Source organism: Myotis yumanensis, unplaced genomic scaffold, assembly GCF_028538775.1.
Source record: "Myotis yumanensis isolate MYYU_CA2020_CCGP unplaced genomic scaffold, mMyoYum1.0.hap1 SCAF_8, whole genome shotgun sequence".
Lineage (NCBI taxonomy): Eukaryota > Metazoa > Chordata > Mammalia > Chiroptera > Vespertilionidae > Myotis > Myotis yumanensis.
The window spans coordinates 75,892,764-77,046,196 of NW_027223759.1; the positions used below are offsets into that span (position 1 = coordinate 75,892,764).

Sequence of the window (1,153,433 nt, forward strand, 5' to 3'; positions counted from 1 at the left end):
ACTCTTTTTTTACAAAAATAATATAACAGGTTTACACAGATCTATTAAGTCTTTAAAGTTTCACAGCAAGGCCTATGCTTCATTATAAGCATTTTTTACTTTGGATTAAAGTGGGAACTTTAGGCCTAAAAATAGATTTAAAATTATTGAACAAAGGCCCTATAGCAACACAGACATAATAAGTATTGATCATCAGACAACTAGAAGTATTCTGTGGTTGTCCTTATGCTAGTCCTACTCCATATCCCCATCAATTATTTTCATTTTAACTAAAATACAAAAGTAAAATAGTTCACTGAAATAATCTTCTATTCATTACAATAGCATATACACCAAATTATACCAACTGCATGATAATCTCTATGTACCAAGACTGTATTTTTGTTATACTTCATTAAATATGGTATCCAACTATCAACCACACAAAAGGAATGCATACTGAACTACAAGGGAAGGAGAGAACAATAATTTTCAGGCTATCTTTTTACATGGCACCCAAAACAAAACAAGTAAGAGAAGCCTTACAAGATACTAGTAGGTATCAAACTAATTTGCAGTGACATTTAATATAGTCTTATCAGAAGGAATACGTTTAGGTCATATACGGAAAAACACATATCTATGTGAAACTCTAGGATTTCTCCTAGAATATTAAAAATGCTCATCGAGAGTTAATTAGCATAATAAAAATGGTGACCAGGTGATCGAATAAACAGAATGCCATTTAATATATTAAAAACACAGATTCTGGGAATAGATTCTACCTCCCAAACACCCAGAAATCTGAGTTAACAGATTCTCTACTTTGCATACTTGATACTAATAAAAATAAGAAGTGTTTGCACAGACTATAAATGCAAGGCAACAGCCTAAGGGACAGTCACAGAAAGAATAAATGAACACAATCTTGAACACAACAGAGTGAGTACAGAGAGCTCCTGCATTTTTGGTCCCCAACCCCACCCCAAGGGCCATCTCTTTGGGGAAGAAATCTTTCAATAGTTCAAGCCCATGACCTCAGACCCCACAAGCTACTACTCTTCCCAAGCTTGGCACCAGAAAGTCTTTCAGATGCCAGTACGACGCTTGATCATTCAACTGGACAGGCCCTCTTCATGCCTCCCAGGTTCCGACCAGCACAACCTCCTTCCCACAGAAGGGGTCAGCACTGCCTTTGAAGTCACAATGGGGTGGCCCAGGAAGAACTAGAAGAAGGAGGTATCTGATGAAAAAGCACCTGCCAGTCGGAAATCCTCTTTGGTGAGAACACTGTACATGCGCTGAGGCAGAGCTCGGGAGTAGGGGGCGGGGCGGGGCACGGTGGTGCGCAGAATGAGTTCCCGGCCAGCAGGGGGTGGGAAGTCTGACACCGAGTTCTGCCTTCTCTCCTCTGCAGGGCCCATTCTCTTCAGTTCCTCCTCAGGTGGAGCCATGGCTGCAGCCTTGAATAGAATCAAATGCTAAATTCAAGATCAAGTTGGTGCTAAACTTACATCACTATGAAGGACAGATGAATAAACATGATAAATACAGAAAAATGTTCTACATTATTCAGTAATGTTGTCAATTATGTTATGACTACTCAAGAACACAACACAGAAAATACAAGAAGTTTGAAACACTACATGAGCAGTCAGAGATTACAAATAAATTGGTGAGAGAGACAGAAGGGATAATGACTACCGGGCAACCTGCTTCGAAAAGTGGGGGCCATATTCAAACATCTGATGAAGAGGGAAAATGTGCTGGTTTCTGTGTTTCTTCTAGCAAAGGCCCAAGAGAGTCTGATGTCCTCAGTCAAGTAATGGAGTTGGTTCTCACAGAGGCTAGAAAGGTGTTTTTTATGCTGGGTTCTAATTCTTTTTAAGGTTCACTGGTCGAATTAAAACTGGGGATAGTGGTATTGTTTGCTGGGCAGCTAATGTGAGGTAGTAGTGAGGTCTATGTAATGTAGCAATGGCAACAAAAGAGAAGTTCTCAATATCAAAGGCATCTATTTTCTCATTAAAATTGCATAAAATACATATTCAATTAGTCTTCATTTTAACTCTGATCACTATAGTTGTTTCATTTCTCTGATCACTGTATTTCTTTCAGAATACCCCTGATTTGGAAAAAAAAAATTTTGGCAATGGAAATATGAAACTATGTTATACAAGAATCATCAAGAAAGGTATGTCAAATCCAAACTGTTAAAGTGGTCATTAGTCTTAATGATCTTACGAAGTTAGAGGGAGGGGAAGGAACAAGAAACTATGAGGGACAAGGCTGTTTGTTACCTCATCAGAAGATTCAGTCAGCTTGAGAAAGGGTGAGAAAAGAAACAGTGATGAAAGGGAAACAAAAACAAGCAAGATGGTTTTAAAAAGAGACAAGGAATTTCAAGATTATTTCAGACAGCATGCACTATATTAAGGAACATGATTCTATCAAAAGAATTATCAAGACAAACATACAACACACCTAGTTATCAAACTGAGCAGACATACCCACTACTCATGCATCTGATGGCTCAACAGGTGACGTACAGAATGTCATTTAATGGGAAAATGATTTAACAAAAATCTACCACTTTCAAAAAAGTAAGTTTTTATTGATTTTTTTTTTAAGAGAGAGAGGAAAGGAGAGGGATAGAGAGATGGAAACATCAATGAGTGAAATATCATCTATCGGCTGCCTCCTGCACACCCCCTACTGGGTGAGGATCAAGCCCATAACCTGAGCCTGTGCCCTGACCAGGAATCGAACCAGTGACCTCTTCATTCATGGGTCGATGCTCAACCACTGAGCCATACTGGCCAGGAAAAGAATCTATGAGTTTTACTGAAAAATTAAGATGCTAAAAAAATGTGTTCATGTCTTGAAAAATAGATAATCCAATAGATTTAAGGAAAGGTCTCAGAGTTATTCAATTTAGCAAGAATGAAGCAAAATCAAATCAGTGGTTTATTTGCTGAATCCATTTACGTATATACCACTGAAACATATAATCATGAAGTTAAATAAAATATATGTTTTTTTTTTTCCTCTAGCCGGTTTGGCTCAGTGGATAGAGTGTTGGCCTGTGGACTCAAGGGTCCCGAGTTTGATTCCGATCAAGGGCATGTACCTCGGTTGCAGGCTCCTCCCCAGCTCAGGCCCTGGTTAGGGCTTGTGCAGGAGGCAACCAATCGATGTGCTTCTCTCACATTGATATTTCTCTCTGTCTTTCCCTCTCTCTTCCACTTTCCCTGAAAAAAAAAAAAAATCCATGGAAAAATATCCTCAGGTGAGGATTAACAAAAACAACAACAACAACAAAAATGTATGATTTTTTTTGGTTAATTCTCACCAATGGATATTTTTTCCATTGATTTTTAGAGAGAGTGGAAGTGGGGGGAGGGGGGGAGGAGAGAGAGAAAAGCATCGATGTGAGGGAGACACACTGATTGGTTGCCTCCTGCACCTGCCTGGACAGGGGCCAGGGAGTGAACCTGAAACCCAGGTACATGCCCTCAATCAGGAATCGAATCCACGACCCCTTGGTGCTCAGGCAAACACTCTAACTGCTGGACTAGACTGGCCAGGGCTAAAATGTATGAATATATAAAATTACTGTGTGCCTATATTAGTAAACTGATATACAATGTCAGTTATGAAAAAAAAAGTTACATGAATAAACTTGAATGGTTTTCATTAGCCAGGCATTTAAGGACTGAGTTTAGAAATGTACCAACCAAGTGCTTGTTTTATGGATTAGTCTGCCAATTCCCTGAAACATTCACCACAAGGTATGGAAGTTTGAAATCTTTTACAATTCCATAATGTGGGATGAATGAACAATTTCAGATTGGCTATATCATGAGGCCCTGAAAAGATGATACACTCTTATATTTATTGATGTAAAAACATAATTATATTGTGTAGACAACAAGAATAATAAATTATATAATACTAGAGGCCCAGTGCATGAATTCGTGCACAGGTGGGGTCTGGCTGGCTGGGAAGAGGGGATGTGGGAGGTTGGTCAGCTGGCCCCGCCCCCTGGTTGAACTCCTAGTCGAAGGGAAAATTTGCATATTAGCCTTTATTATATAGGATTAGAGGCCCGGTGCACGAATTCATGTCTGGGTGGGATCCCTCAGCCTGGCTGATGATTGAGGCCTATGGGGGGGCCGGCTAGCTGGAGGGGCAGCGGGAGGTTGGTTGTGGGAGCGCACTGACCACCAGGGGCAGCTTCTGTGTTGAGCGTCTGCCTCCTTGTGGTCAGTGCACCTCACAGCGACTGGTCGAATAGCTGTTCTGTCCTAACGGTCATTTAGGCTTTTATATAGATAGATAATCCTATTTTTGTAAAATATACATATATTTGCATACACTACTTGTTAAATGCTGGCAGTGATCATCAGTGGGGAGTGAGATTAATGTGATTAATGATTCCTTTAGAATTTTCTGTGTTGCCCAAATTTTTACAATGAGCCTTTACTTATAGTCTGGGAGGTGGGGGGGGGGGGGGGGGGGTGTTGGAGGCTATTTCCATTTTAGGGAGAATAATTTTGCATAACTATTCAAAACAAGTAACACTCTCAGCATTAAATATATGAATACTTTAGGTTTTAAATCCTCTTAACACACGAATTTTAGAAACTGAGGAGAGTTTTTGCAATATGAGGAAAGTTCATATTGGTGATAACAAGAAATGAGCTCATGAGCATCTGGTGAGTAAGCAGGCGAAGAAGACATAGGGTGTGAAAACAAACTCAGTTCTTGGTTTCATGCCACAGACAAAAACAAAATAAATCAAAGTAATTCTCTATTGCTTTCTAGAACTCTCATTTATAAGGAACTGAAATACTTAGTTTTTAACTGGAAATCCTTAAATTTAAAGAGCTACCTTCATAGATAATCTCAGGTTTTAATTCTTGCTAAAAATTCAGATCAATATATTTGGCCCTGATTTTGATATATTAAATAGAATACTCCAGATAAACTCAAAGGAGATTATGAAGTTTTTACTCCTGTGTAAACCCATTAAAAGTCTTTTTCTTATTTGATTCTGAGAATCACACCTTCACATCTGGGTTATTCAGTGTCCTCAGTGTCAGGTAAGGGCACCGGGACTTAGTACACTGGGTAATATTCTAACAGAACTTTAGGGTTAACGAGCCCGGACATGAGGTCACCGTTGGGATGCCAGCACCTCTACCCATGAACAGAACTGTACAGAGAGCATCAGTACAAAGGCTAACTAGCAGCATCTCTATGAAAATCGCAATCTCAGTGCTTTAGGATGTCAGAAGGTATGATCTGATTCTAAACCTGTACTTTCACAGCAGAAGTCATGATAAAGACGCCATTTCAAATCAGGCTTCTTCCTGTGAAGCCCATTTCCATCCCCAAACTCTGAAACCCTGCGCCTCCTTCCTAGGAACCCTCTTCAGCTAGATCTCTTCACCGTTATAAAAACAGTTAGACTTACTAACTTCATAGTTAAGCTGTGAAACCATTTGCTGCACATGGAGTCTGACCAGTAAAATCGAACCCCGTTCTAATTTGAAAGTAGGCGACATTTTTTCCTACAGCACAGGACTGGCCATTGGCCACTGAGTCCCTATCAGATTCTGTAACAACGGATTTCAGACCCTTCTGAAATTTAGGTCCTAAAATATAGTTATCATTTTCCTTAAACATATAAGAAAGCAACATCTGAATGCAATACCCAGGCTCACACTGGGCCGGCAGCTGTGGAAGCAGCCATGTGTCGGAATCAAAACAGCACCCCACTGAGCAGAGGGCTGGCGAAGCCATGGCATGTCAGTGAGGAGCCTCACATACCCGCTGTGCGTTCACAAACAGCTTGTGAATGATCCTGCCGGCGTGTCCTCTTCCCGCGCCCACCACCAGCACTTCGGGCTGCTCTAAAAGGCAGCTCACAAACCTGGGGAGAAAGAATAGAGCTGCTCACTTCCCATCCGTCCTCCAGATTAATTTTGTGGGCAAACCCTCACGCTGATAAAGCTCAACTACCATGGCTGGAGTGGAACTTTGTAACAGGATATATTGATATTTGAATTAAAATCGACTCAAATGACAATTCTTACTACCTTTGAAGTGTTTTCATAAAATCTGTGAACAGCCCATCTCTGTCAAAGTGTAAGAAGAAATATTCAGTAAAAGTTGATAACAAAAACCAAGTTTCATTTATAGAACAAAGCAATGATTCATGTTTCTTGTTTTTATTCTTTTAAAAATATTAATATTTTTAATCCTCACTCAAGGATATGTTTGTTTTTTAATTGATTTGAGAGAGTGAGAGGAAGGGGAAGAGGGAAAGAAACATGGAGCAGTTGCCTCCTGTCCATGCCCCAACAGAGGATTGAACCCACAACCTAGGTATGTGCCCTGACCAGTAATCGAACCACAACCTTTTGGTGCATAGGGTGATGCTCCAATTAACCAAGCCACCCGGCCAGGGCTACTTTTGCTCTTGTGAGGTGTGTAAGTGCATGTGTGCATGCATGTACAAAATGCATGTTTTGCTGGGCAGTGTCATGACTATAAACAGTGCCATTTTGTGCTGGAAATACTGTAGTATACTGCCAAGTCCATCTCAGATCTCTAGAGTAGAGCTAAGAGAGTCGAAGGCAGAACCGCCAGGCATGCACTGCCTGCTCACTGACTGGTACTGCTATTTTAGAAACAACTCACTTGATTAGAGCTCATTCTTCTCATTTAAAAGAAAGGCATTTTCCATTATGCTAAATTAATATTTGACAAAGGAGGCAAGAGCATACAATGGAGTCAGGACAGTCTCTTCAATAAATGATGTTGGGAAAACTGGACAGATACATGCAAAAAAATGAAACTAGATCACCAACTTACACAAGAATAAACTCAAAATGGATAAAAGACTTAAATGTAAGTCGAAGAAACCCTAAGCAGCAAAACCTCAGACATCTCTCGTAGTAATATGTTTATGGCTGTATCTCCTGAGCAAAGGAAACTAAGGAAGAAATAAACAAATGAGACTACATCTAATAAAAAGCTTCTGCACAGCAAAAGAAACCATCAACAAAATGAAAAGGGAGCCCATTGTATCGGAGAACATATTTGGCAAAGATACATCTGACAAAGGGTTAATATCCGAAATATATAAGGAACTCATATGACTTAACAAAATGAAGACAAACAATCCAATCAAAAAATGGGCAAAGGACCTAAACAGACACCTCTTCAAAGTGGACATACAGATGGTCAAGAGGCATATGAAAAAATGCTCAAACTCACTGATCATCAGAGAGATGCAAATTAAAGTAACAATGAGGTATCACCTCACACCTGTCAGAATGGCTACTATCAACAAATTAACAAATGACAAGCTGGTGAGGATGTGGAGAAAAGGAAACCCTACCACACTGCTGGTGGGATTGCAGACTGGTGCAGTCATTATGGAAAACAGTATGGAGTTTCCTCAAAAAATTAAATATGGAACTACCATTTGACCTAGTGATCCCACTTCTAGGAATATATCCTAAGAGACCCAAAACACCAATCAGAAAAAACATGCACCATGTTCATAGCAGTGCAATCATACAATAGCTAAGACTGAAAACAGTACAAGTGACCATCAGTAGATGAGTGGATAAAAGAACTGTGGTACATTTACACTGTGGAATACTATGCAGCAGTAAAAAAAAGAAAAAAAAGAAAAAAAAAGAAAAGGATCTTTTACCCTTTAAGACAGCATGGAGGGACCTGGAGAGTATCATGTTAAGTGAAATAAGCAGTCAGAGGAAGACGAGTGTCACATAATCTCACGCATATGTGGAATCTAATTAACAAAATAAACTGATGAACAGAGTGGATCCAGAAAAGGAAAAAAAAGGCATTTTCAAGAACAAAGAAAGCTGGGGGAAAATTTCACTCAACAAAAGATATAAAATTCAAACAAAATCTTGAGAGAAGCTAAAGCAAATGCCTTGTCATAGACTATTAATTTTCTAGCATCAATAATGCCATTCCTTGTGAAAAGGCTACTGACGATTTTAACATTATAACAAATTCAAGCTACTGAAGTAGCTAATTTGGAAACACTTTATCACACATTAAAGCAACATATCCTTTCAATGGGCACAAACAGACAGGGGCTCACACTGAAGGCTCCCTTGATAATGATGCTGCCAGGAGAAGACCGGCCCAGTCATTTGTCTCATCCTGGAGAGGCTACCAGTCACTCTCCAAACATATCTGCAAGGTGGACAGTAAATGCACCTTTGCTCTCACAGGTATTTTTAAAAGATTAAATGAATATTGAGCAGAATTATAGTTGCAGAACCCCTCAGACTGTGGTTAAGGAACAGTGAGAGCTGAAAGCAAAGCTCTGGGCACTGCTAGTGACAGCATCAATAATGGCTTCTCCTCAGGTGCAGGCACCACGCCTCCGGGAGCAAACAAGGACTTTGCTGGGAAGAGAGACCTGGTAGACTTGGTTCTGCAAGTGGGAGCAATGGAAACACCTAGAAAGTACTCAGAAATACGGTAGAGGTCAAATCCTATGATAATTATTTCTCTGAATCTGGCTAATGCTGGCAAATAATAGGAGAGTATCACAAAGAATCTCAATATTTCATTAAAATATTCTAAAGCAGTGGTGTATTTTCCTACTGCAGACAAAAATGAGCGTGTCAAATAGCAATTACCTTTCGAGATCTTCCTTTTCCTCCTCTTGTTCACATTTCTCAGTTCCAAACTTGGCTTTCAGTGAGCGGGCTCTAGCAATTAAGGCTTCCACATTAGTAATTTGATGGATGATTTCCTAACAGTAGAAAAGAGAAAGTCATAACACTGGAAAACAGCAAAGAAAGGCAAAGCCTTTTAAAATGTTTCTTGAAAGTAATTACTGCCCAGTGGGAAGAGACAGTACTTGTCGAGATGCTGACAGTCACCCAACTTACTTCTAGTTTCTTGTCTTCCGGATTGGGAAAGTGCAGGACTTTGCTGGAATGGGATATTATCTGCTTGATAATCTTCTTAACAGAAGAAATGTTTTCCAGACTTTCTATGAGAAAGATCAAAACCATCATTAAATAAGTTAAACAAATTACACTTTCATTTTAGAAATGAACTAATTACTACTCAAGTAAGACATTTACCTTCTTCCTTTACCTTGAGTACGGCTGCATGAATTACACAAGGTAGCAGGTGCCGAGCGAGGTCTGCAGGTTTCTGCATTGCCAGATAGTGCAGCACCTGGAGGAGGCACAGACTCAGATAAATGATCAATGCAGCTGCCTACGAATAAAGCAGCCATTTACGAAACAAAAAAATCCTCTGGACCAGTGATTTTCAACTTTTTTCATCTCATGGCACACATAAACTCATTACTAGAATTCTGCAGCACACCAAAAAATATATTTTTTGACAATCTGACAAAAAAAAATAGGTATAATTTTGATTCATTCAGACCAGACGGCTATTGTGTTAGCTGCTACCATTTTTTTATTTGACAATCTAAGAGAAAAGAGATCAGTGTCCCTGACCAAATGGTCAGGTATTGCACGCTTTAAAAATTATTGCGGCACACCGGCTGCTTTGGATCACTGAACTCACTTCTATAACAAAAGTAGAGAAGAGCTCTTTTCTCTTAGTATCTACCCCTACATTTCAGGTAAATAGCTACTACTTCCAAAGATAAGAATAATGTTACTGAAGACAACTGCATATTTCTGTCTTCAATAAGGGTTAATATTCTCATATCCCCCATCCCCACTTCCATATGTAATGCATACAAATTAATAAAAACTACCCGTAAATCATACTACCTAGGGATAGAATTTTTAATGGTGGAACATTTTCATTCCAGAATTTTTCAAAATATCAAGTACACATAACATTAAATGAACTAATATTAAGTGTCTAAAATACTGTTTGTGACCTGTTTTTCTCACTTATTATTTCTAAACATTTCTAGTGACCCTCCATTGATTTTTTGGGGTTGGTTTTTTTATTGTCTTTTTTTTCTAAAGTGGAAATTGTTTTACTTTTCTGATTTAAAAAATACAGCATTTTTATCATGCAGATTGACTCTTCTTTCTATGGGGGTAGAGGGCCCAGGTGACATTACCTCACTGGTGCTTGGCCAGAATTCCATACTGGTTGATTAAGATTATGTCTTTGGGAGAGGTTAAAACTGCAACAGATAAGGTATTAACCAGGTTTGATGTCACTGGCTTTTATGTAGCACAAGTGATGCCATTTTCTTCCTTTTTTAAAATTTTCTTGGATTGCAGTTTTAAACATTAGTTCTGTTTTAGTGTTTTGATTTTGAATCCTCACCGGAGGATATGTTTTTATTGGGGTTTTTTTTGGAGAGAGGGGAAAGGAGACAGAGAGAGAGAGAGAGAGAGAGAGAGAGAAAGGGAGGGAGAGGAAGAAAAGGAGGAGAGGGAGGGAGAGAAGGAGGGAGAGGAGAGGCAGAGGGAGAGACATTGATTGGTACGTGCTGGACCAGAAATCAAATCCACAACCTTTTGGTGTGCGGGATGATGTTCCAACCAACTGAGCCACCTAACCAGGGCTAGTGTTTTGATTTTTCTTCAAGGACTCTGATAAAATGAGTATTATTCCTACTTTTCCTATTTTCCATTTCTACTACTTTCTCTCCAACCCACTTTAGTCCTTTTGCCACTTTTTCTTGACGCCTTTTATTATATTTCAATATGAATCTATTCTCTCTTGGGCCCCTTGTCATTTAGTCTTTATTTTTGATATGGTATCTTTTTCTTCTATTTCTATATTGAGTTAAACCAGCTGTGGTTTCACTACTTTGCAGAGTTTTGGGGTCCATTTTTTCTCTTGGTTTTAGTATTTCTGATTAAAAGTGATTTTTCATATCCCCCATGCTTGTTTAAAGATATCTGATTCAGTATGTATGGTGTGTTGTTAACAATTTTCTGCTTCATGGTCAATTTTCTGGGAAATGTTTTCATTAGCTAACTGACCCACCTGCATTTTGTTTTTTTATAGTTTTGTATGGATGTGGTCTGCTCTTTAGTATACCTACTCATACCACAATTTGAAAGTGCCCCTTTTCTGCAGTTTCTTTAAAGGCCAGCAGAAGATGAGGGAGGTTGATGTTATTTTTTTGGTTTTTTTCTTTTATTATTTTATTGATTTGGGAGAGGAAGGATGAGGGAGAGAGGGATAGAAACCTCAATGATGAAAGAGAATCACGCCCCTTACAGGGCATTGAGCCCACAACCCAGGCATGCGCCCTAACCGGGAATCAAACTGTGACCTCCTAGTTCACAGATCGACACTCTACCAAGCCACACTGGCCAGGCAGTTGATAAGCCTTGTTTGTCTTTCACTTCTGCATGATCCTTAGTTTCCCTCTCATTTCCTTCTTTCCCATCATTTCTTTATCTCTAAGGGGTATCAACCCTTCTCTATATATCTGGTTTCCCAAGACAGTATCTCTGAGTGTTCACTTCTCATCCAGCTTACTTTAAGCCTCTCCTTGTAGCCATGCTGTGAACTATCAAGCTCTACCTGTACCAAGTACTTTGGCGCCCAGTGTTAAGCTCTCTCTTTCTGGGGTGACTCTGTGCTCCGTCTGTATCCCTCAGCTCTTCTTAAAAGTCCCTGTCCACACTCTCCTGCAGCAAAAGGAACTCCATTGGAATTTGGCTTGTTTCTCTACTTATAGTTTTAATTTGAAGGTCACTGTAATCTCTGTCTCCTAGTAATGCTTAAGACATGGATTTATTTATTACTTATTAAGTGCATGGGATTATTTGGGAGGCCAGTGGATGGTGGGTAGGAGGGTATGTGGGGCAATTTGATATCAGGCAGCTACCACTGTTCATTAGAATTCCAAATATTTTTTAGTAATTGAAGAGCAGTTCACTAAATGATCATACCATAATTTATCGAACCAAGCTTATTTTTGGTAACTTTGGTTATATGCACTTTTCACTAAAAAACTTTGCTGAACATCATTCTTGTACATTGACCTTTACATATTTCTCATTATTTCCTTAATAAATTTCTTGGTAGTAGAATAGCTAGGTCAAAGGAGATGACCATTTTTTTAAGGTTTTTGATATATGCTGTGAGATGAGACAGTCCAATGGTAAGCATTCTACATAAAATATGGATATCTTATTTTTGGGCCTAACTGCAACTAATTCTAAAATCTTAAGTGTAAATAGTAGATACATAAAAGGCTCATTAAATTTCAATGCTTTGCTTCTCATGTCTATGATAGTGAGTTTTTAAAATGCTAGAACAATAACTACCACTTTAGTGTTAGATACCCAAACCTCAGTTACCTTTTCTGCTTCCCGAGTATCATCAAAGAGTCTCCTTTGCCTTCTGGCAGGAACTGGCTTAGCTGTTTCCCAGGCTTCCACCCACATGTTGCTTGGAATCTTCATTCGGGCACTCAGTTCTCCTTTCAGAACCGTGTTTCCCTTTTCATCAATCACTTCCTCTTCAATGTAATCCCGGGGTGAGTACCACCTCACAAAGTCTTCCAGACAGCAACCTGGATTAGCTGCCTAAATCAAGGCCAAAAATTCAGCAGAACCAAATATAAGTCAACAGTTACTGATAAACCTGTTTGCAAGATCATACTTTCTCTTTCACAAAAAGCCTACCTAATCTTTATAAAATCTAATATGTGACATGAGTTTGGGTGTCACCTCGAAAACAGATCAAATGTTAAAATACCAAAAGCATTTTACTTTTGCTGTCTCTATTTTATAGAAAAAGAAAATACTTCCATTTGATGAATTTGGAAATAAAAATTTTATGTAAAGTGAAAATAATTCTCTTAAACAGATAAGTTACATAGTTTAAAATTATAGCATAACTACTCAAAACTTAGAAGAGTATCAAATAAGTGCAGGTCATGTAAATTAAATAATACACAACATGAAAGAATAACAACCTAATAATGGGAAAATTCTGCTCTTTTTTCCTCTCAATAAATCAATACCGCAGTAAATATCAGCTAACCTCAAAAGTGTTCTATTCAGCCATTAAATTCTTGTGCTTTATGTACAACATTACTCTCACATAAACTGCTTTTGTGCTGTTAAGGAATTGAAATTCAAACTATTATTGTTCAGGTTTCTCAAATCTAACTAATTAAATTTTTACTCAGTGGATAATTCTATAGAATTTACAAGGTTGTATTTCAAAATCCTTTAAGTAATTCCACATTCAAGCCTGGAATGAAAGTAGAGGCTTCCCAGTGTTAGTGGTAAGGCACAGAGTTCTCTTTTGCAAGTGTACAGTAATATATTAGCAGAGTACTAAGGATAGGTATATGTATTATCCCCTAATACTCAAAGGATACATGTACACACATTAAACACGTACCTTTTGGTTATATTGTCTACCACAACATAATCTTCCTGTATGAGTACTATATTTAATTGCCTGAAATAGTAAGTCATGTAAACATCAACAAAGAAGTGCTAAGCGGAAGGTCATTTTCTTTCTTTTTGAATTAAATTAACCTCAGACCAAAATGCAAACAGACTTGAAGAGAATGGCTAGTCTTAAATGTGAAGAGCAAAACTGTTAATTCTTGCTTCTTGAGCTCACTGGCTACCAGCTTAACCATCCCTACCACTTTAGGAAATCCCTCTGAGGGGATAAGGAATCAGAGGAGGGTCCTTAACCCAGTCAACAACATAAACTTCTGAGGCAGGGGTGGGGAACCTTTTTTCTGCCAAGGGCCATTTGGATATTTATAACATCATTTGAGGGCCACATAAAATTATCAACTTAAAAATTAGCCTGCTATATTTGGTCAAACATTTAATTAACTCACCCCTAATGCCTTGGCAGGGCCAGACCAAATGATTTCTCAGGTCTTATACGGCCTGCAGACTGGGCGTTCCCCACCCCTGTTAAGGGCTATGGCATCATGGCAACAACTACTGCAGTGAACTGCAAAAGGTCAAGATTACTGCATGAATCAGGATTCATGCCTGAAGATCTGGATATTAACCAGGCAATACCACACCCACTGAGAACATCTTAGGAACCCAGAAATAGGCCTTGAGTGAAGAGTGAAAACTTAAAAAAGAAAATAATGTTGAACTCCTGTACCACAGAATGTGTTAAAAAAAAAAAAAAAAGACAGTTTACACCACATTCTTCTCTCTGGTTGTTCTTCCAATACCAGGCTAAACAAACCGCTACCAGGAGAAGGTCAAGGCACACTTCAGCTCTGGCTTGTCTTTGTTCTACTGTTCTAGGTATGCATCCAAGGGCATGCTCGCGAACAGGCCCTGTGCTTCTGAGGTTGTAAGGTGTAGGTACCTCAGGTCCCTCTCAGCATTCATCCAAAGCTCTGGGGACGCTCCCAAGGGCCCCTAAAGCAAGTCACCCCTACGCAAAAAGGGAGAGGCAACCATATCTATTTTAGAGTGACTACATATTTCCTTAAATATGTGACCTGATTCCTGCGTAGGGACAGATGTGTAAAAAAGGCTATTTGAAATAGTCTATTTTCTGATTAAAACAATGTTATGAGAGGTTTGTAGGTGCCCAGGTTAATCCAAAAGAGTCTAAGAACTCTAGTTTTGCTGACGCAGTGTTGAAGGCATTATATAGAACCTTACCATCAGGAGCCGATATGTTTCTATGGGGAAAAGCTTTTACAGTTCCAATTTGGATTTCATTCTGTACTTGCCTCTGCAAGAATACTGTGGTAGGACAAGGACAGATGAATATGAAGGCAGGCAGAGGTCAGGTAACGGGCCAGAGTGGCTCAGTGGTTGAGCGTCGCCCCATACACCAAGGTGTTGTAGGTTCAATTCCTGGTCGGGGCACATACCTAGGTTGCAGATTCCACCCCTGGCCGGGGTGCTTACGGGAGGTGATTGATCGATGTTTCTGTCTCACATCAATGTTTCTCTCTCTCTCTAAAAATAATCAAGAAGGACATAAACTTGGGTGAGGATTAAAAGAAACAACAACAAAAGAGCCACTGGGCAGGCTAGTACTGCCTACTATGCACACACTCCCTAAGCCAATTCTCTTATTTAGTTTTTTGATTTAACACATGCTCTGAGAGCCAAATGATTTTTCACTCTCTCAGGAATTGAACCTGCAACCTTTTGGGGTTATGGGACAACGCTACAACCAACTGAGCCACACCGGCCAGGATCCAACTGACTTCTATTTATTCACTGTGCCAACTGTTTGTTTTAAAACAACACATCTCTCTTATTTCACAGCACAAAATAACTCACACATTTTATGTATTATTTGTCTCTAAGGAAAACAGGCAGCTCTTAAGAGGTTTTCTAAAGATTGTTTCTTTTAGAAAATATGGGGGAATAAGCAGGGACTAAGAGGCTTCCTTTTACTATCACAAACCTGCTAGCTGGGAAGATGAAAGTGGCATATGTTTTCATGGGTGTTTATGTTGGAGAAACTCACACTCAGGCTGGCCTGCAGCACAGAGCAGAACTAAGGAGGGGTGTGGAATGGGGACGTGGGGTCCATCACGGTGCAATGGAGTAAGGAGGAAAGTCTGTGCCTGGGAGACAGTTCTGGGGATCAGCAGTAGAAAGGAAGCCCTGTGGCCCAATGGGCTACCCACTTGGTTTTCAAAAATATATACATATACTTGTCTCTTCTTTTAAAAATAAGTAATAATAATAATAAAGACTTTCCTTCATCCTGGGTTTTCTAGCTAGCAAGCTAAATGTCATCATTCTCTGAATTCTCTATGGTCTAGATACAGGCCTAAAATGAATAGGGAGCAAATGCCTACTCATCCTAAATGGGGACTCATCTGAGAAACCTGCCAAGACCCACTCAGTAGAGTTAGTCCCCTCTTAGACCTGCCTTCATAAAAGAACTCATCACACACTTATTTACACAACCTCAACAGACTGTAACTGAGAATAAACACTGTATTTCTTACTTATCTAATCACAATGCAAGTCACAAAGTTGAATATCAAAGGCCTGTTGAACTAAGGAACCTATGTTAAATCCTAAGGGTTTCCTAAAAACCTTGCATGATATTGGCTGAACACACACAAAGGAGGAAGGCATCCATCCCAGTGCAGATAAAAAATCACTCAAGTCTCAACTTTCAACTATTATTCAAAGATTGTTCTTTGCTTTTTTTAAACTCAAGAAGCAACTCTGAATACAACCTTTAGGGGATAGAAGCGGGATGTTATTAACTACTAATGAAATAAAAGCTTTTAATAAAAAGGACATTCAGGTCTTCATACCACTTTATTGAGTGACTTTCACAGCTTTACCCCAGAATAACTCAAAATAGAATCCTGAGCCCTGACAGTGTGACCCACCTTAAAAGACTCCATATCTGACAGCAGACAGGCGCTCTGCATGCGTGCCCGGAGGTGAGCCCCTTCCGCGGAGGTGCCCAATTTAGCTAGAACCTCCGACTGCTCCTCTAGCAGGTCTTCTGTCATAGGTGCTGGCTCCTGTGAAGCACAAAAGGACAAAGCTCAGCAATAGCCTTTGTGTAGACAAAGCAGGGCTATAAAAATAGAACAAAGACAACACTTATTTCAGCTCTAGTAGTCCCAAGGTATGTATGGAAAAAATTTCAGAGAAGTTCACAAGTTTTCTGGAACCTACATATAAATGTACCAAATTAACAAGAATAAATATGACTTTCAGGGTCTCTTCAACCACAACAAATAAGATTATCACGTTCCCCTTGGTGAGGACTGATGGCTAAAAGACAGAGAAATTTGGGTGCACTGAACATTTTTCTGCCTGTTAATGATACAGAAATAACATCCCAATGAGATTTTTTATGTAGGATATCACTAGTTGCTATAAGGTTTTTATTGTAACTAATAAGAGAAGAAAATTGATATGTATAAAAATTAAAGGCTAATGAATTGAACCTCAACTAAAAGCCCCCAAATAAGTTTTATGTTGTAGGAGTTGCTTTGAGTTTAGGTTCAAAAGATATTCTAATTACTAATTCCCATAAGAAGTTCTGGATTTTTTGTTTTGGGAATCAGAGACATTATATATTTTAGTGGTAAGCCCCCCGCCGCCTCAAAAAAAGCTAAGGCAAATCTAAAGGAGGGTACACTGTAGAATCATTAAAAGAGTGACAGAGGAGAAACCAAGATGGCGACATAGGTTAACGCCGGAGTTTGCTGCTTCGAACAACCACTTCAAAAATACAACTAAAAGACAGAACGGACATCACCCAGAACCACAGAAAGGCTGGCTGAGTGGAAATCCTACAACTAGAAGGAAAAAGAAATCCATACCGAGACTCAGAGGAGGCGCAGTGCGGAAGTGAAATACTAAGGCTCGGAGTGCATGTGGAGCGGGCCGGCGGCGGAGGGCACGGTTGTTGTTTTCAATCGGGAGGGAGTTTCAGACTCTGAGCTCCAGATCCGGGCGAGTCTCTAGGGACCCAGACTCAAACGGGAGAAGCGGGATTGTCTGGCTTTGGTCGGAACTCGAATGCAGCTTTCTCTCCCGGGACTCTGAGAGGCAGAGCCCCTGGGAACGGATCTGAGAGCAGCCATAACTGCTCGCTCCACCCGCCCTGTAGATCCCCGGGGACCCACCCCACCCAAGCCCTGCACAGAGGTATTTGCCGGATAGCCTTAGGCAAAAGCTAGACTAGCACCGCCCTAGAGATCCAGCACAGAAGCTCTCCCACTGCAGACACAACTGACTCTCATAGCCAGTTAGCCTGGAGGTCAATTCACCCCCAGTATTACCGACAACAATTAAGGCTTAACTACAACAAGACTGCGCACAAAGACCACAAGAGGGTGCACCAAGAAAGCATAAAAAATGCAGAGACAAAGAAACATGACAGAAATGGAGGATATGGAGCTAAAAAATGCACTTTTAAGGTCTTTCAATAATTTCCTAGAAATTGCCGATAAACTTGATGAGATCCTCAAGAAATCTAATGAGACCCTCGATGTTGTGATAAAGAACCAACTAGAAATTAAGCATACACTGACTGAAATAAAAAATATTATACAGACACCCAACAGCAGACGAGAGGAGCGCAAGAATCAAGTCAAAGATTTGAAATGCGAGGAAGCAAAAAACACCCAACCGGAAAAGCAAAATGAAAAAAGAATCCGAAAATAAGAAGATAGTGTAAGGAGCCACTGGGACAGTTTCTAGCGTACCAACATCAGAATTATAGGGGTGCCAGAAGATGAAAGACAGCAAGATATTGAAAACCTATTTGAAGAAATAATGACAGAAAACTTCCCCCACCTGGTGAAAGAAATGGACTTACAGGTCCAAGAAGCGCAGAGAACCCCAAACAAAAGGAATCCAAAGAGGACCACACCAAGACACATCATAATTAAAATGCCAAGAGCAAAAGACAAAGAGAGAATCTTAAAAGCAGCAAGAGAAAGAAACTCAGTTACCTACAAGGGAATACCCATACGACTGTATGAATCTAAGAATCAAGTGAATAAATAATCTGATGTACAGAATGAACTGGTGATTATAATAGAATCAGGGACATAGAAAGGGAATGGACTGACTATTCTTGGGGGGGAAAAGGGTGTGGGAGATGCGGGAAGAGACTGGACAAAAATCGTGCACCTATGGATGAGGACAGTGGGTGGGGAGTGAGGACAGAGGGTGGGGCGGGAACTGGGAGGAGGGGAGTTATGGGGGGGGAAAAAAGGGAACAAATGTAATAATCTGAACAATAAAGATTTCATTACAAAAAAGAGTGACAGTAAACATTGCGAAACTTTCAAAGGGCTTTAGGAAAGTTCTCTGAGAACTGATTTCATTAGATTTTATTGCAATATTAAGAACTCAACAATCCAGAGATTAACCAAACAAAGCTCTCCGGTTTTGCAGTTAAAGTCAGAAAAAAACTGAACTTTTCTATTCTTAGATAATAGAGTAAGATGTAGAAGTGTTTAGAGTATTTGTCAATGGATTTCTTCTAGATTTCAGGAGCTGACTATAAACCAGGGTTTCCAGCCTTAGTACTACTGGCGTTTTAGGCTGGGTAACTCTCTGTCATGGGCCTGTCCTATGCATTGCAGGGTGTTCAGCAGCATCTCTGGCCTCGACCTACTAGACACAAGTGGTACCACTCCACCTCTTGACGACAACAAAAATGTTTCCAGACATTGCCAAATTTCCCTGGGGACAAAATCACTCCCCAGTTGAGAACCACTGCCTTGAGGACAAATAATTTTCACAACTATCTGTCATAAATACAGAAGCATGGTAAAGCTATGGCATTCAAAACACAGCAACAGACAAAAGAAAATAACTTTTTTTATATTATCCTAATTTTTTAAACAAACCTAAAACTTTCAAACACTGCAGACGAGAATATAATATTGTTGGCTTCTCAGACAATATGGCAACCAATACATGGCAAGCACTTATGATCATGTCCTCTGATCCAGTAATTCCAGAGTTCTAGTAATATCACTACAGCACTATTTATAAAGTGTAAAAAGTGGAAAGAATGTGGATATACAGTTAAGAGGGAAATGGTTTGATATAGGAAAAATGGGAAGGAACTGCTTTAACAGTGATTACCTCTGGATTATAAAATTATGAGTTTTTGTTTTCCTTCCTCTACAATGAACATGCATCACTTTTAGTCTCACACTGATACTGAAGGTTGAGTAGTAATTGGAAAAGCAATATGACAGTGGGGTTAAGAGTCTGCGCTTGTGTATGAATCCCAGCTCTATGACCTTGGACAATCACTCAAGCATTCAATGTCGCACTGCTGTGAAGACTAAATCCTGGTACATGCTTAATAAATGCTACCACTCGAGATAAAATACTTAGGGTGATAAAAGCTTCATACTCTACTTTCTCTATGGTATCAAAATGCCTCAAATTAAAAAATTATATGAATCTCAAGAGAAGAGGCTGCCTTCCTTCTATAAAAGGGAGCTGGTTTTCAATGTCCTATAGCCCTGAAATCACAGGATGGGTGGGAAGGAAGGAGATGTTGAAAGGATACTGACTACCCTTCCAATGTGGAAATTCCAGGCCAACTATAAGTGAAGGACATGATCAAGAGAAATATAGGCAGCAAGTAGCATGAGGACCATACATTTTTATATATACAACTTCTGAATATGCCCAAAGCTTTCTCATATGCATGATCTCATAGGATCATTGAGAGGTGGTCAGAGCATTTTACAAGTGATGAAATTGAGGTACAGAGATAAAATGCCTTGCCCAAGATCATCAAGTAGCAAAACTATCAAGTACAAACTCAACAGGGCATCTAGGACACCTGTCTGATGCTGACTTTGAGAACTACTAGTTTGTTCCAAACCACTAGCTAAGTTCTCTTGCTCTAACAGATTTCCACAGGTATCTGTCCTAGCTAGCCCTGGCTCTGGAGTATTGGGCAACATCTTTAAGCTTCTCCTGGCCATAAATTTTAGGTTGACTTAGTTAGTCTACATGAAAGGACTATGGGTGTGAGTTTAAATTCTTATGAAGCAAGGTCCTATATAAAGTTTGTGTGTGTGTGTTTGTGTGTGTGTGTGTGTGTGTGTGTGTGTGAGGGAAGTGGGCAACTGATTAATGGTACATTTTAAACTAACTTCTAAAGTTTGAAATTATATTGGCTTTAACTGGGATCATTTTGAATTCCAAGCATTTTATATAATCACATATATAATGGTTGAAAATAAGATTAACTTTAAAGGAAGAAAGTAAAATTGATTTAAAAAATTGCCCTGATTTCCTAAAGGTAAGATCTAAAAATTAATTTCAAAATACATAGGATACATGTTGAGAGAAAAATAAGTCTAAATTGTTTCATATTTAGAATATAAATTCAAATGTGGAAACTGAAGCATCTGAAATAAATGAGAGAACCATAGCCTTTTGAAGAAAAACAAAACTTGAGTTTTCAGAACAACTATCTTTATTAATCCAATCAAATCAAGACAATCTGCAACTAGATCATTAGAAATAGCGAGTACTGTTAATTAAAACTTGGAAAGAGAAAGAATATAAAAGATTAACTTTGTCGCACATTTACCTGCCAAATGCTTTTATTCATTTTAAAATTTATTTTTATTGATTTCAGAGAGGAAGAGAGAGAGAGAGAGAAATAGAAACATCAATGATGAAAGAGAATCACTGATCAGCTGCCTCCTGCACACCCCACATTGGGGACTGAGCCAGCAATCCGGGCATGTGCCCTGACGGGTAATCGAACCGTGACCTCCTGGTTCATTCATAGGTTGACGCTCAATTACTGAGCCACGTCTGCTGGGCTGCCAAATGCTTTTAAATATGATATGCGATTTAATCCGGAACAACCCAGAGTAATATAAACCATTAGTGGCTTTTAAAGTATTAATATTAGTTTACTAAACAGTAGTTAAGGTATTAAAACTGGAGATACATTAGAACAAGCTAGAAATACTTTTTTCTTCTTGTTAATCATTTATCAGATGACAATTTAACTTTTTTAACAGCTCTTTTGAACTATAATCAACATATAATAATTTATTTACCTTTTAACTTATTTTTCATCCTAACCCGAGGATATGTTTTTATTAATTTGAGAGAGAGACACACACGAAGGAGAGGGAGAGAGAGAAACATCCATTAGTTGCCTCCTGCATGCACCCCAACCAGGATCGAACCCAAAACTTAGTTAGGTATGTGCCCTGACCAGTAATTGAACCCATGACCTTTTTTAAAAAAAAAATATTTTATTGATTTCAGAAAGGAAGGGAGAGGGAAAGAGAGACAGAAACATCAATGATGAGAATCACTGATCGTCTGCCTCCTGCATACCCCCTACTGGGAATTGAGCCCGCAACCTGGGCATGTGCCCCGACTGGGAATCAAACCGGGGACCTTTCAATCAGCAGGCCGACGCTCTATCCATTGAACCAAACCAGCTAAGGGGAACCCATGACCTTTTGTTGTACAGTACCACACTCCTATCACTGAGACACAGTGACTAGGGCTCAGCATACAATAATTTAGAGTGCATTTGCTAAATATACCCATGAAACAATCAAGATAATAAATATATCCATCATCCCCCAAAATTTTCTTATTTTTGGAACATCCATAAAAAAAAGAATAAATGATCTGTGATATATCCATAAAACAGAATATTACTAGCAATAACAATAAATGATTATTGATACATAAAACAATATGTGTGAATCATAAAATAATTATGCTAAAAAAATTACACCAAAAACAAACCAAAAAAAGCATATTGAAATTACATAAAATTCTAGAAATTGCAAATTAACTTTTTTTTTAAAGAGAGAAAAAGGGGCTCAGAGAGAAAACATAGCTTCTAGTAGAAATACTGTTAATAAGTGGTGATGCCAGGATGTAAATCTAGTTCTATCAGATCCCCAAACCCAGGTCTATACACAAGACCTCAATACCTACTGCATACTTCATAACAAAAGAAGAAAAACAGCCGAAAACGGTTTGGCTCGGTGGATAGAGAGTCGGCCTGCGGACTGAAGGGTCCCAGGTTCGGTTCTGGTCAAGGGTATGTACAGTACCACACTCCTATCACTGAGACACACTGACTAGGGCTCAGCATACAGGCAACTGGGGGTTGCGGGCACATCCCCAGTGGGGGATGTGCAGGAGGCAGCTGATCGATGTTTCTAACTCTCTATCTCTCTCCCTTCTTCTCTGTAAAAAAATCAGTAAAAATATATTTAAAAAAAAAGAAGAAAAACATACATCTGGTTATTTGAATATTCTGCCCTAATACTAAAATTTACTAATAAAACACCTAAATTATCATTTATTTATTTATTTTTTTTAAAAAAATATATTTTATTGGTTTTTTACAGAGAGGAAGGGAGAGGGATAGAGAGTTAGAAACATCGATGGGAGAGAAACATCGACCAGCTGCCTCCTGCACATCCCCTACTGGGGATGTGCCTGCAACCAAGGTACATGCCCTTGACCGGAATCGAACCTGGGACCCTTCAGTCGGCAGGCCGACGCTCTATCCACTGAGCCAAACCGGTTTTGGCAATTATCATTTATTTTTAAAAGGATATTGAAACAAAAAAGCATAAAGCCTGTCAAATAAAATCAACTAATCTCTTAAATGATAGATATCTGGCAAAGAAACAATATAAGCATGGATAATAAAGTTAACAGAATTCATGTTTAAAATTACCAAACATCCCAACATCCCACTGGACTATTACAATTCATCAACCCATTTTAGAATATGAAAACGAGTGACAAAAACTTTTAAGTAAATCATTGCATCTTGAGAAAGCAATACTAGCCACTACACTAATAAAAGAGAAACATGGTAATTAGCGTACGACTGCTACCCTTCCCATTGGCTAATCAGCATATCCTTATGCAAATTAACTGTCAGCCAAGATGGTGGCCGGCAGCCATGCACTGAAGCGAACAGGGAGGCTTGCTTGCTCCAGTGACAGCAGATTCCAACGTTCCCTGCCTGACTTGCCGGCCTCTCAGCTGCAACTCTAAGCAACTATGTTGCAAATATAGAAGCTAAACAAAACCCCAGAAACCTGTGTTAGTCAGCCAGGCTTCAGTCAGCCGGACCGCAACATTGTATCAAATACAGAAGAAAAAACAAAGGCCAGAAACTGGCTTTCAGAGCTAAAGCTGGCCCAGAATAAAAAAAAAAAAAAAAGAAAAAAAGGAGCGGTTGGGAGCTTCAGTCAACCCACCAGCCTGAAAACAGCCCTCAGCCCCTCAGCCAGACTGACCAGGCACCCTAGTGGGGACCCCCACCCATGGACCGGGCCTCTATCCTATATAGTAAAAGGGTAATATGCCTCCCGGCACCGGGATCAGCGTGACAGTGCGGCTCTGTGTGTGACAGGGGGCGGGGACACAACCTCCCTATCTGCCCTGCTCTGTTCATGATGGGGAAGGTGCCCCAACCCCCTGATCAGCCCTGCTCTGTGCCTGATAGGGGGGCGCTCCCCAATCCCCAGATCGCCCTGCGGCTCTGTGTGTGACAGGGTGCGGCGCCCCAACCCTCCCCTCCACGGGCCCTGCTTTGTGTGTGACAGGGTAGAGCCATAACCTCTCCATCAGTCCTGCCCTGAGTTTGACAGTGGTGGCGCCCAACTCCCTGATCGGCCCTGCTCTGTGGGTGATAGAGGGTGGCGCCTCAACCCCCCTCCACGGACCTTGCTCTGTGTTTAACAGGGTAGAGCCATAACCTCCCCACTGGCCCTGCCCTGAGTGTGACAAGGTGCAGCACCCTAACCCCCTGATCCGCCCTGCTCTGTGTGTGACAGGGGGCGGTGCCCCAACTCCCCTATCGGCCCTACTCTGTGCATGACAGGGGGGAGCTCCCCAACCCCCTGATGGACCCTGCTGTGTGTGTGACAGGGTACGAAGCCCCAACCCCCCTGATGGACCCTGCTCTGTGAGTGACAGGGGGCAGTGCCCCAACCCCCTGATCGGCCCTGTTCTATGCGTAACAGGGGGTGGCGCCGCAACCTCCCCATCGACCCTGCCTTGAGTGTGACAGGGGGCAGTGCCCCAACCCCCCAATCGGCCCTACCCTGAGCGTGACTGAGGGTGGCATCACAACCTCCCAAACTGCCCTGCTCTGTGCATGACGGGGCAGCACCCCAACTCCCCAATCGGCCCTGCTCTGAGCCTGACCAGGGGCTGCACCTAGGGATTGGGCCTGCCCTCTGCCACCCAGGAGCAGACCTAAGCCAGCAGGTCGTTATCTCCCGAGGAGTCCCAGACTGCAAGAGGGCACAGGCCCGGCTGGGGGACCCCCCTCCCTCCCCGAGTGCACAAATTTTTGTGCACCGGGCCTCTAGTCCTATATAATAAAAGGCTAATATGCAAATTGTCCCCTTGACTGGGATTTTGACCAGGGGGCGATGTCCCGCCCCCGGTAGGCCCTCCCATCCCAATCAGGGGCGGGGCTGGCCCACCAACTGCCCGCAGCCCCTTACCCCAGCTGGCCAACCACCTGTAGCCCCTACCCCCGGCCAGCCCAGCCCAATTAGCCCAATCGGGGTCAGCCAGCTGAGCCCCACCTGTGCATGAATTTGTGCACTGGGCCTCTAGTATCTTCTATAACAAAAAGTCCTCAGAAGAATAATAGCTAAAAATTGAGTGCTTACTTTGGACTAGATTCTCTGTTATTAATTTATCACACTTAAAATTCACAATTATCTTATGATGACCTTAATATGCAGGAAAAGCATTTGATAAAATACAATACCTATTCATGATATAAAGCTCTCATAAACTAGAAACAGAAGACAACTTCCTTATTAAGTAAGATAAATGATATCTATATCAGATGCCCTCGATAATTATCATATGCTTTTCTTCTGAGAAGGATATCCACTATTCAACACTGTACTAGAGGTCTAAGCCAGTGCAATAAGGCAAGAAAAAAAATTTAGAAGTATAAAGTTTTGAAAATCAAAACTCAAATTGTCTGTATAAACAGATAACATGATTATGTTCACAGATAAACCCAAATAATTAAAAAACTATGAGAGTAATAAGTGAATACAGTAAGATTGCTGGATCCAAGTTCAATACACAAAAACCCAATTCTTTCTACATATCAGGGAAAAATTTATAAAAATTAAGTTTAAGAATACCATTTATAGCATTTAAGAAATTACAAAGATTTAAAAATATTTAATGAAAGATATGCAAAACCTCTATGTTGAAAACTATAAAACACTGATAAGTAAAGAAAAAAGGAAAAAAAGAAAAGAAAATGAAAGTGAGAACAAGCCCAGAGTAAGAAGGAAGGAAATAATAAAGATGAGAGCAGAAATAAATGACATAGAGACTACAAAAACAGTACAAAAGATCAATGAAACCAAGAACTGGTTCTTTGAAAAGATAAATAAGATTTTTTTCTTTTCTTAAAAAAATATTTTTATTGATTTCAGAGAGGAAGAGAGAGGGAGAGAGAGATGGAAACATCAATGATGAGAAAGAATCATTGATTGGCTGCCTCCTGCATGCCCCACACTGGGGATCTAGCCCAATAACTCAGGCATGTGCCCTGGCTGGGAATCAAACTGTGACCTCCTGGTTCAAAGGTTGAAGCTCAATCACTGAGCCATGCTGGCTGGGCAAAATAAACAAGACTAATGAACCTTTAGCCAGATTCATCAAGAAACAAAGAGTGAGCCCAAATAAATAAAATCAGAAATGAAAGAAGTGCAGTAACAATTCACAATTCAAACTAAGATACCTAGGAATAAACCTAACCAAGGAGGTAAAAAACCCTTACTCAGAAAACTTACAGGACATTGAAAAAAGAGATAGAGGAAGAGATAAACAAATGGAAGCATATACTATGTTCATAGATTGGAAGAATTTACATCATTAAAATGTCCATACTCCTTAAAACAATCTAAAGATTCAATGTAATCCCTATTAAAATACCAACAGCATATTTCACATATCTAGAACAAATATTCCAAACATTTATATGGAACCAAAAAAGACCCAAATAGCCACAGCAATCTAGAGAAAGAATGACAAAGTTGGAGGTATCCCAATACTGGATATCTACTACTAAGCCACTGTAATAAAAACATCCTGGTACTGGCACAAGATCAGGCTATACACCAATGTAACAGAAAAGAGACCCCAGAAATCGACCCATGCCATTATGGTCAATTAATATTTGACAAAGGAGGCAAGAACATACAATAAAGACCATCTCTTCAATACTGGTTTTAGGAAAATTGGGCAGATACATGCAAAGAAATGAAACTGGACCACTAACTTACACCATACACAATAATAAACTCAAAATGGATAAAAGATTTAAACATAAGGTGGGAAACCATATATATCCTAAAAAAAAAAAAAGAAAGAAAGAAAACCACAGGCAGTAAAATCTCAGGCATCTCACATAGTAGCATTTTCACCAATCATCACCACAGGAAAAAGAAACAAAGGAAAAATGGACCAATGTGACTGCATCAAACTAAAAAGCTTATGCGCAGCAAAAGCAACCTCAACAAAATGAGAAGAGAACCTACTGTATGGGAGAACATATTTGCCAATGATACATCTGATAAGGGATTAATTTCCAAAATATACAAAGAACTCATACAACTCAACAAAAGGAAGATGAACAATCCAATTAAAAAATGGGCAAAAGAACTGAATAGATACTTCTCCAAAGAGGACATACAGATAGATGGCCAACAGAAATATGAAAAATGTTCAATGTCACTAATCATCAGAGAGAGGTAAATTAAAACTACAATGAGGTATCACTTCATACCTGCCAGAATGGCTACCATCAATAAGTCAACAAACAAGTGCTGGTGAGGATGTGGAGAAAATGAACCCTCGTGCACTACTGGTGGGAATGCAGCCTGGTGCAGTCACTATGGAAAACAGTATGGAGTTTTCTCAAAAAATTAAAAATGAAACTGCCTTTTGATTCAGCAATCCCACCTCTGGGAATATATCGTAAGAAACTCGAAAGACTATTCACACATTGTATGCGGGAAACGTATTTATAAAATGTATAAAGTAAGAAACAAGTAAATGTTTAGGCTTAAAATTAAAAATTTCACTGTACACAAAATATGAAAATTCACAGAAAAAAAGCCAATATTAAAATATATACATATATATTTGCCTAATATATATATATATATATATATATATATATATATATATATATTTTTTTTTTTACCCTTGGTGAGCAAATGTATTGAAAACAAGTATAAAACATATAAATAGGTTTCCTGCATACAATGTGTTCAGAAATAATGTATGCACCCCTATGTTCATTGCAGTGTCATTTACAATAGCTAAGATCTGGAAACGGCCCAAGTGCCCATCAGTAGATGAGTGGATAAAAAAGCTGTGGTAATTTACTCAATGGAATATGATGCGGCTGTAAAAAAGAAGGATCGCTTACCCTTTGAGACAGCATGGATGGACCTGGAGATTATGATGCTAAGCAAAATAAGCCAGGCAGAGCAAGCAAATATCACATGATCTCATGTGTATGTGGAATTTAATGAACAAAATAAACTGGTGAACAAAATAGGTCCAGAGGCATGGAAGCATGGAACAAACTGACAGATCTCAGAGTGGTGAAGGGTGAAGGGTGGGGGCGATGGGAAGAGATTAACTAAAGAACATACATACATATATGCATAGTTTATGGACACAGACAATAGTGTGGAGTGAGGTTAGGGAGGACAAAGGGGTGGGGATATGGGGGACTGCTGTAATATTGTCAACAATAAATAAAAAAAGAAAGAAAAGGAAAGACATTTCATGTTCATGGAACTCAATATTGTTAAGATTTCAGTTCTCTCTAAATTGATTTATAAATTCAATGAAATATGATTCAAAATTCCAGCAGGATTATTTGCATGTGGAAACTGACAAGCTGATTCTCAAATTTACAAAACAAACAACAACAACAAAAGAAATAGAAAAAATGCGAAGGACAGCTAAGATAATTTTGAAGAACAAAGAAGATTTATACTACAAAATAGAAACACTTATTGTAAAGCCACAGTGATAAAAAATAGTGCATTATTGGCATAAGGATAGACAAAGAGACTAACGGAACATAATAATCAATTCAGAAACAGACCAACACACATACAGTCACATGATTTACAACAAAGACATCACTGCCACTCTGTGGGAAAAGATAGGTCTTTTGAATAATAATGTAGAAACAGAAAAAAAGAGAATCTTAACCTTTTCCTTATACCAGTCAGTTTGAGGTGGATCACAAATATAAGCAAGATAGGTAAAATAATAAAGCTTCCAGAAAAATAAATGAGACTATCTCCAGGACATTGAAGTAGTTAAAGATTTCTTAAATGGGAGACAAAAGCACTATCCACATAAGAAACATACTGTTAGATCAGACTTTATTAAAATTAAGAATAACCATTTAACTAAAGGCATCATTTAAAAAGCAAATAAGCAAGTCAGAGATTAAGAAAAATTACTTGTAATACATAAATATGACTAAGGACTCATATCCAGAATATATGAAGAATTCCTACCAAGCAATAAGAAAAAAGGCAACTAATTTTTTTAAAATTGGCAAAAGCTGTCCTGGCCGGGTGGCTCAGTTGGTTAGAGCATCATCCTGTACACCAAAAGGTTGGAGGATTTGATCCCCAGTTGGGGTGCATAAAGGAGGCAACTGATAGATGTCTCTCTCTCACATCGATGTTTCTTACTCCCTTCCTTCCTTTCTCTCTAAAATTAATAAAAACATATCCTCAGGTGAAGATTTAAAAAAAAAGGCAAGACCTTAAATAGGCACTTTGCCAAGAAGATACCCAAATGGGCAATAAATATATGAAAATGCATTCAGGATCATTATTCATTAGGAAAATGTAAAAACATGAGATACTACTACATACCCAACAGAAAGGCAACCATTTAAATGACTAAAATTATCCAGTGTGCAGAGAAGAGTTAACACCGCAGGCCTTAGACTGCTATCCTCAGGAAGCCTGTTTGCAAAGCTGGCCTCTGGCTGGCATCTGGAAACTTGGATTTTGGTAGTGTCCCCACCATACTCAGAACTGATTAAAATGGCTCACTGTGCCTAAAGTATTTGTGCAAACAATATGGTTTATGCTACATACCTGCTTTCCTTCTGGGAGTCTGGAATTTTGGTACGTGCTAGGCAGAGATTGCCTACACATAGAGCTTGGGTGCCAGGCACCAATAAAAGCCCTGAGCACTGAGCCTCTAACAAGTTTCCCTGGTAGACAACATTTTACATGTTGTCACAATTCGCTGTTGGAGGAATTAAGTGCATCCTGTGTGACTACACTGAGAGAGGACTCTTGGAAGCTTGTGCTTGATTTCCTCTGAACTTTGTCCCATGTGCCATTTCCTTTTGCAATTTTGCTTTATATCCTTTTGCTGCAATAAATCATAGCCATGAGCATGTCTACATGATGAGTCCTGGAGTCGCGGCAGATCATCAACCTGGGAGTGGTGTTGGGGACCCCTGACACACCAAATGTCGGGGATTATGTGGAATAAACTAAAAGTATTATACATTGTTGAAGAGAGTATAAGTTAGTTCAAACACTTTGGGAGACTGTTTAGTAATATCTACTAAAGCTAAAACATATTTCTACCATATAATTCAACAATTTTACTCTTAGAAATATCTCCTAAAGAAAGTAAGTGCCTATGTTCGCCATATGAGAATATTCATCCTATATAATAAAAGGCTAATATGCAAATTATCCCCTCGACCTGGGAGTTAGACTGAGAGTTTGACCAAGGAGTGGGCCGGCCAGCCAACAGTCTGCAGCCCCTCCCCCTGGCCAGCCCTCTCGATCGGCTGATCGAGGCGGGCCAGCCTGACCCCACCCATGCACGAATTCATGCACCGGGCCTCTAGTTTATTTATAATAGCTCAAATGGTAAATAACTCTAATTCCAGCAATAAGTGAATGGATAAGCAAATTATGGCATATTCATAAAATACTACAAAGTAATAAACACACATACAAACCAATACATGCCACAACATGGATGAATCTCATAGATGGTAGTTAAATTAAAAAAGCTCAACACAGAAGTACACAATGTATGATTCCATTTACATATGAAAGAATGATATAAGCAAAGTATAATTCTATTTATGAGGTTCAAAAACTAATAAAACTAACCTATATTGATAAAAATTAGAGAAAGAGTTACCTGAAGAGTAATACTGGGCTATGCTATCCGATACATCTTGCTATAAAAATTTACATAAAATAAAGTAAAAAATTCAGTTCCTCATGTGCATTAGCCAAATTTCAAGCACTCAATAGCCATATATGGACAATGGCTACTACGGACAGCAGAGATAGAAAATGTACACTTTCATCTTCATCGAAAGTTTTATTGATCAGCACTTTTCTAGCATGATCGGAATTTTCTGTATTTTGATCTAGGAGGTAGTAACATGGGTTTTTAAATATGAAACAACTCACCAGCTATATACTTAAGATTTATATACTTTACATATTAGTTTATAATTCAATAAGTAAATAAATAAATATACATTTTTAAATGACTAAGAGAAAACATACAGTATTAATATCTAAACTATGAGGGACTCATAAATCAGTAAGAACAAGATAGCAACTTAAAAATGGTAGGCAAGCTGAAACCAGTTTGGCTCAGTGGATAGAGCGTCGACCTGTGGACTCAGGGGTCCCAGGTTCGATTCCGGTCAAGGGCATATACCTGGGTTGCGGGCACATCCCCAGTGGGAGATGTGCAGGAGGCAGCTGATCGATGTTTCTCTCTCATCGATGTTTCTGACTCTCTATCTCTCTCCCTTCCTCTCTGTAAAAAATTAATAAAATATATTTTTTAAAAAATGGTAGGCAACTAAACATATTTTTTAAAATGTTTTTTTTTTGTTTGTTTATTTTTATATATTTTTTATTGATTTTTTACAGAGAGGAAGGGAGAGAGATAGAGAGAAACATCGATGAGAGAGAAACATCGATCAGCCGCCTCCTGCACATCTCCTACTGGGGATGTGCCCGCAACCCAGGTACATGCCCTTGACCGGAATCGAACCTGGGACCCCTGAGTCCACAGGCCGATGCTCTATCCACTGAGCCAAACCGGTTTCGGCCAAGTAAACATATTAAAAGATGTCCAATAAACATATTAAAAGATGCTTAGATTCATCAAAAACCAGGGAAATACAATCTAAAACACTGAGATACTACTTTTGCCTATTGTATGGGCAAAATTTTGGGTGTATCAGTTATTTAAGTAAAATATGAATGTAAGTAATTCAAGGACAAGAACCTTACTGTCTAGTTTGCTACGAAATTCCTTAAGTCTAGAACAGTGGTTGGCATACAGTAGGTACTCAATACATAATTATGAGTGGAATAAAGTGAGAAAGGAAAGTTGGAGAGGAAATTATACTCCCTTACTCCTATATTTACTATTGATGGGAGTGTAAAATAGAGGAAGCCTTTTTGAAGAGGAATTTTATAACATATAATTGCTGTTTATCTAGCAATTCAATTTCTCAATTTCTTCCCCAGGGAAACACTCATATGTAAACACAAAAAACTGTAAGAATTTATAATGTAACACTGTAATAGCAAAAACTTGCAAATAACATATATTGTGCATTAAGAGAAAAATGGCTAAATAAACTGTGGTTCTCCCATGCCATATAATATTATATAGCAACTTAAAAAAAAAATAAACACCAAAGAAACAAAATAGATTTACATGTAATGACATAGACCTTCATATTAGGTTAAACAAAAAGTTATACACTAATGCACACATTTAAAAACAAAAATATCCACAAAATTATGTCCACTGTGCACACACATATGTATATCAATGCATAGACTAAGAGGAGAAATTTATAACCCAAACTAGTAATAGTGGTTACTTCTAGGAATAAAAGTTGAATTATGGGTGGTGGCTTTTACATTTTCTAAATTGAGTTTCCCACAATAAAACATATTCAGATATTACTCATGTAAAAACAACCCAACAGCCTAGCCAATGTGGCTTAGTTGGTTGAGTGTTGTCCCCTGCACTAAAAGGTCGCTGGTTCAATTCTGGTCAGGGCACATACCCAGGCAAGGATTTGATCCCTGGTCGGGGTATATGTGGGAGGCAATCAATCAATCTTTCTCTTTCATATCAATGTTTCTCTCTCTCTCCCTAAAACAGAAATCAATGAAAAGATAGTTTAAAACCACCACCACCCAACAAAAACTATTATTCTTCCTTAGATGTTGAGTTGTTGCTGTTCTACTTACTAATGGTATAAAATGACCTCAAATTAAAGGATTCCTACTTTTCTTTCCCCTCCGTATTTTTGGATTTTTTTTTAAACACCCGAGTACTCACTACTCAGTTTAAGAAATAATATATCACCTTCTACATAATGAGCTACTATCTACTTAAATTTCAAAACATTTCTCAATTTGAGAAATGGTAGACCTAAAAGCTCCAATAGTTTATTATTTAGATTTCACATCTTAGGTCTCTGAACATAGAGACTGTTTAAAGAATTGCCCCTATCCAAAGCAATTGTCTACTAGAATGAAGTTTTATAAACAACATATTTTTTAAAAATTAGAACTTAACGTGCCAGTGCATGCCCTACCTGGGTTACTGGAATGTAGAGAGGCTCTCCATTATGCAGCAGTGTAAGTTTCCCATGCTGATTGAGTCGTCCTTCTGGCTTTAAATTTGCCATCTCCTTAAGTCCTCCTTTTTTGCCACTCTCTTGTCCATTTCCCTTAAATTCTTCAGTATCACTTAGGCATTCAAAAAATTCTTCTTCGCTATCACTCCAAGAATCCCAAGATTTTCCCACCTCTCCCTTTTCCTTGTCCATATCTTTTAGATTGTCTGGCCCCAGCTGGTCTCCAGGTCTTCCAGCATCCCCTGGATATGGATTAGTCACATTATCTGAAATACTTGTCTTTCTCTTCTCATCACGTGCCTTCTTTCTTTCAATACAACAATTTAACATCTTAAGAAAACAGAAATATATATATTTGAATTCATTACAGTAAAATAAAAATCAATCCACTGCTTGAATATTTAATTTTCATTCTCCACCCTTCCCCTACACCTTGTTGTGAATGACAGTGATTTTAAGTAACGTACAGCAGCACAAAAAGAATGGCCCATAATCCATACTTAAATTTAGCATCAGAAATAAGCTCCAACTGACTCAAGATCACATTAAATACTGTCACTGAAAAATCTTTACCTGTAGTTTCTGATGTAACAAACAGCATCTTAGATCTGGGGGGCCACTTGCTAATCTATCAAATAAAGCAGTGGGAAAAGAAAGATTAGTTTTAGTAAAATTGCTTCAGATATGCATAGTTTTTATACTACCACAAATTTTAGCCATATTGATAAGAAATTAAAACTAGAAACAGAGACAGGGCAAATAAGATTAAAAGATCAGAATTTATTTTATCCTCCTAGTACACAAATCACCAATAGCAAGTATAACAGATATTTCAAAGCTTAAGAGTAAAGTAGTGATAGCACTCAAGCTAATAGAAACTTAAAATAAAAAGTCTCTAAATCCGCCCCAGGTAGTAGCTGGCATATAGTATTTCACACCATACAAAATAGATTAGACTATCTTTTTTAGTTCTCTATTACTATAGTGAATTCTTAATATAAAAACCATCAGTCTCCACTTCTCTTTTGCCTGGAGTGCCTCTAATTCTAAACTACTAAGTTCCAAGTAATCAGCTAACCAGAAACTGGCAAATGACACAAGAGTAAACATTTTTGGATTAGTCACCATTTTATATAACTCATATCATAAGTCTCCTCCCTTAGGAAGGGTAGATGCGCAGTAATCAACATTTATGCTAACTAAACTCTCCTATGTGACTAAGTGAAATGTCAACATAAACTATACACACACAAAAATTCACAGGTAATGTTTAATATCTGAACTTATGAGCTCTAGAGATGTTTTCCCTCCAACTATAAAAAACATATGTTTACTACATGTAATTTAGAAAATGCACAAATGTAGAAAAAACAAAATAAAAATATGATTTCACACCTGGGAAAACGACTGTTGACATTTGGCTGTATTTCCTTCCATTTAGTTTGCTGTACAATCCTATATAATAAAAGCCTAGGTGGCGTCATGCCCTTGAGCCACACTCTTGCATGACGTCATCACAAGATAGCTGCCACAAGATGGCCGGCAGGGGATGGCAGTTGGGGGTGATCGGGCAGGCAGGGGAGGGCAGTTGGGTGTGACCAGGCTGGCAGGGGAGGGCAGTTGGAGGTGACCAGGCTGGCAGGGGAGGACAGTTGGAGGTGACCAGGCCTGCAGGGGAGGGCAGTTAGGGCGATCAGGCTGGCAGGGGAGGGCAGTTGGGGGCTACCAGACCGGCAAGGGAAGGCAGTTGGGGGCAACCAGGCCTGCAGGGGAGGGCAGTTGGGGGCGAGACCAAGCCGGCAGGGGAGGGCAGTTGGGGGCGAGACCAGGCCGGCAGGGGAGGGCAGTTGGGGGTGATCGGGCCGGCTGGGGAGGGCAGTGGGGGCGACTGGGCTGGCAGGGAAGCAGTTAGGCATCAATCAGGTTGGCAGGCAGAAGTGGTTAGGGACAATCAGGTTGGCAGGCAGGCAAGCGGTTAGGAGCCAGCAGCCCCGGATTGTGAGAGGGATGTCCCAGATTGGAGAGGGTGCAGGCCAGGCTGAGGGATATCCCCCACCCCTATGCAAGAATTTCGTGCACCGGGCCTCTAATAGTACATATACATCAACATAATTGAAAATGCTCAGTATATGCAATACTATATTCTATTTTACTACAAATATTAGGATCATTTTCAATGTTATTAGATATTCTTGGGGAAAAACTTATAATGGATCTATAACTTTCCATTGTAGAGATATATAATAATTTATTTGGCCATTCTTTTATATTTGGCACTTAGGTTGTTTCAACCTTTTTCTCCCCTATTATAAATTTAATGCAGTCAACACCACTGAACATAAATCACATCCAAAGTTTCTTACCATTTTCTTAGGGCAGAATTCCTAGATGAGAATTTATTCAAAAGTCAAATGCTGCCAACAAACAAAAAATCCTGTCTATACAACTAGATATTGAAATTATTACCCTGGAATCAGAAAGTCGTTTTCCCATCTGAAACGCATTTCAAGGACAAATTCCTGCCAGAGGTGTGCCACTCCTTTCAATCCTCCGTGGTAGAAATTGATCATACAAAGACACAAAGCCAATTTGTATGTTAAACTGTCAGATGGTGCAGATTTGAACTGATTGTAGAGATTCTAAATTTAACAGAATAGAAACAAAGCAAAACTTGTTAACATATTTATATGCATATTCAAAAACTGAGTGGGTGAAGATTTTAATACTAAAATTAATCTATCCTAGCAAAACTAGTTTTTATCAATGTTTAATACATTATTGCCTAAATTGTTCTTAGGGAGTTCCATGTTTTCAAGATTTCTACAAGGATCAAAAAAGTGAGGCTCTAGTTTGGTGATGTAAAAGTTGTAAGTTTCAATTTCGTCTGTGGAATCTTCAAGATGTATTCCAATTTTTATGTTACTTTAAAAAACCCTTTACTTAAAAATAGTATACACTTGTTGTCAAAACCAAAAACAAAAGTGTCATTTAAACTCTCATTTCTCAATTTATCAAAGACCTGGATAAGGAAAACATAAAAAATTTACTTAATTTACATATTTTACATTATTAATGAGTTTTTCACTCACTTGCTAGTTTGAAATACAGGAACAAATCTGTTGCCAAACAAATTTTATTATTTACAAAAAGTCTAAAATGAGGGAAATCCCACAATAATGCACAGTATTTTATGTTATTTTTTCCCATTGTTACCAGAAAAGTTCTTGCTATTGAAAATACGTCAATGTCCTATAACAGATCATTTTCTGAGTGGAGGCCATGATCGCCCCTTATGATTTCCTAAGGTGATTTTTAAAATAAAAAGATCCTTATTCTACTAATCTAGAAATATAGCAAAGCCTTAGAAATTTGATGCATTTTAATCACTGGACTTACATATTCTTCACTCTCTGACAAAGGATTGTTGTCCATTGAAGAAGTTCCATCTAATGGTTTCTCAGAAGCAGCATCAGGGAATAAGAACTTAGGGAGAAAGGAAATAACCACAATGTCAAACACATTTCCTAATTTGTTGATTTTTGCAACTCATATAGGCACTAGTTGACTTTTTAATGATTTTGCTATTAAAACAGTGAAAATGCTCTTATTGACTGGCCAGTTGGTTCTTCATTATCTCAAACTATTTCTGTTTTTCTTTGAAGATACAGAGGTTTAGTGACTAGCCAATTTTAGGAATCAGAGGCTTTTCTTAATAGTAACCACTTGGTTCTGTAAACTAAACAGAATGCAAAGCCAAAATTTCTTCACTATGATTGCAGGTTCATCTGGTCATTAAAGTTTTAAGAAAGTGTTAATACTATAAAAAAGACAAAGCTATAAAAGAAAAAAATTAAATACCCATATATTCATGAGACTCAGTTGTTATATTATCTACAGGTTTTCATATATGAAATAATAAAAGTATAATATTTAAGACACGTAACTTCATTTTATGAGATTCTCCTAGAACAGTAATTCCCAAAGTGGGCGCTACCACCCCCCGGTGGGCGCTGCAGCGATACAGGGGGGCGGTGATGGCCACAGGTGCATTTGGGGGCGATGAGTAACTGCTATTAAAATGTAAAAAAAAATTAATTTCCAGGGGCTGAGTAATATTTTTTTTGGAAAGGGGGCAGTAAACCAAATAAGTTTGGGAACCACTGTCCTAGAAAGTAAGAAGCAGTCTAAACCTGTAATGACCAGTGTATCTTTTCCACATGGTCTTTGTTTATGTGTCTGTGTGTAGGATTGGTTAAAAAAGAAAAATTCAGTGCATATAACAATTGAGCTATATAACTGGAGTAACATCTCTAAGGATACATTCTTAAGAAGGGGACTTCTCTACAGAAATTTACTTTCAGCCACCCCCCCCCCCCTTTTTTTAAATCACTGTTTCTCCCAAGGACTCTGTGGTACTGTTGACTTGTAATTCCTTTTACTATGCATACTTTGCCACATATTACAGAACATATTCAACAGATTTTTAGAAACAGAGGAACTACGGTGTGCCAACCCCACTAACTCGGCACATTTACCAACAATATCCTATTCTCATATCACTGTGTGAGCTAAGTAACACTGCCCATGTCTTAGAGACATAGAAAATCTGGCCAAGAGTATTGTTCAGATTAATGACAGTGATAAGATTAACATGAAGTTTAAAAGACCAGTCTTCTTTTCATTGTACTACTCTTGAAAGTTTTCCCCAAAACTGTCTTAATGCACAAATTGCCAAAAATATGATTCTAACTACAATTACAGTGAAGAATATGGACCAAAGGCCTATTTTATGCCAGGCAAAGTAACAGAAGGTCCTTTAATGCTCACAACAATCTCACAAGGTTTTATCAGCCTCATTTACAGATGAGGAAACTGAAGTCAAATGGGTGTTCAAATCACAAAGTCAGGCTCCCAGGCTGGGCCTGTTCCATCACACTATACCTAGGAGACACCCAGACTCTCTTACTATTCACTACAATATAAGCTTTCTCTGTGAAAGAAATTAGATGGAGTTCAAGTGTCCCTCTGTGTGAAGCCTTCCCTGACTGCCACTGCCCAGAGACGAGGCACCCCTGCTGTGCTCTCACAGCCCCTCTGCCAGACTTCTCAAACGGAACACGTATTGTAAGTATTGTTTACTTTCCTTTTTTCCAGACACCAGTGAAAACTCTCTGAATGTGGGGATTTTGTTTTACTCATTTTATATTCCCAATCTAGTGCCCGCCACACAGAAAGGACTGAAGATATAATGAATAAATGCATATGCATGTAGACATATAAAGACATTAGTGCTTACCAAGAGAATAGTGTTGAGGACATCATTATTCAGTGGTGACTCTTCTACACCTCTGTGTTTTTTTATTTTCTTCTTTGCAGTATGTACCATGTTTGAAACTGATAATTTATGAATTGGAACCGGTGCTGGCTCTGTCAACTTTGACAAAGCGTGAGTTATATCAGCAATTTCTAGAAGAATAGAAATGAATACAAATTATATCATCAACCTTAGCAGATCAAAGTGGTGAGTAAACTGAAGACTGTATAAAATATTTTAGTCACTCCTTTTACTAGTGTTACATGGTCTCAGAATTATAAAATTTTAATACATGTTTACCTTCATATGCATGTATGATTGACAAAGGTGTAACACAAGTTACTTCTCCACAAGGGACTTCAAAAATAAGCCTCTAAAACCCTGCTTTTCAAAATAGCTTACATTCTTGGTGGAAAGAGCTTATTAAATGCACTTAGTGCTTTAAGCTCAGGGTAAATAGTATAACCTAGAGAGAAATGGTTAGCTATCTAGTCCAGCAACACTTGCTTTTCCAACTTAATTCAAGTAAGAAAATAGATAAATGATTGCTAGAAACATACCTAAGAAAAGGAGTTTCACATTTGAAAATAACTTAATAAAAAAGGTAGGTTACCTCTCCCTTCTTCCTCAAATGTGGATCGTCCAAGAATCTCATCAGTTGATTCCTTCCGACGGCAAACTTTAAAAAATTCAGTGACAAAATCACCTACAGAGAAAAAAAAGTTATTGATTTTTGACACTTAACAAAGAAATCAGTCCTATAAATTAAAGTACATGTCTTTTCACAAAGCTATTAACTAAGATATGGAAAAAAATTTCAAAAAACATTCAGTATTTACAACTCAAGACAAAAATTAATCCAATTTCAAAGGAAACTGGCTCTTCCTTTTTCTCCATATCCCAGGACAGTAAATTTTTTTCCTTAGAATTCCTTCTAGAATAAAAGGAAAGAAACCGTACCTAATAATATTCGCTGAGCCAAACCAGTTAGGGCAGTACCTAATAATATTAAGCCCTTGCTCTGTGCCTGAATAAGACAAAGAGTCTCTATTCTCATTAAGCTGTACTAGTAACAAGAATATTATCCTATGTATACAGTGGTCTTTGTTCCCTAACTGCCACCCTATTGGAATTCGGAATCCATTAAAAAAATAAAAATTTAAAACATTTACAAGACTTAAATAGTCCTAGCTGGTTTGGCTCAGAGTGTCGGCCTGCAGACTAAAGGGTCCCGGGTTAGATTCCAGTCAAGGGCACATGCGCCTGGATTGCCGGCTCGATCCCCAGTAGGGGGCGTGAAGGAGGCAGCTGATCGATGATTCTCATCATTGATGTTTCTGTCTCTCTCCCTTCCTCTCTGAAATCAATAAAAATATATTTAAAAAAGAGACTTAAATGTAAGGCATGAAACCATAAAAGTCTTAGAAGAAAACACAGGTAGTAAAATTTCAGACATCTTACATAGCAGAATTTTTGCCAATACATCTCCTAGGGAAAAAGAAAACTAAGGAGAAAATAAACTAATGGGACTATCAAAATAAAAAGCTTCTGCACAGCAAAAGAAACCAACTTCAAAATGAAAAGGGAACCTACTATATGGGAGAACATATTTGCCAGTGATACATGTGGTAAGGGGCTAATATTCAAAATATATAAAGAACTCATATAACTCAACAAAAGCAAGATGAACAGTCCAATTAAAAAATGGGCAGAAGACCTGAATAGACATTTCTCCAAAGAGGGCATACAAATGGCCAAGAGACATATGAAAAAATGCTCAAAGTCACTAATCATCAGAGAAATGCAAATTAAAACCACAATGAGATGTCACCTCACACCTGTCAGAATGGCTCTCATCAAAAAAATCAATAAACAAGTGCTGGTGAGGTTGTGGAGAAAAGGGAACCCTAGTGCACTGCTGGTGGAAACGCAGACTCTTGCAGTCACTGTGGAAAAGAATATGGAGTTTCCTCAAAAAATTAAAAATGGAACTTCTGTTTGACCTAGTGATCCTACTTTTGGGAATATATCTTAAAAACCCTGAAACATCTATCAGAAAGAATATATGCACCCCTATGTTCATAGCAGCATTATTTACAATAGCTAAGATTTGGAAACAGCCCATCAGTAGATGAATGGATAAAAAAAGCTGTGGGACATTTACACAATGGAATACTATGCACCTATAAAAAAGAGGGATCTCTTACACTTTGGGACAGTATATTATGCTAAGTGAAATGAGCCAATCTGAGAAAGACAAATATCCCATGATCTCACTTATTTGTGGAATCTAATGAACAGAGTGAATTGACCAACAAAATAAGACCAGAAACATGGAGGCATGGAACAGACTGACATACCTTGATGTGTGGAGAGGGGGACAAGAAGAGATAAGCCAAAGAACTTATATACTTATATGCACAGTCAATGGACATGAACAATAGCGTGTGAAGACCTGGGGGGGTGGGTAGGGGCTAAAATCGTAAAAATCAATGGTCTTTCCATCATGTATCACAGGTTGGGAGGCATAGCAAAAGGCAAAAAGGGCTCCAATAACTAGAATGGAAGATGCAGACTATGCCACAGGAGGAAAACCAGGAAGTGACATAAATACATTTTAAGACTAAAACTCAGATCATGAGAAAATATGAGATAATTCTGAGATGTGACTGGTTAAAACTAAAATACTCTGTTAGTGCTATTCAAGAGTAACTAGAAGAATTCACTACTGTTAGCAAAGATTTTTAATAATTGATTGAGAGACAAAGAGAGAGAGAGAGAGAGAGAGAGAGAGAGAGAGAGAGAGAGAGAGAGAGAGAGAGAAGTTGCCCCCTGCTCCACCATACACGCCCCGACCAGGGATGGAACCCGAAATCTGGCTATGTGCCTTGACAAGGAATTAAACCCACTACCTTTTGGTATATGAGACAATTTAGCAGATCTACAAAGCACTTCAACAAATGTAAAACAAAAAAACATTTTTTGGACAGATAAAATGAAGTATAAAGAATGAGTTCAGTGTTCCTAATCTGGAAGACAGGCAGACTGGTGGTATTTCAGGAAAGGAAGATAATACATCTTACCTAGCAAACACTGAGGATTATCAGCTTTTCGAACTCTAACAGACCAATGGGGAGCCTGAAGAGGATCCAAATCACTAAAATGTAAAACAATAAACATAAGATCCCAATTATGATCATCTGTAATACTCATGAATTTATCAAAATGCAGTCTAATAAAAGCATTACACAGAAGGATAAGCTATACGTTTTGCTTCCCTTAAACTTACTATTATTATTCTGAGGCCATTTGGATGAGTTAAAAAAAATCATAAGAAACCAAAGTGCTTGGAGAAAAAGAACAAAAGGAAATAACAAAAAAATTTTTAAAAAGTGGTCAATGCACACTGATAATCTAATGAAATTACATTAGGAAATATAAAAAAGGAACGAGAAATAATTAAGTATGCATTTTAAAAATATATATTATCATTCAAACAGCAAATCATTATGTTGCACACCTGAAATTAATACAATGTTATGTCAATTATAACTCAATTATTAAAAAAAGGATACACCCAAAAATACTAACTGGCTGTTTTATAAGTAATGCGATTCTAGGTAGTGTTTACTTTTTTCTTTATACCCATCTTAATTATCTGATTAAGAAAGCTCATGTTATTTTCACCAGCAGCAAATACAACACATTTGTTTTAATTATGAAAAGAAAAAGTGTCTTATTTCTCCTGTTCTGCATCAGGAATGAGAGGGTACTAAAACTGCGTTCCTCTTTCTCCACATTCTTCCTAGATAGATAATGCTTGCTGTAATTTTCAAGTCACTTCCATTGGTAAGGAGTATATGACATGGATGTTATTTATGCCATTTAAAGATCAAATATTATTTTCACACTTTCTGATGATGACCATCCTTTCAAATCACTTCATGAAATGCTTCTAATCAGCTAAGAAAAGTTTAATAGAATTATGTACTAAATCCAAACTGATTAGATATATCTTTGCTAAAACCAAATAAGACTGAGATTGTTCATTATCTCTGAACTGAGGATCATATCCCCAAAGTCAGCAGCTTAAAAACACATCTTTAATACATATTAATCAGTCTTAAGAGTGATATTTAAAAAATAGAAAAATCAACCTTATCAGAAACTGATATAAAGAAAAAAGGAAAATTGCTAACCATTGGCAGTTAATTTATTCTACCGAAATGTTTGAATCTCAATGCATAACTCTTAACATACTTACGAATAAACATCATTATCCACAATGATACCTTCAGTCAGGTGAGGCCATGTAGTTGCTAAGTGGAGTTCACTAAAAATAAACAAAACATAAATATATCCGAAAACTTTAATGTGTGTGTGTGTATACATAGATATATGTATATTATGTATATGTGCGTGTGTGTGTGTGTGTGTGTGTATATATATATATATATACACACACATATATATATATATATATATCTTCTAACTCTAGAAATGTATCCTAAGTAATAACCAGAGATATACATACAAGTATGTTAAAAGTGGTATTATTTATAACACAATAAAAATGGAAACAACTAGTTTAGTGAATGGTAGCAAACATATATGAAGTAAATGTCTTTGCAGACATTAAAAAATCGTACTATACATAACAGCCAAATGTCTATCAGTTGATGGGTAAATAAAATGTGGTATATCCACACAATGGCATATTATATAGCCACGAAAAACAATGAAGTAGTGATTCATGTTATAATATGGATTAAAGGCCTGGTGCACGAAAATTCGTGCACTTGAGGGGGGTCCCTCAGCCCGGCCTGCGCCCTCTCACAGTCCGGGAGCCCTCAGGGGATGTCCTACAGATGGCCTCCCTCTGCGCGAGGCAACCAGGCCGGCCCATCAGGGGACAGCGCTGCTCCCATCACCCCACCACTGGCCTCCCTCTGTGGGAGGCGACCGAGTGGCCGGTGCGGCCCTGCCCCCTCCCCCATCGTCCCTCCACCGCCATTGGTCACTGCCACTTCCCTCCCCCATCACCATCCCCTCCCTCTGTCTGCTGGCATGCAAATTGGCCAGCCTGGCGGCGCCTGCTCGCCGGCCCTGCCCCTCGCCCACTGGTTGTTCCGCCATTCAGTCTATTTGCATATTACACTTTTATTACATAGGATTAACCTAAAAAACATTATGCTCCCTGGCCCTGGTGTGGTTCAGTGGTAGAGTGTTGGCCCTCACACTGAAAGGTTGAGGGTTAGATTTCCGGTCAAAAGCATGTTCCTGGGTTGCAGGTTTGTTCCCCACCCCAGTTAGTGCATGGGTTGCAGACTCTTTCTCTCCCCACTACCTTCCACTATCTCTAAGAAAAGAAAAAAAAAAAAAACAATGGAAAAATATTCTCAGGTGAGAATTAACCAAAATGAACAAACAAAAAAACACACATTATGCTAAGTGAAGGAAACCAGACATGAAGGAGAACATATTGTATACTGAAATTTATATAAAATGTCCTGAATGGGAAAATTCATAGAAACAGAGAGTAGCACTTTCCTATAGCTGGAGAGCCTGGGAAGATTAGGAGGGATGGCAGCTAAGAGGTGAGGTGTTTCTTTTTGGGGTGATAAAAGTTTTTGGGATTAGATAGTGATGAAGGTTGTACAACTCTGTAAATACTAAAAACCAGCCCTAGCTGGTTTGGCTCAGCGGATAGAGCGTCAGCCTGCGGACTGAAGGGTCCCAGGTTCGATTCCGGTCAAGGACATGTACCTGGGTTGCAGGCACATCCCCAGTAGGGGGCGTGCAAGAGGCAGCTGAATCGATGTTTCTCATCGATGTTTCTAACTTGCTATCCCCCTCCCTCTCCCTTCCTCTTTGTAAAAAAATCAATAAATGTATTTTTAAAAACCCCAAAACCACTAAATTGTACTTATTTATTTGTTTGTTGGTTTATTTATTGTTAATCCTCACCTGAAGACATTTTTTTCCATTGATTTTCAGAGAAAGTGGAGGGGAGGGAAGAGGGAAGGACAGAGGGGAGAAGGAGGGGAAGCGAGAAGGTGAGAGGAAGAGAGAATGACATCATCGATTGGCTGCCTCCCACACATTCCCTGACCGGGGCTGGGGATCAAACCTGCCACTTCGGTACGTGCTCTTGACTGGAAGCGAACCCTAGACCCGTTGGTAAGCAGGCCAATACTCTAACCACTGAATCATGCTGGCCAGAGTTGAATTGTACACTTTTAACTGGTGAATTTCATGGTACATGAATTACATGCCAATTTTTTGGGGAAAAAATTATATATGAGGGTTGGCAAAGTTCTTCTGCAAAGGATCAAAGAGTAAATATTTTAGCTGCTGTGAGCCATGTGGTCTATGTTATATTTTTGGTTGTTTTTTCTTTTAAAACCTTTTAAAATGTAAAAACCATTCTTGGCTCTTTGGCTATAGAAAAGCAGGCAACTGGCCAGATTTGATCCACAGGTCATATAGTTTGGGGATCTCTTATAAATGAATATTAAGTTTCAAAAAATGTTCATGTAAAATTATAAAATAAAAAAAGCAAGCCACAAAAAATATAGAAGATGACAAACATTTATAAAATATCTCTATATATAAATGCCTAAGTGACCGTTATGACCTGATGACTGGAAGACCAGCCAGTAGCTATGATGCACACTGACCATCAGGGGGCAGACGCTCAACGCAGGAGCTGCCCCCTGGTGGTCAGTGTGCTCCCACAGCCAACCTCCCATGGCTGGCCAACCTCCTGCGGTGTCTTCCCCTCCACGCCCCCCCCTCCACCCCCTGGCCGGCCCTGATTGGGACTGGGCAAGATGGCCCCTATAGGCCCAATTGTCGGCCAGGCTGAGGGACCCCCCACCCGTGCATGAATTCATGCACCAGGCCTCTAGCATAAATACATTGTGCAAAAGATAAGTTAACATAGCAGGCCTAATAGGACTACTTGCAAGGCTGGCCCTTGGCTTGATATCTTGGAACTTGAATTTCAGAAGGGTTCCTACCATTTCCTGATAAAAGTGGCTCACTGTGCCTAAACTACTTGTGCAAACAATATGATTTAAGTTGAATACCCGCTTTCTTTCTTTTTTTAAAATATATTTTATTGATTTTTTACAGAGAGCAAGGGAGAGGGATAGAGAGTTAGAAACATCGATGAGAGAGAAACATTGATCAGCTGCCTCCCGCACACCTCCTACTAGGGATGTGCCCACAACAGAGGTACATGCCCTTGACCAGAATCAAACCTGGGATCCTTCAGTCCACAGGCCGATGCTCTATCCATTGAGCAAAACCGGTTAGGGCCGTACTTTCTTTTTTATATATTTTAGGTAGAGGGTGTCTACGTGACCAGCCCCAGATAAAAACCCCAAGCATTGCCCTGGCTGGGTGGCTCAGTTGGTTAGAGCATAGTCCCATACACCAAAAGGCTGCAGTTTTGATTCCTGGTCAGGGCACATACCTAGATTGCAGGTAGTATTCCTAGTTGGGGCACATGTGGAAGGCAACTGATCCATGTTTCTTTCTCTCTCTCTCTCTCTCTCTCTCTCTCTCTCTCTCTCTCTCTCCCCTCCCCCCCAAAAAATCAATAAAAAATATAAAAACATAACAAAACAACAACCATAACCCTGGGTCAGGATAAAAGAACAACAAACAAACCCTAAGCATTGAGCCTCTAATGAGCTTCCCTGGTAGATAGCCTTTCACACATCACAATGCATTGCTGGGAGAATTAAGTGTATCCTGCCCAACTACACTGGGAGAGGAAGCTTGTGCCTAGTTTGCTCTGGATCTCACCCTATGTGCCTTTTTCCTTTGATTTTTTCATTGTATCCTTTTGCTGTAATAAATCATAGCCACAACCTCAACTGTTGAGTTCCATGAGTCCTCCTAACAAATCACTGACCTGAGGGTGGTCTTGCAGACCCTTGTTGCACGTGCATTTATACACATCAAATTCACACATAGATGCCAAAACCGGTTTGGCTCAGTGGATAGAGCGTCGGCCTGCGGACTGAAAGGTCCCAGGTTCGATTCCGGTCAAGGGCATGTACCTGGGTTGTGGGCACATCCCCAGTAGGAGATGTGCAGGAGGCAGCTGGTTGATGTTTCTCTCTCATTGATGTTTCTAACTCTCTATCTCTTTCCCTCTCTGTAAAAAATCAATAAAATATATATAAAAAAAATTCACACATAGAAAAAGTGGCTGGAAGAACACATATCAAGCTGTAATTAGTGATCTCCTACGAGTGGTGGGATTATGAATTTAGTGATTTTTTTTTTTTTACTATCTAGATTCTAAATTCACTTCTTATGTTTGGGGACTACAGAAACCAAAAAGAGCCAATTACATTAATTCGCTGATCTTTGGTGGTGCTTGACTAATTGGCAACTCCAGTCGGAAACTCGGAATCCACAAGTACAGTTTAGAATCCACTGTGAAAGCAGGGCCAGCTCTCCACAATAATGCAGTGTAACCTCAGTTATGAACTGAGCAACTAGACACCCTTGGTTCAAGCCTATTTTCCAACTCCCATCCTATAATGGTTCCAATTAAACATTTGAGTTACCAAATATCTTTCCAATAAAGATGATTAGAGTTTAAAACTCTAAGCTCCTGAGTGATTTTAGGTATTAACCTCAGATTCAGTTCCTAAGCTTTTATCACTACGTCCTCTCCTCTCCCTCTAACTATAGAACAGTTTCTTTGACAAGAAGAAAAGACACTAAAAAAAGCCTCTTCATTTCCTCTTCCACTGCCACAGATTCCTTTTTAAAAGCACAGCGCCCACAACATTTCTAATCACCATTTGACTTAACTGGTCTTCCATATGTATCACCTTACCCGCAATTTATTTGTGCATTCTTCTTTAATCATTTGTTTCTCTACTGACTCCTCATCACATATAAAATTAGAAAGAAATATTTAATAACTAATTATTTCAAATTTCTACTACCAGGTCAATTTTATTCTTTCCACCTAAATTTTCATTAAGCAAAATTCAAATGAATGAGTCAGTTGGAGGGTGATAAATCTATCTGTAAGTCACCATATACAATTTCTCTTGTTTGCTCTATTCTAGCCATGCTGGCCATCTTGCATTTCCTCCAATAAACAAACTAAACTCTTTCCTACATCAAGACCCCTTGCACAGGCTCTTCCTTCCACCTGGAATGGTCGTTCTCTAACTCTTTGCCTGTATAAGTCCTCCCCTAACTGAGACTAAAGTTAAATATACTTCCTTTGAGAACACTTTCCTGATGGTGCCCCAATCTAAACTAGCTCCTACTTTTACTGTCATTACAGCCTGTACTCTTCCTTCAATTATCCCTCAACTTGTATGTTTATGTAGGTGATTATTTCAAGTCTATTTCCTTCAACTAGACTGTAAATACCAAGAAGGCAGATACTTTTATTAACTTCTGTATCTTCCTCATTTAGCACTGTGCCCAGCTCATGTAATAAAAAAATGTTAATTACAAAAGATACTCACTTTTTCTTCTCCTGAGTAATTTTTAAAGTATTATTATTTCTAACTCTATGTAAGATTATTAAGAATGTACATATACATGCGTATATATTTTTTCATTAACCAAATAGTTTAACTTAACAAATAAGATAGTTCTAAATCACCATTGTTTATATTTTCCAAATATTTTATTACTGGTGATTAAACTTTCCAAGCCCCACATTTTCTTGTGAAACAACTTTTTCTTAAACTTCAGTAGCTCTTTTAGAAAAGCAGGTGGGTAACCTTTTAGTCTTAAACTTAAGTCTTAATTTGTACATTTTGAAAAAGTAGTCAGGAAAAATGTAAATGTTAATTCTGGATGAAAGATACATGAAAGTTTGTTACATATAACAGTCACAATCTGTTTTCAATATTTCAAATGTTTCCCAAAAAGTAGACCAAGAATCACTTCTATAAGAAAAATCAATAAATGGTATTATACACATTTTATACATTATTTTAAAGCTTCTTATTACTTAAGTTACAGAGAGAGAAAAAAAGAAGAACAGATTGTTAGTCATAGGTCTGAATCCAGTACTATATTCATTGCAGGAGGCTACATTATTAAAAAGCACAGTAAAATCAGTATTAATATAATTTTTAAAGTGAAGTCCCATAAATCAAATAGATTGAAATACTCACCTTATAGGATCTTCACAGGCACCAAATGGTAGCTTGCCAAACTCCAAACCTCCAACTTCCCCTCCTACAAGGGCATCTATATCTAAACAAAATAAACGTTTCTCCATTATTGAGCAAAAAATAGAGAGAAGAATTAGTTAGGTTAGCCCTTTGGAAGATTATAGATTTAAAAATGCCTACTTCGCCCTAACCGGTTTGGCTCAGTGGATAGAGTGTCAGCCTGCAGACTGAAGGGTCCCAGGCTCGATTCCGGTCAAGGCCATGTACCTTGGTTGCAGGCACATCCCCAATAGGGGGTGTGCAGGAGGCAGCTGATCGATGTTCCTCTCTCATCGATGTTTCTAACTCTCTATCCCTCCCCCTTCCTCTCTGTAAAAAATCAATAAAATATACTTTAAAAAAATAAATAAAAGTGCCTACTTCAAGAGCTCATACAGCAAATCAGGTAATAAAGACTTGCAAGCAGTCAGGTATTAAAGACTTGCCCCAAGAAAACTATAGTAAAGGGACACAACTCCTATTTATCCAGTGTTTAATTCAAATCATGCATTCCAATTTTAACCTCCTTAAATAATTCTTAAATATTATTCAAAAGAACATTATTTTGCATTTCCTAAGAATGTGATTAATATCATCTAAAAGAAAGATTATCCAAGTATTAAAAAATTTAAGCACTACCCTACATTCATTAGTTTTGCTGTCAATAGTTTCTGAATAACAAATTAGTCATCATTAATAAAATCATATTTCAGTTGATAGTGCATGGGAATATTTAAAGTTCACCAAAGAATTTCCTTTCCATTAAGAATGGTTATCTGAGATCAGAGAATTTAGAAGGTAAAACACTCCCCTAAGTTCCATTACTCTTGAAGAATAAACTTCTAAAACACATCAAAAGGATTTATTTCTATCTGAAATAATACAGATGGTTATTTTTTAATTATTCATACTACCCTGGGAATTCCTAAAATTAAAGTCTACTATTGAGTTATGAACATGCGCAGATTTGCTAAAATCATGTTTGACGAACTATACCCTAACTAAATTATTAAAATTAGTCATTATATAAGGTTCACTTACTTGATTCAGTAAACTTTCTCAAGTCAATTCAATCCATTTTTCCAACTAAAGAATGCTTACAATAATAAAGATCACAATGACTAGCTTTATTACAAGATGCCAATTTTTGAGAGCTTCAAAATTTATAATAAGCACATTTTGTAAATTAAAATTACTAGACTATCACTGCACAAAAGTTTTAATTAAATTAAAAGTTGAGAAGTAGCCCTAGCTGGTTTGGCTCAGTGGATAGAGCATCGGCCTGTGGACTCAAGGGTCCCAGGTTCGATTCCAGTCAAGGGCATGTACCTTGGTTGCGGGCACATTCCCAGTGGGGAGTGTGCAGGAAGCAGCTGATTGATGTTTCTCTCTCATCCATGTTTCTAACTCTCTATCCCTTTCCCTTCCTCTCTGTAAAAAATCAATAAAATATATTTAAAAAAAAAAAAAAAAAAAAGTTGAGAAGTAATATTATGAAATGAAAAGACCATGAGATTTAGAGTTTGACCAATGTTTGAATGAGAAATTTATCATTTGGTGACTATGTGACCTCAGTCCGGTTACTTATGTTCTCTGAGAAAGACAGTAATATCTGTAAATGAAAATTATATGAAATAATATATAAAATGCCAAGCACAGGGTCTGGTTGATATTGCATTTTCAATCCCTTTATTCTCTGTATAGGAGAAAACAGTAAAAATGTATATGGCCTTCAATCCACTGAAGAGGAAGGTTAACATTTTTATATTCATTTTAAAAAATCGGCAATAGAACGTTAACAAAGGCCTTATTGGCAATAAGAATTACACTGCTAAAATTTTGGCTCTTGGGCTTCTTCTTAGATCAGCAACAGACCAAGGTACCATCATGGGAAATCTTTAAAATTGACTAATATTAGAGCAGCCTTTAAAAAAGAAAAGAAAAGGAGGGTAGGAATTTAAACTTATAACTAGAAGCTAACTATAAATTGTCTAGTGCAGTGACGGTGAACCTTTTGAGCTTGGTGTGTCAGCATTTTGAAAAACCCTAACTTAACTCTGGTGCCGAGTCACATATAGAAATTTTTTGATATTTGCAACCATAGTAAAACAAAGACTTAAATTTTTGATATTTATTTTATATATTTAAATGCCATTTAACAAAGAAAAATCAATCAAAAAAATGAGTTCATGTGTCACCTCTGACACGTGTCATAGGATCGCCATCACTGGTCTAGTGGGTACTGTTGTCAGAGAACTAAAATTACCAAAACAAACATTTGAGTCTTTCTTCTAATATATATGTCAGTTCAGCTTTTATTTCCTCTTGCTGTAGGTTAGCTGCAGCTCTTTTATTGTACAGTAGAGGCCCAATGCACGAAATTTGTGCGAGAATAGGCCTTCCTTCCCCTGGCTGCTGGCACAGGCTTCCCTCTGGCACCTGGGACCCGGGCTTCCCTCCGGCCTCTGGCAGGTACCCGGGACCAGGACTTCCCTCCCAGCCCTGGCTTTGTCCGGAAGGATGTCCAGTCTAATTAGCATTATTACGCTTTTATTATTATAGATTAGTTTCAAATTATTCAATGGTACATAAACTAAGATAGTAGTAGTATATATAACTACCAAAGCTAAGAGTGTATTACATTTACTTTTAATATCATCCCAAGATTACCAATTTATTATTTTCAATCCTACAAATAACCAACTACTTAGAATAAAAATAAACAGTAAAGAATATTCTTTAATTCTCATTTATTTCTCTTTGAGGGAGGGAGATTGAAAAATGTTTTCAAGCTAGTAAAATCCTTATAATAATTTATGTTTGTATTTAATTTCTTTTTAGATATACGTGAATATAATTACACTTTCAAGTAAGAGAAACACCCAGGAAACAAAACATCACTTAATTAGGCTCTATGTCTCCCAGGTTGAGCTTTTCTAGAACTTTTATGACATCTTATTTATATTTGTGTCTCTAGCACAGTCTGGCCTATTATAAGCCTACTAGAGGCCCGATGCACAAAATTCATTTTTCCCCCAGCTGCTGGCACTGACTTCCCTTTGGCACCCGGGACTTGGGATTTCCTCTGGCCGCTGGCAGACATCTGGGACCCGGGCTTTGCTCTGGCCCCGGCTTCGTCTGGAATGACGTCCAGTCTAATTAGCATATTAGGCTTTTATTATCATAGATCATTAATGATTGTTGAATGAAGCAGTATTTCAATGGCTAAGCAAGTAAATTGATTTTAATTGCATTTTTATCAAACGCAAGTTAAAATACAATATTCCACAGGTCTTCCCATCATAAGTATATGTGTATACAAACATTTTTTATTCTGCTTTCCTTATTTAACACTCTTCTTCAAACTCTATAAAGTTCTCTGCAGTCCATCCTCAGCTTATGATAGCTTCTCTTATTATAACATTCTAAAAACAGACATTTTAATCATTCACTGCATATAGCACATGATGTTCCACAGCAGGGGGATGCTTTATAAGCAGTATTAGCTTTCAAAGACAAGTTGTCAAGCATAGAGTAATACTGTCTCTAGAACAATCTAAAGAGGTTTTTTTTTAAGAGAAAAAAATGAAGGAAATGAAATCAGCAATACTGCATTTAGAATGGACTACAGATATTTCAAATTTAAAACACCTAAAACACACTCTTAAATAATTTTAATTTCTGAATATATTTTCTTTTCTATTTATATTCAGTAAGTGAAATATAGTTTTAAATTATCTCACCTGGAGGTTGCTGAGGCCAAAAATACTGCTGCCAATCCTGAAGTACATAGGTCAATCGAATAGCAATACTAACTGCAGGCAATGGTGTTAAAGGGCATCCCTAGGAAATAAATGCAAAGACAGAATGGTATAGCTTAAAAAACACACAAAGTATTTTAAAAAACAATGCCAGAGAACAAACTGATATTAGAATAAAACTGTTTAAATTACTACCTGGAAACAAGATACTAAATCCTATTAAGCAAATTACTCTTTCAAAATATCTTATGCAATTTCAATTATACAAGTACTAGAGGCCCGATGCACGACATTCGTGCAAGAGGGCTCTGCCCTCGCAACCCCAGCTGCCTTAGCCCTCACATCCCTGGCTTCATCCAGAAGGTTGTCCAGATGGTTGTTCTGCTAGTCAGCCGTTCGGTTGATTTGCATATTACACTTTTATTATTATAACTAGAGGCCTGGTGCATGAATTCGTGCATGGGTGGGGTCCCTCAGCCTGGCTGGCGATCAAGGCCTATTGGGGGGCAGGCCAGCCAGGGGGAGGGACCACGGGAGGTTGGCTGGCCCAGGGAGAGGGGCTGTGGGAGGTTGGCCAGCCAGCGGGGGGAGGCAAGGGGCCACGGGAGTTTGGCCAGTCACGGGGAGGGGCTGCTGGAGGTTGGCTGTGGGAGCGCACTGACCACCAGAGGGCAGCTCCTGTGTTGACCATCTGCCCCCTGGTGGTCAGTGCACATCATAGCGATTGGTCAACTGGTCATTCTGGTCACTTGGTCGTAACAGTCACTTAGGCTTTTATATATATAGATGTCTTCTTAAAAAAATTAATTGTCTAAAGTTTTACATGTGTCTCCTTTTTCCCCATTTGATGCCCCTCCCCAACCATTCCCACCCCAGGCAAGCCCCCACTATAGATAATTTCTTTTTTTTCTATTTAATTTTTTAAATTAAATCTTTATTATTCAGATTATTACATTGGTTCCTCTTTTTTCCCCCCCCATAACTCCCCTCCACCCAGTTCCCACCCCACCCTCTGCCCTCACTCCCCACGCACTGTCCTCATCCATAGGTGCACGATTATTGTCCAATCTCTTCCCGCATCCCCCACACCCTTTTCCCCACCAAGAATAGTCAGTCCATTCCCTTTCTATGTCCCTGATTCTATTATAATCACCAGTTCATACCGTTCATCAGATTATTTATTCGCTTGATTCTTAGATTCACTTGTTGATAGATGCATATTTGTTGTTCATAATTTTTATCTTTACCGTTTTCTTCTTCCTCTTCTTAAAGAATACCTTTCAGCATTTCATATAATGCTGGTTTGGTGGTGATGAACTCCTTTAGCTTTTTCTTATCAGTGAAGCTCTTTATCTAACCTTCAATTCTGAATGATAGCTTTGCTGGATAAAGTACTCTTGGTTGTAGGTTCTTGCTATTCGCTATTCATCACTTTGAATATTTCTTGCCACTCTCTTCTGGCCTGCATAGTTTCTGTTGGAAAATCAGCTGACAGTCGTATGGGTACTCCCTTGTAGGTAACTGTCTTTCTCTTGCTGCTTTTAAGATTCTCTCTTTGTCTTTTGCTCTTGGCATTTTAATTATGATGTGTCTTGGTGTGGTCCTCTTTGGATTCCTTTTGTTTGGGGTTCTCTGCGCTTCCTGGACTTGTAAGTCTATTTCTTTCACCAGGTAGGGGAAATTTTCTGCCATTATTTCTTCAAATAGGTTTTCGATATCTTGTCCTCTCTCTTCTTCTGGCACCCCTATAATTCTGATGTTGGTACGCTTGAAGTTGTCCCAGAGGCTCCTTACACTATCTTCATATTTTTGGATTCTTTTTTCTTTTTGCTTTTCCGGTTGGGTATTTTTTATTTCTTCATATTTCAAATCTTTGACTTGATTCTTGGGATCCTCTTGTCTGCTGTTGGGTCTCTGTGTATTATTCTTTATTTCAGTCAGTGTATGCTTAATTTCTAGTTGGTCTTTTTTCATATCCTCCAGGGTCTCACTAAATTTATCGGCGGTTTCCATAAAATTCTTGAAAAATCTTATAAACGTGGTTTTGAACTCTATATCCAGTCATTTGCTTTGCTCCATTTCTGCCATTTGTGACCTGTTTCTTTGTCTCCGCATTTTTTATGCTTCCCTGTGTTGGTAAGTGGCTTTCTGTGCTAGGTGTCCTATAGGGCCCAGTGGCTCAGTCTCCCCAATTACCTGAGGTGGACTCTCTTGGTGCACCCCTTTGTGGGCTTTGTGCACAGTCTTGTTGTAGTTAAGCCTTGATTGTTGTAGTTATCACTGGGAGGAATTGACCTCCAGGCCAATTGGCTGTGAGAATCAGCAGTGTCTGCAGTGGGAGAACTGCTGTGCTGAAGACACCCTTCTGGGGCAAGACTTGCTTCAGTGGGGCTTTGGTGCTCACTGAGTCTGCCCCCTGAGTGTGTTCCTTATGGATCTGAGGAGTTGTAATCTGGATGGTCCCACTCTGACCACTGGGTACACTGGCTCTTGGATCTCTAGGGAGGTGCTAATTTAGCCTCTGCCTGAGGGTACCCAGCAGGAGCTACAAAGAGATCTGCAGATTCCCCTTCCTTTTTGGGGGGGGTTTGGAGGTGCCCAGATGAGGCCCAGCTGTGAAGCAATGCAAGCTGCTGTGGGGCCTTGGGTCTTCTCTTGGAAGTTCTGGGTCTGTCTGGCCCAGCTGCAGTTTGTTAGGTACTTTTCAGATTTCAAAGGGCCAGGGCATTCAAATGCAAAGTCTTCTGCCACAGCCTGGGTAGGGCGGGGTCTCGGAAGCAACAGGGCAGAGCAAGCAGCTATGGCTGCTCCTCAGCCCTGCCCTAAGGGGCAGTGCATCTCAGTGTCCCAATAATTGCTGCAAGCACCTCTGGGGGAAAGCCGCCCTCGAGTTCAGACAGTCCAGTTTCTCCCCGTATGAGTCCTGGTTCCCCAGAGACCTCCCGGAACCGTTCAGAGCAGTCGGGAGCTTGAATCCCTCCGATTCAAAAAGACAGCTGCGTCCTCAGGTGCTGCCCCTTTCCGAGTGCGCACACGCCTGCTCAAGCCTCCGTACCTTTGCACTTTACTTCTGCAGCTCCTCTGGGTCTCAGTGTGGTTTTCTCTTTCCTTCTAGTTGTAGAATTTCCACTCAGCCAGCCTTCCTGTAGTTCTGGATGATGTCTGTTTTGTCTTTTCGTTGTATTTTTGAAGTTGTTGTCGGAGGCAGCAATTTCCGGTGTTCACCTATGCCGCCATCTTGGTTTCTCCCCGATAATTTCTTACTATTCTCTTCAGCCATATTAAATGTGAAAAACCTATAATTCATTTTTTAAATAAGGTAAAACTATTACCAAGTGTAAGACTAGTTTTGGGGAGATGACAGATGTCTTTTCTTTCTTTTAAATGAAAATAAACTCAAATTAAAGCCAGTCTTGAATACTGAACCAAAGTTTTAGACTAAAACAAATGGTCACTCATGCAAACTAATTTACAGTAATGAATCAGTTAACAGAAGATTTAGATATCTTTTCCTTCATTAAAAATCATAAAAATTAATGTCATCCAAACATCCTGTGACTTCAGCTTCCCTTAATACTACTCATCCTGCATAAATGTGCAATAGGGCTTAAAAGTGCATTGGAATCACTTCAGGAGCCTGTGAAAATGTAGATTCAATAGTATTCTGCATATCTAACCAGTTTCCAGATGTTGTAGATACTGCTGGTTAGGAGGAAGAAGAGACACTTAGCTCAACAGCAGCATCTATAAATGTCACTAGTAGCTTTAACTGAACACAAACTTAATCTAAAGTCACAATATAAGGTGGTTGCCAAAAAGATAATTTGGTTTTGGGTTGCTGTATCCTATACAAGCAAGATAAGATTCTGGCTGGTCACTAATCATCTTTTTAGCCAGGTCCAGATAGCAAATGAGAGCTCACATGTAATAAGGTACAAATGGTCTAGAAACTATAACAAGGTTACTTTGTAACGTAATCTCTGCTCCAGTCAGATAGCAATGTAGATAAATATAGAAAGAGAAAACCAAAAAGAAATAGCTAAGATCAAACATACATATATATCTTTGTGGCCGCTAAAAAAGGAATGGAAAAATGATAAATGGAGCTCAAGGCACATGCCTGCTGAGTTGACAGCCTAGGATTGCAAACTGCACTATATGGGATCAAAAGTGTTCCACACAGAAGAAGGCGGGCACTGCAAGACCCTCTGTTTAAGACAGACACTGGGGCAGAGCACTCCTGCTTGGTACAGTGGCCTTGTTGGAAGCTATGGGACTTGGAAGAATTATTGTGTAAGGGTAAAACACTCACTCTTATGATCTGAGCAAATAATGCAGTAACTCTAATACCCCAAATATCATCACAGAATAAGAGGCTCCAAACACCATTTTAAAATGTGTTTCTGAAATATTCTGGAGGTAGGGAGCAACCACAAAACCACTAGAAAAAGTGGGAGAGAAAGTTTAAAATGTTAAATATTTAAAATGAGCCTGCAAAAAATTTTTATCCAAAACATGATGAAATGTAGTTCTAAAAGAGACAAATATCAAAATCAACAATCCAAATATAAAACCATGAAATATAAAGGGCACCTGGGGGGAAAATGAAGAATGTCTAAACAGAAAAAGAAAAAACTAGTGTGTGAAAGTTTTCAAAGATTTAGAGGAGCCCTGGCCTGGTAGTTCAGTTGGATGGAGTGTCATCCCATACACCAATAGGCAGGCTCAATTTCCAGTTGGGGTGCACATACTAGTATAGTGATGGCAAACCTATGGTTGATTTTTCTTTGTTAAATGGCATTTAAATATATAAAATAAATAGCAAAAATATAAGTCTTTGTTTAACTATGGTTGCAAATATCAAAAAATTTCTATATGTGACATGGCACCAGAGTTAAGTTAGGGTTTTTCAAAATGCTGACATGCCAAACTCAAAAGGTTCGCCATCACTGTACTAGTAGGAGATAACTAATTGATGTTTCTTTCTCTCCCTCTCCCTCTTTCTCTCTCAAAATCAATAAAAACATATCCTCAGGTGAGGACTTAAAATTATTTATATATACATATATATAAAATATATACATCTAACCTAATAAAAGAGAAACATGGTAATTAGCGTACGACCGCTACCCTTCCCATTGGCTAATTAGCGAGGTATGCAAATTAATCACCAGCCAAGATGGCGGTTAATTTGCATATGTAGGCACAATGCAGGGAGGCGAAAGGAAAAGCACGGAAAAAGCCCCCAGCCACTGACAGTGATCGGAAACCCAGGGGGGAGCTAAGAGCCGGGGGGCAGGGCAAAGGCCCTCCAGCCATGATCGGAGAATCGGGCGCCTTTGCCGCACAGGCCAGTGATAGTGGGAAGTAGGGGTGGAGCCAGTGATGGGAGCTGGGCAGGGGCGGAGCCCGCAACCACGGGACGGCTGCAGCTGCGGGTCACTGCTGCATTAGGCCTGGGCAGGGGCGGTGCCAGCGATCATGGGGAGCAGGGGCAGAGTCGCCGATGGTGGGAGCTTGGGGTCCCCTGCCCAGGCCTAATGCCTTGGCCACAGGCGTTAGGCCTGGGAAGGGGTGGAGCAGGAGATCCCTTGGAGAGCTGTGGGTCCCCTGCCCAGGCCTAATGCCTGGGTGAGAGGCATTAGGGCGGAGCCGGCAATCGCAGGGAGCAGGGGCCGAGTTGACAATGGTGGGGAGCTGGGGGTCCCTTGCCCAGGCCTAATGCCTTGGCCAGAGGTGTTAGGCCTGAGCATGGGCAGAGCCAGCAATTGTGAACAGGGACGGCATGGGCGATCGTAGGGAGCTGGGAGTCCCCTGCCCACCCTGATCCGGGACACCCTTCAGGGCAAACCAGCTGCCTCCAACCCGTGCACCAGGCTTCTATCCTATATAATAAAAGGGTAATGTGCACATGCAATTTTTTTCAAATATATTTTATTGATTTTTTTACAGAGAGGAAGGGAGAGGGATAGAGAGTTAGAAACATTGATGAGAGAGAAACTTCGATCAGCTGCCTCCTGCACACCCCCTATTGGGGATGTGTACGCAACCAGAGTACATGCCCTTGACCGGAATCGAACCTGCAACCCTTCAGTCCGCAGGCCGACGCTCTATCCACTGAGCCAAACCCGTTAGGGCGGTAATGTGCAAATTGACCCTAACAGCAGAAGGACTGGGAATGACTGGTCACTATGACACACACTGACCACCAGGGGGCAGATGCTCAATGCAGGAGCTGCCCCCTGGTAGTCAGTGCACTCCCACAGGGGGAGCTCTGCTCAGCCACAAGCCAGGCTGATGGCATCACAGCAGCGATGGTGGGAGCCTCTCCTGTCTCCTCAGCAGCTCTATGGATGTTCAACTGCAGCTTTGGCCCGCTGGCAAGTGGACATCCCCCAAGGGATGTATTACTGCCAGCTTAGGCACAATCCCCTGGGGAGCAGGCCTAAGCCAGCAGGTGGACATCCCCCGAGGGGTCCCAGACTGCGAGAGGGCACAGGCTGGGCTGAGGGACCCCCGAGCGCACAAATTTTTGTGCACCGGGCCTCTAGTATATATATAATATGTATATATATATTTCATTAGAGGATTGTGGCAGAAGAGGATTTAAACTTAAATTTTATGTGACACCAGAGGGAAGAACTGCTCCCACCCAAAAGGAAGTCTTTTCTAATAATTAAATATATGTAAAAATAAAATCAAGTGCCGGTGAAAAATAAGAGCACTGGGACACTTCAAGTAGATGTTAAAGAGTAATTTTTATAAAGATAGTATAGGAGAGTTACATACTGGGTAGCTTTAACTATACACAATCATAAAACAACTAGAGGCCTGGTGCACAAAAATTTGTGCACTCAGGGGGGTTCCTCAGCCCGGCCTATGCCCTCTTGCAGTGTGGGACCCCTCGGAGGATGTCCACCTGCTGGCTTAGGCCTGCTTCCTGGGGGACCGAGCCCAAGCTGGCAGTCAGACATCCCTCTGGTAGCCTGGCAGCCCTCAGGGGATGTCCACTTGCCAGCGGGGAGCAGGCCTAAGCTGAAGTTGGACATCCTTAGCGCTACTGAGGAGGCGAGAGAGGCTCCCACCACCACCACTGTACTGGCAGCCGTCAGCCTGGCTTGTGGCTGAGCAGAGCTCCCCCTGTGGGAGCGCACTGACCACCAGGGGGCAGCTCCTGCATTGAGCGTCTGACCCCTGGTGGTCAGTGTGTGTCATAGTGACCAGTCATTCCCAGTCGTTCTGCTGTTAGGGTCAATTTGCCTATTACCCTTTTATTATATAGAACAGAGGCCTGGTGCACAGGTGGGGGCCAACTGGGTTGCCCTGAAGGGTGTCCTGGATCAGGTTGGGGGTCCCCCTGGGGTGCCTGGCCAGCCTGGGTGAGGGGCTGATGGCTGTTTTCAGACTGCCCAAACCCCCTTCAGGGTGGGGGTCCCATTGGGGTGCCTGGCCAGCCTGGGTGAGGGGCTGAGGGCCGTTTTCAGGCTTCCCACACCCACTTCAGGGTGGGGTTCCCCACTGGGGTGCCTGGTCAGCCTGGGTGAGTGGCTGATGGCTGTTTTCAGACTGACCAAGCCCCCTGGTGACTGAAGCTCCCAGCCTTTCCTTTTTTTGTTTTTATTCACTCCAGCTCCGTGGCCATGACGACTGGAAGCAGGTATCTGGGGTTTATTTACCTTCTATAATTGAAACTTTGTTGCCTTGAGAGGAGGCAGCAGCCACCGGGAAGCTTGGCTTCTTCCATCACAGGGGCAAGCAAGCCTCCTGCTCGCTCCAGCTCCGTGGCCACAGCCTGCTAAAAGCAGGTATCTGGGGTTTATTTACCTTCTATAATTGAAACTTTGTTGCTTTTGAGTGGAGCTCAGAGCCGGCGGCAGGCTGGCTTCCTCCATCACTGGAGCAAGCAAGCCTCCTGCTCACTCCAGCTCCGTGGCTGCCAGCCGCCATCTTGGTTGAGTTATTTGCATATAGTCACTCTGATTGGCTGGTGGGTGTGGCTTAAGGCATAGCAAAAGTACATTCAATTTGCATGTTTGCCTATTATTAGGTAAGATTATCACTCAAGAAGTTTAACATTAATGCCAATTTCTAATATCTAGTCATTATTAAAATTGTCCCAATTGTGTCACTTATGGCTATTTTGTGTTTTGATTTTTTTTTTATAGACATAGCATACAATGTAGTTTCCTATATGCCAGCATTTCTTTCTTTTAAAAATTTTTTTTATTGATTTCAGAGAGGAAGGGAGAGGGAGAGATAGAAGCATCAATGATGAGAGAGAATCAATGATTGGCTGCTTCCTGCATGTCCCCCACTGGGGATCAAGCCAGCAACCTGGGCATGTGCCCTTGACCTGAATCCAACCTGGGACCCTTCATTCCACAGGCTGATGCTCTATCCACTGAGGCAAACCAGCTAGGGCTGGCTATTTTATTTTGATCAAGGATCATGTATTCCATTTAGCTATTATATCACTTTAGTCTCCTCTAAACTAAGCAGCTCCCTATTTTTATTTTGCCTATTCTGATAAGTGACATTTTTTAAGAGTCTAGGCCAGTTTCTTTCTAAAATATGGCTCATTTTGGAAATATGCAGGTATTTCCTTATGTTTTGATTGATGTTAAACATTTTTGGTAGGAATGCCTCCTGCATGCCCGCCCCCACTGGAGATCAAGCCCGCGTACTGGGCATGTGCACTAACTGGGAATTGAATCGTGACCTCCTGGTTCATAGGTCGACACTTAACCATTGAGCCACACCAGCCGGGCTGATTTTATTTTTAAGATAAATCTGTCTTATATTCTATTCGATTCTCAGTCAGGGCACATGCCCAGGTTTCAGGCTCTATCCCCTGTAGGGGGCTTATAGGAGGCAGCCGAGTGATGTTTAGCTCTTATATCAATGTTTCTCTCTATATATAAAAATTAAAAAAAAAAACATACAGTAATTTATAATTTATATAGTTAATTACATATTTCTTCTAAGTAATCCCATTATCAATATTATAGAGAAATATTTCTACATACTCAATCAAATTACCAAATTGCTACTTTCATCTGGATTCCAGAAAAGACTCACAATATCAATGCCAACTTACAATCTTTGATTTGAAGATATCCAGCAGACCCGATAAATGAGTGTACTGATTTGGCACTTTTCGAAGATGAACCATTTCAAAATCAGTTCGGACACCAGGACCCTGACATTCTCCCACATACATTCTTCGCCATTTGTGATGAATTTGTGCAAAGAGGGGCACCTGGCTGTAGGACATAATTAAAATAGGAATTTTTTAATGGTTGAAAGTTTTTTAAAAAGTAGAATGAAAATTTTATTCAATAAAAATGATCATATCATATTAGCCTTTCCAAAGTCATGATACATAAACTTGATTCACAGGTACTAAATAATACAAATTAAACCAACATTCATGATGATATGCTTTTTACTTTATCATTTGAAGATACAGTTAATCCTTATCACTCACAGATTTTTTTTTTCCTATGTGCAAATTAGCCCACTTGCCAAAATTTATTTGTAACCCCAAAATCAATACTTGCAGCATTTTCATAGTCATTTGCAGACATGTGGAGAGCATTAAAAATTCTGAGTCACTTGATGTGGGTGTTCCCAGTTGAGGTTGAACAAGGCAATGCTGTCAAGTTTTAAAAATAAATTTTGTAACAAAATTTAAATAAACTAAACATTTGGAAGCAAAGCACAAAAACAGTACTCTTCATTTTGAACATTCATTGAGTATTTCAGTGTTTCCTTTCACAAATGCTTTCCCTAAAAGTTTTGTTGAGTTAGTCTTATATACGATATTCCAAAAGTATAATGTACAAGTAGTAATCCCAAGTTTAATAAAAAAACTTAACACTTGGTAATCATTTTCCTTCATAAAATATAATTAAAAATAGTTTTTAACTTATTGTCTATTTTTCAAAATGTCCCCTACCAGCCAGTGTTTCCCAAAGCAATAGACACAGAACTCAGAAGAAGATTGCACTTAGATTCACTGAGAACAGCATCGCTGTTTGCTGCAGGGGCGAGCACCACGAACTCTCGCAGTCCATACCTTAAAAAAAAGAAGAAAAAAAAGGAATCATTGCTATTAAAGAGGGGGAAACTTCAGAATACAAAAATATATTATTTGAAAAACATTAAAAAATAAATCCCTTAAGAAAATTTTAACAAGACAGGTTTGAAGTACAGGTGTTTCTTTCTTTTTTTTTTTAATGGCAACTGAACCTACAATCAGAATTTCCTTCATTTAGTAAAATACTTCTATCATTCTACTACAAACTAGAAGCAATGTGCTGAAATCACAAGAGAAGGAACATTAAATAACAGTTTTGCTTTAAAAGTTTAATTTTAAAGATGAATCATGAAAGCTAGCACTGAAATTTTGCTTTGATTAACTGATAACATTAAGTCCACTATTATAGAAAGAGTAAGTTTGAAAGATTCCTAAGTGGCAGTAAAATAATTACCAGCCATGATACACTTGTGCTATTTCAAAGAGACAAATGGTTAACTTAGGTATCATAATTAAAGGAATTATTGATTCTCTTACTCAATAACACATTAGGTAGATGACAATGTATCAGAAAATAGTTTATTCTTGCTATGGTACTTTATAATAATGAAAATTTATTTATCTGTCTTTACAAAGGCCTTTAAAAACCACAAATTTGCAGCCAAACTTTACAAACATGGAAGTTCTAGTTGGTGATCTTGCTTATTGAAAATTCCTGTCCTAGGCTCTCCTCAATGTGTATTTAATAATTTTTAAAATAAAGATTATGAAAGACATTACTCATTGCCTGATTTATTTTAACTCTAGATATGCAAAAAGTTGTGAATGCTTATCCTATATAATAAAAGACTAATATGCAAATTGTCCCCTCGGGAGGTTGTTCTACCACTCGCTATGATGTTTGCTGATCACCAGGAGGCAGCATGGAACATAGCAGGAGTCAGCGACATGGCATTGGCAGCGGGCAGCAGTGGAGGCGCTGCCAGCCCCAATGGACCCCAATGAGAGCAGGAGCATGGCGGATGGTGGAGCAGGTGAGTGGGCGGCACCAGGTCAGAGCGGGTGTGAGCGGGGGGCCTCATTGCTCTGCCAGTTGCACCTCAAAAGGCGACCAACGGTGGCAGCAGGAGGTGGGGCCATTGTCCAGCTCCCAGGCACTGAGGGAGCTGGGCGGGGGTGGGGGGGTGGGGGGGGAAGCCCAGCCCCAATCAATCACCCTTGTAGGCGGGATTGAAGAGCAGGTGAGGGGGCAGCGCAAAGCCAAGGCAGGGTGCCAGGCGGGGCTGCAAGGCTGGGGGCGCAAGCTGGGACCCAATCTCCGCAGGCCATCCCGAGGGACCCCACCCGTGCACAAATTCGTGCACCAGGCCTCTAGTTTTTATGAACATTCTCCTCAAGACATCCTCCAAATGGCAGTAAATAAAATGTTCTTTAAAAGTCCAACCCATAATCTGTTTATTGTTCAGTACAAAAATTCATTTTGTCGTCTTACCTCACCTCCACCCTCCTACCTCTGAAATCAAAATTATTTATGTAGAAGCAGCATCAAGTACTGAAAGGAGCCCAGAGCTATGAATTTTAAGCTCTAAAGGTCTTTAAAAAGTTTTCTTTTTTTAATGTCCTTGGAGGACAGAAAACAAGAGAACATTTCCCTATGCCACCTCCAGACTAGAATGAAATCACTGTCAACAGTTTGCTGGTTCTTCTTCCAGAAATATTTTATCTGTCCTTGTACCAACCCTATCTTCAAATAAGATTATTATATATACATATATGTGTGTGTGTGTGTGTGTGTGTGTATTTTATTATATAAGATATACATATATCTTATATAATAAAAGGTTAATATGCAAATTGTCCCCTAGACTGGGAGTTCGACCGGGAGTTCAACCAGGGGGCAAAGCCGACTGGCCAACCGCCTGCGGCCCCTCCCCACAGCTGGCCCAGCTGATCAGACCCCACTCATGCACTAATCCATGCACCAGACCTCTAGTGTGTGTGTGTGTGTGTGTGTGTGTGTGTATACTAATAAAAGGGTAATATGCTAATTAGACCAGACATCTTCCAGACAAAGCCACGGTGGCAGGGGCTGAAGCAGAGGTGGTTAGGGGTGATCAGGCCAGCAGGGGGGAGCAGTTAGGGGGCAATCAGGCCAGCAGGGGGAGCAGTTAGGGTGTAATCAGGCTGGCAGGGGAGAGCAGTTAGGGGTGATCAGGCAGGCAGGCAAGCGAGCAGTTAGGAGCCAGGGGCCTAAACCGGCAGTCAGACATCCCCCAAGGGGTCCTGACTGTGAGAGGGTGCAGACTGTGCTGAGGGAACCCCCCTCCCAACGCACGAATTTCTTGCACTAGGCCTTTAGTGTGTGTGTGTGTGTGTGTGTGTGTGTGTGTGTATTAGAGGCCCAATGCACAAAATTCATTCAAGGGGCTTGGCCCTCGCAGCCCTGGCTTCGTCCGGAAGGTTGTTCAGCTGTCTGGTCTAATTAGCATATTATGCTTTTATTATATTCTTTACCTTATCCCCTACACATCAATACTTTGCTTCTAGTTTTATGCTGTTGCAACAATATTGTGATTGTCTATTTCTTTTTTAAAAAATATATTTTTACTGATTTTTTTTTTTACAGAGAGGAAGGGAGAGGGATAGAGAGTTAGAAACATGGATGAGAGAGAAACATCGATCAGCTGCCTCCTGCACACTCCCTACTGGGGATGTGCCTGCAACCAAGGTACATGCCCTTGACCAGAACAGAACCTGGGACCCTTCAGTCCACAGGCCAATGCTCGATCCACTGAGCCAAACCGGTTAGGGCTGTGATTATCTATTTCTACAAGTATATCTGTGAGATAAAGTCCTAAAAGTTGCTGGGAAAAAGAATATCTGTTTCTTTAACACTGATAGCTATTGTCAAACTATCTCTTCCCTCTCTACACAAACACAGCCTGTGCCAGTGTATGGTGCCATTAACAACAAACAAACCAAACTGAACTGCTTTTTGTTTATCTACAATGAAATTCTATCCTCTGGTTTTGTGTCCTCTACGTAAAATGCCACAGATGCGCACGTGCTCACACACACACACACACACACACACACACACACACACTCTATTGCCATCAGTGACTATCCAAACCCTGCTGGATCTTTTTTTGAAGATTTGCCTCAAATACCATCCCATCACCCCTGTTAAATATGTTCTCGTCTCTGAATTCTAATGTACTTTTCCTATTATTATTTTTGAAGGATCAATGTAAGTTATCTGGTGAGTTTATTTCAGTTATACTCTTTAAAAAACTGTATAAACAACTTTATTAAGTGGCATTTTAGAGAGGGATTGAGACTTAGCCTGCAAGTCAAGAAAAACTAAGTAAATTTTTAAAATGTGGTAATTATTAGCTCCAAGCCTCAGTTATACTTTTCAAATGTGGGGTTTTCATTTGGTTCTTTATTACAGTTCCCATTTATTGAGATTTCCTATTTGATTCATTGTTAGTATATTTTTAATTCTTTGAATACAGTTCCTTTAATTCTTTGAATATATTTATAGTAACTGCTTTGAAACTATTGCTAAATCTAACATCTGGGTCCACTAGAGTCCATTCCTACTTTTATTTTCCCCATTTGCATACGGGCTACACTTTCCTATGTGACCCTGCATATCTAGTCATCTGTGGTTGAAAATTACATTTAGATAATATATTATAGCAAAACCAGGCCCCATTTAACTTTTCTGAGGGTTGCTTCTTTTTTGTATTTAGTAACTTGCCTGGGCTTAAACTGTGCAATCTGTCTCCCCCAAGATATTCAGTTATTAATGTCTCTATTCAGTCATTTTGTTCTTGTTTTTTTAACCAGGCAACCCCTTGTTTTAGTGATAAGCCAATAATCTGGGCACAGATGTGTTAAAACATCTAAACCAGTAAGGCTTTCATTTTCTGATGACTGATCTGTGTGGGGGGTGGATAATTTATTCAAAGTCACAGCTAGTTTTAAAGTTTGGGCTCTGGTGTCTCCTGTGTACATGTGTAGTTTCCTATCACACAGGAATGCATACAGAGTGAGCCCAGCTCTTCCATGATTCCCATACAGGACATCCTTGTTAAATCTCTGACGAACCCACCACTTGCCTATGGTCTGCAACCTCGGCCTAGCAAAGGTATAGGTTTTTGCCCTCCACCCAGATTCAAGTCTGCCTATCTGACAAAAGAACTAGTGGTTTTCATGGCCAGCCTAGGCTGGAAAACTACAGTTCTCACCAACAGAGATTTGGGCAAAGAGGGACAGCAACAGAACAGCCACAAGTAGAAGGGCCAGAGGCCCCTCTATTCTTACTAGAAGCTCAAGCAGTTTTTTAAGAGAAAAAACAAACTTCTAAATCTGTTTTCTGCCTTTAAGCAATTTCCAGTGCCCTAAAATAGTTATTTATAAAACTTCTTCCAGTTTCATACATCCTTTTTTTTAAAGAAAGTAACTGCCAACACTTCATGTCACCATTATCAGAAGTTCTCTGAACATTAGCTTTTTAAAGAATAAGAGCCCTAACTGGTTTGGCTCAGTGGATAGAGCGTCGGTCTGCGGACTGAAGGGTCCCAGGTTCGATTCTGGTCAAGGGCATGTACCTTGATTGTGGGCACATCCCCAGTAGGGGGTGTGCAGGAGGCAGCTGGTCGATGTTTCTCTCTCATCAATGTTTCTAACTCGCTATCCCTCTCCTCTCCTCTCTATAAAAAAATCAATAAAATATTTAAAAAAAAAAAAAAAAAGAACAGCCCTGGCCGGTTGGGCTCATTGGATAGAGCGTCGGCCTGCGGACTCAAGGGTCCCAGGTTCGATTCTGGTCAAGGGCATGTATCTTGGTTGTGGGCACATACCCAGTAGGAGGTGTGCAGGAGGCAGCTGATTGATGTTTCTCTCTCGTCAATGTTTCTAACTCTCTATCCCTCTCCCTGCCTCTCTGTGAAAAATCAATAAACTATTTTTAAAAAAGTAAAAAAAGAACATTTTATAGGTCCTTACCGCTATTTTAAAATTCCATCTCAAAATTACCAGGTCCTTTCATATGTCTCTCTCTCTCTCTCCCTCTCTGACCAACAAAAAATACATTAAAATCACAAAAAAATTTTTTAAAAAGCCATCATAATTATTCAATTACAAACACAGTTCATAAGACTGTTTGTGGACTGTTCCTTTTATTGCTGCTGCTGTTCCCTTATAGTGACCACAGAGTGACTGAAGCTGAAGGTCTGACAAAGGCAAAACCATAGAGAAAAAACGTGTCCTCAGTTAGACCTAGCTGTACTTTCAGTGTATTTTTCCCATCTCAGTAGAGCCTCCCCAGGCATACAGCATTTATGCTCTCACTTTCTGTGTTATTTTCATAGTGCTGCTATAACAAAATATCACAAATTTGGTTGCTTAAAACAACCCAAGTTTATTATCATACAGTTCTATAGCTTAGAAGTCTGACACGAGTCTCACCAGACTAAAATCAAGTTTTTAGCAAGGCTGTGTTCCTTTTGGAGGCTCAAAGGAGAACTATGCCTTGCCATTCCCGGCTTCTGGAGGCTACCTCATTCCTCGGCGTGTGGTCTCTTCCACCTTCAAACCCAGCAACAGCAGGCCCACTTCTTCTCCCATCACCTCACTCTGACACTGACTTTCTTCTGCCTGTTCTTCCACTTTTAGGAACTCTTGTTATTACACTGGGCCCACTCAGATAATCCACGATATATCTTAAGTTCTGTTGACTAGCCCCTAATTCCATCGGCTCCACTGATTCCTTCTTGCCATGTACCCTATATTCACAAGTTTTAGGATGTGGATATCTTTTGGAGGTAGAGAGGTTCATAATCCTATTTTCTTATTAAAACCTCTGCTCAGTGAAGATCTCATGAATTTACATTTGGGTATAAATGTCTGCTATGGCTAACATTTGTGTCATTCACAGTGCTTTAAGTAATAACAATTAACTAAGGGAATAAATCACTAATGATGGTTTCAGGAATCAGCCGTTAGAAGATTTTTAAAGGACACATTATATAAGGAGGTAGACAGAAGCATCCAACAAATCACATCATTAAGATCAATTATCTTGCTGAACCATAAAAACTAATCACATCCACATACCTTTTAATGACCAGTTTTATAAAATACCCTTAAAATAGTTAGACAGGTTTAGGAGCTAATCTGACAGGTGCTTGATATAGAAGCTGAAACTACAAGATATCAAAATTAGATGTAGATCAATAAACTAGAATAAAATTAAACATTTGACACAAATGTCAAATTTCTATTTTTGTTTTTCCCCCAATAAATCTTTATTAATTTCAGAGAGGAAGGGAGAGGAAGAGAGAGATAGAAACATCAATGATGAGAGAGAATCATTGATTGGCTGACTCCTGCATGTCCCACACTAGAGATCGAGCTCGAAACCTGGGCATGTGCCCTGACCAGGAATCAAACTGTGACCCTCCTGGTTCATACTCAACACTCAACCACTGAGCAACACCAGCTAGGCTCAAATTCTATTTTCTAAAGTTTGATCTGAAAATATAAGTTAACCACATATAAATTTTCTCATTCTGACAGTGTCAACCTATACTGATTGTATATAAATGATATATTTTGCAAAATAGTTTTCAAATCTTCAACATCACTGTTTTAGTATTAAGTTTAGTTTAATTTTTTTGAAGGAAATATTTATAGGTAAAAACTTCTTGATATACTTATTCTTCAGTTGCTAAAAAAAGCATGTTGAGTAATTTATAATCTTTCAAATTGCAAGGATTTTAGTATTTAACAATTATAATTTAAAAATTCTATATAGCCCTAGCCAGTTTGGCTCACTGGATAGAGCGTCGGCCTGGGAACTAAAAGGTCCCAGGTTCGATTCCGGTCAAGGGCATGTACCTTGGTTGTAGGCACATCCCCAGTAGGGGGTTTGCAGGAGGTAGCTGGTCGATGCTTCTCTCTCATCAATGTTTCTAACTCTCTATCCCTCTCCCTTCCTCTCTGTAAAAAATCAATAAAATATATTTTTAAAAAATAAAAATTGCTGAAACTGGTTTGGCTCAGTGGATAGAGCGTCGGCCTGCGGACTGAAAGGTCCCAGGTTCGATTCCGGTCAAGGGCATGTACCTTGGTTGCGGGCACATCCCCAGTAGGAGATGTGCAGGAGGCAGCTGATCGATGTTTCTCTCTCATCGATGTTTCTAACTCTCTATCTCTCTCCCTTCCTCTCTGTAAAAAATCAATAATAAAATATATATTAAAAAAATAAAAATAAAAATTATATATAAAATAGAAGCATTAGAATATCATAAAATCTTCCTAAGATTCTCAGTTCACATTAGGCCCAAATTACACAGATCCCTTCTCATCTTTTGCCATTCTCAACCCTCTTTCCAGACTTAATCTGTCTGAAAAGGTGGCACCTCCTGTGAGCCTGCATCAAGCCCGAGCTGCCTGTCTGAAGGCATCTGTCAACAGTGTTGGCATTTGTTCCCTTTGCTGTCCCCTTACTAATAATTCCAAAGCTCACTGAGACAGGGATCATATTTTATCCATGGTATTTCAATATCTGGCTTATAGTAAATGTCTAAAAATAATGTTTGCCTAATAAAAGAAAACATATACTTTTAATATGCCTAATTCTCAAACAATTCTCAAAAGTTTGGTTGTTGGCCTTCCAATCTTTAAAAGATCAAATTTTAAAAAGGGAAGCAATATGGCAGACTGACATGACAAAGACCCCCTCCTTGAAACACACCAAACTGCCTGATTAAATATGACAATGCTTTAAAAATACGTAGCTAAAAGTGAAGGAATAAAGAGGAGATTACTGGGGGACAGACACAAAGAGGAAACTGAAAGCCAGAAGCAAGCACTCAGGTGACTCTGAGAAAACCCAGGGTTTTGGGATATGGGTCCTCAGGGCTGGGAACTGGGGATTTGAATGTTACATGACAAGCTTTTTAGATGCTAAAAGCCTATTAGTATGACTCACAGAGATATCTACAAAACTGATGCTTTGATAGACTGAATTTTTAAAATATGCAATACCTAACTATTTAGTTGGGGCACTGACTTCTTTTCCCTCAGATTGTCAAATAAAAAATAAAAAATGATAATAGCCAACACAACAATAGCTGTCTGGTGTGAATGAATCAAAATTATACCTATTTTTTGTTAGATCAGCAAAAATTCTGTTTTGGTGTGCTGCGGAGTTTTAATAATTAGTTTATGTGTGCCATGAGATAAAAAGATTGAAAACTGCTGGACTCAAGAGACTGAGAATGATAGAAGAAAAGTCTATTTACGTCTGAGAATATCATATATTTTAGCCTATCAGCAATAATGTGAACTATATAACTTGGAGATTGATAAAGTATACTATCCCAGGGAGGTGGTCTGTGGCATGTATTCAGACTACGGTATGTCCAAGAATTCCCCAATAATAAATATAAGTAAGGCGAGGCCTGGAAACTATGCTTCCAGAAGCATAATATCACTTGGATATTATCATCCACAACTATGCCCGTGCTTAGGAGGAAATAGTAAACTGTATGTTTTCAATGATGTTACTCATCTCTCTACAAAGTAACCTAAACATGCCAGCTTCCTTCTGCTTTATAGTTTACTGAAGAATTGTCTGTGCAAGGACTTTCCATCAATCCAAATCAGTACAGAGGTTGTTACATTTTGAGTGGTCCCTCAGGGATATGGGTGTAGATGAGACAAGGAACTAGAACTGAGAGTTTTCTTAAAGCCTGGATCCTAGAAGGGACCAACACCTCAATAAAATGAGAACTCCAAAGCCAAATGGTTTCAGTGATAAATTCTACCAAACATTTAAAGATAACGTCAATTTGAAACACTCGCTTCCAGAAACTAGATAGAATACTTCCCAACTCACATTATAAAGCCAGCAATACTGATACCAAAACCAAACATAAGGAAACCACAGACCAATATTCATTGTGAACACAGGCAGTCCTCAATAAAAATACAGCATATTAAATCCAGCAAAAAATAAACACACACACACACACACACACACACACACACACACACATTGTACAAAAGGTGGGGTTTATAGTGGGAATACAAGGGTACTATATTAAAAATCTAAAGAAGAGCCCTGGCCAGGTGGCTTGGTTGGTTGGAGCATCGTCCCATACACCAAAAGGTTTTGGGTTCGATCCCCAGTAGGGCTCAAATGGGAAGCAACCAACCGATCTCGATCTCTCTCTCTCTCTCTCTCTCTCTCTCTCTCTCGCTCTCTCTCCCTCCCTCCTTCCCTCCCTCCCTCCCTCCAAAATCAATAAACATATCCTCAGCTGAGTATAAAAAAAATCTAAAGAAGGAACAAATGATCATATCAAATTAAGCAGAAAAAACATTTGATAAAATTCAACATCCATTCATAAGAATTCTCAGCAAATTAGGAATAGAAGGAAATTCTCTCAACCTGATAAAGAGCATCTATGAAAAAAACCTCTATGAAAAGCTTACAGCTAACATCGTACTTAATGGTAAAAAACAAAATTTTCCCTTTGAAATCAGAACATGGCAAAGACATCCATCCTCACCACTCGCATTCAGTATTTTACTGAAAGTCCTAGCCAGCTTAAAAAGGCAAGGGGAAAAAAAAAAAGACATAGAGACTATTAAAAAATAAATAAAACTAATCCTATACAAAGACAGCATGATTGTTTAGATGGAAAACCCTAAAGACATTACAATATTCATAGAATAGCAATCTAGTAATGTCATTGGATATAAGGTCCGTGCACAAAAATCAGTCCTATTTCTACATACTAGCAAAAACTAGATGAATTTTTAAAATAACAGCATTATAATAGCTCTTTAAAAAGAATAAAACAATAATTAGGTATAAACCTAACAAAACATATCCAGGATCTGTATGCTGAAAACTATAAGACATTGATGAAAGAAATCAAATAAAATCTAAAAATTTGGAAAGACCAACCATAAACAAGTTCATAAAATGGAAGACTCAGCATAGTAATTATTCAATTTTTCCCAAACTTATTTAGAAATTTAAAACAATTCCAATCAAAATTCCACCAGGACTTTTTGTACATATAGCCAAACAAATTCTAAAATGTAAATGGAAAAGTGAGGGAGCCAAAACGACACTGAAAAGGAAGAATAAAGTTGGAGGAGGCACAGTAGCTAATTAAATACTTACTATAAAACTACAGAAACCAAGAGAATCCAGACATAAACCCACGGTTTGATTCTGGTCAGGGCACATGCCTGGGTTGCAGGCTCCATCCCCAGGAGGGGGCTTGCAGGAGGCAGCTGATCAATGATTCTCTATCATTATTGATGCTTCTATCTCTTTCTCCCTCTCCCTTCCTCTGTGAAATCAATAAAAACATTTTTTTAAAAAAGCTTAACAGCAATTACATAATGGCATTGAGATTCTGATAAACACACTATATGCCATTATATTATTAAATCCTCACAAACACCCTTAAGATGCATTTATTTATTATGCTGACTTTACCAACGTAGAAATTAACATAGAGAAATTAAGTAACTTGCCTAAAATTGCCAACATAATAAGTACTTAAACTAGAAATTAAACGTAAGTTTGTATAATTAGTGTTTGGCCAAACAGTAGGTGTTCAGTTAATGTCTAATGACAGTCCTGCTCTATAACAGGGGTGGGGACCGTCTGGCCCGAGGGCCGTGTAAGGCCCACAAAATCATTTGGTCTGGCCCTTCCAAGGCAACTGCAAGCGGGACTCGAAATTCAATAAATCTAGGTGCTTTTTCATATCAACATAAATTTATATTAAGCAAATGATGTTATAAATATCCAATGGCCTTGGTGGTGAGAAGGTTCCCCACCCCTGCTCTATAATATCATGCTGCCTTCCAATATATTTTGCCATGTTAATATATATATTCACATTTAAATTATCCATTTAAAGATCAGGGAATTCTGATTAAATTAAATGGGTAATTTATTAAATTCCTTTTATAGTTGTTTAAATTGTTTAAGTTCAAAGTTTTTAAAATATCATACTAAAATAACAGTATTTATGAAACAATATCCAGTTTATTTGCACTTGCAAATAATTCTTTTATTTTTTTTTAATGTGCTACATAGTCTGCTTGCTATAGTAATCACAATGGAATGAACAAAAAAGAAACAAACACAGATGTTATCATTTTCCCCTTTCTTAGAAATTCTTTAATAAAAAAATTACATACACCAACAGAATAATTTAAAACCAGTATATAAATTCCCTTTACCAGGTCTTCTTTCTTGACTATGGCTCATACTTGGACCACTTTGGTGATGGTGTGTTTTAATGCCACTCCCTCCAAAATAAAGTTCAGACATACTTTGAATTACTAAAAAAAGATAAAGCCCTTTTAAATGTAATGTGCCTTTTTTATTAATGTATCACATTTATAATTTAGAGCTTTGATGTTATCATGTAACTGAGATCAACATTTTTTTTTCAATTCCATTTCCAACAATATGTGTTAACTTTTCTGATATTTAAGTGTTCTATACAAATCATCAGAATTAGGTTAGATACTACCCTAGATATGATACATACTGTGCAGAAAAGAGTTAACAGCAGGCCAGTGACTGCTATCCTTAGGATAATCTACTTGCAAGGCCGACCTTTGCTGGCACCTGGGAACTTGGATTTAGGGAGGTTTCTCACTTCTGCTCTGATAAGAGTTACTGTGCCTAATATGTTTGTACAAACAATGTAGTTTACACTGAACACCTGCTTCCTTCTGGGAGTCTGAAATTTTGTTATTTATCAGTCAGAAGTTGCCACCCCCAATTAAAAACCTGAGAGCAGAGCCTCTAACAAGCTTCCTTGGTAGGCAACATTTCATATGCTGTCACAACTTGGTGCTAAGGAAATTAAGTATGTACTGTGTGACTCCACTAGGAAAGGACTCTTAAGTACTTGTTCTGCCTACAAACTTCGTCTCAAGCACCTTTTCCTTTTGCTGATTTTGCTTTGCATGCTGTCACTGTAATAAGTCATAGCAGTAAGGGCAGCTATATGCTGAGTCCTGAGGGTCCTCCTACCAAACCACTAAACCTGGGCAGTCTTGGGGCCTCCCCAACACACTTCCTAAAAGTTCATCCGAGTAAAATGTATACCTACCATCTTACCAGGCAATGTGCTCTTGGAGGAAAGTCATTATTCATACACAGCAAATCTTGCATAGATTGGGGAAGAACATCTACAAAAACATTAGATAATGAAAAAGTTAACTGTTCATTCTAAGACAGAATTTTGTAATATGATTAAAGAAACATTATAAAACACGTCTTGCCAGTCCATGTAGTTTTGCAATTGCTTAAAGATTTAAATCTAGGGCTAGCACTTAGATTTGGGGGAAGAGGAATGTCTTTCTCTCTCTTAGCAAAATGTCCTTAACTGACCAGAAAAACTTTTTAAAAATATATATATTTTATTGATTTTTAATATATATTTTATTGATTTTTTACAGAGAGGAAGAGAGAGGAATAAAGATTAGAAATATCAATGAGAGAGAAACATCGATCAGCTGCCTCCTGCACACCTCCTACTGGGGATGTGCCTGCAACCAAGGTACATGCCCTTGATTGGAATCAAACCTGGGACCTTTCAGTCTGCAGGCCGACACTCTGCTCACTGAGCCAAACCGGTTAGGGCCTGACCAGAAAAAATTTAACACACATCCTGCATATTTATTTTCTAAATGAATAAAGGGTATTTGACTGACAGCTCCAAAATTTATGTATTTTTAATACCTCGCTCACTCACAGTTATATACTAGTATATCTCAGGACAAAGATTTTGGTGGTGATCTGACCTATAAATAACTATAAGCACATTTACTGAATATCTGGCATGGGCCAGGTAGTAGTTGCCTAATTCTCCATAACACCTTCTCTGATCTTTCCCAATTAAAAGCAATCTTTTCTCCCCTAAACTCTAGGAGAACTTCATCTGTGCTTTGGGATGGCACTTTCTACCTGCTACTACTGTTACTTAACTATAAACCTTATCTCCCCTACTGAAACATAAATTTAAGTTTGGGTTCAAATGGACTTAGCGGAGTAACTAGCACATGGCAAGCATTCAATAAATATTTGCTGATTTAATTAATTTTTAAATGATGCTGTGATTCTTCCTCTGAAAAGATCACTTCTACTTCAGATGCACTGGTGAAACAACTTTGCATATGTAAACATATCCAGAGGATACTACATAATCAAGAGAACTAAATTCGTATTCAAAATGACAATCAATCCTACAAGTCAAGAGTTTAAAATACGTATTAAAAAAAGCCTACCTTCTAAAACTTCATCCTTTCCTTCTTTATCAGTAGATTCTTGTACAAGATAATGATAAGTAACTGAGAATTTGAAGTCAGCAAAGAAAATTTCATCTGATTTCTCTTCCCATGTGCCAGAAGTAAATATACCCTGTATTTAACAATAAGAGGGGGGAAACATTAAAGTATTCAATAGCTACCATTATGTTTATTAACCACAGGAATTTTTTTCCCTTTTCCTGCCAACTAATCTAAGTTTCATCCGGTATCTTCCACACATTAAAAAGAAAAAGAAAAAATATGTAAGTGAATAAAACAAAGAGAAACTTATTTTATAAATGATTTATCAATGTTCCTTTTAAAAAATTCCCTAGAATATAAACTATTAAGGAACTTACAAAATTATTATTTTCAAGTACTTTTTGTGAGGTGAGTCTCTATATAAAACTAGAGGGCCAATGCACGAAATCCGTGCAAGGGGCTCGCCCCTCGTGGGCCTGGCTGCCTCGTGGCCCTGCCCCCATCATTCTGGAAAGTCGTTCCACCATCCGGTCTAATTAGCATATTAGCTCTTTATTATATAGGATCATAAATATTCTGGGGGGGGGGGGGGGGGGTGTAGTAAGAGATCAACCAAAAGACTTGTACGCATGCATATAAGCATAACACAGACACTAAGGGAGTGAGAGTATATGCTGGGGAGGCTGGGGAGAGGTCAATGGGGGAAAAAGAAGACATATGTAATATTATATGTAATACTTTAAACAATAAAGAATTTTAAAAAATCATAAAAATACAATAAATCCCATGCTTCTTCACATGCAAGAAAAAAACCCCACCTTTCTACCAATAGCAGAATCCCTGAGTTACTTTTAACAAAAAACGATGAAATTTTATAAATTAGAAAGTACATGGCAATAAAATATACTTTTATAAAATCTCAAATCAAATAACATCACTACAGCACACGGCATTATGGAACATAGAAATTGCTTCATAAAAAAGCAGTTTGTAAAATCAATTAAGTGATGTGACATCAGTAATAAATTAGCTTAACAAGTTTTACAAGCTTCTTTATTAAGCTTTGGAATTCAAATATTTTCATTTAAATAGCAATTTGTTTTTGAATTTTGCTTATACTTTACTTTTTAAAATTTTCAATTACAGTTTACATTCAATATAATTGTTTTATTTTTTAAAAAATCTTTATTGTTGAGAATATTACAGATGTCCCCCTTACCTTCTCATTGCCCATCTCCACCTGGTTCCCACCCCATCCCAACTCGGTTCCCACCTCATCCCTAGCCTTCACCACCCTACTGTCTGTGTCCATAGGTAAGATCTTTGGTTAATCTCTTCCCGCCCCCAACCCCTTCCCTCTGAGATTCATCAGTCTGTTCCATGCTTCCATGCCTCTGATTCTATTTTATCAGTTGATTATGTTCATTAGATTGTTTATTTTGATTTTTAGATTCAATTGTTGATAGATATGTATTTGTTGCCATTTTATTGTTCATATTTTTATCCCTTTCCCTTCCCCTTCTCCAAGAATACCCTTCAACATTTTATGTAATACTGGTTTGGTGGTGATGAACTCCTTTAGCTTTTTCTTGTCTGTGAAGCTCTTTATCTGACCCTCAGTTCTAAATGAGAGCTTTGCTGGGTAATCTTGATTATAGGTCCCCGATATTCATCACTTTGAATATTTCTTACCACTCCCTTCTGGCCTGCAAACTTTCTGTTGAGAAATCAGCTGAGTCATATGGGCAACCCCTTGTAGGTAACTGCTTTTCTCTTGCTGCTTTTAATATTCTCTCTTTGTTTTTAACCCTTGGCATTTTAATTATGCTGTGTCTTGGTGTGGGCTTCTTTGGATTCCTCTTGTTTGGGACTCTGTGCTTTCATAGGAATGTCTCCTGCACAGCATCTCTCCCACTGTAGCTACGTCTATTTCTTTCACCAGGTAGGGGAAGCATTCTGCCATTTCTTCAAATAGGTTTTCAATATCTTGCTCTCTCTCATCTCCTCCTTCTCTCATAATGTGAATGTTGGTACACTTGAAGTTGTCCCAGAGTCTCCTTACACTATCTTCATATTTTTGGAATCTTTTATCTTTTTGCTCTTCTAATTGGGTGTTTTTTGCTTCCTCATATTCCAAACCCTTGATTTGATTCTCAGAATCCTCTACTCTACTGTTGATTCCCTGTAAATTATTATTTATTTCAGTTAGTGTATGCTTAATTTCTGACTGGTCCTTTTTCATGTCTTTAACTTTCTCACTAAGATCCTTGAAAGTCTCAAGAAGATCCTTGAGTAGCCTTATAACCATGGTTTTGAACTCTCTATCCAAAAGTTTGCTTGCTTCCATTTCTTTCATTTCTGATATGTTCTTTGTCTCCCCATTTTGGCTTATATTTGTTTCTGTGTATTACATAGAGCTGCTATGTCTCCTGGAATTGGTAGAGTGACCTTGTGTAGTAGGTGTCCTATAGGGCCCAGTGTCTCAGTCTCCCCAGTCACCTGAGCTGGCACTCTAGGTGTGTCCCTGTGTGGACTGTGTACACAGTCTTGCTGTTGACCCTTGATTGTTGTTGGTGTCACTGGGAGGAGTTGACCTCTAGGCCAATTGGCTGTGAGCACCAACTGTAGCTACAGTGGGAGAGATGCTGTGCAGGAGACATTCCTATGGAGCAGGACTTGCTTCAGTGGGGCTTCAGTCCTCACTGAGTCTTCCCCTTGGGTGTGTCACTTATGGATGTGTAGAGTTGTAATCTGCTATGGTCTGAAGCTGTCCATCAGGTGCACTGGATCTAGGGCCTCCAGGGAGGTGCAAAGTCAGCCACTGCATGGGGCCACCTTGCAGGAGTTATTTGGATTGGGCTTGGAGGTGCCCAGGCAAGGCCCAGCTATGAAGCAAGGCAGGCTCATGCTAGTGCAGGGCCTTGGGCCTTTTACTGTTAGGTTTGGAGCATGCTGACCCAACTGCAGCTTGTTAAGAGATTTTAGGAAAGTTTGAAGCCTCAGCAAGGACAGCCATTCATATGCAAAAGCCATTGCAAATGGGTGAGTGAGGCTGCAAATAGGATGAGGCGGGATCTCAGGGAATCACCAAGGCAGAGCAAACAAGTATGGCTGCCAGTCAGTCCTGCCACAGAGGAGGTGCCAGCACATGAACAATGACCCCTGTGAGCACCTGCATCTGGGAGAAAGCTGCCCCGATTTCCTGCCCTGATGCCAGACATCCAGTTCCTCCTCGTATGTGTCTGGGTCCCCAGAGCCTCATCCTGGCACTGGAGCTCAGAGGAAGTGGGACCTTTTAAGTTCAGTTTGTGCATCAGTCCTTTAAAAAGAATAGCTGGGTCTCCAGCAGCCTCCTTGTCACTCAGCCCTAATCCCCACTAGTTTTTATAGTCCGTAGTTAATGGCAACTTCTCTTCCCAGTTCTGGAACCCTGGGTTGAGAGGCTGGGACCCCTTGCTCCTCACAGGCGGCCCCTGCAGAGACAGAGACAATCTCCCTCCCGATCCAAAAGCGGCACACATGGGTGCCAGTCCAGCCCATTCCGTGCCTCCATCCCTCCTACCAGTATCAGTGTGCTTTCTTCTTTACTTCTCTAGTTGTAGGACTTCAATTCAGCCAGATTTCAGATGGTTCTGAATGATGGTGTTCTGTATTTTAGTTGTAATTTTTTTTTAAAATTAAATCTTTATTGTTCAGATTATTACATTTGTTCCTCTTTTTCCCCCCCATAACTCCCCTCCTTCCAGCTCCCACACCACCCTCCGCCCTCACTCCCCACCCACTGCCCTCATCCATAGGTGCACGATTTTTGTCCAGTCTCTTCCCGCATCTCCCACACCCCTTTCCCCCCCAAGAATAGTTAGTCTGTTCCCTTTCTATGTCCCTGATTCTATTATAACCACCAGTTCATTCTGTACATCAGGTTATTTATTCACTTGATTCTTAGATTCCATGTTGATAGATGCATATTTGTTGTTCATAATTTGTATCTTTACCTTTTTCTTCTTCTTCCTCTTCTTAAAGGATACCTTTCAACTTTTCATATAATACTGGTTTAGTGGTGATGAACTCCTTTAGCTTTTATTTATCTGTGAAGCTCTTTATCTGACCTTCAATTCTGAATGATAGCTTTGCTGGATAAAGTAATCTTGGTTGTAGGTTCTTGCTATTCATCACTTTGAATATTTCTTGCCACTCCCTTCTGGCCTGCATAGTTTCTGTTGAGAAATCAGCTGACAGTCATATGGGTATTCCTTTGTAGGTAACTGAGTTTCTTTCTCTTGCTGCTTTTAAGATTCTCTCTTTGTCTTTTGCTCTTGGCATTTTAATTATGATGTGTCTTGGTGTGGTCCTCTTTGGATTCCTTTTGTTTGGGGTTCTCTGCGCTTCCTGGACCTGTAAGTCTATTTCTTTCACCAGGTGGGGGAAGTTTTCTGTCATTATTTCTTCAAATAGGTTTTTAATATCTTGCTCTCTCTCATCTTCTGGTACCCCTATAATTCTGATGTTGGTACGTTTGAAGCTGTCCCAGAGGCTCCTTAAACTATCTTCGTATTTTTGGGTTCTTTTTTCATTTTGCTTTTCCAGTTGGGTGTTTCTCACTTCTTCGCATTTCGAATCTTTGACTTGATTCTTGCGCTCCTCTGGTCTGCTGTTGGGTGTCTGTATAATATTCTTTATTTCAGTCAGTGTATGCTTACTTTCTAGATGGTCCTTTATCACACCATCGAGGGTCTCATTAGATTTCCTGTACATCTCATCAAGTTTATCAACAGACTCTAGAAGCCTCTTGAGAGACCTCAAAAGTGTGGTTCTGAACTCAATATCCTCCCTTGATAGTTTTGTCCTGTTTCTTTGTCTCCGCATTTTTTACGCTTTCTTGGTACACCCCCTAGTGGTCTTTGTGCGCAGTCTTGTTGTAATTAAGCCTTGATTGTTGTAGTTAATACTAGAGGGATTTGACCTCCAGGCCGACTGGCTGTGTTAATCAGCTGTGTCTGCAGTGGAAGAACTTGTGTCCTCTAGGGAGGTGCTAATCTAGCCTTTGCCTGAGGCTATCCAGCAAATGCCTCTGTGCAGGGCTTGGGTGGGGCGGGTCCCACAGGATCACCAGGGCGGACGAGGGAGCAGTTATGGCTGCTCTCGTCCATCCCCAGGGGCTCTGCCTCTCTGTCCCAGCAACAGCTGCAAACCTCGGAGGGACCGTAGCCAGACAGTCCTGCTTCTCCCGTTTGAGTCTGGGTCCCTAGAGACTCGCCCGGATCTGGAGCTCAGAGTCTGAGGCTCCCTCCGGATTGAAACAGACAACCGCGCCCTCAGCCACCAGCCCGCACCTCGCGCGCACTCTGCACCTTAGTATTTTACTTCAGCACTGCGCCTCCTCTGATTCTCGGTTCCTCCTAGTTGTAGAACTTCCACTCAGCCAGCCTTCCTGTGGTTCTGGATGATGTCCGTTCCGTCTTTTAGTTGTATTTTTGAAGTGGCTGTTCGAGGCAGCAAACTCCGGCGTTAACCTATGCCGCCATCTTGGTCTAGTTGTAATTTTGATGTGGCTGTGAGAGGTGGCGAGTACAGTTGCTTTCTTAAGCTGCCATCTTGGTTCTTCTACCCAATATTATTTTGTATTCATTTTGGATGTATAGAATAGTGGTTAGGCAATCATATTCTTTACAATATGGTCCCCCAATATTTAAAGTACCCACCTGGCACCATACATATTTATTACAATATTATTGACTATATTCCCTATGCAGCACTTTACATCCTCATGACTATTTTGTAACTACCAATTTGTTTTTCTTAATCCCTTTATCTTTTTCACCTAGTCCCCTGAACTCCTTCCCCTCTGGCAACCATCAGTCTGATCTCTGTGTCTATGAATCTGTTTATTTAATTTGTTCATTTATTTTGTAAACAGCAATTTTTTTGGGAAAACATTTTATTTAAAAATCTTAAAAAGCAACCTTACTTATGCAACATAACCAGAAAAAAGAATATTTCTCATGGAGCCTCTAATCTCCCATAGCTATTCTTTCCACTGGAGAGGTAGATAGTCATGGCAGCATAGCATCATTAGGATGCAGGGAACACCATCCTAGAACAGATAGTCCCAAACTAGATAGAAAATATGTAAACAATAATGCTGAGTTACTGAGCTTTTAAAAAGTGTTTTCATAACTATACTTAATGTAAAACACCCAAATGTTCTGTATGTTCCTAGCAAAGCATTTACAGTTCCGAACTGAGTTAAATCATATTTTAAATGCCCTAAAGGTATCTTATTAAATACATCAAATAGCAATCTTTTATTAGAATCATCATCATGTATGACATGTACATGTTGGGTTTCCTTAAATTTAGGTTAAGCTGTGTGAAATTAAGACATATATGGTCCATACCAAAAACTTCAAATTGAAATGAGTAACAATAATAATATACAGAAGAGCTTGTTTTGCTAGAAGAAATGCCTACTATAACAAAGTTAAGGCTAAAACAAAGAAAAAGAAGTCCAGAAAATGAGAGGTGAATGCCTTTTTCAAGCCTGAAGGAAAGCTGAAATATTCTTTTTATGTGTATATATAAGTCATAACCCCTGGATTCTGGGTACTGCAGTCAACCTTACCAACAGCTATCTCAAGGAAAAGTTGGTTGTAATCAACAAGAAATCCAGATTTTATCTCCAAAACAGACTTAAGATAATTTAGGTCAACTAAAAGCAACATTCTAACCTCCCTCCTTCAATTCATTCTTATATAATCAAAGAGAACCATGCAAATTAACCGCCCCTCCGCTATGCTCAAGCCATGCCCACAAGCCACACCCAACACCCAATCAGAGTGAGTATGCAAATTAACATGACAAAGATGGCGTTAATTTGCATACACAGGTGTCAAGTGCCCCAGGAGGCGATGGTGACCTCGAGTTCCTGGGACCATTGCTGGCCTGGGAAGCGAGGCCTGCCACGCCAAGCCACACCTGCGGGCTCCTGGGACCTTCGCCGCCCCGGGAGGCAAGGCCGTAGCCATGCCCGCAGGTTCCCAGGACCTTGCCAGCAGAGAGCAGAGCGGGAGAGGAGCGGGCGGAGAGCGGGAGGTTTGAAGGACTTGGCAGAGCAGGAGGCCCTAGAGCAGAGCGAGAGAGGGCAGCTTGGAGAGCACGGCTCCCTCTGTCACCCCAGCTTGCTCATCACAGCTGTGGAAACTGACAGCAGAAAGGAGGAAGTCCCACCCCCACAGAATCAGCCAGAATCAGCCTTTGGTCAGACAGCTCTCAGTGGCCTGACAGCCAGGACTCTCAATCACCTGCATCTCAGACCGAGAGAGTAGAGAGGTGGGACTATGTTTAAAGAACAACTGTTGATACAATGTAGCTCTGCAGCCAAAAGATGCCAGTGTTATCGACAGAAAATGTCTGTAGAGCAGCGTGTGTCTGATCTTGAAAGAAGGCGGCGCCTGCGACAAAATGTATCTGAACACCAGCTACTTGAAAAACATCTCTCTGATGCAGAAAAACACCAGCGCTATCGACAAAAAATGTCTAAAGACCAACGTGCCTTCGACCGGCTAGAGGAGGGAATCCTGGGTCCCGGTTGTGGGGCAAGGCAGAGGTGGTTAGGGGTGATCAGGCCAGCAGGGGAGCAGTTAGGAGCAATCAGGCAGGCAGGTAGAGGTAGTTAGGGGCGATCAGGCAGGCAGGCAAGTGGTTAGGAGCCAGCGGTCCTGCATTGCGAGTGGCAGTCGGACATCCCCCGAGGGGTCCTGAATTAGAGAGGGTGCAGGCAAGGCTGAGGGAGACACCCCCCACCCCCGTGCATGAATTTCATGCACCAGGCCTCTAGTAAGCATATAAGAAAAGGTGTTTGCTACCGATATTCACCACAGAAATACAAATTAAAACCAGAATGAGGAATACAAATTAGTTCCACAAACTACATACCCATTTAGGATGACTAAAATTTATGAGACTGAAAATCAATTGTTGATGAGAATGTGGAGCCACCTGAACTCTCATATATTTGCTGGTGAGGGGTTAAAATGGTACAAAAAGTTTCAGCAGTTTACTATAGTTAAGTACAAAGCATACACTATCCTATGACCCTATAAATCCACTCCTAAATATTTACTCAAGAAAAGTAAGAACATATGTCTACCAAAAGGCCTCATACAAGAATGTTCTGCTTTATTCATAACTAGAGGCCCGGTGCACGAATTCAAGCATGGGTGGAGTCCCTCAGCTTGTCGGGCCATCTTGCCCAGTCCCAATCAGGGCCAATTGGGGCCAGCCAGGGGGAGGAACCACAGGAGGTTGGCCAGCCACAGGAGATTGGCTGTGGGAGCACACTGACCATCAGGGGGGCAGCTCCTGCATTGAGTGTCTGCCCGTTGGTGGTCAGTGCGCATCATAGCAACCAGTCGTTCGGTTGCTTAGACTTTTATATATATAGACTGGAGGCCCAAAGCACAAAATTTGTGCAAGGGATCTCAGCCCTTGCAGTCCCAGCTGCCTCAGCTGGCCCTCGCAGCCCCGGCCAGGCCTCACAACCCCTTGCAGCCTCGGCCAGCCCTCGGAGCCTCGGCTTCGTCCAGAAGGTCCTCCAGGCGGTCGTTCTGCTGTTGGGTCTAATTAGCATATTAGCTCTTTATTATATAGGACTAGAGGCCCGGTGCACAAAAATTTGTGCACTTGGGGGGTAAGAGGGGGTCCCTCAGCCCGCCCTGTGCCCTCTCGCAGTCTGGGACCCCTTGGGAGATAACGACCTGCTGGCTTAGGCCTGCTCCTGGGTGGCAGAGGGCACGCCCAATACCTAGGTACAGCTCCTGGTCGGGCTCAGAGCAGGACCGATTGGGGAGTTGGGGCACCGCCCCCTGTCATGCACAGAGCAGGGCGGATTAGGAGGTTGCAATGCCACCCTCAGTCATGCTCAGGGTAGGGCCGATTGAGGGGTTGGGGCACCGCCCCGTCACACTCAAGGCAGGGTCGATGGGAAGGTTGCAGCGCCACCCCGCCACGCACAGAGCAGGGCCAATCAGGGGGTTGGGGCGCTGCCCCGTCACGCACAGAGCAGGGCCCATCAGGGGGGTTGGGGCTCCGTACCCTGTCACACACAGAGCAGGGCCAACCAGGGGGTTGGGTGCTGCCCCCTGTCATGCACAGACCAGGGCCAATCAGGGGGTTGGGCACAGCCCCCTGTCATGCACAGAGCAGGACCCATCAGGGGGTTGGGGAGCTCCCCCCTATCACGCACAGAGCAGGGCCAATCAGGGGGTTGAGGAGCTCCCCCCTGTCACTCACAGAGTGGGGCCAATAGGGGAGTTGGGGCACTGCCCTGTCACACACAGAGCCGGGCGGATCAGGGGGTTGGGGCGCCGCCCTCTATCACCCACAGAGCAGGGCCGATCAGGGGGTTGGGGCGTTGCCACTGTCACACTCAGGGCAGGGCCGATGGGGAGGTTATGGGTCTACCCCATCACACACAGAGCAGGGTCCGTGGGGGGCGGGGGGGGGGGGGCGGTTGGGGCACTGCACCCTGTCACACACAGAGCAGGGCCGAGCAGGGGGTTAGGACACCGCACCCTGTCACACACAGAGTCGCAGGGCGATCAGGGGTTTTGGGCGCTGCCCCGTCACGCTGATCCGGTGCCAGGAGGCCTCGAGGCTCCACTGATCCCGGTGCTGGGAGGCATATTACCCTTTTACTATATAGGATAGAGGCCTGGGGGCCGGCTGGTTTGCCCTGGAGTGTGTCCTGGATCAGGGTGGGGGTCCCCACTGGGGTGCCTGGCCAGCCTGGATGAGGTGATGATGGCTGTTTGCAGATGGTCACACACCCTTCAGGGTGGGGGTCCCCACTGGGGTGCCTGGCCAGTCTGGGTGAGGGGCTGAGGGCTGCTTTCAAGCTGGTGGCTGACTGAAGCTCCCAACTGCTCCTTTTTTCTTTTTTCTGTTTTTATTCTGGGCCAACTTTAGCTCTGGCTCTAGCTCTGAGGCTTCCACTGCTGAAAGCAGGTATCTGGTTTGTTTGGGTTCTATAATTGAAACAATGTATAACTCCAGCTCTGAGATCCCGGGCCGGCTGAAAGCTGGTTTCTGGGGTTTTGTTTAGCTTCTATATTTGTTACAAAGTTTCAAACTGCCAGCTCAGAGGCCGGCAAGGCAGGCGGGGAACATTGGAGTCCTCTGTCACTGAAGCAAGCAAGCCCCCTGTTAGCTTCCAGCTGCCTGGCTGCCGGCCGCCATCTTGGCTGGCAGTTAATTTGCATATCACCCTGATTAGCCAATGGGAAGGGTAGCGGTCCTACGCTAATTACCATGTTTCTCTTTTATTAGATTAGATAGCCCATATATCTGCCAATAAGTGAAACAATTTGTGGTATATTCATACAATAAAAATAGTTACATGCAATAACCTAGAACAATGTTAAAACCATTGTTTTAAAACAAAGACATATATGCTTTATGATAGCATATATATGAATTTCTAGAACAGGCAAAAGTAATCTATAGTAAAAAACAAAAAAACAAAAAAAACAACAGTAAGATGCCTGGGGGTCATGGGTGAGGAACATGGGAATTAACTCGAAAGGGTCACTAGGACCTTTCTGGGGTGACAGACATATCCAATATCTTGAGTGAGGAATGTTATGTAAACATCTGTAAAAATTAAAGTTTTGTACATTACAATGTATGTAAATTTTACCCCCCAAATATCAATTATTTAAAAAAAAAAATTAGTGGGGATGGGGAGGTGATAATGGTACTACTGAAACAAGAAATGGCAGATTATTCTTTATTGAAACTGGGTGATGGGCACATGAGGGTTCAATAAATTATCGTATTTATTTATGTTTGAAATTTTTCAAAACTGTTTTGAAAAAATAATTTTTCTTAATTCTGCCTCAATGAAGGAGGAGAATTGGTCATCAGTCTCTTTCACATAAAGTAAAATCTCATAAAAGCATTCCCTAAACTTTCTTTTCTATGCTAAATAACACCGTTCCTTTATACTTTCTTTAATCTTATTATACAGCTCACCTTGAAATCTCTTCATGTTTTCCATATCTCATTTTATTTACTATAATCTATAGAAAGGAAAGAGTTGGAGAGTTACACTCCTTTAGTCCCTACCACATGTATGTCAGTATGCTACCTACTTTGAATTCATTACTCAACTTATATCCCCAAACTGAATTTTGTATCTAAAATTTCAGTCTTGTTTACTTATTACTTCTCTCATGTGAATTTATGTTCAGTGTCAACATGAATCTTGCTCACCATTTCTTTAGATCTGACACACAGCATATATGTGTAAATCATATAATGGAGGGATATCAGCTCACAAATATCAGGTTTAGCTCTCTTTTTGGTGGTACAAATAATTTTTCATTCCAGTTATACCTAGCTTGTTTTGCCTTTAATCTTATTGACATCTGTATCAATTGTTGTATGTATTTGTTTCACATGGGATAGAATGATCTGTGATTGAGAACTTCACATTTTCTTTATTTCAAAATGTAATCATAAAAATATTTTAATATAGTAAATCAATTTACTCTATACATTTCAGCATAGCTTTAAATGAGGTGATTTCTATATTAGTGTTACTTTTCCTGTTCCTATTCATATAGCTAAAGAAAAATATCCTAATGCTTTCATTGTCTCAAATTCTGTTAACATCACCATTAAGGTGAAAAATAACATAGCAAATATTGAGAACTGAGATTTCCTTATAGAGCAGTGATTCTCAACCTTCCTAATGCTGCAACTCTTTAATACAGTTCCTCATGTTGTGGTGACCCCCAATTTCATTGTTACAAATTGAACATAATTAAAGCATAGTGATTAATCACAAAAACAGTATGTAATTATATATGTGTTTTCCAATGGTCTTAGGCAACCCCTGTGAAAGGGTCATTTGACCCCCAAAGGGGTTGCAACCCACAGGTTGAGAACCGCTGTTATAGAGGGATAAATCAGTTAATGATAGATTTATTTTTTAAAATATATTTTATTGATTTTTTTACAGAGAGGAAGGGAGAGGGATAGAGTTAGAAACATCAATGAGAGAGAAAAATCAATCAGCTGCCTCTTGCACACCCCCCACTAGGGATGGGCCCACAACCAAGGTACATGCCCTTGACTGGAATCGAACCTGGGACCTTTCAGTCCGCAGGCCGATGCTCTATCCACTGAGCCAAACCGGTTAGGGCTAACGATAGATTTATAATAAAAACAATCAATTTTACTTCAAAATAATTAGTCTAACAAAGCATCTATATAAGCCTAAACCAAACTGTTAGTTCCCTTTATCAAAATACAGAAAAATTTAGCTTTATTCTCAGAGTACATTTTTCAGTAAACATTTGGGCATAGTTTATGAGTAAACCCGCCAGTATCTTAAGATTAGAATTAGAATTCCACCTCCATTTTGAATATTTAGTCTTATCTTCAAAACATCTATGAAGTTAAAAAAAACAAAAAAACAAAAGGAGGTGGGGAAAACAAGTGTTACTAGTGGTATTTGTAAAATACAAAAATTGAGTAAAAACTGGCTGCTAATTACAGTCGGTTGTTAAGACCAAGAATTTTTCCTCATTAATTAAGCAAAATATCCTACCCAAGAAGTTGGTAGCTGCAGTGTATCTCTAACCAACTAAAACTTAAAAAAAAAAAAAATTCTAACATTCTAGGGGAGAAGGCGAGAGAGAAAGAAGTAAACATTAGGAGAAACAAAATCACTCATGAAGAATGACATTGTATTTATAAAATTTTATTTAAAAGACAGTTCACAAAAGCCTTACATATATTATTTGCCACATGTCCAAATTCTTCCAGATACCATTTTATGTTTACAGATTATACATAACTTAAAAATTTTTTAATTCAAATGTACCAAATGCAGCAAAGTTTAGAAATTTCAAAATAAATACTTATTTAGAGACACCAGCAAATAGATCTGACCTTTTCAAGTGGCTTTCCCAGAGAGTTTCCAATCAGTTTCCAGTCATTCAAGATTTCTTCAACTCTGGAAATAAACCTAGGAAGGAGCAAAAAAAACCCTTTCTACATATGTAACTGCATATTTTTTACTATTGTTATACAATTCTTAGAAAAGCATTTTTTATATTTCAACATTTTTATCAGAGAAGTCTCCTAAGTTTAATATGGTTAGTCTAATTTATCAATGTGGAATAAAAGTGAAAATAATTTTCTTTAATTTAAGAATTCTTATATTTTGAGTATACTGCTTATCCAACAAAGGCATTCTGCTTGCTAAAAATATATAAATTAAGAATAAAAAATGTAAATTAAGAATATTTTATATAAATGTTTATATAAAATAAATTTGAGACAGAAGTAAAAACTGAGACTAACATAATACTATTAAAGATAATTACGAAATCATAATATTTTGCCTATTTTCAAAATAACTAATTTAATGACTTCTCCTTTAAAGATTTAGGAATTCTGATATTCCTTCTCCCCTCCCCAAAAAGAAAACATTATTTGGGCACATTGTTCATTAAAATAAAATAAAATTTAAGGAACAGCTGGCAAGAAAATCCAAGTACATTTATCAGCTTTAAGGAATTTATAAATCCTTATAAAAACTGACAGATTTTATAATTATTCACATCTTTAAATCTAATGATCAAAAGACCTATTTCAAAAAAGACCAAATTTGACCAGCAATATGCTCAACATTAGCAAATGAAAATTGTCAAATCTCAGCAGTAATGTTAAATACATATTAAAAGACACTTTCTCAAGACCTGTTATTACTCTAGGAAGCTGACTTCTTATATAAGTATGATGCAATATAACAACAACATTGCTCTACTAAAACGCCTACATAGTATTGCTAGAGTATTAGAGTTAATTCTAGTAAAATACAAGGCATCAGGTTTTTTCTTCAGTGACTTACATAGTAATTTTTACATTTCTGTTGTAAGACAGTAATGATAAGTCACTTTTTATGATTCAACTGAACCTTCTAATTAATTCTTCTTTAAAATTCAAGGCATTAATCCTGACTGGGCACAAATATTGTCTTTTCTAAATAATTGATTGAGTCTCCTTAGACTCAGGTATTTCCAGTTTATAAAGCATACTTTTCTGTCTAATTCGTAAAAAATATAAACTAGCTAACAGTAATAAAAATAATTCCATAAGGAAAAAAATTTAAAGGCATTAATATATACTAATTCACTTTGGGGAAGGAGGATTCAGTCAAAAGGCAATTATCAGCTTTGAATATGAGTGTGACAGAAATTAGCTAATATGTTTTAAAAAAGAATAAAAATTTAATAATAAAAAGGTATCCATATGAGCGAAAATTTGCGTGTTAACTGGAACCTATCTTAATGTGCAACTGCAGCAGAGTTGTAATTTAATGGTATAGCCATTCAATGAAATAATATGTACCCATTAGTAATCATGTTTTAAAGTCCATTTGAGGAAGTAAATGTTCATATGTTAATGGAAACCATATAAATATTAAAATGGTTTGATACAAGTTTACAAAACACATAGATTAGAAGGAATTTTCTCAAAATAGTAATAGTCGCTATCTAATGGTGGTAGGATTGCAGGTGCTTTTTCTTTCTTTTTAATTCTACTATCGGACTCTATCCTAAAAGTATTGGTATTTGACTAGAATAATTCAATAACTTTACCCTGAAAGCTCTCCAGATCTCAGGTAAAGTGTCATTTCCTCTGGCTCCTCATTCTATATTAGGTCTAATGGCTAGATGCTCTTAAAAGACCAGGTTTATTCCCCTTCTCAGCTCTTATTTCAATTGTAATTAAGACTCATTTCTATTATTATTTTAATCATATCTGTCTCTTTCACTAAACTATACATTCAGTAAGAGCAGGAATCATCTGTTCTTATTCACCACCACATCCCTAATGTCCTCAATTGTACCTGAAACATGGGCACTCAATAAATATTTCTTCAACAGAAAAATGATAAAAAGAATACGGGTTTCTAGTCAGCCCTCTCAATAAATTGTATGGCTCATACCATACCGACAAGAATTTTTCACTCAAACATTATACTCAAAGTTGAAGAGACTCCAAAGTCTTAACATCTTCCCATGAATCATAAAACACTATTTCACTCTAGAAATAGAAGTCAATAACCAAAAGTCAATAACCAAATTTCCTACTTTGTATTTATCATAACTGTATTAACAATCATTTCCATACTAGGGGCCCAGTGCACAAATTCGTGCACCTTGAAAGGAACTGTGGGCCACAAGGCTGCGGTGGGCATAGGGCAGGTCTCGGCCCAACCTCCGCACCCCCGCCCGGCCCCTCCCGCCACAGTCCCTAGTCCCCTTTCTGCCACCGCAGCTAGCTCATATCCACTGATGCTGCGGAGCCATTGGGGCCGATGCCAGCAGCGGGTGCAAGCGGGACCTGCGCTGTCAGGGAGTGCAAGTGGCAGCAGCTGCTGCTCCAATCACCCCTCAGGAGCAGGAGGTAGAGAAGCCCTCAGGGGCATTCAGGGCTTGGAGCCGCAGCTCACACTCACTGAAGGCACTGAGCAATTGGGACAGGCGCTGGGCACTGACAGCAGGTGCAAGTGGCGGCTCCAGCACCGGCTGCTAGTGAGAGCAGGGCTGGCACCAGCAGTGGGTGCTGGCAGCAGCTCCAGCATTGGCAGTGGGTGTGAGAGGTGGCTGCTGGCTCTGATCACCCCTCAGGAGCAGGGGGAGGTGGAAAAGCCCTGAGGGGTAATCTGGGCTGGCAGTCACTACTTGCACCTGCTGACAGCGTCATGCGATGAGGGCCAGCGCCTTGTGCGAGCAGCGGCTCCAGCACCGGCAGCAGGTGCGAGCGTTGGGCAGGACCTCGGCATGCGGAGCAAAGAATTTTCAGAAACCACCAGAGGCTTGCCCCAATGACAGTGACAAGCGCCCTGCCTTGGTCTGGCACCCCAGCTCACCTGCTCCATCATCTCACCAAGGCCAACACCTGCCATGTTCCGCACACCCCCTGGTGGTCAGTGCACATCATAGCGACCGGTTGTTCTGCTGTTTGATCTATTTGCATATTAGGGTTTTATATATATAGACTAGAGGCCCGATGCACAAAAATTTGTGCACTCGGGGAAGAAGGGGGCATCCCTCAGCCCAGCTTGTGACCTCTCGCAGTCTGGGACCCCTCAGGAGATAACGACCTTCTGGCTTAGGCCTGCTCCTGGGTGGCAGAGGGCACGCCCAATACCTAGGTGCAGCCCCTGGTCGGGCTCAGAGCAGGGCAGATTGGGGACTTGGGGCGCCGCTCCCTGTCATGCACAGAGCAGGGCGGATTGGGAGGTTGCGATGCCACCCTCAGTCATGCTCAGGGTAGGGCCGATTGGGGGGTTGGGGCACCGCCCCCTGTCACACTCAAGGCAGGGTCAATGGGAAGGTTGCGGCACCACCCCCTGTCATGCACAGAGCAGGGCCAATCAGGGGGTTGGGGCGCTGTCCCCTGTCACTCACAGAGCAGGGCCGATCAGGGGGGTTGGGGAGCTCCCACATGTCACGCACAGAGTAGGGCCTACCAAGGGGTTGAGGAGCTCCCCGTCACTCACAGAGTAGGGCCGATAGGGGAGTTAGGGCACCGCTCCCTGTCACACACAGAGCAAGGCCGACAAGGGGGTTGGGAGCGCTGCCACTGTCACACTCAGGACAGGGCCAATGGGGAGGTTATGGCTCTACCCCATCACACACAGAGCAGGGCCCGTTGGGGGTGGGGTGGGGTGGGGGCGCTGCCCTCTATCACCCAGAGAGCAGGACGGATCAGGGGGTTGGGGCACCGCCACTCTCACACTCAGGGCAGGGCGGATCAGGGGGTTGGGATGCCGCCCCCTTGTCACACACAGAGCAGGGCCGATCAGGGAATTGGGGCGCCGCACCCTGTCACACACAGACCCGCAGGGCGATCAGGGGATTGGGGAGCTCCCTCCTATCAGGCACAGAGCAGGGCTGATCAGGGGGTTGGGGCGCCATCCCCTGTCACACACAGAGCCGCAGGGCAATCAGGGGGTTTGGGCACTGCCCCCTGTCATGCTGATCCCGGTGCCAGGAGGCCTCGCGGCTCTGCTGATCCCGGTGCTGGGAGGCATATTACCCTTTTACTATATAGAATAGAGGCCTGGTGCATGGGTGGGGGCTGGCTGGTTTGCCCTGAAGGGTGTCCTGGATCAGGGTGGGGTCCCCACGGGGGTGCCTGGCCAGGCTGGCTGAGGGGCTGAGGGCCGTTTTCCGGCTGGCGGGTGACTGAAACTCCCAACCGCTCCTTTTTTTCTTTTTGAATTCTGGGCCAGCTTTAGCTCTGAGGCCTCATTGCTGAAAACATTGATACAATGTTGCGGTCAGACTGGCTGAAGCCGGGCTGACTGAAAGCCGGTTTCTGGGGTTTTGTTTAGCTTCTGTATTTGCAACATAGTTGCTTAGAGTTGCAGCTGAGAGGCCTGCAAGTCAGACGGGGAACGTTGGAGTCCGCAGTCACTGGAGCAAGCAAGCCTCCCTGTTCGCTTCAGTGCATGGCTGCCAGCTGCCATCTTGGCTGGCAGTTAATTTGCATAAGGATATGCTGATTAGCCAATGGGAAGGGTAGCAGTCATACGCCAATTACCATGTTTCTCTCTTATTAGTGTAGACTAGAGGCCCGGTGCACAAAAATTTGTGCACTGGGGGAGGAGGGGGGTCCCCCAACCCGGCCTGTGCCCTCTCGCAGTCTGGGACCCCTCGGGAGATAACGACCTGCTGGCTTAGCCCTGCTCCGGGTGGCAGAGGGCACGCCCAATCTCTAAGTGCAGCCCCTGGTCAGGCTCAGAGCAGGGCCGATTAGGGAGTTGGGGCGCCGCCCCATCATGCACAGAGCAGGGCGGATCGGGAGGTTGTGATGCCACCCTCAGTCACGCTCAGGGTAGGGCCAATTGGGGGGTTGGGGCACCGCCCCCTGTCACACTCAAGGCAGGGTCAATGGGGAGGTTGCGGTGCCACCCCCTGTCACACACAGAGCAGGGCCAATCAGGGGGTTGGGGCGCTGTCCCCTGTCACTCACAGAGCAGGGCCGATCAGGGGGGTTGGGGCTCCGTACCCTGTCATACACAGAGCAGGGCCCATCAGGGGGTTGGGGAGCTCCCCCCTGTCACTCACAGAGCAGGGCCAATCAGGGGGTTGAGGAGCTCCCCCCTGTCACTCACAGAGTAGGGCCGATAGGAGAGTAGGGGCACCACCCCGTCACACACAGAGCAGGGCGGATCAGGGGGTTGGGGCACTGCACCCTGTCACACTCAGGGCAGGGCCAGTGGGGAGGTTATGGCTCTACCCTGTCACACACAGAGCAAGGCCCGTGGAGGGGGGTTGGGGCGCCACCCTCTATCACCCACAGAGCAGGGCCGACCAGGAGGTTAGGGCGCCACCACTGTCACACTTGGGGCAGGGCCAATGGAGAGGTTATGGCTCTACCCTGTCACACACAGAGCAGGGCCGATCAGGGGGTTGGTGCGCTGCACCCTGTCAAACACAGAGCCACAGGGCAATCAGGGGATTAGGTAACTCCCCCCTATCAGGCCCAGAGCAGGTCTGATCAGGGGGTTGGGTTGCCTTCCCATCATGAACAGAGCAGGGCGGAAAGGGAGGTTGTGGCCCAGCCCTGTCACTCACAGAGCCGCAGGACGATCAGGGGGTTTGGGCGCTGCCCCCCGTCACGCTGATCCTGGTGCCGGGAGCCTCACTGCTCTGCTGATCCCAGTGCTGGGAGGCATATTACCCTTTTACTATATAGAATAGAGGCTTGGTGCATGGGTGGGGGCTGGCTGGTTTGCCCTGAAGGGTGTCCTGGATCAGGGTGGGGGTCCCCACTGGGGTGCCTGGCCAGTCTGGGTGAGGGGCTGACGGCTGTTTTCCTGAAGCAAGTGACTAAAGCTCCCAACTGCTCCTTGTTTTCTTTTTTTTTTTTTTTTATTCTGGGCCAGCTTTAGCTCTGAGGCCTCGCTGCTGAAAACATCGATACAATGTTGTGGTCTGGCTGGATGAATCCCGGCTGAATGAAAGCCGGTTTCTGGGGTTTTGTTTAGCTTCTTATTTGCAACATAGTATAGTTGCTTAGAGTTGCAGCTGAGAGGCAGGCAGCGACAGGCGGGAAATGATGGAATTTGCAGTCACTGGAGCAAGCAAGCCTCCCTGCTCGCTTTAGTGCATGGCTGCCAGCCACCATCTTGGCTGACAGTTAATTTGCATATACTCACTGATTAGCCACTGAAAAGGGTAGCGGTTGTACGCTAATTACCATGTTTCTCTTTTATTAGTGTAGATAAGGAACTAGAGGATTTTAATATTCTATTTCAGGATGTTTTAAATATTTAGGTGGGGCAAAGTGATCCTTTTCCATTCAATACTCTGCTGTTTCCTCATTCACACCCAACTGTCATCTTCCAAGGTTCAGGTTACATTTTTCTAACTGCCTTCAAGACAAGAAGTTATTACAAGTAGGTCCTTGGGTTACGTCGGAGATCCTTTCCTATGGCGCGACATAATGCGATTTTCGCCGTTAGGTCGAAACCCACCTACATAAGCACCTAAGTCACTCACATGGAGCACATACACAGCAGTAATGAAGCGAAGCAATAAAACAAATTTAAAAGAAAGATAACAATTCCTGCCCTTTACTTGTGGTAAATAAATAATAAAAAAAACATAAAGCTCATATGTACATATGTCAAAATGACGGAACTTTTTTTTTTTTTAATTAATGGGAGATGGTGACGCAACCATGAAGCGACGTACGTGGAGTCCAACATAACCCGAGGACTGCCTGTATTTCACATTCAACAGGTCTAAAACTGCACTCTTCATGCTCTGCCACTTTATCTCCATTCTTTCAGGAAAGAAGCTGCAGTTGAGTTTGCTTTTTTCTACTCTCAAATTTCCTCGAGTTCTATCTAAATCTTCTTTTGAAATGCCTTACAATCCTTTCCTCTATCCTTTCTCTCCAATCTCCAAATCACCAACCTAACTATGGATAAAGGTAAGTCATTGCCTTAATTTTACTTCATCTTCTGAAACAACTCTCACATCATCTCTGCCACTATAAAATCAAGTGTCTCTCACTCTTGTTCTCCAATGGCTCATGTTCAGTGTGCTCTGCAGACCCACCGGCAACAGCAACATCCCCTGGGAGGGAACTTGTTAGAAATGCAAGTACTGGGGCCCACCTCAGACAGACATAATCAGAGACAAGCATTCTGAGCCACACCAAAGTCACTGGTCTCTAATTAGCTTTGGCGGGTGTCCATAACCTGGTCCTGTCTTCTTTAGGAATCTTAGTTCTAAGGTGACCTGCACTCCAGTCAAGCATTTCTTCACGAAGTTCCAAAGGTTCATTTTCACCGTCTCTACTCGTGTCAGTACCTTCTCATGTCTAACCAAACGCTTCCTACTTCCCATGCCCGGCTCATTTTCTCTCTTTCCTATGAAAATATCTCCAACAAGGCTAATCCGTAACAATACCATCCTTACTTAAACTGCTGTGTTTACAGTTAGTGCCAGTGGCTTCCAATGTAACTATTTGCTGATTGGTTTGGTGAAATACGGGTCTAGGGTTTTGTTTTTCTTCTCTTCCATTAGCATAAATTCTGGACACACAGTATCTGCTCACTACAGCCTTGCCAGCGTGGTTATGTCTCCCTGACTTCGCTTTGCTGGAAGATCCCACAGGTCAAGCTGTTATTCCCGCTGAGACCTTTTATGTCTTCCTACGTCACCTAACGGCCGGAAAGACGACAAAATGCTGCAGCAAGTTCGCTCACACTCGAAACCCGGGAAGCTGAAGGGTTTCTGGGACGCCGAACACTAATCTTCATCTAAGCGTGCAACCCTCCGCAAACTTGGCTTCCCACTCACTTCAGTGGCACAACAGTTTCCGCTGTTCAGTGGAGTTGGGCAGGCACAGGGAGCCGGGGCACACTACCCACGGGGTCAATGCGTCCCGAGGTCGGATGCAGACCCCGGAAAGGCTACTGGAAAGGACAGGGTGGGAGGGCAGGGGCCAGCAGACGACCAGATGCAGACCCTGGAAAGGCTATTGGAAAGGACGGAGTGGAAGTGCAGGGGCAGTGACCGGTGGACGGCCAGATGCAGACACTGGAAAGGCTATTGGAAAGGACGGGGTGGGAGTGCAGTGGCAGTGACCGGTGGACGGCCAGATGCAGACCCTGGAAAGGCTATTGGAAAGGACGGGGTGGGAGTGCAGGGGCAGTGACCGGTGGACGGCCAGATGCAGACCCTGGAAAGGCTATTGGAAAGGACGGGGTGGGAGTGCAGGGGCAGTGACCGGCGGACGGCCAGATGCAGACCCCGGAAAGGCTATTGGAAAGGACAGGGTGGGGGTGCAGGGGCAGGGGCCAGCAGACGACCAGATGCAGACCCTGGAAAGGCTACTGGAAAGGACGGGGTGGAAGTGCAGGGGCAGTGACCGGCGGACGGCCAGATGCAGACCCCGGAAAGGCTATTGGAAAGGACAGGGTGGGAGGGCAGGGGCCAGCAGACGACCAGATGCAGACCCTGGAAAGGCTATTGGAAAGGACGGGGTGGGAGGGCACGGACAGTGGCCAGCGGACACCACCTGTCAGTGCGCCCGCGGCCTCCGCCCCAGAGGGTTCACTCACGTGACGCGGAAGGGAAAAGGCAGCTGCGAAGTGTATTGCTTATGTCCACGAGTTAAACATACACGGAAATAGTGCGGGAGTGGCAGCCACGGAAACTGTGCGTGTGGGCAACGACCAAGGTCCGAGGAAAGTGGTGTGAGGGCAAACACAACTTTGTCTGAGAGCGGAGTCTCGGGGTTCCGCGGCCGGGGGCGGGCCCCGGCTTGCAGACGCCAGACGCGGAAGAGGCGTTGGGCTGCCCCGAGACGGAGGAGGCGGGGACCGGGGACCCCGGGGTCTCGCTTTTCACAGAGCAGTGACGTCACGTGCGGTCAGGGCTGAGGGGGCGGCGGAGGGGACGCCAGCCGAGGCCCAAGGTGTTGCGAACCAATGACACGACTCACTCACCTTTCCCACTCGGAGGCAGTGGTGAAGTCCGTGAGCTCAAACACCTCGGACTCGGGCTGCGGGGAGGGGGGGGGGAGAAAAAGAAAAAAAGAGATTGAGCGTACAGGCGCTGAGGCAGAGGAGCGCGCTTGCAGGCAGGAACGGGCAGGGAGCGACCCCTCACCTCACTGTCGGCCGCCATCTTGAGGACCGCCGGCGCCGGCGCTGGGGCTGCTGGGAAGAGGATGGGAAGGCAAGGGGAGGAGGAAAAGAAAGGCCGGGAGCTCGCGGGGGCGGGGCCTACAGCCCGCGGGGCGGGGCCTTGTTGCAGCCCCGTCCCCGGAGGCACCGCCCCCTGTAAGTCCTGCTTGTAATAGTCTTCTCAGGCTGAAATAAATACATTAAAAATCGCTTTGAACTTGAAATTTTCCTATAACGAATTCAGGAAGGGACCAGAAGAAAAGAGGCAAACAAGACCCTAGATTCCCAGGATAAGATTGTATTAAAAACCTAAAGCGCTTTGAGTTTTCATTCATTCTCCCTTTGTTGGTTGCAGGGCACTGAGAGGTGCTCTGATACTCACTCGTTCCCACCTACGCCCCTCAGAGAATTTACACATTTTAGTTAAGCCAGGAAATAAAAATCATCGTGCTAGTTATCTGGTTTATGGAGAGAGCAAAGTGCTGTTCAGTGAAAACGTCACTTTTTAAGCCATTGAGGAACAGAAGGTGTTTTGTCTATCGGTTAATAATTATATCTCATACATACTGAAGTATTTACAGATACGATGATACCATGTCTAGAATTTGCTTGAAAATAAAGGGAGGGGGAAATAGGTAGGGCTAGGAATAAAACAAAATTACCTGTGAATAGGTAATTGCTTAAGTCGGTGATGGGTACATAGATGTTTATACTCTCATTAGGTCTGAATTTTTTCATAATTAAAAGTTTTAAAAAATTAAATCTCATTTAATGAGTTTGCAACCCACAAGAAGGAATTTGGGGGTAGAGAACTAAGAAATTCATCGCAGCAATAGAAAATTCAATCTTAGGGCATACAAGAAAACTAAGGTCAGGAGAATTTTGACAACAGGTAGTTATTGCCACTGCCAAACCTTCAACCCTGTCTCTTGATGTTCCTTCTAGTTTCTGTCCACCACACTGGTGGGGGGTTGTGTGCAGCAATCATTCCCAAGAGGTCTCAATTTGCACCTTCATTCATTTTCAGGGATTTATTCAACACCTACTACATACAGTACAAACAATCACTATGCTAGGTTCTGGGGATATGAAGATGTATTGTAGAAATGTGGAAAGTGGAAATTTGCTGCATGAACAGAAAGAAGAGGTGTTACATGTGTCAGCATCACTATTAGTAATGTGTAGGTCAATGGTAACTTTGACAAGAAGAATTTTGGAGGAGAGCTGAAGGATAAGATGGGGGCAGCCCGGTTGTGGTGGGGAAGGCTTCTAAGCAGAAGAAATAGCATGTCCAGAGACTGGACGGTAGACAACTCTGATCTGCATAACAGAACAAAGAAGAACACCTTGGACGCAGTGTTTGCGGTGAAGTTGGAGACGGGTATGGGCCAGACCATATAGAGCCTTTTGGGCTAGGCTTGAAGCACAATGGAAGTCCCTAAAATGTTTTAAGCAAGAGAGTGATGTGATCCAACTTACATTTTCTATTAGCCTGGATGCTACATGAACAGATTGGAGGGTGGCGCAAAACAAGTAGGAACAGCAGCTAGTCACGAAAGCATCCAGTGAGAGATGCTTTGGAGACTTTGACTAGGGTGGTCAGTAGACTAGGTGAACTTATTTGATATGTATTTTGGATATATGATAGGCAGGACTTGATGATGAATTAAATGCAGTGACAAGAGAAAGGAAGGAATTGAAGATAATTTTCTGGTTTCTGGCGTAAGCAACTGTGGGAGGCTAACGCCATGTCCTGAGATGAGAAAGATGGGAAGGAACAAGGACACTAGTGTTTTAGTTGGCAAGTCTAATAGGCTTGTAAAACATTCCAAGGGAGTTGTCAAGGAGAAAATTGAGTATAATAATAGGACTCAGAGGCAAGACGTGGGGTGAAAATATAAATTTGGGAGTATTTTAAATCACCAGAATAGATGAGGTAATTTAAGAAGAAACTATAGAAAGAGAAAATAAGAAGCCTCACATCAAGGCCTGAAGAAATTTCATATTTAGGGATGGATAGGGAAAAAAATGTCTAGTGAAAGAGAGAGGAAATCATGGCTAGAGAATTAGGAAAATAAGGAAAGAGAGATGGCACATTTCAAGATGGTAAATATTGACTGCTGCTGTAAAATTAAACAAGAGAGGAATATTGAGTCAAGAGTGATTGGTTGTTGTTGTTTCTTGGGGTTTTTTGTTTGTCTTTAAGGCAAGTACAGAGGATAGTACAGTTGACTCTTGACCAGCATGGGTTTGAATTGCCCAAGATAACTTATACTCAGATTTCTTTCAACTGAGTCAGTCCTCTGTATCTGAGGATTTTGCACAGCATTCAGCTCACCTCAGAAAGAAAAGAGTATTTTTGTATTCCCAAACACAGATTCCCACCTGTAGATCCAAAATACTGTTTTCCATCCACAGTTGGTTAAATCTGGGGATATGAAAAGCCAACTGTAGAGTCAAAAGTTATTCTGTCCCTAGCCGGTTTGACTCAGTGGATAGAGCATCAGCCTGCAGACTGAAGGGTCCCAGGTTCGATTCACGTCAAGGGCACATGCCTGGGTTGTGGGCTCGATCCCCAGTAGGGGGCGTGCAGGAGGCAGCCGATCAATGATTCTCTCTCATCATTGATGTTTCTACTCCCTCTCCTTTCCTCTCTGAAATCAATAAAAATATATATTTTCAAAAAGTTATCCTGAATTTCTGACTGTGAAGGAGAGTACCTAATCCCATGTTCTCCAAAGGTTAATTTTAAGTGTGTTTGTACGCTGATGATAATAATCTAAGAGAGAGAGATTGATGATGAAGGGGAGATGGAGCTCTTGATAAGGTGAGATGGGAGGAAGTCCACAGAGCTGCTGGTCACAAACTCGAGACTTGCAATCTGAAGTCTTACTTCATGAGGGACCACCCACAGAGATCTCCTTGTGAATAGCCTTCCTGGAGTTGTGCAGCAAGGTGGTGCCAGGAACTCAGAGCACATGTAGCAGGAGGGTGGGAGGGATAAAGAATATGTGAGGAGGTTGGCTTTTTTTGAGAAGGAAAGAAAAAGATGGATACAAACATAAACATCAGGAGATTTGTACATATAAAAGGAAAAGAGTAACTTGTTCATTTAACTTGTTAAGATTCTCACCGAGTGAAATAAGTCTGTAGGTTTGAAGGTTAGCTAAATCCAGGTTTAGCCATTTACCAACTGTATGACTTTGAGCAAGTTACTTAATTCCTGTAAACCTCAGTTTCTTCATTAGTAAAATGGGGCTTGTAATATCTCTTCATAGAATTATAGCAAAGATTAAGTTCCATGTAGTACATATGTAAAATGGTTAGCATATGTCCTAGGACAGGGTTGGGCAACCTTTTTGTGAGTGTGTGCCAAAACCAGCAAAATCTCTGACTCAAAATTCTTCTGCTTGCCAACCCTAATTTTTTGAGAACATGTTACGCCTACTTGATATCTTTTAAGGTGTACATATGTGAAGAATCTTGAAGAAGTACTAAAATTCATTCGAGCGACAAAAACACAGTATATGATGATGAAAAATTCATTTATTTTTAATGTATACATGTACACTGATAGTCCGACAGAAAACTTTATGACGCCGTTTGATATTATCAGTGGGACTTTTGCTGCTGCATCACTGATGACAGAGATTTTACATCAGGTTTATATTTCGTGACCTTCAGAGATATGCACGAGCTACTGCTTTCATCCGTCAGGCTACTCCTATTACGAGACTTAACAAAATTCATCACTGAGAACAAAGATTCACAGCGTATGTGGATGAAACCAAAACACTGGTCAGATCTAGGAAGGCAGGGAGAGTTAAGGCAGAGGCATAGAAATTGCTCTTCCGGTCTCTCATCAATCCATGTCTATGGTCTTTAAGATAACTTGTTATGTAAAATTATTTATTTATCTAAGATGCACCTACATTGAATTTATCTGAAAAATAAAAAAGTTGATATCAAGAAAAAAATTGTAAATGGAAGATTATAAGAGAGGGTTTCACATGCCATGTTTGGCATGCATGCCAGGGGTTGCCCACCACTGTCCTACGCTATAGTAGGTGATTGATTATGGTCATAGCATTTATAATGAATGTACTACGAAAACCATAAAATGTTACTCACATGTAAAGCATTACATTCCTTGCTTAGCCTTGAAGAAGTTTCAGTACATTATCAACATCAGAAACTAAAACATCACAAAGACTTGGCTACATGAATTTTAGAAACTGTACAAAACAGCCTTATCAGGTTGCTAGGTAAAGTTTTTTCCAAGATATTTTTGGCTCCTTGTCTTCTCCCTGGAGAAACTTTTAAAATAAGTTATTTGTTAAAGTGAAGCATGAAGCCAGGATGCTAATGATGTAAAATACCCAGGGGAGACACACCTTTATTAGTTCATGAAGCAGAAAAGATTTTGTTTCTTCGTATCAGGAGCTGTTTTGCTACATGTCCAAAGGCAAGGGCCTTTCCATGCAACTGTGTTTTCTCTCCGGCATAATTTTCAGTTACTTCAAGGTGTTGCCAATAATGCGGATGGGGAGAACTTTGAGGCATAGGCAATTGAAGAGATTAGAAACTTGGAAAAGCCACCCTTGGTTTAGTCCTCAACGGAATGTGGGGGCATAACAGATTAATTAGATTTTCCTGACAGAGTAAACATTGTGAGAAGAGCAACAACAATGGGACTACACCATCCTCATCAACCTTGATGGCCTCTGAGCAGGGAGCATCTGGAATTTTCTATGATGCTGCCATGAGAACTGCAACAGAAGGTACAGCTGGAAGAGGAAGACATGCTATGGGAACAAGAAACTCTTTAGAGAGAAATTCTCTAAGTCAAAATGATCAGACAGCATTTATTCATTCATTCAGTAATATTTATTCAGTGTCTACTGTCATGACGGTGTGGTCAATCCTGTGGAGGAATTCAAAGGATAATCTTGGCCCTCAAAGTGCTCATAGTCTGAGATAAGATGTAAAGAACTATAAAGGGGTTTAGAACGAGATGCATCCTGATTATCCAACTTCTCAAAACTCTTTGTGAAATCAGTGGTAGGAAAGTATTCAAGTGACCTTTCAGAACACACACACTTATCTTCTAAATAAGTAGTCCATTATTTCTTGAACTAGAAAGAGGTATAGTCGACAAGTAAAGGAATCTCCAGAAATTTTCAAGAGAAGTAATGTAGCTTTCATACACTCTTCATTCAGTCAGTCACTTTTTTCATTCAATAAACTTTTGTTAAAACCATCTGCTACATGCCTGGCACTGTTCTAGAAACTGGGAAATAAAAACATAAAACAAAGTGCAGTCCAACCAGCATGGCTCAGTGGTTGAGCGTAGACCTATAACCAGGAGGTCACGGTTTGATTCTGGTGAGGGCATATGCCCCGGTTGCATTGTGGGGAGTGCAGTTGGCAGCCAATCAATGATTTTCTCTCATCATTGATGTTTTTCTCTCTCCCTCTTCCTTCCTCTCTGAAATCAATAAAAAAAATATATTTTAAAAACAACAACACAACAAAGTGCTTGCCCTCAAGAAGTTTCAAGTATCAGGTAATTGAAAAGTCCTTCTAGATAATAACGTCAAGAGTAGCTAGTTCCAATTTTTAAGTTTGTAACTTGTTGTCTGGTAGATTCAGAAAGGACAATACTTGCTGGCAGGCTGATTCAGTTTGCCCAAGTTTATGTGTTTCAATATTTTTAATATTTTAATGGTTCTCGAGCTCTGAGTCTAGGAAACAAAAGAATTAATTGAAGAGTCATCAAATTTGTGTACATGTCTACAGAATAAGCATGTTCTTCTAGTCTATTTGTGTGTATGTACAATTGATCACAATATTTTACACGAGCATATTCTTATTTAATGGCCAATCTTTCCTTGTTAGGGAGAGTGAACTATTTCAGCCACAGATGATTAATAAATACAAAATCTTAAACCTAATCCTGACCTTATTTTGTATTGTACTGTTCTAAGTCCCACCAACTACTTTTACATAAATAATAGTTACAAATGCTTGATGATCTGCTTCTCAGATCTCTTTTAATGTTTATGTCCTTCTAACTTCTAATTAGACTAGATGGACAGATTTCTCTCTCAACTGCTTCTACTATATTGCTGTAGTTCATCTTCTATCTTCCAGTCATCTCTGTTCTTCCTTTTGCCCATTTATGTACAGCAATATACTGCCTGGAGGAAGATACTTAAAACACTATTACCAGAGGTAGAGCCCGTGGATCATATTTTAAATGTTCAAGTACTATATAAGTAATAGAAATTTATTCTCCTCACAAAAGGTTCAGATCATATGCATAAAATAAATGGCCTCCTTGACTGTCTTTTCAATTCCCGTACCCCTAAGGTAAAATCGCTAATACCAGTTAAGTGTGAATCCTTTCAGACCCTTTCCTATGCTTTTACATACTATGTATATATATAAAATATATTGTTTGTACTCAGTTTTTAAAATTTCATATATTTTTATTGATTTCAGAGAGGGAGAGGGAGAGATAGAAACATCAATGATGAGAGAGAATCATTGATTGGCTGCCTCCTGCACACCCCACACTGGGGATCAAGCCCACAACCCAGGCATGTGCCTTGACCAGGAATTGAACCTTGACTTCATGGTTCATAGGTTGATGCTCAACCACTGAGCCACACTGGTGGGCTAGATGTACTACTTTTTATTTAATTGTCTCCTATGGGTTGACATCTAGATACTTTACTATTTAAAGCTATTAATAACATTCTTAGATGGGTGATAAGTATATAGAGGTTCATTACATTATACTGTTTACTTCTCATGTTTGAAATTCTCCATGATAAAAGTTTTCTTAAAAAAACCACTAGGGTAAAAATTTATTATACCAGCATTTTTGTGAGAATTACTGTAAGGCGAATACTGGAAAATTGAAATACTGGGTTGAATAGTATATGTATTTTAAAATATACTGTAATAAATAGCACCAGACTGCAATGTTCACAAAGGGGATGACTATTTACACATCCACTAATCTATAATAATCTATAATAATAAAAGAATAATATGCTAATCAGGCTGGACATCCTTCCAGAGGACCTTCTGGACAAAGCCGGGCTGTGAGGGAAGCCCAGATCCCCGGTGCTAGAGGGAAGCCGGTGCCAGCAGCCAAGAGAAGGAAGGCCTACTCTTGCATGAATTTTGTGCATCGGGCCTCTAGTACTATATAAAGGTAGCCATTTCCCCATACATTTAATATTATCAAGCTTTTACATTTTTGCCAGTATGCTGAACAATGATTTAATTTACATTTCCCTGATCCTTGGTGAAGTTAGATAATTTTACGTGTATTTGTCGGCCACTCATATTTCTCTCCTATACAGAGTGTTCTCAAATGTTTCCCTTGTTTTTCTGTGAGATTGCAAGATTCTGTGTTTTTATGAAATCTCTCCAGATGAAGCTGACGTCAGCCATACTTGTTTGCCAAGGCTCAAAGGGTTGTCACTTTGGGCTCTATTCATAGCACTGGCAATGTTCCTGCTCGCATTCTCTTTGGGGTAGCAGACCACCTATTTAATGAAACGGGTAGCCCCTGCCCCCTTCAGAGTCACAGAAATCCTGGCCTCTCTCTAGGCTACTAAGCCTCTTGGACCGCAGTGATCTTTGTCTCTCCTCTCAGTCCACTAAAAATCCCAATTTATCTTCTTTCCTTTCCTTCATCCCCCTCTCCCTCCATTACCTTCTAAATGGAAAAGATTGGGAGCAAAGTGTTCCTGGGAAGATTGTGTGCCTTAAAAGCAACCGGTCCTTTCGTGATCTTTCTGGAAAAGCCTCCACCTTTTCCCACAACTGGGCTGCAAGGGACAAATAGGTTGAGCTTAGCATGCAGGGGAGGCAGCTCCCATTCCAACCACTGCTGTCTCAGCAGAAAAGCTCTTTTTAGGACATTAAAATCCTTTCATCCTGCCCTGCTCAAGATGCCCGGGCTGCCCAGGCATTCCAAAATTATTCTCAGTGCATTCTGACAGCTAATGTTGGATTTAAAACTTTAATGGTTGTTCCTTCAAGTTCCTCTATGGCATCTCATTTGCTACTCTTGTTTTCTTTAATTATTTCTCCCCCTCTCTACCCAGCCAGTGTGTAACAAAAACATAGCTCCACTGAGAACCTGAGCTTTTCCTATAGTAAGCAAGATGCCACTGCGTAAAATTCTCCACTGCTTTGAGCTTTCCGGGGCATGTATTCAGTTCCAGAAACATTCACTGAGAACCCTCTATGTGTAAGATACATAAACAGCATCAGGGGAGCAAAGACAATTAAAATGCATCCCTTGTCCTCCAGAAATTGGAACCTAGAGGAGAGATAAAATAACTCTACAATGAGCCTGATGCTGTGAAATGTCATAATAGAAATGTTATGGGAATAGAGTGGGTATGAGGGGAGTATATTCCGCCAGAGAGTGCAGTGAAGCCTGGGCACTGAAGCCCTCAGGACCCGCTGAATAAGGGCAAGCTTTTGAGCGTGGTGACCACCAGAGGGAGGACTTGATCACTGTGTTATTTCTCATTTCTTAGTTTTTCTTGTGTATACAAAATTGTTTTTCTTACTTACTGTTTTGGAATTCATATTTAACTAAGAACATAGTGAGAGGGAGATGGAAACGTTAGACTTTGGGTTCTGGAGCATCTTTAATCATAATCTGTAAAAATGCTATCCCAAATCAGTTTCTTTGGGCCAAACGAGTAATAGAAACCACAGGCAAGCAGTCATATTTCAAGGCCTTTTATTTCACTATGCCTTGGTTTCCAAAAAGCGTTCTCATAAGAATGTCCTTCAAACAAGAGCATTCTTACAGCCATTTATCTCATTGGTTTTAGCCTTTAAAGTTTTCACTTATTGATAGGTACTTATGGCAAACCAAGTACCAATTGCCACTGTTGCATCCTATAGCCTTTTCTCTAAAGAGCCATTGATGTGTCCTTAAAAAAAAATCAACCCTGCTACTCCCTTGAGTAAAATGCTCTGGTTGTTTCATATTGCACTTGGGATAAAATCTAACTTCCCACCATGCCTATGAGCACCTTCAAGATCTGGCCCCTGCATGCTTCTCCATCCTTAATTCTAACATCTTCCCCAAGCTCTTTCTTCTGTAACTGGAACATGTTATGTTGATATAGACCTGAAGATATATATATATATATATATATATATATATATATATATATATATACCAGCTGTCCCTACTGCCCAGAGCGCTCTGCCTCCAACTGGCTACTTCTTTTCATTCAAGTAACAGATCAAATGTTACTTATGAGGAACATCTCATGAGAGCATACAACCTAATCCAGTTCCCTCTTACCCACAACTGTCGGTCTCTATCACTTTAATTTTCTCCATAGCCTTTATAACCATTTGATATTATTTTGATTATTTAGTTCGCGTTTCTCAACCTGTGGGTCGCAACCCCTTTGGGGGGTCGAACGACCCTTTCACAGGGGTCGCCTAAGACCATTGGAAAACACATATTGAATATATAATTACATATTGTTTTTGTGATTAATCACTATGCTTTAATTATATTCAATATAACAATTAAAATACATCCTGCATATCAGATATTTACATTATGATTCATAACAGTAGCAAAATTACAGTTATGAAGTAGCAACGAAAATAATTTTATGGTTGGAGGTCAACACAACATGAGGAACTGTATTAAAGGGTCGAGGCATTAGGAAGGTTGAGAACCACTGATTTAGTTATTATCTATCTATCTCGTTTATCTGATATTTTTTCCAGTGCTTAGAATAATGCTTTGCACAAATACAACACACTTACAAGAAACCCAGAGATCAAAGAAGAAATCATCAGAGAAATTTGAAAATATTTTTAAGTAAATTACAATAAGAATATTGCTCCAGCTGGAGTGGCTCAGTTGGCTGGAGCATCATTCTGTGCAGCCAAGGGTTGTCAGTTCTGTTCCCGGCCAGGGAACATGCCTGGGTTGCAGGATTGATCCCCAGTCGGGGCATGTGTGGAGAGTGGTCAATCGATGTTTCTCTCTCTTTCTCTTCCTTCTTCTCTCTAATCAGGTCGTCAGGTGAGGACTAAAAAGTACACACAATATATCAAAATTTGTGGCATACAGCAAAAGAGGAACCCAGCCTAGAGGGAAATATATAGCCTTATATCAGAAAAGAAAAAAAGGGCCAAAGCTATTGACCTTTAAAGGTGACCTAATGTCATCCATATCTATAGATGACCCTTGATTTTTTTATCTCCCACCCAAAGAGTACTCCTGAAGTACAGACTTTTATATCCAGCTGCCCTTTTAGAAGACTGACAAGCATCTCAAATGTATGTCCAAAACATAACTCTTGCTTTTTTTGCCCCCAAATGTTCCTTTCCTATTATCTGCATCTCAATAAATGATACCTTCATCTTTATATTTGCTGAAGTCCCAAATTTAAATCTCCCTTGATCCTTTCCTATCCCTCACCTTCTAATCCCAATTTTCTCAGCATATTCTCTTTTATCTAAAATATGTCTCAAATTGTGCAATTTAGAATTGGAACCGACACAGCCACTTACAAAGCAAACTGTTCCCTGACTCATAAAACAGATCAATTGTAGCAGACCATGATGTGCAAATCAAACGGTCTAAGCTTAATTTGCAGCCATATGTTCCAAAACAAGTGTACAGTTGTAGTATTACACAGATTCAGATTCTAAGGATAAAGCCATTGACTGTTCTAGCAAGCCACCTGACGTACAAATTCCCTGCCTAAACCACCCTATGCCTACTGCATCTCCTTTGGAATTTATGATTGTTATGACTTTTGATAATTAACTCCTTTATCACTATGAAACACTCATCTTTATCTGTGGAAAACTCTTTGGCTTAACGTCTGTTTTATCCGAGAGTAATGTAGTCACTCTGACCTTTTAAAATTGATTGTTGTGTGGTATATCTTTGCCATCTGTTAACTTTCAACCTATCTGTGTCTTTATATTTATTTATTGAATTTGTTGGGGTGACATTAATTTACAAAACCATACAGGTTTCAAGCGTACAACTTAATAACACATCATCTGCACGCCGCATTGGATGACCGTTGGCTCAAGCAAAGTCTCCTTCCGTCCTAATTTTCTCCACCTTTGCCCACCTCCACTCAACCCACCGCCCTTTCCTTCTGGCTATCACCACGCTGTTGTCTGTGTGGTATGTATACCTGGTATATGCTTTTTGGTTAATCCCTTCACCTTCTTTCATCCAGTCCAGCCTCTCCCCTCTTCTCTGACAGCTGTCAGTCTGTTCCATGTATCCATTCCTCTTTTTCTATTGTCTGTCAGTTTATTTTGTTCATTAAATTACACATATAAGTGAGATTATAATAAGGTATTAGCCTTTCTTTGACTGGCTGATTTCACTTAGCATAATAATTTCCAGTTCCATCCAGGCTATTGCAAAAGCCTTTTTTATTCCATTGTGTAAATATACCACAGCTTTTTTATTCACTCATCTACTAATGGGTACTTGGACTGCTTCCAGATCTTAGCTATTGTAAATAATGCTGCAATGAACACAGGGGTACATATATTCTTTCAAATGAGCATTTCTGGATTCATAAGATATAATCCCAGAATTGGTATCATTGGGTCAAAAGGCAATTCCATTGTTATTTTTTTTTTTTTGAGGAAACTCCATATTGTTTTCTATAGTAGCTGCACCAGTTACATTCTCACCAATAGTGCATGAGGGTTCCCTTTTCTCCACATCCTCACCATCACTTGTTGTTTGTTGATTTATTGATGATAAGCATTCTGGCAGGTGTGAGGTGATATCCCATTGTGGTTTGAATTTGCATCTCTCTGATGACTAGTGACGTTGGGCCTTTTTTTGTGTCTCTTGGCCATCTGTATTTCCTCTTTGGAGAACTGTCTATTCAGGTCCTTTGCCCATTTCTTAATTGGATTGTTTGTCTTCCTGCTGTTGCATTTTATAAGCTCTTTTTAATCCCTTATCAGATGTATTATTGGCAAATATGTTCTACAGTGGGTTTCCTTTTCATTTTGTTGATGGTTTATTTTGTTGTGTAAAAGCTTTTAGTTTGATGTAGTCCCATTTATTTCTCTTTTCCTTTCTTTCCTTTGCCCTAGGAGATTTGTTGGCAAAAATATTGCCACAAAAGATGTCTGAGATTTTACTGCCTCTGTTTTCTTCTTGGATTTTTATAGTTTTGTGACTTACTTTTAAGTCTTTTATCCATTTTGAGTTTATTCTTGTAATTTAAAGCATGTCTCTTATATACAGTAGATATTTTGTCTTCTTTTAAAAAATATTTTTATTGATTTCAGAGAGAAAGGGAGGAGAGAGAGAGAAATATCAATGATGAGAGAGAATCATTGATGGGCTGCCTCCTGCATGCACCCTATTGGGGATCAAGCCCACAACCCAGGCATGTGCCCTTGACCGGAATCGAATCTGGGACCCTTCAATCTGCAGGCCAACGCTCTATCCACTGAGCCAAACCAGCCAGGGCTGTCTTCTTTTTAAATCCATTCTAACAACATGTACCTTTTAGTTAATGTAATTACTTATATGATTGAATATATGTCTACCATCTTGTATTGCCCCATTATTTTGTTTCTTTTTACCTTTTTATCTTTTGGATTAAAAAATTAAAATGATCTCTTGGCTTTTTAGTTATATACCTGCATTATTAGAGGTTTACTAATTAGAGGTTTTTCAGTAGTAACTCCAGGAATGAAAATATTCATCCTTAACTTTTTACAGTTTACTTATGGTTAATATACTGTATCACTCACTTTTCATTAAATATTAGAGCCTTCCAATTTACATGGTCATTTCTCTTGCCAGTTTCTTTATTTATTTTACTGAGGTGTAATTGACACATAACCCCTTTTAAAAATCTTTATTCATATATTTACTGTTTGTGGTGCTCTTCACTCCTTCCTACATGTCCATCTTTCTCTCTGGCATCATTTTGCTTCACACTGAAGAACGTCCTTTGGCACATTTTGTAGTGCCAGTCTGATGGTGACAAATCCTTTCTGTTTCTATTTATGTAAATAAGTCTTCCATTTAATGTCCTTTAATTTAAAAACTTTATTTTTTGAGCAGGTTTAGGTTTAAGGAAAAATGGATTGAAAAATGCAGAGTTCCCACAGTTGTCCTGTCCCACCCAAAACACACACACACACACACACACACACACACAGAGTTTCCCCTGTTATTTACACTTGTATTGGTGCAGGGCATTTATTACAACTGGTGAACCAATATTAACACGTTATTAACTAAAGTCCGTAATTTACATCAGGATCCACTGTTTGTGTTGTGTAGTCCATGAGTTTTGACAAATGTATGTCTCATACAAACTGTTTTTACTGCCCTAAAATTTCACTGTGCTCCATTATAGTATGAAATATTTTCAGATCGACTTTTCCACATCATAATATTATGCATTTAAGGTTCCTCCAAGTGTTTTTGTGGCCTGATGTGGATTGTCAATGTTTTGGAGTTTAGCTCGGTCTCAGCTCATTTGTCTCTTCCATAATATGTAAGAAAATGAATGAAAGGGTTTTGTTTTGTTTTACTCTTTCATAAATCAAACGTTCACATAAAAACCAGGTGAAATAGAACTAGAGCATTGCCAGCATTCATATGCCCCCAACCAATTATAGTTCCTCCTCAGCACAAGGTAAGTACTGCCCTGACTTTTATGCAGATATTCTTGCTAAACTTTATAGTTTTACTATAACATAGTTTTTTTTTACCTATAATAAAATTCCATCCCTAAAGAATATAGTTTAGTGTTGCCTGCCTTACACAGAATCATATTATATCTTTTGTGTGTATCTTATTTTATTCAACATTGTGCTTGTGAGAGTCCTCCATGCCACTATGTAGAGTAGTAATTCATTTGTTTTATTGCTATATGATGTTCCATCACATGAAAAACACAATTCATTTATCCATTCAACTACTGATGGACATTTAGATTGTTTTCAGGTTTGGGGGCGTGGATAATGCTGCTGTAAGTATTCTTGTACTTGTGTCCTGGTATATATTTGTGAAGATAGTAGGAGTGGATTTTCTAGGTCATGGAATATGAGTATTATCAACATTACTGGATAATGTTAGTGCTTCAAAGTGGTTTATCAAATTATACTTGAAATAAGATTTTTGAAGAAAAGAATTGCAATCTGAGATATGCAGGTTCAGATAGAAAACCAAACTGAGCTCGGGGGGGGGGGGGGGAAGGGGGGGAAGGGGGGGGGAGAGAACGAAAGGAAGGGTTTACAAAGGCAAAAACCACAAAATGCAATTCTTTAATGCAAATGAAGGATTATTGGTTAGGTTAACAGGGATTGCAAATGAGGAAGCAAAAACTGCAAGGGTGAGGTCAAGTCCATATGTGTCCATACAGGATGTTAATGGCTGGACCTTTAGCTGAGTTTAGCAACAGGTTTAGTAGCTTAACAGCAGCTCTGAGAACTAAGGCACAAAATGTGCACAGGCTGCCCAGGCCCCACTTCCTTCATAGCCTCCTTAGTATTTTAAATAACTCTCTTAGCAATGCTTGTTCTGTTTTATTTATTTATCTTTATTATCAACACCAACACTTGGAATTTTCAGACTTAAAAGAAAAACAAGTGTCCCACCCTGGCCGGGTGGCTCAATTGGTTGGGGTGTCATCGTGGGTACCAAAAAGTTGCAGGTCTGATTCCTGGTCAAGGAACACACCTAGGTTTTGGGTTCCATCCCCATTCGGGGCATTTAGGGAATGCAACTGATCAATGTTTCTCTTTCACATCAATATTTTTCTCTCTCTCCTCCTTCCTCTCTCTCAAAAATCAATTTAAAAACAACAGCAACAAAAACAGTGTCCGTGTATTTATGGGTGTGTTTATGGGCTCTCACTGTTGTTCCATTCTAATACAGTTGTCCGCCCTTATCTGTAGTTTCACTTTCCGTAGTTTCTGACTATAGTTAACTGCAGTTTGAAAAATATTACATAGAAAATTCCAGAAATAATTGATTCATAAGTTTTAAAATGCACACCGTTGTGTGTAACATGAAATATATCCTCTCCTTGCCCATTAGTCACTAACCCCTCGATTATCAGATCTACTGTCTCAGTATCACAGAGCTTGTGTTCAAGTAACCCTTACTTTACTTAATACTGTCACCACAGCACAAAAGTAGTGATGCTGGCAATTTGCGTATGTCAAAGAGAAGCTGTGAAAGGTTTCCTTTAAGTTAAAAGATAAAAGTTCTTGACTTATGGGGAAAAAGTTGTATGCTGAGGTTGCTAAGATCTATGGTAAGAATGAACCTTTTAGCCATGAAATTGTGAAGAAGGAAAAAGAAATTCATGTTAGTTTTGCTTTCATACCTCAACTGAAAAAGTTACTACTACAGTGTGTGGTAAGTGCTTAGCTGTGATGGAAAAGGCATTATACTTATGGGTGACAGATATGAACAGAAAATGTGTTCTGACTGATGGCAACATGTTGCAGCAGAAAGCATTGAGCCTTTACAAAGACTTCAGCAAGGGATCCCCTGACACTAGTGACACCAAACCATTAACTTTAAGTGATGATTACACAGATTCAGGAATAGGTTTGAACTGAAAAATATAAAAATTACTGAAAAGAGAGAGACCACATTTACATAACTTCTATTACAGTATATTCTTATAATTTTTATTATATTATTAGTATTATCAATCTCTCACTGTGCCTAATTTATAAATAAATTTTATCACAAGTATGTATGTACAGTATAAGAAGAAACAGCATATATAGGGTTCAGTACTCCCACAGTTTCAGACACCCTTTGGGCGTATTGAAATATATCTATTGTGAGCAGTAAAATCTTCTCACCTTATTTTTAAGAGTATCTTCATTATTTTGGGACCTTTAAATTTTTATAAAAACTTAAAAGTTAACTTGTTATTGTCTCCAAAATAACTATGATTTTGATTGTGACACTTTAAAAGAACTTACATCTTTACAATATTAAGACTTCTAATCCATGAACATGATATGTCTTTCTATTCATATCTTTAGTAAGTCTGTAAATAAATATTTTAGTTTTCTCCATAAAAGTCTTGGACATATTTCATTAGATTTATTCCTAGATATGTTATATTTGTTGATAAAATTTTAAATGGTACCTTCTCAGAAATTTTATTTTCTAACTTTTTCTTGGCCAGCATATAGAAATATTGTTTATCTTGATTTTCTATGCAATTATTTTATTAATTCTTATAATTGTTTTGCATTTTCACATACACATTTGTATTAACCATAAATAATATCAATTTTGTTTCTTCCTTACCAATCTTTGAATTTCTGTGTTTTATTTTTTGCTTCTTTTCTTTTTCTTTAGCCTTAATGTACTTACAAAAATCTCTAGCACAATTTTGAAAACAAGTGGTGGTAGCAGGCATTCTTAGACAATATGGGTTCTTGTTTTCACCTATACTTTGGCCTGGTAATTATTATTATTATTATTATTATTATTAATCCTCATCCAAGGATATACATTTTTTTCACCATTGATTTTGTTGTAGTTGTTAATCCTCACCAAGGATGTTTTTTCTATTGATTTTTAGAGAGAGTGGAAGGGAGGGAGGGAAGTGGAGAGAGAGAGAGAGAGACAAACATCAATGTGTCTCAGTTGCCTCCCACATGGGCCCTGGGATTGAACCTGCAACCCAGGTATGTGCCCTTGACTGGGAATTGAACCCATATCCCTTAGATGCTCAGGAAGATGCTCTAACTACTGAGCACACCAGCCAGGGTATGGCCTGGTACTTTTTTATTATCTTGTTATTTTTTCTTTACTGTTAAGAAAATCCTAAGATATTTTATCCAGCATTTTTATTTGTTATCTGTAAAGGTATTAGTCTAAATAACAGGGCCTACCATGTTCCTGAAAAACCTAAAATCTTGACTCAACTCCTTCCATTTATCTTTGCTGTCACTGATTTAAGTCACCTCTATTTTTTTATTGATCCATTATAATAATCTTCTACCTTTTCTGTCTGTCTCTCTTCTTCAATCAATTTTCTGTTTTTAAATATGTTTTTATTAATTTCAGAGAGAGGAAGGGAGAGGGAGAGAGAGATAGAAACATTGAGGAGTTTGAGCCCGCAACTCAGGCACATGCCCTGACTGGGAATCAAACCAGCAACCTCCTGGTGCATGGGTCAATGCTCAATTAACTGAGCCACTGGCTGGGTTCCATTCATTTTCTTTTATTTTTTAATCTTTATTGTCGAAAGTATTACAAATGTCCCCCTCCTTCCCCCATTACTCCTTCTAGCCCGCACCCACCCCCCAACCCAGGCCTTCACCACATTACTGTCTGTGTCCAGGGATTATGCATATATGCATACAAGTTCTTTGGTTAATCTCTCCACTCACCCACTCCCGCTTTCCCTCTGAGATTCGACAGTCTGTTCCATGCTTCTGTGTCTCTGGATCCATCTCAATTAATTTTCAATCCTGCTGTCAGGAGGTTCTTTCTAAAATAGAGATTTAATCAAGTGTCTTCCTGAATGTTTTCAATATTTTGTGCTTTTCTCTTTTCTCTGGAGATGCTGTTGTTTAGTCTTCCTGCAGTTTCCTTCTGTCTGTGGTTTGCCTGTTGTTTGTCCTTCAAGTTTCAGCTCAGATAATTGTCTTTTCTGAAGACTTCCTATGTCCTTCTGTTATGGGCTGAACTGTGTTCCTCCAAGATTCTTATGTTGAAGCCCTAATCCCTAGTCCCGCAGACTGTGACTGATTGGGAGGTAGCACTTTTAAAGAGGAGATTAAGTTAAAACGGGGCCTTTAGCGTGGCCCTAATCCAATATGACTGGAATCCTTATTAGAAAAGGAGATTGGGACATGTGGAGAGACACTGGGTCTGCAAATACACAGAGAGGAGACCATGGGCGGACTCAGTGAGAAACAGCTGTCTGCCAGCCCAGGAGAGAGGCCTCAGGAAATACCACGTGTGGACTGTATCTTGGACTTCCTGCCTCAGAACCGTGACAAAATAAGTTCTTATCTGTGGTTTAAGCCACTCAGTCTGTGGTATTTTGTAATGGGAGCCCTAGAAAACTAATATACACCACTCCTTCCAACCCAGAAAGTTAGACACTCCTCTTCCATGCTTCCCTGGGCCTTTTATGCAGCTCCATGGTGGCCTTATCACCTAATATTGTTTGTTTTTGCATGCTCGGCTCACCACGGTTTCTGAAAACCAGAGTTTTCTTGAAAAAAACACACACATGATTTGAATGAATGATCAGTCCTCAAAATGAGAGATAGAGAAGGATTGCCCTTTAGGAAACCAATTGAAATATTAACGGATTGCAGACCAGCCAGAACCCAAGGGTGACCCTACAGGGATCCTCAACATCAGAAATCACAGTACGTAAATAGCTTTCTCTTGGCACAAATGTTAAAAGAGTACTATTCCTGCTGGGAGGAGAAACAAGGTGGGATACAGGAAGTAAAACAGAATGGCAGTGCTTGGATTAATGTCAGACTGCTTCACACTGAATTGGGTGACAAGATAGTTACATAAACCTAGCAATCTCTGAGTGGTTTTTACCCTGAAGTCTTCACTCACTAGAGAAGTATGTGAGTCGTGTGTTAGCATAGTCAAAGCAGCGAATAGTTCAACATTGTGGTCAGGCTCATTAGGTTCAATCCCTTAGCTCCACCAATTACTAGCTTAAAATGTCTAAGCCTCAATCTCCTCCGCTGTAACGTGGGAATGACGGTGCTTATAGTGTTTACTCTATAGAGTTGTTTTGAGGGTTAAATGACATCATTCATGTGAAGGACTAACCTTGCAAGCATTTAATGAATAATTGCTGTCGCCAGCCAGCGTGGCTTGGTGGTTGGGTGTTGAACTGTGAACCAGGAGGTCGTGGTTTGATTCCTGGTCCGGGCATGTGCTTGGGTTGCAGGCTCGATCCCTGGTGGGGGACGTGTTGGAGGCAGCCGGTGGATGATTCTCTCTCATCATCGATGTTTCTAGCTCTCTCTCCCTTCCTCTCTGAAATCAATAAAAATATATTAAATAAATAAGTAAATATTAGCTGTTGTTAGGATAAAATGTTAGCACTCTATTCAGTTGAGTATCTATAACGTTAAGTGTCTCTTTAGAGGAGAACCCCCAGCGGCCTCCAGTAAGTGGCAGGAAAAATGTTAGCCGCACACAAACGCCAGGTGGCCTTATGTTTAAACTGCCCTGAGTATACTTCCGCCTGAGTATGTTTTTACAGAATTTAAAGGCACGTACAGCTGGTTTTATCACTATTATGACTCACAAAAAAATGCAGCCCATTGACAGGAGCTTGTTCTTCGAAATAACACGAGTAGACAAGAATTATGTTCTATTTCCATTCTCTGTACTTTCTCAAGCATGACTCCAAGAATTCAATCAGTTTGGGGGTCATCTATTGGGTTCTCAGGCTTTATGATTTAGATTTGGAAAGGAGCGCCTCTGGCACGTTACAGCAATTACAATGGCTTTCCTGAGTAAAAATCTCTGTAGGTTGGTGCCAATCATGGAAGTGCAGAGAGATCCAACTCTGTGAAGCACTTAAACAGCAACTTTGAGGAGTGTGCAATACTTGTTTTCCGTCCTGGGTGAGATTGTCCTGCTTTCAATTCTCCAAGCTAAATGCACAGTGGATGGTTACCTGGGTGACAGCTCGTAAACTAAGCGGTTGCTTTGCAGCTAGCTGAAGGATTTGTGCACTCAGAACCAACTTTAAATATATTGTAAAGGTGCTTTGAGCTGTACAACACCGGAAAATAAGCAAAGAAAACAATCTAAATCTATGCTGCTTTCAAATGGATCCCTTGTTAAAGTGTGGTTGACAGCTGTCCCAGAAATCAGTGCCATGGTGAATTAGGATGATGTTGACTGATGCTTGGCTTGATGTTTCTTCAGCTGTGTACCAACTCCCTCGGCAAAACACACCATAGGTAAGCCAAATCTCCATTTTTCATCATGTTTTAGATAATACCATATGTTGTAACTTTTTTTTTCTCTTCAAAGGATGTCTCAGAGGAGGAATATTAGATAAGTGGATAGAGAAAACTCAAATAATTATATCCTTAGAGTTGTTGTAATAAACTTTTTCAATGAGACAATTCCTTGAAATCTTTCATACAAATGCCTCTAGACCAGTGGTTCTCAACCTTGGCTGCACATTAGAATCACCTGGGAATCTTTTTAAAATCCTGATTTCTGGGCCTCATCCTCCGGAAATTCTGTTTCTTTGTTAATGGGGTGGGGCCACAACATTAGTAACAAAGGAACAGAATTTCCGGAGGATGAGGCCCAGAAATCAGGATTTTAAAAAGATTCCCAGGTGATTCTAATGTGCAGCCAAGGTTGAGAACCACTGCTCTAGACCATAGGCTAAACTGATAAGAACAAGAAAAGTATATAAAATTGCTTCCATTGAATTATACCCAAGCACGATCTTTTCTTTTAATCACCAAAATGTGTTAAATTTACATGGTATAAACCTTCTTGTAACCACTCAGTATTGTATATATGTGTTTTTGGCCCAATTTTCTCAAAATGAAAGAGGATTCCCATTGCTTTCAGTCTTAATTTCTTAAGATTCCAAATCAAATATACAGTGTAATAAAAAGATGTTGTTTTACAATTAGATTAACCATAAAAGAGACTGGGCTTCAATAGATGCTAAACCAGAAATCCCTGTGCAATGAAATATTGCTTAAAAATCATTGTTCCAAACAACCCTAAAGGGGAAAATTGAGAAAAGTTTTCTTATGGAAAAACTTAAAATGGAAATGTACAGACAGAAGATCACAGTGGAAATGGAGCTCACTAGTAAAAGCCATGTGGGTCCATCCATGTTAATGGAAAGAGCAAACTAGTAGTATATACAGGGATACTGCTGTATGTCATTCTTCTTCCAGTCGCTACTGAGTGTGTGAGGCCATGGATGACCAAATAATGACCACATTGCCCACTATTGTAGTGATTGGATTTAACAACTTTTGGGTTGTGGTTTGGTTGAGATTTTAATTTTTTATTTAGATGGTAGATATTACTTGTAAAATACTCTAATTTAAAAGTTACATTAAAAATTAAAGCCCGTAAAGTCCTGCATAGGGAATATGGTCAATAATATTGTAATAACTATGTATGGTGTCAGATGGGTACTAGACTTATCAGGGTGATCACTCTGTAAGTTATATAAATGTCTAATCACTATTGTTGTACACCTGAAACTAATATTGTATGTCAAGTGCAATTGAGAGGTAAAAAAATTTTTTCAAAAATAATTAAGCCACAACTTCATAACATACATTGCCTTTTCATTGCTAGGGGTAAAAACCTTGGAAAAATACCTTTGGGGTCCTATTTCCAACTTATAAATAAACTGGTAATACAAATGCGTATTTCTTGCCCAGTTGTTACTTGTATATCTGATTTTCAGCTTTATTGAAGAACAGGTTTTACTTATCCTTTGTTTGTGAAAGCATTTCTTATACCGAAAAAGATATTGCAAATACTGTTGCATTTTCAAAAATAAGTATACAAATCCAAGTTGCAAAGCAATTTGAGGAGACAGATATGTCTCCTAGTGTTTAAAACTGATTTTGAACGTATCATCTCTCTTTTTAGCTTTTGGTAAAGTACACGGTGCATTTAATGCTAATGACTAGGATAATGATGATGAAGGAACAGCAATCAACCAAGTGTCTACTTCCCTGACGAGAGCTTAGAGAAAGCAGTCAGGCATGGCCATTCTGCAGCACACCCCGCCCACCTCCCGCGCGGCCCTCCCCCCCCCCCCCCCCCCCCCGCAGTATTTGGTGAAATTAAATACACTCGGCCCATTCACCTTGGAGAAACAAGGCCTGAACGAGGATATTTATCACAGTGTAGTTTGTGGAGTGGGAAGCTGGAGACCCCTTAGATGCCCATCTCCAAGGGAAGGGATAATAAAATAGTATGGTGTTGGACATGATACAGCCATCAGAAGCAGACAACCAGAGGTACACATGAGTACAGGCTAACGCTTAAGAACAGTGGTAAGTAATAAATAAGCAACCAGATTTGGCCGGTGTTGCTGAGTAGTTAGAAATACACTGAAGAGTCTCGGGATTGATTCCCCATCAAGGGAATCTCCCCATTTTTTGTTTTAATTTAAAAAAAAGAAAAGAAAACAAATAGACTTTTAAAGTAGACTCTATTTTTTAGAACAGTTTTAGGTACACAACAAAATTGTGTGGAAAACACAGAAAATCCCCATATATTGCCTGTGCCCTCCAAACACAGCCTCCCCACCATCGACATCCAGCGCCAGAGTCGCACATTTGGTACAATTAATGAACATACATTGACACGTCATTATTATCCAAAGTTCAGAATTTACATTAGGGTTCACTCTTGATGTTGCACATTCTAAGGTTCTGGACAAATGTAGAATATGTACCCACCATTACTGTATCACACAGAGTAGTTTCACTGCCCTGGAATCCTCTGTGCTCCAGCTATTCAATACCCCTCCCCCACCCGTGGCAACCACTGACCTTTTTACTGTCTCTGGGATGCACCTTCCACCCTCCACCTCAATCTCTGATCCCTCCCCCTGCCTTTCCCGCTTAAGCATTTGGGTGATTTCTGTCATTAGACAACTTCTGGGAGCACTTGGTGATTCGAATCCAATCCATAATCTTCCTTGCAATTCTTGTCACTTTCTAATTGACATTTATCATTACTGCTTATTCCTTTTGATTTAAGTTTCCTAGGCTAAATACTAGTACTAGTGTTCCCCCCGAATATCTAATAGAGAACAAATTGAAATAGAGAATCAAGTCCTCAAGTCTTTTACTACTTTTGCTCAAAATGATGTTACATAATAATAACAACAATTCTATATAATAAAAGGCTAACATGCAAAGTGACCGAACAGTGAAATGACCAGTCGCCATAACGTGCACTGACGACCAGGGGGCAGATGCTCAATACAAGAGCTGCCCCCCTGGTGGTCAGTGAGCTCCCACAGGGAGAGTGCCGCTCAGTCAGAAGCCAGGCTCATGGCTGGTGAGCGCAGCGGTGGTGGCAGGAGCCTCTCCTGCCTCCATGGCAGTGCTAAGGATGTCCGACTGACGGCTTAGGCCCACTCCCCACAAGAGCGGGCCTCTGCCATCAGTTGGACATCCCCCAAGGGCTCCCAGACTGTGAGAGGGCTCAGGTCAGGCTGAGGAACCCCCTCCCCACGAGAGCTCGAATTTCATGCACCGGGCCTCTAGTACTATAATAATAATAACAGCAATATCCAACATTGATTACATGTTTACTATTGTAAATTCACTATTTTAAAGGTTTTATACATATTTTGCCTAATTCCAAACAACGCCATTAGAACATTAGTATTAGTATCTGCATTTTACAGATGAGGCACTGGTGAGGCAGGATAGTGAGAAGTTAGGAAAATCCTGGGCAAGAGAATGGGGAAACTGAGACAAGAAAATTAAACAAGGCCAAACAATTTGAAATTTTTACAGCCACCTGGTGAATCGAAAGACCTATCTCCCCTAACCAAGGACATTCCCTAGCCAGAGAATACATAGCTTAAATCATGCTGGTCAGGGAGATAGAGAACAGAGACCCTAATAATGCCATTTGTGCCAGCTAACCCAAGGACAGATGAAGTCTGAGGAACACATAACAACAAAAAACATACACAAAACCATTAGAGCCAAACAGACCCAAGATAAAGTAAAACAATAAAGCAGGCCAAATAATGAATCAGCATATTCGAAATTGCACCTGGAAAGCTGATGAATATTCTGCTGAAAAATCCCCTAAAATTCTCACCTCCAGAGAGATAAAACCCCCAAAACAAAGGATATCAGCCAGGTCTTGCTCTAGAGCATGCCCATGCCCCTTCCTGGGCATGAACTTTAATTTCTTCCTAAACTCTAAAGGTTGTTCCACGAGAGGAGGAACAACCAGAGGAGCAATGGACAGTGGCAGCTCGACCAGGGCTCACCCCCTGATCCTGTCTCCAAGACCCCTTTTTTCTCTGACTTCCCACTTCTGTCACTGTGACCTTCACTTCCCTGTGAGCTCACAGCAGCCCCATCTGGGCTCAATCATTTCCTATCACATTTCTAGGGAGCCAAAGCAGAGCCCCTCCCAGGCTCTCTCCTGTTGCTTCTTCTACCCTCATTTCTTCTTTGTTTCACTGTCCCCCGCATTAATAAACATGCTCTCAAACCCACCTGGACACGTGTTGTGAAGTCTTTCCTACAGGAAGCTGAGAACCCACACACTACTTATGTGCTGACTCTGTTGCTGACCTCATTCCAAAAAAGCAAATGCCTGTCTCTTCCTGCATCACATCCCCACAGCTGCCCAACCCCATCCTCTTGGCCCCATCTTTCATTATCTATGGCCAATGTGTCACAGGCCCTCTAAATTTTATTTTCAATTTTTTGTTTCTACCTTTCTATTCTCTATGATAATAATCTTCCTAAAGTACAAGTGTTCCTAAAAGGCAATACTCAGAACTCCCCCTGGCCTTCCCAACCTAGTCAGAAGTAAAGTGTGAATTCCCACCCACTCCACTCTCTCCTCGTTGACCCTGGGTATTGGCCTTTGTTCATGTCCTTCCTCCCCTCAAAACTGCCCTTTCTTCTTCACTCTGAGTCTCCAAATATTATTGATACCTTTCTTATCATGGAGTGCTCCAGCCCATGTGGCTATCGCATTTCTCTAGTATCTATAAGATTCAATATCTATTGTTTGCTTTGATAATTATGTACTTTCTTTTTTGTATTTTGTCTTAACTATTTTATACTATATTCTATGTGACAGGTCTATGAAAGATGCTGAAGGACAATAGCATCCTCTTAAATGAATGGATGAATTTATCAAATAGTACTAGCTCTGGGGTGAAAGTACATGTAGTCTAGCCCATGAATTCTGAAGGCATTTGTGTATTTAGAAGATTAAAGACCAATTCTAGATCTTTTCTTTTTTTTTTCCTTTAGCTTTTCCCCCACAAAGTTGTACTATGAAATGGGCCTTTTGCTTTTCTGCTTTCAACCAAATGCCAGCTCACCGCAAATAAATTGCCCACTCAATGAAATAACATGGTGACGATGGTGCCAGAAGCTGGAATTGGAATATAGAGTTTGACAAAGGAGTTTGTGCTTTTCCAACAGCAAGAGATTCTGGATAGGTGGTTTGGTGATTTCAAAAAATGCTATTTAAGAAATATTTCAATGATTTGGAATACTGAGCTGGGATACTTAAAATTAGGACTTCCCTGAAAAATCTAGAATGGTGGTGCCACCACACTCATCAATGACTCACCCTGAGTTGCATTATGGAGGTTACAACAGCAGAAGGCACAGAATGTCCCGGCAATTAAGGAGTTTACAGTATTGTTGGGAAGATTGGACTTTCAAAAAGAAAATAATTACAGGGATTTTAAAAACAACGCTAAAGAAAATGAAATCCTACAAGAACTCTCACCAATAGAACAAGCCAATACTTTGCATATAGTATCTCAGATCCTCACCAACCACTTGAAAAGTGGAATATCATTTCCATTTTCAAGTTGAGGGAATAAAGTTCAGAGAAGCTGAGTGACATGCTCACGGTTACACAGTTGATAATCTGTGGGTGAGGGATTTGAGTTTGGGTCTGTCACGCTCTACAACTTGTGCTCTTTCCATTCTCATGTTGAGCATCCTTTCTTATCCTGTACCACAACAGATCTTGAAAAGTGATAGTAAAATTATTATTGTTCCCAATTTAAAATACAACGTGGCGCAAAAGTAAGTTTGCAGTTGTTCATGTGGAAAATAATACAATAATTAATAAATAAAATGCAAAAATAAACTGTCTCACGTACTCACAACTGTAAACCTACTTTTACTCCTCCCTGTATGTGTGCAAAGAACCAAGACTGGTGGGATTATGGGGTTTTCTCCTTTTAAAAAATTGTCTTTAAGAAATGTTATAGCATTTTACACATAAAAGAAATAAATGAGACCTAAAGATAGACTTTGTTACATTTGAATTACCCACTGCTTTGTTATCTTTCCTGTAATTAAATTGTTTATTTTCTCTTAAAGGCAATTATATGGAATGAGCAAGATGAATAAAAATAAACTGATTCATGATTTGCTGGAAGTAGTTTCAAGAGGTGATGTGGAACTCATCTGTGACCATATTACTAAAGTCCATTCCATTCTTGGAAACCTTGACTTTCAGCATCCAAAGACTGGGAATACACCTCTCATTACTGCAGCAGAAGAAAATCTAGCAGAGGTAACATGTGGTGTGCGGGGCCCATGGATACTCGTCTAACTAAGGATTCCAAGATGGGATGTTTGGGAATAGCATTACCACCCAACTCCATGAAAGAATGTCTGAAGGCAGAAAGCAGGGGGTGGGGGATGGAGGGGCGGGGGAGGAAGAGTGAGGGGCAACTGGAAGGAGAACTGGGAGAACCTAAATAATCTAGACAGTCGCCATCTTTATTTATTCCCCTACTCGGTCAACAGAATACTAGACTTCATGTTGGATACCAAGTTGAATCAAATGCAGATGTCACCTTTGAGGAGCTTATGGTCTAGTGCAGTGGTCGGCAAACTCATTAGTCAACAGAGCCAAATATCAACAGTACAACAATTGAAATTTCTTTTGAGAGCCAAATTTTTTAAACTTAAACTATATAGGTAGGTACATTGTTATTAACTTAATTAGGGTACTCCTACGGCTTAGGAAGAGCCACACTCAAGGGGCCAAAGAGCCACATGTGGCTCGTGAGCCGCAGTTTGCCAACCACGGGTCTAGTGGGACCACATAACGGGGTCTGAGTTTTTTCCTCCTTTTCACTCCCCACCCTCAACTTCATTAGACCTAGAAAAGTGTGCCCTATTCTAACAAGTGCATATAATCATGAAAGTAGGGAGTAAGGAGTAAATAAATAACAGTAAAATGGACAAGGACGCAAGATTGTCCTCTTTGTTTTAGTTATATATCCATCTATAGTGCCTCACACATCTAGGTGCTTAATAAATATCTATTAAATGGATAAACTAATGATTAAATAATCCATTTGGATATTATTGATCATTTATACCATTGTGTGTGGGAACTTATAAGATTCTTTTTAAGAATGCAGGTGAGGGTGAGAGTATGTGCTGGGGGGTGGGGGAGGCCGGAGAGAGGTCAATGGGGGGAAAAGGAGACTTATGTAATACTTTAAACAATAAAGAATTTAAATTAAAAAATAAAGAATGCAGGTGAGCCCTGGCAGGGTGGCTTAGTTGGTTAAAGTGTTATCCCATACACCAAAAGGTTGAGGGTTCAATCCCAGCTAGGGCACATACCTAGGTTTTATATTCGATCCCTGATTGAGAGGCAACCAGTTGATGTTCTCTCTCTCTCTCTCTCTCTCTCTGTCTCTCTCTCTTTTTCTCTCTCCCTCTCCCAAAATTAATAAAAACATATCCTCAAATAAGGATTAAAAGAATGCTGGTGAAAGTGAGAACAATATGAGCACTTGGAATTGGAGATGGTCAGCAAGAAGGGAATAGAATATAAGGGGAATAGAAAAGGGCTTAGAATGGAAAAACTACAGTGAAAAAGACAAATTTCACTCAGCTGCATAGGTCAGTACCTCTGCAAGTTCTTGGGAATCTAAATGCAAGTGGTCCTTAACCCTGCTGGCCACTTCAATTAGCCTCTCTCTTGACTAATTCTTAGCTTTTCCCCCCTCTTTTGATTTGTTTCTATTAACACCTTTTAAACAAATTCTAAAATGTTATGTATGCTTTTTAAAAAGAAGCATGTGTGCACAACTTAAAGAAAAATGAGACTAGTGTCCATATACCCATCAGCCAAGCCAAAAATCAGAACATAACCATGCATCAAAAGCCCTCTGTCGCCGAAACCGGTTTGGCTCAGAGGATAGAGCGTCGGCCTGCGGACTGAAAGGTCCCGGGTTCAATTCCGGTCAAGGGCATGTACGTTGGTTGTGGGCACACCCCCAGTAGGAGATGTGCAGGAGGCAGCTGGTCGATGTTTCTCTCTCATCGATGTTTCTAACTCTCTATCCCTCTCTCTTCCATTCTGTAAAAAAAAAAATCAATAAAATATATTTAAAAAAAAAAAAAAAAAAAAGCCCTCTATCTGTTCCTCCTTAATTGTATCCCCCATACTTTATAATCATTATCTTGAATTTTGGGTTAATCATTTCCTTAGTTTTGCTACTTTTCCACATATTCCTAAATAATTCATTGTTTATTTTTCCTGTTTTTGAACTTCATAAGAACAAATTTGCACTGCATGTGAGTCTCTGTAACTTACTTCTGTTCATTATTATGTTTTTGAGATTCACCCACTTCAACACATGTAGCTGTGGTTTCTCATTTTTACTGCTATTTAATATTCCATTTATGCCACAACTTGTCTATCTTACTTTGATGGACAGGTGGGCAGTTTCCATATTTCTATTATTGCAAACAGGGATGCTGTTTTCCATTAGCATATAATATACTGAGATATCTCCCTTCTGATGACACATACATTAACAAGCACCTTCACTGAACCCACATCCTCCTCCGACCACTTTCACTCCTCTTTTGGGCCTCTTCAAGTTAGCCTGATGCAATTTATTGGATTCTTGTCAGAAGAAACAACACAGGGTGAGAAACAATAGCATTTGCCAGAGTATAATCAGTTTTACGTCAGTTCCCCAATTCCCACAGGATGATAGGAAGGGGACCAGGAGACCTCTGCTCAAACAGTGGATTGGATTGCAGGAGAGGAACCCTAAATTTATGGAAGCCATATCTTTTATGATGGGCATTCAGCAAACCTATTCTTTGCTCCAGAGGGAGATACTATCTCTAGCCAAGGCTATTCACTATACAAACACTACACGAATAAGCTTGAAAAGAGAGTCTGGGGAAAAGGCAGTAAGTGCTTCTGTTCATTAGACTTGTAGGAATGTAAGAGATTCAGGGAAACTTCTCTCCTAAAGATATCTACCCTCCATTTCTACATTGTCTTGGTTTCTGGTGAATTTTCCATGAGTTCACCACTCTGCTGGTCACTCTGACTAATCTTTCCAACAGAGGCTAGGCCCAAATCCAGCAGTTTGTCTCAGACAACATCTACATAAAGCTACTATATAGGACTCCAAGCAGCAGAATGAGGCCATTACTGTAGGCTAGCCTCAACCATGTTATGCAGGGTCCTGGACTCCTCCAGCTGAACAAATCCCATAAACCATCAGGATCTGCCATAGAAAACCAGGTGGCTTTCTTCTTAAGTTTCTCTATTGATTGTCCCATTCAGTCTAAGGCATCAGTCCAGATATAGTAGCATGTATTAGCCATGACTTGACCTTGGCCCGCAAGCGGGAAGTCTAGGGCAATTCTATCATCTGTAACAACCCCTGGCCAGTGACTTGACTGATGATCTGAAAGTCTTTCAGGGATGAGGTAGTGTTATTGGTAACTTCTATTTAGGGACAAATTGTCCTACTTTGTCTAATTGTATGACTTCTATCTTAGGAATACTTATCCACAGGGGGCTCAAATGACAAGTCAACTATCCCTGGAAGCTCCCCAAATAACCAATAGTAGCTTCATTTTGGGGAGAGCTCCGAAGTCATCTGAGGCTACATCATCTACGGATAGTCTTTCCTTAAAGATCTGAGGCTCTCTTATGACCACCCCTAAAGCATAAGTCATCATGTTTTCAGAAGGGATACGAGTTAATGTCAGGTTTTCACACAATAAGTATCTTTCCTTGGCGGGGGGGAGGAGGTGTTTACCATTGTTCCCCGCATCCCCCACCCCCACAAGTGGGAACTACATTAGTAAGGGGGCACAGGTTGATAGTGCCTCCATGTGGCCTCTCAGCTGGCCGGTAAGCCTGAAGATTCCCAATTCAGTCTGAATGATTGAGCCTGGTCCTTGATTTAGAAGGATTATCAGTACTGTCTGTCCGTGCCAGTAGCCTAGTAGCGTTCATTTGCCCCACAGAATGAGTGACTGGTGGCTACAGGAATGGGAGTGAAGTGTTGATAAGTGTTTTACATGGAAGGTGCAAGATCTGGGGCTGTTGGCCACTGTTGTTATTATACTTCTTGGTGAGGCTAAGGTAATTGGCAATTAAAATTGGGCTATCTGGCTGACCCAGCAGTCAGTTAAATATAAGGTGCTTATTACAGTTTTGGAGAGCCGGGATATTTTCTTTCACGAGGGTGTTTTGATAAGAGCCACTAGCAAGCTGATATCCACTTTTCAAAAGTGATGTACCTTTTGGACATGTCAGGGAGGCTCCCCAAGGACACCTGTGGGTGAAAACTTCCTCCCTTTGCCAAAGGCTCCCCAATTGACAAAACTATCAGTTACAGAGAGACTCAAAAGGATCAGGGAATCCAAAGATATTTGTACTTCTCTACATAGTAACTCATCATGGTTAAAAGAATCCTCCCTGACACTTAATGGGATTGGGAAGGTATACACTTGTAATATATTAATTCCTATTACAGATTCAGAGATAGAAGCTGCAGCCATAGTACATTGAATTGACCAAAGGGCACCACCCACAAAGCCACGTTAGATTTCCTTCCCCACTGCAAAACATGCCCAAACCCCACTAGCTGAATTCATACACTCACTTGCCCCAAGGATCTGGGCAGCAAGCAATGTGGCTTCAAGGGAGCCATAAAGGTTTGTGTCTCTCCCCTCCCCAAAGTTCACCAACATACTCCCATGGGTGGCCATGATCTTCAGTCCCTTTGAAGATAGGGTTCCGTGGTCCCACATCTAATGCTCTTTTTCCTTAAAGCAGATGAGGTTGAGGTACAGGAGGCTGTGGAGGGGTTAGGAACGTGGAGAAAGAGTGGTTACAGGCCAATAGGCAAGGTACATTTACTTTTGGTTTCCAGAAACATGGAGGCTTCTTGTTGTTCAACTAAATGAACTCCTGATGTTTTCAGCCCACCTGAAGCCCTATGGCAGGTGGGAAAGTAATTATTACTGGCGCCATCTATTTCAGCTCCAGGCAAGGGCTCATTGGTGACGGCCCCAGTGCTCTCTGACTGGAGCTTCAACGTTTGAAGTCTTTGGTTGACTCAGGCTTAACTTTCACAGCAGACCTTTTTTAAAAAAATTTAAGGATTCTACATTAATATAAATAATTTGCTGACTCATTTTCATGATAATATCTCTTAAAATTTTACCTGATTTTGACATAAGGTCTAGGGGAATGTTCCGGGGCAGTGGGACTAATCATAAGAATTTGTCTAGATTTCTTTGTGTCCATTTCTTTCTCCAGTGAGTCGCCTTCATCAGTATTGTAACCCAATCCAGGCCAGTGAGCTCCTGAACACTAGTTAATGCCTCAGCTATAGTTTATCATGGGAATTTTTCTGTCTCAGGGAAATCCTCAAGAGAGCCATTGCTCCCTTAAAGTAGCTAAACCCACTGGAAAAAAAAATCCGAGGCTTTACTTTCATCATTAAATGGATCTAAGGTTGTCAGCAGGCAGAGCCAAGCTGCAAGATAGCTATTACCATTCCTCCGTAACAAGCATCACGCATCTTACCACCTGTAGTCCAAGTGAACCAGCCAAAGTTCAAGTTAGCCTGTGTTTTTTTTGTTTGTTTGTTTGTTTGTTTTTACCATTTTAATTATGAGTTTTCCTACTTCCATCCTCAGTGAAGATATGCATCTCTGTAACTGTTGTTTGAAAGGGAGTAGAATTTTCCGTCTGCCCAGAACAAATCTTGGCTTTATCTGCTACAATGGCATGAACCTGAGGCTGACTGGCAAATTGGTGAGGAAGATACAGAAGAATTATCAAAAACCTGGAAATAGCTGTTTTGAACTTATTTCCTGATACACAGCCTGTAACTACCTTCCTTTTTAGTTCCTTAAACAGTCATGTATTATCAATAAAGTGGAGGATCCTTTATTGTCCAATTTACCATACAAATTAATTAACATATTTGTTACCATTCCCCATGAACTTCCCTCATTCTTCCTCTGTCATGCCTTTCTCTCTCATCATCTCACTTTTGCAAAAGTTATCAACTGTGAAGCACCTGAGATTTTCTCCTTATAGGCAAGCTATCATTTTGCCTGCCACAGTTTCAGAGTCTGGCAGAAGACACCAGACTCCTGAGTCAGAGAAAAGTCACAGTTTATTATTCATAATAGTAATAGCTGGCATTTGCTTCAGTTCCCTGAGCCCCAATTTCCACAGGGCAGCATAGAGAGGTGATACCTACACATACAGTGGATTGGATTATAAGAGAGGAACCCTGAACTTAGGAAACCTGAGTCTTTTATAATAGCCAATCAGTAAGTCTTCCCAGTGTTCCAGAGGGAGACACTATGTCTGTTTCCCAAGGTTGCTCACCATACAACTATCTTTAAAAACATAGTCTAAAAACAAAGGCGGTCAGTGCCTCTGCCATTTCTCTTATTCCTCGCCATCATATCTCTATGATCTCATTGGTCTCCCAACGTCCACTCTTCCCCACATCAATCCATTTCAGCAGCCAGAGTGATTTTGAAAAATACTTATCTGATCATGTTATTTCTCTGCTCAAAATTTTTACTGGCTCCTCATTTCCCTGAAGATTATAACATTAATTGCCAAAAAGTTGTTGGTAAGGCCTTTCAATTTAGCTGCTGATGATTTCATCACATCTCCTACTCCTGCTTCCCACTTCCTGAGCTCCAGCCATACATTCCTCCTTCCAGAGCTTTGAATGTTCTTTGTCTTCTTGTCCACTGTATTAGTTTGGGCTCCCATAACAAACATACCATGGTCTTGGGGGCTCAAACAACAGAAATGTATTTCCTCATAGTTCTGGAGGCTGGGAAGCCAAGATCAAGGTTCTGGCTGACTCAGTTTCTGATGAGAACTCTCTTCTTGGCTTGGTATCGGGAGAGAGAGGGAGAGGGAGAAGAAGAGGGAGAAGGAGAGGGAGAGGGAGAGGGAGAGGGAGAGGGAGAGGGAGAGGGAGAGGGAGAGGGAGAGGGAGAGGGAGAGACAAGTAAAGAGATAGAGATGATGTCTCTTCTTACAAGGACACTAATCCTATCAGATCAGGGTCCCATTCTTATAACCTTTTTACCTTTAATTACTTCTTAGAGGCCCTCTCTCCAAATACAATCACATTGCAGGTTAGGGCTTCAACATACGGATTTTTAGGAGACAATTCTGTCCATAGCATTCACAATACTTTGTTCATACTATATCCTTTGCTTGGAACAATCTTTCCCAGCAGTCTTTGCCTAGTTAACTGAGTCTGATTCCACAATTCTCAACTTAGACATCACTTTCTCCAGAAGGTCTTCCCAGCCCCTCTAAGACAGCTGATTAGGTTTCTTCTAGGTGCCCCCTCAGCTTTCTGTACTTATTCTATCGTTGCATATATCACACTGTGTTGCAATTGCCTTTTTATCCGTCTCTTTTCCTCACTAGATTGTAAATGCCTTAAAGTCTGGTCATCTGTCTTGTTCATTGTTGCAGTGTCAGCACCAAGAACAGTTCTTGACACATGCACTAGTCACTCAGACCATATTTGTTGAATAAATTAAGCCTCCATCATTTTAAACAGAGTTCATTCTTTCCCTAGAAATACTCGTAACATTCAATAACTTATAAGCCTGAGTTTTGGGGTTTGATATTCTAAACTACAGATGATACTAATAGGACTTGAATGTGTTATGTGGATTTAACATGAAATACAGACCTCCAGTTTGAAAAAACTATAGTATCCTCAAACCATCCACATCATGGAGATTTTTTAAAAAGGCAAATAGCAATCACCAGCTTCAAATCAATTCTTCATTCTTATGCCCCTTTTAATCTCCTTTCCTATATCATGAATAGAAGCCATATCTAAGTAAATTTCCACTCAGCCCTGAAAACACCATTGGCACTGAAAAATGCGAAATAAGAATGTTGTGGTATTGCAGGTTGTTGAGTTTCTTCTGGAAAAGGGAGCAGATATCACCCTTTGCAATTACGACAATCAAACCGCGGTCCATGTGGCTAATTGTGATGTCCAAAGACAGCTCTTGGCCACCAATGGAATCCAGGCTTCCCAAATGCAACTTCTACGAAGTTCATGGCAAGGTGATCTTGAACAACTTCAGCAACTGTTGGTCAGTCAAATCAGTGTTAAATTCTACCTTTGGGTATGTAGGCCGGTGGGTACAGACTACATATGACTCCTTTTAAAGAAAAATAACTTCTTTTCAAACTCAGTCCCAGGAAATTTCAGGCAGGAAATATGAGAAAGAAAGAGAATCAAACAGGACACTGGGGTGAAAAACAAGATAATAAAAGAACAAAGCAGCAGCCTTTTTCCCTTCCTGCAGCTGGAAGCTACAAGTCAGCAGCGCCCCCGGGAAATGATGCGCTCCCAGGGTGCCCCTGGAGAGCCACTGTCAACTTGCTCAGAAGCGTTCCCTTGACATCAGTGCCATTTGTACAGCTGCTGTTCAGATCCCTCTGGACTAGTTGCAGTTATTAACTTTACCTTGAAAAGGGAACCAGAGAGCCTATGCTTTGCATAATACTTAGCTGTGACTAAAGGAGTTAAGAGGATGCATTTTAAGTGCTTTCTTCTTAGGGTGTTGATCTTGTTTAGATTTCTACCCGTTGATATTCTTTCCCAATGAAACTTCAAAACCATATGCATAATGAAGGACACTAATTATTGGTGGCCACTGCTTACTCTTGGCATTTCCCCTCAGAGATACTGTCAGATCACATGACCTTCTCGCTGAAAGAAAATCAATGGCTGCTAGGAAACAGTTTCTTCCATTCCCTCATGGTAGAGACACAAATAGATAAAGGAAAAGTGAACAATATTACAGTCACCTAGAGTTCAAGAAAATATACAACAAAATCCAAAGGGCTCTACATTTTTTGTTGTATTAAATGACCATCTAAAATTGCCATATGTCATGAATTCTGGCTTAGAATTTTTTTTGAAAGACAATAAATTTTATTTTATTGGTATTTGCAACATACCAATAGTTGTAATCCAATGTCTGTTTCCTTGACCACATTTTTCACCCCTAAAGATTGGCAATCGAGTTTTAAGAAACTAATGTCTATAACTGGACTCAGAGCCTAATCCACAGACGCTGAATTAATGTGTATTATAAGACTACAAAATTAATGTGCTGTGGTAAGCTTCAAAATGTTCATATTGGTTCCAACTAATAATAAACATTGATATAAGAGGTGGTTTCTTTTCAGAGACCGAAAAAAAAGTTAACTAATTAATTCCCAGAACACCACTCTGAGGTAATATCATTATCTCTAGTTTGTCCCTAGAGAAACTGAGGTAGAGACACTAACTATATTCATATGGCATAAAGTGAAATGTAGGTGAAAATTAGTGAGTTACTTTGGTCTATGAAATAAACAATTTTGATAATTTGGCCTTGCAGTAGCTTTTCAGTTTTGAGTTATCCAAATTAAAATTTTAATTAATTTAAAACATTAAAACAACAAATAACTCCTATATATCCACCATTTTATTATATAAGTGCAGTTAAATGAGTGGCCTTACTATTGTAACTCAGTCATCATTCCACAAACATTTACTGAGCATGTGTGTGACGCTCTCCAATCACCAAAACAACCCCGCAGGGAACACACTGTTATTCCTGCGTTATAGCTGAGGACTGTGAAGGTTTGTGAGGAGGGTTGCCAGGTTTTGCAAATAAAAATACAGGACACTCAGTTAAATTTGGATTTTAGATAAATATCACCTTTTTTTTGGTATAATTACATCCCAGATGAAAATTATTCATTGTGTAACTGGTGACATCCCTTATTTAATCACCGTTTAACAGAGTGTCCTTGATATAATCCTATCAAGGAGGTTAAATAACCAACTTAAAAAGCTAAAGTTCACCCCCCAGGTCTGTCTGCCTCTCAGGCCTGTGTTTTCTCAATTCATCAGCTCCCTCCCAATACACATATTGAGAAAGAAGGTATTGAAGTCAAAATAAGAATTTGGCCAAGCAATGAAAATGCAAAGATTAGTATAAATAGACATTCAGAAAAACATTCCATAAATAAAGCTTCACATTTTTAAAGGCATCGGAAGAGTTCCTGGATGTAAATTTCCCAAACCAGCATGGCCTGACCCCTCTGATGCTGGCTGTGAGAGACGTGGACCTGTTTGAGAGTCTTGAGATGTCAAGAGCCTACAGACCCGCAGAGGTTCTGGCTGAGCTCCTCAGGCACCGCGCGTGAGTATGAGTGGTCAGTCAGCGCCAGTGCAAGGGCATATATGCCATTCTTACTTACAGGAGTCATTTCGATGTTTAAATTATGTATACTAAATGCACATGCATGTTCACAAAAGGGACTTCATAGTTGCAAAGTGATGCACAGATGCTAGATGTCACTATCTATTATTCTTATTACATCGGTCCTTTATTTTGTTTATTAAATATTCTCTCTTTTTTTGTCTACCTTCAGGATACCCAACTAACAGGTCATTAGGATATCCTGAGGAGGTACATTTTGATGCTTTTATAAGGAAGCTTTTAAAGCATAGGACACATTTTTTTTTGAATACCCACAGCTAGTTAGAATAATTAATTTAACTAACCAAAATAGCAAAACAAAAGTTTTTTGGCACCAATTGGGATTAAAGAGTTGGAAAGGAAAAATACAACAACATGCAATTTGGACAGCTGGTTGTATTATACTTTGCTATTTGTTAAACCCTGGTTTAAAATACTTACTCTTTTGGTAGTTACTGGGAATGTCAGATAATTCTGTAGTATGTAGCTCCCTACCTTTAAGATGTTACTAATTATTTTGGAAAGCATTGTCCATTGTCTAAAGCAATTTATAGTAGTGATTTCCAGTTACCTAGAAATTACTACATGCCAACATGTTCTTTTAGGAGGGGGCAAAGAAAAAAGTCAGAGGTTAACAAACAGTCTCTCATGTTAGAATTGGTTTCCTAATGCTGTTTGTTACCTAGACATCTTGTCATCAAATAAGAACAGATGGCCCAAGCTTTTTCATGTGGATTTTGTTATGGAAAAAATAAAGGAAAAAGGGCCTTCAAAAAGAAAAGTATACTTTAGAATGTGAGCTATTTTAAAAGAATTAGTTAGTATTAGAGGTTGAAGATGGAAGTTTGGCACTACCTCAGAATTTAGTGTTGAGAAATATCTGAGGAGATTGTTAACAATGGAAGTTACTAGATACCACCCCAGAGAGGGTGTTCAATAGTCCTGAAGTGGGTCCAGAATACAGAAGATCAAAGGAGTAACACTATCAAGACAGATGAACAAACTGAGGTCCCTAGAAGTTAAGTGACTTGCTTAAGGCCATTTATTGAGGTAGTGACAGTGTCCTGACCCTTGATCTCATGCTATTTCTTTTGAATCATGACCTTGGTGGAGAAAAGGCCATAACAGAATATTGTTGTGGATCATAAGACATTACCCAGTGCCATAACAATAGATTCAAATTCAAAGGTGTTAGACCAGAGACCATGATCAACTCTCTCCTTGTCCCAGAACATGACTAATGAAGTTTTATCATTGTTTCCCTCACTATGACCTGTTGATAAGATTCTCATCATTTATCCTCTGGATCTCTCTGCACTGATGTTAGGACTCAGTACAGCATAGAGAGGATATTAGTGCTGTTGCAAGAAGCCCTAAGATCAGCCAATTGGGCTTAAAAACCACAGAGCAAAGCAAAGAAAAATGAAAAGACCATACAGAGAGAGATTTTATGACAAGATCATTCCACTCAACCAAGAGCATATCAGCTTAATTTTAAAGAGAGATTATGTCATTCTACTATTTTGAATGATAAAAGGATTAGGTGTTAGCATTAGAAAAAAGATATCAAGAAGGTAACTAGTTAGCTAAAACATTGGAAAGAAAAAGAATCAAGTCAACTATTTGGAATGATAAAACAATGGTTTATCAATATGTTTTTATCTTTACTGAATTTATGTATCACTAACGAATTATAAAAGTTTATGTTCAAAAATTTTCTGCAAATATCATAATCCTATATAATAAATGGCCAGCAACCATAACGGCGTAACGACCAGAACAACCTCGACCAGTCACTGTGAGGTGCATTGACCACCTCTTGGTCCCTCACACCAGCCCACAGGCTCCAATAGCTGGATGGCCAACAGGGAGCCATGGGGAACTGGGGTGGGTGGTGGCGGTGCAGCAGGACTAGGGACTGGTGAGCGGACGTGGAACAGCCGACCTCTTGGTCCCTCCCCCCAGCTCACAGGCTCTGATAGATCGCCAGATGGTGAACAGGGAACAGGGGTGGGTGTTGGTAGCGGGGCAGGACTGGGACTGGTGAATGGGTGGAAAATGGCCCTGATCACAGGCTAGGCCTAGGGACCCTACCTGGGCACGATTTCGTGCACTGGGCCTCTAGTGTTTTATAAAACATTGTCACTATCTCATACATTTAGAAGTAATTATTGTTATCCCCAAACTATGTGAGATTGCTTTCATTTATTTGATGTCAATATTTTTCCTTCCATATTCATTTTCTTTTTTGAACAGATTTAACTAATAAGCTTTGATGCTGATTCTATTTCTCCTAGAGATCCTAAGCTCTGTGATTTTAGTGGAAAATCAGCAATACATTATGTGTCACAAATAAAGAGTTTTAAGAAACAGCAGTTATTGGACATTCTAATGAATTCTTTGCCAAAACCAGGTAAATATTCCTATTTCACTTTCAAATTTCCCCAAATATAAGGGCCCTACTAGACATCTTTCTTTTTCTACATGTATTTGATGGATCCATCTTAAGAAATCTATCTGACAAATATTAATTGAGCAGTGACTGAAAGCCCATGGCTGGGTTCTCTGAGGGATGCAAAGAAGTCTAAGATATGGTGCAAACTTTTGAAAGTGCTCAGTATGGTCAGGGACATACCACATAAGTCAGAGGAGAATGAACTTATTGGGAACAGGAAGGGGAAGGGACTTATGGTAGTTCTTAAATGCTGGATGAGATATGGTAGGAAGGAAAAAAGAGAAGGTTAGATATAGATGGGGAAAGATAGTCTGAGTAAAGACATGGTGACAGCCACAGCAAAAGGCATAATGGAAAAAAATGCTGCTGAGTGACACATGATTTTGTGCAACCTGCTTGACTTTATTGTTTAATGGACTTTTTGTTTGATGCGTCCGGTCAGGAAACAGGGGTATACTTAAGAGGGTCTCATGAAAGAGGTGAGACTCAGTCCAGTCCTTATAAAATTATGGGATTTGATTTTGTGGAGCAGAGGCACCAGGCTGTAAGGGAGCATGGTCATCTCAGGGCCAAACAGGAGTCCAAATTGAAAGTTCATGTCAGGGAAAATGAACACATTACGTCAGATGCATAAAGAAGGTGTGTCCATTGAGGACCCCTTAAATGTAAAGCTAAGGCTATCCCTTTTTTCCCCAATAAAATAGAATCCCTAAAGAATTTTGAACCAGAGAATGATGGAAGCCATGTTTTTGGAAAATTAACCTGTTCTTATTGTGTAGGATGGATTCAAAGAAAGAGAATCATGGCAGGGAACTCTATTAAGAAAGTATATGGTGGAAAGAACCAGGAAAAGAGTCCTTGGGCAAGGTGTTGTAGTGGTCTGGGAGGTGCTGGATGTGGTGCGTTTATTGTGAAAGAAGAATTCACAGAACTTGGTGATGTAAAGTTGATAGTAGTGAAGACACAAAGACAAAAGTTGAGTGAGAGTTGAGTCAAACATGATTTCAAAGGTTCGGCCCTGGGATGTGGGGAGATGGGAATACAATCAACAAGCTAGAAGAACACTGGCTTTGTGAGGATACTGAAGGTAATGTGTTCTAAAAAAAATCGTACTGATGGAATCTGGGCACTTTCAAGTAGCAATTTTCTGTAGGATAGGGCTTCTGGGAAAGCATGGGTTGATATATTAGTCCTGGAGTTCTCTACACAACAGAGATCGTAAGGACCTGAGAGTGGACAAGATCATTGAACGATTGATGATGGGGAGAAAATTGCGGGGCGGCTGAGCCGAGGAGGTGCACCCACCGCTAGAGAGTGGCGTGCATGTAGGAGAATTGGGAGAGAGTTGTAAGAGGAATAAATGGAAACAACATCAAATTAGAAAAGAGCTTACTAAGCAGATATGGTAGGAAGTGGGAACTTTCAATAGCAGGATAGAGGCAGAAGATAGATTGCAAAGAGTAAAGAAGGAGAATATGATGAAGAAATAGAGGGTCTGAGTATAGATCACTTGTTCAATCTTGTTTCAGTTACAAGATAAATGGAAGAGCCATTGGAAGAGGAAGACATTGTCATCCAAGAGCCCATGCTTATTTGGAGAAGGCAGGCTGGCAGGAGGGGGATGAATATGAGAACAGTGCCCCTCAGGAGCTAACGGGGAGTTCACTGATGGTTGTTCAAAACTTGCCAATTTAACGTGGCTTCAGGGCTAGACAGGACGTGTGCTCACAGTAGCTAAATGTTTTTCTCTTTGGAAACTATAAAGCAAATGTAATTTCCAGCCCATTGTTAGTGGTTTCACTTGGCAATTTTACCTAATTTTAAAAAAAAACAACAACAAACAAAACCTCATTTATTCTGTGGATTCATGTTGTCCTCACATCTCTTCCTGTGAAAATTACCCCCTGAAACTTCATCAGGATCCCAGATCACTATCTTAGAAAAATCTTTGACAAAATGGAACTGCTGTTAGAACCAAGAACTAAATCTTCCTGTAAAATTGAGATGAGTCTTATCAAAACACATTATGTTTCTTTTGGCAGACGAACATGCTGAATCATTGCTTGACATTTGTCATGATACAAACTCTTCTCCAACCAATATGACAGTTACCCAAAACCAAAATATACTCTTGCAAAGCGTCAGCAGCAGTGAGGTAAGATGCTCTCTTTAAAGAAACAGCCAGTGAAGAATGGATACTTCATCTACTTCATTTGTGTTGCTTGAATATTTTATAACAATTACAATTATATTTTAATGTAATCATAGAGAAATTTACAACACAATTAATAAGACAGTGTTCTTGGAGTTTAACCTCAGAGCAGTAATTAGCTAGTCAACTCTTAGTCTCCTGCATTGAGTGTGTATGTGTGTGTATCTAATACCACAAAATATTGTGGCACCCACACTAAATAATAAAGTGTGGCTTGTCTTTATGCATGTTAATGTGGAAAAGGAGAAGATCATGAATCTGATAGTGTCAAATGCCTCCTCTTGTCTCTAGCTGTTACCTGCTGCCTGTGATGAATGACTCCACCAAAAGTTCCTATTACTATAGTGACAGTACAAGTAACACACACTGTGATCCATAGGAAACTGTGGAATGGTACCCAAGATTTACAACAAATTACCAACAGTGGCTGTCTATAGGGAGAGAATTAGAGACGTACTTTACATGGTATTCTTATTTGTACCTTTTGAGTTTTTATAAAAATTGACATAGCCCAAAGAGTTAAAAATATTACTACTCAGTATTTTATTGATCAGAAAAAATACGTCTACAAAATTGTTTATTTTTAAAAGTTAATAAGGTATGGCCTATATTATTTAAAAATAATAATGAAAAAAAATAATAATGACTTTTGGAGATGGTGGAGTAAACACATCTCAGTCCCTTTCTCCTTTCAAAAAATCATCCCCAAACAACAAAGAAAATGAAAAACAGAAAAAAAATTTTTAACCTTTTATTTTGAAATAATTATAGATTCACAAGAACTATACATAGTGGTCTTTCGTGTCCTTCACCAACTTCCTCCAGTGAGAACTATAGTTATAACTTTAGTACATTGTCAAAACTAGGAAAATGACACTGACACAATGCATTTAACTAGACTACAGACCTTGGATTTCACTAGTCTTTGCATGCATGCCTTTCTCTTTTTTTCTGTTTGTCTATGTCTGTGTGCAGTGTTCTATGACATTTTATCTTGTGAATCACCACAATCAAAATATAGAACTGTTTTGTCACCACAAATAATTCCCTCTACTACCATCTTTATAAACACACACACACACACACACACACACACACACCCCTCTTCTGTAACTCCTGGCAACCAATGATCTGTTCTCCATATCTATAGTTTGTTTTCATTTCAGAAATGTCATATAAATGGAATTATCATATATGTAAACTTTTGAAATTGGATTTTTTATTCAGCTTAATGAATATATGCTGATAGATCCAAGCTGTGCGTGTCAATAGTTTCTTTGGATGACTAAGTAATATTCTGTGATACAGATGTCCCCCAGTTTATTTAGCCATCCGCCCATTGAAAGACACTTGGGTTGTTTCCAGTTTGGAGCTATTACAAATAAAACTACTATGAACATTCGTGTACAGATTTCTGTACACACATATGTTTTCATTTCTCTAGGATACATGCTCAGGAGTCCAATTATTAGATCATATATATGTAATGTATGTTTAACTTTAAAAAAAAAAGTCAAACAATTTTCCAGAGTGACTCTCTTATTTTATCTTCCCTCCAGCAATAAATGAGAGATCCAGTTTCTTTACACCTTTGTCAACATTTGGTACTGTCAGTATTTTTTATTTTAACCATCTGATGACTGTAGGTGGTGTCACATTGTAGTTTTAATTTGTATTCCCTAATAACCAATGCTGAACATTTTTTTCATGTGTTTCTTTGCCATCAGCATGAATCATCTAAGTCTTTTGTCCATTTTCTAATTGGATTGTTCATTTTCTTATTTTTGGGTTTAAATAATTCTTTATATATTCTGGATATATGATTCACAAATATTTTTCTGCTAGTTGAAAAACTTGGCTTACTTTTTCCACCCTTTTTTTTTAAATCCTTACTTGAGCATCTCTTTTTAGTGATTTTTAGAGAGCGAGGAAGGGAAAGAGGGAGAGAGAGAGAAACACTGATATGAAAGAGGAACATCAATCAGTTGCGCCCCTGCGCAGGGATGGAACCTGAAGTGTAGGTCTGTGCCTGACTGGGAATTGAACTCGCAGCCTTTTGGTGTATGACCCAATTCTGCAACCAACTGAGCCACCGGCCAGGGCACTTTTCCACCCTTTAAAAAACATTTTTTTTATTTTTTCAATTGGAGTTGACATACAATATTGCATTCATTTCAGGTGTACAACCCAGTGATTAGACATCATATAACTTATGAAGTGATCACCCTGATACATCTCACATCCATCTGACACCATACACAGTTATTGCACTATTACTGACTATTCCCTATGTTGTACTTTACCGCCCTGTGACTTTTTATAACTGGCAATTTATACATCTTAATCTCCTCCTCTTTTTACCCATCCCCCACAACCATCAAAACGTTCTGTTTCAGGTCTACTTGTTTATTTTGTTTTTTAGATTCCAATGTAAGTGAAATCAGATGGATGGTATTTGTCTTTCTCAGTTTGACTTATTTTACTCATCACAGTACACTCTAGGTCAGTGATGGCGAACCTATGACATGCATGTCAGAGGTGACACGCGAACTCATTTTTTTGGTTGATTTTTCTTTGTTAAATGGCATTTAAATATATAAAATAAATATAAAAAATATAAGTCTTTGTTTTACTATGGTTGAAAATATCAAAAAATTTCTATATGTGACACGGCACCAGAGTTAAGTTAGGGTTTTCCAAAATGCTGACACGCCGAGCTCAAAAGGTTCGCCATCACTGCTCTAGGTCCATCCAGGTTGTTGCAGATGGCAAGATTTCATTTCTTTTTATGGCTGAATCATGTTTCATTGTACATATGCATCACTTCTTTAGCTATTAATCTATTGATTGACACTTAGGTTGCTTCTATATCTATAATAATGCTGCAGTAAACATAGAGATTCATATGTCTTTTTCATTTAGTGTTTTGGGTTTCTTTGAATAAATACCCAGACTTGGAATTGCTGGGTTCTTTATTATAGCCTTTGTTTTAAAGTCTATTTTGTCTGGTGTAAGTATTGCTACCCTAGCTACTTCTTTTTCATAAAGTATCTTTTCCCACCCCTGTCCTTTCAGTCTGTGTGTGTCTTTTGACCTGAAGTGAGTCTCCGTAGACAGCATATGTAAGGGTCTTGTTTTGTACTTCATTCAGCCATCGTATGTCTTTTGATTGGAGCATTTAATCCATTTGCATTTAAAGTAATTGCTGATAGATAAGTATTTATTCCATTTCACTATGCATATTTTTATTGTCAGCTATGATAACAATAAGTCAGTAGATAATGTCTCATTTTGCTTTCTCGAGAGATAGCAGAATAAATGTTTTCTAGAAATATGGAAGAAAATACCAAAAGAAAAGGTTAAAGCCCGGGAAGGGTGGGTAAGCAAACTGATGACCTTTTTGTTATAAGTCTCTTACCATTATTTGACTTTTTAATAATGTCAACTTAAAAAAAAAACATGTCAAGCTTGATACAAATTAAAATAAGCAAAGAAAAACCCACTATGGTATATCCATACTGCAGAAAACTATGCCTTGGTCAAATTTACGTGCAGCGTATGATACCATTTGCATCAAAAAGAAACCCCCACAACAATACCGTGTGTTGTGTATGGGGATGTTGTTATGTAAGTAAAGGCACAGGAATTTGTATGGGGGGACTTAGCAAACAGACCGCTAACTGAGGCGGGCGGGAAGGGCAGGGAGGGTAAAGCATGGAGTAGGGTGATGGTTAAAGGCTTGTAAAAGCACAGTTTTCTTAGGCTAGAATGTAAAACTTGATGAAAATTAAAAGGATGAGATTAATTTGTTTGCACTGATTAAAAATTAAAATACAGAAATGGTTAAATAAGGATTCCTCTGGGACATGGGATGGGATGAGGTAGAATGGAAACTTTTATTTTAATACTACATGAATATTTTAACTTTGTTCATTTATAACTTTTCTAAACACGTTAGAATGTTTCTTTTTGAAGTTCCTTCAGTACAGTGGTTCTCAAGAGGGAGTGATTTGTCCCCCGGGGGGCATTGGGCAATGTTTGGAGACATTTTTGATGTCACACCTGGGGTGGAGGCGCTGCTGGCATCTAGTGGGTAGAGGCCAGGGACGTTGCTAACTATCTACAATGCACAGGGCAGGTCCCACAGCAAGGAGCTAACCAGCCACAAACGTCAACAGCACTGAGGCTGAGAAAACCTGCTATGTGGTGGATTTTGTGTCAGAACTGAAGGTTGCATTGGGTTTGGTTACTAATATAACATAGTAATTGAAATAAAATGTTAGGGTCACCCAAGGAGGAACGCATGTGGCCAAAGTGGTAAGGGATTGTGAATTTATTAGGTCATCTGTCTTATAAGTACCGCGCGCTAACCGATTGCGCAACTGGAGCCCCTATTAGGTCATCTGGATACCCAGATGGGCTGAGCCCCAAAATGGCACCAGCCCCCAAAGGTGGGGAGTCAGAGGTTTTAAGGACTGGAGGCGGGCTTTTTCTGGGCGGAGAATTCTCTGTGCAGGTCCTGATCCTGGGAAAGTCTGGAGGGGAGAGCTCATGGTCTTAGCAAGTGGAATATGGTCTAAGCAAGTGGAATGCCCATTGTGAAGTGGCCTAACGGTCAGTTCCTAGGAGAGGGGTACCGGTTCAATTATTTGATCAGACCTAACATAAAATACCTAGAGACCAATCTTGAAAGTGTCATGGATTCGAAATTGATAAACAAAACAGGTTTACTTTTAATTTTTAAAAAAATATTTTTATTGATTTCAGAGAGGAAAGGAGAGGGGGAGAGAGAGAGAAACATCAATGATGAGAGAGAATCTTTGATTAGCTGCCTCCTGCACACCCCCTACTGGGGATCCAGCCCGCAACCTGGGCATGTGCCCTGACCAGGAATTGAACCATGACCTCTTGGTTCCTAGGTTGACACTCAACCACTGAGCCACGCTGGCTGGGCTACTTTTAATATTTTATGGTATATGTAAGCAATTTTCTCTTTGAAAAGGCCAAAAAATCCCTTCATGGTATTACCCTTTTTTGTGTGCAACTTTAAAATGTTTATTGAACTTTCCTTCTATATTTTTCTTATTATGATTAAAGTAACTCTGAACTCATTTCTGAAAAACAGACTCTTTCACTGTTGAACTTGCCTTTTCTTCCCTAGCGCTTTCCCTGGGGTTTCAATTGCAAAACCGAAGGTCATCCTTCGCTTCTTTTCTTTGCGTGAAAGCTCTCTTTTCTTTCTGGCTGTCTGCAGAGGTTTTTATAGTTGACAAGTAGAAGCAGCTGCCTTGCTTGCAGGATCACTCCTAGAGGCTCTTTATAGACTCTCCCAATCTTTTTTCATCTAAGAAGAATCTTCTTTCCAAATTTAATTATGTATGATTTCTATGCCTCTTTCTCTTCTGTGTGTTTAGCATTCTGCTGTTTGTAGATGAGAATGCTGTCCTATTTCTAGCCTGTCGTCACCTCCTGCATTGTTGTCAATGGTTTATGAAATCCATGTGTGTCTGGGATGTGCTAGTCTAACATTTTCTCTCCTTCCCTCACAACTGAATGCCATTATTTCCATTCTCTTCCTTGTGGCACCGGAGCACATCTTAAAGTCTTTCAGATTTAGCATTCTGAAAGGAATTAAAAATTCTGAGCTCTTTCTGTAGGAATCTTCACTTCCATGAAAACCTTCAAAGTAAATATCATTCTCTACATCCTTTTGTTTGCGATGCTTATGGTTCCTCAGTTTATTTTATTTTTTTTTGTTTTTGTTTTTTTTTTAAATATATTTTTATTGATCCTTCACAGAGAGAAAGCGGGAGAGACAGAGAGTCAGAAACATCGATGAGAGAGAAACATCAACCAGCTGCCTCCTGCGCACCCCGCACTGGGGATGTGCCCGCAACCAAGGCACATGCCCTTGACCGGAATCGAACCTGGGACCCCTCAGTCCGCAGGCTGACGCTCCATCCACTGAGCCAAACCGGTCTTGGCTCCTCAGTTTATTTTAAAAAGACTTTTTGTGTGTGTGTCAGGCACTTGTAGGTAACACATTTTTCATTCTTTCCTGTGTAAAACTTATAAATTAGGTTTGAGGATCCTTTTAAAAAAAATTTTGCTCATTGTTATTTTTTATCTTCTTTCTGGTTTTTGTTGAGATTATTTGTTTTGAACTTTTCATGGTAGCAAGAAAGCAGAGTTGTTAAGAGGTCTGGAACCAGACTTTTGAGTCTGAGTGTGATTCCTGGCAATACCACTGGCTAGCTATGTGACCTGGTAAGTAATTTCACTTCTCTGGTCTCATTTAAAAAGAAGAAAAGAGTTCCTGCCTTTACAGCTGTTGTGAGGATTAAATTAGTTCATATGTGTAGGTGCCTAGGACAGTGTCTGGCACTACATGCGTAAATGCTAGTCATTGTTAAGGATTTCGTAAGTAGGTGTTCCCACACTCTGCATCTTCCAGCTTTTCCTAAAGGACCAACTACTGATGAACTGAGCAGTTGAGGCTGATCACAGCCCATTAATCAGTACAGAAACCTGACGTGAGAACCAGTTGTATCTTTAACACTTCCACATGAGGACTGCTATTTTCCAAAGTTTAGCACAAAAATTTCATTGAATCATTGTAATTATGTGAAATGGTAGAAAAATATTTGGAGGTCTCATAGAATGTTGTAGCCTAAGGATCTGAACAAAGACTATCTATACTAAAACAATTCAGTGGTCAATAAGCATCTGAAACTATCTCCAACTTTTCTACTAATCAAAGTATGCAATTTGAATAATACTAAGATAACCCATTCTACATATTGCATCACTACAAATGAAAAGTGATGATAACTGATAAGGGAGAAGATGGAATGGAACACACTCCTGCACAGCTGGTGAAGTGTAAACTTTACTTTTAAAACTGTGTGTGTAAAAAAAAATCTTAAAAATTTTCATACTTGCCCTGGCTGGTTTGGCTCAGTGGATAGAGCGTTGGACTGCAGACTGAAGGGTCCCAGGTTCGATTCCAGTCAAGGGCATGTACTTTGGTTGCGGGCACATTCCCAGTGGGGGGTGTGCAGGAGGCAGCTGATCAATGTTTCTAACTCTCTATCCCTCTCCCTTTCTCTCTGTAAAAAATCAATAAAATATATTTTAAAAAAATTTCATACTCTTTGGATCAATAATTCCATATCCAGGAATCTACTTTAAATAAATAATGCAAAATTAGGGTATTAATTGCACAGATGTTCCCAGCACTGTATGTAATAAGAAGAATTGAAAATTGCCTAATAAGCATATAACGCTAATGTTATAAAATTCATGGGCTGTTATGACCCCCTGGTAGGTATTTTTTTTGAGGGAAAGAAATTTTAAATTCCATTAAAATGACATTTGCTTAGTAAATTGCTGAGTAATCCATGCTTATCTTAAGATACAAAATTATAGGATGCAACTATATATTTAAATTCTTAGGAAAAAGACAAAGGAAATATAATTAAATTAATGTTTTAAAATGTCAATAACAGTTGATAACAATGTTTGCTTTTTATTTGTAGGATTATAGGTGATTTTTCTTCTGCTTTTTAAAAAAGACTATTGTGGATTTCCATTTATTCTAAAAAGAGGATCTCCCTCCCGCCTTTGTAATTGGATGGGAGGAAGAAGAAATTTGCCAGATAGTGGTAGGATTTTTGAAATGCAGAGAAGGGTGAGCAGTGAAATTGACAATAGTCTAGGACCAGGGTGAGCCAGTCCAGGTCTCCCACCTGCTAAGAAAATACTTTTAAAAGCATGACTTGCTGCATCAAAGTAAGGTATGGCAACTAAATTATTATGGTTGAAGACCTAAAATATTGTTAGTGGCAGTATAAAGAAGGTTTTACTTTTATCATTTTCCATGATAATTTAAATGAACAAAGTGAGAAAATAAAAAGGCTCCCTTGGCAAGTAATGAATGACAGAGCTTTGCGATAACTCTGCCTCAGCCTGTCCGACAGGCACCTGCACGCAGGGCAAAGCCTTTTCATCCAACAGTCTCCTTACATAGCTGGTCACCCGGCTCAGAGAAGCCAGGCAGCTAATGATCGTATCCAGCTTGTGATGGGATATTGTAACTACTACTTGCATCTGTCACTGTTCTAGGCATTAAAAAGGGCAAAATCACCAGCAAGTACTTCTATGAGGGAACCTACCCATTATCGGTGAATTCCAACAAGAGAGCGTTTCTTCTTTAGAGAGTTTGGAGAACTTTTTATAAGTCAAGTTGGTTCTCAAACATGTTTTTCAGCATAATGATTATTTCCTAGAGGGTAAAAAGGAGACGTGCCATGATTGGATCAGAAAGCTGGCCGAGTGAAACTTTAATCGGCTTTTCTGCCTCCTTTCAGTCTAGGGTCCTTCCGGCAGCTTCCATTCCATACGGGGCAGGGATTTCCACCCTCCGCGTTTGTAAATGATGCCCCAAGGAGGCAGATGGAAAAGACCATTTCCTTTGGGGTTGCTCACTGTGACTTCAGCCAAAGGATTTTTTCCCGTTACCCACCCAGATGGAATTTGTAGCAGCTTAGAAGCCTGGTGCCGACATGATAAAGTATAAAATATTGAATTTCTATGTGTCTATGTGATTTCGGCTTTGATCGTCATTTTTGATTATGTAATTAATCATATCCATGTCTGTCTGAGCTTGGTGCTCTTGGGGGCAGACACTTTCCCATTATTTTAGTCCTAAATACTTTATTTGAAAGGAATCCGCAGTGCCGAGGCCAGTTTGGCTCAGTGGATAGAGCGTCGGCCTGCGGACTGAGGGGTCCCGGGTTCGATTCCGGTCGGGGGCATGTACCTGGGTTGCAGGCACGTCCCCAGTAGGGGATGTGCAGGAGGCAGCTGATCGATGTTTCTAACTCTCTATCTCTCTCCCTTCCTCTCTGTGGAAAATCAATAAAATATATTTTTTAAAAAAAAGGAATCCGCAGTGTGAAACTTTAGCCTAGAAAAGTCAACATTCACTCTGCCCCCCCCCCCCCCAAAAGTAGCACACTGAATAACTGAGTTCCTATTTTATGATATTGCAGGAGTTTGACCAAGATGATGGCTGCAGTCATTCCATATTGGTTAAAGAAGGAGGAGATCCGAGTGGTGATGGACGAGATTGGCAACCCAGGACAGAAGGTATCTTGGCTCCTGTCCTTGAAGTGTTTACAAAGATAACATGGACTATTTAGCTTTCTCCCTAATTTCAGAAGTGCTCAGTGCAGAACTTTGGAAACATAGAAAAGCATAGAGGGAATGAAAAACCACTCATAAGTCTATCCTTTGCCCATATTCGAATTAGTGAGTCTTGTCAACTTGCTCTGCCAAAACGAGCATCCCTCTGCACTCTCTGTGTCCCTTTTCTTTATTCTACCCCGCTCATCTCAGCCAGCCATTCTCTGGCTTTTTCTTTTTTTTTTAATATGATCTCTCCAGCCCCTTCTCCCCCTGCCCCCGCAACCTTGGCGCCGGGGTTCAGGGTCTGAGGGAGGGGCTGATGCACAAATGAAAATGTTATACAAGAAATATGACTTTAGAAGGCATTGGGAGCCAGGTGGAGACCTCTTTCTTGAAGAGGCACTCCGACTTCTCAACTTCTCGCCTGGTCTGCTTTTTATTTACTTGAATACACATTTGCCCTTTAGCAATGCATACAGGCAGATCAAAGGTGAAGTTAGGTAAACAGTATAAGGATTATCAGGTTAGGAAATTGCCTTGAGCCATTGAGCCCACAGCAGGGCAGTATTATGCTGATTTTCAGCCCTGCTGAATATCAAAGTCCATTGGCCTTCCAATGTTTTCTTTTTGCATTAATATGCTAACTGCTGTTGGCTTTAGCCTCTGGCACCCCCGCCCCCACCCCCACCCCATTTCTTTCCTCATACAATCTTCCATCAGCAACAGGGATCTGTTCCCTTTCAGATCTAAGCATTTGTCCATCAGCTGCTGACCCAGAGCTCCTGCCTTGAGGGGAAGTTGCGGGGCTGAACAAGGCACTAAAGCTCTAAGTCCCAGTCTTTTATTCTATGAGGCCATAAGTCTGGAATTTTCCAAAACAATGATCCATTCCACATATGGTATCCTGTCATATCTACAAGCACCCTTGCATTGAACAGACCACAGGTATTTGCAAATTTTCTTCGCGTCAGAAATTAGTCACCATAGCATCACATTTGTCTATCACATTCTACCTATAAACTTTTTAAATTAAATGTTTATTCAAAGGGCTGCCATTTCTCTCCACAGTTTTCTGACTTCCATTTCTAACACTCCAGGGAAGCTGCCCCATGGTTGTCTTTTTCCTCTTGTCCCTGGTAACCTCCCCGGGGTGAGGTGGTGCTAGCCAGGCCGAAGTCTCCTCCTGCCCCTTGTGCGATGCTGTCCTCTGCTGGCAGCCTTCTCGAGCTCACTCAGAATCTCTTTTCCCCAGGCTGAGGGTGGAGAATAATTTAGTAACATTTGAAATGATTACACCATGAGCCCTGAAAGACCAAATTAAAATAAACAAATCCTGGCCCCTTCCAAGCAGTCCTTGAAGTTGGCCTTTGACTCCCAAAGAGTCAAAGCCAAGTTCTCAGATGCCCGGTTGTGTCCCAGGCACTTTCCAGGAGGTTAAATAATACATTTACTCGGACTTGCCACTTGAGATGCTAGTAATTCTTTTTAAATCGATTTGTAGTATTTTAGGTTTTCATATAGGAGCCATGATCCTTATGCAGCATCTCCAGGAAGCTCTTGTGGCTTTAAGCTTTAGTTACTTGGGTTACAAATTTAACAGAAACATGTATGTTTTTAACTTTCCTTCTCATAGTTGATACAGTCTTCAGTTGAGCTAGTTAGTTACTCTGTTGAGTCACAAAGTCTAAAATAAAAATGTTTGGAGCATTACTTCCATCTTAAATATCAATACATCGTTTTAAATCCTATTTACATGTTGTTTCTAACATATGCCAAGTGGTTAATGTTGAAAGCGTTTGCATACTTTATGAAGACCTTATACATATACCATAGGACTATTTATTCTGTTGTAGTCCTATGTAATCATTTATTCTATATTTGTTTGCTCATTGTAGTCTATTTAAGAGAGAGCATCACTAAAATATATCTATATATAATCTCCATAAATAATCTGTCACTCCCATAGATTTTAACAAATAAGTATTCCTGCACTATGCATTTGCTTTATTATAAACTTTTACAGATGGTAATGTGTAAAATACAATTTATAGACTCCAAAAAAGATCCCTCATCTTTTTCCCTAGTATAAAAATCTTGCATTCCTCAATCAGCTATTTTTCCAGAGCATAACAGATACAAATCTTGTAGGCTGGAAATAAAGTGTGTACAATTGCTCTTTTCATGAGTGAATAAGAACCCATTTCCTGAAAATTACTGGACTTAAACTTTTAAAAAAGAATTTTTATTGATTTTTAGAGAGAGAGAAAGGGAGAGAGAAATACTGATGTGAGAGTGACACATCAATCTGCATGCCATCTACCAAGTGTACAAGCAACCTTTTGATGCATGGGATGATGCCCAACCACACCAGACACGGCTTAATTTTTACTTTTTACTTTTTTTTTTACTACAGTGTATATCCATCAAGATTTTTAGTTGCAGATAATACAATCTACTATAGTTGGGTTAAAAAGGAAGTTTTAAAAGATATTAGAAAATTCATAGACCATTGAAAAGCCAAAGTAGAACAGACTATAGGTTGTACCATCAGAAAGAATTCTCACAACTACATCACAAACCCGGCTGCTACTGACCCCCAACCAGGCTGCCTCTGCCCCAGCTGGGAGCTGCCTCCGCATCAACCTAGGATTCTCTCTGCTGCACCCACATCAGCAAAGAGGATGCCTGCACCTCATCCTTTTTCATGTCACTCAAGTGAACCTGTCTCTCTAGTGACAAAGGAGGCTGGAAAGTGCAGTTTTTGAAAATTCTTTGTGGAGACTTATGATTTAGGAAATTATCAAAACAGGGAGTGGTTATAAAAATATTTTGAACCTAGCCCTGGTCGGCATGTTCAGTGGTTAGAGCACCAGCCTGTGCACTGGAGAGTCTGGGTTCGATTCCCAGTCAAGGGCGCATATCTGGGTTGCAGGTGCAACCCCTGTCCCCAGTCCGGGTGCAGGTGAGAGGCAACCAATCAATGTCTCTCTCACATCGCTGCTTCTTTCTCTCTTTCCCTTTCTCCCCTGCTGTCCACTCTATCTGAAAAAAAAAAAATCAATGGGAAAAATATCCTCACTCCTTGAGTGAGGATTTTAAAAATATTTTGAACCTTTGGTAGCCATCAATTTAAACAGAACAAGCAGAAAACAAAAGAAAGTGAGACTTTTCAAGAGAAAATAATTTTTCTTTATTGAATGACTTAGGCTAAGCCAATTTTAAGTTTTCATTTTAATAATGGCTTTAACATTACAAATAACAATCATTTCCAGGCTTTCTGAATGTCATTTTTACCATTTTTGTGAGGAAATTGTTTCTGACTATGTTTAAATGTTGCCTTTTAGTTTTTCTACTGTAACATTTTCTGGTGGGGTTAATTTACACCGTATGTGGAAAGATGCACTCAGACAAGAGCAAGTGTTTTGTTTTTACATATGACAATGCATCATCTTTCCTGGCCCACTGGGCAGGTTCAGGGTCTCCCAAACCACTCACAGCATTCAAGAGACAAAACAGAGAACACATTTGTATGTTCCCAGCTGGTTTCAGAGTCAGCACATTTTATAATTTCTTTTCCCACTTAGGGCCAACAGTTTAGGATAGGATATATATATATATACACACACACACACATATCTATGTATATATGCTAGATGCCCAGTGCACAAAATTCATGTACTCAAGGGGGCAGGTCCCTCAGCCTGGCCTGCACCCTCTCACAGTTCGGGAGCCCTCAGGGGATGTCCAACTGACAGCTTAGGCCTGCACCTCCCGGGGAGCGGGCCTAAGCTGGCAGTTAACATCCTTAGCACTGTCAGGGAGGTGGGAGAGGCTCCCGCCACCACCGCTGCACTTGCCAGCCATGAACCCGGCTTACTGACTACCAGGGGCAGCTCTTGCGTTGAGCGTCTGCCCCCTTGTGGTCAGTGCACTTTATAACGACTGGTTAACCAGTTGACTGTCTGCCCCCTAGTGGTCAGTGCATGTCATAGCAACTGGTTGAGCGGCCTTAGCATGTCATTAGCATATTATGCTTTGATTGGTTGGACGGACGACTGGACGACCAGACACTTAGCATATTCAGCTTTTATTATATAGGATAATTGATTGGATAAATTTTTAATTATTGATTATAGATTTTGATTGAGTGTTGCTGGGGCTGACCAGCAGACCCTGAGTGATGGATGAATGATTACTCTGACACACGATTGCTGTGAAAGAGAGGCTGAGGGACTGCCTAGCTATAGGAACCAAACAGCCTGTTAGCCTGCCTCTTCAGGCTTTTACTGTACCAGCAGTTTGAGGTAAAGTTTATCCTTTAGATACAATCAGTAGGGTAAGCATTCTTGGGAGGACACATGTGTCTGCAGTGGCCTTTAAGCAAGGACACCTAAAGGTTAAGCATAAAGAGTCTAGTAAACACCCGAGGGTCCACATGTGCACAGGTCAAGGAACAATTAGGAGTGGCCACCTTCAGCCAAACTCCCCTAAGTCAGAATTCCGATAAACAGGGAGGGCCGCCTGCAGCCCAATCCTTTTTGCGGAATTTTCCTCCTTACAAACTTTCCAGCCAAGTCTCCCATGCTCCCTCACAGAGTATAGATTGATTATAGATTTTTAATTATTGATTAGAGAGATATTTTAAATTATTGATTATAGGAAGAGAGAGAGAGAGAGAGAGAGAGAGAGAGAGAGAGAGAGATTAGTTGTCCCGCTTATTTATGCATTCATTGGTTGATTCTTGTATGTGCCCACACTGGGTATGGCCCCAAAACCTTGGCGCATTGGGATGATGCTCTAACCAACTGAGCTACCGGCCAAGGCTGGGCCCATTGCTTTTAACAGTTTCTTAAAAAGCAAGTATTTCTTATACTTGATTATTGTATTTTTGTTCTTTGGTGCGAAAAAGAAATCAACCAAATTAACAGACTTTGAAAACATTAAATTTGCTTAAAAACATCTGGTTTTCTTAGTCCTCAGTCATTGTAAAGACACAGTCATTTTTAAGAGCATTCTTGTGAATACACTGCACAGTCTTCTAACTTCCATACAAAGCACGAACTGCACCTTGCTTTGTGCAGAACATCCTTTCCACTGACAGTTATTAGGAATGTTTGCTGCGTGTTTTTCTGTCTCTAATGTGTCAGCTCGGTGTTTGCCCTCCAGGATGATTACAGAATGTTATGAAAGACATCCATCTTCCTCTCAGGTTCAAGAGTGGCCCTGGACACGTCCCACAGCCTCATGGGTGTCAGTTGCTCCATTTCTAAAATGAAGGGCTCAGATTAGGTGACCTCTAAGTTCCTTCCAGCTCTACACAGTCATTCCAAGCCTCTCATTTTGTGCTTCCAGAGTGTGGTGATAGGATCTTTGAAAAGTTTTTTTAAAAATCAACCATTGCAAAAAAACTTCATTTTTAGTGACATGTCCTTTGCTATCATATAATATTAGAAAACTTGCAATCAAGTTGTCTTATTTGAGAAACATCAAGAAAACCAAAGAGAGGTACATTTTCATGGTACTTCATAATATTGAATAACAAAGCTAGTAAATACTATTATCATTGTAAACAAAACTTTTCCTTTTAGAAATGTTTACTGGTTTTTAATGCTAGCCTCATAAATAACACAGGCACAAAAATTGAACAATAAAAATGCTTTTGTTGTGGTGGTTCTTGTGTGTATGACAAAATATCCAAAATCCTTTAAAAATAATAAAAACATGATTGTCTAGCTACTGTGCTGTACACCTGAAACTAATGTAAAATAATAATGAATATAAACTGTTAAAATAAAATTTAAAGTTCTCTTTAAAAAAAAAAAAACACCTTAATTGAGATAATGCTGATAACCATAGCTATTAAGTAACTTTCCCAAGGTCACCAAAGAAGTGGAGGAGGGATGTAGACCCAGATTCGTGCCCTGCTGTTGTCTTCCCTGCTAATACACACTTCTTCCCTAGCAATCGACCAGTGGAGCTGATTAAAATGGTGGCTCTTCCAGGCATATGCAGACTGAATCAATGCTCTGACAGATCCATGGATAGGACAAGCACTGCGTCCTCCCTCTGTTCCCGCATCACAATGCTTGTCTTGCTATACCCTTTGCTTCCTTATTTATCGTCTCTGTGAGGGCCACAGCTGCACCTTGTTTATGTCTATATCTTTAGCACAAAGCCTTGGGCTTGGCACACACACTTAACACAATTTTGTTGAATAGAAAAAGAATGAATAGACAGACAAGCCTTAAAGTACAGGCTATTTTGGCATGGCTCACAGTGGTGTTTTAGGTGTGTTTAACGTGGTATGTTGTAAGCAAGCATGGAGTCTACAAATTGGAACTTTCTATTTTAAGGGTTATATTGAATCATTCCATGGAATCAGACAGGAGCTGACCAAATTTACAAATACGAGCAAGCTCCTGAGGTAATATATAAATTACCTCACTTAATTCTCACAGCAGTCCTCTGAAGTAGGTGTCATTGGTTACACTTTACAGAAGGTAGCCTTGTTTTTCCTATCCTACGGACAACACTGCTTGCCATAAAACTTTACTTTACATCTGGAAAGTTTTGCCATACGATTTTTTTGCTAAGAAAGCATTTATTTAAGACCTATCATATGTTGGACAGAAAAGATACTAAGACAGCTACCTCCTGGTTAATTCCATTCTGTAATCATTAAGAACAGATTCGCCAAATAACTGAAAATAAAATACTTCTCTCACTTACCACTGGACTTCATTTCTTTCTTCTTTCTACTATTGTCACATGTTTCTATAGGTGTCAAGATTATTGTTACTTTTCCAAGAGACGTCCATCATGCCCAAGAGATGAGCCAAGCAGATTTCAAAGAAAGCAAGTAAGGAATATTCTTTGAAGTGTTAGGACAAAATTTAAGTATGAAATGATATTTGCATGACAACCTACATTTTTAGGAAGACCACTAAAAAGAATAAAATAATTGCCTGAAAGCAGGAATCATAATAAATATTACTGTGGCAGGGCCCAGGTAAATGTGTGTGGGCCCTATGGTTTCTGTTGCAATGATTCATCTCTGCAGTTGTAACTTGACCACAGCCATAGCCGATTCGAAAACAGCCGGATGTAGCTGTGATCTCATGAAACGAGGAAAACAGACAGGAGGCCATGGTTTGCTTTCCCTGCGCCAGAGCTGCTTGAACTGTGGTCTGTGGTCCTTCTGTTACCAGTCCACGACGAAGTCAGTATAAACTCAAAAATTTAAACACTTAAAAAGTTGTATAGCAATTTCACAGTCATGTTATGTGCATGGATCTGATAATGAAAAAAAATGGGGCTTTTTTTTTTCAAATTTTCGTTTCTTTTTATAGTAATTCACTTTTTTGCTGTTGTTAATTATCACCCGAGGATATTTTTTCCATTGATTTTTAGAGAGAGTGGAAGGGAGGGAGGGAAGAAGGGAGAAAAAGAGAGAGATTGATGTGAGAGACACATTTATTGGTTGGTGGGAATTGAACCTGTAACCCAGGTCTGTGCCCTTGACCAGGAATCAAACCTGAGACCCTTTGGTGCACAGGCCAATGCTCTAACCACTGAGAACACTGGCCAGGGCTGTAGAAATTCACTTTTATTACATTTTACAAAAGTGTCAGTCCACAATAGGCTGGAAAGTTTAAGCACCGATCCTTCACCAAAGACAGATTGAGAAGCACTGGCTGGTTAATGCCTTTGGAGAAGTAAAAGGGTGCCTTTGGCCACTCTGATTTCTCTGCTCAAAATAGGGACTGGGAAAACTCAAGTGTGGGTGCAGAGGGCAGACGGGTAGGGAGCAAGTTGAAGGGTGGAGAGATCTTGTCCTTTCAGGAATGCAGCCATCCTACTCAGCAGCACCATCTGGAAATGGTTCTCCAAAGTTTCTAGTGATGTCAGACTGGACTGAGAACCGGAGATCCGGAAGACATGGGGAAGGAGTTTTAAATCAAGCCATTTCCTCCCCCTTTTAGTCAGATAACCTCAGAGCATCAAGAATGGGCACAAGCACCTTCTGTTCCTCTTCCAAATGAAATTGAGATGATGGACTTCGGAACAAAGATGCCAATCACACAGCCTTTACTCCTGGAGACAGAAGAAAGCCCCAAGGAGCTCTGCGATGAGAACCTGGTCTTGTTACCAAGACTTTGCTTAGAATCCCACATCTCCAAGTCTGTAGCCAGAGATGTGCCTCGCCCTCTGAGAGGCCAGCAGAGAAAATCTGAAGGTGAGTCCACAGATTTAAATGCACAGCGATTCCTTTATTCTTCATTTGACAAATGTTTATTTATCTTTTTCCTGAGGGTTGGACGATCTTTCCTGTGAACTCATGTTTGCTTGATGTTTATCTGTGGGAACCTTGGGGTCCATGCTAGGATGCTTTTCTGCAGTAGCTGACTTTCCAACTCTCTCCAGCTCCAGACTCATTGCCCTAAGGGGAAACAGGCCAGTGTTTCCCCTTAGTGCAGTGGTCGGCAAACCGTGGCTCGTGAGCCACGTGCGGCTCTTTGGCCCCTTGAGTGTGGCTCTTCCACAAAATACCATGTGCAGACATGCACGTACAGTGCAAAGTTGACTTAAAACTTTAAGTTTATTAAGTTAATTTTAGGGAACGTTGTGGAGTGAAAGAAGATGTAGTGTCGAGGACTGAGAAAGGTATGTTGAGATGGTTTGGACATATAGAGAGGATGAACGAAAGGAGATAAACGAAACAAGTATACGAGTGTGGATGGGAGAGTTGGAAGGGGTCAACCTCAGCGAACCTACCTCAATCAGATTGAGGACGTTTTTAGCAAAGGCCAGCTTAGGAGTACCCTAATTAAGTTAATAACAATGTACCCACCTATATAGTTTAAGTTTAAAAAATTTGGCTCTCAAAAGAAATTTCAATTGTTGTACTGTTGATATTTGACTCTGTTGACTAATGAGTTTGCCGACCACTGCCTTAGGGCAATGCTGCTTTTGCTATTTGCTTTCCACTGTCTTGAGACAATCAGCCAACCACCTGGGACAAACATGTCACCCAAAAAGCTACATTTATCGGCTTATTATAATGAAGGAGATGGCACAGCATGCGAACTGTGAGGCATTGCACCAAGCAAAGGGGAGATAAAATTATAAGATTTAGGGGGCTGGGTAGAGCTTAAGTGAATTTTAACTTAAGCAGTATTTTATTACAATTAAAAGTTTTTATTGTGGTAAAATGTATATAACTTAAAAGTTACTATTTTAACTATTTTAAGTGTACAGTTTAGTGGCATTAAGTGCATTCACATTGTTGTGCAACCATCCCCAGAATTTTTCCATCTGGCAAAACTGACACTCTCTACCGATGGAACTCTGTAACTCCTGCTCTCCCCTGCTCCGTAACCCCTGTAGCCGTTCTGCTTTCGGTCTCTATGAATTTGAATATGCTAGGTACTTCATGTAAGTGGAATCATACAATTCTTGTCCTTTCGTGTCTGGCTTATCTCAGTTACCATAATGTTGAAGCAGTGTTCGGACAGGCTGTACGCAAGGGTGTTCACATCAGGTCTGGACTGTAAGTAGACCCAGAGTCTTCTTCCTTAAAACCAGCAAAGTTAATTCCGGCTCTCGGCAGCCTCGCTTCAGCCTCCGATCCTGCCTCTCGTCCTCAGCAGCATGATAAGCAGCACTAAACGCCTTCCAGTCCCAGGACAAATAGGGAAATATTTGCACGTTCTGTTTCTTTTCCTGCTGGGACATTATGCCATCCTTCAGGTGACACCTAGGATACCACTTCCTCTGGAAAGTCTTCCAGAACTTCCTGAAGACTGGAGGCGTCACCATTCCTTTCTACTCCCATAGGCCTGATCGGCTGCACAACACTCTTCATGTTCAATTCTCACCATTTGTTTATATGACTGTCTTCACCAGATCACAAAGCCGAAAACCACCACACCTTCAAGCACCTGGCACCAGGCCTGGCGAATAATTATGTTAAAATGTGTATTGAGTTAATAACAACAAGAACCATTTATTGAGTGTCGACTATTGCAAGGCACAGACACGCACTGATGTAGGTAATACGGAATCCTTGTTTTAGAAATGAGGAAACGGAGCCCCAGACGCCTGAGAGTGGGCCCAGGTCACACAGCTAGGGAATTACAGAGGCTCGGCTCCAACCTGGACCCCCTGTCTCTGAAGCCGATGTGCTTAAGCGTCTTTCCGTCTGTGTTCAGGCTCATCCCTTCCACCTGAGTCCCTCTTCAGTTATGAGTAAAGGAAAGGATAGGCATAGTTAGTCTTGTAGTGGAGAGGGTTTAGGGAAAAGGAGGGGCAGTGAGGTGGGGCAGGTACAGACTGGTGGGAGTGTGGATGGAGAGACTGAATTGGCCATCATGGACACAGCTCTTCTCCCGGCCACACCACAGGGAACCTTGAGGGTGTAACAGAAGTAACTGCACACACCAGACGAGCACACTTGGTTAGGTCAGTATCTTAGTGGAAGCTGCTTATCTGAAAATGTCAGCTGCGGTTCCCCAGGCCGGTCCTCGCCTCCAGCCTTTTTAAAATTTGTTTAAATGCAATTTTAAAAATTAGACAATCAATATATGTTAAGAAAAATGCAGATGAGCAAATACAAACTAAAAAGCACAAATGGTATTCCAAGACCATTTCTCCTAGAACTTCCATACTTCAAGATAACATGTTTATCATGATCTTGCTTAATTGTTCCATTTACACCGTAGCTATGAGAATTTAACACTTTTACATTACTGTCCTCATACATGGGGCAAGCCCCAATCTTCTCAACCTTTGTACTGAAAAGAAATCAACACTGGGTGTGTCCATTGTTGTGACTGGGGAAATATCGTTTACAGCTGAGCTCATTCGTGCGCTGTGATTATGTTTTCCTCCTGCTGAGACATGGAGTTTACTTATTACAGTGCTGCTGAAGGCCCGGTTTCCGTATCCGCTTCCTTTCTGTGTACCCATGCTAATCCCTCCCGGTGCTGGCTGATGGACTGTAAAACGCACCTCAGCTCAGGCACCTGCATGGCGGGTCATCGGCTGGTTGGTGTTTCTGAAGACATTGCCCTGGAACCCTCTGCCCTCCTCTTTCATTCTGTGTTGCTCGATCTTTGGCCCCACGGACCAGCTCTCTGCCTGGGGTTTCCTCAGCACGGTCCTTGGCCTCCCGCTGCCGTGGACGCCTGGGTCCTGGATACTCAGCGCCCCCCTCCTGGTTTGCTCCCTCCTTTCAGGGGGCACATTTCCAGTAGCTCCCTGAGGACAGTGCAGTAAGAACAGTTTTCATTGCCCCTGTTCCTCTGAGCTCTTTACTGCCTTGCAGTCTGTTTTATTCTCTGTATTTTCACGTTAGAGGCCTTCCTCGCATAGCCGTTGCCAGGCGGGGCGGGTGGGGTGGGGGCTCCAGTGTCAGCGCGCACAGGGCTCCTCCCGGTGAGTGTCCCTGGAGAGGGATTGTCCAGGCTCCTGCCCAGAGTTGTGAGGCGGCTTCACCTGCAGCGGGCGGCTGTCATCCCATCCTCTCATCCTCCCCCTAGCACCCATGTCTGCTCTCAGCTGCTCCTCGCTCCTTGGCGTCTTTGTGCCAAGCTCTCCAGAGGGTCACGCTCCCGCCACCAGCCAGGGCCCGAGCAGCTCCTGATGGTGGGCAGGGCAGGGAGTCTGGAACCTCCTCCTCCTCCGACGCAGACTTACATGCAATCCCTTGTTTCAGCCTCCGCTCTCCTCACCTTCGGAGGTGCCGTGTCTTCAGGGCCTGCTCCTTGTTCTTATTTCTCTCCCAGGTCTCCCCTCTGCAGGCAGTGAGCAGGATAGAGAAAGCTGGCAACTCATCGATTATTATTCACCCATACGGGTTTCACTGTCGGAAATTTTGTTGATGTTGCTCATCTGCTGTTTTGTCCTCAGGGTTTTTGTTGTTCTTATTCATGCCTTTTAAAATCAATTTCTTTACTGTCGTTTTAGTGAGGTTGTGAGGAGTGTGGAGAGAAGTTTGTATGTTCAACCTTTTACCTGGAATTCTATATACATTTTTAAAAATAGATTTTTATAGATTTTTTTTTACAGAGAGGAAGGGAAAAGGGTAGAGTTAGAAACATTGATGAGAGAAACATCAATCAGCTGCCTCCCGCATGCCCCCTACTGGGGATCAAGCCCGCAACCAAGGTACATGCCCTTGACTGAAATTGAACACGGGACCCTTCAGTCTGCTGGCCATTGCTCTATCCACTGTGCCAAACCGGTCAGGGCTGGAACTCTATATACATTTTAAAAGGTTTTCAAATTACCTACCGGAAAGGTCTTATGTCTGCATTCTCACCTGAGTGTATGAGTGCCCTTCTACCTCATGTCATTCCTTACCAACACTGGATACTATTTATTTATCCAAATATTTACAATAATACCTGAAAGGTTTCTTAACTCAGGAAGCTATGCATATGAACCCACTATAAATTGTATTCAGTTGTATTTCTGGTATTAAGTTGTAGAATCTTTTCAGTAGAAAAATCTCAACCTCTAGAATATGACCTCTATGAGGGCAAGGAATTTGTCTTTGTTGTTCACAACTATGTTGCCATCTTCTGGGACAGTGTTGGCCACTCAGTAGGCACTCGGTATTTGTTGAATTAGTGCATTAAGAATTGGGGGAGGTGCCTTGGCCAGCTGTGGCTGAGGGGGGTGCCCGGGCCCCTCCAATGGGATCCTCATCTTAGGTGACCATTTTCCACCTGAGAATGGCTTCTTGACCTGCCTTACATCTTAAAGAGGTCTGTTTCTAAGTGAAATTTCAAGTGGTAACTGTGGCTAAAAGGACCCACAGACCTTCAAAGCATTAAAAAAAAGGGGGGGGTGAGGGTGGGCTGGGAGGGAGATTTCACATAAAGTCTCCAGCTTTCTTGACAATGGAGATCTCGCAGAGATGGATTCCCCATCTGGCATGGACAGCACCAACTAGGACTTGGCAATGGGTGGCCTGTTAGCTGGGGCATGTGACTTCAGCTGACCACTGTCCCTACCTGTCCCACTTCACTCAGGTGTGTGAGCTGCTGTGACTCTGGACACACTGGCACTTTCGGCTTCAGCGTCAAGCTGTTGTAGTGGGTGGGGTTTGGGGGACCAAGCCTAGAAGACAACAACTAGGCTTCACACTACCTAGTCAACCCATCTCCCCCTGCCACACAGCTCCCCTTCAGAACTTCTGATGGATGCCAAGTATGAGCTGAAACAAGAGTTGGGAGACGATTATACATGAATGTTTTGACATTTCTGCACAGTCCAGGCTTTCTGAGCAAAAGGCACTAGGAAACTAGGTTGCAAGATGATTGAGTGATAAACAGGTCTTAACCATTAGAGAGAGTGTGCTGCTCCAGAGAGATTCAGACTTGTTTCCTCAGGAGCTGTTGGCTCACCTTCTAGGGCAATAAAGCCCAGAGACTACACTCCCCCTTTCTCCTGGAGGCAGTTGCTTACATTTCTCGGGAGGGAAAGATGAGTCGAAGTGCCAAACACTCTGTACAAACTCTGAGTCTTGATTTCTGTGCTCATTCTGGTGGTGCAATGTGCAGGTACACACCTGCTCTCAGTGCGTGGCCCTGTTGGAACTGGTGCTGTGATGCCCTGTGAGTAACAAATGCTCTGTCCTCTGGTCCAGAGATCTCGTGTTTCCTGCCAGGATGTAAATATAAACATATATCCACATACATTTATACAAATGTTATATATAAGACATATATATAACATACATGTGTGGGAAATAATATTATATATAAAACAACAACTCCCTCTAGTGGAAGTAGCCTAAGGTTTTGTGTAATCAAACCATACCCCCTTCCACATGGATTACAGCTGGAGTAACTCTCAATTTTGACTTTTTCAAACCTCAGCACCAAGATGACTCCATACCCAAACTCTGGTGTGAGGCTGACTGTGTTCACTCTACTACTAAGAATATCTAACTTCTATTAAATGTTCTTGTTGTAGAGTTTTCTGCCTCTGATATGAAGTACAGCAGTCGAAGAATTGAGGTAAGATTAGTTGCAGTGTTACTGACGTAAGGATTAACACCAAAGAACGTTTGTTGTTGGAGAAAAACTCTATCAAAGAACTCAAAACCAAATTTCTCAGCAGTTATTTCTCGGAAAAATGACAATTCATGCATAGTTTATAGAGTAGCAAATAATTTCTGGGTAAATTGTACCTTGCCTTGTATATTCTTTTTCTAGGGTGTTTCCCGTTCTCTAGGTAATGACATGAGGAGCTCTCTTAGACATATTTAAATTTGTCTTCTTAAAACATATCTAGAAATTAGGTTATTCTTATTTCTAGTGGCAGAAAGATTTGCTTAGTTATCTAATATATCAAATAAGCATTTGGAAAGATCCTTGCAATTCTCTCAACTGTCTAACTCTTCTGTATCCAGGAGCCATTGAGAAAATGCCTAGGTACTTACTGCTCATTGTTGTAAAATGGGTTTATTGACCAAAAAATATGGCTGCTCTTAGGGAGATGTTTAAGCACTGGGAGAATCTGTCTTTATTTCCTGTTATTTTTTTTAGAGATGGTAGAAAATCGTCAATAAAACTAGGGGATTATACTGCATCTCGCCCAGTTCTAAAGCTTAATTAAATGTCTGGTGTCAGGGTCCTTTTCTTTTCCTTTCCTCTTAAACACAGGTGGCAACAGAATGACAATGAAACATACAGCTCTCAATTGCCACTAAAGATCCAGCCCACAAATATTCTGATGCAATTAGGTATTAAATCTGTATACACAAGAGAAGGACTCAATGAATAGAAGCACGGAGTTTAAGAGTTTATAGCTTAATGACCTGAACACTGAACAGTATATATTGGGTTACACTGACCTCTAGAGGTTGATAATAACAAAGACGAGCTTATTTTGAAACTACTTGTAGGGCAAAGGAGAATTAAAAACCATCAGGGTCGCTAACTTTCAAGTAGATAGTGTAGCCCATTTAAAGCCACCCTCAACAAAACAGTTCAGCAAAACAATGAGGAGTAGTTGTGTTCTGGATACAAATTCTGAGTTAGTCTGTAATTCATTGTTAAAGTAAGTGTTAACAGCAATTTTAAGTTATTCTAAGTGGAATTTTTTTTTTAAAAAATCTTAGACCAATTCTTTGGAAAATAAAGAGAAAGAAGGAGAGAAATAAAATGTCTCATCTTATATTTTAATGCTTACATCATAGGGCCCTTCTTTTAAATATAGAACCATGAATCTTTATGATAATCTTGGTTTTTTAAAGTATTGTTTTACCTTGGTTCTAAAACAACAACAACACTGAAATGAGCTTTTAGTGTTTGTTTGTTTGTTTTTAACTTGGAGGAAAATAGCTAATTCTTATGTTTAATTTTTTTTTTGCATTTAGCTTTTAAAATTATTATCTCAATGATAGCTTTATACTTCCTAAATACAAGGCCTCCCTAAAGAGAATCTTAGCATCTCTGAGGATTACTTTAAACCAGTTAATATGACATACATATATGTTTCTGTACTCATTAGCTTCTTCTCTCTTTCCTTTTAGTTCCCTCTGCCACCATTGTCATTCTTGCCCATGAGACCTGGTCTTCTTACCATCCCCCCAAATCACAAGTATCAAAAAGAGAGGAAGAAAAATCTTGATTCTTTCGAACCTAAGCTCTCCGAGCCTGTTAGTCGATCTGATGAGTTAAGACCACCAGACAAGCAACTGGAAGCCTCATTCAAGGTGTTTGTGGATCAGACTCTCGGGTCCTCCAATAGCTCTATTTGGTCCAGAAACATGTGCTCTTTTTGGAAGGCTAACCATCACAGACAACACCTGAAGATGGAGGAGAATAGGAAGTTGAAGGAAACAGAAGGATGTGACAAAATTCCAATCTCTCACTTTGAAAAAAGGCAGTCTTTGGTATCCTTTGAGAATTTGAAGGAAGGCAACTTTCCTGCAGACAGGGAAGTGGATATGGACTGGCTTGGCAGGGAAATGAGAAAAGCAGAAGAGAACTCTCAATGTCTTTCATCGGGGAAGACAGAAGGTTCCGTATCCAGAAACTGTGAACAAAATTCAGACGATGGACGTACCATGCCAATCAAGTCCCAAGAAGCCCAGCATTCAGAAACAACTCTAAGCAAGGATAAAGAGACTGGAAATGATAAAGACGATTCAAAAAGCGCTTCAGTGCATAAAGGTGAACTAATTGAACCAAACCATATTTTAGAGGAATTTACTGTACTTAAAAGTTTGTACAATGTAATTCCTGACAGCCCCATTGAAAGGCTGCTGGAAGATCATAACAACATGGAGAAACATACAAAAATATCAATAGCAGAGGCAAGCAAATCAGGAATGAATGGGATAGTGCCTCTTATCCACATCACTTTCCCTAGAGATGAGACTCCCAAGGAACCAGCCGTAGCCAAGCCAAGCCTCCAAAAAAGAAAGGGCACCCTTCATAACAACAGCTTCAACATACGCACACACCAAGAAAATGACAGGCGTACGATGAAAACCCATAGAAATAAGTTCGATCCAAAAACCAAGACCAGTAACAGGACACCTCAGAATGTCATGATTTCCATTGATGGTCCCATGAAGCCTACCATGCATAAAACCAGCATAAAGACTCAAGTTTTCCCTTCTTTGGGGCTTGTTGAGCCCAGACCTCGGCAATCACCCAAGTTTCAAAGGAGAATGCCTCAGATAGAAAAAAAGCAATCAACTTACTGGGCTCTGAAACCTAAAAAGCAAACATTTCCTTGCATCTGTAAAAATCCAGGAATAAAAAAGTCTTTGGCTCCTATCCCTGTTCAACCAATAGAGCCGAGACTAAATTACCTAGATCTTAAGTATAGTGATATGTTCAAAGAAATCAACTCAACTGCTAATGGACCTGGAATCTATGAAATGTTTGGGACCCCAGTTTATTGTCACATGAGAGAGGCTGAACGGCATGAAAACAAATATTACCGAGAGATATGCTCAGCTCCATCAGGCAGATGTATCAACGGTAAATGTAGATCTTCACACGGTGAGAGGAGCGGCAATAGCAGAACAAGGTTTTCTCAGAAAAGACAACATGTTAAACCCCCAAAGGCTTTGCTTGGAATTAAACACAGGCACAAAAGTTTAATTTCCAAAGAAAAGGGTTGCAAGGCTGTAGGTAGCAAACTACAAGACACTGAAGATGGTGGTGGTATTTCAGAACCAGAGTGGCAGATGAAGTCTTTGGGAAATGACTTTCTGTCTTCCAAAGACGAAATTCAGCCCATGAACTTTACTCAGACTCATGAACAGTCCACTGAACAGAACAAATTCCTTCCTGTCTCAGATTTGTCCATTGTTGAAGAAGTCTCTATGGAAGAGTCTACCGATGAAGGAGACATTTCTAACAATCAAATTCTTCCCACAAGCCTCAGGGATCTGCATGAACTTGAAGAGCTACATCACCAGACCCCCTTTTTCCTTTCAGAATACAGCAGGGCAGTGCCCAGTGAGAAGAGTTTCAACAAACATGTACCACAAGAAAAGCAGAACATAGCATCTCTTGGTAAAATAATTGCCAACCAAATCTTAACGAATGATGTAGAGTTTGACAGTTTGATAGATGCATCTAAAACACTTACGAATCTCTCTTTCCAAGACACACAAGGAAGTGCATCTTCTCAAACATATCAACATTGGGCACATTCTTTGGATCATGATAGTTTAGCTAATAAGTCAATTACACACCAAACATTTGAAAAAACTTTAAATGATGCAAATTCAATTTCCCAAGAAATCCTTGACTCTATAAAGAGCCAAGAATTGACAGATGAACTATTAGGTTGTCTAGCTGAAAAACTACTAGCTCTTGATGAGAAAGATAACAACGCTTGTCAGATAGTGGCAGATGAAACAGATCCTGAAAACATAAATCTCATCTTCAGTAGGAGAGGAAATACCATGCAAGAGTTGGGTGGAGAGATAACCAATGTCAAAATACAGGTTGGTATAATTAGAATCAATGATTTAATTGGGGTAGGAAAGGACCCTAGGGATAATCTGGTTTAAATCCCTTATTTTCAAACGAGGAATCAGAAAGTGTAAACAATTAAATAGTTTTGTCCAGGTCTCGTTGGTTGCAAGTTTGGAATCCAGGTCCTCTAACTCTCGGGCTAAAATGTTTTTATTGTGCTGCTTTACTTCTGGAATTTTGATAGCCCACACTACAATGGAAAAATTTTGGGTATGTTAATACTATAACAAAATTACTTATTTAAATAGATCAATGTTTTTATACAATGATTAAGTTTTTAATCAACAAATATCAGCAGTGAGATAATTATGGGTAAAGCATTGCTCTCAGTGGTGTGTGAGTAGAAAGAAATTAATATGGTGTGCTGAAGGCCTGGGGCGGGAGCAGGTGTGGGCTAAAAGGGGCCAATGGAGGGGAAAAAAAGAGGGACATCTGTAATACTTTCAACAATAAAGATAAATTTTTTAAATTAATAAAAAACATTAAAAAAAAGAAAGAAATTAACATGGGTCCTGAAGTGGCTCACCATCTAGTTCACACTATATCAGGATCAGGAATAAATAGTTTAAATAGATGATCAGAATACTAGGTAAATAATTATACCATAACTAGTTATTGAGAACTTACCATGTATGAGTGAGGGCATCATATTGCCTCCTGTATATGCTTCGTAACAGCTCTATGAGATAAATACTAAAGGTACTAGCAAGTCCCCATGTTGCAGATGAGGAAACTGAAGTTTATTACCCAGTCAGTCAGGGGTGGGGCCAGGCATTCTGATTCCAGCCTCCCACGTTTAATCACTTAGTCACTGTGGAAATATTCCTTGTCCTGAAAGGCCAGCTCTGCCCTCATGGTGATCTTGGTGTCTGCTGGGAGGTAGATCGTGATTCAGAGAGGCCTTCAAGCTGGGGTAGGAAATGGGGGGTATGTGGTGTTGGTGTGACTGAGACGGGTCTACCCCTCTGCCATTTCAAACGGAAAAAAAGCTAACAAGCTAATAACTATAATCATTCAGAGCCCCACCTGGCAGTCCTGGAGTAAAACACTGACTTTCTGTGACCTTTTCTTTTTCACAAAGCCCTTAGCCTTCAATTTGGATAGAGAAATGTGAAAGGGTGGGAAGGAGGAACCCAAATGACCTTTCGGGGGCATGCATGCTCGTTTGGGAGGAAGGTGACCCTTCTCCATGCCGCGGCATCACCACCATCATTTATTTCTAAGGCCTGGTAAAGAGAGCAAAACAAAGCATGTAGTCAGGATCAACCAACTGGAAAACATGATCTGAATTCTACAAAGAGATACTTGTTTCTTCCCTTCCAGGGCAGGGCCTCTCACAGTTTACTGTGAATGCAAATCTCTTGGGGATCATGTTAAAATGCAGACACTGATTCAGTGTGTCTGGGGCCTGAGATTCTGCCCGTCTAACAAGCACTCAGGTGATGTTGATACAGCTGTCTGCAGATTCTCCCTTGAGTATCAAGGGTCAGGGCCATGCATCTTCAGTTGTTGCACCCGATCTTGACTACTAGATTTGCTTGTTATGGTTGTGGGTGTGTGCACGAGAGAGTATCTTATCTGTATGTATGTTTGTGTGTAATTGTAAATATATGTATGCAAGTATATGCTTGTGTCAACATGTGTGTGTTTGAGTGTGTATGTTTGTGGAAATAAATGAAGAACAAAGGCTATTTATTCAGGGCTCACTATAGCAAAGGAGTCGGCCACCATCACTTGCAGTTGGCAACAAGTCAGAAGTAGGCAGAGGAGTGGGAAAGTTTCATAGTGGAAAAAGGGAAGGCTTCAGGTATGACCTGATCGGAGGCTGTTGGCATGGGTTAAGTAGAAGGGGAATCCTATGTAATTAGTTAGGGGTGCATATTTGCCTTTTCCTAGCTAGCTGATCCTAAGTTAGAAGGGAGGAAGCCACCTCTTCTCTCCTCTTAGAGTTTAATGGTGACTTTTCTTTTTATCTCATTCTTCCAGAGACATAGTAATGGGTTCGGAATATATGACGAGGATAAATTTCTCAATGACAAGAAAATATTTTCTGAAAATAGTTTAAAGTATGAAGAAGCCATCCTGTGGACCAAGGGTGAGATCCTTGGGAAGGGAGCCTACGGCACAGTAAGTTAAATGGGAAACAAGATGAAACTCCAAACCCCCACTCCTCCTTGACCCCTCCCTCTTCTTTAATACTCTGAGTGAGCCCTCCCCTCCCCACCCCACATCATACTCTTTTATTTAGAACTATTTCAGTTGGGAGTAACAGGAAACCCAAACTGGCTTAGGGAAAAGGCAGTTCACTGCTTTATGTAACTAAAGGATCTCAAGTAGGTCTGGCTCCGGGCACAGGTGTTTCAGGGGTGAAACAATGTCCTCAGGATCTGGCCTCTCTAATCGCCTTCCAGCTCTCATTCTCAGGTTCCTTGTGCTTGTACAATGCCCATCACATTTCTAGCCTCTCCTTCTCCTAAGTTCAAGTCCAGTGGGAAAGAAATCTCTTTGTTCAGCAGCTCAGAGTATGTTACCAGAAGAGGGGAGAATCATTGCTGAGTGGAAGAAACAAAAGATGTTCCTTACATTTTGTGAATTGGAAAAAAAGATCACTTGAAGTCCTAGCAGTATTGATAGTATTTACATAGATTGGTAAAGAGAAGACTGTCCCCCAGATAATGCATGTTACGCATCTAGCTGGAGACATTTGAGGAATCAGTGAAAAGGTAGGAAGACATGGCAGGGGTGACTGCTGAATTTTCTCAGGACCTGCCTTCCTCTGTCTCCTTTGAGCTTTAGTGCTGGGGCTGACCAGCAAACCCTGAGTGATGGATGAATGATTACTCGGATACACATTTCTGTGAAAGAGAGGGCTAAGGGACTGCCTGGCTAGAGAAATCAAACTGCCCCGTTCACCCGTCTCCTTAGGCTTTTATTGTTAACAACAGCTTGAACTAAAATTAACTTTTAGATACTATCAGCAGGGTAAGCATCCTTGAGAAGACACAGGCATCTGCAGTGTCCTTTAAGCAAGGACGTCTAAAGACTAAGCATAAGGATTCCAGTAAACACCCGGGAGCTTGCACGTACACTTGTTTGGAAAGGTCAAGGCAGGGGAGGTTGCCTTTAGCCAACTCCCCCTGGAGGTTCCAACCTTTCAAAGTTTGCTCCTTACAGACTTTCCAACCAGGTCCCATGCTTCCCCACACTTGAGCACTGAAATAGCCCTATTTTAGTTATTACACAAGGAGCTTTCCCAAACCACCATCTCAGTTAGTCATTGGAGGTATCTGTGAGGTAAGAACTGTACCTCAGCTTTGTAGATGAGAAAAAATTGAAGTCACAGCTGTTATACAACTTACCCAAGTTACACAGCTGGGGATGGGTGAAGCCAGGATCTAATCAATACAGGCCACTTGTGATATCCACTCACCATGCTGCTCATCCCCATCTTAGCTCCACTGAAACACTGGTTATATTTAATCATAGGTATTGGTTTGCTTCTAGGTATATTGTGGTCTAACTAGCCAAGGAGAGCTAATAGCTGTAAAACAGGTGGCTTTGGATACCTCTGATAAATTATCTACTGAAAGAGAATACCGGAAACTGCAGGAAGAAGTGGATTTGCTCAAAGCGCTGAAACATGTCAACATTGTGGCCTACTTGGGGACATGCTTGGAAAAAAACACCGTGAGCATTTTCATGGAGTTTGTTCCTGGTGGTTCAATCTCTAGTATTATCAACCGTTTTGGGCCATTGCCTGAGATGGTGTTCTGTAAATACACAGAACAAATTCTGCAAGGTGTTGCTTATCTCCACGAGAACTGCGTGGTGCATCGAGATATCAAAGGAAATAATGTTATGCTCATGCCTACTGGAATAATAAAACTGATCGACTTTGGCTGTGCCAAACGTTTGGCCTGGGCTGGCGTGAATGGCACTCACAGTGACATGCTTAAGTCCATGCATGGGACTCCCTACTGGATGGCCCCAGAGGTCATCAATGAGTCTGGCTATGGGAGGAAGTCAGACATCTGGAGTGTGGGCTGCACTGTGTTTGAGATGGCCACAGGCAAGCCTCCGCTGGCATCCATGGACCGGGTGGCAGCCATGTTCTACATTGGCGCACACCAGGGGCTGATGCCACCCTTACCTGAACACTTCTCAGAAAACGCAGCGGACTTTGTGCGCGTGTGCCTAACCAGGTAAGGAACTGAAGGCAGGAGGAGGAAGATAAATGCCCAGAGATTTCAAACAGCTCACATTTCCCCTGCAATATATGGCCCAGTCGAACCTCCACTCAAATTATGAAATCAAGGAGCAATTTTGTACCAAAAGGAATCATCATTAGTCATTTTGGATGGCTGTGTGCTTTATTGTATCAGAGGAAGAGCCTCCTAGAAGGGGAGAGGTTTTTATTTCTAAATGATTATATCACTTTTCCCCCAAAGTATTTCATTTCCACCTGGGCTATTCTTAGTGGTTATTTGCTCCAAAACTTATCCAAAGATGCCAGTTTAACCAAAAGAATGCCTTGGAATAGGTCATTGCAGATAACTATTGGCTGGTTCATTCATTCATTGACTGGTTCATTGGCAAAGGCTTTTTGATTTCTTGAGGGGAAGAAACAAAAGCACAGTTATACTAATTGAGCAACTGACTCCCTTTACTTTATGCTCTTCCAAGAGTGCCCCAAATAGGATCATTTCAATTAATCACCAGCATATATTTAAATGTCTCCTTAACAGCCTTCGTTCTGGATTCCTGTGCCTTGAAATTTTAAAGATAAATGTAATGCTGGTTAAAAGTGCATTAAGCTTTTTTTAAAATTATAATTTTATTTGTGTATAAATTATACCCAAACTGAACAAAACCACAATGTGAAAAATAGGACCCACTTTTAATCATAATAGCTACTGTTTTTTGAACAATTACTTATGTGCCAGACATTGTTTAACAGCTGTATATACATCATGTATTTCTCCCAATGAGTTAGGCATTACTGTTATTTCCATGTTACTGATGAGGAAAAAGTCTGAATCACTTGCCTAAGATCACACAGCTGAAAACTGCAGACTGGGCTCAATCCATCTGTTTGACTGGCAGAGGTTGTACTTTCTTCTTCAAGTTGGCATTTTGAGTCAAGTCTATCTGGTTGGCATGCACATTTTTGGATGTTGTTTCTAATGTGGTTTTCCTCTCCTAGGGACCAGCACGAGCGCCCCTCTGCTGTTCAGCTCCTGAAGCACTCCTTCTTGAAGAGAAGTTACTGACTACGCACCAACACTTTCTTTCCAGTTCCATTACAGAGCCGGTTATTGCTTCATTGTGGGGATGATATTAAAGGACCTTGGTTTTCCTACTGGAAAGTCAACCTAACCCAGTTTAACTAGATCCTACAGTGTCGCTACCTGAAAAGTTTGTTACACAGTCTCTCGAAGGTTCGGGCACGATTACTTATGTATATGAGAAAATTTTTTTAGAACAATAACAACCCCCCCCCACCCCACCCCACCCCGCTCCACGTATCCAGTGTTTACAGTTTTGACTATCCAGTAACTATAATCTCTATTGCTTATACAATATTTCTTTTTATTTTTGTCCTGTCCATTTTAATGTCATTAGTTTAAAATAAATTGTGAAAACAAACAAAAAATTATATTTAATTGCTCAGTGGGTAGACACTTAATTTTTACAAAAGAGACTTGAGGAAGGTGAGAGGTTAAAAGTAGAGAGACACTAGGCTGTGTTTATTTTGGGCTACAATCTTAACCTTGCAGGTGATGGGAGCATCATGGTTAACAGGAAGAGCTAAAGGCCTTAGTATTTCACTATCAGAGGGCCCCAAACTCCTCTGAAGTCTCCAACTACAAGAAGCGGGTTATACTAAGTGGCCTCATAAACCTCAGACTGCTTTTCCTATAACTTATAGTATGATTTGAGGTCTTCACTTATTTGTAGGGTGAATTAGGTCATTGCCACATGTAGAACTAGCTAAACCTAGCCCACTGGTGGGATAAAGCTAGACTGGATAGGGGGAGAGGATCAGCATATATAACTTTCAGGGCACCCTGGTCACTTCACTCCAAGAACATCCCCACTTAGGCCACTCTCCACCTTCACATCCCAAACACTGATAAACCTCACCAAAATGAACAGGGACAAGTTGTCAAAATTATTACAAGCCCTTGTTTTAAGTTGGTGGACTAAGCATATTTGATAAGGTTTCTATAGCTGGATGTTTTTTTTAAACTGGCTATCATTTCAACATGTCACAACTACAAACTTGAGGTACATTCTAACACCAGTTGTCAGACTGTTAAAGTTAAGCTGCTGCTTCAGGTTTTGAGAAATACATGTGAAATGAAGTCCAGCTGAGGTAAAACAGGTTTTACTTTGGTCAACATGCTTACATGGGTTTCTGTGAGTATACTTTCCTTCTTTCTCTCCAATTTGTACAGTTCTTTCTCATAGTTGAGAGGAATTTAAGGGATATGTTGTCTCTTATTTTACTTACAAGCATACCTCATTTTATCGAGATTTGCTCTATTGTATTTCACAGATGTGTTTGGTGTTTTCTTCTCTTTCTTTTCTTTTTCTTTCTTTTTTTTTTTTTTTTTACAAATTGAAGGCAAGACCCACCACCAGCAAAAGGTTTGCAACTCACTTTATTGCAGTGCTTTGGAACTGAATCTGTAATCTGAGTTATTCCTGTATTTGTGTATCTACATAACATGAAACATCATTTTATTTAAGTAGGGCTTACATTTAAAATTTTTAGTTGGGATCTTTAGTATGATTTAAAATCTGAGTGGTCTTACCTTATTTTGGAGCAATTATTTACGTTCAAGCCTATTAAACCTTATGGGGAAAGGGCAGGGAGTCAGATGTTTGTACTACGTATACAAATCACAGTAATGGACACGTGTCTTTGGTATTAACAAACCTATCCCTCTTTTATGGATATAGAATTCTGAAGTATTGGAATATTAAACAGACCCTTCAAAACTTTAAAGTTTCGCCCTAGCTGGTCTGGCTTAGTGGATAAAGCATCAGCCTGTGGACTGAAGGGTCCCGGGTTCGATTCTGGCTAAGGGCATATGTCCGGGTTGCAGGCTCAATCCCCAGTAAGGGGGGTGCAGGAAGCAGCCAATCAATGATTCTCTCTCATCATTGTTTCTATCTCTCTCTCCTCCCTTCTTCTCTACAATCAATAAAATTATATATATTATATATAACTTTAAAGTTTCAATAGGCCAGCCTTGGTCCTAAGAAGAGCTGTTGGTTAGTTAAGACATGAGATTGGAATTAGTTCTCATCATTGCCCAAGTGTTTGACACTTAGAGCTTCCTCAGTAGGGTCTGGAAGGAGACTGGGAGTGCAGATAGGTGGAGTTGGGAGGGCTAGCATTCACTGAGCTCTTGTTAGCAAAACACACATCATTTACTTCTGGCTGCTGTTTGGGTTGGTAGTTAGTAATTCCATTTTATTAATGAACAGGGCTCAGAGCAACATGATCTTCTCAAGGTCATCCAACTGGCAGGTGGGTGTTGGGACTGCCACCCAGACTTGTCTGACTTTAGAGCGCTTTCCCTGCTGCCTCCCAGATGCATGGCTTAAAAATAAGTCACATCGTTAAATTTTACTCAAACAAAACTTCACTGGGATGCTGATAAATCCACCAGTCCTGTTAGTGGTTTTGATTACATTAAGGTGTGAAAAGCTTTTCACTTGGCAGTATTGCCTTCCCCTCTGACCACCTCCCCTTTTTACCAAGCACAATGCCCATTTTCACATTCAGAGGTGCATTTCATTACAGGGTGAATCTTCCTGTATGCTCTGGGCCCCAAGCTCAACCAAAGGAAATATAACTCCCCAAGTAAACTTCTAAAAGCAGTTCCAGTTCTATGGCCTTTGTGGCCATTTCTCAGTGGCTGAATTAGGAGTTGCCATAGTGGGAAAGAGTGATCTCAAGAGTATGGGACTGGGAACATGCTGTATTCCACTCAACTGCTCTATCGATCCTCCTGCATGACCACTACACCAGCCCTGGGACTTCCAGTGTAATGAGTTGTTCTGAGATGAAAAACCCACTCAATCAGCTCAATGAGCAGCCATAAGCCTCCATCACCTACTGGTGTGTCTTTATTCATCATACTTGCTGCACTTGTGTTAATTCAAAGCAGCTACATAATGTAGAAACTTGCATTTAAAAAGGCTTTCCAGCTGGTATGTGAACTTGAAAGCACCCAGTTTTGGTAGTCTACATCTTCACTGGTTCTCAACAAAGTTAACAAGTCTTTGCGAATGGCATCAGTGTGAGGTGGGAACAGCAAACACTCAGAGCAAAAGCTCTATTATACTGTCCTATTGCCATGGCTGCCAAACCTGTGAAAAACCACGGCTGAAGTCATCCCTAAAGCAGTTGCTACTACAGGTTATATCTTCAAAGACTAAAAATACTGAGTTCAGGTATATGTCTGGACATTTATAAGGTTTAAATAAGCCTCTTAATTTCATGGCAAAATGATAAAAACCCTAACTAGTGAGGTCCTCCATTGCTTTGAGAGGTGATGTTGCAGGGAGGGAATAGGCCGATCCATATAGTAGTTAAAACAAAACTGCACAATTTTAAAAAATGGTACTGAAAACAGAAGATGACCAATGAGGGAAGAAACAATGGAGTAGGATGAATCACTAAATGGAATTACTACGTCTGGTTAACTGGAATTACTGACTTTATAACATTTCCAAATAAAACTCATGTAATTTATTATAAGCCAATGATAACACCTTATTGGTGTTATCAACACAAGATGAAGACAAATCTTTTAATGTGATTTCAAAACATTTCAATTTGGGCTTCAAATGCATTTTGGAGGAAGTAGCTTTTCTACCCTAGTTCTGTATTATTAAAGCCATGCAAGGCTTCCATTTTTTTCAGGTGGAAGGTGCAGGAAATCAGTGGAGATGGGAGGGGGTTGGAGAAGAGCAGCAATATTAAAGTAGTTTAATTAGATTTTTATGGTTAATCCCCCTTCCATATAATTGCAACTACTTACTCTTTGGTTTTTGTGGAGGTGATGTAAGAGGTTAAACAAAAAATCCCAAAGTATGAATTAGAGTGAACAACCCGAGTTCTGTAAACGGGAGGCATGCAGTGCTTAAGCACATGTTGAAGTTTATGCACCTAGATTGGCCTTCACCATTCTCCCTAATATCCAAAACATATACCTCTATTAGGATGCTCTTCCATATCATCTGTTCTTTTTAGCCCTTCCCATCACCCACACCTTAAACCTCATACCCTATGATAGGTACTATCACCAGCATGTTGTAGGGAAGAAAGTGGTGGAGCCGAGATTGGAATGCGGACAATCTGATCCCTGAGACCATACTCCTTGATGGTATCTGAAGTTACTCAGAGTAAGTTATAGTAGGAGACCTGATTTCCCACATTTCCCAGGGACTGAAAGTTATTTCTGATTCACATTAACAAGACATATTAGAGCCTTGGATTTATGTTGTGAATACACAAATTTTATTAATTCCTTGTAATAGATACTGAGCTGAAATTCAACGACTAATTGAATTCATGCCGTATACACATATTCCTGTTTTGGATTTTCTATCAGCAAACATCTCAATCAATAGTTATTGGGGGATTCAGAAAATGAAACCCCATTATTGACAACAAAATGAGTACATGTGAAGTTTTTCAAACCTAGTGAAACTGCTTGAGAATAATAACGTACTCATTAACAATAGGCAAATCAAATTAAACCAACAACTGAACAGGTTTAAGTGAGGCTTCCCTCAAAAACTTTGAAGAGAAATTAGTTTTCAGAATTTACTTTTGAGCCTGATGGATCAGAGTGAACAAGTCACCTTTATAAGAAAAATATTGTTCCTAGCCACACAACCTTCAATGACCCTTGTGTACCAACCTAAGAACCGTTAGGCAGAACAGATACTGTTAAATTACATAGTCCACAAAAAGAGCCACAGGCACAAAAGCTAGCTCTGCGCAACTCTACATTGTGGAAAAATGAATGCATGGCATCAGACTGAAAACACTTTGAGCATCCCAGACCCACTCACTGGCTGTAAAGATGTTTCAGAGGCAAACTTCTTTTACAAAATAAGCAACATGTCAGCTTACACTGATCGAATTTCAGATATTAACATAGCTGAATTTTAAATTCTCAAATGAACACATTTGTATAGTAACTTGGCACCCTGGGCAGCCAGGGACAGAATGTGCTGCTTTTCTAATGTAAAAATGCCTGTCTAAATGAGCCCATTATAAATAAACGAATTCGTGCACGGGTGGGGTTCCTTGGCCTGGCTGGCAACTGGGGCCGATCAGGGCTGTCTAGTCCAGTCCGGGGAAGGGACCACGAGAGGTTGGCTGGCCGCAGGATGTTGACGGTGGAAGCACACTGACCCCTGGGGGCAGCTCCTGCATTGAGCGTCTGCCCCCTGGTGGTCAGTGTGCATCACCGGCCGATCGGTCGACCAGTCGTAATGATCACTTAGGCTTTTATATATATGACTAGAGGCCCAATGCATGAAAATTCATGCAAGAGTAGGCCTTCCTTCCCCCGGCTGCCGGCACCGGCTTCCCTCCAGCTGCCAGCAGGCACCCAGGACCTGGGTTTCCCTCCTCCAGCCACTGGCAGGCACCTGGGACCCAGGCAGCTTCCCTCTGGCCGATGGCAGGCACCTGGGACCTGGGCTTCACTCTGGCCCCTGCTTTGTCCATAATGATGTCCGGAAGGATGTCCGGTCTAATTAGCATATTACCCTTTTATTATTATAGATGGGCACATGAGACAGCAAGATGCATACAATTACCTAGCAATTTAGGCATGGTACTAGGTGAGAAACAATTACTTTCTATTTAGATAAAATTTGGGAAGAGTGAGATTTCTTGACAATACAACCTTCTTCCTTTACAGATAATATAATATACCATGTTAAAAAAGTCCTTACTTATTTCCAAAGCCCTAAAATATCTCACCAACCAAGGGTACTTAAAGAATACATAACAGTCTTTCACTGTTTATTTCTAAGGTTGGTTAAAGGGATAAAAATCAGCAATTTTAACTGATCAAATATAACAAAAATGTGCTTTAAGTGCTTTTAAGGCAAGGCATTCAATAACAAAAAACCACTTTAAATTGGTTATCTAAAATAGACCTCAACTAGTCATTTCTTTAGTTCTAAGGGGATAGACAGGCCAAAATTAAGGTATCCAACTGACAAGAGGAAAATTCTGATGTCCTATCCCAAATTAAATTACATCAGGCTGGAGGGGGGTAGAGACAGGAAATAAATCAGTTAACAGAGCCTAGGAATGAAACCAACAAGACTGTTCATATTCCTGAACGTATGCTGAAACTGGGAATTAACTTCCAGGTTCCTACGATCTAGAGAACAGCCATCATCAGTGATGCCTCATCCAGTTTACACATGAATATTCCAAACTGTTGCCCACAACCAATACAAAAGCATCAAATACCTTTCCTTTACAGCCTATCCTAGAATGGTCCCTGTTTCACCTTTTCCAGCCCCTTTTATCTAGAGCCAATGTGAATTCTTTCATAACCTCTTACACTTTTCTTCCCCAAACTCATTGTATGAAAGAGCCCCACCCACCCCAGGATGGTGGCTTAGATTGTATGCCCCAGGACCCGACCCTTACTCTGGCTAGCCCTTTTTTTCAGAAAACCTTTCAGCTTTGAAGATTTCTAAGAATACAAAGTAATGTAAACACCCCTCATGAAATTCTGTATGAAATCAGGTATCACGGTAGAAATTTTCTTGGACTCTTATGAACTCTAATCAGAATGAATAGCAGGCTCATAGGAAGAGCCAGATGCATCTATAAATACACTCAAAGATAAAAATTAGGGATGATTTATATGACTTTTCAGTATCTAAAAACCTGCAATAAGAAAGGAACCTCAGATTTAAACAAGAAAAAATAACTAGGATTTTTGCAAGGTCTTACCAATAAAGACTACTGCCAGTTTTGTAAAGTAGGCCTCCAGGAAAATTTCTGTGAAAAGATATTCCTTTGTTTTGGTTCTAAAATACTGTGTTTTAAAGTAGCTAAGGCAAATATTAGGGGGCACAGCTCAATGTTGGGAAGTTGGTTGAAAGAGGTAGAAGTGAAGCCTTTGTATGCAGTGTGCTTCTGCATAAAGGTAACAACCTATGACCTGGGGAGAACACAACTAAAAAATGAATCACTCTTTTATACGCTGTTAAAAGATAATGCTTTTTAATATTTCAAATAGTTTTAAAAATCTCATCAAAAATGTTTCACCTTAACAGTACTTTGCACATGTGGAATTTCATACCTAAATTTGGTGATACTATTTTGGTTCATTTATGGCTACTTACAAGAAGACTCAGAAATAATGTCCATTCTCTAGAGTCTTTTTCTTTGGTTGAGCCTACTGGGACCAGGCTGATGAGACAGCTAAAGCAAATTCATGGTAATATGAATTATGTGAATTTTCACTGAATGGAATTGAAACTTAAAAGGATTTCCATATTTATCCCCTTCGTGGTTTTGGAAGCTAATGTCCCGTTCAGAAGTTAAAGATTTTGAACAGCTCACACAATCCTGTAAAAATTACAACTGGCTGCCCTTTAATAAATAAAGTCATTGTAAAGATTTACATTTACAGAGTGAAAAGAGAATACACAGCATTTTAAATTCAATTTGGGAAGTACTAATAAGTACTGACCCATAACAATATACACTAGCTAACTTTTTAACTGTCCATCATTAGCACCAATAAAGATTCAACAAAATTACTTTTATTCCCACATCTCAAAACAATTCTGCAAATTCTTTGTGAAGTTTAAGTATAGTCACAGACCTTAAATATTCACATTGTTTTCTATGTCATACTGAAAATATGTTCACTAATTTTCTGGATATTCTTTACAAAATCTTATTAAAATTCCTGGTATTATCATCCCTAAGTATACAGTAGCATAACCACACTATGTAGTTTCACATGATAGCTCCTTAGAGGTTTCACATCTAAATTACCAAGAACAAAACCCTTCCCTCCCTCATTCTGTACTCAGCTTAATTCTATATACTAGTCCTTGGATTATGTACCACTGTCAAAGTATAACTGCATCAAAATTATGTTAGTGGATAACAATAATATGCCATACAAAACAACAAAGTTACACATAATGACAAAGATTACTAAAGTTATGCAAGACGAACAAATGTTAGGACATGCTAGCTAGGGAAAGTCCCTAGAAAGTAGCTCCTACTATACTAAATTCAAATAACATTAACAAAATAACAAACAATTATCTTTTAAAAAATTATAAAGCTATTGGCAAATTAGGTAATTGCTAAATAAAAGTAGAGCACAAGATTAAACTCTAATATTTACAACTGCAACATACTTGAATAAAATTACAATTGTGCACATATCAGTGGCTTTTTAAAACAAAAATAAATCATATACATAGAGGAAAAATGAAGACAGCTTTCAGTTCAACAGAAGCTGAATTCAACCCATCTCAAAGATACTCAACAGCTCAAAGATTTACCACAGAATAAATAGAAAACTCACTGATAAACCAGGCCATATTACTGCTGTTTAAAACAAATTTTCAACAAATTAATGTCTATTGTTTATTCAAAGTCAGATGACTGTGCCAATATGACCTCAACAGGACTATACTGAGACGTGCAAACAAATGTAAAACCTCCACTAGCTGTCTACCTTTTTTCCCTCAGAGGTTCCTGATTAAGCTATAAATACAGGTACAATGCACAGTGATCTTTTCTTTTTATTGTTAGAATATAAAAGAACTGAGAGAGTAATAGTTTTAATTTTATTTTTAAAGGAAGACTGAATTTACCTGAAAAAGAAATGTGGCATCACACACAAACAAGCTTGAGGGGAGGAGTATGTTTGAGAATACACTGTCATTCCGAATGCTGAAGGAAACGTGATCCCTATTTACTGTTTAACTATGTAGTGTTGACGTTTTTTCTTTAAGGAAAAAACTTATTTTTTCACTATGTACTTTTTGTGAATTTAGTTTTCAAATCACAGTAATCTACATAACCATTATTAATAACTCTGTGTTATAGTACTGCAACAAACCAACAAACATTTAACTGCACTTCACATCAAGAGTATGTAAACTTAATTTTTTCCTCTTCAAGCCTTTAGAAAACTAGGGGCTATTTCAGCAGCCAATCTGGTCAGAACCTCTGAAGGCAGGTCAGTGCCTCACAGTGTAAGTGACCATCTGTGGCACTGCATATCCATCTGGTATTGAAGCGTCCCCCTTCAGAGGCTTCCAGTAAGGCCTAGAGTTTAAGGTTAACATGAAAAGTGCCACCTTTGTTTTAGATTAGTGATGGACTCTGACAAGATAAAATAAAGTTATTCTGTATATTGTTATACTTACAAGCAGCTCCAATCCTGAGTATTTATGGTAATATCTAAACATACAAAAATGTATGTACATTTTTCTCCACTTTCCTGTAAACTGTTTTCAGTATACTGTTTTATCCCTTTAACATTGAAACATGCAAATCATACATACAAGTATAAATACACAAAAGAAAACAATTTACACTCATTCAAAAGTCAAGCAACAACAAAAATAATATAGCTACAGTATTCAAATTATAAATAACAAATGCTTGAGGCATCTTATATTCCTAGAAGCAGCCAGCCATTCATCCTAATGTTCTCAGCTGCAATTGTAGAAATACTGAGCTTTGCACCTTCCATGCTTTTACAGTATTTATAACACTATCATATGTGGAGATAAAGACTTGTTTACTATAATCTCTTCTTTTCAGAATGAAGAATAAAGCAGCACTTACAAATATTGAAACAGTGGCAGCAACAGCAGGTGTTACCACTGCTAGATCAGGAGGATTCCATTCTAACAATTTTTAAATTAAAAAAGGAAAGGAAAAATTGACCTAAACAATTACATGTTCATTCCTTGGGCACTTAACAGCGAGTCCAGCATGTCGTATGTGTCTTTGTAGTCCATATGCTGGCTGTTTGTACTGTACTCGTGATGGACATCAGGACCGTTGGTCTCCACTGGCTTCTTGTCCAGTTTCACGAGGGTGCTGAGATGTCCGTAGCCCACCTGGTATGTGACAGGGGGAGGAGGGGGTAAGGGATGGTTAAAAACAGAGTTGTGAGAGGATATATACTGCTTAACAGAGGAGGAAGAACTAGATGAACTACCTGAACTTTTGGAACTTTTGCTCATTTTGGCGTGATGGTTGTGAGATGCATCATTGACATGCAGCTTCTTCCTTGAAGAGCTGGAACTAGAGGAAATGCCATCACTGCTCAGGCCAACAGGACTCCTCAGAACAGTGGGTGGTATTCCATCAGCACTGTGTTTACTGCCACCACTGCTGCTGCCACTGTGTGAGTGGGAATGCTTGTGACTGCTGGGGTGGTGGCGATTGGAGGGATGTTCCTTGTGCTTATCTTTATGGTCTCTGCTAATATGTGGGCTGGAATGCTTGCTCTTCCCACTGCCTTCATCAGAAGAGCTGTGCCTTTCTGAAGAAACTTTTATCTTCATTTTCAGTTCTTCTTTACTGGCACTTTTATCAGTGGGTGGTAATGGGATCCGTAATTTCAGCGATCCACTTTTTTCCTTCTTATCTGCCATATATTTTTCAGGTTTTTCTGCATTTGTGATGGGAATTTTCATTTTAATGGGAGAAGTTACAGAGCTGCTGCTGGTTGCCTGCGACTGCACGTGTTTGTGTTGCTGTTCTGCCTGGGCAGCTATATAATGATCCCTGACATCCAGATCAAGGGTTTCTAGCTTACGTTTTTCTCTGTATTTATCTAAAGACATCTTCTGAGGAATAACTCCTGGAGTAGCAGATATTGGTCCATGGTGCTTACTGCTCCCTGCTTTATGAGTATATTCTTGCTTAATAGAAGAATGATCAGAAATTTTGTCAGGTCTGTGATGCAATCCTGAATGCAGGGAGAGAGAAGGTCCCTGCTGGAAGTTGATGTTGTACTGGCTACCAGACAGAGATGTCTCCTGTTTCTGTGAATATATCTGCTCGGTCCTTGCTGATTCTTGATGTTGAGGCCATTCTTGGTGTGACGACAAACTGTATGAGGTACCTGGCATGCCTGTTGCTAGCACTGACAAATTATCAGACGTATGGCTGTCTTGAACAGAAATATTTCCTGAATTCAGAGGTACTGGTGCAGGGAATGCTGATGTAGATGGTTTCTGAAAACTTGGGTTTGCAGGCACACCAGCAACACTATCTACTAAAATGGAATTTTGGACCAAAGATGAACCAAGAAGCGGTGTTTCCGATACTTGTCTATCTACTTTTGGTTTCTTAGCCGCCTGATCAGCCTATTTAAATAAAACACAAAAGAAGCAATGACAACAAAGGAATTTAATACACAATTCTTTGCTTACAAAAATTCTCTATTTATAAGCATAAAACAAGACTATAAAATGTTGAAAGCACTAATTTTGGAATTTGATACACAACCTAGCCACCATTTGAGAAAGTAACTTAACTTGTCTAGGCTTTAACTTCCCCATTTGTAAAATGAGAAGAATATTTCCATCATTGTGGGGTTTATAAAAAATTTATAAAATACTCGGCAAAGTCCATTGGACATAGTAGTTGAATACAATATATGTGTATATAGCTTCTGATACATTATAATTATTCAGGAATACTGGAAATAAGAATATTTAACCCCCAACATTCAAACTGGTTAGCTTTGTAATTGTTAGATAAATGACAAACTGATAATCTTTTAAACCCTGCTAATTCTCTTACCCTCCAGTTTCGAATCTTCTTCAACCTACTAGGCGTTTTCTCCAGTATCTGTAGAAATTCATGTGTTAACTCTAAAAATAAAATTTAAATTTATAACTTAGAAGGTGCCTTTATGATTTAAATTTCTCTCAAGTGAGCAATATTAAAAAAGTTCTCAAGAGTTCATCTACTTCACTATCACCCTCCTATTCAACCTTCAGCATTTACAGCAGACATAGCTCTAAACTAGTATTTTTAAAGAAAATCACTCTCCCACCCCAATTTTATATGCTTGCTCACAATCTCTGGAAAGTTTAGTAGCATTAAAAAAATATTCTCCCAAAATATAAGCCTCCACTAAGCAAAAACAATAATAATATTTGATGCAGGCAAGATCCATCAATAGGTTTAAAATTAGTGGGCAAAAGTTTGAGGAAAAAAAAGGATATTTGTATAATCCCAACATATCTTCTTCAAGATATTAATTGCAAAGAGAAAAACAGTAACTTTACAATGGAGAAACAAAGTAAATACCATCTTAACCAAGTGATGATGGTTATCATTACTAGCAATAAGAGGTATCAACATGATGTACCCCCAATAAGATCTATACTAATAAAAGGGTAATATGCTAATTAGACTGGACATCTTCCGGATGACCATCCAGATGTCCTTCCTGACAAAGCCCGGCCCAGGCGAAGCCGCCTGCCCACGGTCCCAGGCGCTGGTGCCTGCAGTTGTTGCCCAGGAGAGGGAGAAAAGCCATCCACCCCGTGGTCCCGGGAGCCGGTGCCTGCGGCCTGGGACAGGGAGAAAAGCTGCCTGCCCCATGGCTGCGGCTGGCCTGGGCAAAGCCGGCCCAGGTCCCAGGTGCCTGTGGCCGGCCAGAGGGAGGGAAGCCTGGGTCCTGGATGTCTGTGGCTGGCCAGAGGAGGAAATCCTGGGTCCCGAGTGTGGGGCCGAGGCAGAGGCAATTAGGGGCGGTCAGGCCAGCAGGGGAGCAGTTAGGGACTATCAGGCAGGCAGAGGTGGTTAGGGGAGATCAGGCAGGCAGGCAGAGGGGATAGGGGCAATCAGGCAGGTGAGCGGTTAGGAGCCAGTGGTCCTAGATTGTGAGAGGCAGTCGGACATCCCCCGAGGGGTCCCGGATTGGAGAGGGTGCAGGCTGGGAGGAGGGACCCCGACCCTGGTGCACAAAATTTGTGCACCGGGCCTCTAGGGTATTGATAAAATGCATTTCTGTGTTTCTAGATGTCCTCAGTTGCAACAGACATAAATCCTATTTTCCATTAGCTTCAAATTTTGTGAAGGAAGTTGGGGAAAGCCCACAAAAAGAGTAAGATAAAACCCGACATACTAGTTTAGGCACATCTATTAAATAAGAATGTTATCTATTTCCTTTCTGAAATTTATAATACATAGCTAAAATGTCTTAATCTCCAAGAATCTCCTACCTCTGGCCAACTTCTCTTATGTCTTAACCAGAGAAATTTATCAGGAGACCCTCAAATCCAGATTCAATTTAGAGAACTTGTACCCCCAATTTTTCCTTGTCAACTCACATTTAATGATGTAAGACAACTATGGCACATTTCATCAGTGGAACTACAGAGCAAGAACTGTTACCCAGAAAATACCATTAGTTCATTGCTTCACATCTTCTGCAATACCTAACTTTGAGTCTGTACATTTTAAACTCAACAAAACTAACCTTTGAGTTTGAGAAAGCCTCAAAGGGCTTGAGATATTCAGTGGTGGTTAATATATGTACACTTTATTTTTTTTAGGCTAATGAATCCTTATTTTCATCCTGTGTTCATTTGATCATGTAATTATTCTTTAAAATCTATTACCAAATTGTTAAAAAGAATCATAGTTATGTTTTTAAAGTCTATTTTTTGAAATACAAACTAAAATATTAATACATGAAATAATGATATCTGGGATTAGCATTAAAATAATTATAGGGGAGCCCTGGCTGGTGTGGCTCAGTTGGTTGGAGCATTGTCCTGTACACCGAAAGATCGTTGATTCAATTCTCAGTCAGGGCACATACCTAGGTTTCGGGTTCAATCTCCGGTAGAGGTGTATACGAAAGGCAACCAATCGATATTTCTCTCTCCCTCTCCCTTTCCCTCTCTCTAAAATCAATAAAGGCATGTCCTTGGATGAGGATTAAAAATTAAAAACTGCAGGGGAGGAAGGAAGCGGAATTGGGCAGAATTGGTAACTATTCAGTTTGGCATGAGCATATGGAATTCACTGGTTTTCAAACCCATACAGAATTAGATAGAATTTTTCCATAATAAAAATAAATATTTTTAATTTAAAAATGATTATTTTCTCTACTTACCATCCAATAATTCTAAAGTAACTGTAGGATCCACATATTCCCACCAATGTTTTCCATCAGTTGACACAGGAATCTCCCAATTGGACCATTTGCAAGCCAAATGAATGCATACACATGCTATCACTGTTGGTTTGTACTGAAGACAGAAGGTGGTAAGATGTAGACTGTTGTGGCGCATGTTTGAAAATGAAGAGTCATAGAAATTCAAATATGTAAAACAAAGAAAAACATTTACCAGTAAGATTAGAACAAAAACAGAATTATAAAGGTTTTCTTCTGTAAGCCTAGAGTACAAAACCTTATTTTATTATGTTAAAAGCTAACACTATACTTACAAAATTCTAGTACTAAAAAAACCCTATACATTATGAACATTCCCCATACTCTTAAGCCTGAGTATTATATTAATGTTTTATTAATACTAATATATTAATATTTCTGAATTTTGCTTTTACATCTAAATTCAAAGTGTTTTTATTTCTTTATATGGAGGTGAAGACATATACCTAATACACTTCTATTTCCAATAACCACTATATACCAGTATAACACCTTAAACTTTTTTTGGTGGCATTTTTGTTTCTTTTGTAATACCATGGCAAAAAAGTAATGAAACAGCAGAGGGCTCCTGGTAAAAGTGACACATTTCAACACTGCATTATAATCAGAGATTCTACCATTTGGCTTAAACATAATTCTCAAGTAAGTTAAAGAGAACTTAACACTTATCTATGTAAATCTCTGTCTTCTTTTCAATAGAGCCACAGAGAAAACTTACCTTTTGCGTAACAGCTTCAAAGCCCAATGTTGCTATGAACTACAAAAATACTTTTTTTCTCCTTCCACTACACTGGGCATGTAACATGTTACAAGTAGGCTTTTCTAACCAAAGTTTTAAATTTAAGTGGTTTTTTATGCTTTTGTTGTTCAGAATTCCTCGGAATAGAGGTTAAAGCCCAACAACACATATCTGAGGAAATACATGGATATTTGCTAATCCAAAATTTTAAATAAAACTTAACAGTGTCACAAAAAAATTAAGGGCCACACAAAGCTGGTTTGGTCCCCTCCTCCCCAAAAACCCATTAAAAAAAACAAATTTAAATAATTAATATAATCAATACAGAACAGAATTTTATATTAAATATTAAAAGGCTTTTAAAAACTATTCTTCCACTTCAGTTTCAGAATTAATCAAAATGTTTATTGATCCATCACAACCCACACCATATTTTATTTATATAAACTGAAAAGGAAGTAAGGTTTTTTAAAAGTAAAAGTTGTACTTATGCACATCAAGGCACTGATAGGAGTCAACTACTTCTAATTTACTACTAATGAGTATTATATAACCAAGTTATAGAAATTTTATTTATTAAAAAACTTTAATGATTAAAGTTAAGATTGGATCAATGTGAAATTTTAAAAATTGTCATTTAACTATAATTATAAACTAGAAATAGCTTTATACTTACCAAGTTGCTCGAATTTCTACGTTAAGTTTAGCTCTGTGTAATCTTTAGCTGCTATTCAGGCTACCAATTTTAGACTTATGCACTCACAAATCGAGAATATGTCATCAGAAAGCACCACTACACTTCACATTGTGCATTTAACCCCTCTGTGCCCAAAGTCCCTTGTACAATACACCGCAAAGCAGACAGGAAGGTACCACCACAGTAGATGGTCCAGTCTCCTGTTGCAACAAGGGTAAGAGACACATTGAGGGGGCCCTGCATTAAAGGAAGCTATAGTGTGCTACAACAGTGCAACAAAGAGGGTCAGGATAACAACCTGTTGGTAGCCATGAAATAGGATGTCTGTGCCAAATCCTTGCTTGCTGTAAGGAAAAAAAAGAAAAAACGAAGACAATACTATCAGCTTTAACATGCTACCATTAAAAAGTTCTCAACATAACAAAAACTTCAAAGATGTGTACACAAAAAGTAAATTTTACTTACTACTTACAAATATCACAAGAGCGCCATCATTTTCTATACTACTGAAAATCTTCAACAACATTCACTCAAATGTTTCTTGCTATCCCCCAAAGATCTGAGAAACAAGCCGATTTGCTTTTAGCTAGCCAGTTACAAGGGCTAAACTTGTTACTAAGTTAAGCATCTAGTCAGCTAAAAGTTGCAATAAAGCATTCTCCTGGATTTAAAAAAAAAAGAAGAGGAAGAAGAAGAAAAGATTTTGAAGTCTAATACAAAATACAAAGAGTTGCCTGCCAGACTTAATCCTCAGTCATATTTAAATTGGCTTAGCACTTCCATCAAAATAAAAGAAAACAAACCCCCACCCTCCAAAGTCAGAGAGCACAACTGCTCAGTTTTTCATCATGCTACTAAGCATCAACAGAGAATAAACAACCTAAAACATTATAAGGACAGATATAGGAAACTCCACTATATTATTTTTTTTTAAATTATAGAATCCAATTAATAGAACTTTAGATTATGATATGAGTACTGTAGAGGGAATCATGATGCTTCAACACTGTCACCCCCTCAAAGAATGGAAATTAAGACACTGAAATGGAAAACTGGCCCTCCCCTTCTGCTTCTTATTCTTCCCAACAGGGATGCCTCTGCTATATATAGTTCACCCTTTTCTTCCAATTACATTCATAAAACTGACATAATCTTTCCCCTTTGTTTTAACTAGGATTAGTTCCCTTCAACTCACCCCTCTCTAAAAGGCCTAAAATCCTTGCCCCCTCCTAGTTTTATCTGCAACACCTGTAATCCCTGCTGCCCCATGTGAATCTTAAAAAGGGACCTGGGTTTAGCAGAGCTGTGCTAAGAGTGTCAAAGCATCAGATGTCCTGGAGACAGTGTGACTTAAGTATTGCTTTCCTTCCTTATGGGAAAGGAAGGATAAATCAGAAAAGTGAAAGTTCCTGTAAAATGACATTAGCCAATTCTGCAGCAAAGGAGCATAATACCAATTGTCTCTTGTGGGAAAGGAGAGAGGTAAAGGACTTGAAAGAAGCCAAACCATTTACTCCCTTCACAAAAGACGCAAAATATGTAGACAAGAAATTTTAAATTGCCGTAGCAGTTTTCACCTTAGAATATGTCTAAATTCAATAACCTCACTGTGCAACAAAGGAAGAATGTAGGGGAAATGTTCTCTTGTTAGCTTGAAATTGTAGTAGAACAAAGAAAAAAAGAGACCAGACATGAAAGAAAATTTATTAAATGGAGTGAGATACAAACCCTGTTACTCAAAATGTTAGTGAGACAAGAGGAATTTAAATATATATAAAATCTGTACTAAAATTTAAGAGTCAGTCACATTTTAAACATTAACAAAAAAAATCATACTTTAATATTTTGCTTTGGATGATATATAAAATTTTGTAAATGTTTTAAAATTTACTATTCAATTTTGCAAATCAATGTTTTTATGTCTTTAGCTTTTTTAGATATAGGAGAAAGTACAAAAAATTAATAAACTTCGAAAAACGATTTTTAAAAAGCTGACTAAAACTTCACAATACTAAGCTGAAAATCCAGTTTCAATTCCTACTAAAGTATTATTTTAACCTATATTAATACCTTCCTTCAATATCATTCTTCATCCGACTCAATTTAAAACAAATTATATGGCTTTCCATTAGTCTGACAAAACAGTTTACCCTTTCAAGTTTTTAGGAAAATAGAACTACTAACTCAGATTTTTTTCCTTAATTCAACATCTACACTAGTTATCTATTCAAATCTATACTATACTGTAATACTGGGGATGAGAATGTGCTATAAAATATATTCATATAATCATAAAGAACAGGAACTATAATTAAGTATGTTCAAGTTTACAAATGATAATACATGCTAATGGCATTTTTAGAGGTCCAGTTCTTGTGGTGTCAGATAACAGAGCCTTTGTTTAAAAAAAAAAATGTAGTCATAAAATATAAAATCCTACCTAGGTATAAAATGAATTCAATTTAGAATGAATAAAATGTGAGGATATTTAGGTAAACACTAAAAAACAAAACAAGGCCTTCAAAAGTCTTACCCATTTTGTTTAGAATAATCCTAAAGAAATCTGGTGGTAAAAGAATGAAACTGCAAAATTTAATTTTCAAAAAGGAAGTAATAGAAAAAGGCACACTAAAGATTCTAAGGGGTTGCTATTAGTAACATTTCTAATGGGAAGCAGAAGTAGTAGCAACAGTATAACAACATGCAACAGTGGAAAACTTGCTAGGCATATAACAGATACACAAGATTTATTAACAAGAGCAGAAAAATGTGTTCCACATGCTTTATAAGCAGTAAAGCAAAAAGTACAAAAGCTTCCTTATTCCTGTTTATAAAAGGTGTAATAGCCACATTACACACTACATATCATGCTATATAATTATTTCCTTATTATACACAAAAAGGAAACCATTTTTAGTAATACTAAAGAACTGTGAAAACTGTATTAAACCAATTTTATTCAAATGAACATGGGCAAAACATTTGCAAACATGACAAATCTAAGGAACACAATTTTTTATAGAAAAAAATCTGAGGTTGATCTCCAAATTCTTATACTGTAGTCTTTTCAAGAAGTCAATGAAAGTTTCTGACATAAATTAAAAATTAATACTACTCACGGTACACATATGTTAATGGCCTTCATCTTAAATATTAACTGAAATATAGGACAGGCATAGCCCAATGGGGAGGTAGAGAGCCCGAATATTTAAAGCCCTCCAAATTTTTAATGAAATAAAACTCTCACCGAAGTGTATATAAATAGAAGTAGATGAGTAGGAAGATACATAACACTACAAAGTAATGCTTCAAAATGACATTTCCCTTATTTTTAATAAAATTCAAGAAAAGGCTGTAAGAACAAAATAGCATTCAAATCAATTATAGACAACAAAAATCATAAATATTGTATTTAATTAAAAAGTTTCAAAGATCACTTACCTCTTACTAACTGGGTACATTTCACCACATCTGTGTGTGGGTGCTCAATGGTGATCTCAAAACCTGAAATGAAAAGCACTTTTTTCCCCAATCACTTACCACTACAATACTTGCCTGAGAAATGCCATTCACCACACAACCATAAATGTGTAATATATTTTTCACTATTAAAAAAACCCAAAGATAATGTTTCTTATCACTGACATGATCACTATATACCTCTGATAAGAAATCATTTCTTCTCAAAAACAATGTTCCAATTATGAAAATTTATTATCAGTTATTTGTAGATCAGGGAGGAATATTTATTCAAAATTCTGAATTACAATTAGTTTGAGATTATCCTCATGTTAAAAATAAACTGAAATCATGACAAATACAATTAAGTTTGCCCCACATGTTAAGCAGGGAATTGAACTATGTAGTATATTTCTCTCCCCTTCCTCTTTTTATTGAATTTACTGGGGTTCTTAAGTGTTTTCCAACTCTTTCAGGTGTGAAAAGAAATTTTTCGTAAATATAACCTTTGGGCTACAGTGTAAGAAATGACCTTTTATTTTTATTTATTTATTTTTAAAATATATTTTATTGTTTTTTTACAGAGAGGAAGGGAGAGGGACAGAGAGTCAGAAACATCAATGAGAGAGAAACATCGACCAGCTGCCTCCTGCACACCCCCCACTGGGGATGTGCCTGCAACCACAGTAGATGTCCTCGACCGGAATCGAACCTGGGACCCTTCAGTCCACAGGCCGACGCTCTATCCGAGCCAAACCGGTTAGGGCAAGAAATGACCTTTTAAATAATACAGTGCTCTTATTTTCTTAGTATGCCTTAGATCAAAGGTTTCAGCAAGTTAGCTTATAACTATGTTTCATTAATAACAAAATTGTTAAGGTTAAGTACACCTGTAGGCCTCAATATTCATTAAATCACTGTTTCTAAAACCAAAGATAAAATGTTGAAAAGCTTTCAATGCCCAATCAACCTTTAAGTAGGGCAGGGCTCAACCCTTAAGTAGGGTTAGGACACATTTAATGCCTTCAGAAGCAGTAAGTGAATAATATCCTAATAAATAGGTAATCTGGATTTATAAAGTTACTGTATGGTCTATTTATTCCCATAATAAAACTGTAATAAAACCTGCAAAATCATACTTTAATGAAAGCCAAAGAGGTATCTTATACATTCTTATGTTTTCCTTAAGAATGCTATTATTCATTCTTCATGCTTAAGACTCTATCATAATGCAAACACACTGATTTTTAAAAAAAATATCTTTATTTTAAAATATAATTTTCTTTTTTCAACTTTCATTATATTTAAATTTTCACATTTATTTAACTTTATATACTAAAACAATAACATTCACATTACTGAATTTGAAGGGAATGAGAATATTCTCACTTTTATTTTTGTATCTTTTTATACTATAAAAACTTTAAACAAGTGATATACATTTCAAACAAGCTACTTTTGTAATAATAATCAGTTATTATGAGAAGCTGTGATTACAATTTGAATTCAACATTTGGGAATGGAGTGATAAATACAATAAAAATAACTACCATAATAGATAATGATTATGACACAGACACTATGTGGCAATTTTTTAATATATCATCTTCACAATGTTAAGGTAGGCATTATTATTCCACCTCATATAGAGAATCGAGGCATAAAAGGTAAAGAGGGGAATTTTGCCCAAGTCAGAGGCCTACAGATTTAAACCCAGCTCTCCGTAAAGACAATGTTCTTCTAGGAGTAATACATGACTTTGCAGAAGTTAAAACTGTCTTAAGCCCTAATTTCCTCATGGTAAAGTGAAACATCAGAATAAATGATCTTTAGAGGCCAATTAAGTTGCACTAACTTTGCAGACAATATAATTTTTAGAAAAGAATGTTCAACATTCAACTATTATGTCACATTAAAAATGATATACATTCATTAAACACTGACTATAAATAAGCTCTAGGAGAACAAAAACTGCCATGTATATTTGTACACATTACAATCATGTGCAACAGTTTGAGAGGAATATTTCATTCTCCAATGCAAAGCCAGAACGAAACATAGGATCCCAATTATCTGAAAACATTAAAATCTCACCAAAGGTTGTTTATGTGAAATGAAATGAAATTTTTAAAAATGGTTTTCTTATAACCAGGCAATAATATTCTGTCCCTAAACTTTATTTTAAAATGAAACTTTCATCAAAGATAAAATCACTCGACATTTTTTCCTTTATTTAGAATATATATAGCAGGCCCTTGAATAATGTCATTTCATTCAACATCATTTGTTATACCATAGGAACTTAACTCTTGTTTGTATCAATTAGCCCATAGTAAACTGGTTTTATTATATGTTATTTCACTTAGTTAAAATACCAATTAATGACATTAAGTAAAGACTTATTGTACTGCATTGAAGAACACACATAAAAATATATGACCTAAGTACATACCTAGGGTTTGTAGCATTATGGTTTCAAGTAAAACCAGTTCTTGAGTTTGTTGAAGGTAAGCCTGCGAGGTAAAAACAGTAATATTAAAATGCTTAAGATAAACATAACTACTAGACTATGGAACCGTTAAATCTCATGAGAATTATAGATTTATTACAACAGAACTAGAGTAGTTTATAAATATGAAGGAAAGAAATTGAAGGAAATGGAGAAAGCTTATATTCTGTGGCAAGTCTAAATTGAATTACTTCTGTAAATAAAGCAAAACCCCAAAAAACCTAACGATAATATGAAAGGAAGGAGGGCTAATTGGAACAAAAGAGATCTCTAGTCTATAATATAAAACTTTACCTAGGTATTATTAGTGCTTCAAGACATATTAGATAGGAAGCACCAATCCACATAAGAACACCAAATTCAAACCCACTTTAAAGAAAAGACTTATCAACTTAATCTAGGATACCTTCATGTGATAATTTCTTGACAGTAACAGGTTACTTTTAGAATTAACTTCCTCTCTTCAAAAAAGGCAAAATAAAAATTTTAAAAAGCTGTATAATCTCTAGATTAAAAGGAAAAATTTTAGATATAAAATACCAAAATAATATATCATACACCCAACCTCAATAAATTATTCACCCCCCAGCTGGTTTTGCTCAGTGTTAGAGTGTTAGCTCCTGGACTGAAGGGTTGTGGGTTTGATTCTGGTCAAAGGCACATACCTCGGGGTGCATGTGGGAGGCAATCAATTGATGTGTCTCTCTCATATCAATGTTTCTCTCTGTCTCCCCACCTCCTTTCCACTCTCTAAAAAAAAAAAAAAAAAAAAAAAAAAATCAATGGAAAAAAATATCCTCGGGTGAGGATTAACAAAATAAACAAACAAAAAATTCCTCTACTGCAATTACTCTGAAAATAAAGGGCATGAAAAATTTTCTGCCATCTCATTTTTAGATCATGATAAAACTACCAGAAATATTGTTAGTAAGAAAACAATGTATCACATATACTACTAAACCCAGAGAGTGAAAGTACCTTTAATTTTGGTTATGTCCCATTTGAAAAGTTCACTGAGCTGATTTTTAAAACATACATTTCAGTTATTTGAACAATATCCTAAGTAACCACAAGAAATAATTCTGAATTTGTAAAATTAGTAGACACTACTAATTTTAAATAGTTCTTATTTTTGAATAATCATACATTCTCTAGTTTTGAATGGCTATATTAATATTCTACTTCCTTAACAACATCTAGATTAATAAAATCAGATATAGTTAATTGGAACTTAAACTTGATCCAAATCAAACTGAATTAATATAATCTGGCAGTCACTTAGTACTTAAAAGTTCCTGATAAAGAACTCACCTATAATAAGAGTGCTAGAAAAATGATTTTAAAGGCCCAGAATTCTTTCTTGTTATAAGATATCAGAGCATTTTAAAATGGTGCTTTCAAACAAGGTCTATTAAAATACTGATGAGAACAAGTTGTTTGGAAACTAGCATTACTCTTTAGGAAAATTAAAATATTTTTATAAAGTGCTTGCTGCTCATGAAAGCATGGTGAAATGTATTTTTATGTATCGAAGAGATAAGTAGTAGTATATATGAATTAAATAAAGAAACAATTCTGTAAAAAAGATTAACTACTGGTCTGGAGGTAAATCCAGAGGTTTTCCTATTCCTTCATTTGCTGACAATTTTGAGTTATTTATCTCTGATCTTGAACATACCCAAACAATGGAGGTGAAATGATTTACCCTCTACACATATCACAGGTATGCTGTGAGGATAAACAACAAAATGTGAAATACTTAAAAAGTACCTTACATAATTCAGAATGACATTATAATTCATGAACATACATGAAATATGTCTCCGCCTGATTGCTTCCTGCCATTACATTCCTAAGTGGTAATAGGAATAAGCAGCATTTGGAAGGCAACACTAATTAGGATATATTTTTATCATGTCTAAATAATGAAAAGGTTTCAAATTTACAAAGAAAAACCAAAAAATCAACCAACCAACCAAACAACAACAAAAACACCCGAAAAAAAAAAAAAAAACACCCCAATTTTTACATACATCACACTTAGTATCCAGCAGTGGCTCTAGGGGATGAAGACAAGCATGTGCTACTTTGATAACATGTTCAAGTTTTCGAGCCTGTTCTTCCACTTTTGCAGCCAAAAATAATGCAGTAGGTGATATTATCTGCAGCAAAGAAAGAAAGTTGGTGATTTAAAAACAGATTTTGGAAAAAACCTTACTTTCTAAAGGGGAGAGGTGTGCAAGAAAGGAATGCAACACTGAAATTATGAATTGCTAGTTGGGCTATGAAAAGATTGATAAGAGTTTTAATAAAGTTATTCAATAAATAGAACTAGTTACCCTAATTGATAAAATCTGTTTTACTTGTTTTGCAAGTAGAATATTAAAGGGAAAAAGACTTATACTTTATTAAACTAAGAGAAAGTTTAAGTAATATTAACGCTCATTGTGAAGGTAAAGGGAAAAACACCTCAAGACAAGGAATGAAGCCATAGCTTTAAAAAATGATGAAAAACTAGGTAAAGTATACCTAAATTTTCCTTCTTTTAGGACAGCCACCACTTTCTAGGGTTTTCTTAAATTAATCAATGACTCACTGTGTGGCTAAGGGCTACACACTTTTGCTTAAGAGACAGGAAAAGAATCTACAAGGCAAACTGAAGATTCTGCACATGAAACTGCTACCTAATATCTCTAGCACTTTACTTACACCATTAAAAGTTTCATGGAAATAAACATGTAAGACAAACTAATAGAGTAGAAACATTACCAATTGAAGATCTAGAAATTAGCAATTTTTAAAGCATTACCGAGTTATGTTCTTTGGATTAAGTATAAGAACATAGCACTAACAAAGACACTAAGACAGAGAACACTAATTTTGAACAAATATTTATCCCTGAACTTACTAATAAACCAAATAACTGCTGACTCAGATAATGGGCATACTTTAAATTCAAATAATGTTCTAAGATTACAGACGAGAAATATTTCATGGTGATGGAAGGAGACAAGACTTTGGGTGGTGTGCACACAATGGAGTATACAGATGTTATAATATTGTACACCTGAAGTTTATAAAGTTATTAACAATGTTACCCCCATAAATTTAATTGAAAAAGGAAATATCTCATGGAAAGATAATGTCTAAATGTCAAGATTCAGATACATTATTTTTCAAGAGATAAACATCCGAGTCTCACTCTATCTTGGGGTTCAATCACTATAAAGAATGTCAAAAGAGGGAGGGAGTGAGAGGGGCATAAATCAATGCTATGTGATTTGGGTAGGTAACAAAAGGAGAAAATTTCTGATACAGGGAAGGTGGAGCCTTTATTTCACTGACATGAAATTTAACTGCCAGATTTTGTATCTGAAAGGAACCTTCTCTATTCCAAATGCATTTACAGATGTATGAGTAAAAATGACCAGAAGTCCTCTTCCTGAAATATAAATCTTTAAAACAGACCTAAAATTAAGTAAGTTTGGCTTTAAATAACCAGAAATAATGTTACCTTAAAATGACTGAATAATTTTAACTTGAACTTTCAAATTAATGTCATCTTTTAAAATAAAATTATAACAAAATATATTTTTAATTGAGAATGCTAAAAAAAGCAATGTATTCTTAATTTTCATAAATTTATAATACACTGTTAGTATTCTTACAACAGATTTAATTAAAAAATATCAAAATCAGCTAATACCCTTGAAATGCCAGTTAAATAGCAGTCACCCAGGGCGGGGGAGCAGGGATGGTGGTGGTGGTATTTCTGAGATGTAAAAAGTATAAGATAAGCGAGATTGGACAATTATTCCTATCTGGTACTTTCCCCCATACTTAAAATTTCCTACCACTGTTACCTATTTTGATTAACTCCTTTTCTATTTAAAGGCTTAACTCAAAAGATCAACTCCTTCCAAAGTAAAATTTCTGAGTCAGAGTGAAGTACCCTTCTTTATTCAATGAAAAATTATGCATACCTCTATCATTGTACTTATACTGTATTCTAACTTCTGGTTTATTAATCTTTCTGTCCTCCAGTCTAGAAACAGCTTGAACACAGAGACTGAATTATTCATTCATGTTCCCATTATCTAGCATTGTGCAGCTGCTGTTCAATATATTTGAATGAATGACATGTGGATAATCTATATATAAACATAAAGGCACCAATATTAAATTCAAAGTATTCCAAATGCCACAGTAAAAATCTAAGAACCAATACCAGGTAAGAAATGCAAGAAAACACCCAATAAAATGAAGACACTCAGTTTCAAATAACCTCTCATTTATTATCTTATTCACATTTAAAAGGGGAATGGCTAAGCCAGCTTTCAGATGCTACAACTATTTATCAAGGAGTGAAGCAATAGAGGAACAAGGCAAAAGTCAAATTAGACTAAACTTAATATTTAAACTCCTTCTTAACTACCAGATGATCCAGAATTTCTCTTACTTGCCTAAAAGGCATTTTTAAAAGTCTCTAATGAGTTTTTCTTGGTAAAATCTTTTAGGATTCCCAGTCACAGGTCCATCCTCTTCAGACTTTTTGAAAGCCTCAATATGAAGAGGTACTTTCAGACTGCACAGTTGTCTCCTTAGAAGAGTCTCAATGTAAATGAAATATTGTACTAGTGAATGATTCTCAAAGTCTGTAAGTAATTTTAAAAATTAAGTATTCAGTGAGCTAAGGAATGATCATCAGGGTAGATTCCTATGTATTTACCCACACTCCTCACAGAAGTCTTTCTGTCCCCTCTAAATAGGGCTCAATTCTCATTCTCCTCCAGTGCAACTAATACCCAACACTCTTCCAAAGTTTCTGGTGAAATCCACTAACTCCATTCACATTTCCTTCTCTACAGCCTGCAAACATTTTACTCCATCAGGGCTGTAAAAACAAAACAAAACACCTTTTTAGATAAATACTTTGTAAATATCCAAGTGAGACTTTAATTTTAAGGGTGACTAAGAAAGGTAATCAAACTAGGCACTACTGCTTTTTATATGGAAAGCTGATTCTGTTGTGTGGCTTATTAAAAGGATAAGAATGTCAAGTGTTTTAAATATTGGCAGTACTAGTTGGTCTGTGGCTTTTGAGGGAACAAACATTCATTAACACATATAAACTTGGCTCAAAGTCAAAGAATTCACACCAATACTGGAGTACATACTTGGCTGGTTCAAGTGACCAATTACTAACTGAGATTCAGTTCACTGGGGACAGGGACCATGCATTATCTGCCTTGTGTTCTGGTCCCTAGTTTGATAAACTTTCTCCAATTACTATAACTAAAGGGAAGAAAAATTTATTTTTAAATAGTCCAGAGTACGTTACTCTAGCAAATGTACAACTAGTTCAAGGAGGTATTATATTCTCAAAGCAATATACCATACAAATCATGGAGGGGAGGAAGATGTGATGAAGCCAGCTGCAGCACAGTAGTCAGACTGCCTCAGTAGAATCTGACTAGCCTAGGCAAATTACTTATTCTCTTTGTGGTTCAGTTTCTGCATCTGTAAAATGGGAGAAACAGTATCTGCTGTAAACTTGTGGTGAGGATTAAATGGATCAAGATATGTACAGCACTTAGAATAGTGCCCTACAGTAATATGACTCAAATGTTATTACTTGTTGAAAATTTAAACAATTGTGATTGTTACTGTTGAGCTTAGATTTTAAATGCGATTTAACACGCTATAAAATTTTTCTTCTTTCTTGCTCACCTCTTCCTTCCACAGTTAAACTCAATTCTTTAAAGGTTCTTAGTTCCGAACTAAGCAGATTAAAACACTGAATTATGATACTTAACATTAATGGTTATACCCACATTCCTTTATTCCTTTCTCCCTGCCATTGTTTTCACCCCCTTCTCTTTTTCTATTCCTTTATGTTTTCATTCCTACCTCTTGGTCTCACTCCTCCTGCCCATTCCTGGCCGCTGTCTCCCCTTTTTGCTCATGATGATGCCCTCACTGCTGACATTCTTCACTCTCCATTGCTGGCTTCAACCTTGATAGTTGGAGGCAAGGTTTTCGAATTAACAAAAAGCCTGGGCAATTTCTAAGTCACGGAAGATGGCTGTATCAGCCAGTTTCAAGTGAATCATCTGGTCTTTGTTTTAGTAATTAACTTTATGCACACACTTTGTGTGTACATCTGTATTTAAGAACCACCCACAGCCGTGTTAATACTCAACTTTAAATGTCCTAATTCCAAAAGAGCACTAAAAGCAAAGATAACCCTTCTAAGTCTGTTTTCTATTTGATAATACAGTACTAGTATCATCAGGCTCCTAAACTATTCCATTCGCCCTCCCCAGCTTTTTAACTGCCTCAACACCAATCCCTCCCCTAAGACTAGGATAATTATTTCTGTGCTTTGAAAGAATTTCATTAATAAATATCTAGCTAGTTCTAGGTATCACAGCTTAAAATTTGGAAATCACTTGCCTAAGGCTATAGGTGAGGACAAGTAGTAATGGTTTAACTTTAGCAAAGACTCATAGAAAGAAACTCCTAGAATAGAAAAAGGAAAGGTAGAAACTTAGATATAAGTAAAAACAAGGGAAGTAAGACCCCCACCAAAGAAGAAAATGTTAAAGTTCAAAATGTACATTTGCTAATAAGAAAGATTACCAAACTCAAGCAAATTAAACCAAAATTCCAGCACAATATTAAGAAGTGGTTTAAATCTTTAATTTTGCTGCACTGAAAAGACTGACATTTCAATATTACAGAAAATGTAATTAACTCAGCCTGGTATTTTAGTTATTTTTTTTCTACTCAATAATTATGTGTGAATGTAATACTGTCAACAGAAGATAATCTAGCTTGAGAATTTAAAAAATCTTCAGGCTGGATGTTATTTGGGACATCTAATTACATTTAAAAGAGAGCTGGCTTAATAAAGACTAAAAAATACTAGTATTCAATATTGCTGAAAAGCAGTCTTCAAGAGAATAAGGCTTGATTTCCATAATTACATTTAAATATATTAAATATGCCTAATACTATCTGGCATTTTAACATTTATTTATTGTTACAAAAGAAAAACAACACACAAACAAAAAGCAACTTATACTTTAAAGTACACTTAGCATTTCATAGTTAAGTCTCTATTCTGAGCTACCATCTTACAAACTCATGTAGTACTTACTGTGAAACAAGAACATTAACACTGCATAGGTACTCAAATATTCTACATTAATCTTAAAAAGTCCACTTCTGCTCTGGCCAGTGTGGCTCAGTTGGGAATTGTCCCGTGCACTGAAAGGTTGCCAGTTTGATCCCGGGTAAGGGGCATGTAGAAGACAGCCGATTAATGTTTTGCTCTCACATTGACGTTTCTCTCTCTCTCCCCTTATCTCTCTCTAAAAATAAAAAAAAAAATAAAAAATTAAAAAGGTCCACTTTCCTTCAGATGGTTAAAAAAATAAGAACTAATATTATAGAAGAGTTACTATTGTGAAGATAGCGATATTCCTCAAATTGACCTATAGATTCACAGAATGCCTGTCAAAATCCCAGCTTCTGTTTTACAGAAACTAACAAGCTGATCTAAAATTCTTAAGGAGATGCAAGGGACCCAGATAGCCAAAACAATCTTGAAAGAGAATTAACAAATTTGGAAGACTCATACTTCCTGAATTCAAAATTTACTACAAAATTATAGTAATAAAAACTATGTGGTACTGCACCAGAGCACCACTCAACCACCTCCACAAATGACACACCCAAAGAGCAGGCAGCAAGAGCCCCACTATAGCAAATCCTGCTCTGTGGGGTCAGCCCCTGCACAACAGCTCCTTCCCTGTAGTGACAGCCAGTCCTCACATCAATCAGCTCAAGGGTCAATCCCTCCCACTGAGGTGCCAATAGCAATCAAGTCTCAACTACACACAACCCATACAATGGACACTCCTGGAGCACCTGGCTCAGGTGACCAGAGAGATGATGTGACTGGGCCCTACAAGACACTTACTACATCAGGCCACTCTACTAAGACTGAGAGATGTAGTGGCCCTACCTAATACTGAGAAACAAAAACGGAGACAGACACAATGAGGGGAGACAAAGAAACATGTCCCAAATGAAAGAACAGGACAAAACTCTAGAAAAAGAACTAAACGAAATGGAGATAAGCAATCTATTGGATGCACAGTTCAAAACACTGGCTGAATGACTAAGAAAACAAGACCCCCTACATATGCTGCCCACAAGAAACCTACTTCAGATCAAAAGATACACAGATTACCCTGGCTGGAGCATCATCCTGCATACTGAAAGGGCATCATTTCGATTCCTGGTCAGGGCACATACCTAGATGTTTCTCCCTCACATAGATGTTAGATGTTTCTGTCCCCCTTGCCTCCCCCCCCAAAACACACACCACACAAACTGAAAGTAAAGAATGGGAAAAGAGAGTTCATGCAAATAGAAATGGGAAAAAAAAAAAAGCAGCTGGGTAGCAATATTTACATTGGACAAAATACTTTAAAACAAAGGCTAATCACAAGAGATTATTCTACTTCTGGTATTTATCCGAAGAAACCCAAAACATTAATTCGAAAAGACAGAGATCCCTATGTTCATTATAGCGTTATTTATAACTAGAGGCCCGGTGCATGAAATTCATGCACTGACAGCAAGCTTCAAAACTTCGTATGTCAAATTTGCTGAAGGTTGTCGAATTTCGTGCCAAAAAAAGAGCATTTGGGAGAAGTTTTAATTCATTATTTTGAAGAAAAAGTCATTGTATACTTCAGGAAGCTTATGGTGAACATGCTCCATCTCAAGATACATGTGAACACTGGTTTAAACACTTTAAAAGTGATGATTTCGATGTGAAAGGTCAACCGAAAAAGTTTGAGGACCAACAATTACAAGCATTATTGGATGAAGATGCGTGTCAAACTCAAAAACAACTTGCAGAAAGATTAAACATTGCTCAGTAAACAATTTCCAATCGTTTATAAGCAATGGGAAAGATTTTAAAGGAAGGAAAATGGGTGCCACATCAACTGAACGAAAGACAAATGGAAAACCGAAAAGTCATCAGTAAAATGTTTCAATGGCACAAAAGTGTTTTTTTGCATCAAATTGTGATTGGCGATGAAAAGTGGGTTTATTCTGAGGATCCCAAATGCACAAAATCATGGGTTGATCCAGGTCAAACACCAACATTGACTGCAAGGCCAAACTGCTTTGGAAAGAAGACAATGCTCTGCATTTGGTGGGATTAGGAAGGTGTGGTGTATTATGAGCTTCTAAAACCAGGTGAAACTGTTAATACTGATCACTAACGACAACAAATAATCAATTGAACGACGCTTTGATCATATAACGACCAGAATTTTCCAGAAGACACGACAAAGTAATTTTGCTTTATGATGACGCACCATCACACACTTCAAAACCAGTTAAAGACACGTTAAAAGATCTTGCCTGGGAAGTATTAACCCACCCGCTGTATTCACCAGAACTTGCTCCTTCAGATTACCACTTGTTCCAATCGATGGCACATGCACTTTCTGAGCAGCACTTCAAAATGTAGGAAGAAGTAGAAAATTGGGTCTCTGAATGGTCTGCCTCAAAATAAGAAAAGTTCTATTGGGATGGTATCCACAAATTACCTGAAAGATGGGGGAAATGTGTAGCTATTTTACTTCATTACTTTGAATAAAGTACTTCAGATGTTTCTCTTGAAATTATAGTGTTTTCTTTGATTACAAAATCCGCAATTATTAATTGGTACACCTAGTATATATGTATGGTGTCAGATGAATACCAGGCTTATTGGGGTGATCACTGTGTATGTTAATGTCTCATTACTACTTTGTATACCTAAACTAATATAATATTAAATGTCAACTATAATTGAAAAATTAAAAAACAACAACACATACAAACTATGTGGTATTGGCATAAGGAAAGACATATAGATCATGGAACAGAATAGAGAGACCAAAATAAACATATTTATGGTAGACTGATTTTTCAACAAGAATATCAAGATAATTCAATGGGGGAAGAATAGTCTTTTCAACAAATGGTGATAGGACTACTGTATATCCACATGCAAAAAAGTGAAGATGGCAGTTCCCTTCTTTACACCATAAACAAAAACTAACTCAAAAAGGATCAAAGACCTAAATGTGACGGCTAAAACTATAAAACTTATTAGAAGAAAACAGGAATATATCTTCATGCCCCGGAATAAGACAATGCTTTCTTAGGTATAACAGCAAAGTACAAGTGATAGATGAAAAATATAAACTGAATGCATGTGATACAAATATCAAGAAAGTGCAAAAGATAGTCCATAGCAGGGAGAAGTTATTTGAAAATCATATCCATAATAATAAAAGCATAATATACTAATTAGTCCAGAAGTCCTTCTGGATGACCTTCTGGACGAAGCCACAGTGGCAGGGGCTGAAGCGGAGGTGGCTGCTGCGGTGGTGGAGGCCGAGCCCCTTGCACGAATTTTGCGCATAGGGCCTCTAGTATCTGATAATAGACTGTTACTCAGGATATATAAATAACTCTCACAACTTAATAAAAAGACAACACAAATTAAAAAATGGTGAAAGGATGTAAGCAGACATTTCTCAAGAGAAGATATACAAAAAGATGTTCAATACCATTAGGCATTATGGAAACGCAAATTAAAACCACAATGAAATACATTACACTCACTAGGATAGCCAAAATAAGATGGCTCTGATTAAAAAAGAAAAAGGACAATACTAAGTGTTGACAAAGAGGTAGAGAAATAGGAACCCTTACACATTGCTTGTAGGAAGATAAAATCGCGTGGCTACTTTGGAAAACAGTTTGGCTGTTTTTCTAAATGTTGTTAAAAAAACTCTCCATGATTACTGAGGTCTAGAGTTACCATACAACCCAGCAATTTCACTCCCAGGTATATACCAAAGAGAAATGAAAACATGTGTCTACACAAAAACTTGTACACGAATGTTCACAATAGCATTATTCATAACAGACCCCAAATAGAAACAATCCCAATGTCCATCAATGAGGTATATCCCCATGATGTATGGAATTTTTGTTATTCAGCTGTTAAAAGGAATAAAGTACTGATACATGCTACACTATGGATAGATCTTGGAAACATTATGCTATGACCATATTGCATAATTCCAGCTATATGCAATGTTCAGAATATGCAAAGCTATAGAGATAGAGAAAGGTATATCCCAGGGTTGAGAGGGAGAAACTGTGAACTGCGTTTCTCTTTAGGGATGAAAATATAAACAACACTATACAGGGTTTCTCTTTAGGGATGAAAATGTAAACAACACTATAATGACTGTACAACTCTGTGAATTATACATTCTATGTGGGTGAATTATATCTTAATAGATGTTTTAAAAAAGATGCTAATGTTATAGATATCTTTTAAATATTTAGTGTACACACACTAACAAATTGCAAGGAAACCAAAAGCCTAATCACAACATAATACTGATAAACATGTATAACTTTATTGCACATTTGTTAATTTAAATTAGGTTTCATTTTCATAAAGTATATATCCATTTCTCTTTTTAAAATGTTTTTATTTATTTTAGAGAGGAAGGGAGAGAGAGAAAGAGAGAAAGAAACATCAATGCATTGATGCATGCCTCCGGCACACCCTCTGCTGGAGATTGAGCCTAAAACCCAGGCATGTGTCCTGACTGGGAATACTAGAAACCTCTTAGTCCCATGGTTGATGCTCAACCATTGAGCCACAGGAGCTGGGCTATATCCATTTCTTAAACACCAATTCATTCACTTTGACTTATGCAATTATTTCAGAAAATCATTAATTTTCTTGTTTGGTTAACAAAAATAGTTTGAACTATGTTCAAGTCTACATAAATGAACCATATTAATTTAAATAGATACTCCTACTAGGCATTCAAAACAACAATCACTGAACTATAGTAATAAAAACTACAGGATCTACCTAAGGATATGGGGAGCGTATAAAAATCTGGAATCCTCTCTGAATCAATGCACCATTTTAAAAAATATATATATTTTATTGATTTTTTAAAATATATTTTTTATTGATTTTTTCAGCAAGGAAGGGAGAGGGATAGAGAGTTAGAAACATCGATGAGAGAGGAACATTGATCAGCTGCCTCCTGCACACCCCCCACTGGGGATATGCCCGCAACCAAGGTACATGCCCTTGACGGGAATCGAACCCGGGACCCTTCAGTCCGCAGGCCGACGCTCTATCCACTGAGCCAAACCCGTCAGGGCAATTTTATTGATTTTTTTACAGAGAGGAAGGGAGAGGGATAGAGAGTCAGAAACATCGATGAGAGAGAAACATCCATCAGCTGCCTCCTGCACACTCCTTACTGGGGATGTGCCCCCAACCAAGGTGCATGCCCTTGACTGGAATTCAACCCAGGTACATGCCCTTAACTGGAATTGAACCTGGGACCCTTCAGTCCATAGGCCAACACTCTATCCACTGAGCAACCGGTCAGGGCCAAAGCACCATTTAAAGACTGCTCCCAAATCCTCAGAACTTTCTCCTGCTCTCTCAGCTGTTTTTTAAACCATCACCTGAGGATATGTTTTTATTGATTTTAAAGAGAGGGAGGGGGAGGAGGGAGGGAGGGAGAGGGAGGGAGGGAGAGAGAGAGAGAGAGAGAGAGAGAGAGAGAGAAAAGAGAGAAACAAACATTGATTGGTTGCCTGCACCCCGACTGGGGATCAAACCCTAAAGCTTTTGGTGTGCAAGATGATGTTTCAACCAACCAAGTCATCCCATTAGGGCTCAGCTATTTTTTCCCAAGCGTGGAACTATGTCAGTTTTCATGATCTTAAGATTCTTGACCAGAAAAGAATTACCATTTTTACTTTTTCAACTTATAAATGAGTCCTCAATTTAAAATTAGTTTGAATGTGCACTCTTTCTCATAGAACAAATTCCACTGTCAATTCTACTATAATTTATTTGTTGATAGATACAAACATCTATACAGTACTTTCCATTAGTAGTTACCTGGTGTTACTTTTAAGAGTTTATAGTCCAAACCAGCACTGTCAAATATAAATGTAATGTAATTATGATTTTCAAGTAACCACATTAACATAGTAAGTAGGAAATTAACTCCTAGCTAATGTTTATATAGACATATATATTAGCATAGGTTTAAACCTATAGTTGGCATTCTGAATATAAAATTCATTAAAATTACATTAAAACAGATCTAAATGTATTAAATGCTTCACATTGCATATATTTCCTTAAATGCGATCACATAGGTACTTAATATGTCAGCTTTATAACTAGAACCATAACTTATTTAAGTATAAAATATTAAGTTTAATACCTCCAAATATTATAGGGTAGTAAGGTATAGTGATGGAATTTGTTTACTTAAAAAAATTACCCAATTTTATATACTAAAAACATCTTCAGAATTCCTGTTCTAACTGCCTTCAAAGTCAATTTATAAATGACAAAAAGTCAATCTTTATACAGAGAACTTTATGTGTCTTGGTCAATGCAAACATTCAAAATACTGTCTTAGTTCTGGGACAAATGAGCTAATGCCACCATAGAAGCATTTGAACTATTAGTACTAACAGACACATGTATGTATGTGTGTGCATGTGTATATGGAAAAGCTTTGAATATTTTAGAATCATCTAATTTTTGAAAAAGAAAAACCTGCTTCAAGGAGACTTTATAAAGACTCATGTAATACATGGTCAATATGCTCCATAAGTCAATATCCCTGTAATTAGGCACATGGAGCACCATGTTTGAGAATAACCATAAAGCTTTTTGGAAAACTTTTTATAGGTATTCTTTTCAGATTCAATTTGAAAAAAAAAAAATCAAGAAAAAATATCACATGCTTTTTTCATGTTATAAATAAACTCTCCCAGATAGATTCTTCTCCTTGTTCAACAGAATAAACTTCAAGTATATTAATTATTCCTAGAAGGACTAACCCTAATGAAGTACATTTAAATGATAGTCTATTGTAGTGATTAGAAATTAGTGAATCAACTCCTGAAGTGACTAAAGATAACCTTTTAATATCTTACCTGAGGAGTTAATATCCAAAATATAAAAAACTCCTAAAACTTAACAAAAAACACTCAATTAAAAAAATGGACAAATGTCTACTTGAATAGACACTTTCCCCCAAAAGACATAGTGGCCAAATAAGCACATTAAAAGATGCTTAACATCAATAGCCGTAAGAGAAATGATAATCAAAAGTACAATGAGATTCCACTTCATAGCCATTAGGATGGTTATCAGAAAATATAGACTTCAACATAAGCACTGGTAATGAACAATATATAGTTACATGCAGAACCAAGATTAAATGAGGATTAAAAGAGTTTTGTAATGGCTGTTTAAGATAATGCAGACATGTAAATTAAAACCAGGGATGAAAAACAAGAGCAAAGCAAAATCATTTAAGTGTTCTCAGTAAATATGGTGGTGGTGGTAGTACTGTTATTCTGAGACTTAACTAAGATTTTTGGAGTGAAAGAAAGGTCATACCTTTTGCAGAGGTAATATAAAAGAGGTTAACAAAAAGTAATGTTGTTTTGAATCAGAATGAATTCCTGAGGTATCTTATATATTAAAATAAAAATATATAAAAAGCCCAGTTAATGTATATTTCACGTTAATGCGTAAACAAAATTTAATGTATTGATGTGCACAGTGACTATATATTTAACGTACTATGTATTTTCTCTTTTCATTAAAGATGCCTAGAAACAAGACCCTAGTGTCCAAGTTGGAATCTTGAAATACCACTTGCTACTAAAAGAAAGCAAGTTTTTTTTTTAAAGAAATGGCCATTCCAGCTGTGGAGCAGAAAATGTACAAATGAGCCTGGAATACCTTGCAATAACAGATAATGAGGAAGCTATCCAAGATTATTGGAGTATAGAGTTACCATATGGTCCAGCAATTCTACTCTTGGGTATATAATCGAGAGAAAGCAAGACATGTTCACACAGAAAGTTTTACATAAATGTTCATAGCAGCAATATAATAAGCCAAAAGGTGGAAACAACCCAATGTTGATTAACTGATGAATGTATATAAAATGTGGTATAATGGTAGTTCAAGAAAAATAAAGTACTGATACATGCTATACCACAGGCAAACCTTGAAAATGCACACTAAGTGAAAGAGGCCAGTCACAAAGGACCACATTACTGTACGATTCCATTTATAAGAAATGTCCAGAATAGGTTGGAGGGACTTGGGACAGAGGGCCAAAGGGTATGGAGTTTCTTCTTTGGGTAATGAAAATTTCTAAAACTGATATACAACTCTGTGAGTAAACTAAAATAACATTCAGTTGTATACTTTTAATAGGTGAAATATGTGGTATGTGAATTACACCTCAACAAGGTAGTAAATATAGGGCAAGAAACAAATATTTACCTTGCCTTTTCAATATGAATCACAGCATTTCATTATAAAAATATTCTAATTAATGAAGAAGGATAGAATTAGAGTATCAAAATGAATGAAAAGAATGTAGGCATCAAATGTCAATAGCTGCTTAACACCACAAAAAGAGAGACAACCAGACATTAGGTGCCTCCTATTGAAAGAACACAAAACCACCTGTACTTTTGCCAAAGGGATCTAATACGAATCTGATCAAATTTCAGGATCCAAATGGCAATTTGCAGGAAATACAAGAACAAAGAAACATGATAAACCACACCATGAGTATACAATGAACAAATTCCAGACAGTTGGAAATTCTTCAGATCTAATGCCCTAGGTCCTTCAACAGATTAAAACTTAGGTGAAAGAAAGGGACAGAAGGGAAACCTGTATATTGAGACTTAAAAGACCGATCAAACCTTAGTCTTGCCTAAACTATGGTGTTTAGGAATGCAAAGTTGGGTGATAGAGTATAAATGAACTGGAAAAAGTGATTACTGTAACATAAGAATACTGGTACTTTGTGGAGGGGAGGGTTTGATAGCAAAATGGGGCACATGGAGGCACTTCTGGGGGTAGTTAGCAAAGTTTCTTGACTTGAGTGGGGATAAAAAGGTTATCTGCCTTATAATTCACTAAGCTATACATCTGGTGGTTTTATGTTTATTGTATTTTATAATTATAAACACTTCACCTCATATATGCATGGTTTTCCCTCAGCACTAAAGGACACCAAACAGATGGAATACAATGGAATGTGAATAGGACCTAAATGATAAAACCAGAGATAAAAATTTAGAAGTGAAAGAGTGGAGTTATCTGGGGAATACTTTATGAAACAGTTGTAATTTAGCTGAGTCATAAAAACCTGACAGACCATAAACACATGAAATGGAGAAAGCACCACATAGGGGGGAAAAACAAAGAGGGGGGGGGGGAATATGGCTGAAAGAGGAATTAGGGGCCTAATTCAAAAAAGGACTTTATTGGATTTTGTCCAATGAGGTAAAATCAAAATCGAAGAGTATTTTCATTATATGTCTACTCATCCTCAGAAATTACTGGCATCAATTATTAGTGTGCCCTATTTCTTAAACATATATTAGGGTAGGACAAAAGTGAGAAAAATACAGCATGGGATTAGGCAACAGATCTGAGTTCGAATGCCAACTACATAATGGCTGCTAGATTTGGACAAGTCACTCAGTAACTGCATCTGTTTTCTCAGAAGAAGAATACTTTAGCTGAAATAAAGTGCCTGTTACACAGTGGTTCTTAAATTTTCATCCATGCAATTTATGTTAAAAAAGAATTTAGAAATCATCTATTCTAATCATCTCAAATGTATAATCAAGGAAACATGTGTTTGGTTAGTATCTACTGTTTTAAACAGCAAAGATACAGAGTATTTCCATTATTGTAGAAAGTTCTACTGGACAGCATACAGTATTTCACAGTTGTAGTAATGAATATTATATATATATATATATATATATATATATATATATATATATATATATGCCTCAGTAACCGTTAGGACCGAATGACTGGTTGCTATGATGTGCACTGACCACCAGGGGGCAGATGCTCAATGCAGGAGCTGCCCCCTGGTGGTCAGTGCGCTCCCACAGGGGGAGAGCCACTCAGCCAATAGCTGGGCTTATGGCTGTCAAGCACAGCTGTGTTGCTACCAGATGGTGGCAGGCACAGCGGGGCGGGATGAGCAGCTGTGGAGCTGTGCTCAGCCCCAACTGGGGCTTCTCCCCAGCCACCTGCCACTTCAGCAATGCTATATCCCTCGGGCGGGGGTGGGGGGTATGGTCGGACTGCCGGTTTTGGCCCCATCCCTGTAGGCAGGCAGGGATCGGGCTGAAACCCGGCAGTCCAACATCCCCCAAGGGGTCCTAGATTGTGAGAGGGCTCAGGTCAGGCTGAGGGACCCCACCTGTGCACGAACCCCTGCACAGGGCCTCTAGTTTTAATATAAGACTATTCTTGGACTAATTTGCTTTTATTAAATTAAAAGGCAGAGTAGAAGTGAGCTATAATAGAAACAACCACTCAGATTTCACAAAACCAGAGCATTAACAATGGATTATGAGACACACAGGGGAAAAAAGCAAAATTTAAACGGGTCTTCAAGTTGAGTAGCCATCAGTATCACCTGGGAAGCTTGTTAAAGAATCCCAAGTCCCACCACAAATATTCTGATTACACAGTTTATTTTATGTTATTATTATTCTTTAATCCTCACTAGAGGTCAGAGAGAGAGAGAAAGAGAGAGAGAGGGAGAGAGAGAGAGAGAGAGAGGCATCGATCAGCTGCCCTTCATACATGCCCCAACTGGGGATCGAACCTGCAACTCACAAATGTGCCCTGACCAGGAATCAAACCGGCAACCTTTCAGTGCACAGGACAATGCACAAACCAAGTGAGCCACTCCAGCCAGGCCAGTAAAGCATATTTTTAATGAACATCCTGATAATTCTGATGCAGGTAGTTGGTGAATCACAAAAGCTTTATACATATTACTTTCAGTGAGAAATTTCAGTGCTATGATGAGCTTTCTAGAAATAGATTCTTGAGGGAGACATAGTGATAACTGCATGAACTATGGAGTCTAGATCTGGCTGTGATTTTTGCTTTTGTCACTCTGTTGGTATGTGTTTCGATAAAGTGTTTAGCTTTTATGATTATGTTCCTTATCTGAATTAAGAAAGCGTATACTGCTTGGCCAGTGTGACGTAGTGGTTGAACTTCAACCCACGAGCCAAGAGGTCACTGGTTCAATTCCTGGTCAGGGCATAGGTTGCGGGCTTGATCCCCAGTAGAAGGTGTACAGGAGGCAGCTGATAGATAACCATCGATGTTTCCATCTCCCTCTCCCATCCCCCCCCCCCCTCAAAAAATCAATAAAAACACATGTAAAAAAAAAAAGAGTACATCAACTTCAAACAAACATGTAGGAACCACATTCCAACATAAACCTAAGAAGAAAAAAAACAAAAACAATAAAAACCCAAGAACTGTTTCCATATCAGTAAATAAATATGGGGAACATTTATCTCCAAAAAAGCATAAAGGTAATAAAATAAAGCAAAAGGTTGGTAGATTTAACAAAATCAAAACATAATTAAAATTAGAATAACAATATTAGAAGACAAATTAGAAAAAATAAATTTTGTAAGTAATTGTCAAATTCGTAACAAACTCAAAAAGAGGCTAAGAACAGTATTTCACAAAAAGGCAACATTTATTAACAAACTAAATATAAACTTTAAATTTTATCAAAGTTTCCCTAACACCCTCAATTAAAAAAAATTACAAATGTGTTCTTTGTTCTTAAGGTCCGTGAGGAATTACAGATGAATAGGCAATTTCTTACTGAACAAATGAAATTTACCAAACACTTAAAATTAATTTAGTGAAAATAACATAGTTTCAGTCTCCTTCACTCAACTTAACTGTTTAGGACTGGTTAATGTGGGGTTTTTGCAACCTCACTACTACTGACATTTTGGATCAGGTAACTTTTGCCAATAGTACCCCTTTCACACCTATTATGGTAACGAAAATACGTCTCTAGACATTGTCAAATGTCCCTTGGTCGGCTAAACCACTGCCAGTTTGATCCACTGGGTCAATCTATACTACCCCTTCTGGTACAACTTAAAAATTACTTCCCCAGAAGTAGCCACACCTAACCCCAACTAGGATGAATCCAATTTTATATGAGGCTGTGTTCTGGTTCTAAGAACTGGGGTATGGGAGGGACCTTTTTCTGTGCTGAAAAATAAATATATGTACATATATGCCTGCACAAACAAAATGTATTTCTGAAAGGGCACACAAATACTGTTAACAGCCAATGCTGAAGGGCAGGGGGCCTAGACACTGGGATTGAAAGGTTTATAATATCTCTTTTTGTACCGATTTCATTTACCACATGCCTGCATTAGTTTTCAATAATGAAAGAAAACATTGTGTGTCTGTGGGGAGGATATATATATAGAGGAAAATGTGTAAGGATTCATTAATAAAGCTGCAGGCAACAAGATTAGACCCATTCACCCTAGCCAGTTTGGGACTGAGCGTCGGTCTCTCTGTTCCACTCTCTAAAAAAATCAATGGAAAAATATTCTCGGATGAGGATTTAAAAAAAAAAAGATTAGATCCATTCTATTGACAAATAGTTGCTGAATATCTGTTCTATGAGAGGTACTGGTAATACAACAGTAAGCAAAGCTAAAGAGAAAGAAAACAAACAAAAAAACCCTGCCCTTTACATTGCTTTCTTTATAGTTTTAGAGAGCGTGTGTTAGGGAGGCGTTTTTATATTTAACTTTATCTACGTTCTTATCTTTGAGAAAAATTAGGGCTTTCACAATAAAAATTTAAATAAGACTCTTTAGCTAATCAATTTCCCCCAAATGTTTTCTTTCACAAAAGGTAATGGTATAAACTGGTTAACATTAACTTAAAAAAATCATAAATTTCTACTGAAAGGACTGTTATTAAAAATTATGGGAGAATGTTATCAAAGAACAAAGATAGTGAGCATTTTTCTAGATAGATAAGAGAACCTCCAATTTTCAAATGCTATCTACTAGGCAAGAGCCAAATCAATTGAGAAAAATTATGTATATTGTAAGCAAAAAGTGGTAATCAAATTTTAGCACAAGCAAATACAAATTTGCTTATGTGTAGAAGCTGACCAACCAACCAAACTTAAATGTATAAAATCAAACTCAGACATGAGATAAATGATGCATTCATTCTTATAAGTCATTCCTTAAAATCACAAGTCTTGAATACTGTCCTTAGCCAACCATGTACTCTTGGGACCTTAAAGAGAGTTACAGTTCACCTAAATCACCTAAATTTGGCATATTATGTATAGTTTTGATTGCTGCAGCTCAAAAAAGGCAAAGGAACTAAGGAAAGTAGAGGGTGAGTGCTATGACAACAGACCGTCGCCAACAAAATACTCAGAAGAGTGTGCTTTTTACTACAACCTCATCTTAAGAGAACTCATTAGACTTGGAACGTAAGAAACAAATGCATCATAAACTTGTCTAACCAAATTAATGAGCAGGGTTTCTAAGAGAAGCTAGGTCAACATCTACTCTTAAGATTGACCTACGGGAAGATGCTCTACTATAGTATACACCTTGGAGGCACTGTTGGTGCCAGGGCTTTCATACTTTACTAGATTTATCTTGAGCTTGATCCAGCAAAGACATTCTTTAATTACTAACCCCAATTACATAAACCTCACTGTGTCCAGTGAGCAAAGGGTAGATTTATCTACCTAGGTTACACATAAAATTAATTTACTGCTGATAGTGATCCAACTCTACAAGGTAAAATGACAATAGAATTCAATGATAAATCAGTTTCTGGATCACAAACATGTTGAAACTAATTTTATGCTTCAATAAAATAGCACTTGAATTTTATAGGATTTTTACTTTTTAAATTTGTCAATGTGGGAAAATGACTCCACAAAAACAGTAAAAATATAATTAATGCATAATATTGATTATAAAATTAAATAAGCTTATCCCCAGCATCTTATAATGTAAGCCTGTTAGGGCTTAATTTACTGACTGGTGTTCAGTTTACTTTGTGAGGACTCATGCTTTTTTTAAGTTTACTCTACTATACCATTCCATTATAACCCTAAAAATTTTTTTCTCCCAATGATACAGGGGAGTATGAATTTAAAAGTGACTCACATTCAATTTGAGACCACCCCCTTCACCCTAAAAGAATAGGGGAAAAAAGATAAAAGAGTGAGGCTGTGCAATTGATGTAAGTGTACGTACACAGATATTAAAACCACTTTTGATTTAATAGTAAAGGTAAAAAGACAACAATTACATATGAACGGTGCAAAATTACTTTTCAAAATAGAAATTAACACCAGATTTCAATTATCCTGTTAATAACAAGTCAATGCAAAATGCTGAAGTTCACCTCCATACACATATAAAGACATTAAATAGGGTAATAGAAGTTAATATTCTAGCTTTTCTTATTGAACAATGGCATTTAAATCAAATAGTGAAAGTTAGAATGCAAGTGACCTGGAGTTCACCAGTCAACTTCAAGTTAAAGCTGTGAATTTTAGCTGTAAGCAAGATGGTTGTTTTAAAGCACACCAACCATGTTACAGGGACAAATTATGAAAGAGGGAGGATTCAAAATGATATGTGTAGACTTGTGGAGAGATAATTTACTGGTTGTAGAAAAGTAAGCCTGATTCAGCAAATGGGACATCTGTAGCCACATAAAGAATTTCCAAACTATTTTGCCTTGTGATTTCTACAAGCATTTTCCAGGGCTACTTAAGGAAAGCCACATTTATATTAGTATGCATTAGTTCACTACTGCCATTGCAGACAATTTAAATATAAATTTAATTCTCTCAATGTAAATGTTACTACCAAAAAGACTTCCTCTCTCTTTCATAACACCATCATTGACCTAAGTTCTGTGCACAAGAAATACTAGGAAAATGGAAACAGATCAAGAATCACACAAATTTAAAAGAGAAAAAGTAGAAGAAACAAAGGATGCAAGAGACCAAAATGGATACAAATACATACTGTTCAAGACAAACCTATATGCCAATCTAATAAACCAAATCAGACATGATCAAAGAGATGAAAATAAGAATCAATCTAAATTATGAAGCTTTTCTTTCCAATTTTCCAATCCAAAACAAAATTTTAAGGACCTTTTCAAAGGCTTTTCTTAGCAAAAAGATCCTAATGACAATCCACAAATAGTATATAGTCTTCCATGGTCCATTTTTCTATACACACCTTTCAGAATAGCATTCTAAAAATAGCTGTGATAAAAAAAAAAGACCAAAAAATACAGTGAGAATTAAGGTAGAGTTACATATTTCTAAACAATATGCAATTTTTTAAAACATATGCAACACAATATGCATGCTACTCTGAAAAGAACAGACACCAAATTCACATCTTTCAAAACTTAAAATAAAAATTTCAACTAAATGCCATTACTAAATGTGCCAACATTTACAGGTAATGTTCAAAATCAGTGCCTTAGTATTGTAGGGTAAGTTTTACTCCAAAATTACACACACACACACCCACACACACCCCTGACATGGTATGTTTGCAGCAAGACTGGATGTTTGAATCACCAAAAATTTAAGTAGACAACTAATGCTAATGCGTGATAAACAGGAATTATTGTGTTAGCAAGTGAACTATTCCTGCAAACATTTAATTCTTTCAAAAGGTCATTTCAAACTAATGTTACAATGAAGCCCTATTCACAACATTTGAAACAATGAGTCCAAATACAATTAAGATGTACAACAGAATGACTAGACGTGCCCAAATTACACTGCACATTGCTATCTGAGACTACTGAAATTTTAGGCATAAAATTTAAATGAACACCGAGTTAATAATCCTTTGAGTATCAAAGAAATGTTTCTTTTTATCTTTCAGCTCAAACGACCTGGTAGAGCCCGACACAGTCTTGGAGGCTTGTCATCACAAATGAAGCAAAATGTTCATCAGGAGATTTACCTTTACTGTTCACTTTGGACACTAAACCCAAAAGTAAAGTCAAAAACCTTATTTCCCCCTCCCCCCACCCCCGGCGTATCGGCTTAGTTAAAATTTGGTTGCAGTACGAACAGACAATAAAACAGTACTTACATTTTTATTGAACTTGGTGAAAGAATGGTACATATAAAACCTGTGCATATAAACAATCGCAGTGTTTATCGTAAGCTGTGAGCTGAAACGCAACATTGAGGAAACGTCCGAGGAAAACAATTCTGATGGGAAATTCCCCGTCTGCGGTCCTTCTCCAATCCCTCCCGTTCACCCAAACCCCAACTAGAAGCAGGAAGAAAATCAACAGACGAGCCCAGAAGGGACTGATCACCAGCAGCTACGACTAAGCTCGACGTCAAACAGTCGAAACGCGCGCGCGCTCGCACAAAACCACGCCGGGAGCCGAGGGACCCCGGTGCGCCCCGAGGACCCGCGACCCGCCGCGGAGGAGCGAGGACAGGACGCGGGGAGAGGCTGCGAGCCTCGCCCTCCGGCATCGCGAACCCGCCCGCCCAACCCCTTCCTTCCTTCTCGGACCGGAGCCCGAGCAGCCGCCTCTCTCCGGCCTTAACCCCTGCGATGCCCCCCTCGCCGGGCGGCACTCCCACCCGCCGCCGCCACGCGCGGCCCCCGGCCCGCATGCCCGGCTCCTCTCTTCCTCCCTCCGCTCGCGGCCACCCGGGCCCGAGCCGGCCTTCCCTGAGGGCGCGGCCGAGGCGCACGGGAGGAGCGGCGCCATGTTCGCGGGGCACCAGGCCCGGAGACCCGGCGAGGAGTGGGGACCGGGCGTGAGCAGTGGAGGGCCAGGCACAGGAAAGGATACACATTGAGACGCTGTCCCATCTCCTGGATAAGGTTAGCCGCCTGCTGGCGGTACGACAGCTCTATGTCCGCCTCCACTCCGCAGCGGCGGCTCGGCGTGTTCTCCAGCTGTTCCCGAGTAAAGAACCAGCGAGAAGAAGCTCCACGGCCCGACGCCATGACACTTCCTCCTCCGCCCGCTCCCTCGGCCGCCCCCTCCCCTCCCGGCTCGCGGATTCCACGCCAAGGCCGCGCGGCCCCGCCCCACTCCGCTCGCCCGAGGCCGCGCACCGCCTCTTTCCACCCCGCGTCGCCGCCGTGCGCGTGCGCAGGGGCCGCCCGGCCGGCTCGCGCTAGTAGTTTGCTTTCTTTTTTCGGCCCCCGCCGCGCTAGGCGTACGGACCCACAATGCTCCGCGCCGCTTGTCATTTGGAGACACCGGAAGGTGGGGGTCGGCGGAAGGGAAAGGTCGGCGCGGTGCATGCCGGGCCTGGGGTTGGTGGGGTAAAGGGGCGGGAGGAGGGGACGGAAGGGGTGGCCCTGGGGTCGGGTGGCGAGAGGCAGGCAGGCTCGCGGCTGGGCGGGTCTGTTGTGGGGCCTGGCCGTGGGCTCCGAAATCCGAGCGGGTTCATGGGCCGGGAGCGAGGCGGCGCTTTAAAAGCGAGAGAGAACGTCCTCTGTCGCCGCGACCCACCACAACCTGCACTTTTCTCTAACGTTGGTCCGCGTAGACTCGGAGGCTCCCGACTACCGTGTGCAGGACCGAGGCCGCCCACCCGGCGGTCCTGGGAAGGGCCTGCACGGGGAAGAGCGCACAAGGAAAAACCCTCCACGTGTGCGTCGTGCTCGGGCGCTTTTCCCCAACGTTATCTGGTTTGAATCCCGCAGCTACCAGTACGCGGTCGGCTGTTCCGTTTTGTTCTCCAAGTACTTGCCGAACGTCATGCTGTTGGTAACTAGAGGAGCTGGCTTTCTGGACTAGGTTCCGAGTCCCTGTCAAGAGTGTGCTTTTCCAGCCCGCTGTGATTTAAGAGAGGTCAGGAGAAGCAGAGAGTGCGGGAGAGGCTGCGTAAAAATGCTGTTTCTAGTAGGTAATAGAGTAACGTTGCTCAGATCTGCTAGCTCCATCGCTGAGTCCCCGTAAGAAACACCGCAGAGCTCCATTCGGCGTGAGCAGGTCTGTGGCTCTGAGCCAACGCCTATTGCATGTCTGCTGATATTGTGCATGAACATTTTAAATTAAAAATGTTAACACTGCACAGTATAGGCAGGGCTGCTTCTAAAAGGCAACTGATCCTATTTCTGAGTTCCTGATTCAGGCTCCAGGCTTTGGCCATCATTTGGGGGCTCCGATGCTCCATCCTGACCCTGTCTGTCCCCATTACACTATCCAGCTATCGATTAGGTTGCAGTAGGCAGTTCTGAATCGCTGTCTAAACAACTGTCTTTCTTACCTACCTCGCTGGCCTCCCGCAGAATTTATAAAGTTCCAACTCCAACACATTCCTGAGAAAAACTGAACAAACAAGCCATAGAAGGGAACCTCCTCAACTTGCTGGAGAGCATTTCTAGGAACCCAACTGATAGCGTTATCCTCAGTGGTGAGAATGGAAGCGTTCCTGGTTCAGTGGAGGATATCTCCACTCCCTATTCCTTTCAACATTGTATCGGGAGCCCTAGATAATGCAATAAGAAAAAGAAAGGAAGTCACGGGTAAACAGATCAGGAAGGAAAAAGTAAAATTGACTTTATTCACAGATGACAATTGTTTATGTAGACATTCTCAGTTAAAAAAGCTGGAACTAGTGATTATAGCAAGATTATAAAGTATAAGTTTAAGAAAAAATACAAGCTTAATACACTTTATCAACATTGTGCAACTGAAATTTGAAACAATACTGTGTTTACAAAAAGTAATATTTAGGTATGAATCTAAAATATGTACAGGATCTACATGTAGAAAACTGCAGAATTCTAAGGAAATAAAAGAAGATATAAATGGGAGGCTATTCTGAGTTCATGGATTAGAAAACAATCTTTAGATATCAATTCTTTCCAACTTGATCTATAGAGTCAATGCAATCCCAATCAAAATTTTAGCAAGTTATTTTATAGATAACAAATTGATTCTAAAGTTTATACGGGAAGACAAAAGACCCCAAATAGCCAAAATAATACCAAAGAAAAAGTTGGGACTGCTACCCAATGTCAAAGATACAGTCATAAAGACAGCTTATATTGGCAAAAGAAAACACACTTGGATCAGTGGACCAGAGTAGAGATCCCACACAAATATAGTCAACGATCTTTGAAAAAGGCAATTTAATGCAGAAAGGACAGTCTTTTCAACAAATGGTGCTAGAACAACTAGACATACGCAAAAAAGAAAAGAATCTAGACATAGACTTTACACCTTTCCCCCAAGTTAACTCTATATGAAACTTCTAGAAGAAAACATTAGAGAACATCTAGGTGACTTTGTTTGTCAGTGAGTTTTTAGATAAAACACCAAACCATTATCCATGAAAAAGTTAAGTTGGACTTCATTAAAATTAAAGACCTCTGCTCTGCGAAAGATACTATTAAGAGGGTGAAAATACAAGGAGAAAATCTTTGCAAATTATATGTCTGATAAAGCACTTGTATCCAAAATATCCAAAGAACTTATGAAACTCAACAATAAGAAAGTAAAGAAACCATTTAAAAATGTGCAAAAGAGGTGAGCAGATACAAAGAAGATTTACAGGTGGGAAATAAGCATATGAAAACATTCAATATCACATCATAAGGGTATTCTCCGTAGTTGTTTATAATTGCAAAAGACTGGAAACATGATTGTTTACTAGTATGACTTGAGGATTTGATGATTATGATACATACTAGAGTCCCGGTGCACAAAATTCATGTACTCGTGGCAGGAGGGTCCCTCAGCCTGGCCTTCACCCTCTTTCAGTCCAGGACCCCTCACTCCTTACTGCCTGCTGCTTGCTGCTCCTTACTGCTTGGCTGGCTGCTCCTTAGTGCAGCCACGGAGGAGGGAGAGGCTCCTGCCACCGCCATTGCACTCGCCAACCGTGAGCCTAGCTTCTGGCTGAGCAATGCTCCCCCTGTGGAAGTGCACTGACCACCAGGGGGCAGCTCCTGCGTTGAGCATCTGCCTCCTGGAAGTCAGCACGCATCATAGCGACCAGTCCTTCTGGTAGTTCTGCTGTAATGGTCGCTTAGGCTTTTATTATATAGACTAGAGGCCCGTTGCAGGAATATTCCTGCAAGAATAGGGCTTCCTGTGGCTGGACCAAAGCAGAGAAGGGAGCGAAACTCGCTGAGGCGGGCTTTGCTCCCACTTCAAGCCCCTGCTGGTCTTGCCCTCCCGTTCCAAGCTGCTGCCCCTTATGCTCCCAGCCACAGTGGTTGGGCTTGCCCTCCCGCACCCATCCCCTGTGGCTGGGCTTGTCCTCCCGATCCCAGTCGCTAGGGCTGGGCTTGCCCTTCCAATCCCAGTGGCTTGGACTGGGCTTGCCCTCACGCTCCCAGCCGCTGCCCCTTATGCTCCCAGCCACAGTGGTTGGGCTTGCCCTCCCACCTCCTGCCTCCCACTTCCGCAGCCTTGGCTCCATTTCTGTCCTTGCGGCCTCTACTTAGCTCCCTTCTGTACTGCTTGGCCTCCATGTTGTCGTCAGTCTTTGCTCACAGCTAGTGTATGCAAATTAACTGCCATCTTTTAGCTTCTATAATTGAAACATTGTATCTTTTGGAGCAGTTGCTTCAGGAGCTCAGAGCCCAGCAGCGGCAGGCAGGGAACCTTGGTTTCCTCCGTCACTGGAGCAAGCAAGCCTCCTGTTCACTTAAAGCTGCCTGGCTGCCGGCCACCATCTTGGCTGGCAGATAATTTGCATATCGCCCTGATTAACCAATGGGAAGGGTAGCGGAGGTATGGCTAATTACCATGTTTCTCTATTATTAGATAGGAGGATAGGCAATGAAATGCTATTTAGCTATTTTCTTTGCTGAAAGAAAAAAACTCCAAACCAAGAAAACTCTACCTGGCAAAGTCCCTCAGAAGTGAAGGAGAGAGAGAGAGAAGTTTGCAAACATGCAAAAGCTAAGAGTTCACCATTACACTGGCCTCACAAGAAATGTTAAAGGGACTTTTTAAAGCTGAGAGGAAAGGGCACTGATAAGTAACAAAAAATATGAAAGTATAAATCTCACAGGCAAAGATAATCTACACTAATAAAAGAGAAACATGGTAATTAGCGTACGACCGCTACCCTTCCCATTGGCTAATCAGTGAGTATATACAAAGTAACTGTCAGCCAAGATGGCGGCCGGCAGCCAGGCAGCTGATGTGAACAGGGAGGCTTTCTTCCTTCAGTGACAGAGGACTCCAACGTTGGAAACATAGTAACATTTATAGAAGATAAACAAAAGCCCAGAAACCTCCTGCCAGTCAGCCGGGGATCTCAGAGCTGGAGTCGCAACATTGTTTCAAATACAGAAAACAAAGGCCAGAAACCTGCTTTCAGCCGAGCCTCAGAGAGAAAGCCGGCTCTCAGCTCCAGTGACAGCCATAGAAGGTAAATAAATGCCAGAATAAAAAGAAAAAAAGAAAAAAAGGAGAGGTTTGGAGCTCCAGTCGCCCGCCAGCCTGAAAACGGCCCTCAGCCCCTCACCCAGACTGGCCAGGCACCCCAGTGGGGACCCCCACCCTGAAGCAACAAGATGGCGGCTAATTTGCATACTGAAGGCAGGCGGCAGCAGGCAAGGCTGTCTGCGGTCTGGGACCCGGATCTGTGACCCTGCCGGGCGGGATCAGCGGAGCCGCGAGGCCTCCTGGCACCGGGATCAGCGTGACAGGGGGCAGCGCCCAAACGCCCTGATTGCCCTGCGGCTCTGTGTGTGACAGGGGGCAGCGTCCCAACCCCCTGATCAGCCCTGCGGCTCTGTGTGTGACAGGGGGCAGCGCCCCAACCCCCCCTCACGGGCCCTGCTCTGTGTGAGACGAGGTAGAGCCATACCTCCCCATCGGCCCTGCCCTGAGTGTGACAATGGCGGCGCCCCAACCTCCTGATCGGCCCCTGCTCTGTGTGTGACAGGGTGTGGCGCCCCAACTCCCCCCCCCCCCCACGGACCCTGCTGTGTGTGTGACAGGGGGTGGTGCCCCAACTCCCCTATTGGCCCTACTCTGTGCGTGACAGGGGGGAGCTCCTCAACCCCCTGATAGGCCCTGCTCTGTGCGTGACAGGGGGAAGCTCCCCAAACCCCTGATGGTCCCTGCTCTGTGTGTGACAGGGGGCAGCGCCCCAACCCCCTGATCGGCCCTGCTCTGTGCGTGGCAGGGGGTGGCGCTGCAACCTCCCCATCGACCCTGCCTTGAGTGTGACGGGGCAGTGCCCCAACCCCCCAATCGGCCCTACCCTGAACGTGGCTAGGGGTGGCATCGCAACCTCCCCATCCGCCCTGCTCTGTGCATGACAGGGGGTGGCGCCCCAACTCCCCAATCGGCCCTGCTCTGAGCCTGACCAGGGGCTGCACTTAGGGATTGGGCCCGCCCTCTGCCACCCAGGAGCAGGCCTAAGCCAGCAGGTCATTATCTCCCGAGGGGTCCCAGACTGCGAGAGGGCACAGGCCGGGCTGAGGGACCCCCTCTGCACCCCCCCCCCCCGAGTGCACAAATTTTTGTGCACCGGGCCTCTAGTCTACACTAATAAAAGAGAAACATGCAAATTGGTGTCATTCCGCTACCCTTCCCATTGGCTAATCAGCATATCCTTATGCAAATTAACTGTCAGCCAAGATGGCAGCCGGCAGCCATGCACTGAAGCGAACAGGGAGGCTTGCTTGCTCCAGTGATGGCGAACTCCAACGTTCCCCACCTGACTTGCCGGCCTCTCAGCTGCAACTCTAAGCAACTATGTTGCAAATATAGAAGCTAAACAAAACCCAGAAACTGGCTTTCAGTCAGCCGGGCTTCAGCCAGCCGGCCCGCAACATTGTATCAAATACAGAAAGTAAAGGCCAGAAACCTGCTTTCAGCAGCTGAGGCCTCAGAGCTAAAGCTGGCCCAGAATAGAAAAAAAAAGAAAAGAAAAAAAGGAGCAGTTGGGAGCTTCAGTCACCCGCCAGCCTGAAAACGGCCCTCAGCCCCTCACCTAGACTGGCCAGGCACCCCAGTGGGGACCCCCACCCTGATCCAGGACACCCTTCAGGGCAAACCAGCCGGCTCCCACCCATCCACCAGGCCTCTATTCTATATAGTAAAAGGGTAATGTCTCCCGGCACTGGGATCAGCGTGACAGGGGGTAGCGCCCAAACCCCCTGATCGCCCTGCGGCTCTGTGTGTGACAGGGGGCGGGGCCACAACCTCCCTATCTGCCTTGCTCTGTTCGTGACAGGGGAAGGTGCCCCAACCCCCTGATCAGCCCTGCTCTGTGCCTGATAGGGGGGAGCTCCCCACCCCTGATCGCCCTGCGGCTCTGTGTTTGACAGGGTGCGGCGCACCAACCGCCTGATCGGCCCTGCTCTGTGTGTGACAGGGTGTGGTGCCCCAACCCCCCCCCCCCCCCCCCCCCCCCCCGCCACGGGTCCTGCTCTGTGTGTGACAGGGTAGAGCCATAACCTCTCCATCGGCCCTGCCCTGAGTGTGACAGTGGCGGTACCCCAACCCCCTGATCGGCCCTGCTCTGTGGGTGATAGAGGGTGGCGCCCCAACCCCCCTCCACGGGCCTTGCTCTGTGTGTGACAGGGTAGAGCCATAAGCTCCCCATTGGCCCTGCCCTGAGTGTGACAGGGTGCAGCCCCCCAACCCCCTGATCTGCCCTGCTCTGTGTGTGACAGGGGGTGGTGCCCCAACTCCCCTATCGGCCCTACTCTGTGAGTGACAGGGGGGAGCTCCTCAACCCACTGATTGGCCCTGCTCTGTGAGTGACAGGGGGCAGCGCCCCAACCCCCTGATCGACCCTGCTCTGTGAGTGACAGGGAGCAGCGCCCCAACCCCCTGATCGACCCTGCTCTGTGTGTGACGGGGCAGCGCCCCAACCCCCTGATTGGCCCTGCTCTGTGAGTGACAGGGGGCAGCGCCCCAACCCCCTGATTGGCCCTGCTCTGTGCATGACGGTGTGGCGCCGCAACCTCCCTATCGACCCTGCCTTGAGTTTGAGAGGGTGCAGCGCCCCAACCCCCTGATCTGCCCTGCTCTGTGTGTGACAGGGGGTGGTGCCCCAACTCCCCTATTGGCCCTACTCTGTGAGTGACAGGGCGGAGCTCCTCAACCCACTGATTGGCCCTGCTCTGTGAGTGACAGGGGGCAGCGCCCCAACCCCCTGATCAACCCTGCTCTGTGTGTGACAGGGGGCAGCGCCCCAACCCCCTGATTGGCCCTGCTCTGTGAGTGACAGGGGGCAGCGCCCCAACCCCCTGATTGGCCCTGCTCTGTGCATGACGGGGTGGCGCCGCAACCTCCCTATCGACCCTGCCTTGAGTGTGACAGGGGGCGGTGCCCCAACCCCCCCAATCGGCCCTACCCTGAGTGTGACTGAGGGTGGCATTGCAACTTCCCGATCCACCCTGCTCTGTGCATGACAGGGGGTGGCGCCCCAACTCCCCAGTCGGCCCTGCTCTGAGCCTGACCAGGGGCTGCACCTAGGGGTTGGGCGTGCCCTCTGCCACCCGGGAGCAGACCTAAGCCAGCAGGTCGTTATCTCCCGAGGGGTCCCAGACTGCGAGAGGGCACAGGCTGGGCTGGGGGAACCCTCTCCCCCCGAGTGCACAAATTTTTGTGTACCGGGCCTCTAGTTATTGTAGTATAAATCAGAATAATCTAATATCGTAAAGGTTAATCACATAAAATTAATATGAAGGTTAAAAGACAAAAGTAGTAACATAGCTACAGCAATTTGTTACTGAGTACACAAGATAAAAAGATGTAAATTGTGATCTCAAAAATATAAAATATAGGGGTGGGTGGGAGGAGTAAAAATGTAGAACTTAAGGATGTGTTCAAACTTAAGTTATCAACTTAAAATAGACCATTACACAAACAAAACAGAAACAGACACATAGATACAGAAAACAAATTGATGCCTGCCAGATGGGAGGTCAGTTGAGGGGCTGGGTGAAAAAAAGAGATGGGATTAAGTACAGATTGTAATTACAAAATAGTCATGTGGGTGTACAGTACAGCATAGGGACTATCTATACTAATAAATGCCTAGGTGGTCCTCATGCCCTCACACAATGCCCTCAAGTCATCACAAGATGGCCGCCACAAGATGGCTGGCAGGGGAGGGCAGTTGGGGGCCATCAGGCTGGCAGGGGAGGGAAGTTGGGGGCAAGATCAGGCCAACAGGGAAGGGCAGTTGGGGGCAATCGGGCCATCAGAGGAGCAGTTAGGGGGCAATCAGGCTGGCAGGCAGGTGAGTGGTTAGGAGCCAGCAGTCCCAGATTGTGAGAGGGATGTCTGACTGCTGGTTTAGGCCCAAATCTGCAGGGATCGGGCCTAAACAAGCAGTTGGACATCCCCCGAGGGGTCCCAGATTGGAGAGGGTGCAGGCTGGGCTGAAGGACACCCCCTCCCCCCATGCACGAATTTTGTGCACCAGGCCTCTAGTGGTCAATAGTATTGTAATGTCTAGAGGCCTGGTGCACAGATTCATGCACTGGTGGGTCCCTCAGCTTGGCCTGCGGGGATTGGGCTGAAACTGGCAGTCCTACATCCCCTGATGGATGTAGTGTGTGAAGTGGCAGACGGCTGAGGAGGAGCCCAAGCCTGGGCTGTGCGCCACGTGGCTCCCACTCATCCCAGCCCTGCTGCGCCTGCCGCTCTGCTGTGGTCTTCACACACCTGTCCTAGGGCCATACCGGCGCGCCCGTGACTGAGAAGCGGCCGCAGGCTCGTGCTCAGTCAGTCCCGATGCTGGTCCTGATCCCAGTCCTGGTCTGCATTGGGGTGGGGCATGCAGGTGGAGTGTCTGTTGGAGAGGCTCATGCCGCCACAGCTGTGCTTGCCAGCCATGAGCTCGGGCTCTGGTGCCCATTGGTCAGCTGAGCGATGTTCCCGCTGTGGGAGTGCAATGACCACCAGGGGGTAGCTCCTGCGTTGAGCGTCTATCCCAGTGATGGCAAACCTCTGACACGCGTGTCAGAGATGACATGCGAACTCATTTTTTTGGTTGATATTTCTTTGTTAAATGGCATTTAAATATATAAAATAAATATCAAAAATATAAGTCTTTGTTTTACTATGGTTGCAAATATAAAAAAATTTCTATATGTGACATGGCACCAGAGTTAAGTTACGGTTTTTCAAAATGCTGGCACGCCGAGCTCAAAAGATTTGCCATCACTGGTCTATCCCCTGGTGGTCAGTGTGTGTCATAGCTACCTGTTGAATGGTTGGAGGGACACTTAGCATATTAGGCTTTTATATATATAGATTTTGTATGGTGCCAGGTGGGTACTAGAATTATCAGGGGGATCACTTCATAAGTTACATAAATATTTAACCACTATGCTGTATATCTGAAACGAATATAAAAAATATTGAGTGTCAACTGTAACTGAGAAATAATAAATAAATAGAAGCTTACAAAAAATAAAAATGAAGGCAGCTTATATGTGGAATGAGCACCAAGATATTTAGTAGGAGGGGAAAAAGCAAGATGTTACTGTTTAGGTAAAATGAACAAAGGAATATGTACATGTAAGTATTTGTATAACTGTAGACTATCTTTGCAAGAACACACACACACACACACACACACACACACACACACACAGATAATTGGTTCCTCGGGGAGACAGTTTGAATTTGATCTTGAACTCTCCTAATGTGTTTATGTATTGACTTTTCAAAAATAAACTACATTTTTTTATTAGGTTGTGAGCAGTGTTCTATATTCAGAAATGGAAACGTCAACCCACTTTTGTTCTATTTTGATTGAGGCAAAAGCCTCAGAATTGTCTCTTTTTTTTTTTATTAATGAATCCATATTGATCATTGTTATTAACTAAAGCCCCTCTTTATTCAGATATCCTTAGTTTTTGTATGTTTTTTAAAAAAATTCTTTATTAGTTAAGGTAAGAATTGTCTCTTTAAGTCAAATATAAAGTGGGTATTTATTTAAATTAAGTTAATCTTAAGTAATTGTTTTGAATATTGGCTCAAGTTTTCTGGTTGGATAATATAAATTGAGTTGAGTCAAAGCTGGTTTCCTTTTTAGGAGAGATTGAAGAGATGGGGAAGGGTTGTGTGAAAGGAGGAGGAATGCTTGGATGGCTAGGCATGCTTGTCCTATGGAATCTGATGGTGCTGGGATTTTTTGTCAGGGGTTTATTTTGAAGAAGTACTTACACTAGATAACAAAGGAGAGAAAGGGCTGAAAAAGTTATTTTCCTTGAGAGACTTCCAAGATCCTGGGTATAAACAGTGTTGTTTCAGGGCCAGAAGGTTCTTTTAAAAATTCAACTCTAGTTATGTCACCTCTTCCTTAAAAACCTCATTGCTTTCTGATGGATAAATTCCTCGATTGACTTTGACCCCACATGATCTTGCCACTTTATACCAAGAACATCTTGCTTTATTATCTCTAGACTTAATGGTCTTATTTCTTGCTATGTTCTCCCCTGCCATAAGGGTTTCATTTATGCTTTTCTCTCTGTCCAATACTCTTCCCTTTCTTCTTTTAGCTCTTGTCTCCTCTTCCTAATTCCATCTTAAGCAACACTTCTTCTGAAAAGTCTCTTCCCAACTCTGACTAGGCCAGATCCCTATTATAAGCTCTCTACACACTCTGTGTTCCTTCATAGCTCTTGTCTTGGTAGCAATTTTATGTTGATTTGTTACTTGCTTGATAAGTGTTTCCTTAACTAGATTATAAGCACCATGAGAGCAGGAACCATGTTAATTTTTACTTATATTATCCCAGCACCTAACTTGGTTTTTGGTACATAACAGGCCCTCAAAAAGTACTGTTGAATGCATGGGAACGAGTGAATGAAGGCTTGTTCCTGCTCTCAAGGAAGTCCCAGTTTAGTGTGAAGGTAGCAATTGCAATTTAAAATGAGAGGTGTGCTTTATTAGATATATCAGTACAATTTTTAAAAGGGGGAGGTATTGATCAAGGAAATCCCCCAAACTAGAAACCACTACTTTAGTTCATGAAAAATTATGAGAGAGGGAGTAATATGATCAGATATGTACTTTGGAAATTTTCCTCTGGCAACAGGGTGGCAGCTGGATTTTATCAGACTAAGCCCAGAGTCAGGGGTATAAATAAGAGATTATTTTAATAGTCCTGGTGAGAGATGAGGAGTGGAATTTATACTACTGGTTGTTCCGTGGTATTTTGTTTAATCTCCACATATTTGTGAATTTTCCAGTTTTCTTTTTATAATTGATTTCTATTTTCATACTCTTTTGTTTGGAAAAGATGCTTGATCTGATTTAAATTTCATTAAATTTATTAAGACTTGTTTTGTGGCCTAACATATGATCTTTCCTGGAGAATGTTTCATGTGCACTTGCGAAGAATGCATATTTTGCTTTTGGATGGAATGTTCTGGTCTAACGTGCTGTTTAAAGCTGATGTTTCCTTATTGATTTTATGCAGGAAAGAGCTTGTGGCAGAGTTTGTGAACACGGGGGAAAGAGGTAGGAGAAGCTGGAAAGTTGGCCAGATAAGTAGGCCATGATCAAGAGTTTAGATTTTTATAATTTTCATAGGAAGCCATTGGACTTTTTAAAATAAGTCTGTTATATGGTCTGATTTATGTTTTTCTTTTAAAGGAAAAACCACACTAGCAGTTGTGTAGAGAATTACTTAAGGGGTCAAGAATGATAGTAAGGAGACTAGGCAAGAAATGACGGTGACTTGGGCAAGAATAATAGAATGAGGTTGTGAGATGTCATAGGTAGAACCAACAGCACTTGATGATAGACTGAATATAAGGAAGAGGGAGGACAGGAAAGAAAGAAATCAAGGTTGACTCCTAGGTATCTGTACATGTGTGTACTATAGTTTGTTCAGTCTCCTACATTTGGACAATATATAATTTTCAATATTTTACAATAACAAATAATGCTGCAATAAAATTAGATTCATTCCCCACATCATATATAAGGATAACTCCAACATTGATTGGGTCAAAGATTTAACCATAAGACAATGAAACTATGCAGGCACTAGAAGAAAGATGGGTAAATTCCTCTTTAATCTGGGTGTAGAGAAGGGCTTTCTAACTATTACTGTTGTATCACTCAAGTCTTAGGTCAAAGTTTTCTTTAAAGAGGCTTTCTCTGATCCCACAACTTAATGTCTTATTCCCCATCCTTCTCATAGTCCCGTTATACATTTCCCCATTTTAACCGCTTCATCGTATTTATCAGAAAAATTTCCTTCCTTCATTCCTTTTCCCCTCCAATCCATTCCTTCTTCCTCCTTCTTCTCTCCCTCCTTATATTTCTTACCCTCCAGACTGTAGGCTTCATTAGAGAAGAAATTTTATTCTTTATCCCTTTTATTCTATATCCCCAGTGCTACAGCTCACACATCACGTAAACACTCTGTGAATATGAATATCCTCATTATTTATCAACATATCAATGATATTAATATTTACTAAAATGATCAGGTTACTTTTCATGATAAAACAGTAATTAAACATTATGTTCAAAAGTGCTCAAATATAGAATATGTGAGGAGGAATGGACCTTTTCCCTAAATAATGGGGAAGGAAAAATAACATCCTTCATATTGCTCTTTTGTTCAACCTTGTTTTCCATTTCAGGCAGATTGGTGTAATAAGCAGAGCGGTGGGTGGGTAAAGTAGTAGAAAGCAACAGGAGGAGCAACAAAGAGATGGAGTAATGTACTAAGTAAAGTAAAAATAATGGGATAGATGTAGTTTAGCAAAAATTATATTAGCATAAATTACATGCCAATACTCAATTTTTCTGGGCCAATGGGAGGGAATATGAGCATTAATCAGTCAAAGCAAGAGGGTAGTTTTGAAAAATTACATTTGATTTTGGAATTCAGCCAGAGGTACACAAAACACATGTTCATCACCCCTCCAAGTTCATTTTCAGCAGCCCAGGTAGGACCATAAATGAAGTGAGTAGAGTAAGGCTACCCTGGTGTTGCTCTGCTCTCGGTCTCCACGGCTAGCTTTACACGCTCTACTCAGTATTTTAAAATAAAATAGCTTCTGGTGAAAGTAAATTATAGCCTGGAACTTTTCTCCAGAATAAATTGTCATTTAGTCTGAAACTCTATTCCCACAGTTTTTCCTTCCTATCTGTTTACCACCTCCAACTCTCCATAAGCCTTTTCCATACTTCTAGACTCACTCCAAGTTCCAACTTCGGTGAAGATTCTCCCAAAAGTTTGAGTCCAGATGAATTTTACTGAAACTTCTGTGACACTCACGTTGCATTGCTTAGTAATTATTTCATGAACATGTGACTTGCCTCCGTATTTGAACTATAAGCTCCTATAGGTTATGAAATATTTACAGCATTTAGTTTGTGGCATCTAAAGCATTCCCAGACCAGTTACGGGCCAATGGAAGGTGTTTAAATTGAATAAAAATGGGTTATTTGGGCCCTCAGCACATACACTTGCTCAAAGTGGAGAACCTACTTGAGTCCTCTAGGGTGAATCTAGTTTTGCTTTTCCATATAAAGCATTAATGACATCTTTGCATTTTATTTCTGCTATTAATTTTTAAAGTGCTGGGAAAATCATTTTTGGTTTGCATGTGAAATAATGTACTGCTTTTCAGAGTGAAAAACACATGTGAGTCATTTTTGTTATGTATAATTTAGGATACTCAGGGGCATTCTATTTCTGGATAAAATAGTTCAAAATAGGATTTTAGTATGCATGTGTGATACATATTTAAAAACAAGAATAAAATATCTTCTCGAAAGATTGCCTTTGTAGTGAATTCAGTCATTCAAATTGTTTTCTCTCAAGACCCAAAAATGCTAGGGCATTGCCAGCTTTGAGTTTGTCCTGAAAAAAAAGAAAAAAAGAAAAGGTTTTATTTTAAAGCATTATTTAATGGTTGTTCTTAAGTCCTTTATTGAATGTCTTTATCAGGTTTTTAAAAAATCAATTCCCCAACGTGAGAGAAAAATATTAGCAGGTTAAACAATGAATCTCTTACCCAAATCCTCTTGCCCCATGTTTGAAACTTGGTTGTAGGAGGAAAGGAGGAAATTATAAGGGGGAGAGAGAACCCTCTTAGGAAAATGCTCTTTGGGAACTTCAACAGGACTCTCAATGGGTTTTAAGGACGATTTGGAGGCAAAACAGAGAAAGGTACAGTTTAGGACTGTGGAACAGCAGAGCTGGAAGTCATGTAGCCACCCCCAGCTTCCAGGCATGTGTTGTCCTTTTGCACGGTCCCAAATAAAAGGGAACTCTTCCAGAGCAGGAAAAGTGATATAGATGAAGAGTCTCAGAATAAATGTACAAATGTGTACATTTATCAATTTCACATTAGAAAAGGACTGCCACATTTTTTTTCACCTTCTCCCAGCTATAAACTAAATCAACTTCTATAAACAAAAGAATGCCTATAATTTTAAAGGTAACTTTGTGATACACTAACTAAAAATTGTCCAGTTTGCAAAGTTCAGGCATGTAGCTGAGGGTGGAAGGAAACATGTATGGAGTTGTATAACATCCATACCATATATACATCTAGATATCATGATCAATTTTTGAGCTTTGGAGCTCAAAATTCAAATTATAAAATGGATGCTATCTTCCCAGAGATAGTCATCCTTTTTTTTCTGTAATGGAATATATTTTTATTTTATACTTTGCAACAGCTTTCTTGAGATACTAGAGGCCCGGTGCATGAAATTTGTGCACTCAGGGGGGACGTCCCCAGCCTGGCCTGTGCACTCTCACAGTGCAGGAGCCCTGCAATCCATCACCCCAAAGAGGTAGGCTCTGCCCACCCATCCGGGGCTCCTTGATGAATTGCTCCAAAGAGGTAGGCCGGAGCCGGGGGTCCTGCCTCTCCGGTGGGTGTGGGGCTGTGTGAACCCTGGCAGATGTTGCACTGAGCAGCCGCTGAGGCGCAGGGCCGCGGGAACCCTGCCTCTGCTGTGCGCGCAGCCATCTTGTGAGGGTGTGAGGGTATCACTTGAGAGGGTGTGATGACTACTTAGCCTTTTATTAGTAAGGATAGTTAACCTGCCATATATAATTATATATACATTAAAGTGTATAATTTAATGATTTTTAGTGTGTTCACAAGGTTGTGCAGCCATTAGTTTCTTACCTGTTAGTCTAGAGATATTCTATACACATATAAGCAAATGCTTATATTTAGGTATATAGAGATTCTTTTTCACAAATGGATAGTATACTATACACAAATGGAAATATACTATATATATTGTTTAGCACCTTGCTTTTTAAATTTAATATATCTTATAAATTGATTTTTAGTGTTTTTTTTAATGGCTGTATAGATTCCAATTTTATTTATGTAACTATTCTCCTATAGATTGTTGTTAATCTTTTATTACAGGCAATGTTGCAATAATTAACTTTGTACAAAATGTCATTTTTATTTGTGACAGTATAAAATTTTTATACAAGATATTTTAAAACTTGAAAGTGATAAGCACATAAAATTAAATAATAAAAGACAAAATAATTATCCCATTAAACTCTTAATCAGGATGCTTGGGGTAATCTGGTTTCAGTTTAATTTTTATTAATTTTATAGATAGTTTTTCATTTTCAACCTCTGTTGTAAAAAGAAAAAGTAAAAAAAAAATCTTATTATGGCTTCCTACTTAATAAGAACATATTTAACAATTCAAGACTATAAGTGCCTTAAGGTGAGTCAGTGCCAAGGGAATCTCAGGTTTCCCAGTTAATAACTTGCAACCAGTAAGCAGAGTGGATTCTTCTTGGCATTTGTTAATGTGCTTCACTAAATCCTTAACAATTAGAGCAGAGAATTAGAGACCAAGAGAACTTATGGATTCTAGTTTAGAAGAAAGCCAAGTATTATACAAAAGGATTATGACCACGACTTGTGAGATTTGTTAAGAGTTTATATAGCCACATGTTTTTATTTTTGGCCATCCCTGACCCTGTGTAGTGATTGGTGGTGAAGACCTCCGAAGAACTTGTTTTGTTGGGGGGCGTGGGGGAGGGGATGTCAAGGATGGCAAGGGAGAGAGAATCCGGGACAATGAATCTCATTTTAACTCTACTTGGTTCAGGAGCCTCAGGGGTAGAACAGGCAGTGGCAGCACTATGGCACATTTACCCACCTAAAAGTCAAATGCCAAAAGAAAACACCCAATTACTTGAGGGTTCTCCTCCTTGGGTCCTTGTTAATTAAGACTTTAGTCTCAATATTCAAATTACTAGAATCATTACAATTTTTGAGATGGGTAGATTGTAAGAGAAATATTAAATTAAAAATTTAGACATTTTTCTTCTAACGTGCAAACATAAATATATTATTATGATATGCTTCTTTGCAGTTTTCTTTCTTTATAAATTTAGTTGTAGTAGGTTGACTTTCAGCTTTTAAACTTTTTTTGGTCCTTTAATAATTCATCTACTAGTATTTCTGGTGATCTAGTAACAATTGTAAGAATATTAAGTGTAAATATTCCCTGTTCTTTGATATCACATATCAGAGTGCTCTGAAACCAAACATAATTAGAGGAGGAAAACAGGAAGAAGTCCATGAAATAAAAGGCATATACCTTTGTTTCTACATCAAATTCTTCCATGGATTCTATCAATTTTCCAGGTTCTAGCTCACCTAGTGGAAAGGGGTAATCAGTTCCCAAAATGACTTTATCCTGAAAAAAGAAAAAAATGTTTTTATTTATAATTTTTTAGAACATCAACATCAAAGAATCTCCTGTAAACTTAATTATATATAATTATTACAAGCACTCCTATGGTAAAATATCAAATTTCTTCCTGATTAATAGAAACAAACTAATCTAAAATTTTAAAAAGTCAAAGGATTAAAAACTTATTCTAGCCTGACTGGTGTGTTTCAGTGGTTGTGTGAACCAGGAGGTCAGAGTTCGATTCTGTCAGGGCACATGCTGGGGTTTCGAGCTTGATCCCCAGTAGGGGGTGTGCAGGAGGCAGCCTATCAGTGATTCTCTCTCATCATTGATGTTTGTATCTTTCTTCCTCTCCCTTCCTCTCTGAAATCAATAAAACATATTTATAAAAACAAACAACAGCAGATCCCCCAACCTATTCTGACATTTTCTCCAGCAGGTGTCACTATTAGGTCTCCTAAAGTTGCAAATCAACTTCCATCTCCCCTCTCGCCGCGCCCCCCGACCTCTTTCTCCTCCAATAACTGCAAGAATACTCAAATATAAGAATCAGGCATTTATTTAATAAAACATGTTGATGTCTTCCAATGAATGAAGGATTCTGTATTTCTTATAACGATACATTGCAATTGATCCCACAATTTTTGAAAACATACTACAGTTGAAAAAGAAAAACTATAAAATCAATTGGATGGAAAAAAAACAAACCCCCAAACAATTCCTGTCTCTATACTGTATCATTGTCTGTTTCTTGAATGATGTACTTCAAATTTTCATTTGACATTTTGTACATCAAAGCACACAGGCTTATCTACAAATATATAAAGCCCTAGTATGTCAGGCAATGTTCTGGAATCTAGATTACCCTGGTCAATAAAAGAGAAATGGTCTATGTCCTCAGAGAACCCACATTGTAGTAAGAAGGACATAAGTCAACAATGACAGTTTATTAAAATAAAATACAGAAATTTAACTTCAAGAAACATATCCCACTCGTATGCATGTCATGGAAATGTACACAAGAAAATTAATTGCAACATTATTTGTAGCAGAATACTAGCCAACCAAATTATAGCATATTCAGGACCAAATGCTGAAATGGAATAACCGCCAAGTTATATTGTAAAGAGGAATGTACTTGAAGTTATATTGTAAAGAGAGAAAAAATGTCTAGGACAATGTATCTGCTTTATACTCATATTTCTGTTTTTAACAAGGACCTATACATACACAAATACATGTTTGTATGTCTAGAGTCTATTTCAGGAATGGTACCCAAGAAATAAATAACAGTTGCTTCTAGGAAAAAAGATTGAATTTGGGGTGCAGGAGATCTTCCTTCTTTTTTAAGATGTAATTTATGTACCATAAAATTCATCTTTTAAAGGTGTGCAATTCAGTAGGCATTAGTATATTCATGAATTTTTGTAATCATTCCCACTACCTGATGCAAGAACATTTTTACTAACCCCGAAGTAAACCCCATTCCCATTAGCAGGCACTCCCCATTACCTCCTTCCTCCAGCCTCAAGAAAACACTAATTTGCCCCCTGTGTCTATGAATTGCCTATTCTGGAAATTTCATAAACATGAAATGCAATATGTTGCCTTCTTTCATTTAGTATAATGATTTCAAGGTTCATTCATAATGTAGCCCAAATCAGTTCTTTTTAGGCTGAATAACACTCATCATATAGATATACCAAATTTTGTAGAGCCACTTATCAGATGATGGACTTTTGGGTTGTTTCTATCTACTTTTTGTCTAGTATGATAATGCTGCTCTGAACATTTGTGTACACGTTTTTGAGTGAACATATGCTCATTTCTCCTAGGAATATCTCTAGCAGTGGAATTGCTGTGTCACCTGGTAAATCCATGTTTGGTGTTTTCAGGAACTACTCTACATAGTGGCAGCAGCGTTCTACATTTCCACCAGCAAAGTATCAGGGTTCTAATTTCTCCAAATCCTTACCAACACTTGCTGTTGTCCATCTTTTTTTATTATAGCCACCACAGTGGGTGTAAAGTGATATCTCATTGTAGTTTTGATTTGCATTTCTGTAATGACTAAGTAGTGACGTTGAACATCTTCTGTTCATATGCTCATTGGTCATTAATATGTCTTTGGAAAAATATCTACTCAGATCCTTTGTGTTTTTGTTGTTGATGTTATTTAGTTATAATAGTTTATATTTTTTGAATATAAACTCATATACTTATTGGGTATATGATTTACAAATATATTCTTCATTCTGTGGGTTGTCCTTTCATTCTCAGTTGTGCTTTTTGAGGCACAAAAATTTGAATTTTGATGAAGTCTAACTTACCTATTTTTTTCTTTGCTTGTGGTTTTGGTGTATATTTAATAAATTATTGCCTAATTCAAGGTCACAAAGATTTACAACTATGTTTTCTAAGAATATGTAGTTTTAGTTCTTCCACTTAGGTCTTTGATCAATATTGAGTTAATTTTTGTGTATGGTATAAAGAAGGGGTCCAATATTATTTTATTTTTTTTTAAAATTGGGAGTTTGAATCCTCTTTGTTCTTTTTTTTTTTTTTTAAAGATTGTTTTGGCTCTTCTGGGTCCCTTGCATTTCTATATGGATTTTAGGATCAGCTTGTCAATGCCTGCAAAGAAAAAAAGACAGCACGTCTGTCTTTTTGATAGGTATTACATTGAATCTGTAGATCCATGTCAGAATGTTGCCATTTAACAATATTGCTTTCCAATCAATGGGATGTCTTTTCATTTATTTAGGTCTTCTTTAATTTTCTTCAATAATGGTTCATAGTTTAGTGTCCAAGTCTTATACTTTAATTGAATTTATTCCTCAGTATTTTATTCTTTTTTAATGCTGTTGTAAATGAAATGTTTTTCTCAATTTCATTTATGGATTATTCATTGCTAGTAAATATAAATACAGTTTATTTCATATATTTATTTTGTATCCTACAACCTTGCTGAATCCATTTATTAGCCTTGATAGTTTATTTGTGGATTCCTTAGAATTTTCTATATGTCATCCCCAAATAATTTTGTTTCTTCCTTTCTAATCTGTATGCCTTTTATGTAATTTTCTTGCCTAATTGCCATGGCTAAAGTCTTCAGTACAATTCTATATAATAAAAGAGAAACATGCAAATTAACTGTCCTGCCCCTACACTCAAGCCACACCCACCAGCCATGCCCACCAGCCAATCAGGAGCAAATATGCAAATTAACCCAACCAAGATGGCGGTGGTTATGGAGCTGGAGGCTTGGGTTGCCCCTGGTGATGGAGGAAGCCAAGCTTCCCACCTGCCCTGGCTGGTCCTGGGCTATGCTCAAGGCTACAAAGTTTCAATTATAGAAGATAAATAAATCCCAGAAAAAGAAAAAAAGGAGAGGCTGGGAGCTTGGGTCATCGGGTGTGTGGCCAGCCTGAAAACGCCCCTCATTGAGGCTGGCCACACCCCCATGGGGTGAGGGTCCCCGTTGGGGGGCTTGGCCAGCCTGCAAACAGCCATCAGCCCCTCACCTAGGCTGGCCAGACACCCCAGTGGGGACCCCCACCCTGAAGGGGGTGTGGCCAGCCTGAAAATGGCCCTCAGCCCCTTATCCAGGCTGGCCAGGCACCCCAGCAGGACCCACACCCTGATCCAGGACACCCTTTAGGGCAAACCAGCTGGCCCCCACCCGTGCACCAGGTCTCTATCCTATATAATAAAAGGGTAATATGCAAATTGACCACAACAGCAGAATGACTGGGAATGACTGGTCACTATGACACACACTGACCACCAGGGGGCAGATGCTTAATGCAGGAGCTGCCCCCTGGTGGTCAGTGCGCTCCCACAGGGGGAGCTCTGCTCAGCCACAAGCCAGGCTGACGGCTGCCAGTACAGCGGTGGTGGTGGGAGCCTCTCCTGCCTCCTCAGCAATGCTAAGGATGTCCGACTGCAGCTTAGGCCTGCTCCCCGCTGGCAAGTGGACATCCCTTGAGGGCTGCCAGGCTGCCAGAGGGATGTCTGACTGCCAGCTTAGGCCTGATCCCCCGGAGAGTGGGCCTAAGCCAGCAGGTGGACATCCCCTGAGGGTTCCCAGACTGAGAGAGCACAGGCCGGGCTGAGGGACCTCCCCCCACCCCCCCAGTGCACAAATTTTTGTGCACCGGGCCTCTAGTGCTGAATATAAGTGGTGAGGGAAGAGCATTTCAGTCTTTTGCCATTAAGTATAATACCATTATTTTGAGTACTTTCTTACTCTGAGGCACTGGAAATCCCTCTAGCTCATTTTGTACTTTATCTGTAGTTAAATCAACCTTTTCTGCAAGCAGCCTAGCTTCCTTACAGGGGAAAACAGTATTTCGAAACCAAGCTCTGGGTACCAAATGTGATAATTTTGTTGATATGGAACTCTGATGTGTGTACACAGACACACCCATATTTCTATATCTACTTATTTATATTTGTAACTACCTTTTCCAACAGGGAGACACCTGACTTTTACTAAATTAATTTACTCATTTTGCTTAAGCTTAGAATGCACAGAAAGTATTTGCAGAATTGCTAAAACATACTGCTGCAAAAAGAAAACTTACTAGCTAGAATTCAATATTTTAAAGATATTTATTACAGAGTAAACTGCAAACTTCTTAAGTATTTAGTTGGATAAGTTTTGACGAATGTATACCCCTATCAAGATACGGAACATTTCCATCACCCCAGACAGTTCTCTAATGTCCCTTCACTTAAAATTGTTTCCACTTTTTGGCTATTTTGAGTAAAGCTGCTATGAACTTTCTTGTAAAGCCCTTTTGTGGACATATGTGTTCATTTCTCTTGAGTAAATATCTAGGAGTACAACTTTTGGGTCTTAGGGTAGGAGTATGTCCTACCAGCAGTCTATGAAAGTTCTAGTTGCTCCACCACATTCCTAACAGAGTTTTCTATCTTTTTGTTTTTAGCCACTCTAGTGATGGGTGGTGGTTCCTCATTGTGGTTTAAATTGCTTTTCTCTGATGAACTAATGATGTAGGGCATCTTTGCTTATTTATTTTTTACTATTTTAAAGAACATATTTTAGATTCTTCTCTTTTCCCCCCAAGTTTTAGTGAGATATAATTGACATATAATATTGTATTAGTTTTAGGTGTGACATAATGAATTGATATGTGCAGTAGTCCCCCCTTAATCACAGGGAATATGTTCCAAGACCCCCATTAGGTGCCTAAAACTATAGATAGTACCAAACCCTATATATATAGAAGATAAATAAATCCCAGAAAAAGAAAACTTAATGTTAAGTTTTGGCTCCAACACACATATATATGCTGTGTTTTTTCATAAATATATATATTCTAAAGTTCAATTTATAAATCAGGCACAGTAAGAGATGAACAACAATAACTGATAACAAAATAGAATAATTATAAGAATATGCTGTAATGACAATTATGTGAATGTGGTCTCTCTCTCTCTCTCTTATAGTGCTGTACATATACCATGGATACTCTGGACAAAGGGATGTTTCACTTCCCAGAAGGGATGGAGCAGGATGGCACGAGATTTCATCTCGTTTCTCTCAATTGTGTGTAAGTTTAAACTTATGAATTGCTTATTTTGTTTAATATTTTAGGACTGCAGTTGACCATGGGCATCTGACACAGGGGAATGTTAATCTGATGATAAGTGGGACTACTGTGTATGTATTGAGAAATGATTACCACAGTAAGTTTAGTTGACATGCATCACCTTACATAGTAATAGACTTTTTTCATGTGATGAGAACTTTTGAGATTTACTCTCAACAACTTTCAAATATGCAACATAATATTGTTAACTACAGTAACCATGCTGTACATTACATCCTCAGAACTTATTTACCTCATAATTGGAAGTTTGTATCTTTTGGCTACATTCACTCATATCTCCCTGCTTCTGTAAACATGTTTATTGCTAGTTGTACGTCTTTTGGAATGTGGCTATTTAAATTTTTTGTTCATTTTTAAATTGGGTTGTCTTTTTATTATTGAGTTATAGTACTTTATTTTGGATATAAGTCCTTTATCATAAAAATATGGTTTATATCATTATGTGGCTTACCTATTCATTTAATTCATTTTTCTTATGATGAACTGAAGTATTTAACTTGATGAATTGTAATTTGATCATTTTAAAAATGTTTATTAATTTCTGTGTCCTGTCTAAAATATTTTTGCTGGATTTCAAGTTGAGAAGATATTCTCTTACATTTTTTTCTTGAAATTTTATAGTGTCAGCTTTTATGTTGACGTGTATGGTCTGGTCCTTCTCAAATTAACTATTTTGGTACATTAAAATGAATAACTTTAATGAATTGAAAACATTAAATCTATTAGTCTACAGAAAAAGAAAATGTGTATTTGACGTAATTTACAATGGTTTTAAATCAACTTCTTACTTTGAAAACTGGTTAAAGCTTGTCCTGTCTTCTCATAACTGATGATTTTAAAGAATTTTTAATTTTATTACATGTGATAAGATCTTAGCTAAGTAGGTAAATCCTGTTTTTGAGATGTACCCTGCAGGACCTGATCTCTTGCTCCTCCTGTTTGGGGCTTCCTGTGGCTGGATGAAGCATGGCTCTTTCCCTTGCTCAGGCTGAGAGATCAGAGCTGGTTTGGAAGTGGATGATGTTAGGAAAGCCCAGGCCCCATAGTTCTCTAGTATTCCATCTTGTACATGAGGATCTGAGCAGGCACCAGGCTTGCCCATTCCTTTTCAGTGCAATGCACATCCGTGTTCTCAAAAGTCACTGATTCCTGAGGCCTCGCTGTTAAGAACACTGCTGCCATCACCTGACCTCTTTTACTCTCTTCTTGTGGAAAGGGAAAAGTCTCAGGAACGTGGGCTCTCAGTAGCCTCGACAGTGTGCCAACAAACAGGAATTATGGGCACCATTCACTGGTCCTTGCGAACCAAACCCGCATGCATTAAAGACAACCTCAAATTAAGTTTTGTGTGTGGTGTGAAGTAGAGTCAAGGTTCATTTTTTAACCTCGTATGGATATCAACTTGTTCCAGCACCATTTATGAAAAGGCCTTCCAATCCTTATTTAAATGCTTTTGTACCTTTGTCATAAATTAACTGACCAGACAAGAGTGAGTCTATTTCTGCACTCTCTAGTCTACTCCATCAACCCCCTTGCTGTCCTTTGCTGATGCCATGTTGTGTTGTCCACCATAGCTTTATAGTAGCTCTTGAAACTCTCCAACTTCATTTTTCTTTTTCAAAATTATTTTGCCTCTCTGATTCTTTGCATATGCCTATAAATTTTAGCCTCAGCTTGGATTATGTTGAACCTATAATTTGGAGAGAACTGACATCTTAACAATATGGAGTTTAAAAAAAAACTATAAATATAGATACGTCTGGAAGTCATGGGTCACTAAGCTTTGGATTTTTCCTCTATATTACTTCTTGCATCTATCATTTGTACTCCCCTTCCCTAGTTTCTCCCTTAACTCAGGCTCTTACCATCTCTTAGCTCAGTCAAGTGTGAGCTCTCTATTTCTGAAGCACCCTATATACACTTTTATTCATAGCACTTCTTACATTTCTATGAGCTATTCTCTTATAATAAGAATAGCAACAATATCTAGCATTTATTGATTGCTTACTATGTGCAGGATGTTGTTCTAAGCCATTTGCATTCATTAACTCATTTAATCCTCACAACCTTCCTATGAGATAGGTTTTATTATTATTACTCCTATTCAACAGATGAAGAAACAAAGATGACAACTAACTTGCCTAGAGTTGCAAAGGTAATATGTGAGAAAGAAAGTTGTCCCAAACCTGAGCTGAGCAGAACTTTGTGGTCCGATGTGACTAGCTGCTCTTCCTGGAAAATAGTTAGCCTTCTTATTATAATTTTCCTTCTCCGCCTCCTCTCCCTCTTTCCCCCCAAGTCTAACAGAACGATTGAACCAATTTCCTCCCTATAAAATGTCTCTGCCAAGATAGAATCTTGAATTGTACTGTTCAGAAAGCCCCTTCTTTTGAAACAACTTGGAAATAAAACTCTGACATTCATTGAAGGAATGAATACTTGCTTGTAGGAAAGAGGGAAGTCTCATTATTACTAAGCCTTAAATATTAAATATATTTTAAACTCTAAATTCGAACTGTTGTGAGGATGTGACACTTTGATTTCTACAAAAATTTCCCCCCATGTTTATGAAAATATTTACATGAAATAATATGGTAAAGTAACAATAAAATTTAGAGAAAGGCCGCAATAGACTTAACAACTATTTCTAGATTCCTATATTCACTACTGTATAAAACTGGGTAACTACACCTGCTGATGGAAGCCCCAAAGACCCAAAGTTATGTGTACTGACATCTGTGCCACCAGCTGATCTTCTTCTTAACTGTCTGCTGGTATTCACTGGAGTTTCATTTGTCCATATTGCTACTCCTTTTGCTAAAGCTGTTTACAATTCCAAAACACTACATAGTTTTTATTTTTTAAAATATATTTTATTGATTTTTTACAGAGAGGAAGGGAGAGGGATAGAGAGTTAGGAACATCGACGGGACAGAAACATTGATCAGCTGCCTCCTGAACAACCCCTACTGGGGATGTGCCCGCAACCAAGGTACATGCCCTTGACCGGAATCGAACCTGGGACCCTTGAGTCCGTAGGCCGACGCTCTATCCACTGAGCCAAACTGGTTAGGGCAACACTACATAGTTTTTAAAAGTCCCATGCTTATATTATATTTGTCAACTACATTGGCATGAAATTAAAATCTAGAAATTAATTTTTCTTTCTTGTCTAGAATTCTTCCACTCCTAGTATTATGGCCTAGGAGAAATACATTTTAAGAGGGTGTGTGTGTGTGTGTCTGTTCTGTTTTAATGTGGAGAAAGCAAATGGCTTTAAAGCAGAAATGAAAACTACTCCTCAACAATTTATCCTTCCTGCTTAAGATGTGTCTCTGCTCCCCTTCCTAACTAGATTTTGGATGCCTGTGGCAGAACTCCAAACTTAGGATTTGGCAGCATTTAATTATTATTTATAGCTATTGTTCACGACTCCTCTCCATAGGAGGTTAATTATCCTTTTGTAAAAATCTGGTGTGTGAATTTTCCATACCCGTATCTGTCTGTACACCTTTTGTTGATAGCTCCTGGTAAACTTTTGACCATTTTTTAATTTGTTAGTAATTTCATGAAGGAGAGGGAAGTAGGCATAAGAGAACTGAAAGTGAAGTTCTTGATAATTGGTTTTCTTGTTCTGAGAGACAAGAGAGAGTAGCAGGGAAAAGGTGGGAGAAGAGATCCCTCACATGACGTATGCCTGCAGGACGAAGGTTGCATGCTTCATAACATATCAGTCTCTACTCGATTGATGCTTAACAAAGAGTTCTTGAGTTAAAAGTACTTTTTGTGTTGCTTTTTCTACTACTTATTATCTTGTAACTGCAAATTGATTAGGTTTTAAGTGGATTACATGCAGAATCCCAACTAACATACCTGATCCTGACCTCCCAAAAGCTGCAACTTTCTTCTGTCTTCTTGTCTGTGATTTAGGAGTCTATTCCCTTGGATCAATCATGAACCAGTTTTTAAGGATATCGGTGCTAATGGAATACTTGACAACATCTACATTTTGTTGGACCTTTCTGAAAACTATTAACTCCAAAGGAATAGTTCTAGTGGTGGGCATTCTGGGTACCATTATACCTTCTGGGATCCTGACACTATACCTTCTAGATCTAGACGGACACTGGTTTTCTTTATCAGGCAGTAAAGCAGGGAATGATCTTGATTGATTTCTCAGTACCAACAAGACTGCCTAGCATATATTTCCCTTCCCAAAGCCGGCAGCACACATAGCCTATGAGGCCAAAGACTTACTGAGTTGATAATACTAGTGATTAATATTCCTGCCAGGGAAGGGAAATAAATTGCTCACCTGCTGGGATGCATTAGCTCTCTCACATTTTCAGGGAATGCTGTGAACACTGAATGATGTGGCTTACTAAATAAATTCAAATAGTGGAGGAAAATTCATTTGTCTTCTGGAAAAGGAACAATTAACTATCTCCTCATTAGCATATTTATTAGTAGCATTGCAGTAAATACAACATAACTCTGTTATAACATAGCTTACTACAAACATTCTAGTGAACCAAGGATTCAGTTTGTTCCCTGAGACATAATTTCCTAGAGAAAGAGCCAGATTTAACTCAATCAATGCAAAGTAAGATTAGCCTTATATCCACATCATTACACAACTCAATTAAACAAACATTAGCATCTACTATCTGTAAAGCACTGGGTAATATAAATCACTGACATCTGTATTGTCCTTTGGCATGGTATTACTTAGCTCCTCACATCAACTCTACCTGGTTATTATCTCTGTTTTACAATTGAGGAAACAGACTAAGTGACTCACTATTGAAGGTTACCCAGATAACAAGTAGTAGAGCCAGGACTTGACTTTCTCATTTATCACAACTTTTTGAAAAGGTAGTAACTTACACTCTTGTCTCCGGAAACTTAGATACAGAAAGGATTCCACTCTATTGAGGACAGAAGTGCACAGGAAAACATCCTTTCACCAGAATATAGGTTGGAGGGGTTGTTACAGACAGACATGTTGAAATACATTTAAATTTAAATCAGATGGAAATATTCCAAACACATATGATATGCTACACTGCCTAAAACCTCATAAAGTCTTTCTTTGGTGATGAAAGATCTTCTCATTGCTTCCAGATCATCCTAACCTTTAGCGCCGCTGTACAGAGCAGTCTGGAATGGTAAAGAAGGCATGGGAAAGGGGTGAAGAAGCTTTCGCCTTCAGGTCTGACTGGTTTCCAGCTTAGGTTCAATATTTTATTTTTATTTTTTATAGTTGATAGTATTACAGATGTCTCCCATTTGCCCCCCCCTGCGCCCCCTTCCACCCAGCCCCCACACCCCCGCCAGGTATTCACAACCCTATTGCCAGTGTCCATGGGCCATGCATGTTCTATATAATAAAAAGGTAATATGCAAATCAACCAAATGGCAGAACTACTGGTTGCTATGATGCGCACTGACCACCAGGGGGCAGACGCTCAATGCAGGAGCTTCCCCCTGGTGGTCAGTGCGCTTCCACAGGGGAAGAGCTGTTCAGCCAGAAGCTGGGCTGATGGCTGGCAAGCGCAGCAGCGGTGGCTGGAGCCTCTCCTGCCTCCTTGGCAGTCGGACTGACATCCCCTGAGGGCTCCCAGACTGCTAAAGGGTGCAGACTGGGCTGAGGGACGCCCCCCCCACCAAGTGCACGAATGTCATGCACCAGGCCTCTAGTAAGTATATAAGTTCTTTGGTTTATCTCTTCTCATCCCCCTAGGTTCAACTTTTAATCCACAGATCAAATACCCAAGATAAGATCACATTTAAGCCTTTTGTAAAAATTTGAGGCCTAAAATGCCTAAAATAACATTGCTCCTTCTAAAAGTGAACCATTTCTTTTACTGTGAAATAAAAACACTTTCTATTTATAGAACAAGAATTTATGGTTTCTTTTTAAAAATAAAGAAAAGAAATATGAATAGATATATTAGTTGGAGGAGATGAACATCTAACTTGCAGGGAGGCCTCTTCACTTTAAAAAAAATTGAGGTGCAATTCATATCACATCACTGGTCATTAGGGAAATGCCAATCAAAACTACAATTAGATATCAATTCACACTAAGATAACTATAATTTAAAAAATGCAAAATTTTTAACCATTTTTAAAGTATACACTTTGTTGGCATTTAGTACATTGACCAGGTTGTGCAACCATCACCTCTATCTAGTTCTAAAACATTTTACAACCCCAAAGAAGACGTCATGCACATGAAGCAGTCACTCCCCATTCCCTCTCCCCCTGCCCACTCCCTCCACCCTAACCCCCAGCCCCTGGCAACCACTATTCTGCTTTCTGTTTCTGTGGATCAACCTATACTGGATACTTCATGCAGATAACCTGATACCACATGTGACTGATGTGTCTGCCTTCTTTCACTTAGCATATTTTCAAGGTCCATTCACTTGGAGCTTGTATCAGTGTTTCATTTCTTTTTATGGCTGAGTATGATATCCCTTTGTATGGATATACCACATTTTGCCTATTAATTCATTTGTTGATGAACACAGGTTGTTTCTACCTTTTGGCTATTGCAAATAATGCTATTATAAACATTTGTGTACAAGCATTTGTCTGAATGTTTGTTTTCAAATTCTTTGGGTATATACCTATGAGTGGCATTATTGGAACATATGCTAATTCCATGGTTAACTTTTTTTTAAAAAACATATTTATTTATTTATTTTAAAATATATTTTTATTGATTTCAGAGAGGAAGGGAGAGGGAGAGATAGAAACATCAATGATAAAAGAGAATCATTGATTGGCTGCCTTCTGCATACCCCACACTGGGGATTGAGCCCACAACCTGGTCATGTGCCCTTGACCAGAATCAAACCCGGGACCCTTCAGTCCGCAAGCCGACCCAACGCTCTATCCACTGATCCAAACCAGCTAGGGCTATGGTTAACTTGTTGTAGACCCACCAAACTGGTTTCCATAGTGGCTGCACCATTTTACATTTCAACTGGCAATGTACAAGAATTCAATTTACTCACATCCTTCAAAGTCCATGGCTAAGTGAAGTTACTCTATAGAGAAGACCACACTTGATAGGCCCCCTCCATATGCAGAGACTTCTGGTCACCTTTTCAGTGACTGCTCTTAAATATAAGCAGACTGCCAAGGATTACAGACATTTAAGGAAAACATTTAATATGAGACTTTTTTAAAAAGAGAAAAAAACCTATTGGATGAAGATTTGCAGGGAGAAGTAAATTTCCCAAAATTATTAGTATATTCAGAGAAATAAAAAATATTGCCTCCACCCAGCATGAAGAAGATGTTAACTAAAGTTTAGAGAGCAAGAACAATAATAACAGCTTTTGAAAATTAAATAAACAATCAAAGTTAATTAAATATAAGGTCTTATCAATAAAGTTCAGGAAATCTCCCAGAACATAAAACAAAAACTCAAAGAAGGGGGGCTGCAAGACAAAAAAAAAAAAAAAAAGTTCCACTTTAGAATAATAGAAACTCCAGAAAAAGAAAACAGAGGAAAGGAAGTCATGAAAGAAATAAAGAAAATTTACAGACTATAAGGGCTCACCAAGTAGCTAGAATAATGGCTGAAAATGTTAAAAATGTTACACATCAAGTAACATTATTGTGAAACTTCAGGACAAAAAGAAAATCTTAGTCTTTGAGATTGGGGGGAGGAGGGAGAGGAGCAGGTTTTATATGAAAATTCAAAGATTAGAATGGCATTATATTACTCAACAGCAACTGTACAAGTCAGAATACAATAGAAAATGTCTTTAAAATTAATAGGGAAAACAGTTTCCAAGCTAGAATTATATACCTAGCCAAACAACTCATTATAAAGGAAGAATAAAGACATTTATAGTTAACTAGGGTTTCAAAAATTTCATCTCTCATATGCCCTTTCTCAGAAAGTTATTGGAGGATGTTCTCCACCAAGCAATTGGAAAATCATAGAATTCAGGAAACAGGGAATTCAGTGTGTGTGTGTGTGTGTGTGTGTGTGTGTGTGTATGTGTGTGTGTTGGGAGGGTGGCTGGTGAGCAAAGGGAGATTTCAAGATGACAACTGCAGCAACCCAATCCAGATTAGAGCAAATTAGAAGATTCCTGAAGGTATTTCTTCAAGAAGATAGAATTAATAAACTATGGTACACAATGTGTTTATATGTACCAAAAGGAGAGTTACAAAACTGGTAGAGTTTGGGGTTAAGTCAAGCATGTCAAACTCAAAGGCTAACATGGGCCAAATAAACAAGGTTTAAGTCTATGTGGGCTGCAAAAAAAAAACAAAAGCTTCAATTTTCATAGAAATGTAGGTTTATTTCAATAGAGACATGCTGAATACAAAGGGTTGAAATAAGTGAGTAATTATTAACATAAAATAATAGAACATTTTAATAAAAATTAACATTTTTTCTTGAACATTAACTCACCAGACACTGAATAACTGCACAAATTAATAAGGGTAACGCAAATAAACCTATTTTTCTTGTTCTCTGAAAGTGAAATATTTCCTGTTGCGCACATCAAACAAGTCAGTCCAATACTAATGTTGTGGCAATCAGCTGCTAAAATATTCGCTGCTAATATTAGTATAGAGAAATGGTGTGCCTGCATGTAAGGCGCATAAGGGAAATGAATGCAACACGATTATAGTAATCAGTCATTAGCGAACGTTGTAGTTCGTTATTAATAATTATGTATAACAGGATATTGTAAAAATTAAGCTATGACATTTTTATTAAAACATTTCTTTCTTACATACCATTATATTGGCTGGGCCGCAAAAATATTCATTGTGGGCCAAATGCAACCCATGGGCCATGAGTTTGACATGCTTGCTCTAGAGTACTGACTTCCCATTATAATCATTGAGATTTTCTTTCTTACTCAACTTTTTTTCTCCATTTTCCTGATAGAATTACAATTTTTAGTTAAATCAGTACTCAGTACTTATACTATTATGACTGTAAGTATTGTTCACTGCTGAGTAAGCAATGTACAATGGTTATCTGCTGTGATATGGATGTTTGTTTTCTTGGAGTTATTTCCTTTTCTTTCATTTACTTAATTTTCTGTGCACGTCCTATTTGTTTGTCCCTAATGCATCAACAGATCTGTTGCATGCCTGGCAATCATTGTTTCAACTTCTCAAACACATCAAATATCCCATCAGTTCCTTTCCCCTGGCCTGGAGGCCTCCCTCCACAGCATTAGTCCTCTCAATCTAATCTGGACAGTGGCTCTCTAGCCCAGCGGCCATGCTAGGACTTTCCTCAGCCATTTTGGTTTGGGGATTATTTTTGAGAGATTTGCTGATGTGAGTATAACTAGAATGAGGAAGCATTCATCTTTTAAAGAGAATCCTAAATTATTAATATACTAGAGGCCCAAAGCACAAAATTCATGCAAAAGTAGGCCTTCCTTCCCCTAGCAGCTTCCCTATGGCACCCAGGACCCGGGCTTCCCTTGCAGCCCCAGCTTCGTCAAGAAGGTCATCCAGAAGGATGTCCGGAAGGACATCTGGTCTAATTAGCATATTATCCTTTTATCATTATAGATACTGCTTACATGTCCTGGTTCACCAGACTGTGAGGCCATATAAAACGAGGTCATATTTGTTTTGGATGCCCAAATTATAATGGCTCCAATCTTCACAGTTTGAATGTAAGCTCTCTAACTTTGCAAAGTGCCCTCTGAGTTTTTCTGTGGGTCCCTAAGAGGCTTTTGCATGTTCTTCCACTTCTGCTCTGACCCCTGGCCAATACGTATCACCCTGAATGCTGTTTTGAAATATCCCTCATGCTGAGAGTATGCATTACTGTGGATGGTATCCCTCATAAGGTCAGTGCTGTATTTCCCCTGGTTTTGCCATTTCCAAGAAAACCAGGAGGTACTAGGCTTGATGGGAGGAAGTAGAAATGACCCTTTCCCAAATTCCACCCCATATCCCATTCCCCCTCGTCCGTTGCTCAAAGGCCAGAGCTCACAGTCTCTCAGCATCTCCTCTTTGCAGTTTCCTGTGTGCATACCTGCCCCTAACCCCTCTGTCCGAACCAAAAATAATTCACAGTCACAACCAGCTGCTAAGCATCCATTTTGCCAGGAACAACACAAAAGCTTGAAGGCTCTGAAACACATCTCAGCACATAATTTATTACCAAACCGGAATGTGTAACGTTTATGTTCTAGTCAGTTTCTCCAGCAGAGAGGCAGTCAGCCCCACAGCGAGATGAAGTCTCCATGCTGGAGAGAGAACACTACTTGCACCTTTCAGATGGGCCTCTTTTTCTGCTAAACAAGATTTAAATGCTTGCCTTTGTGACTCCTCTACAGCCAAGTACCATGTTGCAAATCTCTAAGTATGTCCATGTTCTTTTAGAAAACCCCAAATATTTGATTTCCTTGGGAAAATCTGGAAACCTCCTACAGATATCTGTCAGTAATATAGCAGCATTGAAAAACTATTTCAGACTTTTCCCTAATCAGACTGGTCTTTGCTCTAAAATTGTCATAATTTGCCAAGTTAGCATTTTCAAAGAATGCTTAAGGGTAGAGATGCTGCCAAAAGAGAGAGCAGCTACCAGGTTATAAGGGAGGAAAGATGTTTTTCTTGTGAGATTTAAAGTACTACTGTGCTGGTCTTTTTCCAAATGAGAGAATCCTTTTCAAAATGTAGGCCATGCTGGTTCAGGAAGAAATTTCAGGTGGTCCATTTCCCCCTCTTTAATGTTCCAGTTTTCTTTACTGAGTGAGTGAGGACAGTTAGGCTCACAATTTACCCTATCAGTAAGAGAGAGAGCCATGATCTTAACCCAGGACAATTTGACTTCAGAACTGTTGGTTCTTTTCTGTGTACTACATCACAATGTGTCATTTTGAATGGGTACAGAGATGACCCTAAAAAAGAGGAGCTGACCTGGGGAATTCCTGGCCATCTGGATTATCTGGGATTTCCCTGGCATACACAATGGTTCCCTGGAGATGCATACTCACTGGTGAAGGATGATTTGCATAGCACCCCCTGTGCAAACAAGCCGAATCCCAAATTTCACTGTCCCTGTTCTTTCTTCAGTTGCCTTTTCTTCCATCCCCCCCTTTTTTGAGAGATAGCAAGTAATTGGTTGCTGATCCTGCACTCTGCTCTCTAGACGCCATCCAGATGGTAGACCCAGCTTACCTTTCCCACGACATCTGTTAACAGCTTGAGGGCCAGGGGATCGTGAACCAGGGAGTCTGTGTAAAAGGAACCAAGGTACTTCCTTGGGTTGATGGGATTATCCTGGGCACACAGATCTGGGCGCACACTGAATCCATGGGAGATTCTTCCTACTGTAAAGGGGAAGGCTCCACCTGCAAGTAAAACCCATTACTGAGGGCTTGCTTCGATTGAAAGGGATTCCTTTCTATTGATTTTAGAGAGAGAGGGAGGGAGGGAGAAGAAAGATAGAGAGAGAAACATAGATGTGAGAGTGAAACATCAACTGGTTGCCTCCCAATGGGGATTGAACCTGCAACTTGGGCCTGTGTCCTGACTCGGAATCAAACCCATGACCTTTTGGTGTATGGGACAACACTCCAACCAACTGGCCAGAGCTGAAAAGGATTCCTTTTAATCCTCATGTTGTATGCAAAGAAAAGTTACTATAGCCCAGCTGGTTAACAAAGGACCTACTGGGTTCCAAATGCTGAGAGATGACCCAGAAGAACCCACAGGAACTCATCTAGAAATGCAGATTTGAGGAATTTATCCTAACGAGAGAAGACAAGTGTGTAAAGATATGTAGTCAAAGTTTTCAAATGTGGTGTGGTCATATGAGCAAAATAATGAGGCAACCTATCAGTTAGGTAATATCTAAATAATAATTATAATATCTAAAAATGTATTGCTATGCTTGCAACAATCAAAAAATGACAAAGCTCTGTACTTATTGACCTGGAAGATGTCTCTATATGCTGGTGAGAAGAAAAAAAAATTAGAGAGCAGCACGAGGAGTTTGATTGTGTGTGTCTGTGTGTCCAAGAGTCACAAACTCAATCACTTACCGAGACCAAGCAGGAAGTGTAAATGAATAAAATAGGTCTATTTTAAACAATAGTGAATGGTAGGGATTATTGGAAACTGGACAGCTTGTAGTCTGACAGAGATTTAAATCAAAACAAATCAAAACAAAATAAAGCAAAAACTGTGCCAATCAAACTAAACTTGTCTGCAAAAATGGAATTTGGTCCCTTGAACCATCATATACTTTATGACTAGAATGATTACTGGAAGGATGTTAGGGACTGAATTGTGTCCTTCCAAAATTCATATGTTGAAACCCTAACCCCCAATGTGATTGTATTAGGAGATAGGGCCTTTAAGGAGATAATTAATGCTAAATGAGGTTATAAAGTAGGACCCTAATCTGATAGGACTGGTGTCCTCATAAGAAGAGGAAGAGACAGCAGAATGATCTCCCTCCCTCCTTACCTCCCTCTCTTCTTTTCCCTCCCTCCCTCCCTCCTTTTCCCTCCCTCTCTGTGCATGCACAGAGTAAAAGCCATGTGAGAACACAGTGAGAAGGTGGCCTTCTACAGCCCAGGAAGAGGGGTCTCACTGGAAACCAACCCTGCCAGCACCTTGGTCTTGGAACTCTAGAACCGTGAACACATTAATTTCTGTTGCTTACGCCACCTAGTCGGTGGTATTTTGTTATGGCAGCTGAGCTGACCAAAACAATGGGGTCTTACCTCCATGTGCAAAACACACTTTCAGTTTAGGAAACTTCTCGAACACTCCACCCATGATCATGGAGCAAATGGCTGTGGTGGTCTCTGCTGGCATTCCTGAAAGAGGAAACAGTCACAAGGTACAGGGCTTGTCCCCTCTAGCACGAAGTTCAGTGATGCTCATGGTGTAAATGGCGGCTTGCTGTAATTGTCAGTCCCTGCGCCCTAGCATGGCTTGCTTATATACAGGCGATTGCCTTGGTGAGCAGAACCATCTGATGCTTCCTATTTGCCACTTGCAGGTAGAGTCACCTAATGGCTAGAATAGCCAAGGAGCCAGAGGACCTGTTTTTTGTCCTGATTCCCCCAGCTTCAGTTTTGGATGCCGTGGGGCAAGACAGTACAGTGAGTCTGGGCTGAACCCGAAATCCTCCCATTTTTGCTTTCCAGCCTTTGACGAGGTATTTAAAGTCCCCGAGCCTGCGCTTCACCTGTGAGACAGGGACAGTATTGCCCATCTTGCAAGGCTGCTGTGGAGCCTTCAAAATGATGATGTCAGGAAGGTTCTTGGCCAGAACTTCACATTAGAGGTGCTCAAGAAAATTAATTGCCTCCCTGTCCTCAATTTCCTCATCCGTAAATGGGTGGGGGTGATAATTGTTAATTCTTGCCACTTAAGTGCTCAATAAATATTGACTCATATTATTGTTCCTCCCAAATTTTTGCTGCTTCTTAGAGCTGAGCTTGAAAATAACTGGATTAAGCCCTGGCCAGGTAGCTCAGTTAGTCTGAGCATCATCTTGGTTGTGGGTTTGATCCCTGGTCAGGGCACATATAAGCATCAACCAATGAATGCATAAATAAATGGAACAACAATTGGTGGTCCTCCCTCTCCCCCCCCCCCCCCCCATAAAAAAGAAAAGAACTGGATTAAAGTGAATTATTTCAAGCTCCTAGAAGTGGCTGTTTCATGCCTGGTGTCTTTACTTCCTTGGATTCAGTCTGGGTTTCATTTCAGATGACTGCTTTTCAGACTGTGATTAAGGAATCTCTGGAGGCTCCACAGATGAGCCTGGCACCATCTGGGGAAGCCTGCTTCTCTGGCTGCCCAATGGGGCTTTAGTGGATGCTCATTCTGCCCCATTGCTCTGTGGACAGACACACCCCTGGCTCCCTGGCCCCTTGGGAACTCTGGAAGCATGATAGACTAACGTCCATCTGAAGTGGGCAGAGCTTCCTGAAGGCAGGAGATGAACAGCATCACTTCCTTTGGGTCCTATGATCCTGCTTTCCATTCATCACTTGGACCATAACTCCACAATCCGGTCTCCATACAGGAGCCAAAGCAGAATATTTGCAGTGTAAATTGGGGTATGGCCCACCCCTCCTGGGAATCCTCCAATCACTAATGACCACCTTTGCATCAGAATAGAATTCTGAAATTACTCATAGCCTGTTTGTGTATGATCTGTGTGCCTGTTTATTGTCTTTTCCCTCCAACCAGAGCATAAAATCCAGGAAGGCAGAGGTTTTGTCCACGTCTGTATCCTTGGTGCCTAGCATAGGGCCTGGCATGCTGCAGGAGATCAATGCATATGCACTGCATAAATGAATGATGAAGTGGCCCTTTGTTCTCCCCTCTGTTTTTCGTGTGGGAAGTTGCCATGTATATAAGCTTGTGGGACTTGTCAAAGTGCTGTGTGAATTGGAATGAGATTTTCTTTGAAGCCTGAAAGCACTGGAGCTTCTTAAGTGATCTGTTTCTACTAATTCCTGCTCAAAATTTGGTTGGGAGTAGATAGGAAGCTGCCTTAGTAAATACACGGGTCTCCAAAAGCAATGCCAGGGGCATAAAATATCAGAGTAGAAGGAGAATCCAAGCCAGCTCTCTCACTTGACAGACGAGGAGCTGGGGTGTCAGGAGGTGAAATGACTTGCCACGGGTTACACAGAAATCTAGACGAGCTGGAACTGAAATTCAGTTTTACTTTCAATATACTGCTCCATTTAGTGCTTTATGGTGGTTACTTCACTATTACTTGTATCAACGAGGCCGAGGAGAGAATGGGTAATGGCCTCCCAAAGCATACCCAGCCCTGCTATGCGGGGACCACTCCTTGGGTGTGTAGATGAGCTGCACTCTCCCCACGTGGCCCCAGGATTCTAACCTGTCTTCATTTCTTTTTCTTATCAGGATGCCAATGAGAGAGTGGACAGTCTAAATGGCGGCCTCTCCCCTATCCCTGTCCCTCATCTGAAACCATGAATGAATTGAGGAGGAAAAGAGCAGAAGAGAGGTAAGGTAACAGGGAAACTGAAAGTCTGGGTCACCCATAATTGAGGGCCTCCGATCCGTGGGCGGTGTAAGGTGACCTTCCCCTCCTAATTCCAGGGTTCTCATTTGAAAGAGATGATGCTACTATTGGCTTCTAAAAAACCGGTTAGACAGGCAACGTTACTTATCTCTGGAGCCTTTTGGGGAGTCTGTCATGAGGTGGTTTCAGAGTCAGACTGATCTGTGTAAATTCCATGTTCACTTATTAACTGTGTGACTTGGACAAGCTTCCTAGCTCCTCTGAGATTCAGTTCCTCCATCCATGAAATGGTTATTATAATGTCAGCCTCATAGGGTTTTGTGTGAATATGATTAAAATTAAATGAGATAATATATTTAGCAATAATCTGAGTAAGAGCTCAATAATGCACAATCCTGTTAATAAATTACACTTTCTCTCTTTGACATAATAGTGTTTCACAGATAATTGGGGAAAAAATACAAAAATTAGATCCTCTTTTCTAGACCCCAAGCTGACACAAACCTACGAGCCAAGGGAGCCAGTATTTGGCCATCCGTCCGTCCATCTGCATGTCCCAGGGGTGCACGAATAGGGAACAGTTCAGCTTCTCAGCTGCCTTCAGAGAAGGAATGAGAGAGGGTTATTGGGCGAGCCAGCAGATACAGGGCACTATTTTAGGGAAATTGCTTTTCCCTAGGTCTATATTGATCTGAATACACAAACCAAAATATTTTTGAAGTTGTTTCCTGATCTTTATAAAAGAGTCATTGATAAACTGTGCTCCTGCTTGGAAAGTAAAAAGGACACCTAGATTTAATGAGGGTGTGTATGTGTGGATTTACCGTTGAGGTTGATGAATTAATATATTGTTTGACAAAACAAGTCACAGGAAACATCCATCACTCAAATGTTTTGGCTGAGAGCAAAATGCTTAAGGACTGCTCTTGTACCTCAAATGCCAGGGAAATTTCCCCTGCTGGTTCCTCCTTGGTCTACTCTTTTGGAAAGACTGCTCACGTTCTATCTTTGGAGTCAGGACTGAAGTGTTCCCTCCTTTTCTCCACTTGGAAACTGAGGATGTGGAGAGTGAGGAAGTGATGGGCGGAGAGTCAGGGGTTCAGGACTGGGCTGGGGCAGGCTGGCCTGACCCAAGCCTCTGGTCACTCAGAGCCTGATAGAGGGTGGGAATTTCTGGGGTCTGCAGGCTTTCACAAAGCCCCAGGAGCTCAGCAGAGTCCCTAAACAGCCTGCTGTGAATGAAATCACTTTAAAGAAAGGAAGAGATCTCAGTGCCTCCATCAGGCCTGTGCTGTGATGAAGGTCATGAGCAAACTTGTTCCAGGGCCTTCTGGGAAATGAAAATACCATCTGGGTGGAATGACCTTCATTCAGCAAAATGTTTCCTTTTAAAAAGTCCCCCCAGCAGGCATTGAGTATTAGTGCTTAGCAAGGTTCAAAACATATTTTTCTTAGCACATTTCCAAATATATTGGGGTGCCAGAGTGACTCATCCTACCCTTACATATTAATATGTGGACTCACTAGTTTGATACAATGGGACTTCTGTACAGAAACATTTTTAAAAAATGGAGAAGCAATTCTGGGACAACATGGGATTCTGGATGTGGCAGGCAAGGGGTAGATTGGAGAAAGGACTTCTAATTCAACAGGTTCTGGGGAGAAGAGATAGAAACCTCTTGATATTAACCTGATAATGGATGCAGGCTGGAAAGAGAATACCAGCTTCTTGGGTAGTTTGGGCTTGACAAAGACACATGGCCATGATATCTCAGTGGGATTTGACTCCTCATTAGTACAAAAGTTGATTCTATGGCCTACGATGGTTCATTTCTATTCAATTCAAATTAACAAATATTTTTGGTCACCTTTTGTATGTGAAGTATTGTAGAGAACACAATCAGCAGTCACTTATACTCTCAAAATTGTAACTCACATTACCGGAGAATTTACCATGTGCCAAAGCTATCATAAGAATTTTACAATTATTAACTAGTTTTATTACTTATCAAATGAGCACTTGTGTTACTCCCATCTTACAGAGAATAGAGCTACGGCAGACAGAGGCTAAGTAGCTTTCTCAGGTCTTGTGGCTGGTAAGTGAAAGAGGCAGGTAGCTTGCCCTTACTATTCTGTCTGCCTCATACTCATCACAAAATCATTTTAGTGCCTGAAAACGGTGCCGAAAGTGTATTGTTGGGTTTACTCCCTAAGAAGGAAGGTCTAGGAACTAAGGTGAACAGTTAGACACTCTGGAGCTCCAGGCTGACCTTGACATAACACAGCCAACTTGGCTCATGGAAACTCCTCTTATTTGTTTCAGCTCGTTACCCACGCAAGTTACAGAGTAGTGAGACTGGCAAGTTCTGCCAACCAAACAAATGTGCTGTCAATCCCAGGACATGGTAAGTCAGCTGGGCCAGGGGGCTCTCCTGAACCCCCTCAGGGACTGCAAGCCCCCAAACAGCCTCGTTAGAATGATGGATGGGTCAAGCTAGTCACACAAATGGAAATACTATACCCAACAGGCTGCTGCTGCTTTCTGAGCCCAATTCTAATCCTATATAATAAAAGTGTAAAATGAAAATTGACCTGGCTGCGGAACGACTGGTCGCTATGACATGCACTGACCACTATGGGGCAGACACTCAATGCAGGAGCTGCCCCGTGGTGGTCAGTGTGCTCCCACAGGGGGAGCACTGCTCAGCCAGAAGCTGGGCTCATGGCTGGAGAGTGCAGAGGCGGTGGTAGGAGCCTTTCCTGCCTCCACTGCAGGTGGTGGTAAGGAGCAAGGGGTCCCAGACTGTGAGAGCCCTGGACTGTGAGAGGGATTCTGACTGACAGCTTAGGCCCGATTTCCAGGGGAATTGGGCCTGAGTTGGCTGGTAGATATCCCCTGAGGGATCCCAGACTGTGAGATGGTGCAGGCCAGGCTGAGGGGACCCTCCTTCCCCCCCCAGTGTATGAATCTTGTGCACCGGGCCTCTAGTGAATAATAAAATGACTTGCAGCTGAAGGTTTGCTCACACTGTGCTGAAACAACTTGGATACACAGATAAATAAATCCTCTTTCAAAGCTCATTAAAGTTTCTAGAAAACATTTACTGCTTCAGCTCAGCCACTGCAGCCAATACTCTTCAGGGAGCTCAATATTTAGAGGAACATTAAAGCCTTCAGGTCACCAGGAGGCTATTTAACAGGCATCTCCCAACTGGCCCGTAGGTACAAAAATGGGAATTTTCCCCCATGTAGTCAGAGCTCACTAGATAATAAAAGAATAAATGATCAGTGAATATAGTGCCTGGTGAGTTCACCAATATCTATTTAATTCATTATGAAAGATTTTATATTTACAATGAAAATAATAGAAAACAATACTATCCTAATTCTAAAAGGGAAGTAAACATTCTGAAATGCAGCTGAATATAGAATCATGAATCTTGAATCCTGGTGTAAGGAAAGCAGGTTCAGTTGCAGAAACAGGAGGCAGAGGAAGATTTTCAAAATATATGGCTTACAGAGTATCTTAATTGAGGAATGATTAAATAAATCAAAACATATACATATATTGGAATATTATGCAGTTATTTAAAAATCATGCATTAAGAGACTTTTCATTTAGGGTGGAAATTCTCAATTAGGATATGAAGTCATGCATCTAATAGAATATAGATATATGTAAAAAAACAAGTGAAATGTACTATAGCAGTAGTTACTTATCTTTGGGTGGTGGAATTATGGATTACTTTGGACTATGGAATATGTTTTCCTTTTTACACTTTCCTTTATTTCCCACAATTTCTTCAAAATTATGTTATACTAGAGGCCTGGTGCATGAAATTTGTGTGGGCAGGGGGGCTGGGGGCTCAGCCCAGCCTGCACCCTCTCCAATCCGGGACCCCTTGAGGGATGTCCGACTGCCGGTTTAGGTATGAACCCACAGGCAGTCGGACATCCCTCTCACAATCCTGGATCACTGGCTCCTAATCACTCACCTGCCTGCCTGCCTGGTTGGCCCTAACTGCCCCCCCCCCCCCCCCAAGCCTGATCGCCCCTCACTGCCTCTGCATGCCGGCCTGATCATCCCTAATTACCCCCCACTGCCGGCCAGGTTGTCCCCAACTGCCCCCTCCCTGCCAGCCTGGTTGCTCCTAACTGCCCCCCCCCCCTACCAGCCTGGTCACTCCTTACTGCCCCCCCCTGCCGGCCTGGTTGCTCCTAACTGCCCCCCCCCTCACCAGCCTGGTCACTCCTTACTGCCCCCCCTGCCTGCCTGGTTGCTCCTAACTGTCCCCCCCCCCCCCCACCAGCCTGGTCACTCCTTACTGCCCTCCCCCCCCTGCTGGCCTGGTTGCCCCTAACTGCCCCCCCTGCCATCCTGGTCACCCCCAACTGTGCTGCCCCGTCAGGCTAGTTGCCCCCAACTACCCCCTCCCCACCAGCCTGGTTGCCCCTAACTTCCCCCCTCCCCGCCGGCCTGGTCACCTCTTACTGCCCCTCCTGCTGGCCTGGTCATCCCCAACTGCCCCCCCCCCCCTCGCCAGCCTGGTTGCCCCTCATGGCCCCCCTGCCAGCCTGGCTGCCCCACACAGCCTGCTTATTCAGTCGTTTGGTCGTCCCTCACTAACCCCCCTGCTGGCCTGGTTGTAGGCAGCCATCTTGTGAAGCTGTGAGGGTTAATTTGCATATTACCTCTTTATTATATAGGATAATTTGAAAAATAATGATTTTTTTTCCCCAAAGCGAAAAAAAATATTGTTTGGTATGTCATTAACACAGTTCTTTGCACAGTAGCTATGATAAGGGTAACATTTTGGCTTCCAAATGAAAGATTAAAAGGAGAGCATGGGTGATAGAAAGAACAGAGATTTCACTCAGCTAACTCAGGGTGCATTTCCACTTGCCCCTCTCCCAGTGGAATGGCCACTCATTGTGGGAGCTCTTCCCACGTTTCCTCCTATGTCCTAGCATGTCAGCGGCATCTTTCTCTCCCCCTCCCAGTGAAGTGGCGCATTTATCTTCTTCCCGCCAGCACCCAGCACGGTGCCGAGCCCCAGCACCCAGCCAGTGCCCAGCCTCAGCGCCCAGCACAGTGCCCAGCCCCAGTGCCCAGGATGGTGCCCGGTCCCCCCGCACACTCACTGCGTAGACAGGGAAGAGTTCCTGCGCATTCAGGTCCCATGTGTTGATGTGGGAGCCGATCTGGATCCCCGGGAAGCCCAGCTCCTTCACACAGCGCTCCATCTCCTTGACTGCCAGCTCCGGGGCCTGCATGGGCAATGTCCCCAGGCCCACGAACCTCCTGGGGTGCCTCGCTACAGTGGCAGCTAAGTCGTTGTTTAAAAACTGGCACAGGTCTAATGTGTCTTGAGGTTTGGCCTGGTGAAGACAGATGAGGGAACACCACATCATTCAGAACCTCCTTCTTTAGCTCTTTGCTCCAAACAACACCTCCCCAGGCGAAATCACCTGTCATTCTCACTGGCTTTCCCTGCAGAAAGCTGAGGCACAGGCTGGGACAGGCACTTGCTACAGAAAACCCAGAAGCCAGGCATTGCAAATGCAAAGACAACTGCTAGTGTTAATGGTTAATTACAAATTGTGAGGCTATAATCTGAAGAGACAGACACAGTTACTGGGCCTGGCATCCCCACCCCTGCAGACAGGAGCCCGCAGGCTGCACATCTAGGCACCTCCTCTGCCCCCACACAGGAGGCTGGGCCCGGTGTGCCTGACGTCACCAGGGTTTCTCCTGGTCATGCCTCGTTGTGTGACATCAGGATGTTCTACACCTCTCCTGTCCCTGCTTCTCCCCCTCCCTGTCCCTCCATAGGCAGTGACACTCACAGTTACCCTAGCAAAATGCTGATGCAGATGAAGTTTGCTTTCTGTTTCCCTAACTCTTCCTTCTTCATTCTTTTCTTTCCTTTCAACATCATCTCACCCCACTGCCAGGAATTTGGTGTTTTCCTGCAATCCCAGTTGTGTAGTCAGAATGATACCCAGTCTGATAAATGTAGACATATTGAAGTCATAAATTTAAACCTATTTAAATCATGAATCTAATCACAGAAACAGATCAAGACTGAACCACTAGCACTGGAATTATGAGCCCCGGTGGGGAAGTATGTGTGAGCAGGTGGTATTGCCATTGCTGCTTAAACCACAACAGGAGTGAATATTTGCACGTGTGAGCAGGCGCTGGTGCACCCCCAGCTGTGTACAAAGGTGTCCTTCCACAAGCTCGCAATTATGCCTGAAACTTCAGCACTCGATACTTAATCACTTGGGGAAAAGCGGCCAACTCCAGGAATCCCATTTTGAATTGTACATTTCCCTGGGAGAGGCAACATATTAGGCCATTATTATTGTTCCCACCTCAAAATCATCGTCACCTCAGAATACACTCTCTTGTTGAATATTGAGTAAGGCACTGAGGGGATGAGTCATCAGACAGGTAAGTTCTGATGGAAATTTAGGTTGGGTCTAGAACTGTGCGTCCAGTGAAAATACAATGCGAGTCACATAGTGATGTGCAACTGTTGGCGATTGTACTGGACCCTGCAGTGGTCGGCAAACCGCGGCTCGGCAAACCGCGGCTCACGAGCCACATTCGGCTCTTTGGCCCCTTGAGTGCGGATCTTCCACAAAATACCGACTTCTGTGCATGGGCCACAAAGTTTCAATTGCACTGTATATGCGCGCCCGCATGTGGTATTTTGTGGAAGAGCCACACTCAAGGGGCCGAAGAGCCGCATGTGGCTCGCGAGCCGCGGTTTGCCAACCATGGGTCTAGAGCAAGGACAAGACTAAGTAGACAGGCCCAGAAGGGCACACTGCAGTGTGAGAAGCTGAGGGACACCACTGATCTCTATAGGGGAGAAACGGGAGTTGGGGCAATGTCAAGTGTGAGTCATCTACCAACTTGCCAGACATAACCCTTTGCCCACCAAGAAGATGGTTTGAAGTTTCAGACTCACCCAGTAGCTAAACATGACTGGAACTGTGGAAAGGGCTTGCACGGTCACTCCTAGACACAGACACAAAGAAAGGCAAAGCTGATGAGAATAGCCCAGACTCTCCTGTATTTCCTAGGCCCATGTAGGCCAGCAATTCTCCACTCCACCTCGTCCTCGCTCTCCCTTCCCTGGCTGCTCCTCCCTGTCCACTTTCTCTCAGGATTTCTGTTCCAGACCTCCCTCATCCCTCAGTGTTGGGTTCTCAGAGAAGGGGTAAATGCTGGACAAAAATGAAATCATTTAAAAACTAATTGATTCTCTTTGTCAAGGGTTATTTCTACCCTCCTTTTTGTGAAGGTCTATGTAAGCAAGACATTTCCCCAGCAATTTTTTTCAGGGCTTTTTATCTTAGCTCATGATGGACCGTGTATTTCCCAGTCACTTTCTCCCCCTCTTTAATTAGCTGCTAAGTGGTTCTGAGTCCCACTGTCTGCAATGCTCAGAATGGGTCCTGGGATTTGGCTCCAGAATCCAGCATCCAGGAGGCCTGGGATCTCTATCTTCAAGCTCTTGGAGCTCGGGTGTCAGGAAAGAGGCTGCCAAATGGAGGGTGCTCTCTTTTCCTCATGTCCACATCTGACCCACCAGCAAGACCTGTTAGCTCTACTTCAATTCCTTTCATACACCCAGGCATCTCCTGCCACTACTAACCAGCCTATCAGCATCTCCTACACGGACCACTGCAGAAGCCTCCGCACTGGTCTCCTGCCACCTTTCTTGTCCTCCTATGGTTTGTTCCCCACTCAGAAATCAGAGTAAGGTGTTAAAACTTAGATCAAGTCATTCCCTTGCTCAAAACTTTCAGGACTTTCCATCATACTAGGGTAAAATCCAGACTTGAGCGTGGTCTACAAGGTCCATACAGTCTCTCTTGGGGCTACATAATGTTCCTTGGTTTCCTGCCTGATCTTTGGAACTGTTTTCTGCCTCTGGACCTTTGCCTTCCTCCTACCTGAATGCTTTTCTTTTGGCTCATCACAAGATGGGCTCTTTTTTACCCTAAGGTCTCAGTTCACATGTCACTTCCTCAGAGTGGTTTCCTTGCTACTCCAGCCATGATCTATCCCATTGTTCTATTCCTTTCCTTTTCTAATACTTATTACAGTCTGTCATTTCTGTGTTTATTCTGTGCCTTCTACTTGAATACAAACACCACTTGAGTCTGTCTCTCCATGCCATAGCACCAGCATCCCAAGTGGTCCTGAACATACCCAATAAATGAAAGACTGCAGGTTTGATAAGAGAGTACTGTTAATCATTGTCACAAGATATTATTTACATTCATTGATTAGTATCAAACAGATGAGGACCTTTCAATTGTAAAATTTTTTACATTTTACATAAATACTTTCACTTTTATTACTCGATTTCATTTCTCTATTTTATAGATTAGATCTAAGGTCACATTTGAAAGTGGTGCCATGAGGCTCCTGTCCAGCCTTTCTCCTTCCCTATATCCCAGTGAGCATTACTTGTCACAATATTTCATATTGACATAGTAATTGTATTATTTGTATATTGGTTGATTTTGATACATATTCTTTGGCCTCTCAGAACTAAAGGGGGAAAACAAGTCTAATACAGTTAGAACTTACATTTTTTTAAAGGAGAGGGTTAGCAGTATGACATAGCACAACCTTTATACAACTTATTTGCTGATTAAAATTGGGGTGAGGGAGGAATATTTTAAAAACAAATTCCTAGGCCCTCCTTTGGAAATTCTGATTTAGTGGATGGGGCCTGAAAAAAATTTAACCAGCACCCCAGGTGACCCTTACCCTGAGGGAGGTTTGGGAAAAGCTTTTGTGGTGGAATGAAAAGAGTCCTAAGCACAATCTTGGCTCTGCTTGTTACTAGCTGTGTGATCTTGAGCAAATCCATGAACTTACTGGCCCCTGCCCCTTAGGTAACAATAGATAGATCAATGCCTGCCACTTAGAGATGTTGAGCTTCCACCCAAACCAGCACCAGGCCTGGATCCCTCCCCAATTCTGACCTTCCTGGGTCTGTTCCAGAACCAGCTTCAGTAGGAACCCAACCTAGTTGAGGACTTAGGAAATGCTTACATGTGTATCATCTCACTGTTATTATGTTGGCCTTTCTTTGTCCTGTGTTGGATCTTGTGATGAAGTGACCCAGGGGCTACCAGTTACATTTCGCTCCCTGTGAAGATGGCATGGATTGCTGGAATATTCTGTGTTGGGCCTTTGTCATTTATCTTCTTACCTCCACAGAGGTGGTAGGATGTAGTTGTTAAGCCCTTGGGGGTAGACTGCCCGGGTTCAAATCCTGGTTCTGACTCCTACAAACTGTGTGATCTTGGGCAAGTTGTTTAACCTCTGTTCCTTAGTTTCTTCATCTGTAAAATTGGCATAATAATAAATGATACCCCCCTAGGGTTGTATACGGATTAAATGAGTTGATACATGTTGAAACACACAGCAAACCCAAAGGAGACACCCTTTATCTAAGCCAATACCAGTCATCCAAGTCTCATTTACTCTAGTTTTCTCCTTGAAGGGGTGATGATCCTTGCTCAGGGTTACATTTAGAGCAAAGCCTTGCTCTTTGCTGTAGATCTGAGAAACATGCTCTTTCCCTAGCTCCCCTCCCACCACATACTTTTAGACCAGGGGCATCTACACTGTGTCCTGTGGAATGGTCTGCAGAGGTCTTCAGGCTTTCTGCAAAGTTCATTTAGAATGCCATTTAAATATACCTTTAATTATTTATAAAAACTATAAAGCAATTCCTGACCCAAAGTATCCTGGACCAAATTCTAACATTCCATAGACCACCTCCTCATTTGGGGCTGACAGGTTAACTCATTTTGTGTAGACTTTGGAGCAAAATGCCTCCTGCCATCTCTGTGTATATATTTTAACTTCTTATACATTTATCTTTGATTAAGGAGGTGGTAGTTCTGAGCTGCTCCTTCATTTGTGGGTATGAAGTGTTTGTTTTCTGGTCTACATCTAGACCACCAGTGTCGAAGCTTCGGCCTGGCAGTGTTGTAGGGCAGTTCCCCCTGGCATGGCCCATGCGTGCCCACAGGCTCGGCCCATCTTCTGGAGCGTGTGTACTTGGGTGGCACAGTAACAAGTGAAAGCACAGTGTGGCCATCATACCATATTTTAAATGGTCTCTTGAATTCTTTTAAATTGTGGGACTTGTTCGCTTTATAAACATAAGATAAGGAATGTAAAGCAGTTCTCAGAAATTGTTAGTGATTCAGCTTTGAAACAAGAATGTCCCAATTCTCCTCTTTCAAGTTTTGGAATTAACTTCATTATAGACGATTCTGCGATTACACCATTAACTTGCTTTTTAACTGCTCTCATTTCCACCCCTTATGTGTCAGTGGGGACTTTCTGTGTACTGTGTACCAAGACAAAGTGTGGGAAGAAATTGGATCCTGAATCTGACTAAGCAGGAAACTGGCATCCTTACTCTGTGAATTCTAATTTTTATTCTTTTATTTATTATTTTTTAAAATATATTTTACTGATTTTTTACAGAGAGGAAGGGAGAGGGATAGAGAGTTAGAAACATCGATGAGAGAGAAACATCGATCAGCTGCCTCCCACACACCTCCTACTGGGGATGTGCCCACAACCAAGGTACATGCCCTTAACGGGAATCAAACCTGGGACCCTTCAGTCCGCAGATCGATGCTCTATCCACTGAGCCAAACCAGCTAGGGCTAATTTTTATTCTTTTAATCAACTCTAATAATAAATACATGTTATACATTTGAACTTAAAACGCTTTAAAATAATAAAATGCCACATTTATGTTTTTTATGATATAACATTCTACTTTGAACAGGTATACTTAATTAAAAAAATTTTTTAATCCACACAAAAACAATTCTAGTGGGAGGCCCATCCCTCCCCAAGCGAAGTTGGAGCAGTCTGGCTCTGAGGAGAAAAGGCGATCGGAAGTTACCATCACATAAATCCTGTAAAGTGGTCAACAAACTTCAGGGAGAGACATGGCTTTTTATCAGATGTGATCACTGGTAACATTTCTCAGAGTAAGTACCTGTTTGGTCCATTTCTCTAATACGGACTTCTGGATCCCAGCAGTTCTCTTGGACCACCCTGAAAACCTTCCCGTCTTTCAGCATCTTTGCTTCTCCCTAGGGCAGAAGAGGCACATCAGCAACATTAACCTAAGTTTACTTAGAGGAACCCTTTCTTCTATGCTTTGGAACATGGTTCTCCCCTAATAGTAGAAATCTTTTCATTCAGCAGAGCTCAGCTTTTCACCCTCCTGCCCTCATATTGGCCTGGAGTTAAGGGAGTGTACTCGTAGGCATCAGCAGTTGGGCACAGAGAGAAACAAGGCCATGGTCATGGCCTTTTGGGGCTTCATGACTGAGGATGGCTGGTCGGTCACCTTGTCTCCCTGAACCACTGGCTACAAACCCCGAGAGGAAGGCTCAGTGTCTGGAAAACTCCAGATAAAACACAACATTTTAGAATTGAAAAGGACCTCGGAGATAGACTGTGTAGTCCAGCTGTCTGGTTTTATAGAGCAACCACAGATGGATAGTCAGAAGAAGTGATTTGTCTGGCAGAGCAGGGCCCACTGATGTCAACATCTGCAGGAGGAGATGGGCAATGAAGTGAATCGGTCTCGCAGCATGTGAGACCTTGGGGCCAAGGTGTTGACCTCCACTGGGCATCGTGCCACCTGTGTACACTGTCTCTTATTCCTCAGGGCAGGGGGCCAAGGTAGATGGCTGTACAGAAGCACAGCAATGGCTTCTAGATTCAGCCTCCAGTTTGTAATCCCTAAAGAAAAGGGAAAAGTTCTGATCCAGGTCCCTGAAATCAGACTGCTCAGGTTCAAGTCCCCATTTTACTACTTACTGTGTGTAACCTCTCTGGGCCTCAGTTTGCTTATCTTTAAGATAGGGATAATAGCCCTAACCGGTTTGGCTCAGTGGATAGAGCGTCGGCCTGGGGACTGAAGGGTCCCAGGTTCGATTCTGGTCAAGGGCATGTACCTTGGTTGCAGGCACATCCCCAGTGGGGAGTGTGCAGGAGACAGCTGAATTGATGTTTCTCTCTCATCAATGTTTCTAACTCTCTATCCCTCTCCCTTCCTCTCTGTAAAAAATCAATAAAATATATTTAAAAAAAAAAGATAGGGATAATAATATGACTTAACTTAAAAAATAATATAACTTATATCCTAAAGGGATCTTGTGAGCATAAAATGGGAGAATCCATATAAAGTCCATGGGTATCTGACACATGTTAAGTGTTGGTTATTCTAAGTATTAGTTATTAATGACATGTGGCTAACTAGGGACTAGGCTGTCTCCTGCTGTTCCCTGCTGTGAGGGCATACCATCTCTGGCAGTGCTTTAGGGCTCAACATTGCCCTTGGGCCCCGCCAAGTGGGCATGTGGTGATCAAAGGCCTTGAACTCTGCTTGAAGGAGTCCCTGCCCTCCCCCTCTCCCCCTTGTTTTGATTGAGAGTTGCACACAGGCCTTGCCACAGCTTCCTTCTCCATCCTTCTATCCCATGGACAAAACCTTCCCCCATTTCTGCTTGGAGAAAGCCAACCACTTTTCCCCTGCAGATGTGGCAGCCCCTTCACATCTGGCTTGCATGAGGAAGCCCTAAGATCCATGTTTTCATTTCTCATGGACTGGGGGGAAGAAGTCAGTGAGAAGTGACTTGTGTAACCGTGACAGGTGTCTGTGTCCAAGCAGAACCCAGTCTCTGACATCAGGGTTGACTTGCTTCAGTCCCCCCGCCAGCATCTGAACACCTTTCCTGGGTTGGGGAATCTCCTATCAGAGTCTTGGTGGAGGCAGAGCCCAGCCTTCCTCTAATAAAGTTCAAAAGCCCAAATGCTTGCTCTCCTTGCCCTGAGCTTGGCCAATCAATGCTTGGTTTTTAATCAAGAGCAAGTGATGCAAAAAGACAGTGGCCACATGCTGTGTCTGTCGACAGGGGTACTGGTGGAGGAGAATTTATTGAAATGATACTTTATGTAATGAGAAGTTAACCTTCAAAATAAAAACAGAAATTACAGCATTGGACTAGAACAGTGGTTGGCAAACTGCGGCTCGGCAAACCGCAACTCGCAAGCCACATGCGGCTCTTTGGCCCCTTGAGTGCGGCTCTTCCACAAAATACCGGCTCTTCCACAAAATACCAACTTCTGCGCATGGGCCACGAAGTTTCAATCGCACTGTACATGCGTGCCCGCACGTGGTATTTTGTGGAAGAGCCACACTCAAGGGGCCAAAGAGCCGCATGTGGCTCGCGAGCCGTGGTTTGCTGACCACGGGACTAGAATAATGGCTTTCAATCCATTTTGGCTGTGACCTCACATGCAGAAATATATTTTCCATTGTGACCCAGTAGACCCATATAAATCTATTTAAACAGATACAAACTGGGACAAAAGTTCCATGAAACAACATTGACTCTTACTATGAACAGTGCATCCCGCTGTTTTCTTTTGTAATCTATTTTGTTTCTAAAGCTGTCCTACCTAATCCTCTGACTTGTTATTATGATTCACTATTAGGTTGCAACCCTTATTTTCAAACACTGGAGTCGATGATGACTGGTCTGTGATTGTTTATCTTTATGGAAACCGCCCCTTGCCTTGGGCTTCCCACTTTCCCTTGCTATGTATTGTCTCTTTTATTCACTGAGCTCAAAAGGATCGCTATTGAATAAACACCTTTATCCGTTCGGGTTTCTTCTTGGCTTCCCAGTGAGGGGAAAATCATTTTCAAAAAAGGAACCCAATGATCGAAATTACATGGAATTACACACAATAGTGTGTATTTAATGCTCGGTGTGATGGAAATGGTGTGTGTGTGTGTGTGTATGTGTGTGTGTGCAGCCCCAAGGGCCTGGAAAACACTCAGTGGGGATCTGTAGATGCTGCTGACCCACGGTTTAGAAAGAAGCCCTATGTCCATCATTTGATATGCTCCCAGGTTCTTGCCATCAGGACTCAGTACTACCCCACCCCGTGCAGCTTCTGAGAGGAGGCCATACAAATTGTCTTGCTACCTACACTTTCCTAAATATTCAACCAAAAGACAAGTGGTATTTTTTCAATTCTGAACAGTGCTCTACCATGGCACACAAGCACCCCATTATTCATCTCCAAAGCATTGAAATTCATTAAGAAAAGAGACATAAGACCCTGGGGGGTAAGGGAGGCCAGGGGATTGTCAAGGGAGGGAAAAAAAAGGAGACATATATAATACTCTTTGTAATACTTTAAGCAATAAAACAATAAAAAAAATTTAAAAAAAGAAATTCATTAAGAAAAGAAGCTAGATGTTCTCCTTGCTATTAGTCTAATTTGAATATTTGTATGCATTCACATGTTGTTTTCCAGTGACTGTAATCCCTGACCACTGTAATTATAAAAAATACAGATTTGGTTTGGTTTTGTTTTACTTTGTTTGTTTTGAGGGAGAAGGAAGGAGAGTGTCACTGTTTTGTTCTGTTACACTACCATTGTATCCAAGTTTGCTGGAAATATGTAGGAAATGTGTAGGACTGGATGTGACTGGAAATATTTTCCTTCTTGGGTTTGGTTTTTGTTTTGTTTTGTTTTTTGAGATCTGCTGTTAAGTTTATGCAATATCTTGACATGAAAACAAAATGAAACGAAGGCCATTCAAATCCATTATCGAAGTTACAGACTGCAGCCTGGGATATGGAGTAAAATAAAAATCACAGCGTCCTGTCCCTGCGTTTGGGGCTTCCTTGCAGCCTTGTAATCAGCTCTGCTCAGCTTGTTTTCCTCCTCGGGGAGACCCGAGGCCCCGAGGCCAGCTTAGGTCACTGCTCCCAGGCTCGGAACTGGCACTGCTCAGCACACAAGTGCAGCTCAGTGTCCACATCAGCACTTAGTGGATTCCCTGTGATGAAGGTGAGAGTGAGCTGCCCCACAGATTCTGATGTTGAAAACTCTGTAATGGTTCCCTACTGCCTTCAGGATCAAGTTCAAAGGCCTAAACCCAATCTCCAAGGCTCCATCTGATGAGGCTTCTGCCCACCTCTTCAGCTTCTTCCCACCACTTTGCTCCTAAAACCTTTGCTTGCCTCAATCCATTCTCTGCCGCTAAAGGTTTTGTTTTTTTTTTAAATATATTTTATTGATTTTTTACAGAGAGGAAGGGAGAGAGATAGAGAGTTAGAAACATCTATGAGAGAGAAACATCGATCAGCTGCCTCCTGCACATCTTCCACTGGGGATGTGCCCGCAACCCAGGTACATGCCCTTGACCGGAATCGAACCTGGGACCTTTCAGTTCGCAGGCCGACACTCTATCCACTGAGCCAAACCGGTTTCGGCTGAAGGTCTTTTTAAGCCATAAACACCCTCCAAAGACTTTGCACTGTGTTGAAAATAAAATCCAGACTCTTATAGCATGTGTTACATGCCCCTCTATGATCTGCCTACCTCACTAGCCTCATTTCCTACCGCCTCCCCGTGTCATCACGTCTCAGCCACAATGCCCTCCTTTCTGTTTCTTGAGCATAGCTCTTCCTCATGCGATAGTCTTTGTAACCGCTGGTCCCTGAGCCAGGGATGCTATTCCAGGTTTTCCTTCCTTTCCTCCAAGTCTTCACTAGCTGCCCATGCAGCCAGCCCTAATTAGCCTCCCTATTATAGCACTGTTTGTCATTCCATTCTCCAAAGTGATCAGGTTTGTCTCCACGCAGAAGTTTATCACTACGAGGGCAGGGAACAGGTCTGTCTTGTTCACCAGTATATTTCCCAAGCCTAGCCTGGTGATGTTAATAAAAACCAGTGAGTGAATGAAGATGGGCAGTGGTTTTCAAACTTGAGTAAGCGTCTGAATCACTTGGAGGCTTGTCAAAACAGACTGCTGGCCAGTTCATCGGAGTTCCTGATTTGGTAGGTCTGAGTTGAGGCCCATAAATTTGAATTTCTTCCATCTTCTCAAGTGAAGCTGCTCTTGCTGGTCTGGGGATCGCATTTTGAGAAATGCTGGTCCCAGTCATAGCAAGTGCTTGAGTTGTGGGCTTAGATAAGTTTAATATTTCCATGCCTTTGTTCCCTGTCTTCTCTTCCTGGAAATCTGTTTCCTTTATTCCTGCTTCAAGCCTCAGGCTGGGCGTCACTTCCTCCAGGAGGTGTTCTCCAGGATTAGTGCCCAAATCTATGTCCTCCGGCACTTGGTGAAAAGCAGGCCGCCCAACCTTATCACACTGCATGTGTTCCCCCTGCACAGGGTAACCGCGTCTTCCCAGACCTCGAGTCTCCCAGGTCCGCTTAAGGCACGTGTGTGTTCCAGCTGGACGCTCAGGCAGGTTCCCTCCCAGCTCCGCGCAGGCACGTGCTGCCTCTGGAAATGAAGTCAGGGATGACCTCTCTGCAGCCTGGACTCTGAGCTCCTTCTCAGTCCTCCTTGCACCTTCTCCTCTTACCAAACAGAGGCTTCTCCCAAGTCTCCAATGTTTAACTTCTCTAGCTTGTGCTCAAACCTAAACTGTTCCATTTATTTGGTCGGCCTTCATCTATTATAATGACCTGTGGAGAGGGCCAGGTTAGTGCCCAAATCTATGTCCTCCAGCATCTATTCCTTAAGGCAGAGCAATAAATGCTAAAATTGGTTTGAGGGCAAAAAAAGGAGAGGTTTCTTAATGGCTTTTCAAATTCCAATTTACCATCCGGAATACTGCTCTTTGAAGTGACCCGCATTTTTTCTAATAATTTAAAGATGAGGCCCCTGGCCCCTGGTGGTCAGTGCTGCTCCCTTGCCTACTGCAAAGTCCACAGGAGGGCAGAAGGGTTGAGAGCTCCCGGAGGTCTCAGGCTCAGGGTGTCCCTGGGTCCGAGGCGGGCTCACTTTGGGAGAAACTCACCTTGCTGTGGTGTTGGAGCTGCACCCAGCCTCCGTAGCCAAATCTCTGCAGGGGGAGAGGCACAGTTAGGCGGAAAGAGCAAAGCAGACAGGACTGCAATAAAGGGCATTTCTGAGGCAAAGAATCCTGAGCTCCATCCTTTCAAGTACCACCTTCCCATCTTCCCCTCGTATCCATGCACCACTTATTCAACATTTATACTTAAATCAATTTATTTTCTTTCCTTAAATGCATTTATTCAGGAATAAAATTCTATATCATAAAAGTGCTAGTTTTACCTTTTATCCTCATGCAGGTTGCAATTTTAAAATGAGGATTTATGTTAAAAAAATATTTGTTTCTGTACCAATTAAACGATTTCACCCACCGGGAGAACATATAAGAACCACTCTTTAGGAAATGCCATATTGGAACACTGCTCTTCAAACTGTGTGTTATGACCCATGAAATCAATTTAGTGAACAGTGAGTGACCCAGATGTTCTAAAAATACCAAACAGTGTATGTAGCAGATGGTGTTGGTGTTCCACTCATATTCCCTCCCCTTAACACTTCTGTTCACACCAGCCCTTTTGCCACTGAAGCCAACGTTGGTCAGGTCCTTCTAGTACTAGTAAACTAGTGTCCACCTCCACTCAGCAGTCCTCACCCAATGACTGAGGATGCTCCTCTATGAATACACTGAATACACTAAATCAAAGGTCTGGCTGGGGTGAGGTATACATTCTACACTTTCTTTGGATGCCTTGCTTTCCCTGTCTCTCTTCCTCATTCTACTGGTGTTTTCTAAGGTCACCTCCAAAGTAAACTTGCATTTGAATCTTTATCTCAGGGTCTGGTTCTTGGAAAACCCAAGCCAAGATAATAGAGGAATGGAATGGAATGGAATGGAGTGCAGTGGAATGGAGTGGAGAGGAGTGGAATGGAGTGGAATGGAGTGGAATGGAGTGGAATGGAGTGGAATGGAGTGGAGAGGAGTGGAATGTAGTGGAGAGGAGTGGAATGGAGTGGAGTGGAGTGGAATAGAATGGAATGGAGTGGAGTGGAGTTGAGTGGAATGGAGTGGAGTGGAGTGGAATGGACTGGAGTGGAATAGATTGATCAGAATGCCTCCCATGTGTAATTTTTCATTTCATGAAACTCTTGTTTCCATTGTATATGTGGTTGTTTGTGCCGAGTCACAGTATAAAATGTATTTCTCCTTGACAGTTATGACTAAAAAAATTTGTAAGTCTCTGCCTAAGAACATAAGTTTATGTGACTCATGTAACTATAGGTTTTTAAATCTCATTTGTTCATTCATTCATTCACTCTTCATTCATTCATTTCACAAACCCTTGTGGAATCCCACCCATGACTGGCCTTACTAGGGCAGAGAAAATAAAAGTGAAGGACAGTTCCAGCCTGTGTGCAGCACAGTCTTGAGAGGGTGGGGCTGGGTTGGGCAAGTACTTGAAAAGCCATAATCACATGTGAGATGTGCTGTGATTGAGTGATGCACAAATTCTCTGGGAGCCTGGAGGAGGGTTCTGACCCACAACTTGGGTCAGGTGGTGCCAGGGAATGGAGATCTAAAAGGTCGTTTTGGGTCAGGTTGGAGAGGAACTTCCAGAGGTCAACATTTCCATGCTCCAAAGCAGTGGCTCTCAAATTGCGATGTAAGAGGGGAGGGTATGGCAGCCAGAGACAGTGATGTGAAGCCTCCTCAACAGCTCCAGGCACCAGTGATGGGTATATGAGAAGCTGACGGTGAGTACAACTTCTCACGTGTTTTGGTTGGAGGAGACCAGCTAACAGTGGTTGGTTCTTATGTCATGATAGCGAGTTTGTCTTGAGGAAGTCAGGGCTTGGCAGATCCCTCGTCCTAGCTCTGCTCTTCCCTCCAGACTGAGAGGGGAAGTCTGGGCCTGCAGCACAGGAGTGTTTGTGCGGCTGTGACTTCGGTCGGCTCCAAAAGACTTAAGATTTGGGTCAATTTTATACCACCTGTATTCTACCTGCGACTAAGTTTTGTTCTTGAGTTACAGCTCCAAATAATCATTTTAGCCCTGGCTGGCATTGCTTAGTGGTTAGTGCATCAGCCTTGGGACTGAAGGGTCTCGGGGGTTCGATTCCCAGTCAAGGGCATGTACCTGGTTTGCAGGTTCAATCCCTGGCCCCGGTAGGGGTGCATGCTCAAGGCAACCAATGGAGGAACTTCCAGTGGTCAACATTTGCTGTGTCTTTCTCACATCACTGTTTCTCTTCCATCCTCCCTCTGTTCCTGCCTCCCTTAAAAAGAACTCTTTCTCTTTAAAAATGAAACAATGGAAAAATACTTTCAGGTGAAGATTAAAAAACAAACAAACAAAAATAACCCCACAAAAACAAATAATCAACTTAGCTCTGGATCTACCTGCTCTCCCCAAGGGATGTCAGAGGACCTGGCTCAGTGGGTTGGGCACACAAGGGAAATTGTGGACCAGGGGCCCACGTTCCTCCTCCCTGTACCCAGTTTCTCTATTGCCTGTGTCCCCCCACACTCCTCCCTTCATGCATTCAATACCCTTGTGCTCCCCCCCACCCCCGCCCGCCCCTGGATAAAGCTGTCCAAAGATAAAGCATGCTGGAGGAGGGGCTGGAATATTACTTCCTTCAGTTACACTTCAGAATGAACTCTCAAACTGGAAATTTGCCATTGAAATCTTACTTTAATGGAGAAAAAAAGTTTTTATTTTTCTTCTTTCCCTCCCTCCCTCTTTGTCTTTCATTCCTTCCTCACTCTCTTTCTTACTTTTTCTTAATTCCCTTTGGAACTTTAACCCATGCATAAATTAGCAGGTTACAAAGTATCCCATCTGGGGAAGGGCAGAGAGGCAGAGGGAGGCAGAACAGAGGGCTCTTGTCACACACAACAAACCACTTAGAAGATACTTGACTTTGTTGGAGTAATTTAACATCTCGAAGTCACCGCTTCCTTATGTGTAATTGAGTTTAACAAAACCTCAGCTGTGACATAGGGTTTTGTGGGGATTAGTGAGATAATTCATAGAAAACTATTGACACCAGACCTGGTTTATAGAAAGGCTCTCCTGGGTGCTAACAGTGATGATGGCGGTGGTGGTTATGGTGGTGACAACAGTGGTGATGGTGGTGGTGGAGGTTTTGGTGGGGATAATAGTGGCGGTCGTGGCAATGGTGGAGGTTGTGAGCGGGTAGTGGTGATGGTTGTGGTAATGAGTCTGGTGGCAGTGGTGGTACCAGTGATGGTAATGGTAGTGGTGGCAGGCAGTGATGGCAGTGGGTGGCACAGTGGTGACAGTCTATTCTATCCTTAGGTGGTAAAATAAGGCACACTAGGATCAGACACGAAGAAGCACTATGAAGGAAGGAGCCCTTTGTCACTCAGTGTTCTTCCCTCCCCTTTCTTGCAAAGCACAAAATTTGAATACTTTGTGCTTCTTCTAAGCCCCTTGCAAATACCTAACTTATTTGGGCCAACTTAATTCTGCTCCAAGCCTGGGATCCATTTAGTCCCCCAGCTCTCATCCTAGGTTGAAACAAGCCTGGGGTTGGAAATTGATGACCCTGGCGGTAACTTTGGTCCAAGCACTTGTCAGAAGGCATTTACAGTCTGAAGCTATTTGGCTGACAAGGACCAATGTCCCATAGGAATTTATGGGCATGACAAATACATAACAAATTTAAAAATTCAAGGGCATTCATTTCTCTATATAAAAGATGTGCTTCTGAATTGGGAACATATGGATCAGGTTGAGGAACTGAATGACATTTTTAATGTCTTGGGCATCTCACACATTCATAAGGTAAATGATGCACCTTGTGGGTGATGAAACCAAATATGTATTTCTTCACAGAGGTTGTTCAGAAGTTGAACTATGTCTGGGATTTTGTCTCCTAAAATCTTAGGGTGATCAAGTGTAATTAAGTTATTGCTAATGAAAGAAGATGTACATATATGTTTTTTACTAAAGGCCAGAATTTTTCGACTCCATTTAAAATTAGAAGAATCTTTGCAAGCCCTACTATTGGACACATCATTGTGGTCAGTAGAGTCTTGCTGAAGGAAAAAGCCAAAACCTTATTATCATCATTGTCTTTATGAATAATCTCATGTGGATAACCTGAAACCACTTCCACCGTGGTTTCTTAGCCACCGTGCTCCTATTTGTGACAGAGAGTGTGGGTACTGATTCATTAGAAACAATTTGATCAAGGGCCCTCTGATTCTGCTCTCTTTTTGCCTCACAGAACTTATTGTAACTCTGACTTACTAGCAAGTGAAATGAAAAGCTTTCTCAAATCCTAGTCTTTTGTAATGATTAGTTAATCATCAAGCCAGGATGTTGATTCTCCTTTTCTGTTTCTTTGTTGCATAAGGAGAGCAAGGTTTTTGAGGTGTGTCTATTAATATTTAATTTTTGAAAAGGTCAGGTTTGAAAAGAGATGTTAGTTCTTCCAAACAGGCTTCTTCCTCTAACATAAAACTAGTACTGGTTTATTCTTTTCATTCTTTTATTGGAAAGTTTAAAAAAATGGTGAGAAGCCGAAACCGGTTTGGCTCAGTGGATAGAGCGTCGGCCTGCGGACTGAAAGGTCCCAGGTTCGATTCCGGTCAAGGGCACGTACGTTGGTTGCGGGCACATCCCCAGTAGGAGATGTGCAGGAGGCAGCTGGTCGATGTTTCTCTCTCATCGATGTTTCTAACTCTCTATCTCTCTCTCCCTTCCTCTCTGTAAAAAATCAATAAAATATGTTTTAAAAAATGGTGAGAAAAGATCAGAGATGGATGCTTCAAAATATTTTGCCCCCTAAGAAACAATTGGAAGGCAAAGGAAAATCTGCTGGAACTGTTGAACTATATGAACACCAAAGAAGATCTGCTCTTAACTACTGTCACTTCAATGCTCACTCTGACCACATAGACTGAAAATGCGGAGAGAGGGAGATGGGTCCCAGCACCATTTCACGTATTTTTATTTATCCTATTCCTCCCAATTGAAAATACAGAACCGTTTTCTGCTTATTGTTTTGTCACTGGCTTGCCTGCACTCAAATGCAAAACTCTACCATATAACAGATCTGGTTGCTTGACCTGCAGGTTGGAAGCCAGGTTCCAATACCCCATGATGAACCCTACGTGGGTTTGGGGTGTGTTTGGGAGTGGGCTGGTGTCGAGGGAGGCACTTGGGGTGGGGGCGGCAAAAGGAAGCAGGGACATCCCTTATAGCAGTGCCATTCTCCTGGGTCAGCTCTCTCAGCTGGGTGTGGTGGTATTAGTGGGGTGGGGCCGCCATGATCCCACATAGCTCTGGGATTCTAGGCTCATTTCTGAGTCTCCAGGACTTTATCAATCCAGCAGTGTTAATAATATAAATCCTACAAATTTTGCAGTTAGCAAGATTTTATGTGGATCAAATTACATATTGCTCCCTGGAAGTATAAGAGTATTATGATTATTACTACTACTACTACTATCATCATCATCATCATGTGTATCTGTTATCTGCTTGCAGCTTGTGAGACTGCTAGATGGAAGCCTGGTTTATCAGGACAAAATGCTCCTTCCTCTTTGAGGCAACAGCTAGAAGATAGGAAGGGGAGGTGGGCTAAAGAGCCAGGAGAACAGGTGTTTGCTGAGTCTCCAGGCACCCATTTATGGCTATAGCCTCCCCATGCTCTGCCTCCCTCAGCTTCCTAAGCAGTTTTCACAATACCTTTAGGGCCCTGCATTAGGTGGCACTTAGAAATGACCAGCTCTTGGTGACCAGTTCTCTGCTCACACTAGAGGCAGGCTTCTGGGTGGGAGACAAGTCCTGGGAGGCGGGTTGTGGCACAGGATACAGTTTCCCCCCCAACCCCCCAACCCCTCCCCCCCCCCCCCCCCCCCCCCTTAGCAGAGGAGGAACCTTTTTAGACTGCGCTAGGTCATCCTCACAAACTTGTGAAGTTGTGTTTATGCTTTAATAAAATATGGCGAGGAAAACAGCATTCAGAACAGCAAGTTCCCAGGTAGGCACTCAGGTAGGCACTCAGTCTCCGTTTGGAGGGGAGAGTTTGATGAGGTTAGCTTTTACCATTGGCTGTAACAGGAGAGCCTTTCAAAGATGATTCAACATCATTTGTATTTTTCAATCCACAATGCCTACCACCCATCTTACCTAAAATACCAATGAACAAAGAAACACTTAAGGTTAACTTTCGTCCAGGAGTCAACTATGAGAAGAAAATTGTGTCCGCTACTTGCACAATGCACCACTCTTTAATCAGAGGTTAGGTTAATCCATTTTTCCTCACTTGGGATAAAAAAGTGAAACATTATCAGTGGTGTGAAAGTTCCAGAGAAGGCTTAAGATTGGGTAAAGTCTGATAATTAGCCTGAACAAAACTCAAGCCAATTTTAGATTTCTTTCATGTCTCCCACCTTCCTAGTGGTTTTATTCAGTTACAGTTATTCATTCAAAAGTTCTTAATGCCAAGAGGAAATACCCAACTTTGGAGAAGCACAGAGCAGAGTCTTTAGAGACACTCATTGTGCGAAGGCCTCATGTCATTTCCTCTGGGGTTTTTGATGTTCCTTCTCTCTTGTTCATAACAAGGATTTACAGCTTAAAGAACATCAAAAAGGAAAGGTTTCAGGCAGCACCCTAAAATAGACTATAAAAAAATCCATAAGTTATCTCTTGGTGCTTTTAAACCTTATTTTAAACATTTTGGAAGGGAGATATGCTGTAGAAATCCCGGAAGCCTGTCACATTCCATTTTTTAATAGTCTCTTACTTGAAACTGTAACTTTCAATTCTGTAGTTGGCATGCATCTTCCCTTCCCAGCAGCTGAATATGTTATTCAAATGGAAGTGAAACTGCCTGACTTAAATTGTCCAGAAATTTTAAAGAATGCTTCATTTAAGGGGAGAAAGGAATTTTGAGAAAGACATGTCTTTGATCAATGTTCTTTCAAAATTAATATAAAAGTTATTTTTTAAAACTAAGAAATCAGAGCTACCAAATAATTTTAAAGCATTCCTAAAGCAGAGAAACTTAACATCTAATTCCTCAAAGAAAAGCTAGGTTTATAATAGAGGCATTGAGAAACCCTGGAGAAGTTCCAAAAATAATTCAGCAAATTAGTCACCATTACCTTTTTTAGATCTGGCCATTCTTTTGGTAGAATATGATTATGGATGTCAATTTTCATCTCCACAGGATCAGAGGAGAAGCGTGTAAGGAAAGAAGTTTTGATATCAAGAGATGAGTACCATGGAGTTAATTGATTTACTTTGCCCCTTTACAGCTATCTTTAGGCCCTGGCCAGCAGGCCTGCTCAGCCAGGTCTGGGTTCACTGGAGCTGCCTTATTAAAGTTCAAAGTTCTGTTTGTCCACTTAGCTTTTGGTCAATAATTCTTTGGTAGCTAGGCTGTGTAGCACAAAATTATTTTTAAAAAGGACTGTGCTAAATCTATGAATATAGCAGGTCCCAAATGGACTAATCTTTGTTTTTAAATATTTCAACTTTATCAACATATACACAGTAAAAAATTAAGTAGCACCTGGTTAAAAGAAAAAGAAAAGAAGAAATAGTTTTCGTTGGGACTTTCTTTGAGAACTACTGGTCAAAGACCTACTGAAATTTTTAGTTAAGGTACCAGGTTGGTAATGCTCAAGTACTCCCTCCCCATCAATACCCAGAAAAATAAAATGCAAATACTTTATGGAGAAAATAATTCCAACTGATTCCCTCAGCATGCCACAGATTAAGGTCAACAAAATATTGACTCATAATAAAAAATTCTACACACATGAGGAATAAAGCCATCATGAGTGATTGTCCACAGAAATAATAATAGATTTAAACCTCCAAGCACATATATATTGGAGATATTAAACATAGAATATGAATTTATTATATATATATTTAAAATAAAAGTTTAAAAATCAACCAAGAGACTATCAACTGATTGGCCACAACAGTACCAAAATAAAACTTTCATAAAAGAAACCATAGTAATTGAAATTAAAAACTCAGTGGATGGATTAAACAACAGAGTAGACATAGTTGAAAAGAGAATTAACAAACTGGAAGAGAGACTTGCACAGAGAGATGAAGAGATTGCCCATATATAAAAGTGCCACAAAGTACAAAGGATAGAATAAGAAATTCTGAAAGGAGTCCAATCAAAGTACTAAATGAGAGGAGAGAGATATTCCAAAAGATAAGCGTTGAGATTTTTTAAGATCAGACGAGCCAACTCCATTTCTAGAAACCTTGCAATGAAACTGCAGAACACCAATAGTAAAGATTAGATCTTAGAAACTGAGAGAAAGAGAATGCCTTCAAAACTCAGTAATGAGACTGACAGCCAACTTCTCACAGGAACAATGGGAGCCATAGAACATTAGAAAAATACATTCAAAAGGCTGAGAGACATTGTCATGCTCAACTATGCCCGCCCCACCCATACTCAGAAAAAGAAAATGCATATTCTTTCTGGAGGAAATCATTCCAATTGAGCCCTCTCTGTATGCTACAGATTAACCCAGAATTGTATACCTTGTAAAATTTCATTTTAACAGTGAGGGTGAAGTAAAGATATTTTCAAATAAAACTGAGATTGCTACCAACACACCCTCACTTAAGGAATTTCTAATAATATACAGGCATACCTCAGAGGTATTGTGAGTTTGGCTCCAGATCACTGCAATAAATGATCACAATAAAGTGAGTTGCATAAACTTTTTGGTTTCCCAGTGTATATAAAAGTTATTCTTACAATATACTGTAGCCTATTAAGTGTGCAATAACATTATGCCAAAAAAAAATGTACCTACAAAATTAGATCCAGAAACTTAGAAGTATGGAACAGACTGTCGAATTGCAGAGGGAAGGTGGGTGGGAAAAGTTCACCCAAAGAACTTGTATGCATATATGTGTAACCCATGGACACAGACAATAGGGTGGCGAAGGCCTGAGGTGGAGGCAGGGGGCTGACTAGAAGTGGTGAATGGGGGGGGGGGGGGGGGACGGGGAGAGACATATGTAATATTTTCAACAATAAATATTTTTTTAAAAAGGAAAACTATTTTATTGCTTAAAACAATAATGATGTTAAACATCATCTGAGTATGCAGTGAATCATAATCTTTTTGCTGGAGGAGGGTGCTAACCTTCAATATGTATAAAGCACAGTATCTGCAAAGCACAGTGAAGTGAGGCTCGGTAAAATAAGGTCTGCCTGTGCCGGAAAGGAGGACAATCACTCCGGACACAAGGTCTGAACTGTGAGATGGAGCGGGGAGCAAAGAAACTGGTCATCATATAAGTAAATCTAAATAATGAATATTTCAAACAGTAAGACTAATGCCTGGTTTAAGGATTTAAGGCACTAGCCAACGGTTGTCCAGCCATACTATTGGCTCTTCTCTCCAAGGAATGCTCCCCTGACCGTGAATCTCATAATTTTAGCATCTTTTGCAATCTGGTTAAGCAAAGAATTTCCTAAATCATCAAGTCCTCTTCTTCTTTTTCTTACCAGTTTTTGAGCTATCTTTTTCCTCTTGCATTTTACTGTGAGCAGCAAGAAGGAATCAGGATGAACCTTCAACATTTAGCTTGGAAATCTCTTCAGCTAAATATCAGACGTCATCACTTTTACATTCTGATTCCCACACAACAATAGGACACACCGCTGAGCTAAGTTTTCTGCCACGACATAACCAGGATCTCTTTTTTCCCCCACTTTCATTCACGTTCCTCATTTCCTTCTGTGCCTTTATCAACAGCACCTTAAAAAATGTTTTCTTGATTTTAGAGAGAATGAGGGGCGGGGGAGAGAGAGAGAGAGAGAGAGAAAGAATGAGAATAGAGAGAAACATCATTGATGGGCTGCCTCCTGCACGCTCCCTACTAGGGGTAAAGCCTGAAACCTCAACAGTGCCTTTAACATGCATATTTCTACCTACAGTCTGATCAAGACAACCTAGCATTTTTCTCCCTTGCACCTCAAAGTTCTTCCAATCTCTGCCACTGCCCAATTCCAAAGCCACTTTCACAGGTACAGCAGCATGCCACTTTCAGGTACCAAAATCTGTGTTAGTTTCCAAGTGCTGCCGTCACAAACTACCACAAACTTAGTGGTTTAAACCAATACACATTTATCCTCTTATGGTTCTGGAAGTCAGAAGTCTACAGTGGTTCAGTCGTGCTGCATTCCTGAGACTGGTTCTAGAAAAGCATCTTTCCTTGCCTTTTCTTGCTTAAGGACCTCATCCTCTGTCTTCAAAGCCAGCAGCGCAGCATATTACAGACCTTCTCTCTGCTTCTGTTATCATACCACCTTCCTGAACTCTAGCTGTCCTGTCGCTCTCTTCTAAGGACTCTGTAATGAAAATGGGCCCACCCAGACACTCAGGATAATTCCCCATCTCAAGATTCTTAACATAATCCCATTCAAAGTCCTTATTCCCCTGTGAGGTAGCATTCTCACACGTTCTGGAGATTAGGACATGGACACCTTTGAGTGGGGGTGTCAGTCCACCTGCCACAATCAGACCTGGTGAAATTTCCAAAGCAACTACAAAAGAATGCATGGGTAGCCCTAGCTGGTTTGGCTCAGTGGATAGAGCGTCATTCTGCAGACTGAAGGGTCCTGGGTTTGATTCCAGTCAAGGGCACATGCCTGGGTTGCGGGCTCTATCCCCAGTAGGGGGCGTGCAGGAGGCAGCCGATCAATGATTCTCTCTCATCATTGATGTTTCTACCTCTCTCTCTCTGAAATCATTAAAAATATATTATTAAAAAAAAGAATACACAGGGAATATATAGTTTCCAAGGCAGCTAAGTGGAAAATGAAATAAGAGAAAAAGTCAGTTTAAAGAAGGCAGTAAAGTAAAAACAAAACCAAACATAAAAATGTAGGCAAATAGCAAGCACGAAACAAAACATCAGAAATAAAAAAAACTAAACCCGGCTATGTGTTCTTTATAAGAAACCTATTTCAACTATAAGGACAGAGAACGTTTGAAGGTAAAAAGGTAAGAGAAAAAGAAAAGAAGCCTATTCTACTCAAAAGCTGCGGCAGGCGTGGCTGTCATAAGTACGTCAGGGGAGTCCAAGTAAAAGAGACTGCAAAGCACAGGCCCTGTTAGGGAAAGAGGATCCCTGTAGAATAGTACATGGCTCAACCAAGCACACATCCCCACCAATTCTAAATGTGGCACACCGGGTTGCCTCAAAATATATAATGCACACATGTATTGCAAATATATATTCAACATATTTCTCCCAATTACTGGCAGGTCAGTCAAATAACAATCACCTGCAGGAGCTGCAGAGGGGGCCCCAATGCTGGGGAGCCCCGCAAGGACCTCAAACACATTCCAAAAGAGAACATTTAAGCTCCAGCTGCCCACAGAGCTCTAAACCTTTTACCACGGGGTCATTCAAGGGACCACTGTCCTATCGCCCTAACGTTCTTCCCTCTCCCTGCCTGGGCCCTCCCGGGAAGCAGACCCAGCTCAGGGAGAAGGAGACATGCCAGGTGGGAGAGAAGGTAGGTTTATGTGCCCACCGCCAGGGAGAGAAGCCTTACCTTTCAGTGAGGATTGAAGAGATTGTTAATGTATTGTGCGAGGCATTTGTACTCCTGTGACTGAGACTCAGTTTGCAATTTAAAGTGGACTTACAGATTTTTGTTTATTTATTTTTAAAAAATATGTTTTTATTGATTTCAGAGAGGAAGGGAGAGGGAGAGAGAGAGAGAGAGAAATATCAGTGATGAGAGAGAATTATTGATCAGCTGTCTCCTGCACGTCCCCCTACTGGGGATCGAGTCTGTAACCGGGACATTGCCGTGACAGGGAATCGAACCGTCACCTCCTGGTTCATGGGTCGATGTTTAGCCACTGAGCCACGCCGGTCAGGCACACATTTTTATTATATGAAAGTGGGTAGAAATGTCATGGGGCTGCATAGGTTTTCTCCCAGAGGGAGGAGAAAGACTACCTTCATTAAGCAGTACTGAAGGGAGATGTGAAATCTTTCACCTATAACAGTGGTCGGCAAACTGCGGCCCCTTGAGTGTGGCTCTTCCACAAAATACCATGTGCGGGCGCGCACGTACAGTGAGATTGAAACTTCGTGGTCACACTCAAGGGGCCAAAGAGCCGCATTTGGCTCTCGAGCCGCAGTTTGTCGACCACTGACCTATAACAACATCCAGTGAGTCCTGTGTGTTCAGTGTGCCTATAGCAGATGAAGAGCATAATGCTTTTATTTTGCTTCTAAAGACAGGCAACCTATTTTGGCTAAAAGGGCCTGAGTTTACAGGGTCCTCGTGAACAAACAGATAACAACATTCTTTCAGTTCCCACTGCAACACTAAAGGAAGTGACAACAAAAAGGAAAATTGTATAAGATCTCATCTCCACATTTTAAAAAATGAATTGTAAATCAGATGAGCTTTGTCCTGGCATTTCTTTTTTAATTTAATATTTATTGCTGACAGTTTTACAGATGTCCCCCCTATATTAGTATTGCTTTGTGGAAAAAGGCAAGATATCCTTAGCTTATTCAGTAGTTGGATTGTATAAGAATAAAAAATGGGTTAAATTAAGTCTGAGTAGCTTCCTCCTCCTGGCCCTGATCTGATGGCTATGAGTCAGCGCAGATACCAGGGTTAAACACTGTCTCTACGGCTTATTAGCTGGATGGCCTGGGAAAGTTACATGGTCTCTCTGTAAAATAGGGACAATAATAGAAATGATCTCATAGAGTTATTGAAGTATTTAACTTGAATAATATAAAACTATCAGCTATGAATTGTACCATGACACATAATCTAATTATTTCTTCGTCTGCCAGATACAAAGACTGGCAGGAAGTCTGGTATTAGTCAATTTGAGGGACCTTGCTCCCTCCTCCTGGATTATGTAAGAAGCCTGGTTTTATGTGACCCAGGACGGTGGGGTTGGGGCATGCCCTCTGTGTCACCAAGATTGTGTTTCTCCTTGACCAGGCCTGTGTGATGCCCTTGAAGATGGGCAGTTCCACTGGTTGAAAGGACCAATCCTAGAGGCTCTCATTTTAAAATAATGGAATCCTGTTCCCTCCATCTGCTCCTCTTCCAGTGGATGACAAGTCAAACTTTCCCCCATCTGTCTCTCTCTCTCTCTCTCTCACACACACACACACAATAAATCATCAAGTCTTATTCTAATCCCATTGCTTCTCTCAACCTGTTCCTCTCCAGTCTCACTTTTAGGCCTTCATCATCTCTCCTCAGACTGTTTAATCTGCCCACTAATGGTCTCTGACTCTAGTCTTGTCCCACTGTAATCAATCCCCAGGACCCTCAGCCAGTGTAGTCTTTCTAAACCACAAAATGATCACATCTCTGTCCAGCTTAACCTTTTCATGGTTTCTCATTGCCAAGTCCAAGCATGCATGAGAAACAAGGCCCCATTTGTACTTGTCCACCTCTTTTGTCTCTGTGCTTTCCACTGAGCCCTGTGCCCCAGTCCAGGGATACTTTGTATCTCCCCAAATGTAATGTATTTCCCTTTTATTTGTATTTATGGATTCTTTGACCTCTAATACCTGGAAGGACCTTTTTCTGCCAAGTGTACACCTATCCATTACTGAGCATTTAGCTTAAACATCAGCCTCTTCTGACTATACCCACCTCAAAATGGTAAAAGGGGACTACCCCCTCCTGGAAGAGTCAGTTGGGGGCATGAGTGAGTAGGGATGACCTTGACAAAGCTGTGACTGATTTCAAGTTCATCTTCAAAGGTAACAGAGTTCCTTTCTGCTACTTTTCCCCAGCCTCCAGCTTTTGCATCCGAAGACGTCTTTATCTCTCTTCCTCCTTTTCAATGCTTGCCATTTAGAGAGGAGCAGGTTTCAGCCTTTTGCACTTGAGCCTGAAGTTATGTAAACTGGGGCACCTGTTGAATCAATTAAATTTTTCAGAAAATAGCATGGGGCCAGGGTCTGTGTTTGTCTTGTCTGTTATCCTCAGTGAAAAGCAACTGGGTAGGTGCTCATGATGGTTAATTTTATGTGTTAACTTGGCTGGGCAACAGTATCCTGGTATTTGGTTAAACACTATTCTAGATGTTATTAGGAAGGGTGTTGTGTGTGTGTGGGTAGGGGTGGGGGGCGGGTAACATTTGAGACAATAGATTTTGAGAAAAGCAGATTACCCTCCATCATGTTGGAGGGCTGGCTTCTTCTTCTTCTTTAATCTTTATTGTTGAAAGTATTACATATGTCCCTTTTCTCTCCCAGTAGTCCTCTCCCAGCCTGTCCCCGCCCCCCAGCCTGGGCCTTCATCCTCCCTTCCCCCATTGTCTGTGTCCATTGGTTATTTTATGCTCATATGCATACACATTCTTTGGTTGATTCCCCCCCCCATCCCCCATTCCCCCCACCCCCACCACAGTTTTCTAATCCACTCATCTGCTGATGGGCACTTAGGCTGTTTCCAGATCTTAGCTATGGTAAGTTGTGCTGCTACGAACATAAGGGTGCATATATTCTTTCTGACTGGTGTGTCTGATTTCTTAGGATATATTCCTAGAAGTGGGATCACTGGGTCTCATGGGAGTTCCATTTTTAATTTTTTTGAGGAAACTCCCTAATGTTTTCCACAGTGGCTGCACCAGTTTGCATTCCCACCAGCAGTGTACCAGGGTTCCCTTTTCTCCATAACTTCATCAACGCTTGTCGTTTGTTGATTTGTTGATGATAGCCATTCTGACAGGTGTGAGATGGTACCTCATTGTTGTTTTGATTTGCAACTCTCAGATGATTAGTGACTTTGAGCATGTTTTCATATGCCTCTTGGCCTTCTGTATGTCCACTTTGGAGAAGTGTCTATATAGATCCTGTGCCCAATTTTTAATTGAATTGTTTTTCTTCCTTTTATTACGTTGTATGAGTTTCCTAAAAATTTTGGAGATTAACCCTTTATTGGATGTATCATTGGCAAATATGTTCTCCCTTGCAGTGGGCTCTCTTGTTATTTTGCTGATGGTTTCTTTTTCTGTGCAGAAACTTTATTTTAATGTAGTCCCATTTGTTTATTTTCTCCTTAGTTTCCATTGCCCTAGGAGATGTATTGGTAAACATATTGCTACGAGAGATAACTGAGATTTTGCTGCCTATGGTTTCTTCTAAGATTTTCATGATTTCGTGTCTTACATTTAAGTCCTTTGTTCGTTTTGAGTTTATCTTTGTGTGTGGTGTGAGTTGGTGATCTAGTTTCATTTTTTTGCATGTATCTGTCCAATTTTCCCAGCACCATTTATTGAAGAGACTGACTTGACTCCATTGTGTGCTCTTGCTGGAGGGCTGGCTTCTTCTAATCATTTGAGGCCATAATATAAAAATCATTGGCTCCCAGGCAGTGAAAGAAAAATACCACATGATCTCACTCATTTATGGATAATAAAGACCATTATAACCTGATGAACAAAAAGATAGATACAGAGGCAGAGAAGCATCGAACAGACTGTCAAATTACAGCGGGAAGGCTGGGGAGGATGCGGGGTGGGGGTGGGGGCAAGAGATTAACTGAAGGACATTATGCATGCATATAAGCATAACCAATGGACGCAAGACAGGGGGAGGGTGGGGGGGGGGCGGAGAGGTGAGGGCATGTGCCCGGGGGCGGGGGGGGGGGGGGGGGGGCGGGGAGGAGGGGGGGTAGGGGAGGCCAGGGAAGCTCAATGGGGGAAAAAAGGAGACAGATGTACTACTATTTGTAACACTTTAAGCAATAAAATAAAATTTAAAATCATTGGCTCCCTGAATAAAGGGGAATTCTGCTAGCCTTCAGACTGACTGCAGCATCAACTCTTCCCTGGACCTCTAACCTGCTGGCCTACCTTGCAGACTTTGAACTTGCCCACTTCCACAATCACATGAACTAATTCCTTAAAATTACATATATATGGAGAGAGATTTTTACATATGTGCATATATACACACATTTCATTGGTTCTGTTTCTCAGGAAATCTTGACTAGTACAATGCATTATAAGTGCTTCATGAATACTTGGTGACCTAATTAATAAGTAAATAAACATGAATAAGTGGATAAAATGTCTTTAGGAGCATTTCCATCCAAGCCTCATGTGGAACTGCTGTATGAACGATTTCAGTCCTTATTCAGTATCATGCAGCAACAAGGGCTACTCCCAGTGTTTCCATAAATCCTGTGGCTCTTTTTATACTTGGAAAATTAGGTGTTCAAGGGTAAAAAGAGAAGCCAGCGCTTGGATTTTAAAAGCCTCAGCCTTTTTGGTTGATGGAAAGACTTTGAGCCATAGATCTAGGAGGATTTAGGGCTGAGACCAAATTTCCCCGCTGGTGATGAAATAAAGACCTCCGAGGCCAGGTAGAAGGGAGTCAGAGAAGGAGGGTGAGTGTGTGTTGATACTGTGGTTCCTGAGGAGGGCATCCCTATGCCTGCCATCCACAGGCAAGCCTGGGCGTAAGGCGGAGGAAGACACCCCAGGTAGCTCTCAAGATCTTGATCTGGTAGTAGAGGGGACCTATGCCTTGATTCCTAAGCAGTGCCTGAGATGGTGGCAAAGAAATGTGGTTAAAGTTATACCAGGACAGGGAAGCTTTAGATATAAAGGCAGAGTGCTCAAGGCTGAGCAAGGCAAAAGACCACAGAGTGATCCCCAAAGAAGGACAGAAGCAGCTGAAAGCAAGCCAGTCATGAAGGAGTCTTGTGGTGAGGGATGAGGGGTGAGGAAGCAGGCATCCGCATGTGCTGGTTATGGAAAGAAGATATTTCCGCATATGCCAATATAGACAGGGACCCAAACCAGATACTATTTCTGTCTTGTAATGCCTCGGGATTTTAGAGCATGGACTATAGCAAAGACTTACAAACTTTGTTACCTTGAGCAAATTACTTAATTCTCTACGTATTAATTTGTAAAATAGGACAATAGAACCTACCTTGGGCTGTTGTAAGGATCAAATGAGTTAAGACATGGAAGGCATATAGAACAATGCCTACCTTAGAATAAGTGGTAGGGGATCATCATTATTTTTCATAATATTATTGTCATATAGGCCCACCAGCATTTAGATAAAATGTCAAGGAAAATGGATGGGTAAGAGAAATCTTGAAATAACTGAGATTAAGCTTCTGCCATCTGAAAGCATAAAGATTTCGTATTAATAATTGAGAGGTATTATAAAAAAGTAGAGTAACTTACATTTCTTTTCATACATTCATACAAGGACACACCTGAAATTTTGCAAACTCAACTAGGCACCCCAGGTGTTATTATATGGGTAGGGAGTTTTGGGGGGAGGTTTGGATTGATAATTCCATCCTGTATATTATTGATGGATATGAAACCCCTGAGGAGGCATGGAGACCAGAGTATAGACCAGTGATGGCGAACCTTTTGAGCTCGGCGTGTCAGCATTTTGAAAAACCCCAACTTAACTCTGGTGCCATGTCACATATAGAAATTTTTTGATATTTGCAACCATAGTAAAACAAAGACTTGTATTTTTGATATTTATTTTATATATTTAAATGCCATTTAACAAAGAAAAATCAACCAAAAAAATGAGTTTGCGGGTCACCTCTGACACGCGTGTCATAGGTTCGCCATCACTGGTCTAGATGGAGAGCTAGCTCACTAGGGGGAAAGGGGCTTTGAGTAATGGGGACCAGGGACCAGGTGGGAAGTTGCTCAGAGGACAGGGAGTGATGGAAATCAGAGTAAAGGTAGAAGGTTAGTTTTGTAGAAGAGTATCCTCTGTCATTTTAAGAGTGAAGGGAAGGATGAAAGGATAGGATGAGGCCAAGAGTGTTGAATCAAAGGCAATCAACCATCAGGAACTACTAGTATCTATGGTTTTTTTAAGGTAGGAAGTTAGATCATCCACTGAGACAGGGTTAGAGATGTTAAACAAAAGGAACAGCTATAAAATCGCATTTGAGTGGTTTGCTAGGTGAGCAGCATAGGGGCTACAGTGAGCAGACTTTAAGAATGTTTCATGGATAACCACCTGAAACACGCAAAATAATTTTTTAGTCCAGAAAAAAATGCAGCCAAAATGCACACTGTATTTCTATTAGAGGAGTGGGATTCTGAATGAGTTTTTATCTCTGCATTTAAAAAATATTTTATAATGAAGTTGTAATACTCTGATATTTGGAAAGGTTTAAAATATATATATATATATATATATATATATATATATATATTTAAAAATGTGATGTTTCACATTGTCAGTGTTCTCAAAAGTCACCATAACTAATGTCATCTTGACCATGAAACACAGTGGTTTGTCTTCTCTGAGCAGTTTAAGTTAATCTAATGTTTGTTTCATCTCACTCTGAGAGACACAGTATAGCTTACCCATTTGCTTCAATGATTGAGACAATAATTTCACAGCAACATACATTCTATTCCAGTAAAAACATATTTTTTAATCAATTGCAGGAATCGAGAATTAAGATTCAATCCAAGATTTCCTTTGATTACATTAGCATTTGCCAGATCAGAGTAATTTAATAAGATTCTACACTGGTAGAAAGAACTATGCCTACTGGAACTCAGGAAAAAGGATCGGCTCACTCTAAATTAGATTTATGAGTGTCAGCCTAAAAGCTAGTACACTTGAATTTTAGTCCTTTTTTTTCACTCTAACTTGACTGAGAGAACAGCTCTCCTTTTTGAGTAAGCCTCTTCACTCACTATTGCCATAATTAATACTTAATTCAGAAATGAGGTGGTAGGCATTTACATAATGGGGATTATGTGCTATTCACTCATAATGGCAATGTGAGGGTTGTCAATCACTGCACATTCTCGCGGTGCTGTGGGAGGAGGAGCAGAAATGAATGAATGTGAAATCCATCACCCGAAGTGTGTTTAAAAAAGAATGAATTCCACTCTAGACTTATTTAGAGCTCAGGTGATAGAAAATAATAACTTATCCTGTGGGGTTGCAGATGATTTGAGCAAAACCAGAGGTTCTCAATCTTAAACCCCAAATAGTAATTACTTGGCGAAATTTAAAAATACTGACCTGCCACCCTCCCTGCCCCTGCCCCTGTTCAGGGAAGCCTACTAGTAATTAAATTTGAATTCATAAATAATGAATAATATTTTAGTAGAAATATATCCCAAATATTTCATGGGACATACTTATACTTAAAAAATAATGATTCCTCTGAAATTCAAAGTGAACCGTGAGTCCTGCAGTTTTCCTTGCTAAATCTGACAGCTTTCTCTGCCCCCATTCAGATTCAGAATTGACAGGTCTGGATTTTTGAAAGCCCTCCGGTGATTTTAATGTACACCCAACTTCCGTAACACTGGGCTAAACCTTAAAAGGCCTCCTCTACAAACAGGTTGGCAGAAGGCAAATTAAGAACAGGAGGGAGAAGGATGGGAAATGATTGTTAAGACAGTTTGGTAGAACCATCACAACTCCTTTAAAGTCTTCTAGTTTGCTGTCCTACCTTCTATGTATTTTTCTATACTTGTTATAACTGACTGAGAGCAATCATGGTGCCTGCTGCATCCACAGCCCCTTCTGAACCATACCCTGATGCGAGTGGGCAGTCTGGGTGGCTCTGCAGGCCATGCTCTGCATCAGTGACCCTCCCCCTCCCCCTCCCAAACCGTGGCCTCTGGGCCAGGGATGAATCTGAGGGAGACCGTGGCCTGCGAGGTGGTGTGGTACAGAGTTCTGCCCAACGGGGTGATGATGATTAAATTAGACCAGACACAGTCTCTTGGTGCATTTTATTTCTGGGTACAGAGCATCAGATGTTTGGTAATGGAAGCAGAATCCATTGAAATAGGTCAGTGGCTCTCAAACATAGTGAGCCGAATATTAATTAAATATGATCAATACTATTACTTAAATATTATTCAGAACATTAATTAAATATTATTAAAACACAGGATTTTGGGCTCCACCCCAGAGTTTCTGGTTCAGTAGGTCTGGGCTGCAACCCATGAGTTTGCATTTCTAACATATTTCCAGGGCTGCTGCTTTAGATTCAGGGGCCACACTTTGAGGATTCTGGGTTAGCTTATGCTACAGTAACAAACAAGCTCCAGATCTCAGTGGATGAAGGAAACAGAGGTTTATTTCTTGTCCGGGCCGGCTGTTCAGCCAACGTGGCTGTGCGCCACGTTGCACAGTGTCAGTTTCCTCAGTCTGAGAGGCAGACGCAGTAGCCACTCTGAAACGGCAGGAAGAAGGGTGAAGCACACCCTGACTCTTAGAGTTTCCCTGCAAGTGGCATGTGTCACGTCCACTCAGTTTTTCTGGCTAAAGAAAATCATACATCCACGCGTAACTTCTAGTGGAGCATGTAACATAATCTCATCATTTGCTTAGAAGGAGAGAAAAAATATTTGCTCGAATGACAATACAGATACGGAAGCTAAAAACAACACACAGAAACAGAACAGCATGCAGGTGGCATGAGAGCACTGGAGTCATGAGTGAGGAAAACCCTGGCTGGTTGGTTGGTAGAGGCAAGAGTAATTAGAGACAGAGCTGTACATGAACAATCGCATGATGCTGATGATGGTTGCTGATGACGGATGCTGATGGTGGTTGCTGATGATGGTTGCTGGTAATTGTCAAAGCTACTTTTGGTTCTGAACCATGTCCTGGTCACCACGGATGTGTTAATATGACTGCGCCATGTCCCTATGAGATTACCAAGATCCTTACTCCACATACACCTACAAGCTCATGAAGCCTTCACCCAGGACATCACATTGCCAAGTCACCACCAACAAAGCATATCCCAGCAATTAAATGTAATTTCAAAGTAACCTGAGTCTCCCACGTGTATTTCTCAAACACCATGAAGGGGACCATAGACCAAAATAAAATATCTTCAAATTTCTTTAAATATTTTTTTCCATATAAAGCCCCCAATTCTTCCCTAGCCCCCACCTTTGGATTTCTAGGGTTTCTCCTCCTCTTCCTTTTATTCCAGTTGTGCATCACAAAATCCCAAAGGTCTGATTTAGCAAAACAGGGGTGGGGACCAGCCTCAGCAGGCTCAGTCTGAATCTGCGATGGTGGTGGGAGAGGAGAAGGTCTGGGTGTAACAACCTGGCCCACCGCATCCTCACATTACATTAAGTGCCTGAGAAACATTCAGTTCCTTGTGATCAACAGAGTTCAAACAACTTGGACATGGATTTTCATACCAGGACGGAATGATTTCTAAGGTACAAAGTGTATGTGCAGGACTTAAATATTCTGACATGTCCCTATGAGATTCCCAAGATCCTTATTCCACATACACCTACATTAACAACAAAAAGGAAAATGGTATTTTTTTTATCATTGCTCAACTGCTCATCTTTCAAATTTGAGCTTAGATAGATCCAAACATCCCAAATGCGCTGAGATTCTGTGTGTAGTCTAGTTGCTTATCCCACCCACTGTTTGCTTGAATTTACCATGAACCATGTGATTCTTTCTCTTTACTATTTTCTCCTGGTCACTAAGTGATGGATTGGCCTGAGCCCTGAATTTTGTCCGTTTCCCAGGATCACTTTTGTGAACACATCTAGGGGCAGGCAGTGTTTCTCTTGACCTTGAGAAAGAGGCTCCCTTCCCTGTGCCCCATGCGTTAATAGGCTTTGATACTGCCTGCCTCTGGGTGAGCAGTCCCAAAGACCAAGGGACCATGCCTACATGCAGCCCTCCCTCTCACCATTTAGACCACAGCCCGGGAATTCCCAATGGCCCTGGGCTTGCTTCTAGGGTTGTGTGAGCCTCATCCTGGGTCATCCTCCCAAGGACAGAATGTGCCATGGAATGCATATTCCCAGGCCCAAAGAGTGGCCAAGGGGTGGCTGTTTGGGGTGTAAAGGAGCTTGGTCATGTGGTTGGGAGTTTGAGGTCCATTGTGGATGGAAGGGAATTAGAAGTGAGGAGAGAAAGGGCAATGTTTGTGGGCCAGAGGCCAGAGCTGTCTGCAGTATCATGTTTGGGCACAGACAGAACTTCTATGAGTCCGAGAATTTTAACTTCAAACTTCTTGGCCTTTCACATAGTTCTGAAGGTGTATTTGTCAAGGTAGGTAGATAGAAAATATTTTATCTGACAACTTGGCTTACAACTTATAGTCATAAATATAGCAGATAGGCCTTCATTTATGTCCTTGCCCCAGACCCTGACCTGGCCTGGCAGGCAGGTGGAGAACTCAAGAGGCTGGGACCCAGATCTTGGCCTGAAATAAAAGGAAGAACCTGTCAATTTGATTCTATGGTGCAAACACTGATGAGACGATTTGACTACCTAATTTTACAAATTAAAAAAAACAATGGATTGCCCTGACCAGTGTGGCTCAGTTGGTTGAGCATTGTCCTGTGCACCAAAAGGTTGCTTATTTGATTTCCAATCAAGGCACATCCTTGGGTTGCTGGCTCCATCCCTGGTGGAGGCATGCAGGGGGCAGTCAATGGATGTTGCGCTCTCACATCAATGTTTCCCTCTCTCCCTCTCCCTCTCTCTCTAAAAATCAACAAACTATTAAATAGTAAACAAACAAACAAATAAACAAACAAATAAATAAGGATTGTCCTGAAATCAAGTTCTCTGAAGCATCACAGATAAGACTGGCCAAAAAAATAAAAATAAAGAAACAAAACTAAAAAACCAAAACTTCATACTCCACTTAGCCAGCGTGGCTTTCACTTTTGTCTGTCAACAACTTGTTTGTGATGTACTGTATTGTGATATTAAGAGCACCAATGCTAGATGTTGACAACATGGTTTCTAGGCTCCAGGAGGTCAATTTTTCTGCTTACAAGCTGAGTGACCTCAAGCAAGTTTCATCCTCTCTGAGCTCCAGCTTCTTCATCTGTAAATAGAATAAGGATCCATACCTTACATGGGTGTTGAGATGGTTTAATAAGAAAGGCCTGGAAGGGCTGGGCACATAACATGTGTTCAATAAGGGGTGGCTGCTGCCACTACTGCTCTTTTCACTTTTATTGCTACTGTTATCATTAATTGTGCTACCTTAGGCCCATAAGCAACTTCAACTCATTTTAAAATTAATTATAAAAATAGGGTAGCACATTCACATTGTTAAAAAACAAGACATATAGAGATGTACATTGAACAATCTTTCTCCTACCTCTCTTACCATTCACCTCATTCCAAACAGCTCTGTATTCTATAGGTTTTAGTGTATTTTCATAGTATTTCTTTATTCAAATATAAGCAAATATGAAATATATTCTTTTTCCATTTTCATACATAAAAGGTAGCATGCCATATATACTCTTGTGGACGGTGCTTTTGCTTACTTAATATATCTTGGAGATCTTTTCATGTCAGTATGTAGAAAGTCTCCTCATGCTTTTTCACAGTTGCGTAGTATTCCACCATGGTGCTTATTTCATTATGCCCCTAGAGATAAACAATTGGATTGTTTCCAATGTTTTGCTCCAATGAACAATGCTGCTGTGAATGAAATTGAACGTGTGTGATTTCATGCAAGTAGGTCAATCTGTAGGATTGTGGAGTAAATGCATTGTGATTTTGATAGGTAATGCCATGGTGTCCTTCATGGAGGTTGTACCATTTTACACTCCCTCCAGAATGTGAGGTTTAAGTCATATGAACTTTTCACTCATATACATCAGTTAAATAGGACCAATAATGATGCCCAATTACTAGTATATTTGTTTCTGGCTGCTGCTATAATACTTATCACAAACTTAGTTGCTTTAAACAGCAAAAATTTATTATCTGGTAACTATGGACATCAAGCATCCAGGATGGGTCTTGGTGGGCTAAAATGGAGGCACTGGCAGTGTCTCATTCCTTCAGGAGGCATGGGAGAGAATCTGCTCCTTTGCCTCTTCCAGCATCTCCAGGTTCCCACATTCCTTGGCCTGTGCCCTGCATCACTTCAATCTCTGCTTCCAGTGCACATTTTCTCTTCTGATTCTCTTGTCTCCCCCTTATATGGACTTGAGATCACATTGAGTTCACCCAGATTATTCAGGATGATTTCCTCATCTAATATTCTTAATTACAGCAATGAAGTCCCTTTTGCCATGTAAGGTAACATTCACAGGTTTGGGGATTAGGATGTAGACTTCTTCAGGGGTCATTATTCTTCCTACACAAACACCTACTGCACAGGGTGTCAGGAGAGTCAAGGTAGAGAAGTCACCTGTGAAAAGCTGTCTCCTTGTCTGTCTCCTCCACTAGAATATAAGAAAAGATGTGCTGTGTTTGGTTCAGCAATTTAGTATCTATTAGGTCAGAGTAAACCTTCTATATAATTGTTTTATATTTTACACTAGAGGCCCAATGCATGAAATCCGTGCTTGGCCCCTGCTACTGCAGCAGCCACGGGCCTCTGTTGCCTCTGCCTCTTCTGCCTCAGCCCCTGGCCTGCTGGTCTAATTAGCATATTATGCTTTTATTATTATAGCTATCTTATACTTACATTTAAGTTTTAACATATGAAAGAATGAGTGAGATTCTTTGAAAAAAAAAAGTAAAGCATTATGCAAAAAAGCTTTTTTTTTCCATTAAAAAAGGGGATCTGGAAAGCTTGTCTTATTAGACAAAGATTAGTGTTAAAGATAACTGTGAACTCTAGAGCTGTTATTTTGTAAAATTTTGTGAATCAGTAATATGATCTGTTCTTATTCAAAACATATGTTGTATCTCTAAGTGAAGAAAATGCATCTGCCCATCTTAAATTTTTTTTTTCAGTTTCAAATTAACATGCAAATAGTCTGTCCCTCTTTTCCAGGCTCCTGTCACTGAGTCACATGTCCATGGACCAAGGAACAGACAGGAATAAAGCTGAGAATACACAAGCAGGGAAGGACTCAGTTTCTGTGAATTGAATGGAAGAAACTATTACAGGAGAAACTGGAAGTGATGGCACCTCTAGGAAAAACGCCATGTGTGTCCACCTCTTACCTACCTGTCTAGGTTTTCACCATGGTGTTTTCTTCTCATCACTTCACTCATACATCGTTCCTTCATTATAAAGACAAAGGCTGACCAAGCCTGACTTCCAAATACCTTGACTTTGTGGGGAATAGGTAACTATTGTGTAGTGATGAAATACATGGGCTCTGGGGACTGCAACCTGGGTTTGGAGCCCAAGTCCAGTACAAAATGATCTTGAGTAAAGTATGTAACCTCCCTAAACCCACCATTTTTTAAATCCAGTGGATAAATGACAATGGATAATGATAGTACTTCTCTCATAGAATTGACATAAAGAACAAATGACATAATATTTGTGATTTGCTTAGCTTAATGCCTTGGTAAGTGCCAGCTACTGTTCTTATTATTATCAGTCACTCTTATTATCTGTCATACGGTCAAAAGAGGTTTGATATCATCAATGAACTACAGTACCCCTGACATCTCAATGGCAACCATTCCATTTGGACCAAACCATCCTTTCCTTGACCAAACCACTTTCTCACTATCCATTGCAATCTCTCTTGGTTCTCACCATTTTTTTTCTTTCTTCTCAGTTTAGATTCCAAGTACATATTATGTACCTCCCCTTTAAAACCCCTTTGACTCCCTTGATCCTCTCTCTCTCTTGTATCTGACTGGCAGAACCTCAGCCTTGGTTATATCCAACTACTTGCCTCCAGCAGCCAACAATAACTGAAGGAAGATCACACAGCAGTGCACATCAAAACTATTTAAATAATTGTTTCAAAATATTGTTTGCCTTTTTCATTGTGCTGACATTTGCGTTGGAAGTGTCAAAGCAAAGATGGGTGAAACTCCTGATGCCTTAGCAGTATTCAAGGCAATGGCACAGAGTCTGTTACACGTTTGTAGTTAAAAAAAGAAAAAACAACAACCAGTGCCCTGGCCAGAGTGGCTCAGTTGTTGGGCATTGTCCAGTGCACCAAAGGGATGCTGGTTCAATTCCTGGTCAGGGCACATGCTCGGACTGTGGCTCAATTCCCAGTAGGGGGTGTGCAGGAGGCAGCCAATCAATGTTTCTCACATCGATGTTTCTCTCTCTCTCTCCCTTACTCTCTGTCTAAAAATCAATTAAAAATCTTTAAAAAACAAAACAAAACAAAAAATACCAGTTTAACTTAAGAATATCCTTGATGAAGCAGTAGAAATTATTAATTTTATTAATCTTAACGCTTGATTATTTGTCTTTTAATGTTCTATGTTTCAAAATGGGATGTCTGCATAAAGAACTTCTGCATACTGAAGAATGCATATCTTTTTTTCTTTTTAATTTTTCTGTATTTGCCATAACCTTTTAAAGCAGAATATGACTAGAGCACTGCACTTCTATTCACGAAACTTGCTCTGAGTTACTTTCAAACGGCTTTACGACATGCCTAGGTAGCTTATATTTCTGCTACGCTAAACAGTCCTTTTCTTTGGAGACTGCAAACCTGGGTTTGGAGCCCAATTCCAGTAACTATCCAGTAACTATGGATAGTTACTACCATTGTGTTGGTCAGCTTAGCATACTAACTTCTAGAGCAGTGATGGCGAACCTATGACACGCGTGTCAGAGGTCACACGTAAACTCATTTTTTTGGTTGATTTTTCTTTGTTAAATGGCATTTAAATATATAAAATAAATATCAAAAATATAAGTCTTTGTTTTACTATGGTTGCAAATATCAAAAAATTTCTATATGTGACACGGCACCAGAGTTAAGTTAGGGTTTTTCAAAATGCTGACACGCCGAGCTCAAAAGGTTAGCCATCACTGTTCTAGAGGCTGGACATGCAGTTGATAACTACAGAGGATGTTAGTCTTAAAAAGTAGATCTTAGGGGATGGAGTTGTTTTAACCACACATCTAAGAATACTTTAGCAACAAAAGATTTGGTCAACTGGGAATCTGCTTGAGAGAAAACACTTCAGACCACAAAGCTAACAAACATTAGGCTACACGTATCTTACAACAAACATAACCCCATTCTGTTAAAACAGGCCAACATGGAACTAGGAAAGAAAAAGGAGCCTGAAGTATCACAGTCTCATACCCCCGGTCTTCCCTGTAAGTAGTTGCCATGCCAAACATATCTTAAAAATGTTAACAAAAATATAGAAAAAAGTCCTTGAAGATATATTATCCAAGAGAATGAAGGTAAAGTATTGAACACGTGTGCAGGTGTTCTCCAGGTGAGCTTAGTCTACTTCTTCCATGCGGGAGCTGTTGTCGTCTCCTTCCAGGGGCAGCACTGCTCTCATCAGCAGTGGGGTCATCTTCATCGATACCAAGATCAAGTTTGATCATCCTGTAGAACCTGTTAGCGTGTGTCTGGGGGTCTTCCAGACTGAAGCCAGAGGACAGGAGCGCAGTCTCATAGAGCAGGATGACCAGATCCTTCACAGACTTGTCATTCTTGTCTGCCTCTGCCTTTTGCCTTAAGGTCTCGATGATGGAATGGTCTGGTTTTATCTCAGGTGTTTCTTTGCTGCCATGTAACCCATTATTGCGTTGTCTCTCAGGGCTTGAGCCTTCATGATTCTCTCCACGTTTGCTGTCCAGCCATATGTGCTTGTGACAATGCAGCATGGGGATGTCACCAATTGGTTTGATACTTCCACCTTTTCTACTTTTTTCTCTAAGATTTCCTTCATGATTTTGCACAGGTTTTCAAACTTGGTTTTATTCTCTTCCTGTTTCTTTTTCTCCTCTTCATCTTCTGGAAGTCCCAAGCCCTCTTTGGTGACTAACACCAAAGTCTTCCCCTTAAACTCCTTCAGCTGCTGCACACAGTACTCATCAATAGGCTCAATCATATAGATCACTTCTAGGCCGTGCTTCAGAAAATACTCTATGAAGGCCGAGTTAGCGACCTGGTCCTTGGTCTCACCTGTGATGTAATAGATATGCTTCTGGTTCTCCTTCATTCTGGTGCAGTAGTCCTTGAGGGAGGCCATCTCATCACCAGAAGCAGATGTGTAGTATCTTAACAGCTCTGAGAGCTTCTTCCAATTTTGAGAATCTTCATGAATTCTAAGCTTAATATTTTTAGAGAACTGCTCACAAAATTTTTTATAGTTCAGCTTATCTTCTGCCAGTTCAGTGAAGAGTTCTAAGCATTTTTTGACCAAATTCTTTCTTAACTTTCAAAATTTTCCTTTGTTGCAACAATTCCCTGGAAATATTTAGAGGGAGGTCCTCAGAGTCCACTACACCTCTAATTCAGGTATTCAGGGATCAGCTCCTCACAGTTATCCATGATGAAAACTCTGCAAACATACAACTTAATGTTGTTCTTTTTCTTTCTGTTTTCAAACAGGTCGAAGGGAGCACGTCTTGGGACAAAAAGAAGGGCTCTGAATTCCAACTGTCCTTCAACTGAAAAATGCTTCACTGAAAAGTGATCCTCCCAATCATTAGTCAAGCTCTTGTAGAATTCCCCATATTCTTCATTAGTAATGTCATCAAGATTTCTCGTCCAAATTGACTTTGTTTTGTTCAGTTCTTCTCGATCGATGTACTTCTCTTTGATCTTCTTTTTCTTCTTGTCACCATCCTTCTTTTCTTCTTCCTCTTCATCAACATCTTCAATTTCAGGCTTGTATTTGGACTCCTTTTCTTCTTTTTCTTCCTCTTCCTCTTTCTCTTCATTTTCTTCAGCCTCATCATCACTGACTTCTTTATCATGTTCCTTTTCCACAAAAAAAGTAATGAGATAGCCAATAAATTGAGAGTGTTTCTGCACAATCTTTTTGATCCATCTCTCCTCCAAGTATTCCATCTGGTCGTCTTTCAGGTGCAGAATAACCTTTGTTCCACGACCTATGGGTTCCCCTATGTCAGTCCTAACTGTGAAGGATCCTCCTGCAGATGACTCCCAGGCATACTGTTCATCATCGTTGTGTGTGGTGATCACAGTCATTTTCTCAGCAACCAAATAGGCTGAATAGATCCCGACACCAAACTGGCCAATCAGAGAGATATCTACACCAGCCTGCAAAGCTTCCATGAATGCTTTGGTCCCAGACTCGGTGTTAGTACCCAGGTTATTGATCAAATCGGCCTTGGTCATTCCAATTCTAGTATCCACAATAGTGAGGGTTCGGTCTTGCTTGTTTGGAATGAGATTAATGTGCAGCTCTTTCCCAGAGTCTAGTTTCCTGAGATCTGTCAAACTTTCATGTCTGATCTTGTCCAGAGCATCTGATGAGTTTAAAATAAGCTCCCCAGAAAGATATCTTTATTTGAGTAGAAAGTATTGATGATCAGTGACATCAACTGGGCAATTCTGCCTACAAGGCAAACATCTCCACTTCCTCCTCCTCCACCGATCCACAAAGGCTCTGTAGCAATGCAGCATGAGGGTGCAGAATCAACTCGATGCATATCTTTTTAAAAACTGATTTTAGAGAAAGAGGAATGGGGTAGGAGAGAGAGAAACATTGATTTGTTGTTACACTTATTTATGCATTTATTGGTTGATTCTTGTATGTGCCCTGGTGGGGATCGAACCCGTAGCCTTGGTGTGTCGGGACCATGCTCAAGCCATTGTGATCAGTCACTCTAGAAATGCAGTCAGAGCATAGGAAGGCGCTCTTTCCTTTTCATCTTTCCTTATGGCATTTTATCTTTCTTTAGATTTATGGACACGAGATTACAAGTCCAAGATGTGTATGCAACAAGCATTCCTTCTTTGTTGAAAAGGAAAAAAGAACACAAAAGAACACTTATATATTCATCACATTTCACATGACATCAGACTTACTGGGAAGTTTTCAAAAAATGGGAATGCCTGATCCTCACTCCAGGACTACTGAATCAGAATTTCGGAGTCAGAGCCTGGACATCTGAATTTTTAATAAACTGAAAATAATTTTGATGATATCTCTTTTTATTTTTTTTAAATATATTTTATTGATTTCCGAGAGGAAGGGAGAAGGAGAGAGAGAGATAGAAATATCAATGATGAGAGAGAATCATTGATCGGCTGCCTCCTGCATGCCCCACACTGGGAATCGAGCCCATAACCCAGGCATGTGCTCTGACCAGAAATCAAACCTGTGACCTTTTAGTGTACAGTACAATGTTCCAACCAATTGAGCCACCTGGCTAGGTTGAGATATTGTACTTTTAAGGGTTCAAAGTTTATTTCTGCTTCCAGAGTGTCTCACTGAAGCCTTGAGAGAATAAAAAAGAATGATGGCAGCTACAGGGCAAGATCATAGAGGAGGTCTCTGCGCAGAGCAAGGTTAGAAGGTTCCTTTCTCTCTGCCAGATTAGCTAATCATGGGTTGCACCCCACTCTCAGAAATCTAGACTTCCGCAGAAAGAAGATGGATTAGGAAGTGACTGCATGTTGCCATGGCAGGGGGGATGGGGAGGTGGCTCTTCTATTTCCTGGCAACCGTTGGATAAGGAGTTGCACTAGACTTTGAATTACAGGCAAGAAAGCTACCACTCGGGGATCATTTGAAAGAGAACGTTAATCAAGCTTACCTTGGTGCCTTGAGGGAATCCAGATTTATTAACAGAAAATCAATACAATGTCAGGTGCCCCTAACGTATACTTCAATGGACTATTTCCTCAGTCTGACCAGTCCTGAGCGCAGTGAAGTGTCCTCAGAAAGAGCCTTCACTTTAGTTTTCTGAAAGCAGCATGCCCCATACCAAGGAAGGATTAACCTTGTTTGCCAGTGCCAGGGGCCAAACTAGAAGGTGATGGAATCTGGGATACTTTGGGAACAGACTTGCCAATAATCTTCCTTTTCTCTTTGACCACCACGTCTTCTAGATATTTCCAAGCTACTTATCTATGTCTACTTCATCCCTTTTCATCGCTGTCTGGTGTTTTGTAAGATGATGTTCTATTCTTTATTTCACCATTTTCTCGTACATGGGCACTTAGGCTGTTTCCAGAGTTTTGTTTTAACACTGCTGTCTTCAACGGGTTACTGTGCTCACGTGCAGGTAGTTTCTCTGTGATGGAAACCTGAAAGAGGGTTACTGGGTTGAAGATATGAGCATTGAACATTCTTACACTAACTGCCAAATTGCCTCCCAAAAGACTATCATTTCACATTCTTACCAACAGCTCCCTGCGAGCATCCTGCCCCCTTCCTTCTGACGGCTTTGTGCATGCTGTTCCCTCTCATTGGGATGCGTGTCCCTTCCTCATCTTACAGAGCTCTGTCCAAGCTTTCCTTCTGGAGAGCCTCCCCTCACTGTCATCAGTTCCATGGCTCCATTCCACTAAGATGATGAGTGTCTGTCTATTCTTACCACTGCCTTGACCCAGATTCTGGTTTCTGACATTCCAGTCTCCACATTCTCATGACCTCCCCAGAAGCCCAATAGGATCATGTCTCCTCTGCACATCCCCAACATGAAAAGCTCAATAGGATCATGTCCCCTCCCCCTTGCACATCACCAACATGAAAAACCCAATAGGATCATGTCCCCTCCCCCTTGCACATCACCAACAAGAAAAGCTCAGTAGGATCACATCCCCTCCTTGTGCATCACCAAGAAGAGCTGGTTTTGTCAGCGTGGCATGGCAGCCCACCTTGATTGTGCCTGTGGAGCACATGCTGGTCATCAGCTCAGGCTCCTCTCCACGCTCCCTATTGTGCTTGGCAGTTCCCATACAGAGGGTAGAACTAGAAAGATTTAGTTCTGAATCCCAGAATTTCAACTCTGTGACCCCAGGCAAGTTACTTATCATTTCTAAGATGCACTTTTCCCATATGTAAAATGGGTATAATAATATCTAGCTTTAAAATTCACCCAAAATACTGGAGATTATATCAGGTGAAGTATGGAAAAATGACATTTTGCACAGTTTTTAACTGTTGGCATCTTTAGTAAGAATATGCATTACTTTTGCCAATATAAATATTCAAAGGATGAAAAAATAGTCTGTTAGAGTTGGCATAGTGTGGTGGTTATGAGCACAGACTCTGGAGCTAGACTGCCTGGTTTAAATCCAATTACTGTGTGACTGTGGAAAAGTTACTTAACCTTTCTGTGCCTACTCTACTGATTTGTACAATAAGGACAATCCTATTACTTACCCTGAAAGGTTGTTGCAACCATTAAATGAGTAACGTAAGAGAAGTATTTGGAATAGCGCCAGCACGTAAGAAGTGCTGCATAGGAGCTTGTTGGTGTTAATAGTGGATGGTGAAGCAGTAAGTGGATCATAACTATCTGCTATTCTTTGCCCTCCCCACATCTTTGCTAGGGTTGCTGGGAGGATTGAACGAGGTGACACCTGAGCGACACCTGGCTCATGGTGAATCCCCCTTCCTCTGCTTTCCTTGCCTTTCAGTCTCAGTTAGAGGACTTTTCCTTTGGAGAGACCTTCCTGACCCCAGGCTGCCTGACCCCCCTGCCTGGTCCTGCATAAGAACACTTTTCACATGTGATGTCATTGTGGTGTACTTCTCTGCTCTGTCTGCACCCGACTAAGAACTTTAAAGGTAGGGATTGTCTTAATTTACCCTTCCATTTTCATCACTTGACACAGTACCCGGCAAAGAGTAGGAGCTCAATATACGTTTGCTGTATTTTGCATGAAGCAATATGATCACCGTCAAGCAGTTTATAATGTCTAGGGTGGAAACATACAAATATCTGAAAGGGTAATCCATTAGCACACAAAGAGACCTGCTTTGGCCAATATGATAACACAAGAGGTAGCATGGGGTGGGGACGCAGGCACTGGGAAAGGGTCTGGAGACTTGGCTGGAGTGTCCACGCCACTCCTGAGTGTCCTGTGTGACTCTGGGACAGTGGCCTAACCTCTCTGAGCTGAGGCCCCCTTAGCCGTAAAAGATGGGGAAAATAACACCAGGCTACATGAAAATGCTTGGCAAGAACATTGGTGATTAAGTGTCAGACTTGGGGTAGCTCAGCAAGTCTGGAGAAACTCAGAGCAGGAAGAGTTGGTGTTGACCTGTGTGGCTCCCCAAGGCTGCGGGAAAGAGGCAGTGATGAAGCTGAGCTTTGAGGGGACGGGCAGAAATTTAGCAAAGGAGGCGGAAGCTGGACTATTTCAGGCAGGATAATATCTTGAGGAAAAAAAAGCTGAAAGGAAATGAAGAGACAGACGGAAAAGAATCAGATTTCTTTACTTTATTGCTCACAGTGAGGAATGACAAGAAAAGGCTCCTTGGCTGGTGAATGCTGGCATTTTATTTCATCAGCTCTGAAGGAAGGTGGGGAAACACGGGAGGCTACAGAAGCTAAGCTGCGGGGTGGAGGGGCCTGGAGAAAATTGTGACTCCAAATTAATTAATTCAGTGAAATTAATCTTTTAAAAATAGCACACTATTGAGTTTAAGCAAATAGACCCAAACAGAAGGTGTGAGGATCGTTAAACTAATAACCAAATGTTCTTACTGCTTTGAAGTTTAATTTAGTTGTTTAAGTGAATTTTAATGTTCTAAATGCACAACTCTGTAAAAGAGTTTTCAAAAATAAAACTGACACTTAGTTGTTTCAGCTTCGAATGTGACATAAAAACAATATTTTTATCATAGCTTTTTAATTAACTGTATTTTCTAATTTTTTTTCAGTGTGGAATTACTGTAGGAATTTTTAAAGTTCTAAAATAAAAAAAGCAAGTTAGAATAATCTCTGATTTAAAAAAAATTTTCACAGCAAACTTGTGCGTAGCTAAAAAGGTTTTCATTATTGTTGTTAACCTCTGAATTTTTTGAGCTCATAATGTTCCTTCTTTGGCTCGTTTGCCTTCTGCATAACAATCGCCTAGGAGATTAGCATAGAAAGGAGTCGTGATAGCAACCGCTGGTCCTCTAGCATCTACTTAGGTCTGTGTTTGCACCTTGTCTGCCTGTTGTGATGCTGTAGAAGCTAGGAACCATCTCTTCCGTTGGCGAACCTTTGGCCAGTGCCAACCACTGAGTTACAGACCCGGCTACTAATGGATGTTGCCCCCTAGTGGAAAATCAGAGGTCTGTACACATTGGGAGGGCCAGCTGGCACTGCAGTTTCAGACCGCTCTGTCTGTATGCAAGAGAGATGAACTCCCCGTTTCAGGCTGTCCTGTCAAACCTGGTGGTGGTAGAATAATGGTCCCCCTAAAGATATCCATGTCCTAATCCCCAGAACCTGTGACCATGTTACTTACATGGCAAAGGGACTTTGCAGATGCCATTGTGTTAAGGATATTGAGGGATCCTGGATCCTGGATCATTTGGGTGGGCCCACTGTCATCGCAAGGATCCTTATGAAGACAGAGGCAGGAGAGTCAGACAAGAGAAGGTGATGTGAGAACGGAAGTAGAGAAAGGGTTGAAGATGCTAAGCTGCTGGCTTTGAAGACAAAGAGGCCGTGAATGCAGCGGCTTCGAGAAGCTGGAAAAGGCCAGGGAACAGTCTCTAGAATGTCCAGCTGGATCTCAGACCAGGTGATGCTTTGACTTTTGGCCCAGGGAGAACCATAATAATCTGAGTTGTTTTAAGCCACCAGGTTATGGTGATTTGCTGTAGCAGGACAGGAAACTGAGATGCTGCTCTTGAGAAAAGCAAAGGTACCTGTGGGCATGCTGCCCGAGAGACAAGAAACCCTGACCCAGGTGCTATTGCTTTTGTGCTAATCATCCAGGAATAATGCGACACAGAATCTTGAAGGTCATTTTACACCATGAAAATGCATTTAAAGAAGGAAATGTTACTGTCTCTGGGCCAACAGAGGTGGTGGTGGGAGGAGGGTCACTCGAGGTGGAGTCCTTGTAAAAAAGCAAATGATGACATTGTTAACTCACTGATGCGAAAGTACACTGACTCTCCTGAGGAGAGGGAACTGTTTTTTGAAAGAAACACCTTTTCCCCTCTAGACAATAGATATGTCACACATGCACTGTAGAAAACCTGAAAAATATAGAGAAGCAGAGAATGAAAATCATCCATAACTCAGCCACTCGGAAAACCAGTATTTTAACATCTTTTATTCTAGTAAGTTTTTACAACTCTTACGATTATAGGGTATAGGGAATCTTTTTAAATTTAACATTATATCATAAACATTACCTACATCATTATAAATCCTCTGAAAATGTGCTTTTAATGATGATACTATACTCAACCAGTTTTCAAATTCTAAAATTAAGTTGCTGTTTCCATATTATTAAGCATTTAAGCTGTTTTGGGTTTCAGTAAAATGAATAACAGTATAGTGAACATTTTTATGTAAAAAATTGTTTTTGTCTGGATTTTGGATTATTTCCTTAAGGTAGATATCCAAAGATGAAATAACTGGTTTAGAGGTTGTGAATAATTTCAAGGTGTATGAAACTTATTGAAAATTATTTTCTATTAGGTTTGTATTAATTTCCTCTTATTAATAGCTTATATTAGGTGGGAAATCTGCATATAGTAATCTAGCTTAGTAGCCTTCAAATCTATTTTATTGACTCACCCTAAAAAATACAGTTTGTATCATAATCCAACACACACACACACACACACACACACACACACACACATTGAAAAAGCTCCCTCTTTCAACATACAATGCACGACTATGATGTTACGTATTTTATTCTCTTCTATTATTTTAAATTCAGGTTTTTTTTTCTGACCTGTCACACAATAGGTCCATTTATTTTCAGGATAGCCTTTGGGAAATACCTCAGATATATTGCTGTGGAAAAGCATGGCTATAGAACAATATTTTACAGGACTATGGGCTTGGTAACAATTCAAGATATTAAATTCAGTTTTGATTTACAAGGTGATTTTGGGGCCTAGGAATTGGTCAGGACCCAGTTTTGAAACACTGTTTTAGACCATGGGAGTGGACCCAGCTTCGTGTAATTCGTATGTGCATCTGCATATAGGAACTATCTCTTCTGAAAATATCCCAAGCCTCAAGTTTGCTGCCTCTTCAAGAAACATGATTGTATGATGAAATGATTTGAGCACTAGATAAAAACAACATCTGCATGGAACAGCTGACCCACCTTTTAAAAACCTGAATTTAGCCCTGCCTCAACGCCTAAATGTCATCCCCATTAGTTCTGCATTTTGGATGTTTGTTAATTCACAAAATTCTCACACGTATACACCTTGTGATTTCGATGCATTTAATAATGGAAGATGAAGTGGCAACAACAGATCCTTAAAATTTTGAATTCTGTGATATTTTGACGCAAGTTGCACCTTTGGTGTTATCAGCACCTTTGTATATCTGTGAGCTCTTCCAGTGAGGCTTTATAAAAAGATTTCAGTTTCCCAGATCACATCTGGGAAAGGCAAATGAACAAGTAGTGAGCTTTTAAAAATAGAGAAAGGGACATAAAAGGAAGAAACCATCTCTATATTTAGATAGATGTCAGATTAATTTTTTGGATTCCGGTCTAAGAAATTTTTCCTCATGTGTTGAATGCTACCACCATTGTGATGAAATATATATTTTAAAAAAATCTATCATCAAATATATCAAAAGCTTTTGTAGGCCAATCAGCTCTAAATTTTATGAGATATTTAAAGGTCAAACATTTCATCAAACATATTGCATTGTTGATTGCTGTCTCCTTTTTCAGCTGGCAAAGAAACAAAGAAGAAACACAATAATGATGACATAGTTGAATGTTGAAGATTGTGAAAAAGTGCTCAAAAATTATATGACCTTTAACTTATGATTTATTTTTTCATTCAAGGAACTCTAAGCACTTCACAGTCTTACTCATCAATTTTCACAGTTCTTTAGAGTAAGAAACAGACAAAATAATCTTATCTGCACTGTGTAGACAGAGATTTAGGGGGAGAGAAGGGTCTCTAGGGCCGAAGGACCTGTCCAGATTCAGAAGTCTGAACAAAAAGTTTACAGTTTTTATTCCAAATCACATCACATGTGACCCTCCTTCCCATCATAAGTGGTTTGAGACCAAAATTTGATTGTTAAACACTTACGTGGCAACACTTATATGCCAGGAACTGTTCCAAGGACTTTCCAGATACGAACTCAGTATTCATAACAAGCCTAAAAAGTGGGTATAATTATTACTCCCATTTTATTGATGGGGAAACTGATATATAAATGACTTCTTCCCAAGGGCACAGCTAGTCTGTGGTGGAACCAAAGTATAAGATGATGTTGGCCTCCATGGTCGTAACTGTAACACTCTGCTGCCTCCCCTGTGCTAGAAGGTGAGTCCTCAGCCTTTTCATTTGAAAGCCAACCTTTCCAAGGATCTTATGATGTCTGCTATTTTAGAGCATAATTTTTGATGTGATGACTTTGGTCAGAGAAGGACTTCAAAAGCCTATGTGTATGTGTGTGTCTGTGTGTGTATGCATCACACACATCGATAAAGCAGGAGAGAAGTTTGCTCACTATAACTCAGATGCCCCCCAAAAGTAACCTTATATCCTTAAATTCACAAACTGAGCCCATCCACTTGAGACCATCCCCCTTCTTTCCCATGCTGAGGAAGATACTTAAAATTGTTTATTAAATTTAACTTAGTCTCTTCCAGTTTAAAACTGTCATTTGTGGGTAAATAGTGGATTCAAATTCACATTCTATCTCAGGACTGTCCCTCCCTGTCCCTCAGGCACCTGGGCTCAGATGTAGGGCCTTTGGGTTTCCCCTGGCTTCCGTCAGATGGCCCTCAGCCTACAGGGTCTCTGGCAAGCTCTATGCATGATGCTGAGGAGAAATGGGTCCTGGATGGAATTGTGGATGTCACTGCTAAAGTTGAGGGTCCCTGCTTCAGCCTTTATATATATTTTAAAAATATCTTTATTGATTTCAGAGAGGAAGGGAGAGGGATAGAGAGATGGAAACATCAATGATGAGAGAGACTCATTGATCAAGCTGCCTCCTGCACACCCCATACTAGGTATCAAGCCTGCAACTCAGTCATGTGCCCTGACTGGGAATTAAACCGTGACCTCCTGATTCCTAGGCCAATGCTCAACCACTGAGCAACACCAGCCAGACCTTGCTACAGCCTTTATAAACAGGTCCTGTGCTCTGTGGCCTCCCTCTTGGATGCCCAGTCTTTTTCTGGTCTACCAGTGTTCTTAGCACTCCCTTATCCCCCACTGGTCCTTGTGGGTCTTCCTGGAGCCAGGGATTTGGCATGTAGGCTGGGGTCCACTTGAATGAAGCTGCCCCACCACACCTTCCAGGCATTGAATGCAGGGCCAGTGCCCAGCAGTCTCCTCTGACACAAAACCCAGTGTCTTCAAGTTTCTCAAAACATAAAGCGGGCTCCTTACACCCCTTCTGGAAGTTTCCACCCACAAGATAAGCCAGGAAATTTGCATCAGACCTTTAGCCCTCTCTCCCTTTCCCCTTTCAAATGTTTTGCTCTTATCCAAGTTCTTCCCTTCTCTTTGCTTATTTAAAGGGAAAGTTTCAGAATTTAGGAAATACCTTTGTCGCTCAACAAAACCCAGCTTTCAAGATTACTATCTTCACCATGGACTTTAAATCAATTTGAAACTTAAAGCTGAGCTATGATGTCGATCCCAGTGGTGTCGCCTTCTCTCTGAAGCAAAGAACCATTGAGGAGCTGTTGAAGCAATAGGTGGGGAGTAAAGCAACATGAATACTAAGATGATAAACAGCATTCCTGAATGCAGGTACCAGTACGAGGGAATAATAGAACACAACTTAAAAATCTAAATTATAGACGACTTATTGGAGTACACGGATATTATGGTAAGTACAACTGAATGGGCTCCGTTTTTTTTTTTTTAAAGAATTACACCTAAAACCACTGCCATGGCCCTGTTTTTGTCTTTTCTACCACAGTCTGTCCTTGATCTCTTCTAACAAAGATATTTTCTGTTCCTTCTCTATTTTAAATCCTTTAGTCTTCTATCACCTTTAGAATTAAGTTCAGTTTCTCCTGTGATCTGGGCTCAACCTCAAGTTACAGTTTCCTCTGATTCCACCCCCCTTGCCCCAGTGCATCCCGTGCCCCAGCTGCCAAACCGAATTCCCTGAGGCCCTCTCAGCATTCTGCAGTCACAACAGCCCTTGCACATGCTGCCCACCTCCTTGAATGCCTGTGATCCTCATCCTTCACCCTGACCACTGGGCTTGTCCTTCAAGACTCAGATCAAGTGGCATCACCCCGGGGAGGTTGTCCTTATACCCCCGACATGCTTTCTGAGTTTGATGTGTCTCCTCTGAGCTACCCGAGGCTTTGCTATCCTACTGTTTATCAAGTTGTTTTAATTGTCTGTTTATATCTCTTTATCACCACACACACACACACACACACACACACACACACACATGCGCGCACCGGATCATGAACTCTGAAAGGCCATAACTTGTGTTTGCATCTCTGTATTCTCAGAATCTAACACAAGTGTCTGGAACGTATTAGATGCTAAAATTTGTTTCATTACTGAGAAAAGAAAGGAAGGGAGGAAGAGGGCATTTAGGTTATATCAAGGCTCAGGAGGAGCAAGCATCATGCCTGAAGCTATTTTACTTGTTGGGACGAACAGATTGGCTAGAACAGCAAATGCTGCCTCCTAAGGGCCTGGGATTTTGTCCCCTCACTTGACTGGCTCACAGTGCCTGGCACAGTGGTTGGCACTTCGCAAGGGCTCAGTACCAATTTACTGATTGACTTGTCCAGCTTCCCACTTTGCCTCCGAGGACACAGGCAAGGAGAGTCCTCCTATTAGCCTGTGGCAGGAGGTCCCCAGCTTAGAGCCCATGTAATTTTCTCTTTTCCTGGGGTGGCTGTGCTCCTGAGCAGTCACCCCATCAAAATGGCCTCTTGAGGCGAAATGGTAATCCAATACCCCCCTCCCCAATCCCTTCAATCTTTTCAGTAATTGGTATTTGATACCACCCCCCAAGGGTCCCCATGGGTCAAGGTTTACCATCCCACTCCACTCCTCTGCCTTCCAGGAACTTTCTTACAAGTCTGGTAGAGGAAAAGGAACCATGTCCCCATTACATCTTACAGAAGCCATAACTTGGATCAAGACTTCTGCTCTTGGTTGTCTCAACTGTTTTGTTTTGTTTTTTCCAGGATAGCGTATAACAGAAACCATTATATATTTACATTGATTTTTTAAATTATTGTATATAACTGTACTTAATTTCCTTGGATGTAACTAACATTTCAGGCTTCTCTGGCATGTAGGTAGGAAATGAAGTTACATTTGCTTTTGATGCCCAAACTGAAAGTGTTTGGGCCTCAGCCAGCTTTGCTGTGAGGTCTCACCAGCCTCTTACCGAGTAGCTCCTATTTACTTCTAAAGGTTTCTGAAGAGTGCTCAGAAACGTGTCCATAGTCCCCATGCAGCATCACCGTGTTCTTTCTCTTCCAGCCGCACATCTGCCGCTCATGTTCTGACTCCCCTACGCCGGTATCCATGCGCTGGAAACTTCTTAAAGGCACCTTCCTGTGTATTGCCATTGTGATGGTGCCCGGCTGCAAATTAAGCTCAGAGATAGTTTGGGGAGACTTCAGTAGACTCCACAATCTTGATGTAATAAAAGAAGTCTCATTAAAAAAAATGTTTGATCCAAAAATAAAAAAGTCTCAGACCAAACTCTGCCACTCCTGCAGCCCTTCATTACATTAGCAAGCAACAGGGCAAAAATGGTCCAGAAAAACCTCTTCTGGAAGCGAGTCCAGCTCCCTGCCCTTTCAGCTTCTCACCTCTTCTGCACCAAATGTCTGCTTGAGGCAGTCAATGCTACAGGCCAGAGGCTGCCTTAGATTGGGGGTGGGGCTGGCGCTGGCAACCAGAAGGCCTCTGAAACAATGGCCGGATGTGGGGCCCTGGGAACACCCCTTCCTCGGTGCAGGACTATTATTTCCTGATTATAAAAGGTGGGGAATATCTCCATTTTATCCAGCCCACGCATCTTACATATTATTATTTTTACAAATGAGAATGCATTTTTAACTAGAATCATGTTAATCAGCAAGTGGGTAATTTCATTATTGAAGAGCCATTTCTGGCATTCGCTATTCTAATTAGCAAGGCATGGATGGAAATACTGATAGCAGAAGCACTTGACCAGGCTCTCTTGATGTAAGGCCAACTGATCAACCCTATACAGTTCAGGGCGGCTTCCCGGGAGCATGCAAAGGGGGGGAGGCGGGGGGACAGCAGGCCCTGTGCAGGAGTGGCCTCCCTCCCACCTGTCACACCTGGGCATTCAGTACTCGGTTGTAGAGATTATCTTGAAACTAGAATCTTTACTTTAATCAGAAATTTTTATTCACCACCGCTCTCCTGGTGTATCTTCTAACAATGCCTAAGTAGAAAAGAGTAAGATCGCTTACCTCAGGCTTTCCCGTTTCCTCTGGGGAGGACTCTGTGAGGTGTCAGGGAGATGCTCTGATGAAGCCATTCAGAAGAGCAGAGCTCGACCTTCCTCCTGGGGCCTGTGCTTTCTCTGGAGCCCTGATCTGGGCCAGAGCAGGAGTCCTAATCCTGGGAGACCTCTCATACCACAGGCCCGGGACTTCTTTTCTATGCCAGGCCCCCACATGCCTCCCTCCCCACTGGCGGTGGCTGTTGAGGTCATTTTTTAGTTTGAACCCTCCCTAAGTCCTACACTGTGACTTTGAGACTTTGCGCTCAATATCATATCTATTTCAGTATCAACTGCAAATGTGGAGGGAATGACCTGGGACTCTTTCCCTGGAGCACCCCTGAAGATAGAAAAGGAGAAGTGTGTTGCCAGATGACCTTCTGAGGACCCCAAAAGGAATACAGAGAGAGGAAGCCCACATGGACAGGGCTGGCCTCAGAGGAGGGCAATAATGTTTGCTGTGACCCTACTACGAGGCGGGGTGTTGCAGACATTTTATTGCGTCCAGGCCTGACTGGTGGGTATCATCCCCATTCTGCAAGTGTGGAAACCGAGTCTGATGGATTAAGCAACTTGCTCAAGGTGGGATTTGAGCCCAGGTGAGCTGCCTCTTTTACCAGATCATCTTGCTGAGCTCTCGCAGGGGTGAGTGACGCTGAGGTCATTGTGCTAAGATGCCTGGCCTCCATAGGGGTGAAAACGCTGACTCTGGGGCCCAGTGGCCCCAATTTCACCTTGTCCTGACGGGAGCAGCTGGAAGGATGGGGCGGAGAGTGGGGAAGGCATGGGGGGCAGGACAGCAGTCAGCAGATTTTGCCCCGCACCCTCTGCTCCTTTTGCTAATCAGTTTGTGAAGCAGAGCCTCCCTGGGGAGCCCCTTTAGGCCTCGCATTTTCAAAGAAATTCAGGCAAAAGGCAGGCAGGCATTAGTTCTGAGCCTCCTATCAGACCAGGAATAGAAAGGTGACAGTTCCCCTCTGAATGAGATGTGCTGGGAGCTCAAAAGACAAAATGGATTCCCAAGGTTTTTTTCTTTCTCCCTTTGTCTGAGACAATTTCTCTTTCCACTGTGAAACCGCTGCTGAGTAACCTTTCCTGAACCTCACAGTTTGGTAAAGGAAATACGTTTCCTGCTGCCCAGAAACAGCCTCTCATTATCCAGCGATGGGTAGGGCGGAAGCCCAAGGCGGGAGGCATAGTATCACAAGGCGGTGACACCAGCGAAGTGCCCACTTGTGTGTTTATACACCCGGTGCCAGAGGTGCACATTGGAAAACCAGGCTCTTTGTCTGCTCAGCAGATGACAGAGCCTAGTGCTGCACAGCCCAGGACGAGGCACTGACCCTCCTTATGCAAAACAAAGCATCGGTGGGCAGACAGCCTGCATCATGATATTTTCATGGATGGATCTTCACCAGGTGAGCCTTCCAAAGTGCCCCCCATGTTCCTTCTCATATTTCTTTATAAAATAAAAAAGCAAAAGCAACATACTTTGTAGGCATTGTGTGACTTTAAATTGGCAATTTAAAAATAAATCACATGGTTAGAAGGGATTATTTATGGTTGATGAGATTATGGGTTATTTAAAATTTTGGTGTTTATTATCTGGTTTTCAGTCTTTAAATTGAACATGAAACACTTTCCTATTAAAAAAAAAGAAAACCAGAAATGAATTCTTTTACAAACCAAAGAATAAGGAAGCAGTCAGTTCTCCCTCTCAAATCTCCAGTGTGGAAGGGCAGTAGCAGGGAGAGCTGGGCTCAAACTGTGCCTTGGCCCACTGTTCACTCTCGTGCTTTTAAACACCACTTCTCTGACTCCCAGTTTTTTTCTCTCTCTCTCTCCCTGAACTTGAGATTTGGGTTTACAGCTGCCCATTGGACAGCTCCGCTGGGATGTCCAACAGAATCACAACTGAACTAACTATCCCTCTCTAACCCACTGCTCTTGCAAACCTCCTTCTCCAATGATGGCAGTTCCATATTTCAAAGTTGTGCTTGACTTGTCAGTTTCTCTCACATCCTACAAACAATGTGTCTGTAAATCTGGCCGGCATGCATGTCATATCCTGCCACCTCATGAAATCAAATCTCTCCTCTTCACCTCCACCGTTGGTCCTCAGAGCCAATCTCTCACTCTAATGCCTAGATTACTGGGACAGCCTCTATTTATTTATCTTTAAAATATTATTAAATTTCTTTGGTTGACATTGATTAATACAATTATATAGGTCTCAAGTGTACAATTCTAAGATACAGCATTTGTATATTGCATTGTGTGTTTACCACCCAAATCAATGGGCAACTAATGCATCACTCAAAAACATCTTCTGGAGGAATAAACGAATGAGCAGGACTTCCTTCACATCCTTATTTATAAAATGGGAGGACTGGACTTAGTTGATGCTGTATCTTAAAGTACATTTTGTCCATTTAACAGAAAAATGAATGCACGCACTTGGTAAACAATTCAAATAAACTGAATAAAGTGTGTAGTGACAATAGGTTTCTCTTCTACCCCAAACTCAGAGTCCTTGGTTTCCCTGTTCAGACGCAGGCACCATACCAGTTTCTTATGCAAGTTTCCAGACATTCTGTGAATACAGGTATTGTGTCCTCCTTTGTCCACAAATTGCTCGCTGCCTTTTCCCTAAAACAATGTAGCATGAAGATTGTTCCATACCAGCATACATAAAATTACCTCATACTTTCCTATAGCTGCGTGATCCTTCATCCCTTGACTTAGATCAGGGGTCCTCAAACTTTTTAAACAGGGGGCCAGTTCACTGTCCCTCAGACCGTTGGAGGGCCGGACTATAGTTTAAAAAAAACGATGAACAAATTCCTATGCACACTGCACATATCTTATTTTGAAGTGAAAAAAGAAAATAGGAACAAATACAATATTTGTATTTGCATGTGGCCTGCAGGCCGTAGTTTGAGGACCCCTGACTTAGATGTTCAGTCTGTTCGGTTGGCTCCCTAGTGATACTCAGTTGTGCTAGTCTTTGCTGTTACAAACTTTGAGTACACATCTTTGTATATGCGCACAGCTAAAGGGTGAATTCTTAGAAGTATAATGCAGGGTCAAGGGATACATACACATTTTACTCTCATATTGCCAATTACCCTTCCAAAGAGGTTGTACCTACTCTCACCGACAGTGTAGGGGTCTCTGCTTCTTCTTCCTTACTAAGACTTTATTATTAAACTTAAAATAAATTTATCAAGGTGATAGATGAAAAATGATACTGTCCTGTTTCGTGTGAGGTTGACCATCTTTTATATGGCCACCAGAGGCCCAGTGCACAAATTCGTGCACCTTGAAAGGAACTGTGGGCAGCGAGGCTGTGGTGGGCACAGGGGCGGGTCTCAGTCCATCCTCTGTGGCCCCGCCCGGTCCCTCCTGCTGCGGCCCCCAGCCCCCTGCCTGCTGGCAGCCCTGCTCCCAGGAGCAATTGGGGCTGGTGCCAGCAGTGGGTACAAGAGTCGACTGCTGGCTCCAATCACCCTTCAGGAGTTGGGGGGGTGTGGATAAGCCCTGAGGGGTGATCAGGGCCGGGGCTGGGCACTGGCAGCAGGGGTGAGCGGCAGGTGGGCAACTAATTTTCAGTAACCACCAGAGGCTTGCCCCGATAACAGCGACTGGCACCCTGCCTTGGTCTGGCGCCCCCACTCACCTGCCCCACCATCCCGCCGTGGCCGACACCCACCATGTTCCATGCACACCTCATGGTGGTCAGCGCACATCATAGTGACCGGTTCTTCAATTGTTCAGTTGTTCGGTCTATTTGCATATTAGCGTTTTCTATATATAGATGCGCCATTTGTATTTCTATTTCAATGAATTTCCTGTTCATGGCTTTGCTATAAATTTATGATTTTTTCTATTGGTTCATTGACCTGTTTTAAAAATTGATTTAGGATATATATGTATGAAGTTAGCCTTCTGACATTTATTATGCGGGCATTTTTCCAGTCAGTAGTCTCTCTGCTTTACTTTGCTTATGATATTTGTTGCCATGCCGAAAATTTTTAGTTTCATCAAGTCAAATACATCAGTGACTTCTTTTATGGCTTTTGGGCTTTGCATATTGCTTAGAAATGCATTCTTCATTCCTATAGTATAAAATGTTCTCATATCCTCTCATACTTTAGTCTAATACTTTTATAGCTTTTATCTTAATGTTAATACCTAGATACACCTGGAATTTATTAAGTGTAGGGATCAAATGAGCAATTCAGTTATTTTTTCTTCCATGCTGGCAATCCAGTTGTCCCAATACCATTTATTAAAGGATTTGTTGGTTCCTACTGGTTTAAAGTGCCATCTTTATCCAATAAGAAATTTTCACAAGCATTTGTGTTTATTTCTGGCCTCTTTTCCATTGAATCGATGTGCCTATCTGTTCATGGCTCACTACCCACATAATTCCATTACTTATTGTGGTTTTGACAGTGCATTTTAATACCTGCTAGGATTTGTTTCCTCTCATTTCTCTTCCTTTTCAGAAAATTTCTGGTGATACTAGTATGTTTATTTTTTCCAGATGAACATTATTTGGATTGTTTCATTTTTGGGGGTATTGAGCTATATGAGTACTTTTTAAATTCTGGATATTAACCCCTTATTGAATGTATGTAGCTATTCTGACAGGTGTGAGGTGATGTCTCATGGTTTTAATTTGCAATTCTCTGATGATTAATAATGTTGAGCATCTTTTCACATGTCTTCCATATGAGCTTTAGAATCAACTTGTTACATTCCCCAAAAAGCCCCTTTGACATTTTTATTGGGATAGCATTCTGTTTATAGATTAATTTGTGGGACACTGACATATTTACAGTGCCTAATATCCTTTAAAATTAGTTCACACTGGTGTTTTTATTATAGAAACTAGAGGCCCGGTGCACAAATTTGTGTATGGCCTGGCTGGTGATTGGGGCCAGTCATGGCTGATCGGGGCTGGTTGGTCAGGGGGAGGGACCGTGGGAGGTTAGCTGTGGGAGCATTGACCACGAGGGGACAGCTCCTGCATTGAGCATCTGCCCCCTGATGGTCAGTGAGCATCATAGCTACCGGCCAGTCATCTGGTCATCTGGTTGTCTGGTCGTAATGGTCACTTAGGCTTTTATATATATAGACTAGAGGCCCGGTGCACGAAATTCGTGCATGGGGGGAGGAGGTGGAGTGGGGGAGGTCCCTCAGCCCGACCTACACCCTCTCCAATTTGGGAGCCCTCAGGGGATGTGCTACTGACAGCTTGGGCCCACTCCCCGTGGTTCTCTGCTCTCTGCGGGGCCTGCCTGCTACACACCACTGGGATGGGCAAGCAGGCTCTGCTGGGTGCTGCCTGCGGACTGCTTGCCTGCTCGCAGTTCACCACCACCACTGCCCAGCAGGCCCTGCTAGGTACTGCCTGCGGGCCCCACTTGCCTGCTCATGGGTCTCCGCCTCGACCACCCAGCAGGCCTTGCTGGGTGCTGTCTGTGGCCCCAATTGCCTGCTTCCCGGTCTCCGCTGTGACTGCCCAGTAGGCCCTGCTGGGTGCTGTCCTCAGGTCATGCCACCACTGCCCAGTAGGCCCTGCAGGGTGCTGCCTGCAGGCCCCACTTGCCTGCTGGGCTCACATTGCCAGGGTGATGCCGCCAACGTCCTGCCCAGCCTCTATGGGCACCGCCATCTTTGTTGTGGAGTGACAGTTAATTTGCATATTACTCTTTTATTAGATAGGTTAGATAATGCAAGCTTATTGTAAAAAAGTTCTAACAATTCTGTAATGTATGAAGTAGAGCATGAAATCCTGTTTATCCTCCCCTAATCCTTCCCCTAGAGGCAACCACAGTTAATAATTAGGTGTTCATCCTAGAAGGTGTTTTTTAATAAGAACATTTGTAATCATGTATGCACATATACATTTTAACATGTGTATTTGTTATAGAGCCATATCTAACTTCATATCACATATACTATTTCTAGCCCATTTTGCATCAATTATATATCATGGGTATAGCAATCAGGTACATGTTAATACCTGTATATCTGTCTTATCCTTTCAAAGGTCACACAGCAGCCCACTGAATGGGAGGACAAGGATACCATAATTAATTTACCTTCTCCCCCATTGATAAATACTTGCATTGTTTTGAATTTTTCTTAATTACAAATACTGCTGCAGTGGACTGCTCTGAGCATTACCTTTGTGCTTTTGAGAAGATATTTCAACCAGATAAATTGCTAGAAATAGAATCATTGGGTCAACGTCTATAGGCCCTTTCATAACACTTCAATGGAAAAGTGTATAACATAGAAAAGACCTCTCCCTCAAAGGGAACATACCCTTTCCTAGCACTGCCCTGGGTTCGGAATCCTTTTACAATGCATGCAGGTCCAGTAGCTGGTGAGGTGAGTGCAACTAACAGATCTGGGAGCACACAGAGTCCTTGTCCCACCAAAGGGGCTGGCTCTGAAGGCTGACCAAGGCTCTCAGCACAGCTTGGGCAGGGATGCTGGGGGAGAGCCTCAGTGATGCATGGCGGTGGTGAGAGGTGTTCCTGGGTGACTGACCTGTAACTTAGAATACAATTTTTCCATAAAAAGTTATAGTTAGTAGTAGTGGGAGGTGACATTGAAGGACTAATACAGCATTAGCTCATGAATGCAGGGCTTTTGAAAAATACCAGTAAGTGAGCTTTGCTGTGTTGCTGGCTGGAGAATTGAACCACTGCAAACAATTGTTCCAATAAGACAAGGCTTTCTGAGTCTAGACAACTTTCTTAAAAATGAGGTTTGTAACCATTTAGGAATTGGAGGCTGTGCATGGAAGATGCATTTACCAGCCTCTGCTCCTTCTCTTTGATGATCCCAAGTTTCCCAGAGGCTCCTGTTGGTGCCAAAACAGGTCTGTCATTCCTACAACTTCCCATGTAGTTTAGTTACATCCTTTTAGTTGTCTTTAGTCAACTCTTTCTTTCTTTCCAAACCCTCATCACTTTTCTTAATCCCTTCACACAGCCCCAGCTCTCTCATCTCCTAGATGACCCAGATCATATCAATTCATCTCCTACCAGTATATGACCCCAAAATTAGGCCATTGAGCAAACTCTGCTCTAATTTCCTATTTTCCACTTTACCCTTAATATATTCATCTGTCCAATATCAAAAGCTGAATGCCCAGTTAAGGCCACCCTATGCTCCAGATCCCTGCCCTGGGCCACTGCAGTGCACAACCATAGAAATCCTCCTTCTCTACCTCCTCTTTCACCCCAGTCTCCATATTAACAACAACTATCTCCTTCTTTAACTACCACTTACTCTCTCTCTCCTCTCAGTCAATCTTCAAAGAGTTATTTACAGTTGTCTCCACTTCCTTGCCTTCCTTTCCCTCTCCATTGTACTGCAACCCATTTATTCTTTCCATATATATTTATTAAATACCTATTAAAGGCCAGGCACTATGTTAGATTCTCAGACTACAATAGCAAGTAAAAAAAAAATGTAAGGCCCCTCACACTTCAAGAGCTTATGGACTATTTAGAAAGACAAACAGATTATAACAAATGACATTTTAAAAGTACATAAGTGGAAACAACATATAAGAGTCTCATGTACAGCAAGAAAGCTGATCTGCTATCCCTATTTGTTTTGTAAAAGCCACCATCTGGAACTATCACTATATTCCCTAGGACCGATTAAGGGTAGGAATTTCTCACCCTGGAGGAGGTCAATGGGAGAGACTTTTGAAGGTAGCCAAACCTTTGGCATCCCACAGATCTATTTGTAGACCAGTCTATTGGGGTGCATGGTTAGGCCAGGAGTAGGGAGGGGGGACATAACAACCCCTCCAGCCCTCTGAGTCCAGTACAGAAATGAGTGGCTTGATTTCTCAGGTCTCCTAATGAGAATGTGCTGGTTTGGGGGGAGAATCTACTTGTTGAGCCCAACCCCAGAAAAAAGGCTGGCATGGGTGTTGCATTTTGTCAAATGCATTTTTTTTACAAGTATGGGAGATGTAATAGACTTAATATTGGAATTAGCCTGTGGGCGGAGCTGGAAGGAGGACTGGAGGCTGCAGCTGAAGAGTCAGAGGAAAAGCCACTAAAGGCCTGTCGCTGGGTTCAGATTGCCAATATCTCATAGGGATTTCTGCATCTGTGCTCACGTGAATATGCAACTTTAGTTTTCTTTTCTTTCTTTTTACAGTCTTTTTAAAAAATATACTTTTATTGATTTCAGTATCAGGAAGGGAGAGAGAGCTAGAAACAACAATGATGAGAGGGAATCATTGATTGGCTGCCTCCTGCATGCCCCCTTCTAGGGATCGAGCCCACAACCCAAGCATGTGCCCTTGACTGGAATTGAACCTGGGACCCTTCAGTCCACAGGCCGACCCTCTATCCATTGAACAAAACCGGCTAGGGCTAGTTTTCTTTTCTTATGATGTCTCTCTGCCTTTGTTATTAGGATAATACCAACCTCCTATAATGAATTGGAGAGTGTTCCTTCATGGTCAGTTTTTTGGAAGTGTTAATTTTTCTCTTAAGTATAGGATGGAATTATCCAAGTGATCTTTGAAAAGCCAATTTCAGATTCTCTCTCTCTCTCTTTAGCTTAAAATCCTGCTGTTGTTTCCTGTGCCATTTAGATTTAAGATCTAAACATCTCACCTGACTTACAAATCCCTACCTGTCTCCTCTGTCTACTGTGCCAGACTCATCTCTCGCCTGTCTATCATCCTCTCCCACTTTTGTGTGTCCCTCAGACACATTGAGCTTTCTCTCATCATGCTCAATTCATTCCCACTTTTGGGCATTTTCATTGTCTGCTCCCTCAGCCTGAAATGTGCTTTCCCCAGGTCACTTCATCACTGGGGCCATCTTGTTTGTGAATTGCAGCCTGAATCTCACCTCCTCAGAGAGGTCTTTCTAAAGACAAGGCCAGACTGAAGGATCTATTTCTTTAGGCTCTAAAATACCAGCCTATTTGAATTCCCTGCATGACACTTAACCACACCTGCAGTTCTTCTTGTTTATTTGCTAACTATCTCTTCTCATTCTATATAATAAAAGCCCAGTGACCATAATGGCAGAACGACCAAAACGATTGCTCGACCAGTCACTATGAGGTGCACTGATCATCTCTCGGTCCCTCCCCCGGCCCGCAGGCTCCGATCGCCAATGTGAACGGGGACCCGGGGTGGGTGGTGGGGGATGCAGGTAGCACCAGGCCAAGGCCCTAGCCCTGCTAGTCACCCCACACACAGAGGGTGACCTGCGGTGGGGGTGGGGCTGGATAGCGGGTGGGAACGGTTGACCTCTCAGTCCCTCCCGTCAGGCTCCCATCAGGGAGAATGGGGAACTGGGGTGGGTGGCAGTGGGGGGCATGGCTGGCTGCCCACAGCTGGGGAAGATGGCCCTGATCACAGGCTAGGCCTGGGGACTGTACCCACAAATGATTTCATGCACCGGGCCTCTAGTTTGAATATAAGCTCCTTAAGAACAGGGACCTCATGTTTTTTTCTTGCCAGTGTCTCCCTACTACCAGTAACAGTGCTGACACATAGTAGGCAATCAATTGGTTGAACAAATGAACATCAATAACAATAATAGCTGCCCTTTGGGAGCAGGTACTGCTTTAAGTATTTACAAATTAAATATCATTTAATTTAATTCTCTATATGAATCCTAAAGGCAATTATTATTTCCTCCTATTAACTGAGAAGGAAATGAAACTTAGAGACACTAATATGTTTGCAGCCACACAGCTGTTAGAGCCAGGGTACAGCCCTGGTTTGTCATACATCAGAGCCTGAGCTAATCTATGCCTGGATATACATCCTCTTTGGTTACAGGCAGGAAAAGCTGATCTACCAGATTAGAGGTAGTGACCTCAGGCTGACAGATGTGTGTGAAAGCCCAGGTGAGATCCCTTCTTCTGAGCAGTGACCTGGGTGGACCCTTGGATCTGCTGCAGAGGCCCCCGCACCCTGCACCGCCTCGCTGAGTAACATGTTTGGCTCAGGCTGAGCTTTCACATCCTCTTTTTGAAAATGGATTTCTCCCTTAAACACAGTTGGCTCCATCTTTTACATAATGCAAATTCTTACTCCTGTCTTTGTGAAACCAATCAGTGTCCTCGTGATCCCCACGTGTCTGTGAGCTAAAGCGCTGGCAGTTTTAGCAGTCCAGCCACAGAGCTGACAGTGAGGACGAATCACGCGAGAGCTTCCTCTGTTCCAAGCACTGCAACAAGAACATCTCAGGGGCGATCTGATGTCATCCCATGACAGCCCCAGCAGGCAGCTCTGGTTACTGGCCCATTTTATGGATTAGAACTCTGAGGCTCAATGGGGTTAAATTACCCAACCCAAATCACATACCTAGTCTATGGCAGGGCTGGCACAGGATATAAACTAGGTCTGTTTGGCTCCTGCTGCCTATGCATGCCTACCTTATTGAGTGCTGTGTCTGGCCGAGAATCATGCATTTAGTGATGTTTGCTATCACTTTCGTACAACAGGGATAAGATAATAATACTCATGATGCCTAGAAATGACTGATTTCCCTCTGGAGGTGAGCCTCCCGCTCCCTCAGGCAACGACTGACAAGTATGGGTGTAAAAGGCTAGTCCTTTGTCTCAGGCTGAATAACTCTGTGGTGCCATTGGTGCCATGGAGCTCCCTTCAGGACCAGGCTGGGGTTCGAGATCCGCTGAACTGTTCTGGTCTGCTTCCCTCCTTCATCCTCTCCCGATAGCATTGCACAAAGAGCCCCACCTCAGATCTCCTGAAGTACCTAGGACAAGCCCCGTGACTCCAGAACTACTTTCTGTGTTTTGCAGGAGAACATGAGGCTGGCGGAGTTGTCCCCACTAAAGGTACTCCACGCGGCTCTTCGGGTGTGACACGATTCTGGGCTCCCTGCCCATGGAGGGATGTTTTTCCTCGGCTTCTATCTTTGAAACAACTGCTTCCCAAGGATAAGAGGCGTGATTTCCCCTTCGCATCCTCTACTCCTTCTGGCCTCACTCTTTTCTTCATTCTTTCCCTGATTTAGGTCTCATCATCATGGACCGAGGCTATCAAATACATGCAGTCAAGCTGGGGGCCAGATGTGGGCTGCCCAGCACTATTTCCTCCTGTCCCTTCCACTAACAGCACACCCTGCAAACCACGCCCCCCCACTTCACAGTGTGGGGGCACATGCCCCAGGCTGGACCAGTGCACCATCCTCTGCTGGTTTAGAGATGGATTCAGAAGTGAGCACATGATCAAGCAAGGCCAATCAGAAGCCGGCTTTGAGACTTTTTTTTTTTTAAACCAAGGGGAAAGACAGTCTCCTGCCCCAAAAATACTGGAAGGAGTCCCATCAGGACTGTCCATGGCCACTTTCCCTGCTACATGGAGAAAACCCTTCCAAGGTCAGGGAGAATAAGGAGCAACAGCACCCAGAGGTGGAGAGAGAGAAAACATGATATTGACGACTGCTACAGCCCTGGGTCTGTCACACCTGATGCCTTCTCTCCTTCCCGTGTACACAGCCAGGGCTATTGATTCCTGTCTGTTGCACCTGAAAGGTTCTGATGGACACTGAGCACAGCTCCATGTCACTCCCAGGGGAAGGAATCCCAGGGGGCGGCCATATTCTGCAAGGGCTAGCAGCAGCCCAGTCATCAGAAGGTGAGATTAGGTTGGACCAGAATCAGGCTCCCTGACTCCAGTTCCTGTTCTCTTTATTCCAACCTCGGAAGTTTTCCAGGGAGATAATTTCCAGGCCTCACACCTGACCAGGATATGGATCAGCTGGGAGGGAGCCCGGATCTGGAGGGTCTACTCTAGTCAGAAGTCCCTTGGGCAGAGCCGTCTCATTGGGGCTTCCTTGCTCATATTTTGTTTGTATATGGAACAATTTGAGCCTCTTTCAATGGTGTTGACATCATGAGATGAGAACTCAAGGTCGAACTCAGAAGGGACTTGAAAGTCAGAGTCAAGGTGATGAGCAACAGCTCTTGGTGATGAATAAGAACCAATTTTCAAGTTTATAAACAGCTACAAAGCCACTCGGTCTCAGGAGGTAGCACCACAAGAGGATGACTATTTTGGAGTTAAAGTAACATTAGGACTTTTTTTTTTTTCACCAGATCTTAATGTGCATTTCTGCCCAATGAGTATTTGTAATTGTTAGTATCCACATGAGAAAAGGGAGAGAATATATCACAGAGAAGAGAGAACAAACATTTCAACCCTTACATTTGGGTTCATTGGAGAACTGGGTTCTAAAAGTCTACACAGTGCTGAGGAGGACGTTGAGTATTTTTTTAAAAATATATTTTATTGATTTTTTACAGAGAGGAAGGGAGAGGGATAGAGAGTTGGAAACATCCATGAGAGAGAAACACCGATCAGCTGCCTCCTGCACACCGCCCACTGGGGATGTGCCCGCAATTCACTCCTCCTCTCATTTAAGCAACAAATATTTATTGAACATCTCCCTTATACCAGACACTGTTCTAGGCACTTGGGATACATCAATGAACAGAACAGGCAAAAGCCCTTTTGTGTGGATTGCACATTCTAAATCTAATTGATGAAGGGTGGCACTATGGACAGGTCGCTTGGGTACACCATGACCTGTGGCAGACATGCTGATGGCTATAGAATTGGGGTACTGCACCAGGGCTCATTCATGAGAACTGAGTTACTTTTTCAGCTTGATCTTGGCAGCCATTCCTCCTTCCTACCTACCCAGCCACATCTCTTTCCAGTGGATTGTCACCTGGCCAGGCAGAAAGGGCTGGAATGTGTGGAGCCCAATTCTGAGGTTCTAGTTGTGGCTCAGCCACCCCCAGCTGTGTGACCCTGGGAAAGTTGCTTTCACTCTGAGTCTCAGTTTCCTCAGCTGCAAAATGGAGATGATAATAAATTACTCTGTATTGCTGTTGTGAATATTAAAGAATGGAAAGTGCCTGGCCCAGAGTAGCTCTGATTCTATTAGCTATTCTCACTGCTAGTTGTGGGCTGGATGAGTCCTGGTATAACTAGTTACTTGGGATTTAAGTAGGCATGGAACATAACAGTAAGGAGGAATGTCAGAACTGAGAGACCAAGCCCATTTGTGGATGGTAATGAGACAGCAGGCATTGAGTGATGCGCAAAACTGGAAAAGAGCAAGGTATTCACTCATTCATTCATGCCCTCCTGTGTATATATGCACTGGGCTGGGACCCAGAAAGGCGGAGAAGGGGGATGGGTGCAGTCAGGCAAAAGAGACAGACATGTAATAATTACAAACAGTGCCATTTGTGCTCTGGCAGAGGCAAGTACTCTTGGCTTCTGGAAAAGGAGGGAAGCTCACCTGCTAGTCTGGGCATGGGGACGGTGTCAGAGAAGGTTGGCCAGACCATGTCATCACTGAACTAAAGGCATTAGCCAGGCTTTCCAGGCAGGGGGAAAGTAAGGGTGAAGCAGAGGTGTGAGAGTGCCTGGAGATTCAGGGGAGCCAGGATGTGAGCGTGGCTGGAGCTTAGGGACCAAGGGGGGAGATGGTATAAAGGTGCAGAGGCCCTCAGAGGCCAGAGCATGGAGGACTTTGGATGTGAGGCTAATAAGCTTATAACATAAACCTGAATTAATGAGGAGATATTGATGGATTTTTAGCTGGAGAAGGACATGACTCTTGTTTTAGAACTGGTGACTGTGTGTTGGAAGCAGACTGAGATGTGAGGAGGCTCTTGCTAAGTGCTGGTGAGTATGAGGACGGCCCGACTTTTGGAAAATGGCAAGGGCTGGACCGGTGGTTCTCCCTTTGCCTGCATGTAGGAATTCACTTGGACAAATTAAAAATAATTGATGTGCAGGCCCCATTCCAGAATAATTAATTCAGAATGTCTTAGAAGGGCTTTACTAATATGTGGTCAAGATGGAAGACCACTGGGTTAGAGAGAGAGGAAAGAGGAAATACCTCTCGCCCACCAGAGTCCGAGAGGACACAGGGGAGAAGGGACCCGAGTGTTACCCAGACAGGGCTGGAAAGTCAAGGGGCTCCACTGGTCCCAGTCAGGAGTCTTCATCGCAAGCTTCGGTTTGGGCATTGCATTAGTGTGCTAGGGTCACCATAAGAAAGTACCACAGACTTGGTGGCTTAAACAAAAGGCATTTATATTCTCTCAATTCTGGAGGCTGGAAGTCCAGGATCGAGGTTTCAGCAGGGTTAGTTTCCTCTGAGACTTTTCTCCTCTGAGACTTTTGTAGATGCCACCCTTTCCCTGCATCTTTACATGGTCTTTCCTTTGTGTGTCTGTATCCTGCTCTCCTGCTCTCATAAGAACACGTCACAATGGATTAGGGCCCACTCCTGCTGTAAACAATAGCAGACAGAGGAGCACCATGGTTAGAGCTGGACCAGAGGAAGACATATTGGCCAGGAGACCACTGCAATAACACAGGTGAGAGAAGGCAAGAGGGTCCACAATTAAACAATAGGAGCATGGTTGAAAAGGTGGAATGATATAAGGAGTGCTAAAAGGGTAGAATCAACACAGGTTAGTCACCTGCTGCTTTTGAGGTTGAGGAAGAGTAAAATTAAGAGGGGTAATTTTAGGATCGGGCTCAAGATAACTGTGAATAGTGCTGCAATTTGCCAGTGAAAGGAGCTTGAAGATGCACAGGTTGTCTGGGGGAAGATAATGAGGTTCTGCTTTTGGTCACATTGAGTTTTCCTGGCTTACTCAGGGGGAGATGTCCAGGGGCAGTTGGCTTCATGGGCCTGGGGTTCTGGGGAGGGCAGAGGGGGTAGGAGGAGAATCAGGGGAGAGTGGATGCCATAAACTTTTGTTTATATGAGCAGAAGAAAATGAAAGTTTTTGAGCTTATTTAATTCCCTTATTTAATTCAGCTGCCTTTGTTCTTTATTCTCCTCGGTGCCCTCTTCCGCACCTCCGCTCTGCCATCCAGCGGGTGAGATGAGTGTCCTGCAGATGCAGTTCCCCTGGCAAACTGGAGGGTTCAGCCCAAATGCCTTAGCTAAGAAAGACCCATCCCTCACAACAGATATGTTTATTCTGGATAGAATTTTTGTAAATATGTGAATTGTAAATTAAAACACAGGCACTGAAAACCATGCAAATCAAATGTATGGCTTAATAAGTTATTACAAAGCAAGTGCTACCCAAGTCCAGGCCTAGAACTTCCCAGCCACCCCAGAAGCCCCTTCAATAGGCCCCATCCAATTCTAATCCCACCCGCCTTCTTCCCCAAAGGTAACCGTTATTTGGAGAGAACTGTGGATGTGTACATTTAGACAAAGCTTTAACTAATTTTATCACAGAACCTTCATAGCCACCATGACCCTTTCCCGGGATGCCCTCCCACCCTTGCAAATCACTGTCAGTCCTCATACGTGTAGCATTCCCAGTGGCCCTTTCTTCGTGTTGTGCCCATTGTGTCTGTTGAGCATTGAGGAGTCCAAAGAGTAACATGCCTGCTCCCCCTCTGCACTGCATTACCAGTTACTTATAGTTTGTTTATTTTATTTTCTTTTTGTTAATTTTGTGTCCACCCCCCCCCCCCCCTTTCTGACCGTAGTGTGGTTTCTTTCAAAGCAGAAACAAAACCAACTGCTTCTGCACTCCAGACCCTTCCACCCAGAGGGTGGTGCCTACACCAGCAGCACGGGTGTCACCTGGGAGCTTGCTAGAAATACAGAAAACTGGGCCTCATCCCAGGCCTACTGAACTGAAACTTGCATTTTACCAAGATCCCCAGGTGGTTCTGAGCACATTCCGGTTGGGAAGCACGGTCCTCAAGCCGTCCTGTCCTGTGCTTGGTGCACATTGGAAAGGGGTGGGGGTCTTCCCAAAGCACTCCTGGCCATGGTGGCTGCAGCTGTAAAAAGCAGGCCTCACTGCCGTGGTGGTGGTCTCCGCAGTGACCCTGCTGTTACCATCGCGCGTGTGGATACACTGCTGCCAGGTCCGAAACACTGTGGGGGTGCCGGCCCTTATCTGCCAGTGGGAGACGCCCAGTGCCCTCCCGAAGGAAAGGACTGCTTGTGCCACTCAGAAACAGGGGTCAGGAGGGCGCAGAGGAGGAGCCGGGCTGGTGGACTGCAGCAGCCAGATAAAGAAAGGCCTTCAGGATTGCACAGCGAGGGCTGCCTGGGCCAGGGCGCAGGTCTTTCTTACTGGGCCTGCTACCACCTGTGCAGCCTGATGCACTCCATCAGGGGGTTGGTTTGGGCATCAGGATTTGTAAAAGCATCTGGTAGGGTGACCAACTGTCCCAACTTTCCTGCCACCTAGGAAGTTTCCCAGGACTTGGAATGTTCCGTGCTCGAGCCAGGAGCATCGCCACGAACCAGTACAACATGGTCACTCAGTCCCGGTGACTGTAATGTGCAAACTGAGCACATGGCAAAGGCAGGCAATGCGGGACTATCCCAGCCTGTTAGAGTGCCAGTCCCTTAAAGGCAGAGCCGGCACTGAGCGATTCTTTTTGCATGTCTTAATATTATGATATCTTGCACTCACAGCCTCTAATGATGCTTATCACTAGTGTGGTGCTTCTCTGAATGGTCCATAGTCATGCCCTCGTTTATCACTTTTTTTTTATGGGAAAGGGAGTTTGTAATTTAACATTCACCCCTTCAGGCATACACACATACACACACTCCCACTCTCCAAGGACAGCTCTTCCAGCCCTTCCTATAAATGCTGTCGGAGCTGACCTTGGCAGCCTGTTTGGACACTCCTTCCAGGGATAGTTCCTCACCCCACCCTCCGCCAGGAGTCACACTGCAAGGGTCACACTAGCTTTGCGTGTCACTTACGTTTCCTCAAGACTTGCACAAGATGACAACATGCTTCTATTTGGTTTCCAAAGCCCACACAGGTAACAAAGTAAGACGCGTATACTTGAGGGTGAAATCTGAGGCAGGGAAATCAGGAGTGGCAGCCACATTCCTGGTCACCTTTAGTTCTTTAGAGTGGACATGCAGTATAGAGGTTCAGATCAAGGCCCTGGGAGCGCCCGTCCTGTGCTTATTAGATTGTCACTGACCCCGAGCTTCAGCTTCCTTGTCTTTAGGATGGGGGTACTGCGAATGCCTGCTCTCTGGGGGTCGGAGGTGGTGAGGACTAAGAGGCTCCTACCTGAAGTGTCCTTAGAACTCGGGACCCTTAGCAGGCAGGTCACTGTGACCTTTATTCCAGCAGAGCCTCCCACTCTGTTTTCTTTGGCATTTTGGCCTTTCTTCCCATTCCTGTGTATATTCCACCACTCAACTTCTTGTCATCTTTCAACAGTCAAATAGGCTCTGACCCAAGTGTGACTTTCTAAACTGTCCTGGTGGGAGCCCAGTGATTTAAAAGTTTCAGATTTCACAAAATTCACAAAACTTAAATCCTTAAATATACTAAAAATAAATCTCAGTACAAGTCAGTGGAATAGGCCTAAAATTACAAATATTCATTTAATCTTTGTCACATCCTATGTTTCTTACCATTGTTCATGAACGTTGCAATCCCAGTGACCCTGTTAAAGTTTTGTAGGACCTCATGTCCTGTCCACGGTTTCCCTTTCTGCAGTGGGCAGTAGAAGTCAAGGTTAGAATGTCTGTGTCTCAGACTCAAGCCTTCCCAACGCCCCTCACCTTTAATTTACTCTTTCTTTTTTTAAGTAGACTTTGGTTTTTAGGACAGTTTTAGATTTTCAGAGAAATGAAAGATGGTACAGAGAGTTCCCATATACACAGCACTCAGTCTCCCTATAATTGACAACTTACATTTGTGTGGTACATTGCTATAATTAGTGAGCTATAATTAATACATTATCAAAATCCATGCTTTATTCACATGTCCTTAATTTTTTTTTTTAAATATATTTTATTGATTTTTTACAGAGAGGAAGGGAGAGAGATAGTTAGAAACATCGATGAGAGAGAAACATCGATCAGCTGCCTCCTGCACATCTCCCCCTGGGGATGTGCCCGCAACCCAGGTACATGCCCTTGACCGGAATCGAACCTGGGACCCTTCAGTCCGCAGGCCGACGCTCTATCCACTGAGCCAAACCGGTTTCGGCGACATGTCCTTAATTTTTATCTAATATCCTTTCTGTTCCAGGATCCCAACCTTGATACATTACATTTAGTGGCCCATGTTTCCGGAGACTCCTCTTGGCTGTGACAGTTAAGGTTCCCTTTTGTAACAATTATTTATAATATTCATTATTGTGATCATGAAATAGAATCATGGATTGTATCTACACACATAGTTTAAACCTCAGTATAAAGACCTAATTATAACGAAGGAGTAAAAGTAAAACAAAAATATTTAATATGTATTTGCTTTTATAAATGCTCAGTCCGAACTGGACCGAAAGTCTTAAAGAAGTATAGTTGACCCTTGAACAACATAGATTTGAACAATGAGGGTCCACTTACATGCAGAACTTTTCAGTAAATATGGTAAATGTATTTCCCTTATGATTTTCTTTTTTTTTTTTTTTTAAATATATTTTATTGATTTTTTTACAGAGAGGAAGGGAGAGAGATAGATAGTTAGAAACATCGATGGGAGAGAAACATCGACCAGCTGCCTCCTGCACATCTCCCACAGGGGGATGTGCCCGCAACCCAGGTACATGCCCTTGACCGGAATCGAACCCGGGACCTTTCAGTCCGCAGGCCAACGCTCTATCCACTGAGCCAAACCGGTCCTGGCCCTTATGATTTTCTTAATAACATTTTCTTTTCCCTAGTTTACTTTATTGCAAGAATACATATAAACTATAATACATATGACATATAAAGTGTGTGTTAAACAACTACATATGTAATCAGTAAAGCTTCCGGTCAACAGTAGGTTATTAGTAGCTAAGTTTTGAGAAAGTCAAAAATTGTATGTGGTTTTTCTATTGCACAAGGGGTCAGTGCCCCTAACTATATCTGATTATAGTGGTTCAAGGGTCAACTACAATCAGGTATTTGCATCTACAGTACTTAGAATTTAAAAGCAGTAGGACAAGACTGGAATATTATTGACACGTCTTAATTTTTGACATTTTGAAATAAGAGCTTGTGAAAAATAATATAAACAAAAGCCACTTTAAAATGGAGTTGGAGCTGCCACCTCAGAGGAACTTCTTTGTACTTCTTAATCCTTTAACCTTTGGAAATTAAAACTGGGCAAATAACCTTTGGACTGAGCCTCAAGCAGCTCTGTATTCCAAATTATTGTTTGCTGTGACTCCCGGGCTGGAAATTAAAGATATTCTTTAGAATTAGCATCACCTTGTTAGCTTATCTATAGCCATAGAAATTCCTTCCTTCTATTCCTGTAATCATTCCCCTTCCCTTTCTCATCAACATACCTTGTCCTTACCTCCTCATCAGAGCAGTAGCCGGGTTTCTGCCTGAATCAGTGCTTTCAGAATAGCTATTCCTTTGGGTCTCAAACAAATGCTTGTTGCCTCTCCCTTTGGCCTTTTATTTTTAGGTACAAGCTCAATAAAAATCTTCACATACACACACAGAATGACAGGCCTGTGTCAGTTATACAGTTGACAGGTGCAGACGTGTTGGCTGCTGACTCAGCTGCCATGAGTGGAACTGCTTCAGTGTCCTGATTCCCCAAAATGGTGAACAACTTAAAATATTTCCTAGACTCATACCGTAAAGTCGTGCATGGCTTAACAGAGGGGTACATTCTGAGAAATGCGTCATTAGGTGATTTCATCGTTGTGTGAACATCATAGAGTGCACTTAAACCTACATGGTATAGCCTACGACAGCCCTAGACTATCTGGGATTTTGCTCTTGTGGATGAAAGTGGGGCTCCACAGAAAGTAACCTCACAGAGTGATCTGATCATAAATTCCTAAATGGGCAGGCCCTGGTGAGTGGTCACACCCCAGGCCTATAACTTCTGAAGTAAAAGGTTTATCTTTGCCTTAAGCAAGCCCTGTCCATTGTTCTTGTGCATCTAGGTTAACGTACCTTTGAAATAAGCATAACCACCTTCGAGAGAGCACATAATCTTGTTGACTACCCTGAATCTAATCCCCAGTTGCTTTCTCCCATCTTCACAAAATCTTCCTTATATTCCCTCCTTAATTTCTAGTGCATAAAAGAAACTGCAAATTTGCCATTCTCAGGATCATTTGAGATCAGTGTATGTCATTAGTTTGGCTCAAATAAAAATTTATAACAATTCTTTACAGGGTTGGATGTTCCTACATTGACATTCTGTAGTGGAGGAAACATAATTTTCCCTATAACCTTATGTGTTCTTGGCTGAGACATCCCTGTAATAAGGACAGATTAACAGGAGAAAAACAAACAAACAAACGTTTAATAACATGTCTACCTCCTGTACACCTGGGAGAGCTCTGGGAACACCGAGTAACTTACCAAAATGAGTGAAGTCACAATCTGCCGGAGACCAATTCCAGCATGTTCAGCAGGGCTGCATCTGGGAATGGCTGAGGGCATTTCCCCAAACCTGAATAGGATGCATTAAATTGATTTCTTGGCTGCCAGACAGCTAAAAGGCATCTTAATCTACATGTTATTGCCTCCTACTGGCCAAACACCTGAACAGCCATACGCTAATTCCCCCATTCTGACAATGGACTCTGTACTAAACCCTGACCCTTTGATGTGTATATCTCTGCCTTGCCTCAGGACAAATTATGTTAATAAAAAGCATGGGGTCCTGGGGATGAGGCCTTAGACTTAAAACCTTAGAACTTAGCTCCTTTAGCTAAATTCCTCTGACCCCCATATGCCTTTCAAAATTATATTTCGTCTCCGGACTCTTTATTAGTTTCTGGACTCTTATTTAACATCTACGCACAGCCTTCTCCAGATTCCTGAACCTTCTTGATGCTGGTACAAGAACCCTGGCAACAATCTCCAGCTGAGACAAAAGAAGATGTTGGGGGAGTCAGCTATGGAGAGTACCAGGAACAGCACAGGAAATAAGGGTAAGATTGTTAAATAAGGGTAAGGTTGCAGATTTCGTCATGGCCTTTTGCATTGAGTTTCTAGAGGTAGAGTGATTCCTCTCTTGCGGGTACAGGATGATTGACCTTGGAGATTTACTTACACATGCAAACATCTTTTACACAGGGCAACTTCCACTTGGTTTATAGAGCTTCTCTGACGTCTGCTGTTTCTTAAAGTCAACCAGCTGAAATAAACCTTATGCCAAGTAGGCATATTTTGGGGTGACAAATTCTGTTCCCCTACATCTCCTAGGCTAAAAACCTGTAGAGCATGTCACTGCACTGAATGCTGTAGGCAATTGTAATACAATGATAAATATTTGTGTGATGCATTACAAGGGCTAAGATGGCTATGATGTCACTAGGTGATATCAAATTTTCAGCTGCACTATAATATTATGGGAACACTGGTATATAGGAAGTTCTTCATTGTTATGAGGCATAGGATTGTAGTTGCATTTACAGAAAATCCAGTAAAGAAATAAAATGGAGTCACTATCAGTCAAGTGTAAGAACTTGGAAATATTTTGGGAGACTCGAGAAGAGAGGAACTCTCCCAAATCTACAGGTATTACAGGCAAAGTCTGATGGCAAATCCTTGCCTTGGCTTTTCTGGTTTTGAGAGACCTTTCAAAGTTCAACCTCATGATTCTTTATGAAAAGACAACAACAAAAACAAAACAAAACAAAAACAGCTAAGCAGAGTTAAAAGAGCTATATAGTTAATTACTATTCTTGTGGCTCCTATGTAAACAACAGGCCAAGTTTATTGAAACAAGACTTGTTTTGTAAGCAAAGTATTCTTAATTTGGCTATCTTTGGTAAAAATGAGAGCGATTTTAGAGGAAGATTGTGTGTCAGTAATACCCCTTTGTGGATATTAGATTTCAGTACTGTTCATTGTCTTTTGAGGTTTTGTTCCTACCTGTGAGCTGGATTGGATCCTGAATTCTTCCAGTTTCCTCTAGCATCTGGCTCTGATTCTGCGAATGAATGCTTCCAACTTCTCTCCCATCCTTTGACTTGAAATCATTGAGAATTAAAACCGCCCTTTCCCAAAGCCATGCAAGCTACAGTGCAACACCTGATAAAAACTTCAGAGAAGTTGCCACAACAGCTCATATATGGACAATCTTTGTGCCAGTTGCAGAAAAATCACCAGTGACATTCAAACTGCAGACCAGGAAAACTATCAGACTGTCCCTGTCTGCCTTCACTCCATCTGAAGATGCTTTGAGCCAGACACCTAGAAGTCTACTGGCTGCCTTCAACACTCAGAGACTGGGATTAAGTGTGCTTCAATTGTTAACCGTTGTTTTTCTTTTGTTTCCATAGAGATGCCTCTTATTAAATACCCGAATGTTTGTATCACAGACCATAGACCTAACTGCGGGAGCCATCTGCATCACCTCCTGAAATAAGAGACAACTGTTTACTGAAGTGACCTATACTCAAGACTGAGACTGCTTTCTGAAACTAGTGTGTAATAATAATGTCTTTATGGGTCCTTCTTAATGCTTTAACCTCAATATTGGCACACATATTGAGCTGACTACACACTCATTTATGAAAAGCATGTCTCTAGCCTATATCCCCCCTCCGAGGGACATAATGGACCCAAAGAAGGCATTGCCACCTTGGCATCAATGCACATTAAAACATTTTGTTTGATTCATGATGCTTTCTGAGAGACAAATCCTGGTCAAAAAGGAGGAAATAAGGAGTAGAGTGAAGAAATAAAATGGAGCCACTATAGTTAAGCTGCTAAATTACTAAAATTAAGTAGGTTGAGGCATGAGGAAATGATTCTATTTTTGTTTTAACTAGTCTGGGATTTTAAACTTTTACATTTTCAGTCGTAGATACACATCTGGCGCCCATCTTCTAAGACCATCATTCAGACTGCCTAGATTTCAGTGATAACTTTTCTGAACCAATCTTAAGGCTAAGAATGCAGGACAGATTATTCTCAAGAATGTAGTTTTTACTATAAGAACCCTAACCTTTCTTCTTCAGAAGACTTCAGCTATGTTTCCAGTTTGAAAACCCTGAGACTCTTGTGAATTTTTATCATTCATTCCCAGCAAAGCCTCCGGACTCTTTTTTTGTATTTGTTCCACAACAGTGTGCATTTAAATGGTGCAAAACTATTTTGTGCTTATATGTAAAACAGAATTAAAGTTCTAATGTAATTAGAAGCACATTTTAAATGATCCAAGTGTCCAGTCTGATATATGAGAGCCATGTGGGGCACAAGCCATCAGTGTGCTGCGAATTCCTGTGCGTGGGTGGACCTGCATCCCTGTCCACCCTCAACTAAACGCCAGTGCCCCGCCCCCTTCCTCCTATCATTGTGGTAACCAAGTAAAACAACTGCAAATTTCAAAAATGCCCTCTGGGGGGCAGTACCGGTGTGGGCTGCGGTGCTAGAAGAGCTTAACAGGAGACTTGGCTTGGTCTCTTCCTTTGTAAAAAACGAAGATAGTTAGTTGAGTGAGGGAGACAATGCAGGTAAAACACTTGGCAAGATGCGTGGCACGCATTATGTCCTCCAAGAATGTAAACTAATACTACCTGCCAGTGAATCAGCAGAGATTGTTTGGGGAACATTGTGTCCTTGGCGTCCAGGTAGATGTGGGTGAGTGCAGATGGGATCAGGCAGGCAGCACAATCACTGCTTCACACGTGAAACAGGCCATGAATAATTAAACACTCACCGTTCACAAAAAGGAGCTCCCAGGGAGAGCTGGAGTCAGAGAAATCTTTCTGGAGGAGACAAGGATTGAACCAGGGCATCTGGAACTTGAGAAAATATATTTATCCCAGGAATAATAAATAACTCCTAGATTCTTACTTCTCAAAAGTGTGGCCTTCAGACCACAGTGTCAGCAGCACCTGGAGGTTTGTTAGAACTCTCAGCCTCCAACCCAGATCTGCTGAGTTAGAATCTGCATTTTAAGGAGAATCCTGGGTGTTCATCTGCACACTCACACCTGGATGTGCTGGACTAGGGAACCAATTGAAAACCAGAGGCAAGAACAAAGATACTTACTCCTTTGAGAGAACACAGACAGACCTTGGGTGTGTGTGTGTGTGTGTGTGTGTGTGTGTGTGACAGAGAGACAGATGTAAATGAAGATTTTCATCCAGATTTCAGATCTTCTTAATCAGAATCTCAAAGCAACGTGGAGCCAGCATTTAAACAAACAAACAAACAAACAAAGGCTTCCCAGATGACTTTAGAAAGGGGAGTGAGCTTAAAAAATACTGATGCCCAGGTCCCAGGTCAGACCAATTCTATCACCGAAGCTATGGGATCTCCAGCAGTGGGAGAGCCTGAGCATTTTGGTTCTTAAACTCCCCAGGTGATTCAAATGTTTGAGAGCCTTGAAAGAGGGAAAAAGTCTGTGTGGGAGAGAGCAAGGAGGTGGTGTGTGTGTCTGCAAACACCTGAAGGTTTGTCTACCTTCAAGGCAGAACAAAGGTTGGGAGGTAGGTAGAATTTTTTTTCTTTTTTTTATCCAAGTAATCATAGCATTTTAAAAAACGTTCCTTCTTTTTTACTTTCCTCCCTCCCACCTTCTTTTCCTAGAAGAAGGGGCCTATGAAATGACCTAGTCCAACTCTTTCAGTTTGTAGCCACGAAATTAGTGATCAAATAGGTAAAGTGAGTTGGCCAACATCTACTCAAATCTTGTCATTCCTACCCAGAAATCTCACATGAAATGAAATCCTCTTCCCTTTTCTAGCGACGTTCCCACCGGTGACACCGCAAAGGCATTTAAATCCTATTGCGATTTCAATCACAGGCAAAAGAAAGCTATTCTAAAAAAAAAAAAAAAAAAAACCCCACCAAAAACAAAACAAAAAAACAACAGAGTGCCTACCCCCCAAAGTAGGCAGGCTTTAGAAGGAATTGGCATTTTATAGGTCATTGACTTTAAAGACGAAATCTAAAACAAATTTCTATTTAAAAATGAAATCTAATTTGGATGCTGATACTATTGAATTCAGGATAAATCTGACAAACGGCCTGTCGGCCTCTGAACCTCTGGGGCTGATGGAGAGCGGGCCCCGGCCTGGCGTGGACCCGGCCGCCCTTCGCCGCGGGGACCAGCCGCACAGCGCACAGGTCTGAGCTCCGCGCGGTCAGTGGTGGAGACGGCCGCCGCGCGGGACAGGCTTCGAATCCCGAAGGGCCGGCGAGACTCAGAGGGAACACAGCCAGCGGGGGGTTGAGGGGCGAGGGGCGTTGGCTGGGACAAAGGCCCAAGGAGAGTCGCCGTGGGGAGCCTGGGGACCCAAACATTTCCTAGAGCCGAGTGATCCAAGGCTGCTCGGGCCCCTATGTTGGTGCTGAAAGGAGGGACTGGGAGGGCAATCAAAGCCTCCAGGGAAGCCCGGCCGACGGCTCGGGAGCAGGTGAACCTGGTTTTCCCGGGATGGGCGGCGAGGACCGCAGCCCAGGCGGAGACTCAGCCTCGCCCCTGCGCGCGTGCGGTTCCAGCGGGGAGAGATGCCAAATTAGGGCGCTGCCCGCCCTCCGGCCCGAGCGCGGCCGCCGGCTTCCCGGACGGCAGGGGAAACCGGGCCGGGGGTTCCCCTCTGGGCACGCGGCGCGAGCGGGGTAGGGCTCCCGTCACTCCCTCGCTAGGCCCGGCCGGTGCGCCCCCGTAGTTCCCGGGCGCGACTGGCTCGCCGAATCCTTCCGTCCACACGGTCTCGGCGCGCAGGTTCGGCTCCGGGGCCTCGGGGCGGGTCCCCGCCGCAGCACCTGCCCCAGGGGGCGGAGCGCGGCAGCCACTCCGCGGCCCCGGCCACGGGCGCGCGGCTCCCGGCACCCCCCGCCCCTGCAGCCGGCGCACCTCCACTCGCGGCGCCGCCTCCCTCCCTCCCCGCGCTGTCCGTCCGTCCGTCCCCCCGCCGGCTCACAGCCTCCGAGCCCCGCACTTCTGGCTAGAATCCCCGCCGCTCTCCTCGTCGCCGCTGGGATCCGCAGCCCCGCGCCATGGAGCCGGCAGCGGGCAGCGAGCGCCGCAGCCCCCCGGGCCCCGTCGCCCCGCCACGGACCCGGGGCCACGCGCCCTTGGCCGCTGCCCCCGGCCCGCTGAGCCCCCCAGCGCGGGAGCCGCCGCAGCCCGAGGAGGGGCAGCAGCTGCGGATCAGCCAGAGCGGCCAGTTCAACGACGGGCTGGAGGACCGAGGTGAGCGCGCCGCTCGGTCCCCGGCCCCCGGCCCGGCCCCTGCCCCCGGCAGCAGCCCGCTCCCTGCTCCCTGCTCCCCGCTCCCGGGTTGGGTTGGGCGCGGAGCAGGGACCTCCCAGCGAAGGAGCGGGGAGCAGAGAACAGCAGCCCCACCTCCCCGGGCGGTGCCGCCTCGGAACCCGAGGACCCGCTGTCTCCAGGGGAAACCCGCAGGAGCCCGCGCCCTCCTCTCGGCCAGCCTCAGCCCCTGACCTGCCCCTCGGCGCCCGCCGGAAAAGTTTGCGGGAGGCGGTTTTTTGCTTTTGGAGCTGAGCGCCCCTGGGGACGGCAGCCCCCTCTCCGCTGGGAGGCACCTGCGCCCGGTGCGTCCTCCGCCCCAGCCCCTCCGACTTCGCGGGCTCCGGGATGACTTCCCTCTGCGGGGTGAGCCCGGAGAGTCCCTTAGCGGCCGTCGGGCCGCCCGCCCCGGCCAAGGGAAATCGGGAGGCCCCGACCTTCATTTACCGGGGACCCCGTTTACCGTGGGGAGTCCGGTGGTGAGGGCAGAGGCTGTGACACCTGGGTTTGGGCTACCAACCTCAACTGGATGAATGAATGCACCGAAACCTGGTGGTTCCCAGAGCGCCGTGCCCACCTCCTTCAGAATCGCTCCCAAGGCACCGGCCCCGGACCCCCCAAAGGCCCCTTTCCCGGGAGGCCAAACCCCACCTCCCCACGGACAGCCGAAGCCCCTTCGAGTTGCCCTCATAAAACGGGGGAGACTCCCCTGTGCATTCCCGCGTCTCTCTCCTCCATCCCTCTTTCTCTCCCTCCCTCGTTTCTTTCCGCTCGAAGCCCTGTTCTTGGCTACGTCTGTATTTTTTCTGCTTGTCACTGAATCCAAGTCCAAATCGACCCGCTCAAATAGATCCAGTGGTTCTGTGAAAACCGGCCAGTGGCCGAAACGGGATTCCTGCCGCCAGGCCCTTCCTGGGGAGCCGGGCTCCTCGCCACTTCCACCCGTTTTCTTGGACGCCTGATTTTTGTTGGCTGTTGTGGGTTTTTATATTTTAGTCTTAGCAGGTTTCTGTCCTATTCTTAGTATCTCCTGTACATTTTTATTCCGGTTTAGTGTGCAGATGCACGATCTCTTCCCTGTTAGAAATGTTAAACCATAAGCCGGGGAAATAGAATGACATGGAAACGGTAGTTCCCTGAGCACAGGCTGCACAGGCCGGGAGCGCAGCGAGAACGGGAGCCGCCTGGGTTGCACGGAGCTCGGCACCCGTGTGTGGCAGTTTCTGGTGGGATTCTCACAGGACTGGTTGTTATTTTAGAGTTGATGATGGGTGACATCACAGACACCGAGCACCCAACAGGACCTGTCAGTTGTGTTATAGGTGGTGTTGATTACCTTTCCCTCTGCAACGAACTTGGTAGTATTTACAAATTTGGTAGTGAAGAAAGACAAGTCTGAGCTGGGTTTATTTTTGTAGCATTGCAGGTCATCTGCACGAGCTTGCTGGCCTAGTTCTCCCCACCCCATAAAATGATGGGAGGGCAGAAAGTGCTAGGGTGAGTTGATACTTAGCATCATTCTGTAGTTCACGCTCAAATGTAAAAAGCCCATCTGAATTTGTTCTTAAGGTTATTTTCCACTGGTCTACTGAATTTCATTTTTCATTATGTTATAGCGTGAAAGCATTCACTGTTCATAAACTGTTACCTTGTGAGAGCTTTGCATACCACACACAGCCTCTCTGTTAAGATGAACCCTGTCCTAACAGTGCTTCGTGGCATTGAAAGCTGATAGTGTGACATTCTTTTGTTTAACCTATTCCTGACAGCAAAGAGTTAAGGATGAATGAGTCATCTTTATTAAATAAATCAGAAGGTTACCTGAGCAGGTTTATAATATTTTGTGTTTGTGTTGTTTTTTCCTTACGGGGCCCCATCTTTCCAATATTGATTTTTGCATCCCTTGGGAAAGGTTGTTGCTGCCTTCTTCCTGATGGTGAGAGGATTTGGGGAGAAAGGAGCCTTAGCAATTGCCTGCTGTGCATCTCTCCATCATGCCTGGCTTGTGTGCCTCCAGGCCCAAGTAAGGCATGTGAGGGTTGGGTACCCTGGATGTGTACCCATGTTTGGCTTTCTCTCTTGTCCTAGCTTTCTTCTGAGCTATCAGGACCCTGTTGCAGACTGCTTCTAACTCAGATCAAAGGCTTGCTTTATAATCTAGTGTTTTAGGAATTTGGAGGCATTTTTCCCTAGTGATGTGGGCTGGTTCCAGAAACCTAGCTAGCTCACAGTGTCAGTAACTGCAGTGCCATTTGGCTGAGTCTTGTAGTTCAGGGAGCAAGAGCTCTGTGGTCTGAGACTTTTAGGGACTAAATACACAAAATATAGGCCACATTTGTCTTAGGTGTTTTCACTCTCTCCCTTTTAATATCCACTCTTCTCTCCACAAGTGTTTTCCCATGGTTCTGCTCCAAGCCTTAGGGCCCAGCCTTGCTTCAGCGTTTCCCACTACCTTCCCAGCCAATGAATTTCCCCTTTAGATAATCCAAGCATGACCAACTCTTTAGGAGAAAGCAATTGGAACTAATTCATACTAGCATGGAAGTACTGATAGCTTCAACGTCCCCACATACATTTGTATTCCCCTCCCCTGCTTAAATAATAATACATTCCTTCATTAATACAACCTTATGCTTACTATTGCCTGGCCCAGATTGCAAATATGTGAAATTGGAGCGAGATTAGAAATCTGAATGTGGAGGCCAACCACCTGAGGCCTGCCTTGGCTTCTCTAGGCTGTGCTGCCTTTTTTCCTACTTTGGAAGCACAGCTTCCTGGAAACAGAAATTCTCATGACACCTCCGTGGCTTTCAAGTGTACATGCAGCCAATATGGGAGCAGACACAGAGGCACCTGTGTGCAGGCCATTTATGAGCTGGGTCTTTGTAGGTAATTAAACTCCATGTCCCTTTGAGGAGTAGAAAGTTTTCCATTCTTGGTATTGGCTATGTTTTTAGAGAGGAAAACTAGTAGGAAATAACCAAGGTTGGATAGAAATGGGGAAGTTCCTCCCTTCAGGGACAGTCTTCCCAGTGCATTTACCGCATTTATTTATTTATTTATTTATTTATTTAACTTATTTATTTATTAAAATATATTTTATTGATTATTTACAGAGAGGAAGGGAGAGGGATAGAGAAAAACATCGGTGAGAGTAAGAGCTGCCTCCTACACACCCCCTTTTGGGGATGTGCCTGCAACCAAGGTTCATGCCCTTGACCAGAATTGAACCTGGGACCCTTCAGTCTGCAGGCCAACGCTCTATCCACTGAGCCAAACCGGTTAGGGCTTACTGCAGTTTTTTAATTTAAAAAATCTCATGGGGGAGTTACACACAGGATCAGATCAGGGGAAGAACCACCGTCCTACTGTTAAGAGGACGTGCCTCCCCTTAGCAGGGCAGTCTAGCCTATGTGGGCTGTGATCCCAAACCCCTTCACGGCCGTGCTGGCCCCCTGAGGGGTGCGGCATGTAGATTGGTCTACATGGTCAATCATATTGTTGGGAACTGCTGACTTTGGAAAGAAAAATGCCATGTGGGAGGATAGAAAACGCCGATCATTGTGTTTCTCTTAGAACATTAAATCTACTTGCTTTTACCCCCAGTAGATAAACCTCTTGAGATGGTTGCTGTCAAAATACCCAGCAAATTAACTGCTTATTTGAGTCATTTCTTAAATATTACAGCTTCCCTTCTGAAAATCAATTTTCCAAGATGAAAGGAAGATATTTATATCATTTGGGAGAAGGGAAATAAATTATTGGGAGTGTGTGGGGCGTGCTCTTTCTAGGTTGTAGCTTTAACTGGACAAAGGGTGATTATATTTGAACATGAGAATAGGGTGTTTTTGGCAGCTGGAGAGGATGCAGACAAAGGGACAGAAAGAGGTAGACAAAGAGATTTTACTTTGAAATCCCTTGTTCCTAGGGTAGAATTTCATAAGAGGTTTTTCTGTTTTCCATCCAAGTTCATTCATTTGTTAAGGAAGGTTTGGGGAGGTACTTACTATGAGATGATGGAGATTGTGTTTAAACCTACCTTTAGCAATCTTATTTATCTTTTGATCTGATGTAAGTCCACAGGTTTCAATTATTTCAAAATCTCTGAGCTATAAACCGGGCTCACTGAGCAACCTCTCGATATTTCCTCTTGTTTTGTTCAGAACTTGTTCAGGGTGCTTGAGTCTTGGAAGTAAATGGAACTGAGATGTTTTAACAGGTTCTTCGCTATAATTTTTAACAGGACATAGTTTTTTGTGTTATTTTTTTGACAACTAGTGGCTTAGTGTGGTACCCACTCACTAAGTCTAGTAAGATGATGCCTTTTACAGGATGCATACGTGTGACATGTCGCACACTGTACACTAGTTTACAAACAGTGCCTAAGCTTTGACTATTAATTTCTTAATCTTTTGGAGCTTGGTGACGAGGCTGCCCTGCCTGTGAGAGCTATGTGAGCAGCTGTCTAGTCAGAGATGGTGTCATAAGCTCCTTTTATGTTGAATGCTTGACTGAGAATTTGGTTTTCTTTGCAACCAAGATGTGCCATATATGATCTGTTTTCAAAGGAGAAGAAAAAAATGTAAATTGGGATCATACTGAAGGTGTTTCAGTCTCCCACCCAAGGCAGTTGATGCTTGGGCATCTCCTGGGAGCCACGACTTTCTGTTGTCAAGGACTGTCAATGTTGATAGCCTAGGAGACAAAAAGCAAACCTTTCTTACACATGACCTATCTGTAAAGCTACCTCCAGCTATAGAAGATTTACTGCACTTTAATGTTCTAAGAATTTTTCGACATATGGTTGGTACAAAGGGATAGATACTATAAAGCAGAAAGAGGAGAGAAGAAAAATGGCATAGAATTTAGGTCTGGCGGCTCTGGGTGGTGGCAGTTAAAGAGAAATGGTCCTTCTCCTGTGAATCGTCATTGAGGGAGCAACGTGAGCATTTGTATCCCATGACTTACTGCTTTGGGCAAAACCCAGCACCAGTTGGGGCTGTGCAGGTGGATCAATGCAAATCAATGCCCACAGCTGAGGAGCCTGAATGGCTAACTAAGTGTGGGCTATTGGTGTTGTTTTCCTACCGAAAGGGAGCTGTTAGAGGGAGCAGCACCTGTGTAGCCAAGCTAGTTAACCCAAAGACTGGGGGATGGCTGGTGCATCAGCAGGTTAGAGCATGGTGGGGTCTGCAGGGCCCCGGTAAAGAAGACAGCTGCTGTTACTCCGCAGCAACGCAGGCTGGGCATTGCCAGAGCCTCTGGCCTTCTCAAGGGGTGCCGGAAAGCCCGACTTCCAGGCGAACTCTCCTAATTGTAGAACCACATCGAGGCCCCAGGGCCATCAGTTTGGAGCTTGGTGAGGAGGCTGCCCTGCCTGTGAGAGCTATGTGAGCAGCTGTCTAGCCAGAGATGGTGTCATAGCTCCTTTTATGTTGAATGCTTGACTGAGAATTTGGTTTTCTTTGCAACCAAAACAAGGTAGTGTATAAGAAAGTGTAGCCCTGGCTGTGGGTTTCTTAATAAGGAAACACCTAACTTCCGTTTCTCCTTCTTTCTGTCAGGCTTACTAGAAAGCAGCACCCGACTGAAACCTCACGAAGCCCAGAACTACAGGAAGAAGGCCTTGTGGGTCTCCTGGTTCTCCATTGTCGTGACATTGGCCCTGGCCGTGGCTGCCTTCAGTGAGTAGCGGGAGCCTTGCCCATCAGTGATGTGCCCGGGCTGCCTGTTTCATTCTCTGACTCCTGTGGGTGTGCTTTTGCTTTTAGTTGACTATTATTGATGAGGAAATTTTGAGGGGATGATTGGATAGTCAGGGTGCTTATAAATTAGAAAAATGGCCTCTCTTCTCTGAGGAGGGAAGACGTGGTGAAGAAGAAGAAATGGAGGCTTGCTCTCTTCTGTTGTAGGTTTGTAGAAATCGATTCCAGCTGCCAGCCGGACAGGGAACTAGTATTCTCCGGGTGGCTGCCTGCAGCTTGGGCTGATGTGACAAGTGTGTATCCTTGAGATTCATATTTTGAACTAATGCAATCCGATGAGTGCAAATTGCAGTACATCCTCTCCTTTCTCCCCAGTTATATCTGTGTAAGGTTTGGGATAAAATCATGGGCACATATTTTTATGAGAGAAAAACGAGAGGGTCCTCTTTCAAGCTTTCAGTGGCCACAGAAACAAAAACATTGGTTACAGTCAAGAAAAACGAAGACAACTGCACACTTTCCACCTCTGGATAGTCCTTTCTGGCAGGTTAGGAAGCCTCTGACATGCTTCTCAGCTGACGTTTGCAGCCTGTGGAAATGTGCACGTGCTACTTATTCTTATTGATCGGGCAATGATTCACAAGCGTAAGCTATGACATTCAGCTTCAGCTCAACCCTGGTAGAAACCAGTGTTTTTTTAATGCTGGGGGCGGGGGAGGGGAGGAGGAATGTATTTTGTGATTAGTTCATTGCCTTATTAGAAAGACCTATATTCTGAGTGATAAGTATACAAAGTGAATCATGTGACAACCCTCAGAGTAGGAGAGAAAAGGACCGTGTCCTCTGGAAGATAGGGCTCTGTGTTGTTTAAAATTCTATTTTGCACACTTAGACCTGCTGCTGGAAGTTGGTGTTGGCTCCCTAGAGGGCATATTAGAATTTGACCAAATGCTCCCGGCAAAACTAGACATATATTACTTGAAGCAATTTATATTAGAAACATTGTAGGTGCCATATCTTGGCTCTCAATAAAAGCCAAAATTTTAGAAGCAGCGGGTAATGCATTTCAGGGTATAAACATTTAGCTGTGAGCCAGAAATCTAATCAAGAGGAATTATAATTCCTGAAAATAGCTGCTTCTTCCTCTCCTCCCTTTTTCCTGCTGAAACAAGAATAACAAGCCCGATTAAGTCCCTAGAGGATAATTTGGTTGTGGTGGCTGTTGGCAGGCTCCATCAGACACCGTAATTTACATATGTAAGGAAAGAGGGATGGAATGAAGGGAGGTGGTTTGCAAACAGAATAACAGTCATTCAGATACCTAATAGAGCTGTTACCATTTTATGGTGTGGGTGTTTGAATGGGGACCTGAATGTGAAGAAATATTGAGTAAGCCCTTCCTTTGGGAGAATAATACTACATTTGATGTACTTAATCTCATAATAGGGAAAAATTGTGAGGAAATTTTGGTTTCACATGTTATGCCTGGTCAGTTGGGTTATCTTGAAAATTTTGTTCTATTTCCTTTAATTAGGAAAAGACTATTGCATAATACATATGGAATTAGAATGTTGCTTTGTAAAAGGATTTTTTTCTTTTTAAAATGATTTTACCTCTTTGTTGTAGCAAGTATTGTTGACAAGAACATGCAGCCTAAGAAAAAGTCTTATAAAAGTTATTTGAGCCAATCTGAAAACAATTGCCAGGAAGCAAAATCTCAAGGGATTGAGAAAATGCCTTGAAGAATGGCAGTTTTATAGCTTATTTTATACTATAGGCCTGGTGCACAAATTTGTTATTCTGTTTGCACAAATTTGTGCACCAGTGGGGTCCCTCGGCCTGGCCTGCGTGATGGGGCCGAAACCAGCTCTCTGACATCCCCCGAGGGGTCCTGGATTGCGAAAGGGTGCAGGCCAGGCCAAGGGACCCCACTGGTGGACAATTGGGGTGGGGAGAGACGCAGGAGGTTGACCAGCCAGGGAGGGACTGTAGGAAGGCTCCAGGGCATGTCCAGCCGGACTCGCTCAGTCCTGATTGGCCGGACCCCAGCAGCAAGCTAAACTACCAGTTGGACCAGAGCATCTGCCCTCTGGTGGTCAGTGCACATCATAGCAAGTGGTTGAGCGGCCTTAGCATATCATTAGCATATTACACTTTGATTGGTTGAACGGCTGACCGGACAACCAGACACTTAGCATATTAGGCTTTTATTATATAGGATATTAGAATCAAAGGAGGCAGGTAATGGTGATGGGGGGAGGTAGATGAAATTCATTGGTGGTAGATTAGGGAGGTGGGGGGATGCAAAGTGGGGAAATATCTGAGATGAATAAAGAGTAACCCAAGAGGCACACACATTGGTGGGTACAGAGTAGTTAACATAACATAGAGGTGGTATGTGGGCAACAAGATAACAATGAGGGGTTCTATCCTCTCTGCTCTGGTGTTGTGGGTGCCCCTGGTGGGTCTGGAAAAAAGGGATTACTCTGACATTTCAAAGATATGTTATCTTATCTTAGATGCAAAAAAGACAATAGGCTCACTTAAGGTAAAGACTGACCTTTGTCAAGGAAGCTACAGGCCTCGGATGTTATTACTGCAGTGACTAGCTTTTATTCAGGAATTTTTATGTTTGGACCATCCTGTGTGGTTACTCTGAGTTTGTAAGCCCTGCATGCAGGCCTTCCCTGCGCTTATTAGGTTGAGTATGTGCCCCCTTTTTTTGTCCATTGTATTCAAGTCAAATACTCTAACTTCCTGCCTCTAAAATGTTGGCATTGGCAAATAATGTTGTGATCTTAGTTGTTTTCTGTCGTACATTTGTTATCATCATCATTAGTTAGGTCTTAATAGTAATAATAGGAGGAGAGCAAAGGGCGGCCAGACATTGGAAGCACAGTCACCTTGGCAGCCTCACCAGGCAGCTTAGAGTAAGGCAGCTCCCTTACTCCATCTATATGGCGTAGCTATATTTTGTGTGTGTTTCATATTTAAAACCTTCAGGGTGGTCTCTGGTTGTGTTGTTAGGGTTGTTGGTTTTATCCTTTAGTTTCCTAAATGTATGAATAATATCAAATATTTAAAATCCTTCCTAAAGCTTCTTTTACATGTTGACACACTTTTGTGCAATCCTTTTCATAGTTTCAAATGAAAAGAAAATCAATAGGGATTAAGCAATGTAAGTTGACTTTTGAAGTTATTTTTTAAAAAAATATATATTTTATTGATTTTTTTACAGAGAGGAAGGGAGAGGGATAGAGAGTTAAAAACATTGATGGGAGAGAAACATCGATCAGCTGCCTCCTGCACACTCCCCACTGGGGATGTGCCCGCAACCAAGGTACATGCCCTTGACCAGAATTGAACCTGGGACCCTTGAGTCCGCAGGCTGATGCTCTATCCACTGAGCCAAACTGGTTAGGGCTGAAGTTATTTTTAAATTACAATCTAAACGAAAGTTTTATGTTTCAGAAATAGCAAGTGTATTCTTTAAAAAGTGTCAGAAGGAGCCCCAGTCTTATTCTTCAAGGCGGTGGTTGACGGAGAGATGGGATGTAATGAAATGGTCAGGCTGACTCAGTTAATATTTTCAAAGGGAATTGCTACAGAATCCCGACATGCGCATGTTTGAGAGGGCAGAGAAATCTCTGGAGAGTGTGCCCATGCGAGCCTGTGTTGGCAGGGCTGGTAATCATGGTGAAGAGATCATGTTTATCACCACGACTTCTTGCCACTGCAGTGTGGTTTACCATCTCCCTGGGGGCTGGAAAAGCATGCAGTACTCAAGATTGTTAAATGAGTTGACTGAGATATATTTTAAAAACCTTTTCTTTTTTTTGTAGGTGGAAGGAAAATAATTTAGAAAAAATTTCTCAGGAATAAACTTGAAAGTTTTGTTTAGGTACTGTTACCAGAACACAGTGTGTGAGTCCATTTGCCTGTGTACATTGGTCAAAAGATGATGCCTGAGCAAGTTTACAGTGGAGGAAGGACTTCATTAGGATCGGGAGCATGTATTGAAGTAGTTGAGCACAGTAATCTGGAGTTAGGTGAGCTTGTGCTCTAAAAGACCCAGCTCCCAGATGGCCGGTAACTAACAGGTTATGTAGGGCAATATCACAGGGCACCGTGGGTTGGGGGTCAGGGCACATGTTAGGAGCCAATTGGTGGAAGGTGAGATAAGGGTAGTACACAATTTCTTCAGGTCTTGAGGACAGCTCTGGGATCAGCTTCTGTGCCCCTCTGTGTGGTTTGGTGGAGAGGTAGCTGAGGGGGTCCTTTCACCTTAGGGCTCAGGAGCTGGCAGAGGCTCAGACCTTGGAACCATAAAATTAACTTTGGTCAGTTTTGTCTCAGGGGTTAGTGATTTTCAAGAGGAAAGACTAAGGTCTGTGAAATGTGCAGAGGGAAACAATGATTTCTAAAACTAAGGCTAAATCATATCAAAATTATAAGTACCTGTGGTTTTAACACTAGGCCTCAGTCTGATTTATTTTATAAACCATTGAAATATTTCTGAGACAATTGGATCATCCTTATGGCCATTCTCTTGCCAGGGGTGGGGTCTTGGAGCTGTAACTGCTGGGATCAGTCAGAATTCCTGTCTTTATCGTCGCACCGGCCATTTCTCTGCAATCATAGAGACTGATTTGTAGCTGAGCATCTTCTGAAGAAATGCTGTTGTCTCTTGCATGTTTGGGAATGAGGGTTATGGATGTATATAAGTTTGGGGATGCCTCATTTTTTCAGTCAGCTAGAAAGATTTCATATTTTAACATAGTGTCTACATTGCAAATAAAGAGTGTTTCCCTTCATTTTGTATAAGTTTCCAGGTAACCAGGTGTGCTGTTCCTTCAAATTAGTAGCTTCTAAAAGACCTAATGATAAAACTAACTTTGGTCAGTATTACTGAGTTCTCTGTGCTAAATCAGTTATACATGTTGACATTCATGTGTCTGGTGTAGTTTGAAAAATTAGGTGAACTATCAAAGTTTGTGATTTGGAAGTATTTTGAAAGGAATATGTTCTTTGAAAGGAATGTGAACTATTTTTTATATCACTTGGTAATATCACGATTTTGGACCTGCTGGAGGCTAAGACCAGCAGGTCATAATAAATGTGAGAAGTTTGTCAGAAGGCTGATGTGTTTCTATATTCAGCAGGGCTGAAAATCTGCGTATTATTATCTGTTACTGGCTGAACAGCCAAAGGCAATTCCCCTAACCTGATAATCTTTTACTGTTTACCAAACTTTACCTTTGATATGTGTGTTTGCTTTGCTAAAAGGCAAAATGTGTAAATAAAAAGCCATGGGTTCAGACATTCAGAGAGCCCACTTCACTAGAGGGTGAGGCCTCCGCCTGGCTCCCCATGCCTTCCCAATTTATATTTCTTGTCTAGTGTATCCATTTATGCGTCAGTCCCTTCTCCAGATTCCTGAACTCTTGCTGCGAAAAGACTGCGGCATGGACCTGTCCAAAGCTGATGGTAATACATATTGAATATTTCAGAGAGATCCCTATTTTGGTTTTAAAATTGCTTCTGTTTGTAATTGGTAGGCAGCACGGAAAATGACAATTCTGTTATGAACAAACCTTTTAAAAATCTGTTTTAATAATGAAGCTAGAAAGGGAACACAAGTTCTGTTTCAAAAACTCAGAATTTTGACATCATTAATGTCTTTGTTAGGATGATTTAGGAAAATGCATTCCGGCTCATTTTGAGCTTTGAATGAGTATGTGGCAGAGGAAAATTTTTCCTTTACCCTTCAAGGTTCTTCTGGCTGGTCTAATAATCAAACTGACATAAGACAGATTAGCAGGAGAAAAACAAATAAATAAATATTTAATAACATGTATACCTCCTGTATGCATAGGAGAGACACAGCAAGCCCAAGTAACTTGGAAGCCATCATTTTTAATACCACCTTCAGCTAAAGACTAAAGATGTGGGGATGGGGGAGTCGGTTATAGGAGGTTACCAGGAAAAGCACAGTAAACAGGGTGAGACTAGCTTGGCTCTGTTAGGAGATCACATCTTCCTGAGTCTCAAGCTTACAATGCTGCTGCTGTTTCCAGCGGGAGTGGAGGCGGGGTCCCTGCAGCTGCCTTCGTGTCTGCCTCCCTTCCCCTGCATTCTGCACACAGCATTTAATTAAAAGTGTGGCCAGGCTGCATCAGCACGGGGGTGTCCTTGTCAGGCAGCCAGAGCGGTGACTCGTGAGCTGGGCAGTGGGCCCCAGCTGGACTCATCTCATGAGGCCTGGCAGGTCCTGGCTCCTCCCCGTGTGCCCCTGGGGTCTGCTAAGGCCCTGTGGGAAATTCCTGAGGCCTTCTCTTATTGCTGTATCTCTTTCCAATTGTATTGGTTAGCCAGTGGGACAAGAAGGGGTTTTCTGCGCTGCTGGTGTTCCAGGCCTGTAATGGCTGGGCCCTGTGGGAACTGCCTCTGGAAGGTGGATTTCTGGCGCAGCTGCTCTTTTCCAGGAGATTATTTTCTGGTGCCCTGTCCTGAGGGCTGAAAGATAGGGGTATTGAGATTTGAAAGTAACAGATGAAGCCAGAGGGAGGGGGAGAGTCCTTTCCCCCCCTTAAAGCAGCGTTTCTCAACCTGTGGGTCGCGACCTCTTTGGGGGTCGAACGACCCTTTCACAGGGGTTGCCTAAGACCATCGGAAAACACATATAATTACATATTGTTTTTGTGATTAATCACTATGCTTTAATTATGTTCAATTTGTAACAATGAAATTGGGGGTCACCACAACATGAGGAATTGTATTAAAGGGTCGCGGCATTAGGAAGGTTGAGAACCACTGCCTTAAAGGAACCTGTTTCTCACTTTTCATTGTCTTCCTTGACTACGGGCCAGTCCTTTCTTCCAGCTTGTGACTTGCTCATCCAGTTGCTAGTGAGTGCCTGTTGGTAAAGGCCAGGCTGCTGTGCCGGGCATCGCAGAGGGCATCAGGAAGTGGAACAGTCCATTTGCACCCTTGGAGAGCTCAGGTCTAGTGGGAAGGTGAACTCTAGAGATGTCAGAGCAAATGACAGGGCAGGGGGTAGGTAGATAACCTGATGGACCCTTCCCCCAATTGGACACATAGGGGTGCGTAAGAAAGGACATCATTGAATGGTTACAGACAGGACAGTACACGGTCACCAGTAGCCTCTGTCATCTCTACCCCCAAAGAATGAGCTGAAAATCAGAGCTATTAGATGAATGCAGAAGCTAGAACTGCCCAGGGTGGGAGCATGGGGGTGGGGTGGTGGTGGTGGCTGGTGTCAGGTGTCAGTAGGAGGGGCCTGGGTTATGATGTCCACACAGGGAAGGACTGTGGCTGCAGAAGTGTGCTCCGGCTGCACATAACAAAGCACCACAGACTGGAGCCTTAGATGACAGAAGTTAATTTCCAGGTTGGAGTCCAGATCAAGGTGTCAGCAGGACTGGTTTCATTCTGAGGCCTCTCTCCTTGGCTTGTAGATGGCCATCTGCTCCGCATCTTCACATGGTCTTCCTTCTGTGTGTCTGTATCCTAATCTCTTCCTATAAGGACACTAGTCCAATTGGATTAGGGCCCACCAACATGACCTCTTTTAAATTACCTCTTTAAAAACTCCATCTCCTCATGCAGTCACATTATGAGATACTGGGGTTAGGCCTTCAACATATGCATTTTGTAGGGAACACAGTTCAGCCCATAGCAATGGCCTTGGCCAGTGCCAGGCAGGTGCAGGAGGCTAAGGTCTCAGAATGAGGTAAATTCACTAGAGGACTTTACCTTTCATGGGTGGGTGGACCAGAACGAACCCATCCACTGGACCAGGGGGAAGATGGGGAAGCTTGTTTGCCTCAGCATAGCTGTGTGGAGTGAGGGTAGGGGAACCTTCCACTAGAATTCACAACCATGAGACTGACTCTATATAAATTTGTGTTTGGAATTTTCATAGGTTGATTTCCTTGGAAGTAGACCCTGAGACTGAAATTTACTGCAAGAGGTTTATTGGGGGAAACTCTCGGGAATAATCCATGAAAGGAAGCAAGGGAAGCAGGACTGGGCAGAAGGATAGTTGAACTTCAGTGCTGTTGACTAGGAGGCTTGTCCTGTAGGAGTTGGAGGCTGGGGTAGCCCTTTAGAATTGTCCAATTGAATGATGCAAGGGGGCTAAAGCCGTCATTCGTGTGGGCTGCCCCAGGGAGAGGAAGCTTCCCTCAGCAGAGAGCAGTTCTGGAAGAGGGGTGAACTGTGAGCCATCAGCACCCTCACTCCTGGCAACTGGGGGAGTGAATGCCCAGGTCCAGGCGGAGGATGTAGGAGACACCACGGCATCCACTTTACGAGTTTACACTGGCCATGTGACCTAGGAATCCTCAAGCTGAGATTTTTTTTTTCCTTTTTTTAATTTTTATTTTTTGCTAAAAGTATTACAAAGGGTATTACATAAGTGTCCTTCCCCCCCGCCCCGCCCTTGACAAACCCCTGCCTTCCCTTACCCCCCAGTGTCTTATGTCCATTAGTTATGCTTATATGGATGCATACAAGTCCTTCGGTTGATCTCTTACTCCCCTCCCTCCTGTCCCCCAACCCTCCCTGGCCTTCCCACTGCAGTTTGACAATCAGTTTGAGGCAGCTTTGCCTCTGTATCTATTATTGTTCAAAAGTTTGTAATGGTCTTTATTATCCATGAATGAGTGAGATCATGTGGTATTTTTTCCTTCATTGACTGGCTTGTTTCACTTAGCATAATGCTCTCCAGTTCCATCCATGCTGTTGCAAATGGTAAGAGTTCCTTCTTTTTTACAGCAGCATAGTATTCCATCGTGTAGATGTACCACAGTTTTCTAATCCATTCATCTACTGATGGGCACTTAGGCTGTTTCCAGATCTTAGCTATGGTGAATTGTGCTGCTATGAACATAGGGGTGTATATATCCTTTCTGATTGGTGTTTCTGGTTTCTTGGGATATATTCCTAGAAGTGGGATCACAGGGTCAAATGGGAGTTCCATATCCAATTTTTTGAGGAAACTCCGTACTGTTCTCCACAGTGGCTGCACCAGTCTGCATTCCCACCAGCAGTGCAGGAAGGTTCCCTTTTCTCCACATCCTCTCCAGCACTTGTCGTTTGTTGATTTGTTGATGATGGCCATTCTGACAGGTGTGAGATGTTACCTCATTGTTGTTTTGATTTGCATCTCTCGGATGATTTGTCACTTTGAGCATGTTTTCATATGTCTCTTGGCTTTCTGAATGTCCTCTTTTGAAAGGTTTCTATTTAGATCCTTTGCCCACTTTTTGATTAGATTGTTTATCTTCCTTTTGTTGAGTTGTATGAGTTCCCTATAAATTTTGGGGATTAGGCCCTTATCAGATATGACATTGGCAAATATGTTTTCCCATGAAGTGGGTTTTCTTGTTGTTTTGTTGATGGTTTCTTTTGCTGTGCAGAAGCTTTTTATTTTGATGTAGTCCCATTTGTTCATTTTCTCTTTAGTTTCAACTGCCCTAGGAGCTGTATCAGTGAAGAAATTGCTTTGGCATATGTCTGAGATTTTGTTGCCTTTGTATTCTTCTAGAATTTTTATGGTTTCCTGTCGCACATTTAAGTCCTTTATCCATTTTGAGTTTATTCTTGTGTATGGTGTAAGTTGGTGGTCTAGTTTCATTTTCTTGCATATATCTGTCCAATTTTCCCAACACCATTTATTGAAGAGACTATCTTGGCTCCATTGTATGTTCATGCCTCCTTTGTCAAAAATTAATTGAGCATATTGGTTCGGGCTAATTTCTGGACTCTCTATTCTATTCCACTGATCTATATGTCTGTTCTTGTGCCAGTACCAGGCAGTTTTGAGAACAGTGGCTTTGTAATACAGCTTGATATCTGGTATTGAGATCCCACCTACCTTGTTCTTTCTCAGGATCGCTGCAGCTATTCGGGGTCTTTTTTTATTCCAGATGAATTTTTGGAGAGTTCATTCTAGATCTTTGAAGAAGGCCATTGGCATTTTAATGGGAAGTGCGTTGAATTTATAGATTGCTTTGGGTAGTATGGACATTTTAATGATGTTGATTCTACCAATCCAAGAACATGGTATGTTCTTCCATCTCTTTATGTCTTCCTCTATCTCTTTTTTCAACGTCCTGTAGTTTTCTGAGTAGAGGTCTTTTACCTCTTTAGTTAAGTTTATTCCTAGGTATCTTAATTTTTTTGGTGCGATGGTAAATGGGATTGTTTTTATAATCTCTCTTTCTGAAAGTTCACTATTGGTGTATAGAAATGCCTCGGATTTCTTGGGGTTAATTTTGTATCCTGCTACATTGCCAAATTCATGTATTAAGTCTAGTAGTTTTTTGATGGAGTCTCTAGGGTTTTGTATGTATAATATCATGTCGTCTGCAAATAAGGACAGTTTTACTCCCTCTTTTCCAATTTGGATGCCTTTTATTTCTTCTTCTTGTCTAATTGCAATGGCTAATACTTCCAGGACTATGTTGAACAGGAGTGGTGAGAGTGGGCATCCCTGTCTTGTTCCTGTTCTTAGGGGAAATGGTGTTAGTTTTTGTCCATTGAGTATGATGTTGGCTGTGGGCCTGTCATATATGCCTTTTATTATGTTGAGGTATGATCCTTCTATTCCCACCTTGTCAAGCTGAGATGTTAATGTGCATGTGGTTTGAGGTTGGAAATACCCCTGGAGCAACTGAAAGAAACACATGCACAACCTCGCTGTGGTCCAGCAGGTGTCCCATGGGTGAAGCTCCCCCAGGGATGAGCTCACAGTCCAACGTGAGAGAGCTGCTGAGAAAAGGGTCCGCCAGAGCTGAGAGTCATCCAGTCAGAACTCAAATTCAATGTAAGAGAATCATCTAACAAAATCTGTAAAATAAATATGTTTAATATGAGTAATCAGAAAGAAATCAAACACATGAAAGGAAAAGACACTGAAAAGAGCAACTGTCAAATAACCAGATAAATATATTTTTGCTATTTTTATTGGAGCTCTAAATATAGATGCAGTTTTTTAAAAGTTAAGAACTACAACAACCGCCCCATTCTCTCTCTCCCAACAACTTTAGCTCTTTTACTTGATCCTGGTATTTACTTGTATATGTAGAAACAACGGACTTTCTAATGCTATTTATTGGTATATATATCTTTACGTTTAGGCATTATTTCTTGACTTTCCATCATGAAAGGAGATAATTTACTCTTTGAGTCTCCTCCCGATCCCACAAACATGCTGACTTTCTGAATTTCCATCTTTGCCTAATAGTTATGCTTGGCATTAGTATGACTATATAAATCTTGCTTGTTGAGCCATATGGTGAAGAATGATTACTTCTTCCCTGCACGATTTTTCATTTTCTCTGGTTTTAATACCCGTTTTGTTTCTTCCTGTTAACTTTTCTCAGACTCTGTTTCTTACAAAACTCAAATTCAGCATTTCTATTTCAACCTCCACTTCTCTGTTGCATTTCAGATGCATGGTAATTCCATTAGCTTCTTCTTGAAGAAATCTCTCTTGGAGCCACTTGATGTCCTCTAATTTGTTCTGGCTGCCCTTTCTACAATCCTGGGATCGCTCCTCCCCACCTTTCTGGGCATTCCCTTCATTCCCTCTGAGCCCCCGATTTCTGGATTTCTGGATAGCAGGCTTTTCTCTTCTCTGGTTTATAGCCTTTGGGTGGTGGTGGGGCGGGGGGAGGGGGGAGGGAGGGAGGTGGGAAGGGGACACACATTTTTTTCTAGCTCCCTAGGAAAGTCCACATTGTAGGTGAAGCTTTCCAGCCTGCCATGTCCTTAATATAGTCTTGATGATTAATGGTGAGATAGAAAATTCTCAGTAGGAGATAATGTTCCTTAAGAGTTTTGAGGGTTTTGCTCCATTTTATTCTCATTTCTAGTATTGCTGTTAGAGCCCTAAACTATTCTAAATCCAAATCCTTTGTACGAGACTTGCTGTGATGGGGTCTTTTTCATCTATATGTGTATGTCCCTGCTTTCTATACTTCTCTTTTTTCCCCTCTACTTCCTGGGGAATTTCCTTTATATATACAGGGGTGGGCAAAAGTAGGTTTACAGTTGTTCATGTGGAAAAAGACATGCCAGTTATGATTATTACAATAGCTTTATTAGCTCAAAAGAATAGCACAATGGCACAGCGCACTTAGGTGCAACCTCTTAAGTGCCCAAATTGCCGGCCTTCATTATTTACACATTCGTGTAGTCTTTGAAAATCAGTAAACAAACCTGAATTTCAGTGACCTGCTTGGGTAGCCCCACTGCCTCCTGAGGTAGTTGAGTTCAAACCTACTTTTGCCAGCCATGTATTTACTTAAATCTCAATTTCCCTTATCTTTCTACCTTTCTGTTGAGCTTCTCATTTCTATTGTCAAGTTTCTTTTTAGTTGTCTGAATGTTCCTTTGAAAAATCATCCAACTCTTGTTTTATTGATCGTTTAAAATGACCTTTTCTTTGCTCTGGCCCTGATGTGGCTCATTTGGTTGGAGCATCATCCTGTACAGAAGGTGGCAGGTTCAGTTCCCTGCCAGGGCACACACCCAAGTTGTGGGTTCGATCTCTAGTTGGGTGCATACAGGAGGCAACTGATGTTTTGCTCTCACATCGATGTCTCTCTCTCTCCCCCTTCTCTCCTTCCCTTCCTCCCTTTCTCTTTCTGAGATCAATCAATTTTTAATTTTTTTATTTTTATTTTATTTATTTATTTATTTATTTACAGATAGAGAGTAAGGGAGAGGGAGAGGGAGTGAGGGAAAGAGGGAGAGAAAAACATCAATTTATTGTTTTACTTGTTTATGCATTCATTGGTTGCTTCTTGTATGTGCCCTGACCTGGGATTGAACCTGCAACCTTGGCGTATTGGAATGATACTCTAACCAACTAAGCCACCCAGCTAGGCCTAAAATGATAAATTCTTATATTTCTGAGGAAATATTAGCAACAGCTAAAAAATCTTTTTTTTTTTCTTGTGTTGTTTTCTTCCCGGTGCTTTTTCCCTTTTCTGTGGGCCTTGGGTTCATTGTTGATGTTAGGGAGGAATCCAGTGAGTGGTGGTTTTTGATAGGCCGCTCGTATTAAGAGTGGGTATAAAAAGTTGGCTGGAGCTCTTAGCATGTGGGTGGCCTCTGCTTTAGGTTAGACCGTTTTGTTGGGTAGATTCCAGTTTCATACTCCAGATCCTTCCTCTTGAGCTGCCCAGGCTGCCCAGGGAAGGACCTTCTGACCTTCTGCCTGGAGGATGAACACGTGGCTGCTTGAACTTTGGGAACTGAGTTGGGGAGAGGACTGGAATCTCAGCGTTCTGTTTGAAACTCTTACCTTGGTTTGCCATTTTGTTTGAGTTTCCCAGCTTCAGCTGAGTCTGGAGCTCCTCAAACAAGAGACGGTGGCACCTCCTCCAGAGAGTAAGCCTCTAGTCATCTGATAGGAGAGGTGGCCTTTTCGCTCTCACACGGCTGCTTTCTGGAGTCTGTTAAATCAATTGCTACTTGCCCATATGTTGTCTAGCTTCTAAAAATAGTTTTTGTTGCCTCTTCCATTTCCTTTTCCTAATGGGTTTAAAAAAATGATCCCTCTATTTTAAGTTTAGTGATTTTTTTAGAGGAAGCAAAAGTAAACGTGAGGAACTATTCTGCCATATTTTTCTGAAACTATCCAACAGAACAATGTTACACAAAGTGTTGGTCCTCTTTCATATTGTGTATGAGACACATGGAAGATAGAAAAAGCTCCAATGGAAGTTAATAAGAATTCCAAAAGCAGAGAAGGGAGAAAGTGGAGGAGAGTCAGTGGTTTTAGGTGTCTGGGACTGTTTTAGAATTGAGAAAAAAAAAGAATTAGGAAACTTACCTTATTTAGTAGAGAGCAGGAGGAGTGAAAAAAAAAATGGCACACACACACACAGCATAGAAAATGAAAAATAAAACTTACAACAAAATCCAAGCATGTTACTACTGATATTTCTTGACTCATAAGTGGGAGTTACATCACAAAAAAACACATCGTAATTTGAAAATATCGTAAGTGGAAAATGCATTTAATACACCTAACCTACTGAACATCAGAGCTTAGCCTTGCCTACCTTAAATGTGCACAGAACACTTACACTATCCCATAGTTTGGTAGTTATCTTGAGTTTCATCTCAAAGTAATTGCCTTCTTTTTCTTCTCATTAGAAGCAAGAGACGCAGATGGGTGTTTTGTGGGCATGATGGGATGGGAAAACACAAAACATCCCAAAATGCCGGCAGTATTGTAGAGTAGCAGTTGTTTACCCTTGTGATCGCATTGCTGAGTGGTAGCTGCAACTACCTTTCACTGCCCAGCATCATGAAAGAGTCACACTGCATATCAATAGTCCAGGAAAAGATCAAAATTCAAAGTACAGTTTCCACTGAATGTGTATCACTTTCAAACCATCATAAAGTAAAAAAGTCATTGTGTCTAACTGTTGTAAGTTTGGGACTGTCTGTAACTTAAAAAGTATAAATGGATTAAATTCATCAGGTAAAAAATTAGAGTGGATTTTAAAAATCTAGCTGTGTGCTGTAAATAGGAGATCAATTTAAAACATAAGGTTACAGAATGGCTTAGATGTAGGGATAGAAAGAGATAATATCTGGCAGTATGAACAAAAGAAAGTTAGTGTAGCTATCTTAATAAGAGAAAAGAGAATTAGAGAAAAAAAAAAAGCATTATTAGGCATAAAGGGTGGTTACTATATAAACAAAATGTTCAGTTCATCCAGAAGACAAAACAATTTGTGAATGTGTATGCACCAACCAAAGTTCCAAAGCATCCAACCAAAATTGATGAGATTATAGGTAGAAATTGACAAATCATAGTCATAATAGTAGACTTCAATGAGCTTCTTTTACTAGTTGATAAATTAAAAAAGAAAAAATTAGTGAAGACATTGAAGATTTGACTTATGGAATTAGTGTTTTGCAAATATGTTTGACTGTTATTTGTAATAAAACATGTGGCCTAATATAGCTGAGCTTATGTGTGTAAATATATATATATACATATATATATATGTTTGATATATATCATGTCATCATAGCTAAGCCACTTTTCATTATATGATGCAACATGATTGTTTTTGTCCTACTAAGAAATTTAAAAACTGCTGCCATTGAACTGTATCATTCTGTTCATTGTGAGTAACATGATGTCAAGAGTTTTTAAAATAAGAAAAAAATGTGTAGTAGGATAATTTCTATTTTCTTTAATTTTAAAAAGTTCTGGTCACAGCCTATCAAATTGATGTTATGCCCCACTAGTTTGTAACTTTCAATTTAAAAAACACTACCCAGTAGGTCAACATAGAACCATACAGCCAACAAGTATGTTTTAGCATCATGGAACAATTACAAAAGGTAACCACTTCTATGGTCACGAAGCAAGACTCATCAAATTACTAAGAATCTATACTTTACAGATAATGTTCTCTGTTCACAATGCATTTGAAAATGATTTGAAGTCAAATACAGCTAAAATACCCTTACATGTCCCAATGTATGTTTGGAAATTAAACAATACATTTGAGTATCTCAAGGGGGACAGTTACTAGTATATTAAATATTAAAACATATTTAGAACTTAAAACGATAAACTGAAAATTGATGAGCAAAACTGTCTAAAACAAGAGGCTAAGAAACAGAAAAACAGTAAACCCAAGATAGGTGGAAGAAAGAAAACAATACATTTAAAAGTACAAATTCCTGAAAGAGAAAAAGACAGTAGAATTCAATAAAACTAAAAGCTATTAAGACTAATCAAATAGGCTTACCTCTGCTAAGACTGATCAAAAAAGAAAAGGAATGAATTAGAAGTAATTAGAAATTGAATGAGGGGCATAATTAGTAATAAATAAAATTTTAGGAAATAAGACTATTATTAACAGTTAATGTATATACATGTGAAAGCTTAGGTTGAAATGCATAATTACCTAGAATAATAATCTGCCATGATTAATTTAAGAATAAAAATGACCCAGTGTGCCTGATTTAAATTTAAAAATGTTAATCTAGGCCAGTGGTTCTGACCCAGGTTTGATTCGCAGCCCCCCCTCCCCCCCCCTTTATTTACCGGGAACATCTGGCAGCGCTGGGACACATTTTTGGTTGTCACAACTAGGGATATGGGTGCTTACTAGCATCTGCTTGGCAGAGGCCAGGGATGCTGCTACACATCCTGTAGCGCATAGAACAGTCCCACACAACAAAGAATAGTGCTGAGGGTGAGGACTCTGATCTCGGCCAGCATGGTTTTATAGGTGCTTTTGTGCATAATCAAGGATTCAATAATCTCAATCATATGTTCTGTGTCCTACACACAAAGGGGAGCTGTTCTTTGCAACTAGTACTACTTTGATGCACATACCAATGACAATAGAGAAGAATTTATAGATCAGTATCACTCATGAATATAGATGCAAAAATCCTAAGATATTAAAAAACTGCATCTGTTTATGCAACAAGCAAAACAGTAAATAACCATGTTGTGTTTATTTTAGGAATGCAAGGAAGGTACAATTAGAATATTTATTATGTAATTCATCATGCTCATAGGTTAAGAGAAAAAAAACCATAGCATCTCAATAGATATACAAAAGCATTTGAGAAAATTCAAGGCAAGATAAAAACTTTTAGAAAACTAAGAAGGGAATTGTTCTAACCTGACAAAGGGTATCTAATCTAAAATGTCAATAATTGAGAAACATCGATCAGACCATCAAACCTCAGAGGGAAGGTAGGGGAGGGTGGGGGTAAGGGGGAGAGATCAACCAAAGGACTTGCATGCAAGCATATAGGCCTAACCAATGGACACAGACACCAGGGGGGTGAGGGCATGAGTGGGGGGTATGGGGAGGGGTAATGTGGGGATAAGGACACATATGTAATAACTTAATCAATAAAGAAATTTTTAAAAAAGAAAAGAAAATCCCAAAGATTCTCATATTATGAGGCAAATAAAGAAGTGAATATATTGAAGCAAAAAATAAAATGTCAATAATTATAAGTGGTAAATATTAGAAACAGTCCCTTATAATCTGAAATGAAGATGAGAATGCCTGCTGTTATCACTTGTCCTCAATGGTATTCTTGATGTCCTTGTCAGTACAGTAAGGCAAGAAAAAGAAATAAAACTATAGGGTGTCCCCAGAAAATGTATACACAGTTTAACAGCTGATAACTCACTTTATTTTCACTCCTTTTCAGGTTTAACTGACACTGATTTTGTAACCATGCAAAGTGTGTGTTCATTTTTTTGGACACCCTGTATATGGATCAGAGAGGGAAAAGTAACAATCACTACTTATAAATATTACTAGAGGCCCGGTGCATGAAAATTCATGCACTGGAGGGGGGGCCCCTCAGCCCGGCCTGCCCCTTCTCACAGTCTGGGAGCCCTCAGGGGCAGGAGGCGACACCCCATCACACCTCTGCTGCTGCCAATGTTGGCAGCGCAAGCCTCGGGCGGCCCTGGGCGGCCCTGGACTGGGGGACTCTGGAGGCAGGTGTGGAGCAGCCTGGCCCTCCTGGGGGCAGGCCCAGCCTTGCTGCATGCCTGCCGCCCCGGCGGGGCTGAGGGGACTGGATGCCGCCATCTTGTGCCTGTGGGCACCGCCATCTTTGAGGGCATGGCAGTCAATTAGCATATTCCCTCTTTATTGGCTGTGGGCACCACCATCTTTGAGGGCATGACAGTTAATTAGCTTATTCCCTCCTTAATGGCTGTGGGCGCTGCCACCTTTGAGGGCGGGGCAGTCAATTAGCATATTCCCTCCTTATTGGCTGTGGGCGCAGCTATCTTTGCGATGGCATTAGGATCAATTAGCATATTCACTCTTTACTAGATAGGATAGTCTCCTCTATGTAGAAATGACAAGGGATTCTGCAGACCCTGTTAGAAGAAATAAGAAATTTTAACAAGGTTGCTGTTTGGATGGGTAGAAGTTAAAAAGATCAGTTGTGTTCTTATACAAAGGCAATATAGAAGTATACATTTTAATTCTCATAACAATACCATTACTTTTAAAAAGATTCTTTATTGTTTAAAGTATTACATATGTCTCCCTTTTCCCCCATTGACCTTTCTCCAGCCACTCCCACCCCCAGCACATGCCCTCACCCCCCTACTGTCTGTGTCCATTGGTAATGCTCATATGCATGCATACACGTCCTTTGGTTGATTTCTTACCACCCCCACCCACCCTCCCCTACCTTCCCTCTGAGGTTTGATGGGTTGTTTGGTGTTTCTCTGTCTCTGTTTTTGTTCCTCAGTTTATGTTGTTCATTATATTCCAAAAATGAGTGAGATGATGTGATATTTATCTTTCTCTGACTGGCTTATTTCACTTAGCATAATGCTCTCCAGGTCTATCCATGCTGTTGCCAATGGTAGGAATTCCTTCTTTTTTACAGCAGCGTAGTATTCCATCGTGTAGATGTACCACAGTTTTCTAATCCACTCATCTGCTGATGGCCACTTAGGCTGTTCCCAAATCTTAGCTATTGTAAATTGGGCTACTATGAACATAGGGGTGCATATATCCTTTCTGACTGGTGTTTCTAGTTTCTTGGGATATATTCCTAGAAGTGGGATCACAGGGTCAAATGGGAGTTCCATTTTCAGTTTTTTGAGGAAACTCCATACTGTTCTCCACAGTGGCTGCACCAGTCTGCATTCCCACCAGCAGTGCAAGAGGGTTCCTTTTTCTCTACATCCTCTCCAGCACTTGTCATTTGTTGATTTGTTGATGATGGCCATTCTGACAGGTGTGAGATGGTACCTCATTGTTGTTTTGATTTGCATCTCTCGGATGATTAGTGACTTTGAGCATGTTTTCATATGTCTCTTGGCCTTCCTTATGTCCTCTTTAGAAAAGTATCTATTTAGGTCCATTGCCCATTTTTTTTACTGTGTTGTTTGTCTTCCTTTTGTTCAGTTGTATGAGTTTGCTGTAGATGTTGGAGATTAAACCCTTGTCAGTGATAACATTGGCAAATATGTTCTCCCATGCAGTGGGCTTTCTTGTTGTTTTATTGATGGTTTCTTTTGCTGTGCAGAAGCTTTTTATTTTGATGTAGTCCCATTTGTTTATTTTCTCCTTAGTTTCCATTGCCCTAGGAGCTGTATCAGTGAAGATATTGCTTCGGCATATGTCTGAGATTTTGCTGCTGGTGGATTTCTCTAATATCTTTATGGTTTCCCCGTCTTATGTTTAAGTTCTTTACCCATTTTGAGTTTATTTTTGTGTATGGTGTAAGTTGGTGGTCTAGTTTCATTTTTTTGCATGTATCTGTCCAATTTTCCCAACACCATTTATTGAAGAGCTTGTCTTGACTCCACTGTATGTTCTTGCCTCCTTTGTCAAATATTAATTGAGCATAGTGGTTTGGGTCAATTTCTGGGTTCTCTATTCTATTCCATTGATCTATATGTCTTTTCTTGTGCCGGTACCAGGCAGTTTTGAGAACAGTGGCTTTGTAATACAGCTTGATATCTGGTATTGAGATCCCACTTACTTTGTTCTTCTTGCTCAGGATTGCTACAGCTATTCGGGGTCTTTTTTTATCCCAGATGAATTTTTTGAAAGTTCTAGGTCTGTGAAATATGCTGTTGGTATTTTAATGGGGAGTGCATTGAATCTATAGATTGCTTTGGGTAGTATGGACATTTTAATGATGTTGATTGTACTAATCCATGAACATGGTATGTTCTTTCATCCGTTTATGTCTTCCTCTATCTCTTTTTTCAGTGTCCTGTAGTTTTCCAAGTACAGGTCTTTTACCTCATTAGTTAAGTTTATTCCTAGGTATTTTACTTTTTTTTGATGCGATGGTAAATGGGATTTTTAAAAAATCTCTTTCTGTGAGTTCACTATTCATGTATAAAAATGCTATAGATTTCTTGGCATTAATTTTGTATCCTGCTACATTGCCGGATTCATTTATTAAGTCTAATAATTTTTCACATAAACAAGTTGAGAGATAAAAATCATATAGTCGCCCTAAGTGGTTTGGCTCAGTGGATGGAGCATCGGCCTGTGGACTGAGGGGTCCCAGGTTCAATTCCGGTCAAGGACATGTACCTGGGTTGCGTGCACATCCCCAGTAGGGGGTGTGCAGGAGGCAGCTGGTCGATGTTTCTCTCTCATCGATGTTTCTGACTCTCTATCCCTCTCCCTTCCTCTCTGTGGAAGATCAATAAAATATATTTTTTAAAAAATCATATAGTCATATCAATTGATGCAGAAAAGGCATTTGACAAAATCTAACACCCTTTCTTGATAAAAACCCTCAGCAAAATGGGAATAGAAGGATCACACCTTAACATAATAAAAGCCTTATGTGACAAACCTACAGCCAACATCATATTCAATGGGCAAAACTAAAACGATTTCACCTAAGAACAGGAACGAGACAGGGATGCCCACTTTCACCACTCCTGTTCGACATAGTTCTGGAAGTGCTAGCCATAACAATTAGACAAGAAGAAGAACTAAAAGGTATCCAAATTGGAAAAGAAGACGTAAAACTGTCATTATTCGCAGATGACATGATACTGTACATAGAAAACCCTAAAGATTCCATCAAAAATTACCATTTCTTATAGTAACAAATCAAAAGGAATAAATCAGAACAGTTCCTTAATGGTGAAAGTTTAAAAAAAAATCTGAATAAAGAGAGAAATCCTGTCTTCCTGATTGGGAAGGCAATATAAAAAGATGTCAATTCTCCTTAGTTAACCTGAATACATGTAATTTTACTAAGAATTCCAGGAGTTTATTTTTTGTTTTTCTTTTCAACAAAGTTGGTAGGACTCTAAAATTTATGTAAAGAGGAATAGAGGGTTCAGAATGGTCAAGATTATTTTGAAGAACAGGGTGCACTCACTTGTCAAAACTAGAGCAATTGAAATTGTGATATTTTGGGGAACAAATAGACCAAGGAAGTTGAATAGGGAGTTCAGAAATAGCACCACACTTATATGGAAAATTGATATGTGAGAGAGGCAACATCACCAATTGGGGAGGAAATAGTGATACTGGATAAAGTGGCTGTCTGCAAGCAAAACGTGAAAATAAATCTCTACCTCCCATCACACACATCAATTAAGTGAATTAAGAAACGAAACCTGAAAAGCAAGAATTTAAAACGTTTAGATGGAAATATGAGACTATCTACAGGGTTGGGCAAAACTAGGTTCACAGTTGTTTGTATGGAAAATAATACAATAATTAATAAATAATAATATAAGAATAAACGCTGTTTCATGTACTCACAACTGTAAACCTACTTTTACCCCACCCTGAATATGACCTGGCAATAAACAGAGTTTATAATTTATGACATAGAAAGCACAAACATCAATAAATTTAACTATAACAATAAAAACAATAAACTTAACGTAAATAAAATGAACATTAATACATTTAGCTACAAGCAGACTAAAAACTTTGGGTATAATAAAAAACACATATAAAACAAAAGATGAGTCTTTGGAAAAAGATATTTATAAAGCATGAAGCTTTTATGTGTTTGAGATAATATAGACAATTCATAGCACTTTTGTTTGTAACAGCAAAAAACTGTGAGGGAGACAGATGTACATTAATAGATTTGATAAACAAACTGCATTGTCTTAATACTGCAGATCTATATTTAGCAATTTTCAGTTTTATGAGACCTAATGTACCCTTTTTATAATCAATATTTTATAATATCCATTTTACTATCTTAAAATTTTATCTACACACAGTATTTGCAAAAATAGTATCATATTCTAGATGCAAAATAATGGAGAAATAGAAGGAAGATAATTTTGAAGAAAATGGTATATTTCTGAATATATAAATGCTTGGTGTGATGATATTAATAGATAAAACTAAGTAGTTAGTTGCTTACACCTACATATAATGAATAAGTTGGGATCTAAGAGAGGTAAGAAAAGTCATACTATATTGACATTTTCCTTTTATGAGATTTTGAAACAAGGATTAAATAGGTATTGATATGCATATGTAGAATTATGAATGTGACAGCTATAATAGATTGACACAAGTGTTTTGTATTGTGTTTTGAATGCCTTCAGTGGAGTAGCTATTTTTTTAAATTGGTTTATAATTCTTCAAAAGGTCTGAATAAAATCAAGCATACTTTTCTTTTGATTTAAATGGTGGGGGTGGGGGCAGGAAGCAGTGTACATTTAAAATTATGAAACACAGGTACATGTAGGCCCTGGCTGGGTAGCTCAGTTGTTTAGGATGTTGTCCCTATGTCAAGGTTGAGGGTTCTATCTCTGGTCAGGGCACACACAAGAAGCAACCAGTGAATGCATAAGTAAATGGAACAACAAATTGATGTTTCTCTCTCTCCCCTCCCTTCTCCTCTCTTCCCCTCTCTCTCTCAAATCATTAAACAAAATTAAAAAGCCAGCCTGGCTGGTGTGGCTCAGTGGTTGAGCGTTGACCTAAGAACCAAGAAGTCACAGTTTGATTTCAGTAGGGGCCATGCAGGAGGCAGCTGATTGATTATTCTCTCTCATCGTTGATATTTCTAGCTCTCTCTCCTTCTCCCTTCCTCTCTCTGAAATAAAGAAAGGCATACTTAAAATAGTATAGCATCTGCATTGTTCAGGTCCTGTAGACATTACATACTCTACTGTTTTCCTTATAGCCATCATTTACTCTTAATTCTACACATAAATGTATTTGTAATGCTCACTGACAAATCTTATATTGATGCTTCATTTTAACTCTTTCTTCACTAACTCCTCAGGGAGAGTTCATGGGAACAAAAAATTCTTGAGCTCTCATATGTCTAAAGTTTTCTCCCCTAGCCCCGCTCCCCCGCCCCCAACCCTGTGGCCTTTATACTGAAGGTCATTTTGGCTGCATATAATATCTTTAGTTTACACTTCCCCCAAGCATCTTAAATATATTAGGTCTTATGGCATAAAGCATTGCTGTTGGTATTTGATGACAGTCTGCATTTCTTACCTTAAAGTGACTTGATTTTCTTCTTGGATGCTGAAATAATTAATTTTTTTTTAATGTTCAAGGGTTTTGGTGATGGTTATTCTGGTTAGCTTTTCCCAGGTACAAGGTGTAGTTTCATATCTTTCTATTTCAGAAAATTTTTCTTGAAGTATAGTTTTTAGTGTGCATTCTGTTCAGTTTCTTTGGTTTTATACTTTCTGGTATATGTGTGTTGGATGTTGCTTACCTGTCATCTTTACCTGTTCATTTTCCTCAAGTGCTTTTTATCTTTTATTTCTTCTAGAGTTTAAAGATTTTCCTCCTTTTTTTAGTTGTCTAAATGTCTTTCTATGTATTTTTTGTTGTTGTTCTTGTGTTTCTTCTAGCTTTCTCTTCATCGTTGAAATGAACATTTTCTTTTGGTTTTAAGTGTTTTCTGAATTCTATTTTTCTTTTTGGAATGTTAGAGTTTGCATCAGTTTTGTGAGCATGTTTTTCTGGTGTGTGCTCATCAGGTGGAGAAGGCGTATTTCTGATTTTTAAAATGTGATTGTGTAATATGTCAGGGCAGTCGTCTTCTGCCACTCATGTTTAGGTGAAATGAGTCTTACTGAAGGGCTTTTTGAGCACAATGGCTCTAGAAATCGCCCCCCCCCCCCCATTAGAATAACACAGCCTTCTTTGCTTCTTTGGGTTTGCCTCCTATTCTTTGGTTTTGCTCCTATTCCCCTTTTCCACTGTGACTGAGATTCCTTTTGTCCCAGTTGTCTCTGGCCTATTCAGTTTGGATTCTGCGTCTGGTGTCCATGTGGAGCTATGTCCTGGGAAGGAGCTTTGATTTGTGAGTTTAGGGTACACAGACAGCTTCAACATATCAGTTTTTCTGTTTTGTGGACTTGCCTTCCAACTGGAGCTTGCGCAGCTCTCACAGCGTTGGCTGCCTTTCTCAGCTTGACCTGCTGTCCATCCGAGTCACTCTCTGTTGATTTGGGCGCTTTTTCCCTCTGGTTTGAGCTGATCGCTGCTGATCGTATGCAGGTCTTGAAGCTGCCAGGGTTCACACTTGATGTTTTGAGGCGATGCCTCTCACCTAGTTTGTTACCAGTGTTGGAGTGTTTGGTTTTCTGCCCTGGTTTTCTCTGATGTTTTTATGGGGGGATTCAGGGAGACTTAAAAACTATTCACTACCATTTTTATCTTCCCAGAAACCTTGGAGTTGATATTCCTTACTGTTTTATGATACCTTTGTTTAGCCAGGGAGATTTCTGGGATTCCTGTTAATTGCATTTAGAAACTATAGTATTTTTAGGTGGTAAGTAGACTTTGCTCATTGAAGTACATTTTCAAAATGGAACTTCTTGCTGTTTTTTTTTTGGAAAAAGAGTAACATGTCTGTCGCCATTTGTGAGAGTTTGGAACTAATTTTAGGTTATTCTTTGGTGCAGAAGAAGAGAGATGCAATCGGAACTGAATAGATACTTGTCGCAGAGTAATCGATGTGCCAGGCTCCTGACAGCAGGGGGTTAGGCTCCACATGACCCATAAAGAGAGCATTCTTGGGGAATGCTTTTTACGTTACAGAAGATGGCTATTTTTTCTAAGCGGGGACAGATGTGATTTGTTTCTGGTAAAATAAGGCTCAGCTTTGGTTGTAAGTAAATCTCATTGCCTTAAAGTCATCAAGTTGCCATGCTAGCGACACTGGTCCTGTGGCTCCCCAATGCTGCCAGTGCCACGGGGCAGCAGGAAGGGTCTTCCTTCAGGTGCCACCCGCTCGAAACTGCCAGCACTGAGATTCTTCACTCTCTTTGGGTCAGTTCTAACGGCCCTCCAGCCTTTGTTTGAATACATCCACTGTCGCAATTCTAGTAAGTCAGCGAGACCCAGTTCATGTTATCCAATTCTAATTTTAGAATTTTATTTTTTACAGTTTGCTGAAATTTGCCTTTATTTTTCCTCAAAACCCTATGGCTTCTTAGTTGTTATTTTCTTAGCTAACATTTATCATGCCCATAAATGCTTTACATATATGATTAGATTTGTCACAGCAGTGCTCTGAGCTAGCAGCATCATTATACTTTGTAGATACGGATTTCAAGGCTCAGAGGCGTCATGAACTTTCCTGAGGTTCCATAGCTAATAAGAGAGAGACACTGTATTCACACCCTGGTCACCTTGGCTGTAGAGCCCATGTCCTCAGTCATGAGATGAATGTCCATTTTCCACAGGGCAGATGTTCAGTGTGAGCTCATCCTGTCATCTTCTCATCTCTCCTATAGACCGAGCATCTTACATTCTTCAGTGTTTCCTGTGCGAGATGGTCTTTGGAACCCACTGTAATGACCAGCCTTGTCTGGACTTATAGGGATCCTCTTTAAAGTGGTGTCCACAGGCACAGTGTGTTATTTCACCTACAGGGAGTGGTTATCAGCAGTTACCGCTACAGATGCAGAATTCACATTAATACACAGCAATGTAAAGTTTGAATTCACTTTTAGAAGCTTCATCATGCCATAGGCTCTGGTTCAGCTTTTTGGTTACCTAAAATTGCTGGAGTTTGAAACAGTTTTGACATTTATTTTATTTTTTATCTCACTCTTCAGCTCAGGCTCATGCCAGTACCTGTTGATGCTCAAGGTGCTTGGATGAAAGAGTAAGAGTTCCAGAGCTTGGAGGACAGGAAGAGTGGCAGGATCTCTAACAGAAATAAGGGATTAGAGGGGAAAAGATGGTTCTGGTGGCAGTGATGAGGGTGATGCTCAGCGGGATGGGAGGTGGCTTCAGTTTTCTGACGCTGAGTTGCGGCTCTGGCAGTACCAGGAGAAGGAAGCAGCTGGCCGGTTGGAGATGGGGGCCTGGAGAATGAGGTAGGTGTAGACAGAGAGATGGACTTTGGGGGTGTTATGCTTTAGGGAAGTGGTTGCGGAAGACAGACTGGGATCACGATGACAGAGGAGGTGCTATGGACAGAATTGCGTCCCCCCAAAGTCATATGTTGAAACCCTAACCCAGATGCTGTGTATTTGGAGGTAGGGCCTGTGGGAGGTAATTAGGGTTAGATGAAGCCATGAGCCCTTGGGATGGGATTAGTTTCTTTATAAAAAGAGGAAGAGAGCCCGGCCAGCATGGCTCAGTGGTTGAGCATCAACCTATGAACCAAGAGGTCACCGTTCTGTTCCTGGTCAGGGCACATTCTCAGATTGCGGACTCTATCCCCAGTGTGGGGCATGCAGGAGGCAGCTGATCAATGATTCTCTCTCATCATTGATGTTCTGTCTCTCTATCCCTCTCCTTTCCTCTCTGAAATCAATAAAAATATATTTTAAAAAAAGAGGAAGAGAACTATTCTTATTCTTTCTCTCCCCTGCCCCCAACATGCACTGAGAAAAGACCATATGAGGACACAGCAAGCTGGTGGCCTGCAACTCGGTGACAGGGCCTTCACCAGAGCCTGGCCATGCGGACACCTTGAACTTAGACTTTCAGTCTCCAGAACTGTGAGAAGTAAACTCTTGCTGTTTAAGCCACTTGGTCTGTGGTATTTTGTCATAACAGCCTGAGCTAACTAAGACATGAGGGCAGAGGGCAAAGGGCATAGGGCAGAGGACAGAGGACAGAATTTGAAGAATGTCTCTTTTTGGGGTGGGCAGACAACAAGGAACTAGCAGAAGACTCTGAGGTCAGGAGAGCTGGAGTGGGATGCATTAGTTTCCTGTGGCTGCTGAGGCAAATTACCACACACTGGGTGGCTTAAAAGAACAGAAGTTTATTCTCTTGTGGTTCTGGAGGCCAGAAGTCCAAAATCAGTATCACTGGACCAAAATAAATGATCAGCAGGCTCCCTCAGAGACTAGGGAAACTCTGTTCTTTGCCTCTGCTGGTGTTTGGTGGCTGCTGGCACTCCTTGGTGTGTGGCCACATCACTCCAGTCTTCAAGGCCAGCATTTTCAAATCTCTCTCTGCTCTGTCTTCTTATCACCTTCTCCTCTGTATGTGTCAAATATCTGCTGCCTATCTCTTATAAGGACCCTTAGGGCCTACCTGGATAATCCAGGACAATCTCCTGACCTAAGGTTCTTAATTTAATCACCTCTACAAAGACCCTCCCCTCCTTTTTTCCCCATATAAGATAATGTTCACAGGTTGTCGTAATTAGGATGTGGGTATTTGGGGGGCAGGGGACTGTTTAAGCCTACCACAGGGAATAGGAATTGTATAAGGATACAGAAGTCAAATAAAGCCCTTCAGGAAGTAAGGTGTGCTGCCAGACAGAGGTCAAGGTTGAGGAGCTTGACCATAGGATGTACAGAAGGTCACTAGAAACCTCACAGAGAACATTGTCAGAGTGGAAGCCTGGAGGCAGGCTGCCAGGAGCTGGGAGTGGGCATTGGAGGAGAGGGACTGTCAGCACAATGTTGTCTGTTGGAGAAACTTGGGGGCACCTCAGGGTTACATAAAAAGTGTGTGTACTCGTGTGTACGTGTGTGTGCATGCTTTGTTAGAGTTTTGAGATCCAGTGAATAACAACCATTTTTTCTTCTTAAGTTCAGAGCCAGTTGGGAGGCAGGCAGAGAGAAGTAGAGCAAATCAACTGTGTTGTAATAAACCCAGATGCGAGAATGGGGCTTTCAGTGCAGCCACAAAGGCTTCTTTACACTTGTTGCTTCACTAGGCAGACTTAGGGAATTGGTTGCTGCCTCTAGGGAGGCAGGGACTGCCTTGCTCCACTCCTGGAATGAAGGAGCCCATCAGGGGCTTCTCCCCAGGAGGCCAGCAGCAGGGGGATGAGGAGGGGCTTTGCTCTGCCTGTTATTGAAGCTCCCCAAGCATCTGAGTTGCTCCCCTGCTCTCCCCAAAGCCTCACACGGGCTCTGGGCCCTCGACTGCCCATTGTATGGACCACTGTCCTAACCTCTCCCCTTTGGTTGGCAGCCCCCATCAGCCAGCACCTGCTTTCTTCTGTTTATGTCACCAGCTCCTGGGACACTGCCTGCCTGAAGCAGGCAGTCAAGGTTTCTTGAATAAGTTAGTGAGTGCGCTGTCTCTCAGAGTCGTTATTTAGGGCTCCATCTTTATGTTAGTAGTGTATTTGGGTTCCATCAGTGTTTGCATTTTGCCAGTATTAGTCTTTACACTGGTGGGAACAGCCACGGTTTTGATTGTACAAGGTCTAATGAGTTAGCCTGGAGAATCGCAGTGTAAAGAGAACCAAGGCCGTAACGTTTTCAATTGTGCTGAGCTGAGGCCAGAGGAGGGTTGGGTTTCTAATGGTTTGCTCAAGGCTTGGAAGAGTTTATCAGCGTTTCCTGGGATGAATTAAATCCATCCTTCAACTTACTGGATTAGTGACTTTTTAAAAATTAATTGCTGTTGTAGCTACTAGGTGTACCGGTTAATAATGCAGATTTTTTTCAATAGATGGAGTTACACATGTGTTGATATATATGCGATTTGATATGTATGCTATTTTGTTGTATTGACAGCAAGCTTCAAAACTTCACATGTCAAATTTGTTGAAGGTGTTAACATCATAGATATTTTTGTGCTTAAAAATGCCTAATTTCGTGCCCCCAAAAAAACATTTGCAGAAAGTTTTAATTCATTACTTTATTTTGAAGAAAAGTGCTGCTGAATACTTTGGGAAGCTTATGGTGAACTGCTCCATCTCAAGATACTTGTGAACGCTGGTTTGAATGCTTTAAAAGTGATGATTTCGATGTGAAAGACAAAGAACGTCCTGGTCAACCGAAAAAGTTTGAAGACCAACAATTACAAGCATTATTGGATGAAGATGTGTGTCAAACTCAAAAACAACTTGCAGAAAGATTAAACATTGCTCAGCAAACAATTTCTGATGGTTTATAAGCAATGGGAAAGATTTTAAAGGAAGGAAAATGGGTGCCACATCTACTGAACGAAAGACAAATGGAAAACCGAAAAGTCATCAGTAAAATGTTGCTTCGACAGCATGAAAAAGTCTTTTTTTTGCATTGAATTGTGACTGGCAATGAAAAGTGGATTTATTTTGAGAATCCCAAATGCAAAAAATCATGGGTAGATCCAGGTCAACCATCAACATCGACTGCAAGGCCAAGGCCAGATCACTTCAGAAAGAAGACGATGCTCTGCATTTGGTGGGATCAGGAAGGTGTGGTGTATTTTGAGCTTCTAAAACCAGGTGAAACTGTTAATACTGATCGCTACCGACAACAAATAATCAATTTGAACCATGCTTTGATCTCGAAACGACCAGAATGGGCCAGAAGACATGGCAAAGGTAATTTTGCTTCATGATGATGCACCATCATACACTTCAAAACCAGTTAAAGACACGTTAAAAGATCTTGCCTGGAAAGTATTAACCCACCTGCCATATTCACCAGACCTTGCTCCTTCAGATGACCACTTGTTCCGATCAATGCCACATGCACTTTCTGAGCAGCACTTCAAAACATACGAAGAAGCGGAAAATTGGGTCTCTGAATGGTTTGCCTCAAAACAAGAAAAGTTCTATTGGGACAGTATCCACAAATTACCTGAAAGATGGGGAAATGTGTAGCTAGTGATGGACATTACTTTGAATAAAGCACTTTTGATGTTTCTTTTGAGATTATCATGTTTTCTTTGATTATAAAATCCGCCACTATTAACCGGCACACCTAGTAAAGTTTGATAAACCAGTGGCTATTCAGTTTATGTAAAAGCAGATGGGCGGAGTGAACCTTTGAGCTATATATGCAGTTCTGTGGAGAAACCACATTTTGAGGGGGGGTCTATACTTGCTGGGGCCTTTGAGTAAAGTCTACATGTAACTTTATGATACATTTGGCTGTTGAAATTTAAGAAGAAAAGCTCAAGCTATTAGTTTTCCTAACTGCATTTGACCCATTTAACACATACTTATAGGTATGAGAGGAAGATGCATGCAAATAGTTGCCCATCTCTCTTCGCCCAGCCCTGGAGCAGGTCTCCCGGAGAGCACCTGCGCCCTGTGCTCCCCTGGGAGCCCGCCACCTGGGAGTGTGCAGGCTGGAGGGGGTGTGGCAGTGCTGGCCATTGCGGTGTGAGCTGAGGGCACTGGGTGTCTAGGGCAGCACTGTCTGATGGAAACAAACCAGAATTCAAAATTCAAGCCCCAAAGGTGAGCCTCATAGGCAATTACACATTTTCCAGGAGCTACATTAAAGTAAAAAGCAACAGGTACAATTAAGTTTAGTGATATTTTCATTTACTTACAAAATATTATACTTGCACTTGGCAATAAAATATATAAGAATTATGAATGAGATATGTACATTCTTTTTCATGCTACACCTTTGAAGTCGGTGTGTTTTACACGCACAGCACACTTCCGTTGGACTAGCCTCTTGTCATTCTTGGTACATGTCCCAGCAGCTGCCCTGATGGACCATGTACGGTTTCTCCTGGGGGAAGACACTCCGTTACCCAATTTTTTTTTTTAGATATTTGAGTAGGACTTATACTCTGAAAACGGAGGGAAGTCTGTTTTTCCATATCTGCTCAACATCCATTGTTTCCTTGGAAATAGGTAAAGGGGCGCCTATGATGCTTCCAGCGGAGAAACAGTGGTAGCTGAGGGATGTGGGTGATGTGAGAGCTAAAGCCATTCCTCCGCACCCTCTGAGTGATGTGGGACCGAATCCTTCTTACCTGTTTGAGAATATTTTGAGGGTTATTATATTCACATACAGAAACACTGGGAGAATCTCACATTGTATAAGAAGGAAATGTATAGAGATTGGAGATTTTCATATTCCTCCTTTGTCATTGGTGGATTGCTGACTTTCCCTGTGTGTATTCCGTGTGCCCTCGTTTTGTTTTCCGGCTGTCAGTGTCTGAACCCCTTTCCTGTGTCTGGAGACACTCACTCTTTCTGTCTTGGTGGCGGGGGCAGGTTCTGGGAGGCTGGCAGAAACTTGTTCTCCCAGGATGCTTGTCGTCAGGGTGAGGCACATACCGAAGTCAAACCAATTAGACGTTCCCACTTGGGGCTTTGGGTCGGCAGCAGTGCCCTGCGAGGTCCCTCCAGCTTTGGAGATGGCAGCAGCATCCCAGCCAGGAGTCGGGTAGCTTGGTGCTGAGCGGCCATGGCGGCACTGTAACCAGAGTGACCCGGCCATGCTCTCAGCTGTGTCCTCGGCACCCAGCCGCCCTCGGTTCCACCAGCTTCCAGTTGTCCGCACTCCCGCTTCCTTCCAGCAAGTTCCCTTCTCTGCTTGTTAATCAGGATTGGTTGGGTGGTGTTGGCAACCAAGAATGAGGCTGCTGGAGTTTGGGAAGTGACTTGATACTTCATTGTGTCATCCCATGGTAGTTTGCAGGTGGTTTGGTAATCCGTTATGAGGTTGATAAACGAAGTTCTGCTTTTTACCAGTGATGCATTTTCTGATGGAAATAACACAGGGCACGTAATTGTTGATGGTGGCCTGTGTGGTTTATAAAGAGTTGACCTCCGCTTGTGATAGCTTCACTGTACTGTCAGCTGGATCACGCCCTTTACCGCTGAATGTCCTTTAAGAACGAGTATTGCCACCTCTGCTGTTCGCACTGCATCCCTGTCCGCGGCGTCTGCCTGGCATTGGCGACATTGTATTGAGAGAATGAATCCATGCTGGCTGTGTTTTGCTAAATTTTTACATATTTTAAGATTATTTTTATTTATCAAAATGATACAGGCTCGTGATGTAAGTCAGATAGTGCCAAAGCTGATTTAAAAACAAACACCTGCTCTGCTTGGGCCCCCTTCCCTTTTTCTGTCTCTCATGGCTGCTTATTAGAGGCAGCCATTTCCCAGCGGTTCTTTACTTTTCTGTAAACCCTGTGTTTCTAAAAGTCATCACTTTGGGGCATTTCTGTATCTCCCCTGTTGGGAGATAATTCTTTCTGGGTCTCTTACATTCCTGCACACCTTGCAAGCAGAGGTATCACTCTCTTTGCTTCAGATTATCTTTTTGAAAATATTTGTACAGTGACCAGCCTGGGAAGATAGAGATAGCGTTTTCTCCAGAGGAAAGAGCAGGCCTTCTTACTGTTCATGATGGAAGATTCAGTTTCTTTGGGTTCCTCTCCTATAATGCAACCCACTGTGTGTGTAGGTGTCACCTCGATTCTGTGCATGGCCAGGGGGCTGAGGGCTGGGGGAGTGGGGGCCAGGTTGATACCCTGGCTACTGCTACTGTGAGTAACGAATTGTCCTTTGTCTCTGACCCAAAAGTCTCGTCTTCTGCCAGCATTCATGAAATCGGCAGCTAATTTGTTAGTTTGTAAGTCAGGTAAAATCTCAGACCCTTCACACTTTATTTCCACCTCCCCAGTTTTACCAGTATTATAGTTTTTGGTTTAATCCATATCAGGTATATTTATAATTTTGATGACTATTAATTTGTCCTTTATTTTTATTAGATTATTATATGTATATGCATAACTAGTATACATATATTTGTAAAAATTGTACAGTGATGAGCTGGGCAGCATGCTATGAGTATATCTTTTTCTGTACAACTTTTGTTGTTCCTAAAGTCAATCATTGCTTTTTAAAAACTTATAGTTAATGAGTTTTCTTTTCATGTCTGGTCAAGTTTTCCCTCACTTACTTTCTAACAACTCTGTTATATGTAAAAAAAAAATCTCAGTGCTGGGCCAGTAGCGCAGTTGGTTAGACATCGTCCATTGGTTAGAGAGAGCATCGTCCAGATATGCCAAGGTTGTGGGTTTGATCCCCAGTCAGGGCATATACAAGAAGCAAACAGTGAATAAGTAGAATAGCAAATCAATGTTCCTCTCTCTCTACCTTCCCCCCTCTCTCTAAAATCAATAAAAAACCAAAAACCATCTTATGGATAAGCGTTCAGATGATCTATCAGTTCTTCCTTTTTACTGGAGATTTCTGTCTTGGAGCAACTGCGGTCCTGCTGCGATAGGTACTGATTGCTTTTGGGCTGTACAGCTGCTTTCACTGTGCCTGGTGGCAGGCGTCCCAGGCCCCACTCACAAACTCTTCTCCATTCCCCCGTTTGCTTTGCAGGCTGGGTTAGGTGCCTTTTCTCTTGCAGTCTGAGGGGCTGTGTAAAACTTCAGGTGAATGATACGTGAGTGGGTCAGCCATTTATCTGTTGGGGCTGGGTTCAGGGGAAGTTTTTGCCTTCCTGAGGAAAAGGCCAGGAGGACCCAGGTGATGCGCCGTTCCCGCTGTCAGCCATTTCTGTGTTCAGGACAGACAGGTGTACAGGAGGGTGGAGCCTTTGGGTCCAGCCATAGCTAAAGCTACTCTTGCGCTAGCCCAGTGGTTCTCAACCTTCCTAATGCCGCGACCCTTTAATACAGGTCCTCATGTTGTGGTGACCCCCAATTTCACTGTTACAAATTGAACATAATTAAAGCACAGTGATTAATCACAAAAACAATATGTAATTATATATGTGTTTTCCAATGGTCTTAGGCGACCCCTGTGAAAGAGTCGTTCGACCTCAAAGGGGTCGCAACCCACAGGTTGAGAACCGCTGCTCTAGGCCTTTTAGTTTTGTGACAGGAGTCAGTACATTTCCTTTTGCGTAAGCCAATTTGGGTTGGATTTTTCCATTTCTTTTAATGAAAAAGTCCAAATGATTGTAAAACCTATTTGCCATCCCTGGATACGTAATGGAGAGTATGATCATGTTGAAGAATCCATAAGTGGTCATTTCAGAAAATGGGTTTAATGATGATGTGACTGATTTGTAGACAGAACCCTTTCCCTGTTTTGATTGTATTTCCCTGCCATGTTCCTTTTATAGTAGTTTTGCAGTGATTGCATGAAGCATTCATGGAGGTGGGTGGAGGATGGAGGCTGTGGTCGGGGGGTGGGAGGGTGACTCGAGGTCCGCAGTTTGCCGACCACGGGGTTAACCTGAACCCTTCAGAAACCACTGGAACCTGAGGGCATAGCGTTCAAAAGTGTTTTCTCCTGTGTTTTCCAATGGTGAGGCTCTCAGTGCTGACGCACCTCATTTAGGGACTTGCTGAAGCAATCACTCCCGTGCCCTCATTGTCCTGTCGCTGGTCATAATTGTTTTCGCAGCAAAATCTGATAAATGATCTCCCCCTCCCTCTCTGTGTCTACCAAACACTTGGTGTTGGGCCAGGGGCCGTGCTGGGGGCGTGGGACCGAGTAAGACCTGCGGCGGCTCAGCGTGCCCAGAAATGAGCAGGACTTGTGCTTACTCAGGAGAGCAGCAGGGCCTTCAATAAGCAGACACTTAGGCTCTGGTGTCAAGAGGTTTAGCCTGTGTGGTAGCCCTTGTTTACTGAATCAGAAAAGTCGTTCTGGTCCATCGCTTAACCAAGGAGTGTGGTTTTCAATGAAGGAGTTGAGTGCAGTGAAAAGAGTGACGGAGTGGAAGTCGGGAAACTTGAGGTCCCAGCTCTGGGACTCGGGAAGGCGAGGCAGTTCCTGGAGCCTTGGCTTCCATGTTCTTTTGCAAGTTCTGAGGGGGAAGAGCTCTCGAGGCTCCTCGAGTTCTAACAGATGGTGGTTCTGAGGACTTGGGCCCCCGCCCTCATTCGTTTTCTTTCCATAGGCCTCTCATGAAGCGATGGGCACCCTTTGCCTCCGTTTACTGCGGATGGTGCTGAGGCACAAACTGGTCAGCTGACTGAGACAGGACTTTGACCGCCCAAAGTGGGCAGAGCAGGACCTGGAGCATGTCCTTGGCCTCCACAGACAGGAAGAGAAGCTTTCAGCTTTGTGAAGTGATAAAGGAAAGTGAGTAAAAATGGGTTCTGCAAGAGAATTAAGCTCTAAGGCCCTAAATAGAGTGTTGTGTGCAATGGATTAATTTCTGTGTCGTGCATATAGAACAGCAGCAGCCATGCACCGTGAATGAGGGAGCTGAGAGCACTCGCCCCGGTCATTTTCTGTGGTCTGTGGTTCAGCGGAGGATCCTGACTGAGAAAGGATGCAGGCTAAGGGGCATCCTCAGGGCAATCGCCTGCAGATTGTGTATTTGTTTGCTCAGACATCTCTTAAATGAGTATTTGATGAAGTAAGTCGCTTCACCATCTGCGATATGTGTCCACTCCCCCAACCACCGTCACTTTATAAAAGTTCCCTTTATATCTGGGTTCCCAATTTACACATGTGGAAATATGCCTGCTGTGAGGGTGCTTTGGAAATAGGAAAACTAAACTGGCGCTAGATGGACATCAGACTCTTTAGTTCCCAGAAAGAAAGGTGCTTATTGGCGACTGGTCATCTGTCCATTCCACAAACCTGGATTGAGGTCTCTGCATGGCGGCCACCAGGGTCGTCACTGTGGGGAAGGCAGGCAGGGGTGACCGGTAACCCAGAGTGTGTGTGTGTACCGTGGGCGATGCTCTGCTAACGTAGGCATGATGCCTGTGCCCAGTTGTTGAAGCCGAATAGTAGGACTTCCAGATGGGCTCTTCTATTCCTGTTTGGGGGGGGGGGGGGAGTTGGGGGGTTGGGTTGGGGCAGGAGAGAGAGGGAAGGAGAGGGAGGGGTAGAGAAAGAGAGAGAGAGGAAGAGGGAGAGGGAGGGAGAAAGGGGGGAGAGGAAGAGGGAGAGGGAGGGAGAAAGGGGGGAGAGGAAGAGGGAGAGGGAGGGAGAAAGGGGGGAGAGGAAGAGGGAGAGGGAGGAGAATGTGTTCTGGGGCAGGAAGGCAGAGTTCCTCAAAAGCCTCATATCTTTGGGGAATTGCAGGTGGTTCGGTCAGTTTGGCAGGAGCACAGGGATGGGCTTTGTGTGGGAGGCGCCACCAGAAGCTAAGCTGGAGGAGGTTGGAGGGCAGGGGATGCGGGGCCAGCCTGCCTGGCATGGAGCTGAGGCTCTATCTAGTACGGAGCAGGGTCACCGGAGGAGGTCGGATGGGAGTGTGGCGTGACCTGAGCACATCAGAGACTGCCCACTGACCCGTGGAAGGTGGAGTAGGGAGCCCTGTGGCTGCTGTGCTGGGCAGTTGGACAGGAAGGAGGGGCTTCAGTGGAGTGTCCATGAGTTGGATGGAGAGAAGATGATGATTTAGGAAGTAATGGTAGCTGTCAAGGTACCCTAGAACCACCCAGGAATCCCAGGCAGTTATAAAGCTGGGTGAAGGCATACATTGCTGCTGATTTTCCCTCCCAGGTTACCAGATGCGCCCTGTTTAAAGGCCTTTTCCAGGCAGTCCACAGTGGTTGTCGTGGTAGTAATGATGGAGCTGATCTTGAGTGTGTGCCAGGTGATCTTCTAAGCCAGTGGTTCTCAACCTTCTGGCCCTTTAAATACTGTTCCTCATGTTGTGACCCAACCATAAAATTACTTTCGTTGCTACTTCATAACTGTAATGTTGCTACTGTTATGAATCATAATGTAAATATCTGATATGCAGGATGGTCTTAGGCGACCCCTGTGAAAGGGTCGTTCGACCGCCAAAGGGGTTGCGGCCCACAGGTTGAGAACCTCTGTGTCTAAGCCCTTTGCGTGTTTGTGTCATATAACAACTCTATGAAGAACCGGAAGCATGGAGAGGTTGGTCACGTGTCCTGGTCCTCTAGCCCACATGTAGTGGAGCTGGGTTTGATCCAGGCCCCCAGCACAGGACGGTGGCCTATGCTTCCTCTACACCAGTGGTTCCCAACGTGGGGCACACGCCCCACAGAGGGGCAGTTTGATTTTTAAGGGGGGCAATTTGAGAATGAGTTATTAACAGTGAGTTTCTTTCATTTTTTATGGTTCCAGGGGCCTCATCTGCAGTATATAAATATATATTGTGACATATTTATGCATTTCAGTTCTCTATTATATGTTTTGAAACTTTGTTTGCTATTTTTTCATATCACTTCATATTTTTATTATTTTTTTAACAATTTCTTACTGATTTCTTCCTCAGTACTTCAACAGTCCTTTCGTTCTTTTATTTTTCTCATTCAGGGATGTCATGTTCTTTGGAAACTTGTTTAGACCAAGTTAATGGCCTTTTAAGCTTCCTCCACGTGAATAGTTCACTTTTTGAATAATAAGAATTATATGTCATGGGGGAGGGGGTGGGGCATCAGGATTTAGAGATGCTTAGGTGGGGCCTGGCCAAGAAAAGGCCGGGGACCACTGCTCTACACACACTGACGAGAAGCCTTACCTGCCCCAAACCTTCTCCGCCTCTGAGCAGGACCTGGGAGGCCGACCCCACACTTGAAATGACTGCAGATGGGTAACTGCCCATCATTCCAATTGTCAGAAGACTGATGGGAAGCTGGCACTGTAACTCGGTCCATAACGAGCCACCCGGAATGCAACACTGAGGGAGACTTACGTCCTGGTGACTTAGTTGATGAAAAAGTGAAAGTTTTGTGGGAAGTGAACATTTGGCTAAATTTGGCCAGTGGCTTTTAATGCTAGTGTTTATAGGTTTCTTTGTGTGTTAAGTCCCTTCTTTGACTAGTCTTTTTGTTGAATCCTTTTAGCTGTCCCTTGAGGATAAACATCCATTTAAAATGAAAATTCCATGAAAAGAAAACAATAATGAATTATTTAGAAGAGGATTACAAATTCTTTTAAGGTCACATTTCACATTTTTGCTTCAAAATGTTATGTGGGAAACTTATTTTTTATGCAACCATTTATGTGGTTAAGAGACTTCTAAGCAGTCAGGGTTTTGCCCCAGCCCCTCCTTTTCAAGCCGTCAGGCCACCAGGCACAGAACCATGTAATCAGGTTATTTTCTGCGCCCGTTTTGTGGCTGGGTTGTTTCCTTTGCATTCTTGTAGGAATCGGTGTTTAAGGAGCAGTTTAAAATAGCTTTATCCTGGGAGGCATAGGACGGATGGTTGGGAAGTGAAGTGGTTAGAGCAGAGTGATGGGAGTAGCTGGGCAGCGGGGAAGCCAGGGTGAGCCCCTCATCGCAGTGTCCTGCAGTTGTGGGGTGATGAGGACCAGTGTCCAGGTGTTAGGAAGTGTCCGTTTCTAGGCAGGCACCACCACTAACTCTGTGACCTTGTTCAAGACACCAGATCCCTCTAAGCCTCTTTGGTCATTTATAGAATGGGGAGTGATGACCTTTGCCATTGGTCCTTTCCAATCTTGGGGCATGAATCCGACAAAAGGCCTTAGAAAGCCCCTGGTGAGTCCCTGAGTCAGTCTGCAGTCCTTCACCTTCCAACCCCGAGCACTTTGTCTCTCACTGTCCCTTGGGTGAAATTGATTTCTAAATTCAATACAGGACCAGACAAGTGTGAAAATGAGTGACGTGGGCTGGGATGATGGCACTCACCTGTCACCTGCTTCAAATGCCAATCTTGTCCCAAGGGGAGGAAACCTCTTCTGATGTTATGATGAATGACTTAAAGCAGTGGTCGGCAAACTCATTAGTCAACAGAGCCAAATATCAACAGTACAACGATTGAAATTTCTTTTGAGAGCCAAATTTTTTAAACTTAAACTATATAATAGGTACATTGTTATTAACTTAATTAGGGTACTCCTAAGCTGGCCTTTGCTAAAAACGTCCTCAATCTGATTGAGGTACATTCGCTGAGGTCGACCCCTTCCAACTCTCCCATCCACACTCGTCTTGTATACTTGTTTCAGATAGACGAGTGTGGATGGGAGAGTTGGAAGGGGTCGACCTCAGTGAATGTACCTCAAAACAATGTACCCCCCACGCCGCGTCTCCTGTCGCCCGACCGACACCCCCCACTTCTTCTAACGCCACTTCTTCAAAATAGACTCGCCCAGGCCGAAAACCGACTTCTGTGCATGGGCCACGAAGTTTCAATCGCACATGTGCGCCTGCATGTGGTATTTTGTGGAAGAGCCACAGTCAAGGGGCCAAAGAGCTGCATGTGGCTCGAGAGCTGCGGTTTGCCGACCACTGACAAAGTAAAAGGATTTGTTAGAACAAACACATGAGGCTAGACAGATATGTACAGTCAGTCACACTAACTGTAAGGGTGGTGGCCTGTGGGTGCATACCAGGAAGGCCTGCTGGTGTTAAAAACACCCCTCAGTAATCAGCCACTGGCCCAAGCCCCCTGCCTCCACCCTTCTGCCCCCGAAATCGTGGGGACATACCCACCATCCAGCAGCTGAAAGAGCTAATGCATGGGGTGGACCCCCACAGCCACCCCAGCCTAGGAGCAGACACTGTCTCTTACGGCTGATGAGCCAGAGCTCTGTGTGCCATTAAATATGTTGTCACCTCTGTGTACAAACCCATTTTTTTTTCTTGTACGTAGATAGATCTTGGAAAGGATTTTCACTTAGTGAAAGACTGACATTTTAGCAGTTGAAGTAGCAGTTGTTCTCAAATACAGTAGCCTCATTAAAATACGGTTCATTTACTTGAGTCAGAGTAGAACAAAGCAGCTCAATAAAAATTCATTTTAAAGCAATTAAAAACCAATAACTTGTAAGGATTAATTTATTCAGCTGACATTTATTAATCACCTGCTTTATACTTGGAAAAATAACTTACCCCAAACAGCTACCATTGGATTGCCTAATGGTAGGGCTCATGATTGCTTTGGGAACGTGCACCCTGTGACCCTGCTGTGATCCCCATTTCACAGGTTCTGGGATGGGGAGGACCTGCTTGGAGGACAAACAAGGCTTGTGAGTAGCAGAGGCTGGGTTTGAACGAGGTCTGAATGTGCCCGAGCTGCTGCTCCAAACTCAATGCCCTTCACTCTCTCTCCCGCTGGGTGACATGAAGACAACGCTGAGTGAGATAGAGATGCCACTGTCCTTTCCCACAGGAGCTCCTACGGGAAGGACCTACATGCAAACATGCATCTTCCCCACGATGCACGTTACTTGCAGAAAGGCAGAAACCTGTTCCTGACCCATTTGCAGCCGATAAAGCGCGAAAAGGCAGCCAGAGAGAAAACCAAGTTTGTGTGCTGACATGCGTGGGCGTGAGAGTGAGGCAGGGTGTACCTTTTGCTACTGTTTTGTCCTTGAGCCCTGACGCCTGCCTGCCCACACTCTAGAACAGTGAGATTCCCCCCTACACATGTCCTTGGATGTGAACCCTCAGAGCCTCAGAGTCTCTCCGCAGCCTCTCTCCCGAGGTGGTTGCCAGTAGACCGGGGGCTGATGCATTATAGAGGATTTTAAGTGGCCCAGTGCAGTTCTGGAAATGTGCTCTCTGGAACTGTTTCAGCAGAACCAATCAGTGAGGATCAATTTGCTTTCTTGAGACCAGAAATAAACCCTGACAGAGGGTCAGGTGGAGGCAGCAGTGGCGTCACTGTTTTCTGCGTCTGGCTGCAGGAGAATTTCCTAGAAGGTGGAGGTGCTTTCTGTGGCCAGAGCTCTCTCCTTGCTGTGGAGCTGGACATGGAGAATAACAGAATGACCCCATTTGTCCATTTCCATGTACCTCGGATGTAGGAAGAGCTGCTGCCCATTTTATTATGGGTGGGCGACATATGGATGTATTTAGTTAAAAAGACAAAAATTACTTAGGTATTTATTATAGAACTAGAGGCCCAGTGCACAAAAGTTTGTGCACTGGGGCGGGGGGAGGGAGGGTCCCTCAGCCCGGCCTGTGCCCTCTCACAGTCTGGGACCCCTCGGGAGATAACGACCTGCTGGCTTAGGCCTGCTCTTGGGTGGCAGAAGGCAGGCCCAGTCCCTAGGTGCAGCCCCTGGTCAGGCTCAGAGCAGAGCCGACTGGGGAGTTGGGGCGCTGTCCCTTGTCATGCACAGAGCAGGGCAGATTGGGAGGTTGCGATGCTACCCCTAGTCATACTCAGGGTAGGGCCGATTGGGGGGTTGGGGCACTGCCCCCTGTCACACTCAAAGCAGGGTCGATAGGGAGGTTGCGGCACTACCCCTGTCACGCACAGAGCAGGGCCGATCAGGGGGTTGGGGCGCTGTTCCCTGTCACTCACAGAGCAGGGTCGATCAGGGGGTTGGGGAGCTCCCCCCTGTCATGCACAGAGCAGGGCCGATCAGGGGGTTGAGGAGCTCCCCCCTGTCACAAAGTAGGGCCGATAGGGGAGTTGGGGCACCGCCCTCTGTCACACACAGAGCAGGGCCGATCAAGGGGTTGGGGCGCCACCACTGTCACACTCAGGGCAGGGCCGATGGGGAGGTTATGGCTCTACCCTGTCACACACAGAGCTGCAGAGCGATCAGGGGGTTTGGTCGCTGCCCCCTGTCATGCTGATCCTGGTGCTGGGAGGCATATTACCCTTTTATTATATAGGATAGAGGCCTAGTGCATGGGTGGCGGCCGGCTGGTTTGCCCTGAAGGGTGTCCTGGATCAGGGTGGGGGTCCCCACTGGGATGCCTGGCCAGCCTGGGTGAGGGGCTGATGGCTGTTTGCAGCTGGTCACACCCCCTTCAGGGTGGGCATCCCCACTGGGGTGCCTGGCCAGTCTGGGTGAGGGGCTGAGGGCCGTTTTCAGGCTGGCAGGTGACTGAAGCTCCCAACCTGTCCTTTTTTTCTTTTTTTTTAAAATTCTGGGCCAGCTTTAGCTCTGAGGCTTGGCTCCAGCTCTAAGGCCTCGGCTGCTGAAAGCAGGTATCTGGTTTGTTTGGGTTCTATAATTATAACGCTGTTTCGGTCCTGCTCACTCCAGCTCTGAGATCCCAGCTGGCTGAAAGTAGGAATCTGTGTTTGTTCTATAATTGAAGCAATGTTGTGGTCCTGCTGGCTAAAGCCCGGCTGGCTGAAAGCAGGTTTCTGGGGTTTTGTTTAGCTTCTATATTTGTAACATTGTTTCTTAAACTGCAGGCTCAGAGGCTGGCAAGGCAGGCGGGGAACATTGGCTTCCTCCGTCACTGAAGCAAGCAAGCCTCCTGTTCGCTTCAAGCTGCCTGACTGCTGGCCGCCATCTTGGCTGGCAGTTAATTTGCATATCGCCCTGATTAGCCAATGGGAAGGATAGCGGAGGTACAGCTAATTACCGTGTTTCTCTTTTATTAGATAGGATAATATTACAGGTCATTTTGAGAAAAATCAGAAAATAATCTTCCACTTTTCCATATCCCAGTCATTTTTTAAAGTATATATTTATTCTTATTGATTTCAGAGAGGAATGGAGAGGGAGAGAGAGAGAGAAACAATCAATGATAAGAGAGAATCATTGATCGGTTGCCTCCTGCACGACCCACACTGGGGATCGAGTTCACAACCTGGGCATGTGTCCTGACCGGGAATTGAACCGTGACCTCCTGGTTTGTAGGTTGACAACCACTGAGCCACACCAGCTGTCATTTTAATGTTTTTGTCCATTCTTCCAGCTTTCCTAATCCATTTTAAGAAACATACTAGAGGCCCAGTGCACAGATTTGTGCACCAGTGGGGTCCCTTGGTGTGGCCTGTGGGGATCAGCCCAAACCAGCAGTCCAACACTGCCTGCCGCTCCTGCTCATCCTGGCCCCACTGCACCTGCTGGTAGCTGCTGCAGAGGCAGGAGAGGCTCGCACCACCACAGCTGTGCTCACCAGCTGTGAGCCTGTCGTCAGCCGAGCAGCACTCCTGCTGTGGGAGTGCACTGATCACCAGGGGCAGCTCCTGCGTTGAGCATCTGTCCCCTTGTGGTCAGTGCACATCATAGCAACCAGTTGACTGGTCTTTGGGTCTTTCGGTCGCTTAGGGTTTTATATATATAGATAGGTGTGGTCCTATTATAAGTACAGTTTTGTATTCTGGTTTTGGGTGACTTTCAGAGATTGAAACTGTATCCCCTACCTTACCCACCTGGTGTAGTTTTTTTCTTTTGCTTATAAAAACAATACATGGAAGCTGGTGGTTTCTTTGTTTCAGAAGGCTCCTGGCACTTTTATTTTATTTCCCCTGTGCCTTTTCCTGCATAGATTTTGCAGTAAGTGTTTCGTCTGTAGTGTTTCTCTTACGAGTGGGGTTTTGTTCTGAGGGAGGCACATGGCAGCATCAGCTGCTGACACTTGGGAGATGCCTTTAAAAATAGCCCCAGTGGCCGTCCAGCGGGGCCTCCACCTTGACCCGAGGGCCCTGGATGTCTTCAGAGCCGTCCTCTGCGCCGGCAAAGCCACCGGGTCTGTAGAGGAAGACAGAGGGCGGGCACCAGAAGCTGGCCTGCTTTGCTCCTGGAGCATCCCAGTTACACTAATGGGATGAGGACTTCTGTGGTGTTGTACATCCTTCTTCTTGGCGGCTGTGTCTGGTTAAAATGCCGCCTTCTTCAGAGAACCGTAGAAGAAAAAGAAGAAAAACTGCTGACAGAAACAGATGTGGCAGACCCTCCGGGAGCTCCCCCCCTTTATGGTGTTTTATCAGTTGTTTCTACAAGATAACAGTGACGGTGAGGGGACAGCGCTCATTTAGCACTGCCTCATACAGCACTAAATCATTACAGTCTGTTCATCTCAAGTATTTTTACACAGGGCAAAAGTAGATTTACAGTTGTAATTCAAGTAATAATTAATAATAATACAATAATAAACTATTTTGTGTACTCACAACTGTAAACCCACTTTTGCTCAGCCTGTATTTTAAAATATGTGTGATAGTGTATGATTCCATGTACTGAAATATGCAGAATAGGCAAATGTAAAGAGTCAGAAGGTAGATTAATGGATGCCTAGGGCTGGGGTTCTTGGGGGAAAGGGAGAGGTGACTTCTTAGAGGTAAGAAGCTTCCCTTAGGGGTGATGAAAATGTTCTAAAATCAATGTGATACTGGTTGTACAACTCTGAATACATTAACAACTGCTGAATTGTACACTTTTAATCAGAGATTATATGATGTGTAAATTGTCTCGATATACCTGTCAGAAAAAGATATATGTATGTCCACTGCAGTACTAAATAGTGCAGTTAACATAGAACCCATCTGAGGGGGCATGTTCCTTAAGGAGATCAACAACAACAACAAACCCAAATCCCAATTCTTTTTTTTTTTTTTTTTAAGAGAGAGAGGAAGGGAGAGGGAGAGGGAAAAAAAATCGATGAGTTGCCTCCCATACGCACCCTGACTATGGATCAAACCTGCAACCTGGGTATGTGCCTTGACCCGGAGTGGAACTGGAGAGATCTTCTGGTGCATGGGACAATGCTCACCCGACTAAGCCAACTGGCCAGGGAGCCAGTTCTTTACATATAAGAAAAGTGGAGATTTGGGCATTGGGATGTGAGAGATTAATTTTTTTTTTTTGAGCAAGGAGGGAGGGCTACTCAGTGGAATTGGCTGGCTTGTGAGGGCCAGTTGTTAACACTTGGAGTGCGGGAAACGTGTAAACTCGGGCCGATTGTAACTGCGTATTACCAAATATTTGTTTGTTTGCCGTGCACAAAGATACCTACCTGCGTATGCGAACCGTTTCATACCCATTGGGGTAATAGGTATCATAAAAATCCCTGATTTTGCGCGGGAAACCTAAATAATTGCCCGCGCCATCTTATATTTTGGCGGGAAATTCACCCCACACCGGAGTGTTAAAATTTCAGGATTTTTGTAAACAGGTTGTAATTCAGTTAATACATGATCCTCGGTTAGTGACATCAAGTTGGTGGCTTGAAATTGGTGATAGTGGGTATATTTACACCATGGAAATTGGAAAGTGCTGCAAGTCAGGGCTTTTTCCTCCGGAAGGCTAGTTAAACATTTAACATCTCTCCCCTGGCCCCACTCCATTGTACCTTGCATCCCAGAAGGCCCGCTTTCCTCCTGGGATTGAAGTAGCAGCGGGGTTTAGGAGACTGGTCTTGATGGGGTGGGGGTTCAGGAGGGTCACGTGGGACTCCGCTAGGGTCTCACCCACATTCCTTCTGTCAGAGGCACCTGACAGATATTAGCAGGATTTGGGGGCCAGCCTGAGGACTCTTCTCTTTCCTGGGAGCTGTGCACTGTGGAATGTCTGCTCGTAAGCAGTGACTGCTTTTGCGTGGCCTTTTGCTTTTGTGAAAGACCAAACCGGAGACCAGATTTGTTAATGAGCCCTGTCCCCTCCCCGGCAGCTGCCTATTGTGAGTGCCACATGAAATCAGCCAACTGCAACTCGTGAAGCTGAGAAATGGAATCCGCTCTCCTTCTCATTTATCTTCTTTAATTAATTCAACCTGATTTAGGCTTAGATATCTAAAAGCCATTTTTTTCCAGACAGGAGATATCTGAATTATTCATGTCCTTCCCATTATAAACTGTGCATGTCGGTCCCTTGAGAAATCAGTGCTACATATCTCACTGCTGTTCACATGTTAGTTTGTCAACATCTCTCAGGGAGGTCAGCGATTAGACAGCAGCCACACTGGTAACGATGGAATAAGAGGGCCAGGGTGAACCTCAGCTGATACCAGCGGCTAAATTTAAACCCGGATGCAATGCTCTTCATGCCTACGTGGTTCAGATTTCTTTCATTGGTGTGTGATTTCTTATTAATAAGAAAAGTAGCGGATGATGTGTTTCATTACATTTTACTAATACTCGGTCTGACATTTTTCTTTGTGAAATGATCCAAATGAAATTTCGACATGAAACTTTCCTGAGAATGAGCCTTTCCTCCAATGGAAAGGAATTCCTGCTCAGGTGGCTCAGTTGCTTGGAGCATCGTCCCGATGCACCAGGATTGTGGGTTCAATCCCTGGTCAGGGCATGTACAGGAATTGACCAATAGGTGAATGGATGGGTGGAACAACAAATTAATGTCTCTTTCTCTCTCCCTTCCTCTCTCTCTCTCTAAATAAATAAATAACAAAAATCAATAAGTAAAAAAAAAAGTATCCCTGTATTTCTTTTTGATAACGCATATTATAAAATACAATTAGTACGTAGAAAGTAAAAGTTGATGCTTACTCCTGTCCTCAGGTCTGAGGAAGAGGTACTTTTGTATTAACTGGGAAGATACATGTGATACAATGTATTAAGTGAAAAAGGCAGGTAGAGAGCGGTATGTGCAGAGTATAATGTGATTTAGGTACAGAAAGTATACATCCAATTACAGTAATAAGAATTTATACCCTTGACAGAAGTGGGTGTTTGTGTGTGCATATAAAGTAGCATAAGAGAAATAGCAGCCTTTTCTTCCTAATGGATATGAAGTACCTCATTGTGTATCTGTACCATAATATAGTTAGCCGGCCCCCTATTTGTGGATAGGGTATCACAGTTTTAGAATTCTAAACAGTTATATAAAGAGACTATACAATAAAGTTCTGTATAGTAATTTGTATTAGTGTCCTCTTGCTGCTATAACAAATGACCACACACTTACTGGCTTAAAAACCACACAACGTTATTATCTTACAGTTCTGCAGGTCAGAAGTCCAAAATCAACCTCAGTGGGCTAAAATCAAGTTGTTGGCAGGGCCTTCTGGTGGCTCTGGGGTTAAGCTGGTTCTTGCCTTTTCCTCTTTCTAGAGGCTGCCCACATTCTTGGCTTGTGGCTGCCACCCATCAACATCACTGCTACCTCTGCTTCCATTACCCCTTTCTCTGACTCTCCTACCTCCCTGTTTCCCTTAAAAGAACTCTTGTGATTACATTGGGCCCCATCTCAAGACCTTTAATGTAATCACATTGGCAAAATCTCTTTTTGCCATTAAGATTAAGATACTCATAGATTCTGGAGATTAGGACATGGTCATCTTTGGGGGACATTATTCTGTCTACCACACAATTAAAGACAAACTGCTAGCTTATAGTAAGCTTGCTTATTTTGTTAAACCTTATTCCATGTCTGAGCACTGGGCCCAAGGAATACAAAAATGAATGGTACAGTTGTTTTTTTATTTTTATTTTTATTTTCAGGGAGTTATAACTTCGAAAGGAGATGGGGACTCATGAAAGAATGTTGGGTGTTGGAGGGTCTGTGTCATTCACGGCGGCCGAGCCATGCGTACAAGGAAGAGGCAGCTAGAAGTGAAGGTGGAGGGTAATTGGAGGCAGACCGACACGTGCTGAGTGAGCTTGTGAAATGGGGCTTCATCCTGTGGACCAGGGCTCCCTGTCCTAGGTTAGTGCAAGGGCATCAGGGCTACCGTGTTGCATCTAGTGTTGCAAGTGAAATTTTAGACATTATGCACTTCCTGTGGAGAAGGTTCATGACATTCATCATACTTTCCATGGGGTTTGTGACTAGAAGTTCAGTGCCACAGCTGTGGTTGATAAGACCTTGAAGAACTTAAAATTGGGGGGTGACATGATTAAATGTGCACGTGGGGAAACTGGCCCCAGGTGGGATTTGGGGACACAATTGGAGGCAGAGACTTCCTTAGGCCCGTGGTCGGCAAACTGCGGCTAGCGAGCCACATGCGGCTCTTTGGCCCCTTGAGTGTGGCTCTTCCACAAAATACCACATGCCAGTGGGCACGTGCAGTGAGACTGAAACTTTGTGGCCCATGCGCAGAAGTCGGTATTTTGTGGAAGAGCCACACTTAAGGGGCCAAAGAGCTGCGTGTGGCTCGCGAGCTGCGGTTTGCCGAGCCACAGTTTGCCAACCACTGCCTTAGGCAACCCCCACAGTAATGGGACCAAGGGAAGATGAGTTTGGGGCGACAAGAGCAGAACTAGTGGCTTGCAGCAGATGAGGCTGGTAGAGCTGACAGGCCTTGAATGACTTTGATTGGGGAGGGTAATTTACCAGTGTTCAGGATTGGTGAAGGCCCTATTAGAGGAATTCAGGAATATAGGATGATGATCAGATTTAGGGATCATTATGGGGTGGTCAGGAGATGAAAAATTCAGTTTTGTGTGTGTGTGTGGTACATCCAAATGGAGGTCAGTAGTATACAATGTAGGCATAGAGATTTCTAGAATACAGAGGTATAGATATTCATGAAACTATATTTCCATATTTTTATTTCTTTCTACCTGACACCGTCCACTCTGTTCGTCTGCTGTAGAGCTAAACCTTATAGTGAACAGGATCTAGGTTAGGAATTTTGTTTGAGACAAGTAGAATAATAACTTTTTTATACTTTTATAATTTACAGGCTACTTTTACACACCAAATCCTATTTTATTCTTACAGCAATCTTGTGAAGGGTGTTGGCAGGTGAACTGTAACTGACATATGAGGATAATGATAATAAATAATATTTATAGAGAACATGTATTTAGCATTTATCATGTCAAGTTAGGTTCTGAGCACTTCACATTTGTTAGTTTAATTCATCTTAATTCATCAATAGCCCTGTAAGATAGTTTTTTAAATTATCCCATTGTACAGATGAGGCAGCCAAGGTCCAGAGAGGTTGAGTAACTTGCCCTAAGTCACATAGCTCGTGGGCAGTAGGGCTGTGCTTTGAAGTCAAACAGTTGGTGTGGCTCTTAAAGCCTGAATGACGCCCATCAGTGGTGGGGCTCAGCCCATATTCATGCTCATCAACCCCAGTTTCTATGTTCCTTTCACTGCCACGCTGTCTCTCCAAGGAGGTGGAAGTTGAGTGGGCTGCATGGGCGAGGGTCACAGCAGCATTTCTGTTTTATAGGCAGCGGCAGGATGAAAAGCGCTCCAGGAAGGAGTGGGGGTTGAGGACTGTCAGCAAGGAGCAGGGAGCAGTGGCATCCTGGGGTCTGCAGGATGAGGGCAGGGAGTCTCATGTCAGCCATGGGAGAGGAGTTGGTTCTGAGCTTTAATCAATCAACCAGAGAGGCCATTGTTCCAGATAGCCAGGCTGGAGGCAGAGATGCAGGACACAGGAGAGGGAGTGTGGCTCCTTGGGCCTCTGTGGCTGGATCCATAATAATGTGGGAAGAAGGAGTAGTAACGATTGACCCTAGAGACTTGCAAGGACCGGGTGTTGGGGAAGTTGGGTCTCCTCGCGGATAAAGCTGTTGGCTGCCCTCAGAGTGGGTGTCTGTGCTCTGCTGAATAGTCTTTGCTAATGAGGAGGATGCTGAAACACAGGCAGGACTCAGTCTTTGGGAACCTGACACTCTGGGTCTGGGGCCAATCTTTGCATTATTCGCTATTAGCCTCTGTTGAGAGCAAGCAAACTGCTGGTGAGGGGCTGGGGATGCAATCCCATTCTTGGGACTGCAGACACGGCTTGACAGGAGGTAGAAATCATTGCCAGAAGGTGGTCTTTGCAAACATCGTGGCTTGCAGAGGGCAGGCCTTTCACGGGGCAGGGCCTGAGTTCCTACATTCAAGTGCGGGCGCATCATCTATTCTCAACCTGTGGGTCGCGACCCCTTTGGCGGTCGAAAGACCCTTTCACAGGGGTCGCCTAAGACCATCCTGCATATCAGATATTTACATTACGATTCATAACAGTAGCAACATTACAGTTATGAAGTAACAACGAAAATAATTTTATGGTTGGGTCACAACATGAGGAACTGTATTTAAAGGGCCAGAAGGTTGAGAACCACTGTATTAGGGAGTAGGGATTGAAAGAAATGAGCAGAACATCACAGGCGGATGTTTTGTTTATGGGAGCACTTATGTGGTGTTAGTTTCAAAGTCCTTTAAAATCGGGCACTTTAATGTCAAATAATTGGCTCTTTATGGAAGGTTTCCAGTTACAAATGGGGAGCAGGTGATCTCAGCTGAACTCAGTTAAAAGGCCTTTGGTTTTCTGAAATAGAAGCTCCTCGCTCCCTTGACACATCCCTCTCCTTTCTCCCAGCTCTTGCTCAGTTACAAGCCTCTCTTCCCTCCTGTGTGACTTGCTGCTGCTGCCCAGCCCTTGGATTCTCACAGCTCACCAGCCAATTCAGTGAACTTTTTGGCCACCAGTCCTGTTTTGTTGTTCTTTATAAGCGAGCCTGAATGTCGGTTTTCAGAGGCCCCTCCCACCGAGAGGTGGTTGTGGTGGGGAAGAGCAGTGTAAGGGCAAGAGCAGGCAAGTGGGGGTGGGGAGGCCCACATTTTGCCCAGCTGTGCCAGCCCCCACTCTGGCTCTGCCCTTGGAGGAAGCACAGAAGGTTGGACACTTCTAGCCATGGGGGTTGCCTGACTATAGTTTCAGACACTTCAAGGTCTCTCACATAACCTAAGAAGCATTGAACAGACTGTCAAACTACAGCAGGAAGGCAGGTGAGGGTTGTGGGGGGAGGCAGTAAGAGATCAACCAAAGGACTGGTATGCATGGATATAAGGACAACCAACAGACACAGACACTGGGGAGGGGGGGGAGTGAGAGCATGTGCTGGGGGGTTGGGGAGGCCGGGGGGAGGTCAATGGGGGAAAAAGGAGACATATGTAGTACTATTTGTAATACTTTACACAATAAAAAAAAAGAGGTATTGTGAAATTCTCAACATCTCGAAGTAAAAGTTTAAACTCTTATTTTTAAAAAGTGCCCTTTATCCTACTAGGAAGTTGAGTTGTGAAATTAAACACTGGCAATATGTTCTGAACGGGCCCCAGAGGTGTGAATTGCTCTCATGAGAGAAGGGCCGTGTCTACTAAGAGTCCTGAGTTCCAGTCACTGTGGCTGCATGAAAGCGTAGGGGCTTAAAAATAACCATCTTTATTATCTTCAGTATCGTCATCATCAGGGATGGGGGAATGGCTCAGCTGGGTGGTTCTGGCCCAGGGTCCTCGGTTGCATCAGAGAATGGCTGTGGTTTGGATCATCTCAAAGTTGTCTTTGCTTGCACACCTGTGGCCTGGCTAGGGAACCCTTGGACAGCCAGGGCTGGAACCGATGGGACACCTTGGACATCGCTCTCTGCCCCTGTGTAGTCTGTCCACGTCATCTCCAGCTCGGTGGCTTCAGGATTGTCGGACGTCTTCCCTGTTGGCGCAGGCTCTGAAGAAATGTGTCCGGTGAGGGGACCATATAGAAGCTGATTTGTGTCATATGACCTCGCTTCAGAAGTTGTGCCGGGTCCCTTTCACATTCTCTTGATCGAAAGAAATGACAAAGATCCACCCAGGTTCAAAGGAAGGGGACATAAACGCACCTTCAATGGTGAGGGTCATTGTCACATGATGAGATACAGATGTGGGACAGGAAAGACATCCAGGTGGCCATCTTTGGAAAGTACAATCTGCCAACCCTGGGATGGGAATTTCGTTGGAAGCTGACTTGTTAAGGCCGATAAGGTTTGGAACCAGCGTGTTCGAGAATCTTTATTAGGAATCTGGTTTCTTACTCCCTTATGGAGGCGATCAGTGGTGGAAGCAAAAAGAAAAAGACAGGAGGCGGTGAGGGCTCTTGCCCGTTGCTTTCTCTTTCCCATGTGACTGGATGGTTGACCCAGACCTCAAGAGGCTCCGTAGGCCATTGACCAAAGTACGAGGGACTTTTCCAAGGGAAAGAAGCGGCTCAGGGGTACAGAGCAGGCATCAGAAGGATTAGTGTTGGCTTTGGGGAGGGCATTTTGGACCTAGTGATGCCAGTGTATCCTGGAGGTGATCAAAAGGCCTTTCATTCCCCCCATCTTGTTCTTCAGAAGTGAGGGAGGATGCTGCTGTGGTTAGGAAGTGGTCAGGGGCGCCTGGGCGTCCTGTTTGATTCACTCTTTGGTGGTGGCCTCTTTCATGTAGCACATGCTGGAAGCTGTGACCCAGTGTGGCTCTTGGTATGAGAGCTCCTTTAAGAAATGTGACTTAGTAACTGAAGTGGTAGATTTTGGCCTTCCAGGTATAAGGCAGATGCAAGGAAAATGGTGCAAACACATAACCCTCATTGTAGGTTATTTTAGGGAATCAGTCATATGTTTGAAATAAATTAACAATATACTTACCATATGTAAGCCCACATTGTGGCATGAAGAGGAGAAAGGGTAACAGAAGGCCTATTTGTTGCAACCTCGGTGTTTAAACCTAGTGAAAGAGGAACCAGAAGTGATAGAAAAGACCAAAAAAAAAAAAAAAAAAAAAGCAAGGACTGGCTAACTGGGCCTAAGGCACTTGAAAGTGGGGTCTTAGTATTGGGAAGAATGTTAATGCCAATGAGCAAGAGATGGGGCTCCCCAGCCCCACCCCCACCCCCACATTCAGCTCTTTTTCTCCCAGCCCTTGACACAACCAGTTACTCAGTGAGAGGAAGCTGTGGCCAGTAATGAACACAGATGGGAACTGGGCCTGTGTTAGGAGAGGGTTGTGTGTGCCAGTGGCTTATGAGTGTGACAGGCTGTTCTTTTGGGTTCAGGTTTCTCTTTCCAGTTGCTACTTTGGGGTCATTTCCTTCTTTGGTTGTAGAATTTTGGTCTCAGATATAGACAGGCCAGCAGGTCTTGCTGCCTTTGGCAAGGCGGGGCCCATGGTCCAGATCTCCCAGCAGCTGGTCCGGAGCTTTGTCCATTGGAATGGTCCATATCAATCCTGTTCTGTGTTCAAAGTATTTGTCAGAAGAAAACATTCACAATGTCACTGGGAGCCTGGGGGTGCTGCAGGTGGATTCGACCATTGGATGGGCTTTGCTCCCATCTCAGGAGAGGTAATGATGGACTGTACGCTGTGTGACTCATTAAACAAACAACCCTGATCCTCGCTGAACAAGAACTCCTCAAGAACTCACTTTGAGAAATTTCACAGAATGTTATCTTTGCTTAAAATGTATTTTGAACTTTTCTTCTGCAGATACATTTAGAAGCTGTTACATGTTTGAATTAGTTGAAATATAGGCTTGGTTGCTCTAAGAGACTCCAAACGGTCGTGGCTTAAACATACAGCCTCGGGCATAGTCAGTCCTGGCTGCTGTTGCAGCTCCATGGTAGCAGACATGCTGGTTCCTTCCTTTTTTTGTTGTTTTGCTTTGTTAATTCTCACCCAAGAATATTTTTTCCACGGATTTTTAGAGTGGAAAGGAGGGAAGGAGGAGGGGTAGAGAGAGAAAAACATCAATACAAAAGAGACACATCGATTGGTTGCCTCCTGCAGGTGCCCCAACCGGAGCCAGGAATTGAACCTGCAACACAGGTACATGCCCTTGACCAGGAATTGAACTTTCAATCCTTTGATGTGTGGGTCGATACTCTAACCACTTAGCACACTGGCCAGGGTCGGTTCCTTCCTTTTCGTTCTGCTTTCTCTTGACTTTTGATCTCCTCCACATTGTTAGGAGAGGTTTCCATGTTCCACATTCACCACATCACCCAATCACTGTGAAGGGAAACGAGAAACGAGGGGGCTGAAAGCTTCCCCTTTCTCTGTAGGGGACACACCTGCAAGATGCAGTCGCACTCAGGTCTCACTGCCCAGACTTGCCCACATGGCCGTCCCCGCTGCAGGGAAGGCTGGAAATAAAGTCTGTCTCCTGGATGCCCTGCGTCTAACTGAAGACTGGGCTCTATCACCCAGGAGGAGGAGGGCATCAGTGTCGGAGGGTAAGCAGCAGCCTCTGCCATAGCATTGGTTTTGGTTATGCTCAGAGGGAGCTCTCCTTGGGTATGGGTTTGACTTGGGGTCTCATTAGACTCCTTGAGCCACGGTGACCATGGTGAGTAAGCAGGTTCAGGCACTCGGCCATACTCCTGCTGGGATAGAGGAGGGCCATCGTGAGAGACGAGTGGATGGGTCTGGCATGGCTCAGACACTGGCTCTGAAAGGCACAGCATCACGGAGGGGCTTCCGTGAGGTATCAGGAGTGGACGCTTTGGCAGAAAAGAATAAAGTTTCCCAAGAGGAACACTCAGATATGCAAGTCCTGGTAGCAGTTTACCTTCACCAGACACTGTGCTAGACATCATTTGTCACGTGGGTTATCTCATTTAAACCACAGCAAACCCTTATGTGGTGTGCAGATGCTATTAAAATCTGCCTTTCATAGATGAGGAACTGGAAATTGCCCAGATCATGAAATGAGGAAGTGGTGCCCCATGGCTGTGGAGTGACAGTCTCCCCTCTGGATGCTGAACCCCCCATTGTGTCTCCCGCCTGCTCCTGAACAGGGCGAGCCAGGCTTATCCCACCCCCAGGCGGGCAGGAGCACTGAGCTCTCCCTGCACAAGTTCCACTGACATGGCTGCGCTGAGGGTGGGGACCAGGGAAGGGCTTTCAAGGCAGAGAAAGAGGCGTACATGCAGGCAGAAACAAGATAGATTTTGAGGAAGTTCTAGTTTACTAAGTTTAGAGTCAATGGCCGGGTGAGGGCGAGCCGAGAGAAGGTAGGCTGGAGAGACTGGCAGCATCCTGTGATGCAGGATTTGGGTGGTTTAGGGATACGGTTTTTCTAATAAACGTCTTACTATTTTCTGTTACTCTTTCTGGTAAACGTGAGGATGAGCTGATCAGATCCCAGAGGGAGCTATTTACTAATTTGTGTCAGTCAACACACATCATCCAGAAGGAGGCTCTTGTTAGGAGGGCATATGCCAGTGATGGCGAACCTATGACACGCGTGTCAGAGGTGACCCGCAAACTCATTTTTTTGGTTGATTTTTCTTTGTTAAATGGCATTTAAATATATAAAATAAATATCAAAAATATAAGTCTTTGTTTTACTATGGTTGCAAATATCAAAAAATTTCTATATGTGACATGGCACCAGAGTTAAGTTAGGGTTTTTCAAAAGGCTGACATGCCGAGCTCAAAAGGTTCGCAATCACTGCATATGCGCTCAGCTACTTTAAATGCAATTTTAAGTCCCAAAATAATGATAGTAGCAAGTGTTTGGTGAGTGCTTTCTGTGGCTCAGGCAGAACTTACACATATCATTTCATTTAATGCTCTCGATAGTGCGTTGAGGCGGGTGGTGGTATCTCCGAGTTGTAGATGCAGAAACTGGGGCACAAAGAGGTTATGCGACTGGCCAGGCCACAGGGCCAGTGACCGGGGACTCAGGTTTTGAACTCAGCTCTGTAACCACTTTGCTGTGCTCTTTCCCATTGTGTGAGTTAAAGAGAAGGGAGGGAGTGGGTATGGTGTGTATTCACCTTGTAGTACACTGCTCAGAATCGTCATCAGCTCTTTAGGGGGCCGTTCCTGCACACCCTGGTCCTCAAAGCGGCAGTAGGTGTGGCCAGGCTCAACGGAGTGCAGGGTTCTCAAAGTGCAGGCTCCGACCAGCAGTATCAGCATCACTTGCTGTATTAGTTTCCAAGTGGCTTAGAACAACAGAAATGCATTCTCTTACATTTCTGGAGGCCAGGAGTCTGAGCTGAATATTATGGGGCTAAACTCAGGGTATCAGCAGGGTTGGTTCCTCCTGGAAGCTCCTGTGGAGAATTTGTTCTTGCCTCTTGCAGCTTTTGGGGGGCTGCCAGAATTCCTTGGCTTGTGGGCACACTGCTCCATTCTCTGCTCCTCACTGTGCCATTGCCATATCCTCTTCTGCCATCGACTCTTCCTCTGCTTCCCTCTCATAAGGACCCTCGAGGTTAAATGTATGGCCACCGGGTAATCCAGAATAATTTTCCCATCTCCAGATCCTTGACTGAAACCATATGCAAAGTTTCTCTTGCCACATAAGGTAACATTTATAGGCTCCAGGGATTAGGATTAGGGCCTGGATATCTTTTTCGGGAGTGGGAGGGCGGGAACATTATTCAGCCCACCACATCAGGGAACTTGTTGGAAATGTAAATCTTAGTCCCCCCACCCCAGACTTATAGAATCAGAAACTCAAGGGGCAGGCCAAGAATCTGTGTTAACAAGTCCTCTGGATGATTTTGATGGAGCTCACACAGCTCAGCTTGGAATTGGAAACTGCCCATTGAGTCAGGGCTGGGGAGAGGGTAGTCAAAGCTGTGGGCATCTTGTGTTGCTCTGTGTTAATTTTTCCACAAGGATATAATGTGGTAACACGAACCAATGTGCGCTAGCACCGATGTCAGCCTGTCTGCTGCTCACGAGGAGAGCTGGTCTGAGAAATCCAGACCTGGACTTTACAGAGGACGTGGGCATGAGTTCTCCATGAAAATGCCACGGTCCAGGTAGGAGCAGAGGAGAATCGGGGAATGAAAATGGGGAAGATGACATTGTTTGGGTCCTTCAACGGGACTGTGCCTGCAGGGTTACTGAGAGCCAGCAGGTTGGCCAGGCTGGGTACTCGCCTGTCAGTGGCCTTGAGGGGATGTGGAGGCAGAAAGGCTTCCTTGGTAGCTTTTGGGGCATTTGACAAGGAGCAGGTGTGGTGGAAAGGGCAGGAATTAGATGTGGAGAGTCCTGGTTTTGCCTCCTACTAGCTCAGCAGCCTGAGCCTAATGTCTCAGCATCTCCCGCTCCTCACCTGTGGGACGGAGGCCATTCCTGCCTTGCAGGGTGGAAACAGAATGTAGGACGATGCAGGGGGATGTGTGCAGAACGTCCCACACCTGTGCCCAACTTTGGGAAGGTCAGTGCAGTCCTCCTGATGATGCTTCAAACTGAGGCTGGAGCAGGGACATACAGGCAGCCAGGGACCCTTGGTGCGCATTTCCGAATACTGAGCCATAGCTTCTCAGATGTCACTCTCCAGATCCACCTCTTTGTGTGAGAGAGGAATGATCGCAATGCAGTGCTTGTCCAAATAGCCAACACCAGGCCTCCCACAAGGGTTTACTGTCTTTGAATTTTTAGGAAGTAGCAAGAAGTAAACGGGAAATATTGAGCTGCTGGGACCTTTGCTGAATTCTGTCCTGCATGTTTGCCTCACTAGCCGGACCAAGAACCTTGGGGGCCTCCCAGCAGCCTTTGTACTATTGGGACTAACAAATTTTTAACTAACAGAAACCATCCCAAGCTATCTTAAGGCAAAATCATAGCTTAAGCATAAGGCTTATTCCTGCAGGAAGGGGGCCTGGAGCTCAGGGCCAGGACTCGAGACCCTTCCAAGTCCTGGAGAGCCACGAGTTCCCCAGCCACTCTCTCCAGCCTCTGTGCCTCTCTCTGGGTCAGTTTAATTTTTCTTTCTCTGCAGCTGGGTTTCCTTCATTCCCAGGCTGCCTGCAAGAGAGGCTTCTTCACACAAAGAGATGGAACAGCCCTGCAGACTGGGATTTTCAGGCCAGAGAATCTGATTGGCCGGCGATGGCTCCTGAGTTGAGCCATGCTGTCACCACCAGGCACCATCGACAGTAGGCTTGGTGCACACTGGTTCCCAGAGAAAGGGAGCTTGCTGGGCAGACAGCCCCAAGTCTGCCAGGCATGGCACAGGGAAACTGTAATTTGGTTATAAGGTATACAGTGTTATGAAAGGTGCTATAAAGTGTTTGGAAGCTCCTCACTCCCGCCTCCCTCACTCTTTTGAAATTCATGATTGATACGTCTTGGGAGTACCGGTGGGTTTCAGGTTAGTGATGCCAAGAGATTAAAACAAGTCATGCCCTTTCTCCCTTCTTTTATTTTTTTCCTAGGAGACAGATATAAGGGGAAGAATTATAAGAACTCATGTTTCAAATTCTAAAATGGCTCACTATTAGCATTTTAAGAGCTGTTTTTTTTTCTGTGTGCATACAGAAATTAAAATTCTATGAAAAATTATCTCATGAACCGAACATTATAGATAAAATTAGAGTTGGTTTTGATCAACATTCCCATTCTGACCTTGCCTTCACTATTTAAAGATGTCCACTTTTATGAGTTCGGCACATATCCTTCTTGTCCTTTTTAAAAAAATAAGTAAATTTATTGGGATAACATTGGTTAATAACATCATGTTTCAGGTATACAATTCTATATCATCTGTATACTCTATTGTGTGCTGATCACCCCAAGTCCAGTCTTCTTACATCATCATATATTTGATTCCCTCTTCATCCTCCCCTTACCTTACCTTCCCCTCTAGTAACCACCATACTGTTGTCTGTGTCTATAAGTTTGTTCTGTTTGTTGCTTTCTGTTTTATATCCCACATATGAGTGAAGTCATATAGCTCTGTCCTTTTCTGTCTGACTTATTTCACTTAGCAGGATACTCTCAAGATCCATTGATGTTGTTGCAAATGGCAATACTTCATCCTTTTTTTTTGCTGAATAGTATCCCATTGCATGAATGCACCACAGCTTCTTTATCTTACCATCTGTTGACTTTTCCTTATGTCTTTATGTAGGAAGAGACAACATTCTACCCAGTTCGAACATTCATTTTTAAAAAGGAGAAACTATATGATTGCACATTAGTTCTAAGAGTGGGTATTGAATGAATGAAAAGTAATAAGTCCATGAATACTTTCTTGAAATACTGTATAAAATGTTATTTCCAACTCTGGGGTCCATTAAAAAAACTTTTTAAATCAAACAATTCTCCAGAAATTATGCAGAGCTAGAGCCTTCTGGCTCCTAATCTTGGATTGGCAAACTGTTTTTTTAAGAATGTGTAGGAGTGTGCGCTATGTACACATTTGCTCAATCTCTGAATCAGTGGTTCTCAACCTTCCTAATGTCGCGACCCTTTAATACAGTTCCTCATGTTGTGGTACCCCCCAATTTCATTGTTACAAATTGAACATAATTAAAGCATAGTGATTAATCACAAAAACAATATGTAATATATGTGTTTTCCGATGGTCTTAGGCGACCCCTGTGAAAGGGTCGTTCGACCCCCAAAGGGGTCGAGACCCACAGGTTGAAAACCGCTGAATTGGTCTTTATTCTATAGAATTTGAATGGATTGTATTGTGAAGGGCTCCCTGAGGTCATCATAAGCCTCTGGAAACTTAACAAGCGCTGCTGTGTCCCACCTGAGGAAGTAAGGAGCCATAAAGTTTAAGTCTTTGGGTCTGTTTGCCTGAGCTTCACCCAGACCTGCTATAAGGAGTGATGCTGTGCTGTGCGTGAAGCCATGGTTTGGGAACATGAATACGGTTGCATATTTCATTCGCCAGCTGAATGAAATAAATTCTGCAAATAAGTACATGGTGAAAATGGTGCATTCGTATGTGAAAGTACTTCTCCCAGGGTCTCCTCTCATTTCCAAATTATCAGGAGAAAACTGCTCTTTTTGGAAGTGACTGGGGCGTTGATTTGTAGATCTTCAGCAGTACCACTGGGCATGCATGGGACCACCCTGCTCAGCTGTTTAAAGCACAGAGCTATAGAGGGTCTGATTTGGATTTGTCTGCCACACTGGTTTCTCTTGCTTCTCTCTGACATGGACTGATTTTCAAACGCTGGCTGTGGGTTACCAGGTCAACACATTTGGAAGGTCGGGCAAATCAGTACCACCACAGAGAGAGATGTCTTAAAGCATGCACGGCTGATTTGGGGATGACGAAAGTAGTTGTTTCTGTTTAAAGGCACAATTCCTTTCAAAATGATCTTTGAGATTTTGATTTACCCTTTTTTCTTATCCCTGCATCCAGTCTCTTAGAAGTCATCCAAAATGTGTCCCTATTTCTCCAGTTCCTTGCAATCTCTGCTGCTCCAGGCCACCATCATCTGTGCCATCCCATGGCCTCCTACAGTCCTGCTGCATCTTGTCCCCTCCGAGCTGGCTAAACCCCCCACCCCAATGGCGAGATCATCTTTTTGAGTTATAAACTAAATCTTTCCACTCTCTTACTTTAAAATCTTCCAATGCTTCTCCATTGTATGTAAACGAAAAGCTAAACTCTTCACCATGACCTCCATGTCCTGAGTGGCCTGACCTTTGTCCCCCCTCGGACCTCATAGGAACTCTTCACTCCCTCGTCTCCCCCCCCCCCCCCCCCCCACACACACACTATAGCCGCCTGGTCCTCCCACGCACCCAGGTTCCTCAATTACCCCCTCTGCAGAGGTCTCCCCTTATCACCACCCCATATGACTTGATCAAATCACCTTGTTTTGTTTTCTTCTTAAACATCAATGTGAAGGACTTCTCTTGTCTTTGTTGACTTTTTCACTACTTGTTTTCCTTTGCTTGAATGTAAACCCCCTGAGAACAATGGCAGGGACTCATTCTTTTTCCCTAGGTCACCCTCAAAACTTAGAACAAATAGAAGGCACTTGACACTGTTTGTGGAGTGAGTAAGCTAACATGCCAGCAGGAGATGGTGCTTCCTGCCGGAGGAGTGGCCGGGTTCCGTCCCCCCTACCTGCTGTGGAGTGTTGGGTGGCGGCACTCCCAGAGCTGCTTCAGTCACTGAGCCTTAGTCTGAGCGGTCATCCATCATAGGGCCTGTGCTCCGTATGGGGGTAACTTCAGGGACTTCGATTGTCTTCCTGGACTCTCAGACTTCTCAGCCTGTTTTCCTCATTCTTTTGGGGAGTATTTTGAGTTTCTTTGCAAACCAGAGCTTCACAAAAACATAAGTGATGTGTTATGTTATCTCCTGCCTTCAAATATGAATTTCACTCCCCCCCTGCCCCCCACTAGCATGACAATTGTTTCAATACTCAGCACAAGGCCAGGATATTTGTTCTGAAAACTCATTCAACATATATACATTTTAGTTTTATACATTGACTACCTTCCTGAATAGTGCTTGTGGGAGAAGATATTGTTTAAATTACCAGTGAGCTACACAAAAGCATTGCACGGTGCGTTTGCTCTCCAAATCAAAGAGAATCCTGAATTGAAAACTAGTTTTTTGTGACCTCAGAGTGTTAAGTTGGAATCATGGGCATTGCTGAATGTTTTTTAAGCTGCTTTATTTCTGCAGGTTCTGTTGGCCTGTGAGGGTGGTTCTTTGTATCCTCCTTATAGGCTTTCACCCGCACATCACAGACGCCTCCTGTAGTACACAGGGGTCTGCAGGGGGGTAGCTGTGACCAACCTGCCAGTGAATAAGAGTAACAGTAAAATATTGGATTCCCATTTCTACCTGTTACAGCTACTTGTTTCTAAAATAAACTTCTACTTAGAAATAAACCTTTGAATCTTGATTCATATAATCTACAGTTTCATCGCTTCAACATTATTTTAATTTTGTTCTTATTTCATGTGATATTTGAATATAAAACTGAGTTTTTAAAATGTAAGAGTAATTCAGATTGTTAAAAATATGTGATAGAAAAGGGAATAAAGTTAAAAATAAGTTTCTACATTTACTTTTTAAATGTTGATGATTTGAAATATATAATTCTAGGTATTTTATGCACATAATAAATTTTATACATAATAAATCATATGTGACATAGAGTAGTTTTGTTTTTTTACACAACAATATGGTCAAACCATGCATATTACCGTATGCTTTCCTTTTTTCTCTCAATTATATATTATGGACATCTTTGCATGCCAGAACATGCAGACCTACTGTATTCTTTATCATGGCTGCATAACGTCCTATAGAAGTATTTTATGTTACTTCACCCATTTCAATACTGGTTGACATGCAGACATATTTTAATATAATTTCAGTGTACCTGCAAGTTTAGTTTTTTTAGGGATGTTTAAATTGATTTTTAGAAAAAGAGAGGAAGCGGGGAGAGAGAGAGAGAAACATTGATGTGAGAGTGAAACATCGACTGCCTGCCTCTTGCATGACCCCTACCTGAGATCAAGCCTGCAACCCCAGCGTGGGAATCGAACCTGTGACCTTTCGGGGCATGGTCCGCAGAGCCACACCGGTCAGGGTACTTACAAGTCTTTAATCATTATAAATATCCATGTTTCTGTTTCAGTTATTACTTAAGATTGACATCTGTCCTCCAATAATGTAGCTAAACATGAGCCAATTGTTTTGCTTCTACATTTCACAGTTTCACTACTATAGAGAATGCTTTACTGGGTTACACTGCACTATTGTTTGTAAACATTTAAGTACCATGAGGGCATTTTGTCCCTGGTATTGGTCCTGAGCACTGGGGCATGAGAAGGCTGGATGGGGGTGTGAGTGTTTGTGTCCGAATAAGCATGAGGTCCCTCAACTTTTGCTTATTAGTTGAGACTGAACATTTCAAGTATTTATTTCCTTTTCTCTGAATTGTATGTCTATGTTTTGCACATTCATTTCTTTATGCTTTGATATTTTCATGAGTTTGAGAATTTTTTTGTATTATAGATATCATACTTGGTTATATTTCATGTAAATATTTTTTCAACCTTTTTGCCTATTATTTTGTTGCACAATTCTTTTTTTTAGTTTGATAGATTCGAATGCATTAAAGTTTTCTTTTGATAAATCATAGGTCAGAGAATTGTCTCCAGAGTTCTGACCTTTAGTTCTTTTGTGTATTTCATTTTGTCCCACTACAAATAAATGGATATACGATGATTTCTTAGCAGTTGAAATGATTCTTCAGCACCGTGGAACTTTTTTGCCACGAACCATCAACTGTAGTAAAATACCCTGAGGAGGTGTTTACTTCTGGTTGAAGTGAATCATTTATGTCCTGTATTAGCAAAGGCTAAAAGGACATAAGAAATATTACAAATGTAATACTGCTGGCAGGAAGCACGGTTTTAGCACCATGAATCATGCTACCTGTTTCAGAAAGAACTATTGTAACGGGAAGCAACAACGCTTTCACAGATTGACTAGTTATAAATTTGTGTGGTTGTGTTTTCATTTGCCATCTTTGAGCATGCAACTCAAAGAGAAATGTAAATACAATAATTTTTGTTGCCAGCTGGACAGTTCTTTTTTATATCCTTAATATATGTCTTCTCTGCTCATCAGCTAGGTTTTCTAAACACTCAAAACTGGTGGTAGGTGCTGTTTTTGATCTGTTGGCTATTTTCTTGATATCTGTGGGGTATAGAGAATATAAATTTCTCTACCAGAGAACTCCTCTACAACCACCACAATTAACATTGAACTAAACTGCCTATTGTACAATGTGGACAAATTGAGGGTCAAAATGGAATTCTCACTGCACGTGAGTGCTCAGGAATTGTTGAGGAGAATCCTCCTAGGTGATTTAGAGGTTGCTAGGGCATTCGGAGACCTTTAGACGCTCCTTTTGAGAGGTGAGGGATGTGGGGGAAATGAAAGGTTTTCCTGTGTAAACTTCATAAAAAGGCCACAAATATTCCTTTTATGATTTTCTTTTGGGCACAAATGCTGCTTTATCAGCTCTCTTTTTAATGTTTAATAAATGTGGTTCAGAGGTTTCTGGATGATAGCAACATGAACTTAGTTTGAGCTGGAAGGGAATGTAAAGGATTTGGGGGCCTTCCTTTGTGAATGAGACATTGAGGCCTGGAGAGGTTGAATGACTTGTCAAGAACACACAACTGATTAATGTCAGGTCTGGTTTCCAGACTCACCGAGCCTCTTCCTATTCCTTGTGGAGCTGGAACCTTGTACGACTGTGCTTTTGGTCATTGTTGACAGAACAATCTGAGAAAGTGAAAGAAAGGACCCAAGTTGGGAGAGGACTTGAGCTGATTTGCCCCCAGCAGCCCTACGAGCCTAGGATATCAGTTGTGAGATGAATTGTGTATGAATATGAATCATACTGGGACCTCCTGGAACAGTTTTTTATGTGGCTCCATCATGAATCCAACCACAGTGGGTTCTAATTCCTCAATTCCTATTGGCCCAAGCTTTTCATTGACTTGAAGGCAGAATAAGGGTTGAAGCTGAAAACAAGTGTCAACAACAACAAAAGCTGTGCCATATGTTTTCACATTAAGACTCTGTTATGCATATTAATTTTCAGATACTAGAAGTGAATAAATATCTTAAACAAGGGGGTCATATTAGAAGCAAAGCTTATCTTGTTAAAACTGCACTTTCGAAATTAACAGAGTAAAATTGGCTTTCATTTTTGGTGTAGACAGTACTTTTAACACATGTGTAACCACCACGGTAAGTAGGATACAGAATAGTTTCATAAATAGTTCCCCAAAGTGTTCCTTTGTACTTATCCCCCACATATAAACCCTGGCGACCACCGATCTGTTTTTTTGGTCACTATTTTATCTTTTTGAGGGTGTCATACAATAGAAGTGTACCATATGTAACCTTTTGCGACTGGGTTCTTTCAGCTTAATGCCTTTATCCAAATTATTGTGTGTGTCAATAATTTGTTTCTATTCATTGTTGAGTGGTATACCATAGTAGGGATGTACTATGGTTTGCTTATGATCCACCTGTCAAAGAACTGGAACCAACTGGGTTGGTTCCAGTTCTTGCGATTATGAATAAAGCTGCTATAAACATTGGATACAGGGTTTGTGTTAACCTAAGTTTTCTTTTCTCTAGGGCAGATGTTGGCAAACTTTTCCTGTAAAGGACCAGATAGTACATACTTTGCAGGCCAACAGTCTGTTGCAACTCGACTCTGTTATAGCAGAAAGCAGCCAGAAATAATATATAAACAAATGAGCCTGGCTGTATTTTGCCAGAGGACTGTAGTTTGCTCAAGGGTAAATACTTAGGGACAAGATTGCTGGGTCATGTGGCAAAAGTGTGTTTAACTTTAGTGATTAAATGTTCTTTGAAGCACTGCTTTGTTTGCATCCCATACATTTTGATATGCTGTATTTTAATTTTTTCCCAGTTAAGTATTTTGTAATTTCTTTTGAGGCATCCTCTTTAAGCCATATATTACTTAAAATTGTACTGCTTAAATCTAAATGTTTAAAGATTTTTCTTGTCATTTTCCCATGATTTTTAATTTAATCCCCAGTGGTCAGAGGATATACTTTGTATTATTTCAATTATTTTATATTGTTAAGATTTTATTTATGATTCATGATATAGTCTATTTTGGTGAATGTTCTATGTGCATTATGTATTCATTCTACTGTTGTGGATTTGAGTATTCTATTAATGTCATTTAGTTCCTGTTGGATGCTAGTGTTCATTTCTACTTTCTTGCTGATTTTCTTACTAATTTCATTTGTTATTAAGAGACTGGTATTGAAGTCTCCAACTATACTTGTGGATTTATCTATTTTTCCTTTCAGTTCTTTTTTCATGTGTTTTGAATGTCTGCTGTTAGGTGCATGTGCTTTTAGGATATTCTGTTTTCTTAATGAATTGACCCCATTCACCATTACATAGTGTCCCTCTTTCTCCTTAGTAGTTGTCTTTGCTTTGAAATCTACCGGTCTAATATTAATGTATTTACTCCAGTTTGCCTTTCATTTATGTTTATGTGATATATCTCTTTGACCTCTTACGTTTAACCCACCTATTGGTATAATCATATTTGAAGTGAGCTTTTTGTAGATAACACATAATTGGGTTATTTTAAAAATTCAACTCTGAAGATCTCTGTTCTTAATTGGTGTGTTCCAGTGGTTCTCAACCTTCTGGCCCTTTAAATACAGTTCCTCATGTTGTGACCCAACCATAAAATTATTTTCGTTGCTACTTCATAACTGTAATATTGCTACTGTTATGAATCATAATGTAAATATCTGCTCTGCAGGATGGTCTTAGGTGACCCCTGTGAAAGGGTCGTTTGACCGCCAAAGGGGTCTCGACCCACAGGTTGAGAACCGCTGGTTTAGACCATTTACATTTAATATAATTATTGATATACTTTACTCTGAGCATACCAGTATATTGTTTTATTTGTTCCCTCTGCTTTTTGTTCCTGTGTGTCTTCTTTCCTGCCCTTTTTGAGTTGTATGAACATTTCTAGTAGTCCATTTCAATTTAACTATTGTGTTTTCAACTGTGTGTGTGTGTGTGTGTGTGTATGTAAATTAGTTGTTCTTTTGTTAGATATATGTATTGCACATGTTTTCTTCTTTAGTCTGCTGCTTGCCTTTCTTTTCTGTATAATCCTCTCCCTAGAATATATTTATTGATTTTAGAGAGAGGAAGGAAATAAGAGAGAGAGAGACATCTATTGGTTGCCTCCCATACATGCCCAAAGAGGGTTCAAACCCACAACCTAGGTATGTGCCCTGACTGGGAATCAAACTGCAGCCTTTTTTGGTGCATGGGATGACACTCCAACCAAATGAGCCACCCGGCCGGGGTTGATGTTTGCCTTTTTATTTTCTTGACCATATCTTTAAGCACAAGTTTTTAAGTTTAATTTCTCAATTTTTAAAATGATACTGCTTTCTATGTTCTATTTTAAGAAGTCTTTGCCTACCCTTAGTTTGTAAAGATATTTTCTCATATATTCATCTAGAACAAGGATGGGAAACCTTTTTTCTACCAAAGGCCATTTGGATACTTACAACATCATTTGCAAGCCATACAAAATTAGCAACTTAAAAAATAGCCTGGTATACTTGGTCAAGCATTCAATTAACCCACCCCTAAAGGCTTGGCAGGGCCAGACCAAATTATTTCACAGGCTTCATATGACCTGAGGGCCGATGTTCCCCATCCAATCTAGAAGTTTTATGGTAGCTTTTATGTTTATGCCTAAAACCTTTGCAAGTTAATTTTTGTGTATAATGTGTGGTAGCAGTTAAAGTCCATATTTTCTTTCAATTGAATATTCAGTATTCCAGCAAAATTTGTTAAGATGATTTTCTTTTTGCCCTTGAAATACCTTGGCACCTTTGTTGAGAATCAGATGGTTGTATATGTGTGGCCTATCTCTGCACTTTATGTTCTATGCCATTGTTTACTTGAATGTCCTTATATCAATTTTGATTAATAGTGAGCATTTGCACTCAGGGACAATTTCCTTTTGTTTCTCTAGTTAAGTTTTCGCTCAGCATGGAAAATTCTGTTTAGAATTCTTTGGTTTAATAAAGTGAAGCTGATTTCTCCCTGACACCCTTCCAGTCTTAAATGAGGCCGTTTAAAAAAACAACAAAAAAAAACCCTGCAATTTGAAAACAGTGGGTATTGTATTCATCTAAGCTTTCTGTGGCCTGAAGCTGCGTGTTAGGTGAAAATACGTTGGGATGGAGCTTGGCTGAACCTCGTTGCAGCCTTTTTTGAATGGCCTGAGCTGTGCTTTCTCTTCTGAGATTTGGTTAAATGTCTCAAACCAGGATTTACCTGCTCAGAGCTAGGGATGGGTCTGTCCCCATGGGTGGGGGTGCACTCAGACTTGAAGCATTTCCCCACTTCACATGGACCTGCCCAAATAACAGCTCTGGCAGTTCTCCTGGCCTCCACTGAGGCCCGAAGATACTTCAGTGCTGGTTAGAACTCTTCCCTGCCAATGCCATTGTGCTTGGCTTTTCTAGGGTATTATCTATTTCCTCATCTTGCTTCTCTCTAATCCAGGGGTGGGGAACATCTGGCTCGAGGGCCACATAAGGCCTGGAAATAATTTGGTCTGGCCCTGCCAAGGCACTAGGGGTGAATTAATTAAATGTTTGAGTTGATGATTTTTAAGTTGATAATGTTGTATGGCCGGTGAATGATGTTATAAATATCCAGAACCTTTCTTGTAGAAGAAAGGTTCCCCATCCCTGGTCTACATTGATGGGTGTTGGTGAGAATTTTCAGTATGTTGCCCTACTGAAAAGAAACAGCATACTTCTTTTCTGTTTTAAAATTTACCCATTTTCTTTCTTTTTTTCTTCCCCTTTAATTTCCTTCATTGGTTAGGTGGTGTGGCATATCCTTCTTTTTTCTACCTTTGGGACTGTTTATAATTTTACCTTTTGATTTTGCATTCCTTGTCCCATCTTACTGCCTTGAGTTTTAGTACTGGTTACAGAGGTGATACTTTGAAAATCAGAGTTGTATTTACTAGTCAGTAGAAGTAGCAGTGAAGAAAACCAGTCTTGGATAAACGACAGCCTGGGAAACCTAGTTCCTTTAAGGAAAAATTGAAATGCTAGCACTCGGTTTGTGAGTGAAGTAAGAAGATGATTTCATATTCGAAAGAAGTAACTTGCTGAATTTAATGATCTTACCGACCTGACAGCAGAGGAACGAGCCAAAGAGACATTAACGTCTTCCTTCCCTGGGAGACATATTCCAAAAGAAATAATTTCCATTTGGGTTCCAATAGTGGCTTGGAAAGCATCTGATATCCTGAGCCTTGGGAAGAGGGGGTGCCATCTTTTGCACTGCTGCTTGTTTCTGTGGCATTTCCTAGATCTTTACTCCTGATTTAGCAGACGGTTTGCTATAACTAGACAAAAGAGTCCTCCACGGACAAGATCACACACAAGCGCAGCACATTTAGACGGCAGCTTGTGTCGCTGACATTTTGCTGTGAGCCTTAGAAGCTTCTCTTACTGCAGAACCACCATTGGGGGTTTAGTAGCTCGCAGCGTCTGCCCTGGGAGCAAAGGGCCAACAGAAAATGGAGTTGGAACCAGAAAGCGCAAATAAAAGAAACCATTGCAGTGTCTGAACACTGTGATAGTGGGCTGGTTTTCAGATGATCAGAGTCTCTGACCAGTCATGATAAGGAGGCATCTGGGGCCCAGGCCTGAGATTTTGCTGTCAGTTACCTCCTCCCCTGTCTTTTTTTCAGTTCTTTCCTCTTTTCATCTAAGCCTTCTCTTTGACTTACGAACTCTGAACTGTCTTCCTGTCCTCAGAAAAGTCTACTTCCATTTTACTGTTTTTATTTTTTGATTAAGGTATTACATATGTGTCCTTATCACCCCATTGCCCCCCCCCAGCCCCCCACTCATGCCCTCACCCCCCTGGTGTCTGTGTCCATTGGTTAGGCCCCCGTGTCCACGTGGTTTAGTGCCCGCTTGGTTGCAGCAGCTCCAACATTGCTTCCTTCCTGTCCTTGGTGTTTTTCCAGTTGTGTGGGAAGACTGAGGGGCCAGGCTGCCAGATGCCTTCTCCTTGTTGTGAGCTTACTCTCCCTCCAGGCTGCTTTCTAAGTCACCTTGCCCCTCTCCTGGCTCCCAGGACACATCATTGTGCTTTTCCCTCTGCCCTCTGTTCGATTGCCTCCTGACTCCCTACATGTTGGTGATTCAGGGGAGCTGGCCCTTGTGCTCTGCACTCTTCTCTCCCTGGGTGGCCCTGTTTGATACCACCCACCTCCCTAGATGGTGCCTGAATCCCTGTTTTCTCTCCTGAACTTATTTCCAGCAACAGTTAATAAAATTAACTGGTTGCAAACATCTCATCATCACCACGTGCAACATGGAACTCCCATTCAAGTCAGCGCACCCCGTGTTGAGGGTTTTGTTTGGCACCTGTCCTGGTTCTTCAGGCTTGGGAACGCTGTGTGAGCCTTTGGTCCCCCCTCCTTTCCCTGCTGTCCTACCTGCCCTCCCCCTTGTTCATATCTGCATATCATCAGTTGTTAATTCAGTTAATTTTTCCCTCTGCAGCTTCACCCACATTGGTCTGGAAATGCCTTCTCTCCTCTTTCCTTGCCCTTAATCAGGTCCTCTCACCTGCACATCGCTAGAGCCTCCCACGTGGTCTTTCTCCATCTCCCTTCCTTTAATCCTTTACATTCTTCTGTCCAGATTGCCCATCTTGACTCACAGATGTCTCCAATCACCTTCCTCTTTTGTTTTGTTTTTAAAAAAATGTTTACCAGAGGATATTTTTTTTGTTGATTCTAAAGAGAGAGGAAGTGAGAGGGAGGGAGGGAGGGAGGGAGAAACATCTATCGATTGCCTCAAGCACACACCCCAACTGGGGGTTGAACCTGCAACCTGGGTATGTGCCCTGACCAGAATCGAATCCAGGACCCTTTGTCATTGGGGGGGGGGAGCATGCCTCATCTCCCCTGGTTGCTCGTGGGAGTGGGGTTCTTGGGATACCGCTGGAATAAGCATTTCTGGAGGCCCCCACCAGAGGAAGAGGTATAGTATAAAGCCCTATTTCTGAGCAATTACACCCCTGAGTTTCCAAAGTCCCATTTCCTTTAGTCCAGTCATAGAAGTGTAGCTGCAGCTTCAGTAGAGCTAAAACCAGAGCCAGTGTTCATAGTGTCCTTCCCATGTTGGAGCTGGGTCCAGTCCAGCACCAGGCTCGTTGAGCTTGTGTTCCCCTCAGCATCTATCAGTCCATTGCATGTGGGATCTGCACGGGTGAATACAAGAGAGCCAAGAGAGTGCGCACTGAACAACAAGTGCCCCAAGAGAGCAAACTCCTTTGTGTAGGGGATTATGTGTTCCCAAATGTTCACATTCTTGCAGTGGCCACGCCCATTCTGGCTGTCTGTCTCCAGGTGTGATTGACAGGCAAGAACCTTTGCTATATCATCCTAGCTTTACTGAGCATGAGTCTGCCGTTCCTTAGTTGGTTCCCTCCCCCAGTGTTTTGGAGGGAACATGTCTATATAATGTCTGGCCTTCCCTTTGCTCCTTTCCTGTATTAATAACTAGTTAATTAAAACGGCACCACCTTCAGTGCACAGGACAACGCTCTAACCACGGAGCCACACTGGCCAGGATGGCCCCCTTTGTTTTCTTGCCTCTCCTGTTCACTCAGGAACCTTCAGTGGTGCATACTTTTTGCTTCAGCATTTCCACTTCTACTAGGATTCATCTTGCAAGTTAACATAGACGTGTATATGCAAAGACAGACACACAGCAGTGTTTGCTGTCAGTGTGTGTATCACATTGTCACCCCAAAGTGGGTAATAACCTCTGTGTTTATCAATAGAACATTGCTTAAATAAATTAAGGTGGAGCCCTATAATGAATAGAATGTGCTATGGCTATCATAATAATAAAAGGCCAAGAGGTGTCACGATGGAAACGACCAAACAACCGGTCACCATGAGCTGCATGGAGCACCTCCCGGACCCTCCGCCGTGGCCCACAGGCTCTTATCTCAGCAAGGCTGGCAGCCGGTGGGCAGGTGGGGCAGCGGGTGGGTGGGCACGGTGAGGCAGGCCTGGCTGAAAGCACAGTGGACGGCTGGGCGGGGCCGCGTGATTGTGCACACTGGGCCTCTAGTTAATAATAATGAGGCACATATCTATTTACTAATGGAACAAACTCAAAAGTACATTGGTAAGTTGAAGAAAAGACAAAGGAGCCAATAGTATATGTAGTATAGTTAATGTATTTCTGTTTGTGATTTTAAAAAATCAGGATACATTTATATATACTATTAGAGACCCGGTGCACGAAATTCGTGTGGGGGGGCGGGGGGGGGGGGGGCGTCTCTCAGCCCAGCCTGCAACGATGCAAGCGTTCCATGCCCAGCCTGGCCAGAGGCCCTCTGTGGCCAGGCGCGGAACACTTACCTCGTCACCGGGGCAACGACACAAGAGTTCCTCCCCCACCCCCCAGCTGCTCCGTGCTCGCTGCCCAGAGGCTTTCCACAGCCAGGGTGGGCCACCCTTCGCTTCGGCAACAAAGCAGGCATTCCGCCAGGCCGCTCATGCTGCCCGCTCACAGCGGCTGGGCCCCTCCCCTGCCCCCGGGACTGGGGGACTCTGGCAGGGCTGAGAGGACTGGGTGCTGCCATCTTTGTGACAGAGTGATGGTTAATTTGCATATTACCCTTTTATTAGATAGGATTGAATAATTATAAAATATTTGTGGAAGATTACTTAACACTGTTTTTGTACAGTTTGTTTATTTATTTGGTTAATCCTCACTTGAGTGTATTTTTTCATTGATTTTCAGAGAGAGTGGAAGAGAGGGAGAAAGGGGGAGAGAGGAAGAGAAACATTAATGTGAGAGAGATACAGCCATTGATTGCTTTCCCCATGTGCCCTGACCAGGGCTGGGGATTGAACCTGCAACCTGGGAATGGAACTCATGACCCTTCAGTGCATGGGCCAACACTCTAACCACTGACCCATGCTGGTCAGGGCTGTATAGTTTATTTTTTAACCATGTGTATGTATCACATGTTTCCTAAAGAAAAATTTATAATTAAATTAACACAACCTTGCAAGCACTTCTTAAGTAAGTCGGGGTTTCTGAACCAGCTTTCTATTAAAGTGCCCTTAGATTTGATGCCAGTGGGTGTTTCCAGCCTCATTTTTATTCCTTTCCTGTGCACTGTCTTTGTTAGCTGGCCTGAGCCCAGTGAAGAAAGGTGATTCTTGGTCTGGCTTGGTGCAAACTCAGCCCCAACCGAATGGGCCCTGGACTTAGTGCTGGACCAAGGCCTGGAAGCCGCTGCTGCACCCGCCCTCACTGCAGTTACTGGATTGCAGGCGTTTGGGGAGTTGCACTGGGAGAGCAGGGGTGGGATGGGGTGGCCGGGTGGCCAGGGGGAATGGAAGCAGACTTGCATAAGCAGGAGAGTTAGCAGCCTTATGATAGCCTCTGAGGTTTCAGAGATTTTTTTTTTAATCCTTACCTGAGGATATTTTTCCATTGATTTTTAGAGAGAGTGGAAGAGAGAGGGAAAGACAGAGAGAGTATCAATGTGAAAGAAACACATTGATTGGTTGCCTCTTACATGAGCCCCGACCAGGGCTCTTGGGAGCCTGCAACTGAATGTGAGATGGATGTGCCTTTGACCAGAACTGAACCCGGGATCCTTTGGTCTGCAGACTGATGCTCTATTCACTGAGCCAAATCAGCTAGGGCAGTTTGGGGGATTTTAACAACCGGCACAACCACTCTGCCCTCTCCCCTCTGAATATCAACCCAATGTCCTTTATGTCCTTAGCAGCCGCTGCTTGCTGACCTGAGTGTTTGCCGAGGCCCATGTGGTCTTTTCACCTGGAACACCCTTTCCTAATCTTTGCTTTTCAAGATCCTGCCCACTCTTCCAGGCTGAGATCTTTCTCTCTCTCCTCACTCCTGGCTGCAGCCACCACCCTCTGCTCTCTGAAGCCCTGAGCTTCCACATTTCTCTCTCTACCTAAGACTACTGCGTCTTTATCTCGTTTTATCTCCCCTGCTAAAGACTTTAATGACTTACTGATAAGACCAGAGTCATTAGTCCTTTTATCCCCTGTGCTGTGGGAGGATATTTCCAGGACTTCCGTAATGATGAATGTTTGGTGTTTCTAAGTACCGTAGTCCCCCTTATCCACTGAGCATTGAGTACAAGTCCCTGTCATCGGGAAATAAGGTCATAGTATTTCCATTTCCACAGATCAGCCCAGGAGGCTTAGCAAGGAATCAGACTGAAATTCTCTCAATTAGCGATGTAGATGGATGCTCATAAATGTTTTCACTTAGTTGTTTTTAACTTATTTTCCATGTTTTTCAGTCAATCTCTTTGTCCTCCCTTCCCTTCTCCAAGAAAAACGGAACACTGCCCAGACAGTGTGGCTCCGTGGCTGAGCGTCGACCCATGAACTGGGAGGTCACAGTTCCATTCCCCAGTCTGGGCACATAGCCAGTTTTCAGGCTTGATCCCCAATAGGGGCTGTGTAGGAGGCAGCCGATCAATGATTTTCTCTCATCATTGATGTTTCTATCTCTCCCTTCCTCTCTGAAATCAATAAAATATTTTTTAAAGAAAAGAATAATGAATCATTGACCACTTGAAGGCAGTTGTTATACTTCAGGTTCTGCTGGTTGGGATTCCGTAACATTTGGTCTTACTCCTTTCAATATGTTTCTCATATCTCCGTTACCTTCTCTAAACTTAGTAGCTAGAGTTAGAGGTTTAGGAACATTTGCCTCACTCCACCTTTTATTGCAGGGGTCAGCACCCATGGCCTACAGGCCAACCACTGCCTGTTTCAGTAAATAAAACTTTATTGGGACACAGCCACACCCATTCATGTCCTAATTATCTCAAGCTGCTGTCACAGGCAAGAGTAGGGTTGAGCAGCTGTGACAAAGACCCTGTGGCCCTCACATCCTAAAATGCCATCTAGCACTTTTTAGAAACGTTTGCAGGTCCCTGCTGTATTGTGTTAAATTGTCACCCCTCTCCCTCCTCCCAGCCCTCTCCACACTCCCTAAGAATGGTTCTTCTGTCGTGTTCATGTCATATGTCCAGCCATCCAGCCAATCCCGCCAGCTGGAGGAGTGCACGGTGTCCTCGGTGCTTCCCTCACCTGGCTCTGGGTGCAGAGGACAGTGTCACAGCCCTTCGCAGTGTCAGTGGTGGTGGGGGTGAGGGGATGTTGAACAGCTGTTGCTGTTGATGAAGGACCAGGCAAGGTGAGGGGTATTGCATGCTTGACCTCCCATAATGTACATGTGCGGATGGTATTATCCTTATATTAACGAGGACAAGGAGGCACAGGGCAGTTTAGCAACCTGTCCCAGGTCTCATAACTGACAAGTGCCAAAGCCCGGAACTGAACCAAGTCTGTGTGACTCTGGAAAGCAGCCTCGGACCTCCTGGGCTCTGCTGCTGCCTCCTGGAGACCAGACCCAGCCTGAGGCTCCGCAGGCTGTGTTCCTGCTTCCTGTACTTACCTTCCAGGTGCCTCTGAGCTTCTACTGCCCAAGCTTGGATCTCCTTCTTTCACTAGAGTTAGAAATCCCTTCACAGCCTTTTCTTATCTTACCTTCTACTTTTATATCTTAAATGTATGTATTTTTTAGAGATGAATTTATCAGTATTTTGTTCATTCCACTTCTATAAAAAACATAGTTAAGTACATTAAAACATATGAAATATGATTTCTTCTTTTAAAAAAACCACAAAACCCTCAATGTGGTAATAACATTTTACCTTGAAAAATTTTTAATATAAATTGTTTAGGACTTTTTATATGTTCCATTGGTCCAAAGTTTGAGAGTAACACATTTAAGTTCCGGCAAAAACAAACCAACAAAAAGCCACTTATTAAAACTGCTCAACAAGACCTAAAGTGACACTAGGAAATGCAAGCATTCTTTAAGACTCTTCTTTCTCACCCCTCTCTTCTGCAGGGACCTGATCTAGGGTGAGAGTTTGAAGAACCAGCTTTATGCAGAAGACTGCAGATCTGTACTTGCTTTTCCCTGTGAACTAAATCCTGGCCCTGCTCTTTCTCCAAAGCTTCAGTGCCGTCATTCTAATGTCTAATTGGACTTCTCTCAGATCTCAAACTCATTTTCTCCCCTAGCGTCAGTTCTTGCCAGTCATTAAGATCATGCTTCTCTTTATTCTCTTTTCTCACCTGCCATCCACCCATGTCTCCATCAACCTATGTGTCTGCCCCCGTGTGTCCCATTCCTGCCACTTCCACCCCAGGGAAGCTGGCCCAATACCTTTCACTCACACTATACCTGCTAGAAAGAGGTATAATGGCCTCTCTCTAGCACAGCAGTTCTCAACCTGTGGGTCGTGAACAATGAAAATACATCCTGCATATCAGATATTTACATTACGATTCATAACAGTAGCAAAATTACAGTTATGAAGTAGCAACGAAAATAATTTTATGGTTGGGGGTCACCACAACATGAAGAACTATATTAAAGGGTCGTGGCATTAGGAAGGTTGAGAACCACTGCAGCAGTTTGTGGCGCTCCATTCCGGGAGTGACAGACAGCCTGTGGGCCGGACTGTGCCGCAGAAGCCTTCTCGACACATGGGCGACGGCATGGCAGTCCATGCCTTCTTCAATTTACTTACGCAGTTATGGGGATATAATTTCCAGAAGTGCTGCATCACTTATATCACGTATGCTTAGAAGCTCAGTGGTGCCTCATTGACTAACACATTAAAAACAAATGTCCAGCGAAACAGAGAGAGCCTGCCTTTGTATGACCTTCAGTTTTTCTTGCTGGCTGATTGCATTTTCTCCAACTTCCGGGCAGGAAGGCCATTCAGTAGTCCTTTATTTCCACCTCCATGCCACTTCTTCTTCCCAGAACCCCTTTCCCATCGTGCAAAGCCTGTTCCTCTGTGGCTTCTTGGATTTCCAAGCTAATGCGGATTTTCTCCCCTTCAAGCCTCCACATTACTTTGTGGCGACCTTTCTTTTGGAACTTGGCGCCTCACCTGTGCCATGGTGACTGATGGCCTTGTCTTACGGCCAGGTCACTGCAGGGCCCTGCGCCCAAGCAGGAACTCTTCTGTGCTCAATGAATGATACAGGTGCCTATACAGGGTTGAATTAGTTGTTGAATTAGTCTAATGGAAGTATAGAGAGAAGTCATATGGTTGGCCATGGAATGTGACAGGCTTCTCATTCTAGTGTTCTAACGTACTGCTGGTCAATGATGTTGAGCTCTTTAAAACATGCCTGTGGTAACATTTATTTTAAGTTAAAATATTGTGTCTTCAGCCAAAGTCCCAACACATAGCAATTCAGTGTGATCACACAAAGGACCGAGGAGTGGCTGCCATGGCTCACTCCCTGTCGTGGCCACTCATTCAGTTCTTGGTGCTGAGCTCCTGGCCTTTCCGGGCTTCAGTTTTCTCATCTGTAAAGAGGAAGTGGATAAAGATCATTTGCAGGTGTAGCAGCAGTACCCGGGGTGGGGGGGTTGACCCCAGGGAAGATTGGCAATGTCTGGAGACATGTGGTGTCACACTCCCTCGGGAAGCTGCTAAGCTCCCTTATTGCACAGGGCAACTCCCACGACAGAGTTACCTCGTCCAAAATGTCACTGGTGCTGAGGCTGAGACACTCAAGCCTCAAGATTTTATTTTAATTAGTTCCATAGGTATTGTAAACCTGATATTTTAATTATAGTTTGATTTACTAGGAGACTTGTGGTTTTTCCAAGAGGCGTTCTGAGATGCAAATTTGTTTTGATTTCCTTAGCGGTTAAGCAAATAATTAACATTATTATGAATGCCTAAAATGTGTGCAATTTAAAATCATATCCACCTTCACCACACTGGTTCAGTAGTTTGCAGGTTTTTATCTTATTATCAGACCATTTGAAAGACATTATAAGGTGTATGTTCAAAAGAAATGGAAGCCACGTACGTGTAAGCGGGTTGAACATGGGCTTTAAATAACTGGGGGACTTAAAACGAAACCTTCTTTTCCCTCTTGGTCCCCTAAGTACCACATTTACAGGTGTTGTCGGGGCAGTCCCTGAAGGCTCTTGATGGCGGTGCCTGGGCTGTAAGAAGGGGAAATGCTTGCCATTCCTTGGGACCAGTGGATGTAGTTTGGGGAGTCTGTCTTGCTAAAGCACCAGAGCCAACCAAAGATATAAAGCTGTTGTGTAGACAGCAGGCTGGTTCAGTATACAAAGGTGGGGTGCTGCAGGTACAACACTGGGTCCATTAGGAGGCTAACGACCCAGTCTGTGCCCCCTGCCCGCTGCAGGCATGGAGTGGGTGCTACCTTTCCCATGGATGTGTGTGGAGCAAGTTGGGAAAACAAGGCCATTTATTCTTGCTTCTTTCCTGCCTCCATCTTTCTCTCCACAAGGGAGCTTTGGATTGCTACCAGGGATAAGAAGAGGAAGCATAATTTAATTTATGAAGAATCACAGTTTTGGAATGACTCGAAACCATGCTCTAAAAACTTACTATGAAGCTGGTATAATTGCAGTAATTAGCAAACATATAAAATAACTGAAGTATATTAGAGATGTGAAAGTATTTACTTATTACTGTACTAGAGGCCCGGTGCACGAAATTCGTGCACGTGTGTGAGTGTGTGTGTGTGTGTGTCTGTGTGTCCCTCAGCCAAGCCTGCACCCTCTCCAATCTGGGACCTTTCTAGGGATGTCCGATTGCCCAGTGGGATCGGGCCTGAATGGGCAGTCGGACATCCCTCTCACAATCCAGGACTGCTGGCTCCCAACTGCTCACCTGCCTGTCTGATTGCCCCTAACCCAGGGGTGGGCAAACTTTTTGACTCGAGGGCCACAATGGGTTCTTAAACTGGACCGGAGGGCCAGAACAAAAGCATGGATGGAGTGTTTGTGTGAACTAATATAAATTCAAAGTAAACATCATTACATAAAAGGGTACGGTCTTTTTTTTTTTTAGTTTTATTCATTTCAAACTGGCCGGATCCGGCCCGCAGGCCGTAGTTTGCCCACACCTGCCCTAACCTCTTCTGCCTGCCAGCCTGATCACCCCCTAACCACTCCCCTGCCAGTCTGATTGATGCCTAACTGCTCCCCTGCCAGCCCGATTGCCCCTAACTTGCCCTCCCCTGCTGGCCTGATCCCTCCCAACTGCCCTCCTCTGCAGGCCTGGTTGCCCCCAACTGCCCTCCCCTGCAGGCCTGGTCCCTCCCAACTGCCCTCCCCTGCTGGCCATCTTGTGTCCACATGGGGGCAGCCATCTTGTGTGTTGGAGTGATGGTCAATTTGCATGTTACTCTTTTATTCGATAGGATTAGATGATTTGACAATTTCACTGATCCGTACAGCAGTGCTATTAACTGATGATGAGAGAGAACTCAGACCCTGTGATTCTGATGGAAATCTTACAGCATGGGATGACATGAAGCCGCAGGTGACAGAAAACCTGATTAGGACTTGGCTGAATGGGAGCTTTATTATTCTCAGGTGGAGCCAGAGGAAGGCTGTCTCTACCCTGTCAGGGCCCGGCCCTCCAGCTTTTGCTTCTCCATCCTTGGCAGTGTGAGAGTTTCACTGTCAGGCTCCTAGGCTAGTGGTTTCACCGCCAGGACACATCCAGGATGCCTGGCACCAAGCAGAGGGGGAGAGATCAGAGCTTGCTCGGCTCACATCTTATTGGCTGGCTCTGGTTCCTGTGGCCACCTCTAGTCGCAAGGGAGGCTAGGAATCAGGCAACCTTAACTGGCATATTGCTGTCCTATCAGAACTGGACATCTCAAGGCAAGGGATGGGGGAGAATAGATCCTGGGGGGCACTAAGAGTGCTGGCCGCTTGGCGCTTTTGCCCATCATCAGACAGGCCTGTGCAGAAATTGCAAACTCTTTCCTTTGTTGGCTTAAGAGAAATAGATCAAGAATGATACATTTTTCTGCTGCGTGTCCCTTTCCCTGGCTACATTGAAAGTGATTGTCCTATATTAGGATTCCTTTTGTTGCCAGGCATAGGGTAAAACTGTCTTTTGCTGTGTGCAGTATCATGGTACGGGCAGCCGCCAACGTACAATGGTTCCACTTACAATTTTTTGACTTTATGATGGTGCAAAAGCATTCAGTAGAAACTGTACTTCAAATTTTGAATTTTGATCTTTCCCCAGGCTCGCAGTAGGCTGTACAATACGCTCTTTGATGCTGGGAGCTTGTCAGGCACATGATCATGAGGGGAAATGACTGATACTCTGCAGTGTGTTCGCTGTTAGATGATGTTGCCCAGCTGCAGGCTAATGTGAGTGTTCTGAGCACGTTTAAGGTAGGCTAGGCTAAGCTGTGATGTTCGGTAGGTTAGGTGTATTAAAGACATTCTTGACTTATATTTTCAATTTACCGTAGGTTTATTGGGACATGGCCCCATTGTAAGTCAAGGAGCAGCTGTGGATTTGATTCCCCTGCCAGGACTGAAATGCTCTCTTCCCACTTTGGGGCATCGCTCTACCTACTAGGCCTCTGAATGTTGCTGCTGAGAGAGAGGCTGCAGAACAGGGCACTTTGCAATTTAGAGAGAAAGGCATGAGCCCCTTTCTGCTATCATGTTAAGTGCATGGTGAGATGGTCTGTGAGAGAAAGCTGACCCAGATGTCCAGGTTACCTGTATTTCTGGAATTTTCTACTCATGGGTAGGGGGCAGTTCTGTGGAAGCTGGGAAGTGGCCTCACAGGCATTGGCTTAAGTGCTGTATGCTCTGTGCTGTGTGCTCCTTGCTGTCTGTGAGGTGTGTGCTTCCAGGCCTGCCCTCACTTTTACAAACTCTGTGTTCTTTATTGTTTGATCGAGTACCAAAGGTGTACAAGCCACACAGCAAGAAGTTGACCAGCCATGTTTATTTTTTAAAAATATATTTTATTGATTTTTTACAGAGAGGAAGGGAGAGAAATAGAGAGTTAGAAACATCTATCAGCTGCCTCCTGCACACCCCCCACCGAGGACGGGCCCCGGGACGTGCCCGCAACCAAGGTACATGCCCTTGACTGGAATCGAACCCGGGACCCCTCAGTCTGCAGGCCGACGCTCTATCCACTGAGCCAAACTGGTCAGGGCTGACCAGCTGTGTTTATTACTGACCCTTCTCAACTGCCTGGGAAAGTCAGAACCTCAGGGCCCGCCTTGTCCACCTCTAGCTCACCCATCCAAGGCCTGGTAACCCTCCCCCAGGCCCACAGTCTCTTCTCATTGGAGGTCCCTTTCCTTCTTGCAGAGGCTCGGGCTGCCTGTCATCCATTCCTTGTAGGCTCTTATTTACACTTGGTTGCCAATTTTCTTTTTCAAACCAAATTTTCTTAAGTGTTTGACACTTAGCTGAGTGAGGCTGTCAAAATGTTTTACTTCTGTCATTAGCATAGTCTCTTTCAGCTCCGTCCTGTGTGTGTTTGTGGTGGTTTTTTGTTTAATTTGCTGAGCCACAGATTAACAGCCAGGATCCTCCTCTTCCCCTCACACATCTCCATACAGAACACAGATACAAAGAATTGGTTTCAAAAGGCATCCTCGGTGTTTCACAGGGCTGAGGAGCACAGGCTGCCTGCCTCACAGACTGGAGGTGGTGTGTCTTCTGGCAGAGGGTTTCCATGGCGACGATGTGAAAGCTAACTAAACCTGGGCAGGGGGGAGGGGGCCTGGCTGTCAGACCCTTGTTCGGTCCCTCAGAAGCGTCTATTTCTTCCTTCGCCCTTGGGATCGGCATTTGACTCTCCAAGAGCACAGTGGAGGTGCCCGAGTGGAGAGATGGCTTTGTTGGCTGTGCCCTTATCGAGGACATGTGCTCCTGCCCGTCTTTCACATCCCAGTGTCAGGCGTTTCCCTCTTTCTGCACCTCTTGTCCTCTGCATATTGCTACATTGGAGATGCGGGACTTAATAAAGGAAATTCATACATGAGACATCATTGATTTGAAAATGCTCAAAATAAAAGGAGTATTAATTAGTGGGTTTTTAATTTAAAAATGTTTGGGGGGGCAGGAAATGAGCTACTACTTTGAAATAGGCTGGTGTGTGGCATAGACATTAGGAATGAAGGTACTTTCCATTTCTCGGGTACCTATTGTGTCCTAGAAACTGTCATGTGTTGTTTCATTTGACAGTAATTCCCAAAGGTGTATAATTATTGCTGTCATTTTATCAGTGAGAAAATTGAGGATCAGGGAGGTTCGGTAACTTGCCTAAGATCACACAGCTACTAAGCAACAGAAGTTAACCCTGGATGTCAGTCAAGTACCTTGAAGAGTTCTGTAGTATGTATGTAGTACATATGTTGCATGAATGAATTCAGTTGCTACTGACAAAGACCTGTGAACACTGATAGTGATGTCTAATGCAGCATATTCACTAATTAGAAAAGTAGATCATAGGTGTTTAGATGTAGCTGTATTCATTATTTTATATGTCCATCTGGAATGCTCAGTCAACACCAATTAGTTTGTCCATCAAATACTTTCTTCACAAACAGCCTGCATTTACTTTGAGCCAGCCTTTTTCAAATAATAAATTCTAAGTTGGTATTCTTTTGATAAATGAAGCTGTACTCCTGTGTGAAACCCATGCAAATAACTTTACTTCATATACTAATGGAATTTAATTGGTGAACTTGATAGAGTAATGCTGAAGTTTATTTAGAAAAGTAAGTATGCAAAAATAACCTAAAATTTAGATAGAGATTGATAAAGAAGGAATGGCATAATCAGAATTACAATGAAGTTTGAAATTGAAGCCATTAAAATAAAACAGAAGGCCCAAACAGAAAGACCAAAAACAGTCCCCAACTGTATCTATGAAAACTGGGCATATGTATGGCAGATCTGATAACCTACAAAAGTTGTTATAACATTAATATGTGCTTGTACACCAGAAACACAAGACATGAAAGTTCAAAGTAAAAGCCATTACCTTTTCTTCCTGTAATCTCATTCCCAAGAAGAAACTATATATAAAAGCCTAAGCTACCATTATGACTGAATGACCAGTCAACCAGTTGCTATGACGTGCACTGACCACCAGGGGGCAGACACTCAATGCAGAAGCTGCCCCCTGGTGGTCAGTGCACTCCCACAGCCAACCTCCCATGGCCGGCCAAACTCCTGCAGTCCCCCAGGCTGGCTGGCCAACCTCCCATGGTCCCTCCCCCACGCCGGGCAAATTCCCATGGTTGTGCCAGCAGCCCCTGATTGGCCCAGCCCCCATCTGGGCAAGATGGCCCCAATCAGCCCTGATCACTGGCCAGGCCTAGGGACCCCACCCGTGCACAAATTCAATATTAATAACTAGAGGCACGGGCTTAATTAATATACATGTTTTGAGGAATATTACAAATATGCCTATGGATATGCACATATTTTGGGAGAGTAAGAATGCTGGCTCTGATGTAAGACAGCCTGGTTTCAAATCCTGGATGTGTGACCTCGGTGTTTTACTCAACCTTTGTGTGGTTCAGTCATTCTCATCATTACAGTGACAATAATAACAGTAGTTACAGGGTTGTTGTGAAGATCAAATGAGATGATACATGTACAACAGTGAGATAAGGCCTGGCACACATCATGAACATTTAATAAAAGTTAGCTTTTAGAAACGTAAGGTCATACTAATCATGTTTTGCAGTAACTGACCATTTAACAGTATATTGTAGGCATCCACTGTGACCGTATATTCATCCACATATATGTTACATGACTTTTGATGGCTTTATATTGTTTCATTGTATCAGTTTATCAAAATTCCTAGTGATATTGTATTGGGGGTTCCCCAGGACCATCCTAAGACTTTCTGGTTTGCTAGAAGGATTCACAAAACTCAAAATCTATTATATTTGTAGTTTATTATAGCGAAAGGATTCAAATTAAAATCAGCAAAGAGAAAAGGCACAGGGTTCATGGGGTGAAGGCAAAAGAAACCAGGAAGCTTCCAAATGGCCTCTCATTGGAATAACACCGATGTGCTTAATTCTCCCAGCAATGATGTGTGACAACACATGCGAAGTGTTGTCAAGCAGGAAAGCTCACCAAGCTTTGGTGACACATGCATTTTTAAATATATATTTTTATTTATTTTTAGAGAGGAAGAGAGAGGGAGGGAGGGATAAACTTTGATCACATGCCTCCTGCACTCCCCCTACTGGGGATGGAGCCCACAACTGGGGCATGTGCCATGACCAGAAATCGAACCTGCAACCTTTAGGAACACGGGAAGACACCCAATCAGATGAGCCACACTGGTCAGGCCTGGTGGCCATGTTTCATTGGGAGTCGTTATGTAGGCAGTCAATGCCTGTGTGACTGGCCTCAGCTAATTACTAATTACTCTCCAGTCTTTCAGAGCAAAAACAGGTGGTACATGTCATATTGGTAACATATATGTACTGTCTGATGAAACCTCTACTGCATGGCTCAAGGCCTCAGGCATCCAGAAATACTGTTATCAGAAAGGATACTCCACGGGCTCAGAACTCAGTTTTTCTTGGGAGTGTGCAGGGTTTGATCAGTCCAGGGCTGCTGAGTTAACCCTATACCACACAGTTAGACGTTTAGGAATATTCTAGTAATTGACCAGTATTGTGCATAAACATTACTTCAAGAATTAGCTATATACACATTGTCTTATGAAATTCAGTGAGAGTTTTTATAGTATAAATTCATAAAATTTAAATTGTTGAATGAAAGAGCCTATGGAATTAAACTTTTGACAATTTTTACAATAGTATCCCCAGTGGTCGGCAAACCGCAGCTCGTGAGCCACATGCGGCTCTTTGGCCCCTTGAGTGTGGCTCTTCCACAAAATACCAACTTCTGCACATGGGCCACGAAGTTTCAATTCCACTGTAGTGTGCGCCCACATGTGGTATTTTGTGGAAGAGCCACACTCGCGAGCCACGGTTTGCCGACCACGGCCCAAGAAGGTTGCTCTTATACTCCCATCAAGAAAATAAGTGTTGCCTGGCTATTGTGGCTCAGTGGTTGAGTGTCGACCCATGAAACAGGAAGTCATGGTTTGATTTCCTGTCAGGGCACATGCTTGGGTTGCCGGCTCAATCCCCAGTGGCAGGTGTGCAGGAGGCAGCCAATCAATGATTCTCTCTCATCATTGATGTTTCTTTCCTCTTTTCCCTTCCTCTCTGAAATCAGTAAAATCGTTTAAAAAAGAAAGAAAGAAAACCAATGTTGACATTTCCCCCATCCTCTCCAATGTTATATATTATATAACTCTGTAATCTTTTCTAATTGGATAGTGACAGCATATTAATTTCATTTGCAATTCATTGTAATTAGAGAGACAGTACATTTTTATGTATACTGGCCATTTCTATTTCTTTTGTAAGTTGAACAAAGTAGCATTTCAAATATAAAGAATAGTGTTGAGATGGTTACATTTTTTTGAAAAATAGTTTTATATTTCCTGCCAAATACACTAACATATATTTCAGATGAGATACTTTTTCTGTAAAGGGCCTGGTAGCACTTTAGGTTTTGTGGGCCAGACTGTCTTTTCAGCATATCCCTCTGTTTTTCTCCCAAACAGCTCATGGGTCATAAAAAATAAGTAGCAAGATATGGTTTGCTAATCCCTTCTTTATTTAAATAATTTAATTAAGAATAAGTCATCTAGTTCTTCTATGGCTTTTATCTAATCTTAGTATGAGAATGCTTTTGTATTAAGTAAAACTCAAATACAGAGTTTTCTACTTGCAGTACAGTGTTCTATTATATTGCAGTTTAGGCTTATAACAAATAAAGGAAGTTAGCATACGGGAAAATATATAATAAAAAGAAAAGCCTGAAAATTAAATTAATTTTTATGAGGAATTAACTATCTATTCCCAAACATTAATAAATGCAATGCAGTCCAGCAGGCGTGGCTCAGTGGTTGAGCATCCATGACCAGGATGTCATGGTTCGATATCCAGTCAGGGTACTTGCCCGGGTTGCGAGTTTGATTCCCAATAGAGAAATGTGTAGGAGGCAGCTGATGAATGATTCTCTCTCATCATTGATGTTTCTATCTATCTCTCCTTCTCTCTTCCTCTCTGAAATCAATACAAATATATAAAGAAACAAACAATAGATAAATAAATACAATGCAAAAAGAAAGTGAAGAACTAGATATTTGTAAAATACATCTCTAAGAGATGAAATAAAAAAGTTGAACAACCTTAAAAACATACATTTTCAAATGTGTAAGAAGAAATGTCCAATTTTATGAAAAAAACAGGCAAAGGACACAACCAGACTGTTTCAATAAAAGAAATATTGTTAGTAGTAAATATAACATATCTATGTCACTGGAAAGAAAAACAGTGCATATATAAACATTAAACTATCATTTCTGGCTGAATTGGTAGCAATTGAATGGAATGATAGCATTCCATGTTGGCAAGAGTGATGTCAAATGGGCACTGTAATAGCTGCTGTAGAGCATGCAAATGAAATATTTTTCAGAGGGTGGTTTGCAAGCATGTCTCAAGAGCCTTAATCATCTGCTCAGAACCTTAAATCTGAAAATAACTGCAGAAATGCTGAAAGATTTAGACAGCATAGTCTCTGATTTAATCAGCTTCGGCTGTTGTAACAAAATAATGTTGACTAGGTGGCTTATCTACAGCATACATTATTTCTCATAGTTCTGGAGACTGGAAATCTGAGATCAGGGAGCCCTGTGGGGTTCTGGTGAGGATCCCTTTTCTGGTTGTACACAGCCGACTTCTCATTGTATCTTCATGTGGTGGAAAACAGAGACTGAGCAAGCTCTTGTGTCTCTTATAAGGGCACTAATTCCATTCATGGGTGCTTCACCCTCATGACCTAATTACCTCCCAAAGGCCCCTCCTCCTAATGTCTCATTGAGAGTTAGGATTTCAATATATACCCAATGGGGAACACAAACATTCAGTCCTGTTAAAAGTGTCTATGACAGCATTATTGATTACACCAAAACATTTAGAAACAACCTAACAGAAACAATAGAAGGATATTTGATTTACCTATAAGATATGGAATACTAAACACACATTGAAATTCATGTTCTTGCGCTAGCTGGTTTGGCTTAGTGGGTTGGAGTGTTGTCCTGTGCACTGGAAGGTTGTGAGTTCGATTCCTGGTCAGGGCACATACCTGGGTTGTGGGGTTGATTCTCAGTTGGGGTGTGAATGGGAGGCAGCTGATGTATTCTCTCATATCAGTTTCTCTCTCTCTCTCTTTCTCTCTTTCTCTTTCAATTCCTCCCTTCCTTCCTCCATCTCTCTCTCTCTCTCTCTCAAAAAAATTCATCTTCCCAAAGAATGTTTTATTACTAGATGTGGTAGGCAGAATAATGGTTCCCTCATGATGTCCATGCCCTCACCCCTGGAACTTGTGAATATGTTAATTTACATGATAAAAGGTACTTTGCAGAATTAGATGTGATTAAGTTAAGGATACTAAGATGGAAGATTATCCTGGATTTTCTGGGTGGGTCTAATGGAATCACAAAACTCCCTTTCTTCTAAAAGAGAGTCAGGAGAGTCAAGGTCAGAGAAGGTGACTTAATGACAGGAGCAGAGGTCAGAGTGCTGTGGGGCCAGGAGCCAAAGAATGCAGGCAGACTTTCGAAGCTGGGGAAGTCAAGGAAACATATTCTGGGATCATCAAATGAAATGCATCCCTGCCAACAGGGACTTGATTTTTGCTCAGTGGGATTGATTCTGGCCTTTGGACCTCTAGAACTAGAAAACAATAAATTTGTGTTATTTTAAGCCACTAAATTTGTGGTAATTTATTATAACAACAATAGTAAACCAATACCCCAGGAAGAAACTCAGATACTGTAAATAGGTTGGGGTGACAGGCTATTGTCACTGTGAGGTGATTGGTGGGGTGAGGCACTCCCCCTGCAGCAGATGCTCTGTTATGCTGTAGACCCTGTCTGTTAAAAGTATCACTTTGCTAAATTAGAAAAACTTAGGCTTAATTTTATCCTGTGCCATAGTCCCCTTCGTATCACTATTTAAGAATGACATGTAAAATAGTGTGTTTTTCAATAGACAGTAATTTTAGCCATTCAGTACCTACTTAGGGTTTGAGCTAAACTTAGCATCATCAGCAAGGCCACATCTCCTGGAAAGGAAAAGTCAGAATCACTCTCCAGGTATCTCTGCTTCCAACCTCCCGATATCCCCAGCTGCTCATTTCCCTGTAGGGCTCCATGACCGGCTCCTCAGGCCTGCATGTGACTTGGGATCACAAATCCACCCTCTTCCCAACTGAAGGAAGATGTGTGTGTGCAGCATAGTTCCATTAGGAGATGGCTCAATATAGTTCTAGGCAGAAAAAAAATTGGTGAGTGATTCTAGGTGGTGGGGTTAGGGGCTATTTCTGGTTTCCTTGACTGTACTCTTGTGTAGTCTACTTTTGGCAATGAATGTGTAATGATTTTTCCAAATATAAGTGCGTTTAGAAAAAAAGAAAGTAGAGAAACTTCTATGTCCACTTGATGCTTTTTCCTATGTAACTCTACATACTACCTGCTCATAGTTTTCAGGAATATCTCTCAGTGTTAGCAGAACACAAGTGTATATTCCTGTCTTTGTGTGCTGGCAGCAAATTATGCAGGAGGTGGAAAGTGGTGCCTGGGGGTTCTCGTTTCTGAGCATTCATGGAAATGATACATAGACCAGGGATTGTCTGCTCTCTTCAGTCAGTGGTTTCCTTACTCTAATTAATGTCTTGCTGTTGAGGAAGAAACTCAAGCTGTGAAGTGAAATGTTTCTGTGTGTTCACTAGCAAGAGCTAGTCGTTATATTACCCTCAGTTGGATGATTTTTTTCCTTTTTGTTATGAAAGTGAGGCATGGAATGATGGAAAGAGCACTCCATTTAGAGTCAGTCCAGAATTCTCTCTATGGGCCTGTTGTAACACTTGCTTTAGCTCTATGGGCCCATATGCCTATCTATACCTCTTTTAATAAAACCGGAGAGTTTGGATGTTGTGAACTTTCTGGTCCTCTCCACATCTAATATTATAGACTTCTTAGTTGAAGCTAGTCCTTGGATGCTTATTTACATACTAGAGGCTGGGTGCATGAAAATTTGTGTACTTGGGGGCATCCCTCAGCCCGGCCTGTGCCCTCTTGCAGTCTGGGACCCCTCGGGGGATGTCAGATTCCCCTGGGGAATCAGGCCTAAGCTGGCAGTCTGACATCTCTCTGGCAGCTCAGGAGCCCTTGGGGGATGTCCACCTCCCAGCTTAGGCCCACTCCCGGGGGCAGGGAGTGGGCCTAAGCCATCAGTCAGACATCCTTTGCGCTGCCAAGGAGGCAGGAGAGGCTCCCGCAACCGCTGCTGAACTTGCAACCATCAGCCCGGCTTGTGGCTGAGTGGAGCTCCCTCTGTGGGAGCTCACTGACCACCAGGGGGTGGCTCCTGCATTGAGTGTCTTCCCCCTGATAGTCAGTGCACATCATAGTGACCAGTCATTCTGGGTCATTCCATTAGGGTCAATTTGCTTATCACCCTTTTATTATATAGGATACTCCTGGGTTGAGTGGCTATCATCAGAATTTGAGGAGAGCATTGTTATGTAGGAAAAAGGCAAACACAAAGCCAGTGTATATGAGAAGGTGAAGTTTCTGTCCCTTTATTGTTTCTTCTATTTCTTTTCCCCACCATCAGAAATCTTCAGAAGCGATAGGAAACAGGATGGGAGGGACGAGTTGGTGCGGTCCGCTGAAAACCCTTAGGGGGTTGTTGGTGCTTGGGTCAGAGGCCAGAGAACATTTATTGTGCATTGGTGTGTTTCAGATCCCACCTCTCTTCTTCCTTTCTGGTTTCTTCTTGTGGTGAGAAAAGGAGATTTGTCTAATATTAAAATCCTCCAAGGGCCTGCCCCATGCTTCTAGGCAACCAGTGCCCCATTCGGCAATCAGGCCATCGTTTCTGAGGACTTAGGAAAATGACTAGATTTAACATAATAGGAATCAACATACCCTGTCATTTAAATGGACTTGCCTATGCTGCATTTGTAATTTTCTTCTCATAATACTTTCTGCTGGGAATTCACTTTTAAGTCGGCAGGATAAATAGAAAGTGGTATCATTGTCCAGCACAGAATAACAGGCCACACACTCGCAGTGTCTTTTGCACTCTGCAGCCGAATGCTTCAGTGCCACTCAGTCGGTGACGCAGGGACATAGCCTTTGCTGTCACTTAGCAAACAGATCTTGGCATGTTTCTTGACAGCAATTAGCATCTGACCCCTAAGGAAGAGAAGCCATTGATTCCCTGCTGTGGGAGAGACAGGCGATGTAGGGATGGAAAGCAAACATATTTGCTATACCATGCAGGCTACGATGCTTTTTAAAAATAAATTTTTGTGTGTATGTGTGTGTGTGTGTGTATTTTTTTAAAATTTATTTTTTTTGAGAGAGAGGGACAGGGAGAGGGAGAGAGAGAAATGTCGATCACTTGCCTCCCATATGCAGCCACTTAGGGACCAAACCCATAACCTGGGCATGTACCCTGACCAGGAATCAAACTGGAAACCTTTTGGTGCACAGGACGATGCTCAACCAACTGAGCCACACCAGCCAGGGCCAGGCTATGGTTTTCATTGAGGTATAATTTACACATAAAATTTAACAGGTGTAAAATTTATAAAGTTATGCAACCACGATCCAGTTGTAAAACATCACCCCCCAATAGTTTTCTGAAGCCCATTTGCATTTGTTGCCAGCCCCAAGGAACCATAGATCTGCTTTCTGTTTCTATAGATTTGCCTTTCCCGCAAGTCTCATCCAAATGGACGTGCAATGTATAGTCTTTTGTGTTTCTCTTCTTTCATTTAGCATAATGTTTTTGAGTTTCATTTATATTGTAGTAGATACTGAGAGTTTATTTTTAAAAAATTGAAATATGATTGACATAAACTATTGTGTAGGTTGAAGGTGTACAACATGCTGATTTGACACATTTGTATATTGCAATGTGGTTACCATTATAGCATTAGCTAACACCTTTATCACAGCACAGTGTTTTCTTTTTGTGTGGTGAGAACCATGATGCTGTGTCTTTTACGCCTTTGAAGTCTATAATACAGGCTTGTTGACTATAGTCACTATGCGGTGCATGAGATCGCTAGGACTGATTTATCTGCTGGTTCCAAGTTTGTAGCCTTAAAAGCATCTCCTCAGTCCCCCTTCTCCCAAGCCTCTGGTAACTACCATTCTACTCTCTGTTTTATGAGTTCAGCTTTTTTTTAATATTTCTCATATTAGTGATATTGTCTTTCTTTGTCTGACTTATCTCATTTAGCATAAGGTCCATCCATATTGTTGCAAATGGCAGGATTTCCTTGTCATGGCTGAGTAATATTCTGATACACACACACACACACACACACACACACACACACACACACACCAGAGGCCCGATGCACGAAAAGTCGTGCAAGCGTAGGCCGTCCTTTCCCCGGCTGCTAGCACCGGCTTCCCTCCGGCACCTGGGACCTGGGCTGCTTTGCTCCGGCCACCGGCGCCAGGCACCCGGGACCTGGGCTTCGCTCAGGCCCTGGCTTCATATGGAAGGATGTCCAGAAGGACATTCAGTCTAATTAGCATATTACCCCTTTATTAGTGTAAATATGTACCACATCTTTACCTATTAATCTGTAGGTTGTTTCCAGACCTTGTCTATTGTGAATAATGCTGTAATAAACACTGAAGTGCAGATATCTTTTTGATATCCTGTTTTTATTTCTTTAGATATATACACAGAAGTGGGGTTGCTGGATCATATGGTAGTTCTATTTTTAATTTTCCAGGAATCTCCATAATGTTTTACAAAGTGGCTGGACCAATTTACATTTCCACCAACAGTGCACTAGCTAGTGTTCCCTTTTCTCCACACCCTCACCAGCACTTGTTATTTGTCTTCTTGGTGACAGCCATTTTAACACATGTGAGTTATCTCATTGTGGTTTTGAATTGCATTTCCCCGCTGATCAGTAATGTTTGTAGTTTCTAGTGTTCTGCACTTCTTTTGTTAATTTTTATTTCCATCTTATTATTTTTAAACCATTGTGAATAGGATTGCTTTCTTAATATCATTTTCAGATTGTTCATGGCTAGTATATAATATATAGAAATACATTAGATACCCAATTCATACCCAGAACTATGCTTGGTGCCCAGGATATGACAACAAGACAGTGGTCAAAAAGTGGCAATACTTCGGGGATGGGGCTTTTTTAATTAATTAATTTATTTATTTTCAATCTTTATTGTTCAGATTATTACAGTTGTTCCTCTTTTTCCACCCATAGCTCCCCTCCACCCGGTTCCCACCCCACCCCCTGCCCTTAACATCCCCCTACTGTTATCGTCCATAGGTGTACGATTTTTGTCCAGTCTCTTCCTGCACCCCCCCCACATTCTCTCCCCCCCCAAGAACTGTCAGTCCATTTCCTTTCTATGCCCCTGATTCTATTCTATTCACCAGTTTATTCTGTTTGTCAGATTTTTTATTCACTTGATTTTTAGATTCACTTGTTGATAGATATGTATTTGTTGTCACTTTGTTGTTCATAATTTTTATCTTTACCTTTTTCTTCCTCTTCCTCTTCTTAAAGAATACCCTTCAGCATTTCATGTAATATTGGTTTGGTGGTGATGAACTCCTTTAGCTTTTTCTTGTCTGTGAAGCTCTTTATCTGACCTTCAATTCTAAATGATAGCTTTGCTGGGTAGAGTAATCTTGGTTGTAGGGTCTTGCTATTCATCACTTTGAATATTTCTTGCCACTCCCTTCTGGCCTGCATAGTTTCTGTTGAGAAATCAGCTGACAGTCGTATGGGTACTCCCTTGTAGGTAACTAACTGTTTTTCTCTTGCTGCTTTTAATATTCTCTCTTTGTCTTTTGCCCTTGGCATTTTAATTATTATAATGTGTCTTGGTGTGGTCCTCTTTGGATTCCTTTTGTTTGGGGTTCTGTAAGTCTATTTATTTCACCATGTAGGGGAAGTTTTCTGTCATTATTTCTTCAAATAGGTTTTCAATATCTTGCTCTCTCTCTTTTTTCTGGCACCCCTATAATTCGGATGTTGGTACACTTGAAGTTGTCCTAGAGGCTCCTTGCACTATCTTCATATTTTTGTATTCGTTTTTCCTTTTGCTTTTCTGGTTGGGTGTTTTTTGCTTGTCTGTATTTCAAATCTTTGACTTGACTTTTGGGATCCTCTAGTCTGCTGTTGGATCTCTGTATATTATTCTTTGTTTCAGGCAGTGTACGCTTAATTTCTGATTGGTCCTTTTTCATATCCTTGAGGGTCTCACTATATTTCTCAGAGGTTTCTAGAAGATTCTTGAGTAGCCTTATAACTGTGGTTTTGAACTTTATATCAAGTAGTTTGCTTTCCTCCATTTCTTTCATTTGTGACCTGTTTCTTTGTCTCCACATTTTGGCTGCTTCCCTGTGTTGATAGAGTGGTTTTCTGTGCTAGGTGTCCTATAGAGCCCAGTGGCTCAGCCTCCCTAATTATCTGAGGTGGACACTCTTGGTGCACCCCTTTGTGGGCTGTGTGCACAGTCCTGTTGTAGTTAAGCCTTGATTGCTGTTGGTGTCACTGGGAGGAATTGATCTCCAGGTCAATTGGCTGTGAGGACCAATTGACTACAATGGGAGAACTTCTGTGCTGGAGACACCCTTATGGGCAGGACTTGCTTCAGTAGGGCTTTGGCGCTCACTGAGTCTGCCCTCTGAGTGTGTCTCTTATGGATGTGAAGAGTTGTAATCTGGATGGTCTCACTCTGACCACTGGGTAGACTGGCTCTTGGATCTCCAAGGAGGTGCAAAATCCGCCACTGCCTGAGGCCACCCAGCAGGAGCTACAGAGAGATCTACAGATTCCTCCTCTTTGTTTGGGGTTTGGAGATGCCTAGATGAGGCGCAGCTGTGAAGTAATGCAGGCTGCTGACGAGCCTTATGCCTTCTTCTGGAAGCTCTGTGGTTCTCTGACCCAGCTACAGTTTGACAGGTTTTTAGGCAGAGAAAGGCCAGGCCATTAATATGAAAAAGCCTCTGCGCAAAGCTTGGGTGGGGTTGTAAATTGGGTTGGGCGTGGTCTCAGTGAATCACTGGGCAGTGCAAACAGCACTGATCGCCCGATGGCCCTCCCCTTGGATAGGTCCCTGGGTTTCTGTGTCCTGTGGCCCCGTGTAGGAACAATGAATGCTGCATGCACCTCTAGGAGAAAGCTGCCTCCATGCTCCGGCCCGATGCCAGACAGTACAGTTTCTCTCTGTATGAGTCTGGGTCCCCAAATTCTCGCCTGGAGCTGGAGTTCAGAGGAGTTGGGAGCTTGTATCTCCCTCCCAGTTGAAAAAGACAACAGTGTACCCAGCTGCCAGCCCCTTTCCTGTGCCTCCGTACCTCCACACTTCCACACCTCTGCACCTCCTACCGGACTCAGTGCTTTTCTCTTTCCTTCTAGTTGTAGAATCTCCACTCAGCCAGCCTTCCCGTGGTTCTGGATGATATTTGTTTTGTCTTTTAGTTGTATTTTTAATGTGGTTGTGTGTGGCAGCAAGTTCAGGTGTTCACCTATGCCGCCATCTTGGCCTCATGTGGGGATGGGGCTTTTTAAAGAACCCCAAACCCATCTGCCCCTCTGGTGGCTTCAAGGCTGCTGGCTTTCAAGGCTCTTGTGGAACTGGAGAGAGGAAGATGGGAGTTGGTTGAGTTAAAATGTCTTGAGCCCACTGTGCTTACTGAGGTTCGACATTTTCATAAATAGATGTTCTTGTAATTGTTACAAGTCTTTGGTTCATTTCCAGAGTTCTGAAAAAGTTGGCTATTGACAATATTTTTGTTCCTTTTTAACATAGGTTCCCGCTACACTATTCTGAAAGTCCCTCCCAGACAGTTTTTAAGTATATCTCAGCATTTCCTCTCTGCTGGCCCCTTTCAGGTTTTCACTGTGCGTGTTGGCAGTTTCCAGAAGCCAAGGCTGTGGGGAATGCATATTAAGTCCTTGGTTAACTCATTTCCAGGATCTCTCTGTTAAATTTCTGGCTAGTCATACAGTGGGCAGCATAACCCCAACCAGGACTGCAGCCTCAGTCTAGGAGAGGTGGGCTTTTCCCGTTACCCACTGGAGGTGGGTTTTTCACCCTCTGGTCCAAATCAAGGCAGCCCCATCTGAGTGATGCTACCCGTGCTCACAGCCAACTCTGCTGTTGTATAACTCTCTCGTTCATTGAGCTGGATTGGGAGCTCGTGGTAGCTCTAGGCCAGAATGTCACAGATTTCCACTGTACTTACCCAAAGTTGAGCAGTGTTTTGTGAACATATGCATCTCAATTTATTCTATGCCTTTGGTATGTAGGGACTCGAATGATTGTTTTTGACAGTCTTATCTCATTATAGAGTTGTATTTTAGAGAAAAGATTTATTGATCTCTTCCCTCCATCATTGCCTGAAGTTATGCCTATGATTTTAAATGTCTGGAATATGTAGCACATTTAAAGACAGCATAGTGGAGTATATGTGAGAATTTAGTGGAGGAAAAACAAGGTTTATAATGAACATGGGTCTGGCATTTCTAGTTATATACATTGCGATTGTTTAACACAGTGAACTCAGAATGAGTTTACTGCCCCAGGTGAATGGGGCCCTGCATAATGCTTATTCTACTGTCAGAGTATGCCTCTTGTTTAGAGAAATAGAAAAATCTTTTTTGTGCTTACATTTTGTGATAAATTGTAAAGATATGACATTATTGATGGAAGTTATATAAGGAAGACTTAAATACTATTAAAAATTAGGCTTGCTTAATTTGTTTCACATATTAATAGTTGAATGTCCAAGCCTGCTACACTATAAGCTGTGATAGAATTTACAGAAGAAAATACACATCATAATCCAACTTAACAATGCTCTTTAATAATATAATAATACTAATATTTTAGTAATTTGTAGTTGATCATTAAAGACTGTTCAGGCTAAAATGCTGAGGATACTGTGAGGTCTAAAAATCTGTGCAGTTTTGCACCAATTAATTACCTAGCATAAGTAATATCATTTATAAATTGCTAAGACCAGTTGTTATTTTTCAGTGCAATTTTCAGTTTTGAAAGAGATCTCAAAGGTCATTTCTCAAGAAGCACGATTATTTTTGAAGTTAAAATGTAGACTATATTCTAGCAAGCTGAATCCGTCAATATGGGAATGGATTATACCCAGTAACCTGGGATTTATCCAGGAATGCAAGGTTAGTTTAACATCTGAAAATCAATTAACATAAACAATAACATATATGACACAAATGCCCACTCATCTGAATAGACACAGAAGAAGCATTTCACAACACTGTCCTTTCTGGATCAAAACACACAATAAACTGGAAGTAGAAGGGAACTTCCTCAATCTGATAAAGAATGGCTATGAAAAACTACCTAATAGCATATGTAATGGTGAAAGACTACATGCTTTTCCCCTAAGATCGGATATTCACTCTTACTATTTCTATTCAACACTATGTTGGAGGTTCTGGTCAGGACAATTAGGCAAGAAAAGTAAATAAAATGTATCCGTATGTGAAAAAAGGAAGTAAAACTCGATATTTGCAGGTGACATACTGGTATAGAAAATACTAAGAATCTACTAAAAAGTGATTAGAACTAATAAATGAGTTCAGCAGGGTTGCAGAATGCAAACAGGATAAATATACAAAATAAACTATATTTGTGTGCAATAGCAATGAAAAGTTTGAATGTGAAGCTAAGAAAAACAATTCCACTTATAATAGCATCAAAAAGAATAAAGTCCTTAGGAATAAATTTAACAAAAGAAGTGCAAAATGAATTTTAAAACTACAAATTATTGTTAAAAGAAAATAAAGACCCAAATAAGTGGAAATCCATCCTGTTCATGGATCAGAACACTTAATATTGTTAAGATGGCATTACTTCCCAAATTGATTTATAGATTCAATGAAATTCCTTTTGAAATGCCAGCTTCCTATTTGGCAGAAATTTGCAAGCTTATCCTGCACTTTATATGGAAATGCAAAGAACCCAGAATTGACAAAACAGTCTTGAAAAGAAGAAAGTTGGTGGACTAACCCTTCTCAATTTCAAAACTTAGTGATCAAGACAGTGCCACTGTGGCATAAGGATAGATACACAGGTCAATGGACTGGAGTCGAGTGCCCAGAAATAGACCCTTACATTTGTAGTCAGTTGATTTTTGCAAAGGTGCCAAGACAACTCAGTGGACAAAGATGGTTTTGGAATAACTGGATATCCACCTAAGAAATGGTGGATTGATATTGGACCCCCTTCCTCATACTATATGCAAAAATTACATCAAAATGGACCATAGACTTAAATGTAAGAGTTAGAACTATAAAACTCTTAGGAGAAAAAGATAATCTTTGTGACCTTGGGTTAGGGAAAGCCTTCATAAGTATGACTACAAAAGCACATTTTCTCATTGGCTCGCTTTTTTTCTTATTGATTCAGGGAGGTCTTAAACACATTTTAGGTTTTATCTTTCTATTTAAATTTAATATTTGAATTTAATTAATATTTAAATCACAGATGCAGAATGTGAATAGTGTGAATTCCCCTGAGAGCACCCCTCCTGAATCCTATTCCTCTTTCCTCTGCCTCAGCTATTCCCTGTTTGGGGGGTGATGTTTCAGGCCCTTTATATCCCTTTATACACACATACGTACGTAGAGAAAACATCTTATGTTATTGTGAGGGTTTCGTTTTTCAGTAATTGCTAAGGACACATTTCAAAATCCGAACTTACTTTTTCATGAATAATGTTGTCTAGCTCATCATTCTTTGTTACGTCGCATAAATCTAGCTATTATGTTTACCTGCTGCATAATATTCTGTATGTGGCTGTAAAGAATTTATTTAACCATTCCCTATGGATGAACAGCCCCCGCCCCCATTCCTAGTTTGTCCTGTGTATGAACAGTGCTGTGGTTACTATCCTGGAGCATACCTCCTTGGGCACACTGATATTTTTCATGAAGACTTAAAGCAGGGAGAGTTAGGGGCAGATGTGTGTATCAGAAGCCACTCTGGCAGCAGAGGGAAGGAAAGGGGGTTAGATTGGAACCAGTTAGTAGGCTATTGCAATAGTCCAGGTGAAAGAGAAAATGAATCTGAACTGATCATGTGGTTTTGGAGAGAGAGGGGACTTGTGAGAGGGGTTGCAGAGTAGTTTTGATTCTCCACAGACTAATTTCTAGTGCAAAAGTTGAAACAAAGATTCTTTCTTGCCCTAACCGGTTTGGCTCAGTGGATAGAGCGTCGGCCTGCGGACCCAAGGGTCCCGGGTTCGATTCCGGTCAAGGGCATGTACCTTGGTTGTGGGCACATCCCCAATAGGGAGTGTGCAGGAGGCAGCTAATCAATGTTTCTCTCTCATCGATCTTTCTAACTCTCTATCCCTCTCCCTTCCTCTCTGTAAAAAAATCAATAAAATATATTTTTAAAAAAAGATTCTTTCTTTTCATGGATTGAGCCCATACGTAGATTTGCCAGGTATGAGTACAATAGTGCCAGCTCTAGCAAAGTCCCGGGCATTGCTTGTCCCCAGGAGAGGAGAGAGTTAGCCCAGGGAGGGTTATGGGTTACAGTTATCACCCTGTCAGTCAGGACTCAGCCTGTGCTGGGGTCATGGGTATGTGTGTGCTTGGGTGTATGCGTGTGTGCATATGTGTGGTCCCAGTGACCCAGAATCCTGAGGACTGTTACATGGCTTTCTTTTGTCAGGAAAGAGACAGCGATTCTACTAGTGGTTTTCAGAAGGTACTACAGTAGTCACCTTACTTTGCCCTGGATAGGGGGCCAGCAGACATCTTTTATGGGGCCTTTTTACTAGAACATCTCCCATTTTTATGGGATATATTTCTTGATCACCTTAAATTACTTTGCTGAAATATCTCCTGATCTTCAGTTCAAATGTGGCCTTTGGGGCCAAATCCAGACTATTGCAATAAATGAAATTCCATCATCTTTTAAAATAACACGTCAGGCTGTTGAACTTGAACTGATTTAGGGGAGAGTCTGGTAACCAAGGGGAAAAGACTTTATTAAAAGGTATAATCTGCCAAGGCCCCTTGACCGAGATTTTCTGGGTCTTCTCTTCCAGTAGAAGGGTTGAAATGACTCCATGTGGCACATGAGACTGGAAAAGTAAGAGCCAAGAGTGACTCTGAGTTTGTAATTCAGGTGGCCAGAAGGATAAGGTTATTATGGTCCAAATGACCATATATGGAGGCAAGATAATTCTGTGTTGGGATACAGCTTTAAGTTTACATTATTCATAATTCATGGGGTTCTGCAGAGAAACAGAACCAGCTATAAAGTTGTAAAATATAATAAAATATGTCAATAACATGTAATGGCTACATAATTATTTAATATGTAATTGCTGGAGGAAGGGGCAAAAGCACCCAGGGCCCTTGAAAATCATAGTGCAGCCCTGATTAGGACTTGCCTGGTCTACTTAGAATAGAGTGGACTCAGTCCTAAGATCTTTAAGTTCATAGAGCAAATTTAGTCCCTTATATGGATGCGGGACCTGGGGACTATAGGCTGTGCTTGACTGAAAGCCACACGCTGATGAGCTGTTAAGGTCATATTTAGGTCATCCAAACCACTAGCTGATACTTCTTGCCACATGCCATGCTCCCTGCCTGAAGAACCTTTCAAAGTAGTAACTTAGGTTAGTATAGTTTCTAAGTATATCTTATTTATTTTAATTATTCAATAGATGCTTATTGATACTCCATTCTCCTGTCATTTGTAGGGAGGTCACCTGTGAGAGGTTGTAAGGTGTTGATTTCATTCTCTGATCATTCTGGATAAAAATTTATTCTGCCATTAATAAGGAAAGTCTTAAAGGGAGTCAGGGGCTAGTGGGTGAGCCCTTAAAACTCTTAAAGGGGCTAAGAACTGCGTTACAGATCTTTGTGTTTTAAAATGAAAATGTATCTTGAGACATTTGGTATTAAGAAGGTTCTCAGGTATTAATGTATTCCCTTCCTTTCTGAACACTAGCCACATTTTTAGTCCTCTGCACACATGTCTTATGCCATTGTCTACTCATTGCCCTGTTGGATCAGAGACAAGTGAAGAATTGCACCGCTGAACAATCAAGTCAGATAACGCCACATTCCCTTCATTACTTGCGAGGAACCTTTCCAATTCCTGATGCTATTTTGCTCTCTAGACCTCCTTTCACCTAGCCCCGTGGTCGGCAAACTGCGGCTGTTGAGCCACATGAGGCTCTTTGGCCCCTTGAGTGTGGCTCTTCCTAAGCCGTAGGAGTACCCTAATTAAGTTAATAACAATGTACCTATCTATATAGTTTAAGTTTAAAAATTTGGCTCTCAAAAGAAATTTCAGTCATTGTACTGTTGATATTTGGCTCTGTTGACTAATGAGTTTCTGAGCCAGTATTGTAGTTGCACGCAATTGATTCAACAAATATCAACTGATTGTCTTTTATGTGGGGGGCGTTTTTCTAGGGTCAGGGAATACAGACATGAGCTAAGCAGGCAAACCCTGCTCTCAAGGAGCTTGACTTCCAATGGGAGCAACACTAGACTTGTTTAGACCCTGTTTTCTATGTTGAGGTTCTTAAAAGCTCTGGATGTGTGTCAACACCCCCACACATAGTAGAAGCCTCTTTACCAATGTGATTAGGACTAGGTGTTTTGATTACTTAAAACAATAGGGTAAATCTGGGGATGTAGATGTCTTTATTGTTATATTTTAACGTGTAGCCTCTTTCTTTGAAGATGTATTCAGTGCCTGGGATGCTGAATTGAACTTGTTATAAACCATGTCGAGAATGAGCTGCCTGTGATTTCCAGTTGCCTGGGATTACAGCAGAGCGTGCACATACATGTTTGTCAGCTCATCTGAGCCCAGGATCCTACATTTTTTTTGTGTGTGTGTGTGATTTTTCCCCCCCTCCCAGTCTTTCACAATGATCTTGACCACACCTGGTGTGAAGTCAATTAATTTTCAACGGAAGCTTCAGTGAGTCTTCCCAAAGGATTTAATCTAATTCCTAGAAACTATTGCTTTTTGCTCTCATGAATATCAATATATATACTATTAGGCAGGAAAGCCTAGCAGTTAGAAGCTCGGGCTGTGGAGCCAGACTGCCCAGGTTCTTATCTGAGCTCTGCAACTTTAGCTTAAAGCTAGGCCATGGTCTCAGTTTGTTTCATTAGCAAAAGAAGCCTGATGATCACACAGGCCTCGAAGGATTGCTGTGAGGATGATATCAGTGAGTACAAATAAAGTCCTTAGAGCAATGTCTGATACATAGCGTGTGCTAGCTGGTAATGTCACTGTAAATATTTAGTATAGTGGCCGGGTGCATGACATTCATGCACTGGTGGGGGCGGTCCCCCAGCCAGGCCTGTGCCCTCTCGCAGTCCAGGACCCATTGGGGGATGTCCGCCTGCTGGCTTAGCAATGCTGCAGATGCGGGAGAGGCTCCCGCCACCACTGCTGCACTTGCCAGCTGTGGCTGAATGGTGCTTCCCCTGTGGGAGCACACTGACCACCAGGGGGCAGCTCCTGCGTTGAGCATCTGCCCCCTGGTGGTCAGTGCACATCATAGTGACCGATCGTTCTGCCATTTGGTCCATTTGCATGTAGGGTTTTATTATATAGGGTTATGTAATTGTACTTACTATCAGATACAGCTGGTGTAAGCAGGTTTGGAGCAGACAACACCATTTCTTAGCTGAATACTGGTAAAGTAGAACTGAGACCTAGAGAGAGTGGCATAATCTCGGTCAGTCAGGGAGCTCTGCAGAGGGACCAGGGTCTGCTACCCCAGCAAGTGGATAAGTGGATAAGAGGTTACGGTCTGTGTGTAACTGTTCCCTCACTTGAACATGCTGTAGTTCAGAACATACATCAGGATGCCTGGCTATAGATTCCCATCTTATTTTTGGTTCAGTGAAACCCATTCACTTGCTACTTCTCCTTGTCATTCTCTCCTGAAAAAGAGAGACACAGACAGACAGACAGACACTGGCCATCTTGAGTTCACACTGCACGTTGTTATTTAGAGTTTATTCTACAGGGTGCAGAGAACTGGCCACCATGCTTTCTTTTGAATTTGGCAATTTGTGTGTTTGATGGAATCATATTTACTTGCTGATCAGCTAAACCAGCAGATGGAAATGAGCCTAAATCAATGAATACAGCGAGCAGGATTTCTGCTAGTGGGTTCGCCTCCCCCATTTAGAGTGCTGGCGCACCCTGGCTCTCGGGAACGGAGAGTAGCTTTTTGTGCCACATATGTCTTTGTTTTTATCCCGCTGTGTGTGTGAGAGGGCATGGTGACAGGCAGCATATAAATAGCTTGCTTCCACTTTTATTTTTAGTGGTGATGACTTTTTTTTTGAAATGGGATTTCTCATTTAATAAGTTATGGAATGTAATTACCACCTCGCAGAAATGAGATGCAACCCACTCATTTGAAACTCAGTTAAGTTCAGGCCTTGGTAATGAAATAGATAACCTTTAGGCTGCTCCCCCTCCCCCTCTCCCTCTTTTCCTCCCTTCATCTCTTCTGTGTTGGAATGATGAAGGTTTTAAGTGCTTCTGAAGGGACACGTTCTCTAGGTGGCACACGTTTCGTGCTGGTAGGAGGCGCGGGGAAGTCCTGCCATCTCAGCTCTCCCATTGTTCAGAGCCTGTAGCTATAACTGGAATTTTCCCTGCATCTTCATTAAGTGGTTGCACACGGCCTTTAAACTCTCCACCTGGAAAACCTGCAGCCTTCGTTAAACGGCCCTCCTGCTCTCTCACATGTCGGTTTGTATGCTTCCCCAGGCAGTAGTGTTCCAGAAAGGCTGCATGTGGCCACGTGGCCTTCATCGGGGTTAATCACTGCGGGGCGGCCAGCGTCTTCCTGGGCTACACTTCTGCGTGAACAAAACAATCCCAGAGTCAGAGTCATCTTCAAATTTTTATGAATCAAGCTTCGAGTCACTGGAAACTATTAACCCTGCCGTAGCCCACGTCCTGAGCTGCCTGAATGTGATTGATGGGGTGGAAGAGCAGTGGCTAATAGTCAGTTTGGGACTTGGCTTACCTGCACCTGCCCTCATTCCCTGCCTCCGCCCTACGGCATGGCTATGTTCTCACCACCATAGTAAGTCTGTGCACTCAGGGCTTTTCATCAGAGTGTTTCTTAGGCGATCTCCTCTCAGTCCAACCACAGACAGCAGGGGGTGGCGGGTGTGTGGCCTTTTGAGAGCATGGTGGTGATGGGCCTGTTCAGTTCCTGGGAGATGCTAATGGCGGAGGGAGAGGAACTGTCTGCTCAGGCTGCGGTTTTCAGTGGTCAGTCTCAGGGGGTGGGTGCTGCTGTGCTAGCTTTCCTTGCCGCTGTCAGGCTCAGTGCTGCAGGAGGAGGTTCCTCATGTAATATTAAGTGGATGCATTTAGATTCACAGCGGAACTTTCAGGGGAATTTGTATGTTTCCTGCGAAGCTGAAAGTGCCTGTTCTCTGCTCCATGTGTGCCAATTCTGCTCCCGCCTGTAGAGGCCAGCTCAAGGGATCCACCTCTTATGGTGGGTCCTGTCTGTGCACATGGGTTTCTCCCTTCCCTGAGCTCATAGGGGCTGACGCTGAACCACACAACCCACATATCGGTCCTTGATTGTCCTGTCCTCCTAAAAGCTTCCTATCCTCTATCCCAATGAGACAGAAGCTCCTGGAGCTTGAGCTTTGGCAGAAAGCCAAGTAGAGCACTATGAGAAGAGGGGATTATTATAGCAGTGCCTTTCTCTCATTCCGGAGATATCTCTACCTATGCCTGTGCCTGTGCCTGTGCCTGTGCCTGTGCCTATGCCTATGCCTATGCCTGAATGACTGTCTTATATGTGCACATTTATGGGCTGTGAGGGCTGCAGAAAAACATAAAATTATTGTTCCTCTAAAAGCTAAATGGGAGGGCGCAGCTTATGTAAGAGGTGGCATTTGACCACGGTGGGAGTCTTGAATGTCAAGCTGTGGAATTCGAGCTTTATTGGGTGGACATGAGGGAGCTGTGGACGTTGGTAACTGGGAGTGTGTATTGCCAATCTGGCTTTAGGCAGACTTGTCTGGGAGCTGTGGGCAGGACCTGGGAGAAACCTGACCAGAGGTGTGTGATTAGCAGTCACAGCAGCTCAGACACCAGCAGCAGTGGTCTCACCGAGGTGGCCTCTGGGAGTGGGAGGAGAGTTGGGTGGGAGATTTCAGGGAGGGGCAGCAGGCAAGAACATAGAGTTAGAGACAGACTTGCTGGTTTGGCCACTGATTCTGTGACCTTGTGCAAGTTGCTTAACATTTTTGTAGCTTTCCTAGGTCCTTGTTTGAAAATGGGGACCTCAACCTTAAGCTTCATAGGATTGAACTGGGTGTGGCTCATCCATAAGTCTTAGAAAAAAGTAAGGATCAGGCATGGGACTGGAGAATAGAAGGAAGCCTGAAAGACGATGGGAATTTCAAATCTAAGTGAATGATGAATAAGAGCAAGTATATTTATCTTTAAAGCTCAAATCATGTAAGTGTTGTCATCAGTACTGTGGCCATGCGTGCTCTATCTCCCTCAGGCTTCTTGAGGGTAGGGGTGCATCTTATTCATATTTGCATCACCAGTGCACTGCACACAATAGGCACTCAGTGGGTCCTGTTCAGTGGCCAGGCCCTCTGTATCTGTCTGTACATCAGAGCTCAACCAGGCCCTTGCTTCTGGATGTCTTGACCTTGTGCATGAGCTATTAAAATTGCCTCATAATTACACTCTCTGCCTTCTATCTTTGTTTTGTCCAATCTATCCTAGGGGTTGCTGAATGCAGAGTAAACTTTCATTTTATTTTATTTTATTTTTTTATAAAAGAACATTCATTGGTAAATCAGAGGTAGAAGAAGTGATTCCTAGAAGAAATGGGCTTAGGAAACAAGTTATAGAGGGAAAGGAAGAGGAAGGGCCCTTGGAGCTTGGAGCCAATGGTAACTTGCCTGGGACATGGAGAGGGAAGGGGAAGGGAAAGGCACGGGTATGCTCCCAGGAGAGAGGAAGCCCAGAGTAAACTACTAAAGCACATCTCACATCCCCTCTAATATGAAGTGGCCCCCATTCCCGACTAACTTACGCCTGTGCTCCTTAGTCCGCTAAGACCCTTCATGAGCCCCACACTTCAGTCCAACTGGTGCTCTAGCCTCAACCGGGAATGGCCGCCTCCTCTCCCAGTTTTTGCATAACCCACTTGCCACTCCTCCGTACCATCTCAGATGTCTCCTATTCCCTGCAGCCCTTCTTGATTCTGCCTTTATCCAACGACAAATCCTACGGCTCTTTGTATTCTTACCACAGGCAAACCTTACACGGTCATGCATTTGCCTTACGCTGGTGTGTTTTAGGGACCAGGGTCCAGGTGTTTATGCTGTAGGTTCTCTAGGACCCCCTCTAGCAGATGTCCTTGGCCCACAGTGGGCATTTAGTGAATGTTTGAGGGGAAGCCTCTCTGGAGAGGAGCTGGGGTGTGGTTGCCTTGGTGGCAGGCGTGTGCTGGTTGCACCTCCCTGTGCCCTGGGGTGGTTGTCTTTCCTCTCAGACGTGATGCCGCACCGGTTTCATCTGATTTAGGAGCTGTAGGTCAGACCCCAAGGAGATGATTGTCTCTGTGTTTGGCTAGTTTAGCAGTGGGGACAGCCGCCTACATGGCAGAGTCCCGTGTTTCCATCCCCTGCTTTCTGGTTCTCTGACTCATTTCTTTCTCTTGAAGTTGCCAGGGAATGTTTTTTTTTTTTTTTAAATTCCATTAACAACTTCACAGCTTCCCAGGCTGGCAGCCTGACTGATGGTTTTCTCAGAGCCCTACGTGTAGTAGGATTTTTGGAAGGACAACAACAGCCTTCATATTCACGGGATGAATTTTCTTGCATCAGGAGTGTTAGTTCTAGGACCCCAAGTGGACTTGGCTGTATTGCAGGCTGGGTATGAATCTATCTGACATCGAAGGGACTCACGTTCAGTTTTTCTCTGGGCTTCTGGAACGTTTTACCTCCCTTCAGATGTGGTGGTTTACAGAGAGACTGTAACTGACAGGGTTATTTTTCTTGAAACACAACAGGGACCACTATGGAGCAGCTTTCCTCCTACAAGTAAATTAGATATAAACACTCTGCAGTAATTGGATTTGAAGAGCATCCCTTCTTGTTACATGTTTGAGTACCTCTCCATCAGTGCTCAGGAGAGGGTCTCTGAGCATTCCAGGATTTTGGCATCATATGGCTAAACAGAGTCTTTGTTGCCTGAGAAAGGAATTCCATCAGCCAGGAGCCCTGGGGGAGCATTTGGGCCTCTTTGGTTAAGGAACTGCCTTCTTAGTTGGAGTCCTAGTGTTTCAGCATTAGAAGTGAGGAGACAGGTACCTGATGCCCTTGCAGTGCCATGTATCTGTGTGTTCGGGACTCTCTTGTGTCTGCCTGGTGTTTGGCGTGGATACATACACCTGGGCGTGTGGAAAGGCTGGTGCAGGGGTCCTCAAACTATGGCCCGCGGGCCACATGCAAATACAAATATTGTATTTGTTCCCATTTTGTTTTTTTACTTCAAAATAAGATATGTGCAGTGTGCATAGGAATTTGTTCATAGTTTCTTTTTTTAAACTATAGTCCGGCCCTCCAACGGTCTGAGGGACAGTGAACTGGCCCCCTGTTTAAAAAGTTTGAGGACCCCTGGGCTGGTGGATACATACACCTGGGCATGTGGAAAGGCTGGTGGATACATACACCTGGGCGTGTGGAAAGGCTGGTGGATACATACACCTGGGCGTGTGGAAAGGCTGGTGGATACATACACCTGGGCATGTGGAAAGGCTGGTGGATACATACACCTGGACATGTGGAAAGGGTGGCATTGAGAGCTGTGAGTTAGGGGTGCAGGTTTTTTTGTAGATGGTACTCTCAACCCAGCTTCCCACATGGGGGTGATACTTTGGTTCAAGGTCAAGTGTGGGATTTTTTTTTTTTTTTTTTAGGACTTTAGAGGCCATACTTTTTTAGGACTCTGGGACTAGATATTAAATCAAAGATTGACTCTTATTTTAAACCCCTGTTATTCCATTTCCTCATTTTGCCCAGGTCTCTTGGGCAAGGAAATGCCATTCTGTCTACTGGTTATAGGTGTGGAAAGGAGAAAAGGACCCTTCTAGATTTTTCTGCTGGATTAAATTAGCAAATATAAATGATGCTTGATTTAAGTTACTGCCACCTTGTGACGGCTCCAGGAGCTCCCCTGCTGCCAGGCACCAGTCACAGTGTGGCCCTGCGGGACAGGCCTGCACTGTCTGCAGCTGGCATGGGTTGAATTGTGTCCCTCCAAATTTATATATTGAAGTCCTAGTTCCGGTAACTCTGAATGTGACCTTATTTGGAAGTAATATAATGCAGATGTAATTAAGATAAGGCCATACTAGAATAGGGTAGTTCCCTAATCCAATATGACAGGTGTCCTTATTATAATAAGGGAAAATTTGGACTTACCTCCCCCCCTCCCCCAGCCAGAATGTTATGTGAAGATGAAGGCAGAGAAGTGGGGTAAAGCTAAAGAAAGGCAAGGATTACCAGCGAACCACCAGAAACTGGGAGACAGGCATGGAACCCTCTTCCCTCTCAGAGCCCTCAGAAGGAACCAACCCTGCTATCACCTTAATCTTAGACTTCCAGCCTCCAGAACTTTGAGACAATACATTTCTGTTGTTCAAGCGCCTTCATGGTGCTTGGTCAAGGTAGCCCTACTCTACTAACAGAGACGGGCCCGAGATCAAGGGACCCCGGTGAAAAGGAGGTTGGCCTTTCTCCACCAAGTACCATCCAGAGACTTTCAGCGGCATTTGTATACTTTGACTCAACTGTACAGCTTGTTAAAATTGACCACCCAATTTTGAACACTGTTTGGAGATCCTTAGAGCCTGGCCTGCTCTTCATTGCAGACTTCACCAAGCTCTTACTTCAAAAAGTCTAAAGCCTGTACACAAAAATCCTCCCTGGGAGGAACACTTATCATAAGGCTTTTATCCTCAGATTTTGTGCTTATTTACGTTAAATGAAAAAGCAACTATTCCTTTCTTTCCATTACATTTTTATTAATGGAATATTCCGATTTTTACATTATGATGGTAAGAAATAGTAATGATAATAATAGCTAACATTTATTGAGCATTGAATATGCTGGGCACCATTCTATACACTTTATTTTGTTAACTCATTTGATTCTCACATCTACCCCCAAAGAGAATATGGAGGAACAGAGAAATTAATTAACTTGCCCAAAGCCACATAGCTAGGAAGTGGAGATGATATTTTGAGGGTTTTAGGGATGATTCAGTTTATAACCATTACCTAGAAATTGATTAGATCAAGAGAGTGAGGTTGCTGTCTCTTTCTACCCCTGTTTCTAGGGGTGTAGAAATTGAAATCGAATGTAGAATGCCTCTCCATGTGATGTGGTAATAATAGAATGAAAATGTATGAAGGCGGAACATTTAGTTTGGGGGCCTGTCTCTTAAGTTCCCAGTTAAAGAACATCAAGTGTCCATAACGTGTCTTGGGCATGAAGCATCTGTGTGAGAGTGGGCTGGTCACTGTGGGCAGTTGAGGCCTAGAGCTGGGCCCTGAACTCTGTTGCTTAGCATCTCTGTGATTCTTGGTGGAACTCAGCTTCCTTAGCTGTAAATGGAAATATACTTCCCTACGTAGCATGCCAAGCTCATGGCCCCAGAACATTGCTGATACTTTCAGGTTGTAGCTAATTTGAACACAGTTTCATGTATGAATTCAATACAGGTTACTACCTATATGTCCTTCTCTCCTTAGCAAGGGTCTTGGGTCTTCACCTGGTGTCTTTGGACTATTTTCTACAGGCAATTTTAGAGCGGTCTTCTAAAATGAAATGATCAACAAGTTCATGGTTCTCAGTGCTTTGTCTTCCAAATAGATTTAGAGGATTCTATCTTGTCTGAAACTCAGTTTCTAGAGAGGTGTTTTCCACTTGTGATTTTCACATGGTGGCAGTGGAGGGGTCGTGAAGACCTCCTGGCAGCCCTACCGAGCACTCTCTGGGAGTTCCTTCTGTGATCTCAGAGAATGTTCCTTTGAACACCTGGCTGGGCAGTGAGTCTGTGGTTATTGTTTGAGGCTGATGCCCTTCTCCGATCCGTCCCTTCCTTGGCAGCATGATGTGCTTCTGCTTTTCATCTCAAGGGTTTGCATTGTTCCTCAGCTCTGCATCCAAAATTGTGATTTCATCCTAGAAAAGCAAGGAGAGTCCAGTAATGTGTTTGCTTTATCATTTGCCCTTTATGTTTTAATGCTCACTTGAGGATATTTTCTCATTGATTTTTAGGGAGAGTGGAAGAGAGAGGGAAAGACAGAGAAATATTGATGTGAGAGAAGCACATCGATTGGTTGCCTCCTGCACGTGCCTTGACCAGGACCCGGGCCGGAGAGGAGCCTGCAACCGAGGTCTGTGCCCTTGACCGAAATCAAACTCAGGACCCTTAGGTCCGTAGGCCGACACTCTATCCACTGAGCCAAGCCAGCTAGGGCTACCCTTTATTTCTCACAAGAAAGGCATTTCCTGTGCAGCAGTCTTGTCAGCCATTTATTCAGCTCCTACTGTGTGCCAGGGGCTGTTCTAGGCCCTAGGGATAGAGCTGTGAACAGAAATCCCTGTCCTTATGAAGTTCAAAAGAAATAGAATATACATTAGATTGTGAGTAGCACCATGGAGGAACATGAAGCTGGAATGGGAATGGAGAAGGACAGAAACAGCAGTTACATGCTAAATAATGTGGTCAGAAAAAGCCTCGCGGAGAAAGTCACAAAGATGCAGAGGATGTGAGGGACGGCATGCAGATAATCTGGGAAGAGCATTGCATGCAGAGGGAATAGCAAGGCAGTGGCCCTGAGGTGGGGTAGGCTTCTCAGAACATCTGGTTGGACAGTGTGGCTAGGGTGAAGGAGGGGAGGAGGTAAGTCACATGAGGTGTCCGAGAGTCTGAACATTGGGCTAATAAAAGCCTGCTAAAGGTTTAGGAGCATAGACTACAAGTAAGTAGTTCCCATCGATGCAGGGAGGCCCTTTTCCCAGAATTCCCTTGGCTTCAGCTCCTTATTGGCTCTTGAAATCCATCTCGAGTGCAGACCAAGTGGCTTCCTGCTTCTCAGGGCCTGGGGCCTTCTGCGTGGGGATTTGAGTGAGAGACCTCAATAGCCATGGACTTGGTCTGACTGATTTTCCCTTCAGTCTGTGGGAGTCTCTTATCAGATATTTGTGCTCTAAAAGTTTTATCACCATATATGACAAATAAGAGAATTTGGAAGGTAATGATGGAGAGAGCTACTTATTAGAAATATGCCCATATGTGTTTGCTGTATGCTCTGAATGCTTTACAGGTGTCAGATCCCTCAGTACACAGCAACTCCATAGACTAGAGATTACTTCCATTTTACAGGTTAGGGAACCAGGGCACCAAGGCACCAAGAAATATGGGTATCGGCCCAGTTTGAGATTAACTTCTTGTTGTCCCAAAGACTGACATCCTTTGCACAATGAATGAATGAAAATATATATTTTTTTGGGGGGGGGGAGCTGGTGAGCCCCCGAAGAAGGATTTTATTTTGTTTTTTTTTGCAAAAGGAAAACTTCATGGCACTGTGTAGTATGTCCCATCAACCTTCTAGCTGGACTTGGCATTGGGTTTTGATTCTTAAACAGTTTCACAACCCTCCTAATTAAAATCCAGTGCATGGTGTTATGTCTCTTAACCTGATAGCCATGACTCATGGGGTTGAGATGCACTAATTAATTTTCAACCCTAACTCTATTCACTTCTCTTTCCCTCACTATAAATGTCATTGAGGCCCAGACAGCAGCATTTAATGTACCGTGAAAACGTGTCTCCTCAATTTAAGAAAATCCCGCTATCACCAGGTAATTGGCCGTCTGCTTCAGTTATTAAAGCTTTCGAGGAAGCTGGGGGTTGTTATTTCTTTTGAGTATCTGGCTTAATAATTGATCTTTGATACCTCAGGTACTTTTTTGTTTTTTGCTGTCATTTTATTTTAAAGACTGGATTTCTCAATTTGGTACCAAATGAAATCTTTCATGTCGTGCGTAAGAGAAGAAATCATTACCATTAACCAAGGGCCAAGAATTAGTTTTTTAGCAAGAAATACTTGCTGAAGAAATTAGCAAGAAATATTCATGCAGTGAGAAGTAAGTTGTTTACTATGTGACTGATATTTTACGTAATATTCCTTTTCATTTTCACAGCTTTGTAAGATAGTATCTCACTTTTCAGATGAGAAACCTGAGGGTTAGAAACATTAAACAATCGTCTCTTCCTTATGGCAGATGTAGGGTCATGATGGTGCAGATCCAGGTGTATCTGTCTCAGTGCTGTGCGGCCAGCTTGCCTACACTGCCCCAGAGCGTTTGCTCTCCCATTACTCCCTCGTAAGGGGCAGTCAGCGGGGAAAGGGTTGGGTGTGACTCAGGCGAGGACAGCAGGAACTTTCAGAACTGGAAATAATCCTGAACTTTGTAAGTCCGTGGTTGTCCATCTTTTTTTTTTTTACACCCCTCCCCCCCAAAGTACTTAGCAGAAAAAAAATGTCAAATTTGCTTTAAAAATATTATGGAGGCCGAAACCGGTTTGGCTCAGTGGATAGAGCGTCAGCCTGTGGACTGAAAGGTCCCGGGTTCGATTCCAGTCAAGGGCATGTACCTTGGTTGCGGGCACATCCCCAGTGGGAGATGTGCAGGAGGCAGCTGATCGATGTTTCTCTCTCATCGATGTTTCTAACTCTCTATCTCTCTCCCTTCCTCTCTGTAAAAAATCAATAAAATATATTAAAAAAAAATATTATGGAGGAATCATCTTGAAAAATGACCACCAATTATAGCTTCAGAGTCCTTTTATGGTGGTATGGTTTAAAATTCATTTTATTTTGCAATGTGAGAAAAACAGAGTTTGAAAAATAATTCTACGTCCCTCTGTATCTGTTGTGAGCAACTAGAAAATTTACCAGTAAACCTGGTATTGAAAACTCTTAGGGGAATACTGAGGCCCTTCTGTAGGAGAATAGCACCCTCTTCACTGGACTTGAGTGGCGCGGGAAGCCACAGGGAAGCGAGTCACAGGTAGTGGGGCTGCTGCAGAAAAGTGGGGAGGAGTGTGGTGGGTAGACCGTCCCTCCCACCCAGGTGGCGGGATGCCAGTCCAGGTTCAGACTCCTCCCAAGTGCTGCTCCTTTTGCTGTTCAGTAGGAGTGATTGAACCTCCTCTTTCCTCTGGCCATTGTCTCTCTGCTTAAATGCTGGGTAAGGAAGAGGGCATTCTCTCTCTTCCTCCCTTCCTGAGAACATGGCCCAACTCCACTTGGCTGAGCTGTAGAAAAATCTCAGCTTTGTATGCACGCGTGTGTGTCTGCAGGCACACACGCACACACCGGCCCAGTTATTTATACATCCACTTAGATTGTGAGGATTTACATGATCAGCATGGTCACGTCTAGGCGGTGTCAGATCACTGGGATGAGACGAGAGGATGGTAATCGCAGCTGCATGCCAGAATTATTTGGGATGTGTACAGTCTTTTTCCAATTAACTGTACCATGGGGAACTGTTATCTGATGACTTCTGCAATTCCTTATCAAATTAATCTTCTCCAAATGGCTGCACGCAACATTAGACATGTAAATCCAACCACGATGGTCAATGCTTCGCCATTCACGTGTGCAGCAGGATGGGAATATAAATGGCAGACGTGCGCGTCACCCGTTGCAATTCTGGCTCCAGTGCAGTGTTCTGCCCCTCCCTCCGGGGGACGTCTGGGGTCTCCTGTTTGGCTTTGGTGAGCGTAATCAGTTTGAAACGGGCAAATCCAGAACATGAACTGTGTGAGCAGAATCTATGTGTGGACTTTTCTAGATAAATCCTGTGATTAAGACTTTTAATGGAAGCCGGCCAGAATGCTGCATATCTCATTGGAAAACTTTCTTTTCCTGTTATGTTTAAATTATGAAATTAATATAACTGTATTATCAAGAGTAGGAAAATTGGAGGGTTAAAAGAGTTATTCAGCCAGGATTTCCCCTTATTTAGGATAGAAGGAAGCATCCTGTGGGCAGGGAGGATCACAGTGGCGGGTGGGGAAGGGTGGGGTGCCTCCCAGTGGCTGTGGGTGTGGCCCAGTGCCTGCAGGCCTGGGCTGGAGGTGGCAGGGGGGAGGGGAGAGTGGTCAGACCTCCCTGCTCCTGGGTTCGGGCTCTGGAGCTCTGGCATTGCAGCTGGATGGTCACTTCTCTCTGGGCAGCTGCACCCCTGCTGGCTCTGGGCAGAGTCTCTCCAGCCCAAGGAGTGGCTTCTCACTGTTATGCTTTCGTGTGACTCACCGTCCAGTTTTGCTCCCATAGCCCTGCAAGGTAGCGTCTCTTCACTTGTTTCACCCTGTCTAGGTGGCTTCTGTTCCCTGCTGGGACCTTGGTGGGTAGAGGGGACTCCTGAGGAAAGGAAAGGACCTTCCAGAGCAGAGATGGTGTGACTCCCATAGAGAAAGAACACAGATTTTCGCTCCTGATGGGAGTTGGTTTAGAGTTCACGCCGTGTGTGTGTGTGTGTGTGTGTGTGTGTGTGTGTGTGTGTGTGTGTATGACACATATGTCTACCTAAAATTCTTTTAAAAAAGGCAGCCACCTTCATTAAGTTCAGGAATATCTCATGGTGCCTGTTTGGTGTCAGCCGCTTTGGCACTGGGGTGAGGTGGAGGAGGGTTTTACGAAGAGGAAGAAGATAGTAGTGGCCCCCGGGGAGCGTCCAGGCTGGAGAAGTCAGGACAAGCAAACAAGTGTGGCCGGGATGGGACAGGGCACAGGTAACGGTATTTAAGAGACTTAGAAAGAGTCGGTTGTGCAGCATGAGCAGGGAGTATCTTTGTTTAGTGATACTTCAGTTTAGAAGATTTTAGAAGGTTGTTCCTACCTCCCATCTTGAGCATTTATAGCAGGGGAGGGAAGGAAGCCATGTGCATCAGAAGAGTGGACGTGGCCTGTTTGCAAGTACAAAGTGTGCCCTTTCAGTTGGGGACCTGAAATATTTGCAGACACATTAGTTTTTTGAGAAAGGTGTGTCCCCTGCTGGCCCTGAACCTCCGCTTTGTAAATGGAGAGGCTATGGAGAGGCTAAGCCATCTTCTGCCTCTCTGGCTGGCTCCTGCTGGTTTGTGTGGGAGTCCTTTCTCTCTGAAAAAGAAAACCTTGGCCTCAGAGAGGCATTCAGCTGGTTGGTAAGAGGTCCTGCTGGGCCATTTGTTCCAGGTTAAAATTCTTACTGCCTCTTAATGGGTGGCCTTTTATATTAGGAGAGCTCGCTTTGCAAGCTAAAATTAGGCTCACCTGGGACCAAGCCTGTCTAAATGGGGATGCAGCTTTTGCAAAACATGACTACAAAAAGCCCTATTGGCATTTTTAGTTTTCTAATTTAGGGCTGAGTGAGAAATATAACAGTGACCTCCTCTTTGATGACTGAAACCACTTTGTAGAATTTCACAGGCAGGTCATAGAATCTCCTACCTAATATTTCCTGATTTTCTCCTGAAGAGCTCCAAGGGTTTTCAGAATCTTCATATCCCCTCTGTTCTTCTTTTGTGCCCCCCTCCCCCAATCCTCCCAAGCTGACTGTCAAGTGCCCTTTCCTCAGGGTCTTGTCCACCCGTGGATACTGTTGTGGCCCAGCCCCCCTGAGGACCCCTACCTCAGTCACTAAGGCACTGAACCTCCTGTCATCAGGAAGGTCCGGTGTTGGGGTCCAACTCCAACAGGTCCAGGGGTCCCCAAAGGTGTGGACAGAGTCGGCGAAGAAGGAATGACATGGAGACAGCCTTCAGTTGATCAGCAGCCTAGCCAGGATTTCTAGCCAGGATCTCTAGCCAAGTTCTGATCGGGATCTCCAGCGAAATTCTGGTTAGGATCTCCAGCCAAGTTCTGTCCAGGTTCTCCAGCCAGGTTCTGTGTCCATGTTCTCTCGCTAGGTTCTCCAGCCAAGTTCTGTAGCAAGGTTCTGTCCAGGATCTTTTGCCATGTTCTCTCGCTAGGTTCTCCAGCCAAGTTCCGTAGCAAGGTTCTGTTCAGGATCTTTTGCCATGTTCTCTCGCTAGGTTCTCTCTCTAGGTTCTGTCTCCTGTTGTCTTGTTACATCTGTATTTATACCAGATGATTTTAATCCTGTCAATTTCTATTCCAAAGGTAAGGGTGTTGTTTCTTATCTCCATTCCAGGGAGTAAAGATTATGTAGCTTAAGCGTGATTGTTCTTAGTTAAAGTGATTAACTACCCACCTGGAACTTAGTTAAGGGGTTTTATTCCCTCCCTAATTTCAGGGGAAAATTCCTACCTGGGGAAACAACCTTTCTCGGAGAGGTGACCTTGGTTAAAACACATAGCACCAAGAAGGGGAGCAAACATATTAAGAACAGTATGCCATATACGCAGATCCCTTGAAACATATGCTGTGCAGATGTTTCTTCCCTGCAGTGACTGTGTCAAGCAGCAAGGATGGACCGGCTCCCAGCAGTCCAGCAGTCCAGAACAGAGGCGGGTCTGCCCTGGCACAGTCTGTAATGTCTGGGTTCTTGACTTCGTGCAGGAAAGATTTTTCAATAGGAGACCAGGTGATTTTGAGAGTATGTTTACTAAAGCTGGGGGCGGTGAAATGAGGGAAGGGCTTAAGATAGAAGAGCCAAGATCATAGCAACAGGAGTGAGCTTGGGCCAAGTTACCTTTGGAAGAGTTGAACCGAGGTGAGGCTGCCTTGGCCCTTTAGAAAGAAATCACAGAGTGGAAGAAGTGAGCCAGCAGAGCTGTGTGGACTCAAGAAACAAGTTACAGAGGCAAAAGGAGGGCCCTTGGAGACAGGTTCAGGGGGTTAGCCTGGGACCAGCTGCCACTGCCCACTGCTCCCCTGGTTGTAAGTCTCCTGGAAACCTCTAGCTTAGAAGAAAGAAAGCAAAGATACAAGCCTGCGGACAAAAGCAGGGAGGTGAGGGTATACTCTGGAGAGCGTATCACCAGGTCTTTTGTCTTAAGGGCTTTTATATGTTTTTTAAAGGAAGACTTTTTTTTTCCTTTTTTACAAATATTCCCTTTTTCCTCCCATTGACCTCTCCACCCCACGCCTCCCTCCCTGGCCTTCACCACACTATTGTCTGTGTCCATGGGTTATATATATATGCATATAAATTCTTTGGTTAATCTCTCCCTATCCACCCCAACCATCCCTTTGAGATTCGACAGTCTGTTCCATGCTTCTGTGTCTCTGGATCTACTTGTTCATCGGTTTATTTTGTTCATTAGAGTCCACATATGAGTGAGATCATGTGATATTAGCTTATTTTGCTTAGCAGAATACTCTCCCTCTACGCTATCTCAAAGGGAAAGAGATTTTTCTTTTTACAGCTGCATAGTATTCCATGGTATAAATGCACCATAGCTTCATTTTTAGGGGACACCGTAGGGGAGGTCTCCAGAGGCTCTCAATAGAATATTCATCAGCTTTCCACTGTGTCCTTTATGCTGATTCATCAAAATGAGCTTATAGAGTGGTCAGGATCATTCTCAGGCCAGTTTCACCTTCCAAGAATGTCACTGAGGAGGGGCAGGGACAGAGGTGGGTCTGTCCCAGCACAGTCTAGAATGTAACCATTTGCTCCCAAGTGTCCCTGGTTAGGATAAGATCTTTCCATTTATTAGCTAGCTGTAAATTACTCAGTTTAATTATCTGTTTCAGTTTCTCTATTCCACTTGCCAAGGAATCTTCCTAGCTTCTTCCTAGCCTTCCTCACTTCCAGCCCTCATCTTTCTGCTTCCATGGTTCCTTTTTAAAAAAAAAATTAAAGTCTTTATTGTTTATAGTATTACATATGTCTCCCCCCCCCCCATTGACCTCTTTCCAGCTGTTCCCACCCTCCAGCACATGCCCTCACCCCCTGCTCTCTGTGCCCATAGGTTATGCTGATATGCATGCATACAAGTCCTTTGATTGATCTCTTAGGCCCACCCCTGCCTCCCCACTCCCCCCCCACCCCGCCTTCCCTCTGAGGTTGGATGATCTGTTCCATGCTTCTCTGTCTCGATCTATTTTTGTTCATCAGTTTATGCTGTCCATTCTATTCCACAAATGAGTGTGATCATGTGATATTTATCTTTCTCAGACTGTCTTATTTCGCTTAGCATAATGCTCTCCAGGTCCATCCATGCTATTGGGAATGGTAAGAGTTCCTTCTTTTTTTACAGCAGCATAGTATTCCATTGTGTAGATATACCACCCTTTTGTTTTTTGTGTTTTTGTTCTTTTACTTAATCTTCCATATTTGCCCACCTCTTTTTTTCTTTTTTCTTTTTTAAATGATATTTATTTCAAGTTCTGAGTAGCATTATACTACATACCATTTTTTAGGTTATTGCTAGACACATTTTTTTTTACAATTTTTGACAAACACTTCAGTATATGTACTACAAAATCTGTATGAGTTCCATTCACTGGATGAACCCTACTTAGAAAAGCCATGTTCCGATGTCTTGTAGAAATCCATTTCATGGGGCTTGTTATCCATACACTTCTGCACATGCATTTCAACGTTATTAAATTTATACTTTAAATTGACACTGCTAAAACTGCTTTTTTAAAAAACTTCTTTTATTGTTGACAGTATTACAGACGTCTCTCATTTTCTCCCATTTTGCCCCCCCTCCATCCAACCTGCCCCACCCAGGCCTTCCCTATGAGTTATGCATATATGCAAATATGTTGTTCTTTTGTTAATCTCTCCATGTTCCCTCCCACTCCACCCCCCACTGAGATCTGTTATTCTGTTCCATGCGTCCATACCTCTGGACCTATTTTGTCCGTCAGTTTATTTTGTTCATTAGATTCCACATGTAAGTGAGACCATGTGATATGTGTCTTTCCCTGACTGGCTTATTTCACTCCTTGCCCAACTCGTAAGCACAGGCATTCCCCGCAATCCTTTCTCATCCTCCTTTCCACAGAGAACCCTCCCTCCATATCCCAGGGCTCCCCTCTTTAAAACAAGTCCCAGGTCCCGCCATAAGCCTGGTGCTCTCCTGGGGGTCAGTACTGCTTGGAGACCTCTCCCCCCAAAACACGTCTTGTTTTGACATAGGGTGTCCTCTCCCGCTCTCCTGTGGAAATCCTGCCTGACTTGGAACAGAAGTAGGCTCGTCTGTGTTCTCTCCCAGACAAGCTGGACAGGATGGTGTGGAGTTGGAAAATCCTCAGAACACCGCCTGTGTGTGTCTCCCCTACCCAAACAAAAGCTGAGTGGTAGGGACTGTGTATTCAGTTCTGTGCCTACAGCCCTGCATATGGGGCAGGTCCCCGGGAAAAGTGTGGGGAGTGGAAATAAAGTCAGGCATCAGCATGTTATGCCTACTTAATATCTCTTAAGGTGTATGTATGTGAAGAACCTTGAAGAAATAATAAAATTCATTCGAGCAACAAAAACACAGTATATGATGATGAAAAATACTTTTTTTTTAATATATACATGTTATGTAAAATTATTTATTTATCTAAGATGCACCTACACTGAATTTATCTGAAAAATAAAAAAGTCGATATTAAGAAAAAAATTGTAAATGGAAGATTATAAGAGAGGGTTTCGAGTGCCAGCAAAAGTTACTGGTGTGCCATGTTTGGCACGCATGCCAGGGGTTGCCCACCCCTGGTTTAGATAGCTTTGTTTCCAGACTGCTTATCCAGGATGCATTTTGTAGATAAAAAAAATCACGGCCAGGCATCTTTGTAGTTACCTCAGCTATCTTTATGATTACTTTCTTCCTCCTGACTCTTTCCCCTCAAACTGTGCTGAAGGAAAATCCACAGGCCAAGGAGATCACAACTCTCCCTGTCTCTCCCCTTCATCTGGCTTCCCATCTGCATGCTTAGGACCCTTACATGTCCCCCCTCCCCTCATTCCCCCTGCCCTTCTCCCCAGAGGCCCGCATGTCTGGGCTGGCCTTGTTGGAAAATCTCCTCCTCCTCCTCCTCCTCCTCCTCCTCCTCCTCCTCCTCCTCCTCCTCCTCCTCCTCTTCCTCCTCCTCCTCCTCTGTCATGTGGTCTTCTAATCACTGCTAGGCCCTGGGGCACCTTAGAGCACATTTAGTCAAAGGCCCTCTTTCAGGGTGCAGCCCCACACCGGGTGCTCTGCCTGTCTAGCTCACTGGCCTGGGTTTCAGCCTCACCGGAAGCCGGTGGGTGGTGGGCAGCCTGCACAGCTGTGCAGGGCTTTGCATCAAGCTGAGCCCAAATGCAGCCTGTTCCTTCTCACAGCTGGAAAACCTGCAAGCACAATGGCTTCTGTTAATGAGTTTACTCTCCTGTTTGGGCTCCAGGTCATTGTTTCACCCAAGTGGGTGTTTTCTTGGTGCAAATGTGAAGAAGACCACAATACCTTGACAGATACGGAGTGATTTGGAGAAGGTGCCATTTGAACACTCCTTCCTAGATCTTCAGTGTAGGCTGTGCTCTGGCTGTCTTACCCTCTTAGTGCCTGTCCCCCCTCCTCCCCCTATACACACACAATATGTAGATCTTACTTACTCTTATTAAACTCACCTACTCTGTCTCTGCCTCCTACGTGACCAGGCTCTGCTGCTTCTTTACAGCCTGGCAATACAGGTTTTATTTCTCACTCCTAATTGCTGCCTTGATTTACCAGTGTTTTCATATGATTTACAGAATTTCACTCTCAGACCTTAGGAACATAATTAAAAACAGACTGCCGGGCAGTAGCGGAGGCTCTGGCACACAGGCCACATGACAGATGATGGCTACCCGGTGAGCTCTGCACTCTGTGCTCTGGGTCCCTCTCCAAGTTCACCTGAGGGTCCTTAACTCCCTGGGCTCTATGGCAGAGGCAGAGCTGCAACTGGCATCCGAAGCATAATGACCAAATTCCAGCCAAAAGGCATTGGAGGTTTTGCAGAATGAAAGGATACAAGCCTTTAAACAGTGAGACAAAGACACTAAAACTCTGAAATTTCTGGCAACCAGAATCCTCTGGTTAATTGAATAACGTTTTTAATTTTAATGTTTGGATTTAATTTATCTTCATATGATTGTTACACTAGAACAGCACAGAATTCTCCGACTCTACGTACATCCTGTGAGGAGCTGTGAATTGGCCTTTAGCTCTTTAGATCAGGGTTTCCCGGTCTCCGCACTGCGCATACTTCAAGCTGGATAATATTTTGTCGTCAGTGCTGTCCTGTGCATTGCAGGATGTTGAGCAGCATCCTTGGCATTACTCGAAAGATGCCAGTAGTATCTCGCCCCTCCCCCAGCGGTGAGAAGTTTACACATTTCTGATACGCCTTGAATGTCACTTTGTTGACTGAGCCCCTTCTAGCCATCAGTTTTTTATTTGGCATGTATTTCACCGAATATGGAAAGATTCTCATTTGGGTTCTTCCAGTTGCTGGATCACACACAATGAGCCTCTGTTCTGGGGAGAAATGACTGGTTTTTTGCCTTCATGTGCCTTTGTGGCTCTGTTTGGGTGGTATAATAGGGATACCGTGCTGGGAAGCCTGAAATCTGTTTCCTCTGGCCATGCAAATAAGCCCATTAGGTTCTCTCATCTGCACACGCACAGCTTGCTCAGGAGCTAGGCAGGGCACGAGAGGCCCCTTGGTGGTCAGCCCAATGGCTTTGTCTGTGGGGCCTGGATGTCTGGGGCATATTGAATCCTTGCAGATTCAGCACTGTGTTGTACTTCTGAGTAACTGAATATTTATAAGGGGATGTATACAAATAGCATCTAAATGTCATATGAAATCTCCTCCAGGGCATTCATCATTTTTATTCATTTTCTAATTTGAGAAATATTGGCTCTTTGCAGGGCTGTACAGACTTCCTTGCACAGGTCATGAAGAATGATTTATGTCAGATCATTAAGCACTTAAGAGCCTATAACAAGTGTACAGTCTCTGAGCTCTGAGCCTGGGCTGGTAGGACAGCATTTGCACTAGAAAGGCAGGCGACTTGGGGGCAGGAGAGGAGGATTCTGGCCATGGCCTTTAGATGTTGCTTCCCTCCCTGGACCCCAGTGATTTTTCTGTTAAATAAAGATGCTGGACTAGATCGATCATCTCTAAGGACTCTTCCAGCTTTAAGTGAAAATATATGGTTTTAATTAAAGTGAAAATGAGCTTGGTATTTTCAAATATAATTAAATTGAGTTGGAGAGATATCTTCCAAGGGGAGGGATAGTGGTAGGATGTGAAACATTATATTTATTCCACCAGTGAGACTTCGTGGGCTGGGACTCAAACCTGTCTTTGAATCTCCCTTATTTGTGGTCTCTGCTCTGAAGCACACTTCTTTGGGAGATACGTGTCCATGTGTCTGGAGGCTGAGGGTTGGGGTGTTCATCTGTCTTCCTCTCAGTAAGTCTGGATGCCTGGGTGCTAGGTCAAGCTGGCTCTGCTATGTGGTTTTGGGCAAGACACTTCCTGTCTCAGGGCTCAGTTCTGAATTTAATGTGAAGAATTGAGCTTTGGTCTTGTTCAGAAAAGGCTAACATAGCAGGGGTGCCTCTGCATGTGGGAACCGGCTAGTAAACTGTTTTCTACGCTGATGTTACATTTTCTCTGAATGATAAGACTGTCTCACTGAGCCTAGCTGCCCTGCAAACAGTGTTTATCCTGAACATCTGCTTGCCTTCTGGGAGTCTGGAATTTCAGTACATGCTAGACACAGGGTATAGTAGCCCCCCTTTATCCACAGGGGATATGTCCCAAGACTCCCCCCCCCCCCCCCCCCCCCCCCCCCCGCCAATAGATGCCTGCGTTGTAGAAAAAAATTTTTCCTCTATCCTTCTAGGTTCTCTTGACTAGTCTAATAATTAAATCATCATGAGACAAATTAACAAGCAAAAATAACCAAATTTAATTACATGTATGTGTACGGAACCACCAACCCCTCTTTCCCCACACACGAGAGGTTCAGAGGCAGAAAGGTAAAATGAGGTATATATGACATCTTGAAGTAAGGAATGAGGTGAGAGCCTTCAAGTTTGGGGGTTGGGGCAGGTAACTCACAGAATAAGAAGAGCAGATATTCAGCAATTAGATGTTTGCCATGCCATATGTCAAAAATGATCTCTGGCAGTAACTCTTATTATGGCAAGGACCCTAAGTAATTTAAATTCTTTTAGGCACTTAAGAGGGGGTGGGCAGAAGTTTCTCCTGACCCTGCAGGGTCTCCATTGTCTTCAGTTGAAAATAACCCACACGCCAAAGTAGCACATCCCGGCGAAGCCTGTTCTGAACCCCTTCTGTCCCACCTTTGAAACTTCTGAGAAGTTTCACATTCAGGAAGTTGGGTTGATAGATTGTGGCACCTCCTTGAGCCAACCAGCCTCTGGGTTCTGAGAACAGGTCAGTTTGGTCACACAGGGGTATCTAATGTGGGCTCCGGAAGATAAACCTATGGTATAAGCAATCAGATATTTAATAAGAGGCATTTGTATGGAAAGAAAATAAAAGCAATGGTCATTGATTGAAGCCAGCTATGGTCCCATGGTCTAAGTTCTGAAAGCAGCCGATGGAGATTTCTAGATGTCTCGCTTGAAGTGTCTTCAGATGGAGCGAGGACAGGCATGACAATCTGATTGGTTTTCCTGGCTCGCAGTTTGAATATCTGGTGATGTTTCCACATAGCAGGCGTGAAGATTGTGCATACCTGAGCTCCTGTGGTGATTTCCCTGAAGTTTAGATCAAGTTGTCCAGCTTCAGTATTGCAAGACTCAGGAAATAGGGCAGTTTTAGTTCTTACTGATTCCAAGTCAGGAGGGTGGGAGAAAAATCGGAAACATTAGATTGGAGAATCATAGCCAGACATTGTAAGAAACTAGAATTCAGTTCAGTTTACAGATAGGGGCAAAACTCAAAACATAATGAACATACTAGAACTTTAGCCTAGTTGGCTATTAGATGTGTGCTTTTTAAAAAAAAACAAACATATTTTATTGATTTTTTACAGAGAGGAAGGGAGAGGGATAGAGAGTTAGAAACATCGATGAGAGAGAAGCATCAATCAGCTGCCTCCTGCACACCCCCTACTGGGGATGTGCCTGCAACCAAGATACATGCCCTTGTCTGCCCCGACCTGCAGGGCATGCTTCGTGGGTACACAGCACCAAATCCTGCAAAGGAATGAGAGGATAGGAGACGCGAAGAAATGGAGGCAAGACAAAGTTCTGATCAAGCCTCAATTTTATTTTTACAGCGGGTAGTATTTATGTTGTTCTAGAGGAGAGGGGTGGGCAAAGGGGGTCCATGGGCGGTAACCTATCATTAAGGATGTAACAGGCTTTGGAATGTCGCAGCTATGCACTTATCAGCGGAGATGTAGCAGCTTTGTGCTTAGGGTGAGGTTATGTTATCTTTTAACTCCAGGCCAAACCGGAAGTTGGCTTGGAGGAGCCATAAACCTATTATGCTGTAAACTGGAGATGTATATGTGATTTATAATGGCTCCCAACACTTGACCAGAATCGAACCCGGGACTCTTTTTTTTTTTTTTTTAATATTTTAATAATTTTTATTTCTTAAAGTATTACAAAGAGTATTACATATGTCTCCTTTTTTCCCCCCCTTGACATTCCCCCGGCCCCTACCCCCCGCCCCCCCCGCCCCGTGTCTTGTGCGAACCCGGGACTCTTTAGTCCCCAGGCTGACGCTCTATCCAGTGAGCCAAACAGGCTAGGGCAGATGTGTGCTTTTGATTGTAAGAAAATAAATACAAGGGAGAAAGGATCAATGCAAAGTGAGACAGTAACTAGTGTGAACCAAAGATTTTTACCATGAATTTAACACCAACAGGAGTCCCCAATTTGGGATTTGGTAAGGGAGAGACTTTATTCAGTGAAAACAGCTCAATTGTGAAACAGCTCTGCTGAAACAGCTGCAATGTTTGAGGCAGCTCAGATGTAACAGTTCTGGCTGGAATTATAGCTCCAGCTCCAGCTCCAGCCTCAGCCCGGCTGGGGAAGTACAGTATCTGGTAAAAACTGAAAGTATGCTCTGCTGAAGCTGATATGAAGCTGGCTTATATAGAGAAGTGTGCCCACTCCTGGTCCCTGAGTGGTCCTTTCCTATGCAAATGAGGATTCCAAAACCTCAGGGTTTGATTGGTCCAAATAACACTATTCTGATTGGTTAGAATGGAGCCACTCTGATTGGTCAGTAAAAATGCAAATGAGACTATAGCTGCACAGCTCTCATTGAATAGAGAAAGTCTCAGTTGTGTTGATTAAGTTTCAGTCCTAGGAGCTCTCTTAATACGAGTCTACTCAGATGGCAGGAGCACAGTGCAGGAGGCTTGGCAGCCCAGTGTGTGGCTTTTCCGTGAAATGCAGACTGCTTAGGGACCTCTGTAAATAATGACTGCTAGACTCTGGTTAGGAATTTGAGCCCAGTTAATCAAGAGGAGTCCTTTTTTGGCAGCTATGTTCTTCTTGGGGTCAATTCTAGGCAATACCATTTCAGTCATTATCCTACTGGCTGTGTTTTTTTTTCCCATATTGGTGTGTCTTACTATGTTGTTGAGTTGGATATAATTGGATTTTTAAGACAGGCTATTTATAATTTTAGAGGATCTTGTTGTTTGAAGAAGTCCTTGTACGAATTGGTTCCTAATTTATCCTTGAAGTGACGCCAACATGAGTGGGGAGTATTGTGAGTCTTGGCATCCAGTGTTCTGATGGAAAGATGTGTACATGTTGTAGCAATGTAGGGTTTTATTTACCAGCAATAGAAATCCCTCATGTTAATTTAAGCAAAATAAATGAGAACATGCTACAAAATGCCATTGGCTGGATCCATGGCCCCGAGTGATATGGTCAGAATTTTGTTTCTCTCCCCCATCCCTGTCGCTTCCTTCTTTCTCCTCTCTCCTTTCTCAGTGTCAACTTTATTCTCAGGCCAGCTGTCCAGTATGTGGTGGCCTTGAATTGTCCCTGAATGCAGAGTCAGCTCAGTATCAACTACCCCTGCTGTGAAGGGACAGAACCTCCCAAAATAAAAGATTCTTTTGCCAGAAGAAGGAAGAAAGCAGAATGAGTAAAAACAACATTCTAGTATATGTGTGTATGTGGGTCCCAGGAAAAGGTTCCAGGGTATCCACAAAATTGAGTGTTGTGGATTCTATTGATTGTTGGTAGCTGATGGATGTCTTGAGGACCATCTTCGAGTATGAAAACAGAATATGGACTATTTTCCTGATGGGTAGTAATTGTATTAGAGGCTTGATCTGGGCCAGAAATGTATTGCAACTAGAATACTAGTCCTATCCACAAAGGATATTATATAGTGTGAAGACCTCCTCCTTATAAATGTGGATGGGGTTGTCTCATTTATATGTGTTCTCAAGTGTTTTTAATTTAATCTTTGCAGTTAAATTTTGACAGAACTCAAATTCTGTCTGTCAGGTACAGGTAGGTGAGAAGGAAGTTGCTCTGATTAAGATGAGGTCGGAGTGTGATGGGCGGCCCTGTGTGATCCCCGAAGGCTTAACAGCATGTAAAGAATTCATTTTGAAAAACCTGAGGTAGACAGGTCAGCCACGGCAGAGTTGGAAATGTTTAATTCACTGTATTCACTGTCCTGATACCCAGTTATGAGTTATTTATCAACTGAGTGGAAATAAAACGGATCCTATCCGTTAAGAATTATTGTCATAAGTTCAAGAAAAACCTTGACTTCTTTTCTTTTGTTCTGGGGCATCAACACTGATTCGTCTTTCATTCATAGCTCAATATCACTGAGAGATTGTTCCAATTAATGTAAAATGGTCGCAAACACTGCTTTCCATCTATAAAATCCGATCAGGGCTCAGCTGAGGCTATTTGTATCTGGAAACCAGCTGCACGGTGGGTCCTTGGCTTAGTCACATTGTGGAATGCCTGTAATTTCACGTTGGAGGGTTGTACCTGCATATTTGTTCTTGTGACTGGTCCCCAAGCTTCTCTTGTGAAGTTGTGTTGATTGTATGATGGATCTGCTGGTCTGTTTTTTTTTTGTGTTTTTTTTTTGCTATTGCATTCTCCTCACTATAGAATGCTCACAGGTTGTGTGTATAGCTAATGCATTTGTTAACTTAGAAACCAGACTTAAGATCTCTTTCCTTTATTCTTGTTTCTACCTTTTATAGGCTATAACGACTCATGCTCAAGGTTAATGAAAGCTGACAATACGTTATTGAAACATAATAGACGTGGGGCACCCCAAAATATGTCAGTTAACATAAGCGTTCAAATAAAATGAGTCGCATTTGTTGAGTAAATTACCTTGTTCTATTGTAAACCATATTAGGATCTAGTTTTATTATTTTAAGAGGCAAGAAGTTTATTAGCATTCTTGCCTCTTAAAATAATAAAACTAGATAATAATAAAACTTTTACCTTTAAAAGTTAGGAGACCTGACTTTTTTAGCCACTGCCCACTATGTTCTCTGACCTTTGTGTCTACCCAGAATGTCCAGGACAATAGCAACACTGAGAATATTTGCATTTGTTCCTCTTTTTGATTCTCCATTAGCATCATCCCCAACTAGGAAGGAAACATTTCGTTGCAGATGGAGAAAGGTGCTATCTTGGGGACTTTAATTTTGGGAAATTTCTGAGTCTTTATCTTAATGTTATTTTTGTCTTTACTGAAAAATAGTGGATCTATTTCATTTTCTTCTGGAGAGTAACCCCAGGTAGTCTAAATTGCCAGCAACTTAAATTTTCATTTACATTAGCTCTTTTTGTTGAAATCCAGTTTAAGTCTCTGATGGCAAGCAATTATATAGTAACTGATTCACAGGGGCCATATCAAAAGTGGTTAGGCTCTTCTTGCTTTGGTGATGGCATGAACCTCCGTCTCCACCTTGGAAATACATGCAGGCACACACACAGTGAGACAGCCAAAGCTTACAAAAGGACACACAGTGAAATGGAGTATCCTTTCAACCTCATTACCCATTTCCCTGAAATTTTATCTGCACATGCATGCATTTATTTATGTGTACATACACATATGTTTTAATAATCACTCTCTGAATTACCTTGCTCTATCCACTCACTGCATTTTGCAGCATTACAAATCTTTTTCAAGAGCTTAATGATATCTCATAGTATAAATATATGATAATTATTAAATCACTCCCTTATAAAAGGATGCCTAAGTGATTAATGATTTGCTGTTATACATCTGTAATAAACACTCTTCTATGTATTATTTTTGCACCTGTGACAGTACAAGGAAAGAATACATTTCTCAAAGTAGAACTGCTGGATTCACTGAATGTCTAATTTGCATTTTGTGAAACATTTTCAAAGTTTCCTTTCAAAGAAATTTCCTCACTGACATTGAATGAGAGGATTTATATTCCCACACCCTCACCAACACTCAGCATTTAAAAAATGCTTTTACTTTTGGCATTCTAATAGGTGAAATAGAACTGATGTTTTCTTTTAGTCAGTTTTGCTGTCTTATGTTTATTGGCTGTTGTAGATTTTTTTCTGAAATTGCTTGTTTCTGTCCTTTCCTCATTTGTCTTTTTGACTTTTTAAAAACACTGATTTGAAAGTAATCTTTTTAAAAATTAAGGTATAATAGACATACAGAAGAGTGCACAGGTCAAAATTTTGCTGTTTGATGAATTGCCATGAAATGAACACACCTGTGTAACCACCACTCACTCTCACTCACCTTTTTACCCAAGAAGGCCTTCTCCTGCCCCCTCCTGGTGACTACTCCCTGCCCCAGGGGTAACCATCACCTGTATTTTACCCCATATATTGCTTTGTCTGTTTTTGAATGTTATACAAACAGAACCATAAATAGATTATCTGTCCAATGAATGCTTTTGTGTTTCCCTTCCTTTCCCCTTATCATTTATTTGTTGTGATTCATACATGTAGTTGCAAGTAGCTATAATTCATTTATTGTCACTGTTGTATAGTATTCCATTGGTGAATATACTGCCTATTTATACTGCCTATTTATCCATTCTACTGTTGAACATTGTGTCATTTCCGATTTTGATTGCTGTGAACGTATTTTCATATGTGTATTGGTCATTTGTGTATCGCCTTTCATGAGGAGCGTGCTAGGTCTTGATCATATGCCTCCTGAGTTGGTTTTCTCTGCCTTACTGATTTGTAAGACTTCTTTGTGTACTCTGGATATAGTCTGCTGCTGACTATAACTATTGTAGTGATGCAGTTCAGGCTCCCTTTGGTGTGATGTAGTTTAAAAAAGCTTGCTGTTTTAATGGGGTGTTGTGATGTAGTTTAATTTAATGATATTTCCTTTTATTATGAATGCACTTATGTCTTATTTAAGAAATCTTTTCCTTCCGCCAAGATGAAGAAAATATTCTCATACATGATATCATGATATTTCAGTTATCTCCGGTGTTATCTTGTACTTAGCACATCTATATATACAATTGTTTTTGTGTAAGGTGTGAGGTAGGGTCAATGGCTCAGGACCTTTTATTAAAACGACCTTGCTCCCCTCCCCCCACCTCCACATGTACTTCAGGAGTATCTTTCTTATAAACCAAGTGACAATATATGCATGGATCTTCTTTTGTTCTGTGGTATTTTTTGTTGTTGAACCTTGTGCCAACATTATTGTTTTAATTACTGTAGCTTTGAAATAAATATTGATATCTGGGAGTGACTATTTTCCAGGTGTGTTGTTGTTCAGTTTTGTCTTGGATTGACTCTTCACTTTCCACTTAAACTTTAGAATCATCTTATCAATTCTCTCACAAAAAATTGAATTTTTAAAAAATATTTTTTTAATTATAGCTGACATACAATATTATATTAGTTTTAAGGTACAATATCGTGATTACACATATAACTTATGAAGTGATCCCCTCGATAAATCTAGAACCCATCTGACACCCTACATAGCTATTACAATATTCTTGACTATATCCCCTATGCTGTACTTTACATCCCTGTGACTATTTTGTACCTACCAATTTGTACTTCTCAATCCCTTCCCATCCCCCCAACTATTCTCCCATCTGGCAGCCATCAAAATGTTCTCTGTATCTATGAGTTTGTTTCTGTTTTGTTTATTTATTTTGTTTTTTGGATTCCACATATAAGTGGAATCATCTGGCATTTGTTTTCTCTGTCTGACTTATTTCAGCACAGTACCTTTTAGGTCCATCCATGTTGGCAGATGGCAAGATTTCATTCTTTTTTATGACTGAGTCATATTCCATTTATATACGTAGCACTTCTTTATCCATTTACCTATTGATGGGCCCTTAATAGTCAAGATAGGAAGCAACCTATCGGATGTACCTGTCTTTTCAATTTAGTGTTTTGGTTTTCTTTGGATAAATACACAGAAATGGAGTTGCTGGGTGCTTCTTTGTCTCTCTTTATAGCCTTTGATTTAATGTCTGTTTGTCTGGTATAACTATTGCTACCCAGATTTTTTTGTTGTTTCCATTTTCATTAAATACCTTTTTTCATCCCTTTACTTCCAGTCTGTATGTGTCTTTTGATCTGAAGTGAGTCTCCTACATAGACAGCATGTATAAGAGTCTTGTTTTCTTATCTATTCAGTCACCCTGTGTCTTTTGATTGGAGCATTTAATCTATTTGCTTTTAAAGTAATTGTTTGTAGATATGTTATTGCCAGTTTATTCAAATTTTTATCCTTTTTTTTCCTCTCAAAGAAGTAACTTTAACATTTCTTATAATACTGGTTTGGTGGTGATGAAATCCTTTAGCTTTTCTTGTCTGGAAAGCTCCTTATCTTTTCTTCAATTCTAAATACTAGTTTTGCTGGATAAATATTGATTGGATTTTGATTGCCAATATTCAGTCTTCTAATTCATTAACATGGTATGTCCCTCCATATGTTTAATCATCTTTAATGTTTTCCAATAGTATTTTATTATTTTTCTAGGGAGAGATTTTACACATTTTTCATTAGTTTATTCTTAATCTTTTTAAAAATACCTTTTTTATTGTTTTTATTGATTTTTTAATTGTTTTTATTGATTTTTTATAGAGAGGAAGAGAGAGGAATAGAGAGTTAGAAACATCGATGAGAGAAACATCAATCAGCAGCCTCCTGCATACCCCCCACTGGGAATGTGCCCGCAACCAAGGTACATGCCCTTGACCGGAATTGAACCTGGGACTCTTGAGTCCGCAGGCCAACACTCGCTCTATCCACTGAGCCAAACCAGTCAGGGCTATTCTTATTCTTAGTATTTTATTTTTTATGCTGTTGAAAATAGTGTCTTTTTAAAACTGTGTTTTCTTACTGTTTGTAGCTAACATAGAAATAACTGATATTTGTGTATTGACTTAGTATCTGGTGGCCTAATGTATCCTGAATTCACTTACTGATTCTTTCTGGTTCCCTGGCTCTGCCTGCCAGTTAGTTAGCCAGGACTGCACTGTTCTCATGACTGGGGCTTTGTGGAGAGCAGGGGCCTGAGGAAGCAGCATGCAGCTTGAATTCGAGCAGCTTTTCTCACAGGGCTTTACATCCATCCTGGCAGTCCACCTTGGGAGCGTCTCCCACCTGTGAGCCAGAGAAGACTGCACGTCTAACCCTGCAGCCTCTGTTCCTCTCGCTGGAAATGCCATTGGGCTTCCAGCTGCCTGGTCCTTACACCAGTGGCTGTCTTACACCAGCAGCTACTCCTTTGGGTTCACCTCCCTTGCTCCCTGGTGTGTGGAATGTGGGGAAAGGGCTCGGGAGTGGATGCTGCAGCTCATCCCCCAACTTGATATTGTGTACAGGGAGTCATTATTTGGGCTTTTGATGATGGTACCACCGTATTCAGAATAAGATGTGATTGGGGAATGTTGTCAGCTCTCAGCACCTTCCTTCAGTGTAATGTAAACTTTAATGTATGTGGTAGATATTCTTTACAACTTGGGGTTTGAAGCTGGCTTTTTCCTAGTTTCTTTGACCATTCTGCTCTTTTTCTGGTTTTCTGTGTTCCTCGTTACTTTGGTGGTTTTTATAGAGGAGAGAGGTAGAGAGGGGAGGGAGCAAAAGGCCTTTATTCTGCTATGTTTAACTTTTATTCCCTCAGTGATCCTGTTAATGGTCTTTTAATGACTTTGATCAGCTCAAATGAGTAAATATTTATTCAGCACCACTATTTTAAGCCAAGTCTTTGAAGTCTTTTTCAGGGTACTCCTCTTCCCCACAATATGTTCTGTTTTTCAAAAAAAGTTCCTGGCAGCTCTTTAAACCCAAGAGGTCTAATGTGTGGTGTGGTGTCCGCAGGGTCAAAGGACCATCTTAGTGACTGACAAGGACGATCCATGCTGTTGCCAGCTCTCGTTGCCCATAGTGCTAGCTTTTGATTCTTGCATGAATTAATCATTATACAATGGTAAATAAGAACCAGACATTATTACTAGGGTTTATTGATTCCTGAAGTACTTATTGCTCAACAAGCATTTATTGAGTGCCACCTGTGTGCTGGAGCTTTCATAGGCCCTGGAGATAGAGAACTGAATATAATATACCCCTGACTTCAAGTTTTCATATGCTGCCTGGAGGAGACACAGGGTGTTTGTGTGATAAAGTGAGGGCAATAGGAGCAGAAGGCTTTGGGTACCAGAGGAGAGACACTGAGCCAAGTTAGAAATAATGGACTGGGAATGAGCATTCAGGCTTCGAATTCCCAGCAACCAGAACAGCAATTAGAACAGAAGGCTGGAGAAGACAAACGGTGAAGGTCCTGTTTTATAAATTTTTCCACTGACTCTGTTTTCTACTCAATGAACACTTTATTTACTAGACAAAAGTAGCAGTGTTCTGAAATTAAGGGATAGTTAGGGCTTTGGGACGCATATTTCATCAAATCGTTAGGCAAGTAATTGCTGCATCCCCAGCTCATTGTGTGCCATGTAGATGCTTCATAAATGTTTGTTTATTGAATGAGAGAATGATTGGTGAGCTCAGGCCCCCCCTTTTGGTCTGGGCAGGGTGGGTTGCAGGAAAGGGTTGAGTGCCTGAGGCTGTCCCACTAACTTGGGTGAAAACTTGGCTGGGCCTCCACCCACAGGCAATAGACTACTTTCTTGAGAGTGGTGCTGGCATCGTGGGGAACCACAGCACAGGCAGGAATAAAATTACACTTAAGGGAGAATATGCGATTGACGGAGCAAGAACGATGCTCCTACCATTAGCTCTGGCGAGTGCGGTCTTTGGGATAAATGTAGCACCAAGTGAGGGTGGATTGTTTACTCCATTGAAGGTAGTTCATAAACATTCATAAAAGTTGGGTAAGCATGGCTTTGAGCAGCTCTTCCTTCTCTCTCGTCTGTAGAAGAAGCAGTCTGAACCAGACTTCCACAGCAGTCTATAGAAGAAGCAGTGTGAAAGTGTGCTGTGCGCTTGAAGAAACTCCCGCATGCAAACCTGGGCTCTTTGCTTTTTGTCTGTGAGCGGGTGCCTTCTGTTTGTGTGACCGCAGAGAACCTGTCTGCACTGGGTCTCTCCTTGTCAAGTGGCAGTTGTCCACCTCACGTTCCGTAACACGGATTCCCGCTCTGGGGGTCGGTGAGTTCCATGAAGCAGAGCCATTGTGGGATGTGGTGGGAACAGTGAGAGGGCCCTGGTCCCAGGTGGACACTCTCCTTGGGTTGTTCTTATTCTGATTTTTCCCCTCGTGTACAATTCTCTGCTGCTCATGGCTTTCTGGGTTCAGGGCTGTTCTTTTTCTTCCCATAGTGCTTGGTCGTTGTCAGTCAGATGCTTCAAGTTCTCCTTAAAAGAATGGTGGTTATTGAGGCTGCTTTCGTCATTATGCCCACAGAGTGCCAGCGCCACTCCATCTGCTCGGGGAACGGCTGCTCGGAGCACAGCTGGGCCTCTTGGTGTTGAACCTTGGTCCTGTCTGCTTCTCCCTGAGCTCCCTGTTCACTGCGAGTTAGAGCTAAGGTACTATTTCAGTCAATCAATCTGAATGCTTTCATGTGTTCAGGCTCTGATCTAGGCATTTGGGGGCCATCAGGGAACAAAGCAGCTCAAATGAGTAAATATTTATTCAGCAAAGCTTCCAGCCCTTATAGACCTTATATTCAATAGATGGAGGGAGCAGATGGTACACAATAGTCATAGGTAAGTGAATCAAATAGTGTGGTAGAAGATGGCATGTGCTCTGGATAAAGAAAAGGGAGAGCAAAGTGGCAAGGAGCTAAGAGTGGGAGCTGGGACAGGTTGCAATATGAAATAAGGTAGACAGCACAGGCTCTGAGGTGACCTGTGACCAGAGCCCCGAAGGAGATGAGGGAGTGGCCAGGCGCATCCTTGGTGAGAATGCATCAAGCAGAGGAGTGAGTTAGACCCGGGCCTGGCAGGGGCACGCAGCCTGGGGGAGGTCCGTGAGGAGCCGCTGGGGCTGGAGTGGAGTGAGCGGGCAGGGGAGGAGGTCAGCCCCGGCACCTTATCCATTATAGTAACTTTGCCTTCACCCCGGGTGCAGCAGGTAGAAGCGCTTTGGCTGCATGTCAAGAATTCTGAGGCAGAGGTACAGGTAGGGGGACAGGAGGACATATGGGGGTCCAGGCAAGACATTTTGGTAGTAGCTTCCTGGTACAAACCTGAATGCAAGTGCATCTTTTATTGCAAAATGGCCCAGGTCACTATCAAGTGACACTTCCCCTCCTGCCCACCCCCCCCCCTCCCCGACCCGAAGACCCTCACGGGCAATATCTTACAACCTCTTCAAGCCCACTCTTGCTGTGGATTGCACAGATTATTCTGGGGGAGGGACTGTGGCCACTATTTGTATGTGACCACCTACCTCCTGGTCATGTGAAGGAAAGAGAGACTTGTGATCATCCCTGAGGTCTTGGCAGGGGTGTGCCTGCCTGTAGACTCGCAGAGTTCAGGTTTGGTGGGCAGTGCCCATAGCCTGCCTGGAGCTAATGAATGGTTCTTGAGTTCTAGAGAAGACAAAGAGCTCTCAAAGAATGGCCTACGCTTTGGGCACTATATATATTTTTAAATATATTTTTATTGATTTCAGAGAGGAAGGGAGAGGGAGAGAGAAATAGAAACATTAATGATGAGAGAGAATCATTGATTGACTGCCTCCTGCACACCTCCTACTGGGGATTGAGCCCACAACCTAGGTATGTGCCCTAACCCTGAATGGAACCGTGACCTCCTGGCTCATAGGTCACTGCTCAACCACTGAGCCACAGCAGGCAGGCAGTAATTTGCTGAGAGCCAGACCTTATAGTAGAAAATATTGGAGGCCACTGTTCATGCAGCACAGTGAGTATTTGCCAGGCATTTGCTGGGAATTGCTTTCCCTTAAGCCAGTGGTTCTCAACCTTCTGGCCCTGTAAATACAATTCCTCATGTTGTGACCCAACCATAAAATTATTTTCGTTGCTACTTTATAACTGTAATGTTGCTACTGTTATGAATCGTAATGTAAATATCTGATACGAAGGATGGTCTTAGGCGACCCCTGTGAAAGGGTCGTTCAACTGCCAAAGGGGTCATGACCCACAGGTTGAGAACCGCTGCCTTAAGCTGCTCGTGAGCGACATCTAAAGTCTCATACTCAGCCTACTGGGGCCGATACCCAGGGGGGCCAGGTAGGTGGGAGAGGCCAGCTGGGTCTAATGCTGAGGGACAGGCAGGTGCCCAAGATCGCATGCCCCATCTGAACACAGTGCTGGCACCTCAGGGAGAAAGGGCCAGCCCGCCTTGGCAGATCTGTTTTTTCCTGGGAAGCCAAAAATCTAGGTATGTTTTTCTTTTCTTTTTTTTTTTCCTTTTTAAATTTGTGAGGGCTCCTGATTTTAAAATGTTGGTAGCCAATTCTGATATTTGAATAAGACTGTGTAGATTAAACAAAACCTTCCAGATCTTTGCAGATTTTTGTTTGTGCAGATGAACTACAGAGTGAAGTCATGGTGCTGCAGCCCGGGAGTTGTGTTGATTTGTTTCTCAAACTGCTTGGTCCTCGTTTCCTTCAGTGATGACTGAGTTCAACATCCCGTCACAGGTTTCTGGAGTGTGTTATAATCCCATTAGAGTGGGAGGGCATTAGGAAGCTATTGGAGGTTTCCTGCTGAAGTGAGTTTGGACATAAATCAATGAACTTGTCCCCTCTTAGCTGCACCTCTTCTGCCTGGGTAGTAGCATGATGATGAAGGTGGCGATGGGAAGATGCGTTCTCAAGTTGGATTAGCAGGGGTGGGCAAACTTTTTGACTCGAGGGCCACAATGGGTTCTTAAACTGGACCGGAGGGCCGGAACAAAAGCATGGATGGAGTGTTTGTGTGAACTAATATAAATTCAAAGTAAACATCATTACATAAAAGGGTACGGTCTTTTTTTTTTTTTTTTTTTTTTTTAGTTTTATTCATTTCAAACGGGCCGGATCCGGCCCGCGGGCCGTAGTTTGCCCATGGCTGGATTAGGGCCATGGCTGTGGGTGTGGTTGCCGGGCTTCTGTGTGACTGGGATGGTCTAATTAAAGTGGGATTGATTTATTAGCAGAGCTTCACTGGTCAGATAATTTAGCAAGTTGGAGGTGTTAAGGGGCCTGTGGTGTTGATAAAGAGTGCTAAGGCTCAAGATAATTATTGCCTGACTTGGGAGAGGATGGCAGCTGGGCCCTCATTGTTGCTACTATAAACTAGCCTGCGATGGGAATGGCGCTCTTTGTTTAATGTTCCTTGTTGAGGGGCTCTGGGCATTGACCCTCAGTTGCCTTGCTGGCACTCTCTCCTCCCTGTGCATTTCCGAGGCACTTGTCTGGACCTCCACAGCCCTCTGTACAGCCCGCTGATTATTCAGCTGCGTGATTTGCATTTGGCTTTGCCCTAACAATGGGTTGCCTGGGTCCCTCCACTTTCCAGCTGTCTTTTTGTTTGAATTTGAGTTTCCAGCTGACATGCTTTCTGGCCTGAATGCAGCCTAGTTAAAGAAGGCCTGGTCTTTAGCCAGACCCGTGTAAATATTTATTCAAGACTTCTGTTGCATGTGTGCTTCTGGAAATGTAGCCGTGATTACCCGCTTGACACATCAATGGAAGTAGAGTGCAGGACAAGCAAAATCTTGGGAGGCAGGTTGTCCCTTAGACAGGGAGTGAATTTTTGCTTGTGTTCCACATCCTGGCTTTCCTGACCCTCCATCATGCTCTGGTGAACTGTTTGGGGAATTAGCAACCCACTCATGTAGGTGACTCGGCCTGGAGAGATGGATTTCAGATCTTGGGTGTCGTAAAGACATGTAAGGAAGTTAGCCAGAGGCATTCAAGAGCTCACAGTGCACTGATCCAGGTGTGCATCACAAACCTGATTTCTGCTATTTTTTTTTTTAGATCTTTGCTTATATTGTTATGAGTTGGGTAATTTCCCACCAAATAAAATGGATATTTTTCTGATTGAATGGCTATCTATGATGGTTATAGAAAATGTGGAAAATATAAAAAGGTTGAAAGAAAAGAAATCCACTCACATATTTCTACCCACCAAAGATTAACCACTGTTGCCTTAACCGGTTTGACTCAGTGGATAGAGCATCGGCCTGCGGACTGAAGGGTCCCAGGTTCGATTCCGGTCCCAGTGGGGGGTGTGCAGGAGGCAGCTGGTTGATGTTTCTCTCTCTTCGATATTTCTGGCTCTGTCCCTCTCCCTTCCTCTCTGTAAAAAAATCAATAAAATATATATATATATATTTTAAAAAAAGATATGCCGAAACCGGTTTAGCTCAGTGGATAGAGCATCAGCCTGCGGACTGAAAGGTCCCGGGTTCGATTCCGGTCAAGGGCATGTACCTGGGTTGCGGGCACATCCCCAGTGGGAGATGTGCAGAAGCCGGCTGATCGATGTTTCTCTCTCATCGATGTTTCTAACTCTCTATTTCTCTCCCTTCCTCTCTGTAAAAAATCAATAAAATATCTTAAAAAAAAAAAAAAAAGATTAACCACTGTTATATGTTGAGGGATTTTTTTTTTCTAAGTTGTTTTCAATGCATTTTTTTAAACGTAGTTGTACTGTGGCACTATTTATATCACATATAATCTTGTATCTTGCTCTTTTTTAAAAAATATATTTTATTGATCGTTTACAGAGAGGAAGGGAGAGGGATAGAGAGTTAGAAACATCGATGAGAGAGAAACATTGATCAGCTGCCTCCTGTACACCACCCACTGGGGATGTACCCACAACCAAGGTACATGCCCTTGACAGGAATCGAACCTGGCACCCTTCAGTCCGCAGGCCGACGCTCTATCCACTGAGCCAAACCAGTTAGGGTGCTCTTTTTTTTTTTTTTAATATGTTTTTATTGATTTTAGAGAGAGAGGGAGAGGAAGAAGGGAGAATGAGAGAAACATCAATGTGAGAGAGTAACATCGATTAAACAGTTACTTCTTGTATGCACCCTGACCAGGGATTGAGCCCACAACCTGGGCATGTGCCCTGACCGGGAATAGATCCAGCAACACTTTTTGGTGCATGGGACGATGCTCAACCACCTGAGCCACACCGGCCAGGACTGTATCTTGCTCTTTTGTACCTAATTTTTTGCTCAAACTATAAGGAAATCTACTATCTCATACTAGAGGCCCTGTGCACGGATTCGTGCACTGGTGGGGGGCATGGCCTTCGGGGATTGGCCTGCTTTGGGAGCACTGCTCATCCCCGTCAGCTGAGTGGCTGTGGACCCACCCTCTGAGCGGCTGCTCCCTGGTCTAGCATCTTCCATGGAGCTGAGCACTCACCTCTCTAGGGGACCTGGTTAGGGCCAGGCCCAGGGACAATAGCACTGAGAGGCAACAGAGTAGGCCTCAGTCCTGCAGCAGCCACCAACCGAACCCCTTCCAGCCTCCGGGGTCAGCTCTTGGAGCCCAGCAGCAGTGCTGTGTGGCCTGCAGGCATTTGGAGGGGGTGACAGGGAGTGAGGAAGAGGAGGAGCCTGGGGCCAGGAGGCAACGATTGCAGCCCAGGTTCCTGCCTGTCAGCCTGGGGTTTGCAGCAGAAGAAGCTGCTCATCCCAATCAGCCAAGCGGTGCTCCCACTGTGGGAGTGCACTGACCACCAGGGGGCAGCTCTTGTGTTGAGCGTCTTCACCCTGGTGGTCAGTACGTGTCATAGCGACTGGTCTACAGGTCATTCTGGTTGTTCTGCTGTTTGGTCGCTAGGTTTTTATTATATAGGATAACTTTCTTCTCCTCCCTCTTGCTGAATAGCTTCGAACATGCCAGGCACTTTGCCTCAGGGCCTTTGCATGGACTCTTCCCATTGGAAGGTTCTTCCTCTAAGTGACTGCATGGCTCATTCCCTCACCTCCTTTAAGTCTTCATTCGAATGTCACCTTCTCTGTAAAGCCTGTCTTGACCTCTCCATTGTGTCTGCACCTACATTAGCCAGAACCATCATTTCCCAGTACTGATGGCACCAAACATAACACCTGTTTATCGTCAATAGCATTATTCTAACTAATACGCTAATATAAGCATTAAACAACACTACTTTTTGCAAACATTTTAAAAATAGCTACATGTAGCCTATTTTTCCTTTTTATTGAATGTATTGGGGTGACACTGATTAACAAAATTATACAGGTTTCAGGTGCACAGTTTTTTGAACAAGCCATACTTTAACCATTACCCTTCTGCTGGACATTTAGATTGTGTTTGTGATTATAAATTACATAAACCTACTATGAACCTTTTGTGCTTAAAGAATTTTTCCATTTCTTAGACATTAAAAGAGATTCTTGGACATGGGATTACTGTGTCAAGGTTTATTGTATTAAGACATTTAGCTACAAGTGATACAAACTCAACTCAAACTGGCTTAAGCAAATTAAGACAAATTATTGGCTGATGTATTTGAAAAAATGCAGGGGATGAACTTCAGGTCGGGCTGATTCCGGAGGCTCAGCCCATGTCATCAGTGGTCTGGTTTGTGTCTCATATCTTTAATATCTGCTTTCCTCTGTGTTGGCTTTATTCTCAGGCAGCCTCTTCCCATTGAGGGCAAAATTGCTACCTGAAGCTCTGTTTTTATCCTACCAACTCTAGCTACACTTTCCTCTTAGAAAGACATCCGTTCCCAATATTTTCAGCAAAAACTCAGGACTGATTCTCATGGGCTCAGGTTGAATTGTGCCACCTTTGAATCACTCACTTTGGCCATAGGACAAAGATACACTAGAGCAGCGGTTCTCAACCTGTGGGTCACCAACCTCTGGGTCGCGACCCCTTTGGGGGTAGAACGACCCTTTCACAGGGATCGCCTAAGACCATCAGAAAACACATATATAATTACATATTGTTTTTGTGATTAATCACTATGCTTTAATTATGTTCAATTTGTAACAATGAAAATACATCCTGCATATCAGATATTTACATTACAATTCATAACAGTAGCAAAATTACAGTTATGAAGTAGCAACTAAAATAATTTTATGGTTGGGGGTCACCACAACATGAGGAACTGTATTAAAGGGTCGAGGCATTAGGAAGGTTGAGAACCACTGCACTAGAGCGTGGAGAATGATGTCATTCACCAAAGCACACAGTCTGAGGTGGGGGAGGTGGTATTTCCCAGACACTCAGGGCGCTCTGACCCAAATAGGGAGCAGGCATTGGGCAGGTCCCAAGCTACAGATCTTTATTTTACTTATGAGCAGTTTATGCACTTTGTGTCTTAGTGAGAGAGAGAGAGAGAGAGAGAGAGCGAGCTCAGAAGCAAGAGGAGCCCAAACACATCCTAAGCACACACTTTCGGGTGGATAGGACCAGCCTGATCAGACGGCAGTCAACCTCTACTCTCACCACTGGGTGGTAAGAGGCAGGAGACCCGGCCTGGGCTCCCTGGGAATGAGGCTCCAATGGCCTGTAATCGCAAGGCCTCAGAGGCTGGTGATGGCCACCGGCTCCCTAAGTGCATGTTTAAGTTATGAGCAACGAGGGCAAGTTCTAAATGTGAGGAGCAATATACAGATCTTGTAACATAGAAACCCACGCCTGAAACCTTTATGTTCATGTTGACCAATGCTGCCCCAATAAATTTAATAATAATAGTAAAAGATATGAAAATAAAAAAATGTGAGGAGCAGAAACGTTCTTGCAAATTTCCCCAGGGGATTCTGCCAGCAGCGCTGCCGCCCAGCTGACTGCGGAGGCTGCTGACAGTCGGCGCTCATTGCAGAGCAGCTGCGGTGTTTGTTAAGCAGGCCCTGCACTGAGTGCTGACAGCACCACGACTTCATTATCCTCGGCCCTCTGGCCCCTGCCTCCACCCGGAGCAGTTTTCATAGGAGAGCTCCACTCACGGCCGCCCAGTTGCCTGTCTCTCTGCAGACCTTGCCAGCTTGCATCATAATTGTCTGTTGGCCACTGTTAAATGCCAGCCTGCCCTACAGGCACTGCTGGACTTCTGTCGGACCCCGGAGCCATGGTGGCTTTCAGCTGCCCTTGGCCAAGTACCTGTGGGGCTCCAGTGGCACCTACCTGGTCATCTCTGCCTTGGTGTGTCCTTCTGGCCTGGCTGGGCCTGCTGTTCTCTAAGTGGAACCCATGCTCAGCGGGAGGGAAGTGGGAAGCGTCCTGATGAACACCTCACGGTTTGCTCTCTTTCTGTGGGAGAGGGGCTGTCTGAACCAGCCCTTTCTTTTGAGTCCATCCTTACCCCAGAATGAGGATGTGTCACATCCAGCTGCAGGCCGGGGAAAACAACCCATGACTTTCCACGCTTCAGAAAGTCCTGGAAGGCACCGACCTCTTCCATTCAGTCCTGTGGTAGTGACCATTGGCTGCTGTTTCATTGTGGGGACTGGGGAGGTGCTCACAGAGGGAGGCTGCCTAAGCCAGGGCCATGGGCGTGCCCTTGTGCACCCAGGGGTCTCCATGCCATTTTCTCCCTTTCCACCTCACCCGGGACACTTGGTGAAGCCAATCTACACTAATAAAAGACAAACATGCAAATTGACCATACCTTCGCTACACCTTAAGCCACGCCCACCAGCCAATCAGAGTGGCTATATGCAAGTTACCCCAATCAAGATGGTGGTTAATTTGCATATACCAGCTGGGAGCGAAGACTGAAGACAACGTGGAAGCGAAGCGCTACAGAAGGGAGCAAAGTAGAGGTGGCGGAGACAGGAATGGAGCCAAGGCTGCGGATGCAGGAGGCGGGAGGGGAAACCCAGCCGTAGTGGCTGGGAGTGGGAGGGGAAACCCAGCTGGAGCGGCTGGGAGTGGGAGGGGAAACCCGCCGCAGTGGCTGGGAGCGGGAGTGAAGCCTGCCTCAGTGGGTTTCGCTCCCTTCTCTGCTTCGCTCCAGCCGCAGGAAGCCCTATTCTTGCAGGAATCTTCCTGAAACAGGCCTCTAGTTTATAAATAAATGATTCATGATCATCCTTCCTTTCTCTGCGGGACTGGGGTTAACCTGGAGCCCTCTGGCTCTCATGTGCTTTGGTGCACGGGGTAGAGCGGTGTGAGCATTCCATTGGGCAGGCGGAACTCTCACACAGACATGACTCTCCATACTCCTCTGAGTGGTTGAAAACGTGCTCATTGCCGCTGGCTGCGTCAGGGAAAGAGACTCCACCATTCAACGACCAGCTCCTTTGTTGGAGTCCAGAGTCTCTGAAACCCGGGTCCTCGTTTTCTCTGTATAACTGAGTGGGTGTGCACCTCCGAAGTCTCCAGTCCACTGTGGACATGTGTGGTGTCACCAGATAACTCAGTTCAACTTTTAGAGTGATGGTGCACTGCCTGGAGTGCAGGTGCTGGAGTGCTCTTCTGGCTGTGCCCTCCATGCGGTGGGGCCCAGGTGAGCAGCGCAGGCGGAGACAGAGCAGGAGCTCCACGGGCGGCTCTTCCTCATCCATTGTGTACATCCAGCATCTGTGGAAGATGCTAGATGTTCAAAAGGTTCCCACTGCTGATAAATGAGTAACAGAAAAAAAAGCACAGAACGTAGATGTTCTAAAACAGGTTGTAAAGGAAAAACCAGATACTCATTTTGACTTGTTTCTGTAAGAGTCAGTTTAATGAACAGTTACTGAGCTCCTGCTGCCGGGAGGGGGTGGGGCGCTCAGTGTCCCGCCGGGCATCTGGGTGCTCAGGGCGACCCCCTGAGGGATCTGCTGCCTGTTGTGCACATGCCCATGTGGCCTGTAGATTGAGCTCTTCTGGAAGGTCTGGTGCCCCTGGCACTGCCCCTCTGTTGCCTGTGGGAGTTACTGTTGGTCACTGCATGCACCTGCCTCTGCCCTTCTCTCTGTGCCAGCGTGTGCACCAGCAGGGACAACTGGAGCAGCCCCTGTCAGAACAAAGAAGGTTAGGAATGTAATGGGTGGCACTCCACAGCCCGAGGACTGGGAGGTGGCCAAGTCTCAGAAAGGGCTTGGGAACTGTACCCGTGCTTCTCTCTCTGCTCCTCAGTCCTGATGGCAAACCACGGCCAACCCCAGTTCCAGTGATTGCAAGTTTCAATTCCAACAACATCACTTAACCAACTACTAGACTCTCTCTGTCTCAATTCCTGACTCACAGACAATGAAATAAGCTTGCTTCACATTGGGTCAGGTGACCCCTTGTGCTCAGGGCAGGGGTATGAAGGAGAGCAGGGCTGTCCAGGACTCATTTTTGGCCTATGGGTGGACCAGAGAGCGGGTCCCGAGAAGGGACACAAGGTGAGCTGAGTGGGAGCCTTGACCTCTGTGTCCTGCGCCTGCACCTCTCTTATTCCCCGGTGAGCACTTACAACGCCTGGGCCGGGACAGTCCACGACACAGCTCTGCTGACCCATCGGGTAGGGTTTCATTTTTGTAGGAGGATGGACTTACGCTTGTTAAATATCGAGAACTGCCTTTATTAAATTAAATTGAGACCAGTCTTTGAAGCTGAACATTGGTTGGGCAGAGAACAGATCACAGAATTTGGCAAAAGTGCTACCTAATTGATTTACTGCCCCCCCCCCCCAAAAAAAGGTTGACTTTTGAATGCAGATAAATGCTTTAATTATAATTGTTACATCTACATTTGTAGACACCTGTCACTTAAGATCATTTGTTATTGTTTTCCCAAGCAGTTTTGTTGAGGTCTACACTAGATTTAAACTCTGATGGGCAAGGGCACGTGCATGGAGAAACCACCAGTTACTTTATTGGGGGAACAGTTTGGGTTATTGAACATTTACTTCGAAAGTTTAGTATAGTCCCCAGCTCTATCCCAGTTGCCAAATTCTCCAAGTCTCAGTGGCCGTTTGACTGACAACCGCTTAAGCGTTTTCACTCTGAAACTGGCCCCTGGGCGCTCAGAGCACACTGGGAGGGACGCCATTGCAGGCGGAGTCTGGAGTCTCTTCTCACTCTTTGCACTTTTTAGTTCTCGGAGTTTACAGCCACCGTTAACTTTTAACTTTATTCTCTTGGAACTTTTCCATTGATGTTTAAAAGGGCAGATCAAATGTGTTAATATACTCATGAACGAGAGAACATATCCATGAGGTCTTGAAATATTCTGAATAATATTTTCTTTCTTTTTAGCTGTCTCCGTTATGAGGTACAGCGCCTCTGCTTTTGGGTTTGCAGTAAGTAACCTGAAATGTACTTTTATGGAGTTGTGCATGTTTTTCCTGAGCCCACGGGTCTCACCTGGGCTCTCAAGGAGAGGGTGATTAGCAGATGAGAGCTTCGCATGACAAGCACACCGTCTATGGAGATCGCTTCTAGGCGGATTAGCATTCAGCAGAAGTGAACTGCAAGGAAGCTGCATAATCCTGCAGAACAGAGAGGCGACCGCATTTCCCACAGCTGGTTGCGAGGGTGTTTTAGGGTGTTAGCCCTTTCCCCCCAATGCTGTCAGGTGGACAATGGCACACGCAGGAGCAAAGGCTTTGCTGTGCAGGCAGAGGTGTGGGCATCAGGGGCTGCTGCTGCTAGGATCAGTCCGCCTGCAGCCGGACCCGGGGAGCCTGACCCCCGCCTGCTTCCTCATGGGAGCTGCTGAGAGAAAACGGTCTCAGGTGTTTCACGGGCTGGGCATGCCGAGCACTGGGTGGAGCTGCCCCACGTCCCCTCCGGGTGCTTGTAACTTTCCAGGTGAGAGGTGTCCTGTGGCACAGTGACTCCAGGAGAGCGCTAGTAAACACCCCTCCTGTGCAGCTGCGGGTTCCCTGTGCCTCAGGGTAGGTGTTCCTGCCCACAAACCCACTTCTTCCTTTTGTTGTGAAAACTTAAGGTTTTTGGGGTTGCAGACCTTTTCAGAATCTTTAGAAGGAGTGCACTGTCTGTCCAGAAATACACACACACCACATACATGCACACCAACACACGACACACATACACACGCACAACACATTCTCACACAAAACACACACAACACACACACGTGCACACACATATTCTCACTGTCGTTCTTACAGTGCTCTCTTCCTCTTCCTTCACCTCCCTCTCTCCTCCCTCACATACTCACTCATTCATTCAAACAAAAGCACTGAATTGTATAGACAATTTCAAAGTGTTTGCAGACAGCACAGGGCCCTTGGGTGACCACCCTCCCCCTGGCCCCCATGTAGAATAATCCCATTGAAAGCCAGAAGCAGATCCCTCACCCCGAATATTGTACTTGGGTTACACAGTGAAATGCTGAGATGATCTTGCTTGCTGTGGGGAAACCAATTTCAGGGGTCAGACCCGTGTGATCCCCCATATCTGCAGAGTGCTGGCAGCCAGGCCCCGGGGGCAGACCCACCGCGCCATGGAGCGTGTTTCCCAGGCCCGGGGAGCAGTGCGGAATCTGAGGAGGAGGAGCTGGCGTGTGGGGTGCCCAGGCCCACTGTTGGCTCTGAGGTCACTTGCTCAGGTGTTCTGAGTCACAGAATCGTTGCTTTGTGTCTTCAGCCCTGTCCTGTTAACTCAGGAAAAGCACTAATGCCATGTCTCCTTCTCCTAGTTTGACGCCGTCCTCGATGTCCTGTCGTCGGCCATCGTCCTGTGGCGCTACAGCAACGCGGCCGCCGTGCACTCTGCCCACAGGGAGTACCTGTAAGTGCACTTCGCCTTCCTCCGGGCTGCTGCGCCCGTGCAGTGAGGCTGCAGCACAGCTTACCCTGCAGCTTTGGTCCCGGTGACAAGAATAAGGTCCCGATTTGCCTTTGAGAATGGCTGGCTGGTGTGATGTCAGCCATTTGATGGGCCCCTCTGCAGTGGTCAGCGCGATGGATTTTCCTTTATAATACTCCCTGCTTTTGAGTTTGGAGTGAACATTTGTGTGCTCACTTGTCTGTCTATCCATCCATCGATTTGTCCATCTGACTATCTTTCCATCCGCTTTCTCTTGTGTTATTGGATTCTTTGCTCCCTTGAATTGTCATGCTTTTGTCTTTTCTGAGTACAATGAGTTCCCCAGGGTGATTTCCAGAAGTCGTCTTTAGGGCATTATAACTTATTCTACTTGTCTGCCTAACGTCTTATCAGAGGATATTGCTTGCCTCAGTCTCTGTGTCCTGCGGGGGAAAGTGTTGACTTTGAGGAATTTGTGTTTGTGGCCATAAAACATGTGTCTTTCCCAGCTTTCATTTCTTTATCCCATTTGGAATCTTCAGGACGACAACAGCACAGGTTCCAGAGTGAGCTTTCTTGGCTTTGAATCTCAGCTCCCCCACGTGTTACCTCTGTGACTGTGGGAGACTACTAACTGCCCTGTGCCTTGTTTCCTCGTCCAGAAAAGCAGCAAAACAATACCTTCTTCATTAGGGTTATTGCGACAACTATATGAATGAGAGATAAACATCATAGTATCGCACACGCACACACACATGCACACGCATGCACGCACACACATGCATGCACATACGCACACACACACACACACACTCACATGCTTTGGAACAGTGCTTGGCATGTAGTTGAGTAAACCTTAGCTGCCACGATTATTAATTATTAAGGGTTCTCCCCTGAGCCTGAGCCCCACTGGTCATTAGGGCAAGGGTTTTACCCCACCTAGGCAGGTTTTGAGCAGCTAAGTACACAGGAATGAGGGCCCCTGGCTGTGGTTTGTGATAGTTCCCAGACGAAAGGTACTCTTGGTAGGAGTGCTCTGTCAGACTCATACATGCAAAGGTCGGGGTCCGAATGGTGGGTGCCGGGAGACTCGGAAAGTAATCATCTCACATCCCACGTGCCAAACGGGAAGCTTTGGAGAGATGACACCATGACTGATTCGCTAATGAGGATGAATTTTAGTTTAGTTCATTGTTGGCTTTAGGTGGAGCACAAAACGTCTTTTAAGTGTTAAATACTTATTTTAATGTGTTTCAGCTTTTTCAACAAATATAATTTAAAATGGTCAAATTTGTGACATCACAGATGACATTGCTTAGGGTAAGGTTAATTTTGAAAAAAGTGAGTCCATCTGTGGTTGAAAAAATTTAAGGAAACAATGGTAGTAAACTGATTTTGTAAAATTTCAAATGTTGGTGCCTTAAGGACCACAGTTGAACTAATGCTGCTCTAGCCCGAGGAGCAGCTGTGTCCTCCCAGCTGTTGCTGGCTGTCACTGAGGGAGACCGTGGGAGCACGCTGGAGAGCTGGAGAGTGCAGAAGCCTGGAGATATGCTCAGATGGCAAGAGCGAGTCCCTGTCCTGTCAGAACACATTTCTTTGTTCTGTGGTTGCACCGTCCAAGACAGTAGCTGTGCTTATTTGTGTCTCGTACTGAGGGGTGTTGAGAGTATAAACTATGTACCACATTCCAAAGATGTAGAAAGAAAAAAGAATGTCAACATTTTATTAATAATATTTAAAATATGGATTATATTTTGATATAATTTCTCATCTAACTTGCTTACTTTTAATCTGATTTTATTTATGCTAAAACCAGTTTCTTACCTAGTAGTCATAAAGCTGCACATTGTTGTGGCTTTTCTATGGTGTTGGGATCTTGGTGACTGTTCGCCAGGTGGCCTGGAGTTTTTCCAAGATTAAGATTGATAACAAGAAATGTCTTTGGTTTCACTGTTTTTAATGATCCCAAAGCTGGTACTATTTTTTTTAAGAGGAAGGAGACATCAGGAAATACTGTTTTATTTTTTAAAATATGTTTTTATTGATTGCAGAAAGGGGAAGGCAGAGGGAGAGATAGAAACATCAATGATGAGAGAGAATCACTGATTGGGTGCCTCCTGCACCCACCTCCCATGGGGGACTGAGCCCAAACCCGGGCATATGCCCTGACCAGGAATCCAATCTTGACCTCTCAGTTCACAGGTCGATGTTAAACCAGTGAGCCGCATAGCCAGGCCAAAGCAGATATGTGTACCTATATTAATACTCCAAAGGCAAAACGCACGGAGGAGTTGTTTTGATAATTTCCAGATAGTGGTTCATGTGAGGATGCCAGGGAATTCATTCAGAGATTCTTAATCGAGGGATTGAAACGACACTCACAACCCTTTATTGTTGGCTTAGTTGAAAGTTTTAATCTCTGGCTCATTCCATGTAAATTAAAAATTCATGAAATCACTGCCAGCTGAGAAACTGATGTATCCATAGAAATGAGCATGAATGAATCATGAGAGGCAGAGCTAGGAAAGCTATTGGATTTCAGCTACTTGCTGGAGAATAATATTTGAGAGAATGGGGAAATACCCAACTGGTCCTTAGTTAATTCTTCTAATCTTTCCTACGTTGACTCTAAGGTTCAGAGTGAATATCAGGCTTGGCATTGCCGTGCCCTAGCCTTGCCACATGCACACTGTGTGGGGCGGGGTGTTCGGTGCTCAGAGGAGAGAGTGTGCCTTCAGCACCACTGAGTGGAGCCCACCCAACAGCTTTGTTCCGTGTTATACTCTGTTACTGTGGGAAAACACAACGTTAAATTTAGCATCTTAAGCGAAGGGTACAGTTCAGTAGTGTTAATATATTCACACTGTTGTGAACAGGTCTCCAGAATCTTTTCATCTTGTAAAACTAAAACCCTGCACTCATTACACAACTCCCTGTTACCCTTTTCCCATCCTTTGGCAACCACCATTCCACTCTGTTTCTAGGGCTTTGACTCCTCTATGCACCTCATATAGAGGAATCGTGCAGTATCTGTCTGTTAGTGACTGGCCTGGTTCACTTAGCGTAATGTCCTCAAGGTTCACCCACATTGTAGCATGTGTCAGAATTCCTTTCCTTTTTCAGGCTCTATAATATTCCACTGTAGTTATGTATGTATATACCACATTTTGTCTATCCATTCATCTGTTGATAGACATTTCGGTTGTCTCCACTTCCGCTACTGTGAGTAATATTGCTACGAACAAGGGTGTACCAGTATTTCTTCATGACCCCGCTTTCAATCCTTTCGGATATAAGCCCAGAAGTGGGATTGCTGGGTCAAGTGATAGTACTACTTTTCATTTTTTGAGGAACCTCTGTACTATTTTCTATAGAAGTTACTCAATTTTTTAATCCTACCAATGTTATTTATTTTAAAAAGCTCCCAATTTGATTGGTCACCTTCTTGTGGGGAATATGTGTGTGGAGAGGGCAGACCAGGTTTACCCAGGATCAGGGTTTTCAACAGGTGAGTGAACTAGAGAGGGGAGAGGGAAGCAAGTGTATTTGTAAGGGAGGGACCCAAGAACGTGCCAGACTATTCAAGCTGAGTACGGAGGCTGGGAGGACAACGCAAGGTTAGTGAATAGTCACCATGGATTAGAAGTCTTGTTGATCTTGAATGATTTGAGAGGGGGATGCTGAAAACCAGGACTTCACAGGTGGCTCATTTGCTTGCGTGGCCTTAGGGTGGGAGTGGGTGGCTGAGGTGGGGTGAGGACAGAAGGTCAGGGACATGTGTGAGGCCAGGCGTTGGCTGGATGCTCCACGTGGGACTGAGGGGATGTTTGCAGAATTTAGGGAGGAGACAAAGGGCATGAGGTAGGTGCTGACATCCTCAGTGAATGAAGGACAGGATCAGGGGGTTGGGGGCAACAATAGGAGGAGGAGTGGGTGGTTTAGTCTGTGGGCACCTGGGAGTGTTGAGGGAGAAAGCCAGAGAAACTGGTTTGGAATTCACCGGGGGGAAGACGGGAAGAGTCGAAAAAGAGTATGAGGGTGGGGAGACTGGGAGGAGCATGAAAGTGTTTGGGCACCACACAGGGGGACACAGGTGTGGGGGCATGGTTATAAGGCGGGAGTGGTGGCAGTTGGCCCGGTGACGGGATTGCTGGAGGACACTCAGAAGAATGAAGCACTATGTGTGCACTTGTATTGTGATCTCCAAGGTTCATTCAGTGAGGAAAGCATGGGGCAAAATGGTGTTTAGGGTCTTATTTGTTTTAGTAAAAGAGATTTCCAGCACTTGTGTAGACAGAAAAGCATCTCTGTAGGGACACAAAGGAGACTGGCAGCAGGATCGCCTCTGGGAGGAGGTCTAGGGACGGACAACGGAGGCAGGCACTGCCTTTATAGCTTCCAGACCAGAGCTGACCAGTAGAGCTCTCTGGGGCGATGGGTCTGTCCTCTGTACTGTCCAGTGGGGTAGCCATTAGCCACAGGTGGCCTCTGAGTACTTGACATGGGGCTAGAGTGTCTAAAGAACTGGATTTTTAACTTTATTTAATTTTAATTAATTTAAATAAAAAGATCACATGTGGCTGGTGGCTACCATATTGGACAATGACTCTTTAGAGAGCTTGATCATTTTTAATCTATTTAAAAAACAGATAAAGTTATTAATAAATCAAAGCCCAGGGAATTTGGAAATGTGAGAAAGATATTGAAAGAGTAAAGCAGTGACCGGAGCTGGAGGGTGTGGGAGAAGTCAGTGTAGGAGGAACTTGGCAAGGCTCACTGACGCAGGGAATTGCACACCAGTCTTAGGCATCCTCAGCCCTGGGTACCGTGTCAGGCCACAGGAAATACAGCCTCCTGCTGCCGTCAGCTGCGGAGGGCCATCTGGGTGCTTGCCACAGAAGGTACAGATTGACGCCCATCGGGGCCTCTGACATTTTACATATGATTGCAGCACAGGTGGGAGGCCCCAGGCGGGCTCCCCAGTCCCAGCTGTCTCTCTCGCAGGCCATCAGCTCACTGACACAGGGAGGTGGAGGCAGGGCGGCTGCTTACCTTTGCACGCTTCTAATTCTGCAGCACTGAGCGAAGACAGCCTGGGAGGCTGTTCTTGTTCCAAATGGACCTCCACATGGCGTGATGCTCAGCAGCACGGCTGAGAGCTCTGGAGGGGAGATTCTTAGAGAGGCATGAATCCTCTGTGTGTCTTCTCTTGTGAAGTAAACGGGTACACTTTGTTCTCACCCAGGCCCGTATTTGCTCCGTTTTCTTTTCCAATTTGCTGAGCCAAATGTTTGGCCTGAAAACGACCCATCGACAGGGCGGCTTGATAGTCTTTTGATCACTGGTTTCAGCAGCAACCCTGCTGTTTTTGGAAACAGCTCCAGAACTGGACAAAGGGAAGGAACTGATGCCGTGAAGAAATGATGGATTGGGGATTTGCTTTTGGTACTGATCTAAGGAGACTGCAAAGGCAATGAGTTATACCAAGAGCATGTTAAAATAGTACCATGTCTCCCCTCTACTCCTGGGATATTGGATGTAGCCCTAAATTGGGGGCTCTGGGAAAGAGAATTGCATTTCCTCCACATTTGTTAGTGCTGTCAGCTTGACAAAGCTTGGGAGTGTATTTTAGCTCAAGAGCAGCCCCTGAATGAGAATAAATAACTACAGAGCGGCCTCGGTGACTGAGGAGAGCCGGTGTGGGAGGCAGAGCCTCCACCGCAGGATGGGAGCTCACGGGCCTTGGAGAGTTTGCGTTGAGTCTTGCCTGAAGGCAGAGGGAGTTGCCCTCCTCTGTTGTGAAAAGGACATATGAAACCTTCAAGACCCTGACAGGCAGGAAGTAATAGAGGAAGGAGTGTTGACTTCCTTGGTCCCCAAAAAGATACGTTGGAGTTCTAACCCATAGTGTTTTCTCCATCACAAGACCTCGTCTGGGTGGCCATGTGGTGTCCTCCCTTTCCTCCTGTAGGTAGACCCATAAGGAATCCTGGGCGTTGGAGCAGCAGGGTTAGGTGAATGCGTTTCGTGACACCAGGCCTAAGGAGCCCGACAGATCAGTCTGTGCAGCAGACGCTGTTCGGGTCTAGAAGGAACCATCTTTGGGATGAGGGCAATGGCTGAGATCCCTTCTCCCAGGCGCAGCACATTTTGAAGGGACCCATCTTACTTGCCTTCATAACCACCTTTTTTTGTGTTTCCCTAGTTGACTAACCCCTTTTCTGTTTTATGAGCTGCTCCTCTAGTGATGTTCATACTATCGCCATCAGCAGATGGAGGAAGCTTCCTGTGTTTGTTTGTTTAAATTCTATATTGTCTAGTTTCTGTAGGTTCTGAACATACAGCTGTGGATTTCACAGTTTGGCAGGAACCATGGCCCGGGGCCGAGGGGTTTTGAGTTTGTGCTCTGGTCTCTGATAGGTTTTGATGTAACTCTTAGGACATCAAGAGTCAGAACTGGGGTTTATGCTGGTGATTTGCACCCAGCCCTGCTGGACCCCAAACCTGGCATTGCCTTCATTTCCAGGCAGTGCCATGTAGTCCTGCTGAGGTGGGGGAGCCCCGGGGATTCATGTGAGACAATGACAGTTGTGACTGTGGACTCAGAGTGAGGAGGAATTAGGAGGGAACAGCTGAGAACAGCCCCAGCCCTTAGCCAACCCCCAGAGGCCATCTCAGCCTCACAGCCAGATGGAGGGGCCTGGTGAATGGATCTCCTCTCATTTTCCCCGTAGCTCAGAAAGCAGGCATTTTTCCAACCTGAGAGGCAGAAAAACCGTGTTTTAGGTCTGTTTCTGCTACACATAATGTAACTACCCTCCACTTTCATTTCCTCATCTGTGAGGTTTAAATTAAACCTACTGTTTTACTTGCCTTGGAGGCAATTCAAGAAAGGATTAAAAGAGAACATGTTTTGAAGAGTTGAAAAGTATGTGTGTGTGTATATGCATATGTACGTACATATGTACATACTACATATATATATATACATACATATGTTCGTAATTATATATAGAAGTAAATATATATTTACAGGTGTAAAAATGATACATACTGCAAAATACAATTAAATTAATTGTATTTAAATTCTTGTTTTTTTAATTTTTAAATTAGATTTCTTATTGAGTGAGATGAGAGAGAGAGAGAGAGAGAGAGAGAGAGAGAGATTGGTTACCTCCCATACACATCCCTACTGGGGATTGAACCTGCAACCTAGGACTGTGCTCTGACTGGGAATCGAAATTGCCATTATCCCATATGGGATGATGTTCCAACTAACCAAGCCACCTGGCTAGGGCAGTTTTTTAAAAAAAATATATTTTATTGAATTTTTACAGAGAGGAAGGGAGAGGAATAGAGAGTTAGAAACATCGATGAGAGAGAAACATTGATCAGCTGCCTCCTGCACGCTCCCCACTGGGCATGTGCCTGCAACCAAGGTACATGCCCTTGACTGGAATCGAACCTGGGACCCTTGAGTCCACAGGCGGACGCTTTATCCACTGAGCCAAACCAGTCAGGGCTAGGGCAGTTTTTTAAATTTTTTTATTTTATTGTAGTAAGAACACATAACATGAGACCCACCTTAACAGATTTTTACGTGTACGGCAGTGCTGTTTCTGTGGGCACAATGTCGTACAGCAGATCTTTCGAGCCTGTCCATCTTGTATGACTGAAAATTCATGCCCATTGTGGAGCAGCTTCCTATTTCCCCTCCCCCTTTAACTTAAATGCTTAAATACCAGCCACTAGAATGGAAAATCTCTGAGAGGACTTGGTATATGTGCACAAAAGTTGCTCCAAGCTTTAAATGGCAGGGTTACCCACCCCTGCCCCAGCCCCATAGCTTTCCTAGGGCAACTGTGAGAATAGGCAAAGTTACTGTGTTACTCTCTGTGCTATTGTGTTTGTTGCTGCAGAGGGATCTTTTATCAGTGGTTCTCAACCTGTGGGTCGAGACTCTTTGGGGGTCGAACGACCCTTTCACAGGGGTCGCCTAAGACCATCAGAAAACACATATATAATTACATATTGTTTTTGTGATTAATCACTATGCTTTAATTATGTTCAATTTGTAACAATGAAAATACATCCTGCATATCAGATATTTACATGACGATTCATAATAGTAGCAAAATTACAGTTATGAAGTAGCAACGAAAATAATTTTATGGTTGGGGGTCACCACAACATGAGGAACTGTATTAAAGGGTCGCGGCATTAGGAAAGTTGAGAACCACTGGTTTAGTTGAATGATATGCATACACCCACCAAAAATTGCTTCTTGGCCTTTTTAGCCAAGAAATCTCTTGCTTGTTTTGTGCATGTGTTTTCAGTGAGAAAACCTGTGTGCCAATGTTGTCAGTGGTGTGGAAGTCCCCTAAACCAACCATACACTGACCTTCCCTGCTTTTCATTCAGAGTTCAAATTCTCTCCTCTGCCAAGGTGAACCTGAGGCAGAGATCACGGGAAAACAGGTTATCTAAGGTGCAATTCTCTGAGGACACGATGCCATATGTTGGAGTCTGACATTGAGAACTCTCCCAAAATAGTAGCCGTGTGAAGGGTCTGTTGACAAGTCCCGCCCGAGAGAACAGATGGGACTTTGGAAGATGTCATATTTAAGCCTCTATATCTCAATATTCCCGTCACCTCTGTTTTGAGCAGGCTCCTCTGCTGGCTCCTTCCCATGAAGACCCACCTGGCAAATATCTGCTCTTCCTCGGGGCCCGCTTGGCTGTTGGAGTTGACAGCTCAGGGAAGGTGGCCATGGAGAGACTTCTTCCCTGCCTTTTCCAAACATAGTAAGGATTTATGGGTCTGTAAATCTTGAGGGACTTCCATGAACCCGAGTTTCCTTCTTATTGTGAATTCTCTAGAACCCGCATTTCTGGATGGTGAGTGATGATCTAGGCATCTGGTTTCCAGTCGGGTACATGTTCTGCCAACTTCATGTGCATTTTGTTTCATGTGTGAGAAGGTAAATTTTGTTCTGGAAAAGTCCAGTTTTACCGACCAGACTTCTATCAGGAGATGCAGTTTCTAACGCAACCTGACGGATATTTGTTGACTCAACAGTGAGTTACTGAGCATCCACTGTGTGCCAGGTACACTTCCTGGCACTGGAAAACAAGGGAGAAACCGGCTCCAGGCTCGTGCATCTGAAGGGAAGTTGACAATAATGTCATTGCAGAGAGAAGTAAGAGCCGTGAAGGAAAGCAGCCAGGGCAGCGTGACGGGGAGGGGGTCCTCCGCAGCTGGGGGTCCGGGTCCCAGCACTGATACTCCGATGGGAGGAAGGAGCCTGGTGAAAGCATTCCTGGGCAGAGGGATTGGTGCAAAGGCCCACATCAGCTTCATGTGTCTGAAGGTCAGAAAAATAGGTGCCCACGGCTGGACCCAGTTAGTGAGGGGCAAAGGGGAGCTGAAGCTGAGAGGCTGTGGGACTCTTGGGAGGAATTTTGATTATAAGAGCAGTAGGAAGCCGTAGGCAAGTTATTAAGAGGGGTGTGTGTGGGGTGGGGGGAGTGATCTGATTATATAATTAAGGTCAGAGAGCTCAGGTGGTTCATCATGAGGGAATTTTGCTATTCTTGTAAATGTATGAGGACCTATGTGTCTTTAAAAATGAAAACTGTTTTATTGATCTCATTGATTATAATTGTGGTGCATATTTGTAGGACAAATAACGTTTAGAGTAATAGAAATTTTAAAGTGAAAGTGTTCTCTCATTAGTGCTTGCTGTCATCCTTTCCTCCCCTCCCGTAAAGATAATCATCTGAATAGTCTGGTGTATGTGCTTCCAGAATATTTTCTGTGTAAATAAAACATAATACACACCCACATGCTTTCTGTACACACATGACTAGGTGCCAATGAAAATAGGATCTTCCTGTACATATTGTTCTGGATCCTGCTTCTTTCTCCTAACACAGCACCAAGGTCATTTTAAATCTCCCGTCGGTATCTAATCCGTTCACTTCAAGGGCCCCGTGGAGTCCTGTTATTGGCTCTGTGAGAATTCACGTCACAGTCTCCTGTTAGGAAGCCTGCGTTGCTCCAGCTCTGCTCTTTCAGGCTGTGTTGCCATTCACTGCGTGTGCACGAGTCTCTGTGCACCGACCGCTGTGTGCTCCTCAGGCCCGTGTGGGAAATACTGGGTGCTTTTTTCTTTAATAAGAGACAAGTGAACTGTGATTTTAAAGACCATTCGCACATCCTAGTCCTGTTTGTAGTCTGAATGAGGGTGAAAGCTGGTTTGTGGGCCAGAGGGTGCCTGCACTGAGACCTGCTGCCCCGAGCCTGGTGGGGCTGTTGTGCCCCACTCATCTGTCATCTGGGTCGTTCATGAGGTGGCCATTGTGATGGGAAAGGCTGCCGGCCACAAAGGTGGGGGGGGGGGGGATGAGGAACACAGGCAGGGATGGTAAGCTCACCTAGTTTATATGCACAGCGAGCCGGCAGTATTCCCCCGGCGCCCTTCACCGCGGGCACAGCTGCAGGTCGGCATGAGGTTGCTTTCCTGAATATCATGAGTAACTAAAGCTGGGGACAGGCTTACAGACAATAGACTACACAAAGCTGGGTCTGCCCTTCCGTCATTAACTGCGATTCTGCGTTCCCAGGGACCCCGTAGTTGGCAGCGGTGGCAAGCCCATTCAGGCTCCAATACACGTTTCCTTATTATCGCACCTATAAGTTGCAAGTATCACACCCTATTAAGAGCCCAGGAGCTGAGGGAGGAAATGGGCTGATGAAAGGTCTTTGGGAGAAAGAGATGACTTTCAGCGTGTGTGTTATACCCAGTGCCCGGGACAGTCCAGGAGGGCGGGCCTGAGTGGGAGGAATCGCACGGTGCGAGGTGCTGGCTGTCTGTTGTTTGGGCACGAGGCCCATCCACCCACCCCTCTATGGTTGGCACCATCCGCTGCCTCCTTCTGCCCATTCATCCCCTGGGCAGTGGAAGCCTGCAGGAGAAACTCTGTGAGGACAGGTTTAGGATATTAGCCAAGATGCATATTTTAGTGGCCTTCTCAAAGCGGGATGTTAAATGGCAATGCCGAACAAACATAAAACCCCCTCGCTCTCTTCTCTCCATCAAAACTGGACTGTGATATGAGCTGGTCCATGTGGCTGGAAGGGAGGCCAGAAAGAATCAGGGCCTAGCTGCAGAAACGGAGGCGTGTCTGTAACCCAGTTTCTCTGTGGACGCTAGACTGTCTGAGACTTGATTGGCCCGTTTCAGAGGAAGGGTGCGTGTGTACTGGGAGAAAACGCATTTGCACATTAGCCGCTTTCCAGAAAGCGTTACTTTGATTTATTCTTCTTCCAATTCCAGAGGGGCACTGAGGTTATTAGATTTAGAGCCAAAGAAGGCATATGTTACTGAGCTAAAGAAAAGGCCTTACACTAGTAATCTGGGTTATTTTCTTACGGAATAAAAACGATTCGGGTAGATTTATTAACAAAGACATTTTCTTTTTTTAATTTCACTGGGGCCCATTCCTGTTGGGAAGTCCGTCTTTTTTCTCCCAAGGGCCTCGTAGAGCACATGCAAGGCGTCTGCGGTGATGGGTGGGCCGTTTCCTGGGCATCTGAAGGAATAGCATTTGCAGAACGAACTTAAAGGGGGAGGGCAGGTGCTGCCCTCCTCCAGCGCCCTGCATGTCCCTTACTTTCTTGTGAGGCCAGCCTTCCTTTTGGTTTGGGATTCATATGGGGACAAGCGGGTTCCTAACCTGCATGATGGTGAGTTCCTGGGAGGCCTGGCCTGGCCACTAGGCTGGCAGTGGCCTTGGAGCCCAGCGCCATCCCTCCCAGCGCAGGTCTTCCCTCCTGCACGTCTCCTGTAACCCTCACTGCTGGCCTCAGCCCTGCTTGGATATTGTAACTTATCTTTATGATTTTTGAAAATCAATTGCAAAAAAAACCAATTTTTTTTTTACTTTTTATAGTTGCAAAATCTCAAAGTATAAAATTAAAAATCACCCCTTATCCCACCACCAGAGGAAGTGGCTGACGTTCTCTCCATCTCCTTTACACATATGCACGGGCTTACGGGGTTTTCACAAAACTGTATATGATTGGTTGTACATCCTACTTTCTCCCCCACTTAACTTCCCACAGTGAGCATTTCTTCATCATTAAAAAAACTCTTGATTTTTTAAATCTGCTTTTTGATGAATTGATTTATTGCTTGTTTTCACTGCTGTGTGTAAAGTGGCATTAGCGGATGTAGGATGGAGCGAACCTGCATAGAGAGTTTACTAATGACATAAAGGCTCCCCTCGGGCAGGCAATCTGTCTGGTATAGTCGTAGAGTGGATTTAAATTCAGCTCCTCCCAGGGATAACTATTTTCTTTAAAATATTTACAGATTTTGGGTGGTTTTATAAAGTTGTGTTGTCCTGCTAAATGCACCCCAAGTGTCCCTTCCCTTTTCTTCCATTAAGCGGGAAAACCGCCTTCCTGCCACCCTGCTGGCCATGGGAAAGGCAGTGCCCAGTGTGGAGTGAGAGTTACCGAGTTTCTGACCTATTGCAGGCTGAGCAAACCTCACTTGGAAATCCCGCCAGCAGGCTGAGTCCTCCAGCTCATTCTGTGTCCCCTGCAGAGCCCCTTCCTCCAGCCTAAAGGAGAAGTTTGTTGTGTCTAAATGCCTGCAGCAGTACTGCCGCAGGCTCTCCTTCCTGTTGCCTCCTCACCCCACTTATCTTAGACTCACTCCACTTAAAGGCGCATCCCCCTTAGCTTTTCGGGTCTCCACACACCCCTGCCCCTGTCTGGGAGATGGTTAGGGGAGCTGCCCCATGAAGTCTGGCCAGGTGCCAGGGGCAGGCTCTGCAGCAGTTTGCAAGTGGTGCCCATCCTGCTCTTAGGTGGTGGCAGTGCTGCCGAGCCTGCACCCCGTGTCCCCTGAGGACTTGTTAAAGCACAGGCTCCTGGGCCCATCCCAGAAACCACTGGAATCACGTGACTCACTGAGACTGGACTTAAGGACCCGCCCCCTTCTTCACATTTTCCTGATTAATGGAGCCTTTATTCCTTTGAACCGGAGAAAAGCCACTTATCCACACTGATTCTACTCCTGGAAGAAGCCACAACATGACTAGAGTAATTCATCTCAAGATGAATTAAATATGAGCTCCTTTGCCTAAGGCAGAGGAAGGTGGCAGGATGGAGATGAAGCAGTAGGTGCCTGAGAAGTTGGGGGGTTTAGGGTGAGGCAAAGAAGTGCCCTAATAATTTTCTCTGTAATGGGTTTTGAAAGGCACCAGTGATAGCTTTATTTCTAAGTGAGATGTTGCTCGTTCACATTTCCAATCATCTCTTGAGCCTTAAAAAAAAAATGGACACCACACACCTCAGCTCCTTTTTGTTGAATGAAGTTTTTGGCATGTGACCTTTTAACAAGCCCATGAATAATTCTCTTCATTGACTGGCTGGTGATGTTTTTATTCTGAGATGTCCTAGCCGTTCAGTGATGGCACACACACTCCAACCCCCACCTACACCCACAGACAGGCTATTAAATTAGTGAGGGGTGCAAATTGCATGTCTCTTACACAAAGCATGTTATTGGTTAATAAAATTACCGAGTACACACATGCCAGTCTTTATCCACAGACCCTGATTCTCTAATTTGGCGGAACCACCGCTGGCATTAGTGGTGCAGGTGGATGTCTGGTTGTAATTACCCAGGGCCTCATTACATACGCTCTGTCAGGAGCCCTGTCATTCTTTTCCGTCCATCAGGAAGCCCACAGCCTGGTCATTAGGAAGGGAATGGGCATTGCAAGGGCTGCTCATGGCATTTTTTTCCTACATCTATGGGATTCAACCTTTCTTTTCCCTTTGTTTAAAAAAAACAGTTGCAGTTTACTTTAATTCACAGTCATTGGGCAGACAAATTAGAGCAAACTGGGATACTTGCAACAGTAGGGCAAACTGTAGTAGGTCTCAGAGAAGCCAGTAGAATAAGTATGGTGGGAATAATAAACAAGTTTCCTCTTCATTATTCCCATAGTTATTCGCCCCATGTGGCTAGCAACCTGTTCCTACGAGGTTGCTTCTGTTGTTGGTGAAATAAAGGCCATGGCTGGTAAAGTCTCTGTTAGATATGAGGCCTCCAACATGGCACAAATGGATTATTTGCAAATGTGCCTCGTAATTTCTGGTCGTGGGACTTTGGGGCCAAATGACACGGTCCATGCAGCCACAAAGCCCTAGCGTGCTGCCACTTTAGACACTGCTCATTTATGAGACTGACCTGCTCAGGTGAATCCATGCCCTCCCGTAGGAACTGGCTTCCCTGAGTAAAGGCACGCAAATTCCAGCGCTCTTCATCTCCCTGATCAAATGAGCCGACATTTTGTTCTGGGGAATGTGTCTTCAGGGGAATGTGTCTGTTTTTTTGTAGCCCAGCTCTGGCCTCTGTAGGAAGCAAACCTAGCTGCTGGCCTCAGTAATGTGCTTGGACAAGCAGAGGGCATGGAAGTGCGGGGTCTGGTGCTCAGACCTCAGGGTGCTCTGAATCATCAGTGGAGCTCCTGCAGGCCCCAGAGTCTGTGCCCACACCCTCTAGATGTTTCCCACAGAACCCGAGTAGGGCTATGGGATGTCAGGTATACCAGATGCCTCAGATCATGCTTTGGAGAAACAGAGACACAGCATGAGGTGAGAAGCTGGGTGGTGAGTGGCCCAAGCATGGGCTTCTGGTGATACAAGTGGGCTGGGTCCATAGCCCAGCTTGGCAGCCTTAAGCACACTTCTTTTTTTTTTAATTAAATGCACTGGGGTGACATTGGTCAATATGAACATACTAGAGGCCTGGTGCACGAAAATTCCTGCACTGGGGGGGATTCCCTCAGCCTGGCCTGCCCCCTCTCACAGTCCGGGACCCCCTAGGGGATGTCCTACTGACGGCTGGCCTCCCTCTGTGGGAGGCGACCAGGCTGATCAGGGGAAGGTGCCACCCCCATCACCCCACGGCTGCTGCCACTGCTGGCTATGGCGGCTGCAAGGCCTGAGCTCCAGGCCTCGCAGCCACCAGGACTCAAAGGCTACCTGAGCCCAAGGCTGCCTGAGCCCCAGGCCTCATAGCCACTGTGGCTTTGTCCAGATGGATGTCTGGAAGACATCCGCCCTAGTTAGCATATTACCCTTCTATTAGTGTAGATAGGTTTCAGGTGTGGATTTCTGTTACAAGATCTGTATACTGCACCATGTTTGAACACACCTCTTAAACCCTATGAACCATGGTTTCCTCAACTGCTCAAGGCAGTGGAAAAATCTGTCTCCTGGGACAGTTGTGGGACAAAGCGGGGTGTTCAGCAGGCACAGCTGGTACTCACTGGTCAAAAGGAGCAGCTCTGTCAACTGATGTGTCTACAATGTTGTGATTGTTGGTGTGCTCTTCTCATGTGAGGTTTCTGTTCCCCCTTGTGCAGCGTTTTGGTGGCCTTTCTGTGAATCCATCACTGCTCTTTCGGAGCTGTTTCCCATCCATCAGGCCAACACGTGTCACTCAGTTTGGCCCTCTTGCTCTGTGGGTTGTCCCCGTTGATGAACACGGGAACCTGATGTCTATTCTCTGGGCACCACCAAGAGGAAGGCACATGCTGAAATGACTTGGAGCATTGGTGTGGTGGACACTTTGGGCCGGATCTTGCTTTGTTGTGGGGGATGGTCCCACGCCTTGGAGGATGTTTACCAGCCTCCCTGGTCTCTACCCACTAGATGCCAGCAGCACTTCCCAAAGTTGTGACAATAGAAACAATCTCCAGACATTGGCCAGTGCCCCCTTGTCCACTGAGCGGAGGGCAGAATCACCCCAAACGAGAACCACTGATGCAGAGTCACATCTGCACCTTAGAACAGAAGTTCCTAAGCCTCTTGCTTCCTAAGACACCTGGAGAGCTTTGTGAAAACAAAAGAAACCAAAACTCACTGGCACCGCTTACCTGCGCGGCTGCAGACTGTAGGGGCAGAAGCGTCAAGGGGCAGCCCATCCTCCGAGTTCTTCAAGCCTCACAGGTGGTTCTGATGAGCAGCCAGTTTGGGGACCAAGAGGTGTACCATGAGGTCACTTTGCCAGGGGCTCTGGGTGGACTTGCATGACAGGCTCATTCTACAGAGGAGCTTTCTCTCTGCCCTCACGGGGCACAGGGTTAGTAACGGGAAGGTGAGGTTGCAGGTGCGGAGGGATTTTGGACCTTTAATGGGTGAGTTATCGGCCCCCTCTCACAGGACCATGGGAGTGTGGTCCCAGACAGAGAGAGGAGTTTTGCGTGTTGGGGTCAGTTCATTGTCCAAAGAGCTCACTTTAAAAAAAAAACACCTTTGTGCCAGCTACCATGCTAATGAGCTCTGTTTGTGAATTAGCACACAGCAGGTGTGCCATTACATAGATGATGAATCCGCCTCAGAGAGAGGTGAGGTAGCTGTCCGAGGTCCCACACTGCTGTAGTGCTGGAGCCCACGCATTGAGCACGGTTCCCTACCGCCTCTCTTCACAGCAAGAGTGAGACTCAGTCAGAGCTTTCACTGTGGTTGCCAGTAATCAGGGCATCATCCTAGACTTCACAGAAACTGGTATGATCATTCCTAATTAGAGGAGTCTGCATCCTTAAATAACCAACAGACAGATCCCACGCCTTGGAGGGATCTCCTTGGAGGGTTTGATTCTCTATTTGGGGAATGTGTGGATGGATCAAATACACAGGGACAGGTTGTCTTATTAAAATGCCCTCCCCGCTTCTCTAAGGTGGTAGTACATACAGTTAGATAAATTATAGCAAGGTTGTCTTCCTCTGTCATCCCCCTCACCTTTATATTGGCATGGAAGTTTGGTTTCCAGGCGAGTATGTCAAGAGACGGATCAGTGATGTGAACTGTCTTTGCCTCTACCTTGTGCCCCTAAATGCCGGGAGCTGGTCCATCCTTGCTGTTTCAAGGGACCTGGCATATATGGCATACTGTTCTTAATGTGTTTGCTCACCTTCTTGGCGCTATGTGTTTTAACCAAGGTCACCTCTCCGAGAAAGGTTGTTTCCCCAGGTGGGGATTTTTCCCTGAGGTGAGGGAGGGGATACAACCCCTTAATTAAGTGCCAGGCGGGTAGTTAAGCTACATAATCTTTACTCCCTGGAATGGAGATGAGAAACGCCCTAACCTTTGTAATAGAAATTGACAGGATTAAAATCGGCTGGTATAAATACGGATGTAACAAGACAATAAACATCAGATCCTAACCAGAACCTAGCCAGAGAACATGGCAAAAGATCCTGGACAGAACCTGGCTACAGAACTTCACTGGAGAACCTAGACAGAACATGGCAAAAGAACCTGGATAGAACCTGGCTAAAGAACCTGGCTGGAGAACCTGGAGAACCTGGCTAGAGAACCTAGAGAGAGAACCAAGAGACAGGACTTGGCTGGAGATCCTAGACAGAACCTAGAAACAGAACCTATCGAGAGAACCTGGCTGAAGAACCTAGAGAGAGAACCTAGAAACAGAGCCTAGCCAGAGAACATGGCAAAAGATCCTGGACAGAACCTGGCTACAGAACTTGGCTACAGAACTTGGCTAGAGAACCTAGAGAGAACATGGCAGGAGAACCTGGATAGAACCTGGCTGGAGAATCTGGAGAACCCTGGCTGGAGAACCTAGCAAGAGAACATGGCTACAGAACTTGGCTGGAGATCCTGGCTAGAGAACCCAACTCTGCTGATGAACTGAACACTGCCTTCATGTCATTCCTTTTTGCCGACTCCGTCCACACCTTTGGCGACCCCTGGACCTGCTGGGGTTGGACCAGCCAGGGTTCTCCATATTCTCCAGCCAGGTTCTATCCAGGTTCTCCTGCCATGTTCTCTCTAGGTTCTCTAGCCAAGTTCTGTAGCCAGGATCTTTTGCCATGTTCTCTGGCTAGGTTCTGTTTCTAGGTTCTCTGTGTAGGTTCTCTCTCTAGGTTCTTCAGCCAGGTTCTCTCGATAGGTTCTGTTTCTAGGTTCTGTCTAGGATCTCCAGCCAAGTCCTGTCTCTTGGTTCTCTCTCTAGGTTCTCTAGCCAGGTTCTCCAGGTTCTCCAGCCAGGTTCAGTCGCCAGGTTCTATCCAGGTTCTTTTTGCCATGTTCTGTCTAGGTTCTCCAGTGAAGTTCTGTAGCCAGGTTCTGTCCAGGATCTTTTGCCATGTTCTCTGGCTAGGTTCTGGTTAGGATCTGATGTTTATTGTCTTGTTACATCCGTATTTATACCAGCCGATTTTAATCCTGTCAATTTCTATTACAAAGGTTAGGGCGTTTCTCAACTCCATTCCAGGGAGTAAAGATTATGTAGCTTAACTACCCGCCTGGCACTTAATTAAGGGGTTGTATCCCCTCCCTCACCTCAGGGAAAAATCCCCACCTGGGGAAACAACCTTTCTCGGAGAGGTGACCTTGGTTAAAACACATAGCGCCAAGAAGGTGAGCAAACGTATTAAGAACAGTATGCCATATATGCCAGGTCCCTTGAAACAGCAAGGATGGACTGGCTCCCGGCACCTAAACACGTGTCCCGCGTGCCATGTGGTACATAGTTGTCCACACCCGCCTCCCTCCCCACCGTGGCCTCTCCCCCTGCAGACATGTCCGTGATTTAAAGGATGTTCTCATTGCTCTCCTTTTTGCCTTCTGATTGAGCTTCTCAGGTGCCATCCACTGGGCAGCAGCTGCAATCGGAGCCAGCCTGGGGCATGTGGTGTGACTCCAAAGGCATCTGGGACACCTTGCCCCTACAGTTGTTCAGGTGACCCCAGGGGTTAAGAAATGTCCCACCTGTGCTGATGCAGAGATGCCCTTGTAGCTATTCAGACTCCAGCAAGTTACATGTAGGTTTCCTAACTTCTCCCTTCCGACAATGGGCTGGATGTAACGATGCGCCAAGCGCTGGCGTTTCTCTCTTATGATGTGGGATTGACAACTGTGGGAATACAGCAAAGGTCTGTTTATAAGCAGATCTGTACTTTGCAGGGAAGCCTTCGCATTTTGCAAGTCTAGTAAGAACTATCACTGTAATTTAAAGTTCTAGAATTTTTAGGAACTAGTTCTTGCAGGTGAAGGCTTTTAGGGTTAATCATTAATGTGCATTTCCCAAGTTATAGTACCATGTGGCTACACTGTATTAATACTCTGCAAATAATTTAAAACCATTATTCTGTTTAGAAAGCTAGTTACCTAACTCAGTGGATGAATAACATTTTTCTTCTAAAATACTCTCTTTCTGTAGTCTCTGTTTTTTATCTCTTCCTCTGGGAAATGTCACTCTTTAAAATAGTAGTGTGTGTAGGTCACAGAGAAGTTACAGAAATAAGTAAAATTCAGCCAAAAACATGGTGAATCTTTCTTGCCCTCTGAAAGCTTTATAGTAATAATTGAAAGGAAGCCCATGATTTGTACATTGCTCAGTGAGAAATCCTATGTCATTCCTAACATGCAGTAGGTAAACAATGCCTACTATTCAGTCCTTACATTTTGGTTATGTAAATAAATCTGTGCTGTCAACCTGTTGATTTGAAATAAAAATGTTTAATGAGCCAGAAACCCCACTGCTACATTTAGACTAGAATTTTAGCATATCAGGACCTTGGTGATTAAGTCAAATTTGCTAATTTTAAGCATGAGGAAACTGAGGCCTAGAGAGGTCATACGAGTTCCCTATTCTTTCCAAGTTAATGACAAGGATAGATCTAGAATCCAGGACTCCTGGTTCCACCCCAACTCCAGCAAAATTTTTGTGTTAAAATTCACACAACACCCAGATAAAGAAACTTCTAGCTCATCTCTGTTTTGAGGCTCAGATTTGGATTTGAGCCCCAACTCATCTACTGCTTGGCTTTATAACCCCGAGCAGGTCACGGACTTTTCTGAGGCCTTCCCTAGCTCCCTCCCTTTCCCAGAATTCCCATCTCTCAGCCCTCCCACCTTGCCAGGTGGCAGCACTGATGAGAAGTCCCTGAGCAGTCCAGGAAAGGTCTCTGCAAGCCACAAACCCTTACCCACAGGCCACGAGGTGTTTGCCCCAAAGAATCCACACCCTAGGACTTGGCCCTGAGACTCTGCCTCAGGTGGGGCATGACTAAAGGATGGCCTCTACCAAAAGTTCCAGTTATGGAAGAGGATGCAACAAGATTAAATTAGAGGTGTTATCTTTAGAACTTTACATATACTCAGTATCCCGTTAGTGACGTGCAGCATTTTATCCATCATCTTATTTATGCTCATGATAATTTTGAAAGGGAAGTTGTAGGGAGGGGCTCTAGGTCAAGCCTTGGGCTGACCTGTGGCAGGGCCACAAACAAGTCCCAGCCTGGAGGGAAGAGCTCTCCTAGCAAAAGCCTGACCTTGTAGCCCTCCCTAATTCCTTCCTAAGTAGCTAATGGGCTGTGGGAGGTGCAACAAGTGTTGCCAAAACAAGAACATTTGTATACATGTTAATCTACCCTTGTTTTAATCAGACTATAAAATCAAGCATCGGCTTGCATGCTGGGTCTTTTGTGTCCTCATCCAGGCACGGGAGAGCCACCAAGCCCCAGCTGTATTCTCTTGTCTGTCTTTTCTTCAAACCTTCACCACCCCTCTATAGGTTCACCCTTGGCTGTGCTGGTGCAGCACAGGAAGTAGTATTTTCATCCTTCCCATTTTATGTATAAGTGAACTGAGTCTTGGAAAAGGAGACAAGAACAGTTGAGTGTGGGTGGAAGCTGACCATATTGCTCTAGCAACAGTGCTGCACCCACCAAAGGGCACACCCCACACACTGTGCCCCCTCCCCGGGTGGGACCTATAGTAGATGCTCAGTTAAAACCTGATTAATTTGTGCCCTCCAGTGTGAGACTTAATAGAGACCAACGTTTGATACCTTACGGGGATGCGATAGAAGGAAATGTCAAGAGTGATATAGCTGGAGAAGGCATTTTTAGAAAGTTTCATTCTGTTATAAAAGTATAACATGCAGAAAAGCAGAGGAAAGAAGTTCATCTTCTCACCATTGCTAGTTTTGTGGATTTCCTGCCAAAAATGTCTCCCTGGGTTTGGATTTGTTTTTACATGTTTTTAATCTGTGTACACCATTTTATATCCTGCTTCTTCACTTAATACTTTCTTTCTGACACTTTTATGTCATTGACAAAAGCAATTTTAAATGGCACCCAGTAGTCTACTGAATTGATGCATCGCAGTTACTTAAACACTCCTTTTGTGGTACATTTAACTTCCCCACTTTTAAGTATAATTAATGCTGCCGTGAACATTCTTCTGCAAAAAGCTTTTTCTTTGGGGATAGATTCCCAGAAGTGGATCAAAGAGAATGAACAATTTAAGCCAATTACTTTAAATACTGTAATCAAGCAGGTTAGAGACACTGGAGGATAGGTTACCAAGGAAATGATGGAGGGTTTCTGTAGCGATGAGAAGAAAGGAAAGAGTCAATTAAGCAAGTCATGCCGACAAGTGTGTCCTGAAGGTGCAGGGCTTTTTGTTTCCCACGGAGGCAGGCAGTGGGTTGGTGCCTGATGCCTCCAACACGGGTGGGAGTTCCAGAGATCACAGGAGGATCTGTTCTTGTATATCTTTTTGATTCAATAAGAATATTTATTCCAGGAGTGGCCTCCTGTATCTTTGACACTGGGGTTGCCTGATTTTCTGGTTGGACTAAAACTGGGCGATTCCTCTTTTCCATAATAACGCTGCCATCAGACAGGTATTTCACAACGGTCCTCAAACAGGCAGCCCCCCGTTCCAGTTCTAGGTGCTGCTTTTGTGAGACAACCTTTGGCTGCCACTGCCATAGGTGTTTCTTGTCTAAGAACCTTGTATCTGTCAGCTTTGCTGCTATAACAATCATCCCCAAAATCTCTAAGACTTATAGCACAAACATTAATTTCTCAGTCGTTTTCCTCTTAAGCTGAGGTTTGCAGACCTCTGTGTTGCATGAGTTCTTATTCCAGGTCTTGGGCTAAAGGAATAGCTCCTCTCTGAGGATTGTGGCTCCTGATATCAGGCCTGATACAGGACTGATATGAGGCCAAGCCAACCAGGCAGAGCTCTGCTCAGGTGTCTGTCATCTCCACTCACTTCTGTTGGCAGGAGTACATCACACCTCCAAGCCTGATGGTGGGCAGAATGTATCCTCCTCTACACCGAGGTGCTGAAAAGTACCCGGCCAGGATAAGAATGTGTGGTTGAGATCAAATTGTTGTGCACAGTGATGCATCTACCACAGGTCCCCTGGGAGTTAACCTCCTGTTTTCTTCTGACATCCCTTGTCCTCTGCACACAGGACCTGGCCCAGGACTGCTTAGACCCCGTGTGAGACAGGCTCCAGACACAAAGGGTTTGCTATCCTCATTGGTGGCTGGCGATCCTGGGACTCTTCATCACAGTGGCAGGTGGAGTTTTCTGAAGATGACACAGCAATACCGTCCTCCCGTGTGCTCTCTTCCAATCTCATCCTGTCACTTCGCCATCAACAGGTGGCATCTTTTTCCATCTCCTTTCATCTTAGTCCTATGAATCACTTATAACCAACAGAACGCTCTGGGAGGGCACTGGGGCTCCCAAGGCCTAAAGCTTGACCCTGTCCTGGAAAGCTTGCTCTGGGGGAAGCCAGCCAGCCATGGAGGAAGCTCAGCTACCCCAAGGGACATTGGCCAACCACTCTGCCCCGGTCCCAGTGAACTTGGCCTGCAAGCCATCCCTGCTGTGGGATGAGTCATCTCTCTGGGTTCAGTCCTTGTTATCACTCATCTTGGATTCAAAGTCCCAGGGAAGAATATCCCATCAGCCCAAGTGTGGGTCGGTGCCTTGTTTCAAGGCAGGGTTCAGTGACTGCCTTTCCTCTCTTTGAGGAGAGTGAGGCCTGAAAGGTGAATCGAGGCTCATCTATAATATTAAAAATGTAATATGCTAATTAGACCAGATGTCCTTCCAGACGACCTTCCGGACGAAGCCGGGGCTGTGAGGGAAGCCCGGAAAGCCCAGGTCCCGGGTGCCAGAGGGAAGGCAGTGCCGGCAGCCAGGGGAAGGAAGGCCTACCCTTGCATGACTTTTGTGCATCAGGCCTCTAGTTACCAATGAAAGGTGGAGTGGTTGCAGGTCAGGCCCAGATGTTCATGACAGGTATTGCCCGAGTCAGCTGTTGAAATACAAATCTAGTCATCTTACTGCACCATTGTCAGAGCTGTTAGGGGCTCTGCATGGTTCTCCTAAGAAAGTTTTACACCTTAGCACATGGGGCGCTTCAGGGTTGGCCCTTGCCCACCTTTCTCCCCAGCTTACTGGAACCTTCACTCCAGCCTTACGAAGGCACTTGTGGTTTCTTACAATGACCCTGTCCGCTGCCAAGGCTTTAAGTACACTCTGTGTGCCAGTGACTCCCAATTATGTCCCCACTTGAACTTCTCTCTGAAGCTAACCTCCTGTCTCTAACCACGTTCTCAACAACTCCTGTCTAGCAGACATTGCTCACTTAGCGTGTCTAAACCTGAACTCCTACCTGCCCCACCCCCACTCCCCAAGCCCTGCTCCTCCTCTTCTCCTGCAGTCCTCCCATCTCAGGAAGTGGCACCTCCATCCTTCACTTCTCTCAGGTCGGAAAACTTGCATCATTTTTACTCTTGTTTGTTTCATATTGTACATGAGAAAAACTCGTCAGCTGTACTTTCAGAATATATCCCCGAACAAACAAAAAATTGAAACTAGAATGTAACAGTGCTACTGTCCTGATCCAAGAAACATTTGGGACTTTCTCACCTGTGTGTTGCCACAGCCTCCCAAGCAGCAGCCATCTTGTTAAGACCCGTCACATCACGCCATTCCCAGTCAGATCCCCAGGGCTTCCCATCTTTGGAAATGCCTAGCCCCTTACTGTGGCTGCAACACGTTACATGATCCTCACCTCTGACTTCACCTTCACTGTTCCCCCTTCCTCATCCTCTTTGGCCCACTGGCTGCCCTGGTGTTCTCTGATCAAGTCAAGCAAACATCTGCCTCAGAGCCTTGCTCCTCCCTCTGCCTAGAAGGTTTCAACCCCATATACCTGCATGATTTGTTCCCTGGGACGGTGGCTGGCATACGGTAGGTTTGCAGTGAAAATGTGCTGAAAGGATGAGTTCTGATAGGCCTTTGGGCACGGCTTCCCTTTCCCTTCACTCCTCCTTACCCAGCTTATTTATTTTGGTTCTTTCAAAATCAACTCAAATCTCAACTTCTCTAGAAGATTCCAGTTTCAATTTCTTTTTTTAAAATACATTTTTTTAATTGATTTCAGAGAGGAAGGGAGGGAGGGAGGGAGGGAGAGAGAGAGAGAAAGAGAGAGAGAGAGAGAGAAACAGAAACATCAATGAGAAAGAATCATTGATTGGCTGCCTCCTGCACACCCTCTACTGGGGATTGAGCCCACAACCTGGGCATGTGCCCTGACTGGGAATCGAACCGTAACCTCCTGGTCCATATGTTGATGCTCAACCATTGAACCACACCAGCCAGGCTATAGTGTGATTTCAATGCCCCTTTCTCTAATTGAAGAAAAGGATTGTTTTGTATGTGTCATTGTATCTATGACATAGCAGATTTATTGGTATCTGGTAGGCCCTCAGGAAAGCTCCCTCAGTGTCCACATCGATGTCGTGTTTCTTTAACAGGTAGTACATGCACATTGTTTTAAAAAATACAAAAAGCATGACAAAGCATGGAGGGAAAAGTGAGTCCCTGTTCCCCAGGTGTTTTCTGCAGAGGCTGATATCACTCTTAGGGGGTATCTGCCTGAATATATTCTACGCATAGACAAGCGGTTATACATCCAGTAGATATTTAAGAAAAAAAATCAAAATTGATGCACAGATAATGGACCTGGCATTGAAAATACTTTAAATAACCAGTTTGCTAAAATAGTAAGATTTCTGAGTGTTCTTATTCTCCCGAGAAACAGATGTCTACCCTGAAACTCTTTCTAAAATCTTTGCAAGACCCACTAGTCCACTTCTTACTTCACTAGGTTGAAAGTAGTATGTGAAAGCAAACCTGCCTGGTGTCTCCCAGGAATGGAGAAAGCATCCCTCTGCCCCCGCGCCCCCCACGCTTCTGCCCTACGCTAGCGTCCTTTCTTTCCAGGACCGTTGCCAAAACAGCCAGAGTGATCCTGTCATTTCTCTGCTCAGTCCTTCGTTGCTTTCCCATTCTGTTCAGAATGTACACTCAAGTATGTAGTGTGACCTTAAGGCCCCACGTGGCCACTGTGTGCCAGCCACGCTGACCTCATCCCTGATCACTGACTATACAGGGTTCCCTCCTGCGGGGCAGCCTTGGCACCCTGTTCCTTTGTCACGTGCTGTTCTCCAGGTAGCGCTCAGCCCTCCCTCCCATCTCTTAGGTCTTTGGACAAATGTCCCCACATTAGCAGTGTGATTACTGTACATAAAATTACACTCTCATTATTCTCCTCCTTTATTCTGCTTTATGTTTCTGTGCATAATGGGATTATTTGTTCACATGCTTGCTGTCCGTGTCTCCTGTGAGCTCCACGGAACAGGCAGCTGCTCCATTTCTGGTTCACTGCTGAGTCCCTGCACCACACGGAAGGTGGCAGTGGTATTTTTTGACTGACAGGAGAGCTCAGGGTGTGAGTCTCGGCATGCATTACCCTTGCTGAGTATCCTGGAAGTGGGTAGGGTTTGGGACTCTTGAGATGGGGTGTCCCTGTGTGTTTGTCTCCTGCCATCTTTCTACATCCCAGAAACAACACCGTGAAACCTTGTAGGCATGGGGTGATTTTTTCTAATGTACATTAAAATACATAACTATTAAGTACAACACGCTGGTCCATGTTCCATCTAAGATCCATTGTGCCTATTATGGGTGTTGCACCCACCATCTTGAGGGGACTTCCAGGACACAAGAGGCCCTTTTCCCTGAGGCCCTTGCATTGCTGGTCACTTCAAAACCAAATACTCCACAAACAGCACCTCCACTTTGAATTTCCACTGATGCGAGCCCCACAGTGCTGTCTTTACACGTTTCCTTGGCCTGGGGTGCCCTTCACAGCCTTCTAGCGTCTCTGCTTGATGATTCCTGTCCATTCTTCCAGACCCTGCTTCAGCATCACACTGCAGAGCCCTTCTTCTTCCAACCTGTCCTAGGTGGGTCTTCATCACCCTGATCCCTTTCTTCATTTTGTTCCTGTTCATTGATTTCACATTTATAAGTAAGGACTGTTCTATAATGAGTTTCAGGTTTCCCACCCTACACTTGTGCTCTGGGAGACTGGGAGTAGATTTTGTTTGCCTTAGTCTCAGGACTTGGCAATATCAATGACTGAAGTTCAAATCCCTTTCTAAAATAGTTACCCTGGTAGAGCAGTAGCTGTGGCTGGGATTGATTGGCATGAGATGAGAACAAGAGTGAGACTTGCATGTAAACCTAGAGAGTTGGAGGTTAACTGGCGGGAGGGAAATGATGCATTGATTGATGAAAGATACCAAAGGCATGATGCCTTCTGCAAGGTTTCTTAGAGCAAACCCTGCTGGCTCATATTAATTTACCTGGCTGTGATGAGTACCTTCAGGGCTTCTCTCTCCCTCTACCTCTCCCCTCCTCTTCCCTCCCCTCCCCTCTCCTTCCCTCCCCTTCCCTCCCCCCCCCCCTCCTTTTCTTTCCCCTTACTGCTCCCCTCTCTTCTTCTCTCCTCTCCTTTCCTCTTCCTTTCTCTCTCCTCCCTCCCTTCCTCCTCACACACTTTGGTAAGTCTACTTTCAGCCCAACCTTTAAAGTGGCACTGTCTGATATGATAGTCACTAAATTTTAATTACAAGTAAGTAATATTTTATTTCTTCAGTTGCACTAGGCATGCTTGAAGTGCTCAATAGCCACACATGGCTGGTAGCTACCATATTGGCCAATGTATAATAGAACACTTTCATTATCACAGAAGTTCTATGGGACTGTACTGCTCCAGAATCAAATTCTTTAATAAATCCCCTATGTTGACTTTTGTCCCTTAAGTTGAAGGCAGAAAAAAAAAGTCCTATCTAAATGAGATGTCTCTTGGGTGAGTTTAGTCACTTTGTGTGTCATTACAGATATAAACAAAGGGCCATTTGTTGAGTAAGGAGAGGATTTTAGTGTTGAGGAGATGGACAATCTCCCCATGGAGGGTGTGTGGCCCAGAGAGCTTTGGCCTGAGTGACCATCCCTGGTCCAAGCCAGCCTTTCTCATCACAGCCTGTTCACAGTGCAGCAGGTGGATGGGGTTGGAGATAGAGGATATTGATGGGAACGTGGGTGGAGAAGGGAGATGGGGCCTAGAGCCTAGGAAAGTCAAGAGAGGAGGTAAGATGAATAAGGATAGAAAGATGAGGGGAGGGAATCCTGCAATAGGAGAGGAGGTGTATGTTGGTAATAATGGAGTGAGGAAGGCCAAGAGCCTTGAAAAGGAGGGGGAACTTTTTGGCATGGCCATTATAGAGAAAGAGAAATGGCTCATAAGCATTCTTTGCTTTCTTTCTCCTTCCCTTTACCCCCCCTCCCCCCCACAAACCGATTTTGTTTGTTGCTTTATTTAAAACTAGAGGCCCGGTGCACGACATTTGTGCACTGGGGGCAGGGGGGTCCCTCAGCCCAGCCTGTGCCCTCTCACAGTCCAGGTCCCCTCAGGGGATGTCCGACTGCCGGTTTAGGCCTCCTCCCCACAGTCGGACATCCCTCGGGTCCTTAGCAGAGGCCCCATTGCCACGGCGCTCACCAGCTGTGAGCCCAGCTTCTGGCTGAGCAGGGCTCCCCCTGTGGGAGCGCACTGACCACCAGGGGGCAGCTCCTGCATTGAGCGTCTGCCCCCTGGTGGTCAGTGTGTGTCATAGCAACTGGTCGTTCTGCAGTTTGGTTGATTTGCATATTAGCCTTTTATTATATAGGATGGCAGAGTACATGGAGTGAAGCAGAACCTAACTAGGATAAAACAGCCTTAGAAATTGTGCGTCTGTGTATACTTACCACTTGGCTTTTATTTTCGTTATGTTACACTTGATAGTGTCTGGGTTACAAGTGCTTTGTAGACTAGGGTAAAAGATGATAAATAAAACATTTACACTTTAGGCTTTAGAATATGTTGGTTAATTGCCAGGCTACTATGTTTTAGATCTTGTGTGATTTAGGGGATGATTAGAAGCAGCTTCTCTTTGGGAAATTAGTCAGATTTGGTGTGAGACTCAGGCTTTACTGATGTGAACCACAGACCTTTAAACCCACAATTGACAACCTTACATCATTTTGGACGTGAGAGTATCTGTCAGTAGAGTTTGCCCTTATAATTTCAGAGGCAAAAATTAGTGCTTACTTGCAGGGTTATCCAGAGGTGTGTCATGCTGCACACAATTAGCAATTTGCAGTCTTTGCAGAAGGTGCCAATGGCTTTAACCACTTCTGTGGACTTTACCAGTCGTTCAGCCATTAAATGTGTCAGTGGCAACATTATACAGATTCAGACTTGAGTGTCCATCAGGATCACCTGAAAGGCTTAGTAAAACACAGTAAAACACAGGTCACTGGGTCGCTGCCAGAGTTTCTGACTCAGGGAGTTGGAGTGGATTCCAGAATTTGCTCTTCTAACGACTTACCAGGTGATGTTGATGCTGCTGACCTGTGCCCTACACTTTGGCGGCCACTGGTCCTGTGGGAATTTAAATTCAGCTTCAGTCTGGGTTGACTGGGGGATTCTGTTGACTTACGGTAGTTTATTTACCTCTTTCTGACTTAAGTTTTCCTCCGCTGGGGTTTGGGCAGGAGGGAGAAGGAGGCTGCGTTCATTCCGCTGACAGGCTCCTCCAGGTGAAGGCCAGGTGTGCTGATGGAGTGTCACCTCGCTGCTCCCCCAACCCCCTGAGCCAGGAAGCAGCAGTGTTTGCTCCTGACCCAAGTCTCTGCTGCAGCCTGGAGACTGAGCAGTCCAGGTCGTTGGGGGTGTGAGGATGTGACGTGCACGCCCAGAGCCTCCTGTTGGCCGGTGATTAACTGGGCATGGCCACTGGGAGGGAGTCAGGAGACCCGGCTTCTCCGTCTGTGGACGTCATACTCCTTGGGTGACCTTGGACAGCTTGCTAGTCCTTGACTCCCCCACTTGACTGCTTGTGTGGAAACATACCTCCCCCTCCCAGCCTATGAAACAGCAGAAAAACAAAAACCCCACCTGGGGAGGGGCCTCTGGAGCATTAACGAGTGACGTGCAGAACTTGGGTGCCTGGGGAGAAAGCTGCTGTGTAAACACAATATATTATTAATAAAACGTCAAAAAATAGCATCACGCCCTCTGCTAATAATAGCTGCTTCAGGCTGCAGAGCTGCCCGCACTCCGGCTCCCAGCCGTGGGGAGGGAGGGTGGCTGTGGGTTTTGAATTTGCACCACATTTAAAAGAAGATGAAAATAGGTTTTAAAAACATTTCTTGGCATATTCATGGGTATATTCATGAGGAAAATATGATGGCCGTTTTGTATAATTCAACTTTAATAAACCAAATCATCATTTTCTTTTGATATTCATTACACTTCAGAGTTGTTTGACAATGTGGGCTGTTCCAGAGGCATATCGGCTGACTTAGGAGTGTCCCCTCCCAGCCCCCGTCAGCGTTGGTAAGCGGTAAGTGGGGGGAGCTGTACAAATCACTAGTGATGACTTCATCAGTGAATGGTTCCCTCAGCTCTACGGATGCACATAGCACTGCTACGTGCTGCTGTAGACACCCATCTAAAGACAGGGTTCTTGCCCTTAAGGGATTTGTAATGTAGTTTTGATTAAAAATATATAAGCAAGATATTACATAAGGAGACCGTTGTACTCTTAATACTTGTCTCTTTCAGTCATGTAAACAACATCCCAAGCCACTTTGCGTGTTATGGAGCTGCCTGAGTGACCCAGAGGGACAGATTCCTGTGGCATCGCTGGGCCCTGTCGGCAGGAAGCTCAGACCTTTGTTCCTCTCCCCCCACTTCCCCACCCCAGGGGTGTGCGATGGATGCTTCTTAGGGGTGTTGTGACAGACTGTAGAAGGTCTAGCACCCCAATGGTGGCTGCCCTCCCTCGTCCTGGGGAGAAAGCTGCTCCGCACAGAGACACTGCAGGTCTCCAGGGGCCATTAGGGCCCGTCCTTCCTCACCAGCAGGCATGGCTGAGCCCTCCATGCCTTCTGCCCAGAGATTTGTGGCTTTTTCACCCACATGGAAGGCTCCCTAAGGACAGGGCCTCACCTGGCTCCCAGCAGGGACCCTCGGCCCTGATGCACAGGGGACTTGCCTGGGGAGCTTTTAAACAAATCTCACCCCCTCCCTCCCCGAGATTCTAATAAAATTGAATGGGGAGGGGGTGGGGGCGGGGAGGCTGGGGGGCGGGGGCAGGCGCAGGTGTGGTCTCTGGGCAACTGTCAGGAAAAGCCCTTGGTGAGTGCAGGGTGCCCTCGGGGTTGAGAAGCACTGAGTTGGTGGTTGGATTTGTCGGAGAGGGTGGATCAAAGTCTCTGCTAGTCACTAGGGAGTTTTTTGAATGGAGTGAAAAATCCCACATCACAAACCTTATCTTGGAAGCTTATGCTGACTATAGGCGCCTTTCCTATAATGGGACCTCTCAGGGTCCCATTTGTTTGCAGGTAGAAATGGTCACGTCGAGTGTTGGGCACAGCTGGGACTCAGGGGCCAGTGCCTGGAGGGCAGTGATCCACCAACCCCTGGGGATCCCTTGTCTTGCCCCAGTATCTCATCACTAAAGGGCCTCCGGCAGGCGCACCTCATTTCTGTACTGCTCCCCTCTCGGCTGCGGCCCCCTTCGCCGCTCATTCTGAGGATATATGGCACCCATGGCAGATCTCCATTTGGTTTATAGGGCCAGTCTGTCCAAGACCCCCACTCAGCCCATTCATTACCTTTTCTACATCTCAGTGCTCTTTTGTGGTTCGCCCCAGCCAGCAATGACGCCTTCTTTCTATCTGTGTTGTTGGAAGAATAAAACCTACAGCTGGAGTGTGGATGAGAAGCCTGCCAAGTAGACTCCGAGCAGCGTGCTGACCTGCTTGTTTCTGATGTCTAGGCTTAGGGAACATCTTTCTTAGAGCTCTATTTGTTAGAATTCCAAATAGGTGCCACTTCAGTGTTATGCGGGAAACTTCGGGCCATTTCTCAGTCCAGAGAAGGAAATCCAAGATGGATAATGAGAGATGGTTTTATTTACTGGTGAAGGAAGAAGGCTGAGGAGGCTGCCAGATGGGAGACATCAGGGTGGGACAGGAATGAGCTAACCTTGGTCATTCTCGCATTTTTTATCTCTCCTCTGTCTCTTCATTTTCATTTGGCATTTTGACCCTTGTTACTATCATTTCCTCATACTTACTTCCATATTCTATCTTTCTTTCTCCTGTGAGTTGTTGTGTCTGGGAGCCAGAGACAGCTCCTAGGTCCCGAGCCCCATAGACTTCCCTGCTGCTCCCACACCCCAGCCTTGGCCTCATCCCTAACTTCCTCCTGTCTCACCTGTGCTGGGTGTCTTAGCGGACCTCATCCTAACTTATTTCCCCTCATTTCTTCCCCAAGAATTGCTCCATCTCACCATAAATACTCTGTAATTCAAAGGTGTCTTATCACCAGAGAGAGACATCTAGGGTGGGCTTTTGTTTTCCTATGTTTAATCCAGTATTTGTGAGTTATCCGATTTCATCTTCAGGTAGAAAATATTCCCATTTGGCAGGTGAGAAAATAGAGGTTAAAAGAAGTTAAGTAGCTTGATCAAGATCAAGCAAATGTTAAATGGTAGAGCTTGGGATGTCTCATGCTAGAGCCTCCACTCTTTGCTATTGAACTCTGCACCCTCTGGCTGGAGGAGGCATGAACTGGGTTGCCAGGAGGGTGTGGGGGGTGGGTGGTTTGGATCTCATGGCCTTGGAGATTCTTCCATGGCAGCATTCATGGGAAGCTGTGAGATGATGTAGGATGTCGGAGTCTCTTCCCCATGGGGTTGATTTTGGTGATAAAATTCTGAATCATTTTCTTAGAAATGATTCACTATCAATTCTGAGACAGTGGGTGGTTATAGTGGGAATGTGGCCAATAACCGCTGGGTCCCAGTGCCTCGGGTTGTGTCATTGTCCCTGTCATTGTGTAAATCGGCAGGTGGAGTCCTTCCAGTTACGTGTCTCAATGTTTTGTTTCCTTGCAGAGCCTGTGTCATCCTGGGGGTGATATTCCTTCTGTCATCCATATGTATAGTGAGCAAAGCCATCCATGACCTCTCCATTAAGCTGCTCCCAGAAGTGGTAAGGTCCTTCTTCTTTCTTCACACCCCCTCCTGTGCCCCCCTCTTCACAGGTTTACTGGGAAAGTTGGGCAGGTGGAGAGAGTATGCACCACATGTGGGGAGTCCTGAAGAGCTCTTTGCAGAATGTGAATTACTTGGGGCAGAGAAGCACTGGGCAAGATGAGAAGACTTAAAATAGTTGAGCCTGTACTGGGTTCTGTGTCCCTCGCCTTAGATTTTTGACTATTTTTAAGATGAGATGTCTTTTATGTAAAGAGAAATGGGCTGACTTTAGTAGCAGAGTGAGCCAGTCTGTGTTGTTGACATCTATTATTCTCCGTCCATTTAACGACTGTTGTAATAAGAATTATCTTTTCCTTTGCAACTTGATACATGAGTCTGTTTAGGTTTTCTGGCACAACTGGCATCGGAATGCAGAAACTGGAGACACAATTTCATACTGAAGTGTGTCTGACTGCTTTGTTCTTGGGGTGAGATGTGTCACCTGCACTCTGATTCTTTTTCCCCCCCTCTTCTTATAAATGCTGAGAAAATAAATATTTTTACAAAATAAAAGAAATACTTTTACAGTCTTTATATAAGGCAGCTGATTTATGAACCAGGAAATGGAGATGCTGCCATTGCCATGGTTGCCTATTCAGGGTAGGGCAAGAGCAGGTTTACACTTGTTGGTATGGACAATAATCCAATAATTAATAAATAATAATAACACAAGAATACACTCTGTGTTTCATGTCCTGACAACTGTAAACCTACTTTTGCCTCACCCTGGACAAGGTACATAGTGATTTAAATGCAAAAAGAGAGGTCTCCTCTCAGGTGATTTGATTTGCGCTCAGCTACATGCACCCTGCTAATATAAGGCCTAAATTATTAGCCCTTTAAGTTTACTTTGAGCAAAATATATGTTAATCCCTTTTAAGGCAATGTGTTACATGCGTGTGTGCGCATGTGTTTTTGGGGAAGGTGAAAGCGAAGCAGAACATTGTACTGCATTTGACGGAGCTATTAAAGCAACTGCGTGAGGTTGCCCCGCCCCCACGCTGAGGCAGAGCCATGCATTTAGAAACTCATCAGGATCTTACCTCTTACTTATCATCACAGATGGAAACGCTTGTTCTCTGATTTCTCAGTGACAGGAAGAAAAGACGATACCAGGGTAGGAATGTGTTTAGTGTTTTTCAGCAGAGCTAGCTCAGCAAGTATTACTGTTTATAATCGTCTGTGCTCTTCATCTCACTGTTGTTGTCTTGCCCTGATCTTCCTGGTGGCCTAGGATCCTGGACTTTTTCATCCTTTCCCTCCAACAGACTTGCGGTCCTGTGTTCCGTTCTGTCAGAAAGTGTAGACGTGAAAGTATTAGTGTGATTAATTAAGACGTTCTAGACCCTGTATAATATTTGCATTTTACAGGGTCTAGAAATCTGACTCCACTCTAAGTAATGCCTATTGGTGGGGAGTTTCAGCCCCTGGCTAGTTGACACACTCACTTCTTTAGGTGTAAACACGTGTTTCCAGCAGGACAGCTTGGTATGGAATGGAGAGCTGTGCTCGCAGACCAACCCTTGCAGGGCCCTGCTTGCTTTTTCTCTTGATAGATGAACCATTTTTACCTGGGAACAGTCTCATATCTTATGGTGCAAATACTCCAACTTGGATTCCACATTGAGGTCTAAATTCCCAGGCGGGGGTCAGAGAGGGTGAATAACTCTACGATTTTGCCCAAGCCTGGAACTGTCCCTGGGGAACTCAGCCCACTGCATTGTTATCAGTCTTAGCGTGGGACTTAAAAATTACACCCATTCATTGTTACCCCTTAACAACTCTGAAATGAGGGGTTTGTTTAATAGTTGGTGTGTTTTTTTTTAGTATATATTTTTATTGATTTCAGAGAGGAAGGGAGAGAGAAAGAGAGATAGAAACATCAATGATGAGAATCATTGAGCAGTTGCCTCCTGCACACCCCCTACTGGGAATCAAGCCCGTAATCCGGGCATGTGCCTTTGACTGGAATCGAACCCGGGACCCTTCAGTCCACAGGCCAACGCTCTATCCACTGAGCCAAACCAGCTAGGGCTGTTGTGTTGTTTTTTTGAAAGCCATCGGAGTTATAGAAAGGTACCAAAGGCGCCTTCAAGCTGCGTGAGCTCCCTTCTCCAGAGGGGAGGCCTTCTAATCAGTGGGGCCAGGTAAATGCTGCAGGATTATAGCTGATGATAGTTCAATATTGGTCTTTGGGTTCCCTGTGTCTGTTCTAGAAATTTTGTGGAAGCCAGCAGGCTATAGCCAGACCCCCAACCCCCATCCCCTGCCGACATTCAAAATGAATGTTTTTACACAGTGCCTCATCCTAAATGAGGAGTCACAAACTCAGATGCCCCCCAGAGCCAGTCTCAAAAACTGGAGAATTGCCTAGGTCCGTGGCACCTAGAGAGCGTGCCCCCGGATGAAGGATCTGCCCTCTGGTGGAGGTGCCCTGTGAGGTTGTGGACCTGGGGTGGTCAGATCTTCCGAGTTTTTAAGAGAAAGTGGAAACCTTGTGTTTAATGTGAAATAAATTGGCAACTGATTTAAAAACTTGAAGTTCTGGCTGGGAGTGGGTGGACAATTTCACATGGGCCCAATAAAGCATGGCTTTTGGCTGCTTATGGTCTGGTGGTTGAAACCAGGGAGACTGGTGGTTAGGGCCTACATATGACTTTAGGTCAGAGTTACAGCTTTGCCCTTCACCCTTCCCTTCCCTTCCTTTCCCTTCCCTTCCCTTCCCTTCCCTTCCCTTCCCTTCCCTTCCCTTCCCTTCCCTTCCCTTTCCTTCCCTTCCCTTCCCTTCCCTTCCTTCCTTTCCCTTCCTTTCCCTTCCTTTCCCTTCCTTTTCCTTCCCTTCCCTACAGAATTGCTTTCTTTACATGTGATTTCTGTCAGGTTGTTACTGTGGGTTTGTCAGAAGCAGCATTTTTCCTACCTTAGGCCTGTTCCCCTGGCAGCTTGCTTTCTTTTCTTTAAAAAAAATACTATATTTTTATTGGTTTTAGAGCAAGAGGAAGGGAGAAGGAGAGAGACTTAGAAACATCGATAAGAGAGAAATGTTGATCAGCTGCCTCCTGCACGCCCTCTACTAGGGATTGAGCCCACAGTCCAGGCATCTGCTGGGCCAGTGTGGCTCAGTGGTTGAATGTCGACCTCTGAACCAGGAGGTCATGCATGGTTCGATTCCCAGTCAGGGCACATGCCCGGGTTGCGGGCTCAATCCCCAGAGTGGGGTGTGCAGGAGGCAGCTGAACAATGATTCTCTCTCATCATTGATGTTTCTATCTCCCTCTCCCTTCCTCTCTGAAATCAATAAAAATATATTAAAAAAATATAATAAAATAATTGTCCTAAGATGACAATTCTAGTGGCTGCTGCCCTAAACTTTCCGATTTTTTGTATTTCTGAATTTCTGATCAGAGTTACTCCCATTTATGGCCTGAGGTCATTTCAGGTTGGGCCCCTTTTGAGGTGGGAGGTATTGAGCAGAAGGAAATGTGGGGAATGGTGGGTGGGCAGGAAAGCAGTTCTGGGGCCGGGTGAGCAGTTTCACAGCATGTCAGCCCAGGTCTCCGGGGCACCTGGTCCACGAGGGTGCGTTTCTGAGGTTCCCTCAGTACCTGGAGCGTTGTACCTGTGGGATGAGGACATGGAGCTGATGTCAGGGACACATCTCAACTCCGTGACTTCCTAACTGGACAAACCTGGGCAGGTTGCTCCACCTTTTTCTGCCTCACTTTCTTTGTCTGTAAAATGGAAATAACAGCACCTTTTTTTGTAGGATTGTTAAGCAAACAAAATAAGAAGATGTAAGTAACGTGCTTATTAGCACATAACTACTGGGTAAGTGTTGGCTGATATTACTGGACTAGAGAAGTTGGCGGGCTTTTTGGTGCCTTTAGTTTTGGAAGCTTAGATGGGACTGAGCAGTCCAGGAAATGACCTCAGTGACACTGTACTCAGCTCAGAGTCAGTCGATAATGCTGTAAGCTCCTCCTTGAGCAATAACCTCTAAATCCCGGATGCGCCATCAGCAACAGAGAGATTCGTCTTCCAGTATGACACGCTTTCAAGCATAACTCTAAGTTTAATTTGGGACCTGTGTTGACAAGTACTTTAAACACACACACACACACAAAACACACACAGTCAAGGTCCTCCACATCCCCCCAGCCAGCCTCTCCCAGCACCGTGCAACGAAAGGTGGAAACCTGGTCAGACTGTCAGTGGTGTTCCACCCTTGTTACTGCAAACAGAATAATCCCAGTACTTAAGCAAGATTGGCCTCTTTATTCATCTTCAAGACAAGGACCTACCAGCTTCCAAGCAGAAGAGAGCTGAGCACTGAGGGAAGTCGATTATTATTGGCTGAGAGAGTTCAAGGCAGAGAGAGCCCAGAAATAGGTCTGTACATATCTGGCCAACCGGTTTTCAACTAAGGTGGCAGGGCAGTTCAGTGGAGGAGAGTGAAATCTCTACAAGGAATGGTGCCAGAGCAGCTGGACCTGGATAACCATATGGACAAGGTGGACATCAACCCTTATATCCGAATTAACTCAAAATGGGCCATAAAGCTCAATGGAAAACCTAAAACTCTAAAATTTCTAAAAGAAAAGAAAGGAGAAAGTCTTTGTAACCTTGGGTTAAGCAAAGGTTTGTTGAATCCAGTACCAAATGTATGAAGCATAAGATCAAAACATCAAGAATTGAACTTCATCAAAATGAAAAAGCTTTGTTCTTCCCAGACGCCATTAGGAAAATGACAGGACAGCATAGACAACACCCATGGATTAGACAAAGGACTTGTATCCATAATGTATAAAGAACAGCTTAATAAGAAGACAAACAACCTAATAAGAAGATTGGCAAAAGATTAGTACAGACAGTTCACAAGACAAGAGATAAATGAATGGCCAGTAAGCACCCGAGAAAATGCTCAACATTATTCATCATCTGGGCATTACAAATTAAAACAACTATAAGCTACCACTACCTACCCACTGGAGTGCCCGAATTAAGAAAAGCAAATGTGTGGAGCATCAGCAGCTCTCATGTACTGATGGAGAGAGTGAAATGGTTCATCCACATTGGAGAAGAGTTCAGAGGTTCATTAAAAAGTTAAGCATCCGTTTATCAGATGATTTAGCCATTCCACCCTCAGGGATTTACCCAAGAGAAACTAAAATATATGTCTGCACAGACTCTTCTACAAATAGTTATTGCACTCTTATTTCTAATGTCAAAAACTGGAAACAACCCCAATATATATCAGCAAGTGATGGATACACAAATTATGGTATATCCACATAATGGGATACTACTCAGCATTAACCCATACAACAACATGGAATAACCTCAAAATAATAAAGGCGGGCACCCGGAGCAAGACAAAAGGAACATGTACATAGCATTTCACTTATGTAACATTTCAGCTGCAAACTAATCTATAGTAACAGAAGGCGGGTGGTGGTTGCCTGAGGATGGTGGGGTGACGAGGGGTGCTTATTAAAGAGCCACAAGGAAACTTTAGGTCAGAGATGATGGAAATATTCTCTTGCTTTTAGTGATGGTTTCTTGGACATAAAACCATGTCAACATTGATCAACCTGTACATTTTCAATATATGCAGTTCAAGTACATCCAGAGGCTGAGCTTAGCCCCTAATGACCTCATATTGCTAGGCCAAGAGGAATCCTGCTCAGATCTGTGTAAAATAAATATTTCAAGTTGCTGTGAAGTGAGGCCTTGTGTTCCTGATTGTAACCCATACATCCGGTACCTGGGATGTTGACAGCACCGCTGAAAGTCGCACTGTAAATAGGTGGCCATATGAAGACAAGGTGTGTGATGAGAGGGAAGGGTAAGCAGCAGGCTAAGCATGGCAGCTGTGGCCGCAGGTCCCAGTGAGGGGCGCTGTGCTGGAGTGTGCTGGCCTCAGGCATTGCCAGGAGCACTCACAGGGTACACTCGCTGCCGTGGCTCAGGCTCCCAGAGGGTTCACGGTTCTACACCTGAATGCGTGGTCGCCCGTCCGTTCGGTCTCTGGCATACAGTGGGTTTGCTTGCCAGTTCAGGTGTTACCTAGGAAATGCTGGCTGGTTCTCTTCTCCTCGCTGTGTTAGCCTTGAACTTTCCTCAGAAGGCGACGTGGCTGTGCGCCGTCCTCCACGCTGTGGTCTTCAGTCTCTCAGGCCCCTGTGTGTGTTTCTACCTCAAGAAGGCCCTTTGGCTTGTCTTGTTAGACCACAGTTTTCCTGAAGCATGTAGGGTGTTCGACTCGCTGCCATTTCACAGAGGAAAGAAATCCTCAGATAAAGAAATGGAACAATTTCCTCCAGAAACAGACACACAGACATACACACATATACAAAGACACACAGAGGCACACAGACAGATACACACAGACACACACACACACACACACACACACACAAACACATACAGACAGACACACGCATACATAGATACCCACCAACACACATGTAGACACATATAGACACACACACGTATAGACACACAGACACTCAGACATACACACAGAAACATATACAGACACACACAGACATACAGAGACCCAAGCACACACATATACATAGACACACACACGTATAGACACACAGACACTCAGACATACACACAGAAACATATACAGACACACACAGACATACAGAGACCCAAGCACACACATATACAGACACACACAGACATACATGAACAGAGCCAGGTGTTCTGACAGGGCTCTTCTCTCCTGTGGATTGCCTCCTGGAGTACCACAGAGTATGAGTCCTGAAAGTCAGCTTTCAAGAAAAGCTAATACAACACGCTCAGTTTCCTGATTGAGGAAATATGGCCGAGACTCAGTCTAACAGAAGATTCTGAATAAACTTCAAGTCTAGAATTTTCCAACTACTGAATGGGAGTGACCCTTCCCACTCCCCTCCCCCATCCATTTTCCCAGTGGCCTTGAAGACTCCCACATGACAAATACTATGAAAACCCGCTTTAGGAGGCTGCTGGGTTATGGCAACAAAAACGGAGAAGAGAAAGGAAGAGAGGGAGGGAGGGAAGGAGGGAGAGAAAGAAATGTGCCCACTCCTCTTCATCCCCCAGTCTAATTGAGGGGCATTTGTGTATTTAAGGACACTGGTGTTTATTAAACATGCGTGTTGCTAAGGCAAGATTGAGTACTTTGCTATTCAGATGCTTCTGTGCTTGACCTTGGGAAATGTATTTAATCTCTTGGCACTTGTCTTTCCATTTGGAATGTGAGAATTCCGCACTTCTAATTTGGTATCTCTCTTTCTCTGGGGCTTTAAGAGCACTGTCCTAGCTTTGGAAGGTGTTGAACATTTTAAAGTAAATCTTTTTTCATTCACTTCCCTAAGTGCAATATGGACAATGCAGTCCTCATAGCATTTCCCTGTTTTTCTGTTCATTGTTCAGCTAATGAAGGGAATGGTACTGAATGCCTTTTATTTCCCGGGCTTGGACTAAGGCACCCCTGTGTGTATGGTGCTCACAGTCCCTCCCCGCAGGAAGCCTCGGGGGTTCCGTTCCCCCAGTGCCGGCTCCTCTCTGCCTCACCTACACTCCGCCTGCCGTCCCAGCAGCAGAGCTGTCACTATGGAACAGTCAGGATATGAGTATTTGGTGACAAAGCCACACGTGTTACTGAATTGTTAGGGGAAATTTGGAACTTTTGGGGAAGTAGTTTTGGGGCACTGGGTAAGAATTCTTGGTCCTTGAATAATCCTGGTATAGTGGGCTCTCTGGTCACCCCAGCCCCATGGACTCGGTAAAGAGGCAGAACTGAAAACCAGGCTGCTGGTACCTGCGAAGGCAGCCGTTTGGGAGGGACCCTGGGCCTTCCTCTTCATGCTTGGTTGGGGGGGGGGGGTGGCTGTTGCAACGAGAGGGAGCATGAGAGGCGGCTGTCAGAGGAGCTGCTGAGTGGAAGCTCTCACTGTGCGGGCGGTGGTCTTCTACGCTCCCCCCGACCCTCACCTGCAGGCTGGTGAGAGCAGCGTGGGGAGTTAGTGCTGCCCTTGGGTTCTGCCACGGTCCTGTTTTACCTGACCCAGCAGCACTCCATCTGGAGTTCCCCAGACATCACTCAGCCCCGATATAGGTGTCCATCCTCCATGCTCCCGAGACCCCCCACGCTCTGACCACAGTACAGTGTCGTTTTCTTCCTACTTGCCTCCCTGAATAGACTGACCTCTTTAAGGACTAAGATTCACTGTCTTCCCAGCCCTAAATAGAACCTGGCATGTAGTAGGAACTTAATACATGTATGTTGATAAATGTATATTGAATGAATCAATTCATGCATGCATGAGGCCCTTGGCTATGCCAGGCAGCCGGCCAGAACCCTACTTAGAAAGGGGATAAAACCAAGAGGAGCTTATTTTTCAAGGAACCTTAAGCAGTCTCTTCTGTGGACACTTTCACACCCCTGTGGGAGAATCAAGCTATCAGAGAGGCTGTGGGAGAATCAAGCTATCAGAGAGGCTGTGGGAGAATCAAGCTAGCAGAGAGGCCCGTCCCAGACCACCACCCCCCCCCCCCCCCCCATAGTCATAGCCTTGCGTTCTGTTCTGAGCGCAGTGCTAGTGATGCATGGGAGCAGGTGATATCCAGGTGAGGCAGCTTGACCATCACCCCTGGTTTTTATATGAGACATATTTATATCCATAAAAAATATAATGATGTGTGTTCTTACATGAATGGGTATTGTACATATCACACCACAACTTTTTAACTCAACGTGTTTTTTTTAAATGTTTTGATTGATTCCAGAGAGGAAGGGAGAAGGAGAGAGAGATAGAAACATCAATGAGGAGAGAGAATCATTGATTGGCTGCCTCCTGCACACCCCCCACTGAGGATCAAGCCTCTAGTCCAGGCATATGCCCTGACCAGAATCGAACCCAGGACCTTTCAGTCTGTAGGCCAACGCTCTACCCACTGAGCCAAATTGGATAGGGCACAACATGTTTTTAAGATCTAGAATATGTATGATGTTAACTCCTAACATATACATTCAGGTATTGTAGGCACTCCCCTGTGGGCATTTGAGTAGTTTCTAGTTGTTGATTGTTACAAAGCTGTTGGAATGAACATAGTTGTACTATCATGTTAATGTGTAGTGTGTGCAGGTGGGGCTTCTCTAGGTAAACATGTAGGAGAGGAATTTTGGGATAGTAGATCCTGCCAAATTGCCCTTTAGTGTGGCTGTGCCAATTTACATTTTCAGAATGTCACCATGCTTCATGATATCTTCAAATCTTTTCCTGTATAATAAAAGCCTAATATGCTAAGTGTTTGACCGTTTGACCAGTTGCTATGATGTGCACTGACCACCAGGGGGCAGACACTCCAACTGGCAGGTTAGCTTGCTGCTGGGGTCTGGTCCATTGGGACTGGGCAAGATGGGCCAGACATGCCCTGGAGCCTTCCCTTGGTCCCTCCCCAGGCCCGATCGTGCACCTGTGGGTTCCCTTGGCCTGGCCTGCCCCCCTCTCGAATCCATGCACCGAGCTTCTAGTTTATTATAGTTTTCCAGTCTCTTGGCTGAAAAATGATACTTACTGTTAGTTTGTTTTCCCTTGATTATTGGTGAAGTTGATTATACTTCTTTATGTTTATTGTCTGTGTTTTTTTTATAAACTGCTTCTTCATACATTCTTCACCCATTTTTCTGTTGTCTTCTTCTTACTGGTTTTTAAGAGTTATTTATAGGTTCTGAGCACCAGTCTTGTTGTATACAAGTTGCAAATAATTTCTCTTGATATCTTGTTTTTCTTTTTAATATTGCGTATTTTTGTTATTAGACACCCCTCACCCCCACCTCCACCTTCCATTTTGCTGTAACCAAATTTATCAATCCCTTCTTTTGTGGGTTTGTGGTGGTTTTGTTTTATTGGAGAAGTTGGGGGTTCAGGATGCGATAAAGATGTATGCCAATATCTTCTTATTTTTTAAATACATATAAAAATAGACTTTAAAATTGGATCTTTAATTTGTCTAGAATTTTTATGTGTGTATGGTATGAGGTAGGGATCCAGTTTTGCTGATTACTTTTCTAATACGAATATAGGACTTTCCTGACTCCATGTCAAAAACCACCTCCATCAGATGCCAAATCCCCATGGGTGCGTGGCCATCTCTGGACCTGAGCCAGTCACGTTCCATGCTGTGGGCCTGTGGGTTCTCTTCCAGTGTTATACTTTAACATTTCTGTAATTGCAGTAAGTCTTAATGCTTGGTCCCTCTTTTCTGGGATCTTCAAAATGGTTTTGACTAATGTTGCATTTGTAGTACTCAATATGAATTTCCAGCTTAGTTTGCAAATTTAATGAAACATTCTGTTGTAGTATTGAGTGAGGTTGCATTAGATGTATTAATTTTGAGTGAATTGGCTCCTTTTAGCTATTGAATCCTCCCTTTCATTTCATCTCTCTCCATTCATGTTTTCTTTTATGTCCTGTAGTGAAATTTTGTAAACATCTTTGTAAGGATCTTACACATTTTTATTAGGGTTATTCCCTAATAGTTTGTGCAGTTTGTTGCTATTTTAAGGGTTAATGTTTGTTTCATTTTCTAAATTATTATTGCATAAAAAATCTAATGGTATTTGAATACTATTGGTTTTGCTAACCTGTAACCTTGCTGACTTTTCTAAAATTATTTTTGGTTATCAGATTGTGTTGGGTATATTATTTAATGACGGTATGGCTCTTCTTACAATTCTAATATTTTTTTCCTTGTCTTACTTATTATCCAAGATCTTTAATACAATATTTAATAGTTTGGTGCTGATTTTGGAGTCAAGAAATGACTATTCAATTCCTTTTTTACTTAGAATTTTTTTAAAAAATCACAGATAGCTGTTGAATCTTGAGTATTTTTTCTGTATATACTGAGATGTTTCTTTTTCTTTAAGATGTTCATATTTTGAGTCAATATTCTAATATTGAGGCATCCTTACATTCTTGGGATAAACGTTATTTGTCCAGAAAGTACTATTTTTTTAATCCATTGTATGTTTCCACTTACAATTTCATTTAGGGCAGTGGTCGCCAACCGGTGGTCTGCAGACTACTGGTGGCCCATGAGGTCCGAAAGGTTGGTGCCCGCTGACTTAGGGTTTTTGCATCTGTGCTCGTAAGTGACATTGGTCTGAAGCCCCGTCCTTGTGTACCACATGCAGGGTGGGGCAAAAATAGGTTTACAGTTGTGAGTACAAAAAAGAGAGTTTATTCTTGTATTATTATTTTTTAATTATTGTATTATTTTTCATATGAATAACTGTAAACCTACTTTTGCTCCACCCTGTATGAGTTATGTGGCTTTTTAAAAAAGTGTTTTAAAAATTGATTTTTTTAGAGAGAGAGGAAGGAAGAGGGAAACAGAGAAAGAAACATTGATGTGAGAACAAAACATCAACCAGCTGCCTCTCGCTCACTCCCCACCAGAGATTGAGCCCGCAGTCTGGGCGCGTGCCCCAACCAGGAATCGTATCAGTAACCCTTTGGTGTACGGATGGTGCCCAAGCAGCTGAGCCACACCGGCCAGAGCTCTTTTTCTTCTTGTTCAAGACGTATATTTCTTGACTGGGGTAAAATGCATATAATATAAAAGTCACCATTTTCTCATTTGGAATATGGATGATCTGACTCATCTATGATGTAGCTTTTTTTTCTCTTTCTGTGCTCTGGTTATAATGCAGGAATTATTTGCCCCTTTAGGTCTTAGTAGAACTTACCTGCAAAATTGAGCCAGTGAACTGTGCAGCCAAGACTTCCTGGGTAAATTAGCTGAGAGACTTGGACAAGTTACTGCACATTGGCTGCAGTTTTCTCATCTGTAAAGTTAACATTAGTGCCTGTGTCATGGAGTTGTAAGGGTCCGCTCAGTCAGTGCATGGAACAAGCATTTAAAAGGTGCCCAGCCCTTGGTGCTACAATAGGTGTTTGTTGCTTCTATTATTGTTGGTATTATTGTTGAGTTTTTCCCCCTGCCACCTTAAATATTGTTATAGTTTATGTTTTTAGAACAATTTTCAAACTTTGTTTTTCTAGGAAATTGCTTATTTGATCTAGGCCAGTGGTCGGCACACTGCGGCTCGGCAAACCGCAGCTCGCAAGACACATGCGGCTCTTTGGCCCCTTCAGTGTGGCTCTTCCACAAAATACCGACTTCTGCACATGGGCCACGAAGTTTCAATCGCACTGTACATGCGCACCTGCACGTGATATTTTGTGGAAAAGCCACACTGAAAGGGACAAAGAGCAGCATGTGGCTCGCGAGCCACGGTTTGCCGACCACGGATCTGGGTTTTTAAGTCTATTGCAATAAAGTTGCTCCTGATAGTTTGCCATGACTTTTTATCATCTCTAATCCATCTGTACTTATGGGCTCTGTTGTGTTGCTCATGTCCATCTGTGGCCTTGCTTTTTGTTTCTTAAGCTAGATTGCAGGAAGTTTCTTGCATTTCTTTTTTTAAAACCTGCATTTTACTTTGCAGATCAGGTCTGTCAATTTGCTTTCTAGTTTTTTGGTGTGTGTTTTTTCAGGTCATCCTTGCACAGGGGCCATGGTAATCTTCTCTGTATCCTTCCGATTTTAGTATACGTGTTGTGAAGCGATCTCTGCTTTCTGGTTTAGTAAGTTCTTATCTTTAGTGGCGCCTTCATTTTGTTCACATGCAGTTTTTTGGGTGGGTAAGTGAGTTTATGTTTGCTTACTTTTCCTTTTCAGTTTTTGCTGTTGGTGTTTCTTTTTTTTTTCTGTTTTGTTTTGTTTCCTATGAGAGACAAAATGGTCACTTACTTTAAGAAGTTGGCCAAGTTAGTCTGCACAGAAGTGTGTTCTGTGTGGTGATGTTCCACATTGTACCTTTGAGGTGTTAGGTGGCTTTCAGGTTCTGGACTAACCTACCCTCGGCCAGGTAAGGACCTCTGATGGAGCCCAGTTATTTATAAGTGTGAGAAAGGTCCCTTAGTGACCGAACCACCAGTGAGTGCTCCTAGGGTAACTATAATAGAACAAGCCAGTGTTGCCCCGTACATTTATCGATCTGTGTACTTTTCAGTTATTCATTTAAACACAGACGGTGATGCTGGAAAGAAATGTTGTGGAAATGATGAATATGTATAATCAGTTGACTTTCTGAGAAATCCTCCATAAGCTGAGTGGGCTTAACCCAGTCATTTGAGGGGTGTGAATCGCTGAGGCTTCCCCGAGGAAGAGGGATTCTGCCTGTGGACAGCGGCCTCAGCGCCTGTCTGAGTCCCAGCCTGTCCTCCCTAACAGTGCTCCCCTGGGTCTCTGACTGCTGAGCCAGCCCCACAGTCACATAGCCAGTTCCTTGCCTACATGTCTGACACTCATCTCCTGCTGGTTTGCTTTCTGACTAATACACTCAGCAATCACTGCCCTGAAACATTTTCTTTACTTTGAGTTTCAGTTTTTACCCAAGTTGTACGTGCATATAATTCAAGCAGCCAATTACTCTGCAAGACTCATTATAAAAAAATAACCCCCTCCCCAGGGGCAACTGTTTATAGCTCCTTCCAGCTTCCATCTCTAAGTAACATGCATGTGTTGTTACTTCTTGCTTTCTCGGTTATTGGCATGATGTCTTGACTTCCTATTCTGTTTAGCCCTTTAATCATTTCCTTGCCTAATTACCTCCCAATACATTTACATGGTTATTTTGATTAGATCAGTATTCAACATTGTTATTATTAAGATTGTAAATGTTATTCATAGCTGAGCCCAGGAGTCCTGTTTGCTTTATTTTTTCCTTTCTTGCATTACATTGTGTATTTTCTCATGCTAATAAAGGAATATATAATATAAATTATACACACACACACACACACACACACGTGCACACATGCACACTCCGGGTCCGCTCTACAGCTGTCATTTTAGGATCCCAGGCCTGGTAATCCTGGGGATTCAGTTCCCTTTCTCTTAAGTTGTATCTCATTGGACCTCATGTTGCTGCCTTTCCTGGACTACTCCGTCCTCCAGTAGCTTCCTCAGAACAGATATAGGGAAGACAAACATTTTGAGACCTTGAATGTCTGGAAATATTGTTATTCTATCTTCAAACTTTACTTGGTAACTTGCCTGGGTGGAAATGAGTTTACTCTTAGAGTTTTGAAGGCATTAATTCATTGTCTTCTAATTTCTAATATTGCTTTTGAGAACTTTAATGGTATTCATGTCCTTTAATCCTAGAAGATTTTCTTAAGTTATTTTATTATTTGTTTTGCTATTGTTTTTTCTGTTCTTATATTTTTAGGCTTTGTATTATTAAATGTTGCACTGGTCTTCTAATTTATTTCTCCTATATTTTATTTTTAATTTTTCAACAATTACTAAATAGAGATATTTTTAAAATTTTTAAATATTTTATGACTTTTTATTGATTGTTAGAGAAAGAAAGAGGGAGAGAGCTCGAGAGAAAGAGAGAGAGAAATATTAATGTGAGAATGATACACGGACTGACTGCTTTCTGCACGTCCCACACCAAGAAATCATGCCAATGTGTCCTGACTGGGAATCAAACCAGTAACCCCTCGGTGCCCAGGATGATGCCCAACCAGCTGAGTCATACTGGCCAGAGCACCTATATTTTAATTTTTGTTCTTCTGAGAGATTCCCTCAACCTTATCTTCTGATGCTTTTAAAATTGTTAACTTCTGTTAGTATGTTTTTAAATTCTAAGAACTATTTTTCCTGCTACGTTCTTTTTATAGCATCCTTTTCTCATATGACAGTATAGTATCTCCTATTTCTAATGATGTTAATGATCGTTTTTAAAAGTTTTCATCTCTCTGCCTACTATTGTTGGCAAGTGACATTTTTCTACCTGTTTAGGTCTCTGTCTTTCATATTAGATGGCTTCCAAGTCTGGTGATCATTGGCTGCCTGCGTATATTTAAGAATATGTTTATGATTGTGGGTGGGCGAGACTTTTCAAATGTGATCTTAATTCTAGGGCAGGGACTTTTTTAACCTGGTGTTTGAGTTCAGGGATGGAATTTAGGGAAACTTTAATTGGAAAGAAATTGTCTTTATTTTTATTTCACCTCAATCTGACTGTTAACATTTTCTTCCATTATAAGATTAGGCAATCAGTCACAGTTGTAATATTAGAGTGTGTGTGACTTTTTCACCAATAAAATACAAATCAGATATTTTTTTATTTAAGGTTGATTTGGCAGATATCTCAACATATCTTTTGTGCTCATCACAACTTAAAACTGTACTTATTAGATCTGCTATTGGATCTTGCTATTTAATACATTAACTTAGAAGCACTTCTGTGGCTAAAGCAGTTTATCTGTCTTATTAAATGAATGCAAGTATAATTGGTTTTCTTTATACGTCTGTACATTTTACTTTATGCACTTAAATCATGTTCTCTGTTCTCCTGGGCTAGTCACTTTCGAGGGTAGAAGGCAAACTCCCTTAACCCACCCCCTCTTTCCAGGCAGTCACCCTGCTTCAGCTCAGCCTGGGGAGACTCTGTGTTTTGCTCTCTGCAGTAAGCACTTCCCTGCCTGCAGGGAATAGGCCCCCACACCGCCCAGTGGAGGAGGGATCTGGGCTCCTGAGGACATTGTCAGTGGACCCTCCTGCTGTTAGTCTCACCTCTGTTCCAGGGTACCGAGTAGCATGGATCCTGAGCCCTTGGGGTTTGGGCATCTTGCTCTCATCCTCCCCTTTGCCCTAGGATGCCATTTCCCCTGCCCTTTTAAGGAGCTACCACACCTCTGTCTGCTTTTCCAGCTCACACAAATCCGCGGCGGCTGTCCTTCTCCTGTTTTCTTTGTCCTTGTGGGTTCGTGCCTTTATAAAAACTCCTGTGCTGCCATTAGTGGCCTCACTGGGCTGAATATGTGTGTTCATCTCATGCTCTTCCATCGCAATTCCTTCTGATCTTTAAGGCATTTTCTAATAGAGGAAACAGTGTCTTGCATTGTGAATTGCTCTTTTGATTTTGCCAAAATTGAAATTCAGAACCATCAGGCAACATAGAGGGAGACTGTCCCGCATTTTTTCTGTATTTAGGGCAGTAGATGATAGGCCTGGCAGATGGGAGCCTGAGTACCTTCTACACCACGAGCGGTGGGACCTGATCCTAGAGGTTACTTAGCTCGCTGTTTGGGGCCAATGCCTTTTGTCCTGAGGGGGTGACTGAGGGCTTGCGATGCTTGGTCCTGGTTTGCAGGACCCTGAGGTGTCACTGCCTGTAAATGCCCAGCGGTCCACCAGGGAGGAAGGTGTGCGAGGCCGGCCACAATGGCTCAGCCCCGATCCCTGGCAGTGTCCAGGCATCAGAGTGCTTGTCCCCCAGCGGGCCCTGCTTTCCTGAACTGCATTAGCAAACGGCCGATGCCTTGGTTAACAGAAACGAGGCTGCGTCTTAGAGCCCGAGCCAAGCCCGTCACAGCGCCCTCCCTGTCCCCGGGCAGGCAGAGTGCCTCCACCGACACTGCCCTCTCCTCGCCTGCGGCACCCCGTGGCTCTGCCAACCTCAGCTTCACGGGATCCACGGAGCTGGGCATCTGCGCCCTTTGCAGGTGGGCCAGCCTGACCGGAAATTACCAGGGGCCAAGGGCTCTCGGTCTGTAGGCCACACCAGTGACCGGATGCCACAGCCGCAAACCCTCAGCTCTTGACCCTCCCGTATCAGAATGCTTTGCTATGTTAATTTTAAAATTGTGAAGTCATTCAATGTGCATCCACGGCAATTTGTCAATATAATTTAATAACCAGGGGAGATTGAGAGCTTGCGCTTGGCGTAATTTTCTCCACATCTGCCGGCTTTTCTCATCTGCCTGGGGCGTGCGGCTGGGGGACAAAAAGATCTGAGGATTAGAGTGACTTTTCATTTCACCTGGGGCCATAAATCGATAGGCATTGAGTATTCAGCCAGCACCAGCGTTTCCCTGGGTAATTCTATAGCAGGGCCGTGTCAGACGGTTTGAAATTTGTCCTCATTAGGACGCCTTTTTTGCAGGCGTAAGCAAGCGCACGTCCCCACTCCCCACGTACTGTCACACAGCAGGTGAAAGGGGACGTGTTGGTCTTTGGGGGACTAGGGGAGTTGGATTTTCACACAGGGCCTGTGTCTGGTGTGGTGACCACAGCTCAGTGTGACCTGGAATTGCATCTCCTGGTGTCACTATGATAAGGGATAAACTTAAAGGGGGACGTGACAAGTGGTGCAAAAATAATTCATCCCTATGAAAGGTGATCCTGTGAGCAGCTCCATGAATAAAACCCTTTGAGGCGGGGCTGTATGGAACGATGGGAGGCTGTATGGAACGATGGAGGGCTGTATGGAACGATGCGGGGGGCTGTATGCAACGATGGGGGAGCTGTATGGAATGATGGGGGAGCTGTATGGAACGATGGGGGGCTGTATGGAACGATGGGGGGCTGTATGGAACGATAGTGGGCTGTATGGAATGATAGTGGGCTGTATGGAATGATGGGGGGCTGTATGGGACAATGGGGGGCTGTATGGAACGATGGGGGGCTGTATGGAATGATAGTGGGCTGTATGGAACGATGGGGGAGCTGTATGGAACGATGGGGGGCTGTATGGAACGATGGGGGGCTGTATGGAACGATGGGGGAGCTGTGTGGAACAATGGGGGGCTGTATGGAACGATGGGGGGCTGTATGGAACGATGGGGGGCTGTATGGAATGATGGGGGCTGTATAGAATGATGGGGAGCTGAACGGAATATTGGGGGGCTATATGGAACGATGGGGGGCTGTATGGAATGATGGGGGGCTGTATAGAATGATGGGGAGCTGAACGGAATATTGGGGGGCTGTATGGAACGATGGGCTGTATGGAACAATGGGGGAGCTGTATGGAACGATGGGGGGCTGTATGGAACGATGGGGGTCTGTATGGAACGATGGGGGGCTGTATGGAACAATGGGGGGCTGTATGGAACGATGGGGGAGCTGTATGGAACGATGGGGGAGCTGTATGGAACGATGGGGGGCTGTATGGAACGGTGCGGGGGGCTGTATGCAACGATGGGGGAGCTGTATGGAACGATGGGGGAGCTGTATGGAACGATGGGGGGCTGTATGGAACGATGGGGGGCTGTATGGAACGATGGGGGGCTGTATGGAACGATGGGGGGCTGTATGGAACGATGGGGGAGCTGTATGGAACGATGGGGGGCTGTATGGAACGGTGCGGGGGGCTGTATGCAACGATGGGGGAGCTGTATGGAACGATGGGGGAGCTGTATGGAACGATGGGGGGCTGTATGGAACGATGGGGGGCTGTATGGAACGATGGGGGGCTGTATGGAACGATGGGGGAGCTGTATGGAACGATGGGGGGCTGTATGGAACGATGGGGGAGCTGTGTGGAACGATGGGGGGCTGTATGGAACGATGGCGGGCTGTATGGAACGATGGGGGGCTGTATGGAACGATAGTGGGCTGTATGGAACGATGGGGGAGCTGTATGGAACAATGGGGGGCTGTATGGAACGATGGGGGGCTGTATGGAACGATGCGGGGGGCTGTATGCAACGATGGGGGAGCTGTATGGAATGATGGGGGAGCTGTATGGAACGATGGGGGGCTGTATGGAACGATGGGGGGCTGTATGGAATGATGGGGGGCTGTATGGAATGATGAGGGGGGCTGTATGGGACAATGGGGGGGCTTTATGGTATGATGCGGGGGCTGTATGGAATGATGAGGTGGCTGTATGGAATGATGGGGGCTGTATGGAATGATGGGGGGCTGTATGAAATGATGGGGGGCTGTATGGAATGATGAGGGGGGCTGTATGGGACAATGGGGGGCTGTATGGGACAATGGGGGGCTGTATGGAATGATGGGGGGCTGTATGGAATGATGAGGTGGCTGTATGGGACAATGGAGGGCTGTATGGGACAATGGAGGGCTGTATGGGACAATGGGTGGCTGTATGGAATGATGGGGGGCTGTATGGGACAATGGGGGGGCTTTATGGTATGATGCGGGGGCTGTTGAACGATGGGAGGGGGCGTGGCAGGGTGGAGAGCTCTGTCAGTGTTAGAAACTGCCGCTGGCTGCTCCGCTTAGTGAGGATGTGAATCACTCAGAAGGTGAATTTGATTTACAGCTGTTAACCCCACCCCCACGGCTCTTCTGGCGAATGAGTTATATATCGGCGGGCGTGATGGTGGATGTATACGTCTGTCTGGCTGCTATGACAAAATATTATAGATTGGGGGGCGTAGCCAACAGACATTTATTTATTTCTCCTTGCTCTCTCTTTGTGGGATATAAAAGCTGTTCAGGTCAGTAGATCTCGATAGTAAGTATGATGGCAGTATTAGGATATAATAAGAAACAACGCATAAACATAATCGGGTGTCCCACTGAGGTCACTGAGCATCCTTATAACCAGGGTTGTGAGCTCTGTATCTGTTCGATTGTTTGCCTCCATTTTGTTGAGTTCTTTTTCTAGAGTGTTCTCCTGTTCTTCCATTTGGGACATGTTTATTTCCTCATTTTGGCTGACTCCTTGTTTGTTTCTGTATGAGGTAGAGCTGCTACGTCCTTCGGTCTTGGCAGGGTGGCCTGTGTCATAGGTGACCTGTGGGGCCCAGTGGCACAGCCTCCCTGGTCACCTGAGCCGAGGGTGTCAGGGGTGTCCCTTGTGTGGGTTGTAGTTGAGCCTTGATGGCTGTTGGCACATCAGTGGGTGGAGCTGACCCTCAGGCTGACTGGCTGTGAGGATTGGCTGACCCCCCAGCATAGGATTCACCCCAGCAGGGTTCGGTGCCTGCCGAAACCCCCTTTGGGGTGTGCCCCTGGTGTGCTAATTGGGTGGTGCTCTATTGTGTTGGTTCTGGGGCCTCTTGGGAAGGGTTCCAGTGCAGGCCAAGGCCAGCTGCTGCCTGGGCTGCCTGGGCTGCCTGGTAGGAGCTGCAAAGCAATCAGTGGCTGGTAGCTGCCTGGGCTGGGCCTGGGGGCTGCTCGGCAGGAGTTATGGGGCACCCTGAGGCCTGCTGCACCTGCCGCCTGCCCATGGGCAGTATGTGAAGTGGGGTCTCAGGGAGTCCCCAGGGTGGGGTGAGTAGTGCTCACCAGGTTAGGGCAGATTCAAATTTGGCACCAGTGCTGAGCTTGGGCCACCCAGCAAAAGGTACAGGCACCTTGAGGCCAGCTTGGGGCCTGCGGACCTTGGAGAGTTTTTAAGGTCAACTGTCTGCTGCTGTAAGAGCCTGGGAGGAGTGTGAGTTGGGAGGGGCTGGGTCTCAGGTAGTCACCCCTGTTCACCAGGTTAACGTAGATTCCAGTTGACTGTGTGTGGGGAGGGTTCAATATGGGGCAATGTGGCTGTCCCTCCAGCCCTTGCCCCGAAGCCACATAATTCAGTTTCTCCCTGTATGTCTCTGGCATTCACACCCCCACCTGCACCCCCCAGTCCTTTACTGAAGCCCAGCATGGATACCTATGAGCAAGTGAGTCTGTGTGCGGGCCCTTTAAGAGGACACTTGAGTTTCCAGCAGCCTTCTGTCTCACCTGGATGGATGAATCTCTGCTGATTTCACAGCCAGATGTTATGGGGGCTCCTCTTCCCAGCACTGGTGCTCTGGGCTGGGGAGCCAGGTGTGGGACTGGGATGGCTCGCTCTGTAGCTGAGATATCCCTCCTGATTCTCAACCACAACACGTGGGTGTGGGGCCAGCTCACTTCTTGTTTCTGCCCCTCCTACCAGTCTCCATGTGGCTTCTTTATATCCTCAGTTATAGGACTTCTGTTCAGCCAGTCTTCAGATGGTTCTCCACATTGACTATTCTATAATTCAGTTGTAATTTTTATGTGGTCATGGGAGGAGGAGAGCACAGTGGTTACCTACTTTGTGTCTTGATCAGTATTAGAACATTTATTTCCCATAGTTCTGGAGGCTGAGCATTCTGAGGCCGAGGTGTTAGTGGGTTTGGTGTCGGGGAGAGCCTTCTTCCTGGCTTGCGGTTGACCACCTTCTTGCTGTGCCTCCCAATGCCCAGAGAGATCCTCTCTCTCGTGTCTGCTCTGATCAGGGCACTAACCCTATTCACAAGGGCCCCATCCTCATGACTTAATCACCCCTAAAGATCCCCATTTCTAAATGTCATCACACTGGGGATTGGAGCTTCAGCATACGATTGTGGGGGCCCACAAGCATGCAGTCCATAGCACGGGGAGTGGTGGAGGTTGGTTTTAGCCAGCAGGTTGACAGGGTGGGAAAGTTGCATTGGGATATCCTGACAGCCAAGGTTTTGATCAGTGATTGGACTGAATGTTTTAGAGGCTGCTGGTAGATGCTGATGGGAGAGGTTGTTGTAGCAGCTTCTCTGCCTGAGGTCATTTCACCCTGATATTTTGACATGAAGGTACAGCTCTCATGATGCAGATGGTCTCCTATGAGGGGAGGTGATTAGGCCCCTCCAGCTTCCTTCCTGTTTTTGGCATCTCCCCTGAGATCCTAAATAAAAAAGCCTGGTGTCCCGGAGGCACTGATTAGAGAAAGCCTCTCACAGGGAGGCTGCGGCACTGAGCACTGAGACTCGAGGACAGTGCAGAGCACCCTACTGAGACCTGCAGCAACACAGGTGCGTCTCAGAAGCGTTATGTTGATAAAAGACAACCAGGCAAAGCTGTCTGATACTGTATGAATCCATTGACATAAAATTTGAGAAAAGACTAAATTAATCCCCTTAATTGAAGTCAGAAAGTGGTTGCAGGGGGTGGAAAAGGGACATGAAGGAACTTTCTATGGCAGTGGTTCTCAACCTGTGGGTCGCAACCCCTTTGGAGGTCGAACGACCCTTTCACAGGGGTCGCCTTAAGACAGTGATGGCGAACCTATGACATGTGTGTCAGAGGTGACACTCGAACTCATTTTTTTGGTTGATTTTTCTTTGTTAAATGGCATTTAAATGTATAAAATAAATATCGAAAATTTAAGTCTTTGTTTTGCTATGGTTGCAAATATCAAAAAATTTCTATATGTGACACGGCACCAGAGTTAAGTTAGGGTTTTTCAAAATGCTGACATGCCGAGCTCAAAAGGTTTGCAATCACTGGCCTAAGACCATCCTGCATATCAGATATTTACATTACGATTCACAACAGTAGCAACATTACAGTTATGAAGTAGCAACAAAAATAATTTTATGGTTGGGTCATAACATGAGGAACTGTATTTAAAGGGCCAGAAGGTTGAGAACCACTGTTCTATGGTAACGGAAATGCTCTCCCTTTTGTTTTAGGAGTGGTTAAATGGGTGTTACCATTAGAATTCATCTAATGGAATGTCTAAAAAACCTGTACATTTTATCGTATGTTAATTATACCTCCATTAAAAAGCATGCAATGATTTAAAAAAAATCATCCTAATCCCTAGGTTCCTTTTGGTTGCTAGTGTTAGTCCATCGTGATGGATTCAGCCCTGTGATTGCTGAATTCCAGGTCCCATGTCTGTGTTTAACTACTATTTTCTTTTTAGCCATTTGTCAGATTATAATCTCCATCTGCTCCTGGCCTGCATTGTCTAGAACACTTTCTGGCCACTTACTGCTTTATCCTAGTTCAGAGGGAATAACTTGTTTCTAACTCAGCACTGTCCAATAAGCCTTTCTGTGAAGATGGGAATATTCTAAATCTGCACTCCCCAGTAGGACAACTGATAGCCATATTTGGCTATTGAGCACTTGAAATGTGGACAGTCAAATCAGGAACCGAGTTTTCAATGCTGTTAATTTTAAATTTAAAGAGCCATGCGTGTGTTTGAATGTGAAAAGTGCTATCTTTTAAGAAAAAATAAAGATCAGGGATTGGGAAGGATTGCAGTCAGGGACCACTTCACTGAGGTGAAACTTGGCAGGGATATGACAGAGGTGAGGAGGTGGGAGGGAACAGCATGCACAGAGGTCCTGAGTAGGAGTGTGCTCATCACGTAGAGGAACAGGGGAAGCCCAGTGGCTGGAGAGAAGGGGGGGGGGGGTCAGCTTCGTCCAGTTGGGTGGTTGCTGAGAGGAGCTGGCAAAGATCATCACTTATCGGTGTAGGTCAGGCCATAGGAATGTGACCGCCAGGTCTCCAGTCTTTGTGGGGGGCAGCGCAGGCTGCCTCCTCCTGACTGAGGCCCAGCTCTGGCGGGCCGAGGTCTCCTGAGCCGGCGGACAATGACCACCTGTCAGCTCACGGACGCTTCCCCAGTTAGGCTTTATAACTCTCCCCTAATTGCCTTTGGAGCCTAAAATGAGCCATGTGGCATTCACCAGGCTCCAGCCTAGAGAGTTAGAGGAGTTGAGTGTCAGGCTGCCAAGGTGGAGGCGAGTGATGGCTGGGAGCCCTGAGCTCTGCTGCCTCTGGGGGAGCCACCTGCCCTCAGTTTCCCCACTGGCATCATCGATTAGATCGTCTGTAAGCATTGCTCCAGTTATAGTGCGCTGTAATTTTAAGACCACCTCATGTTTCTATGGAAGGTGTGCTCTCCCTTGCTGGTCATGGGCCAGGTGTGGGGCTGGTGGTGGTGCCGGCGAGCCTGGGCGAGGGTGGGGGCGTGTGGATCTCTTGGTAAGGCGGGATTAGCCTTGGCACAGAGCAAAGAGTTTAGGGTGGAAAACTGTTTCTAGCGCAGGGGTCTGTCAGGCTCTTGAAATTCCTATGTAAGAAATTCCTTGTTCCATTGGGTTAAGGTGCTGCTTTTCATGTTTTGGGACAAATGAAGTTGGGAAAGTGCAGGTTAAGGCATTACTAGGTCTTAGAAAAGACTCGTACTGGATGGTCTGGAAGGTGAGGCCAGGCTGAGGTGGCTTCTCCTAAGATGTCCTGAAGTGTGGGGTGGGGGCCATGGGCGGGAGGACGGCATGGGGAGGCCTTCACGTCCTACAGCCTGGCCGGTGGGAGCCGAGGGAGATGCTCAGACCCACCTCTGTCCGGTATCTTGGAGCGTGACTGTGGCTGGAAGGTCTGTCAACCCGGGACCCTCTGGCTTTTGCAGAATTGCAGCCTTGCCCTCACCAATGTCCTACTTCCTCCAAAGTGCCAGGGGCACCTGGTGCTCCAGAGCACCCTCTCGCTGGGGTTTCTCCCCATCCGAGGAACATTCCCACACCCCGTTTGATCATTAGAAACCCATCCTCTCCTCTTGGTTGTAACCTTAGGCCACTGACGTTCACTGTGGGTGAGATGACGAATGGACAGACATTTCTGTATCTTCCGTAAAGCTGCTTGTGAAAGTCTGGTGGTGGCGATTGCCATCCCTCTGCGGGGTGGCAGTGCCTGTCACGGACATTCCTATTGCCGTGGGAGACACTGAGGGGTGAGAGGGTCTCTGTCGCTGCGCCACCGGAGAGGGCAGGAAGGAAGCAGGTGAAAGGACGCGTCACTGGCCCGGGAGGACACGGCCAGCGGAGGCGTGGTGTGCGCCTGTCAGGTCTTAGAGCGTGAGCTGTCAGGAAACGCTCAGCAGAGGAGGAAACACTTGAGATAAGTCTATAAAAAGGAGTGTTTACGCACCCAGTGGAAATAAATCAGCAGAAAATGTATGCGACTTGAAGTCAGCCCAGCAGTGTCTAAGTTCCACCACTGACCACTCTCAGCCTCCGACTTTATCTTTATAATGATTGCGCTTTCATCTGTTCTTTGCCTCGTATCATGGTAATGGACATTATATGTAGAATTATAATGTGCATAAGCTGAACTATGTAAATGTTTGTAATTGTCACCTATGGAGTCCCTGAGATAAGTTGCTTTTAAAAAATTAGTTTTATTGAGTCCGTACTACATACCAATGTAGCAGGGACTGGGACTCAGTCTGTTGGCACATCATCCCACACACCAAAAGGTTGCAGGTTCGATTCTCAGTCAGGGTGCGTACAGGAGGCAACCTATCAATGTTTCTCTCTCATCTCTCTCTCTCTCTCTCTTCCTCCCTTTCTGCTTCTTCTTGCCTCTTTCTCCTCAACTCCTCCCCTTTCTCTCTCCCCAACTCCCTCCCTCCATTCCTCTTTTTCTAAGATCAATAAAAACATGTCTTTAGGGTGAGGGTAAAAAATTAGTTATTATTGAGATTTAATAATGTACATACAGTAAAATGCCCCATATAATTTGATGGGTTTGATAGATGTATATAGTCACAGAACTACCACCACAATGATGATATAGGCTATTTCAGTCCCTCCAAAAGGCTTCATCCCACACTTCTGCAGTCCTTAGTTACCTCCCCTCCCAGCCACTGCTCGCCTTCCCGTTGGCATAGTTTTCCTTTTCTGGACTCTAATATAAATAAAATCATAACGTATTTAGTCTCTTGTGCCTGCTTTCTTTTACTTAGCATAATACTCTTGAAGTACAGCCATATTTTTGCTGAATGCATTAGTAGTTCATTCTTTTTCATTGCCAAGTAGTATTCCATTGTATGGCTATATCCTATAGTTCGTTTATCCATTTACCAGTTGTAAATGGTTAAACTATTAGGTCGTTTCCAGTTTTCTGACACCATGAAAACCACGGTTAAGAACATTGATGTACAGGTTTTTGTGTGGACATAGGCTTTTTTTTTATTTTGGGGAAATATCAGTGAGTTGAGTTGCTGGGTCCTATGATAAGTTAATATTTAACTTGACAAGGAATGGCCAGTCAGTTTTACAAAGTGGCTGTTCCATTTTACATCCCTACCAGCAGTACATGAGAGTTCCCACTGCTCACATCCTCACTATGATTGCTATTATTTCTTTCTAATTTTACTGATTCTAATTGGTATGTAGTAGTATCTCATGGTGGTTTTGATTTACATTTCTCTGTTGGGAAAGGATGCTGGCTATCTTTTCATGTGCTTATTTGTTAACCATGTATCTTTTTTTGGTAAATTACTTGTTCAAATCTTTTGTGGCTCAGTGGTTGGAGTGTCGGCCTGTGGAGCGAAGGGTCTCAGGTTCGATTCTGGTTAAGGGCACCTACCTGGGTTGCACATTGATCCCCAGTGCTGTCAGGATGCGTGAGGGAGGCAACGAATCCATGTGTCTCTCTCACATTGATATTTCTCTCTCTCTCTTTCTCTCTTCCTTCCTCTGCTTTCTCTAAAAAACCAATGGAAAAAACATCCTCGGGTGAAGATTAACAAAACTAACAACAACAAAAAATTGAGTCATTTGTTTGTTTGCTTATTGAGTTACAGAAATTCTTAATATTACCTGGGTATAAGACTTTTAAAAATATATATATTTTGATTTCAGAGAGGAAGGGAGAGGGAGAGAGAGATAGAAACAGAGAATCACTGATTGGCTGCCTCCTGCATGCCCCCTACTGGGAATCCAGCCTGCAAACCCTGGCATGTGCTCTTGACCAGAATCGAACCTGGGACCCTTCAGTCTGCAAGCCAGTGCTCTATCCACTGAGCCAAACCAGCCAGGGCTGGGTATAAGACTTTTAACAGATGTGTTTGCAAATGTTTTTCCCCAGTCTGTGGTTGTCCTTTATTTTCATAATAGTATCTTTCCAGGAGAAAAGGTTTTTGGTTTTTTTTCTTTAATATTTGTATTGATTTTTAGAGAGAGAGGAAGTGAGAGGGATAGAGAGAGAGAAAAACATCCATGTGAGAGTGAAACATCGATCAGCTGCCTCCTGTGCACCTCCCCACCAGGGACTGAGCCCACAACCTGGGCACATGCCCCTACTGGGAACTGAACCAGCAACCTTCTGTACATGGGATGACACCCAATCACCTGAGCCATACCAGCCAGGGATTTTTTTTAAAAGATAAAGCATTTTTATTTCTCTTTTTTTTTTATTGATTTGAGAGAGAGAGAAACATCGGCTTATTATTCCACTTATTGATGCACTCATTGTTTAATTCTTACATGTGCCCTGTGAATCAAACCCACAACCTTGGCATATTGGGATGATGCTCTAACCAACTGAGGTACCCTCTCAGGCCTCAAGAGCAAGCCTTTTTAATAATACTCGTGGTTGGTTAGGTGAAAAATGATATCTTGGTATAGTTTTGGTCTTTGTTTCTTTTATTAAGAAGTTTCAACATCCTTGATAGGTTTAAAACTCATTTTAATTTTCTGATTGTCCTTTGCCCATTTTCTATTTTTGGTCTCTATTTTTAGTCTTTTTCCTACAGATTTCTAGGAGCTCTTTAGCTATTAGGGAGATTAACCCTTGGTGATAATATTTTTCTTTTTGGATTGTACGTAACCTGTCTCCTGAATACGTTTCATTTTTCGTCTCAAATATATCACGAGATGGCTTTGAGATGGTTACAAAAGGCCTTCACTTCCGTAAGGTCATGGAGAAGCTCACGGCATAAACACCATCTACGGAGCATTTACCTTCAATGCACATTTACCCTTAGCTTTGGGGTCCCTGGCCCGTTTTTTTGCACCTTTTTGCCCTGATCTTCTATCCATTTAGTAAGATTCAAATCTGAGCAATCACAGGGCCAGTGCTGGTAACAGTGGAAAGGAGACCTAACAAGGCAGTGGTTGTCCCTCTGTTTTCACAGAGTCCGTGTGACATGAGAGATGTTTACAAGGCCACGGATGAGGTCTCCTGGTAGGTTTACAGCTGGGCACACATCCAGGGCCTGACACCAGCTGAGTGACCCGGGGCACCTGCGTCTCTCCCGTCCAAGGCTGGCTAGACGGGGCTGTGAGAGGAAGTGAGGCGGTGTGGCTTCACCTGAAAGAGGCCAGCGGTGGCTCCCCCCCGCCCCCTCGGGTTGCAGTTTCTCATCCTTAGCCATGCATGTTCTGGTTCCCTGACTCTCAGAGAGGATCCTCTTTATCACATTCAGGGACTCTGTCAGCTTGAGCTGCCACGCCAAATGCCAGAGGCTGAGAGGCTTAAACAACAGAAATGTGTTTCTCACGTCTCAGTCTCAGTGACGTAGCCACTTTCTCACTATGGCCTCGCCTAGACTTTCCTCAATGGGAGTGGAAGTGGCTGAGAGAGAGGTCACTTCCTCTTCTCTTCTCAGGAGGCCGCTAATCCCATCACGAGGGCCTCACCCTCCTGCCTCCATCTAACCCTGATACCTCCCAAAGGTTTCATCTCATTGGGGGGGCTAGAGCCTCAGCATCGGCATTTTGGGGGGTACTAACCAACAGTCCATGGCAGCTGTCTTGAGCAGGCTGATGCCTGCATCTCTGTGACACTCTGCTCGTGCTGACAGTCGATGGGTGGTGGTGTGGAGAGAGGAGAGGCAGGTGGCTCTGGTGGGGCGGGCACAGAGGACTTGAGGACTTGAACGCTGGTTCTGAGGGAGGACTTCGGCAGCTCTGAGCCAGCCCAGGTCCTCTGGGGTCCCTCTGGGCTCATGTGTTTCAGAGGGAGATCAGGGCGGCAATAGTGAGCCAACAAGCCTGGGTGAGGCCTCGAGATGGCACAGCCTGTTCTCTCAGACCTCGGGAAGGTGACCCTGGGCACAGAGTGTGGGTAACAGAAACAATCCACAGACGGGGCACACCTGGGTTCACATGTTGGCTTATACACAGCATTTCCTCCGCGTTAGGCCCTGCTTAGCACTTTGTAACGTCCTTATGCAGTGGTGTGTCAGGCTCAGGCAGAGAAGCAGCACCTCTCAGGGGAACCACACCAAATGTGGCTGCAGGGGTGGGACCTTACAGGGAGGGGGGCTGCAGAAGGGCCCCTGCTGGCTGCCGCCCAGGAATCTGGGCCTGAAGGCGGCAGGGCTGCCTGGAAGCAAGGAAACGTGGGTAATGAGGGGAGCAGAGCAATGGCAGCCTGGTTCCCTGAAGATGGACTAGAGCCCCATCTGACCGCATGGTCTCAACTTTGATGCCATGGGTGGCTCAGGGCACAGAGACACTGGAGGGGCCCAGCAGGGGCAGGGCGTGCTGGGCTGGCCGCCACCCTCCCTCGAGTCTAAGCGGAGCCAGTGGGTCAGCAGCACATGCGTGGCTGCAGCAGCACCTGGCGCCCTGCACCTGCCCCCAGGGACTAGGGGCCAGCACTTCACTCTGCCTTCCACACAGATGTCTCTGGGGCCAAGTGGGACTCAGAGCCACGGAGGATGGGAATTCTGGGAAACGTAGTTCCTGCTGATTGCTGGGGACACAGTGCATAGCCACCAGGGGTGGGAGGTCTGCTCTTTGCTCCATCTGATAGTGGAGGGGAGAGGAGAGGCTCAGGGCGTGCCCAGTCACACAGATGTTCAGGGGGCTCGGGCTCCAGCGCCTTTAGCTGCGCCCGGTGCTTCTGCTCTGTGACACCAGTAACCCGCCCCCTGCTCCTCCAGGAACCGAACTCAGAGCCCTGGGCCGTGAGAGCTTCTTGAAGATGAAGCTTCTGGGGAAGGACGGGTCCCGCACACCTTCTCTCTTGATCAGCCACTCCGATCCCAGCCGCAGCCTCTGCCCTTTCTGTACGTTCCCGGGCCTGCTTTGTCCTCCCTACTGAGTTCCCTGTGATCCTCCTGTAGGAATTTCACCTACTTAGTCCGGGGCTGACCGTCAGCACCTAGTGGGCTGTTTGGTGGAAGAAGTTAGTGCCTGGCTCATGTGTTGGGCCGTTGATGACAATTGGCTACCTGTTGCACATCAGCTCTTGCCAGGGCTGTGGGTATCACACTGCCATTTATGGGAAAAAGAATTGGGACTTGAGAGCTTGGGTTTGTTTCCGTAGCGAGTGATGGGTTGTAGACTTGAACAGGGGCCCGCTGGCTCACCACTGCCCTTGGTCACCGACCCACGGACAGCACAGCTTCCTGCGTTAGCAGACCCAGGAGAGGACGGCCGGGGCCACGGGGGCTCTCTGAGCTGCTTCGGAGAGGGGATCAACCCAGTGCTCTGGGTCCAGATAGGGTGAACATAGACTGTACCCACCTCTGGACATTGAGGGATGAGGGCTTTGCAAACTGAGTGAGTGAACAGTGAGAAGAGTCAGGACTCAGCCTGCAAATTTGGGGGCTCAGAGTGCTTAGTTGAATGCCTCGGTCTCCCAACTTACGCTTCCTGAATCACATGGCCACCCGGGTCTGTGGATTTGAGACTCCTCACAATGCCCACACGGCTTCCTGTGGCTGTGCCGTGGTCTCCCCGAGTCTGCGCAGTGCCTGCACAAAGAGAATTTGATTTGGGGTCCTCTCACATGGCCCCCGCTCTGTCACCTCATGCACAGCAGGGACTTGGGACCTGCCAGGAGGCCAGGCTTGGCACAGTCCTTACTGATAATTTGAGGAGGCGCAACTTCAGAAAGGTGACTAAAAAACTTCACAATTTGAATAATTTTAGATTTATAGAAGTTACTAGACATTACAGAGTTCCTGTACACCCTCCATCCAGCCTCCCCTAAGGTTTAACCTCTCACATAGACAGCCAGGGTACCTTTACCCAACCAGGAGACTGCCACACTGTGAACAAGACCCTGACTGTCTGGTGCCGCAGCTTTTCCAATTAATGAGCTGTTCCCTCCCAGGATCCAGCCCAGGACACCAGGTGGCCTTGGTCCTCACGTCACATTGGTCTCCAATCTGACAGTTCCTCAGTGGTTCCTTGTCTTTCATGTCCTGGACATGTGTCAGAAGTAGTACTGTACTCAGATATTTTGTAGACTGTCCCTGGACATGGGTTTGTTTAATTTTTTTTTCACAATTAAGCTGAGGTTCTGGACTTTTTAGGTAGAACACAAAGAGATGTTCTGTCCACATCATATCAGGAGGCACGTGGTGTCAGCATAATTTATGAATGGTCATTTTAATCTTGATCACTTGCTGGGCTCTCCCCTGTAAAGTTACTGTCTTTCCCTTTCCATACCTTATTGGTTAGATACCAGTCACGAGTCCAGCCCACATTCAGGGGTGGGGGAAGTTAACTTGTGCCTCCCAGAGGAAGGAGTTGCAAACGACTGTGGATGTATGTTGAAGCCAACCACCCCTGCCCTGGCCAGTGTGGCTCACTTAGTTGAACATTGTCCTGTGCACCGAAGGGTTGCTGGTTTGATTCCTGGTTGGGGCACATACCCAGGTTTTGGGCTTGATCTCCTGTCGGGATGTGTGCAAGAGGCAGCCCATCCATATTTCGTTCTCATCTCTCTCTCTTGATCTCCTGTCGGGATGTGTGCAAGAGGCAGCCCATCCATATTTCGTTCTCATCTCTCTCTCTTGATCTCCTGTCGGGATGTGTGCAAGAGGCAGCCCATCCATATTTCGTTCTCATCTCTCTCTCTCTCTCTCTCTCTCTCCTCTCTCTCTCTCTCTCTCCCTCCCCCCCCTCCCCCCTTCCTCCTTCCCTCTCTCTCTCTCTCTCTCAAGTCAATAAAAACATATTTTTTAAAAACCCATTAACCACCATTGACCAGGATTGGGGGGATGCTTTGGCGTCATGCAGATATCCTGTTTCCAGTGAGGTGATTTTTTCTAATGACTTTGTTCAGTTTTGAACTTAGGGAAGCAGGCTGTCATCCCTCTTCCCAACTTTCTGTCACCAGGTTAGTGAATTTGAATAATAAAATGCTTAAGAAATCCAATTTCCTTGCATATATGTGATGCTCTATTAGATTTCTGCTGGCAGTTGCATTTTAATATCAGAGAATCTGGAGGCTGTGTCTCCTGGGAGGGAGCACAGAGCCTGAAGCCAGAGCCTCAGGCCTGAGGTCATGATATGGGGTGCTCTCTTTTGCATGTGACTCACTCGCTTGCTTGCGAAGGTAAGGTAACAGCTTATAGGAAGTGCTAAGATTGCGTCAGTAGCAGACTGTATTTTTAGATGCCCCTTTTTCGCACCTTGAAGGCTGTAGTTGAACTTCTAATCATCTGTGAATTTAAGGGAGGAATATGGTTATAAGTTGCTGCACTGATACTTGGCCCTGTGGCTAATTTCATTGGCTCTGTGCTGAAGTGTTCTTAGGCCACTGGTATACTTTCATGCTCCAAAATTCTTAACTACTGCTTTTTAAATTCTCTATGAAAAACTCTACACAGAAGGCACTGTTTTTAATATTCTAACCAACTCTGTTACTGATCAGTGATTGCCAGTCATTTCGGCAGAGTAGTGCAAAGGGGAATCTCCTATAGGCAAAGAAGCACCTGATGGTTTCTCAGGAAATATAAGTCTGGGGCATCTGGTTTTGATCGTCTTTTCCAGTTCCCAGGGACACTGGTAACGAAGGTATGAAAACAAGCAACGTAGCCGCCTCCTGGTGGCAGCACACACAACTGACTATTTGTCCTGGGAACTAAGCTGATCCCTGCGGTTCTCAACCTGTGGGTCGCGACCCCTTTGGCGGTCAAACAACCCTTTCACAGGGGTCATCTAAGACCATCCTGCATATCAGATATTTACATTACGATTCATAACAGTAGCAACATTACAGTTATGAAGTAGCAACGAAAATAATTTTATGGTTGGGTCACAACATGAGGAACTGTATTTAAAGGGCCAGAAGCTTGAGAACCACTGCTAAGGCAAGTGGTTTGCAGATGGTTTGTTCTAGCGGGTGAACTGCTGAAATCTGGACCTTTCTCTTCTAGGATGACTTCCTGTTCAGCGTCTCCATTTTGAGTGGGATCCTCTGCAGCACGCTGGCCGTGCTGAAGTTTATGCTGGGGAAGGTGCTGACCAGCAGAGCGCTCATAACCGACGGTGAGTGGGGCCAGTGCCTGACCTCCCAGGCCCTCCGAGGGCGCAGGGCAGGTCCGCCTTTAGTTGCTTGTCTTGCAGAAAAGGTCACCAGTTGGGAATAGGGTCTCACTAGCCTCGCCTCCTCAGGCGGTTTAATGATTCTCAGGGCTCCCTATTGGGGCAGATGGCTTGTGCCCTGGGACTGTAATAAATTCTTCAGGAATCACCTCAGCCCTGACCCCCCAACAGGGTGGATGGGGGCTCCCTAGCGTCTTATCACGAAGCACAAAGGGCTTCCAGAGTCTCGGGCTTTATGTGCATTGCTCCAAACTAGAAGTGAAGGTCTCTTCTGCAATCTAGACAGGTTTTCTTTGTGGCTTCTCATACTTATTCCCCCTCCAGCCGTGAGATGCTCACCTAGCTGGGAGTTCAAGGTGCAGGAACCAGAGCTCTGCTGGGGAAGTGATCCACTGAGAACCCAGACCAGGTGGAGGGGCCACGGGGCACTTCCTGCATGGCCTTTGGGATGACAGAGAAGGGTGTGTGAAACCAGGAAAAATGCATTTCAGTTTGTGAACTGGTGCTGGTGTATAAACAAGAAACTTTACAAACTAACCACCTGGCCATGTTCTTTTTCTCCATTCTTGAGCGTGTGTAGTTGCCAGGGGGTCATGAATACAGAAGCCTCTGTACCCTGAGGTGAGAGGTCAAAGGGTAAAAGCTTGTGGGGTTGGTGTGTGTGTCTGCACAAAATAGAGAAGAAATCACTGAATTTCTTTTTTTAAGAAAAGAACCACTCACACACACACCTACCCCCAACTCCGAGGTGCTCTCCTCTGTGGAATACGGGAGAGCAGGCGGGTGTGCGTGGGTGGCTGTTGGTTCTGCTGTGCAGGGGTGAATGGCAGTGCAGAGGGCCCTTCTCGCCCAAATGACAAAGCCTGGTACACTGTGTGGACTTCGACTCCTTGTCCCGTGCTGATGCCCTACTGTGTATGGAGGTGGGTCTTTGCACAGTAGGGCTGGTGGGTAGGAAGTCAAAGTGGTATTTCCAGCTTTGCAATGACAGCTGCCCTGGGAGCATCTGTGTGTGTGTGGGGGGGGGGAGGGTTTCATTTGAACAGACCTGGGGAAATTGGGGCTTACATGATCCGAGGTGCTGACTGCAAGGCCAGGAGACCCTGGATACCAGTCAGGTGACCACAGCCACTGGCAGCATCAGAATTGCCTATGGTGTTGGTTAGATGCAGATTCCCGGGCCTGAGGTGGGTCCTGTCCATGTGATGAGCACAGGTTTGTGCTGCCTTCACACCAGCCTGGGAGCCAGGACACATGCCACACCAGGAAGGTGGACCTGGCAGGGTCCCCCCTGCCATTTTGACCAGCAGGGCCTGCCGTCTGCATCTGCCCCTGCAAGATGCCACCTTCCTCCCTGTGCTACGGAGGCCACGTGCCCATAGCAAACCCAAACTTTTTAAGTAGTAAGAGCTGTTTAAAATAGTGAAAAGACCGGCGTCGGGGAGCGAGGCCTCTGCGTCCCTGCTCTGCTCTCAGGCAGCCTGCAGGCCCCTCTGTGTGGGCCAGGCGGCCAGCCCGGCTCCTGGAGCTCCCCATGGGCCCCCGAGGGTGCCCCCCGAAGGGCAGGCCCAGGGAAGCCAGGACTCAGCTGGCAGCAGGTTCTGGGTTTGCTGCTGTTAGAGCTGATACCGCAGTAGCACCGACCGGCGGGCTCTGCAGAGTTCTTTTGAGCCTGGTGCTGCGCTGGTGCCATGTTAGCTGGGAAGCCGCTCCTGATGCAGAACCAGAGTTTCCTCTCTAGGGTCTGTCCTGTTGCTAGGAAGGGTCCTGCCTGGTCCCCAAAGGGGGGCTGCACTTAGTTAAATCAAGCCCCTCTGGTGTGAAGAGCTGCGGCTCAGTCCCTGAGAAGCATGCAGCCTTCTGAGAAGACCTCTGCGGAGGTCTCTGCTGCCCACCCCACAGCCGGGCCTGTGGGCAGCTTGCATCCGGCTGACCCTAGGAAAGGTGGTCGTTCCTCTCCGGGCAGCCCAGCTTGGGGGAGAAGTGCTCATCCCTGTGATTGTGTGGTCTGGAGTTTCAGAATCGGGGCAGGAACATGCCTCCGTTGGCCATGGAGTCCTCCTCTCCCCGAGGCTGACCAGCGCAGGGGGGCTTGGGCCGAGAGCTCAGGGCTGCGTGCTGTGAATGGGCGTTCGGTGTGGGGGTCTGGCCACCTTCAAGGTTCCTTCCCGTTGCTGCGGGGGACTCTCCATCCGGGCCTTTTAGAGCAGAGGCCTGGCTGCACCTTGGTTTCTCCAGCATGTGTGTGTGCCTCCTTCTCATGTGTGTTTGCCTGGATTGTGGGTGATGGAATGGGGAGGGCAGGCCAGGGATGAGCACTGAGAAATAGCTCCTCTCCCAGTCGCCTTGGGCCCTAACATCACGAAGCCCTTGTGGCTTGCAGGATCTCAGCATCTTTTCTGTCCAGACACACAAGTGCTCTCCAGGAGCCTGAGGGTGGACCCAGCAGTCAGACCCTCCCATCCATGACCGTGGGCTTGACCTCTCGGACGGGTGCTCTGCATCACGTGTGATAGCAATCCTAGACAGTGTCTGTTTAGGCTTCACTCCCCTTTGAACTCACCACATTTCATAGGATGCACAGAGAAGACCCCAATGACAAGTATGATTTTTCTAACGAAATAACTTCTGACCAGAATTTTCAGACATAGGCAGTATTTCCATCATATTCTTGAACAGAGAGGTGTCATTACAAAGTAGATGTTTATGTGAAAATTGTTCCCTAAACTGGAAGGCAGGGAAGAGCGCTCCCCAGGCAGAGGGCATGGGGGCGGGGCCTGGGACACCTGGGGGCTGCGTGAGGAGGGGGCACAGGGTGATGGCTGGGACAGTGGGGAAGGGCGGGTCCTGCCGGACTGTAGGTCAAGTGTAGGATCCTGTGTGTTTTGCTAAATATTTAAACAGATGAGGAGACATGCTTTTTGTTTTCTAAACAGTCCTCTGGCCGTCAGATGGGGAACAGAGCAGGGGAGTGAGTGCCAAGCAGGAGAGGTCTGGGGAGCTGAGGGTGGTGGCCTGGGGGCTTGGGCAGCTGTGAGGGCAGGAGGCTGAGGGTGTAGGGGGTCAACAACGCATGTCAGATGGACAGGGCTCAGGAATGAATGGGCCATGGGGGTTGATGACAAAGTGAGAGAAAGACAGATACAGAGAGAGAGAGAACTCTGGTGAAGGGCAAAGCCTGTTACCCACGAGGGGCTGGGGCGGTGGGTGGTGTGTGCTGCGGGTCCTTGCTTGGTGGGAGTGTCAGCAAAATATGCAGTGGTAATTGCAGCCTCCTGCTAATTGTATTTTACTCATTTGTTGAGTAGCAGAGCTAGGGAACCATCTATAATCGTCTCCTCTTTGGGAGGTGGAAGAGGGTGGGGTCTGGGAGCCGTGCCTCTCATTAATGTTGGGGTTTCTGAGAGGCTGGCTCTGCGGGCCTCCACCTGTGCCCACTGCCCTGGGAATGTCCTCTGTGGTGTGGCCTTCTCTCCCCACAAAGTGCTTCGGTGCAGGCGGGAGGGCGGGCCTCGCGGTGAGTGGCTAGTCCCCACGCTGGAGCTGTATGTGAGCTGGGTCAGGCTGGCTGCACCGGATCCTGTATGCTGGGCTGTGTCCTCACCACAGCAGGTGTTCAGAGAAAGCGGACACCAGGGTGTGGTAAACTGCAGACTTCCCACCCTGTGCATCTTGTCCATTAGACCGTGTTCCTTTAGTTGTTTAGGCAACATGCGATTGCTACAATCGGCAGGACGCTGGAGGCAGCTTTGTGTTGTCGAAGGTAAAGTGACTGGGCAGTAAGTTAATGGGAAAGTCTGGCAGGAGGAGGAGGGGTTCGGAGGTGGGGCAGGAGCCCGGCTCCGGTGCTGTGGCTGGAAACCCGAGTTGAGGGCCCTGGGCTGATCCCCTCGCTCCTTCTCATCTCTGAATACCAAGCGTCTGCCATGGTGTTCAGCACATGAAACCTTGTCATCAGAATTCCTGCAAGAAGCTGATGTACTTAATTATACGGATTCTTACCTATCATTAAGGCCGGACTGGTGGAGCCCTTACTCAGCTTCTTAAAGGGATAACAGCCGTTATTCTTGACAATAGCCGGGTTTTAACTGAGGAAGCAGAAAAGTGGTGGGCCTGGTGGGTGGGGACACTGCCCAGAGAGTGACCAGCAGTGGAAAGGTGGGTGGTTTGGGGGTGGGGCTGCGAGCTCAGGTATTTTGTGTGGAGTGACGGCAGCTGGAGTTTTTGAGGCTGCTGCAGGCAGACATGGGACCCTCCCGGTCCCGTGCGCCTGCTCCAGCGTGCCCTGCAGCCCTGTGTGAGGTGAGGTTGAACTGAGCCAGACTGTCATAGCCCAGGTGAGCAGAGCTGAGGAGGCAGGGCTCCTCCTGGAAGGTGGCGGTGAGCCGGGTGAACAGTGAATCCACCAGCTGTGAACTGTGGGCAGCACCCGGGGGTGGGAGCACGAGTGGGGTGGGGCCCTGCATCAGAATCAGGGGTCTGGCCTGTCCGTGGCTGGCAGACCTGTGCCTTGGTGGAGCTGAGTGGACATCTAGTGGCCGTCTGGAGAACCTCACGCTCTCTCTGCTTTCTGAGCTCCACTGGGCTTCTCCAAGGGCACCACAGGCCAACCTGTGCCTGTGGCCCAGAGAGGGAGAGGGGCTGAAGGTTCCAGTCTGCCTGGGAAGCGGCCATCTCCTCCTTTCTCCCCTTCTCTCTAGCTAACCCAAAGCAAAACCTCCGCTCCCCTCTGCAGAGGTCAGCTGCAGCCCAGGTCACCTGTGACCGAGCATGGGCTCTGCTGATGCCTCTGGTGGCCTGTGGAGAGAAGATATGGGCCACAGAAACTTTTTTTTTTTTAAAAAAAGAACAGGATGATTCAAAGGACAACCAGAGGCTGTCCACTCCCGTGGTCACTCTGGCTGCTGTGAGGGGAATGGATTGTGGGTTAAGGGAGATGTGGGCAGGAGGGGAGGCAGGGAAGGTGGTGAGGAGGCAGGGGTGCAGGCGAGGGCCGAGGGGGGCTTGGGCAAGGTTTGGGCGGTGGGGCTGGTGAGAGGTAGAGAGAATGAGTTTTAGGGGTAACAGTTGGCAAGGATTACTTGATGGATTAGATTTGGGGAGTGACAGAAGTCAAGGGTGGGCTCCTAGATGTTTGGTCTTGGCAGCTAGGTGAATGGTGGCATCATATACAGGGAAGATGAGGTGTTTTGAGCGGAAATTGAGGTTTTGGCTTTGAAGATGTTCAGTTTGAAATGCTTATATGAGTCTGCAGCTGAGGGGATGGGTCAGGCCCAAGAGAGAAAGTTGGGAGACATGGACGTGTGAGATTGGAGGTGACAACCTCGGGGGGAATGTAGACAGTGGGGCCCCGGGGACTGGCAGGGTGCTCAGACGAGAAGAGGACCTGGCGAAGGAGACTGAGAAGGAAGCGCTGGAGGGGAAAGAGGAAAGCCAGCAGTGGGGGCCGGAGGAAAGTGTTCCGGGGGATGAGGCCAACCAGTTCACCAAGCACATGGCAGCTCAGTTGTCACTGAGCTCAGGGAGGGCGTCGGGGGATGAAGAGAGAATAGGAGGTGCCGTTGGGCAGACAACTCTGCAAGTTCTGTAAAGGGGCTTGTGGTGCAGGTGGCGTGGGGTCAGGGAGGAGTTTGAGGTGGGTGATGGGAAGCTAAGATTTATCCCAGTAGGAATGTTTCAAAAGAGGGAGAAGAATTTCAAGAACCAAGTCCCTTGGTGAGCATGTAACTGGATCTGGGGCAGCTGTCATGGTGGGTGTGACTTGGTGTTGGGAAGATGAGGTATTGTTGTCCGGACATTTGTGCTCTAAGAAGTGCAGGGCCGAGTCACCAGCTGAGCGTTGAAATGAGAAGATGACAGATTTGAGGGAAGAGAAGAGGGTTGCAACAGCCAATGAGATGTCATTGCAGGGCCCAGCCAGGTTCATCTTGTTCCCATTGTCGAAGTCTCCACCTTGGACCTGAGAAGGCGTCTTACCCAGGCTTTGCTCAAGGCTTCTCTACGCCCTCATCTTCCTTTCCCCTGCTCTTCATTTAGCCTCTCCCCCAGCTGTACAGTCCCCAGTGAGTGCGACCTGAGTTAACAATTTTGAGTCGGCAAAAGCAACACAGGTGGAGTTGCCCCAGGAATGAGACAGGGCCTGTAGTTGGAGAGGTTGCTGACCCTGCACAGACCAGCTGCCAGGGGCTCACCAGGCAGCATGGACCCAGAGCTTCTCCAGGCCATTACACTGAGGCAGCCTGTGGCTCACACCACAGTACTGCCCGCCTGGCCTCAGGAGCCCCTCTAAGCTATTCCCTTCCCATGGGGCCTTTGAAACTCACAGGTAACATGGAAGTGTGATTGACACCTAAGTTGTGGGGACCCACTGAGGTGTGATATATGTGAAAAGAGATGATCAACATCTGTCAGCTCCAGTTCTGTTTGGATTGCCGTTTCTGCAACCATGCACCTAATTCTTGACTTTGCATTTTTCTTCCCAGAGAGTGAAAATCCTCAGGTGACTGAGACTCTGGAAGGAAAGGGCGTGGGCTAGCCCTGCTCCTCTCGATCTGTATTACCTCAGTCCATTTATTTAACCTCACTCTGCTTAACTTTAGTTCACTCATCAGTAAAGTAGGATAATAATCAGACTGATAAGATCCCCATTGGAGGGGGGCGGGTAAAGACACATGTGTAATACCTTAATCAATAAAAAAAAAAAAAAGATCCCCACTGGGTATTGGGCCCAGGAGACATTCACATTCAACAGATTTGAGTCACCAGATACTTGAATGTCTCCTGTGTGCCAGGCACTGCACTGACCTCATGGGGTCTGGATATTCTCGTGTGTGGAAGGCAGACCGACAGTAACCACATCCAGACTCTGGGCATGAGTGCCTGGCAGGGATGGAGACTGACAGTGGGGAGTGATGGCTCTGTCTAGCAAGGTCTCTGGTGACATTTGAACAGACTCGACAGGCCACCCAGGGGTCTCAGCTGGCAGCTGTCACCTGCGAGAGTGCTTCTGGGCAACATTCCCTGCAGCGCCGGCTTGGCTGTGGAGCTGGCTGGTGTTTGCGGAGTTTCTTGGTGGCTAAGGAAGTTTGCTCGGCAGGGACCTCAGCCTCGCTCTGCTTCTTTCCCAGGGTTTAACTCCCTCGTGGGAGGCGTGATGGGCTTCTCTATTCTTCTGAGCGCGGAGGTGTTCAAGCATAACTCAGCGGTCTGGTACCTGGATGGCAGCACAGGTGTGCTCATCGGCCTTATCATATTTGCCTACGGGGTCAAGTAAGTGCCTGTTTTCCTATTTGCTTGCCTGGCATCCAAGAGTGTTCCGTTTTCCATCCCTGATGGTCATACCTTGTACCTGGGACCCGCCCTGAGCCTACGTGGGGTCAGGTGACTAGAAAAGCTCACATCGGAATCAGAGAGTCTTGTGGCTGGCACTGAAGTGGGGCAAGGACTTTGACAAGAGGTATAGGCTTTAAGTCACAAACGGGCACCAGTGCTGGGCTGAGGACTCCTCATGACCTCTGGCTGTGAAAACCAGTAGGCATCTGAGTGAGATGGGGCTACTGGAGTCTCAAGCATTCATCTTGAGGGGCCTGTACATGGATTTACTCACGGACTCATTTCTCTGGGCTTCAGTGCAAGGTCAGCCGCTTGAAAAGTGCCAGGGACATCCAGGGAAAAACTGAATGGACTAGCTTCAGGGTGAGGGCTGGAGGGAAAGGGGTCAGGGCAGTTCTCTCCAGGGATGGAAGTGCTGGCAGACAAGGTTGCTTTGCTGAGCCCTACTGCACTGGGATTTGGCACAGTTGGGATTTGGCACCCAACTGTGCCAAATCCCAGCTCTCCATCACCTTGGCTAACACCATTTGCCCCACCCTAGTATTTCTCGGAGACCCCACCCCACTCAACTCGAATTTCTGAGTGCTTCCAATGGATCTTCCACACAAGTGGCCTGCCGTGGCTCACACTATGGACTTACCTAAAATCCCTCAAAGTTCCACAAACCCCACACAAGCAGCAGCTAGCCTTGGCATGCCTGGCACAAGAGGGAATATATCTCAACTTGCACTGTAATTCCCATCAGGGGGCCCCAAGCCTGACAAAACTGTCCAGTGTTGACTTGGAACTAACTTCAACTAAATGGCCATGAGCCCAGCACACGTGGTGCCCGTGTCAGCACACACTGTGGTGCCACCAAAGGGTCCCAAGACTGACGCTAGTGGCAACCAGCCTTGATTCACAGCACAGCCTCTTCCAAGTGCCTCTAAGCCCAGCACAAGTGGCAACAAACCACAAAGACTTTGTAGCTCTGACCAGATGGCCTCAAGCCTGCACTGGAGCCCCTCCTAAGAAGCTCCAGAACCAACACACCAGGGGCCAGCTTTAGACTATATCAGGGCACCACCAACTAGCTCCACAAATGGCTCATCTGCAGGGTGGAAGCAGCTGGGAACAGGACTCCCACTATGTGATTAGCCTCCACACAAGGGACTCTCATGTAGCACCTGGCTCAGGTGATCAGGGAGACTGTGCCACTGGGCCCCACAAGACACTATATAAGGCCATTCTACCAAGACTGGGAGATAGAAGATCTACTTAACACATAGAAGCAAACACAGGCAACCAAAGTGAGAAGACAAAGAAACACACCCCAAATAAAAGAACAGGAGGAAACTCTAGAAAAAGAACTAAACAAAATGGAAACTCTAGATGCAGAGTTTAAAACACAGGACTGAATTATTGATCTGGAAGACAAGGTAGTGGGAAACACCCGATTGGAACTGCAATAAGAAAGAATATTTTAAAATGAGGATAGTTTAAAGGATAATGTAAAGAATAACAACATTTGCATTATGGGGGTACCAGCAGGAGAAGAGGGAGAACAAGGGATTAAAAACCTACTTGAAAGAAATAATGACTGAAAACTTCCTAATCTGGCAGAGCAAATAGACAGACAAGTCCAGGAAGCACAGAGTCCCAAACAAGACGAACCCAAAGAGGCCCTCACCAAGACATATCATAATTAAAATGCCAAAGGTTAAAGACAAAGAAAGAATCTTAAAAACAGCAAGAGAAAGTAATTCCATTACCTTTAAGGGAGCTCCCATAAGACTGTCAGCTGATTTCTCAACAGAAACTTTGCAGCCAGAAGGGATTGGCACAAAATATTAAAAGTCATGAAAAGCAAGGACCTACCACAAAGGTTACTCTATATCATTATAATTAAAGCAGACAAGAAAAAGCTAAAGGAGTTCATCACCACTAAACAAGTGTTATAAGAGATGTTAAAGGGACAGAATGGCTATCGTCAGTAATCAAACAAGTGTTAGCAAGGATGTGAAGACAAAGAGAAGCCTTGTGCACTGTCGGTGGGATTATAAATTGGTACAGCTGCTGTGGATAATGGTATGGAGGTTCCTCAAAAAATTAAAAATAGAACTACCATGTGACCCATAAATCCCACTTCTGGGTATTCATCCAAAGAAATTGAAAACATTAATTAGAAAAGACATATGCAGCATTATTTACAATAGCCAAGATACTGAAGCAACCTAGGTGCCCATGGATAGATGAGTGGATAAAGAAGGTGTGGTACATATATACGAAGGAATATTACTCTGCCATAAAAAGAATGAAATCTTGCTATTTGCCACAACATGGATGGACCTAGAACAGTGATGGCGAACCTATGACACGAGTGTCAGAGGTGACACTCGAACTCATTTTTTTGGTTGATTTTTCTTTGTTAAATGGCATTTAAATATATAAAATAAATATCAAAAATATAAATCTTTGTTTTACTATGGTTGCAAATATCAAAAAATTTCTGTATGTGACACGGCACCAGAGTTAAGTTAGGGTTTTTCAAAATGCTGACACGCCGAGCTCAAAAGGTTCGCCATCACTGACCTAGAGGGTATTATGCTAAGTGAGATAAGTCAGACAAAGACAAATACCATAGGATTTCACTTATATTTGGAATCTAAAAACAAAATATAGGAAAAAACAAAACAGAAATAAACTTTCAACTTTACACTTTAAACAATCAGGTAAATTATAAAATAATAGTGTACATGTCTACTTTTATAAATTAAATATTCTCTTAATTAGGGAAAATCTATTAGTGGTTGGGGGTAGTTGGGGAGGGAAAAGGGAATAGCGCTGGTGGGTTTCTTTTTGGGGTGAGGAAAATGTTCTAGAATTAGGTGGTGGTGTTGATTGGACAATGTAAGCAAATACTAAACACCACCATATCATATACTTTCAAAAGCTGAATTTTATGGTATGTGAGTTAGTTTTTTTTTTAATTGCCTCTCCCATCTGCTTCCCCAAGCGCTCAGACCCCAGGACTATGGGGGTGTGCTGGGTGACCTGTGTGTGTCCTCTGCAGACTCCTCATCGACATGGTGCCCAGGGTGAGGCAGACGCGCCACTACGAGATGTTTGAGTGAAGGGCCCGAGCGCCTGTCTGTATCTGCATGAAGGCATCAGGACGACGAGAGGGTCCCACACGGCGGACGGTGCCAGTATTTAGCTGAACATCCACTTTCTTATTTGGAGAGTTTGTGTTCACGGGAACAGGCGTGCCCAGCAGGTTGGTCTGCACTGCTCCCCTCGCCCACCTCCCCTGTCACCCCATCAGGACGCCGTGCACAGGAGGGGACACTGGTTTTCCCATGCCCATTGGGAACTGGCTGTTTCTGTTTTCTGGAGTAAAAAGGTTCCTGTGGGTCGGATAAGGTCTCTGCTTGGCAGGAAGTTCTGAAACAGAGCCACTGACCACACCCGCCTCCTCTGGGCATGGAGCAGCTCGGGCCCTCGGAGCTCATCTCTCCGGCAGAACTGAAGGGAAGACCGTGTGTACCCTTCTGTCCCTCACCCTTCACATGCCCAGAACCGTCAGTGTCGCACTTCCTAATTCCTATCACTGTATTTCATTAGTTTCATACTGTTTTACTAATCCTGAATCTAAACAGATTGGTTCAAAAGGAGATCGTTCTATTTTTAAAGTATTTAGTGATGTACGTGTGAGCTTTGCATGGACGAACTAAGCACATGACCCTTTCTTGTACATTCAGAACCTGCACACACATGTAAAAACAGGACCCGTTTTTGACAGATGTGAAACCACCGTTTATTTGTAATAAATAATTACACAATCTACCCACATGTGCAGGAGTCTGTGTTGTGTCAGGTGGCCGTGGTACTCTGGTCTGTGAGAGGCGGCTGTCAGAACGAGCTGTCTGCAGCTTAGGTAACATTAGGTATCAGTTCTGTGAGATGGTCCCCACACCCATCGGTACTGCTGCACTTGCTGCTTGCCCAGGCGACTGTCTGGCCAGTAGAGACCGTGCCCTGTTTTGTGTGGCCCGGGAGGTGACCTTTGAGAGTGTCTCTGTCACAGGCAGGCTTGCTGTGAGGCTGAAGGATGACATGGAAGGGTCGCTTGTTCCGGGTGGAGTGTGAGTGGAGACCCTGAGGATTGTGGGTTGCGTCAGTGGGGAGGCCACCCATCGCTCAGGGGAGGAATGGCCACACACTGATGTGGTGGTGCCCGAGGCCTTGGAGTTGACCTTGCCTGGGACTGAGGGATGGTTGTCCCAGAACCTAACTCCCCCTCCCACTGCTCTGCTTCAGGCTGATGAAGGGGAGGTGGTTTGGTCTGGGGGCCCCTGACCTTGGTGCAGCTTGGCACTGTTGGCCAGCTTCCTCCACAGCGAGTTGCAGAGGACTCTGCAAGACATGAACACGGACCTGGTAAAGGGTCGCCTGCTCAAGCAGGTTTGGGGATGGGAGATTCAGTGGTGTCTTTCCTGCAGGTTTCCTGTGCATTTAATACAGCATGGAAGCTCCGAGGGAAGCTAGGATGTAGCCCCCCCCTAATTGTACACACTCGCCTTCTAGGACAGCGGTTCTCAACCTGTGGGTCACGACCCCTTTGGCGGTCGAACGACCCTTTCACAGGGGTCGCCTAAGACCATCCTGCATATCAAATATTTACATTACGATTCGTAACAGTAGCAAAATTGCAGTTATGAAATAGCAACGAAAATAATTTTATGGTTGGGTCACAACATGAGGAACTGTATTTCAAGGGCCAGAAGGTTGAGAACCACTGTTCTAGGAACTTTCTGGGACTGGTGTACAGCAATCATGCCGTACCTGGGACTCCGTATCCAGGAACTGTGTGCCGTCCCTGCTCTGGGCAGAGCGTGAGAGGCTGTGCTGAGGCTGGGCCTCGCCTTCCCCCAGCACCACCTGCAGCAGCCCCTGGTGTGCCCACAGACCTGATCTTGTTTCCAGAGCAGGTGCCTAACCCAGTGCTCGTGAGGGAAATGCATCAGGTCTAACAGGCCCTCACCTTTTTAGGACTGTTTCTCTAGCACATCCTTAATGATGTTCAAGCATCTGATGTAGTACAGTTATCTCAAAAAAAAAAAAAAAGGCCCCGTCTAGGGAGTGCTCTGAGATGAGTATGGGTGGATGTGAGGCAGGGAAAGAACACACCAGTGAAACCGTCCTCCACTCCTTAACCGTCACGGTCTCTCAGCCTTTCCGGGGGTGTCTGCAAACGGTGAGACGCGGGCAGTGGACGCCAGCGCTGGGGTGCAGCTGGCGTCCTGCAGGTGACCCTGCACCCACCCAGCCCCCCAAAGATCACTCCTACCTGTCACACAAGAAAAGTTTATTGAAAAATAAAGTTCTCCCTAGTTTTGTCTACAACAGTGGAAAACAAAGCAGTGCTCTATGCAGGTACAGTACGTTGGGACGTGTGGACGGCGACACCTCGTTGGCAGAACCCTGCACTAAACCCCAGAGTGAACCAGGCGCTGTTTGAAGACACAGATGTGAACGGTCATTAGCTTAGAGACATCAAGTTGTGACAGCAACTACAATAGAAGGGACATCACCATCTCCTTTGGCATCGACTGTTCCACTGTTGTCCTATTAACACCTGGGCAGGACAGTGCGCAAAATGCTTCCCAACTTTGCTCCGTCTCCCCTTGGGCAGAAGTGGCAGACTACCTAGTTCCCATGCCGCTGTCCCAGCCAGGCATTCAGGCCTCCAGCCTGGCTGACGTTCTGTGCGCGCCCCAAGCCCCCAGACACACCTGACATCCTATGAGCACTCGCTGGCCGTGGTCCCTCTGCCAGGCCTCACCAGCTGCAGGCGACTGGGGGAGTTCATCTCAAGGCTCCACAAATCAGGGACAGAGGAATGATGCTTGGGAGAAGATGAATCCCAGTCTTACACCCGCAGAAGTCTAGGGCTGCCGATTCAGCTGAAAACAGGAACTCGGACACAGGGCTCCAGCAAACTCCTCCACACTCCACAGTGCATCTGTCCAGAAGAGGACCAAGACAGGCGAGGAGATGCAGCTCCAATTGGGGAGCAAGAGGCTAGAACCCCAATAAAAAAGTGAACTGACATTTAGGTGACGAGGAAAAAAAATCAGTGAACCACCAGCAGCTCTGGGAGTGGTTCTGAAGATACTCTCCCTGCCCCACCCCTGGCTCCCCTGGGATGGTGGGACAGTCTTGGGGTTCCCCGGGCTAGCCGATGGCCCCGGGGCCAGTGCAAACACCTGACAGCGAACCCGCCCAGGAAATCGGCCCCTGTGGACTGGACTGTGGAGGAGCCGCCCTGGCCGGCAGGGGATAGCAGGGTCAATCAGTCGCTCCTCTCCCCTTGAAAACAGAAAAGCCTCTCTTACTGCGTTTCAGAGGAACGGTTAACTTTAAGGGGTACAGTCAATGGGAAAATTCACCTTAATTTCTAGCTCAAAAAGTTCCCCAAGGAAAAACTCTGGAACGGTCCAGGAGACATCACTGGGGTGAGGCCCAGCATGGAGCCAAAGGTCACCCTTGCCACCTCCCGTGTGCAAATTCCGCAGCCTCGTTTCATCTGGGGCTGAAGCCAGGCATGTTTTCCAGTCAGTCAGTGCATTCAGGGATCCAGCAAAGTTCCAGCCACAGGGTGGGCGCGGGACTTGGACACGCTAACCCGTAAATCCCACAACAGTCCGTCAACCTCGGACAATAGTGTCCTGTAGGTATGACTTTTGAACCAACTGATAAGGGGTGAGTGCAGCTCTTCTCAAATTTTGTAAAATGCTAATAACATTTAACACTTACTAGGGCCTACTATGTGCCAGACACTGCTAAACACCGAATCCTCACAAAACCCCTAAGTGCTAAGAGAGCTACGTAATTTTTTTCCCCGCATCTGAGACTACAGCTAGTTTGGCCGTTTGCTATAAAAACTTGGCTTTCCACTTCTGGTTGAAGCCAACAGGGATGAGAGGGACTGGCCCTCAGCTTTAGGACATCCCATCTTCCTTCCTCAGGAAGCCGAATCTCTGTGCCCATCAGCTCTTCACACGGAAGCGCTTGTGGGCCCATGGGGATGGGTGGAAGAGGAATGAAGCAACGTGGAAACCTAAGTGTTTTTAAATAAATAAAACAGTCCAGGCTTTGGATAGCAACATGTGTTAACAGAGCCTGTCGTTAGCAAAATAGACTTTTAAAAAACCAAGGAGTTTGGGGGCAGGGGAGGGGGTGGTCATGTCCTGATCACACACACAATCCAGGTAAGCCACCATGGAGAGTGGGTGGCCTGCCTTGGTCTGGTCCACAAACACCACCCGCCTGTGAACAGCACAGTTTCAGTCGACCTTTCACATTCACGTGTGTGCTACCGCTGAGGCAGGGGCTCTCCTCCCAGACGAAACCCCGTGCTAAGGAAACAAAAGGGGGTGCATATTCTTCCCCCTTCGTGATGTCCAGCAGATCCAGTGTCCTGGGGCCAGTGCTACTCAGGAGCTCAGTGGGCCCTGCTTCTTTGCAGTGCAACCCCTCAGCCAGGGCTGACACCTGCCCTGCCACACCGCACCGCATGCCTGCTGGCAGGGAGCCCCGGCCTACGGGCAGGCGGCAGTCCCCGGCCCGGACGTGACCAAGTGGCCTGGGACGGTGTGGGCTGGTCTGGAGGGAGCCAGCACTTCTCGGGGTTCTCACCGCTTCAGGGGGGTGAATGTGCATATACGTGCCGGCCTAGGGCGCTGGAAGGGCGTTTCCGGTGCCCAGCTGAGCGTCCACCGTGACACAAGGACAGGTCCTATCTCCAAGCTGGAGGAGTCTGCACCAGATTCCAAAACCAACCCCAAAGAAAAGTGAAAAGGCACCTCAGAGAAACAATAAATATCAAACAGATTTGCAACATTCCCAAACATACAGCAAACACAAAAAAGGCAAACTATACTCAGTGACAAAAACCCAACGTGAGCAAAGACGCAAAAAACCTCTCCCTTTGTTCAAGTGCAAGTCCAATTACATACGCGGAGTAAACGAGGTGTCCACTGACGTTAAAAGCAGTGTTCCCCCTTTAGGAGCTTTTACTCCTGAAAGTCTTTACATGTCAAAGGAAGGCTTTCTCTCTTTTAATAAATTAGATAAATGTTTCCCCTCAAGTTTATTTTTTTAGGAATTTAAGATCACAGTGGGGGGAAAACGCCAGATTTCACTTAGGAAGAAATGTACAAAAACTGACAGGCCAGGTAAGGTGTGCTCATAGCCAGGGAGGCGGGTCCGGGCGTAGGCCCCAGTGTGGAAGTGTCTCCAACCACAGGTTGGTTTAGGGCTCTACTAGGAAAAACCGCCCACGCTCTGAGGTGCCCTCCACCCGAGGCAGGCAAGAATCAAGTCCCTACTGGTGTGGACCACTGCTGGCCTGACTTGGGCCAAGTTGGGGGAGTGGGGGGTGGCGGCCAGTACCTGTCCAGCGTCACTGCCTCTATTGATACAGCTTCAATAACTGGGGTGCAAGTCAGTGTGCCCCAGGAGCAGCAGACCCCTCTCTCTCCCCGTGGAACTGCCTCACCTCAGCCAACACTGGGCTGGCCGAAGCTGAGGCACCTAATGGGGAAGGTGCCCTGCTGGGCACCTGAGCTGAGGCTCCCAACACAGGAGTGGGAGGGTGGGGAGGCCCTGAGCTTGGGCAGCCAGCAAGCATTCCTAGAAGCTTCTGGAACACAAGGCAGGCACCGAATCTTTCCACAGAACGTAGCTTCCTAGTTTCCACACTCTCTGAGTCCCTGTGCTGGTTTAATAAACAGCTCTCCGCAAAATGGGTTGCTGAGCTTGGCAAACAGGTCTCGGTCCGCAGGCGCCCCCTGCTGGTCGGATGCCTGCACTGACATCCTCACCATTGGGAGCTCCCAGAAGGGCCCAGGAGAGGGCAGCACGGGCCCAGGAATTGTAGGCCTGGGAGCTCAATCCAATTCCCACAATTTAGGGTGCGACCAAGAGGACCATTCACAGTGAAAAGCAATTCCTAACAGCAAGGAAGGCAGTTGTTGTCCCTCCTACCGCAGGCAACTGCCCTTACAAAGCTTAAAAGAACACACACCCACACTCACTCACATCCTATTACAAGTTTCCTTTCTTGTGTCCTTGCTGCTGGGCCCCGGCCTTCCCATCAGCACTCTCCCTTGCACATGTGTTCAGGGGTCACCTGAGGGGTGGGGGAGGCCCTGGCTGCCCTCCTACCCCTCCGTTCTCTAGGATTGGAGCTAGGATTCAGATACACTGAGAGTCGAAGTGAAAAAGGCCAGCTGTGCATTTGGTGCTATTTATGCACGAGGGAAGAACCGAGAAGCAGGCAGAATCTAACTCCCCACACCTAAAGGCGCCGCACTCCCTCTGTCCTCCTGAAACAGAGTCCTTACTTTAGTCTCACTTCTCAAAGGCCCACCCGCCATTCATCTTGCCAGCTCTTTGCCAGCCAGAGGCGGGGGCGGCTGCCCGAGGGCATGCAGGGTGCTGGGAGGCCAGGGCCACCACCGAGGGCTGGGTGGACTCCAACTACTCATAACAGAGAGACTCTAAGAGGGAGGAGAGGGCTCACTCTTACCGCGTGGGGATGCCAGGGCTTCCTAGGAAACGTACACCCAAAACACTGGAACTGCCTGGTGGGGGCGGGAAACCCAACAAAGCAGAGCGCAGGGCCTGGGGGGCGGGGGGGCGGGTTCCAGTGAGTCTGACCAGGCCAAGCTACCAACGGGCTCATCCCTCAGAATACTGGTGCCTGGGCTGAGAGCCACCCCACCCCCACCCCCACCCCCACAGGTGATCGGCCAGGACAGCAACTCATTTTCACACTACCCTGCCCCTGCTCCCCTGGCCAACAAACATCAAGTTCGCCCAGAGCCCCATTCCCTGGGCTATGGAGGTTCCAGGCATTCAAAGGAATGTAATGCAAGCCCAAGGTTTGGATCCCAGCTGCAGTGGTGACACCAGGCCACAGGGGCCAGTTCACTCGTCCACTCCCAGCTCAAAGACAACGCTTGTAAGGGGTAAACATCATGACTAAGTCCAAGGGTAGTAGCTCTTTCGGTCCTGGTCCTGCCTTTCGGGATTTACCACCAACCACCAGATGTCAATTTCCCAATCATGTACTTCGTTCCCTGGCTGGGTTGTCCCCCCACATCTGGGTGCCTGTTCTGTAGCTGCCACCAAGCACACACACAAGATTTTCTTCTCTTCTGCCACCATCTGCTTTGAGGAGCTAGGTCCCCACAGTGCACCCCGCCTCTCCCTCCTGCACCGCCTGAAGGGGACAGGAAACTATTAGAGTGAAGGTGGACGGTAAACAGTGGAAAATCAAAGAAACAAGACCTGTGATCAGTTCCTCTTTGCCCTCCCCTGGCCCCCTCCCCCTCCCAATAAATAAGTTAATGGATTTAGGAATGTTCCCATACAAAGTTCTTGCCAACCAGCTCAGTTCCCCCTCTGGTTTTGTTTTGTTTTAAATGAATCTTGAGATTCACGCTTTACCCTGGAGCAAGTGCACTGAGGGATTCTCCCTGCAGTTGCTCCTCAAAAAATAAAGTTGTGCCAGGAAGAGCAGCCAGGCTCCCGGCCTGACGCCTGCCCGCCTATGGTTTTGGTGAAAATGCCGCTGTGATGCGCTGACCACAGCAGGAGTGATACCACATCGAAACCTTCCACCAAAAAGTTCAGGCTCTGGCGAGAGTCCCTGAATGACACCTGCCCCCCTGGCTCTGCCAGGACGGGGCTGGAGCCGCTGTCTTCCCAGCACAGTGTGTGCAGGGCCAGCTGGTGGCCGCTAGAGACAGTCTTTGCAGAGAGCCACCTGGCCCTTGATGAAGTCCCGGCAGGGGCAGATCCTCCGGTGCCTGGGGTGGGCGCCTGCACAGCTGAACAGCAGGAGGTCACCTTGAAACACACAGTGCTTGTTCTTGGGGTCAAAGGAGGGCACCAGGATGTCCTTGGCCAGCTCTGAGCTTTGGCAGATCACCTCGTACCTGGAGAGGAAGAGAAAAGCACAAGGTTAGAGGTGCACGGACTGTCCTCGTCACTGGCTCCTCAGCCTACCTCCTGAAGTGGGGAGCATGGTTGCTTCTCCTGCTGTAAATAGACAGCAGCCAGTACCCTCTGACCCAGCAAGCCTCCACCCTCTGACCCAGCAAGTCCCCACCCTCTGACCCAGCAAGCCTCCACCCTCATAGCCAGCAAGTCCCCACCTTCTGACCCAGCAAGCCTCCACCCTCTGACCCAGCAAGTCTCCACCCTCATAGCCAGCAAGCCTCCACCCTCTGACCCAGCAAGACTCCACCCTCTGACCCAGCAAGACTCCACTCCAGGGATGGGGCTAGAGAGAGGTGTGTGCCTGGATGTGTGTGGGGACACGCACTCAAGGCTGCTTGTGAAGACTGTATGTAAGCGTGAAAGTAAATAACCCAAACACCACATGGGGAATGGGGAAATCAACTTGGCACATGTGCTTTAGGAGTTCTAGGCAGCCCCTGAAACAGGATGAGGTGCAAATGCAAGTGGCAGCGCGGAGCTGTCCTGCAGGAGGCAGGTCGCAGAACAGGAGGCACAGTGTGACCCAGCTCCACCTGTGTGTTTGTGCGTGCGCGCATGTGAGTGGGTGAGGGTATGGGTGTGTAAGAACGTGTGTGAGTGTGTGTGATGTGTATGTGCAGGTGAGTGGTTGAGAGCATGAGTGTGTAAGAACGTGTGTGGTATATGTGTGTGTGCATGTAGTGGGTGGGAGTATAAGTGTGGAAGAACTGTGTGTGAGTGTGTGTGGTGTGTGTATATGCGTGCATGTGAGTGGTTGAGAGCATGGGTAAGAACGTGTGTGTGGTGTGCGTGTGCAAGTGAGTGGGTGAGAGTATGAGTGTGTATAAGAAGGTGTGTGTGTGATGTATGTGTGGTGTATGTGTGTGTGTAAGAGAATGTGAGTGTGTGTAATGTGTATATGTGAGACTGTGTGTGTGTCTAAAAGCCGAGAAGGCTATACATTAAAACCTTAACAATGGTTACTTCTAAGGAGTAAGACTGGGGCAAAATCATGTAAAATTTAAATACAGGGTGTCCCAAAAAACTGCATATACATTTTAAGAGCTGATAACTCAATTTTGAAAATGAAATGATTTTAATAAACACTACCTTTATAATTATTCAAAGTTTGTGTACCTTTTTGGACACCCTAATTTTTACAGCTATGTTGAATGTTTTTATTGATGGCTCACAAAGATTCCAGCTGCATGGCCTTGGTCTCTGCGGCAGGAATCATCTCCCTGGTACCCTGCTAATCAGAGGGAGGTGCTGCTCTGGGGCGTGGCTCAGTGGACCTCTGCAGCCATGGCAACAGCAGTGCCCTCCGCTTCCTCCCAGGTAAGTGCTAGGCCTCAGGACTGCAGGGAGGAGTCTAAATCCTGACCTCAGCCACTGCTCCTGCTCCTCTGCCATCTCCTACAGCTGGCTTGTCTGTGGGCTGCAGACCCAGTGGCTCTGCCTCTCTGGCTGGGACACTGCCTGGGCCCAACACTGCCGGCCTCTGTCCCAGAGAGGGGCCATGTCTTCTCCTCCTGCCCCTTGGGCACCAGGTGTCCAGCCTGGTGCCTGCCTACCACGTGGGGACAGTTCAGAGAAGAAGGTCCAGGCGGCCAGGCAGACCTGTGACCCTGGAGCCATGACTGAGCCTCTGTGAACGGGGGGTAGATAATTCTTAACCACGGGAGGTGCGGGAATGACAGCAGCACCTCAGAGCACTGGGCAACGTCTAGCGCTGGGGGAGGTCTCAGGAAGTGGGAGCTGCTGTCACAAACATCATCGCCATCATGGTCCTCTGCGTGGCAGACACTGGGTGGGCTAGGCCGCCGGCCTCCCTGCCCACAGTGTGAACAGACACACAGGACAACTGTCTCAATTTTCCGACATTCACAGAAGTCTCAATTCCTGCGGACAGGGGAGGGTCCAGCTGGGGACCCCGAGGTTTCCTGCTGTCCCTGCAAAGCTTCCAGGTCTCCCTCCCCCAGGCCCCATTCCTCCAGCCCCCTCTTGTCTTCCTCCAGCTAACTAACACCCTCCCTGGCCCCGCCCTTGCCAACACTAATCAGGAGATTTCCAGGGCATCTGGGGGATGCTGGTGGCTCTTGGGGCTGCCAGCCTGGCGCTCGGTGCTGGGGAGGGCAGCGCTCCCTCCTGTCTCACCCCTGCAGTCGCCAGTGGGCTCTGTGACTTCCCTAAATACCCCATCACCTCTGGTCTTGGCACACCAGCCAGGAGGTGGAGGCATGCAGAGGGTTAAGGTTGTGGAGCAGGAAGGCGAAGGCAGGAAGTGGGGCTTTATGGCTTGCCTAAAGGAAAAGCGAACAGATTCAGGGTTTCCAAGCCTACGCAGGCTATCCCAGCTTCCCAGCTGCCAACCCACCGTGAGGGGTCTCCGAGCTCACATGTGCACTCAAGTTTCCACATGGAACGCGGCCTTGGCAAACAGTATGCTCCAGCTCTTTGTTTAGGAGGATGATAGCACCTGCCGTATTTTGAGTCATCTGCCTGGTACCCTGCTAAGCAGGAGCATGGAAATGTCTGCAACTCACCTCAGACCCCATGGCAGGGGCTGTGACTGTCAGTGGCCACAAAGAACCCTCAAGCTCCTGCCCTGGTCACCTGGACTCAGACCGCAGGCTCAGTCTCCTGGTGTGAGTGAGCGCATCTCACCGGGGTGGTCGTGGGAGCAGCCTGCCTGCCCAGGGATTGTGTCGGAGACCACAGTCTTCCCACGGTCCAGGGTGTGGCATAGCTCTGGCCACCTCTGGATGCCACCCACCTGCTGGCCCCAGGGAGTGCTCCCTCCTTCAGCGGCAGGGCCCTGCCCCACAACAACCCTGGCCGCACAGGAAGGCCATGCCATCATTCCTGCTTAACTGGTGAGCGAATTCACCAGAGAGGTAAGGTGACTTTCCTAATCCTTGGAGTGTACCCAGAGCCCAGATGACCTCCACAGCCCGCAATCCCCTCTCTACTGGGGACCCCTTCCTTTCCAGGGCATGCACGCCACTGTTCCAGCCTCTGTATTCCTGTGATGTCTGTCACCCCTGGACACACACACCCATTCACACACATTCTTGCTCACACACCCTCACGCCTGCGCGGGGACCCTGGTGTGGTCTAGTTTCCCTCCTGCAGGGTGCTGCCTCTCCAGCTTCTCTTACAGGGCAGAGTTAGGGCTCCTGAGGCCCAATGCCTCGGTTTACATTTTATGGCTCTGGAAGAATCAGAGGGCAAAGGGCCGCCTCCCCATGGGCCCCCGACTTCCTGAGAGGACAGAACCGCTCATCCCCCTGACACACAGGTACACACAGGGTGAGGGGCCGTAGCTGGCCTAGCCCTCCCATCGTCCCTGTCCTGGAGTTCCTCCCTCCCCCACCCGCCACCCTGCTACTTCCAAGTGCCCCAAGATCCCCTTGACCATTCTGACTCAGGGCCACTGCCTCTTCTCAGGCACCAAAGCTTAGTTAAAATCCTCCAAAAACTCAATAATCTAATATTTTACAAGATACAACTTGAAAAGGCAGCCAAATCACAAACAAGGTCTCATGTGAACGCACGTTCCTACTTATGGAGCGAGGCCCTCCCCACAGGGCCACCCCGGCCTGGACTTGGTTCATCCCAGGGTGTCTACCCATTTTGGTCAGAACTGCGCATGCTCTGTGCACAGGAGCTGGTCCTTGCCCCTGCAGCACGCACACCGTGCCCTGCCTGCACCGGAGCTCAAGACCAGCTGCCGATTCCCGATTCAAGGTGACGGCATGGGATGCTCCAAAGGGCTCAATTCATGTCACAATCCAGGCCCGCAAGGTGGAGCAGGAAAGGCAGTGCTGGCGTGTGGAGCCCCTCACTGCTAACTGGCCATGGACATGGGTGGGCCAGGGCGCCTTGTGCTGAGGAGGCACTAACAGCTGGCAGACAGCTGGGGTTTTACAACACTGTCAGCATTTACAAAGCAGGCACAACGCATTCAGTAGGGCCCTTACGTTCAGAGAATTAACTGCAGGCAGCTTTATTGCAATGTTAGCATTCCCTGCAGGCTCCCAAGAAGAAACCCACATGGCTACAATGGGAGTCGTTAGGCACTCCCATGGCACGGGGCCTGGCTCTCTTGGCTCCTCCTGGTGACCTGGGGCCTGCTCCCCCTCCCCCCACAGAGCTCTGGAAGAGGGGCCATTTGCTTCGTGTCATCTCACCATCACCCAGGATGTCCCCATTTTACAGATGAGAAAATCGAGGAGACAGAGGGGACTAGTCCATTGGCTCCCCTTCCTGTCTCCTCACCGGACCTAGGCCTGTGCCCGGGGGAAAGGCATGCTGTGTGGGGCCTCGATCACGGGACCCGGGCGGCAGCATCCCTGTTTTGTGGGGACAGGTTGGGGGCATTTAGACAATTCTGGGTGGATAGCCCCTAGTCTGCCCCCAGCAAGTCCAGGCTCTGATGCATAGACACTGGGGGTTCTCAGAAAGCCACTTTGCTGCCGGAGCTGTTCCTAAGACAAGCCGGGGGGAAGCCCCTGCTGGGCCCCAGAATCCGGGATGTGTGCTGTGGAAATGGAAGCTCCTAGGACCATTACCGGCTTCCCATAAATCCCAGAGCACCGCTCCCTCTCCCAGACTTCACCACAGCAGCACTGCACTGACTGGCCCGGCCTGGCCTTTAGGTTGATGGGGAGCCTGGTCTGGGCAGGAAGAGAGCGTCCGTCTCCCACATCCCTCCTTGGCAGGGCTTCCCTGCAGCTGAGACGCCAGAGCCACGTGCTCTTCTAGAATGGGTTTATACTTGAGAGTAATGACCAGGCCAGCTCAGACAACTGTGCACGGGTGACCATGGTGGCCGACCTTGTTCTCCGACAGGCACGAAGCCAGAGCGGGGCCAGGCACGCCTCGCTCCAGAGGCTACTGTGTTCCTTAAACACCCTTTGAGACAGGGACAGACCACTGCTCTGCGGAGGGGGCCATGAGTCAGAGGTCAAAGAAACCTCCCATGGAAATTTGGGAACTGCAACTGCCAAACTCAAAATGCCAATGCAGAGGGAAGTGAGTGGCGTCAGTAAAAACAATGCAAGCACGAGGGCAAAAGCTCATGCAATCCAGACGGCCCCTCCTGGGCGTAGGCTGGCCCAGGTTCCGGTGCCCACCACACCCACCTCCTGCCGAGGGACCTGGCAGGGTCAGGCCTGCTCATACCAGAGGAGCTGGACAAACATGCAAACAGGGACGGGCTGCAAGAGGGGAAGGTGGCGTGGACTTTGCTGTAGGCAGCTCTTGCCAGCTCCTTGCCCATGTCTCTCCTTCCTTCCTCACTCTAGGGCACAAGGCTCACCCGCCACCTGCACGTCTCAGACTGCTGTGGTTCTGTGCCCACCTCCGCTCCTATGGTTCTCGGCTATGACAGTAGCAAAGTGAACACCTCCCACAATCTTCAAGCTCAGACATGACATTACTTATGCAAATAAAATGCCCTCATTCGAATTCTAAATATATCGGCATGCCAGGTGACCTCATCCACCTAACAATAAAAATGCCGCTAACTTTCTCTGGGGGGATTGTGCTGCAACCTGCTCACCTCCCCACATCTTTCCCCACAGCCCACGAACCTGGAAATGGAACCTCATCCTGCTTGGGTCGCCCCGCCCCGCCCCACTCCAGCACTCACTTCAGCAGGTCCTTGTCCTTGTTCAGGTGCTGGAAGAAAGATGGCTCACAGATGAGCTGGTTCTCCTGGCACACCTGCTTGCAGGACTGCCCGGGCTCAGCAAGCTTCACCTGCAGGGCACTGAGGGGCGGCCACATCACCTGCCCGTGGCAGAAGTCCTGGAATGACAACAAAGCCATTAGCCAAGGGATCAGAGCTGAAACTTGCAATCCCCAGCCTGCCAAGCAGCCCACAGGGGAGGCGGCTGCTGCCAGGGAACAGGGAAGGGGAGCCTTGGTTGGGCTCAGGGCTTGTTGGCTGAAAACAGTTACAATGCCGTCCTAATTCAACAGCTAGGGAAACTGTCTGAGGACGTGTGGTAGGACGTGAGGTAACCTGCACCCCATCAGGGAGGCACCCTGGCACCGGTGTGGGAGCTCAGAATGGGGTAGGGCCTGTCGTTTCCGGGATCTAGAGGGAGTGGAGGAAACTAGCAGGTCTAGGGAGGACCCGGGTGGGCTGGGCTAATGCAAACTACTTTGTTTATATACCTTCAGGAGACATCTGATAACTTCGACAGCCTTTAAGTATTAAGACAAGTAGATTTTAAATCCAACATACACCAAAGCCTACTGTGTAAGTGCATGGGATAGGCGAACAACCAGAGAAGCCTGGGTCAGACCAGCCATCTACATCACTAGAAGCCCCGTGAGAATTTAACCCTGGATTAGGGTGGGGAACTGGAAGTCCTCCAAGGCTGGAGGCTCCAATACTGGCTGTAGAGCTTCTTTTTAAAATGTTTTTATTGATTTCAGTGAGGAAGGGAGAGGGAGAGGGAGAGAAACATCCATGATGAGAGAGAATCATGGATCAGCTGCCTCCTGCACGTCCCCTGCTGGGGATCGAGTCTGCAACCCGGGCATGTGCCCTGACCAGGAATCGAACCGTGACCTCCTGCTGCGTAGGTCGATGCTCAACCACTGAGCCATGCTGGCCAGGCATAGAGCTTTTCTTAAAAACAAACAAAACAAAACAAAAAACACACCACAGAATGTCTTTCCTTATATGACACCTACAGGCAGTTAGAAACTTTGCTCCTTATTCATTTTTAGCCTCTTGTGGTATGGGAAGCAGTCCCAGGAACAAAATAAATGAGGAGAAAGACTCTGCCGTGTTAGATTAGGAGGTGATGTGGCCAAGGAAGGCACTTCAAGTTAGGAGGCTGGATCTGACGCTGTCCCTGGGGTGCTCTGGGCACGCTAGCCAGTCTGGTCTGGGCTCCATCACTCATCTGTGGAAAGTGATGCTGACTTAGCGATGGAGCTGAGCGGAAGGCTGGCAAACAGCAGGTGGACCACAAGTGCTCACCCCTCCTCCTGTCCCTCGTAGAGGAGATGCCTGTGCATCTGAGAAGCGGGGGCTACATGGCACCATGAAGTCTGCACAAAGCAAGTGCCCTCAAAGCTCTGCTGCAGGGTGGCTCTGTCCCATCTGCTCACTTCTCAGTAGACCACTGCAGCCGACCGCCTCTACGTCCCTTCAACGGAGAGCTCAGCGCAAGTACACATGCACACGGGCCCCAGGCATGCTTACTCAGGTTCACTGGGGGGCTGGCATCCTCTCAGAAGTCTGTTTGGAAGCCAAGAGTAAAAATAGCAGCAGGACTTTCTTAAGCCTTAAAACTGAAGCGAGGAAGGCCTGAAGGTGTTCCCAGTAAGCATGGGACCAGGTAAGGCAGAAGGAGTGTGGGGATCTGGGCTACAGTTACAGTCCCAGCTGGGGGACTTCACTGACATCCCTTGAGCTCTCTGCCTGCTATCCCATCTAAAATGGAGAATACCACTTGTCCTTCAGTCCTGATGTAATTCCTGTGAGCTAAAGTGAGGCGGCTTTTAAGAGGCACCTAGAAATGTTAAGGGTAATATTCTAAGGTCGACCATTATTTGCTGCCACAGTCCAGAGGTAAGAGGTCGAGTTGCCTGGAGTATGTATAACAATTTCTCCACGAGAGCCATCTCTTTGCCCAGGCCCCTTCACAAGCTTCTTCTCACCCTTGGATCAAGGCCCCGGGTGCTCATGGGAGGCTGGAGGTCTTGTTTCAGTCAACCAACCTCAGCCTAGGCTACCATGGCAATGCCAACCGGTCTCTACGCCGTAAGCATTCGTCCACTCACTCACGCATTCATTCATTCATTCATTCACTCACTCATTCATTCACTCATTCATTCAACAAAATACTGGCTAGGAAGCAGGAAAGCATAAGGGTTCAGAACTCAAACTGCCTGGGCTTGAATCTAGCTCCTCCACTTACTAGCAGAATGATCTTGGCTAGTTACATAATCTTGCCTCAGTTTTTGCTCAGAAAGGTATCTGATGCAGAAAATACCAATTTTCTAGAGCTGTAGAAGGGATTACATTAATTATAATGCGTAAAGTGCTCAGAAAGGTACCTGAGATAAACAGCACCATCTGCAGTTGGCTCTTACTGTCACTGTGTGCAAGGCACTCTCCTAGGCCCTTGGGGGTGACTCAGTGGAAAACTAAAAAGGAACCCAAACCCCTGTCTTCATACAGCTTATCGTCAATGGGGGAGACAGAAAAACAGAGAAATGAATTATAAATAATATGTTAAAAGATAATAAGTGCTCTCAAAAGAATGAAGTGAGGAAAAGGGATGGAGATGTGGGGGATGAGAGGGTCCAGATAAGGCATTATGGAGAAGGTGACATTTTAATTAATCAATTAGTTTATTTAGAGGAAGGAGGAGTGGGAGGGAGGGAGAGGTAGAGGGAGAGAAAGAGATTTGTTGTTCCACATATTGATGCATTCATTGGTTGATTCTTGCATGAGCTCTGAAGGGAGACCAAACCTACAACCTTGGTGTATCAGGACCACATTCAAACCAGTTGAGCTACCCAGCCAGGGCCAAGAAGGTGACACTTAAGAAAAGACAGGAGGAAGTAAAAGAGGGAGCCACACAAGTATCTGTGAAAAACATTCCGGACAGACGGAAACCAAGACCAGAGGCTCTGATGATGGAGTGTCAAGCAGGTTCCAAAAGGAGCAGAGAATTCTGTAGGGTTGAGCAGAGTGTGTGTTGGAGGCCAGAAGTAGGAGACAGGGTCTGGGGGGAGGGGGTTCCAGGGATCAGCACACACAGAGCTTTGGGGTCCAGGTAAAGCTTTGTCTCATCCTCAGAGTGAGATGGAGCCACTGTGGAGTTCTGGGAGGGGAATGGGGCAGGACAGAAAGAAGCTGGGGAAAACCCTCACGGGGGAGTGAGGAAGTGGGAGCCCACATCACATCATAGGCAGGTAAACTATCAAAGGGAAACAGTTTGTGGCGGGGGGTGTGTAGTTGCAGAAGTCAACAACAGCAAGGACTGGCGAAAACCAGGTCAATCCAAGATGGAGGAAAAATTGATCAGAGACCGACCCCAAAGCTCATTATACCTTCATTATAATGAAAACTGACAGGGGGCCAAAGCCAGGACACTTCAGAAAGGACCATATTTGTGTAGGAACAAGGTCCCCCTGCCCCAATCAGAGGTGGAGGCAGAATTTGGCACCAAGTTCAGAAACAACCCAGCCCTGGAAACACACAAATACATGCCATGCACTGACTGGCCGGCCCGGCGCAACTCACTCTCGAGTTCGCTGTGGCCACTAGGATGTGTCCTTGCTCTTCTTTCGCAGGCGCCTTCCCTCCCAGATGCCCACACAGGAATGCACAACCAGGGGAGCAGTGGGTGCAGTCAGCTCCGGGCTCACCCTCATCCTGTCTCCAGGGACCCTGACCTGGCCTCTTTCTCTCAACCTAAATAAAACCTGCTTTCCTTCTCACTCGGACTGGCTCTTGGATTCTCTTCCGGGAAATCAAGAACCTACAGGTGGTGGAGTCCTTAGGGGCCCCACTTCAGATCTCCACCCGCCCCCCTTCCCCCCACCCCACGTGACAGCAGAGTGGCAGGATCTGCTGTGCTGAGATCAGAGAGCAGGAGCACAGCAAAGGCAGAGGCAAGCAGCTATGGGGCTATGGGACCATGTAGCAGGGAGACTATGGCTTCAGACCAGACTGGCTTCTTTGTTCAGCAAACCTCCATCACTCATGTCTCACATGCTTTCTCATCATCCACTCAAAACTTTCTCATCATCCACTCAAAACTTTACAAATGACTGTTCAAATCTTCCCGAGGTGCAAGAAACAGGAACATGAATGAAGCACGGGCTCTGGCTCAAAGGCTCCGTGCACAGTAAGAGAGGCCAACATGAACAAAATTAAAGAACAGTACAAAACAGACGTCCAAACAGGAATGCACCAGTCACTCAGAGGAGAAAAAGAATTAACTCTGGGGGGAAAGGGAAGGGTGATGGTGGTAGCGATCAGAGAAGGCTTCCAGATAATAGGGGATTTTAGATGGGTTTTGTAGGCTGAATAGGAGTTAGTGGCTTATCACTAACAGGGTGCTTTGCAGATAACTGATGCTCAATAAAGGGCTGTTGAACTGAATTTAATGGTTTGGCATCTTGGAGCTTCGGCAGAAGTAGAAAAGAACAATATTGTAACCAAGAGAGGCTTTATACACACAGAATGAAACATAAATAGTAATTTCCAATCTGGTTAATGAGCCCACTCAGAACACAGAACAATTATTTCAACCAGTCACCAAATTTCCCTAAATTTGCTTGACTATTCTGAAAATTTCCTGCAGTAATTGTAATGAGAAGAGTTTATTAACACAAATTTATAGAAAAAGCAATGTTCTGAACAAATGAACACCAACTTATTGCAAAAAAGTTAAGGGTGCTGCTGCTTTTGTAACAAAGGCTAAGTGACAGCAATGGTGACAACGTTATTCAAAAAAATACCAAGAGAGCTAGAGAAGAGGGGGTGGGCTCCTCCCCAGAGAGAAGCCCTCAGTGGAGGGGCAGTCCCTCCCTTGGGTGTAGAGGATGGGATCCTTTCCACAAGCTACCCAGTCCAACCAAACCCTTAACAGGGTTACTCATCCATGACACATCAGGTGCAAACGGATTGTCTGGAAACAAAAAGATAGGTTCAGATATAGATCTGGAGGCAGGATTAAGAGTAAGAGCAGGAATTTGTGAAAAAAAGCGGGGCGTGGGGGGTAGGGACAAGTTCTAGATCATGAAATTGGGGTTCAGGCCAAGTTTGGCCAGTTATTTGAAGGGTAAGGGACACATTTACTATTTATGTCACAGCTGGAAATCCAGGAACAGAAGACGTGCTCAATAAATACTGACTGACCAGATTTAACATATCTCGGTTGCCTGTTGGCACCCCCCATTCTCAGCCTGTGCTGTCCTCAAAAGGAGTGAAGTCCATCCATGGGTGCCCCTGGGGCTGATTCTCAGTGGTGGGAGAGTGTGTTCCCCGCCGGGGCAACAGAGAAGGTGGCTGGGAACTAAGCTGTGGTGACTGATCTCCAAGAACAATCTCCACGCATGTAAATCAATGCCAACAAGCTCTCTCTGGAAAGAGTCAGACTTAAACCTCTCACATTCCATCTCCTTCGATGGCTAGGAGTCGGCCCAGGAGAAAGGAAAATGTACGTCCACATGCACGTGAATGTTCACAGCAGCTAGATGGTGGGAACAGCCCAAATGTCTACCAACCGGTGAATAAACAATTGCGGTACATCCATACAATGGAATACTAGTCTGCGATGAAGAAGGAATGAGGCACAGATCCATGCTAACGTGCATGAACCTAACATTATGCTGAGGAAAAGAAGCTGGAAGTCTCCAGCAAAGGCACGTCTACAGAGACAGAACAGATCAGCATTTCCTGGGGCTCGGGTCAGGGAGCAAGGACCAACGGCAAACAGGCACAAATGAGCTTTTCGGGGTGATGAAGCTATCGAACTAGACTGTCAAGGTGACGGCACAACTATCAATTTATTAAAAAAACAACAACAACACTGAATTGCATCCTTACAAGGAGTGAATTTTAAGGTTTGACAACTATACCTCAATGAGGCTGTTTGAAAAACACATCTTGGTTAGTTTCTGGGCTCCTTTAGTGGTGAGTAGCTAAGGCCTTCAGAGTATTTATTCTGTGTCAGGCACTGTATTAGCCCTAAACATGTATTTATTAATCTACCGATTCCTCCACCAGCCCTAAGGGGTAGGGAGTATGATCCCCACTGCACAGAAGAGAAAAAGCAGTGAGGTTAGGAAACTTCGCTGCTCAATCATTACCTGCCCAATCTCGCTGGGATCAGCAATGGCTGGGCAAACAGCAAACATTCCCCACACTAGTGATAACCTCTTCGCTTTTCAATTCCTTTCCTTCTTGCCCTGCAGCCTGTCACCTCCACTGTTCCTGCCACTATCCAGATTCACCACCAGCTGTGTCCTTACTCCCCAGGGGGTTCAAGATGGGCTCCAATGAGCCCATTTCCCGGACCTAAAGCTGATTCCACAGTGGCTCCTGGAGTTAACTCCTTTTTTTCTTCCCTATCTCCAAAACGCTTTTCACGTGAATTACACAGCGCTTTGCAAAATAATAGGAGCACAATCACCCTCCATATTTACAGGGTCTATACCGCAAGTAGGAAATAGTGTCGAAGAGCATAGGTATGGTTTTCAGAAACCAATCTGAACATTACTTTACAAGAACCTGTTTACTCTCTGGCTCGAGGCAGATACCTAAGTCTCTCCCAGGAAATGCACACTGAGAGCCGTCACAGCCTGGACCCGCTCAGGTGAGGGAAGACAGTGCTCTTGGTCTCAGATCACCAGGGATTGTGGCCTGTCCACCAACCCCTGCTGCTGGAGACGGCCTCAGTTAGAGAGACGACTTAAAAGAGCTTGCAATCCAAATCAGCATTTTAGTACAGCGCAGGGGAGGCAAGGACATTGAAGGGGAAAGCAGGCGGTTTCCCCGGAGCCAGGATTCTTTCCGTTGGGGGCTCCAGCGGGCTTGGCGGGCTTGGAGGCAGGTTCCCTGCTGCCAGCAGCTCCACCGCACGCTGCAGCCCGGGGCTCTTGCAATTGCTGCCAATCGGCTCCCTCTGCTCCAGCTGCCGGGGGAGCTGACAGGCACTTTGAAAGGGCTCTGGGATGAAAGCTTCCTTGTTCCCTGCAGATCACAGGAGGACTTGCAGGCAGAAATCAGCCTAATTAGAGCTGCGGCCCCTAGGGAAGCGTGAGGGGCTACCACCTCTTCAGAGCTTGAGGTTTCTTGTTCAAACCAGACACACCGCTCTGAGCCCCACTGCTCTTTGAATATGGCCCTCTAGCTGCAAACACAAGAAACCCCAAAGCTCCGGCTGGGGCCAGAGGCGGTCGTTCCAGGCAGAGGACCCATCTGCCAGCCAGTGGGGTTCTGGCTTTACCTTCCCTGTGGAGCTGGGAACTGACGGCATCAATGAAACCCTCAGAGGCCGGGGGTAAACTCAGAACAGCCCCTTTACTGCCTTTTGCAGCACCGGGAGATGCTTAATAAGAAACACCTGGAAGATGCTTAGAGTGATTTTCCCAAACCTCAGTCTGAAAGCATCACGGCCCTCACCTGGCTGTAAAGCCTTTACTTCCGGTTGTCCCACGATCAAATCTGAAATCTTCGGCTGAGCCTCAGCGTCGTTGTATGATCTGCCTCCTCCTCCAGCCTCATCCTTCATCCGCCTCTCCCTTCAGCCACAACTAAAGTTCCAATAATTCACCTCCATTTCTCTTCGTTTTTTCCTCCATCCTCCCCGTAGCCCCAGTCTGCCTCCAGGACTCATCTCTTGCAAATACCTCGGGAGAGAATCTGAGCCAAGCACCCCAAAGCATCCTGGTCACATCACTATCACAAGGCGTAACCTACACCAGAGGCGTGGCCTGTGGCTCTGACTGGCTTCTCTGTGACAACTGAAGCTACCTGAGGACAGGGGCTAGTTCTTGGACATCTTTGCTTCCCCAACTCCCAGCACATGGCCGGGAGTCCACAGCACAGGGCTGGGGGTTCACAGCACACAGCTGACATCTTTGCAGAGCGGATGAATGAACAGCAGCAGGCAAGAAAGAGCTCTGGGTGTCTGTGAATCACAGAGCTCTGCAGAGAAGTCCCACCCAGGAGGTGGAGTGAAAGGGCAGTTTCACCAGCATGTCTAAGTGACCTGTTTTCTAATCATAGGTCCAAGATGAGCTTCCTGGTACACATGAAAAACAAACAAAACAAACCAAACTCAGCCTCTCACCCACTCATTCATTCCTTCAATGGGGAGTTATCGTGCACCTACTGTGTGCCAGGCAGAGGCCCAGGAACGTGGCATTGAGAGGTGAGCAAGCTGGCATGGCCCCTGCATCAGGCAGCATTTAGCAAGGTTTGGGGAGTGTGGCCTTTGTGTCCGAAAGGAAGCCGAGTAATAGATTTTCAGAGAACAGGTCACATAAGGACTTTTAAGGGCTAGCTGGGATTCAAGAGTCTTAGGAAAGAAAGAAATAAAAGCCTTCGAATAAACTTGATAAAGAGTCTTTTCAGTTGTGGTGGTGAGTAGCCCTTTTCCCTGAGAGGAAGTGGAGACAGGAGAGGAGGTGGGGTCCAGGAGCGGGGATCCTGGTAGAACCTCAGGAAGCCTCCCCTGCTGTTGGTAAGAGCCGTCTTAAAACTCACTGCCGGGGCAGGTCACAGAGTCCTGCCCCCCTTTAGGAAGGACTCGAGCTCCCTGGGTTGAGAACATGGGCAGCACAGCTCTGGGCCACCTGCTGTGGCCTGGCCCCACAATGCCGTGGGTGCAGCCTGAGCTCCCACCGGCCCAGCATCCGCCTTGATTCCAGGGTTGTGAGCCCTGTGAATGTGAGTGTCCAGAGGATGGGGCTGCTCCTGCCACCTCCCAGGATTACGTGAGAATTAAATGAGATGGTGAGCGTGGCATACATGGCAGAGAGTCTGTAGGTAAATGGCTGTGAGGGTTAGGATGATTATACTGTCATTCTTAATTTAGGTGTCATACAAAAACTGAAAGATAATAATTCAAATGCTTAACTCTCGTGGTGAAGTCTGATGGGTAATACTGTATAACGTATTATAATAATAAAACACACTTATGTAAGAATATAATACAATATTACACATGCTATAATGTATGAGCAATCAGCATATTAGTTTGCATTTATTGAGCACTGTGCCAGCCCTGATCTAAGCACTTCCCATGTACTAGCTCACATTTAATGCCCACATCAGCCCTAGCCATTCTATTACTATTCTTATTTCAAAGGGGAGGAAACTAAGGCAGAAGCTGAGTAACACACCTAAGTCACAGGACCAGAAAGTCGTGGTGCTGGGATTGGGGCCCAGGTGGCTGGCTGCAGAGCGTACCATCCCGTGGGTCCCCCCAAAAATCAGAAGCCCAGACTGCCGCCCTGCAGCCTCCGCCCTCAGCTCTCTCTGTCCGGCAGCAGCACAGGCCTGTCCACAGCTCACCACTCCGTCAACCCAAATCGTTCCTCTGAAGCCTACATTGGGCACGTGATTTTGCCTCTTACATTTTCAATGTACCGTTTCCATTTGAGGCTGCACAATCCTCACCCCTTATTGTGTAAAGGCTTCTTGATCACCCCAAGGCCTCTGCTTTGCCCTTGAAGAGGAGCCCCTATTTCTGGACTCTGGTCAAGGAGTTCATACTCCACTACCCACAGGGGCTCTCAGTCTGTCTATTTCTAGCTCCGTGTTGCTTTTGAAGTCTAAGGAATTAAATTGTTATAAATGATAGCAGTGACAAGCTTGGCCTTTACTTCCATGAGCATGGGCCACAGCTTCCACACTCTGATGGGGTCATGGGACTTACGAACCCTCCCTGACCCTCCCTGGTGTGCAAATAAAGTTCTGCTTTTATCTGCTTTATATAACTTAGGTTTCATGTCTAGTTTCACTTGAAAAGGGGTCATGCTTTAAAAGATGTTTGAAAACCATCTTGATGTTTGAGAAGTCCTAACATATTTGGAATGACAGGACATTTATTAAAGGAATGCTTAGAAACCACAGGCTCCCATCCTGGCCTTACTTAGGGCAAGGAATGACCATAGGCAAGACCAGGGAGCTGTCTCATTGTCCCCTCCCCACCAGGTCTCTGTGACGCCTCTCAGAGCGTGGGCAGGTGCAGGTGTGATGGTCAAGCGGGTTTTCATCTTGACCATCCAGTTTCTTCCCTCAGTTCTCATTTGGCCTCCACTGTCATAAAGAACATTCTTCCCTCAATGACAGACTGACTCCTGGGTGATCACAAGAGGGCCTGCTTCAGAATTCCAAAAAACCATTATCCAGCCTCTGGAGTCTTTCAAATCAGGAAAAGGACCCCAGAAACATGGTGCGCCCTTAATAGGAAGCAGGACACGGAGACATATGGACTTCCGGAGAGCCTCACCTGCTTCTCAATGAAGGCGTTGATTCTCTGCAGCACCCCCTCACACGTGAACTCATACGGCATGTACGGCTCGATCTGCGGACACAGAACACGGTATCACAAAAGAGGGAGACACAGGAACAGGCAACACCCAGTCCTCCTCGGACTCACACTCAGTGCCGATGCCTGTGTCAGCCTTGTGAGGGGCTACGGCTATGAACTTGGAAGTCAAGAGTCCTGGGTTCACACACTCACTGCTCTTTACTAACTGTGGGACCCTGAGCCACTTACCGTACATCTCTGAGCCTCAGGGTTTCATGTGTGAAACAGTGATGAGAAAAACCTATCTCTTCGAAGCTGTGGTGAAGATTATATAGGGGGAGAGGGGAGTAAAGCATGAGTTCAGTGCTCAGCACTGAGTAGGCATTCAGCAAATGGTGGGGAGATTCCCTTCAAGAAGGTAAGCCCTTGGGGCAGCATCCATGGCTGCTCTCAGTGCCGAGCAGTGTGGCACCTGTGTGGACTCAACATGCACTCAAACATCTGCTGAATGAATGCATGCCCACTGCTCTGAGAAAGGCCTGCGATGAGTGGTTTAAGGCCCCACCACAGTGACAAAAGCATTGTTCTACTTTTGTAGGTGAGACTGACATGTGGTGAAAAACCAGGGTGTATATAGTGCCACAAAGAGTTCATGTAGAGGGTCCTGGGAGGCTGGAAGGCCGAAGCCGACTTATACTTATGCTGGGCTTTTAAGGTCAGCTATGACTCCAGCAGGCCAAGATGTGGAAGATATCCTCAGCATAGTGAGTGATGTGAGATTAGACACTGAAGAAAACAGCAGGCGGGTAGAGCTCAGGATCATGGAGTCTGGAGACAAGGCAGGGAAGAGGTTTACTGGATTTCCACAAAAGCCTTGCGATCTCGAGGCTAAGGAGCCAGGCTTTGAAGGTAGCCAGAGACACAGAGGGGCTTTGTTGGGGTGGGGGAGGCAGTCTGATCAATCATGTGATACCTGTGGGAAGGGACAAAATGTGAGTTTGGTCACTGCTGCACAGTGCCTGTGCCGACACTGTGAAGCCTGGGCTTCGGGGGCAGCCAGCTAGCATCAGCAACCGCAAAGGAAATTCCACTTGGCAGAAAACCATCAGCAATCCAGTGTGTGACAGCTTCAGAGAGCCCCACAGCACTGTCAACAATGGAATAGAGGGCACCTTCACCATTGCCCTCTTAAGTCTAAGTCTATACTTGCCTATCTTGAGTCTACTGGGTAGAGGAATTGGACAAAACATCTACGAGTTGAGGCCGGCTGAAAATGGGACAACTGACCAAGAAGACAGTCTTCTGTGAGCACACAAGCAGTTGGTCTCAAGGCATCTTCTTCCTTTTGTGTGTGTGCTGATTTACACACTACTTCTGAAATCTTCAATCATGATTGTTAATTTCATGACATATCTTCAAACACACAACTAGATGGTGCATCACACAAGACAAGTTGTATCTCACCATCCCTGCCCACATCCATCCAGACAGAATTAAAAGAGGCTCAGCGTTAAGTATTATAACATCAGGGCATGATTATTCTAGAAGAACAGACGTCATTCTGTGCCAAGATAATTCATTTCCAAAGAGTTCAAAACACTTTGAAAAACTGACTTCCCTTGTGTCTTCTCATCTCAAGCTTTTGCGCTTGCTATGTCCTTTCAAACCCAGATGTACGTAGCCCTTCATACCAAATGCAAACCTTTCTTTTCTTACTTACTCAACCAATGGATGATTCCAGGAACATTCTATAAACGGAAGTTAATTAATTCAAAGGGCTCAATGCAATACAGAAAAATGGCTCTTCCAGTGTCCTCCTAGCAACCAAACTCAGATAACCAAAGGGAGGCTGACTCATTCATTGCTTTGTGGTCCAATTCACTGTTTTAAAAGATTCATAGCCAAATAATTTTACTATAAAGGAAAAGCAAAAAAAAAATAATGGTATCTGTAAGCCATCTCTGCCACCCTGAGTTGCACTAGCCACCCTGCTGTGGACGGGAGCAGGGCCTCTGCGTGGGAAGCTTTCCAGAAACCTGGTTTTGGGGCTGAAAAACACTAGCAAGCCTCTCACGTAGAAGCTGCTAGGCAGGTTGGAGGGGTGTGTGTGTGTGTGTGTGTGTGTGTGTGTGTGTGTGTGTGTGAGAGAGAGAGAGAGAGAGAGAGAGAGAGTGAGAGTGAGAGTGTGTTTTCTGCATGACAGTCCTTTGGAAAACAAGTCCAGGCCTCTTTGAGGAGTGGAATGAAAGGAAATGCTGGTATCACATGCAGTCACGGACAAACCCAAGCAGGGCCATCGTGGAGAAGCGGGAGAAGTTCTTGGTCATCCTGTTTGGTGGAAATAGGGATGTTACTCATATGGCCACAGGAAGGATGCCTGCTGGCCACACTGTTTGGTTCCTGCTGGCTTTGGGAACTTCCCATTATCTCCCCTCCTTCTCCTCCATTTTCTCTCTGGGTTTCAACCTGGATAATTTCTATTAAGAAGTCTTCAAGTTCATTGATATTTTCCTCTGCTGTGTACTGTCCAATGATAAGCCCACTGAAAGAGTTCTTCATTTCTGAACCTGTGTTTTCAGTACCAGCATTTTCTCATTTGGCTTTTAAAAAGTTTCCAGCTCTCTCCTGAAATTCCCCCTCTCTTCACTTACGCTGTCCACCTTTTTCACCAAGTCTTTTAATGTACTGATCTTAGCATTTTAAAGGGGCTATATGATAATTCCAACTCTTGGGCTATCTCTAGGTCTGATTTTATTCATGTCTCCTCTCTTAATGATGGGTCATGTTTTCTTGCTTTTTTTTTTTATTGTTGTGTAATTTTAAATCTTGTAGTTATAGATGAGAAGGCTTGGCACCAGATTTCTGATCCATTTCTAACAAGTGGAAGGGTTTCAAAGGTAATAGTTTTGGTATTAATCTCATTCCTTACTTCATCTCTCTTTCCTACCTTATCTTTCCCTTTATTGTACTTCATTAAATGATTTTTGTTTTAAATCTTAACAAACTAGTCTAAAAAACCTAGGGGTCAATCCAGGTTTTACTACTTACTAATTGTGTGATCTTGAGTAAATTACTTTATTTCCTTAAATCTTAATCTTCTCAAATGAAGAATTGAATGGGATGAAGCTCATAAAGGTATACAGAAAGACTCTACATGTGTAAAAAGAGGTTCTCTCTGTATCAGCTACTATTACAATTACTTGTTTTCCATTAAGTGGCCTACATAGGTTGGAATAAGATGAAAAAGGTTGTACAGGGTTCTATAATGTGGAGCACTTAAGTTTCATGGAGTGAACAGGGCCAGCATCATGTAGGAGTGAGCAGATGGAATTCAGTGCCCACTACAGAGTGCCTTATGTAGCAGACATTCATTCCCCTTCGACTTTTGTTTGACAAAAGGAGGACTCCATGATCCACGATTTTCTGCCTCTATATTAGCTTTTAAATTACTCCTCTTAAAGGAGATGGGCACTTAACTAAGTATGTGGGTTGTATGAAGTCCCCAAAAATATATGATGAAGTCCTACCTCCCAGTACCTGTGAATGTGATCTTTTTTTGGAAACAGGATCTTTGTAGATGTAATCGAGTTAAGATGATGTCATCCTGGATTTAATGGGCCTTAATCCGTATGACTGATGTCCTTTTAAGAAGTAGAGAAGACACACACACACACACACACACACACACACACACACACACACACACGGAGACTGCCATGTGATGACTAAGATAGAGGTTCAAGTGCAGCAGCTGAAGTCAAGGAACACCTGAGCCACCAGAAGGTGGAAGACACAAGGAAGGGTCCTCTACTAGGGGCGTTGAAGGGACCATGGACATGCCAACATCTAGCCTCTAAAATCGTGAGGAAATACATTTCTGTGGTTTAAGCCACTGAGTTTGTGGTTCTTTGTATGGCAATCCCAGGAAATGAATTTACTGAGTTGCCGGGAGACTCAAGAAAGAAGGAAGCCCTTCCATCCCCATGGGCATGCATTTCTGCTGAGGCTTTCGATGTGCTGCACTTTCCAGAAATCTCTCTCCACTTGCACTCCTCAATTGTTTGCATGCTGTTATGGGCACAGAACATAATCTGCAAACATCTATTCCTCCCTCTCTCCATCCATCAGGTGTGCTGGGTTTTGAGAATATAAAAGTGAGACAGATATAGTCACTGCTTTCATGTTTCTTAGAGTCTAGTGGAAATCCAGACTATCAATGACAAAGATAAGGACAGTAAATTATTATATATGTAATACTAATATTGACTTAATAAAACTAACCAACCGCATACCAGGTGGTAGACTCTGCACTTAAGCTCTTTATATTCACTAAATCTTCACAACTGTTCTCTAAAGTACATAATATTAGCCTACAACAAAGATGAGGAAACTGAGACTCAAAGGCTAAATAACTGCTTGAGGGGGTGCTGCTGTATGTGGTAGAGCTGGAACCTGAACCCCAGCTGTCTGATTACAGTCTTTCTCAGCCACGCCCATAAAGCTTCTCTTAAAAAACTACAATGGGAAAAAGTGCTCTGAAAGGATGAGTGCAGGGGAAGGGTTTACCAGACAGAGTCCACGACATTCCTGGGGGTGGGAGAGAGAGTAACTTAACCCTTTCCTACATGGTGGAAGCTTCCTACAGGCAGGCAGCCAGCCTCAACCATGTTCATGGAAGTGGGCATCCCCTAGAGTGGCTCAGAGGGCGCTGAGTGTGCAGCAGGGACTTCATAAATGTCTGCTGAATTGATCAAGAGAGTCCAGAGATGTTAGTTACTTATATGAAATTCTAGAAAATGTTTAGGTAGAAAAGCCAAATGAATAGATGCTATATCAAAACATGTCCCAGTATTTCCTTAAATATTCCTTATCCTCACTGTTTTTGTAGAAGAGCAAGGCTATCTTTTCGGGTGTTTGTGAGAGCTACATAATTAGGTCACTAAGCAAGTCCTATAATTCGAGCCCCTATTTCTGTGTCTGGGATCCAGGAGTCCTGTCACAGGGTTTGCAGAACCACACGCATGTGGACACCAGCTCTGTTTCCACTTCACAGAACACCCATGAGATCCCCAGGCTACGTCCTACAGCTTGGCTATTTTCTGATTCCAGAGTTAAGCTGACACGGAAATGTTCTCATTGGTCAAAGGGCCTGTGATACTTCCCACACTTTTCAGTTCACATTACAAATGTGGGGGAGGAGGGGGGGGATGAAATAAAAGAAACAACCTTCTGACTTAGAATTGCTTTCACTGCGTCTTCCACTTCCTTCTGATTGTCGAGGTCAACAGTCCAGACGTGGGGCCGGCCGATGAAAACCTCAGCATATGGATGCTGAGATGTCAGCTAAAAAAGAAAAGACAAAACCTCAGTCTCACACACTTTAAAAAAAACCTTCTGTGCTAGATGAGGTGTTAGGCTTTTTATGGTACCAAATTGCACTTGTACAAGCAACAAGATACTTGTTCTGCCCTTGCTTGGCCATCAGAACCTCCTAAGTACACTATTAGTAGGTCACAATAAACCATTGAGCTAGTGGGATATTTCTTGGGCCCACCCAAAACTTCTGGATGCGTAGGCAAGGCATTAACAGGTACAGATAAGGAAACTGAGTCAGCATCATCCTAACAGGTTCATGTGGGATGTTTTTTTTTTTAAATATATTTTATTGATTTTTTACAGAGAGGAAGGGAGAGGGGTAGAGAGAGTTAGAAACATCGATGAGAGAGAAACATTGATCAATGTGGGATGTTTTAAATGACAGATGCCCAGGGCTATCCTGGACCCTTTGAGATGGGGCCCAGCACTTTGGAGGGGCTCCTGGAGGCCCTGGGATGGGTGGCATGTTGGCCATGGCCTTGCCAGAGGCGGTGAGGTCTGGGAGGCAAACCCGGCAATGGTTCCACATCTCGAATCCCACTCGGAAAGAAGAGCTGGCATGTCATAACCAGGAGGCATGGAGGATGTCACAGTGACTTCACCCCCAATATCGCACCAAGAAATAATGAAGGTTTACTACCCTCCATTATATTGCAGCCCTGAAATCACCCTGATCAAACCTGTCTGAGTTAAAAGACTCTGGTTAGAATAGACAGACAACAAGGCCTTAAAGTCACAGGAGATGAGTGATGGTGACAGACAGAACTAATGCTGCCAGAAAATCAGGGGATTTGGGATGGTTTCAGGAGTAATCATTAGCACAACAATGAAGGACTCTATTTTTATAAAGACAATATGCATTCAAAAAAGCAAGGTAAGGCCAGTGTTTGCTCCAAAGAGGGCTTTGTTTTGAGAAAAAAGGGTGGCCAGAGAAACCCGGTTTGAGCGCTGGTGATTCTCAGATCTTAAAGGGCCCATTCTTCGAGACAGCTAAACTCACCCCTCTAATTAGTTTTCAGCTTTATTCTTGTTTCCCTTTAAGGTTATGGTGTGAAGGGGGCATTCGTGGCATTTGTGGGAGCGTTTTCAGTTCTCACGAAGCCTGGGGGTGCCATCCTTAATGGGTAGGTGAGACCAGGATGCCAGGCACCTGGTGATGTGCACGACAGCTGTGTGCAAGGCAGAGCATCCAACCCTGCACAGCTCTCACCTGCCTGGTGGGCTTTCCTGAGGGTTCACAGCCCTGACTCTTTGGCACAGCTGTAATATACACCGAATTTGCTTGGCACACAACCGCCATGTAAATCAGGGATGCTTGTACTCTGTTTTATTTGGAACGCCACCAATAAGCCGTGTTGTTTCAGAAAAAAACGGCAGCACAAAGTCAACTTCACTCGGAGGATCTGAACCTCCAGTATGCCATTCCCAAATCAGTCTGCATTTGCAGCCACCCCATTAATGTCAACTGTATATATAGGGACTTTTCATTTAGCTCCTCTTTCACGTCAGTTATAAGCAAAGAGCTGATGAGATTTGGCTGCGTGTTTTACTTCTCTTAGATACAAACTTATTCCTGGAGAGAGGAGTGAATGTCATGTGTCTTCTGTGTAGTTCTTGGGCACACATTAGTATTTCTTGACTACAGGCACACTGAGATACGTATTACCTTATTGTAAATTATTTTGCTTTCATTTCTTTCTTCTATTAGAGTTAGAGAATCCTTTTTAGAAATTGTATACACAGGCAAGGCATATTATTTACATATTTCACTTCAGGAGGAGAAAAGTGGACGTTCTATTCATTGTGTAATAAAAGGAGGCACTGGGCCTGTTGGGGGCAAGGCCCCTTACGTGGAGGCCACGCTGGCTCTCTTCTTTGGTTCTGACCCCCATATGCTCAGAGGATGGGATTGAACCGGCGCCTCTCATGGCTTGTGTCACCGTTCTTTGTATCTTACCACACAGATGGTGTGCGTGAACTACTCAGGGTGGCCAAGTCAGAGTCTCAAACCCAGACCCTCCCTGGTGCCCTAGGTGCAGGTACACCAGACTTCGCTCGCCTCCTCTGCGGAGTCGCGCCTCTCACTAGCTTGCTCAGTTCTCCTCCCCGCAACACAAACCCTCTTCTTCTGCTCAGACTCCTGGTGAGGAATAGAACCCACAGAATGCCACAGGCTGGGAGCTACGGAAATAGCATTTGCTTCCCTCAGCACATACTGTAGGTTTAGTACATATGGATGAAGCCAGGCACCGTGCTCATTGCTTGACATGCATCAGTTCTCAGGTTTCCCGTATATCCAGGAGGATTGTGAGGCCTAAAGGCGGTTACAACTGCAGCTACAAAGTGGCTGAGCAAATCCAAATCTAGACCCTTCAACAACTTATTGGCTTTACACAGAAAGGCAAGTGATGATATTAAAAGACGCTATTGGGTTCTTAATACAAAGACCAAACAAAACCCAACGTAAACACCAGTCTTTCCATCGCTCTCTTACAACTTGCCAACCTAAAAAAAATCCCCGACTGAGCTTCTATCTGTATTAGATCTTTCCTGACAACGAGCAAAATGTCACAGCATATTCATGTTGGCCCAGAACGAGCTACATAACTGATCCTTACACTGGAACAGGGCGAGGTCAGGCTGCCACGTGTGCCACCAGCTGGCCACTCACACAGCAGCGCCTCTCCCGGCCCTTTGCAGGCCCCTGCTTATTTACAAGGCTGTTCTAAGTGCTTGGAAAATACAAAATGCAGAGCCATTATAATCTTATGCATTTATGTTTATTGAGGGTTACTTAATTTTAGGAGTAAGGCATTTTGTGATTCATTATTCCCCCTCTGAATGTTATGTTCCTTCTTGTTAATTTATTGAGAACCATCTGATCTGAGTTACTTCCTTGTATATCAATCAGTAAATTTACTGGAGTACAGTTTGTAAAAGTAATGAAAATGTTATTAAATGTGAGACATTACTTCAGAGCGGCTATTAAATCTCCAAGGAGGACATAAGTTCCCTTTATGGGGAAAAAAAAACCCCAAAATCCACAAAAAATAAAGACCCCTCCCCCCGAAGCTAGAGAATTTCTAATGGTTTACAAAATGTCATAAAAATGATCGAGAATCTACTAATATGTTTCCTAATATAAAGATAAAAATCCAATTTATACTACATTTAAAGTATACTGAAAACCGACCACATTATTTCCGGCATTATGGAACTTTTTCTCCTTAGCACACATGTGGTTTTAAAAATTGGTCCAATGCAAAAAATAAAAACAAACTTCTTTTGTTCTCTAAAACAGAAGAATCTAGACATTTTCTTCGAATGAAGGCAAAGAAGAGACATGCAATTTATGTGAATCAATTGTTGCTTAACTTGAAACTAGCATTGGCACAAAAGATAGCTATGTAATTATACACACTTCGGTTAAAAATTTTCTGCAGGGGTAGGGGGAAGTAATTTCTAGGGATTTTTGCTCCTTTGAAATCTGTAGAATTATTGATACCTGTTTCCCAATTAAAAGTCTTTGCTTAGGGAAATTCTGGGCTTTTGTGAGCTAAAGGGACAGAGTGGGGTGGCCCGATGGGCCATGAGGTCAAGTTCATTGGCTCCTCTCAAGACTGTGCGATAGTGCTGGCTCCAGTCTGCTCTCTGGGCTGAGAGTCTCCAGCAGAGGAGGAGCTGGACAGAATATGGAAACTGCCCTTCTGCATAATGTAAAGTGACCTTGGGTTTCCTTTCAACGTGTTAGCATTCATGCCCCTGAGGCTTGAACCCCACTCTTCTTCTTCCCCTTTAAAGCACGGCTCCTCCCCACCCTCCTCAGTTAACCCAGCACACCCTCCACCTGGCACAGCTCCAAGGTAGCTTCCTGCCTTCACTGACTTAACTACACTAGTATTTTTATACATTTCCATTGATTATGCAGCGACTGGTACCATGGACCCTGTAGGGCACCATGCACACCTGCCAACTGACCTTCTGCATCCCGGGCTTTCCTGGGAGCCAGGACCAATGGAGTCACCTGTGTGAGGTGACCTGAGAGCCAGGACCAATGGAGTCACTGGTGTGAGGTCACCTGCTAAGTGACCGCTGAAAGATCCCACAGAGCCATTGTAACCAGTCTCATCTCTAAAGGGCCAGGAGGAACTAAATGACTTGGGGAAGCTCCAAGGCCTGTCTCCTTTTAAGTACTGAAGAATGAAACCCTCCGTGATCTCAACAAAAAGCAAATTACTAAATGGTGACACCTGATAGAAAATAATGAACATACTTTTCTCAATAACTTCATACTGCTAATCTGGTCTCTGGAATCCTATGTAATAAAAGCCTAATATGCTAAGTGTCTGGTCGACCGGTCAGCCATTCAACCAATCAAAGCATAATATGCTAATGATATGCTAAGGCTATGTAATTAAGTATTACATAATTCACTGGGAAATAGTTAGATTGAATCACTTGCTATGACATGCACTGACCACCAGGGGGAGATGCTCCAACCAGTAGGTTAGCTTGCTGCTGGGGTCCAGTGATTGGGACTGAGTGAGATGGGCTGGACACGCCCTGGAGCCCTCCCGCGGTCCCTCCCCAGCTGGCCAACCTCCCGAGTCTCTCCCCAGCCCCAATCTTGCACTGGTGGGGTCCCTTGGCCTGGACTGAGCCCTCTCACAATCCTGGGCCCCTCGGGGGATGTTGGAGAGCCAGTTTTGGCCCAATCCCACAGGGGGAGCACTGCTTAGCCAGAAGCCGGGCTCACAGCTGGCAAGTGCAGCAGCGGTGGCAGGAGCCTCTCCCACCTCCACAGCAGCACTAAGGATGTCCGAGGGGGGAGCGGGCCTAAGCCATCAGTTGGACATCCCCTGAGGGCTCCTGGACTGCGAGAGGGCGCAGGCTGGGCTGAGGAAGGCCCCCCCGCCCCCGAAGTGCATGAATTTTGTGCAATGGGCCTCTAGTATTACATAATTCACTGGGAATAGTTAGACTGAATCTAATTGTCCTACATTTGTTTTTGTTTGTATGTTTTTTTTTCAGGAAAATGTACTCACTTTTAACAAAGTGGCATCAAAATCTTTAGAATTATCACTAATGAAAAGGTGCCAGTTGTCAACACAGTCTAAGATCAATCATTTCTCAAAGGCTTGTCTATAAAAACTGTAGTAAGGAAAGAGATGGGTTTCCTTGCTTTTGATGCATTAAAAAGAAACCATGATGAGGGAAAAGAAAATCACCATTAGAGCACCACAGTAATAGTTGCTACAGGCAAGATCCACTGATACATGGTAAAAATAAACGGGCAAGCCCTGGCTGGGTGGCTCAGTTGGTTGGAGCATCGTCAAAAGGTTGGGGGTTTGGTTCCCTGTCAGAACACATACTGGATTCAATCCCTGGTCAGGATACATATGGGAGGCAACCTCTCAATGTTTCTCACATCAATGTTTCTCTCTCTCTCTCTCTCTCTCTCTCTCTCTCTCTCTCTCTTTCTCTCTCTCTCTCTCTCTCCCTTCCTCTAAAATCAATAAAAAACATATCCTCAGGTGAGGATCATAAAAAATTCAGATAAATTTAAATAAATAGGAGAACCAGGATATTTGTGCAGTTTCAGAGTATTTTCCCAATTTAAAGATAAACAGCAACTTTATAGTTACTATTACTTTATATAGTTACTACCTTAACCAAGTGATCAAGGTTAACGTCACTTGGGATAAGATGCACCCCTGATCTGATACATTAGAAAGGGCACAATCACTTCTGTGGTATTACTGCAAATATGTGTAACCCTCACACTAATCATGAGAATACATCAGCCAAATCCAAATTGAGGGACAGTGTACAAAAACCCAACTTGCACTCCTCCAAAATGTCAAGGTCATGGATGGCAATGAAAGACTGAAGCACTGTCGCAGATTGGAGGAGCTAAGGAGAAACGACAGTTACAATGCAAAGTGAGGTCCTGGATTGGATCCTGGAACATAGAAGGGATATTACTGGAAAATCTGGTGAAATCTATATAAAGTTTGTGGTTTAGATAATATTATGGTCCCAAGGTTAATTTCTTAGTTTGGATAATTGTACGATGGTTTTGTAATGTGTTACCATTAGAGGAAACTGAATGAAGGATATAACCCAAACTCTGCAATTTTTGAAGCTTTTCATTAAAACTAAAATTATTTCAAAATAAGAAAAAAGTAAATTCCAATAATTCCACTTGTAGATATACACCCCAAAGAAGTACAAGCAAGGACTCCAGCAAATACTTGTATACCAGAGTTCAGAGCAGTTTTGTCCACAATAGACAATAAGTAAAAAACCCAAGAATGGGAAACTAAAGTGTGGTATATCCATACAATGGAATATTATTCAGTGTTAAAAGGAAATGATTCCATCCTGGCCGGTTTGGCTCAGTGGTCAAAATGTTGGCCCATGAACTGGAAGACTGTGGGTTCAATTCTGGTCAAGGGCAAGTACCTCGGTTGTAGGCTTGAACCACGGCCCCAAACAGAGCGAGTGCAGGTGGCAACCAGTCATTGTTTCCCTCCCCCTCCTTTCCACTCTCTAAAAATCCGTGGAAAAAATATCCTCAGGTGAGGATTAACAGTAACAATAACAACAACAACGTGGTTCTGATACATGCTTCAACATGAATAAACCTGGAAAACATGATGCTAAGTGACATGTACCAGTCACAAAAGAACAAATACTGTACAGTTCTACTTACATTCGGTATCTAGAATGTGTAAGTTTATAGAGGCAGAGGGAATAGAGTTTACCTAAGGCTGTGCAGAGGGGAGAATAGGAAGCTACTCCTTAACTGGCACAGAGGTTCTGTTAGGGACGGTAAGTTCTGGAAACAATGAGTGGTGATAGTTGGACCACACTGTGAATGTACTTGATGCCAGGGAATTGTACACTTAAAAATCTTAAAATGGTCAGTTTTACATTATGAATATTTTATCACAAAAATATTTTTAAAACTTACAAATAATTATACACCTGAGCAGAAATAGAACTTCTGAGATTTCCTTCATCTAAATTAAAACACAGGGATCACTTCTTAGCTCTTATTTTCTACCCCAAATGCCAAAGGTTTAAAGAAGTCAGTCACATGCCAAAGCAGAGAGGCTCCTAAATCCAGATGTTCTCACTGCTGGGAGCATCTTTTCCACCCTTTCCAAAGACTGCGTTCCCACGGCACCTGGCACACAGGTGTGTGTGAGTGTTGCTGAGGAATGACCTCCCAAAAAGAAACCACTCCCCAGAACGAAGAACTCAAATGTATTATACTAGCAGGAGGAAAAAGCGCGCGCGCGCACACACACACACACACACACACACACACACACACACAGGGAGGCCTTGCCCCAGGTTATCTGGGCCACAGGTTCATCTTTTTGAGGAACATCTACAGATCTTGTTGCTCTTCCTCCATCTCCTTTGGCCATTTCAGCAATGATTTTGAGGGTCAGAGGAAAGAATTCTCAAAATAATGAACTCTGTGAATTGGTAAGATGGCTGATCAGTAAAGAATAATCGTGGAAAATGCATTTTAAGTAGTATTGGGGGTCAGGAGAATCGACCCAGAAATGTTCAGAAGTGGCAGCATTGCACACTGAATGCTTTAGCAGTGCTGTGATATGCTGCTATGTCAGGGGAGTGCTGCCCAGTAGGTTATCCTAGGAGAAGGCCCTAAAGGACAAGGGCACAGAAGTGATGCCAATACTCAGGCTTCCTCCTCGCCAGCAGCCCACATGGCCGCTTACGAACTACATCAGAATAACAGAAAGTCAGTCCCATGGTTTCTTGCATGCACCTGTTTAAAACCAGTTGCATAAACACCCAGCTTAGTCACTCACATACTCTACAAGACTTCTGTTTATTGCCCCAAATAAAATCTGACTGCCTCCAATGGTGATTCATCACCCACTGTGGATTTTCAGGAGGATCTCTGAAGGCACTTCCAATAAAGCAAGGGTGGGGAACCTTTTCTCTGCCAAGGGCCATTTGGATTTTTATAACATCATTCCCAGGCTATACAAAATTATCGACTTAAAAATTAGCCTGCTATATTTGGTCAAACATTTAATTAACTCACCCCTGATGCCTTGGCAGGGCCAGACCAAATGATTTTGCAGGCCTTATCTGGCCCGAGGATCAGTCGTTCCCCACCCCTGTGAATAAAGCTTCTGCGAACAGCTGGGGCAATGGCAGGACTGCTTCTCAGGGTGGTGCCTGCTGACGGTGGGCTGACACACCAGATACATCACTTTGGTTACCCAGATGCATCCTGTTTCTCAAGGTTGATGGTTTTTCAAAGACCTGCAGCCCACTTTTTAGTCGTCACAGCTCACCATGGAGAGTAGGTCCATCAAAATACCTGCTAACCAGCCGACTTCCTTATTTCATAACAAACCATTCAGAAAATCAGAGTTCAGCTCATTCAGCTGGAGATGTCTGAATTAAGATAGAGTTGGGGCAGAATGAAAAAAATCCCACTTTGTGGAGGGGAAGAAATGGATTCAAATCCTGGCTGTACCACCCCTAGCTATGGGATGCCATCATGTGCTTCATCTCTGAGCTCCTCACTCCCTCCTTCCACCCAACTATGTTCAGTGAAGTTGGTAGCACCTACCATCCAAGGCTGTGAGTTTACATGGGCTCTTAGCTCTGAACACATAGCTATTACCATGTTATTGACAGTGGAAGGATTTTAAGAGATGCTTACCTCTCTCAAGGTTGGCTTGCCAATGAAAAAGTCTGTGTTTTTGCTGCTTTTGGGTGGGTTGAACTTGGGATTCAGAAAAGCGCATCCATTTGCGATGGCCTCCAGGGGAGCTGGGCCCTCATAGGGGAACCCGAGGCCCACAAACAACTGTAAGACAGAAAAGCACACCGCACGTAAACACAGCAATCAGAACTGGCATCCCTGCCCCACGGGGGTTATTCTGTGCTCCAGTCCTGTGTGGGAGGCCCAGAAAGACTGGAAGCCTCCTAGGTCTTGGGAGACGGGGCGAAGGGAGGTCAGTTGACAGCAGGACCAGGCACCTTCCGGGCTCCTGAGCTGTGTGGGTCCTCATATTTTCCTTTGCTAAAAAAGTAAGGAAGCCTTGGGACAGGCAGTAGAGGGGGTAGGAAAGTGGAGGCATTAAAAGAATAAAAACAAACAAACAAAAACAAGACCCAACAATCATCGTTCTGTAACTCACCAGGAGGCATGATTGGAAAAACACTTGCTTGACTAAACAGAAGGTTTCTTCACTGAGCCAAAGGAACAACAGGCCCTTTCAGGGCCGCTGGGCAGGGGGACAGCAAGGTCACTTGGTAGTTTGATTACAGTTCAAATGGAGCTGCTTTAAAATGATGGCAAGTCAGTAAACACAGGTTTTCATAATGGGGTTTTCACGTCGGGACACCAACATCTTGGTTTTTATTTTCTCATGTGGAGAGGGTGCCAAGCTGCGAACTGGGCAAGGCTGCTTCCATAGCCAGCAAGCACACTGCGTGCTTCCCCGCAGCAGACCATAGATGGCAGCAGAAACACACCTTCTGGGTCCACGCAGCAGCCTCAGCTGAGAGCAGGGTGACAAAGGGAACTTGCAGGTCTGGGGCACTGACTACCAGGTGCAGAAATGAAACACCTCACAGAAACGCCTCCTGTGCTTCATTGCCATGGGCTATGTCCCAGGGCCGCAGAGCTGCAGTGACTGCCAGGCGGGTCCACGTCTGGGCCCGGCGACCTGTGTGCTCTCCCTACCACATCAGGAGCCAGTTCTGTAGTCACTGTCTCCAGAGCACAGCAAGGGACAAAGGACAATGGGGCCCCAGGGCATCGTCTCCTTCTGCCATCACACTGAGGGCACCTATGCCGCCAGGACTGAGAGGGAAGGGAGGATGCTGCAGAACCGACAGGGCAGGAGGCTGGCTTCTCCTTTCCCAGCCATCCTTCCATGGCAGCTGCTTTAACTGAACGGTTATTTAGAACGGTTCTGCCTAGAGAGCCCTGAGCTCAGGCTGCCGGGCTCCCTGGGCAACGCCGGAAGACACAGGATGTATGTGGTGGGCCCGCGACTCCAGGGCTGAACACTGAGCATGGCCTGCACTCCCCATACTGGAGAGTCAGGTAGCCCCACAGGGATTTTTCCGTGGCAAAAAACTAAAATCTCTGCTTCTCAGGAAAGATCCCCCATCCTGTAACTATTATGTTCTTTGGCACTGAACAGTGCACACTTAACCGTTTCGTTGTTTGGAGGAATAACCTCTCATTTCCTGCAAACCTTGAGAGGACTGGCTACACCAGGGGTGGGCAAACTTTTTGACTCGAGGGCCACAATGGGTTCTTAAACTGGACCGGAGGGCCGGAACAAAAGCATGGATGGAGTGTTTGTGTGAACTAATATAAATTCAAAGTAAACATCATTACATAAAAGGGTACGGTCTTTTTTTTTTTTTTAGTTTTATTCATTTCAAACGGGCCGAATCCGGCCCGCGGGCCGTAGTTTGCCCACAGCTGGGCTACACTGTCAGAAACATCCATGAAGGCAGAGGGGGTGGGGGTTGTTAAAGAGAAAGGAGGTTTTGAGAAGCCAGTAGAGCTCCCCTGCTGGCTGGGTCATATCTCTCAGGCAGAACCACTGGAGACGTGGGGGTGGGGAGGGAACATGGACGCAGGAGCCTGCGAGCTGCAGGATATCAGGTGCACCCCCACGCCACTGGAGGCCCCTTTTCTGGATCTTATTCTTATTCTGTCACTAGTGGGAGTGAGATTTATCAGAGAGGATTTCTGTGTATAGGGTGTGGCCGGAGCATGTGCCTCGGGGAGAGGCATGCCTAACAGCAGCAGGAGAAATGGAAGAAAATGGGGAAGTTGTACTGTAGGCCTAAGACACCTCAACTCCTTTAAATGTGAAGAACCCAGGGTTACCATCCTTGAGGCTTTGATTTCTGTGGCCTGCCTTCCCCGTCTGATTTGGGGGAGGAGGGACCAGCTGTCCAGGGGGAAGACGACCTCTACCCAGCAGAGAGCTTCCAGATGCCTTGGAGAAGAAAGGTGCTGGAAGATGAAGTTTCCATGCAGGTGGGTTTACTCTGAGCCCTGGAACTCGGCGTTTCCTGACCCTGAGAATCGGTCCTGCCACAGAGGGCCGGCACCTTCATCAACTCCAAACTGCAAACAACTTAGGAGGAAATGTGGGAAGCACAACACTTGTCTATTTAAATAGAAAATCTTGGAAAAATTTAATTAGCTCCTTCAGACCAACCAATCTGAACCCATTAATTAAAAGGATTTGAGGCTCTTGCTTAATGGGCTTGAGTGTGACCCAGGTTTAATTATATCTGAATGACAATTTGCACCATCCCTTCCGCCCTGCTGGCACTGGAATACCTCAGTGCACACGAAGCAAACACTCTGGGCTAACTCTCCAAAGCCGCACCATTTTAGGATGAAGCTTAAGCAAATACCACACAGTTTCTTGGCAATGTTTTCTCATGGCACTAGTTAGAAACGCAGGAAACGCATTATTTGGAAATGCAAAACAAGTTTTTGTTCTGTCAATAAGCAACATTTTCCTTGCTTCCTGTGCACTCATTTCCTGTGACGCTGTGATGGACAGATGTATTAGGGTCAAATAGCATACTTCAGGTCTGAATGACGACAGGGTGGGGCATGGAGTTCATCATCACGAGGGTGTTCCGTAAACTCCTGAGGGTGTACGGCAGTGGTTCTCAACCTTCTGGCCCTTTAAATACAGTTCCTCATGTTGTGACCCAACCATAAAATTATTTTCATTGCTACTTCATAACTGTAATGTTGCTACTGTTATATCTGATATGCAGGATGGTCTTAGGCGACCCTTGTGAAAGGGTCATTTGATTGACCTACAGGTTGAGAACCCCTGGTGTACGGCTTTGTCACACATACACTGGTACCTTAACCACACTGAATTACCTTCACCTGGATGCCCCCTTCTTTCCCTGGCATTCTGCCTGCTTTCAGATTTCCTCAGCACGGGGGCAAGAGACACACTACAAGAATGCACTCAAGTGCAGAGGCTTCACTGTTCAGGAGGAAACTGGGTATTTTATGTGCCCTTCATCTGGCCGACAGAAGCCCGGAATCTAACGAGGATATTCCAGATGACAGAACAGCTCCAGGGCTGCAACTCTGGCTCCATCAGTGAGCATTTCCAAACAGAGGGACTACATGCTCTAAAGTTAAATTTCCCAACTAATATTAAGCAAGAGGGAACAGATGATGCGCCATATGTCTTATTCATGGCACAAGACTAGGGCACTCCTGTGCATCCACAGAGTTTCAGGGAAGCCACTCAGATGCTCGCTCTGTGTGAAAGGAGACACGGAACTGTTCCCACCTCCTCAGGGGAGTCCTCCACAAGAATCCCTCAATCGTGGACCACGGTCGTTTCCCAGAAAGACCCCATGGGCTTGGTCAGCTTCCAGTCACTTTTGACGAGGAATATCCAAGGTAATACAAAATGAGAAACATACAATCAACATACACTTTTCGGACTAGTTTTAATTAGGCAAGTTGGTAGGTGGCTGAGGAGGAATGTGTATAGGGTGAATTAATGGTTCAGATTGGTTGGTCTGAGCAGTGAATGATCCTCAGCTTATCCATTAAATTAATTACTGGCACAAAGCGATCAGGACAACGCGGTGGTTAGCAGCACAGGCTCTGGGACCCAGGAGACAGGGTTCACGTCTTAACTCCATCATATCCCAGTTCTGTAACTGTGGGAAATGGTTACATGCCTCTTCCCATGGATTCTAAAGGCCCATCTTTATCATCTATTCTCTCTAGCTAGGGGTCCTTGGTCAAGGTAACACCAGCTCTCTAAACCTGTCTGCATGTGTTAAGTGGGGAAAATAGTGCTATATTTCATGGGGCTGCTGTGAAGATTAAATGAGATATTTCAAGGGGAAGATATATTCTAAAGCCTGGCACTTAGTAGGTGCTTACTAAACAGTAGTCCAAGTTCAAATCCAGGTTCAACTTCATGCAGCGGCATATCCACCACCTTTTACTGCTTAGCTGGAGTTAAGGTGTGTAGAAGTTTTGGTTGTGGGCTTTTATAAAATATTTAGCACCTGCATGTGTATTAATGAGTTTTCACTGTTTCATAAAGTACCTGGACTAAAAAAAGGGGAGGGACATCCATAGGAAGAGAGAGGACATGGTTTACAGTGACTGCCCATGGAAAGGCCAGTCCCGTGAGCCACATGCTATCGCTAAGCCTTGTGTATTCTTCATATAATGATGGGGAATCAAGATATTTTTGGTATCCCTTTTATATCTTTAAAACGAATTCATACAATGGCTAGGTATCGAGACAATTTCAAGTAGCCTGTGGGGTCCCTTTTCTGTCTTCCCTTTGGCACCCAATGCCAAGGAGAGACAATAGCAGCCAAATTGTCACCCATATGGGTTTGGCTACACTCTCTCATGGCTACCCCAAGCCCCTGACCGACACTACTGGAAAATTCTCTTGCAAAGAGGTAGAGGAGCCAGGAGACAAGACCAGCGTGTTTTAGGGCCTAAAGATGCTGCTAAACCCAAGACTACTTTCTGGAGACGAGCTTACTGAGTCGACTCCCAAAGTCTGCCGAGTTACCTAAGTGGCCTTTTAGAAACAAAGCGAAACACAAGCATCAGAACTCAAACTCCCTGCGCTCCAGTCATCTAGAAGGTCCAGCACAGAATCAAATGGAATCGGTTTGCATTGTAGATGGAGATGGTGGAGTAAGAGGCTATCTGGATTAATTTAAAACTGAGATGCTAACCATCTCCACCTTGCCAGCATGACAGGTTTCCCCTCAAAAGGCAGCTCAGGTATCACTCCTCGGAGGAACAGCCCCTAACCAGCCCGCCTCACCCGAATCCCACACCAGACGGACCCCTCAGCTCCCCACAGCGAGGCGCTCAACAGCCTTGCCGCCAGCACATTAGAATGGGTTCCAGTGATACCCAGATCAGAGGACTCTTGAGACAAAGAGATGACTCCCAGAAGAGCTTAGCACAGGTAACGGTTAGAGAAAATGGCTGTTATTGTAGTAAAACCCTGCCGTCGTGGGCACCGGGATGAAATGAATATGCTAAGTGCGTGAAAAGTGACTGAGATGGACTCTGTCCTCCACAGCAGCCTCACCCCATGTTTCATCGGCTTCACCAGTCACAGGGCAACACTTTACAAAACTGAATGGATGCCCCTGCTCACAGCACCACAGGAAGGTTTATTGTGGTACCACTATTTTATATTATTTCTACTCCTACCTGTGTACTTTTCCACCTTTTATAGTTTCCTGTGTGTCTCCTCCCCAACACCTGAATATCTGTTGTGGGCAAAACGGCCTTAGTCATCTCTATCAAAAGTGCCTAAAGTAATTCCTGGAACATATCCAGTTCTTAGTATTCATTTGGCAGAGAAATGAGCAAAGGAATACATACTAACAGGTTAGCTTTTTCCAGCAATCAAGTGTGTCTGCGAGGAGATGCTGGATGTCTCATGTGTATTTGGATGTGGGGATATGCTTTTGTTCTGGAAGTCAGAGAGGTCACTGAATCATATCTCTACACACTCTTCATTCTACACACATATGTGGGAGGGGAGAGAGAGAGGAATATATGTGTGCAACTTTTTTCCATTGAGTTGGAACAAGAATAACTTAGGTGCTGGTCACTAGGATGAAAACTGCTTGCTTGAGGGCAAGTGTGTCCGCATCTGAAATAGAACTGGAGGGCGGACTTCTCCGTTAGTAAGTAAGCTCATGGGCGCTCTCCCAGGGCCATGAGGGGCAGGTCAGGGCATCAGAAGGAAAGTGCCCCTGCTGGGGAGATCCTAGAGACCCAGGTGAGTGATTCATGAGAAAAGCAAGAACTCACTCCTAGAGGGCATGACCACAAGACCCCAGATGGCAAACAGATTTCATCTTGACTTCTTCCTTCATTCTTAATGACCTGAAGGCCTTCTACAAGCCAGGCTCAATTCTAGGCATGAGAACTACCTGCAAACAGAACGAGCAAAGCCCTCTGCCACATGAGCCACAGGAGTTGGGTTCCCCAGCAGTGGCTGTCTCAACCCTGGGTTTCTGAGAAAGGCACATTAACCCTTTGAATGCCAACCAATATCCTAGGAACTATGCTAAAATTGCCAAGGCTTTTTTGCTGATTTTACAGCAGTTTAGGGAAAAAAAATTATGAATCGCAAATAAATGAAATTACAAATTCAATATCTTCCACAAAATCGTCATCTTCACAGCAAGAATTGACATATTTAGCAATATCATCATCACTAATAAAAGCAGACGTAGAGCTGGACACTGCAAGAGGAGCGCGATAGCGCTCCCAGCACTTTTGGTGAAAGGCAGGAGGAGCATGATCGCGCTCCCCGGCACTCTAAGGGTTAAGATGGGTTCCAATGGTACCAGCTCAGAGGACTGCAAGCTTAAGGGAAGAGCCATGGTTGATTGGTGGCCAGGGGGAGTGTCAGACAGGAGGATGGGATGGGAGAGGGACAGTATCTTCCAATCCTGCCCAAGCTTCTAGGTGAGCCCTGCAGGTAAGCTGTCAGCTGACATGGTGAGGACACGGAAACTGTGACCCACCGGAAACTGTGACCCACCGGGGTTAGAGGGGAATGAGCAGAGGTTTGGAGAGAGAGGAGGTGCAGCAACAGCATGAGTAGCAGCGGCTTCTGCCTGGTTTCCCACAGCCAGAATTTGTTCTCAAACTTTTGCTGTAGATAGAGAGGTACTTGAGCTTGGATGGACCTGGAGAATATTATGCTAAGTGAAATAAGCCAGGAAGAAAATGATAGATACCATATGATAGCACTTACATGTGGAATCTAATGAACAAAATAAACTGACAAACAAAATAGAAACAGAGAAACGTACACGTGGAACAAACTGACAGAAATCATAGGGGAGAAGATGGGGTGGATAGGATGAAAGAAGGCGAAGGGATTAGCGAAAGAACATATATGCATAACCCACACAGTGGTTCTCAACCTTCCTAACGCCGTGGCCCTTTAATACAGTTCCTCATGTTGTGGTGACCCCCAACCATAAAATTATTTTTGTTGCTACTTTATAACTGTAATTTTGCTACTGTTATGAATCCTAATGTAAATATCTGATATGCAGGATGTATTTTCATTGTTCGCGACCCACAGATTGAGAACCGCTGCCATAGACACAGACAACCATGTGCTTAGGGTCAGAGGGAAGGAAGGGTGGGTTCTGGGTGGAGGTGGGCAAAGGGTGGGGAGACATCTGTAATAATGTCAATAAAAATAAAATATAATTAAAAAAATAAAAAAATAAAAGAAAGGGAGATACGTGTTCTGGCTCCCTCTAAATGCTCCTCCATCCAGTGTAGGACAAGAAACACCCATTCTGCAAGGAGCTTTCATGGGGACACCAGGGGGAGTGGGCATGAAGAGGTTAAAATTAGGAAGGAAAGGAAGAAATCACATGAAAAGAGATGGGGACTTAAACCAAAGTGAAAATGTGTGGATTTTCTGGCTTAACCTGCACTCCTGGAGTCCGCAGGATCCATGACTTGTCTGCTCCTCTGATAAACAATGACTCCCTCCAAATGTGTATGCCTATTAGAAGTCCAGGACTTCCCAGCTCTCTCAGCCTGATGTCGGTGCCACTGAATTCCTCCTGTCTTTTCGGGCGCCCTGCAGCTGGCGCCTGCTAATGACACCTGGCCCTAATGGCAGGCCGGGACCAAATTCTGCTGAGCAGACAGTTTCTGAGCCTGGTGCAGATTCGAAGATGGCTCATAAAGAAAAAGAATGAGTCAGAAGCTGGTTAAGCATCAATCATTTCCGTCTGTCTCTAAACCTTGAGGAGCGCCAGGCTCGCTCCTCTCTCCTGCAAAGGAGCCTAAAAGCCACTCATCCCGCATGCATTTGCTCCTCTGCATCTCCAGTCTCGCTTCCATGCAGGTTGTAATAAATTGCCTTTAAATTGCTCAGAGACACACAGAAAGGAGTAAGAGGCAGAGAGGATTATATATGCAAAGCCTGACTGATCTTCAGTGTCATTATTTCAGAGCTCAAGGTTCATTCATTTCAGTGCCTGCTGCTGTGTTCTGGAGTAAGGGGTTGGGGCGGGGGTCTTGGCAGTACACTGCCTCATTTCCATCATATTTGCCCACTGTTTTGCCATAATTCTACTCGAAATACTTTAGTATATTCTAGATAGCTGAACAGGCAGTACAAAATGGGACCAGTGACATCCTCTGAAGGAACAATTTTTCAAGGTTAAATATACACCCCTCACACTCAACATTGAAGCCGCAGCCCTTGGTTGGCAAGCAATCGCTGGTGGGGTGGCCTGAGACTTCCAGGCCTCAGCCCTTCCCTTCCCTGGATAGAGGGGGCCTCGGCCCCAGCCTATTTCTCATTTCCGAACAGGTAAATGGAGGGTAGGTAATAAGAGCTCCTTTGAAATTTGCAGGGCAGAGGAAGACTTTCACGAGGCTGGGCTAAGAGAAGTGTATGAGACAGCAACGTCACACTGCTGAAAACCAGTGCTGCCAAAGGTAATTTGAAAGGAGCCTGAGCTTTTCCCACAATCTATGTGGGGAAAAGTAAAATGAGGCAAATGGCAAAACAGCATTGCCACCAAAGGACCCACATATTCTAATGATTCTAAGACACCGCCCGGGACAGCAGGTGAAGGGGAAGCACACAGTACGAGCTGGGGACACAGTGCCTTCCCGGCTGCCAGGCTTCGGACTAAGGTGACCTTATAAGGAAAGAAAGTCCCCATTAAGACAACCACACCTTCGGCCAAGGACATAAATGACTTATCAAGCTAGTTTAGTCATGCATGGCATTGCACAATGGCTTGGAGGTAGAAATGGTCAGACACATTTACATATGCAGAAACAGAGGCAGTGCTTTGTCTGGAGAGCATCCATTAAATGTTTGAGTGCTTATTCCTGAGGATGGTGTGTCAAAGGCCAGCAGAGCTTTAACTTACAATAAAAAGTCACCCTTTACAGCCACCTTCCAGATGACCTCAGGGACTGTGGGCAAGCCCAGCTCTCTGGTCTGCTTCCTCCTATTGAGAATAAAGTTAACAATAGTACCTGCCCTGCCTACCTCTGGGGGCAGTTGTGAGGATTACACAGGACAGCACATGTGAAAATATTTTCCAGAATCAAAGTATCCCACAGTGAGTATAAAACCCTATTAGGCCACAGAGGTTCATCCACTCAGCCTCCCTCCCCTACCTTGAGGATGAAAACACATTCCATCAGGGTCAGAGCCAAAAATTCACTATGAGAATGAGCTGCTCATCCTTTAGGAAACACTGAGCAAGGGTCTGCTTGTTTCCCTCACCCTGCACCCCTTGCACAGTGCCTGGCCCACAGAACTGCCCAGTCAGTATCTGTAAACATGAGAGCTTACCTAATACACTACCAACCCTTCGAAACCAAACTCTGGTCTATTCGTAAGTCCCTTGATTTCATTTGGTACCTCATGGCAGAGTTACAGACACTGGGAGAGACCTCCCACATTGTTAAAACAACATATTCATCATCCATCCAGGGCTCCCCAGCTCCCTGCACCATGTGTTCTGAACCCTGTCTCTGTCCCTGACAACCAGCCAGCCCCTTTGCCCCTTATCAGAGTTCATCTACTACTACTTCCCAACACTAGTTAGACTAGCCGGGTTGGATTCCACTCTCAACCCACTCTCGCCTGAATGTGTTATCTCCACCTGGCTCTCACTGCTGTCTGTTCCCAGGCCAGGAGCACCCACACCCCTCTGTTTCTCATCTCTTACATCTCTCAGGATGCCTTCCCCACTCCTTGAGCCTGAAGAGGTATTTCCCTTGTCTGAACTCCTTCAGTGTGCAGCCCAAGTGAGGACATGAGAGCAAAAGCTGGCTGGGGACCAATTCCGTGAACAGTGGTGATGGGGAGGTGGGGCAGTTAAGCACCCAGGCTTGTTGGGAAAGCCACTACCCCATCTGAAAGTCTGGCCCCCGACCCTGGCCCCTCACGGGATACCTGGTCCAGAGCAGGTCCTCAGTGAGCAAGTTTTACATTGTGGCAACCTCCTTCCATAATTCACTGACTTTTCACTGCCCAGAAATAACCTAAAGAACTACTGTAGCTTTGAAAAGAAAGCATGAGAGAGATTCCGATCCCATTTTCAACACCAGCAGAAACAAACCTGAAAACATTGCTGATGTATTTTTACCAAACCACCAAAAACTCACCTTGGTTTCTCGGAGAAGAAACTGCAGGTCCCGCCCACTGAGGATACCGTGGTTTTTCACATAACTGGGAATATTCTTCGTGCTGGAGCCATAAACGGTAGCATGCACTTCCATGTATGTGTGAATAATGTCCAGGTAGATCTTCTTATTCTGTAGAGGGGACACAAGAGAAAGGCGTTCCTCATGTCTTTCCATCCTTATAGCACCTGCCTCAAAGCTGGGGCCACAGGCATGGGAGTTCCTAACACAAATGCTGCAGAAACATTGCAGTCCAACTCCTAAAATTTCTTTCAAAAGTAATCTGACTGGATTTTGAGGGTAAAAATGGTCATATGACAAACTGTACAATTTTGCAAGAAGAAAGTATTATATAGCGACCTATTATTGAATACCAATGTTAGCTCAAGGCCAAATGTTTGGGGGTATCATCCTTGCTTGGTAAATTACCAAAGAGACCCAACACTTTGCTTCTGGCTGGTCTGCCTATGGGCGAGGAGATTGGGGAAGGCAAGGTTAGACTTGAATATTTATTTATCCGGAGACACTAAGCTGTCCCCGAGGAGCACAAACAATCCCCAGCTCCTGCCAATATTTCTAGTGATGCTTAACTCATCTTGTCGGAACAGGATCCCACCTAATTTGCATCATGAGGAGAGAGTTTCCCAGAATCTACGGTGATTGACTTGGCCGCTGGAGAGAGAAGACTATCCAGGTAGGCAAAAGTGAAAAACAGACTAAATGTAAACCCTGATGAGCCCTAAACATCTGAGAGTAGTTTTACTTTTATTAGCAGCAAAACAAAACCTCTTTCCTGGACTGAATTTTGAGGCGCATTGTCAGAATCAAAACCACCTGCAAAGCAGAAGCAAGCACACTTCCCTCGTCCGTACGTTTCTGTGGAACTAAGTTGCATAAGCTGGGCTTGTGGGCTGCTTTTCTTTTTTTGTAATGCTTTCCAGCTGTATGAGAGTGGGACACGGTTTCCGTGTCTGAGCCTGTCCTCAGACACTCCAGGAAAATGCAGTCATTGCCAGTTTTGTGACTTAGGATGGCAGGGAACATAGGTGTGTGAATCGGAGCGCAGCACGCAGAGCGCAGAGGACGGGCGAACACTTCTCCGCCAGCCCCGGAGGTTGGGTTCTCATTCCAAGGACATGGGGAGCGCCTGTGACATCAGGAGCGGGGTGCAGGGTCTGCCCTCTGCCATTCACTGTCCTGGTGACAATTATTACAAAGGACTCACAACTTTGGGGGTACATGTTTCAAATCACTATTAAAGTCTTCATGACCGAAAAGCATAGGTCATATTCTCCAGGCGGACTGTTCCGAGTCAGCCAAGCCCATCTCTGCACCCTAACGTGTGAATACAATGAACACTTTGACTAAAAGCTTAATTTCATGTGCGTTTGGTGTGGCTGGGAGATGGTAAATCCATTACTTCAGAGATGTATGCCCTTGAATTAGTGCAGAAGTGACGGCAAACAGTTTATAAATAGTGACTTCCCATTCAGAGCTTGAGCCAAATTTGGGGTCACCACTCTGGTGTAATGTAAGTTCATTTGAGGGGTTCTCTGACATAGTTCTTGGGCTAGTTGTAGCCTCACAAACCTTCTCTGGGACTCCATCTCCATCCTCACCCCTGCCACTGCTGACTGGCTCAGGCTGCAACTGGCCCGGGGCGGGGGGGGGGGGGGGGGGGGGGGCGGGCATTCCTCGCTGGCCAGCAGCCGGGACAGTGTGTCCAGCTCAGGAAGAGGAGCTGAGCCAACGGCCCTCTCTCGGGAGCTGAATCCTGTTCACAGAGAGATTACCGCCAGATGGCCCTGGGCTTTCGAGCAAGAAGGCCATTTAGTGTTGGAGTCAGGGCAACTATAGACCAGAGGTTAAGTTCAGATACAGTTATAGGCCAGCTGCCAGTTTTGCGGGGAAGAGCTGAGAGAACGGAGGAAAGAGGGAGAAAGAGAGTGACTGAGCCATAGATATCACCCAGCAACAGTGATAAAGAGAGGCGGGGGGGGGGGGGGGGGGGGGGGCGGGGGGGGCGGGAGGGGGCTGGGCAGAGGAGGAGGGGGAAGGGGGAGGAAGAAGAGGAAGAGGAAAACAGAAAGGAGGAAGATGGGAGATGAAGAGAGAGAGGAGAGAGGAAAGAAAGCAGAGACAGGAGAGAGAAAACCCAGAGCTGGGTCCCGTCCCATCCACAGTGGCTCCCTGCCTTCAATTTCCCAGGTCTTTCTGGACCTTTACAGTGACAGCAGCTGCCCAAACCTCCCCACCTCACTCTACCGGGTCCATTCCTATCATCCAGAAGGAGGCCTGCCAGGCCATTTTACTGGGCAGGGATCAGGGTAGGGGTAGGGGTAGGGGCAGGGGCAGGGGCAGGCATCTTTCCTTCAAGCAAAAGGAGACATTTCCAAGTCAAAACCAGCTGCTAACTAGCGAAGGTGAAGCAAAGGCCCCGAACCAGGTCGGCAGTGAGTGACAAGGAGCACGTGAGTGGTCCCCTGGCTCCTGTCCTGGGTTCGAGAAACACTTGCTGCAGACAGACTCAAGACTAGGATTCTAAGATAAGAGAGAACAATAAAACACACCTGGGAAGGGAGGGAAGGGAATGCTAGGACACCAGGTAAACCAGAAACCCCAGGGCTCCTCTAAGTGCAACAAGGGGACATGTTCAGGCAAATACAAGAAGCAATGCAGGAGCTAATAAAGTTTACAAGCTTATTAACACTAAGGCATGTAATTTCATGATCAAGGAAGTCATATAGGTTATCAGAAGGAAAAAGATGTTTCAAACATAACTCTAATCTTTGAAATTGATTGGCCACTGTCAGAGTTCTGTAGAAACTGGCAAGCGTGAACCATGTTATGGAGTCCAAGTAAAGGTGATGTGGGAGCCATCCACACTGAGCAACCCCCTCCACGCCCTCCCTCCCCCCCGCAATGTTCACGTTCACTGGAGGCTAAAGGAACCTAAAAAGGAATCTCCAGTTCAGAATGGCTGCCTGAACTTCAGGTCCCCGAACCCAGCTGCCTCCGGAACCTGAGTGAGCTGCAGACACTTCGAACCCCACAGGTGGAAAAGGGACTCTATCACAGCCCCTGTCCCAGGGCGGCATCACTGCCCCACCACGCTCCCGGTCTCAGCCTGACAGCACTCTCCCAGGCAGCTACCCGCACGGCACGAGAATCACCTGTCATTCCACACAGCAAATCAGCCACCAAGCACTGCTGATGCTGCCGCCATAATATCAAGGTTGTCTCCTTCTCTTTAGTTCTTGATCCTCGCTCACCTGGACTGTGTCAAGATTTATACAACCAGCATCTTAACACATCTCTGTGTGGCTCAAGGTGGCACAACTCGTCCATGGTTCCCACAAGTAAGCAACAGCACTGGGAATGACTGCAAAAGTATTTGTATGGCTAAATGCCAAGCAATACTCTTCAATGTAGTGTATATGGACAATATTTTTACATATAGACATTACAAAACCAGGAATGGGGATGACAGATCCCAACATTGGATAGTAATTACTGAGGAGGAAGGGAGGGAGAGTTTGGAGAGGTAGATGGAGCTTTAATGGTGTTTGTAATACATCACACTCCTCTGTTAAAGAAAAATACTGCAAAAATATGAACATCTGCAAATCTGGGTGGTGGGTATTTTTGCCATAGTTAATACATTTCACAATAAGAGAGAACAATAAAAAAATATATGCAATCAAAAAAGAACAGAAAGTAGTATGTATCACGTCAAAGCCTGCACCTTTGCCACCACATGGCAGGCTCAGCTCCTGCCACGGAGACGTTTGAGGGTCCCCTCGAGTCTCTCTTTAAGGGACACTGCTACCTTTTGTGTTTAAGAAACGGGTGCTCAGGTTTCTTAGTAAGCATGGCCCTGCCTGCCCTTCCCATGGGAAGGCCAAAAGTGGAAGGCACGGGTCCAGGGGGAGGGCAGCACACCCTCCCCTCCCTTATGGAAGCAGGTGTCCTGTTGATCTAATACTAGAAAGCCTTCCCGCCCTGACGTAAAAGACCAAGGTCAAGGAAGATTACCTACAAATTTGCTGAGACACGGGGGCCTGGCACTGCATATGACAGCTCAGCACGCCACCCCCGTCTCAGGCCGTGAGAAATGGCTCCAGAAGGTCCCAGCTCAGCAGCTAGCCGCCCCATCATGCTCTCAGTCTCCAGTTCAATTTAAATCCCCATCAAAAACAACCGACTGAACAGATTAAAATTTGAGTCCACCTAGCTGCGAGGGAAAGAGAGCGGGGTTTGCAGGGAATCTCAGCTGCTGGGATACAGCTGTGGGCAGGGCTGTCTGCGGAGCTGGTAGTGAGATTTTTCAGAGCCTGAACAGAGAGCTTCTGGAAAAACGACTCCATCCAACACAACAAGCATGCGATTCTGCAGCAGCAGGAAGGGAAAGGGCAGAAGCGGAGGACCTTCGCTCTTGCTGGGGAGTTAGGGGTGCAGGAATGATTTCTGGCACATGGCAGTATTCTGAGCTTTTGGTTGCAGTGGATACTATGCAGTTTTCTCCCCAGCAACCACCCCACTGCAGACACACACATCCTGGACCCACATTTCCCCTCCTCCACATGGCACCTTGCGACCTGTTATTTAAAAATGGTACTAAGTCTGCAGCCCTGCCCAGAGTTGGCTGGTCCGTGGAGAGCACCTGGTGCGTGCAAGCCGGTGGGCAGCCTCTCCAGGAAGAGCTGGATGGGTGTGGAAGAGCAATCCTTCCACAGGGACAAAGCAGTGAGCTCCAAACCCGGCTGCTGAATGAACCCGCTGGGTCCTGCTGCGTGAGGCAGGCTACAGTCAAAGAAAACGAATGTCCTTACACCAGCGGTTCTCAACCTGTGGGTCGTGACCCCTTTGGTGGTCGAACAACCCTTTCACAGGGGTCGCCTAAGACTATCCTGCATATCAGATATTTACATTACGATTCGTAACAGTAGCAAAATTACAGTTATGAAGTAGCAACGAAAATAATTTTATGGTTGGGTCACAAAATGAGGAACTGTACTTAAAGGTCCAGAAGGTTGAGAACCACCGCCTTACACAGACAAGGCCAAAGGTGAGGGAGCTCGAGGCCTGGCAGGCCTTGGTCCACAGTTCCGGTTACTCCTCAATCCCACTGCGCTCCTGCTCTCCCCTCAGAGGCCGCTCACCCCACTCAGGCCCCTGCTAGTAAAACTGGGTTTTGTCATTTTGGCAGGAAGAGTCCTGACACTTGTGATCGAATTCTTTAGTCTACTCTAATCCTTTATTCTGACCATCGTAAACTTTAAATCATTTTTAAAGTAGTAGCTTCCACATTTCCCCCCACACATACAGAAGCTGGTCCACTCCCTGGTTTTACAAACATATAAGGATGAATCATGTTTGAAGAAACACAACGCCATCGAGTATGCCTTGCCCCAACCTAGCCATGGAAGCTCTTTACGATCTACTGCTGTGATGTACTAGTAACTACTTGAAAGACGGGGTTTGGCCTGTCCACTCCAGTGAGTGAAGATCTTGTAAATCTTTCTCTACAACCAGCCTCCTTCATTCACTCTGGGCGTCTGTCCTGGCCTGTTCTGCTTGAACAGCTGTCATCTCTCTGAGCAGAGCTCCTTGTCTGAATGGTAACACAATGTCTGAACTGTCTCATTCCCTGACTGCCTGCTCTTCTTTCTCCTTCTCACATGGTGTCACACAAGCTGGGCTGCCCTCCACTGCAGGCTAGGAAGAAGCTACTCCATGGGATGGGGAAATGGGGTCCCATTCCTAAAGAGCACCCCGGAAGTACAGGGGCTCTAGATCTTTTTGAGGTGAACCAGCGCCAATGAGAAGCAAGAAACAGAAAGGAGCAGGGAAATAAGAGTGCCCTCTTTTCTCTCTGCTACAGCCCAGGTGTGCTAAGGGAGGGTCCTCTCGCAACCTGCCAGGGGGTCCAGAGGGCCCAGTGCCCACGCTGTGTCCGTGGGGCTCCTGTGAGCAGGCCCAGCAATGGTTACACGCTCTTTCACATTATCTTGCACTTCTCCTGGTCCCTTCCCTTTTCCTTCAGCCTTACTGCCTGGCCTTGCATCTCCTGCCCTAATAACTAGTCATGTTTGACTCTTTGCCTCGGGGCCTGCTTCCTAAAGGCCCTGGGCTAAGACACTGATTCTGGGTTCTCACCCCTTCACCCCACCCTCCTCAGTGCCACTAGTTCCCCAAACTGAAGATTCAGTTCCCTCCTAGGAAGTTTTCAAAGGCTCCTCATGGCACTGAAAGACCATGGACGCAGCTGTGCACATCCTGCATGACCTGGGCTTCTAGAAGCTCTCCAGCGTTATCTCCTACTACAGGTGACCCCTGAACAATGCAGAGGTTAGGGGTGCCTACCCCCTGCGCAGGAAAAATCTGCGTATAACTTTTGACTCCCCAGAAAGTTAGCTGCCCCTAGGTATCTGTGGGGGATTGGTTCCAGGACCCACGCAGACACCAAAATCCAAGGATGTGCAAGTTCCCTATAAAATGGTGCGGGACAATGTATAGTCAACCCTCTGCATCCATGACTCCCAACTATGGATCAAAAATAGTACAGGTGCCCTGGCTAGTATGGCTCAGTTGGTTGGAGAGTTGTCCCATGCACCGAAAGACTGCCGGTTTGATTCCCGGTCAGGGCACAGGCTTAGGTTGCAGGTTTGATCTCGAGTGGGGGTGTGTACGGGAAGCAATGGATCGATGTTTCTCCACACATTGATGTTTCTCTTTCTCCCCCTCTCTCTAAAATCAGTAAAATATATCCTTGGGTGAGGATTAAAAAAAGAAGTACAGGTCTTTATTGAATAAAGTTCACGTGTAAGTGGACACCCGCAGTTCAAACCTGTGTTGTTAAGGGTCAACTCTATTCCCTCTTCTCCTCTACCTCCACTTATTCCCCACTCCCAAACCTCTCCTGCACTGGCCAGCCACTGTCTCCGCCATGTATGCCCTTCTTTCTTCCTTCCTTTATAAGTTGGCATTCCCTGGCTTGGCCAGGTGAAGTTAGCTGCTAATGTCCTCTGTGCTGTGTGCATGCCTCAAGCTACAAAATCAAAATAGCCAACTAGTCTTTAAGCTATAGTCAATCAAATAATCTCCTTATGAGACAGCAGAGCAGGGGTCCTCAAACTACGGCCCGCGGGCCACATGCAAATACAAATATTGTATTTGTTCCCGTTTTGTTTTTTTACTTCAAAATAAGATATGTGCAGTGTGCATAGGAATTTGTTCATAGTTTTTTTTAAACTATAGTCCGGCCCTCCAATGGTCTGAGGGACAGTGAACTGGCCCCCTGTTTAAAAAGTTTGAGGAACCCTGCAGCAGAGGGACCTGGGCCTGGGAATGGAAAAACACCAAGTGGCCAGGAAGCCAGTGAAGACCAGGTGGCCAGAAAGAAAGCCAGATAAGCTGGCTGCAAGAAGTCACCACCCTTCCACTCCCTACTCAAAACACTGAGGTGGCTGATTTTATCTCCCTGCTAACTGCCTGCTTCCTTGCAGATGTTGAAAACTACTGACCCCCACACGTAGTTATCAAGGTTTGATGGCTATCGGACCCTCCTGAGCTGGTGGTAGTGAGCACACCGCCATCTTGCCCACACAGAGGTGAGAAGTAGTTACCAGGAACACAGCTGGAAAAGGAAGTCACCTGACTCTGAAATGGAAAATTCCTTAAGCCCGCCTTTTAAAAACAGCCTGCCTTTAGATGCAAGCCCACTTTGTCCCCAGCTTGTAAAACAGCCACGCAAAGTAGGCCCTGGAGCCAGTTCAGAGGCCCTTCCTTTCCTCGGTGCTGCCTCCCTTGTACTCGAACACAAGCTTAATAAAATCTGTCTGGATATTTCTTTGGGGTTTCCTCTTGATTTCTATCTTGGGGAACCCAAGAACCTCAATGCTGGTAATACTTTCTTTGCTTCTGCACTTATCTATAAGTCTATTCCTGGTTCCTAACCATTTCCAGTTTAGTGCCATCTGACCGGAATTGATATTTGCTCAAGTAAACTCCTAATTAATATTATAATATTATATTATATTCATCGTCGATTCAACTTCCTTTTAACATCATCACCAAGTCAAAGGTTCTCTCTTAGGAGTGGAGAGGTTTCAGGAAGGGAGGGCGGGAGGGAAAAGGGAGTAAAAAGGGAACCATCCTCATCTGTCTGCTCCTGGAGGCTGCATACATTTCAGAAAGGATGGGAAAGTCTTCTATTCCGAGATGAGAAATGCAGTTCTAAATGCAAATCTGTGAACTTCAGCAGTGACGCAAGAACCATTTACATTATGGAATAATTTCAAGTCTTTGCAGTCCTTGGCTCTTTTATTTCCAAGCAACCTCCCAAGGTAAAGGTGTGTGTGTGGGGGGGGGAGTCTTTGTTGTGTCCCACTAAGGCTCCTAGGGATTTAGAAGACTCCAAGAAGCTAACATCCTCGAAACCTGTCCACTTCTAACCCCTCCTCCCCAAACCCTTCTCTCTCTAGGGCTCAATAACTGCAGTGGGAATAATATGAGAACCTCACTCTTTTGTCTCCAATGGGTCCATGGGCAATAAAAATAAGGGAATCTGCTTCCTTTTGCTGGACTGAGCTCCACACTTAATAATGACAACTCGTCTGTGGCAGTGGGTGGACAGGCTGCGTAAGTGTGGTATGAATGAGTGGTTCTAGAACCTACCCACCTTTGAGCTTTAGGAGGAGAACAAAAAATGGATGGGAAGCAAGTGAAAGGGAATAATATGAACAAGCATGTTGCTTATTATTCTTTATTATCTGGTTAGGTGAGAATCATGGCCTCTGGCCTAAAGAAAGAAACTGGGAGACCTCTGAGGCTAAGTGGGTAATGCAAAATGAGCAATCAGCCCTATTTTGTAACTTGATGGAATTATAAATCAGGAATAATATAACTTCTTAGTTATATTAGACACCTTTTATACATGCTGGGCTAGAATTGGGAAAAATATATATATGTAAAAGATACTTACCTATATACTTCCTTCAAAATATACGGTGGCAACATTGTCCCCAAATCATAAAACGGGACAAGTTAGAAATGAGTCCCCGACCAACTTACACAAGTGCCCACGCTCCCTCCAGATCTCCCCTGTGAACTGGCTGGTGAGTGAGTGCATCTCCGTCTCCCCAGCACTTCCAGGTTCTGCTTTTCTCTGCCTTAGCGGCAGAGCTTTCTGCTATTTAACGCATGCCTCTGAAAGGACCCTGGGGACCCGTCAGCCGGTCTGTGAAGACAAGATGCCATTTGACATGACCTCTTTTCTGCTTTGAGAAGGGCAGAAGGTCTTCAACTTGTAAAGCTGGCTTCTCTCCCCCACCCTGCTCACCCCCAATGCAAATGCAGCCAGTTATGGAGAAAGATGCCGCTTCCTCTGCTCTGGCCACGGGCCTGCAGCGACAAAGCCCGTCAGCTCTGCTATCGAGCTCAGAAGACAGACTGAGGATTGACAAGAGGCCACTGCAGCCCAAATGTGCCACCAGCCCCTTCGGGGGCTTTGACACCAGGCCCATCTGGGTAGTAATCACAGAAAACAGACTATTCAGTGACAAACAGAAAGGTGTCACAATGGAACCTACAAGCTGCCTTGGCAAAACTGAAGTTGCATTTTTTATACAGTCCCTGGGGTCAGCGAATTGTGGATTGAATGGACGTGACCTGTGAGTCTATCTCATCCATACCTGAAAAAGTGGAGGTGATATCCCGATGGGCTTTGGCCAGTGCCTGGCAATCAGATGCTATCTAAAGGCAAAGGTCACTCCTCAGGGCCATCCCTTGGGTCTCCAGGGGAGGACTGGGAGCGCTGAAGCTGGGCCCGCCTCAGCAGAGCATCATGGTCATACGGTGGAGGGCAGAACGGGCATGAACGTGGGCATCTCCCGCCAATTAACGTGAGGCCCCAGAGGAAGCAACCAAACAACAGGTACCCAGTACCCTCCAAAGTGAGCAGCCAGCCCCTCCCACCCCTCCAGAAGGGAGGAGGAAGGCCATCCTCGGGGAGCTGCTGGCTGGCTCCCCTTATCCACCTAACCAGGTAAGAAGGGCCTCCAGGATCACTTGGGGAGCTTCACCTGCCTCCCTGCTAATTGTTGGGGCATGCAGATTGGCTCCAGACTCAAGACTTGAAATACCTATGGCTGGAGACTGGGGTGGGAAAATGCCCTGTGGAAGGAGCCGAAAGCAGGGCCTGTTCCCAGGTAGGCGGAGCTCCCAGAGTTCCTCAAAGGAATGGGTCCTTGTTTCCTTGGTGCAGGTGTGGGCTGCACAAGGCCCAACTGGGTCCTGCTGGGAGGACCACCAGAGTGTGGCTGAGGAGACCAGCCTGCAGAGGGAGCCAGGCCGCCAGCCTGAGGTGACACTGCCTGTGATAAGGGAACAAACCACTGCAGGTGAGTGGTCCATGGAGGAGGGGGACCTAAAGACCCACAGCAGTCCCGCCAGAGGACAGGCTCAGTGTCAGCCATCCACCCGGGAAGCACTAGTTCTAGATGATGCCAATTCTATTCCTACAAGAGCCTTCCCACCTCTTGGCCCACCTTCTTCCCTGTGTCTGTGGAAGGACTATAAACAGCTGGTCCGAGGGATGGGAGACATCAGCGAGGGGGAGATGACGATCTGCAGGCTGGGGGCCCACCTCCACTCCAGTCTCCGCAGGCAAGCAGCACTTAGAAGTGGATGGTGGAGCTGACCTTGAAATTATGTTGTTTCCACTATTAAACGGAATTGTAGTTCCATGAAACTGGAGTGGACACTTTAACTATTGCAGTTGGATTGCTTTTGGAGCAAAACGTCACAGAAGGGTTTTCTATTATTTGTGAGTTACAGGACCTGCCCGAACTTGTATCAAGTGGCGGGAAAGAATAACTGCAGTTCAAGGGAGAAAAAGTTGTTTCTTGCTTGATTTCAATGGAGTCTCACTCTTTCAATTTCATGGTCACATATACAAGGTGACTTTAGGTGGAACATGGATACATTTTTTTAAATTTAATAGCTATAAATCTATTTGTGGTTTAGAAAAACACATCCATGTGCATAGCTAAAGTAATTATGTTAAAGACAAGTGCGTTAAAATTATTAAGACATTAAGAATAGTCCAGGTGGGATACTAACAAAACGCTCTGACTTTCCTTTGGAAACTGCTACCTAAGAGCAGGAGAGGACAGCCTCGTTCTACAGGCGAGGAAGGGCTGCCTTTTGCCGTTCCACCGAGCACACTGGTGGCAAGACCATGGCCAGGGGGCTCGAGATCACTCCTTTTACCATTCAGCAGGAAACAGAAAGGCAAGCAGCACAAGCACATGCTTCTGAGCAGCAAAAATGCAGATAGCTGGAGGGGAGAGCGTGGTCCAAACCAAAGAAAAGAAGGTGGTAAACATTTCCACTTCAATGTTGTCTCACTTTGCAGAAGCCCAGGGATGGAAAGCAACCTCATGTACAAGGCCTTTACCCTGCAGCTGTCACCTGCAAAATCCTCATCCTCACACACCAGGCCTTTACCCCGCAGCTGTCACCTGCAAAATCCTCATCCTCACACACCAGGCCTTTACCCCACAGCTGTCACCTGCAAACACCTCATCCTCTCACACCAGGCCTTCACCCTGCAGCTGTCACCTGCAAACCCCTCATCCTCACACACCAGGCCTTTACCCTGCAGCTGTCAACTACAAACTCCTCGTCCTCTCACACCAGGCCTTCACCCTGCAGCTGTCACCTGCAAACCCCTCGTCCTCTCACACCAGGCCTTCACCCTGCAGCTGTCACCTGCAAACCCCTCGTCCTCTCACACCAGGCCTTCACCCTGCAGCAGCTGTCACCTGCAAACTCCTCATCCTCTCACACCAGGCCTTCACCTGGCAGCAGCTGTCACCTGCAAACTCCTCATCCTCTCACACCAGGCCTTCACCCGGCAGCAGCTCTCACCTGCAAACTTCTCATCTTCTCACACCAGGCCTTCACCCTGCAGCTGTCACCTGCAAACTCCTCATCTTCTCACACCAGGCCTTCACCCTGCAGCTGTCACCTGCAAACTCCTCATCCTCTCACACCAGGCGTGCATCCTGCACTGTCACCTGCAAACTCCTCATCCTCTCACACCAGGCCTTCACCCGGCAGCAGCTCTCACCTGCAAACTTCTCATCTTCTCACACCAGGCCTTCACCCGGCAGCAGCTCTCACCTGCAAACTTCTCATCTTCTCACACCAGGCCTTCACCCTGCAGCTGACACCTGCAAACTCCTCATCCTCTCACACCAGGCGTGCATCCTGCACTGTCACCTGCAAACTCCTCATCCTCACACACCAGACCTTCACCCTGAAGCTGTCACCTGCAAACTCCTGGGCGGACACCATGCAGGAAGCTCCTCTCCCCTGTGAATTTCTCAGGTTGTCTGAAGAAGTCTTTTTCTTCCTTAGGTGAGGCAGAGCAAGGATATTCAGAGAGAAGCGTTTGGGAGGCAGAAGGCTTGGGTACAAACCTTAGCCCTCTTGGAACTGCCTAGATAAGGCTGGGCAACCCACTTCATCTTTTGCAATGTCAGGTTCCTCAGCTGTAAAATGAGGGGCTTGTTGGTTTGAAGGTCTTTGAGCCCCAAAGTCCATGATTTTGATGTATGACTCAATGCAGCTTTCTCTCTGCTTTCCCAAGCGGGAGACAAATTAGTCTACAAAGAAAAGCAGGCACAGGCTGCTGCTGACTACTCCGGCCCCTTTCCCACCAGCTCACCTGTCCCTGGTTGTTAACTTCAAGCTGCCCCCTCTTCAGAGAGCTGCCTCCGTGAGGGCAATGACTGACTATTAGGGTGTTAGAACCAGAAGACCCTGGTCTCCAGATGGGGCCAACTCTGGAACTATGCACCCTTCAGTTCCCCAAAGAGGCGAGCTGAGGCCGGTCTCCCACCAAAAGCCGAGAGTACCTGGAGCATTTGACCCCCAAATGGGATTGTTAACACCCCCTCCTTTAGGTCAAAGATGACTTTCAGTGATAACCATAAAATGAAATGAATAATTATGGTCAGAAAAGAAATGCAGAGTTTTCTGAACATTGCATTTATCATGACAATAACAAAAAAATTACCATGTGAAAACAAAAAATAGATTAACACCTTTTAATGACTTTAAAGTATTTTTCTATAAAGAAAATCTTCTATGCTGGTCTCTCTCAGTAATAAATAACAACATCACATTGTCTGATTTTGATTGTTAACTTCTCTACATCTGCCACTGAATCCATCAGAAGCAATGCACTTCATGTATTCATGTTAACAGTGTCCATTTATCTTTAGCATCACTTACAGAGGAAGACTTTTTACTAATTTCCAGAAGTTTCTTTCCTATGAAGCAAGATATACTAGAAGACACAAAGTGACCTGCAGACTGCACATCCTCCTGAGTTATCACCGCATGCCAGGATGAAAAGCAATTGCTTTCCTGCCACTTCTAACTCTTCCACATGTAATTACCTTACAGCCAGGGGGGGCAAAGATAGTACCTGTCTCTAAAATCACACCTGGCAGCCCTGAAGGGCATATCTGACATGTGAAAATCTATGTGAAAATCTGGGAGGTGGGGTAAAGGAGAAAGCCCAATTTTGCTGGGACACAGGCAGGGAAAACTGAACAGGAGCCAAAGCTCACATTCACAGGTAGGTGCTAGCCTGCTTCCTTCATTCCAGAGAGGCAGCCAGGGCCCAACCTTCCTGCTGGCCCCTCCCCCTGCTGACCCCGCCCTCCTGCTGGCCCTTCCCTCCTGCTGGCCCTTCCCTCCTGCCGGCCCCTCCCTCCTGCTGGAATAGGAAGGGAAGCCTGAGTTCCAGGAACCCACACCAGCACAGTAGTCAACAGGGCACTGAACAGGCAAGTGCTTCTTCCTGAACCCTGTAAAAGGAGGGGAGTGGGGGGAGAGAAGGTGCGACTGGTTCCATTAATTTGATTCTGAATTATACAAAACACAAGACCAGGTCAAACTGTGCTGTGGAGAAACACGCCAACAAGCAGTCTGGGACTGAAAACAGTTTCATTTAGTGCCTCACTTCCTACCAGAGAATTAACGACATAAACCTACCATAGCATTTGAAGGTGTTCTTCTCTTTAGAACCCTAATTAGTAATAAAAAGCATCACTCTGGGGACACCAGGACAGCCACAGAGATTCAGGTAGGCCACAATTGTGCCCCCAGTGGCATCCCAAGTCCTGACGACAGGGCCTGCACAGGAAGATGACAGAACCCAAGTAAGATGTCACTTTGTGCTGGAGCTCTTAGTGCTGGATGCTCATGCACAGGGTCAACAGCACTGCCTCAGAAAGATGGCCCCTGTGCTTGGTGGCTCCAACCAGCAGCTGGCATTCAGCGCAAACACCATCTCCCAGAATGGACGGCAGAGGTGGTCACCTGTCACCAGCCTGCTTCTTCATTCACAGTAAAAGAGGGGAGGGCTGGTCTCTGCCTGTGAAAGCATTTCCGCGGGCAGGCCAGGCCCATGCTGATCTGAAGTCATAAGGCCTTTTCTGGGGACCCATCCACATTTATGTACAGTTCGGGGTGAAGAATGAGGCAATCTGGGTTTTTATTCTATCTGAAACTAACTGCTGGGACCTCAGGCAGTTCCAAAGATCCTGTGTTCTTACCTCTAAAATAAGGGACTATTAAACCTGTCCTATTATCACAGGCACGACCACAGAAACAATGAGACTCTGTAAGTGAAGGGAAGGGGTCCTATTCCCACACTGTCTGACACACAGATTCACACCCTGTACCTCCACTGTACCTCCGGGTGCCACTCGGAACGTGGTTATGGCAGAAGCAGGGTATCCCACTGACCTGGGGTGCAGTGTCTCACATGGTGGACCCCTCACTCACCAAGGGGCCTCTGTCCTCAACACTGGGCCTGTGATGAGAGGATCCCACCCCGGGGCGGGGGGGGGGGGGGGGGGGGAAGCTGGCCGCTGGCCCCGGTTGCCTCCGCCTTCCATGTGGCTGCTTCGCATTTCTAGTTTTCAGCCCTAGAGCATAAGGGCTGCACTTGTTAAACTTCCTCTCCAAGGAAGCCAGCCTAGTGCCATATGCATTAATACCCACAACTTCATGATGATGGATGTGTCAGTTTGTCATAATGTGCATAATCTCTCCCCTAAGAATAGCAAATATCGACACATCTTTGTTGGAGAGGCTGGGCCCTAACGTGATAAACCAGGCCATTTAAAACATAAGGCTCTCTCTCAGGCTCCTTTCTTCCCTGTTCCAATCAAACCAAGAACAACCTTGGAAATTCCAGGTGTAATCTCCCTGTGCTGTCTGAGGAAGCCACAGCGCACAGACTGAGCCTGACTCCTGCACAGCAGTGCAAGCTCTCTTTAGAGGACTCTAACTGCTGGTTTTAAGTGCAGGATTGATTTTAGGACGGAAGCTAAAAATACCCCCTTCCCCTCTCCTTGAAATAAATCGTAGGCCTCTGGAAATTTCTTCACTTCGTTCCTGACTTTTTGAAAACATAAAGATAGCAAAATAAAAGTGATCAGCCTAATTAGCACATATTTGAATCTAAAATGCTGCAAATGAGTATATTTGGAAAGGGGAAGCAGCTAGAGTATCTAATTTAGAAGCAGGAGTTTACACTGGGAGAGTGAAGCTGAGGTCGCACACGTGTCCATCATTTTGGAAATTAATCTCTGTCACACTTTCAGTGGTTCTCAACCTTCCTAATGCCGCGACCCTTTATCATAGTTCATGTTGTGGTGACCCCCAACCATAAAATTATTTTCGTTGCTACTTCATAATTGTAATTTTGCTACTGTTATGAATCATAATGTAAATATCTGATATGCAGGATGTATTTTCATTGTTCGCGACCCACAGGTTGAGAACCGCTATCCTCCTATCTCCCACTCAATCAACACCTCTCTCCCGCACCCTGCCCGTTTCTCGGGCGCTGTGCAAGTTCTGATGCTCTGCCCCAAACCAACGCTCATTATACCCTCCCCAGGGAGGTCCCGGGAAAGGGTGAAGGACCTGGAGTCAGGTCATTTGGGTTTGGGCTGGGCTCTGCCACTTGCTGGCTGTGCCCTTGGGCCAGTGGTTCACCCACTGCAACTGGATTCCTTAGGTAATAACCACCTCCTCTTCCAGAGAGGCCCAGAAGACCCCCTGAGAGGATGCAGGTAAGTGACTTAACTAGAGAGCTGTGCACACTTAGGAGTCTGCTCGGGACTTCTTATGCTCTGGACCAGTCAAGCCTTTCTTCTCTATCCCATGCCCCGTCAGCTAACTGCGGTCTCCATTTTTGTTCAGGAGACTCTCCTGCTAAGGAATGCCGCCTGCCCTGTACCACAGAAGGCAGGCCCCTCTGAAGCACTCTGCTTAGCACCTCTCTTCACTTTCCTCAGGTAGACCACTGATAGCTTACACCCCCCCACCCCAAGGCAATGGACCCTAATCCCCTCCTCTGTACTGTCTCCACCTTCTTAACCCTTTGAGTGCCAACCAATATCCTAGGAACTATGCTAACATTGCCAAGGCATTTTTGCTGATTTTACAGCAGTTTAGGAAAAAAATTATGAATCGCAAGTAAATGAAGTTACATATTCAAAAACTTAAGGAAGCCTTTACTACATTGACATATTTAGCAATATCATCACTAATAAAAGCAGACTTAGAACTGGACGCCATTTCGAAGCTTTGATAGCGCTCCCGGCACTTTTGGCGAAAGACAGGAGGAGCTCGATTGTGCTCCCCGGCACTCTAGGGGTTAAACCCTGTCTGAAGGTGTGCTGTATCTCCTTCCCCTCCTTGATGCCAAGCTTTGGTATGGGGGCAAGGACCTAGTCACATACAATTCAGATCATGAGTCCACGCCATCAAGAGATGCTCCATAAACAAACACCTGCTAAATGAAACAGGTATCCTAGAGGCAAAGGTCTCTGGGCTCTGAAATAAAGAGAAAGAGCAGCAAAGATGTGAGAGTTGGTATAACTGATACTGAAGAAGGGATTTTTCTCCAGGAAAAGAAACCGTGCGGAGGGGTGGGAAGAGGCCCACATCACTGGAGACCTGGGCCCGAATCATTTAAAATAGGAATTCTGACTACGTTAGCAAAAATCAGTGACCATGATCTCACTTAGCTTTTTCTGAAGGGGGACTGAGAATATACATCATTTGACTTAAATTTGTCCTGAGTGACAGACAGAGGACTCCGTGCAGAGATATTCATGGAAAGAGGCAGATTACAGCCACTCAAGAAGCCCATATCTGAGATGGTTACAGTGCCCTGTCATGTAATTCAAAATAAAATCTCATTTCTGAAAGCAAGAGAAACATACATGTTGAAAAGAATGAAAATAATTTCTTTCTGTATTTTCTGATTTTGAAAAGTAGTTGAAATATATCTTTTGTTTCTGGTGTTTGGTTTGTTGGAGAGCACCATGGTTTTGCTGGATCCTCACATACTGCAACTATTGAAGTGGACCGCAAAGGGGGTACACAGGAAGATCCCCTGGGGTATAAGGAAAAAAATGGAAATTTTGCTTATAAAACATTTTCAATGTTTTTATAATGTACATAACATTCTGACATTACTGTACATTTTATCGATAAATTAATATCCACAGATTGGCAGGGCTAGCTCAACATTTTTTCACTGATATGGTTGCAACAATCAACCACAAACTGAAGACCAAGTGGCATTCCATCCCTGAACAGAAGAAGTTGCAGACAGCCCTAATAGGTTTGGCTCAGTGGATAGAGCATTGGCCTGCGGACTGAAGGGTCCCAGGTTTGATTCTGGTCAAGGGCATGTACCTTGGTAGCGGGCACATCCCCAGTAGGGGGTGTGCAGGAGGCAGCTGATCGATGTTTCTTTCTCATCGATGATTCTAACTCTCTATCCCTCTCCCATTCTCTCTGTAAAAAATCAATTTTATATATATATATATATATATATATATATATATATATATATATATATAAAGAAGTTGCAGACAACCACCTTTCCACAACAAAATGAAGTCTGCGCGTCACACTCTGCTGGCCTCTGTGTTTCCTAGAAGGGCTGGGGAAAGAGACATTGCAGTAGGAGAATGACAGTACCCTGTCAACTCCAGCAGCATAGAAAAGGGAGAATGAGCCTCCTCATTAAAAAGGTTCAAAAGAGGAGGCATGTGGTCTTCTGCGTCCTTGACAGGATTTCTGAGCTTGGGGCATAGCTCCTCCTCAAGAGCATCAGTCACCCGACATATGCCCTCTTGGACAAAAACACAAGTATTCCAAATGCACTGCAGGAGCGGCTTGCCATATTCCACATCAGTTCTGACTTCAAATCCATTCAGGTCACCTTCACACACCATTATCTCAGCTCTGCACCAAGCCGTTAGAGACCATATGTGCATGACTGCGGGCCGCAGGGTCTCCAAGAAAAACCTAATCACCGGGAAACCCATCTAGCCGGTGGGTCTCACAGCTCAGGTGGTAAAGCAGATGGAGGTAGAGCAGAGGCTGAGGCTTAACTCTATTTGAGAAAAAAAAAATTTATTTTAAGTGAGAAAGCTTTCCTTTTAAAAAGGAGCAAGTCTGGAAGAGGCAGAGGGTACTAGCTCAGTGCAGATGTTACCCAGGCCCGTTTTCCTTAGATGGCTTTTCACATGTTCCTAAACCTAGCATTTCTGAAACTTAAATCGGCTACATTTATAAGTCCAATAAAAATAACTGCAATGGACTGAAAAACATCAAATACATTAAAATTAAGTGACTTCATAAAGACATTTAATTAGAATATCACTGTTTGCAAGCACTAACGAACTCATGGATCGAGGCGATGATTCCTAAGGGCTGAGAACATCAAGGAAAGTGAGATAACCACACTTGTGCCTCCTGATGTTAATACCCAGCCACACCTATGACGTAGCCTTGCAAAAAACCAAACGTGAGTTTGATGAGGCTGTAATTTTGTGTCTACCAATTTCAGGAAACAGAGCAGGGAGAGAATGACGGTAAGCCACACCACGGTGTGTGATTAGTCAGAGTCAGTCTATGGAATTATAACTGGCTTTCTTCAAAAATAAACTTCCATTAAGAGACTTAAGGAACATACACGATCACAATGTGTGGATCTTATTTGCATCCTGATGGATTAAAATGAAGAAAAAAAGAAATAATCTAAGAAATCTGAACACTGACTGTATTCATTTAGTAAGTTATTATTATTAGATGATAATTGTACTGTGGTTACATTCTTTGAGTTTTTATATTTTAGAAGTACCCACTGAAATATTTAGGGGTGAAATCATATGACGTCTTGGGTTTGCTCTAAAATAACCTGGGGGGGGGGGGGGGCGGATAAGATGAACCATGACTGGCCCTGAGTTGATAATTGGTGAAGCTGGGTGATGGGTAGGTATATGAGGGCTCATTAAACTGTTCTTTCATTAGAAATTTTTCATGATAAAATTTAAGGGAAAAAAATGTCACTATTGTTTATTCTCAGAAAAAACTTTTTAATGCTCAGAAGTGGGAAGAAGAACTCATTTGTTGTCCTGACTTTTTGGGGAAGAAGTGCCAAGTCTGAGCTTTAGACAGCTCTCACCTTAACATTTTTGTCCCTGCTTCACTTTTGTGCATCCTTCTAAAATCCAAGGCTCTGATCCCCATGAAGTCAAGCTGATGTTTTCAAGTGTCTCCTAATTTCTCATCACTAGGATTGCTGTGATCACAGTGGAATGCTGCAAAGTGTCCTGACTACTCAACAATCACCTAAACAGTCATCTTCCCTTGGGTATACCATTCAGTCTTCCACTCATAGACATAGTTTTCCTCTGGCTTTGGAGCTCTTGGATACATGTTTGAATACTCAGCCCTCTGTGGTTAAAGAGGGCTGTTTTCACCCCATATTCCTGCCCCTTCTTGTTCCCCTTCACCAAACAACCCTGTGTTCCTCAGGACTGGGTCACTGGAATGCGTGACCTCCTGCCTCTCCCTCCAGTACGAGGTGGCATGAGGCAAGAGCTCGCTGGGCGCTTTGCTCTCGGCTGAACTTTGAGCAGAGATGGCACAGCCACGTTAGTGGGTGCAGTGCTCCTGTCCTGTGTGCCCGCCTCTCAGCTCGGTACAATGACTCTATGCAGCATTTCAGTCAATTCTCAACTACCGCCTTAGAGGAAGGGGCTGCCGTTTCCATCTCACACAAGGACGGACAAACGGAGGCTCAAGAGATCAAGAAACTTGCCTAAGCTCACCTGATAAGCTACATGGCAGAATCAGAGTCGGAACTCAGCTCTTCAGCACTGCTCCATGACAGATAGCTTGTGTGCCAGCTTCGTAAAGAGAATGCAACACACACACACACACACACACACACACACACACACACACGGTGTCCCAGAAACGTATACATACTTTGGATAATTATTCATTCCAATGGGTTGAATCAGAAAAGAAAGAAACATCAATTGAGCTATCAGCTATTAAGTGTATATACATTTTGGAGTGACACCCTGTATATATTTATCTAATTGCCATATTCTTACAGTGATAACATTTTTTTGTTGCTCTTTATTTTTATCTTCACCCCAATTTTTGCTTATTCTGAGATGTCCCACACAAGCTTATTCCTGGGTATATAACACTATCCTCCCTACCCTTTCATGTAATACAAAGATTATCTTAGTACATATCCCCTCTGTGGTGGAGATAGCTGGTGGCTACCCCCTCTTCTTGTTTATGAACAGAACCCCACTTTTATTTGGGGCAGAAATAGTCCCAGATCACACCTCCCAGTCTCCTTGGTAACTGGGGTAGGTGAGTACAAATTACAAGAGAGTCCTTTAAAGACAGCTGCCTCAGCAGAGGAGCATGCCCTTTCTATCCTTCCTCCTCTTACATCCTCTGTGGATTAAGGGCCTAATGGCAGGAGCTCCAGCAGCCATCCTGGATCAAGAGGTGACTTTGAGGATGGGCACCATTACTAAGGTGACTGAGTAGAAAGACAGAAACAGCCGGGGTTCCAGATGATAGGCTACTACAGCAGCCCTGAATTGTCTGTTTTTCTTGAGTGAGAGAGAACTCTTAATTTATTGAGAAACTCATTTTTCAGAGTGTATGTGTGTAATTGAATATCCACATTTGAATGCAATTTCTGAATTAATACACCCACCCACTGCAACATTCTGACTTGGTGAACTTTAACATCAGCATTTTATCTATAAAGGCACTCATTTGAATGGCATTTCTCCTAACACCTCTCAAGTCATTCCCCTCGTCTGCATTTCCCATCAGTGGCTTGTTCAAACACCTTAGACTTTGCCTCTGACAGCTGCTCATACCCTGACACTTAACTGAGTTTCTGTAGTCCAGCCACAGTTATTTTATTTTGCATCCAATTTTTGCTCTGACCCCCTTTTGAGGATTTCTGCCAACATACCAAAATTTGCCTAGTGCTTACTGTGAGGTGATTCTGGTGATAACAAGGTGCTATTTACACCTCCTCTTACCTTCCAAGAGATTTTGCTGCTGCTTAGCATAGCTTCTGCTTAGCTGTTCCTTATTTTCTCTATTAGGACCAATGTGACCTCATTTTCCATGCCCTGAGTAAAAAATGCTAGATTTATCTTCCTTTTAACAAGCATTTAACAAAGTCAAATTTTCTGTATTTCTTCCTCCTCCTGCAAATGCTAAATATTCTTTCTCCTTCAGTGGGTTTAATACCTTTCTACAGTGTCATACTGTCACTGACTTTTCATTTTCATGTTGTCATGCCCTACATGTGTTGAATGTATTTATAAACACCCAACATTAAATGTGTCTTTTTAAAAAATGAGACATGTATGTCTAGAACAGCCTTGGGCAAACTACGGCCCGCGGGCCGGATCCGGCCTGTTTGAAATGAATAAAACTAAAAAAAAAAAAGACCGTACCCTTTTATGTAATGATGTTTACTTTGAATTTATATTAGTTCACACAAACACTCCATCCATGCTTTTGTTCCGGCCCTCCGGTCCAGTTTAAGAACCCATTGTGGCCCTTGAGTCAAAAAGTTTGCCCACCTCTGGTCTAGAACCTGATCTTTGGCTTCCCTTGCTACCTCAGACTCTGTGACATTAGAAATAATGCTGCTCTCCACCATTTGTGAGACATGCACCTATGTGTAATGAAACACAGCCCTCCACCAGCAGCTTAGCACCTCCCAAACTGGGAGCCAAAGTGACAGGCTTTCAGTGGCACTAGAAAGATTAAGTGATTAATGACATCCCCGTCCCCCTTTCACTAAGGGTACCGGTTAATAATACGGATTTTTTTAAATAGATGGAGTTACACATAGGTTGATATATATGCGATTTGATATGTGTACTATTTTCTTGTATTGACAGCAAGCTTCAAAACTTCATATGTCAAATTTGCTGAAGGTGTGAACATCATAGATATTTTTACGCTTAACAATGTCAAATTTCATGCCAAAAAAAAGAGCATTTGCAGGAAGTTTTAATTCATTACTTTATTTTGAAGAAAAGTGCTGCTGAAAATTATACTTTGGAAAGCTTATGGTGAACATGCTCCATCTCAAGATACTGTGAACGCTGGTTTAAACACTTTAAAAGTGATATTTTTGATGTGAAAGAGAAAGAACATCCAGGTCAACTGAAAAAGTTTGAAGACCAACAATTATAAGCATTATTGGATGAAGATGCATGTCAAACTCAAAAACAACTTGCAGAAAGATTAAACTTTGCTCGGCAAACAATTTCCAATCGTTTACAAGCACTGGGAAAGATTTTAAAGGAAGGAAAATGGGTGCCACATCAACTAAACGACAGACAAATGGAAAACCGAAAAGTCATCAGTAAAATGTTGTCTCAACAGCACGAAAAAAAGTCTTTTTTGCATCGAATTATGACTGGCGATGAAAAGTGGATTTATTTTGAGAATTCCAAACACACAAAATCACGGGTTGATCCAGGTCAACCATCAACATTGACTGCAAGGCCAAATCACTTTGGAAAGAAAACAATGCTCTGGGTTTGGTGGGATCAGGAAGGTGTGGTGTATTATGAGCTTCTAAAACCAGGTGAAACCATTAATACTGATCACTAACTACAACAAATAATGGAACCACGCTTTGAATGTAAGACGTCCAGAATGGGCCAGAAGAAGACACGGCAAAGTAATTTTGCTTCATGATAACGCACCATCACACACTTTAAAACCGGTTAAAAGATAGTGCCTGGGAAGGATTAACCCACCCGCCGTATTCACCAGACCTTGGTCCTTCAGATTATCAATTGTTCAGATCTAGGCACATGCACTTTCTGAGCAGCACTTCAAAACATACAAAGAAGTGGAAAATTGGGTCTCTGAATGGTTTGCCTCTATACAAGAAAGAAAAGTTCTATTGGGACGATATCCACAAATTACCTGAAAGATGGGGGAAATGTGTAGCTAGCGATGGACATTACTTTGAATAAAGCACTTTTGATGTATTTCTTGAAATTATCGTGTTTTGTTTGATTACAAAATCCACCATTATTAACCGGTATACCTGGTATTCTTCATTCTCTTTGAATTTAAAATATATTACGGTATATACATGCTCTCTTGACAAAAATGCTGACCTGAAATCTTTAAAGCTTATTTGGTATCTGCTTGGTTTTTTTTCTGGCCAGTTTCTGGGATTCAGCTTCTCCGGCCCACACTGCTGTTTAATGCCTGACATGATTGGAGAAAGGTGAGAAATGAGAGAGACTAGGAGGAAGTACAGCCAGTTCTGCTAAAATGCATGCTGCTCCAGTGCCAATAAGCTCACACAGGAAGGATAAGTAGGGATTGATGTCAACAGAGCATGTAAGGCGCCTTGGTACACATGCGATTTTCTCCCAGCACGTTCATATTCTGTAGAATCATTAACAGCAGCTTAATACAACACACTCAGCTGCGCGTTATAAGCCACAGAGGGCCGTGCTGCTCATCACGCTGCTCCCTGCTGGCTCCTGTGGCCGTGGCTGTCTGGGAAGGGCTCCTGCATCTGCTTCCATCCCTGACCCTGTGTCCTCCAAGCAAAAGTAGCCTCAACTCATCCTCAATCCCATCACCTCCCAATTACACTAATTTGATTTTTTAAAAGGTAAAGTTGTAAATTTACTTTAGTATTTACTTTTTAGGCTTTAAATGTGTCTTTTTAAACTCTGCTACCATTTTTATTAAGATAGTTATTTTTTTTATGACAGGATCAAAATTTTTCAGATTCGCAGGGGTCTGGTCCAATCCTACTGTTCTCCTAAGTCCTGCCATTTTTAGTCTGCAATTTTGTAGTTTATTTTGCAGTTTATTTCTCAGGACCATAGATTACCATGATATAGCAGAAGTACTTGTACATTGAACTTCAAAAAGGTAATGGGGGCACCTAAATAAATTTGAGGCATTTAGAATAAATATGTACTTGTAAAAATCAAATAGTTATGAACCACCCTGGCCAGTATTGTTCTGTGGTTAGAGTGTCAGCCCATGGACCGAACGGTCCTAGGTTCGATTCCTGGTCAAGGGCATGTGCCTGGGTTGTGGGTTTGATCCCCACCCTCCATCAGGGCTGTGCTGGAAGCGACCAGTCGATGTGTCTTTCTCACATAGATGTTTCTCTCTTTCCCCCTCCCTCCCTCTCTTCCAAACTCTCTGAAAAAGCAATGGAAAAAATATCCTCAAGGATTAACAACAACAACAAAATAGTTATGAACCATCTGCATTTTTATTTTTTTTAATATATATGTATTTTTTATTTCAGAGAGGAAAGGAGAGGAAGAGAGAGATTGAAACATCAATGATGAGAGAGAATCATTGATCAGCTGCAGATCGAGCCTGCAACCCAGGCATGTGCCCTTGGCCGGAATCGAACCTGGAACCCTTCAGTCTGTAGGCCAACGCTCTATCTGCAGAGCCAATCTCAGATAGAGCCCATCTGCATTTTTAAAAGGTGAGATTTGATTTTACAAATGTTTTATGGTTTGGAAGAACTAGGAGCTTGGTTCTTACACACCAGAGGACTGGTCAGGGTTAAGTAGGTGAAGAGAGAACCCCTGGAACACTGACCCAGTTACATTCGACACACTCACTGTACAGGCAGGCCACACACGCTCACAGGGACAGAGGGGCCAGGAGCAGTGGCCGCCAAAGGGACAGCTACAAAGGCAGGAAACTTGGTAGAACTGACATCTGGGTCAGGGGTTCACAATTTTTTTTCTTAAAGGGCCAGATAACAAATATTTTAAGCTTTGTGAATCATGAAGTCTTGGTTCCAGCTACTGGACTTGCCATTATGGGAAAGCAGCCGTATTAGTAGCAAACAAATGGGCTTCCAATAAAGCTTTAGGAGGCACTGGATGTAAATTTCATGTAATTTCACATGTCACAAATTCTTCCTTCTTTAGATGTGTTCTCATCCATTTAAAAACACAAAAACCATGCTTAGCTCAGGGGTCATAGGAAAACAGGTGGTGAGCCTGTAGGCTGGAGTTTGCTGACCCCTCACTTAGAGCTTTGAGACGTGTTAAGGATTCCATTAACCCCTGTATTACAGGTAACAATTACATACCAACTGGCCAAAGTGGACAGCAGCAATTCGGAGAATAGCCAGCAGGAGCAAGACCCTTTCAAAAGCAAATCTCTTCATGAAGTACAGGTCGGTAGCTAGGTCAGTAACAAGGTCCTTGACTAACGTTTCCACTTGGTGAGTGATTTAAATTGAGGCACTTCATTTTATAAGAAAAACAGAAAGTTCACTAAATTATGTACTATTATCTAAATAAACAAGTAGAAAATTGATGCTGTATTAATATTAATGGACTAGAGGCCCAGTGCACAAAAATTTGTGCACTGTTGGGGGGGGGGGGTGTCCCTCAGCCCAGTCTGCCCACTCTCACATACTGGGAGCCCTCAGGGGATGTCCTACTGGTGAATTAGGCCTGCTCCCTGCTCCCCTTGGGGAGCAGGCCTAAGCCACAGTCTGGCGTCCCTTTGTGGAAGGCGACCAGGCTGATCAGGGGAAGGCACCAGCCCCATCACCCCACTGCTGCAACCACTGCCAGTCACCGCAGCCACCAAGGTTTTTTCATCAACACAGACTCCAGTCCCTTCACCATGAAAAAATGACAACTTTCTTTAGGCATTTTCAAGATGTGTCTTTCATAGGATATGACATTTCTTTCTTTCTTTTTTTTTATCCTCACCTGAGGATATGTTTCCATTGATTTTTAGAGAATGTGGAAGAGAAAGGGAAAAACACAGAGAAACATCAAAGTGAGAGGAACACTTTGATTGGTTGTCTCCTGCATGAGCCCTGATCTGGGCCCCGGCCAGGGAGGAGCCTGCAACCTAGGTACATGCCCTTGGTCAGAATTGAACCCAGACCCAGCAGTGGGCAGGCTGAGGCATTATCCACTGAGCCAAACTGGCTAGGGCAGGATATGACATTTCTTAGCCCTCCAGCAGCGGACCTTCCTTTTTTTCTCCAAGAGTGTGGTGAAAAACCCTAGATCACCTTATTGGATTCTTATTACCCAAGTTACTAAGAATATTACCAGTGGCATACAGGGAGCTTAGCCAATGAGCAGTCAGAAAAGGTGTTTCTTCTGTAGTTCACACCAATTGCCGGCTTGGCCCCTGCCCAGGCCTAAGGCCTCTGGCCGAGGGGACAAGGGACCCCCAGCTCCCCCGCAATTGCCGGCTCCACCCCTGCTCCCTGCCATCACCGGCTCCCTTCATGCTCCCCGCCATCACTGGCTCTGCCCCTGCTCCCTGTGATTGCCGGCTCTGCCCCTGCCCCTGCCTGTGGCCGAGGCGTTAGGCCTGGGCAGGAGACCCCCAACTCTCCCCGATCGCTGGCTCCTCCCCTGCTCCCCTCCATCGCCGGCTCCGCCCCTGCCCAGGCCTAATGCCTCTGACCGAGGCGTTAGGCCTGGGCAGGGGACCCCTCAGCTCCGATTGCAGGCTCTGATTGCTGCTGGGTGCCTATGTATGCAAATTAACTGCCATCTTTGTTGGGTTAATTTGCATACTCATCCAATTGGCTGGTGGGTATAGCAAAGGGACAGTCAATTTGCATGTTTGTCTATTATTAGGTAAGACTAGAGGCCCGGTACACAAAAATTTGTGCACTCGGGGGGCGGGGGGAGGGGGGTCGCCCAGCCCGGCCTGAGCCCTCGCGCAGTCTGGGACCCCTCGGGAGATAACGACCTGCTGGCTTAGGCCTGCTCCTGGGTGGCAGAGGGCAGGCCCAATCCCTAAGTGCAGCCCCTGGTCAGGCTCAGAGCAGGGCCGATTGGGGAGCCAGGGCACCGCCCCATCATGCACAGAGCAGGGCAGATCGGGAGGTTGCGATGCCACCCTCAGTCACGCTCAGGGTAGGGCCGATTGGGGGGTTGGGGCACCGCCCCCTGTCACACTCAAGGCAGGGTCGATGGCGAGGTTGCGGCGCCACCCCCTGTCACGCACAGAGCAGGGCCAATCAGGGGGTTGGGGCGCTGCCCCCTGTCATGCACAGAGCAGGGCGGATCAGGGGGTTGGGGCGCTGCACCCTGTCACACTCAGGGCAGGGCCAATGGGGAGGTTATGGCTCTACCCTGTCACACACAGAGCAAGGCCCATGGAGGGGGGTTGGGGTGCCACCCTCTATCACCCACAGAGCAGGGCCGATCAGGGGGTTGGGGCGCTACCACTGTCACACTCGGGGCAGGGCCGATGGAGAGGTTATGGCTCTATCCTGTCACACACAGAGCAGGGCTCGTGGGGGCGGGGGGGGGGGGGAGGGTTGGGGCGCCGCATCCTGTCACACACAGAGCAGGGCCGATCAGGGGGTTGGTGTGCTGCACCCTGTCAAACATAGAGCCACAGGGCAATCAGGGGATTGGGGAGCTCCCCCCTATCAGGCACAGAGCAGGGCTGATCAGGGGGTTGGGGCGCCTTCCCCTGTCATGAACAAAGCAGGGTGGATAGGGAGGTTGTGGCCCCGCCCCCTGTCACACACAGAGCCACAGGGCGATCAGGGGGTTTGGGCGCTGCCCCCTGTCACGCTGATCCCAGTGCCGGGAGGCATATTACCCTTTTACTATATAGGATAGAGGCCTGGTGCACGGGTGGGGGCCGGCTGGTTTGCCCTGAAGGGTGTCCTGGATCAGGGTGGGGGTCCCCACTGGGGTGCCTGGCCAGTCTGGGTGAGGGGCTGAGGGCTGTTTTCCGGAAGCCAGTGACTGAAGCTTCCAACCGCTCCTTGTTTTCTTTTTTTTTTTTTTTTATTCTGGGCCAGCTTTAGCTCTGAGGCCTCGCTGCTGAAAACATCGATACAAAGTTTCGGTCTGCTGGCTTTCAGCCAGGCTGGTTTCTGGTGTTTTATCTTCTTATTTGCAACATAGTACATAGTTGCTTAGAGTTGCAATTGAGAGGCTGGCAAGTGAGGTGGGGAACGTTGGAGTCCGCAGCAAGCAAGCCTCATGCTCGCTTCAGTGCCTGGCTGCCGGCCGCCATCTTGGCTGACAGTTAATTTGCATATACTCACTGATTAGCCAATGAAAAGGGTAGTGGTCGTACACTAATTACCATGTTTCTCTTTTATTAGTGTAGATTATCACAGCTACTCTCACCCACAGCAGTCATCATTGCTCATTGATTCTTATTCAGCACAAGAGGAAGAAGCAGTTGATCACCCAACAGAATCCTTAAAAGCAGACAAAAATACAGACCAGCAATTCTCGCCTAAATTGTAAGGCAATCGCTAACATTTCTTTAAAGTGTCGTGCAAAGTTAAAAATACCTGCAGAGCAATGTAAATGCTGCCTCAGTGTTTTTGTGAATTTCACCATCATTTTACTGTTTGTTGTCTCAACCATCTGTATAGTTTTTAATAGCAATTTTTTCAGAGGTCTCACCTTGATCAAATCCTTCCAAAGCTATTATCTAAGTTTGTATAGAAATGGTTGCACTTGGTTTTGATATTTATAGTTAATCAGTTTATATAATAGTTAATGAAACGATGTAATTACAAAACAGGTAGGTGGCATCAACAGGTTTGGTAGCAGACACGCCTGACACTTGATGTGCACACAGCTCACACTGTGGTGCCATAGCGCATGGCCACTGTGGGGGCAGACTGGCAGCCCCACTGCTTGGCAGGCTGTTGGCCTTGGCACACTGGACAAAGAAAATGGCAGCTGTAGGTTAATCAGACCTCTGAGAAGTGGAGGTTGGTCAAGAGATCTTTCGGTCTACTCACAACTCTCCAGTGCAGTGGTTCTCAATCCTTGAATACCTTAGAGTCATTTGGGGCAACAGAGGTCGGAAGACTATCTAAGTTTGGTTCTCCACCATCTGAACACCTGTGACCCTCAGGTGCATCCAAATCTTACTGCATCCCAACCTCTGGGGCTATGTGGTACCTGCTTTTATCAAGTTCCAGGGTGATCCCCATGCACACTGACTTTGAAACCCACCCTTTAAGGAAGCTTATCAGAGCCGAAATCTTCCCATCAGAAACAGTGGTGGCCAACCTTGGCGGCGCATTGTGACCATCTGGGCGCTGTTATCAGGCTGATGAGGCACTGATCTAACTGCTCTGGGGGGAGGTCTGGGCACTGGGATTTCTAATAACACTCCAGGTGATTCCAAAGAGCAGCAGCACTAAGGGCTAACAGTACAGATGGGCCAGCTCATAAAGACTCTCTTAAATTCCCCCAAACACACATAACCCGGTTTAATATGCAAATAATGGTTTGCATTAGAAAATATACATTTTGGGGGTGGGGCAGTTAGAAAAGAGGTTATAGGGGGGATAAATGGTAATCAAAGGAGATTTGACTTGGGGTGGTGAACACAAAATACAATATATAGATGACGTATTATAGAATTGTACACCTGAAATCTATATACTTTTATTAACCAATGTCACCCCAATAAATTCAATAAAAAATACATTTCTAATGTGCTTTTACCATGAAAGACCTATGTTCATAATGAAGCAGGGCCTAGGGAATGCAGGCAGCTAAAAATCAACTTCTAAAGAACCGCAAATTGAAATGACTGTGAGAACAAAGGCCAAGCTGACAAAAGCTGACTTCGAGGTTTGAAGCAGCAAGGACTAAGATGTGCATTTGGGAGCCCAGCAGGTTTCTGGAAAATACATTTATATAGAAAGTAGGAAAAAACCATTCTTTCCAGGCATATCTGTGGGTACCTGGAACCACAAGTCATCATAATCAGGCCAAGGACATGAACTTAACCTTCCTTCCATGATTCAAGAAGAATCCAGGTCTCATTTCCACAGAAAAATGACACAGGCTTTTCTATTTGTGTCATCGAATTGCTCGGGTGGGTGGAGTTTCTCTGTTGCTAGTGGGAGTGGGGTTCTTGGGTGCCACTGGAATAAGACTTTCTGGAGGCCCCCACGGGAGGCGGAGATGGGGTAGAAAGCTTTATTTGCGTGGAATTACGTCCCTCAGGTTAAGTCCTATTTCCCTTACACCAGTCCGGGAAGAAGCTCAGTTGGGGATGCAGCAGAGCTAAACACAAAGCCGGTGTCCAGAGTTTCCGTTCCCTGGTGGAGCCGACTCTGGCACAGCATCAGACTAGTGCCAGTCCATCAGTCCACTGTGTGTGGGGTCCACATGGGCAAGTGCAGAGCGTGAGAGCCCCGAATGCCAGGAGCCAGGCACCAGGAGGGAGCAGCAAGAAAGCAAGAGAGGCAAGAGCAAGAGAGGAACTCCTTTGTTCAGGAGCCTATTGTATATCAGATTCCACGCCCTTGCAGTGGCCACACCCATCCTGGCCAATGACCTGCCCCCAGGTGTGACTGGCAAGCAGGCATCCTCCCTGCATCACCCAGACTTTACTGAGCATGCCCACAATATTTGGCCTTCCCTTTGTTTAAATACAAGGATACCATAAGGACTTCACTGGAATTTGGGGAGGGGACAGGCATATAGATATATTTTTTTAAAAAGCACCTGTCCCAAAAAGGGGAAGCAACTTTCATCATCTTCAGTTTTCTTACCTTGCTTCATTTTTTATTTTTTAAATATATTTTTCTTGATTTTTAGAGAGAGAGGAAGGGGGAGGGATAGAGAAGTAAAAATATGGAGAGAGAAACATCATTAGTTGGCTGCACTCCCCCTGCTGGGTATCAAGCCTGCAACACCAGCATGTGCCCTGACTGGCGATCAAACCAGTGACCTCTTGGTTCATGGGCTGATATTCAACCACTGAGCCACACCAGCCAGGTTCTTACCTTGTTTTATTATTGCTCATAGAACATATCACTATACTATATATTTATTTAGTGGTTTATTGCCTTCTTTTTCCTGAATGGAATATGAGCTCCATAAAGGCAAGCTTACAACCTTTTCACTCTTGCAGTACTAGGCCTTGGAATAGTGCATGGTATATAGTACACACATATTTTTGAATCCATAAAACAAGGTTCTTGCCCTCTGGAAAGTTAGAAATTGAATATAAGCCATTTGGCTAGGGTGGAGCAAAACAAAACAGCTAAATATGAGAACATCTAACCACATGCATGGCCGTGAAAGCAATACTGAATGGAAACATAATCATGAAGACAATGGCTTCCATTCGGCATGACAGCACACCTACATGTCTCTCCTGAGGCCTCTCAGCACACCTGTCAGAGCGGGCGAGCAACTGAAGCTCAGAGGAGACAGCAGGTGGAGAGGGTCTGCTTCTAACCTATGCTCTCCCCTTTCTTAACCACACTACCTGAAGCCCAGCAAGGCAGGAGGTGAGGTACGCCTGCAGTTTAATGGCATAAAGCTGATAGAGATGACATAAGATAATAATAACTATATTTTATTGAGCAGCTACTATGTGCCAGAACTGCACTACATGCATATTCCTAGTTTACTCCTCCCCACAATCCTGTAAAGTGAGTATTAGTATCCTTGTCTAACAGATGAAGTTTGAAAAAGTTGGTGAGTTAAGGACAGGAATGAGAGAACCCAAATCAAAAATGATCCCTTGATCCCTTTCTTAGTCTAAAAATGTCTACATCTGAATGGCAGCCTGCTGGATTTAGCAAAGGACCTGCCAGCTAACCCTTCCTGAGAACTCGGTATAAGCTAGGCTCTGAATTAAGCTTCTTTTTTTTAAAGAGAGGAAGGGAGGAGAGAGATAGAAACAACGATAGAGAGAATCATTGATTGGCTGCCTCCTGCATGACCTACACTGAGAATTGAGCCTGCAACCCGGGCATGTGCCCGGACCGGGAATCGAACCGTGACCTCCTGGTTCATAGGTAGATCTCCAACCACTGAGCCATGCCAGTTGGGGTAAGAACTTCTTGACCTTCACTTTCTCATCTCTATACCCTATGGCCTAAGTACTGTTAGTCACTCTTCTTTTAAAGAGAAAGCTGGGTTTAGGGTGGTTAACATGTGCCCAGGCCCACAGGGCAAGTATGGAGTTGAGACTAAATCCTGAGCCCATGGCCTAATCCTTTCACCAGGAACGTAGCTCCGAGCTGCCAAGCACTCCACTTTCTCTTTCACTGGAAGATGTGGAGTTCTTTTAGAGGGCACGGAATCAGGAGCATGTTCCTCTGCCCCCTCACCTAATGTACACATTTCATTCTCCAACATAATGCTTGTTCCTCCTGTGGCCAGGCTGGCTGGGTGCCGCCCTCAGGGAGTCCCCAGTGCCACACGCAGCACCTGCTGGTAAGAGTCCCAACCCTGGCAGAGGCAGGTCCACCCACCACTTTCCCTGGGTGTCCTGCTGTTTCTCTGCATGAGAGTAATTATGGGAACTGCTATCCAGCTGGCAAAGGGGAGCCCTCAAAAGTTACAGATGTTTCCTCGGAGGGACAAGAATGCACTTACACTGAGACTTTTGTTCCTGCTCCCGAGTCGTGACTCATTGGCTTTTGGGTCGCTGCCAAACAGTGTTTCCTTCTGATTTTATTCCTAAAAAAACAAACCTGGAAGGAAACACTTGACCCTGGAGACGAGTAACACTAGCCAGTCACCACAAGAAAATACAGTATCCAGAAGAAATGCATGCATTTCTGTAAGGCCCTAAGCAAAAAAACAAACAGTGAAAAAACCCAGCAGTTTCTAAACTGGATCATCACACCATTGTTAATACAATACAGCAAAAGCCTAAAAACACGGAGAAGAAATTGAGAGAAGCGTAAGGAGAACAGGACCAAGAAGAGCAGCGTGAGAAGATAGAGCAAAGGAGAGGAGGGAGAAGAGGAGGGAAGGCCAGAAGTGAGGAAGAAGCGAGGCAGGAGGCTCACAGTCTGGTGGACACAAGCTACAGTGAGGACTTGGAGGGGGGAGGAATCAAAATTATCCAGTGTGGTCACCCCTGAGAGCGAGTGCCTCACAGCAGCCACAGCATAACCCTGCTCCTGTTTACGGAGAGGTTCCTACATGCCAGGCTCTGTACCAAGTATTTCCATTTATAACTAGAAGCCCGGTGCACGGATTCTTGCACCGGTGGGGTCCCTCGGCCTGGCCTGTGCCCTCTGGCAATCCGGAACCCCTTGGGGGATGTAGGACTGCTGGTTTCAGCCCCGATCCCGGCAGGCCAGGCCGAGGGACCCAACGGGTGCACAAATCTGTGCACCGGGCCTCTAGTATGCATATAAGATCTTTGGTTACTCTCTTCCCGCCCTCCCCCTAGCCCCCTTCCTTCTGAAATTCATCAGTCTATTCCATGTTTCCATGCCTGTGCACTGAGTGTCTGCCCCCTGGTGATCAGTGCACATCATAGCTACCAGTTGAACGGTCAAATGGTTGCTTACGCTTTTATATATAGAGAGAATTATCTCAGGGAATCCAGATAACCCTGGGACTTGTGTACTGTTACTCTCCCCATTTTGCAGTAGGGAACATTGAGGCTCACATCAGTTAAGTGTCGGGTAAAAGAGCACCCAGTGAGCAGGTGGCAGACCCTGGAAATGAATCCTGGTCTGTCTCTACAGCCCACGCTCTTGACTGCTATTCCTGCCTTGAGAGCTCCAGAAACCTCTACGGCAGAGTGTCCTATTCAATCTGACTGTAGTGAAGATAAATAAGAGAGAGACAGGAGCAGAGACTAGTTATGAAATACTAGTGACCCAGTGCATGATTTGTGCACATAGAAAGGAAATTAATTAGAAGGTGGCTGGCGGGGTGGGACTGGGCAAGACGGGCCGGACATGCTCTGGAGCCAACCTCCCACAGTCCCTCCCAAACCAGCTGCACGTGGGGTGGCACCATGGCTCGAAGGGTGTCTGTGGAGTGAGTGGGGTCCCTCTGGCAGGTGGGGTCCTGCAGTCTGGTGGAATCATGTGGCCCCATGAGGAACAGGGCTCCCTCCTCTCTGGTTCTGCGGTGCATCACCTGAGAACCGCCACTGCCAAGTCACCGCAGCTCGGCAGCTCGTGTTGAGCATCTGCCCCCTGGTAGTCAGTGCTCATCATAGCTACCAGTCGGGCAGTTGCTTAGCCTTTTATATATATATATATACTAGAGGCCTGGTGCATGACATTCGTGCACTGAGGAAGAGGGGTCCCTCAGCTGGCCTGCGCCCTCTTGAGGGATCCTTAGTGCTGCCATGAGTCCAGCTTCTAGTTGAGCGGTGCTCCCCCTATGAGAGCACACTGACCACCAGGGACAGCTCCTGCATTGAGCATCTGCCCCCTGGTGGTCAGTGCATGTCATAGTGATAGGCTGTTCTGCCGTTCAGTTGATTTGCATATTAGCCTTTTATTATAGAGGATACTAGAGGCCCGGTGCACAAAATTCATGCATGGGGGCAGGGCGGGGGTCCCTCAGCCTGGCCTGCACCCTCTCGCAATCCGGGATTCCTCGGGGGATGTCCGACTGCCGGTTTCGGCCCAATACCACTGTGGGATCGGGCAGAAACCGGCAGTTGGACACCCCTCTCGCAATCCGGGACCACTGGCTCCTAACCGCTCGCCTGCCTGCCTGATCGCCCTTAACCGCCTCTGCCTTGGCCCCCGTTGCGGCAGCTTCATCCGGAAGGACGTCCGGAAGGTCGTTCGGCTGTCCGGTCTAATTATTATATTACGCTTTTATTATTATAGATAGATGAGAACAAGTTCTGCTGCCCAGACACCAGGCCCTGAGCTCACAAGCCAGCCTCAGTCACAGGGTCCCCCTCAGCCACAGGGTCCCCCTTTCCTTCTCCAGCTGCAGGACCTGGTGCTGCAGGGGCCACTAGAGCAGGACAGGAAGTCCTTCCCCTGTGATGCCCTCTGTCACACCCATTGACAATGCTTTAGTGCCAGCTGCAAAGAACAAATATTTTGGAAAGGGTGCATCTGGAGTGGAGCAGCAGTGAGACCTTAATGGGCATGCTGGCTCAGTTTCAGGCCAAGGCCAGGGAGCCCATGTGTCCGGAGGCTTCTTGTGGGGTGGGAGTGGAGAGCTGGAAGAAGGCTGTGGTTTGCACTGGGTGTCGTAGACGCCACATGAACTGTGTTGGGGACTGTGTTAGAGTTAACCTCGTGGTACCTGCTTGGACATAGCTGGTGGCCAGGCCAGTACAAGCAGTGGCCAGTTCTCTATAAAAGAGAAGTTAACAGTTCTGCTCCAGAAAACAGGACTGGGGAAACAGGTGGGGCAAGGAGGACCAAATCGTGAAAAAAAGTTACCAGTTTGGATGGTGGGAGCCTTCTAAATGACCAGTCATGTCCGCTGGGAAGACAGGGCCCCGGGACAAGGCTTTTTACTTTGTGTCTACAATACCAACTATGCCGAACTCTACCATCCAGGTGCTGCCCACATCCTTTCCCTTCCACCTCACTGCACGAATCCCACTGTTCTCCAGGACACGGGGAATGCTGATTGATAAGCCAATCACACTGTCGCTGGATGAGGATGAGGGACAGTTTCTTTTGGTCCCTAGGCTCAACCACAAGCCCCTCCTGACCGTGCTGTGCTGTGCTTTGGGGTCACTGAGGAGGGACTATCTGGTGCAAATGGTGGGGGGTTTGTCCTTGAAAGCAGTTACACCTCTGCTTCTCCTTTGAGTTGTTACTCACATGACCACTGGGTTAAAATTGTCCAAATGCCCATTCATTCCAAGCAAACCATCGCTGATTTAATAAATATCAAAAGACACTGTCTGATTCAGAAAAAATTCTCTACACCAACTGTAGCAAAGATTCAGTTTTTTTTCTAATGGAAAGAGGAAAAGGAGGGGAGAGGAGGAAGGAGAAGAGAAGAAGAGAACAGGAGAGTAGAGAGGGAAACAAAGAAGGAAAAACAAAAAGGGAAGGAAGGGAGGGAGGAAAAGGTAGGTCTTTGCACTGGATGCAGCTTCTCTCTGGCAGTGGGTTACTCCAACTTCCTCCTGGTAAAATGCTAGCAATGGCGCTGTTTAATGGGCTGCTGGGAAGTCCTGGTGGGCTGACATCACTACAAGTACACGGGACCATCTGGAGGCCTGGGCAAACCTCAGCAGACTCTGAGGACCTGGAATGACCCCTAATTGGTATGGATCAACAGGGCTGTTCATGGCTTTACTCTACTCCCTGCAATGGTACCCTCCATTGTGCTGAGGACAAGCAGCACCCTATGGGGTAGCCCCCACTAGCTCCACGGGGGTCATCAAACTCCCAGCATCCTGGACAGAGGATGGCAATATGAGGTCAAAGCTTCCCGAGCCCCACCCTCCCACCACCACTACTATTGGCCCTCTCCTCCCTCCTCGGTTAATTAAGGAAGTGCAGTGAAGTGCCCCCAGCCCACACATGGACCACTACTGGTACCTTACAAGTCTCAACCTCAAACTCTTGACTTTTTCTTCAAAAGCCACCTGGGCTCATACGAGTGCACTTCCACCCTGTTTTCAATTTCATTTTAAAGTGTCTCCCACTTCTCACTGGTCCAGGTCAGTATCTGTCTCTCCAGGCTCCCGGGAGGCAGACATGGCTTCGAAAGTCCAGATATGTAAGCAGGTTCCCACTTACTGGCTCCCGATGATGACCGTTATAAAGAGAATGAAAATGAACAGCTTCATCTTCGGATCTGAGAAAAGGCAAATCCATATAGACTAGTTTCACCCATGCAGTTTCACTAGTTCTTCGTAGGAGATCATGAGTCTCCACACAGAATCCTACATCATGGATAGAGCTAGCCTCTTGGGATTCAAGGGGATGAACAGAAGACAGAGGAAGGTGCTGTCACAGAGAGTCATTCCCGGGGAGGCAGTCCAGTGTAGTGGCCACAGTGTATGCTACCCGCCCCCCCCACGGTATATGCTTTCAATTCAAATCTTGACTCAGCCATCAGCTGTGGGATCTTACCCTTTGCCTCAGTCACATCACTTGACAATGGAGTTAACAGTATTGACTCAGTAGCATTTCAAGGACTAGGCCGGGCACGTAGGAAGTAATCAAATATTAGTACTCATTATCATCACCACCTCCCCAAGGACCTCAATCTAATCAAAAATAGAATCATGGAAGGGAAAAGTACAGGCGAGCCAGCTGCCAACATCCCAATTGAGTAAGGAAGCAGGGATGAGCCAGCACTCCCTGGAGCTCTACTGTCCCTGGGGGTGGGACCAACATTCTTGGGGCTGGGGGTGGGGTGGGGTGGGGTGGGGGTGGTGGCCCTAGGTATTCTGAATACGGATGGACTCAGTACTTAGGGCTGCACAGCCAGATCACATGAGCATCTGCGACTTACATGGTTTTTACTTAGGTATGAATTTATATATAGATGTTAAAATATGATTTTAGAAGTACAGATTATTACATTTTTAACACACTTTCTAAATTGGTTTATCAATGTTTCTCAATATCATAAAGCCTGTTCTTATAATAAAACGAGGGGTTCTGCTTCCCACAAATACTCTACATTGAAAAATACGCTCCTAATCTGTATCTTTGATATAAAACTCCATCAGCAAGCTGTGCCCTTGCAGGGCCTGGTTCAAGGTCTCAGTGCCATGGCTCTGCACTGAGGTGGAAGGTTCCACAGGGTAAATCCCTTCGTTTCAGTTTCTACTAAAAATTACACCTCAAGGATTCCAGCTGGCATGGGAAGCCACCTGGCGCCAACTCCACTCCACCTCAGGTACCTGCTCTCCACGGTAGTGTAGATAGCACCAGAAAACAGTCAAAATTCCTCCAACCCTCCCAACACGCTCAGTTGACTTATTTGAAGGCTATTCCCAGATTTATGCTTTGCTCCTCCACCTTTATTGTAAAACAATACTTCTATTTTGCTTTTCTTTCAAAGAAAAAGCCAGAAAGCCCCACTTCTATTTCCTCCTACTGCGTGATTTGGCTTTCTTTGTTGAGTTTCTAAGTAAGGGTTGATGTAAGAACCATAGAGAACTCATTTTCTCCTGCCGCACTAATGGGGAACAGACCTCCTTCCAGCAGGAAGCTGCCACAGCCTCAGGGATCAGCAATCCTGAACCAAAGAGACATCCAAATGGCCCTTCCTCCAAGAAGCCTTCCTCTACCCTTGGCAATATGGCCTCCGAGTCTCCTGGGACTGCACATCTTGGGCTGGGCTGAGATGCACTGGGCGGTGTGTGCCAGGGTTTCCCCGGTCCTCAGTACCCGGCCTGAGCAGATCTGGGTGGCCTCCCAGCCCCACCACCGCTGCCGGGCATGATTGATAGACCCCTTCAGCTTGTGAGTGTGCTTTTGGAACAACGTGAACTATGCCTAGAATCTCCATCCAGAACAGCTTCCCTATAAGCTATGCTTTAACAATGTTCTATTTGGGAGAAAAGTGTCAATCAATACAGTATCTCAGTTGTTCTTATACATCCGTGCCTAGTCACAGTCAGAAAGCCATGCCTTTCAGACCATTACAAATTCCGAGGCTGTACGTCTCCCTCTCTTCAAGAATGAACGTTTTCTTCTTCACTTGACGGAAACAGTCTTTCCAGGCTTTTATACCTCCTTTCATCGGGCTCCTCCCCGTGCTGTTCACCCTCTGGGGACGGAGACCCTTAGGTCACTCACGCCCTGGAAGGCTGCCTCCTTCTCTAAGGCACAGGCTTCCCCAGGCCTGGGCTTGCTCAGAGGCTTTTGTCTACAGACAGCCCTCATTCTTTTCTGCTCCAGACTCCCTTTTCCCATCCCCAAACACCATTGTTCCCTTATCCATTGCCAAACTGTTAGAGTTGGAGTAACAGTAAAAAGCCTTAAGGCAAATTACAACCACAACAGCTGTGTTTACTAAGAGCCACAAATGAACTCATCCCAGGCTATTGGAGTGGCAGGCAGTGACTCAGAACCTTCTGGAAGTACCCCGCCCTCAGGATGTTCTCAGGCTGCCTCAGCCTTGGGCTCTCTGGGCCAGCCCTGGCTTTTGGAGGAGACCCCCGGCAGAGCACAAGGGATCTCTTTTCAGGCACAATACTTTAACATGTTTTCTTCTCGCAGCTGCAGTAATTTGCACTCAGCTGTTTATGCCTCTGGGAGGACTGCCAGTCACTACAGAGTAGACAACCCAGAGCAGACAACCAACCTCAAGCTCCTCAAGGCCTCTGCAACCACCAGCGAAAAGGTCTGCAATTCCACCACTCATTAGTCAAACCTTGAGACCATTAGTGACCTCTCTAAAGTGTCAATGCCCCAGCTGACTGCATGACATCAAGAAGGCTATGGCTCAGCCCAGCAGTGGGCTCAGTTGGTTGGAGCACAGGCTGAACACTAAAAGACTGCCTGGTCAGGGAGCATATAGGCAACTAATGGATGTTTCCCTCTGACATCAATGTTTCTCTCTCTTTCCTCTCTCTCTCCCTTCCTCTCTAAAAAGGAAAAAAAAAATCAATAAAGTGAAATAAAATGAAAATAAGTCTACCACTCATCCCTACCTTAGGGTGGATCAATTTTTTCCCTAGGTGGAAGGGCTTTGTAACCTCTCAAGTTCCTACACATTCTTATTTAAATGTTGGATTAAAAGGTAAGCATTCCTGAGAGAGACTTCACTGGAACCTCTATCAGCTGACTGCACCCTCCCAGGCATTAATATAGGTGACTTGGTATTTTCCTTGGAAATAAGAGGGCGGGTCCTTGGGGGGTGGCCATGGAGCTGGTGAGTTGCACTGGGAAGCAAAGGCCTGGGGCACAGGGGACAGCTAAGGGCGTCCGTGTCGACTACTGCATGGGCAGTTGCTGGCTACATGGAAGCCATGCACTATGGCTGGAGAGGTGCACGTGGAAAGGTGCCGGTTAAAGTTTTTCTAATCTAGGAAAATTGGTGACTCCCTAGTACAATGTTTCCCAAACTTCCTGCTTAAAAAATCACCTGAAGCCTGTGATTTTTTTAACATACAACTCCCAGACCCTTCCCTGGAGAGGCTGTTTCATGAGGTTGAGGAGGCTCCCTGGCAGCTGAAAGTTTAACAAGCTCCCGGTTGGAATTTATGATCGGGCACATTTGTTTACCACTGACCTATATTCTAAGAACCAACGTAAGCTTTCCTGCCTTCCCCTGGAACATGGGCTGGAAATCATTGCAGCAAAACACCCCATAAATTAATGCTGCTCCGAGGGCCGGGCCAGGTTCCTGCTCGGACCCACAACAGTGTGTGTAAGGAGAGGTCCTGCTCCCAGGTGGGAGGAAGGATGAAGACTTTATTCATTATATAAGAGCAATAAGCCAACAGGCCCACAGTCCCAGACAGTCAACTGCCACACATTCTTCCCATCCACCCTAACTGCCAACCCAAAGAAGAAAACCTAGTTCCAACCACAAGCAAACTTGGCAGAAGCTCTGGCAGCCCGAATCAGGGCTGGGCTGTCATCGGAAAGTGCTCCTGGGAGAGGTGCTAACCAAAGAGAACACTCAGAGTCTCACAGTCAGACTGCAAGCGCTGGGGCTCCCGCTGGACTGCAGGCTGAAAAGGGGGGCTTGGTCTTCCTTTCCGAGCACCCTGATGCCTCAAAACCTGACAGATTTCCAAACAGGTCATGCAAAGGATGGTTTGGCCCAGATGAAACATGGAATTCATGAGAAGATTAGACAAAAATGGCAGCTTTTTCCTGGGCTCCCAAGTGCAAGGTCGCAAACTCAGATACCTCTGGGTCAGGAGGGGGGGACAGACGGACAGATGGGACCTGGAGAGGGTTAGAGAAGGCCCCCAAAGGACTGCCATCTTTGGGACCCTAACCCCACTGTGGGGCAGCCTCGACTCTGACAGCCAATCTTTGGCATGTGAGTTCCATTTGCCACGCCATCTACATTATCAAGAGCAGCCAGGAATTTCAACTTTCCAGCGAACCTTCCCAAACGGCACATTTTCCAATTTAACAAATATTGTGCCACCTCATCAAAATGTTTGTGAGTTAGATTTGGTCTGTGGAGTCCGAGGCTGTATCTGCTGCTTTAGGCATAAGGCCAGGCCCTGTGACAGAACAGTCAACATGTTTGCTTGCAACTCCGGCCCATGGATAAGCTTTTCCTTTGGAGTGTTCCTCCTGCCCCTCTCCCTCCTGGCTCTTTCCATCGCATTCCGCAAGTGCAGGCTCTCTGGGCTGCCAGGACAATTCAGGCAGTCCAACGTCCCCCTGGCACCAGCGACTCCTCTCCCAAAGCCCTGCCAATGTCCCTTCAGCCAACAGCAATGGGAGGTTAATGGCTTCCCAGGAGGCTCACCTGACCTTTGGATGGTTGAGTTACGTTTCCTGCTATCCCTTGAAAGCTCAGCGAGTTCCCTAGCAGCCTATTTTCTGTCATTTTGAGGGTCACCCAGGACAAATCGGATTCCTCTTTTGTTTGCCACCCCTTCGGAAACCTCATCCACTCACCTGCAGCCTCAAAAAAGCTTTTCTTCCCTGGCCAGACATGCCAGCTTCTTCAATCAGGCTCCATAAAGCATGGCTCTGAGTTACCCCACATTCTACTTCTAATCAAGAGGTTCTAATTTGCCTGGATAATGTAAATAACAACAAACTAACATAGCCATCAACGAATACCAGGCAATGTTCTAATAGTTTTATATTTATTAACTCACATGATCTTCATAAAAACCTTAAAAGTAGGTTTTCTTTATTACCACCCATTTTACAGATGAGAGGACAGAGGCACAGGGAACCCAAGGTAATTGCCTGTGATCAATCACACAGCTAGTCATGGTAGAGCCAGGATGGACCCGGCCAGTCTGACTCCACAGTCTCCCACAGTGCAGAGAAAGGAAGGGCTCCCACAAGCTCAGAGCACCAGGGAATGAGCACGCCGGGTAGGTGCTCTCAGATGGATGGGAACTACCAGCCCTCATTCTCCATGTTATGCCTCAACTGAAAGTCTATTATCAATTTTTGGCAGTTCCCCGAACTGCTGGCTCACATGAGCTTACTGTGAACAAACCCCTTAAATCTCTTTTACACACATGGATGCTAAGCCACAGCAACCCTCTCCTCTCCTCGAGCAGCTGGTTTTATGGACTCTGCCTGGCCCGGTCTAGTTACCATCCCTCTGTCCTATTTCCGATGGCCCATAAAGCTGTCCTACAGGCTGTCTTCTCTGTGCCCTTGCTCTTGAAAGAATCAGAGAAGGCCAAGAAGGCGTTTAGATTATAGAATCACGGAACCCTGGAGAGTGAAACAAAAGAACATTCAGTCCTCTGCCTTGTTTTACAGATGAGGAAAGCGAGACCAAGGGCAAATCAATTCCAAAGATAAGCTACCAGGGAGGGTGTGGCTGGAATTAGAATCTGGGTGACGGTCTCCCACCCACAGCTCCGCCAACTACTGCACCAGACCATCTCGATCAGTGTTTCCAACTGAAACGGAGACACAGCAAGTCCTCCCTTAATGTCCACATCGGTTCTTGGAAAGTGGGACTTTAAGGAAAATAATATATAGCAAAACCTACTTTACCATAGGCTAATTATATAAATAAGAGTTAAGTTTCTACTGCATATTTCTGGTCACAAAAAATCACCAAACTTCTAAATGAATACTCAAACCACTTCTAATATCTGTATATATAAAAAGCCAGTGACCATAATGCCATAACAACTAGTCGCTATGACGCCCACTGTGGCCAGCAAACCGGCCCAATAAGGTACTTAAGTCTCTTTTTTTCCCCATTGACCCAAGAGCTCTCTATGTGGTTTGCTGAGGCTGATTCCTGGCCAGCATTGCAGCTTTACTTATTCCTCTGCCCAAACCTGCTCTTTTCCCATTCTCTCCAGTTACTGTTCTCAAAAGTATCCTTTAATAAGTACTGCCCACTACTGGGCTCTCCCACCCCAATCAAGGCCGGGGCCAGCCAGACAAATGCCCCCCTTAACCCCTCCGCCCCACCAGGATAGGCCCACAGCCCCTGTCCCTAGCTGCCCCCGCCCCTGATCGCCCCCCCTCCCAATAGGGGGTGGGGCTGGCCGCCCAAACTCCTGCAGCCCTTCCCCGCAGCAGACCCTGCCCCATATGGGTCCCCACCAACCCTGATTGGCCTGCAGCCCCTCCCCACAGCCACCCCCACCTCCAAAGGGCCCCCACCACCCTGATTGGCCCACAGCCTCTCCCCCTGGCCAGCCCTGCCCTTGATTGGCCCACCTCCTCAAAGGGGGTGGTGCCAGCATGCCAACCTCCTGCAGCCCCCTCCCCCCACCTGGCCCCACCCCAGATCAGCCTCCCTACCCCGATCAGGGGCAGGGTCAGCCGGCCAACTACCCATGGCCCTTGCCCCAGGCCACTGGCCCCCTATCAGCACCCCCCCACCCCATTAGGGGGTGGGGCTGGCCGGCACACTGCACACAGCCCCTCCCCATGACTGGCCACACCCCCAATCGGCCCCCCAACCCCAATGAGGGGTGGGGCCCACCAGCAGCTCCTCTGCCCAGTGGCACAGCCTTGATTGCCCAATCAGGGCAGGCCAGCCAGCCAACCTCCCACCATCTCCTCCTCCCGACAGGCCTAGCCCCAATCCGCCCTGATTGGGGCTGGGCCAGCCAGACCCCACCCGTGCATGAATTCGTGCACTGGGCTTCTAGTTAAACAATGAAATAAATGTGAGTTAAACATACATTTAAGAAGGATAAATAAAACAAGATCATTCTTTTCTAATCCACAGTTCAGGGTCATGGGTGGCCAGAGCCTCTCTGGGCAGCTCAAGGTGTAAGGTGGAAACCCCCCTCCTACTCCCCCGCTCCTCCCACCCCACAGGACACCCTTCCATCACAGGGCACTCACACACCCACCACACTCATTCCAGTGGGACAACGTGGACACACCAGTTCACCTGACGTGCACATCTTTGGGTGTGGGAGGAAACTGAAGAACCCAAAGAAAACCTAAGCAGACATGGGAGAACATTCAAACCCCACACAGATAGTGGCTCTAACTGAGAATAATTTTTCTTTTATCAAGATCATAGCAAAAGGATGTTGAATGAAACAGCGTTATTCAAAGACCTGCCGAACGACAAGGAGAACGTGTTCTTTCTTCTATGGACAAGTAAACATCAATAGGTTTAAGATGACTGAAGAAAACTTGCTGAAACAGGGAATAGTCCACTAGGCTGATGAGACAGAAAAAAACGGCTGCCCAAAGGTTCTCTTAAGCTCAGTGTTCATTCCTGTACATATTTGCTCATCAAACACTGACGTGCTTGTGCCACCGCCACACAAGGTTAGATTATAGTCGGCATGCAACCAACACTATTTTTGGAAAATCCTTAAGTCCTCTGGACTGTAGCCCTTGGAATCTTCAAAGCCAATGATTCATTTCTGATGTTTCTCTTTGCATTTGGTTTCTCTTCTCTGTCTCCCCACCCAAAAAATTTACACTTGAATCTGGGGAAAAGCTCTGCAATGTGACTGCCCTTGAGCACGTGCCAGGAACTGAGCCAGACAAAGCCATGCACAGGTGACCAGGGCTGGTGTGGCTGCCCTGGAGGGGTTCACCTCTCCACAGGCACCTCTGACTCCTCCCTGGGCAAAAGCAATGTGCTTCTGCCGCTGGCAAGCGTGATCTCAGGATCATGACAAGGTCTTTTCTTTCTTTTATTCTTTGTTAATCCTCACCCAAAGGTATTTTTCCATTGCTGTTTTAGAGAGAGTGGAAGGGAGAGGGAGAGACAGAAAGAGAGAAACATCAATGTGAGAGAGACACATTGATTGGTTGCCTCCCACACGTGCCCCGACCAGGGCCAGGGATTGAGCCTGCAACCGAAGTATGTGCCCTTGACCGGAATGGAACCCGGGACCCTTCAGTCTGAGGGCTGACATTCTATCCACTAAGCCAAACTGGCTAGGACAACAAGGTCTGATTGACTTTTCCTCCAAGGGGAATAAACTGGGGGAGATATAGGGATCAGATGAGCTTCTGAATGTTCTTCTGGTTGGAACCGGAACCATCAGCTGTAATCACATTAGCTTTCCCAGCAAATTCAACAAAACGGACTCCAATTTCATTTTTTCAGAATGTACGCCAATTTCACTTATGGAGGGTTTAAACTTATCTGGTTGATCTCTCCATTATCTGGGAAGAAAAGTCTGGCCAAGCAGATTAAAGAATAAGCACGACAACTAGGTTCTTTTCAAGGATTTCGGTACATTCTTTAATTACAAAGGTGTTTGGTGGGTTATTAAAACAATATAAAACTAAGATCAGTTAATTCCTATGAGGAAATAAAATGGCACTTCTCCAAACTACTCCCCTTCCCAATTTTGCATTAATTTAAACTAAGCCCAAGTCGACCAAATTAGTGAGTGAGATAATTACATAGTTTTTAGAATGGAATTCTTTTTCAGACTCAGAGGTTACCTAGTCTGGAGACTTTCAAGATTTATTTTTGGTTGTTTAAAGCAGTTGAACTCTTTTTCTAGTGACCACAGACTAGACATCCGAATCTATACCATAGATAACTCGGAGCTACTGTGGCTGGTGGGACCCATACTGGGTAGCCCCCCTGACTTCCCACAGCAGCTGGGCCCTGGCCAGGACTCCAGGGAACATAGGTAAATAATGATCTCATGCAGGGGCTAGCAAACTTTCTGTAAAGGGAAAGATGTCAAATATTTTAGATTTTGTGGGAACACATAAGGTCTGCCACATACTCTTTTGTTTTAGATTCTGGTGGTTGTTTTTTTTATGACTTTCAAAATGGAAAAGCCATTTTTAGCATGTAGGTCACAGGCCAAATTTGGCCCCTAAAATCATGTCTTGCCACCTTTAATGTACGTTAACAGCACTGTTGAGGTTTAACTGGCACATAATAAACTGCCCATATTTAAAACATACCATTTTGTAAATGTGCATATATGGACATGCCCTAAAGCCATCACCACAATTAGACAGTGGACACACCCACCTCGCTCTCACCCTGCCCCAGGCAACCACCTACCTGCTTTCTGTCATTATGCATTGGTTTGAATTTTCGAGAGTTTTATATACCCAGAATCATACTCCTTTTTTATGTTTTGCTCTTACACTCAGCATAATTATTTTGAGATCTGCTGTGTTATTGTGCAATAATTCATTCCTTTTTACCAATCCTTCATGCATACAAGTGAGGACACAGACCCCAGAGGTGCCCGCCCAGAAATCACACAGCGGGCAGCAGAGCTGGCCCAGAGCCCGGCTGCCTCTTGCGCAGGGTTTTCTTTGCAGGCCTCTCACTGCTAATGTCGCCATGGGCTCTCAGAACCTCTAGCAGCGGTTCTCAACCTGTGGGTCGCGACCATCGAAAAACACATATAGCATATCAGATATTTACATTACGATTCATAACAGTAGCAAAATTACAGTTATGAAGTAGCAACGAAAATAATTTCATGGTTGGGGGTCACCACAACATGAGGAACTGTATTAAAAGGTCGCAGCATTAGGAAGGTTGAGAACCACTCTGCAGAATCTGCACAGGAATGGCTCCAATCCTTTTCCTTCGAACCCTCTCTTCTATGTCCCAGGGACCAGCGAGCACAGGGCAATGCCCAAAGCAAAACACATTCCAAGTCATATCCCAGGATTGCCAGGTAAATTGCGTTTAATGAAATCAAAAGGAGACTGGCACCTATTATGTTGGGTAAAGCAAAATCAATGATTTCTTCCCTCAAAGAGCTTACAGTCTAGCAAGTAAGCAGAGACTGACAGAAAAAGGTAAATATGTGATCACAAAAGGATTAAAATTACATGAAAGGAAGAGGATGCTGTGATAGGGATGAGGAGGGGTGGTAATTGGTTGAGGGCATGTGTGTGAAACAGGGTGGCCCTAGGAAACTAGGGTTGGGGCAGAGAAGGGCAGCCTTAATTTATCCAAGAAAAGGTGACTCCAAAGCATGCATAACTGATTTATTGTTCCAGTTTACTAGGAAAATCCAAAAAGCTGCCAGAAGCACCCAGGAGGAAGCTGCACTTGGTTTCAAAATGGAAATGATACAATGTGAAGGTCAAGTCCACAGAGGCATGCAAACTATTTTCTTTGAACAGGTGCAAAGGAGAGAAGCCACTTGCCCTTTTTTAAGAGCCCACATCTCCCAAAACCAGTACCACAATCCATTCATTTCAAAATCGAGCTGAGAAATGGGAACACTCAATGTGTCCTTATTTTTTTTTTTTTTGTTAATTCTCACTTGAGGATATTTTTTCCGAGAGAGTGGAAGGGAGGGAGGGGAAGAGAGACAGAGGGGAGAGAGAAACATTGATGTGAGAGGGACACATCGAATGGTTGCCTCCCACATGCCCCCCCAACCAGGGGCAGGGATGAACCTGCAACCCAGGTATGTGCCCTTGACTGGGAATCAAACCCATGACCCTGAGGTATACGGGACAAACTAGCCACTGAGCACACCAGGCAGGGACCAACATGTACTTTTTAACACAAGTTGGGCTGAAAGTCAGTTGAGTGATGCTCTATTAACATGGCAAATTTTGATAGAAAGGTGTACAAATTCATGGGAAGACTACAGATAACCTGTAGAGAGACTATCAATAACCATTTATAGTCTAGCCTGATTTTATTTTACTTGAGAGGATTAAATGTGGAATAACATATGTAGGAAGAAAATCTTATTTACCAGCCTGTGTTTCAGCATCTCAGCACCACTGATATTTTGTGCCACATATTCCCTGTTGTGGGCAGTCCTGTGCCCTGTTAGATGTTTAGCAGCATCCCAGACCTTAGCCCACTAGATGCCAGTAGTACCTCCCCCAACAGTCAGACCTGCCACATGTCCCTTGGGGTGAAACTGCCCCTAGTGGAGAACCTCAGTACTACAGGAAGACAGAATTCTAGCCATTATAGCAAAGAGAGTTACTATCTGGAATTAAATCTGCTTCCATGGAAAAGGGCCGATTTCATCATCTCTTCTGCACAGTTAGCATTTTAGAACTGAAGGCGGGTCACAGTGCTTTACCTTTTCTGAACACGGGCCAGAAAACCCACAGCAGGGAGTCCAGACCCTGGCCATCACATGTGCTGCCTTCAGTGGGCTGACTGCTAACTTCCTCAATGAGCAAGACATGAAAATGTGAGACCAAAGTTCCTGACCATTCAGAAAGCAATTACCTTTTATGTTTAGAAAGAGGCAGATTTTGAACTCTTGGGAGTCTGTTCCCTCCTACACAAACACATCCTCAAAGGTAATTATGATATCCGCATACCGCCCATAGAAAAGATCTGCACGTCATGTCGGTAGGTCACACTGCAATCGGTTCCTTTCCTGTCTTACCTTCCCCAGATGTGCTCTGGAAACCATCCAGGAGCACCAAGGGCCCTCTGGGGCCCAACAGCCCAGCGCTTTTGGAAAACGTGGCTCAGTCTGTGGCCAAGAATGTTGTTTTGTTGAAGATCTCCCTGAGCAAACCGCCCGCAGTCAGTCCTGGCAGGCATTTTCCTTACCCGGTTAATGGAAGGCTGACCAATGTGTGTACTGACTACAGCCGAATGGATGCGAAGGCCTGCACTCCCCAGCAAAGGGAGCGCCTGTCTTTTTGTATCATCTCACAAAAGGCAGAGGCGAAGACTTGGCAATGCTTTGCTCCGGAAAGAAACCCAGCTTCTGTGGGAACTGGCTTTCGGAAGCAAGTACAGGATGTGAAAGAGGCTGTAACGTGTCACTCCAACACACAGGGAGTGAAGGGCTGTGCTGGGCAGTGAAGGACTGTGTGGAGGAGCTGGGACAGCCTTTACCAGACACTCAAACTCAGAGCCACCAAATCCCTGCACATCTTGTTTACCTCTAAGCAGATTAGAAGCACTGGGCACTGGGCTTGATTACTCCCTGGATCAAAGCAAAGTGAAATTAACCAACAAGTCTTTTCAAACAGTGAGAGAGAGAGAGGCGGACATTGACTGACTCACCTTCCAGAAGTTGTCCACTTTGCCGTACACGAGGGACTGGTTCTGCCTCTTGATCTCGTTGATGTGGTGGACGTCGCTGGAGTTCAGGTGCTGCTCCACCACGAAGCCCAGGAAGCTGTTGTCTGGGGTGTGAGCTGATGCGGAAAGGAAAGAGCAGGGTGGTTAGGATTTAATCAGCAAGGAGCAACGACTGTTACAAATTTAATACAAGCCATCTCGCACACAACTAAATGTTTTCCTCTTACCCGGTTCTTTCTCCCCTGGGAGGGGTGAGGGACTGCTGCCCCCACACATCCCCAGCAGAACATTCACTGAGAGCAATTCTCTTCAAGATGGATTAACCTGCGCCAAATCCTGCTTTTTTTTTTTTTTAGTGGAAAATGCATTTGTCTAAAAAGCATTCAGCTGTGTGCTCTCCTCTTTCCTGTTTCCTCAGAACAAGGCTACTGTCTCCTCTGGGCTTTAGCACTAGTAACCAGAACTCTGTAGGGAACAGGGCTGAATCAGTGGTTCTCAATAGGGTTGGGGGTGCTGACGGGGAGCCCTACACACCCTATTCAGACTCCAGCTGTGTTCACCATCCAGGTGGCTAAGAGGAGGTTTGGGGACAAAACCAAACATCATCATCCCAACCCTCTAAGAATTACTAGTGAAAGACGTCATTAAGGGGCTGTATGAACTGATGAACGGAATGGAGAAAGAATAAACGGTGGAGCCCACTAGGATGTGAACCACCCTGAACAGCCAACCACCCAGAGACAGTGTCTAGTCTACAACAGGACAGACTATGGAAGAGAAGAGGCGTTTTCCTCTGGATCTCTCATAATTCGAGTTCTAAAACTTCACCAGTTTAACACCTGACAAGGAAAAATGCAGCCCCTACCCCTTGTCAGACACTTGTCTCTTATGCCTACAATTTTAAAAGAATTTCCCCAGAAGACAACAATCAGAAAACAATTCTCTCTGGATAAAAAGACCCTCCTCTCCTGGACATCCATTCTGTCCAGAGAAACCTGCTTTTCAAGGAGATGGCCCCCCATCGGCCCCAGGCTGTTAAATGAAGCCACCGCCCCGACCCAGGCTGACTTGCACAGAGCAGCTATAAATAACTTAAGCGGATCGATCCTCGACATTCAGTAAAATCCACCCGGCACATATTCATTCAACACGACCTCTTTCACTGGTGGGTGGTCCACAAACGGAAGGAAGCGGGTTCCTTTGTCTGGCTCGTTTTCTCAGGACTCAGGAGCCCTTTTCCAGGCAGGGAGCCAGCTCGGCAGCCCTGAGGTGGGCAGGGTGGGCACAGGGAAGGCCTGGGGATCTGAGGCTCAGGGCCCTCTCTCCAAAGCCTGGAGTGAAGATGAAGGAGGGAGGGAGCTTGGCCCTCTCTCTAACACTCAGAGTGAAAATGAAGGAAGGAGCCCTGGCGGGAAGCCTGAACTGTGGGGATGCAGGGGCTGCATACACACTGCGTTATCACCATCCAGTCTCCCAGGCTTTTGCCTAATGGGGGTGACAGAACGAGGAGATAATGGGGTTGTGACTGGGGAGTTGCGGTGGTCTTGCCAATCTGTTATTTCATTTCTGTGTTTTTGAACAAGTGCCCAGAGGCGATGACATTGGCTGCAGTTGGCTGGAAAGTAAATTACTGAATAAATTCTACTGCCAACAAGAGGCCATCATTGCTGGTGTCTTTTTTGAGGAGCTGGAGGGGAGGGCACTGAAGGCACCCAGGGCAGGAAGCGAGCCCAGTGCACTCAAATGGCAGCTTCAAATATTTCTCTGTAAACCTTTGGTTAATTGTAAAAAATCTGAAATAGGATCTTGACACCTTTGAGGCTGTGATTTTTATCTTCAGGAAATTTATGTGGTGACCAAAGCTTCATGCTTTGATATCTGTCTCTGTAGTTCAGTGATCTAGTCCCTGTGCGGGCACTTTCTGAAAAAAATGAAACAATCTAGCATCGAAAACAATAGGTTTTATTTCATGTTAAAATACACGCAGGTGTAGTCAAAAATAAAATGATCATCAAATCCAAAAAAGAAAAAAACAACTCATACGTTTTTATATTTTTGTGTCAAAGATCTCTCTAGGGCAGCAGTTGCCAACCTTTTGTACTTCACAGACCACCAGTGGTCCGCAGACCACCAGCTGGCAACCGCTGCTCTAGGGCATAGTCTGAATAGTGACAGGGATGGCAGGCCTTTGTTGCACTGTGACCATAATTTGGTGCTACATCAACTTTGACACTGTATAAAGAATGAATTACAAAGACTACTCCTCTGAGTTTTCATTCGAACACTTTATTTCACCTCCTTTCTCTTGTCTGGAATGTGAACTTGAGGATCAACAACCAGCAAGTGCACCACCACATGTCATGAGAATGGTCCGACCCTCCGTGTTTCTTCCCAGGTACCATGGACCCTGCCACAGGACCCTGGGAGTCTGCGACAGGGCTGCTCAAATGCACCCGCCCAACAGGCGATTTGGAAATAACAGCAGGGCAGGCCTAGGTTACTTCCAAGGAGCTGGCCGGCAGCTAGGTACTGCATGGTGATGAATCAAAAGCCCAAGCACAGGCTGATGCTACCTGAAATGACCTTTTCGTGGAGATCCGCACTTTGCCTTTTTGCTCTGCCTTAAGATGGGAACACAGACTTTAGCTGTGTTGGGCGGGTTTCTAAGGGAAGGTATTTACATATTTCAAGGGAAATCAAAGAAATCCCATCACAAATGGGACACAGGAAATCCTGTACTTTTGGAAATCACTCAGTCCCAGGAGATAAACAAATGTGCTTTTTAAAAAATATGTGTTTTTATTGATTTTAAAGAGGAAAGGGGAGGGATATAGAGAGAGAAACATGAATGACGAGAGAGAATCATTGATTGGCTGCCTCCTGAACACCCCCTCCTGGGGATCAAGCCTGTAACCCGGGCAAGTGCCCTGACCAGGAATCGAACCAGTGACCTCTTGGTTATGGGTCCATATTCAAGCACTGAGCTACACTGTCTGGGCAACAAATGGTTTTTAAAAAAAGGCTGATATTGGAGTTCTAACTACGTGCTGAGTTCATGAAAACCCGATAACATGTTTGTACATATGGGAGGACAGAGAGAATTACTTAAACTACCCATGTCTACACACCACAATGTGGGATTCAGAGCCAGACCAGCTGGCTCCAGAGCCCAAGCTCCATAAAGCACTTCTAATATATAGCCTCGTAGTCCAAAAAATGTATTTTCTGGGCTCTGTGAATTATAGTGGTAAACATGCTATGGAGAAAAATAATATTATAAGGTAGACGGAAATACACATGAAAGACTCAGGGAAAAATATATCAAAAATGTATCCGTTTCTTCAGCAATTTATGCCATCTGTAGGTAGGACCCAGCTGGGATTTTACATCTATAAATTAGAGGGGACTTGCTAAACATTAACAACCGTCTTAAAATAATTTAGGACATTTTTTTTTTATTAAGAAAAGCATTGTTTTAAGCACTTTGGGAATGCCTATTTACAAACGATTATAAACCAGTTTGATGAGTTTCCTGAGCAAATTATGGTGATGACTTCTCTTAAAAACTGTTAGTTTAGCTTCAATAATTCATTCAGTGGCAAACATTTTAAAGCACTATTTCTACAACCAGGTTATATGCTAGATATTGAGGGATTCCAACCAAAAGATGATTTTCTGCCCTCACAGAACTTACTACTACTGAATAAGTGAGGTATACACTATATGTACACCATGCAGTAACAATGTCCTCTTCTTCAAATGTAACTCAAAAATTTTATTAAGTCAAATGGATCTTTCTTTCAGTGGCATAAATCTCCAAGGTCTGTTTTTCCACCAAGACCTCCAAATCTCTAAGAAGTGTAAATATTCGCTTTAACAGGTGTCAGCTGTCAGCTGGTCTTTACTTACAGCTGGGGCCACAGTGTTGGAAACCCCTGCCTCCAGGTCATCAAGAGGAGAGACCCCAGAGTCAGCCTGGGCCCCTCCCTCAGCCAATCAGCAAGCCCTGAGGATTAGCTTCTCAAGACTCTCAACTCCTCCCCTCCTCTCTCCACCATTCTTAGTTCTGGCCTCATCAATTCTTACTAAGGTTTCTGCAATAGATACGTTTTCTTTTACCCGAAATAGAAAGGTGTTTTTTTCTTGATTATAATAGAAATATACCCTCAGTGTAAAACTTTTTTTTCAGAGAACAGAGAAAGATAATAAGGAAAATAAAGATGTCATCCATCATCTTACCACCTAGACATAACCACTGTTAATGGGCTTTTCCCCTAGACTAAGGGATCTTTTTTTATCCTCAAATCAAAATTGGATCCTATTATACCTCCTCTTTTGGGAAGTTTCTTCACTTACACAATGTGCCACAGGTGCCTTTCTGGGTTAATAACCACAGCTCATCGCTGCTCGCTAAAGCAATACTTCAGTGGGTGATTTATCTCATCAGCCACGATGCCACGTGTTGAGGTGCCAGCATTACTCTGTAGAACTAACCAGCCTTCCTTCCAGGCCATTCGAATCTTTATCATTCAGACAGAATCCTGACCCTTCGGCTGTCCCCACTCTCCCTGCCTCTGAGAACAGGGCACATAATCCAGAGGGCTCCACCTGACCTGAGCTTAGTTGAGAGATGGGTTTATGACCCAAGTCCCACCAGTCACAGTTGCTCTAGGACCAGTCAGAGCTACATTTGAAGTCACTGTCCTTGTGCTCCATTCATAGAGACGGCAGGGTGGAAGTCGAGAGCTATAGATGCCATCTGTGTGCCTATGTGAGGACAGCTGCCTGAGAATAATGCCAACCCAGAGAAATGCAAAGCCAAGACATGGAGAGGATAAAGACATCTTCCAAACCCCAAATTAAGCTGTCTAAAGCCGCTTTCGACAATTCCCAGTGGGAAGAGCCAACAAATCCTTGTGATCAAGTCTAGATGACATAAATCCTGCTTGATACACCCTACCATAGACGTTTAAGATGATTCCAATTCTTGACGATCTACATGTCTCCCCACCTGAACATAAGCTCAATGAAGGGAGCTTCATTCATGCCTGCCAGCTCACTGGTATAGCCAATCCATATCACACAGATCACTGAACTCCTGTAAACTCTCGTGGATGTATAAGTAGTCTCCGAATCTCCCACCTTGACCCTTTCTCTCTGCTCCCTCACTCTAATCCATCCTCTGTGGTGCCTGACCAGGTGGTCTTTGAAAGGAACCCGGGAAGATAGCAGGTTCCTGCTGAGAGACGCCGCCCCCTTCAGGATGAAGCAGGGCGCACACCTATCATTCAGCTTCATTGCAGGTCACCCTTCCACCAAAACTGCTCTTCCCCAAGACCTTCTGGGGGTTCCCAAAGCCATGCTTTCCCATCTTACCTCATGCTGACATCTGTCTGGCACATCTATCACTTCCTCCTCCCTTTAAGTCCAGGCACTATCACCTTCCAGTTGAGGGATTCCCCCTTCCTCTCAGATCATGAAGAGTTAGAGCCCCACCACACACCACCATCTGCCCTGACAGACTGCAGGCTCTCTGAGGACTGAGCCATGTTTAAGTGTCTGTGAATTCCCAGAGTCCAGTAGAAATACAGCAAATATGTTTTGAATGCATGATTAAGTCTATGAGGAATCCTTAATTAGCTGATGAGATTGATTTGTAGGTAGATCTATATTACAAGGCAGCAGTGGCTATGCCTAAACTACTTCTACCATCATGCCCTTTACACAAAAGCCCCAAAACCAAAGCCTGTTTTTCAAGGCAGCTCATCACTCTATCCCAGAACCTAGCTCAGGTCTGGTATATTGTAAGTGATCAATAAATATTTATTGAACTGATAAATCAACAAAAAGTTGATGTTGGGAAGAAGGGAAACAAATCAGTAATACAACCTTTTAAAATTCTAACATCACAGTTTTTTTTTTTTAATACATTTTTATTGAGTTCAGAGAGGAAGGGAGAGGGAGAGAGAGATAGAAACATCAATGGTGAGAGAGAATCACTGATTGGCAGCCTCTGCCATGCCCCCCCACTGAGGATGGAGTCTGCAACCTGGGCATGTGCCCTGACTGGAATAGAACCATGATCTCCTGGTTCATAGATCGATGCTTAACCACTGAACCACACAGGCTAGGCACATCACAGGTTTTTAAATATCTTCACTCATTTAACATCAGAACATTTATTGAGCACGTACTATGAACCAGGCAACAACTTAGAAGCTGATGATATAACAGTGAACTGACAAGCATAAATGAAGCTCCCTTCATTGAGCTTATATTCAGGTGGGGAGACAGGTAGTAAGTAAATAATGTTATAGATAAAAAAGAAATAAAAACAATTGGTTTGGTGATCAATACTGAACTCTAGCTAATGGTATCATGCTAAAACATCTAAGGATTAAGTGTTCTTTTATGCATAATAAAGGTGAACTGATGGATATTCATGGATTGATATGTCATAGAATAAAGCAAACTGCTAATTGTAGAGTCTAGGTGGTGGGTTTCTACTGTACATTTCTCTCACCTTTTTCGTATATTTAAAAAATTTTGTTAAAACAAAGGAAGACTATTGCCTGCCATCATATTCACATTGTTGATTCTAATTTCTACGATAAAGAAACTGGCATAATATAAAAAACTTTATTGAAAAAAAAAGATACATCACACAAGAAGTAATCTGGTCTTAAAAACTGTACACAGACAGTGAGTGATGTTTGCTTTGAATTTTACCAAAACTGACTTTTTTGAAATGGTAGTGGTACCAGGCTCTTTGAGAGACAGAAGGCTGGGGCATGGGCTGGGGAAACTATTATAAACAGCTGAGTTAAAAAGACAAGTGCCTGAACCGTTGGCAGAAGCACACCAGAGTAAAATTTTCAAGTGTCAAAAAACAATTTATGAGCAATGGACTCCTGAGAGAACATTGCACGTGAAGAGACTTTGGCTGTAGAAGAAACTGCAAGCTGATCCTATTATTCACTGGTCTGCACAGCAGTGGGAGCCCTCCCGGCCCAACTTAAAGGCCAAAAGGGCAGTTTAAATCACAAACAGCCCCTTTGCTTGTCACAGCCTAAAAAGAAAACCGTACATGGAAGCAACTGACCCTTAGCTGAAGCTAACAGATCTGCCCCTGCCGTGAAAGGGAAGGCTCGTTTCTAAAACACTTGCTTTTTGCCCAGCCAGCATGGCTCAGTGGTTGAGTGTTGACCTATGAACCATGAGGTGGAGATTCAATTCCTGGTCAGGGCACAAACCTGGGTTGCGGGCTCGATCTCTGATGTAGGGCATGCAGGAGGCAGCCAATCAATAATTCTCTCTCATCCTTGATGCTTCTTTCTCTCTCTGTCCCTCCCCCTTCCTCTCTGCAATCAATAAACTATATTTAAAAAATAAATAAAACTCTTGCTTTGTCAGGCAAAAAATAAATAAAACTATTTGTCGACAAGCCACTACTTCGATCTGATCCTGCATATACACGTGGCTAGAAGTTCAAGTCCTTGGAGAAAGAAGAGTTAGAATGTCAATGACAATCAATATGATCTGAACAACTCTTTAAACCTAACCACGTGCATCAGTTCTGTGGGGAGACAGAGAGAGCAACACGAACCTAGGTGCCTCAGGAAGGTTCTGGAATATGAAATCTGTGCAACACTTCTTACCCTTCCCTACCTTCTTGCATGGACTAAAAGCAGAATAGACCTTAGCATTCAATTTAATTTAATTCAATCAATAAATATTTTCTGAATGCCTGCCATATGCCAGGCATTCTTCAACATGTTGGAATTTTAGAATGAAGAAAACAGACAAAACCCTTACTAACACATGCCTCAGATTATAGGGGGAAAATAATAAACAAAAGTAAGCGCAACGTAAATGGTGGCTGGTGATATAGTTATGGAGGAAAATAAAGCATTTACAGTGAGGGAATGAGTCAGAGTTAATCTCACTGAAGTGTCATTTGAATTAAAGACCTGTAGAAGGAGATAGGGAAGTCTAAGGAACAACTAAGAATGTTCTGGAACATGGAACAATCAATGCAAAGGTCCTAGAGTAGGAGTGTGCCCGGGCCATCCAAGAAACAGCAAGGAGGCTAGAAAGCGGTGAGCAAAACAACACACAGTAAGAGATGAGGCCAGGCAGGTCGTGGGCTAGACCACACCAGGCCTTGAGGCCACTGAGCCACTGGGGTGTCATGATCCGACTTACATTTTAATTCACTTCATTTTGTAGTTGGGTGTAATTGTTCTTTACTCATTAATTCAACAGATATTTATTACCAATGAGGGTACCACTTCAGGCACTGAATCATGCTCAAAGGCTCACAGAGTGGGCTCTGGGCTGGAACACAGGTGCTATGAGAGCCTCAGAGAGGACAGCCCGGCTCAAGAGGGAAAGCTTTCCTGGGGATGTGTGCCTCCCGAAGGATGAGCAGGCGAAGGGGAGTGAAGGAGAGGGGCTTCCAGACAAGGGAGAAGCATATCAAACAGTCTGACTGGCAGAGAGAACTTGGCACCTAAGAGCCAAGAGAAGGCAAGACAACACCTGAGGTGGGCAGGAGCTGGATGGTGCCGGAATCCTGACAAGGAGCTTGGATCTAGGACCTGGTGTCCTCTTTAAAGACTCTGTGGTGTATTCACTGGAGCAAAGAGAAGATGAGGCCAGACAAGTAGGTCTCAATCTTTCTACCGTGAGCATCGGGGAAGAATGACCTGGGCTGGGAAGTGCTGTGTTCAAATCCAGCTCTGCACTTATAGTTCTGGGCAGATTACTTTAAACTTCTGGGGCTTAACTTGAATAACAGGGACTAAATGAGATTATGTATGTCAAGTATAGGCACAAAGCTGGTGGCCAGTAATGAATGACTTGGCCCCTCTCTCTCACCAATCCTAATCCCAATTTGATGAACTGGCACAATTAGTTCTTCATCTGCAGCCTTTTAACAAAAGGGCCATGAACCCTTTCCCAATACTTCACCTAGAATCTCAAAGGTGAGAGAGACCAGGAGTGCTAAAGGGGCATAAGTTGGAGAACTGGAAGGCTTTATTTTGCAGTCACCATGAAGGTCAAGAGTGAGGCATTCGCTCCCCTGCACTGCTTTCCTTTCCACGAATTTTGCCCAGGGAATGGGTTTTTGTCAGTTGTCTTAGTTTCTTCCCTCCTCCTCTGTATAACCTTCTGCTCTATCCTACACATCTCCCTTACTATGAAATGGGTTGACCAAGCATCTGGTTTGCGTGGGACAGAGGATGTTCCCATGATGCAGCCATTCGCTTTGAAAACTGGGATGAGTTGGTCACCCTTACTGTGAACCAACACTTTCACCGCCCTTCCCTCCCCCCGCAGAAGTGAGTGACAGAACAAACAGGATGTGCTTTGCCTCCATGTTGAGGTCCTCTCTGCCCCATTCAACGAAGCTGTGATGTCTAAAGTGGAGGTATGATAAAGCCTGAATTTTGATTATATGCCTCCGGCCCCATAAGGAAGAAACCTGGAGAGCAGACACCTCAGCATCCCACATAACCCAGCACACCGTGCCTGATCAGTACATACACTGAACAAGTGGTAAAAGCAACAGCCCCAAAATATTCCAGTCCAAGTCTTCAATTCACTCCCACAATGAACAGCAAATGAATTAGGCTTGGTCACTTCTTAAGCCCTTGTTAAGGAACAACCTTGGGGAGGTAGGGAAAGAAGGGTGTTATAAAAAGATGGACTGGAGATGAAGTGGAAAGACTAAATTAACACCTCCCAGGTCTCCAATCTCTTCACTCAACTTCATTACATCTCCGTCTTTCCTGCCTCGAATTACCACACAAACCAAAAAAAGCTGAATAGTCCCCAGCCTCGACTGTAACTACAGATTGTGAGCACCCAAAAGGCAAATTCTTTAGAGTCTTCATATTGTGAGTGACAGCTGAAATGTTGCAGGTACTCAAAAAATTAGTCCACTAAATAAATAAAAACCTACAGAGACAGACACTACTAGAAAATAAGAAAATGTTCTGTGATAGTGAGATGAATAGTGAGCCTGTTAAGAAGACAGACTACTAAACATTATTCAAAGTTTTCCACTGTAGGATGTAAATATAGGCCTGAAATGAAACTTGCCTGAAACTAGGAATAAGGAATTTAATCATCTCTGCTATTGCTACTTCTAGCCAGTCTCCAGAGGAAGAAGGAAAAACTTCATTAGGTGACTGTTTCACCACTGATAATGCTTTACACAAGCCAGATGTGGCTGTGAGAGAGGGTGTCTGCAGGTAGATCATTAGAACTACCTGAATAGCGGACAACTCAAGCTAAAAGTCATCACTGTGGGGTTTTATTTCTCTCCTCTAAACTGTATAGACAAATGCCTTCTCCATGGGCAGATTGCTTTCTTTCTGAAGTATAACATATCTTGCTTGGGACTGAGAAAACATAAAAGAGATTGCCTTTGGGAGTTAAGAGAAAGCAGCACACACAGCAGACTAAAGGCCACCGGCTAAAGTGATGCCTACATGTTTGGTCAAGACAAGTCCCTGGAAAGCTCAGAAAAAGCAACAATTAATTCTCAAAAGCATCTCCAAATAAATACAAATTAGGAGCTAGCGACTTGAACTATAAAACAGACCTAGAAATGATGGTTTTAAAAAATTATGTAAGTGGAAGACAAGGAGATACAAAATTTTAGTGTGTTAAGCCAACGTAAAAGGTAATGCTTGCATTGGTGTACGGGACACGTTTTTGGTGGGGAGGGGCTTTCTCTGTTTCTGTAATAGGGTTATATGTCTTTTTAAATTTCATTGGAAGACGGAGAAAGACATTTAAATAGACCCTTAAAAAATTCTGCTCTCAGGGTGATTCGAAGGAGGCAGGAGTGGTGAGGAATCTGGGCGGCACCTTCCAGACCAGCAGGCCTCTGGGAGGCTGGGCCAGGACCTGGGGAGGGGTACGTGGGGGAAAAAGGAAAAAGGGGCAGGGGCCCGACAGACACGGGTCTTGAATGCTTTGCTATGAACTGTGGCCCTGACTCAGTGGGGAAAGAAAAGGAGTAGCTTGGTGGCAGGCAGGAGGTCATCGTGCCTCGCTCAGGGGCCAGCTAGAGTGTGGACAAGAAGCCAGGGGCCACTGGACCTCTCAGCTTCTTGGGAAAAGACACTCAGCAGATCCGTGTTGTCTGACCAGTGGCTGGGCCCTGCGGAGCTGCCGGGGAGAGATCAGAAACGGGCTGTGCTGGCCCACCTCCAACAGGATACACGGAGAGGACGGTGCCAGGGAAGGTCTGAGGTTTACTGGGAGGGCAAAACAGTAAAGAAACACTGGGCTTTCAACTTGTAGAAACTCCACCAACTTAGTGAGGCGATGAGTTAGAGTAGAAATAGAAACAGCTCTGAATATTTGAGAGCCAATGCAGCCGGGTCAGGAGCACCTCATTTCACTGCTCCTACAAATGCTTCATCCCTGTGCGATTTTCTCTCCACCCTCCTGCTGGCCTCCGACCAGGCTCCCCCATTCCCGCTCTGCACGCCACCTGTGCCAGAACACACTCTGTCTCACAGACAGACAGACAGGCAGCTGCACCTGAACAGCTGATCCTATAAGCACAACACTCTACCTCCGCATCGTCTAACTTTTTACAATGGACAACAGTCTAAGTGTACCCGCAATACAGGAGCATATTTGTACATCGATTATGAAGTGATTACTATCAGCCCATAAGCTAAGCACCAGGAAACCTGCACTTCAGACCACTAGCACAGCCACATTTTCTCCAAAGGGTGAGGTAATTAGAGATTTTGTGGGAAAGACAGGGCTGGACTGGACCCCACCCCTTTGTCATGGGGGAGGGAAGAGCCCCTCTCACAAAGATGCACCCACGTTCTCTGAGGGCAGTTCTGGGAAGCAGGGTGCAGGCTCACTGTTTGCTGCTGCAAATTCTTCAACGGACACATCGCAATATGATAAAACATCTCAAGCTGCTTCCTTTCCCTCGTTCCTCCATTGAAGACAGCCTCATCCGTGGGGAATTTTCCCACCAATTGTTACTTGATGGATTTAGCAGCCAGTGAGGATCCTGCCTCGCTCCATTATCTCATTAGCGGCTACACAATGCTGAGTTTCTAATTCCTGGGCCCTTTTGCATTTATTAGCTGTGATTTCTCCATGATTAACAACTTTCTCTCATCAACTATCTGACTGTCTTCAAATACAATTTGTCTTAGAAAATCAGGATCAAAGTGGAATTCTTTCCCAGTATTGTTCAGGGTAATGAAGATGTATCCTAGCGACTTGCAAAGGTGACCGATTGATTTTGTGGGTTTTCCTCATTTGAAATATCATGGACTCCTGGATTATTTGTCATTGGTCTGATTTCAATCCACTGCAGTGATTATTCATTTTGATATTCTGACTACCCTATCTCCGGCTCCTGCGTCCTCTGACCCCACCCCCGGTTGGCCTCAGCTCCCAGGATGTCCCATCCTGCACTTTTCCTGCCCTAGTCCAGGAACCAACTACGTATCTAAGCAGGGGTTCCTTTTAGTGGGAAAGTGTTTAGGGAATCCTAGTCTGAGTGCTAGTGAGTCATTTTTACTTTTGATCCTTTCAAAGTACAGAGCTGGGAAACATGGTCTTTTTAAAGAGAAAAATTTCATACTACTACTGATATTTCTTATTCAAGTTGGATATTATACACTCTTTACTTAAATTCTTTAAATAATTCCCCTTTCTTATATTCTGAAAATTTTGGCTCCTACAGTATACCCGGAATATTTTTAAATAACAATATGTATGTTTCCCACTATAAATGTACAGTCCAAAGACTGTTTTGAAGTCACTTGAAATGAGTATTTTCTCTGCATGAGAGATTGACAGCACCTTATATATCACTAGGTTTATTTTTTCAAACTGTTTCAGTTATTAGTGAATACTTCCCTCTTTGGTTTTTCTTTTTAGGTTATATAAAACAGTAATGGTTCTAAAGTGGAAAGAAGGTACATTAAGAGACATCTACTTTCCACCCCTGACTCTACACACCCCCCTCCAGTGATAGTCATTTGTATTAGCTTATTTATTACTCCTTTATTTCTTTTGAAAATACAAGCAAATTTATATACACGACTGTATTTACACATCTTTCCTCCATACCCTTCTTATATACAAGGGAGAGCTCTACAAACAGCCCTACACTTGGGTTTTTATCACTTAACTAGAGGCCCGATGCACGAAATTCATGCAAGGGCCTTGGCCGCGGCCAGGGGCTCTGCTGCAGCCCCCGCCCACCACTGCTGCCCCCATGGCTGGGGACCTCTACCACCTCTGCCACAGCCCCTGCCCACCGCGGCTTTGTCCAGAAGGAAGGACTTCCGGAAGGATGTCTGGTCTAATTAGCATATTATGCTTTTATTATTATAGATTATTATAAATAGATCCTAGACCAGCTGTGGGCAAACTACGGCCCATGGGCCGGATCCGGCCCGTTTGAAATGAATAAAACTAAAAAAAAAAAAAGACCGTACCCTTTTATGTAATGATGTTTACTTTGAATTTATATTAGTTCACACAAACACTCTATCCATGCTTTTGTTCCGGCCCTCCGGTTCAGTTTAAGAACCCATTGTGGCAATCGAGTCAAAAAGTTTGCCCACCCCTGTCCTAGACTCTATCCACAGACCCTGTTATTCACTCAGTCTCCTATTGGGAACATTCAGGTTATTTCTAGTCTGTATTGCAAATAGTGCCCAATAAACAGCCTTTGCACAGGCCTCTTTCTATTTCCCTTGCCTACCTTTGGAATAGGTTCCTAGATAGGATCTCTTCAGTGCAAGGAAAGATGCACTGGCAGTTCTGCAAGGTGGTGACACCTACCCCCCAGCATGAGGGTGAGAGCAGGCTGCTGTCCCTGGGCCTCGCCACTGGAATGGCTGGGCTAGCAAACTTGAACGCTGGCCAATCTGATATGTGGGACATGGTATCTTGGTGCAGTTTGAAAACACATTTCTCTATTGTGAGTGAAGTTAACATATTTTCATATATTTGAGGTAATACATTTCATTTTCCTCTGAAACAGTAATAGCTTTTGACCATTTTCATACTGGACTGTAGAACTTTTTACTCATTATTTTTAGAAGTTCTTTATATATTAGGGATACTAACCCTCTGCTAAAGAATTTGCTTATGGTGTTATTATTTTTGACATACACATTCTTTTTTTTTTTTAAGGGCTGTCTAATGTACCAGTTTTCCCCTTGATTCCTGCTGAATGAGAGTCAATTAGGACACACATACTTCCCAGGGAACAGGAATTAATCTGTCTTCATCTCTAGTTACACTGTAAGCAGTGAATTTCTTTCAATTCAACCCACACTGTGGAAATCCTACATTTATGTACAACAAAATGTGTCTTTCAGGACTCTGAATTCCAACATTCTATAAGAGAACTTTATAATACTTTCTGAAAAAGCTTATTCCCACCCCGTGGGATTAGAAAAACTCCATCCGGTGGAGGGCATACATATCAATTCCGGCCACTTTAGACATAGCTAACATTTTTCCATTTGGCATAACACAGGTTACTTCTTAGGTTATTTTGTATGACCTCATCCCAGCCCCTCAAAGTTACACATGCTTTATACCATGCTGACCGGTCATCCATCACCCAACAAGCCCTATATTTTTTTGTCCCCTAAACTGTGTCCCAGGGACAGGACGCATTGCTCCAGGAACAGTCACATTTACCATGCACAGAACACGCTCTCACAGCTCTCTCTGAGCTGATTTTAAAAGGAACTCTTCTCAATTCTCTCTTCTCATTCCTTATACCCAGGGATTAGTCCCATGTGTCTGCTGCTACATTTAGGTGACCTGAGAAAAGAGTCATCTTCATCTGGCGGCAGAGAAAGGGGTGAGGCAACCATGTGGGAAGAGGCAGGGCAGGGGCAACAGATTCACATCTCAGATACGCATTCTAGGTGGAAACCTCTGGATTAAAATGTTCTGATCATATTGGAAAATGGGAATTCTCCACTCTGAGCATGCAAATGAACTATCTTACTTAGGTGACCTTTTGTTTACGGAACTGACTGTCATCACCGGGATCTACTGACTCAGACAATAAACCTGCTCTTTGCTGAATACTATCAAGTCTGGCTTCACAGTATTCTGCTAATTTTAAATGAAATGAGGTAAACTGATAGTAGTAAGGAAGTGGGAGAAAAACCAATACAGAACCTGACCCACAGCGAGGGCCAGTTAGTGCATCATCTCTCAGTGTGTCCAGTACATCTCCTCCTAAAATAACCACTGCTCTTGGCGACAATAACACCACGTGAACAAAAGAAGTGAGATTTCCTTCTGGGTCCGTGTTTAAGAAGTTGGTAAGTATGAAACAGTTTTAAAAAGTTCCATTTAGGTCCTGACCGGGTGGCTTAGTTGGTTAGAGGGTGATCCAAATATACCAAGGTTTCAGGTATGATCCCTGGTAGGAGCACATACAAGAATCAACCACTGAATACATCAATAAGTGAACAACAACCAATGTTTCTCTCTCCCTCCCTCCCTTCCTCTGTCTGTCACTCAAGAGTCAAAAATAAAATAAAATAAAAGTTCCATTTTAAAAAGGCTAACAGTTTTCTTGGCAAAATTTGATGCGTAAGTAATTAAGGTTTGCTTATTTGGAAAATGTGTGGCCACAGAAGACCCTATTCCTTGTCTCTAATCAAGTGGACCCTACACAGCACCTGTGGGGCAGGGAATAGGTGTAGTGTCTGCCAACCCAAAGTGGACCCAAAGCCCTTTCCCTACGGTTTCTCATGATACGTCCTGTGGAAACATTTTTCTCCAGAACACTTCTAAGTGCTCACATAGCCTTTTGATAGTAATTAAGAAAAAATTCCATTATTTCCAAGGCACATATTTTTACAACTCAGGGCTCTGGGAATCATAAGCTCAAATACATGCCATCTACTCTCTTTCCCCATTTGTCTGTGGCAGCATTCTAAAAGGCAGGAATACTCACGGAACATGGTGTAAAACTGCTGCGGGTTCAGATTCCACTTTCCCCAGGGGGTCTTGTGGCCTTTGGACTGGGCATAGCTGGCATGGTTAAACTCCGGCTCGGTGCCGAAAGAGTCCAGGACGCGCAGCATGCACCTGCAAGAAAAAGTGCTGTGGGTAAAACTGCAACCTTGACCCAAAGTTCCGGAAGTAAAAGCTCCAACCCCTCTTTTCAGGCACTGCCAGAAAGGGACAGATACTTTAAAAAAAACACAAACATATATATATATACACACACATATATACACACACACACATATATATGTATATATATATATATATATATATATATATATATATATATTGGTTTCAGAGAGGAAGGGAGCGGGAGAGAGAGAGAGATAAAAATATCAACGATGAGAGAGAATCATTGATCGGCTGCCTCCTACACGCCCCCATTGGGGATCGAGCCCACAACCCGGGCATGTGCCCTTGACCGGAATCGAACCCAGGACCCTTCAGTCCACAGGCCGAGACAAATCAGCCAGGGCAGATACTTTAAACAGGAAATGCCACTGGACAGGCGTTGAGAGGTTTTAGAATAGCTGTGTAACCAAGCATCTCCTTATGTGACTTGGACCATCACGCAGCAGACACAATGCACTTCAGAGGATGACTCAAATACCAATGAAATAAAGTTCTCCAACGCACCCTGGCTGGTGGCTCAGTTGGTGGGAGCATCATCCCATACACCAAAACAGTGTGGGTTCCATCCCTGGTCGGGGTACATACAGGAGGCAACTGATTCATGTTTCTCTCTCACATTGATGGGTTTTTTTCTCTCTCTCTCAAATCAATACACATATCCTCCTTGGGTGAGGATAAAAAAAAAAGAAGAGAGAGAGATGAGTAAATGTTCCCCAGAGCTGAACTGCAGAGTGCATGCTCACTGTTGTGTCCCAGCAGGCCGAGCAGCCAGTGGTGCCTAAGGACAATTGTTGAAGAAATAAAGAACTGCCACTTTTAGAGGTCACTATGTATACTCTGTGTCCCCCCAAATTTATGTGTTGAAATCCTAACCCGCAAAGGTGATGTATTAGCAGATGAGGCTGTTGGGAGATGGTTAGGTCATGAGGGTGGAGCCCTCGTGAATAGGATTAGTGGCCTTATAAAGGAAACTGCATTGCTTGCTCCCTAGCCCCTTCCATCCTGTGAGAATTCAAGAAGTCTGAGACCTGTAAGACAGCCCTCATTTGGCCATGCTCGCACCCTTGTCTTGGGCTCCCAGTTTCCAGAATGTGAGCAGTGAAGAATGCTTGCTGTGTATGAGCCCCCAGCCTGTGCTATTATCTTACAGCAGCTGGAACAGACGAAGATGGAGGTCTTATTCTGCTCAAAGCACATGGCACGCCTTACCTCTTTCAACATTTTCACCAATTAATTAGAGTATGCGATTTTAGGTAAAGCTTAGAATCTTGCTCAAAAGGCAATGGTGATTTTCTTGTGTCTGATAGTAAGAGAATACGACTGCTTCCTCCCAGAGCCTGAAGTGAAACTGAAGATGTTTCATTTGGCTGTTCCACCAGAGCCTTCCAACAGGGCTGGCCGAATCCCATCTACAGCCTATTTCAGCAGAGCCTTCGAGCTACCAATGACCTTTACATCTTTAGTTGAACAATAAAAAGAATATTTTGTGACATGTGAAAATTGTATAAAATTCAATTTTTAGCATTCAAAAATAAAGTTTTATTTTAATATAGCTACACCCAGTTGTTTGTATATTATTTGTGGCTGCTTTCACACAATAATAGTGGAGTGAGGAGAGATAGAGACCGTCCGTCCAGAAAAGCCTAAAATATTTACTATCTGGGCCCTTACAAGAAAAGCCTGCTGACCTCTGCTTTAGGGTGCACATGGAATGACCAATCAGAAGAAAGGAATCAATACTGAAACAGAATGTATTGATTTTGGTTACATTTATTTCATTACTAATTCTCAAAACATAGGTGTAAATTTAGCTCATAAATGACCTATAAAAATAGCAATATTTTCTGTTGTTATGTATCAATACTGCTTCTGAATAGCTCTTACTGGACCAACAAACATGAAAGTAAATAAAGATTAAAGCCCATATTTTAGAATCAGAGGATGGCAATGATTTTTAAGTATTTGATTCAGTTTCTTTCTTCTCTTTTCCCACTTTCAAGAAGTTCATTCTTCCAAGTTTTAAAAGAAATCCTCACTTGAGGATATGTTTATTGATTTTAGAGAGAGGGAGGGAGGGAGAGGGAGAGGGAGAGGGAGAGGAACATCCATGTGTGAGAGAAGTATTGATAGGTTGCCTCCTGTATGTGCCCCGACCAAGGATCCAACCTGCAACCTAGGTATGTACCCTGACAGGGAATTGAACCCGTGACCTTTTGATGCATGAGATGACACTTCAACAAACAGCGACCCAGCCAAGGCCCAACTTTTCATTTTTACCTCAAGGTATGATTCAGGAAAAAAAAAAGTGCAAATTCAGATTGGTTGTTCCAGGAAGAACAACAGTAAATTGCCATTTTGGTAAGATGATGTTCTCATCAGAGATCAGCATCACCAGACTAGACAAGGAAGAAAAGAGAAGGAAAAGAAAAGGCAGGTGGAAGAGGGCGGGCCGTGACCAGGTGGGAAATACAGGCTGACCACAGAAAGCACCTCCTTAGCTGGATTCCTGTGTGACTCAAGGAACAGGCCATCATCACAGTGACCATTGCCACAATAGGAACAAGAACGTGTTACCAGCCTGGCAGCCAAGAGGCAGACAGAAAAGGATGTCCACACTCCAGGAAAAAAGGTAGGGATGCAAGGAACTGATCCACGCCTGTTTTTCCTGCTCTTTGAGCAGCTCTCTTCTTTATAAAACATTCCCAAGTCTTAACTTACACTCTTCCTTTTAAAGTAAAGATGCAAAAGGCACTCATCGGAGCCAGTATGTTTTCTTCTGAGGAAGAGGGCAGTGCTGGGACAGAGGGATGATGTGGCAGCTCTGGGGAGGTCCCTGCGAGAGAGGGAGGGACACACACCACTAGGCGGGGCGGTGGAAGGTTCGCTGCCCAGGCACAGAGCTGGGATGCAAGGACCACAGCGCTCTGTGCCTGCACCCCAGGGACAAACAGGCACTCTGTCCAAAGGGTCCTTTGCCTTGAAGCTTTGGCTGCTTCCGCTTATTTGTAATTGACTCAAATGGTCTACATTCCTCTCTGGCTTTGGCTTGTCATTCTATTTTTAACTTGGAGTTTTACTGGTGTTATTTTCATTTGGATAATTAAAATAAACTCTAATGAGTAGAGATGCCTGGCAGTCGGCTGATTCCTGGAAGCCTGGAGGTCAGAAAGTGCCTAGTGCTTGCTTCAGCAGCACATATACTGAAATTGGAGCAATACAGAGAAGATTAGCATAGCCCCTGAGCAAGGATGACACGCAAATTCATGAGGCATTCCATATAAAAAAGAGAGAAAGAAAGTGCCTAGATGTTCGCTTCTGATACTGGGCTTCTTTCCCATGGAAAGCTATAGGATGGATGATCCTGTGTCTTGGGTACTTGTGATTCTACATCCTCATATTGAAGCTTTGATTTAGGAAATGCCTATTGTTTTTAGCTTATCTGGGTTTGTTTTATAACCAGAGGCCGGAGACTGATCTCTGTCTGTGACCGAGGAGGCTAACATTATAGCTTTCCTTGTCAGTCACGTTCTGCATCTGTGTTGGAATTGTGTGAGTTAATATTGACACCCTTCCTCTAATGCCTTTTATGTGTATGTAGCATCAGAAACAGACTAATGGCTTCAAAAGATATTAGCCTCGCTGCCGAGCAGCTGGCCTCCTCGAGCAGGGTTCCCTGCAGCCATGCCAAATGCTCCTGGATACTCTCTCTGCTCTAAGCCACGCTATTATGGGATGGATGCCCATAACCTTCATGCCAGGATCTACTTTCTAATGTGGAGCTCGATGCAAAATGTGCTATAAATTAGACTATGTGCATCTTGCTGTCGGGTGTGTTCTCAGGGCTGTGAAGGAAGACTGTTTTAGATTTGATTTGCATGAGTTTTGCGGTACCCAGCAGTTACTAGTTGCATATAGGAAATATTTAACTGAGTTTCCTGGGTCCTTACATAAATTTGACAGAATTTTCAAAGATCAATATTCCCCAAGATCAATACAAATCAAGGGTTTGCCCCTAAATGAAAAATCAGAAGATAACTGTACACTGAATAGAAGTCATATCATCTGCCATTGACCAAGATGAATACAGATGGCTCTGACAAGTTCTCATCTTCAAAAGGGGAAGGAATGGGCGGGAAACTCTTTAGAGGACCTGCTGGGCCTTCTGGTGAAACCTGAGCGCCATCACACCACAGACAGCAGGGCTGGTGACTAAGTGACATCCTGCCAACAGCACTAACGTGTGATTTACTAAAGGATGGACAGACATTACCCTCTGCCATAAACCCCCTGCCATGCGTCCTGTCATCCAACAAGAACCAAATACCAATCAGCGGTGACCTTCTTAATAATGGAATCATCCTTTTTAATTGAACTGAATTCTACCACTGAGAATGGTATTATTCCCATCCAAACAGCCCTTCTTAATGGTGAGGAGATGTGAGGCCAGGGATCCCCGTGATGCCCACTCCAGTTGCACGTTTATCAGGTGCCTCCATTTGCAAAATGCCAGAGCACAACAGCACTGCCTTCTTTCTTTTATTTTTAATGTTGTTTAAAAAGAAAAAAAAAAGTGTGTTTACTTACACGGCTCATTAACCAAGAAAAGAGATGGTTATTTCCATGTAACAGAGAACAAATGTGATGGCCTGGGATTCATGAAGATTTCAAGAAAACGAAAACCCCAAACCAGGAAGAACCTGATACAAAGGCAGAGAGCGACCCAGGCCCAAACCAAATTTTTATTTTGCTATTTTATGAGTCTACAATCAAAGGCAATGAGAGCACAGGGTCTCTCTCAATCAGTCCCTCTCCTCTGCCCATGAGCATGCCTCTGCCCAGTGAGAAAATCATCGCTACCATGAGGAAATTCCACGGCAACAGTGTCTTCCCCTCCGTGTTCCTGAGAAGAATCTGAATATTTTAAATTTTCATTTCTTTCAATTCTAAAGGACTTCCAGTCTGACATAACCTTGGAGATGAAAGTTAATGATATTAAACTATAAACTAACCTGAATTAAAGAAGTGATTGATGTATTGGTTAAGTTAAAAGAACACATGAAAACATCTCTTTACCAAATATCAACAGAAAAGGAACACATGGTGGGGGGCAGCGGTTCCAAGTCGTTCTAACTGAAAGACTTTCAGAGTGTTCTCTTAGGAAGCTGGTTTAAACAAGTCAACACTTACTATCACTGATAAAGTTTGTACTAGCTTCAGGATTTTTACCCAAATTGACGCAACACTGACATTATAGAATGGATATAATGTTTATTTAAATGTATTCACCTTTTAAAATTTATTGGAAACTTTTATAGATCATAAGTAAAAGCCAGTATCAACTGCAATAAATGGAAGACAACAAAAAAGCATGTTATTGTTCTTTAATAAGTACTAAACTCAAAGTGAAAGAGAGAAACACTGACGCAAGAAACAAACGTCAATCAGTGGCCTCATGCAGGCACCCCAACCAGAGATCAAACCCACAACCTGGGGATGTGCCCTGACCTGGCATCGAACCTGCAACTTTTCGGTGTACAGGACAATGCTCCAACCAACTGAGTCACACTGGCAAGGGCACAGGTTCTCACACTTTGTTAAAAATGCATGCAAGTGTTAAGAGTAGTGTTGGAGCCCTGCCGGTGTGGCTCAGTGGTTGAGCGTAGTCGCCATGCACCAAAAGGTCACCAGTTCAATTCCTGGTCAGGACACATGCCAAGGTTGCAGGCTCGATCCCCAGTAGGGGGCATGCAGGAGGCAGCCAATGGATATTTCTCTCTCACTGATGTTTCTATCTCTTTCTCCCTCCCCCTCTCCCTTCCTCACTAACAATCAATAAAATCATTTTTTTTTTAAAAAGTAGTGTTGGAGAAATAGTAGCACCAAACTAAGTCTTTTTCAGAAAGATTGAAAGAAAATGAAAAATTAATAAACTTCATTATTTAATTCAATGTCGTCTAGTGTTATGCTGTGTATCATGTAAAAGTGTTTCAAATACTAACTTGTGGCCCCAGCCCCACACCAGGGAACTAACTCTGAGTTCGTCCACTAAACCAGCGGTCGCCAACCGGTGGTCTGTGAGGTCCGAAAGGTTGGTGACCGCTGGTTTAAGGAAACCTTTGGAGCAGCGGTCGCAAACCAGTGGTCCGTGGACCACTGGTGGTCCGTGAGGTCCGAAAGGTCAGTGACCGCTGGTTTAAGGAAACCTTTGGAGCAGCGGTCGCAAACCAGTGGTCCGTGGACCACCGGTGGTCCGTGAGGTCCGAAAGGTTGGCAACTGCTGCACTAAATGATAAAGACTGCCCAGGGCAGCACACACACTTGGGGCATCTCAAGCACAAGGCAGATCTTAAAAAGTGCAAGACCCTGGCATTCAGGTATTGCCAGGCTTTCTCTTCCAAGAATGACAAGAATACTGATGGGGGAAAAGCAGAGAGAATGAGTCATTATCTCAAACCTAAGAAACACAAGTAATGACACTGTCCTAATTTTATCGAAATTGCTATGTGATTAAACAGATGAGATTGTTGTGGGCATACTGGGAGAGGAATGCTAAGTATTAGGGATGGTAAAAAGGAGGTTGGATACTTGTTTTCTATTCTTAACATAAATCAATGAAAATAATGAATAGCCCTTGAAAGTAAGAAGTCACTGTGGAGAACCTGAATTTCAATTAGGAAAGGGAAACATTCTCCACACGGTTCAAAAGATATTTGATGCGCTTCTTTCTACTTACAACCATTCAACCCTTGTTTAAAAATAAATAAAAAGCTCTGCAAACCTAAGAACAGCATGCGGCACTTACTGGTAATGAACCCAGGATGGTCCGAGAGTTTTCTTGAATTGAGCAAGTCCCACAATATCAATATAAATGAGCTCAACGATTCTGTCTCCTACGGTGGGGCAGCCAGATCGGTTTCCTACAACCTTCTTCATTATTCTAGAGAAAGGGCAGAAGAGAGAAAAAAAGGAAAACAATTTACTTCAAGGTATGATACTTAACTTTAATAGGCAAATGAACATCCCACAATCCTTACCAGGAGAATGGCATGGCTCATCCCCATCCACTGCTCATCTGAATTCTGCCCACCCCCCAGGGCCCATCCAGAGCCCCGACCTGGACTCTTGCAAAAGCAAATGGTGCACAGACACAATCTTCGAAGCCCAGGAAGATACAGGTCAGAGTGTGTCTCCCCCATCCAGCAGCTGAGAGACCTTAGAGCAGTTACTTAACCTCAGAATCTTTCCTTATTCTCAAACAAGCAAACAGAACCACCACGAAACCAGATTGTATAGCGACCTCTCAGGGTTCTTTTGTAGTTAAGTGAGGTACTGAATGGAAAGTACCCAATGTACGCTACATACTCAGTGACTGTTAGTTTCTTACTATTCCAACCCTTACTGATCTATTTCTGAGAATAATGTCTTTCTATACTGTCTTGTACTGCTTCCAAATTTTTTCTCTTATGTGAAAATGTTCCTCCTGACTAGACTGGCACTACGGTTTACAATTCTGCATTACCCTTTGCCCACCCACCCATCCATACAAACCCACACTTGTACTTGGCGAGCCAACGTGCTTGTCACCTCTCACTTAGAAATGGGTCATCATCGAAACCTTTGATCCCTGCTACACCCCACAATGATCCTTCACCAAATTATGGCTGGACATCCTACTTCCAAGGACGGGAGCCTAAACAGGACTCTGCCCTCTAGCTCCAAACTGCCACTGCCTCCAGCACCCTGTTCCCCAGCTCGGTGCCTGATACACAATTTCTTCCCAAGAATTCGAGTATTTCTTTTGTGAAGGGCCAGCTAGTAAACACTTTCATCTTTGAAGGCCACATTTTCTCCGTGGCAACCACTCCACTCTGCCACTGTAGGATGGAAGCGATCGGACCCTACAGAAACAGTAGGTGTAGCTCCCGTGAAACTTCACCCAAAGCAGGCAGGACTAGACTTGGCCTGCTGAGCTGCTGCTTCCTGCACCTGATCCTGTATTCAGTGGTTCCCAAACTTGTCTGCACATTGGAATAACCTGAAGGTGTCAAGAGACACTTATGCCTGCGTCCTATCCCCAAAGGTTGTGACTTAATTAATCTGAGATATGCTCGGGGCCTTGGGAGTCTAAAAAGGTTCTCAGGAGGTTCCAATGTCCAGGAATGTTTGGGAACTACTGCTCTATGCTATTTCCACAATTACCTTCTTAAATAAAATACATCTGTCCCTGTCACCAGTGCTTAAAGATCTTCGTTTCTCTTGACCACGAAACAAAGTCTTTACCTGATAGACCCCCAATATGCCTTCCCTGACTTCCCTCGAAGGCACCATCCCTGGGGCTCCAACAGTATTCCATTTGTTTACCCACCCACCTACTTATTCATCAGCTTACTCATCCTTTCACTCATTTGCTCAGTAAATAGGAGTACCCACTATGTGGTAGGCACTTTTCTATGTGCTAAATACCAGTGAAGAACAATATTCATAGTTTCTTCACTTCCTGTGCTTACATTCTAGCATCCACACCTCAATTAGTACTAATCACATTGTAATTAGTGTAATTATTATGTAACGCATTAATTATAATTAGCAAATGACTGGCATCTCCATGAACACATGCTGGCCATCTCTGCCAACCCCTTACCAAGATCCAATCCACAGAATGCACTAGAGGAACAAGTGCTAACTGCATGAAGGCATCCACCTCGCAGGTTGGTGCCCAGTGTGCTCTACTGTAAGCAGGAGGGAGGCACCAGAAGCCATCGTGCGGAAGGGGCAGAAGGTGATTAAGGGTTCAGAAGACTTTGGGTTTATCTGCAAGGCAGTACAGCCGCAGAAAGCACAGGCTCCAAGGCCAGACACAGAGCTCCAGTCCTGGCTTTCCCACACATTCTCCATGGGACCTCAAACAACCCATCTGTAGTTGGAATCTCAGTGTCCTCACCTTTCAAATGCATAAAGCAATAGCACCTACTTCCAGGTTTGTGCTAAGGACTAAATAAGATGAAAACATAAAATGCTTAGCACCTGATGCTGTTAATAGTCATCATGGTTGTCATAATTGTTGAAACTATTGTAATTGAAGCCCTTACCCACAGTTTCAGAATATGGAAATCATTTAACAAATGACAGTGATATTATCTTACTGATACTGCTTCCATCTCAACACTGCCACTGGGCAGGTGTGGGCCTTGGACCTAACTGTAAACAGTAAAGTAGGAGCCAGGTGAGATACATTCACTGAACATAGATGTTCATCCAACGTGTTTCTTCTGCTAACATTTGACATATCGCGTCATAATGACTTGGCTGCCGGGTGGGAAAACCTCAGTGGGCAGTTATCTGAAAGGACTGAAGGGGCTCTAAGCATTCCTGCTTCGCCAGCTGTGTCCGTCTAAAGGAGATTAAGAGCAGGTCAGAACTGCAAGCGAGTTTCCCTGAAATGGAAAACCCAGGTAGAGTTAACAGACTAAGAGCTGAACGTTGGCTAATTGAAAAAGGATTGGATCAGGGCTTTCAGGAAACTCATTCTACCCAAATTAAATTATAAACAGGAACCTGCCCTGTTTCAAGATTTTGAAAGCTTGATGTTGAGCAGGGAACGGTATGAATTTCAGCAAGAGACAGGGAGTTAGGCAGGCCAATAATGTCTTGTGCTGCAGATGTTGGAAGCACCTGCAATAGCAAAGAATAAGCCCTGGGTTTGAATTTTCTGGCATTCATTTGTGAAGCCTCTGGAGCCTGCAGCTACAATGAAAACATATTATCCTTTCACAGTGTATGTATTTAGCTCCTGAAAATAATCTTCTTATCTCCTGCTTAGTGAATTATCACTTTCATTTTCCTCCACAAGAAATTACACAGTAATAGAGGGCTTTAAGAGTTTACAATTTCTTTTTTTGTATTCTGACTTTAAAATTGAAAAGTAATCTCCTTACTCCTTGAGCTCAGCCAGCGAAGCTGAAATCCTAATGTCATGGCCCAGTAAGTACAGCGATGTAATTAAATCACTCCACTGCACTAATTCACCAAGAGGGCCGCCGCTGAACGCTGTCTCCGCAATCTTGAACCCAGACTCCTTCGTCAGGAGGCCCAGGTGGACCAGGACCTGGGAAAACAAACAAGAGGCAAACGCTGATTCCACCAAACCAAGCACAACTCCACAGTAACACACGGAAAAGCGAGCAATCAATGTTAACACCACGGTTACGTTCAATGAAATCTCAACGTGGGGTAAGCAGTTTTTCAAAAAAAGTAAAAAGAAAGGAGGAAAATGATTTTTCATTGTTGTTTTAGAGAAACAACGATCCTTGGCGCAACTATGAGAATGAGGTACAGACAAATAATCCCTCTTTTAAAAAGAAGGATGTATTTGAAAAGTCAAAAGTAAAGGAGGGTAAGGACAATAAAATATCTTTTAACAGTATCGAGCTTTTTCTCACAGCTAGAATATTTTATGCTTTTAACATGGAAAATGCCAAATACATACTAAGGCAGACCTGACAATAAAGTTAATTCCCATGTGCTCATCATGTAACTTCAATCATCATTAACTCATGATAAACCTTATTTAATGTATAGCCTAATTTTCTCCTAACCCCCCTAGCTTATCTTGAAGCAAAGTTCAGACCTCATTTTTTCCTCTATAAATGTTTTGATCTATAAAAAAACCAAACCTTCACTTAAAAAAACATAACATCACTAACACCCCAGAACAGCTATTAATTCTTTAATATTATCCAGTTCCCAGTTGGTTCTTACACCTCCTCAGTGTCCCTTACGTTTTCAAGTGTAGCTGTTCTAGTCAGAAGTCAAATAAACGGTAATTGCCTCATGTATTTCTTAGCCGTCTTTAACAGGTTAAGCGCCCAACCTGTTTTGTCTTCCGGACAGAAAGTATAGTGTTTGTCACCAGTGACCAATTGTGTGCTTAATGTGTTAACCTGAAGTAGTGACCCATCAGCCTTTGGGGAAAGAGGAGGGTTTGAGGGGCTTGTCATTTATTTGTCAAAAAGACTGGGTTGTATTTCCAGTAGTCTCTCTCACACTCTGGATTTTGCTGACTGTATTCGTGGAAAATTAGTAACTAGATCTACAGACAGGATTAAATCCATATTTAGTTTTTCTAGCAACACTACTTCATAGGTGGTGCGTCTACTTCCTTCCAGGGGTGGGAACGTCTGTTTTGTGATGTTAGCAGCTACTGATGATCATTCATCCATGAGGGGTGGCAGAATGGTGATACTGGCTCATTCCTTCTGCACTTATTAGTGGGAATGCTTCTGTAAGAGAAACTATCTCATATCAACCAACTGCGTGGGTACCCTAAAATACAGCTTACATAAAAAAAAAAAAGCTTGGTAAATATTTCAGTCTTTCCCTTTATTTAGCAGTTTTAAAAAAATTGTTCTTTAGTGTTCTCTAATAATGACCAAAGAGAACTTACACACACACACACACACACACACACACAGGCACGCATCATTGTAAAAGTATGGCTATAAGTTTATTTGCTGTGTTTTAATAATTATAGTTGTTATTCTAACTGATTATCACATTGTCTCATCTTGGCCAACAGGAAGCTATTCAGTTGGCTTCTAAGTTCTTTTACACAGTCCTGGTCTTTGACAGTTTACTTTCTGATAAGACAGGGTGTTTCAACCTTATCATGTACAACTCCCGCTGCAGACCTTAATCAGCCAGTTTTCTAAGAAGCTCTGACACCATTCAGTGGGAATGGTATTTAAAGTTCAAAGGCCAGTGGTAAGCACACTCTCAATCGTCACTTCCCGTAGGCCTTTTCAGTGGGCACAGCTAGAAAATTTATTTTTTCTTGAGGATAAAACTAATCATGAGTTCATACTGGTTTTTCCAATTCAAACTCAGGATTACAGTATCTTTACATAAGATTATCCATTTGACATCTGTTATTTCCTCTCCCCTACACTGCAAACCCCACTTCTCCATCAGGTGGGGGGTCCCTGCTGGGGGGTGTGGCCAGTCTGGGCGAGGGGCTGAGGGCCATTTGAGGGCAGTTTGCAGGCATCCAAGCCCCCGGCTTTGTCTGGAAGGATGTCTGGAAGGTCTCCGTAAGGTCTCCCAGTCTAACTAGCATATTACTCTTTTATTAGTATAGATGATTCCTGTATAAAATCTATAAAGTGAGATACATCCAGAGAAGTCTGGTTTCTATACCTGTTGTCTCTATGCTATTCTTTCCCTCCCCTTATTTGACATTACTTTTTTTATTGTGGTAAATTACATATAACATAAGATATACCATTTTAACCATTTAAAAAATATGAGCAAGAAGTGTGTATGTATATATTACATAAGCGTTATATATGTGTGTATATATGAATGTATCTATATGTACACATGGAGGATAGATGTACATATATAGGTAAACTCTCTTTTCCCTTTTAAAATAATGTTTACTATTCTCCACCTAACATTTCTTCGCCTAACAATACATCCTGGAGGTTACGGTATAGGATTAAATAAAATTACACTTTACTTCCTTTTATAGCCCACCTGGACCTCTGACCACATGCTCCTCCATGTCTCATGAACTCCAGGCCCCAAGCAGAACTGACCCATCAAAGTGCAACTTGGGATCTGGAGGCATTATCTGCATTTCTTTTCGAGGATGTCAAATGAGTCAAATTAGGAATAACACCAAGCTCATTCGAATTTATTTTCAGATATAAGAACATGTTGTTTACTCTGCTCAGTTTTTCATCATCAGAACAGTTCACTTAAAGCCACCGCTGCTTAGTCTCTAACAGGGTATAGGATTTCCCACGCTCAGGAGTATTCTAGATGTTTGCCAAGCATCTCCTCATAAACTTGAACAAAGTCGCTCAAGTTTAATTTATTTTCTCTCTCCCTCAAGCATGTAAGCAGAAGCACCAAACAGAATACCAATGGAACTCACCATTGCCCAAACCCCAGAACCAACAAACTCCAAAAATATGAAATTGTCATAATGATGTAATAGGAAGTTCTAAAAGGTTGTTTGTGTTCAGTAAAGAAAATAGGGTTAAGTTTCCTGACACCACTGAGAGAGACAGTCAGATTGTTCAAACAAAAGTCCTTCAGGCAGATATTCTGCTTGGATTCACCCAAGAAATGTGTGCTGGTCCCTGCTAAGTGGGGTGATGTGACTGGGGAAAGGGAAACCCAGAAATGATTGTATGAGCAACTGAGCAGATTCACCCGGAGGGAACAGCAGGAAGGCCTGGCATTTATTTCTTAGTCTTGGTTCCAAGCAAATCAAATTTTAAAAGAAAACAGGCATCTAACGAATGGAATTAATTACAAACTCACTTTCTTCCTCTTTCTCTTTTCAAGATTCTGCTTTTCTGCTAGGGACTTGATCGCTTGGATCCACGCATCAGCCATGCGCCGGATGCGCAGCCTCATCCACCGGAACTCTTCATGCTTCTTCATCATGCTGTAGAGAATATTAAAATCCGTACGAATTTCTGCCTAGAAACAGAAATTTAATAGAAAGGATTAGAAAATGAAGTCAGAACGCATAATGGTTTGCATGAGGTGACATCTGAAAACTTGAAAGAGGTACTCAATTAAATACAGGGCTCAAAGGGGGGTCTTGGCAGTGCAGCTTTTCTTTAAGGTCCCGGGACTGCAAACTAAAGCAAAGGCCTCCGACTGCTCAGCTGCCACAAGGGACATCATTTTAAAAATGAGAAACTGGGAAAGAAAGCACAGTCACCGAAAAGCCCTGAGCTATGTTAAAATGCATTTTTTTATAATGAGTACGTTTGATGCACCTTGAAATTTTTTGCACCTGAATTTATTGGCCATTTCAATCTACTGCAGGCAGCAAGGTCCTGGGAAAATGGAAGTCAGTTCTTAGCAGGCTACCTGGTGTTGTGAAGGCTGCCAGAGACCTCCTCTGTCCACACAATGAAGAAGGGAAGGAAGCACATGCGTCTTTTCCAGTTTTTTCCCAGACCAAACAAACAAAAGTTCATTACTTTCTAAAGAATTTAAGAGCCAGGAAAAACATTTTCCGATCACAACTGAATAAAATTTAAAATTCAGGCCAGAGTCATGTAAAAGCCAGGAAGAACATATTTGTCACACAGCTGCATAGAACCAGTGATTAAAATAACAGAAAAAATAAGAACACTAGTATTGGTTTCATGTAACATCTAAAACATGCTGAATCCAACTTTCAGCAGTCACTGTAGTTCATTTTAAACACTCATCTATCGGACCATGGCCCTCCCTGACTCAACAATTTCCCCTGATTCCGGTGATGAAGCGATGGGCCTTGGGCCAAATCCCCCTCGCGGCCTGTGTTTGTACATGAACTTCTACTGGAATGCAGCCACGCCCTTTCGTGTACATCTTGTCTATGGCTGCCCTCTGAGCTACAAAGTCAGAACTGAGTAGCTGTGACAGAAACCTCAGGGCCTACAAAGATGAGAAGATTAACATCTGGCCTTTTACAGAAAAGTTTGCAGATCCCTATCTGAACACTGAAGACTTAAGCTTGTGATGTGGCATATAAAACCTTTCACAGTTCCCCGAGCTACCTCTCCAATCTCACCTTCAAATATCCAAGCCTTGTCCCACTGAACCATGCACGTTCTACTCCCTAAAAATGCTGAACTCTTATACATGCCCTTCTCCTCTCACATCAGACACATTTATCTCCTTGACCCAGTAGAAACTCATTCATCATTTTATTTTTATTTATTTTTTCTTTAAATCTTTATTGTTGAAAGTATTACATATGTCTTTTATCTCCCATTGACCCATTGAGCTCCAGTGTCATCTCTGCAGTATCTCATGGCTGCAGGCTGAGACCACAACTTCCTCATTAATTTCACGGGTCTGTGTTCTAGCATTTACACAAGCGTGGTCACTTTTACAACCATCACCCTCATAGGTCACAGGGTGCCTCCACAAGGTGTCATTCACAGCACTAGCCTGTCACTTAGGAACCCTAGCAGAATTGCTCAAGGAATAGATGCGAACGAGTTGACTGATGGGTGTAGAGAGGTGGTTCTCAACCTTCCTAATGCAGCAACCCTTTAATACAGTTCCTCATGTTGTGGTGACCCCCAATTTCATTGTTACAAATTGAACATAATTAAAGCACAGTGATTAATCACAAAAACAATATGTAATTATATATGTGTTTTCCGATGGTCTTAGGCGACCCCTGTGAAAGGGTTGTTCGATCCCCAAAGGGGTCGCAACCCACAGGTTGAGAACTGCTGGTGTAGAGGTTCTTCAGTTTACCACTATTTCAGATCACAGCTGGAATTTCTAGAAGACGCCACATGTATCAACTGGCATTAGACACAAATCGCAAGCCCAGTAAAAGGTTTCCAAAATCACTTACTAATGAATTATGATCAGCTTCCTCGTAGGGATTTTTCGCTCTCCAAGGTAAATGAGGACACCAATTTTCAACCTGAAAAATATAAATCAGAGGCAGTAAGGACGCTGGCTCATCTGGAAATGAATTAATGTATATAAAACACACTGAACACAGTTCCTGACACACCATGAGCACTGTCTTTAAGCAGGTTATTATTATTAGTCAGAGTCCATGCGTTTAGCCAGCAATCCAGAGACAGGTGCCCTCTCCGACGAAACCCTAATCAGCAAAGGCCCCAAGGAGTATATGATTACACGTTACATCTGTCCTTCACAGTACTTTACAGGGACTGATTCCTTAATCATTTAATCCCCCATTTCTACACCAGGAGAGGCAGGTCCCACGGCAGAAAGTTAAAAGACTTGAACATTCCCTCCGGGGAATGAAAATGAGAGGTGCCTCTCTGACAATTTAGCAGAAGGACAGGAATGGTTTGTTATCTGCTGCGGCATGTCTGGAAGGGAAATCGCATGACATTTGAGCCACAGGACTCAGTCATTTATCTCAGAATTAGGAATGCAGCTGATGGTTTAAGGCTAATTGATCGTGGCTTTCCCTCGTTTTCTGGCTCTTCACTTCGCACCATCATAAGGAATAAGATGGTAAAAACTATTGGAGAAAGAGATGAAAGGAAAAAGAAAAAAGAACCCTCAACGATTTTGTGAGAGCCATTCTGGAAGATGGATTGTTCTGTCAATGCACAAGAGTTCAGAGAGTTGGGGAGGGGGAGGAAGAAAGAGAAAGGAAGAACGCCAGGTTTTATAGGAATCACTTCAACAAAGGTTACCAAAGAATATTGGGTGAATTCACAATTTCTAGTAAAGAAAAAAGAAAAAATGCATTGGGTAATATTGATGTCTGACCTTGTGTCAAAACTGACCATACAGCTCTGGCGGGCTTCTCAATGGTTAGCGCACCTGCCCAAGCACTAAAGGGTCTCAGGTTTAATTCCTGGTCAAGGGCACATCCCTGGCCCTTGTTGGGTACAGAGACAATCAATCGATGTGTCTTTCTCCTCTCTCTCTCTCCCCCACCCCGACCCTCCTTCCTTTTCATTCCATCTAAAAAAGCAATGGAAAAATATCCTCAAGGTGAGAATTAACAACAACAACAACAACAACAAAAAGCCTGGCCATATAATTCTAAGATAGCATATCACCCATATACTAATACATAATGAGGTTATTAAAGATAAATAATAAGCGGCCATTGAAAATAATGTTTTTCTCTGGCCAGGAGGACCTACAGAAACAAAGCAAAAGCAGGAGGGTGGGGATGTCCTGGGAAGGTCACTGAGAACGCAGGCGCGTGTGTGAGACCACAGCCTCCTGGGCACCAGTAATGCGGCGTCAAAGGAGATGGTGTCTTCCAGCTGTGGGTGATTCTCCAGGAAACAGTAGTTTCACTGACCTAGAAACTGTGCTTAACGCAAGGCAGCTTTTACTAAGACCAAAATAACTGGGTGGTTTGCAGGCAACCGGCTGCCTGCAAATGATCTGCAAGCGATAATCAGAGGGCAGCGAAGCTTGGGGGAGGGTGGAATCCCTGGATAGGAAAAGTGCAATATTCTCTTTTCTTCTTGCAGAGTAAAATTAAGCTTTACTGCATTTATGAATGACTCCAGAGGCTCCGAACGATTCCCCAGGAGGAAAGCTAAAATGGTTTTCCTCATAAAAAAGGAAAACACTAACTTGCTTTGGATGCCCATGTCTAATTACTGAGCCCTTACAGCAACATCACCATGAACAGCAATATCAGGAGCTCCACAAATGAGAAAAATGAGGGAAAACCAGCAGAAAAGAAGCGAGCAAGAGGATGAAGCCCGTTAGTCCGGAAGCACCGCACACCTCTGACCTTGCATTGCTAGGCTAGACAAGATTACTTAGTTCAAGTTAAATTTTTGTAAATGGACTCAAAGAAACATTGCTATAAAGCATGTTTATAACATGAAGGTGTCAAATGGATTGCAGAGCAATCCTTCAACCCCACACTGAAGGACGAGGATGCGCAGGCAAGGGCACACATCACGGCCAACCTCACCCTGAGTGACTAATGTACACAGCAACACGTCGGTATAAAAAGATGAAACACAACTGTGCATAAAGAATATCAACCACAAGGAGAGACATTCGTGAGATCAGATACCGGTAAGGGGAAGTACATTCCCTCCTCACTCTTCCGCCCTAAGAAGGAGCTTCCAAAACTTGCTCTGATGAAAATACAGTCCAAGGTGATCTTCTAAAATATGACTTCCCTACAGAATACTTGAGGCTCTAATTCCTCTTGGAAGCTGGTCATTTATCTCAGTTCTGGTTGCTCTAAATGACTGGATAATGCTCTGAACCGCTTCAAGGACAGCCTGGAAGCATGGGAGGTGGAGTCAGTTTATTTCGGCTTTTAGCAAGAAATCTCACTGTCACGTGTTCATGGTCCTGGAGGAAAGCCCGATATGAACACCTTGACCCAGAATGAGGAAGGTGAGTTTTGAGGTGGTTGTTTTAGCACAGTGATAGGATAACTGGTTAAGAAGATAATTAAATCAAACATTAACCAATGTCTCCATGGGGTGCAGGAAGGGGTGGGACCCTATCTTTCTGCAAGCTCAGAGGATGGCAAGGACTGGGAGGAAGCCAGCACTGACATTAACTCCACGCATGAACCAGCCCTCCCATGAGCAACCCTCTCCTAAAGAAGAGTCACTCATAACACTCAGGGCATGTCTGGCTCAAGGCTAATAACTCAGCCTCCCAATCCCTGGCTCCTGTCTGATGTACCCAGACAGCTTTCACACGTGTTACCCCAGCATAGCATCCTACCAGGAAAGCTGGACCCCAGAATGAGCTCACTGCCTTCCTGATCTGGACGTTCTTCTATTTCAAATCACTCTTATCCTCTCCTCTCTTCCTGTGTCTCAGAACCCCACTATTGTCCTAGGCCAGCCTGTGGCCTGCCTCCTTCCACCGCTGCTTTGGCCACACTGTCCCCACTGTGACTCCCGGTGCTCCCCGGGGACAGGATTGTGTATTTGCCTCGGGGCAGGCACACAGGGCTGTGGTGCCGGACCCTACCACTGGCCACCCCACCCCTGCCCGATTCCCAGGCCTGGCAGTCTTGCCCCCTCTGCCAGGGTCAGGACCGTATATCCTTAAAATAGTCCACAAATCACCACAGTAAGTCCAAGACTTGAAAACCATCCGAGTTGGCAACACACACAAGAATCAATTGAGAGGAGCACCACTCTAATAACCTTGGATTTGAAGACAAAGCTCCTTCCATGGAAACTGACCTTTTTAGTGCACTGGCCTCAGGCAACAAAATGAAGAGGCAGCAAAAACAGAAAAAGACCAGCCAGGCTAGACCTTAAGAACAGGAAGAGGGCCCCGTAAATTGCTTTCTCGAGAGAGGAGGTAAAAAATTTAACCAATTTGATTTTGACACCCCTCCTCCCAATGATTTAAACTTCTTTGATCTGAGAAGGTTTTGCAGCTTAATCATCAGCAATGTGAACTGAAATCCCTCAACAGAGCTCAGGTAGGTCACATGGTCAAGGTCTGTACGATGGACAATTCATTACACTACAGGGAAAAAAAGGCTGGTAGATCTGCACACAGCTCAAATTGGAATTTAAAGGGGGAAAGGTGCAGTGAAATGACAGCAAGAAGTTGAGGAAATCTGACGTATATGCAAGTACTTAGGTAACTGGCATAACTCTTTATAGTAAAGTTCAATTCTTCTGAAAGAATAATGATCAGGCTCTATTATGACTTCTTGTCTCGTGATTAATGTTAAGTGTTTTTGCTTTAATGGATCAGTGACATAGTTTCATGCTGTATTTTTCAGAGTCAAATGCAATCAAAACTAAATGAGAAAAATGCATGAGAAGAAGTCTGAGATTATCTCTGGATGATGATGTTAAGGGTGCTTTTCACTTCCTTCTTTGTGCTAATCTGCATATTATGATTTTTACAATAAGAATTTATTAACAGAATAATTTCTAAAGGAGTTCTATTTTATAAGCATCCAATCATTTACTGAGGTTCACAGTATGTCAGGGTCTCTGGAATCCTATCTACACTAATAAAAGACAAAGATGCTAATTGACCGTACCTTCACTATGCCCAAGCCACTCCCACCAGTCAATCAGAGAGACTATATGCAAATTAACCCAACCAAGATGGCGGCCGGCAGCCACAGAGCTGGAGCAAGCAGGAGGCTTGGTTTCCCGGGCGATGGAGGAAGCCAAGCTTCCCGCCTGCCATGAGCCGGCTGTGGCCTCTGCTCATGGCAACAAAGTTTCAATTATAGAAGACAAATAAATCCCAGATACCTGCTTCCAGCCAGCCTCCATTGGGAGCTTGGGTGGCTGGGGGCCGTGGCCAGCCTGCAAACAGCCATCAGCCCCTCACCTAGGATGGCCACACCCTCATGGGGTGAGAGTCCCCGCTGGGGGGCTTGGCCAGCCTGCAAACAGCAATCAGCCCCTCACCCAAGATGGCCACACCCTCATTGGGTGAGGGTCCCCGCTGGGGGGCTTGGCCAGCCTGCAAACAGCCATCAGCCCCTCACCCAGGCTGGCTACACCCTCATGGGATGAGGGTCCCTGCTGGGGGGCTTAGCCATCCTGAAAACGGTCCTCAGCCCCTCACAAAGACTGGCCAGGCACCCCAGCAGGGCCCCCCACCCTGAAGGGGCTTTGGCCAGCCTGAAAATGGCCCTCAGCCCCTCACCCAGGCTGGCCAGGCACCCCAGTTGGGACCCCCACCCTGAAGGGGCTGTGGCCAGCCTGCAAACAGCCATCAGCCACTCACCCAGGCTGGACACACCCTCATGGGGTGAGAGTCCCGCTGGGGTGCTTGGCCAGCCTGAAAACAGCCCTCAGTCCCTCACCCAGGCTGGCCAGGCACCCCAGGGGGACCCCCACCCTGAAGGGGCTGTGGCCAGCCTGAAAACGGCCTTCAGCCCCTCACCCAGGCTGGCCAGGCACCCCAGGGGGACCCCCACCCTGAAGGGGCTGTGGCCGGCCTGCAAACAGCCATCAGCCCCTCACCCAGACTGGCCAGGCACTCCTATATAGTAAAAGGGTAATATGCAAATTGACCCTAACAGCAAAACGACTGGGAATGACTGGTCACTATGACACACACTGACCACCAGGGGGCAGATGCTCAATGCAGGAGCTGCACCCTGGTGGTCAGTGTGCTCCCACAGGGGGAGCTCTGCTCAGCCACAAGCCAGGCTGATGGCTGCCAGTACAGCGGTGGTGGTGGGAGCCTCTCCTGCCTCCTCAGGAGCGCTAAGGATATCTGACTGCAGCTTAGGACTGCTCCCTGCTGGCAAGTGGACATCCCCTGAGGGCTCCCGGGCTGCCAGAGGAATGTCTGGGGGGAGCGGGCCTAAGTCAGCAGGTGGTCATCCCCCGAAGGGTCTCAGACTGCGAGAGGCACAGGCCAAGCTGAGGGACGCCCCCTAGTGCACAAATTTTTGTGCACAGGGCCTCTAGTCCTATATAATAAAAGGCTAATATGCAAATCGATCGAATGGTGAACAACCAGTCGCTATGACATGCACTGACCACCAGGGGGCAGATGGTCAACGCAGGAGCTGCCCCCTGGTGGTCAGTGCGCTCCCACAGGGGGAGTGCCACTCAGTCAGAAGCCTGGCTCACAGCTGCTGAGCACAGCGGAGGTGGCTCCCAGATTGTGAGAGTTCACAGGCTGGGCTTAGGGAACACCCCCCCCCCGCCCGCCCCCGCCAAATGCACAAATTTCGTGCACCAGGCCTCTAGTAAACAAATAAGCTTGCATCCATTCCATCGTTCAATCCCCGAGGCACCCAGCACAGGTTAGGGCCACTTTAAAGGCCACACTTGTCAAAGAAGAACAGAGTAGGAAAGAGGACTGAAAATGGAATCAGGCAAATGGATTATATGCCCAACTTTACAAACAATTAGGAATACAACCTTCAACCATCTGGCTTTCAAGTCTTCTCATCTACAAAATGACGAAATTGTCTGAGGTGTCCTCTTAATAATTCTAATATGCTACAAGATCTGAAAAAGGTAATTTTACATCGTCCTGTCATGCCAGTTGGTTATATATCAAAAGTACAGCTGACTATGAAGCTGATACAACTATTATACATCTATATGCATATATACACACTGATAAACCCTGGCTCACCTCCCTTTCTAAAGTTTAAAAAGCAACACAAATGGTACAAGGTAACTAGACATGTAAATGGTCCAGCTCCCTAGGCCGGTCCTATGCACCAGACAACTGAGCTCATTAATATTTTTGGCCAAACTGCTTGTTAGAAATGGATGTGTATGGGGCCAGGTGGGGAGACAAAGATAAGAATAAAGGCACACTATATGAAGTCAAGCACTAGGCTAAGCACTATACACATATTATATCATTTGGTTTTTCATTGATCCTCTAGGAAAGGCCACTAATCATGCCCAATGAAGCCAATGGCACCGGAGGACCCATGGCTGATCCGGGAGCCATCTGCCATCCCAGAGCCCGTGCGCTCCATCCCCACACAAAACCCATAGAAATCAGACATTAGGTTCCTCTAATCCCATAAGCACAGTCCAGTCTTCACTATTAGAGTGTCACTGCCTAAACCTTCTACAAAAAGTCCTTCAAACCAGGTTTTCTGTGCTCCTGCTGCACGGCAGGGCTGTAAGCTGCAGTATTGCTCCCTGCTATGAAACTCGCTTGTCTGTGCAGCAAGTGGCTGCTACAGCCTGAACTGGATCACATCCTACACTAACTCAAACCCTCAGCGGTTCTCCTGGCACCTAAAATTTATACTGAGACCCTAGGGAATCTGACCTCCACCCTCACACTGCCTGCCTCGCTCAACCTGCCCTCCACACAAACCCTCCCTGCACATCAGAACGTTTCTCCCTTGAAGGGTTGCCAGACTGGGGTGGGCACGTATGTGTGAAAAGCACACCCAGTTAAATTAGAGCTTCATGTAAACAATGACTTTTTTAGTTTATGTCACACACTTATTGTTTAGAAAAAACAGCGTTTACCTGAAAGTGAAGTATCCTCTATATTATCTAGTAACCTATACCTCAGGTGCCTGCATTTTCTATTCCTTCCAGAGAGTTCTATGCATCACTTCTTGATTTCCACACTATGCTCCAACTTTTCCTCAGGAAGCCCTCCCTGACCTACCTACCTGGTTATGCTACATCCGCATTCTCCTTTTCCCGGGGGCACTGCCACGTGGAAATCACTTCATGCACTGGTTTACCAGTGTTTGCTGCCCCATCCGCATGCAAGCTCCCTGAGGACAGGAGCTTCCCATGGCCTGTGCACTGCTCATCCTCAGCCCTGAGAACAGGGCCGGGGCATGGAGGTACTCAGCCATGATGCGCTGAGTACTGAATGAATAAATCAAAACATGACTTCAGCACTAAAGATATTCATGGTGATGATTCTCTTTTCCGTTTATGTAGCACCTGTCCATTTTCATCACTTTGTTAAAACCTTTCAACCATACAGAGCAGGCAAGGCAGGCCTGACCTTGACCTCAGTGAGGAGAAACCAACTGAAAACTGAAGGAACGTTCTGGATCACAGAGGCAGGAGGTGGATCAGATGGCAATCAGGTCACCTGTCTTCTATAACACTGTCCTGCTGCCCCGACCACAGCAGGCAGGAATAATACGAACAGAAAGTATGGACCCTACCACGTGCAAAAGAGAACCAAGGGCTGGAGAGATCCATGCAAGTTCTGCTCAGGTTGTCAGGGAAGGGGCAGACGTAAACAGAAGCTGCAGTATGTTTTCAACCTGCCATAACACCAGGAGGGCTCTAATGAGAGCATGTCAGTTGTAAAAATTCATCCCAACCCGCTATAGGAGAGCTGTCAATTTCCTTTACACAGGAGAAGCAGCGAATGAATTCCTCTGGAGTCAACCACACAGACAATGCATAAAAATGCTTCTCATACCAATCCCCCCCCTCCCTACCCCGGCATACGTCCTGCTGCACACTTCGTAGGGGCAAACTGGCCCCCAGGACCTGTCCAAACTAAGGACACTTCAACAGCCAAAATCACCCAATTTATAGAAGTAGTTACATTGTAGAAACCAGGGATATAGCTCCTCTTTTGTGTTGATGTGCAATTTTGCCTAAATCATAGATCCAGGCAAATAATTCTGAGTGACAATGGGAATAAAAGATGGGCAAGAAAGCTGTGCCTTCTAATATAATTGGTTCATTCTGTTCTAATAGCCTTATGTGAGCCCTTGTACTCCCTTATAAATATAATATTAAAGAACATTATATTAAAATTGTTCATAAGTGCTCAAAATGCCCCTGCTTAATATCTCAAAATGAATGTTTTAGTAGATTTTAATGTAATAAATTTTACAATATGTTTTTCCAAAATTAGAAAGGTGACAACTGGGAGATGTTACTACTCAGATCATGCAAACAAAAAGCTATCATCTATTTATAAATTGTTTTAAAAAGAATCATTCATTCAATAAACACGTTTGCCAGGCACCATTATATCTGTGAACAAACAGACAAATCTCTCTAGAGATTACTTTCCAAGCACTTGTTCTTGATGTTGAACGTTGATGGTCACCCCAGGACCTTTGCATTTACTGTTACCACTGTCTGCTGAATAAACAACCCTGGCCGACATCTGCACCTCTAACTCTCTCTACCTCCTGGTGTTCATACAACATCCTCTCCTCTTCTCAGTGGAGCATTTCCTGACCCCTCCATCTAAAACAGACACCATCACTATTGTGAGCATTTCTTCCCTCCCTCTCCTGCTTTATATTTCTCCATGCACTTAACTAGAATATAAAAGATATATAGTTTACTTTTTAATTTGTCTGGCTCCTCCTACAAAACATAACCTTAATGAGGAATGTTTATCTTTCTGTTGGTTGTTATAGCCCCTGTACCCAGAAAACCCAAGAGCTATGAAGGCCCTTGGCACGCAGATACTGGCTCAGTGTTGCTTCCCACTAAGAAGAAGTGAGGTCCTTCGAGAAATGGTGGATTCCAGATCTAGGGCATAAATTGTGTAAGATGAACCTGGAAAAGCTTATGATACCAGGTAGCAAAAAACAAACAAACGAAAAACTATTACAAACTACGAGAGTCATGGCAAGAGGACTCAGAAGACAATACAAAGCAGCTCCCTCTGGCTAAGGAAGGGGCAATTTGAGAACCAGTAAGAAAATAACTGAAATATATTGAACATATCAAATATGTTTCAATCAATGACTTCATAATGATGATAAAGTGTACAAGTGAATGAATAAATTATAGTCCATAGTGAAGATGCTAGGAAAACAAGAGAGAAAGAAAAATGATTTTCTACACGAACTATCCCTCAGAGTAACCAAATACCAGATGAGGAGTAATTTCTCTTCATAGAAGTATTCCTGAAAGATTAAGAAGGATCCCAGGCACTGATCATGAAGGACAGATAACATCACAAAAAGAGAGATAACCAGACATCAATGTGCCTCCTGACAGAAGGACAGAGTATCATCCAGGGAGTGAAGCACTCTTACAAAAAAATATTAAGCCTGACTCAGATCAAGCCTCAGATCTAATCATCAATTTACAGGAAATACAAAAGGCTGGGAACCAGGCTATACAACAACATGGGGATGGAATAAAATGCAGATTATAACAAATTCTCTAAGGCACACAAAGAAGTATCTTCAACAAAAGTCACAAGGAGGGAAGTAAAGAGATGAGGGGAACCTAAAATTAAAGAGAGATTTTAGAGATACCAACTATTGTAATATATGGTTCTTACTTGAAAGTCAATATAAATAAATAAACTTTGATTTACAAGATAGCCTAGAAAATGTGAATACTAACCTGATATTTTATGAAATTAAGGCATTATGTTATTTTTTTATATGAAATGGTATTGGCGGTCATAATGGGAACAGTTAAATATTTTAAAAGAGTCTATTTTAAAGTTACTTATTGAAACATTCAAACATGAGATGACATTTGGAATTTGCTTCAACATAATGGAGGGTGGAGATTATTAATGGAATGAGATTGGCCATGAAACAACAATTATTGAATCTGAGTCATGGGCACAAGGGGGTTCGTTACACCCTTCTCTTTCATATCTATTTGTAATTTTCCATATTAAAGTTACCATATTAAGTTTAAAACATAAAAATTTTACAATTATTTTATTGGCATACAAAAGAAATTACAAGAGACAATATTTAAAAGTTTGTTAAAGAAAAGCAAATTGGAGATGAAAGCACTGAAGCCTCTATCTGCCACATGTATTCCAAGGAGCAGAGATGATGGTTGGGGCTTTGGCAAGTCCTGTCATTTCTAATTTTTGTAAGGTGGAGGCCAGCCCAAGGAGTGGCAAATATAAATGTTGTAGTACCTGAAACTTACCAACAGGGGTATCACTAAAAAGATAAACTTAGGAGAGGAGAAAGGTTGCCGGGAGAGAATTGAGAGATCAGTTAGGCTTACTGGTCTATAAACTCAGGACTTTTTTTTTAAACCTTTTTCTAAGGATGTCTTAGAATTCAGGTAATAAGAGCAACAAAAACACAGAGATGAAAAAGATACAAATAAAGGCTGAACTAAAAAAGGGAAAAGATCATAAATCTCTCCCCCCCTACCTCCTTTACTGCCAAGAAATATTATCTCACAGAAAGGGAATTTCCTATTGCAAATGCTAAACATTTAAAAGGTGTGTGTTGGTATCCTCAGGCAACAGTCTAGTGATATTTTTCAAGTGCTCCTGACTTGTCCCAAAATGTCAGGTATGTGTTTTTTTCATTCAAGTTTTCTCCTGCAACCTAAATAGTCAGTTCTTTGTTGCTGCTCACTTTGACAAATTAGTCTGTGCAACACCATTTCCAAGTTATCTTTAGCAGCCAACACAGCCCATAAATCCAAATCATTGTGCTGGTTATTAGGATTTCATTTCATGCTCACATTCACAAACATTTAAGCTTTCAACCTTTGCTGTTGGGCATTAATCTTGGCATTAATCAAGAGATTAAGTATGCTGAATTTAAACTCAAGGTTAATAGCATGCTCAGCCAATATTAGTTTTACATATTGCCAAGGGAGAACAGAAAGAGGCAAAGACCTTTATGCCTGTTGTCCATGCCATAGAAGAAATAGACTGATGAGTAAGGCATGAAATTGCTTCTTTGTTTCTTTATGAGGGAGTCACACACACATGCATGCATACTCACTCATTCAGTCCAAATTGGCATTTGAAGCAACAGCCTGTACACATCCTAAGATCCAGCAATCAATCATTGGGCAATTTGATTATTTCAGAGCAACTGTAATTGCAATGGCAACAAAAATGCTTTAAAAAAAAACACCCCAAAAACCCAGCACAAACAAATTAAGAAGTCTGGAAAGGTATGACGATTGCTAGTTGCTAGAATATGTATAAATAGAAAAAAAATGTCTGGGTGTCTAATATATCAGAATCACCTATCAATATAATATCAACAGGGGGAAAGACATCCATTCTAAATTTCATAAAAGCTGAAAGCAGTAAAAGGCTTGGCGTAGGGCTAAGTTAATATACTTGAAACAATGACAGAGTAATTACTTTATAGGGCCTTGTCTCTATAATGGAAGTTGTTACATGGTTCACAAAAAAATATACAGAAAATGAACTGCCCGATGATCTGGAAATGCAAGGTGGCCTAATTCATTCAGTCCCACCACCTGGAATGACTGAGCACATGGTTTTCATGAGTTATCCTCAGGAGAATCGGTGCTGTTTCTTTCATGGTGGGTAAGGTATCAAAATTGTGAGTATTTGAAAATTAGCAATGAAGACTGATTCATGGGAACTAGGTAAATGAGAGCTATATTTCAAACACAGATGCATTTGAGCATAGAACTGAGTGCAAAGCCAATGGCAGCAAGTCACCTAGCTGAGTTCAGTTTTACTCTGACATGAAGGGGCAACAATAATGAAAGTGCAGAAGTACTGGGCAACATATCCTCCCAGAGCCTCTGCGACTGTCTTTCTATTACTCAGAATCGGGGAGAGGTTTAAATGACATTGTGTATTTGAGGTGTCTGGCGTATAGTGGGGCTGAATAATGTTTTATTCTTTTGCGACCCAACAAGGGTAAGGACTAAACTTTTATTACCACATCCAGTCCCTAATAAAGTATTACATAGCAAGCATCTGTGGGGGCTATGTAAGGGGAAATGGCTTTACTTCCTGGAATTTACCAGAAATGATTTGTAGACTACAAATTGGCGAGGGTAAAGGTAGTTTATAATCCTGTAATTCAGTGAAAGTTGGCACACTGAGACACCCAAGGGAAAGACAAATGAAGGAACAGTGTCATCTCCTAAGACTGGTCTGAATCCAAATGCTTCAATTCAACTGGTGACTGACTATATGGGAGGCATTTTATTTCATGTCCTTTTTTATGTGTCAAAGTTCTGAAGTTAAACATAGAAGGAAACAAGAACTGGCTTTTCAATAAGTATTAAGAAAAGAATAAAAGTCAATGGTACACCTGTTGATCAAGTACACATCAAATAAAGATGTCTCTCTTAATCATTTTTTCCAAATACAAGAGAAACCTAGCATATGATACAGGTTAAATGAAGAAGGAAAGTTTCAAGAAATCAAGAGGAAAAAAATGACAAAAAACATGCCGAAACCGGTTTGGCTCAGTGGATAGAGCGTCGGCCTGCGGACTGAAGGGTCCCAGGTTCGATTCCGGTCAAGGGCATGTACCTGGGTTGCGGGCACATCCCCAGTAGGAGATGTGCAGGAGGCGGCTGGTCGATGTTTCTCTCTCATCGATGTTTCTAACTCTCTATCTCTCTCCCTTCCTCTCTGTAAAAAATCAATAAAATATATTTAAAAAAAAACAACAACAAAAAAAACAGCACCACAAATCCTTAGATGTTGTCCAGAATTTTAAAAATACTAGAATGAAATTAATTGGCTTCAGAAAACATCTCTAATAATTTCATATTAACAAAGGTAGGGGTGCATACCTATTCCCTTCATCCAGCTCACTACCTAAATCAAACACAAGTGTCCTATCTAGAAAAAAAGAAGCCGTGGGAACAGCTAAATTTTTACATTACCAGAAGTCAAGGAATCTAAAATTAAATTAGATTCTGGTGAATGAGAACCAGAAATTGATTCTAATCCAGAAATGAACTTAAGGTTCCACATAAAATGTCACAAGCATGTGATGCCCCACAATTGTCCTAAAAAATTAACAACATTAAAAACCATAGAAATATTATAATGGGGAATGAATGTGATATACTACTTATATTTGTCTGACAAGCCATAGAATAGAACTAAAATGAGAATGTACTAACCAAGTAAGATTATAAAAATATTTACATAAAGCTATCCATGTTAATCTGAATAAATGTTAAACCCAGCTTGTTACTCTGATTTTTCTCTCAAAGCTAGAGCTTGAATCAAGTATTTTTTAGTATACTTTACAATTCTGTATTTTCTGTTCCTGTTTGAACTTAGGAAGCAGCCTAGTCTCAAGGCCCAGTTGATACCAACCACTCAGTGAACAGGAATTCCACTTCCAAAAATGCCCAGATGGTCAACTCAAGAATGCTGACCATAAACATCCATATTAAGGCCTATGGGAAAATGTCCTGCACAGCCTATACATCCTGCATGTCCAAAGCCCCTCCCACTAATTTCTTTGTTCTGCTTTCCCTCTCCAACCTGGTAAAAACCCTAGCTTGCACTGAGATGTTAAGATGAGTTTTGGAATGAGGGTCCCTCATCTTCTCAGGTTGCCGGCACTTGAATAAACCTCTTTCCTTCTCACCAGCACTTATCTCACGAGTTTGGCTTTTGTTGAAACAGGCAGCCAAACCTGGGTTTGGTTATAGTATCAGTTAGGTTTATTGTCATCTATCTGGCAGGCCCATATACACTCAGGAATCCCCAAGGTCGGATCCTTTCAAAATAAACAAACAAAATAAAAACTATTATTTTACAAAGGAAGAAGCTGAGACACAAAGAGGGTAAGTAACTTTTCCAAAAGCATAGAGTTGAGAAAGAATCAGAAACACAAGTCAGGTACGAGGTGCTCCGTAAGTCAGTACTTCCTATAGGAGTAGCCATATTGGTGAAATTCTCCTCTTAACTCTTACAGGGTACCTATTGAGATGCTATGATAAAATGAAAGTTTTAAAAGAACAGAGTTTCAAAGTTATTTTCAGGTTAAAACACTGAAAAAGAAGTCCCTAGTTGTCTTCCCAGAAGAATTATTTCCACCCTCCTGATTAAATTACCTGCACCCACTCTTCCTCTTCCATTATTCTCTTAAGATTATGAATGCATAGCAATGTGCCAAGAAAATGAGTTCTCAGTAATTGTTGACAATCAATGAATATCATAGCTATTCAATAAGTGCTCACTGAACTGAATTCAACTGAACAAAAAGAAAAGTTCAATCATCTGCATAAGAAGAGATTGGAATAGAACCATTTCTCATCTCTGAAAGGAAATACCCAGGCTCCACTATTAAGTATATATGATCTATTAGGTCTCTCTACAGCTCTGTCTGCTCCACATCCTCGCAATTTACCTTCCCTGGAATCTCACTATTCTCTCCTCTTGGCTACATCTTCCCTTTAGGTGAGTGAGAATAGGGTGGCGGTTTCAAAGGAAGGGAACAAGGTCACAAATAATCACAGTCCTTTTCCATCTGGTCCATTCTCTCACACCATCCGAGAAGGCAAAAGGCTGGAGTGGGAATGTAAAATCCTCTACCTTTACCTCAACAACCCACCGCAGCATTCCAAACTCTCAAGAAAGCATGAAATTAGCTCAGCTTGTCAATCAGGGAGCACAGTTGGACTCTAGCTAAATTCTATCAAATGGAAGGGGAAGAAAACTTTGGAAAATTAAACTGAACGAGGAACCTTTTTCTCAGGGCAGGCAAGGCGCTTCTAATGACTTCTCACTAGAGGGAAGTTCACCAGGGACCCTGGCCTTCCTCCTCAGGAGAAGATGGGCCTCAGGCCACCTAAGCTAGAAACATTCCAACAAGAGCTACAGAATCAATTTGCCAGCAGCCTGCTAATGAGGAGCATCACACACCCAATTCCCTGTGCTTTTAATTTCCAAAAGGTATTTTAACTGTCATTTGATCTGAGGATTCCCAGGATCCCTGTAGGGTGGCCATGCGGCAACCTGTCAAAAAACAAAGTCTGCCTGGATCTTACAGAGGCAAGAGAAGTGAAGGTGTAGGAAAGGGATAAACCCACAGAAGCCAGGGCCACATGCCCTGAAGCCCTATTGTTTGGCCTCCATCCCCCAAAGCTGTCCCTGTCACTTTATGACACAGAAAAGAGGCACCTGGTCCCACAAGAAAAACTATGAGAAAGCATTTCATTTGGCCTCATAATAGAGGCATTCTCCTCCTTGCATGGCAGCTCCAGGGAGCAGTTATTTACTAGTGGTCAAAGGGCAACTACATACAAAACTGGGGGAGAGAATAAAGAAGAAATGGCAGCCGAGAGCCTGCCAAGTGCACATCCTCTGAAATTAGCCAGCACCATTTTCATAAAGGTGGAGGGGAAGCCAGCAGGTTTTAATTTCCTACTCAGTTCTTACGTGTACCTTGCCTGGGATAAAGTCTTAACTCTATTCCGCTACTTTATTTTCCTAAAGATGACATAAGATCATTAAAACATGTGGTCTATAAAATGATCTGCAACTCTTTAAGAAACTGCTATTCAAAGTGAATGGGACAAGTAAAAATGAAATTCAGATAAGAAGGAGAAAATTAACTCATTCTGTAAGTAAATAGCTAATTTTGCCAACAAGCACAGGAAAAGATGCTCAGCATCACTACTTATTAAGGAAATGCAAACCAAACCACAATGAGATAGCACCGCACCCTCATTAGGATGGTTACTATAAAAAAATAAACAAAAAAAACCCCATAACCCAGAAAAAAACAAGTGTTGGTGAGGATGTGAAGAAACTGGAAACCTCGTGCACTGTTGGTGAAAATATAAAATGGTGCAACCACTTCGGAAAAGTTTGGAGGTTCCTCAAAAAACAATAAGGAGATTCACCCTATGAGCCAGTCATTCCACTTCTAGATATATACTCAAAAGAACTGAAAGCAGGGTCTCACAGTTATGTGCACACCCATGTTTACAGCAGCATTACTCACGATAGCTAAAACGTGGAAGCAACCCAGTGTCCATCAACCAATCAGTGGATAAGCAATATGCGGTATATAATACAACAAAATATTGGTTAGCCTTAAAAAGGAAGGAAATTCTGACATAGCTACAACATAGACAAACCTTGAGAACATTATGCTAAGTGAAATAAGCTGATTATCAAAAGACAAATAGTGTATAATTTCACTTATACGAGTACTTGGAGTAGTCAAAACCATAGTAAATGATGGGGCTGGAAAGGAATAGAAAACTACTGCTTAATGGGCACAGTTTCATGTTTGCAAGATGGAGGGTTCTGGAGGTGGATGGATGGTGGTGATGGCTGCTGGGCAATATGAATGTATTCAATGTACACTTAATGGTTTAGGATATTACATGCATTTTACTGCATTTCTTTTAATGAGGAAAAAAATTAGTTATCTAAAGCTGCTTTTCCCTCAAAGAAAAAAAAGTAATCCTCCTAGGGCCGTGGTCGGCAAACTGAGGCTTGCGAGCCACATGCGGCTCTTTGGCCCCTTGAGTGTGGCTCTTCCTAAGCCTTAGGAGTACCCTAATTAAGTTAATAACAATGTACCTACCTATATGTGGGGAGCCGATATAGGGTTAAGCCTCGGACTGACCTGTTGGCAAGTCACAAACAGGTCTTCCGAGTTAAACAACCCAATCCGAGAGGTGGCCTCTGATTTACACGCGCTATCATTTAAAAAATAAAAAAGGGGGAATTTGCCGGAAGCCAGTCCATCCATGCTGCTTGATACAGTCGCTGCAGGGAAGAAACATCTGCACAGCATATGTTTCAAGGGACCTGGCGTATATGGTATACTGTTCTTAATATGTTTGCTCCCCTACTTAGCGCTATGTGTTTTAACCAAGGACACCTCTCCGGGAAAGGTTGTTTCCCCAGGTGGGAATTTTTCCCTGGAGTTAGGGATTAACAGGACTAAGGAAGGGAATCAGTAAAACCCCTTATCTAAGTGCCAGGCGGGTAGTTAATCACTTTAACTATGAACAACCTTGGAATGGAGATAACAAACGCCCTGACCTTTGAAATAGAATGGATAGGATTAAAATCAAATGGTATAAATACAGATGTAACAGGACAATAAAGGGAGAACCTCGCTATGCTGATCAACTGAACACTGCCTCTGTGTCGTTCCTTCTTCGCCCACTCCGTCCACACCTTTGGGGAACCCCTGGACCTGCTGGGGCTGGACCCCAACACCTATATAGTTTAAGTTTAAAAAATTTGGCTCTCAAAAGAAATTTCAATCGTTGAACTGTTGATATTTGGCTCTGTTGACTAATGAGTTTGCCGACCACTGTCCTAGGGGGCAGAGGAAAGTAATGAAGAAAGAAATCACAGGTCTATCATGTAAAAACATTAGCTGTTTTCAAGCTCTTCGAATTCCGGGCGTGGCTGCACAATCTGTTAACCACATCCATCCACCCCTCCTAAGCCACTCACCTCACTGAGGTAAATAAAAAAGGAGCAGGTGGACCCATCCACTCCGTAGTCTGCGTAGCAGGGATCCGAGCGCCACATATCTTTCATCCACTGAAACAACAAGAGCCAGGTAAGAACACCTCTGAATGGCCCGTTCCTGGTGACCCGCCCACCTGCTGATAGAGGAGAGGGCATAGGTATGGCTCGAGCTGTGGCCTAAGCTCAGTCGCTTAGCTGAGGTCAGGATGACAGACGCTGAGTGGGTGTGGGAGTCCCAAAAGGAGACCATGTGAACATTTCTGGGGTTTGGTCTCCCCCTCCTAACTGTACTCTGGAACCGAAACTTTTCTCTGGGAACCACTGAGCAGGGGAGTGGTCTCCCCAAGGACAGGCCATATAAACAAGGTTTTTAAAAATGTTAAGATCATGGTCAAGTATCTCTGGGTATTCAATTGCAAATGCAAATATGACGTTTAAATGACAACCTGGAGACCTCAGAAGTGCGGCCCCAGGGATGGGAGAGAGATCACCCGCTGGAACCTGGGGACATGAGGAAAGGCTGCTTCAAAGACACAGAAGGGGACCAAGCTGGTCCAGGCTCTTTCAGTCTGACCAGTTAGAGCCACTGTTGACTACTCCCATGGAGTTGGCACAGCAGGGAAGAGTTGCCATGGCCACAGCCCCAAACAAACAGGACTGCAGCAGCCCTTACATGACTCCCTTAAAGGGCTCGCTCTCCCTTTAAGGAAGGGCATGCAAAATGAGGATGATGGAAATAAATACACATCACTTGACCTTACCTTGATTTTCCCCTCACAGTGGGGGTAGCCATCCATAGGAGGCAATACACATTTTTCTTGAGCTCCATTAATGATATCTGTAAAGGATGAAAAAGAACAAAGGATACCATGAAGTTTATGAAAAACAAGCCTAACATCCATGCTGTGACCCATGTAACCTCCAGTTGGCAACAGGTCTGACCTGACCTGAGGAGGCCCACCTACAGCTGACCAGAAACCTATGATGTGTGTGGCCCAACTTGGAAGGGTGAGCTACACCAGTGGTCGGCAAACTGCGGCTCGGCAAACTGCGGCTCGTGAGTCACATGCGGCTCTTTGGTCCCTTGAGTGCGGCTCTTCCACAAAATACCAACTTCTGTGCATGGGCCACGAAGTTTCAATCGCACTGAATGTAGTATTTTGTGGTATTTTGTGGAAGAGCCACACTCAAGGGGCCAAAGAGCCGCATGTGGCTCACGAGCCGCAGTTTGCCGACCACGGAGCTACACCAACCAGAGGGGCTGCTTGGAATCTGCAAGTGGGAAACTGAGGAACCAAAGAAATAGGGAGCAGGAAACACAGCCATGGGCCCCACCAGGTGATGCAGACAAACTGAGGTAATGAGCAGCTTCATGAAAATGGGTGCTCGAGCAGAGGCAGCCAGCAGGAGAGAGGTGAGCAGAACCCATGTGGGGGGAGCAGAGAGCCCTGAGACACGTCTGTGATGTAGAGCCTCTTATGGACCCAGTCCTTAAATTGCCTCTAAGATCTCCTTACTGCTTCAAATATTTCCTCACCACAAGCTCCCTTTCTACTAGCTAGCCCAAGTGCATTCCTATTCCTTGTAACTACAGAGTAAGAATAAAAAGAATGCCTTTAAGAAGCTTTCCGTTTAGTGGTGAACAACAGATGAATAATTAAACAGCTGAGCAGCATGATAGACACCATGCTCAGGTAGGGCAAGGGCAGGACGCCCACCCCGCCCTCTAAGGGTCAAAGAAGGCTTCCTGGGTCCAGCAGCTTGGCTGAGGTGTGAAGATGAAGTAGTAGCAAGTCAGGTAGGGACAAGGTAGAGATGGTGATCAGGCACCAAGGTGGTTCCAAACACAGGGGCCACCCTGATGGAATGACAATGTGAGGTACGGGGAGGTCAGACAGGACAAGCGGGCAGGGCCCAAATCGGAAGGCCTCAGCACCAAGATCGGGACCCTGGTCCCTGTGCCAAGGGTGTGACAGAAAGGCTTTGAGGAGGAAATGGTGGGGTCAGACTTTTGTGTAGGAATGACCACTTTAGCAGGACAGCCCTAAACCTACACGCTTCTCTTTTTGGACCTACTATATTTTCCAGAACTGCAGGGAAAATGTCACCATTCCTTATGCTGACAGTATTCCATCTACAAAAAGTACTCATGATAAATTAGATCCCAAGCCACAATACCATTTGACAATGGTGCACAAGTGGTGTTGGTGGCTGCTGGGGCTGAAAGGGGGGTTTTGGTGGTAATCTCTCCCTTGAAAACCAGTTCTTTTGATAGTCTGAAGGAGAGATTTTTTTTAGCTCTTGATTCAGTGTTTTCAATGAGCATTCCACTTGCTAAGAAGGATGACTAGAACATAACACCAAAATCCTCCTTATCATAGATTGGAGGCAGTGCCATTTAACAGTCAATATGGAAGGTACTTAGCTTGTCGAAGCCCCTGTCTCCCCCATCTATAAAATCGGAATAACCATACTCTGCTTCACCCAGCTCCCATTTACTAAGTTAACACTCAAAAAGTCCGGCACTGCTGACAACTGGTACACAGACCAGAGCCCACACTTAGAAGCTGGCATTTGCTACACAATCGGACACAACTTTCATTCACCACATGCAGGAAAACGTATTTCCAGTGCACAGTCACTCTGGAAGCACTCTCTCTCTCACTTACACATAAGGGAACCGCTGGCTCCAGAATCCATTTATATAATAGCTGGTCTCACCAAAGGATAGGACGCTTCTCCATACCTACTGCACCTATCACTAGCTTTAATTCGATTTTTCTGTGACACATTTACGAAGCAAAGCAGCAGCAGAGGTCCCAAGGAATGAAGCCGGGTCTAGAACAGCTGGGAGCGGGCAATCAGACATTTAAGGAGACACTTAGGTAAGATGCCCCCTTTATCTACATGCTCTCCCAGTCCCGATATTCAGAGCCAGAAGTCCACAAAACTAGAAGCTGCTGAGTTGGAGGTGTGACGTGTGGGGTGAAGAGAAATTACCGGGGGGGGGGGGGGGGGGGGAGTAGAAGGGACGAACAGGTCCATGAAGGTAAGCAAGCAAAGCATATCTGCCGACAGTGTGTGCCCTCCTCATCAGGAGTCATGTCAAGGGTAAGCAAACATTGCCCGTGAAGGACCAGATGGTAAGTATATGAGGCTCCGCAGGCCACACGGTCTGTCACAGCCACCCACTCTGGCTTGTACCAGGAAGGCAGCCACCGATGATGGGAAAGAACTAGCCTGGCTGTGAACCAACAAAGCTGGACTCACAAAAGCAGGCACAGACCCCCGTGTCTGCTCTGCCGAGAGTTCCACAATGAGGAGCCTCATTTCTGCTAAGTCCTGTTGAAAGGGCCTTTTCTAGGAAACCTGTTGGCATCCTCTGCCAGGAATGCCCTTCCTCTCACGCTGTGTGCCCTCCACCCTGCTGCACCCAGCCAGAGCCTTCCTGCTGTAAGCCTTGCTCCACACCACCTGGGAAGAAGCAGTCCTACCCTCCTTCCCATGCCCAGTAAGGGCTTGGTACTGCCCTCCTAACATCTCCCCTGGCTGTAACAAGGGGAAATGTTCTCTTCATTTGCCCATCGCCCCTCCTTGAGGACTGTATGGGAAGGTAATGCCCTTCTGCTCCTCCCCCAGGCACTGGGTAAGTACTGCTTGGCGGAATAAACAACCCCTGCTCCACCGGCACCCTGGGCCTGACCCTGCTCAGGGAGAACTGGGTGGAGACCTATGCAAGAACAGGGCTCTTACTGCTCCTCCACTGGCAGCGTGTCAACGTATCCAACAGGGTCTCCTGTGCAAGTCCACTCTCTTATGATGAATTTTCTATTTAGTTCCACAGTGATGGGTGTGAATAGACAATGACTTCCACAAGCTCGGTTTACAGGTTTGAGGCTCTGCTGTAGGAGAGATCTGTGAACGGGAGAAGCAGGCAGTGTCCGCCTTCCCGGCGAGGGCAGAGCTGCTAGGAGTCCCACAACTGGTGGCCTGACAGGATGCTCCCCAACTCCCAGCACCTCTCAGAGAACAGCTCCCCATGTTGTTTTCATCACAACAATAAAGACTCAACAAATTATGTTCTTATTAGTTTGTGTCCACAGAGCACTGTCCCACCTGTGGAAGAGCCTCTGATGCATACTAGTAAATTTGGTTAAAAACCAAAAATTCAGGTTCATGTCATTGCTTTTCAGGAGCGATTTAGCTTCCTGTACACAGGCTTCTTGAACAGGAGGAGATGGGATTCTGCAAGACAAGTTACTAGGATCTTCTCCCTGCTATTCACCCAGAGCTCTATAGCATCCTAGTTTTTCTTTTTTAACAGTGAAAGGGCATGGGGGGGGGGGGGCGGCACAGGGAGGGGGTAAACCATGAGGCTCAGTTCTGACTACTTTCTGGGTTCAGTTTCACCCCTCACTCACCCACAATGGCAACTTGCACCAAGAACTTCACTTGGGTACTGATTCTACAGTATTGTCAACCAGGCATTACCTGAACGACAGATGACCTAGATAGGAAAATCCTGTTGTTTAATCTATCACCAATACCACACACTGTAGGAGGGCACAAACCCTGGGTTTAATCCAAGAGGACACATTTCCTGTTCCCCACAATGCCTGCTTCTGGAAGGACACGTGCACGGCAGGAGCAGGCACAGCAGTCGTGTGTGCAACAGATCCACAGCAGCGCTCCTGTCCAGTGTGGAGCCAGACTCTCCAACAGCCCTAAGGTCTGCACATACACTGAGACACATACAGAGAGAGACAACAGCATGGCAAACACATACCAGGAAGCCACGGAGACAAAGAGAGATGGAATCAGACACACAGTTTTCTTACTTGTGCTTTTCTCTGCCTCTAAGGAAGGAAGGAAAGTGGGGACAGAGGAGGGCAGGAAGGGCAGAGGTGATGGGGTCTCAGAGGGGCAGTGAGAACAGAAAGGGTGATACAGGAAAGGAAGTGGCCCAGCCCATCTGGCTCAGTAGTTGAGCATCAACCTATGAACCAGGAGGTCACAGTTCGATTCCTGGTCAGGGCACATCTTGGATTGCAGGCTCCATCCCCAGTGGGAGGTGTGCAGGAGGCAGCCAATCAATGATCCTCTATCATCATTGATGCTTCTGTCTCTCTCTCCCTCTCCTTCCTCTCTGAAATCAATAAACAACAAAAACAGAAAGGAAGGTGAACGATGAAAACCTCCCTCAATAAATCACCTGCCTTTCTGAAGTGCTGTTACATACACTGTCACACTGTACACTAACCACATCCTCCTGAAAAAAGAAGATAGTTAACTATCTTATAGTTGGAAAAGAGAAACTTTAAAATCCTCAGCATCTACTTTCAAACTCAGCCTGCAGTCACTGGGAACATCCCTCCAAAGCCTGCTGCTTGCCATGTGCTAAAATGTCAGCGCTGTACCCTTGAAAGACAAGGTCTGTACCCACAAAGTGCTCACCACACGGTGCTGGAGGTGGGAACACATACAACAGAGCGAGGCCCACGTCAGCAGACCCCTCCCCATGCACGGCGTTCGGGACGGCAGGACAGCCATCCTCAGTGCAATTGCCCAGTACCCAAAACAGCACCTGGCACACTGGGGACTTCATCTATATATATAAAGAGCCAGGAGCCATCGCAACTGAACAGATGACCGAATGGACGACCGAACAGGCTGAGTGGGGTGACAAGGCCGGCAGGGGGGTTAGTGAGGGTTGACCAAATGACTGAACAGCAGGCTGTGTGGGGCAACCAGGCTGGCAGGGGGGGCAATGAGGGATGATCAAACGACTGAGCAATAGGCTGAGTGGGGTGACCAGGCCGTCAAGGGGGTGAGGGACGACCAAATGACTGAATAGCAGGCTGCGTGGGGCGACCAGACTGGCAGGGGAGTTAGTGAGGGACGACCAAATGACTGAACAGCAGGCTGTGTGGGGCGACCAGGCCGGCAGGGGGGCAGTGAGGGGTGACCAGGCCAGCAGAGGGGTGCAGTTAGGGGCAACCAGGCCTGTGGGGGCAGGCAGTTGGGGGCAACCAGATTGGCGGGGGGGGGGGGGTCAGTTAGGGGCAACCAGGCCAGCAGGCAGAGGCGGTTAGGGGTGATCAGGCTGGCAAGGGGGCCAGTAGGGGCGATCAGGCAGGCAGGCAGGTGAGCAATTAGGAGCCAGTGGTCCCGGATTGTGAGAGGTATGTCCGACTGCCGGTTTAGGCCCAATCCTGAGGCCTAAAGGGGTCCTGGATTGGAGAGGGTGCAGGCTGGGCTGAGAGGATGTCTTCCCCCCCCATTGCACGAATTTCATGCACTGGGCCTCTAGTATGTTTATAAAAAGAGACTCCAACAAAACGTGGCTGGCAGTCAGGTGTCCCCTGCAATCCCTATCCTACCAAGAGGGAGATGAAGCAGTGCTTGTAAGCGAGCCCCACACAGAAGACAGCTATTTCAGAGTGAAAGCTGACCCTGCCAAGACAGCCTCCCTTGCCAAGGCTCACCTTTCTGTACATTAATTACAGCAAAGGTAACAAGTGTATGAAATGGCACTTCTTTATAAGACTTGTAGAACACTGTACCAATGACTTTTTATTTAGAACTGAACAGGCATCTGATAGGTTAAGGGTGTCTGATTCCCTCATCACCACTATTTTAAAGAGGTGGTGGGAGGGAAGTAGTTAAAAAAATCTCAGAAATCTCAAAAAACAGGACCGCCTGTCTACTCCAGTAAGTTTTAGGAAACTGAGTTCAGTCTCCTCACCCAACTCCTTTGCCAACAGTGAAGATAACCATCTTCCTCAATGAGGGTTCAATTAAACCCAAAGGCAACCCACATATTTCCTCTCAGAAGATAAAGGGTCCAGCAATTCTGTTTTGTGTGTAGGACAAGGTGGCGTTTCCCTGGGAACACCTGAAAGGAACATGCAGGCCCGGTTACCAGATGGCCCCTGGGAGCGCCCACGGGAGCCCACCCCAGTCCCAGGTTCCCACACCAGCTGGGAACTGACTCAGTCTCTGCGCTCGGCCTGGACCCTGAGCTCCCCTAGCACCTGCATCAGCTGGGCTGGTGTCGGGAGTTAATCACAATAAATCGGACAGAAATCAGCCCTGGTGAAATATAGGCTCCCGTTAAAAATGAGCTTACCAGCCATCCTCAGCTTGGCCGCTACTCACTAAGGGCCACTTTAAATTGGCGGTATGAAAAAGATGATTTAATTTCTATAACTGAGTCAAGCACACATGTCCCAGTGTCAGGGCCCACCAATGGAGCTAGGGAGCCACGTCGGTCTGGCAATGGGTGAGACCCACTCACAGACCCAGGGATGCATACTGGGCACCTTGAAAAGAGTTGTTTGTATTTCATAGTTTTTGTTTTGTTTTAACCTAAGAAGCTGGAGATGCAATCATTGTACCAAAATTGTTTAGAGCTGCCAGGGACTTCTGAAGCCATATTAGTAAACCATTCATTTTTCCTGATTCATAAAATCAAGGCTTAGAGACACGAAGTGCCTCGCTCACTCACTGATCAGGCAAAATTCCTTAAGTGCCTTCCGTGTACAAAGCATTCTACAAGTTAACACCAGGCTTCTGTCTTCTGAGTCAAGATTATTTCCACTACACGGTCTCTAGGTATTAAAAGGCACACCGCTACCGTCACCACCTCCATGTACTGCACTGGAGGTCTGGCTTACCAACAATGAAGAATGAAATGACAAATTCTCATTCCTCACTAAACAAGCACCTCCAAAGGCTTCTGCACTTGTTATAAACTTGGAGCTGCAGTACTGCCCACGGACAAATACGGCCATAAAGGAAGTCAGCAAGAAAGGCACAGTCAATGTACGTGGTTTCACAATTATGCACAACTTTTCAAGAATGAAACTGATGTATAAAAAGAATGAAGTTGTAAGGATTGCCACAAACACAATGCCTAGGATAATCAATGTCATAAAATTTCAAATCACAGTAATAGTCAAATAACCTTAGATTATTTATGCTTTCCTTACCCTCTGTCATTTACTTATTTTTATTTTTTTTTGCAGAGGGTATGACAAAGGAAAGCATACATAATCTAATATTAATAAGCCAGCATTAGTAAGGTTTTTCTTTTGTCGGTAGACTAGAATTAAAAAGAGGACCTACGATTAAGATTCTCAGTAGAAGGGCAGAGTCCATAAGAATGTTGTATACACACAGACACCTCTCCATTCTGATAAACCCCCAGGCACTACTATTAATAAAAGCATGTAAGAGTTTCAGGAATGTTCAAGCAGGAAGGTTGGTCATCTCACACCTAGACACACACAAGTGCAGCAGGTAGAAAATGGGTGGGGTTAAATATCTGCTGCAGACATAAAAAACACACACAAGAAAACCTTACCGTCATTAGTCATCAGGGAAACGCAAATCAAAATAATAATGAGATACAACTTCACCCAGTGAAAGGGCTACGATAAAAATTCAGGTACTAACAAGCACTGGCAATGATGTGAAGAAATCAGAACCCTTAAATACTGTTGGTAGGAATATAAAATGGTGCAGCTATTTTGGAAAACAGTTTAGCACTTCCCTAAAAAGTTAAACAATTACCATCTGAACCAGCAATTCCAATCCTAGGTATACACTCAAGAAAATGCAAAACTATGTCAGCACAAAAGTTCACAGTAGCATTATTCCTAAGGGCCAAAAGTTGAACAACGGAAACAATCCAAAATTTCATCACTGGTGAATAGACAAAACGTGATCTATCCGCACAATGAAATATTATCCAGCCATAAAAAGGAATGAAGTACTGATTCATGCTACAACATGGATGAACCATTAAGAAATTAATTTAAGTGAAAAAGGCAGTAACAAAAGACCACATATTACACGAAATGTCCAGAACAGGCAAATCTATAAAGACAGAAGTAGATTAGTGGTTGTTTAGGACTAGGGAAAAGGGAGGCTGGAAGGAAGGTAATGATAGTTAATAGGTACGGAACTTCTTTTTGAGGAGATAAAAATGTCCTAAAATCGATTGTGGTAATGGTTGCACAACTGTGTGAATATACTTAAAGCTACTGAATTATACACTTTGGATAAATAAATTGTATGGTATGCAAATTATATATCTCAATAAAGCCATAACCAAAAAAATAAAAACCCCCACAGAAAACCTTGTCACTGGTTCATTCAACAAATACTGCACCTAAATGAGCATCTGCAAACAGTGTGTAGATAAAACAGGTGAAGGGATTAAGAGGTATAAACTACTAGTTTTAAAACAAATAAGTCATGGGATGTAATATAGAGCATAGGGAATATAGTCAATAATCTTATATAGTAAAAGCCTAGGTGGCATCACGTGCGACATCGCCACAAGATAGCCATCACAAGATGGCCGGCAGGTGAGGGCAGTTGGGAGCGATCGGGCCGGCAGGGGAGGGCAGTTGTGGGCAAACAGGCCAGCAGGGGAGGGCAGTTGTGGGCGACCAGGCTGGCAGGGGAGGGCAGCTGGGGGCGACCAGGCCTGAAGGGGAGGGCAGTTAGGGGTGACCAGGACTGCAGAGGAGGGCAGTTAGATGAGGCCAGGACTGCAGGGGAGGGCAGTTGGAGGCGATCAGGTCAGCAGGGGAGCAATTAGGCATCAATCAGGCCAGCAGGGGAAGACAGATGGGGACGATCAGGCTGGCAGGCAGAAGTGGTTAGGGGCAATCAGGCAGGCAGGCAGGCAGGCAGGCGAGCGGTTAGGAGCCAGCAGTCCTGGATTGTGAGAGGGATGTCTGACTGCCAATTTAGGCCCGATCCCTGTGGGACATTCCCCAAGGGGTCCCAGATTGGAGAGGGTACAAGCTGGGCTGAGGGACACCCTCCCCCCCACCCTATCCCCCGTGCACGAATTTCATGCACCAGGCCTCTAGTATTATAATAACTTTTGTGGTGACAGATAGTAACTAGACTTATCGTGGGGAACATTTCATGATGTACATCATCACTATGATGTACACCTAAAACTAATATGGTCTCCAGTTATGATAAATAGACATACCAGTCATTAAGCAGGAAGAATGCTAATTTTATACATCAACAAGGGAAAAAGTTTACCATTGCCATATTTCCAGAAAATATATATATACATATATATTTCTGTACATAATATTTTGTAAAATATGTTTTTACTGACTTTAGAGAGAGTGGAAGGGAGAGAGAAAGAGAGAGAGAAACACTGATGAGAGAGAAATATCCATCGGCTGCCTTCTGCATGCCCCCTACTGGGGATCGAGCCCACAATCCGGGCATGTGCACTGACAGGGAATCGAACCCGAGTCTTCTTGGTGCATGGGATGACATTCAACCAACTGTGCCACACCTACCAGGGATGTATATAATGTTTTTAAAAATAATATACAGTATTGACACATTCTGACGCATCCTCAGTGGTCAATTTAGATTTAAGAAAATATTCTGAGAAGTAGGTGGCAGACATTAAAAATTCATGATTATACCTGCAAAACTATATCATATTCTCACGTTAGGAGCCTGAGGAAATTTTTACACATGTTCTCCTCTCCATAAGCAAGGTAGGGCACAGCCTTTCCCAACTCCCCTCTCCTCCATGCAGAAAGGGACAGAAGCACTATGTAGCTGTCTTACTATAACAATGAGGAGTCCTGAAACCTGGAGCACACACATCTTCACTCCCTCAAACAACAAGGGGTTCAATTTTTCTTCTAAAACTCAGTTGAGTTAAGCACAGCTCACATATTTCTGTCCATTCTTATCAAACTGTCAGAGGTGCTTGTGCTGTGGTTGAATCTTAAGGAAATTAGAGAAATATATACAGAGTGAGTGAGTGAGTGTGAGTGTGTGTGAGTGTGTGTGTGTATGTGTTCCTTTCTTGAAACAGAAGAAGAAAAGAAAGAAATATGGAATCAATAACTGTACAAGGCAGGCTCTATCCCCAAGCTATTTTCATTGTGCAAACTGCCAAGAATAGCTGTTATCACACAATGCTGTTTTGAATCACCTGTCACAAGCCTTTATGCAGCTGCAGGTAAAGGACAGGGATTCTAACAGGCCACCCAGACATCTCCAGGTGGTGAGCAAGTGCTTTGATCACTCTCTTAATAGCGATCAAGATAAATTTTTGTTTTCACTCTCATATGAACTGTGTTTTTCATTTTGTTGTATTGGCTTGCTTACAGCCTCCCCCCTCCCTTTTCTAGCATGGAAAAATAAACTGTAAGTTAATTTATAATTAAGATGACACCCTGATAATACGTTTTTGGTACTAGAAAAAGAAGTAGAGTGAGAACAAAAAATAAAGCTGGTGGCATAGAATATAAAGAACACCCAAAGTACACCAAGCCCAAGTACAGCAAGCATACGTTTGAAGAAAGGCTGAGAGCTACGTAATTTTTAGGTCTCATTTGATTTACCCAGAGTTGCATCAAATCTGCAAGCCCACTGGCATAAAACATACATGCTATGCCTGCTAGGTATATCCTTGGCTAGGAATGTCTCTCAAAACCCAGGTTGCCTTGTAACTTAACTCCTTTTATCTCTTCTAGCCCTTCCTGTGAAAAGAAAACATGCCTGGAATTAAGACATTTGGACCCTGGTATCAGCTTGTGAGGTTGAGTGAGTAATGTGCATATTCCTAAATGATAAGTTTACCCTGGGATGCTACTCATCTACTCAACAGAAAAGGCTAGCAAATGTATGAATGCAAGTTCCTGATAGTATGAAACACAACAGTTTTCAAAAGCCTGGGCATTTGTTTATGGAAGGGGCCTGTTCCTAGACCAGGCTTTGGTTTTAGAGTCAGATCCTGAGGGCTCTGATCCTGGGGGTGGAGTTACTACCTGAAGGTCTTCACCAGATACCATTCCACCGTGTTAGTATCCAGAACACACTGCCTCTCACTCCTCCCCAGCCACGCGGTCCAGGGCAGACGGAGAACTGTCGCTAAAAACTCACTCTCCTTGTCAACCAAGAAATGGTTATTGTGTCAAAAGCAAGGAAGAGCTGGTATACATACCAAAAGGCAGGAGAAAGTCGAAGCTGTGGTAAGAAATAACCCAGATTGTTGACCAGGGCAGACTGCTGAAGTGCACTACTTGTGTGAGAGCTATGTGATTAATTTAACATGGGGTTTTTTATCAATCAAAGCTGAGAAATTATACAATGGCAATGGCAGAGAAGCTCATACTGGAATGGTCTTCCCACAGATAATACTGACAATAAGACAATGGCTTCTGGGAGGAGGGAGGTTTAAGTAGAAGGTAAGCAAAATGCTACAAACTTAGAATTAAGTTTGGGCAATTAGGATGGCTAGAAATGGAAGAAGGATATCTCCAGAAAGTGGGAGCCAGAGAAGGGAAACCCCTAAATCTTCATATAAACTGCCTTAAAATCCTTGAATGACCCCATAACTAAGCATTTTTAGGGGAGACTCCAAGGACTCTAAAGGTGTTCAGAGATTCAGCTATTGCTCACTGTGGGGGAGTTAGAGTTTGCATCCTGACAAGTCAAAGGGATTTGGTTAACATTTTGACTTTACACTAAAATCCCAGAAAGGTCTTGCATCAGTCCCCAGGTCTTAAGATTTCCTAAGACTAGTGTGGAAACTTAAACAATCACATCCAACAAACGATAAAATCACGTCTTCATAAGTTGAAGATGTTTAAGCCAGTAATTTAACTGTCTACTAGAACCAAAATCAACACTCTTCAGAGGAAGATAACAGAATACACACATTATACAAATATAGTATTATAATGTCCAATATAAAATAAAGAATTACTAGACATGTGGAAAAACAGAAAAAATGTGAACCAAAATCAAGAAAATGAATAAACACAAATACATCCCAAAATGATGTAAATGTTGAAATTGACAAATATTTTAAAGAGTTATTATAAATATGATTAAAGAAAAGGAAAGGACAATTTAACAAAACAAAAGAAATTCCATAACTAAAAGTTTGTCAACTAAAATGAAAAATCCACAGAATAGAGTTGACAACAGTTTGGAGATGGCAGAAGAAAGAATCAGAGAACTTGAAAAAATGAAAATTATTCAATCCGCAAAACAGAGACAATAAAAATAAATATTGAGGAGGAAAAATGAGCAGAGCCTCAGTGACCTGTGGGACAACATCGGGTGAACTGTAGATGAAGTGGTCCCCAGAGATAAAAAAAAAAAAAAAAAGAACACGGAGAAGAAAAGTACTTGAAATAATAGCCAAAACTTTCCAAATTTGAAGAACATTAACTTCAGATCCAGTTTCTCAGTGAACCAGAAGCCAGATAAATACAAAGACAATTACATTTATCATAGTCTAACTGCTAAAAGCCAAAGATAAAGAGCTAATGTTGAAAGCAGCCAGAGAAACATCAGATACATCCCATAAGAGGGTACAAAAATAGAAATACCACCAAATTTCTCATCAGAAAAAGATGAAAGCTAGAAAACAAACAAACAAACAAAAAGTCTCTTTTAAGTGTTAAAGGAAAACTGTGGTCAATCCAGAATTCTCTACCAGATTCTGTACCTTAAATAATTTCTGCCCCCAAAAGCCATTTTCAGATAAGGAATGAAGAGAGAATTCGCCACCATCAGACTTACATGGCAAGAAAAAAATAAAGTTCATTGCGATGAAAGAAAAATGACATCAGATGAAAACTTGGAACTATAGAAAAGAATGGAAAGCATCGGAAATATTAATATACAGGTAAATATAAAAGACTATTGTTTTTTCCTTCCTTTAATTTCTTTATCAATTGACTGTCTAATGCAAAAACCATAGTAAGTTATAGTGAGGTTTAAAATATTTGTAGATGCAAGATATTTAATAACAATAGTACAAAGGATGAGTGCTTAATGAAATTAAACATGGAGTTTATAATATTATCTCTAGTAATAACTCTTAACTGTGATTTTCCCTTCTTGGCTGCATCAGACACAATAATAACAGCTTTATAGAAAGTACTAGTGGCCCAGTGCATGAAATTCGTGCATGGGGTGAAGGTCCCTCAGCCCAGCCTGCACCCTCTCCAATTGGGGACACCCCCTTAGAGAATGTCCAATCACTGGTTTAAACAGGCAGTCTGACATCCCCCTCGCAATCTGGGACCACTGGCTCCAAATTGCTCACCTGCCTGCCTGCCTGATCACCCCTAAGTGCCTCTGCCTGCCTGCCTAATCGCCCCTAGCTACCTCTGCCTGCCTGCCTGATTGTCCCTAACTGCTCTCCCCTGCCAGCCTGATCTCACCCCAACTGCTCTCCTCTGCCAGCCTGATCTCGCCCTCAACTGACCTCCCCTACTGGCCTGATCTTGCCCCCAACTGCCCTCCCCTGCTGGCCTGACCACCCCTAACTGCCTCTGCCTCAGCCCCCACCACCATGGCTTCGTCCGGAAGGAAGTCGGACATCCGGAAGATAGCCTGTTGACTTGGTCTAATTAGCATATTACCCTTTTATTAGTATAGATTAAACTAGCTCCCACAACTGTGCAAGGTTAAAACCCTATAACAAATCCTTTAATACACACAAGTGCATGTGTGCATGTGCACTCACGTGCAAACACACACACAAATTCCTTCCTAGTGGTTCTACTTCTCTGACTGAATACTGACAGAGACAAATTAAAGCCAAAACTGGTTGTTTGAAAAGATGAATACAATTTATAACCCCCCTAGCAAGAGTGATCAAGAAAAAGAAAATATAAATGAGCAATATTAGGAACTGATATAGGATGTCACTAAAAATCCTATAGATGCTGAAAGAATAACAGAAGATTATGAACAATTTATGGCAACATGGTCTATAATTTGGAAGAAATGATTGGCTGATGTATTTCTGGCAGCATTATTCATAACAGTCCCAAACTGGAAATGACTCATATGTCCATTATCAGAAAAAGAAATAAATCTATTATGCTAATTTCATAAAACAGAATACTCTTCTGTGATTAAAAAATAAAACAAAACAAAAATGATATGTGTAACACCATGGATGAAGCTCAAAAATGTTATGCTGAGAAAAAGAAGCCAGACACACAAAAATGTTTATCCTGTATGATTTCATTTTTATGAAACTCAAGAATAGGCAAAATTAATCTATGGTGATAGAAATCAGAACAATGATTGCCCATGGGGGATGGAGGCTCTGTAAGGAGGCAGGAGGGAATAGTCTGGGGTGATGGATATGCTCTGTACCTTGCCTGCGGTGCGGCTTTTATGGATATACACATTCATCAAAACTCATCAAACGCTACATTTCAAATCTGTGCCTTGCATTATATGTAATTTCACTCTTACATAAAAATTAAGCTAAGTTGCTTTAAAAATGCTTTCTCTATGCTTTAGGAATACAGATGAGGGAACATTATTTCCCTTGCTAATCTCCATTTGTTATTCCTTTGCCAACCACCTTGATGGAAATACTTATTCTCCAATAAGCTCCTAGACATCGTAATGCACCTCCAATAATAGTCCCTTCAATTGCTCCAGTGTCACACGTTTCACTGTGGGCTGACCACGCAAAGGGCTCTCTCAGTTTAGATTGGCTACAAAAGCACAGCGAGAATGGATGTTTAATCTATATTCCTGAAATTACAAATCTCGAAGTCAAGTACAATTTGCTGGTTACGTGTTTTTCTTGGTCGCTGACTCTATCTAGGCATCCTTTATCTGGAGTAGATTAATTCACTGTGTTTTTACAGTGCTCCGCTGAAAGCTGAAGAGGGGCATAAGTGACAGCCTGTGCTCTAAAATGTAACTGCACGGGGGCAGAAAGAGTGGGCAGTCCCAGGACATAATTCACCTGCACACAACACAGGAGAGGCTGTGATCCACTCCTCCCAGTCTGTGGGCTTTGATGGAAATCACTTAACTTCAATTAACAATATGTAACCCTGTTTCTCAGCCTACATATAGGATGTGGCTTTCTGCCTCTCATACTAAGCTGCGAAATCAGTAATGAAAGGAGAAAATGGTCTAAGCGAGGGGAACAGGAGGAGTACTTAGAAATATTTCATTTCTTAGCATCAGGCAGAGTCATAAACCAGAGCTTTGGTCAGAGAATGGCTGCTTCTTGTGCAAGTTACAGTGAACAACCATCACTGTAAGGAATGAATCTCACTTTACTTCCATTCTGTTTACTGGAACACAGAAACTAATCTAATAGCACCCTCTGCCACAGCACTGCGGAACAAAGAGTAATGACTCATGATTTCCATAATGACAGGACAAACTGCAGGATATGAGCTTGGAGTAAGAGTTCCCTGTAAGTTCAGCACCAGGCAAAGGGAAGACCAGGGAGGAGCTTGTGGGGAAGGCTGAAATGCAGAAGGTCCTCATGCAGACACACTCCATTTAAAAGAACAAGATCAAAGAACTCCAAAACCTTAAATATAAATCTCCTTTTCACTTCTCAACTTAATGAAGGTCATGTAAATAGATTTCAACATTGTAGCCAGCCTTCAGGTCCAGCTCACACTCTCCCTTACTTGTGAAACTTTGCAACAGTCTTCAGCTCAAATTGGCACCTTCAGGCTGCCTGTGAGCTTCTGCAACTGTCTTGTGTTCACTTGGTTCACTAATTGGGGTGTGTTTGTGTGAGCAAACCTGAGCATAACAAAAAATATTGCAAAATCAATAAGACTAAGTTCTGCAAGGTCAGTGACCATATATCAGCCTTCTTTTGTATTTCCCCAAAACAAAAGAAAACAAAAGCTTGCAGAAATTGACACAGATTTTGTGAATTAAAGATGGTGATAATGGTGCTGGTACCTGGAAAGATCAGATATGAACCCCAGGGGAGAAAAACAAATGACAAGCACATATGTTTCTGGGAAAGATAGAAAAATGCTGTTAGAAAGACCAAGGTAAGTATATTATTCTCTAATGAGGGCTTCTCTCTGTCAGAGGAAAGGGGGAGAATTATTTTTTAAATGTCACTCTCTTCTATTCTTCTTTTGCCTTCCTCATTCAAAGGGAAAGTAGAGTCAAAATATTTTCATGCTTTTTGTTGCTTTGAAATCATCTCGGCTTTTACATATTACATGCAACCAACCCCAATTCCAATCTGTAACTCCTATCCACTAAACACAACAGCCCCCACCACCATCACCACCCCTCCACCCCCACCCACCCCTACCGAAACCAACCCTCCCCACACAGGACCACCACCTACCACCTACTGCCAACCACACAAACAACCCCTTTCCTGATTCCCAGCCTAGACTCAGTTCTTTGGTAAACTTCTGATCACATCTAATCAAAACAGACTCCAAGGGCTCAACCATACTTATCTGTGGTCCTGAATTTATGTCATATTGAAAATAGCTTCTAACACCTAGAAACTCAGATCTATATCTGGACATTAAATTTTGATAAACAAGGATTTGTAACAATTTTATTTTAATGAAGTCCAATTCTCCTTATAAATAGCTCCTTCAATTATCTGATCACTCTGAGGGCTGGAAAAAAAATGACTTTCTACAAATAGAAATAATATTCTAACTCCTAAGTTCTCAACTATATTGTTTATACAAAGAATTCAATATTAACATAAAAAGATACATTCATTCATACTCTAAGAGAATTGCTAACATGATCTTAAATAATTAGGCTAAACAGAAAACAAAACAAGACTTAAGGACTTAGTAGTTTTTCTGTTAATAACCTATGCTATTTTCTCTAAAATTTGTTGTTTGTTAATCCTCAACCAAGGATACTTTTTCTATTGATTTTTTAAAGAGAGAATGGAAGGGAGGGAGAGAGACAGTGAGATAAACATCGATGCTAAAGAGACACGTCATCTGGTTGCCTTCCACACATGCTGATAGGACCAGGATCAAGCCTGCAACCATGGTATGTGCCCTTGATCAGAATCGAACCTGCAGTCCTTCAGTCTGAGGGCTGACACTCTAACCACAGAAAAACTTGCTAGGGCTCTCTAAATTTTATTAGAAAAAATTTGAAACATACACAATGGTATGAAGAATGATATAACAAATCCCTAATCCCATCACTCAGTTTCAACAGTTAATATACACTGTTAAATATAAGTGGCAAGAATGGACAAAGATTGGCCTTTTTCTTTTTCTTAAGGGGAAAACATTCATACTTTTATTTACCTCTAGATTTGTCCTGATTTGTTGAGGAGTTTTTCATGAGTCAATGTTGACTTCTCTCAAATGATTTTCTCTATTAAAATAGTATGTAATTTCTTACTTCTGTTCTAGTAATGTTAGTGTAGTTAGATATTAATAAAGGAAAAAAATAAAGGTAATCAGACATTAAAAAGCCAAAAATAACTGGGGAGTTGAATAGGACACTGACAAGATTGCACAGGGTGAGATGCTTCCAATATGAGGCATGTAGGAACCAAGTTGGCAACCATAGAGACCTGCCAGTCTAGCCTGGGAAAGGATAGAATTGGGTAAGGGGGAAAGAACTCTGGAAGATCTAGAAAATAGATTTTTTGGGGGGGGCGGCGGGGGGAAGGGGAAGGCAGCCCCAGTCCACAAAACATTGGTAAAGTGATTGGTTAGTGATTGGTTAGTTTGAAAAAAAAAAACACATTTGGTCCTTCCCAAATCCGAGATAATATAATCCCAGCTTAACAAAGAGTGTGTCTGTCTGTCTCTCTCTCTCTCTCTCTCTTACCTGTTCTCCTTGCACATTTAGTAGCAACCATACAAGTCTAGGGCCCTTGGCACACTGCCGTGGCTCCAAAGGACTAAGCTTTAATATGGCACAGAATCTCTGGACACTGGTCATTGTTCAGAGCTTGGAGAAGACAAGGCTGGACTTTTTCCACAGTGGGACATGATGGAAATGAGACATTGGGAACCTGGGGGCAGCCTTCTATTTCCACACAAAATAAATCTTACCATGCCACAATCTCTTTTATGTGGGTCCCTGGAATGCTTTCCTTGTGGCCCCGTGAAATAACACTATTTCCACCAGTGAGAGAAATATAGTATACTAGAGGCCCGGTGCACCAGTGGGGTCCCTTGGCTTGGCCTGCAGGATCAGGCTGAAACTGGCTCTCCGACATCCCCTCAGGGGTCCCAGATTGAGGGTGCAGGCCAGGCCAAGGGACCCCACCGGACATGATCGGGGCTGGGGAGGGATGTGGGAGGTTGACCAGCCAGGCAGGGACCCTGGGAAGGCTCCACGGTGTGTCTGGCCCATCTCACTCAGTCCCGATCTGCCAGACCCCAGCAGCAAGCTAACCTACCAGTTGGAGCTTCTGCCCACGCGATAGCAACTGGTTGACCAAGTGACTATCTGCCTCCTGGTGGTCAGTGCATGTCATAGAGAGTGGTTGAGCAGTCTGGTCTTAGCATATCATTAGCATATTATGCTTTGATTGGTTAAACGGCCAACTGGATGACTGGACACTTAGCATATTAGGCTTGTATTATATAGGATTATATTAATAATTTCTAAGTGTTAAACCAACCCTGCATACCTGGGATAATTTCAATTATTCGTGATATATAATCCTTTTTACATATGTTGCTGGATTCAGGTTCCAATGTCTTAAAAATGTTTATGTCTGTGTTCATAGGAGTCCATAGTCTGTAGTTTGATTTATCTGTGATGTCTTTGTCTAGCTTTGGTGTACAGGTAACACTGGGCTCACAGAATAGGCTGGAAAGTATTCCTTCCTCCAATATTTTATGAGAAGTCTGTGAAGGACTGGTATTATTTCCTCTTTAAATATTTGATAACAGAATGCAGTAATGAAGCCATGTGAGCCCAGCCTTTTCTCTTTAGGAAGAATCCTAATTAGTAATTCAAATTCTTGTTATTGAGCTATTCAGAAGCTTTTAAGTCACTATAGATGTAATATTTTGATTTATAAGATATTTGGTCTTTATCCATGTTTCCTGGCTGACAGCTCCCAAAACCATTGGAATTTCCCAAATGTTGAGAGTGATAAAAGGTTTTTTGTTATGTTAATGAGGTGGCTTTTTGGCCTCATCCAACGGTAGGGGCTGGTTGCCAGGAGAATCAGTCATGAGATTAAATGGTTGGAACTTTCAGTCCCAGCTCCCCCCACTCCCATCTCTGGGGAGGAAAGAGGGGTTAAAGTTTGAGTTCAACTGCCAGTGACTTAGTCAATCATGACTATGAAATGAAGCTTCCATAAAAACCCAGGAAGACAGCTCATTGGTCCTCTTTTTCAGAGACCTTCCACTTTGGGGAACCAGAAAGCTTCCATGTGCCACCTCCCTGGGCTCCTAGTTCCAGGAGGGCAGGAACTCCTTTGTTTGGGACCTCACCCTATGCATCTCTTCATCTGGCTCTTGATTTGTATCCTTTATATGCTTTGTAATAAATTAGTAATCTAGTGAGTAAACAGGATTTCCTGAGTTCTGTGAGCCATACTAGAAAAGTAATCAACCCAAAGAAAGGGTCCTTAGGACCTCCAATTTGTAGCCAGAATCACAGGTAACAGTGTGGGCTTGCAACTGGTGTCTGAAGTGTGTGTGTGGTGGAGGGTGGGCAGTTTTAGAGGACTAAATCCTTAACCTGTGAAATGTGATACTATCCCTGGGTAGCTGTGTCAGAACTGAGCTGCATTCTCAGACACCCTGCTGAGTTTTCTTGTATATAATTGAGTTTCTTGATAACTGCAATCTTGAATTCTGTCATTTAAGTCATACTCTTCCAAGGCTTTGAGTTTGGTTTCTGGAGACTTTGTATTTCCTTTCTGTACTCCCAAGTTGTCTTAGGTAGTTGATGGATTGTTTCTCTGTCTGGGCATTTGAGATAGTGATCTTTTTTCATGTGTAGATACTGGTTTGCTCCTGATAATTCAGAAGATTGATAGGTAGGGTACTTTGTTTTTCCAGTAGATGGTACCATAGCATAAGTATGTTTCCTCTTACCTGCACTATCTGTACCTCTGGGATTACTGTGGAGTTGAATGACTTTGACTAATTAAGGCAAATTTGCTGGTAGGTGGCCTTTCTGTGACCAGCTCTCCTTGGTAATGATGCACCACTCCTGTGGTAGGAGGATGTGGTGGGGGTAGAGGACTGGTTGGTTGTAAGAATTCCCAGAGCTATCTCCTTTTCCCACAGTGAATTTGGCTCTTCCTGGGTGCGTGGGGGAGAGGAGGCAGGTTTGCCATCCTGTGGATCCATTGCTCCCCTGCCAGTAATGGCTGTGGACTCTGCTATTCTGTTTAAAGTTTCCCAGACACCTCTACCTCATTCTGCTGCAATGGGGCGGGGAAAAGAGATGCCTATTCTAGGAGAGAAATTGCTTCTGCCCATCTATGCTCCAGGCTGTAGTGTGAGGGCTGTAGCCTAACTTCTTCCAGGCTTCCATGTTCCATAGAGCCATGGTGGGCAATAAACTGAATCTGCAGCCACCACTGTCCCAGTCCCTCATTCCCACCACCTCCTCTACTCATTCTAATACACCCACCTTCATATGCCCCAATGCATGGATCTATCAGACTGTGTGTGTTGAGCAGGAGATCCTTTGTTGAGTCATAGTTGTTCAACTTTTGTAAATTTAAGAGAGAAACAATGGAGCTTTCCCACTCTGCCATGATGTTGATATCACTCTCAAGAACTAACTTTTGGTTTAATTGATTTTCTATATTGTTTTGAATTCTATTTCATTGATTTTCACTCTTATATTTTTTAAGAAAATATTTTTATTGATTTCAGAAAGGCAGAGAGATAGAAACATCAGTGATGAGAAAGAATCATTGATCAACTGCTTCCTACACACCCCACACTGGGGATCAAGCCCACAATCTGAGCTTGTGCCCTGACCCGGAATCGAACCATGACCTCCTGGTTCATAGGTTGATGCTCAACCACTGAGTCATGCCAGCTGGGCAATTTTCACTGTCATCTTTATTTTTTCCATTACTTCTGCTTGCTTTGGGTTTACTCTGCTCTTCTTTTTCTAGTTTCTTAGTGTATAAGCTTAAGTTATTGGAACCTTTCATCTTTTTAAATATAAGTTCTTAAACTTGTCAATCATTAATATATTATACAAAAAGCAATTTTATATTTACAGAATTTGGAAGAAGTTAAGCAAAGAACAATGTATTTCTATCTAGTTACACCCTTTTACATTTACCCATTTACCTTCTCTGGTGTTTGTTTCTTTGTGTAAATTCAAGTTACCATCTAGTATCATTTCCTCTTAGCCCAAGGATATCCTTTAATTTTCATATAGAGTAGATGTGGTATAGAGTAGATGTGCTTAGCAACAAATTCTCTGAGTTTTTCATTTGACTGGGAATGTCTTCATTTTGCCTTCATTACTGAACAATAGTTTTGCTGGAAAAAGAATTAAGTGCTAGTTTGTTTTTAACTAGCACTTTGTATAACATTGTCTTATAGTCTTCATTGTTTCTGATGTGATGAGTTGTTTTTCTCTTATTGCTTTCAAGATTTTCTCTTTGTCTTTCAACAATTTGACTATGATGTGTCTACATGTGAATCTGTGTTTATACTACTTGGAGTTCATTTGAGCATCTTGATCAGATTAATGTTACTTACAAATTTTCAGCTATTATAACTTCAAATGTTTTTTTTCTGCCCCTTTCTCTATTCTTCTAGAGCTCCTATTACACATATATTAGTAATAGAGGCCCGGTGCATGAAATTTGTGCACAGTGTAGGGTCCCTAGGCCTGGCCAGAGATCAGGGCCAATCTGTGGGGTGACCAGCAGGGTGACGGGTGGAGGGGGACCCCGCTGGCACTCACCTTGGCTGACCTGGAGCCTGCGGTCTGGGGGAAGCTCCTGTTTTGAGCATCTGCCCCCTGGTGGTCAGTGCGATCATAGCAACTGGTTGTTCCACCAGTGGTTCTGCTGTTTGGTCAATTTGCATATTAGGCTTTTATTATAAAGGACTAGAGGCCTGGTACATGAAATTTGTGCATGGGAGGGTGTCCCCTCAGGCCAGCCTGCAACCTCTCCAATCCAGGACCCCTTGGGGGATGTTCGACTGCCGGTTTAGGCCCGATCCCTTGGGGATCGGCAGTTGGACATTCCTCTCACGATCCCAGACCACTGGCTCCTAACTGCTCACCTGCCTGCCTGCCTGATCGCCCCTAACTGCCCCACCTGCTGGCCTTATCACCCCCAACTGCCCCCCCTGCCTGCTTGATTGCCCCTAACTGCCCCTTGTCAGCCAGATCGCCCCTAACTGCCCCCCGTCAGACTGGTTTCCCCTTACTGCCCCCCCCCGCCAGCCTGGTAGCCCCCAACTACCCCCTGCCAGCCTGGTCGCTCCCAACTACCCCCTTGTGGGCCTGGTTGCCCCACGCAGCCTGCTGCTCAGTTGTTTGGTCGTCCCTCACTAAACCCCCTGCTGGTCTGGTCGCCCCATGCAGACTGATGCTCAATCATTTGGTCGCCCCTCACTGACCCCCCTGCGGGCCTGGTCGCCCCACAAAGCCTGCTGCTCAGTTGTTTGGTTGCCCCTCACTGACCCCCCCTGCTGGCCTGGTCACCCCATGCAGCCTGCTGCTCAGTCATTTGGTCACCACTCACTAACTCCTCTGCCGGCCTGGTTGCCCCACACAGCCTGCTGCTCAGTTGTTTGGTTGCCCCTCACTGACCCCCCTGCCGGCTTGGTCGCCCCATGCAGCCTGCTGCTCATTCGTTTGGTCGCCCCTCAATAACCCCCCTGCCAGCCTGGTCACCCCACGCAGCCTATTCAGTCGTCCGTTCGGTTGTGATGGTCACGTAGGCATACACACACACACACACACACACACACACACACATATACTTGAATTCATACAGGTTTCTCATCATTCCTTTTATAGTCTGTTCTTCAGTTTGGATAATTTCCATTTATCTACTTTCAAGTCCACTAATTATTTCTTTCAACATCTCAAATATTGCATGAGCCTCTTATATGAATTTTTCATTTCAGCTATTTTACTTTTGAACTCGAGAATTTCCATTTGGTTATTTTATATACTTTCCCTCTTTGTTGTGATTTTCTACTTATAGAGTCATTGTTGTCATACTTTCCTTCAATTTTTAAACATGGTGTCCATTAGTTCTTATTAACTGCTTTGAAGGTTCTATCTGCTAAGGTCAAGATATGAAACTACTCAAAGATAGTTTTTGTTAACTGTTTTTCTCCTCTTATTATGATTATTTTGTTTCTTTGCATGTCTCGGAAATTTTTTGCGGAAACTAGGCATTTTAGATATATATTGTAGCAGCTCTGGGTTCTGACGTTCCCCCTGAGAGTTGTTGTTGGTATTATTTTGTTTGTTTAGTAAATTGCTTAGACTGAATCTATGGAATCTGTTTCCTCCATAATCACCATAATGTTTGGCTGTTGAATCTGCTCATGGTTGTTTTTTATTGCATTTGTTTTTTAATTATTATTATTTTTTTAAGCCTAGAGTCCTAAGGATCACTCCTGGGTCTTCACAGCTCAGTAATCAGCCAATAATTGGTTGCAAGTTGTGTATAAACACCTCAAGTCAGCAAGCTTCCCACCCTCTAGCAATGGATCTGTGTGTCTGTTGGTAGAACATTCAATATTCAGAAGTATTTAAAACTAGCCTTTATTTTCTGCTCTACCTTCTTGTGCACTCACATAGGTTCATGGTCAGATAAGGATGAGTGGACACTGTAGAATCTCCTAAGCAGAGTCCTGGAGAGCTCATCAAAGCTCCTTGTGGCTTTCACTTTCCAGATCTCCACACTAGTATCTGTTTAATCTTTTGTTTCATTGCTTGCCCCAAACCAGAAGGTACCCTCAGTCTAGCTGAGCCAGTGGTATTCACATTCATTTGCCAAGATCACTACTGTTACTGACTGGACAGGGGGCTTTTCTGTGCTCCCCTCCAAAACACGTCAAGCCGCTCTCTATCAAGGGAAGCTGCTGGCTTTCTCAGCTTGCCCTGCCCTGTGAGAAGTCCTCCATTGACAGGGCTGGGGTAGAGAATAGTAGCAGCTCCAGGCAGAAGAGTGATCAATACCACTGTTTTTAATAGTTTCAGAGTTTTTCATGAGTAACCGCTTCTCAACTTGATATATGCCTTTCATTAATTCCCAAAGCCCTGAAATGACTATACTCAAGTTTATCCAGTTTTGTCATTGCCTTTTTTTTTTTTTTTTGTAGAGGATCTGCCAAGCTACTCGCTCTGCCATACTGAAAGTCCTGCCTCCAACATAAACTGTGTTTACAAAAATACTACAAATAAGTTAGTCATAATCACTAGTTTGGAAAATCACAGTTTTCATCTATCTTCCCTTTTCTGGATTCTAGAGCTTTTACCATTTGAAAAAAAATTTTGTTTTCTTTTCCTAATCAAATAGCAAGTTTATTTTAGAAAAGTAAAATAAATAACAGGCGAATGAGAGGTTACATGATATAGTTGGATTACAATGTCTGCAGAATAAGGTCAGTTGTATAAAATGATTCTCCCTTTTTTACTGTCTCTCATGTACTCTATAAGGAATAAGGAAAGTGGTTTTTCTTTCAAGTATTAAACTTAATTCCATGGGGATTAAATGGGGGGGGGGGGGGAAGAGAATGGTAAAAAGAAAGAGGAAGGAAAATAACCTTAAGTTCTAGTGATATGCTGGGGGGGGGGGGGGGGGGGCAAACATTTAACCTTCCATCAATAAAAACTTGAAGCCAAGAATATTAAGAACAGGAAATTCAGGGGCAGGGTGGAGAATGAGCTAGCAAATCCCTCAATACCAAGCCAAGTAATTTAATATTCGGTGTTTATTAGTGCCCACAAATTCTTGACATTGACTTCCAGGTACAGATAGTTATATATGATCACAGTGAATAGTTAAGTTGTATATTCTTTTTTAAGTACCTGGTATCCGTCCCCAATTCCCTAAAACACAGCCCTATCGAAAACATGACTCAAATACAGTTGGTTCTGCCTATCCTGCTGCACAAAATTTAATGAATTCAGTCTGTTCCCACTCTCTTCTCCCTCTGTCCCACCTCCTTGCCTAAATGGCCAAGATCATGGTATTTCTTTTTCCAGAGTCAATATTCAAATAAGAACAAACGTGTGCTTAAGGCTGCCAAATATTACTAGATGAACCTCTCCTTGTTTCTAAATGATTTCACCTCACTTTCTAACTCCCAAATAAAGCTGAAGTCATTTTTGGGTCCCACTTCAAATACGAAGCCCATAACTTCTTACGATTTGGAAGGAATGTTGTGAAACCATCTAACCTGTTTCCAGATCCTTAAGCAGAACTCAGATGAAGAGAGGGGAGCACTTGTTGTATAAAGGTAAAGAGAGCTCCTGAAATACAAACTGCAATGTGGTGTAACTCAAGCTTCCGGAAACTACTGCCAGGTTCCAGGGCTGCCCAGGAGAAACTCCAAACAACCCTTTCCTGTTTGCTGGAAGCCAGTGACATTACCGACAAGCCACTATCAGGCCACTGCTGTTGTGTTGCTCTGGCAATCTTTGGAGAGAATCTGTATGATGTGTCAAAATGGAATAAATATTCTTATTAAGTGATAATGAAATTACCTATCAAAATTAAGACAGGGAAGAAAGAGAGAATAAAAGAGGAGGCCAATCGGGGTAAAAATATTTTCAACATCATGAAGATTTATTTCCCATTATATCCTCTTTCAAAACTCTAATATTTGGGAATTACTGAAAGAGGACCCCCAAGATGATCATGCTTTCCCTACCTGCCTGACAAAAGCCCACAGACCTGCCAATTCCCAGCAGCCTCAGCAGAAACCTCGCACAACCCAGCTCTACTATCTTCGACTTATAAGTAGCTTAACCATAACTTCTAGAATTTTCTGGCCACTCCAAGTCCCCAATTCCCCTTTTCTGGCATTTTTAAATCCCAAATGTCAATAAATGCATGGGACACCCAAACTTACATGTCTGGACCTTTTCTAAAACCCTCAGCATGCAGCACTACAACCCCCTTACGCAGAACGTGACTGCAATAGAATGTACCTGGAATAAAAAGCCTTTGTTGCACTATATATTTCTAAGTTTTTCTCGGAAATATGAATATCATACCCTAATGCTTAATCCTAGTGGTTTCTGAGGGGGGAGGGGGGGAACAACACCTGGCATCCCAATAAAATCCCATGGTGAGAGCCTATGTTATCAATTGGAAACAGATGAAAATAAAAACAAAAACATTAAAATGAAGACAGTGACTCTCCTGCCAGCATGGAGATCTTCCTACCACTTCGAGGGTCCATGGAGCCAGACAATAGCTGCTGCCCTTAGAAATATCTGCACATAGTGTAGACCAGCTACTATGAAAGAAGGTAGAACTCAATTTCATCTCTCTCCTCTATTTGCCCCTCACTCACAGGCAAAACGGTTGGGGCCACCAGGAAAGAGAACAGGATCTCTTCAGTGAATGGGAAAGGCTGTGTGAAGCAGCCTGAGTACTAGTCTCTGCAGATCTGCCATCCCTCCATTTGGACACTGAAAACACAGAAAAAGAGCAGGCAGGCAGGAACCTGGGAGGGGAGCCCTTCCCCCTCCCCACTGTGTCTCTCCTCCACATGGTGGTCTGGGGCTGTGCTTAAAGCATGAGGTAGTGAGGCCAAAGCAGGTCCCACCTCCTTCCAGCAAAGCCTCAGTCACAGCCCTGAGAGCCACTGCATAGCCCCTGTCAGCTAACTGCAGCTTCCAGGGGCTCAACCACTACCCAAAAGGCAGTTTTCCAGCTTGCTTTTCTTCAATTTAAGAGAAGGAGGAATAGAAAGAGGATAGGAAAGAGGAAGAGAAGGGTAGATATATGGAGCAAAGGGAAAGAAAAAGAAGGGAGAAAAGCACCTAACCATATTGACACCTGCAGGCTTATCTTATTCTCTTCCCACCCCCTACTCCCCCTCCCTCGCCCCCCACCACACTTATACTAAAATCACAGCACTAGTAACCAGCCCAATGCTTGGAACCAAGTGACCACTGATAATGGATTCCTTTGCAATTTAATGAATCAGTCATCCATTTTCAATTTTCATATTTTCCACTCAATGACTAGTACACTTATAAATGCATGTTATAAAAACATACAGGAGGGGCCAGGGTGCAGAGTGGGCTCCAAAATGAATTATAATTAAATGAGAATAGGTTACCTCTCATGTGTGAAGGTCTATTAAGGACCCATGCTCCCCTGGAGGCATGCTTGCTCGCTATTTTTGCCAGTCACAGCAATGAGTTTGCCCTAAGCCAGGTGTATATATGGGGAGGAATAAGTGGGGGTCATGACCTCCTCCATCTAAAAGGTATTTGGAGATTCCCACCTTGAAACATGACCTTCCCAGTACCTACCTGTTCTTATCAACTTTGGTATCTGCCTCAGCTACAGTGGCTTTTCAAAGAGCTGTCAGAGTAGAAAATCATATAATGTGTCGTTCCCCCCAGCTGCCCCCGCCCACACACACCTCCCATGTGTCCTGAAGAGACACAACTGATGGTTATAAAAGTTGCCTATGAAACAGAAACGTTCAAATGGAAATTCAGTCCCAGCTGTGGCCCAAGGCAAAAACAAATAGGAAGATAGATCCTAATTGGGTGTGTGTGTGTGGTGGTGGTGGTGGTGGTGGGGGGGGGGGGGTGGGGGGGGAGGGCGCAACTCAATGATGTCTGGGACCATGGACTTGGCTGGGGTGGCGTGGGGGTGCTGGGAAGGAATAAATAAAAATTCCATTAAAATCATAGAAGTTTGGAGTTGGAAGACCTTAGAGAAAACCCAAATGCTCTCATTTCAAAAATAAAAAACCAGAACGTGGCTTTATCCCCACGTAAAAACTACGAATCATTAGCAGAGCTGGCAACAAAAGCAAGGCCTCCTGTTCCCCGAAGCAACAGTATGGACTGGGAAGAGTATGGAGTAGGGTGGCCTACTTAAGGCAGGGAACCTGGAGGGAACATTCCTCAAGGTCTCCTGCGAAAGAGAACTAGGGGGGCTATTCTGCTACTGCTTTCTGTTCTATCTTTCCTGAGGCACACCCCATTCCGAAGACACAGACCCAACCTGAAATCACTTCACTACATGAGGCAATGTTTACCTTCCACCGTAAAGGAACGTCTCCATTTTACTCCTTCATTCTGAGTGTGCCCAACCTTTTCACAAATTAAACACATTAAACTCCAAGCAAAATTTAAAAATGGTATGACCATCTATGCCAGTGATCAGCAAACTGCAGCTCGCAAGCCACATGCGGCTCTTTGGCCCCTTGAGTGTGGCTCTTCCACAAAATACCGACTTCTGTGCACGGGCCACGAAGTTTCAATCGCACTGTACGTGTCCGCCCACACGTGGTATTTTGTGGAAGAGCCACATTCAAGGGGCCAAAGAGCCGAATGTGGCTCACGAGCCGCAGTTTGCCGACCAATGATCTATGCCAACCACTCCACCTGACACAGCCTACCAGGTGAACCAACTTGAGATGGCAATCTTCGAGATAAACAGTCATGGGAGTTTTCAGAATGGGCCAAACTCTATAACATGATGAAAGGAGAGACGAAGCACCACGCTTAATGCAATCACCAAATACAGAGCATCAAGCAGGGCCCAAGTTTTATACGCTTTTAGAAAAAATTGGCACTGAATGGGAGAAGATATTTGCAAGCAACAGTGCTGGCAGAGATTAATATCCAAAATATATAAAGAACTCACACAACTCAACACCAAACAAATAATCCAGTTAAAAACTGGGCAGAAGACTTGAATAAACACTTCTCCCAAGAAGATATACAAGTAACCAACAGATATATGAAAAGATGCTCAACTTCACTAGCTATTAAGGAAATGAGATACCACCTCACACCTGTTAAAATGGCTATTATCAACAAGTTAAGTAATAACAAGTGTTGGAGAGGTTGTGGAGAAAAAGGATCCCTCATTCACTGCTGGAGGCAATATAACTGGTACAGCCACTATGGGAAATAGTGTGGAGGTTCCTCCCATGACTCAGCAATCCCTCTTTTAAGTATCTACCTGAAAAATTTGAAAATATTTATTCTCAAAGATATATGTACCTTTAAGTTCAATGCAACATTATTCACCATGGCCAAGATATGGAAACAACCAAAGTATCCTTCAATACAGGACTGAATAAAGAAGATGTGGTACATATATACAATGGAATACTACTCAGCCCTAAGGAAAGATGAAATACTGCCCTTTGTTGACAACATGAATGGATCTTGAGAATATCATGCTAAGCAAAATAAGTCAGTCAGAAAAAGCTAAGAACCATATGATTTCACTCATATGTGGGATATAAAACTGAAACTCATTGACACAGACAGCAGTGTGGTGGTTACCAGAGGAAGGGGGTGGAAGGTAGTGAAGGGTAACGTGGGCCTAATATGTGGAGACAGAAGATGATTTGACTTAGGGTGGTGGGCATGCAATATACAGATCATGTATCATAGAAATCTACACTTGAAACCTACATAATCTCATTAACCAATATCACTCCAATAAATTTAATTTTTAAAAAGTAAAAAATAAAATTGACCAAACAAGTAATCACAGCAGCTGCTATCACAATTAGCATGAATATGTTCTCAGGGCACCCAGCACACGACCCTAGCTTGGCCTATAGAGCTCTCACCCTCATACCCTGTTCAACACACTCCAGCCAAACTGGCCTCACTCTGACCTGCAGACATGCTAGGAAATGTCCTGCTTCCCAGACTCTCTCCCGCTGTACCTTCTGTCTTCAATTCTGACTCAAACAGCACCCCTCAGAGGCCTTCCCCAGCCAGCCTAAACGCATCCTCAACCCATCCCAGGTAATGTTCTCTCTTTTTTTTTTCCCTCTCTTTATTGATTAAGGCATTACATATGTGTCCTTATCCCTCCATTGCCCCCCCCACCCCCACTCTTGCCCTCGCCCCCTGGTGTCTGTGTCCATTGGTTAGGTTTATATGCATGCATACCAGTCCTTTGGGTAATGTTCTCTTAATCCTGCTTTGTGTTTTTGTAGCACACTTATCTCCACTTGATATTATTATCAGAAACCTGTCTACTGCCTGTCTCCGTAACTACAACCTACGCTCCCTGTGGTGAGGTCCTTGTCCATTTCATTTTGCATTACATCCCCAGCACCTAGAAGAGGCTCAATGAACACTTACTGGTTATGTAATTAATTTTCGGCTCCATGTACCCACTTGGCTCCACTGTGGGACATGATCTCTTCCGTTCTATGTCTTTTTACCACAACTGTCAAGTGCTGAAGAAATTGGTTTTGCTTTGCAGTTCAGTCCTTCTGTGTTTTCCTTGCTGACAGGAGACCCCGCATAGAGAAAAGCCACAGTATCAGCATGTCCCTGTCACAGTGATCAATCATGCCTGAGCAGACTGCGGGTGCCCATTTTCAGGGGCCACCCCCTTAACACAGACCCCCCACGGAGGCCGCATGTCCAACAGGATGATCACGAGAGCTTTTCCAAAAACAACTTAGTAGCCAAACATCAGCACAAGCCGACTGTGTGATGTGACCAGAGACAAGAAATCCCTCATTTGCTCGTGGGGAGAACACAGGCAGAAAGAGCGCAATGAAGAAAGGAGGACAACCACCAGTCCCCGATTTGTTGCACTGTAAATGGAACTGGTCTCTGTCACCTGCTTTAATATCGCCCCCAGAGATTGCTGAGGGCCTCACGATCAGAGAGATAAAAAGGAGCCCCACCCAGAAATGGAGAACAGGTAACAGCTAAGAACACACTCCACTGTCACCTGGCTGAGAAAACGCTGGTGGGAGCGGCTCTCTTCGGTATCATTTCACCTTTGCAAGTGGTGCTTTTGTGAAAGAGACAACGACCACAGAACACGTGTGGAGAACTATCAGACACCAGCATCTGCTCGGCCCTGCACAGCCTGGAAAGCTTTGGACATCCCTAGGAGCAGCCCTGTGTCCGGGGAGGGCACCCAAGACCACTCCCAAGTTCGGTGATTCACTAGGAGGTCCCCTAGTTAAGATTTACTATAGTACAAGGACATAAAGCAAAGTGAGCAAAGGGACAGGTTCAAGGGGCAGAGTCCAGAGGAGACTAGGTCAAGCTCAACTTAACTGACTTAGCTCTCCCAGTGGAGCCACACAGGACGCGCTCAATTTCTCCAGCAATGACTTCTGACAACATCTGTGAAACACTGTCTATCAGGGAAGCTCTTTAGAGACTCAGTGTCCAGGGTTCATATTGGAGGCTGGTCACATACGTACCTCTGCCTGCCATGGACTCAGATTCCAGGTTTCCAGAAGGAACACAGATGTGCAACATAAACTGTATCATTTGCACAGTTTAGGCAGAGTGAGCCACTCCTACCAGGGAATGGTCAGAACCCTCCCAATAGTCAAGTTCCCAGATGCCATCCATGAGCCAACCTTGCAAGCAGCCTTTCTGAGATAGCAGTCTTGGGCCTGCTATGCTAACCCTTGCTGCACAGTCTTCCACAGCACCCACTGTCACATCTCTATACACATAACACAGGGTGCTACTGCCCGGACGCCCTGTTTCATGGGGAATGCATGGGAGGGGGCAGGAATCAGCAGCTGGCATCTTTGTGTCCAGGCCACTACCAAGGGACATGTTATTGGCAGGGACTCGGGAAGAATCCCAGGATACCGACACAGAGAAAGAGAGAATGGTCTCGGAGAGCACAGAGCTAGACAGAGGTTCCCCTTCCAAAGTCAGAGAGGGAGAGGCAGGTCCACAAGGGAGTGGCCCCACCGAGCAAAGGAGTGCAGGGGGACAGCCACGCCAGGTACTCAGCCCTTGAGATATGGAGTGTGGATCCTGAAAGGAGATGGAGGTGACAGCTACAAGGTGGACATGGAGAACCCAACAGGAGGAAAACCAGGGCCCTACACACAGACGAGATGAGAACATCCACAAAAGATGGGTGGTTTCAACAGACATACATTCTTTCAGCTTCCACGTGCTGACCACTGGCATCCATGTAATGGTTGTTATTTTTTAGACATAAATTTGTTTTGCACTGCTGGGAAAATAGTGACAGAGAGGCCTGAGCAGGGTAACCCCATTTTGCACATCCAGGAGTAGGAAGTGGGGGAGGCATGGAAAGGGAGGTGGAGTGACATTCAGCGCAGACTGTGGCTACAAAAGCAATACTCCTGGAAGCCAATTATCTGGGGGAATTCACTGAAGGGTAGGCTGACGCAGGCATCACAGTCACATACATCATCTGAAGAAAGATCACTGCCACTGTCATCTTACTAGTATTTATTGGTTTTTGCAGAAAGAATGACAATCACACTTATTAGGTTTTACTCGTAAGAACAAGGAACCATCAATTTTCATGAGACTCTGAAAATAGTAGTTACATGATGGTATCAAGAAACCAACAAACACCTAGTCGAGGGCATGGTAAATTTTTATAAATGGCCAGATCGTAGATATTCTAGACTTCAGTGATCTCTGTCACAACTACACAACTCTGCCATTGCTACATGAAAGCAGCCATAGGCGATGTGGAAAGGAATAAGTGTGGCTGTGCTCCAGTAAGGCTCTATTTACCCCAGCTGTGGGCTAGATGTTGGCCCAGGGGCCATCATTTGCAGACCACTGGTCTGATTCATATACAGAACTTGTAAGAGGCAGAAAAAGGTCTTGGATGGCTACCTTAGGTGTTTAGCTGAACTTCTGTTGGCCCACCTGATAGGAAATGCATATCATGTGCCAGATAACCCATGCCAGGTGCCTCTGGCTCACAGGAGGCTACAGGTGCTGTGTCAGGGGCAGAGAATCACACAAAACCAGTAATTATAATGAAGGCCTTAATTTCCCAACAACAGCAATAGGAGTCAAACTTCAGTGAGTAACCAAAAGAAGAAAAACAAAAAAGACATAAACAGGATCCTATATAACAAAAGGCTAATATGCAAATTGACTGAATGGCAGAATGACTGGTCGCTATGATGTGCACTGACCACCAGGGGGCAGACGTTCAACGCAGGAGCTGCCCCCTGGTGGTCAATGTGCCCCCACAGGGGGAGCGCTGCTCAGCCAGAAGCCGGGCTCACAGCTAGTGAGCACAGTGATGGTGGTGGGAGCCTCTCCCGCTTCAGCAGCAGCGCTAAGAACTAAGCTGGTAGGTGAATAATCCTCCATGGGGTGCAGGCCTAAGCTGGCAGGCGGACATCCCCTGAGGGCTCCTGGACTATGAGAGGGTGCAGGCCGGGCTGAGGGATCCTCCCACAGTGCACGAATATCATGCACCAGGCCTCTAGTATTCATATAATATACTAGAGGCCTGGTGCATGAATATTCATGCACTGAAGGGAGGTCTGTCAGCCCAGCCTGCCCCCCTCAGAGTCCAGGAGCCCTCAGGGGCAGGAGGCGACCCAGCAATCAGGGGAAGGCGACGCTCCATCACACCTCGGCTGCTGCCTCTGCTGGCAGCGCAAGCCTCGGCCAGCCCTGGTTACCTGAGCCTCGGAAGGCCCTGGGCGGCTGGGGGGCTGAGGGGACTGGGGAACTCCGGAGGCAGGCGTGTGGAGTGGCTGGGCCCGATTGTGGGCGGGCCCAGCCTTGCCGCGCCTGCTGCCCCTGCAGGGCTGAGGGTACTGGGCACTGCCATCTTGTGGCTGTGGGTGCCACCATCTTCGAGGGCGTGGCATTCAATTAGCATATTCCCTCCTTATTGGCTGTGGGCGCTGCCATCTTTGCGATGGCATGAGAGTCAATTAGCATATTCCCTTGTTATTAGATAGGATAAGTCCATGAAACACATGGAAAATATCCAATCTCTCTAGTAATCAAAGAAACACATGTAAAGTATAATTTTCTATTTATCATACTGGTAAAGTATTTTTTAAAGAAAAACAATGTAAAATAGGAAAACTCATACATTATTCATGAGAATATAACTCGTAATGCCTACCAAGCCTTTAGATAGTTATTCTAGAGACCGCTACATAAACAGCAACGGGTTACTCTCTGGAGAGACTGAACTAAAAATGTTCAGCTCCTAGAACAGGAGAGAAGGTAGAGAAGTGGAAATGAGGTGCATACCCCAAATTGTAAAAGGTCCCAAATCACCAGTTTTACAGCAGAATTTGAGCAGTGACACTTTTGGTCCCCTGAGCAGGACACTGAAAGGTTCATCTCTAAAGAAACTATCCAGAGAAAGAAAAGACCGATACAGATATCTAGGGTCCTCTAACATCATCTCTGGTTCCCTGTTAGGTGGCTCGGCCACCCATGGCCAACCACAGTGTTCCAGATAGCTTACCCTCAAACACCTAAGGTTACAAGACATTTGAGAAAACACTCTAACATAAAATAAATCAAAATGAACTCATAAACAGAAGGGAAAGGAAAGAGAAAGAACAAAACTCACAGGAAATAGAGACAATGCAGAAAACAGAATGTGATTAATAATTTCTTAAAAATTTAATATATATCTACCAGATAAGCAAAGAAATATATTGACCCATAAAACCAGAACAAGAACAGTATGTTGTGTGTGTTGTGTGTGTGTGTGTGTGTGTGTGTGTGTGTGGTTAAAAAGGGACCTCAAGAGAACAAGAAGTCTTGGAAATGAAGGCTGAAATAGAAGAATTAATTCATTCGGTAGAAAAGTTAGATAAAAAGTGGTGGAAATCTTCCAGAAAATAGAGCACAAAGACAAACAGGAAGATAATAGGAAAGAAAAGTTAGGTGTGTGGAGAGGGGAAATCAATTACTTAAGTGAAAATCCCAAATAATGTTCTAGAAGAAAAAGTAGGGTAGAGTGGAGAGCTCTGGGGGAAGAAGGACTTTCAAATAAAAAGTTCAGAAAAACTTCCCAGACAAGACATAAATATCCCCAATAAACCTCATTAACACTTGCCAATTCTGCCTGTATACCACCACCTTCAGCAAACCCTAAAAAGGAATTATAGTGAACACAAGTATAGAACAAAAAGATGTTAGGTCAAGGTGTAGCATATGGGTTGGAAAGAAGGGTCAGAATCAGAATGAAATATGGTGTGCACCAGGCATGAGAAATGTCAAAACACAGAAAACAAACCCCACTGGCTTCCAGAGGGCCCACAGGTGGCATCCAGGTGTGAGATACCACTGGCCCCCTCAAAAATAACACCGAAAACCACCCGACAAAGGAATAAGGTCAAACCTAGAATTTTACATTCAGCTAATTTATCCTTCAAGTGTGGTGAGAAGCTGCAAAAATTTTCTCCCCAGGTGCCTTCTCTCTCAGGAAAGTATAGAACATAAGCTCTCCCTGGATGAGGTAATGGACCAACACAGAGGAAGGAAGGAAGACTCCAGGAAATAGCAGTCCCAGCCTGGGAGAGAGGGAAGGCTCTTCCCAGGGTGCTGGAAACAGGCCGCTCAGGAAAACTGACCAGCAGGCTCAGAGAGCAACCTGGTCAGCTGCAGCTGGAGGCTCTGGAAAGCATGCTGCTCCATGGAAAGGTACAGGTAGACCATCTGATTCCATTTGATCTGCTGGCCATGTTAGAAGGGATCTTGATGGAAAGGTTAGAGCTCAGTTTTAGTGAGAGCAAGGATTTTTGTGTTTTGTTCACTTATGTGTTCCTAGAAACCTGCAAGTAATCAGTAAATATTTATTGTACTAATTAAGGCGAGGCAAATAGAAACGGTAAACAATTCACCCTAGAAAATAACAAAACAAAAAGATGTGTCTGAAGGTAGTTTCATACCATCTTACTAGATGGCTCAGCAGTGTCTTCACAGAGTAAGTGCTGACCACTGATTTAACTTAAAAAACATCAGGATGTTAGAATTCTAGGGGCTGGGAGAGGAAGTGTATGTGGGAGGAACTCCTGGTAATGGAGGTATGGAGTGCCAGAAAACTAACAGAAAATCAGGAGATAATACTGAAAATTGCAAAATAAGGAAAAGAAGCATAAAATATTGAGAATCATGAAGATATATATTAGAAGAAACAACTAAAAAGAGATAAAAATATTTGCATTTGAGGTACATAAGTCAGGGGGAAGGAGAAATAGAGAAGCACAGGGCAGGGGACTGATTTTTAAAAATATATATTTTATTGATTTTTTACAGAGAGGAAGGGAGCGGGATAGAGAGTTAGAAACATCGATGAGAGAGAAACATCGATCAGCTGCCTCCTGTGCACTCCCTACTGGGTATGTGCCCGCAACCAAGGTACATGCCCTTGACCGGAATCAAACCTGGGACCCTTGAGTCCGAAGGCCGACACTCTATCCACTGAGCCAAACCAGTTAGGGCTAGGGGACTGATTTTTTAATAAGCCTGTGTTATCTGACTTCTGAAATTATGTCATATCCTAATTTGATAAAAAAATTAAAAAAAAAAACACTAAGAAATGCTTATACTTTAGGCCTCACCATTCTATAGCTAAGAAACTCTCCCAAAAGAATAATCAGAGACGCAAAGATTGATGTTCACTGCAATGACCTATATAATAGAAAAAAAGAGAGGAAAATATTGAAAATAGGGATCTAGTTAATGAAACAAGAAGAATATCATGTAGTTATTTTAAAAATAAAGCTTTTGAACAATAATAAGGACATGAGAGAATGTTCCCTTAAAAATCAGGGTTTAAAAACTACATAGAGGACAACTGCAATTTCTATGCACAGCAAGCATAGAAAATATAATCCTATGCTAACAGTCATGTGTTCTAGATAACAGGATTACAGGTCATATTTCATTCCTTATTTATTCTTTTCTGCATTTTCCAAATTTCCTACAATGAATTTGCATCCCTTTGTTAAGCAATTTTACAGTGTTTTTAACTTTTAAAGCAGAAAAAGAAAACTGGAAAACAATTCTTGGTATTTCTCTAGAGAAGACCACCTCATTTGAAATATTTAACAGTTAAGAAGAAAATCAAAGGGAAGTCAATGCACACTGGGAAAAAGACCAAAAAAATAAAAATTCACAAAATACAGTATGCTTGGCACCTGAAACATTTATAATCACATATGAATTACCAAAAGTCTGTCTCTTAGAGTATCTTCCCATTTTTGAGTCTTAAACTAGTTTCATCTTTAAAAACACCCCATGTGCGACCCTTTGGTGTGATGTTCAATGAAACTCTTTTGTCACAGCTGTAGGCAGCTTCTGTGAATGCAGCCTTTAAATTTGAGCCAACCAGGATCTGAATCCTAGACTTTCACCAACTTGAACAGGTTATACAGTACTTTCTACCCGGACACTCCTTGTCTATTAATTGGAATAATTACTTTACAGGTTTACTCTGAAGAAAGAATTGGTAAAGGACTTTAAAATGATTAATTACCGCCTTGGACACAGGACTCCATAAAAAAAATAGTGGCTATTTTCTAGTTCTATTTTATAAACAACCCACAATTCTAATCTGTTTAGCCATATATTCACCAATAGGAGCTGAGTACTCATCCTTCAGTGACTCACTCTTCCACACTCCAGGTCCTGCCACACGTGCTGGGTTGGAGAATGGCTGAAAGGAGGTGCTGACTTCAAAGCTATACAGTGGTGACTAGATTACCATGTCAGATTTTCATGACTTCATCCTTTATGCAGAAAGCGCCATTTCAAAGGGAATTTGATCAAACTTGCAAAGGATTTGAGCTCATTTTTACAAATAACAAATGAAGGTTCAAGAGACCTAAGAGCTGTGCAGCAGTGAAATAACAGAGCTATCATGCTGGAAAGTAAAGGAATCAGAGAGTTATCTGTGAGATGGTCAGGGTGTTACAGCCATACAAAGCACACCTCGGTGATTATTCTCATCATCATTTCTGACAGAGCTTTAAGTACTTTTAATAGTGCTTTCAGTAACCCTGCTTCCCGTTTCTACCAAAACCTGTAGGATGGCAAGGTATAAGTACGATGCAGATTTGCAGGATAAGGAAGCTTGTCACTATTATTAAGGGACAAATGTTTCCTTCATGCTTAAATGTGGCAGGGGAGACAAGATTTTGAAAAGTAAGAATAAGCTTCCTGTTCATTTGTGCCAAAATGATTATTTTGAGAAGATTATTAAACAGATGTCTTACGAGTTCATAGAACACCAACAAAACCAACATTATTCACAACTCCCTCCCTCTCCCTTTTGAAAGGGGTGCTGAAACAGTGGTAAAATCTGGATCTTGGACCCAGGTCTACCATGATGGCTTCCTTATCCACCCACCATCTTTCAGGAAGCATTAAGCTAAAAGCAGAGCCCAATTTAGGTCAAACCTCACAAATGCCACACAAGACCTATGACAGTTTCACTGTGGGTTTCTGAAAACTCAAGGCCTCACACCAACATCCCCAAACCTGAGAACGGTTTCTGTAAAAACAATCTACATTCCTCTGCAATGGTTTTAAATCTGAAGAGAGACGGGCAAATACAGACTAGGAGTTGATCTCCATTAGCTCTGCACCCACTTCATGACCATATGCCCAATCTCTACTCCAAATGTGTGCTCCTTCCATTAAAGCCTTGATTATATTTAGTTGATTTTTTGGCAATTGAACTTGCTCCCACGTTTGTGCCTCTAATACAATTTTTGAAGCTTGTTGGTTTTTGGTTAAAAGGTCGGTGGGACAATATCATGCACAGAGGCTTTTAAAACCATCTGCTGAAACCTCATTTTGATCATTACGGTAATGACCAATATTTCCCAGCACTTCCTGTGGTCCAGGCTTTCACATGCACTGTCTCCTACAACCCTCCCCATGTCGGTGAGCTAGTTTCTATAGTACAGACGCGGGGACTGAGACCTGAACTCTCTAAATGACGTGGTCAAAGTCACACTGCTGGTGGGACTCAGATTCCAACCCGGAGCCTGAGCATGGAGTCTGTACTCTTGGCTACTGTACACATGCACAGCTGACCATGGTTTTAATGCTGCTCTCAAACACCCGGTATGAGTATAGCAGAAGTGTGTAGTAAACGGTCTCTTGGGGAACTTTAATAAGCCACCCTCTGCAGTAAGATTAAAAGGGAACAAAAGTGTGAATACACCTAGGAAGACTGTCCCATGACTCCTCTGCACGGAACCTGCCCCAGGTCGGCTCAGGGCTCCTTGTTCACTCGTTTGGGTCTCCAGTGTCACTTCTTCAGAGAGGTTTTCCCTGACAACTGGCCCATCCTGAAACATTGTCCCCTTCCCTGCTCTCTCCTCAGGCTGCTTCACTGTCCTCCACAGCGTTTGTCACCACCGGGCAAGTACGTCTGCCTGTCTGCTGACCATTTGCCTTCACTGCTAGAGAGAAGAGACTTGGTTCTGCTACTCCCTCTACCTGCAGTGCCTAGAAAGTGCCCAGCATAAAGCAGTATCTGGCAGGAGTGAATCCAATCAATCAGTCTCTGGGTGACAGTTAACACCTGCTTTGTATTTTCATCTTTTTGCTTAGCTTTAACTTCTAAATTTCTAAGCAGTAAAATTTTATCTTTTTTATAATATAGGAAAGTTCTGTTTATAAAGTCTTTCCTTTTGAAAAGTCTACCCTACTACTACATAAATTCAAAGGCAGCGTTATGGCCCCTTTTGGTCACTGACAGTCTGAAGACATGAAAACCATGGCAGAATTAATCCATGGCACCCTTGGATGACAGATTAGCATGCTCAGGCCACAGACACACACTCATCACAGGCTCTTCTGGCCAATTCAGCTGCCACTAATGGCCCTCTGTCCTCGGGGAGCCACAGTCCTCCAACATGGCCCAGCCACAGGCCAGCAGCCACCTTCTCAATCCTCTGAGCACTCCTGCCAGTACAGGGAAGGCAGATTCTCCTCGTCACCATGTTACTTTGTAAGGAATGTAAGGAGAGAACAGAGCTCATCACGGTCCCCCGAAGGACACCCACCCACCTCCCCTGAAACCACTGGAACTCCAGCCAAGCGCTCCATTGCATTGCAGGTGTCAGATACCAGCGGATTCAGCTTTTACTAATCTTCTCTTTGCCCCACTCCAATGCGCCCCGAAATAAATTCTTAAATATTTACTTTGTTCTTCTGCTAATCTTCCTATAGCTTGAACTTCTCATATTAACCATACTTAATGAAAGCAATTATTGAGAAAGTTCTATTAGCATAAAGTTTAGACAGGTTAATGACTGCCTTCCCTTGAGAGCTACACTCCACCCACAGGAATTCCCCTCCCTACTAGGAGTGAGAAGGTAGGGTGAGGGGTCAGGCACGGTTCCCAGATTGCTGCAGCTGGCTGTGACAAGGCGTACACCTCCACTGTGTGACAGTGAAATTCCTTCTCACCAACTCCTACCCGTCATTCCTATCCCCCTCCCCAGAGGGCTGTAGAGTTTAAAGGTCAGTCCCAAGGTCAAAAGGTCAGCAAAAACAACAGGTCCTTCTGAACTAGGATAAAGGAGCTCTAGGTGGTCAGGAAGGCGTGGTGAGCACTGCCATTACTCTCTCCCGTCTCCTCCCCTGCAAGGTGAGCCCTGTTCACAGCAGGAGCCCAGCTCCTTACCAGGCTGCACCTCCACTGCTTGGCACAGGCCTGGCACCCCCCAGACAGTGTTGGTTGTAGTGTTTGCCATGTTACTGGTATATTTCTAACAAGGATTAACTAGAAGGCAGGATCTATAGGTCAGTGTGTAGAAGAGGCCTGCTAGGCACTCAATACACAATATCACATGGCATCCTCACTGGCACAAGAAGAAAATGTTGGCATCACTATCTTCCTTGTACAGAGAATGGAGCTGAGGCCTGTGATGGCAAGAAAATACCAGCAGTGGGAAAATCAGGGCACCAGGAGTTCTGCTCAAAATGGTCTAATCCCCAAGGCCAGGAACAGCCTATGAGTGTCAGGTGGCTTCCAGAAATCCCCCCTCTCAGGCAGTTTTCTCTACAATACAGCACTGGGACTGGGTAGTATACACACACATCAAGCACTGGTCATCCGTGACAGGCCGAGCCCACAGGTCAGATCCAGAGCTGGGTCCTCAGGAACCACATGTCCAAGGGCCCAAATGTCCTGAGCTCTTATTTTGTGCCTGGTCTTGAGTGGTTTCCACATATTAACTCATAGTCCTCGCAACAATACCACAGCACGGTAGCTTGTTCCCATTGGTAGAAGAGGACACTGGGTTTATCTCAGGACACATGGCTATGAGGTGGCAGAGCTGGGATCTAGACCCCGGCGGACAGGATCCAGAGTCTGTGTCTGAACAAACCACAATCCTATGGCTGCTGGTTGACAGGGGAAACATTAGCATAAGCCCCGCAATGGGTATTCTACAGTGGCTCTTCCACTATAACTGTTTCAAGAGCCCAGCTCCGGGAAGACAGCGTAAAAAGTCACACTGTATATGTTGACTTGAAAAGCTCACCAACAGAAAACAATAAGGCAGATTTAAATCCAGCTAATAGTGTAGCTGGCCAACTCTGACAAGCAAATCAAAATGCAGTTTATACCCTCTGTCCACCCGGACACAGTCCCTGTGCCGGCTCTGTCACCGCATCGGGCCCTCGGCTTGTCATCCATGGACTTGAGGTTGTGATCACGCACAGAGACTTGCTGAGGTCCGACGGCCAAGAGGAAGGGGGCTGCAATGAGGGTCAGGGCTGCTGCCCCAATGGAGGGGGTGGTGGGCCCCTTCCTATCACATGTCCAATGAGATTCCTATTCTCTTCATGTTTAAACCCACCTTTGCCACATACACTTTATCTCTTCTTTTTCTGAGATAGAATGAAAAGGGGAAAACAACCAAAACTAGCACCTGATTTTCATGTAGGTCACCTAATTTTAGAGGCTGTGGCTATGCAAAGTCAAAAGTGGAGCTTAAAATAAAATCCCTCGAAAGCCCATGCACCTAAAAGCCGTTTCTACAACACAGAGACAGACAATTCCCCGGCTCCCAGCCAAGCAGCTTTAATTATAAGGCTGACCTGAAATTTTAACTCGCAGGCTCTAGAATGAGCCTATTGAAATAGGTGTCAATGGAACCAGGTACAGGAGGACACGGAAAGACAGGGCTGTCTGTGGGAAACATATGCTCCGCTGTCGCTATGGAGCGTCTATTGAATCAATACCATATGCAAGCTGATAACACAACTGTATATGCTGCCTCATTAAGCCAAATTAGAGCAAGTGGAATCTGTCGCCTTCTGATGACAACAAACAAGTCTAACTTCAGTGTGTGCCTAGCTCCGATCCACAGAACAACCTGTGTAGAGGCATTTTCATAAATGACAGCAGATCCTTCCTAAATTCCCCGGCCAGCTCCCAAAGGACTCTGTTCTTTCCGCTGTTTCCCTTCAAACTGCGGAGGAGGAGGAGCAATCCCCACAGGGAAATGAAAAAAGGCATGTGCTCCTTGAAGGGTCAGTAAATTAGTCCAAAGGCACTAAGAATGGTGAGTCCCGGCCTCTTTTCTGCAAGAACTATTCATTCAGAGCAACCTCTAATGTAGTGAAGCTGATTAGAATGTTTTAAAATCTTACTTACGTTTTTATAACTAGCCACTAAGAAGTTACAGAAGAAATGATCTTACTGTGGAATATCAATTTGTAGAAAGCATGGTAAAGCCAAAGCATTCTCTTTGTGAACAATAGAGCAGTCAGCAGCCACAGCAGACCAAGGGCAGACCTGCCAATCGAGAGCTGTGTGTGTGGCCCTCACTGTGGAGGTGAGAGTTCCAGGAGAGAGGCTGGCCTGGCCTGTGGGCAGAAGGAGCAGTGCACGCCACTCCACAATCACGTACTGAGAACCAGTTTACCAGGCTCCCAGCTGGGTGTTGGGCTTAAAAGGAAAATGTAGCATATCTGACCCAAGCCTTTGAATAGCTTACAGCTTGGCTATGGAGACAGGCAAATTCCAAAAATGTACATAGCAGTTGTGGGAACACAAAGCAAGGCCATCAGAAACCTCTGGGGTGGGAGGGGTGTCAGGAAGGCTTCTTAGGGGAAATGGTGTTGCAGATGAGTCTTGACTTTGATGGCAAGCATTAGCCATAAAATTGGAAGGGCTTTTCCAGGCTGTGCACAAAACCACGTAAATGTATAAGGGCATAAATAAACAGCCTGCTGTGGGCTCGGCTAGCCCCCAGCAGCATTTAACGGGGTTGGGGGGTGGAGGGGGGGGTGGTTGAGGGGGTAGGGGACAGAAAGGTTAGCATTGCAGAGGCTCTGCCCTCGCTGTCCTCATAGAAAGAAAAGGTAGAGTCAGGTTGGCGATGCTGGAAATCCAAACCATGACAAGGGTCTCTAATGGTCATAACTATTTCATCTGCTGGCCTGGAATCTCTTTTAGGAACTCTCCTAGGCTCAGAGATAACCTATACGAACCATACTTGGGTCACTGGCACAGTGACTGGATCATGGATAGGCATATATCCTCAGCCAACCCAATCAGAACCCGCCCAAGAATGCTGCCAGAAACTATGGCCTCCTGGGCCATTTCCACCACCACCATGAGATGGCCTACAATGAAGCCCAGAGAGGGCAGGACAGTGTCCTCGTTTGGATGCAGCGGTGCTGCACTCAGAATCCTTTTCTGAGCCTTCCAATGACATGAGCCCCAAATTCTCTTTCTGTTGAAGCCAGTATGCACTAGGTTTTTTACCTCTTGCAACCAAGAATACTGACAAATGCATGGATTTCTTGCTAAGCCTCTAGTATTGATAATAAACGGCTCTGAATATTGACAGAAAGTGTCAAGTTGGGAATTTCTTCAAGTTTAAAGTGCTCAAATGAAATCATATAGAAATATTTTCTAATTTATGAAGCACAAATACTAGTTATTTTTTTCACTATTAGTGATAATATTCTAATAACTAGTGAAGGCAATTTTTATTTTTAGATCAGTATTTCAAATGTGTAGTTTTTTTTATATATATTTTATTGATTTTTTACAGAGAGGAAGGGAGAGGGATAGAAAGTTAGAAACATCGATGAGCGAGAAATATTGATCAGGTGCCTCCTGCACGCCCCCTATTGGGGATGTGCCTGCAGCCAAGGTACATGCCCTTGACCGGAATTGAACCTGGGATCCTTGAGTCCACAGGCCAACGCTCTACCCACTGAGCCAAACCGGCTAGGGCATCAAACATGTAGCTTTTAAACTGTAATAAACAAATGCTCATGTAGTACTAACTCTGTTCCAGGCTCCTTTCTCAATTATTCATGTGTCTCATTAATCCTGATAACAACAACCCCATAAAATGGGAACTAGTATCTCCCCAAGTGTACAGATGAGGAAATAGCCTTAGAAAGGTTCAAAAACATGCCCAAGGTAATACAGGCAGGAAGTGGTGAAGCTGGGATTTTAACCAGGGCAGCTTGGCTACACAAATAAGGCCTTTCCTTGACTTTCATGTCCTGAGCACTGGGAGCCAATGGTTCCATTTGCCTTTAAACTGTTACTCCTAACCACAGGGCTTACAGCAAAGCATTTATACTCCCTAAATCCACATTAACACAGGGCTGCTGTCTTCACACAGTCCTGTCTCTTTGCTGTCTTGTTCCCTCAATACAGTCATCCTTGAAACAGTGTCCTTGGGAATCCTTAGGACACCTCCTCCCTTGCCTTTCTCCATGGCCTACCAGTGTCCACCAGTGTCCCCGTCAGGTCAGCTCCACCCTGACATGGTCTCGAACCCACCCCTCTTCCCTTGGCCTCACGTCCAATTTCAGGGCTTCTCCTACCTGAGCCAACTAAACCCTCTCTCATCTGGCTTCTAGCATGACCCCTCTCAAAGGCATTCCACCTCCACAAGGCCATTGAGTTTTCTCTGAAAATACAGATCTTATCATCCTGCTTTAAACCCTTATCAGCTGTCACTGCCTATAGGACAAAATAGAAACTCCTCAGTAGTTTCACAGTGAAACTCCTCACAAACCCCCAACCTGTCTTTCCAGTCTCATCTCCTTTGGCACTGCTCCGGATATGCTGCGCAGGGCATACCATGCAGTCACGCAGACCTCTAGGAACCTGTCTTATTTTCCTTAACTTACTTAATTTACTTTCTCATATCTGGATAATTCTACAATTTGCTTAAAATAACAATGTAATTTCTTCTATAACAGTCGTATAATTTAAATCCACTCTCTCAGACTACTTTACCATCATTATTCTGAATTAGTGGCTCTTACTTAAAAATAATTACCTTCTACATAAGCAGGCATAAAATACAGATTGCCAACATTTACTAATTTGGGTCTAGGAAAAGAGTTTCTTAAGGTCAGGATCCCAAAATAGTCTGGGAGTTTATAAAATCTCTCACTTAGGGGTCTGGAAGATCAGTTGCAGAGCTAAAAGTGGAAGGCGCTGAGGACTTGCAAACAGCCTTGCAAAGGAAGAGGGGAGGAAACCTTAGGTCTCAGAGGCCTATCGGGAAACCTCAAAGTCTCAGGCCTCTTTCTGCGCTGATCTTCAGTGGTAATCCCAGATTCCAACAATACTTTATAGATCAGGGTTTCTCAGCTGCAGCACAACTGATGCTGGGGCTAGAGCTCCATAATTGTCTGCTGTGGAGCTGGCTGGCCTGTGCACGGCACGTAGGATGTTTAGCAGCATCTCTGGCCTCTGTTTACCAGATGTCAATAGTATCTCCTCAGCTGTGGCAACCAAAAATGTCTCCAGTCATTGCCAAGTACTGCCTGAGGGGCAAAGTCATCTTTCAGTGCAATAAGTACACAAGCTCAAAGGGCAGCATCACTTCTCCTGAACTGCACTTCCCCCTTCTTTCTCCTCCTGCCCTTATCCTCCATCTTCATAAAAACCAAAATGCCCTTGACCACCGAGGTGAAAACCATGCCAACAAGGACATACATTTTTTGGTGAAGGTAGCAAACGAATTGTTTCTGAGTAGCCAGGTATTTATTGCTGCCCTTGTAAAGAATGAAACAGAAAGTGACAGGTAGATAGGAAGAAGACATTTGTTTCTTGGTGCAATCAGTAAGAAAGGACCCTGAAATCTTGCCTCTCTTCTGTCTCTCACCAGCATCTGGGGTGCCATTGGCTGGCCAATACCTGATCCTGGGCGAGCCACCTGCTGAGCCACTGGGTGGGGGCAGGGGAGGGCTGGACACTGCAGGTGCTACTTCAACACAACTGGAAATGTGGGTACACAAACAAGGAAGTCACACAGGTGCAACTTAATTTCAAGGCCCATTAGCAGCACAAAGGGAGGGAGGTACTTTCAAATGCAAGCCCTGGAAAGCAGCGGGGATGTTTTCATTTTCAATCTCCACATGGTAAGAATAATAATTATGGTTCTTTTTATTGAGAAGAGCATTCAAGTTCAAATACACTGCACTTCAAACTCAAACACTACAATATATTATATGTTGCAAGTGATGTTTGTGAAATGCAGACATTCAATTTGGACTAAGTCTCAGAAAATGGCCATTTGAATTGTGCCTGCACCTTCGATTTTGTGATTGTGTTTCCCAACTGACCATGCACTTGTGAGCAGTCATAACACAAAGGGGAGCTAGCATTATGTTGGCCTTTTAGAGAACCTTCAACGCTGGCCTGTAATTCAGCTGATGTTGAAGGACAACTACTGGGTTTTGAGAGTAAATAAATGCACCCATGCACACACCACACACCCATGCTCCCCGCCCCCTGCCCCACACAGTACAGAGCTCTGCAATGTGTGCCCATCCCCCAAACCATTCCAGTCTAGATTGCAACTATCAAGTCCTCTGAAGGTCCACCATGCAGAATCACCTATGGGAAGGAAGCTCAGTCATGCTGGACAAAACCAGAGTCCTGCTGTTAGGTGGTGTCTGCTGAGGTCTGAGAAAGGGAAATGAGATACCAAGTCCCACTTCCAAGCAAATCCCCTTGAGTATAAATAGAGAAGAGAAACTATTTAAAAAAATCAAAATAAAAAGCCTCTTGCAGCAGTGAAACCAAATGCTCTCCCCCTACAGCAGTGACGGCGAACCTATGACACGCGTGTCAGAGGTGACACGCGAACTCATTTTTTTGGTTGATTTTTCTTTGTTAAATGGCATTTAAATATATAAAATAAATATCAAAAATATAAGTCTTTGTTTTACTATGGTTGCAAATATCAAAAAATTTCTATATGTGACACGGCACCAGAGTTAAGTTAGGGTTTTTCAAAATGCTGACACGCTGAGCTCAAAAGGTTCGCCATCACTGCCCTACAGCATAAGCCAAACCATGTGGGCAGGATTTACTGAACATCTTCAATAGCACAGCTTTGGACAAGACACTATGGGTAAAACAAGGATAAACATGGGCGCTGTCAGTCCCTAGACAGCAGGCATTTTCATTATCACACACCCGTACTTTTTACCTCTCCCATGTTAGAATGTGGCAAAGGACCTCAGACCCAATCCTGTCTGCTCTGCTTCATAATCTAAGATCACCATTCTGAAGAAAAGGAGAATTAGTCTTTCTGGAAAACCAAGGTGTTACTCTGAAAGCAGATAATTTTGACAAAGGCACAAGCAAGTCCTTTCAGGGAGAAAACCTGGAGAAATGGTGATTAGTTGAAGGGTGGAGATTTTTAAAAATCTGTTTTTTCATTTCTTTGATCCACCTTCCTCTTCAATAAGATAAACAGAGTTCAAAATGCAGTTCAATATGATTCTTGATTTTAATAAAGTCCACTTCCACCTAATTTCTCTAAAGGGAATGATTCACTTTCACATAATAAAATAGCCCAAGAGTGATAAATTTGGAAAGAAAAGCCATTTTGGATAAAAGCCACATGGAACACAACTAAACAGAAAAAGGAAAGGGGACACATGCACATACACACTAATGTCCCCTACAAAGAAAATAAATGTAAGAAGCCCTTCTTCAATTGCTATGGTACCCAATTTAGAGGCAGTTTATAGCCAACCAGAAGCTATATCAGCAAGCAATCAGACACAACAGTAAGCAATCAGAACCATCATGAGCAGCGCGACAGCAGAGTAAGCAGTAAAGGCACACCAGAGAGAGCGCTTCTGAGCAATTACCACATGTCTTAATGCAGAAAGGGAGAATGAATAACTTCACACCCTAGGACTGGAACCCTATAAAGATGAACTCTCACAGCTTAAGAGCTATTATTCCTGCTATGACAAGAGGGGTATGAGGACCACCTGTGTGACCGGGGCCCAGACAGAAGGCACACAAGCAATGGGGGATTGATAATGAACTAGGACTACAAACTTAAGTTCTTGTTCTTCTTTTTCACACCCTAATCCATAGCCATGACAAATAAACAAAATGCTGATTATTTGAAACGATATTTATTTCTGAAGGAAATAAAGGAGAGTTCCTTTAATCTTTATTTGACATCTATGTCCACTGTGGCCAATGCAGAGCCTAGGGAAGGGATGCATATGCACACACACACACACAGAGGGGCAAGCTTCTTCTTTTTTAAAATAATACATAGGTCAATCAAGGAATAGACACCCAGAACAAAAAAAAAATTTCCTTGTTAAACAGGCTGTACTGTCAGCTGTTAGGAACCTCAACGAAAACGATAGCACACTTCCCCAGACTCATCCATTTGCAATGATTTACAAAGAGAAGCAAGAGATATAGCACACACTCTGTCTTCTCTCTGTGGTGCTAGGCGGCTTTATACTGAGTTCAGAGGATTCCAGTACCAAAGGTCCCCTCTCCCAAATATTTAACTCACTGAAGCCCATGAAACCACTTACTTCTCAGAGATGCTGAGAAGATTATACTTAATACTAGAGGCCTGGTGCATAAAATTCATGCACTGGCGGGGCGGGGCGGGGGGGGGGGGGTCCCCTCAGCCCAGCCTGCATCCTCTAGCAGTCCAGGACCCCTTGGGGTATGTCCGATTGCCGGACCAGGGGGATAGGGCCTAAGTCAGAAGTCGGACATCCCTCTCACAACCTGGGATCCCTCGCTCCTTACTGCATGCCTGCTTGCTCCTTACCACTTGGCTCGCTGCTCGTTAGTGCTGCTGCGGAGGTGGGAGAGGCTCCCACCACCGCTGCTGCGCTTGCCAACTTTGAGCCAGACTTTAGGCTGAGTGGCTGCTCCCCCTGTGGGAGCGCACTGACCACCAGGGGGCAGCTCCTGTATTCATTGAGTGTCTGCCCCTGGTGATCAGTGCGCATCATAGCAACCAGTCGTTCAGGTTGTTCTCCATTACGGTCGCGTAGGCTTTTATTATATAGATTGTGGCTCCAAGAGTCAGGAACAATAACTGGTATTAATGGGTGGTTGCTTCATGTTAGTTTCCTCTCCTTCCTTCCAAGTTTCTTCTGAGTCACAGCCCATTTCTAGTCTGTTTCTCCTCCATGAGGCCCTAACACCTCAATTTCACCTGCCTACAAAGCTTATCTTCCTGTGAGAAGCCTTCCACACTGACCCCCATTTACAGTGACCACAGTCTGTGTTATTTTATGCCTGTGTATTATTTTCCTAATTGCCCAGTAAAAACCCAAAGGTATCTCTCACACACACACACACACACACACACAAGGGAGCTAGAATGAAGTTAATTATTGAAGGCATAACTTGTCTCCCATTTTCCCCAAAGGAAAAAGAAAACTCTTTGGTTCTTTAAATGTTAGTGAAAACAGGGGACTGATGGTATTGCTAAAGGAGCCCCCCTCAGAGCCAGTGGCTTAGGGAATACGCTCAAGAGATATCTGATAACTGAGTAAACTAGCTCAATACTCAGGGCAGGGAAGAAGTAGCCACCAACTCCCTCCTATGTCACTGCTGGAGGTCTACCCACCATTCTCTACTCGGGGGCTGGGGGTCAGAAGGAGAAGTCTCTCTGAGAACATAGCTCACAAACAAAACAGCCAGAGGCAGTAAGATGCCTGATCAGGGGAGAGAATGACAGAAGACATGTATACAGGGTTCCTGCAGGACAGAGGCAGTGGGAGGCAGCAGTCAGTGGCAGCGCGCCCCACCCTGCCCACCTCCAGAACTGTGGGAAGGTAGAGCAATCAGATGGGAGCTTTCCTATAGCCTTTCCTACTGGGGAGGGGATGGAGGAGTGCAGCCTGGAGAGGCATGGGTGCTGTTTATTAATAAGCAGCTCAACACAGTGGGAGGTTTCCTTGTCTAATTACAGAAGCTGTTGGAAACTGCAGGGAAGATAGGATTTATGGCCTAGATGACACTGCCTCTGTGTTGTAATTAAAAGTTATTTTTAATACCTCTGTTTGGTTGGATACTTGGGATTATTAGAAATATAGTCTGCAATTTAAAACCTGTGAAAGGGCAAAGAACATAACAAACAGGTAATACAATAAGCTTGCACAATGTGAAACGATTAAATGTTTTGACACTGGAGGTGGGAAAGAAAAGGAATCTCTCCCAATTAATTCTGGGAATTTCTATAAGAAAGGGGAAGTGAGAAACAAGCCAGCGAGTATGCTAAACTGATTTTCAAAAGTAGCCCAGCTACTTATTTTATCCACTAACTAGGGTTTGGATACCACCCACCAGGAGTAGTCAGTGGGTATTCACACCATTCACCCAAAGCACCTGATGTTAACCTTTCAGCACCTTTCTTCGTCCCTAGTCCCTAGGAAAGGACGGTGTTACCCTAACAAGAGCAAGTCCTGGCTCAACCACAGAGCCCCAGAGGCCAACCCCAGGGCAGCGATAGTGGTCCAACATGAGCTATGGACAATACATGCTGGGTTTGATTTGGGTTTTGTGGTTAACCCACTTCTCGTCTTTCATGCAAGATTCCAGTTTCAAGAAGGGGCCAGACACAATGAACCCCAGTGGGAACCGCATGGTGGCATCCATGAGTGGCTACAGAATCAGCCCAAGATCAGGTAGGTGCCATTATTTCCTACATCCATTTCCAGATTTATTTCTCCATATGCACACCGGAGGCATTTTCTACAACAGTGGCTCTTCTTTAACAACAGGGAGGAGGGACTCTATCATATGTAATAGACTTTTGAAATTGTCTGATGAAAATGGGGAGGAGGAAGGCCCTCTAACTAGCACGCGCTTCCCAGATAACCTCTACATTTCATTTATCCATGCTATGAATCTTCTCATTAAAAGTGAATTCTAGGAGCTCATTATGTGAAATATATCATAGGAACCACCAGACATCACACATCATGATGAGACTATAAAAGCATTTTAACATCTGTTATTCAAAAATAAATTTAAACTCAGCTTCACAGGGGCCATACCAAGTTTATGGGATTTATCTTATATGGAAAAGAACCACTGTGCTTCTTTATTCTTTTCCCAGTTCAAATCAAGATCTGACCCACGCCGGGCTATAGAATCGCCCTTCTTACCTGCCACATTAATTTTCTCAAGTGCTACCAAGCTGGGAACAGCTGTGGTGGAGTTGGTTGAATTTGTTCCTGTGCCGTTGATGACAAGGGTGTCCACCTTCGACTCTAACTTGCCAATGCGCTGCAAAATATTATCCAACAACACGGCGAGAGTTTTCTTCAGATCTGTAAAATAAAACGCACAGTTTAAAAATTCTTTGGTCACTGAATAGGTGTTCCATGCACATGCTCTCTCTTCCTCTCTCTGACATTAAGAAGGAAAAGTGGCCTGGTAAGTGTTGCTCAGTGGATAGAGTGTTGGCCCTTGGAATGAAGGGTCCCAGGTTCAATTCTGGTCAAGGGCATGTACCTCGGTTGAGGCTAGATCCCTGGGCCTGGTCAGGGCACGTGCGAAAGGCAACCAATTGACGTATCTCTCTCATATCTATGTATGTGTGTGTCTCTCTCTCTCCCTCTCTAAAAATCAATGGAAAAATATCCTCAAGAGAGAATTAACAAAAAAGAAAAAGAAAAGAAGTAGCAGAGTCAAAAACTACTTCCCAAGGCCTGTCCCAACAAACCATATCGGGCCGTCTTCAAGTGTCCAGAAAGCACAAAACAACGTGGTCTGTTCTGGGACCCAAGTTGGGCAATAAATGACATAAATTATTTCTAGCCACTGGGCTGATGGAGAAAACTCCTGTTAGCATCCTACCCAAGCACTCTGTGAAATTCCTCCTCCTTACAGCATGATTCACCGGAGCACAGAATGACAATCCCCAAGGTCAGCCAGGTCCTGAAGTAGTTTCTGGATCAAGTTTGGTGTTATTTCAGTGTCCTGTACTGCAGTATGTCCCAAGTTTTTTGCAGTCTCTATTTCGGTTGGTTACATATGGTAACAATAAAAGCCACAGTTCCCAGATTTCTAGGCGTGCAGATTTAGAAAAAGACTTCAAGACCAGAGGCATTCACTCGTTCAAGAACTATCACACAACTCCTGGGTGCCAGGCGCTGCCTTAGATGCTAGGGATAGTCCCTCATGGCACTTCCATGCAAGTGCTGACTCCCTTTCCTACATATCTGACTGTGGGTAGGAGTGATACACTTCCCTCCAGACATGTCATCCTCACATACGTCAACATTCGATGAACTGGTATATGAGGTTTTCCACACACACGGAGATGAACTTAGCCCTTCTCCTCTGGAAACTCATAATCAAAGAAAGATATGCTGACTTTTACATGTGGAAAAGGCAGAAGGACAACAGGATGCTCATCCATGTGGACAGAATCCAGACTCATTTATGAACTAGGAGTGGGCCAGTGGAACAGGAACAGTGTGGGTGCAGATGTGGTGAAGTCCTGAACGCAGACAAATGGGAAGCTGCTACCTGCCTCTATGCTGGGAACAGAGCAAACTCACTCTGAGCAGGTGCTCTGATCTGGCCTGGGAAGAAACACACACCTGGTTAACTCACCAACCCCAGGCACAGCCTGCCAGCACTGGCCCAGAAGCACTCAGGTGGCCCCCCTCTGCCAGGCCAGGAGAGAAACTCATCAAAACAGAGGCACAGGTATGCAATTAGTATGGAAGTCTGTGTGCTCAGTGGTTCACAGACGACATCACTGGAGCTGACAAAAAACTACAAATAGAAACTGAGCCCCCATCTTGATTCAGTAAGTCTGACTGATGTGCTTGGGACGATCTCACCCTCCCCACCTCTCCCAACACCGAACATCAGACTTCTTCACAATGGTAAGATCACAGCAGTCTGTTCACTCATTAATTCTAACAAATATCTGACTAGGCTTAATTTTTGCTCTTTAATATATATATTATTATCTGCCGGCAATAACCTGTCCATGGCTTTAGAGCAATAGGGCCAAAGATCGGATTATAACAAAGAAGGGCAGAAGAGAACTAACATTTTCTGAAAACCTACCATGTGCCATGCACATGTACATATATATATGTACATGTATGTTAGGGGTGACCAGGCAGGCAGGCAGGTGAGTGTTTAGGAGGCAGCAGTCCAGGATTGTGGAGAGGGATGTCCGACTGCTGGTTTAGGCCTGCCCACACCCCCTCTGCCAGCTTGATCGCCCCTCACTGCCTCTGCATGCTGGCCTGATCGCCCCTAACTGTCCCCCTGCCGGCCAGGTTGCCTCCAACTGCCCCCTCCCTGCCGACCTGGTCGCCCCCAACTGCCCCCTTCTGCCAGCCTGGTCACCCCTAACTGCCCCCGCTGCTGGCCTGGTCGCCCTCAACTGCCCTCCCTGACCACAGGCCTAGTCGCCCCTCACTGCCCTCCCTGCCGGCCTAATCGCCCCCAGGGATTGGGCCTAAACCGGCAGTCAGACCCAAGGGGTCCCGGATTGGAGAGGATGTAAGCTGGGCTGAGGGGATCCCCCACCCCCATGCACGAAATTCATGCACTGGGCTTCTAGTGTGTGTGTGTGTGTGTATATATATATATATATATATATATATATGAAATCCCATGATATGTCCATATTCTCCATGAGATAGGTATGACTTCATTTTTACAGATGGGAAAACTGAGGTTCACAGATATGAAGTAATGTGTTCGTGGTTACAGAGATAACTCAGATCTGCCTAATTCCCCGATGCCTCAATGGGACCAGTTGGGAGTCAAGAGCCAAGGTGAAAAAAAAAAAAACAACCAAGTGCGAAATTCAGTGTCTTTCATCTTTAGCATAGTGCAGGGGTGGGGAATGTCTGGCCCACAGACCGTATGAGGCCCATGAAATCATTTGGTCTGGCCCCGCCAAGCATTAGAGGTGAGTTAAGCAAATGTTTGACCAAATACAGTAGGCTAATTTTTAAACTAATAATTGTATATGGCCCACGGATGATGTTATAAATACCCAAATGGCCCTGGGCAGAAAAAAGGTTCCCCACCCCTGGCAGTGTGGTTAAGCGCCCACACTTTGGAGTCAAAGTTCCTAGGTTTGACTCCTCGCTCTCCACTTCTGTTTCCTTACCTGTAAAAGAATGATAATAATAACCCTGCCTCTTAAAGTAGTTATGAAGTCTAAAGAGTTCAACATTTATAAAATATTTTAAAACTTCCTGGCACATAACAGGCACTAAATAAGTGCCTGCTAAATATGTAAATAAAAAATAAAACCCTCCTCTGGAATATGCTTCCTGAAGAAACCTCCCCGTGGGTGATGTGAAGCTTTACCATTTTCCAGAGTCTCAGATGGCTCTCCTCCGGGGCTGCAGTCCCAGTCAGCATGACTCAGTCTGTCCCAGGCACGTCATGAGCTGGCACGGCTAGTGGCAGTCAGCCACCAGCTCTGCTCTTACACGGCAGGCACGGGTTCTCTAAGGTTCTGAGGGCTGCCAGAGACCAGCCACAGAGATGAGGCTGCCGTGCCACGAAGAGATGGCTGAGCCCGGGACAGAGACCGCTCCTCAGACAAAAGGCATCCAGCTCCCCCATCGCCAGCCTCTTTACCTGTCCTGCCAGCCAGGGAGTCCCTGCGTAAAATGGCATTTCACTATCACCTGCTAGCTCGTTTGGGGTCACTCAGGTTTTCTTAGCTTCAGCTTTACTGACACTTTGGGCCAGATCATTCTTCGTTGTGTGGGGCTGTCCTGTGATTTGTGGGGTGTTTGGCGGCATCCCTAGGCTCTAGCCATTAAATAATGGTAGCAATACCTCCACTATGACAACCAAAAATGTCTCCAGACATTGCCCAAGTCCCTTCGGGGTGGCGGGGGGGGGGGGTAAAATTTCCCTCATTTGAGAACCACTGAATTAGGCAACTCCTCTCCAGCCTTTTTTCACCACTGCCCCTCCTTCTGTGGAGATACCAAGAGAGAAGTCTGACAGAGGTGTATGGGGTCGTGAATGGAAATAGGAGAAGCCACCCACTGAACCCACATCGTGCTGATTGCTGTTCAGTGGGCACCAGAGACATCGCTGCAGATACCATGGGAAGTGCCAGGAGGGAGGCCGTCCCTCCTCCTATAGGAGCCTACGACTCAAGGGCTGGTAACCTTTTATATTGTCAAAAGGCAACAATACTACAGACAGAATCCCTAACCCACAGTTATCGGTGGAGCACACCTGAGGTAGGATACGAAGTTGTCACTTGAGCACTAAGAAGATATTCTTCCTCAATTCTTAAAATACAGTCAGTCCACCAACAAGTGCAACCTATTTCCTACTGACTTCCCCTAGCAGCCATGGACTCTGACATGGTATACATGAGGGAATTTGTGATGATGAGAAATGTAACCCCAATACTACTAACCACTGGGATCCCTCTACCACCATCGCCACTTAACGAGCTCCTCTGTCAGCTGCACCCCTCAGGAACTAACTCTTGATCCTGCCCAGACAGTACGGTGAATGTACTGTGGTTCCCACTCCCGTTTTATATACGAATAAACCACAACTCAGGGAGGATAAGTAATTTGCTCCAGGTGACTGCAGACCCAAGGCTCATATTCACAGCATGGATCCAGGTCCAGGCTCCTATCTACCATGCGACATCATCCCTAAAAAGCCACCACGCACCTGTCGGCCGAAAGCATCTCTGACCTGCTGCTCCAGAACACACTCGCCAGGGATTAACCTCTGGGCTTCAGCCACGATAGATCACATCCCAACTGCCCACAACAATTGCTGATGCCACTGATTTTTAAGCAAATCCAGCATTAAACATAATTTAAAACCTGCCCTTCCACACCTTATGCCTTAAAATGAAATACAACACTATCAACAACTTTGGACTCTAGACATGTCACCCGGGTAGGCATTTTTTTCTCTCTCAATATTTTCTCTCTCATTTCAAGCAGCTATTCGAGTCACTATTTCAAGGCAGTCCCACACGAGACAAAAGACACTACCAATAGAATATACCAGGGCCAAGCGATGCCAACCCCATCTCTGCATCCTCACCAACTGGCACCCAGCCTGGCGCATTACAGTGCTCAGTAAGTGTGTGCATGAATGAATGAACCAACAAGTAAACAAACAACAATTTTCCCAGAAATGAAGCTACACAAATTATACCTTTCTAGGTGGTGAAATGATTTCTCACCTTTGTATTTTACAGCTAAACCTACAAAAACTGTTAAGAGTTTTATTGCAATTTTAAACTGATGCCAGAGGGGTTTTTGTTTGCATTTTAGTCTTCATGATAACCCACTTATCCAATAAGACTATACACCCAAGAATAATTTCTATAGAGTTTAACAAAGACATGAGAATGAAAATATTCCTCCTAATTCCTGTATGGTACTTTTTATATTTATCATTATGTTTTACAGTTACTATAACAATAAAATGTGTCCTCAGCAGGATTACAATTTTCAATTGCTGACAAGCTTTTAAAATTTTGTTTGTGTTTCAAAGCCTTAGCAAAAAATTTAATCCCAACATTACTAACAAAATACTGTCTTTCTAAAAATTACTGTACATGACAAAGATGAGATCAAAGTAATTGAAAACATTGAAAATGCCCCCCTCGGTAAAGTGAGCTTTGTTTTCTATCCTGCTCCAAAGGGTGGGATGTACACTACCTCAGAACAGGTGCTCTGGTGGCTTCTTCCCTTCCAAGAAGCCAAGACATTGGGGCGCGGGAGGGGGCGCAGGGGGGCAAGAGGGCTGGAAGATGCTGCCACGTCCTTGAGCAGGACAGCCAAGGGGATACCCCTGCCGGCTACACTCTGCTCCACAGCCGAAGCCCAAGGAGACAGGACCTCAGTGGAAAGAGGGGCCTTGCGAGTGGAAAAGGTTTATAGGTATATTAGCTGAAGCTGTGAAAACAGGTGGTGGGCCCTGACTTCCAAGATCATTAAGTCAATCAATATTTGAGGGATGATCAAGAAAGCGTGTGCTTGGGGCCTCCATGCTGTCCCACCCTACACCCTGGAGCAAGTTTCTAAGGCAGTGGTCCTCCAGCCTGCTGGCCCTCAGGCTCTCCTGTGGAGCCAAGCCCCATGCCTAGGGCATTCGGAGAGAATCTGCAGAACCCACATGTCCAGGATCCTGGCACAGCCTTGGTTGAGAATCAAGGTGTGGCTGCCATGATTCCCTGGCACAGAACCCACTGCATAATGAGCAAGGACTCTTGCCTGAACGGCCAAAAATCATTTGCATCAGTGCTTGCTCCCAGTGAAAATCCCTCTGCAACCCGGCCACCCCAGAGAGGCAGTGTGAACAACAGAGCTGCTTCACTTTGGGCTCCAGAGAACCCAGCAAACACAGGGCGTTAATGAGAAAGGAAGGTGCTAATGATAAAAGAATTAACCCCAACCTCTCATTCCCTTCCACTGCCAGGCACATCAGGTTTCATCAGTTATATATTTTTAAATTAGTTTTAAAGTGACCTTTCCTGAGAAAGAGAATGCAGTTGCAGTAATGACCAAAATACACTCCATTCATTATGTACAAGGACATTCAAAGCAGAGTTATTTCTAAAAGAGAACAGTGTCATTTATTATAGATAAGGGCTGGAAACTTCCCAACCAAACACCCAGCCAAAAGATTAAATTACATGATGTCCCTTTCTTCAGACAATGGAATACATCGCAAGATTGGAAACTCCAGGAAGGCAGAGAGCAATCTGTATTGTCACCTGATTATCACCACTAGCTTGTGTGTTTTTTTAAAATATATTTTATTAATTTTTTACAGAGAGGAAGGGAGAGGGATAGAGAATTAGAAACATCGATGAGAGAGAAACATAGATCAGCTGCCTCCTGCACACCTCCTACTGGGGATGTGCCAGCCAAGGAACATGCCCTTGACCAGAATTGAACCCAGGACCCTTCAGTCCGCAGGCCAACATTCTATTCACTGAGCCAAACCAGTTAGGGCCACCACTAGTTATTAATACCAGGAGCTCAATACCTATTTATGGAGTGGATGGATGAGAAAGGAAAAGTGTATGGCCATTAAAAATACCTAATGGCATGAAGAAATACAAAAAAGATGAATTTAAACATTTTTTAAATATTTTTTTAAAAAACATGCACACATATGTGCATATCTCTGCATTTTAAAAAAAGGACTGGAAGGAAATCAAAATTTATCTGGGTTTGGAGGTAAGGAGTATTTTTTATTATTATTTTACTAGAGGCCTGGTAAACGAAATTTGTGCACTTGGATGGGGAGGGAGGGGATCCCTCAGCCCAGACTGCACCTTCTCGCAGTCCGGGAGCCCTCAGGGGATGTCCGACTGATGGCTTAGGCCCGGAGCAGGCCTAAGCCATCAGTCGGACATCCTTAGCACTGCCATGGAGGCGGGAGAGGCTCTCATCACCGCTGCTGCGCTAGCCAGCCATGAGCCTGGCTTCTGGCTAAGCGGCACTCCCCCTGTGGGAGCACACTGACCACCAGGGGACAGCTTCTGCATCAAGCATCTGCCCCCTGGTGGTCAGTGTGTGTCACAGCAACCGGTCGTTCTGCTGTTCCGTCAATTTGCATATTAGCCTTTTATTATATAGGATACTGTCTTATTATGGGCAAGTCCTCTAATTCAATTTTTTTTTTTTTAGGTAGTTAAAGGGAGGGGCAGAATTTCCCCTTGAGCCTGAAGCTAAAATTGCCCTTAGCTCAAAAATCTGCATACCACTGAGACACATCTTGGTGAGGCTCATTCTGAACCCCCACACTGTTCTATTATGTGTATAAGTATTGGGAACCATCTTATCTCTTTAGTGAAAGGAACCTTTTGTTATGTTACAATGACTAACTTTATCTCATGAGTTGTGTTTTGGCTTCAAGCCTGTACCCAGTATTCATGCAGCAACTTTAGCTCTTCTGGCATATCTTTTATTTTATTTTCTCTAAATCTTTCTAGATTTTTATGTATTAGATAGGAATAGCCCTTGGACACAGACAATAGTCTGGCGAAGGCCTAGAAGGGGCAGGTGCAGGGTGGAGGAGCTCAATGGGGAAAAAAAAAAACTAAAACAAAGGGACATCTGTAATACTTTCAACAATAAAGATACATCCTATCTAATAATAGAAAAACATGGTAATTGACTACCTTCGCTACGCCTCCCATGGGCTAATCAGCGCAATATGCAAATTAACTGCCAACAAAGATGGCGGCTAATTTGCATACTGCAGGCAGGGCGGGACAGCGCCATCCCGCCTGCCCTGCCGCCATCTGGGCCTGCTATCTGCGACCCGGGGCGGCGGGTGTCCGTGTGCAACCCGATCTGGGGAGGCCGGGTGGTGCAGCAGCGATCGGCCAGCCCGCCCGGCCTCCATCTGGGCATCCCGTGTGCGACCCGACCCAGGGCGGTGGGGCGGGGCAGCAGCAATCCGCTGGCCCGCCCGGGCGTCCTGTGTGCGACCCGACCTGGGGTGGCGCCCCAACCCCCGGATCGGCCCTGCCATGTGCGCGACCCGGGGCGGCGCCCCAACCCCCAGATAGGCCCTGCCGTGTGTGTGAACCGGGGAGGCGAGGCAGGCACCGAGGGATCAGGCCTGCCATCTGCCACCCGGGGAGCAGGCCTAAGCCAGCAGGTGGTTATCTCCCGAGTGGTCCCAGACTGTGAGAGGGCACAAGTGGGGCTGAGGAACACCCCCCACCCCCCTCCCCGGCCAGTGCACAAATTTTTCTGTACCGGGCCTCTAGTTTAAAATAAAGAAAAATATCTTAATTGAAAAGAGTTTTATGTGAAATAATATAAGTATTTGCTCTACACTGTATTTTATATTCTCAACTCCTCTCTAAGAGATATTAATTGACCCTATGTTCAATGACTGCAGGACTGACTTCTGCCACATCGACCCAGCACTGACTGCCATGGGGGCTGCGATTAGACCCTGCTTTTCTCTCCCGGTCTGCTCCAGGCCGAGGGTTCCGTCTCCGTGAAACCCGGGTCAGTCTTTGCATCAGGCAAGTGGAATCACTGAGGCCTATTTGAGAGTCACCAAGACTGGGAGCGTGATCTCAGAACAGTTAAAAACATGTTTGTGAAGGGATGTTAGGGGTTCTCATCTTTTAAAAAGCCCACACGTGTCTGTGCTGCACCAACAGGGTTGCTTTAACACAGAAGCCTCCATCCGCAAGCCCACCGCCTCCAGGAGCAGGCGGGAGGTTGAAAGTGGCCGTGGGTAGATGAGGCCGGTGCCAGGCGACTTGGCAGGTGTCAGCGGCTCAGCTGTCTGAGCCCCAAACACGGGGAAACAGGCTCTGATGTCACCACCACGTGGAGGATTTGACAGCAGTGGCAGCGGCTTCAGAGCTTGCTGCTATTTTGTTTTATTTATATCTCCTTTTCCCTTTAAACCTCTCCAGGTTGGGTGTGTTCGAGAGAGGAGCAGCCTTTGCAGCCTCCTCGGCGGAGAGCAAGCCTTCGATCTGGGTTCACACGCAGCCAGACAGAGTGCTGTTTAGAAACACGTGTGGGTTTTGCATTATTTGCGCTATTGCCGATAAAGAGGGTTTTAGATTCTGGCACGTAAATATGTTTCCTGCTTATCCACAAGGGCAGGAGGCCGAGCGCAGCCACAGCACAGCCAGTTCTTCACTCCTTCGCAGGCCTCTGACCAAGGGCAGAGATGCAGGCGCTTCACACAGGGAGGGGGATGGGGAGCAGGGTGGGGCAGCCCTGCTTGTCCCAGACCTTCTGTCTCAGTCCCCATCTTCCAGCTCAGGGTCTGTAGCGTCTTCTTTTTGAGGCGATTCAGGCGTCTGGGGGACATGATGTTTATCACACGCTGTTTTCCGTGTGGGTGGTCAGCATGGGGGTGTTCTTGAATCAGGCTTCCTTCGGCATTGTGGTGGGTGGCGGTGGGGGGGGGGGGAAGACAGCATGAAGGTGCAAACACAACCCGTGGGGACTCCTCGCTGAGCGCCTTCTGTATACCTTCTGTATACCTGGTGAGCGTCTCCCCTCAGAAGGGGTGCTCCCTGTGTCTGCGACCAGCAGGTGGCGGCGGGGGAGTGCGGATCAGGCTAGTTGGCTGCTGCAGTGCCCTCATAGCCGCAGTGTCAGAGGGTGGGGCAGAGTACCTGGGACCCTGGATTCCCTCTGGGGTTTGCAGAACCGCCCCCTGCCTTTGTTCTTCCATTCTCCGCTGAAGGGGCTGTTGGCAGACAGCAGGACAGATGGATTCACAATCAGACCTACCGCCCGACTTCCAGGGAGGTTTCCTGACCCCTCTGCGTCCCCCGCTCACCTGAAACCCCTAAAATAGTCGGGCTGCCCAGTGCTCAGAGGCTCCTGTGGGCTCGTGGAGGTGGGCCCTTGGCCATTGGTTTTTATTTTTTTACTGCATTTATTCCGTGTGCAGTGATCACACTTCATCTGGAGCAGGGCGGGCTCAAGTGACCTTGTGGAGCCTCAAGGGAGGGGAAGCAGCCGCAGTGCCCGAGGCCACGTTCCAGTAGGCAGGCAGCGCTGGCCCCTTGGTGCCTGGCCTGTCCTCTTGAGATTGAACCTAGAGGACTACTAAGGAAGCCAGTCCCCAGTTCTGCCCCGCCTCCACCACCGATTGACTGGAGTCTGAGGGCCAGGAGGAGGGACCAAGAGGTCTGCCTTTCAGCCGCTGCCAAGTCACCACTGCCACTGATGGACCAGCTCCCACTCCCTCAGCTCCCCAGTCTGGTGTGGTCGAGCCATTGGTCGTTGTGGATGTTACGACCCTGGCTCTTTATTATATAGATGCTCCTTTTCTGGGTTTGGGGGTATAGAGTACTTTCTTTTTTATTTTTTATGGTATCGAGTGCTTTATGGAATCTATAAATATCCAGAATGGAGTTCTTGGCCGTTCTCCCAATTTTCCTAGCTAGCCAGCTGCCGAGTAGGACGAGCACTGTAGCCCTCTACAGAGGAGGACAGGACTCGGGCTCTAGGAGGTCAAGCCCACCGCTGCCCCAGTTCCCCCTCCTGACTCCAGGGCATCTTCCCTGGAAGCAAAGGGCAGCCTTAGCACAGCCCACTCCCAGCTCACCACCCATATCAGAAACTGCCCCTTAACACGCCCCATCACCCGGTTTATCTCACGACCCACAGAGGAAACCGTCTCTTTTGAACAAGGCAGTAACCATCACATCTTCTGTTTCTAAAATGCCAGTCACTCTGTGGAGCTAACACACCTTTAGAAAGGGGCCCAGCGAGGAGCCCAACAGCCTCTCTCTGGAGGCCAGAGTAGCAGTTCTCAACCCGGAGAAGCAGTTCTCAAAGCCGCCGGAGTTTCTGGTGGGTAAGCCTGTTGTTGGGTCGGAGGGGGTGGCAAGCCTGCCTTCCTGTGGGGCCGAGTGTTCCTCCCATGTCTGGCTGGGCCTCACCCCCAAAGGGCCGCCACATAAGGAGGTTCCTGAAGCCCAGGCTCAAGTGAATCAACAATGTCAGGTTTACCGGGCAGTTCTGTTTGGCTGGTAACAGATGCAGGCACGTGCAGGCTGGGGTTAGTGATAACTCACAGTAACAAACACTCTCTACTAATCTAAGTGCTCTAATTAGCTTGGTCACATGCAATCCTTATAGCAACCCTATGAGGTAAGTATTATATCCTCTATCTTACTAAAGAGGAAGCAAGCTCTCAAAACATCAATGCCCGAGGTCACCCATCTAGTAAGGAGCCCATGCATGAGCCGCATATACATACTCTCTAGTCCTGGCTGCCAGGCTGATGTGGTTCAGTGGACTGGAGTGTCATCCCGTGCACTGTGCACTGAAGGATGGTAGGTTTGATTCCTGGTTGGGGCACATACCGGAGTTTTGTTTTGATCACTGGTGCGGGGGGAGGGAGATGGGCAGCGCATGTAAAGGAGAAAGCTAATCGATGTTTTTCACATCAATGTTTCTCTCTCTCTACCTCTTCCTTTCTCGAAAATTAATAAAATATTTAAAATAAATAATATAAATAATCACTCTCTAACTGCTTTCCAGCATAAACAACAGTTCCCATGACAGGATCCTGCAAAATAGCCACTTGGAGCCTCCCAGGCATGGAATCCACCGGGAATCTTTTCTCGTTTCCTGTCTCACTGAAAACATTGCTCTGACTTTCAAAGCAGCCCCAGCTGTAACAGTGTGGTACACAGAGTCCTGGGTCGGGGTGGGTGAGGCTATTCACTCCTGGCTCCTACTGTGCACCAAGCACTTGCTCAGCTCTGGGGAACAAAATGAGACAAAATCCCTGTGTTGTGGGCTTATATTCTAAGCGAGGGAGAGAGATGACAAAATGCAATACATGGGATGCTACGTAGTTAAGTGATGAGAGGAGTGAGGATGGAGCTTCAGTGAAGGGATGGCACAGGACTGGGCCCCACTTCTGAGTAAGAACAGGGAGAGCAGGAGCAGGCCTTCTGGAGAGAGGCTTGTTGGGGGAGGAGGAGCAGCGCAGAGACTCGCACAGGAAAATGCTGAGCCAGACTCACAGCCGATCTTGGAAGACAGCTGCGCTGCCCAGGCAGACATGAGAAGGGGGGCCAGCTCGTTAGGTGACACAGTCCTGACGGAAAAAGACCACCAAAACAGAGCAAGGCAGGAGGAGCTGGGCCACCGGCCAGTGAGGAGACCGGCTTTGGGGCCTCACACATGCTTTCCCTTCTGAAGTCAGGGCGTGACGTGAAGTGGCATGGAGGAAGGAGCCTAGGTGGCAAAGAGACTCTAGCTCAGAGGTTCTCAACCTGTGGGTCGCGACCCCTTTGGGGGTCGAACAACCCTTTCACAGGGGTCGCCTAAATACATCCTGCATATCAGATATTTACATTATGATTCATAAAAGTAGCAAAATTGCAGTTATGAAGTAGCAACGAAATAATTTTATGGTCGGTGGTCACCACAACATGAGGAACTGTATTAAAGGGTCGCAGCATTAGGAAGGTTGAGAACCACTGCTCTAGCTCCTCCCAGAGACCCCCATTCTGACTACACTCCTGTCCAACACTCCCAGGTCCTCTGGGACTGGCTGGTGTGTTTGTGACCTAATCCTGGCCCAGGGCGGGGATGCTAGACAGGGGATGCTGGGCAGGGGGGTGTTGGGCTGGGGGTACTGAGGGGGAGATGCTGGGCTGAGCTGGGATGCTGGCTGGGGATGCTGGGCAAGGGGTTGCTGGGCTGGGGGTGTTGAGGGGGGATGCTGGGCTGGGTGAGGATACTAGGCAGGGGGTGCTGGGGGAGGGATGCTCAGGGGGGTGTGGGGGGGCGGATGCTGGGCTGACTGATCTCTACCACAGCAGCATTGCTGGGAAAGCCCCAAGCCTCAGAGAGGCTCTTTTTTGGGTTCTAAGCTTCTTAAAGCACAAAGCCCTTCCTGTAACCACACCAGCCATGTCACCACGGAGCAACCTCGGCCTGCACAGACACAGGGAGCAGCTGGCTTTTTCCTGCAGCTCCAGGCCAGAGTAGCATTGCCCTCGGGGCACAGGCTCTGCCTTGGTGATGCTGTTTCCACATGAGCCAGCCCTCCAAAAACAGCCCTGCACCAGCCTTGCAGAAGAGGCATAAGGAAAACAGTGAAAACCCTGTAGAGGCTTCTCTATCTGATGAACTGCAACTGAAGGTCTTCTTTCTGGTAGGAGATGTGGAATGGAACATGGAGAAGTGCTGGTCTGACTCTCACAAGGTGGCCGAGGTCTTCACCTCAGGGGAGGGGCTACCTTTTCAGAGGAACCTCAGGCAGCCATGCCCACGTTCTCTGGGAGGGGGGCAGAAGGGGAGGGACTTGCAGGGGGAGCTTCCCTTTGGCTTTTGAGCAAAACCAACCGAAAATGGTGCTAATGTCTTGAAAATGGGCACCTCCAGACCAACCAAGGCCACCTGAGGCAGCTACTGCACCATGCTCCTGACCAGCAACCTAAGCCCTACCATGTTCCTCACGCCACCTCAAGGAAACAGAAGAACTTCCTTCCTCCTTATACCCCTGCACCCCCCTAGAGGTAACAGTAGAAAATAAGCCCAAGCTCCGCCACAAGAACTCCCACCCCCTCACCTCCCTCCCTTCCCAGCAGACTGAGATCCACAGCCCACATGGCCCCCTGCTTGCTGCCCTCGCCAACAGCAGCTTCCACAGGCTCCTCCTCACTTGCTCCAGCTGCAGCAGCCCCTGTTCTGCTTGAAGTGCACACGCAGGCCTCTGCCAGGTCCACACACTGCCTTCTGCTGGCTGCTCTGTCTCAACCTCCCTCTTCCCATCCTGCCCAGCAGCTCCTTGGTGTCACCTCCTGGGAGAGATTTTCTTTGACCTTCTCATCCAAAGTAGCTCTTAAGTACTCTTTTAAAAAATCACATCTAGGCTGCTGTGGAGTAGCCTCCACTCTCACAGCTTCACTAATAAACTCACTTTTCACTTTAAACTAAAAAAAAAAAAAAGAAGAAAAAAAAAGGGCACATCTCCTGGGTCATTTTTCTTCTTGGGATTTCTGATTATCTGACATGGTCTTGTTTATTATTTCTGCCTCCAATATGAATGCAGCCTCCACAAGAAGAGGGACCTGACCAGCTCTTTCCAGCTGTAGCAACAAAACTCTGGGGGCATTAGCACGCACCAGCCAATGGCACAGACATCCCCCAAAGTGCCAGGCTTGATGGATAAGAGCCAATCAAGGGGGCAGTCTAGGCCCAAGAAATGCAGGGAACAGGAGGTAAGGCGTGGCAGGCAGGTGAGGAAGCACAGGCGTGTAGAACTGGAGATTAAGGGGAGCAAGAAGATGGGATATTGGGGGTGGGGTGGGAGGCACATCCACCTCAGCCTGTGCTGGTGACAAGTCCAGAGCACAGCGAGGCAAACAGATGAGAAAGAGCAGGGTTAATAAGTGGGTGAATCACCCCAGGTTTCCATTCCGGTTACTGAGAGACACAAGTGGACCAGGCCTGTCCTGTTAGATAAGAGGTGACCACTGGGGATCAGAATGTGGGTCAGGCCATCGGAGAAAGAGATCAGTTCACCTCAGAAACAAGAACGGCATTGACTAGGGCGAGTGACACCACTCATGACGCAGATCCACCAAAGTCACGGACAGGCATAGCCCTGCCGGCTGGCCTGGGGGACAGATGCTGTGAGGCTGGCCTGCAGAGGGCTCTGGCTCCAGCTCCTCTCAGGAGTGACAGAGCCGCCCCTGGAAATGCCAGCCACACCCCGAGAATGAATGCTCCCACTATTCCACACGCTGCTGGGACATCTTCCAGTCACCATTTTTGAATCACTAAATCCCAAGAGTTCAAAAGTCTCTTTTCCAATCACCAAAAAAGGATGGGGACAGGGAGGTACTATTTGAAAAGTTCTGAGGGTTGAGGCCAAGTCAAATTTGACAGACAGCAAGCACGCAGCATCTCCTTCACGCCTCACACGGACCTGGCAGACAGGGAGCGACATCCCACTCCACAGTGGTTCCTGCCACCAGGGCCCCAGCCAACAGCTGCTATTTGGCAAAGCCAACTGGCTGGCTCCACAGCCCACACCCCCAACCACTCAGCTCTGGACGTGCTGCTCAGAGGGCCTTCCAGGGGACCAAAAAGCGCAGCACTGGTGCCTCGTGAAGATGTCTTAATGAACTCAAACACAAAAACGAGGAGCCTGCGGGACACCAACAATATCCTGTAGGCAGAAAGACTGACCCCGGGACTGTCCAGAGCAGGGGCTGAGATTTTTGCCCCAGGAGCAGACAGTAAACATGGTAGGCTGTGTCATCTCAGTGGCAGCTATTCAGCTCTGACATTGTAGCTCAAAAGCAGATTCAGACAGCACATCAAAAAGGGGCACGCTGCGTTCCAAGACGCTGCCCATGCCTTAGACCAGAGATTCTCAACCAGTGTGCCGCAAGAATTCTTAAAACATGCAGTACCCGACTACTTGGTTGGGGATACTGACCTCTTTCCCCTCAGATTGTCAAATAAGAAAATGACACCAGCCAACACAATAACCACCCTGTATGAATGAATCAACATTATACCTTTCTTTTTTTCTGTCAAATGGGCAAAAGTATACTTTTTAGTGTGCCACAGAATTTTAGTAATTAGTTTTTGTGTGCCATGAGATGAAAAAGGTTGAAAATGCTGCCTTAGACCATGGGAGTCCTGAGGAATTATTTAGTCAAGGACAAACCAAACCAGATGAGTGTTTTAGAATGAACTATGGTCACTACTGAAGGATGGAGTCATCATGTTTTACCTGCTCTGTGAAATAAAAACTGGTTTTATCATGGTTCTCAGTTATTACAAACAAATGGGAGAGGTTGTGTTTCTATAAAATCTTAATTGCACAACAGGCAGAGGTCTGTATTTGACCCAAACTCTGCTGCTCTGGGATCTCAAGTCAGGGATTCTAATAAATCAATAATAATCTGATATCAGCTACTACTGTTTTTCAAACATCTGCCCCAGAGTAAAAACCCACTTATAGCATACTAAGAGTCTCTGATTATACCGATGTGGGAATAGGAAAAGGAAGGGTATTTTTCTTTTTCTATTAAGTGGATTCATTCAAACCTGAGACAGATCCCAGCCATGGCATCAGCTCTTCACTCCTCCAGAGCAGATAGCTAGGCAGTGCTCTGTACCTGGACTGCATTTGTGGGAGAAAAAGAGACTGCAAACCAATGACTCACACTTCCTCTTCCCCATTCCACCAGCTAAACCACCGGACCATCTTCTAGTCTCTGCATCTCCATGTGACATGTGACATCAATCAACCGCTGACATGACCATGACTGGTGCTGACAAACTGCAGAGGAAGCGCCATCACCAGGATGGCTCTCCAGTTTCCCAGCACTTGATGTGCAATATACCACCTTGTTCAATCCAGCTGTGGGTGCCCAGAACTGGAACCCAGGGACAAGGCTAGGCTGGCAGGTTTTAAAGAACAAGAACCAGTTATTCACTCGAGAACTCCGAGAAAAGATGCTGGCAGACAGTGCTTGCTGTTCCCACCCTAAGTGCAGCGGTTCTCCAAGGTGGGTAGGGGGACTTTGAGCCCTTATATCTGGAGACCTTTTCTTACCGTCACAACTGGGGAGGTGCTACTAGTGTCCAGTGGGTAGAGACACCAGGGATGCTGCTAAACATCCCATAATGCACAAACAGCCCGTCACAACAAAGAATTATACAGCCCAAATGTCACTGATGCCGAGGGAAGAAACCTTGACTTAGGATCCCACCACGTAATGATCCCAATTCTTCAAGCACACAAGCACAGTCCAATTAAATTCTAGAAACTCAGCTCCAAAGACCATTTTGATTGACATATCAAGCTGATTAGATGACAGAAAACAGTAGTGTGAGTTAAGACTTGCTGATGGCACCTGTGTGGTTGTTTCTTTGTGGGTTTTGTGGAAGAAAAAAGAATTACTTTGCTAAGGGTCATCTGTAAAGGGAAGAAGAACACAAAAATTTCTAAAATTTCTTTGAGCTCCAAAGTCCTATGATTAAAAGGTGGTTGAAATTCTAACAGACTACTCTGGGAGGTTGGTAACTTTCTTTAAAACAAACAAACAAAAACATAACATCTCTGGGAGGCTGAAAATCTGAGACCAGATCACTGTCCTTTAGACCAGTGGTTGCCAACCTTTTGGATCTCACAGATCACCAGGGGTCCGCGGGCCACCGATTGGCAACCACTGCGTTAGAGTATAGTAGAAGCCTACCCTGTGAAATATTTAGCAGTACACAAGAACCAAAAACAGTCAAAACTGGAGAAACTGAAAGTCTATATTTACCATTCATGTGCTTCCTCCTTCCCATGGAAAACATTTGATAGACTGAGATAAACAGAAGGAGGAAATTACTACTGACTACTCGCCTTTTCTCCCAACATGAAATACACTGAACCAGAAACCTGAAAACAGCATGTGTTTTACTTGTTACACACTGGTTACATACTGGTAGTACCAATAGTGACAATCTGCTTTATTTATTTCTTCTGGTGGTTTGCTTAATATACGTAGGAAATACAGGATGGGGCAAAAGTAGGTTTATAGTTGTGAGTACGAGAAAACCAGAGTTTATATTTGTATTATTATTTATTACCTAGAAGCCCGGTGCACAAAATTTGTGCACGGGTGGAGTGTCCCTCAGCCCGGCTTGTGCCCTCTCGTAATCCAGGACCCCTTGGGTAGTGTCCTAGGCCTGGCCAGTGATCAGGGCCCATCGGGGCTTTCCTTCCTCCAGCTGCCGGCAGCTGACCCTGGCCCTGCCCCCACCACTACCACAGCTCACCATTGGTGCAGTGCTGTCCCCCCCCTCCCCCCCAGCCACCAATTGCCTCCCTCTGCGGGTGAGAGGGGTGGGATGTGATCGCTTGGCTGGCCTGGGCCTCCCTATGCAGGGCGATGGTGGGCGATGGTGGGGACCCCTGACCAATCGCACTGTACCTGCCTTGGCTGGCCCGGCGCCAGTGCGTGTCATAGCATGGTCATCTGGATGGTTGTTCTCCTGTTCAGACAGTTGGTCAATTTGCATATTATGCTTTTATTATTATAGATTATTATAGATTACTAGAGGCCCGGTACACAAAATTTGTGCACGGGGGAGGGGGTCCCTCAGCCCAGCCTATACCCTCTCCAATCCAGGATCCCTATCATCATCCAGAACCACTGGCTCCTAACCACTCACCTGCCTGCCTGCCTGATGTCCCTAACTGCTCCCCTGCTGGCCTGATGGCCCTAATTGCTCTCCGCTGCCAGCCTGATCCCTCTAACTGCCTATCTGCTCTCTCCCCTGGCCTGATCGCCCTAACTGCCTATCTGCTCTCCCCTCCTGGCCTGATCGCCCTAACTGCCTATCTGCTCTCCTTTCCTCTCCATGCCGTTTGTGATGGAATCCCAGCCAATTTGCATATCCCTCTGTTATTAGTATAGATTGTATTGTTTTCCATATGAGGAACTGTAAACCTACCTTTGCCTCACCGTGTATTACAGGAGATCAAAGTCAATGAGTAATTTAAAAATGCGCCCTCTAAAAACAACCTAGTTGTTTTTCAACATAGGCTTTCAAAATAGGATCTTTTATTAATCCATCAGATAAGAAAAAGTGGTATTTTATGTAGACATATTAAGAGCCAATGCCTACAGACACTGCCAAATCTTAAAGCAGACAGTGTGATCAAATAGTAGGCACTGAAAAAGAATTTCCACGTGGTATGTTAAAAGCAACCATTTTCTCCTTACCAAAAAAATACATATGCAATATTAAAAGCTAACCAAATTTGCTGGATCTTTTCAAAAAGAAATACATATATATATATGTAAAGCTGAACATTATTTCCTATGTCTGAACCCAGCTTCCACCTGTTGCTGTACATTTCCAGGAATCACATGATTGGGTCCCAAGATGGAATACCAACCTTTTCCCTCACCCAATCCCATCTCCTATCTCATTTACATTATATCTCAGGGTCTCAAACCCTAAGGCCACCGAAGTCTCCATCCAAAGTCTAGACTTATCACTGAACAATGGGTCACCCCAAGGGAAGTGGCTTCTCTAGAACACAATGATCCAAATTTTACTTGCAATTTTTGCTTTATACTCATGCTTTTGTAAGTACTTTGCATCTCTATATATCTGTATATATATATTTATTTATTTGCATATACAAAGTATCAGAAAGATCTGCATTGAAATGTTAATTGTGCTTATTTCCTAGCATAAATTTAGGTGATTTTATTTTTTTCTTACTATATCTTTGCTGGTCTCGGCTTTCAACTTTTTCTTTTTCTATATTAAGTGTAACTTTTGGCCAAAGAAAAATAAGTCAAATTCTATACGTGTTTTTTTTTTTTTGTTTTTACTCAACCTCATTTCAAAAACGATTTACAGTACCTGCCAAAAAAAAAGCAACAAGTACAAAAAGACTTCTTTTCAAGCTGGGCACTTAGTGACAAGGGCAAGAAACAAGAGCAATAATCTCTGAAGAAGCCAAAGGTTAAAGCTATTAGCCGCAGGCAGCCCTAATGTCTTGCATGCTGGCCAAGGGGAGGCACACAGGGCTCTGTGTTTCTTGGCGTCCATGGACCACTCCTCCCCAGCCTCCTTACCTCAATCCACCAGTTCTAATTAAGTTTTGTTTAGGGAAAGATAATGAGAATACTTTTCTACATTTCCTGATCATACTCCCAGATGAGATCATGCAATCCAGAAATGTGTTGAGGGAGGAGGCGCTGGCTGCAAACACAAGCAGGAGAATGGAACTGCCTACCCCATTGCTCCCAGGGCTGAGTGTGAGTGTGTACCAGAGCTGAGACATTCCCAAGGGACACCGCTTAAACTTTCTAAAAGTGTCCCTCTGTGAGCAATTCACCGCCACTAAGGCAATGGCAAGGAACACACTCACTCCACAACAAGATCAAGTCTGAGAGCCTCTGGGGTCCTTTGGAAGCAAAATCACTGGGCTGCTGGGTCAAGCAGCCGCCAAGGCTCAACACTTACCGTAAGCGGTCATGACCCCGGCATACGGCCCGTCCACCACATTCTTGTTTTCCTCCGCCAGCGCCTTGATGTACCTCTTGCTGAGGTCCAGGATCTGCTCACGCAGCATGGAGCTGCTCTCGGGCTGAGTCCGCTGCTGGATGGTAAAATGCAGGAGCATCATGCCCCAAATAAAACCAAAAGTCACGAGGAAAAAGCCCAGCTTCTGCGAGGACAACTTCCATGGAGTGAAGAGAGCCATTGCTCTCTGGCGACTTCACCTGCCGCTGGCTCTTAAAGCACAGAAGGGAGGCCCAGGCTCATGGTGGGCTCGGCCGTCTCACTCCGGCTCCTGCGTCTGCCGATTTCCTCTCCTCTCTTCCATCCTGCTGTGGAGGAGGAGAAAAGTTAGCTCAGCGGTCATGGCAAAACACGGTAAAACAAACCAGAGCCCTGTTTTCACTCAAATTAACTCTAAAATGAGAACTTCCTTTTTCTTAGTATGCCGGTTCGGTATGGTATCTTACGGTTCTTGATCTGCAAGCTAAGAGGGGAAATCTGGCAAGGCGACAAAAAGCTGTACAAATACGGAGGAGGAAACGGGCGTCTGAGTGTGTTAACAGGTGTAGCAGGGCTGTTCCAGCCTGGATCAAGTTCAAAACAGGAAGTCTGTTGTGCAAGGTGGGGAGGAGATGGAAGGATATTTGACTGAATGTCAGCAGAAACCCAAGTGGAGGGTGGAGTCCTATCACCGCCCGGCACTTTTGTGCATATGTAAGGTGAGCTTACAAAGTCATTGTTCTATGCTTTGGAGAGGATCAGAGCATGCAGCTGGAGAGGTGAGCAAGAAAGTGGATGCCCCTCAGGGGGAATAGGACGGGGCGGGGGGGGGGGGGGGGGGGGGGCGCGGGGCCACATTACTTAGGCATGGCCAGCTTTCTTTAGCAACGTCCAGAGATGAGCTTTCTCTCTCAGGGCCACCCGGTGGCCTCTCCCAGGCACCAGCACACAGGCTATGCCAGGGGTGATGCCTAGCAGTCTTTCCGTTCTAGCTACCGTGAGTGAAAGCTGCTCGCACTTTTCACTCCCACACTTCAGCACAGGAAGCGTGGGGCACGCGACAGCCTGCTTTCCTGTGGCTGTTTCATTCATATCTGGCAAAGTGAGGTTAAAGGGCATCGTTTCCTTTGCTCATCACGTAGTGAGGAATACAGGGCGCTGCAGGGGCAGTAAACCAGACCCTGCCTCCCTGTGCCCCCACTCCCACCAGCCCAGCCCGTTCATCCACAGCTCAGAATGGCTCATACATGCTAAAAGGGTTGCGAAAAGCGACTAAGAAGATGTGACAGAAATCCTATGTAGCTCAAAGGCCTAAAACATTTACTATTGGCACTTAGCAGAAAATTCTAGGCCAGTGGTTTTCAAAGTGGGGTCTCTAACTCAGCAGCAACAGGAGCAAAGTGAGAAATGCAAATCTCGGGCCCACTGCAGCCCTGCTGAGTCAGCAACGCTGGGGGCAGGCGGAGGGAGACAGCAGCCTGTGCTCCAAGCCCTCAGGGTGGTTCTGCTGCTGCTCAAATTCAAGAGCCCCTGATGCAGAGAGAGGGCTGCCCTCATTGTGCCACACCACCACACTGCAACACCAGGTGGCCTGAATTCCACTGGCACTACTGGATCACCGCTGTCAGTTCCTCCATGCCATCGCGCCCTCGGCACTGCTGGTCTGCCATCACCGCAGCCCTGCAGATGGTCGCAGGCTCCTGCCTTCACTGACCTGCTCCCCCACCTGCTGGCCTTGCCCGGTCACAGTGACAATCCAGACTTCCCCATTCCTGCAGCCCCACCAGCATCAGACCACCTTCCCCATTGCGCCAGCCTAGGGGGCTCCCTCCTGGTCTGCAGGTTTAGGACACTGTCTGCCCGGCCTTGGCTGTTCCTGTGTGCGACCCCAGGGGACCCTCTAAGGGACTCGCCTGCATATTTTCTCAGGGGCACAAGAAAATAGCTGGTGATTAAGTGAGCCATCTGGGCACCATGCCCTTGATTCTGCCCCTCTAAGTGCAGACCAGCTGGACAGCACCTGCCATGGCTGCTTCCTACATCAGTTCCACATGCAGATGCTGAGCATTGCGGCCACCCACCGGCCCTGGGGACCAAGCAATGAATGGGACAGGGTTCCCGCCCTCGAGGGGCTGATGTCTAGAAGTCATTCAGCTGACTGGGTGCTGCCCCAGGTCCTCTGGAAGTGGCCACACTTCCTTCGCGATAACCCAGGCCAGTGAGTGGATTTCACATCAGGGCTGCAGGGATTTTCCCCAGAGAGTGCAGGAGGTGCTCTACCAAGAAAGACAGTCTGGGGGCCCTACCAAGAAACCCAGATGCTGACAGGAATTACCTGTCCCCATTCAGACAGGAAGTCACTCTGCTTCCTCGATTAATCTCCTGAGGGCACTGCTCAAAGTTGCAGCAAGCAAAGAAAAGGCCAAGGGCCAAAGGCATCAATAGAAGGGGCACTTCTCTGCCGTGGCCTCGGGGCGAGTCGGAATCACCCAGGGGTGCATTCAGGGGGCAAATAAGTGGTCCAGAAACCCAGCCCAGGTCAAATAATTCCAGCTCAGTCATACAAATTTGAAGTGAAAATCCCTATCTCTGAGTTTAGAATCCCTATCTCTGAGTTTAGTTCTGGATATTGTGGGCCTATATTATAAGTGACTATAGAAAGACCAGAAATATTCTTTTCTCCAGTGGAATCTATAGCTTGAAATAACTGCAACTTTGTCAGCACACAAACAGCACACACAGAGAATTAGAATTCATCTACACAATTCCTTTTGAAAGACTGAATTTTTAAAAGACTTTGCAAAACTATTATTCGAGAGGCACCCCTATCATCTATAGTAATAGGAGGCCTTAGTCCTCACTGGATGGTCGTGGTGTCATGGAAAGACCTAATGATGATCATCAGTAATGACCCCCCAATTAATCAAGAGGCCACAGAACAACAATGATTAAAAAGTGGTCTATCGGGCCAAGAATCTTCCAACAACTGGAGCCTCCAGCCAAGTGGATCTGACAGGCACAGAGAGGACGAGACGTGTATCTCTGAAGCCTTGTTGCCAACAGGAGCGATGACAACCCAGGGCCAGGACTTTGTCCGTTCTCCTCCAGAAAGAAGTTTACAGCGAGTCTGTTCGCAGCAAGTCAAGCTTCCAGATCAGTCACTGCCACTAGCCACCCTCACACATTTCCTCTATTCCTGTGCTTCCTGAAAGAGCAACATTCACTTCCTTTCCCCATTGACTCCTCAGCACAATATCTGGCTCCACATTCCCAAACATGGTCAAAGATCTTTGGCAAGGAAATGTGTCAGTTCTCTTCATTCAAAAAATAAAGGCACAGGTAAAACTGCTCAACATCAATAGCCATTAGAGAAATGCAAACAAAACCACAACAGTATGCCAGTTCACACTCATTAGTATCATGGCTATCATTGAAAAAGACATAAGAACAAGTGTTGAGGATGTTGGTGGGGATGGACAGGGTGCAGATGGTGTGCAAAGTAGTTTGGCAGTTGCTCAAATGGCTAAGCCCACAGTTCCCATGTTGCCCAGACAACTCTACCCCTAGGAATTCTCCCATGAAAAATGAAGACATATGTCCACAGTAAAATCTGTGCACTAACGTTCATGGCAGCACTATTCATAATAGATTAAAAAAAATGAAAAACCCAAATGTCCATCAACTGGCAAATGGATAAGCAAAATGTGGTATAGTCATACAATGGAATATTGTCAATAAAAAGGAATGAAGTACTGATACCATGCTACAACACGGATGATCCCTGAAAACATTATGAGAAGTGAAAAAGGGCAGTCACAAAAGAGCACTCTTGACTCCATTTATATGAAACTACAGGCCCGATGCATGCAATTCGCACATGGGTGCGGACCCTAGGCCTGGCAGGGGATCAAAGTGTGAGCGTCTGGCATGGAAGGGCAGGTCCCAGCTGATCTCTGGGCAGCACCCGGGCCCTCGGGCCCCCATCCCCGAGTCACGGCGCCCGAGTCCCCACGTGGAGATGCGGTGAGTGTGGCCAGGAGCAGCGAGGGCCTCTGGGTGGCCCAGCAGCGCTGCACGGAAGCTGGACAGGCACCAGCTCTTTCCTGGCCGGCCTCTCAGACCGGCTCCTGTGTGAACCCACAGGGAGCCCGACCGGTCCCTGTGGTCTGGGTGGCTGCGGCCCAGGTCACCAAAAAAGGCTGCTCGGGTGTGGGGCGGGCTCCTCACAGGCACCCGGCACCTGAGTGTGGGGGCTTCTCCAGTGCGTGAGCCCTGGTGTCCCAGGGAGAGTAGCAGAGGGAGTGAAAGGAACCTCGGTAGACACCCCACATTCTCACCGCACCTCCATAACCATCACTCCTGCCCCCAGGTAGCCGGTGAGAGGTCGCAGCCCCCCGCCTGGGCGCCACGGGAGGTTGGTCGCCACCACCCACCCCCAGTTCCCCGTCCCAGCCTGGGGCCCAGCCCCAATCAGGTGATCAGGGCCTGCCGGCCACTGGTCATTGTCTGCAGGGCAATCAGTTGGGGCCAGGCCCCCTCCACCCCTGGCTCCCTCAGCGCCTGGAAGCCGGGAGGGGGCCCCATCCCCCGCCGCCACCGCTGGTCACCGGCTATGGGGCCATTGGGCCCCCACTTGACCCGCCTTGGCCTGGCGCCACCTGCTCACCTGCTCCACCATCCTGCCAGGGTCTCACTCTCATCGGAGCCCATCGGGGCCAGCAGCGCCTCCACTGCCACCCACTGCCAGCTCCATATCACCAACACCCATATCACCATGTTCCATGCTGCCCCCTGGTGGTCAGGACACATCATAGCCAGCGGTCTAACTCCCAGTCAAACAATTTGCATATTAGGCTTTTATTATATAGGATGTTTAGAACAGGCAAACCCACTGAGACAGAGTACAATAGCAGTAGTTCAGGACTTGGGGGTGGGGTACTGGGAGGTGACAGTTAAGGCATGTGGGGTTTATTTTGGGGGTAAAGAAAATGGTCTGAAATGTGTGGTGATAGATGCACAATTCTGTGAATATATTAAAAGTCATTGAATTACACACTTTAAATGAGAGAACTCTATGATATATGAATCATATCTCAATAAAGCTGTTATGAGAGAGAGTGAGAGAATGAGAGTGAGAACGAAAGAGAGAGCCCACCTCAAAGTTGGGGGTGGAGGAGGAGCTGTACTTGGGAGGTGGCAGAGAAGCCTCCTGGGCCCAACAAGGACCCTGGCCCCCATCCCCCACAGCATAGCCACAGCCTGGCTGTACCATTACTAAGGGTAGACCACAGGCCTTGCAACAGAAGGAACTGACAGAGAATTTGCCACCAGCTCAACAGACATAGCTGCTCCTACAAGCTCTGGAACAAACTCAGAGTCCGCCATCAGACGGCTCCTGCCTGCCTTATGCCAATTTCTCAAACCACCCGAGAACACCCTCAAAATAGCCCGGTTCCAAGGGAGTGAGAACCAGACTGATGACGCAGTTCCTTCAGGTGCCCATCCAAGGCCCAGTTTTTATATCGGAACCTGTGTCTTCAGGGAATGCATGCAGTGGGAAATGCCTGTTTCTTTAGGTCACAGTGGTTCTCAACCTTCTGGCCCTTTAAATACAGTTCCTCATGTTGTAACCCAACCATAAAATTATTTTCGTTGCTACTTCATAACTGTAATGTTGCTACTGTTTATGAATCGTAATGTAAATATCTGATATGCAGGATGGTCTTAGGCAACCCCTGTGGAAGGGTCTCGTTCGACTGCCAAAGGGGTCGAGACCCACAGGTTGAGAACCGCTGCTTTAGGAGCAATGCTAACCCCAACCACACAGATTTGACCTTTTCCAACAGCCTCAGAGGGCAGACCCGTCACTGCTGCTGATCCAACATTCACATGGGACAGTACTGCTCCACCTAGCGCACCTCTTCTGTCCTGACCACGCACCACTCGAACTACTTCACACCTGTCTTCTCCTCATCCCAAGTCTGCTCTGCTCATCCTGCTACGGTGGGAACCCCACTCTCTCACAGCTGGACTCCGCCTTCTGCATGGAGCATCCCAGTCAGGGGAGAGCCTGTCCTCCTGGGCCCTCACTGCAGGCTGCTCTGGAGAGCTTCTTACCTTAATTAACACTTGGAGTGGGGGAAACGAGTTAAGTCGGCTCGCGTGAATTGCTCGTACTCCGCGGGAGCCGTCTTAACTCGGTTCATATAGATTTGCGGTGGAGTGCGGGAAACGTGTAAACTCGGGCCGATTGTAACTGCGTATTACCAAATATTTGTTTGTTTGCCGTTCACAAAGATACCTACCTGCGTATGCGAACCGTTTCATACCCATTGGGGTAATAGGTATCATAAAAATCCCTGATTTTGCGCGGGAAACCTAAATAATTGCCCGCGCCATCTTATATTTTGGCGGGAAATTCACCCCACACCGGAGTGTTAATCTCTCCTGTGGGGGCTGTAAACACCCCAAAGACAGGCACTGCCAGGAGCGGCCACACCTTGCACACAGTGGATGTATTTAAGTGTTTGTCAGAGAAAAAGACCCGATGGTGGAAATGAGATGCACACAAATAAGCGATGACCTCCAAGGCCTCATTCTGGCGTGAACCACAAAGAACCTGGCTCTCCGAGACTCTCTGCACCTTACCCGTTGCAAGCCCCAACCCTAAGATCTCACCACACAGCAGTGAAAAATCACTGTGCCCTTAAACAGATGGGCTTAACTAAAGTGGTTATGGTGGTAGGACAGGTATTAAAAGAAAAAAAGGAGAAGGGAAAATCTCCAGAAAAAATTCTAGCAGAGGCAGTGATTGAAGGAACAAAAATGCCCAAGACAGAGAATGGGAGGAGAAGCCAGTGGGGAGATCTTCATGGAGGCTGCTCCTTTCATCCTTGGTCACCCAAGATAATCAGAGGAAGACTAAAGGGAGGTGAGAAGCTGAAAGAATCCCTGCACCTAAGACCTGGAAACCTCTACAGCTTATTCCACCCCACGTCAAAGCTTCACCCTCTGACGAACTCCACAGCTTTTCTCTATAAACAGGAATAGCATATTCTAGGTGAGAGCAGCCTATTCTCTTTAGAACTTGCAGAACAAGTCTTATTTCGAGTCACTAGCTGAAAGACACTCACTAAAACAACACACCTTTGGTATTCTTAGGAAGGCTTTTTTTTTAAAAAAAAAATCAGTTTTTATCCTGGTTTTATTATAAGCCCTATAAACTGCTGGCAGACCTGGTCTTATATAGGAGCAATGGCCTATGTTGTGGAGAGGCCTTTAATGTCCACGTAATATATATTTATATATATAAAAATGTGGACATTAAAGGACATATAATATATATATACTAGAGGCCCGGTGCACAAAAATTTGTGCACTCGGGGGGGGGGGGGGGAAGGGAGGCCCCTCAGCCCGGCCTGTGCCCTCTCGCAGTCTGGGACCCCTCGGGAGATAACGACTTGCTGGCTTAGGCCTGCTCCTGGGTGGCAGAGGGCAGGCCCAATCCCTAGGTGCAGCCCCTGGTCGGGCTCAGAGCAGGGCCGATTGGGGAGTTGGGGCGCTGCCCCCTGTCATGCACAGAGCAGGGCGGATTGGGAGGTTGCGATGCCACCCTCAGTCACGCTCAGGGTAGGGCCGATTGGGGGGTTGGGGCACCACCCCCTGTCACACACAGAGCAGGGCCGATCAGGGGGTTGGGGCGCCGCTACTGTCACACTCAGGACAGGGCCAATGGGGAGGTTATGGCTCTACCCCATCACACACAGAGCAGGGCCCGTGGGGGGGGGGGGGGAGGGTTGGGGCACTGCCCTCTATCACCCACAGAGCAGGGCCCATCAGGGGGTTGGGGAGCTCCCCCCTGTCACTCACAGGGTAGGGCCGATAGGGGAGTTAGGGCACCACCCCCTGTCACACACAGAGCAGGGCGGATCAGGGGGTTGGGGCGCCGCCACTGTCACACTCAGGGCAGGGCTGATGGGGAGGTTATGGCTCTACCCCGTCACACACAGAGCAGGGCCTGTGGGGGGGGGGGGGGCGCCGCACCCTGTCACAGAGCAGGGCTGATCAGGGGGTTGGGACGCTGCACCCTGTCACACACAGAGTCGCAGAGCGATCAGGGGGTTTGGGCGCTGCCCCCTGTCACGCTGATCCGGTGCCAGGAGGCCTCGAGGCTCCGCTGATCCCGGTGCTGGGAGGCATATTACCCTTTTACTATATAGGATAGAGGCCTGGGGGCCGGCTGGTTTGCCCTGAAGAGTGTCCTGGATCAGGGTGGGGGTCCCCACTGGGATGCCTGGCCAGCCTGGATGAGGGGATGATGGCTGTTTGCAGCTGGTCACACACCCTTCAGGGTGGGGGTCCCCACTGCGGTGCCTGGCCAGTCTGGGTGAGGGGCTGAGGGCTGCTTTCAGGCTGGCGGTTGTTGATTGAAGCTCCCAACCGCTCCTTTTTATTCTCTTTTTTAAATTTTATTCTGGGCCAGCTTTAACTCTGGCTCTAGCTCTGAGGCTTCCGCTGGTTTGTTTGCATTCTATAATCGAAACAATGTATAACTCCAGCTCTGAGATCCCAGGAGTTTTGTTTAGCTTCTATATTTGTTACAAAGTTTCAAACTGCCAGCTCAGAGGCCGGCAGTGCAGGCGGGGAACGTTGGAGTCCTCCTTCACTGAAGCAAGCAAGCCTCATGTTCGCTTCCAGCTGCCTGGCTGCCGGTCGCCATCTTGGCTGACAGTTAATTTGCATATACTCACTGATTAGCCAATGGGAAGGGTAGCGGTCGTACGCTAATTACCATGTTTCTCTTTTATTAGTGTAGATATATAAATGTGTGTGTGTGTATATATATATATTTATTTATTTATTTATTTATTTATTTTAATCCTCATCCAAGGATATTTTTTCCATTGCTTTTTAGAGAGAGTGGAAGGGGGGAAAGAGAGAAAGAGAGAGCAAGAGAGAGAGCGAGAGAGAGAGAGAGAGAGAGAGAGAAACATTGATGTGAGAGACACATTGATGGGTTGCCTCCCCCATGAGCCCCAACTGGAGCTGGGGATCGACCTACAAACCAGGTAGGTGCCCTTGACGGGGGATTGAACCCACGACCCTTTGGTGTGCAGGCTGAGGCTCTAACCACTGAGAAACACCCGCCAGGGCTTAATGGGTTTTTGAATGGCCCAGTCTCTTTTACATGTGAAGTGATCAACCCTAGCAGGCCTGTGCCCAGAGATTTCATTCATTAGGCTCCACTTGCATTCCTAGTGTGGGCAGGAAAGGAACCCGCCCCCTGGAGTGGGTATTTCCTCACATGTACAAGTCCACTGCGTGTGGTTCAGGGCTCCACATCTGGTGTCAAGAGCAAAACAAATGTTCAAATACTGTATTCAGGCTAATGACTCCTTTTCCAGAACAGGCCCTCCTTCCTGCTCTCTGCCCCCTCCCAGCCAACCTCTGGCAACTTCATGTATGGCCATCTCCACTAGAGGGCACAAGGGGGAGGGAAAACAGAAAGGCAGGTTTGGCGCTTTCATTCTGACTTGGCCTCTTGGGTGTGCACGTTACTGGCAGTTGGACAACGGAGAGAGGAAACAAAGGAGAAGGAAGTTGTGCTGCTGGATCAGATCTGAGCTTCACATGCCCTGTCAGTTTCATTCGCAAGGCCCACAGGTTCTTTACAGTTGACAGAATTTCCCATCAACAAAAAATGAAACCACAGCAACTCCAAGAATTCTGAAAACACTAAACAAAAACAAAAAGCGTAGATCCCTAAAAAATGAAATAAACCCATTTAACCCAGGTTTCTCAATCCTTGACACAACTGCCCTCTGAAGCCAGATAATTCTTACTAGTATTTGCAGGGCTGGCCTTTGCACTGAGGGACAGTAAGCAGCATCCGTCCTCTAGCCACTAGATGCCATGAGAACCTTCCACTCCCAACCGTGACAATCAAAACTGTCTCCAGACATGGCCAAATGTCCCCTGCAGGATAAAAGCGCCGGGTTGAGAACCACTGTCTTTACCAATTGGTAGAACCTACCCCAGAGGAAGGGGTTCACAGAAGGCCAGCCCTCGGGACTAGCCTGCAGAACACGAAGGAGAACTCAGGAGTCAACCAAAGGCCTGAAGACAAGTGGGCACTGAGCCCTGTGCTAAAACCAGAGGCCACAGAGAGATGAGAGGGGCCCATTCCTGGTGCTGTCTCAAGATGACTGACAGACGAGTCTTAGTTTCTCCTACATCCTTCAGTGACAGCACTACCTTGGCACCAGCCGAGGAGCTCATTCCCAGGCTGGCTGTGCCCATTTACTAATGAGTATGGAGCATCGGGGCTTTGTTCCACCAAGATCCTCGTCCATAAAACCAACAGGCACAGAAAAGGCTTTGGGAAGACCAAACCTGGATGATGCTACATCAGGCAGTCTGAACAGGGAAAGGGCTGTCACCTGGCTCCCAGCCCAGGAAACCATGGACATGCATCATGACAGGTCGATAATGACTCGGAGGAAGAAAGGAGTAGCCTGTGAAAGCTCACAGAGTGTGTAAATTTGCTAGGGGGAGCTCGGCAGTGCTGAATGAAGAAAATGCTCAAAAGATTTGCTTTCATTCAGAGCCAAAGGACGGTAAAGCCACAAAGAAATGTCATGGTACGTACAAAATGCACTTTTTTCTCGGACAATTTCTGGCAACTCATCTAGAAAATACCCACGTGTGATAACAGGCCCAAAATGGCCCCAGCAATAGAAAAAACCACCGTCACAAAAACTATCAAAATTATCTTTAAAAGTGGGGTAATGCCCTCAAGATAAAGCTCATTATTCAACAAGTGCTCCCAGAACCTCACAAGCCAGTCACCCCAGCCCTGGACCCCTCTCCTCCACCTGCAGAGGGACAGGCTGGGTGCTGGCCTGTCGGCAGAAATGGGACAGCCCTCCAGGCACCTGATTTCATATAGCACCAGGTTCAAATCTTTTTTTTAATTAGCTGATGTGACAAGGGGCGAACATATGCATGTACATACACACACAATCTGAGGTGGCTACTCAAAGGCTGATCACATCTAAACCTTGTAATGAATTTCCATCTCTTCTAAAACGGTGACAGTAATTGCACATGGAGCTCAAGGCCCCAAGCTTTGGCAGATCCTGGGTCGTAATGCCCCAGCTCTAAATTTTCTTAGAGAAAGACTCAACTATTGAATGCTGGTGGATAAACTCACTTGCCTACCAATTTATAAACCCAGGTCAACTCTCATAAATATTGCAAATATCTTGGGTCAGCCTGACTGGGATCTGGTCACAAGCCCTTGGATTACAAAACTGTTGAATTAAGTCAAACGACCACGGAGCACCTCAAAAGAGTTTTCTGCCCTCCAAGTTAAGGAGTGCCTAAACCAGGGCCTTTCCATCTGATGCACTTCAGAATCACCTGGGCTCCTTTTTAAAAAAAAATATAAATGCCCAGGTCTTATGCCAGAAGATTCTGATTCACTTCATTTGAAGTGTGGCCCAAGCAGGGGTATTCTTATTTATAAGCTGCCTAGGTGATTTTAATGCACAGCTAGAGATGAGAACTAATACATCCAAGAACTAATATTCCTTGTACCAACTCTATGGGTCCTATCTAGTGGGACCCAAAATGGGATCTATTCCAATATTTAACTTAAACTTTCTGCTCTCCACAATGTAGATCCACTGGCTTACAAGACAAGCCATCGGCAAGGTACACTGGATTTCTCCTTAAAGAATCGCGAGCTGGTCTTCCCAGGCTAGTGCCCAAGGGGTCCTGCCCAAGGAGGCAGCTTTTCAGGAAGAGCTCATCCACCTCGAAGCCCTGTGAGATCACCAACCTGCCCAGGAAGACTTGTGGAGGATCACACGGGACTGTTAGGGCTTTTATTAACGTCTTATTGACTCCAAAAATGAGCAATTGTTTGAGGCTACCCTAATGGCCTCAATGTCTACCCACACTTCTAGCACCCAGCACCTCTTTAGCATTGCTACACAAAATCTGGTCTGTGAACCGACAGCATTGAGATGACCGGGTAGACTGTTAGAAATGCAAATCTCAGACCCAACCTCAGAACTGGTGTTTATAACAAGATCCCCAGGTATTTGTTTGCACATTAAAACTCTACTGCTTTTTATATTTTTATCCAGGTTAGTAAGAATAAGGGCAAATCAGATGGTAATTTCCAGTGGGGGATGACGGAGAATATGGTGTAGCTCCCTCCTTTTTGCAATGTGCACAGAACTTAGTTGTGGTAGCACTTTTGAGTGAGATGGATGCAGGGCAGTAGAACCAGTTGTCTTACGGACAATCCTAGTTACTGTAAAATGCATCCAGCTGAGATATGAATTATGCATGCGGACAGCATGGTTTTATCATTGTAAACTAGGACTGTGTCTAAGAAAACCTGGCTGTGCTTTCTAGGTTAAAGGTTTTAATCCTATATGCTAAAATCAAAGACATGATTTGGATGCACAACTTTTAACTCTGTTAAAAGCAAATTACTCCATGCAGCTGCCCACCATACACTATACACTGCTCCGTTAGATGTTATCAGGGTTTTACTGAGTTTTTGTTGTTTTATAATTGCTGAAGTGCTCTAAAGAACAGAACTTAGTTGTGGTATCACCTGCTTAACAATCACTACTACTTTCCCAGTTGACTTCAAAGTGGAACAGCCTTCAACTGAGTAAGCATCAATCAGCATTAGGTGTCTTAATTTTGTATAACATGATGTCAACCAATAAGGTTTCTGGACATGCCTCTAATTCTGTTATCTTCCCAGGCACATCAAAACTTTATGGCCATTGAGAGCTTTCAAAGCTTTGCTGAAATAAACTATATTTGGAGAATATGTAAGGGATACAAAATCCAAAATCCATCCATTGTTCTAGGTTGACTTTGGCCAAACCTTTTGTGACAAATGAGCTTATTTATCAGTCTCTCTCTCTCTTTCTCTTTCTCTCTCTCTCTCTCTCTCTCACACACACACACACACACCCATTAGAAACTTTTAAATGATTTCTTAATGTTTATATATGATAGATTAAAGTAAAATTATATTTAATTTTTGAAACAAGATATTAAAGTTTATGAAGTTCATTTTGATAATGTTCAAAATGATCAATGAAAAATTACTTTTTGTCCATTTATCCTCTGACATACAGAATTTAATTCTGTGGGGAAAAGGATGATTGGTCAACAAAATCAATTCCAAAATTACATCTTCATAGTATACAACTGGTGTGGAGACCAAATGTATATTCAAAACCAGACAGTAATCTGATTCCCAGCCCTGGCATCAAAACGAGACAAGACACTGCCCAACATTTGGATTTCTTGCATCTGAATTTAAAAAGAAATGAATGGTTTATAAGAGAGGACTCCTTACTTGCTACCTGGACATGCTTTCATGCAGAATGTGTGCTCCATTCGCAGGAAGAAACCCCGGAGCGACTGTTCCTGCTCCTGCATCAGAGCGCTCATGGGCCATGTGGGGAAGAGTGACAGCATCTAAGCTGGCGGGGGGGGGGGGGGGGGGGGGGGGAGGGGTGGAGGGGGGGACTGGTGGGTTTCCTGCCCCCACATGTTAAGGGGACAGAGCTTCTCTACCCTACGGGGGCACCCACACTGCCTGGCCCCCATCTGGGCAGATGTGTGGATTCCATCTGGGGCGGGTCAGAAAGACACATCTTCCCACTCAGTCTTACTCTACTAAAGCTGCCAATGTGCTTCAATCTCCATCTGCCTTCCTCTGTTTCCTCTAGTGCAGAGGCCAGAAGGGAGGAAGGGGGTGATTAACTGGCATCTCCAAACCCCATAAGTTTATTTTTATATTTTTTCTGTTTTGTTTCTAAATACTCTCAGGAAAAAACAGGTGTTTTGTGGGAGCGATTTTGAAAGCCTTTCTCCACAAATAACACATTGCAGGTGTCTGAATCTTTAATCCTAATAGATTAAAGAGAAACATTAGTATACCAGTCATAATATTTTCTCTTTCTAAATACTAATTTAAAAAAAATACTGTAAGACATGCCAAAAGAATTCTGATCAGATAAATGCAACTATGGCTAGAGGGAAAATAATCTGGAAAATGACGGAACTATCAGCATAATGCTCAATGATTCTATTTTGACCTGAATGTTCCTAATGCATCCTGTCTTTAACCAACAGTCCATTAGAGATATAAATAAATATTTTCATTATAACATGTCATCTTCATGGGCTGCTATGCAGAGCACTCTTCTGAATGTCACTAACCACAATCTAAGGTTGACGGATGCTGGCAGGCTTTCACGCTCTTCTGCCTTGAAGGGGGATCAGAGATTGAGATCATATATGTCAATGCATATTGTATTTAATGACCCTCAAAACTAGAAATTGGAAAACAGACATCACTGTCATTCACAATAAAAGCTCAGGACACCCTCAAGCTTCACCCACTGGGAACCGCCAGTTGGGAACCTCCACACTAGATATTTCTAACCCCTGGATCTGGCCTGGCCTTGAACCACATGTCTTAAAAGAAATCTTCAGAGCAATGCATTTTTAACCTAAAAGAGAAAGCAGTGAAGAAGGAAGGAAGGAAGAAAGGAAGGGAGGAAGGGAGGAAGGGAGGAAGAAAGGAAGGGAGGAAGGGAGGAAAGAAAGAACCATGTCGCTGGGTTTACTATAAACCTGGCAAAGGTTTTGCTCATTAGACTTCATGTATCCAGGAGGACCTAGAGACAAAACTTACTTTTCTTTCACCATAGCCATCAAGAATATTCATCTGCCCCTGGCTGCTTTGGCTCAGTGGATAGAGTGTAGGCCTGTGGACTCAAGGGTCCAGGGTTCAATTCCAGTCGGGGACACATGCTCTGATTGCGGGCTCAATCCCCACTGTGGGGGCGGGGGGGGGGGGTTATGCAGGAGGCTGCCGATCAATCATTTCTATCTCTCTCTCCCTCTCCCTTCCTCTCTGAAATCAATAAAATTATGTTTAAAAAAATAAAGAAAGAATATTCATTTGAGCATCTGAATACCTGGCCAGGGTTTACTCATTGACACAGCAGAATGTAAATGACAGTGCTTCTCTCTTCCAGAGAGTTGCCAGGTAAAGCTCATGGCCCAGATCAGAGTCCACTCCCAGGAAGTACCCTGGTATCTACTTTGAGTTTGAACTTCATTCCTGACTCTTACTTTCCTATTCTGGTTTTCTCCTTGCCTCATTTTCTTTCCTTATTTTTAAATGTATTTTTATCCTCTGTAATATATGTTAATTCCTTTTTGGAACACATGGTAATAAGAAGGTAAGCAAAACAAAAAGGAATAAGACAGTTTGGGAAAGGAAAATAGTGGCCCTCCAAATAAGTCACTGTCCCCACTCGCAGCACCTGTTACACTACATGGCAACAGGGAACTCAGGTATCAGACGGAATTAATGGCTGCTAATCAGCTAGGCTGCAGGTAATCACAGGGTCCTTAAAAGTTGAAACAGGAGGCAGAAGGGATGTCAGAGGATACAGTAGTCTCTCTTCAAGAACTCTCGGACTATTTTTTCTTTTCTTTTTTTTCAATTACAGCTTGCATTCAGTATTATTTTGTATTGGTTTCAAGTATACAGCATAGTGGTCCAAGCATGTCAAACTTGCAACTGCTAAGATTTCATTCTTTTTTATGGCCAAGTAATATTCCATTGTACATATGTATTATATCTTCTTTACCCAATTGTCTATTGATGTTGTAGTGCGTGAATCCAAATTGGCAGGCAGCCGGGAGGAGTCTGAGCCCAAGCCTGGGCAGGGTGCCTTGCCGCTCCTGCTCATCCTGGCCCCACTGTGCCTGCCACCACTCAGTAAGCTTACTGAGTGGCTCTCCGGCTGTGGGAGCACACTGACCACCAGGGGGCAGCTCCTGCATTGAGTGTTTGCCCCCTGGCAGTCAGTGCGCGTCACAGCAACTGGTCAAACGGTCGACTGGTCAAATGGTTGACTGATCCCTTAGGGCAGCGGTTCTCAACCTGTGGGTCGCGACCTCTTTGGCGGCCGAACGACCCTTTCACAGGGGTTGCCTAAGACCATCCTGCATATCAGATATTTACATTATGATTCATAACAGTAGCAACATTACAGTTATGAAGTAGCAACGAAAATAATTTTATGGTTGGGTCACAACATGAGGAACTGTATTTAAAGGACCAGAAGGTTGAGAACCACTGCCTTAGGGTTTGATATATATCGATTATCTTTTTGGTGTTGAGTTATCTGAGTTCTTCATAAATTTTGGATATCAACCCCTTATCAATATATCTTTGGCGAATATTTTCTTCCATTCAGTAGGTTGTCTTTTCATTTTGTTGATTTCCTTTGCTCTGCAAAAACTTTTTAATTTAACATAGTCCCATTTATTTTTTCTTATTTCCCTTGCCCAAGAAGATAGATCAGAAAAAAAACTGTTGCTAAGAGAAATATCTGAGATTTTGCTACCTATGTTTTCTTCTAAGAATTCACTTGTTTCGAGTCTTACATTTAAATCTTTAATAATTTTGAGTTTATTCTTGTGTATAGTGTAAAATAGTCGTCTAGTTTTTCTTTCGTTTTTGTTTTTTTGCATGTACCTGTTCAATTATCTCAACACCATTTAATGAATAGACTGTCTTTACCCCACTGTACATTCTTGCCTCTTTTGTCATGTATTAACTGACCATATAGACGTAAGTGTATTTCTGGGCTCTCTATTTTATTCCATTGATCTATGTGGCTGTTTTTATGCTAGTACCATGCTGTTTTTATTACAATAGCCTTGCAGTATAGTTTGGCATCAGGTAGCGTAATACCTCCAACTTCGAAGAAATCTCAGACTATTTACTATGTCTTCTGCATAAAACTAAGGTCACTGAATTAACAAGTCATGTTATTTGGTTTCTCCTGGTAACCTTCGTTTCTACTCTAACAGTAACAAATTAGGAATTTTAGAAGTACGGTGGCTCCCTAATAAAACTGATAGCACAAACACAAATAACTGCATAAAAGGACAATTATTTTAAGCCATTCAGCTTAAGGGCAAGCAGCTTCAGGTATCTCAGAAGTGCCTGAGAGCATCTCTCTACAGTTCCGCCCCATGCTAACATGGCATCATTCGTCAACAAGATGCAATGCAGATTTCTGAGATATTTCTAGAAAAGTTCATATAGCTGAGCTCCTAAGTGGCAATGGCAGACAAATGAGGCACTAATGGGGGGCAGCGTGCAGAGGGAGGGAGGATTATATGGTGAGATATCAAATGCACAGACAGGGACAAATGTCACATGTACTGACCACGGTGCTTTGCCTCTGGACCCAGATACCACCCAACTCTGCTCTCTGAAGGCAGGAGGACGGTCCTGTCATCATCGCAGTAAGAACTGACAGCTGTCACCTCAACACATACCCTCTCAGCCTAGGAGGTAGGTGATATCACTGTGCCCATCTGGAGTGGAGGAAACGGAGGCATAAACTACTGAGCAATCTGTTTAAGGTCCCACAGCAACCAGTGGTAGGACAGGTGGACTCTGGCTTCTGAATCACTGCTCTCAGGGGCCTCAGCTCCTACTGGGGAGCCTGACACCTGGAAGGTCTCCAAACTCTGGGAAATAATAAGTGGAACAAGTTTGAACAAAAGCAGAAAGGGGATTACATCAGTCAATCAGGCCTCAATAACTATGAGTTGCTTTTTACTGAATGTTGGGCTTTCCCCTTGTTCATTAAGGAAACCCTGTAAGCCAGTTATTTCCCAATGAGATACCACAGAGTTATATAATAACCACCTGGAAATTTTTCAAAAACTATAGCCCTAAGCAAGACCGTCCTCATCCAGTTCCCCAAATTCTGCTTTTGTCATTCTCGGCTGGGCTTCTATCTGGAGATTTTAGAAGAAAACAGCTTCCCAGTGATCCTGCACATACCGGCTCATATCCTACCCCAGCGTCCTGGCTCCCACGGCACAGAGTACAACCCAGAATGGACTGAGCGTGGAGCCTCAGGTGGGGGCTTGATTTCAAAGCCAAGAGGAGGCACCAGTAAAGTATAAGCAGTGAGCAGAACAACTGTGCTGTTAGAGGTAAGCAGCCAGGTACACAGCAAGAGGGTGAAACACACACACCTTAAACTACAGAGCTTATCTTGGGCCAAATAGAGATTACTAACACGTCTCCAGTTCAGAAAGAGATATCCATGTTAGTATTTTTTCTCTTGCAGTTCTATCAAAGTCACATTAGAATGCCATTTCAGAGTATTTTCCATAGGACAAAAAACGAGGTGCAAGGTCAGTGAGAGGCCAACCTGAGAGCTGAGACCCCATCAGACACACCTTCAGGGAAGGGGCTCACTGTGTGCTCTCCATGGTCCTACACACTATGGAAAAAACAGCGAAGGTTCCAGTGATACCCCTGCCCTTAGAGACAGACCCCACCTCCCCGACACTCACACTGCTAACTCAAGAGCCACTGGGGGTAGATCATAGCGGTCCCAAAGACACAGGGGCTGGGAAGAAGCCCAGGAGGTTTCATAGAGACCCTGTGGCCCGAAACCATCCTTTTTCCTTCATCATTGCTCACTTTCTGAGCTGCAATTAATGCCAGGTCCCAGGCTAGACACTGGGGGATAAGAGGTGAATAGAACAAAATTCCTAGAGTGACCAACGGCAGGCTGCAATCTTAAAGCAATGCACACAGCCATCAGACACACCCAGTCAGTCCCTACAGCTCTAAACTGGAGGGAGGGAGCCAGGACACAGCTTTCCAGGAGTAGGTGCCAAGCCTTGAGCTACTCAATTACCATCTCAAACCTTCATGTGGTTTGCCTTTAAAATGAAGCAGCAGAAATCGGTGGTGCCTTAAGCCCCTTCCATTTTCAATTTCAAATGAGAAGAAGGTTTTTATTAACCAGCTACTTGAGATTTTAATAATTCAGGATGACCACACTCATAGCCTAGAACGGGATCCTGGCAGGAGAGAGAGGGGGAGTGGGCAAGGGATGATAGAAATTGATTTACAGTGAGAGAATTATAGATGCAGAAAGCCATTATGTAAAACTGTGATCCTCCATTTTATCCCTTGACTTGAATACACTAAATTCATGTTACTTGCCTCTCATGACCACTAGATTTATAAGCCCATTAAAAATACTTTTATAATCACTCCATGCAAAAAACTATGGACATTATTATAATGATTTAAATGCCAATGGCAGTATAGCAGGACCTGAGAGGAGTTTATTAATACCTTTGCAGAACGTGCCATGAATACGCCATTGGGATATTTGCTTTTTAATAGTCCCCTGATCTTCCCAGTGAGTTCAGTTAACATTTAACTCACACTGTGACTGCCCCCATGGGGTGGGGGGGCAGGGGGCAGTGGGGCATCAGGTAAACAGTTTCCTTGGCTCCACGGTGGTTCTCTCCATCAAAACCCACCCGGGATCGGGCTAAAGCACTGGTTCTCAATCCTCACTGTACATCAAAATCACTTGGGGAGAGTTTTAGATGCAAATGTCAGCCCAACACCCTTCCCAAGATTATGATTCAATTGGTCTGGGCAGAGCCAAGAAACCAAAATAATTTAAGCACTCAAATATTCTCATGTGCAGCCAGCGTTGAGAACTGTTGAAGTGTCAACATTCCCAGGCTGATGACAAAAGGAAGCTAGGATGAAAGGTGCAAGAAGTCTGAGGGGAATGGGAAGGGGAAGGGGCCTATGATGGACCAGGGACCACGCAGCCCATGTAGAAAGGGCAGCCACTTCACTGCCCAGCCACCCGAGGGTTTGAGGGAAGACAGCCTGGGGTGGCCACATCTTCCAATCATTCAGGGAAGCCAGCAACCCAAAGTTTTGGATCAAATTTCTGTAAACATTCATACTCACTTAGATTCAAAAATATACATTCTAGGTGGGCCAAAGCTCACCTGCTCAGTCCACTTTATTATAGGTTATCTGTTGTTTTATCCTGTTTGCCCAACTATTCTTAACTTCCTCAACAGTAGCCTGCTTTGTTCTCAATCAGATACCAATGTCTGATCATCATCACCAAATGTGTCAGAGCAGTAGCATCCACCCCATGTGGTATCCAATAAAAGCTTGTGAATTAACCACACCTAATTGCCAATGCTAAGAAACTGGAAGGGAATTTAAAAGTGAGTGAGAGAGAGAGAGAGAGAGAGAGACCCCAGCATCCAGGAAGTCTGAGTGACCTGCCAGGGCCACAAAGACTGTTGAAGGCAGGGTGGCCAACCTTGTCCCGGCATTAGCACTGCAAGACCCCCATCCTGGGAAACCCTCCCAGCCCAGGCAAAGCAGAAGGGTGGTTGCCAGTGATGAAGGACAGAGCTACACTGCTGTCCTTCATGGGTGAACCCCGTCATCTGCTAATTCTTGATCCCTACTACACATTTTAGCTTCACAGTTTGCTCCCTGTTAAGATTCCAACTCCTTGAAGGAAAAGATTCAAGTATATCTGCAAATTGAGTACTTAACACTACGGTGTCGGGTGAATTTCCCGCCAAAATATAAGATGGCGCGGGCAATTATTTAGGTTTCCCGCGCAAAATCAGAGTTAGTTTAAACACGTAATAATATTCACAAAACTCAAAACTAAAGACGTCCGGACACAAGAAGTATTTCTCAATAACTATTCTCTTTGCATGGTGAGATATCCAGGGATATCGGTTATAAAATGAGAAAACAATACATTGGTACCCTAACGGTATTGTACTCGACCAGCGCCATAAAGTGTTCTCTACTTACAAGGGATTTTTATGATACCTATTACCCCAATGGGTATGAAACGGTTCGCATACGCAGGTAGGTATCTTTGTGAACGGCAAACAAACAAATATTTGGTAATACGCAGTTACAATCGGCCCGAGTTTACACGTTTCCCGCACTCCACCGCAAATCTATATGAACCGAGTTAAGACGGCTCCCGCGGAGTACGCGCAATTCACGCGAGCCGACTTAACTCGTTTCCCGCAATCCAAGTGTTAATATTTGCTGGGGAAAGTCCTTACAGCCTCTTGATCAAGGCAGATTGATGTCCGCTGGTGCTGTTCTTGGGAAATGCAGGTGTCCTTGCTCTGTCTCGACCGCTCACCTGACCTGCCTTCTCAGCCCCCAGTAATCACTTCACTGCTCTGCTAACGAAGTATGAGGAACACAAGGAACTGAATCAGGCGAGGAACTTTCAGCTGGCTGCTTGCTTCTCTCCTGGGGCCACAAGTCTCCTTCCTACTCTAGCGAGGTCAGTACCTATCATCAAGGGACACAGCATCCATGTGCTGCGGATTCTCCACTCGGGGATACACCTCAGAAGGCAGCCTCTCGGCTGTGAAAAAGCCAGCCTTCGCAGTCCTCTCAGGAGCTGCTTTGGAACTAGTCAGGAGCGTCCGAGCTGAACCCGAGAGCCAGGCATGGAGGAAGAGGCAGCCTGGCGTGGAAGAAAGGCTTGGGAATGAGATCCAGATTCAAATCCCAGCACTGACATCAACAGACCCTATACCCCCTTTTGGGAAGTTCCAGAAACAGAGGTACAGGTTTCTCATCTGTAAAACCTCTACCTTTACAAAGGGCCTAGCCCAGTGCCTGACCCTCGAGGACAGTGAAGTCCTCTAAGGCAGTGGTTCTCAACCTTCCTAATGCCGTGACCCTTTAATACAGTTCCTCATGTTGTGGTGACCCCCAATTTCATTGTTACAAATTGAACATAATTAAAGCATAGTGATTAATCACAAAAACAACATGTAATTATATATGTGTTTTCCGATGGTCTTAGGCGATCCCTGTGAAAGGGTCGTTCGACCCCCAAAGGGGTCGCGACCCACAGGCTGAGAACCGCTGCTCTAAGGCCTCTGCGCATCAGTGGAGTGAACTCACCCTCCTGCCTGAATGTAACCTAAGAGGCCCTCTCTACCCCAGCTTTGCTCCGAAGCAGAGTGGTTTCCTTCCTGCTCTTCGTGTCTTTCTCAAAAATGTAAGCAAATCTGTCGGAAACACAGGAAACGCAGGCGCGTGTCAGCAAAATGTCACTGCAACTGGTAAGTGCAAAGCATTTTCCCATCTTGTCCATCAGTTTTGATGAGGAAGCCAAGCAGAGTGCAGCCACGGAGCCCGAGGACTGGTAAAGATGCTACTTCAAAGAATGTCCTAGGTTAGTGCCTTAAAGTCTGAAATCCATTCCTCGGAATTCATTATAAGCCAGCATAATATTCCATCTCTCAAAGCCGAACTACACTTTGTGATCACTGCATGGAGCCATTCCCTAGTAGATGCTATATTTTAGAATTATGACCGAAACACAACAACAGAACAAGCCCTGTGCCCTGATGTTTTATGACCTAAACAAAGCAAGACTTACACATGCCTGGGAAACAATTCACACTGACATAATTTTAAATTAACTCTATCTTAGATTCAAGAAGAATAAATGTCTGTACTGTTCTTCTAGCATAAAACCTGTTATGGCAGTTCCGACTTTTTATGTAAGAAAGTTATGGCCTTAGGTCACTAGATAGAATTACATTGATCAAATCTATTCTTGGCAAGCTCTTTGGGGTACAATCCACTTTACAAGAATAAACAAGTGGTAGCTATCAAAATCTTACACACACTCACATACAACCACCACCACTCCCAGAATCAAGAACGTCCATCCCATTCCCAAGTTAAAATGTGTCCCCATGAAGTCAACAACCCGAATGTCTGTGTAGCAGGAAATGCTACACTCTAACCTGGCAAGAGAATGGGTGTTTAAAAGCATTTCTTAAGCATGTAGATTTCTTAACAGCAATGTATCGTTGTCAATTTCCTGGTTTCCATATTGTACTAGAGCAGTGGTTCTCAACCTTCTGGCCCTTTAAATACAGTTCCTCATGTTGTGACCCCCAACCATAAAATTATTTTCGTTGCTACTTCATAACTGTAATTTTGCTACTGTTATGAATCATAATGTAAATATCTGATATGCAGGATGGTCTTAGGCGACCCCTGTGAAAGGGTCGTTCGACCCCCAGGTTGAGAACCGCTGTACTAGAGCGTGTAAGATGACCCCACTTGGAGAAGCTGGGTCCTGAGCCTGTCTTCTGCAACATCCTGTGAAATAATTATTTCAAAGTAAAAAGCTATTTTAAAGCATTACGTACTGGATGGATATCTTTCTGTCTGGGCATGTTTTGTATGATTCAGAAGCCCAAACCCCTTCCCCAGTGTCCATTCTACTGATGTGTCTAGAATGGGACCAACCTAAATGCTTTGAGAAGGGTCCACAGATTGTGGAAAACTTCCCGTGTTCAGTGAGAACCATAACCCCTAACAATGTAAATCAGGGAGACCTTTGGGAGAGGAGAGACTGCGGTATTCAATCCTGGCTGCCCTGCAGAGGATTTGAAGAGGACCTGGCTGAGACCAGGAGGCCCGTAAGAGGTTCACTCAATGCTAGGTGAGCAATGAGTCAGATCAAGAACTCAGCAGGGTAGAAGCAGTCATGGTGGGAAGAGACCTGAGCCAGCAACATTTAAGAGATAAAATCAGCTGACAATGAACAATGACTAACTGGAGGGAATCAGAGAGGAGGAGTCCCTCATGACGGAAGCTGAGGAAACACTGTGTCCTTTACCAAGACAAGGAAATGCAGGAGCTGGTCTATGAGGGAGGATGGAGAAGGCTGCCTAAAGGTTACACAGGACAAAAACTGCTGACAAAACAGTCTTCCTCCTCTGTTGGGGAAATATCCTCTTCCACGTCAGAACCAGGCGTGAAGTAGTGGAAGACGGACAACTTTCCCCCAGGATGAGATCATTGGCACATCAGCCACACACCTAGTCATGTGACCCAATATACTGCCACTTAGGAAAGGTCTACCCAACTGAGATGCCCCCACAGGGTTCTTGGATTACAGCATTCTTATAAAAAGAACTAAATGCCATCAGGAAATCTGACTTAAAATTATTTTTCAGAATTGAACATCCTAAGACAAATGTTCTCACATTTTTCTTACTTGTAGGAGTACAGGTTATTGGGGAATAGGAAGAGGACTCTGTTCAAACATCTCCTCAGTAGATGGCCACAGCGTTTCAAGTTTCACTGAGAAATGCATTTCTTTGAGGTAGAGAATTAGAATTCCAGAAAACCCTTAAGCCAAAGAAGCATTCGTAGAATAAACTACCAAGAACCATGAAAGGTAGAAGGCACCTAAAAATATTTGTCTCCTCTGCCCTTCTCTTTACCCAAGGAATCCCTTCTGCAGAGCACTAACTCTAAGAAATTAGCCACCCCACTGTGACCTCCAACCTCCACCCCGACCCTCATCTTCTGCAAGGCCATTTTCAAATGAAATATTGCCTTGTCAGGCTCTAATACAGTGATGGCGAACCTTTTGAGCTCGGTGTGTCAGCATTTTGAAAAACCCTAACTTAACTCTGGTGCCGTGTCACATGTAGAAATTTTTTGATATTTGCAACCATAGTAAAACAAAGAATTATATTTTTGATATATATTTTATATATTTAAATGCCATTTAACAAAGAAAAATCAACCAAAAAAAATGAGTTCGCGTGTCACCTCTGACACACGTGTCATAGGTTCGCCATCACTGCAATACATAAAATCCCCCTTCTCCAAATCCCAGATACTCTACATCTCTTTTATGACTTTTATGAAATGTCTGCACCATAGTGATTTTTGTATTTGTCTTAATACACTGACATTGTTATGTTATATAATAAGTGTGATTTCTTGGGTGCTAGCTAAGCACCAGCTAGGTGTTTTATGTAAATCTAAATGAATCCTCACAGCCAGTATAATATCCACGTAACAGATGAGGAGCTGACATTAAGAGATACCAGTAAAGCAGAGCCCTTCCTACTACTCTGCACTAACTCCCTTCAGATGAGCCCTAGTTTATTCCATATCACACATGTGATTTGAGGTTTTTCTCCCCATCACAAATAACACAGAAGTTGTCTCACAAAAGATACTCAATAATTATTAGCTGGAACTGCATTCACATTTCCCAGCCCCTCCCCCATCAGGGCCACCCTCTACCTGCAGGCCCCTCAAGTTGATGATTCTATTAACCAGATCCCAGTGCTCCCAACAAGATCTGATTCTTGCCAAATACTGGAACTGTCGTTATCCTTTATCTGGGCTTCCCTACTTCTACAACTACTTTCTATCATCTGCATTATATCATATAGTGCCTATTGTGTGCCAAGTGCAGCTTTAAGACTTCACAAATATTAACATGGCTTATCTGCACAATTTACAAGGTAGAGACTTTTATCCCCATTTTGCACAGGGGGAAACTGAGATGCAGAGAGTTTACTAGTAAGTAACTTGCCCTGGCTATTCAATTAGTAAGTGGTTGACCTGGGGTATGAACAATACTGAGTTTTCTAGAAGCCAGAGCAGTCTTTGGCTCTTTGGCCTTCTTACTCATGGATCTCCAATTAAAATCACCATGACTTTACCATTGGAACTGCTGTTAGGCCAGGTTCCCCATTTGGGGTTGGTATAATCGATGTTTGGAACCTATGTGCAAGACTTCCTTCTTATTCCCAATACATTTTACATAATAACTTTGGGTCCATTGTTCAATCCCATTGGTTTTTCTTTGAATTGTTTCTGTCAATCATAACTACAGATATTATTTTGGCTCTGTATTATTTGTAACTTAGTTAATTTACAAATTCACAGATTCCTTCCACAACCACTACCACAAGATCCTGAGAGAGGAAGATATAAATTAAGATCTTACGCACTTAAGTAGTGATAGAAAAACAGGAGAAATAAAGGTTCAGATAAAGTAGTTCTTCAAATTGCTTCCCATGGTGGACTGGCGGGGGGGGGGGGGGGGGTGGCTCATAAAAAATGATGCAGATGTTCATTTCACTTTGCAGGAATCTCCCTTGAAGAAGTGGCATTCCCAATTTAAAAGTTCTGTATGAGAGGTCATCAAAAAAGAAAGCTTATGAAGATCTTCCAACACGTGGACAATGGATCTGCACATTCACACACAAGCAGCATCTACCACCTGCCACCGAGGAATGTGCTGTATTTGATGATTACTTATCTAGGTGAGGTTTCTGGTAATAGCTTTATTGAGATGTAATTCACATATGGTACAATATAACTTGCTCATTTAAAGTATACAATTCAAGGGTTTTTAGTATATTCAGAGTTGCACAACTATCATAACTATCAATCTTAGAACATTTTCATCATCCCTAAAAGAAACCTCGTTAATCCTCTATCCTCACCTTCAGCCCTAGACAATCACCAATGTACTTTCTGTCTCTGTAGATGTGCCTACTTTGGATGTTCCCTACAAACAGAATCATGTAATATGTGGTCTTTTGTGACTAGCTTCTTTCATTTAGCACAATGCGTTCAACGTTAGTCCTTGTTGTAGCATAAATCCATCCTTCAACCTGTTGTTTATGGCTGAGTAATATTCCACTGTACAGATAGATCAAATTTTATCTATTCATCACTTAATGGCTATTATGATTATAACTGCTACTAGAGGCCCGTTGCAGGAAGATTCCTAAAAGAATAGGGCTTCCTGCAGCCAGAGCGAAGCAGAGAAGGAAGGCGGGCTTCGCTCCCTTTTCCACTGCCTCGCTCCCTCCCATCTCCACTGCCTTGGCTCCCTCCCTTCTGCAGCACTTGGCTTCCTTGTACACTGTCTTCAGTCTTTGCTCTGTGCCTATGTATGCAAATTAACCGCCATATTTGTTTGGTTAATTTGCATACTCGCTCTGATTGGCTGGTGGGTGTAGCGGAGTGACACCAATTTACATGTTTCTCTTTTATTAGTGTAGATATAAACATTCACATCTAACTTTTTGTGTGGACGTGTCTTCATTTCTCTTAGGTCTAAACCTAGACATGGAATTGCTGGGTCACAATGATATTTTGTTTAACATTTCGAAAAACTGTTAAAATGTTTTCCATTCCCACCAGCAGTGTATGGAGATTCTAATTTCTCCATATCTTCACCTACACTATTTATTAACTGTCTTTTTTTTTATTATTATTATAGTCATCCTAGTAGATATAAAGTGGTATCTCTCTGTGGTTTTGATTTGCATTTCCCTGATGAGGAATGACAGTGAGAATCTTTTCATGTCCTTATTGGCTATCTGTGTTTCTTTAAAGGAAATTATCTATTCAGATTCTTTGTCTTTTTTAAAACTGGGTTATTTATCATTTTAATACTAAGTCGTAAGAGGTTTTAATATATTCTAAATATAAGTCTCTTATCGGTACATGATTTACAAATATTTTCTCTCATTCTGTGGGTTTGTTATGAATCTTTCATTTTCAAAACATAAATGCAATAATTTGTTCTTTATAAATAAAATAATTTTACTTCTCTTTTTCTGTCTAGTTATAAAGTATTAAAATGCATTTAAATCACTTTTCTAGCAATCCTCATCACCATTTTCTGTCATATTTTTTATCTAAGTGGGCATATCTCATGAGCTCTTTCATGCATCATATCTTTACAATTGTTTAAAGATAAAACCATGACTCTTACAAATTTAAAATGAACAGATATTTAGCTCATTAATTAAAAAGAGAACCAAAAGGCTATTGCAAATTAAAAAGAATACACACACGGAGGCAATCAGGAATGCTGAAATAAATGTAATAGAAAATTGTTTTCTTGAGAGAAATCAATAGTGCCGCCAATGGACAAAATGAATTTGCATTTCTATGAACAAGATTCATTTCCACCACTATCATTTTTCTGTCATTTGCCAAATCATAAACAGTTTCAAGGAAAATGAAAGGCACAGATAACCCAGAAGGATGCACTACATACTAAGTAATCTCTTTTTTTTACCTATTTCAGAGTCTTTCACAATTTTTCTTGACAATACTTTAAAGTCAATCAGGAAATGAAAATCACATAGTAATTTGCACAAAAATAAAAAAGCTGACTTATTAACTACAACCATTGGGTTGGTGTAACAAGAGATTAACTAGGAAGAACTAATACTAGGAACTCTAAAACACAGGAAGACCAGCTCTAAGGAGGAGCCACTACCCCTGGGATAGAAAGAGATAGCTCAAGAAAAAGTACCCACCTCAGGATGGAGACCCTGACTGACTTGGAGAGGGCACAGCTATAACTCATTAGATGGCACTGAAGCTACTGTGTGGTGCCAATTGGCCAAATTTGCTGGACATGTGTCCAGTAGGATGTCAGGGAAAGCCATTCACAGGGAGGTACCTCACAGGAGGCACTCTACTACAGAATCACCCAAGGGTGCCAGGGAAGCTGCGGGCAGGGGTGCGCTTGACTGCCACACCCCACAGGAGCAGGATACAGGAGAAGACATGCTCTGGGAAGAGCCCTCCCAGAGAACGCACTGAATCCGGAGGTAAAACCCTTTCCCCCTGCAGTATCTCTCTACAGCTCCCTACTAACAGTTAACGTTCTGCCAACTGCACATGAAAAGGGGCCCGGATCCAGTTTCACAGAGCAGGCAAAAGGGACACACTGGAATTGAGAGGCCGCACATGAATAATGGCACAAGTGATATGGCCAGATACATCCGGGAAGTTCCAAATATGCATCTGGGGAAAGACACTGTGTACCCTGGCTGGAGGGCTTTAAGCAACTGTTACCAAAAGTGAAAATAACGGGTTCTGGTCAAGATGGAGGTTTAGGTCAATGTGGTACTCGAATCCCCCCACAACTACATAAAAATTACAACTAAACAATGGGACAGCCATCATTCAGAACCACAGGAAATCTAGCTGAACAGAAGCTCTACAACTAAGGATATAAAGAAGAAGCCACATCGAGACTGGAAGGAGAGGCTAAGAGGTGGAACCAGCTGGTCACACACCCCATTGGACAAAAATAATCCAGGGGGTATCCCGGCTGCATAGGTTCCCCCTAAAAAGTGAGGGATTCCAGCACCACACCAGGCCCCTAGAGCCAGGAAGAGAAGTCCTGGTAACTTCTGGCTGCAAAATCCAGCAAGGATTGTGGCTGAGAAGAATGGCTGCTGGAGACATTCCTCTTAAAGGGCCCATGCACCGAGTTACTTGAACTCACTTGCTCTGAGTGCCAGCTCTGGGGCAGCACTTAGAAAGGCAACAGGGACATACAGGGAGGAGTTGAATTGTCTGCCTTCTGGGCGAGGGCTGGAGGGGCAGCTATCTGCCAGACGAAAGTGCTGGCAGAGATCCTTGTTCCATTTCTTTGTCCCACACAGAGCCAGCAGGCAAGGCACCATATCTGAGTCTCTATCACCCTGGTTCACACTGTTCGCCCTGCCCTGGTGATTCCCTGAAACAAGGCCCAACCCAACATGTGAGCCCACCCAAGCTGTTTCCAGTGGCTTTTCCATACAAATGGCCTGTCTTGGCTCATGATTCAGACTTGCCTAAGATCCCTCAAATGAGCAACATCTGGTCTCAGCATGCTCAGTAACTCTCACTAAGTGGCCCCGGCCCTGGCACTACCAGCAGCTAGCCTTGGTTCACAGCTTGGCCTCTCTTAGGCACCTCCAAGCCCAATACAAGCAGCAGACATCCGCAGATCACTTCATAGCTCTTGCTGGGGTGGCCCTGGGAAGGACATAGGTGGCAACTGAACTTGGCCTGCACCTCCTAGAAAGCCCCAAAGCCAGCACACCCAGGGGACGGCTTCAGACCATGTTGAACCACCACTACCCACAAGGAACACACTGAAGAGACAGACTCAGCCAACACCAGAGTCCTGTTGAAGCAAGTCCTGCTCCATTGGGTGATCCTCCACAGTGGTCGCAGCCGGTCCTTATAGCACAGCTGATCCCCCACAGTGGTCACAGTCAGTCCTTGTAGCCAATTGACCTGGGGGTAAATCCCTCCCGTTGAGGTACCAACAGAAATCAACAATCAACTACAACAGGAGAATATACACAGCCCACACAGGAGGCACACCTCGAGTGCCCAGCTGGGGTGATCGGGGAGGCTGTGCCACTGGACTCTGGAGGACACATACTATATAAGGCCACTGTACCAAGCCTGGGAGATGTAGCAGCTAATTCATAGAAACAAACACAGGAAGGCTGCCAAAATGAGGAGACAAAGAAACGTGTCCCAAAAGAAAGTACAGAACAAACTCAAGAGAAAGAACTAAACAAAATGGACATAAGCAATCTACTACATGCAGAGTCCAAAACAATGGTTATAAGGATGCTCGATGAACTTAGTGAGAGCTTCAATAGAGAGATAAAGGAAACATAAAAAGAACCAGTCAGGAACGAATACATTACATGAGAATCAACAATGGAGTAGATGAAGCAGAGGATTAAATCAGAGATTTGGAAGAAAGGAAGCAGAAAATATTTAATCAGAACAGAAAAAAGAATTAAAAAATGAGGACTGTATAAGGAGCCTCTGGGACAACGTCAAACGTACCAACATTTGCATCATGGGTTTGCCAAAAGGAAGAGAGAGCAAGGACTTAAAAACCTATGTGAAAAAATAGTGATAAAAAACTTCCTTAACCTGGTAAAGGAAATAGACATACAAGTCCAGGAAGCACAGAGAGTTCCCAAAAAGATGAATCCAAAGAGGCCCACATCAAGACACATACTTAAAATGCCAAAGATTAAGACAAAGAGAGAACCTTAAGATCAGCAAGAGAAAAGCATTTAGTTGCCCACAAGAGAGCTCCCATAAAACTGTCAACTGATTTCTCAACAGAAACTTTGTAGGCCAGAAGGGATTGGCAAGAAATATTCAAAATGATGAAAAAGAAAGAACCTACAACCAAGATTACTCTACCCAGCAAAGTTAGCATTTACAATCAAAGGACAGATAAAGAGCTTCCCAAACAAGAAAAAGCTAAAGGAGATCATCAGCACCAAACCACTATTAAAAGAAATGTTAAAGGGTCTTCTTTAAGATGGGAGGGGGGTTGGAGGGCTGGGTGAAAAAGGTGAAGGGGTTAAGAAGTACAAATTGGTAGTTACAGAACAGTCACAAGGATGTTAAGTACAGCATAGGGAATATAGTCAATAATATTGTAGTAACTATGTATAGTGTCAGATTGATATGAGGTTTATCAGGGTGATAATTAGTAAGTTATATAATGTCTAATCACTGGATCGTACACTGAAACTAACATAATATTGTATATAGCAACTGCAACTGAAAAGTAAAAAATTATTTTTTTTAAAAAGTGAAAACAAGGATTCTAATTGGGGCTTTTCTTACTCTGTAATTTGCCAGAGGTTGACCCTGAGTATTTATACAAGTATAATGCGAAAAATTCTTCTCAACTTTCCTGTCATTTCTCACCTTTCCCTTCAAAGGAACACCCTTCTTACCTTCCATTTTACTCCTGGTTCTTTTCCTGGCCTCCTACCATGCATGCGCGCACACACACACACACACACACACACACTCCCATCACAAACAACCTTATGTTGTGACAACAGGTAATACTGCTCTGATGGACCACACATGAATTCTGTGCCATTCTGCTTACTCCCTCTGTATAAGTCCTTCCAATTTTATGCTAATATTCTCACTTGGAAATCACTACCATGAGCCTGGTATTTTCTGGATCAATTCTTCCCTGCCTTGAGCCTTTAAACCAGACTGTGTTTCGCTTCTGTAATGGCTGTCAGGTGATTGAAAAGCTGTGTACCTGGGCCATAGTCTAGTTAAAAGAAACGTAGTTCATTCCCACCTGTCATGTTCCACAGCCATCGACAAGACAAGCCATTAGCACCAGCCGCTGCCACTACAAAGCACATGGAAGTGGATGAAGATAACAGCTCCCACCCATCATGAACCAGAACAGTTTGAGGCCACAGGAAAGTCTGAAGAAAGTGACAGTTAATGAGATCCTAGAGGACAGTGGTTGCCAACCAGTTTGAAAGGTTGGCGACCACTGGTTTAAGGAAACCTTTGGAGCAGCAGTCGCCAACCAGTGGTCCATGGACCACTGGTGGTCTGTGAGGTCTGAAAGGTTGGTAACCAATGCTAGAGGAAACCAAGGACCTTTTCTCCATAAAGAAGCCTTCCCTGCCAAGTTCACCCAGGTAACCAGACAGTGCAATTCAGTTGTAAGCAGGTATGTTAGAGGTCAGCTAAAAAAGCAATGCTAACAAAGAGGTTGGCACCAATAGCCTTTGAGAGGTACTACTTTTTGTTTGTTTATTTTAGTCAAAATTTGTAGCTCAGAACTTGAGTGCTCATAAATACAGAACCCTGTATAGGATGGATATAAATGCAGGCGCTGCCAAGAATAGCTAGGCTCCAAAACACACTACTTCAGATCTTCATTTTTAGGTTCAAGGGGAAGCAGCAATTAGAACAGGGTAGTAAAAAGTCTAAACCCAGAGATATAAAAAGTCTAAACCCAGAGCTCAATTGCAGTATGTACCTTTGAAACTGTTTTATTTCAGAGATAAGTGGCGATTCCATGGTCAAGTTTCTCACTGTTGTGACCCACTCTTTTCAAGGAGGAGAGTCAGCAAGGCCTGGGATGTAGACCCCAGAGATGTGTCCCGTGGGTGGAGAGAAGATGGGTGCCTAATCGGGCCCCTACATTGTGGTGAAGGAATGGGCCAGAGAGGGTAGAACATCAAATTAGATCTGTTGATAAGGACATACTCTTATTACTTGAAGCCATACTAGAAATCGGGTCAGGAAGATTGTTTTTTAACTGGTTACCAACATTTGAAAAACAGAAAGATTTCACATAAAAATCTGAGTTTCTAGTACCTTCTGAAAAAATGGGACCATCTGGGAAAACTGTACCCTTTCCTGTGAGGGGACCTTGGCAGGAATGGAGTATCGGGCATGGCTCTCCAATTTTGCAGGGAACCCATGCAGGCTGCTTTATGTATCTGGGTTACCTGCCTAGCATTTTAATCCAGTCAAATATTAAAGGACTATATGCTCTAATGAGGACAGTTCTTGTCTTATGTTTTTATTCATAGCATATTTCAACATGTACCTAGTACATAGTTCCCAACAACTATGCCTGATAGGCACCAGGTGCTCAATATCAAAAAGTTGATGGCATGAACTCTACTAGACCCTCTGTGTACCGCATCTCATTTCGTTCTGAAATATTTGCTCCCCACTTCACACATGAGATTCAGAGAATTAGCTAACTGCACTTGTAAAGCTTACCCAGCTAGTATGTGAGTAGAGAATTCAATTCCAAGTTTGACTTTAAAGCAAAGAGTGTGAAAACACAAGTCAGAGTATAGAAAAATAGCTTCTAGTCCTATATAATAAAAGGCTAATATGCAAATAGACCGAATGGGCGGAACAACCGGTCACTATGACATGCGCTGACCACCAGGGGGCATGTGGGAAACATGGCGGGTGTTGGCCACAGTGGGATGGTGGAGCAGGTGAGCAGGGGTGCCAGTCACTGTCATCGAGCCTCTGGTGGTTACTGAAAATTCGTTGCTCCTGCACGCTGTGGTCCCGCCCGGTGCTTGCACCTGCTGCCAGTGCCGGCCCCACTTGCACCCACTGCCAGTGCTAGAGCTGCCACTCGCACCCACTGCTGCCGACGCCCAGTGCTGGCTCCGATCGCTCGGCACCATCAGCGGATGCAAGCGGTGGCTGCCAGCCCTGATGGCCACTGAGGGCTTCTCCACCTCCCCCTGCTCCTCAGGGGCGATTGGGGCAGCAGCTGCAGCTCGCACCTGCTGACGGCGCCGGCCCCACTCGCACCCACTCACGCCCACTGGTGGCACCGGCCCCAATCGTTCCACTCCATCAGCGGGTGCGAGCGCGGGCGGTGCTGTCAGCACATGGGAGCGGTGGTGGCAGGAGTGGGGCTACTGGCAGACAGGGAACCGGGGGCCACGATGGGAGGGACTGGATGGGGGCGTGGAGGATGGGCCGAGACCCGCCCCTGTGCCTACCACAGCCTCTTGGCCCACAGTTCCTTTCAAGGTGCACGAATTCATGCACCAGGCCTCTAGTTAAAAAATAAAAATGGCAACAGGCTAATTGCAAACATTCTTTGGTTTCCCAGACAGATTCTGTTTCACACCGTTAAAAAGTACAAATATTCCAAGGTCATTGCTTCCTTCTTCTGCAAACCTCTTAAGAATCTTTCATCAAGAGAGCCAAAATCCACCTTCTAAATCTTCAAATGGGGTTAATTCTGCTACAGGGATCAGAGACCATGCTTCAGTGAGGCAATTCTGAAGGAAAAGCAATAACTTTAAACATAACCTGCCTTCAATCTGAGATCACAAAAACAAAAAGTCGTAGCAGGAAGTCATTCCACTTAAAGGGAAGCAGGGGTTCTCAGCCATAGGGCAGAGCAGCAGAACACGGCCCCACAGCACACATTCTCTCCTGGCTTCACACTAGCAGACAGGGAACTAATAAATCACTGTGGAAGCTACTTACTTGAAAACATGAAAGGTGCTCTCCATTCACACTCTGAAGAGGAATCTGGGACTCTCCCTGAGGACAGCAGAAGCCTGGTAAAGCTCTGAAACTGTCCATCGTATTGGGCTGTCCACCTATCAATATATACAGTCAGTCATACCCCAGCAGTAGGGTAAAGACTGCCCACTCTTTCCTTTGGTCCCTTAAGCTATCACAAGACATGGTATGAGATGAATTACCCTTTTATATGTTCATCTCCCCAGACCAGACTTCTCAAAAAAAACAGTGTCTTACTGTTTGAGTCCCACCCTAATGCTTTCTATGGTGATTGCACAGAGTAGGCACGATAATATCTTGCCATCCCCAGGCCGTAAGCAGACAGTCAAGGATTATTTTCTATCTATACATCTGCCTGTGAAGACCCACAGAAAGGTACTAGACCAGTGGTTCTCAACCTTCTGGCCCTTTAAATACAGTTCCTCATGTTGTGTGTGACCCAACCATAAAATTATTTTCATTGCTACTTCATAACTGTTATGTTGCTACTGTTATGAATCGTAATGTAAATATCTGATATGCAGGATGGTCTTAAGCGACCCCTGTGAAAGGGTAGTCCGACCCACAAAGGGGTCGAGACCCACAAGTTGAGAACCGCTATACTAGACCAAATCACATACAGGATACAGACCTACATCTAAGTCACTTGGTGTTAGAATTTATCATAAAAATAATAAACAATCAGAACTCATCTAAGACCCTGGAGCCATGCCCACGACACAGCGCCTGTGAGAGATTGGGCTGCTGCCCATGAAACAGGCAGCGCCTAGAACTGGCTCCTTGAGCATTTCCTCAGTCTGAGTGTCACCTGGGAGCCTGGCTCTGTGGTGGCTTCCCAGTCAGTGGGCCTGGAGAGTCTGCATCTCTAACTGGCTCCAAAGTGTGCCTGATGCTGCCAGTTTGGGGACCCGACTTTGAGGAGCAAGGATCTACCAGGGGTGGGCAAACTTTTTGACTCGAGGGCCACAATGGGTTCAGAACAAAAGCATGGATGGAGTGTTTGTGTGAACTAATATAAATTCAAAGTAAACATCATTACGTAAAAGGGTACGGTCTTTTTTTTTTTTTTTAGTTTTATTCATTTCAAACAGGCCGGATCCGGCTCGCGGGCCATAGTTTGCCCACGGCTGATCTAGGCGCTCCAGAGGGGACCCATAATGCCTTTTGTCCTCTGCAGCCTACAGCATGCTCTCAGGCGCTGAGCTAACCTACCAGAGGACAGAACCTAATGTGGTGTACTTGAGACCGGAATTCCTGTCAGCCACCTTTTCCTTTTATTCCATTAGACCTCTAAGAGGTACGAATTAGTACAGGGGAGAATTCTCAAAACAAATCTCAGGCTCCTTTATCAGCACCGCTGCTTAGATGTCATAGTTATGGATACCTGGCCTTCTGTGCCTCCAGGTACCTAGTAAGAGCCTTATCCTCACTTGAAACAGGGTTCTGTGTGCTCCTCAGCCTCTGTCCTCTCCTTCCAGATCACACACTGTCACTTCAAATCTCTTTAGGCTTCTAAATAAGCCAGGCAGGGGGTCCTAATACACAGGGCCATACACTCCTATAGGAATCTGATCACAGCTATGAACACTCTTACCTCCAAAACACAGACATCAAAGGTTTCTTTAACATTTCAGAGTTTTCATAGACTGAGTCTGAATCTATGAAAGGAAGCTTGCTCCCTGTCTTTTAGAAGATTTACTTTAAAGACACAAGTTAACACTCAGAGCACTTTATTAATAAAATATGAATCATTTCCAACAAATATTTTATACAAGATGCTTAGTCCCTGCCTCTGGAAACTTACCACAGCTCACATTATAGAGCAAGACCACAAACGAATAAATCAGAAAATTTCAAACTCACAACCCTGGAAACAATGTGATTGGCATTGCTCCAGCCCATATTCTCTTAAAAGCACGCAAGAAATCGTGGGACCTGTACTAGTTACCCACAGAAGGATAGGAGGACGAAGGGGTGGAGGCAAGAAGCAGGAGGGGAAAACTAATTAAAAAGCAAATGGAGAAAAATTAGCTTGGAAAGGGCTCCCTGAACTGCTGACAGAATAGAGTGCTGAGGTGAAAAACAAATGCAAGAGAGATTTGGCAGAATCTGAAAAGAACATGATCAGAATGGGAAATGAGAACACAGCCAGAACCCAGTTATAAGTCAGAGAAAGAGAAAGAAGCAGGCATAGTGATGTTTCTGGAGATGGAGACAAAAAGTTCCCTGGACAAAGGGGGAGCAATCAGACTGGACTAAAGGAGAGCATCATGCATCACACACACACACACACACACACTCACACTCACACTATCAGGCTGTTCCATTCCATTAATGCCAGAAACGACAAGGCAAACACACCGACTTATGTTCCTTTCATCTGGGCCATTTGTTGTAGAGACAGGTTATTTCACTTGGGTGGGGGGAGTAATGATACACAGGAAAGAGACAGAATATGAATGAATGAGCCTGAACACATCACTCTGAAACCAGAGCTGTGTTTCTGAAATGAGAGGCTGGTAGAAAACCAGGATTTTATGGATGAGCATAAAGATGTACAGCAGTATCCATTTCCGCCTGCAATTTCACGCAGAATATGAAGTCCTTCCTATTTGCCACTCAAAGGCTCCTGAACTTTCCCAACAGGGGTACCTGCGCTGGGCTTTTGCTGCCGTTACAGAAAGAGAACTGACCTAACAACAGCCAGCGATGGTGGCATTGCTAAATTAACAATGGTTAGAAAGAGCTTCCAATATCAGTGCTTACGCTGTGCCAGGCTCATTTAAAGCCCTTTCCTTTTACAAACTCATTTATTCCTCTCGGTACCCCTAGGGAGGGAGGTACACTTCCACTTTATAGATGAGGTTGGAGACAATAACTCACTTCCCCAAAGTCGCCTCTAATAACAGACAGGGGCAGAATTCAAAGCCAGTACTGTCAACAGCTTGACCACAGGTTCCCAAACTCAAACTTCCTCACTTTACTGCACTGTTAGTGATTCAGTAGTTTTTTCATGGTACCTGTAGCCCAGTGGTTCCCAAACTTATTTAGCCTACCACCCCCTTTCCAGAAAAAATATTACTCAGCGCCCCCTGGAAATTAATTTTTTTAAAATTTTAATAGCAATTAAACAGAAAGATATATGCCCCCAAATGCACCTGTGGCCATCACCGCCCCCCTGGATCACTGCAGCGCCCACCAGGGGGCGGTAGCGCCCACTTTGGGAATCACTGCTGTAGCCCAAAAGAAATAGTTAACACAAGCTCCAGTTAACTAAGGACAATGGACCTTTGAACAACATGGGTTTGAACTGTGTGGTTCCACTTATGTGCAAATGTTTTCAATAAATGTTATAAATGCATTTTCTCTTATTTATGATCTTAATAACACTTTCTTTTCTTTAGCTGATTTTATTGTAAAAATATAATATATAATATGCAAGATATGTGTTAATTGACTGTATATGTTATCAGTAAGACATCCAGTCAACAGCAGCTATTAGTAATTAAGTTTTGGGGGAGTAAAAAGTTATATACAAATTTTTGACTGTTTAAGAAGATCGATGCCTTCCTAAGCCCTGTGTTGTTCAAGGGTCAAGTATAATTAGGTCCCAACAACTTAATAGTAGTAGGCAAGTGGTGTCCGGCAGATTGAGCTGGGTTTTTTCAAAATGTTATATCTCATGGCACCCTCGTGACTTTCTGTGGCACCCCGGGGCACCTCAACACACAGTTTGGAATCCACAGAACAACACTTCCCTGTCTTCCTGCTTTTGCTGAGGAAAAGGCATCTGGGTGCAGTAATCACACTGCCTTTTCCTTCAAGTGCTTGAGTCCCTGGACTGGAAAGGACAAAAATCTGCTCACAACTGCCTTTGGCCATTAATAAAGTCTTAGCCCTGGAACACGCACTGCAGGCTTTTCCGCCCTGTCACCTGCCATCCCACCCCGAATTAACCAAGCATTGCAGAGCAAATACCTGGTCCTTTTGCTCCTCATACTTCACCTTCTGTACACACTTCTCTCCCTGTTGTTCATCCATTTCCTGCTCCAGATCCTGGTTGACTTAGTCCTGCCTTCAGTTCCGATCCAACCCACAGACTTGGTTCACTCCTTCTCTGGGTTCACAGCCCACTCTGCACACACACTTCTCTGGCCTCACTCCAGTTCTCTCGTTCTTGGCCACCTTTGTGTCCATCTCCCCACCGCTGGGGTTATGAACTTACCCAAGGCAAGTCTTATCTTGGTGGCTTCCTCAGACTATGCACGGTAAACGGTACAGTCTTTCCTAAGTTCTAATTAATAAAGAATGGAACAAGAGGATAAAAGATGGCTTAAGGGGTCACAAGGAAGATTATCAGTTGAGTAAAATAATGGATGTGGTACACTGACTACATTAATGGCCCCAATTAATGATCTCCCTGTGTCCACAGCCCTTGCAATGAGACTGTAGCAACTCCCATCAAGAACCATTCTCTTTACCCTTGAATCCAGCTTGGTCACACACCTTGCTTTGTCTGATAAAATGCAGAAGTCACAGTATGTCAGTTCTGAACCCAGGCCTCAAAAGGCATTCACTGCATGCTTCTGCTTACCCTCTGAGAGCCACATAAATAACCTGGAGTAGCCTGCTGCATGAGGGCAGACCCTGTAGAAGGAAGCCCAGCTATCACCATCTAAGACCAAGCTCAGCCAGCCAACACACCACACATGTGAGAAGGCTCACTAAGACCAGTAGACTAACCCCAGGTCACATAAGTGAACCCATCTGAGATCCAAAGAACCACCCAACTGACCTGCAGAGCCATGAACACCAATAAAAACTTGCTGCTTCATGCCACTAAGTACTGAGGTAGCTTGTCATGTGGCATTAGCTGATTGTGAATGAATTTATGGAGGTAAAGGCAGGGGCTGTGGGATTTGTCCTGCACCATTGAGAACCACAGACCTTCAGGACACTGTGCCCACCTGCTAGGAGGTATATGGTGATCTGTGAAAAGGGATTTGAACAGAGTATTTTTTAATTTTACAAGGGACTTACTTGCAGTTAGTGTGGATTCACCCTCATCTCTAACACCACTGCTGTGCTTTTTCATAAACTTCTGGAGGAGGAAAGAAAGTATAAGAGTAGGACCAGGAACCTACTTCCTACTACACCCCCAACATAGCCAATAGTAATAGTAACGAAGGTATTTATTGATGCCTATCTTCTCCACCCTCTTTGCCCATCACCTGCTTGTGAACTAGCTCTCAATGAATCTAAAGGGCAATTTCTGGTGATGACATCAAATACTTCTGGAAAAAGGCAAGGCACTTTGCAAAGTTATAATTCACATTTTTCCCCTTTGATTCTTCATGTTTTTCTGCTTCAGTCAACAAAAACCTAGTTTCCGGTGTTCAGCATTGAAGATACAAAGACATGGCTGGTGCCTTAGGGAACTCAGCCTGGTGGAGCTAAAGGGCCCTCTTCTCAGCAAGAAGCTAGATAAGAGCCAGCCTTACCTACCTTACTCTTTTACTGTGACAGTCAGAAGCCCAGAGCAGGTTGTGAGCCCCAGGCTTGCTTCTAAAAGGAGAAAGTCCTAGTAACCAAACCTGCTTTGCTTGTCTGTGGCAGTGGCATTGTGGGAAGGCCCTAATCGCGACACTATTTCTTCAGCAGAGAACTTTCAGGAATGTCCTTGCCGAGGGTAACTGCTGCCCTGGTGGCCAATGCAGTGTGTTCCTTGATGTTTTCAGCTGCCCACCTACTTTCCCCTACAATCTCCCAGGTAACTAGTCCAGCAAATTATCAATCCCTGTAAGCCTTGGCTTCACATATTCAAAATGCAGAATCTAATGAGACTGAATGAGACAATACGACATGAAAATCTGAAGGCTAAGCACAGACCCAGGCACGTGTCTGTGCTCAAAAAAGACTTATTTCCTTCCTTTCAGTGACAAAAAACATACTTACTTCACCACACAACATACACACACACACTCCTTCAGGCCACCCTCATCCCCTCCTGCCCAATATAATGTCACATTTATAATAACACTAAGAGCATCAAGTCCTGAAAGTCCTATCCCAAAACAGATGTGTGTTTAACTTCCACCCACCATGCTGTGTACAACCAACCAGAGATCCTGCCGACCTGGGGGGACTTTCTCCTCCAACCTCTTTACACAATCCACAGGGTAACTAATGAGAAAACAAGCCATCTGAGTCCTGGGAAACAGCATCCCAACATCCTACTGAAGTCAGTCCTTTGCCAATCCCTTACAGACTTCTTTTTCCAGCAAAAGCATCCCTATGCCAAGCAAGGCTCCTGCCATGCGCAGAAGAGGGCTCCAATCTATTCTGGGGCCTCACCTGGAACACAGGGATCTGATCACAGGACTCCAGCTCCAGCTCCAGGGCCCTCACACCCCCTCATTCACCTGAGATGGGCCCCAGATGAAACACAGAAATGTGCTGGGGGGTGGGAGCGGCCAGGGAGAGGTCAATGGGGGGAAAAGGAAACATATGTAATACTTTAAACAATAAGGAATTTAAAATAAAATTTTTAAATAAAAATAAATAATAAATTTCAAAAAAATTTTTTTAAAGACTTCAACTCTTTTCTTAATTACAATTTCACATTACTACATAGTTGGCATTCAGTAAATATTTAAGTTGATTTGTCTGTTTGGCAAAAGATATTTATCCAGCACCGCTAGCCAGGCACTATACTTCATGTTGGGCAAAGGGTAGCAAGAAAAGTGTAGAGACTTTGGGTGGTGGGCACACAGTGCTATATACAGATGTATCATAGAAGTGTACTTGAAACCTATATAATTTTATTAACCAATATCACCCCAATACATTTAATTTTTAAAAATTGCATATATTTAATGTGTACAACTCAATGTTTTGACATGTTTAATGTGAAAAGATTGCAATTAAACTATATAGATAAGGTGTAGAGAAAAATAAAAGACAAGAAATGGCAAAAGTAACAGCATAAATAATAACATCAAATCTGTCTTCATTAATTACCTTCCTATGCTGGGTGTGAACTCTCAGGAAAATAGCTGAGGAATGGATCATGCCCGCTTACATAAGAACTGGGTCCCTCCAGCACACTTCGCCCACCGGCCCCATTTCCTAGTCAAGCTTTAATTTTCCTTCCACATCTTCAGGGTAAATTCTTTAGGTCATAAAATTGGCTCGAATGAGAGAAAAACCTGAATGGATTCCATGCTAAAAAGTAACACTACGGTTTCAACTTTGGCTTGAAAGTGGTTCTGAGCTACTTCTTCCTTTTTCTTTGCAATCCCTCTAACTTGATGACATAATGGACTGCCACAGGGAGACATCCCACTCAAACTTAAACATCCAGTTTGGCTCACAGAACCTGGATGTGAACAAGCTCCTGACTTACCCATCTTTCACCTGTCAACTCCCCCGCACAGAACTATAAATGGCCAGGTTTGCTGCTAATAAACTCAGCCAGACCAAATTAAGCGGGCTTTATTGGACCTTGTTCCTTTTTTTCTGCTGATCTCCCTGCAACAAACCAAACATATGGTGAGAGCAGAATGCTATTTAGTGTAAGACACCAACTCCACACGCTTCTCTCTTGGAGAACAGCTGAACTATGAGGGCGTCTGTTCAAATGCATCAGCCTCTTTGAAAACTTGAATAATGCCTTTCTAAGGTCACCGTCTAAAAGCAGTGACTCTTGCAAAGTCCATGATAAGCACAGCAAAAACACACAACCCAGGCCTTCAGAATCACACACACAGGGTGAGATTAAAACTACACCATAATACCATTACACACCCATCCAAAGCACCACAGTGAAAAAGACAGGAAAACTAGGTGTACTGAGGATGGAGGGTGGGAGGCCTCATACACTGCTGGTAAAAGTACGACCGCCCAGGAAAATGGGTAGTTATCTCATAAAGCTGAACACACCCAGGCCCTACTGAGACAACCTAGTAAGCCAGGACAAGCTAAATAGGAAATCTGAAACAGACAATTAAAGGCCAAGCAGTTCACAGCCGTTTAGTAAATAGTAAAATCCTATCTTCCCTAAACCAAGAACACTTGAAAGTAAATGGTTTGCACGTCTCCCCAATCATAGGGTAAATAGCTTAAATCAGGGGTCCTCAAACTACGGCCCGAGGGCCACATGCAAATACAAATATTGTATTTGTTCCCGTTTTGTTTTTTTACTTCAAAATAAGATATGTGCAGTGTGCATAGGAATTTGTTCATAGTTATTTTTTTAAACTATAGTCCGGCCCTCCAACAGTCTGAGGGACAGTGAACTGGCCCCCTGTTTAAAAAGTTTGAGGACCCCTAAATCATCCTACTCAGGGAGACAGATAGCAGAAATCCAATTAGTGCCATTTGCCAACCATACCCAAGAACCTATCAAGTTAAGGAAATAAATCTCACTTTGGCTCATCAGTATAAAACTGATGAATATTCTACTAAGATCCTCCTCAAGACCTCCTCTAAACTCCCAGCCTTTAAAATCCTCAAAACGAAGGTCCCAGCATGCAGGTCCCAGGGCATGTGCTCTCCCTTCTAGGAGCACGCCCATGTCTTTCCCTTCTCCATGCCCCTTTTCTCTGACTTTCCAGTGAGCTAACAGCAGCCCTGCTTTAGGTCATTGCTTTCCTGTAACATTTCTAAAGAGCCAAAGCCCTGCCTAAGCTCTCCTTGTTGCTTCTTCTATCCTAAGCCCTTCCTTGTGTCACTGTTCCCAGCTTTAATAAACATACCCGCAAAATCATGTGGACTTGTGTTGTGAAATCTTTCCCGCATGAAGTCAAGAACCCATACACGACAGGCCGGCCCAAGGCAGACCCACTCAGGGCCAGGTCCCCTTTCTGGTAACACTATAACTCAGAAATTCCACTCCTAAGTAGACACAACTGTAATGTGGACCCATGTTAACCAAGAGCCACATACTAGAATACTTTCAGAAGCACTATTCATAATAACCCCAAACTAAAAACCCAAACATCCATCTATGGTAGAATGGGTCAAAAAGTTGTGGCATTTCACACACTGGAATACTATACAGCAATGAGAATGAATGGTCTAGAGCAGTGATTTTTCAACCGGTGTGCCAAAGAATTCTTAAAACATGCAATACCTGATTATTCAGTCAGGGGCACTGACCTCTTTTCCCTTAGATGTTTAAATTTAAAAAATTACAACAGCCAACACAACCACAGCTATCTGGTATGAATGAATCAAAATTATACCTATTTTTTGGTCAGATCAACAGAAAATATATTTTTGATGTGCCACAGAATTTTAGTAGTTTATGAGACGAAAAAGGTTGAAAATCGCTGGTCTACAACTATACACACAACATGGATGAACTTCACAAGCATAATACTGGCCCAAAGAAGCAAAACACAAAACAGTACGCACTGCGTGAATTCATGCGCATGGAATACACAGAAGCAGGCCAAGTGCTCTGTGCTGTTGCAGGTTAGGACCAGTGATGGGTGGGATGGGCAGCGAGCAGAAGGGAGCACGAGGGGCTCCTGAGGGCTGGCAGCATTCTGCCTGCTCGGGGGGGGGGGGGGGGGGGGCGCGCGGGAGGCAGGAGGAGAAGGGGGGAGCAGGTGAGTGTGTGCACTTTGATAAGTACATTATAGATAAGCAAAAGTTAAAATCAAGGGTACAGATTTCCTTGTTAAGTCACTACTTGCCTTAGTAACTCTCTTATAAAAATGCTGGTTGGCTGGAAGATGGATAGAAGGTTCCTGATGATGCCTACTCTTGGGCACTAGCTTGTTGGATGCCTGGGGCACATTCTTCCACCCATGTGCCTAACTAACCTCATTAAAAAGACTGGATGCAATGTTACCTCAGGCTTCCTCAACTCTAATCTTGAAGATACTAAGATCCTCCTTCTCATTCCTTCCCCCATTCTTGGCCTTCATAAGTGGATCAGAATCACAGGAGGAAGTTGTACAGGATTGGGTGTAAGGCCCAGCTGGGCCCTGAGCAGACACCTGACCTTGACCTCTTCATCTGTTGGTGCAGGATGTAAAAGGAGATACACCCAGTATCACTAACTGGATGTACGTAACATTTCCAAAGCCAGCCCACTGGCTGATGAGACAAAACAGCACCTATAACCTGGGCCACCTATTGACTCACATGTAATGTCAGCCCAACAGTCCCATTTGCTGTCAGCCCGTCACTTGGCTGCCTTTCTTTCCTCTAGGAAAATGAGGTAAGGGGTATGCAAAGTGATACATTTACCCAAATCAGCAGCAGCAGAGTCTAGAAATAAAAGGCAAATATTTGAAAGACCTGTCCAGACAGGGCTCTTCCAAAGAGCAAACCAGTATCTCAATGTCAAGGAGAAGATGAGTCAAACATTGTGCAGTGCACATGCATCAACTTCAGCAAGTCAGCATTCTACGTCCAGGGGAGCTCAGCGTTCAGGCTGGCTCCTTTACCACCATCACTCAAGAGCCTGCAAGTCTCAAGGTCTCACTGACATCTCCCAGCTCCCTGGGAAACAAAAGCTTGATACAACTGACTAACAAAAGGAGCACTTCTGGAGAAGATAGTGGAACAGAGGGGAACAGCCCTTGAGCAACGGGGACCAAGTCTTCTCGCAATTTTCCATGTAAAACTAGATCCCTGATTTTTTTAAAACATATTTTGTTGATTTTTTACAGAGAAGAGGGGAGAGGGATAGAGAGTTAGAAACATCGATGAGAGAGAAACATCGATCAGTTGCCTCCTGCACACCTCCCACTGAGGATAAGCCTGCAACCAAGGTACATGCCCTTGACCGGAATCGAACCTGGGACCCTTCAGTCCGCAAGCCGACGCTCTATCCACTGAGCCAAACCGGTTAGGGCGAGATCCCTGATTTCTGAGGAGGTTGAAGAGGCTCCAAATTTCCAGAGAACTCTGATTTTACATTCTCCCAAAGCTGGGCAAGAAGAGACCCAGGACTCCAGTCAATCACTTTAAGGTGTTTGTATGCTGTAAAAAGAAGCCAATCCCATACACAACTCCTCTGACCCCAACAAGGAAGTGAGAGAAAGAGGAAGACAAGGGACTGCAGGCAACCCAGGGGAGCAGGACAGGTCTTGGTCTCTCCCTGCACAGGGTCTCCTTCATGCTGGTGGCACCCAGACCAGCCAACCCTGCTGTCAGCACACTATGAAGCGCTGACACTGCACACAAGAGGGCCTTCCCTATTGAGTCTCTTTGTTATTTAATTCTTTTGATTTTCCCCAGAACCTGAGAGCAAGATGTTTTTTTTAAACAAATAATATGGTATAAAAATAATTTTTTATAAAAGCCCAGCCAAGAAAGGCCAAATAGATAGAATTACGTTTATTAAATTTGTACTGCCCTTGGATATTGAATTTTGTGGCTCTGATGAAGGCTCTGTCTCCTTAGACATTTCATGTAAAAGTAATGTAAATTCTTCTTTGGCTTTTATCCACAGATGGGATACAGATGAAGGCTTTTGGTGTATATACATACCTATGTTATTTATATTGCAAATACTAGTGTAAGGAAAGACATCCTTTTGCTTGCTAGGAATAAAGGCATGTCCACTCCCTGGTTGACAGGTGTTCAACGTGAAATGTTCCTAAATAGCTAACCAGTTCCCTCTTAGCTAACAGAAGTCTGGCTGATAAGGACTTGATCACCAATGACTATCGCCCTTGGCACAGAGCCTCTGGGGAGGTTGGCATGATCTCATGTCATTTTTTCTGAGTGTGGTGCGCTGGCACTGTGGGACACAATGTTCAGACACACTCTTTTTATTCTAACAGTTAAGTTTATCTTAACATGCATAAGCACACCAAATCCCTAAGTCTGAATATGTTGTTAAGTAGTTTAAGATCAAATTAAAATAAATGAGTTGACTTAGAATAAATTAGGGGACAAGTATGTTTCATAACTAGTACAGGTGGTAACATGACATGGTAAAAACTATGCCTGAAGTTTCAAAAACACTGGTCCACTTAAAGAAAAGAAAAAGTTCAGCCAAAATTCAGAAAGCTCTGGTTCTAAAGGCTGACTTCCTTCACCCATCTTCCCCTGGCAGGCCTCCCTGGAATGACGGCCACAAAGGTGACAGGGTTAGAACTGTGTGGCAAATGTGATCTTTTGGAAATAGAATACAAGGTCTTTCCACCTTCAGATAAGGTGTGGCCACTGTGCAGCTGAGACTAGTGAGCCTTTATTAAGTTTTGACACACAAACCAGTAAGGCAACAGAGCAAAAGCAAATCCCTCTCCTTGACACTCCCCCCAAACCCCTCCCACAAGCTGTGGAAAGTCATTTTCTAAGCCTGCAGGCGCCGCCCGCCTGAGGTGTTCTTGGGAGTAGGCAGAAGACAGCAGATGATAGAGTGCAGACAATATATGTCATGCAGCCAGTGCCAATCTCAATGACAACTGTGCACAAGATTCCCAAGAAGGCAGGGCTTTCCAAGGTCACAATTCACCGCTAGGCTCTTAAAATCGCATCTGGGCCAGCAGATGCAAATGCTCAGTATCTCTGGTAAGCAACTGTCTTTTTTTAACCCGTTAGCGTCATCACGGGGTTTGCTGTGTGCCTTGCAAAAAAGAGCTTGCCCTGGAGGCTGAAACAGGAAAGTGCTGGCTCACGTTATGGGAAGAGGGTAGCCATGGCAAGTTCAGCTTCCCAGCAAGACCTATTTCTTCACCTTATACACTATTCTTTAAAAACAACCCCCTGTGGTAGACCTCCAAAAATTTCCTTGGTCCAACTCCCCAGAACCTGTGATATGTTGTCTTACATAGCAAAAGGGAATTAAACTTGCCCATGGAATTAAGTGGCTAATCAGATGATTTCACGATTAGATTCCACCAGATTATCCAGATGAGTCCAATGTAATTAAAAGGGTCCTTACACGTGGACGATGGAGGCCCAAGAATCAATGTCTAAAAAAGTGTCAAGAAAGACTGGCTTTGAAGATAGAAGAGGCATGAAGTAAGGAATGCAGTAGCTCCTAGAAGCTGGAAGAGGCAAACTGACCTTCTCCCTTAGAACCTCCAGGGGGGGAAAAACAAATAGAAAACAGAGCCCAGGGAGGATCTGTCTTAGTTCCTCCTTGCTGCTGTGACAAATGACCACAAACTCAGTGGCTGAAAACAACAGAAATTTACTCTTTCACAGTTCTATCGTTCCTCAGGGCTGTGCTGCCACTAGCGGACCTAGGGGACCATCCCTTCCTGGCTCTTCCAGCTTCTGGTGGCTGCAACCCCTGCTTGGCTGGTGGCTCCATCACGCCCATCTCAGCCTTGGTGGTCACACTGTCTTCTCCTCTCTGTCTCTGTGTCATCATCCATGGCCCCTCTGTTATAAGGACACTTGTGATGGCCTTTAGGGTCCATCTTGATAATCCAGGATAGTCTCCCCACCTCAAAATGCTTCGTTTACTCACACCTGCCAAATATTGCCATGTGAGGTCATAGTTACAGGGTTTAGAAGGGCATTATTCAGCCTATTATAGACTCTCTTCAGACTCTGATCTCCAGAACTGGAGATGATAAATCTGTCTTGTTTTAAGACACCATTATGGTAATTTGTTACACCGCCAATAGGAAACCAATACAGCCCCTATCTCCCAATGTGTGCTGCAGATCAGAAAGCCTGGGTCAGAGGGAGGAGCTGGCCCATCCTGTCTATTCACATCAACACCCACAGGATCCTTTGTATCTAAAAATGATACCTCTCTTCCCCCAGGAGATGTGAAAGATGCCAAGATTCAGCAGTAAGTGGCCAGTAGAAGTTTCAGAAATAACCCTTCTCTTTCCTCTCACCTATCACAAGCTTCTAAAATAAACTTTGTGGCCATTCGTGATGCAAAACTTAGGGGGGAGAAAGAACTGACATTCATTTCAGACAATTTCACTTAATAATGAGTACACTCCATCCACAAATGTCAAAGGGCTTTGCTCACAAAGCCAGTAATCCCTAACACAAACATAAGACAATGTAATATTCTAAAGGGCCTTATTGCTCAAATAGGAACAGCCTTCCTAGAATTCAAGGGGCAGAACATCACACTTTTATTTATTTTTTAATATTTTTATTGATTTCAGAGAGGAAGGGAGGAGAGGTAGAAACCTCAATGATGAGAAAGAATTATTGATAGGCTGCCTCCTGCACGCCACACACTGGGGATCAAGCCCGCAACCCAGGCATGTGCCCTGACTGGGAATCAAACCATGACCTCCTGGTTCATAGGTTGATGCTCAACCACCGAGTCATGCCAGCCGGGCAAAACATCACACTTTTAAGCAGCTCTAGTCACTGGTTCTTTCTCAGGGAGGCCATGAGGCTGGTTTTCTGTCCTCTCTGGAGGGATTTCTATTTATAGAACTGCTCCTTTTCACTGGCCTGCCTTCAGGACACTGCAGCGACTCCCCAGAGGACTGCTCTACTGGACTCCCCAGGTTGGGACATCCCTAGACTCTGTCCTTGGCCCTCTTCTCTCTGTATTCTCTTTCTTAGTGAGTGCACCCTGGCCCATATTCTCAAAATCGTATATCCAGCCTTGAACCCTCACCTGAGCAAATACCACAGTGCTGACTCGGTCACCCATTGGAATGTTTAGGAAGTGTCCAAATTAGCAGCCAAAGCAGAGCATGCATGGGCTTGGTGACCAGCACTGCCACCCAGCCAGGGCTCACACAAAACCCACAGCCCTCACGTGCACATTCTCTTCATGCCCTCCCATCTTTCATATTTAAACCATCGATAAGTCTATAAGCTCTGCCTCCAATATCTACCCCAAATATGATTATATGTCACCATCCCCACTCTGTCCCATTCCAAAGTCCCCTCAGATGCTGGCAATCAGTTCCCAGCTCCTGCTCACCTTCACCTCCAACCAGCCTTCACCCTCCACAGGGCAGCTGGTTGCCTTTTTAAAGTAAAATCGGATGTCTCTCCCAGGGGCCTCCACAAACTCCACACTTGACCATGAGCTACTTAACTGACCACTTGCCCCTCAAACTTTCATCCTTTCTCTTCCTTATTAGTGTAAACCTGAGAAGGAACATACCCAGTGTTAGAAGCCCCTTGTGGTTAACTGGCCTCAAATCCATAACGAGCGTCTAGCACCACTGGTGGAAGAGGCCTCTCAGGCACACTGTACGCTACAGTTCAGGGAAAAGCCAGAGACTGGGCTGCCTCCTGCACGGCCTTCCAGCCATCTGAGTGGACCTTATAGAGGAGTTCCTGGAATCCTATTTCCAACCATCTGGGATGGCACCTGGACACTTGGGCCACAGAACCCCTCATTATTATCTTGTTGCCCACATACTATCACTGTGTACTATCCAACACCCACCAACGTAAAATAAGTATGTGTTTCTCCATTTTGCTTTTTATCCAAGCCTAGAGCTTTCCCAGCTTTGCTTTATCCCTCCTCCTTTATCTACCACCAATGGATTTCGTACAAGCCTCCTTACATCTGACGGTAATGTGTAAATAAGCTGCAAAACTGCCATTCTCTGGAGCCTTTTCTCAATCACATCCTCAAAATTTTGGCTCAAATAAACTCTTATAAAACCTTTCTACAGGCTGGGTATTCTCATTGACAAAAAGAAAAGACATCAAGATCTCCATTCTGGGGGTCCTAGGCTTCGCTCACACACCCTCTCCCCCACCATTCTCTACCAACCAGCTGGCTCCCTAATCTCCATCTGTACTGCTTCTGCTCCTTCACACAGCTTGGGCTGGCCAAGGCTCCTGCTTAACCCCGGGGCATCACACCACTTGCTAATGACCACATTTTCTTTTAAGTGTCTCACTGGCCTCGAAAGAAGACAGCACAGTAAAAACAAGGGCACTCAGGCAGAGATTAGGCTTCCTAGCGTGGAGATGAAGAAATCCTTCCAACAACAGGAAGACCAAGTGCATCTCCACTCATTCTCCTTTAAAAGATGAGTACTGACCCAAGACCCTCTCGAAGGGTGGGAGGATGTCAAGCACAACAGATGGAGGAAATCTCAAGGACACATGAAATGAGTGCTGGCATGAATGAAAATGGAGCTTAGGAGGGAAGAGAATCTCATGTCAACAACATGATTACATGATTGATTAAGAGAAATTAAGTGGTGACAGGACATGTTGATCCTTTAACTGCTTGTACCAGGGCTGGCTCTTAGACAGAATGCTTCCTCTTGGCCCGCATACAGCCCATTGTGTGCCAGGTGGTGAATGTGCTAGAGGGCGTTACTCAGACTAGAACTAGTGCCCACAACACACCTCATTTTTCAGGTGAAAAATAATGTTATGCTCAGAAAGGTGCAGGCCAACTGATCCATGAAGCATGGCACACAGAGGGAGAGCCGAGGGCCCAGGAACCCTTTAGAGACCATGAAAATGCTTTCATTCTTTTAAAATAAGAAGGAAAAATGGAATATGACCCACCCCAGATGCAGTCAGAAAATATAATTTTCATTATTTTCTAAATAGAGAAAGGGGTCTACTAATCCCAAGTGCCTGGGGCCGGCCCATGGACACAAGCAGCAAAGAGCAGACAGATGAGTCCAGGTCAGCCCCTGCCCTTCTCCAGAGCACCACCAGCCTCTCATGAGTTCACCCCTCGTGAAACCCTGGTGTCTCTAGAGTTTGGGAATGCCTCCAACACCTGACATTTTTGAAAATGCATTTTTTTTAAAATACTAGAATCATGAAGCCAGAAATGTCCGTTAGAGGACCCAAAATCTGATCACTGCTCCCTAGCATGATCCTTAGCTCACTTGTTAGACCAACTGTTCTGAGCAAATGTTAACTTAAGAGGCTCTGGGTGCTCCCTATTTCCAGAACACCCCATGGAGAGATGGAGAGCACTCAAAGTGAATAAAGACAGAGTTTCAAGTAGTGTATCTCAATGGTGGCCCCTGGGCCCACTAACTGCATTGGAAGGACCTGGGATGCTCATTAAAAATGCAAATTCCAGCCCAGCCAAGATGACTCAATGGTTAAGCATCAACCTATGAACCAGTAGATAACTGTTTGATACCGTTTGCTTCCCAGTCAGGGCACATGCCACAGTTGGTTGCAGGTTCGATCCCCAGTGTGCGGCATGCAGGAGGCAGCTGATCAATGATTCGCTTTCATCATTGATGTTTCTATCTATCTCCCCATCTCTCAACCTCTCTGAAATCAGTAAAAATCCTATATAATAAAAGCCTAATATGTTGCGTCTGTTCATCCAGTCGGCCGTTCAACCAATCAAAGCATAATATGCTAATGATATGCTAAGGCCACTCAACCGCTTGCCATGATATGCACTGACCACCAGGGTCAGATGCTCTGACTGGTAGATTAGCTTGCTGCCGGGGTCCAGCCAATCAGGACTGAGTGAGGTGGCCAGACATGCCCTGGAGCCCTCCCACAGTCCCTCTCTGGCTGGCCAACCTCCCGCATCCCTCCCCGGCCCTGATCGTGCACCGGTGGGGTCCCTTGGCCTGGCCTGCACCCTCTCTCAATCCGGGACCCCTCAGGGGATGTCAGAGAGCTGGTTTCAGCCCGATTCTGCAGACCAGGCTGAGGGAACCCACTGGTGCACAAATTCATGCTCCAGGTCTCTAGTATATATATATATATATATATATATATATTTTTAATACAAATTCCAGAACCCAGGAATGCCTCTGAGCTGCAGTGCTGGAGGCCGGAATCTGCCTTCTAAGCACACCCAGGGAGTCTGACCTGCAATGTGATTAGGACCCACTAGTCAGGACCACAGGAGAGGGCAAACTGCTTTTCAAATAGTTTTAAAATATTATGAATTTTCCCAGAATGTACCTATCATATACAACGAGCCAAGAAAATACTTTGTTTTGTTCTGAACTTTTACCCCAAGGAATTAATTTTTTTTTAAACTGTATCACTGATGACAAAGTCACTTCTGGATGATGAGTCACCAATCAACTTTGTGTTTAGAGTTGTGGCATGTGTAGGTGATTTTACCAACAGACACAGGGATATAGGTGACTACTTCATTTTGTCCTCTCAGTACGGTAGGGCCCAAGCAAGCATTGAAATATCTGTCTGATCATGCATTCTTTTCATTTCTCTTTACATTAATTAGGAAACTGAATTATTTTTGTTCTGGTTTTTGAAACTGTGTATGCTGGCAGTTATGTTATCTACAACTTGCATTCAGGATGCAGAGAACACTATAAAATAACTAGAGGTGCTGGTTTATCATAAATCAGCAGTCGGACAACCCTCTCACAATCCGGGACTGCTGGCTCCCAACCGCTTGCCTGCCTGCCAGCCTGATCACCCCCTAACCACTCCCCTGCTGGCCTGATTGATGCCTAACTGCTCCCCTGCCGGCCCGATTGCCCTCAAGTGACCTTCCCTATAGGCCTGTTCACCCCCAACTGCCCTCCCCTGCCGGCCATCTTGTGGTTGCCATCTTGTGATGACATGGGGGTCATTTTGTGACTACATGGGGCGGCCATCATGTGCAAGGGCATGGCAGTCAATTTGCATATTACCTCTTTATTATATAGGATTGCTATAAAAGAAGGCAGTGGGCCTTACAGGATTAAATTTGAGTACAAAAGATCCCTAGTAAGAAAAACTCTGAAATTTTGCCAATCTTACAAGTATGGGGGAGTCCCTAACACCCCATGGTTTCCCACCTACCCACTCACCCACATACAAAACAGAAAAAGGGGAAATAAAAGTGAGCTGGGCTCTAGAGGCTGGCAACCAGAGGCACTCCTATCCAGGCGGGTGCTGAGTCCTGGGCCAGCTATAAGGCAGAGGCAGAACAAGAGAACCATAAACCTAAAAGGCTGGCTAGTGGTTACTGGGGCAGGAAGCAGGGGGTGGCAGAGAAAAGGAACATAGAGGGGAGTTACTAGCAAGTCCAAGCTCAGGTTAGTTTCAAAGGTACTTAAGGAGAAGGAAGAGGGGGAGGAGGAAGAGGAGGAGGAGGAGGAGGAGGAAGAAGAGGAAGAGGAGGGGGGGGGGGGAGGAGGAGAAGGAGGGGGAGGAGAATGTTATGAAACCAGTTGCATGTATTCATTAGGACCAATCAACTATTGTATTAATAATCATAGAAGGCAAATAATTAACTTAGCAACCACAGCAAACCTAGGCAGCTATACGAGCATGGAGCACTTGATTGATTGATTGATTTTTTTTATAGAGAGGAAGGGAAAGGGAGAGGGATAGAAAGTTTGAAACACTGATGAGAGGAACATCCATCAGCCGCCTCCTGCACACTCCCCACTGGGGATGTGCCCGCAACCAAGGTACGTGCCCTTGACTGGAATCGAACCTAGGACCCTTCAGTCCGCAGGCCGACGCTCCATCCACTGAGCCAAACCGGTTAGGGCGTGCATGGAGCTCTTTAAGCTTGAGTGGTAATTAGCTGCCCTGGAAGGACGGACAATCACTGTTCTCATATTAATGAAGAAAGAAGAAGGAGGCACTTGGTATGGGGAGCATGGCCTCCTGAGCCGTGTGTCAGGCAGATAAAGCCGCTAACGCCTGGCAGCCACCAAGGCCATCTCAGAAAACCATTCCGTTTTCTCATTAGCATGTGCAGCTGTTACTTCACTCACAACAACACCCCCCATGGGGGGTCTGACAAGCACAGGTCACCCTGAAGGTGGAAGGAAAAAAAGATCCAAAGACAAATCATAAGAACTATTTCACCCTGACAGAGTTGTCCCAGGTCCAGAGCCAAGGCAGGAGATGGTGACTTCTTCCCCCAGAGGCCTCCCGAGGCCTCAAAGGGCATGCAACTGTCTACTCTTCCCCCTCGCTCCCCATCATCCCATCTTTTCTCATATTTTCTGGTTCCCTAATATAAGAGAATATGAAAAGGAGGAGGCTTTTCAAATAGAGGAGCCAGAGAAAAATCATCTGCTTCTTATGGCCAAAGCATAGAGAGGACTACATGTCCCACTCCCACTCCACCAGCTCAGAGAGAAGACATCGCTTCTTTTGTGCTCCACTGGCCCCTGGACCTCCCTTTACATGATTACCTAACACGCTGCTGCACCTACTGGCCCACAGGCCCACCTGCCTCAACCATATCAAACAGGCCATGACAGGCCCGAGACGTCGCCCCTTCAAGAAAAGGCACCAGGAGTGAGCAGGTCTATAATGAAGGCGGTTGAACAAATAAACACAACAGACAAGCTCCTCAAACCTGAAGTGTAAATACACTTTTCTCATTTGTGTTTGAAATCCAAAATAGCTTATAGAAAGTCCAGGCACCATCGTAGTTCCAAGACCATGGGCGTGCATTTTATTATGCTGCACAACCTATGCCCTTTAAATCTACGAGCCCTGGGAATAACTTACAGACAGGGACAGTAAAGGAGATAGAAAACTCGAGGCAGAGCCCCTAATGGTAAAGGGGCAGGGACAGGGAGGGACAGAAAGAGAGCCACGGCACAGGAAAGAGGGCAACAATGACTCACTCTAGGCATCCTTCCTTCAATTTCCCTTTCCCTCACCTCACTAGCAAGAGTCAAGAGGGGCATTAGTTCATGGCAACACAGGACAAGACAGACAGGAAGGCAGAGGGGCCGAAACTTTCCTTCCACAACACCTCCCAGGGCAAGACCACCACAGACCACAGCTTCTGTTGCCGCAGATCGGGACCTAGACTGTGGGGGATGAATCCATTAAGGCTGGGAGGGCGGCACGGCAGATCATTTCTAGGAAAGAAATGTAATTTATAACCTGGCCCTTGGCTCTCCAGTGTCCACATTCGAGTAGGTAACCCAGAATTTCCACATTGAGACCACTGACACAGCCTTTCTGGGGCTATCCTCTTTATGCCAATGACTTCCCATTACAATAAAGGGAAACTCGAAACACCTTACTCTGGTTACATGCAGATTATCATGATCTGGCCTTCTGCTACCTCACCAGCCTCACTGCATCCCACTCTTCCCCGCCCCCAAAGATGCCAGTTTCACCCTCACCTGTGGCACAAGGTCTTTGAGCATCTTTGTGTGTTCTTTCTCCCCTGCCTGGAAAATGCATCCTTGGCTGATTCAGTTTGTCCCGATCATTTTAGGAAACACATGCTCCCCTTTAACTTTCCCTTTCCTTCGTAGGCACATAACTATCTGAAATTATCATATTCATTTATTTACCACTAGAGGCCCAGTGCACAGATTAGAACACCGGTAGGGTCCCTCGGCCTGGCCTGCGGGGATCGGCTGAAACCAGCAATCCTACATCCCCCCCCCCCCCCCCAAGGGATATAGTAGTGCTCACAGTGGCAGGCTGCCCACTCATCCCGGCCCCACTGCACCTGCCTCCACCACTGCTTGGTAGGCTGGCTGCCACTCCACTGCGGTCTCCGCGCCCATCTTAGGGTGATACCAGCACGCCCATGACCGCGAAGCAGCTGTGGGCTCGTGCCCTGTCAGTCCAGATGCCAGTCCCGGTCCAGGTCCCAGTCCAGATGGAGGAGGGGCACGCAGGGGGAGTGTCCAGGGGAGAGGCTCACGTCGCCACAGCGGCACTCACCAGCCATGAGCCCAGTGTCTGGAGCCCTTTGTTCAGCTGAGCAGCACTCCCACTGTGGGAGCGCACTGACCACCAGGGGGAAGCTCCTGCATTGAGTGTCTGCCCCCTGGTGGTCAGTGTGCATCATAGCTACCAGTTGACCAGTCGCTACCAGTCAACCAGTCGAGCAATCAAAGGGTCAACCGGTTGCCTAGGCTTTTATATATATAGACAATATAAGCCCCATGAGAGCAGAGGATGCATCTGTTCTGCTCACCACTGCATCCTTGGAGATGAAAACAGTACCTAGTACATGGCACATGCTCGGATGGTCCTTGAATGAGTGAAGAAGTGGAGAAAACCTAATGGCTAAGAGGTGACACAAAGGCACTTGACCTATAACAACTTGGGAATACCTGATTACATTTAGGGGGTGAAGGACAAAGAGTAGCTAAACAGAGAAAAGAAGAAAAAGTGACCGGCAGCACCACCAACTGGCAATGACCGCCATGGTCCATGAAGACCTGTGTCCCTGCAAGGCCAGCATCACTGCAGGGACCAGGAATATTTCCAGAGAGCCAATGCCCGGGACCGCCACACAGCTCTGTCTGAAGCATTTGGGCTGAAGGCCATGTTCCCTGGACAGAAAATCTGCTGAAACCCTTCAAGCACGGCTGTCAGCAGTGTCCTGACCAAGGTCAGCCATCTACTTATTTCTGGAAGAATTCCTCACAGTTAGGACTTCTCATCCTTGACTGGGGAATGGGAGAGTCAGCTAAAATAGTTCTCGTCATCCAAATAGAAGACATTGCTATCTGCAAAGGGCTACGTAATCGATTCTTCAGTTCAAAGAAGATGACCTTCATTTCAAAGAAGAGACAGAAGGAAAACAAGTCCTTAGGTGTTCTGGAAACATACTTCCGTCAATGGCTGCAAGAGTCTAGTTATACATGCAGTGTTATTTCTGTCAGACCGCTGAACACTCAAGCTCCTTGCGGGCAAGGACCTGGTCAATCCTGCCAGCTGCTCCACCTCCGCAAAGAGCACCCAGTCAGGACCCAAGCGATACTCTTCCCTCAAACACCAGCAGTACTGACGAGTACAATGGAGACAAGCCCTATGCAGAGGCATTTCGCAAGCAAAGGATTTCTGGGCATCTTCCCCAAAGTTGAAGGTCCAAATAATAAGGGAAGAGAAGAAAAAGAAAAGGATTCCAGGTCAGCCCTAAGAAAAAAAAATCCCCAGTGACTACAGGAAAAAACCACGGAAGGAATATTTGAAAGATCAACAAGGTGGGGAAAATTACAGAACAATGACATCAAAGAGTTGTTGGAACAGCATGCAGAACAGGGTAAAAATGCATTATGTTTTTCCAAACAGAAATTTAATGCTCCATCCCACACTGTGAATGGAAGAACGAAGTACAGGCTACTGTTTTTAGGAAAATAAAACAGAGCAAGCAAACAAAATACAGCTGCAGCCAGCAGCCAGCCCTGAGCCTGACAGGCCATAGGTGGCACGAAGGAAGAAGTGGCTTTCAGTCAACAGCTGGTCCCACAGCTTTTCCCACTTTGCCCCGACTTCCTCCAGGTTCCAGCCCCTTTCTGCCGGATTGTGTATCATGGGATCCAAGAGCCCTGCGTCCTATCGGAAAGCACCCTGCCCTCCTCCAGGAGCAGGAGGATGGGTGCAGGGCATGCAATTAGGCCTCTTAGAACAGCGGTTCTCAACCTGTAGGTCGAGACCCCTTTGGCGGTCGAACGACCCTTTCACAGGGGTCGCCTAAGACCATCCTGCATATCAGATATTTACATTACGATTCATAACAGTAGCAACATTACAGTTATGAAGTAGCAACGAAAATAATTTTATGGTTGGGTCACAACATGAGGAACTGTATTTAAAGGACCAGAAGGTTGAGAACCACTGTCTTAGAATGTAATCAAATTATGTGCAAAAGATTTCCCTGAGAAGCACTGGCTCAGCATAGACTCCAGGATGGAGTTTAATGTTTACTTGAAAATCTATCACCAATTTTGGAAGATATGAAAGAATTTAATTTCTCTGAAACGACACACACACAAGATTTTCTGGCGTGCTAATTTTTACCTTCTGTTAACCAAAATGTTTTAAGACAACTTAATATGCCACGAGGATACATTTTAAGGGAGTTGGGAGCTTCATACAAATACCATTCATTTGAAAATAAACTTTTGTCTCTTTCATACATACTGAATGGCAGAAACAGCCCAGCGCCTAGCATTTGCAAGCAAAGCTGTAACATAAATCCCTCAATGGAAGGAAATGTGGTACAGTCACCCAGAGTGAGTTGTAAGTAGTAAGAGAATGGTTACAACGTGGTGGTTCCCAAACCTGGCCCCCCATCAAGCCCACATGGAGGAGGTGTTCCACTAACTTCCATTCCTGGGCACCCCCCTGAGAATCGGCTTTCCTGGTCTGCCTGCAGGAACACATACATCTCACCTAGCCCCTCCTCCAGGTGATGTGGATCAAGAGGCAGATTTGGGAGCAGCTGCTACAAGCAGCACAGCAAAGGCAGGTGGACTATGCTCACCCACACCAACAGAACAGCAGGTGCACAAGCTTCTTTGTACTGAAATGCCCCAGAGGTCTTATTAACTCACCTCCCTGGAGGGAGCCCAGATGGCCCAAGATTCCAAACCTCACATCCGCTGGACTCCAGCACAAGTCGGGGCACTCCTGCCACTTGCCTGGCTGGCAGGACTAAGACTGTCAGGTCAGAATGTGAGAAATGCCTAGAGCTGGGCAGACACGAGAGCAAGAAGGGTGTGTGCCCAGCAGTGCATCTGTACTGACCACGCTAGGGAGGCTCCAGGAGGGAGCCTGAAGTGGCTGACAGGCTCAGAGAGCCTGGAGAGGCAGACAGAGATAATAACATGTTTTATTCTTCAGCAAAAAGAACTTGGAGAGAGTGGGCTGTGGCCACCCTTCTTGGCTGGTCAGGGTTTGAAGAACCTTTCATTTCCAGTTACCAAGGCTTCAGCTATGGATGACAAGGTCCAGATGAGGCTGTGTCAGGCTAGTGCTCCTCAAGCCCTTCCCCTTCTCTCACAATCAGAAGGGGAGCCCAACATCAGCATCCCCTGCAGCCCGGGGCAATGCATCAAACCCTGCCCATGCACAGCTTCCGGTCATCATCTCCCATGCATTCCCCCCATCCTCTTCCTCCTTTATCCTGGGCCATACAACAGAGACCAACACTGCAGAAGGCAGAGTGAACAACGTGCCATTCTAGCAGATTTTAACATAACAGAAAATAACTGTGTCTCGTTTAAGTCACTGCTGTTTTGGGTTTCTGTTAGAGCAGTTGCATACGCAGCCTAATACCAGGAATTTCTTTCTACATGGAATAAGGTAAGAACTATTAATCAGAAAGCTATCCCTTCGTACTTCCCTTTTTCTCCTCCGCCCAACAATACGGTAGACACCATCATCTTCAACGCCAAAGGTCAGCGAGTTGTGTCAGGAGGCACAACGACCTCCCTTTAATCCCAAGCCTCAGGTTTTAGGAGCTAGACCACCTGAAAACACAGGCTTTCCTCTTTCAGCCATCAATGTCCCAATATACCTTTTGAAGGGAATTTTCTACCAATAATCACCATGGAAATTAGTCACACTTCTGGAGCAAGTCTAGCATTACTTCCCCAATGCTATTACTTTTCCCTCTGCCTGGAAGCCCTTCCTGACCTGAAAAATTCCTCATCATAGCCAAGTTCAAATGTCAAAATGCTTCAACTCCCAAGGGTTTGGAGGACTTTTTAAAAATAGTTTGAAGTATACTGGGATATATATGCCTGCTACCCTCCAGTCTGCTCGGTTCTTGTTGGCAAGAACTGTTTGCTCTTCTTCCCATCCTGACCCCCCACCCCTACTGCCCTCCACTGCATGCATCTCAGGATCTGGCACAGCAAGAAAGCAGCAGACATGTGGTGAGCTAATGAATGAAATTGTTGAATTAACTGTGCTATCTTGTGAGTAAATGGTTTAAAATTCAAAGGCAGAGCCCATGACTTAAGGTAATCTCCTTGTGAATCCAATAAACACAAATATTCTCCTTAAACTATTTTGCCGTACTTAGTCTGTTAAGATAGGAGACACCCCTTTTTAAAGGAGCTAAAGATCTTTGATGCTTACAAGCATCAACCACCATTTATTAGGAGTTGCATTTAATAGAAAAACAATTTTGCACCCAATAGAAAATCGATTAACTAGGGCACTATGAAATCTGAGCTGTCATGTTTTCGAAATGATCATTTTGCTTTGAAAACATATCCTACATTGAATCAAAAAGAAAACACACCTACATTAAACAATGTTTTAAGAAGTTCCCTTGGATACCATGCAGATTTTTTTTATCTCAAGAGCTGAAGAAGAAAATAAAATTATACACACATACCTCATGCTACCTACACACCAGAAGCAACAGCCTAAAATCTTCTCTTTACAGAGATAAGGGAAAACATCTTTGAACTACCAAAGCTAGGTCATGGGTCATAATTCTCATGCATAAAGCCAATCTAGACAAAGTCTGTGCTCAGAGAAAATTTCCACTTCTGCTAATTGCATAGAGCTTGGCACAGGGACTGAACAAATGTCCAACAAAAAGTTAAAGAACAATGTAGAGCAATGAGAAAATTCGACTATCAAAGGAGACCATGTCCAGAGTACTAAACAGGAGCCTAAGGGGAGCTGCCTTGAATGATAAAGTTATTTTTAATTCCACGAGAATCACTGTAACTCTTTACCCTGGAATTCTACCAAAATCAAGCAAGCCATTCTTATCCTTAAAATCACAGCATTTCAAAAGTGGACGGGCCTTCAAGAGCATTTATTCTGAATGCCCAGATATAGTGACTGACTTGCTGGAGAAGCTCAAGCCAGTGACAGGTACAGCGAAGCCTAGACTCCCCGGTCCTCTAAGAACTAATCCAGGGTCCCTGCCAGCTGGGAATAGAGAATAAAGGCTGCTCCGTAGCACCAGCTACACAAATAAAAACAGCCTGGGAACGGAGATCCTCCAGCCCAGTCCTCTCCCCGACACCCCAGGTCTCAAATACAACAAAGATTATAGACATTAAAGGGCTCTAGGCAAACTTTCCAATGGGATTCATTTAAGGCAGCAGGCACGAGGAATTAAAAAATGAATGAGGCTAAAGGAAACCCATTCCACAAGGAGCTCATTGTGAGTAACGGGAACAGAGACTACAGATATCCTATATAATAAAACCCTAATATGCAAACCAACTGAACAGTGGAACAACTGGTTGCTATGATGCATGCTGACCACCAGGGGGCAGACGATCAATGCAGGAGCTGCCCCATGGTGGTCAGTGTGCTCCCACAGGGGGAGCGCAGCTCAGCCAGAAGCCAGGCTCATAGCTGGCAAGCGCAGCAGCAGTGGCGGGAGCCTCTCCTGCCTCCGCTGCAGGCAGGCAGTAAGGAGTGACGGGTCCCAGACTGTGAGAGGGATCCAAGACTGCGAGAGGGATGTCCGATTGCTGGCTTCTGGCAGTCAGCCATCCCCAGAGGGGCCTCGGACTGCGAGAGGGTGCAGGCTGGGCTGAGGGACCCTCCCCCGACCAGTGCATGAATTTTGTGCACCGGGTCTCTACTTAATTATAAAACAATGTACTACAACCCATACTGGAGATAAGAACAGTATTATTGGACATTTCCAACTCCATAATTAAAATGTTTGGATCTTTCTTTCCCTCTAATTTCTAGGGTAACTTCTAGAAAATTATAATCTAACATTAAGTGGATAATAAAGTAAGAATTGTTACACACAATGCCCAGACTACAATAAAAATACTATTTTAGAACCTCTAAAAAAAGAAATCTTTCTCCAAAACAGGAAATTCATACTTGAAAATTTTTTCTAAGACAAGTTTAAAACCATCAAGGGTGTTATATTTACTGAAATTAAAAAGGACTCAATTCTAGTATAGTACCTGCTCATTCAGATTCACGTCACCCTTTTGGGTGGGTGGGAAATGGGAACACATTGGTTTGGGGATCTGAAGGAATCCCAATTGTTAACAGGAACACCCCAAAGGGTGTTCAGTCCTAGAGGTTGAGAACCTCCATTATGTGTAACACCAATGCCACTGTGCTCTGGGGACAGTTGGGATCAGAGACAATGAATATAAAATAGATATGTGACCTTCACAGCCACTAATAAAATACTGCTGGACCTTAAGGGCCTGAGCAACCCTTCGGGTCATGGAGAAAAGACTCCTGGATTTTCGTAAAACAGCTCCCAACTTCAACTCTTTATTGGCTTCCTGAGGTGAGGTTCTTATGATAGCAGGGACCATCTGAACCACAATACCAGTATTAAGGAGAGGCATCAATGCTCACAGAACGCAGTCCACCAGGGTCTTAACCAGAGCAGAAAGTGAAGGCAGATTAGGGAACGTTCCTATCTCTACAAAAGCCTGAAAGGAGGCAGTATGTCAGAACCCGCTTAAATGATTACAGCACAACATATTCCCCATGTGTAGCCCAAGGGATCTGCACCTCCAGGGAAAGAGTAAGAATTTATGATGGCAGGACCAACACAACCTGTGAAATGAATTGATTAGATTGATTCAAATATTTACTATTACGGCACAGCACCCAGACATCTTACCTTCAAGATTTGAGCGACTGCTGAGCAGATGGCGTTAATATTCTATTGTCTGCCTGCTTGTTGCTGCTCAAGGTTGTAGAAATAATGAGCGGCCCAGAATCCAGGGGACATCATGTCAGAATTGGTATTTCAGTCACGAGCCCCATTTTTTCTGGCCTCATTCACAGGAATACCTGCATACATCCTGCTCCACCTCAGGCAGAAGTAGAACTTTATTTTAAAGGTACCATTAGAGACAGCTCTGAGATGAAATTTACTTTGCCCAGAAGTTGGCACAACATATGTTTACTTAGGGAGACATAGCTAAACAACACTAGCAATAAAACTAATCCAACCCATTGGAAAAGACAGTGTCACCTCTTTCTCCTTCCTAAAATCCAAAAGTGGGGGGGGAGGGGGGTGGAGAGAAAAAGGAACAAATGCAAATTGCCACTGGCAGAGTTTCATGTTTGAGGTGAACTGAACGATTCAAGAGCAACTCAAGGTTTGCAGCCAATGCCTATTCATTAACCCAGTAGGAGGTGTGAGGCCATCTGGCACCCACGTCCAGTGGAAGATGTATTGCTTAGGATCAATTCTGAATAGCCAGCAAGTTTATTTTTACACATTTCACATTTTATGCACAAAACTACAAGGACATAAATATCTGCATGAGGCATGCCAGGGAGACTTAACAACACTCAAAAATGGGATCCAGCCGAAGTCAGCTTCCATCACACTCCATTAAACAATGCCCTTCCAACTTTCAGGAACCCCAGTAAACCCTTCCAATGTCTCAGCTAGAAAATCTTTAAGAAACCACTACACTCTGAGTATGTAAGGGAGGGGAGACTGCCCTGCATCAACAGACTTGGGGAATGGAAGGCAGGGCTCACATTCAAGTTCAGGCCCTGGAGTCTGGCTGGGCAGAGGACTCCAGTGCACCACAGCCTGGGTCAGCGGATCAGTGGGTGCCGGGAACCCACTCCACAGGATTCTTCCTCTGTGGCCTTCATTCTTAAAACTTCACATAACCAACCAGAATCTTCTTTTTCCAAGTGAAGTTACTGCCTTTTTCTCTAATAGAAACATAATATTTGCTGGATGCCAAAATTTACTCAGGGCCAAATAACCAGAAAATCACAAAGAATTTTAAAAAATCACTTATCATTCCACCATCTGTACATATTTACTGGTAAGATGATTTTGAAATATAAATATATATATATATATGTGTGTGTGTATATATATACACACACACACACACACACACATACATATAAAACATGTATAGTATATATACACTGAGTGGCCAGATTATTATGACCACCTGACGTTTGTAGGCAAATTAGCTATAATTTCGCGCTGAAGTTACTAGAGGGATAGACCATTATAAACGTCTGAATAGCACAACATACCTAAGTATCGTTGCTGATCCTATCATGTTGATGGCGTATCCCAATGGAGGTGGCTTCTTCCAACAAGACAATGCGCCATGCCACGGTGCTCGTATTGTGCAGGAATGGTTTCAAGAATATGAGGGAGACTTTGCCTTGCTTAGGTGGCCCCCACAATTGCCAGATCTCAATCCAATTGAGCATTTGTGGGACGAAGTTAAAAGAGCCATCCGGCAGCTGGTTCCACACCATCAAATCTCACAGAACTGGACAGTGCTATTCATCAGGCATGGTGTCAGATTCCTCGCATCACCTTTCAACATCTCGTGGAGTCAATGCCAAGAAGAATTGCCACAGTATTGAAGGCAAAAGGTGGCCCAATGAAGTACTGATGGGGTGGTCATAATAATTTGGCCAGTCATAATAATCTGGCCACTCAGTGTGTGTATGTATGTATATGTGTGTGTGTGTGTGTATGTGTGTGTGTGTGTGTGTGTGTCTCTCTCTATATATATCACAAAATATTATACTTGCTTTCTTATAGCCTGTTTTCATATCTTAACACATTTTAAACACTTTCCTATGAGAATATTTTTTATCACAATGTAAAAGTTAAACAGTACTCCACTGCCCGTACATATCATCTTACTTACATAATCCCATAGTATTAGGCATGTATACTTTTCTCTCAATTTTTCTATATTAAAAAACAACATAACAATAAACTGTCTTTCACTCTTACCTTTGCAATTTCAGATATTTCCTTAGAATGAAGGAAGTACCAGATCACATAAGAGGATTTTTAGGCTTTTGACATAATAATCCTATTTTCTTTCAGAAAGTGTATACCAATTTGTACTCCCAACTAGCAAGGTATGAATGCCCATATACCCTACGGTCTCACTGAAGTTTCTATTATCTATATATTATTGTCCCTTTAAAAAATTATTTGCCAATCAGATAGGTGCAAATGGCTACTGCTAATAGAAATCACAACCACAACATTTAGCAGGCATTTACTATATGCTAGGCACTGTTATAAGTGATTCACAAATCTGAAGCAGTGCTGTATTGATAACCCCATTGTATGATGGGGATGATAAGGCAAAGGAAGGTGAGGTAATTTGTCCACCTGGTCACTGGAGGAGCTGGAGTTTGGACTCAGGTAATCTGGTTTCAGAGTCTAGGCTTTTAACCCCTAGATGATGCAACAACATGGGAACTACCTGGAAGAATGAGAGGAAGGAAGAAGATTAACATCTGGGAACTATAGGCTATCAATCACACCCACCTTTATTCACATGTTCAGCATCACCATTTGTGGGGTAGTCCCATCAGTGATGAACACACACTCTGTACTAGCACACCAAATCGGAAAGTAGACTAACTTCCCATTGGCACACTCATCAAAAAGTGACCTGGGTTTATTACCTAGGCATGTAACTATTTGCCTGGTCACACTAATCACATAAAAGGGCATATTTGTTTTCTGGTGTAAAAAAGGATTTGGGATCCACCAATTCCACTTCTGGCTAGGTACCCCAAAGAACTGAAAGTAACGACTGAAACATAACTGCACACCAAGTTCACAGAAGCATTATTTGCAACTAGAGGCCTGGTGCACAAAATTCGTGCATGGGTGCAGTCCCTAGGCCTGGCTGGTGATTGAAGCGTGTGTGTCTGGCGTGGAAGGGCAGGTCCCAGCTGACCACTGGACCCTGGGAAGCACCTGGGCCCCTAGGCACCCATGTGCGCTCCTCCGCCTGAGTCATCAAGCCCCTACCCAGCTCCCTCAGCACTGGGAGCCGGGCGGCGGCCCCACCCCCTGCCACCCGTCGCCATCTGCGGGACGATCGGCGGAGCAATTGGGCCCTCGCCTGGCTCCCTCAGCTGGTCGTCGTCTGCGGGGCAATCAGGTCCCAGTCACACCCACCTTGGCCTGGCACTGTCCACTCACCTGCTCCACCATCCTGCTGCTGTCCAGCTCTCATCAGGGCCCATCAGGATGGGTAGTACCTCCATTGCCGCCCGCTGCCAGTGCTGCATTGCCAACACCTACCATGTTCCATGCTGGCCCCTGGTGGTCAGCGCACATCATAGCAAGTGATCGAACTCCCGGTCAAAGGGACAATTTGCATATTGGGCTTTTATTATACAGGATAATAACCAAAGGTGAAAGCAACCCAAATGTCCATCAATGGATAAATAGACAAACAATATATGGTGTACACATACAGTGGAATATTACTCAGCCTTAAAAAGAAAGATAATTCTGTCACATGCTACAACATGGATATACCTCGAAGATATTATGCCAGAGACAAAAGGACAAATATTGTATGACTTTATGTATGTGAGGTACCGGAAGAAGGAAGAAAAAGTGGTGGCTGCCAGGAGCTGAGGTGAATGGGAGTCGTTGTTCAAAGGGGCCGGGTGGGAAAATGAACAGGTTCTGGAACTGGACAGTGGTGATGGCTGCACAGCAATGTGAATATACTTAATGCCACTGAACTGTACACTTAAAATGGTTAAAAGTGATAAATTTTATGTTATATCTATTTTACAAGGAAAAGAGTGATTTGGAAGCAAAGGGCCTATTTTGAGCTTTGTATCTAGTTAATGTGCTTCAGCCACTTAAGCCCTAATCAGATAAGCCCTTCTGGGTAATGCTATGGAACAGAGGTTGGGGGGCAGGATACAAATGCTTAAGAAAAGATGAAAAAGCCTCTGGAAATACTCAATCTTTAATTGCAAGGACCAACTTATACTGTGATGTTCACATTAGTGAGCAGCCTGGGATACAGAGAATCAAAGAGATGGACTATAAAGACCACACTACTGCAGGAATCAAAGAATAAATGGTGAAATCCGGTGGGCATTCACTAATGACCACTGAGAATAGCAAAGACAGCCACAGGAAAAGTCTTACCACAAGCCTGCAGATCACCAGACCACAAGCATTCAGTGGTCAGGAACACAGGATGCAAAAAGACTGACTGCCCATCCACAAGCCAGCACCCCATGTCCACCACAGCTGGGATGCACTTGTGGAGGACACCTCTGGGAGCCAGAAAGACAGCTATGACCAGTCAGTAATTCCCTGCATTCACACAGCATCACAGGACAAATTAAAAGACATATTTTTGAAAGACTCAAATTAAAAAATGCTGACTTTGCGACTTATTTAATAAAAGGTCACTATAAAATCCCAAAAGACAGCTTAATCACTAGGAGACTATATAAAGCTGTTCTAAAGAAAGAGAAGCTGGAGCTATCAAGACTAATTACATGTTACTTCCTCATTGTAACTCCGACCTGACACTAGACGAGAGCGAGGACACCAAGACAAGAGCTGGGCTGCCTCCCAGGCCACCATCTTGTACCTTGCTATCTGGAATATTGTAAAACAAAAAATTTTGACTGGTGTTTGTCCTTAGTTCCTAAAAGGGAGACTGAAACCCTGGAAATTCCCATGTAAAAGAAGTGTCATTGTTATTCATGAGCCCCTGAGTGACACCTGAGTTTATGCTAAGAGATAAGAAGACTCAGATGGGAGGCTGATCACCAGAAAGACCAACCATTGATCAGAGGGTTGAGGCTTGGAGCCAGCTCAGTCTTGGGGAGAGGAGAGGGCTGGAAATTGAGTTCAACCACATGGCCAATGACTCAATCAATCACACCCACATAATAAAAACCCAGTGAAAACTCTGGACACTGAGCTTAATGGAGCTTCATAATTGGTGAATACAATGTTGTAGGAAGGTGACGCACCCTAAATCCCACAGGGAGAGGGCGTGGAAGCCGAGCACTGAGAGCCTTCTCAGACCTCACCCTCTGTGTCTCTTCATTTAAATGGTCTCGATTTATATTCTTTAAAATAAAACTGTAACCATAAGTGTAGCACTTTTCTGAGTCCTGTGAGTCATTCTAGTGAGTTATCGGACCTGAGACAGTCATGGGAACCCCTGGGTTTGGAGTCAGTCAGTCAGAAGTGACAGAGGCCTGAGAACCCCACTTGCAGTCTTGTTGAGGACTGCACCCTTTAACTTACGGGTTCCACACAACTCCAGATGGTAAGCATTAGAATCAGATTGCAGAACACCACCTGGTGTCAGAATACTCCCCCACACGTACATTTCAAGTTGACTCAATTCCCACTGGCTCAATACCCAGGACCAAATAACGTAACTTTTATCTGCTTAAATTTACGCCAACTGCTAATGACTACAAAATTTTCCCCATTCAATAATAATAGCGGAAATGTTTTGAGTAATTGCTATCCCAGACATTGTTCTAAGACCTTCTAAATGTATTAACTCACTTAATCCTTAAAGCAACTTATGGGTAGATACTGTTATTATCCCCATTTTATACATGAGAGCACCGAGGCACAGTGAGGGTAAGGAATTTGTCCCAGGCCACATAGCAGAGGCTCTCTTAGGCATGAAGCTAGAGGAAAAGTGGTGACTGCTGGCTGCCCACACCTCCGAGGGACCCCGGTCACTGCTCTTCTCCATCCCCACTTGCTCTCACTCTCCACTCTTGGAGTGGCCACATGCTCGTTTCCTTGGGGAACAAGCTTTCCGATGACGATAGCGGCCCACAACTTTGTAACTTGGGAAAACTAACTTTGAGAACACAGATAGTACTGGGGAGATTAACTACTTCCCTGAAAGTCTTTCCCAACAAAAACACAAATTAACAGTAGGATGGCACTAGATGTAAATGAAAGTGATGACTTTCACTGCAACAAATCAATAGATTCAAAATTGTTCCTTTTCTTTATCATCTCCTTCACCACAAGCAAAACCTCTCCATGACTGACACAAATATCCTCCTCATATTATTTAAATACTTCTTCACTTTTATGAAATTGGCAGTACAGTGTGATGTTTTCAGAGTTTAGCACTGCATTTAAACCTCAGGCAGTTGTGGCAATTTTTCCAATAGAAATGATGTAATCAGGGCATCAGCTGATTGTCCTTCCGTTTCACACACTCTTCATAAATATTTTGGGCTTCTAAGCCAAGCATGTCAAACTCGTGGCCTGCATGCAACCCACAACGAATATTTTTGCAACCCAGCCTATATAATGGTATGTAAGAAACATTAATAAAAATTTTGTAATTTACAATATCCTGTTATACATAATTATTAATAACAAACTACAATGTTCGCTAATGACTGATTACTATAATCGTGTTGCATTCATTTCCCTTACGCACCTTACACGCAGGTGCACCATTTCTCTCCACTAATACTAGCAGTGAATATTTTAGCAACCAATTGCCATGTCATTAGTCTTGGACTGACTTGTTTGGGTGCGCAACAGGAAATACTTCGCTTTTGGAGAACAAGAAAAATAGGCTGATTTACATTACACTTATTAATTTGTGCAGTTATTCGGTGTCTGGTAAGTTAATGTTCAAGAAAAAATACTAATTTTTATGAAAATGTTCTATTATTTTGTTAACGATGACTCATTTATTTCAGCCCTTTGTATTCAGCATGTCTCTATTGAAATAAACCTACGTTTCTATGAAAATTGAAGCTTTTGTTTTTTTGAGGCCCACATAAACTTAAACCTTGTTTATTTGGCCTGTGTTAGCCTTTGATTTGACAGATTTGACATGCTTGCTATAGGCACTTGGGACTCAGCAGTAAATGAGAGTCTGCCTGCCATTGTGGCACTCGCATGCCAACAGGAGAGAAAGTCAAAGAAGTGGCAAGCAAATGTGTATGTTTACAACACATGTGTATTATTTCAGGAAGTAAGTGATGTTTAAAGAAATAAAGTGAGTGCAGATCTAGGGGAAGTACAAGACGAGTGTGCGGTAGGAGTGAAATCACTCATAGGAGAGGTAACAGGAGACAAGACAGAGAGGGGCTGATCGCTGGGAAATGAGGTAGCCAGCCCTCTTCACCATCTCCCTCCCTTCACCTGAGCCTACACCACCATCGCCTTACACAGGAAAACAGTCATTCCTACCCGAGATTCTACTAGATATCTAAGCTTCCACCCTTGCCTCTTACAGCCAGTTCTCCACAGCAGCTAAATAAAATATAAATCTTTATAAAATATAAATCTGATCAGGGCCCCCTCCACCTGCCCTTCCTTAAAACTTCACACACATCCATCACAGAGTAAAACCCAAACCCTGCAACCTGCCCAGCACCACGAGTTTCAGCAACTCGCCCTCCTCACTCAGGTCCTTGTCCTTCACACTACCCGCACGGCTCTCATGCAAGGTCACGATTGTTCCTGCCGCAGGCAACTGTATGTGCTGTTTCCTCCTCTTAGAACTCTTTTCACCCTGGAAACTGCCCTGACTATGCCCTCATTCAGGTCTCCACAAAGAGCAGTCTCCTGGCCACCACATCTCACACAGAACCCAGCAGCTGTTTCGTGCCCTACTTGACTCTTTTTCAGCCTCATCTCCACCTGACATATGGTTTACCTATTTCCCCACTTCCTCTGTCTTTACTGTATCCCCAGCGCCTAGAATGGTCCTGGACACAGAACAGGGACTCAACAGATACATGTCAAGTGAAGGAATGGCTTTGATGATGTCATCAAACTCACAATCCACGATCCTGTGCATCCCAGCTCCCACAGCACCTGCCCAGGGGCAACCCACTCTCGGTCCAGTTCCCGTTGTCTGCAAGCTCAGAAGGCAACATCTCCCACCCCACGGAGCCAATGCTCCCACTAACCCTGTGATTCTGATCCGTCTGATCCTAAGATGACAAGACTCCCTACCAAATCACCTGACAATCCAACATTTACACAAAAAGGCCCCAAGCGCTTCTTGGTTGGTAAATTTACCCAAATTGTGAAGTACGTACAGTTGCCGGTTTAATTCTTTCCACTAGTAAATGGAGAGAGAGAATTTCCAAGTGCCCCCCTTTCTTGCAAAGACCCAGTCGGCTGCTCACTGAGCTGCTCCCTGGGAACACAATGACCCCAACTGACAGAACCTGGGTGCTTCCTGTGGGGGAGACAGACAAGACTGGCCATCTTTCGGGCCACCAGGAGGATATGTCATCAGTCCCCATGCTCTAGGGCAGTGGTCGGCAAACTCATTAGTCAACAGAGCCAAATATCAACAGTACAACGATTGAAATTTCTTTTGAGAGCCAAATTTTTTAAACTTAAACTATATAGGTAGGTACATTGTTATTAACTTAATTAGAGTACTCCTAAACTGGTCTTTGTTAAAAACGTCCTCAACATGAGGGGTCGACCTCAGCGAAAGTACCCCCACTTCTTCTAACGCCACTTCTTCAAAATAGACTCGCCCAGGCCGAAAACCGACTTCTGCGCATGGGCCACAAAGTTTCAATCGCACTGTACATGCGATTGGTATTTTGTGGAAGAGCCTGCATGTGGTATTTTGTGGAAGAGCCACACTCAAGGGGCCAAAGAGCCACATGTGGCTCACGAGCCGCAGTTTGCCAACTATTGCTCTAGGGTGAGGAATCAGGAACTGAAAGTTCAGCAGCCCCCTTAGTGGAAGTCAGGCCTAAGGAGGAAGCAGGGGGTCTCATCACTGATGAGGACAGAGGGCGAGGAAAGCCCAGCCCGTGCCCAGCATGGCACTTCAATACTCACAGTGGTCACAGCCAACTTTTCTCCTTTTCTCTGGGGAAGGGTGGTGGCCCTGAGGGCAGGCTTATGGTGACCAAAGAACCCAGTAACTTCAGGCCTGGGAAAGTGAATGTCCTTCTGAGGTGGCATTGTCACACCACAGCAGAGAGGAGCTGGCTCGCTACAGAAGAGTTCCCTAGGCAGTGAGACCTTCGCGATGGGCATCACTGTCCTATGGCTGCCCCGATTCACTGTCTCCTTTCTGCCGTAAGACTGAGTGACTCTCCCTGGTTCCTGGGCCAGTGGAGGGTGTTCCATGCAGAGGAACAACCACTCACAGAAGGCCAACGCATTCCAGAGGTGGCAGTACCTGGACCAGCCCTGCTACCTGCTCAATGCTCCCATTTAGAGAGAAGCAGGGGGAAAGAATGTGTTTTGAGACCAGCCTTCTCTCTCATTTTCTTTCCCTCAGGTTAGGAGCAAGGAGCCAGTGTGAGCCACAGGCTTCAGGCAAAGTTCCTCTGTTTGTAATCCAGGGGTCCTCAAGCTTGTAAGGGCAGCAGAGTCCCTAACATCCCGAACTCTCCAGACACCAGGGCATCGTGCAACGTGGAACCCCTTCTTCTGGCCCAGGAATGATCCAACTGCAAGCACAGGGCATGTGCTTTCGGCAGAACCCTCTGCACCACAGAAAATGTAGAAAATATTGAAAATTCACATCTCTCTGCTCTCCTACCAAATTTGGCTTTTCCTTTGTTATTCATCTCACCACCCGCTGGGCACTCACTGGGAAATAAGCGATTGCCAATGATCTAAGCAGGTTAAGGAAAGAGACTCAAATTTTAAAAATCTCTATACCATCATCTAATTTCTTTTTCTGGGAACTGAAAAAAAAACACGCCACTCTGATCTAGTCCTAGGAGCTGTGTAACTAAATCCAGCCAGCACCCATACAAAAATCACAGCAGAAATGAAGTAAGACATACAATACACACAGCCTATACTGGGCTGTACAGTAATCATGTGAAAATGACAGTTATTTCCCTTAAAGGATGATAATTAATGTTGCCTTTACAGAACCCACTTTTTTAAACTGATGTCTTCCTGCATCAGCAATCAACGGGGTAATCAACATCACTGACAGGCATTTTCTCTGAGAGATGAGTGCTTTCATCAACACTTGCCCATACAAGAGGCATTTCTATTTAAAAAACAAGGGGGGTGGCAATGGGGGAGTAACAGGGCATGGTTCTTACCCCACAGCATTCTGGGATTCCCTTGCACCTGTCACAATGCCACAAAATGAGGTTCTGCCTGTACATTCAAGACTTAATACAAATGATTGCAGTACAAGGAAAACTCTCCTTGCAGCTAAAATGCTCGCCCTACAGGCCAGCCTTGCCTGCCTTCCATTCAAATGGTTTTGGGAACCTTTGTCAGGCACTAAGCATGTGATGATGACTGGTCATGATCCCTGCCCTCAAACTGTAGTGGGGAGACAGACCATCCATTGATTAGAATATAATATAACAATGAAATCCACCCACAGTTTCCATAGGTATTTGTTGAGCACTACTCTGGATGCTGGGCACATACCAGTGGACAAATGCAAGAGTGCATGACAGACACAGATATCACAAGAACACAGAAGAAACTCTCTCATCCTACCCGGGAGAATCAGGAAGAAAACCCTGGGGGAGTCAGAAGGATAATGAGAGGATGGTGGAGGAAGGCTCCCCAGCAGGGAAGGAGCCTGTGCACAGAGCAGAAGCACCAGCGAACAGTCCCACTCAAGGGCACAGTACCCTGCTCGCCTGGAACATACAGGGAGGCAGGAGGTGCCAAGGGGAATCTTGGATGGCAAGACAAGGTGACCAGGGCTCTTTAATGCTACATCAGGACTTAGGGCTCCCCTGTAGCTGAACAGTGACTCTGAAGAGCCTAAAGCCCAGCAGTGACATGGTCCAATTCCCATCTCAGATATAATTTCCTAAATGGCTCCTCTCCTGCACAAGGTTTGAAAATGCCAAAACAAACAAACATGAAAAAGGAAGATTTAGCAACTGAACACAAATAAGTTTCAAAGAATAAAGCATATATGATGCTTCCCTATTTGAGAAGATAGCTAGGAACCACTACGGTGGAAGAAGGAAGAGAATGCTTTCCACAACCAAAATATTAAATGAACAAAGACCAGCTTCCCAGAGACAACGTCCCTGATTTACAATTCTGCTGGAACTCTCCCTTTTCATCTCTGAGGGAAACCACAGAAGTTGAGTGGCAAATGCTTTTCACTTCCCAGGTGCCCTGCTGCCACATAACACCTCATAGGAGCCACACCAACCTCCAACCCTGGCCGCAGCTCCCCATGAGTGAGTCAGCCCAGGACAGATGCAGGAAGGAGTGAGAGCACATATTCTCGCCACAGATGATGGCTGCAGAGGAGGCTATTTTTTCTAAGTAATGGTTTTACAGTAATTTAATAGTTCAACATTCCCAAAGGTCTTCGAACTGAGTGCTAAATTTCCCCATATTGTGAAGCGCAATTTCAGATCCTCGTGGCCCAAACTTCAACTAGGAAACCTCCCATCCGTTCCATCCTTATAGACACGACACACTGACTACTCAGAAAATGGTATTCTGACTATAATGCACGATGCAATAAGAGTGCACTGCATCATGATGGCTTCCAACCCAAATCCAATTATAAGCTCCTATACGGTGTATTCAGCTCATTGACCACACTTTGAGCCTATAAGCTACTCTAGCTGCAAATGAACTTGAGTGCTTCAATACATACACAAACTCCAATTTAATTTCTGTACAATTATCTGCCTTCCAAATAAAATTCTAAAGCCCAACAAGTAATGTCCTAATTAGGTTGGTTGTGGTCTTCATTTCAGAAGCACACATATAAAATGTTACTACTTGAAGGCCAGTGCTTCCATTAGCACAGCTGCACATGAAATAGACCGGGAGTTTTTGTTTATCTACCCCTACAATCTCAAGAGGTTTAACTGCCAGATTTTGGAACATTTCATATATTTCCAGCCAGAATCAAAGCCCAGAGATGAGTTAGAAATTAGTCTTCTCTTCATGTGCTGTATAATTAATTCCATTTATGTGACAGCAAAAACCAGGCAAAACTGACCTGTGCTGCTGGAGGTCAGGTCAGTGGTTGTTGGGAGGGGGGGTCGATGGGGATCTTCAGAGGAGCTTCTGGGGACTGTGCAGTTCAGCTCCTTGATCCAGGTACATTTGCACAGCTGTGTTTGCCTGTGACAATTCACCATGCTATATACTAACAATGCAGACACTGTTCTTTATATATAACTCAACAAAAATGTTTTAAAACATTAGGGTGAAGGGCAAAACTTGGCTACTCTGACCAAGACATTAATAGGTCAGAACTTCAATCCTACGTAGCATTTGAAAGAGCCCAGGTTTCACCTGGGACAGATATCAGATCAACTAAAACATCGAATTGCTTTTACTAGGCCTGTTTTCCTTCTCTTCCATCCATTTTTCTTAAAAGATCTCAAGTGTCCTAACAGTGAGGTACCTAGCATGGCAGACACCCAGGGAAGATCACTATTTTACATTCCTTCCCCTGTAGCATAAAACTACTTCCAGCCACAATCATGCAATAATCAATCATTATTCTTGAATCATTCTTCAGTTTTAAAGCGGCCATTTAAAAAGACTGTCAAATTTAAAGTTGCTTCTAAAATTCAGTAGAACCACTGAATATGAACTTATCAAACAACATTACACATAAAAGTTCCAATTCTGCATTGTTTTAAATTGTAATCACATAAAAACCCCACTGGTCACACAGAGTAACAGAATTTAAGAGACTCCAAGTTCTATTTCTTCGTCTTAAACTGCACTATCACTGTTTATTGAAAGGCTCTATTTAAACATAGGAATATGCTGTACTATATTCCTTGTACCATGTACCAAGGGTTAGAGGCATGAACTGTGCCTAAAGCAAGTTCCAATTCTGAACTGTTAGAAATTTAAGACGTGTACAGCTCAGTACACATATGCCAGGGCCAACTGTATGCCAGGGAGTTCTCAAAATTAATTTCCATGCAGAATACAATGGTTATTAAAGGGTTAGTTTAAACAGTGTGCTAACCTAAGTGTGTATATATATTTACCTATATTTAAATAAAATCATTACTAGCAGCTATTATTTAGAACTTAAGACAAACAAGAGAGCTTTTCCAGGCAATATTTTACAACTGGCTTTGTTTAGAATTGCCCACATAGTGTGATAACACAAAAGCCGACGTGCAGAAGTCGGTTTATTGTTTTTAGTCTCTATAGAAACACACCGGCTGAAGTCATTTTATTGTTTTTAGTCTCTATAGACATGTACCACCTAGTATTAGTACCCAGAGAGGACGTTCCCATCCCCATCCATGGAGCAACTACAGCCCAACAGAAGCAAAAGAACCAGGAGAAGAAACGCCTTCCAAAGCGTAAAATCAGCGTCAAAGTTCAGACAAAGCTGTTGTTTCATACATTAAGACAGCCCTTCAGTTCATACTGAGGGGAAAGCAGGCTTTTCAACCTCAGCACTGCAGCCTATTTGGGCCAAATAATCCTTGTTGTGGGTTGTTCTGTGCATTGTAGGGTGTTTAGCAGCATTCCTGGGCTCTACCCACTACCTGCTCTACCTGACCCTCCGCCCTAGAGGTGACAAATGGCCCTGGGAGGCAAAGTCAACAGCAGTTGCAAGTCTCAGGGGTAGAGGTTAGAACGCCTTTGGAAGAGGACTGTAAGTCCTCACTTAACATTGTGACTCTAGGCAAAATGACATATAACAAAACCAATTTTAATTCTCCCAGTGTGGCTCAGTTGGTTGAGCATCATCCCATTCACCAAGAGGTCACAGGTTCAATTTTTGGTCAAGGGCACATGTCCCTGTTGAGGGATCTATCCCCAGTAGGAGATAGCCAATCAATGTTTCTCTCTCATTGATTCTCTCTCTCCTCCTCCCTTTCTACCTCTCTAAAATCAGTAAAAACACATTCTTAAAAAAAATAACAATTTTAGCACAGGCTAATTGATAAAAATGAGAGTTAGGCTTCTTACAGCATCTCATCAATGTTGTAACAAAACAACATTGAAGGAGAGGGTGTTATTCCAGAATTTTCAAGGACCTGCTGTACACAAGAAATCAGGTGTAGTGATCGCCTGGCGAAGATGTCATTGTTTTTTATGTCTTTGTAATTCTTAACATGTACATCTATTTCCTATCCAAACACACAAATTTAAATACAAAAGGAAACTAAGGCGAGGGCAGGAACATTTGTTAGAAAGTATATCGATAACAAAGTGCTAGCAGTCTCAAGTTATTTTTCCTTTCTTTTCTTATTTACTTTCAAATATTTCCCTGATGAACAGGGGAAAAGAATGAACATCTTTCCTAAAACGTCATCCAAGCCCATGAAAGATTTTCTATGAATATGAAAATGAATAGTCTATTTAAAAAATATTTTTCTGGTCCTTTTCTTAGAATCACTTATTCTTCACACAATTCTCACTCTCTGTGGTGCCTCCAGGTCAAGGCAAACCAGAAGCAGCAGCAGCAGGGCACACATTCTCCCCAGCCCCACCTAGGGGAGAGCCAAAAATTCAAAGCCAGGAAACCTGACTAGAGTCTCTGTTCTACCACTTTCTCATCCTGGGACCCTGACCAATCCCAACCTCCCAAGATGCCAGTTTGTATTCATGAAATGCAGGTCAATGCTGCTGTTGTGAGAACTCACTCAAAACACAGAGGTTTCTATACAAACGTCAAATATTGTTACCCTTCTTGCAGGTTTATGCACGTCCCAATTCTCAACCAGAGAGAATTTTTGGCTTTACCATCAGGTGTTTTGTCATTGTAAATAGCCCTCAGGTTGGTTCCAGCAGCATCAGCAGTAGATTCAGAAGGCGTAACAGAGTATGAAACAGATATGAAAGGCAGGAGAGTATGAAGTGAAGAGCAAAGGAAACCACACTGCCCAGGTCTGATCACATTAGTGATGTCGGCAACTTTAACTCTACATGCCTCAGTCTCTATAAACCAGAATAACAGCAGTGTACCAACTTTTTTATTCATAGTAGTTATAGTCCATAAAGTCACCACCAACACTAAATTAGTGAATACTGAACCAGAGAAATATAGGGTTAGGTTCCTGCGAGGCTCTGGTCTCAAAATTGTCGTCAACTGATCAATATACCTAAAAAGCACAGTTTACTAGTATGTGTCTATACAGACACCTTACTTAATATATTTTAAAAATATTTTTTTATTTATTTTAGAGAGAGAGAAAGGGAGAGGCAGACAGAGAAACATCAATATGAGAAACATCCTCCTGCACAACCCCTACCAGGTATAGAGCCTACAAGTGCAACCAAGGTATGTGCCCTGACAGTGAATTGAACCAGGGGCCTCTGGGTGCACGGGAGAACACCCAACCAACTGAGCCACACCAGACAGGGTAGCACCTTATTTAATATATATTGCTGATTCATTAACATTGAACTCACAGGCACAAGACTTAACTCATGTCTGAAGAAGTTGTCTAACCTCTATTTTATACTAAGGCACATCTCAGCCTTCTTGTACTTGGGAACACTAGACAGCACTATGCTGGGGGGTGGGGGCATTTGAAACATTTTTAAAAAATCAAAAATGCCTCAAAATTGGCACTAATTAGATCACAAAGACGACACCTATTTACAGTATGAGACCTGAAACAAGAAGGCAAAGCATAGCCTTGTTCTACCTCAGCTGGGGACTCAGATTCTCCTCTACTTGGTGAATAGTCACAAAAGGGCAGTAATTACTGATTTTAGCATTACAAATAAATTATAACAAGAACACAAATTTGCAAACAGAGTCCACAAATAATGAGAACTGACTATACCTGCCTCACTGAGTAGCTGTAATAATTTAAGGCATTATAGATTCTTTCGGGACACCACAATAAAGCAAGAATCACAACAAAGTGCATCACGGGAACTTTCTGGTTTCCCAGGGCATATAACAGTTATGTTTACATTATACTGTATTCTATTAACGTGTGCAATAGCATTATGCCTAGAAAACAATGTACATAACTTAATTTAAAAATACTTTATCGCCAAAAGCATGCTAACTATCCTCTGAACCTTCAGTGAGTTGCAATCTTTTTGCTGGTGGAGGTTCTCGCTTCGATATTGATGAAAACACAGCATCTGTGAAGAGCACTACAGCGAGGCACTAACGCGGGGTGCACTACAGCGAAGTGCATTACAGTGAGGTGCGCAGAAACAAGGTGCACTATAGCAAGGAGCACTACAGTGAGGTGCACTACAGTGAGGTGCACTGAAACAAGGTGCACTACAGCAAGGAGCACTAATACAAATTGTGCCTGCACAGAGAAAGCGCTGCTTCCTAGCATCGTGTGAACTCTCTACAAATGTTAGTTATTGTTGGAGAGTCAAATACTGTACGTCAATTTAAAAAAAAATCACATGGTGTAAAAAGCGTAACAAATTTAAGGAAAAAAGAACAAAGAAGATAGTGAATGACAGACACATGAATATGACTTGGAAGAAAGTAAAAATTTAGAATTTCTTCCTAAAGCAATCTCTCACCAAAAGGTCACACTCCCCGTGCCAGCCATCTATCTACTTTTTTGCTCTCAAGTCCATTCTCTGCACACCTTGTCCTTTTTAAAAAATATATTTTTTTTATTGTTTTTATTGATTTTTTACAGAGAGGAAGAGAGAGGAATAGAGAGTTAGAAACATCGATGAGAGAGAAACATTGATCAGCTGCCTCCTGCACACCCCCTACTGGGAATGTGCCCACAACCAAGGTACATGCCCTTGATCGGAATCGAACCTGGGACCCTTGAGTCCGCAGGCCGATGCTCTATCCACTGAGCCAAACCAGTCAGGACCACCTTGTCCTTTTTGTAAGATATCAAAGGAAAGGACATTTGCCAAACATCCTTGCCAACTGGTTTCCATAGAGGTGGCTGTGGGAGGCACCAGCAGAAGCTGGGAGGGCAGGCACACGGAGCAGCCAGGATCTCTCCCCTCTTTCCGTCAGCCCAGGGCCATCTCCTCCATGGATGCAGCTCTTTCCAGGGGACAGCCCTTCCCATTTCTGATGATACCCCTAACTCCCATCCTCCTGCAGCGCTAGGGGTAGGACATCTTCCTGTGGCTGCAAATATCTGGGTCACCACATACTTTTGGGTGTTTTGCTTCTTCTATGACCTATGTACTCTACGTAATTTTCAGTAATAGGTTCTCTGTCCAAAATGCTTACTCCAGTTCTTCTGACTCACATCCTACTAAAACACTAGCTCCAGTAGGGTGCCACACCTCCAATTTTGCCAAGAACCCACCGCCCAAACACACACACACACACACACACACACAATCCCACAAATCTCACCTGTCATTTTCTGAGTCTCTGACTTCTCTGAATTGAGAGCCAATGAAGGTGTATTTGCCTTTTTATAACTCACTGCTGCAGGAAAAAGAAAAGTATACTTATAAAGATATCAGAGCTACTTCAGCTTTTTGCCAAGTTACATTACCTCTGCCACCATTCAATATGGGCTACTGGCTGCCCCTGAACCACGGTTCCCTCCGCTTAAGTGTAATTTTTGAAGACTAAGCATTACTCTCAACTCATAAATACCATGATTCAAAAACCAAAACAAAAACAACAATCCAAATGCAGCCTATGGCACGTATCCAATTTACTCTCATAGTCAGCACTGGCCACTCCTGGCTGCTAACAGCAGCCCGCGTCACCACTACCCATTAATTCTGAGGCAACTTCCATGCTCTTGTCTTTCCATTGCTTCTCAGCCTAGTGCATAAAAATGGATTGCCAGACTGTAATCAGGGCAGGCAGAAAAGAGGAATAAACAAGTTCACTTGGATAAAAGAATGCAACAGTGAACACGATTCTGATAAGTGGGTCAGAGAAGCAGGAGAAGGGGGGCTATGGAGAATGCTCACTGCTCACTGAACCCCATTCTCTCCCGACATACACCGACTGAGGTCTAGGCGATAGAATATGAATGGAAAGTGACATTACTAGTAAGCACTGCCAGGCCCTGCCAAAGTCTTCCAACGCTGGCTTCTCCACCCTTTCCCCACTTCCAACGGACTGGGATGGGCATTACTGCAGGGTGGTCCTGGAGGGCCCATGTTCAAAAATCAGGGCCTATTTAGTCTTGATTTCTTAAAAGGGGCCACTCCCCCCACCGGCAGCAGCAGCAGCCCAAAACTATAGACAAGAAAAATAACTACACAGACAGACACACACGCACGCACGCACGCACGCACGCGCGCGCGGAGGTCCGTTTATGATAGGTCACTAATGCAGGACATACGCCTTTCCAATGAGCTGGTCAGACATCTGGTCGAGGTGACCATGGGGTATATAAAATAACCCCAGGATGCTCCTTCCAGAAGGAACTCTTTAGGAGACCCGCTGGGTCAGGGGCTCAGGAACGAACCCCTATTGTTCCTGGTCCCCCATTTCTTGTCAGAGAGAGCAGTTCAGTGCTGACCAACCAGCACTTTGTAGCATAACCACCCAGATTCAGAAAGGCCAGGTGGGCCTCCCAGCAGCCAGGGCAGACACGAAGCTGAGATCACATCTCCAGGCCAGTGCTATTCAAGGGGGGCAGGGACGCTACGGCATAGGGCCAGTCCACGAGGCATTTCTGGACTGTGAAGAAACGAGTACCAAAATAGAGGGTAAGTATTCAGGAATATTTTATAACAATTTGATAGGGTAATTTTATGTTTTTGAATCTAATAATAAAATTAAGGGCTTGTTATTTTGAATTGTCTCATTCTTTTATTTCACTTTTCTAGTAACTGTTTTTTATTGTACCAGACCACGAGGGCTTATAACTTTTAACAACTGTTCTCTTTCTCCAGGCACCCCAAGTACCCAAACTCTTCTGCCAAATTCCCAAGACTACTGTACCCCCTTACCCCATCCTTCCTGCCTCACCCTCACCCTCTCCCTCACCTGGCTCTCCTCCCTCCTCCAGGCTCAGCAAGTCACTCTACCTTCCTTTCAAGGTGGCATCTCTCATTAAACGGGTGGTGATAAAACTCTCTGCAGGCCCCTGTGAGGTGAGCTGGGGGCACTGGTTCCTGCAGGTTCCCTGGATGGTGAGCTGGGGGCACTGGTTCCTGCAGGTTCCCTGGATGGTGAGGTGTGGGCACTGGTTCCTGCAGGTTCCCTGGATGGTGAGCTGGGGGCACTGGTTCCTGTAGGTTCCCTGGATGGTGAGTTGGGGGCACTGGTTCCTGCAGGTTCCCTGGATGGTGAGCTGGGGGCACTGGTTCCTGTAGGTTCCCTGGATGGTGAGGTGTGGGCACTGGTTCCTGCAGGTTCCCTGGATGGTGAGGTGTGGGCAGTGATTCCTGTAGGTTCCCTGGATGGTGAGCTGGGGGCACTGGTTCCTGCAGGTTCCCTGGATGGTGAGGTGTGGGCACTGGTTCCTATAGGTTCCCTGGATGGTGAGGTGTGGGCACTGGTTCCTGTAGGTTCTCTGGGTGGTGAGCTGGGGGCACTGGTTCCTGCAGGTTCCCTGGATGGTGAGCTGGAGGCACTGGTTCCTGCAGGTTCCCTGGATGGTGAGCTGGGGGCACTGGTTCCTATAGGTTCCCTGGATGGTGAGCTGGAGGCACTGGTTCCTGCAGGTTCCCTGGATGGTGAGGTGTGGGCACTGGTTCCTGCAGGTTCCCTGGATGGTGAGCTGGGGGCACTGGTTCCTGTAGGTTCCCTGGATGGTGAGCTGGGGGCACTGGTTCCTGCAGGTTCCCTGGATGGTGAGGTGTGGGCACTGGTTCCTGCAGGTTCCCTGGATGGTGAGCTGGGGGCACTGGTTCCTGTAGGTTCCCTGGATGGTGAGCTGGAGGCACTGGTTCCTGCAGGTTCCCTGGATGGTGAGGTGTGGGCACTGTTTCCTGCAGGTTCCCTGGATGGTGAGCTGGGGGCACTGGTTCCTGCAGGTTCCCTGGATGGTGAGCTGGGGGCACTGGTTCCTGCAGGTTCCCTCGATGGTGAGGTGTGGGCACTGGTTCCTGCAGGTTCCCTGGATGGTGAGGTGTGGGCAGTGATTCCTGTAGGTTCCCTGGATGGTGAGCTGGGGGTACTGGTTCCTGCAGGTTCCCTGGATGGTGAGCTGGGGGGACTGGTTCCTGCAGGTTCCCTGGATGGTGAGTTGTAGACAGTGATTCCTATAGGTTCCTGTGTTTAGTGAGCGGCGGACACTGGTTCTTATAAGTCATCTTGAGGTTCAGACCAAAACAAAGAATTAAGTGATGACCAGCCATCCATCAACAGGGCTAAAATAGCATGGGCTCGGGTCCCAGAACACGGCCATAGTGAAAGAACTGACTAGAAACCTGTCCATGGCCTTACCTCTGTTAATTCACCTTAGGGAGAGCCTCGGCCTGCCCGACAGAAGCTGTCCATCCATCATTGTCAACCTGGAAAGCGAAGTGAAATGCCCCTGCCCCCCTCCTCCGGGGAGAGGACATACGGGGAGAAATCCCACACTGGCCTCGGAGAAAGGAGAGGTTCTTTAGGAAGCGAGTCGCCGGCGTGTGGCATCAGTACGCTGGAGTATATGGGAAGGGAACGGGATGCAGAGCCGGAATGATAAACTGCCCATTACAAGGGTGTCCTGACTCAGGCAGAGAAAAGACTGAAACACACCTTGAAAGTGAAGAGGAGAAAAACAGGTGGCAACGAGGGTAACAGAATAAGCAAAGGTAACAGACTAAGCAAAGGAAACTGGAGCAGTCCCAGGCAGCACCAACATCCTCAGCGTGGGTGTGCTGGGGCTGCTGGAGGTCTAGGTTCCCGCAGACCTCATTTTGTAGAATATCCAGGGACGAAAGGACCGTGACGTTATCATAAGCCCACATCAACATCTTTCATAATCAATAAGACATGTGTCGTTGGTGAGATCAGAAAGGCAGTGAATCCAGGGGGAAGGATATGCGTGAGTGTTCTAGCAAGTTCCATGCTCGTCTGGGTATCACCTGTCTGGACACTTGAAATATGTAAAATGTTTAAATACTGTGTTCAAGTAAAGCCAGAAAACAGATGCAAGATGCTGTTTTGAAACCTCCCGCCGTGAAACGGGAATTCTTGTTAGATCTAGTCCACACCACGCATGCCTGTGAAGACAGCTGCTCTGCACTCCACGTCTGGCCTGGGACAAGTGGGTGTCCAGAGCCCTAACCTCTGCCCTGCGGCCCCACCTTTCACCCTTTCCTTGGCCAGGGAAAGTGCGGTTACCCCATACTCCTCTATGAATATGGGCAGTGGCTACTGGAATGCAGTCTTATGGACTCCAAGGCACTTCTTGGACTCTGAGGAAGAGGACTCAGATGAAGTACCAACATACATCACAGCAAAGGGCCAGGACGGTGACAGGCATTCCTCAGCTGATAATCTCCCGAAGCCCGTGGCCTCCATCAAGCTGGCTCCGGAGCCTGCTCCTGTCCCCTCCTGCCTGGCACAGCTCACAGATGAGGCCAGACACTCACACTGCCTAACCTAACTACCGTCCTGGAGCCGCAGAAAGAAATCAGCTCAGCAGTGGTGTTTCATTTTAATCACTCTAAGGCCTGTTGTCCAAGTCCCCAGTTCTGTTAGGCCTCTTCTGAGATTATTCATCTTTATGCCAACAGGGAAACGTCACTAACTTTAAATCCCATAACCGGGGTTTGTTGATTAATGATTTCAATGTCAGCCCTACCAGGGCAAACACAGTCACGCACCACATAACAGCGTTTCAGGCAACAGCAGAGTGCATCTAGAGTGGTCTCATCCTATATAAAGAAAGGCTAATATGCAAATAGACTGAACGGCAGAATGACTGGTCACTATGATGCACACTGACCATGAGGGGGCAGACGCTAAACACAGGAGCTGCCCCATGGCGGTCAGTGCACTCCCACAAAGGGAGTGCCACTAAGCCAGAAGCCCTGAGCTGGGCTCATGGCAGACGAGCACAGCAGCAGTGGCTGCCCCTGCAGCAGCGCTAAGGATGTCCGACTGATGGCTTAGGCCCACTCCCCCTAAGCCGGCAGTCGGACATCCCCCAAGGGCTCCTGACTGTGAGATGGCGCAAGCCGGGCTGAGGGACACCCCCCATGAGTGCACAAATTTTCTTCACTGGGCCTCTAGTAAGATTATAACAGAGCTGAAATTTCCTATTACCTGGCGACATCATAGCAGTCAAACATCAAAGTGCAATGTATTCTGCTCTCATGTTTGTGGCGAAGCCAGTGTTAACACACCTGCTGCACTGCCAATGCATAAGGTACAGTGCACAATTATATACAGTACATGGTACTTGATGAGGATAAAGGACCAGTTTATGTATTTACTATACTTTGTGTTGTTATTAGAGTGGACTCTTTCTACTTATAAAAGAGCATGCCATGTTATGCCAACAGAATGCCATGTTTATCACATCTTAGTCTCTTGACGTAACGTGCAGTACCAGCTTGTAGCCTAGGAGCAACAGGCTATACCACGTAGGCCAGTCCACCTAGGTGTGTATAATACACTCTATGATGTTCGCACATAGCAACAATAAAATCGCCTAACAATGCATTTCTCAGAATGTATCCCCGCGTTAAGTGACACAGGACTGTAAAATGAAACAAACTTTTTCTACCTACACCTTTACTTTTTTATATTCATTTGTTCAGCTCATCATAATGCTGCATACCAGATTCTGTGCTGGCCACTGGTGGCAGGAAGAGCAATAGGCCAGTGCTATCCCTCAGGAAATTTACAGTCCAGATAGAACCTCAGCAAGTAAAATGTATTTTTTCTTTTAAAATATATTTTTATTGACTTCAGAGAGGAAGGGAGAAGGAGAGATAGAAACATCAATGATGAGAGAGAATCATTGACCAGCTGCCTCCTGTATGCCCCCAACTGGGGATGGAGCCTGCAACCAGGGCATGTGCCCTTGATCAGAATCGAACCTAGGACCCTTCAGTCCAGAGGCCAATGCTCTATCCACTGAGCCAAACCAGCTAGGGCAAGTAAGATGTATTTCAATTTCATTCTGCCCTTCCTCCACTTCCTTTGGCAGCGTATATTCACATCATTTATTTGGGTGGCTTTGGTTTTCATTTTATTTTCACCATGAACACTGCATCTTTCTCTTCCAGTTATGTGTCTAGAAGTGAAGCTTAGAAACTGGTTCTTTCAGAAATTAAGGCTTAAAAGACTAGGTACAGGATCTACCAACCCATTTGAGAAACAGTTTCTGACATCAGCTTCCCAATAATATCCTCTCTCCCCACAGGCTCTACAGTAGTCCAGAGTCAGTTGTTTTGAGAAGCCAATAGGCTTCCCGATCTAAATGGACTCATATGGTTCCATCCACACCTGAGCACACAGCCAGGACAACTTCATCCTGCCTATATCAGGAGAGGGGATATGCAACACGGGAGAACAGAGAGCTGCTTCTCTCCTTTCTGGAAGACCCAGCTATTTCCAATCTCCTAGGAGTCACCAGCGTGTATAGAGGCCATGTGCTTTATATTCTGAAGGCTATTTAAGGGATTAGAGAAAAGCCAAGTCATCTGTGATATGGCTTTCAAGTTATAAATGTCAATGACAGCCAAGTCTGCTGCGTTGGGAACTCTTCCAACAGCAGGTTGACAACAACCCAATTCGATCAGTCTGGGAGGCAGACAGGCAGCTGCTCTTTCAGTAGTTATTCCTACAGGAGCCAAGAGGCCTCTCCAAGGCAGCTAGGTATGGTGTACAGGGGGGCGCGGCGGGGAGAACATCTTTGGTGGTGGATAGACCGAGCCCGGGAGTGCCACATGACACCAACACGTCTGGCTGCTCCATGAAGGCTGTCAACCACACACAGTGCAGAGTGGCACAGGTGGGAGGTGCAGACACTGCCATAAGAAACAAACAACCAAAAAACCACCACAGCACAGAAAAGGCAGGAAGATGTTCATCCCTCCCCTAGCATAAGCCACAGCAACTAGGTATCAGGGATCTGAGACCCAGCTCCGAGCTCCAGGATGCCAGCCCAGGACCCCCAGCTGCCTTGCCTGACAATCTTGGAGAGCAGTGAGCAAACACCCCTATCTGCCACCACTAAACTAATCTGAGAACAGACCCTTGAAGACAGATTGTTTGGCTGACCAGTCTCTGAAATGAAGCCCCATTTCCATTAAGTGATGTGTGTGGTGTGTGGTGTGTGATGTGGGGAAGCAGGGGGAGGGGGGGTGTTGCTTGTTGCAGCTCAGACAAAATCCCCGCATCTTTAGAGATTTGAAATCCCTTTGAGGTTCTGAAGAAGACACTTCCTGTTTCTCTGGTTTCTCCCAGCAGGACAAACTCTAAAGGTGACAGCTAGAGAGAAGTCTCTGATAAAACTCACGTAGTCATAGGATTTTCCTAACATTAAGGCTTTTATTCACATCAGACATTCGTCTGCTTGTGAGTTTTTAATCCTGTGATGTTGTTCGAGACAAAGTTTGTTCAAAGACTCACATACATAAGAAACGAATTAGGAATGTTTAATGTTTCATTCTGTTGGCCCCATAACCTTGACACCCAAATCCTATCAACCTGTGAAATCCAAATATTCTGCTCCCAAGCTGAATGCCTGATTTACCAAGGTAACTCTCAAGGGTAGCCCGAACAGTGGTTTCAAGCTCTACTGAATTCAGTCGGTAAACAAGGACGTATTTAGCAAACAGCTTCCTCCACAAAATATGCTCGTAACTGGGGACTTTAAGAAAAGTTAGTCTTTGAGTAATGGTTTCTTGATGTAGGCACAGCTCGGAAAGTGTGCAATCTTGTTGAGTCACACTACAGTTCATTGCTGTTTCTTTTGTTCACATCATGATCCTCCATGTCAGGTCTTGGTTGGGCTGCTCTAAAAGGAGCAGCCCTTCCATACAAGAGTGACTAAATGATTGAATAAAGTAATAAATGGCCTACTGCTCCCATCCCTTAACTAATTCTAGACAGATGAAATAGTCTTTCTTAATTATCCCACCAATCAAGTCCACTAGGCTTTAACCAGATAGCCAGCGATGTCCCCTCAGGATTGGGCTGCGCTGGTAGCCTACAGGATCTGTATTTTGATGGTTCCAATTGCTACCATCTCACTCAACTACTTGGTCCTCTCCCTCCCCAGGTCAAATATCCTGGATCTGTGCTCCGCCAGGTAAATATTTGCTTATTACAGTACTTACATGGCCTAATGGGTCCTCCACCAATGTCCACTTAGAACAGTGATCACTCCTGAAATCACAAGGACAAAGACATTTTGAAGTTTCTCCCCTTTAAAGCCTTGATTCACTGAAAAGAGACGGGTTGACAAAGAGCTTCTATGAACTTTGCTTGTTCCATTTTGGAACCCAACTGCCTTTTAAGATAGTCTCTCCAAAAAAGGATACCTAAAAATATCTAGGTGAGAGGCTTATCACTTCAACTCTAGAGGCATTTATCTAATAAATTGTATTATCTCACTTGCTAGGATCCAAATCCATCCATTATTAGATCAGTAGGAGTAAGGCAGAGACAGGGCCTCTGCACAGAACTGCTCTTTGTTCCAAGTCTCAGGAGGCATTAAACCAAAGCTTTTACCAATCTGAAAGCTTTCCAAACTCAACTACATCAATATACACACAGCCCCAAGTATACCATATGTATACACACAATTTTAGCAACAAACAGCTCTATTACAAAAAAACAAAGGAGTTTGCCATGAGATAAAGCCCACTGAATTACACACCTGTTCATTCAAATATAACAGATTATTTACAGCCACTTCACCTTGACCAATAAAACCCAAAAAAGCAATGAAAAGCCATTCTACAAATATATCTACTATGTGCTTCTATAGAGGTAATATTTCCCTCTATAAAACACCTTTATAAAAGAATAAAAGGGGGGGCATGTTTTTTAACAGATACATGCAGTGTGTTTCTACTATTTGTGGAAACTATCAGCAGAGAATTCTAAAACTGAAAGAGCTCAACTGGGAGGGAGGCAAGGAGAGAGCAGGGAGGAGGGAGGAAAAAAATAAAGACCAAACTACACAGACCCACAAGCAACTTGACTGCCCACAGGTCTTCTAAGACTAACCAACTGGTCTACCTTCTACTTACGAACCTCATATAAGAACATGTACCATTTTCTGCTGGAAAAAAATGTCTGAACAAGTTTTGTTACTTTTAATCCAGTCAAGCTAATTCTCTCTTTATGTGGTCTGTAGCATATAACTACCCTTCACAGCATTAACATTTTTGTCTGTGCCAATCTCTGAGCAATACCAGAGGGTGGTAAACTGGGCAATTTGGGAGAGCAAGCTCAACCCTCAGTCATCCCAAACTCACCATCTCCACAAAAGAGTCTGGCCTCACTAAATGCTTACTAAAGAGGGATGGAAGGCTGGAAGGAACTGAGGCAGTGCCAGTGACCTTGTGGCTGCCTTTTTTTAGCAGCTTTTGTTTGAGATAGCTTTGAGGTTAGGACTGATTTTGGAAAACATATTATCATGATACAGAAAAAGCTGTTAACTCCAATAAGTCCAATCATCAAGATATATTTTGAGAAAACAGAAACAGACTCATAGACACAGAGAACAGACTGAAGGTTGCCAGAGGGGTGGGTGTTAGGGGACTGAGTAAAAAAGGTGAAGGGATTGAGAAGTGCAGGTTGGTAGTTACAAAATAGTCCCATGGATGTAAAGTAGAGCATAGAAATATAGTCAATAATATTGTGATAACTATGTATGGTGCCCATTGGGTACTGGAAATGTCAGAGAAGAACACTTTATAAAGTATATGATTGGCTAACCACTATACTGTACAACTGAAACTAATTCAAAATAATACTGTATGCATTTGGGAGAAACAATCCTAAGCATCTTAGTCAACATCAAAAACACCCCATCCATGTGACATGATAGGGCTAATAAAATGAACAGCCACGTGCCTCAGACCTAAGTAATATCAATTTACTTTCAGTGCTTTTACTCCTTTCTGTATGTTTTCATAAACATCTCACTTGGTACTTTACATGGCAATTTTCCTAATGAGTACTGGGTTCAAGTGCAAGGGCAGTGAGTGACATGAATCATACCAGGAGAAACAATATAAAAAAAAAAATGTTCATGATGTGCCAAAAAAGAAAATTCATTACCCTTTACCTCCCCCAATGCTTCCAGATTTGGATTTGTTTTTCTTTAATAACACACTAATTAAGAAGTCAATCTTGATTTTACCTTAAGAATCAGACAAGCTACTCCCAGAGTCATACGAAAACTACTGTATTACTCTTGGCTGTATATATTAGCAAAATTCATGGTCACCAAGAAACCAAAAGGCCATTCACTTCTATCCTCAGCAAAGCTTTAATGTCCAACTAATCTTAAATATAATTTCCTGTGGAGCCAAGGGTATAACATTAATGAAAATTTATAGGCATTTCTAGCTGTGTCTGTAAAGGAAATGTTGAAGGAAGTCCTTTCTCCTTCCTAATTTTCAAAACAGCATCACTCTGCCACTTTCATCAAGATTTCACCCAAAAGTACCTTGCTTGGGGATTGACACACTCCCTCAACCTCTTCTTGGGCTTATGTTTTGATTTTCTTCCTTTTCTTAATTATAGCAAAACTGTGAAAGCATTTGCAAATAGAGATCATGGGAATGCAATTCAAACTAGAAAAAAGAATAGGCAGCAATCACAGGGGACAAACGGTGAAAGAGGAGCTAGAAAAAAATTGAAATCCCATTTTTAATCAACATTTGCCTCTTTCATTTTATATTTTGGATAAAAGATATAGCGCTATACTCTAGGGTGGTGTTCTATTAAAAAATCTGCATTGTTTCTTGCCTCTATCCCTATCCCTCTTCAAAGCACCTCTAAGTGGACGATGACAAAGCAAACATGTTCAAGGACCACCCTGCAGTGTCTCCTCTGGATCTGAAGACACAATGGCAGCCAATTCTACACCTCCCCATCCCTCATGCCCTTCAGCACTGGAATCTGTTGGGTTAATCCCTCTTCATTCAAACTCAAGCTTTCATCCTCTTTTTCCTTATGGACAATGTCTCTCCAAATAGAGGATCTCAGAATCTTAATGCAAAAACAACCATGGACATGACTTAAAGCAGGCTTTCCCTCCCTCCTTCTTTTCCACAGCCTAATGAGCAAAGGTGGAGCACTGAGAACATGGAAGCTGTCCCATATTTATTCATGTGAGAAAGTAGTTGAAGGGAGTCTGTGGTTCTACCTAAAATATCTTCATGTCTAGAGAAAATATTTCTAATGATAAGATCATCCAGTGGTATACACTAAAAATGGCCATGTTTATAAGCTTTAAGTCATTCAATCTTCCTTATGGAAGGAACTTCAGATGCTCACACAGGAAAAGACCCCATCATTACAACTGGCTTCATTCCACTTGCATCTGATGTTGGGCAGAGCAGCCTCATTTACCAAGCAGTGAAATTCTAGAGTGGCCCTTCACATCATAACTTACACACAATCTTAACCTTAAGTATGTTTGGTTTTATCACACTTTGAACTTTCTAGCATATTCTCATCTCAGTGAGGCCTGCTATCCTGCCTCCACTGAGAGCTTCCCAAAATATATCACCCAATCCAAATCTGACCCATATCGCTCACAATGCCTAGACTCAAACACAGGGGTCCACCCTCACCAGCCATGAGGGCAAGAAAGTGAAGCTCCAAGCCTCTGTCTTTTTGTGTCTGAATCAGAGGTAATCACAGTACCTCAGCCAGAAATGATGGCGGATTTATGAACAAACACAACAGAACCAGAGAGTACAGCTGCCACAGCTGAGGGGCAGGGAGCCCTCTACAAACATTAGCAATTGTTATTTGGGTTGCTATTGCTATACAAGGATAATTAATTAACAGGATAATAAAAGAGCAGTTCCAGAACCAGTCAGGAGCCTGGCACCACAGCCTCTGTGGGTGCCCAATGTGCTATACTTTCATTTTGCCGACAGCAGTTTTGTCAGGCGGGTGTGACAATGACAACGATTTAGTGTGTATCCTTAGCTAAAATGATGGTCCTCAGGTAAAGTGTGTTTGATTCACAAATGAGAAAAAAAGTATTCAAACCTGTGACTTTCAAATTCCTCAAGAGCTTGGATTATAGAGATAATACTTGTAGCCAACAAAGTTTATCCAAGATTCTACCAAGATGGCCGAGGGCCAAGAGTGTGGGACACCAGGTCTGCAACTGCTTTTAATGTTCACTCACAATGTCACAAAGAGAAAATCCCTGCTACTAAACTTGCACACCATCCCAAACAGCATTTGGTATTTACATCAAAATTATTTTAACAGGCACTAGGCCAGCAGTTCTCAACCTGTGGGTCGCGACCCCTTTGGCGGTCAAACGACCCTTTCACTGGGGTCGCCCTAAGACCATCCTGCATATCAGATATTTACATTATGATTCATAACAGTAGCAACATTACAGTTGTGAAGTAGCAACGAAAATAATTTTATGGTTGGGTCACAACATGAGGAACTGTATTTAAAGGGCCAGAAGGTTGAGAACCACTGCACTAGGGAATTGGTCTTAAAATTCTGTTTCTGGAACCATCCCCAAGTTACACTTGGTCTGTCCCTTAGCCTAACAGTTCCCATCATGTAGTCCCTGGACCAGCAACATGAACATCACCTGGGAATCTGTGATACAGAATCTTAGACCCCACACACACCTATTGAATCAGAAACTCTGAGTCCGTTGCAACCTGAACATGCCCTCTAGGAGTCTAGGAGAGTGATGGCGAACCTTTTGAGCTCGGCATGTCAGCATTTTGAAAAACCCTAACTTAACTCTGGTGCCGTGTCACATAAAGAAATTTTTTGATATTTGCAACCATAGTAAAACAAAACTTATATTTTTGATATTTATTTTATATATTTAAATGCCATTTAACAAAGAAAAATCAACCAAAATATGAGTTCGCATGTCACCTCTGACACGCGTGTCATAGGTTTGCCATCACTGGGACTCTAGGAGGTGCGCTCAAGTGTAAAAACCACTGCCAATAGGCTATTAACATGTGGGCTGGACATCAGACAGCGCTTTTCCTTAAAATATTACCTGGCACTTTTTTGTTCCTTAAAAACCTGCTATAGGATGATGTCAACTGTTCCTTTCTATTTTTAAATCCTCGTTATGAGGCTGAGGGTGATTCATTTAGCGCCTTATGTGATCACTTAAAGAATAAGCTCCTTCTCTCCTGCCTCTAATGGAAGGTGACTGCTGCCTGTTATTTCTGATGTAATTACAGGAACGATTCAGTAACAAAAGTTTGTCCTTTATCAACCTCAGCAAATGATAATAATTATAATTATAACTGTAATTATAATGCTCCATTCTTTCCCATAATTTGTTCACTATCCTTTGAAAGTGGTCATATCACATGTCATAACAAGGAAACACGGAACTCAGGATCAAACTCAGTTTATTGTAAACAGAGATCAACACTGTAAGTGTTTGGGCAAACCTTTTTCAACAGACAGGAAACAAGTATGCATTAACCATTTGGCTCATTTATCTCAGTGAAATATGGGAAAACTGATTTAATGTTTACTATGCATCCTAATGTGACCTCCCAATACTCAATGGTTTATCATGAGACACCACCCATCATCCAACTAATTATCAAAGCAGGAAGCGTTAAGGTGCATTTCCTAAATGATAAATAACCGTTTCTATACCATTAATTGAAGTATGTATTAATTCAGAGGAGTTAATTTCATACCTGCTGTGAAGTCTCCTGATGAACTGTGAATACCAATATATTATTAATTTCCCTTTGCTTTTTGATTAATTTCATACTTACGCTGGGTGAGAAAGGCGATATTAATGATGTCTGGAAGACAATGTTCAATTCTTGTAAGATACTAAATCAACCTCAAGTGTTCAAGTAAACAGAACCCAGATAAGGAAATAATAATAGAATCATCTCTAGGAGGTGTCCAAGTTGCCATGCAAATAAATGCCCTGAAACCCAGACAGTGTTTAAGCTGTAAATTCCAGTTCAGACTCTTCTGGGACAGAAGGAGAATGAAAGCTAGAATTCTGGAGGCTGCAATATGCACAGATAAACTGCCACCCCTAAATTAACTGGGAGTTAATTTATTTTCCACTACAATTCTCAATTTTCCAAGGGTATCTGTGTTTTCCTTAGTCTCTTCACACCCTTGTCTTCTCTCGACTCTCTCTGCAACAATTGCAGGACTTCTAGCTCTAGATGTGTGAAGAAAGAGGTCCCCCTCATCAGAGGATATAAGAAAATGAGTACGAACAGTGAGAAACCTTCGTGTGCATATGCTAATCTTATCCTGATAATGCCTCCATTAATTGAGAAACTGCTATGTGCCAGGACACTAAGAGTTCTGCATAAGTTATCTAACTTATCCTTGAGGCAGAGTTATTATACACATTTTACAGACAGAGAAACTGAGATTCAGAAAGCTAAACACCTTGCATCTTCACCCAGATCTGCAGGGCTCCCAGGCCACACTGCCTCCCTAAGAGCCTGATTAAATGGACCATTTCGGCTGCCTGGACATTATTCCAGAAGACCTGAACGCTCGGGCATGATGTCTTCCTCTAAGAAACTCCCCCGCTAATCCAGCTCCAACTGACCCAAGTCTTTTTTGAATGCCAACATTTTTATACAATGTCACAATTCTACGCTATTGGATTTTCTCCTGTCCACTAGAGTACCCTGTTCCTTAAATCTCCCTTCACAGTCTTAGGCCAACTAAGATACCCACCTCCTAAGTACAGCCTCGATCATCTCTGGCCATTGTCTAGGGCAGTGCTCTCCAATAATTGCCCCTCCTACATGCGGTTATTTAATTTAAATTAATTAAAATAAAATAAATTCAGTTCTCAGACACACTAGCCACATTTCAAGTGCTCAGTAGCTACACGTGGCTAGGGCTCTCCTGTTGGGCAGACAGCACAGCGAATAGAGACTATCTCATCGTGGCAGGAAATTCTACTGGACAGCACTGGTATTCAGCTACCTCAAGACAGCATCTTTCCACCTAATACCCACCAACACCAACAGCTGTGCAGGAGGACAAAGCTTCCTACCTCAGAGCTAATTAAAGGCTTCATCAGATTAACTGGGGCCATACCTGTGTGTCTTCACATACCACCTTCTAAGGCAGTGGTTCTCAACCTTCTGGCCCTTTAAATACAGTTCCTCATGTTGTGACCCAACCATAAAATTATTTTCGTTGCTACTTCATAACTGTAATGTTGCTACTGTTATAAATCGTAATGTAAATATTTGATATGCAGGATGGTCTTAGGCAACCCCAGTGAAAGGGTCGTTTGACCGCCAAAGGGGTCGCGACCCACAGGTTGAGAACCACTGTTCTAAGGAGTAACATTCCTTGAAACGTTAAGTCACTTGGTAAACTTATAAACAAAGTGAGCAGACCAACAGCATAGAACAGAAAGCACTGGAAATGAGTGGCAATAAGAAACAATCATCCTAAGACCTTCCATTCAGGAGTAACCACCCTCTGCAACTGTAGGTCAGGAATCACCAGGAGCTGCCCCACACATGCACAGCCACCCACACAGGACCTCACCAAAGCTCTCTGAGTGAGGAATTAACCTTTGCTATTTCTCCTTGTAAAGACAAAATCCCCAAAGTTGGTCTCTTATTTCTAATTATTAAAGAAGTTAATGCAAAGAAACCACCTTTCAAATAACTTATTTCCTACCAATCAGCTCCACTTAACTGCTTCACTAAAAGTTGGATTGACAGCAATGAGATAAGTTCTTGGTGACAATGACAGTCTGACAACAGGTTAGAAAAGAGAACCTCCGTCTGCTTGGTCCCCTCACTGACACCTGATCTGGAAGGAGTTGCTTAAAAGATTTCCAGGAATTAAAAACTTGAGAAACTGAGTGTAGCTCCTCTTTGGGAGAAGATCCTAACCCAACAGGTGGTTACTACTGGATCAGAACAGCCCCAGGTGGGGCCATGATGAACAGGCAGGGTCACTGATATGATATTCAACTGTTACAACCTGCAAGTGCCCTGCACCTGCATTGCTTCTCCCCTCAGTTCTCCATCGCTTTCCCCTTCCTCCTTCTCTGCTGCTTGTGCACCAGGGATTGAACTCTGTGCCCAAGACAAGCCAGCCCTCATGCTGCCCACCCTGGTCTATTAAGTGTCAATTGAAGTCTGAAGGCCACCTTCACATCTGGGCCAGTGGTCGGCAAACTGCGGCTCGCGAGCCACATGCGGCTCTTTGGCTCCTTGAGTGTGGCTCTTCCACAAAATACCGACTTCTGCGCATAGGCCACGAAGTTTCAATCGCACTGTACATGCGCGCCCACATGTGGTATTTTGTGGAAGAGCCACACTCAAGGGGCCAAAGAGCCACATGTGGCTCGAGAGCCGCAGTTTGCCAACCACAGCTTTAGGCGATTTTAGCCTTGATGGTTCCAGACTCAAACTGGTATACGGCTCAGACGTAGGCCTTTCAGACCACAATGAAAAAGCAGCAAACAGGAATTTTGTAAAGCTAGGACAAGAAATCAAGGCGGAGAGTTTTCTAATAAATATGCCAATCAATTCATCCTTGTGGGGGTGAGGTGATGACAAACTAACTTGTTCCTCCTTAGAGCCTATGAACCCCATCTGATCCTGGATAAACGTTCCTCGCTCCTGTCTCTGAGCTCCCAACTCAGTCATATCAGTAAAGCCTGCCTCTTCCCAGCATTACTCACCTTGGCTTAAGGACCAACTGAATTACTAACCGTAATGAGAGTTCCAGCATTAACCACTTCCTGACCAATAGCTCATAACAGCTTTGTAACCTGGGGACCTTCCCCCAGCCTCATCCCCCCTCCCTCCCAACCCACTCCTCATCACCTGCCATATGAACCCTCCAGGCCAGGCCTTTCTGCTTCAAAAAGGTGGCTTAGGAACCATCTCTAAGATCAAACCCGGGCCTGTGCAGCCCTCCAGAATCAGGAAGGACTGCTTTGCTCAAGTAACAGCAATAGCAACCCAATTAACTAGTCTACCTCTTCTCCCTATGTCTTCAGACTTTACCTGTGCCTAATGCAGGCATACCTCCTTTTATTGCTTTACAGGTATTGTGTTGTTAATACAGTCAACAGTAAAAATAAACATTTTAAAATAAATAAACTCACTATTTTATTTAAAAATAAAAGACTTGAAGGCAAGACTCTCCACCAGCAAAAAGTTTACGACTCACTTTACTGTGATACTCACTGTGCTACGGTGGTCTGGAACTAAGCCCACAATATTTCCGAGGTGTGTGTGCACATGCAACGTACCTTCCCTAACAAACAACATCTACTCTGGGAACTCTCCCAAAACTGACGTGACCGCTGCCTCCTGTGTGGTGACGCCCATAACCTGACTGTCAACTCAAGAGCAGAACACATCTTACACTCCTTGGTATCTCTAAATAGCATTTAGACACAGTCTTACACAAAATCAACACTCTACAAGTACTTGATATTCCACTGAAAATAGTTTCTATCCACGCTTGCAAGTTCATTATTCCAACAGTGGATTCCCAGACTGTAAGACCCCTTCAAAGTACTGTTAGCTGCTAGCACACCGTGAGCCCACGGAGGCTCTATGCTGAGGCAGGGCGCTCAGGCTCTGGACTCAGGCTGCCAGTGACTTCCAGCTCCACCGACTATTTGTCAGGCAAGGCAGGTGACCTCTAAGCCTTCGTTTCATCTTTTGTGAAACCAGGGTCATAATAGTGCCACTGCTGCCCAGGTTCTCTGCACATAAGAGATAATCATAAAGCACTGGGCACAGTGCCTGGCGCACAGGAGGCATTCAAATGTTACCTCTGCCCCTTTTACCATTATTATCAGTAAGTCTCCTTAAGGGCACATGTAGCATAATAGAAAGAACACGGTTATAGGAATTACACCGACCTGTGTTCAAATCCCAACTGTTCACATCCTAGCTGTGGGACCTTTGGGAAATTCCTCAACCACTTGGCTTCAGTATTTTATCTGTAAAATGTGATAATAGTCAACCTCAAAGGGTTAGTCCAAGGAAGTCTAAGAATTAAATGAAGGACTATACCTAAAGTTCCCAGTACACAGTTAGCAACTCGGTTAGTGGCGTTTACTAAATATGACTGTAATTCAGTCAAAACACAACTGGAAAGAAAGGAAATGACACCTGTGTCCACCTCACTCCCATCCCTGTCATCTCCCTCCAGTCTCAGTCTTTAGTCCACAGAGCAGGCCCACCACCTCCCAGAGGCTTCAGCGAGGCCTCCCAAAGCACAGCCAGTGCAAGGGAAGTACACAGAAAGCTGCGAGGAGACCGTGTGTACATCCTCATTTTCATGGCTTTGCTAGTCTCCAAATATTCCTATCTATTCACACTTACACATAACTCCAGGGAGGCCATTCCTGAAAGAAAAATACACTGGTACTGTTGATTACCTTTTTTAAACAAGTCTAAGGTTGAAACCATCCTTACAAAAAAAAAGCCCAAATACTGAGGGAAAAGACCAGATTTGAAGCAAATATTCAAACAAGTGGATAAAACCCTAGGACATGCAGACCCAAACCAGGATCACACCCTTACTGGGGAGAAAAATAAACTCTACTCTTTCAGATCAATTTGCAAGTTTTTGAAAACTCAGAGGGGAAGTCAGAGCAAGGGGGGAAGTCCCCAGGTGAGAGGCCTGGGCTGCACTCTCCCCTTCCCAGGCCCTGGTGGTTCCTGGCATCTGCCTCCTCTGAGCTCCAGACCAGGGTCCCAGGAGGCCCCCGAGGGGCAAATCCTTGGCTCAGGTCCCTCAACTGCTGGAGGGGAGAGGATGGGCAGGAAGCCAGCCTCAGTTATATGAGACACCACGTAACCAGGTTCCCACCAGAAATATGTGTCTCCCTGGAGAAGATCTTACTCCACAGGGCTGAAAAATGGCCGCACTTCCTTCCACTCTGCCAGGTAGACCCAAGGCCCAAGGCAGGGCGCAGCAGTCCCCAGGCACGCAGGCTCTGACCTAGTCCTGCTCAGCCAGCTGATGGAGGACAGTCACTACCCCTGATGCAGGCCAATGAAGGCCCATCTGAATCCAGGGGGAGTGAGTTGTACTTCACAGGAGCATAAATTGCTTGAAAGAGCTGCAAACTCACTGACCATCCCCAATACTCCAGGCAGCTCTCTGCATCCAAGCTTCCTCACTCCTCACACCGCCACCTCTGCTACACCTTCTTCCTCGCCCCGGCCTCCACTCCAAGGTGCTCCTGTAAAACTCTGAAGTCCACAGTACGCTCCTGGCTGACGAGAGCTTGCAGTTCACCAGCAGTTTCAGACCACACTCCTGATCAGACCAGAGCCCCAGCTGGCAGCCCTGATGCTCACTGACAAGCCCTAGGCTCCAATACCATACCTGTTACAGCAATCCTTTTTTGGAGCTGAAAAGGAACGGATGAAGGAATGGAGATGCAGAATTAAAGGAACAAACACACATCAAGTCACAGAGCTGACAGGTGGCAAAGCCAGGCTGTGAACCCCGACAGTCTAGCCCAGCTGTGGGCAAACTACGGCCCTCGGGCCGGATCCGGCCCGTTTGAAATGAATAAAACTAAAAAAAAAAAAGACCGTACCCTTTTATGTAATGATGTTTACTTTGAATTTATATTAGTTCACACAAACACTCCATCCATGCTTTTGTTCCGGCCCTCCGGTCCAGTTTAAGAACCCATTGTGGTCCTCGAGTCAAAAAGTTTGCCCACCCCTGGTGTAGCCTCACCTGTAACCTTTGTACTGGCCGTGCTCCTTTCAGCCAACGTGGACCACCTGTCCTTTCACTACAGGTGATGCTGGAGGAGAGAATGACCTCTTAGACCCAACAAATCATCCTCAGCTGCTGGGTGCTGGGGAGGGCAGGGAGGACCAGCCATGTCCTCCCACCTACACCAACAGCTGTGCCCACCCTCATCAGCATCCCTCCGAGGAGCAGAAATGGAAACTGAAACTTACTACACAGGCCAGGCTGCACTAGGCAGACCAATGTCTTTGATTTGCTAGGTGTAACCCATCCTCATTCCTGGCCAAACCCAGCAGCACAGCGCGAACTTGCACTTTCTCTGATGCCATTTAGGAACTACTATCCTCTGCCCATCTTTCCCCAGAGCAGTAATTTTTAAAAAATAATTCTTGATTTTTTTTTAAGAGAGAGAGGAAGAGAGATAAAAAGTATGAGAAATACCAATGTGAAAGCGAAACATCAATCCACTGCCTCCTACTGGGGATCACACTCCCTAGAGGGGATCAAGACAGCAACCCAGGCATGTGCCCTGACCAGGAATCAACCCGCAACCTTTCAGTGCACGGGATGGTGCATGGGATGACGCCCAGCCAAATGAGCCACACTCAGAGCAGCAATTCTTAAGGAAGACTTGGGAAAGGGATGTCAGAATCCACCCTAGGAGCTTTTGAAAAGATATGCCACCACCATCAAGAATAAACAACCAAAAACCCAGAATCTTCTAGGGCATAAACAGTAAGGGGAGGAGCTGGAAGTCCGGTTAACTTCCAAACTCTGTGGGCCAGTACCAAGCCCCAGCCACCTTTTTTTCCTGAGCAACCTTGTCATACTTCAAATGATTTAACATTCCACCTCCAGAGATTCATTTAGTGGGTTCTTTGCAAGTGAACAAAAAATGAGGGAGGGAGGGAGGGGAGGAAGGATGGAGGGAAGGAGAGAAAGGGAACAAAATAGAAAAGACAGACACACAGAAAAGAGGGAGGGAAAGAAAGAGAGAAGCCCTGGGGATCCTTTCACATGACACTGTGACAGGAATAATGGAACCTTTCACACATACATATCCTCTCTCCTCTCTCTCTTTCTCTCTCACACACAGATTACGAGTAGAATTTTGACCAGCACTCTTCAAAAAGGAAAACAATGCAAGCCACGTAAGTAATTTAAAATGTTCTAGAAGCCACATAAAAAGGTAAAAAGAAACAGGTGAAATTAATTTTAATAATGTAGCTTGTTTAACTCAATATATCCAAAATATGAATCTGCAATCAGCATTCAAATAGTCATGAAATCTTTTATTCTTTTCTTCACACTAAGTCTCCAAATTTCAGTGTGTATTTTACATTTACAGAATATCTCAAATTTGAATTGTTCACAGCCACATGTGGCTAGTGGATACCATGCTAGACAATCCAGATTTAGAGAGATGGGAAGGGAAAGAGCAAGAGAAGAGGTAGATATAAGGTCTTGGACAAAGAACTAAGGGAGTATGATATCCAGGACCATCCATGCTCCACAATCTGTGTTCATAAGGGGACAGGTACAACCAGTCTTCAAATCAATAGTGAGCATGTTAGCACCATTTGTTAACTAAGAGATAGCAGGTGTCACCATTTTTGTGCCCAAAAGTACCAGGCTCACAGCTGAAGAATGAGAGTCCATTACAGATGGACACTCAGTAACATGGTGCCCAGTTAGTTGTACATCACACACGCCTACTAGACACCAAGCGACAGTCTGCACCCTCGGCGTCCACACTGGGGAAAAGAGCTGGAGAATGAAGCTCCACTCAAGGAAATAAAACAACTGTTCCCGTCCACTGAGGGGGTATAGAGGGCAGATGATAAAAGGAGAAGGAAAACAGCTTACCACTTGTGGTGGGCAGAACAACCCTTCCACCCAAAAATGTCCTAGTCGCAACTCCCAGAATCTGTGTTACCTTACATGGCAAAAGGGACTTTGCTGATGTGATTATGTTAAGGATCTTGAGATGGAGAGATGATTGTGGATTATCTAGGGCAGTGGTTCTCAACCTTCCTAATGCCGTGACCCTTTAATACAGTTCCTCATGTTTTGGTGACCCCCAACCATAAAATTATTTTCATTGCTACTTCATAACTGTAATTTTGCTACTGTTATGAATCGTAATGTAAATATCTGATATGCAGGATGTATTTTCATTGTTACAAATTGAACATAATTAAAGCATAGTGATTAATCACAAAAACAATATGTAATTATATATGTGTTTTCCGATGGTCTTAGGCGACTCCTGCGAAAGGGTCATTCGACCCCCAAAGGGGTCGCAACCCACAGGTTGAGAACCACTGATCTAGGGGTCCAATCTACACTAATAAAAGAGAAACATGGTAATTAGCGTATGACCGCTACCCTTTTCATTGGCTAATCAGTGAGTATATGCAAATTAACTGTCAGCCAAGATGGCGGCCAGCAGCCAGGCACTGAAGCGAGCATGAGGCTTGCTTGCTGCAGACTCCAACGTTCCCCGCCTCACTTGCCGGCCTCTCAGCTGCAACTCTAAGCAACTATGTACTATGTTGCAAATAAGAAGCTAAACAAAACCCCAGAAACCGGCTTCCATTCAGCCAGGCTCGGACCGCAACATTGTATCGATGTTTTCAGCAGCAAGGCCTCAGAGCTAAAGCTGGCCCAGAATGAAAAAAAAAAGAGAAGAAAACAAGGAGCGGTTGGAAGCTTTAGTCACTCGCCAGCCGGAAAACAGCCCTCAGCCCCTCACCCAGACTGGCCAGGCACCCCAGTGGGGACCCCCACCCTGATCCAGGACACCCTTCAGGGCAAACCAGCCAGCCCCTACCCATGCACCAGGCCTCTATTCTATATACTAAAGGGTAATATGCCTCCCAGCACCGGGATCAGCGGAGCAGCAAGGCTCCCGGCACCAGGATCAGCGTGACAGGGGGCAGCGCCCAAACCCCCTGATTGCCCTGCGGCTCTGTGTGTGACAGGGGGCGGGGCCACAACCTCCCTATCCGCCCTACTCTGTTCGTGACAGGGGAAGGCACCCCAACCCCCTGATCAGCCCTGCTCTGTGCCTGATAGGGGGGAGCTCCCCAATCCCCTGATTGCCCTGCGGCTCTGTGTTTGACAGGGTGCAGCACACCAACACCCTGATCGGCCCTGCTCTGTGTGTGACAGGGTGCGGCGCCCCAACCCCCCACCCCCATGGACCCTGCTCTGTGTGTGACAGGGTAGAGCCATAACCTCTCCATCGGCCCTGCCCCAAGTGTGACAGTGGTGGTGCCCCAACCCCCTGATCGGCCCTGCTCTGTGGGTGATAGAGGGTGGCGCCCCAACCCCCCTCCACGGGCCTTGCTCTGTGTGTGACAGGGTAGAGCCATAACCTCCCCATTGGCCCTGCCCTGAGTGTGACAGGGTGCAGTGCCCCAACCCCCTGATCCGCCCTGCTCTGTGTGTGACAGGGGGCAGTGCCCCAACTCCCCTATCGGCTCTACTCTGTGAGTGACAGGGGGGAGCGCCTCAACCCCCTGATCGGCCCTGCTCTGTGCGTGACAGGGGGGAGCTCCCCAACCCTCTGATTGACCCTGCTCTGTGTGTGACAGGGAATGGAGCCCCAACCCCCCTGATGGGCCCTGCTCTGTGAGTGACAGGGGGCAGCGCCCCAACCCCCTGATGGGCCCTGCTCTGTGAGTGTCAGGGGGCAGCGCCCCAACCCTCTGATTGGCCCTGCTCTGTGCGTGACAGGGGGTGGCGCCGCAACCTCCCCATCGACCCTGCCTTGAGTGTGACAGGGGGCGGTGCCCCAACCCCCCAATCGGCCCTACCCTGAGCGTGACTGAGGGTGGCATTGCAACCTCCTGATCCACCCTGCTCTGTGCATGACGGGGCGGCGCCCCAACTCCCCAATTGGCCCTGCTCTGAGCCTGACCAGGGGCTGCACTTAGGGATTGGGCCTGCCATCTGCCACCCGGAAGCAGGCCTAAGCCAGCAGGTCGTTATCTCCTGAGGGGGTCCCAGACTGCGAGAGGGCACAGGCCGGCCTGGGGGATTCCCCTCTCCCCCGCCCCCCAAGTGCACAAATTTTTGTGCACCGGGCCTCTAGTCTATATATAAAAGCCTAAGCAACCAAACTACCAAAGGACCTAAACAATCGATTGCTATGACACACACTGACCACCAGGGGGCAGACACTCAACGCAGGAGCTGCCCCCTGGTGGGCAGTGTGCCCTCACAGCAGGAGCACAGCTCAGCTGACTGATGGGTCCCAGCGGCTCACCAGCCTGGCAGCAGCCACTCACTCATTAGTCCTACAGGTCCAATCTCCAAAGAACGAGCCAGGCACCAATGGACCAGTGCTGCCAGCACAATCCTGACAGCGCCACCAGCCTCCTGGAAGTCAGTCTCTGGCACCGCAGCCACTTCCGCTCCCTAGATGCTCCCGAAGGAAGAAATATAAAAGCAGCTGCCAGCTCCCGACAACCAGCGCAAATGTCAGTGGGATGGATCCAGATCCTGGGCTGGCAAGGGCGTCCCACTGCCCATCCAGAGGGCTGATGGCATCCCGCACCCCCCCACCCCCTCGGTACCTCATTCGTGCATGAATTCGTGCACCAGGCCTCTAGTATAATCATAAGGGTCCTTAGAGAGAGAGGCAGGAGCATCACACAAAAGCAAACACGTCATGGAGAAGTCAGAGTGATTTGGTCATTTGCTTTGAAGATGAAGGGGGACCAGGGGCCAAGGAACACATGCATGGCCACCTTTAGAGGCTGGAAACAGCAAGGGAAGAGAGTCTTCCAGAGCCTCCAGAAAGAAAGCAGTCCTGCCAACACTTTGACTTTAGCCCAATGACTACGTTGGACTTCTGACCTCCAGAACTGTAAGATAACAAGCTTACATTAAAGCACCAAGTTTACAGCATTTTGTTACAGCAGCAATAGGACACTAATGCACAATGTGTAGAGTGGTCAGTTAGACACACACATCTGCTAGAATGCCTCTCCAAGAACAGTAGTAACTGTACTGATAGTATTAGCAATGATAATGGCCACCATTTACGGAGGGCTTACTCATGCAACCTCAAGCATCCTGCTATAAATACTTCACAAACTTTTAAAATATAATTTTCAGTTTGGAATAACTTCAGATTGACTGAAAACTTACAGAGAGAGTGCAAAGTCCCTGTGCAATGGAGGAGGATGTGGGACTTAGTAACACCCAAGCACCTACTCGTGGTCACGACAGTGAAGACTGGTGAGGCTTTGCAACTAGTTTCCTCTGCTTGACCCCCACACTGTAGGCTTCCCTAGATATCACCACCCTCACCTTACAGGTTGGAAACCCCACAAGAAACTAGTTACCTGAAGGCACGCCACCAGGAGCAGGTCAAACCTGGAGGCGTCAGACTCCCAAGGCCTCGCTAGCGACATCATCTCCCCTCCCTGACACAGAAGGGTAGGAGCCACTCGGGTTCATGAAAAGCTCCTGAAACGCATGACAATATCGTGGCAGCTATGATGGGAAAGGAGGGATCATGCCTCTGGAAGTCACCTGACTTGTTGTAGGCCCACTAGTACAGCTGAGAGCTTTCTCGTGACTCTCAGCGAACAAGGAGAAACTCGAGTCCTTCTCCAGGAGCATTTCTAGAGCAACCTGCCGCAGAAGGAGTAGCCATCAATACTGATCCTCAACCTAATTTCAATTAAACCTCCGGGATCCGTGCGCTGCATCTTTTACAACATGATTAAACTAAGCTGCTATAAAACAGTCTGCTCCTCAGGGATCCTGCATCTCAAACCTTTCCACCCCTAGATTTTACCACCTGAACAACAACAGTGGGAAGAAGAGCGGTTCCCACCGTGAGGTCCTCACCAACCTCACATACAGCTCACATGGCAAATGGGACAGGAAGTAGGCAAACTCACCCGATGGCCCAGAACAAGCCACCTGGCTCGCCTCTCTCCCAGCCTTTATTCCCTTGTGGCATCCATGGCACAGCAGGCCTCTGGGCACTGGTACAGTACCTGTTTTATTATCTGTGTACAGGCACACCTCGGAGATACTGCGAGTTCGGTTCCAGAACACCGCAATAACGTGAGTCGTAACCTTTATGTTGGTGGAGGTCTTGCCTTCCATTTGTAAAAACCACAACATGTGTGAAATGTAATAAAGCAAAGAGCAACAAAACAAGGAATGCCTGCATCTCTATCAGTGGTTCTCCCAGTATGGCCCCCAAACCAGCATCAGCTTCACCTGGGAACTTAGAGATGCAAACCCTTGGGCCCCATCCCAGGCCTACAGAACCAGGAACTCTGGGGCTGGGTCCAGGAATCTGAGTTTTAACAAACATTCTCGGTGTTTCTGATGCATGCTACAGTTTGAGGAACCACTCAGCTATGCATTCCCCCCTCCATGCTGACCTGTGCCCTGGACATGTGTCCCGAAAGGTCTCTGTCTGCAAATAAACACTGTGTCATAAATCGACTGTGGGCCTAGGAAAGCTGCTTGCAAGCCCGGTGGGAGCAGCACATTCATTTACCACATAGTTAGGGAAGGTGCAGGCCAGCTGAGGCCAGGCCTGTGCTACATGCTCCACACCCATCCTTGGCTCCATGGAGCTTAAAGCACAGGAGCATTTGAAAATACCAACCCAGAAAACCAGCAAATAAGTATAAATGACAAACTGTGGCAAACATTGTGAAAGAAAAGAATGGGGGCAGGGTCCCGGGAGGCCTTCCTGAGGACAGGACAGTTAGGCAGAGATGAGAAGGAGAAGCAGGAGTTGGCCAGGCAGAGGGAAGGACAGACTCATTCTCAGTGGAGGGAAAGCTTGTACAAAGGCCCTGGAGCAGGAGAGAGCTTGGTGCTTTGGAGATGCTGAACAAAGCCAGTGTAAAAACAGACAAGGCAGAAGTGGGAGATAATTCTGGAGAAGAAATTGCCCAGCCTTGGATCATGCTGCCCCTCATAGGCGTGGTTATGAACCTACTGGAATCTAAGCTAACAAAGATGGCCCTGAATTTTAGGCAGAGCACTGACAATAAACACAATGACTAACATTTACTTAAGTGCTCCGCGCAGTAACAAGTAATCCTTACTGTAAGTAGGTTCTATTATCTTCATCATCTCCGTTTTACAAGATGAGGGCTGAAGTTGTCCAAGTCACCCAGATAATAAAGGAATGAACCAGCCCGACCAACTTCCGAACCCTGCTCTCAACCATGGTGACGTCTCTCACAGGAGAGAACAGAAGTCATAGACTGATGGCAGTGGTCCATGGCCTGGCTTGCATTTTCCAAAGCTTGCTGTGGATGCCCTGTACAGGGAGAGGGGGATGGATGCAGAGCTAGTGCCTCCTCCAGGCAGACAACAGTAGCAGGGCCGGGCCAGGGTGGCGGCAGCAGAGGTGTCCAAGCGAGAGAACTGTCCAGATAGCAGAGAAAGCACTCCACCTCCCCCCCCCCCCCCCCGGAAAAAAAAAAGAAACTACTCTCCCAGGGGCTGCCCGACAAGCTCTAAGACTCCTGAACAAGTGGTGCGTACTAACCCACTCCTGCATCTTCCATCAGAGAATCAGAATGAGGCCTGAACAGAGGGCCTCCTGCCCTGGGGGACTAACCCAAACATGGGCTGTCGCGGTGACAGAAATGCCAGCACTCGCCTCTTCAGTCAGAGCCTGCTATTCTGAAACTACATTCTGAGCAACAAGTCTGTTTCCCTGTTTAGAACAGACGTCGTTAGGCAGCAGGAAGGGCCACAAATGGCCACAAAGCCTCAGTGCTCTCAGAAACCCTGCCAGATGCAGAGGGAGAGGCACAGAGAGGCTTTCAGCTCACGCCTGAATAAGCAGAGTCCCTCCTTCAGTGACCTTGACTGCTTCCCCTTCACTAGGGGGAGAATGGCAGCACGCTCATTGGGGTGGCAGACTTTTCCCGGAAAGTCCACCTATGACTGGTGTAGGTATTGGAGAAGCCTGATGCTCAACCACTTCCTTGGGTTAGATTTTGAGTCTAAGGGTGTGGTCAGTATTACTTTAAAATAAAATGGTGGTGGTGAAGGGAGAGAATGGAGGCTTCACCCCAATCCTCCTACAGAGCCTGAGCATCAAAGCTGCGGACAGATCTCTGTTGGCTGTGGGACATCCCAACCAGCCAGGGGAGCTGCTGGGCTTTCTGTCTCCCCTGACAGGGTGTCAGAGCACCGCCAGCCGGGCTTCCACGCCCCACATGAACCTTGCTGCTGCCCCATCCTGCAGGTCTGGACACAGCACGACAGGCCTGGTGTGGAGTCCAGCAGCCTCTAAAGGAGAGGATGGGGGGAGGAGGGGCAGGCAGTGAAAGCACCAGTTCCTTATGTAAATCAGCCACAGCCACATAGGACAGTCATCAAAGGCCATATAGATCTGAGGTGTGAATGGCTTTGCCTTAAGAGGCTACAGAAGCATGTGACGTGCCCCCTGAAACTCTCTCTCGAGTGACTGTCCGTCCCCCACCAGTCATTAGCCCATATTCTCCTTCCTGACACTCACTGCCTTAATTAGCCACACGGTGTCTGGATTCTAAATTGAAACTTTAAAACCTGCTGAGTGAAAAGCTGTCTTTCTCTTACTTGCCAAAGTATGAAATTATTAACTACCTCCTGTTTTGTATTTTTGCCCCCTTTGAGGATAATGAACCTTATAAAGAAAAACCTACAGCCCTACCCTTGCCCCACTCAAAGTTGCCAGAAGCTTCTAATAAGATAGGAAAGATAAAGAGGACTGTACGGAGAAGTCCACCTCTCTGGGCCTCAACCTGTAGCATTAGGCCCAAGCAACTCCCCCTTTCCAAGGAGCCAGAGCACAGCTACTGCGCCTCACAGTGAGCTCCCTGAGAATTGCAGTAGTCAGCCACAAGCACACAGTCCTCCAGGGCCTGCAAGATGCCCACTGAGTGGCTTAATCACCCAGCAGGGTCTAGCAGGGGATATACAGGGTGTCCCAAAATTCACGCAAGATTTGAATTTTGCATGAGCATTAACAACAACAACAACAACAACAACAAAATAAAAGCCTAATTTTACTTGGTTTATTGAATCAGATTCTAATATCTGTTGCCCTTTGATTTCAATCCCTTCAATTTGATAAGCATTACCAAGTACCAATTATGGCCCAGGAGCAGGGACAATGAAGACCAATGAAGACCACAGCTTTGCGTATGTGCCAGCAAAGCCATGGAGGCCATTTACCCGATGTGCTATTCCATATATAACCCCATACTGTATACTTTATGAATCAATAAAAAATTTACAATTTTTAATTATAAACCTGCGTTTTCTATCAAAATTACTTCTTGCGTGAATTTTGGGACACCCTATATAAAATTCCTCCCAGACAGCGAGCCTGTAAACTGAAAGCATTACCATTTGTAACAGGATTAATAACAACACCGGCTTGAAACACACACACACCACTGGGTTACTTTTCCAACCTCTGCAGGGAGACCCCTGAGTCTGATGGAGGGTTTTATTTCTTTGTTTTAAAACGAGATAGCATCCTCCACCATGTGACCAGCGGGCTTCCTCTCCGGGGAAATTATTTCTCCAGCATCTGTCCTACCAATGACAGGCTGCCTAAAGACCGAAGTCAAAACAAAACACAAAAGATCAGTCTAGAAGAAGGAGGTCCAGAGGAATTATACAATTCTGATTTTTTTAAAAAGAGAGACCAAAGTCAACACCTTAAAAAGCTTAGGGGTGGGAACCGTTTCTCTGCCAAGGGCCATTTCACTATTTATAACATTATTCGAAGGCCAGACAAAATTATCAACTTAAACATTAGCCTGCTGCATTTGGTCAAACATTTAATTCACTCACCCCTAGTGCCTTGGCAGGGCCAGGCCAAACGCTTTCACGGGCCTCATACTGCCCCACCCCTGGCTGAAGCAGTCAACATCCCAGGTATTGCAGTGTTTCCAAAGCTGTTTCTGAAACCAACTGGGGTATCGGCTAAAAACGGGGGCTCCAAGGCCTGGAACAGGGGAGCCCGAGATCTGCCTTTTTAGCAAGCTCCTTCGCTCCCTAGTGACCTGAATCAACAAGCCACTGCGGAGCTCCGGCGAGGGTACCGTGAGAAGCTGAGAAGTGGAGTGGCCTTCTCCTCCGCCCCTCCCGTTGAACTGAGGGCGAGGGGTGGGCAGCAGGCTCCGTCCTGCAGACCCAGAGCCCTCCCTGCGGCTGCCCACTGGCCAGGCCCAGGCTCCCAAGTAGCAGTGAACCTCTCTCCCCACCCGAGACCAGCCCCTGGACGAGACCAGCCCTCGAGGTCCAGGTGCCTTGAGCAACGGGCAAGGCGGGGGAGAAGATGGGGCCGCTGGGACTAGCAGAGAGGCCATGAGGGCCTCGGGGCCCAGAGGCGGGTCTGTGTGGACACAGCTCCCACCCTCAGGGCTTGGAGCTGCGGGGATGGGCGCCTGGGGTGACTCCTCCCTCCCGGATGGAGGAGACCTCACCTCGTTCTGACCACTACTGACAAAGGCCTGAATGGCCGCAGGTGAGTGAGCCCTCGGCGGTGGTCTTCCTTCTACTGTAAACCTTGGTTTCAGAAGAGAAATAGCAAAAGCACATGCCCCATTTGGCCAGTAGGAAGGGCCCACCACCCTTTGCGAAGATTTACTGGCCCTTTATAGGCACCTGTGTATATAATATGAAAAAGCTGCTCTCCACTCCCCCCTGACCTCCCGAAGAACTTCGCTACATCTAGGCCTTCTGGTATAGAGGTGGCCTACGAGTGATAAAGCAGGGTTAAAAACCACAAGTCTTGCAAACGCCCATTTTTAAAAAATCAAAAGAAATGTCTTCTGGAAATGACTTTGAGATGGGATTGTCAGATTACCTCTAGGAGCAGCAGCACACCTTGACATTTGCCCCAGGGTTAGAGGTTGTGGAGAAGACCTTGAGAAGGAGAAGGCTCGATGCCAGACTGTCATATTTAGAAGACATTTTCATAGGATAACCATTGTTTTATGTGTGCATTTTATTCCTCATATCGTATAGTAGTTTACAATGCCACGTACTTCTTTTAAATATCTATCTCTATGTTCTGAAGTGCCTGATAAAAGTGGAGGTAGTAAAAAAAAGACATTTTAGTCAATATCTTGTTAAAATTCAGATCAAATACTGTTATTTTGGGAATGGCCAAACCACCTCTTTGACAGTACACATTTGTGCACTGGTTCGAGGGAGAAGGAAGGGCAAAGAGCTGGATGCCAGTGTGTTTCAAAATGAGGCTGATTGCCCATTGTCCCTTATGTTCATCATTTTGTTTTACTTAGCTGTGTTCATAGTGTATATATACTGGACAAATGAGTCCTAATTTACATCATCTAGCCTTTCTAGATGTTAAAGAGGTTGCCAGGGTATGACAAAAATAGAGTTAGTAAACTAATGCATTTTGTACATTTGTGCTAAAATTTCTAGGAAAGATTGTCTTCTGAATATGTGAACATTATAACCTACATGGTTGGTGGAGGAGGGGGAGAAGGGAAGGATGGCCTTAGGCTAAAATAAAATGTTCATATTTCAAGACACTTTCAGATTATAACTGTCAAATTTGTGCAGTTTATTCAATGCTGCTGTGTATACAGTGGACAAATTAAGTCCTTTTTTTGAAACATCTAGTCCATCTAGATGTTTAGAAGTGCCCAAGGTATGTTAAATGTAGAGGTAGTAAAATATCACTTTTGTAAATATCTTTTTATTAAAACTCATAGAAATACTATCTTTTGGGAATGGAATTGTTAAACCACCTCAGTGAGTAATATACTATAGTCTATATTTGTTCAGTAGGTTGGAGGAGGTAGGAGGGAAAGAACTGCAAAAGGTAATATGCTAGTGTATGCATATTTGGACATTTTCAGATAAAACCATTTTTATATGTCATGTGCATTTTGTTTAGCTGTGTATATAATGGACAAATAAGTCCTAAAATTGCAATATCTAGCCTTTAGATGTTAAAGAGGTTGCCAGTCTATGACAAAGTAGTTAGTAAAATTATCATGTTTTTATACACTTTGTGTTGAAATTCATAGGAAAGCTTGTCTTGTGTAAATGACTTGGATATGAATTTGTTCAATCACCTCTAAATATTACACACAGCTGTACTTGTCCACTGGATTGGTGGTGAAGAGAAGGGAGGGAGAGGGAATGGTTCAGGCCAACATGGTCGTATTTAGAAGATACCTTAGATTATAACCATTGTTAATATGTGCAATTTTAACAGTGCTGTGCACATAGTGGACAAGTAAGTTCTTATATGAAATATCTAGTCTTTCTAGACATTTAGAAGTGCTTGAGGTACTTAAAAGTAGTAGTAGTAGAATAATGATTCTTGTAAATAGCTTTTAACTAGCTGATATAAAATATTGTCTTTATAAATGGAATTGTTAAACCACCTCTCCAAACAGTACCCTCTGTACTTGTTCACTACTAGGTTAAGGGAGGTGGGAGGGAAGAAATTTCAAAAAGATGTTTTGCTAGTGTGCAATAGAAAATTTTAGCTTATCCTTTGCTGCCCTATATGTTACATGTCTTTAACTTTTACTGTATATATTGTGAATACACTAGACAAATAGGTCCTAACTTTGTATATCTAGTCTCTAGATATTAAAGAGGTTGCCAATGTATGACAAAAGTACAGTTAGTAAACTAACACATTTTGTACACTTTGTGTTAAAATTCATCGAAAAGCTGTCTTCTGAAAAGGACTTTGGAAATCAAATTGTGAAATCTGAGTGACACATGTGCCTACTCAATGCATTGAGTTGATGGTGGCAGGAGGGACTGGGAAAAATGAAGGATTCCAGACTAGACTGTTCCTATATGGAAGACACTTTCAGACATAACCATTGTTACATGTGTGTAGTGTATTCAACACTATTATGTATACAGTGGACAAACTTGAGTCCTTATTTGAAACAGCTAGTCTTTCTAGATGTTTAGAAGTGCACAAAGTATGTTAAAAGTAGAGAGAGTAAAATAACACGTTTGTAGATATCATTTTGTTAAAACTCATTTCAAATACTATGTTTTGGAAATGTGATGGTCAAACCACCTCTCTGAGCAGTACACATTATTATATTTGTACTGGTTTAGGGAGGAAGAAGAAAGTGCAAAAGGCTTTATACCACTGTGTTTATAGCTAGGCAGGATTAACCATCTTCCCGGGTGCCTGTGCATTGTGCTTTACTTAGCTGTGTATATACTGTATGTGAAGCAAAAACTGTTTTAATTTACAACATGTAGTCTTTCTAGATGTTACAGAGGTTGCCAGTGAATGACAGAAGTAGTAAACAAATACATTTTTTTATTTACTTGTACATTTGTGTTAAATTCCTAAGGAGGACTGTTCTGAAAACATGAGAAATGAAATTGTTAAAATCCCCTCTAAGCATTACAAATGCTTACTGTACTGTCCACTCTGTTGATAAGAGATGAGAAGGAGAAGGGTTCTAGGCCAGAAAGTTCCTTCCTAATCAGAAGACACTCTCAGATTATAGCCTCTGTATGCAGTTTAATCAAACTTAAATCCTTATTTGAGATGGCTAGTCTTTCTAGATGTTTGAAAGTGGACAACATATGTTTAAAGAGTTAAAGTGACACCCTTTAAGCATTTTTTTTGTGATAATTCATAGAAATGGTGGTATTTGAGGAATGGAGTTGTTAAATTTGATGTCTTAGAGAGTACGCTGACTGTTCACAAGGGAAGGAAGTACAAAAAAAAGGGTTCTGTCCCATGAGTCTTTAAAATTGCCTAACCATCTATAATAATAAAAGCATAATATACTATTAGACCGGACATCCTTCCGGACGAAACCGGAGCTGCAAGGGAAGCCCGGGTCCTGGCTGCCAGCAGCCAGGGAAAGAAGGCCTACTCTTGAATGAATTTTGTGCACCAGGCTTCTAGTTGTTACATATGTGCATATTAATTAATATTGCTGTGTATGCAAGGATAAACAAGTCTTAATGCCTTATTAAGTATATTAAGTATATTAAAAGTAGAGGTAGTAAAATAATCCCTTTACAAAAGCCCTCTTGTTAGTTTTTAGGAAGGACTGTCTTCTGGGAGTGTCTTTGTTAATCCACCTCTTGGAGCCAGGTGGTCCTGTATTTAGTCACTGAAGTGGTGGAGGAGGGAGAAGAAGAAGGGTGAAGGGAAGAGTTCTTTGCTAGTATCTCCATTCCTAGAAGAAAGTTTTAGGTTATAATTATAGGTCTATATGCATTTGTGTAAAGTTCTTGTGTTTATTGTGGAAATGGTTCTTTCTTTATTTTGCAACATTGGAGCTTTTTAGATATCCTGAGGTGACAATATCTGATAAAAAGTAGAGCTAGTGAATTAACCAATTTCTAAATATCTTTTTTGTTATAATTGTTAGAAAAGAGGCATTGTGGACATGGAGTTGTTGAACCAGCTCATAAATGGACATCGGGACTTGTTCATGCGAGGGGTGTGTGTGGATGTGTTCCTATTCCCATTGTGGTGATAACCCTGATGTGCATGCATCTCTTTAGGCTGTGCTGTAGGAATATGTTGTGAAGTACTTCAGTCAAAACTTGCCTCCTCGCTAATATTTTAGAAGCATCATACTTTGTGTACACTTGCTTTGGGTCTCATTTTTAATGGAACATTAAGGGAACACAATGTTTTAATTGTAACTTTGTGAATATGTTTTATCTAGAGGTCTGTTGCTATTTTTGCCCGTTATGAAATTTTTGTTACCAAGTAAGGCAGGATTACATTTTCTTCCAGATTGAGTTGGTGTAGGGTATTCTTGGTTATCAAAATACTCAGCTTTGGGACTTTGAAATGGTAGCTCTTCATGATGTGTGAGATAAGCATGATATATAACTGTACCACCTTAATTACATAAAAATGGAAGCTTAGTTGTGTAGACACACAGGACTTAGAAGGACATGTCAGACTGTAAACTGCTTGTGATTGTGGATGGCTTTGTTCTCGTGTTTTTCAATTTCCTATATATGCACGTTAACTTTTAAAAAATGTTACTTTAAAAGCCAAAAAAACAAACAAACAAAAACAAGCTACTGTCCTGTTTTACTAATGCACAGCTGAAGCCTCATAAAAAATCATACTCTTTTAGTGCAGCTAAGATAGTCTCCATCAGATCTGCATGTAACGTGGAGATAAAACGTATTTCACCATGTTCAGCAGCCAAGTCTCTGGCTCCCAAATCTCTCAACAGACAGTTCATTATTTAAAAAAACAAAACAAAGATGCTGATTTTACATTTACTTCTTCCCCGAAGTCTATGAACTCGCAATGATCTAACACAGCAATTTGCAACCTTTTTCATCTCATGGCACACACAGACTAATTCCTAAAATTCTGCAGCACACCAAAAAATATATTTTTTGGCAACCTGACAAAAAATAGGTATAATTTTGATTTTTTCTCACTGGATGGCTATTGTTGGCTGTTGTCACTTTTTTATTTGACAATCTAAGGGAAAAGAGGTCAGTGCATGGCATGTTTTAAAAATTCTTGCAGCACACTGGTTGAAAACCGCTGGTCTAAAATGTCAACATCTGGAGACAGACAGAAAAGCTGTCACCACGGCGGTGAGCTGGACCCACTCTGCTCACAAGATGCTCCAGCAAGACTCATTCACTCGCCCGATCAGCCTAACACCTGTGCAAAATGAAGACATACTCCAACCTTGAATCTTTCCAAACCTGGGTCTGAAAAAGCACAGAGGCGCCGAGAATCCACGTCTACAGAACATGGAGGAGTGGGGCGTACACATTTGGCAAGAGCCCTCAGATCCGGACTTCTGATACTTTCTCCCCACGAAGTCACAGAGCCTCAGAGATACAACAATGGGGTCGAAACAGGAGACAGCCGTCATATAACTTTGAACTGACGTGCCAGTGCCAGACCACACCACCTATACTGTGTATTGTCTCCACACTTTTGTACCTCCTATAATTAACTTCTGAAAAGCATGAGTGCTCTCTGTTTCTTTGTGCTCAAAAACGTTCAGTTCTCACATGTAAACATTTACAATTACCTACAGTGTTTCTAAACCTAATACTCTATACATCTTCTTACTTTTTAACTATATTGAAAGTCTCAGATTACGGAAACAGCCTGAGAGGCCAAGGCCAACGTAGAGAAGCCTGTGAGCGACTCCAGCATGTGTGGTCTCCCAGCTGCCAGAGATGACTGCTAGCAACCTCCAGGCCCGGGTGGCAGGAGAAAGGAGGGGGAGCTTCCAAATTAATGCCTCCTGAACTGGATCTCCGTGTCTTCGGTGTACTGGCGCCCAGTGGCGGCCACAAACTAGAGGACATTTTATAGAGAGCTGTTCTGCACAAACACCGAGAGGGCCAGGGCTCAGAAAACCATGGCGGAATGTGATTCGGGGTTTGTATTTTAGTAGGTGAAGCTCTTTCTCCTTCTCTCTCTGCCTCAGTGGCCTCACTACTGCTTCTTTGAGACAGGGGTAAATAAGCTGCCATTCAAGCCCTAGGAGGTGAGGGAAGGAAACAATGATTACTGTGCTCCGCACTCGCCAGGCCCTTCACACAATTCTGACATCCAACAGCCTCTCTGCTGGGGTTATCTGGCTATTGTCTGCCCCACCCCCATGATGCTCAGTCCTATTCTGTGACCTGACCAGCTGACACCTGTGGACCACTCACCTGGGCTCCATGCTTTCTAGATTCCCATTGGTTCAGCCAAGAGGCCCAGTAGGGGACCGGAGAAAGGAGGAAGGTCAAGGTATTTCTCGCCAGCTCCCTCTCTCCTTGGATGCCATGTCTTTGGGCACCATTCTTCTTGACTATAGTTCCTGCTGGACAGCCCCTTTCCAGTTCCAGATCTCACTGGGCTCCGGTAACTCTACTTCCTCCCTTTGCCCCTCAGCCCTAAGGATGCACTGATTTCCCATTGTTGTTAGGCCCTGGGAGCCCCTTGGTGCCTGGCCAGCATCTCTATAACTGTTCCTTCCATTAGTCTTCATCCCCACCATCTGGGGTGAATTCTGTTTCCTGCCAGGAGCTCTGACACTGGCTCTCACTCTGAACATAATGGCTTTTGCAAGTAAGATGAAATGCAAAGATGTGAGTTAATAAGCACATGGGAGCATTTCTAAGAGTTTGTTATAAGTACTAGGCTGAGCGAACTAATAAGGCTGATTCATCAACGGTGAGGCCTTGAACCCAACTCCTAATCCAGCCAAAAGATAGCAATCCTGAGGCATGGGGTCTAGACTCTGTCCATAGTAAGTGCACAGTCAGGTTGTTAAAAACTTTATTCTGTGCTTTTGGCTACCTGCATATGAATAGGGGAAAAACAAACAAACAAACAAACAAAACTCAGGGCCCAAGCAACATTCCAAGCTCCTTTGGGGGGAATACAACCTGCAAGAAGGACAATGATAGCTACCTGTCACCGACCGGCACACATTCCACAACAGCCCTGTGAGGAAGCATTCTGTCTCCATCTGACAAATGGGCACACAGATTCAAAGAAGTTTACATGGGTAAGCAACTTGCCCAAGCCCCACACCCCAGATGGGACTGCTCCCAATGCTATTCTTTCCTCTCCACTGTACTAGTTCTTAATGGAGGGAAATAAGGACTCATGGTCTCCAAATTATTTCTGAATTGGGCCTAGAGAGATCAGGCTCTCTAGTTTTAAGCAAATCAAAAACACCAAGGAAAGAGAATTTTGATTGCAAGGACCAACCTAGTTCATAAATTGGTTAAGAAAGTTCTCTGTGATACAATTGAAAGAACATATATAGTATGTCTGTATGGTATAAAGCATACAGTAGAATCCCACTGTGGATATATGTGTGGATATGTGTGTCTATAATGACTGTTTATCACTATATTACGCAATGGTAAGTACCATCGAATACTTATCTTTAGAACGGTGAGAGGTCTGTGCCCTTCTTTACAGAATTTTCTACCATGAGCATGAAACTTAATTTCTTATTTAAGAAATCAGGAAGGAGGGGAAGAGAGAAGTAGGCTGGTTTTTCTAAACATATAAACCAGTGGTCGGCAAACTGTGGCTCGCGATCCACATGCAGCTCTTTGGCCCCTTGAGTGTAGCTCTTCCACAAATTACCACGTGCGGGCGCACAGGTACAGTGCGATTGAAACTTCGTGGCCCATACGCAGAAGTCAGTAGACCAATGGTTCTCAACCTCAGCTGCATAATGGACTCACCTGGAATCACCCAGGTCCTACCCCTAGAAATTCAGCTTTACATGGTCTGGGGTATCACCTGGGCAGTGGGTGTCTTCACACTCTCCCAGGTGATTCTAGTTGGCAGCCAGAGTTGAGAGCCACTGGGTGAGTCCTAGTCCATTAGGATAAAATTTAAAAAGGGTGAAAGGTTTTAACCCTTTGTATGCCAAAGACCCCACTGGCAACCAGATGAAGCCCCTAGACGCCTCCTCCAATACTGTTTTCAAATGTGCAAAGTAAAACAAATCATTTTAAAGCAAACAAATTATACTTAGCCATAGCTATCACAATATTGTTATTGTAGTATGGTAATGTAAGTGCTTCTTTATTAATACACCAAGTGACACGATCTAAAAGTAGTTCTGTTAAATACCATCGTCCTGAAGTCATAGTGAATGTAAATAATATTTGAAGACATCTGTGGAAACTTTAATGTGATATGGATTTATTGGTGACAAGGTCGAGTTACTTCTAGCATTAATGTGCTTTGTTACCTACATTCATAACTAAAGAAAATGCCAAATTCCAGTTAGAATTCATTGTACATAAAAGATAGAATTTTTCTCCCATTCAAACTGACAGATTTCCAGGTGTGGAGGGAGGAGGAGAGGGTGTATCAGGGCCGAGTTCCAGGACTTGGTCAGCCCATCACCAGGTGAAAGACCTCCAGCAGAGGGAAGGAAAAGGATGGCAACCTATCGCATGCTAATTTCCAGTAGAGGCTGGTTTTTGTTTGTTTTTTTAAAGTAACTCTGTAAGGCTCCTTCAAGACATGAAACATTTGCATTTCCTGAAAACTAACTACACTGTATATCTTAATTACAGCAATATTTTTCAAGTGCCACTTTGTGTGAAAAGATCCCTGTTCCTTCCACTAAAAAGACTCAGCTGTTTTATCTGCCTCAAGACATCTATCACATCAGTGCCAATATCTCGGGATTTAAAAGGAGGATTTTGGAACCTTTCTAACTGCTTAATCAATAGGTTCCTTTTCATACAGTGCTACGCTGCCTGCATAGAACCTGAATGCTCCTTTCTCCAACCTGAATTTAAAATAGTGTTTACTATGTACTGAGTGGCTATTATACTTCAGGTACAGTGCTAGGCTCTTTTCCTGGACTAACTCTAATGCTCATATCCATGCTGTACTAGCATCCCAGCTTACTAATGCAAAAATAAAATGACTCGGAACTTCAAAACAGAGTTTGATGTTATAGAATCACAGGGGGGAGTGGGGGAGCGACATACCTCATTTTATTGCTCCTTGCTTTATTGCGCTCCACAGATTTTCCTTTTTATACAAGCTAAAGACCCCCTCTCCCAACAAAAAGATTAAGACTCCCTTTACTACGATACTTGCTTTATTACAGTGTCTGAAACCAAACCCACAATATCTGTGCGGTGTGCCTGTACTCACTCTATTACTGTGGCCTGGCACCTAACCTGAAATATATCTGTGGCATGTCTGCAGTTATTTTTAAACAATAACATTTTCTCCTGGTGTGGGGAAGGACCACACCCACTTATCCTAGCAACAGATAGAGCTAACTAACTCAAAGGCCTGTTTTTATTCATAGCCACACTTTTCTAAAGATTCCAGAATGACTTTTTAAACTTTTTCCATTCTTCCCCATTCATGGAATGCCAGAGAAAGGCAGGGTCAGCCCAGCCTGCGGGCGTATGGCTGGGAAGAAGCAGTGGCCAGTCCCAAGAGGAGAGAAACCCCCACTGTGGAGACAGGCGTCCAGGAGTCTGGGGAACCTGGACTATGTGAAGTCGAAATCAGCTTGGGGAGGAGCCCTAACATCATCATCACCTTCAAATGCGAAGGTTCCCATTCCTAACCACGAGAGGGCTTTTGAAATGACCCTATCAAACATTCTGATTCAAAATGTTCTCAGAACTCATTTCCTTTGCTTAGTATCTGAAATGGGGTAGGAGGCAGGGGGTGGCATTATTTTGTTTTCTGATCCCTAAGAAGTCAGTTCTTCATGAAAGCATGTAATGGGGTGGGGAGGCTCATAGTGAATGAGTTGTTTCAGCGTGAACCAAACACTATAACAACACTTAGAATGCCCCAAACTCTTCTTAAAACAGAGGGAAAGCTTGGGGAAAGGAACCCACAAAAGAGACCTCACTAGGAAAAGAGCAAAAAAGCAGGCTAACCAACATCATGGACATCTTTAAACCAGCCCAACAGGAAGTCTCAGCAATTCACCCTTTGTTCTCATCTGTCTCTTCCACCAGGTAGAAATGTACAAGAGGTAAATGTAAGAGGAAATTGGGGCTGGGGGGTGAAGATGGGGGGGGGGGGGTGTCAAGGAGGAGAAAGAAATCATTTATTGAGTCCTAGCAAATTTAAGGGACTTTCACATGCATCATTAACTCCTTCAATTTTCCTCATTGTTAACGTAAAAAACCATTGAAACCTGTAAAGAATTTTTGTGAGTTTATTTGAGCCAAACTGTAGACATATGCCGGGAAAGCAGAACCTCAATGAATTGAGATAGTGCTCCGGAGAATGGCAGGGTTACATCTATATTTATACATGAAATTCATTGGTGACAGATTTAAGGAGGTGGGATTAAGCGAAGAAGGGAAACCTCTAGGATAGGATAAAAAGTAAAATGATGGACACATACTTAGGTGGGTGCAGGAACAATTAACATGATAAATGAAAGAATCTGCTGCATCTGTCCTGGGCCCAGCACACCTGGTTGTGCCCCAGGGGTTCCATAAAAAGGGAAGTCACAAGTTACCCAGATATCCCAAGGATATGTTATCTTAGATGCAAAAAGACAGATAGGCTCAGTTAGGTAAAGTGGACCTTGTCAGTGAAGATACTGGCCTAGGGCGTAACTGCCCACCATAACTGCTTTCAGTTTCAGTTTAATTTCAGACCATCCTTTGTGGTTATTTTAGGTCTCTGAGTCCGCTAGGCTGCCACGCAGGCCTCTCCTGAGCTTGTCAGGTCAGCATGTGGCCCCCTTCGTCCACACCCTCATCTTATCAATCACCTCCCAATTTTATTTCATTTATTTTATTAAAGACTTTAAATTTCATTTGAGAAAGAGAGAGAGAAACATCAATGCAAAATTCAGGCATCCTTCAGCTGCCTTCTTGCACCCCCCCTACCGGGAATCGAACAAGCAAACTTTCAGTGCACAGGGTAACACCCAACCAACTGAGCCACACTGGCCAGGACTCACCTCCCCAATTTTAAAATGAAACCAATGTCAGAGAGGTTAAGCAACTTGTCCAGAAGCACACAGATGGCAACAGAGTCAGAACTGAAAGCCAGGTGGTCTTGGCTAACGACCAGGCTTTCTGCTGCCCCTCACGCCTCAGATCTGGTGAGCTACTTTTAGCTCAAATTTAAAGGTTCAGGAAAATGGTATCCCAAGTTCCTTAAAAAAAAAAAAAAAAAAAAACTTTCCAAGATAACAATTTTCATGTGATTGCCCCATTAGATAATCTCCTGGAGGCAAGGGGAGGGAAGGTGGAGAGGGAGGACATCAATGAACACCCAGGAAGTCAAAAGCGAAAAAGAAAGGACCAATTTTAAAAGCAAACAACAGAAAAACAGGAATGGTGTGGGTGTGAGGATGGATTCTAAAAAATATTGACATTGGTGAGTATTCTAGTCCTACAAGGAATATTCAGCAGGCAGTTTGTGATCGCTGTCTACAGGTGATCTTCAGAGTATAATGAGCCAGACTTAAGCCCCTTCTGGAAGGTACTCTTAGCTGGTCAACCAAGAGATAGTGACCTAGGAGACACAGGGCTTCTGTTTCAGCAAGCCATGTGACCTGCTCTCCCAGGTGACATCACTCTCCAATTTGTCATCAAGGACCGGTCCAGTCTCCCAGACCAGGCGCCTTCACAAACTGCTGTGTCCACACATCTCATTAGTGAGTGTGCACCTTTAACACATGTCAACTTATTTTAATATGATAAACATGTAAATGTTACTAAAACCTAAGTTCTTAATTTTCACGGGAAATAAAATAAACATAAGTTAAAGTTTTCATATTTTCTTTCCATACTGATCTGGGCTTGCACCCCAGTGACCACTTGGGGCCCAATGACCTCACCTTCACCTGAGCCACATCCCTGACATCTTCTCCAGATCAGCAGTCCAGGTCTCCACTCCCAGCACTGATGGCCTGTTCTTCATGCCTAAATGTCCTAGCATCATTTCTATCCATTTTTTTGGGGTCCACAGCCTATGCCTCCCAGATTCTTTTACCTCCCCAAATCAATAATTATCAATGCCCTCTTTCCCCTTAATTCCTGTTTTCCATCATGATCACCCAGCAAAACCCCCAACTTTCACAACAAACTTAGCCTCAGTCTACCTTCTCTTCTGCACTCAGGCAGCTCAGCAGGACCTGGGAATACAGTGACCACGTGAACATTGTTGCCAGGTGACATCATTGAAGGTCTTTCAACATCAGGAACTCAGGCTTACTAGTATTCTTCTCAATCAGCTCCATTTCCCTTTCTCCTCAGGCAATGATTACAAATCCGCACCCTTCCCCCTCTATTTCCAGGAGCCTGCCTGGCCGTCTACCTCATCCATCCACTCAACCATTCTTCCATTCATTTACTGAGCACCCACTATGTGCCAGGTGCCATGCCAGGGACAGAGACAGAACTGAATCTCACAGTGCGTACATCCTAGTAAAACAGTGAGGTGTTGGGAGATGATGAAAATAAAGGAAATAGGGAACAAGCAGAAAATCCTGGTCACCGGATGTGACCCACGTCACTTCCTGCCCACTTCTCCCCCTTCCAGTGTTTTTTATTGAGGTAAAATTCACATAACACTAAATTAACCTTTAAAAGTGTACAATAAAGTGGCATTTAGTACATTCACAATATTGTGCAACCATTACCTCTGTCTAGTTCCAAAACATTCTTACTGCCTCCCCCCACCCCAAAAAAGAGAAACGCAGAACCATCGCACCCACCCTCCTTCCCCAGCCCCTGACAACCACTGACCTGCTTTCTGCCTCTGGATTTACCTATTCTGGGAATTTCCTATCAATGGAATCCCACAACCCACTCCAATGCAGACAACAATGGGAGCATTTACAACAGGGCCCTACCCTAGATGTGGGGGTCGGGTATTGCATTCACCTTTGTGCCCCTATGCCTGGCACGTAAGTACTCAGCAAATATTTTGGGGGCCACACGGATGAGCCCTACAAAGGATTAGTGGCTCAGCATCTAAGCCTTTAGAGCTGCATGTCATGTTAGACGCCATCTGACCCAACTCGCCCACTTTTGCAGAACATAAAGAGGCTCACAAAGCAGTTCATGGCAGGGCACGCGTCAGCTCCCAGATCCCCTGACTTCCCAGCTGTGTCCTGCCCTGTTCCGAGAAGGCGCTTGTTACCCAAGACAGCACTGCTCCTCTGCATCTTCCATGGTCCCTCATTTTCCACAGCAAAAAGGCTGCTACTTGCCAGCCAGCCACCTGTCTCGGGCCCTTACCTTTCCTCATGCCTCTCCTCCAACCCTGCTTTGTTTTTGTTTATTGTTTTGTTTTTGTCTCTGTCTCATGGCCTATGGTTCTCTTATTTCCTAGGAAAATCTCGTCCTTCAAAAAGACAACTAGAGAGTGTTGTCTTCTTCAGGGAGCAGTTCAAACAAATTACAGGGCAGTCCCTCTCCGGGTGCCGCTGGTCCCCCCTGGTGGGGGAAGCTTCTCATCTCCCAGAAAGTTTCATTTGCCTGCTCTGGGATTCGGTCTTTTGGGTGCTCCAGGGTGCAGAAGGCAGATTCCCAGGGAACTTGGGTGTAGAATGAAGGCCAAGTAACAGCTCACAATGAAAAGCCAAATCCCAAATTTCCAAGAAACACATAACTCCCACCGTCGCCTGTTTGCTGCAGGTTTCCAACCGTGGCCATTGAACTAACAGTGGCCACTGAATGAACAGTACAGCATGTCATTCTTTGTCACCATTGACTTGATGATGACCAGCAACCCAGCAGGACGATTTTAGAGGCGTGGTATTTACAGAAAATGCTGTTAGGAAACTTTTGCTTTCGCACCTTAACTGGCCTCAAAGGCAGCAAGAGAACATGCCGCAGTGAACAAGTGAACCCTGGCATGGGTGCCGTGTGATGTTCATTACTTTCTGTGGCTGGGCTTCACCTATCGTCTGTCTGCACTTCTGCTGGGTGTGTTCACAGGTGTGTGTCTGAGGCTCACAGAGGCTCAGAGACTGATCACAAGCCAGACTGTCCATGACAGGAATGAGACTTGTTCCAGGGCCCTCACTTTAACCGCTCACAGCAGTGATTACCCCACACAGTCAGCCTTGATAGGACAGTCATGGGCATGGACAGAGTGCTAAGAACAGGGGCCATGAGTTACCTACACCCTTTGCTATTGAAGAATTCATTTTACCACTTTACATCGTAACAACCACTGACTATGAACATGTTTGGCCTCCCTGGATATGAGACTTTAGGAGCCTCACCTTATCTTTCTTGTAAATGCAGACTCGTTCTTTTAAATAAAAATGGAAACTATTTTTTAGGACAAGAAAAACCATCTGCCTTCTCCGCCCCCCCACCCCCAAAAAAACACCCTTTCCACGTTTTTATATGAAAGATCTCTAATAGACGTTTCTCTTGCCAAAGGCAACTTTTCTTTAGCCTGAGAGGAATTTCTCTTTGTCTCTATACCTAGTGCAGAACTCATCTCCAGAAGATTATTCAATATTCAATATCTGTCTTCCCAATTTATCTGCGATGAGGCAGCCCAATCTAGTGCATCTCATGGAGACAGGCAGGCTTCGGAATCAGAGACCTGAGTGAAACCCCCAATCTGTGCCTTATCAGTACAGGGGCCATATAGGCCCATTAAAAAAAATTTTTTTTATTGATTTTTAGAAAGAGAGGGAGAGGGAGAGGGAGAGGGAGAGGGAGAGGGAGAGGGAGAGGGGAGAGAAAAAGAAGCACTGATTTGTTGTTCCACTTACTTATGCATTCATTGGTTGCTTCTTGAATGTGCCCTGACCAGGGATTGAACACACAACCTTGGTGTATCAGGTTGATGCTCTATAACCAACTGACCTACCTGGCAAGGGCCCATATATCCCCATTTATGCCTGTTCTCCCAGCATAATCATTACTACCCCCTTTCACTCTCAAAAGTGTTGAGGTTTGTATGATAAATTTTGTGGTCACCTTAAAATTACATGAGTCACTGCAGACAAGACACTTTTCCATAACTCAGTTTCATATTTGTTCAATGAAAACCTAATTGACAGGGCCGTCATTAGCATGGAACCAGTGCACTCAAGGCATGGCTCCCCAGAGTGCCCAGTCCTCCCGGAACTGAGCTATGTGCTCCAGAGATCCATTTGCAGGAAAAGCGTTCCTCTGCATGTAAGGCCCTCACCACTGACTGCCAGTTTGAAGACAGGACCAGTATCCACTTTCACTGTGAGATGGTCTATACAATTGTAATGGGATCTACTGTGTCCAGCAGCTGCACAGTTAATTCTGTGCAGGGATATGTAAGCACCTATACTCTCTCCACAAAGGTAGGATTAAGATTAAAATTCACACCAAACAAACCTCTATGAAAAGTAGATCAAGGGACTATGGCTCAGAATAGGGGGAGTGGTAGGAGATCCTTCAAACTGAGTGAAATAATCACCCCACAGCCAATGAATTTGTAAATTTCTTACTCTCCCAAACCAAAAAAAATTGCCCTTACCAATCTAATGATAGGACAGTTTCTCCATAAAAGGACTGAGGTATCTCACTTAAGAAATTAGGCCAAAAAGCCCAACCACAAAGCATGGCTCATTGGTTGAGCATCGACCTATGAACCAGGAGGTCATGGTTCCATTCTGGGTTAGGGCACATACCCAGGTTGTGAGCTCCAATCCCCAGTAGGGGGGTGCAAGAGACAGCCAATCAGTGATACTCTCTCATCATTGATGTTTCTCTCTCCCTTCCCCTTCCACTCTGAAATCAATAAAAATATATATTTTTTTTAAAAATTAGGCCAAATAGTACCTACAGTCTTGCACATGAAACTATATGTGAAGCAATCAACAGCTCAGGAAGCAACAGAAAAAGAGAGATGCTGTCCTTCATCGATAAGCTTGCTAAACACATGTATGTTCCCTTTAGTCTGACATGAGCAGTAACAATATAATGGGGCTGCTCCTGCAACTTTAAGAGAATGGCTTCGACTGGTTAAGAAAGACAATCGATAAGCCCATAGAAAAATGGAAGTTAAACATTTCAAACTGTTCCATTTCAATCTTGAGTACACCTTTTGAAACAAAGAATGAAAAAATATATATATTGTTCCTATTATAATTTAATACGGGTTGAATACATGAAGATCCCTCTCCATGCTCAACTACTAAAAAAGTGGGAAGGAAATGGTCAGCACTTCCATGCTCTAAATATAGACTTAGCCGCTGAGAAAGGAAAGCGATACACATGGCCGCCCAGCCATGACTCCGCGCCCGCAGGACAGCAAGGAGCAGTGGAGAGGGCGCTGTTCTGTGGCAAACTCACTTCCCATCAACAGAAGCTTCTAGACAGAGAAAAAAGGCTAATGCTGATCCCAGAAATCCGACTGCAGATACAGGGCCGCACCCTCCAGTGGGCCTCACTGGGCAAGGTAACCACCAGGATGAAATACACACCTACCGAGCTGTCTACCTCAACCTCACAGCCATGGTAGCAAGGAAAACACCCCGGCAGCTGTGTGTGCAACGTAATTCTTGGGCAATGTGGTACTTCCTGGAGTTCTTGTGATTATGTAACTCAGAAACATAGAAGAGGAAAAGAGAAGTTGGTCTGTAGATTGTTCATTTTCCTGAAGAATGTCTATGGTTTTTCTCCACTTGAAAAACTGAACCAGAAATCACACTTCTGTCTAGGATTCGGATAATCAATACGTTTTGGCTTTAAACACATCATGTACCTTGTGCTGATCAACACAGCCTCCCAGGTGGAATGTTCTGAGGTTACCTCCTCGTGCATAAGAGAATGAACCAAGGATTAATCAAGCTCAATGCTTAGACCAGGTCCAAGAAGGAAATAAAACAACTGGAGATAAGCCCACACCCCCTCCACTATTACCTGGAAGTATTGGGGAAAGGCCAAGTCAGATGGAGGTCAGCCCCCAATAAACAGAAGTGATAGGGCAGCGGTGGAGGACGTACTGTCCAGACCAGAGCACTCCGAAATCCTGCTCTAGGACTGTGTGTCACAGACCCCTCGGCAGACTGGTGAGACCTATGGACCCTTCTCGGGACTTTTTCCTTTTAATATTTTATTGATTTTTTACAGAGAGGAAGGGAGAGGGATAGAGAGTTAGAAACATCGATGAGAGAGAAACATAGATTCAGCTGCCTCCTGTACGCCCCCGACTGGGGATGTGCCCGAAACCAAGGCATATGCCCTTGACCGGAATCGAACCTGGGACCCTTCAGTCCGCAGGCCGACGCTCTATCCACTAAGCCAAACCGGTTAGGGCGCTTCTCAGGACTTTTAAAAAATATGTTTTTATTAATTTTAGAGAGAGAGGAAGGTAGAGGGAGAGAGAGAGAGAGAGAAACATCAATTGGCTGTCTCCTGCATGCCCCTCCCTGACGATCAAGCCTGCAGCCTGGGCATGTGCCCTGACGAGGAATCAAACTGTGATCTTCTGATTCATAGGTTATGCTCAACCTCTGAGCACACTGGCCAGGCCCCTCACAGGATTTTTAATTCATAAAATGAAATACATAGGAATACAGAAGAAGTCAATTCTATTTAAACTAGAGGCCCAGTGCACGAACTCGTGCATGGGTGGGGTCTGGGCTGCTCCCCCCTGCCTGCCCTGCCCCGATTGGTCCCCCCACCCAATTACTGAAGTGTGACCTGGTCATTCTGGTTGTTCTGCTATTCTGTCACCTGGCTTTTATATATATAGATATGGTGATCAAAATATTTTTTAATTGTGATATAGTAACACATATGCTTACTTGTCAATGCATTGGGGTTGGGGGTGGGGGGCAATCAGGGGCAGGGCTGGCCGGGGGAGTTATTAGTGTCAAAGCTCTTTGCAGAGTGTATACACGTTTGCTGCTGGCTTTCGGATGAGTTGAAGCTTCAAAGGCGCTTTAGTGTCAGGGACACTTACAGCTTCTGTTTCTAAGCCTCTCCCTAGTCAGGTAATGTGGTTTAGTTCCCTGCTGACAAACCCTCTAAAGAGAAGCCATGGTGTGATGTGCTGCCCTCTTTGGTAGGAAGCAGTGGAGAGAGAACGCAGGAAGATGGTGGTTGTGCTGGGCACCTCTCCTGGACACCTGACTGATGATCCAAACCGTGAGCAGTTTTCCTCCTGATCATTCATCATTCAGGTTCCTGGTCTATGAAGGCTGGAGAGTGTTTACTTACTTAGAATCACTGAAGGTCACACTTCAGTAATCGGGTGGGGGGACCAATCGGGCCAGGGCAGGCAGGTGGGGGGAGGGACCGCAGGCGGTTGGATGGCCAGCCCTGCCCCCGATCGGGCCAGTTGGCCACCACAGTGTGCGTCATAGCCACCGGTCATTCTGGTCATTCTGGTTGTTCTGCCATTCTGTCGCCTGGCTTTTATATATATAGATATGGTGATCAAAATATTTTTTAATTGTGATATAGTAATACATATGCTTACTTGTCAATGCATTAAATAACACTATCTAGTAATGGGTATAATAACTACCATAATTTCAAAGTCATAATATTTCAAGATATCTGTTAGCCACCTATGATGTGACATAAAATGTCAAATTTCTATTGGTGACAGAGTCACAGACAACAATAACATTACTGTGATGTGTGGTCAACATTCAAAAGTTAAGGAATTGCTTGATTTTTGTTAGAGGTGAGTGAAAATCAAGGTGTAATGTTTTCCCATATAAGCCTACAGATCCTCTTGAAACCCTACGAAGTGGTGCCTATGAAACACATGTGATAATCTGGTTTATCCCCTACTCCTAGGATTCTTCCAAATGATGAAGAGCCCTGCACCCAGGATCCTGGCCCAGCAGGAGCCACAGCCCAGGCTGGGAGGGGAGAGGGTCTGCAGTATGGGGCCAACATCTCTGTTCCGCTTTTCTGTCAGTTGCACACATGCATGAGCCACAGTTTTTTATTTTTTAAATTGTTAGTATTGAGTGTTTAAATCGGCTGAATCATCGAGCCAAGGGAACTTTCCCTGAGCTCTGTGTTTTAAACTGTATCAGGACAAAGCCGCAGGCTCATAGCAAACTTCTAACACACTTTTACTATCGGAAATCAAACTCTTAGAAAAACTTCCTAACCGCAATTTCAAACATATAAATTTGTTGCCCTAAGAGTAACATAAATGAGAATAAAAGGAAAATAATTTACAACAAACCTAACACACATTTCAAGTTGCAATTCGTTGGGCAAAACTAATGTAGAAAGTATGATGGGGTCATTTAGGTGCTTGTACTTGAAATGTAAAATCCTGTAAGTGGGGACTGACACAGGTGAGGTGGTCTTTGTTAATGGTGAGTGAGGTCTGCAGGTGCAGGTAATAAACCAGTTTTGCTTTTCATCCATGACCATCTATCTTACAGTGGTAATGTCCTTGTAATAACCTGATCATTATTTAACAGGAAAGGAGGAAAGGGAAGACTAGATACAGGCATGCCATTTATGCCGCTTTGCCAAAAGTTGCATTTAACACTTTCCAAGTCTGTTTCCCGCTGATGGATGGGGAAAGGGACTGGACAAGGCAGTTTGACACATGCCCAGTAAGTTCTGAGGGACCTGGGAAGGTGCCTACCTAGCTGCCCATCAATCACACCTGGAAGTGAATCAGTGACCAGAAGAGGCGTGGTTACTGCAAGTGTGGGAACCTGAGTATTTAAACTTTCAAATAAAGCAAGTTCCCTCTCGACTTCTTGCCTTCTCCCTCTGGCATGCTGGGTGCCTGCTCTCCTGTGGCAGGGATGTGCCTCCCTGCGCCCACGTGGCACACAGCCATGTTGGACTCCACACAATAGACTAATGGACTGTAATTAGCTTGGATGCTGAACCACACCCGGCTGCAACATGGAACGGAAGCTCTGGACACTGGCCCTGCTTCTGGCTCTGCTGAACTCGCAGCTGCCCCTTTCGGGGTTGGCTTGGGGGAATGGGCCATTGCAACCCAAGAAACGTAACCTCACCCAAATAAAGCCTTCTCCCACACCCCATCCTCCCGCGGGGCTTCGGAGAACCTTGTTTCCGTGGTACTCTAGGAACCTCACTCCCACTTGGTCTGGGAAATCTGGCCCTTTAATTCCTCCTGCAACAGTGGAACACTCCGGGGTATAAGACCGTTGTAGCCATCACAGATGGTTAGCATCCCTGGTCCCCACCCAATAGATGTGAGCAGTGCCCTCAAGCACTGCCAACCAAACGGCTCCATAAATTTCTAAAATGCTCCCGTAAGACTCCCAGAACCAGCCAAATTCATGGTGCAGCTCCCACATTCTGCCCCGCTCTGGGTGTTATCCAGCTGGGCCACTGAGGAGACACTCCCCAGGAAATGCAAGTGGCGTTACAAGAGCAAGACCAGAGCTCCCAGGTGGCTTCCCCAGGAACAAGGGACCTTCCAAGAGTCAAGCCCTTGGGACAAGAAAAGCAGGAGAAGGCAGGGAGAACAAAGCAGCCTGAGAGAGGGAGGCAGAAAGGAAGCCAAGGGGGTTCCTGGGGTTCCCAGAGACTCTAGGCCGGGCTGCAGGCAGCTCCTGGCTCCTCTCCCGGAGCCCGAATGTGAATTCTCCACTTTTGTGGGAAGCAAGCTCTGGCAGGTTTCTCTGCCAGCGCCCGGGGGGGGGGGGGGCGGGGGGGGGCTTATTAATTACAGGGGCCAGCCCACCTGCAGGGAGGGCCACCCACCCAACCTAGGCGGGCAGTGGGCCCAGGAAAGGCCCAGGAGAACCTGTTTGGACGTCAAGGAGCCTCCCTTACTCAGACTGCACCTAAGCTCCTGCTGCTGTTCCTGAGGCCCATGTATTTTCATTCTGTTCTTGCTGCCAATAAATAAACGGGCCAGTGACCATTCCTCACCTGGCATTTCAGATTCTAGAAAGATATTTCCAGATCATCCTGAAGCCTTTGCCGCCTCGGCTCTTTTCATCAATCTCATTAGTCACAACACATAAATAATATTGCTGTCCTTTCCTGACAGGTCTGAGAAATTAAGGTACTAGAGAAATTTGGCCTCGAAGAGCCCATTAGGCCTGGATGGGGAAAAAAGAAAATTTTCCCCATCTTTCCAACCCTAAAAGTCCATGATTTAATGTCTCTAAACCTTATACTTGGAAAGAATACCACCAGGATTCGGAAATGTGACAGTAAGGACCAGCTGCCAGAAGGTGCTCTAAAAGCAGCCAGGAACACCCTCCCTACCTCTTCCAGCAATGGACTCCCATTAGGTCACAAAAAATGGCAGGGCTGGAACCTAATAAATAAATAATTAGCACTTGAATAGAATGTGCGTCCCTGTTAATTCCCGCTAGTTTCCACAAGAGAGCTCCATTAAATTAGAAAAATGGGGGCAGGGGAGGTAACACTACTTATAATGGGACACTTTAGAATGGCTTGAAAAGTTTCCTATGTAAGCCACTCAGGTGCAATGTTAATAGCAAACACTTCACTGCTGAATCTAAGTAAATAGAAAAGAAAGTTTGAGGATGACACGGGAAGTGGGTTAGTTTCACAGCTGCCAGATTTACGCAGTGTAATTTCCACAAGAGTATCATGAGAATTAACAGTCTTCTAAGCAGTGGGTCGCCACGCACAGGGTCATGGCCCAGTTAAGCGCGACGGTCAGAGCTGTGTTCCTGAGCCCAAGAGGAGCATCGGGCTCTGTCGGCCATAAGCTGTTATGGTTGCTCAGCTCTGCCCACACCTGGGAGGCAGCAGGACCCACAGGAAGCAACCAAGGAGAACAAGGGTCTGTGTTCTGGTAAAACCTCATTTACAAAACGGGTAACAGGCCACAGTGGCGACTCCTGACCAGCATTTCTGACAAAAAGGAAACTGGAGAAAATATCAGAGGTATAAGGGTAGGAACTGTTTCATGAACTTTTCTCGCTGTTATATACATGTATGTATGAGAGTTCTGAGTCAATGTCCTACTGCAGGTTGGGGGTCAAAAGTCACTACATTAGAAATAATGAATAGTTTTGTGAGAATAAACAAGTCATCTTTTCTGTCAAAGAACAGTTTAGGCAGCCGTCATTTGGGGCCACATGACTTGCAGCTCCCTGGGAGCCGCAGTCTTCAAACGGCAAAGGACAACCCCTTCCTTTAAATCAGCCAATCGCGAAAGACTGTGAGCCTAAGCTCCAATCAAGAGTAAGGGACAGATCACGAGTGTCAGGATTAAAAAGCCAAGCGCACTGCCCGCTCAGTGTGCCCATACCCTTATGCCTTGCTGCCTGGCTCCCAAGTATGCTCTGTGTTCTACCAGGACCCCTCAATTTGGGGGCTCGCCTTATTTCTAACAGTTTGAGAAGGGAAAACAAGTCTGCCTTGGACTGAAACTGGAAAGAATTTAAAGGTCTTTCATGCTAAGAAAAAAAGGGGGGTTAGATATATTGGGCACGCTCTTGAGCCTACAGTATAATCTTAAGAGAATATTTTTAAAATTACATATTTAATAAGAATATTTAGTTACAAGTAGTCCAAAATGATCTTCAAAAGGACACTACAACATTTCTTATGCTATTGAAATATCTGACAAGAGCTGTGTATCAGTTAGCAACTGCTGTATAACAAACTTCCCCAGCACTCAGTGGCTTTAAACAACAATCACTGATTACTGCCATAACTCTACAGGTCAGCTGAGTGGTTCTGCTGACCTGGTTTCACTGGCCTGGGCAAGACAAGTTCAGGAGACTTGGAGCAGCCGACAGTTCACTGGAAGTCTGGCCTCGGCTGAGGCAACCTGGCTCATCCCCAAGTGTTTCTCAGATCTCCCCATGAGGCCAGTCTGGGCCTGTTCTCATGGCAGGGATCTCAGAGGGCTCACCCAGCTGTGTAAGAGACTATTAGAAACACCTATACTCTTCTGAACTGTTTACTGGGCATCTGTTAATGTCCCACTGGCCAAAGCGGGCCACGTGGCCAATCCCAGTGTCTCAGGAGGGGAGCGGAGGGGACTACACAGTTATAAGGTAAAGAGTGCGGACCCAGGGAGGCCATTCATCAGGGCCATTAGTGCAATCAATCTCCACAGGCAATGTTTCGTTTGCCATCCCCTTGGCAGAAGCAGAGAGATTTTACATTAGTTTAAGTTTTCCCATTACCATTTCTCGTTTTGTTTTGCCATTATCACTTCTGAGGCAGGAAGGCAGAGTGAAAAGAACCAGGCTTTGAATCAATGAGATCCACATTTAAACCCTGACTCCACTACTTCTGGCTACAAGACCCTGTGCAAGTTTCCTTTGCACCTCAGTTTCCTCACTGCAATCGCAGGACTGCTGACAATTATCTCAACTGGAACACATAAACATGCGTAGCTTGGTCTAGCCACAGCTGAACTCGAACCTTAGATACTGTGTTTTACAAATGATTTGTTTGAACATGCAGTCAGCCCTCCATAGCCACTGATTTAAAATCTATGGATTCTACCAACTGCAGACAGAAAATATTTTTTTTAATCCCAAAAGTTCAAAAAAAAAATCTGTAAATTTGCCACATGCCTTGCACTACTGAATCCATGCAAATGAAGTGATGTGTAGGCACACCCAGCTGTAGCCCACATGCAAATATAGGTTATATGCAAATACTTCCCCATTTTATATAAGGGATGTGAGCTCCAAAGAATTTTAGTATCCGAGGGGGATCCTGGAACCAATCCCCAGCAGACACTAAGGGACAACTGAATTCAAAAATATGAACAAGGAAGTAAGCACATTTCCTGTAACAGTAAAGTTCTTCGATGGGAAGAAACAGTTCCTTTAAACAAAAGTAGAAAACCATTTCTTTACAAAAAGTCTTGAGGACCTTTTTATGAAGATGACACCTGCCCCTCCCAAAGCCGAAGCCAAAGCAAAAGCTTTAAAGGCAAAGAAAGCAGTGTTGAAAGGTGTCCACAGCCACAAAAAAAGAAGATCCACATGTCACCCACCTCTCGATGGCCAAAGACACTAGGGCTGCCAAGGCAGCCTACATATCCTCGGCAGAGGGCACCCAGGAGACACAAGCTTGGCCACTATGCCATCATCAAATTCCCCCTGACGACTGAGTCAGCCATGAAGAAGTCAGAAGACAACACAGGTGTTCATGTCAAGGCCAACAAGCACCAGGTCAAAGAGGCTGTGAAGAAGCTCTATGACACTGATGTGGCCAAGGTCAACACCCTGGTCAGGCCTGATGGCGAGAAGAAGGCATATGTTCAACTGGCTCCTGACTATGATGCTTTGGATGTTGCCAACAAAATTGGGATCATCTAACCTGAGTCCAGCTGCTTAATTCCAAATAAAAAATTTTACACTGAGAAAAAAAAAATAAAAGTCTTGAGTACTGTGGTAGACAGATAAGTGAACCCCAAGATGTTCAGTTCCTAAGCCCCGGAACCTGTGGAGATGTCAGCTTACAGGACAGACGTGATTAAGTTAAAGACCTCGAGATGAGATTATCCTGGATTGTCTGCGTAGGCAAAATCTAATCACAAGAGTCTTAAAATCAGGGAACCTTTTTAGATTTTAATGTTTCTTATATTTATGGAAACTTACACCTACATTTATACAGTTACTTTTTCATAGACATCCAGACATCAATTCACGTTCTTATATCTAATTTTAGTCTTTCAGGTGAATGTACTATAATGCCTGTATGTATAAATCCTATGAACAAATATAGGACTTTTGTAAATTATGCATTTATTGTAATTATCATTGTTTAATTTTTTTTAAATATATTTTATTGATTTTTTACAGAGAGGAAGGGAAAGGGATAGAGAGTCAGAAACATCGATGAGAGAGAAACATCGATCAGCTGCCTCCTGCACACTCCCCACTGGGGATGTGCCTATAACCAAGGTACATGCCCTTGACCTGAATTCAACCCGGGACCCTTCAGTCCACAGGCTGACGCTCTATCCACTGAGCCAAACAGGTTCGGGCTCATTGTTTAATTTTTAATAATAAATGGTAACAGAAAAAGGGGGGCAGGAGGACGGAGAACCTTTTCTGGCTGTGGTCAGAGCGCCAACCTGATGGCAGAGGGACAAGGACCCAGCTCAAAGCTGCTGGTTTGGGCGCTGGAGGAGGGGCAGGAGCCTATGAATGCAGGTGGTCTCTATCAGCCGGAAAGGGCAGGACACGCATTCTCCCCTGAAGTCTCAAAAGGAATGGATACCATGATCTTAGCCCGTGAGACCCATGTTGGACCTCCGACCTACAAAATTATAGAAAAATAAATTCATGTTGCTTTAAGCCACAAAGTCTGTGGTCATTTGTTACAGCAATAACAGAAGAACTACGTAATTTTGTAGTCTTTATACTAAATGAGGAAATAGAAAAGTGTCTCTGGAAGCCACTAGATGGGAAAAAAAAGTCTGGAACTTGGAGAACACGTGTCAGGCATGGCATGAAAAATGGGAGCTGTATCTGGTTCTGGATATGGTGGCAGTCAGACTACTAGTAAAGGCATCGTGATAGGATAAGCAACTCATTTTCATGGGAAACCTTTATTGCAGTAGATAGGAAAGTACAATACAATCATTATCCATACACTCTCCAAGCATGTATGAGGGGAAAGCCATATGAACAAAATCTTTGCACAGAAACTCCCTAGAATTCATTCAGCTATGACTACTCCCGACTTTCAGCTGCAACTCCGCTCATAGCCACTTCTTACCACAGTAAGGTAACAGCACTAACGGTCTGTGAAAATGGACACACGCACAAACACAGACGCACGCACTCACACACAAAGTCCCAACTTGTTGGGCTTCATGCGCCCATGGATTATGCCCAGGGAGAGGGAGAAAAGACAAAATGTCTACCAAAGGTCCATGGATTTAAAAAAACAAAACTCTAAAAACAGACACAACCCAACAGGCCCACAAGAATGGGAACACACCTAAGAATACTCTGAAGGACAGATTAGAGAAACTAGGGCAGATGAGTGTGCTGAGCTCAGCCAAGACACCCTGGTGGGACCCCACAGATGTGGAGAAGCTGAGATGCCCCATTTGACAGAAGAGAAACAGGAACCACAGAGCACTGAACTGACCGACATGCAGACAGCCAGCCCACTGCAGAGGCCTCACCAGCCAGAGGAAGTTTACCTTCAGTAAGTGCCTCGCTGCCCAGCTGATCCTGTGACACCATGTCAGGCCCCATATAAGGCAGTGGAGCTTCCAGTCATGCCTACTAAGGCTCTCCACTCCTTTCCGAGAAGCCCTTGGGGCCAGATGTATTTTTTTAAGTGACCTGAGTAAAGACTTTCTCTCTCTGGAGCTCCCTGGACATCAGGATAGCAAAAAAGGAATGGTGAACCTATAGACGAAAGTTGATAACATTTACCCAAGAGAACTGCATGTGTGCGTACTAAATGATGTATGGTGAAGGACTGTCCACAGAACAGTGTCACCTTCAAATCTAGCAAGCACAGGCATTAGAAATCACATGAAGGGAGGAGGGGGAAACATACCATCCTTAGTCACTGGAGCTGAGAACTTTGTAAAAGAGGGAAGGCCATCCCCATGGGCAGAGGGCCTTCAAGCTGTGTTAGCGAAGGTCTCGCAGAAGACTGGGGACGCCTCCTATGATGAACATGATTATTGAGGAGGCGGGAGAGGAAAGTGCCCCTTCCTCCCCAAATCCCCACCGTGCTGCCTCCAACCCTGGTGGCTCTGAAAAACCACAGGAGAGAGGGTGAGGGATATCCACCACACTGAAATATCAAGAAAGCAGAGAGCTCAGACTTTGCGTGAGGCAAAGAGATTGCTTTTCTAAACAAGCTATAAAAGAGAAAGAATTGGTCATTTAGAAAACTCATTAGCATGAACACTAGTAAATAAAAAGTTGGCACTGAAAATAACAGATGGTTAAAAAAAAAGGCACGCAGCTGCAAGGAGATTGATATCAAACTCCCTGTTCTTTCAAAGTAGTTTCATAGTGAAGCAGCGATGCAGGTATGTAAACAGAATCGGCGCGGCCTGTGGCAGTGTAAATCCTTCGCCACTTTCCCCAGGCACGGTGCCATGGAACCACAGCACTCTGTGGCCTGGTCATCTTCTGCTCTTTGAATCTCAGTTTCCCAAGGGAAAAAAAATAGCTTCACTGGGGGGAACAGCTCTGAGCTGAGAAGTAAGGAGCAAGGCTTTTTATTTCTCAGCATTCAAAATAAACATCCCAGAGATAGTGATAATAGAGGGCTAGTTCTTCTTAGGTGAGCATTTGAACTATCTACTAGTCTGCCAGCAAAAGCAAAAACAACTTGAGTTCTTCCTGAACAGTTTTTCTTTTTTGCATGAGGGAACTTTATTTCTATATTCAATTCTTCTTCTGCCACTTGTATATATAGGGTTATACAGCAGGGGGACTGAACAGAACTTGGGAGAGCTCATTCAATCCCTGTACTTGACAACATCAGAACTGAGGCCCAAAGTGGTCATGAAACCTGGTCACACCCAGCTTGCAAGTGACAGAGAGAGGGTTCGAGCCCAGCTGGTGTAGGTTCAGGCCCATGTTAGCTGGACTATGCATAGTTGTTAACACTAGGAACCTCACCCTGTACTAGCCAGCGCCTTTTTCCAATTAAAACCAAGAGAAGTCTAACAATGAAAGTCTTAGTTGAATGAGTGTTCTTCATTTGCATACTGTTTCATAACAACTGACTCTTCTGTGTGGGTGTGAACAGGCCTTGAGCTTAACCTCCTTGAGCAGCTAAGGACTCTTAACCAGAAACTTTCAGAATCAGGGACAGGTGAGCACTGATGGGCCTGATGCAATCTGGTCACAGGAAAGGAATAAAGTGGAAGGAAACGGTGCTCGCCATATGCCTAACAGGAAAATTCCACGAAGCAAGAAGATGCCAGTGGTCAGAGAAACATTTTACAGGGCCTCAGCAATCTTTTCAGGATTCCACATACACTGCGGGAATGTCCTCACCAGTCCTTTTTTGGAACAGTTAAGAAAGAGCACGTCTTGCCCAACCCATGCTCCTAAAGAGTGAAAATCAATGCTGAGAGGGACCACGGGCTCTAAGACGGAGACAGAGTGAGAGAAAATAAGAATTTCAGAGTGAAACGTAAAGTCCATCCCAGACTACAGTCTTTTTGTTTATTGATTTTTTTTTATTATTTTTTTTAGAAAGAGAAAGAGAAACGTTGATTTATTGTTCCACTTATTTATGCATTTATCTGTTGCTTCTTGTATGTGTCCTGACCAGAGATTGAACCTGCAACCTTGGTGTATCAGGATGATGCTGTAACCAACTGAGCTACCCAGCCAGGGCTCATTCTTAAGATGTCAAACTTATAAGATGGCATAAAAAAAAAGGAACACCACACTCAAAGGCACAAAAGACTCTTCCATTTGAGGATAGTAAGGGAACTTGGACACACCCCTCTCTCCCCACCAGATTCCAAGGGTTCTAGGAGTGGGAGGGACAGATGCCAAAGGCCATCACATTCTCTCCCTGGCTCAACTCTACAAACAAAGCAGGCACATAGCTGTTACCAGCTGCTATCAATTGTTCCTGTGGGACCAAGGGTCAGAATTGAGGCGCAGCATTCCCACTGCTTCCTGCTGGTGAGACTTGGAGCAAGTCCTTCTACCTCCCTGCACCTCCATGACCTCGGCTACAAAGAGCAAGGATCCGGAGGGATATTCCTCAAGTCCCTTCCAGCCCCTGCCTGTCTAAGGCTTCTCTTGGCTTTAACTGGAAAAGGGCGCTGGCTAGTGCAGGGCGAGGTTAGCTTTGACATAGCTACGCCAGAATCCAGCTAACATGGGCCCTGGCCCTACACCAGCGGGGCTTGAATCCTCTCCCTGCCACTTGTGAGCTGTGTGTGATCCTGACCAGGTTTCATAAACTCCTAATGTCTCAGTCTCTCAAAGTATAAACTGGAAATGACATTAGCATCTACCTCAGTGTTGCAGTGAGGAGTAAATGAAATACAAAAGAAGCATTTGCAATCATGTCACATACAGAAGATATATTTTTTCATCATCATCACCTATTTCTTGCCCACCTGGTTGTAAAATTTCTCCAAGACACATAATCTCTACACTGATCACCAACACAACACACTCCCAAGGGGAGACTGAGCCATGAAAGATCCAAACTGTTAGCATGGAAGACTGTGCTGTGTAGGATGCTTATAAAAAGCATCTGACCAGCATGACAGCACTTACGAGCCGTCTGTGCTCAGAACTACAACACTAAGAAGAGGCGCTCAGACAGAAGTGGGTGGGCGGCGCACATTCCCTCAAGGGCCAGCCACAAAAATCTCACAGGGATGCAAATAAGTGGGGCTGTTATTATTCTAGGGATAACCTTGACTTTTTTGTAAGTAACTCAATTGCAAACACCAGTACTTCACTGTGACAAGTAACTAAGTACTGGGATAACGCCACTGCTGAGTTCATGGGCAACAGGATGGAAAAAACCTAGGTACCCGCCCCAGCTGGGGCCAAGGTCCTGAAGCACAAACGCAGATATGGCAATGGGGCTGCCAGTTTACAGGGAGAACTGCTCCCACCAAATCCAGCCACAGAGTTTATCCTCCTTGCCCCGCCTGACTTTTGAGGCCGAAAGGCCCAGCAGAAAGGCCTCTGTTTTCTTTCCAGAGGGTTATGTGTTCATACAAGCGAGCTGGAGGATTTTGAAGAAACGGCAACCCCTCTCATGCACATATACAGCCTTCCAAATGTGAGGAAGTCGGGGAAGGATACACTTAATTGTGGCAATGAAAAAAAACAAGTAAATAAATAAAACTGCACAAGTGGGCAAACACAGCTCAAGTCCCAACTCTTCCAGCTGAAAACACGGTTACAGTACCGAGGCTCCTGGGACCCACCTTGGCGGCTTTCCAAGAGCTATTAGTTTGCGTTAACACACTGAAGAGAAGGTCAGATAAATTAAAAGTGAGGAGGTAATTTTGAAAAAGGACATCTTTATACCCAGCACCAGCACGGTGGCTGCCCAATACACACTCAGTGAGGACACCTGCAGCTGGCACAGAGGTCACTACATCTGTGCCTGGATTTCTGATGTTGACGCAGGCTGCAAGAGAGCACGGGGACAAGGCTTAGGTTAGGAACTCTAAGAAGATGGGGAGATCTTTACTCGTATTCTGACTGTTAAAGAGGGACTTTATACTTCAAAGCAAGTCTGAACTTTAAAGGCAACCTAGTAAAACTTGCACTGACAAGTACCAAATTCATTTCTGACCCAAACCACTCAACCGTCACCCACGTGACACTCTCCCCCAACTAGAAAATGATCTCCTCTCTTTTTTAAGTACCTGAATTCTGGATCACATACACCTTCCTCCAGTCAAGACTATCCGTTAATTGTTCGCCTGACACCAGGATCCTTCCCCAAACTTTGACATCCACCATGACAAACCCCCAGAGACAACACTCCTGCTAGCACATGCTTTCCTGAGACCTACTATAATCACACTGACACAGAATACCATCCCCAACCACTCCCCTGCTTCCTAGAGCCAGAAGGACAAGACACAGAGGAGAAGGGGGCAAAAATGAGTCCCCACTGCTCTCGGGAAGGAGCAGGGCAACTCCCTGCTGGGATGACCACAGAGTACAAATGGACACGAACTTTCCAACCCAAGTCTTACTGAGGACTGCTCTTTGCAATTTTCTTGACATCGCTGCCTGTCCCCTGCTAAAATCAGTCTGAGCATGACTCTGCTGTGACTTAAATCCCAAGCCATGTGGAGCAGTAGGAAAAGTCACATCAACTGTCAGCGTGCATCCAGATCAGATCCTGAGGAGCCTCTTCTCAGGGGAGAAGCCAAAGGCCTCCCCCTGGGCTGGGACCACAGGCGGACTCTGGCATCAAATGCTTTGGGAAGACAGCTGGGCAGAGAAGTCTGGTTGGTTATTTTTAAACGGAGAAAACTGAATGGGAAAGGAGAAAATTTGAATTCCTATGGTCTCCTGAGGTCCCTTCCAGCCCCCAGATGCTACCAAAGAACAACCGCATATGCACATGCATATGCCCATGCTTCTTTATGAAAAGCTATATGGATGTGTGCCTTATGTACATGAGTACCATATTCACACTTCCACACATACAGCACTTGAAATGCGCACTGCTGAGGAGCCTCGAAAGGCCATGAGCTGCTCTGCAGCACTGGCTGAAACGCAGATGCCACTGGCAGATCTGGGCGAGCCCCTCAGCCCCACTGCCATTGCAGCCTGCCTTAAAACCAACCAGCGCCACCTGGGAAAGCCCCAACCCCCGACTGCGGACTCCTTTCTCCTAATGACTCCAGCCACGGGTCGCCTAGATCTGGGAAGGCAGGCTGGAACAAAGGAGCAAAGCAGCTTCCTTTTCCTCTTTGGCAAGTCACTAAAAGGGGCAAAGGTCACCCTCTCCCCTGTCCTGCATCAGCTCATTTCTCAGGCCTCTATGCTTCAGGGGGACTACATGGACTTCAACTTGGTAACTGGAGAAAAGTTAAAAGACCTCTAGACAGGGGAGCTTTGCTCTCATCCTAACAGCCAAAAAATGTAGGATGCCAGCTTCCCTCTTGCCTCTTTAGAATGATTTCCTGCCTCTAACACTTGGCTTCAAGTGTTTCCAAGTGCAGTGTTGCCATCCCACCCAAATCCCACCCAAACCTCAGCTTTTTCCTCCCCAACTTCACAGCTTCGTAAGCGTCCTAACTGGTCTACCAGAGCCCGGTGCAGACACGGGCGTCCGCCCAGGGCCAGGGCTTTCAGTAAGTGCCAGGAATACCGAGCCCTAGAATTGGCCTCTGGCATCCCTGCAAACCATATGCGACGCCTTGTTCCTGCATCCCCCCGGCACCTAGCACCCTGGTGGCGCTCCAAAAGCAGCTGGACCATGCGAACGGCACCTCTCCCCTCTACCTCTTCCCTCTACGGCGGGCAGCTATGAAACCAAGGCTTTGTGTGTGACGTGACAGCGAGTAGTGCGCCAAGGGCCCCGCGCTCACACACCCCCTTCCACCCTGTCTGCTCTCTGCACCGGGTCCGTGCGCGTGGAGAGCGCACCGCAAGCGGGTCCGCCTGGCAGGCGGCCGCGCCACCAGGCCTCTGGCCACCCGGCCTGCGACCTGGCCTCGGGGCGCGGGGATGACATCCGCGCCTCGGTTCCCAGCCGCGGGGGCGGCGGAAGAGAGAAGCGCCGCGGGCCGGGCAAAGGCGATGCCCGGAACCAGGACGCCGAAGGGCGACAGGCGGGGGCCGAGCCCACGACTCCAGCACCCACCGCCTCCAACTTTGCGAGCGGCGGGCGGGGAGGGGGCCAGGGCCGCTCGCGACTCGGCAGGAAGTTCCCAGGCCCGCACTGAGCATGCTCTCGGGAGTGTGCGCGCGGGTGTGGACTCCGCGCTGCCCCTCGCCTCTCCGGCCGGGCAGGCTGGCCCTGAGGGGGGCGGGAACGCGGGCCGCCGGCCGTCCCCAACGGCTGGGGGCACCACTGGACCCCGCTCACCCGGCCCAGGGCGCCCCCCGCCGCATCCCGCTTCCCTTGGGGCCCGGGGCCAGCCTCCCTTCTCCCTCCTCGCTGGCCCGTGGCTGAGCCCGCCCAGGACCCGGCGACCCCAGCCCGGCCCACACCCCCAGCGTGACCCCACCAAATCTCCTCCGCGGTCCGACGCCCATCTGCCAGCCCCAGCAGCTCGCCTCCGGCCCGCACAACCGAAGCCTCCTCTGGACAGTCCCTTGAAAAGCCCACAAGCCGCTTCCCCACGGGTCCTGGGGGCCTGCAGCCTCCCCTCGAAACGGGTTGCCACGGACAGGTGGGCGCCTCAAGGCGCGTCCCCGGCTTCGCTCCGGGTCCCGCAAAGCGGCCGTGGCCCCGGCACCCACGCAGGCGGCAGCGGGGCGGCGGGCAAAGCCCCCGGCTGCGCCACCCTCGGCACGGGCTCTCCCCGCCCGCCCAGCTCCCCGTGCCCTCCGCGCTCCGCTCTGCGTGCATCTTCCCAGGGGATGGCGAGTTTCCACGATCGCCCCGACCCAGTGGTTCTCACCTCCTTGTCGGGCAGCAGCCGGAAGCACCCACCACTCGCCGTCCCCGCAGGGCCCTAGGCGGGGGGCACGGAGTTGCGGCGCCCGGAGTCCGCGGTGCGGCTATCAGGGCTGGCTCTCGCCTGGGGCCACCGCGGCCGCCTCCGGAGCCGCAGGGCCGCCGCGGAGCTGGTGGCGGCAGGGATGGTCTGCAAACTCCCAGCCCTGGCGGGGCGGCGCGCGGCGCGGCCACACTCGGCCCGGACGCGGCAGACCCTCCTCCGGAGCTCGGCCGACCAGGGCTGAGGTCCGTCCGCAATTTCTCCCGACCCTCCCTTTCCCGACCTCTCCAACTTCTCCCCGCTTCTGGGCTCCCGGCTCTGGGAGGCAGGGATCCCGGCCAGGGACGCTCGGCAAACTCCCGCCCTCCCCGGCGGAGCGCTCAGCCAATTCGAAACGCCCTAGCCTCTCAGGGGCCGTCTACAAACTACCAACCCTGTCGGAGAGGACTTCTACCAACCTTACTATTCCGCAGCCCGGAGGGAGGGAGAAATGGGAGAGACAGTTTGATCCCGGCCATAAACAATATTCTAGCAAGGTTACGGGCAGTGTGCAAATGCTAATAGGCACTGCACGCCCCAGAGTGGTGCAGTCCAGGCCTCTAAGCAGTGAAGCCCTGTGAGGGGAGACTGTGAGCTCAATCATCTCAGACATGCCCTGCGCCTTTCCACCCTGACAGAATGAAGCAGCCTGAGTTTCTGACACTTGGTTTTGGTGACCTTGGGCAAGCACTTAACCATATGAATTTAGCTTCGTAGGGTTGGTTTTTTTTTTTCATGAGGTTATTTTGAAGAAGAAATAAAATAAATGTAAAGTACTTAGCAACACCTAGCACATAGTAGGTGCTCAATAAATGAATTCCAGTTCTCTTTCTCTTCCCCCTTCCCACCCCTATATTTTATGAACACTGTAGACAGGCTAGCTAAACGTTGTAGTGTAGTGAATTCAAAAGAGAAATAAAACACGCCCCATGTCCTGAAAGCACCACAAAGAACATTGACTGACATGACATTAAATCCAGCCAAGCCCAGGAGAGAGAATGTGTACATTTACATCACTAAGCGTTATAGATCATTGTTAAGGGTATTCGAATACAAGGAGAATGGCCTGGTGGGTAACTTAGGGGTGAGAATGACAAGGTTTCTAACCCCAGCAAGTTGCAGGCCATGTTCCAGTCACTATGTCAGGTTACTGTATGAGAGTTTATGTGCACTTTCCCTTTCGTTCCCTGCAGGATTTTTCCATCCCCATTTCACTGTCCTCCCTGGGGTCATCTTTCTTGAACTTAGGTCACCTGAGTCTGCTGACCTCCCTCACACCCTACCTCCCCCCCTCCCCCCCCGCCCCCGCCCCAGCAGAGGATTTAAAAACAAAAAATCATGGAATTTTGGGACCCTAGAAATGACTTAGCCTAACTCCCTCATTTTGTAAGTGAGCTCTCAAGCCACCTAGCTAACTAGGGAAGTCTCCTGACTCCAGGATCTTAGTAGGAAACACTCTGTGGCCTCTCTTCTGTTGAGCTAGCTCCAGGCACAGTAAGTCAGTCTACCCTTAACTTCAAACTGGAGGAAATGGCTTTAACATTTTCTGATCAAATGGGCCCCAAATTATCAGCCACTTGGATCCTCAGCTGCCAGAAACTGTCCAGGTGATGCCCAAGAACCACAGGAAATCTGCATGGGCAGAAGGATTCCTCTTAAGAAGACCTTTTGGTGAAATCCCGGAATATTGGGAGGCACGTATTTCCCTCGGTCCCTTGGAAGAAAATACTGTCTCTAAGGCTTCTGGCATTGGGAGGGAAATAGAAGAATGGTGACATCTGGTGGTCAGGACTTTCTGTGCTTTGGATAAGGAAGGTACAGATTCTGATCCTAATTGGTTTGTTTTGAAGCCAAGTCCAACGGGTGGTTAATACTTGTACCACCTGGTTGCCTACAGATTTCTGAAAGATGTCAATCATTTATACTTTGCAGACCCACTGCTATAGAAGACATTACAGATGATTATTATTTCAGGATTTTTATGAATATGTATGTGTATATAGAGAAAGTGTAAACATATGATATTCATATGTATATACATTTTACGTATTTCATATAATATAAATATGTTTGTATTATATATACCATTTATTTGTATAAATAATATACTTGCAATGTCTTTGAGGGAAATTAATACTATCTCAATTGTTTTTCTTACAGAGTCAAGATTTTATTTGTTTTCAAGTTACAAGGCAGATTTATTTTACATTCTATTTATGAAGGAACAGTAAAAATGTAATAAGGAACAAAAGTAGTAAAATTATAGGCATAGATATTTATATAGTAAGCACAGGCAAAACTTATGAAGAAGATTCTTTAAATACTAGCATTTATCAAATCGGTTTCTAAGAATAATTCTTTACCACTTTCAGGAAGAATTTTTAGGAGGATGAACCTAAATGATTCAAACTATGACTATCTTAATGAAAAAATATATTCTTTGAAAATCTCAAAGGTCCTGGAGTCCAGTTAACCAGATCACTACCAAATTTAAAAAGATTCAAAGGTTCTTAAACTAGGACATCATAACTCCTTTATTTACTTGTTTTTAGAGAAACTCAAACACACTATCATTTGCTGATTGGTACAATACAGACTTAGCTTACTTAATTTCTTAATCCATTAAAACGGTTCCTATTACCTTACAGATCCTACTGTTTTCTTATGAGAAACATTAAGTCATTTACTATTTCACTCTTAGGAAAATCATTCAATGTGTTTATTCAGCTTTCAGTAACATTACCATACATGAAAAAAAATCAATATACATAATTATCATCAGTTAACTAGTGGATCTTCCCAAACCAGAGACAGGTATCCTTAAGAGTCAAGCCTTTCAGACCTCTGCACTAATACATCCTGGTGTACAGACTTCATTCAATTTCATTAACAGAAGATTAACATGTAGTGGAAGTCACGGGGCATATTTCTGTAAGTACCGCTTGCATTGTTCACACGTTGGGCACAACACCTCTTGTGTTTGTCAGTCTTCTTTTAGTTCCCTGTTCTTCTGACCGTGAAATGTGATGTCCACAACTTGAAGTGTCTGGACCAGAAAATGGAGAAGATTCCCAAGACCTATTTTCTTTCTCAAAGGAACTGTCTTCTTGGAATGCAAATTCCTGCTGAAGTGCCTGGGATATTACAGACATTGTATCTCAATGTGAACTATGCCTTTTCCTCTTGTGAATGGGTCTGCCTCCAGGTGACCATTCAATAATTTGAAGTTTAATCTCATTCATAGCTTTCAAAATATCCAATACTTTTGGAACATCTTTGTTTTTCTGATTTTTTGAACGATGACTTATAATTGGTCTTACTAGCACCTGGTGATCTTTTTTCATTTCAGTTGCTGAATTATCTGAGTCACAAATATTATTAAATCCTGGCTTTTCAAGAGGAGAGCATGGAGGCTGCAGGGGAGAAAACTGAGGGGGCACAGGGGAAGGAGAGGGAAGTACTGAATTTGAAAATGGATCTGGCTTGACACTCAGTTGAGCAGTCCCTGATGATGGCTCTGTCCCAACAGGCCCATCATTCCAAAGGAGCTGAATTTGTACTGTTTTTTCAGTTCCTGCATTTCCACAATTGCAACAGCATGAGATCCTAGAAAAGTTCACTCATCGTCAAGGGCAGCTATTTTTTAAATTGCAGCTTCACTTACAGGCTGAGCATTTTTCACTGGTGAGTTATGCTTCAGAGAGCAAGTGACAGTGGATCCCAAACTAATTGCAATGGATGGAAAAATTCACTTTTCTCATCTTCCTCATTTTTTCAAAACCATTTCAAAATCTGAGATCGCTGGCTTCATCATTTGCCACACACAAAAGAGGAAACTACAAATCCATAGTCACCTTAGTCTACAGAGTTCAAGGGCAGGATCAACTCAAAATCAGGCCTGGGACAGGGCTTTAAAAAAGTGGTTCTCAACCTGTGGGTCACGATCCCTTTGGGGGTCAAAAGACCCTTTCAGAGGGGTCGCCTAAGGCCATCGGAAAACACATATATAATTACATATTGTTTTTGTGATTAATCACTATGCTTTAATTATGTTCAATTTATAACAATGAAATTGGGGGTCACCACAACATGAGGAACTGTATATTAAAGGGTCGCGGCATCAGGAAGGTTGAGAACCACTGCTTTAAAGGATACCTGCGCACCTGGGCTTGCAGGCCACAGGCTATAAAGACACCCCGGAGGCTCAGCCCGGATAACTCCAGCAGAGGTGCCGCTGCGTCCTAGCATGTCCCACCCAACCTCTGCTCCAGAGTTAAGATTTTAATTTATAGTAATCAAGTCCATTGTTTCTCAGCATCTCTTACTAAGCTCCATGTGAATGATATTCTTCTCATAACAACTCATGGAGCAGATTTTACTATACCCATTTTTAAATAATAAACCAAGACTTTTAAAAGCTAGGCAATATGCCCACTGATAAGCACCGTTATTTAGGGCCAGAGTCAAGATTGGCTCCAAAGATTTCCTGACTCCAGAGTCTAAAATCTTCCCACTATCCTATGCTTCCCACCACAGGAGACCAGGAAGAGATGAACATCAGGACAGAAACCCGAAGGAGTACACTAGGAACTGAGGAGGATACTTAACGTACTATACACAAACCACATTTTTGGACCTATTCAAATTGTAGGAAAATTATAAGTAAGCAACAAAATAACAATTGTGTGTGTAAATCTAATAAAGCTGGGCCCCAGGGGATTCTGTCTTAGAGCAGGTTTCTGTGAAATGAACAAATGAATTGTATTTTTCCTGCCCAGGACCGGAAATCTCTTCCGGCTTGGGGATTATTTACTATGTAATCCTGATGGAAGGTAAAGCCTCTGATGGTGCAGGTGGGTGATGGAGTTTTTAGGACAGCGTTGCTAGTGTGGTACCCAGGGACTGACACATGGTGTTGATAATGTAAGCTGAGGTGTCTACTTTATGGTGGCAGGGGCAGCGTGTCTTCACGTTCCCAGTGCTGTGACATGATTTTAGAAGTTGTTTCCAAATGCATGTGCCTCTGAGCCTGACTCCACCTTGCCTTTAAATAAATTCCTTTTCTCCTCAAATCAGAGTAAGTTTTTGTTGCTTGTAGTTAAGTTGCCTGACGGATACATTAGAATCGAGAGGCACAAGCCTGCAGGGAAACAGAAGAAATCAGGGATGGGTTATCTAGTCTGATTGAAAATCCAACCGGTTTAAAGAGTTTTGATGCAGGCAGCCAGTGGCATACAGTAGCAAAACATTAAATTATCGCCTAAAATGAAGTAGCCGTTGAAATTAAGCTTTGGAGAGACCAAGTAGCAGCTGAGGACTGTAGGAGTGAGACTGTTTTGTTTTATGGAATTGGACAGCTTAAAGAAAGAGAATAATGAGCTCTAACTCCTTATATCTTAGCTCAAATTCCCAAGTCCTCAGCTCAAAGCACGTGCATTGCAGGGATTTTCTATGAGTTCTAAAACAGACAAACAACAACAATAACAACACATTTGTTTCCCCTAGCAGCTGGGGACTAAAATAGGTAAAAACTAAAAATGAAGTTTGACCTTGTGGGTTGCTGAATTACAAAGTCACTTAAATTCACAGCTTAAACATTCTCTTATTTGAAACCGAAGGCACTGACTAGACCAGAATAGAACCCTGAGGACTTGAATGGAGAGACGCGCAATCAGCTGACTTAATGTAGTCCACACCCCTGGAGCCCGGCGTTGGCCTCCCTGCCAAAGGAAGGCAGTGACGAGATTCCTAACACACCTCAGGAGACCAGTTGAAAAGACAGACCCTGAAGGAGACTTACCCATCACAGGAATTGTGAGTTTCTGCTCATTTATAAAAGCAAAAATCTGGGGAATACATGTGGTGAGGGATCCCGAGAATTCTAGACCAGAGAAGGAAAAACATGCTTTCGATCAGGCTGACTCTATTGGTATGGAGGCAGTTACCAAAATTCCAGGCTCATTTGCCCAGTGGGAGCGGCACTGCTCAGTTGGCTACTGTAACCTAGACTCACGGGGGCCAGTGTACGTAAATAACAATGCTAGTTGGCACCAACAGAGCCCTTCCTAGGTGCCAAGCACTGTTTACCATGCTTTTATAGTATAAGGTATTTAATCCTAAGAATATGCTTTGAGGTACATATTATCACCTTACTTATAAAAGAGAAAGCTGAGGAACTTCACTCAACAACTTCCCACATGCAGCTTGTAAATGGTAAAGTTGAGATTCAAATCAGATAGCCTGGTTCTAGAGTTGGCCTTGAAAACCTGTGCTGAAGTTCTTATAAGGGAAGATGACAGAAATACCTTTTCTGAGAGGAAGGAATCCAAGAACTTAGGAAAATGATCCAATAGATTTATCAAGTGTGACTACTTATCCATTCCTACAGCAAATTCTGCAAGGTGGCCCAGGAGACGCGTATTTGCCTCAGCACTGAGAAGCCCACTGTGAGAGGAATGCTGGCAGTTTGGCTTTTCTCTGGAGAGTTGGCCTCGGGACAAAGAGTTGTGGCCCTTGCTGAGTTCCCAAAGCTGCTGCCCACCAGTCTGGAGCCCTTGAATACAAAGGAGACTGGGTATTTACAGCAGACACCGTTGGATAACCATCCAAAGCCATTCCCTGTCTCATTCTCTGTCTACATTCCACTACAGAGTATGGGAAGCCAGATTCTTGCTTTTTCCACCTCAACTCTACAAGTAGATGGGACATATAACCTAGTCTTGGTCAATGAGCTCTAAGGGAGAGTCTGCTGAGGGATTCTGGGAAAGATCACTTGTTCCCTTTTAATAGAAAGGTGGGCGAAGATAGGTCCTCACCTTGGCCACCCCATCCTGCCTGCCTTTGAATGGGGTCGTGATGCCTGGAACAGCAGCAGCCATCATTCAAGCAAGACATAAGCCTAAGCTTAAGAGCCACTCGGATTCAGTACAAGATGAAAAGAGCCTGGATCCCTGAGGAACTATTCCCACACTATGTACCTCCAGGCTCCTTGTTATATGAGGAAGACAAATCCCTCCTTGTTAAGGTATTATTGGTCCACTATTCTAACACCTGCAAACTAAAGCATTCCTAAATGATAAAGTAACCCTTGAGGAAGGATTCGAATAACATCCTAGATATGTGCTATGTATCTTCCAACAACCAGAAGAAATCCCCAAGTCGCTTATATCCTTACTCTGCAGCTCTTGAAAACTTTAAAGAGGATCCAAATACATTTGTACAATTTACAGCAATATATAGAAAAAACTCCTCTTTCTCCCTCTACCTACCTGATCACACCACACTGCTGCTCCAGAGCGTCTTGCTCCAAGGTCTCCAGCTCCCTTTCTTTCCTCCTTCTCTGTCCCCATCTTTTCTATGTTTATAATGAAGACTTCCTGGCTTCTCACCAGCAAAACTGAGGAGGGAGGAGGGGCACATGTAACTGAAAAATTCCCTATGGAGACCCCAAACTCTCCTCCAGTAAAAATGGTTGCTCCATCATGTATAATTTTTAAAACTGTGTTTACAGTTGCTTATAAGAACATTTCGGTATTCCGGAATACATCACTCACTGACTTTTCATCTTTAAAGCAGACACCTTCTTTTGAAAAACAAGTTGATCGCAATGTAGGGTCAAATCACATTTGAGAATGCCAAATGTTCACTAAGGATATACCTAAAAAATAACAAGCATACTTTTAAAAACAATTACAATTCTTAAGTGACATTATAAGTAAAATAAAAAATTAAAAAAAAGGAAGCTAGCTTTATTCCCACATAAGATTGTATTACTAGCCTGACATTAGTCTCCAATTGCTGCTGTAACAAATAACTGTGAACTTATTATCTTACAGTTCCAGAGGTCAGCAGTCCAAAGTGAATCTTAAGGGGCTAAAATCAAGGTGTCAGCAGAGCTGGTCCTTCGGGAGGGCCCGGGGTGAATCTGTTCCTGACCTCTTCCGGCTTGTGGAGGCGGCGCACCCCTTGCCTGTCTCATCACTCCAGCCTTTGCTTCTGTCACATCACCTTCTCCTGCTCTGACCTTCTTGCCTCTGTCTTATAAGGATCCTTGCGATTATATTTAGGCCCACCTAGATAATCCAGGGTAACCTCCCATCTAAGAAACATTAACAATCATAGGCGCAAAGGCCCTTCTGCGTATAAGGCAACATTCACAGGTTCCAGGGAGTAGATGGTCAATATTTGGGAGGATCCTCATTCAGTTTACCAGTCTGCCTCTGGCCCTGAAGTTTCACATCCAGCCCACAACAGACTTCTTCCCGGGTTGGGAACTATTGCCATTGGCAGGAGAAGGAACACTCCTATCTTGCTGGCCCATGGCCCAGGAGATGGCCAGGGCTGTGTGGAGAAAGCTGCCCCACCCACACCCAGTTCAGAGTGCAGCCTCCAGCAGCTCCACAAACAGCAAATTAAGCCCAGTTAAGCAAGAGCAGAATCTAATGGGCTTACACTCAGAGGTCAGAAATAAATGCTCATTGTTGAATGCCACTAACTTGTAGGGCTGTTTGTTATTCAACAAGTCAGTTCTATTGCACAATAACTTAAGGCCTATGGGGAAACTACCATTGTCCATTCTATTTGTTTTGAATATCTAGAGTCATGTAAATTTTAACACACATACACCCTTCACTCTATAGGTAGCAAACTTAATCTTCTTTCCTTCCTTTCTTTCTTTCTTTCTCTCTCTCTTTCTTTCTTTCTTTCTTTCTTTCTTTCTTTCTTTCTTTCTTTCTTTCTTTCTTCCTCTCTCCCTCCCTCCCTCCCTCCCTCCCTCTCTCTCTCTCTCTCTCTCTCTCTTTCTTCCTTCCTTCCTTCCTTCCTTCCTTCCTTCCTTCCTTCCTTCCTTCCTTCCTTCCTTTCTTTCTTTCTTTCTCTTCCTTTCTTTTTCTGTGCTTTGTAAAAATGGCTTCCAAGAAAAATATCATCTGGGCTGAAGCAAAGAGGGATTAGAATAAAATCAGAGAAGGCGGTGACAAACTAGAGGGCCCAACTGTCCTGGAAAATCCCCCAGAGAAAACTAAATTATAAAAGGGCGTGTCTCCTGAGAGAGGCCCGCAGAAGACCTGGGCATTCTGTAAAGAACACCTTCAGGCATTGCACATTGACTGATGTTGGGTGGTGGTCTTTTACGAATTTACAGATTAGAGAGGGTTTCCCAGCTCAGCAGTCTGAATAATTGCTGTCGTTGTTGTTGCTGTTGTGCATATGTGACAGCTGTGTGCTGACAGCCAATTGTGTGCACCTCTTTTCAAGTCCATATTCAGTGGTTCAGGGGCACCAGGCTGATAGCTGGTAATGAGCCATGCTGGGAGTGTTTACGCGGCAGAAACCTTGCTCCCGTTATAGATGTGTGCACTGGGTCATAATACAAAGTGCATTTCTTACACTGGGTCACGGTCAAAAACTCTGAAAGCCATGGCTCTCACAGTGATGGAGTGAACTTCAACTCCCTGCAGTATGAACAATCTATTTGTGCAAAACATTTCTGCTCCTGGAAGCAAGGCTCAACCCTGCTGCAAAGCAAACTGTGACACTACCCAAATGAACCTGGAAAGAGGCCATTTAATATGGATGTTTCTGCCATAATTGTTCAGGACTCTGTGTTTTGTGTTTTCCTTTGTCCTCTCTTCAGCTGCAGGAGCTGAGGGGTGAGTTGTGTGTGACATTTCATCCTAACGTTTCAGTCTATGAATTGCATCCATGACAATTATGAAAAGAATGGGTATTTTGCTTGTATGACTTCAAGAGATGGTGGTCCCTGCCTCTTTTCTCTCAGAAGTGTCCTAGGCCCCAGGAGTCCCATTTTTGAGTGGGGTGGGGGGCAGAATTGGCTTTGAGCATGCTGGTGGCCCTTGTTTGGAGCCAGCAGGCGCTTGCACAGTAATTTGAGAGACCTTATGCTCTATAATAATTCACCAGCTCACCTGGGCTTATAATTAGAAGCAAATCAAGTTGGCATTGCTAATGAAAGCTTTGGAACAATCTCTGTCAAAAGAGAATCTTAAAATTGGCCGCTACCATGGCCCTCTAACCCCAGCGCTGCCTCTAGCTCGCCGAACTCCAGCCCAAGGAGAAGGGGGGGTAAGTAACGAAGTCCCTATACCATGGCTCATATAAAGCAGACTGCCCCCAAATCCACCAGTGGTAAAGCACCAAGAAAGCAACTGATTACCACAGCCCTCTTTGGTAAAAGTGTGCCCTCTACTGGGGGGAAGAAAACACATCGTTACAGGCATGGTACCACGGTACTTTAGCAAACTTCCCTTCCAGCATCTGGTGTGAGAAATTGCTCAGGACTTTAAACAGATCTGCCTCCCAGAGTGCAGCTATTGGGACTCTGCAGGGGCAACTAGGCCTGTCTGGTTGGCCTTTTTGAAGACCAACCTGTGTGCTGCCCAAGCCAAACGTGTAACGACTATGCCACAGACATCCAGCCAGTATGCTGCGAGATGGAGCACGTGCTTAAGAATCCACTGTGATGGGAAACATTCTCTTCTTCCTGTTATAGGTAGTTCTGAACATCAGATATTTTTAGTCCATGGGGTCAAAAGGTACCTAAGTGTATGACTGCAAGTGGGAAATAGGGGACAAAAATCAGGTATAGGCAGGTTTTCCATTTTCATTTGTGTGTGAATTTTTAAATATAAATGCAGGGACGTGAAGCATTCGTGTAAGTCAAAATGTTTCATTGAGCAAGTTTCAGCAGTTCAACTGTATAACAATATAAATAAACCTGCTAAATTTTTCTAGACAATGCTAGCATTTGGCTCGACCATGGGCAACCCAGGCATGTGCCCTGACTGGGAATTGAACCGGCAACCTTTCAGAGCACAGGATGATGCCCAACCAGCTGAGCTACTACACTGCCCTGGCTGCAAGTACAAGTGTTCAATGCTGTCTGTCTTCTGTGCTGTTCCTGTAAGTTTGCTTTTAAAATATGTTGAACTATTTAAGCACAAACAACAAAAAAAAAAAAGAATCTTAAAATCTACTTTTGTGTGTCTGTTCTTATGAGGAAGCTGAGCTGTTGCTCTTCTTTGAATCTCCCATATTTTGATGACACACTGACAAACACACTCAAAGCTTTGCTTTTGCTTTGTGACTTTCTGTGCACTCCAAGCCCCAGACATACAGTATGTAGGCCCTCAGTCCTCTGCCTGATCATTTGACCTTCGTCCCCTGCATTCACTGCAGGGCCACTGTGAAGATACTAATGTAAAAAGAAGCTTCCTGGAGCTATACAGTGCAAGCCCTTGCAATGGCCTTTAGTCAGGCATATTTCTTGCCCACCCCACCCCACACAATAAGGGTGGCACTGGCCAGACTTTACCCCATCCCAACCTCCAAAAATCCATTATTTAGTGATCAATTGACTTTAGTCACTCTTGCCTATATAGCTATGCAGTTGCATAGTTACATCAAGTCAAGACCATACCCATCTCACATCATCCAACGAGACTGGGGCCCCTGAGCAACTCCTACAGGGGAATATTGGAGGTCCGCTTGTCAGTGCTTTCAGAGAGTAACACTTAGGCCAAAAGAGCATAAAGAAGTAGCAACGATTGAGGTCCTGGTAGTCATGATAGCTAATTCTACATGCCAGAAATAAGTCCAAGTACTTGTATTATATTACAAAATCCCCAAACAGATGCTCTTCACATCATTTTACAACTGAAGTGCATGGAGGTTACGTTGCTCAAAATCATAGAACCAATGGATGGCAACATCTGGATCCAAAGACAGAGAGTTTGACCACAAGGATCAGGCTCTTAGCAAGGTGGATCACACCCCTGATTCCAAACCCTTCACTCATCCACCTAGACTGGGTTCTAACTGTGAGAGAGGCCTCAACGGCCCTCCACACCTGCCCTTGTCCATCTCTCTGGCCTCACTTTTCCCTGGTCCTCTTATCTTTTCGTTTTCTGAAATTCTTCTACTCTTTAATTTTCTGAAATCCCCACCCTTTTGTGTTCCAGAAAACAGCTAAAGGCAAGGAAACCCTCCCCTCCCCATGTGACTTATTCTGTTTTTTGATTCTATGAAACCCTAGATAACCTTCCTTTTCCTTGTGATTCCACATTAATGGATGTTCTCCTTATTGTAATTGTGTAAATAAACTCATCTCCTTAACTGTCCAGCACATTTGTCTTTGACAGTTTGGTGTCATCACTTGGTTGGCTTTGGGCCTCTGCTTCTGGTCATCATTTACTCCACCCATTTAACCAGTACTTAGACCTCTGTGTTCCCTTCTTGACTGGCGACCTGGAGACCCAAAAGTGAATCTGACTTGTCCTATGTTCCAGACTCTTATCCATTAGTAGTATGGTAAGAAAATGATTTTGAGTACTTGCTTGGATTCTAGGGTGAGCTTTTGGTCTGGCCATTAGTGATCTCTGTAAATAGATGGCTGGTTTATAAAGACCTTGTTTCTGCTGGGCAAGAGATGGTCAATAATTTGGCTTGTTACTCTTTTCTGTTTGTTTGTCAATTTGTCTATTTTGAGCTCCAATCAATTAAGAATTAGTGCACAATGAGAAGAGAACAGCTCTTTGATGTGAACCAGTGAGTTTGATATTTCTGGGTTTATCCTTGACCCATGGCCGCAATTTTAAAATTGAAGCTATAGCCGAACCGGTTTGGCTCAGTGGATAGAGCGTCGGCCTGCGGACTCAAGGGTCCCAGGTTCGATTCCGGTCAAGGGCATGTACCTTGGTTGCAGGCACATCCCCAGTAGGGGGCGTGCAGGAGGCAGCTGATCGATCTCTCTCATTGATGTTTCGAACTCTCTGTCCCTCTTCCTTCTTCTCTGTAAAAAATCAATAAAATATATTAAAAAAAAAATTGAAGCTATAAGCTCTCTACCTATATCTGCATGTTTGTCTGTTAGTTAAAAATATATTCCTATATGTAGATGGTATTATCAAAATAGATTACAAAATCTCTTAAAAGAGTTCTATGCACATTGGTTTAGAGATACATAAGCACTTACCTAAACTGGATATTCCTAAAGTTCCTGTTTGATTACATCTTTATGTCTGAATAACTTTGTTCATTTTTTGCCACTTTGAGAAATTACACTAAGGAGAATGTGTTTTTGTTTTTGTTTTTAAAAAAGAGTGGTTTTGTCGTAAAATAGAGTTTATGAAAAAAAATGAATAAAAAAGTATAAAAAGTTGTAGAAAGTTTGCAGAAAGGGAATTTTACTTGCCATAGTCGAAGCTGGCTAAGGTTTATGATATCTTCATAAAATTTCAAAACACCAAAGGGTGTCAATTGTTGTACTTACTGATGCAAAACTGAAATTTGGCTTTCTCTCAATTAAAATGACAAAAATTCTGAGGTTATGGGTCTGCTCTGGATAAGAGGTTATAGAGGTGACTCTTACCTTGTGTGTAATCTTCCCAGAAACAAAGTTTCTGTGTATTATAAGAATCATGTCCTGTTTTATGTTGACTTTGGCATGACCTTGATTATTTAAGAGAACAAAGTCTTTTCGCTTTGAAATTAAATTAAGGTTCTTTACCATCATGCTACTGTCTATATTTATTTTTAAAATGTTATTGTCACTTTAATTAAATTGATCACCAAGTACTATTCTTTATAACTCATAATCCTATCTTCAGATCTCCTGACAACTTTCCATATTTTGTCTTTCTAAATTGAACTCTAAATAATATCTTTTAAATTTCCCGGGGGGGTCCCCAGAAAATTACAAACGATTTATTCTTTCACCTTGTAAAAAGAGAAGTGCTAGAAATAATTAGGGCTTGATATGTTACTGTTGATGAGTTGCATGAAAAAAATTGTCAAATCAGAAAAAAATACTTACTTCCTCAGGTTAAATTTGTATGGGGAAAATGCTACTAATGTAAGTATTTCGAAATGATCTGCTATATGGGAAGTTCCTAGAGAATTGTCAGTGTCCTCGCTGTCCATGACGTATTTTCACTTATCAGGCTCCTGGTGCTGCTTTGTCTGATATCAGATAACAACAATATAGTGTTATTAGTCATCATTTCACTCATTTTTTAAATATTTACTTGATCACACTTTACTTCTTTAATGTGAATGTAGCATCCAGGCCAGTGGTTTTCAAGTGAGGATTCACCTGCCTTACCTCTGGAGTTTTATTAATATTCAGGAATTTAGAACCTACTCCAGACACTCTGAATCTCTTGACTCGATGTTCTCAAGATATTCTTGGTTCATTCTATGTGCTTAACGTTAATGGTATATTATGTCTCAGGATTATTATATGCTTTATACCTGAACATTTTTCTCTGTAAAGATTATATTCATCTATTTTTAAAAATTAGATGCACTATCCACTCTTCTTGAAAAATAGGATTAATCATTATGTTTATAGATACTATAAAACTTGCTCTGGATTGTCTTTATTTTGTTTTACACGCCAAAGAAACATCCAAATTTGCTGTCAGATACATTATTCTTGTAATAAACTTTCATCAGGTCTTTCACATTTGAGAATGGTCAGTAGTAAAAAAATAACCACAACCATGTTGAGTCTTCTGTCATCTCCAGATAAGTTTTATTTTACTCTGATGCTTCTCTGAGAAGTCTTGCCTGTTCATTGTTCAATGAAGGACTGTCTCAGGGCCCCGTGGAAAGGGACTTTGCAGGTACTTTTGGGCACAGGCTTCTGAAGGCCTCACTTCAACAACTTAGAGACAAGTGGACTGAGTCAGGGTCTCCAGGACAATAGTAAACAACAGACAGGCCCTGCTGCAGTGGCTCAGTGGTTGAGTGTTGACCTATGAACCAAGAGGTCGCGGTTTGATCCCCAGTGTGGGGCATGTAGGAGATAGCTAATCAATGATTCTCTCTCATTATTGATGTTTCTCTCTCTCTCTCTCCCTTCCTCTCTGAAATTGATAAAAATATATTTAAAACAACAACAACAACAACAGATAAGTTCAAGAGATTGCTGATCCAAGATGGAGGAGAACAGGAATTAATTACAAGGACTGGATGATAAAGAACGATTGTGTGTTCCAGAGACATAGAAGCATCGAACAGACCACAAAATCTCAGAGAGAAGGCAAGGGAGGTTTGGGGTGGGGGGTAAGAGATCAATCAAAGGACTAGTATGCATGTATATAAGCATAACCAATGGACACAGGCAGCAGAGGGGGTGAGGGCATGTGCTGGGGGGGTGGTGGTGGGAGTGGCCGGGGAGAGGTCAATGGGGGGGGAAAAAGACATATGTAATACTTTAAACAATAAAGAATTTAAATTTTAAAAAAAGAATGATTGTGTTAAGAATATTGTTGGTATTTTCTGGACATAAGGAAACCTTTAACGTGTCTTTTGCTTAAGCTTTCTAAACTCATAATAATTTAATAAATTTTGCTTTTATAAGCATAAATGACACATTTTATTTTTTTTCTCCACTCTAGAATTCAAGAATTATTAAGTATTCTCTTTTATTGGCAATATGGGGATATGAAAAGGTTAAAAAATGATCAGTCTTTCTTGTTAGCAGGACATAATTGCAAATATTAATTATATAACCATGGTTTTACCTGGACTGTCATATTTGAGAATGATGCTCATTAAATCAGATATGACCAAACATTTTTAAGAAACAAAGGTTGACTTTATAGAGCCAATTATTGCAAAGTCCTCTTGGAAAATTTGTCTTTATACCTGGCTTATAGAGTTCCTGGTGTTTTGCAAATTATTTTTAAAGATCAAGGTTCACCATGACCTAACCCCTTTCTCACGTCCACACCTCTTCTCACTCATCCCATGCTTAAGCCAACTGAAATTATTTGAGGTTCCCTAAGCATGGAATGTTATTTTACTTCATCATGTCTCAAGCCAGGCTAGGACACACACTTATCTACATTTGGCAAACTCGTGTCCATCTTTCAGGACCCAAGTCAAGCGCCCTTCTCCAGAAATTTCCCCCTACCCTGTGCCTCTCAGGCAGGGATGCCACTCCCTCCTCCACATCCTTCTTAGTACTTACCCCTAGCTCTGCACCTGCCACACTCCTCTGCAGAGGTTTGTGTCCATGTCTGTCTCCCCAGTATATTCCTGTCTTCTTGAAGTCAGAAACTGGGTCTTATTTAATTCACACTAGTAGCAAGTGGCTTGCATTTAATTAGAATGCAAATAATATTTGGTTTGTAACTTACAATTGGTTGAATTAAACTGAGAGTCAGCCCTGGCTGGTATGGCTCAGTTGGTTGGAGCGATGTCCTGTGCACAGAAGTGTTGCCGGTTCAGTTCCTGGTCAGGGCACATATCTAGGTTGTGGGTCTGATCTTGACCAGGGTGCATGTCAGAGATAGCTGATCGATGTTTCTCTCTGACAATTGATGTTTTTTTCTCTCTCTCTTTCTCTTTTCTTGTCTTTAAAAAACAATAAAAAATCATGTCCTTGGATAAGGATTTAAAAATCACAAAAAAAAAACACACAACAACTGAGAATCCTATTCTTCATAGTGAAGGGAGTGGCATTTGAAAGGGAAGGTGTGGGACTTTGACATTCTGCCTATCATGGGCTCTATATACCTTTTACAGACTTAATAAGAAAGAAGAGGAAAGAAAAATCTTCAGAGTTAATATCTCGGTGGCAAACTGAGTTATACGGAAGCTGGGGGTATTCAAATTGGTCTTTTCTCCAGGGAGACAAACATAAATTAATACACTGAACCATGGCCTGAGAGCCTAGAGGCTTTAATAAATAAAGAGATGTACCAGGCCAAACAAGAACATAAGACTGCCAAATGCCCCGACGTCTCAGTTACAATAACAATGTTTCCTGGGCCAGGGCCAGAGAGCAGCTCAGAGGACATTAAATAATTTTTGTGATCCTCTTAAAATCCTCTTTGATTCAGGAGACAACTTTGGCATCTCCCAAAAGCAAAGTGGACATCTCCAGCCGGCTTGAGGCTCCTGCTTGACTCCGTCTTGGAAAAAGCTATTTCTGGATCCTTTCTCTCTGCACTGTTCTTTCCTCTCTGGTTTCTCTATTTACTTAGGGAAAAAAAAACAAAAAGAACAGTTGGTATTAAAGGGATAATTCTGCCAGGAATGGCAGGCCTTTGTCAACAAGATCTCTTTTATAGAGAAAAAGAGAGTAATTCTTGGGATGAATGCTTCCTTCCCACCATAGAACATTAGAATCTTTGAGTAAGAAGGGACCTTAGAAGTTATATCCTCCAGCTCTTATTTTACAGATGAAAAAGCTGAACTCAGAGTTGTGATCCAACTTGCTCAAGGTCAGAGAGTAGGGACAAAATTGGTTTAGGATTGCAATCTAGTGCTTATTCATTCAATTTTCCCTGTTCTTTGAAATACTGCTAACTTTCAATTTACTGAGTTATTTTGGGCAAGTTATTTAATTTCTCTGTACCTTACCTTCAATGTCTGTAAATAAAAAAGATGGACTGCACCAGTGTTTCCCACTCTGTGTTTCCAAAGTGTGGCTCATGAAATTGTTGTTTTCCAAGACACTTGATGGAAAAGGGTTCTAAAGTCAAATAACTTTGGGAAATTCTGTCCCCTAGGTGCATCTGAGATCCCCTCTTAGAGATTCATGGTGGTCATTAGCTTATTAAAGACTGAAAAGTCCGACCACAAAGAAACTTGTCTAGATTTGCTTAATCCAGTATTTGCCAAATGTATTTGACTATAGTCTCACTCCCCTCCCCAATGCCCCCAAAACATTGCCTCCACCTGGAACAATTATTATTCGGAACACTCCTTGGAAAATGCTGATTATTAACCAGCATGACTCTGTAAGATGATTTCCCTTTAGCTTTCTAGCTCCTCACAGCCCCCGCAAATTTATTTCTCTCTAAACATTGTCTCCAACTCTTCTGTGAAGAGCAGTATGCAAATAATTATAGGTCAGACTAATTCCCCTTGTTTCAGGCTCATTGAAAACAACAACAACAACAAAAAGTGAGTTGGAAAATAAATATTTTATATTTGACTAGAGGCCCTGAGCATGGATTCATGCACCAGTGGGGTCCCTCAGCCTGGCCTGTGTCCTCTCGCAATCCGGGACCTCTCGGGGGATGTTGGACATCCCCTGAGGGATGTAGTAGTGCACGAAGCGGCAGGTGACCGGGGAGGAGCCCACTCCCCCTCATCCCAGCCCCGCTGCGCCTGCTGCCGCCTCTTGGTAGCGCTGCTGTGGAGGCAGGAGAGGCTTGTGCTGCTGCAGCTGCACTCACCATCCCTGAGCCCAGCATCAGGCACCTGTTGGTCAGCTGAGCGGTGTTCCCGCTGTGGGAGTGCACTGACCATCAGGGGGCAGCTCCTGCATTGAGCGTCTGCCCCCTGGTGTCAGTGTGCATCATAGTGACCGGTCGACTGGTCGTTTTGTCATTTGGTCGTTTGGTCATTCAGTCACTTAAACTTTTATATATATATAGACGATGACTCTATACTTTTATATATATATATATATATATATATATATATATATATATATATATGATGACTCTATACTTTTATATATGTAGATGATGACTCTATACTTTTATATATATATAGACGATGACTCTATAATTCATTATTTCAGTATAGCTTTACATTATGAAGTGACAGAGAAGAATAACAGACACTATTATCCTTGCCTGAGATACAAAGCCTTGAGCCAAACACATAGTGCTGTCCTCACCAGGTTTACAGTCCAGTGAGGTAAATAGACAAGTGGACACTAATAACAATGGCCAGCACTATGCAGTGTTTCACTAGTTGCTAAGCCCTGTTCTAAGTACTTTATGTGTACAGTAACTCATTTGATCCTCAACAACCTTAATGAGGTAGCTACCGTATTAGCCCCTTTTTACAGATAAGGAAACTGGAACAAAGATAGTCAAATAGATTATTCAAAGTCACAGCTAGTAAACATCAGAACTGGGATTCAAATCCTGGACTTTCAGCTCAGAGTCATCGTGTGTAGTACTATGCTATTCTGCTCCTTTTGTGGGATAAATATTAGAATAGATGGGTACAGGTATAACACCTAACTCAGCAGGTGAAGAGGGTCAGAGAAGGCTCTTTGGAGGAGGTGGCTAAGTCTTAAAGGTTGGAAAAGAATTAGCCAAGCAGAGACAGAGAAAGTGACTTCTAGATAGAGGAAACAGAATATGTGCCTGGAGACGAGACAGCTGGTGGCCCCTTTGGGCAATTGTATTTAGCTTTGCAGGGCAGAAGCCTGTGGTGCGAGGAGGAAGCAGTAGGGCAGATGCGACTGGTGAGATTGGCAGCGGGCAGTCCTAGGAGGCCTCTTGTGTTCCAGGGGTCTGAGTTCTTCTCACAGAGGCTCTGTGTGGGGAGGGGAAGCACTGATGACTTTAACTGGGGCAGCTTTATGCTCCTGGAGTCAAGTCGATTTGGGAGGGATGACCATGTTATCAAAAAGTCCGCTTAAGAAGCCACTGCAGTAAGTAATTCATGTAGGAGGTGATGAAGTCTGAAATAAGGAAGGACAGTGGAAAGAAAGAGGTAAAGGCAGCTAAGACATATGTAGAAGGTGAAACCATAGGGCTTTTGGGAGCGACCAGATAGACAGTGACTAGAGGCCAGCTAGACAAAGAGAGTTGGCAGAGCAGGACTTCCCAAGGGTTGCCTGGCACCACTGATATTTTTGGCCAGATGCTTCTTTTTTGGGGGTGAGGTGTGGCTGTCTCATACATTTTAGGATGCTCAGTATGGTCCCAGTTCCTTACCCACTGGGTTTCAGGAACACAACTCCCCACCTCCCAAATTGTAACAACTAAAAATGTTTCAAGACACTGCCAAATGTTCCAATGCAGGTGAGGCTGGGGGAAGTGAAATCATCCCTAGTAATGTTTTTCTATGTGTGGCCCAAAGACCAGCAACTTTGGCATAAAAATTGTTCAAAAGGCATGTTCTAGAGCCCCAGCCCAGATCTACTGAGTCAAAAACTCTGAAGTGGAGTTCAATAATCTTCAAACAAGCCCTCCCCTGGAGGTTTGAGAACCACTGATACCAGAGAGGAGGGAGGAAGATGAGGTTGAGGTCAGCGGCTATGGACAGGGTCAGGCACGTCAGACCTCAAGAGGGTGTATTCTAGATGGAGGTCAGAATATTCCTTGTAACCCTGGTTGTAGCAAGGTCAGGGGTGCGCTGAGAGCAGAAGCCATCCTGTCACAGGTAGCATATGGGATGTTAGGTAAATGGAGACTCTGAATGCAGACCATTCTTTCCTGAAGCTTGGGTGTAAGGGATGGAAAGAGAGCTAGAGGGTTACGCAGGAACAAAGGAAGGTGATTTAGTTTTTTGACAAAGCTGAAGCTTATTTAGGCAAAAGAACTATTTGGGATAGGGCTTAAAAGCTGCAAAGGAAAGAAGTTGAAGGTGTAGGAGATAAGTAGTTCAGAAGAAAGTGAAATTTGTGAGTAAACAATCTAAAACATCAAAGAATGAAGTGGCAGAGACCAGGTGTGGTTTAGACTACAGTCTCATAGGAGAGGTAGGGAAAAGTTCAGTACTCAGATTTGAAGTCAGCCTTGGGAATGTGCCTGAATCCCAGGAGGGCCTCATTGAAGATTCAGGCTTGGGCTACACCCATGCAAAATACTTACCGATTTAGGCCAAAGAAAAAGAACAGAGTCCTCAATTATTTCGACATACCAATTAAAAGGGTTTATTTATTTAATGAGTTTCATTGTTCAAATTAAGAAGTTCTTTTTCCACCTCATTAATCCATTTATCCTGCACATAGATGCCGCTTCAGTGGCCTGGAGACTCTAAGTTCATAGATCACTGTAGAACCCTTTATTCAATCCTTTATTCTTGGTGTGAGAGAGTACCTTAGTGAACTGGACTCTGCCCTCCCTTTGGGTAGAAAAGGCATGTTTATGCTCACCTTCACAGGTAACACAACTGAGCACCCAGGAGAGAAGAGACTTGCACAAGGAAACAGAATGTCCCCTTGTTAGTATGTTAAATGTTAAATGATGTGCTTGATACCAATGGCTCCATGGCTTGATGTCTGAGCATTTTCAGAGCACAAACCATAACTGACAATTTCAGAATAATAATAAGAATCCTGAAAAAAACAAGCAATGTTGTTGAGAAAACTGCTAGTGAGTGTGACCCAACTGGAAAGACCACATGGACCAGGAAGCAAATTCTCAGGCATTTGGCATTTGCTCTACTCACAGCTCCCATTCCATTGAATCAATTTCCTTCAGTTGAACCATCATGCTGGTGCTGCTGAGCCTCTTCGACCTCAGCAGACTGAACAAGAGGTAGACATTTGACCCAAGCACAGCCAGGCTATAGGTTCTGCAAATCTCTGTTCAAACAGACTTCTCTGGTCAGCTGGACCAATCAGATTCCCTCCCTTTGGATGTTAAACTGCCACAAAAAAAGAGAGAGAAAGGTGGTTAATTGGTAATGTGAGCACTGAAGAGAGGAGCTTGGAGCAGTGAGGAAGAAACCTTGTCATCCTGGGTGAGGTTCATCACTGCTGTTGCTTTGGATTCAGAGCAAGGCCTGAGCTCTTGACTGGGAAGCCCAGTTACCCCAGGATCCTGGAGCTGCTGCAGTTCTCGGCCTAGGACAGTGATGGCAAACCTTTTGAGCTCGGCATGTCAGCATTTTGAAAAACCCTAACTTAACTCTGGTGCCGTGTCACATATAGAAATTTTTTGGTATTTGCAACCATAGTAAAACAAAGACTTATATTTTTGATATTTATTTTATATATTTAAATGCCATTTAACAAAGAAAAATCAACCAAAAAAATGAGTTTGTGTGTCACCTCTGACACACGTGTCATAGGTTCGCCATCACTGGCCTAGGATATGAACAAGCATAAGGCTATGATTCCAAACAAGCAACTAAACCAAACCAAACCAAACCAAACCAAACCAAGTGAAAAAACCCTTCCTTTAGGAATCAGGACTCTCTGTTGCTTGCAAGCAGATGTGTCTGGCCTGGTTCTCCACTCTAGAACTGCATCCTTAGGGCAGCCCCAGCACACACACTTCCTAAAGGGAGACCAGAGTATGGCAAGCAAAATCTCCATGTCCGAGTCCATCGATAACCTTCTATCACAGGAACATTTTCCCAGGGAAGAAGGGCTAGTCGGCCCGTGGTTGGACTTCATTCTTGCAGGACAGAGGATGCAGCTGAGGTTAGGGATAATAGGACTGTCAGTGGAGGAGAGGGTAAAAGGCAGCGTCTAGCCAGCAGAATTCTCAACAAAGCTTCCAGTAACATACTTACCCCTTTCCTTTCAATCACCCAATGCTGGGTATACCAAGGTGAGCAAGATTTGCTCTTGCTCTCAAGAAGCTCACTGTCTAGTGGGAAACAAATGTACAAGCATGTAAATGCAATACAATGTGATGGGTGCTGTTATAATGCAATACAGATGATCTGAGGGCACATTCAAAGAGAAGAGGTGAAAGGGCCATTTCCTACAGAGAAGAGCATGTGTGAGGTTCTAGAGGCCAGAAGCATGGCAAGTTTGGGGAGCAGTGCCCAAGGCACTATGAAAAGGCCTAGGATGAAGGCGCAGGGGAATGTTAGAGGTGGATGAGGTGGATGAGTTGGGGCGAGGTCACCACAGGCCACACAGAGATTCCAAGCTTTCTCAGTTTCTCACCTGTTCTCTGAGCATGTCAGTTATTTTTTCATGGTGACCTGAGGCCAAAAGAAATACCCAATAGCTCTATATATTAAGTAGTTGTATCCAAACAGCTTAATAGGTACTTATGTCTTAATAATTACTGACATTTGAAAACATACACATGAATTGAAAGAAAAGCCATTATCATTTCATTATTAAAAGGTCACAGTTTATGAATAGGATATATTTATACTGCACGTATCTCCAACCTTGGACTCATATTGGGCACTGCCGTTGCATTTTCTGCTGTACACTGAATATTGGGTGATATTTTCTTTTTATCATCATGCCCACCAAACACCCACCTTTGCAAAGACACAATTTTATAGAAAAAAAGAATATAGTTGCTCAGCGGTTAGAGCGTCAGCCTATGCACCAAAGGGTTGCAGGTTTGATTCCTGGTCAAAGGCATATACCTGGGCTGCAGGTTTGATCCAAGGCCCCAGTCTGGGTGTGTGAGGAAGGCAGGCAACAAATCCATCTCTCTCTCTCTCTTCCCCTTCCACTCTCTCTAAAAATCAATGGAAAAATATCCTTAGGTGAGGATTAGCAAGGACAACAAAAAGAATATAGTTGGGCCTAATGCTGAACTGTGAACTCTCTCGAGCTAGTGCCCTCAATGTCACCTATTGCTGCATTTCCCTCAAAAAACCCACAAAATATCCCGGTTCCCATGAGAGTTCCCTACGGTGCTCTGAGGACCCCAGAACCCTGGTTTCAAAACCAGGCACAGCAATGAAACCACAAAACTCAAAACTTGGAGTTAGTAACTGAGGTGTTAATCCAGTTTACACTCTACGTGAAAGAGGGAAAATTCTTGAACATATGCAAAACAGATGGAGAAGGAAACACTGGAAGGTGAAGCAAAGGAGACTGTGTGTGCTTGAGAGATTAGTATTAATCCTTTCCGAATGGTTTTGGGTTTTGTTACCTGGTGATAATCCTCAGCCTGGGTGGGAGGAGGCAGGATGGAGAGTCAAATCGGCCATCCTCCTTGCTGGCCTATCGCGGTGAGCCGGACCCTGGTGAGCCATTACACCGGCTGTTCGCTGTGTTGGTGGTGATGTGCTGTGTGTGTGTGTGTGTGTGTGTGTGTGTGTGTAGCATAAAAACATTCTGAAATAATTGCTCTGGACTCTAGGCTTCTTACCCTCCAATCCCCAGCTTTGGGTAAACTGTCAGTGGAATTTCAGGATTTCCAAAGGACTGTAGCAGCGATAAATGTCAAAGGAGAGAGAAGAAATGGAAAAAAGAGAGAAAAAGCCAGCAGGCAGCAAAGCCATGACTTGCCTGGGGTGAAGGAGATAAAGGAGACAATGACTGACCTTTATTCAAGGGAGGTAGCCTAAAGGGAGCTGGTGCCACGAAAGAAAGGTGTGTGTTGGGGGGGGGGGAGCCCCGGAGAGAGAGGAGCACCCTCCTGTCACTCGGGCAGTGGTGGCATTGAGTCCCTGCCCACGTTGCCTCTGATGGGAACTGTCTCTGGGCTGCCTGCGGAAGGGACAGGGACCCCCCAGGAGGAAAGCAGCTGGCTGCATGGCATGGTTAGAAAGTCACATAAACTCCCCAGCCCTGGACCAAAAATAACCTCTCTACAGGCCTGCCACCTAGACTGGAATGCTCGTCATTGTCACCGTGCTTTTGAATTGGGGCACTGCGTCTCCAGGGTTCTTCTGTTAAATAAGAAAGGTGTTATTTTGGAAGGATGAAGCATTAACCCACCAGTGTTTGTGCACATTTTTAGCTCAGACTGGCTCATTTTAACCAATATTATCTAGTAAATTATCTAGTGTTTTTTACTGTATCTTATGTTATCTCTTCTGGTATAACAGATTATCTCAACACTTAGTGACTTAAGACAGTAAAATGTATTCCTTTACAGTTTCTGTGGTCAAGAGTTGGGGAGCAGCTTGCCTGGGGGTTCTAACTCAGGGTCTCCCATGAGAGTGTGGTTAAGATGTTGGCTCGGCTGCAGTCATCTGAAAGCTTGAATGCTTCCAAGAGGGCTCACTCACCTGCTCTGGCAGGAGGCCCCAGTTCCTTACACCTGGGCCCCTCCATGGGCTGCCTGATTATCCTCACAATGAGACTGCTGGCTTCCTCCAAAAGCAGCTGACTTTTATGATCTAGTCTCCAAAGTTACACTTGCTCACTCTGGCAGGTTCCATTCCCTAAGTCACTAAGTCCAGCTCCTGCTCAAGGGGAGGGTGATTATGCTCCATCTCTTGAATGAAAGGGTATCAATTACTTGTAGACATCGCTAAAACTCAGCACAGATAATCACCCAATTAGCCATAGAGATGGCAAATGAGACAGATAAGAATTTTTCTTCTTAATAGTGTTACTGCGGTATATTTGACATACCATACAACTCACTAACATAAAGTGTACAATTCAGCAGTTTTTGTTACAGCCATCACCACTCTCTAATTTCAGAACATGTTTGTCACCTCAGAAAGATCCTTGTACCCATAGTGGTCACTCCCATTCCTCTCACTGGCCCAGCCCTGGGCAACCACTAACATCCTTTGGGGGCAGGTAAGTTCTGGTAGGTGGTTAGTGAGGAAGACATCTATCCTGGATGTCCATCTTGCCAAGGCTGGTCAGTGGAGGGAGGACAGAGGCAGGAGTCCAAATGCGATGGCAATGGAGATAGCGCCAGGCCTGCCTCGTAAAGCAGCAGCAGAGCTACTCAGAACCTACTCCATCAGCAGCTGGACGCAGACACTGCTCAGGAACCTGGGCCTGCCGGGGGTCTGCAATGGGTCCCTGAGCAGCAGCCCGGCAATCAGAGGAGTCCGGTGCCTTGTCGGGGAAATGGCCTGGAGGGAGTGCTGCCGGGGAGCTCTGCTGAGCCCAGGATGAGGCACACCTGTGCTGGTCCCAGCTCTGCCACAGACTAGCTGATGTCTTTAGTCAAGTCACACGGTTTATTTAAATGAGACCTTCCTCGGAGGATGGTGCAGATCCTCCTTTGATTTCTCCCTGCCGAGCAGTCCCTGGACCCACCCCAGAAGCACCCACCTTGCAGTTTGCTGTAAGAATAAGAGCTATGTGGAATATACTTAGCCTGGGTACTTTGTGTATGGTATGTCTTCAATAGAGGATGCTAATTATTGCTATTATTCACAAGGTTGCCTGGAAATAACTTAGATTTACGCTGGGAGCCTCTTAGTGACTTCTGGGGCATCTTGGGATAGGACCCAGGGGATTCGCCTTTGAAGTAGCTTCTGTGGCTTAGGACACACCAGGCCCTCGATTGCCTCCCCCGGGGCTGACCCAGTCTTGTGTTTGAATGGAGGGTGAATCTGAGAAACCGTTTTGCTCTCACTGCACTTAGAAGTACAGCCAGAGCTTAGAAATACTGCTCCATACATCTATACATTTATATAAAAGTTGTTTTTTTTCCATTTTAAGTGCACACCATCTCACAAACACACATATACTCAAATGCTTTGCAGTGTTAGCAGAAAAAAACTTCAATCCGCACAAACAAACAAGCAAGCAGCCTGGCCAGCTGCAGAGGCGACGCAGAGGGAGAGCTCATGGCTGGCCAGGCCATCCCCATGGCCTCTGGCTCCAGATCTGCGCATGATGAGAGCAGTGTTACAGGGGCCACAGCCTCGGCCTTGCTCGGCGCCATCAGTGCAGACATGCTCATGGCAGAGAGCGCACCAAGGAGGGGACCTTCGGTTTGAAAAAAGAGAACACAACCTGTCTCTGCCCAGCGTTCCCTGGCACTCGGTGGACATGGAAAAATTGCACACAGCTTCAACCCCCTTCCTTCTTCACATGTGGGGTCCAGCTGTGGGGAGCCCTTAGCAGGCCACTTTCTGACCTCCCGTGTCACTTAGGCACCCAGCCAGCCACCCACTATCCTGTCGCCGTGTTTTACTTCCATTGCAGCGCTGCAGCACAAAACCTTTCTGCTCATTCTCCACAGACCATGGGGACGTAAGGTCCACGGTGTGAGGGAGTCTGTCTTCCTTCCGCCCAGTGTCCCAGTTCCTGGAGCTCCGGGCGGTGCATAGAGGGCACCTGGCAATGCTGCTGAGAGCACACGGGGCCACCCACACTGAGTTCCCAAAGCCTCTCTCGTGTGTTATTTCACTTTATCCTCCAAAAACCTGTGAGAGAGCCATTTCTCTTGGCTTTATTTTATAGATGAGGACACTGAGGGTTCTGAGCCATGGGTGATGTGTCTAAGGCTGCAGCTTACAGAGAGAGGGAGCCAGGGTCTGAACCAGCTTCTGACTCCAGATCCTTCATTCTTTCTACCAAATCCTGTGACACCCTGTGTGCACAGAATGGTGTCCCTGTCTCCAGAAAGTAACCCCCCTCAACTGTGGAAGGCTGAGGATCTACTTACACCATGTTTTTTTTTTTCTTTCCTCAACAGGAATTTTCATCTTCCATAATGAGGTCTCATAAGAAGGCTTTAGATGCATCATCCTCTCCTGGCATTTTTTAAAACTGCCATTAGAACTCATTGGAACTGACATGGGGTGATCTCCAAAATATAAATGAAAAAAGCAAGATGCAGAACGTTGTATATGGAATGCTACTGTTTGGGTAAAAAGGGAGGGGGACCATTCAATCCAGCAATGATGCTCCTTGGTATTTATTCAAATAAGCTGAACAAGGCACATGAATGTTTACTGCAGCTTTATTCACAACTGCCAAAACTTAGAAGCAACCAAGGTGTCCTTCAGTAGGTGAATTGGTAAAGAAACTGTGGTCCATCAAGATGATGGAATATTATTCAGCAGTAGAAACAAAAGAGCTATTGAGAAGACATGGAGGAAAATTAAATGCATATTACAAGGTGAAAGAAGCTATTGTGAAAGGTCACATGCTGTACGACTTGGGGATCATACATTGTGCAAAAGGCAAAATTGTGGAGGCTGTGAAAAGATCAGCGGTTGCCAGGGGGTCAGTGGGAAGGGAGTGATAAGTAGGGGGATCCCAGAGGATCTTTAGGGCCTTGAAACTACTCTGTATGAGACTATAAAGATGGATAAATGTCATTATACATTCATCAAAACGCATAGAGTGTACAATACCGAGAGTGAACCGTAATATAAACTTTGAATAATCATCATGAGTCAATTAATTGAAAGAAAAGCTCTTTCAACATTTTTTCCACCAGGTAATTTGTCGATATGCTAGTTGTTAGTACTATGATGCAAAAAATCTTACCAAGAGCATGTGACATCAGACAAAGTTGGTAAAGGGAGTTGCTGCTCTTTTTTCACCTCTTTATTCTCCCTTCAACTCTGACCAAGTGCACATCTGTGATGTCTACAGTGCCTTCCTTGGCCCTGCCCCTAAGGTTAGAATGCTCCCATTCCTCTGCTTGGCTCCCACCACCAGCATTTTTCTCTTTGAGGACAGCATGATGAGGATTACCAACACCCAACTAAGATTCCCTTTCCCTCTTCTAGTCTCTCTCCTGCTCTAGAAGACTAGCAAGAAGACTTCCCACCTTGTCCTGGATTATAGAACCAAGTGGCTTGTGCAAGACTTTGAGAATTGATGCCCCATTTACTGCAACTCCTTCTTCCCAGGAGGTAAGTGCGTGTTAGCAGCCTCACTGCCACTCAAGGGCTCCACACATTCCCAGAGATTCCTTAACCAGCCAACCCCATATCCACTTCAGTGGCCACGAATGCAATGCCCTCCTTCAGGCACTGGTAGGGCAGGGGGAGTAAAAATCAAACTGAAAACATGTGCCATTGTCTGAGAAAGTCTTGATTCAAACACGAAGGCACACCTCATCCTTTAAAAATCCAAACATAATAACAGTGCAATGGCAGCAGAAGTGCAAGTGCGCAAGTAATTACAGACAGGGAAGTAGATGGCCTTGTTGTCCTAGAATACAGGAGGCAAACCTCTGAAGAGTAAGGTTAAATGACAGCTCTGACAGGCGCTGACAGCTGGAAGAAAGGCAGGCTTATCTTCCCTCTCATCTGTCCTCCCCACTCTTTCAAGGCCAGGGAAGTTCTCTGTCATTAGCGTGTCAGAACAACAGCCATAAACAAAGAGAAAGGCCCCCACTCTTTGGCAACTTCAAACACAAAGGATAAAAGAAGTTGCGTGGAGGACGTGAAATGCTGCTTTTTGCTCTTTCCTCTGCCCTTTCTACTTGGAAACATTCTACCCAGTGGCAGCCTCCGGCTGTGTCTGTCCCACTGAACAAGCTTGGGAACGTTTATCTTGCACATCTTCATGTTGATTGGTGTGGTTCGCAGAATCATGGTCCCTCAAACATGTCCCTATCCTAGTCCCAGGAGCCTGTGACTATGGCATTTTACCTGGCAAGGAGGAATTAGGGAAGCAGATGGAATGAAGGTTGGGAATCAGTTAATATGAAGAAAAGGCGATATAGTCCTGGGTTATCCAGGTAGCCCAGTGAAACCACAGGGTCCTTAAATATGGAAGTGGGAGGCAGAACAGGGTCAGGTTGATGCAGAGTGAGAAAGACTCAACCAGCCACTGCTAGCATTAAAGACGGAGGAAGGGGCCACCAGCCAAGGACTGCAGGCAGCCTCTAGGAGCTGGAAAAGGCAAGGAGAAGGATTCTCCCCTCAAGTCTCCAGCAAAGAATGCAGCCCTGCTGACATCTTGCCATTAGCCAAGTGAGATCCACTCAAACCAGTGGTCGGCAAACTGTGGCTTGTGAGCCACATGCGGCTCTTTGGCCCCTTGAGTGTGGCTCTTCCACAAAATACGGGTGCACAGGTACAGTGCTATTGAAGCTTCGTGGCCCATGCGCAGAAGTCGGTGTTTTGTGGAAGAGCCACACTCAAGGGGCCAAAGAGCCACATGTGGCTCGAGAGCTGCAGTTTGCTGACCACTGACTTAAGCCATCTCCCTAGAACTGTAAAATAATCCACTTGGGTTGTTTGCAACCACCAATTTTGTGGTAAGTTGTTCTAGCGGCAACAGGAAATGAATAGAATTTGAAAATCAGATCCTGCTTGACCAGGATCAAGACAGAGCCCCCCTCCAAAGCCTTCCTGGAGGGGTCAACTCCATCATTATCCACACAAGAGGGTGAATCTCACCCCTGGTTCTGGGCTGGGGCAGCAGAAATGTCTGACAAGGCATCTCTGAAACTTTGGCTCCCCATGGCTTGGGAGAGATGAAATAAACTGGTGCCCAATAGACCTCAGAGGGGATAACAGGAGCATTTGCTGAGTGGTCCAGGCATCAAGTGTTGCAGTCAGTCCTGGGAAGAAAGAACTGCATGATCCCAGGTGGCAGAAGCAGAGTGGGCTTTGGCTTAAAGGTTGGGAGGAGGTGGAGAGGTTGGGTCCGGGGGGACGATGCTGCAGCATGAGGGGTTCCCAGAGCTTGTATAGGCCTGAGGGATTCACCAGCACACAATACAAACTAGCTCCTGAAACTCTGAATCTCTAACACATTACAAAACTAAACCTTTGGATTCATCAGAAAGGCGTAATGACCACTGAATGGTGTGACAAGTACAGCTTTTAAAAATTCAGCAGAAACTCATTACTAATTCATGCCTAGAATCAGCTTTTAAAAATCCCTATCTTTAATGCTCATGAAGTACAGAATTGGGCTTCATAAGTTCCTTATTTTCTCTTCCCCAAAGGAAAGGCAGTATAAAATGAACCCCAGCTTCTTTTATTTCTCAACCCTCCCCATCTGATTCCATCTTCTTTCCCCAGGAAAACAGTGAGCAGCGAGAGGAGGAGATGGCAGGCATTTGTGGAAACCAGAAAGCACTTCTTGCCCATTCGCTCAGTGGAGGCGATCCCTGCTTACAGATCCAGGAAGCATGACCCCCAATGGGTGTGGCCTCAGATGGAACAGGCTGGGGGATGAAGGAACAGGGCACATGTGACATTCACAGCCACTCGAGGTCTGGAACCTCTAGAAGCAGAGCTCTTGTCTGTTCACACTTCTCACTCCAACCCAACTTGGCGTCTCAAGTGCCAAGTAAAGTGCTGGGCAGGGAAGGGCATCCTGAGAAACCTTTGTTGCATTGCATGGGGCCGAAGGTGCAGCCAAGGTCCTCTCTCCCTGCCAGCAACTGTGACTGAAGATCTCTCCCAGCTGATTCCAGACCTCTCTCTGTACCAAGTCACAGGAGTTTAGATGAGACCACGCGGCATTAATGCAAATTTGAAAAGGTATCATTAAATGAAGGCTGTCAATCTGAACACGCACTATTGGATGGCTAAAGGACATTGGGACATAATCTAACGTCTCAGTTAGGCAAACTTATGGCAACCACACTTGTCCCCTGTCCCAACCACACTTCTCCAGTTTTCCCCCCTCTTCCCTGCATATCCACTAACAGTCCTCTGAGCACTTCAGATTCTTTCTGGCTATTCCTCTGTCTGGAATGCCCCCCTTCCCTGTACTTACTTCCTCACATATCTGGCAAATCCCCATTTATTCTAAGACTCTATTTATGTATCATCTTTACCATAAGACTTTTCTTGATGTTAAGGTTGGGTGAGGTGTCCCTTCCCATGCACCCCTAGTGGCTGTTAGTTGTTTCAAGCATAGTTAATACTCATCCTCTCCAGGGACTGTGTCATTTATCTTTGTATTACCATGGCCTGTGTAGTAAATCCTCAATAAACACCTACTGAATGAATGACCCAGTGTGAACAGCTACTATTTATTGAGCACATTTTACTATGGGCATCGCATGATGCTAAGCTTTATGCTGCTTCCTGCCCCTCACTGACTCCACGGGCTCCTGGAACCCTTGCAACCCCACCAGCATGTCTCAGGCTGAGTCTGACAAAGCTGCTGAGGATGTTAGGCACCTGGAGACCAAGGGAGTGGTTAATGAGATGCTGTCCATTTACAGATGCTACAGACAAGTGACTGTGGGTGACATAAATTCAGACAAACTGAAATGTTGGACCTCAAGGGCAAGGCCAAGCAGGATGCCTGGAATGAGCTGAAAGGAAGATGCCATGAAAGCTTACAGTTTACAGATTCAGGAACTGGGTCTGGAGCAGTTGAATACTCTCCTTAAGTTTACCCAGCCAGTCAGTGGAAAAGCCAACATTCAAACCCAGAAGGTTTATCAGATTCTCTGGGTGGTCTTCCAAGGCTTTTAAAATTGGTTATGGCTACCGATTTAGCTTAAAGTAGAAAAGATTAGGGTGATAGGCCATGTTTTTCCCACTTGTCCTCCAATCCACACCCTTTGTCATGTGAGTTTGCAGTTCCTACCATATGAGGTGGAGTGTCCTTTTTGGCTCCATTGGTGTTGCGTTTGGCCCTGTGATTAGCTTTGGCCAAAGGAATGTTAGTGGATAGAAAGTGTGCAACCTCATCAGTGGGGTTGGGCTTATTCTTTCGGCTGACTTTTCCCATGGGAATTCCATGTGCAGGAAACTGCTGATCTGAGGAGGAGAGTCAGATGGAGTAGCCCTAGTCCCTCCCCAGGGCTTGATGTCGATCTAGGTGAGGTCAACCTAGATTAGTCAAATCTCTAACAACCCGAAAATGCCTGAGCAGGAAATAAATGCTTTTATGCCCCTGAGTTTTGGAGTTGTTTGCAACTGGTATTTTTAGGCAGCATATTTTTGGCAATAGCTGATGAATACAGTTAAAAATTAACTTCAGAGACATAAAATGTAATAATGTAAGAACATTATCCCCTCCCAGTGAAGACTAAAACAGGGCCTCTATCTTTTAGATACAGAAGAGAAAGACTTTATTGATGATGACTGTGTTGCCCTAGACTGCTTAATTGGAGAACACTGGAAAAATTTTTTTCTAGGATAGCTTAATGAAGAGGCATTTTTTCTGGAATAATTTCTTGTAGACTCAGATGTGGGAAAAGAATAAGCTAGAAGTTGTTTTAAAATCCCTTAAAACCCTGCAGATTTTGCTGGCCTGTGAGAAAAGTATTTTAATAGTTTTTGAAGTCACAAAGGCATCGTTAAAAACAAGTTAACTAGCAACATTTTGATTACGTGGCAAAATTGGGCTATTTATTTCCTGGCCAGGTTGCTCTTGGGGATAACTGTACCACTCCATGTTAAGGTAGCAGTGCAATTTAAGAGGCCAAAGAAAAGAAAGGCTTTACATTCAGGAAAATATATGCACACGGAGATGATGAAAGCTTTCAGTATCTTCCCACCACTCACCCATCCCTCCACTGAATTCCACCCCTTCTAGCAAGTGTCTGCTGACTCCTCAGTGTGAAAGCCCTTCTCTGGGCTTGCAGGGCGGGCATGGTGAGCTGGGAGTGGTGCGATTCATTCCAGTTCCCCTTCCCGGAGCTCAGTCTTGGCCTCTTGCTGGAGCTGTGTCAGCCTCCTTCTCAGACACCAGGAGAGAGACTGAATGCTTGTGGTCACACACGGTCGCTACTGAAGCATCCATTGTATAATAATTGCCTCACCACCAGTAATTTTTTGACAATCATTTCATGTTGATGAACTCACCAGGGGTGGAGATGGGGATCTTCAGCACTTCAGAGTCTTTCTCTTTCTACTGCAATTTTTCTTTTTATTAATTGAATGAGTTCCCTTCCTCCAAGTCCCCAAGTACAGCCAATGTAAGAATTAAAGAGAATTGTTAAGATTTATAGCAGCACAGTCTGACCTACTTTGGAGCAAACACGTCTTAGGGAGGAAAGCAGCCCAGATTTCAACAATCTCTTTTCTTTGTGTCTAAATCCTTCGCTCTTTTAGTTAAGATGAGCCAAAGACAAACATTGTTTCACTGAGATTTAGATAATTTAATTTTCTGCAGAGTGTAGTTAAAGAATAAGCTTCATTCTCATGTTGGTAAAGGCCATTGCATAAACAACAGCCTTTGTAGTTGGATCAAGACCGCAGTTTTAAAAATGAATTCCGATTCATTAAAATCTCAAAGCTCAGACCAAAAATCTTAGCACTTGCGAAAGCAGACCAAATTGGGAGGATAAATGTTTAACTTTTTCTGAGTGCCTTAAAAACAGAAAGAGAGACCCAGCCGGAGTGGCTCAGTAGGTTGAGAGTCATCCTGTGCACAGAAAGGTTGCTGGTTTGATTCCTGGTTGGAACACATACAGAAACACATGGGCACATACAGAAAGCAACTGATGGATGTTTCTCTCTCACATCGATGTTTCTCTCCCTCTCCCTAAGCATGTCCTCCAGTGAGGATTAAACAAACACACACACACAAAAAAAACTAGAAAGAGAGGATAGGATTTCAAATAAATAAATATTAGTTGACATTGGTGCTTGAAGTCTTCTAGAGCATTCTCTTAAAATATAGCCATTTTCGCCGAGACCGGTTTGGCTCAGTGGATGGAGCGTTGGCCTGTGGACTGAAGGGTCCCAGGTTCAATTCCGGTCAGGGGCATGTATCTGGGTTGTGGGCACATCCCCAGTGGGGATGTGCAGGAGGCAGCTGATCGATGCTTCTCTCTCATCGATGTTTCTGACTCTCTCTATCTTTCTCCCTTCCTCTCTGTGAAAAATCAATAAAATATATTAAAAAAAATATATAGCCATTTTCAAAAAACAGAGGCCAAGGTGGAAAAGAAAATATTCCAGATCTAGGCAATTAGTCAAATATTTTAGAAGAACTTGAACATTCATGACACTTTAAATTTAATGATAAAAAAAAAAGGAAAGATAAAGAAAGAGACTCAACCCCTTTTCAATCAGTAACGACCTGAACACTGAACACTGGCCTGAGCACTCCCCCGGGCGAGTCTGGGAACTGGTCATAGGGTGGCATTGGGGGCAGGTTTCTCTGCAGTTTCTTTTCCCTATTCCACTTTTATCAAGGTTTTCTTACAGGTATTTCCACCTGCCAAGTTGTTCTGGGTCCAACGCTTGCTCTCTTTCCTTTCTATCCTCCCCAGGATGGCACGATACACGTGTAGTTACAACAGAAGTGTAGAAGGCAGTTAGACAGACATGAGCAGAGCAAGGAGGATGGGCCAGGAACAGAAACTAACCAGGGTGGAAAGCCCCAGGAGCCTAACAAAGGACAATGTAGGATGGGACCTCATCCCCAGGGTGACCTTTCCTCCCTACAGATAATATCTAGGCCTCAGTTGTATTTCAGGCCCAGGAAAGCAACAAAACCAGACAAGCGACTCCAAGGCTGACCTCAGGTCCAGGTGCATTGGATAATGATCCCCTGCCCTGGCCCTGACCAATCAATCAGTGGAGCCCTCTGCGCCTCCCGTCCACCCTCCCCTGAACGGACACACCTAGAAGGCTGCTGAATATTCTATTGAGACCTTTCCCTCGTATCGCTCCTAAAATCTCCACCCTTGAAACCCTTAGGATGAGGTGTGCTCTCCTTCCTGGGAGCACGCCCAAGCCTCTCCTCCCAGGCATATCACCTTTACCTTCCTCACTTCTAAGCTCCAAGAACTTGCCTCCTAAGCCCAGTTCTTCTAGAAATTACTTCTTTTACCTTGATGATTTTCTAAATGTTCTCTTATAGTTTGAGTCTTGGCTCTGAATTCTTTCCTAGCCAGAACTCAAGTACCAAGGTTGCTGAACCTGGTCAGGACTAACACCTGGTGCCATTCCCGCTGCCCTCAACAAAAATAACTAGAATGTAACTAGACTCTACAGGTATATGGGAGTAGCTGCTGTCACCAGCCATTTAACTTAGTGAGCAAAGCCCTGGAAGGATTAGTCCTGTGCAAGAACGTTCATTGTGGGGCCACTGTCAAGGTGAACATGTCCCAAATGTCCAGAAACCTGAGAATAGCTAAATGTGTTAGGAAACATTCATATTATAGACTACTACAGATGTTAAGACATGAGTAGATTTTTAAAAATGTTGAATGAAAGAAAATTGCTGAACTGTCCCAAAATATGACAGCAAATATAAAGTTTCAAACATGCAGAGCCCTCCTGAATGGGATTAGTGACCTTGTGAAAGGCCCCCAGCTGCTGGCTGGGCCCTTGCAGGTGAGGACACAGCTAGACCACAGTGTCCGTGAGCAAGGAAGTAGGCCCTCCCAGAAGTTGCATCTGCTGGTGCCTGGGGCTTGGACTTCCAGCCTCCAGAACTGGGAGAAGTATGCCTGTTGTTTATAAGGCTCTCAGCCTATGGCATTTGTTATAGCGCAGCGGTTCTCAACCTGTGGGTCGAGGCCCCTTTGGGGGTCAAACGACCCTTTCACAGGGGTCGCCTAAAACCATTGGAAACACACATATAATTACATATTGTTTTTGTGATTAATCACTATGCTTTAATTACGTTCAATTTGTAACAATGAAATTGGGGGTCACCACAACATGAGGAACTGTATTAAAGAGTTGCGGCATTAGGAAGGTTGAGAACCACTGCTCTAGACTCTGTTCTCACCACTCTCTGAAGGTTGAGAACCACTGTTATAGCAGCCAGAATGGGTGGAGAGGAAGAGCCGGCACAGGACCAGGCCCAGTTCCCAGCACTGCCTCTCACCACTCTTCTCACCTTCGGCTGTCTAAGCTTTAGTCTCCTAACCGGGAGATGGGAAGACCTGGACCCAACACTCTAGGACAGTGGTTCTCAACCTTGGCTGCACATTAGAATCACCTGGGATGGCCCCACCCCATCACAAAGAAACAGAATTTCCGGAGGATGAGGCCCAGAAATCAGGATTTTAAAAGGATTCCCAGATGATTCTAATGTGCAGCCAAGGTTGAGAACCACTGCTCTAGGACATGAGGCACCGCTGGCAGGAAAGAGCCCAGCATCTGTCTGCTTCTGAGGCTCTGTCTGAGCTTGTTCTCCAGGGTGAGGAAAAGAGTGGACATTAAAGTGATTAAGTGTGACCCCAAACTGGCTGCCTGATGTTAACATTGCCCTGACCTGCCCCTTCAGGCGCTGGGGAAGCCGCCGCAGCTGGATGGGACTTCTGTTCTCGGGTTCTTAGGGAAGAGATTCTAGTTTCTCTTGGGAGCCCACCTGATTATTGGGCAATCACTACCAAGAGGGGCACCGAAAACGAGACAATGAAGCTGCAATCATCTTTCCTTTCACCCCTTCATCTTTTGATAGTAATAAATATTTTTGGTAAAAATTACATTACAAAGGTCACTAAAATAATATTTTCTGTTTTGGAGAAAACTTTATGACTTGATGAAACATCCATGACACATAACATTAGATGATGAAGGAGAATATATAACTATATATGGTATGATCTCAATTCTGTTAAAAAATCACACACACATACACACACACACACACACACACACACACAAGACTGGAAGGAAATGCATGTAGGTGGTAGAATTACGGGTAATTTAACATTTCTTCTACATGCCTAAATAAATTTTCAATTTTTCTAAATAAGCATATATTACTATTATAACCAGATTATGTATGTGTGTGCATTGCTATCATTTAAAATGTGGTTTGTGTTGAACAGGGAGCTGTGTTTCTGCCACCACCCTCGGGCTCTGAGCCCAGCAGCGTGGAGCCTGGGCCAGCCTGAGTTAGTTAGCAGGGGCAAAGCGCAAACCTCCCTGAGAGCCATTTACACAGTAAGCCAGGTTTTCAAAAGCCGGGTCTCTCGGAGCCTTTCAAAGCTCCATTCGCCACATTGCAAAGGGACAAATGCATTGCCAGAGAACATTCCAATGCTTCCAGAGAGTTATAAAGAGTGGAATGGAGTTGGTTCTGATTGCCAGCATAAAGTCTCTGTCTAGGGGATAATAAAATGCCCCAATATATTTCCTCAGCCAAGGTAGCAGCTCAAAGCCTCACATGAGACATCCCCTTAAACCACACAAACATCTCTGCCTTAGTCAGCCGAGGCTGCCATAACAAAACACCAGGACCTGTGAGACTTAACATTTATCTTCTCACAGCTGTGGAGGCTGGAAAGTCCAAGATCAAGATACCAGCAGGCTTTGGTTTCGGCTGAGACCCGTCTTCCTGGCTTAGACTGTGGCTTTCTTGCTGAGTGCTCAGATGGCCTTTCCTCCGAATGGATGTGGAGGGAGCAAGACAGCAAGTTTTCTGGTGTCCTTTCTTCTAAGGGCACTAATCCTATTAGATCAGAGCTCCACCCTTATGACCTAATCTAACATTAATTAGCCCCTAAAGGCCCTATTTCCAAATACAGTCACATTGCAGCAGGCGAAGGGGGGGTGTTGGGGATAGGGCAGGAGTTTCAACATCTGAATTTGAGCAATATGAAAATATGAATTTAGCAATGTCCTATACGTGACCTTCAGAGAGAACCTAACCTGCTTTTCCTCTGTGGGGTCAGCCTGCCGATGCCCTTGACTTTCCTGCTTCTGCTTGAACCAGTTTTTTGAAGGACAATGACAGAAAGGGCACAGACAGATGTAGACACAGGTGGAGAGTACGCAGCCCTTGTGGGGAGCACAGAGGGTGACATCTGGTGAAGGGGAACATCTGTAAGGAAACCCCACCGGCTTTCTTAATAAACACTTATCCAGTCCTATAAGGTTGGAAGTGAAGGGAGAAACTCCAAGTGTGCAGGGAAGGAAATAGGACCCACAGATTTAGCCTTCTCTCCAGAAAGCTCTCTCTACTAATGGCAAACACCTTGATGACCTAAGGGATTTCTGTAATCCCTGATTCCCCATGTAATGTGTCCTACCCTATATAAGCAGGAGGCTTATGGGGGGCTGCAGGGAAGACTTTTGTGGATGAGCTGCTGCTCCCCCACCCTGCCGGCAGTATTGGAATAAACGTTTATATATGATTCAACCCTGTCTCTGCTGAATTGGCTCAAATAATGACAGGCAGCCCGGACACATTGGTTGCCAGGGACTTGAGCATACTGGAAAGTGGAAAAGGACAAGAGTGGCCATAGGTGGGTGGGTCATGCTTTATTGCAAACAAAGCAGCCAACAACCTGCTGGTCAATGGCACCTTATATACCCACTCAAACAAAAGAGGCCTCATGCCAATTAGCAACATCTGTGCTACATTAACATAAGGAGGTTAAATAAGGGTGCGCCTGCACAGTACTTATAGTGCTACTGCTGAGTCATTGCCCTCGCGCATGCATATGGAAAGTGGGCCTTTAACACAGTAATACTGCTCTGTCATTGCGTTTATGCATGCCTATGGTGAGTGGGCCTTTACCTCTGGCATACCCTGATCAGGGAATCCACAGGGCGTCAAACCCACCAGTGCTTTCATCATCACCACCACCAACTACAATAATAATAGTACTTATTGAGGATTTACTATGTGGCCAGAACTTTTGAATTCTATTTTGAAAGGGAAAGTCATTCATAAATTAAAGACTCACAGAAGTCCTATGATCCCGTGATCTCACCCCAGAGCATTTGGGTGGCCCAGGATAACTTGGAGGGCTTGGGCAGGGATAGTCAGGGAGAAGTAGCATCACAGTTACCTGTCTTCTATGTTGGCAGTTTCATAAAAAGTATCATTATAAAGAGGGTCCCACTGCTAAAATTTGAATGCCATTTTCTCTCATTGAGAAAATCAAGTAGCAGAGTTAGGAAGAGGCTTAGCAAATGTCACACTGTCAGTAAGTGGCAAAGCTGAGACTGGAAGCTGGGTCTCTCAGACAGAGCTCTTCAACTGTTGCAGAAGACCAAAGAAATACCAAGCACGCTTCCTAGAGAAAGGGAGGGACCCCGTATATTAACACTAGTGGACTCCGGAATAATTTCCAAATCAGAGTGAGGTAACACGCAGAGAGCTTCACTTTTTATAACCTTCTAGGGTCTTTGTCTTGCAGATATGGTTCCGCCCCCTTATGTGGGCTTACAGGAAATCCCCCAGGTGTTGGGGGCCCCCAGGCCATATCCGATGATCTCTCCTGGGGCCAGCGATAACGACTTTCCAACCTCCCCCGAGGGCAGTGCATTGTTCACAGTTTTTATGGCCTGACACGCCTTGCAAGACCGGTTTCCTCCTCATTACCACACTCCATCACTCTCTGCCACAGGAGTGCCAGCAAGGTGACAGTATCGTGATATTAGGTTTATGAATTGGGTGACTGTAATAATCAATGCTTTATTGAGTCCTCACTCTGTGCCAGGCATTATGCTGAGAACTTTATAGATATTAATTTTTTTTGTTAATCCTCAACTGAGGATATTTTTTACATAAATTTTTTAGAGAGAGTGGAAGGGAGGGAGGGAAAGAGAGATACAGAGAGAGAGAAACATTGATGTGAGAGAGACACATTGATTGTTTGCCTCCCGCACATGCTCCGACTGGGGCCAGAGAAAAAAACCTGCAACCTCGGTATGTGCCCTTGGCCAGGAATCAAACCTGAGACCCTTTTGGTGCGCAGGCCGAAGCTCTATCCACTGAGTCACACAAGCCAGGGCTACAGGTATGAATATATTTCATTATCACAAAAATCCAGAGAAGTAAATGCTGTTATTGCTGTCACTCAACGGATTCAGAATTGAGGCACCAAATGATTAAACCACTTGCTCAAGGTCTCACAGGAATTGTGTGCTGAAGTTGGATTTTGACTTCAAACAATGTCGCTTTGGAGCTTGCCTCCTGACAGGCATTTCATTCTGTTCCCATGTCTGAAAAGAATGTCCACCGAAGCAAAGCTACACAGAGCTAGTCCTTAGCCATTTCCCTTGACTTAGTGGTTCTCTTTTTCTAGTCACCTTATATTCCGACTCTAAGCAATAAAAATGATAGAATCCTCAATGGATTCACTGCAGGGAGGAACTAGCAGTGAGAGAATTACTTCTGCTTCGTGGATGAAGTAAGTGCCTTGCAGAGGGTCCTTGATGAATCACCATTTCACAGTCAGCAGGTAAAATGGGAAATGGCATTTGTCTGGGTCCCCAAACTTGGTTCACCGACAGTGTGAGCTAAGTGTGTGGGATGAAACGGCTTTGTGCACATGCGTGTGGTGGGGTGGACGCTGAAGATGAGGCTGGGGAGGTGGGTGGGGATGGGTCTGCAGTGGCCCTGAAACTCCTCACTGCGGTGCGCTGTGCAGAGCCCCACTGAGGTTTGGGAGAGTGAGGGGACCACAGCCAGCTGCCTGCTTGAGAAATGCCATTAGGCGTGAACACTGGATGGAGCGGGCAGTCTCCTTGAAAACGGCACATGAGCGGGCTTCAGGGAACAGAGTAGGAAGCTGCTGTACCTCAAAGAGAGATGCTGGTGCTCCGTTCAGACAATGGCAGTGCCTGAACAACATCTGCAGGCAATGCACAGCTGAACACGCTACATTTCAGTGATGAAAACACTTTTTTCATCCCCTAAGCTCTTGGGAAACCCTCCGGTGTTGATGGAATATAACGGTGATTGAAGGCTTATGGAGCGTGGTTGCTTGATTAGAGATTTCAAACTAACTAACCCTGCCCCAAGGGCGGTAGAAGATGAAAATTGACATAAATTTATTACAGTGTTGATGCTGCATAACTTACAAGTACAGTACACGGCCAACAGTGTAACTGAACGACGTGTATGCTCTCAGGAAAGGTGAGTTGGATTAGAGCCTTGCCCTCCACAATCCTTCTGTCTACAATACATGATGTTCAACAAAGGATGTAGGTGCAGGAAGTATGAGTGACAGATGTCCTCACACTTGGCAGGTGGTAAGATAGACTTAGCTTTTCACTCATTTAGCAAATATTTATTTAGCAGCTTCCACGTCAGATACGTGGAGATACGTGATTGAATAACATCCACAAAAAAGTTTCTCTCCAGGGGGAGCTTATATTCTTGGAAGCATTTTTGGAGGAGGTGGGACTCGAGTTCAATCCTAAAAGGAGAGACTTGATTGGCACAGAGAGGACATCACAAGGGGAGCAGCAAGTGGGCCACCCAGACACAGGAAATGCTCTTGGTGGGAAGTAGGGAGAGGAGGCTTGGGGAGTGGCCAAGGCGAGTTTGTATTTGGGGGTGGGATTGGCAGGAAATTAAATTGGAGGGTGAGCTCTAACTGGTTTGGCTCAGTGGATGGAGGGTCGACCTGCGGACTGAAGGGTCCCCCAGGTTCGATTCCAGTCAAGGATATATACCTTGGTTGCTGGCACATCCCCAATAGGGGGTGTGCAGGAGGCAGCTGATCAATGTTTCTCTCTTATCGATGTTTCTAGCTCTCTATCCCTCTCCCTTCCTCTCTGTAAAAAATCAATAAAATATAAAAAAAAAATTGGAGGGTGAGCGTGGGGCTGGGCCTGCAACCCTGGTAGGAGAGACTGACTTTTGTCCGGTACATATCACAGGCCCAGGGGATCCTAGACAAGCTTCACGCTGAAGGAGGAGGCAGCAAAGATAACAGAGCAGAAGGTGGGGCTGGAAATCTGTGGCCTTTCAGAAATTAATTCTTTTTCTCTCTCTCACTCTGCCTTGTCTTTTTCTCCATCCTCTGAGTTTTAAAGATATCGAAAATGTTGTGGTTATGTCTGAATGCACAAGCAGAGTAGCAGTAGGTGGAAATGGCATGCCATCCCATGGAAATTTTTATGTAAATGACTTAGCAGGAACCAGAGAGGGTTCCCAGAGCGAGCACTTAACCATTCTTCTACTGGCTACTTCAGTATATTGTGAGCTTAAGAGTAAGTCCAAGCGGTCGATATGCTTGGGTGGAGTGGGTCCCTGGTCAGGGTCACCTGGACACAGCTCCTCCATTGGAAGCCCCTCATGGAGAATTTAATTTTAATGGATGACAATAAAGCAGAGAGTGAAGAGTCAATGAGAGGGAGGGAAGATGGAGAACGTCTCCACATTTCTCTCTCTTCATACCACACGCTCTCTGCAATCTTTTATCATTCTGACACTTGCCATTTATATCCCCTGCACCCTCTCCTTCCAGATTTATTTTGCTCACACTGTTGAAGAAAAATAAAGCTGCTTAAGCAATTCTCTAGCTTTCTCCTCAAAATGCAGATACCCTGTGTTGATTTCAAGAGTCCAAAATCTCTTGAATTTTTCAGAACAAAAATGTGCATTATGGTTACCTTGAAAAGGAATGTGGGAGCCTTCCCTGTCCAATTAGATGTCCCCAAGCTGCAATCACCTGATGGTAGAAAGGATCATGGGGCGACTGTGGAAACTCAAAGCTGGGGCACAGTCTCTCCCAGAGATTTCTGGGAGCTCCAGGTGCACCGCAGGAGTGTGCTCAGGAACCTGTCGGCTCATGTCCTTCCTGCCTCCATGCTGGTGTGAACGAGCTCTGTGAAAACCTGCTCTGCTTGGCACAGCATTCCTTGGACTCGGGGGCTGCTGTGTCCTCAGGTGACAAGGCTGCAGGGTGGTCTATGGTGAGCTCCAGCTTCATATCATCAAAGCCCTGAGGCATCACTGCCTGTATCTAGTCTCACAAAGTCCTGGGATTTTCAGCCCAAACCCCCTTCTCCACAAGAGCTCAACACGCAGCCATCAAAATTATGCATAAGAATGTGTGTTTCCGATGTGTGTCAGTATTGGGCAACTGGAAATAAATGGACTTCCCACCAAAAGAAGAAATTGCTAAAAAATTGCGATGTAGCCATACTGTGAAATGATATTGGAAAGAATGAATTAGGACTGTTGCAGATGGATTGAAAGAATTTGGGCTGCAAATAAAAGAGGTAGAAAGGTATATGAAATTTGACTCTACTTTTGCACAACAATGTAAGCTCCTGTAGGTTTTGGCATATGTGTACCTAGAAAGGGGTTGTGTAATATGGTCTTTATAGGATTCTGTCAGTGCTAAGACATCAAATGGCAGGACATAACTTAAGTTACTTGTTATAAAGATATCAGACACCACTGAGGCCCACCTCACACCTTTTCAGTCCATCTTTAAAAAGTTATTTAAAAATTTTAAATTGTGGTTAAATATAGATAACATAAAATTTAACATCCTACCCGTTTGTGAGTGTACAGTTAGTGGCATTAAGTATATGCATCTTCTGTGAAACCATCAACACCATTCATCTCTAGAACTCTTTTCATCTTCACAACTGAAACTCCATACCTGTCAACAGTCACTCCACATCCCTCCTTCCTCAGCTCCTGGCAACCATTTCACTGTCTGTCTATAAATTTGACTATTCTAGGTACATCACAGAAATAGAATTGTACAGTATTTGGCCTTTCTTACTGGCTATTTCACTTAGCATAACATCCCATCCATAGGGTAGCATGTGACAGAATGTCTTTCGGTTTAAGGGTGAATACTATTCCATAGTGTGTGTATACCGTATTTTGTCTCTGCTCATCCACTGATGAACACTTGGGTTGCTACCACCTTTTTGCGATAGAGAACAATGCTGCTGTGAACATGGTGTACAAATACCTCTTTGAGATCCTGCTTTTAATAACACAGACCTTGTGTCACGTGGTAATTCTCTTTTTAATTTTCCAGGAACCTGTTCTCCACAGGGACCACACTATTTTATGTTCCCATTCACACTGCACACGTGTTTCCATTTCTCCATATCCTTGCCAACACATGTGATTTTCTGGAGTTGTTTTCTTTTCTTTTCTTTTCTTTTTTTTTTACTGTAGCCATTGTAATGGGTTTGAGATGATATCTCATTGTGAGTTTGATTTGCATTTCCATAATAATTCCCGATGTTGAGCATCTTTTCATGGGCTTATTGGCTATTTGTGTATCTTCTTGGGAAATGTCTATTCTAGTCCTTTGCCCATTATTACATCCAGTTGTTTGTTTCTTTGTTGTTGCGTTGCAGTTCTATATACATCCTGGGTATTAACCCCTTATCAGATATATGGCTTGTAAATATTTTCTCTCATTTCAGTCTGCTGATTGTGTCTTTTGATGCATGAACGTTTTAAATTTTGATGTACTCTGCATTGTCTGTTTTTTCTTTTGTTGCCTGTGCTGCAGTCCACTCTCTTTGCCAAACTTTGCTGCAACTACAAGCTTCAGTCAAGTGTAACCTGATAGCCTCTCCCCTCAGTTCCACCACTTAGTCTCACTTAGCATTTCTGACGCCCCTGTGCAGAATGCCTGCTGGGTCCCACTTGGCCTTCCATGCTGACACCTGTATGGTCAGTCACACATCTCTCGGGTGACAAAGGAGAGAATGCACAAATACGAGTCAGTTCACCACTGTTAAAATCTCAGGATATTGTGCTGTGAATAATTATAAGTATTGTTAAATTTTCATTTTTTACTGTACATTTCCTTTCCTTTTTATTAGATTTTCATTTACATTTCATGTCCTTTTTGTTTTTAAAGTGTTTATTTATAGATTAAACAGTACAATAGACATGCACTGTATATAGGAAAGGTTAAAACAGGGAACATCTGGTGGTCGGGAACAGATTAATTCAATTTACATTATTCCTAATGGGAAAAAAACAATTCGGTTTTCGAACAGCCTTCCAGAATGAATTAAGTTCAAGGAACGAGGTTCCACTGTATTTACAAAGAATTTGTGATATTTACATATTATAATCAGAAAACACTGTAAGGAGGGGATTATAAAAGGTGGAGAAAAAAAGTAAACCTTCACACTGAGGTGGGATTTCTCTCCCCAGACATCTGTTCATGAAACAATCCTTCTTCCTGAAGCAAAAAACCAGATTCCTCTCCACACACCAGCTCACTGTAGCTAGATATTCCAAGCACCACCAGAGCCTGCCAGTTCCACAGTAGGGGCTGGACTTCAATTTGAACTCACCTGGCTTTTCGGGCTCTTACACACTGTTTGCCAACTTTGCTGAACGCAGATGAGTCGAACCCCAACCGTAGGGAAAGAAAAAGAGAGTTCTGAGTTCTCAAGGATTTGGTCTTGTCTTGAAATTCCCACGGATGCTAGAGGGCAAGGAGAGCTGCACAGGCTCATAGCTTACAAAGGTTGAGTGGGACCCCCTGAGAAATGATGCCTTCTATTCATTATCGGTCTCCTCCATTGGCTAGAGGTCCGTACATGGGGCCCTAACCCCATCTGATTCTAAAGGCCTCGATCCAGGCCACAGTCTCAAGTGTCTTATTTAAAATTGTCCTCAACACTGCTCTGCTCAGTTTATCAGCTGAGCAGGCCCTGGGCGACACAGTGGGAAGGAACTGAGGCTGTGCTTCTGGGATACACGGGAAGCCTTGAACCCCCTTTCAGAACTAGAATTGAATCTTAGAAGATACAGTTTCTAATTTGAAGAGAAGGCAGTCATGCCCCTCAGAGAGGAAACCTGGACAGAAGACTTAAGTAGGAAGGGTTTTAAAATGTGTCTGAAATGAAGAAGGTTGGTGAAGTCAAATCCGAAATCCTGGGTTGCCAGCCGGTTCGTGTGTTATGAAATCCTGACTTTAGGGTAGAAGGAATGTCCCACTGGGAAAACAGGATGAAAGCTGATACTTGGCACCTGATTTAACAATGGAGAAGAAAAGGCGGCTCTCTGAAAACATCATCCATTTAAAAGTGCCAGGAGCATCTATTTTTTAGCCTAAGACCAATGTTTTACCACTCAGAGCTATTAAGCAATGTTATAAGCATTATGATTCTTTTAAAAATATTTTCTATCCATTTCAGAGAGGAAGGGAGAGGGTGAGAGATAGAAACATCAATGGTGAGAAAGAATTATTGATTGGTTGGCTGCCTCCTGAAAGCCCTCCGTGGGGATTGAACCCACAACCTGGGCATGTGCCCTGACTGGGAATTGAACCTTGACCTCCAGGTTCATAGTTCGATATTCAATCACTGAGCCACACTGTTTAGGCTATGCATTATTATTCTTTATTGAAAACCATAATTTACAAGTCAAACCTCTCAGATTCCATTGTTACCTTTCTCCATTCCCCAAGTCTGGGTTTTCCTTAAACCTCACGTTCATTGGCATCTCATCCAGCTCTCATTCCCTTTCCCTTGCCTTAAAGCTTCTTTGCTTTGCTAAGAAAATGTTTTCAAGGGCATGGGCCTGCTTTGAGAAGGCAGTTCGTGGAAGGCTCTGGAATAGTGTGCCTGGATGTCTCTCGGCTGCCTTTAGGGTAAATCTTCCCTCCCATCTCTGTTAGCTACCTCTGCGACTCTCCCAGGCCTGGGAGCAGCTGGCCACCAGGCAGGGGAAGTGGAGCCCTAAATCTGAATAATATTTAAGCGCTATTTAAATATTTGTGCGCTCTAGAAATCTCCTGGGGCACTTGAAATGTTCCCTGTCTTGGTCAGAGTGGTGGTTACTAGGTATATAATATATAAAATTAATTAGTTTCATATATTTGATTGTACACTTCAATAAAAAGTAATTACAAATATGCCCTGGCCACCCCGGTCTGTGTACATGCAGGAGGTAACTGTTCCATCTCCCCCTCTCTCTCCCCACCTCTCTCTCTCCCTCTCTTAAAATCCATGGAAAAAATAGCCTCGGCGAGGATTAACAACAACATCAAAAAAGTAGTTAAAAATCTATATGCCTTCAAAATATGAGCAAATAAAACCTCAGAAGTCCTCCTTGTGACTTTGGACTTGGAGACATAAGATAGAGGTCATCGTGATTTTGCTGGACATTGAACACCACTAAAACATACATTTCGAATCAACAGCATTAGTATTTGCATCTTGCAACTCCAAAAACCTTCACTTTTCTCGGGAGAAAAATTAGAACGTGGAGAAATGGGCCTTTCACTGCAGGCCGCTGTGATAGGAGGCCGCGGCTCCATCCAGTTGAACGGTTCTTTTCTCTCAGTGACATTTCATTTATAGCTGGCGGTGCACTGGGATGCAGTTTAGTTTCAAAATTGAAAATGCTCAATTGCTGAGAGGTTTGTGGACAGCTCCTCCTGTCAGGATCCTCTCCCAGGAGACCACCCGACAGCTGCCTGGCACCCGTGCTTGTTTGGGCTCCTGGCAGGAGTTTGCGGGCATCGTTCCATGGGGCAGGGGTCCTGCCTGCATGCGGCTTCTGCTCCTCCGACTCTGGGCTCCTGCAACAGGACAGGACTCTCTACAGACCACGGGCCAGGTGTCTGCTTTCATGGTATTAAACCATCCCCTCTTTGGGCGACCTGCACAAGCTGTCTACCTCTCAGGGCCTCCACTTCTTCACCTGTAAAGTGAGGGAGGGGGTTAGACCAGAGATGAGAGATTTGGAGACAGGTGAGCCTCACTGGGGAGGTGTAGCCTGAACAGGGGAGCGGGTGCTCTTCAAGGCTTTGGCTTAGAGATTGCCGGAGCCTGGGCGTTTTAGTCATGAAGGACATGCTTTAAAAATACACGCCTGGTGCAGCAGTCTCCTTCAGCCTCCACCTCCCTGAGTGGCATCTAGAATACACTAGCCTTTGCTTCAGTATTCTAGCATGTTCTGTAGCCTGCCGTTCCTTCCCCTCCACCCACCTCAAGCCATCTGTTCCTGTTATAATAAATGAAACCGTCTTCTGGTTATTAGTATTTTTAAACTTTTTCTTTTAAAATAATTTTAACTACAAGAAATTGCAAAAATAATACAGAAAGTTTCTGTGTACTCTTCACAGCAGCCTCCTCCGACCCTCCTCCCCCATAATGATACTTTATGTAACCCTCATCACTGGCCATAATTTCACAAGATAAACCTCCTCCCCACCCCTTAACCCTCCACCTCCACATCAGTGATCAGTCTTAGAATCTGAAAGGGCCTAATATCAAAGGCAGCATATTTGAAATGCAAAACTAAGGAGCTGAGACTAAAACTCATTTTCTGGTTCCTAATCCAGAGTTTTTTGTGTGATCTGGCTTCACAAGGAGGTTAAAAAACTCCCCGAACGAAAACCCATGGTTTATTTATTGAAGGTAGAGGCAGTGAATAACTCATAAATTCATGCATTTGCTTATTATTCTCCCTCGAAGTGGAGATGGATGGATGAATCAATTTATCTCTCTGCCTCCATGTCTCTCCTCCAGGCAGGGAAAATGAGAAAAGTTAGGGAAGGCACTGAGGTGTGGTGGAAAGAGGATGTGGCCGAGGCTTGGGAAACTAAAGGTTTAGCCCTAGTTCTGCCGACAGAGTGAGCTTGGTAAGTCTTTCTCTAAGCCTTTATTTTCTCATTTGAAAAATGAGGGAGGCACAGCCATTGTGGCTCAGTGGTTGAGCATCAACCTATTAACCAGGAGGTCACAGTTCAATTCCCAGTCAGGGCATATGGCCGGGTTTCGGGCTGGTCCTGAGTGTTCTGGCATGCAGGAAGCAGCTGATCAATGATTCTCTCTCATCATTGATGTTTCTATCTCTCTCTCCCTCTCCCTTCTTCTCTAAAACCAATAAAAATATTTTTAAGAAAAATAAAGAAAAATGAGGGAGGAGTGGTGGATAGGGGTGTAGTCAGAGGTTTGACTTGTATGAATCTGTGGAAATGGGCATAGCTGGTGGGGTCCCTAGGGAGCTGACTCTGAGAAGGGGGTTAGCATGCAGGCTGCTTGCTAAGGAAGAGCTCTGGGAGCAATATCTTGCAAGGGAAGGGGCTGAAGTACAATTGGGCAGAGAGAGAAACTGAGGTCCAATGAAAGCCTTGACCAACCTCATGAACAGCTCTGGAGCTAGAATGTCCTTGGGCCTAGTGTCAGCAAGGGTGAGAGAGCCAGGCCTTTTACTCACATCTGCTAGTGCACGCTGCCCCAGGATGGGCTGGGACCCTGACAAGGCAGCTCCCTGCAGCCTGAGGCAGTTCTTCTCACTGACACTCCCAAAGGCTGAGTCTTCATTGAAGAGTCATCTGAGAAGCTCATCCATGTTCACCATAATTTGAAAGCATAAGGTTCTGTTAATTAACAGAATCCTCTATAATAAAAGGGTAATATGCAAATTGACCCTAACAGCAGAACAACTGGGAATGACTGGTCACTATGACACACACTGACCACCAGGGGGCAGACGCTCAATGCAGGTGCTGACCCCTGGTGGTCAGTGCACTCCCTCAGGGGGAGCTCTGCTCAGCCACAAGCCAGGCTGACCAGCACAGAGGTGGTGGCGGGAGCCTCTCCCGCCTCCTCAGCAGTGCTAAGGATGTCCAACTGCAGCTTAGGCCTGCTCCCTGCTGGCAAGTGGACATCCCCCAAGGGCTCCTGGGCCGACAGAGGGATGTCTGACTGCTGGCTTAGGCCCGATCCCCCAGGGAGTGGGCCTAAGCCAGCAGGTGGTCATTCCCCGAGGGGTCCCAGACTGCGAGAGGGCACAGGCTGGGCTGAGGGATGCCTCCGAGTGCACAAATTTTTGTGCACCGGGCCTCTAGTACTAGGAATAATAGGATATTACCATTCACAGGGACATTAGAGATCAGGCAGCTCAACCTCTTCATTGAACCTGGGAGGAAAATGAAGGGTTCAATGACGTGCTCAAGATCACACAGCAAGGTCATAGCAGACCAAATCCTTGTCCTTGCTTTTGTTCTTTCCAAAACAGAACAGCTTATGTGCTATGTGCCTTGGGCTCTCCAGAAGCATAGAGAAGACCAGGCAGTCCACAGGTTGTCCCGAGGGTGCCACAGCTGGCATCAGCCACAGCCAAGGGGGCCTGAATCACATGGGTACTTCTAACAACTCTACTCCCAGTCCTGGAGCCTTTCAAAGAACGGGCGCATATCCTTCTGGCTTTCTGTGAGCCTGTCCAGGGAATTTTTTTCAAGTAGATCTTTTCTCCTTGGCAGCTGGCTAAAAGGGGGAAGGTTAAAAATGCATTAGGATTAGGCCCAGTGGCGATGGTGCCTGGGTGCCTTCCACATGGGAAATTCATCATCTGAGGCTGGACTGACAGAGCGTGGAGCCAAGCCTGGGAGCGTTGGGGACTGGCATTTTCTCCTGGATTTGCACAATTCATCTGCTAGCGTTGCTCAGTCCATCTGAGAGGCCCACAAGGTTTGTGCTGAGAGCCACCCTCTGTACCTGGCAGTACTTGGGGTGGGGGCTGGGAACCAGGGGGAAAGAGAGCCAGAAATGGTTCCATTTTGTAAGAAATGTGTCTTATCTTGTTCCATTCACAGTGGAAAAGAAAACATCAGCTCCGGAGCCAAATCTATTTCTCTGGGTAATCCATCTCTGTACAGCTGCTCCCTGCAAATCTCTCTGGCATTAGGTTTCCGGGCTTCAGACTAACGCACGCACTGTATTCTTTGGAAATTTAATAAGAGCCCGACGTGTCTTTTATAATACGTGTTTCTGTGTCTTATCTCTACTTAATGCGTTAATGTAGAAATTAATTTAGTACTCATCAGATAGCGGAGTGAATTGTCAAGGTGTGGGTTTCTTTTAGCCTGTTGAAAGATTCCCCCTTTCTCGCAGCTGAATACTTAATATTATCCAAATAGGGGAAAATTAACTGCAAATACAGAGGGACTACTTTAGAGCAGGGATTCCTTAGCTTCTCAAGCCTATATCCAACCCGGCCCTCCCTGCTCTGTTTCCTTCCCCATCACTCCTACCTGTGTCCCACCTGGATGTCCTCCAATAGAATGGGTCTTGAGAAGTTTCCTAAATGCTCACACTTTTCCAAGTCTCTGTCCCTCTCTCTGGTCTCTTTGCCTGAGCCCTCCTCCTTTGCCTTCTCTACCAGAAAAACATCTACCTCTCCTTTAACACACCTAAAATGTCACTTCCTCCCAAGGATTGGGTTTGGGCTCCTTCAGTACCTAGAGGTGGGCGGGGACCAACTGGATTCTGCATACAGTGAATGACCAGTAGTCCCAGGCAGAAGAGGACCCTGGACCCTCAAGTGGAGGCTCACTAATGGGAGGCAGCAGCAGGCTGAGTGGGAAGAGGGAGAATAACTCGAAGACCTGTGAGCCAGCTCCTATCCCCCCACTTCCTGGCCCTGTGATCTTTAGCAAGTCACCATCCCTCTCAGAGCCCCAAGTGGGGGCAAGGTGGATAGTAATAGTAGAGTGCCTGCTACAGAGTTCCTGTGGAGACAATTCAGAAAGCCCTCTGTGAGTTAGAAAGCACTAAGTAAATGTTTGAATTTAATTATTCAGCTCAATGTTTAAGGAGCAGAAATGTGTGCAATAACATTTAAACATAGTTCTCTCCAATATTATGTGAAGTTTGATATCTGTATAGATATATATATATTTAGAGAGAGAGAGAGAGAGAACTGAAAAGTTCCAGTGATAATAAAGGCAGAGGTTCTGGCATCACCTGTGTATGTGTTTGTATATTCATTTATTCACTCATTCATTCATTCATTCATTCATTTTTTGGGCATCTACCACTGAGCAGGCCATGAGCTGGGTTTGAATCCAGTTTTCTGGTGACATTGGGTGTGTTATTCAACTTCAAGTGTTGGTTTCCTTGTCTGTAAAATGGGAAATAATAATGATGCTCACCTCTTAGTGGTGTAGATCAAACGAGATGACCCATCTAGAATAGGGTTTCTATCCTCGGTACAGCTGACATTTTAGTCTGGGTAACTCCGTGGGGGGCTGCCGTGTACCTTGCAGGATGTTTGCATTCCTGGCCCACAATGTGTGCAGACATCGCCAAGTGTCCGGTGGGGGCTGAACGGCCTCTGGCTGAGAAGCACTGGTCCAGCAACCTTAGCACAGCATCTGGCACATGTTAAATGCTCAGCCCATGTTAGCTTTTATGATTTTACTATCGGAAAAGTACCTAGAAAGACCTAGGATTCAAATCCTGCTGTTGTCATGGCTGTTGCACCTAATCTTGGGAAGATTAATGAATGTATGTGTACCTGGGTTTCTCCATCTCTAAAGAAATGTTGTATCACATAGCTGGTTTAGAGGATCCCCAATAAAATAATACATTTTATTTTAATAATGGACATCCACATACATGTATCTATGATAATGCTTGTATCTTTAAGGGAGGGGTTGACAAGCACCAGCCTGTGGGCCAAATATGGCCTGCCTTGGTTTTGTATAGCATACAAATTCATTGGCTTAACAAGATTGTTTTTATTGAGTTGAAATTCACATAACATAAAATGAACCATTAACCATTTAAAAGTACGTTCAATGATAATGACTTTGACACTTTTTAATGGTAGAAAAAAAATCAAAAGAAGAACAGTATTTTCTGACATGAAAAAATTATACGAAATTCAAATTTTAGTATCCAAAAATAGTCTTGTTGGAACACAGCCCCCTCGTTCCATGGCTCCTCTCTCGTTACAGCAGCAGAGATAAGTAGTTGGGGTGGAGGCTGCCAGCTGGAAAGCCTAACATTTACTATCTGGCCTTTTATAGGAAAAGGGGGCTATGAAATAAAATGGACAAGCTCAAGGGAGGGCACATGGCAGGGCTGACAAGCTCAGTGATTGGAAGTAACCACACAGGTTGGTCTGATCATAACTTCCTAATTGGGCAGATCACACCAGGTAGTCATGTCCCAGCCCTACAGCTTCCTTAGCAAAGGTTAGTCTTCCCCTAAGTGAGCCCTATCCGCTGTTCTTATGCATCTAGGATAGCATACCTTTGGAATGTCAGAGTAGTTTCTCTTCTAGACCCTCGACAGCACAAGCACAGGCAGCAGAGGACAAGAACACAGAACACCTTGTTGCTATCTTGTTCCCTGCAAACCATCGCTAGGTGTTGTAAATGTCAGTTATTAATTATCCTGTACCCACCCACGTAAAACAAGTGTGTATTTCTACTTTTTGCTTCTCATATAATCCTAGAGATTTCCCTGCTTTGCTTTCTCTCACTTCCTTTATCTGTCATCAGTGGATTTCATGGACCTTCCTTACATTTTCTCCTTTTATTTGAAACACAAAAGTTTTGGGGTCCAACCCCAGCAGGTCCAGGGGTCCCCAAAGCTGTGGACGAAGTTGGTGAAGAAGGAATGACATGGAGACAGTGTTCAGTTGATCAGCAGCCTAGCCAGGATCTCTAGCCAGGATGTCCAGCCAAGTTCTGTGTTTTATTGTCTTGTTACATCTGTATTTATACCAGTTGATTTTAATCCTGTCAATTTCTATTCCAAAGGTTAGGGCGTTTCTTATCTCCATTCCAGGGAGTAAAGATTATGTAGCTTAAGGGTGATTGTTCATAGTTAAAGTGATTAACTACCCACCTGGCATTTAGTTAAGGGGTTTTATTCCCTCCCTAACTTCAGGGAAAAATCCCTACCTGGGGAAACAACCTTTCTTGGAGAGGTGACCTTGGTTAAAACACATAGTGCCAAGAAGGTGAGCAAACATATTAAGAACAGTATGCCACATATGCTGTGCAGATGTTTTTTTCCTGCAGCAACTGTGTCAAGCAGCAAGGATGGACTGGCTTCCGGCAAATTCCCCCTTTTTTATTTTTTAAATGATAGTGCATGTAAATCAGCGGCCACCTCTCGGATTGGGCTGTTTAAGACTCGAAAGAAGACTGACAAGCAATGATAGTGAGCATAGCTATAAACATAGTGGATGGAGTGCACAAGGAGCCTTGTTCCTGTAGAAGGTTGCTGGCCTCTTCAGTCAAGGGATTTCAGCTGTCCTCAAGTCAGGGGTTTGGTTGTCCTTGTTGATCTGGCTAGCGGGCGGCGTCATTGGTGACGGGCTTCCCGAAGCGTCAGCGAGTTGAAGGGCTGCATCAAAGGGTCCATCAGGGCCATGCTTGATGGTGGTATCAGTGTCCGGGGAGGAGTCAGCTGTGCCCTCTGGGTCTGCTGATATGGATGATACCAGGGAGGAGGATGAGGCGGAGATGGAGGGTAATAGAGAAAAAAAGAAGAGAAAGCAAAAGAACTACAAGGCATGGAAGTCTTTAGAAAAAAGAGGGAGAAGAAAGGGAAGAAGGCAGCATCCTGACACAGCCCTTTTCTTCAGCTGCCCATTTCCCTGTGGTCCAAGGTAGAAATGGGAAACAAGTCCTGCTGCAGTGAGGGGGCAGCTGCTGTCAGCCAGTCTTTGTCTTTACCTGGGTCCCGATCTGAGCTGGGCATGGGAAGCAAAGCAGCCATGGGGGCAGGAGACCTCCCTCAGAAGGGGTGATGGTTCAGGCCTCTGCAAAGTTTGGGGGTGAGGGTCTGTGCCCCACCTCTGTTGACCCCCAAGTTGTCTCCTGATGGCCCCTCTGCGACTGTGCCTGTCTTAGGTTGTTCCTTCCCTGAGGAGTCTTACCTTTCTCTGGCTAACCAGCCATCCTCTGGGGCAAAGCAGGGTGATGTGAGGTGTGTGAATGAGGGAGGGGCAGTGCCCCCCTGCAAGAGGTTCAGCTGGTGTAGCTCAATGGATAGAGCTTCATCCTGTGGACTAAAGGATTCTGGGTTCAATTCAGTTAAAAGCACATGCCTCAGGTTGGGAGCTGGATCCAGAGTAGAGAGTGTGCAGGAGGCAGCCAATCAATGATTCTCTCTCATCATTGATGTTTCTATCCCTCTCTCTCTTCCTTCCCTCTGACATCTATAAAATATATTAAAAAATAAAGTAACAATAAAATTATAATTTAAAAAATTCTACCTACTGCCTAGAAGTCACAGGAAGAAAATGAACCAAAGTAACAGTTCATCCTTCCTAATCTTTTAAAGCACGGATGGTAAGAGGTTTGGGATCACATCCGACATAGAAGTAAGGCTTTAGCACCTCAGAAAATGTATCCCTGAAAGAATGGATGTGAGACATGTCATTCAAACTGTAAAAGGAAACATGACCCATCTCATAGTCCAGGTAGATGCCAATCCCTCTGGGCATTTCCTGCAGCACAAGGGTGACAGGAACAGGCCCTCGAGCCACATAGTCACCATCCTGCAGCTGAATCGTCCAACATCTGTTCTCCTGTCTGAGCAGGGGCTGCTTTCTCTCCTTGGAAAGGGAGTCTGTACAGACCCCCACGGCCCACTCAGGCTTGTCATCCACCTGGACCTCCCAGTAATGTCGGCCACAGTCAAACCCTTCAGAACCCAAGACAACTGTGTCGTCTGCAAATCCCTTTGGATTCCAATGAACTCCTTGCTTTTTCCTCACAAATGTCACAGACTTTTTATCCTCAGACACAAGCAGATTAGGATGTGCAGTTTTGGGATCCAGAGTAACTTCTTCTCTAAATGTCTGCATGATTTGCAGCAGGGCCGAACACTGTGGAGGAAGACTGAATTCTTCTCTCTTATACTTGACGCAATAGACATCTGGAGGTTCTAGGTTATCACAACGATGGAGGACACCCTTGATACTCATCAGCAATTTCACATCTGACACCACACTCGTCTCTGCCATCTCCTTTCGTAGAACTCTAAGTTTGGAAATGTGGTCTGAAAATGCAGCTTTGTTTGCAGTGAGATTCCGTAGAATGTGCTTCTCTTGTGCAGCTAGCCTTGAGTGAACTGCCGCTTGCTCACACTCTATGGATGCTATCACACTCTCATATTCAGAGGCTAACTTCGCTCTCCGCTTTTCCACCTTTTCTCTCAGTTCTGATCGTTGCCTGTCTTGAGTGGCTAATAGTTTCTGAAGGTCTGCCAGCTGCTTCTTCAGGGGCTCAATGTAACTTCTGAGCTTTTGCCTGTGATGAGAGGCAGCCTCCTCCACGGGCCTCACATGGTGGCCCTGGTGGTCAGGGGGCTGAGTGCACAGGGGACACAACAACTTTAGGTCCTCCTCACAGAAGAGGGTCAGGGCCTGGTTGTGCTTCTCACACAAGTGCCTCTCTTCCTGCTGCTTCACCTTGGCCCCTGTGATCTGGAGGAGCTTGACCATGTCGACCATCCTTCCCAGCTGGGTGTTGCTCCACAGGTGCCTCTCTTTGCATGGGTGATGGCACACAGGGCAAGGGAACCTGTCCTGCACATCAGCCCAGGACCTCTCGATTCAGGAACGACAGAAGTTGTGCCCACACTCGATGGTGACAGGGTCTTTCAGGTTATCCAGGCAGATGGGACAGTTGATTTCGGTCTGGAGTTTTGCCACAGCTCCTTCACCTGCCATTTCTCTTTGTCAATTAAGGTCAGCCCCTGGTGTCCTGTGAGGTCCTTAGCTACAGAGGTAGGTGCCTAGAGGAGCTCCACTGCCCACCTGCAGCCAATCAATGTAGCTGGAGGACTACTGTCCTTGGCAGCTCAGATGTTGGGGTCCAACCCCAGCAGGTCCAGGGGTCCCCAAAGGTGTGGACGGAGTAGGCGAAGAAGGAATGACACGGAGACAGCGTTCAGTTGATCAGCAGCCTAGCCAGGATCTCTAGCCAGGATCTCTAGCCAGGATGTCCAGCCAAGTTCTGTGTTTTATTGTCTTGTTACATCTGTATTTATACCAGTTGATTTTAATCCTGTCAATTTCTATTCCAAAGGTTAGGGCGTTTCTTATCTCCATTCCAGGGAGTAAAGATTATGTAGCTTAAGGGTGATTATTCATAGTTAAAGTGATTAACTACCCGCCTGGCATTTAGTTAAGGGGTTTTATTCCCTCCCCAACTTCAGGGAAAAATCCCTACCTGGGGAAACAACCTTTCTTGGAGAGGTGACCTTGGTTAAAACACATAGCGCCAAGAAGTTGAGCAAACATATTAAGAACAGTATGCCATATACACCAGGTCCCTTGAAACATATGCTGTGCAGATGTTTTTTTCCTGCAGCAACTGTGTCAAGCAGCAAGGATGGACCGGCTTCCGGCACTAAAGGAACAACGAAACTGTCATTCTCCAGAACATTTCCTCAGACCATTGAATTCTTGCTTCTGGTCATGTTCTGAAAAATTTGGCTGAAATAAACTCATAACATTTTCTATACGTTTTGTCAATAAGTATTAATAAGACAGGGAAACTGAAGCACTTGTTTTTGGGAAATGTGTGCTTCTTCCTCTTTTGTCCTGCTTGCTAATTTTACTAAATTACAGAGTTTACTCAAACATATGAGGCACTGGTGTTTTCTTTATCGATTTGGCATGTAGTTGGTAGGCTCTGTTGCCTCATGGGCCTGGAGGCCAGTGAAGAGGATGGCACCAGGAAGGTCCAGGGCAGGCAGCAAGGCCTCCACGTCTCACTCAGAGTTCCTGCTCATGAATTCCCTTTGCTGTCTGGGATCAACACAGCTGTCTGAGCTGCCTCAGTAAGTTTCAGTTTGGAAGACCTTGTCAGTTTCAATTTCAGGCCATAGACTGAGGCTGCCATTATCTTTCTATTCTTTGTGTCACCTGTTTCTACCCTTAATATCTTTTCTATAAGACCCCGGTGATATTGTGATTTATAAGATATTTTAATAATGGACATCCACATAAGTGTATTCATTCATTCATTCATTCATTCATTCAAAGTTCCTGGCTCATTGCTCTCCAAACCCTTGGAATTTCCTAAGTGTTGAGAATGGTAAAGGTGCCTTTTGTTATGCTAATGAGGTGACTTTGGGGTCCTACCCAAGGGTGGGTGCTGGTTGTCAGAAGAACCAATCACTTGAGTAGAGGGTTGGAACTTTTAGTCCCCTCCCCCAGGTGGGGGTGGGGTGGGGAAGAGGGGGGGCCAGAGGTTAAATCAATTGCCAATGATCAATGGCTTAGTCATTCATGACTATGGAATAAAGCCTCTATAGAAACCCAAGAGGATGAGGTTTGGTGAGCTTCCAGGTTGGTGAATGTGTGGCGACGCACAATAGTGTGCCTGGAAGCTCTGTACCCTTTCCCCGTACCTTGCCCTATACATCTCTTCCACCTGGCTATTCCTGAGTTATTCTTTTACAATAAGTAATATGTTTCTCTGAGTTCTGTGAGCCACTCTAGCTAATTAATAGAACCCAAGGAGGGGGTTGTGGGAACCTCTAATTTACAGCCAGTTGCTTAGAAGCACAGATGAAAATCCGCCGCGCTTGCAGTTACCATCTGAAGTGTGTGTGTGTGTGTGTGTGTGTGTGTGTGTGTAGGGTGGAGTAAGGTGGGGTGGAGATTGGAGGGTGAGGGGTAGTTTCCCCTGGAATCTGATGCTATCTCTGGGTCACTAGTGTCAAAAGTGAGTTGAATTCTTGGATGCCCTGCTGGTGTTCTAGAATAGTTTCTTGGTGTGGGAAGATTCCCACTGGGATTTGGGTCTCAGAACATCAATTCAGTGGGTATCAGTGAAGTGGGATTTGCTTGAAAGCCCTGGCTCACAGAAACATGTGGTTTTTTAAGAGAAAGGATAAAGGCACTCCAAGGGGGTCTGGGAACCCAAAGGTCCATGACCCACTGTGGGTTCTTGGTTTCACACAGGAAGGAATTCAAAAACGAGCCAGCATAGAGTTTAAAGTGTGAGTTTTTTAGTGAAGCAGTGAGACAGAGAATGGGCTACTCCACAGACAGAGCATCCTCCTACCCTGTAGCAAAATTTGCTTCCCTTGTTGAGGTTCATTTTATCAGGGGGTATGGTATTCAGTGAGAGGAAGAAATATTCAGGATTTTCCCAGGAAGTGGGTGGAGACTTCCTAGAGAAGCTCTGTTTGCCATTTTGTATCCTTATCTAGGCTTTCCATTTCCAGTTGGTGGTTCAGGGTGTTTTGTTTAGCATGCTGATGCATTACAATGAGCCTGTAATGAGGGTGGGGTTACTGTTAGGTGTAATCAGTTGCCATGTTAGATTCAGCTGGTCTCTGCTACTTTTTTTAAAAAATATATTTTTATTGATTTCAGAGAGGGAGATACAGAAACATCAAAGACAAGAGGGAATCATTGATTGGCCACCTTCTGCACGTTGGACTGGGCCCGAAACCCAGGCATGTGTCCCCGACCAGAATCGAACCTGGGACCCTTCGATCCACAGGCTGACACTCCATCCACTGAGCCAAACCAGAGAGGGCTCTGCCACTTTTAAAGCCATAAATCCAGGGGGTGGGAGAGGGGGGCGGGGGTTGGTGATCTTTTTTCTTCTAAACAGTTCCTCTAGCTTTTATTGATTGCAGCTGTTTTGCCACATCCCCTATCTCAGGTGGAGGTGAAGGAGCCTTTAAACCCTGGTGGCCACCTAGTCACCCACAGTATGAAACTGCAGCTGTGCTGTAATCAATTACTACAGGTAAAACTTACCAACAGAACTTACAAGTGGTAGTAGACCCACCTTCCAAGAATTTGGCTCAAGGGCTATGTAAAGAAATGAAAAATAAGAAGCATGCTAAATATATGATTCTGTTTACTTATCTGTAACAGCCAAAATGAAAGTAAAGTGCTGGGTTGGGCTTTGATGCTGAACCACACTTAGATTTGGGTTGATCTGAGCTTCCTAAAGCAACATTAGCCTCAAAGCAACAGAAAGTACCTGTAACACCTTTGGTCACCAAGAAGGTATTTAATGTAGGGGGAGGGCAAAACCAAGAAACAACTGAAACGAGGGGTATAGTATGAAGGAACTGCTCATTATGTGGATCAGTATCACCAGCTTCCTGAAGAATCGTTTTTTAAAAAATATATTTTATTGATTTTTTACAGAGAGGAAGGGAGAGGGATAGAGAGTTAGAAACGTCGATGAGAGAGAAACATCGATCAGCTGTCTCCTGCACCCCCCCTACTGGGGATGTGCCCGCAACCAAGGTACATGCCCTTGACTGGAATTGAACCCGGGACTCTTCAGTCCGCAGGCCGACGTTCTATCTATTGAGCCAAACCGGTCAGGGCTGAAGAATCTTTACTAAAATGGATGGTGAGGGTAACCAATTGAGAGCTGTGTCTTTGGTTTTGAATGCTGCAGAATGAAGAGCACATTTGGGTTGGTGCAGGACCCACAGGTCACTACTGAACAATCACAGATGGTTGCATGTGATCCAGGCACACAGAAGGTTACTCCCGAGGGAACAGTCAGCCTGTTGGACTGGAGATAAGCCACTGTATTGTCTGTTTACCCTGAGAAGGGGAACTGTCCCCCAGTGAATGCCAAGTGGAACACGCCTGATGAAGCAGTTGATATGCTTTGTAAGTAGGCCAATGAGACTGGCTTTATGATGACTGGGATGGATATTCACCCACTGCCTATGCCCTTTACCCAGGTCATGATAAATGCTGTGATTAAGGGGGCCCCTGTTGCAGGGACACCGTATGTAACTTTATTGCTATTGAATTGAACAGTAGTTTGATAAGCCTTATCAGATTTGCTCTCAGCTTCCCCATATGGGTCTTAGTGATACCAAGACTATTAAAGTAATTAGAAAATGAGGAGAGACACAGGGAGAGTCAAGGGATTGCACTCAGCAGAGTGGAAGTCTTCAGATAGTTACTGAAGATTGGGATGAATAAAGCAGACGTTGATGGAGTTGAAACAAAGGTGTTGATACAACACTACCAGAGATTGGGTGGGTCAATGGAACCTCTGGTTGTCCTCCAACATTAAAGGGCTCCAAACTAGTCTACTCTGTTTACCTCAGTTTGAAGGAATTTAAAAAGCTGGAAGACAAAGATTATGATCAGACTCTGACCAGAAATCCCCTGGGGTGATGGCTAGGCAGGTTAATCAAGGTAAAGATTGTCCTAGAGGCCAGGGTCTTCAGGCAGCACCCCGGTGTGGAACCCAAGGCCAAATACACACATGTGGGTAACATGGCTAAGGGGAGGAGAATAAATTTTTCTGGGAATCCTTGATATAAGAATACCATTGCACTTGATTGCAAACCCTATAGGTCAAGTCTTAACAGGGCCAACAGAGAAGATGGAAATGCAACAGTTGATGGGATTAAGGTGAAAGTTTTAATGAAAATTGGTTGTTGTTTTTTAACAGAATGTGTGTCAGGTGGTGGCATCCCTTTACTTAAATTTTGTTTAATTGGGAAGCTTCCCCAACTAATCTTATTATACAGGAGGCAGGTAAGTCCACCTTCAGGTCAGTTTTAATTGGAGATGGTAAGTGAGAACCAGTTCGACTGCCGGAGCCCACACAGTTAGTGAACTTAAAGCAGAATTACCTGGTGGATGAAAAGAGATAACTAGTTTAATTAATGACATACTAGAAGCTGGAGTGCTGGAACCAACAAATTCGCTGAACAATAGCCTAGTGTGGCCTGTGAGAAAGATGGATGACTCACAGAGACTAACAGTAGGCTACTGAGTTTTAATAAAATTGTACCACCCATAGCCTCAGAAGTTCTAGACATGGTCTCAACCATACACAGTGCAGCAGGCTGAAGGAGGCTGCTGCTCAACCACTGACCTTGCAAAGGCTTCTTCTCTATTTTGATCTGGAAAAAGAGCTAACTGCAGTCTGCCGTCATGTGGAGAGGACCCCTATTTACTTTACTGTGCTGCCACGGGGTTCTCTGAACTCACTGGCTTGTTGTCAAAATTTGGTCAAAAGGGATGTGGACTTGATGGAAGTCTCAAGTATAATAATGCATTATATTGATGACGTTATGATAATATCAGAAACCAAAGACTGATTTCAATGCAATGGTGATGAACATGACCAACTGGGCTGGTTAAAAACCCAGCAAATGACCCTAGCTGGTTTGGCTCAGTGGATAGAATGTCGGTCTGTGGACTGAAAGGTCCCAGGTTCGATTCTGGTCAAGGGTACATGCCTGGGTTGTGGGCTCGATCCCCAGTTGGGGCCTGCAGGAGGCAGCTGATCAATGATTCTCTCTCATCGTTGATGTTTCTATCTCTCTCTCCCTCCCCTTTCCTCTCTGAAATCAATAAAAAAAAAATTAAAAAAAGACAACAACAACCCAGCAAATATTCAAAGGCCTGCCCAAACAGTAAAATTCTGAGGAATAACCTGGGCAGCAGTTACCCAGGATATTCCAAAGGCTAAAAAGAAACTGCTGTCACTACCCATTCCTAGGACCAAACTAGAAGCCCTGTGTTTGGTTGATTTATTTGGATTTTGGAGACTGCATATTTCATATAGAGAATACTATAATACTACACAAAGGAACACTATAAAGCAGGCCATGCCTAGATGACAAAAAGGCTGCTTACTTATCTTTGGACCCTTAAGACCCCCACTCAGATATGAATTTGGAAGGGTCTGCCACCAGAACCCATGCAGACTGGAGTTTATGGCAAAAGTCCATGAGCACCTCCCAGCAGCGACCATTGGGATTTTGGACCAGAACATCCCCACATGCTGCCACCAGGTACACACCATTTGAGAAACAATTACTAGCCTGCTATTGAGCATTAATTAAGACTGCTTCAGTGACTGAAGGACATTAAATTATATAGAATCTGAGGTACCCATAATGTCCTGGGTGATGTTGGAGAAACACTCTACTGAGGAAGGCAGTGCCAGGAAGAGTTCCGTATTAAAATGGAAATGGTTTATACAGGAGCATGCTGTCAGGTGAATGCAAGGAGACACCCACTGTGTCCACTGGCAGGTCCCCTGTTCCCCCCAGGACTGAGTTTGGAGCCACCCAAAGAGCTGCCAGAACCCATTGCCACCTGTGAATGGCTCTTGACTGAACAACAAAAAGCTGCTTGGTTTATGGCTGCCAGTTCCAAGATGAATGGACATTACCCCGTGGGAAAGCTGCATTAAGACCAGTGGATGGCATGACTCTGATTAAGGAGGGTAAGAATAAATTGGCTCAGTGTGCTGAACTACATGTTGTTTTCCTAGTTGTGATGGAAGAATTGAGCAGTAGTAAAAGCCCCTACATTTGGGTTTTTACTGACTCATGGGGAGTAGCCAGTGGCCTAGAAACATGCTCAAGCTGGAGGATGATGGGAACCTGGCCTATTATAGGTGTGTCCATATGGGCTATGACCCTAAGGGAAATTTGAGAGGCGTTAAACTAGGACATGTCAATGCCCATCAGAAGAATGCCCTTCCCATTTTGGGAGGTGGTTGGAATCAACAGCAGATAGCCCCATGCACACACATGAAGTGGACATGGACTGGGTCCATGGAATGACCGGACATGGGGCACTGCAGCAATGCAGAGATGGGCTGAATGGAGACATTGTCCTCTTGCACCCTCTGAGGCACAGAATGCCAACAATAACCTTTCTGTCTGTCAAGAGAAGGAGAGGCTGCAGATGGCTATGTGGCAGGTGCTCTGGGGAGGACCCTGAACATAGCTGGTAAGGGTTCAGTTGTGATAGGCTAGCTTCAAATAGAAAGAATTAATGCATGACATAAGGAAAATATACCCACTAGTTTTATATTAAAGGTAATTATCCAAATGTCAGTGGAGCGCAAACAGATCAGAAAAATGTCCTCAAGGTTCTTTATAATCACTTAAGGAAAGTCTCTGTCTCCTCCCCACACCTCCAACCTGGGGAAAAAATAGTGACATTGTCTATGGAAGACGGATAACCTACACCATATCCATTTGACGGTAAGAACTGTTACTTTTAGCTCCTGTTTTGGGGCTTGTCATATAGATTTTGTACTTTTAATCTTTTGATACAAGATTGAAAAGTAGGACTTCTAGCCTCCTGCTGAGGGTTTCCCAGGACACAGGACCCTCAGTGGTAAAAGAGAGATAGATCTAGCAAACTAGTTTGGTCACCCTCATTTTCTTCCAAGAACCCACACCACCTAACTCTACTACCCGAAGAAAGGGAGAAAGTCCACAAGAGCAATGGCTCATAACTTCCCATCTTAAAGATAACTCTTCCCTAAACGTCACCCAATAAATGCTACTGTTTTAAAACCCGGGATATTGGAAAAGCCAACATCCCAGGAAACCTCTAAGACTTTCACAGGTTGCCCCAATATTTAACCAGGACTTAGGATATCCTGCCAACCTGCCTCAGCCACTCCTAGAAATACTTTCCCCCTTTCACCTACCAGTCCTACATCCCCTCATAGACAGAAACATGCAACTTTTACACTCAGCTATTTAGTCAATGTTGTCATTTATTCTGTCCACTATCTGGTTGGATGATTATTGCTATACGAACTGGAGGAAAGCAATTATTAGCCATCATCTTACTAAGTGACTTCAAACCTCCCTGAATCCTTCATAAAGGGACATACTTTCCTTCCTCCTTGGCCTGTATGTGTATTGAACTGAGATTGACTTTGTAAATTAAATATAGTGAAGTATTGTAGGACATGGTGTATATACACTGAGTGGCCAGATTATTATGATCACCTGACGTTTGTAGGCAAATTAGCTATAATTTTGTGAAGTTGCTAGAGGGCCAGACCATTATAAATAGGGAAGCAGGTTGTTTACCACGACAGTAGAAGTGATTTTTTCTGAAGATATGGGTAAACAACGTGATTTAATAGACTTTGAACGTGGGAGATATATATATCTGAGTGGCCAGATTATTATGACCATCCCATCAGTACTTAGTTGGACTACCTTTTGCCTTCAATACTGCAACGATTCTTCTTGGCATTGACTCTACGAGATGTTGAAAGGTGATGCAAGGAATCTGACACCATGCCTGATGAATAGCACTGTCCAGTTCTGTGAGATTGGATGGTTATAGAACCAGCTGCCTAATGGCTCTTTTAACTTCATCCCACAAATGCACAACTGGATTGAGATCTGGTGATTGCGGGGGCCACCTAAGCAAGGTAAAGTCTCCCTCATGTTCTTGAAACCACTCCTGCACAATACGAGCACCGTGGCATGGTGCATTGTCTTGTTGGAAGAAGCCATCTCCATTGGGATACGCCATCAACATGATAGGATCAACATGACAGGATGAACTTGATCAGCAATGATACTTAGGTATGTTGTGCTATTCAGACGTTGTTCCACATGAATTAAAGGGCCCAAATCATGCCAGGAAAACATTCCCCAAACCATAACACTGCCCCCACCAGCTAGAAGGGTTGTACTCATGCATGTGGGGTGCATGCTTTCATGCTGTTTCCACCAAATTCTCACTCTGCCATCTGCATGATGCAACTGGAAACGTGATTCATCGGACCACATGACTTTTTTCCAATGCTTGACTGTCCAATCCTTGTGTTCCTGTGAGAATTGGAGACGTTTTATCTTGGTAACTGCAGGCAGCAAAGGTGTTCGAACAGGCCTTCGGCTGTTTTGCTGATAATCGCTCCATGGCTCTGAGCGCCAACAATCATCCCATGTTCAAAGGCTCTTAAATCGCATTGTTTACCCATATCTTCAGAAAAAAATCACTTCTACTGTCGTGGTAAACAACCTGCTTCCCTATTTATAATGGTCTGGCCCTCTAGCAACTTCACAAAATTATAGCTAATTTGCCTACAAACGTCAGGTGGTCATAATAATTTGGCCACTCAGTGTATATATGGAGCAGGTCTTCATATCTGGACAAACGTGAGTGAAAAAGTAACAATGCCTAAGCTACAAGCACTGTCCAGTGTGGATTTGACCCTTGCAATCCCACCTGTCTGTGGGCAGCTACCCTAAATGAGGTGGGGAATCAGCTTAAGGCACCTGCTGCTAAAACCAAAGTTAAGTTGCCTGTGTGGCCACTTTGATGCCCTAACACCTGTGTTCAAAATAAGCAGAAGAGATTTAGAGCTTTTCATAAATAACCTCTTCAAACAGGATATCTTAGGTCTCACCCAAAGTCCACATACCTCCAGACACCTAGTGAAGATGCCAGGGAATTTGACTCTGAAGGCAGATAGGCGTAATGCTTCATTGAACATTTATGCCACCTTAATGCGTATGTCAGCCCTGTTTATCCCATAGTTGCTATTCTAATGCCATCCTCTCCAAGATCCCAGGTCTCTGTTGTTTTACCTGGCCAACGCATTATTTTCCTCTCTAGTATATTCCCAATCCCAATACTTCTTGTCTTGCTTCCATGAACAATAGCCCGCATCAATTGCATAGATAGGGTTCGTCAGGGAATTGCTTGTGGTATTGCAGCCACTAAGGCTGCTTCTCTCAAGGACCATTTATTTCCTCTTGCCACCTGCCAGCCATAAAACAACTATATGACCTAAAGAATGAGGCTGTCGATTAGAAAAAGGCCATCAGGAAAATAGCATTTTGCCTCCTTTATCCTGTTTACAAACAGTTGACTTTCATACAGTCATCCCAGAACTCTAATCCCTCCTCTCAGTCCATATATCAGCTGGAGGGGACACCTGGGAAACTAGAGGCAACAGAACAGATCAGAACTGCCCTGTGTGCCTGGTTCACCCAGCACCGCAGCTTGTCATTGCATGTGCCCTCTGCTTGCAGTGCCCGGAAGCTGGTCCTTAAATGTATCAGCCTTCTCCTATCAAGTGGAAACCCTAAGTCCTGGTTATAACACACTTACTTCCGGGAGGATCCATGATTTTCCCTACGAGAATGATTTCCAAACTTTAGTACACAAGAGGACCACCTGAGGGCTTGTTAAAATAAAGATTCTGGGCCACAACTTCAGTTTCTCACTTAGTAGGTCTGGAGCGGGGCCTAAGAATCTGCATTTTGACAAGTTCCCAGGGGATGCCGATGCTCTGACTACATCCGGTGACTACATTGAGAACTGTTGCCCCAGAGGAAAGCAGGCATTATTACTTTGCCAAAATATTGCTCCAAAAATACATTCCTCAATATAGAGTCAGATTAAATTTCCAATTTTATGGGATAAGTTTTCCAATTTTTATGTAAAGCCCTAAACATTAAATTCTAACCATAGAGCCCATAAGCTTGAAAAGCTTTGACAGGATAGAGAAAAAAAATATACATTAAGCAAGAATTAAGGAGACATTTCAGTGGGGACCTTAACTGGCCCGAGGCCTTCTCAGTCATGATAATGAACACGTCGTTCTACAGCCGGAGCCCAGCCCATGTGAAACTGTGAGGGGACAGTACAGGGTGGTTCTAACTCACATTCCAGCTGTTTTCCTCTAACACCTAGAACTGTAGCTGAAAAACCATGGCCCACTGGCCACATCTGGTCTGCCACCGGTTTTTGTATGGCCTGCAAGCTAAGGGTTAGGTTTACATTTTTAAATGGTTGAAAGAAAAAAACCATTTCATTAAATGTGAAAATTATAGGAAGTCCACATTTCACTGTCCATAAAGTGTCACTGGAATACAGCTGAGGCCATTGTTTCTGTGTGCTCTGTGGCAGAGTTGAGAAGGTACAACAGCGACAGCATGACCCATCAAGCCTTAAGCGTTTACTGTGTGGTTCTTCAAACAAAGCATTTGCTGACACCCCCCCCCCCCCCCCCCCCCCCAGAAGGAAAGGGTAGAAGATGGTGTGAAGCCTGCAGGGAAGTAGCGAAGAACTCGTTGGAGATGTGGGTTTATGACCTCAGGACTTGAGACATTGAGCAAAAAGTGCTGTTTCCACATTCCCACAGCATATTAACCATTTTTACTTTGTTCACCACTGCAGTTGGCTGTGTGTCCTAGCAGGACCTTTCCTTCTGCCCGCTTGCCATGTGCAGCTTAGTGTCTCTGCTCTCTTACTCATCTGCATCCTCCATTCTCAGCACCCCAGCAAGAGGTGTAGTAACCGGTTTCTTAACCCAGCAGCTGCATTGGGAAAATAAGTCAGTGCGGGGCTTGTGTGTATGGCCTCTTTGATGATGGGGAGTCTTCTTTTCATGGTCTTACTATAAATACATCATTTTGGTACAATTCCGTGGGTTGTGTGAGGCCCCAAAGAGAAATAGAGTTGGAACAAGGCCAGATGAGAGGGTCCATACTGGTCAGTGTGGTCACAAACAGGTCCCACAAGCTTCACAAGAGTGACACATAGTCAACCGTTAGGTCAGGGCAACAGCGCAGCCTCACAGTCTCCTATGACTTTCTACAAATGGGACATATTGCATCATAGAAAATTCCCCAAGGACACAGGCCTTCCGCAAAATAAACACCGATATTACTGAGTACTGAATAAAAGTGATGTTTTGTGATTGTGGTGTCAAGAATGACTGACAATTTAGAACACTCCAAGCAAACAATTATAAAATGTTCGGTTGAAAATGTGAAGCTTTCATTGATAAAGATAAAAGAACTTCTTTTTGAACATTTTGTTAAGTTCGGTGTACTTTTATAGGAAAAATGTGTGTATTTATTTGTATACTAAAAAATTATGAATTAAAAACAAGAATTCTATTTTTTACTATATTCTTAAACTCAAAAACTTTTGATCTAATAATAAACGAACTAAAGCCAAGGAATAAAAAGTCCTGGTTCTACAAAGAGCATATATGTAGGGATTGTTTTGGTTTTAAAAGTCTTTTCTGGATCTTATTTTTCTAAAATGTATTTTTCAAATAAAGATGCCTTTGTATACTATCCCTTTAAACTTCCAAAGGCGGTTGAAAAACATTTATATAATGAAAATGGAAATTTTAACATTTTGCTTTAATATTAAGAATGCGATTTGTTGTTTTTCTTCATAGAGAAAAGAGCAATTGCATTATGCAAATGTAATGGATTATGGGATTTCAATTGAAATGTATTATAACTGTATTATGCTACTTACAATTGTAAAAAAAGGCATCTTTTGTGAATTGGTGCTGGTAAAACCTTTACTAGAATCTAAAAAATATATTCATTTAGAGAAATGCTTTCACTTGAACATTTTGGATAAATATTATTTTATTTGAATAGGTAATACAGTTTCATGGTTCAATAAAATAAAAACAATCCAAAAGGTATGCACTAAAACATTTACTTACTCTTTTTTCCACTCACTCCATTCATCTTATTCCCCATAGGAAACCATTTATATTAATTTCCTGTTTATCATCCTAGTATTTTTTTTTGCAAAAGCAAGTATGAATATTTATTCTTATTTCCCTGCTTTTTCTCATATAAAAAAATAGCATAGTAAAGACACTGTTAGGCACTTTGCTTTCTTCACTTCCTATGTACTAGTAGATCTTTCTTTGTTGTACACAGAGCCTCTGCATTCTTTTTTCTTTTCTTTTTAGCTATTGAGTACTCGGTTGTGTTGCCTCCTCAATTGATCTCTTAATGCTGGACTCTACTTGTTTTCAATATTTTGCTGTTGTGCCCTTCAGGAATGTTTCCAAGCTTTCCTCTATAAGTTTTACACATTTCCTGTTAAGCAACCAGGCTTTGCTTATATTTTCTTCTTTTTCTTGTTCTGAGTAAAAAATATTTTTTTTCTGAGTAAAATTTTGAGTGTAATATCTATCACATTTTTCTAGTATTTGTTTATTACACAATGTATTTTTATCTGGTTCAACCTATTGTGTTTTCTAACATTCTTTTTTTAAAATTGAGATATAATTGACAAATACCATTATGTTAGTTTAAGGTGTACTATATAATGACTTAATATTTGCATATATAGCAGAATGATAACCATGATAAGTCTAGTTGACATTCATCATAACAGTAACAAAATGTTTTCTTGTGATGAGAACTTTTAGGAGCTATTCTATTAGTAATTTTCAAATATGCAAGACAGTATTATCAGTATAGTCACCAAGCTGTACATTCATCCCCATGACATTTGTTTTATAACTGAAAGTTTTTACCTTTTGATCTATCACCCATTTCTCCCACTTCCCACCACCTGCCTCTGGAAAACACCAGTCTGTATTCTCTGTATTTATGAGCTCAGTTTTATTTAGATTCCACATATAAGTGAGCTCATATGATATTTGTCTTTCTCTGTCTTATTTTGCTTAGCATAATGCCCTCAAGGTCCATCCACGTTAATGCAAATACAAAGATTTTTTCTTTTTATGGCTAAATAACATTCCATTGTGTGTATATAAACATGATATTTATATATCGCTCACATTTTCGTTATCCATTCCTCCATTGATGGACACTTAAGTTGCTTTTGTGGGGAGCCAATCTAGGATTAAGTCTCGGACTGACCTGTTGGCAAAGTCACAAACAAGTCCCAGCTTAGAGGGCACAGTCCTCTTAGCATAATTAGGCTTGACCTTATGGTGCTCCCTAGATCTTACCTGAGAAGCTAATTGGCTGAGGGAAGTACAACAAAAACAAAAACAAGTGAAACTCACAAGAACAGTGTAACTTTGGTAACCACTACCTTGTTTACCTCTGACTATAAAAATAAAGGCTCAGTTTCTCTGTGGCCTCAGCCAGGCACAGGAAGATCCAGTGAGACTAAAGAGAGCTAGAGAGTTCTGAACCCTGTCTCAGTGTAAAACATTTTTCGCCGACTCTGTCCACACCTTTGGGAACCCCTGGATGCCCGGGGCTGGACCCCAACATGCTTTCATATCGCATCTATTGTAAATAATGCTGTGATGAACATAGGGGTGCATATAACTTTTCAGGTTAGTGTTTTCATTTCTTTCAGGTAAATACCCAGAAGTGCAATTGCTGGATCATATGATAGTTCATAGCTCTATAATCTCTTGAGGAGCCTTCATACTGTTTTCCATAGTGGCTGCACCAATTTACATTCCCACCAGGCTCTATTTAAATAAATAAATAAATAAATAAATAAATAAATAAATAAATAAATATTTAACCTTTTGATCCTTCACCCATTTCTCCCACTCCCTAAAAATACACATATTTTATTTCAGAGAGGAAATGAGAGGGGGTAAGAGAGAGATAGAGGAATCGAGCCTGCAATCCTGGCATGTGCCCTGACCGGGAATCGAACCATGACCTCCTGGTTCATAGGTCAATGCTCAACCACTGAGTCACACTTACAGGGCCCAGGCTCTATTTTAAGAGAATTGCTCTATTTTAAGAGAATTTCCCATGTTGGGATATTTTGCTATGATTTTGTTTCTTAATTTAATTGATGTACTTAAAAGAATTCCCTATTTCCTTTGTAGATTTGAATTGTACACCTAGAAAGGTCAGTCAAGGAACTGGGGCGAGTGTCCTAGAAACTTTGTGTTGTGTGTGTTTTCCTCACTTCTTCCTCTATGAGGATTTTGGTAAATAATAAGGTTTTCCTCAAAGCCTGGGGTCTGAGGTTTTATTTTCTACAATAATTCATCAAAATTACTCTGAAGCGGAGCAGTTTAATAAGCCTATGATGTAGTGGTCAAACCTCCAAGGTCTTCAAGGGGAAAAAACATAACCCGTAAACTGCCTTCAAAGGAAGATGAGCTTTGTAGTGGAGAAACCCTCATTATTCTGAGCACCCTGACAAGGTTGCTGAGATGAATGGCTCTGTGTAGTCGAGTGGGGTGAAGAATTTGAAATTGGGGTGTGTATAAGAATCTGTGAATGAAGAGAGAAGAAGCAGTGAGAATTATGATATAAACTAAGAAACAAAAATAGGACAAAACATCTCAGGAGAACATATCTATTATCTTAGGGAGAGAGTTATTAACTGTCTATGTGCCATCTAACCCTTGGCAGTCTAGTGAATCCTAAGGGTCTGTTTAAATACAAGAAATACAGTAAACAGGTTTACAAAGGAACCCAATTATATTGAAATATAATTAACAAAATATAAAAGAACAGGTTTGAGCTATAGTAACATATGTACTTTGTTATTTATACTTTACATAAAAAGATCTAATAACCACCATCAATTTTGAAGTACTGGTGAGCATAGAGGATATATTTTCAGATACAACAACTATAACATGATTTGAAAATGCCCGTGATTTTTGTTAGTGAGAAAGTCACATGTTACTGCTAACACTGTTGACTATATTCATAATGGGAGTGCTTAACTAGTACTTTTGTCTAATCAAGTTCATAGACCCTAGATGCAGAACTCTGCTCTAGGGTGTTATGTACATCTCCTACCCCAGATATCTAGTAAAGGTTGCCTTGGAATGCCACACCTCTGTGTGAGTGGACAAGTAGGATCGGGGCTGGGTCCCCAGCCAACTCAGGGACCCTTGGCTCTGCCCTGTTGGGGGTGGGGACATGGCCTCTGTCTGCCATTTTGCACACACAGTGCAGGTGACTAGCAAGAACACATAATGAATATTCTCTTATAAGAGAAATGCACTTAAAAACCAGGAAGTGAGTAGATTAAATATTTCCCTAAGTTTCATGAAGAGCCTTTCACAGCACTTTGAACTTCTCAAAGCATTTTTTCTATCCATTATCTAATTTGTTTTTTCACAACCACCCCGGGGTGAGCAGTGCAGCTATTAGTCTTTTGCTTCTTCATCCTATATAATTAAAGCCTTATACGCTAAATGTCTGGTCATCCGGTCATCCATTCAACCAATCAAAGCGTATATGCTAATGATATGGTAAGGCCACTCAGCCACTTGCTATGATGTGCACTGACCACCAGGGGGCAGATGCTCCAACTGGTAGGTTAGCTTGCTGTTGCAGTCTGGCTGATTGGGACTGAGTGAGACTGGCTGGCCATGCCCTGGAGCCCTCCCGCAGTCCATCCCCAGCTGGCCAACCTCCCACATCCTTCCCTGACCCTGATCGTACACCAGTGGGGTCCTCGGCCTGGCCTGTGCACTCTTGCAATCCAGGACCCCTCAGAGGATGTCAGAGAGTCAGTTTCAGCCTGATCCCACAGGCCAGGCCGAGGGACCCCACTGGTGCACAAATTTGTGCACCAGGCCTCTAAAAAAAAATAAAATATATATATATATATATATATATATATATATATATATACATATATATATGCATTTAACAAATAAATTTGCCAGATTCACAGCAAAAGTTCAACATGAAATCGCAGTGATATCTCTGAGAAGAATGCAATGATTCCATTCTCAGAGGAAAAAGTTAAATTAAATGAAATATTTAACACACACACATATATATATATATATATATATATATATATATATATAATCTCCCTTCTCTGCTAAAGCCCAGGAAAGGCAGTACTAAGTGCTTATTAAAGAACTAATTTTTAGTTCAAATTTTTCCAAAAAAGAATATGCCTATAAAATGTTCAAACAATACAGTAGTCTTGAAGAGAATACTTTAAATTATTTAACTCACCTAATAAAAATATCATAGAAGTGCCCTAGCTGGTTTGGCTCAGTGGATAGAGCATCGGTCTGTAGACTGAAGGGTCCCGGTTTGATTCCGGCCAAGGGCACATGCCGGGGTTGTGGGTTCGATCCCCCCCAGTGGGGGGCATGCAGGAGGCAGCCAGTCAATGATTCTCTCTCATCATTGATGTTTTTCTCTCTCTAACCCTCTCCTTTCCTCTCTGAAATCAATAAAAATATATTTTAAAAAAATTATAGAAGTTGTATCAGGCTGAGTCCAAAGACAGTAGTAACCACAATTATTTGAACAGAGACAAGTTAACAGAAATGATTAATTAGGTATAAAGTTGTTAGCTAGGGTCAAAAACCATGACCTGTGAAACAAATCTGGCTTGCTGCCTGTTTTTGTGAATAAAGTTTTACTGGAGCACAGTCATGCTCAATTATTTACATATTGTTTATGTCTGCTTTGTTCTATAATGACAGTTATATAGTCTTAACAGAGATCATAATACCATGCAAAGCCTAAAATAATTACCATGGGCCTTTTGCCCCCAAAATGTGCCGACCTCTGTCTGCTCAGCATCAAGGTGTCAAGAAGTAGCAATTCTAGGAAGTGGCTTCTTCCTCAAGAACTGGGAGAACAAAGGAAAGGAGTTGTAATTATTAACACTGGAAGCTTGAAGGAGCCAACACTCAGCCTTCCGAGGAGGGGGCTGCAGTCTGGCTGCTGTTGGCATGTCATGGCCCATAAGGCTGGTTCTACCAAATGCTGGAAGAACTGAAAGCCAGGTCCATGGAGTGAAGAAATGAGGCTCACAGGGGCCAAGAAATGCCTTGAAACCGCACAGCCTTAGTAGCAGAACTGGAGTTTCCTCCAGGAAACGGGATTTTAGAATTGGCCAATTGGCTGGTGGTGTGGGAAGGGGTCCTCACTTAGATAACAGCTAGAGAGTGAAAATGCAGCCCAGGAATGAAGTTTTAGATGAGAGGATGCAAAGAGCACCAGACCCCCATGCCCAGGTCACAGCTCGAACAGATTAAGTTAGGACCTCTGGGGCCTTAGGTATCAGTATTTTTGAAACCTCTCCAAGTGATTCCAAATTGGGGCCAAGGCTGAGACCAAGTGCTTGAGCCTGAGATGTGCATGTACTCACATGCAGCCCCGCCCCCTTCCTTCCTGCTCCACTCCGGAATCCTCCCACTTTGGAAGGAGCCCAGTATATGGGGTGATGGGGCCACCCCTATGTGAGTGGGGAGGTGGCAGAAAAGCAGCAGCCCCGTATCCCTCAGCAAACAGAGAGTCCAGCACGTCTTTCCCGGTGCTGTGGTCACAGGGGAGCACATGTTCCCACACTGCTCAATAAGAGCAGCTTGGTTCCACCCGCTGTGTCCTTGTGCAGTCGGGGCACTTAATAAAGCTCCTTAATGGACAGGGAGGTCACTTTCAGAGCAGCAGTACTTGTGGAATGACGGTAAAACAAACCCTCTTGAGGGAGAAAACGACCTCACACAAGAGGCTGGGGCAGGAAGATCACAACCCCAGGGAGCTGGGACATGGGCCTCCTGTGGAATGTGGCATCAGATGGACCCAAGGGAGCTGGGTTCGAGGAGCAGCACAGCCTGGGCCTGCTGGGTGGAGCTGCTAGCTGGGCCCTGGTCAGGCTCATGGATACAAGAAGGTCTATGAAAGCAAGCCTGATTCTTCCTTAAAAAATTTCCACAACAAAACGAGTGTGCCTTCATTTAGAAAAAGTTTTTGAAAAATAGTGAAAAGCACAGAGTAGAAAATTATCGCCTGTATTTCACTACCCAGTTATGGCTACAGGCGGAATTGTGGACTTGAAATGAATATATACAATATGTTACACATAGAGCACGATTTGGATCATATTGATAGTATACCTCTGTCCTTTTAAAAAACTTAAATAACAAATCTTGAGCAATATCATCTGTAGCGATTTTTATGGTTTGTTGGATTCTATTGCATAGATAGCATAAGTAATTTATTTCAGACATTTTTAAGAACAATTTTAGATTCACAGCAAAATTGAGGGGAAGATACAGAGCTATCCCATATACCCCTGCCCCACATATGCACAGCCTCCCCCATTATCAATCAGAATGATGTACTTGCCATAATTGGTGAGCTTACACTGACACGTCATAATCACACAAAGTCCATAATTTACATTAGGATAGACTCTTAGTGTTGTTCTTTCTATGTATTTAGACAAATGTAATTGACATGTATCCAACTTTATAATATATAGAGAGTTTATTTTTACTGACCTAAAAATCCTCTGTAGCATAGACTATTTAATCATTTCCCTTTTGTTGGACATTTGAGTTGATTTTATTTTTCATTCTCACAAATAATATTATAATGACCATCCTTATAGGTAAGTCTTGACCCATATGCTTATTTTTCAGTTCCTCTTAAGTTCCAAGCTGTGGGCTCTTGTATTCTTTACCTAGAACACTTCCCCTCTCTCCAGGTTCTTAGTTAACTTCTACTGATTCCTTCAAGTCTGACCTTAAAATATCAATTCCTCCAGGGAGCCTTCCTGGCCCTAAGGCTATTATGTACCTCAGAAGCAACTCGTACTTTCTTTGACAGCACTATGGCATTCTGTCTTGTTCTCCATTAAGCCCCCAGACTTTGAATAGTGTCTGTCCACAGTAGGTATCCAAGCATTTGCTAATTGAATTCATATGTACATCAGTGCTTCTAAGCTGGGTTTTCAGATATCTTTTTCAACTTTCAGAGAGAGAAAGATTTAGAAGACCCATTTAGCCTCAGCTCACCCACCGTACCATAGCAGTGATGTACGGTTGCAGGTAATGAGGTCAACATCAGAGCATGATCGTTTCAAGTCTTAATGACTGTGCTTGCCTGATTGCCAGTCAGCTCCACCAATCCAGGCTCAGAAAGCATACCTTGCACTCCCCAGAGGACAAATTTATCTTTACTAGAGGAAAACCTACATATCAGTCTGTTCATCCACCTATCTGTCAGTCCATCCATCCATCAATCTATCCTATATACATATATATTGAGCATATGTTATTTCTTTGCTTTACAAATATTTATTTTGAGTGTCTATCATGTGCCAGGTATGGTTCAAGTTTCAGTGAAAATAGTGGATAACATCTCTTTCCTCATGGAGTTTATACTTCATCTAGTATATGGAAAATACTGTGCCATCAATTTATAGAATGTCTATGGAGAAATTTCCCCGTGGTTCTTTTTCCCTGAGGAACTTACGGTCCACTGATGAGTTATTGCAAGCACATAAATAGCCATAACACTAATAAAAGATGATATGAGAGCTAGCCACTAAGAGTACAGCATGACCTTCTTCCTGATGGAGTTTCCATGTGCAAATATGATTTTAACTCTTTGTCATACCCCTGGTCGTAGTTGATTGGTGTAAGAAGGAGTCTGTTCAAGCTTGGCCAATTTGCTTCCTTCTCTGGAATATTTCAAACTAAAATGGAGAGTTCCTGTGTTTTTTGTTTTTGTTGTTGTTGTTGCTGTTTGTTTGGTGTGTGTGTGTGTGTGTGTGTGTGTGTGTGTGTGTGTGTTTCCTAAGAGCACAGATTTTAAGAGGAAAGTTCCAAGGAACTGGAGGCAGAATATTTCTGCCATGTGGTGAAAACCAGTTGTAGTGGGAGACAATGGAGTCTAAATGAAGAGAGATTCAGGAGATGGGGAGTCTGGTGGTCTTTCATTCCATGTTTCCAGTTGTACCTGTAGCCCAGCTATAATTCTCCCTTTTCTTGTATTGTTTGTTCAAGCCTTCCTTGTATTTCAGCAGCCAACATATTCACCACTGGTATTTATTAGCGAGAGTTGGGTTTGTGTCACTTGCAACTAATCCTTTCTAAAACCGAAGACTTTCCAGGGGAGGTGAAATTTGAGCTGAGTCTTAAAGGATGAATAGGATTCAGGTGTTCTAACGTTGAGCTTTTGCTCTAAGCCCGAGCTACCAAAAAAAAAAAAAAAAAAAAAAAAAAAAAAAAAATGAGTCAAACCACATTTCAATGGTCATTTTTTACTTTTAAAAATTAAAATAACCTTTCCCCTGATAATAATAACAGTATGAAATTTTCAAATAATACAGAAAAAGTTAATGTTTATTTCCTATCTCCACATAATCACAATCCCTCTCCCACCAAATAATTGTTGTTAACAATTTGGGATGATCATCCAGCATATAGTATTCTATAATCTGCTAGTTTCTCATTGTGGGCATTTTAAAAAATGTTTTTAGTTTTGAAAACTTTATTTGAAACTAATTTCAAATTTACAAATATTTGAAAAATTAAAACAGTGTCATGAAAAGAAAATCACATAGATTCTTCATATCCCATTTGTTTTATCATTTGCTCTCTCTCTTTTAAAAGTAAATTATATATATCATGGCTTTTTACCTTTAAATCAAGCATGTCAAACTCAAAGGCTAACACAGGCCAAATAAACAAGGCATGCAGGCTGCGAGTTTGACATGCTTGCTTAAAATTCTCTAAGTATCAAGATATTCTCTTACATCACCACAGTATAGTTATCACCACGAGAAGTTTATGCTGATTCGACACTTGTCTAGGCTGCTGGCTACAGTTTAGTTTGGTCAGTTGTCCCAGTAGAGTCCTTCATAGAGCTCTTCCCTTCCAGTACAGGAGTCAATCCAGGGTCAGCTATTTTGTTTAACTGTCATGTCTCCATAGCTTTCTTTAACCTGGAAAATTTTCACAGACTTCTATTTTGTATTTTATGCATTAACATTTGTTTTTAAAAGATAGAAAGTTCCTCATTTTTGTTCATTTGCTGTTTCCTTGTGAGTAGATAGTGGTTATGCATTCTCTGCCAGATACTGCATATGGTCTTATAGAGTATTATAGCTAGAGGTATAATCTACATGCAGAAAAATGCAGGAATCATTAAGTGTATAGCTTTATGGCTTTTTGTGCGTATTCATATACCCATATGACCAACATGGTAAACATGGAGGACATTTGCATCCACTTAATAAATTTCCTTGTGCCTCTTCCCAGTCAATGCCCACTCCCACCCCCACCCCTAGGAAACAATTATTTTTTCTTCTGTCTCTAGTTTTTCATGTTCTTGGATTGCATATAAATGGAATCATGCTGTTGGAACTCTTTATGTCTTACCTCCATTTAACATATTTTTTGAGATTCTTTCATGTTGTGTGTAGTAGTAGTTCACTCTTTTTTTTCATTGTTGTTTGCTATTGCAATGGATTAACTGCCATTTGTTAATCCATTTTCCTGTTGATGGGGAATGCTTTCAGTTTTGGGCTCTTAGGAATAAAATGGTTAAGAGGAGCCTTTTACAAACCTCTGGTGGGTATATAGTTTTTCTTGGGTTAGTAACCTGGAGTAGAATTGCTAGGCTATCGAGAAAGCTCATGCTTATTACATTCTTTGGAAAGTGCTAAACAGTTTTCTGAAATGGTTCTACCATTTTTAACTTATACCAGCTATTTATGAAAATTCCAATTGCTCCACATTCTCCCCAATGCTTGCAGTTGCCAGTCTTTCATTTTAGCTCATTCTGGTGGTTGTATAGTAGAATCTCGTTCTAGTTTTCATTTGCATTTCCCTGATGACTAATCATTTTAATGCCTTTTGGTCATTTGGATATCTTAATTTGTGAAAACACTTCTTAAGCCTTTTGCTTATTTTTTTCATTAGCTAGTTTGGCTTTTTAAATTTTATTGATTTCCAGGAGTTATTTATATATTCTGGATACAAGCTATGTCAGTGAATATTTTCTCCCAGACTGTGGCTTGCATTTTAACTCTCTTATTGTAACCCGACAATCAATGGGCCCATGCTGCCTGTCACTGCTTGAACCAATTAAGCAGAGACAGGGTTGAATCATTATGAGCATTTATTCCAACACTGCTGGCAGTATGGGAGAGAAGCAGCTCATCCACAAAAATCTGCTCTGGTTTCTGTGATAAGATTGTTAATCTTTCCATGATAATAGGCAGCTCCCTGCATTTCCAGGTGAGCTCCCAGGTCCTGGGTGCAATTGCCAGCCAGGTTAGAATGTGTCTTCTTTAAATGGAGCATGATTAATATTTCTTACAGTTATCTGGTCCCCAATATTCTATTTCTTCCTGCATCATTATTGATGTCTTGACACTAACAAAAGTTTTTCATTTTGAGTAAGTCTAGTTTATCAACTAAAAATATAATTTCAGGTTTTTAAAATTTAAATTCTTTATTGTTTAAAGTATTACATGAGTCTCCTTTTCCCCCCATTGACTTCTCCCCGGCCACTCCCACCCCCCCAGCACATATCCTCACCCCCCTAGTGTCTCTGTCCATTGGTTATGCTCATATGCATGCATGTAAGTCCTTTGGCTGATTTCTTACCCCCTCACCACCTCACCCCCTGCCTTACCTCATAGGTTGGACAGTCTGTTCCATGCTTCTATGTCTCTGGTTCTATTTTTGTTCATCAGTTTATGTTGTTCTATAATTTCAGGTTTAACATTTGATACATCCATCTCAAATTAATTTTTGCATACATTGAGAAACAGGGTCAAGGTGCTGCCTGGTATATGCAGGCTCTTGCTTCTAGCAGGACCTGGATTCCAAGCACTGCATGACTGTGGCCATCTCTGGTCTCCAGCCCAGCGCCAGCTTCCCTACTCACTCAGCAAATGCCTAAGGGGGGTAATTGGTGGACAAAGAGTTCATCATCTGAAGCTCTTACAGATTCCAATCTTGCTTGCCAGCCACAAGGTCGCACTAAGCTCCACTGTTCTCTCCTTATCAGTGCAAAGTCCCTCTGCCTACAATGGGCTGGATTCTCCACGAACCGACTTGTGTCAGGACTCAGCAGAGACCTGCAGGGAGGAGAGCAGTCCCTGGCCCCTTCTCATCTTGGAAGCCTGTCCTCTGCTGGCACTTTGTTCCACTAGACTCTGCTCTCACCACTCTCTGATGTTATTTAACAATGTACTTTTTTTATAGTGTTTGAATTTTACTACTTCCATTACTCTAGCATGTTTGTATGTATGTACATGTACATTGCCCAACATTTTTAATATGTTTTAAGAAGAAATTGTAAGTTATCTCTAAGCCTCCTGGTGGTCTTCCTGCATTTTGTCTCTACTTCCTTTTGTTTGTATCTTAGAAAACTGCCTCTTGGATTTTTCATCAGAATATGACTCTACTCGTAAAATAAAAACATATTTGTAAGCTCAAAAACAAACAAACAAAAGAAAATATACATTTCTAAACCTTATCCACTTTTTTCTAGTTGTTACAGTGAGTGTGATGATTCATTGCAATTGTCTACATCAGGACCCAAAACTAAATGTAGAAATCTAGTTCCTTAACTTTCAACTACTATCAACATATTGATAACTCTCAATTTTTTATTTAGAACCAGAGCTTTGCTAATGAATCCCAGACCTTTACCTCTAGAATTTGATATCTAGGAGTTATATTCTGGTAATCCTAAACCTCTTAAATGTACATCTTATCTGGCACTCAACATCTTTCTCCATAAAACAGCTCCTACCTGGAAGTTGTTGTCTTGGAGAATATTCCCACTCACACAGTCACCTGGACTTGTTGACCCCTCCTTCTCTCTCACCACCACATCAATGGGTTACCAATTTCATTGGAGTCTATCTCCAAAATTCTCAAATATCCCATTCCCTTAACTCCCCTGCCACTTCTCTACTCAAGGCCATAGTAATCACTGGTTCAAAGTCACTATAATTGCCTCCTAACTGACTCTAGTCTCTCTCTCTCTCTTCCTCTCCCTCTCTCTCCCTCTCTCTCTCACCACTATCGTCCTAACTACTTTAAGATAGATCTTGTAAAATAAATATTTTTTTGAATAGTCAAACATGATTGAGTCACTCCAAGACTTACAAATTCCTGATAGCTCTGATTTCCACAGAACAAAGTAGAACTTATATAGAATTCAGAATCCCTCCAAACCTAACTTGAACCTTTCTTTCTAGTCGCATGTGCAGCACTCCCACTTAGAGGTTTGAGGGCCATCGATGTTGTACAGCCTCACAGAACACCATTCACATGTTAGTTTTACATAAATGGCATCCGGGGAAATGCAATGTCACTGGAGGTTTGCAGTGAAATAGCCTGGTTATTTTTCAGCATCTCTGGATTGCTCTATGTTTCCTTAAAAAAAAGTGCATTCATACATTTGTAGTCTTTTCTCGTTCTACCTAGAATTCCCTTCCTTAGCTGTACCACTGGCAAAAATTCCCCTTCTACTCCAAAACTCAACTGGGATGACACCTAGGCATCTTAGGTGCTTATAACAGCCCCTTCACCTTACAGAAGGGAATACATTATTCCATCATTATATTTGATTATTGGTACTTGTTTATATATCATCTCTCCTGTTAGGCAGTTAGATTTTAGGGATATGCCCTATCTACTAGGTTGAGTAAGTCTTTGCTAATTTGAGTTGGAAATAGTTTAGGTGGATTGGGGTGTGACATTGTTGAGAGCTTTATGAATATTACAGTGTGGAAGTGGTACTTTTATTTATTTATTTTATTACTAGAGGCCCGGTGCACAAAAATTTGTGCACTGGGGGGGGGGGGGGGGGGGGAGTCTCTCAACCCGGCCTGTGCCCTCTCGCAGTCTAGGACCCCTAGGGAGATAACGACCTGCTGGCTTAGGCCTGCTCACGGGTGGCAGAGGGCAGGCCCAATCCCTAGGTGCAGCCCCTGGTCGGGCTCAGAGCAGGGCTGATTGGGGAGTTGGGGCGCCGCCCCCTGTCATGCACAGAGCAGGGCAGATCAGGAGGTTGCGATGCCACCCTCAGTCATGCTCAGGGTAGGGCCGATTGGGGGGTTGGGGCACCGCCCCCTGTCACACTCAAGGCAGGGTCGTTGGGGAGGTTGCGGCACCACCCCCTGTCACACTCAAGGCAGGGTCGATGGGGAGGTTGCGGCACCACCCCCTGTCACACACAGAGCAGGGCCCATCAGGGGGGTTGGGGCTCCGTACCCTGTCATGCACAGAGCAGGGCCCATCAGGGGGTTGGGGAGCTCCCCCCTGTCACTCACAGAGTAGGGCCGATAGGGGAGTTGGGGCACCGCCCCCTGTCACACACAGAGCAGGGCGGATCAGGGGGTTGGGGCGCCACCACTCTCACACTCAGGGCAGGGCCGATGGGGAGGTTATGGCTCTACCCTGTCACACACAGAGCAGGGACCGTGGGGGGGGGGGGTGTTGGGGTGCTGCACCCTGTCACACACAGAGCCGCAGGGCGATCAGGGGGTTGGGGAGCTCCCTCCTATCAGGCACAGAGCAGGGCTGATCAGGGGGTTAGGGCGCCTTCCCTGTCACGAACAGAGCAGGGTAGATAGGGAGGTTGTGGCCCTGCCCCCTGTCACACACAGAGCCGCAGGGCGATCAGGGGGTTTGGGCGCTGCCCCTTGTCATGCTGATCCCGGTGCTGGGAGGCATATTACCCTTTTACTATATAGGATAGAGGCCTGGTGCACGGGTGGGGGCCAGCTGGTTTGCCCTGAAGGGTGTCCTGGATCAGGGTGGGGGTCCCCACTGGGGTGCCTGGCCAGTCTGGCTGAGGGGCTGAGGGCCGTTTTCAGTCTGGCAGGTGACTGAAGCTCCCAACCGCTCCTTTTTTTCATTTTTTTTTTTTTTATTCTGGGCCAAGGCCTCTGCTGCTGAAAGCAGGTATCTGGTTTGTTTCGGTTCTATAATCGAAATACTGTATCATCTCCAGCTCTGAGATCCCAGCTGGCTGAAAGCTGGTTTCTGGGGTTTTGTTTAGCTTCTATATTTGTTACAATGTTTCAAACTGCAAGCTCAGAGGCTGGCAAGGCAGGCGGGGAACGTTTGAGTCCTCCTTCACTGAAGGAAGCAAGCCTCATGTTCGCTTCCAGCTGCCTGGCTGCCGGCCGCCATCTTGGCTGGCAGTTAATTTGCATATCACCCTGATTAGCCAATGGGAAGGGTAGTGGTCGTACACTAATTAGCATGTTTCTCTTTTATTAGATAGGATTTTTTTTATGAAAATCACTCTGAGTGATTCTTTTTTTTTAAAAAAATATATTTTACTGATTGTTTTTACAAAGATGAAGGGAGAGGGATAGAGAGTTAGAAACATCGATGAGAGAGAAACATGGACCAGCTGCATCCTGCACACCCACTACTGGGGATGTGCCCGCAACCAAGGTACATGCCCTTGATCAGAATCGAACTTGGGACCCTTCAGTCTGCAGGCCGACGCTCTATCCACTGAGCCAAACCGGTTAGGGCAATTTATTTATTTATTTTAAAATTGAATTTGAAGTGGTATTGGTTAATAAAATAATACAGGTTTTATTTTGTTGACAATGTGGAGGCGTTAGGATTGGGGCTGGGTGGATGGTAGTGATAAAATGGACTCTGCCATGTTTAAGAAAAATGAGGCAGCATCAAACAAAACAACAGTCTAGAGGTGTGCAGGTGGGAAGGGCAGCTGTGTTGCCTGCCCAACCCACATGGCCAGGTAATAATCTATCTTAGACATTATGAAGTGATTGACCAATTTCTGAATTGTCCTCATGTTAGCTTTCAATCTTAATGTCTCATTGTATGTTCCAAATGCCAATTTGTTTAAATCACCTTGTATTCACACATGTCTCTTGATGGCACTGGATGGGCTGGCTCTAGGTGCAGGCTTTTATTTATGAATGGCTGCACATTTTACTTCCTGCTGGGATGTGTGGGAAAATCACCTCTCAACTCAAGGGCAAGCATAGGTCCAGTCTCCGTTTCACTCCATGGCATGACTCCCATTTTCTTAACTGGATCCCACTGACTCTCTTAACAGCACCCAGCCACCCTCCAGGCTGCACATGGCGGGAACTCATTTCGTGACAGAATCAGGTCATCCTTGATGCCCCTTCGCTTCTCTCCCTTTTCTTTATTTGCTCTCTTTGTTTCCCCTGGGTCTTGATTTTCTATTTCATTAACCTCATTGTATATTTTTTCTGCTGAAAACCATGTCAGATTCATTTTGGAAAAGTCAGGCTATAAATAAATCAAACAAACAAAAAAGAAATAGTAGCATGCTTTTTTTTAAAAAAAAGCAATCCATATATGTATTATAGAACTTTATGAAATATAGACAGTTACAATGAAAAAATTAAAACTATTCATTTAGAGAATACCATTAATAACTTTTTGGTACATACCCTTACATATTTTTATACAAAATGTATATAATACATTTATATATTGTGGTTATAGCTGTATCTATATCTATCTATCATCTATCTATCTATCTATATCTATGTATACATATGTCTGTATAGTCATTGATATAGCTATATACACACTCAAATTGATAAAATTCATATTTTAATGACACTGAAACAATTGTAAATACTGTTTTACAACCTGCTTTTTATTCAACAATTTATCTCTCCATGTCAGTATGTATTCATCTAATTTCCAGATTAATGCAGTGGGATGAAGTTGGAGCACAAACTTTATTTCCCTCCATATCTAATAAAATGAAAGCAGCAAAACAAAATAAAACAAATCCCAACAGCAACCAAATTAAAATGCAACCCCATCATAACCTTCCCAATTCCTAGAAGTATGGTATTAAAAAAGAAGATTAGTCAGCAAAGTCCTGAGAAATTTTGCAAACGTCTTCTAACTGGTAAAAACAACAACAACAAAACACACAATAAGAGTTGAACAAAAAACTCAGGATCTTTTCTATCTGGCCAAGTAAAACAGCTACTGGGAAGAGACGGGTGAAAACAAGAAGCAAACAACTAGAATTGATAGTTTCGTATGACATGTAGTCTTCAGGGAATCACATTGAATTCAGAGTATAATTCTAAGCTGAAGTGCAGGACTAATATTACCCACTTTATTAAGTGGAATGAACCTTATTTATAGGACACTTAACTGAATCTCAAATGAAAGAGGCCAGGCCAGCTTTTCCAACAAAGATTGCACATAGCCCACGCTGATCTTTTCCTCTGGCTTCAAGTGGGTCAAATTTCATGCTCAACCCTTCAGTTGAAGTTTGGAGCAATGGGAAACAGATTTCAGGTGGGAAGGGGTTCCATGAGAATTCATACACCTTCCATCAGAGGACAGAGATATCCTGTTAAGCATAAGCAAGATCAAAAGAAACTGTATGGCGCTTAGGTCAATGTACTATAGCAACCAAAAATAATAGTAAGAACAGAAAAATAAAAGCAAGTTCAATGAACACAGAATGCAATTAACAGCTGAATAATCAATTCTGGGGGGAAATAACCCAACAAAAAAGAAAATTCTCTCCAAATATTTCATTCTATACAATAATCTAACAAGAATTTAAATTCAAATTTTTGAAGAGCTCAGAAATTAGATGATAAAACATCTGAATGCGATGGAAATGGAGTTTGCAAAGCTAAGGAATGAAAATGAAGAATAAATCAATGTTACCGGAGAAAATTAGAAACAGGAAGGAATAGAATAATCTTGGCTAGAAATGGGATCATTGAAATCCAGGAAAAGCTAGAGATAATTTTAACAATTGGAATAGAAATCTTACAATTTGCAACAGCATGAGGGACCTAGAGGGTATTATGCTAAATAAAGTAAGTCAGACAGAGAAAGACAAATAGCATTTGATTTCACTTATATGTGGAAGCTAAAGAGAAAAATAAATAAACAAACAAAATAGAAACAGCCTTATAGATACAGAGAACAGACTGACTGATGGTTGCCAAAGGGGAGGATGGTTTGAGGGGCAGGTTAAAAAAGGCGAAGGGATTAAGAACTACAAATTCGTAGTCGGAGAATAGCCCCGGAGATGTGAAGTACAGCAGAGGGAATGTAGTCAGTAACATCGTAATAAATGTGCACAGTACCAGGTAGGTGCTTGAATATTCAGGAGGAACACTTTGTAAAGTATATGATTGTCTAAACACAATTCTGTACACCTGAAACTAACACAAAGTTATATTGAATGGAAATTGTAATTGAAAAAATAAAATTTTAAAAATACATATCAGCAATTATCAAACATTAAAGAATCAGGGAATATGTACCTATGAGCCATTCTGGAACCAAATAAACCAACTATTTTGGGATAAAATCCAGTCAACCAAGAGATTAATTGAGACTTCGGTGGGGGGCATTACTGGAACAATACATGCAAGAACACAATGTATTAATAAGCAATCAATATATGTATATATATTGTTATTGCTTGTGTATTTAGATTTATTTATTGTGGTATGTGTTCTCTTTGTTGTGCCTTTTCTATTGTGGGTTTTCTCTTCTTTTGAAGAGATTGAATAGTTTTTCTTATTTCAATTTATCTTCTGTAGATTCAAAACTTATACACTATTATTTCTACTTTTTTTAAGTAATTAGCCTAGAAAGTTTATCATTAATGCTTAACTGATTACACTTTAAAGTTAACCAATATGTTTGCTCAACATCTCAGATATTGCCTATCTTCCCTCATATGCTGTTTTTAAAAGTATATTTTCATTCTAATCTTGTCTCGCTTTCTCCCTACAAGACATTATTATTGTTTGATATTAATTTATTTAGCTTTTATAATATACAAAATTTCATGGTTCAAAAAATTAAAACACAATATTAAAGGGAAGTTCAATAAAATTTTTTTCTCCTATCAGTGACGATAACCCACCTCTTCACATGCTTCCCCACACAGAAGATTTTTGTAATTTCTGATGTTTCTCAGAAGGGAGAAACTATTTATACAAATAGTTATGAATAGAATTTTTCAATTTTTTTTACATTCTTATACAACAGCCAGCATACTGTAGACACTGTTCTCTGTACCTTACTTTGATTTTTTAATTTAACAATGTTTCTTAGAAATCTTTTATATCAGTTCATAGAGATTTTCATTATTCATTTTTATATAGCTACACAATATTCCACTGTACGGATGTACAATAATTTATTTACTGAGGCTTTTATTGTTGGAAAGTTGGGTTGTCTCCAATCCTTTCCTAATACAAACAATGATGCAATGAATCCTCTATGTTGTAGTGAACACTGTCGTTTTATATCAAAGCAATTAAATGTGTAGAACAAATCCCCAGAATTGTGATTGTCAGGTCGCAGGATAAATGCATTTTTAATTGAACAGATTGTTCCAAATTGCCCTGGATTTGGTTGGCTAATATTTTGGTTAAAATTTTTATATCTATGTTCAAGTGTGAGATTGACTTATAATTTTCCTTTTTTTGTCATGCTCTTTCCAGGTTTGGGTATCAGGATGATATTTGCCTCAAAAAATAAATTTGGATGTTTCCTTATTTACTTTGGTAGAGTTTCATCTATAACAATGTCAACAATAAAAAAATTAAAAGATGAATTTGGGATGGTTCCTTGTTTACTTTGGTGGAGGTTGTGTAAGATTGGCTTCATTTTTTGTATTAAATATTGGATAGAATTTGTTAGGGAGGCCATCTGGACCTGGAGTTTTCCTTGTGGGAAGGGTTTTCATTACAGATCCAAAGCTTTAATTGAATTATGTAGTTTGCCATTACCAGAAGAGAAAACTACCTGTGGCTCATTATAGAAAGATACTTTCACAGGTAAAAAATTCAGACTAATGGTTATTTCTCTCAGCACAGAAAATTATTAAATGTAGTAGTCAAGAGCATAGTCTCTGAACAAGGCTAATTTGATTTGAATTCAAACTGTGTGAATGTGGGGACATTATTTAAGTTTTCTCTTGAAGTTCCTTGTATGTAAAATAAGGATAACAGTCGTATCTGCCTTATTGTGATTTTGAAGGTTGAGTGGATTGATGCAAGTAAAGCACTTAGAACATTTCTAGATACATTATAGATGCCATATAAGTTCTAATTTCTATTATTGAAGACATCATTCCAGGATATACTGGTTTATGTTGAGAAGAGACTTGTACTTTAAAGAGTCTCCTTTGAAATTAATTTGTTTTTTCTTCCTGGCTACTTTTATGATCTGCTTTTGATTTGGGGGTATTTTCCAGTTTGACTATGGTGTATCTCAGGATGTATTTTTAAATATCCTCATTCTTCTTTTTAAATCTGTGGATAAGAATAATTTATCACTGTTAAAAAATTTTTAGCTTTTGTTTCTTCAAAGATGCTTCTGCCTCATTCTCCTTTTTCTTCCTGGAATTCTAACTACATATACATATGTTGTACCTTCCTACACCATCCTTCATGCTTTTTAACTTTTTTTGTGAGTGTGGTAATTTTCCATATCTTTGTACTTATCGCTAATCCTTTCAGTTTTCACTTCCAGTTCCCTATGGCTCTCTTTAGCTGTGCTTGGTAGCCAGTCATTGAAGTTTTCATTTCAATTATTAAAAATTTTCCCCTAGGAGTTTTGTTTGGTTCTTCTTGAAATCTGTTTGGGCACACTTTCTATTTCTAGTTCCTTGTTCATTTTCAAGTGTCCCTTCTATTTCTTTAAGCATGTTGAACATACTTTTAAATTATGTCCAATAATTCTAATATCTGAAATATTTCATGTTGTTTCAGCTCTCTCTTACTTTGGCTTATTCTCAAAACGAGCACCTTGTTTTTTTGTGGTTGTTGTTGTTTTTTGTTTATTTTTCATTAAATTCTAGGCTTCTCATTTTTCTTGAAACTTGATCCATAGAAATTCTCCTGGGATGAAGATACATTTGCTTCTGCTTTGTGCCTTAAGGCACCATTACTGTCAAGGATAATTAAAAATTATATTTTTGGTTTAATGTTTTTCAAGTCATGAGGAAGTATAAATTTGGGCTGCCAATTTAAGTAAAACAAACTTCAATACTTTAAAAATACCTACCTGTATGTTCAAGTATCTGTCTGTATGCCCATGCACCTCTTTAACTATGTTTCTCTGTGTATATGTGCTTTGAGAGCTATCTGAAATAAAATCTAATTATAACAAAGTTTATTCCTAGGTAATGCCGATTAATAAGTTCTATTCTTTGACCTTTGTTCTATTTTGCATTGCTTAATTTTAGTTTATAATGATCACATGTTTTTGCCAAACAACTAAGTCCTTAATTTAAAAACAGACAAATAGACGAACACTTTGTTATAATAATCACATATCATCCCTCAGTCTGACCAGAGGCATCTTGCCTGGTCTCCTCCGTGCTTCTGCTCTGTAACTGCATTCCTGAGTGTGCTCTAGGCCTGTCTCTGTCTGTGACCTTGGATTAGAGTCCAGTCTCTGGTTTCTAATCCAGCATCTCCAGCTTCACTACCTGCTGACAGACGTTCACCAAGCCTGCCTTCTTGGTTTTCAAACCTGGCCTTCGGGGGTAGTCTCCTCAGGGAGCTCACAGCCGAGTAGTGAGAATAACAAGGGAATGGACAAATGCCCTTGTTATATTCTTGGTGCTGACCATTGTCTTGGCACTGCGCCAGGCTCCTCTGGTCCGTCCCTCTGGATCCAGGCTCTGCAGACCCAACTGAAATTCTGCCAATAACTTCCCCTGGACAGGACTTCCCATTGGGCAAAGCTACTTACAGGTCCCAGCTGGTCTCTCTAAACCTCTCCCTTCCTTCTTCTCCCCCTCCCTCCCTCCCTCCCTCCCTTCCTCCCTCCCTCCCTCCCTCTCCCCCTCCCTCCTTCCCTCCCTCTCCCCCTCCCTCCCTCCCTCCCTCCCTCCTTCCCTCCCTCCCTCTCTCCCTCTCCTTTTCCCCATTTCACCTCTTCTCACCACTCCCCTCCTCATCTCATTCTTCCCTTCTCAATTCTACTTTGCCCCCGCTTTCCCCTCTTCTTCCATTCACTCTCCCCTCAGCCGCCTTCCCCATCCCTCTCTTCATTCTCCTACCCTCTTTTCTTTTTCTTTCCCTAATTATTCTCTTTTTCTCCACTCATTTCTTATCTGTAAAATGATCAGTTTTACGGTTAAATGCAATGATAAAATGTGAGTTGTTTAGCATACTTTTGGATACATAGCAAATGATCTCTCTATGGAAGTCATTACAATTATTATGTATTTATTGTATTATTCATTCATTCATTCAACAAACTTTAGTGAACCTGCTATGCATCAGACACAGTGCTAGGCATTCCCAGTTACAGTGAAGATTCAGACATGATTTCTGCCCTCAAGGAACTCACAGCCAAGTATTGAGAATAACAAGGGAATGGACAAATGCTGTGCAGTTAGCTGGCCATCTGTGCCCCGTGTACAATGTATGTGTCACCTTGTGTACACATGTTATGGATTGTGAAGCCTGTGGTGAAATTCGATAGAATGCGTCCACCCAACTGCTTATTAATGTTCCCTGGGCTGGGAAAGGAATAATATCAACAGACTGTTACAGTCAAAGAAGATGGATTATAATTCCTCAAATAAATGGATCCTTTTGTTTTGCTCAGAACTGTCAGCCCGCTCAGCTCCTAAACCTGGGTCACCCCTGAAGCAGAGTTTAAGAAATCGATATTTGAGCCATTTCTAGAAACAAAGCAATAGATAAGAAATAGGGTGGTGGCACTGGTGCTTGCAGGAGGCCAGCTGGGTCTCTGTAAGACTTGAGATTTCTTTTAAAAAGAAGCACAGTGCATTCTGCGGTTTTCTTCACGGCCAGATTTGAGCCTCCAGCATCATCTCTTGTCCAGGCGATTTTGCCTATGGAAAATAAGATGTCCCCAGACACTCAAAGCACACTTTTCCACAAGCAGTTTAACTGCTTTTAAAACTTAATCGTGTGTGAAATGTACTGTTTCCACCTTGTTGGCCACTTGGCCTCTGCAACAGGCCCCCTCGCCAGCCCCCAGGCTGTTAGCGGGCCTGAGGCAGGTCGGGTCCAGCTGGGATGGCAGTGCATCCCGGGCAGCCCTCTTACCAGGCTGGAGCCAGGAACTTCTTAGTCTTACTATTACTTAGCTCCTAAGTCGGCCTTAGCTTCCTATCTGCCCCGTGGATGTGAAGAGCTGCCCACCGTTTCTTTCAGGCTGGGTCTTGTGTCCTGGAACTTTTGGTACTGAACCTGCCAGCAAAATTGATCTGTCACCTATCCCAGTCCCTTAGACGTCCGCCATCTCCTAGTGACCCGAGGTCAACCTAGGTGTTGTATTATATTGTAGCTTTCCTGGTTGGAAAGTAAACAGTGATCCCTACCAGTTGACATAGAGGCTGAGTCAGTGGCGATGCAAATCTTCACAGGTTCTTTAGGATTAGTCCACCTTTTGCTGTAAAGTATCTGCAGCACGAGGTTCAGGGAAAGGAAGGGCAAGCTAGGCCCGGAGGAAGCGCAAGAGCCTGACCCTTTGGTCTGGATTTTCTTGGGTTGTGTTAGACGAATCCTAACCAGCAAGTCTCTTTTGAATAACATTTCAATTTTTTTTTTCAGATTTCAAAAGTAATACATGCTCATTTTAGGTAATTAGAAAGTTCAGAATGCACAAAGTAAAAAATACAAATCATGCATATTCTTATAACCTAGTTAATAACACAGCTGCCATTTGGTATATGCATTTTTAGTCATAGATAGATAAATAAATACAAAGGTAGGTAGGAAGGTAGGTAGGTAGGTAGATAGGAAGTTTGGTAGGTAGGTAGATGATAGAGAGATAGAAAGGTTGCTAGGTAGATAGATAGGAAGGTTGGTAGTTAGATAGGTAGGTAGGTAGATGAACATATCTACACTAATAAAAGAGAAACATGCAAATTGGTGTCACACCGCTACCCTTCCCATTGGCTAATCAGGGCGATATGCAAATTAACTGCCAGCCAAGATGGCGGCCTGCAGCCAGGCAGCTTGAAGCAAACAGGAGGCTTGCTTGCTTCAGTGACGGAGGACTCCAACGTTCCCCGCCTGCCGCTGCCGGCCTCTGAGCTTGCAGTTTGAAACATTGTTACAAATATAGAAGCTAAACAAAACCCAGTAACCTGCTTTCAGCTAGCCAGGATCTCAGAGCTGGATTTGAAACAGTGTTTCGATTATAGAACCCAAACAAACCAGATACCTGCTTTCAGCAGCCGAGGCCTAAGTTGGAGCCAAGCCTCAGAGCTAAAGCTGGCCCAGAATAAAAAAAATAAATAAATAAAGGAGCGGTTGGGAGCTTCAGTCACCCTCCAGCCTGAAAACAGCACTCAGCCCCTCACCCAGACTGGCCCGGCACCCCAGTGGGGACCCCCACCCTGAAAGGAGTGTGACCAGCTGCAAACAGCCATCATCCCCACATCCAGGCTGGCCAGGCACTCCAGTGGGGACCCCCACCCTGATCCAGGACACCCTTCAGGGAAAACCAGGTGGCCCCCACCCGTGCACCAGGCCTCTATCCTATATAGTAAAAGGGTAATATGCCTCCCAGCACCAGGATCAGAGGAGCCGCGAGGCCTCCCAGCACCGGGATCAGCGGAGCCGCGAGGCCTCCTGGCCCCTGGAGCAGCATGATAGGGGGCAGCGCCCAAACCCCCTGATCGCCCTGCGGCTCTGTGTGTGAGAGGGGGCGGGGCCACAACCTCCCTATCAGCCCTGCTCTGTTCGTGACAGGGGAAGGCGCCCCAACCCCCTGATCAGCCCTGCTCTGTGCCTGAAAGGGGGGAGCTCCCCAAACCCCTGATGGGCCCTGCTCTGTGCGTGACAGGGGGTGGCGCCGCAACCTCCCCATCGACCCTGCCTTGAGTGTGACAGAAGGCGGTGCCCCAACCCCCCAATCGGCTCTACCCTGAGCATGACTAGGGGTGGCATCACAACCTCCCAATCCGCCCTGCTCTGTGCATGACAGGGGGTGGCGCCTCAACTCCCCAATCAGCCCTGCTCTGAGCCCAACCAGGGGCTGCACCTAGGGATTGGGCCTGCCCTCTGCCACCCGGGAGCAGGCCTAAGCCAGCAGGTCGTTATCTCCCGAGGGGTCCCAGACTGCGAGAGGGCACAGGCCCGGCACAAATTTTTGTGCACCGGGCCTCTAGTATATATATATATAGAGCAATGATGGATGAATGGATAGGCAGATGGAGAAGCCTCCACATCACCACATTTAGCTGTGTCAAGACAATGGAATTCCTTAACTCTCTAGAGGACTAGTTCTCAAGGTGTCATTTCTGGACCAGCCGCATATGCAACATTTGAGAACTTGTTAGCAATGCAAATTCTCAGGTCCCACCTTAGACCTTCTGGAAATCAGTAACCCTGAGGGTGATTTAACCAGTCCTCTAGGTGAATCTAATGTACATTAGTCTGAGAACTCCTCTGTAACTAATCTGACTCCCTGATCCAGGGTCCATTTTGAACCCTGGCCCATCTGCTACATGGGATTGTTAGATTCTCAGGCCAGCTCATTGGAGGTTAAACTTAGTCTAAGTCAGTACTTTATAGGTTTAACTTCATCTTCTTGGGACAGCTGCTCAGTCTTTCAGATTCTTTCCCTACTGGCCTCACCCAAATCCTCTCAAAATGCCACTGGGGAACACAGAGCTCTAGCTTCCATGTCTACATGTCCAGAGGGACGCCAAGCTTGTGCTTATGCCCCCATGTGCTGAGACATAATTGTCCTGGTCTCATCTTTGGACATTCTGCTGGCATTTACCTCTGACATCTGTGACACTGACGTGTGTCCCATGTGTTCTCAGCTTATTAAGGGGCCAGGCGCCTTCTTCTGTTATCTAGATCTTTCCATGGCTCCTGTAGGTCCCTGAGTTTCTGCCACATCTTTTATATACCCTTAACTGGGTTGGTCCACGCATGCTTTCACTGGTCCCTGTCTTCACTTGGAGTCCATTGCCCAGGGGTATGCTCACTCTCCCTGCCTTATCAGTCATGTCCCATGAATTGGCCTGGCACAATGGTCTCTGCCCTGAGTGCCCAGAGGAGACTAGAGTGAGGTCCTATTTGCCCTCGGTCCCTTGAGCTCACAGGACACAGCTTTTTCTCTCTGACCATCTCCCTGATTCTGTCTCCATTTCTCTTCCCTCGTCTTTTATGCAAAGCCGCTGATATGTTGAATGGCCCTCTTTTACCAGTTCCCAGCTTTCCAGGCCATCTCAGGTGTAAAATTCTATTTAAAATGGCAAAAGCTAAACAGTAATTCCTTCTCTTGGCATCTGTAATAATGCATCACCCCGAGGCAGATGGATGTAGGGAGGCAAAATAGAAAAACACAATAATATGTTTCTAAATCCTACCCTCTTTTCATAATCAAATAAACACACAACTTTCATATAATTTGGTTTCTATTGCACGTACTTTTTGATGGGTCTTTTTTTGGTCATTTATCCATATGCCAGAAACACTGTTTCCATGTCATTAAATACTTTTCTACAACATGACTTTTAATGGCTTCGAGGAATTCAATTAAATGTGTGGTGAGAAGAAAAATAAATGGCTATTTTAAAAGCTATTGGCAGTTTGTCTGGGTTTCTTTAGGGGATGGTAGCAAGATTCATTCAAGGGAAAAATTGTTTTCTTTTTTCCCGTTGGGATAAAAAGACACTTAGATGGGCCTTTTGCTGATGCAAAGGCAATAACTAATGACTTCATCGGAGCCCACTTTTGAGACATGAAGGAGATAAATGGCAGAGAACAAGCTGTCTTCTTGAGCTGTTCGGATGGCTGCAGATTGCTGGCTTCCTTTGGGGGTTGCAGGTCTGGGACCCAGGAAAGGAGAAGGAAGTGGGTAAAGTAAGAGAGGCCAGTAGAGGAGCAGGTGGGCCTGGACAAAGAGGTGAATTGCTCAACTAGGAGCTCCTTGCATTGAATCACAAATGATGGATTTACATATAAAGTTGTCGGACTTTGAGACTGAGGTGTAATTTTCTGTCATGTGTTCACTTTATGATCTTTTCAGTAAAGACTATTGTACATAGTTATACGCCCAAGCGATGCCTTGAGAAATGAAGGAAGAGGATTGTTTTCATGTTCGCAGAAAAGTGGAGAAAGGGTAACAATATGGCCAAAGGATGTTAGGAGTCAACTGCAACATGAACCAAGAGCCAATGGCTACACCCAGCCATTGCAGCCACACCCAGCCTCTATGGCTACTCCCGTGAACTGTTGGGAACATTCAGGAATCTCTGAGGCATAAAAGCATGGGAAGTCCAGTTATTTTATTTGAGTATTAAATAGCAGGTAACTGCAGGGCTGGGAAGCATGGGATACTCTAACCTTAGTGTATCATAATTTATTCAACCATCCTCTATTTCCTCCCCCCCGCCCCCATCATTCCTAACACTGCTATAAGCAGCCTTAGAGATACAGTTTGGGGCATATAATTGATTGTGCCCTTTGTGCAAATTCCTGGAAGTGGAATTGCTTGGGCAATGGCACACCTGTTTCAAAGGCTTGTGATGTGGTGCAATTTTGTTTTCAGTCTTCGAGCTCCCTGGAAAACCAATCGTCAGAGGGTCATGAATTGATCAGAATTGATACTCGGCATGTAATCTGTGAACCAGACAGAGCATCCCAGTGTTTGGAGGGATGCCCATGTTCTGGGTTCAAACCCTGGCACCACACTCGGTCTGGGTAACAGTGGGTAAATCGGCCATGTCTCTGAGACTGTCCTCAGTTCAAAAGCAAGGATGATTCGGTATCAACCTCATCAGTTTGATTTCATGGAGATGACACATGGAAACTGCATAGGATTTTGTATATACTAAAAAACCCTGTAGAGACTAAAAATACTGACTTCTCTGCCGTTTGTTTTTTCGGAGTGAGAGAAACTTGCAGATTTCAGTGCTTTCGTCTTTGCGACTCCAGAAAGGAAAGAAAAATACACCCATAGAACCTGCTCCCTAGGTGTCCCTTAGCCCCAGTAATTTGATTCAAGGGCATTGATGACCTACTTTTTGAATCATGCAGCCTTGGCTGGGCTGTTTCCTGTTCCCTTGCTAAGTAACCAGCAGACTGCGCTTTTCTGTGAAGGGGTGGGGAGGCTCCTCTGGAAATTCTGGAAACCTTTCCTAGTGTATGGCACGAGCTGCCGGAATGATGGGAAAGGCTGCATGCAAACTTAGGTGCGGCTCTCTCTCCTCCTCCCCCCATGCCTGGCGGGGCTGGAGCCTTGGGGAAGGTTCTTGTCTGCAGTGCTCTTCCTCCCTCAGACCCTCACCGCCCTAAGGAGAGCTCAGCCACAGGGCACGGCCTCTCCCTCACGCCTCTTTCTTTAGGAATGGAGTCACGTCCCCAGGCACAGCTATGCAAGAGGGAAAAGAAGTGTTTCAGCAGTGCCTGGGTGCCTTGGTGCTGACAGTCACGTCCCAGGAAGCGATTCTTGTCTCTGCATGAGACAACATGCACAGGCCAAGGGTCAGTGTCTTCCCAGAGCCCTGACACTGTTCTGGGGGCTTTGCTCAGAGGTCATCTCCCCAGGGCAGGGCGGGGGAGGTGGAGGAGGAGCGGCAGCTAGTGCAGGCACAGATTCTCCCTTTATAGAGTTTAAAAATTTTATTCTTCATGATGTTTTTGCATTCATTTTGATTTTACTGGTAAGAAATACTGCTGCATTGGATTGAGTGGTGTCCCCCTCAAATTCAGAGCCTCAGGATGTGACCTTATTTGGAACTGGAGTCTTTGCAGCTGTGACTGGTTAAGATAAGGTCAGATTGGTTTAGGGGGGACTCTGAGTCCAGTGACTGGTGTCCTGAGAAGAAGGCCTGTGAACACAGAGACACAAAGGGAGCCACCTGTGTGGAGCCAGACTCAGCAGATAGGCTGTGCCGCATCCCCTGGAGCTGTGCCAGGCAAAGGCGGTTCATCCCTGGAGCCAGGGAGGGGCATGGCCCTGCGGACCCCTTGGTTGCTGACTTCTAGCAGCTGGTACTGTGACAGACACATGTCTGCTGTCGGTGGTACCCAGTTTGTGGTGCTTTGGACGGCAGCCCTGGGAAACGAACACAAGTGCATGACAATGTTGTCCATCCCATTCCTGAGTTTCCTGGGCTCCTGACATTTTGTATCCGAGCTGAGTGCCATCCTCTCCTCACCCTACTGCTGGCTCTGTCCTCTCACTTAGCCATTTATAACAAGTCAGTGAGGAGCACACAGACGAAGATCGCCCATAGGAACCCTTTGAAATGACATATACAATATGTGGCTGATAGTAATACGACTTTATTTGAATACCCGGTTGGTGAGGTCTGAACATACCCAGGCTATAGACATGCCCAGTGCTATTTGTTTAACAAACACTGGGCATTGACACGGTCAGAGTTGTGCTGAGTGACCACAGCAAAATGCACAATGGCTGCCTTTAAGGGGTTCACTGATGGAAGGAGATAAGAGAGACACAAGCACCGCAGAAAGCGCAACCCAGGGGCCATGCTCCCCCGAGGGTTTTGTCTGCCCTAGAATCCTTCCAGGATGCTTACAAGGAGTACTCCAAACATCCTTCTACCCGTGGGGCAAAAGATGAAAGCTGTGGAGTATTTCCTGTGCCCTCTCCCCTCCCTCCCGCTTCCCAATATGGGTGGTCCCCCCAGTGTCCTGCCAACACCTCCTCTTGCTTGGCAGATGCTGTGAGGCAGGAGGTCAGGCCCATGGTGATGTCAGAGAAACACCCAGAGCCAGGAGGCCCACACCAGGGTTCAGAAAGTGCGTTGTCAAAATAAAACTAGAAATACACAAGTTCTTTGGGGATGGAGGGGTAAGGAAAGGGGCCCTGAGTAGGGCTCTGAGTTCAAGAGCCATGGGGTATCCACTGGTGGTAACAGGATAAATCGGATCTCTGCTGGTTTGGAGAGCCAGCTGGGAAGGAAGGGCAAGAGGGAAGAAGCAGGGTGACGGTCCCCTGAGCCTGGACTGAGGGGTGATGCCTCCCTGGAGGAACACCACCTGAGAGAGAGGGGTGGGCGGAGACTGGTGCACCACACTCCCAGCTGGAGAAAACTCAGCTCTCTTGGAACCAGCTGTGCGCATAGCCAGGAGCCTGAGTGATGCAGGTTAAAAATAGTGGAAATTGCCAGCTCCCGGAGTGTGGCCAATTATTACCATTATTATAATTGGACTGGAAATTAACCTATTGTATATGGCGCCCATGACGTATCCACATTGTTTCAGGCCAGCTGGTCTGCGAGAGGCTAGCGTTAGCGTGGTGCGGTTGGTGTGTCCCTGGAAGCAGTCAGAGCCGAGGTGGGGGTGGGAGGTGCCAGGCCGGCTGCAGCAGTGGTGAAATTCAGAGCAATGAGAAGCAGTGCTGTGGGGAAGGCAGGCTTGCCCTTCCCGGTAAAGTGTCACACACCCTGCCCACCCAGACACGTTTGCCTGCTATCTGGGGGCATGGGTACTGGTTGTGGGTGATCTGTGTGTTTGAGGGTCTGAAGAGGTCTGAGGTCTTCAAGAACCCTAATCTGACCTAAATGCCGAGGCTCACATAGAAGTTTTGCCCACTTGGAAAACAACAAATAATGAAAAGAAAGTACCCTGCACAATGTGGTGAGGGGACAAAGGGGCGGGCCTTTCCACCTGGCAACAGGAGCAGAGCTGGACTAGGACGAGGCCTGCAAGATGCCTAGGATGCAAATTTAAGGAGGTCCCCCCTCCCAGGTTCATGCAGGGGCAGCATCTACACTTGCATGAGTCTGAGAGTCAGGGCCTCCTTAGATGTTGCGCCCTCGCCTCAGTCCTGCTCTCTTGGTGCCCGACGGTGGTCTTTACTGAGAGGAGACAGTGAGCAGGATGCTGGTAACAGAACTAAGTAGAAGGGAACCTAGAGGAGGCTCGGTGGCAAGTGCTTGTTGCCTCACCCAGCATTCAATTCTCCTTCCTCCTTAGTGACAGGAGCCCAATTTTATTTGGGGTGATGAGCAGTGAACCTAGTTTAATAAAAGCACAGAAGTAATATTTCTCAGGTGCCCTTACATTTTGTAGCTTGGTTTTGAGACCAAGCTCTCCTCCTTGAAAGAGAAGCATAAATGTATGTTGTGTGGGCAGGACAGCTGCTACAAGGACCTGACTACCCAGAAGAGAGGAAGAGACCTTCCCCCCCCCGCCCCATTTTGACTTTTCCCCTCTGTGCAGCCTGCAATTTGGAAGCTCCATGAGCATCTCAGACCATTAGGTGATATTGAGAATGGAAGCCATGTCCTAGGGAGACAGAATAGCAGACCAATCTGGGTCCCTAATGATACTGTGGGGCTGTTAATGATGCTGTTGTTCAATTTCATATGAGACAAAGCATCCTTAACGCTGAGAGATGAAGTAAAGTAAAGAGATAAAGTCTTTATCCAAAGAAGGGCTGAGCATGAACTGAAACCCAGGACTATTGGATTGCAAACCTGTGTTCTTAGCTGCTACCCTGGGTTGCTGTGAGGCAAGGGTACCCATGGCCAACCGTTGGTGCCTTTGGAGTTGAGCTGAAAGTCAGCCCCTTCCCTGACCTGGCTGACAGGTCTCTGAAGAGACCCCCTAGGCATCCTGTGCTCCCCAAACCCAACCTGAAGCCTGTTGGTAGCTCTGCGGCCCCTGACTCTGCAGGCCCCACCTACGAAGTCAGCCTCCCTCCTGGGGCCTCTGAGCTCTGTTTCTAGTGCAGCACCAGGGCCCTACTCCCAACCTCCACACACTTAACCAGATTAGGTTTTCATGAAATATGAATGCTTTTTCCAGCAGCCTTGGAAATGCGCGTCTGTCCAGATCAGCGGGGCTGATTGACAGTGCAGGCTGAGGGGGAAGGGAGAGGATTCTGGCTAGAGCATCTTCATGTGTCAAGGGGAGTTCAGGATCAGAAAGGCTGCCCAGTGACAGGTCTGCAGGTGACGGTGGGTAAACCTCACTGTTCTCAGGAAAACCATGCAGCCAAGAGACAGGGCTGGGCTTAATTGGCATAACTTAACCCCTCCCCGCCATATCCCACTACCCCTAAACTTCCCACTTCTTCTCTGCTCCCGGGTACTCAGGACACTGCTGACATCCCTTTCTTCTTGAAGACTGGGCGATCTTCAGCAGGTTTCTCAGCCTGGGTTTACATTTTGAATCATGTATCTTAGAGTCAGGCTTGCCTGATCCTGTGGAGAGCTGACTGGGGGGAGAAGGCATCAGAGATCTACGTGGGGGGTCTACTTACATGAAAACATGAAGGGTTTTGCAGGAAAAGAGCTCAAGGGAAGGAACAGAAAGTTAAAGTGCATAAGGTTGGCTCACAGTGCAGGGAGGGCTGCAGGCAAGGCGGGTGTGTTGCATGCCTCTGCAGGAGGAGGCAGCTGCAATCAAGGGTGTGGTGCAAATGGAACATGTTTCATTCCTGCCTCCTTCGAGGAGCCCTCAGGTGGCCCTGCATCTGCCCTGCTGGCTCCAGGTGGGGGTTCTGACTCTGCAGTAATGGGCGAAGGTGCTGGTGGCCTCTGGGCACCCATGGTGCGGACTGTAGAAGACAATGGTGACTTGGTCAGTGCTTGGTGACACTCTCCCAGCAGGGCTCAGCTGGGCATGAGCAGTGCACTGCCATCGCTGCCAACTTGCCCTGGCCATGGATGCCCAGATGTCTGGTTAGACATTCTAAGTGTCTGAAGGTGTTTGGATGAGATTTAAATGGGCAGACTGAGTGAAGCCCATTGCCCTCCCTGATGCGGGTAGGCCTTTTCCAAGGAGTTGAAGGTCTGAATGGAACAAAAAGGCTCACTCCCCTCTAGTAAGAGAGGATTATGCTTCCTGCAGCCCTTTGATCTGGGGCATCGGCTCTTCCTGGTTCTACAGCAGCTTCTGACCTTTGGGCTCAAACTGTGACATGGGATCTGCAGATCTTTGACTTGTTAGCCTCCATAATTGTGTGAGCCATTTTTTTATTATATATATATATATTATATATTATATATATATAATAAACAAATAGGATATATATATATATTTGTTTTCTGTTTTTTTCTGGAAAGCCTCTAATTAACACACACTATCAAGAAGCATTACCATAGTGAACTAAAATAAAGGGTTATGCCATGGGGTACCCAAAAGGGCTGTCTGAGGAACACATGTGGAAATTTCCAGAATTACCAGACATAAATGTTTAGGAAGAGTGGCTTGTTCCCTTAGAGTGAGTGAGAGTGTGGAGAACACAGCCAGAGACACGTCTCAAAGGCCCTGTGCTAGGCTGAGGGATGGTCCCCTAAAGATGTTCACATCCTAACCCTTGGACCCTATTCATGTGTTTCCTTACATGGCAAAAGGCACTTTGTGGGTGTGATTAGGTCAAGGATCTTGACATAGAGAGAGTGACCTGGATGGTCTAGGTGGGCCCAGTGGTTCCACAAGGGTCCTTAGAAAGAGGTAGGCAAGAGGGTCCGGGAAGAGGGCAGGAGATGTGACGATGAAAGCAGATGTGGTGGTGATGTGCTTTGCAGATGGACAAAGGGACCATGAGCCAAGGAATCTGGTGGCCTCCAGAGGACAGAAAAGGCAGGAGAGACTAATATAGGACCTAGCTGGGAATACATACCCATCACTTTGGAAGGGCAGGGCATGAAGGCACCAACCTGAGCAGAGCGGGAGCCTCTTTCTATATAACTCGCGTGGTAGCTGTGCATGAGGATGGCCCCCAATTGCACTGACAATATGGAACTGCTGCACTGACCCTGGGACTGTTCCAATTGTCTTATTACACTTATTGTGTGTGTGAGTGTGTATGTGTGTGTAATATGCCCTTATGAGTGAAGTTACTGTTAGGAGTGTTTTCTGGTGTGACAGACATTCTCACTACCCAAATCTATGCTGGATCTCCTCTGGGCACCTCAAAATCTCACATGTAAGGACCTGGGGGCTGAGTATTTTTTGCCGACACTTAAGGTTTTGCAAGTTATTCCTGGTGCACATAAGGCAGGCCCACCCACTGATGACAGGGAATAGCGTGGGCCCCTTTTGCTGCCCTGGGATTCTGTTTGATGTGAGTACAGTACCAGACAAGGCAGTTTACTGATCTGATCAGAAGACTTTGATGTTCAGTGAAGGTGGCCTGAGAGCATTTTTCATCAGAAGGAGCAGCAGAGAGAGCGAGCCCTAGGAGCCCTATGTAGCAAAGAGACAACAATCAGGTATGTAATTAGTTCCCGGGGGGTGGGGGTTGTGAGGCTTTGGTTCTGTTTTCTTGCTCCCCACCCATCTTGTAGTCTTTCTAAGTTTGGTTTGGCTTCCCAAATAACCTGATTTTCACATTCTTTGTGTTTTCTTTAGCTATTTTTAGATCCTTTGATTCAGCTTAGTTGGCAGCTGCTGTTCCCCAAATACTTGAAGAACTTCCAGTTCCACGGTGGATGAGGCAAAGACGGCGCTGGAAAGCAGCCCTCTTCCCGCTGCAGTTCCTGGGGTTTCTGGGACAGGATGGCTCTGGCCCAGGAGGCGGCTGCCTGCCCCAGTTGGTGTTCTCCACGGAACGCTTCAACTGCTCCAACTGAGGCTTTCTCACGTGATGTGGGAGCTCACAGCACCTTCTGTGAGTGCAACTCATGGCAACATTTTAAGGGTGGCCCTAGACGTCTCTCCTCCTGAGTCCAGAGAACGTAGTATAGTTCTAAGGTTCTCTCTGTAGAAGTGAGCAAGTGCGGGGCTTCAGACTGACCCCTGACAAATACATGGTTTTTAACTCAGCTGAGCTCTCCATACTACTTCATGCTCTTTAAATCATGCCTAGCGTATTCCTTCTCTAAATCCTGGCATTGCTTTGTGACTGCCTGGGTTCAAATTCTAGCTTCACCGCTTACCACCTGTGGGACTGTAGCCTTGTTATGCTTTAGTTTTCTCTTCTGTGAAATGTTGTGATATTAATAGTGTCTGCCCCTGGTATTGTTGTGAGAATCAAATGAAGCACTTAGGACAGTGCCTGGCACATAACACGACCTCTAGGGCATGGGCTGCCATTTATTCCAACCTTTGCAGTGCTCCTCAAGCTCCCACGAGGCCCCATCCCGCATTCCCAGGCAACGATGTGCTGTCTTCATTAGTGCAATGTAGAGGCCTCTGTACACAGGATCTCAACTTGATTCCACTTAAAACCTTTTGCTTCTCATGCATTTGCAGCCGCTTCTTTCTGACCTCAGAAGTCAGAGGCCTCTCCTCATTCTGGGGCTGATGCTTCTGCCTGTGGCCCTGCTCCCTGCTCTCTCGCCTCCTCAGTCTCCTCTCCAGCTGCCCATGTGCTGGGGTGCACCTGCTCTTGGAGTCCACACGCCTTAATTCCAGTGCAAGTGGTGAGCAAAATACATTCATAGTAGAAAACATACAAACACAAATCACCCATAATCTCATTTGACTGACCTCATCTCCAATCCATTCTCTCTGCCCATACTGAATGGTCTTTCTACGTGTCTAGTTCATCACACCATTATGCTGCAACCTTCCAATGGTCCCCACTTTCTACAGAAAATGTTTATCTTCCTCAGCCTGGCACTGAGCCTCTTTGTAACCCACCTTCCCATCCTTCTCTGCCTCCAGGAGGCCTTTGTGACCACCCCCCACCCCAACTATTGTTCCTGCTCTTTTCTCTACCTCATCAAATTCTAGCCATTTGAGCTCCACATTACACGTCTGTTCAGTAAAGCCTTCTTTTAACTACCTACAGGCAGCAGTGATTACTTCCAGTGCTCTCTGTTGCATTGTGTTCAAATTCCTAATAAAGCACTTATCACACCCTACCACCTGTGCAGGTTCAAATGTACATGATTCTCTTGATTCATGGAATTCGGCTGTTGCTGGGTGATTTCCTCTCGCTCAGCACTCCTGGGAATGGTTGAAATAGGCAATGGCAAGAGTGTCATTTCTGAATTGTTCAAATAGGCATTTAACTTACTGTTGAGCTAGCATATCACAAATACGCCCAGATTTCAATTTGCAACAGCAACAGGGCTTTTTGTTAGCTTATCTTGGGCATCTGTCCAGGGGCACCTTTTCTGGTTTTTCCAGGAGGCACAGGTGATTCATCTATGCCAGGTTTTCTGCTGTGTTTGCCTTTCAGAGTTGTTTAGAATCTGCCAATCACTGAACATTAGATCAGGGGACCTCAAGCTTCAGGGGCTGTCAGAATCCCAGGTGGTAGAGGTGGGGGTTGGGCTGAAGGGAGTGAAAAGGGGAGGATGGGCTAAAATGCAGATGGTTGGGCTTTGCCTCCAGAGTCTCTGATTCTTGGGAAGTCCAGAGTGGAGCCCAAGAATGTGTATGTCTCATAAGACCCAGGAGGCTCTGTGCTGCTGTTCTGGGGACCAAACCACTGCTCTTGGAAAATGCACAAGCTTTGGCCTTGCCCTCCTCCACTGCTGCTATCCTGCATCTTCTTCCTGTCTCTATGGCGATGGCCACGGTTTTCCTTTGCTCATTAGCATCACTACTGGTGAGTCCCATTCGTTTTAAACCTGCTTCTTGCTCTTCCCTGGCCCCATCCCCTTCTCCAACCAGTCTATTATTAGCACCCAAAGGACAAGGGTTATGCCAGTGTGGTTTCTATATCTTTAGTGTCATCAATGACTGGTACACATCAGGAGCTTAAATAAATGTAAGAATAATTGAATTAGGTGTCTGGTGTTGGCCCTGCTTTTGAATTGGTCTTTTTGGCAGGGAGTTAAACCCTCTCCATTCAATTCTTATTGTAGGTGAAATGAAGGGAATGGTGCTTGACAGCAGATATGAATTAGAGAATTGGGTGCAAAAGTGTCTGCCTAGGAGGAAGGTTAATTAATAACCAGTTAATCAATAAGGTGGAGACAGAGGCTGCTGATGACAACAGAGTTGTTTTGTGACCGCCAAGTGCCCAGGTGGCCTACAGAGCTATTTCATGGGCAGGATTATTGCAAGTTTCTCCACAGGAACACAGCTACCGCAGCACCCATGAGAAAAATTCTCCCCAAAGAATTTTGATTTGAGGAAAAGAATAAGGAAATGTGAGTCCTACACAACTCACAGGACATTAATAGAGAGGCTGACTATAAGAAAAGAGTAATGTCTATTTTTTTCTGATTAAAAAATTAATTCACACATTAGAAGCTTCAAGAATACAAAAAGTGCCCTAACTGGTTTGGCTCAGTGGATAGAGCATTAGCCTGTGGACTGAAAGGTCCCAGGTTCGATTCCAGTCAAGGACATGTATCTTGGTTTTGGGCACATCCCCAGTAGGAGGTGTGCAGGAGGCAGCTGATCGATGTTTCTCTCTCATTGATGTTTCTAACTCTCTATCCCTCTCCCTTCCTCTCTGTAAAAAATCAATAAAATATATTTTTAAAAAATACAAAAAGCATCCTGAAGGACATAGGTTACCTATAATCTTAGTATTCAGAAATTACCTGCATTTGCATGTTGAATTATTTTTTTTCCTTTCAGTGTCTTTGTCTTTCTCTCTCTCTGCATGAAACTTTATGGAGTTGTAACATTTATATATTCTGTATCCTATTTGTAAAAATTAACCTCAAATTATAAATGCGTTTCTGCCAGTTATCAGTCTTCAAAAACATAATTTTTAATCTTTATTTTTTAAATTACAAAAATACTATTATAACTAAAACTAAGGATTCAGAATTATATATAGTAGGGAAGATAATTTTTCTCCTCTCCAAATCCACTCCCAAGAATAAATCATTGCTAACAGCTTGACACTTTTTTTTTCTGGGCATAGTCAGCAATTTAAAGTTTAAGAAAATAAACAAAAGGGCTTATATCATTCTGCCACTTGCTCTTAAAAAAGATTTGGCATTTTTTCTATACAAATGGCCTGTTTTGGCTCATGTTTCAGATCTTCCTAAATTCTCTCAAACAAGCAGCATCTGTCCTCAGCTCTGGCATTAGCAGAAGCTGGCCTTGGTTCATAGCTTGGCCTCACCTGAGTACCTCCAAGCCCAATGCAAGTAGCAATCATCTGCATATCATTTTGTAGCTCATGCTGGGTGGCCCCAAGCAGACCACAGGTGGCAGATAACCTGCCTTCATCTCCCAGGAGTTCCCAGAGCCAGCGTACCCAGTGAACAGCTTCAGACCACATCAAAGCACCACCACCCAACCACCTACACAAGTGACACACTGAAGGGTTGGACTCAGTGAATAGTGGAGCTCACTGAAGTAATTCCTTCTCTGTGGAGTGGGCTCCTGCATAACTCATCCTCCATAGTGGTCACAGGTCAGTTATCAGTGGTCATAGTCACTCCTTGTAGCTGATTGGCCTGGCTCAAACCCTCCCATTGACATGCCAATAGCAATCAAGGCTCAACTACAAGAGGAGGGTGTACAGACCACATGGGGCACACATCTTGAATACCAAGCTTGGGTGATATGGAAGGCTGTGCCATTAGACCCTATAGGACACCTACTACATTAGACCACTCTACCAAGCCTTTAAGATGTGGCAGCTCTACCTAATACATAGAAACAAACACAGGGGAGTGCTAAAATGAGGAGACAAAAAACATGTCCTAATTGAAAGAACAGAACAAAACTCGATAAAAAGGACCAAACAAAATGAAGACAAGCAATCTATTAGATACCGAGTTCAAAACACTGGTTATAAGGATGTTCAATGAACTTAGTGAGAACCTCAATAGCATATAAAAGATCCAGTCAGAAATGAAAAATACATGAACTGAAATTAAGAATATAATAGGGAATCAACTGTAAAGTAGATGAAGCTGAGAATCAAATCAGCAATTCGGAATATAAGGAGGCAATAAACATCCAATCAGAATAGTAAAAAGAAAAAAGAATTTAAAAAATGAGGATAGTGTAAGGAGCCTCTGGGACAATACATGCATATCAACATTTGCATCATAGGGGTGCTGGTTAGAGAAGATAGAGAGCAAGAAATTGAACACATACTTGAAAAAATAATAACAGAAAACTTCCCCAACTTGGTGAAGAAAATAGACATACAAGGTCAGGAAGCACAGAGAGTCCCAAACAAGTTGAACCCAAAGAGGCCCACATCAGAACACATCACAATTAAAATGCAAAAGGTTAAAGGCAAAGAGAGAATGTCAAAAGCAGACCGAAAAAATCAGATAGTTACCTAAAAGGGAGCTCCCATAAGACTGTCAGCTTATTGCTCAACAGAAACTTTGCAGGCTGGAAGGGATTGGCAAGAAATATTCAAAGTGATGAAAAACAAGGACCTATAACCAAAATTACTCCACCCACCAAAGCTATCATTTAGAATTGAAGGACAGATAAAAAACTTCTCAGACAAAAAAAAAACCTAAAGGAGTTCATCACCACCAAACCAGTATTAAATGAAAAGTTAACAGATCTTCTTTAAGAATAAATAGGAAGATAAAAAATATGAACAATAAAATGGAAATGAATACATACCTATCAATAAATAAATCTAAAAAACAAAATGAACTAACAAGCAGAACAGCAACACAATCATAGACATGTATTAGAGGCATGAATGAAAAAGGTGAAGGGATTAAAAAGCATAATTTGGTTGTCATGTTACAGAATAGTCATGGAGATGTTATGTTAAGTACAGTATAGGGAATATAGTCAATAATATTCTAATAACTATGTATGATGTCAGATGGGTATAAGATTTATAGGAATCATCGCTTATTAAGTTATGTAATGTCTAATCACTGGGGTGTACACCTGAAACTAAGATGATAATGTATGTCAACTGTAATTAAAAATAAAAAGTGATAAAAAAGATTTAGCATTTTGTGGTCACTTCTTTACTAAGCATAGTGAAAACATGATTTTTCATACCTACTCAATATTATTGAACAGTTACATCAAGCAATGTCAAACTTGCACCCCGCTGGCCTGCTTGTGGCCCACAACAAATAAGCAGCCCAGCCAATATAACGGTATGTAAGAAAGGTTTTAATAAAAATTTTGTAACTTAATTTTTACAATATTCTGTTATATATAATCTATAATAATAAAAGCGTAATATGTTAATTAGACTGGATGACCTTCCCGACGAAGCTGGTGCTGCCAGGGAAGCCTGGATCCCGGGTGCCAGAAGGAAGCCGGTGCCAGGAGATGGGGGAAGAAAGACCTACTTGTGCATGAATTTCATGCATCGGGCCTCTAGTTATTAATAACAAACTGCAATGTTCACTAATGACTAATTATTATAATCATGTTGCATTCATTTCCCTTAAGCACCTTATGCATAGGCAAACCATTTCTCTCCACTAATACTATTAGAGAATATGTTAGCAGCCATGCCATCAGTCTTGGACTGACTTGTTTGGTGTGTGCAACAGGAAATATTTCACTTTTCGGAGAACAAGAAAAATAAGTTTATTTGCGTTATGCTTTTTAATTTGTGCAGTTATTCAGTGTCTGGTAAGTTGATGTTCAAGAAAAAATATTAATTTTTATTAAGATGTTCTATTATTTTATGTTAACACATTGAATGCGGGAAACGTATTTATACGTTTTACGTTGACTGGGAGTAAGTAGAGAGCAGGACACGTATTAATACTTTTTTTTATAGACTAGCGGTAGAATGCGGGTAACGTATAAATACGTAAACTAAAGTTATCATAATTTTACTGAACGTTGCCATTTGCGCAAAAAAATTAGCAAAAATGGCCCGCGCCACGTGCCACCTGTTAGCGTCTGATGAAAACTACCCGCATACAATGTGATAACATTACTTATTTGTTTCAGACCTTTGTATTCAGCATGTCTCTATTGAAATAAACCTACATTTCTATGAAAATTGAAGCTTTTTTGCCGAAACCGGTTTGGCTCAGTGGATAGAGTGTCGGCCTGCGGACTCAAGGGTCCCAGGTTCGATTCCGGTCAAGGGCATGTACCTGGGTTGCCGGCACATCCCCAGTGGGAGATGTGCAGGAGGCAGTTGATTGATGTTTCTCTCTCATCGATGTTTCTAACTCTCTATCTCCCTTCCTCTCTGTAAAAATTCAATAAAATATATTAAAAAAAAAAAAATTGAAGCTTTTGTTTTTTTGCAGCCCACATCAACTTAAACCTTGTTTATTTGGCTCGTGTTAGCCTTTGAGTTTGACATGCTTGATTACACTGTTTGACATTTTTAGTATTCTCAAGAATGCTGAGATGAACATCTGAATATATACTTCTTTGTCAATAGGAAAAAAGGTCACTTCTAATGGCTCTTGTTTGTTAAGCAAGTCAATAGCAAGGATTCAGCCTCCAAATAGGGCTCTTGACTCCAGTCTCACCTTGACTCCTGACTTCACCCCTCACTTCCACCAGTTTCTCAAGTCCCTTTGGGGTTTAGTAAGTCTACAGCGTGGAGTGTGGATCACTGAGACCCAGGTACCCCAGGTCATGACCCGGGATGGCATTTTTCCAGATGTGGGAGAAGTTTAGAGGCAGTCAGAGGAACAGCAATGTCCCAAATGAGAGGGGCTTCCTATCACTCATGTCTGTGAACACCCACGGAGAGGGGGTGAGGGGGACTGGCCCTGCTTCCTCCTTTCACCCCTGAAGTGGAATTCTTCCATTTTCATCTCTGATCCTGAGCCACACTAGAACAAAAGTCTCTGGGAAGGAGACATCTGAGGTTATCAGGAAGATTAAAGGTGGAGGACAATGTTATCGGTCATCCTGGAAAGGTCAGGCCAACTGCTAGTATTTGGCAAGGGATCTAGAGACAATGGGTGGCTGGGCTGAAGGCTTTAGGATGGGAGCTCGCAGACATTTTTTGGGAAGAGAGCAGGAATACATTCGATTTCACACGATAGGAATATGTGCTTCTTGGTGAAAGGTTGGCAGAGGTTCAAAGTTCACTAGCAATGAGCAGGAAATCACGTCCTTTCAAGATGCAGAGATAAGGGAGGAATCTTGGGTCCTTGAAGAGCACAGTTTATGTGGAATTATTCCAGGCCTGGGACTGGGACACAGTTCATGGGTCTCAGCAGCCATTTCTCATTTCCTCAAGCATATCTTGATCAAGCTCAAATCTTTGCAACAAATTATATATTTGGTTAATAATATTATATTTATTATATTACATTATATCATACCATGTTACGTATTTATATAGAGAGACGGTACCCAGTATTCATTGGTAAGGTCAAATACCTGTAACACTATATGGATTTGTGTGACTGTAGACTAGAAGAGAGCAAGGACAAGCTGGAATCCACAACACAGTGGGAACCATGAGGATGAATTGAAGCTCATGTCAGCTCTCATTGCCTCTGGCCTTGGTGGTGTAAACATCCTGCAGAAGTTGAGGCTTTTCATCAAGGAGTAAAACAAACACCCGGCCTAGGCGTTGCATTGGTTGAAGAAGGATTTAGGGCAGTGGTTCTCAACCTTGGCTGCACATTAGAATCACCTGGGAATATTTTTAAAATCCTGATTTCTGGGCCTCTGAGAAATCAGGATTTTAAAAAGATTCCCAGGTGATTCTAATGTGCAGCCAAGGTTGAGAACCACTGATTTAGGGGAAGGTAGAGCTGTTGCAGGCATGGCCACTCCCTCACACCGATGAGATGAGCCAGCAGATAAGTGAGAACATGTGTGAGCTACAAAGCATCTGCTGCTTTCCTTCCATACCCCTTGACCCCCAAAAACTCCCATAAGAATATCTCGTGTGGCCCACTCTAATTAGACGCACACAGGAAAGGTAATGTAAGCAAACATAGTCCAGCCTGGTGAATCCGATCCATCACAAGGTCACCATTGTCCTCTCTCTGAGCATTTGTCACTCATACACATTGCTTAAACCACACTTAATCTCCAAATAAAGACAGTAACACAGTCATGTTCCTATCTAACATAGTACAACATGCAGTGAAACACTCTAACCCTTTTTCTGAAAGAGGATATAAAATATTTTTGGTCTTTGGCTAATGTTCTTTCTTACCCTGGGAGATTTGTACTGCCTTTTTATCCTCTACCTTAAATACTGAAATACAAAGTGAATATCTATTAAAATATCTAAAGTAGGATAGTAAGGGGCAGAGAGAGAGAAAGAAAAATATTCAGTAATATGCATATGAACACTCATATCAAAATAAATATTTACAACTACTATAGTCCTCTATGCAACTGATTACAGAGTTGTAGCTGGTATTTACAACTACTTTCTTCCACCACCCATTTTGTATGCTCTTTGCCTTCAACAAGCACCTCAGCTTGTCATGGTTCCTTGCCTAGTGAGTTACCCAAACCTTTATTCCTGAAGGGTCTGGGCCAGTGGTCGGCAAACTGCAGCTCGAGTGCCACATGCGGCTCTTTGGCCCCTTGAGTGTGGCTCTTCCACAAAATACCGACTTCTGCGCATGGGCCATGAAGTTTCAATCGCACTGTACGTGCGCGCCCGCACGTGGTATTTTGTGGAAGAGCCACACTCAAGGGGCCAAAGAGCCGCATGTGGCTCGCAAGCCACAGTTTGCCGACCACTGGTCTGGGCCATTAGCAATCCTGCCTGAATTGGGTTCTTAAATTTAATCTCAGAGCGTGAAAATCTTCCACATCCATTCATGCTGCTTCTTACCCTTCTTGTATAGTAGCAACTCAACCTCCCCTTGATAGGCAGGATCACTTATCCCTTTCTGCCTGTTGACTCACCAGCACAAGGATCCCAAATGGTCAGATGGCAGTGTCACTCTCCTGTTTAATGGAATCATTGCTATGCTGCTAGGGAAAGCATTTCTCCTTTGCCACTAAGACCTCTGGTCCAGTGGAATCTAAAGTTGAGGGGACAGAAAGCAAAATTTTACGAGTGGATCTCGAGGGATCATAGTGAATGGTTCCACGCCCATTTCCAACCCTTGATTCGAAAACCTGTGAATCCCGGCTATGGGAGAAATAGCACCGTATGCTGATTTAGAGCATACACTGTATCCAGGAGGAGATTGCCCCACCCTTCAATATTTCACCACCCACCTAGTGCTATAACCGAGTCTTCGAAAGGCCATTCCATCAGCCTGCCAAACTGGCTGCTTCAGGATGTTGGGGGACCTCATAGTACCAGTGAATTCCATGAATTCGATGAACATGGTTCCATTTCTGCACTTCATTTTCTAAGAAGTTAGTTCTTTGGTTGGAAGTGAGGCTGTTTGGAACACCATGAAGGTGGATAAGGCATTCTGTAAGCCAATAGATGGTAGTTTTGATAGAATAATTGTAGGCAGGGAAGGCAAATCCATATCAAGTAAGTGGCTAAAAACAAAATACTTTCCCTTCCTAAATGGAAACTGTCCAAGGTAATTGACCTGCCACACCACCCTCCTGAGGAATGGTGCCATATCAGTGGCTCAGTGTTGGCCTTTGTTGTAGGTAGATTGAGGACTCAGCAGTAGCTGCAACCACATCAGCCCTGGTGAAGAGAAGTCCATGGTCCTGAGCACAGGACCATGATGTTCATGAATGCATTAGCCAATGACAAGAGTGGCTGGGGAAAGAGGCCAGCTGCTATCCACAGAATGGGTCATCCTACTCACTTGATTATTAAATTTCTCCTTAAATGAATTCACCCTTTAGTGAGCATTGATGCACAAAGCACTGATATCTTCACAACCCATTTCTATTTGGAAAGGCCTCTTCATATACCCTTCCCCACACCTCCTTACCATTAATTTTCCAGTCTTGTTCTTTCTAAGTCCCTGACCATCCAGCCCAAACATTAGCTACAGACCATAGAGCAGTGTAGAGCCATACTTCTTGCCATCTCTACTTCCAGGCAAAATGAATGGGTGCCTTGATCCAAATATTTTCATTTATCACTGTCCTTCTGGCCCATCCTGGTATGGGGATGTAGCGCTGCAGCCACCTGCTTTCAGATGAAGAACCATCTGTGAACCATTACCGAAGTTTCCATGCATCATTCCTGCGAGCCACTGACACTTCAAGCATAATTAGATCTGGGGGTTACATGGTCCAAGTGGCAAAGCGGCTCACATGGCAGCCTATAGCCTTCTTTCATTCTGGGACCCACTCAAACGGGCAATCTTTTTATTCACTTGGTAAATGGGTATATGTTGCCTCTAAAAACATCCAGAGACCCAGCATGCAAGATGGGCCAGATGTAGCATCTTGTCCTTCATGTTGGAAGAGTTATCTCAACATACCTCAGACAAAAAAAATCATTAAGGTTTTTGTGGGATTTATTTCTCTTTACCTTACACAAACGTTAGCTCAAGGTGCCTAAAGTAGTTGCTCATCAAGTCCAATTAGCATAATATCATAAATGCAACGGATGAGCACAGTATCCTATGGGATGGAAAGGTGGTCATGTTCCTATAGACTAGATCACGCATAGAACTGGAGAGTTTCGATAGCCCTGAAGTAGAGCAGTGAAGGCATATTGTTGGCCTTGCAAGCTGAAAGAAAGCCACTTCTGATGGCCTTCTTAATAGGTATAGTGAAAAAGGGCATTTGACAGACCAATACCTGCATACCAGGTGCCAGGGGATGTGTTGATTTGCTCTAATAACAAAATCACATTTGGAAGAGCAGCTGCAACTCCCAGGTCACCACCTGATTAAGATGATCAAAGCTCCCTCTGTTTTCTATACAGGCAAACCATTATCGGCTAGTTGAATGGGGACAGGGTAGTAATCACCATCTCTGAATCTTTCAAGTCCTTGATGGTGACACTAATCTCTGCATTCTCTCTAGAAATGTGGTATGGCCTGTGGTTTACTGGTTTCCTAGGTATAGAGAGTATTAGTGGCTTCCCTTGGCCTTTCCTACTATGATAGCCCTCACTCTACAGATTAGGGATCCTGCTGAGTATGTCTATTCCAAGTATGCCACTCCAGAACTGGGGAAAGGACCACAGGATGGTCTCAGGGTCCACGGAGCCCTTCTGGGAGGGCACTGAACCAAAACTCCATCATTTGACCTTCACATTCTCCTACTCTGACTGGTGGACCACAGTGACATTTTAGGTTTTCAGGAATGAGTGCCAATTCAGACTCAGTGTCCCATAATCCCCAAAGAGTCTCATTGTTTCTTCTTCCCCAATGCACAGTCACCATGGTAAATTGTCACATGCCCTTTTGCAGAAGCAGAGAGGGAGATAAACAGTATAAATTTTTTACAGTGTAGCAATATTCTTCCTCAAAGACCCACTGGCTCTGGGTTGGTGACCTGGCTCAATTCTGGGAATTAACTGAGAGGCAGGGATTTTCTAGTTTGGTGACTTAAGCCAGATTCTGTTGACCTGACTTAGAGCTTTTCTGCTTATTCAGATAAAATAAGACTGTAATATACTGCCTACATATCTTGGTCTTGGGGACAGCATGACCAACTAGCTAATGCCAAAGATCTCTGTGGTCAGACTGTTTTTGATAACTGTTGGCTCTGCTGTCATATGGCCCCTGCAGCACCAGAACCCATCATCCCCATTGTATTCAGAAATCACAATGTGATGACAGTTAATACTATAATATCTGACCAACAGAGAAGAGCAACCAAGTAGAACAGTGAAGGCTTATTGGTCACCATTTATATCATTTATAAAACTCTTCAAGGATGCTGTGGGAGGAGGCCCCCTCATGAGTTTATCACAGTCTTAGTGAAGGGTGTGTCCTCTGGACCCTTCCAGAAGGATTACCAGGTCTGTGTGACCAATCCATTCTAGCATTCCAGTTTCCTTTGAATATCTTTTTTTATATACAGTACATCAAGGAAGTTAAGGCAATTCATCTTCATTTACTGTTGAACACCTTTGTATACATGCTTCATTTAGGCAACCAGTCAGCATCTAAGAAAAATGTTAGAGCTATTCCCATCTCCTTGAGCTAAATCATCAAAATGTATATTCTCCTCAGTGAGCCTGTATTAGTCAGAAAGACAGACAGACAGAGAGAGAGAGAGAGAGAGAGAGAGAGAGAGAGAGAGATTATAGGAATTGGCTCACACAATTGAGGCTAGCAAGTCTCAAAATCTACAGAATGAGTCAGCAAGTTCATTCTGACCAGGAGAGCTGATACTTTTGTTCTAATCTGAAGGTGGACAAGCTTGATACCCAGGAAGAGCTGATGTTCATTTCAAGTCCAAAAGCAGGAAAAAGTCACTATCCTGGTTCAAAGGCTTTAGTCAGTAGAATTCTCTAAGACTTGGGGAAAGGCCAGCCTTTTAAAAAAATTGTATTCAGGCCTTCAAATGATTAGAGGTGACCAACTCACATTGTGAAGGGCAATCTGCTTCACTTAATCTACTGACTTAAATGTTAATCCCATCCAAAAACATTCTCACAGAAACTCCCAGAATAATGTTTGACCAAATATCTGGGCACCTCATGGCCAAGTTAAATTGACACATAAAATTAATCATCATAAAGCCCTTATCAATAAATTTTTCCTGGCTGAAGTTTATATTTATCTCCCCCTTCACCACCCTGAACTAAAAGGGAGTGGAGGAGGAAGCTAGGATATATAGAATCAACAAGATTTAATTTCTGTATTGGTCACCATTTATATCATGGCATACATTCTATAAGGTCCCCAAGAGATTGGTAAGGCAAGCCTATTAACTAGCAAGGCAGTTAACTTTCCCCTTAATTAGCTCATATTTGCATTGTCAGCTTATTCTTGGTTTTTAGTATTGAAGTGAGTAGGTAACAGAATTGGGAAAGGATGCTATTGTCATCTGTCTCTTCCTTTTGGTAGGAATAGTAGGTCAATCTCCAGTTTCTATCTCTTTAAATGAGCCACTGCTTCACCCTGACCAGGTGGCTCAGTTGGTTGGAATGTCGTCCCAGACACCAAAAGGCTAGGAGTTCAATTCCAATCAGGGCACATACCTAGGCTGCGGTTCAATCCCTAGTTGGGGCAAATATGGGAGGCAACCAACTGATGTCTCTCTCTCTCTCTCTCTCTCTCTCTCTCTCAAATCAATAAACATATCCTCAGGTGAGGATAAAACAAAAACAAAAAACAAATGGGCTACTGCTTCATGGAAGTTGTGGGGATTAGAGACTGTAAAGATCTTGGCACATAGTTGCTATATAATAAATAGTTGGTACCTATTCTCCTTAGACCTAACTGTAAGTGAAAATCCCATTCTCATTTTTTTGCTTGAATAATTTGAGAGTTTCTTTGCTTTAAAAAAATGTTTTTATTGATTTTAGAGAGAGAGAGAGAGGAAGTGAGAGGAGAGAGAAACATCCATAGGCTGCCTCCAGCAACCCCCCCCGCCCCCCCCCCCCCACACACTGGGGATTGAGCCCACAATTTGGGCAGGTGCCCTGACTGGGAATCGAACTGGCAACCTCCTGGTGCACTGGATGATGCTCAACCAACTGAGCCACATCGCCTGGGCAAGAGTATTTTTTTTGTTTGCAGTTTATTTTTTTCCTACTTATCCCGAATATTTTTGTATAATCAGCAAGGTATACCTTTCATGCCCATATGCTGTTCCTTAAGAAGGTATCTGAAGGCTCTGCAATCACAGAGAGACCCAGCAGGCTGTCCCTGGAATGTTAAACATGGCCATGACTGGTTTATTTTGTGCAAACCTCCGTGCAAATGCTGCTTGACCAGTGAGTGGTTTGTACCATTCACAGACTTCCTGTTGATTTTTATCATGTGTTTTCTAGTGCTTGGAAGACCAGACTTCAGTCGGCATTGAATGGACATGGGGCGTAGGTGTGGGGGAAGGGAACTGCAGTCCACCCCGTGCTGGACCCCGTACAGGGCACTATCTCGCCTAATTTTAAAAAATCTTCAAAATGGCCAATTTTCTATCAACAGGAAGTAGTACAAGTAACTTGGATAAGGTCACTCAGAAAAAATCCAGGCTAGTGGAGTGCTTCAAAGCATGTGTTCTAGAATCACACGGTTGGAGTTTGAATCCTGGCTAAGGGTCATCTGTCGAATCTTTGTGCTTCAGCGGTCAACTTTGCTTCTTAGACTGTAAAATGGGGGTTGCTATGCCTATCCCGAAGGTTTGACATGAGGATTTCAGGAGTTAATACTTTAAAACAGTTCCTGGCACATCGTGGGTGAGCTCAGCGAGTATTTGCTATTGAGCACAGGTCTCCTCAGTGAACGTGGTTTATCAGTGGGGGAAGCTGGGGGAAGGGTCCACAGGAACCATCTGAACGGGTTTCCCCACTTGCTATGTCTTAAACTCCTTCAAAATAAAATGTTATGTAAAACAAAAGCAAATCTCCAGGCTCCAAAGTCTGTATCCATCCTTAGATAGCTTTTTCTCCATCATTAGGAAAAGGCTTTTTTTTGTAATCCTCACCCAAGAATTTTTTTATTGATTTGAGAAAGAGAGGGAGAGAGGGAGAAAGAGAGAGAACCATTGTTGTGTGAAGAGAAACATCAATATATTGATCAGTTGCCTCCTGTACGCGCCCTGGCTAGGAATCAAACCTGAAACCTTTTTGGAGTACAGAAGAGTGCTCCAAACAATTGAGAACTGAACCACCAGCTGGACAAGAAAAGGCATTTCTTAAAAGTTACTCTGCAGGAGCTGCTCTGGCCTAAGGGCTGCAAGGTTAATCAAAGAGAGAGTTCTTGCTTGATCCAACTGTACATTTAGAGAAAAGCTTTAGCTACTTAGGGATTAACTAATTAAATCTGCAAGGAACTTGTAGTTTAAACTATATAACTTGTACTATGTCAACAGTGAATCTTACTAGAATCACAGTATCATCCAACTTACAGCATGAGAAATCAACTCCTAAGTATGTCATTTTAAAAAGTCAAATGAATCATTTACATCATTACCTTACAAAATTCAACCCATTTCAAAGACTTGCTCAAAAGTTGACAGCTTTGAGAGAAATACCATTCTGCCCAGCTTCATTATGAATGCCAGACCTTGGCCGAACGCCGTCAGTGGTCTGAATTCAGGGTGTGTTTGCACACACGAGTCACACACCTGCCTTGGAAGCCTCCAAGATTAGCTACTTATCACAGTGTGGGGCCCAAATGTTAGATAAACCCCCTATGTAAGGACATGGAACATACGTTATAATCTTGTGCATCACATAGTTAAAAACACACTGGAGGAATGTCTGGAAATACAATTTTTGCATTAGCAGGAACAATGCATCCAGCCCCCTCAGATCAGGTTATTTTACTACGTCAGTCAGGCATGTGAGGATCTTTGAGGCAGAGATGGGGAAGAAACAAGGGATTTTCTGACTCCTCCACACTGCAATCTTTTTCACGCTTTAGAGGTTCTTGAACTCCGGGAAGTATCTCAGAGAAAACATGTTCAGACAAAAGTTCCAGCAGTGAGGTCTCCCCCCGGGTTCTTCAAAGGCGGTAACAAGATGGAGTCTCTCAGAGGGTTTGAATGGGTGTTTGAAACTCGTATTTCAATTGTAACAACATTTATATTTGGAAAATAAATTTGAAATATTTTTGGTAATTTTATTTAGAAAAAGTAAAGCTGAATAAAATCTTTTTGGCTGGGAAGGATATGTCAAAGGAAACACAGAAATAATTCTGAGGGTGATGATGAACTTTTTCATCAAATGGTGGTGTGTGTTAAAGAAAAGCTATTCTAAAGTTCTGGTGGATGGTATGACTCCTTATCCTAAGCATGTCATCTTATTTGCCCTTTCCTTCCCTCCCTACCCTCCACCACTGGCCAAGACAAAGCAGATGGCTCTAAAGTATTACAGACATTTTTCTTTGCATCTCTGAGGACTCAGTATTTGGAAGGGGAATTGGAGAAACATTTATTCAAAAATGTCTGCTCTTTCACTTGCTCAAAAAAGCAGAGTCCACTGAGCTTCACAGAATAGCTCAAGGCCAATTTTTTTCAGCCAGGGTTCCATGAACTATAGATTGCACATCAGCTCTGACTTTTCCTTTGTGGTCTAATTGACCAGCCTGAGTGCTGGATTTGAATCCTGTTTCAGCAACTTAAGAGTAGAACTGTCCTGAGTGAGACATTGAATCTCTCTGAGCCTTCATTTCTTTATTTATAAAGAGAGAATGATAATAAGAGTACTAGTATGGTGGTCATTGAAATGCTTAAATGAGATAATGCATTTAAAACATCCAGCCTTTCTGTCATAGATAATGACAGAATTTGTCATTATCATTTGTCATTATTAATACTGTCATGGATAATGACAGTATTTGTCATTATCATTTGGTGACAGTCACCCAAATAAAGGCACTGGATAGAACGTCAGCCTGTGGACTGAAGAGTCCCAGGTTTGATTCCAGTCAAGGGCACATGCCTGGGTTGCGGACTTGATCCCTAGTAGGGGGTGTGCAGGAGGCAGCTGATCAATGATTCTCTCTCATCATTGATGTTTCTATCTCTCTCTCCCTCTCCCTTCCTCTCTGAAATCAATAATATATATATTATATATATATATATATATATATATATATATATATATTTTAAGAAGTCCTCAATAATATTAGCTGTCATTATTATTATTTAGGGGTGTAATTAATTGATCTTCTGCCCTCCTTCACCTAAGTGTGCCCCTCCCATTCATATGCATGTTAATGTTTTCAGTGGAATCTTATATAAATGCCTGGGCATGTTTCAAGAATAAATGCAGTGTATGTGTAGAGAGAAAGAATTAATCAAAGAGAATCAGGGTCAGGAGACCTAGACATCTCATCTGTAATTCAGCCACTGGTCAAGGTAGAATCTGAGTATAAAAGGCTGAATTACAGGTGCCTCAACCTGGGGCATCTCTCTGGGTAAGAGAGGCAATAATAAGACCTAATAACAATCCTCCACCTTGCCTGCTGATTTCTTAAAATTCCAAGTGCTCTCCTGCCCAACCTTTGTCATGCAGACCCTGAAACACCCCCAGTATTATAAAGTGGGACCCTTGCTTCCTCCTCCCCAGGTGGGATTGCTTCCATTTTGTGGGAACTTGGGAGTTGGGGGCTCCAGCTTGGTCACAGATGGTGCAGTCCCTGAAGCTCCCGTGCTCCCTGACTCCCAGCTCACGTTCCCTCCTCACGTCTCCTCTGTGAGAGCTCAGCCTCTTCTGGAGCAGCTGAACTTTGCAAAAGCGCACTGAGGGCTACTTGCATTTACATTTCCAACTCTTTTTTCTCTTTGGCATTTTGTTTCTATTTTTTATGCTCCTTTTTTGGTGTTTAATGTATCTTTGTAAGGCACATGCCATCCTTTCTGGAATGGGATGGCATATAAGTGCATACATATAGGCATACATAGCATGTCTACTGATATTTGAGAAGGACATCACATACAAATGCATCCTCCAGGTCACTGGTATTTAAGAGCATGAGGGGGAGAGGAAGGAAAGGGAGCTATGTTTTTCAAAATATATATGCCAATATTCTTTCTGACTTGTCCCAACTCCCACTCTTAGGGACCCAGGTAGTATTAGCATCATGGTGGAGGTGGGTTTATATTTTGAAAAATTCTCCCAGGTTATTTCAAAATGCGTGTTGCCCAGCCCTCCAGCCATGGCCAAAGAGCTACATCCCCAGGTTTCTCAGCTCTGCTTCTGCGTTTGGCCAGAAAGCACCCCACTCTGCAGAGGAGCTCATCTTTCCGTGGAAATGCACCCAGGAGTCACGATGTAGTGCTATGCCTGTGGCTTAAAGAGGGACAGAGTAAGGAACAGACAGTGGAAGGCATTTCTGAATCTTTGGGAAGCCTTTGATGAGGCCATTGTCTGCTATGGGACCAAATGTCACCCAAATAAAGATTCCTCTTCATAATCCCTTATGGTATTCAGCGCTAGAGAAAACGGACTCTCCAGGGAAGCTGAATTCTGCCTGCCTGTACATGAGGAGAATCGCAGTGCCCGTTACGCTGTCATTTTCTCCCCCACTACCTTCTAGGGCAGAGGTTCTCAACCTTCTGGCCCTTTAAATACAGTTCCTCATGCTGTGACCTAACCATACAATTATTTCGTTGCTACTTCATAACTGTAATGTTGCTACTGTTATGAATCATAATGTAAATATCTGATATGCTGGATGGTCTTAGGCGACCTCTGTGAAAGGGTCGTTTGACTGCCAAAGGGGTCGCCACCCACAAGTTGAGAACAGCTGTTCTAGGGGATTCTATTCGATCCAGCACATATCGAATTCCAGGCACCATGTTACGTATGGGCCGTAAAGATGCCATGTTGGATATGGGGTCATAGAGATCAGCGGGGCTGGTCCTGGGCTCTGGACACTAACAGTCTGCAGGGTGCAGAGCAAAACACATGTCCCATTGGAGAGATGCTTTCCTCGGGTTTCCCTTATAATGACATCATCCTTTTTCTCAGTAGTTTCTGGAAAACTTTGTTCTCTGAATGTTTAAATGCTCCAATCATATGGTTTTTGTTGTTGTTGTTTTTAATTTCAGTGGAAGACTGGCTTTGGAGGGGTTTTCTGTTTTGTTTGTTTGGTTTGGGCTGTTTGCTGCCCTATACTTTCTGCTGCCCTATCTCCCCATTGTCAGAACATGGTCCCATTATGAGTCTCTCTCATGTGCAATGCAGCGCCTCTCCCATGGCCACAGCTCACAGGACTGGAGGTGAACATTTAACCCAAGCTGGGCCAGTTGGGTTTTCCAGACTGGGAATTCGGAGTAGAAACTCTGAGAAACAAGCCAGGTGGTCTTGGGGCTGAGGTAGCCCATTCTGAGGTGACTGTGTGGAACTCAGGGCAGTGAACATGTGAAATGGGGAGGGTAGCCTGCAGAAGGAGGGGTCTGCACTCAAGGCCTAGAGAGAAGCTGGAATGAAAGGCCACATAAAATGAAGGAAAAATGAGTCTGAGCATGAGGAAGTGAGAAAAGGATATGGGCCATATGAAAGTTCTCTTTTGATTATTTCAGGTTTCTAGTGAAATAAAAGGCAAGGTGTCAGCTGACAGTAGGAATGGGGAGGGGGTGGGAAACTTGAGAAGAAAGAGGAAGGTGTGAATTACTCATCTCTGAGTGGGGGAGTGAGTTGACTAGGGGAATGTGGTAGGAGTGACAAACAGCACTGGGCTCATTGAAGTGACTAAATTGAGACAAGTCATCTAGTTGTGTGCTTTCCCTCTGACCACTCTCCCCGGTGAGGGAATGAACAGGAAGAAAGTTGCCTTTAATCAACACTGGGTTTTCCTCCAGTTGAGTATGACAGAGGAAGAGAGGAGCAAAGAACTTATTATGTCTGTGAAGGAATGATTATAATAATGAAACATGGAATCTGGTGAGGGTGTGTGGTGACGAGTGGACCATGAAATGATGGCTGGGTTAAAGATCCCATGTGGTCTAAGAATCAGTGGTATTGGGGTATAAGGGAGCAAGCTCCAGAGAGAAAGGCCTGTGTTTGGAGAATGGGATATTCAAAACACGGATTATGAGTGTGTGTGTGGTAAATGATAATGACAAAGAGTAAGGTGAGGGTGAGCAGAGGGGGGTGGTTAAAACAAGGGGAGATGAAAAGACTGGGAACCTGAGAGGTAAAGGTCCTGGAGGTATCATCTATGTGAATACTGAGACCATCAGGTGTTGCACGAGTAGGGTTAGAGGAGGAGAGTGGGAAACGAGAAGGAGGAACCCAAAACCTTTAAAAGGCTTCAATAAGGAGGAGCAACAGATTGTACAGTATGGTGCATGTGTAAAAAGAACCTATGTGTGTATGTGCATGTGTGTGTGTGTGTGTGTGTGTGTGTGTGTGTGTGTTTATAGGGGATAAATGAAGGTCTGAAAGTGGCCCTGAAGAGGAAGGAGGACCCCTTCCCCATTCACAGTCCAGTGGTGTGAGATAAATGTTGGGCTTGAGTGGGCCATGAGGGTGGGGAAAGTGTACTCAGGGAACAGCCTGGCTTCAACAGAGCAAGGAGAAGGAGACGTTCAGCTATTGAGGACAGAGGGGATACTGCTGCTGATGGCTCATGAGTTGCAGAGGGCACAGTGGGAGAGTTCAAAGAAATATGGGTTTGATTAGGGGATTTAATTTTTATGAGTGTGAGAGGCAGGTGGAGAAAAAAGACCTGGGTTTGTGGACATCTTGTGGTGGCCTAGGGAAAGAGGAATGTCAGGCCAGATGGGAGTGGCACTGAGGGTCTCCTACTGGGAGGTGAACAACCCATTGTAAGTGTAGTAGCCTTCTTCTTGAAAGTAGATTCTTAGGCAGATGGTAGCAGTGAGCAGGAAATATTGGAGAAGGGGTGCTTTGTGGTATTCCTGATGGTGGAGGAATGGCTGGGTAGGCATGGGACATAGCAGTGGCCACATGACACAAGCTCAACCAAGCGCAGACCCTGGTCCCATCAGAGATGGTCTCTAATACTGGGAATCAATAATCCAGGTTTTAGTGATCACTGAACACATCCCTGCTATAGATCCACAGTCTATTATCCTTTATTCTGAAATCCCCAAACTGAAAACCCAAAGGTTTTACATTAAACATCCTTAATCCTAACATTGTGAATATTCATGCATTTTACCATAAAACTGTTAATGTGTTTGATTATGGGGTGCAGCTTCACACCCTACTGGGGGTGATACAGAGTCCACAGTATACACTTTGTATTATGCTTATAAAATTGCAAAAGTCCGAAAACTCATCTGATTCCAAAAGTAAGGCTTTTGGATTTATAGAGCCAGCCAACTATATAAAAGTCCTTCTGAAGCCAACCTAGGCATGGCAGCTTCATGGGATTTGACCCCACCACGACACACTGTGAAGAGCACTGTGGGCTCTCCCAGGACCAGGGTTTCTATGGGCCTGACCTGCTCCCTCTCCATCTTCTGGCTTTTAGTTTCCAGTTCTTCTATGGATCAAAACAGAGTGGGAAGAAAAGCAAAAATAAATGCTTTAAGAGAAGCTATACCCCTGTGTGTTTCTTCTCTCTTTATTGCTAAGTATCTTTGACATAAAATCATCTGCTCTGGGAGAAAGTTAAAGAATTTTAACTCAGTTATTGAGATTCATACCCACTGGAGATTCCAGGGCTGCTGCTGACCATGGTTCCTGCCATTAGAGAAAACTGTCTTTACAGAGTGAAGGTAAAGAAGACAGTTGCAATGACATGGGTTGAACTCTAATGCTATATGTCTTGTCCCCTCTTTACTTCTTGCCTTCTTGTTATGTGATCTAATAACCTAACTTGCTATTTTAGCTTCTCAGTAAGTTTAGTTACATTGGCAAATATCTTAATGACACAGGCTTATGTTTTGTTTTTAATTTATGGAGGTAAAATTTACATAATGGCATGGGTTTTCATTACAAGACTAGAAGCCCAGTATAAGAAATTCATGCATGGCGGGAGGAGGGGTCCCTCAGCCTGGCCTGCACTCTCTTCAATCTGGGACCCCTCAGGGGATGTCGGACATCCCTCTCACAATTCGGGACTGCTGGCTCCTAACCACTCACCTGCCTGCCTGCCTGATTGCCCCTAACTGCCCTCCCCTGCCGGCCTGGTTGCCCCTAACTGACTCTGCCTCGGCCCCCGCCACGATGGCTTTGTCCAGAAGGAGAACCGGACGACTGGAAGATGTCCAATTGACCAGGTCTAATTAGCATATTACCCTTTTATTAATATAGATGGAAATTCTGTAAGTAAAAATGCTTGCAAACTACTTCACATCTTCAATGGGGAGACTCTATCTTTGTGTCCATACCTTCTCCCTACCTGATCCGCTTAGTACTAATTTCTGAAATGCCTGCCGAGGGGATGTAGCAAGGAGCTAGGCTGGCAATTTTAGATTATTACAGCCATGCAGAATTATTATGGGTTATGTGTGCTCATCCTGAACTACGACAGATCTTTTGGTTCCAATTGTCAGCTTGTGACCCAAGGGGGCAATACCCATTTATCTTTGCTCCCAATATGCTTTGAGGAGAATACTAGGATATTGCTCTTGTCCCTTTAGTTCAATACCTAACAGACCAACTCACTTGGGTACCTGAAACAATAAGAGACACATACTCATATGTTGAATAACTGAATCTTTCAAGTATTATATATTTTTTCTAGACATAATGAACATATAAATTAGCCTTGTGTAAAAATAGAGGCATAGCTTATAACACCTTTTGTATCTGACATGTTCTGCTACATAGAAGACTTCTTAATGCATTCCCAAATGTTTCCCCAACACATTCTCAACTTGGGTATCAAACAACTGTAAGATGGTGCTACAGAAATTAGTAATTTATCCATAATTGTCTTCATCTTTGACTGTATCTATAACAAACCACTGTTACTGAGGTCACTCAGCTCTATATAGGCCAGAGGGTGGGGCTGATTTGTATCTGTCCCCCCCACTGAGAGATGGCTCACAGCTCGTCCTTACCGCTCGCTCTGCTGTGTCCTTACCACAAGGCTGTGTTATTTGGAGAAAGCTGAGACCTGTGAGCAGAAGTGATCCATGGAGTATCCCACCATTCATTACTGGGAAAGCCCAGCAAGGGAAAATGTGCCTGTTTTTTCTCACTGCTCTTAATGGTACACAATCTCATTGCTCCATCCCTCTTCTTAGCCTGTGCTGGAGCAAATTGTTTTGGGACACACACAATTTGAAGCAGCCCCATTAAGTCAGGATGGCAAGTGCTGTAATGCATCTACCTTCCTCCTTGGAGAAGTTAGATAAATATTGCAATTGGGCTTCCTAGGTAAAGACTGTAGCAGAGCCTTAACTAGGTTTAGAACAGTAGGCAGAGGTCCTTTCTCAGAAAAGAACCACAGACTTATTTCCAGGTGGCGTGATAGATGTGGTAGAGATGTGTGGGTCTGCACAAAGGTTGCAATTCTAGAGAGATAGTTCTTGGGACACCTACGCCAGAACTCTTTCCTCTGAGCCACGCTGCTGTTCCAGGAATGCTCTAGGTGAGGCAATTCAAGTGTTCAATGGGTTCCATGTTTTAATCTTCATCACTTAGTTGGCACTTACTCTTATCCTATTTCCACCCCTTTCTTTGCAATCTCAGGCCCAACTGTCTGCTGGTTGTAGGACGACAGCCCATGACCAACCAGTCACTATATCCCTGATGTTACCAGAGACCAAGAGGGATGAGAAATGGAAGCAATTTCCTTTGTCCATGAAAGGAAGATGGTACAAAAGCCTTTCTGTTTGAGTAAGTATATATTGAGTACCCCACTACTGGCCAGGCCTTCAGGAGACATAGAGATAAATAAAGCACAGCCCCTGCCTCAAAGCTCTCACTGTCTAGATTAAGAGGTGGCAAACTACGTCTGTGGGCTGAAGACTGTTGCCTGTTTTTGTAAATAAAGTTTTATTAGAACACAACCATGCTCACTCATCTACATATGGCCAATAGCTGCTTTTGCTCTACAATAGCAGAGCTGAGTAGTTATAACAAGGATCATATGGCCCATAAAGCTTATAATATTTACTGTTTGGCCCTTTACAGAAAATGTTTGTCCACATCTGTACAATTCAGTGATTTCTGGTATATATACAGGAAAACCCTTGTATCCATTAGCAGCCAGCTCCCTAACCCCTGAAAACCACTAATCTATATATCTCTATGGATTTGCTCATTCCTGACATTTCATATAAATGGAATAATAATAATGCAATATGTGGCCTTTTACACTGGCTTCTTTACTAAGTTTACCCATGTTTTAGCATGTATCAGTACTTCATTTCTTTTTATTGCTAAATAATGTTTCATTGTGTGAATATATCACATTTTGTTTATTCATCAGTTGATGAACATTTGTTTTTTTTCACATTTGGGCTATTATGGGTAATGCTGCTATGAACATTGTGTATAAATCTGTGTGGACATAAGTTTTCAATCGTCTTGGATATATGTACCTAGGTGTGGAATTGCTGGGTCATGCAGTAACTATACGTTTAACATCTATATAATGTTAAAACATAACTATAAGTTTAACGCTCTGAGGAACTGACAGATATTCACAAAGCAACTGTTTTACTATTCCAGCTGCAATGTATGAAGATTTCAGTTTCTTTGTATTCTTGTTATTGTCTAGCCATCTGAGTGGCTACCTCATCATTTTGATTTTCATGTCCCTGATGACTATCTTTCATGTGCTTATTGGCAATTTGTACACTTTCTTTGGAAAAATGTTTATCAAATACTTTACCCATTTTTATTGAGTTATTGTTAAATTTTGAGTTATTTATATATCCTGGATTCTAGTCCCTTATCGGATACTAGAGGCCCGGGGCACGAATTCATGCATGGGTGGGGTCTGGCCAGCCCAGCCCCAATTGGAGCCCAATCAGGGGTAGGGCTGGCCAGGGAGTGGGGGCCACAGGCGGTTGGCCAGCTGGCCCTGCCCCTAACCAGGATGGGGGTGCTGATCTGGGGTGGGGCAGGGCAGGGGGAGGGGCTGCAGGAGGTTGGCTGCTGGTCCCACCCATGATCGGGCCAGTTTGCTGGCTACCGTGGGCATCATAGTGATCAATCATTCCAGTCGTTACAGTGTTCTGGTCACTGGCTTTTTATATATATAGATATGATTTACAAAAATATTCTCCCATTCTGTGGGTTGTCTTTTCGTTTTCTTGATACTATACTTGGAAGTAAAATTTTTTTAATTTTGATGATATTCTATTTATCTATATTTTATTTTTTCACTTGTGCTTTTGGTGCCATATCTAAGAAATTATTGCCTAGTCCAATGTCACAAAGACTTACTCCCATATTTTTTTCAAGAGTGGTATAGTTTTAACTTTTGCATTTAGATATATTATCCATTTTGAGTTTATTTTTTAAACAATTTTTTATTTTTCAGTTACAGTTGACATACAATATTATATTAGTTTCAGGTGTACAATCCCTGCTGGTTTTCACAGCCAGAAGTTGTGGGGACTTCTCTTCCTGGCACTGGAGCCCTAGGCTGAGAGGCCTGATGTGGATCTGGGAACCCTTACTCCTCGGGGGGGGGGGGGGGGGGGGGGGGGGAGGGACCTCCTGCAGTCAAAATATCCCTCCTGATTTTTACCTGCCACACGTGGATGTGGGGCAAGCTTGTTCAGCATCTCCACCAGCTCCTATCTGTCTCAATGTGGCTTCTTTATATCCTTAGTTGTAGGATTTCCATTCAGCTAGATTTCAGGTGGTTCCCCATTTTGAGTTTATTTTTGTATATAGTGTTAGGTTGGGTTCAACTTCATTCTTTTACTTGTGATACCATTTGTTGAAAAGACTTTTCCCCCAATGACTTGTCTTTATAACTTGTTGAAAATCAATCAACTGTAAATATGAGGGTTTATTTCTTGGTTCTCAGTTCTATTCCATTGATCTATTATATGCCTATCCTTATGCCAGTACTTGTTTACTGAAGTTTTGTAGTAGATTTTGTACTTAAGAAGTGTGAGTCCTCTAACTTTGTCCTTCCTTTTCAAGATTGTGTTGGCTATTTTGGATTCTGTGCATTTCCATATGAATTTTAGGACAGCCTTCTACTTTCTGTGTAAAAGACCAGCTGGGATTTTTATAGGGATTGCATTAATCTGTAGATCAGCTTGAGGAGTATTCCAGGATCAGTTTCAATCCTTTGTCTCCAAAATGTTGTGAGCATGGGTCATCTGGTTACTCACATCAGTTTTGAGGATCAAGATACCTTTGTAATGCAAAACATTGTTGATTCCTCAAAGGATAAAAATTGTGCTTTTCTATTAATAGTAACCTTTTATTGCCTAATTACAAAAGGACAAAACCCATTAAGAATGCTTTTACATACATTTTTATTTTATCAATTCATAACCACATCTCTATAGACTTGAGATACCATAAAGAATAATGTGAAGAAATGTTAAATATTCTGTCTTCAGTCAACGAATGGTGTATTTATAGGGTTGTTGTGCCCTTTGCAAAGAAGCGTTGTTGGCTGCCACCTTGAGAACCTCTGATTAGCATAAAAGTCCTTCTTATATAGCAGATCCATCTTTCTATGCAGAATGCCTCAGCCACAGGAGGAAACTTTTCCAGGAGTGGCAACTGAGACTAAATAACAATGCCATTAGCCCACAGTAGACCCAGTGCTTGCAAGGAGTTGATTTTCCTGTGGGGGAAGGAAGTCCCACACTGAGCTGCTGCCCCTGCTGTCTCAGCTGGTCGTGCTCAATGTCTCACCTGGCTTTGGAGTACTTGCTCCCAGTGTGTTCTAACAATTGAGCTAATTGGCAGTAATGCTCACATGAACAAATCAGCCACAAAAAATACCTACATCTTTTCTTTGACACCTCCAATTATCAGTCTTTATAAAAATAGAAAACAAGCAAACAGAAATCTCATGAGAAAATTCTAAACTTTCTGGCTGTGACCACCTTTCAGTACATTTGGAACAAAGTAAAGAAATGAAAAATTGTTATTTTTTTCAGTCAAAAAGATTCATCGACGAAAAGAACAAAGTACATTGATTGCTTACATATTCCAGAGAATTGTTCAGTTTTTTATTCTCCTTTACTTGGAAAGATCATTTTTGCCATATATATTTTAACTTCTCACTCAAGGACACTTTTAATAATTACAATATTTTCTGTAACTCAATTTTTATTTGAGCCCTCATTCTGCCATGATGGCAAAAATGTAATCTCAGTCCATGGGAATCCACCTTCCCTTTGTCCGGGGTAGTTTTTCAATTCAAGAGAGATTACTTAGTGCCAAGGCCATGGAGGTCAGGGGAGAGAGGAGGGAATCTCCTGGTCCTGAGTCACAGGTGTTGGATGAAATGGATCTCACCCTATCTGCTCCTTAGTCATCTGCCTACTTTCTGAGATTCCTGTTCATGTGGCCCTTTGGGGGATGCACTTTTCTGTTTAATTATGACACATTGTAAAGTTTCTGAGCCAGAATGGAACACAAGATTTTCAGCCAGGCTCTCTGTGGCCCACCTTGTGAGGTATCCTGCTCAGACATAACCCACCTAGGCTCTTGCAGCCTCCCAAAGCTAAGGCTGGGGAGGAGAGTTGCAGAACCACTGTGCTCTTCAGCTACTCTAAGTCAAGCATGTCAGACTTGCAGCCCGCCAGGCCCCATGTCTCATTTATTTGGTCTGTGTTAGCCTTTGAGTTTGACATGCTTGCTCCAAGTTCTCCGCAGCCCATGGGCTCCCAGACCCTGCCTTTGAAGCTGGGTGCAGAACAGCCCTCTCAAACCTGTTGACTTTTCTGCTCATTGTCACCTCTCCAACTCTCTCCTCTTCCCTTGGAACCCAACCCTCAGACCATTTTCTGGTCTGGGGGTAGGAAAGTAGGAGGAAAACCTCTCCTCTGTTGACCTTGGGCATTTTCCCTCAGAGGCACTCACAATTCTGATATGCTTGAATTGGTGGAATAAAATTCATAGCCACCACACCACTGTTCATTTATTCCTTGTATATATCCTTCCCTGCTTGGTGTGAGTCCTTGGGTCTGGATTAATTGTGGTGCCACAAGTATTACTGAACCTACCATTTGCCTGGCTTTCTTTTAGGTGTGAGGGATGCTCATGGACTAAGATGCGGTTGGTGGTAGAAAGCCTTTAAGAAGGCCCCACCTCCTGGTACTCATGACCTTGAGGACCTTCTCCCTTTGGGTATGAGCTAGACTCAGTGACTCACTTTAGTGAATGGAGTGTGGCAAAAGTGATGGAATGCCATTTCCAACATTAGGTTACAATAAGATTGTGACTTCATCTTGCCTCTATCTCGTTCTCAGGGAAGTCAGCTGCCATGTGGTAAGTTGCTCCATGAATAGGTCCATGTAAAAAGGAACTGATATCTTTGGCCAACAGCCAGTGAGCACCTATGTCCTGCCAACAGCTGTCGAGGGGAGCTTGGCTTCTCCCACTCTTGGACTTTTAGATGACTGAGCCCTGGTTGACATCTTGTTTGTATCTTTAGGAGGGGTCCCCAGAGATACCCAGCTAATCTACCTAGATTCCTGAACCTCAGAAATTTTGAGATAATTCTATTTTAAACTGCTTAGTTAGGGGCTTATTAGTTACGCAGCATTAGATAAATAAGATATGGCCCTTGCTCTCCCGAGCCCTAGGATGATAATTTCTTTGGAAAGGGCCACTTTCCAAAGAAGCCTGCAGCTTGGAAAGGGCATCCATGATAATAAAGGTTGGTGATCTGGGCATAGAGGCATGGATGCTGTGATTAGGTTTCAGGTGGTGAGATGGGAAAAAGGGAGAGTGAATGCTGAATAGGCAATAATGGCTTTTGGGGACTGTGATGGGTTTCCTCCAGCCAGCATTCTCTTTGGTTACAAAAGTTCATTTTCTTGAAATGACAATATTTGCGTTTTCACTTAGTGGGTTGGCAAAAATTAGAGAAATAGCATCACATGGCAGAGATGTAAGCGCAGGGCTATTCTGTTATTGAATTTAGCTCAAATCAACAACTATTTGGGGGGTACTCCCTCTGTACTCACATGTGTTTCACATACTCATACATGCTCTGCCCAGCCTCTACTGGATAGCCCTTTATTGATGACATCGTTGTTGGGAGGGGTTGTGCCTGTGAGTGACACCCCTAGACCTCATCCCTTCTGTGAGGTGGGGAGCTCTGAGTCAGTGACTCTCATCTGCCATTATTACAGTTGTAACAATTTTATTGAAAGTGGAAAGAGGTGATGACGGTGGCAGAAATGGTTATGAAGGAGAAACGGGACAACTGTCACTTCTCCCGAAAAGCTTTGACTCAGCCCAAATATTGGGAGTGGGGCTATCTTTTTTATTCTGCTACCTTAGCTAGGAATCCCTAAGCCACTGTAAAAGTATTCTCCTTTCTCATGCAACATATTGTGTTCTAACAAAAGCAACCCTGGGCGCTTAGGTAATTTCCCTGCAGATTGATTTTTCCCTTGGGTAGCGTCATATTGGAACATTATTCCTGGTTCTTAACTTCAGGAGAGCTCAGAAGAAAAGATGCATCAGCCTGGAGGAGGGCCCTGAAATCAATTACAAACCGATTATCTTAGAACGGTTTCCTCATTCTTTTTCTTTCCTCCCCCTTTCTGTATTGGCAAGTCCCCATGTGCACTGCATTCGGTGCAGTCCAGCTGCTACAGCTGCTACTGCCTCAGATGTCAGGAGCCACAGGGAGACCCAGCAGTGGGGCTCCATTTCTGCAGGACCACTGAGATCTGTGGAACTATTCGATCGTACTGAATACCTTACGTTCCATCTCATCAGCCCAACTAGCTTACTGCTTGCTGTATGTGACGGAGAGATCATCCAGTCCTGGGCACAATGTATATTTTGGCTGCTGAGTATTCACTCCATTATCTTCTATTAAGGGCACTCTGGTTTTTGAGGGGAAAAATCCTATTCTTGGTTTCATTGGCTCACATCATTGAGGTGGGACTGATCTCACCCCTGACTCGGGCAGGGGGCATGAGACCCAGATATGGACAATCAGAGCACTGTATCACCTGGTGCCAGTGGTTGGTTTAGGATGGACATAAGACCCAATCCAGGCCAAACATAGCCATTGAGATTTGATTTCAGGACTTCTGTTAGGACGGTTGTAAAAAGGCATGCCCTGTTTGGGGTTGATACTGCAGGTAGCCAGCCCTCTTAGGATCACAGGAGAGTGCCCATCAGTGGGTGGAGACAACATAGAGGAAATGAGGATAGAGAGAGAGAAAGAGAGTTTTGTGAGCCAATACATTTTTCTTTACCCTTCTTTATTTTGGTTTGTTTAAATAAGTGTAAAGTGTGTCTCTGTAACTTGCAGCTTGAAGAATCTTGACTATATGTTGGGGAGCGATCTTTCATGTGCCATGCACATTCTTTTTTTAAAATATATTTTATGATTTTTTACAGAGAGGAAGGAAGGAAGAGGGATAGAGAGTTAGAAACATCGATGAGAGAAAAACATCGATCAGTTGCTTCCTGCACACCCCCTACTGGGGATGTGCCTGCAACCAAGGTACATGCCCTTGACTGGAATCTAACCCTGGACCCCTCAGTCTGCAGGCTGACGCTCTATCCACTGAGCCAAACCAGTCAGGGCACCATGCACATTCTTGTTGGATGTGTCAAGAATTCAAGGCCATGACTGATCTCTGCTTGGGACATTTCTCAGAACGGTGTTTGCACTGAGCGGATTGAGGGATGAGGTTAACCTCCCTCACAGACAAAGAGCAGGCTGGCTTCTGCTTGCTGTAAAGGTAGTGAGTCACCCAATTTCAATTCCTTTCTGGCACCACCCACTGTGTGTGCAGACATCCATCTAGGCCCACCTGTGTTGCCCACTGGGCCTTGGGGAACATGAGGAACAGACACAAACCAACGGCATTCTCATGGTTTACTGTCTGCAACTACTAAAGACCTTTGTCTTTAACCCAAGAGTCTGTGTCTTCTGCCAACATCCATGAAAACTCAACAGGCTAGCTTATTAGCTTGATAAGCAAGGCGAAATCCCAGGTCCCTAACATTAGCTGACACTGTACAGCTCCTTTGGGCTTCCCTAGGCCAGTGAGTGTAGCTGGGCAGCTTGGCTAGAGGCATGTGCTTGACTGGGAAGATGACTGAGTTGAGTTCTAGCTCTGCCACTGACTATCCATGTGACTATGAGTGAGTTACTTAACCTCTCAGGCCTTCTGGTTTCTCCTCTGTGGAATGGAGATAGTATTGCCAATTACACAGGCTTCCCATGAGGCTCAAATAAGAAGATGCTGGTAGCGCCCTTGACACAGAACCTTGCCTAGAGTAAGCTCAGCAGTGCTAGCTATTATTAACTACTTGGTAGAGGCACTTAGTACATTCTATTAAATTTTAAATATTTAAAAATATATTCTTATTACAAAAGAAAAAAAAATCCATTGTTCAAAAAGTGAAACCTATGTATCAGCAAAGTAAGAAAAGTTTAAACAATTGTAATCTCACAACCCAGACACCCATTATTATCATTTTGATCAATGTCTATCTAGAATTTTAGTATTGTGTGTATGTGTGTATGTGTTCTGTTTGAGGAAAGATCATAATGTACGCACTGCTTTGTCACCTGTTTTCCTTAATGTGACCATCTTATTTATCATGACCATCTTTCTAGTTCATACTTCTGTAGCTTCCCATTAAAATTGTGATGGAATAGTTATATATACAAAAGAAGATGAGTAGTGTAGAATTTACTAAGGAGAGGAATAATATAAACACCCAGGAACCCACCATGCAGCATAAGCAACAGAACATCACACAGGGCGTGGAAGTTCCTGTGTGCCCCTCACTGACCAGATCGCTCTGCCTCCTCCCTTAGCTCCAAGGCGCCATGATTTTGAATTTTGTATTTATCATTGTCTTACAAGGTGAATAGTTTTACCATGCATGTGTGTATTAACAAATACTACATCACTTGGTACTAAATAGACACGGTATTATGCTGCATGTATTTTTCTGTGACTTGCTTTTATACCTGGCATATATCCCTAATAGATCTATTCGTGTTGATACATGCAGTGGGTCATTTATCTTTTAGGGGTTTGGTATTCCCATGTATAAATATGCTCTGACTTAGTCTGTGACATCTGGCTAACTCATCAGGAAAATAGATTTGGGGAAGGACATTGACTATCTCCCTTGGCAGGTGCTTCAGACTCTGGGTGGGAATGGATGTCCCACCTTGACCCAAGCCACTTGCTCCCAGGTCAATTAGAGGTTCTCCACCTTCTGCAGTCTAACCCAGACAATGCAGGCCCTGGTGCATTGTGGAGGAGACCCTCACAAGCACAGAGGGAGAAAAGCTTGCAGCTCTGGGGCTATGAATAGTAGTCAGCCTGGATGCCACAGGTGGGTTGCAAAGATTCCCCAGGGAGAAAGTAGAAGAGACAAAACATTTTCTCATGAGGACATATGGTTAGAGATGGAGTATTAAATAAGCTGAGATTATTACGTAGCTAGGAAAAAGTCATACAATTTAAAATAACCTATGTGGGCTGAGTGTGTGGGAAAACTGACACTCCTTTCCATCATTAGTGGGAATATAAATTAGCAATGCCTACATAAAGAGTAATTAGCCACATATACAAAAATTTTAAATGCACCTACCCTTGATCCAATGATGGAATTTCTAGGGGTTTATCTTAACAGATATAAAAGATTATATATGTACATACTTATGCAGCATTATTTATAATAAAATACTCAACAATATACTAGTAAATCTCTATAGGAGATTAGATAAATAGATTGTGGATTATGCATCCAATGGAAAGTGATGCAGCTGTTACAGAAAATGAAGCAACTTTTAGGTCCATGTATGGTACAATCTCCAAGTTTTATTAAATGAAGAAGCAAAGTGCATTGGCTTAAAACAGAAAGTGTGTGTGTGTGTGTGTGTATGTGTGTGTGTGTGCATGTGCACGCATGTTTGCTGTCTATGCCTAGAACATCCCTGGTGTTGGTGGTTGCTTTTAGAATCTGGTTAGTAGTGGGTAGAGACAAGAGAAAGATATTACAGTTATCTTTTTGTATCTTTAAAATTTTGTACCATATGAAGGTGTCAGTGAGCCAAAGAGAAAGTGAAATGAAAATAAAATGAGATGGGACACAGGAGTGGGAGAGAAGAAAGTAGGCAAAGTGGAGAAGGCGCAGGTATAGCCGCAGCCCTGAGGAGAGGCAGAGAGGTTTGTCATGAAGGCAACTCTTGGAATATACACTGATGAAAAGGGTCTTTGAGAAATCTTGCGGACTGTCGGGGGATATATGGTCTTTTGCCACGATACCCTTTGCCCAAGGAAATCTTGACTATTTAATGCCAGTTTTGAAATTGGATTCTTTTTCTTCTGTTATGTGTTTTTGGTTTATTTTGCTCTTTTCAAGCAAAAGTTCTAACAGTAACAATAATAGATGACGATAATAACACCAGTAATGAAGTATGGCCATTATTGTATCATTTACAATATGACATACATTGACTAAGCACTCTACTGCCGGGTCCAGCCTCAGCGGGCCAGGGGTTCCCAAAGGTGTGGACAGAGTCGGCGAAGAATGTTTTACACGGAGACAGTGTTCAGAACTCTCTAGCTCTCTTTAGTCTCCGTGGATCTACCTGTGCCTTGCTGAGGCCACAGAGAAAGATCCCAAGGCAAGCTGAGCCTTTATTTTATAGTCAGAGGTAAACAGGTAGTGGTTACCAAAGTTACACTGTTCTTGTGAGTTTCACTTGTTTACACTGTTCTTGTGAGTTCCACTTGTTTTTGTTCTTGTTCTTGCTGCACTTCCCTCAGCTCATTAGCTTCCCAGGTAAGATCTAGGGAGCGTCATAAGGTCAAGCCTAATTATGCTTAAGAGGACTGTGCCCTCTAAGCTGGGACTTGTTTGTGACTTTGCCAACAGGTCAGTCCGAGGTTTAACCCTATAGCGGCTCCCCACACTCTACAGGCATGATCTCAACTCTATGAAGTTGGTGGCATTATTATTGCCATTTTGGTATAGATGAGTAAACTGAGGCACATAAAATTAAGTGACATGTTCAAGATTATATAGCTAGTAAGTGATCGCATTGAAACTTGAATTCAGATTTGTTTGCCTTCAAAGACTGTATTTTTAACCACTTTACTATATTCTTTTCTAATGAATGAGGGATTCATTAGGAAGCATGGCAGTGTAAGTGCACACACACACACACACACACACACACACGCACACCCATATGAATGGTGTACAAGTATTTGTGGGCCAATTAACAGGTGGAGCTGGGATTATAAAAGGAATAGGTGTAATAATCTTGTTCACCTGAGAAAAATGTAGAGATTGTAGGACAACAGGCAGGGTAACCATTTGGGGAATATTAGGAGGAAAGATGCCCGCAGACCAACAGCCACACAGGTGCCGTTACCATTCCTATTAGGCTGCTGGGACTTCCCAGAAAGTGAGACTGAGGAGGAAATCAAACAAATAGTCTGCTGACTCCACAAACTTGCAAAAGTATTTCCAAAACTCCATGCAGAGTACTCACTCTTCAGAGGCCCCCAGACTCTGTGTGAAATTTCAGAGAAAATGTGTTAACCCAAAAGCTCTTCTAAATCACCCCACTGCTATGCTTAGCCAGGCTGCTTCCGCTCCCATGGGGATGAAGGAGCCAGTATTTTCCCTGGAAGACTATTTCTTCCTTTTTCTTTCTTCGTTTCCCTCATTGCTCCATCGAGGCTGACTCCAATGAGGTGATGAGAACAATTCCAGGCTGGTTTTCTCAGCCTGCATCCCAGAGGGAGCTGAAGTCATGTCAGTACCTTCATTACCACTGAGGCAGAACGTGTCTCCCTGCATCTTCTCCACATTAAACTGTGATTTGTCGGGACAGTATGTTTCTACTCAGTTACTTGTATTCCCACCAACTCCTTGCAACTCTGGCTTAAAAAGAAAGGAGGCTCTGGACTTGTGCTGTCAATACTGTAGCCACTACCCCAGCGGTTCTCAACCTGTGGGTCGCGACCCCTTTGGGGGTCAAATGACCCTTTCACAGGGTCGCCTAAGACCATCGGAAAACACATATACAGTTACATATTGTTTTTGTGATTAATCACTATGCTTTAATTATGTTCAATTTGTAACAATGAAAATACATCCTGCATATCAGATATTTACATTACGATTCATAACAGTAGCAAAATTACAGTTATGAAGTAGCAACGAAAATAATTTTATGGTTGGGGGTCACCACAACATGAGGAACTGTATTAAAGGATCGCGGCATTAGGAAGGTTGAGAACCACTGCACTACCCGGTGTGGCTACTGCATCCTTGAAATGTATCTCGTCTGAAGTGAGTGGTTCTGTACATGTAAAATGCACATGGTATTTTATTTTATTTATATACTTTTTTGCACATGGTATTTTAAAGACTTAACATGAAAAAAGTGGTACATCTCAAAACTTTATGTTGATGATATGTTGAAATGCTATCATAGGCAATCCTTGCTTTGCATGGTGGTGCAGAACCACGACAGTGACTTTGCAACCTAACTCCATACAAATGATTGTAATAAGAATCAGTAGGGGAAATGATGACTGTTATGTGACCTTTAAATTTTTTTGTCAAAATATTAAAATTCTCACTGTCAGATGCAGATGTATGAAGAAATGAAAAAAGTAGTAAAATTAATTTACTTGGCACACAGTGATAATATTAGAAAAACTGAGAATTGAAGAGTTTTTCTCTCTGCAATAAACTTATCGAGAGTGGTTTGGCCAGTGCTTGCCTGTTTCTTTTGTAACTTATATATGGAGGGAGCATGTTTCCCAAGCCTAGGTGAACTTTCAGCCTCCTGTCTGAGGTCAGCTCCCAGCATGTGATCCCTTGCTCTCCCAAAGTCACCAAACATCTCTTGGAGTGTCTTTAGTATGAAATGTTTAGCTAGTGTCACTTCCTCTGCGACATCTGCATCCTTTTTGTCACAACTCGTTCCTCATTTATGTCACCTTTGCCTTTACCAAGGTCCTCTGGCTGCACATCTGGTCTCCAGGACGGTGGAAGTGCCAACTTCCCAGTCTTCTCATCCACCAGCTTTCACTGCCAACAATATCATCTTTGTTTCTTTGCTGCTCTCTCACCTTTCTTGGCCAGTTCCTCCTTCCGATTATCCATTTTTGTAATATGTCACATGGGTTTACCACTGAGAGACAAGCAGGCAACACAACTACACACTGTGCTGTCCCTGCATGAACTGAATAACAGGTGTGCAGTGACCAGTCTCCCACAGACTTTGAAAGAAATGATCCGGCTGGCCACTGGTGCTGCTGCACCTCATTCGTTTTTGTGTCATTTGTGGACTGAAACTCTAGCAGCAAAATTTGTACTTCACGCAACCACTCACAGCTATTATACCATAGTGATTTAAATTTGAGCCATGTTATTGAATACTGAATGGCATATTGAATATATTATTATATAACTCAGCAGTGGTGACTGAACTTCCTGTACATTGGAACCATGCCCAGCAAAATTGCCCATATTTTGGGTACTAGGTTAAATAAAATGTATGGTTAAAATTAATTACACTTATTTATTTTTACTTTCTGAATGTGGCTAATAGAAAATTATAAATCACATATGTACCTATCATTACATTCCTATTGGACAGTGCTGTTCAGTACCATACATGAATAAAAACATTAGGAGGGGAAAAAAAAGAAAAGAAAAAATGGAATTGGAAAAGAATAAAATATTGTCCTAGTTTTGAAGTGAAAGGACTAGTCACAAACAAAGAAGTAGATTCAAATCTACACAAATTAATCATGATTGTAGAGTGAAAAAAAACAGCAAAGCTAAAATTATAGAGATAATAGATTGGGAAAAGATTTGCACCAAATATGTAAGTCAAGGGCGAACTGCCAATATTATAAAATTACTCATTCAAATTTATTCTAAATGTATCAAGATCCCAGTAGATTATAAAACAGGTGACTAGCAATTTCTACAAGAGGAAATTGAAATAGTAAATGAACACTTAGAAAAGCATTCATCTTGTCTAGTTACCAAACATGAAAATTATTGTCAACTTTGAGTTACAATTTAGTCTTCACTTTATTAACAAAACAATTACAACACCCAACACTGTGGGGAATTTGGTAATTTCATGCATCATAAATGACACTATAATTAGATACAATGCTTTTAGAAAGCAATATCATGTAAGTAGAAAGAGCCATATAGATATCCCTAACCCTTTGACCCAGTAATGGCACTCTTGAGAATTTACTCCAAGGAAATAATTCAATATGAACAAAAAGTTACATATGCAGTAAGATGTCTATTGTATCATTACTTGCCATAGCAAAAAACTGAGCTTTCCTAAGTATCTAATATAGATCACTGCATCCAACAATGGCAGAATGAACACACAGTGGTTTTCAAATGCACATGGAACATGTACTAGATTTTCCATATGCTGTGTCATAAAAAATGTGCAATTCTATCTAATAAAAGGGTAATATGCAAATTAACCATCACTCCATCACAAAATGGCAGTACCCATAGCCACAAGATGGTGGCACCCAGTCCCTTCAGCCCTGCCGGAGTCCCCCAGTCCTGGGGGGGCAGGGCAGCCACTGAGGGCCTCTGGGCCGCAGAGAGCCTCTGGGCAGTGGGTGTGGAGTGGCTAGGCCCTGCAGAGAGTAGAGAATCACGGGGAGTGGGCCTAAGCCATCAGGTCTCCCAGATTGGAGAGGGCTCCCCTGAGGGCTCCCAGATTGGAGAGGGTGCAGGTCGGGCTGAGGGACCACCCCCCATGCACGAATTTTGTGCACCGGGCTTCTAGTATATTTTAAAAGATTAAAATTATTCACAATATGCTCTGTGAGTAGAGTTGAATTACTCTCAAAACCCATAACAAAAGCTAAATAGAAAAGCACCAATTACTATAAAATTTAGACATAAAATTCTAAGCAACCCATGAATCAAAAAAGGAAGCACAATGGAAATTCAAAAATATTTGGAATAGATGATATTGAAGATATGTCATATAAACATAGCTAAATGGTTTTCAAGAAAATAACTTCCTAGAATTATATAATTATATAATTCTTATATAATTCTAATGAAAAGCATCCTTCAAATATAAAAGATGAGATAAACATATCTTTAGATTTACAAAACCTGAGAGAATTCACTTCCGTTCTTACTTGTACATATTAGGAAATAGAATGCTATATATTGATGATTCAAGGTTCCATCTTAAAACAAACTGAAACAAAATACTGCACACAACAAAGTAATCCAAAGAAAAAGGAAATAACAAAATAAAAGCACATTAAAATTATATTTATAAACATAAAAATAAAATAAATACAAAATAAAATGCAATAAAGAAAATAAAATCAAAAGTTTGCTTCTCAAAAAAGATGAATCAATTTGATAGAATGCTGGCAAGACTGATGGAAAAAAGTGAGACCAAAGCTGACACAGTAAGAGAGAATAAGCAGGATGCCATATACCTACTAAAGAAATGAAATGTTTTGTTTTTAATGTTTCCATGATGTATAGAATTCCTGGCCAAAATGGCTTCTTTGGTGAATTCTAGAAAACATTAAAGGAAGTAATAACTCCAATTTCATATACACTCTTCCAGAAAATAGAAAAAAGAAGGTACTTTTCACAGTCTTTCTAAATAATGTGAAAATTCTAAATAATATATTAGCAAGTATAATTAAGTGGTACATAAAATAGAAATGCATCTAATCAAATAAAGTTTACTGCAGGAATACTAATAATATTTACCATTAAATAATCAATGTAATTCACTACATTCACAGAAAAGTGGAGATAAAAAAATGATTATCCAAAGGACTTGTATGCAGGCATATAAGCATAACCAATGGACACAAGACACTGAGGGGTAGGGGAGGCAGACAAACGTACTACTCTTTGTAATATTTTAAGCAATAAAAAAATAAAAAAATGATTATCTTACAATAATAAGTACAGAAATAACTTTCGGTAAAAGACACTATTGATTTATGCTAAAAACTCTTAGCAACATTGAAGAGAAGACAATGCAATGGTGAATTATTTAAAACTTTCTTCCTGAGATTAGTAGCATGATATGGATATCTGTTATTACTATTTCTACTAAAATAAAAATAGAAATATTAATCAATTCAATCTATATATACAAAAGCCTACATGACCATCTGACCATTCAGCCATTCAACCGGTAGCTCTGACATGCACTGACCACCAGGGGGCAGATGCTCAATGCACAGACATGGAAACATGGAACAGACTGATGAATCTCAGAGGGAAGGAGGGAGGGGAGAGGGTGGGAAGAGATTAACCAAAGATCTTATATGCATACTAGAGGCCCAGTGCACGGATTCATGCACTGGTAGGGTCCCTCGGCCTGGCCTGTGGGGATAGGGCCGAAACCGGCAGTCTGACATCCCTCAAGGGGTCCCAGATTATGAGAGGGCCTCTAGTTAGATAATAACCAGAAAGGAAAGTCATAATTTTAGAAAAAAACAAAACTGTCATTACTCACAGAAAACATGAATGTGTACTTAGAAAAATCTTTTTAAAAAGTTTAGAGACAAATGACCAGAATTAACAAGTGAGTTACCCAGGTGTTGGATCCAAGGTCAAAACATGAAATCAATTTATTTTTATGTATCAGCAATTAAAAAATTACAAATAAAGTAAAAAATATAATTTATATTACCATAAACCCTTAAAATTTAGAATTTATTTAGTGATATATGATTAAGAGCTCTGTACTGAAAATTATAAAACTTTACCAAGAGAAATTTTAAAAACCTAAATAGCTCTTCCCCCACTCCCATCTTCATGGGTTGGAAGAATTAAAACTGTTAGGATGTAAATTTTCCCCAAATTAACCTTTAGACTAAAAATCCTAACTATGATCTCAGCAGGTTTTATGTAGAAATTGACCAACTGACTCTAAAATTCATATAAGAATATGAGGTCAAAAATAGTCAAGGAGATCATTAATAGAAAGAGAGAAGCCGGAGACTTATTATCAGATGTCAAGACAATTATAAAGCTATTAAAATGATGACAGCTGCAGTACACCTAAAACTAATACAAAATAATACTGAATGTAAACTGTAATTTTAAAATAAAAATAAAAAAATAGAATGAAGTTTGCCTGTACATAAGAACTAATGGAGCGAGTCTCACATCTGCATAGTTACCTGATGTTTGACAAAGGAGATCCTGTTGTATAGTGTATAATGCCCTCTTTAATAAATGGGGCTGGGCTATTTGGATATTCAAATGGGAAAAATAATCTTTATCCCCATCTTACAAAAAATCAGTTTCAGGTGGATTATATATTTATAAATGCAAAGGAAAAAACTTTTATTTTTTAATTTTTAAAATAGATTTTTATTGCCAAAACCGGTTTGGCTCGGTGGATAGAGCGTCGGCCTATGGACTGAAAGGTCCCAGGTTCGATTCCGGTCAGGGGCATGTACCTGGGTTGCAGGCACATCCCCAGTGGGGGATGTGCAGGAGGCAGCTGATTGATGTTTCTAACTCTCTATCTCTCTCCCTTCCTCTCTGTAAAAAATCAATAATATATATAAAAAAATAAATAAATAAAAATTCATTATTAAAAAAAAAATAGATTTTTATTGATTTCAGAGAGGAAGGAGAGGGAGAGAGAGGTAGAAACATCAATGATGAGAGAGAATCATTGATTGGCTGCTTTCTGCATGCCCCCGACTGGGGGTTGACCCTGCAACCTGGGCATGTGTCTTTGACTGGAATGGAATTCAGAACCCTTTAGTCTGCAGGCCGACACTCTATCCACTAAGCCAAACTGGCTAGGGCAGTGGTCGGCAAACTCATTAGTCAACAGAGCCAAATATCAACAGTACTTCTTCAAAATAGACTCGCCCAGGCCGAAAACCAACTTCTGCGCATGGGCCACGAAGTTTCAATCGCACTGTAAGCGCGCCCGCACGTGGTATTTTGTGGAAGAGCCACACTCAAGGGGCCAAAGAGCCGCATGTGGCTTGTGAGGCGCAGTTTGCCGACCACGGGGCTAGGGCAAAAAACTTTTAGAAAAAAAAATATCAGAGGATATGTTTATTACCTCAGGTAGACAAACTTTTCTCAAATAGCATGCAAAATGTACTGATCATAAAATGTTAGCTTTGACTACATTAAAATTGGAAGTTCCTATCATCAAAAGACACCATTAAGAGAGTGAAAACACAAGCCACACAATATTGAATATATTGGTAATACAAATAAAAAGACATACCCAGATTTCATAAAGAATCATAAATTATTAAGAGACAGTCAACTGAATATGAATACAGACAAATAACTTTTAAATAGCCATTTCATCAGAGTTTATCCAAATGGTCATTAATGACATCTGATAATAAGTCTCCAGCTTCTCTCTTTCTATTAAACAGGAAGATATGCATAGCCTCTTCAATTATCAGGGAAAACAAATTAAAATCACAATGAGATACCACCACATATTCACTAGAATAACCAAACTAAGGCAGATGATTTCTTTTCACAACAACCTTCAAAGTAAGAATTATCTTGCTATTTTGCCTCTCAGGAAACTGGCTGATATTTCCAAGGGAACACAGCCAAGTAGTGTAGAGCCACTCACGGTCCAGCTCTAAGTCTTATTCTCTTTCTTTACACCACAGTTAGAGAACTGGGTGTTTGGGTAAATAAATAAAAGGCCCTGTGGAATAAATTATTCCTTACAACTTCTCTATGAAGTTGGCATTTTCCTTACTTTACAGATGTGGCTCAGAAATATTAAATAATCTACAATTACAAAAAGTAGTAAGTCGCTGAGGCAGGATCTGAAAATGGATCTTTCCCATTTTAAAGTTCATTTCTTTCCAGCAAATGGAGCCGCCCATGAGCAGGTACAAGAACTGAGACAGCAGAAAGATCACTGCGAGGGCTGTTTTGGGAGCCTGAGTGGAGGAGGAGATGCCTTTGAGATGGATTTAAGCAGGAGACCATGGAGTGGGGAGAATTCTGGGTCAGGGGCTGAGTCAGGAAAGTGTTGGGAGTTTCTGCAGTCAGTGAGCAGACTTGTTTGGTGCATGAGAGGATTTTTAAGTTCCATGAAGTCAGGGACTGTGTTTTTTGAACCACGGTATCCCCAGAGCTGGACACATTTCAAATGCTTGATTGATACCCATTAAACAAATAAAATGATAAATGAATGAACTGTTTAGCATCAACATTGAGTTGAAGACAACTGTTTATGGATTGTGGATAGTTCATTCACTCCACTGATAACACAATGTGACACTCTAGTTAAAAACTGAGAGGTACCTAGAAAATAAGATGCTATCATCCAAGTCTGTCGAGAACATACTCAGGGAAATCAGAGCTTCCCAAGCATGACTGCTGTTGAGTGCTGATTGTATCTCAGAGCAGCAGGGGTGACAGCATAGGTCAGTATCTGACCGGGGCCGGCGTCGGACAGGATACTGAGGTACCTGCCCCAACTCCTTCTTTCTGGGCTTTACAGCCTTTGCCCTTCCTGTCAGGGCTGGTGTTTCTTAAAAACTTATTTTTGAGCTCTTTTTTCACGAGAAAAGTGATTTATTTTATTTTTTGTTTTTTTAAATATATTTTATTGATTTTTACAGAGAGGAAGGGAGAGAGATAGAGAGTTAGAAACATCGATGAGAGAGACATCGATCAGCTGCCTCCTGCACATCTCCCACTGGGGATGTGCCTGCAACCCAGGTACATGCCCTTGACCGGAATCGAACCAGGGACCTTTCAGTCCGCAGGCCGACGCTCTATCCACTGAGCCAAACCGGTTTCGGCAGAAAAGTGATTTATTGAGGGTATTTCAGGCAGCATCTTTTATTGGAGGGGGACAATCGGCTTTTCAGGCCACTGTTTAAGAAGTTCTCTTTCTCGGTGTTACAGGAGCGCTGGTCCTCAAGTCGTTCCTCCTGTGTGATGAGATGATAAATCTTCTAACCACAGCATCTCTGACCTTTAGATCCATGTGCTTCTGGAAAGACTCATTTCTGAGCCATAAAGGTTGGTTAAATGATTGTACCAGAAAAGTATTGATAAATGGATCTGTGTCGACCCCTAAAGAAGTTTCTAATGGCCTGCAACAAGGTTCTGTCTGTGACTGTCCAGTTTATTATACACCCATGAAAGTGTTGAAGCCGGATTTCGGACAGACAATTGGAACACATTGGTAATATAAGTTGGACAAGAAGTTATGATACCAAATTTCAAGAGGCTTCAAAAATTTGCTGAAATTCAGTAAGTATAAATGATGTCATAGGTTCAGGAAGCCAATATCACGAGTAGAGAGTGGGATACATGAGACTACACTGCCGTTTAAATGTAAGTGGTCTAAAAGGTTTAACTAACTGCCGGTCAAAAAAATGAAAACTGAAACATTTTTTTTTCTAGTGACCTCTTGCTGGCCTGTCTATCCAGCACATATTTCCTAAAATTTTCACTTCACCTGACCCAAGTGTTTGCAAGATCAGCACTTAACTCACAAAATGACTTGGTCCTTGGGTCACAAACGTAGGGACCAGGAGTGGACATTTGACATAAGAATGAGAATCCATCTCTGAAGATTTAAAGTTAGAAATTTTTAAAGTTCTGATTTAATAATTAATGAGTTAATATTAATTTAAAAATTTGATTATTTTAAAGTTAGAAAATCATATGCCGGTCTCTCTTTGGAACCCTGGGTTCTAAGTTGGAAAGCTTTGGCATTGTGGGCCGCCATGTCCTCACCACGTCCTTGGTCAGGTATTCCTGTGGCTCATTTTATTTTAATAACCTACTAGAGCTTAATGAATTCCCTTTTAACTCAGGCTAATTATGTTTCCGTCATTTTAAACACAAAATGTCCTAAGTAATAATACACAAACTTAAGCTCCAACTATAATGTCTAGAATAAAGGTGAGGCAATCATAAAACACTAACTCTCTTGCTAGCTCTAATCTAAGTTCCTCTTTGGCTATACTAGTGTGGACTGTTATGGTCATTTCCAGGTTCAGCTTTCTAAGATGACCATCAAGACTTGAAGGAGGAGGCTGTAGCTGTGTAGAGATGTTTAAATGGTTGGCAAGTGGAAGACAGAGTAGATGTTCTATGTCGCTGCTATGGACAAAACTGAAACCAATAATCGAAAGTTGGAATAAAGATTTCAACTCAATATAAAATTGCCTTTGTAAGTGTTACAGTGATCCAACAATGGAATAGATGACCTCATGAAGAATCAAGGCCTCCAGCAATGGGAAAGTTAGATCAGAACTTGGATATCCACTTATTTTGGTAATTTGACAAATAGGTAGCAACTAATAGCTATAATTTACTGAAGTCTTTCTATGTGTGAAACGCTATGCTTGACATATGCTTTATATAAACTTACTCAGATTAAATCTTCATAACAATCATACAGAATAGGTATTTTATATCCATTTAAACATTTACCCAATATTGTGCATATGGGCAATATTTTGTTGATTTTGAAATGCAAAAGATAATCTATAGAATTATACTACAGTTAGTATTAATTGTTGTCATAAGTTTTTGAAATTTTACCATTTCATGGCATATTTCAAATTAATAAATAGTTCTAATTTTGAGTCAATTATACAGCAAATGGTGAACCTATCAGATTTTCAAATAAGTGCAAGCTATAGCATTTTCATTTCTATTGTGATTAATTCAGTAATAGTTGCCCAATAAGCTTCCTATAGAAGTGTTATCAGGACACAGTGTCCTTCGTTTGTTACATAGCAGGAGAGCTGACTTGTGTTATTTCGATGTTCCTTAGCTCTGAAGCTCACTTACTACTTTATCTTTCATAGGTGGTTAAGACAAGCAGGTACACTTTCTATTTTACTGTTAGTCATCATCCCCAAATCTTTCCTATTATTCTCTGCTCCATACAGATTCCAAAATCCACCAGATAAGGGTCTGTTTAACATCAGACTGAATGGATCATTTCTTTTGGAAGATCACCCAAATTTGATAACTGGCCCCACTAACCACACATTTTATAAAATAAGAAAGCCTTAGTGATCACACTAAATTCTAACATACATTTTTGAACTTTAAAATACTTCCTATAAGTTTGCATTTATTTTTTACCAGGTACTATAAAGATTCTGCTATATCATATCATTGTTGCTTTACTTCTATCCATTCTTTTTTTCTAATGTATCTCGTTCTTTGTCTTTATAAAATGTCAGTGAAAAGACTAAGCATAAATGTACAAAGATCACAGCTAAACCAGATTAGAGAGACCGGCAGATAATGCCCGATGCTGGAGATTCTCTTCAAAGTAAATACTCAGCACCAGGTGTGAGTTGGCTTAACAATGAACACGTGCTTATGAGGGATACAAAGACAGAGGGACTAGCTCTCATGCAGATAAAACTGTTATGTAATGAAAGTATGTAAAAAGGATTTGAAATAAAAATGAAATTAAGTTAAATTATTCATTCATATCTATACCAAAGGGAAATGTTATTATAATATGTAAAATTTCTGTTCAAAATTAACACTTAGAACAAATGCTAATATTTATAATATCAGCTAAAGGAAAAATCCTTTAATTATGCTTTAGTGACAGCATTACATTAAGTCTGCTTGCAACTCGCTACAGACTGGTAATAATGAAAATAATCAACTTTTCTTCCTATAGGTCAAAATAGAAATATATTTTTTTTGTAAAAATATATTGTATTTCTTGTATTGAAAGATTTCACAGTTGAAATTCAGGTCGCTGCTTTACAACTGGCTGCAGTAAATTAAGTGACCATGCAGAAACTACTGAGGTCAGGAGCATTTTAAGATATTGTCTTGGCTTCTGGTCAAGATGCCAGCAAGGTAAATGTGGTCCTCAAATCCTCCCACAACCACATCAAAATTACAACTAAACTACAGAACAACTATCATTTAGCACCACCTGGAATCTAGTTGAACAAGAAGTCCTATAACTAAGGGTATAAAGGAAAAGCCACATGGAGACTGGCAGGACGGGCAGAGGGAGACATGGAAGGGGCTCATCTAACACCCACGTGTGGTGGTTACGAATTGAGAGGGATATCTTGGCTGTGAAGGTCTCCCCTGAGAGCGAGGCATCCCAAACCCACACTAGCCCCTTCCCCTCTGACCCCTGCTCCCTGCCCCCTTCCTCTCTCCTCATCCCTTCACTCACACTGGGCCCAGGCTTCCAAGATGAGAAGTCTTCATAACTTCTGGCTGTGAAAATCAGCGGGGATTGTGGCCAAGTGGAGCCCCAGGTGTTCCTCTTAAGAACAAGGACTTATTGGGACGCACTTCCTCTGAGTTCCAGCGCTGGGCAGCAGCTTGGAAAGGCACCGGGGACATAAAGGGAGGAACTGAATTGTCTGGTTTCAGAGTGAGGTCTGGAGAGGCAGCTTTCTCCCAGACAGAAGTGTTGGCAGAGGCCATTGTTCCTTTGATGCTCCCCCGGCCCTCACAGCCATAAAGCCAATAAAACAGGCACCATATCGGAGTCTCCATCAACTTGGATAACACTGTTCACCAGCCCTGGTGATTTCCTGAAATCCTTCCCCACCCAACTTGCTGGCCCACCCAAGTCCTACCCAGTGGCTTTTCCATACAAATGACCTGTCTCGGCTCATGCTGCCAACTTTTCTAAAACCTTTCAAAGCCCCACAACACCAAACAAACAGCATCTGTACTCAGGGTGCCTCTTGCTAAGTGGCCCCAGGCCCAGCACTAGTGGCATCCAGCCTTGCTTTGCAGCTTGGCTTCTCACAGGCACCTCCCAGCCCAGCACAAGTAGGAGCCATCAGCAGGTCCCTTTGTAGCTCATGCCCTGTAGCTGTGGGCAGGGCACAGGTGGCAGCTTATCTTGGCCTGCTCCTCCTGGGAGGCCACTGAGCTAGTACACCTGGTAGACAGCTTCAGATTGCACCAAAGCAACCTGAGTGCCCATCAATAGGTGAATGAATAAAGAAGAACTAATGCATATATACAATGGAATACAACTCAGCCATAAAAGAGAATGAAATCTTGCCATCAGCAACAACATGGATGCACGTAGAAGATATTGTGCTGAGTGAAACAAATCAGACAGAGGAAGACAAATGACAGATGATTTCACTTATATGTGGAATGTAAAAAACAAAATAAACGAACAAGCAGGACAGAAACAGACTCAGAGATACTGAGAACATTTGATAGTCACCAGATGGGAGGCTGGATTGGAGGGATGGGTGAAAAAATTAAAAGGATTAAGAAGTACAAATTGAGCCCTAGCTGGTTTGGCTCAGTGGACAGAGCATTGGCCTGTGGACTGGCCCAGGTTTCGAGCTTGATCCCCAGTAGGGGGCGTGCAGGAAGCAGCTGATCAATGATTCTCTCTCATCATTGATGTTTCTATCTCTCTTTCTCTTCCTCTCTGAAATCAATAAAAATATATTTTAAAAAAGTATAAATTGATAATTAAAGAATAGTTATGTGGAGTACAGCATAGGGAATATAGTCAATAATATTGTAATAACTATTTATGTACGTTGTCAGATCAGAGTGATCACTTCATAAGTTATATGAATGTCTAATCACTGGGTTGTACACATGAAACGAATATAATAAAAGGGAAAGTCCTAAGGATATCAAATAACTAACTTACCTATGATCACGAAGCCAGTTAATTTGGAACTATTTCTACTTTTCTGAATCTTATATTGAGAAAAAGATGATATGAGATGAACTTTGAGTTCTCTCTCTAATCTAAGATTTTATGGCTACAATAAATGACAGTATTTCTTAAGATTTATTGCCTCTCTCACATGAAAGGCAATTTGTATTTACAGAAGTGTCATATAGTGCCTATAAAATTATAAATAGCTTGAGAAATTTATATGCCTTATAACTCATTTGCGCCATAAACACACGCTAGGTGTGCAGGACTTTTGGTCCTGCTGGCATTCCATCCTGGCCTATTGCCCTGCTCTGCCCATGCCTATCTGACTTCCTACCACACCATTATATGACACTCCGGAAAAGAAAAACGATGGAGACAGCAAAAAATATCAGTGGCTGCCAGAGGTTGGGGGGGTGGAGGGAGGGACGAATAGACAGAACTTGGAGGATTTTTAGGGAAGTGAAATTATTCTGTGTGATACTATAATGATGAATACATGTTATTCTATATTTGTTCAAACCCATAGAATGTACAACACCAGTGTGAACCCTAATGTAAACTATAGACTTTGGTTGACAAAGATGTGTCAGTATAGTTTAAGCTATTGTAGCAAATGCTGATAATGGCAAGTCTGTGCCTGTGTCGGGGCCAAAGGGCACATGGGAACTCTCTGTACCTTCCACTCAGTTTTGCTGTGGGCCTGAAACTGATTTTTAAAAAAATCTATTTTTTAAAAAGTTTATATACGTTAACCTCCATATGTTCTTTAAATTATATATTTAAAAACTATGGTATCTCCCATATAAAATTCAAAATTGAAACAGTATAAATTGTAAATTAAATTTTAAAATATTTTTCCTAAGTGGCGCTATCCCTGTTTTGGGGAGGGGGGGGAATAGAAAATTATTTCCAAAATCATGTTTACTCTTGTTTTTGTGTGGGTGGTCCTGCTTGCTAGAGCTTGGGGGTCTGCATTTGGGTTACCCAGCAGTAGGTGGAGGTGCCTTGTAGTTCTAACGTCTTTTCCTTTCCCCAGTGGTTCCCTTGGTCCCCATGACTGAGTTACATGGAAAAATGCAGAGTCTGGCAAACCCTATCCAAGGTGAGGTACCTATTTAGGTCACAGACATATACTTCCCCTGGCTCCCAACGTCCCTGGTGAGAAGGGTCAATCTTCAGAGGCCACTTCCAAGGCTAATATGGGTTTTAAACAACAGTTGTGAATTTGAAAGCTACCTCTTCTTGTCGAACTGTCCAAACTTTGGTGAGTCACTTACTCTCTCTAAAGTTCAGATTCCTCAGTAATCTTTGTTTTAAAATACAAGGCCCTTAGGAGGAATGTGAGGAAGAAATCGAATAATACAGATAAAGACGTAGTCAGTGCCTGGCAATAGGCATCAGTTCCAACCTTCTCTTTCCCAACTCCATGATAAAGAAGGTGATCATGGTGATAATAATACGGTACATTGATAGTATTTTATAAAGTCTAAAGCAATTCACACACATTCATAGAATTATCAAAGGTTAGTGTTGGACGGTAACTTAAAAGTCACCTAGCCCTCTGTTCACCTTATCTATGAATGCACCAAGGTCTAGAGACCTTAGGTAACGTATCCAAGGTCGTCTGGCAAGGCAATGACAAAGTTATGCTGGAAAACACAGGTAATATTTTGCTCCTAAATGTGACTTTTGTTATATCTTGTCTTTATTGGGTATGTAGAGCAATGTTTTACAATAATAGCTATTGTTTATAATCATTTACCAAATACCAAGATTTTCTCAATATTTTCTCATCTAATTCCTTCAACAATCTTCCAAGGGGCATACTATTATTTTCCCAGTTTAGGAATGAAGAATGGAAGCACAGGGGGGTTAAGTAACACCTACAAGGTCACTCGGCTAATAAGAGGTAGTGTAGGCATGAGTCTGTAAATTCTAAGTCTGTGCTCCCAACACCAAAGGGTGCTGTACAGATAGGACAGGCCAGATCGGGATTAGTTGAGTGGTTCAAACCATCTGTGTGAGTGATTCCTTGTGACTGGTATTTCTAGTTATGACATATGGCAGTAGAAAGGGTGTCTGTTTTGGAAGTTAGTCAGATTTGGGCTGGAATCCAAACTTTAGAGAAGGCAGCCTTTTTAAATGGAGTAGTTGAGTGTGGGCTTTGGTGTCAATCTGACCCGTGTTTGAGTCTGAGCTTTGCCAATCACCAATAGTGTGATTTTGGGCAAGTTACTTATGCTCTCTAACCTCTCTTTCCCATCCGTGAAATAGGGATATTAATAATATCTACCTAATTGGGTTGTTGAGAGGAGGAAATGAGAATGATGCTGCTTATAAGTATATACACAGTACTCTGTACAGTATTTGTAAGGTGCTTATAGAATGTTATCTCTTCCTTTATTGTTGTTTTCGTTATTATTTAACCTCTCTGAGTCTTGGTTTCCTTATTGGTAAGATGGGAAAGTGATATCTACATTATATGTAATCATTAGAGAAATGTATGTAAATGCAGTTCCTGGCACTTGATAAATGGTCACTCCAACGTCAAGTGTGTCCTAGAGACTTCTGTAACTATGTCTTGAATAACTGCAGATAAACATCAACATGTTGGGGAAGTATAGATAAGTAATCTTAATGTCAATAACAATGTTCTGTGTGGAAATTGCTTCCAAATCCCCGTTTTCCATTTTGTAAAACCAGTATTGGGCAAAGGAAAGCTACTGTTGGGAAAGATGTGAGCTTTGCCTGGGACCATGGATAGATGGCCGAAATGTCAACCTCAAAGTAAAAAAGCAACATCTGTTGGTCTCTTGCCTTCCTTGGGAGTCATGGTAACCAGGTTGACCAAATCCTGAGCTGGCTGAGACATTAGACTTTGCAAAGAAAAATGACTTAATCTAGTTAAAATAGAGATGGTTCCAGAAGGCCTTCGAGTGGGGATACAGTGGTGGGCGTTCCATGGGTTTTGCAGCAGACTGCGAAGTGTGATGTTTTCTCTCAAGTGTGCCTTTTGTGCTGCTTGAGTCACACCAGTGTGGATAGGCACTGCTTATGCTTGTGCCCAAGTGGCCAATCGCCTCCTCACGCTCCTGGGCAGGCAGACAAACACATGGTTTTCTGAAACTGGTGACTGCTTGGCCAGGTGGTGGTGGTGGCCAGAAAAAAAGTCTTTTTCTATTTCTGAAAAGCCCTCTACTCTCATCTTAATTATGAAAAAAATGTTTAGTTTTCTACAAGCACTGTCCTTTTCACACTCACAAGATCACGCAAAGATCAATTAATGAATTCTGAATTCCTTATCTGCATAGACTTTAAAGCCATACCTACAAACACTCAGAATATTCTTTCTTATAAATGAGCTCATTGCTGAAGAGCAGCCTAAACTGGGTCTTTTGACTATTCCAACCTTCTTTGTAGAAAATAGAGGCATGGAAAAAAACATTTTCCCAGTGTCACCTGTGGGTCTTCATATAGAGAGACAAGATCCACGCCTCCCCAGAATGATAGGGCCCAAGAGGGGAGAAGAAATAATATTTATTGTTCCAAGAACAGGAACAATAAATATTTGGCTTTCACAGACTCTGTTTCATTTTCATCCCCACAGCAACCCTGTGACATAGACAGCCGGTCACATTTCTGTGCATCCTGCTTCCCAAACATGCCTCTCTCCCAAGTCCCCTCCCTGCCTCAATTCCAGGCAAAGCAGCGCTTCCCAGCGCTTCATACGTGGCACACGTGGACAAGGGGAACAGCGGCTTGGTACTTGGTACACTGAAACAAACAGCAGGTTATTTTGGAGCATTTAGATAAGGCTTGGTGAAAAAACTCGTATCTATAAAATACTGCAAGAAACAGAAAATGCATGTATCATAGAAGCTATAAATGTTGAAGCATTTTAATTTTTAAGTGAGAAACATAAGCCTGCTTTTCTGAACATAGCTTGATTATTTATTGGACATGTTCATGGAGGGTTAATTTGCATCCAGCAAGACACCCAGATTTTAAGTGTACTCTTTTGATCATTTCTGACACATGAACCTATTGCCCCGCCTCACCATCCAAACATAGAACATGTTTATCGCCCTGCAAAGTTCCTTTGTGCCTGCCCTCAGTCAATGTCTGGACACCACAACAGCCACTTCATCTGCTATCGATTTCTATAGAAAATTTTGTCCACTTTACACACTCATATACATGGAATAATACAGTATGTGCTCTTTTTGTGTCTGGCTCCTTTTATTAAATGTAACTTTTTTCAGGTTCATTCAGCTTGTTGTATACCTCAATAGTTTGTTATGTTTAATTGCTGAGTGATAGCCATTGCATGAACATACCATAGCTTGCTTGTCCAGTTCCTGCTGATGGATACCTGGGTTGTTTCCAGATTGGAGATATTATGAATAAAGCTATGAAGATCCTTACACAAGGCTTTTTGCAGGCACACATTTCCATTTTCCAGGGATCAATACCTAGAGTGAACTGGCTGGGTAATATGTAGATGCGTGTTTAGCATTTTACAAGTCTCCCAATTTTCTCAACTAATTGTACCATTTTACACCCCTACTACCAATGTAGGAAACTTCCTGTTGCTTATACATCAATGCCAATGTTTACTGGTGTTAATTTTTCCCTTTTTATTGAATTTATTGGGGTGACATTGGTTAATAAAATTACATAGGTTTTAGATGTACAATTGTATAATACATCATGTATTCACCACCACAATTCAAATCTCAGTCCATCACCATTCATCCATCTTCACCCTATTCTACCCCACAATCCCCTTTTCCTATGGTAATCACCATATTATTGTCTGTGTCTATGAATTTTTTGTTTTTGCTTATTGTGTTTCTGTTTTTACTTAATCCCTTCCCCCTTTTCACCCAGCCCTGCAACCTCCTCCCCTCTGACTGGCTGGTTCGTAGTGGATACCTACTTGCTGTTTAAATTTGCATTTCCTTGATACATATTAATGTTGAACACTTTTTTTCTTGTGCTTATTGGGCATTTATAAACCTTGTTTGTGAAGTGTTTGTTCAAGCCTTTACCCAGTTTTCATTTGGGTCATTTGTCTTTTTATTTTGAGTTGTAAGAGTTCTTCATATATTCTGGATACAACTCCTTTGCCAGATTTTATTTTACAAATGTTTTCTCCCAGTCTGGGACTTATGTTTTCATTTTCTTAATGGTATTTTTTTGCAGGCAGATATTTTTCATTTTAATGAAGTCCAATTTATCAATATTTTATGGTTACTGCTTTCTCTATTCTTTCTATGAAGCTTTTACTCATACCAACGCCATGAAAATATTCTCTTATGCTTTATCCTAGAAGCTTTATAGTTTCAGCTTTTCAGTTTGGATGATCCACCTGAAATAATTTTGTGTGTGATGTATATTTGGAGATTTTCTAGATTTGTAGTACCCAATACAGTAGTGGCTGACATTTAAATTTAAATTAATTAAAATAAATATTCATCTGTTAAGTCACTTTAGCCATAAGTTCAAGTGCTCAATATTTACACTTGGATAATGACTGTCATTGGGCAGTACAGATATAGAACATTTCATCATTGCAGAAAATTCTATTGGAATATTTTGTTATTGATTTCTAATTTAAAACTGTTGTAACCCTGCCAGGCTGGTGTGGCTCAGAGGTTGAGTGTCAACCCATGAACCAGGAGGTCACCTGTTTGGTTCCTGGTCAAGTCACGTGCCTGGGTTGCGGGCTTGATCCCCAGTAGGGGTGTGCAGGAGGCAGCCGATCAATGATTCTCTCTCATCATTTATGTACTATCTCTCTATCCTTCTCCCTTCCTCTCTCTCTCTAATTCAATAAAATAAAATATTTTTTTTAAAAAAGAAAAAGAACCTGGAAAAAATAAAAAATAAAACAATTGTAACCAGAGAATATACTCTGCATGATTTTGACTTTTGAAATTTATTTAGACGTGTTTTATGGCCCAGAAAATAGTCTCTGTTGATGAATTTTTCATGATTACTTGAGAAGAGTACACAGTCCTTTTCTGTTGCTGGGTATAGTGTTCTATAACTGTCAGTTAAGTTGAGCTTTATCTTCCGAGTCTTTGCTGGTTTTTTAATCTACTTGCCCTATCAACTGCTGAGAAATGGGTGTTAAGTTCAAAAACAATTGTGGATCTATCTATGCTTTTCTTTAGTTCTGTCACATTTAAAATAGTTATATTTCCTTGATCACACTTTTATCATTATGAAATGTCTCTCTGTATTGGCAGTGCTCAAGTCCTTTGTTATAAATTTAGTAACGATAGGTTTTTAATTATTAGAATTTGTACGTTATATCTTTTTCCATTTTTCATTCTTTTATTTTCAACTTTTCTGTCTTTGTGTTAAAGTGTGTTCCTTTTTAACAACATATACTTTGGTCTTGTTTTGGTCAGTCTGGCAATCTTTGTCTCTTAATTTGTCTCTTCTGTTCATATGCAATTATTGATATATGTGGCTTTTCATCTACTGTAGTGATATTTGATTTATATTGTTCCATCTGCCCTTTGGTTTTCTGTTTTTCCTTTTATGCCTCTTTTTTGTGTGTGAATTAAGTATTTTTAGGTATTTATTTTTATTTTTTATGTTAATTATAATCATTAGTAGTGTCTCTTTACATTATTTTTTAGTTCTTGACCTAGAGATTTTAGTATGCATCTCTAAGTTGTGACATCCTATCTAACAATAGACAAACATGGTAATTGACTGTACCTTTGTTATGCCTCCCATTGGCTAATCAGCGTGATATACAAATTAACCGCCAACAAAGATGGCGGCTAATTTGCATACTGCAGGCAGAGCGGGCCAGTGTGAGCCGCCATCTGGGCCCCCGTATGCCGCCTAAGCCCTGCCCCCAGCCGGGACCCCTGTGTGCGGCCCTGGGCAGTGGGGCTTGGTGACACGATCAGCCCAAGGAAGCCCTATTCTTGCAGGAATCCTCCTGCAATGGGCTTCTAGTATAATAAAACGATATTCTACTACAATGTAAGACTCTTAAAATAATATATTTTAATTACTACTTTCTCACCCTTTGTGCTCTTGTCATATATTTTACTTCTAAATATTGCATTATTATTATTTTTAGTTTAAAAGGTCAATTGTTTTTAAAATATCAATAAAATATTTATTTTATCAATATTTTCTTCCAGCCTGGGACTTATGTTTTCATTAAAATGTATATGTCTGTATGCGCTGTTCATGTGTGCATGCTCAAGCATGTGTGTGCATGAGTGTAATGTTCTTTATATTTCCTGACATGTTTTCTCTTTCTGATGTCCTTCATTCTTTCCTGAAGAACTAGGTATCTATCTGGTATTGTGCCATTTTGGCCTAAACAATTTATTTTAGTATTTCTTATAGTAGAAATTCCTTATTTAGTAGGGATTCTTTATATTTGAGACAACTTCCTTCATTTTTGCCTTTAATTTTTGGAAAATAATTTCACTAGACCTAGAATTGTAGATTGAAATATCTTTTTTCTTTTGACACTTTAAAGATGTCACTCAACTGTCATCTTATTGCCATTGTTTCTAGTGAGAAGCTGTAATTTCTATCATTGTCCCCCTTTATGTGATATGTCTTATTTTCCCTGGCAGCTCTTAAGATATTCTCTTTATGGTTGGTTTTCATAAATTTGATTGTGGTGTGTCTAAGGGTATGTTTATTGGTATTTGTATTTACCCTTCTTTGGGTTTGATGAGCTTATTGAATTTTAGTTGTCTTTCCTATATTTTAGAAAATTCTTCCCCATTTAAATATTTCTCCTGGGACTCAAATTATGTATTTACTTGGGGCCCAGAACACAAATTCATGCACCTTGAAAGGAACTGTGGCTCACAAAGCTGTGGTGGGCACAGGGGTGGGTCTCAGCCCATTCTCTCTGCCCCCCCCACCCCCCCGCCACATCCTGTCTGTCAGCAGCCCCGCTCCCGCTGCCGCTGCTCCCGTATGATGGCTCACGGTGCGGAGCTATTGTGGCCAGCACCAGCAGTGGGTGTGAGCGGGGCTGGTGCTGTCAGCGGGTGCTAGCGGCAGCTCTGCTGCCCTAATCGTCCCTCAGGAGAGGGAGGTGGAGAAGCCCTCAGGGGTGATCAGGGCTTGCAGCCACCACTTGCACCCACTGAGGGCACCAAGTGATCAGGGCTGGCACCGGGTGCCAGCAATGGGTGTGAAAGGTGGCTCTGGTACCTGCAGTGGGTACAAGCAGGGCCAGTGCCAGTGCCAGCAGCAGGTGCAAGCACCTGGCAGGACCATGGCACATGGAGAGCTAAGGAAGACACGTCACCTCAGACAGTTCCTGGGCCCACTGAATTCCACAGTGGAGCAAAGAATTTTCAGTAACCACCAGAGGCTTGCCCCGATTACAGTCACTGGTGCCCCACCTTGGTCTGGGGCCCCTGCTCACCATCTCGCTGAGGCTGATGCCCACCATGTTCCGCATTCACCCCCTGGTGTTCAGCACATGTCATAGTGAGTGGTTGTTTGGTTGTTCAGTTGTTCCACTATTTGGTCTATTTGCATATTAGGGTTTTATATATATATTTGAACATTATATATATATAAATTTGAACATCATATATATATATATATATATATCAGTAAAATTAAATAAATCAGGTAATTTGTTTTGAACTGTATTTGCATTCAAGATAAATGATCCGCTGAAACCGGTTTGGCTCAGTGGATAGAGCGTCGGCCTGCAGACTGAAGGGTCCCAGGTTCGATTCTGGTCAAGGGCATGTACCTGGGTTGCAGACACATCCCCAGTGGGAGATGTGCAGGAGGCGGCTGATCGATGTTTCTCTCTCATCGATGTTTCTAACTCTCTATCTCTCTCCCTTCCTCTCTGTAAAAAATCAACAAAATATATTTTAAAAAAAAAGATAAATGATCTAATTGTCTTCAGTTTTACTGATTCCTTCCTCTGCTATATCCAGTCTGTTAATAAAGCCACTGAAAATGTTCTTTATCTGATCTATTTTCCCTTTACAGCATTTCCATTTGGCTATGAAATTGTCCATCTGTTCCAATGGGTTGTTCACTTTTTCCACTCTAGCATTTTATATATTTATAATTATTATTTTAAAAACATATGCCTGATCATTTCAACAATTCTATATAATAGGTCTGATTCTATTTACTGTTTTCTCTTAACAAAGAGTCAAATTTTTCATGCATTCTATAATCTGATTTTGATTGAATTCAGGCATCATGAATTATCAATAAACTAGAGGTCCAGTGCATGAATTCATGCATGGGTGGGGTCCAACCGGCCCATCCCGTCCCGATCCGGGTTGGGAGGGGCGATCAGGGGTAGGGGCTGGCCCGGGGGAGCGGCCGTGGGTGGTTGGCTGGCTGGCTCCGCCCCCTGGTCGAAATCCCAGTTGAGGGGACAATTTGCATATTAGCTTCTTATTATACAGGATAGTAGAGTCTGAAGAAATTAATAATCATATCTAGGAAAGGGTAGACCACTTTTGTCTGGCAGGCCATTAATGGGAAGGTTTGATACACTCTAGTCCATAGCTGACCTATATCGAGGAGCTCTGTTCCTTTAGTTAGCTTCAGTTCACTGTGGGCTTCATATTATTTGATGGAGGAATCAGAACCTTCTCTTTAACAGGACTTGAGATGTAAGCACTGGGGGGAATTTTATCAGTTCTGTCCCACCCTCCACTTCAGCAGGCCCTGTTTGCCTTTGTCTCGTGCTTGCCTCCACTCTCCTGCTCTCTCCCAAATGGCCATGGCCCCTGCCTGTACTCAGAGCCTGCCCTGGGGGTTTCTCCCAGCATGCCAGTTCTGCCTGTGGAATTCAGTGGGCCCAGGAACTGTCTGAGGTGATGTGTCTTCCTTAGCTCTCCAACCCTTTCCCCAGTCAGAGAAAGACCTAACCTAGTAAGGTAAGGCCCATAGTGTCTGTGGAATATTTCTCAGTTATTCTTAAGACTCCAACAGGCTCTGCACACCCGTGTCTTGGGGAAAATATGTTTTCCTGCCTCAGGGGTAGACATTTGGCGCCTCATAATCAGTACCCGGAACTGAGTGCAAGGGAATCCCCTCAGTCCTCCTGGTCAGACTTCTGTGCCTTGGCCTTCAGCTTCCTTACCCTGCCCCCAGGCTGACCTGTGAGCACTCAGTGAAGGCCCAGGAAGCCAGTGGGCAGGTGCAGATTGCACTTGTATCTGAACTCCTCAGGATTCTAAATCCCTTGAAATTGCACCAAAGCTTCAGCTGTTTATTTTAATCAGTTTCCTCTTCCATTCACTGTGCTGCTGAGGGTGAAAGTGGCTCTCCTAGCAGGTCATCGACACTTTTTGGACGTTGGTTTATTAGGTTTCTTTACAACCTTAATGCTCCTACAGGCTTTAAAAATTATGACTTTGTAGATTATCTGGCTTGTTCTTGTTGTTAAGGTGGGAGCGGAGGTTCCCTAGGGACTTTCTCTATCCCAGGTAGAGTGGAAGTCAGCAGAGCTTTTTCTATATGTTTTATGTTGAAATGGTTATAAGCAAATCCTAATTGACTTTTTAATGTGCTCTGTTCAAATTCTCATCATCACCATTGAAAACGGAGTTTCATGCAGAGGTGATAAAAATTTGAAACCTTTTTTTTTTAAATTTTAAATGACTGTTTAACATTTGCAAGAATTAAAGTTTATTTAAAGACTTTAATAGGCTTCCTTTTCTTTTATTGACAAACTAGAGGCCCAGTGAACAAAATTCATGCACGGGTAGGGTCCGTAGGCCTGGCCAGCAATCAGGGCCAATCAGGGCCTTTTGGCTGCTGGCTGGGGCCTTTCTTCTGGCTGCCAGCCAGACACTTCCTTCCCAGGCTGCCGGCTGCTGGCTGGGGCCTTCCTTCATTCCACGCCATCCCCTGGTGGTCAGCACACATCATAGCAAGTGATCGAATGCCTGGTCTCCTGGTCAAACTCCCTAGGGGACACTTTGATATTAGCCTTTTATATATATACTAGAGGCCCGGTGCACAAAAATTTGTGCACTGGGGGGGGGGAGGGCGGGGTCCCTCAGCCCGGCCTGTGCCCTCTCGCAGTCTGGGACCCCTCAGGCGATAAGGACCTGCTGGCTTAGGCCTGCTCCCGGGTGGCAGAGGGCAGGCCCAATCCCTAGGTGCAGCCCCTGGTCGGGCTCAGCGCAGGGCTGATTGGGGAGTTGGGGCGCCGCCCCCTGTCATGCACAGAGCAGGGCGGATTGGGAGGTTGCGACGCCACCCCCTGTCACGCACAGAGCAGTGCCCATCAGGGGTTTGGGGTGCAGCCCCCTGTCACTCACAGAGCAGGGCCAATCAGGGGGTTGGGCACTGCCCCCTGTCACACACAGAGCAGGGCCCATCAGGAGGTTGGGGCGCAACCACTGTCACACTCAGGGCAGGGTCGATGGGGAGGTTATGGCTCTACCCCGTCACACACAGAGCAGGGCCGATCAGGGGGTTGAGGCGCCGCACCCTGTCACACACAGAGCCGCAGGGCGATCAGGGGGTTTGGGCGCTGCACCCTGTCATGCTGATCTGGTGCCAGGAGGCCTCGTGGCTCCGCTGATCCTGGTGTTGGGAGGCATATTACCCTTTTACTATATAGAATAGAGGCCTGGTGCACGGGTGGGGGCTGGCTGGTTTGCCCTGAAGGGTGTCCTGGATCAGGGTGGGGGTCCCCACTGGGGTGCCTGGCCAGTCTGGGTGAGGGGCTGAGGGCTGCTTTCAGGCTGGCAGTTGTTGACTGAAGCTCCCAACCACTCCTTTTTTTCTTTTTAATCTGGGCCAGCTTTAGCTCTGGCTCTAGCTCTGAGGCTTCCGCTGCTCGTTTGTTTGCTTTCTATAATCGAAACAATGTATAACTCCAGCTCTGAGATCCCGGCCGGCTATATTTGTTACAAAGTTTCAAACTGCCAGCTCAGAGGCTGGCAGCGCAGGTGGGGAACGTTGAAGTCTGCAGTCACTGGAGCAAGCAAGCCTCATGTTCGCTTCCAGCTGCCTGGCTGCCGGCCGCCATCTTGGCTGACAGTTAATTTGCATAAGGATATGCTGATTAGCCAATGGGAAGGGTAGTGGTCGTACGCTAATTACCATGTTTCTCTTTTATTAGTGTAGATAGATAGATGGTATGTTAAATTTTATTTTATAACAATGCAGACAGAGTTCAAATGCAAGCTCTCTTTTGCATGGCAAGCATTTGAAAATAACAATGGAGCTCCAATTTACAGGACATGCATGGCAAAGCAGTCATGGAACGCTAGCTGGGCTGGTAGTAAGAGCCCATCAGCCAGAAAGCAATGCCTATCTGCTATATGTGAAATAGAGAGTTGGGGCTACAGTGCCTGGAGCCGTTCCTGCCAGGGGCCTATAACCAATTTCACCTCCACAAATCACACCTGAGCTGTGAGCCCTGCTATGTGACCATTTGGAGCATGAACTCTAGTGGGTCCATGGGTTCCTTGTTCATGGCAGGCAGCTGAGTGCTTTATAGTTGGCTATCGATGGAGAGGTCCAGATGGAACCATTCTGGATGCCACCTGAGAAAGCCACGGCTCCACCGTTAGCCCTCATTACACTCGAGCCACCATTCCAGAAGTGCTGGAAGAGGCTGCTGTGCCAGACCTTGCCTTCCTGCCACCCCGGGCTTGCTGTGCAGAGGGCTGAGAAATCAGTATCTTGTAGTCCACCTTAAACCACTGCAAACACCAGTCGGGAAGCTCAGAGATGGTGTGTACTCACTCGCACAATGCCAGGTCCCTCAGCCTCCCCGGCTCTTCTCTCACTTAATCCTGTGTTACGAGTTCTGTTCTCACTTGCAAGGTTGCCAGATAATATGCAGATAAAAACTACAGATAAACAATGAATAATGTTTTAGTATAAGTATGTCTCAAATATTGCTTGGGATATACTTATACTATAAGAATTTGCCATTCTTTACATAAGATTCTAATGTCACTGGGAGTCCTATGCTTTTATTTGCTAAATCTGGAAACCCTAGTCACTTAGATATAGCCAGTAATAAGGCAAACTCCTGATTATTTTAGTCCTTAATTAGCTATGGTAAGTTGACCAGCACACTCAACTTGTATATACCTGTCAGGGTTGGGTGAGACTCAAAAAAGATAATGAACATACATGCTGTTGGTGTATTGTAAACTGCTCTGCAGAGGTAAGAGAGCATAATGATTGCAGAAAGGACTGAATCAAGTACAAATGCCCAAGCTCTTTGAAAAGTCCTTTTGCACTGCTCTCATTTCTGGCAGCGTGGCAGTCCAGGAGGGAGATGGATAATGTTGCTAAAAGGGAGATACTATTGGCACCAAGCTCATGGGGTGCTCTGTGCCGGCACTGAGTGCAGCAAGTGTGCGGGCTCATCAGTCCTATTTTGCTAAAAGGAGACTTTGGTGCTCCTTCTTCCACATCAAACAGGAGATTACCTCTTCCGCCTTTTTACAAGCATTTCCCTAACAAATTAGTAGATGTTCTATTGGCCGGGGCGGGGGTGGGGGGGAGGGGGACTGGGGGGGAGTTGCTATTGTTACAGGAAGGGGGACCTGGTCCTGAGTGGGCCCCCCTTGGGCCAGCCTGCAGTGTGTGGGTTCTTGACTTCATGCAGGAAAGCTTTCACAACAGGAGAGCAGGTGATGATGAGGGTACGTTTATTACAGCTGGGGTCTGCTTTGGCTCTCTGGAGAGTTAGAGAAAAAGAGGCCTTGGAGACAGGTTCAGGGGTTAGCCTGGGATGAGCTGCCACTGCCCATTGCTCCCTTGGTTGCAGGTCTTGTGGGGACCCTTAGAGTTTAGGAGATGTAAGCCTGTAGGGGAAGAATAGGGAGAAGGGAATGGCTCAGATGTGCTCCTAGGAGGGAGAGCTTGCTGGGTCTTTTGTCATGAGGGCTTTATCTCTCTCTTACAGGTGGGAATCTTAGGGAGGCCTTGGGGGAGGGTTTCAGCAGAATATTCATCAATTTCCCAGGTGCACCCTTTAGGGTTGTGGTCTCTACTGATTGGTCAGTGTCAGGGTAGGGGGTCCTTAGTCATTGCAGCGGGTCCTGGCGTCACCCACCTGGTTTTGCTGCTCTCTGGGCCTGGAGCTGAAAGACAACTGAGGCCTAGATGTTTATCTGTAGGGAGGTGGCCTGCTGAATCTGGCTGTAAATTGCTTGCCAGTTTGTTCAGCTCTCTGTCTCGGTTTCCCCATTCTACTTGCCAAGGATTTTTCCTAGTTTCTTAGCATCCTGAGAAACTAGGAAAAATCCTTGTGGAAACTGGGAAAACTAGGAAAAATCACATGATCAAATGTTTTTGAAATGTTACACGTTGCATGCCCTTTTGAAGCAGCACAGCACATGTTTGCACATCAAAGCTTCTGAGATGATCCACTCTAGAGCAACTTGTTCTACTTAGTTATCCAGGATTTCTTCAACTTATTTACTTAGGAAACACCTTTTTTATGGCCCATCTATTACCATCCTGTGTAACTATTTTCACCTGTCAACATTTCTGTTCAATCCTTTCAATGCAAGGGAGAAAGTCAAGAGGTGCTGTTGCTTACAGGCATGGAGCAAGAAATAAAGGTGTGGAATGTCATTGGAAGTGATAAAAATAGTCAGTAGAGGAAAAAGGAACAGTGGTAATACTTAATGGAAGTAAGGGTTTGGTCTGATTTTATAGGTGAGCTAAGACTTCCTCCACTGAAGTCAAGAGATCTCTCAAATTAGGACACAAAGCAAAGTGACATAAGCACATTATGTGTAAGTAGGGCAGAAACTACACAAACAACTGAAAACAGGGGTGGGGAAGCCTAGGCCAGAGACTGCTGCCTTTCATTCCAAATCCCTCTGTAAAACCTGATGTTAAAACAAAACGTGTGCATGTATTACTTGAATCAAAATTACAAATAAGAAAAAAAGTTGAATTATCTACATGTTCAGGCTTGGTTAACTCTAGGTTGGCCAACCCTAAAACTGATGACAAATAAACATCTGGGGAATATGCCCCCCCCTTCCCTCCCCCCCCCCCCCCTCAGCCCTCCCCGCCCCCATACACACACCCACACACCCCACCTCCACAACTCTAGCCGCAAATGGAGCTGTGATCCATCAGTGCTAGCCAGCTGGAACTTCATACACTGCTTTCTACCTGATCCCTTTCAATTTTGTGCTTGCTTTATATTTTTATTTTAAATATATTTTATTGATTTTTTACAGAGAGGAAGGGAGAGGAATAGAAAGTTAGAAACATCGATGAGAGAGAAACATCGATCAGCTGCCTCCTGCACACCTGCTACTGGGGATATGCCCGCAACCAAGGTACATGCCCTTGACTGGAATCAAACCTGGGACCCCTCAGTCCACAGGCCAATGCTCTATCCACTAAGCCAAACTGGTTAGGGCTTGTGCTTGCTTTAGTATTCTTTCCTCCAACCTCCCTTCTTTCCTTTTTCACATTTCATGCTGTCCTGCAGATCTATACTGCAGTGGAAGATTAAAAACAAACTAATAAGCCAGGGCAACTGGCTGATTGGTGAATTCAACTACCGCCCTATCTAGATGATATTATGACTTGTTTCCTTCCCAACAACTCCACATATGCCTGCTCCTTTGTGGTATTTTTTAGCAAAAAGATTCTGTAAATTTGCTAGTAATCCTAAGATAAGAAGAATTTCTAAATGCAGCAAGCGTTAGAAATGGGATCCAGATGCATCATCTAAGCCCCTTAAATCTGCAAAGCAAGTCAACGTGGCCTGCCTGGCTGATTAAGTGATTAATTCAGCCTGCATTTAATTTCTGGCATCTTTGGAATTCAGTTGTGGTCTAGATTAAAACATTTAATCTTTTCCCCTGAGACCTGGATCTATGATGGGACATCACTCCACTCATCAGGTTGCTTTATATGGCAAAGGTGATGGGACCGTGTCTCTGTGATTACCTTGTGTAAGACTGTCACCACAGAGAGCAGGGACCCAGCTCTGCTGACGCCTTGATTTTAACCACTGAGATGCATTTGGGACCTCTGACCTCCAGAACTGTAAAACAATAATGATGTGTTATCCTGAGCCACTAAGAGTATGTATCAATGTGTTACAGCAGCAATAGAAACTAATTCAGATTTCAACCTCTGTCCCATTCTATATGATCTTGGTGGCTATCAATCACTGTGCTTACCCCACTTCCTCCCCAAAGAGAAGATATGACCCACATTTCCTATCCTGGAACTTGAATTTTAAGTGAACTGAGACTTGGATCAGATGGAAAGCATTGGAGCTAAATATCCTAGTGTGACACCCAGAATAAGGCTCTTAAATGAATTTCAACAGTTGAGATGCCTATAGGCACATCCTTCCCCAGGCTGAGTGTTTTGATTACTCTTTTACCGGCTTAGCACCCCAGTATCTTCATAAATTCCTTTTCCTTTCCCTTTCCTTCCCTTTCCTTCCCTTTCCTTCCCTTTCCTTCCCTTCCCTTTCCTTCCCTTTCCTTCCCTTTCCTTCCCTTTCCTTTCCTTTCCTTTCCTTTCCTTTCCTTTCCTTTCCTTTCCTTTCCTTTCCCTTCCCTTCCCTTCCCTTCCCTTCCCTTCCCTTCCCTTCCCTTCCCTTCCCTTTCCCTCCCCTCCCCTCCCCTCCCCTCCCCTCCCCTCCCCTCCCCTCCCCTCCCCTCCCCTCCCCTCCCCTCCCCTTCCTTTCCTTTCCTTTCCTTTCCTTTCCTTTCCTTTCCTTTCCTTTCCTTTCCTTTCCTTTCCTTTCCTTTCCTTTCCTTTCCTTTTTCATAAGCTAGCCAAATGCAATTTCTTTTGCTTGCAACCAAAAAAAAAAAACACACACACACAAAAAAAACAACAACCCTACCAGTGCTCATCTGGTCAGCAATTACTATCTTCTTCCCCGAAGAGTCTCTGTAACCTGACTTACCCTCCCAGGTTCTGTACTTTGTCTTTAATTACGCTTCACCTCTTTACAATAACTCTTACAATGATTCTAAGATAGCTATTCTTAGACCTGTGTCACTAAAGAGAAACAGACACAAAACATTAACTTGCCCAGTGCCAAGTGGCTATTTTGTGGCAGCACCTGAATTCAGATGTGGGTTTCTTATTTTTGAAAGTCCTTTTGCCCAGCCACTAAGCAATATTGCTTTAAAGTAAGTGGTGTCTGTCACAGAAAGATGAAAGAGGCACTCCTCACAGAGGGAACCGAAGAATCTGAGATTCAGGGCAAGGAACACGTGATGTAGCTATTGTAGGTTAGAAGCTAAGGGAGGAGACTTTCCAGGAGGGGGAAAGCCCTGCCTAGAGGCAGGAATCAAGCACAGTGTCGGTTGTTCCTCCCAGTACTTAGTTCTGTACTGTGATGCGTGGACAAAATATGAAGCTCAAGAATTATGAGAAACAAAAGACATTGTTCCAGTTCCCACGGGTCTCTGTAATCTACTTTTGATAAGACCAATGGTAGCAAAGGAAAGGGCTGTTGGGAGGATTACAGGAGATAATGCAAGGAAATCTCTCAGCAAAGTGTTTGGCAAGTATTGAGGCTAAATAAACATTTACTCTAATTCCAGGTTGTCTCACGTCAAGAGAGAGAGAGTTCTTCCTTAGAGAGAGAGAGTTCTTCCTTAGATATGGTAGCGCCTCCACCTGAGGTTTGCCCCAGCAAGTCTTGCAGCCCTGGTCCAAGGTTAGTTGCTTACCTGCTTGCCTGTCTGAGGCAATCTTATTTTTCTCTTCTTTTGGTCCCTTGGAGGGTTTCTCACTTGGGCTCCCACATATCAGCACCAATGCCTGTCAGATAAGGTGGCATTTTCTCCCCTTCCCCCATTCACTCCCTTCCTGAGTGGAGTGGCCAGCAGACCATCTTTGATGAGAAAGAGAAAATGTGGGCATAATAAGGCATCAGAGCTTACTCCTGAAGTAATGCAACATAATATTGACTGTAAACTTTAATTGGAAAACATAATAATGCATGAGAGCTACATATTTAGCAGCATCAGGTAAGAGAAAGGTTGATTGCCTTTAATGATTCCCACTGAGGCTGGATTATTTCAGCCCAATATCCTCCAAAAGGAATGGAAAGGCTAACCCTTCTTCTCCAGCGCCATCTAGGGGAAACTGTGACAGACCAAGGCAGGGGCCTAGAGCAGCGGTTCTCAACCTGTGGGTCGCGACCCCTTTGGCGGTTGAACGACCCTTTCACAGGGGTCGCCTAAGACCATCCTGCATATCAGATATTTACATTACAATTCATAACAGTAGCAACATTACAGTTATGAAGTAGCAATGAAAATAATTTTATGGTTGGGTCACAACATGAGGAACTGTATTTAAAGGGCCAGAAGGTTGAGAACCTCTGGGAGAGGTGGGGCTGGAGGAAGGGTGGAAATAAATAGACCAAAGGAGACAAAAGGGAGAACTGAGAGAGGAAGTAGACTGAGAGGCAACAAGAGAGGGACAAGTAAATTCATTCATTCTGTGGATATTTATGGGAATGTAATATATGCATTTCAGGGACTGTGCTCATGTGAAAAGAAGGCTCCTGCCCTCAAGGAATTCCCATGACAGTGAAGACTTGGACAATGGACTAGTGAACATATGGACAAATAAGATGATTTAGAGCAGTGGTTCTCAACCTTGGCTGCACATTAGAATCACCTGGGAATCTTTTTAAAATCCTGATTTCTGGGCTCCATCCTCCGGAAATTCTGTTTCTTTATTATGTTTTCCAATGAAAGTTTACAGTCAATATTATGTTGCATTACTTCAGGTGTAAGCTCTGATGCATTATTATGCCCACATTTTCTCTTTCTCAGGATTTTAAAGATTCCCAGGTGATTCTAATGTGCAGCCAAGGTTGAGAACTACTGATTTAGAGAGTGACAAATTCTAAGACAAAGATAAAGGAGGATGTAAGGGAAAATGCCTACGGTTGACAGTAGAGGGAGCAATATTGGATACGGTGCCCTGGGAAGTTCTCTCTGAAGAGATGGAAGTTAAGCCCCACTTGCCTCCTACTCCTTTGGCTTTATCTTCTGACCTCCTGAGTCTGAGTATCTCTCTGTCATTGGTGGGGGGCAGGGCGGGGAATGCACAGGACAGTTCTGCGGAGAAGACAGGGCTGGATCAGGCTCTCCCGTCTGCGAGAGCTTTGGTCTTGGCCCTAAGTCCTACCAGCTGTGTGGCCTTGGGCCCCATCCTCCGGAAATTCTGTTTCTGTGTTATGGGGTGGGGCCACAACATTAGTAACAAAGAAACAGAATTTCTGGAGGATGGGGCCCAGAAATCAGGATTTTAAAAAGATTCCCAGGTGATTCTAATGTGCAGCCAAGGTTGAGAACCACTGTGCTATATGCATCTCCATTCAGATCAGATGCTTTGCTCATTAGTTTAGCAGCAGTTCTCAACCTGTGGGTCGCGACCCCTTTGAGGGTCAAAAGACCCTTCACAGGGGTCGCCTAAGACCATCAGAAAACACATATATAATTACATATTATTTTTGTGATTAATCACTATGCTTTAATTATGTTCAATTTGTAACAATAAAATTGGGGGTCACCACAACATGAGGAACTGTATGAAAGGGTCGTGGCATTAGGAAGGCTGAGAACCATTGGCTTAGAGAATGTCAGAAATGTTTCTTTATTGGTGAAATTGGTGGCTTTCTAAGGAGCATGGTAACTGTTAGAAATGGGTTTCAATGGGGAAATAAAGATCTTCAAAGTATTGGGGCTAGATAAAATACATGAGTTAATGTGAGTTTCAGAAGTATTATTTATTTACTGGTTAAACAATTACTCAGTTGCCTGAGACAAGTCTCAACCAACTGAGCCACATGGGCCAGGGCACATGCCCAGGTGGCAGGCTTGATCCCCAGTAGGGGACGTGCAGGAGGCAGCCGATCGATGGTTACCTCTCATCGATGTTTCTCTCTCTCCCTTTCACTTGCTCTCTCTCTCTAAAAACTATTAATAAAAAACATATCAAAGTATTTTAGAAATGCTCTCTGCCTTTGTATGAGTTGGGTATAAAGATGCAGAGAGACCGGAATCCTTAGAAATAACTCAGGAGGACTAAATCCCTGATTTTGCCTGGTGTCCAGCCATGAACAAGAGTCTGGTGCCTGCCTGCTTGAGCTGGATCTGGCCTCAGCTGTCACCATGTGTTTGCCTTCAGGGCAACCGGAGGTTGGAGCGTTAAAGGACTGAGAACTGGAACAGTGTGGAACCTGCAGACAGGCACTATGAACACTTCCAGATTTGCTTGCTAATAAATATCTGTATTTGTGACAGAATGTTGACATTTCCTTCTTTTTTAACCTGGCAGCTAGCTAAGAGCAGGCCAACTCTCCTCACCTCAGCTTTCTTAGTTCACCTGACTTTCCTCATTGGAACCTAGGAAACGTGTGAGACAACATTGGCCTTGGTCTATTCACAATGAATCCAATGAATCCTCCGAGGTATCCACGGTTAGAGAAGTCAATCAACGTTTCCATAGTCATGAGAAAGTGGCAGAAAGGGTCCAAGCTATGTGAACACAGAGGAGTGTTCTGGTGGCAGCACAGCAGAGGGATGAAGAGAGCGGTGCACCTGGAGCCCAGCGGGCCCTGATTCTGCCACTTCCTCCTGACTATGTACATGCTGCATCCTCACTCGTGGTGTGGCAATCAGAAATGTTTCCAGTCATTGTCAAGTACAGTGGGGCCTTGACTTAAGAGTGTTCCGACTAACGAGTTTTTTGAGATACCAGCTGTCTCTCGGCCTATTTTTTTGCATTGAGTTGATAGAGTAATTTGAGTTAACGAGCTCCTTAATGAGCTCTGTCTCAGAACGAATTAAATTCTTAAGTCAAGGCCCCACTGTATTCCCTGGAGAGCAAAGTTGCTCCTGGCCTAGATCCTACCTCAGGGGTGGGCAAACTTTTTGACTCGAGGGCCACAATGGGTTCTTAAACTGGACCGGAGGGCCAGAACAAAAGCATGGATGGAGTGTTTGTGTGAACTAATATAAATTCAAAGTAAACATCATTACATAAAAGGGTACGGTCTTTTTTTTGTTAGTTTTATTCATTTCAAATGGGCCGGATGCGGCCCGCGGGCCGTAGTTTGCCCACGGCTGTCCTACCTCCTTAGCAAATGCGGCCTCTTAAGCAGAATCTGTTTCTTGAGTGCTCACTGTGCATCAGGCACTGTGTCCAAAGCTCCAGCTATGGGTGGGGTGTCAGTAACCACCCGTCCCCTCAAGGGGATAAGATGTGTTTGCACAGCTCTTTAGGCAAACTTATGAGGAATTGGTTCAACATCCCCCCACAAGGTATCCAAGACCTTTCCTGGGCTGGAGATACCCAGTGCATGCCTGCCTGGGCGAGCAGACCTACTCCAATCGGGCTTTTCCCAGTTGTGAGGTTGTGTTTGGCAGACACCCCTAACATCTCAGTGCAGAGGTAGCTGAGCTCTACAGGCCCTGACGGACAGACTCTACAACACACAAAGCCAGGCCACGTGGCCCACGACCTCTGCACAACCAGTCCAGAATGCTCAGGACTTGGTCAATGACTGCCAACTCCCTCAACCCCACCCCTACCCCGCTTTTGTGCTAACTCTGGACCAACCAAACAAAGTCCAATATGATCCTCAAACTAATCACGGAAGATTCCCAGCTTCATCAGCCCACCTACAGTTTCCTTGTGCTGATAACTGAAACCAGGGCCCATCTGAAGCCTTCCCTTTTTCCCACTACTCAGCCTTCCTACTCCTCTGCCTGCCTGTGGACTCTGCCTAGCACAGTGCTGGTGGTTGATTCCCTTGAAGATCAGACTCTTCTGAGTAAGCAGCCTCTGTGTGTTCTCATTGGGGTGGTCTCCATTTCTTTCCTGAGTCTCCTTCCCACCACCTTGCTGCCAGGTAGTATGCTACATGGGAGCAGGCAGGTCTCGGAGGAATTCTGTCACAAGGACAAATACCGAGAAGCAAGCACGCACGCAAGCAGTCGTGCACGAGTTCTGCAGGCTGTGGAAGCCCAGGCAGCAGTTTCCCAGGCATTTCCACATTACCTTGCACGAAGCTTCAACTAGTGATAGATGAGATACTATTGTAGACGAGAGAGGCAAAGTAGCTTAACTGGACTCCTGGAATCCCCTTCTAAGTATCTGAACACAAATGGGAGTCTTGGGCCTTGCAGACGTTCAGGGGGGGTTAGGCAGCTGGGCTCACTAAATTCTTGAATTCTTGTTCATTCAAGGCAGGCATGCCTGTGCAATATTTATATCCTTTCTGCAGTTATTGAACACCACTTACTTCACCAATGAAAAATTGCTTCTAATATCCCTGATGCTAATTTATAAGCCCTCTAGCACCTATCAAAATAGCCAGATTGGAAGAGTTGCCACAGAGCTCCGGGGTGTGAGTGCCTCATAGGGGCCTACCTAGGTCCCTGGAGGGTGGATTCCTGATGAGGGCCCATCAGATGGTAAGGAACACAGCTCTTAATCTTTTCTGTACCTTTTCCTTCTGTACCTTGGTGGGCTAGTAATGTTCCCTCACTTCCCTTCCCAGAGTAATGTTTGCAAATAATGTTCCTAAGTGGAGAGGGGAGGGAGGAGGATAGAGGAAGGAGAGAGGGGAGGGGAAGAGAGGAGAGACTGAGATTGGGAAAGAGGTTTGAAAACCATCTGACTGTTCACAGTCTCACCTCATGTGTCTTGTTTTATATCATTCTCAGAAATACTCTGTAAAGTATATATTATTGGCCCCATTTCCAAACTAAGGAAACTAATGACACAAAAGGCAAGGTGCTCAAAGGCACACGGCTGATAAGCGAGGACCCTGGGTCTCCTTCTCCCTGACTCCAGAGCCCAGACCTCCAGTCCCCAGGCTCCCTGTCTCTCAAGGTTGGGGCCCTGGGTGACCCGGTCGGAGAACTCTGCCTCGGGAGCATGGTTCTCAAACTCCCTGTGGTGCGGGGCCAGGTCATGTCCACTGTTTCAGATCCTTAAGTGGGTTTACTATGCAGGACCATTCACATCTCTTGCCACAAACAGTCAAGCTTGCAACATCCCTATTGGTCCAGCTGTGTGGAACTGACCACTGCCTCAGATGTCCGGGAAGGTCAAATTGCTCTACAAATTTCTAATGCTCACGCTCACTTCCTGTACTTATCTCCTGGTGGGCTGGCAGCAAACAGCTCACAGATGGGCGGTGGTCTGTGGACCACATCCAGAGTCGCAGGGGTGCAGGACAGGCACTTACACTGTCACCAAGACTTATGGTGAGGGATGTGGCACTGCCCAATGAACCACCCTTCCTCCAGGGAACACAGAGCAATCTCCAGGTATTTTATAACTCAGAGGCTGCACAGCTGGCTCTAGATAAACAATTTGACAATGTCTTCATTCACAGGGAAGAATATCTATGCCTCCTTTGAGACGCTAAATGGAATCTTTTCAAAGTTTGCTTTGCGTTGTGTGTGATGTTAATTATAGCGTATTTATGGCTGTTACTTTGCGTTCTGGCTAAGAGGCAGTTGAATCATTCAAGAGCCGCCCTTTCAACAAGGACCTGTTGAGGTGTTTAGACATCCTTGCTGTTGGTGATTGTGCCTGTAATTTTTCTTTTCTTGGAGCACCCAAGGGTTTTTTGTGCATGTTGTGAAAACATGTATTTTTTGTGGTAAACAGATGTATTTAAATAGTCTGGTTGTCTCAGGATTGTGATTTTTCACTGAAATACAAGCATGTGGATTTGCTGCTATCTCTTCCTATCAGCATTCCACACCTGAGGGAACGTGTTTTCCAATTCGTTTCTTTGACCCTTGGTCTACTTCCTTCTGGGTGGCTTTGCCTCCCTGTTTGCCCAGCTCACCCCTAGCAACACCTCCAAACTGAAAACTGCCCTGGCTAGCTGGCTTTTAGTCTCAGACACACCTTTTTGATGCCACCTAGTGGCCAAATAGGTTGATTTCAGGTCCTGGAATTGAGACACAGATGTCTTGCTGGTAAACCTGGGCTCTCATTGTTTAAGGAACACCCTAATGTTTGAGAAACAGAGGCACTTTAAGACAGGACATGGCCATGTAGAAAATAGGATTGTGTTTTTCTTTTTCTTTTTTCATAATACTGTACTTAGAGCATAGTTTTGCGAACCCGTCAGACTTGAATTTGAACTCTGGCTCTAAAGGCTTGCAAGCTGGGTGACATTGAGCAAATTACTTAACCTCTCTTGGATTACTCATCTATGAAAAGGAGATAATAATATGGTGGTGAGAATGAAATAAAATAATCCATTTCTAGTGTGTATCCCAGGAACTGGCACATGATAACAGCTCATTAGTTAAAATGGCCATTCTTACTATTATTCTTACTATTTAATGCCTGGAACTTCATAAGTGGTTGTTATAGTAAAACTAACCAAGTCCAAATGATAAGTCACTTAGAATATCAATTAGCCATTTATGGGTTCAAATCTGGATGTTGAGTCTGGAACTGAACAAAATACTTGGGGATGGTTGTAGGTTCTTTGCCTCTTAAGAGCTTAGAATCCATCTGAGTGGAGACACACAGCCAACGGCATGGTAGCTCCCTCTGGCACAGAGGCTGGGGTGGAGGGGGAGGGGAAAGGGAGAGAGAGCCCTGGAATGAGGCCTGTCCATGGAAGAAAAGGAAATGAGTGGATGTTGTGAGCAAATACTGAGGCAGGAAAGTGCAAGAAGCACTTGGTTGTCTACACAGGAGGCTGGAGGTTAAGGCAGGAGCTTGTGTATGGGAAGTGGGGCGTCATCTCTGCCACCTTCTGCACTAGCTTCCAGTGGCTGTTGCGACAAGGAGCCTGGGGGGCTTAGGACAGAAGCGTGTTCTCGCAGTTCTGTTGCCGGGAGTCTGAAATCACGGATTCGCAGGCCCGTGTCCTTCCAGAGTCTCCAGGGGAGAACCGTGCCTCATCTCTTCCAGCTTCTGGGGGCAGCCAGTGCTCCTTGGCTTGGGGCACGTTATTCTAACTTCTGCCTCCGTGGTCCCATGGCTTTCTTCTCGTTGAGGGCTTCTTCTTGTCTTTCTTATAAGGACACTTGTGATGGACAGTCTCCTCATCTCACGTCCTAATGCCAAGCATCTCTGCAAAGAGCCTTTTTCCAAATAAGGTCCTATTTACGAGTTCCAGGGATGAGGGCTTGGCATCTTATTCTACCCACTGCATCCTGTTTCTTATTTTTGCCTCTAGTCTGAATTTTCTGAGCTTCTTATTCTTTTCTAGTCCTCTTTTTCTTAAATCCACTTTTCCATTTTTCTTATTCTCCTTACTATCCTTTCCCCGCCTCTTTCTCCAAAGTTTACCAAGAAAGAAGTTCTTAGGCCTTTGACGATGGACTATGACTCTAGTCCCTTCCTTTCCCTTCCCTTCCTCCCTCCCTGCCTCCTCCCTCCTTGCTTCCTGTCTCACTCTCTGGCTGTTGCTCCCCTGGGCCTTTTGCTTCCTCTACCTGCCCTGCCTCCTTCCCCACTCCAACCACAAGCCTCATCCTCCGTTCCTGCCCAGGACAGCACAGCCTCCTCTGGGCAGTGTTCCCTCACCAACCTCGTCTTCCAGGAGGAGTTTTCTTAAGGATTCCCATGACATCTTGGGATTTTTTTGCTTTGGGTCCACTGAGGTTTGGCAGTTGGCTCTGTTCAATACCATTTCTTAGGGACCTAGGCTGAGAAGAAGGTCATGCCAACTCTTGCTTCCACCCTCCCATTGGCTGCTAAGGCTTCCACTAAAAATGACTCACACCCCTCCTGCTTACATTTTATTGATCAAATCGAGCCACATGGCCATGTCTACCTCTACAGGGGCGGGGGAAGTGCAATCATACCTGTGTGCGGGGGAACTGCACTCACACCTGTGTCCAGGGGAGCCCTGACACCTCTGGCAGATGACACACATGACCAGCACAAAGATGAGCCTGCTGTCAAATTTAGGTCCAAGTAAGAGGACAGCATCTCTGTCCAGGTAACCCGGGCTCAGCCCATTCATGTACAGAGATTTACACACACTATGTAAATTCAGGACAAATGCAGAAAGAGGGAAGGCATGGAAACAGCTGTCTATTGCCCTCAAATCCACCTACTCAATTCCTGGACAGTGTTGACGGTAAGAGAAGGAGAAACCTGCTTACGGACTTCAGAAGTTAAGAGTACACAGAGGAGCTGGAGTTTCCCCTGAGCTTCTCTCTGTCTGACAGATTCAGGGGACCAGAGAGAGGGACAGGTCTGTGATGACCCAGGCTCTGCACACGTCCCCCAGAAGTTGTAGAAACAAAAGTCTGCACCACCCGACAGTGGGCTCAGGAGGCCTGGGTCCCGCCACTTCTCAGTCAGGAGAAGGTGCCAGAGGGGAGCACTGGGGTCCCCTCCAGGGCTGCCATGGGCTCCCTGCTCTGCCTCTTCGTTCTCACGGAAAACAAAGCACAACTTGGGGTTTGGTGCCTTTTGGGGTGTACGTTTCTTTATTTTATTGTTTGTTTTTTCATGTATGATTTCTTTAGTGGAAGAAGTGAGCTCCACCACAAGGAAACTCGATGCACACGAAACTGGAGATAAATTAGGGGAAGGCTCTTTGCTCCAGGAAAGGGTTCTTTGATGTAGGATTTGCCATGAAATTTAAGATTCTTGAAATATGATCTGAGCTACAAAATCTCAGTTTGTGTACAACATTCCAAGCACACATGTTTTTCTTCTCTAAAGCTCATCTGCATATTGTGATATAAAGAATAAGGCGCCATTAAAATAAAAATTTAAGTCCTGGAGTTTGGATCATGCAGACAGTAGCGAACCCTGTCTCGGCCACTTAGTAAGAGTTACACGGTCTCAGGGAGGATGCACATCTGCGTTTCTTCAGTGGACATGAACCCTTGTCCTCAGGGGCTCCCTAAATAGTTCACAAGCTGCAGCTCTCACCGGCACCTGGCACCGAGCTGGCTCCAGGTACAGGTTTTCCTGTTCCCCAAGGAACTCATGCCGGTATCCTCAGTGTGTTTATAGGAGGCGTGTGTGTCTCTCTAAACACTTGTCCCACCTCAGAGGGAGCAGCGCCAGAAGCTGGGCTGCTGGGATCTTCCATCTTCAGCTCAAGGCCCAGGCTGAGTGACATCAAAGAGAATGCAATTACTGGGGCTCCTCTTCAGGCTGCCTCTAGGGCAGTGATGGCGAACCTTTTGAGCTCGGCGTGCCAGCATTTTGAAAAACCCTAACTTAATTCTGGTGCCGTGTCACATATAGAAATTTTTTGATATTTGCAACCATAGTAAAACAAAGATTTATATTTTTGATATTTATTTTATATATTTAAATGCCATTTAACAAAGAAAAATCAACCAAAAAAATGAGTTCACGTGTCACCTCTGACACGGGTGTCATAGGTTCGCCATCACTGCTCTAGGAGGTCTCAGGTTTTCCCTCTCGGGAAGTTAGATAGGAAAGTCAGAAACATTAGTAGGTGGAAAAGTCCCTAATATTTACTGGCCAGAAACTTCCACTTGAAATTGCACTTTTTCCACAAAACTGACCAAGAAAGCTCCCCTGTTCTAGCCAGGTGGGCGGGGCCACGAGAAGTAGCTCAAGCTTCTGCTGCTCCCTCCTCCAGAACCCTGGATGCAGGGACCTCAGCTGACCTCGCCCGCCTGTGCTTCCCCAGAACAAAGACAGGGGACCCAGCAGCAGAGTTCTGGGACCCTTGGAGGTCATTATCGGCCACTGATGCATCAAAGTGTTTTCTCTTCCTCCTCTTCCTCTTCCTCTTCCTCCTTCTCCTGCTTCTCCTCCCTCTCGTCTCGCTACTTCCTTCTTCCTCACTTTCTTCTTAGTCCTCTTCTTTAATTTATTTTTTACAGAAATCAATATTCTCTTCTAATTTTTTTTTTTTATTTGGATGCTCTGAATTTTCTTTTGTGCCTCCGACCTTTCTGATTGTCCCTGCTCAGTCTCCTTTGGGGTCTGGCCCACTCGTTCCTGAATTGTGGAAGCCCCTCTATTTTCCCTTCATTTCTCTTCTCTCCCCTATGGCTTCAGGAGATGCCACCTCAGTCCTCCGGAATCCATGTTTCTGAGCGAGACCCATGTCCAGCTGCCAAACGTACATCATCACTGGGTTGTCCTACTGACACCTCAAGTTCAAGGTGCCTTGAACAGAACTTACTTTCTGCAAGCACCTGGCCCGTTTCTCATGCTAGACCTGCATGCCATGTTCTACTGCTTCCTCTTCCTTAACCCTCCAACAGTCTGTGGCTGTTTTCTTCTGACTCTTCCTACTGTCTCTTCTCTGGGTCAGGATCCAACATCTGTTACCTGCATCAGCCTCCTAACAAGTCTTTCACCTGCCATCTTGATGGCCCCAATATGTTTTCCATGGAACCACCAAGATCTCTTTGTAAAAACTGCAAATGGGGATATTTCTGTAATTAAAAACTTTTGTGTCTCCCATGATCCACAGGATAAGCTTCAATCTCCCATGTAAGGCAAGGAAGACACTGTGGTTCAGTGCCTGTCTCCCCTCTGCTTAATTTCCTGCTACTGCCATACTGCATCAGTGTCAGCTGTCTCGTGGTTCTCCACGCAGCCCATGCTGCTTCAAACCTGTTCTCAATTTCAGAAAAAGTTTTTTCTTCTGCTGTTTACTCAGTGAACTCAAATACATCCTTTGGTTTTTATTTTTTCTCTATAGAGTTGTCTCTGCCTTTCCAAAATGAATTAATCATTCAGGCAATTGCTGTAGCTCATGCCATTGCACCTTCATTGCTGCACTTGAAATTATTTTTTGTGAGTTCATCTTTCCCTTTAGACTGTGAGTGCTTGAGGGCAGGAACCGAGTCCTATTTATCTGTGTATCAGCAACTTCTGGCCCAAGGCCATATCATCAATATTAAATAGACACTGGCTCAGACCTCAAGTGTTTTTGCAGGAGACGTTCTGTGCATTTAGTAGGGAGAGATACAGAAAGCTCACTTGTCCAGGCCTCACATGTCCTCGCCATGGCTCAGAGGGTCGCCTTGCTATATGACAGAGTCCCCCACGGTTCCCCTGTACCCACACATCCTTTCAGTTCTGTAAACTTTCTGAACTCTTCTTTCTTCCCAAACTGTGCTCAGCTCTCCTTTTAGTCTGATAGATAAACTAATATGGGCTAATTTTGACAAAGGTATCGATGGCTGATAATCACATTAATAACTATAGACAGTTTACATTGTAATATGACTGCTCTTTAGGTTATTTGTATTTTAGTAAAAATAGCTACCACTTAATAAGTTGGTTTTATTATTTTAGAAACTTGAATTATACTATGTATTTTATTCAAATAAAAAGTTATATATTGATAAGAATAAAGAAAAGGATTATCAAATAATTGCTTAACTTTTACATGATGTTTCTTCTAGCATAAAATATATCTGTTTCTTTATTTAAAAAAAACCCTGAAGTTCATAAATTAAATTATAAAAAATTGTCAGGAATTAGAATCAGAACATTTGTTTAAATACCTGTTTTGACTCCAGGCAGTATCTGCTGAGTTCCTTGTTTCTTGTCATAATTTTGTGTGGGTCTCACCCTTTCCTTGTGTCCGCTTACAGTTGACCCTTGAACAATGCAGGATTGAGATGGCCTTCTACATCCGTGGATTCTCAACCGGATGGAAAACATAGTTGGCCCTTGAAAAACACACATGCAGATTTGAACTCTGCCGGTCAATTGAACTGTGCAAGTCAGTTGAAAAATATCTGCCTATAAGTAGACCTGCACAGTTCAAGCCCATGTTGTCCAAGGATCAGCTGTAGTTTATGCTCATCACAAGAGTTCCAGTCACCTTGCTAGAGACTGGATAAAGAGAGGGCATGGGACTCAGTTTCTGGCAATGGACTGTGAGGGAGGGTTTGCAGGAGAGTCTTTACAAATGTTTTGTTTTGCTCTTTTAATCTTCTATTGGACATGATGACATCTGCATGAAAACCTACAGATGTGGCAGCCATGCAGAGAGGCAGGCAAGAGCCAAGCCAACATGAGAATTATGGAGCAGACACATGGACGTGACCTGGATCCTCTGTTACATTGCAGCTGCTGCGTTGACCGAGCAGGGACCTCTCTGCATTGGGAGTTATTACAACGTGAGTAAGTAAATCTTCCATCTTGTTTATCCCAGTGGTCTTTGAGAAGATAAACAGAATTTAGAAATCTTTAACTAGACAAAGAAAATAAAAGAGAGGAAACTCAAATTAATAAAATCAGGAATGAAAGAGGGGACCTCACAACTGACCTTAAAGAAACGAAGATGGATTTTAAAGCCAGGAATAATTACATGCCAACGAATTAGAAAATTATGATGAGATGGACAAATTCCTAGAAGAAATTATTCAAACTAACTCAAGAAGAAATAGAACATTTGAATAGATATATAACAAATAATGATATTGAATTAGTAATAAAAAATTCCTGCCCTGGCTGGTGTGGCTGTGTTAGTTGAATGTCGTCCCATGCACCAAAAGGCCACCAGTTCACTTCCTGGTCCGGGCACATGCCTGGGTTGCAGGCTTGATCACCAGTAGGGGGCCTACAGGTGGCAGCTGATCAATGATTCTCTCTCTCATCCATGTTTCTCTCTCTCTCTCTCTCTCTCTCTCTCTCTCTCTCTCGTCTACCTTCCTCTAAAATATTTAAAAACTTCTCCAGGACAGATAGCTTTACTGATGAATTCTGCCATATGTTTAAATGAGAACTGAGGCCAATTTTTCACAAAGTCTTCACAAAAATAGAAAAGGGAGGATTATTTGTCAACTCATTCTAAAACAAGACAAAGACAACATAAGAAAATTATAGACTAATATCCCTTATGACTATACACTAAAAATACCTTCTATAAAGTACTAGCAAGCCAATCCAGCAATATCAAAATATTATATACCATGACCAAGTGGGATCTTTTCCCAGGAATGCAAGATTTGTGCAAGATACAAAAGTTAATCAATGTAATACAATATTAATAGAATAAAGGACAAAAACTATTTGATCATCTCATAGATGCAAAAAATGCATTTATTTGAATTTGACAAAATTCAACACTTCTTTATGTTAAAAACACTCAACAAACTAGGAATAGAGAATACTTTCTCAATCTGAAGAGAGCATCTATGAAGAACCTACAGCCTACATCATACTTAATGATTAAAAACTGAGATAATTCCACCAAGATGAAGAGCAAGACAAGGATGTATACTCTCATCACTTCTATTCAACATTATGCTAGAGGTTCTAACCGGAGACATTAGGCAAGAAAAAGAAATACAAGGAATCCAGATGAGAAAAGAAAAAAAAATTCTTTTGCAGATGACATGATTTTTATATAAGAAATCTTAAGGAATTCACACCAAGACTTATTAGAGCTAATAAACAAGTTCAGCAAGATTGCAATATATGCGATCAATATTTAAAAATAATTGTAATTCTATTCAATGGCAATGCACAATCCCAAAATGAAAGTAAGAAAACAATTTCATTTCTATAACATCAAGAAGAATAAAATACTTAGAAATAAGTTTAACAGAAAACATGTAAAAATTACATACCAAAAACTATAAAACTTCATTGAAATGAATTAAAGAAAACTTAAGTAAATGGAAAGATTTCTTATGTGCATGGATTGGAAGACTTAATATTGTTAAGATGACTATACTCCCACACTGACCTACAGATTTAGTGCAATCCCTATCAAGATTCCAACTGATTTTTCCAGAAATAGACAAGGTGATCCTAAAATTCATATAGAATGGGGACTCAGAATAGCCAAAATAATTTAGAGAAGAAAGATGTTGGAGGATTCACATCTCCCAATTTCAAAACTTGGTACAAAGCAACAATAATTAAGACTGTGAAGTCTTGGCTTAAGGTGAACACGTAGGTTCGGTAATATAATTGGGAATCCAGAAGTAAAGCCTTACATTTATGATCAGTTGAATTTTTATAAGGGAGCCAAGACAATTTAATAAGGAACAAAACAAACTTTTCAGCAAATGGTGCTGGGACAGCTGGACATCCATGCCAAAGAATGAGTTTGGACCCCTATCTCATACTATCTACAAGAATTAACTCAAAACAGATCGCAGACCAAATGCCAGAGCTAAAGCTATAATCTGCTTAGGAGAAACCACAGAAGTGGATCTTTTGTTTCTTTTTGTCATTTTAATGGAGTTGTAAAGGGAGAGTGCAACAAAAATATTTCCATTCTTCCATCTGTCGGTGAAACTCCTCCTCTGTTTTCACATGGGAGTCCTTGTTTGAAGCCAAAGTAATGAATCTTTCCCTTTGGAAATTTCAGACAGTTAAAGTGGGAGAATGGAGCTCTTTTTGGAGAAGCTCAGTTCTTCAGAAAGAGGGGCCCCATGGCGTCTGGATGGGGAGTTAGCAGACTTGGGTATTTGACTATGTTCCCTTCCTTAAGGTATTTAAGCTTTTTGATTTGAGCTTTAGTTTTTTGTGTGTAAAACAAAGAGAATAATAAGAGCCTTACCAAACTCATAGGATTAGTGGGAAGATCAAATGGAATAAACAATGTTATCCTATTTGTAAAATGCTATAGAGATATAGCATATTATTTTTGTACCTTCACACTAAGCTCCCTGGAAAGCTGTCAGGGAATATGAAACAAAAGGATGTCACAGCTACTGTTGCCTTTTTATTCCAACTGAATGGATATTCCCCCAGCTAATCTGCAGTCACAGAGGAATCGCATTAATATGGCACTTATATAATTCACAAACTGCTACAGCAGCCTGGGAAGGCTTTAATGAGTTGCCTTCACTCTTAATTATTTTAAAACCTCATTAATGGCCAAATGAGTTGCATGGCAGTTTAATTAATTGCGTTAAGCACAAAGGTCCTGAATGAGTTTATGAACAGGCAGTGAAAGGGCTGGGCAGGAGCATGTCAAGCCTGAATGGGTATCTGGGCTGGTTCCCTTTTCTTCCTCCCAAGTCAAGCTCTGTGTGTGTGTGTGTGTGTGTGTGTGTGTGTGTGTGTGTGTGTGTGTTGCAGTCACACAACTTCTATCTCTGTTTATTACGTTAGAATTGGCCTTGAAGCCTCTGAAGATGAGCTTACTTGCTGTCACTTGCCAGATAAAATCTTTGCAATTATCTGTGAATTCCAATTGCCTACGCTCTCATTGTATGATTGAGAGAGAGAGAGCAGGCTGAATGTTTTTATTTTTGTGGAGAAGAATTGTTGCTTTTTACTCCTGGCCCATCATACTGGTTTGGTAATTAGCATATTTCAAAACAAAACTCCCACTGGGTGATGATGGCATTCCTGAATTCTTTCAGTCTGAGCTCCATGCTGCACTGCGCTGAGCCTGCCCAGTGAGAGGCATGGCTGCTCATTCTCAGCCAGGGAGGCTGCCCTCGCAGGTATGGTTCTGTGCTTGGAGTTATGAATAGGGAGGACTATTTGTCAACTTGAGATATTTATGCCCAAATAGAAAGGCAAAGAGAAACAAAAAGGAAGTGGGAAAGGAGAGTTATTCATCCGTCTCACTTGATTTTCTGTCAAATGTGGCCTCCCAGTCAGTGATATTTTGCAATGGCGGTACTAGCAAATGAGTGTGGGGGTTAATATTATACCCCATATATCCCAAGTTGTGCAGGTTTAATGATCTTCTGTGAGTACAGCAGATACAAAAGAATCTGGCATGTAGTGAAAAAGAGTGGATGTTTATTAAGCATCCCCACTTAAGTGCAGGTCTCTTGCTGAGAGGATTTTTCAACGTGGTGTGTGTTCTGGGCACCTAGAGCAGTGCTGTTCCAGAGAACTTGCTGGATTGGTAGGAATGTGATGTAGCACTCACAGCACCTAGAGCAGTGGTTCCCAAACTTATTTGGCCTACCGCCCCCTTTCCAGAAAAAATATTACTCAGTGCCCCCTGGAAATCATTTTTTTTTAATTTTAATAGCAATTAAACAGAAAGATATATGTATTAATGTTTCTACCTTTTTCGTAAAATATAGTAAAGAGAGGTGTAAATTAGAAACATTGAAGTTTGAAATTATGAAACTATTTATTGAACTCAGAATAGAAAGGTAATACAAAAAAAGTTAAAACAAATGCACCTGTGGCCATCACCGCGCCCCCCTGGATCGCTGCAGCGCCCACCAGGGGGCGGTAGCGCCCACTTTGGGAATCACTGACCTAGAGCAATGCTGTTGCAGAGAACTTGCTGGATTGGTAGGAGTGTGGTGTAGCACTCACCGTTCAATGTGGTGTCACTAGGCACATGTGGCTACTGAGCATTTGACATGTTACCAGTGAGACTGAGAAACTTAATTGTTCATTGACCTTAAATTTAATAGCCACAGGTGGCTAGCAGCTACTGCATGGGAAAGTACAGATCTAGGCCAATGTAAACTTTAGACAGCTAAATATGATCTCTTCCATCAATACTGGGAGCCAATCTCCTCATAGTCCCCTAGGCTAGTCTACAGTGTCATCATGTCATTGTCACTTAGCACTGTAGCCCTTGGGTGTCCAGCACATTAATTAATTTAGTTAATTAAATTCTTTGCTACTTTCAGCCAAACCTGTTAAAATCCCTATTGCTGCACATACTAGAGGCAGAAAATAGTGTTTATGGAATGGTCTGAGTGGCCCATAAAGGGCTTTTATTGGATACTTGAGGGAATTTAAATTTCTGCTCAAGTCTGCATGGATCTCTCTTGTGAAGAAGTTGAAAGGGGTAAGGGTTTTTCCTAACAGAAGCAGGGTGTGAGAGTGAAGTGGAGGTGGTGGAAAGAGGCTGAGCGGTGACAAGGATTTGATTCTCACTCTGCTTCCCAAAGGAGATCCTGTGGGGAGGTGCTTCTGTTTTTACTTTAGGAGAGAACTATTCTTCGAACATATCTTACCACTTCAGACAACACAAGCACAGCTGGAAGATAAATAGCTTGAGGGTAGAAGAGGAAGTCTTTATTACTGAAGTTAATTCTTTTTTAAAAAATATTTTTATTGATTTCAGAGAGGAAGGGAGAGGGAGAGGGAGAGATGTAAACATCAATGATGAGAGAGAATCATTGATTGGTTGCCTCCTGCATGCCCACCACTGGGGATTGAGCCTGCAACCCAGGCATGTGCTCTGGACCGAAATCGAACCCAGGACCCTTCAGTCCTCAGGCTGATACTCTATCCATTGAGCCAAACCAGCTGGGGCCTGAAGTCAATTCTTATTTGCCTGGATACTGGGTACCAGGCCTCAGGGCAGGGAGTATAGAGAGTGAGTAAAAATAGATGCCACTCTTGCCCTCATGGAGCTTGTAGTCTAGTGGTCCAGACAAACATGATTACATGATGACACAAATAGCTGTGATGACAGGTGATAGTGTCCCTAGTGAAGAGATATTTGGGCTGAGCGCTACAGGATTAGTCCTATGTCCCAGAAAGTGTCTCTTGGAATTAAGAGGAAAGGACAGAAGATTATTAAGTATCCCTTAAATACCTTCATTTAATACAAAGGCACTACTTTAGCTACTGGAAGGAGAAGCAAATGTGACTAAGATAATTTTTTCCTTTGAAGACTGGGGATGGGGCTACTGAAGGGGTAAGTGTATACAAAATAGATGCCAGGGCAGCTGCTAGAATGCAGTCAACATCAAATGGGAGGAAGGAGATGGAACTCAAAAGAAATAAAGATGTGTCCAGTGGAAAGTCTGGGAGGGCCCCACTGAGAACAGGCTTAGATTGGACTTTGGGGATGGGCATGAGCCTCCTGCTTCAGCTTGACCAGGTAGACTTGCACAGTGAGCCCCAAAACTAATATCACCCAACTGAAAGGAGGAGATTCCTGGCCATGTTACCTGGTGCCTTGTAAACTATATTGTATAGTCTCATGGTGGTAGTGGGAGGGAAGCTATGAAGAGGGAGCCCACCAATGGCTGACATTTAATGTTTCTCCAGCCAGCTGGTAGGGCTTAGTGCCAATTTAAATTGGGTGAAAGGAAGAATGAGGTGATCTTTGTTACATCTTAGGGTTCTGGAGTAAAAGGCATAATTAATTGTTGTGCATGGTTCCTATCCTCAGGGAGCTGACCGCCAGGAGGGTGGGTGAATAAAAGTGTGTTAATATTTACCACAATGCAATTAGTGTCGTAGATGAGGCATCTTCTAGGGCAGCCGTTGCCAATCTTTTGGACCTCACAGACCACCAGTGGTCTGCAGACCACCGGTTGGCGACCGCTGTTCTAGGGTGTTTAAAAGAAGAAAGGCCACTTAAATTTGGTAGAACCAACAAAATATTAAAGTATACAGTAATATTTGGAATTGAGAACAGGTGGGATTTTATAGAAGTGAGGGAAGGGCATCCTATGTAGAAGAGTTTGGACAAAGACTTATGAAACCTGGGTCTTGTTCTGGAGGCAGAGATTTATCCAGGGCAGACTGACAACAAAACCTTCCCTTCCCTCCACTCAGGGTCTGAGCACTCCCTTCAGGGACAAGTCCCATTGAGAATGAGTATATTTTCTTTGTATTCGCCCAGATCAGGTGTATTTTATCAACCTGTACTGCAAATATCAATAGAAATTATCGTTTCAAATATAGCGTAATATTGGGTATGCTTTTTATAAATTATAAAGGAATGGTAAGGACCCTCCTTTAGACTCCTTTAGATTTTGGTTCACTGCCAATCCTCTTCTTCATCTGAACATTACTGACTGGGCTGGAGCTTAAGATGTGTGTGTGGGGAGCCACGGGGGTTAGTGCTGGGAATTCAGTGGTAAGCAGACTAAGCAGTTGACACTGATTGGACATAGAAGAAATCTGTCAGATCAGAAGACTTTGATCAGAGTAGGGAGGATTTAATCAAGGAAGACTTTGCTGGAGAGATTTTATGAACCAAGCATTGAAGAAGATAAAGAAAGTTCTATGGCCCTAACTGGTTTGGCTCAGTGGATAGAGCGTCGGCCTGCGGACTCAAGGGTCCCAGGTTCGATTCTGGTCCAAGGGCATGTACCTTGATTTCGGGCACATACCCAGTGGGGAGTGTGCAGGAGGCAGGTGATCGATGTTTCTCTCTCATCGATGTTTCTAACTCTCTATCCCTATCCCTTCCTCTCTGTAAAAAAATCAATAAAATATATTTTTTTAAAAAAGAAAGTTCTATGGAGGGATTGTAGAGTAGGGGAATGAATATCCACTTAGTGGTATGATGCTGAATGAATAAGCACTTAATAAATGAATGAATGAATGAGGGAATGATTGGAAGGTGATATGAAGTTGTTCAAAGGCCCCATGGACAGAGTGGGTCACTGGGGCACAGGTTCCCACAGGTGACCATGTCACAAAACTGTCTGGCTCATATTTGGAACTCAGTAGGCTGGTAGCAGGTAAAGAAACAAACATTATTCCTACTGTCACATGAGAAGAATAGGTTTCCTTGGGGCTAATTGAAATTTAGTGCAGCCACCAGCCTAGTTTCCTGGACTCAGCAGGAGCGGCTATTTGGGAATTTTATCTGTTCTCAGTTGAAAATCAGAGCACTATTTCTTTCAGGTGAAATAACCCCAGAAACTCTCCTGGGCCTTCAGCAGATTAACTGTGAGTAAAATTCAGGCAGAAAACCGAGACAATGGTCAAGGCTGTGTTGTCACCTGTTCAACCAGGGTGTGGAATTGGATGTAATTCAGCAGAAAATGATTTTCAGGGTGAGAAGCCACCTAGTTGACTCCCAGGACGAAGGAGTCCGTAACCTCGGTGGCCGGGTTGCCCAGAGACCACAGGCTGGTTTCCTGTCTCCGAAGGCACCCAGAATGGGAAGGAGGAGAGGGGAGCAGAAATATGCTCATTAGTGTTTGAGGGAAGACAGATTATTTTAGCTGCGATGCAGGGCTCCCTGCCTGGAAGCCGAGCACACAGAGGCCAGCTTGGAGGCTGGTGTTCGCCTTGGGCACGTAGTCATGGAACACTTGGTAGGCAGCTCTTGCACAAGAGTTCTGCTGCCATTTTTTAAAGAGAAAGTAAAGCACAGCAATTTTCTAGATGGTTGCACACTTGATCAGCACCCCTGTTCCACCCAGGCTCTATTTGAGAACCAAGACAAGGGAGAGAGGCAGGTAGAAGGCAGTTGTCACTGGTATAACCAGTAGAAGACAGGATGGAGGACATGGCTGTAGATCGGGTAGTATCCCTCAGATGGGCACACTCATCCCTCCTCCACACCCAAATGCTGGAAAGACCCTCCCCTGGAGGAGTACCAGTCACCACCTGCTCCCCAAGGGAGGCTCGTGGCCTAGACAAGAGAAGGGGGAGCTGAGAAAAGCACATGGTAACCAGCTGAGTGGGAAACACTCTAGTATCAGGGTTTCCAGACTCATTCAGGAACGAATCAGAACCCTTGAGCAAGAGAACTCTTTAGACTAGAGAAGTCAAGGAAGACTGAAAGTGGTAGAATTTGAGTTAGAGTTGAAGAACTTGGAAAAGGTGATGGAGAGGGGTGAAGATTCTCAGCTGGTGTATGGTGGCCAGAGGGGTCATGTCAAAGCTGTCCGGCCGCAGTGGCAGAGAAGCTGAGGGTGTGAGGGCTGGGGTGGCCCAGGGGCAGCAGGACTAGTGTGCAGATGGCTCCCTGTGGCTGAGAAGCTTGGTGGTCACCACTGGTTTGCTCATGTCTGGTTCAGGAAAATTCATCTGGCCAAGATCCTTTCAGGTAACCAAAGGGGAAAGGCTAGAGACTGGTTAGGACAGAAGAAAAGAATAATGGAGGGTTGGATTTGGGTTCTGGGCAGATTCAGAAGACCAAAAAGGAGTTAGACATGTGGCAGGAAGGATTGATGGTCCTTGGCCATCCTGCTCTCCTGTCATTGCCATGTGCTGTGGTTGGGGTGCTGATTAGACCTCTCATGGAGAGGAGTGTGCCCTCTCACTGCTGGGTCCTTCCCTCCTTTCCTCTAGTGAATGAGCATCAATTTAAACGTATGCACATTAGGCACCTCTCATGAAATTGCTGTCTAACTAACAAAATGATGGTAGTGCCTATTGAGCCTAAATATGTAAGAGTGTTACAGGATAAAAGCATTTTGGTGTCTTTCAGCTGATTTCATGATTTCTCATGATGGGAAGAAAGGTTTCTTTTAATTATGTATTCATTTTTATAAAGATACTAGAGGCCTGGTGCACAAAAATTTGTGCACTGGGGGGGGGGGTGTCCCTCAGCCTGGCCTGTGCCCTCTCGCAGTCTGGTACCCCTTGGGGGATGTCCACCTGCTGGCTTAGGCCTGCTCCCCTGGAGGATTGGGTCTAAACTGGCAGTCAGACATCCCTCTGGCAGCCCAGGAACCCTCAGGGGATGTCCACTTGCCAGCAGGGAGCAGGCCTAAGCTGCAGTGGGACATCCTTAGTTTTGCTGAGGAGGTGAGAGAGGCTCCTGCCACCACTGCTGTGCTGGCAGCCATCAGCCTGGCTTGTGGCTGAGCAGAGCTCCCCCTGTGAGAGTGCACTGACCACCAGAGGGAAACTCCTGCACTGAGTGTCTGCCCCCTGGTGGTCAGTATGTGTCATAGTGACCAGTCATTCCCAGTCGTTCTGCTGTTAGGGTCAACTTGCATATTACCCTTTTATTATATAGGACTAGAGGCCAGGTGCATGGATTAGTGCACCAGTGGGGTTCGTTGGCCTGGCATGCATCCTCTTGCAACCTGGGTCCCCTCGGGGGATGTCAGAGAACCAGTTTCAGCCTGATCCCCACAGGTCACCCTCCCCCTTTCCCTCTGAGATTCATCAGTCTGTTCCATGTTTCCATGCCTGTGCGTTGAGCATCTGCCCCCTGGGGTCAGTGTGAGTCATAGCTACTGGTCAAACAGTCGAATGGACAGACAGTTGCTTAGGCTTTTATATATATACTAGAGGCCCAGTGCACAGATTTGTGCACATTGAAAGGAAATTAATTAGAAGGTTACTGGGAGAGATTGGCAGGACACGCTCTGGAGCCAACCTCCTGCGGTCCCTTCCCTGGCCAGCCATACCTGAGGTGGTGCCGGGGCTCAGAGGGCATCTGTGGAGTGAGTGGGGTCCCTCGGCCTGGCTTGTGGGGATTGGGCTCCCTCCTCTCTGGTTCCGGTGTTAGTCATCCACGAACCGCTGCTGCCAAGTCACTGCAACTCAGCACCTCCTGCATTGAGTATCTGCCCCTGGTGGTCAGTGCACGTCATACCTACCGGCCAGTCGATGGTCGGATGGTCACTTAGCCATATATATATATATATATATATATATATATATATATAGAGAGAGAGAGAGAGAGAGAGAGATGGAGCTTATTTTGGTGGTTTGGAGTCTCAAAAAAAAAATGGAATACATGTATAGGTTTGCACCTGCGGCATGATATATACTATTTTGTATTGCTCCCTTTCTCCATGGTTGCAAGTGAGGTCTTTCTGCCTGGGTCTGCTTTAAAAGTTGCAAAGAAACATATCAAGTTTTTCTTTTCTCATTTTAATACTTGCATATTACCCTGTCTCTCTACTGAGATCTATGTAGTTATTTTAAATTCTGCTCCATTGCCACATGCCTATTGTAGGATGCAAAAGATATGCACCCAACTCTCTCTTTTGTGTCCAGAATGTATGAGAACATGTATAGAACCAACTTTCAGTGATTCCTGCTGGAGGGGGTGATGGTGAGAGCTGAATGACCAGGGGTCTGCCATCTTTGCTGAGATGAGCCACTTTGCTCTTTGCCTGAAGCCAAAAATAACTGTTGTCGGTGTGTGTGGGTGTCTGTGCACATGAGGCATTTCCAAGAAAAGCTGTTGCGGGTGAGTGTTTGGGGGAGAAGAGTGCTGATGGAGGCTCCCCCTGGGCAGTGAATGGAAGGGCGGTACACTTCTAGAGTGATGATTTTGTGCTATTTTCCCACCAGGAATGTTCATGAGCCTCATGACAAGCCACCTACGCTCACTAGTCCTCAGTTTCCAGCTGTGTAGCATGAGGCTAAGGCCACCTGTACTATAAATAAACAAACACTTCATAAATCCTTCAGACATTCCCCCCGAGGCATTGAGACTTGGAGCATTTGACTCTGAAGAACTGGAAAGACAAAAAGGGAGTATTTATTACCAGTTCCCTTTTAAGCCAAGTCTGCTTATCCTGTGTATCTAAAATAATCACCAACAGGCTGCAGTGGCTTTGATTGGATCTACATATTTCTCTGCATCTGTGTGGGCTCCAGGGGCCTGTCCAGCACATGGGCCAGGACATCTGCATGTTCTGGAGAGAGAAGTTTGTGTGTGTGTGTGTGTGTGTGTGTGCACTCGCGCGTGTGCAAAGGCTCCGTTTGGGCCAGAGACAGACAATAGTGTCGTCCTACCCCCATAGCCGTGGCCATCAGCTGTGTCCCACTGCCCCGAGCCAAGGGTGAATGCCTTGCCCTGGAATTAAGTCACCGTGGGAAGCAAGCTTCTGCTTTCAGCAGCTCAGGCCACTCTGGAGATCTTAACTCTGGAATGCTGGCCTTTGCTCAGGCTCTGTTCAGGCTTTGGGAGAGAATTATCACAGGCCATATTTACTGAGAACGTATGCGCCAGGCACCATTCTGTGCATAGTTCTTATGTTAACTCATTGATCCTTACAAGGTGGGCACTGTTCCTATTTCAGAGATAGGGAAATGGTGGTGTGTAGAGGCTTACGTGACAACATGGGTGATAATCAAAGCATTTCGGATGATCCAGGCACTGGCCAATCAAAGGCAAGTCTGTGGTCACTCTAACAGATGCTACCCGCACACAACGGTGGCCTGACTATACAAGTACCACTGACTGGGCATCATACCAGGTGGGGATTCAAACCCAGACACTGGTGCAGGGCTCACATGCTCACCCCTCCTCTGTATTCTCTTTGCTTCACAGTGCCCAGCACAGAACAGATTGCTCAGTAAACACTGGGCTAAACTGAAGTGCTCTGTTGTCTAACTGCTCCCTTGTGTGGGGGTGGGTTCCTGTGTTTTCTGTCTCTTGCTCTTTTTCTTGGCTTCTAGGACAATGCCCAGAGCATGGTTGTGCTTCCGTGGCACCATTCACAAGGGGCCCTCTAGTCTCTGCTCCAGGACACCCCTTCTGTCTCCCTCTCCTGTTGACTCAGTGTTCACTCATCTACTTCCATGCTCCCCTCGAAAAGCAAGAAACCCATTACTCCATTTGTCAATACATCCAACAAGTTTTTATTCTGTACAATGTCATGGCCTCCCTGAACACCCTGAGACTTTGTGGTCTCAAGAGGTGGCCTGGGCTGGTCCTAGGGAAGTGGGGTGGGTGCTCAGGCCCAGGCAAGGGTTGAATGACCAACCCTAGTAGGCCCTTCAAGTTCTCAACCATTTTGGGGGGGAAAGAAATAGAACAGAGGGATTTCCCCACAGATTAAATACTGACACAGAGTGTCTGACTCAGCAGGTCTGAGATGGAGCCTGAGAATTTGCATTTTTATCAGATTTCCAGGTGCTGCTGCTGGCCTGGGCACTGCACCCTGCGACTGCACTACACTGTTCCTCTGTCTGCTTGAGGGGAAACTCTTGGGTGAATTTCACTTGGGAGGTTGGAAGGCCCAGGCCCAGGGCTGCGGTAGTCCTTTCTCAGCAGCTTCGGCCACATCTGCATTCTGGGCACCTGTGTGAAGAGTTCATCTTGACCGAAGTCCCAATACCCCGATTTGCTGCCTGAAACCAAGGGCAGCTCGAAGTGGGATGGGGTGTGGTGGTGTGTGGCGTGGTGGTGGCCATGGGCAGCCAGGAGTACCTGCGATCTATGTCCTCCCACTGGGGACCTGTGAACCACCAACGTCACAGGCCTGCCGTTGTCTCATTGGCACAAAAGGGCACCTGGTTACCCCACCCGCAGCCACTAAGCCTGCCTCCTCAGTCAGTGCATGTTCCCTCCTCGCTGAAGCCTTCTCCATCCTCTCCAGGTAGGGGGCAGCGATGCCCGAACACCATGTGCACGTCTTTGCCACGACATTTGTGGCATTGATTTAGACCGTGAGCCATTCACGGGCATATGTCTCTGCATTGTTGACCCCTGTAAAAGTGCAGGATGCACTGTCGGCACTCTCTGGATGTTTGATAAATGAAAACGAAAGCAGTGATTTGGAAGAGAACAGAGGTAACAGAGTGGCTTTGGAGTCATCAGACCTGAGTTGAGGTTCCAGTTTTGCTATTTGTTAACTGTGCAACCTTGTATAGAAATCACACAACTTAGTTCATGCTTAGTTTTCTAATCTGCAAAGTGGGTACAATGATATTTTCCTTGCAGGGCTGTTGTGATATTAAGGTGAACACATATAAAGCTCCTAAACCTACATGTGGCATACAACAGTTACTCAGGTAACCATATTTATTATTGGTAGGACCATGGGCTGGACAGGGGTCAGTGGAGAGAGGATAAGCATAGAGAGGATAAGCATAGCGAGAAGAGTCTTGGACCCTTATCTTTCAAGGTTTTGTCCAATATCATCTTCCAGCTTGAAAAATGGGAGTGGATAAAGCGAGAGACTCTAGAGCAGTGGTTCTCAACCTTGGCTGCACATTAGAATCACCTGGGAATCTTTTTAAAATCCTGATTTCTGGGCCTCATCCTCCAGAAATTCTGTTTCTTTGTTACTAATGTTGTGGCCCCACCCCATAACAAAGAAACAGAATTTCCGGAGGATGAGGCCCAGAAATCAGGATTTTAAAAAGATTCCCAGGTGATTCTAATGTGCAGCCAAGGTTGAGAACCACTGCTCTAGAGGTAGGTGTGCCTGAACCAAGGGACAGAGCCAAGGAGAGCGGAGAGAGAAGGAGACAGACACAGCAGGCCCTTCTCTGCTGGCCTTGTTTCCATCTCTGCATTTGCTTTTAAAGGTGTTAATTCACTGTCTGTCCTCCTTCACAGACAGTCTTTCTGTTTGTGTCCACCAGCAGATCTGAGTCCAGCAAAGTGTGGAGGTAATGACAGTAAAGCCTGAGCAGGCCTGTGCTGGGAGCCACGACGTCAGGGACCTGTGTTTAATAGATGTTGGGGATAACATTGTTTATTCTATTCCCACAATATTAAAAACCCTCCTTGCTCACTCCGCCTCTAAACTGTGGTCGGCTTTTGGATGAGCTAACTCCCTCTGCTGGTGCTGTGGAAGGCTACCTCCTATAAAGCAGTGGACACTCTGAGTCCCAGTACATTCAGCACCATACCCAGCTCCCCTCCCCTCCAGGCGTGTGGCAAGGCTGCGCCTCAGAGACGCTGGAGAGACCACGCACCTCTCGCTGTCTCTCCTGTGGTTTCGCAGGAGGCTTTGTTTTAGGAGCAGAATCACAGGATTAAAGCGACCTGGACCCTGAGCCACGGTGTGAGGAAAGCTGCCTTAAAGCGGAACCTGCAGCACCCCTAATCCTTCCTTACATTAAGCCACTGAAGTTTGGGAGCAGTGTGTTACCATAAGATAACCTCACTCATCTAAATACAAATATCAGAGAGAAAATACTATGAGTCTATTCACACTTTTCATCATTAGCTTATTCTTGGCACTCCTCCTGCACCGTTACTATACATATACCTCAGTTTATTTTCTTGATAATTATGTTTCTGACCTGGAGCCTCACTCTTCCTGCCCCACCCCCATTTTGGAGGAATCACATTGTCAAAACTCTTCAAAATGAGGTCTAGATACCTCCCCAGTCAGACCAAGCCTCCCCACCCTGTAGAAAAGTGTTCACACTTCACTGGGGGTGAGACAAGAGGACCAGATGCTCTGAAACAGAGCAGGATTCTGGGAAGGATCCCTTCTGACAAATGTAGAGAAATACATGGGCCAATATTAAATACTTTGAAAATATATTATTGCTGATGTTTACTGTTTCTTGTTTGTGGTCTCCAATAGGAGAGGGGGCAAGGAGTAAATATTTACATGAGGGAAGTGAAAATGGGCGCTAGGGGAAGCCCCATTGGATGGGCAGCTGGTTGAATGTAACCGTGGCCCAGGCCACTGCTGTGCAGCAGACACGGCTCCTGTCCTATTATGGGCTCGGGATCTGCTGTGCTTGAGGGACGCAACATTGACTGTACAGCATGTCAGGCGCTGACCGTGTCCTGTCTGTACCGGAGTTTCCGCGTTATGCAACGGGGCTATTGCACACTTCCCAGGCCTTTGGAAAAGATCCGATGATGCGTGGTACTTTTCTGTATAGCTTTACCTTTTTTTTTTATTGTGGGTAAATATAATTTATTAAAAAACCCACAAAAAATAAAGACTTCTAAAGAAGCCAGGGTCAGAAACACGGCTGACATAAAAATCATGACAGATGAAACACCATATAAGGCTCCCAGACGTTGGCAAATGGACTCTCTGCGACCACAGCGGACTCCTGCTTGTCTTTGTAAAGTTTCGTTAGAACACAGTCGAACTTACTCATCTGACATAATGCTCATGGCTGCTTTTAAAGGATAAGAGCAGCATTGAGTAGCAGTGATAGGAACAGAGGAATCTTAGAACCACCTGGGGCCCGTCCTCAGCGTTCCTAATTCACTAGGTCTCAGGTGGGGCCCATGAGCCTGTTTTCTGTCACGTCCCAGCAGGTGATGCTAATGCAGCTGGTCTGGGGACCACGCTCTGAGAAACACAGGACTCGGAATTCTAGTTGGCAAGACGTACGGATGGGAGGCATTCCCGTGGGCAACACGGGCACCCATGGTGCTTGGGCTGTTCTCCAGCTTCCAGAACAGGGCAGAGGGGAAGGAGCACTGGTGGCTGCTTTTCTTTGGCCCTTTGGCTCCATCCAACGACAACAGATGTGGACATCCCAGGACCACACAGAGGATGTTAGTGCTGTAGGGATGGAGTCCACACTGTACCCATATTTGGGGAACTCTGTGAATAAGGTTATAAACAAGCCCCCTGCCTGTGGGAGTGTGAGAATCCTACACACCTGCAGCGCCCGAGGAGACATGCTCCTGACGTACAGCAGCAGGTGCCGACTTGTAGCCAGATCATCTGCATTCCCGTGAACACGTCACAATTCACCCGGCATTACTTCTTTCCCGTGGGTGTCAACTGCCGAGCTCTGCGAACTAGACTTACAGAGGTGAAGCCAAGCAGGATGATCGGCCTTTTTTCTTCACGGACCCCTCCTTGGCCCCTCATTCCCTTTGCGACATCAGTTAATTGGTATAGGGATACAGGAGAAGTGCTTGGCATAGAGCGAAGGAAGGTGGTGGGTGGGAGAGTCAGACCTGGAGTAGGGGTGAATAGAGGTTGCCCACAAGAGTTCTTGTTTGAAGATTCAGCCGCCACGGGGAAGGCTGCAGTCCTCTCACCTGAGAGGCCTCCAGAGTACATCTTGTAAGTGAGCTGCTGCTTTCATTACTTGTTCCTGAAAATCCCCTTCACATAGTCACACAGCCAGTAGGGCACAGCCACACAGCCAGGATGGCACACACAGTCACACAGCCAGGAGGGCACAGCCACACAGCCAGGAGGGCACACACAGTCACACAGCCAGTAGGGCACAGCCACACAGCCAGGAAGGCACACACAGTCACACAGCCAGGAGGGCACAGCCACACAGCCAGGAGGGCACACACAGTCACACAGCCAGTAGGGCACAGCCACACAGCCAGGAAGGCACACACAGTCACACAGCCAGGAGGGCACAGCCACACAGCCAGGAGGGCACACACAGTCACACAGCCAGGAGGGCACAGCCACACAGCCAGGAGGGAACACACAGTCACACAGCCAGGAGGGCACAGACACACAGCCAGGAGGGCACAGCCACACAGCCAGGAGGGCACACACAGTCACACAGCCAGGAGGGCACACACAGCCACACAGCCAGGAGGGCACACACAGTCACACAGCCAGGAGGGCACACACAGCCACACAGCCAGTAGGGCATAGCCACACAGCCAGGAGGGCACACACAGTCACACAGCCAGGAGGGCACAGCCACACAGCCAGGAGGGCACACACAGCCACACAGCCAGGAGGGCACACACAGTCACACAGCCAGGAGGGCACACACAGCCACACAGCCAGGAGGGCACACACAGCCACACAGCCAGGAGGACACACACAGCCACACAGCCAGGAGGGCACACACAGCCACACAGCCAGGAGGGCACACACAGTCACAGACCCAGGAGGACACACACAACCACACAGCCAGGAGGGCACACACAGCCACACAGCCAGGAGGGCACACACAGTCACACAGCCAGGAGGGCACAGCCACACAGCCAGGAGGGCACACACAGCCACACAGCCAGGAGGGCACACACAGCCACACAGCCAGGAGGGCACACACAGTCACACAGCCAGGAGGGCACACACAGCCACACAGCCAGGAGGACACACACAGTCACACAGCCAGGAGAGCACACACAGCCACACAGCCAGGAGAGCACACACAGCCAGTAGGGCACAGCCACACAACCAGGAGGATACACGCAGTCACACAGCCAGGAGGGCACAGCCACACATCCAGGAGGGCACACACAGCCACACAGCCAGGAGGGCACACACAGCCACACAGCCAGGAGGGCACACACAGCCACACATCCAGGAAGGCACACACAGCCAGTAGGGCACAGCCACACAGCCAGGAGGACACACACAGCCACACAGCCAGGAGGGCACACATAGTCACAGAGCCAGGAGGACACACACAGTCACACAGCCAGGAGGGCACAGCCACACAACCAGGAGGATACACGCAGTCACACAGCCAGTAGGGCACAGCCACACAGCCAGGAGGACACACACAGCCACACAGCCAGGAGGACACACACAGTCACACAGCCAGGAGGGCACACACAGCCACACAGCCAGGAGGGCACACACAGTCACACAGCCAGGAGGACACACACAGCCACACAGCCAGGAGGGCACACACAGCCACACAGCCAGGAGGACACACACAGCCACACAGCCAGGAGGACACACACAGCCACACAGCCAGGGGGATTAAGTGATGGGAAGTTTCTGGTCCCCATTGCCCACACAGATTGAAGTTGGTTCTCTCTTAGGCTGGACTTGGATTCTGGGTGAGAGAGCTCCGCAGAGACAGGAGGAAGGCTGGGACCCGCCATGAGCCACCTTTCCTCCAGGGCTCCAACAGCTGCCTCCTCCTCATCTCCTCACTGCAGGCCCTCCAGACAGAGAAAACACTGCTGTCCAATGCCACCCGGGGAAGCACAGTCCTGACCAACATCGACCCAATTAGGTTGCTCACATGTGAAGCGTGGTGGCAGGTAGGAGGCTGGCTGGCCACGGCCTGATGATCTGGAGTGAGGTTTCGGGGCACTGCTCCTGAGCGTGTTCTCTCCATGAGGTTGTCTCTTCCCTGTGGCCTGGGAGGATCTAGAAGGGGAGACGGTGGACAGCTCAGGAAGGGCAACTTGGGTGCCTGTGCATTGCAGGGCCTCTGGTCTGCCCTATCTGCCTGGAGGACCCCATATGCTGTGGACTCAGTTTTAGGACTGTCTTCCCTGTCTTCTCTGAGAAGGCTTTCCTGGCCTCCCCGCCAGGGCTGGCCTCCTCCCTTCCTAGGCTTCCAGAACAAATCTCAACACAGCTCTGTGCACATTGCTCACATTATCTAGTTACAAATCTATTTTTGTCTGTGAATTGTATGCCCCTTTATTTTACTTATTTAAAAACACTTAATACGTCTTAACTCTTTTGAGTGCTTAACAAATTCTATCTCTTTTTATCTTTGTTTCTTTGTATTGCTCTTCCCCAGCTTTATTGAGTTATAATTAACATATAACGTTCTGTAAGTTAAAGGTATACAACTTGAAGATTTGCTCTATTGCAAAATAATTACCACAATAAGGTTAGTTAACACCTCCATCACCACACATAATTACATTTTCTATGTGCTGAGAACATTTAAAATTTGTTTTCTTAGCAACATACATGTATATAATACAGTGTTGCTAACTGCAGTCACCATACTGTACACGATCCTCAGAACTTACTCATCTGCTACAGAAAATTTGTACCCTTTGACCAGCATCTGCCCATTCCCCCAGCCTCCAGCCCTTGTCAACCAGCATTCTACTCTCCACTTGTATGAGTTCAGCTTTCTTAGAGTCCACATAAGTGAGATCATTCAGAATTTGTCTTTCTCTGCCTGACTTATTGTACTTAGCATACTGCCCTCAAGGTACAAACATGTTGCAAAAATAGGTTTTCTTCTTGTTCACTTTTCCATTGTGTGAGTGTGTTTTGTGTGTGTGTGTGTGTGTGTGTGTGTGTGTGTGTGTGTACACACACCACACGAGAGCTTCCTTATCCATTCACCCATAGTCAGACTCTTAGGTTGTTTCCATGTCTTTGCTACTGTGAATAATGCTGCAGTGAATATGGGCTGTAGAAATATCTTTGAAACAGTGATTTTAATTCCTTCAAATATATAAAAAGAAGTAGAATTGCTGAATCATATGGTTCTTCTATTTTTAATTTCTTTGAGGAACTGTTTTGATTACTATGCTTTTATAATATAGTTTGAAGTCAAGTAGTGTGATGCCTCTAATGTTGTTCTTTTTTCTCAAGATTGCTTTGGCTGTTTGGGGTCTTTTGTGGTTCCATACAAATTTTAGAATTATTTGTTCTATTTCTATGAAAAATACTGTTGGAATTTTGATAGGGATTGTATTGAATTTGTAGATTGCTTTGGGTAGTATGGATACTTAACAATATTAATTCTTTTAATTCATGAGCATGAAATACCTTTTCATTTATTTGTATCTTCTTAAATTTATTTCATCAATGTTTTATAGTTTTCAGTGTATGGGTCTTTCACCTCCACAGTTAAATTTGTTCCTAGGTATTTTATTCTTTTTGATGCAGTTGTAAGTGGGGTTCCCTCCACACCTTAATTTCTCTTTCTGATTGTGTGATGTTAGGGCCATGGCCGGCAAACCACAGCTCGCAAGCCACATGTGGCTCTTTAGCCCCTCGAGTGTGGCTCTTCCACAAAATACCACGTGTAGGCATGCACATACTGTGCAATTTAAACTTCGTGGCCCATGCACAGAAGTCAGTATTTTGTGGAAGAGCCAGTATTTTGTGGAAGAGCCGCACTCAAGGGGCCAAAGAGCCGCATGTGGCTCATGAGCCGTGGTTTGCCGAGCCGCAGTTTGCTAACCACTGTGTTAGGGTATAGAAAGACAATTGATTTTTAAATATTGATTTTGTATCCTGAAACTTTGCTAACAGTTTTTTGGTGGATTCTAGGATTTTCTATATATAATATCATATTATCCACAAATAGTGACTGTTTCACTTCTTCCTTTCTGATTTGGATGCCTTTTATTTCTTTTTCTTGCCTAACTGCTCTGGCTAAGACTTCCAATGTTATCTACACTAATAAAAGAGAAACATGGTAATTAGCGTATGACCGCTACCCTTCCCATTGGCTAATCAGCATATCCTTATGCAAATTAACTGTCAGCCAAGATGGCGGCCGGCAGCCAGGCAGCTGGAAGCAAACATGAGGCTTGCTTGCTTCAGTGACTGCGAACTCCAACGTTCCCCGCCTGCTGCTGCCGGCCTCTCAGTTGCAACTCTAAGCAACTATGTACTATGTTGCAAATAAGAAGCTAAACAAAACCCCAGAAACCCACTTTCATTCAGCTGGGCTTCAGCCAGCCAGACCGCAACATTGTATCAATGTTGTCAGCAGCGAGGCCTCAGAGCTAAAGCTGGCCCAGAATAAAAAAAGAAAAAAAAAGAAAAAAGGGAGCAGTTGGGAGCTTCAGTCACTCGCTTCCGGAAAACAGCCCTCAGCCCCTCACCCAGACTGGCCAGGCACCCCAGTGGGGACCCCCACCCTGATCCAGGACACCCTTCAGGGCAAACCAGCCAGCCCCTACCCATGCACCAGGCCTCTATCCTATATAGTAAAAGGGTAATATGCCTCCCGGCACCGGGATAAGCGTGACAGGGGGCAGCGCCCAAACCCCCTGATCAGCCCTGCTCTGTGCCTGATAGGGGGGAGCTCCCCAATCCCCTGATCACCCTGTGGCTCTGTGTGTGACAGGGGGTGGGGCCACAACCTCCCTATCTGCCCTGCTCTGTTCGTGACAGGGGAAGGCGCCCCAACCCCCTGATCAGCCCTGCTCTGTGCCTGATAGGGGGGAGCTCCCCAATCCCCTGATTGCCCTGTGGCTCTGTGTTTGACAGGGTGCGGTGCACCAACCCCCTGATCCACCCTGCTCTGTGTGACAGGGGGCGGTGCCCCAACTCCCCTATCGGCCCTACTCTGTGAGTGACAGGGGGCAGTGCCCCAACCCCCTGATTGGCCCTGCTCTGTGAGTGACAGGGTGCGGTGCACCAACCCCCTGATCGGCCCTGCTCTGTGTGACAGGGTGCGGTGCCCCAACCCCCCCCCCCCCCCACAGGCCCTGCTCTGTGTGTGACAGGGTAGAGCCATAACCTCTCCATCGGCCCTGCCCTGAGTGTGACAGTGGCGGTGCCCCAACCCCCTGATCGGCCCTGCTCTGTGGGTGATAGAGGGTGGCGCCCCAACCCCCCTCCACGGGTCTTGCTCTGTGTGTGACAGGGTAGAGCCATAACCTCCCCATTGGCCCTGCCCTGAGTGTGAGAGGGTGCAGCGCCCCAACCCCCTGATCCACCCTGCTCTGTGTGTGACAGGGGGCGGTGCCCCAACTCCCCTATTGGCCCTACTCTGTGAGTGACAGGGGGCAGTGCCCCAACCCCCTGATTGGCCCTGCTCTGTGAGTGACAGGGGGCAGCGCCCCAACCCCCTGATTGGCCCTGCTCTGTGCGTGACAGGGGGTGGCGCCGCAACCTCCCCATCGACCCTGCCTTGAGTGTGACAGGGGACGGTGCCCCAACCTCCCAATCGGTCCTACCCTGAGCGTGACTGAGGGTGGCATCGCAACCTCCCGATCCGCCCTGCTCTGTGCATGACAGGGGGCGGCGCCCCTACTCCCCAATCGGCCCTGCTCTGAGCCTGACCAGGGGCTGCACCTAGGGATTGGTCGTGCCTTCTGCCACCCGGGAGCAGGCCTAAGCCAGCAGGTCGTTATTTCCCAAGGGGTCCCAGACTGCGAGAGGGCACAGGCCAGGCTGGGGGACCCCCCCCCCCCCGAGTGCACAAATTTTTGTGCACCAGACCTCTAGTCCTATATAATAAAGAGCTAATATGCAAATGGTCGTCACACCCTCATGCCATCATGCCTTGACAGCTCAGACACTTAACACTGGGGAGAAAGGAATGGGGACCAGCCAGGCACAAATGAGCTTGTGAGAGAGGAATGGGACCAGCCAGGCACAAATGAGCTTGCGAGAGAGGAATAGTGACCAGCCAGGCTGCAGGCCAGGAGAGGGACAAGCCGCCCGCTCTGCGGTCCCCTGTAGCTGCAGCCGGCCTGGGTGAAGCCGGCCTGGGTCCTGGGTGTCTGCTGATGGCCAGAGGGAGGGAAGTCCAGGTCCCAGGTACAGGGCAAGGCAGAGACAGTTAGGGGTAATCAGGCCAGCAGGGGAGCAGTTAGGGATGATCAGGCAGGCAGGCAGAGGTGGTTAGGGGCAATCAGGCAGGCAGGCAGAGGGGATAGGGGCAATCAGGCAGGCAGGCAAGCGGTTAGGAGCCAGTGGTCCCAGATTGTGAGAGGCAGTCGGACATCCCCTGAGGGGTCCCAGATTGGAGAGGGTGCAGGCTGAGCTGAGGGACCCTCTGCCCCCTGTGCATGAATTTTGTGCACCGGGCCTCCGGTGTTGAATAAAAGTGGTGAAAGTGGTAATCCTTGTCTTGCTCCTGATCTTAGTAAAAAAGCTTTCAGCTTTTGACTGTTGAGTATAATGTTAACTGTGGGCTTGTCATATGTTGCTTTTATTATGTTAAAATGTAATTCACTGCATTTATCAGCTCTAAAATTTATTCTAGTCATATTTATGATTTCTATATCTTTGTTAAACTCATTTTGCTTATGTATGGTTTTTCTGATGTTTAAAAAATTGTCTTTCTACAAATTTGTTTGTTTGTTGTTGGTATTTATATTTTTTAGCTCATTTAGCTTTCCTAAAACAACGATTTTGATTTCTTTATCAGGCAAATTACAGATCTCCATTTCTTTGGGATCAGCAATGGAAAATTGTGTTTTTTGGTGGTGTCATTTTTTCCTGTTCCTTGAAGTTTTGCATTACTCTCTCTGCATTTGAAGTAGTCTCTTCTTCCAGTCTGTAATGACTGGCTTTAGGAGAGAAATACTTTCCTTCAGCTGTTACAATATTCTGAAGCTTTCCTTGGATACACCTACTCTACACTCCTTGTTCCCTCTTAAGGGGTAAATTTTAAGATTGTATTCTGCAAAGCCTGGTGGGTGTTAATAGCTTCCCTTGTCTTCACTGTAGATAAACCTGGCCTTTATAGGAAGTATGTGCCGCTGAACCCTTTAACTGCCAAGAGAACCCCGTGTTATGGTGTAAGTCACAGTTCTACTCTTGCTGGGACCATGCTTTGGCAGAATCTAAGCTAAGCCATAATTACCTGTCACTAAGTGACAGCCAACATTCTCTTCCTGTGCGGCTGCATTTGCCACATTGGGGTTTAAAGTTACTAGATAAACATATAACGTTCTGAATTTCATTTTCTTTTATTAGCATTCATTTTATAGTATACTAGAGGCCCAGTGCACAAAATTCGTGCAGCGGGTGGGTGTCCCTCAGCCCAGCCTGCACCCTCTCCAATCTGGGATCCCTCTCACAATCCAGGACTGTTGGTTCCCAAACTCGCCTGCCTACCTGATTGCCCCTAAATGCTTCTGCCTGCCGGCCTGATCACCCCTTAACCACTCCCCTGCCAGCCTGATTGATGCTTAACTCTCCCCTGCTGGCCCAATTGCCCCTAACTGCCCTCCCCTGCAGGCCTGGTCACCCCTAACTGCCCTCCCCTGCAGGCCTGGTCACCCCTAACTGTCCACCCCTGCAGGCCTGGTCACCCCTAACTGCCCTCTCTTTCAGGCCTGATTGCCCACAACTGCCCTCCCCTGACGGCCATCTTGTGTCCACATGGGGGCAGCCATCTTGTGTGTTGGGGTGATGATCAATTTGCATATTACCTCTTTATTAGATAGGATAACATTTTATAATCTGTCTATTAATTGTATTATAGTTTAAATAATCATGTAAACCCATAACTCTTATATAGTAGACCCTTGAACAACATGGAGGATAGGGGCATTGATCCTCATGCAGTTGCAAGATCGTGTAAAACTTTGGGCTCACCAAAAATTTGGTTTCAGGACCCCCCCTGGATAGTAAAGTCCAAGGATGCACAAGTCCCTTATATAAAATGGCATAGATTATTGTATACAGTTGGCACTCTACATCATGGATTCCCAACTACAGACTGGAAACAATTCAGGTATTTGTAGAAAAAATTCACATATAAGAGGAACCTTGCAGTTCACAGCCAGTTGTTCAAGGGTTGCTGTAATAAGTTAGGAATTCAGGAGCACACCTTTACTGAGACCATCATATAATGACCCATAACTGTGCAGATTTAGACCTCCAGATGTTTGAATGCAGTCATAATATTAAATGCTATGTGCTAAGCTTTTTACAAATTTTATCTCAATCGTCAAGATTCAAACTTGGGTACTGCAAGGAAATAAAATTTAGGTGTTAGCCAAACAACTCATGAACTCTGTGAGGGTTTAGAATTTATAGGCAAAAACTGAGTGCCTACTTAGTGCCAAACACTCTTACTGAGCACTCTTACTGAGCATCATATTAAGAAAACGAGAATAAATTCTTTCTTCCTCCATGACTGACCTGGCAATTGGTCATCCTATCTAATAATAGACAAACATGGTAATTAACCATACCTCCAACATGCTTCCCATAGGCTAATCAGGGCGATATGCAAATTAACTGCCAACCAAGATGGCGGCCGGCAGCCAGGAAGCTGAAGCAAACAGGAGGCTTGCTTACTCCAGTGATGGAGGAAGCCAAGGTTCCCCGCCTGCTGCTGCCCAGCTCTGAGCTGCAGTCTAAGAAACAATATTGCAGTTCTAGAAGCTAAACAATCCCCAGAAACCTGCTTTCGGCAGCCGGGCCTCAGAGCTGGAGCGAGCAGGACCGAAACAATGTTGCAATTATAGAAGCCAAACAAACCCAGCTACCTGCTTTCAGCAGCTGAGGTCTCAGAGCTGGAGCCGAGCCTCAGAGCTAAAGCCGGCTCTCAGCTCCAGTGACAGCCATAGAAGGTAAATAAATCCCAGAATAAAAAAAAAAGAAAAAAAGGAGAGGTTGGGAGCTTCAATCACCCGCCAGCCTGAAAATGGCCCTCAGCTCCTTACCCAGACTGGTCAGGCACCCCAGTGGGGACCCCCACCCTGAAGCAACAAGATGGTGGCTAATTTGCATACTGAAGGCGGGTGGCAGCGGGCAAGGCTGTCTGTGGTCCTGGGACCCGGGTCCATGACCTGCCAGGTGGGGGGCAGTGCTTGAGGCTGTCCGTGGTCCCGGGACCCGGATCTGTGACCCTGCCAGGCGGGGGGCAGTGCTCGAGGCTGTCCACGGTCCCGGGACCTGGATCCGTGACCCTGCCGGGCGGGGGGCAGTGCTCGAGGCTGTCTGCAGTCCCGGGACCAGGATCCGTGACCCTTCCTGGTGGGGCTGCAGCTCACACAGGGGCGGATTGGTCAGGGTTGGGCAGGGCAGGATGCCTGGCTTCCGCCCAGCCCCAGTCACTCTGGGCAGGTGAGCAGCGCAGAGAGCCACTGGACAGGGGAGGCAGGCCAGCAGAGGGCGGCCTGTACTCCCACATGGCGGTGGTGACAGCTGTGAGCACGCCAAGCAGAGCCTGCAGGCTGAGCTGAAGTAGTGCCTGCAGTTCATCAGCGCCCAGCAGTGGCTGCACAAGATCCGCCTTCTGGCCCAGAAAGTGCAGGATCGCAGGGACAGCCACCGTAGTGGGCCAGACTGATGTCCTCCTGGCCGCACTGTCTTGGGGTTCCAAATCTGCTGTTGGTTTCTTTCACCACTGACTAGAGATATACAGGGTGTCCCCCCAAAATGTATACACACTTTGAATACCTACTAATTCCAATTGTTTTAAACATAAGAAAGAAACAACAATGGAGCTGTTATCTGTTAAAAGTGTGGGCACAAACAGGTAGTTGGACATTCCCTGAGGGGTCTCAGATTTGAGAGGGTGAAGGCCAGACTGAGGGGCCCCTTTGCCCCTCTACCCCAGTGCACGAATTTCGTGCACCGGGCTACTAGTCTATATATAAAAGCCTAAGTGACCAACAGACCGAACAAATGACTAAATGTCCGAACAACCCGTTGACCATTCGACAGGTCACTATGATGCTCACTGACCACCAGGGGGCAGATGCTCAATGCAGGACCTGCCTTCTGATGGTCAGTGCACTCCCACAGTGGGAGCACTGCTCAGCTGACCACCCATCCCAGCAGCCCAGCAGCCCAGCAGCCTGGTGACAGCCACTCACTCCCTCAGTAGTCCTGTATGTCCAATCTCTGGAGAATGGGCCAGACACTGACAGACCAGCACCACCAGCATGATCCTGACAGTGCCACCTGCCTCCTGGAAGTCGGCCTCCGGTACTGCAGCTGCTTCCCTTCCCTAGACACTCAGCAAGAAAGAAAAATATAAAAGTGGCCGCCAGGTGGCTCCCAACAACCAGCTAGAATGTAAGCAGGATGGATCCAAATCCTGGGCCAGCAAGGGCATCCCACTGCCCACCCAGAGGGGCGATTGTGGTCCGGCACCCCCAGCTCCCTTGGGATGGGAGCCAGATGCAGGGCTCATGGCTGCTGAGCACCGCTGCGGTGGTGTGAGCCTTTCTCAATTGGAACTGACAGGGCACAAGCCCGCGGCAGGTGCAGCAGGGCCAGGATGAGCAGGAGCAGCAGGCAGGAGAGGCAGGTGACGTTGTACTGCTTGTTTCTGCCCAATCCACGCAGGCCACCCTGAGGGACCCCGCCCATGCACAAATTCGTGCACCAGGCCTCTAGTTCAGTAATAACTTTCCTTAATCGCTTAGGACTTATATTCATCTACAAATAACAGATACTCAGCATGGACAATAGTGTGATGATTGCAGAAGCAGGGTGGGGGGCGGTGGAGGTGAAAGAGGGCATAGAGGGGATAAATGGTGATGGGATAAATAAAATAAAATAAAATAAAATAAAATAAAACAGTGGCTCATTCCAATGAAGGGTCTTGTTTTTCTCACACAATGTACAGTCTGGAATTGTCAGTGCAGAAGCGGAAGGGCAGCTCTGTAATGTCATCAGAGCCAAGGCTTCCCTCTTACTGCTCCATCACCTGAGTGCCTGCTTGCCTCATGGCACAATATGGTTGCCATCCTCCAGCCATCCCAGTCGCCTTTCTGGCAGGAGGAGTGGATGGGCAAGGAGTAAACAAAACATGCCCACCGAGTCAGCTCCCCTTCAATGGAGGTTTCCCAGCATCCTCACCTAGTAGCTTCCTCTTGCTTCTCATTGGCCAGATTTTTGTTACCTATTCACCCCTAAATGGAAAGGTGGCTGAGAAACTGGGAAGAGGGATGTTTGCTATCCTAGGCCTGCCGCGCACCTTTGAGCGTTGGTAGACTGTCTCTTGCTTATACAGTCACTCTGGTGACTTTTGGACTGGGGCTCTAGGCTTAGGAAGACTCACAGCTGCCTGTATGTTGGGGATCAAGTAGCGCAGAAGGCTCAGAGGCCAAGTCCTGTAGCTTGGTAGTGGCTATATGACTAAGGTTTAACGGGTGAGTGACTTGCTCTAGGACATACAGGAAGGGAGTCTGAGTTAGCTTCTCATCCCGTGTCTTCCCACACACTACACAACCCTCATAACAGACTTTAACCTCCTCAGTGCAAGTAGGAACAGCCTGGGGTAGGGTGAGTTCAAAAGGTCTGGTGAAATATTCTCACTTCACTGTGAAATCCCCTTTTGGCCATGTTTGCGCTTGTCCAGGAGATGGCAGCAGACAGCTTCGAATCAGTTCCAGAGACAGCTCACTGGAGAGGGACTCAGCAAAGGCTCAGGTGCCCCTCCAGGGAAAGAATCTCAGTCAGACCCAGCACAGAGGCATGTAAGAACTCTCCATTGCTCCAGGGCCCTCTGGGCAGCTGTGGGGTGGCCGAGATCACAGCCTCTGAGAATCCAGGTGACAGGATGGTCACAGAGACGTAAATGAGGGCAGAGGGAACAGAGTCCATAGTATCATGATAACTATGCTGAGGCCAGGTGGGTCCTGCAAATATCAGGGGAGCACTCTGTAAAGTACATAATTTTCTAACCACTATGCTGTACTCCTGAAGCGAATACAGATTGATATTGAATGTAAAGTGTAACTAAAAACAAAAGATGCTCGTGATGAGGGGTTTGGTAAGGGGACCGCCTTACCAGGCGAGGATGGCTGTGGAGTCCTTAGAAAGAAACAACAAAACAACCAGCTTTATTCTGTGAGGTCATGGACCCTCCCTGGCCCCCGGGAAATCTCCCCAGTGATCTCATCATGTTATTATCTAAATATTTGGTCTACACAGAGGAGTAGGAAGTGCAGGGCTGCTAAAGCCACAGGACAGGGAACAAGTATCACCTCTCAGTGGTGCTTGTCACTTTTTGAGGCAAAACTGAAGGAAAAAAGGAAACCAAAACAAACAGCCCCCCACATCCAAAAGAATCCTTTTCTGTGTGTCAAATGACACTGAGGCTTGTCCTCTAAAGCGGCTACCAGCACTCACACTGAGCAGCCAGCCCACACAGCGTGAGGCAGGCCCCTGTCCGCTGGGCCCTGATCTTGGTCCAGCTGTCTGGTGATGTCAGCTGCCTGTCCTTATTTCGGGAGCCCTTTCAGGTTCAATTTCACATTACAAATCAGTGCTTTCACCTGTGCCTTGAGTCACTAGGGTTTACCCAGTGGCCCAAAGCTGTCTCCCTCCGCAACCCCTCAGGTGTTTCTACTTCTCCCTGTTGAGTCCATTTTCATTTGGCAGGGTGCAAGAGTTTTTTAGATGCATTTATAAATGTTAGCAAAATGATAGCAACTGAAGCCTTGTGGAGAACTTAGAGATCTTTGAAGCAGTATGATTCAGAAACAGATAAATGGACCATTCTACAGTGTGCCTTTAAGCTCCCGCTGTCTGCCGCAGCAAGCCTGTGGGTACATGCATCTGAAGCTCAGAGCCCAATGTTCCCTGTGCCCTTGCTACCCAAAGTGTGGTCCATGGACCGGCGGCAGCAACGCCACCAGGGAGCTTGTTAGATGTGCACGATTTTGAAGCTCAATCCAAGCTACTGGGTCGGAGTCTGTATGTTAACAAGATCCCCAGGGGATTGGTGTGCTCTTTAGAGTCTGAGAAACGCAGTCCATGAGACCCTTTTTCGGGAGCTCTTTCAGGTTCAATTTCACATTACAAATCTGCCTCATGCAGCGGCCAGTGTCTGCCTCTGTGCAAGGGCCACAAGTGTATCTTGGGTGGGGAAAGCTAGTTCCGATAGCTAGTAATCTAAGTCGGGGGAGGACCAGAGAGCTGGGCCCTGCCTCTCGGGTGGGCAGGTTATTATCAATCACCCGGAACTGTTTTCTGTCCCATCGTCCAATCTGAGGAGAGACTAGGGCTGGAGGTGGGTATCAGCACATTTCCTTAGATAATAGTCTGGGGCTACATCTCTGGGCCATTTTAGAGCAAAAGGCGTGGATTAGTGACATACAGACAAAGATAGCTGTTCTGATGAGCAAGTAATGAGCACAGGGTGTCCTGGAGGGAGAGGAGGCGGGAAAGGGCAGGGAAGCAGTGGAATGTTGGCACAGACACATTAGTTCAGCAGCCAGAGACCTGGAAGTGTATGGCAGTTCCTCCCATGAAAGTGCGGTGAGCAGCTGGAGCTGAGAATACCCAGCCTTTGCAGGGAAAACCAAGGATGCCGTGGGATTTCCTCAGGCCAAGGGCTCCAGGCACAGCCTCAGACTGCCCAGGGCTGTCCCCAGGGGCGCTCTGTGCTTAGTGAGACAATCTGAGGAGAGACTGCATAGTTGGGTGGCAAATGGAGACAACATGCAGGCAGCAGCCTGCAGGTGACAGCACTCAGGGTGAAAGATTTTCGTGCCCATTAAAGAGGATATTGGTGCCTAACGAGGCCATCCCTGTGCTTTCCCTGACCATTGCAAATGCCTGTCATGTCTGCCTCTGTGCAAGGGCCACAAGTGCTTTGAAGCTGGATCCAGCTTTTGTCTTAGGTGAAGACAAACCCCTCTCTATTAAATTCACAGACTAGTGCAATGGATATCGTCTCCGATCTGGATTCTCTTACTTTTAAATAAGAGCAACGTTCATTTCTACCATTCAGGAAGGAGATGGAGTGAGGGAGGTGCCGCCCTGCAGAGAGGCAAGGCCCCAGCTTGGGTGGGGAGAGCGCAGGTGGCGTGTTTGGGTGGAAGCAACAACCTGTTCCTTTCTCATCATTAGACACCAGGCTGCCCATTCAGATGCTTAGTTTCCTCCCTTACCCCTGAGCTCCAAGGCCAGCCAAGTCTTTGGAATTTAGTCTTGGCACAAGGAGAGGAAAGAGCACCCCTCTCCCGCCCTGGCTCCTTTATTCCTGGGGCCTCAGCTCCTGGGCAGGCTCTAGTTCCCATCTGCAGGATATGACCAGGGAGCAAGAGGACCCTGAGGGGAAGTGGTGCTGGCCTCTGCTGGGCAGGTGTGCCTTGAAATTAGGTCAGAATCTCAAATCCAGAAGCTGTGTCCCCTGCAGTCAGGCTGTGTGCCCCTGATTCCTCAGCAGCCAGGCAGTCACTGATCTGGTCTCCGCCCCTTCAGTGTCTGCCCGAAGGACAGGGTCCTGCCATGTCCTCTTCTGCAGCTGTGTCTGTGGCTCACCCCCCCTGGACCCTGGTGGGAGAATCTGAGCCACTGGATGCTGGGCCCCGCCAGCTGTAATTAAGCAGGTGGTTTTATTCTGATGTTTTGACATCTGGGCCCTGGATGACCCTGGAGAGACTGCCCCCCAGGGTCACCAATTCCTCAGCACAGTGAAGATCCCACCTAGGAGAGAACCTTCAGATGCAAACTATCCAATCCAGGGCCAATACCCACCACCTCCCCTACCAGGCTCTCACCCTTGGGCGCTGTCTCCTCCTGTAAGCACAGCAGGGCCAGCTGCTGGACAACTAGGGGCAGCCTGGATGCCCGGAGCCTGCCACACCCAGGCTGCTCATCCATTCCTTCCCAGGGGAACCACGAGGATGGTGGTGCCCACGTTTCCTCCTCACCCCCAGTGTCTCCTGGCTGACCCGGTGCTCCCCGACCTGGCCCTGTGTGGCGTGCTGTGCCCCCTGTGCCAGGAATTGTGAGTATAAACACTGCTTTTCTACTCTAGCTGATTTGGCTTGGTGGATAGGGCATTGGCTTGAGGACTGAAGGGTCCCAGTTTGATTCTGCTCAGGGGCACATGTCCTGGTTGCTGGCTTGATTCCCCAGTGGGGGGTGTGCAGGAGGCAGCCAATCAAGGATTCTCTCTCATCAATGATATTTCTATCTCTCCCTCCCTCTCCCTTCCTCTCTGAAATCAACAAAAATTATTTTTTTAAAAACCATCTTTTTGTGTGACAGGTATTTGGAAATAAATGCCTGTGAGTCTTTACATCCCTGTCTTTCCATTGAAATCTGGGATACGTTTTAAAACATGAGCCATCCTAACCCTGGATTGAGATTGGATCCAGCTCCTTGAACCCACAGTTCATGTCCCCTCTGAGTACACTTCCTGTCCTTCCTGAATTCCAATTTGGAACACACCCCCACCTTGTGATACTTTATTTTTATCTGGTTAGCTATTCCAGGACCAGCGGCATCTGGAAATGAGGAACAGGACTATGGTGTACACGCCAAACATTGAACCTGAGCCTCTGAGATGCATTTCCTGAACTGGGGCTCTTACTTCTGGTGGGTGGATTCCAGGAGTGAAACCGCTGGGCTGGGGGATGCCTATGCGGTTCATTTTGGTAGATGTTTGCAGATAGCTTTCCAAAGAGCCTGTCACATTCACATTTTCACCAGCAGGACGTGAAGTGACCTTTCCCTGCCAGCCCCTGGGGATCCTGCCATTCTTGGAGTCCAATCCTCCAGTGGCCCAGGAGTGTATCCTCTCTGCCAGGAGCATGGGGCACCCATGGGGCTGGGCTGGGGCTGCTGGCAGCTCGCAGGTGTTGAAGTCACCCAAGAACTCAAGCTGACTGAAGGCTGGGTCCTCCCACAGGTGGTGTTGGTTCTTGAACTTGAGGTCATGCAGTGATGTTGCTCTGGCCACGCTGCCCGAGGGGCAGTTACTGTGCTAGAATGAATGTACAGGGCAGGAGGAGAGAAGTCCCTCTCAAATTGCTTCTGCTACATTTGTTTTCATGAACAGTTGGATACCAAGAATATTGTGGTTACTGTGTTGTCTTGTCTGTTTTCTGACTTTCTCATCTATGTTAATGCCAAGTTAAGACCAGTCTTGGTGGCAGGTAGCTCTGTAGGGCGTGGGATTTTCTGGTGACACTCAGGACCCAAGGCCTTGCTGCTCACTCCTCAAGACCATGCCAGTGACTTCCGCTGTTGTGCGGGGCTTCCCTTTAAAATTTTTTTAGACTATCGCACCATTATTATTTTATAGGGAAAAGCACAGTTAATCAAGAGGAAAAATTACTTAAAATCTCACTAATTAGAAATAGCAATTACTAGCAATTTTGGCTGGGTTGTTTTCCAGACTTTTTTTATGAAAAAAATTATGTGTATATGATCCTAGGAAAGTCACTTGATTTTTGTGTCTCAGTTTCCTCAACTCTAAAATGGGAATAATAGAGAAACTTGCATCACTGCATTGTTGAGGGTTTGAATGAAGTAATGTAGGGGAAGTGCTCAGCATGGAGCTTGGCACGCATGCACTTTCTCGTTATTAAAAAAGAATTTTTTATTGATTTACAGAAACATTGATGTGAGAACGAAACACCAATCAGCTGCCTGCTATAGGCTCACTAGCAGGTATGTGCCCTGACCAGAAATTGAACCAGCAACCTGTTGGTACATGGAACCTGGGATGATGCTCAACCAACTGAGCCACACTGGCTAGGGCAGGCCCATGCAGTTTCAATAAATATCTTTTTAGAGAGTCTTCAAGATGTCACCTGGTCTGTCTTTTGCCTTAAGCAAACGCCTACTCAAGCCATAGGGACCTCTCTTCAAGAGGCAAGACCCCAACAAAGAGCTATGGGGGTGCATTTGACACTTGCTTACTAATGAGGAGCTCTATGCACACTTAAGTTCCGTTTAAAGTTTTGTGCACCCTACATATAAGTTTGCTCTTTGTGTTCTCTCTCTCTCTCTCTCTCTCTCTCTCTCTCTCTCTTTCTCTCTCTCTCTCTCTCTCTGTCATGTGCACACGCACAATCAGTCAGATTTTGATGTGATCAAAAATTTATGGGGACCTACAATATGCAAGATTTGGCTTCTTGGAAAATTTGAGCAAATTTACCTTTTTGTGCCTCAGTTTCCTCATCTGTAAAATGGGAATAGTACCTACCTCAGAGTTATTATGAGGATTAAATGGGTTGGCACATGGTCAGTGCAGTGTTTCTTACCTAAGGGGATGAGTGCTGGCCCAGTATGCCCATGAGTGTAAGGGCCCTACAGGAAGTAGGGGAGAGACCCACAGGCCAGGGTCCCTATAGAGTGCATGCAGAGGATGCTGGGAGAGTGCCCCAGTGTGCCAGCTGCACAGATGGAGGAGTGGATGAGGATACATTTGTATGCAGCCTTTCAATGGAGCCAACAGACAGAAAAAAGGGAGATTTAATAGTGTCTTCGAAGAGAGTTCTGCCAGTCCAAGGAGGGTCAGATGACTTGATCAAGCGTCTATCTCATCTTATCTCCCTCCTTCTCACTTCAACTCCAGTATTACCTCAGGAAGATGATTCCGCCAAGAAACTTGAAACTAGAAGCTCAGCTGAGATCAGAGTCACAGGCTGGCCACCTGACTTTCTAGGTGAGAATGATTGGAAAGCCACAGGGCCTGCAGCCATCGTCACCTTCCTCGTTTAAGGGCATAGTTGCAGTCTCCTTTCTCCCAGGTTGGGCCTCAAACAATGGAGAGGATGAGTCCCTTTAAGCAGGGTTGTCACCCTGTCACTGAAGTCAGCATCAGGCTGGCCATTTGGATGAATCCACGCTTTGTAAATGAGAAAGAAGGGCCCAGTGAGGGCTGTGGCTCTCTGTGTGTGGCTGAGGCCTGGTGAGGGCCTGCAACCCGGAATCTGCCTCCCTCAGCGGTGCTGGCCCCAGAGGGGCTGAGTGTGTCTGGCTCCTTGTGTTCTAAAACTTCTAATTGGGATGCCTGTAGGGTGGAGCGTGAGTGTGGGAGTTGCCCTGGCTCTCTGAGCCCTGCCCTGTCATCAATTCATTGCCTGCTTCCCAGGGGACCTGCTTGGCTCCCATGGGCCTGTGGGGTAGCTGCCTTCACATGGAGGAGACCCTGAGTCTTGTGTGATTCTCACTGAGTGGCAGCTGGGCTGGCCCAAAGCACAGTATCTGGCCTCTGCCTCTTCCCTTTAGACCCCCAGGCCCTACAGGGTCCAGTGCTCTGTTCCTGTCCCAGCCTGAGGCAGGAACTCTCTCCACTGTGGCCTCTGACTGTGGGGGAACTCTGAGCTTCTCATCACAGGAACCTGCTGCTCCTCCCAGGAAGACCTTGGGAATTCCCTATTGTCCGCATTATTTCACCACGGAGCCCCCCACCCCCAGCTCCTCATAGAGGAGCATCTGCCAGAACTAAGACCAACTTCGTGACACCCCCTCAGTGACTGCTAATGACTACCCCTCAGTGTTCAGCCTGAAAGTAACGTCCACTCTCCTGGCCCCTCTCTCCCATCCCGGCCGCTCCCGTCCCGTTGGCCACACTGTGTGGCCCAGACTCTAGAACAGTGATGACGAACCTTTTGAGCTCGGCGTGTCAGCATTTTGAAAAACCCTAACTTAACTCTGGTGCCGTGTCACATATAGAAATTTTTTGATATTTTCAACCATAGTAAAACAAAGATTTATATTTTTTGATATTTATTTTATATATTTAAATGCAATTTAACAAAGAAAAATCAACCAAAAAAAAAAATGAGTTCGCGTGTCACCTCTGACACGCGTGTCATAGGTTCGCCATCACTGGTCTAGAATCCTCATCATGATCTCCAATCTTTATTCAGAGCTCACTGATTCAGTTTAGGCTCTATCCTAGCAGCTTTGGTTCTCTGACTCAGCCTGCAGTGGGTGCAAACAATGAATTAGAAAGCAGGACAAAAGGTATCCAGAGGAAATGGAACAGTTGACGAAGTGAAAATTGAGACCATTGAAACACCTCCGTACTGTGTGGACCCTGCTGAGAGGCCGCCTGGAGCCCCACAGATGAGGTGTCAGTGTGCCTGCCAGTCAGTGAAGGCCAAGGGGTCTGTCGAGCAGGAGCCTCTGGGAGGGAGATGCTTGTTATCTAGGCAGGTGGTGTGCACAGGATTAAGGTGGGCACGGAGTTTAGAAATATCCCCCTCCCCAACTCTGGCACCCATAGGTCAGACAAAACTCCAAATTCTTTATGGTGAGGAGAGGAGATCAGCCCCCTGTGTCTGGTGGAAGCCACTTTGAGAGCCAAAGCACTGCGGCAGGCACATAGTAGGCCTTCTGTGGGCACACAGTTCCCCTTCTGTTCCATGGGGCTTGGTTGGGATGGACTTGGACTTGGGACATGAGTGGCGGGATGGTACACTGACGACTTATAGTTTCATAGTTACTCATCTCTGTTTCATAAGCTCCATTGTAAGAGGCATCTGGATTTCAGAGATGTTAAAATGGGGAGTTGTGTGTGGGGGGGCTTTCCATCTTAGAATCGATGCTATACTTTATCGGTTCAGGAAATCCTTGCCTTTGGGAGATCTATACTGCTCGTCTATGTGTGGATGGCACCAACAAGTCCTGTATTAAAGGCTCCTGCTTAACTCCAGTGAGCTCTCTTCTCCCAGACTCCCCCCAGAGAGCCTTCTCTGCGTGGCTCCGCAGCATTCTTCCACCCTGGAACACATTTTAAGTCATTTAGAAAAGTTCAAATTGTAGTCAGTATACTTCCTTCATTGACCTTAGTTCTAAGCTATGATACATTTTAGAAAGGTTTCCATTTAAAATGCTTAAAGAAATGTCACTTTTAGCTACAGATTTGCATGAATGCTTCAGGGAGCTTGGGACTCTCCAGGCCTGCTCAAGGGGCTGATTTGCATAAAGGGCCCTAGGCTTTGGGGAAATTGCTGTCAGGCCTTTCCACATTTAAATTTAGATTGTGCTCGCTCTCCAGAAAGGGTGCTGTGGAATAGGTCACCTTCCCAGATCCACCAAGAGCCAGAAAGAAGTACCTCCTATCCCACTCTCTTCCCATAGCTGGTGACCAGCTATGAAATCCTTGCCTGACAGTGGGACAGAGGGCAGTGTAATATCCACTCCAGAGCTCCCTACAGGATCAGCCTGAGGCTGATACTTTACCTCAAATTGCACCCTTGCCCCATCTCTTCTCCTTCCCTCACTCCCTTACCAGGTTTTCTTGGGGGCACTTCCTTCATAAAGCACTGACAGGTGAATTCTTGTCTCAGCGCCTATCTCCAGGAACCCTAACCCCAAACAGGCATCTAAAAATTAATTGCACTTCCGAGGTAAAGTATAGCATAGGGAATATAGCCAGTAGTATTGTAGTAAGTATGTACAGTGTCAGGTGCATATTAGAAATACTTTGTAAAGTATATGATTATCTAACCTCTCTGCTGTACACCTGAAACTAATACAACATAATTTTGAATGTGATGTGTAATTGAAAAATTAAAAAATACAAAGAAAAAACTCCAAAACATTTAATTATGCCTCTTAAATAGTTTAAACATAAATTTATATTAAAACTAGAGGCCCGGTGCACAAAACTTGTGTACAGGTAGAGTCCCTAAGCCTGACCTGTGGGCGGTGGGGGGTGGGGGGTGGGGGGTACCTGCCTTGGCTGCCCTGGGGGTTGGGGGCAGCTCCTGTGTTGAGTGTCTGCCCCCTGGTGGTCAGTGCGTGTTATAACAACCAGTCATTTTGCGATTTGGTTACTTTGCATATAAGGCGTTTATTATAAAGGATTTCTTCAGGGTTTCATTATTTCTTTTAATAGCTGCCTGTTTGCATCCAGATCCAAATATGATCCATGCATGTAAGCGGGGTAACTTTTTAGGTCCATTTTAAGTTTCAGATTCCCTTTCTTTTCTCACTCCCTGCAGTTTTATTGTTTGGTTTGGTTTTTGAGAAACCAGGATGCATGTCTTGAGAGTTTTCCTCAGTCTAATTTCAAATGCTGGCATGGACTTGGTTTTGTTTAACATGTTCTTCTGCCCTTGTTCTCCCTGTAAACAGATAGTTGCCTCTTGAGACAGGATTAGAGTCAGCTTTGGTTTTGTGGCAAGAGGTGTTGTGTCTTCCATTAGCAGGTGACTTATTTTTGGTTGTTTTTCTCTTTGTGATGTTAACATTCATTGATACTCAGTATTCAGACACATTAATTTATTGGGGGTTGCCAAATGATGATATTCAAATTCCATTATTTCTTTTCTATGGCATGGAATATTCTAGAATATTGCCTGAAACATCCCCTTATCAACTATTTGGTAATCTTGAAGTACAATTTGTATAAGGAATGCAAAGAAGAAATGTTTGCTTTTATCCTTTATTTAGCTATTTTCGAAATAATGAGTTGTTTCTTTTTTTAAATATATTTCTTTATTGATTTCAGAGAGGAAGGGTGAAGGAGAGAGATAGAAACATCAGTGATGAGAGAGAATCATTGATTGGCTGCCTCCTGCACACCTCACACTGGGGATGGAGCCCACATCCCAGGGATGTGCCCTTGGCCAGAATCGAACCTGGGACCGTTCAGTCCGCAAGCCAATGCTCTATCCACTGAGCCAAGTCGGCTGGGGCATGAGTTGTTTCTTGAACATCCTTGAAAGTTTTCTACTTGTCTACCCTGCCAGCATGGCTCTGTGGTTGAGCGTCGAACTATGGACCAGCAGGTCATGGTTTGATTCCTAGTCAGGGCACATGCCTGAGTTGGCTTGATCCCTAATGTGGGGCATGCAGGAGGCAGCCATTCAGTAATTCTCTCTCATTCTCTCTCTCCCCCCTTTCTCTCTGAAATCAATAAAAATATATTTTTAAAAAATTTCTTCTTGTCTTATCCCAGTAGCATATTTGCTGTTTAAATTATAGCAGTTCCTTTTTTGTTTGTTTGTTTCTGGCCTAAGTTATGTTCTACAATAAATCTAAATCCTTTCACTGTCAAACTGCTACTTTCTACATGCCATATCTGTATAATGTGTCTTGGGTTTGGGGGTAGGCTAAATAAGGACCCCCAAAAGATGTTCCCATCTGTACCCCAGGACTTGTGATTATGTTAACTTACATGGCAAAGAAGACTTTGCAGATATGATTAACTTAATGATCTTGTGATAAAGATTATCCAGGTTGATTCAAGTGATCACAAGGGTCCTTAGAAGGGACAGATAGGCAGATTAGGGTCAGAGAGAAAAGAGGTAGGATGATGGGAGCAGAGATCAGAGACATACACTTTGAATATAGAGGTAGAGGCCACAAGCCAAGGAATGCAGGCAGTCTCTAAGAGGTTGGAAAAGGCAAGGATATTAAGTTTTCCCTAGGGCCCTTGGAGGGAGGGTATTCCTGCTAACATTTTGATTTCAGCCTATTAAAATCCATTTTGAGCTTCCGACCTGCAGAACTGTAAAGTAATATATGTGTGTTCTTTTAAACAATAAGTTTACAGTAATGTGTTATAGCAGCCATAAGAAATGAACACAACTTTACTTGTGAAAATATCTGCACCTGTTTTGAACTCATGGTTTTATTTAATAGGTCATTTTTGGATTTATAGATGTTTCTTAGTATTATGTTCCCATCATTCAAATTCAGAACAAAGCTAGTGGGTTTCCACCAGACTGTTGCTAGCCTTAACTGCTTATCAATTGTTTTAAAATATTTTATGTAATGTGGGATTTCATGTATTGAAAGGGTTTTATGTGCCAGGCACTGCACTATGAACTTGGAATGGGCTATCTTACTTATGTGTCACAACAAAACCATGAGGTAGGAACTATTATCCCCATTTTGCTGGGGCTTGAAGAAGCAAAGCAGCATGACCAGCGACCAGCAGAGTTGATATTCAAGCCCAGTCTGCCAGATTTTAAAACACATCTCTCTGCTCTGCCACGTTGATCTGTCACTGTTCTATGTTCAATTTCTCTAGCTGGGGTAGAATATTAAGAATCTGAAGGGCCATAAATTTTCAGGAAAGATGTGTTACTATAAATGTATCTTTCTTGGGGAGGGGGGTGGGGGGGAAGCTAGTTTCCAAGAAATGTCATGTGCTTGTTCCAGATGTCAGATGGAAATGATTTCAAACATCAAACTTGAATTTGTGATTGTTGGAAAAGTCAGAGGGATCACTCAAAAGAATTGAGGGAAAAGCAACAACTCTCTCTGGAGAGAAAAAAAATGGTGGAGGTATAGACGGACGTGTCCCGTGCCTTGTCCCGGAGCAGATAGAGTGAGCACCTGAAGCAGGTAACATGCAGCCTGAATAAGCAGAGGATATTCAGCTGAGAGACAGTTTGCAGCTGGGAAAGGCAGAGGACTCCTGGAGAAAGGGGTCGGTTGGAGACTGCGGCTGGAATCTCTCCCGGAGCGCTGACTCAGTCGCAGAAACCATGCCATCTTGAGTGGCTGTTATTGGAAGCATATACATCCAAAGACCCGGCATCCAGAGACCAGCTGCTAACCCGGAAACACCGGATCTGGGACAGCCCAACTACTGTAGCCCTGCTTCTCCTTACGGAAAGGTCAGATTTCGCCTGAAGGTGTGGTTTGCAATTCAGGTTGGGGAGAGGAATGTGTACAGGGAGGTCTGCGCCCCACAAAGTCCATGGCCTTTGGGGCCAGCGTGATCCATGAGTGTGGAAGGACTCCCACAGGGCTGCTGGCAGAAGGGAATGCTAAAAATAAGCCCATAGCTGGACTGGATGCAAAAAGGCAACCTCAGATTTTGCCAGTGTGCGGCTGCTTGGTGCCAGGGAAGAGAGGGCGCGCGGAGGAGACTGCGCACAGAGCTGGAAGGTGGAGGGTTGCGAATTTGCACAACTTCTCAGGCTCTTGTTTTTTCCTCTTCCCCTTAAATCTTTGAGTTTATTAAACCCAGTGCATGGGATTGCCCAGTTGGGGACACTCACAGAGACTGCAGGGGAAAGTTGTTTTTGTGGAACCTGGGAAACAGAGCGGGGAGTAACGATTAAAGAACCAGCTTTGGGCAGTGGACTTTCCCAAACCAGTTTTAAGTACATTAGAGAAAATAAACCCTAACTACTGGATAGAAAGGACTAATAGCCTCGGAAGTCAATCCAGACACACTGCCACTCAGCGGCAGAGCCACGAACTGACTCTTCTGTAAATACAAATAAAGGCAGTCTGGGAAACAAACACGGTGTGCTTTAAAATCAGGACTGTCGCCCTGACCGGTTTGGCTCAGTGGATAGAGTGTCGGCCTGTGGACTCAAGGGTCCCAGGTTCGATTCCGGCCAAGGGCATGTACCTTGGTTGCAGGCACATACCCATTGGGGAGTGTCCAGGAGGCAGCTGATCGATGTTTCTCTCTCTCATTGATGTTTCTAACTCTCTATCCCTCTCCCTTCCTCTCTGTAAAAAATCAATAAAATATATTTTAAAAAAATAAAAAATAAAATCAGGACTGTGGTTTACAACACGGAGGAACAGTGTATCACAGGGAAATTCAACACTCTCCTGAATACCTGGCAGGACTAAGGCATGCCAGACAGAAGAGTAGAAGAACTGAAGGACCTTCACTACTGCACATTTTTATTTTTTTAATTATTTTTTCACCTTTTAATTAAGAAACCAATTTTTTTCTTTTTTCATCACCTGATTTTACCTTTTTAATTACTACATTTTTATTTTTAACCAGTATTATTACTACTACCATTTTACCATTTTTTAAAATGTCATTTTATTTTCTCTTTATTTTATTTTGGGATTAGTGTTCTACATTCTATTTTCACCATTCCTTTAGCATCATTTTTCTCTCAACTTTACCTTTATGCCAAAACTCTCTTCCTCACTTTTCCCCTTTTGTTGTCCTGTTTCTCTTACCCTATTCCTGCTTTAGGTTTTCCCTATTCCTTCTTTTTATCCCCTGTCAAAATTTCACCCTACTTATATATCCAATTTCCAATCCCTGCTCTAAATCCATATACACCTCTCCCTTATCTTTCTTCACTATCCAATTTTTTCTCTCTCTCTGTTGTTTTGTTGTTGTTTGCTTGATTGTTGAATATATTGTTTTTTTTATGTTTGTTTGTGAGGTTCTTTTTCTTTTTCTTTTTCTTTTTCTGTTGTTTTTTTTTTTTCTCTCGCACTTTTTTTTTCTTTTCTGGTTATTTTTGCGCTTCTGTTTTCCCTTGCCTCGCTTGATATTAGTGGTTGTTTGTAGTTTGCATTCATCTCCAGGGATCTGTTGCTGGAATTTGTTGGGATTAGTGGCAGTTCTATCGGAGTTTTCTCCACATATAAATAGTCTCTTCCCCTCTTCTATTTCATTCTCTTTTCTCTCTTACTTACTTTTTTTCCTCCCTTTTTCCAATTTCATTTTTAAACTCCTTTTTTTTTCTATTTCTCTTTTCTCTTTTTGTCTTCTTTCTTCCTTATCCCCTAATTCTCTTTGCTCGAGTGGTCACCTTTATTTGGGGTTATTAATATGGTGAAAACATTTGTGTTCAGTGCCTTGTACATTGTGCCTTGTTGTGTTGTATTTTGTGCCTTTAAATCAATGCAGCAGAGAGAGAACTATATAACCAAACACCTGGAGAACAGAGATCATGGGGAGACCAAGAACCAGCCTGCATATAAAAGAAAAACAGGCATCACCAGAAAAGGAAGTAAATGAAATGGAGGCAACAGAGGCAAGCAACCTGTCAGAGAAAGAATTCAGAGAAATGGTCATAGGGTGGATGAAAAGAATAGAAGACAAATTCAACAATATGTGTAAGAACGAAGAGGAATTTAAGAAAAACCAAGAATAAATGAAAAATGACATCCCTGCTATAAAGAACACAATAGAAAGCATCAACAGTAGGTTAGAAGAAGCAGAGGACCACATCAGCGAGCTAGAAGACAAGGTAGGAAAAAATACCCAAGCAGTGCAGCTTCTAGAAAAAAAAATTAAAAAGGAGGAGGAGAGCCTAAGAGAACTCTGGGACAACACTAAACGAAACAACATTCACATAATAGGGGTGCCAGAGGAGAGGAAACTGAAAACCTATTTGAAAAAATAATGACAGAAAACTTCCCTGATATAGGGAAGAAAAAACTCACACAAATCCAAGAAGCTCACAGAGTCCCAAACAAAATGAACCCCAAAAGACTGACACCAAGGCACATTATAATTAAATTGGCAAACACCAACAATAAAGCAAGAATATTAAAAGCAGCCACAGAGAGACAGAAAGTCACCTACAAAGGAGCCCCCATCAGACTAGTGACTGATTTTTCAACAGAAACACATCAGGCAAGGAGGGAATGGAATGAAATATATAAAGTCATGCAAAGAAAGGGTCTGAATCCAAGAATACTGTACCCAACAAGGCTATCAATCAAAATTGAGGGTGAAATCAGGTGCTTCACAGACAAAAAAGGACTTCAGGAGTTTATTACCACCTAACCAGCAATGAAAGAAATGCTAAAGGGTCTGATGTAAAAAGAAAAAATAGGAAACAAAGAAGGAACACAGGGGTAAAGAATAAAAATGGCGACTAACAAGTATCTATCAATAATAACTTTAAATGTAAATGGATTAAATGCCCCAATCAAAAGACATAGGGTAACTGATTGGATAAGGAAACATGACCCATATATCTGCTGTCTACAGGAAACCCACCTCAGAAAAAAAGACGCACACATACTGATGGTGAAGGGATGGAAAAAGGTTTTTCAGGCAAATGGAAACAAACAAACAAAAAGCTGGGGTAGCAATACTTATATCTGACAAATTAGATCTCAAATTGAAGGACATAAAAAGAGATAAAGAAGGCCATTTCATAATACTAAAGAGAGTGATCCAACAAGAAGAAATAACTCTGGTAAACATATACGCACCCTATATAGGAGCACCCAAATACATAAGAAATCTTCTGGAGGAGATCAAGGGAGAGATTGACAGCAATGCAATCATAGTAGGGGACTTTAACACCCCATTATCACCATTGGACAAATCCTCTAAACAAAAAATCAGCAAAGAAACATCAATCCTATATGACTCACTAGATCAGATGGAATTAATTGACCTCTTCAGAACATTTCACCCCAAAGCCACAGAATATACATTCTTCTCAAGAGCACATGGATCATTTTCAAAGATAGACCATGTATTGGGTCACAAAGTCTCTTCAAATTCAAGAAAATTGAAATCATATCAAGCATCTTCTCAGATCACAATGGCATAAAACAGGAAATCAACTATAATAAAAACAATCCAAAAAAAATCAAACACATGGAGACTAAATAGCACACTATTAAACAATGACTGGGTTACCAAAGAGATCAAAGAAGAGATAAAAAACGACGATGAAAACACAACAATCCAAAACCTATGGGACACAGCAAAAGCAGTCTTGAGAGGGAAGTTCATAGCTCTACAAGCCTACTACAAGAAACAAGAAACAATGAGAATAAATTACCTAACCCTACAACTCAAAGAGTTAGAAAGAGAGCAACAAGAAAAGCCCAGTGTAAGCAGAAGGAAGGAAATAATAAAGATCAGAGCAGAGATAAACGACATAGAGACCAAAAAAACAATACAAAAGATCAACAAAACCAAGAGCTGGTTCGTTGAAAGGATAAACGAGATTGATGAACCTCTAGCCAGGCTCACCAAGAAACAAAGAGAGAGGACCCAAATAAACAAAATCAGAAATGAAAGAGGAGAAATAACAAGAGACCCCACAGAAATACAAAGGATTGTTAGAAAATACTGTGAACAACTCTACTCCAACAAACTAGACAACCTGGAGGAAATGGACATATTCCTAGAAAAATACAACCTTCCAAAACTTAATCAGGAAGAATCTAAAAATCTCAATAGGCCAATAACTATGGAAGAAATTGAAGCAGTCATGAAAAAGCTCCCTGCAAAAAAAAGCCCAGGGCCAGATGTCTTCGCAGGAGAGTTTTACCAAACATTCAAGGGAGAATGAAAACTTATCCTCCTCAGACTATTTCAAAAAAAATTCAATAGGAAGGAACACTTCCAAGCTTGTTCTATGAATCCATAGAACCCTAATACCAAAACCTGATATTGACAACACAATGTAAGAGAATTACAGGCCAATATCCCTCATGAACATAGATGCCCAAATCCTCAACAAAATGCTAGCAAATTGGATCCAGCCGTACATCATAAAGATCATACACCATGACCAAGTTGGATTTTTCCCAGGTATGCAAGGATGGTACAATATCTGCAAATCAATAAACATAAACGTAATACATCACACAAACAAATTGAGAGATAAAAACCACATAGCCATATTAATTGATGCAGAAAAAGCATTTGACAAAATCCAACACCCTTTCTTGATAAAAACTCTCAGCAAGATAGGAATAGAAGGACCATACCTCAACATAATAAAAGCCATATATGACATACCCACAGCCAACATCATAATCAATGGGGAAAAAATAAAACCATTCCCCCTAAGAACAGAAACAAGACAGGGATGCCCCCTCTCACCACTCCTGTTCAACATAGTACTAGAAGTACTAGCCATTGCAATCAGACAAGAAGAAGAAATAAAAGGCATCCAAATTGGAAAAGAAGTGAAGCTGTCCTTATTTGCAGATGACATGATACTGTACGTAGAGAACCCTAAAGACTCCATCAAAAAATTATTAGACTTAATAAATGAATTCGGCAATGTAGCAGAATACAAAATTAATACCAAGAAATCTATGGCATTTCTGTACACCAATAGTGAACTTACAGAAAGTGAGACTAAAAGAGCAATCCCATTTATCATCACATCAAAAAAAATTAAGATACCTAGGAATAAACTTAACTAAGGAGGTAAAAGACTTATATGCGAAAACTACAGGACACTGAAAAAAGAGATAGAGGAAGACATAAACAGATGGAAGAACATACCGTGTTCATGGATTAGTAGAACCAACATCATCAAAATGTTCATATTACCCAAAGCAATCTATAGATTCAATGCAATCCCCATTAAATTACCAATGGCATATTTCACAGTTCTAGAACGAACGTTCCAAAAAATCATCTGGAATGAAAAAAGAACTCGAAGAGCTGCAGCAATCCTGAGAAAGAAGAACAAAGTAGGTGGGTTCTCAATACCAGATATCAAACTGTATTACAAAGCCACTGTACTTAAAACAGCTTGGTACTGGCACAAGAACAGACATATAGATCAATGGAATAGAATAGAGAACCCAGAAATCGACCCAAACCATTCTGCCCAATTAATATTCAACAAAGGAGGCAAGAGCATACAATGGAGTCAGGACAGTCTCTTCAATAAATGGTGTTTGGAAAATTGGACAGATACATGCAAAAAGATGAAACTAGACCACCAACTCACATCACACACAAAAATAAACTCAAAATTGATAAATGACTTAAACGTAAGACAGGAAACCATAAAAATATTAGAGGAATCCACAGGCAGTGAAATCGCAAACATATGCCAAAGGAATTTCTTCTCTGATAATGCTCCCAGGGCAATGGAAACTAAAGAGAAAATAAACAAATGGTACTACATCAAAATAAAAAGCTTTTGCACAGCAAAGGAAACCATCAACAAAACAACAAGAAGACCCACTGCGTGGGAAAACATATTTGCCAATGATATCACCGATAAGGGTTTAATCTCCAACATTTACAGGGAACTCATGAAACTTAACAATAGAAAGATAAACAATCCAATGAAAAAATGGGCAATGGACCTTGATAGATACTTTTCGAAAGAGGACATTCAGAAGGCCGAAAGACATATGAAAACATGCTCAAAGTCACTAATTATAGGAGAGATGCAAATTAAAATGACAATGCGGTATCAACTCACACTTGTCAGAATGGCTATCATCAACAAATTAACAAACAACAAGTGGTGGAGAGGATGTGGAGAAAAAGGAACCCTTCTGCACTGCTGGTGGGAATGCAGACTGGTGCAGCCACTGTGGAGAACAGTATGGAGCTTCCTCAAAAAACTAAAAATGGAACTCCCATTTGACCCAGTGATCCCACTTCTAGGAATATATCCCAAGAAGCCAGAAACACCAATCAGAAAGGATATATGCACTCCTATGTACATAGCAGCACAATTCCCCATAGCTAAGATTTGGAAACAGCCTAAGTGCCCATCAACACATGAGTGGATTAAAAAACTGTGGTACATCTACACAATGGAATACTATGCTACAGTAAAAAAGAAGGAACTCTTGCCTTTTGCAACAGCATAGATGGAACTGAAGAGCATTATGCTAAGTGAAATAAGCCAGTCAGAGAAAGATAAATACCTCATGATTTCACTCATTTGTGGAATATAGAGAACAACATAGACTGGTGAACAGGGACAGATCCAAAGACAGAGAA

At 44.0% G+C, this 1,153,433-nt stretch overlaps 7 protein-coding genes, 1 long non-coding RNA gene, 1 other non-coding gene and 5 pseudogenes across 20 annotated transcripts; 6 read left to right on the top strand and 8 right to left on the bottom strand.

The window, feature by feature from the left end:
- Window positions 1-704: 704 nt before the first annotated feature.
- On the bottom strand, window positions 705-98,142 carry RAB3GAP1 (RAB3 GTPase activating protein catalytic subunit 1). 3 transcript variants are annotated; one of them, XM_070423082.1, is made up of 25 exons: window positions 98,094-98,142; window positions 97,931-97,986; window positions 88,834-88,909; window positions 75,874-76,006; window positions 74,697-74,775; window positions 62,443-62,562; window positions 61,582-61,747; window positions 52,467-52,566; window positions 48,685-48,766; window positions 42,777-42,845; window positions 41,596-41,669; window positions 39,126-39,218; window positions 38,495-38,664; window positions 36,595-36,681; window positions 35,665-35,837; window positions 33,772-33,826; window positions 33,157-33,528; window positions 16,328-16,465; window positions 12,312-12,539; window positions 9,132-9,228; window positions 8,934-9,037; window positions 8,679-8,794; window positions 5,815-5,917; window positions 2,280-2,300; window positions 705-1,442 (listed from the first exon to the last, which is right to left on the bottom strand). In XM_070423082.1, the coding sequence occupies exons 1-25, from the start codon at window positions 98,109-98,111 to the stop codon at window positions 1,206-1,208; spliced, it is 2,967 nt and encodes a 988-aa protein (XP_070279183.1). In that variant the 5' UTR covers window positions 98,112-98,142; the 3' UTR covers window positions 705-1,205. The 3 variants fall into 3 exon arrangements, with proteins under 3 accessions (XP_070279183.1, XP_070279184.1, XP_070279185.1); XM_070423083.1 differs by lacking the exon at window positions 2,280-2,300; XM_070423084.1 differs by lacking the exons at window positions 88,834-88,909; window positions 97,931-97,986; window positions 98,094-98,142 and having other exon boundaries at window positions 74,705-74,775; window positions 75,874-75,960.
- Window positions 98,143-124,355: 26,213 nt separating this feature from the next.
- Window positions 124,356-172,082, top strand: MAP3K19 (mitogen-activated protein kinase kinase kinase 19). Of its 3 annotated transcripts, XM_070423085.1 has the most exons (13): window positions 124,356-124,478; window positions 132,167-132,355; window positions 134,310-134,464; window positions 136,822-136,937; window positions 139,022-139,134; window positions 148,245-148,341; window positions 155,161-155,239; window positions 156,363-156,616; window positions 162,364-162,407; window positions 163,928-166,366; window positions 168,384-168,524; window positions 169,902-170,599; window positions 171,601-172,082. In XM_070423085.1, the coding sequence occupies exons 2-13, from the start codon at window positions 132,299-132,301 to the stop codon at window positions 171,665-171,667; spliced, it is 4,260 nt and encodes a 1,419-aa protein (XP_070279186.1). In that variant the 5' UTR covers window positions 124,356-124,478; window positions 132,167-132,298; the 3' UTR covers window positions 171,668-172,082. The 3 variants fall into 3 exon arrangements, with proteins under 3 accessions (XP_070279186.1, XP_070279188.1, XP_070279189.1); XM_070423087.1 differs by lacking the exon at window positions 124,356-124,478 and having other exon boundaries at window positions 132,192-132,326; XM_070423088.1 differs by lacking the exons at window positions 124,356-124,478; window positions 171,601-172,082 and having other exon boundaries at window positions 132,192-132,326; window positions 168,384-168,492; window positions 169,902-170,005.
- A 3,272-nt stretch (window positions 172,083-175,354) lies between these two features.
- On the bottom strand, window positions 175,355-217,139 carry CCNT2 (cyclin T2). 7 transcript variants are annotated; one of them, XM_070423092.1, is made up of 10 exons: window positions 216,957-217,139; window positions 216,233-216,314; window positions 195,088-195,216; window positions 192,998-193,058; window positions 190,528-190,590; window positions 187,385-187,430; window positions 185,591-185,754; window positions 183,259-183,329; window positions 181,664-182,819; window positions 181,398-181,562 (listed from the first exon to the last, which is right to left on the bottom strand). In XM_070423092.1, exons 1-10 carry the CDS (start codon window positions 217,112-217,114, stop codon window positions 181,495-181,497), a joined length of 1,998 nt encoding a protein of 665 aa, XP_070279193.1. In that variant the 5' UTR covers window positions 217,115-217,139; the 3' UTR covers window positions 181,398-181,494. The 7 variants fall into 7 exon arrangements, 6 of the variants coding, with proteins under 6 accessions (XP_070279190.1, XP_070279192.1, XP_070279191.1 ...); XM_070423089.1 differs by having other exon boundaries at window positions 175,355-182,819; XM_070423091.1 differs by lacking the exon at window positions 190,528-190,590 and having other exon boundaries at window positions 175,355-182,819.
- A 138-nt stretch (window positions 217,140-217,277) lies between these two features.
- LOC139015355 (uncharacterized) lies at window positions 217,278-254,418 on the top strand. The gene is made up of 3 exons (XR_011472435.1): window positions 217,278-217,379; window positions 239,256-239,359; window positions 254,336-254,418. It is a non-coding gene; the product is annotated as an uncharacterized lncRNA (long non-coding RNA).
- Window positions 229,936-278,639, bottom strand: ACMSD (aminocarboxymuconate semialdehyde decarboxylase). Its single transcript, XM_070423095.1, has 10 exons — window positions 278,508-278,639; window positions 271,368-271,412; window positions 265,520-265,616; window positions 261,437-261,486; window positions 259,599-259,835; window positions 254,961-255,054; window positions 252,163-252,258; window positions 250,610-250,782; window positions 233,685-233,783; window positions 229,936-230,949 (listed from the first exon to the last, which is right to left on the bottom strand). Exons 1-10 carry the CDS (start codon window positions 278,562-278,564, stop codon window positions 230,887-230,889), a joined length of 1,011 nt encoding a protein of 336 aa, XP_070279196.1. The 5' UTR covers window positions 278,565-278,639; the 3' UTR covers window positions 229,936-230,886.
- A 19,927-nt stretch (window positions 278,640-298,566) lies between these two features.
- On the bottom strand, window positions 298,567-302,728 carry LOC139015814 (heat shock protein HSP 90-alpha pseudogene; annotated as a pseudogene).
- A 35,858-nt stretch (window positions 302,729-338,586) lies between these two features.
- On the top strand, window positions 338,587-564,521 carry TMEM163 (transmembrane protein 163). The gene is made up of 8 exons (XM_070423099.1): window positions 338,587-338,905; window positions 344,527-344,646; window positions 486,757-486,800; window positions 488,165-488,256; window positions 520,507-520,603; window positions 553,178-553,289; window positions 560,474-560,615; window positions 563,731-564,521. The coding sequence occupies exons 1-8, from the start codon at window positions 338,710-338,712 to the stop codon at window positions 563,789-563,791; spliced, it is 864 nt and encodes a 287-aa protein (XP_070279200.1). The 5' UTR covers window positions 338,587-338,709; the 3' UTR covers window positions 563,792-564,521.
- On the bottom strand, window positions 533,186-533,286 carry LOC139015866 (U6 spliceosomal RNA; annotated as a pseudogene).
- A 1,489-nt stretch (window positions 564,522-566,010) lies between the features above and the next one.
- MGAT5 (alpha-1,6-mannosylglycoprotein 6-beta-N-acetylglucosaminyltransferase) lies at window positions 566,011-926,905 on the bottom strand. Of its 2 annotated transcripts, none has more exons than XM_070423098.1 (17): window positions 926,565-926,905; window positions 783,512-783,876; window positions 763,163-763,327; window positions 711,742-711,818; window positions 710,963-711,052; window positions 693,240-693,311; window positions 691,187-691,348; window positions 687,796-687,965; window positions 684,663-684,797; window positions 677,676-677,809; window positions 661,661-661,794; window positions 612,372-612,521; window positions 601,833-601,979; window positions 592,964-593,080; window positions 587,717-587,791; window positions 577,366-577,523; window positions 566,011-571,666 (listed from the first exon to the last, which is right to left on the bottom strand). In XM_070423098.1, the coding sequence occupies exons 2-17, from the start codon at window positions 783,750-783,752 to the stop codon at window positions 571,468-571,470; spliced, it is 2,226 nt and encodes a 741-aa protein (XP_070279199.1). In that variant the 5' UTR covers window positions 783,753-783,876; window positions 926,565-926,905; the 3' UTR covers window positions 566,011-571,467. The 2 variants fall into 2 exon arrangements, with proteins under 2 accessions (XP_070279199.1, XP_070279198.1); XM_070423097.1 differs by having other exon boundaries at window positions 783,512-783,879.
- Window positions 681,037-681,143, top strand: LOC139015850 (U6 spliceosomal RNA). Its single transcript, XR_011472506.1, has one exon. It is a non-coding gene; the product is annotated as a U6 spliceosomal RNA (small nuclear RNA).
- LOC139015815 (large ribosomal subunit protein uL23 pseudogene) lies at window positions 917,378-917,814 on the top strand (annotated as a pseudogene).
- A 2,688-nt stretch (window positions 926,906-929,593) lies between the features above and the next one.
- Window positions 929,594-933,520, bottom strand: LOC139015816 (mitochondrial fission regulator 2 pseudogene; annotated as a pseudogene).
- A 24,538-nt stretch (window positions 933,521-958,058) lies between these two features.
- LOC139015817 (acyl-CoA-binding protein pseudogene) lies at window positions 958,059-958,403 on the top strand (annotated as a pseudogene).
- Window positions 958,404-981,615: 23,212 nt separating this feature from the next.
- LOC139015719 (tripartite motif-containing protein 75-like) lies at window positions 981,616-983,022 on the bottom strand. The gene is given in 1 exon segment (XM_070423468.1): window positions 981,616-983,022. A coding segment is annotated over 1 exon segment (1,407 nt).
- Between the last annotated feature and the right edge of the window lie 170,411 nt (window positions 983,023-1,153,433).

Bases quoted from the DNA above. Each gene is read 5' to 3' on its own strand.
- ACMSD (XM_070423095.1), bottom strand. From the start codon at position 278,564: ATGAAAATTGACATCCATAATCATATTCTACCAAAAGAATGGCCAGAT. The intron at 255,055-259,598 runs GTGAGTGTGCGG...CCTTCTCTGAAG, and splicing joins AACTCTTCCCTGTCTACGCA to GCAGCTGAGAAGCTGAACTG. The intron at 230,950-233,684 runs GTATATGCCTTT...CTTTTTTTTCAG, and splicing joins AATTTGATGTAGAAACAAAG to GACAAACTCAAAGCTGGCAA.
- TMEM163 (XM_070423099.1), top strand. From the start codon at position 338,710: ATGGAGCCGGCAGCGGGCAGCGAGCGCCGCAGCCCCCCGGGCCCCGTC. The intron at 338,906-344,526 runs GTGAGCGCGCCG...TCTTTCTGTCAG, and splicing joins CGACGGGCTGGAGGACCGAG to GCTTACTAGAAAGCAGCACC. The intron at 520,604-553,177 runs GTAAGGTCCTTC...TTTCTCTTCTAG, and splicing joins TTAAGCTGCTCCCAGAAGTG to GATGACTTCCTGTTCAGCGT.
- CCNT2 (XM_070423089.1), bottom strand. From the start codon at position 217,114: ATGGCGTCGGGCCGTGGAGCTTCTTCTCGCTGGTTCTTTACTCGGGAA. The intron at 193,059-195,087 runs GTATGTAAAAAT...TTTACCTCGCAG, and splicing joins TGCTGGATACTAAGTGTGAT to GCTTACCTTCAACAAACTCA. The intron at 182,820-183,258 runs GTAAGAGAATTA...TTATTTAAATAG, and splicing joins AGAAGATTCGAAACTGGAGG to GCTGATCAGGCGGCTAAGAA.
- MAP3K19 (XM_070423087.1), top strand. From the start codon at position 132,237: ATGTGGCTAATTGTGATGTCCAAAGACAGCTCTTGGCCACCAATGGAA. The intron at 134,465-136,821 runs GTGAGTATGAGT...TATTTCTCCTAG, and splicing joins GAGCTCCTCAGGCACCGCGC to AGATCCTAAGCTCTGTGATT. The intron at 156,617-162,363 runs GTGAGTCCACAG...TTCTTGTTGTAG, and splicing joins CCAGCAGAGAAAATCTGAAG to AGTTTTCTGCCTCTGATATG.
- MGAT5 (XM_070423098.1), bottom strand. From the start codon at position 783,752: ATGGCTCTCTTCACTCCATGGAAGTTGTCCTCGCAGAAGCTGGGCTTT. The intron at 693,312-710,962 runs GTGAGTGGCTTA...TATATTTTTCAG, and splicing joins TTTTTATTTACCTCAGTGAG to GTTGAAAATTGGTGTCCTCA. The intron at 612,522-661,660 runs GTGAGTCAGTCA...TCCCCTCTACAG, and splicing joins AAGTGGACAACTTCTGGAAG to AATAAGAAGATCTACCTGGA.
- RAB3GAP1 (XM_070423082.1), bottom strand. The intron at 76,007-88,833 runs GTCAGATCTATT...TGTTAAATACAG, and splicing joins TGGGAAAGCCACTTGAAAAG to GGTATATTTACTTCTGGCAC. The intron at 38,665-39,125 runs GTAACCTACCTT...CTATTCTTCTAG, and splicing joins ATTTGAGGAAGAAGGGAGAG to AAATTGCTGATATAACTCAC.